This window comes from Gopherus flavomarginatus, chromosome 5 (assembly GCF_025201925.1).
Source record: "Gopherus flavomarginatus isolate rGopFla2 chromosome 5, rGopFla2.mat.asm, whole genome shotgun sequence".
NCBI classification, from domain to species: Eukaryota; Metazoa; Chordata; order Testudines; family Testudinidae; genus Gopherus; species Gopherus flavomarginatus.
Genome location: NC_066621.1, coordinates 57,168,027 through 58,321,459, shown reverse-complemented (window position 1 = coordinate 58,321,459; position 1,153,433 = coordinate 57,168,027). Strand labels below are relative to the sequence as shown.

General features: G+C 42.4%; 8 protein-coding genes across 21 annotated transcripts; 3 read left to right on the top strand and 5 right to left on the bottom strand.

Annotated features, from left to right (window-relative positions):
* The first annotated feature begins 13,598 nt into the window (after window positions 1–13,598).
* LMO1 (LIM domain only 1) lies at window positions 13,599–94,969 on the top strand. 2 transcript variants are annotated; one of them, XM_050954573.1, is made up of 4 exons: window positions 13,599–14,191; window positions 74,826–75,039; window positions 89,640–89,765; window positions 94,515–94,969. In XM_050954573.1, exons 1-4 carry the CDS (start codon window positions 14,170–14,172, stop codon window positions 94,618–94,620), a joined length of 468 nt encoding a protein of 155 aa, XP_050810530.1. In that variant the 5' UTR covers window positions 13,599–14,169; the 3' UTR covers window positions 94,621–94,969. The 2 variants fall into 2 exon arrangements, with proteins under 2 accessions (XP_050810530.1, XP_050810529.1); XM_050954572.1 differs by lacking the exon at window positions 13,599–14,191 and adding an exon at window positions 20,504–21,046.
* A 95,303-nt stretch (window positions 94,970–190,272) lies between these two features.
* On the top strand, window positions 190,273–229,774 carry RIC3 (RIC3 acetylcholine receptor chaperone). Of its 5 annotated transcripts, none has more exons than XM_050954563.1 (6): window positions 190,273–190,309; window positions 205,855–206,078; window positions 208,848–208,923; window positions 212,045–212,138; window positions 227,060–227,208; window positions 228,387–229,774. In XM_050954563.1, the coding sequence occupies exons 2-6, from the start codon at window positions 205,878–205,880 to the stop codon at window positions 228,878–228,880; spliced, it is 1,014 nt and encodes a 337-aa protein (XP_050810520.1). In that variant the 5' UTR covers window positions 190,273–190,309; window positions 205,855–205,877; the 3' UTR covers window positions 228,881–229,774. The 5 variants fall into 5 exon arrangements, 4 of the variants coding, with proteins under 4 accessions (XP_050810520.1, XP_050810519.1, XP_050810521.1 ...); XM_050954562.1 differs by lacking the exon at window positions 190,273–190,309 and adding an exon at window positions 190,316–190,574 and having other exon boundaries at window positions 227,063–227,208; XM_050954564.1 differs by lacking the exon at window positions 190,273–190,309 and adding an exon at window positions 190,316–190,574 and having other exon boundaries at window positions 228,573–229,774.
* Window positions 229,775–242,861: 13,087 nt separating this feature from the next.
* Window positions 242,862–521,355, bottom strand: TUB (TUB bipartite transcription factor). 5 transcript variants are annotated; one of them, XM_050954555.1, is made up of 13 exons: window positions 521,220–521,355; window positions 303,136–303,187; window positions 297,579–297,741; window positions 282,136–282,273; window positions 270,257–270,421; window positions 263,902–263,973; window positions 262,309–262,427; window positions 261,127–261,318; window positions 260,492–260,604; window positions 257,755–257,869; window positions 252,706–252,804; window positions 252,124–252,295; window positions 242,862–250,917 (listed from the first exon to the last, which is right to left on the bottom strand). In XM_050954555.1, the coding sequence occupies exons 1-13, from the start codon at window positions 521,273–521,275 to the stop codon at window positions 250,784–250,786; spliced, it is 1,590 nt and encodes a 529-aa protein (XP_050810512.1). In that variant the 5' UTR covers window positions 521,276–521,355; the 3' UTR covers window positions 242,862–250,783. The 5 variants fall into 5 exon arrangements, with proteins under 5 accessions (XP_050810512.1, XP_050810513.1, XP_050810514.1 ...); XM_050954556.1 differs by having other exon boundaries at window positions 282,136–282,270; XM_050954557.1 differs by lacking the exon at window positions 521,220–521,355 and adding an exon at window positions 347,423–347,700.
* Window positions 473,732–908,166, bottom strand: LOC127051789 (uncharacterized). The gene is made up of 2 exons (XM_050954567.1): window positions 908,055–908,166; window positions 473,732–474,533 (listed from the first exon to the last, which is right to left on the bottom strand). The coding sequence occupies exon 2, from the start codon at window positions 474,481–474,483 to the stop codon at window positions 473,734–473,736; it is 750 nt and encodes a 249-aa protein (XP_050810524.1). The 5' UTR covers window positions 474,484–474,533; window positions 908,055–908,166; the 3' UTR covers window positions 473,732–473,733.
* On the bottom strand, window positions 570,667–664,083 carry RRAS2 (RAS related 2). Of its 2 annotated transcripts, XM_050954569.1 has the most exons (7): window positions 663,763–663,848; window positions 648,480–648,588; window positions 595,391–595,478; window positions 594,401–594,503; window positions 589,633–589,741; window positions 576,826–576,944; window positions 570,667–572,456 (listed from the first exon to the last, which is right to left on the bottom strand). In XM_050954569.1, exons 2-7 carry the CDS (start codon window positions 648,537–648,539, stop codon window positions 572,369–572,371), a joined length of 567 nt encoding a protein of 188 aa, XP_050810526.1. In that variant the 5' UTR covers window positions 648,540–648,588; window positions 663,763–663,848; the 3' UTR covers window positions 570,667–572,368. The 2 variants fall into 2 exon arrangements, with proteins under 2 accessions (XP_050810526.1, XP_050810525.1); XM_050954568.1 differs by lacking the exon at window positions 648,480–648,588 and having other exon boundaries at window positions 663,763–664,083.
* On the bottom strand, window positions 768,363–808,314 carry COPB1 (COPI coat complex subunit beta 1). 3 transcript variants are annotated; one of them, XM_050954518.1, is made up of 22 exons: window positions 807,984–808,314; window positions 800,121–800,271; window positions 797,044–797,273; window positions 790,456–790,625; window positions 789,616–789,730; window positions 788,359–788,451; window positions 787,647–787,784; window positions 786,506–786,625; window positions 785,580–785,687; window positions 785,344–785,490; window positions 784,414–784,559; window positions 783,081–783,177; window positions 782,256–782,416; window positions 780,943–781,063; window positions 780,259–780,486; window positions 779,924–780,103; window positions 778,577–778,721; window positions 776,897–777,016; window positions 776,272–776,417; window positions 772,543–772,632; window positions 771,370–771,525; window positions 768,363–768,742 (listed from the first exon to the last, which is right to left on the bottom strand). In XM_050954518.1, exons 2-22 carry the CDS (start codon window positions 800,209–800,211, stop codon window positions 768,683–768,685), a joined length of 2,862 nt encoding a protein of 953 aa, XP_050810475.1. In that variant the 5' UTR covers window positions 800,212–800,271; window positions 807,984–808,314; the 3' UTR covers window positions 768,363–768,682. The 3 variants fall into 3 exon arrangements, with proteins under 3 accessions (XP_050810475.1, XP_050810474.1, XP_050810476.1); XM_050954517.1 differs by having other exon boundaries at window positions 807,980–808,313; XM_050954519.1 differs by lacking the exon at window positions 807,984–808,314 and adding an exon at window positions 807,648–807,765.
* PSMA1 (proteasome 20S subunit alpha 1) lies at window positions 817,431–834,643 on the bottom strand. The gene is made up of 10 exons (XM_050954566.1): window positions 834,513–834,643; window positions 831,482–831,526; window positions 825,249–825,350; window positions 824,548–824,651; window positions 823,688–823,776; window positions 822,873–822,943; window positions 821,843–821,972; window positions 820,993–821,072; window positions 818,276–818,380; window positions 817,431–817,755 (listed from the first exon to the last, which is right to left on the bottom strand). The coding sequence occupies exons 1-10, from the start codon at window positions 834,513–834,515 to the stop codon at window positions 817,699–817,701; spliced, it is 786 nt and encodes a 261-aa protein (XP_050810523.1). The 5' UTR covers window positions 834,516–834,643; the 3' UTR covers window positions 817,431–817,698.
* On the top strand, window positions 877,629–1,147,224 carry PDE3B (phosphodiesterase 3B). Of its 2 annotated transcripts, XM_050954506.1 has the most exons (16): window positions 877,629–879,732; window positions 1,014,276–1,014,326; window positions 1,042,615–1,042,863; window positions 1,049,715–1,049,857; window positions 1,076,137–1,076,243; window positions 1,086,353–1,086,563; window positions 1,087,083–1,087,159; window positions 1,090,647–1,090,798; window positions 1,091,176–1,091,313; window positions 1,093,020–1,093,131; window positions 1,108,136–1,108,249; window positions 1,125,773–1,125,972; window positions 1,132,629–1,132,832; window positions 1,133,723–1,133,884; window positions 1,145,158–1,145,407; window positions 1,145,806–1,147,224. In XM_050954506.1, exons 1-16 carry the CDS (start codon window positions 878,725–878,727, stop codon window positions 1,146,033–1,146,035), a joined length of 3,408 nt encoding a protein of 1,135 aa, XP_050810463.1. In that variant the 5' UTR covers window positions 877,629–878,724; the 3' UTR covers window positions 1,146,036–1,147,224. The 2 variants fall into 2 exon arrangements, with proteins under 2 accessions (XP_050810463.1, XP_050810464.1); XM_050954507.1 differs by lacking the exon at window positions 1,108,136–1,108,249.
* The last annotated feature ends 6,209 nt before the right edge of the window (window positions 1,147,225–1,153,433 follow it).

The following is a 1,153,433-nucleotide window of genomic DNA, read 5'->3' as shown; positions in this document are numbered from 1 at the left end:
GACCTGCTGAGGCGAGTTGCCCAGAACATAAACCTTCCTGTAGAGGAAGTCCCGGAAGTAGAGGACCCAGTAGTAAGCATCCTCTCGGCGGAGGCACCGACCAGGGTAGCCCTCCCCTTCATTAAGTCGATCCAGGCGAAGGCGGACACCATCTGGCAGTTTCCGGCCTCCATTCCACCCACTGCCCGCGGCATGGAAAGGAAGTATATGGTACCATCCAAGGGGTATGAGTACCTCTACGTACACCCCGCTCCCTGCTCCTTGGTGGTACAATCAGTCAACGAGCGGGAACGCCACGGCCAACAGGCTCCTGCACCAAAATCCAGGGAAGCCAGGCGCATGGACTTGCTGGGCCGTAAAATTTATTCTGCTGGAGGCCTTCAGCTCCGAGTGGCGAACCAGCAGGCCCTCCTGAGCCGTTACAGCCACAACACCTGGGAGGCTGTCGGCAAATTTACAGAGCTGCTCCCCCAGGACTCACGCCAGGAATTTTCATCTCTCCTGGAAGAGGGCAGGAGGGTCGCCAGGACCTCGCTACAGGCGTCCTTAGATGCCGCAGATTCAGCAGCGAGGACTCTGGCGTCGGGCGTAGCCATGTGCCGTATATCGTGGCTGCAGTCTTCCGGACTACCGCCGGAGCTACAATAAACGATCCAGGACCTGCCATTCGACGGGCAGGGCCTCTTCTCTGAAAAGACGGATCCCAGGCTACAGAGCCTGAAGGATAACCGGGTCATCATGCGTTCACTGGGAATGCACACGCCCCAGACTCAGAGAAGGCCATTCCGCCCCTACCATCAGCGCACTTACCCACCGCCTCGCCCCAGACAAGATTTCAACCGGAGGCGAGGCCGGCCAAATCGTAGACGGCAGTCAGGTCCTCAAAGGGGTAACACTTCCGGGTCCGAAAAGCCACCGCAGGGACCCAAGGCGAACTTTTGAAGGTGCGCCCGAGAGCAGCTTACCAATCCCCTCTCTGGATCCACTTCATTTCCTCAACCGCCTCCGCCACTTCCTACTGTCATGGTCCCAGCTGACTTCGGATCGTTGGGTCCTGAGCACGGTGCAGTTTTGGTTACCATCTTCAGTTTGTTTCTCCACCCCTCTTCAGGGACCCCTCTCACGAGCAACTTATCATTCAGGAGGTTCGCAAGCTCCTGTCCATTGAAGCTATAGAGGAGGTGCCAAGGGAGCTAAGGGGCAAGGGGTTTTATTCCCGGTACTTCTTAATCCTCAAGTCAAAAGGGGGCCTACGACCCATCCTGGACCTGCGAGGCCTGAACAAATTCATCAAAAAGTTCAAGTTCCGCATGGTAACCTTAGGAACCATCATCCCTTCCCCGGAGATTGGTACGCCGCTCTCGACATGAAGGAAGCGTACTTCCACATTGCGATCTTCCCCCCGCACAGACAGTATCTCCGCTTTGTGGTGAATCAGGACCACTACCAGTTCACGGTCCTCCCCTTTGGGCTCTCCTCGGGCCCCCGGGTATTCACCAAGTGTATGGCGGTCGTCGCTGCTGCCCTGCGACGTCGTCGTATCCATGTCTTCCCTTACCTCGACGACTGGCTCATTCGAGGCACGTCGGAAGAGCAGGTGACCGGGCACATCACCATCATCACGGAGCTGTTTGCGAGCCTAGGCCTGACCATCAATCCGGACAAGTCCACTCTGGTGCCTACGCGGAGCATAGAATTCATAGAGGCAGTGCTGGACTCCAACCTCGTGACGGCCAGCCTCCCCCGGCACCGATTCCAAGCCATAGTGTTCATGGTCACAAGCCTGCGGGCCTTCCCGACCACATCTGCTCGAATGTGCCTCGCTCTCCTGGGGCACATGGCCGCATGCACCTTCGTCACCAGACATGCAAGACTCCGCATGCGCCCGTTGCAGACCTGGCTCGCGTTGGTCTATCGACCAGGCAGGGATGCCATAGACACAATCGTAACGATTCCACCGAATGTTCTAGGCTCCCTAGACTGGTGGACAACGCCCTCCCAAGTGTGTGCGGGCCTAACGTTTCATGCCCCACAGCCCTCAGTGTCCCTAACAACGGACGCATCATCGCTGGGCTGGGGTGCGCACCTGGGGACCCTGCGTACACAGGGTCTGTGGTCACAGAGAGAGTTGACTCTTCACATCAATGTGCGGGAGCTACGGGCCGTTCGCCTAGCATGCCAGACATTCCAACGCCATTTGCATGGTCGTTGTGTTGCGGTATTCACGGACAACACAACGTCCATGTATTACATCAACAAGCAGGGCCCGGTCCTCCCCGCTGTGTCAGGAAGCAATACGTCTGTGGGACTTTTGCATAGCCCACTCTATTCATCTAGTGGCCTCCTTTCTCCCGGGAGTGCGGAACACCCTGGCGGATCACCTGAGCAGATCCTTTCTGTCCCACGAATGGTCCATCCGTCCGGATGTCCTCTATGTCATTTTCCAGAGGTGGGGGTTTCCCCAGATAGACCTGTTCGCCTCCAGATCTAACAGGAAATGCCAGGTGTTCTGCTCTCTACATGGCCGCTCCCCGGGCTCCCTGTCGGACGCGTTCCTCATACCGTGGACGGGTCGTCTTTGCTACACCTTTCCACCCTTCCCTCTCGTCCATCGAGTCCTGATCAAGGTCCGGAGAGACAAGGCCCGCCTCATCCTGATCGCTCCGGCGTGGCCGCGGCAGCCTTGGTACACCATGCTGCTCGATCTGTCCCTGGCGAATCCAATTGCCCTACCTCTTTGGCCGGACCTGATCACGCAGGACTTCGGCAGGATGCACCATCCGAATCTACAGTCCCTTCATCTGTCTGCATGGCTCCTGGTTGGTTAAGCCAGTCCGAGTTGCGCTGTTCCGATGCAGTACAGCAAGTGTTGTTGGGCAGCAGGAAGCCTTCCACGCGTTCAACCTACCTAGCGAAATGGAAACGCTTCTGCTCCTGGTGCAGTCAGCACGGCCACGACCCACTCACCGTGCTAATCCCCACCATCTTGGACTACGTGTGGTCTCTCAAGCAGCAGGGCTTGGCGATCTCCTCTCTACGCGTCCACCTCGCGGCTATATCCACCTTCCACCCAGGCGAGGCTGGCAAGTCTGTATTTTCTCACCCAATGGTGTCAAGATTTATCAAGGGCCTGGAGCGACTCTACCCTCAGGTCAAACGGCCTACCCCTACTTGGGACCTGAACCTGGTTCTAACCAGGCTCATGGCGCCCCCCTTCGAACCCTTAGCCACATGCTCGCTGCTGTACCTATCCTGGAAGGTGGCCTTCCTAGTCGCTATTACGTCTGCCCGGCGAGTCTCGGAGCTTCGGGCTCTGACCGTGGACCTTTCGTATACGGTGTTCCATAAGGACAAGGTAAGCTGCGACCGCACCCGGCATTCCTCCCTAAGGTCGTCTCCGCCTTCCATATTAACCAAGATGTCTTCCTGCCAGTCTTTTACCCAAAGCTGCATTCATCCCGAAGAGAGCAACAGCTCCACTCCTTGGATGTCCGAAGAGCTCTCGCGTTCTACATTGAGAGAACTAAACCCTTCCGGCGTTCACCACAATTGTTTGTGGCAGTAGCGGAACGTATGAGAGGCATGGCTATCTCCTCCCAGCGTATCACATCCTGGGTCACGTCCTGCATCAGGACATGTTACGACTTGGCCAATATGCCAACGGGACCCCTTACCGCCCATTCTACCAGGGCTCAGGCTTCCTCGGCCGCGTTTTTGGCTCATGTCCCCATACAGGAAATCCGCCGTGCGGCCACATGGTCTTCTGTGCACACCTTCGCATCACACTATGCGCTGGTACAGAAAACTAGAGACGATGCCGCTTTTGGCGCAGCGGTTTTACAGTCCGCAATGTCTCACTCCAACCTCACTGCCTAGGTAAGGCTTTCACCTAATTGGAATGGATATGAGCAAGCACTCGAAGAAGAAAAGACGGTTACTCACCTTTGTAACTGTTGTTCTTCGAGATGTGTTGCTCATATCCATTCCACACCCGCCCTCCTTCCCCACTGTCGGAGTAGCCGGCAAGAAGGAACTGAGGAGCGGGCGGGCCAGCAGGGGTATATATCAGGCGCCATACTGGCGCCACTCCAGGGGGCGACCTGCTGGCCCACCGAGTGTTGCTAGGGTAAAAAGTCTCCGACGAACGTGCACGCGGCGCGCGCACACCTAATTGGAATGGATATGAGCAACACATCTCGAAGAACAACAGTTACAAAGGTGAGTAACCATCTTTTACAATCCACTTTGCTATGGACACAGTGATGACGTGCTTGTTCTCTGAAACCCAGGCTAGATACTAGAGGGTAAATTATCTGGGTGTAGAATAAGTGTGTGTTGAACAATTTTGCATTTCACCAGCTATTTTTCAGTTGCAGCCAATGTTACTGATCTGGTAAAATGTTGCCCCCTGTTCACTGAGTGAAGCATGTAACATGCCTTGATGTCAAAGATACCATTGAGTAGAGTGAGCATGGTTAGTCTCTCTGGTTTGTATAAAACTGGAGGGACCTGGTAGCCACAATTCTAGATTAAGTGCTGCCCTTGTACACCAGCAGAGTGAGTAGGGGACAAATTGGCCAGCTGGATTTCCAGCTGATTTAGTGGGCTTCCCTGGGTAGTACAAGGCCAGTGGAACACAGTGGCCTGTTGCAGCCCCAGTGTTGGGTCATGTCAGTACAGGAAAGGGTGTGGCCATAGAGTGTATTACAGCTATTCTGTGCTGCTGCAACACCTCATTGGAGACGGAGGCAGACAGATATAAACCAGAGCAGACTCTGGGGATTGTAAATTAGAGCTGGCATCCGCCAGAATCTCGAAGGCCACAAAGGGCAACATAAAGCCACCTGATCTCCTGAGTGGCACTATGCTCAGCGTGGATGCAGTTTAGAATCTGGGCCAGTGTTTTGAACTGGGACCTACAGAATATTCTTCTGGTTTCAATTTAGTTGGGAGGCACAGCATGAGATTGGGGAAGCACATCTAAATATTTCTGCTTCTGCTTGATGGGAGCTTGTTAGGGAAGGTGTGTGCTAGGATGGGTAATATATGGCTGAAACCCTTTGGATGGAGAAAAGGGAGTGGGAATTGGGACAGTTGATATGTTGGGCAGAGTCGATGCATCCGTGGTATGTATTATGGATAATACCTTTATCCTTTGTTTGGAATGATGTATTACTTGATGAATGTGTGCTTATACTAACATATGTATTTGCTATAATATTATGTCAGCAACTTCACATCTGAACTTCTCTCTGGTGAAATCTATGGGAATGTATGGGACACATGAGGTAATCTTGGGTATTCTTGGCTATTTTGACCCCCTTTTTCCTTCCCTAAAGTAGAGTTAAATTGGAAAAGGGTCAGTTTCTTCCAGCTAATTTTCTGATAAATCAAACTTAAATGTTTAATTCCATACACTTAATTGACAATCATGGTAGTGACTCAAGCCAGGTTAGAAAAAGCTCACTTGATGGCACATACCTCTGTGGAGTACTATTATTAACAGGCATCATCTTAAGAAAAACAGAGTGCTGATATTCTTCCAAGCTTCACTCATGTGAGTTATCAGAATGAGATGCTGCTTACAGTAGATGATGCAGACATTCAAAATACGACATCCCATGCTTTCTGAGATCTTTGACCTCGGCTCCCCATAAGTGGTGATTGAATGTGGTAATGGGCTCTGTTAGGCTCCTGGAATTTGGTTCCTTTTTGACAGATAGGAAGTGAAGGAGAAAGTAGTGGTATCTCCCAAACACCAACCGCTTGTGGCACCAACATGAGAGGCCACATCTGTGATGCTCCTTTTCCTTTCCGATTTAAGGAGTAATCACTGAGCATGTCAGCTAATGCCTCACTGAGATTACTGGGACAGATTATGCTTCTCAGAGCTTCTGTAGAGCTGATCAGAAAATTTGGTGATATTCTCACTGAAAATTTTCAGCGGACGATTTAAATTTTTTGTGAGGGGAAAAAAAGCCAAAGAATTCCAACAAAATTTAAAATATTCAGTTTTCAGCTGAAACATTTTCTGTTTTCCTATACATTAAAAAAAAATCTTGGAAGGTCGATACTTTCAATTAAACAAAACTTTTCACAGAAAAATCAATTTTCCATTGGAAAAAAAAAGTATTGACTGAAAATTTTTGACCATCCCTCCCATCAGGCTCTGTGCAGACTCATACAGACATTTCTCTGCATGCAGTTTCTCAGCTCACAGGTTTGAGCTTTTCTTTCAACCTTAACAGTGAAATATTGACTTTTAAAAAATGAAAGCTGACATGCTGGAGAATGAGATAACACCCGTATCGCTGTGTACTGGGCCAGTCTGAGCCACCACTGTGACCATACAATTCTATTGGTGGGTTTGTTTTGTTTAGTACAAGCCCGCTAACTCTTCCAGTTTTATTGTGAGTCTTTTGTGATATTTGGTGTTTTCCTCCAAGCTCCAGTTCTTACAGGCATAGTATTAATCAAGAATCCCAGCTGTCATTAAAAAAAAATCTAGCTCTCATGATTTCAGAAAAAAACTTAAAAATATAAACCATAAAAGTTCAAAAACTAGAACACAAATAAAAAGAATCCAAATGGATTATTTATTAAAATCTCATGATTTTCAAGCTGAGCTCATGATTATCATCTAGATTTGTGACTATTGAATGTATAAGGCTGGCAGTACTAGGCCTGATCACTCTTGCCTGACGTGTTAAAGCAATTTCAGTAGTTGCCCAACTAAGGGTGAAAAGTAACTAAAATGTAGCAGCTCCTCACTTTCTTTCATCGAAGATGCCCCAGTGGTTGGACTTGCTCAGAGAGCTTGGGATGTTTAAAAATACCTAATTAGTTGAATGGCCTGTACTTTTCCTTGACTGGGGACAAATTTTAATTGTGACATGACAGTCAAAATAAAAATATACCAGACAGGCAAAGAAGCGGGTGGGGTAATTGACTAACTACAAAGAGGTTTTGAGTGGAGGGGACGGGAAGGGAGATCTTCACTGGAGAGGAGGCATGTCAACTATGTTCCATGTTTGTAATATAGCAACCTGGCCAGTCTAACCTTGCTTAGCTCCAAATCCTGCTCCCAGCCTGCTCTGAAGCCACTAACTTCAGCCTCAGGCTCTGCGGTCCTAGAACCTACTTTTTTCCCAACTTTATTGGGGGGAAGGGGATGTTGGATGAATCTGTGCAGTGTTATATCCAACCCTACTCCCCTTATCCACGCCCAGCCATTGATAGTGTGCAGGGTGGTTTATATGCACCCTGGTGGACAGCCTCTTGATTTCCTGTTTCCCCAGCACAGAGAAACCATATGGATTCCAGTGTATCTGGGACCCTAAACACTTGCAGGGGAGGCAAGACCTGCCCCATGATAAATTACATGGATATGGTTATAAAGTAGGGAGCAGATTTTGAATTCTAGATCTCTTACTTCATTTTAAAAACAATTATTTAACCTTGTAACTTTGTGTCTCTGCTACCCAGAGAACAGCAACCAAGGCATCCTGTTACTAATATAATAACTGTAAATTCCCCTAGAAGGTCACCATAGATTGTGTAGCCTAATGGCTAAAGTGTCAGCCTTATATTACAAGGGTAGAGAGCTCACATTCTCTAGAGGCTGTCCTTTTATGAGCTATCCTTCAGTTTTTATTCTCTCAGTATCAGAGGGAACGCTCTATTTTTAACACAGAGATAATTTTAATAGAAAAAGTCTGCATTCAACAAAAATATTTAATTTTTATTTCAAGAATCAAAACCTAGTGATACAGAATTTTTACAACGCATAGGCATTCAAGTACAGTAGATCTTAGTGTAAGCAAAGAAATCTGGATCTGATTCAGAAAGCATTTCTATTCAGGACATACGCATGTGCTATGCGTCAGTAGGACTTAAGCCTGAGCCTAAGTGCTGTCCTGGATCAGGGCCATACTTCGTAGGAACTTGAACAATTATTGTAAGAGCTACAAAAAGTTATCCATGTAGGATCATAGAATTGCAATATTACATCAGCCAAGTCTGACATTAGCCAGATACTTCAGAGGAAGGTGCAAAAACTCCAAGTGGGCACTAATATGAGAGGAATTGTCTTGCAGCTAATTTAGTTCTAGAGCTGCTGGGTGGGAACCAGATTTCCTATTTCATGAGAAATTCTGCAGTTTTGATATTTTTTCTGTTCCAAATCAATGAAATTTAAAAAAAAAAAAACCCTTATGAAATTTCTCACAAAACAAAATAAAAAAATTTCAAGTCAATTGAAACATTTCGTTCTGATTAAAAATATAAATTCTGATTTCATAATATAAAAATATTTTTAAAGTTCTGATTAAAAATATAATTTTATTAAAAAAGGAAATGAAAAGACCTTTGAAAATGGAAATGGAAACGTCCCATCCTACATGTTCTTTGATCTTATTGGACCATTCCATTCTGATTTTGTCTCAATGAAATTTTGTTAAAAGTGACACATTTCTGCAAAACATTTCTCTTTTGATTAATAGGTATTTTCAAACGGGAAAATGTTCTGTTGGAAAATTTTTGACCAGCCCTACTTAGCACCTTAAATTCTATTATTATTGTATGTTGTAACCAATGCCAGTGCATGTGGGACCTTGTCCCCATCTGGGACAGTGTAGTGTCATGGACAAAATTCTTGTTTTATATTGCAAAGAGCTATGGCACTCTGCTCCAGTGGAGGATCTGCCACTTGTGCCCTAATGCTGAATTCATTGTGACTGTTCACGTGCGCAAAGTGACTTACATGCACAAGTGTTTGCAAGATCAGGGCCTAAGTTGGAAAGTACATTTCAGCTGCATAAATATATCTACAAACACAGCCTTTTATGTTAAAGTACTAAACAGGGCGCTGGAGCGCGGAGCAGCTCCGGAGCAGTGGAGCTGCAGGTTTTTGCCTGTAGCTGGAGCGGAGCTGAAGCACAGCCCCACAGCCCTGGTATTAAACAGTAAAATTAAAATAAAGAAGCCAGACACTGAAGAATACAAAATAGCAAAACACAATTCCCTACCTGACCTCCCCAAAAACCACCATGGTTCAGTACAGGAATGGAGGTAGGAAAGAAATGAAGGCCCTGATTCTACAATTGGCTCCAAATGGGTGGATTCTTGCACCCTCAAGCAGCCCTTCTGAAGTTAATGGCCTTGATTAATATTTTTATTTGTGGAAAAAAGGATGCAAAAATATTCTGTAAAATATTCCTTTAATATGAGTAGTAGTAGCAACCACCATCCCAGGATTGCTTAGCACTTCCCATAAAACCCCCAATTTTTGATTGCTTAGAACTTTGGAAAAATTCAACTATTTGTGTTGATTTTTTTATATTTTTGGTCTTGCCATGAGTAAATATTGTCATTATTTTCCAGTTTTGATCTAAAATGATTAAACTATATTCAAGGAAGCAGCTTCTGAAAAAATAGCTAATTTTACCAAGATTCAAAACCCTCTTGACTGTTTTTGTAGCTGTTCTAGTAGCTACTACTTTTGCTGGCCCCATGAAAATCCATCTAGATTTTTCTGAGTTAGAACTCCCTGGGAAAACAACTTTTACACATGTGGAGTAGAACTAGTGAGGTTTCCTTGTTAATTTTCTGAAGACTTCATTTGCATTTCACATGCATCCAGGTCCTCATGAACCTCCAGACAATCAGACAAAGTGGTTCCCTCCTGTTTACACTCACTAAATATTCTTTGACGTAGGGAAAGGTGCACTTTGCTGTGAGTCTCTCTACTACTGATTGGTGTTAATTTTGTGCACTTTGTGGCCCCTATTTTCGAGGAAAGCTTCATACACAAACCCCATTTTACAGGAATAGTCACTGAAAGGTTGCACAAGGTCATTTCTAAGCCCTCGTCTACATTACAAACTTATGTCGGTATAACTACGTCACTCCTGAGCTGACCGAACTCTTGGTGTAGACAAGGTTATGTCAACAGCAGGGCTTCTCCCATCAACATAGCTATCAGTTCTCAGGGAGGTGGAGGAGTACCTACGCTGATGGGAGAAGCTCTCCCGTTGACACAGGTAGTGTCTTCACTAAGCACTACAGCTGTGCCACTGTAATGCTGTAAGTGTAGACAAGCCCTAAGATATCTAGGAATAAAACCTGGGTCTCTAATATGGCAGATGCAAGTCTCATTCACTCAGCAATGCTGCTTCAGAAATAATCTGTTAAATCTAACTCAGAGTGGTAGGAGTCTGTGCTATGCATCTGAAACTTAGGAAATTAAATTTAAAAAAAGTTAAAACACCACCATGTAATGTTGCCAACTCAGGCACTCAAACATTAGCAAATGCCAAAATGAAGATGGCTATTGAAACCCTAATTCTGCCACTTTGAGTATGTATTATGATATGATGGTTAATTGCATGATTGTATACTTTTTACGTTCACTGGATCCCCGTCTCATTCAAGCATAGGATAACTTGTGGAGATTTTTCAGTCCAATTCACCCCTGGCTGGGATACAACACAAGTTCTCTGTCTTTACCCTCCAGGAAATCTTCATCTACTATTCTCCATCATTTTTATGAGGCATTTCATTTTCTCCTACTTGTGACCAGACCAAATAAGAAAAGGCAACGTGTGATCTAATACACAGGGAATCGATTTGGGACTCAGGAAATCTGGGCTGTACTCCTGGCTTACCACCCAGCTGGTGTGTGATACTGGGCAAGTCACTGCTCCTTTCTGTACTAGTTTTCCCTTGCACTCTTTCTCTCTTTTGTCTGTTTACACTGCAAGCTCTTCACTGAAGGGACTGGTTCATGTGGTTTTTGAGTAGCCTGCACCATAATGGGGCCCCAATCCCGGCTGGGGCCTTTAGGTGCTACTATAATATTAACAATAGTGCATACTCAAAAGCCTTGACTGGCATTTTAACCATGTCTAGTCCTGTTTTGAGCAAACAGGCAATACAGTCTAGTGCTAAAGCACTGGACTGAGAGTCAGGAGACCTGGTTCCTATTCCCAGCTCTTCCACTGACCAGTAGTGTGCCCTTGGGCAAGTCACTTGCACTTCTCCGGGCGTGTTTCCCCTCCCACTCTTTGTCTGTTCTATCTATTTAGAATGAAAATTCTTGGACAGGAACTCTCTCTAACTGTGCATTTATATAGCACCTGGTAAACTGGGGCTACTGCAATAATAATCATGAATAATAATTAATGATCATATGGGAAAATTCTTAAGGAAGGCCATTCTCATGAGATTCCCAGTCTAGTATTTTTAAACTCCAGAGATTCAGATAAGTATTCAAATGCTTCCTTTTCTGAATGGGTTGTATGAGTATATTTAATTACAAAAGGCTCACACCAGACAATGGTCCACTATATTGTAAAAAGACTTTTACAGGGGGGTTAATCCTACCATCTTTATTAAACCTGCACACTTCAGAGCCCACATAAATGTAAAGGCAGGGATCAGTGCATAACTTTTAAACTGTAAAATGTTTGCATGGAGAATTATTTAATGGTTTATGTTTTATAGTAGTTTGGCTTTGGTTGTGTGACCCCATTTCAATTTGTCTGTTGCCTCTTCTTCTCTTTCTCATCCCCAGTGACCACAATCTTTCTGAATTCAACTGTGAACATCACTTCTAGAGAGGCGATACCAAAATCAATATTCATTTCACAGTTTAGACCCTTTACTCAGTTTCTCGCTGCTTCTCCCTTTGCCTCCTCCGTAGTGTCCTTCAGCTTAGCGTATCCGAACAAATGCCTCTTTGTTAAGAGCCTCCTTAGACAAAACTCTAGCACCTCCATAACAAGCTCAGAATAAAATGAAATTGCTGCATACTAAGGTCTTGATTCTTCTGCCATTGCAGTGAAAACTCCCATTGATTACAGTGAAAGCACAATTGGGGCCTTAAAATTTAACATATTTTAGATGTGTGTGAATGCTATAGGTTTCTCCAGGGTTGGGATTTCTTGAGCTGTGCTGTGTTCTTTCCGAAAAGATTCATTGAGTTAGACAGGTCAGGTTCCTGTGGGTGCAGTATATGCCATACACTGGAAATTAAAGACCAGAAAATTAGCAGTGTTTGTTGTGTTACAAAGCTGTAGGCTTTTTTATCATTATGCTCATAGAAAAATGTACTGCACTAATGGAACATAACGTTATGTTCCAAGTTGTATTTATGCTTGCAAGTAATGAGTACACTTCAGTTAAGTTTGCTTGGCAACAAACTTACCAGTTTTTCACCTTGACTTTATTTGATATGTACAAGGTGTGCTTTAAAGATAATGCCCTAGAATTGCCAAATGAGCGACTTTAGTCATGGCAGTCATAACATGGGTAAATGTGATGCCGTGCAATTGGGAAATGGGAGGAAATCCCAGGAGACAAATCTTTTGGCATTCCAGATATACCAAAAATTGTCTGTCCCCCACCAACAGAAACCAACAAAAGTTTTTTAAAAAAGGCAAGACTGGGAATAAAATTAAATAAAACCTAGTATATGAGCAGAACTAATATTAGTTTCCTGATAGGTGTAGATAGGCAAATAGAGTAATGGGTCAGCTCAGGCATTGCCTGAAGAAACAAAAAGAAAATCTTCAATGCCCCTGTGCAAATTGAGGACACTAACAATAGGAGTCTTTAGAAAGTAAAAGCCGATTTGGGGGGAATCAATTAATACTTTTTTTTAATGGAAGTTCACATGGAATTGAAATTTGAGTAACCTGCAAGCCACAACTCCTGGTTCTCTAAATGACAGTGTAATGATTGTTGATATCAATTTGTATTAGTCCTGCCTAGTCTCTTTCGGCTTTTCAGTTTCAGCTAATGGAAATCAAGCCCATTATGGTAAACGTTGGAAGCAAGTACATTAATAGTGGCATTGATATTAATTCAGATTGTAAACAATTCAGAACTGTTACCAGTACATGCCATATTGTGCCATCTTATCTGCTGCTTTCATAGGACTATTCCTTTCATAGCTTTTTAAAATACAGAACACTGACTGCCACACCGTTTTCTGCGTTGGTAAACAAAACTATCTGCAAATACAGTTGTGCTCCCCACATCAACCCTTTACACCTTTTTTGTGTGTAGCTGCAAACACTTTTCAAGCCGGCAAAGCCACCTACATTCATTGCAATGCAGTTCTTGCGCTTTACTTTAAAAAAAGTTTAGCAAGGGGGAGATGTGGGGAAGAATGTAGTGTAAGAGGCAGAAAGAAAATGAGCTTATTTATCCAGTAACACGTGTGTTAAAGCAATGCTTCCTTTCCTTGGCTATACACTGCCGCATTTTCTCTCTCACACACGTATATACACACTCTCTTTAACTGTGCTTTGTCAGAATTAATGAGAAAAGTTCCCTTGCCCTAGGGGTAATTAGTGTCCTTGGAGTTAAATAAGCTAATACTTAGACACCTCTGGCACAGGCAATTATGTTTGTGTATTGAATAATTGATTCAAAGAGGGGGGGAAGGGGCTGCTAATCAGATCTGAGCATAATGAATTGATTTAATTAACAGGGGAATCTGAGGGTCCCTGGGAAATGTGTGCATTTATTCAACAGCAAGAGAGAGTGCAAAGCACATAAATTGAGAGGGGAGAGAGAAGCAGGCAGGCAGCAAGTGCTTTTGCGTTCAGCGATAGGCTCGCATTTTTCCTCCCCCTACCTCTGAATATAATTTTAGATTTAGAGTGAAATAAAGAGAAAAGCACTTTGGAAGCCTGGAAAGCTCTGCAGTAGCGACAGCAAAAGAGGGGGGTTATGAGCTATCACCTGCAATTTCATTAAAACAAAAATTTTGACTGTGCTCGTTGGGAAGGCGCTGGAGAACCGGCCCTCGATTTTGCCTCCCTTACCCGTTTAAAATTATTATTTATTTCTGAACTGGCATTTGAGTTGGAGGGGGGAGATTGCTTTTGCACTAGCAAAGCTCTTCCGTGCTGCTGCTGCTGCATGTAATTCTAGCTCGGTGCAATCTAGGTTAAAAGTCGTGCAACTGTAGCTAGCTGCGGGGGAGAAAAACAGGGAGGACGATCCGGGTGCATTTTTCGCTCGGCAGCGCTTTGCAAACACTCTCCGGTCCTCCGTCCCTTTCCCTTCCCTGGAGCGAAGGAGCAGAGGCGGCGGCTGGAGGGAGAGAGGACGCCAGAGACGGAGCGGCGGACGCAGCTGCTGCCTGCGCCCCCCGGGACAATGGTGCTGGACAAGGAGGACGGTAGGTAGGAAGCCGAGATCACGCCAGAGCGCGCTCGCCCGGCGCCTGTCCTCTCCCGTGGCTGCGGCCGGATAGGCAGCGCGAGCTGCAGGAGGAGGGAGACAGCTGCTGTGTGTGGAGCAGGGGCATTTCTGCAAGTGCATGTCACCGTTACTGTACAAATCGGAGCATGCTGGCTCGTGTGTGTATGGAGGGGTGTCTCAGGGAGGGCTTGGATGACTGCCTCGCTAAACTCCATCGGATTGTCGGATATTTACTTCCCCAGCTCTCCTTTAATAAGAACCGGTTTCTTCCCCACTCACGTTATTTTTTGCTCTCATTAGCAAACGGAATGTTCTCTTCACTAGATCTTTCGGGCCTGGATTAGGTTTCCTGCCTCTTTAAATCCATTAGTTTTAAGTATTTTCTATTCTCCCAGCCTGTCCACTGTCTGCTATCTCCTATTGTCGTGTTTACCCTCTTGTCTATTCCACCCTCACGGACCTCCCTCCCCTCCCCAGCTCCCTCCTCCTTTATGGCTCTGAACCTGCTATTAATGACTAAGAGCTCACAGCTTTGCTAAACTGCTTCACAAAGGGCGCCTTGGCTTATTGTGGGGAAGGATTTACTTTTTAAATGAGGCTGGGAAGGAAAGGGGGTGTGTGTATGTGGAAATGAGAGAGCTGACTGCATGCAAGTTTAGATCAACCATGTGCTTATTGTCAAGACTTGCTAGAAATTCATTTGGACTCACTTGGGAGCGGGGAGGGAGGCAGGGTTGGAGGCAGGATTTACAGGCTATGTAAGCTAATTTAAAGGGAAACTAATTCTGGCGTGTAAAGTATTAAGAAGTGCTGAGGAGAAAAGAGAGAGACTGGTGGTAACTCTCCAGAATAGCCTCCTGCATCCCGACGAAGCATAGACAGCGAGAAATAAGGTGCTGTTGGAAGTGGTTTTTGTAATTTGGAGCCTGGCAAATGGAGAGGGACCTCTGTCATCCACTAGTCTGCAGTCTTAGCTGTCAAATTTGGCAGTTCAGAGTTATTTGCTGCAGAGTGCTGGGGTAATGGTTTTTGCTGAGCTGAAAACAATCCTTACAGGCTTGATGTAACAACACACTTACAAACTCTTGCTGGGCTTATCCTACTGAGGCATTTGAATCCCCCACCCCAATCTTTACAAAGCACCAGTGAGTACTGAAAGCATGATCACCTGCTGTTATGCATGGCGATTGCTTCTTCCAGTGTTCCCCATAAGAGTTCATCATATTGACTTTTTTATTCTTTTAAAATCATTCTATTCTAGTGTCATTTTCTCCATAATTGAAAAGACTGTTTAATTGTCAGCATGATTGCCTGTCAGAAACGAATGTATATATGCCTCGACACCACTGATTCTGGCAGTATTTTGCTGTCCTTTTTCTGTACAACTGTGTTTTCAAATAGTGGCCTCTGCCTTAGGGATGAGCACATGGGTGGCTACTGGGTCAAGGAAAGGGTAATCTTGTACGCTCTTCATTGGCATAGGCAACGCCTGGGGGAAGAAGTCCGTGCAGCTCAGAAAATGGTCCTTTCCTCCAAGTCCTTATTGGGCAAAATTGCAGTAACACAACACTGATATTTTTAATTGATCTCCTTCATCTGTTGATACCACTTTCCGACCCCTTCATCTCCCACCAAGCTATGCCAGTAATATTATGTATGGGAATAGGAGTGTTACAGAGAACCGTCTTTTGAGGACACAGATGAGGGAATATGCTGTTGGTCATCATGATCAAAGTCCTCTTGCCAGTTCAGAACTGCATGACAACTTGGTGCATATAACTGTGTCACTGGCCATGAGGTCAGGTGGCATTAGCTTGTCACCATCATGTCAGCTTCAGTTACATTGCAAACTGCAAAGCCTCACTTTGGTAGTGTTGCAGTGAATGCTATATGTTATGTGCCTGTATAAATTACCATAAAACTTCTCTGGTGGATGTGGGGAGGGGTGTTAATTTGGAAAGGTGACTACCAGAATAAAAGAGACAGCGGGAAGTGTCCTTTCCCTCTCAATTTTGGAGTATCTGCCCCTGCAAGGTGAGAGCCTGCTTGATACACACCTTAATGGAATCAGTTGGGGAATGAGGAAAAATCATATGCGTGCTTGTGTGCTCCACCTGTGTGGGAGGGGGTCGAATCTCTAACAGCTAGAAGGTTAAATGCACACTGGGACTCAGAAGGGTGTGTGGGGAGGGAGCTGAATGCCAAATTAAACTGAAGACTTAGAGGCCTTTATAGTGTTCTAGTTTGTCAGAGTCCTCTGAAGTAAACTGATGCAGTGTTAGTAATGGGGTGTATAAAAGTCAAGTGTGTCTTTGTGTGTGTGGGGGGAAGTAACGGGGAGAGAACTTGATCTAAATGTTAAGTAAAAGGTATGAAATGTTCAGAAAAAAGAAAAATAAACCTCTCTCACATCTGTTCCTCCACACACCATGATACATGAGGCTAACTAATAGTCAGTACAGTTAAGCAAGGTTAATTCTTGTCTGGTAGTGCTCATGTGCGATAGGGTTTATATTTCCATCAGATTTCATTTTTGTGGGTAAGCTACAATGGACGATCCCTGAAACTTAAGCTGTCACAGTGCAAATTTTGTTTGACTAGAGGTAAAAGGGTTGCCTTTTAGTTTCAGCATGAAAATCCTCCAGTAACAATAATAAACTACGCAACGTCTTAATCTCCCTTAACTTTTTGCCAAAGGGTGCCTGCCAACCCATATCTGTTTAAATCTGATTGACGGATTAACAGCAGAATGCTGCCTCTGCTGCAGAAGTAAGGGAAGCAGGTGAGTTGTGAGGAAAGACTGAGATCTAAAGAGGGTTTGCTAATGGGGGTATTTGGGTTCTTTCAAGTATTGCAGGCGGACTTGTTAAACATAAGGAGCTCAGGGCTGGAATGATGGTGGTGTAAGGAAGTGAAACTAGAACCATTGATTATCCAGACAGTTCTCAACAGCCCTCATTCCAGGAGCTCTCGTGAATGGCGATATAAAAGGAAATACTGGGGATGGTGGTGAAGGTAAGGAGGAAATTAGAATGAGATGTACTTAAAAAGAAGAATAGTAAGAAACCCCTGATGTGGAGATCAGGGTAACAAACTGTAGTAATGTCTGTGAATCTTCAAAAGTGTTGATAGTGTAGTTATGCTAGAGGAGAAATTATGCCTGTTAAGTGTCAGAGGAATTAGGGACGGAAGGCAAGATTAAGAGAGGAAACTATTTTATGAGGAGGTTATTTTATGCTTTCCTTTCTCTTTCTGCCTGACTTGGATGGAGCTCCAGTTGCCTGATCAGGTGTGAATATTAAAAAGGATGCTGGATCTGCACAGGTTGTAAATGGACTAAAATGGAGGCGATCACTAGCTATACCAGTTGCTTGTCTTAAAAGACCTTGTTAGTGAAAATGGGTCTGTTCTATTAATGCAAGCAGGTCTCCTTCTGGGGACAGGTCTGTTCTTCGTTTTTGTTTTGTTTAGGATTTTTAGAAGGTTAAAAAACAAAGTGGCAGATCACAGATATCCAATTCACTTTTTTCTTTCTTTGTAGAGTCATTTTTAATCTTCTTCTGCATAAGAAGGCACTGTGATAGTTTAATGAATGCTGCATGCATCCATGTGGGAAATCAGGAATGGTTTAAGTCCCTCATTCCTCCCGCAGTCTTGGAGCATTGCAGAGAGCTCACATCCTCTTAGGTAGAAGTTGCATCCCTGAGAGCTAGTTGTCCAGCCGTATTGTTGTTTTGGAGGATATTTTTCTCCCAGCCTCAGGTTACGGGGAGTATGCAAGCCTTAGGGTGACACCGTCACCATCACACAGGGTCTAATAATCAGTTTGCTGCCTAGTAAGTGGAAAGCTGCCTTGATGCAAACACTTCTTGGTGTCAATATGGGCAACAGAAAAACAATACTACTTTCCTAAGAGCTCTGCAAATATCATTGTGAGTAAAGGGGGAGAGTACAAAAAAATTGTCAGGTTCCTGACTTGAGGTATTGAAGCACTATGTCAAGTTATGTCTGTAAGATAGCATCAGTTCATATGTTTAAAGTGACACAATATAACCCGACTGATAGAACACAATGTAATACTAGGAAATATTTAAAAATGAAAACTTATGCAAGTGTTTTCCCAAAATGAATCTTCAGAGCTGAAGTTAAAGAACATCATTCTGAGCCAAAATCTGTAAAGACTTGCACCTGTGCAATTCTGGTGTGTTAGCCACAGCCGAATTTGGCCCTCTAGGTCTCTTTCATTTTGACTTGCACAAACAAACCAGCCCAGTGTCCAATACGATAATTACATATCTTAGGATTATTATAGATATTCCTCAAATCTATAATTACTGCTAATGCCTTGACAGTGGAGAGCAGAACTTCTGCTAAAAAGAACCCATCAGTAAGCGGATCTCAAATATCATGACCAGTTCCAATGATTGGTTTAATTGTAGCTGATTGTGTTAAATTACTAGTAAAGTGTTTTAAGGGTTACAGGAGATGTGTGTGTGTGTGTGTGTGTATATATATCTTTTACTGGTGTCTGAAATAAGTGAGTGTGTGAGGAATGTTTAATGCAAGAATTGTTAGTTTGCAAAAGGGAAACCAAGTGATTGGATGTGTAGAAGTAATGCAGGAATAAAGTGGATACTGGTACAGCGCTACATGTTAATGCATAACATTTTGACAGCTACATAATCAGTCTGTAGGTATATTTACCAAAAAAAGGGCAACAGTAATACATAGCAGCTATTTAATGTAGACAAGAAGCTTAAACATCATGTAATTACCAAAATAACTACTTTAAATATACTCTTTACAAAGATGGGGAAAAAAGTATTGCCCCAAAACAGAAGCTTTGGGGTAGAAAAAAAGTACCAAGTAAGGTGTTGTGATCCAAAAACCACTGGAATATGTTTTCTAATAAAGGTTAGCAATACATTGGAGGAAATATTACAGTATTTACCTATGCTAGATTAAGAGAAAAGTAGAAATTTCTAGTTAAACACTTTTTGAACAAACACTAGCAAGCATTAGTTAACACATCTTTGGCCTGCAGTCCCCTTCCTTTTTAATTTACAGTAGCTAAAATAAATGATCACTTAGCTGTTGCACTCTTACCCTAAAATACAATTTCAATCCTTGCAAACTATATTAGGAGAAGAATAGAAGTTTTAAGTACTGGATGAAAATGATTCTATGCAAAATGATATATTTAACATCAAATATGTTCAAGGACTGTTAGGATTAAGTATTCAAAATGAAGGGGGAAGGAAAAAGCCATTTGAGCTGAGGATAAGGAATCTAATTAAAAATAGGTATTAAGGATATATAACTTGAGCCTGCTATCATCTTTTAAAAAGAGTACCGTTGTATCAGTTGTAAAGGGGAGGGAGAAATATCATTAAAATGAGAATAAAATGTTTTCTGGGATTAAAAAAAACCCCCATGCCTGAAATTGTAGATCAACTTGGTATTGAAGGACCTCATCCTGTAATCTTGATTGACACGACTGAAGACAATGAGCTGCTTGTGAGAGCAAGGCCTACTCATGTGAGGAAAGATGGAAGATTGCCCTTCCCCAAGCGTGTTGGTTAGTAGAATTAACTGCAACAACATCTCTGAGCAAATGGGCAAGGATTAATATTGCACTCAATTTGTAGAAATTGTACTATTTGAAATGTTGCATGAAGTACTGAAATTCACGAAGTGTATTTTAGAAATTTCCTAAGTGTGCATGGAAAAACAAAGTCAAAATGAGCTTTGAGAAGTGTTAAATCAAGCTCTAAACTGTGACACATCTGCAAAATAGAGTTAATAATGGAAGAAGGCAGTGTGGCAGGCTATGGTCTTAGAACCCATGCAGGGAATTTTAGGTTTTAGTAGGAAAAGCGAGAGTCCCTAACCCATTAGAAGCTACAGGACAGTTTCAAATGACACTTCAAGTTTTAAATGAGCAAAGCAGGGAAGCCGGGAGGGAATGCTTTGGAGACAGATCTCTGTCTAGAGAGAGGCGAAAGTAAAACACAGTTGTATAAGATGCAGTACATGAAGATAAATATTGACAGTATATTGTGTGTGAAAATTGATCGGTGATAACGAACAGTATGAAAAAGAGGCAAAGTTAGTAATGTTTGAAACACTAAAGATACTCAGTAGCTAGTAAAACTAAATGTACAGATACTGTACTGCAGGTGGTGCTGCTGAGCTAGAAAGGCTTAAATTCACCATTAAATCCTGACAGAAGAGTAAGAGGGGGTCCCTGGGAAATGCGTGCGTTTATTGAGAAGCAAGTGGGCAAAGCGCACGAATTGAGAGACAGAGGCAGCAGTAGCTGGTCTTAGGTGTATTCCCCTCTCTCTGAATATAATTTGAGATTTAGATTAATCTTAAATCCAAGGGAAAACACTTTGTAAGGGTTGAAAGCTGTGTAGTTGCAACAGCCAGGGTTATAAACTATCAAATGCAATTACATTAACACAGATTATACTGTGCAAATTGAGCCATTTAGAAGGTGAGAACCAAAGAAACAGCTCCGATCCCTCTTTTTTTTCTAAATTGCAGTTTTAGTTCCTTGCAATTCTGAGGTACAAAAGTAGGTGAGACTGCTTTTGTATCTGCAAAGTGCTTCATTTCTGAATGTAATTCTAACTGAGTCTAGGTTAAAAGCTGGACAACTGGGTAATTAGAGCTCACTGGCTGCTAAAGGACGATCAGCTGTGCTGTGCCTCATCAGTGTTCCCAGAGACTAGTTCTCTTCTTCCCTGAGTGAAGGCTGCTGGAGACACAGCATCTGTACCCGGACTCCTCTTGATCCCTGAGATGATGGTGCTGGACAAGGAGGACGGTAGGTGGGCTAAGATTCCTTAAGCTTGTACACAGTGTATGCCGTATGGGGTTACATGTAAGTAAATGGCTCTGACACACATGTGCAGTGTGCATGTTTGGGTGTTCTGCCTTCACCCTTCGATTTTTTTTCCCTGTGCCAGTAACAGGGGAAATTCACTCTTTATCTTAGTTTTCCCCTGGCTTTGCTGACAAGTCAGCTAGCCCAGAAGTGTTTACTTCAGGCTCTGTTTGCTGAAGGACATGTGGCATAAACAGTTTATTTTTTGGATTTTTCTTCCCAGCAAATGATAACATGACTCTGTTTTGCCCATCTTAGCTTGTTTATTTTAGTAGCTTTTATTTTTACATCTAATTTTGAGGCTTCCTTTCCCACATCTTTTTTAAATTTACATGTTTAATATATATATCTTACTGCTCTTTTTTTATAGTTATAAACATAATGACAATAAGCTAATAGGCCTGCTAAACTGCTCTGGCAAAGAATCATTGGTTTATTGTGAGAATTTATTCTCTAAATGGAAGAGGTGGTGCTACTGTAGGAAGGTAACTTAATGAATGAAGCTGAAGGAGAGATTGACTGACTGTTTTTAAGTTTGGGTGCTGGCATGTGCTTCCATTATTTTTAAAGCTAGCTGTCCTTATGAAGGAAGGAGCAGTGCAGCAATCTAGGGAAGAGTCAAAGATTACGCTGAGGCACTGTTACCTAGTAGTTAGAGCATGAGACTAGGAGTCAGGGAACCTGTGTCTTCCTCATGTGAATGCCATTTGCCCTTGGGCGAGCAAATTAACTGCTCTGTCTGGTAGTTTCTAGGATGAATATGGTAAGTCTGACCACAAGTTTTCTGATGGGAAAACAAACATTGCTTTGTGACCTGTGTGACAAACATTTTGGGGGCGCTACCGTAATGTTAATGGCAAAGCTAAATGTTGGGGATTGCCATTTTCTTTTAAAAAGGCTATTCTGACCTTTAGATAGGTGTGAACACTCGTTCTTCTATATTCATTTTCTAAATGGATAACTTCACTGTGTTGTGTCCACCAGTATATGCTGCTGGATAGTATGGATTCTGGTAGCTTTTACCATATCCGTGCATATGAAAAGATCTGTAACAGCTGAAAAGTTTGACACTGGTGTCATTTGGAGGCAGAATGGAGGTACTGAATTTCCATGGGTTTACAGACTGGAGAAAAATTTGGAAGGATGTTTAGTATGCCTGGAACCCTGTGAATTTAAACGTTTTGACACCCAATAATAGCAATATTGCTATATTAGATGTATCAGTTCTTAACAAAAGAATTGTTTTCCCCTGTCAAAATTGATGCTAATCACATAACACTAATAGTACTTAAAACTAAGTAATTCAAATACCAAGTTAAAAGAAGAGGATTTACTCCTATGCTTTCTTCTAGTATTAAAATGAATTTTGTGTAGTGGGAAATATTTGGAATAGGAAGAGCCTGAATATTAAAAAGTTGAAAGGAGAGGATTTACTCCTATGCTTTCTTCTAGTATTAAAATGAATTTTGTGTAGTGGGAAATATTTGGAATAGGAAGAGCCTGAATATTAAAAAGTAACCCACATCTGGTGGTTTTTAACCAGTAGGTTTCATAATTGCTACATTGAGGTTTTCCAACATTAAAATAACCATAAGAATTCTGCTCAAATATTATATCAGACCTGTAGCTTTGCTTATAGTGGACTTTTTTTCAGGTATCTGGAGGACCATCATCAGTAGGTATAATATATTTTACATGATCTGTGCCCTCCAACTTATTTGCAAGTTCAGAGAACCTTAGTCTAGTTTTATGGAGTACACAAGTACATTGCCTAACTTTGGATTGACCTGCAGGTTGAGGTGAATTTGGATGGATTTTTTTTTCCCACCTAGACTTTTCGTCTTATTTAAAAAAAAATAAAATAAAAAACTCTTATTGCCATTCTCCTCAGTTCTATGAAATTCATAAAGTCTTTACTCTGAATTGACAGTCATGGTGTCTTATTTACAAATGTCATGTCTGGAATGCATAACCAGTCTTACCAATACAGTAGGAGTCAATTTGGCTTCCTGAAATTTCCAAATAACCTGACCTAAAAGATAGAAATTTCTATTGAGTTGTCTGATTGGTTTCCTTGTCGACTTATTAGAGCTTAGAAAATGAAGTAGATAAGAAGCATCTGTTACAAATCTTCTCCAGCAACTTTGCAGATGACTCTACAGTGGCTAAAAGAAGTATTAAGTGGTTGCATATTGCTTATGCTGAAAAAACAAATGAAGGTCTCTGGATTTCAAAGGCTGTGAAGCAGCTCAGCTCTCAAAGGTGTTCTGTTGCTTTTTTGGCTGTGTAAGTTGAATCTAGTGAGTTTATTTTATTAGAAGCATAAGGCTACTCTGTAATCTTCCTCTGAATAAGACATATTTGGCTGGCTGACCTTATTTCCTATTGGGTCACAAGTTGTGTACTGCTTTTTTTTTAAACAAAAACCATTTCTCCCACACTCTAAAATCCTCCTTTGCAGTTCATGCTTACACTCAGAACTATAATCTGTGATGATGGAACAATATGAACAGAGCAGAACCGGCCAAAATTAAATTCTTCAGTTTGAGGAAGTGCTGTTACCTGCGTAAAAGCAAAAATGCATCATGTAGAGATCACATTTTCAAGTGTAATGCGTGAATAACACTCAAAGCAAAACAAAAATTCAGTGTTTGTAATAGCAGTTAGGAAAATATTGCTGCTTATTCCAGCTGTAATCTTTGCTAACAGTGAAGTGCAGCCTAGTTAGTAGTATGTATGGCATGAAGCACACTAACAGAAATCATAATTCTTTTATTACAAAAAATGCAACTTTTTTTTCACCTAACTTGCGCTGTTAACTACTCAGTGTCTTAGACCCAGCTTATTGAACAACTTTTTACTGCCCTCTTCACATGTACGAAGGCACTGATCAGAATGTGTTTATATCCCAAAACTGGTACAGCCAACAGTGCATGCAAACATGGCTCTTGCGAGTTAAAAATAGAACCTGAATTAATTAAATGTGGCAAAAGAATAGGTAATATGAATACCAGGTGGGAGAGTTCCAGCAAATGCTATGGGCGTCTTGGATGAAGACTTGATATTTAGAGGGTGACCCCAAAATATGGGTACCAAGGACAGACATGGGTGTGAGTTTGCAAAAAGAAGCTGTACATCAGTATGAAGTATTTAGGGAAATGAATATTGGAGGAAATGAATATCTGAAACAAGATCAGCTGCTCTAGTGGTAAACAATGGAGACTTCTGAAAAAGGAGGGAATATTGAGGCACCAGGAAAAAAAAAAACCAAGCGGATTGGAAGATGGTTGGAATAATTTAACTTGGAGAGAACCAGTGTACGCTCCAGGGCTGCAGTCTTCTATGCAGTTAATCCACGCATTTCTGAAAGGTTGTTTAGCAAATGGATTTGTATTAACTGATTTGATGTGAGTTGAAACAGCAGGTAATAATCAAACACTTGCATGCATCGGGCTGTGGGGGAAGGAGTAATACGGGGCAAATTAACCTTAAAATATAGGACTCCATGAAATAGGGCCACAAAACAGCATTTCTCTCATCTATATTTTAATAGCAGGAGGTTCTCACTTATCCACTTAAAAGTATCACTTACGCAACATGGTAAATGAAGGCAAAGCCACTTGGAGAAAAAGGAAGAAGGACCAGATCTAGATAAAGATGGATTAAATACCATCAATGTTGATTGCTAGGTGGTTATAAAGTGTGAATAAAAGCGATGGGTCCAAACAGAATCCTGTGTCATGGTAAGTCAGGAGAACAAAGATATTTTCCTGTCTTCCAACCACAAACCCAGTGACAAGAATGATCAGTGAGATATGACTCCAGCCATGAGATCGGGGCCCATGCATTCGTCTTATAAATGAATGTTAGATGCCACATGCAAATCTAGCAAGATCAAGATGTGACATTTTACTCAGTGTATAGAATCATTTACAAGATCATTATAGACCTCTAATAAGGTAGTTATAAAATGAACACAAGCCTAAACGTGAAATAGTGCTACTTCTGGAAGAAAAAATATCCAGTGGCTGTTTGTGAGAATTTGGGGCGGGGTTGTGTGTGTGTGAGATTTTTTTAAATCAACAGATATTATAGATGTTTGTAAACATTTTTTAGTTTATTTTAAAATTTTCAGTTCTACAAAATTATGGGGGGTGTCAGGCAGAGTCATACAGCAATTACTGAATGGCAGCAGACACTGATTTCAAAAAACTTAAAATTTTATAAACATTAAAACACAAATTGTCAACAGCACATGTCAAAACATACAAATATCTTGAAATCATGCTGAGTTCATTTTTCTTACTTTGCCTATCTGTCAACTTAGGGTATTATCAAAATGGAAATATTTTTCAGTGGTATTTGTTTGTATGGTGAAATCAACTTTTACCAGTAAAAATGTAATCTTTCCAAGACCACCTATACATTGCTGATTTTTAAAAAGGAAATGGCAAATTGATCAGACACGTGCTGCAGAGCGAAACGAGGAGTAATGGGGAAAATAGATGACACCTGGCAAGGGCAGAAAGTCATTTTCTTCTAACACTGAATATGGAACTTTATTAGAAATCGGGAAAACTATTTTATTCTGAAAGCTGTTTCTTTTTCCCTCTGCTTTTGCTGAGAAACTTCTCCAAGACCTGTCAGGCTTTCTGCACGTCCTCCTAGAAGTCACTTTATTCAAAGAATGAAAAACTTCTGTTGCTGAGAACTGGTTATAAACCCAACCGATTAAGGAAATGTATATAGTTGGAGCCAATCATGCAACCTACTGCATAAGTGTAATTGCTGTGGATTCTGTTTAGAGTCACAAAAGGGAAATGTTTTAGATTGAGATAGGTGGTATAGCTGGAAGTGGGGGCTCAGAAAGAAAAGGTTGAGAACCGCTGCCCTAAAGTTTAGCTGCTTCAAATCTCTTGTGGGATTGCACATCTAGAACAGTCATTCTTGGGGCACTTGACTGAAAAGATGACTCTAAAATATTATCCCTATCTCTTCAATATTGCTGAAAGGGTCAGGCTGAACATTTTAGATGAGTTCTTAGTTGAATGAAACTGGTTTTGCCCATCCCGAAAGGAAATGGGGAAGTTAACATTTCTAATAGCAGTGAGTTGTAATTTATGGAGATAATACACACTCCTATGTTGTACAATCAAGGTAATTTTGCAGTCTGCAGGGATATGGTATTGAGGCTGGACTCCTCTTTAAAGCTTCAATGTTTTTAAGTTCCGAGGTGCTGCCGCTATGTTGCAGTTGTTTTCTAGGCATATTACGTGTTTAAAACAATTAGGAAACACATTTTTTCAACTTTTGGAGGTGGGGATAAAAGAAGAGACTGAATCATGGAAATTATTTAGGTTTAATTTTGGATTTAAATGCAATAAGAAGGCTGCTCAACAGTTAGTAAGATTAAAATCTGTTGTGCTGCCTGTGGGTTGGTGGTCAATTTTCATGTGGTATTCATGAAAGCTGTGTATTTTATCTGTTTGCTGTAGCATCTCTTAAGAGAGTCATCAAAGTATAGAATCTTTACCCAAAAAAAAAGTCCTTGTACGAGCAGTGCATTATTAATAAAGTAATCCATAAGATCTGGTGATAGTCACAGCACAGTCTGAAATATCTGTTTTTAAATGGTTAAGAAGTTATCATGGTTGGAGGATTAATTGATTCCACTTGGGAGGCTTTTTTAGGTTTTCGGAGTTCACCTTTAGAAACACATTTCACTGTTTTGTAAATGTCTGTTTCCTATTCAAAGTTTTTTGTTTAACCTAGGTCAAATAATTAAGCTTATAACAACATTAGGTTTTCATCAGAAGTAACTGAACAGCTGTGAAAGGAAAATATGCTGGCAGCACCAGTGTTAAGTGCATCTTTAAACCATTTTATCTTAAGTTAAGAATATGAAAGTTCATGGCAAACAAAATATTTGAAATCCATCCAAATCATAGTAATGGTATCAAAAAACATTAAGCATGGTATTCTAAGAATTGAATATACATTGCAGATATTGCTAACTGCTGAAGTGTAAAACTCTAATGGGGCTATGTGTTTTTAAAATTGTGCTGAATTGTCCTAGTTTAGAGTATTGTGAAGTTTTAAACAGTATAAAAATCACTGCCCCCAACTCCAGTAATGTGGGTGAACTGTCCACAGGGAATGACTTTTTCAGTGAGTGTAGCACCTATTCTTCAATTTATTTTGGGGGTGCTTGTCTATTTTTTGTTATGTTATTTACTATTAGATTAGCATATTTCAGCCTATAGATGGTTTGTGAACAATCCACAGCAGCTATTTTGATAGTTCTCCAGTGTGTGGGTTATTTTCCTGTTCCCTGACAGGATGACCCACCCCCACCCCCACGCCCGAGGCAATAGAGTTTTTAAGATTGTTTGTTGCCTACTGTGTCACAAATAGATGATACACTCTTTGGGGCAGAGACTGTCTTTTTGTTCTGTCTGTACAGCAGCTAGCACAGTGAAGTTCTGGGCCATGGCCAGGGCTCCAACACACTGACTTTTTTTTTTTTTTTTTTTTTTTTTGCTAGAACATTTATAGCAGAAGGAAGTTGTGTCTACCTATGTAAATATATTTATTATTATTAATTGTATTATCACAGAGTGGGCATCAAAGAGGATCACAGGTAGTGGTGAATGAATTTACATTTTTTGTATAAATGGTCATTTGTATATTTTCTACTGCAGTGTTCAAAATTCTGTACTCACTGATCAAATTCCCACATATGTGTTTACAAAACTAGGGGAATACTTGGTTGATACAACTACTGGTTTTAACAGTTCTGCTCTTTTTCTAAAAGAAACATTTACGGTTATTCATGAGTGAGGAGAACTTGAACCAAAACTAAACAATAAAAAACTCCTTCACTAATATAAACGTATATTTGGGTCAAGGCCAGAGATGCTCCTAGGTGGTTCATTATGGATATGAGATAGAAATGTATTCCAGAGGACTGTATTTCTAATAAATAAAAAAGCATAATGAGACTGTAACTGGGAAGGAAGACAAAAGCAGCCATGCTTTAAATTGTTAATGATGGTGCCAGTGGCTGCTGCTTTACCACAGCTGTTTAAATTGATCTGCTAGTGAAAATGTTTTGTTTTGGCACTTTCCCTTCATGTGCAACCCTTTCAAAGGGACCCCTGGAAGCTTTTCAAAGGGGAATTGTGATCTTTTCCTAAATGGGGTTTAGAGCACCACAGTTCCAATATTTTGGATTATTTAAACATACAAGTGCATGTTCTCTTTTTTTGTAATACTTTTGACAGGTACACAGTTTTCCCTTCATTCCTTTCTTCCCCCCACCCCTTTACAAATTATTACTGCCTTATTCTAAAGGGTATTTCTTTGGCTTCAGCAACACCCTGCTATCCAGTCTCTCCTTTTTCTGACACTATCATACTTAATAAGAAAAGCAAAATAGTACTGCTTAAACTTGAGAAATAAAGGACTACCAGTAATTTTTGTCAAGTGCCTCGTTAGAGATCGTACTTTAAAATATGTGCCTTTATTATTTTATGTATTTTTTGCCCAGACCCCCTTATGCTAGGTGGTGCACAAACATAGAACAAAAAGATGTTTGGGGTTTACCAGTTTATTTCTAGATTTGGGTCTACCTTTTAGCTGATTAATCCACTTCAACGTCTTTTCATATTTAGACCATGCATTCGCCTTCAGAAGTGACGAGTAGTCTCCAGATGATCAAATCCCACTAACAAGCTGAGATGAATGTATTGCTTTTATTTATTTTTATTTTTATCAATGTATTGTCTGAACCAAATTGTGTGTGTTCAAGTAGTTTCGAGAAGCTAGCCCACTCAGGACTGTTTTATCCACTGCATACAAAATTACAGTCCCCACCTCAAGGAACTTACACTCTGTGTACAAAATTATTTGGAAACACACATAAAGACTGCTGTGTGGGCCTGTGATGGCACTGTAGATATTGAAGCCACTTACTAGATGTCTCCGTGGATACGCTGGGTCTGGTGTGCTTTAGGTGATCTTGGCAACTCAGTTTCTGCCTAATGTTTATACCTGAGGATATTTAACATTCTTCAGAATCCATAGTATATTCATTTTTATTCTCCTTTGTGGAAAATGACTTCTCTAAGTACCCTGCTATGGATATAAAAGGCTGTACTAGACATCTCAAACCCTTTGACCTGTCTGCATAGACTGGAGCTCTGTTTTTGGAAGGACTCCTTTATATCTGTTTTTACTCCATGCCCTTCCATTCATTTGCCTATACAAAGCAATAAAGGGTAAAACTAAAGTAACATAAATTGGTCTGTCTTCCTGAATCCATGTCTCACTAATGTACCCAGATTAACTCAACTGTAAATTGTCTCCTTTGGATGTCGTGTCTTGCTAAAAGTTTCCTATATGATTCATGATTTGGATTGCTTTTAACAGCTATTGGCTAAGCAATATGGTAAATGTACAAGGTGATGCAATTGGCATTAGTGAGAGGATGCACAGGAGCATGTAATGCAGTCAATACTACATTAACTACTGATGCCCAATTACAGAAACTGGAAGAGTGGCTTTTAGGAGCATTAGGACTTGCAGAAGAGCTGAGATCACCTGCCGCTCCTTGCCTAAAAGCTTCACCCTTTATGCGCTGGGATCAAAGCAAACATTCAGTTGCTGCTTTATCATATGTAGTAACGAAGGTGGGTTTTTTCCAAAGAAGTGTCACATTGATGCTTTTAACACATGTAAATTCAAATTTCCATATTTCAAGATTCTCTTTCCATCTCCCGAGACAAGATTTTATTTGAATAAAAACTCTCTAACAACCTCTGTACTTACTGGTTCTGTTTTTCTACATCCTACTTCTTTAGCCATTTTCATTTAAAGAAACACTTTAAGTGCAGTTTAGAGTGTGCTATTTCAGTGAGTCAGACAGAATAGGACTCTATTTTTTTCCTCCCAGTCTCCTGTCCTTTCTCTAATCTGTACATGATTGAGACCTCAGCTGGCTTACGCTCTAGAAAAATGTTCTAAAATACAGCCAGACACTCTCTAAAACAGGATATTTGAGTGTGACCTCTTAGCAGTCCATGTTCAAATTAAGCATATATTGTTTCCACCAGTGCTTTTGAAACCCAATTGCAATAGTTCGAATGATTATAGGGCCACATTATGCTTTAAATGCCGTGTGCACTTCTTCTATACTAAAGTTAGTATTGCTGCAGTTTCTATTTTAAAATGAGCAATGTTACTACTGTATCACAGTATTAGCAAGCCACAGAGTTCTTGACTTTGAGACAGGATTGTGGGAGGGAAAGCTGTAAGGACACTTAAATATTTTAATATAAAAGAAAGCTACTAGATGCCTTACCACTCTTTTTTTCATTAATTCTCATCTTCCAGTTAGGATACTTCGCATATCCCTAGTGCTTTTCTTCCTCAAAACACTTTAAGAATATTAAATAATTCCTCCCAACATGCTATGTATTAGACCCATTTTACAGTTGTAAAACCAGGCCGTGCTGAGGTTTGGTGACTTGCCGAAGCCCAGAGAGAGGGAGTTGGTTTTACAAATGCTACTAGAGTGCCTGTGCTAACTTATTCCTAACTTGGGTGGCCTGATCTCTCCTTGCACTGCCCTTGTCTCCCCTGCTCAGTTGAGTGTGGGCTGCTCAGACAGCATGTCCAACCTTGGTTGGGGAGAGTGCCGGCTGTTGACCCGATACTCTTGTGAGCTGAACAGAGGTGGGAAGTGGGAGCAGTGCTGGCTGCACTCTCCCACTCACTGGCCAGATGCCACTCCATGCCACCCTCAGTGGCACTCAATGGAAAAAAAAAGTGGAAGAACCTTACTAGCCCAGGCAGGAAAGGAATAACCATTGTGTCAATACTCATGGGAATCTGGTGAGGGTTGTGCAGCTTCATGCTGACTGCCCCTTTCTGTGGGCTGACTGCTGAGTAGCATTTGAAGGTGCTCCTCAGTTTGCTTTCTGTGGCCTAATAGGATATGTCGACACTGTATTCTATACCCGGGCTTACAGTTGCTGGACCTAGGTCTCACTGCCATGATAACGAGTTCATACTGCACTATGCAGACCTTTTGACTTGGCTTTGCGGCCCGAGTTGTGTCCGCACTGCAAAATGACAGGGCTTGGCCCTGAATTGCAGAGGAACTCTGGCTCTGACCCACTCCCTAGCAGGGTCCTAGGACCCGGTCTTGTGGCCTTGCTGACCTGAGTCAGGCTGGTTTGTGTATAGATGGAAGGGGAGGTTGGGCTCAAACCTGAGTCAGTACCTCAGCTTAGTGTGCAGTGTAGACATATCCATAGACATTAGATCCAACTGATGATAAAAGCCCTCCTTTCAGCAAAGAGAAAAATCTCTGCCAGCACACTGTTTTTTGCCACAGTTGTGGTGCAACGCTCTAACATGTTGATTCTTGCTTTTGCAGACAGAAAAACTGTTATGACCATCTTAGAAAGCCATGTGGAATCCTAAGACAGCTCCCCCAATATCATTTTGTTTGTAGATGGGAGGCCTAAAACTTCTTGACCATTAGTGCCTTAGTTATCAAAGTATAACTATCACAAGGTCACAATCAGCATAGCCCCTGCCTTGTTTAATGCCTCTGCATATGCAGCTAGCTGGAAGAGTTTGTTCTGCTATAAGAGCAAGGAGAACAAGCATTGCTGTTTTTAAGAGCATTGTCGCTTTCAGTTCCTGGTCGATGCTCTTTTGAACAGCTGATGGGGAGGGAGCAGAAGGTAACCTGCTGGCTTGCCACCTTTTAAGTACATTAGTGCAAGGAGTACAAGCATTGGAGACATGAGGGAACTTAACTGAACATTGCATTTAGCCTGGCCTCAGTGTGTAGTATAGACTAGTATCCTGCCCTTGATGCATTTTCCTGCACTGATACAAACTGTGGTTTTAAGTCTCTACGTGTCCAGTAGGGCAAGTCAAAACATCCTTGAGTGACTTTTTCTTGAGTTGGTGTTTTCTCTGATTTATTCTTCGTAAGAGAACAGATGTGTAACCTTCCCTATGCAAAACTAAAATAAATAATAGTCTTGTTGTCCTTGAGATTACTGGAACACTTACGGTATGTTGTACTCCTCTGAGCTTTGGAGCCCTGGGAATCAAAGGGCTGGAATTTGCAGAGGTTAAGTTGAACAAGCACTAACTTTCTTTTTTTATTTTGTTTCCTTATCTCTCTCTAATTCGGATTAAGCGAAAGTGTAACAACTGCCTTTAAAAATGGGTAAAAACGATTCATTGGCTAGCCTGTTCAGTTTTTTAAACTTGCACTGTTTAAGTGGGCTGCTCAGTGAAACTTGTACATTCATGAAATAGCTGATTGGAAAGCAACATTTCAGATAAATACCAGCCAGCGATCTATCAGCAGTTGTAATAAAAGCTGGGCTTCAGGCTGTGATTTTATTTTGAAATAATAAGAATTGCTTTATTCTTTTTACTTGAGTTACCATGGTAATTCTGTCGTGTAGCAGTGTTATATTGATTTAGAAAGTGGACAGTAATATTTCTTTTGTGTTATTCTGTTTCTAGGGGTTGATTTCTAATTTCCACTTGGAGATTACTTTTCTTAAGTCCCTTCCCCTTTTTTTTCTCTAGCAGTGTAATTTTCCCCTCTCACACTATTTTCTGAGCTTATTGGTTTGCTCTTATTTTAAATTAAACTTGCTGGTTTCAAATATTGAAATGACGTCTTTGTCTGTGTCTGTACTTTGGTTTAGCAAAATATTACAGTCTGCTGTTTTATGCTTAATAATTTAAGGGAGGCTTTATGTCTGCCATCAGTGGTTGTTGGTAACTAATGCCTAAACCAACACAAAGCTTAAACCTCTGACATTTTAATATTGTGTAATGGTGCTTCCACCTTGCATATGTTTTCTTTTTTTAAAAGAAAAATCTGCAGTGTACATTGGAGTATTCTTACCAATTAAATTCTAAGGAGATTTATATACATTACAACTGGAACTAGCTGTGGCTATGCTGGGGTTCCGTAGTAGCTAAGATACCCATCTGCTTTGTGTTTTGAAAACTCATTTACCACTTCTCAACCATCCCCCTTTAATCAAATACCTAAGACAGTTTTTGAAAGCTAAACTTTATTTTTAATAGTAATCTGCAATTATGTATAATATAGTAAATGGCAAGCTCTGAAAATCACTAATAGAAACAGGTGCAGCCCTATAAGTATCTTAATAATAAATATTTTATCTATCGAGCTGAGTATGGGTCTGTTTCTTCTTTTAAGAGATGACCTCTTAGAGCTGAGCTGCTTCTCCTTTTGGAGTTTCAGGTTGTCATCTCTTGCAAGAGGAGTAGACCCTCAGCTTGGGGATGAGGAAATGAACATCTACTATCTCATTTTAAGATACATGTGTTTAAAACTTAAGTCTGACTGTGTATTCTGTTTTAGTGTTTAACTTATTAACGGTTTCACTCTGTGCTTAAAAAGCAGTTTTCCCACCCTTGCTACTGAAAGGTAAAGTTCTTCCTCACATCTGAAAAGTTTCCATTAAAAGGTTTTGAGGGGCAAATAACTGGGCAGACCAGGACATAATTTGCTTTGTGGCTCTTAATTTTTATCCGTCTCACAAGACTGAGAAACAGTCCTAAGAGTGCTGACTGGTTTAGCTGTTCTAATGGGGGAATTTATGCCATAACATATGATGCTCTGTCAGTGTTTCCATATAAAACTCCTCGCTTCATGAAAATTCACTTGGGATAGAAAGTCTGCACATAAGCTCCTTGCTTGAGGATAGTTTTCCTTTTGTATTTAATTTTGATAATCCCTCCATTTGGCCCTTTTGAGCTCTTTGAAAAATAAAAAGGGAGGCAGGACAGGAGAAATAACTTTTTGATTCTTTCTAAATGACAGTTAATAAAATTTGCTTGACAACTGAATTACACTACAGTAGTATTGCAAACTATTTCTGTAGGCCTGAACTCCTATTTATTGTAGTCCAAGTGTTACAATGCATAAGCAGCCATCTTTCACAGAAAACTTCACAACCTTTTGGCAGCAACTTGCTGTGCAAGTGTTGCCTGCAGTGGTCTATTTAGGGTCAGTGATCCACAACCTCTAAAGCCTTCAAGTAGGTCTTGACCCTTGAGGTTATAATGGCCCTTGGAGCCATTATGAACCATCCAGCGATGTCTGTTACACATTAGTCTATAATAGCTCCAGACAAAATAACTGATTTTTTTAAAGTTTGTAATTCTAGCTCTCCACAGCAGATTGCAATGGCTTTGAATGCTAAAATGAAATTTTAAAGTAATGCAGCAAGTGACTGTTTAATGTTAGTGCCTAACAGGCTAAGACTTGGGATTCAACTCCCTAACACTCTTCTTCTTTCCTTCCCTGCTTCGTCCCCTGTTCCTTAACTTTTTTTTCCCCAAGCCCAGTTAATAATTCATCTGTTAACAGAATTGGTCTACTCTGCCCTCTCCTGCTGAATTTGCAGTGATGTGATAAAATGGTATCTGACATCACAGGTCGCTACAAGGAGTAAGGGTCTGTTGATCTTGAAGTATCCCAGGTGCTTTTCACAAATGTGCTTGAACTGATTATAGGCACCATTTTTAATGTGCACACAATTTTGCATGACACATTACATGTTGGAGTGAGCCATCCAGGTGAAGGGTCTAGATGACATGAAAGGCATTTTACAACGTATATTTCTATAAGCCTGATCTATTTGAGGGGATATAATCCTGCCTGCAAATATCTGAGTCAAGGTTTGAGGTTGCCACCACCTGCTTTAAAATGTAATTTCCTTCCACAGTTGATTCCATTATGACTGTATGATACATCTTCTGGGACTGAGTAATTGGCTAGCTCAGAAGTAGTTTTTGTTTCCACTAGAGAGATGTTTACAAACTGATGTTGTAGTATCCCTTTAAGACCCACTGAGAATCTGATTAAAGGCCTGAGGATCTTCTGCAAAGATTGCATGCTCCTGGTTGACATGAAAGGGTCAGCACACTGTCACAGTTTCAGTTATTAAGAATTAACTTAACACTAATTCAAATGCTACTGTATATGTACAGCATTCATTGGACTGCTGTCGGATGGCAGTAAGTAACTTTATACCATAGTGTGTCTGAACTCCATTTAGTTACATTGAAAAGCTGAATGAATACGGTCACTTATGACCGGTATCAGAGGTATGCATTAAATAGTTCAGGTGCAGTGGAAGGGAAACATAATCAAAATGACCTCATACACATGTAGACTGCAGAAAATGTTACCATTGACTGGTGCAGCTGCTCTTCAGCAGGTCTGGGTCAGAAGTTTACCTAACATGGGTGGTTTTTACTTCTAGGTTTGAACATGAGTGATATTGTATTGCTGGTTTCCTGGTGATGATAGTACTAGAACACTAGCTCCATGGAAGAATTAGTTCAGGTGTAGTGGGTACTACCCAAAATAACCATTGTGCTTTTAGCGGTTGATGATGGTAAAAGCCCTAAACTTTTAGCGTAGGCAAACCTGCTGCCTTGAACATTACTCAAACTTCAAACTCCAGTAGTCATCCACTTACAATTAGCACATGAGTTACGGTGGATTATAATGTTATCCTGCCTGAGGCTTTGGGGCTTGCTGCGCCATGTTTCCATTTACTGGTGTTTAAATAACCTTAAAACAAGCACTGCCATATGGAGCGCTCTGGTCTCCTGACTGCATTCACGCTTCCATTGTGGTCGACAGCGCCGCTGTCGGACCTGAAGAATTCTCATGCTGCCAGTGCTTGCACCAAAGCTTCAGCTACATGGCAGGAAAAGTTGAAGTTCCACAAGAACCTTGTGGAAAGAAAAAAATTGACTAAGCTAAGATTAAATATGCTCCTGAGGGAACACTTCTTCCTATATTTCCTTTTACATTTCTGCTGAGCCCAGAGTCTTGTGCTTTTAACTGTTTGAAGAAAGCAGGAAAAATGCACTAGCACCAAAATACTGGTGGTGACTCTGAGGGTCTTGCTAATAGGCCAGTTCATCTTTACTGTAAGTGTGGTTGCACCAACAGTAAATCTGGACCAGAATTTCAAAGCAAAGCAGAGATTCCAATTTTTTTTTTTTACTAGATATTACAGGGGTCTTTAACAGTATATTGCCATAACACCTAGGCACGATCTGCCTTGGGGATTTATAGGTGTCTGTCCTCTTGGTATCCAAGTGCTGCCCAACAGAGAGCAGTGGACGAATTAATCTCTGCGTGTTTTATGCATTTAAGTTAACTTAGCGTTTGAGTTCCCTCCTCCACTTCAACACACTGGGAAGATTCCTAAAGGGAATGAGGGGAGGACGGGAAGGAAAAAATTCTGATGTCACTCTTGTCGTCTTTATAGTCTCATTTTCAATTTTGTGCTTCCTTTCATCCGTCTCTCTTGCTTGGAATGCCCTGCCCTCGTTCCAGATTTCCATGCCAGTTCCATAGGCTCATTCAGGTCCCTAGCAATGACTTAGTTGTTTGCCCATGAGGAAGAAGCTCAACATTTTGGTTTAAATATTATAATAATAATAAAGTTTTTATTAATTATTTAAATAAATCTGTCCTCAAGGTTTCTCAGTGCATCCTGTGTGTCGGTCCCCTTCCCCACCCCCAAGATTGGAAATTCCAGGCAAGACCATCCTCAGTGTGAGTCACTTTACTGGTGCCTAATAAATGAAAATGCACAGTTCTCAGACTGCTTGTTTTAAGTCTCCATCAGATCTTCAGAAGATGACTTGCTTAATAGATAATGTTGCTCTGATATTTGTTCTTGTATTAGTTCACAGCTAGAGTGGCTTAGAATAACGTCTTTTTTTTTTTTCCATTTAAAAGTACATGTTCATGCACTTAAAATGTAATCATCTAACTTTGTTCAAACTGAGCTTGTTTTATAGATCTTATTGTGACTTAAACAAACCAAGACAGTACCTGAACTTACTGTACGAGTTTGTATTGGAACTGATAAACTTAGATACCATGGTAAGTCATAAGCACAAAGGGGAGAGTTAAGGTTGAAAACTCAACCTTAACTTTGCATTTCGTGATTTTGAGCACTTGAGACAACTTAGTGTCAGAATGACTTTATTATGAAAGGTTGAAGAAATGTCATTTAACATGCTCTTTGAACAAAAAAGCAGCCTTGATAGTATCTGTACTCATTTCACACCTTCCATGCTCAATTCACTGTTTTTGTTCTGTATTTCAAGGAGCATTCTTCCCAGTGTAGCAATATGTTTAGCAAAATTTTTGTAGCTATTGAAAAAATGTTTTGATTAAATGGAAATCCAGGATATTTTTTTGTTCCTGGAAAGACATTACTTGGACTTTATATGGAAAAAACAGGGTCTATGGTCATTCAGTTATTTTGTATCTCTTTAGCACCTAGCGGTCCGAACTAAGATTGTGGCCCTAATGTGTATGTACAGCACCTAGCACACAACAGATAGTCCCTTTCCCAAAAACTTAAATTTTAAATTGATAAGATTTACAGGGTTGGAGGAGAAACAACTGAGCAGAAACCTTAGTTTCCTGAGTCCCAGTCCAGCGCCCTGTTCACTGGATCACAGTACTTCTGAACTATTAAGTTCAAGTGATTCTCACATTAGTACTAGTACAAATCTACGTGGATGTTCACGTCCAGTCTATTTTGAATTGGTTTTGAGAGCCCATGATAAATAGTATGATTGACCAGGCTTTCATTTGAAAACATGACCAGTTTTTTTCTTGGTTACAGAATTTGGCCATGCTCTACCGTGTGTTCCGTTCTACAATGTTTTCCTAGAGCATTGATGATGATTGATGATTATTATTTGGATTACCACAGAGCCAAGGAGCTCGAATCATGGACCAGGATCCCATTAGGCTAGGCATTTTACAAACAAAAGGAAAAAAATGCTCCCTACCACAATGACTGCCCATTTAAGGACACCATGAGCACAAAATGAAATCTACATTGTGCTGGATGATCTGTTAACAATGATACTTTAAAATGCAACTCAGATGTGTAATGTAGTGGATGAGTATCCTTGAAAATGAGAATGTAATGTAAACATAACTCTAATTGGGATGGTGCTTATAAAGGTGGTTCTGCTGTACCCTCTTTTCCTACAGTTACCAGCTGAATAAAGGGAAGCAAATTGGAGGGGAAGGGAGGATGTACCATCAGTTTCCTCTCTGTCTCTGGGTATAAATAACTGAACTAGATGCAAGTAGAAGATTCTGGCTCTGGAGTCAGTTTTAAACCTACTTAGAAAAGTAATTTCAACTAAGCAAAGTTCAGAAAGTTTTTAAATAGTTTGTGAAATGAGCTATTTTAAAATCAGATCCATAATCATTTAACTTTGTTTAGGAGACTCAGGAAACACTACGTACAAGTTAGACTTGAGGAGGTGGAAAATGAAGAGCTGTAATGGTCATGAATCTATCCTCAGTCCCTGTTTTACTTGGTGGGAAGCACAACTTTCCTAAGGGAAGTACTTAGTCTCAGAGTGGAATAGGCTTCCTATGTCTACACTACAAGTTGGGGGTGTGATTGCCCTTTGTGTGTAAATAGACTTGTGCTCTCATCAAGCTAGTGTGAGTATAAATAGCAGTGTAGCTAGAGGAGCACAGTTAGCCACAGTGGAGGCATGACCTAGCTGTGCCAAATACAAACCCACCTCAAACCTCTGGGTCCATGCTTGGCACAGCCAAATCATCTGCTGCCACTACCGTGGCTACCCTGCTGTTTATACTCTCACTAGCTCAATGAGAGCCAGTGTGTATCTGGGCAGAGGAATCACACCCCCTAGCTCACAGCATAGACGTAGCTTAAAACAACTTTTGTCGGCTCTGTGGCACTTTCATCCAAGGCTTAGAATTCATGCCAGATGCTTAACCCCTTGGTTAACATGGACTAGGAGCACTTTAGAGGCAAAAGGCTCTGCTTTAGGATGGGAAGGGGGAAGGAGTCCCTGAGATCAACAGTTAGAAATCCACTCAAAGGTTGTGTCTTAACTTAACACAATTGGAAAGCCCATTAAAGGCACAGACCAACATGCTTGATGCCGTGCTGACTGGTTCTCCCTGGTTCTTGCTGGCTGGCAAGGGAGCCATGACTAGCCTGTGCTGGAGGGAGCACTGCTGAAAGAAAGGGTTTGATGGATGGGAAGGGAAGGTATGAATGGAAGGACTAATGGAGAGCGCCACACGCACCACAACAAAACTCTCTTTTAAGCTTTCCCTGTGGTTGTCCTAGGCAGCAAATTACGTTAAAGTTCTGTAGTGCTGTGCTGGCTTCCTCATGTTCCTGCAGCTGATGACCACATGCTGCTTTGTAGCCTCTATCCTCTCTATTCTTTTCTAAATTCTCTGTGGCTCACTGGTGATCCAAGAATACAAATCTTTGTCTCCCACTCTTTCTGAATAACTGTGGTTCTTGAGTTCTGGTATCATCTGACTTGCCCTCTGCCATGCTTTCTTAACCATATTCTTTTTTTGTGATCAGAATATTCAGTACATTGCCTTAGGAGTCCCAGTAAAAATAAGTTGCTATAATACTTATGAGTTGCATCCCCAAATTTTCATAACTATGGCAAAGGCATTGGCGCTCTTCAAATTTAAGGGGAACAGATGGATTTTTCCCCTCAATTTTAGGAAAGTTCACTCCTGCTTCCTCAAAATTTCATTTTCTCTCTAATAATCATGTAGAATAAAAAAAAAAATCATGAGCTGAGCATAAACTGGGACCTAAACAGGATTTGAACCTAGATCTCCACTTAACCTATGGTAGCTGGTAGCATCAATAGAAGATCTAGAGAATAGTTCATTTTTAGTTATAGTTCAAAACAGTAGACAGTCTATTCTTTCCCACCGTGCTCTTTCAAAGTTGCTCTAAGGAAGCTCACAAAGAGCCATTTTGAAATTGAAGTGGGAACAAAGTGTTAATTGTTAGATTTTGAGGGCAAAATTTTTTTTAAGGGAAATCCATCTGAAAGATGTTAGTTGCATACAGAGTATTTCTGTCTCTATCCAGTGTTAAGTAATCTGTTTTAGAAATCTTTTATATGCTGTCCTTGGCAGTTCTCAATAGGCTTTACACTCAAACAATATGGACTCTAGCAGGTGGTATTTTTGGCAAATGACCTCCTCAATACAAAGATTCAGAAGTTGGCCTTTCTCGTCTTTTTTTTTTTTTTTTTTTTTTTTTTTTTTTTTTAAGGTATTAAAATAGGTTGAGGGCAAATGTACTAATAGGGCAGAGATGCACTGACAGGTTAGACTAGAGGAAGATCAAAATATCTGTTACTAAAGAATTCAAATCCCAGTTAAAGAATTTAGTGGAATAGCTGAAGATATTAACTATCAGCAGATCTCGCTGTGGAAACAAAAGCTGCAGACTTGCAACTTCAGGCCTGTTTCTGTGGCAGAGTTTAGTTATACCAATGATTCTGCAACTTGCAGGCTTTGTCTTCTGTGTTTTAGTCACATTGCTTTTCTGACATGAACTGCAAGTAACATGCCCAATTTGTCTGTCTGTCTCTTATTTTGGTTAATTGTAGTAGTAATTACTAATTTCCAACCCCTGACCTATTTTTAATCACATTTTTTAAAATGGGCTTTTTGTGCCATTTTAAAATTTGGTTCTTTGTTTTTAATTTAGATTATGCTAAAGTGTTCAAGAGGGCTGCAAAGCAAGGTCAAAAGCTTTATCTATGCAGTGCCCATTTTCTTTAACGCATTTTAATAATTGTCGATGCTTTCTCTAATAGGAGCTTTTGTTTGAGCTATGTTAAATCTGCCCTTTGTAGGCCACGCTGCTGCAGCATTAGCACAGTGTGCTGTCAAATGGGTGATTGGGGTCCAAGATCAACCTCTTGCTAGTGGTGATATAGAGCCAGATTTTTTTCCCCCAAAATACTCTGAACTCTCCAGACTTTCAAAAGAACTTTGCTCTCACATAAGAATTTAAACAGGGATCAGATGCTCAGGAATGTTCAGCTTCCGTGATACCTATAGCCAGCTTTTTCAAGAGCTCAGCCCTCAACATGTTGAGAATCTGGCCACTTACTTTAGTGCCACAGTGAGAGCTGAGCTCTTTTGAAAACCTGCCTTACCTTTCCCATTGTGGGCACTGAGCCTCTTTTGAAAATATTGGCCAAAGAGTATGTTGTATAGAGCTCCAAATGTGGTTGGCTTCTACCAGCTATCCCAAGCTTATAGCCACTCACTGCCTGTCATGGTGCCTATACCCCAAATATACATGGACTATGTATGACCCTTTCAGGGAGGTTAGTGAAATCAGCAGCCAAAAAGCCTCCTTGCATATAAAATGTGGTGCTCTTTCACTTGAGAAGTTCTTAAGATGTCATGGTACTTAGTGTTTCAAAAGAGCATTTTCCAGATGTCTTTGCATTTTACATTGACTCATGGCCAGCCTCCTTACATTAGAGCTCCAAAACACTTTCTTTTAAAAATACTTCAGAATTAAATATAAAAACCACTCTTTCTTGTGCATTTCTACAGTAAGCTACAATAAACTTCCACAAAGTGTCTTTTCTCCACCCCCAAATGGAAAAGTTTAACAGAGTTTGATGCTTTCAGACTTGGAAACAGTATTAAACAACAATTAGCTGACCAGCTTCTCTGGGCACAATTGAAAATGCTTGCCAAAAAACTTGTGGTATTTAAACCTTTTGTACAGTCTCTTGTCAAATATAGAAATGATTGCCTTTTTTTTCTTTCCCCAACCATTTTCAGTCCTGCATCTGGTTTAATATAATGGGTGTTTGCATGAATGGCTTAGTTAGCCAGAGTGGTAATAAAACACTTTTAAATTTATTGTGACATTTGGATTTAATTAAAAAGTACACACTTAGAAAAGTAAAACATAATGCGGAGAGAGAGTCAGGAAGGTTTTTTCTCCCTTTCTTCCAAAAAACTAATTAGAGTTGTATTTTAAATTGTTTGTGCTGCTAATCATTGTAATAAATCATTTATACTGAAAAAGACACACTCTAAGAGCTTGTGTAACTGTTTATGCTCTCAAGTTTCTATCATGAACAAATTGATCTGGAAGTGAATTTATTAACCACTAGGGAAGAAATCATTAGTGCTTTCTCTAAATATTCCCCAGGTACATTTTTAGTATAGTAGTTTACTGCTTTAACTAAAAGTAATATTACACAGCCCTGGTTGTAATTATGATGCAAATTGACTTTCCATCACTTACAAGAGAGAGAGCTGCCTTTTCCCTGCTTATGTTTCCATTTTATTTTCATCAGAGAAAGGCATGTCTTCCAAAATTCCTATATAAATTCAAGCCTGTGTTCTCAGTAGAATGACTGGGAAGACTTTTTTTTTAAAAAAAAATACAAGTTTCCTTGAGTTCTCTGTAATCCATCGGTCCTCATTAAACACTTTTTTTAAAAACCAAGTTAGCTCATTATATGATTTGAGCCTCTTACGTGCTGTAATAACAGTTTAGTGCTTTGTAATCTTCAAAGCACTGCGCAACACCTCTGGTAGGGAGCCAAATATACAACACTTCACCTGGGTTTTTTTTAAGGTGACTGGAGAGTCTGACACCTCTGGAAGACTTGCTTGTCTTGCAAACTTATTGCACTGTATGTGAAGATGCAAGGAATACTCCAGTCAATAAAGACTCATCCTACCCACTATAACCCAAAGAAAAGAATAATGGCATAAGTGTTCAAATCTGGGTGCTTTGAATTAGTCTGCCAAATCTATATTTAGGTATCTAAATAAATGGGCCTGATTTTTCAAAATACTGAGCACCTGCAGTTCCAGCCAATATCAATGGGATTTGTGGGCTTTTGAAAGCATGTCACTTTTATTTAGGTGCCTAAATATGAATTTAAAGGCTTTAGCTTGAGGCACCCAGGATGGAAAGTTTGGCCCAGTGTGAATCGCCTAAAAGAAATGAGCTGTAGTAGTTGTTCATTTATGGAACTGGGCAGGTGGTTTGGAGTGTCTTGCTTTTGTATGTTTTTACATTTGGACACTGCAATTCCTTAAACTGTGTGGAAACACAAGGTAACTGATAGGGAGGCTTAATGTGCAATGAAAAATCTTAATTCAAAAACTGTGGTCAAGGTTCTGTTTAAAGCAAACAATACTGTGTCCTTTCTAGAAGGGATATCATAAGAGGATATGAATGAAAGTGCTGCTTTTTCTATGTCCATGATCAGATCGCTAACTTAGAGATTATGCTGTATGTATAATAAGAGGGGGAGAGATGGGAGGGTGCATATGGGATGCTTGAGGGCAGACACAAGATGCATCAGGATGTTAAGAAAAATAGAAGGGAGACATAAATTATGAGTGGAAGCAAGGATCACTTGAGTATCAACCTTGTACATACTTGAAACCGTTCACTGCACTCTGTAACCTGCCATTCATAACACAGAGCGGCTTCTAGATGTCAGCTAGTCCTGTCCACAATGGCCTACACACCCCTATCATTTCCCACTATGCATTTAAACTTCTAAGATCCCTCTCCCTTATGAGCTGCCTTCGGTGGGCTCTGTGGAAGTGTGTTGACTATTAGCAATTCATTTTGGCCGTTCTGAAACTTTGAGTATTTGAAGAATTTGTGTGGGCGGAGAGAACTAGACAAAGCCATTAACTCCATAAAGTGTCAAAATTAAAAGGTTGACGTTTTTGCCACACTTGCCATCATCCCTAATGATCACAGGTGCTGTACCTTTGAAGGGTAGTTTGCCTGTACCTTTTTTTCTTTATACTATCAGGTGAGTTCTGGAACCTCCAAGAATTAAGGGGCGGGGGGGAAGAGGGTATGCTAACATTTTCTTAACCTGTTCAAGCTTTTGTCTCCTTGTTCTTGTGGTTGTAAACTCTTGATGTAAATCAGAGTTGTGCTTAGTTGTTTGTGCTTGAGTCTGTTTACGTTCTTTCCCTCTGCCCTTATGGGTGGTTCAAGAGTGACAAAATCTGAAATGTTAATTTTTGCCTCATTTACCAAGTTGGTAATACGTAGACTTACACACACAAGCCTATAGGCCTTTAAGCTACGTAAATGTTTGCCACATTTAGGTTCTGCTCAGAGGAAATAGTTCTCATTAGGACAAAGGATATAAACTCTTATTTTGTCACTCCTTTTTTATAATATGCCAAAAAATCTAAAATCCGTTATGCTTGTCACATTATGCTTGTAAAGTAAGTGTGCTTTTAAGACTTGTAGCTATTTGTTTTTCCAGATATCTACTGTATTATGTTCTGCCACATTAAGTTTTCCTAATAATCTATGGGAGGACGTGATCAAGGCCTGATATGATAGACTGTGAACATCACTGAATTTTGTAAAAGAGCTATCGTGGAGACTGACTCTGCAGATGTTTTAATCTGTACTTTCAGAGACGCACTACATTTTCCTTACCATTGTGAAACAAGATACAAAAGGTTGTCTGATGTTAGGTGTGTACCTTCCACAAATATGGCTGACTTTGAACCATACTGTCAAATATTACACTTGTAATTCTTATATAGTTTTTGTAGCCAAAAAGAGAGGCCTTCAGCCACTTCATACTTTGCTAAATCTGATACTCAGGAATTATTTAAACATATCTACTAAGATGCCATTAATTGAGAATAATAAATGCCCCTTTACATGCAATATCTTTTATAGGGACATGGCTCTTTATGCTGTTCCTGAAGGCTTTTATTCCTTTAAAGCATAAAAATTTCAGCACTTACAGCAGCATTTGATATACTGTTGCAACTCTGTCTGAGTTCTGCATTGCCACAACCTATTTCTTTTCTTACGTTTTACAGAGTGTGCTATCTAAATAGGGTCCTTCTCTGCCGAAGGGTGATGTCCATGAACTAATGGGAGTTGAAAAGGAGCTAAGTGGCAGTTTAACAGAGAGCACTAGAATCCAAGACGAGCATGTGTGTGGAGTAGGGTGACCAGATGTCCCAATTTTATAGGGACAGTTCTTATTTTTGCGTCTTTTTCTTATATAGGCTCCTATTACCCCCATCCCGATTTTTCACATTTGCTGTCTGGTCACCCTAGTGTGGAGTAAGGGAAAGGGGAGTGTGACTCAGACCTGGTCTACACTACGCGTTTATACCGATTTAGGCAGCGTTAAACCGATTTAACGCTGCACCCATCCACACAACAAGGCCCTTTATATCGATATAAAGGGCTCTTAAAACCGGTTTCTGTACTCCTCTCTGACTAGAGGAGTAGCGCTGAAATCGGTATTACCATATCGGATTAGGGTTAGTGTGGCTGCAAAGCGACGGTATTGGCCTCCAGGCAGTATCCCACAGTGCACCACTGTGACCGCTGTGGAAAGCAATCTGAACTCGGATGCACTGGCCAGGTAGACAGGAAAAGCCCCGTGAACTTTTGAATTGCATTTCCTGTTTGCCCAGCATGGAGCTCTGATCAGCATGGGTGGCGATGCAGTCCCAAATCCAAAAAGAGCTCCAGCATGGATCATACGGGAGATACTGGATCTGATCGCTGTATGAGGAGACAAATCTGTTCTATCAGAGCTCTGTTACAGAAGACGAAATGCCAAAGCATTTGAAAAAAATCTCCAGGCTATGATACAGAGTCCACAGCACAGTGCTGTGTGACAAGCGTAACGGAAAGCCAAAGAATCAAATGGATGCTCATGGAGGGAGGGAGGGGGGACGAGGACTCCAGCTATCCTGCAGTCTCCGAAAAGGATTTGCATTCTTGGCTGAGCTCCCAATGCCTGTAGGGTCAAACACATTGTCTGGGGTGGTTCAGGGTATATCTCGTCAATTTACTCCCCCTCCCACCTTCATGAAAGAAAAGGGAAAAAAATCGTTTCTTGACCTTTTTTCAATGTCACCGTATGTCTATTGCATGCTGCTGGTAGACACGGCGCTGGGGCATTGAACAGCAGCATCCTCTCCCCTCCCTTTCCCGGTGGCAGACGGTACAGTGCAGTAGGACTGGTAGCTGTCCTCGTCATCAGCCTGTGAGTGCTCCTGGCTGGCCTCAGGTGAGGTCGGCCAGGGGCGCCTGGGTAAAAATAGGAATGACTCCCGGTTATTCCTGGCAGATGGTACAGAACGGCTGGTAACCGTCCTCTTCATAGCAACTGGGGGCTGAACTCCATCAGCCCCCCCATTTCATGTCTAAAGAAAAGATTCTGTACTGCCTGGACTATCATAGCAGCTGGAGGCTGTCTCCCCATCATTTTATCTCACTAAAAAGTCAGTGTTCCTTATTCCTGCATTCTTTATTACTTTGTCACACAAATGGAGGGACCCTGCAACGGTAGCCCAGAAGGGTTGGGGGAGGAGGGAAGCAACGGGTGGGGTTGTTGGAGGGACACCCCCTAGAATGGCATGCAGCTCATCGTTTCTGTGGGATCTGACACAGAGCGGCTGTGCTCTCTGGTTCTCTGATACACTGGTTCTCTAGTACACTTGCCCCATATTCTAGGCAGGACTGACTTTATTTTTAGATACAACATGAAGGAGGGAATGACCCACCAGGTCTTTTTTGTCTTTGCGCCCCTGGCCGACCTCAGCGAATGTCAGCCAGGAGCACCCATGACAGCAGCAGACGGTACAGAACGACTGGTAACCGTCTCTGCTACCTTGCAAAGGCAAATGAATGCTGCTCCGTAGCACTGCAGTACTGCCTCTGTCAGCGGCATCCAGTACACACATGGTGACAGTGACAAAAGGCAAAACGGGCTCCATGGTTCCCATGCTATGGCATCTGCCAGTGCAGTCCAGGGAAAAAGGGTGTGAAATGATTGTCTGCTGTTGCTTTCACGGAGGAAGGAATGAGTGACGACATTTACCCAGAATCACCCGCGACACTATTTTTGCACCATCATGCATTGGGATCTCAACTTAGAATTCCAATGGGCGGGGGCGACTGCGGGAACTATGGGATAGCTACGGGATAGCTACCCACAGTGCAACGCTCCAGAAATCGACGCTAGCCTCGGTACATGGACTCTCACCACCGAATTATTGTCCTTAGTGTGGCCGCGTGCATTCAACTTTATACAATCTGTTTTACAAAACTGGTTTATGTAAAATTGGAATAATCCTGTAGTGTAGACGTACCCTCAGTTGCTTAGAAGGCACAAGTGGAATCTAAGTTGCTGATACAGGCTAACACAGCTACCACTCTGAAATTTGGAACTAGTATTACCTTAGTGGAGCAGACACCCTCTAGACTAGAGAGAGCGTTTCTCTGAAGGCAGAAGAGGTATCTGGTTTTATGGACAAGAAGTCTGATGACCTGTTTTGAGAGCTGGACGGCGAGGGGAGAAAAAACATCCTAAACTAAGCAAACCAAATCTGTACGCTGCTTGGATGACAAACAGGGAATCCCACAATGCTACTTTCTTAAGCATTTTTTTAAAGTCGAACTGTATTTTAATATTCGGACTCAAAACATCCTTGACAAATATGGTGATCTTATTTTGTATTAAGCTTATATAATAAACTTGCATTTGTGTGTGCTCAATGGAATTTCAGTGCTGGGCAGGAAATGGTTATCCAGTCCTGGGAAAAGTTTTGAAATTTTAAAGCCCAAACTGGGATGAAAAGTCTAAATCTGATTTTCACAAACAGTCCAAAAGTTTTTTTTTGTTTTGGGTCAATACAAATATATTGGTTTGGTTATTTGCAGAATGTTATTTTTGACCTCTTTTTTTTTTATTTTTAAGTTGTTTACTATAATTTAGCTTACAGTTGTACTGAACCGAAAAAGTGAATTTTCCACTTTGACAATTTCAAAAGGAGACACTTTGATAATTTCAAAACTTTTTCCAAAATATGTGTTTCAAAGAATTTGCATTTTCTGATGAAAAGTTAGTTGAAATGTCGTTGTCCATCTGTAGAACTCATCAGGGCACTGAAGGCTCAGACTATCCCAATTACCTTTGGGGTAGTTTTTCTGAGTGTCAAGCTTTTATACAACAAAAAGGCCTACGATGTGTGCTGTGACGTTCTCTAAGCCTATTTGTTCATGGATAGTCCTTCTATAAGCTTTGGAAGGCAGAAGGTCAAAGCACACTTTCTGCAAGACCGCAGGATAACCTTTTAATGGATTTTTTTCCCACGCTGCTTTTTCCCCATTATCTTTGTTTGAGTGGAAGTGAATATGAAATATGGAGTTAGAAACCTGCAAGAAACCAAGAGACAGTCAAATTAGCTGTAGAAGTGAGCAAAAGAAGGCAGTAGTAAGTGGCAAAGGGGAAGTAGCACAAGATCAGGGGACTATAGGAAAGTCTCCTTGAAGATGTGACTATGGAGAAGGATCTGATTTCTTTCTTTCAGTGGGGCCAGGATTTCACCCTGTGTCGTGTGTACTCTTTTGTACCAGTGCAATTTCCCCAGGGTATATGCCTACATAGGTGTAAAATGGATTTGCATCACTTTTATCCCAGTTACTTACTCCCCCATATTGAACCTTGAACTAGATGTTCATGCCATAGTTTAGAAAAGACTTAAAACCACTCAATGCACACAGCCTTTAACTGTGAATATATTGTCCGGTATGTCTGAAACTGTCTCTATTGTAGCTACTACTTTTTACATGCGGTATTTGGTAAGGTTGAAAGAATACCTGAACCTAGGTTTGCCGTTATGGGAATGTGAGAGAAGTGTGCCCTGTGAACAAAAGGAGAGGAATGAGTCAGTGATCTCCTTGCCAATACAAATACTTACCACTAAGTCGGTCTTAGCTCAGGATCCAAAAGGAGAAAACTGCTAGACACTGGTGCCTTAGGATATTGGTAGGAGTTAAGACTTCAGAATAGCCTATAGGAATGAAAATACAGAGTGATGCCTTTTACTGAACAGGAGGAATGAATTTTTAATACTAACTGTGGATTAGTTTAAGGGCTCTGGAAGAGGTGGAAGTTTGGTGATAACTTCATGGACTGGGACAAAAAAAAGTTTAGTAGACAAGAATACACAATTTTTTTTTATCTTAGGTACTTAATGACACCCATTACCACAATTATTAATGGACTTATTCTCACAACATCCCTCCAGGGAAGGGCAGTGTTATTTCCCCCCACTTCACAGATGGAGAACTGAGACCCAGGAGACTAATGTGCCCAGGGTTACCCGGAAAGTCTGTGGTGGAACAAGGAATTGAACCCAGGCCTTCCAGGCTAGCAGCTTAAGCACTGGACCCTCCTTTCTCTCAGAAAAATATTTTTTGTTCTAATTGCCAGTCTCTGTGAAAGATGTATCCACCCGAATCATTAATAAAGTACACCTCTATGTAGGAATCTGTTTCTACATAGTTTCTGTACAGTGTATGGATAAAGACTTGCTTGTAAGATCTGTTCCTGACCTTCCAGAATTTCTTCATTTGACTTTTATGAACTAACTTTCAAAATGCTTCTGTGTACTGATGTTGATGTAATATTAACAATTATGCTGAGATTTGCCATATTCTTATGCTATATGATAAGACTAGGAGCTCCAGAAATGCTTTAACATGATTATATTTTAACATGAAAATATTTTTCTCCATGAAGGTCAGTCGGTCTTTCTCTCTCCCTCCCTCCCTCCAAAAAAAAAGTTATACGTAGAGAAGGTATTATTGGGATGTCTGTGCAAACTATATGTTATAGTTCAAGTGCATTTTGATACTGGAAAAGAAAGAAAATTGAAAATTAGATATTGGGATGGGGGCATGTTTGATATTCAGAGGCTGTGGAACCACTAGTTAAAATCCTGTTGACCGAACTCTTCCATTTCTTTTTGCAGTAGATCAATTGTCTTTTACTATGTGTATTATTTTTATTATTATTATTGAGATCTTAATGTTCTGCATGGTCACTGGAGATCCTGTGGCTCTCTTTAGAGAGAGAGAGAGAGAGGGTTTTCCTGATCTCCCTTGGATATCAGTGCTATGTGCCACCTGTCCAGCATTTCAGTCCTGCTATCTGCATATAGCTTGTGAAATGTATTGGGATTCTTCAACCTGAAAGAAATGTAAAATGTGTTCACAGTGGAGGGCATATTAAAAGTGAAGTTTCAAAAATCGAAGATTTTAGTTTCAAATTGGCCAGCATCTAGAAATAGTGCCAACCCAAGTAACCTCACTGAAGCAACTGAGTATTTTCTGTGGTACTTCATTCATTTCCTTGGCACCGTCATATGAAATTGCCAGTTTTTCATTTTCAGGAGATCAGTCTGTCAGTTTTAAAGCAGCTGTGTGCTGTAACCTTTGAACATTATGAAAGTTGCTTCCACCTACAAACGCTTCTGTAGGCAGTCTCTGTGTGTGCTTATATTACAATAGCTCCCAGAGGCTTCAGCTGAGGTTGGGGTGCTAGGCACCCTGCAAATGCTTTATAAGAGACAGTCCTTGCTCAGAGTCTCTGCAATCTAAGTAGACGAGAGATGGGGAGAGAAGGGAAACAGACATTGGAGGTGAAGTGGCTTGCCCAAGGCATACTGCAGGGCTCTGGCAGAGCTAGGTATAGAGCCTCGTTCTCCTGACTCCAAGTTCTAGGCTCTATCTGCTGGGCCATGCTGACTTGCAGTGTGGAGACCTTCTTTGCTAGACATGGACTGAAGTTTGTGCTTGAGATCCAGGTTAGACCCCAACTCTGTTTGGGTTTGAGACTGGATCTGGGCTGAAGTTCAAACCAGGTAGAGTTTGCATTAAAAGGTGGAAAAATCTTCTCCTGAGAGGTTCTTGTGATAAACGCTACAGCACTAAAAGTAACAAACTGCTTATCGTAAACTTTGCTGTAGTAGCTCCAGGCATGCTTTAGAGTAACATTTTATTCCAGTGCTGCAGGTAATTTAAACATTCTTCTGAAAGGAGGGACCACAGAGTACTGCTGAGTTGAGGTGGATCCGTGAAGGGCATTATGTTTTGCAGGTGGAAGCATTGAATGTTGGCTATAGATGAATGAGGTAGGTTTAGAGAGATGACTGGACCGCAGCTTGATTTTCAGGGACAGGTTGTCTTTTTCAAAGATATGCTGCACTCCTGACTGACTGTATAGCATTTGGCCATGGGACTTGTGCCTTCTTCCTTCTAGCACAGTGGTTCCCAAACTTTAACAACCTGTGAACCCCTTTCACTAAAATGTCAAGTCTTGCGAAACCCCTCTTAAAAATGAATATTTCCAGAGATTTTCTCCTTTACCTGAGTATGATTTATAAAAGCAGTGATCTTGGAAATATAAAATTTTGTTTTTATGACATGCTTATTACACACTTTATTATTTATCATTACAGCATTTTTATTACATTATGAAAATGGCAACACACTTCCAAGATCTCATTTACAAACTATGAAACACGTTGAATAAGCCTGTTATAAGACAAGGCTCCTATGTTTCATCAAGGAGTATCAGATGTGAAACTGCATGAATGTATTTAAGCCAACTCAGAGTTCCTCCTACACAAGCATTCAGGTCTTGAGCAGTCCAGGCAAACAACACACATTACAACAAAGCTTAAACTTGTTCATAATAACTTTTAAAACAATACTAGCTGCCTATTTAATTTTAAAAACAGCAAAAAAATCTCCACCTCCCTTTCCATCTCTTATAAGGAGTTTTGAACTTTAAATCTCCTCAGTGTGATAGATATGCTTCCTTTGATGTGCTTAGCTCTTGGAAGTCCAAGGGCTCAAGGCTGCTGGGGTCTGTAGGGGCAGTTCTGTCTGCCATGAACCCCAGGGGTTCACGAACCCGGGTTTGGGAACCACTGCTCTAGCAATTTGTCACCTCATTCCCATTCAAACATGATTCTAGGATCACCTCTTTTTCTTGATGAATGCATCCAGCAATGGTAACAGAACTGAATGATAGAATGCTGCTTTCATTTCCAGTACTGAAAACCTGTGGTGGATTTGCCATATACATATGAACATTTATTGCATAGATTTTAAAAACTAGAATTGCAATAAGATGAACAGTTTTTAGCCAGTTCGGAGCCTCTTAATTTAATACGCAAATGTACGTTTGTGGTTTAGAAGAAGTTGTGCTTACTTGCCAAAAGATGTGGCAAGCAATAAAAGTTTGAATTGCTTTCTCACCCTGCAGAATAAGTTTGAGGTAGGTGTTGTGCTGGTGGGAGTGAGTCTGGGCAGAGCTGGCTTTAGGCCGATTTGCCCGATTCCTTGGAATCGGGCCCCGCGCTTTAGGCACCTTTTAAATTTTTTTAAATACCCTGGCTGCGGTCTGCTCCGGGGTCTTCCATGGCCCCGCTCCCCTGACCAAAGCGCAGGGGGAGCACGGCTGCCCCACAGCCCCGCTCTCTCAGCTGGAGCTCTGGCCGGAGCGTGACAAGCCCCGTGCCCCTGGCTGGAGCTCTGGGCCCTTTAAATAGCTCTCCGAGCCCTGGGGTAGCAGGGGGCTCTGGGGGCTATTTAAAGGGCCAGGGCTCCAGCTGCCTTTGCCACCCCGGTCCTTTAAATTGCCGCCGGAGCCCCGCCACCCTCATACATTCCCCAGGGCTCCCACGGCTATTTAAAAGGTCCGGGGTGGGGTAGAAGCAGGGGAGCCCCGGGCCCTTTAAATAGCTCCAGAGCCCTGGGATAGCGGGGAGCTTGGGGGCTTTTTAAAGGGCCGGGGCTCCAGCTGCCTCTGCTGCACCCCCTGCCCTGCCCGCACCAGCCCCACCCCCCACTGCCTGCAGCCAGCTCTGTACCCCCTGCCCACAGCCAGTCCCTACCAAACCCCCTGCCCTGTCTCCACACACCCCTGCCTGCACCAGCCCTGCACTGCCTGCCCTGCCCTGTCTCCAGCCAACCCCTGCTGCAGCCCCCTGCCTGAAGCCAGCCAGTCCCATACTCCTGTCTCCAGCCCTGCCAACCCCAGCTGCATCCCCCTGTGGCCCTGCCTGAAGCCAGCCCGCCCCACACTCCCCTGTCTCCAGCCAGCCCCTGCCCTGCCTCGAACTAGCCCCATGTCCACTGCTGCCCTGCAGTTCCCAGGCCAATAACCTGCACACCTGCTTCAATTAGGGGGGCAGGAAGCAGCAGGGACCCACACATATGCACACCCCCAGGGAGTGGCAGGGACCCACACATGTGAAACGGCAGTCATTAATAACCAGTCAACAGCATATATGATGCAATGTACATAATATACAATTTTATTATTTATATAGTTATGGAAAGTAAATAATACATGGAAGAAATGGAAGGCTTTTTTTACACTTTTTTTTCTTTTTAAGTCATCCCTGCCAGGGCCCAGCCGAAAGTGTTTGAATTGGGCCCCGCACTTCCTAAAGCTGGCCCTGAGTCTGGGAAACATAGATTTCTGTTGTACCCATAAAGTTTCCAATAGGAGCACATTCCCAAGCACCAAATGCACTTTATTAAAGGTGGGGAGGGAACACCTAATCTGATTTGTAAGTAATAAGCCCTGTCCTTGAGACTATTTCTGTTCTCTCAAACCTGGTTTCCCAATTATATAATCCATTAAATTTTCTTGAAATCTCAAAATATCATAGACTCATAGGTCAGAAGGGACCAATCTGATCATCTAGTCTGACCTCCTGCACAAGGCAGGCCACAGAACCCCACCCATCCAATTTTATAACAACCCCTATCCCAGGACCGAGTTATTGAAATCCTCAAAAATGGTTTGAAGACCTCAAGCTGCAGAGACACCACCAGCAAGCGACCCGTGCCCCACGCTGCAGGGGAAGGCGAGAAACCTCCAGGGCACCTGCCAATCCGCCCTGGAGGAAAATTCCTTCCCGACCCCAAATATGGCGATCAGCTAAACCCTGAGCATGTGGGCAAGAGTCACCAGCCAGCACCCAAGAAGGAATTCTCCGCAGCAACTCAGTACCCATCGCATGCAACATCTCCCCGCAGACCATTGAGCAGACCTGTCTGGTGGTAATTCAAGATCAATTGCCCAAATTAACGATCTTATCATAACATCCCCTCCATATACTTATCAAGCTTTGTCTTAAAGCCAGAAAAGTCTTTTGCCCCTACTACTTCCCTCGGAAGGCTATTCCAGAACTTCACTCCCCTAATGGTCAGAAACCTTCGTCTAATTTCAAGTCTAAACTTCCTAATGTCCAGTTTATACCCATTCGTCCTCGTGGCTACATTAGTACTAAACTTAAATAATTCCTCTCCCTCCCTAACGTTAACCCCCTTGATATATTTATATAGGGCGAGCATATCCCCCCTCAGCCTTCTTTTGGCCAGGCTAAACAAGCCAAGCTCTTTGAGTCTCCTTTCATAAGGCAGTTTTTCCATTCCTCGGATCATCCTCGTAGCCCGTCTCTGAACCTGTTCCAGTTTGAATTCATCCTTCTTGAACATGGGACACCAGAACTGCACACAGTATTCCAGATGGGGTCTCACCAACGCCGTATACAACGGTACTAACACATCCTTATCCTTGCAGGAAATACCCCGCCTGATGCATCCCAAAATCGCATTTGCTTTTTTAACAGCCGTATCACATTGGCGACTCATAGTCATCCTGCTATCAACCAGTACCCCAAGGTCCTTCTCTTCCTCCGTCGCTTCCAACTGATGCGCCCCCAACATATATCCAAAATTCTTATTATTAATACCTAAATGCATGACCTTGCACTTTTCACTATTGTATTTCATCCTATTTCTATTACTCCAGTTTACAAGGTGGTTCAGATCTTCCTGAATAGTATCCCTGTCCTTCTCCGTGTTAGCAATACCCCCCAGCTTTGTGTCATCTGCAAACTTTATTAGCACATTCCCGCTCTTTGTGCCAAGGTCAGTAATAAAAAGGTTAAATAAGATCGGTCCCAAAACCGATCCTTGAGGGACTCCACTGGTGACCTCCTTCCAGTCCGACAGTTCACCTTTCAATACGACCCTCTGGAGTCTCCCCTTTAACCAGTTCCTTATCCACCTTACAACTTTCATATTCACTCCCAGCTTTTCCAATTTAACTAACAGCTCCGTGTGCGGAACCGTGTTGAACGCCTTACTGAAATCTAGGTAAATTATATCTACCGCATTTCCTTTATCTAAGTAATCCGTCACCTTCTCAAAGAAGGAGATCAGATTGGTTTGGCACGATCTACCTTTAGTAAATCCGTGTTGCAATTCGTCACAATTACCATTGACCTCTATGTCCTTAACTACTTTCTCCCTTAAAATTTTTTCCAAGACCTTACATACTACAGACGTCAAGCTAACAGGCCTATAATTACCCGGATCACTCTTATTCCCTTTCTTAAAAATAGGAACTACATTAGCAATCCTCCAGTCATACGGCACAACCCCCGAGTTTATCGATTGCTTAAAAATTCTCGCTAACGGGCTCGCAATTTCACGCGCCAGTTCCTTTAATATCCTCGGGTGGAGATTGTCCGGGCCCTCCGACTTCGTCCCATCGAGCTGTTCAAGTACGGCCTCTACCTCAGTTGCAGTAATATCCACTTCCATATCCACATTCCCGTTTATCATCCCTCCATCATCGCAAGGTTCCTCACTAGTCTTATTAAAAACCGAGGCAAAGTACTTGTTTAGATGTTGGGCCATGCCTAGGTTATCCTTAACCTCCATTCCATCCTCAGTGTATAGCGGCCCCACTTCTTCTTTCTTTGTTTTCTTCTTATTTATGTGGCTGTAGAACCTTTTACTATTGGTTTTGATTCCCTTTGCAAGTTCCAGTTCAATGTGGCTTTTAGCCTTCCTCACTTTATCCCTACATGTTCTGACCTCAGCAAGGTAGCTTTCTTTACTGATCCTGCCTTCCTTCCACTCCCTGTAAGCTTTCTGCTTTTGTCTAATCCCCTCTCTGAGTTGCTTGCTCATCCAGTTTGGCCTACAACTCCTGCCCATAGTTCTTCTCCCCTTTCTCGGGATGCAGGCTTCCGACAGTCTCCGCAGCTGTGACTTAAAGTAATTCCAGGCCTCCTCCACATTTAAATCCACTAATTCCTCCGTCCAATCCACTTCCCTAACTAATTTCCTTAACTCTTTAAAATTAGCCCTCGAGAAGTCAAAAACCCTAATCGCAGATCTACATTTGTTTATCCTTCCATCTAGTTTGAACTGAATCAGCTCGTGATCACTCGAACCAAGGTTGTCCCCTACCACCATTTCTTCTACGAGGTCCTCACTGCTCACCAACACCAAGTCTAAAATGGCATCCCCTCTTGTAGGTGCTTCAACTACTTGATGAAGAAATCCATCCGCTATCACATCCAGAAAAATCTGACCCCTATTATTCGTGCAAGTACTCGTCCTCCAGTCTATATCCGGGAAGTTGAAGTCCCCCATAATCACACATTTCCCCTTTGTGTTTACTTCATTAAAGACATTAAAGAGGTCTCTATCCATATCCCAATCCGATCCCGGCGGTCTGTAGCACACCCCAAGCACTATCTCTGTGGCTGGTCTTTTCTGTGGGTTACAAATTGCTTGATTAGTCCAGGGTGCCATTCAACATTTGGTAGATAAATTCCTTTTTACAGAGTGAAGAGCCAGGTTGCTTTTTTAAATTCTTATGGGCCCTTTAATTCATGGAAGTAGTATGTGTGACAAGAAAGCATTGGAATGAATCTGAATAGCTGGCATAGGGCTATTCGGCCTGGGATTCTAAAAGCTTGCTAGCTGCCTGTCCAAGTAACTGTCCGGCTTCTAGTGGCAGATTGACATAATTGCCCCTATCTCTAGGGAGCATACTAGAGCACTCCCTGATGTGCTCATAATTCTGAAGGAAATTGGGCCTCTTTATAGGCTTTCTGAAGTGCTCAAGTTCATACAAAGAATTGTGGGCTGTTTAATGTTTTTAAAAGGTTTTTCTAATTGCCACACTTCCCCCCTCTTCTTCCCCCCCCCTTAAGTGGCTTCAGACTTCCATAGAACTTTTTGATTTTTTTAAACTAGTCTAATCTCTCAAACTATCTAGTTAGGAAAAAAACTATTGTAACTGAAAATGTCTCTGATACTTCTTCCATTTTAATAGAGACATTTAGTCTGGTTTAAAAGCTTTCTTGGGCACTTGTTATAAATGACTGATTTAAGCTTGACAGGTTTTAATTATAATGTCTTTATACGGCAAGTTAAGATGCTTAATGCTAGTGAAAAGTTCTGAATACAAAAGAAACCTGTGTCAAGTTGTGGAGCACTCTTACCCATCTTAATTGCTTTTGGTTTGAACTTTGACATTAACTTTCCCATATGTGTCTTGCTAATTGCCTTGCCTTATCTCAAGAACTTTTTTAGTTGGACTTTATAGAACTCTTGTAATTTTTTTTTCTAGTCCTTCCAGGTGATCTTCCAAAGGCCAAACTTTGCCCATCTTGCTTGCCCTCTAACACTACAACATGATTACTTTCCTTGGGGTCACATTACACCACCTTTGACCACGCTGAATAGTATCTTGCTCCATGAGTAAAAATGGAACTGCTTGTGCAGTAAAATACTATTGTACAAGTGTAAAGATGGCTGGGTCTGGACCTAAGTGTCTTGGCAGTATAAAAGTTCAGTTAAAACAGTGATTCTCAAACTTGTGTACTGGTAACCCCTTTCACATAGCAAGCCTCTGAGTACGAGCCCCCACCCCCCCAGTTAAAAATACTTTTCAAAATATATTTAACATCATTACAAATGCTGGAGGCAAAGTGGGGTTTCGGGTGGAGGCTGACAGCTCACGACCCCCCATGTAATAACCTCACGACCCTCTGACGGGTCCTGACCTCCAGTTTTAAAATCCCTCAGTTAAAACAAGCTTCCGGTGAATCTCTGCAGTACATTTTTGTATGCAACTTTTATAAGTAATGCCTTAAGTATATTGTTCCTTTTTAGGATTGTTGGTGTCTGCATAATTTTCCCTATGTGACCCAGCTTTGATACTTTAGTAACAAAGGTTAGTTGCATCCTTTTTCTTAGAGAAGTGTGAGTTGCACCCAAGCAGTAGAAAATATCCACTGAGAGCAAATTCTTTCCCTGCATTCTGGAGAGTGCATTTAAAAATTTGAATCTAAAATTGATTTGGAAGAACTCTAATCTAAAATAACCCTGATGTTAGCAATGTGTATCTAACTCCTGCTAGACTCTAGTGTTCTGGTTCAATGCATTGGCACACAATTCCCTGATGCTGTGAAATTGAGACTCATCTGAAGATGCAATCTCTTTAGAAAAAAGTTTGAAGGGCACTTTAGACTCTCTATTTCATTAGTAAGGTGAGAGTAGTTCTTTTCAGTGGTCAGGAATTTTATGATGAGGTGTCCACTCAAAACACAGACTACATCAAGCAGTTGGGACTTGACTGTTGAAATGGAAGGAAGGTAAAGTACGCTAATTGGAATTTCTTGTTCTGTGTTGTCAAAAGTTTGGAGGTGAAGCTCGACGTTTACTACCCATTTGAAGCAGCTGGAAATGTTTGGGAATCCACTGAACCACTGCAATAAACAGAAGAGCCATTAAGCACAAATTGATGTGGACTCAATCCAGGTTCCAGAACATCCCAAATTTCAGAGGCTTTCAGATCTGGGTTTTTGGTTTGTACTCATCTCTTTTAATAATAATAATAATAATAATAAATTAATAATTAATAAAAACCTGCTAGTTTTACACTTAATTTTTTTAACATGTCAGTGAGAATTAAATGGAGCATAAGTAACTGGTCTTAAGAGCAAACTTCCTCTTGAAGAGGATCTGTTGCCGCACAGAGCATTTGTAATGTTGGTGAACTACATCCAGTGTGTAGGCAGCAAGTCGTCTGTTTTTGTGCTGGTGGTGGTCTGAGGTCCAAGGAATAGGATTAGAAAGGTATTATAGGTTAATGAAAATGGTTCCCTTGGGATCAGCTTGAATGCAGCCCAGTGGTCAGCCGTAAAATGAGGAGAGTCTCATGTGATCCTGTCTCCGCGTATTCTGAGTACCATGGTACTATAAATGTTGTGTATATAGTAGACTAGACTGTATTTGCAGTCTATTTTACGTGCTTTCATGGGTGCAGTAAACTAAATGTCAGAATAGTTTGTCCCAGACCCTGAGTGCTCATTTCATTCTGGAATAATGAGCACAGTGTTACATAAGTATTTTCCAACTTTTTGTGCAATGCACAAAAAAGCCATGCAGTTTCCCCCCATTTTGTTGCCTTTGTCTGTGTAGCACTCGAGTTATCTCCACGCATGATTTACTCAAAAAAATAAATAAATAATGATGGTATTGAAGGAATGTAAAGAGAGTTGGCACCAACTAATTACTCTGATAGTTACTAATTTTTGTCACTCATTTTCAAGGTGTTTACATGTTAGACTTATAGCGTAAGGGGCCAATTGTTTATTGCTAAGCCCTGATTTAGCAATATAAATAAAAATGGATTAAAAAACCCACTCTGATCTATACCGTATGATTAGTTACTGGTTAATTCTAGGTCTAACAGATATTAACAAGCTTTTCCTGTGCATTAAAGGGGAAGGGTAGTGGCCCATGCTAATGTCACAGTTTTTTCAGCCACCATCCTCAGAAAAGACTTCAGCTGGTTAAGGCTGCATGGAAATGAAGTTGTGGGTTGGGTTATGGGCCTGCCTAAGTACTCTCGTGATCTGGTCCTGTCTTTAAATAGGTGAGTGGAAGCAGTGCTGCAATCTGGCATATGTTTTTTTCCTGCCCATCCTCCACTACGTTCAGATACTAATAGATTTTGAAGGCATAAAGGAGCATTATGATCATCCAGTCTGACCTCCTGCATAATGCTGGCTGTAGAATTTCACCAGACAATTCCTGCATCAAACCCATAACTGAGCTAGTGCATTTGAAAAAATACATTCTGCCTTCTAATTAATATCAGAAGGTTCCACAAGGCAGGCACATTGGGGAACTTTCTTGGGAATTGGGGTGCTATTTCAAGATGGTGTTGGGAGGGAATGGTAAGGAGGCCTTTTCAGTATAATCCTTTACTTTGGGTCTGGTGTGTTTTCTGCAGGTCCAGTGTTGCTTCAGGATCACTGATTGTAGCTCAAGGCTCACCACAGCAAAATGTTCTCACCGCTTACTAAACTTCCCCACCCCCCAATATAGAATTCTTTCCTTCTTTACTCTGACCTACACACTGACAAATTGGTTTCTTAAGCATGTGTGTACAAACAAGGAGTTTTACCTTCTTGGTTGCCCCATATGTTTCCTCAGGAGTGTCTATGCTATGAGTTCTACAGAGGCACAGCTGCAATGTGAAGCTATGCCGTTGCAGTGCTGTAGCGTAACGTAGACTTCTCCTACGTCGATGTAGGTGTTTTCCATTGATGTAGGTGGTTGTCTACCTCCGCTCCTCCCTGAACAGCAGTAGCTAGGTCGATGAGAGAATTCTTTTCGGTTTAAGCTTGAAAGCTTGCTATTCTCACCAGTAGAAGTTGGTCCAATAAATATAGTACCTCACCCACCTTGTCAGTTTAAAAACTTGGCACTTGCGAACACTGAAAGCATAGTTCTATCAGAGATACCACAGTTTTCCCTATTAAACTGAGGAAAAATTGTTAACAGTTATCTGTTGGTAATTCTTGACTTTTTTTTAATGGTGATCACTGTACATACAACTGTCTCCTGACTATCTTCATCTGGAGGCTTCTATATACACTAGAGCAATATGTCATTCTGGAATATATTGGCTAGGCAGAAAATTATTTACCTTTGGTAACCTTGGTTTTCTGCCACTACTTTCATGAGACAGATTTCCAGCCTGCTTTATTTTTAAGACAGCAAACTGATTATATATTGTAAAAGATCAGTGTTTTCATGGGTGAATAGTAATTACTGAGTAATGGCTTAAAACATTTCCTGAAGGAACATAAAGCTGTTTTGAAAAGTCAAGAGTACATTAAAAGGATTACCATGTAGATTTGATTTTTAGATAACACTAAAATGGATCCCAAATGGACTTATGAAAGGGGATGCTATCTCTTTAATGGAAAGTGCATGGTCTGACAGTTAAGCATGCAAATGGTTTGTACTTATTGCTGCAAAAAAGTGGGTTGGCTTTTTTTTTCTTCTTTCAACAAAGGAGGAGGAAATGGCTCCCCCCAGCCCTCTTTCAACTTTTAATAGCAAATAGGCTTGTCTGGTAGTTGCTTGGGAAGATAAAAAAACTAGGTTTTTCAGGATAAATGCATCTTTATGAATCATTAGAGAGGTATGTTTCATGACACTAGAAGGTCAATAGCAATTGTATCTGTTACATGGATTGAATTAAGTGGAAAGACTCTGTCTGCACTCTTTAAAAGTAGATTCTTGCTCATCTTTTGAAAAACCCAGGGGAAATGCAATTAGATCCTTAGAGGTAAAGGTGAAGAGTTGACTGTGAAATACACTAATTCTGTGCAGGGGGTGTATTTCAGAGTGTGAATCTGTTGTAAGCTTTTTGAGGTCTTCCTGCTTACATATTGTGATGAACTGTGATGGCTGTAGCTTTTGATGTTTTTTTTAATGACTTTCTAGCTATTGATGGCTTCAAATACTGCCTCTGGCTTCAATATTATTCCCTTTTAAAAACATTTGAAAAGCATATAACCATATTTCATTAGGCTTGGTTGGTTTCAGATTCTTTTGTGGTAGTGCACAAATTTTTATTGTCTCCAAAATTCTTGAGAAACTTCTGTAGGCCTGTGAAAGCTTTGGATTAGAGAGTTGTTATTGTTTGTATTAGGGTTTGTGACAGATTGCTTCATCTGTGTACACAGAGCAGAACATCAAATGGCCATTTGGCAGTGGGCACTGAAATTCTATTAAGGTTGCCGAAAGCTTAAGCTGACAATGTGTATGTCTGCAAAAAGGAAAAAGAAATGATGATGATCTTACAATGATACGGCTCTGTTCACCTGAAAGTACTCACTAATTTAAAACAAATAAATAAAAGAACCTGAATTAAAGCAGTGTTAAAGAGTCACTGTTAAAACTGAGTTCAGACATGTTCTGTATCCTTTTTTTAGTATATGTGTTGACAGAGTTCCTCCTCTACCTTGGTGGATTCTGCGATTATTGGCAGATTTGCTCACCTCCAGTGATCTTCCCCACAGTCTCAGTCAACTTCTCCTGTGTCTGATCAGGAGTTAGGAGGTTTGGGGGGAACCCGGGCCCGCAGCCCAGGGCCCTGTGAATTGCAGCTGTCTATAGTGCCTCTTGTAACAGCTGCATTACAGCTACAACTATCTAGGCTACTTCCCCATGACCTCCTCCAAACACCTTCTTTATCCTCACCACAGGATCTTCCTCTTGGTGTCTGATAATGCTTGTACTCCTTAGTCCTCCAGCAGCACACCCTCTCACTCTCAGCTCCTTGCACCTTTTGCTCCCAGCTCCTCACACACACTTCCTCTCCTCTGGCTTCCCCCTCCCTGACTGGAGTGAGCTCCTTTTTAATCCCGGTGCCCTGATTAGCCTGCCTTGATTGGCTGCAGGTGATCTAATCAGCCTGTCTGCCTTAATTGGTTCCTGATTACTCTAGTGCAGCCCCTGCTCTGGTCACTCAGGGAACAGAAAACTACTCACCCAGTGACCAGTATATTTGCCCTCTACCAGACTCCTGTACCCCACTGGTCTGCGTCTGTCACAGTGTACTTCTTGCATCTGACGAAGTGGGTATTCACCCACGAAAGCTCATGCTCCAAAACGTCGGTTAGTCTATACGGTGCCACAGGATTCTTTGCTGCTTTTACAGTGTACTTCTTGCAATCTAAACAAATATATAAAGCAAGACACTTAACAGAAAAGTAGGATATTAATAATAACAAAATTATTTAGAGTATCAACTGCCTTTAGAGTTGATTTCAACACTTATTCCCCTGGTTTTTGGGGGGATTTTAACCCTGCAGACTTAAATTAAGGTTTTTGCATTTAATTTCTTTTTAAAAATAGAGAAAAGAAGTTGGCTTTGTTACAATATAGTTACCCTAAGTGAAGGGTGAGTTCTCACCTTTGTTGCCATTTGGCCTGGAGACAGACCTGTTTTTCTATTTGCTTTGGCAGTTAAATGTTCTTCATAGAAGAACCAAAGAATTTAATTTTGTTTTAATGGTAACTTACAAATTTGTAGAATACGGAAAGAATTCCAGCCAAATGCGAAATCACTGAATCTGCAATATTTTCCCACAAGCAAGTTTCTCATGTCTCTGCTAAGGTGCTTTAGGTTGTTCTTTCACTTGTAACTTTTTATTTATTTCTGCTTTCCCTGTCCCTAAACAAAGGTACTAATAATCCTCTTAAAAAGGCAGCCCATGCCAAATTTCAACTCAACTGATTTTGTTTTAGCGATGTCTTTAAGAGACTAGAATATTCTGACACTGAGGAGATGGGAGGTGAGAAATGTGGGTTTTAGTTAATTCTCCCAGAACTCAGAACTATTGCATGGATTTTGTGAACATGCTAAAAAAAACCAAAAACAAAACAACAACAACAAAAGCAACCCAACAAAACCATAGATACTCTGTCCATATCTTTGGAAAGATGCAGAACCTGGAAAACTTAAGCCTGCAACTAGAATATTTTTATGAACATATGAAAATGTTACTTATGGAAGCTGTTCTGCAACCTTCACCATTGTGGATTCCATCTAGTGCCTGGTGTGTGAGATAGATATAGAGAGAGATTTTATCAACTACAAGTTGTTCACTTGAATGCACTGGTACATAAGAGAGTGGCCCGCACTAGGCATCTGAACACCCCAAAGGAAGGAAGTTTGGATTCTGAGCTGTAATCCAAATTTTATGGCTTAGGTCCATCTGTATGCAGTTCTTGGACAAGAAATGAAGAAGAGTGACTTTGGATATCTGTGTTTGGGTGCCCAGCTTCAGCCAGCACTCTTTGAAAATTAGTACCCTGTCTTGCCCTTTTTAAAAGTGTTGCAGGTTGGGCAACCAAAATCATTAGACACTTCTGAAAAATTAGGCCACCTAGTGCAATAGAAACTGCTAGATTGCAGTAGGCAATCAGAGCATACAATCACGTACTGCAGTTTGGCCAAGACTCTAGGGCTAAAGTCCTACTCATTTTACTTACACACGGGCACGCACACACAAAAAGCAAGCCGTGGGATATCTAACTATGAATTGTTCTGAACCTCAGTTTTACATCTCTTCTTAGAAACTGCCCCCTGCAACAACAGTGTTCCTTATTATGTTTGAGGAATTTGTTCTGTAATGACTCGGAGGAAAGAATGCCACCAAATGAATTCCCAAAGCCATACTGAAATCACCCACTGCATATCACAGTACAAACTAGAATTAAGAAATGATCATGGGTTTTCTATAATACATTCCTTTTTAAAATTATTCATTGAATAATTTTGATGAATATGACTTGGTCTATAGCTCGTTCATAAGCAGTTTGGTGCGTATATTGAATATTTTGATTTGTACATGCATCACATGGTAATGTTCAGCTCATTCATTGGATGCCCTAACTCATTAAATCAGGTTCTGGAGCAAATATTCAAGTTTGCAAATACTGAAAATGTACTCTTTGGCTTGATAGTTTCCTGTTTAGCAAACAAGTTTGCTAGAATAGTCACAGAAGATAAACACAACAGTAATACGAGCACAGTCAAAGTGCTTTTGTTTGAAAAATAAGACTGAAAATTCTCTAAATCCTCTTCTTTTTTTGTAAATACTTGCCCAGCTCTGCTTATGTTGGTGTTGAGACTAAAGCTTAGAAATGTCAGGTCCTCTGATGAAAGACACCACAAGAGTGCTGCTTATTTACTGTGTTGACAAAAGTTAATAAGATTACTTTACTCTTCATTTGCCATTTTGTCTTTTGCAGCCAAATGCTAGTTTGTTACTGGAAGGTCAGTTTTTTAAATTAAACTATTAGATGTTGTAAATAAGATTTCTTTAAGTACTCTGAGATAGACAATTTAACCTGGTATTTATCTCCCAACTTCCCAAAGTGCGATCTCTAAGCACAAATTGCTTTAAGCCCTTATTACTTTAGGAGTTCAATGTTCCATCTACCCCCTTCTTATATTTGTTTTTGCAATTAATGTAGCATATGCACTGAGAAGAATTGTAGCCCCTGGTTTCCAACCTGAAGCACATTGGTTAATTATATGTTTGGAAGCACTGGGCAGCCATTTAAGCAATAGTTCATGGCTGAACAAAACACTACCACAGTGGTCCCCAGATCCCTGCGTGCTCGGCGTTGTACAAACCTACGTGGAGATGTAGACCTTGCCCTGGAGAGTGGCAGTCTGCTAGTACGTTTTGGGGGAGGGGAGGGAGGTTACTCAGTCTGTTGTTGTGAGAAGTTGTTATGATGGTAAAAGCGCTAATCTGTGGAAAAGTTTAAAAAGAAGTTGCTAAAAGAAAGAGTTAAAGCCATCTGCCTGAAAGCATTGTGTAAAACATACACACAATGTTGGGGAAATAAGCCAATTATGTGTGCTTCACAGGAGGTGGGGGGAGTGACCTTTGTGTATAATTAGTTCTTTTATTTAAAGCAAAGATTTTGAATAGAATAACTAATTAGCTGTCATAAACGGCAAATTGAAGATTTTGGCCAGATTCCTTAGGGAATGTGGGAGGACTTCCCTCCTCCTAGCCCATACTGTACGCTCACACACTTTCCTCATTAGGGTTGTTTTTAGTTCTTTGCAGTGGTAATGAGAAGTGCAGTTGCTGCTCTTAACTGAGCCCCCTCTAACAAGGCATGAAATGCAGGTGGAACAGAACTGCCTTCAGCTACTGCTGCTTTAATATGAAGCATTTTAGATGTATTGGTAGGTTGGAGGGCTGTTGGGGGAAGGAGGGGAGGGCTCGAAAAGTCATGGTGATCTCAGCTGCGTATTATGCTCTGGACTTGATTGTATAAAACACAAGAAAGCCAGGAAGCCTTGAGGCATATATTATTAGCCAGCAGTCCACATTACTCTTTCAGACCAATTAACCTTTAGAGTTGCATTAAAGAAATTAGGTGGTGAACTTCCATGCTTTCAGACAGGACTAGGAGCCCTCTTGCAGAACAGAGCACTGTAGAGACGTACATCACAGCACCCTTTCGGTAACTATTGTTTAAATGTGTGGCCTACCCTTTATAAAAGTTTTCCAGTCCCTTGAAAATGAAGATATTCGAAGGGTGCCCTTAGAGGTATAGTTACAAATTGCCACATGAATAAAATATCTGGAAAATGATTGAGAAACATGTAGGGTGTATTTAGTTGATACTTGTGGTATAAGGCAGCTGAATAATTTTCTTGAACGACCCTTGACAGAAGATATAGGCTGATTAAAGCCCATTTGTCAGCTCTGGAGTAGAGGTAAAGTTTAGCTTACCCAGTACAATAACATCCTCTTTAGACACAGTCATAAATTTCAGAATGACCAGAGGGTGGTGTCTGTAATTTTTTTAATGTGTGTTGGAGCTGTGAGCGCTAAGTATAGCTTTATTTTGTATTTACCAGCAGCAAGTCTATTAAGTTGTAAAGGGCAAGGAAGGGAATATAGGTTGCCAAAAATAGAAAATCTTCATCTACTGTTTCTAAGAAGAGGTACCATGGATGGTGAGCAATGGGGGTGGGGGGCGGGGCAAAGGGAGAGGAAGAGACAGAGAATGGAATTTGATATCATTTGCAAAATTTCCTGTTTAGTACTTTATCAAAATTCCTTTGTAATACATTTTGATTACGTATTTAAACAGGTAAGCATCGGCATGTTACTTTTCCCAGCTCTACAGATGTATGTTCCTTTATAACCTTAGCTTGACCAGTGCATGTGGGAATGTGCCTGAGGTGGTCTGTTAACTCTTGAGGAAATTCTGCATCACTGCACATGTGCAGAATTTCTGTCCCCTGTAGATTTCTTTTCTTTCCCTCAGAAAAATGACTTTCTGACAGAGAAGCAAAGGAAAACCACAAGAGCAGTCACGTGACCCTCCCCAGCAGTATGTTTTGGGTGCCCAGGGCAGCTGGAAGAGAGGTAAATCACTGTGGGGTGGGGGACAGGACTGGGGAAGACCTGGTTGGTGGTTCAGCTGTTAATGAACCACCCTAATGAGCCACCCACATCCAGATCCCCATCCCACCAAGCCCCAAACATCTGCACCTGGATCCCCACCCCACTGAGCCCCATTCCCTCAGCATCTTGACCTCCCCATACCCAGACCCCCCTGCTTAGCCCCAACCACCTTCACCTGGACCCCCCCCTGCAGAATGCCATTACCGTTGCACCCAGAACCCCTTAACAGGCCCTGTGCATCCAGATTCCCCTCCCTCCCCAGGTCCCCCACTGAGCCACCCGCACCCAGATTGCCCCACACAGAACCCTCTCAACCCACACCTGGATCGCCCGCACTAAGCCCCTCTGCATCTGGATCCTTCCTTTCTGAGCCTGCCTTGTGTACCTGGGGTGTTTCTGGGGCAGAATTAGTACTTGCGCTGTGTCAGGGTTGCGTGCAGCCTTCCTGGGGGTGCGTGTGACTGCACAGTGATCTCCCACTTCTAGGCAGTCAGTGGCCTGTGCTTCCCAATGACATGCTGGAGCCTCCACATTTAGGTGACAAATAAAATTTGCAGAATTTTAAAATATTGTATGCAGAATTTTAAATTTTTTGGCACCCAATTTTTAAATTTTTGGTGCAGAATGATCTCAGGAATATCCTTTTTTTTTGTTAGCACCCATTTCAATACCACATTTCGCCAGTCAAAATGAACTGTATTTTTTGCTTTAGAGCCTTTCAGTGCTGAAATTTTTGTCGTTCAGGGGCGTGAAAAAACACACCCCACAGTGACAAAAGTTTTAGCGCTGAAAAGCACCAGTATAGACAGCACTTTATTACTGGGAGCCACACCCCCGGTGATAAAGCTACCACCGCTCATTGGGGCTCTCCCCCTGGAGATAAAGCATGTCTATACTGCCCATGTTACAGTGCTGCCGCGGCCGTGCTGTATTGTGGGTAGTATAGACATACCCCTAGATAAGTGTAACCCTTCTGCCCCTCTGAGTTGGCAGCAACAAGGGCCGGGTTCAGTATCCAGGGGTTCCGTTTCAGTAACACAATGCATAACCGGCTCGAGCCCCCACCCAGTGACCTGGGACACTCACATACCACACCCCCCTGGGCGCCTCTAGGAGGCAATACTTCCCCTCTCGCAAGCACGGAGTCTGAGTGTAGCAAAATCTTTTTAATAAAGGAAGGAATTAATGCGGCATCCCATTGGAGAAACACCACAAACAGGGTTATAACACAAACCATAAACAAAAACCCACCTCCAAGTACGTTTGGCACTGTCCTTTTTCCCTTTAGGGTTTTAAGTCCAATCACCCCAAAGTCCAACAACCCAAAAGTCTCTGGTCAATGCCACCCCAGAGTTCGAGAGCTTATCTGTAGAGGTCCCTCCCCCCAGCGTGGATAGAAAGGGGCACCTTACGTGGTCCGGGGCCAACTGCCCTGCCTCTCCGTGGGTTCTGCTTCCGCCTTCTCCACGAACTGCTCCGCTTTACCAGCCGCTCCACGCTGCTCCTCCAGCCGTCCTCAGAAACTGCTCCACTCCACCAGCTGCTCTGCTCCATGAGCTGCTCCAGTTCTCTCTGCAAACTGCTCAGCTCCGCTCGCTCTGTGGGCCGCTCCACCTGTCCCACAGCTACTCTGCTCTGTCAGCCGCTCTGCTGCCACCAGCTGTCCCGTGATCCGCTCCAGCTGTCCCCACAAACTGCTCCACTCTGCCAGCAGCTCTGTTCCACAGTATAGCTTTGGGCTCCCCACTAGTTAGCACCATACTCAGTGCTCTCAGCTCAGTGATTTTAGCTTTTTAGTGATTTTCAGCTCTTAGTGATTCCAGCTCATAGTAGGGGAGCCCCAGTGCTAGTGCACCATTAGCCCAAAGTGATTTCAGCTCAGTAACCTGTATTTAAATTCTTAAAGGAATAAAAAAAATCAACTCTGACATTCCACAGTGGAGAGAGGAGGGGGTGCAACTGGTGCTTCTGGCTCCACAAGGAGACTGCACCACCAGGCACAAATACCTGTCCCCAACCTCTCTCAATTCTCTGGGTTTTGGAACCCATGTCCCATGTCTAGCCAGTACCACCCAACTGAGGGTGAGCAATTTGTCACCAAGCAGTCCCACAGCTTGGGAGTCTGGGATAGGGTGGGCGTGCCTATGCAAATACACTCTCTGAAATTCTTTCCACCAGATGTCAGTGTAGAGCTTATCCTGACTCTGCTTACATAAGTACTAGAAAATAAAGAATACTCCAGTGGTGTTTCATGATGTTAAGGTAAGGAAGTGACTTACTAATAAAAACTTGAGGCTCTGAATACTGGCTGGCTGGCATTAATCAGCCATGGTCGTTTGTTTTTCGGGGAGGGAGGAGAGTGAGTTTTGGTATTTATACCGGCCCTGTAGTCTGAGATTTCCCCGTAGGGCTCGGGCTGTGAAGTTACAATGCTTTGGAGATTCTGCTCGCTCATTGTTTGGAATGAAATGACAAGTACCCTGTGAATCCATGCTGATAAACTTCGGCAGTTTTGAAATTTTGTTTCACACCTCACCTGCCATGTCAGTGTGCCAGCTAATTGCAGTCAAAACTTTTTATAGTTTCATTTGTGCTTCATCCAGATTGGTTAGGGTGTTGGGGGAGGGGAACCTTCTAGACCAAAATGTAATTTCAAAATGCTGAACCTGACCAGCACAGGTTGACCTTGCTCGTTATTATCTGAGTGGGAATAGCAGCTTTGAACATCATATGATCTCTGAAACGCTGGCTTTTTTCATTAGAAAACCCCCTGCTGAAAACTGACCAAATGTGTGGCATTTCTTTCCTTGCAAAGGTACTGTAAAAAAGATCTTCACTGCTTTTCTGCTAGTTATTAAAAGAAAATTGGAAAGTGCTGCTCTCCTTCTGTTCCCATGAGCCTCTCCTAAGACAATCGTGCACAGAATGGAGACTGTAGAGATTTGAGAGAGTTATCTGCCTACAGGCCACATATGGGACAACAAATCGTACTGTGGTTCCACTAATCATCCTAAACACAGACTACTAGTGACCCCCTTACAATTTAGTTCAAGCCCTGCTTAACTTTTATTAAGGAAAATTTTCCTCCTATATTGATTAAACTAATTCTTTAAAAAATCTTTTAAGAAAGAGAACTGCATTTTCCCTCCATCCCTCACAGCCTCAGCAGAAGTCCTGATCTTACCGCAGTTATTAAGAGCCCAACTTTTTGAGTGAAGGCAAATGTCATTCTTGTAGTGTGTGACTTCTCCCCCTCAACCCCATAGTGACGTGGAAACACAAGTCCCATTGAAAGTCTTGTATTCCTAAGTCACTTAAGTGCTTTAGAAAATCCCACCTATATAACTATTTTCTGTTTGGAGAAATAGAACCAATTAAACTTAATGATTAAACCTTGAAACTAGAGGCATCTACTGTTCCTGGGATGGGTCTGAGGCAGGATCTCCAGACTTGTTTAAGATCTCACGAATGACACGTGGTTCCATGTAGGGGTAGGGAAGGAGATCTGTAAATTTGCTGAGCTGTTTCAAATCATATTTATGAATGAAGGTGTGAGTGTTGATAAAGCGCACTACCAGAGGAACATACCTGGGGTTTGGTATTTTCAGTGCCTGCTGGATTTCCACTGATGCTTTAAACTTGGGTGGATATGCGTAGATCTCTTGTAGTATAAAGTTAATAACTACAAGAACAATAACGTTTTGTAGCGGAGTAGAGGCTACTACAGGTGGGGTAGACTCCTCCAAATTGAGTTGATTTTGTTCTGCCATGTACAGCGTTTCTTTCTGTATGAGCTTAGGTAAGTTAAACTCCTCCTTTATTCATATTGTATTGGAAAAACTGAACACCGAGCCTTACCCATGAAACTTGTCCGAATACGAAGCAGCCTTATATAGATTGTCTGACAGTGTGGCTCAGGAAGCAGACTGGGGCGGGGAGCGGTAGTGCATTCTTCCAAACTCTGCCCACAAAACAAGCTCCGCCTCTGTGAATATCCAGTATGAGATGCTGCTCACAGTAGATTGTGGAGATATTCAAAATATGATTGTGTGCTTTTTGGCTCCCCTTCTGTCTACACTATAGCCTGTTGGCAAAACTTATGACGCTCCGGGCTGTGAAGGAATAGTCACACCCCTGAGCGACACAAACTTCACTGGCATAAGCACTTGTGTGCACAGCTTCTCCTGCCAACATAGCTTCCGCTGCTCATGAAGGTGGGGTTTTCTGCCGACAAGAGAGCTCTCTCCCATCGGCCTAGAGCATCTTCACCAAACATGCTGCAGAGGTGCCTCAGTAGCACCATATTTATAGATATGGCCTTACGTGAAGAATGAAACAGTAGACACTTTTTACTCAGATGGCCAGGAATGATGAATTAACCCTCTGTTGAGATGAATGGGGCAGTTCATGCTCTCAGAGCTGTTGTTCCAGGCGTTCAGCCTAGGTTTCAGAGCCCATACTGTGAAGTCCAAGTTGCAGCTTCATGCTGTCAGTCCTGCAATTTTTAGGGCTCTAATGCAAACCCCATTTGGTGACCCAGTCTGAGAGGTTTGCTCCAAAATACTATGCAGACATACCCTTAGAGATAGTAGCTTCAGAGAAGTATCAGTACAACATGTAGGCACCTACTAGCTGGTTTTGAGCCCTGATAGATGTACAGTAAATGCATATGCAACTGGCAGAGAATGAAAAAATTAGAGATACTGACACACACACAGAGTTCCTGTTTTAAAATCTTGTTAACATGGCAGCAGCAACTTTATATATTGTTAGCAGTATATTTTAAGTATCTTGAACTCTAAAGGTTTGAACTCAAATTACTAATGTTTATCACAGCCGAGCATACCCAGTGCCAAAGGGGATAGAAGAACTGCTGTCAAACATGGGTTTTTCCTACAGTATCCCAGAGTATTGATCTAAACACATGTTGTAAGTTCAGTTTTTCTGGATCCCTTTCACGACTTGGCAGCTGAAAAGCTGGTACATGATTTGCGATCAGCTGCATCAGAATTTCAATCTCTTGTGATCACCTGAAACTTGATTTTTCTAATGTTGACAACTAGCAACTTGGATTGTGTCTTCTCCCTTGCTTTCCATCCACTGGTGATCGGCAGTATTGACATCGGAGAGTTTTAAGGTAGCCATTTGAAGAGTATCTGGATGAGAGATTGGAAACACTGATTTTTTGCACAGCAAACCTATCTTTCCATCCACTTTTGAATGACCAATGAGAGTATGGTTATTTTTGACAGATAAAGCTGAAATTATACAATTTGTGACCAGACTAACCGTGCTAATACAAAGGAGTGGAAAGCCCTTCACCCACCCTGGAACCCAAGTACATGATTAGTAACAAATCCCATCCAGTACTATGTGGTGTCGCAGCTCTTTAAGGACCTTGGAGAGTCTTTGATTACATATATCAAGACAGTTTAGTTCTGTAATCCAAAATGTTGTATTACTAGATAGAGAGTTGTTTTCTCTTCCCTTCTCCAGTGCCTAGAGACACTATCTTTCAACATGATTCTTACATTTAGGGAAGCCTGGTGCTTGGTTTCAGTAAGCTCAGAAAATTGTAAAAAAATCTTAATGTTGCTACTGAACCCTACTTCTACATCCAGTTAGTGTTTCCACGCAAGGCCTCCATTCTGGCAAGGTATTGCAATCCTTTGTCTGTGGAGTTAGTCTGCTGGTGTGGGGCTTGAGCTGGCACGTGATTATATCTTGGTGGGAAATATTCTGAGGAAGAGATCAGCTGGAAAAGTGGAGCTCCCAGAATGCCCAAGTGAAAAGCACAGTGTGTAGAACCCACGAGCCCCTTTCCTGTCTCTTGTGAGCATGTCTTGCAATATCACAGCTGCTCACATTTTACCCCTGCAGTCTAGGAGGTTCCACTTCTGAATTTTTGCAGTTCGGGGGGGGGAGGGGTTGTTTGTGGGTTTTCTTTAGAAAACACTTCTGTGCTTGCTCAAAATTTTTTTCCTATTTTTGGGCAGCCTGATGGCGCCATGCGTTTGAGTAGCATTGTTGATTTGTGTGTGGTATTGGAGCTGAGGCGTAGATCTTCTCTTACTAATTGTTACATAGTTGTCACCAGTGTCTCAAGTTTGCAGATATTTCTAAGCAAGTGGATTTTGAGCCTCTGGCAGCCTAGAGCAGGAGGGCTCTTTTAGCCTTAAGAATGTTACTTGACCTGTCTCCACAGTACCGAGACCACTTTGATAACAAATGGATCAATAGCGCACTGTTTGTGCAGAAGTGTCTTAAGTGCTGTTGTCCTCCACTTGCAGCTCTGACAGAGCAATTATTACTGTAAGAGTGGTGGGTTCTACATGTGCCAAGTGTTAGCCACCCTCGAATCCCCCTGGCTTTTAAGGAAAGCAGCAAATGTCACTTATTACAGCAGCACTAAGTAGTGCCGCTCAGGTTAAGGGGCTGTTAATAATTCCAATATCAAGCTGCTGCTTCCTAGGATCTATAACTTGCTACTAAAACTGTTCTAAAATGTTGCACGAGAGCAGATCCTGTGCCACCCCCACTGTTGCCATCACCGCCACCTTCTCATCTCCCCAACTTCGTCTAAGCCAGTTCGGAGGCCCAGCTCCCTAATTTCAATGTGGGTATGATATGGGGCGGGGCCAGTAATAGACACTGTGAAGCTCTAGGTAAAGTGTAAACCATGTTTGTTTCCTTTGCCCTTGTGCTCTAAAGCAAATTTCTCCCTTTTCCCTGTGAGGATACTGAGGGGTAGTAGGATACAGGCTCACTCCTTCCAAAGCAACAGGCGAGCAGCTTCTCTCCAAGACTTCTGGGCACAGAGCTCAGGGAATAGGAGTCCTGTGATGACTGAGTACCCAAAAGGGAGAGGAGGCCTGTAGGGAAGTTGGAGGCGGTAGGGAGGAGCAGCTTATTGGAAAGTTGGAAGAGGAGCCCATGAGAGGCAGTGTACTAACAGGCCTGGGGGCTTTGGTGTCCTATCACCATCTAGGGATTTGGGGGCCAAAGAACTGCTTTCTCTCCCGATTCCCTGATTGAGAACCTAGCTATCTCCCTGACATGCTTGCACTCATCTCTACTGTCCAGCAGGGATGTCCAGAATCTGATTGAGGCCCAGAGTTTTTGGTACCTGCTCTGATGGCACAAGGCAAAGGGAAAGCCCAGATTAGCCAGTTATCCGGAAATACATCCTAGGTGCTTAAGCAGCACTGTTAAAGAATCCTTGTGCTCTGGCTATTCTCAGTTGCCCTCAGAGGCCTGGGGCAGCGTAGGTTATAGCTGCGGACTATGCTAGTTTTCAGCAGGGTCTTTATGAGGGAGGAGAGTGCAAAGAGTAAAAGGGTGGAATATATTTTTCTTTTCCCCCACTTTCCTCCCCTTCTACCAAGCTCAACTCAACAGCAGACCAGTATTAGGACCTTGGAATATGTGCCATTAAAATCTTCATGATTGCCTTTTACCTGTCTCGTTAATTGTCTGTTAATGTTAATTAAGAAAAAGAAAAATGTTGAAATTGCACCTAATTTATTTGCTGAAGGATTTTAAACCAACAACCTGGTGCTCGGGTCAGTTTATCATTTGGGAAATAACTATCACATCCTTGCAGGTGAACATCCCTTCCAAGATAAAACCTGTTTCTTTGATCACTGCTGCCGAAAGCTGTTTAAAACATGATCTCCTCCAAACCTGCAGCACTGAAAGTCCCCAACTGTGCGGGAAAGCATTTTTGCTTAAAATATTTGTCTGTCTGCAAACGTCTCATGAATTGTAATGGTTTGTTTTTGTTTCTAGGTGTGCCGATGTTATCTGTACAACCAAAAGGGAAACAGAAAGGCTGTGCTGGTTGCAACCGAAAGATCAAGGACCGTTACCTTCTGAAGGCCTTGGATAAATATTGGCATGAAGATTGTCTAAAATGTGCCTGCTGTGACTGCCGTCTTGGAGAGGTTGGATCAACTCTTTACACAAAAGCAAATCTCATTCTCTGCCGTAGAGATTACCTGAGGTAAATACAGGTATATTCTGTGGGTTCTTCCTATAAGCTCCCAGTTCACTGCCGGCTGTTTATTTTTTTTCTAAATTTGTACTGTGTAAATATCCACATGCACAGTTTTTAGCATTGCCTAATAGTTAAATTGAGTACAAGATCCATAGCTTTCTCCTTTTTAAGGACACTTTTTCATTTGCTGTATTATATTTGATGGAACTGTTTATGTGTAAGGCTTGGTAGTGAGGGAAGGGCATGCTTTATGACATTTTTTTAATTACGAGCTTACAAAAGAAAGGGATGTTTATTTTTAAAATGGAGGGCCAGATCATGAGCTGGTGTAAACTGATGTAGTTCCTCTGACTTCAGTGCTATGTGGATACACAACTGCTGAGGGTCTGTCCAACTTACCTTTCAATGGCAGCTTTTAAATAGACATTTAACTGTTTTCTGTCCACTTCTCTCCCGCCCCCTGGGCAAATGAGGCTCCTTGGTGACACAACAAAGCAAAACAGTATCAAAATAAGAGATCAGGTTTTTTAAAAGTTTTTCCTTCAGGAAATCTTGTTGTGACCAACAATGACTCTTCCTCCAGGTAGAGCTATCCTCACCCATGTGCATTTGTAGTGAATAAAATCTGTTACTCAAGAACAATTGTGACTTTTTTTTTTGGATTGGATATATGCAAATATGTATATATGGAAGCTTAAATGAGTCTTAATAAGACAATAGCTATAGCATACTTTCCCTAATAATGGGGCCACTTCAAAAGTGAGGGGAAGTGAAGTCCGCTGTATAGAATATATAAAATAAATAAAAAGGAAATTGATAGTAATGACTATCAATCAGAAGTTAGGAATTATAGAAAACTGATAAGGGAAGCAAAGGGACACAAGGAGAAATCTGTGGCCAGCAGAGTTAAGAACAATAAGGAGTTTTAAAAATATATTAGGAACAAGAAGAATCCTGACAATGGTTGGTCAATAATAATGCAGAAAAGGCAGAAATGTTCAATAAATGTTTCTGATCTGTATTCAGGGAGGAAAAACAGATGATATACTCTCCTCATATGGTGATGGAGACACTTTCCATTCCACTGGTATCTCTGGAGGATGTTAAACAAAAGCTACTAAAGTTAGACAGGCCGTCCAGCTAAAGTGCATCCAAGACTTCAGATTTTTAAAAGAGCTGGCTGAGGAGGCCAGTGGACCATTAATGTCGACTTTCAATAAGTCTTGGAGAATTGGGGAAGTTTCAGAAAACTGGAAGAAAGCTAAACTCATGCCAGTTTTTATAAAAGAGTAAACTGGATGGCCCAGGTAATTATAAGCCTGTCAGCCTGATGTCAATCCCGGTCAAGATAATGGAGTGGCTGATATGAGACTTGATAAAGAATTAAAGGAGAGTAATGTAATTGATGCAAATCTACATGGGTTTATGAAAAATTAACTTTCATATCTATCTTTTTTTGATATTACAAGTTTGGTTAACAAAGATAATACTATTGACATCCTATACTTAATTGCTGTAAGGTGTTTGACTTGCTACCATGTGACATTTATGATTAAAAAAAATAGAACAATATAGAATTAACCTGGCACATATTAAATAAATTAAATACTCGGAATGTAACTAAACAGGGAATCAAGGTCACTGATTCAGAACAATCTGGGTTACTTGGTAAAGTTGGCGCAAGCAAACAATATGTGTTTTAATACAGTTAAATATAAATGTATACATCTAAGAACAAAGAACGTAGGCCATTCTTACTGGATGGGGAACTCTGTCTTGGAAGCAGTGATTGAAAAAGAGTTGGGGATCATGGTGGGTAATCAGCTGCAGATGAACCCCCAGTGTAATGCTGTGGCCTAAAGGAGCTAATATGATCCTAGGATGCATAAACAGGAAACTCTCAAGAAGGAGTAGGGAGGATATTTTATCTTTGTATTTGGTACTGATGTGACCTCTGTTGGAATCCTGTGTTAAGTTCTGGTGCCCACTCTTCCAGAAGGATGTTGATAAATTAGAGAGGGTTCAGAGAAGAGCCATGAGAAAGATTAAAAAACATGCCTTAGAGTGATACTCAAAGAGCGATCTATTCATCTTAACAAAGAGAAGGTTAAAGGGTAACTTGATTAGTCTGTAAATATTTACATGGTGAACAAATATTTAAAAATAGACCTCAGTCTAGCAGAGAAAGGTATAACATGATCCTATGCTTGGAAGTTGAAGCTAGATCAATTCAGACTGGAAATAAGTTGTAAATTTTTAACAGTGAGAGTAATTAACCATTAGAACAACTTACCAAGATTCTCCATCACCGATCATTTTTAAAACAAGACTGGATGTTTTTCTAAAAGTTCTGTTTTAGGAATTATTTTGAGGAAGTTCTATGGCGTGTGTTATATAGGAGGTCAGACTAGATGATCACAATGGTCCCTTCTGGCCTTGGAATCTGTGAAAAGATATAATGTTGAGGGGTTTTTGGAGGGGTAAATGACTTTTAGCTGCTAATTTTTCTATAACACCTGTCCCCATAGAATTTCCTCCTGTATCATCATCCCCTGAATAGATTTTCAGCAATAAACAATAGACTGTAATTAAGTTGAACACTTGTTAATCCTGTGGTTCCCAGAAACCAGCTGTATTTGTGACAATAGTTAAAACCCTTGAATTATCTGGGATCAAAGTATTAATGGATTCAGGGTAATATTTTAGGGAGTCTGTAGTGTTTACAATTTTACAAATCAAATTTTCCTTAATTTTCCTTTAAAAAGAAGAAATGGAGTTGTGAAATATTTGATTGTAATTAACTGTTACAGTGTTTAGAACTGGAACCTTGTAGCCCATCAGTGGAATCAGAGCATCTTTCCTGTAGTTATGAATTCTGCGCTTCAATCTCTCAGTCATATAAGCAGTGCCTGTGCTATCAAGAATCCGTAGAATTTCAACTGTCTCAGACCCAAGTATAATTGTATAGGTAGGCCACCCCCAAAGTGTAGGTGAGGGGAGGCCTGTTTGAAGAGGGAAGAGAGACTGGGGTAGGGAGCAGAGTGTTGTGGGATTTGCTTGGGTGGGAAGGACTGAATACAAGGGTTTTTAAGAAGGCAGAGAGTAGAATAATATGAAACAGAGGGAGGCTGGACTTTGGGGAAGAGACACCAGGAACAGCAAGGAGTTCTGGGCGGGAGAGACTGAGGAATTTGGTAGAAGTGAATTGAAAGTACAGGTGATTTTAGAAGATAGGAAGAGAGAGGACCTTGAAGATTTGTAATATCAGTCAAAGACTGCTCCTGGCTGAGCATGGACAATGAATACAAGGCAGCTAGCCGATGCTGCTGGGAGCATGAGGCTGTCCAAAGGAGGATGAAGCACCAAAGTGCTGGGGTACTCATAGGAAGTGGAGGGGAGCTTGTGCTGCTGGGATTTCCTGGTAGGCTGGAGTTTTGTTCTCTCTAACTTCCTTCACAAAAATTAGGGGGAAAAAGTGTGTGCGCCCCTGGGATGGGTCATATGGGTAAGAAGTGCCATATAGCCTCCACGTTAGTCTAGATACTCACATGATCCTCATCACTGTAATATCTGAGTGTCTCTCAATCATCCAGGAATTTATCCTCACAACACCCCTGTGAGGCAAGAGAGTCTCATCCACATTCTACAGATTCTTGAAACTTGCCCAAGGTCACACAAGAAATCTGTGGCTGAACCGGGAATTGATCACAGGTCTCTCCAGCAGCATTCTGAGGAATTTACAGGCAATCCATGCTGTAGGTATTCTTGCAGACAGTGGTCTGAGCCAGATTTCTAATTCTATTTGTCTTAACATGGCACCTATCTCAGTGATTACCAAAACACTGGCTCTGACATGAACTAACTCTAACTTGGGTGTGTCACATCGCTTCTCTGTCTCCAGCTATAAGCCAAATATAACTACAGTACTTCTCTCTACCTCTTTAGGGTGTGTGGGAGGTCAGTTAGAATTTGTGCAGAACTCTGAAAGTGTAAAGCAATGTGTTGGTGGTGAGATTAATGAGTAGCTTAAAATTTAAATTTGCTAAGAATAATTCAGTTCCGCGCATTATACTTCCCGGTGTTTCTCTTCTATTACTGCATGATTTCCCTGTTCATGTTCAACTGACTTGGTTTTACTCTGTGTAGACACTCGTCCCTGTGTAAGAGTGTGCAGAAGTCTGATTTGGTAGCATTGTATTGCTACTGTACACCGATGTAAAATGACTACTATGTACAGGGCAGGAAAGAGTTCCATATTCTCATCAAATGTCTCTTGGTAGTACCAGTTCCCAGCAAACATTCACCAACATTCACCCAACATTCACCCATTTTGCTGGCTTCCTACCATACCACTTTGCATTTGTCCTGATTAAACCTGGTTTTATTTATCATTTTTCCTGTCTTACTCTCCTAGATGCCACCATTTTAATTTTGCCTCCCTTGCTGCTAGGCAGCCTCCTAACTTTCATATAATGGGAAAACTTGGTGAACATGCTCTTCTTTCTTTGTTCTAGGTCACTTATGAAGACATTGAGCACATGATCTAAATCTGACTCTTGCTAAGGGGAGGAAAAGGTATCCATTGCAGGGGTTGGTTATTTAATACACTAGCAGCATTACTTTGTTCCTGGTCGTCCGTCAGTTAGGCATCCATCACATAATATACATAGCCATGCCTTTATTCAGACTTCTCTGAGAGCTCTGTGTGGAGCAGCACTGAATGCCTTACTGAAGTGCCTAATGCTCACCGAATTCTCTGTTGCTGAAATCATTGGGAGCTGCTTGGGTGCTCAGTGCATTTGAAAACCAGTCCACTTACTTAGGTTCCTAAATATGGACTTAGCTTTAGACAACCTTTTTTGAAAATCTTGTCCCTTGTCAACTATTAGTTTTATATGTAACACAGTGCCAGCTTTCCAGCACAAGTTGATATTTGAATTGTCTTGTTCTGTGGCTCTCTCATAGATAACCAAATAAGATTTATTTCTTGTGATAATGCTGCATTGTTCTTGTTAATGTTAATGTCTTTAGCATTTGATTACCTCTGTTCATTTCTATTTGTTCTTGCAGCCATTTCTGCTTTGTTTTCAGCATTGTCCTGCCGGCTATGTATGTTGTTGTGTATCCTGCTGCCTTTATGTTGTAATGTGTATCCATCATCTTCTTCTTCCCTGTTTAAACGCTTTCCCACCAACCAGGCCAACCTTCTACGTAGAAGGTAACTTGCCGCATCTGTTCAACTAGAAGTTCTCCACTCCAAGTAGTCACTTCTGAGCACAGGATCTCTGAATCCATAACTTTTTTTTCTCTGCACCATCTCCTCAGTCCTCGATTCACTTCCACTATTTTTTTGCTTCACTTGCAGAGAATTCTCTAAGCCCTTCTTATTTGACTCCTTTCTTCAATGGCTTTGGAGCTAATATCCAAACTCTAGTAGGTAAGACAAAAAAGGAACATCTTCTACAGCAATTGGAACTAAATTAATGCTAAACTGCAGTGGAATTATACGTTACAGATATATTTATACTAAAGTTCATTGCAGTGACTTAAAGTATTACAATGACTATCAAAAGAATTAATCACTGGCCTCTTACTGTGATTATGTGGCTTCCAAGGAGAGCACTGTCAAATAATGGAATTTGGTACACTAAATATGTTACAAAGTCTTTACAAAGCTAACAAGCAAGCCAATTTTGAATCTATAAATGTGGACAGAGAAAAGGTACTCTATTGGTGTCCCAAAGGCTTTACATAAAGGATAGAGGGCCTTTTTGAATGGATATTGTAACTGTTGAGATCCACTGGGGAGCTTGAGCTGTTTGAGAATGCGCTGCTTTGTGATTAGTAAAACAACTCCTAGCAGTGGACTTGGCTTCCCCCTTCACTTGGTTGGAGCACAAATCTATTAACTTCCAATGGGGATTCTTACTGTAGGTGGCACCAGAAACCCTAGCTTTCTGGCCAACTAGTGTGAAACAGATGGTGCATTTTCCATGGTCATTGGCCGTGGTGCTTATTTGTGCGTACATTTAAAGAAATACTAGACGACATGCTGCAAGTTGCTTCAGTTGCATTTCTGCTCGTTCATGAATGGAAACTTTTGAAGCTGCACTTCAGAACTCGGCGGTGGCTTCTGGGCTGTTCAGTGCTGTGCTTCTTTGGAGCCCCTGACAGGAATAGACATAATGCCTAGATCTTTCCTGGAAGAAGTGCTATCCTGCTAACTGGACAGCTGTGACCAGTGCATGGAACTGGCATGAGAATTAGCTCCTTTTAGTGTGAATGTTTTCTCCTCTTCTGAGTGGGGTAGAGCCCAGTGGCAGGAGCTCTACTGGTTCTGTATATTCCTGACCTGCCCACACTGCTTTCGAGCGGGCTGCCATCCAGTGCGTCAAATAAGGCAGTGGGCTTTTTGCACTGAATACATTTTGACCGAGTCACTGAGGACATCTTTCAAATGTGCTTCAGGAACTCTTAGCAGACCATATCCTCATCATTTGTTTCAAAAGATAAACTGTCGTCATTGCTTGCAAAAGAACATTTGTTAAACTTCATGTTTCCTTAAGCACTTTTTTCTTCCTTTTTTAATTCTGAAAGATGAAATCAGATCTTGACTTGTTTAAGTATTATCCTTGCAATCCCACATCAATCTCCAGCTACATACAAATGTATTTCCAGATACATTGACTTAGACAATGTATTTACCCTTTGGTTAACAGTCGTGATGGCTATCTTTTCCATCTTTAATTTATCTGTCTCCGTTGAATAGGCAAATTCTGTTGGAAACCACTGTTCCTGATATAGAAATCCTTACAGTGTGCTTCTTTGTAAACTGCTTGTTTAATACAAAAACCAGTTGTTTTATTAATCTGCAGACATACTTGAAGATCCACCAACTTGGAGCACACAAGCAGTCTCTGTGAGCCCTGCTCAGAATTTCTTGCTGGAACTGCCGTCTTAATTCAGAATTTTCAGTGGGGCGCTTTTGGAAGATGCATTTGATTCTCTCCTATCTTACATCAGTGCAACTCCAGTGACTTAAATGGAGCTCTTCCTGAATTACACCCACATAAATCGGAGGAAAATGAAACGCAGTATGATAGAAACAGACCAAATGACTTCTGCATATTTCATACGTACCAGCACTTGTTAGGAACTTATCACAATTTGATAAACAAAACAGTTGGTCCTGGCCAGGACTTAAATGAGGGTATCTCCAAAGGAAGCTCAAATATTGCACAAAGAAATTATGGTGAATCAGTAGAGGGCATGTTTCTCTCTAAGGGTCTGATCCAGCTCCTACTGGAGTTAATGGGAAACTTTTCACTGGTTTCAGTGTGCTTTTGATTAGGCCCTAAATTGGTATAGAATCATAGACTATCAGGGTTGGAAGGGACCTTGGGAGATCATCTAGTCCAACCCCATGCTCAAAGCAGGACCAATTCCCTGACAGATTTTTTTTTCCTGGATCCCTAAATGGCCCCCCTCAAGGACTGAACTCTCAACCCTGGGTTTAGCAAGCCAATGCTCAAATTACTGAGCTATCCCTCCCCCGGAACCAATGCCTCAGCATAGACTAGGGGGGTGACGTTCTGCTTATCATAACTTTTGAATGGGAGCTCAAACTGGGGTTTTCATCTTGTCTGGTTGTTAATGGTCCCAAGACCATATTTGCAAAAGAGAGAGGTGTTTTTTACTCTGTGTCTTAACCAAATTCCAATTTAGGTAGCTGTAGTGCCTTTTTCCCGCCTAAAAGTTCCTACTTCCAGCTGGATTCAACATTCACCTTTTCCTGTCTCCAGCTTTTTGGACAGCATTGGTTTGTTCTGCCCCAGTAATAACCACATACAGTTTATATTTCAGTTTGTGAGTAAAGAGCTTAAGGATGCCTTTGGATGAAAGTTATTGCATCCAGTAAATGTACAGTATTTTTATTAGTGATTAAGAAAAGTGAGTCTTTGATTTTCAAAAATATGTGATTTCTGTCTGGCAAGAGCATGCACAGCAATGCCTTGCTTTCACTAGACTTCCACATGTAAGTAATGATGGTGGCACCAAATCAAATGGCCAAACTACAGGTCCACATTTCAAGCACAATCTTTGAAAGTTCCAGTGTGTGCACTCAAACTAGCAAAACTTGAGCTCATCTGTCAACGGTGTCATTGAAGCTACGTTCAGGAGCATTAATTAGCAGAAAGAACTCGATAAACTGGGAAGTCTTCCAAAGAGGGTGCTATTTATTTTTTCAATAAATATACGGCATATATGGACATCAGCAGCAGTTATTAAAGGGATACAGTCAGCCTGCTTATATCCAAAAATGTATTTTCTGTTAAAAAGATGCAGCATGGCCAGAAAGGACTGTGGTTTAAATTTGGGTTTTACTGAAGATCCTAATAATGGTATAGAGTTTCTTAAACTGACTTTTATTATTCTTAACCACTTTGAGGCATTCTGCACGGGATTTCCCTGCCTCTAACTGTTTTGTACCTAGACAGATTGACAATGAAAAAGTAAATGCTGAGCTTTATGTGCAAAAGATGGTGCATCTCAACCACATTGTCACACTTTGTATTGTCACAGCAAAGATTATTTCCTATGTGGTAGCGGAGATGAAGGCCTTTCACTTATGCAAACCAGAACTTTCCAGGATAACAAATTGCAGTTGGGTTTGTTCGTTGATTTTAATTTTATTTTTCAAAACTAATGGGGGTGGACTAATCCCTGTAGGCTTTGATGTACTGACCTGCCTTGAACGCTTTCAAACTTGCAACTTTCCTATTAATATTTCTAAACTCTCCTAAGAAAACTTGGCTCCATATATGTGTATTTACACAGCATCTGTGAAAGCCAAGGTTGTTTTTAATGTCAATTGGAGCAGTTATCCTGTAGGAAGATTGGAGCTTTTGAAGGAGATGATGCTTATATTCTGACACCAGGTGGGACAGCTTCATACCATGTGTAAATCTCTTACTCTCTAAAATGTGGAGGGAGGGACCAAAAGACCCAAAATAAATACTTTTCATATGGATTGTTCAACTGAAGATGTGTGCCCTTGACGAATCCTGACATTTATGCCCCGTAGTCTCCATGCCAGTTGGCCACCCAAGTGGAGGGCTTTTTATACTACGCTGGTTCAGCTCCTTCAGTTTAGCTGTCCATGAGTAATAAACCCTCTGGCATAAAATGTACATTCTCTGGAACTGAACTAGAAACCATCATGAAAGAACAACTTGACTGACTTCATTAATGTCAAAATATGTCTCCTTTCCTTCAATGGACACAACTTTCCACGTAGCATTGACTCTGTTGTATTCAGAAGTGTGCACTCACCAACAGGTATTTACCACATGCCAAGCAGTGATTATGGAAGAGGGAATATCTATCTGATTTTTGCCATATGCAGTTTTTGTGGGAGCAGGTTACGTCCATAACCCACACAAAGACAGATTAGAGACATCCTTCAGCCTTGACTCTGCATTTTAGAACTGGTTTTACATTTTTATCATATTAAATGGCTGTTAAGCTTTTTCTACAGCTATTTGCATACTCAGTATTTTGTCAGCTCACGATAAATGTATGTTGTTCGATCTGTGTCAGCCACGTGCAGTTGACAGACACTGATGTAAGTTGTTCAGGTCCAACTTGCTGGAATGTTTTGAACTGGTAGGAACAGGGCTCTTTCGCATGACTATGAATTCAAGGTATGAGAAATGGACATAGGAACTGCCACACTGGATCAGACCCAGGGTGCATCTAAACCAGTATCCAGTCTCAGACAGCAGCAGCGTGAGATACTTCGGAGGAAGGTGCAAGAATTTTATTATAACGATCACCACCACTTGTATTGTAGAAGTGCCAAGGCGCCCTAATCATAGACCCTGTTGTGCTAGGCGCAGTACAAGCAAAAACAAAGATGGTCTCTGCCCCCAAAGAGATGACAATCTAAATATAACATAATAGCAGATGGTTACAGAGCAGCTAGAGGAGTACAAGTTAAAAATGAGACCATATTGGTTAGTATGGTAGGCAATGGACTCCTCATACTGAAACCACTTAATCCCTAGTTATTAGTGATTGGTTTAAGCGTGAGGTTCACTCTCTCTTCTAAAATCTGCTTCTGTTAACTATTATAACTCTGGATATTCTTGGTATCCATATACATGTCCAGTCCCTTCTTGAATATTGCTAAATTCGTGGCCTCAACAACATCCTGTGACAATAATTATCGCCATCTGATTATGTTTTGTGTGGAAAACGTGTACGTTCTTGTATCTGTTTTGAACTTGCCGCCTCTTTAACTTCACTGAATGTCCTCCTTGTTTCTCATATTATACAGCAGGGAAAAGGGAAGGTCCCAGTGTACCTTCTCTATCCCATTTTGTGGTTTATATACACTTATATCCCCTCTTAACCATCTCTTTCCTAAAGTGAGCTGCCCCCAGTCTTTTCAATCCCTTTTCAAAGGAGAGTTTTCTGGCCCCTAACTTGCTGTTGGTTTGCAAATATCAGGATGGAGGGCAATCTTGGTATTGCTAGGTATTTAGAAATACATTTGTAGATACTATTTGTAGGTTTAGAGATAATGAAACAGAGGTGCAGATTATCATATAGCTTAGACCATAAATGAATGTGAGTGGGGCGAGAAGGCAGATTCATGGAAGGGGGTACAAATCTAATGTTCGTTCATGAGGGATGAATGAAAGTTGGAAATATAGAATGTGTTTAAAATGATGGAGGAGATGGTCGCTTTTAGGCAAGTCCATCCCTTTCACATACTCACCATATAAGCCCCTCACTCATACCCTAAAGAAAAGGTGAACTCTGGGTAATTATGCCCCTACCATACATTTAGTCAGTTTAAGGTACTTTCACAGAGCTGCTAAATTCCAGAATGTTGTACAGAAGATTATTGTTACAAGCAGCTAAGTCTTTAAATAAAAAGACGCTTCCCAGCAGTTACATAGCACTTCCACAGAATGCTACCCGCTTGCCCCTCAATTCATTCATATTCTCTGCTGCTCCTGTGTGCCAATTAGCTTTAATTTTTACTATACACAATGACATCAACAGCTAATCGGAATGTAGAATAGCTGGATTTTAGTGAGCCTATAAACTACAGAAAATTGTCCTTGGCTAAACTCCTGCTTTCAGATTGGCTGACGACAATAGACATGGTTAAGTTCAGAGTAAGAGCCATTAAGCATAATTACTACCACAGGGTATAAGTTTAATTGTGTTAAATTTTAAATCTGCATAGTCTAAGCTTATTTACAAGCTGGGGAGGTCCTTCTGTTACATAAGAGAGAATAAATCTGTACTTAAAAATTGCTGTCTTCTAACTTTTTAAAGAATTTTAAAAAGGTTAAAAATACCTTCCTTGTCTCTGACTTTTTTCCCCCCACTGGTGTCATGCCAGTGAGAATATTGAGGATCTTATGGGGGGTGTGTGTGTGTGTGTGTGTGTGTGTGTGAGAGAGAGAGAGGAGATTGGATTTGCTATGGCGAATGCATCCAGAGGATGGAGTATGTGTTTCCTTTTTTGTGGCTTCTTTTTAAACTAAACAATGGGAAGTATTGATGGTGAAAGGGAGTTCTCCCCCAAAATTAAAAAAACAAAAATCCAAACTGCCCCTCGTGTGATCTCCAAGTGAGGAGGTATGGAGCATGGCAGCTGGACGTGCCAAAAAACAAAGACCAAATTCTTAGTTGAAGAATGCGTCTCTTCTTTGCCTCAGTCTGCACTTCCTCCAAGCTTGTGATCTTTGAGCTACAAGTCAGGCATGCTTGAGAATTTTAGTGACTATATAGAGCTTTACTTCGTTCCCTGAGAAGTGATTAAAATTAGAAAGTGCTAGAATGTGTGTGAAATGTTCATATGTTAGGGAAGAGAGGTGAGAGCAGTCTGAAACTTAATGGAAGAGAACAAGATTAGCACACTGAAAAACTGGAAGATACGTTTATGTAGACGTTAAAAGGCAACATAATTTCAGCTGGACAAAACATGAACTGTAGCTCGTATGCAAACATTCAGAGCTGTTTAACACTTGGTTTACCCCCCAACCCCTGAAAAGAGACAGGTGAATCCTGTGCCAAATACAATCTTCATGTTTCTTAAACTGTTTAAATAGTTAAGTGAACATCTGTCCAAACTTGCCCATCATTTCCATGTAGAGAAGTATCCTATTTGAAGGGTGAAGAAAACTGCCTGTTTAACAATGCAAATAACTCTGTCTGGGGCCCCTTTATTTTATTTAACCTGGATTGAGCTCCACACAACTGTGATGCTAATGAATAATGGATATTTTATGCTCACAAGAATAGTGGCATCATGCACAGAACAAATTTAGGATTAACTTCCACTATTCTCTTTACCTAAGGTATTGGGCTGCTTTGCTTGGGTTTGATTTTTATTTTTAAGTGATTTTTTTAACGTTTGCTGTGATTTTGGATATTTAAAAAATGCAGATGTCATTGTTCTCCTAATCTGCTAGTTCTCTATCAAATAGAGAAATTGAAACTGACTGCTGCGACTGTACTAAGAGTGTTCTAATTATACGATGGAAGACGGTTACACCAATGAGTGATAGAGACATTCTGTTTTGCCAAGTAAAATGACTGTGAATCAGAAAATACAAATTTGGGGCTAAATTATAAATTGGCACCCCATCCAGAATGAGGGACATTGTAGCTATGCTAGCCCAGGAGCATTCCAGGGAGGGAACTGTGAGCTTCTGCTGCCACTGCTGGCATCACCACCCTTGCTCCGGTCTGCTACTGGTCCATAATAAGACACGCCCTTTCTTGCAGTGTCCCTGACCACCTGTGTAGGACTGGGCGCAGCAGCCTTCTGAAGGCTACTCTCTCTCTGACGTGCACTAATCCATAATGCAGGGAGCCCATGCAAGAAAGTGAAGGGCTGGCTCACCTGCTATCATAAGAGCAGGCCAAAATCCTGCCCTTGCTGAATGTTTCCATTTGCTTTGTTTATTTGTAAGACTTATTTAAACTCTTTGCCATTTTGCTTGGTCTATTGCGGTACAGGCTTTCCAGCCCTAATTTGGTGAAGTCTGAGGGCAAGAGTATTTAGATCTTACATCGCTGTGTGTCTGGTACTATTTTAACTGGCCCACTGTACCATAGACTTTTATTTTTTTTGTAAAGTGTCAGACACAAATGTCTAGTCTCCTCTCACTGAAAACAGTCCCGTGGCCTTCAAGCCAAGAATAACAGAAAAGTAATGGGTGTCTCTTTTAACATCTGACACAAGAAGTAAGACTTTTTATATGCTAAAAACAAGCTAACATGATAGCTCAGGAGCCTGAGAGTGGAAGGGTTATCTTGAGGATCTTATCACACTTCAGTGATTACTGTCCAGCGATCAGTAGCATTGATTGGTTCAGCAAATTGTAGGCTGAGAAATCAGACATAGTGTTCCTCTACCAGGCTACAAACAGTTCTCTCTATGCTTTTTTGCCTTTTTGTACTGGTAGAACCAGTAAATACTGGCATTAACAAGATCCAACTCCAAAGAATTGATACAGACCTTAGGCCCAATATATGTTTAGGAGGATGTACACACATGTGCATGTTTACATGCATGTCAAACTAACAATCAGCAGAAAGAAGGTGCCTTCCACACGCTTTCTCTTAAACAGAAAGTAACAAGTGTATATTGACTATTTGCAGTTTAAGATTCAAATCTTTGATTCGTTGCATGCATCCCCAACTGGTTCCTATAGCTCTAACTTAGAAGTGCTGTCATGCCTGTCACCAGGAAGTGGCACTGGGTCATGGGTCTTCAGGGACTTGTCCAAGGGCTGGCGGGGATGATGTGGTAGCTCTTGGTTAGTCTCCCTGTGGGAGCTGTAAGAGCAGCAGACATCTAGGAAGGGAGATAGCAAAAGCCATGACAAAAGTGGCAAAACGTCCGGTGCAGAAGGGCTATCTTCAAGAACTGAGGAGCTGAAGTGAACTGTTGAATGTACTGTTTATGCCTTGGTGTAAGACTCTTAATTGGCTCCCAGGAAGGTTGAGGAGGGTGGAGGTCTTAGCAAAATTTATTAAGTGGCTTTGTAAAACATTATTGCCAATTGTCTTTAGATAAGTGTGTGTTCCTTAAAACAGGAGGTAAGTTGGACTTTTCTTCATTGGTAAAGTTAGTGAGTCTACTGTGTTTCACCCTTTATAACTGGCTCATTGTCATCAGCTTGGATTCCTCCATTAGGTAACAATGAAGAGCAAATGGGTGCTGAGTGGGGTGGGGAAGGAAGCAAAACATTCAGAGATAAAACCTTGCAAATAGTTTTGTTTTGACTGAAATCACATGAGCCGCAAAATAGGACTGAAAGTGTCTTTAATGCCTTTCTCCATTAGATGGCTTGTGAGCCTTGGGCTAATTTACTCAGTGAAGTTTCATCTTGACAATTGGCATTTTCTCAGCAGGCAATTTTATCCCAAGTTCCTGCACACTGGTTGGTCAGCGAAATGGATACTGCAACTCCTATTTATTGGTGCAATACAGTATTTGATACTGCTAATTACACTTAATTAGTGCTTCCACCATTTAATTAAAATGGCTTCTAATGATTGTGCTTCTTTGGCAGGCTCTTTGGTACCACCGGGAATTGCGCTGCCTGCAGTAAACTGATCCCTGCCTTTGAGATGGTGATGAGGGCCAGAGATAATGTTTACCATTTGGACTGCTTTGCCTGCCAACTCTGCAACCAGAGGTGAGGACACAGTTATTACAGAAATTAAAAAACCCACAAACTTTTTTAATTTTTGTCAACGGACCAAGGAAATCTGCTTGATCTTTGCCACCTCTCTGAGGCGGAGAAGCTGCTAGCACTAGCTGGGTTGTCTTATTTGTAGTTGCCTACATAGATTGGGTCTGTCCTGCAATCTTTTCGAGGACGGAGCCAAGGGAGGTAGGAGTGTGTGTGTGCGCGCGCACACACGCAAGGACTGCAGATCCAGGCACAGTAAGCACTAGACAGCTGTTCTGAAATAGTTGTAATGCAGCTGAATGAACAGCTTCTGAGGTCTTTCAGCATCTAGCCTGTTTGCTGAACACCCATAGACGGAAATAGGACCCTCTCTTGCACAAGTTACTTAGAGCTACTTAAATCAGACTTCTGACAGGCTCAGAAGTGAGGAGGGTACAAAGGAGAAATCTATTCTAGGTTAAACCCTTTTTGGAGACTATGAAGTGCTCTCTTCAGTTTACTGCATAAGCAATAGGGCCTGCTTGTGGGGTAGTTTTAAATGAGGCTGTACCACACCTGACTGGAAGATGCAGAGAGAAATACATATCAAAGTGTACAGTGAAAGGACATGGGTTCAGCCTGACTCATTGGTATCTATAAAAGACTGAATGGGGTGTGTGTGTGCAAAGACTTCAGGGCTTGCTTTTCTCTTGTTTTGGTGCACTTGTCGGAAGGTTGAGTTCTTGTCTTGGAAGCTGAGTGCATTAAATGTAACATAGTCTCCCTTTTTGAAGCATGTGTTCATTCTTAAAATTGCCCCTCCTTGCTTAGGCTGCCCGTTGAACCACAAATTAGTATTTGTGAAGGGACGTGGTAAAAGGAGGAAAAGAAGAGTGAGTAAGCTCAGTGGGAGAAAAGCATGTTACTTCAAAGCCAAGTTAACATACCTGATATTTCACTTAAAAATAAGATACATCACTTTCAATTACTCTGGAATTTCAGTCAATATGGGGTTGTATCTATGTGATATTTACACACACACATGCTCACGCCTCCTTTCTAGTTTTCATGTGAGATTTGTGAGAACATATCAGAATACAGGACTTCCCTCTCACGCTTGTTTTATATCCGTATAACTTGGTTGAAGTCTGTGGAGTTACACCCGACTCCCAGCAGTGCATGTCTGAGGAGAATCAGACACACGGTATGTAGTTTGGGTGGCTTTAATTGAAGGCACTGTATCAAACACAAAGCTGGTAGTATTTGTTTGGGGGTAGAATGCCTTCCTATTAATACTGACAGCTGCAATAAATCAAGCTGTCCCCAGTATAATAGGGTTATTCCACTGAGGTTATAGTGACATCTAGTGGTTGGTGTGTTGGACAGGGAGCGTACTTTCTTGCAGACAAACTGTATTTCCCAGTATTTTGGTGCATAGTCCTATTTCTAATTCTGTCTTTAATATGTTTCTGATATACATTATTGCTATCCAGAAAGCATTGGCAGACCTATCCATTTTGTGACTGTGCTGGCAGGAATTCAGCACCTCCTTCCCCAGAGACGAAACTCATAATAGTGAGCAGCCTCTCACAGGCAAAGTGCTCATTTAGGTTTTTTGGGATCCATTGGTATTACCCTACTCTTTTTCAGAGTCCCAGGCTCCATTCTTAGCATAGTGGAGGGGTTTTTTTTAAGGCAAAATGATACTTTATTTAATAGTGTTGATACGAAATATTTCCAACAGCTATCGGCTCCAACACACATCAAAAACACTGATTCCTAAAATGTGTCCTGGGCCTAACTCATGTTGCTTTTTTTTAAGGGATGGTAACTGTTTAACTACTAAATTTTCTTTTTATCACTGTACTCTTTTAATACATCAATATCCTAAGATGTTTCAGGCAGTTCACCTGCCTTTTTCTCATGGTGAGTTCTATTCTGAAAGTCACTTTATAAAAATGGCATCCTGGGTTCAATGTTCGTGTCTCACTGATTCCTGATGAAACTGGCTCAGTAAGATAGGTTTTTCTAACAGTTTGTCACTCACGGTGTGAAGGCTGGGTTCCCTTTTCCTCGCACATCAACCTCCAGAAAACTGCTGGGTTTGCACAGGCATAACTATGGGTGTGACGCGGGCCTGCTAAATCTTGATTGGTAGTTGTGAATGAGAAGGAAAACTCCACTTCCTGCTGGGTCCATGCTGAATTTTCAGGGCTGGCAGTTGGAGAAAAACATCTTTGTCTTGTAAATTGAGCACATTGTGAGAGACAAACATGGGACCCCACGATGCCTGGTTTTCACCTGATTTTCAAAGAACCACACTCAACCACACCCTACGAATATCTTTTCAGCTCTCCTACTGCTGCTGTAGACCCCAGCTAGATTTGGCAAAATGCGGCTGTTGACTGTGCTATAGTTGTGCTGGTGGCGTGACATTGTTTTGTACTCCTGCTCCTTGGGTTTTATGGTCACAGTTTAAGTAACATTAAGTAGCAGAAAGTCAGCAGCTGTGTATTAAGTTGCAGTCTGGAAAATGTTGGCTAATAGACTTTGTATATTCAGCAAATCCATTGGTGAGGCCGTGACTTTCAGGAGAATATGTGCAATGCTGCTTTAACTGGAGTCTCCTCTTAAAGAAGCAGCTTATCTGCAGTTTCTTATCTGGAATACAAAGTTAAAAGTTAGCTAGCTGAATTTCAGACTATTATAAAGAGGGCTTTAGGTGCAGACTAGGAGAGGAGACTCTGGGTGCTGAGATAAATCACACAATGAACCATACTAATTAAGCGCACTGTGGAAGCCACAGGTTTTTGCCATACCGACTTGCCACATTAAGCGGGGCATCAGCTGACTATAGGCATCCATTAGGGGAAAACTTGTATGAGGTGCTGGAGAGGCTTGAATCTGGTAGATCTCATACAGATGAACACTCCTCTTATAATTCAGACTATCCAGTCTGATAGCAGGCTGTCAGTCTCTAGTTATCCACAGAGTATCAGGCCTAGAACATATTCCAGACCAGGACTAGAGGGTAACCAAACAGCAAATGTGAAAAATTGGGACGGGGGTGGGGGGAGGGGTGGGTAATAGGAGCCTATACAAGAAAAAGACCCAATAATTGGGACTGTCCCTATAAAATCGGGACATCTGGTCACCCTACATAGTAGGGGCACATTTTCAAGGCTTCATGACTCTGCTGAGGAAAAAATTGTCCTCTTTCCGTGGGCTTCATGTTGTGTAGGGCCTATATTTCTCCCCGAACTCCTGGCTAATGTTTTTGCCTCTTTAAAGTTCATGTCTGCCAGTTCCTGGCTGGCTGGACATGTGTGCACCATATATATGTCTTTCAGAACTGGCTGTCCGCATCACTACCAGCTTTGCCTGTACCTGCCCTGAAGTAGGGGGATTGGCTTAGGACACTGAGGCTGTCTTGCCTATGTCCTGCTTTGTTGTCATGCACTTAGCATGTGCTAAGTCAGACTCTGCCCTTGAGTGGGAGATCAATGAAGAGCACCGTGTGTATTATCCTAAAATTCTAGATTAACTTTTACATCTATAGCAAACAAAAGGTGTGAGGAACCTAATGGCTGTCAAACTGCACCTTGCAGATATTGTGTGCAACTTTTTTGACCTTAATGATCAAATAAAATTGTTAAATATCACAAGTCTCTGTCAACTTTAATACAAACAGAAAAATTTACATGGTAGACAGAGAACTTCATGCTCCATTCCATGAAGATAAAGGTTAACCAAGTCTAGCCATCCATCAAAAAACTTCTATTTATTGTTCAGCACTGTACATAAGGGGGTGAGGAAGGACTTAATAGCCATTTACTGCCTGTAAATTAGTGTAAACACTGCCTCACCTGGAAATTTGAATACCATAGAACATTTAAAACATTTTGTGTAACAACCTGTCTGCTTCCTGGTTTCAGTGAAGTCTGAAAGCTCATGTCTATTTGGGGATCTATTCCATCACTTTTCATGTTGATTATTACGGTAGTATCTATAGCAGGGTAGGCAACCTATGGCACACATGCCGAAGGCAGCACACGAGCTGATTTTCAGTGGCACTCTCGCTGCCCGGGTCCTGGCCATCGGTCCGGGGGGAGGGGTGGGCAGGGCTCTATATTTTAATTTAATTTTAAATGAATCATCTTAAACATTTTAGAAACCTTATTTACTTTGCACACAACAATAGTTTAGTTATATATTATAGACTTATAGAAAGAGACCTTCTGAAAACGTTAAAATGTATTACCGGCATGCGCAACCTTAAATCAAAGTGAATAAAGGAAGACTCGGCACACGGCTTCTGAAAGGTTGCCGACCCCTGAACTATAGGCTTCAACAGAGATCAGGGCCCCTTGTGCTAGGCAGTATTCAAATGCATAGTATGAGAGGGCCTCTGCGCCAAAGAGCTTACAGTCTAACTAGACAACACAAACAAAAGGTAGGAGAGGGAAACAAGGTGGTGAAGTGACTTGAGTCTCTTAGAGATCAGTGGCAAGGCCAGAAATAGAACTCTGGTCGCCTGGTTCCTAGTCGAGTGCCCTATCCACTATATCCTGCCTCCCTAAATTCCAATCCGGTCAGTATAGTTCATAATGAAGTTAACTTTTCCTTTCCATCTGGGCTTTCCTTTCCATCTGGGCATCCGCTACCTCTAGACTTTAATCCTCTGTCATCTTTTCCTTGGTGTACTGCCACTTGGTTAATGCCAATTAACATTTAGACGTGTAACTTTTTTTCTTTTTTTTTTTTATGTTTCAGATTTTGCGTGGGAGACAAATTTTTCCTGAAGAACAACATGATCTTGTGTCAGATGGACTATGAGGAAGGGCAACTGAATGGAAGTTTTGAGTCCCAAGTTCAATAACGATCCCTGCTTGCTGAAGCACTGTGGGATGGACGTTCAGCCACACAAGCAGTGAGGGGCGTCTGTCAGCTTGCCTGCAATATTTTTTTAATTCTTGGTCCAGAAAGGACTATATACATTGTAGTACTTTTTTCCTGCCACCAACACAAAGCAGTTACAAATTTAGATGTACAGTTGTGCCTGCTTAGCTGAGCACTGCATTGCCTGTATGTTTGTGAGTTTTTTGGGGTCTGGGGGAGGGCTCTGTACAGTCTGATTTCTGTATATAAACTGGAACATTTATTTTATGAAAAATGTAATGCAATTTTATTACTGGTGTGAATTAAAAATTATGAATGTTTCCTGGTCATTTTAAGTTGTGGTTTATTTGTAATACAGTTGGGGCTTGTGTTTCCTGCATTTGATGCTGACCAGATACTTTTTTTTAAAAAATTACACAGATCCCTGGAACGCTCATGAAATAAAATAACGGGCAAGAGTTTAAACTACCACAAAAACTTACAAGAGTTAGGGGAGAAAGTGCTGCTCTGAAATTCAGCCTCTGCTTGAACTACATGACATTTGGTCTCCACAATTGCTGTCATGTAGAAAAGGCGTAAATGAGCTCTGTGGCGGTGATAGCTGGGGAATCTTCACTGCATCACCAGTCAATCCCCATGAGGACTGTGGTAAACAACTGCTTTAATTGTTCACCATGAATGGTATCTGTGGACACAGACCCCTTTTAAGTGAAAGCACGTCAGTTCAGACAGAGCAATGTTATGACCAAGAACCCTGCTGACCAGATAATACAGTATCTCTTCAATATGAACCCTAATGAATAGAATCTATCTAGCCTTGTCAACAGGTGGCCAGTTACTGATCAGAATATTCATTTCAGGGCTTTGGCATGGCTTAATTCTCTTATACAGGGCATCAGTTTTCCAAGTGTCAGGCACCAAAACAGCTGATGCCAGAGACTTCAAACGAAGCCTGGTATTGAACCCGCATCACCTGTTTTACAGATCTTTTTGCTTGTCATTTGCCAGTTGTTGTGACCTCCCCACACAACAAGCTGTCAGATTCCAGTTAATCTAGGTCATTTAAAAAGACTCCGATAAAAAAGGTCCAAATTATATTCAGGCTACTCTTTCTGGCTATTGTCAGTGTTACACAATTCACGTGCAAGGTATGGGACCACACCAAACAATTTTACTTGTAAAATTCATTTTTATACATTGCAGCCAGCACTTGTAAACAATTACTTCAATTCCACCTACTATATCTCCCTGCTTTTCTTTTCTTTGTTTGTTTCAGTTTTTTCCCAGCATGAATTAATAGCCGGCTACTGATCTTGAATCTCGTATTGCTTGTTTCCTCTGCATTACAAATATTATATACAGTTTTATCTTGGTCTCTCATATCTATTTTCTTTAACTGTGTTTCACAGTACATCCAGAACTCAAGCTGAGCAAACTAAAAAAAATAACAGCAGAACACCAGAGATGTAAGAGAAGCACTGAGATATCGCTAATAAGCTAACATACCTCATAGTTTATCTTGAGCATTCCTTCTCTAGAACACAGAGGTAGATATTTCAAGATCAGGATGGCCATGTGAAATGAGTTGTTTGGTCTCCATTCTGTTTCTGGTTGTCAGGAGTCTTTTCAACGGGTCACTCCTCCAGTTAATACCAATTGGTTCCTTTTAGCAATTTCATTGGAGGGGGGCGGGAAGCATGGATTAAATAGCCCTTCCTAGCACTAGAGGCTATCAAGCTCACTGTTGAGGCTGCTTGTGACAGTATAGGAGAGTCTTCATTTTTCACTGTCCAAACTGTATTTGTTCTCTTGATTTAAATCGGTTACCATATCCAGTACTGTCGTTTTACCACCTTTCATCTAAATTCAAGGAAAAAATTGGTATCTGCATATCCATGATTTCCTTCCATAGTTTAAAATGATGACATCCCATAGTGATGATAGGGGAGCTAACAAAGTTGGTTTCCTATCAAGCTTATTTAAAGTTTGAAAGAAGTGTTTTGGTGCCAGTTAAAGAATCTCTTTAGAGAACTGATACTTACTTTTTGATGTCTAAGAAATGCTCTTTCAAGGTTATATAATTTCATTTTTATCCTTCTTTTCACTGGAAGAAATTATCTTTAAAAGATTTGCCTAGACACATTGGCCACCAACCAGTTCTATTATTACCCAGTCATATGCCATAGTGACAATGAAGTTGAATTATTCGGGAAAAGTATAGAAGGGAGAAATCTATCCAGTAGCTTGTAGAGAAGTGGTTCTTAAGAACCTTGGATTTATAAAATGGCTGTGTAGTCTGTATAGGCAGGTTTCTTTTGTGTGATTGAACCACTTGTCTGCTTCCTTAGGCTGAGAATATCTGAGTTATCTTTTCTGTTGAGGCGGATCTGGGATGGCTCTTGTTTCATGTAGCCTCAACAACAGGGACACAAACAAAGAAGAAAGGTCTCTGGACACATGAGAACATTTTTCTAGTGAATCACATGTTCTGACAGAGTGCTCACACAGCCTTAAGATATAGAAAGAACATTACAATTTGCCATTGCTACTATTAAACACTGTTTAGGCACAGATTAAATTTTCCTGAAGTTCTTTCCTTAATGTAAAGAAAAAGTGGGGGTTCACTTTAAAAAAAAAGTGACTTGGTAAGAGATGTCAGAGGGTAGCAGGAGGAGAAAGAGGGAAGTTGGCATATGTAATATCTCTGATGGATTTTTTGCATAATCTTGTTCAGTGACACAGTGTGCAAGGCACAACCAATGGAAATTATCAGGAATCATGAGAATGGCAGACAGGTTAATGTCAGATAAAGATGAAATCCAAAAGAACCTGGAAAAAATAGGCCACAGATGGATGAATGGTTTAGGGTTGATGTAGATTGTAAACCAAAAAAAACACCAGGAGAAACTTGACCTGCAATACGGACTGGCCTAAATGGTTACAAATTGCAAGATGCTGGCCAGGAGAGTGATCTGCGATAGAAGTAAAGCGGACAGAAACATAAAAACATTTGCCACAATGGTAAGTTTAAAAAGCTGATAGGTATAAATAGGATATGTAGGACTAGAAAGAAAAGATTAGACCATCTGTACGTGGGGACTGGTCAAAAAGTTCTAATAAAATAGAGTGTTCTTGAAGCTTTGAAGCTAAGCATGCTATTGGTTTTTTTTTGAGTACCTCTTTGCTCCCTGGTTTAAGGGGATGTGCCAAAAGGATATTGTTTCTCTGCCTTGGTGGGGCACAGAAAATACAGCGAATGGGTAAAAACGCATTAGGAGTTTCTCATCCTGCCCTGTTCCTGTAAGCTTTCCAGGCTGACCAAAAGCAAGAACCAAAGACAATACACAGCAATAGACCTTAGTGGCTCTGCCCTTAGTTGTTCTGAAGGAGATTTCTTGAGTCTAGACGATTTGGTGCTGTACAAAAGGTGAGTGCAAATTCAGCTGGAGCAGCGTTCAGAATTCCGAGTATCCTATTATGAGAAAATAGTACATAAAGGGGTTTGGAAGGCTTGATTGAAGATAGCTGTGTAGCCTTCCTAATGAGGCACTCTTTAATGTGGACATGACTGGGCTGTCTGAAACCAGCTCTACTTGCTAACAAAGCTTAATGACTTTTTTTTTTGCTTTACAGAAATCACTCAAGGTTAGTGAAAGAAAACGATTATCATCATGCATCCATAGCATCCTTCTCTGTTTCTTTTGGCCTCCTTTTCTGTTCCCTTCCCTAGTTCTAGTCTCCTTGCCTCTATCCTCTCCAATGGGGGAGGAAAATAACTATGGGAACAGAGGGTATGTCTACATCTACAATTTTGCAGCACTGGTTGTTACAGCTGTATTAGTACAGCTGTATAGGGCCAGCGCTGCAGAGTGGCCACACTTACAGCAACCAGCGCTGCAAGTGGTGTTAGATGTGGCCACACTGCAGCGCTGTTGGGCGGCTTCAAGGGGGTTTCGGGGAACACGAGAGCAAACCGCAGGGAAGGAGACCTGCTTGCACGGGAGTTCGGGGAACGCGAGAGCAAACCGGGGAAGGAGACCTGCTTCCCTGCGGTTTGCTCTCGCGTTCCCCGAACCCCCCTGCAAACTGCAGGGAAGGAGACCTGCTTGCACGGGGGTTCGGGGAACGCGAGAGCAAACCGGGGAAGGAGACCTGCTTCCCCGCGGTTTGCTCTCGCGTTCCCCGAACCCCCCTGCAAACCGCAGGGAAGGAGACCTGCTTGCACGGGGGTTCGGGGAACGCGAGAGCAAACCGGGGAAGGAGACCTGCTTGATTACCAGAGAGGCTTCCTCAGGTATGCTGCGATACCTGCTTATTCCACGGAGGTCAAGAAAAGCGCTGGTAAGTGTCTACACTTGATTACCAGCGCTGGATCACCAGCGCTGGATCCTCTACACCCGAGACAAAACGGGAGAACGGCCAGCGCTGCAAACAGGGAGTTGCAACGCTGGTGATGCCCTGCAGATGTGTACACCTAAGTTGCAGCGCTGTAACCCCCTCACCAGCGCTGCAACTTTGTGATGTAGACAAGCCAGAGAAAACCATCTCTGGCAGTCTTGAATAGCATGTTCCATGATGTCTTTATACCAACAACCCTCCAAAAGAGTGAAGTAGGCTTAGGGAGCAAGAAGTTTCAAGTGCTCCTTTTCAGCCTGCCTCTTTTTCGGACTGTTGGAGAGAGGACCCCTCAGTACAAAGGATCATCTGCAATTACATGAACTGGTTATTTGCTGTTGCAAAAACTTCTGCAAACATTAGAAAACTTCCACTCAGCGTGGAAATGGCAAAACACCTAACTTCTGGCAGCTTGCTTTCTGCATAGCTTACATTATTTTATTTACTTGTGCAATGGTAGCACCTAGGGTTCCTTTGGAGACCCATTGTAAGCACTATACAAATACAGGACAGTCCCTGCACAGATCAAAGTCTAAAATAAGACAACAGGTGGAAAAAACACCTGGGAGGAGCACAAGGAAACAGAAAGTACTGGTTAGTCTGCTAAACAGAGTCACAGCCTACCAGCTGCTGAGTCATTGTCAGGATTTTTGTAGGCTTCATTGCAAATAGATACCTGCCAAAAAATCCCCAAGTAGTGTTCAATTGGTGGAAAAGGGGAAATGCTTGTGACCTCATCAAGCCAGCTCCTGGTAGAAGTACGTCAGTTCAGTTTTGGAATGTCTTCAGCCAAGCTTCACATCTCACCAGGGTATTTTTGCAGGTATCGTATACACCAAAAACACAGGGCTGAACTCTGCTCTGTTACGCTCTTGATTGCTTTTCCTCAATGGGGTAGTCTTACATCTTCTAATTTTTTCACAAATCCTTGACTGTGATAGGTCCTAAACTTCAACATTAGTGATGAGGCAAAATACATTCATGTGTGCACACCAGATTCTGAAATCCCATCACCTAGTAAGGATAGATATTCTTGTGGTGAAAGCCAGGACTGTGATTCATGAGAGCCGGGTCCTATTCCCAGTTCTGCCACTGACTTCCTTTAAGAACTTGAGCAAGTCCCCTGTGCCTCACTTTCCTTAGGCCCATTTTAAAACAGAGATAATGGCTACATCATTAGGGCACAATGTGGATTAATGCAACAATGCTAGTGAGGCACTTTGAGGTCCTTGGATGGAAGCTGTCATAGTTTGCAAACTGGCTTTAATGTAATTATTAGAAGGCTGGATGCAATTGCATTTAGAAGAGAGACAATGGGGCTGCAGAAATGCTGTTGTAGGTTAATACATTTCTGAACATCAAGGTTTCCAATGACTTACCATTCCCTACCATGGGCATAACATCGTATATGTTATCGGGTGTCAGTTGCATTAAAAATTGTGGTTAACCACTCCTGTAAATGTAGGGATAGTTGATTTAATGCTTGATAGTCAGGATTATTATTGTGCCCCTGCAAAGTGACTGACTGTAAATTTGATTCTGGATGCCTAATAAGACGCTACCTGGACTGAATGATTTCTACTTTTTTTCATCTCTTGCCCAGATTTGTGCATTGCATACAGGCTGAATTTCTGCAAGTTGCTGGGCAAATGAGAGAGAAGCACTGCATGCATTGTGGTTTCTCCTTTTGAATACAGTGCAGCAAATGTCCCGCAGTTTCATATAAAATACAGGAGAGAAATTGCTCAGTGCCTGTATAACCACTTTCATATATATGTATTGGATAAGGCCCACCCGCCGTGACCCACATTCTTATGATGGAATAGAATGTGATTTCTTAAAAAAAATCCCAGAAGGAAAATGCAATCATTTATTTTTGTCTGAACACTACAAATTTGCTTAATAGAAACAAGTGCTGAAGCACAGATCTGCTGTTCTATAATCATGGACACTCTCTGATGAACAGAACATGAAATTCTTTTGATGGTGTGTTAGTCATCACCTTGGTATAAATATTCATTTGAGGAATCACACGAGTAAATGGCATTTTAGACTCTAATCATTTAGTATTAGCCGCTCGCCATTTTTACTGCTCAAGATAACCGCTGCTTAATCTGTTTAGTGACTACTGGCATGAAGTTTGACATTTCAGCTTTTGCCTCAATCCCTGCATTCAGAATGCTACTGTCAATGACCCCTCTGCTTGAGTCTTAATAATTCTTACTCAAAGTCTAGTAGAATTACTGCAGCACGGTGCTGCTGAAAAAACACACATGCAACTTGCTTTAACTTCTGAACTATTTGCTATTTGCCTACTTATTCTTAGATCAATGTCGCATTTAGGCTCTAGATTCCAAATGTAAAAAAAATCTGGAATGCTGTTTTTTTTTGTTTGTGTTTTTCCTGATCTAATGGCTGGTGGTGACTCAGTCTGATTTTGAAATAAAAACAAGTCAGTGTTGAAAACAAACAAACTTGAGCACCCTTTAAATTTATCTTTAATACTAGTATAATTGTGCTGGTTCTGGCTCTCTCTCCAATCTATTATTTTTACCTTTTGTATTTCAGATGGATGCTCTACTCTCCTGAACTACATTAGCTTTATTGAACACTTGGCTATCGACAATCCAGCTCTCCTGATTTCATATCTTGCCAAACAAGTTAAACTAATATTAACAGCAGTTTGTTACCTTGTTGTTAGCTTAATTTTTACTTTACAGGAAATGCTGTATTTGCATCTCAACCCTGTTCCATTCAGTTATAAGATGTATCCCCCTCCCTTGTGCCGTAACGATCATTAACTTTGAGAACAGTGCATAGAATGCATCTCCTCCCAGGCTGTAGCAAGTTCCATATAGACAGAGTTATCCTAATGAGGCATATTCACTAATTGGCTGGGAGGTGAAACACAGATTGGAGGAGTCTTTCAAAGATAAGAGCTATAAAATGCGGATCTGTACATATCCTGGAAATGTAAGATTCAGACACATACAAATACAGTACTGCACTTCCAGTAATATAGCTGAATTGTAGACAGTAGTTTTCCCTTGTGGCAAACATATACAGTAAATGTCTTTAGTATGGAAATAAGTAGACATATGGGCACAACAGCAGACATTTCTAATATCAACAGATTCCTGAAGCATTTATATAGTGCTTTCATGCTATTCATCTTGTGCTTCAGGATTTTCTGAGGTTTAACTAGGGGCAAAGGAAGTATCTCTGTCTTTTCACTGCAAATTCTTGTAAGAGAAAATGGCAAGCGAAGAGCTCAGTCAAACTACATGTTAAAACGCAATTTTCATGATGACCCAGATTCTGGCCATTATAAGAGGCTCAGATGTGAAAATTATTCTCAAACTCTAATGCCATACCACCTTGGGCACTGATCTCATGAGATCTCATACTAAGCAAGTCAGGTCTGAGGAGTACTTGGATGGGAGACCTCTAAGGGAAAAAAGTGCTGAAGGAATTGTTGTAATTCACTATGCTCCAAGCATCCCCATGAGTTTGTAATAAACCTGTGCCCCAGCATATTGTTAGGGGTAATTGTGTCTTTCAGAAGATGTCCTGACTGTGTTGGCTCACGTGAGTATTGGCCTGGGACCAAATTCTGGATTACATAATTATATTCTGCAGAACTAAATTTTGGCCCTTCATTTTCCATCTAGACACCATTTTTTCTTCCTGTCCTGAACAACAGGGTAGTTTGGTTGTGTGCTGTTAAAGATCTCTGTACCATCAGGGGAGAAAATTTGTAGTTATAGGAGAAGAGATCAATACTGATTTTGTAACCCATCCTTTTGGAAGGAAGTGGATAATTAGTATATAACCTAGAATTGCAAAAATATTTTAAAAAATTTGACAGCACATAAATAAGCTGATTCCAGTGTAGCAATGAAAAACACTGGGCCACATTATGCTCTTAGGTATATTTGTGCAATTTCCCATTTACTTCCATCTATGTTGTGCACATGTGCAGTATCTGGGACCAAAATTTAGCTCATTGTCTTTTTACGTAAGTCACACTGGCAAAGTGTAGCCTATATTCTAACTAATGTGTAATGTAATATATTAAATTCTGTTTAGACAGAACAGTATAACATTGCCACCAGAAACATATATCCCCAAGATTACAGAGTGTGGGCTGAAAATAATGGAACTCTAGTACATTGGAGAGGTATGATTTTCCTTTACAAGAGGCTGTGCTGGTTTGTCCTTATCATATCTGAGTGTTTGAGAACTCTGTCCTTTAATTATAATTTAACCACTTTATTTAGTACAGGAAAATACTTTTAAAATAACCACTTCTAAAATCCTTTTTTAAAAGATAGGTATAACATTTGCAGTCCTCCAATCTAGTAGGCTATTTTAATGAGGGATTGGATATGTTTTTCAGGTCTGCCACAAGGTTCGTATTTTTTTTTCAGAACTTTTAATTATACAATACCTGGTCCGGGTGATGGATTATGCCTCAATTTTCAATTTGTCCCAGTTCCCTCTCTTTTAACATTCAGTCTCTGATTGTCTTATCTTTACTGACCTAAAGAGCAAAGGTCTGGAGCAGGTATCTCCCTAATATCCTTTATGGCAAAGAAATTACTTAGCTTCTATTCTAATCCTTGCTGCTCTGGCAAACCTACTGATTCTCTTGTAGGCTTCCAGTTTCTGCTATATAAAAATAATTTCATTTTCATTCTCACGTCTTGGCTCTTGGAAATAAGGTTGGGTTTTGATCTTAGATTTTTACCTTCAGTGTCTCTGTTCCTTTTTATTGGCATAAATTGGGGTGGATTTCCATTTCTGAAGGACAGTTCTATGGTTCACATTACCTTTTGCCTCTGGCCATAAACCATGTTGTGTTTTTCTTGCATTTCTGCTTCCTTTTTGATTTGGGATATGTATTTTTCACATAGAGGTGCAGCTGCCGTAATCTAGTTCACCCCTGGGCTCCACCAAGGACACCACCTCTAGACTCCCAGTTACTCAGTTATCATCTTTCTTGGGCAGAGACCTGCATCTCTCTCCCTTCTGATCAGAGATTTTTCAGGCTGCACAGTTTACTGCCTACACTGTGATATCTCCAGCAAGCAAGTCTGCTTAACCAGGCCAGCTTCTGTGCTTTGCTTTCTCTTCGAAAGCTATGAACAGCTGTAATTGCCAGCAGTTACAACTTAACACACAGGTCTTTGTGGGAAGCACATTTTCTCTCTGATGCTTTCATTTTAAGAATAAAAGATTTAAAGGAACATACACACATGTGACAAATTTACCAGAGATCACCCTGCAACTCCAACAAAGGCTCTGGGAGGGCTCAGATCTTCAACTCCACAACAGGTTTTGTGTGTGGTTACAAGTTTGGAACAGCCTTAGCTCAGAACTAGCCCACCCATGAATAGATCAGTCAGCTTGGGCCTTTCTTCTTGAGATTCTGAGAATAGGTGATCAGCAGACAATGGTCCCTTCCTCAGGGCATAGCTTCAAAAGCTGGTTTTTTGCATAACCACAAGTGGGAATTTGCATTCACCTCTCCCAATTCCTTAGACAAACCACTTGACATCGTTTGTCCCAAAAGTCCATTCTTGTCTGGCACATTGTTCAATACAGTCCTTTAAAGTTCATCACACTTCCCAAGGTTCACATCACATCTCCTCCTTAGAAGTTGCATACAATCCTGGCCCTCAATAATATAAAAAACAAACCTTTGCATTTAATACAGTGGACTCCAAAGACACTAAAATTTAAGGGTTTTTTTAAGGATTATTGCAGGAAATTGCATATCGTCACAGTATGCCTTCTTTTTATGTCGTTTTAATGGTGATTCTAAGGATTTTAATTCACATTTGACTTTACATTTTTTACCTGCTTCCTAATTTTTTCAAGTATCCTTTTTAATTTAGGGAAAAAAAACAAGGAGTACTTGTGGCACCTTAGAGACTAACAAATTTATTTGGGTATAAGCTTTCGTGAGCTAGAGCCCACTTCATCGGATGCATGGAGTGGAAAATATATACTCAGAAAAAATGAGTGTTGCCATACCAACTATAACAAGACTAATCAATTAAGGTGGGCTATTATCAGCAGTTGAAAAAAACTTTTGTAGTGATAATCAGGATGGCCCATTTCCAACAATTGACAAGAAGATGTGAGTAACAGTAGGGGAAAAATTAGCACGGGGAAATATCCCAGTCTTTATTCAAGCCTAATATAATGGTGTCCAGTTTGCAAATTAATTCCAATTCTGCGGTTTCTTGTTGAAGTATGTTTTTGAAGTGTTTTTTGTTGGAGAATTGCGACTTTTAGGTCTGTAATTGAATGACCAGTGAAGTTGAAGTGTTCTCTGACTGGTTTTTGAATGTTATAATTCTTGATGTCTGACTTGTTTCCATTTATTCTTTTGAATAGAGACTGTCTGATTTGGCTAATGTACATGGCAGAGGGGCATTGCTGTCATGTGATGGCATATACCACATTGGTAGCTGTGCAGGTGAATAAGCCTCTGATAGGATGGCTGATGTGATTGGGTCCTATGATGGTGTCCCTTGAATAGATATGTGGACAGAGTTAACAAGGGGCTTTGTTGCAAGGATAGGTTCCTGGGTGGGTGTTTTTGTTGTGTGGTGTGTGGTTGCTAGTGAGTATTTGCTTCAGTTTGGGCGGCTGCCTGTAAGCAAGGACTGGTCTGTCTCCCAAGATCTGTGAGAGTGAGTGATCATCCTTCAGGATAGGTTATAGATTCTTGATGATGCGCTGGAGAGGTTTTAGATGATCACTTCTCTCGGGATATTCAACTTAATTACAAAGTGATCACAATAAATTAGTGGCTAAACTATAGTCACTTTTTTGATCAACTTCTTTGGGTTACTTAGGACTGAATGGAGTGTAGCCTCTCTGTGTGGTCAAGAACTAGTTGTTTCAAGAAGCAATCATTTGAGGTGTCAAGAAATTGCTTCTATAAAACTTGTCCCAATGTGACATATGACAAGTTTATATGTGGGTAGGTGAATTCATCCATTATTACTTCTTTATTAGATTCAGTTGCCTCTTTGATTTCACTCAATATATTTTTCTTGACATGGAGGCCACTGGTGTAACTCTTAGTATCACAGTGACTAGAGATTTGTATCCATGTGGATACAAATACAGACATGTGGTCCTCTCCACTCAGCAATCTTATCCCATTAGTTTCTATGGAACCTTTCAGAGCTACTGCTTTTCTCCCACCTTTATAATCTGCTCTGTCCACCCTGTAGAGTGTATACACAGACAATGCAGTGTTCTACTGACTGTCTTTGTCATTCCACCGTGTTTCAGAAATGCCTTTTATGTGAGGTCCTCTTCTAGTACTAGGGATGTTAGTTTACCTACTTTTGCTCTTAAATTTCTGACAATTGTCTGAGATTTATAGCTTCTATTTTTGATTGTGGGCCTATTTACATTTAATTAATTTGTCCAACACCATATTATTTCTGGAAAGTGTCTGTGATCTCAGCTTATCGCTCCTCCCAGTTCAGCTGTAATTTCTATCCTGTTCTTTACTACTGGTGTCAAGGTTTTTTCCCCCACTTTGAACTTTAGCATCCAAAAAGTAGGGACCTGCATGGACCCTTCTAAGCTTAATTCCTAGCTTAGATCTGATAGCACTGCCACCAGCCAAAATATAGTGTTTGGCATACTTTCTGTTCCCCCAAAACCTTCCCTGGGGAATCCAAGACCCAACCCCCTTGGGTTTTAAAACAAGGAGAAATAAACCATCCCCCCTCCTTTCCCCTCCCAGACTTTCCCCTCTCTGGGTTGCCTTAGGAAGCTATACAGATCCAAACTCCTTGGATCTTAAAACAAAGAGGAATTACCCATTCCCTTCCTTTTCCCCCCACCAATCCCTGGTGAGTTTAGACTCAATCCCTTGGATTCCAAAACAAGGAAAAATCAATCAGGTTCTTAAAAAGAGAGCTTTTAATTAAAGTATGAAAAAGTAAAAATTATCTCTGTAAAATCAGGATGATAAATGCTTACAGGGTATTCAGATTCATATAGACTAGAGGGACTTCCCACCCACCCGCCCCCAGCCTTAGATTCAAAGTTACAGCAAACAGAGGTAAAAATCCTTCCAGCAAAATACACATTTACAAGTTAAGAAAACAAACATAAGACTAATCCACCTTTTCTGGCTAGTATTTTCTATTTTGAAACATGACAGACTGATTCAGAAAGATTGGAGAAAACCTGGGTGTACGTCTAGTCCCTCTTAGCCCCAAGAGCGAACAACGAACAAAACAAACAGCACAAACAAAGACTTCCCTCCACCAAGATTTGAAAGTATCTTGTCCCCCCATTGGTCCTCTGGTCAGGTGTCAGCCAGGTTCACTAAGCTTCTTAACCCTTTACAGGTAAAAGAGACATTAACCCTTAACCATCTGTTTATGATAACTGGAAACAGCAATACTTATGTATCAGTGACATACCTGGCAGATGTCTTAGTCTGACCAGAGTGCTTCATGGCATCTGTCAGGCTTTCTTAAAAAGAACACACACACACCCCTCACATATAAACTAAACTGCTGTCTTTTGATCTTATTGGTGCTCTGTACTGTGTTGATTAACTTGTAGTGCCAGATGTGAAAGGACACCACCATCAATTAATTGCAATTATGAAGAAATCAGGCATTGCACAGCTGACTTCAGTCATCAATAGAAGGCTTGACACCTGCTGACAGGTAAAATAATAATAATAATTCAAGTTATAGTCAACACAGTAGAACCTCAGTTACGAACACATTGGGAATAGAGGTTGTTTGTAACTCTTGAACAAAATATTCTATTTCAAAAGTTTGCAACTGAACATTGATTTAATATAGCTTTGAAACTTTACTAAGCAGAAGAAAAATACTACTTTCCCTTTATTTTTTACTAGTTTACATTTAACACAATATTATACTGAATTTGATTTCCCCCTCCCCCCATTTTTTTGGGTCTCTGCTTATCCCTGATTGCATATTTCCATTTCCAAATGAGGTGCGTGGTTGACTGGTCAGTTTGTAACTGTGGTGTTGGTAATTCTGAGGTTCTACTGTACTTTATATATTTAACTGTTCTTACGTATCGGTTACGATGGTATGTAGACCTGTTGACTTGGATTTGTAAAGACACCAACAATTTGTTTCCCACAAGTTGCCAAATAGCATACACAGACTTATCAACCACAACTCTGGACTGGGCTTCTACTGGCAATGTACAGGTGAAAGGCTCAACATCCCATTATTAGTCTCTTGAAAATGGATGTTCTCTCCCTCTAATGGTTTGAACATTTTCCTGTAATTTATTTGCTAAGTTTGGTAAGTGTTGTTTTTCCTGATAGAGGAAATGTGTTCTCCTAAAAAGCTGAAGAATTTGAAAAGAACTACAGTAAATCTGGTATCATAGTAAAAGATTGGGGTGGAGGGTGCACGGAATTTATAACGATAAGCTTTAGAGTGGGATTTTCAAAGCTGCCTAAAGGATTTAAGCACCCAGCTCCCACTGGAATTCGATTAAAGTTGAGTCTAATCCATTTAGGCATCTTTTGAAAATCCCAGCCTTAAATCTCAAAGAAGAATGGCCCTCATAAAACAGAGCTAGATGTTTACAAGGCAAATACCATGAAAACCTTTAACAATTGAGTCATTGGTGGTTATCTCAGTGGTAAAAATATAAAGGCTAAATAGGTAATGACCCACTTCAACAGGCAGCAGAATACTACTGATCAAATTGTGCTGAGTAGCTAAAACAAACGGAACTTTTTTACACATAGCTGTTCAGCAATGTTAAATGTTCATGCCTGATGCTGGAATACAGACATTACAGGACCTTCCACTGTGATTTTTTTTTTTACTAGATAAAATGACTGCTGCGTGAGGATGATATTAATCTAACAATTTTTCTCTGCAAATGATTTTATTTTTTATCTTAAAATATGTGCAGTAATAACTGTTGGTAGGATTTCTCATTCCAGCAGTAACAAATGACGAATACCCAACAGGGTGTTTAGTGATAGCATATTGTCCTATTATGTAGGAGTTTCAGGTCTGGGAGTGAGCTTAGGCCTTTCCAAGTAATTCAGACCACACATAGCCTAACAAGGGAAATAAGATGCATGGTAAAGCAAAGCTCCTGTACAAAGAGGACAAGTTCCAAAATTGTCCAGCATACCTCCAGATTGTCTCTGGTTATGGGTCATGTTTACTTACAATTTATAACCTGTAAATATTGGCATGGCTCTGAAGATAACACTCACCTACCCATGAATAACCTAGCTATTTGAGAGTGGTAGCCGTGTTAGTCAATATCAGCATCTGATGAAGTGGTTTCTAACCCACAAAAGCTTACGCCCAAATAAATTTGTTAATCTCTAAGGTGCCACAAGGACTCCTTGTTGTTCTAGCTATTTGACTTCCTTTACAGCTAACGTTCAGTCACAGAGTTGGGTAGCTTGGTTTACCTGCCTAACACAAGATGAGCCTACAGACATTGCCCATTGGCTCTAAATTTACTTACCTGATACTTCAGACTTCTCACACTACCAGTAGGCAATCAAGATAAATTCAGGCAACCTATTAAAAAGATGCTAAAAACATACATTTTAACTAAATGTAAAAACTGGTGAATTTGTTTTTCCTTGAAGGAGGAAGTTCTGTACAGAAGAAACGTCTCTCTCTCTCTTTCACTCACTCTAGGTCAATACCTGAGCGAGGAAACATAAAAACACGTAGAATAGAAAAAATTAAACAGGAAGACTGCCAAATTTTTTAAATAACTTTGTAGGGTGTGTGTGTGTGTGTGTGCGTGCCTGAGCCTAATAAGCTTCTTTCGCTTACTATGAAACTATCTGTGTTCAGTATACAACAGAAGTTGCATAACCTGGGCAGGATACTTTTCATTGTTTTTTAGTTTCCATCTGTCATTTTCAAGTAACTAGCTAGAGTAAATCCACAAGATCTGCACATAACTAGCACAAATGGTGGAGGGCACTTTTTATTTTAATTCACCATAACTATACTGTGAAATGAGTAGCCCCTGCTGTGAAGACAACTAGTGCTAGGGTGACCAGATGTCTCGATTTTATAGGGACAGTCATGATTTTGGGGTCTTTTTCTTATATAGGCTCCTATTAACACCCCCCACCCCCGTCCCTATTTTTCATATTTGCGGTCTAGTCACCCTAACTAGTTCTAAAGAATTTGCATGTATTATACTGTATTAGAGCCACTGTGCATTATAACATCCATTCCCTTGTACTTCCAGTCAAACTGAGATTTGAAAAGTATGCGAAGGTTAAAGAAGCTGATAATGACTCAGGCAAGCCAAATAAGAAGTTTAGTGAAGTGGGGGAGAATTACTGAGAGAGAGTGAGAAGACTGGAGTGGAGTCTGCCAAGGGTTACTGGACCCAAGGTTTTGTCCACACGAGAAAAAAACATCATGGTGTAGCCTCACTCAGCTGCCCTATAAGGGTACGTCTTCACTACCAGCCGTATTGGCGGGTAGCAATCGATTTCTCGGGGATCGATGTATCGCGTCTCATCTAGAAGCAATATATCGATCCCCGAACGTGCTCCTGTTGACTCCAGAACTCCACCAACGTGAATGGCAGTAGCAGAGTCGACAGGGGGAGCTGCGGACTTCGATCCCGCTCCGTGAGGACGGTAGGTAACTCGATCTAAGATACTTCGACTTCAGCTACGCTATTCACATAGCTAAAGTTGCTTATCTTAGATCAATCCACCCCCCCCAAGTGTAGACCAGCCCTAAGTGTAGACACAGAGACATGCAAAGGTTTGAACCAGTGTGTCTCTCTCAATTGCCAGTTGAGTAAACCAGGAATTATCTTTATTAACTAATGGATGCAAACTCTATCTTGTTCTTATTTACATCCGGGGTCAGCACCAGCTTCCTGGTTACTGGCTGCTGAATACTTAGACTTCTATCAGGTGTTTGAATTGAATTAACATTTATGTTTAACTAGAACAGTGTAAAATTAACATGGCACACGTTAAATGAATTACAGACTGGCTCACTGACGTAATGTAATTGCATACAGGGAATTGTCATTGAGCGAGTGTGTTTTCAGAGGGATCACATGGGCTTTTGCTGTTTAACATTTTCATCAATGACCAGGAAGAAAACATAAAATAATCACTGATAAAGTTTGCAGATGACAGAAAAATTGGGGGACTAGAAAAAATGAAGAGGACAGGTCACTGATTCAGAGAGATCTAGATCATTTGGTAAACTGGACACAAGCAAACTAAATGTGTTTTTTAATATGGTTAAGTGTAAATGTATCCAACTAGGAACAAAGAACATAGGCCACACTTAAAGGACGGAGGACTCTATCCTGGGAAGCAGTGACTCAGAAAAAGATTTGGGGATAATAATGGATAATCAGCTGCACATGAGTTCCTAGTGTGATGCTGTGGCCAAAAGGAGCTAATGTAATCCTGGGATTCATGAACAGGAATCTTGAAGGAGTAGAGAGGTTATTTTACATCTATATTTGACACTGGTGTGGCCACTGCCAAAATACTGTGTCCAGTTCTGATGCCCACAATTCAAGAAGGATGTTGATAAATTGGAGAGTGTTCGGAGAAGAGCCACAAGAATAATTAGAGGATTAGAAAACCTGCTTTAAAGTGGTAGACTCAAGGAGCTCAATCTATTTTGTTTAACAAAGATAAGGTTAAACGGTGTACCTTGATTACTGTCTATAATTTCTGACATGGGGAACATCTAGCAGAGAAAGATATAACACAATCCAATAGCTGGAAGTTGAAACAACACAATTTCAGACTGGACATAAGGCGTAAGTGTTTAAACGTGAGAATAATTTAACTAATGGAACAATTTACCAAGGATCATGATGATTTCTCCATCACTGACTATTTTAAAATCAAGACTAGATATTTTTTAAAATAGTTATTATTTTGGGAAGTTCTGTGGCCTGTGTTATACAGGAGGCCAGACTAGATGATCACAATAGTCTCTTCTGGCATTAGAATTTATGAATCTGGACTAGTCTTAAGTGTGGACAACTCCGAACAAACACCCAAACTGTACCTTTTCAGATATGTTCACCAATAATTTCAGATGGTGGTAATGTCCAGAGCCAATGAAGCTTCATTTCCAAGTCCTGCTCAACGTATCACAGGCTACAAAAAGAAAAGGGGCCCAAATTCCAGGGCAATAGTGTTCAGTCTTTTAATGTATCTAGAATAAATCTGTGCTGTGCCCTCAGCAACACACGTGTGAGTAATGGGAAAGGGAATGTAGAGACTTGGGGCAACGTTTTTAAAGGTATGTAGGAGCCTAGGTGCTTCTGAGAATCCTAGTAGGCACCTATCTGCACCTTTAGGCATCTAAATCCCTTAAGGAAATCTGGCCCTTGGCATTTTCTGTGCTGAAACATCATTTAGAGAGAAATCACAAGCCATAGTGGCTAAAGCTCATGAAATGAAAGAGACTGCAAAAGATGCTGAAGATGGTTATCAAAAAGAAAACCTGACATAGCTGATCCTATTCTGGCGTTGGAGGGACAATCATTCCTTTCTTTCCATACATCAACTAAGGTACCTGAAAGTGAGCAAGGTGAAGTGGGAGCAGTGACTTTGTAAGCTGGGAGTTTGGCCAAGTTATAGATTTAAATTAGAAACAAGAGATCTGATGGGATCTCCCAGCAGGAACTAGCTAACACGTTTTTAAACACACCTGCCCTTGTCCACACTAAGGGCAAAACCATGTTTCACAAGTTAAAATGTGCTAATTTAGCTGCTTTCTCACAAGCTGCTTTTTCCAGTATAGACAAGGCTTGCGACACTACACTTCTAATTTGCAGGTTTGTGGAATATTAAAGGTTGAGAATACTGAAATTAGCTTATAAATTTCTATGAGCATATGTGTGCTCCTTTGAGCTCGTCACATATACACAGTGCAATGCACCTTTGCGCAGTTATTCTTTCCTTGCCAAACCCTTATGTCTGACTCTTTTATGTGAGGGTTATGTGACTGCAGTATAAAAGCCAGCTATCTGTAAGCTTGTGTCATGACTTGATGAGCAGGCTTCTATAGGGATATAGGTGTACCCAGACTGTACAGTGAAGCTGCTTGTTTCTCTATAGATAGTCAATAGGGTGCAATCCTTGGCCCCCTTTCACCTTTGCATTACGGTAATGGACACTCAGTGCAATGGTGTACTGGGGAAATTCCCCCTAGAAGGTGCGTTTTGTTTCATTGCATGAGCAACATAAAAATTTTTGAAGCCCTAATGTGACTGGATAAGCTTAGTCCAAGGCAAACAAAACAGCATGAAATTTTGGCCATGGAAATGAAGCCCACAGTGAATGAACCATCTGAATATTTGCAGTAGTAACATTAAAGAGGAAATCTGTGGACTGATGTTGCCATTTGATATGTTGTCCAGCAAACCATTCAAAACACTGATGGCTGCAGCTGACTCTGTCAGCATGTTCCTTCTTCGATTTTCTTTTTAAAAAATGACGTTCCACAGACTTACATTGCTGTGCACAGAGTCTAATGCATCAGCTGAGAAGAATGAGCTGAGAAGAGGATTAGGTTCATCTCACCATAATATGTGGCCCAGTGGTCTCCTATTTGAGTTATGTAAGCACAATGAGGAATGTTTCAGTGTAACGTTTTTGTCCAGACCCTCCCATTCAAATGCCATCAGGTTACAAAGAAGTATTTTGGAGAAGACCATCGACATCGACATGCACCAGGAGATGCAGTACAAACTTGAAGTGGGGCTCATGCACAAGTTTCTGTATACTGGATTCATTATACCTAACAGGATTGCAGGTTCTAGGACTTGGCATAATGGTTTGCTCTTCTATTGAGTCACACTAAGCTCCAGTGCTAGAAACCTGTATCCAGGCACATAATAATTTCTTCAGACTCATACTGGTGAATGGATCTTGTTAGATCTAGCCAAGCTAAAATAGAGGCTGGATCATCTATCTGTGGCAGAGGGTAATAAGGACTGTGACAGAGGAGGTCCTATAAAGAAAACCCAAGCTGGTCCAATCTCCGGGATAAAGCTTAGGCTGAATCTTGTGGTGGTGTCTTTTAAGTTTCCATTAAATTCAAAGCCCTATAAAGGAAATAAGTTTAAGCAATATACAATATTGATTTGTTTAGAGTAGGGTGGGAACTTTGCCTGCTTACAGAAACCCACACAGATTGTAGGTCAAAGAATAGTCTACTGCATAGAATTTGTGTGAAAATTCTGATACAGAAAACCTAAGTCCAGTGTGTAGAATTAGCAGTTTCTACAGCTTTAGGCATATTCCATAGAAGCTAGAAAAATCTTGAGTCCTCGTTAACAAGAGTGTCCCTTCCTGCATCAACAACATCTGGACAAATCATAGGAACATTATGGATTTAAGAGGGTTCTGGAAGAACAAAAAAAAGGCTATGCTTGTACTGGCAGGCATAAGACCGATGTTATCCTCACCGTCACTGGTGGGAATTTGGGTGTCTTTAGCTTAGACAGCTAGTTAGCACATTAGCTTCTTCGCCCATTTGAGCTGGCTACATGGGAGGTCAGCAGTGGTTATGAGCCTGAGCTATGCCATTATTCTTGTGTAGTCTTTTTACCAAAACTGAATGTGAAACAATATTACATTTACACTGGCAGGAAAAACTAGCAGCCTAATTTTGAATTATTTACTCAAGTGGAGACATTTGGGGTCTACTCCCCAGTTTGTGTAAATCAGTGTAATTCCACTGAAATCAATAGAGCTATGCTGATTTACATCAGCTGAGAATCTGGTCCCTTATGCTTGCTCATCAAAGATGCTGAGGAGCACTGAGTTGTGGGTGCTCTGGACCCAGCAAATCAGGCACAAAGTGTCTTAAATCGGTCATCCAAAAACTGAGAGGCACAAAACTAGAGAATATACTGAAAACTTTGGCCCTAGATTCTGATCTGCCCTTGGGCTCCAGAATCAGTGATCTGCTGGAAAGAGAATAACATATACTGGTCCCATGGACTGATCTATGTCCCAAAGACCAAAACTGAAGTCATACTTCCAGCTCATTTATATAGTATAATAACATACTTATAGGCTGCAGCGCAGATAATTTCACCAATAAATCAGGAGACCTTATGCACGAGATTGAAATGCGTAAAGCACCAGCCATCATCATCCAGTTCTCTAGCTCACAGGCCACCTGACACAGAATACCTTTCTGGAACATCAGGGAATGAAAATTACACTAACTGAAATAAATTCATTTTGACAAGAACAAAAAGTTGTTGCTTTTCCTCGTCTAATTTTCAGTGCTGGAAAATGTACATAATTTGGGCCTTTTGTCATCATCACCATAGATAAAAGCTGACTACCCATGCAAATTCATTCATCTCATCTATCAGAGACAGAACAGCTCTATGATGAAAGGCCTACAGATGCCAGAGAGGCCACTTTGGCATATTAAGCACTGACATGGGCTTTGAATAGGTAAGTCCAACTACACTTGAGTTGCCAACCGTCCAGGATATATTCAGAGCATATTTTTCACTATGGTTGGTGGCATTGTTACAAACAGAAGGACCCTGTTTAGTGCCACAACTGCTGAGCGCCTCACTTTGAGAGATGAATCTGGAAAAGATCCTAAATTATACATCTGTGCCTCCCATACACAAAAGAGGATGGGGCTGGTCAGGAGGACAATTATATCTAGACATAGTTGTGGGGGGAAGCTACTAGCAAACATTTTCCCTGACACAAGTGGGAATGCCTTACCCCCCCCCCATCACTACCCCTCTGTCTGTTGGCTGCTTACCTGTGTCAGATTACATGTTACACAATAACCATGTGTCAGATTATGTATGTGCAGATGTATGTAGGTTGATGCTTTTTTTTAAATCTTTTCACTTGTCTACAAATAAACCTTGATAATGCAACTCCAGCCTTTGTAAGTGAGTAATTTTTACTAAACAGGTATGCTCTCTGAACATTTTAATTCCTTTAGAAGCATTTCTTGTTGTGTTTTTACTCAGGTGTCCATCTATTTCAGTAGAAACCATATAAAAGTCCAAGAGTTTTGTTAAATTAACACGTAGGCATTTAGTGACTGAATTTCATTCTGCAGTTTATCCTACACAATGTGTAACATGCCAGTCCATTGATCAGAAAATCCAGTGAACTCTGAAGCAGTTAAAGAATTTATTCCATGCAGCGTGCTCAAGTTAGATCACCTCCTTATTTTTTTCTATGCACATTTTGTCACAGGGGTCTAATTCTCTCTTTTCTTCCAGCAGCAATTGCACAAGGAAAGGACCCTCACCCCAGATAGAGAACCAGAGAAAGCAGTTACCATTTCCTGAGCAGAGCCTAAAAGTCTGTGCAGGTGTAACCAAAACTAATCATTGTGGGTCTTTGTTGCCTTCTAGCATCAGGTTCACATCAGATGGTTATGAATCAGCTACTGCTTTCAGCTAATGGGCTTAGGCCTTAATCTCAAGCAATAGCTGTTCACACTTTTAGCACTGAAGGCCCCGTCTTCAATCCTTGCTTGGCCCAAGCAGGGCTGGTTATACTGAAATGTCATTTTCCCTTTTCTTCCTTCGAGCTGCAACAGCACAAAAGGAAGGATGAAGCTATCATAAATAAAGCAACACAGCACCTCTTTACAAATGTGTGTGTGTGTATGTATATACTCCTCCCTGCACTAGGAGGAAGCACTCAGCAGATAAAGGAACATAATTTTCTCATCCCAGTAGGAAGTAGAGTCCAAATATCAATGGCATCTAAAAACCAGTAACACTTTCCCTTTGCACCTTGCCAGGAAATTACACCCCATCCATCAGGTACCAACTCAGCCATGGTGATGCATGCATTTGTGACCTCCAGGCTTGATTATTTCAACTCATTCTTCATAGGAATAAAGCTACATACTCTAACAAAGCTCCAACTGGTACAAAACACAGCAGGCCATAAGCTCAGCATGCTACTGTGAAGATGTCGTCCTCGTACTCTGTGTCGGCTCCCTATTGCAGAGTGAGAATAGACAGTTCAAAATCTTTGGCCTAAAATTCAAAGCCCTGAATGGGACCTGCCCTGGCTACCCAAGAGTTTGTCTCTCCCTCCATGACCACTAACAGCAATTCTAGTCCTCTGAGACCAAAACAAAGCTGCCAACTAGCAGCAGATAGAACTTTCACAAGGCTGGACCTATCCTATGGAACTAGTTGCAGGAGGTCAGACGATCATATTCACTTTCAGACCTAAATGCAAAACTAATTTCTTTTTTAGCTTTTCCTCTATACACACACAGATACAGACCCAGATGTACAACACTCCCACTCACATGTCAAATAGAGGAAAAAAAATACATTAATCCAGCTATTTTCTCTACATGCCAGAAAGGAAACAAGAGAAGAGACTGCTTGTTATTTTTATCTCTATTTTTATTTACTTCACAGGTGCTCAGTTCCTATAGTGATGGGCACATATAAGCAGCTAGATAGCCAGGGGTAGACCTGTCCTGTATGCTAGTCACCATAAATGTTGGGGGAAAGTTGTGGGATCAGCATAACAATTATAAGCTACACATATATTTAGCCATGTCTAAGGAACTAATCCAATGAATTCATCTCACAACCTCTTGGGGAATTAGTTCTGGAAACTAGGGCAGCAGCTACTGCCTTAAAGTTGAAAGCCTGATTTGACAACAGCAGCAATACAGGTAGATCCTCGCAGCTGTTGGGAGCCTCCTCTGATAATAATGGCTGTGGATGTAAGCGTCATGAATGTGAATCCCTTTCCAATGCTGATGCCCTTTGAAGGTGTCTGGCCCTCACCTCTTTTCCTTTACCAATTTGGCTTCTGTGCTCTGATGGTCCAACAAACAGGTTTCATGGGTGCATAAAGCAATGTCTTGGTTTCCCGTGCTTGTTTTATAGCATCTTGTTCCTGTAAAGGGCTGGCTACGCTGGCCCAATCCAGCAAAATACTTAAGTACAATCTAAACGTTAAATATATGAATAGGTCCCTTTAGTACACTGAGACCGCTCGTGTGCTTAAATGCTTTGCTGAATGGGAGCCAGAATGCTCAGCACCTTGGAGGTTCAAGCTCTAAGATTTTAGAATCTGTTCCAATGCCTATTGAAGCCAATAGAAAAACTCCCCTTGACTTCAGTGCAGTTTGGATCAGGCCCTGCTAACATCCTGCCCATTCCCAAGGACAGTGCTACTAAAGACACCATGTCTGTTCTTTCACCGTCCTCTCTGAACTGTACACAGTGCCTTTGCCCTGTCAAGGCTATTAGCAGGGCCAGCTCCAGGCACCAGCCCAGCAAGCAGGTGCTTGGGGCGGCCAACAGAGAGGGGCAGCACGTCAGGCTCTTCGGTGGCAATTCGGTGCCGGGTCCCTCACTCTCTCTCAGAGCGAAGGAACAGCCGCCGAATTGCTGCCGAAGACTGAACTGGAGGTGGTAGGGCCACAAATAGCAATCGTGGCTTTTTTTTTGTTTTTTCTTTTCTTTTTGCTGCTTGGGGTGGCAAAAATCCTGGAGCCAGCCCTGGCTATTAGCCACTTGCTCACATGAGCACTACAATTCTTTCCATTTTGCTTTATTTAAAGAAAAGAAATCTGATAGCCAGAAAAAAAAAGCCAGACTTGTTAGTACATAACTGGATGTCTCTCTGGTTGTTTCCTGCTTGTTCCTTTGTGTTCCCCTAGCTCCTGTTTTGAAACAGTAATCCTTCCTGGAAAAAGCCTGCCCATTGACAGCTTGTCCATAGATTACTATTGTCCATGGGTACAAATAAGTATTGTATGAGGAGAATATTATACCAGTTTTTAACACTTCTTTTCAACATCTATTAGTTAGCATAAAGAATCCCTTCAAATTAACATTCATGACGTTAAGTCATGAAAATGGGACTGATGTTGAAGGAGGATTTGTATTTAATTTCTTTGTTGATGTTGTTCAACAGCAGTATAGTGTCATTTGTTATAAAGTGGTTTGGTTTTTGACTACTCTGGACATGTTGAAATGATTCACTTCAGTAATACATACCACAGTGTAACGGGAACACACATTAGTGCCACTGGTAATTTTACACCATAATATATTTTTTTATCCAATTCCATCATAAAATCACAGTGGGAATTAATAATTTTAAATACTGTAATTGGATTAGAGTTGTGTTCTTACATTAACTCATCAATATGGGATTTTCTTGGTTACTGTTACATTTTGTGTATGGTTTCTCTGTCTTTGACATAACTAAATATTGAAATTTTTTTGACCAGATTGCAATCAAGCTGCAAATCCAGGCTGGATCTTCCAAAGAGCTGAGGATCCAGCAGTTCCTGAGTGATGACTTTCAACAGGCCGTGTGCTTGTAAATAGAAGTGGGAAATGGTTTTTTGGCCGAAATTGTTTTCAGGAGAAAAAGCTAGATTTGATGACATGAAAAGTTTCACAAGTTTGTGTTGGTTTTCCTGAATCATTTCAGCTGAACAAAAAATCAAAGCATTTCATTTTATTCTGACATTTTTGAAAAAAAGATGTTTTGATTCAAAACTATGACTTGTTTCAAAATTTCCATTGTTTATTAAAAAGCAATGTTTAAAAATATTCAAAAATCTAAACAAAATGTTTTAGTTTGGTCAAACAAAGTTTCGTTCAACCTCAAATTATTTATTTTTTTTGTCACAGAATTTTTTTTTAAATCAGTTTGGGTTTGAACCAAAACTATTGTTTTTCCTCTCTTTGTGGTATTGCCAGTAAACCAAAAAGCTGTTATTCACAGAGCTCTACTCCTAAATCATGTAGAGACTTTGGAAAAAATCCCACCTATTTAGGAGACAACAGTTACCAATGAACTGCTTCAGCTCTGATGAGCTTATGGGCTGTTTCTGGTCATACACAACTATATAATTTTATCCTGACATGGAACACTAAGCTTCATAAATAATTCTTCAGAGCAATGGCAATGTTGTAAAACATGAATATTTAGTGCATTCATAATAGTTGTTTATTCATACTTAATTGTCAGCTGGTGAAAACATATTTAGAAGGCTACTGTCTGTCAGAAGAACAAGCCATCTGAAAAGATAGGCAGCAAATGTGATTTTGAAAAATAAAACTTTCTTGGAATTAGTGAAAAAAGATATGTTGTAACATAATGCTACATTTTACTGTCCTAGCTGTAGGTGCTGTTGCTACCTAAACTGGAGAATGGATCGTTGGTGGACTAATTTGACCCAGGTATTAGTAGATGCAGATGCATCTCCCACTGAAGTCCATCAGTGTTCCTCTCATTTATATCAGGGCTAACTTTGGTCCTAATATCTTTAGTTTGTCTTTTGTGTTTATGTTGATTAACCTTCAAACAAAAATTTGTGAGAGACCTGCTTCCAGCAATATTTGATGGAGGCTTAGATTCAAATCTGCTTTGGGAACTAGGTGCTCCTCTTTGCTGCCAGGCACACAGGAGAAAGTACAGGAGTAATTTGCAGTGGAGGTGGCAGACACTGCTGAAGATGGAGAGAGCTGGTTGTGCAGCACATTTGCCACCAGAGACTGTCTAAGCACCTAGTTCCACACAATGAGGCTCTGAAGGATTTCAGGGATGGAGCTGTAGTGTGATGAGTGAAACTGGAGAAAGAGGGAGACATGTTCAGTGTCCTACAGTTGAACCACAGCACAAACATTCTCCTTGGCCTGCTCCCCTCAAGCCTTCACAGATTTTCCACTGGAAATGCTTGACAAGCGAATGTGACTCAATGAATATCAGCTTCCGTTCTATCTGCACAACCCTTCAGAATGTTCTGTCCACAGATGGGTGTGGAGCCCCACAGGAGCATAGGTCCTTTAAGCAGTTGTTCTTATAGCACACAGCGGCAGGCCAGATAGCGTGCATGAAGGGGACCTACAGATCATCATAGTCTTTAAAGGCCTTGCCCCTATCCTATCAACAAGGCTACAAAGCACTCAAGCTATAGGGACTTGTTCAGCGGGAAACTCCTATGGGCTGACTTTGCGGAGTTTTCCATTGGTATTTCTCCCTTGTGTGGTGTATTTTTTTTTTCTCAGTTCGCTGGAGGGGAGTATTGTGACATCAGTGATGGGAATTTAGTGAACTGTACCCTTACCCGCACCACAAAACTATGCCATAGTCTGGCATTTTCTCTACAGGATCAGCTTAGTACTATAATTAATATGGATGCTACAGATTAGAGTTTAGTTGCATTGGCAGAGCTATGTGGAAAAGCCTGTTTACCACCTGCCTGCTCTATGCTTGACGCTAGCTACTCGGCCAGTCTCATCAGCATAAACATTCACCAAATTAAAAAAAAGAGAAATAAATTAACGGCACCAAATTAAAGGAACATTAAACTTATGAAGGACAATTTTTTGCTGTCAAAACAGACAAAGCAGCAGAATTTGGAAACTTTCGAGGAAAAAAAATTGCATCTGAACTTCTGAGAAAATGAGAAACTATTGTAAAGCCCTATATTTCTGAGCTCCTCTGAAGTAACTTCTATGCTCTGAGAGAATATTTCAGAAGACATTTTATTCTTTAGAAGATGCCAAAAATGCAAGACTTGGCACTTTAACAAAACAGAAAAATACATAATCTTCTTAACTAGTAAGTCTTTGAGCCCAGCATCACATTGTTGCCATATAATAAAACGGAATGTTATGCAGTAATTTGGGCAGTTAAGAATTCTGTGCATACTCAAAATCATGACATTTCAAGGACAATAAAGTTGGCTGGCGATTGACCATTGGCCATACAAAGAGAAAACAGAAAACTAGGTTGTCAGCTGGTTATTCATACTGCATTACAAAACAAGTCTCCCATTAGGCTAACGTTCTTTTATTGCTGATGCTTTGCTGCAGAACTATATTTTTAATTTAAATAATTGTTCTTACAAGTGTTAACCCCCCAACAAGACAATTCTGACACCTTTTACTAGTAGCTTTTCTTCTTTATATGTGGTCAACAGACCATTGGAAACCAGGGGTAAAAATATCTGGTCCACTGGGCAAAATTATATCTGTTTATTTCTTTTAACAATACAAAACATTTTAAAACCATAGCCTACATTTTCAAATGACTAATGATTTAGGGCACTTTGTGTTTGGGTACCCAACTTGAGCCCCCATAAAGGGCTCTGATTTTCTGAAAGTGCTGAGCAGCCACCCTCTGAAAATCAGGCCCCTTTTCTGTGTCTCCAGTCAGGTACCCAACTCACTTTTGAAAATGTAGGCCCGTGTTCTGCTCCTTTCTGGATCCATTTACTAATGCCTCCTAACTATCTCAACCTCAGTCCCACACAAATGTGCTGTTATCTAACTGATAATAGGCTCAGCCCTGAAGTCGTTTGGCCCTGCTCAGGAAAGCTCCCATTCAGTTCAGGGATGATGAGGATTGTGTTCCAATGGCAGTAAATTGTTGACACTGGAAATGAGAAACCTTGAAACTGATGTTATAGAAAGATTTTCATACATTAATGAAAAGCATTTCACATTATTTTCTCTCTCCTCATTACAAAACTGGTCCAATGGCTAGGAAATCAGAAGACTTGATATTCCCAACACTGTCACTGACCTGTTGTGTGACCTAGGGTAAATCACTTCACCTTTGTCTGTCCTTTTTTGTCTGTCCTTTCTATTTAGATTGCAGAATCTTCAGCACAGAGACTATCTTTATTGTGACTCTGCAGTGCCTCACACATGGGACCCCAGTTTTGGTCGGGGCTTCTAAATGCTACCATAATACAAATAAATTATTATTCATTTATTATTGCTTGTTACATTATATAGTATTATTTCATTCACTTCAATAATATAGTCTCCTCTGCTTTGTATTCTTTTGTCACTTTGGGTCTTTGTAAGCTGTAATATGTGGTTACATAAGAGGGACTTTTTCCCAGATGATTTACACAGCACAAGGGCAGCGTAACTTGCTTCCTGTGTTGCTTTTGCTTTTTGGAAGCTCTGCTTTGGTGACTTTAACTCTGAGAAGGTAAGGAGTGGTTTTTGGCCCACATACTTTTTAAGCCCATAGGCCTCTCAGGAGTCTTGACTTCCAGAATTTTAATTCCCCCTAAAAGCACTCTACTCTAGCTTTTGAACAGAGAATGAGCTTGCTAATAGTGTGTTTTTCTGCAGTAGCATTGTCCATCTTGCAAACAGAATTACACTCAAAATAATCAATAAGCAGCTGAAACTCCATAGTCATAACTGCTCATGCTAAAAATAAGAATTAGGTGGAAAATATTTGGAATTAATGAACAACTTTGGAAAAAGGAAAAATCTTGTCCACAATTTGCCATTGAATATTTTTCTATCCCGAATGCAGTGCAAAACGTAGAAGATGCTGTGCCTGCTCTGAGAAACTTACAAGTTAGTTGTACAAAATAGAGCACAACTATCCTCCCATAGTATCTTTGGGTTTTGTACTGCAGTGCCAGTGCTAAGCTTAGGTGGAGGCTCAGAACTTCACACAATGCAAATAACTAGATTTAAGTTCTGTTTGATTGTGCCTTTCGGCCCAGGCGTGTGTCAAATGCTGCACCTGGCTCTTCCAACCCAGCAGAAGTCCTGGGAAGGAAGAGTAACTCCGTAATTCCTCTCCTGCTCACTCCTTGCTTCTGATGGGGAAATATATTTGCTCTGGCTCCTTATCAGTTGTTGCACATCAGCACTATGGCCGCCACACTGGAAAGAAGGGCAAGGCTCTGTCCACTTTTGTACCTCTCCGTCGCCTTCCCACTCACTTGCTATGGGGAGGACATACAGAGTGTGCTCTCATGTTGCACCTAGAGCAGAGCCATACAGAAGCTGAATATTGAAGGAGAGCTTTATTCCCTCTTATTCCCCTTCATGACTGCATAGAACCAGGACACAGTTTTGCCCTTAATCAAATCTCTAACTATATGACTGAAATCAATGAGTCTGGATTAAATGGAAGCTACTAAAGATACCATGCCTCATACAGTAGGCTGTTAAATATGGATCCAGGCTTGGTACCATACTATTGTTAATTGCAACCTCTCCTTTTCTTACATATATACAATGTTGACATTTTCATGTGTTGCCAGGTAATAAGCATGGTGGGGAAGCCAATAAAGGCAGGTGAGTGAATCTGGCCAAAAAGCACTTGGCCTTTCTCTAGCGTGGAGGTTAATAGTTTAGAAAAGTCTGTTGCCAAAATGAAGCCTGCCCATTGGGAGACTTGTTTTGTCTTTCACTGCCAATAGTCAACTGACAGTCATTTCCTCTGTTTTCATTTCAAATAGTCGGCCGACCTCATTGACTTGATTTTCCACATACTGTTGATCCTTATGGTTCTTGTTGACTAGGTTTTATAAAAATGAAAGTTATCAGCAGTAAACTTGACCCTGATGATCCTTGCAATTTATTTATTTATTTGTGGAGGGGCAGACAGTCAAGGGAAATTAAACTGAAGCAGCTGATGTTTTGTCTAATAATATGGCACCAATGGGAAAAAAAAAAAGATTCTGAAGGGCACACTAACAGCTAAGTTCCAATCCTCAGTAAGGCCACATACTTTATTAGGAAAGACCTTCAAGATGCCAGGGAAAAAAGTTGTTCAACCATTCAAGACAAAAAAAGTAACTTTACACAAGGAGGTTTTATTTCCATGTCTTATTCAGGTACTGTGTGGGCGAATTTGGTTCCTGTTATGCCTTTCTTTTTTATATTATCTTACTAATTATGGCCAAGTTTTTAACTTGGTGTCTCGAATGAGGATTTAATTTTGCAATAATAAGATAACTATCTCAAGTATTTTGAAGGTGCCTGTCATTGTGGGATCTAGCAAGACAACTTTCCTATTTGTCAACATATTTATAATTTCTCTTTTACATATTTTGCAGCAACTTAGTTTCCTCTCCAGTATTTTCACTTTACATCCTGTTCATACCAAGTGATTGCAGTGTGCTTTCACTAGCACTACTTTGATGCTGTACAGTTTAAAGAATTGTAAATAGTTGTGTTGTACAGATAAGCAAATTAGCATGTTAGGCATTCAAAATTGCACTCTGATTCAATAAAATATATGAACTAAAAACTGCCCTTTCTATTCCACTTAGTTACAAACAGAAGGTGGATTTTTGGCCCTTGGTCTTGAGCCTTGAGCTTTAAGTCTGAGTTTCCATGGCCCTGCACCTTATGTAGATTTTACACTTGTGCAAAGTTGAATTCCAAGCAGGTGAAAGTGTGGCCATTTTGTTTTACTAGCATAGGACAACTACTTTGCTTTCACTTTGCACAGATGAAGAGCAGTGGAAAATCAAGCCCCCTAAATGGTAACAGTATATGCAACGTTCAGTGACTTGGCATTCACTGTGAATTGTGAAGCAGTGGTGACTCTCATGCTGAGAAGACAGAAGTGGGTGCAGCAGCTAACAGAAAAGATTGCACAAAGCAGGTCAGCTCTCTAATTAGCACCATTATGTTTTCATTTGGATTGTCTGTTCCCAGATACATGCACCATGGCTCTGGGTGTGATTTAAAGGGGTCTAAGGACCCCACACATGTGACTGAGTCAATCAGAAGGTAGGAATCTCTCTTACTCACACACACACACACGCACGTGCACACACACACACACACACACACACACACAAATCTCTTATGAAACTAGAATTCTGAGGGATGTGCAATACACGAAAAAACGAAAGAGCTGAACAGCAGTGAAGTCCTCTTGGATCTGGGGCAAGTCTTTTCATTATTATTATATTTCTGCTGTCCTGAATCAGAAGATGGCTCATCATTTTCATTACTCCTCCTGACCAAGATCCCTGGCAGAGTTCACTGGAGTATTGCACACTGTTGCAATCCTGGTTGGGTCTGATCTGTTAAGCTGCTCCTTTATTTATTTTTGTGACTAACAAGGGATATTCTTCTACAACTTACATTTTTTCCATTGTGGTATGGTGGGGATGGGGGGAACAACTGCATAGGAGAGGCGAGTGAGGCAGTGATATGATGCCAATATTTTAACAAGGAGTTCCCACAAAAATTCCCCCATTTGTCTGTGTCCCAAGGGTGTGTGCTGCAGAGACTGAGGAATGTATTCATCTGTTTTCCTATTTCAACAGAAATACTTTCTCATAACCACAGCCCAGGGGAGAGACAGCACCACTTGGCAAACAAACTTGTATTAAGTCCTTTTGCTGGAATTGTTTACAGTTCATTTTGGAAAAAATATATCTGGACAGATCCTAAGCTGGTGTAAATCATCATAGTTCCATTGAAGTCATTGCATTATTCTTGGCCTCCACATTCTTGACTGGCTCCCTGTTAACTCCAGGATTCAGAAGAAAATTCTCCTCCCCTTTTGATGTGCTTTCTTCCTCTTCTCCAGGCATTCCTGACACATCTAGATGCCACATTTCTCTCTGTCACCCCATTCTCTTCACAGCAGGCAGTAGAAACTTGTTCCACATTTTCCTCACCATCTTAATTAGCCCTACTTGATCTAACTGTCTCGTTCCCTTAAAAGCCCATATGAAGAACCATCTTCCCCTGGATCTACAATTCCTGACTTTCTCTAATAAATCAATTAAGTTGTAGGACTGGTTTCTCAGCTGATGTAAATCAACATAGCTACATTGATTTCAATGCTGATTTACACCAGCTGAGGATATGGCCTGTGCCCGCTATGCCTTCCAACTTCCACATACTCCATTGTTCTCTCTAAGCTGTTCTTTGCATTTCTCCCTCCCTGCCAAAACAAAGCTCTCACTCTTCACTCCCCACAGAATTTGATGCCTATTCCTTTTATTTGTTATAACCCAGGCCTCTGCCGTTACCTGTTATCATTTCCCAGTGTGGCAGGAAGACTAAAGGAATAATGAAGCAGTAATGGGCCAAAAAGGCCTTATCCCTCAGCAGCAGCAGACCAAATGGAGGGCCTGCCTAAGAGGAGACGGTGACAGATAAGCAGGGGGAGAGTGAAGGAGAGACTGGCTGCAGCTTCTGGGACAGTGGGCTCTGCAGTGGAAGAGTCTGAACTTTGGGTAAGACCTAACCCGGAGGCCAAGGGCCTGAGCTCCTTTTTCTTTGCCCCTCCTTCTCACTGGCAAGGGGGAGAAAGTGGTTGCTGGAAAGTGAGTTGGGAACACCCAGCTGACTGTCTGAACTATTGAGATTGTGGGATCAATCCTCCACTGTGAGGGAAGCTGAGCACCATGACTGTGCCCCAAACTGAAGAGAGAACAGGGGGAGATAGGAAATGGCCCAGGGAGGCCGATCTGTTGTACCAGCTAGAGGGGTCTGAGAGACTCCTCACTCTGCCCCCCCTCCAAGGGCCAGGATCTGGTGGAGAGGGAGGGTCTAGGTCTCCCTCCCCTTTTCCTCCCTTCTCTGCCCACCTGGGGGAACCTGGGGAGCACCCAGGCACAGTAGACTGTAAATCAGCTGCCAGGCCTTCAGACTGCATGGCAAAGCCAACTTAAGACTCTGAGAGGCTGTTGACCCATGGCCTGCCCACTAGGCCTGCTGGCCCCAAGTGCCTCATTTTGTTTGTAAACTCTTTGGGGCAAGGGCCATGTTTTATTTCTTTAAATCACTGTTATGGCACTTTATAAATATTAAATAATAAACTTGCCCCACTGCACTTAACAAAGGGGGACAGCATGGCTCTGTGTTATCTACTGAATGCGCGCTACTTGGATTTGTATGTAGAGACTGTAATTGGTTATGAATCATTTTGTCATCATTTGCATGAAAGATGCTGTTTAAAAATAACTTGTATAGTATTAGACAAATGGCAGACAGTAAATTCAGTTGACCCTTTTAATTTAAAATTCATCAATGGCTGGAACTGGCTCACAGGAAGGAACTGGAGAACACTGAGCAAAGGGCCAATTAATGATTAAACTCTTACCAATTGCCAAGACTGCCAAAATGGCTTTGGTGAGGTCAGTGTTAGCTCTACTGTGAAGGTAGAATGAGCATTAAAGCTCTACAGCAACTATTAATAACATTGTTACTTAACATCTCTTGAAATGCTGGGGGCTGCTCTAAGTTACTGTGTGCCAACAACCCCAAGTGGCCAATACAACTGCCAGGAATCTTTGGGCAATCAGCCATCCCAGCCACATTGCTTTACCCCAGGCTATGTCTTATTGCCTTGGCTGTGGCCCTGCACAACTACAGGAAGGAGAATGGTGCAGTACCCACATTTCTGGCTTTAATGCCACCAGAGGATCTCCCTAAACTGGGGTGATGCATCCATGGCTGGATACACTGGCTCTATGCCTAGATTTGGCCAGCAATGGCAGCTACACTATACATCAAGATCCAGCCCAAAGTTCAAGCACATTTTAATTTATATAGTTCTCATAAGGTAACATGAGTTTCTACTATTGTTTCCAATGGAGTTACCATACTGTATTCCATGAAATAACATGTCATTTTGCAGGAATCATGTAATTAACTTGTCTCATCACTGTAGGAGTCACAACAATTAATTCATTTACAATGAGAGTGACTCAGAGTCAGATTTCCAGACTTTGAACCCCCCCCCCCCACCAAAAGAGCACAGGCTTTAAAGTTAGCTTTAGCTTTATTTACATGTTTAGAAATTCAGCCACCTACTCTTGGCAGAATTTTCCAAAGCAATAACAATATTCTCACTTATTCTATAGCTACAGTCCACTTATGTTCTTTTTTTGGTTTTAAACTATCAAAGGTACTACCATGTCTGAGCTATAGATAACAGCACCAGGTGGTTCACATTTTACTCTTTGAGGACATTTGATTTACAGCTCACATGAGCCTGATTGCATGCTGCTTCTTTAATAATGTGTGAGATCTTCAAAGTAACCATCTGAATGACACTGGGTCCCTGGTCACGATCAAATCTTTTCTGGTCCCTTCTTAGCCTTTATTTGGTCTTGCACAGTCAGGGTGATTTTCAACTTGAACTCTCTCTGAAAGGCTTTGTAAAATTCAGTAGCTCCTGGGAAATGAATGAATAGGGCCAGAGTCTCCATGAGTATGTGGCACTTTGTGAACAATTGCATGTTGCAAGGCACTTTTAAAAAATAGTTTGTCAACCTTGCAAATCCAAGCTGCTTCTCTGAGCATTTATTTGCAATAACCTTTTACATAAACAATGTGCAAAATAGACAAAATGATTGGATATTACAGTGTAATATCCCTTGTCATCATACTTTTCCAGTCCTAAAACAAGGGAGCTGATATCTCCTCTCACAATGGTGTAAAATTGCAGCAACTCCATTAACTTCAATGGAGTGAGTCCTGATTTATACCCTTGAAAGTGAGAGGAGAGACAGGCCCAGGATGCATAATCACGTTATCTATCTTGGTGTCTCAGGGAAGCAGCTTATTAGCAGAGCAAATAATTCACAGTGAATAATTTCCTTGACAAATATAACCTTTTTTCCTCCTAGCAAAATGTCCACAAAAAGATCAAGATTCCTTGAATTTGTTCAGTATTCAAATTTACTGGACAATTTTTTTTCTTCTTCTGCATCTTGGAGAGCTCATACTGGGTATTTGAAATTTGAGCTGCATTGGTTACTTGTGTTTGGCCACTTAAGTGACGTGATACTGTTTCTACCACTGATTATAAGAATTACATTCATTCAGTTAGGGAGAGGATTTACAGGAGCCACTCAGGCAGAAGTACCAGATGAGCAGGATTAGGGTGGTTTAGAAAATGCCGTGTTTTTTCCTTCCAGGGTCACACAGGCTTTCCCAAGACACTATTCCTAGGGAAATTAGCTCACGATGAAATTCAAATTTATCATGTCACCTTTACACAAAATAATTGCATGCATGCGTGAAAGGCCCAAGTTGTGAAAGTTGCAATAAGATCCCTGTCTAGATCACATTAACTGTGCCTATGCCAGGACAATGGCAACACTGTCCCATTGCTACATCAAATGGCATCCTGTGCCACGTAAAATATACCTATTGTGAATTTACAGGTTTATAATGTTCTGTCATCACTGCAATCTTTGACGCAAAGTAATTGTGTAGGCATGATTAATCCTATTTGCAAAGCATGCTGTCACATTGGAGTCTGACTCATTTAATTGTCTCTGTGCCAAGTCTCTGACAAAGGTGTCACAAAGTGTCATATTCCACTGAAAATACAGCAAGTGAAAATACTCGTGTGTGCAAACTTAAAATTCATGTTCTACAAGCATTTGTGCAAGTAAAACTTGATTGTGCAAATATTCATGGAAGATGAACACAAAGTAGGTGTTAGCAGGGTTAAGTAACTTTTTAAAATTAATAAGTGGCTGTATTTACCCAATAATCAGGGTGAATGATTCATCTAATAATATGTTAGATCTATCAAATTTTACAGTGATTATCATGTTTTCATTTGCATTTCTATCTATGGTTAATGGGGATAGTTAAGAAAGTAATTTACTAAAAGAAAAGCTGCAAAAAGACATCTTGTCCTCAATAAAGTATATTCACAGTTTAAGTGAACATTTGCTGCAGTGTCTTTCACAATTGACTTCATCTGCTGGCTTCATGTCCAGGTTCTTCCACAAACCCACTCAGAGGGAAAAAAGATATTCTAAAAAATGCACAACCTATATAAGATATGAACTCACAACTTCTCAACAATGATGGCCTTATCTACCAGCGTACACAGAGTCCAGATCCTCCACTAGTGTAAATTGGTGTAACTCCAGTGAAATCAATGAAGCCACACTGAATTACACCAGTTGAGGATATGGCCCAGGGACTCTAGTTGAGAATAAGTTTAATCTTTTAATATATATTCAATTCCACACTAGAGGGAGTCCTGTTAATGTAATATATTGACAATGCCAAAGAAAAGCAAACATATATATAAAACCAAATCTATCCCCTAGTTCATACATTGATCTTGATTAATACAAAAAAAAAAAACCCTGAGGGAGAATTCACCACAACCCTTGATAACTTGTTCCAATAGTTAATTATCCTCACTATTAAAAATTTGACTTATTTCCAGTCTGACATTCTCTAGTTTCAGCTTCCAGCCACTAGGTCGTGTTGTGCCTTTCTCTGCTAGCTTGAAGAGCCACAGCATCATATTGGGGAACTCCACTGAGCACATTTAGGGAAGGCTCCTACAGACCCTTAACCAAGATATGTTCGCCCTCAACTGGCTAAACAGGAGCGTGAAATCCTGACCCCCCACTGCACTCAATAGGAACGCTGCCATTCAATGGGCCGGGATTTCACTCCTGGTATTTTCACCAATGACACACCCTGAAGCTATCAGGAAGAAAAGGTAAACATGAGGTAATGAGATTTGATTTTCAAAAAATTCAGATCACAAACAGAGAGAGGCAGGCACCTGCTACTTTCCATAATTGTGTGTCTATTGCAGGGGCAGCTCCAGGCCCCAGTATGCCAAGCACGTGCTTGGGGCAGCATGCCGCGGAGGATGCTCTGCCAGTCACCGGGAGGGCGGCAGGCGGCTCCGGTGGACCTCCTGCAGGCGTGCCTGCGAGAGGTCCACCAAAACCGCAGGACCAGCAGACCATGGGACCAGCGGACCCTCCGCAGGCACGCCTGCAGGAGGTCCATCGGAGCTGTCTGCCGCCCTCCCGGCGACCGGCAGAGCACCCCGCGCAGCATGCTTGGGGCGGCGAAATGTCTAGAGCCGCCCCTGGTCTATTGGGAGGTGCAGGCAGTGATTAAAGAGACCCCTGCAGCACTCTCTCTGGAGACAAGGGTGGGAAGATCCCATGACTTAGTTTATTGTTTTTTGCTAAAGTAATAACCCAAGCCCTGAGTCCTTGATTCCCACATCTTGCAGGCATGGATCTTGTGACTGGATGTCCCAGCAATCCAAAGGCATGGCAGTCATCTCAGAAGCCAACTTCTTTCCTTGCTTTAGAACGTCTCCTGTAAGTTAAAAACACAGCTACATAGATTTTGTTTTCTAAATCACTTTCAGCCCAGAGCACATTTTAAACTCCCCTAGAAACCCCAAAAAGAATGGTTTCTACCAGAAGTGGCTAACGTGACCTAATTTCTACAGCATGAGTGGCTCAGCTATTAAACTATTCCAAAAATTAAGTGAGATAATTAGGAAGAAGAGGAACACTTCCTTGTTCTTGTCATATGTTGTTTGTGTGCAGAGAGCCCAGCTCTGTGTGGAGTGTGGGGAGGGGAGAGAAAGATTTGGGAATTTTGTGCAGTATTGTTCAGTTGATAAATCTGTATCTTGCACAGTATGAAGAGGTGGAAGTATCTCTACCCTGGTATATCTTTCTGCTCAGGAGTTAAATAGAGTGACTCTCCCATCATCCCAGGAATTTTAAAGGGTTTTTCTCTTTTTATTATCCAATTAACTATATATGTTAATAAGAAATTTTCTTTCTTATAAAATGGCAATTTTCCTTCCATGTCTGGGGTGATATAAATGACTGTTTCACTTATAATTTCAGTGTCCTGGGACTGATCTGTGAATATATATTGCTGCTTGAAAAGATTATAATTTACAGGTGATTGTTTGGAGGACTTCAAATTACCACCACTCATATATATGGATATATAAATAAAGAATGAAGCTTCTCAGGAGATTCTGCATAAACAATTTCTTTGGGAAGAAAAAGGATTCTCAATAAAAAAAAATGTATTTTTTTTGTCTATACTGCTGCATAAAGTATTGATGGATTATTTCAGTCCTTCGTTTCTATTTCAGCGTTTCTGGATCATTTCCTCTAACATTTTATCTTTTTTTTTTTTTCTTCCTTCATATAAATCGTCATGCATTTCAGTCTCCATAGAATCCAGGAAATTTGCAGTGTAAAGGCAGATGGTATCCTGGTTTTGTAAGTTTACTTCATGACTACCAGCTGTAAGGGGAATATGAATGGGAAGTATCAGTGTAGGACCCTGGATACCTCAGTGAAATATCATCTGAATTCACAAGTAATTTATTAAGGGAGGAGAGAGAAGATTTGTCAAAAGTGACTTGTGGGTGCCCAGCTTGAAGCAACTTCAAAGGGGCCTACTTTTCAGAAAGTGCTGAGCTCTCACCACCTGAAATAAGGCCCCTTCAAAGTTTCTCAAGATGGGCACCCGAAATCACTATTGACTTTCAAAAATCACACACACAAGGCACAATTTCATTCCCTTTTAATTCTTGCATGCTGATCACATCCACTGCCCCACATAAACGGAACATCTCAATTGTTCCATGAGTCTGTTAGCTTCAAAGATATGAAAATTTAAAGTTAGTTTAGTTAATTGTATGTTATTTAAAAGCAGATCATTTGCTATTAATTAACTCTCCCACAAGCAAATCATTATTTCCAATCCTTTCATTGATGCTAAAAGTTAATCTGTCTTGAGCTACAAGGTAGAATTTTCCACACAATTAAGTGATTTAAAAATTAGCACCATTTGTGCAGAGGAGAAGGGATTCCTCTTTACAAGGAATATTTTAATTGATATTAGTTGATCCATACTCCATTAATAAAATGCTATCCAATAAAAACATTCCCTTGGAGTCTAGAGTGGATTTACTGCCTTTATTGCCTGCACAATCTCTTGTGAGACAGGGAGAAATTCTGAGATTGCTGCTTTACCTGGCAGAAGTGAGAGGGGGAGAAAACTGCATGTGCTATTGTATATCACTGATCTCCTGGTCTCCAAATAATAATTCAGATTCATATAAAGATCTTAGTAAAAATCAGTGGTTTATTACTGTCTTGTATCTCTGTATTAACCACCTCATTATAATCCCAAATGGAATATAATATAACAGTATCCAGTTGCATTAGCTAGCATGTTCCTCATCTTGCCTTATAAATCTTAGCTCTTCATAAAGTGAATGAGTATACAATTTCCAAATTCTTGAGCAGGAGACATTTATAAAAGATGTATATGTCTTGCTTGGTGGAGAGGGTACATAGAAATCTATATTTCTCTAAATGATACATGTTTGCTCCTACAACTTATCTATTGACACAATTGATGAGAAGATGCTGCTGACTCATCTACAAAGCCAAGGAAGAGAGGAAGGAATTGCATTAATCTCTTTTTGGTTTTGCTCATTGCTCTTGGCTAGATCCCAAAGGTTCATGATGGGCAGCTGAATCTCCTCCACAAAATAATCATCTGTGCTCTGAGATCCATCCTCTCTCTATCTCCTTTTCATCAGAGCACTAGGTGAGCTGGGGATATATACTACTGACTTCAGTGCCACCCAGCTCTATATTTCACTCTTATGAAATATGGACAGCTCTATTACTGAAATGTCCCAGAGCCTGAGATGAGGAAAGATGAGAATGGAAATTAGTTGCTTTGAGTCCAATCTAAGGGGAAAGAAAAACGATGGTGGTCAGATGGGGAAGTATTTTGAGAAACTCTTTGCAGCTTTGACCTCACTTTCATCCGAGGGTGTCTGTCATTTGCTTGTCAATGCGGTTCACATTTTCATCTGAGTCATAGAGTTTAAGGCCAGAAGGGACCACTGGATCATCTAGTCTGATCTCTTGTATATTATAGACCATCAACACCACCCAGCACACTAAATCCAACAATGGAAATGAGAATAAAGTAAACAGGATCCACAGTTGACTAGACTATCATGTGCCTTCTGCTCCTGGATATTCAAGTAGCAAGGGTAGGTGGAAATGCAGCTTTCTATTTCCAACTAGCCACGGGAATAGACTACTTCTCTTCAGGTGTCACAGTGATACTTGCCTGTATTGACTCCAGAGTGACTACTCTACCTGGGTTTGCCAAGGAAAATTATGTGGAAGTTTCCAGTGGGCCAATGTACAACAATCTATGTGCTAGGCAACATGGACGGATGAGCACAACAGATCATAGCACAATCTCCCCATCTAGATATACATCTTTTTCAAGGTACTGGTGCCATGTTTAAAGCCTTCAGTGGGTGAGGGCCCCTGCCATCTCTCTCATGACAGCAGCAGTGGGGATGCTGTCGCTAATGGAGTCTAGTATGAAACTCTCATATGCTGAATGTTCTATATCAACTGTGGAAGGTTCTACTGCCAGAGATCTTCGAGTCCAAGTCTTAAAGATCTTCAGAGTACAATTCATGACCGTGCTCTTTGCTCAAGCCTTACTTCAGTTATGAAAAATGCAGAACAGCCAGCAGCATCCCTCCTGGAGACGCAACAGAAATACCCAGGGGAACAGTGAAAGCAATGAAAAGATTAATGTTCGGGCCCTTTCAAATAGAAAGTGTGCTTTTAATTTATGCTGTGGTGCAGTGATGCTGTACTGATGGGTGATATAAAAGAAAGAGCTGGATGAGGTTACGTTAGATAAAACAAAATGCACAATGTATAGTCGTTGTTATTTATTTGTATGATAGTAGAAGCTAGAGGCCCCTGCTGCATTCAAGGCCTCATTATGCTAGGCTGCATACATACACACAATAAGAAACAATCCCTGCCTTACACATCTTCTACTCTAATTAGACTAGCAGTAGAAGACATCACATGCCCAAGGTCACCCATCAGATCAGCAACAGAGAGGAACAGAACCCAGATCTCCTGACTTGCAATCCACGGGCTTGCTATTAAACTATGCAGCCTCTCCATGGGTTCTAGTTTCAGATTTAAATGGATTAAGGCAGATTAAAACCCCATCAGACATTTAATAGGCTTCACAAGACATCCATAGTTCATCATTTGATAAGGTTGAAAATAATTTGCTTAGGAGGCCAGTGGACCCTAAATTTCTGCCAGGCTCATGAGATCCAATTCCCAGAAGCATGATGCATCAGTTGGAGCCAAGTTTTGTCAGTGTAATTACACAATTCATGACAAATACATTTTGAAACCCTACTACAGAGTTTTTACTCTTGAAAATGAACCACAATTTGCCTAAAATAAATGTCCCAAATCAGAACAAAATATAAACTAGCTAATGTAAATCAACACAGCGCCATTGGCTTTAATGGAGCTACACTAATTTACATCGGTTGAGGAACTGGCCCCCTAAAGTTACATCTCTACAATATACAGCTCAGCTGTAGGACTTGTAAGGACAATCCAGTTTATGCCATGCAGTCAGCCGATATTCAAGTTACTGTGGATACCATTGTTATCCTACACTTTGTTTGCAACTGATGTCAACAGTAATTACCTGCATTTTATTAAATGAAACCCTTTTCCTGTCCCTTTTGCTTTCATTAGAAAAGACAGAGATAATTATTTAACCTCTCCAAAGTACTTAGATGAGCTATTTCAAATCTGACGCAACCCTTAAAAATGGTTTAAACTATTCATTTTCCTCAATGAAATGTGCTGCAGTTCTCTTCTCATTAATGCTAATTACCGAACAATTCATGTTTGAGCAGGAGCTTTGTCCCTCATCCCCCTTCTATCTATCCACTCAATGTTTGTATCATTACAATCTGATGCCATGGAAATTACTGTAATATTACAGGCACAGAATAATGACTCTATTACATGAAATGGTGAAGAGAGGAAGTAGATTGTAAAAAGAAAGGTCTTGTTTGAATAATGATACCTATATTTGAAAATAAGAAAGAAAAATGTTGGTATTGAAATTGCAGGAAACATTAATATAATCCTATATATAAATATTAGGCTGGGGTGTGCTTGTTTGGCAAAGAGCGTTTTTCTGGGAACATCACATGAAAGATGAGGAGAAAAATTGAAACAATAATTGTTTAGTTTCCCATGTAATATTGAGCACTCTACTTTTTTTTCAGCCATTACTTTTCATTTAAAGGGACACATTAGACCAGTGATTCTCAGGCTGTTTTGGCAACTGTACCAATTTCCTACACTAAGAGCAAGGATGTGCTACCAATAATTTAACAAGGAATTCCCACAAAAATTCTCCCCCTTAGTGTGCTATAAACAGGTCAGCATGTCAAAACGGGGAGCAAGCTATTATTTTTCTATATTGCTTTTCCATTTACTGCACCTACCCATAACCCAGGAAAAGACAGAGACTTTGTGGCTTTGTTCAGACATTACTGCAGGGATTATGATTAGATGCATGGCTATTGTGTACTATTGTTATTTATATTACTTTAATACCTAAATCATGCTTGATCAACTTGTGGCCTGTTGCCTTTCATTGCTCATTTTTAATGTCTTGTTGAAATTTCCCAGGAGGACCCACACTAGAATTTTCACCAGGATTTGGAAACAGCCAGAGAAGTGACTGACCAGAAGAGGCAAGAGGCACTGGGCCTGATGTGCTAGCTAGAGCACAGCTTTGGGCTTTTTACTCAGGGCTGGCTGCTCCCTTTGAGTGCAGCCATGCTCAATAGAACTGAAAGTAATTTTAATATTTTAAGGAGCTTTAAGAAAGCTAGGACACCGCCACAGTGTTCTTTTGTATACCCTGCTCCTGAAACAGGCAGGAAAGTCATATAAACCAAGAAGGTGTGTGGTGGAAGGGAAGATATCACTGCTTCACCAAGCTAGGAAGAGAGTGACAAGTTTTCCCTATGCTATTAGGCCCTGTACAGTGGTACCAGAAAAGTTTTGAGTGGAAAAAACCCTCTAGCCTCACCCCACCCCAAACTTCCTTAGCAAAGAAAGGCATAGTCCAGAAGTATACAATGCAGGACTGACAGAATGAGGCAGATTAGAAATTTAAAAGTAAAACCCATAACTCCACTGAATACAAGCTGACTTGTCTTTCTATATAAGAGGAACAGTGGATCTCTCATGTGAGAAGACAAAGATCCAGCACTTCCTATTGCAACAGACTTACTTCATTGGCTAGAACAATGAGTGCTCCTTAGCATCTGTGGTATTGGGGACTGTGCCTTTAAGGGCCAAGCTCCCCAGAAAGAGGGTCTGGGCGGGGCACTGTGAAGCTCTTGTTGCTATGCTCAGCCCCTTAAAACTCAGACACTGAATGAAGCAGCCCTTTGGCAGTATCCTTGGCAGAGATCACCCCTAAAGTGCCTGGCTCCTCCCATAGAAGAGGACTCCTGCTCAGCAACCAGGGAATGTCTGTTCTTTCTGTGAGGAAAGGAAAATCTGAACAGTATCGTCAAACTCAAATCATGAGTTCGGTCCCCAAAAATCATGAGATTGGTTTAAAAATCATGAGGTTTTAAAAAAAATACCTGGGAGTGTTTTTTGTTTATCTTCAGGTGTTGGAGTCTTTCAGGTTCACATTTTCAAGCTTTTGTTCCACCACCATGAGAGCTAGAAATTTAGTGGGGTTTTTTTTTTTAACAAACCTGAGATTCTCACATAAACACGTGAATCCAGGTGCCAAGGCCTTCAGAAAAATCCCTAGTAGCGTGAGACTCGTGTTAAACTCAGTTGGCAACACAGCATCAGCTAACACCAATATCAGCAGCGGGAGAGGAGATGCTTCTATACCATCTTCCACTAATAAATAGACATGGTATTTTGCTTACTAATCACTGTATCATTACTCCAGGGATTCCTGCATAGGACAGTTCAACAGTAAGTAGACTGTTAGGTCATACAATAATATACAGACAATATATTCAGAAGGATGCTACTTGGATTGTTTATTTTTTTTTTAAATGAAAGACTGCCACCTCTTCCTCCCACAACTGGAGAGGAGGGAGGAGCACAATGCAGCCTGAGGCTGCACAGAGCAGCAGCAGGCCTCAAAAAACTCAGCCTTCCTTCTCATCTCCTGCCACTGGTTGGTTAGCTGAGAGGATGGGCTGGGAGGAGGCAGAAGGCTGCACTGCTGCTGCCTTTAAGGGCCAATCTGTTACCCTGCTGTGCAGCCAGGATGCTCCCTTTGAGTCCATTCCCTGAAACTAGTTTCATTTCCTCTAGAGCTAGTCAAACATTTTCCAGGGGAACATTTCTGCTTTTGGGAAATGCTGTTTTGCTGAAACTGACACATTCTGTGGAAACAGTTAGTATTGTACTCTTTCAGGCTTTTCACAATAGAACATTTTGGTTTTTCCTTTCCAAAAATGACTTTCTTTCAATTTTTTTTACATTTCATATATTATACATTTCAATGTCAAAATCAGCCAAAACATACTCATTGATCCAAAACAATTTTTTCCCTGGAATGTGATTTTGCAGGGTATTTCCAGTGTGTGTTTTTCTTTTCACTCTGGTTTAGAACAGAAAAAAAATCAATATGCAGAATTTCCCACAAAATGGAAAAATCCAGTTCCCAGCCAGCTTCAGTTTCCTTCCCTGCCTGGACCCCTGGCTGCTGGGGTTGGGAGGGACAGTGGCTGACTTCCTCCTACCTGCTCCCCAGCACCACCCTCTCCTCCTTCCCAGGTTAAGAGAGGGGAAGATGGGGCGACAGTGGGGTTTTGGATGGTGAATTTGAGAAAGAGGTGGGGACAAGGAAAGTGTGTGGTGGGGGTATGGAGTGGGCCTTGGAGAGGGAGCTTTGGATGGGAGGGAGGGTGCTGGTGAAACAAGGGTGGCATTGGAGCATGGGAGACAGTGGAGTTTAGGGGGACATCAGCGAAGGGGGCAGCCAGAGCAAGGGTGGTACATAATATGCATTTGAGTTTTAGATGTGGTTACTCAAGGTTTTAAAGTCTGAGAGCTGCAGGGTTTAATAATACAAAATAAATGTTAAACTGTTAGTATTGGTATTATAGAAATGTAGGGCTGGAAGGAACTATGAGAGGTCATTAAGTCCAAGCCTCTGTGCTGAGGCAGGACCAAGTAAACCTAGACCATCCCTGACAGGTGTTTGTCCAGCCTGTTCTTAAAAACCTTCAATGATGGGGATCCACAACCTTCTTTGGAAGCTTATTCCAGAACGTAACTATCCTTATAATTAGAAAGTTTTTCCTAATATCTAACTTATTGAAGTTTAAACCTGTTGCTTTTTGTCTTACTTTCAGTGGATATGGAGACAATTGATCACTGTCCTCTTCACAACAGATCCTAACATATTTGAAGAACTGTTATCAGGTCCCCTCCTCAATCTTCTTTCCTCAAGATTACATAGGCCTAGTTTTGTAACCTTTCATCATAAATCAGGTTTCTAAACCTTTCATCATTTTTGTTGATCTCCTCTGGCTCCTCTCCAATATGTCCACATCATTCCTAAAGTGTGGCATCTAAAATTGGACCCAGAACACCAGCTGAGGCCTCACCAGGAGAGCAGGATAATTACATTCTGTGTCATACATACAACACTCCTATTAATACACACCAGAATGACAATAGCCTTTTTCACAACTGCATCAAATTAGTGACACATATTTGTGATCCACTGTAACCGCCACATGCTTTTCAGCAGTATTACCACCTAGCCAGTTATTCCTCATTTTATAGTTGTGCATTTGATTTTTTCCTTGCTACATGAGCTATTTTGTATTTGCCTGTATTGAATTTCATCTTGTTGGTTTCAGACCAATTCTCCCAGTTGTCAAGATCATTTTGAATTCTAATCCTGTCCTCCAAAGTGCTTGCAACCCCTCCCATCTTGGTGTCATCCACAAATTTTATAAGCATACTCTCCACTCCATTAGCCAAGTCATTAATGAAAATACTGACTAGTACTAGACTCAAGACTCACCCCTACGACATCCCATTAGATACCCCTCCCAGCAAACCATTGAAAACTACCCTTTGAATGCTGTCTTTCAACCAGTTGTGCATTCACTTTATAGTAATTTAATTTGAAAGAATTTTCCACAGTACACTTCTGAGACTGTCATGCAGGACTATGTCAAAAGCCTCACTAAAAGCAAGACATATAACGTCTATTGCTTCCTTCCTGTCCACTAGTCAATAACCCCGTCAAAGAAGGAAATTAGGTTACTTTGGCATGATTTGTTCTTGACAAATCTATGCTGGCTATTCTTTATAAGTCCATTATCCTTTAGGTACTTACAAGTTGATTGTTCTCTAATTTGTTCCAATATGTTCCCAGGTATTGAATGTAGGCTGACCAACCTATAATTCCTTGGGTCTTCTTTAGTCCCCTTTTTAAAGATAGTGTGACATTACTGACATAACCTGTAACTGTATAGATCATTGTTGCAACCACTGTTATATATTTGCAGCAAATATTGTACAAAGGTTGTCGTGTAAGGTGTCTATGGAAAGATTATGATTTGCTGATTATGATTATGCTATCTGTATGGGGGTATCATTTTTGTAGTTGAAGTTATGAATATTGGCTATGTACTTGTATATCAATGTGTTTTGATTCTAAGTAGCCTCAGTGAAGTATTTGGTCAGCTTCTTAAGAAGGAACTATTCTCAGTAAGTGCCAAATCAAGAAACATTTAATGGACAATGGACTTTGGGAGATGCCAATCCACATCTGAGCTTTCCTGGGAACGTTCGAACTAACATGTAAACAATGGCATTGGCCTGTAAAGAACTAAGTCATGTATGGACATGTGACTTGCCTATGTGACTCAAAACTCCATCTTGCTGTAATTTTCCACAGTAAGAACAAAGAGGTGTCCTACCAACTGAAAGAGACAATAAAAGGCTGCCTCACCTCCATCTTGTCTTCAATCCTACTTCTTACCTCTGGAGGGACTTTGCTACAAACTGAAGCTCTGAACGAAGGACTGAATGATCCATCCCAGCGGGGGATGTACTCCAGAGACTTGATTTGAACCTGTAGTTTATTCCATCACTGCTACAAGCCTGAACCAAGAACTTTGCCATTACTGTATGTACCTGATTCTATTTAATCAATTCTAGCTCTCAACTTTATCTTTTTCCATTTATGAATAAACCTTTAGATTTTAGATTCTAAAGGATTGGCAACAGCGTGATTTGTGGGTAAGGTCTAACTTGTATATTGACCTGGGTCTGGGGCTTGGTCCTTTGGGATTGAGAAAACCTTTTTTCTTTTACTGGGATATTGGTTTTCATGACCATTCATCCCCATAACAAGTGGCACTGGTGATGATACTGGGAAACTGGAATGTCTAGGGGAATTGCCTGTGTGACTTCTGGATAGCCAGTGGGGTAAACCAAAGTCTACTCTGTTTGGCTGGTTTAGTTTGCCTTGGTGTGCAAAGGAACCCCAGCCTTGGGTTGTAACTGCTCTGCTTTAAAGCAATTTGTTCTGAATTGGTACTCTCAAAAGTGTCCCACTAAAGGCAGCATCGTTACAGATAGATATCAGGTATTGTTTGCCCTTCTCCTGAGACCTCTGGGACCTTCATAATCCATGAGTTCTCAAAGATAATTGCCAACATTTCCAAGATTGCTTCAGTTAGTTCCTTAAGTACTAGGATGCATTCTGTCAGGTGAAAAGCTCTAACTTATCTAAATATTCTTTAACATGTGCTTTCTCTATTCTGCTTGTGTTCCTTCACCCTTGTTGTTGTTAATTGTGTTGGGTATCTGGCCGCCATTAGCCTTTTTAGTGAAGAGTGAAGCAAAATAGGCATTAAACATCTGAGCCTTCTTGTCCTCAGATGTTAGCTCTTCTTCCCTACACTTTTGTTCGTCTTTCTCTTGCTCCTAATGTATTTAAAAAAAACTCTTCCTATCGACTTTTCTGTCCCTGGCTAGGTGTAACTCATTTTGTGCCTTATCCTTTCAGATTTTTTTTTTTTTGCCTATGTGCTTGTGCTAGTCTTTTGAACTCCTCCTTAGCGATTTGTCCATATTTTCACTTTGTGCAGGATTCCTTTCTGATTCTCAGGTCATTTAAGTGTTCCTGATGGAGCCATTCTTACTATTTTTCCTGTCTTTCCTTCTCACTGAGATATTAGACAGTTGTATGTTTTATTATTGTCTCTTTGAGAAACTGGCAGCCCTCCTGAAATCCTTTATCCCTTGCATTTTTCATCCCTTGGGACCTTACCTACTAGTTCTGAGTTTGTTAAAATCTGTTTTTTTGAAGTCTATTGTCCTTATTCTGCTGCCTTCACTCCTTCCTTTTCTTAGAATCATTAAATCTATGATTTTGTGGTCACTTTCACCCAAATTGCCTTCCATCTATAGATTCTCTGCCAATTCCTCCCTTTTGGTCAGAATCAAGTCTAAATTGGCTGTCCCTTTAGTTACTTCCTTCACTTCCTGAAACAAAAAGTTGTCCCCAATACATTTCAAGAACTTATTGGACTTTTCGTGTTTTGCCGTATTGCTTTTCCAAGAGATGTCTGAGTAGTTAGTCTCCCATTATTACTAGGTTTGGTGTTTTGGATATTTCTTTTATTTGTTCTCAGCCACCTCCTTTTCGTGATTTGGTGGACCCCTACCATGACATCATCCTATTTTTTCCCCTTTTATCTTTACCCAGAGACTCTGAACTGGTCTGCCTCACACCGCTTTCTGGAGCTCAGAACAAATATTTTTGATGTATAATGTGACACCAACTCCTTTTTTTCCCTGCCTGTCCTTGAACAAACTATACCCCTCTATACCAATATTCCAGTCCTGAGATTTATCCCACCAAGTCTTTCTGATGCCAACTGTCATAATTTAGCTAATGTTTTAAGTTTTCCACTTCTTCCTGTGTGTTCTTCATTCTCTTTGCATTTGTATCCAGACATCTAAGATGCTGAGCAGATTTCCCCCACTGATTTCCCTCTTGTTGCATCTACAAGCCTATTGTAATTTTCCATGTGCGTCTCAACATCTAGACCTTTTTTAATGCTTCCCTGTGGGCTTTTGTCATCCAGTCCTTTTGAACCTAGTTTAAAGCCCTCCTCAGTAGGTTGTCAAATTGGTGTCCAAAGATGCTTTTTCTCTTGTCTTCTCAGCACCCCTTCATCTCAGAACAGCATCCAATGGTCAGGGAAGCTGAAGCCCTCCCATCAACATCATCTGTGCAGACATGCATTCATCTCCAAGTGCACAGGGCCCTGCTTGGCCCCTTGCCTTCAACCAAGAGGATGGACAAGAACACAGCCCAGCACCTTCACCCTTGTTCCCAGAGTTAGTTCTTTTTCTTTTTTTTTTCTTTTCTTTTCTTCCAGCAACAGAAACAGCTTTTGGTAACTGGGCCACATATTTTCAATGATTTATCTCATTTCTTATGTTCATTGTCATCTGGATAGTTGTATAGGAAAACAGGCTGATCTTTGTTTTAAGTTGCCTTAAGTGAAGTAACTAAGGAAATACATGCAGAACATAATGTTTAATTAGAACGTCATCTGGTGAGAATTATGTATTCTGTACCACTCCATCACCTTGTCAGAATACTCTGAATATCCTAGCAGAACAACAGTCATCTTAAATCAAAGCCAAGGGCGGATTATCTGAGGAAGGCATTTAATGTTTCCTTTAAAGATTATGAGTTATCAGCAAACTGGGGCAAGCATATATAGAGTTCCCCTTGAGTACCACAATATACTGTAAGTAAACTGGCATATATAGATCTTAAACTGCTGGTATTAAGGGGCATGTCATTTTACACAGTGGGCAACACTAGAAATATAGTCCCAATATCTTTTAGCTCCACCCCCAAGGATTTTTTATACATCAAACTGAAATAAATGCAGTGTGACTTGGTTTAGAAAAGGAAAAACAATTGTGTTTATTTCATTCATGTGGCTCTCCAGAAATATGCAGACTTGCATCTAGCTAACAACGTTGGGTAAGAATTTGCTTCCCAGCATCCAGCCCTAGTAACTGGGCTAGACATTGAATGGGGATGTAACTAGCCTAAATACTGGCCTGGCCTACCTGACCCTAGTGCCTTCACCTTCCTCCTCCCCCTGGGGAAGGAAAAGCAGAAGACCTGCATAGCAGTAGAATTGTCATTTCCACCTCCTGCGTGTCTACCTCCAGCCTCCCCTAGATGTAGCAACACAGGGAGCCCCTGAGGAACTGAACCCCATAGCTCACAAGAAGCGCATCCCTCTGCAAAATCTTTTTTCATTTTGCATAGCAGAACTAGAAAGCCCTCCTCGCCTTCTGGACGAAGGGACAGGTTTTGTCCCTTGGAGTGCACACACTCTATTTGGTTCCCTTCCCTAACCACCTGCCATCTATCCGATTCCGCAGCTGGATCAGCAGTTTGTTTTTATTATCGTTTATATGACAGTAGCCCCCAAGCTGTGCTCAGCACAGTGGAGGCATATATGGAGACATAATCTTTGTCCTGAACAGCTTATAGTCATTTTTAAGTTGCATTTTGTGAAATTTGATGCTGGTGGCAGGCAGCAGATTGGTAGCCCTGGAGACTGAAGAACTTCTATTTTTCCACAGAACATGGGCAACAACAGCATGATTCCCCAAACTGCACCACCAGCATGCTCTATCCTGTGTACAGAGGCCAGCTCTAGAGGGTAGTTCAGTCTCGATGCCCATTAAGCCCTTGCTATAGTTGGACAGCAAGAGTTGGAGTGCCAACTGAGTCTCTCAATGCCAAAGGCTCTTGTGCCGGGGACACCTGTCCTCTGGCAACTGGCTAGGACCAAGAGCCAAAAGCTGGAGACGCTGTTTGTTCAGTAGGAGAGAAGAGCTTGATGCAAAAATTACTGGGTGAAATATTACGGCCTATGTTATGCAGATGGCTATGAAGATCACAGTGGCCTCTGGCCTGAAAATTTATGCATCTGTGATGATGTTTTGCATAATTTTGAATTGCCTCTAGACCCAAATTAGTACATAAGTTGCATCAAATCTCTCTGGATCATGGAGGTGTTGCCATCAAGGGATTTCCACAAAATTCGCCCCTCATAGCTCACAGTCAACAAGGGGAGAAGAGGTGAGCGAGTGAAATAATATATGTATTTGTTTTCTCAGGTAGAAAACATATGTCATAAAAATAATCAAGAAGGGAGGCAACATCACTTGGCAAGAAAATATCTATGAAATGCATATGCTGGAAATGTGAATAGTTTGTTCCTAAAAGCTTTATTGCTACCACAATATGCAGCTGGAAATGGTGACCAGGGATGGGGGGCAGCAATATAAAAGGGGCTTTCCTCCAGGAAAGCTTGTAGAAAAAACTGCTGGTCCATTCCAAAGGCAAAATAGTGGCGATGTATTCATATTTTCTGAGCCCCAGGAAAAAGTCAGGTCTGGCTGGGGTGACTTAGAATACAGAGAGGGATGAGTTCCATCAGAGGCAAGGAAATCTCCCCCAGTCCTCCCTTCAGTTTGGTGGCAAATATTTAACAAAGGGCTTCTTCCAGCAAGCACATCAGTGCTTTGGTTACCACTGAACTATTCCTGCCAAAGCTGACTTATTCTTGTCTTTGGAATGGACCAGACTGAAAAAAGTGAATGGTCTCTACCAAATGTTCCCAGAATAAGAAAACCACTCTCTTTCAAACTGATAAGTTAAATACTTCACTACAGCATAAACATTTCTAAGGGACAAAGTATAAACATTTCCAGTGGCGTCCACTTAGTATTATTAAGTTTGTTAGCCAAGTGGTTCTGCCTCCCCTTCCTTTATGGCTGTGAGAAAGTTTTTATAGAAATGGAAAAATAAATGAATTGATTCCCTGCTGTCTCTCACCCCAACTCTTGTAGTATATACACCTGTGGGGTTTCATGGGCAAAAGGCCAGTGGGAAATTCTGAAGGAGACCAGGGCTAAAATATTAGCAGGACAGCACTATAACTGCCACTCTCATGTTCTGCCCCTGAGTCACTCTGACATTTTGCATCATAGAGGATTATGAGATGGGGTTGGTTTTGCTTTAATTAGATGGACACAAATGTAATTATTACCATGTGCAAGAACTTTGTCTTATTGGCTCAGCAACAAAACTTGATCTTTGCAGTGTAGCAAAGTTCTGTCTAATATTGCTTCAGCTTTCTAGTGGGCCTATCACCGTCATGTCAGGGCACCAGATATCAGATGCTGATTTTTTTGAACTTTTCCCAGCACCAAGTGCTGCTCTTCATCAGATGAAACAGCACATGAAGCAAACTTCTCCTTTAAATATGCTCGGGGCATTTTAGTTATTTAGCTTTATTCCCACACATTCCATTTTAGGAGAAAAATAGCATATTCCTTTTCTAGTGTGGCTGCTTCTTCCTCACTCTCATATTCTGGCTGTGATCTCTCTCTAGGGATAACTACTGCTATAATGTCTTCTTTTAGTTTCGCTGGTCACCATTTTTATTCTGTTAAATCATTTGAGTCCCTGCATTCTACTTAACTTCCTCCTTTTCAAGGGAAGGACTAATGTAATGTTGTAGGCCCTCCGATACCATGGTGATAAGTGCAGTGCAAATTCCTAGGCAGATTAGATTAAGATATGAGAAATTTTAAGATGTCATAAAAAATAAAACAGGAAAAAAACAACTTGTCCAGTTTCAGGCTTGTTACAAACCTGCACCCAGTTACAAGCAAACTTGGGACGGTTAAGGTTGTTTTTCATTGAACTTCAATTTTCACTTCACTTTCATGCAAAACCAAATGAAATTTGATGGTTTTACCTGAGTTCTGGGCTTCATTCATGCCTGAAATTGTTTGTTTTAAGTGTTTAAGAGAGTAAAAGAGAGTTGTGAATCATTCAGAAACTGGAACCAAAGAACCGTTTTGCACTCTGAACCAAAGCTCCTGAGTTTCCCCTAGCTCTGGTTACCATAGCAGTTGGAGTCAAAAACAGTGTGTCAGTCAGAAGGCATAAGGGTAGTTTGGGTCATAGAGACACTGAGACTGTATGTTGGGAGTGGGAAAGGAGGCTGGCAAGACTCACTAGGACATGGTAATGCCCACCCCAGTGACACTCTTTTGTTATAAAGGCTCCTGGTAGGCCAAATTTTGCTTACTCAGGCAAAATGAAGTGAAGTCAAGACAGAGGCCTGGTCTACACTATGAGTTTAGGTTGAATTTAGCAGTGTTAGATCGATTTAACCCTGCACTCGTTCACATAACAAAGCCATTTTTGTCAATTTAAAGGGCTCTTAAAATCTATTTCTGTAGTCCTCCCCAATGAGAGGATTAGCGCTGAAATCAACCCTGCTGGGTAGAATTTGGGGTAGTGTGGACACAATTCAACTGTATTGGCCACCGGAAGCTATCCCAGAGTGCTCCATTGTGACTGCTCTGGACAGCATTCTTAACTCAGATGCACTGGCCATGTAGACAGGAAAAGCCCCAGGAAATTTTGAATTTCATTTCTTGTTTGGCCAGCATAGCGAGCTGATCAGCACAGATGACCATGGAGTCCCAGAATCGCAAAAGAGTTCCAGCATGGACCGAACGGGAGGCACTGCGTCTGATCGCTGTATGGGGAGACGAATCCGTGCTATCAGAACTCCATTCCAAAAGATGAAATGCCAGAATATTTGAAAAAATCTCCAAGGGCATGAAGGACAGGTTATAACAGGGACCCACAGCAGTGCCGCATGAAGCCTATCAAAGAACCAGAGAGGCAAACGGCCGCTCCGGGTCAGAGCCTCAGACATGCTGCTTCTATGATGAGTTGCATGCCATTCTAGGGGTGCCCCTACAACTACCCCACCCCTGTGCTTCCCTCCTTCACCAACCCTCCCGGGCTACCTTGACAGTTATCCCCCCCATTTGTGCGATGAATTAATAAAGAATGCATGACTTTGAAACAACAATGACTTTATTGCCTCTGCAAGTGGAGATCAAAGGGGGGAGGGGAGGACGGTTGGCTTACAGGGAAGTAGAGTGAATCAAGGGGGTGGGTTTTCATCAAGGAGAAACAAACAGAACTTTCACACCATAGCCTGGCCAGTCATGAAACTGGTTTTCAAAGCTTCTCTGATGCACAGTTTGCCCTGCTGTGCTCTTCTAATTACCCTGGTGTCTGGCTGCACGTAATCAGCGGCCAGGCGATTTGCCTCAACCTCCCACCTTGCCATAAATGTCTCCCCCTTACTCTCACAGATATTGTGGAACACACAGCAAGCAGTAATAACAATGGGAATATTGGTTTTGCTGAGGTCTAACTGAGTCAGTAAACTCTGCCACCAAGCTTTTAAACATCCAAAGGCACATTCTACCACCATTATGCACTTGCTCAGCCTATAGCTGAACTGCTCCTTACTACTGTCCAGGCTTCATGAGCTAATGAGAGCAAGGGTAGGCGCAACTGCGTGGTGCTGCTGATTGGGAGAGCAGCCTGAGGCAGAAGCCTCCAACTGGCATGATATTCCAGATAGGACTGAATCTCCATTAGACAAAACTTAAAGAAGAGAAAGACCTGAAGTCATTCCCATTTTTGTACAGGCGCCCCCAACCAACCTCACCAAGGCCGGCCAGGAGTATCCATGTCTGCCCAGGTGCTCTCAGCCAACCTAACCGAGGTCAGCCAGGAGCACCCATGGGATGACAACAATGGCTAGCAGTCGTATTGTGTCACCTGCGATCCGCAAGGCAAGGCAAGATGCTGCTGCTGTGTAGCACTGCAGTACTGTGTCTGCCAGCAGCACCTAGAAGACATACGGTGATAGTAAGCTGAGCAGGCTCCATGCTTGCTGTGCTATGTTGTCTGCATGGGTAACCCAGGAAAAAGGTGAGAAACTACTTTTTGCGGTTGCTTTCATGGAGGGAGGGAGGCCTGACAACATGTACCCAGAACCACCTGCGACAATGTTTTTGCCCCATCAGGCATTGGGAGCTCAACCCGGAATTCCAATGGGTGGTGGAGACTGTGGGAACTGTGGGATAGCTACCACAGTGCAACACTTCGAAAGTCAATGCTAGCCTCGGTACTGTGGATGCACACCGCCAACTTAATGCGCTTAGTGGGAACACACACAATCAGCTGTATCAAATCGATTTCTAAAAAGTGGACTTCTATTAAATCAACCTAATTTTATAGTGTGGACATACCCAGAAAGAGTTCTGGGAGCAGAAGTTGACTCTTGGGCCTTTTGATACCATCCGCTACTTGTGATCTTTCAGCAGAGAAAGAAGGAATTGTCCTATGATAGGTGAGCATTTTAGATTTGCATCTGCATTGATAATGTTCTTCCTCTCTTTGATAATGTGAACCATGCTAGTAAAAATTGCTTTAATGATTTTCCTAAGGCACTTAAAATTGAGAAAAAGGTGTAGTGGTCTGAGCACGAGACATTTCAGCGGTCTAATCCTGGTTCTGACACTTAATGCCTTGGTGGCTTTGGGCAAGTCATTTAACATTTCTTCCTGTTTTCCTGTCAGTAAAGTAGGGGTAATAATATTTTCTCATAGTGGTCTTGGAAGTAGAGATGAATTTGAGACACATTTTTCCAGAATCTAGTGTTTACTCAGGTCTAGCATTACAGTTCAGGTTGTGTTGCAAAGATAAATGAGTTGATAGTTGAAAAACAAGAAGATTTTTGGCTGATTAGAAGATTATTCAAAAGACTCTCACTGACTTTAATGGGCTTGGTCCTAAAAGCACTACACATCTGCTAAGTGAGCTTGTTCATTCAGATTTACAGATGCCCGACTCCCTAGTCTTCTACTTCTCCCTCTTCCCCCCTCACCTCAGGAAGCAGAGCATGGATTATAAAGGAGATAATTTTGCTCATTCTTGACAGTTCTGCTTGAGTGTACACCTTTTTTTTTTTTAAAGCATAGTGAGATTTCTAATTGTGAACATTTTAAAGCACTGTAAAAGCTGTTCTGGATTTCTTCTGTTTTTTTCCTCTCTTGGGGCTTGATCAGTCAATAGAGCATTTCCATTGTCTTCGATGGGAATCAGACTGGGCACTTCGATCCTTTCTGAATCAAAAAACCCCCCAAAGTGCATCAAGGTTATACAACATAATTGCAGGTCTGGAGGCTTTTCTGGTGCCTCTCTCTCTGTTTTAGGGCCTGATCCATATCCCATTAAAGTCAAGACTCCCAGAGACCTCAGTGTGAATTGGTCTGGGCCTTTTGTCTCGTGCTTCACAGGACCTGTTGACCAAAGCCTGCCCAAACAATTGGTTGCAGTTCTACTTTTTGGTTTGAAGAAAAACTTTTCATGGGAGAATTCAATTTGTCAATTCTGTACAAGCAAAACTTGCTCTCATAAACCATGCAATAATAATTTCATGATATCAGAGGAGTGATGTACAGTGAGTCTTGCTGCGGCCCAGAAAAAACGGCAGCTACCTTATGGACAACTATCGCGTTCCTATTTTTTTACCTTCAAGATTAAAAACCTTTGAGATGAGGCTTACAAGGTTTATGGTAGAACAGAAAATATACATGCAAGAAGCAAATTAAAATGCCATAAATATATTTGCTGGCCAAAATTTACACATCCTGTATTCCAAGGGTATCTAATTAGAACTACGAAGAAAATAGCCTGGAAAGGCTAGGCATTTTGTTCAAATAATTTTTAAAAATTGAGCTAAATAATGGTCATTTTATACTGCACACAGTATAATTGTTCTCCTTGTATTGGGAAGTAGTTATAAATTATCTAGTATCCCATTTGGTTTTGTTGCCATGCAGAGTTCCAAACAATTGTGAATGTAGTTACTGGGCACGTAAATTCACTGTTTTCTGACAGCTACACCATTATTGCAGCTACTAACTAACCTTCTGAAAAAAAAAAAAAAGAAATCCCTATGGAAGAATGGGCATTTATCTAAGTGCTGACATTGAAACATTCTGAATAACTCTTTGAATCATTTGTACTATTATGGGTAGAAAATGTAATTATTATAATCAGCCTTGAGTCTGAGGCCATGTTGTAAAAAAAAAGAGAAAAAACCCCAGATCTGAACAACGAAAATGAACCTTGATAATGGAACAGCCTTGAATTCCACTTCATTTATCACACTAATGGATGTCAAGATGACCTCAATCAAACATTTTGTTTTCCAGTTTCCAGCAATGGAAAAGGCTTGCTTTTTTTTCCCCCTGAAAAAAATGTTATTTAAATTGTTTCTTTATAAAATGATCCTAGTAATTACATTAGAGTAGAAGGTCAAAGTCAATATGAAATACTATCCCCCAACCCTTTGATGAGTCTAGCACGGGATCTTAACTGACACAGTCTTGCATATCTCAATAATCCCAGTGACGTACTTGTTTTTTCCCCTTCTTCCTATTCTTTGTATTTTTAAAAACAGAAATCATATTTCTTAGTGTTTTTTATTTCTTATTACTTCAATTTCCCTGTAATTTTTCACCTACTATTTTAAATAAGCTAATTGGCTATCAGGCATGTCTCGGTTTCCCAGACCATAGCAATGAAAGAAAACATCAAAATCAGAAACCAGCTAGAGCCTTCATAATATGAATGCCTTACTGAGCTGGCTTGCACCACTTGGGCCTGCCAAAAGAACCATGTAGATATCACTTTGTGCCTGACTTCAGTGGGGTTTCATGGGGGCGTAGGGGTCTGTCTGCGCAGTTCTCTTTGCAGGATCAAGGCCTAGGTGGTGGTTAGAGATGGGCCTAAACCAAAAGTCCAAAGCCAGACAACCCAAAGCATTGTGAGGCTTAGTCGTATCTAAATCTAGATCTGAATTTTGCAGCTGTTTTTTCCTCTGTAATGGACAAAACTAAAGACCCAGATTCACACGCTTCCAAAAATCAAGGGTGGGGAAGACTGACATTTGGATCCAAATTTAAATGAGGATGGTGTGGGCCTGTTTCTAGTGGCTATTATCCTGTGCTGTATTTCTCAAGGCTGTGTACTTTAGAAATGGATAAATATACTTCTGGAAATGCGGCATAACAGTTTCAGATACTTTGGGGCTGAACTTACCTGATAAATTCTACAAGGTACAAATTTTTAAGTTCTGATATTATCAATTTATACAGATTTGTGAGTAGCCTAATTGACTACAGTAAGACTACTCACGGAGCATGAAGTTAAGCATATGTATAAGTCCATAGAACTGTGGCCTTAGACTGTAAGGAGTATGTCTACCTATATGTCTTTGTAAATTGCCTAGCCCAGTGGGACCCTGAACCTGGTGACGTTGGGAGCTATCACAAGACAAATAATAATAATAATAAGAATTAATAATAATATCATACGAAAGTGTTGAGATGTTTGATATTTTCCAAATGAGGTCCACAGGTAAGGCTGGTTTATTCCCAGGCCTACTCAGGTACATAAATGATAAGGGGAATTGCATGAGCAATCTCCAGCCAGGCACAATCTAATTCATATCCTATCCTGCGTGCAATAGTACTGCTGAGATTGCTAGCTTCCCCATTTGGGCCAGGAAGGGTGCAGCCTTCTTCTCCCAGCAAACAGTGGGCATAAACCATGTGCAGGGGAAGCATATTCTGCACTCTGGCCTGGATGCTCCCATTCCTGGAAGAATTCCAGTTGTGTCACCTAGAGAGCTTCTGGGGACACTTAGTGGTGCAGACTGGAGCTCTTTGACATCTGGTTCTCACTTAACAGATGTGATCATCAATCTTTTCACCATCTTTGTTGGGTAGGCATGTCTTATAGCAGTTTTAGAAATAAATAAATGGAGACAGGGAGAGGTTAAGACCGTAGTTTTGAGAAGTGTCTCCTGATTTAGGTGCAGCCATTTTTCAAGGGTCTAAGTTGAACATCCAAAAGTGAAGGCACCCAAAATCAGTCGCTGCTTTGAATAGTGTGGCCTGAGTGATTTGTGAAAAGCCACAGAGCAAAGGGATAGCAGAACACATGAATGAGTAGAATCCAGTCCCCTGCTCTTCTCCAGCATCTGTCTAGCTGTCTATCATAGTATTTGAGCATTTCTAACCTCTCCTCCATGCTCCTTCCCAGAAATAAGAAAAATTGTCAAACAACACGTGGGTATCTTGTGCTATGTTATCAGCTCCAATTTATTTTTTTACCTGATTCAGTGAGGTGATGACATTTTCACCAGAACATCCTGGTTGCCCCATAAGAGAGCCTGAAAGTGGCCTTAATATAATATTAATTCACAGGGAAATAGAACAAGAAAGAGAATTAACAAACTGTAATTTAAGCCAGGTAGCGTTACCTGTCTGAGTCAAGTGGGTACAGAATTTATGCCCTGAGATATAAATAAATCATTCCCTAGGTTTTCAGGTGCCATCACACACCGCAGGAGCCACCACCACCAGGGCCCTGCATTGGGACCCAGTGAAGAGAGAGGGCCTGGGTCCCCCTACACCAGCTGCCCACCCACCCCAGAGAGCAATCCACTTCCCCGACTCTGACTACTAGGCCATACAGCCTGAGTGAGAGGGCAATTGTATTGACTCTGGCCCCTAGGCCACACAATTGTATTGAGGAGGTCAGCCATACTGACTGTGGCCACTAGACCATACAGCCCATGTGAGAGAGCGATTTTATTGACTTCAGCCATTAGGTTGTTCTGCCCTGATGACAAGGGTGACCACACTGACTCTGGCCATTGTGCTGTACTGCCCTGTGGGCTAAGGGAAGGCTGGCGGACTAGCTGTGGGGCCGTGACACCCTTGCCCTGCCCCAAGGGGGGAACAGGGTATACTTGTCCCATAATACTGCAATTTAATCTAATCAAAGCAAATTAAAAAAAACAACTCACTAAACAAACAAGCAAAGAACCCTTGTAAGCACTGGTTAGGCTGGCAGCCAGTAACTACTGAGGACCATGAACACTCAGCTATGCAACACACCTAGCTTCAGTGTTCCTGGTTCCCCATTCCATTAGCCTGTTTATCCACTCCCTTAGGCTGTTTTGAAATCCCCAGCCATTTAGCCTACCACAAAGGGGCCTAATCCCGAGCTGATCCTGTAGGGTCTACAATAACACAACAATAATAATGTTATCTGAAGAAATGGTGTGTAAATCTTAGCATTGCCATCCCTAAGCATTCAAAAAATAGTCAGGCCTCAATTCATGAAATCGGCTTAAAATTAGGGCGGTCGATTAATCACAGTTAACTCAAAAAAATTAATCACGATTAATTGCAGTTTGAATCACACTGTTAAACAATAGAATACCAATTGAAATTTGAAATGTATTAAATATTTGGATGTTTTTTCTATATTTTCGAATATATTGATTTCAATTACAACACAGAATACAAAGTGTATAGTGCTCACTTTATATAATTTTTATTACAAATATTTGCACTGTAAAAATGATTAAATAAATAGTCTTTGTCAATTAATCTCATACAAGTACCTTAGTACAATCTATTTATCATGAAAGCGCAACTTACAAATGTAGAAATTTTTTGTTACATAACTCCACTCAAACAAAACTGTGTAAAACTTTAGCACCTACAAGTCCATTCAGTCCTATTTCTTGTTCAGCCAATCGCTAAGAGAAACAAGTTTGTTTACATTTAAGAGAGGTAATACTGTCCGCTTCTTATTTACAGTGTCACTGAAAATGAGAACACTTTCGCACACACTTTTGTAGCTGGCGCTGCTGGGTATTTACATGCCAGATATGCTAAATATTTGTATGCCCCTTCATGCTTTGACCACCATTCCAGAGGACATGCTTTCATGCTAAAAAAAAATGTGTTAATTAAATTTGTGACTGAACTCCTTGGGGGAGAATTGTATGTCTCCTGCTCTATGTTTTACCCACATTCTGCCATATATTTCATGTTATAGAAGTCTTGGATGATGACCTGGCCTGTTTCTTTTAAGAACATTTTCACTGCAGATTTGACAAAATGCAAAGAAGGTACCAATGTGAGATTTCTAAAGATAGCTACAGCTCTCGACCCAAGGTTTAAGAATCTGAAGTGCCTTCCAAAATCTGAGGGATGAGGTGTGGAGCATGCTTTCAGAAGACTTAAATGAGCAACACTCCAATGCGGAAACTATAGAACTCGAACCATCAAAAAAGAAACTCAACCTTCTGCTGGTGGCATCTGACTCAGATGGTGAAAATGAACATGCATTGGTCTGTACTGTTTTGGATCATTATCAAACAGAATGCATCATCAGCATGGACATATGTCCTCTGGAATGGTGATTGAAGCATAAAGGGACATACGAATCTTTAGTGCATGTGGCATGTAAATATCTTGCAACGCCGGCTACAACAGTGCCATGCGAATGCCTGTTCTCACTTTCAGGTGACATTATAAACAAGAAGCAGGCAGCGTTATCTCCTGCAAATTGTAATCAACCTTGTTTGTCTGAGTGATCAGCTGAACAAGAAGTAGGCCTGACTGGACTTGTAGACTCTAAAGTTTTACATTGTTAACTTTTTGAATGCAGTTATTTTTTGTACATAATACTACATTTGTAAGTTCATTTTCATGATAAAGAGATTGCACTACAGTACTTGTATTAAGTGAATTGAAAAATACTATTTTTTTATTTTTACAATGCAAATATTCACAATAAAAATAAATATAAAATGAGCACTGTACCCTTCGTATTCTGTGTTGTTATTGAAATCAATATATTTTAAAATGTGGAAAAATCCAAAAATATTTATATAAATAGTATTCTATTCTTGTTTAACAGTACGATTAATCACGATTAATTATTTTTAAGCGCTTGACAGCCCTACTTAAAATAATAATACATTTTGGGCTTTGTATTTGCCATCTGGCTTTTGAGCCTTTAAGTTACACTTGATTGTGTTTAAGCTATTTTTCCAGTCCCATGGATATAACTCTAGGAGCTGGGGCTTTAGGAAAATACTCAAATCTCAGGAGACTCCATATAATCATGAGAGACGTGCAACACTGGAATCCACCCTTTCTGCTTGAGTCCGTGGAAGAAACTTTTTAAATATTAAAAACAAATGAGGCTTTAAAACAATTTAGAGGTGTATATATGTGTATGTCTGTGTTGTACATTTCTAAACTTACCTTGGTGGTTTAACATTGAAAAATGCCCCCGCACCCTCTCCCCAAAATCCCTTCTTGGGATATGCAGGACCCAATTTTCAACCGGCAGCACCTATATAGAGTGTGCAAATTCCACATTCCGGTGGCCAGATCAGCACTTAGGCACATTGGTACTTGTTTTAGTGGAACTTGGATGCTCTGTCTAATTACACGGGTTTGGCCTCGTATTTTTCTATTCGTCACTGCAAAGTCATGTTTAACTTTCTTTCATATACTTCCACGGGGAGTATCGCTCTTCCTTATTATGTTCCACTGAACTTTATACCCTCCTTAGTGTATCTTGATTGGTGATTTTGGTAAAGATGGTTTATTTAAGTCACACAAACTGGCTATTTAGAAATAAATTTTAATTCAGTAAAAGGTAATGGAAAGGTTTGCAATCATGCTTATTTCATGCATGCCTTTTTGCACACTACTCACATCCCATGGATGATCCTTTACAACTGATTGTTGAGTTAAATGTGATACTCTCAAGTCTCTGTAAGAGAAAATCAATAAAAATAATCAGAAATGGCCCAGAAGGTGGCATGGGAGCTTAACTCTCCTTACCAGTATCTAAGTATTTAGACAAATATTGGGGCTTTCAGACTCTGAACCAATGGAGAATGAGCGCATGGAGACACTATGAGTGCTACAGTGGTGCTGCTCTGGTGCTGCAGCCATGTTGCTGTAGCACCATAGCGCAGATACTTCCAATATCAATAGAAGGAGTTTTTCCATTGATGTAGGTGATACACCTCTCCTAGTAGTGGTAGCTAGATCAATTGAAGAAATCTTCTGCCTACCTAGCCACATCTACATTGAGGGTTAGGTCAGCTTAACTTCAGCACTGAGGAGAGTGAATTTTCACACTCTTGAAAGATGTAGCTAGGTCACTCCAAAGTTTAAGAGTGGAACAGGGCTGAACATGGCTAAAGAAAGTCACCTCATGCAAGAGCATCCTCTTGCTGAATAGACAAAGGCCAACTTGCCAAAGTAGTGGGCGGCTTTCAGTAAGGATGCAAGTAGCCAAGTGTTGGAAAAAGGAAAGTGAACAAATGATAGGTGAGAAGAAGGGGAGAATTGTATATAAAATATTAAAAGGGATGTATAAAGAAAGAAGGGAAACAGATTTCTGTTCCTTTCCTGAGAATAATGAATGCACTCAGTAGTAACCCCAGGCTAAAAAATAGACCAGTGACTCATCATAGGAAAAGAAAAAGATTGTAGACATTTTTAAGTTAAGCTTTTTAAAAATAAATAAATCTGTAGAGTGCATCGTAAATCAGCCATCTCCTTCCCCCTCCTTCCCCTCTACCCCTAAACATTAACTGAAGGGATTGGAAACATTTGTTTAAAAAATATATATAAGTGCTTTTCTTTCCTTTTTTTGCCAAATCATGCAAAAGATGCTGGCAGCTGCAAAGATTCAATTATACACAATGCAAAAAATAATTTTAAAAAATAATGGCACTTGAAAAAAAATTGCCTCTCCAGAAATTGTGTGGAACAGTAAGTCTGTTAATTAGCTAATTAATATTCAGTTGGGGTCAGTGGGCTTAATAGAACCTTTTTCTGAGACCCAAGAAATTTTCAAATCACAATGTTAAGTCTGCCCACTTTCATTATCATCTAAGTGCAGGCAGTCCTTATCTAGCTGCCAGATGTCTTAGAACAATGCAGTGCCATTATCATCTCATTGCAGTGGGTAAGAATACTACATTTATATGTTGCAGGCTGTGAAGTAAAAATGCTTGAGCATTTAGCGTAATTGATATATGCTTTCTGCTGTATTGTTTAGGGCTGTTTGTTTGCTCTACTGGTATTTAAGGCAGTGGAGCATCAGAAGATTGATTTTCATTGGCTGCCATTTTTTCTACCAAATCAACGACAACTTGTCAATGCAAGACCCTGACCAATAGAATCTATTAAATAGTCATGACAGCATAGGGTTTATTTGCTATTCAGCTCTGAATTTGGAGGCCCCATATGTGTATGTACGGAGATGCCGGGGCCAAATGAACCTTTAATATATTTGTCAGATTTTGGTCTGGCAGATGATTTAGGGTAACAGTTGCTTCTACTATTTTCATGTTAAACTACAGTCTCTTTCAAAGGGCAAAATGCAATATCAGTCTTCTTATGGCTTGTTTAATTATCCAAGTGATTACAGCCTTCCACAGTGAGGCCAATTATCTCCTTCCTCCCTGACGATCAAAGTGGGGATGTTTGGACCATTATGACAACTATTGGAGTTCACTGAAGTGAACACAGTTGTTTATGGCATTCCACAAAACTTTATAAAATAGTTGTGATCAGAATTAGATTTTTTGTTTAGTTCGTAATAAATCTTCTAAGTTAGTTTAGAATGGCCATTTAGGCCCAAGCAGTTTGACACAGACTCTTTAAATCACTGTCACAGACCCTTGACATGTAATGTACTCTTTTGATGATTAGATTGTAAATGAAAAATACGGTCAGCATTAACACTACAGAAAATGAACATGATCTATAGTGCTACCTACCTGCCTTTACAAGGCCTAATGTTAGCTCAATATTATAAGTGACACCAAACAATCTGAAAGTCGCCTAGAACACTTAGCAATTTCCTACTCTAAACTTCTATGTTTTCCCCCCTAAAAAAATTTGTTTCTCCATGGAGGAACAATTCTTCTTTTTTATTTGTTTTTTTCCCCAGAAGTTTGTTTGATAAATGATCTCAGTGAGCTGAAAAAAGTTCAGTCAGACATTTTTTTTTCTTCTGTGAAAGTTCTTTTCTGTCAGCGCTCAGGAGAGAAGATACCTATTTTAAAAGAAAATTGTGATAATTTTACAGGCATTTCATAAATAGCATGCTTTGTACTTGTTGGCTTTCTATGTAGTTAACTTTAAATTAAAAACTCCTAAATATTGATAGTTTTGTATGCAAGTCTGCTAAGAGAGAATAACTTTGGAGAGCTTCCTTTCAGGTTTAATCTATAGGTTAAATGATTTCAGTATGCTGGTGTTTTGTAGTGTCTGCCTTCCTGCATGACTTATGCAAAAGGAGGTTTTCTTCTGAATTAATTGCCATTACATAGGTGCTTCTTGGACAAGGAGAAATATGAAAGAGATTCAAATGGGGATTGTGTGAGGCACCATGAGCATTCCAGAAACTGAGATCCAGCTGTTTACATTTATTCTCTTTGTTCTTTCTTGCAGGAAGCAGAGGTTTGTTATTTATTTGTTGGTTTTTAGCCTGATTTAGCAGGACTCAGATTTTTTTTTAAACAATCTTTTTCGACTTTCTTGCAAGTCACCAGAATGTTGTATTTAATTCCTGCGTTGCCTGTGTGCAATTGTTCAGATTAGATCACAGTTTCTACCTCTCTGCTATAAAAGCACAAGTATCCGAAACCTTATAAGAAAAGGAAAGCTACTATTTCATATGTTCAGAAATGAAAAGGTGTTTCAAGTATTGAGAGATACTGAAAGAAATTCTGCAGTTTGAAGATACTTCAACTTAACTACTAATTGCAGAGGACCAGTGGGCGTAATTTTGGCACTATATTAGCTTTGCCACTCCATGAATAATTTGCATACAAAATGCTTTATTTTGGCAATCTATTAAAGAGTTATACAGTATTTGTGGCTTATCGCATACACGCAGGAAGCAGGATCCTTGGCCATCTCGTTAAATTCTGTTGATGCATAACAATTTAAAGCATGGCACAAGCTGGTATGACATTTAAAGATGCCTTCACTTAATTATATTACACAAATATTGGGTTGTTTATCCTTGGGAATAAAGTCTTTTTGAAGGCAGAGTTGGCATGTGTATAAAGGAGTAAATTTTAACTCATCCCTCAAGTGGGCCTCCGAGCTGCAATTTGGGGTTCTTGCATTTTAAAAATTATTTGTGATAAGAAGCATTACATTTTTGGATAGTCACTGGAGTTTGGTTTATTCTCTCCTCCCCCTCATTTTTTTCTGTGGTGGAAAATGCTCTGTTTAACAATAAATCATGTCATGAAAACCCTGAGAGGTGGGGGTGGGAGGGCTGAGGAAAGAGATGGTACAAACAAATGCCACTTGCAACAGTGTTTGTGGCTCCAGAAAATATCAACTTTTGTCTTTAAAAGGGGGTGAAATAGTAATTTAAAGTTACTTCTAGCTTATCTATACAGACAGAAAAAGAAGAAAGAATAGGGTAAAAAAGAGGCATTTTTTCAGTCGGATAATTAGCATGAAGCAAAACTGCAGTTTGGGTTTCTCCGCAGATAATAAATTGAAAGGCTGATAAGCTGAAATATACATTGTTCACTTCCAGTGGAGCTGCTTAAATATTCTCCAGTAGTAAAGACACTATTTCATCTTATAACCAGAAAGATGAAGGCAGTTGGACAACAGATAAGAGAGGAGAGGACGCCAGCCCAACAAAAGTCATGCTCAACTTGTAAAGACTGCAGGTGAAAAAATGAAATCATCAGTCTTTCAGTATCTGGACGAGGTCAGGGTCATTCTGGTCTGTAGATGACATTAGTGGAGATGGGATTAAAATCGTGGCTCAGTGGACAGTAGCAGAAGGGATCGGTGTTTTATTTGCCTGCTAAAACATTGTGGGAGTAAAATAAACAGTAGATTGGAATGCAATCTTCCCTGTCATTTTCTGTGGGCCTCCTACTTGGACAAGGGACTAATTCTGCACAACTGTACTCTGAGTAGTCCCTTTGACTTCTGTGGAAAGACTTTCATAAGTAAGGATCTGAGTGAGTAAGGGTGTGCAGGACTCGGCTTCTACTACTTCCTATGTAGCCTTGCTATGTGTGACTGGTTAGCTACATCATTGATGTTGCTCGTGGATCCTACAGTCTGTCTGACCCTTACTTAGTGCAGGAATGGGATGCTAGAGAAAAGTGGCTTCAAGCAGCCAGCCAAAGGCTGGATCATTTCCTACTGTGAAGCAGATCAGGGTATAGGCATATATTACACCCATCTGCAATGGCCCTAAGAAAGATAGGAATGTCTCAGCCATGCTCCTTTGCCCTGGACGTGTCCATACAGCAGGGACTGGCAGAGATCATTAGAGTGGTACAAAGAAGTTGTAGCAGGACTGAGGATCTGCCCCTTTACCCATTTTTCCAAGGTGCAGGACAATGGGAATCAGATCCCCTCTATGTAACTTCAACCATAAGTGGAGCCTTTCTTTTTACTCAAGCTGAAGTGCTTTTACTCTTAGCTTCAACATTTTCCCTATAATTAATTAACTAATGAGCTGATGTCAAGTCATTTTTTTATATCATGGACTATGGATAAAATAAGTCTTAAGTATTTTAGTAATTAGGAAAGTAAGAGGGTGTTAGGAATCCTTATGTCCAATTAAGTATTATAATTTAAATTACTATCCTCCCATTATACGCTGCACTTCAATCTCTAAACTGTCCCTTATTTATGATGTCTGTGGATAGATGCACTCCCTGAGAGGCTAGAGTGTAACTTGGATTATGCATCTGTGCACAGGGACAGATTAACACATAGGCACCACCAGGCCTGTGCCTAGGGCCTCAGTTCCTCGAGTCCTGTGATTACATCAGAATCTCAGCTTTCTGGGTTTTTTTAAGTCAATTTCTAGCCTTTGTAGTGAGGGGAAAAAAGCTTAAAAACATGACTCAAACATCACTGAGCAATGCAAACATATCTTTCTGAATCGGCTGACAGTCGGAAACAATAGCACTGAGAGCTGTGAACTATTTCCAATATATGATAGCTTTTTCATGGGGTTAGAGTTATTAAAGCAATCATAGTGATAGTGTAAAGGAACAAGGAAGAAAACACTGTGAATGAATTTTAAATTTCCATTCAAATCCATGTGCTCTGTACTGCAATATAGGAGATTGTCCCTCCATGCTGGCAAAGCTGGGAAACAGTGCCTCACTCAATGGCAACCTCTTCCCTTAGCCAGTTAAGGCCTTGTTTTCAAAGGGGCCTCAACATGATCTCTTACTTTCAGTGTAACCCACTATTTGTTATGTATTTTGTGTCCTCCATTAGAGCCCAATTCACAAAGGATGTGTGTTATAGTCCCCTTTTGACAAGATGGGTTCTTTAGCTCAAGCTGTTGAAACTAATACTTTTAGCTCTGATGGGGCCCAGTTCAATCCCTGGTTTCAGCCAAGATGGCAGCCATCACATATGCATACAGTTTTGCTCATACAAATTACTGTGTTTTCAAAATTGCATGCACATAATAAATTAGCCACTCCTGCACTCAGAGAAGCAAGAGCAGAACCTTATGCCTGCATAGACCCCCATCAGAGCCTTAGGTACCACATTCTGAAAAATGTAGAAAGGATGTGGCCCTCAAAGATAGGCAGAACCTTAGTGTGCCATCAGGAACATGGAAGATGGCCTGGTGGAGGAGGGAAAAATGCAATGTGTTATTCAAGTCTCTGACATGCTCCTTGAAATTCCACTCCCTAGAAGAGTCATTTTATGATAAATTGTACAGATTTATAATTTACACAGAGCATTTACCAATGTTATGCCAAACACAGGACCATAAAATTACACATCAATGAAAAATAACTACTGTACATAGACCACATACTTAATAATGTCCAGTGACAAAAATTGATGTTGCTATAATAATTGTTGCTCTCAATTCTGCATTAAGTGGGTTTTTCAAAAAAAAAATTAATTAGTATATGCTGATATTGCAACTTTTCATCATTTTCATTAGCTAGCCATATAATATATTTAGAACATGTTAATGGTGGCATAGCAGACCATTACATTATTCAATATAATGTTGGCTGTTATAAATATGATATTTAAACATTTTAGAATCTCTGGCTAGATCGTCAGGCTCAATGGACAGTGATCAACAGCCTGATGTCTAGTTGACAGCCAGCATCAAGCAGAGTGCCCCAGGGGTTGGTCCTCGGGCTGGTTTTGTTCAACAACTTTATTAATGATCTGGATGATGGGATGGATTGAACCCTCAGCAAGTTCACAGATGACACAAAGCTGGGGGGAGAGTTGGAGAGTACAGATAGGATCTGGAGTGACCTAGACAAACTGGAGGGTTGGGCCAAAAGAAACCTGATGAGGTTCAACAAGTACAAGTGAAGAAGCCTGCACTTAGGACGAGAGAATCCCATGTATTGCCACAGGCTGGGGACCGATTGACTAAGTGGCAGTTCTGCAGGAAAGGACCTGGGGATTACAGTGGATGAGAAACTGGATATGAGTCAACAGTGTGTCCTTGTTGCCAAGAAGGCTAATGGCATATTGGGCTGCATTAATAGGAGCATTGCCAGCAGATCGAGGGAAGTGACTATTCTCCTCTATTAAGCACTAGTGAGGCCTCATCTGGAGTATTGCATCCAGTTTTGGGCCCCCCACTAGAGAAAGAATGTGGGCAAATTGGAGAGAGTTCAGCAGAGGGCAAAAAAAATGATTAGGGGGTTGAGGCACATGACTTATGAGGAGATGCTGAGGGAACTGGGCTTATTTAGTCTGCAGAAGAGAGGAGTGAAGGGGAATTTGATAGCAGCCTTCAACTACCTGAAGGGGGGGGGGTTCCAAAGAAGAAAGAGCTAGGCTGTTCTCAGTGGTGGCAAATGACAGAACAAGGAACAATGGTCTCAAGTTGCTGTGGGGGAGGTGTAGGTTGGATATTAGGAAAAACTATTTCATTAGAAGGGTGGTGAAGCATTGGAATGGGTTACCTAGGGAGGGGGATGGAATCTCCATCCTTAGAGGTTTTTAAGGCCCAGCGTGACAAAGCCTTGGCTGGGATGATTATTAGTTGGGGTTGGTCCTGCTTTGAGAAGGGGGTTGGACTGAATGTCCTCCTGAGATCTCTTCCAACTCTAATCTTCTATGATTCTATACTCTTACTGGTTATTAAAAGACATTTTGGATGGGATTTTCCACAGTGCCTAAATAGGATGTCTAGCTGTGGTAGCAAAGAATTTGCCAACTAGAGTGAGAATGTGCTCCAATTATTGTAGCTCATTGATAAATATTTACTTAAAATCATAAGTGCCAGACTATGCAACCCTTTGACTTTGTTGAGCAGTTTCACATGTGAGTAATTCCACTGAAGTCATTGGGACTACTTCTGTGACTAAACACTCACTCGTGTAAGTGTTGCATCACTTAGCCCTAAGGCTGGCATAATTCATAAATGTGAAAAAGTAGCATGATAGGCAATGACACAAAAATACTAACTTTTAACACCAGCATAATGTCTGTCTTCCTTTATGGAGCAGAAGCATGGAAATCTACAACAGAAATTGATAAGAAGATCAACACATTCCAAAGTAAATGTCTCAGTCGAGTGCAGGGGTCGGCAACCTCTGGCACACAGCTTGCCAGGATAAGCACCCTGGGGGGGCCAGGCCAGTTTGTTTACCTGCTGCGTCGCCAGGTTCGGCCGATCGTGGCTCCCACTGGGTGCGGTTCGCCGTTCCAGGCCAATGGGGGCTGTGGGAAGTGGCGCAGGCAAGGGATGTGCTGGTCATGGCTTCCCGCCGCCCCTATTGGCCTGGGACGGTGAACTGTGGCCGGTGGGAGCTGCAATCGGCCGAAGCTGCCAACAAGGCAGATAAACTGGCCTGGCCCACCCGGGTGCTGGTCTAGTGGAAAGAGTTTCTTGTATCTTCAGAAATGCTAAGTTGAACAAGCCAATCTAAAGTATCAAATATAGTAAGAAGACGATGATGGCCATATTTAGGACTTGCTTTAAGGATGCCACCAACACAACTTCTATGGCAAGTGATAACATGGAAACCACCTGGAAAGAGAAGAAGAGGGCAACCTAGAGAAACATTACACAGAACAACTGGGAAAAAAGCCAAATCCATCAATATGACATTCAGAAGCCTGACCTGACCAGACCAGATCAGTATAAGACTGAAATAAATGTTGGAAACTGGTGGCTGACCTAGGCCCCTGAGAGTGTGGGAGGATAAAGGGAAAAAAAGATCATATAATGCCAAATTGCATTTCATCAATAAGCCACACCTCACCATTATTAAAATATAATATTATAGCTACATGTAGCAGAAATAGGAACCGTAGATGTTGCCCTTAAAGAGTTGCCACTGTCAATCTATTGAGGCTGATTTTCTAAGGAATTGGACCCTCAGCTACCACCGAAACCAAGTGGGAAGTGAGCATGTAACTCCCTGGTATTTCTCTGGAAGTCTTAGCCACAGTCTCTTAGTTGAGTGACGAAGGCCATGGGCAGAGTAGCATGTGAACTCCCCACTAATACTCCAGGGGACATATTCTTAAATGAAGATGAGACTGTGAGTAATAAAACAGAAATATTTAAACGATAATAGCACATGTAAATGGAAACAAACATTTATCCAAAGAAACAATCTGCTGTTTACTAGGACAGATATGAATCTTGTCTAATTTGTGTCAGAAATAATTGCACTGGAGAGACCGAATTACATCAACATGAGGCATGGTTTAAGCAGGATCTTTTTCTATATGCTGTTTTAGGACACTATTTCCATACAGATGTTATTTATTGCTGAGACACATCAAAATTACAGTCTTATTCTTTTAATAAATGATTATTAATATGATATTCTATAATGCAGATTAACAATTGAAAATATCTGTTAGCCACTTTTAAAATACTAGGAAATGGAGTTATCCCAGCATAAAACTGGGGGAAGGCTATGAGGATTCAGATCCAGCATTTCCAATTCTTTTTTAGTATAAAATCAGATATTGTTGAACTGATGCTGGATTTCAATAGCAACTTACGAACAATTAATACAGAACATGGCAATTGATGAACTTGATTCCTATTACCAACCATTATGGCTCACTTGGTCTACATGTGCATGGATAGTTGCATATGTTGGTGCCAATGCAGTTTTTCTGTCACTAAGTGGATCAGCAATATTTTAACCCACTGGGGTCGGGGAGGGGGGAACACACACAAGAATGTAGAGAGCAGGGGTGGCTCTAGGCATGTTACCACCCCAAGCACGGCAGGCAGGCTGCCTTCGGTGGCTTGCCTGCAGGAGGTCCCCAGTCCTGCAAATTTGGCGGCAGTCTGCGGGAGGTCTGCTGAAGCCACGGGACCAGCGGATCCTCTTCAGGCATGCCGCCGAAGGCAGCCTGCCTGCCGCTCTCGCGGTGACCGGCAGAGTGCCCCCCACAGTTTGCCACCCCAAGCATGCGCATGGCGTGCTGGTGCCTGGAGCCGCCCCTGGTAGAGAGGGAGTGACCTGCTGCCCTATTCTCACCCTTCCCAGCCCATGGATTGCCAACCCCATAGTGTGCCTGAGATAAGCTTTTGTGGAACTGGTGTAAGGGGAGACATTACAGCAGTGCAGATACTTCCAGCTCTTAACAGCCTCCACCCCGAGCCACCCATTTTTTTCTGCACCATGGACAGAAATAGAAGAAATGGCAATAATTAGGCCTGTGATAATTTTCTTAATACTGTGGTTGACTGTAAAGAAGGAGGATCTGCTGCTGGTGCTGGTGGAAGTGAGGCTATTTGCTGTTGGATTTGAGAGTACTTCTTACCGGTGTCTGTCCTTAGCAGCTGCCAGTCACCAGAGCCGTTGTTCTACATGTGTGTGAAATTCCCAGCCATCTGGGCTTACAAATTATCAGGGAGAGTCACTACTTTTCAGTGAAAAACCACAACTGCCCTTGAGACCAACAACTGCTAGGTATTTAACTGATGGTTAATTAGTTCTTGGTAGCAAAGGGTGTCTTGTCCTGTCTTACTTCAGTCTAAATAGCCAGTTTTCCTCTGGTAGTGAGTCAGATTCATCCAAATGGTGCCACCCACATCCACATTGGTCATGCCCATTTGCTGGATAACACCGTCCTTTTTGGGACTTCCAGTTGTTCAGCCACAAGTGGAGAGAGACTTTAATAGCTTTTCTTTACACTGCCTCACACCTCTGCTATCCTCCCAACCCACATATGAACACACACATACACTCTTTTGGTGGACTTCCCATCTTTTTGGGCTACCTATCACTTGGATCTTAAACTGTTCTGCCATCTTAGTTAGAATCACTGATGTTCTCCTAAATCCTCAAAGGCACAGGTCTGAAACGCCAAAAAATTATTTTGTAGATAATGGGGGGCTAAGAATGTGTGTTACTGCCCCCTACTGGTTTCAGTCATGTAGTAAGTTTCCAGGTACATTTGAGTTTTCTTTATATAATCTTGCTGCAGTTCTGTGCTCTGAGAAACCACCAGCTCGCTAATACCTGTGTTAGAACTATTTGGATCCTTATACTCTGCTATCACCCACGTTGCTAACCTCTTCTTTTTCCAGGAGAGTCCAGATCTTGTTTGGAAACAGCAATATTGCCCTTCATCCATGAGAAGGCTGGGTTTTCAGGGAGAAAATTTCATGAATTTTGTTCTTTCTCTAACTTCCCATTTCCTTTGTATGGCACTGGTCTTATCTAAATCTTACTCTCTCCTGAGCTCACAGTTTATCACTGTGGGACCTTACACTTGTAGCATTGTTCAAATTGTTTGAAGGGTCCCAAAGAGATCTAGTTCAGATCCTATTTAATTTGCTTTGAAAAATATGGGTCATGACATGACTGCAAGTTTCAGTGTTACTTGTATAGTATGACAGCATCACGTAGATACGCAGGCTCAGATCCTCAGCTCATGAAAATTGGAGTAACTCCACTGACTTCAGTGATGCACCTTTCCATCAGCTGAGGAGCTGGCCCATTGTTTTGTTCTCTGCCAACCCAGTGTTGGTTTTTTGTGAGCCACATGGCTATGAGTGCAAGATTGTTGTTTGAATGTCCTTTAACTATCCCAGCCGGAATTCAGACAAGACTGAATATAGACTTTTCACACAATGGGTGGCATTAGTGTGGATTTCTGATTTCCTTTTTGATTAGTTCCCAGTGATGGCTGCATTATTTAGCCTGCTCTTAGGACACACAGCTTTGAAGTTACTTTGATATGGAACATTGTGCTGAAATCTCTATCCGATTGTAGAGTTTGTAGAGTCATCATTCGCAAAGCCTTTCTGTGCTGCAATATATGTTGTCATATATGAATGCCATAGAAGATACTGAAACACCTGTTGGACATGGAAATTCTCTACAGTGACTTTTGGATTCCCTGCAACTTGTCTCAGATGTGTAATGCAGACATGAGAAACAACATTTCCACCACTTTGCCATTATGGGGTCTCCACCAACATTGTGAAGAAAAAAAAATGAGGTTTAAGATTTTTATTGCACAGTTACATGGATCACCTCTACTGATTCTGTTCTTACCTTACTATAGATAATACCTTTTGGGCCAGATCAGCTTTCCTTTATTAGAGGGAGGACATGATGATATAACCCTTGTTTATGGACCTTCTATTTTATTTTCTTAGGATTCACTTACTTGACCTTGAAAGTTGATTGTAAAGTTTCTGGGGTGATCAAGTGCAAGAGAATGATTAACTGGCTATTTCTATTTTCTATGAAAAAGCACTATTATCATGACAACCAAAACTGGGAAGTGCAGTAGGAAATAATATTTGAATTCCTCACTGTAGTAATTCCTGGTTTAGCAGCTAAAAAATTCCTTGACACTACTACCAATGAGTTCAAACTCACAGCTTTTGCAACACTTCCCTGACTAGCATGAAGCCAGAATTAACGCCTTTTAGTATGAAACATGATGGCTTGTGAAGCTGCTTACTGCTGTGGAGCCCAATTTGGGACTATCTGCCAGAGTTAGGCCATTCGCTGTGTTGCCACAGTTGCTGCTGCAGTCGATGTGATTGCTGCTGATGCAAATCCTCTCTATATAGTTATTAACGTCAAAAGGATGGTCTGACTCCACAGTAGTGATGTCAGACTGATTTCATTGGATTGAGTTCTGCTCTTTGTTAAGCCCTTGTAATCACATTGAAATCAATGGGGTTGCATAGGTATGACTGAAAGCAGAATTTGGCCCACTGGCTTTCCTAAGAATGCTGACAACCAAGGCTGGGGAAGTTTTCCTAAAGCACAATGACAAAATTCCCATAGCCAAGAATACTAGAGTTGCCTTCATGCTTGTCTGCACTGAGCAGGCATTTCAAGATTCTACATCTTAATGATTACAACATCCATTGATATACCAATATCTTTGCATTACCTCTGGCTAGCAAACCAGCAGGGGCTCTCTAGGCACCAGCAAAGCAAGCAGGTGCTTGGGGAAGCCCATTTGCAGGGGCGGCACCTGGCAGAGATCCAGCCTGGGAGCTGAGAACCAATAGGGAATCCTGGGAGCTGTAGTTCCTTGGTTAGCTCCCTGCCTATAGAGCCAGCCTTGAAGCAGGGAAAGAACTACATTTCCCAGCATTCCCCTGGTTGCTATTACCAGGAAAGGATGGGGAGGGAGTATGGTAGCTGAAACCTCATGCTGATGCTTGCTGTGTATGGAGAGCTCACTGCTAGAGTGGGGTGGCACTGTGAATGAGGAACAAGTGTGCCCAAGGAGTAGAAGCCTTTGGCCCAGATATCCCCTTCAGAAGACATCCCCAGACTGGGTTAGGGATACTGGTGTGACCTCACCCCAAAGAAGGAATTGGGTGGACTAAATTGACAGTGCCCCTCTCTATCTGAACCCTAGCAAGGGAGATATGTGGATCCCACTAGAATTTAAAATGAAAGGACGAGAGGCTCTGCTAGGGGACTTCGGCAGCTTCAGATACAGTACCAGGCATGTAGAAGGATTTCCACTTCTGAGCCATGGAAGCAGAAATTGACTTTTCCTTTCCAGATTTAGCTAATATTCAGAAAGGGAATCTAGCACCTGCCTTCCAGATTTGAACACCTCAAAATTCAGGAGTATTCAAGCTCAATTTGGGCAGCTGTTACTTCATTTCTCCCAATTCAAATATACAGATCCACTGTAATTTGCTGTAGAAAAAGTAGGATAAAATTGAGCAAGAAATGCTTCCCAGTGGTTTTTAGGACTGGAATTGCTATTTTCAACAGCCACTGCCTTTTTTTTTTTTTTTTTTTTTTTTTTTTTAGTTTTATTTGTTTCAAAGGAAGACAGTGATATTGCATTGGCAAACTCCCCATAGAAACAAAGAGTGGAACAAAAGAATAATAAAGGCACCTCAACTTTTCCTCATTTATGGAGGACAGTCTTATAATATGCGTCCAGATATCCTCCAATCACACAAGCTGAAAATTGTTCCACTTTACTGCAGTTCTGTTACCATATGGGAACCAATCCTGTCTGTGTCCTGTGCACATCCAAAATTCCTGCTGAATGATCTGCCCTGGGAACAAGTTACCAGGACCCAGGGCTGGAGGCGGAAGGAAGGTGCAGGTGGTGGTGGCAGGGGAGAGCCCAGGGCTGGGGCGGCAGGGGGTGTGGGTGGAGGGGGCAGAGCCCAGGGCTGGGGTGGCAGGGGGTGTATAGGTGGGAGGGGGCACTGGTGGGGGGAGAGGGGGGAGCCCAGGGCTGGGGTGGCAGGGGCGTGCGGGTCGGGGGGGGAGAGCCCAGGGCTGGGGTGGGGGCAGCCAAAATGTTTTTTGCTTGGGGCGGCAAAAAACCTAGAGCCGGTGCTGCAAACCAGGGCCTAATGTGAACTGCGCTGAAGTTATCTTTCCCTTGACTTCAACAGGTGTTATTGGATCAGGTCTCAGGTTATTTATCTTCAGTGCACTTACATATTGACTATTGTCGCACAAAATCAGGGGTCTTTTGAAGACCCAATGAACCATATGTATCTTTGCCTCATGCAGAGGAAAATGCACAGCCTTCCAGTGACCAAACAAGGTTGTTCTCCCCTTCAAGTGACTGCCAACTCCTTGAGACAAATGGATTTATGTTGTGAGCTCTTACAAGGGGCTAAGTTGTTGGGTATTGAGGGCAGGATCAGTTGTATAAACTTTCAGCACTTTTAAAAAAAAAAGTTTCAGTTTTCTGGCCTACTTGAATCCAGCTGAATGATTTTCCGGTCGAGAGAGAGGAATTCTAATACCGATTTTGCTAATTTTTGATTCTCGAAAAAAGGTCTTAATAAAATAGGATGAATTTTGTGTGAATATGTTTTTAAGTATGGAATATCTCTTCACTGGCCTTCTGCCCATGGAAATGGTGTCTAGCTTTTTTATTGTGAAAAGAGCCTTTTGGTAATAAAAGACATATACAAATATAATAAATGAATGAAAAAAAGAAGTACAATCAGTTCTTTTTATTGATCACTTATTTTTAGTAAATCATATGTAATCATAGCACAAACACTACATGACAAAAAGTAATCAGAAATTAACCTCAACCTGTAAATTACCTACATCAACTTGCAGAATACATGAAAGCAGTCCTCGCCCACAAACAACCCGCCAACCTTAAGCATATTCTCACCAGCAACCACACACCGCAGTGTAGCAACTCTAACTCAAGAACCAATCCATGCAAAAAACCTCAGTGCCAACTCTGTCCACATATCTGAACCAGCAACACTATCACAGGACCTAACCAGATCAGTTACATCACCGGTTCATTCACCTGCATGTCCACCAATGTAATATATGCCATCATGTTCCAGCAATGCCCCTCTGCTATGTACATCGGCCAAACTGGACAGTCCCTACGTAAAAGGATAAATGGACACAAGTCAGATATTAGGAATGGCAATATACAAAAACCTGTAGGAGAACACTTCAACCTTCCTGGCCACACAACAGCAGATTTTAAGGTACATAAGAACATAAGAACGGCCGTACCGGATCAGACCAAAGGTTCATCTAGCCCAGTATCTGTCTACCGACAGTGGCCAATGCCAAGTGCCCCAGAGGGAGTGAAGCTAACAGGCAATGATCAAGTTATCTCTCTCCTGCCATCCATCTCCATCCTCTGATGAACAGAGGCTAGGGACACCATTCTTTACCCTTCCTGGCTAATAGCCATTTATGGACTTAGCCACCATGAATTTATCCAGTTCCCTTTTAAACATTGTTATAGTCCCAGCCTTCACAACCTCCTCAGGTAAGGAGTTCCACAAGTTGACTGTGCGCTGTGTGAAGAAGAACTTCCTTTTATTTGTTTTAAACCTGCTACCTATTAATTTCATTTGGTGACCTCTAGTTCTGGTAGCCATCCTATAGCAAAAAAACTTCAGGACCAGACTTCAAAGAGAAACTGCTGAGCTTCAGTTCATTTGCAAATGTGACACCATCAGCTCAGGATTAAACAAAGACTGAATGGCTAGCCAACTACAAAAACAGTTTCTCCTCCCTTGATGTTCACACCTCAACTGCTAGAAGAGGACCTCATCCTCCCTGATTGAACTAACCTCCTTATCTCCAGACTGATTCTGGCCTGCATATTGATACCTGCCTCTGGAAATTTCTATTACATGCGTCTGATGAAATGGGTATTCACCCACGAGAGCTCATGCTCCAGTACATCTGTTCGTCTATAAGGTACCACAGGACTCTTTGTTGATTTTTACAGATCTAGACTCACATGACTACCCCTCTGATACTTAACATACAATGTGAGCATGTGTAGCTAAAATTTATTATAATATACAATCGAGGTAATAGAAGTGAGCTGCTGCTAAATTATGTCTCCTGTTTCCGTTCAGATGGATTAATGTTTGTTGTGAACCCTTGAGAAACCAGACACACTCCAACTTTGTAATGAGTGCTATCATTATTGCTTTGGACATTCATTGAAGTATAATTATCTGATCATCCGCCTCTTTTTAAAATATATTTAAAACCTGTTATAAATCAATTCTGAGCTGACAAGTTACAAAACAATCTCCTTCCAATGCTCTGCCTCTTGGTTGTTTACTGTACTGGCACTGCCATCTTCTGGGGAACTTGCAGCATTGTAAATATTCTAACTTTCTGGGAACCAAGATTTCTGTGGACAAGACAATTTGTGGTGGGGGGTGGGAGAATGGTTAATTTTTAGGAGCCAGGATAGGAAAATAGCTGCTGAAATATTTGTTGATACAAAATATAATGGTTGCCTATTGTGTGCATCATTAAAAAAGCAAAACTGGATGTGTTCTTGTAAGTAATATTAATAATAAAATAGACCCTCCTCTGACACGCTACAGAAATGAGGAGACTATTTTTTCTCACAAAAACTAGACCCATGTTGGACTATATTCTGGCCAGTCCTTATGTGAGTAGTGGGTTCACAGGGACAGAGTGTGAATCCTCCCCTATCCTTGCATTGATGTGTGGCGTGTTGAGGATTGCTTTGTTGGAATTGCTAGCTGTCACTCTAAGAGCTGCAGGCCGAGTGGGTTCTGGGGCTTGCTTGCAGGCTAAGAAGTCCTGTAGCAAAGCTTGCGAGCATAGTCAGTTTGGAAACAGACAGCTTAAAGCAAGGTGAGATGAAACGTGCCTCTCTGCTTTAGGGAGCAGCCTTATCTCTCTGTCTGTCTCTCTCTCTCTCTGTTTTTGAGTTCTTGTGTATTGTTGTTCTGAATTCTAAGCAATAAAGTAATGTTTTGTTGCAACCGCCAGTGCTTGCTTTGTGCCAGGGTGAGCCCTGGCACTGCTGGGCTCGCTACATCCATTCTGAATGTAAAAAAATTGTTTGAGCCCCAGCACCTAATTTCTTGTGCCCCGGCACCTTTTTCATTTCAAATTAAGCACTGGCCACTTCCTAGGAAGAGTATTTTTCAGACTGCTCCGTGTATGTGTCATGAACACAACAGTCTACATAAGAACCAGGAAGCACTGCAGTTGCTTAGAATTGCTCTTTAATTATTCCAGTGCCACCCTGAAGGGGTCAGGGAGGAATCAGAGAGTACACAGATGCATGGATCTGATGCACCATTCACCAGCCAGCTAGTTCTGTTGGCCCTTTGCCTAGAGAGGAAGTAGGCTGTACCCTTTAGAGGAGTGTTGCAGTATGGAGTGTGCACCAGCAAGCCCCCTAACAGAACGCTGCCATTTCTCCCTCTGGGGTGATGATGCCCTACACTGTCCCCAGTACCTAGCAGTGCCAAATGGCGCAATCTGGCCCAATATGAGTAAGACGCCTGACACTGACATGGCAGTTGCAAAAAAGTTCAGAGGGAAGCTGGGAAAATGTGCAAAGAGCAAGTTCAGAATTTACAACTCTGAGTGTTCAAAAAGGAAACCTCTTTGGAAGAGAATGTGTCCAATCAAAACTAATCGGCACAGTGCAAATTGTGAATATTTACAACAAACTGCTTGCAAGGTACCTGGAAGCCAAATGTTATTTCCAGAAATTATCTGGGAAATAATTTCAAATAACACGTAAATTAGGGTGTAATACCCCTTCTCCACCTCCAGGCCTGAATATCAGTTGTGTGAGAAAATGGTGAGCTGCTCACAGTCAACTCAAGAACAGAAAAAGAGGAGCCATTCATTGGATACATTATTCATTGTGGACTATTTACTAGCTCTAGTTCCCAGTTTATCACAGCTTCCTTCTACTGCCTGAAAGTGGGAAATCAACAACAAAAAACAAAGTGATTCCAGAAATGAACAAAGAGAAAAACAAAAATTATATGCAAGTATGTGGCAAGATCTGCTTTTGGAAACACTGGGCCCTATCCTCAACTGGTATAAATTGGTGTAGCTCTATTGACATCAACCATACCAGTTTACATGAACTGATAATCTGACCCATCATATTCAGGAAACTGTAGAACAAAATAAAATGGCTGTTCACCACTTCTTTTGGGCCTTTTGGCTATGAGCTAGAGCCCAGTCCTTCATTTCTTTTACACCCAAAACTCCCACTGAAGTCAATATAATATGTGAGTGCTCAAAAAAAATTGGACCCCAGATGCTATATTAGTTTAATATCAAATACATTGTCTACTGGGTGATTGGCCCTTTAAGCAGGCTCAGGGTCTAGTGCACCTGTGATTTGTTGGCTAGCTCCCAATTGGGATTCAGAGAAGGCACGTGGGCCTTATAAAGAACAATCAAGGAAAGGTGAGCTGCCTGAGAGTATAATGGAGGGTCTAGCTTCCTGATCTTCTTGAGCTGAATGCTGGGAAGCTGAGTCATTGGACTATGTTTTGGACAGAAGAGTCATGAGACTAATCACTCTCGGGTGAATGGACAAGAGAGTGGGGCCCTGGAACAAGGGCAGAAAGGACCAGGGGCCTGTGTGCTGGTGGACTAATGGGTGGATGACCTGGAAGTGATGTCCTTGGAGAGGGGAAATGAAAATGGTGATATTTTTGTATTATTTACTGTGGGACTTGGGAGTGTAATTGTACCAGGAGGGTTCTATGGACTATTGTATGTGTACACAAATAAATTATGGCTTTTTATCGCAGAGTAAGACTGTGTTCTTTTTATGGCTGGACTGAGGGGAAACTGGTGCACTTGTGTCATGGCCATCAGGGGCCACCCATGACAGAGACTATATCATGCCCTTCCAAGGGAGAATAACATAATGATTTAATGGGTCTTGCCCATCTCTTAGAACTCTGATCATATTTTAGGAAACAATTCTTAGACTCCCACTGTCACCAAATCTGCACTCGCGGTGGTCTTTGCTCTTGCACTTGCTCTGACTACTGCAAGTGTCTCCCCCCTGCCCCCTTTTGGCATGGATCCCACCCAAACCATCTTGTGGCTGAGGGATCAAACGGTTACCTCCAACCTTATGGCTGGAAATCAGTTCTTGTTTCTCAGGAACATCCAGCCGTGTTTACCCCTGAGCTTTATTACCAGAATCCAGGACATTCTGTCTTCAGTAAAAGCAGCTTATTTAAGTGCAATGCAGAGAATCTCATATCATAAAATAAGATGAAGTGAATGTAACCATATCTCAGTCTCCTCTGCTAAAGTACAGTTAGATGGATGAGATAATTAGGAGGCAGATTCCACTGGGTGCAGCAGACAGGGGGAGGGGCTCCCTGATTCTCAGGCTAGTTTTAAGCATCAAGAAGTTTCAAGTTTTTAAGCATCCCAACTCCACTGGTGATGTTTCTCATGGCACTGCTCACCAGCTGGGGGCAGCCAGAGTTCGGTGTGTTCTGGCCCTCCCACTACCCTCCCCACGCTGACATAAGACAGTGGGGGCTATGGCAGCTTTGTGCCTACAGGGGAGCTGCTGCTGGGTTTTAGTAGCACAAAGGGGCTGCAATGGGCCAGATAATCTGGCTCTGTCACAAAATATTACCCGTTACCGCAAACTCCTAAACAGGATAAATCTTTGATTCCCTCTACAGGTAGGTATGAGTCCTCATCTCAGGACATTCTCTCCTTTTAGTTTACAAGCACGTCCAGCTATCCTCTAGGAGTGTGCGCTCAGCAGCCTCCAGCTCCCTCCTGGAAGAATTTCTCTACCCCACAAGAGGATTCATTTTTCTTTTCCACCTCCCAACAGGTTTAATGAAGTTTGCCCATCACTTCTTTACGTGATCTCTTTTCAGTCCTGTTCCTATATAACTATCAGCATGAATAAACTCCTTGGCCATGCACTCAACATCCTTAGAGAGCTATGTCTGGACAGGTTCCCCCATGCAACACAAGTACAAAATAACATTCACATGTTGAAAGGATAACAGTGCTAAATCAGCTGTCACTATACAGCCAGCTGACTCACATACACCTATCATGCTAATATAGGTAAGTCACATCCTACAAAGGAGATTCCTGTAGAAAGCGCAGTGCAAACAATGGCCCCAGTTCTACAATAAAATCCACAGAAGAACCTCTGTGCCCACACAGAGACCTGTTGGCTTCAGTGGGACTTCACATACATGCAGGAGTTTGTGCAGGCAGAGTCCATTGAAGTCAGTGGGGCACCACACAATGCAAGAGTATGCCTGCATCAACCCAATCACAGGAGAGAGGCCTCTGTATGTAGCTGTTTTATCTCATTGTCCATAAGATAAACTATATACTTTAAAAAAGGTTTTATGTTATAGTTAGCTCTACATGGATGCTTTTAATTAACTGTACCTAAGTCACAATGAAAAATCAATATTATCATAAAAGTTAAAGATACTTTTTTTTATAATTTATAATGAAAGTTTTGCCTATAATGGATAAAACTCTAGTTTGACATGGTGGGCAGATGGTATAGAGACTAGGTTCTCTGGGTTCGACTGTACTAAATGCATCCTCCAAGCTGAAAGAAAACAGTGATTATCAAAAAGTCAATTGTCATTCTGCCTCTTTAGAAAAATTCCCATTAAAGATAAAGCCAATTTTAATTAGATTAAGTATCCAATTACTGTAATTACATTTTTAAAAAATTCACATCATGAGGATGACCCTTTTTAAAAGGGTTACAAGAATAATTAGTGTATTCATATTAACCAAAATGTATTGGATAATATTTATACCCAGAAGGCAAAGTACATTACACATATTTCACCTTTGGGGAAAGCCTGCAAATGTTTTGGCAGTGGTATGAATATTTATAGGCAAAAGTGTGCTTTAGCAAGATTATATGAGAAAGCACTTTTATGCGCACAAATTTTTACTCAAGGGTAACGTATACATAAAATGTAGTGCAGAGATTATGGATATGCAAAGTATGATTTAAGCAGGGAATTTATATCCGTTTGTTTAATTAATTGGAGCAGAAGACTATTTTCCTTATTTTTGACAGAAGCGCCCAAGGAATCTAAGTGTGAGTTTGCTTTCTGCCCACTAACCACAGCAAAGGTAAATGGCAAAGGAGATGCAAGGAAAAGTCCTTACCTCACCACTTGCCAAAACAAAGACTAAGCCAGCCATTTTCACTCATTGCCTTCATTCCTGGTCATATTTTACCCTGTAGAAACCCATGACTCTCCTTTTTCTGATCCTGGACTCATCAGGTAGCTGGAAAGCAGGCAGTCTCTACGGAAAATGCAGCCACATCACTACTAATTTGGGGTCAAATCCTTAAATTCTTAATATGGGGAAGAAACAACTAAGTGGAAGGGGTTTAGGGACCTAATCCTCAATCCAGGCTCCTGGTACAGCACTAATATGGCACATGGGAAGACATAGATACAGTAACGCCTCACTTAACGTCATCCCAGTTAATGTTGTTTTGTTATTACATCACTGATCTATTACAGAACATATTTATTTAAAGTCACACAGTGTTCCGTTATAATGTTGTTTGGCCGCTGCTTGCTACTAGGTAACTACTTTGTGACGAAAGCCAAGCGACGCTCCCACTTCAGTGTGGCAGTCATCGTTGTTTGCGTTGTGTCGGTACAAGTATTCCCTGAACATTTCTAACTCATGATTGTATCACCCAGCATCATGAGTCAAAAATGTCCAGCAAGGGATAGTGGAGTGCCTAGCAGTGATGATGATCCTAACAAGAACACAGCTCCAAAGTGATTAGGGGAGTTGCTGGTGTAACAAATTGCTGTAAAGAAATGTACCAAGAAAAAGAAAAAAAAAGGAAAGCAAAACAACAGTCTCTAGATGTGTTTTTTTGAGTTGGGAAAGTTCAGCAATAACAGCAAGAGGAGCAGCCAGATGATCCACCCTCTGACTCCACTACCTCAACCAAGCTTCACCATCATCATTGGTGAGTACAGTATTAAATTGTGTTTAAAATTATTTAAAACTTATACCTATATTAAATGGTTTTAAATTATTTAAAAGTTATACTGTATAGGGATATAATGTCTTTTGTCTGGTGAAAAAAAATTCCCTGGAACCTAACGCCCTCATTTACATTAATTCTTATGGGGAAATTGGATTCGCTTAGCATTGTTTAGCTTAAAGTCGCATTTTTCAAGAACATAACTACGACATTAAGTGAGGAGTTACTGTAATATAGCCCACAGCTATCTCTTCTTGGGAACCTTAGCGGAACCAAACAGTTCATTAATCCATTGGCTATACATCTGCTCTACTGACAATAGTCTTTTTGCAGAGGAGCTGCAGAGATCTGCTCTGGAGGCTCTCAGCAACCAATGCTGGTGGAGCATATTGACTGATGTTATCCCTCCCACAGCTTTTAAGAGCTTTGGAGCCTATCACAGGTATTTAAGAGCACCACAATTTGGCCTTGAATTCTTACTCAGGAAAGGCTCCCTCCCACTGATTTCCAAAGGAGTTTGACCTTAGTAAGAACTGCAGAATTTGGCCTTTTACTTTTAGACTTTTCTCTTCTACACTGCCACTCATCTTGAGTAGCTTTGTCTTTTTCAAATCTGCATAAGTTTTAGTACTGGATTGCAGAGCCAAATCAGCACTCCAGGAAACTCAAACCATGGGAGGCACTGGGCCTGGTTCTTTTTTCACTCATGCCACTTTTACATCAGTGTACTACTGTTGAATTCAAGGAAATTGTTCCTTATTTACACTGGGATAAATCAGAGCAAAATTAGGCCCACATTTTTAAGTCCACTCTCAGATATGATGAAATGAAACAAGCAGACCCAAGATGATTCATTCAACTAATTTCACACCACATTTCTGTTCACAAAATTATCAACAATTGAACTTTAATTTTTATGGATTTCTCTTATTCAGGAATGTTCAATTAATGTGTTATGTGAACAGACAGCACCTGAACTACATATAGGCTATCTGTTGTTACTCTTTACTTCAAGCTGTGCTTAGTGATTAGTCACCAAATCACATGGAAATGTTTCTGCTCTCTGGATGAGTGAAACTTTTGTAAAGACGAAAAAGGCTTAAATAAGTAATTTGTGGTGCAGACATTTGTGCAAACACATATTTGCATGAGTATTCAAATATGCAGCGTAAATATTTGTGTTGCATACAGATTAGCACATTTTCTGTTTCTATGAACTTTTTTTGCAAACAAAAATATCAAAAGAATATTCTCAGCAAATGAATAAAAGCATGGAGCAACAAAGCAAATTCATGCATCTTAATGGAACAAATGTTCTCGAATGCATTTTCAATATTCACCCAGTGCTAGGGATAAATTGGGATGGCTGGAAAGCAAGGGTCAGAGGGGGTGGGAATGGATGGGGTCAATGTCAGGAAGACAGAATGAATAAAGACTAAAAAGAGAGAATTAAAGTCTAATTTCAGAAGTTGAAGATAAAGTTGGCTTTAATGGTTGGAAGTATTGCTATTAATATCCATTATATGCATACATACACACATTACAGTAGCTGGAAGTTGTTTTGCCACAATAATCCTGCTATTTTGAATACCATAAGGTATTTGAGCACAGTACAATACAGCAGATTCATGAATAAATATCAACTCTTGTGCAGACATCATTTCCTTAAAAACACCACCTTCTATGTGATGGCAAGCAACATCCAATGTACATTAACTGTCAAAAAACTCACTTCATGAGGCTGACCCTTTATAGAAGTGTTGTAGGAATAACCAGTGTATTCATATTCGTGAAACTCTGTATTGCGTAATAGTTATACCCAGAAGGTGAAGTATATAACACATATTTACAAGATTTCCAACTTTTTGCTTGTTCTGTTTGTTTATTATCCTATTTCCATACCTATAAATGTATATGTTAAGGACCAGATGCTGTTTTCGGTTTAGTTAATGGGAGTTTTTCCACTGACTTCAGTGGATGTAGGATTGGATCCCTATTACTCATGGAGTTTGATTCTACATACCTCATGCACCTAAAATTTTTACTGAAGGAGATGAAGATTTGTGTGAAGGAGGAAAATTGTTCTTCTAACCATAATTTTGGTGACAGAAGACTTTATACTGAGCCCTGAGATCCCTACCAGTATATCTTGGTTTCCTTGTTATGGTTGACTGTTCTTCCACTTTACTAGTTGTTGAATCATTGTTTATTTGCTGATTGTATTATAAGTTGTTAAATAAAAAATTGCAGTAACTGTCTTGCTCCAACTAAACGAACAAACTAGAACAACAACTATTTCAGAAAAACCATTTTTGGATGGTCTTATGCACTCAACTTGTTCATCTTCCTTACCCTATGAGCTGCAACAGCTATCATATGCTTCTTCAGTGGTCACTGTACAGTGCTTCCATAGTCTGACTGGGGATGTGATTATCCAGTGTGCGGAAAATGAGTTTTAGAGCATAGTGAGTATTTCCATTCCTCTCTATTGTGAAAAGTAAGGAAAGGGGAACTAGAAAACAAGCGACCGTTGACAAGAATTTTCTATTCCTTCAAGAAGAGTCCACTAGCAGTGATACTACCCCCTGTTCCATGCTGTTAAATGATTTCCTCATGGAAAAAGACCCTGAGTCTCCATATATTAACCATCACTGACTCGATGATACTCTCAGGGCTGCTAATAGTGCAATTGCAGCCTGAGCATAGGGATATACAGAGAGGTGCCAGAGATCTGTTAGTTGCCTCTAACCTATTACAGATGGTCTCACTCCCTATCTTGAGTGCATGTCCTAAGACAGATTTAAAATGGACATAGTAGTGATATACAGAGTGCCCTGATATGGTACTGATTTCCTGTTTGATTTGACTGATACTGCTTCTGGAATGGCAAAGGCTTTGTCTTGTGAAACTTCAGCCTCATGTAAGCTGATTCTTCTAAGCTGGTGCAACATCTCATATCCATCCTGATATTGTTAGGCAGATATTGTTTCAGCTCAACACACAAAGCTGTCATCCAGTTTGATGTTTGAATGAGTATAAAAAGATAACTTCAAATCTAAATGTAAATGGAAGTCCAACAGTTTTGAAAATCAAAAGTTACAAACTATTTCAAAGATTTTTTGCCACGTGTATTAAAACAGCAAATGTAGTTAATCTACACCATACGTTGCACTCAGCACAAAGTTTACCTAATTTCAAATGGATGATACCTACCCAGGAAAATGTATAAATACCACATTTTTTACTTGTACTCACAAAAACTCATTCTATGGGTCATCTCTATATATTGCACTTTTAATTAAGCTTAAATGGTACTTTGTTGAGTGCACATTACCTTTTAATCTTCAGAGATAAGGAAAATAAATACCAGTAATTGATCCATAGACTGTGCTATGTAGCTATAAAGTCATTTAAATTCTACATCACTAGAAGACATTTATCAGTGCAACCAAAGGGAGGGCCACACTCTGCCACCTAGCATTGAGGGTGGCAGAATCTGGCCCTAAGTGAGTATTGGAACACCAACCACTGGCCTGTCTCCAATCCATCCTCAATCAAATCTTTCTGAAGGTAGCAGCAAACGTGTCAGAAATGATGGGCTCTCCTTATCCTCCTCATAAATTATCATTTGCGGGTTCTACATGGATTGATTCTGTCATATACATTAAATGTCTTGGAGAGATATCTCAGGGTAGCTGACCCTCTGTCAGGGGGTGCCAGAAGATGGATAGCTCCTCAGGAAAGGGACTTCTCGGGGAACTGGCTAGCGAGCTCACCAGGAAAGCGAATCCAGGAACTTATACTCCTAGAGTTAAGAGGTTCTGAAAGGGGAGAGTTACAAGTGCCAAGCCCATAGGAGACCTAGTCTCAGTAGAAGGACCTTACCAGACAGCAGCTGATGGTCCAGATCCCAGAGGAATTATACACTGTTCCAGAGAAGAGCTGCAGTGATTTGACTTCTGAAGGGGCTCTGAGTTCAGAGAAGGAACCCTTTGCTGAGGCAGGTGGGGGCTAGGTTGAGAGGGCGTTAGTGGTAAAGAGCCTATATGGAGGAGATGGGTGGACTCAAATGGGGCAAACAGACTAAGATTAACCTCCACTCCCTCCCCCAGCTAGGACACTCAAGTGAAGACTTCCATGTGTTTTATTTGGTCTTTGATTAAATAAATTAGATCCCAGGAAGGGCACCATTCAGTCTGTAAACACTTAATTGAACTCACTGAAAGCCCATTGGGGAAACTGAGGTAGCAATGGATCATGCAGTTCCGTACTGGGCCACAAGGGGGTGCTCCATGGGTGAGTGCCCACCACAACAAGAGATCATAAGACAAATCCCAGCTCCACATTTCTTTCTCAGCCAATAGGACAGATATTCATATATGGACTTTCATAGTGCCTGGAAGAGAAAAGCATATTAGTGAAGCAGCTGGTTCAAGCTAAATGCAGAGAAGACAGAGATGATGCTGTTTGGAAGCATAAGACTCTTTGAGGAGCGAGCTAGGATACTAACCTCAGTCACCTGCCTCTGAAGGAATCTGCCCTCCTATTATCAAGAGAGTCTGCAGTCCAGTGTTAAATTCTTCATTGTTCCAAAACAACAAAAAACAGTGGTGAGCGATACATTCTGTCATATTTTTTCTTGGGATTTTTAAAAATCTGGGATGTGGCTTGTGTGTGATATCACTAAGGTGATACTCCATATCATTTTTGGTTTGCAAACCTTTATCAGTACCTGCTGAGGGCATAGGAAGTGGTGAAGAAGAGTCCCATGGGGAGGAAGACGTCTGCACAGAGTGGTGAATGAATCCCACTACGTGACAAGGCCATTGAGAATTGGTAAAAGACCTATTGGGCTGTTGAAGGAGATAGTCCACAGGGGCTCTCGTTAATGGGAAATAAGCTAAAGGCTGCCCTCTCCCTAGATGTGAAGCATTGTATAAGAACAATTACTGGAACCATTAGAATGGTTTCCAAGTGTTCAGAAGTCCTTGCACTGTGATTTTACTTTTATAGTAACTTGAGATCTTTCAGTATTGTACTTTCATAGTGGTCTACTGTGCCTTAGTGGAAAGCAGGTCAGTCCTCAGTTCAAGTTCAATTACTTGTGGAAAGTGAGTTAAAAACAGCAGTTGCACCCCAGACCCTGTGGAAAATAGTCTAATTCAGCTACAGTAATCTAGTGTAATGTAAATATAATGGAAATATAAAACCATGACATTTAATTTGATGTGACACAGTTTCTGCTTATGATTGTAAGAATGAACCAATATAAACATAGAACCTCTCTCACCCTAGCAATAAGGAGTGAGAGCAGAGTAGAGTTTATTAGAAAGGTAGTGTGTGAGACGGTTTACACAACAGCAGCTCAAGCTTACAAATTATTTGCAATCTTCAGATTTCAGACTTCTTCCTGAAAAAAATCACTCCAGGAAGTTACCATATTCCAGGAAGTTTTTGGCAGTTTTAGTAGTTGGGACAGATTTTTTGCAATTCTAGCGCTGCTTGGCACATTTCTAGTTCTGTCCTTTATATTTAAATAAATGCTCTCAGGGAAGGATTCAGTAAATACACAGTCCAGAGGGACCCTGTAAATCAAGACATTGTCTAAATTAGCCTTTTTTTCCTGCTTTTTTTCTGCTGTAGCAGCTCTAGCTGTGCTAGTAACAATTCGTGAGCAGACAAATCCCAGGCAGCTGCTGGAATTTTAACCACTATATCATCAAGATTTGCTCTGAATGGGGTTAGACAGCAATGGGAAATTTTAAGGGGAAATAGATAATGTAGACTCCTTTCAATAAGTGTTTCTTGGTGTAGTTAGAAAAAAACATGAAAAAAGTGTAACAAAGTGGATTAAATACATCAGAATACATAAATACACGAACAATACTCTGTATTTTAAATAGTGGATCCAAAATTATTCCTTGCTGTAATCTTATTGCACTCTTTCTTCTTGCACCTTTCCTTCAGAAAAGTATGATCCATTGTTTTTTGAAAGTTTGAACTGGCATTCTACTGAGAACTTTGTTGTATTTGTCATCAAAAAATGGAATATGCATAAGTGACAATAACCTTATTAAGTGTTGACTGCTTAGTAAATTTTAAATACAGACTTGCTGCAAAATCCTTTAAAAATATCGAGATAGCCTACTGGATTCTGAAATAATTAAGAACATTTTTATCCAAGCTGATATACCAATGTTAGGTTTTTCCTCATATAGTCCACATACATTATGTGTGTGCTCAAAACTGATGCTTCTGTTGTTTTCTCTACAAGAGAACTCAAGGCCCAATCCTGAAACGTGCTCAAAGCCACTTGAGTACTGTTGAGTGTCCCCTAAAATCCTACAGAAGTGAAAAAAGAGTGGAGGACACCCATCAGCTCATAAGAAATGCTTTACATCCTATAGAGACCCAAACAATTTCTCCTGTGTATTAAGGCTGAGGGAATGAAAAACCCACAGATCCCTGCGTGACAATCCAGAGAAGCCCCACACAAGCAATGTGAACGAGTTGAGGAGGCAAACAGGCTCTCCACTGGTAATGAAAGGGTTAGGGAAACCCAGCTGGCCCCACCCCGCTACACCTGCACTCAGTGTGAGGTGTGGACCAGGGAGATAAGAGAAGGCAGCCTACCCTAATTCAGGGCTGTCAGGAAGAACAGAGCTCTAATTCTCTCGGTGGGAGAGAAGCTTGGTTGTAGGTCTGAGATGGTGCTTGCCTGCCAGCTGGATTGGCTATCCTGGAAGGGATGATGAGATTTTAGGATGAGAATTGACAAAAGCAAAGACTGGGAGACAAGCCTTGAATACAAGGGTGGGGCACCACAGAAGGTTTGTGGGATGACCCTGGATTTAAGTTATGCTTATTTTTGTTCCTGAAATGCCCCAGCCAAAGCATCACAATACTGGACCTTGTTGGGACAGACACATACAGTAACTCCTCAGTTAAAATTGTCTTGGCTAACGTTGTTACGTTACTGATCAATTAAGGAACATGCTCGTTTAAAGTTGTGCCATGCTCCCTTATAATGTCGTTTGGCAGCCGCCTGCTTTGTCCACTGCTTGCAGGAGAAGCAGCCCATTGCAGCTGGCTGGTTGGGGCTTGGAAATAGCATAGACCGGCAGCCCCCTATCAGCAGGGCCGGTGTAACCCATTAGGTGACCTAGCAGTTGCCTAGGGCGCCAACATTTGGGGGGCAGCGACCGCGGCGGCTGGATCTTCAGTCACCCCGGTCATCATTGATATTTTGGGGGGCGGGACCTTCCGCCGCCTCTGTTGGGGGCAGCATTTCAGGGTCAGGACCTTTCGCTGCTTAGGGCGCCAAAAAAGCTGGCAGTGCTCCTGCCTATCAGCTCCCCATTCCCCTAAATTCCCTGTGCAGCAGCTGCCCAGCAGGCTATCACTTGCCAGCAGTTCAGCTGTCTCTCCCCCCACTGCCATGTGCTGCTCCTGCCCTCTGCCTTGGAGCTCCTCCCCAGAGCCTCCTGCTTGCCGTGCAGGGGTAAGAGGGGAACTAATGTCAGGGTGTCCCCCTCCCCCCTGCTCCTGCACCCAGCTTACCCCATCTTCCATAGAGCAGGGGGGCGACACGACAGGGCTCAGGACAGATGAAGCTTCCTGGCAGCAGCTGCATTCTCCACTTGTTGATCTACTTAAAAAGGCAGTGTACTTAAAGGAGTAATTCACATCTCTCTCACACACACACACACACACACACACACACACACACACACACACACACACACACACACACACACACACACACACAGTGTGTGTCTCTGTGTCTGTCTCCCATGCTGTCTCCCCTCCCTCCACTCCTGCTGCCTTGTAGAGTGTGAGGGTACATTAACAACGAGTTAACCCTTGAGAGCTAGCCAATTGCTAGTTCATTATTTAGCAGTAAGGCATTCCCTTGGAAATATCCCACCCTCTGACTTCACCACCTCAACCAAGCTTCACAATCATCACCGCTGTGTATCAGTATTAAATTGTTCATTTAAAACTTATACTCTGTGATTATATATATCTACATGTCTTCTGTCTGGTGAAAATTTTTTCCCTGGAACCTACCCACTCCCCCCTCATTTACATTAATTCTTATGGGGAAATTGGATTCGCTTAACATCGTTTTGCTGAAAGTTGCATTTTTTCAGGAACATAACTATAACGTTAAGCGAGGAGTTACTGTACTAGTGGAGATCTGCAGCTGGATGAGTTGTGTCCAGAAGCACCAGGGGGAACCTGGTTACATCCTAGCTTGGGGATGTAAAAGGGGAGAGTGTCACCTCTGTTGCATTGTTCTTCCCCAGACTTAGAGATGGGGATCAGCAGATGGAAAGGAGGTGGTCAAGGGACATGCATAATTCTCCCTCTAACTTGCTGAGATACAGATTTAAGTACTGATCCCCTGCAACATATCAGAGAACTAGAAACATGAGTTTTATAGTGCCTATTGGAAAGAGAAAAATCTCACTTTTTCAAAGGGATAGAGCACTTGCTAGCCTTGCTCACAAAATATTGGACCTGAACACCATACTATTGTATCATACTGACAGAGGCTCTGGGGTTTGTCCACAATGTTTCACAGTAAATATATCTGATGGATTTATAGCAAGAAAAATCTATTCTTGTCACTTGGAGAGGCCACTATACAGACTGGAATCAGCTAGACAGAAGGCATGATGTAACATCTATTGCCAAGGACAATGGATATTACCTCAGCCCACGTCCAGACTAACCCGCGGCATCGGCAGGTTAAAATCGATTGCTCGGGGATCGATATATCGCGTCTAGTCTGGACGCGATGTATCGATCCCCGAGCGCGCTTACATCGATTCCGGAACTCCATCAACCCGAACTGAGTTCCGGAATCGACACGGAGATCCGCGGACATCGATGCCGCGCCGTCTGGACGGGTGAGTACCTCGATTTTAGAAATTCGACTTCAGCTACGTTATTCACGTAGCTGAAGTTGCGTATCTAAAATCGATTTTAATACCCTAGTCTGGACGTGGCCTTAGAATCCCACCTGTTTTGACTAGTGAACATGGCTAAAGTAAAGAGTTGCAAAGTGTTCTTTGAAATACTTAACTGGAAGCCAGGAAGATAAGGGATGTTACCAGAATGAAGGGAATGGTCATTGTATTACCTTGCATTTTTTCCAGATGGCACCCCTGATTTCAGTCATTAATTGTGAAAATGTTTATTCTCTCAATCTGATGAGAAACTCACTCACCAGGGATCTGACCTGGATCAATGAACTTGACAAGCAGGTCTGGAAAGCTCTTTTGGACAGCCAAAATAAGACTGCAGCGGGTTGAGGAGCAAATAGCCAGAAATATATATTTAATAAATGATTTTCTTGCTGTACCTTGGACATTCCAAGCTTATGAGATGTGTATATCTAGATGATATGCAAACCACTTCTGTTTTACTATCCCTTCCTCTGTTTTCAATAAATCTCTTAACCCACTTAATTGACAGGTCATCTGTTTGTAAAGGTATGGCTACACTTGAAACTTCAAAACGCTGCGGCGGCAGCGCTTTGAAGTGTGAGTGTGGTCCCAGCGCTGCACGTAAACCACATCCTCTATGGGTGTAGCTTGCAGCGCACTGATTACACTGAGGCTTTACAGCGCTGTATCTTGCAGCGCTCAGGGAGGTGTTTTTTCACACTCCTGAGCGTGAAAGTTGCAGCATTGTAAAGCGCCAGTGTAGCCATGGCCTAAGGTAACTTCACACAAACAGCCCAAAGAGATGAGTTGGCAGAGGTACAAATGACAATGGTGTTTGGAACATGCTAGAATCCTTTGTTTTGTGACTTATCTGTGTTGCTAACCATTTCTACAAAGCTGTGTTGTAAGATATTTCTCCTTGAGGTCTGTACACTTGGATTCTGCTACTGACCAAATTTGGCATTATAAATAGAAGGATACAAAAAAAGTACTGTAATGGTTTTTAAATGCTCACTGTCATTAAGGGTGTGTGCCATTCTCGCCTTCCCTGGGAAGGTGAGGTTACTAACAAGTTGTAAACCACAACTGCCAATAAAATCTTCAGGCCAGACCCCCCACCATCATGTGCTCTCTTACATATATTATAGGGGGTGCAGCAGTGACCCCACAGTTAGGCTGCCTATCATCTCCCATTATAATTTCTTTTTTTTTTTAATCTAATACTTCCAGTGTCTGCAGCAGCTCTTTGAAATTTAGCAGAGGGACACTATTAGGGTCAGGGAGGTGACTTTTGTTATCCTCATAAAGAATAATTTAGGTTAGGCTAAGTTATTAGTTGCTGAAAAGCACTGTTTCCCCTTTGCATTTTGTTCTTAATGTGTTGCTAAGACCTGTATGCACTCCAGTAGCGTTGCACATACACCATCCTGCTGCCTTTCTTAGCATAGGGTGCAGAATCAAACCTCTGGGTGGGAGTGAGGAAAAGCGTATAGTGAAAAAAAATTACATATCTAGATAGGCTATTCGGCATAATAAGGATGCTTATTAGCCTATGATAATGCATTAACCTTACATGCCAGTTACACGGAGTGACTGGATCACTCATTCCTGGGGTAAAGCCTGTAGGATAAGGAAAACTCCACAAGGTTCCCCTTGCTGTTGCCCCAGAAGGGGATTTAGCAGCAAAGTGACGAGTTTTACTCCAGTGAGTGACCCAAACGCGATGCCACTTCCCCACCCCCCGCCCGCACCTATCTAGGCCCCAGCCGATCAGTTTTTAAAGGGCGGCGAGGCTGCGGGCAGCACACGGTGCCCTGGTCTCTAGGGAGATGCTGTCTGGCTAGGGACGCTCGCTAACGGGAGAAGACCCTTCCGAAGAAACTGGGAACTCCGCCTTCCCCAGGCTGGGTGGAGCTGAGCCCCCTCGGCGGGCTCGGCTCGCACGGCCGGTGCAGGTGCGCGCCGCCTATGCCTGGCTCTACTCCCCGCCCCGGCTCGGGAAACAGCAGAGGCTGACCCGAGCCAGTCAAGGCAGCAGACGGCACCAGCCCAGCCGTCGCTAGTGCGCATGCTCCCACCGCTCGGACCCGCTCGATGATCAGCCACTTGCGAGGAAGGCGGAGTCTGAGCTTGCACCTTCCCCAGGCAGCACGCGCCGGAAGTACGTCAGGGGCCACAGCCCGGCTGTTAGCCTAGGAGCCCGCTGCCGGTTCCCGTTGCGGTGCGTGGTTTCCGGTCGGTTGAGGGGAGGCCGGGCTCTCTCTGGCGCGTGCGGCCGTTGGGGGCGGCCATGGCGTATCCGGCCCTCCGGAAGGTGGCGATGGTCTCCTGCCTGGTGCTGTGCGTCTCCCTGCTCCTGCCTAGGACCTTCCTGTCCCGGGGCGGGAGGCAGGAGCCCGGCACCGCGCCGCCTACCCCGCCCGAGGGTAAGAGGCCACCCCGGGGCCTGGCCCCTCGCCCCCTCCAGGGACGTGGCGGCCAATCCCATCCTACCCCTACGCCTGGGCTGGTCCCCCTCACCCCCGCCCCGGGGTACGCACCCCTTCCTCGCCGAGGGCCCCTCGCTCTTGGGTGCAGGGGTGGGCGGCCCGCTCTAGGTCCCTGTGTGCAGAGGGGACGGAGCAGGGGTCTGAGGTTTGCGGTGTCTGAGCCCAGCACGAAGCCCCCCTGTTTGAATCTGACCACAGGGAAACCCACTTAAACTGGGACTAGCCAGATCTCGGCCCCAGCCACAATTGGCAGCATTTTATTAGTTGTGTTACCTACCGCTTAAGAGCCCTAGTCTTGGACGAAGGCCCTGTTGTGCTAGGTGCTGCACAAACATGGCAAAAAGCCTGTCCCAAGGCGTTTTGTGCATTTCAGTGGATGATGTTTATAATTCCAAAATTCTCATCCAGCATTTTGCATTAGCTGGTAGTAATAGAAGCTTAGGTACCATGTTTAAAATACTACTATAGGTAGGCATAGAGCCATATTAATATTTTGCGTTTCTCACTTATGGGTGTAAAGTACTATGGGATCTGCAGCTTTGCAAGTTGAAATGATGATTTCATTGAACTATTTTGTAAGAATATGTTTGCCTGGCCAAAAATCCCCCCCTAGTATTGTGTAGTGTCTGTTTGGCTGCAGCTCTGCTCTCCCAAGGTTACAGCTTTCATTTTGACGGTGGTGTTTGTGCAATGCTTGTATAAAATGCGTTGGTGGCTTCTGGAATGAAAAGTATTCTATAGTTCACCCAAATGTTTTTCCATCTCACCTGTTCTTGTTCTCATTTCAGAGATCTTTTGTATACCGTGGAATTTCAGAGGCGGAGTAGTAGCTCAGTGTTCCCATCTCTGACATGATTTACATTTATTCTTTCACAAAAACCTTTTAATCAAAACTCTCAAGTTTCATTTGAGTTTTATTTTTTAATGTGTGTAGTAAATTTTGTCTGAGTTATGTAAAGGGAGATCAAATTACAGTATCCTTTATTCATTATGTTCTGTCATTTATTTGAAAGACATTTTCTTACGTTTTAACATTTTGCTTTTGAAGTGTCATGAAATAAAAGTTCATTTAAATCATCTACATTGTTTAGTTTCCTACTCCAATATTATTTCTGATTTTGTTACCAATATATCAGGTTTTCTTAACACATTTTACATGACATATAGTTAGGATTATTTATGTACAGTAAGAAATTATTTTTTTTAATGTTGTGCTAATTGAGGTACATTCACCTCTTTGCCCCTTACTATGCAATCATAATCCACTAGAGAGGCCCCTTGTGCACAGTCCTATCTTCATCAGTGGGGCTCTGCAAGGGGGCAGGAATCCATGCTAGCAGATCTAATTGCAGGAATGGGGATTTAATAAGGTGATTTCATTGTACACCACCTTTGATAAATTCCATTTTCTTCTAGTTCTGTGGCATCGATAGGCTCATATAGTTAAATAATCTTACTAACTCTACTCTCCCTGGGATAACGTTTGTAAGCAACTGAAAGACGTTCTTATAAAGGCAAACTTGCTAGAAGACCTCATTTTGCATCCGGACGACTAACATAGTGTTTATATAGTAAAGGTACACAAATCCAAACTTGTTGCAAATATTCATATTTTCAAATGACTTCAGTACAGATTTACAAGCTTTTTTTGTATGTAGTTTTGTCATCTCACTTTCAACATGGAAGGCAGAAAGAATGTGCTTATATGTCTAGTATTAGGTTTTTTGGTAGCACGTTAAGGACTTGAGATGCTGAGCTGTCTGCCCCCAGTCCATCAAAGCACTAAGCACTTGACTTCAGTAGGGCCACTCTCATGCTTAAGTTAAGCTTGAGTTCGTGTGTTGGTAGATCAGGGGCAGTGCTCATCAGCCTCAAGGACTGACCACAGATGCCTTACTCTGATGAGGATGTAACCTCTGTCAGCTGTACAACTTCAGTTTAAGTTTATAGTTCATTTTTCAATTTGATGGCAGTGGTTTCATTACAGTTACACAGACTAAACTTTATTTTTCCATAAAAAATGAAGTAAATCTTGATTAAACAGCTGTGATTCATTTTCTTGTCACTAGTTGTCCTCTTAAAAAGTAAGTACAATATCAATTTGTTCAAATGCCCTATAAATTCAATCAGATGTCATTTTTAAACATAAAGCAAATGCCTCAACTCTAGTCTGAATAAAGTATGCTTAAAGTTTTCTGCTGTTTGTTAGAATCAGACATTGTCCAAAAGAGATTTATCATACAAGTCTATAACTTAGTGGGTATGTCAACTACTGTAACAGCAAAGCAGTGTTCAGAAGTTTTTTTTCATTTAAGAAAGCAGTAAAACACACTACTGTAGGAGTTAAGGAGCAGTGGTGACGTATCTTTAATGTCTACTATGCTATTATGCAAAAGGCTACTTTAACTTTATTTTGGAAAACTCTTGTATCTACTTAAATTGGCAGTGCCTGTTTACATTATGTACAATCTTCAAATATTTTTAAGCATTTGAAATAAGTTATTGCTCAGAGGAGAGGAATAAAGCCTATACTGACACTTAAAAAAAGTACTTTAAAATATAGTCTTCAGCAGTGCATCCTGTGTATTTTATAACATTGGTCCCTTTTATTCACTGTTATTTAAAAAAAAAACCACACACACTTTGCGTCTGAGTGGCAAAAAATATTCCTGAGCAATGGATTTGCAGTTAATTTGCAACTAGTTCTGTATTAAAAATTCTGAATAATAATAAAATCAAAATCATTCACCTGTATTTTGAGTGTACAACAGATTCTACTTTAAATCAGTCTTTTGAGCAACTGGATCTTGACAATTAGCATTTGAATTTCCTTCAGTCAGGGAGGTTCCACGTACTGAGAACTTTTCTGTTAACGGTAACTATCTCGTCCTTTACATCTTCTCTCCCCCTGCTCCCGCTCCTTGCAGTGTTTAATTTTTGTTTGATCTTATAAAATGTGTGCATTGTCATTTGGCTACATAATTTTATAATATGTGTATTCCTAAAACAGCTTAATGTGGGTTTTTTCAACTTTAAACTTTTAAGAATACAGCAAGAACCCTTCCCTAAAAAGCAGTCCTAAGCCGAGTTTATATAAGAAATATATACCGTGTCTAGTACATTCTTAGAAGAAATTACACCACTTGGTCATACCAAAAGCATTTATAGTTGTGCCTTCACCATTGCCTTAATAATTAGCAATAGCTCAAGTGACATAAAGTGTGTCAAGAAAATAAAACAAGTCATACTGGGGGGAAAATGTAAACTAACACATGTGAAGAAAAATAATCAAAACAGATCTAATGGGAACTGAAAACCTAGAAAATAGAGGCCTGTTAATGATCAGTGATTTAAACATAAGCTCCTAACGTAAGGTGGCTTGAAAAAGGTTAACATAATTTGGGCTCCTATAGGTAGAGGTATGATCTTTGTTTTATTTGACTGTGCCTGGAATGATGCATTCAGTTCCCAGTAGAAAGATATTGGCAAACTAGCGAGCATTCAGAGAAAAACAATAAAAATGATTTGGTGGCTGGAGGAAAAATTTAGATTAAATATCAGGAAAACCTGCATTAGTTTTTAGTGAGGTGCATTAACTTGTAGAATGGTCACTCAGAAGCAAGCGATAGAAGCACCCTGGCTTATAACATATAAAACTGGACTGGAGAAAACATGAGAAAATATATTGTAGGAAATGGGAAGGAGATGTATTGAGTGATCTGATTTTTTTTTTTTTAATTCCTAATTTCAATGATTGTCTGAAAAACAGTTCTCTTTTTACTCCCTATAATGAAAAGCTCAAAGGAAAGGAATAAATTGTACCAATGCAACCCATAATTATGAAGTGTCATAAGTATAATTTTAAGATAGATTTCTTATGATACTAGTATTTGCATTTCTAAAGTCAAGGATGTTTTTGTATCTCACTGCTATTCTTGCAATTTAGTGGCAGAACGTCTGACGGAGTAGGTGCTTCCTTCATGGTTTGTTCTAGATCTTCTGTGTTATGCATGGGACTTGACATTTATCATGAAGCCACTTTTAAGATAGCTGGAAAGTTATATAAAAAAACCAAACTTTACCTTGTATATTTTGATTAATATAGAAGAGTTTTTATTTTATTATTTTACGTTTCAGAAGTTAATAGTTAAAAGTTAAACATAAAAATCTCATTTATGTTTTTAAATGAATTGTTTGGAGTTTAATATTAGGCTCACTTAACAACTAGCATTTATATAATGCTTTCTGTCCTTAGAACTCAAAGCACTTTACAAAAGTAAGCCAAGTTTATATTAGAAAACTGAAACACAGGTGGGAAGTGATCTGACTAGTGCCACACAGTAAGCCAGTGGCAGAACTGTGACCAGACCCTATGTCTTCTGACTCCTAGGCTTTTTACCCCAGGTGCTGCATCGTGTGTGTAACTAGTGCTGTTTGGTTGTTCACGGTTTGTGGAGTGGTTAGGACGCTAGCCTGGGTTCATTTCTGTGCTCTGCCACAGACTTCCTGTGTCATTGTAGGCAAGTCACTTAGCCTCTGTGTACCTCAGTTCCTGATTTGTAAAAAGAGAATAATATTACGGTACCTTCCTGCCTCACCGGTGTTTGAGGATAAATAAGTTAAAGATTGTGAGCTCTCAGATACTACTGTAATGAAGCCATATAAGTATTATAGAGGTCTGTATAGGTGGATTACAAATTTAATGTGACAGTGGGTTATATATACTTCCTGTGTGTCCCATTGATATCAAAAGTCAAGACTTTGCAGCTAGCCAGCTACGGACGAATCCTGTATTACACCTTAAATCCATTTTTATGATTTAAGCAGTTTAATCTCAGTGAGAAATAAAATGTGTAGATATTGATAAATAGTCAAGCTGGGTATAGTAACACTCAATAAAAGAGTCTCGCTAGCTGTACCACATGCAATATCCTTACAGAAGTAGCTGTTACTGTGCTCTGAATGTTATCACTTGGAGTTTGAAGTGGATTATTGTATCCTTTTCCTTAATCACATTTAAATTAGAGTAGATTGTTTAAAACTTCCTTTAATCAGTTTTAGGATGAATAAACGCTGTGATTATGACATGCTGTCGAATTTCTAAATAGGATTTCACCTACACTCTAGAGAAAACTCAACCTCTTAACACACAGGAATACAGTGCAAATGTCTGTTTGACACTTGCCTCTTTTATTTGAATCTGTAGCCCCACTAAAGTTAACAGGGTTAATGGGAGCTTGCCCTTACTATCTAATTTTAGCTAGTATGAAAGGTGATGTGATGTATTTATGATTATGTAACTGAAGTTCTGATTTAGGGTAACTAAACTGCAAAGACATTCAAGGAGTGGTGTGAGGCTTCCATACCTGGTATTCATCTCTGCAGGAGAGTAACAGTCTTAGTCAGGAATGAGTTAGAAAACCATTTAAAAGGGCCATGGCATGATATTTTTAAGCTTTAGAAAAAGTTGCATAAAGCCTACCATGAAATAGTACTTTCCCCTTCTCAAAGCGTTGAAGGGACCTATAGAAGCAGTACTTACTACCAGTATTGGGGACTAGATCCTGCAGTATTACTCAGGTAGCAAAGGGGACAGAACAGGAATGTGGATCTGAGTTCTATCAGGATTTGTATTTTGGTTAGGGGCAGGAGGGAAGAGGATGGTGTCACATCATCTTACTGAGGCAGACTATTCAATTAGCTCAAGTTGAAAGAGAAGGAAGACAGTTTAATAACTTCTGGTTTAAAAAAAATTGTAATAGACTATTTGTGATGGGATGCTCCCCTCCTCCCTTTCTGGGATGCGACCCCTCTCCCCTTCTGGGATGCCACCTGATGCACTGGGATTTCACTGAGCCTGCCTGTTCCACTAGCCTGGGCTCCCTCTCCCTGTTTTGCTGAATTAGGCTCTCTGGCCTCTGGCGATGCACACACACCCACACAGGAAAGAATGCACCAGCTGCAGAATCACACAGAGTCTGCAAACAGCTCTCTGAGAAATTACCTAGAACTCAAGTACAGCTCCCCTCTGGAAAGTACATTCAAAATAATATTGTCTTGTGCTGTACAGAAATCTATACAATGTAAGCTCATAAATTTGCCCCCTCCCTCAATGTGGAGGAAGATGTGCCCAACTTCTTGCCCGCAGTTAGAAATTGCACAAACTGGGTTTAATACTAAACAAAACAAGTTTATTAACAAAAAAAGGCAGATTTTAAGTGATGATAAGGGATAGCAAACAGAACAAAGCAGATTACTAAGCCAATAAAACAAAACACACATACTAAGCGTAAGATCTTAAAGAGACTGGTTTCAAGAAGTAATTTCTCACCCTAAATGTTGTTTTAGGCAAGTTGCAGAGTTTCTGTAGCTTAGAGTTCCAGTTATTTCCCTTTACAGCCCTTGCCTTTCCTGCCACTCAACTCCTTTGTCTCTTCAGGTACTTCCAGCAGTCTTTCTTCTTGGGTAGGAAGGCAATGGAGAAGAGTCCTGTTTGCCTTACTACCCGGCCTTGAATAAGATTTACATAAGGTGGGAATCTTTTGTTTCCCAGTCTTGACCTCCCCCTCCTTTTAATAGAAAATTACTAGACGTCCAAGATGGTGTTTAGTATCAGCTGATAGCTGGACCACCTGACACTAGTAGTATGACACTACTAAGTCAGTTGGACCACCTGACTTAGTAGTGTCATAGCTATGTCCCAAGATGCCTCTCAGGAAGGAGAGAGATTAGTATCTTCAAAGTCTTATTGTTTCTTCCTAATGGCCCAACAAGGCTGATGGCCTATTGTTTAGTGGGTGTCTCCCAAGTAAACACACAGTTGTAATTGTTACATAGTCCATATTCCTAACTTTAGATACAGAAATGATGCATGCCTATAAATTGGATAATCACATTCAGTAAATTATAACCTTTCCGATTATACCTTACAAGACCCATCTTGCATAAAATGTCTGTTATACCATATCCATATCATAAGCATATTTCCATTAAGAATATGGAATGTAACGTCACACTATTCTAAGAATGTTTTGGTCCTGGAGGGCAGAAGTCTTTTATTGCCTGGTACCTGCAAACTAAGACTAGCTATCAAAGGCTATTCTGGTATCCTCCTTGCTGGGTGCTAATCTGGAAAGATATGAACCTTTTGGAGTAGGGGATTTAATCCCACCATATGGTGATGTGAGGATACTGACTCTTGGCACAAAAGAGGTGAAAATACATCTAGTGAATCTAAGGGAGTCTGTCCAGGTGTTACACTAACACCACTTAGTGCATCATTTCTGAACTTGGTTGGCGCAGAGGACCCCACTACTCCTACGTGGTGCTGGGTTCTAAACTAAGTGTAACCACTCAGGGAAATACTGACAATGTTATAATACTATTAGATAAACTAGTGATACAACATTACACAGGCTGTTGGCTTTGTTATGGTCACCTCTCTCAGAACAGGTGTTGCAAAAATTGTGTGGGGGGGTGGAGTTTCAAAGACAATGAAAAATATTAGAGTTGTAAAGAACTTCCATCTGAAGAGAGCTTGAAAAGATTGAGATGCTAGTTTAGAAAGGAGACCTGACAAAGTATACAAAATAATATGTAGTATTGAGAGAGTAAAAGAAGATAAAGATAAATCCAGACAAAGTTGTGGCACTAAAAAGATGTATGCTTATCAGTCTGCAGACCTGCTTTATATTCATCTTCACCGCCCTGTCATTCATACACCATCTCTTTGGATTTGCAGGCTCTCAAGGCAGCAATCTTTTGTATGTTTTTTTTTTTTTTGTAAATCACCTAGCATGCTGTTGGGGGAATGCAAATAATAATAATAAACATTCACCCTCTTGGGTGGCATAAAGGAACTTGGAGAAATTAAAGTAACATGTAATGAGTGAATAGTAACATGTGAATAGGGTAACCAGAATGACCCATTGCAGGTAATGAAATCTGGAACCCTTCACCAAACGTCAATTTGCATCCAGCCCAGGACAATAGTGAATTTAAATTTTACTGTCTGATGGATGCTCAGCAGCCTCTGTGAAATCTGGTGGTCTCAGTCCAGTTGTCCCTGGATGACTGTCCATATCATAAGCCCCAGTACAATGGTATCAATTAGTAATCTTGTTGATCGCCTCCACAGAGAGGTCAAGGAGTGAATGAGTATGGAAACTGAACTACATCCAATGGCAGAGCTGGGTGACGAAGCTCATGCTGGAAGCGCATAAGTTGTAGCTGTTGTGTGTGTGACGGGTTGGATCACAGAAACCCCCTTGGGAACTGCCAGACTGATGTGCCAAGACTACTTCTACCCTTGCTTTCCCTGCCAGCTCAGGACCCCAGCACCTTGTTTTGCTGAGCCAGACACGCCCATCTGCTCCAACACAGCCCCAGGGTCTGAATTACAGTGGGGTCCAAACTTCAAATAAATCTGTTTTACCCTATATAATGCTTATACAGGGTAAACTTATAAATTGTTCATCCTCTATAACACTGCTAGAGAGAGGGATAGCTCAGTGGTTTGAGCGTTGGCCCCCCTCTAAACCTGGGGTTGTGAGTTTGATCCTTGAGGGAGCCATTTGGGGATTTTGTTGGGGATTAGTTCTGCTTTGAGCAGGAGGTTGGACTAGATGACCTCCTGAGGTCCCTTCCAACCCTAATAATCTATGATTCTATGAATACATACTCTAGGTTAATTAATAAGTAAAGAGTGGTTTTACTAAATGCAGAAAGTAGGATTTAAGTGGGTCCAAGTAGTAACAGAACAAAGTGAATTACCAAGTAAAATAAAATACAACACGCAAGTCTATGTCTAAGAAACTGAATACAAAGAAAAATCTCACCCAGTAAGCTTCCTTTTACAGACTAGTCTCCTTCTAGTCTGGATCCAGCAATCACTCACACCTCCTGTAGTTACCGTCCTTTGTTCCAGTTCCTTTCAGGTATCCTTGGGGGTGGAGAGGCTCTTTCTTTAGCCATCTGAAGACAACATGGAGGGGTCTCCCAGGGGTTTAAATAGACTTTCTCTTGTGGATGGCAACCCCCTTCTCACTCCTATGCAAAGTCTAGCTCTAAGATAGAGTTTTGGCATCTCATGGGCAAGTCACATGTCCATGCATGACTCAGAACTACAGGTAGCAGCCATGGTTCACATGCTTCCTTGAACATCCTCAAGTAGACTTCTTATGTGAATTGGAGCATTCCAAGATCCATTGTTCTTCAAGTGCTTCTTGATTGGGTGCTTAACTTTGCAAATTCCTTTCTAAAGAAACTGACCACATGCCTTACAAAGCTTACTTAGAAATCAAACAAGTATACAGCCAATATTCATAACTTCAAGTACAAAAATGATATAGGTGTACAAATAAGATGAATAGATTCAGTAGACCACAATCTTTACATAGAAAAATTACATAGAACATGTAGCATAAAACATACTCCAGTTGTCATATTCCCATAAAGCATTATGGGATACACTGTGGCTAGAGGATTTCATTTTCTAGGGATATCAACCAGGTATCGTTTACAAGCATTAACTAACTTCACATGACATACTCACATCACTGAAAACTGATACTAGCATCTGTTTATGAGTGTGTGTTGTAATTTTCACAATCAGCGGGTTTTTAGGGAACTGTTTCAAGTGGCATTGGGCTGAAATATTGGCTTTAGGCAAATTTAATTTTTTAAAAACTCAAGATATTTTTCAAAGTTTTTTTCTCTTTGTGATGAGCAGCCACATAACATACTTATGTGTTTGTATTTTTCTCTTTGTCCTGCCACCACGGGCTTAATAGGGAAACACAGTCTTTTATGAGCAACTAATACCAAATATGAAATAATGTTTTATATTACATATTTGTGAAAATTGCTTTTTAAAACTACTTTTCATTACTTTTTTACCTACTATTGGCACCAAAGTTTACTAGAGCTGAAAGAGATTGGAGGCGGAAAAAAATCTGTCTGTTTCCCTTTATTGACTGTGGTTTTGACAGCACTTTGAACTCCATCATTTCACTTTCTCCTGTGTAGTCAATTTCCTCTGTTGTTTGTCTCTGTGTGGGGCGGGGGAAGGGGGAGGTGTCCTCACAAAGTAAGGGAAAGGGATGGGGAAGTGTTTTTTTAAAAAAACTAAGAAAATAGTGCCAAATTACAAAAATTGGCAGTGAAACTCAGGGGCAAGCATAATATCAGAAGCTACTTCAACTCTGTTTTCTGTAAATGACTAGATATCAAGTTGACCATGTCCCTTTAGCTCTAAGTTTATTTCTTTATGTAAATTTAAGATTTTAAAGGGTGGCTGATGTTTCATGGAAGATGTAGAAAACTCATCAATTTAAAACAGTTCTTTCTGTCACATATTTCTGTCTCCTTCACCCAGGGGTGAAAGTAATTTACAGGATTTACCACTACCTCTGGAGTCCTAAAGGGGGGGGGGGCGTGGCATCATCTGGAAGAGGCATAGCCTCTCAAGATTTAAAGGCCCTGGGGAACCAGTTGTGGCTGGGAGACCCAGAGCCTTTAAATGAACCAGGGCCTCCCAGTTCCAGAGGTGGCTGGCAGCCCCCCCCGGGGCTCAGGTGCAAATTAAAGGGCCCAGGGCTCTGGCCACCAGGGGGAACCCCAAGCTTTGCGGGGCTGGGCCAGGGATTTAAAGGGCCCAGAGCTCCTGCTGCTGAGGGAAGCCCGAAGCAATCTCAGATCTCTTCATTTTGTCCTGCCTGCAGAGTGCAGAGGCTGAAATTGACAGAACTTTCTCTAAATATCTTGTATATTTCATGAAGGCTATTCCAGTTGTCCTTCATTCACCCCGACTTCCCCCCCCCCTCGCCCTCCCCCCGGCTCCCTCCCTGGCTGGCTGCGGTTTTTGCCTTGGTTACTTACTCCTTGGCAGACCCAGCCCAGCGGCATCTGCTGGCTCTCTGCAGGCAGCAGCCCACAGGGGCTGGTTGCTGGGGTCGCTGCTGGTCGGTGGCAGGCTGCAGCTACATTGTTTGTGACACATTCATACACATACACATACATACAGTCAGAGGTGAAAGTAAGCCGGTCTGGTCCGGTACGGCATACCAGCAACAGTCAGTATGCCGTGCTGGACTGCATCGACTTCCATGGCGGGGATTGAAAGGGCTCAGAGCTCCCCGCTGCTGCGGGCAGCCCAGAACCCTTTAAATCCTGGCCGCAGCCCAGGCGCCAGAGTCGTGGCCGGGATTCAAAGGGCTCTGGGCTGCCCGCAGCCGCGGGGATCTTTGAGCCCTTTAAATCCCTGCCTCAGCCCAGCCACCAGAGCCGCGGCCAGGATTTAAAGGGCTCTGGGCTGCCCGCAGCAGCGGGGAGCTCTGAGCCCTTTCAATCCCCGCCGTGAAGTCGATGCGGTCCAGCACGGCATATTGCTCTTGCCGGTATGCCGTACTGGACCAGACCGGCTTACTTTCACCTCTGACTGTATGTATGTGTATGAATGTGTCACAAACAATGCAGCTGCAGCCTGCCACCAACTAGCAGCGACCTCAGCAACTGGCCCCTGTGGGCTGCTGCCTGCAGAGAGCCAGCAGGTGCCGCTGGGCTGGGTTTGCCAAGGAGTAAGTAACCAAGGCATAAACCACAGCCAGCCAGGGAGGGAGCTGGGGGGAGGGTGGGGGGGGGAGTCAGGGGTGAATGAAGGACAACTGGAATAGCCTTCATGAAATATACAAGATATTTAGAGAAAGTTTTGTCAATTTCAGACTCTGCACGCTGCAGGCAGGACAAAACGAAGAGATCTGAGATTGCACCAGATGTCCTAAGGACATTTCAGGTGTTTAAATCAATTTATAAAGAGGATAGATTGGAATGAAAGCTACTATTTCTTTCAAAGGAGGCACAATAATTTCCCTGAATATTCAGTTTTCCCCTCCAATCCCTTTGTGGTTTTGTCTATGGGTGCTATTTGCTTTCCCTGTGAATCTTTAGTTGCTTTAGTAAAATTGCTTTGCCCAAAATAAACCCTAATCATCATGACACATCTTTCCACCATGTTCACCATGTTTTTTGTGTTGTTTTTTTTAAACAGTAACATTTCAAAGAGGATCTGCAAGCAGTTTGGACATCACAACCATGATCCTCTGCTGGGGAGGGAATGGGATAGATTTGAACTTGGAAATGGTTCCTGATTTTCATTGTGTTTAGGAGATCACCTCATCCTGCGGGCAGAAAAGAACTGCCCCTGCCATGGTCACACACACCCAACAACAACTGGGAGTGAAATTAACAAGGATGCCCAGAAATGGCTCCTAACTCTGGGCACTGAACTGCACAGGGAAGAGCTGAGTTTAAAGTGTTCTTTTGCAGGCAAGAGCAGCAGGCATCTCCGCCAGTGTCCCTCCTGCAAGCTAGAGCCTAGAGGAGAACCCCTGCTGGGGGTGTAGGGGGAGGAATGCAGAGCCTTATCTGCAGCCTGGCTGGAGGAGGGGGAGAAAGGAGCCGAGAAACCATTGTGACAGTGAGTTTTCCCCTTCCACTTGCTTTTATTAGCTCTGGATTTAAGCTGTGCAGCCAAATGCTTGTATTTGTTGTGTATATTAGTATTGGAGAGATCCCCTCATCCCCGGGCGGGGGGGGGGGCAGAAAAGGACTGCCCCTGCCATGGTCAAACACACCCTCCCTTTGACCCTCTCCCCTCAGCTACTGTGAGTGAAATGAACAAGGGTGCCAGCAGGGCCGGCTTTAGGAAGTGCGAGGCCCAATTCGAACACTTTCAGCGGGGCCCTGGCAGGGATGACTTAAAAAGAAAAAAGTGTAAAAAAAAAGCCTTCCATTTCTTCCATGTATTATTTACTTTCCATAACTATATAAATAATAAAATTGTATATGTACATTGCATCATATATGCTGTTGATTGGTTATTAATGACTGCCGTTTCACATGTGTAGGTCCCTGCCACTCCCTGGGGCGTGCACATTTGTGGGTTCCCGCTGCTTCCTGCCCCCCTCATTGAAGCAGGTGTGCAGGTTACTGGTCTGGGAACTGCAGGGCAGCAATGGACATGGGGCTGGTTCGAGGCAGGGCAGGGCCTGACTGAAGGTAGCGTCTGGCTGCAGGCAGGGCAAGGGGTGTGCAGCAGGGGTTGGCAGGGCTGGAGACAGGAGTATGGGACTGGCTGGCTTCACGCAGGGGTGTGTGGCAGGGGTTGGCTGGAGACAGGGCAGGGGGTTTGGTAGGGGCAGGCTGTGGGCAGGGGGTGCAGAGCTGGCTGCAGGCAGCGGGAGGCGGGGCTGGTGCAGGCAGGGCAGGGGGTGCAGCAGAGGCAGCTGGAGCCCCGGCCCTTTAAAAAGCCCCCAAACTCCTCGCTATCCCAGGGCTCTGGGGGCTATTTAAAGGGCCCATGACTTCCCTGCTTCTACCCCGCCCTGGACCTTTTAAATAGCCGTGGGAACCCTGGGGAATGCATGGGGGCAGTGAGGCTCCAGTGGCTATTTAAAGAACCAGGGTGGCAGAGGCAGCTGTAGCCCTGGCCCTTTAAATAGCCCCCAGAGTCCCCTGCTACCCCAGGGCTCTGGGGGCTATTTAAAGGGCCCGGAGCTCCAGCCAGGAGAGTGGGGCCGCAGGGTTTGCGGCACTCCAGCTGGGGCCGCGGGGCTTATTGCGCTCTGGGCTGAGCTCCAGCCAGGACCGCGGGGCTTGTCGCGCTCCAACCAGAGCTCCAGCCAGGAGAGCGGGGCCGTGGGGCTTGCGGTGCTCTGGTCAGAGCTCCAGCTGAGAGAGAGGGCCTGTGGGGCAGCCACGCTCCCGCCGGCGCTTTGGTCAGGGAAGCGGGGCCATGGAAGACCCCGGAGCAGACCGCAGCCGGGGTAAGTAAAAAAATTTAAAAGGCGCCTAAAAGCGTGGGGCCCGATTCCCAGGAATCGGGCGAATTGGCCTAAAGCCGGCGCTGAGTGCCAGAAACCTAGCCCTGGGGGCTGAACCATCAGGGAACAGCTGAGTTTAAACTATTCTTATGCAGGGAGCAGGCTTCTCTCTCTCTCCCTCCCTCAGTCAGTCTCCTTTTCTTACTGGTCCTCTGTACCAGCTTACTTTCACCTCTGCCTCCACCCTGCAATTGATCGCCTTTATAAAGGGCATTTTAGTGACTACGAGAGCTGTTTCCTAAGAGTTTTTCTGCTCCTGCTGCTTACTCCCCACCTGAAGCGATGGTGCTTTGTGTATGACATCATAATTGTTTGCATAGCAACCTGTTCTTACAAGACATTCCTACTGTATATACAAGACTCTTGGAAATAAGATATTATGTCTTACAAGTTACACTTTTAATAATTCAGTAAAATAGACTATAGTAACTCTGAAAGCACTGTTAGAGCTGCGTTAGATTGAAAATTTTTTAGTTAGTGACATGCACACCCCCAGCTCACTTTAAGGGAAAGAAAAGCTACTACTTAGTCAGCAACTTTTAAAATAAGGCCTTAATTAGTGTTAAAACATAATTTCCTCTAAAACAATCTTTTTACTCACTGTAATGCATAACCTAGACTCAGGGCCCTGGGGGGTTTCTGGCCCGGTGGGATGCTGGGGCAAGCACCCCTTAATTCAGTGCCAATTTTAATTTATTCCATCTCCCACTCCTGCAAAAATACTTCCCTTGCTTTTTGTATCTCTCAATCCCTCCATTAATATTTTGTAAGTAAACACTTTGTGAACCAGCACCTTTCTTGAATTAAAAATTAGTAATTAAACTAAGACCACAAATATGTGAGCTGTAAAGAATCCTGTACAGTTTACTGTGCCAAATAACATCACAATCCTGCAACAAAATCTGCTAGCATGGATTCCTGCAGAGTTCCTTGGAGTACATGGGCACTGTGTCTGTGCTAGAATTAGGCCTGTCCAAGAAAGAGATGTATATTTAGCAACCTATAGCTTACAGAACCAGGAGTAAGAGTTTCTGAGTTCTAATCCTTGACTTGCTCTATGGTTTGGGCAAGTTATCTGTTTATCTCAGTCCTTAGCCACATCTCTATTTTCCCTATCTGTAACATGAGGACAGACATTATGATTACGTATTTGACACTATTGCACATTGTGAATGATAATCCACAATTTTATCCTCAGCACACTACACTTTCATCAATGCAAATGTGGTGCTTTAAAACAAGATCACAGAAATGAAGCAAACCCTGCAAACTACTATTTCACGTCTGTACAGAAAAATAAAAAGTAATGGAAGAAAAATTTTCAACTTGTTTTTCAGGGAAGACAAGTCGTTTTCCACCAATGATGCATCACCAGATGGCCCCCGATGGCAGGTCTTCTGGTGCTCATTTTCCAAGGTCTCACCTGGCAGAGGCAGTTGCAAAGGCCAAGGGTGGTGGAGGTGGTGGAGGAGGAGGTGGCAGTGGGAGAGGTCTCGTGGGGCAGATCATACCCATTTATGGATTTGGAATCCTTTTATACATACTGTACATTCTGTATAAGGTAAGAATAAACATTTTTTTAAAATACTGATGCATCTGTGAAATCTCCTAAAAAGTCTAACTTTGTACGTGTTCTAAAAAATCATTTAGACAAGAATATTTTTAGTTCAACCCAGCTCAGAAGAGGATGCAAATTAGTGAGCCAGCAATTTATAGGACAGTGACAAACGGGTGTATTCCATATAATAGCTTTCACAATAGCAAACACAGTAATTAAGGATGTACCTACATTACAGCCGTGGGGGTAGTATCCGGCTTGTGCATATGTACCTATACTAGCTTGCTACATGTAGCAGTGGGGATGCGACAGTGCGGCCCTCACTGCTGCAGTGTAGATGTACATTTAGGTTGCAGCAAAGGTCTTCTATTTTAGGTCCCACTGTTTTCTGGGTTGATTACAATTCTTTTTTCTCCACAAAGTCTGAGAGATAGAATTAACTCTATTTTAACTATTTAAGGAAAACATCATTAGCTGGTGTAAATCATTGGCGCTGCATTAACTTCACTGGCGTTCTCCTAGCTGAGGATCTGGCCCAAAGATAATTTTTTTAAAAAAAAATCACAGATTAAACACTTCACAGAAAGCTTGAACTTTTTATGGATACTTGTTACTCAGAAATGCCTAATATTTACTCTCATGGAAAACGGAGGCTTATACTACATGTTCATGCAGGGGGTGTAAAGTGTGCAGTGTATGGGCTACCTGCATCACAGGTTACAGCATGGGGGAGGGAGAGCAGCCTCTGCAGGATTGTTATAGCCATTCCCTCCCAGAATTCCAGGGAGCAGATGAGCTGAAATGGACATTGCCTTAATTCCAGTCACCCAATGTGTCAGCCTGCAAAGGGGAGAACCTAATCTCTGCTGCATAAGCGGCTTGGGCAGATTCCTTCTCAGAACAAGGGGTTAACCAGGCACTGACCGGAGACTTGGAACAATTGGTAGTCTCTGCTCAGGAGAGTCCCAGGATAAGAAGGGCAGAAGTGTTCCTGCAGGCCAGGAAAGAAGAGTATTGATTGGGCTGGTTAAGCGCAGTTCAGCAGCAACCAACCTTTATACAGATGAAAGGCCGTGACTAAACAGCATATTGCTTTTTGGTAGACCCTGATGACATCTGTGTTGCTGTCACAGTGCTAGTGCAAAGCCAGAAAAGGACATAAATGCCAGAAAACTTTTGCCAAAGAAAGAGAGGCAAATAGGCTGGCATTAATTCCCCCCCCCCAAGTATTTTTAAAGGCCAGTCTTTGCCCAAACAAAACCCCTTTTAGTAGTGGGTCTCTGTGTACAGATGGATTATAGGATTGGGGTCTTTAGAGTAATATACACAGTTTTTAAATGTAACTGTGATATTTTTCAGTTAATCTTTATTTTTGGTTAAAAAAAGTCACCTGTTATAAATACGTCATAGCAGTTTTTGGTTAGCTAGTGTGATGGGGCAAGGCCAGATGGCTACGGTAAAATACTGAGGAACAGATATGTTAGCCCCAGGCTAAACAAAACCCTAATACCATGGTAACCAACGGGGTTCTCTGCTCAGTGTCCCCATCAGATTCCCTTCGTTTAGCCCTATGACCTCACTCCCGATCCTGTTTTTTCATTAGTTGTCCCCCGTAATTACTTGGTGTCCCAGACCTCTGGGTCCTCCCCTTAGGCTAGGGGGAGGTCCTTTAGAAGTGGGCGGCCTTCGCCCGCCCACCCCCGCTGGATGCCAATAGGACCATGGTAATCAAATGGCAGTTGCTTCAGGTTAATCAAGGCACCTGGGGCCAATTAAGATCTTTCTAGAAGGCAGTGGATATAGTTGCGTTGATTAGAACACTTGCAGCCAGTCAAGGCAGGCTAATCAGGGAACCTGGGTTTAAAAAGGAGCTCACTCCAGTCAGGTGGGGGAGGAGCCAGAGGAGAGAGAGTGAGGGGCTAGGAGCAAGAGGCATAAGGAGCTGAGACTAAGGGATGGTCCACACTACGAGGGGAAATTGATCTTAGATACGCAACTTCAGCTACGTGAATAACGTAGCTGAAGTCGAATATCTAAGATCGGATTACTCACCCGTCCTCACCGCGTGGGATCGATGTTCGCGGCTCTCCCTGTCGATTCCGCAACTCTGTTGGGGTTGATGGAGTTCCGGAATCGATATAAGCGTGCTCGGGGATCGATATATCGCGTCTAGATGAGACGCGATATATCGATCTCCGAGCAATCGATTTTAACCCGCCGATACGGCGGGTAGTCTGGACGTAGCCTGAGAGGGTGTGCTGCTGGAGGATTGAGGAATTACCAGACATCAGGAGGAAGGTCCTGTGGTGAGGATAAAGAAGGTGTTTGGAAGAGGCCATGAGGAAGTAGCCCAGGGAGTTGTAGCTGTCATGCAGCTGGTACAGGAGGCAATATAGACAGCTGCAATCCACAGGGCCCTGGGTTGGAACCCAGAGTAGAGGGTGGGCCTGGGTTCCCCCTAAACCTTGCAACTCCTGATCAGACACAGGAGGAGTTGACCCAGACTTTGGGTTCCACCAGAGGGGAAGATCACCGAGATGAGCAAATCTGCCAATAAGCGCAGGACCCACCAAGGTAAAGGAGGAACTTTGTCACACTAGGTTTCCATAGTTTCTTTATGATTGCTATCTGTTTTTTCCTCTGGTGGTATTTTCTGTGATTAGTTTCTAACATAATTTTAGCTTTCTCTCTTTTTCTTGGTGTGATGCCTGTGGGGCTTCTGTACTGCTGTTGCTGTAAATTCCTACAATAGTAATTTTTTTCCACTTACAGCTCTCTTCCAAGGGAAAAACCACTACAGTGGAGAGGAAATCTCCTCCTATACCTGGAAACATGAATAGAAAAATCAGTAAGTATTATTTCCCAGGGGATTAGGAGTTACCCACGTAACCATACAGTTGGACAGTGTCTTTGTCTTCTGGATATACTGTGAATCTGCTGTTCCATGTAAAGTTGATGTGAGATAGTAGTTCTGAACAAGTTGTTTCTTTGAATTTGTTAGAAACATAGATTATTAGGGGTGGAAGGGACATCTGGAAACTTCAATGCCAAATAGGAAAAAACAGCAGCAAGCATTATCTTCTATGTTGCGGTGGGATAGAGGAGATGATGTAAAGCAAATTACTGCTCCATCGCTTTCTAAGTGAATGTTTAAAATCAAAACATTTAAAGGATTGACTTGTTTACAATAAAAGATGAAATGTGCAAAGAGTGGGAGCAACACAACATAGTACAAGAAGTGTCTGTTCCCTTTTCTTTGTTCTGCTTGAATAAACAATTTAGTGAGGGTTTTAGCTTAATATCATGGTGCTTTAAAGAATGTTTGTTTTTTTATCAGTGCTCATTAGTAGTATAAAGGACACTTCACCTACAAAGGAAAAAAAAAGCGCAATATACATTGAAAAGTACAAAATCCTCTGTCCACCTGGCTCTGAAGTGGCACTATGCAATATAATGCCCTAATCCTGCAAGTCATTGCATGTGGGCAAAGTAAAGTCAATGGGGTCCTCCAGACTCAGCAAATTGCGTGATTGGGGGGGCCAGCAGTGGAAAGGGGAGTTTCTGTCTCCCCTTAAGCGTGGAATGAATTTGCCAAGCCCCTAAAATGATCACTTATGAAACCTGTCAATAAAACATATAAAGAAATAAGCTTCATGATTTAGAGTTTCAGAAAATAAAATGATTTTTCCACCTTGCCTGTTTAGTAGTAGTAATAGTCAGCGCTGGTATATGCTAGCACTTTACACCTTTAAAGCACTGAACAAACTTTGACTACCGAGTATGGGCCTGATCCAAAGCAATGAGAGTTTTTGCTGACTTCGTTGAGTTTTAGATCAGACTGAAGTGCTAAAAGGCCTAATATTAATAGTAATGATGATGGACCTAGCTCCAAAAAGAGCTTTCAGTCTAGGATAATTCTAAAAGCTGAGAAGCAAAGTTCTCACAGCTAAATGCCTTTTCTTGATGTGTATGTTCTGGGCAGTTACCAGGCTGTCTGTTACATTCTCTTCATATTGTCATAGTGTTTAAATTGCTGAAACATTTGATATGTGTAGGTAAAGGAAGCAGCCAGCTTCTCCCCCCCCGCCCCTCCACCAAGCTGTTACTGTTTCTCTTTCCCCAAGTTGGATGGTCACAATACCAATGAAATAACAAATCTGCCTATTTCTAGATATACATGTTTGTTGGCTAATTTAATATATTAGCTGTAAAGCTCAGATGAGCAGTTGTTTGTAATAACATTTAAATGTATTTTATTTAGTTGGCTAGATTCTCATAGAAAACACAAATACTTGATAGGGTATTAAAAATGTTATCACAGGGTTCAGGTAATATTGTTGTGATAATCATGACATAAATGTACACCATGATGTTTTATAGAAATTAGTGTTAAATATCGGTTGACTCTGTTTTCTACCATCTGTATTCCGCCTCCACCTCTTTCCCTGAGGCCCACCTCCCTCCTTTGCTCCTTTTCCATCCCCCCCACCCGTATTGGGTTGGGAGGGACTCACCTGCAGAGCTGGGGCTGGGAGCTGCAGCCACCCAACACAGGTAGGAGGTGACCCCATCTGAGTAGGGGCTGGCACAGGTGATGACCTGGCACCTCCCCTGCTCTCAATAACAGGACTTTAGTTGTCCAGTCAGTAGTACTGACTGGACACTATCAGGTCCTCTTTGGTCAAAAACCAGGCACCTGGCCACCCTATTAAAGAATCTATCACTAGTCAGAGGGGAGGCAGCACAGTGGATAGATCATTGGACTGGGATTCAAGAGACCTGAATCCTTGCTCTATCATTAACCTGCTCTGTGACCCTGGGATCTCACTTTACCTGTCTCTGCCTTTATTCACCTTCCTACCCTGTGTCTACTTGTCTGTTTAGGCCTCAATCATACAAAAGGTTGAAAACTCACAGTGCATAAAATTCAGCAGATGTTTTGTGGAATCAGGATCTTTGCAGAATTTGGGCCCTGACTGTAAATGTTCTGAACAAGGGACAGTTTCTCATTGCATGTTTGTGCTGTATATAGTACAAGGGACCCAATCTTCATTGGGCCCTCTAGGTGTTACAATAATACATATAATAAATGGATAGACTGCTTCCTTCTTGCTGCCTGAGAGCATATGGTGCACTTATCTTCCTCCTGCACACATGCCAATTAACAGAGCTAGTTGGCTAGTGCACTGAGGTTGTGGGGGAAAGAAGAGGAAGTTCAGAAACAGCAAGTTGCTTCCCAAGCAGGGCTGTACCGTACAGGCATGATTAGTTTCTGTATTTGGCATCTGAATGTTTCCTCCCGTCCATCACTCCATTCTCTTACGGGCACTAGGGAAGTGTATGCTGCACTAGCAGCTCCACCATCCTTAGAAGGGGTCCAACCTACACCTTTAACAGGTTAGTAATGCTAGCCAGGAGGTTGGAGCCATGGCTATACCCCTCACCCAGATTGTGGCTGCCTCAGGTGCATAGGTGCAAGTTCCTTGAGCGGTCTCCCCATATCCTTGCACACCATGAAGAGCCAGACATTATCTGACAGCACAAAATATATTAACTTAAATGCCTGTGAATAAAGATTCAAAGCTACTCAAGAGGTACATTCCATGAGAACTGTTGATTTTACAATAGAGCAGCATATCACTAAATTTCCTTTAGAGCATCAGATTAGGTGGCTCTTTTTCTGGCAGATCATTTCAATCTGCATATCAAGTGGTTGCTTGTTAGCCATTCTGAGAAGTGCTTTCTGTGAATCTCTGTGCCTTTGGGAACCTCTCTGCACTCCTTTTGTTACTCCTGGAGAAATGAAAGTGAATGTTTCCAATAATTCTATGGAGGCTGAGCTTTCATCTGCTCTTCTTAGATCCTTCAGAACCAATTTTGGCTTAATACTGTGTTTGCTGAGACAACCAGTCTGTAATACTGCTAGAGGAATACATTTTCAGAGCTGCTAATGATTGTTTGTTTTGCAGCTGACTATGAGCTCACGCAACTACAAGAAAAGCTGAGAGAGACTGAGGAGGCTATGGAAAAATTAATCAATAGAGTAGGACCTAATTGTGACAGGTATGTTTTATATTACAGGAATTTAAAGAAGAACTTTCTGTTTAGGATAGATAAATTAAACTTTCTCTTGGAAGAAAATCTTTTTATCAAAATGTAAATCTCTTGTACATGTTAAAATAGTAATTGTTTCTACTTCATAATATTGACACAGTATTTTGCTCTATTTTTTTTCACATTTTTCTTTTCAAGTTCTATATTCAATTATTTTTTGCAATGTCGGTTTCCTTAAGAGGGACACCCGTGCCCCATTGTACGTACTATGTAATTTGGAAGATAAAGACAGACATGTCTAAACATAAAAATGTCTTAGGCCCAAAAGCAAAGCAAAGCAAAAAAGAGCCAGTGAGTTTACCCAAGATGACTACTTCATTTTCTGTTAGCTTCTAGTGTTCTGGATCTTTTTATAAAACACTAATGCGGTTATACTTTATATAGATGCCTTTTTGAATCTCTGTAAAATGTTTCCTTAGAGGCAAGGTTGCATATTAATCTGCTCCAGTAAGCAATTTCCACCACTTTAACTTGCAAACCCACTTGGTTAGTAAATATGAAAAAAGAAATTGCTTAATTCATATTTTTAAATTTTTTTCTTTGATATTTGCTCACTAATATTTGGTGTAAAACTTATTAACATATACCCTGTTTAAAATTATTTTGAATAATGATTGCATAGTCTTCCTTAAAAAGCTGAATTATTTTAAAACACTCCAAGAAATATGATTTGTATTTGGCTGTAATGTGAAAGTTGAATACAGCGAGATTTTGTTACAAATTTTACAAAATTACAAATAAATGGTAAGGGCCATTTTTAATCTGCTCCCGTTTCCTTTTGATTTGAAATGTGTACTCTTTACATCCAGAATGAAAAATCTTAACCCTGCTCTAATTTTGTTTCTAATTGTTTATATGTTGTTTTTAAGGGCTTGATCCAGTGCCCAGTGAAGTCAATGGGAGACCAGACTGAGATTTTTGAAAACCTCCTAACCTGGGGTTTGAAACTAGAAGTTTTGTTTTGGCCTTTGTAAAAATAGGGTTGATTTGTGAAATTTGTTTCTGGATTCAAATATTGATGTCCCCTAGGTCCCATCTGCACAAATCTCTGGGTTGATCATAAAGTGCAATGCTTCTTGCAGGTCTGGCTTGATGTGAGTAATTAAACATGAGAGAGGCCTGATTTCTTGGAAGACAGGATTCGGGAGGTAACTAGGTCAGCAGGCTGAAAATGGAAGGTTTGTGCTAAGATAAGTGACTGGGTCAGTAAACTAGAAGACAGAATGTTTGAGCTAACTAAGACAAGAGGGGGAACACCCAGCAAACCATTTACTACGAACAAAATAATGGACAATAGAACTAGGATCATAAAAATAAGGTAAAGATTAAAGTAAATCATGGACAGTGCAGGCTGTACAGGGATTGTTCACTCTCAGAAACTGAAGACTTTTAAAGGAGTAAAAGGATTTTTTTTATAAGTATTAACAGAGAGGGAAGTAAAAAAAGATCTGGGAAGGAAGAGGCACAAGTATGTGGCAATAGAACAATGTCTAAACCAAGAAACAGATGACATTAGTTACATAATATACACCTCTCGATAGACACATCTGATTAAGAGCATCATGAATCATAAAGCTTTGAAACAATCTCAAAATTCTCAGTCTTCTTTCCTGAATAAATGTAATCTTTTCCCAGTTTGTGAATTCAGGCATGCTGTCATTATTATAGCATCCAATTAGGATTGGGGGTTTCTTAACATTTAGCTTATGTGCTGGTTTCCATTTCTTAGCATAGACCTCCTGGCCACTGCAAAATCTCCCTGTGGAATCTACTCATCTAGATTGCTCAGACCTTTGCTGAGATTCTGATGATGGAAAACAAAGATTTCTGGGTGTGTAGGGCTATTATCTGATGTTCTTCCAGGCTCTTACTAGAATGTTTTAATATGGGGACATGGCTGCAATATGTGCAAAATCTTTCCATATGCATTCCCACAAATATTTAAACCATATGTCGTATTCCTGTTTTCATCATTCTGTTCAATGTACAGTATATCTTGAAATTTTTTTGCTAAATTTCTATTCAAGAGATGTTTTATTCATGGAGTTTCTACTCAAGAGATGTTATTTGGTATGAAATGACCAGCACATGTTAATCCACAAAAAAAATACTACACAAGTATCCTTGAATCTAGCTTTAGTTCTCAGAAAGGACAGTTTAAAACACTCATTAACTTACCCTATTGTGCCTTACCAAGAGGTTTAGTAGCACATGCAGTATATTGTGCAAGAACTTAAAGTGCAGTTTAACTCTGAAAAGTGATTTTCATATCAAATTTGCTCAGGTTACAATTAAAAAATATTTTTCTAAGTGCTCATCCGACAAACTCAGCCTGGGATCTGAAGGTCAAGCTAGGGTCTTTGAGGCTACCGCATCATTACCAGTAGGAAAGGTTCTAAAGGTTCTACAGGTCAAATGCTGCCCCTGTGCAGCCTCATTGGCCTCATGTTATAGCCCCCAAACCTATTGGTTTCAGTGGGATTGTACAAGTGTAGCTGGGGAAAATCTGCATACACTGAACTGCTGGCCCTACAATTGGAACGTAGTTAAATATTTTGTTGATGCACAAACTAGCAAAGAATCCATCTGTCTTTCCTAAAGCAGTGTGGCTATGCAGGAATGAGTATAACAAACAGTAAAATCTTCCTTTTGCACTGACATAAATAGGTCTGACTGACACAGGGAGCAGCTATGCAGGATAAGAAACTGCATTTTGTCATAACCTTAGTCCCAGATTTGGACCTTAGCGTCCAAAATATGGGGGTTAGCATGAAAACCTCCAAGCTTAGTTACCAGCTTGGACCTGGTACTTGCTGCCACCACCCAAAAAATTAGAGTGTTTTGGGGCACTCTGGTCCCCCTGAAAAACCTTCCCTGGGGACCCCAAGACCCAAATCCCTTGAGTCTCACAACAAAGGGAAATAATCCTTTTTCCCTTCCCCCCTCCAGGTGCTCCTGGAGAGATACACAGACACAAGCTCTGTGAATCCAAACAGAGTGAATCTCCCTCTCTGTTCCCAATCCTGGAAACAAAAAGTCCTTTCCTATTCCCCCAGGGGGAATGCAAAATCAGGCTAGCAAATCCAACACACACAGATCTCCCCCCCTGATTTCTTCCTCCCACCAATTCCCTGGTGAGTACAGACTCAATTTCCCTGAAGTAAAGAAAAAACTCCAACAGGTCTTAAAAGAAAGCTTTATATAAAAAAGGAAAGAAAAATACATACAAATGGTCTCTCTGTATTAAGATGATACAATACAGGGTCAATTGCTTAAAAGAATATTGAATAAACAGCCTTATTCAAAAAGAATACAAATTAAAGCACTCCAGCACTTATATTCATGCAAATACCAAAGAAAAGAAACCATATAACTTACTATCTGATCTCTTTGTCCTTACACTTAGAAACAGAAGACTAGAAAGTAGAAACTACTTCTCCAAAGCTCAGAGAAAGCAGGCAGACTGACAAAAGACTCAGACGCAAACTTCCCTCCACCCAGAGTTGAAAAAATCCGGTTTCCTGATTGGTCCTCTGGTCAGGTGCTTCAGGTGGAAGAGACATTAACCCTTAGCTATCTGTTTATGACACGCCCCCCAAATTGCAGACAGTGGGGAAGCTCACTGGCAGCGATTTCCTTCTAGAACTTTAAAATAAACAGATTACTACAACACATGCACCTTTACATATACTACTAAGTATATAACTAACAGACTTCTACATTTTAAGAACACTTTTTAACTACTGAATTCTGGGAAACTCTCACGGGAGAGTGCATCAGCTACTTTGTTAGAAGCTCCTGTGATGTGCTGAATTTCAAAATCAAAATCTTGGAGAGCTAAACTCCAACGAAGAAGTTTCTTGTTGTTCCCCTTGGCAGTATGAAGCCACTTTAGTGCAGCATGGTCAGTTTGTAGTTGGAACCGCCGTCCCCAAACATATGGGCGTAGCTTTTCCAGGGCGTACACAATGGCATAGCATTCCTTTTCACTGACTGACCAGTGACTTTCCCTCTCAGACAGTTTCTTGCTGAGAAACACGACAGGATGGAAGTTGTGATCTGTTGCTTCCTGCATGAGCACTGCTCCTATACCACGCTCAGATGCATCTGTGGTTACTAGGAATGGCTTGTCAAAGTCCGGGGCCCTGAGCACAGGGTCAGACATGAGCATCGCCTTAAGCTGGGTAAAGGCCTTTTGACACTCATCAGTCCACTTAACGGCATTTGGCTGGGTCTTTTTGGTCAGGTCGGTCAATGGGGCAGCGATTTGGCTGTAGTGTGGTACAAATCGCCTGTAGTATCCGGCCAAGCCTAAGAAGGATTGGACCTGCTTCTTGGACCGTGGGACAGGCCACTTTTGGATAGCATCCACCTTGGCCTGTAGGGGGTTTATGGTTCCTCGACCCACCTGGTGCCCCAGGTAAGTCACTCTGTTTTGGCCTATTTGACACTTTTTGGCCTTAACAGTTAGTCCTGCCTGCCTGATGCGCTCAAAGACCTTTTCCAGGTGTAGTAGGTGTTCGGGCCAGGAGTCTGAAAAAATGGCCACATCATCGAGGTAGGCAACTGCAAATTCTCCCAGTCCAGCTAGTAGACCATCTACCAGCCTCTGGAAGGTGGCGGGTGCATTTCGAAGGCCGAAAGGAAGGACATTGAATTCATACACCCCCGCATGGGTGACGAATGCTGACCTCTCCTTGGCAGGTTCATCTAGCGGTACTTGCCAGTACCCCTTGGTTAAGTCTATTGTAGAGATGAACTGGGCACGTCCCAACTTTTCCAATAGCTCATCGGTACGTGGCATTGGATAGTTGTCCGGATGAGTTACAGCATTTAGCTTACGGTAGTCCACGCAAAAGCGTATTTCCCCATCTGGTTTGGGTACCAGAACCACTGGAGATGCCCATGCACTGGTAGATGAGCGGATTATACCCATTTGTAGCATGTTCTGGATCTCTCGTTCTATAGCAGCTTGGGCATGAGGAGACACTCGGTAGGGTGGGGTTCTGATTGGGTGAGCATTACCTGTATCAATGGAGTGGTATGCCCGTTCAGTCCGTCCTGGGGTGGCTGAGAACAATGGGGCAAAGCTGGTGCACAGCTCCTTGATTTGTTGCCGCTGCAGACGTTCCAGGGTGGTTGAGAGGTTCACCTCTTCCACGCCACCGTCTTTTTTCCCGTCGTAGTAGACACTGTCAGGCCACTCAGCATCATCTCCCTGGACTGTAAACTGACAAACCTGTAAGTCTCTGGAATAAAAAGGCTTGAGAGAATTAACATGGTACACTTTAGGCTTTAGTGAGGAATTGGGAAATGCTATGAGGTAGTTTACAGCTCCCAGGCGCTCTTGGACCGTGAATGGCCCTTCCCATGATGCTTCCATCTTATGGGCCTGTTGCGCCTTCAAGACCATAACCTGGTCTCCTACTTTGAAGGAACGTTCTCTGGCATGTCTGTCATACCAGGCCTTTTGCTCTTCCTGAGCATCCTTTAGATTCTCTCTAGCAAGGGCTAAAGAGTGTCGGAGGGTGCTTTGTAGGTTGCTTACAAAGTCCAGAATGTTAGTTCCTGGAGAAGGCGTAAACCCCTCCCATTGCTGCTTCACCAACTGTAATGGCCCCTTAACCTCGTGACCATACACAAGTTCAAATGGTGAAAACCCTAAACTGGGATGTGGTACAGCCCTGTAGGCAAACAGCAACTGCTGCAACACTAGGTCCCAATTATTGGAGAATTCGTTGATGAATTTTCGTATCATGGCCCCCAAAGTTCCATTGAACCTTTCCACCAGGCCATTGGTTTGATGGTGGTACGGGGTGGCAACCAAGTGATTCACCCCATGAGTTTCCCACAGTTTTTCCATGGTCCCTGCCAGGAAATTAGACCCTGAATCTGTAAGGATGTCGGAGGGCCAACCTACCCTGGCAAAAATGTCTGTTAGGGCCAGGCACACAGTGTTAGCCCTGGTGTTGCCTAGAGCTACTGCTTCCGGCCATCGGGTAGCAAAGTCCACTAAAGTCAGTACGTACTGCTTTCCTCTGGGCGTCTTTTTTGGGAAAGGGCCCAGAATATCCACAGCTACTCGCTGAAATGGGACCTCAATTATGGGGAGTGGCTGGAGAGGGGCCTTGACCTGGTCTTGAGGCTTTCCCACTCTTTGGCATACCTCACAAGACCGGACATACTTGGCAACGTCCTTGCCCATCCCCTCCCAGTGGAAGGACTTCCCCAACCGGTCCTTGGTTCTGTTCACCCCAGCATGGCCACTGGGATGATCATGGGCTAAGCTTAAGAGCTTCCCCCGGTACTTAGTTGGAACCACCAACTGTTTTTGCGGCTGCCATTCTTCCCGGTGTCCACCAGAAAGAATTTCCTTGTATAAAAGTCCTTGGTCTATAACAAACCGGGATCGATTAGAAGAGCTGAGAGGCGGTGGGGTGCTCCGTGCCGCCGCCCAAGCTTTCTGAAGGCTGTCATCTGCTTCCTGCTCAGTCTGGAACTGTTCCCTTGAGGCTGGGGTCACCAGTTCTTCCTCAGACTGTGGACTTGGGCTTGGTCCCTCTGGAAGCGATGTAGGTGATGGGGTTGTTTCCGTTGCTGGTGAACCGCTCTCCGCTGGTGCACCTGAGGGTATTTCAGGCTCTGGCTGAGCCTTTTGGGTATGGCTGTCTGTTGCTTCTGCCAGTTTTGGCTCGCTGGCGCCCTCTGGCGTTGAGTTTGAAGATGTAGTTGCACTTGCTGGTGCTGGTTGCTGTTCCAGTTCCGGGCCTGGGACTGGAGATGCTGTGGCGCTTTCAGTGGTAGGCATGGAATCCGGGTCCACTACCTCTGTCTGGGTCTCTGGTAACACAGACGGGGCCTCTGTGGACGGCTCAGGAACAGGAATGGGTCTGGAAGCTTGCCTGGTTTGGCTACGTGTAACCATTCCCACTCTCTTGGCCCGCCTCACCTGGTTGGCCAAGTCTTCCCCCAGTAGCATGGGGATAGGATAATTGTCATAGACTGCAAAAGTCCACATTCCTGACCAGCCTTTGTACTGGACAGGCAGTTGAGCTGTAGGCAAGTCTACAGCTTGTGACATGAAGGGGTAAATTGTAACTTTGGCCTTTGGGTTGATGAATTTGGGGTCAACGAAGGATTGGTGGATAGCTGACACTTGTGCCCCCGTGTCTCTCCACGCAGTAACCTTCTTTCCGCCCACTCTTAAATTTTCCCTTCGCTCCAAGGGTATTTGAGAGGCATCCGGGCCTGGGGATCTTTGGGGTGATGGTGGTGTAATGAATTGCACTCGCATGGTGTTCTTGGGACAGTTGGCCTTGATATGTCCCAGTTCATTACACTTAAAGCATCTTCCATCTGATGGGTCACTGGGCCGAGGTGAGTTACTGGAGACTGGTGAGGTGGAAGGGTAGGGTGTCTGTGGCTTTACTTGGGTGGTATGTGGGGTCTTTGGCTGTCCTCGGTTGTAGGGTTTATGGTCTGTGTGCCCCCTGGGGTAATCGTTCCCCTTGACAGTAGCTTTCTTGCTTTCTGCCAGTTCCATCCATTTGGCTCCAATCTCCCCCGCCTCAGCAATATCTTTGGGATTTCCATCTTGTATGTACCGTGTGATGTCTTCAGGAACACCATCCAAGAACTGCTCCATTTGTATGAGGAGGTGCAGTTCTTCCAAGGTTTGAACGTTGTTTCCTGTTATCCAGGCCTCATAGTTTTTTGCAATGTAGTAGGCGTGTTTGGGAAATGACACCTCTGGTTTCCACTTTTGGGTTCTGAAACGCCGACGGGCATGATCTGGGGTTATCCCCATTCTGTATCTGGCCTTGGTTTGAAAAAGTTTATAGTCATTCATTTGCTGCTTAGGCATTTCAGCTGCCACCTCTGCTAAAGGTCCACTGAGCTGTGACCTCAATTCTACCATGTACTGGTCTTCGGGAATGCTGTACCCAAGACAGGCTCTTTCAAAATTTTCCAAGAAGGCCTCGGTGTCATCACCTGCCTTGTAGGTGGGAAATTTCCTGTGCTGTGGAGCAATAATTGGCGCCGGGTTGTTAGGGTTGGCTGGCACATGCAGCCCAGCTTTTGCCAACTCCAGTTCATGTTTTCTCAGTTTTTCCTTCTCTTCATTCTCTTTTTGTTGTTTTTCCATTTCTTTTTGGTGTTTTTCCATTTCTCGGCGGTGGGCCGCCTCTTCTTCTGCTTGTTTCCTTCGGTAGGCCACCTCTTCTTCTTCTAGTTTTCTTTTGTGTGCTGCCTCTTTGATTTGTTCTTCTCTTTCTTTTATCTCCATCTGTCGCCTGTGTTCAGCTTCTTTGATTTGTTCTTCGGCCTCAATTTTTGCCTTAGAAGTCATGGTTCCTGTTTTCTTGTGTTGGGGTGCCCTCCGGTGTTTATCTTCTGAACTGCAGGTTCTCTGTTGCCTCCTGAAGTCTGCCTAGCAACAGTGCCTTTAGCTAATTTTTAATGTTAAGTAAACCTGAAAAACCACTTTATTTGCATTCATATAGTGCTGGTAATGACTCTCAATGGGAGTGCTATTGTGTGACAAAAGACCCTCAACAGTCTCTTAATGGCTTCTCGCTTAACATGCAAGCCACAAACTGCCAGAGAGAGCAGAAAAAAAAATTATCTCTGGTTCCCTTTTAAAACCAACTGTTTCTCTCTGCTAAAAAGCCCTTAGCAGAGAAGAGAAAAATATAATATTCCTACTGGCTTCTGGATTCTGTCTATATCCCACCGCTGCCACCATGTCATAACCTTAGTCCCAGATTTGGACCTTAGCGTCCAAAATATGGGGGTTAGCATGAAAACCTCCAAGCTTAGTTACCAGCTTGGACCTGGTACTTGCTGCCACCACCCAAAAAATTAGAGTGTTTTGGGGCACTCTGGTCCCCCTGAAAAACCTTCCCTGGGGACCCCAAGACCCAAATCCCTTGAGTCTCACAACAAAGGGAAATAATCCTTTTTCCCTTCCCCCCTCCAGGTGCTCCTGGAGAGATACACAGACACAAGCTCTGTGAATCCAAACAGAGTGAATCTCCCTCTCTGTTCCCAATCCTGGAAACAAAAAGTACTTTCCTATTCCCCCAGGGGGAATGCAAAATCAGGCTAGCAAATCCAACACACACAGATCTCCCCCCCTGATTTCTTCCTCCCACCAATTCCCTGGTGAGTACAGACTCAATTTCCCTGAAGTAAAGAAAAAACTCCAACAGGTCTTAAAAGAAAGCTTTATATAAAAAAGGAAAGAAAAATACATACAAATGGTCTCTCTGTATTAAGATGATACAATACAGGGTCAATTGCTTAAAAGAATATTGAATAAACAGCCTTATTCAAAAAGAATACAAATTAAAGCACTCCAGCACTTATATTCATGCAAATACCAAAGAAAAGAAACCATATAACTTACTATCTGATCTCTTTGTCCTTACACTTAGAAACAGAAGACTAGAAAGTAGAAACTACTTCTCCAAAGCTCAGAGAAAGCAGGCAGACAGACAAAAGACTCAGACACAAACTTCCCTCCACCCAGAGTTGAAAAAATCCGGTTTCCTGATTGGTCCTCTGGTCAGGTGCTTCAGGTGGGAGAGACATTAACCCTTAGCTATCTGTTTATGACACAAGTGTAGCTGGGGAAAAACTGCATACACTGAACTGCTGGCCCTACAATTGGAACGTAGTTAAATATTTTGTTGATGCACAAACTAGCAAAGAATCCATCTGTCTTTCCTAAAGCAGTGTGGCTATGCAGGAATGAGTATAGCAAACAGTAAAATCTTCCTTTTGCACTGACATAAATAGGTCTGACTGACACAGGGAGCAGCTATGCAGGATAAGAAACTGCATTTGCTAGTTACTTTTCATAGTGAAGCTGTAGTTTCATTTAACATAGCTTTGCAGTTTAAATTTGCTTTAGTCTTATAGATAAGTTTTGTTTTCGTCTTTTAATTATAGTTAGCAAAGAGAATGTAAAAAATGATATCTTGTCATTCAGCATATCTGCTCCAGTGGGCTCACTTTTCTGACCTGGAAGTCTGACTCTAACAACTAAGGGCCCACCTGAGTGGAGCCACAAAATGCCCAAATATCCATTTGATACACACACATACTAAGTCAGGAGTCGGCAACCTTTCAGAAGTGGTGTGCTGAGTCTTCATTTATTCATTCTAATTTAAGGTTTTGCATGCCAGTAATACATTTTAATGTTTTTAGAAGATCTCCTTCTATAAGTCTATAATATAGAACTAAACTATTGTTGTACGTAAAGTAAATAAGGTTTTTAAAATGTTTGAGAAACTTAATTTAAAATTAAATTAAAATGCAGAGCCCCTGGACTGGTGGCCAGGACCTGGGCAGTGTGAGTGCCACTGAAAATCAGCTCATTTTGCCTACCCCTGTGCTAAGTGATGGCTTGAGTTTTCCTAACACTACATTTGGGTTCTCATTTCAGAACCTAGCTTTCAAACTTAGGCTCCCCAGCTCTCCGAGTCCTATCTGTTTATTGACAAGAACCATCTAATTTTCTCCAACAGTCCAGAGTCAATGCAACTAAAGAGCTGGATTTTATTCTAGCTTGTGCATCAATGAAATTGTCAGCTAATGTTCAGCTGCAAAAATCTTTATTTCTGATTAAGAAGGAGGTAGAAATGACCCAACTTCATTGTAAGATACGAAAAGTCACATTTACAGAGATGGCAATTAGAAAAACCATCTTTTTACCACAAACTGAACAAATGTGCAGTGGAAATTGAGAGGGAATAAATATAGAACTCCATGGAGCCATTTTTACAATCTCTCTTCTGTCTGTAGCTGTGTTTTTAATGGTGCTATTTTAAAAGGATGAAGGCCAAGAGCTCCAAATTGAAGTGTATGAGACCCCAAGTTAGAAAACAGATTTTCATAGCAATCATGATAGCTCCATAGGAACTGTTATGAGCTCAGTGTAAGTATATAAAAACATTGCTGTACCTGCCAATGAGTATTTTGGGATTCCACAATGCAGTATGTGCTTCATTGACATGATGAATTGTAATAGCTCTTTTGGAGCTACAAGCATGCACAGCAAGAACAAACACCTGCCGCTCTCTGAAAGGATCATTTCTGCCAGGGCAAACAGTCTGCCGCCGCCTCTTATGCAGTGCGGAGGCATTCAGTGTCTCCTATGTGAAAGTCTCCCTGTACAGAAGACCATCACATAGCTTATGCAACATTTAAGTTTCATTTCAGTCCTAGTTTGAGGGCTTTGGTGGGATGTAAATAGTGTATAAGGACTTGTGCTGCCTCTCTGCATCATGATGAATTTCACAGTCTGAGCAAGACATTTAAAGCCACATTGTAGAACCTTACTCAGGAGTTTCAAATACAAGTAGTATAGAGTGCTGAACACCTTAATAGACTTTTCCTTGTGCTAGGGCCCTGCCTCAGCAGCACAGATTCACGTAGGCTCTCAGTGCCTGGCTGCCGTCTCAAGGTGATATTTCTTCAGTTTACATATTTTTTGTCTCTGGAAAAGGGGGATTATGCTGGCAGTTCTATTTCATTCACAGCCCGGGTAGACAACTGACAAAACCCATTTCATATAGTATGATACATAACATTCATCTCAAATACATGTCTTCAAATTCCACAACTGCACACTTCAGATATTTATCACTTGTGATCTTAGACCCAGACCAATTTTATGGAGCGAATTCTGCCATCAGAGTTCAGTGGAACCCAGAGGTGGAATTTGGCCCTATCTGATTTATAGCGTGATGGTATAATTTTATCAAACAAGGCCTGCCAAGTCCATAAAGACTTGCCCTTTGGAAGTTCCCTACTGTCTGGCGGAACTGCCCATTGTTGGTTAACATAACTGGAGCTAAAAATGTTCCAGTTCCATTGCTAAAATCCAAGTAAAAATGAGAAAGTAGCAAGATCATAAAATCCATCAGCTCTGTAAACAACCTGTTTTCTAGTGTCAGAGTTTGTGGAGAATTTCAACTATAGTAGGAATTTGAGTGACGTACAGGTGTCTTCTGCCGGTAAGAGTGTGTATGTGTACCCGAGGTGGGGGACAGTGAAGGAAAAAATATAGCCTGTTGTCAAGCATCCATTTGGCCCATATTTGGAAGCTCTCAACTGATGTTTGCAGCTCTTATCTTTCCCAGAGCAGATATACCAGAATGGAAGTTGTGTGCAGAGCAAGGAAGCTGCAGAGAGAGCCCTGCATCCCCAATTGTGTGCTGTTTCAGGAGCGGCACTCCCTGTTAGGTTTGATATTCATCTTACAGGAACACTTAAAAATAAGATCTTTTGTTACTCACAGGGCCAAATTTTGATCTCAGTCACTGCGATGCTACCCAGTGGTACCCACGGTTGTGGGACACCTTGCTACCATCTGCCCCCATAGTGAGAGGGAGCCCTGTCTATGACTGCTAGGGGTCAACTCCCTACTCTCCCAGTCACAGGCAACACAAGCACTCCCCTCTCAGCCCATGCAGGCTTGCTGTCCCGTATGCAGGCAAGTATATAGCATGTGCATACGCCAACCCGAGTCCAGCATCCTGCTGCAGTGGCCAGCCCCTGTTCCACTGGACGCTCCCAGAGGAACAGTACTCCACAGCTTAATGCACAGCATTTCAATTTGTTTATTGAAAAAGCAAATGTAAGTTTATTTAACAAAGAATAGAGAGTCATATGATAGCAAATAGAAATACTGGAGGGAAGGGTTATGCAGTAGAACCTCAGAGTTATGAGCACCTCAGGAATGGAGGTTGTTCATATCTCTGAAATGTTTAGTATCAGAGGGGTAGCCGTGTTTGTCACTTTTTACAGATCCAGACTAAGAGTCCTGTGGCACCTTATAGACTAACAGACGTATTGGAGCATAAGCTTTCATGAGTAATACCCACTTCGTCAGATGCATGCCATGAAATATTTGAAACTCTGAACAAAACCCTGTAGTTGTTCTTTCATAAGTTTACTACTAAACACTGACTTAATGCAGCTTTGAAACTCTACTATGCAGAAGGAAAAGGCTGCTTTTAACCATCTTAATTTAAATGAAACAAGTACAGAAACAGTTTCCTTACCATGTCAAATCTTTTTTTAAACTTTCCCTTTATTTTTAGTAGTTGACATTTAACACATCACTGTTCTGTATTTGCTTTTGGGGGGAGGGGGAGTGTCTTTGCTGCTGCCTGATTGCGTACTCCTGGTTCCAAATGAGGTGTGAGGTTTATAACTCTGGTGTTCGTAACTGCGGTTCTACTGCATAGCAAATAAAATCATAGCACATATTCAACTCACACAATGCCCTCATAGCGAATAAGGTACTGCTTCCCTTTCCTCCCCCCCAAACTCCCTCTTACAGCATTTTTCAGCCAGGATAGCTGAGCACCTTCTTTCATGAAGCCAAGTCCTGTGGCAACTTGTTTCACCTTGATGAAGGACAAGTAGGTGTTCATTTGCACCTCAGATGTACTTCCAAAAGTTCATTGTCTTTGCTCCAACACAAGATAAACCCTGTTTTTTCCCCCAAAAATCTATTAATATTTTGCTCAGACTGTAAATGAGCCTCCAGTGTGAACCATACAGTACTCAATTTGCATAAGCATCTTTCCTCACTGCCTAATAGGAGAGTGAGGCTCACCTTTGGGTGACTTTCCTTAACTCATCTTTGGAGAACTAGAATGTAGATCCTAGACCCAGAGGATCCCTCTACTCTTATGCACCCTAGCTGGGACAAAGAGGTTCCTGCATTACAGTCATACAGTTTAAATTCAGAGTACTTCAAATGAAATCAGTGGGCTTACTCTGGATTTACACTTGTGTAACTGAGAACAGCCTCTGCCCACAATCTCTAACCACTCTGACAGTTTTACCAGAGGCACAATTCTAATTTCACACTGCTTTTGTGCTAGCATAACTCCATTGACTGCAGTGGAGTGATTCCTGATTTACACCAGCGTAAATTATATCAGAAGCAAGCCAATCATTTTAAAATCACAGCTGTGTTGTATGTTTATCTGTTTTTAGAAAGACAGTAACAAAAATAGTTTGCTTCTCTGTTCATGGCATTTAATCAGCATGGGAGAAACTGACGACCGAAACAATGGATCACTTGGTTTCAACCAATGGGTGGAAATATGAAAAGCCTGCTGCCTGAATATTTTTTCCCCTGACCAGACTGAGATTACTGTACGAGTAGTTACAGCAAAGAGCTCGTATTCACTGGATAATAAAATATATCAATAAATGCTGTGAAATGATATGCCTGTAGAGACTATACTTTTGACTTAATCCTAAAATAACCTCATTTCTCTCACTCCTAGTCAAATCCAGATGCCCCTGTTAAGGTTAAACTCAAAAACATCCTAATTTTTCATCTCTCCCTCCTGCCCCATGGAGCTATCCTGCCTTTGCTATTTGATGATAACATTATGTTGCTGGCCAACTGACTTAATGACAGCTGCCAGGCTGCAAATAAAATACTTTAGCTTACCAATGACAATCCAGTATTGGCAAAGCAACAATTAAGGAGCTTCTTGAGCAGCTGCCCACACTGTCAATGAGGCGTCTTCGTGGGGTGCTACACACACTGTGTCATATGTTGTTTAAGATTTAGTGTAGATCCTGAATGAAGCAGCATGACAGGACATGCATTTCCCTGTCGTTTCTCAACCAAGGATCTGCCAAGTCTCATTCAGCCTTTTAAAAAAAGCCTATAGAGTTACCATGCTGCATTCTCCACCAATCAAGCACCTTCATACCTCTAGTTTATGTATGGCGTCCTCCTGCTTGTTGTGACCATCCTATTGTACACACATATTAAATACTGATGATATTGCCATCCAGACTCATTCAGGACTGGTGTTTGATGTTTCTAGCAGGGCCCAAAATGTTACAACAGACCAGGAAAAGAGATTACTCCAGCAGCTCCGAGAGATCACTAGGGTCATGAAGGAAGGTAAACTCATAGATGGCATCTCCCCAGAGAAGGAAGCTGAAGACGCTCCTTATATGGAGGATTGGGAAGGTAAATGTGGGCTTTTATTTCTTCTTTACTGTCATCTGCACTACGTAGTTTTGCCAGAACTGGAATATTTCCCCCCAGATGCAAACAGACTCCTGCACAATTGCCTCATTTCTTTTCAGAAAGGTGGCCTCCAAGACTTTCCAATTATATTAATGAGCAAATGAATTTTGAACTATCCAGCATTTCACATTGCCTGGATAACACAGTATCTGCTGCCAGAATTGGAAGATGAGCTTGAGTACACGCCATTTGCTACTTTGTCTTGGCTGACATAGATTTATTTCTGTGCTTTTCTTAATTTGGCCAGGTTTTATTTTCTTCAGCGTAATATCACAGAAATAAGAACCAATATATTTTGCCTTATTTACGTAATTTTGGTTTTATTTCTTTGCTTGCTCTAATATTGTAAAGGTAATTGGAGACGTTAACTCCGGGAGTTCTGTCTTTCTAAAATTCTGCTTTTTAAACTCATTTAGATTTCTCATTGTTGTAAGTGTTCTATGATTGTGTTTTTAAAACATCCTGCTGGTGTTAACTTGTTGAATTCTAAAGGCTTCCCCTCTCCCCCCGTAGACCTAATTTTTTTGCCCTTTAGGAAGCTTTCAGAATCATTCAAAACATAAATGGTAGCCTCAAGCTCTGCTTTCTTAGTCTAGTTCTTCATGCGTTTTTAAAAAATGAAATAAACAAAAGCACTTGGTTTTAGCTAGTTATCCAGCTTTGTAAAGGACATTGTTTAATTCTATATCTGAGGTCTTCAAAAAGTGTCTTAGCGAGGCACTGAGGTATTCAGAAATTTATTTACTTAAAGAGCTATGGCCAGATTTTCAAAATATCATCACCCGGCTTCTCCCATAGCTCTCACTCTAGCCCCAGTGGTGGGTGTGGAGCGCTTTTGAAAAATCTGTTGAAAATGGGAGTTTTGCCATTGACTTCAAAGGGGCTAGGATTTCACCCCGTCCCCTACAAGCTTGGGATGGTATTAATTTGAATTAGTTTTACTTTAGGGAGCCTCAGCAGAGTGAAAACTAAGTGTTGCTCCATAAGACTTTAATATTCTTATGATAAATTCTAAATTCATTGAACAGATTTGTCAACATGGTTTTTGTATCAGGATGGTCTATTCCTTTTAAAATTGGATTTAATATTTTAAGGTACATGTCACTTTTGTTCCTAAGGTTATCCAGAAGAGACCTATCCTGTCTATGATAATTCTGATTGCTTCAAGCATAGACAGGACACAATCCTTGTGGATTACCCTGATCTGAACGAGCCCTCTGCTGAAGAGATAGCTGAAAGAATGGAGGTTATGGAAGATGAGGATTATTTGTGTAGTGAAACTTTACTGTCTGATCTCACTACAGAGTGTGAAAGCCATGATATGGGACAGAAAAAGGCCCAGCAGATCAGCTTCAGTGACCAAGGTGGTGTCCTCCATCACAACCATAACTTTGAGAAGTGCTACTGTTGCCACTATGAAGAGGATGATCCTGCTGTCATAGCAGAGAATGCTGGGTTCCATGCTGACAGCTGCAGTGAGGCTGAAGACACAGCCAAAGATGATCACTTCATAGATTCTGACAATGAAAATTCAGGACTGAAAAGCCAAAAAGCCAATGATCCAGATGCAGTAGGCACGCTGAGAAAACGAAACACAAAGGGACTTGAGTAATGGGGACCACCACGTGTGGCTATAGCAAGATTCCTCAAACTCTCACACCTGTGCTCTTTGTTCTTGACCACATTTATCTTCTCCGTTTCCAGCTCTTGGCACTATTTCCAGTCCCTTGGCCTGATCCCTTGACCTGAACTGGAAGCTAATGGGCCTCTTTAAATTACTCCATTATTACCTCCAGCACTTGCTTGCTAGAGGCTGCTATGAACAGGAACAGACGATGATGCTGTTCCAATATCCACACTCTGTATTTACTTAATCCTGTGTGATTACTGCCTCTGAATAACCACCTCTTCCTCTGAAATGTTAGCTGCACTGTAGTGTCCTACCTTGTCAGTACTAGGAATGGACTTCCTGTCCCAACTGTCCAGAGCCTACCTGCTGACTTTGACAGCTATCAGTTATGAACACACAACCATTTGCATCAGATTATTTAGGAAGATGGAAGGACAGTTTTGTAGCTTCTCTTTTGTTCTGAAGCAGATGGTAATTATCTCCTAGCCTAACTGGTAAAGAGATTTGCAGGCAAGAGACAACATGAATGACCAACTCCTTTTTCAACCACATGGCTGTCACAGTAATTAATTAATATATATGGCACAACAGAATATGCATTCCTTGACCACTGGGGCACTCTTGGCCAAGTGCCTGCATGCACTTAAGAAATGAAACAGTGTCTCAGGACTGCACATGTTCATGTGGCTGATTGCCTTTAGCATGTGGCTCCTTAATTTAAACCCCTCACAAAGTGTACGCTAAGGTTTACATTGTACATTATTTATGATAGCTTCCTACTGGGAAAATAGTCCACACAGGAACAAGAAGGGAAAAATCATAGCGAAAACATTGTAAACTCTTTTCTTCTTTGGAATATATTTATTCTTAAATGCATTCCTTGTAAAGTGTTGTGGACTCTTTAGGACCGCGGCTTGCTCCATCTATGCCTTGAATAGCTTGATTATGTGTCCCAGCAGCATTTAGCATGGGCCTCACTCAAGAGAGACTGAAGGGAAGGTGGCTTTTACCCCCACCATAAGTTGGAGCAGGCTAAGGGGTCTTAACTTACTGCGATGCTGGAGCTCCTGCTAGGCCCTGTTCAGCTGGGTGGGGATTGCTGGCACACAAGGCATGCCAGTCACCCCACACAGCCCCAAGCCCATCCCCTATGCCAGGAGTGGGTCGCATAGCACCAGTCACTTGGAACATGTGGACACCGCTTCACCAATGGAGCAGTTTTGTGCTGCTGCTGAAGGTTTGTTTTTTTTTCTCACCTCTGTTTCCTGAAGTGTTAAGCTGGAGCAGTAATGGCAGGTACCAGACCAGAACTTGTTTCATGCACCCTGCCCAATACTACGGTCATGTGCTCACAAACAAATGCTCTAAGGAGCTGCTGAGTCTCTTGTTTGCCTACATGTAACCCAGCTACTGAAAAGGGCACTGTGCTCAGTGGCAAGACATCACGCCACTTCATTTAGCAAATAGGCTCCCGCCCTTTACAAGCGGCCTTTCTTCTCCATGTAGCTTCTGCATCAGTGCTTGTAAAATACTTTATTTGCTGTACTAACACTTGTGTGAGAAGCAAATATTCCAGTGGAGGGCATGGCAGTCACGGGGGGAGGTAGGAGGGTGGACTGTGGACACGTCCTGCTGTTAACAGAAGTCTTCATATATTACTCCTGGGGGGATTCTGCGCCAGAGCATGAGCACATATGTCTCATGCCATGCTTCCCCCCACCCCCGCAAAATAACTTCTGCTGGATAGTTGCTGCAGTTCCACCTTTTGCCCACCAGGGGGCACTGTGGCACTAGAGCAGAGCAGCCGTGTCCAGCCAGCCCCAGGGTAGGGAAGAGAAGGAACCTGCCTTCTTCCTCCTGCAGGTCAGGAGACAGGCAGAATGGGGCTGCTGGGGAGTCACAGACATGGGTTCATACCGGCTAGTAGGGGAGAACAGCTTGTGGCAAGGTCTGAATGAGTGTGGAGGATGAGGGCCACATGGGGGGTGAAGTAGGGTTGCAAACTTTCTAGTTGCACAAAACCGCCTCTAGACTGAGGCTCTGCCCCCTCCCACTGTCGCTCACTCTCCCCCACCCTCACATGCTCATTTTCACTGGGCTAGGGTGAAGGCACTGGCTCTGGGTTGGAGCTGGGGATGAGGGGTTCGGAGTGTGGGAGTTGGCTCCAAGGTGAGGCAGGAGTTTGGGGTACAGGCGGGAGCTCCAGGCTAGGGCCAAGTGGTTCGGCTTGCAGGAGGGGTACCAGGCTGAGGCCACAGGTTGGGATGTGGGATGGGCTCCAGGGTAGGGCCAGAAATGAGGGGTTCAGAGGGTAGTAGGTCGGGGGCAGTTTGGGATGTGAGCTTCAGGAAGGAGTTTGTGTGCAGGATGGGCTCATGGCTGAGGCAGGGGGTTAGGGTGTGTGTGTGTGGGGGGTCCAAGGCTGGGGCAGGGGTGCAGTGGGGGTGAGGACTCTGGGTGGGTCTAGCCTACAAGAGGGGACTAGTGCTGGGACCGAGGGGTTCAGCATGCAGCAGGGTGGAGGGACACATGGGGGGGTGGCTGAGTGGGGGTCACAGACACATATGGGGGATTGGGTGTCTGAGTGTGGGTGGAGGGACACATCAGGACAGAGACTGATGGGCCTGACTGAATGGGAGAGGCTAGGGGTGAGGCAGGAGCTGCCTGGGCAAAGCTCCCAAACACTTCCTCCCCCCCAAAAAAACAAAAAACAAAAACCTGTTTCATATTTTTCCCACTCACCAACTCCTCTCCAAGTTCACAGCCAGGCTCCTTCCCAGCAATTACTTCCCTCTCCTTCAGGTCCTCCCTGCCTCCTTCAGCATTTGCACTGTTTCTGAGGGGTGCAGACAACAGTTCTGTAGTGCAGTTTAAATGAATTATTACTCAGAGCTCTGTATTAACATGTCTTGTAAGGAATCTATTTGTCAAAAAAAAAAAAAATCCTGCATCTTTTTTGTTTGTATTGGCACAGACAGAGTTGCTGAAGGGTATTTAAATGACCAAAACAATGAGAACTAGTGTGATTATATTGTGTTATTTTTGACAAATAAACTATGCAGAATTTTAAAATATTGTGTGCAGAATTTTTAATTTTTTTGCACAGAATTCCTCCAGGAGTAATATATTTGACTACACAGGATTATCACCCACAGTCATTGGTTTGTAGAATTGATGTAGCACACACTGCATTTTAATCTGTTGCAGGAGCCCAAATGGTATCATGATGAACAGAGAGATCATCTGGGTTCATGGAAACTAGACTTTAGGAAATTCTAATGTCTGCAAAGGTATGCTTCTGCCATTCAGCATCCTACTGTTTATAAATACATCGCTGTGAAATGAAAAAGGTCTTTGTTTTTATTTGTTTGCTATATATCTCAAAACAAATGTAAATTGTCTAAAAGCGCCATTGACTAAAGAAAGAAGAATTTGAGCAACACTATACAGGTGTATCATACTATCAAGTAGCATGTCAGAATGTTTTTGTTGCCATAAAGAGCTTTTAACTTGCTAGTACAGCCAGCAAATGTCTACTTGTCTGTGTACTATACCGTATAGATTACATACATGATGTGGAAGGCAGGGTATAAACCTAAGTTTCTGATGGCCACTTTACTGAGGACTGGTAAAGACACCCTTAATAATTCATTAGTATCTCAAACATGTGCCAATAAAAACTTTGTACCATGTGATGTATGTATATTTGGGTATTTGTACAGCAAAATTATCACAGAGGGTTTTTTTTTTCTTTTTCATTTAAGACACATTGGTACTATTTTCATATCCAGTTCTCCATAAAGCCTGGTTTAACACCAGACCTCAAAGTAAGAGAAATAACTGATGAAATATAGAAATCTCTTTTTAAAAAAACCTAAAACAATGTTTCAGAACTTAATTGAGTCGGCCCAAGGCCCAACCAAGGCAATAGTGAATCCCTGGCCAGTGACACATTTGAGGTTTGATAACTTAGGCTCTATCATGGCTGAAAACAAAAGTTACTTGTGGAAAGGGGAAAGGTTTCTCACTTTTTAAATATTCCTAGCCCTAACAGCTCATGATACTAGACTTTAAACCTGCCTTGGTCCAGGACTGATCATCACAGATGAATGTAGATATGATGGGAAATACCAAATGACGAGGGATAGAAAATTAAACATGACAGTTGTTTTTCTATTTTCTTCATAGAGTTGACAGATGGTTGAAAATGCTTAGAGCATTAGTAGTAGGCCTACCAGAGATGGAGGACTAGGCATGATAAATACAATTTATCACAAGGCCTGGTCTATTTTGATCTGCAGTTTCACTGGTATAGAAATACAGGGAATGAAGGGAGAAATGCCGATGTTGCTTAATAGAGAGTTCTTGAGAATTTATGGGGTCTGCTTTAGATCCAAACACAGATCTTTTTCTTTTTGACATTGCCCTGCCATGCTGTTGTTGCTGAAACAAGATTAGGTAACTGCTCAGAACCGCTATACAAATACAAAGCCAGTGATTAAGGCTAACGTGCTAATTGAGAAGTTATTAGCAGGTGAGTAACCAACATAGGGCTATGTGGGGGACAGATCATTTTCAGATAAAGGTAATTCAGATAACTGGAATTATACTGTACTTGTACATATATAAACTGTATTTAAATTAAATGTATTTAAGGGGATGTAATTTTTTATATAGGTGCCAGGTTGACTGTCTTGGAAAGTGAAGTCCATTTTAGGTACCAAACAGGTAGAGTTAAAGATTATGCCAGAGAGAAGCTGGAAAAGTCAGCACATAAAGAACTGATGGGAGTGATCTATTCTCCCAATGGGAAATAACAGAACTATTATGGCGTGGATAGAGTGTGAGTGTGGACAGATAATGAACTGCCTAAAGCGTGACATCCATGGAAAGTCTGTTGTGGACTGTAGGGAGTACATATACTTGATGGTCCAGCCCCAGACTGCAGTTAAAAATGCCATCTCTCTCCTCTGAATTAGTCTGATAGCCTTCCTTCTACAGGCAGGTCTTGAACTGAATAATATGCTTCTACCTCAACTAACTTATTTTTGTTTACATAATTTACCTTGGTTCCTCTTCTAGATAAGTATATATAATTTATATAAGCATCTAAAAATAGGGTCTTTAATGGAAAACTTTGGGCAGCCTTACTTATTGGCATCACTACCAGCACTGCCTCTAATTGCTAGTAGAGACGGCTTCACGTTTTGGAGACATGCTTATCTGGATCCAGATCAGAACTTCAGAGATTGAGTGCCGACCTCTATAATTGGCCAAGTCAAAATCCCAGATCCAGTCACCCTCAAACTTGGGATTGTGGTAAAACTGTGATAGCTCTGGCACAGTCCAGGCACGATCACAGTGATTTTCCAATGCTATGGGGGTCATTGAAAGCAAGCATCACTATACTGATATACAAGCATCCGCGTTACCCATACCAGCAATTTAAAGCAATACACAGCTTGTTAAAAGTAAACTAAGTAGCGAGCATCTTGATAAGTGAAACCTTTTGTTCCAATAAAATTATATATACCAGAAATAGTTAAGTGTAGGGGGTACCTCGAATACCACTGCCGATGATTACAGGCATAACAAGCAGACTACAAAACCATGTCTGGACTACCAGATCAGTGCTGGGTACACAGAATGCTAAAAATGGAACTAGTGAGGTGACATTTGGGTAGCAGTTAGTAATTTTCCACCTGCATCACTCACTGACACCCATTAAGTCCCGTTGTTGGGTTTTTTTCTTTTTCAGTTTAATGGCATGTTATAAAAAGTACAACATAAGCTTAGGCCCTAGGACCCAGTACAATCTGATTCTCTGTTAAGTACTACTTTACCCAAACAAGACAATCAATCCTTTCCGACTGCCCTCATCTCTCGCTCTGTTTGACAACAAGCAAGACACCAGATAAGATTTAAAAAATGGTTAATTTCTCTGTCTGTTATTTTAGCACTGACCCATTTTAAGTTGCATATACACACAAGCAAATCACAGACAAATACCATAGCTGTGGTATCAGCAAAGACCAAATCTTTTATTTAATGGTTAAGAAATTAGAACTGGGGAAGACGAGTATTGGCAATCAGCTAAACGTCGCTTTAGCAATTGTTCCACCGCAGCATGCCTCGTGGAGTGTATGTGGTGAGAGAGAGAAAGAGAGAGAGAGAGAGACTGTAGTAATACTTACAAAGTATCACTATTTAGTTTATCTTCTACACCCAGAGTCTTTAGTCCCATTTCCCCATAAGTTCACTGACCTCTCTAGTGAGCTCCAAGTTTCCTAGAGACGCAGACCCCACCTACGCCCACCTCCCCAGACTCAGTAACTTTTCCCCAAGGTGAATGCCTTTCCTCCTACCCCTCTCTGGGGCTGTTTTTTCCCCTTGGCATTCCTTCAGCCTGCCTCCCAAGCATCTTGGGTGTTACTGCCTCTTCCCTGGCTGATCTTGATCCCGACACCTCCTGTTCTCAGCAGCCACTGAGATGAGTGGTTACTTGGAGTCAGCTGCTTGGGTTTTTTAACTCTCTCCCTGCCCAACCATGTGGCAGTTCAAACTGCCACACATGTAGTTAACATAATATATTGGTCATGGTGCTTTATTTGAGATGTTGAATTTTATATTCTAATTTTTCTATTCTATTTATTTCAGTTTAATGGATGATTTTTGATTTTTCATTTCATTTTATACAAAAGGTTCAACAAACGTAGGGTCAGCAGGTATCAAGCACTCCCACACCCCAAGCCTGACCCTGGAGTTCCCATCACAGGCTGCCTGACCCTGTCTCTCTCATACGTGCACCAGTCTGCTCTCTGCAGAGGGCTGAAAGTGTGCAGCCCCTGGTCAGGAGAAACAGATCGGCATGCTCCTTGGGCTGATGGGCAGCAGACAGGAGAAAGCAGTCAGTCTATCCCCTCTGGAGAGCAGCCAAGGTGATCCCAATCAGACATGTAATAGAAAGAGCAACAGTAAATCAGGCCTCTTTCAGGCCTGAAAATTTCCCCATGGCCAGTTATGACCTCTAGAGGTCATTCTCTCCTTCACCTGGGGAGAGGAGGGAGGAGCTTTTGCACCTTGTGCAAGACTTTCAAGTCCTTGTGTTCACAGCGTGTAAGATACAGCTCAATACAAACTTGCAGTGCTGCAAGTGGCTACAGCTCCACTGAAGTCAGTGAGCTTAGAGCCAAGCTGAATTGGGCCCATTCCAATTTATGAGGGTTGTATTTGCTTGAAACATGAAAATTCATTGACAAACACGGTGGGGAGCCCATTCTGTTTATGCTGAACTAGTTCTCAATCTACTACTGTGCAGGTAGTTTCAGAAGAGATTCCCTACCTTTTTTAAAAAAGGTCATATTTGTTTGAAACAATTCAAGTTTAATTTTTCTGCAGATGTTTTGTATCAAACACACACTGAAATCTCTACAACATACACAATGTAATTGTGAAAATACCAAATTAGTTCTTACACATACTGATAAATACATTTGTTCCAGAATACCAAAGAGTTTCTTTAAAAATTTACCTCAGAAAAGCACATTTTTGCAGATTTATCTAAAACTCCATACAGTTCTGAACAAAAATAAGATGCCCGACCACTCAAAACAGGATAAGACAGTCTTTGCAAATAGACACATCACATTCTAGGCATTCTGAAAAAAAGTATGACTGGTTAAGTACTTGTTCTTAAGATTAACCGAGAAACTTTTCCAATTCTGAACATTTCCCCATTTTTGATCCTCACATTTAAAGGAAATCGAGACAGTAACATAGTCAAATTTTACTGTATAATCATTGGTTTGTTTTAGGAAAGGCACAGTGATGAATTAGAAAATGTTTACTGTGGGAAAAGAATCTTTTAGCAGACTTTGTATGTTCCCTTTAGAGGAACAACAAAAACAAAACAAACGTAGCATCTACAATTTCTACTTTCTGGAAGTTTAAGTAAACAGAAATCAGAAACAAAGATTAATCTTCCTTAACAGAGCCAAATAAACCCCAACAAATCCTAAAAAGGTTAGTTTATACCTAATATCATTGTCATTAGCTGGATCACACTAGTGTTTGGAAGCATTACTTTAGTTTAAGGGGTCAATATAAACTTGGACTTTTGGAAAATGAGTAATTGGAAAAATATCCACTTTCTGAGATCCAGCTTTAATAAGCATGTCCTGCATTCAAAATAGTCCTTTAAAAAAATTATAATTTTTCTGCTCCCTCGGTTCATGTTTATAAGAATCTGTTCAACAAGGGAGAAATGAAGGCCCTGATCCTTCAGTGAGAGGTGCAAAGATGAACCACAGCACCTGCACAGAGCCCCCACAGAAAGTCAGTGCAGGATCAGTGCAAGACTGGGGCATTACTGATTGACTGAACACATCATTTCTATCATATGCACAAGCTAAACAAATTAAAAAATATATTTTTTGTAACTTTCTTTAAGTGATAGTTATCTTTCATGTTACTTGCAGCAATTGATCGTCAGTACAAGATTATCTTCAATTGACTGTGTCCCTTTATCACTGATAGCATAAACTGATGTTAACTTGTTTTAGGGTTAATCTTTGCAAACAGTAGAAGTTAAGTGTGATCAAACCAATTGACATCTGCTGAAATTTCTTGTGCATTTATATAAAACATATTGGGCAATGTTGGAAAAACAACACATTAAAAGTTACTTAGGGCACGTATATGTGTTCTCTTTTTATAATGTGCATATAAAACACAGGTGTGCCCCTTATTTTCCTGTCACTTTACCGAAATCCCATCAGTCTCTTCTGAAAGAAGTCCTTTGTTTAAATGTCATATACACATCTTATACTTCAAAATGCCAACAAAATAAACTTAAAGGCCAAACATTTATTTTTTTCCTCATTCAAGTTTTAGAATATGGAGCTAAAAGGCTTGTTAGTTTGTTATTTATATCTCTTATCGCTCAGGTAACCTTCCTAGGTGATTTAGCAATTGCTCTGCAAGTTAGATTATTAGATATTGTTCTGCAAAGTATGGCTGCGTGACAGGTCTAGTTTTTCCAGAATGCACAACTACTTACAGTATACGTTTTATTATACATCACATTGGTTGAAATATAGGGTCTCATGATTTTAAGGCACATTCCATAGGACAGGCCAAATTCTGCACTGACATATTCTTGGTGTAACTCCTTTGACTTTAATTGGGTTTCATGAGATGTACTTCAATGCTAAATTTGGTCTCTTATGTCCAATTTATTTTAAAGAGTATTTATGCAAGTACCTGTAGTGCTTGATTTCTCTAAGTCAAGGTCAGCCCAGTTTAGAAACAAAGAAAAAAACACATGGATATCTTCCTGGAGGCACACAAGTGTGTGGGTGCAGTACAGGGGATAGTCCAAAATCCATCCAAGTCAGTGGAAAATCTCACTTACTCCAACGGGCTTTGGGGGAATACAAACAAGTATGTACAAACTTTGAACATGACATGAAACTTATTCACTAACCAGATAAAGAAACAATTTGTACCGGGAGAATTGCTCCCAAACTCTCTCATTAACATGACATCATCCCACCGATGATTCCATTATTCCTTGCTAGTACCATCCAATAGATGAGGATGTCTTTTATTAGCGAGAAAGGGTTTCCAATAAATGGTATGCCAAAGCTTTCACACAGAAATCACACTGATTGTCAATTATTTACTCACTGGGTAGCTTTCATTCTATTGCCTGTATAGCACTCTGTGTACAAAATGAAACTGTACAACCTTTGTACATGGACTTCCGCCTTACTTCCTAGGTTCTTTGTAATTACCCTCCTCAGTTTGTGTCTTCGTTCTTCTAGGAAAAGATGGGCAGAAGGCTGAAACCATTGGAATTAGAAAGAATAAAGAAATCCATTCGGAGAAGCTGTGATTAAAGTGTCCGTGTTCTTATATGCAGTGATGTGCAGCATGTCAATACAGAACTCTGACTGAACATGCTAGCATGCTTAAAGAGCCACCAGTCAAAACTGGTTCCCTCTCATGAGAAGCTGTTCCTTACCATTAGAGAACCTATATCTCTAATGCAATATCATTCATTTTTGTTAAGGTTCCATGCACATCTTTGCAGCAGCCTCACGGGCACACAAAATGAGCTACTGTACGTAGAGCGGGAAGCAAGCATGCAAAAGGAATCATGTACAGTACGTAGCAGAATGATGTCTGAGAAATCAGCAGTTGCATTTCTTAATTATATCTAACCATCAACTATGAAACGCTGAGTGGTTTTTTTACACAGTGACCATTGTTTTGAATGACATCAGGGTCCTTTGCGGGCATTAAAATCTCTGGGGGGGTGGGAGTGGAGTGGGGGCAGAAAAGGAACTGTTGGTTTTTCCAATGAGCAGTTAAAACTAAACAGATGTTTCTGCCATAATGGAGCCACTGTAAAGCTCGAGTATACTGGTATGCACTATGCCTTACTCTGAGCATTGTCACATTCTGGCTCTGTCATGCCACCAGAAGACGCCGCCGCCAGAGGCGAGGGTCCCCAGTGACCTGTTGCTGTGCCTGGACAATACGTCTTAGGGAATCAATATTTAGAGCAGCCTAGCAGATCTTAATTGCCACAACTGAGCATATGAGAAAGGTGAATCCATTTTACAAATGTGCTCGTGTATCTTGGTCAGAGACGATCCAGGCTTTAAAGTTCAACTACCTTGAATTGTACCAGTGTAAACCACAATCTGGCAAATTAACTAACACCAATGATAGGGGCATCAAATGCCTTACTCAACATGCTCCTAGAAGTAGTCACAAAATATTCACCCTTGAGAGAATCAGGGAGGTGGAGTTAGACAATCCCCTCCATTATGACGAGCCAGAATATGGAAAGAGAGGAAGAGCTGAGAGCTTACTTTATAGCTGTTTATTCATTTAACTTAGCCTCTAATTCTATTGATGAATTCTCCAAGGGCAGCTTACGGTTTTCACAAATGTATTCTCTGATCAAAACTAGGTGCTAACCAATTTCTACAGACAATTCTTGGCCATAGATTGTTTACCAGCCATTCATTATTAGTATCTGAAATAGGAAATTCAAGTCCTGTTGGATCAGTTTGAATGGACACAAATCATGGTATTGTCCTGTCTAGATAAGCTTAACTCAGAGCACCTTGAAGCAGGAGAGAATTGGATGAAGAATGAACAGCAGGGATTCCAAACCAGAAATGTACTGATTCAGCTAGCCTGTGTAACTAAGGCTGTAAGCGATGATTTGAAGTGAGACCGAGTAGAAACACAGCATCACTATCTGCCCTAACTATTCCAAAATGTCACCAGGGTCAATGATGTTGAAAAAAGATATAGCACACTCTGGGAGGGGGGCAGATCCTCAGCTGATGTCAATTGTCTTAGCACCATTCAATGGAGCAGTAACAATTTACAGCAGCTGAGGATCTGCTCCCGGGACTCAGCTGTTATAAATCTTTTAAAAGGGTATCCTGGTGCCATGTCCCCACCTGAACCCAGACTCCAAGTTAAGAATTATAGTAAATGATGTGTTTGTTTTTTCAACATAAGTACTTTAAATCTTGGAAAGAACTGGAAGGGTTAGGAACTGAATATAATTTCCAGTGTTATCTTATTAAGCAGAAGTTGGCTAGCCTGATTTAAATTTATTCACTGAACAGCCTTTCATTTCCAGACACTTACACAAAGACAACCTTAAAGTCTCTGCATGGGAATAATATGCCCCCAATTTAAAACAAAACGTACGATTTAAAAAAATTGTGCCAACATGGAAATTTTTTACAATGGCGAAGGAATGGGAAGAGTCCTAATTGGTAAATTGCATTATTATTTTCTAGTTCCTCCCACATACCGTGGAGAAACCTCTATAAGACATTCAACTACCATTAATTCATAAGCAGGGGGAGACAAAGTAGGACCTACATTATATTGGAGAGACCACAACACAATACAGAAACTGTTCTGCAAAACCCCTGCTATGAAATATGGCCTCTGGACTGTTGAAGATTCCTAACTCCTCTGGCACTGACCATTCTACATACAGCATGTCTCTCTTACTCCATTTATTTTAATAACTAGCCCAATAAAGACTCCTGCCACGGCAGAAGCAGGGTTTACGGGATTTAATTATTTGAAGCTGGATTTTTGGTATGATTTTCAATTTCCCGGTGAGAAATCAGGGGGGCAGGGGGAGGGATAGCTCAGTGGTTTGAGCATTGGCCTGCTAAACCCAGGGTTGTGAGTTCAATCCTTGAGGGGGCCACTTAGGGATATAGGGCAAAAATCAGTACTTGGTCCTGCTAGTGAAGGCAGGGGGCTGGACTCAATGACCTTTCAAGGTCCCTTCCAGTTCTAGGAATATTCAGTGTAAAAGTGAAAGAAGTTAGTGTTATCAACATAGCTGAAAACTGGGGACCTCTACCAGAAGTTAATCACTTGTACTTGAATCATTAGCACACAGGTCTGGGACCAAGATCTCTGGAGTTCTAGTTCCAGTTTCCGCTAAGAACTTGCTGTTTGCTTAGTGTGAATCATTTAACCTGTCAGTGTCTCAGATAGCCTAATAACAGTAAGATGATAATATTATCCCATCACTCTGGGGCTGTTTTATTAGCTAACTTGTACAGTCCTTGTGAACTGCTATATAGTGTTATTATTTTCTAGATGTTTGTTTAGGAGCTTTGACATTTATTGGCCTAATAACAGAAACTGACCTAAAATATATGGAACACTATTGCAAGAAACAACAAAAGGAAATTTTCAGTGAAAGAAGAGTATGATCAGATGAGTTTCCAAACCTGTGATGTAGTTAAAGATTTGCCAAAGTGATTCCTAGATATCAGATTTACATTTCTTGGAGTGCATCCCACTGCAAGCAATTGGATTGCCGGTAAGTAGCAGTTATCAACCAGACAGGTAGTAAGCCCTTATGATGAAGTCTATAAATCCTTGTTTTGGTTTGAATGAGATGTTTTTTTCCTAATGCCAACCACTAAAACTCCAAACTAGACCCGGTCAAAAATGTGAGGGTGGACAGAGGTCCAGAAGAAATTAGTGGAAATTGTGCCCTTTTTTCCATGAAAATGTTGCATTTTTCTGACCAGCACTACTACAAACCCATCTATAGTTAGCATTGGAAATACTGATGTCCAGTTCCAAGGAAGTGACAGCGCATCAAAATATTGAGCCTATATGGTGGAGAAAATCAGAGTTAACTCCACCAGTATAACCCTAAAACAGTTACTGACTACTATCCAAAATGTATCTGCACAGATTGGCAAAGAAAGCTGCTGGCAAAGACAGCTCTCTCTCAGTAGGATCCAGGTATCTAGCTACACAGAAATCACAGCTTTATCTGGGCCCTAGCCTTTTCTTTGGGAATGTTTTAAGTAAGGCCACCCTCTGTGCTAGAAAAATAACCATGTTTAGAGACATTTGAGGCTAAACTATATTATAATAGGATTTCTTCTTTCTAGGGTGGACAGGAAATCCTTTGTATATTAAGGAACAGGTTTTTGGCCAATGTCAAGCCTTAGGATGTCTCCTATCCACTCCATACTGGGAAGACATAGTCCTGCTGTAAGGTGGGTAGGCCATAGCCATGTCTGACGAACGTTTCAACTGTTACTTTTCTAAGGTAGATGGTCCCTAAAGCAGAACTATTAACAAAAATCCATTCACATCTCTTATGTTTTGGGGTATTCTGCATTACAAAATGATTGGTCAAATAAAGTGATTTTTCCCATGGCTCAAGGCCAAACAGGATAAAGTGATAGTATCTGTATCTAAGACAGTGCAGAATCGCCTGAAGAATCAAATTGGACTAAGAAGATCTTGCAGTTGTGCATTTGTTAGCAGTTAAAACAGTGTTTTTAGTAAGTGGTTTGGAGGGAAAGGTTCGAAAGTGCCTAAGGAAGTTAGGAGCCCAAATCCTATTGGTACTTTGGCTCCTAACTCCCTTGGACAGTCTTTACATTTTTGGTCCTGATCCTGCAGCTGCCTTCATACTGGCACACTGCTGTGGCCAAAGTTAATGGCTGGGTACAGGGACCCACCGATACAGTGCCAGTTGTAGGATCAGGGCCTTAAAGTTTTTCTGAACAACTTAAATGAGATCCAAACCTCAAGAGAAGCTTCCAAACAGACATTCTAAGCAAGTAATTTCATCATATGCACAGATATTCATGATCAACCAGATCTTAACACTAAAAAGTAAATATGATTTACCATTCTCATTCTGTTTTTCTGGGAAAGTTTGTTTTACAATTTAGTGTTACTTGTGACATTCCTAAATGACCTGCATAACCCTGGGTAAGGATAACTAAAAGGGAGAAGTAGCATTTACATGTTCATACGTCAGAAGCAAGTTGTGTTGTAAATATCCCATACAGGTAAGAGGTCAGTCATAGTTCATACAAGGCCCATTGTTTTTAAACCAGACATGCACCACAGACAGACTGACTGGTAACAACAGTTGTTAATGGCTGAGGCTATGGCTACACTGAAGAGTTGCAGCGCTGGTGGTGGGTTTACAGCGCTGCAACTTAGTAACTGTCCACACCTGCAAGGCACATCCTGCACTGCAACTCCCTGGCTGCAGCGCTGGCTGTACACCTGGTCTGCTTGGGGTATAACGATTGCAGCGCTGGTAATGCAGTGCTGCTCCGCAGGTGTGGCCACCAAAAGCGCTGTAATTGGCCTCCAGGAGGTATCCCAGAATGCCTGTTCACAACAAACCGGAAGACGGGCTCCCCGGAGCTGCTTATCTAAAAAACAAACACAGCTCCTGTTTGCTCGAGAAGAGGCAGGGGACTTGCTTTGGAATGTTCACAGCTGTGTGCTTGAGTAGAGAAGCCACAGGGCAGAGGGGGAGGGGCAGTCTGTGTTGGAGCTAGGAGTGCATAATTTGCATTTAGTGAATAAGAGAGGGGTGGGGGAAGGGCTCGAAACTTTTAAAATGATTGCAGGTAGGTGATGTGTATGTTCCAGTCCTTAGAACTTGCAAGGCAGGGAGCTGACAGCTCCAAAAATCCATGCTCCCCCTCACTCCCCTCTTTTGAAAAGCACATCGCAGCCACTTGAACGCTGGGATAGCTGCCCACAATGCAGCACTCCCAACAGTGCTGCAAATGCTGCAAATGTGGCCACACTGCAGCGCTGGTAGCTGTCAGTGTGGCCACACTGCAGCGTTGTCCCTACACAGCTGTACGAAGACAGCTGTAACTCCCAGCGCTGCACACCTCCAAGTGTAGCCATACCCTGATTCAGACAAGTAGTATTTAAAAGACAACATGCCACATAAACAGTAAGTGCCTGATTTTCCATATGAATGAAGGACAAACAGACATCATGATTAAAAGTCACTGGAATATGTTCAGGAATGCTGGTTTTATAACAACTTATAAACGTATACTAAAATACAACTATACATCACTTTGAAATAGGGAAAATAGTATCACATTGTTTGTCCAATATCTTTGACTCTGTGTTTTTCTGCTCATTTGATAATCAGGGGTACATTGAGGATGAAAGCCTGGGCCTCGCTGAAATCAGTGGCAAAACTCCCATTGATTCTAATGGGATAAGGATTTTACCCAACCATTTCATTAGCTAATAAGTTTCTCTAAATTGCCCGGGTAACAGACAATAATTCACACTTTCATGTTTCCAGCAATATCAATTGAAATGTAAGACGTAGCATATAAATAGTATCTGCCATCTAAGGGTGTCAAAGCATTCAACTGCTTAAGTCTCAAAACAGGAGGGGGAAGATGGTCTGATAATAATTATCACCATTTAACACATAGGGAAACTGAGGCACAAAGCGGCTATGACTTGTCCGAAGAGACACAGTGAGTCAGCGTGGGACTAAAACCCAGGCACTCCTCCTTTCCAGTCATATGCTCTAACTACTGGATAACACTACAACTTTAGGCCATTTTTAATACAGATTGTGTCTTTTTCCAAATGGTGTGCAATCAACTAACATATGCAACATAACCTGGATATGTGGGGTCAGACTTTCAAGCAGGGCTTTAAAAAATTCCTATTTATGTGTTGGCAAGATTTTGTAAGTAAGGGCTACTGTAGTTTTACATAAAACATACTCATCGTGTAGCAATTATTAGAACAGTTACTGGCCAACCAAATTATAAAGCAGGTATAAAGTTTTCCTCAACAATTTAACAACTTTTCTTATGTGCATCATCTACATAAAGCAATTTGACAAACCAGTACACTGTATCTAATAAACAGGCTTTCAAGAAAGCTCACATAGTTCAAGTCTCCTTAGTAAGGTTTCTGACAAACATACACCTATCTAAAAAGAATTATTTATACCCCCTTGGCAGTTCAATAAAATACAAAGTTTTAAAAAGTACTAATGCAATTTCTTCTAACTGAAGTGTATTTCTGAGTGTCAGCTACTGAGCGCGAGTTCAGCATACACAGAGCAAAATATTTTGAAATTTCTGAAAAACAAAAACAAATTGGAAAGTATTTTCACAAATCTTTTTCTCCTCATCAGCCAGCTGCAATATCAAAGCAAACACTAAAAAGGCAACAAAACAATTTTAGGTGGCTACTGATTAGGAAATCTAAATGGGAGTTTAGTGGGGCAGAAGCAATCGGACGGACTGTATTTTCACAGAGCAGTGTGCATGGGAGGAGTCTGTAGCGTTCATGTGTGATTAGCTAGGGGAGAATCAATGGTGTGTAATGACATGTATAGTCTTCATCTGCAGAAAGATCTAAGGCCAAACTGATGTTTATATGAAAATGGAGAGAAATGTTTTTCCAGTAACCACAAATGTGTCCTTTATGGAGATTTGACAAGAAATTTGAGAATCAACCCATACTTCTAATAAGGGGAGCCACTGTGTGCCATTCTACTAAATGTGGTATCCAGATTTATCCGAAGAGGTATTCTACGAGCAAGAGCCTACTTCAGTACAAATTGTACATGTGTTTTCTTAGTGAGTCACAAGATCATGTGTTTTCAGCCAGTTTAGAAATTGACAGCATCAGGTTCCTGTCCTGCAAAAGGTTAGTAGATGCAGACTCTTATGCTGTGCAGAGATCCATTGACTGTATCTCTGAGCACCTGCCAAATATCAGTGGCACCGCTTAGGTGTACGAGTCCATCAGCTCTTTGCAAGATCAGGAAGAAAGGCTGTCCTATCCTGTTCTATAATCAAAGACTAAATCCGTACCAATCTGCAGGGCAAGGATTGTCTCCTACACTGACTCTGTACAGCAGGTCACTACTGCAAAATAAACAAATTAATGCTATGAAAAGTTGCTAAAATGCACGAGGTCACATTGGACCTATTTAAGTAAAGTTTTCTGTACCCCTGGGCTGAACTGGCAGAGAAAATACAGGGAGGATTTTTCATTGGGGTACAATACTGAGTACTTTTGAAAATCTCACCCATAATGTCTATGCTGGTTGCAGTTCACTGAAAATTCATTCATCAAAAGCTAGAGATGGGCCAGAAGCTTTGCATCCAGGGCTTTGGTTCAGCATTATAAAAGAATAGTCAGCATTAATTTGGTTCCAGAGCCCCGATAAGATTCCAGAACCTCTTAAAGTTTGGGGTGTTGACTTATAAGATTTTATTATGGGTCCCCTTCTAGAGTGCACATAGAAATGTATTTCTAGAGTGAGAACAGTGCTCGTTTATGGTGCTATGCAACCACAATGGTCTGGAGATATCAATACTATTGTAAGGTAACTTGAAAAATAAGTGATTCATGCAGAAATAAATTGGAAAGACACTTAAGTAGATTTCCATGGTTTCAGACTTTGTAATAAAGGCCTAGTTATTACTACTGTGCGACGAAGCTTCACCCAACTTCTTTTTTTCTAAGTGACATTCATTCCCTCAGAATGGGATGATGGTTAGCTTCTAAGATGTGGGGTCAGTTTAGCAGCACTGACACGTTGTGTTTTATAGAATCACTTTCAACCTTACCAAAAGGACAAATAAGACAACCCTACGAAGAGAATGTTCATAACAGAAAATCCAGGCTTCTGGACAGTGTTGCCCACTGATTTGCCACTGGCTTGGAAACTGCTGTTACTGTGTTTCCTAAAATCATTGAAATTCGGATTATATTTCAGACAAGCTCTTTGTATCCACTTGCCTCTTAATGTGTTAACTTACTTCACCGTAAAGCCAAAGGGCCAAATTCAGCCTCCATAAAGCTCTCCATTGTGGGGGCATCATTGCACGAGCTCCTGATGGTGCTATTCAGCTGATTCACTGAATGATATTGCCAAAACAAGCACTTTGGCGTATACATCTTAGAATAAAAGATAATGGGCTTGGAGAGAGGAAGTGGAGCAAGAGTAGTAGAGCTTCAGAGATGAAGAAAATTAGATATAGGCCAGGAAGAAGTGATTTGATGTCAATAATCTAGTTGTTAAAGTGACAAGTTAAATTAAGAAGTCACATTAAAGAGACGGATATTAGCCTATAAGCCATTCAGGCACAGTTTCTTTATTACTCCCTACCAAAATTAATAACAGAAGCAAAATTAAATCATCACTACTTACAGCTAAAACATTATGAAGTCAATTCTAACCAAATTCTCACTGGGACACTGTAGGGGAATTATATGACTTGATATTTTTCTTATTATTCTTATTTGTGATACTGAAAGGCCAAGGTTTATGTGCTGTTAAATGTTGATATGAAGGAATTTCAGAAGATATTGGTCCTAGCACTCTTATCAGCAAGCCTAGTTTGGAGACCTGTCAAACAGGTTATTTGGGAAGGCAGATACCTTTGAAAATAGATTTTTATTGTGCAAGGCACGATCTACTTTCCTGGGACCTATGCAATCCCATATATTGTGCTTTGTTTAGGTAGAATCTGTATGCTTAACAAGATGGCAAGAATGAAGGATTTGGGGGGAGAGGAGTTAGAACCTAAAAATATTCATATGTAGTAGTGTCTTTCATCCAGAAACGTCCCACACATTTCACAAAATAGCTATGTCACCACCAAAATGCGGCCACATCTGGGGCAAAAGATGGCAGCCAGATGCATGAACAGAACACTGCATTTTGCTTTACAATCCTCAGGCAAGGGTAAGGATACCAGAATGAACTCCTACAAAAAATGTCATGAGATTTGGGCATCTCATTCCTGTAGACTCCTTTGAAAATCCTAATCATAAAGGTTGGGGTAATACTCATAGCTGGTGTTTCTTGCTGAGTCAGTTGTCCAGAATTTGTGTTATGTTTTCTATTTTCTTTGTTGATGTGGGGTGCTATCAGTGATAAAGACCCTTCTTTATACAAGCTATTCATCTTCTAGTGACTACTTTAAAGATAATTTCCCTTTGCAGTTACTTAGCTAGTACCGTATTATGGTACTGTGAAGTAACTTTAGGAAGACTGGAGTCAATACTCTTTCCAGTGTAACTTACAGGCCATTTTCTCATCCAATTAAAGAAAATGGACTAAGACATTCTGTTTTTTTGAGTGGATTTTTAAGTAGATAGATGTACATGGCAATGCTACATGCCATTTTCTAGGCATATAATTATCATTGGAGATGGAATCTGAAGGTTTGATTCTGGCCAACACCTTTTACAGCTTGGAAATCCAAACTAAATCCAAATTCAGCAAATTGTATCTATCTTTGCAATGGACTGAACCGAAACTCTAGCTAGTACTAGAAGCACTGAGTAAGCTTCAGAGCTGTCATATAGTAACACGAATGCCATTTGTTTGTTAAAATTCAAAATCAGATAATGGACAGGGGCTGACAGTGTGCCTCAGGTCTGGTGCAATAACTCAACAGCTGACAGAGAGGAGACCACACCCATTTGCTGGGGTCTCATACTAGCAAAGTGCTGAATAATGAAAACTGCAAATCCTGAGTGATTACCATTTTTATCATTCATTGTAGGAACTCACTGGTCCTTTATCTCAGATCAGGAGATCTCTTTCTTTCTTATTTTATACTACAGGAAGAAAATATTCTTTGTCTTCAGTCTTTTCAAAAAAGGGGACAGTCTCTGCCATTGCTCAGAAAATATTCAATAGGTTGGGCCAGGGGTGAACAACCCCCCTCAAAGCCAGGAGGCTTCTCTCCATTGACGTCAATGGGATTTGTTTATTCCCTCTAAAATAGACTTTCATAAAAAACTGTAAGTTAAGCAACAACAATCCAACTGCAAGCACATTTGTCCACTGGAATTTCCTTGTCCCTATATCTGTAATGAGACCTGGAGGCAGAGGTACAGAATAAAACATATTTATCTTATTAGTTGAAATCATACAGTCCAAGTGGCACAACCTGTCCTGATGGCCTGTGCCCTACAGTCACACAGGGACTGGAAGCTGAGACAAGCAGATCTGATCTCATTTTCTTATTATATAATCTGTGGTTATATAATGTAAATAGGCTATTAAGGATACAAAAGGGCTTTTTAATAAGCACGGTATAAAATGTTACTCTAATATTTAAAGCTCTTCTGATAAACTGTTGCGTTTGGGGTAATATTATTGTATGGGAAAACAGAAGTAAGACTCAGGATCTCCACTTATTTTTAAATGGGGTTTTATGTATTTCTCATAGTTAAAGTCTTTCCTTGATGACTTTTGAGATGTTTACAATGCAAGAAAGCTGAGTGGAGAGCTTGTATTTTGAAATGATATTTGTTTATATATCCCAGACCTATCAGAAAATATTAAACAAAAGAAAATCTTATTTTAAGCAATTTGTATGTCCTGAATGAACCTAATTTGTATGTAATGTACACTATATTTACCTAAAAGAATTTAGCTCAGTAGCTGGCACTTTTACATTATAATGTAAAATAGATTTCAAGCACTTTTACAATGAGAAATAAATATGAAAATTGTTACCATAGATTTGACAAAACTCAATATCCAAAATGTAAATCACAAAAGGCCGGAAAAATTTAATATATTATTGCTACTACTTTCCCTAGTCATTCACACAACTGGCTTAAAATAATGATGCAGCTCTGTGAAGCGATCTTTATCCAAATATTTATATCACTTGACACAAAATATGTATCTGAATTAATATAGGGATATATAAGGATACAATACCCAAGACCCAGCATGCCGAAATGCTGGCATTCAGAGTCTTTTCCCCCTTTCTAGAATTCGAATAGGTTTTCATTTGAAATAGAACTTAAAAGCAAATAGATGTTAAAACATAAAAAAATGACATCTTAGAATTCAAGTGACTTGTGCAACATTATTTTGTGCTGTCTACTTCTTCTTTTTCTCCTACTATAATTAAAACTCACCCTGCTCCTCCACATAAATAATAGCAACAAATCAAGTTCAGTCCAATATAGTCCTTCCACCCTTAGACTTGGTTTTATATTACATGAGATCCTCGTCTGTTCAAAAAGTGCATCTTTTTTGGTGATCTTTTCTTCCGTGTCGGGTGATGTGAACGTCAAAGTATTCAACACAAGCTTGAGGTCTGATTACAGCCTCTGAATACTTCTTAAACATAAAAACAGACTTTTTTTTTAAGATAGCTTTCATGGATTTAGAAAAGAGACACCACTGGGAATGGTGTTACTTGAGCCATGGTCCGGTACATCATGGCACCTCTCCATAACATAGCTAAGAATATCAGACAGGACTTTTATTTATAGAAACTTGATGCCACTTCCAGAAAAATACATAACAGATAAAACAATATTTCCTGAATGTCCTGAATGTTTAAAAGATTCCAATTATTTTCTCCTCAACAATATGGTGGGTCCTTTCAAAAATTAATTTTACCTGGCCTGGTTTCTATGAACCATAAATGACACCAGTGAATATTTGGAATCATGTTGTTTTCCCTTGTGGCATACTGCTCAGCTGTGTGGAGACTCTACCACTTCTGCTTACTCACAAGCCAATTTGCTGTCAAAGCTGGAGAGGGCAATAGCAAAGGCTTGTAGTGCACACATTGGGTAGTTGTAGTCCATGGTGAATACATCCTCAGCCACACGGCCAAACTGCATCACTATATAGTCAGCTGTAATAAAAGTCATAAAAGTGTTAGTTTTAACTACAGCCCTATTAAATAAATGCGTGTTCGATATCAATCCACTGCCCCCCAAACCCTACAATAGATGGATTGAATGCTATAACATGTACTCAGACAAGTAGTCATGATGACTTCAATGGGACTATTCATATGAGGACACTTTGAATGAGGACAAATTGCAGGAATAAAGGCCTTATGTGTGTTTTCTTCTAACATTTCAGCCAGGTAACCAACGGGTTTAAAAAAAAAAAAGTCGGGCTGCTATTCCCTTGTATTCATAAGCATGAAATTCACCTCCATGTAGAAGGTCAGCACAAGACCTATGCATAGATCTTGGGTTGATGCTCCGCACAGGGGATAATTTCACTCATACCAGACAGGATCCAATTCCACTCCCATTGACTTCAACAGAAGCAAGGTCAGGCAGGCAGACAAAGAGGACTGGGAGAAAGAGTGTGAGAGGGGATGAGTAGGGGTGTAACTGTGCTGTCTTTGTACACACTTGACCTAGAAACACTGCAAAGGTAATTGTGCAGTGTGAATTTCAGTGTCACTTAGAAGCTCTCAGAGGCTGGCACTGCTAATTCCCATGCACGATCTTCACAATGTTGATCTTACCAAGCCTTCAGCACCCTCACTGCCCTAGACAAGACACTGGTCCGATACATCTGCATCTTCCTTGAGTCATCTACACTTGTGAGTTATGAGAGTGCATAATGGGGCAGATCCTGGCCCCACTCACCAAGTGCACCCAGAGGACATAGAGGGGCCAGAAAGCCACAAATGGTTGGAGCAGAATTTCCCCAGCAAAGGACTAATGCAGGCCCTTATGTAAAGGAGTGTGTTGGGGCAGGCCGGGGAATAGCACAGTGCTGACTGCTACAGGGAATTCTGGGTTGCTGCCCAGCCATAGGTAGCCGGGAGGAGGCTGCTGTAAATTAGCATAGCCTGCAATGCTGCTCAGTTTACACTGGGGCTGGGGGCCCTAACTGGCCTCTGCAGCAGCCTAGAATCCAGAGAGTAGAAAGGTGGCATCAAGCAACTTTTACCCCTATAGGTAGCACAGCAAAAATCTGTCCCAGTAGGTGTAAAACACAATCTGATCTGAATTGTCAGGATAGAATCAGTGTTATAGCGTGTACAAAACAAGCTGTTGTTGTTTCTAATCGGTTTAGCTCGGTGATCTACACTTACGATCATTATCGTGAATAATTTGGAAGTTTTTCACAGAGGCCTGTGTGACTCGACCATGGAAATTTAAAACATAGGACTGGGTGTCATCATTCCAGACTGGAGTTTTGTTATGTAGCTCAATGACGCTCTCTGTATTTTTGTTCTGCCATCTTGCAAGAAGCGTTTCATGTTCCTGCATACATCACACACACAAACTTCAGGTTAGCACTCTCTAAGGGGAAAGACGGTTAACAACTTCAACCTTACCTCCTTAATGTCACCCTTAACTTCCAGTATCACAGTACAAATAAAAACAAAACAAAGGAATGTAAAGTATTTTAACTGGAATTGGGCATCCAAATCCCATAGGCATCTTTGAAAATCCTAGTCCATAGCTAATCTCTGAAATGTATTATTATTTATTATTTGTAACATGGTAGTGCCTAGGAGCCCCAGCCACAGACCAGGACTCAATTGTGCTAGGTGCTGTATAAACAGAACAAATCTCTAACATCCAACCCTTCAGAAGTAGAAACATTACCAATCTAGGAGAAAGAGGACATTCTTAAGTAATTTTAATTGTTGAGACACATTGTAACTTACATTACGTGGTCGGATAGAAACTCTTTCATGGTCCATATTCATTCCTGGTATGACCACACTCATTTTGCGAGGTCCTTTAAATCCCAAGACATTTGTTTCCTAAAAATTTTTTAGAAAAAGTATTTGTAATGCTTCTTATTTTTAATCTTGGAAGTTAACTTCTTTAGCACAGAGTATAAAGCAGTGTCATCAGCCCATTATGAGTCCATTCAAAAACCATCTGAATTGCCTGCATTCATCAGCACTGTCAACCTCTCTGTCTTAACAGTTCTGACAACAGGAAAAATGGAAATATAATAGTCTGCCATAAAGCCCTCTGTGACAAAGCTTCTAGGACAGGCTGCCAACTACATTAATGCAGATAAAAAATCATTAATTGTTGGAAACATGTGAAATAACCGAATGCCTGGGTACCACTAGTTATCACAATAAATTGTGGTTATGATTTCATAACCGCTAAATGTGCACACACATTTTAATGAAGAGAGAGAGAAAAAAAAAGAAATCCAGCTTCCTTTCATTCTACAGCCAGTACAAAAGCAAAAGAAGAAGAGCTGCCAATGTTAGCATCTGTTAGTATTGGTTTGATTTGTACAGTCTTCAAATATGGTAGGCTTGGAGATGAGAATGAAACAAACAAACATGGTATCATGAAGGCAGGTTTTCTTAGTTACAGAGGCAGAGGCGGTAGAGAAAAAAAAAAACACTGGTGCCAAGGAATGTCCATGCAAAATATTAAATGTAACTTTGTTCTCTATCTACTCAGGTTTTAACCGTGCCCACTGCCATGGTAACCGAGTCTCTCTCAAAAGGTAAGTGTCAAAATCAAAATAGACCCATAGTCTGATTTCTGTTTTCAGTCCCTACTTGTCGTTAGAGCTATTATCCTCCCCCACCCTGTTCTATCTTCAAGGGGCGATAAACTGCAAAGGTGGGTTCTCAAATCACTCCATGGGGGCCTATCTCTGTGCCCACTGAAGTCAGTGACAAGCTTTACCATCAGTTCAGCTACCCCAGGAAGACACCAGAACTTGGGCAAGAGCCTCATCTACACTAGGGCACGTGCAGCTCAACCCGTAGAATTTTCAAAAGTGACTCCTGAATTTGCATGCCTCATTTTTGGGTACTCAACTGGAAATGCCTAGAAAGGGTGTGATTTTTCATACAGTTTTGAGGATGAAAAAAAACCAGAGCCCTTTATGATGTCTCAAGTTGGGCACCCAAAAATTAAGGCACCCCACATCTATAGTCACTTTTCAAAATGTAGGCCTAAAATTCCTGCATGCAGATGAAGCCTTTGTCATACTCCAAATTTCTGAAATCACCCAGTTATTTCAACAAACATTCCTTACCATTCTACCAGTCCTGCAAAATCCCATTGGGTACAGAAGAGACAGATGGATTTTTATGTCTCCAGGACAGTAATTGAAAGCTTTCTGCCTATTTTACAAAATGCTTCTGTCAAGGTCTTTGACAGAGTAAAAAAAGGTCATCATTTCAGCTGGGAATTTCTATTTGATGCCTGTAGAATAGTGAGACCCAAACTAATAGATTTGCCAACAGCATTCACAAGCCAAAGAGAGCTTAGATAACACAGCAAGAGCCAACTTCTGTGAAGAAACTCGTGCCTAGGCTTATCTTCCACTAATTATTGACAATACTCGTTTTCTATTCAGCATCTTGAGCATTTCTTTTCAAGCTGGAGTTGTGTTATATGCAATCCACTGAGACATCAGTGTGGCTGGAGACTGTGAAACCTGGAGACTGTGAAAGCCGGAGTTAAACACTAATGGCGTATAACATTACTCGCAACAAGAATACATTATTCCCCTGAAACTTCAGTAACATATTCATCAGACTTTCTAGTAAAAACTAAAATTAATGCTTTTGCCAAATGAAAAGGGAACTGAAGGGAGGAAAGTACTGATTTCACACTGTAAATTATACCATTGATGAGTAAATCACTAAAAGGCTTTATGAAAGTGTATATCAATGGATGTAATCATTTTGCCAACATCAAGCTGCAACATTAAAATTCAGTTCTGCATAAACATGGAATACATAAATAAAGCAAGTAGAGAAGGAAAAGGAGCTTAAATTAACAGCAGAACTTCCCAACATATCATCATCCAAATAAAGTCAATTTTCCAGATCTCCTCCATCTTTCTCTTCCACTCAATAATTTTGTTATAAATGCATTTTTATTCCAGGACTGTGACTAGTGCTATTTGGGGAAAATAGACCAAAATCTGATCTGACCCCACTGTAACTCCATTTACTGTAATACAATCTTGATCTACACTGGTGCAAAGGAGCTCAGAAATAGGATCTGTGGACCAGATCCTCTGCTCCTGTAAATGACAATAGTTCAATTGACTTTATTGAAGCTATAGTGAGTTAAATCAGTTGAAGAGCTGCTCCTGTGTGTTGAGGTGATGGATCATCTGCCATTTACCTGACCATTGTGTTGTTCCTGGGAATAGTATAATGGTGATTCATATATTTAATCAATGGAGCGTAGGCTTTTCCATACTCTGTCTTTTAAAATACAGTGTAAATTTAGGCTATTATGTGTTTTGTTACAATAATAGTTATAAAATCCTCGTTCTATACACCCCAACTGCTCGCATGCAAATAGCTCTATAGGGAATGCAAAAATTGGATCGATGATATCCACTGTCTTTCCTTGGTTTCATTCCCTTCCTATCTGAACTACATATGCACACCAGTGCCTTTTTGTACAGTTGAATCACAAACAAGCAAGGCCAAAACTCTCACTACATCAAAACACGCTAAGATATACTATCTACCTCACTGTACAAGTGATTTAGAGCCTGAGCAACATCCACTGAAGTCAGTGGGAGTTTTTCCATTAACTACAATGGAAACTGGATCAGATATTTTTTATTATTTGAGCACCCAACTTACTGAGGCTGGAGCAAACTGAATTGTGTGCTATTGAGAACTTAACGTGGTAAGTGTTGAGCGTGGTAAACAGTTTTGCTGCTAAGCATACAGCCAGACCTCTGCATCTCACTAAAATCTTATTTCAGATACATTTACAAAAGCACAGCTATTCTGAAATTGGCCTTTAGGTGCTGCTGAAGATTTATTAATCAACTATTCTGCTGTCACAATAAAATTCTCTGTGGTGAGAGTACAATTATTTTGCCCTTGCACTTACGTCAGCCATAGTACTTGGAGCATAACACACAGGGGAGCTCCACAGTTAGGGATTTCAGAGCATTCATCTTACAATTAACAATAAAGTTATTGCCAGTGTTTCATTTTGTTTGGAAAATTGAGGCATGCTGGTTGGATTCAGTAGGCTGGTTGATGCTGGCACAGCTTTCTCCAAAGGGGGACTGGATCAATATGAATTAAGAGGGAGTTGGGTTTCACGTCTGACATCAGATGTTTGTTACAGTGGGTAGTTTTTGCTCAAGGGAAACCCAAGGCTGGAATTAAAAAGGTCACATTAGGATAAAGTTGTTTTGAATACAATCTCTGTCTGGTACTTTACTACACTGCATTTGTGCTGCAATCAGTACAAACAATCTTTATTTTAACAGGCAGTGTCATTAATCAAATCAAATCAAATCCAGATCTTCTTTTGTGCTGTGGTCAGAGCGCATTTGCAAATCTAATAATTTTCTTCTGAAATATTAAAAAAATCAGTGGAACAAGTAATAGTCTTAACTATGTAATTTTTTTTATATATACTTGTAAGTTTTAAACACACTGATCTAGTAATAGGCATAGAAGCAAACTCATTAATCTGTTTTATCCAAACTCACCAAACAGTGAGTATGATTCTGATCTCACTTGCATTAGTTTTATGTATGTAGTCGCTAACTTCATTGACTACGGTGGGGTTTTTACCTGCAATGTCCAAATATCTGGTGATTCCATGCAAATGATACAGTGCTTCAATTTGCATATTTTATAACTATAGGTATAGCTATATATCACTTCATTTGCATATTTCTCTTTTTTAATACATATAAAAAGTTGTTTTTATTTTTTTACTTCTACTCCCAGCTAGCAGCAGCAGATCAGTTGCTCTGCTACAGGGAATGCCACACTACAAAAGTCAGTAAAAACAATTCACTAGACATGCATGTGCCTCTATGTCATAGTGAAACTGAAGTCTAAACATAAAGTGAAGTCAAATGCTTGATTTTAAAGGTATTGTTTGCTGAAAATCGGAAGGGGTGGACGTGAAGCGCCCAGACACCAGAGTGAAGGGGTGGGTTAATGGGTGGGGGAAATGTGTTGTGTCATCTGGACTAAGACAGAACCAATCCCACACCCCAACAAAAAAAACATGTTAATGTTGGTAATATCATTGACGCTATTGCCTGGAGTCATGCCCATGAAAGTGGAGGGGCCCCTCATTTTGGTTTTCATGTGCTGACAATCCTCCAGGTAAGGTCAGTCAGCGCACCACCCATCACTCCAGACAGACTGTTTCTTACAGCCCGAGACCCACCCTCTCAAGTTGGGGGAGGGATGGTGTGGCTAGCTGGTCCACATCATACTGGAGCCAGGAAGAGGCCGGATGCTCCTGGTTCCTTCAGGGGGAGACAAGCACTCTCTCCTTCTCTCTGAGGGACCATTTCAGATCTACCTGCCCAGCTCCCCGTGAACTCTATGGATCATAGATGCCATCTCCAGGGTGCCATTGCTGCTGATCATGTTTTACTGGTAGTAATTTTGTCCCCACAGCTACAGTTCCCATAAGATGCGTACAGGAGTGTAAAGCATTCTATCCCCATACTGCCAGAGCTCTGAGGTCTTCTGCATGGAGATGAGGGGCCTGTCAGATGGCAATCTCACAGGAGACGAGGCATACATGTGGATACATTTCTTACCTCTACTTCCTGTTAAGTTTCCTTGTCTTCTTGAGATACAATCTGACGCTGGGAGCTTGAGTTGTTCAGGGAGCGAATTCTGACTTATACCAGTGTAAGTGAGAAGAGAACCAGGTCCAATGTTTTGAAAATTGACTCCCACTCCTTACAGGCTTTGCCTGCGAGCAGTACTTACATAGCAAATAGCAGCTAGCTCCTGACGCAGGTTACTTGCTTCTAGGCTTGATGTTGTTTTCATTGGATTTACTCCATTGTCATATACTGTAAACTTAGTCCCCATAAGATTTGATCTATCAAAAAACAGGAAGACAAATTACTTTTGTCGACAATACAGCCTGAATTATCTAGCCCCTTATCATATGAGAGCCTCAAGTGGTAAAAAACCTATAATATTCTATTAACTGTAAATAAAGTGGTCATCTGAAATCCTAAATATACATGCACCTCTGGGAGGCAGGATATTACAAGATGCATGTTATAGTTACTGTCCCTATTATTGCACTGTGCTGGGAGAATTCTTGTAATCTACCAAGATCAAGAGGCAATAAATCAGATATAAGAGAAGCAGTACAGTTCTAGTTAATCTACAGTGCCATTTTCAATGCAGATCATATATAAAAAAAGTTAAATAATTTGAGTATCATGTATGTTGCTTAAGACAGTCATGAGGCTGAGTTTTGTTGGGCATTTCTGTTGAGTTAGCTGCTGCTGTAGTTGGATGGTTTTCTCAAGTTCTACCAAAGGTGCCTAGACGAACAGATAGGTACTTCTCTGTATATATTTTTTAGAAAGCTAAATAAATAAATAACTAAAATATATGTGTGCATAACATACAACATGCATGAGAAAACTGTGCAGTGAAACATATTTACTCCACCCTGAGCCATTTAACTATTCATACCTGGTTTGACACAGATCTGGAAACAAATGTTTTGACACCCAGGGCTGAAAATGTTTCAGCATCCTCTGAGTGGCCAAGAAAAGGCCAGCCAACTAACCGACCAACCAAAACAAAAGAAACAAAAACTGTCAGAGAAATGTGGTGCTCCCTCTACCCCAACTTTGGACGTTAGCACTCTGGGTGACCACTCTAATTGCCTGCCTCTAACGCTTGTCCTGCTTTGAAGAGCAAACTTTCCAGTGACTCAACTTCTCTTACACTATTTTTTTCATGTTTACCAATTCTAAGACTGCATCCAATTTTTTAGCCATTAGTCGTAACAGACCTCAGATAATGACGTTCCCCTGTGTGTATATATAAAAGTTTTAAACAACATCAGATTTTCTTCCTTTCCTCTTTAAAAGAAAGTCATAATAATAATGTGTGTGAAAATAGTTTGAATATTATCATTATTATTCTTATTCTGTATCTATATTGTAGTAATGCTCAGAAACCGGAGCCCATTGCTCTAGGCACTGTACATATGTATAATAAGAACTTACAATCCAAGTAAAAAAATGAAGCACAAGTGTATATTAATAATAGACTGGGTGGGAGAAGGACAAGGAGGGGGAAGAAGCTCATCATTCTATAAGAATTCCTCCACTTGTAAATAAATTCATGTCAAGGCTGATTCCCCACTCTGGTACTCTGAGTGCAGAAGGTGAGGACCCGCATGGATTTTCAAAATTAATATTGGCCCCTCCAGGTTTGTATTAAACTCCCACGGTTACAGCTTCTCTCTGACCTTGGCTTGGTAAATGCTGCCACCACCCAAATGCAAACCCCTTGGAACCCAGGAAGATGTACTTGGTAATTCCTTCCTGTGGGGTATCCTCAAGCCCTTTCACCCGCCACCCATCCCCCGGGGAAGAGTTGAAAAAGAAAACAAAGGAAATTAGCAGTTGCTCCCAGCAAATTAAACAACATGCACAAACCTCTTAGGACACCAAAAATCCAATCCTGTTCTTAAAAAAGGTAAATTTTATTAAAACAAAAAAGAAAGAAAGTACATCTGGAATTTAGGCTTTTGCTAGATTTAAAAAACCCAATTACAAAAATTAAGCATCAAGATAGCTCTCTTGAGGTTCAGCTTAAAGGTTACAAGGAAAACAAAAGCATCTGGGGTTAGCACAGAGGTGTCCACAAGCCAATAAGAAATAAACAGAAATAAACCTAAATCATGTCTTTCTAGACATTCCCTGATTCACTTACCTATCTGGGGTTTCAGTTAAGGAAGTTCACTTCATGAATTGATGCTTTTTCATACCTGGTTTAGCTTCTTACAGCATTGCTACTCTGTGTCTCTGCTCTCCGGGAAACCACAACACATAGAAAAAGGGAATTTTTTCCCCAATTTTAAAAAGTTCTAGCCCTCCCATTGGCTCTTTTGGTCAAGTGTCCACTCTTGCCATTTCACCTGTTGACTTGTTAACCCTTTACAGGCAAAGCAAGTAGAGAACAGGTACTAAGAGGAATTTTTTAGCTAACTGGCTGGCTGGGTGTCCATAAAAGGGAGCTTCCCTCACCCCTATTTATCACAATGCAGTTTAAGGCTTTTATTAAAGGGCAGGAGACAAGGGTAAAATTTTCAAAAGGGCCTAACGGCAGTTTTTCAATGGTATTTAAATCAATGGGAGTTAGGCACCTAATCTGCTTAGATGCTTTTGAAAATCCCCCTAGGTGCATATCCGCATTGGTAGGCACCTAAATAGATTTGGAAATCTGTCCCGTTAGCTTTCAATAAGATTTACATACCTAAATAACTTTTAAAAATGGAAAATGGAACTTGGGTAAAATTTTCAAAAGTACCTAAGGGCTAGAGTCACACGAAATAGCCAAGACTGTAACTAACAGTAAGCCCCCTTTTTAATTTACAGAATGTACAGGTATCATAATTGCAAAAAATCTGAATATTCTGTCAAGAAAATGTATATTCCTTCCTCTTTATCTTGAGTGCTTAAATGTTTACCTTAGTTTTCCAATGAAACTCTCTCCACCTCGAGACAGGTCAGTTGGGTCTATAGAGATGAGGTAATTAGAGGTTTTGCTCTTCTTTCGCTTCCTTCCAGCTAATAGAAATACCTAAGGAATGCAGAAAATGTCACATTGTAGAACGTCAAAGAACGTTTAACACCCCATCCTCCCAATAAATGGGCAATGTTCCCGAGGTTTATCATCAGCAGCAGACGCAGTCATCTGAGACTTAGCAAAAATGGGAAAAAACCAGCAAGGCGTAGTAACTGCTTCTTCCTTCAATCCATTATTTATGGTTTAAATAATTAAACCTGATATGCTTTGTTAAATGTTTAATTCTAGCTTATACTGGCTCCTCCAAAGGGAAGTAAAAATAGAAGCCTTTCAGTCTCAAAGGGCAAGGAGCCTCAGTTGCTAACGATTTTCAGCTGCCAAGCACTGACTCTTCTAAGACCAAATAGTAAGATAAAGTATGGGAAAGTAAATGTAATGTGGTGACACATTGCATAGTACCAAACCCTTAGTCAAAAGAAATGTATAATTCTACTGGCTATATAAAAATTCTGAAGACACTTTTAACTGTTTTAAGTTCAGGTGCAACTGGTATGCCATTCAGGTATATTTTATGACCTTTTTACCATCCTCCCTTTCCAAGTGGAGGTAATAGGTAGGGTACATTCCTCGGTCCATTCCCTTCTTGTCTCTTGTGATTCGGCATTTGACGGTGACGCCCTGTGGAGCAGGTCTCACAGCAAACTCCTCCAGGTCATCAACATCTATGACAGGCTCATTTGCGGAAGGGCTGGGAGCTGAGGCTGCCTCCTAGAAGAGTAAGAAAGGTTACCTCGTGTTTACTTTACAATTACAAAGGAAAGACTGAAAACACAAGATTTTAAAGAAACACGTCAGCAGCTGCACTGCAGAAACAGCTCTTCTTAAAAAATAATAATAATAATGGCAATAACATAGAACATTGCATTCCCCCTGTTCTGGACCCCTTATGCCTCTCAGGTGCTGCAAAGGGGTGGGATCTGGAGGCAACTGCTCAGATGAGAATCCTCCCTCTCAGCTGGTGTAAATCCATTGGAACAGTCTCCGATGCCAAATGCACTCCTGCATAGGGGACATACTGGAAAAAAGGAGTGGAGTTAGTTGCACCTATAAAGTCAGACTCATAACCAATGCAAGGCAGAATCTGGCTCAATATTTATGGATGAGTCCTTCGCAAAACTCTAGATCTGAATACCCCCATTTCTAAGAAAGTTCATATCTGAAAAAGGTAGGCAATAGGGAGATCACAAAAGGGAAAAGTGGGTTGTTTGGGGATTGATTACAGTTGAGGTAGTGGGGTTAAGAATGACTGTACTAGAGAGTTGAGAGCACTTTGGGTACCAGTGGCAGGAGCAGAGTGAGAGACTACAGATGGAGATAACAGTGAAGTCAAAATCTCTCTCTCTATCACCAACTCTGATCAAAGATTTTATTTTAACAATTTGATATTTAGTTTACCTATTTTTCTGTCTCTTCATTCAAGTTCAGGTAATATTAGCTATGTGTTTACTTCTGGGAATGTTTGGTTTGACTTTTCAATGAAATTTCAGGTCATTTCACCCATCTCTAGTTTTTGGTTTTCAGGGGACGCTCTCCTGTTCAACCTTTTCATTACTTGCTTCTCTGAAACCTGTGATGTACTACAGCAAACCTACGTCAAGATGCTACATTAAAAAACACCCTTGTTAAAAAATGCTGGCTTTCTGACCTGGAAATGACACAGTTCATATTAATCTACAGGCAACACTTCTGCCTTCTAACCTTGTTTGATTTCTTGCTTGTTGCAGAGCCAGGTCGAGTGTTACTGTTTAACTGGGAGGAACTTGAGCTGTCTTCATCATCCTCATCCTCTTCATCAAAATTCATGCTGCTTGAAATGCCTGAGGAGCAAGCAAACAAGTTTATATGAAATGTGAAAACACTAAAGCTGCATATGCATGCATACAGGGTACAAACAATGATTAGTATTTCTCCTACTGTTGCACCTAGAAGCCCCAGGTGAGATTGGGGTCCCAGTGTGCTAGGTCCTGTACAAACACATAGTAAGAGAAAGCTTCTGCCCTGAAGAGCTTTACAATCTAAATACACAAGACATATAAAAGGTGGGAGGAAAGGAAGTGTCATTATTCCCGTTTTATAGAGATCGAGTGATTTACCCAAGAACGCACAAGAAGTGTGTGGCAGAGCCAGGAACTAAATCCAGTTCTCCTAGCTGAGTGCTTTAAATACAAGATCATAAAAGCCCCATTCAGACTGGTGAAGGCAACCCTTTGCAGCTGCCCGGGGGTATAAAAAAATTGCAAGATATACCACATTATGGTAAGATTTAATATTTAGCTATTCCTAAGGCTCTACTTAATATGTGATTTTGCAGAAATTGTGCATTAGGCTTCCACCACAATTTTGATTTTAATTAGCTTACTTTGCACAGTACACAATTTTGCATACATTTTGAAGTTTGCAACACATTTTTTTCACCATTAGTACAGTAGAACCCCATTTATCCAAGCTGATAGCCGCTGGGGCTTGGGCTGTCAGCACCTGCGCAAGGCGAGGCTCCCACTGTCAGCCTCATACATTGATGAGTGTAATATAGTTGCAGCAAAATGTCCTGTTATCAAAAAACCCAAAAAAATTAGCAGGCATAACATAACAAACACTGAGTGTTTGTATTGTTCCGGTAAATTTTTCTTAAACAAATAGGTCTTCTTTGGCTTTTCCAAATTACTGCAATTAATAAATGTCCATTATTTATTTTCTGTGATTTTTCTCTGTCTTGTTCACACTCTCCCGCAGTTATTTGACAATCATCCTGCAATTCAAGTAGAGCCTTAGCTATTCCTATATTGTCTCATGGGGAGCAGATCTTAGTGTGAGGAAATAAATAAATAAAATCAAGCTCTGTTTTTATGTATGTTTTTGTATGTAAAAATAAGACCAGAACAGAGGGAATCCCTTAGATTGCTGATCCATTTCACTTTAATACTTATGCGTCAGTTCCACAAGTGCCCCTGCCACACAAACTTTGAGTCTAAGGAAATGGAACTTTGAAGACCAGGTTGGACTTGGCAGCAGAAGGTCTAGGTGGGTGGGGTCTGGGAAGTCTAGCAGGCCTGGTTTTCCAAGGGAGTTTTACGTAAATGAAACCACCTTCCACTTTTGGTCCAAATCTGAAATTACAGCTTGATTACATAATATGTTCCAAAAATATTAGTTATTTTCCATAATTTTGGTGAAGAATTTCCATGATTATTAATTCAAATACAGAAGGGTAAATAGGACAAGTACTAAACAAAGATCTTTGGAACCAAACAAACAGTAGGGGCAGGGTTAACTTCTTCCTTCTGTACTTACCTGGGACATGATCCAGGGCCACAAGACTGGATTGGGAAGTGGAAGTGGACCAGGATGTATTTGCGTGGGGATCTGGGAAAGGAAAAAATCCATGGGCTTGGTTTTGTAAAGCCTCAATCACAGGAACAATCCTTAATGAGAGGATCCCACACATGACTAAGGGCTTGCTGGGTAAAGCCACATTTCTGCTGCCATAACTCTCAGATATTCTCCTTTATAAAAGACATCACTTACTAAAGACTGAAATTTACCTTAGGCCCATTGAAACCTGGTGTCACCTCCCTTTCAGTATTTTGAATTAAATGAGAATGAGCTGAATTATAAAACTGAGATTATAGAATGGATTATTCATGCTAAATGGATGCATTGTTAATCTTTCAGCACATTGTGGGTGAGTTCTTCCTTGTGAATCTTTGGTCTACTTTTTGATCTTTGACACACCAATATAATTCAGGGGTACACACAGCAAGCAAAGATTGAACCAAACTAGTATATAGACTCAGATATTAGCTGAAATGCTTGTGGCAATATTCTTAGGTTTGAATTTTGACATTGATCAAAATTGTGTTCTGTAGCTTTTATTTAATTTTATCTTTATTTTATTGCTATTTCCAATCAATTCAAATGTTCATCCTCCCACAAATGCATAGGGGTCAAGTAGATGCATACATATTATTAAGTATCCCTTAGAGATTCAACAGGCATGGTCCCATCATCCACTGCTTTAGTTCTCCTGACTATGGAAACAAACAATATAAAAATAGCGTCAAAAGAGTCTCCAACAATATCCTGTGTATAAGGGAAGTCAGAGCTCATAGATTAATTAGTCATTTGCCCATACCTGTTAGAATTCGAAGACCTGTGCTCACCCACCAACATCACACATGAATAGGAACTATCTGAAGAGTGTGTGATGACATGCCCCTCTCTTCATTCTTTGACTCCCATTGAGAACCTTAAAAGCTATTTAACAAGAGCCAATTTTTCAAACTGGGGACATGGAATTACAGCTGCTTTTCTACAACTGGATATTAAGAACATTAGACTATTTGGAGGGCATAATACTGAGTGATCTGAAGTTAAGCTCCTTAGCTCACGGAGATGACAACAGGAAGACACATTTGAATTAATAATTACATCCTTTGCTACCTTGGAAAATTGGTGTAGTCAACTTGGAGTTACAGTAAATGCCAAAAGATGAAGTGACTGAATCTTGGAAAGGGACAAAAGATAAAGTGCTGAAATGCAGATGCAGCAAAGTCATAGAACAAGCAGAATCTTATGTGTACATAGGAAGCTTGATCAGTGCCAATTGCACCATCAAGGATGAGGTTAAAAGGAGATGTGCCTTAGCCACAAGTGCTGCACAGAAACTGATGGAATTATGGACGGTTAAAAACATTACAATTGGTATCAAAGGGAAAATTTATCAAACCAGTGTACTAACAGTATTACTCTATGGCCTGGAAGCAGCTGCATTAAATGAAACAGAGATCAGAAGGCTGGTGGCAGTAAAGATGAAAGAGAGCAGGTGTAAAGTGAAATGATTTAAAGATGATTGAAGAGGTTAGGAAGAGAGTAGGATGTCAAATCAGGGTACAGGATTGGCTACAACTGAAAAGATTACAACAAGGGGGATGCTGCAGGTGACAAACAAATGATAGGATGCTAACAAAAACAATGCAAACACAATCAACAACATCAGTCTGACCACCAATTAGACAGGACATTATATGCAGGGACATGATCCGGCTGGATTTAACGGAGGAATAAGTCAAGAACAGGATGAATGGCAATGCTGTACTGTGTTCCCAGTGTCTGCAAAGATGCTCTGGGATGGGGAAAAAAAATGGGCACTGGTGCATAAAAAAAGAAGGGCGCTGAGCACACTACTATGCAGGGCATAAACAGTTATTTTATTTTAGTCTGCATTTACACCCATCGTGCATGAGTCAGATTTTGCTGGTGTAATCACTACCAAATGTTTGCCAATGTTTGACAAACTAGTTCTAAGCATCTTTTGGAAAAACCTTTTGAATGCTTTAAAGAACCTCCTGTTTCAGCTTTGTTCCCAGAAAGCAATTTTGTTTGCTGCTTGAAGTATTACACAAATCTATTCCTTCTCTAAATCTCAAAGCAACAGCAATTTTACCTCCAGCTGGCAATGAAGAATTACAACTATCCAGACTGCTACAGTCACAATGACATTAATGAAACTGATAAATGTGTAACTAAATGTTAGATTTCCATCTGATTTTTGCTAAAACCTGAGGAAGTGTCTCTCTGTCCTTGTGATTCATTCACTGACAAGGAAGGCTCAATGTTAAAAATACTGAAATCAAAAGGCCAAAATATTTCCCACAGGAAGAAAATTATTCTAGTTGTGGCACTTTCCAGCAGATGGGGAAATCAAATAAAACATCTGGCATTTCCTTGCAAGGAGAGTATTGCCTGTGCACTAATGTATTCTATAACCTATCTTCTCCTAACTGAAGCAGACATGTTGGATGCTCCCTGCGGAGCAAACAGGCATCTGTTAACATTGGACACACCACAAAGTTCCTGTCAAACAGCAGAATGGGTTCAAATCAGGACTAAGCAATACTAATGACCATCAGCATCGCCCTTACACAGCTTTCCTCTTCCCCACTCATAAACAAATTGAAGGTGGCTTATGGACAGCTACTCTCAAGGCTCCCACAGGAGCACGGTTCTCTAGATTCATGGTGACGTGGCAGGGAGATGGTCCAGGGCAGAAGCATTGGGCCTGCACCTGAAAGCCTCAGCCCCTAAACAAATGTTCCCATGGTTCTTGGGACATCCAGGGATGAGAAAAGCTAGCTAACAAGCTTTCTTCTCACTCCATAGGATGGCAAACCCCATCATCCAACAGGAATATCCCATGGAACCTCTACTAGTTGAAACCAGCTTATTGAAGCTTTGTAGCCACACAGGGTATGGGGTGATCCACTGACCTTAACAGGAGTAATGAAGCTAAATCCCAGAGCTTTCATTTAAAATATCCCCTGCATAAATTGTTAGGCTACATGTACGGTAAACACCACTGGTGGCAGCGTGTAGGGTTTGTGTACCTATACACAGCCTGCCAAAGGGGAGACAGCAGGGGAAGTCTCCAGCCGCAGGGAGCGGACAGCTTTTTCCTGCTGCCAGTCTTTCCTAGTGGTGAGGAAAGATTCCACAGTGGGGAGATGCCCAACTTTCCCTGTTGCTTCCTCCTGACAGAGCCTTCCCCCATTCAGGGAGTCCTTCTTGAGGAGGAGAAAGGCTCCAGCAGCATGGGATACTACACCACTAAAACTAGACAGAGAGGCATGGCTTGGGTGAGCAGAGAGCATGTAGGGTATGTACTTGCCTATATGCCCACACCCTACAGGCATGCCTTTATTCTGCTCACCTAAGCCAGGCCTCATCAGCCACACTGCTATTTAAACCCGTGCTATGTGGGTATGTATACTGAATGGCCCCATAAGAAGCGTTCAGGGTAGACAAACCTTTACTCTCTACCAAGTATGCCAGTTTTAACAGTTCTTAATATCAAAAAAGAGACCAACTGTCATAAACAGATGGTTAAGGGTTAACGTCTCTTTTACCTGTAAAGGGTTAAGAAGCTAAGTGAACGTGGCTGACACCTGACCAGAGGACCAATGGGGGACAAGATACTTTCAAATCTTGGTGGAGGGAAGTCTATGTGCTGTTTGTTTCGTTTGTTGTTCGCTCCTGGGGCTAAGAGGGACCAGACGTGCACTCCAGGTTTCTCCAATCTTTCTGAAACAGTCTCTCATGTTCAAAATAGTAAGTACTAGCTAGAAAAGATGGATTAGTCTTATGTTTGTTTTCTAACTTGTGAATGTGTATTTTCCTGGAAGCATTTTACCTCTGTTTGCTGTAACTTGAATCTCAGGCTGGGGGGTGGGGTGGAAGTCCCTCTAATCTATATGAGCTGAATACCGTGTAAACATTTACCATCCTGATTTTACAGAGATAATTTTCACTTCTTTCTTTCTTTAATTAAAAGCTTTCTTTTTAAAGAACCTGATTGATTTTTTTCCCCTTTTTTAAGACCCAAGGGGATTAGGTCTGAACTCACCAGGGATTGGTGGGGGGCAAGGAGGGGGAGGGGAAAGGTTAATTCCTCTCTGTTTTAAGATCCAAGGAGTTTGGATCAGTGCAGCCTCTCAGGGTAACCCAGGGAGGGGAAAGTCTGGGAGGGGGAAAGGAGGGGGAACTATTTCTCCTAGTTTTAAGACCCAAGGAGTTTGGGTCTTGGGTTCCCCAGGGAAGCTTTTGGGGGAACAGAAAGTGTGCCAAACACTATATTTTGGCTGGTGGCAGCGCTATCAAATCTAAGCTAGAAATTAAGCTTAGAAGTGTCCATGTAGGTCCCCACTTTTGGACGCTAAAGTTCAAACTGGCTAGGTATGTATGCTGAATGGCCCCATAAGATGCATGCAGGGTAGACAAACCTTTACTCTCTACCAAGTATGCCAGTTTTAATACTTTTTAATATCAAAAAAGAGACCAACTCAAATTAATAAACTCCAGTAGTTTGACCTAACTTAAAAGTTGTTTTATAATTAGATCTGGTCAGAGATTTCCTGAGACAACATTTTCCCTAAGGAAATGTCGATTCATCAAAAGCAAAATGTTTCGCGGAAAAGTTTCTATTTTGACAAAATTTCCTTTCAAGGAAAAAAAATGAAACATTCTATTCTGACATTTTCAGAATGAAACATTTCTATTTTTAACTTCAAAATTATTTTTATTTGAAATTTCTTTTATTTTACATTATTAAAAATGTAAACAAATGTTAAAATCAGAAAAAAGTTTTGATTTTTTTCAAAATGAAATATTTTGTTTGGAATTTGGTTTCATAGCAAATTTCAATTTTTTTTGTTTTCCTTCTGTTTTGAACAGAATTTTTTTTCTAACTCGCAAAACTTTTCAGGAAACAGAAAATGTTCTCACCCAGCTCTAATTTATAATTTCTAAATCAACCAACTTTTGTGAGCAAGGTGACTTTCCTATAAACAGTTTGAGCCATGCATTTAAGTGGCAACCAATACACGGGGAACTTCTTAGTCAAATCAGTCTCTCTCAGGAAACTTCACACTTGGAGGAAACGTGTTCATTTTAGGCTGAGTCGCTCACATGTGTGAAGCATTTAAGATAATGAATCTCAGCCTACGTCTAGACTACCCGCCGTATCGGTGGGTTAAAATCGATTGCTTGGGGATCGATATATCGTGTCTCATCTAGACACGATATATCGATCCCCGAGCGCACTTATATCGATTCCGGAACTCCACCAAACCCAACGGAGTTGCGGAATCGACAGGGGGAGCCGCGGACATAGATTCCGCACGGTGAGGACGGGTGAGTAATCCGATCTTAGATATTCGACTTCAGCTACGTTATTCACGTAGCTGAAGTTGCGTATCTAAGATCGATTTCCTCCCGCAGTGTAGACCAGCCCTCAGTGAGAGCTGCTCTACAAAATGAAACTGGCATTTAGAAAAGAACAGTCTATTCTATACAAGTCAAGTTCTCACTTAAATGTTGCTTTGTGGACTATGTGTATGTCTTTAAAGCACCAGTTTCTCTCTGTAGAGCAGCTTTGGTCAAAGCCATCTTAACTTCAAAGGTTGCATGCTGAAGAAGCAGAGCCATTAAGGCTTCAGAAAAGCGTTGTGAAGATTTTAGGATTTATTTCCTCCTAAGCTGCTGTCTGATAGGAGAGAACACTGTTGCAGAAAGGGAGAGACAGATACACACACACACTCATTTCATCCCCAGTCAGGGCTGTCCTTGAAAAAAACTCTGAATATTTGAGAAGTATGCTGCAAAGAAGTGCTGTAGAATACAGTTCTGTCATTTTCACCTTTAGGATGATAAACGTAAGATGTGAATTTGTGAATTGATACTACAACCAAACTTAATATTCTGCCTCTAATTTAAATGTGGCCATTACAAGTCCTTTTGTTATGCTTAACTACGTGATGTCTATCATCCTGCCATTCAGATTGTAAAACTTTAACACCTGCCACCTTGAAAGCAACATTGCACTGAGTATGGGAAAGCCATGTCCCAGAGCATACGTAGGTCTCTTGCTGCTTGGGCCAATGGGGAATTCCATTACAATTATGGAGGTAAAACAATGGAGCAATAAGGGAAGGATAATGATGATTCACTGAAGGAAGGACCTCAAGTGAAATGGTGAAAAAACATGTCTATGCCTTAGTTTAGTACCAGGCTACCACTGGAAGTAGAAGGAGTTGCCAGCCTAAAAACAGAGCAAATAACAAGGAGCGTTAAGTAGGTAGCTTTGGCTACTTACCCTTTTTCTGCATTGTTACTCTAAGGTCCTGCCTGCTTTGTTGTTGGCCACTAGCCATCATCTCTCCATCATCTTCATTGTGGCTAGACTGCCCGACAGTAAGAATCTGAATTTGGCTTCCTACCTCCTGAACATCATCTTGAAATGCAGCAGGGCCATCAATTCCTGTCAGACAACAGCAAAAGCCTAGTCAAAGAATTACTGAAAAGCTAATCAATATCAGCTCTGAAATACTTACATGACATCCTATCTAAGAAACAAAGCTCAGCAGTCCATCTGCAATTATATTTTCATGACTAAAATAGTCTTCAAGACAAACAACTCATTTGAACTCCCAAGCTTTTTGATTTGTCCTCAGAGATCAGACTAGCTCTGTGAGCTGGAATAGAGTGTTCCAAGTATTGGTATGCATGAGAATTCATTGAGCACAACCACTCAGCTTCAGACTGTCCGTAAGTGACACCGCCTCAACAAATATTCTTTTTGAAGATGGTGTAGAGTTTACTGAGGCCCTCTGTGTAAAAGCTATTTTACAGCAGTACTGGTTTTCTGAACTGTTGAAGCAAATGGAAAGTGTCTCTCTCTGTGTGAGAGCAGTGCAAGAGAGAATGGTTTGGAGATTTCTCCACTTCTAGCCTTCAGAACTTTGAGTATAGCATATCCATTTCCATGAGGTCTAAGCACCTCATTTTCAAGTGTATTCTGGGGATATAACACAGACATAGTTGAGACTTTTAGCACATAATGTTAAATATGAGTGACAAGTTGAATTTCACATACTAAAACAATTTCAAGCATGTTTGTTAAAAACTTCTAATAGATATGTTTAAAAAATGTTCACACTTGCGGATTTTTTCACTTAAACTATTGTGACCCTTGCTTCTTCAAGGCTGGACTCCATCAAACTGTTCATGTGTCAGCAGGGACCCAAATGGGTACTATACCAAATTACTCTTCTGAAGAAAGACCCCATCTGTTTAAGGTATTGGGTGCCATATTTAGGCTCCTAAATCAGTCAGTAGGTGCCTAAAATGGTTATTAAGGCACAAAGATTTTGTTACTCAACTCTGTATGTTGATGTTTATAAACAGAGCAATATTATACTATTAAAAACTCTATTGTATTATTGTATTATTATTTAAAAATCTAACTGGTTTGAAGACTAACCTTGGTAAGTTTATGGAGGGGATGGTAGATAAGGTTGCCTATAATGGCATGTAGGAAACTGCCAGAGATGTGCTACTAGATGGGGAGGGCTATGAGTTACTACAATAAATTCTTTCCCAAGTGTTTGGCTAATGGGTCTTGCCTACATGCTCAGGATCTAACTGATCACCATATTTGGGGTCAGGAAGGAATTTTCCCCCAGGATCAGACTGGCAGAGTCCCTGGGGGTTTATTACCTTCCTCTGCAGCGTGGAGCATGGGACATTTGCTGGTTTGAACTAGAGTAAATGATGGGTTCTCTGTAACTAGAAGACTTTGAATCATAATCTGAGGTCCTCAGTAACTCAGCTAGAGGTTATGAGTCTAGTACAGGAGTGGGTGGGTGAGGTTCTGTGGCCTGCAACGTGCAGGTGGTCAGACCAGAAGACCATGATGGTCCCTTCTGGCCTTAAGTCTATGAATGTACTATTTGTATTACAGCAGCATCTGGAGACCCCAACTGAGATCATTATGCTAGGCACTGTACATACACATTATAAGAAAGTCTATCCCCAAAAGAGATTACAGTCAAAATAGACGAATGGTAGGAGGGGGAACAGAATCAGAGAGATGAAATAACTCGCCCAAGCTCAAGTTCAAAAATAGAACTTAAGTCAGCAGACACTCAGTCTAGTGCTTCCTGTTCATTAGACCATGCTGCATCCTCTAACTCTTGGTATTGTCATGGTCAAGCAATGTCTAGAGGTGGCCAAAACCTGAAAAAATCCCAGTTAGAACAAAATATGGAGAGGAAAAGAACAATACATTCCCTGGCTCAGAAGAGTGTGTTCAGAGTGGGACTATTTACCTGGCTTTCTTCCCTCAACTATAAATAAATCACTGATTGGTCTAGTTCTCTCCTATAGAAAGCCAATTTCATTTTTGCCAGGATAGTAAATTATCAACATTAGATTGTAAACTAGATTGTAACTCCTAGTTAAGATTTAGCGCAATTGTGTACTATGTCAGCCACATAAAAATGTACTTTTACATTAATAAAAGCTATTATAATATTTATAGATATAGTAAATAATAAAAGCCTCTATAAGGTTGCTGCTCCACAAGGTTCTTTAATAAGCAACGGAGAGGAGAACTGGTAACCATTACTAATGGCTGGTGTTTGTGGGATGAACGTCAGCTCTTTAATATCTTTGGCTGAAAAAACTGGTCAAGCATGGTCAAATGGAACTGAGTGAATGCTACTAATTGTTCCTCTTCAACTGTTCCTTTGTCTTGGCTGGCAAATACATTTTAAGAACTATAATTTCAGTTTATGTCCATCACTTTGCATCAGTTGCTTGCACCTGCATTATGTAATAATATTAATAACCAGTGAGTCATGAACTTTTTCACTGACACCTTGTGTAACACCTATCAGATATATTTTATGACATTAAAGAACTGGAATACACGTGAATTGGTTAAGCCAGCTGCAATTCATTACCAGATATCTGGGTACCTGTGGCCCTTGCGCTGTTCTTAATGTCACAACGAGATATTGGAATAGATGGACCACTGGTCTAACCCACTCTGCCAATTCCTATGTCCCTACACATACACAGACTCACTGATCAACATTTTAAAAAATTGGTGTCTAAAGTTAGGCTTCTAAACTAGACACCTGACTTTCAAAAGTGCTGAGTACCCACCAGTTCCATTGAAATTAATGGGGCAGTGGGATGCTCATCACTTTTGCTTATCTAGCCATTTATTTACCCACCTATGTTTGTACCTAATTTTAGACATCCAATTTTTAAAAATATTGGTCACTTTCCTCCCAAGCAGACTTTGATCTGTGGCAAATTAAATGCCTCCAATGACATTATATAGTTCGGTTTAATCATGCTAGAGTTGCTGCTTCTGACATACACAAAACAACTGTGTTCCCATCCCATGCTATCAGAGCCATCACATATTAGGCATTGGGACAAACATTACACTGGCTCGTCATGCATTAAGAGGAGGAAAATCAATTTCAGCATTCAGAGGAATGCATTACTAGTAGAGGGTGTTATTACACACTAAAACCTATCCCAGGAGCTGACTCCATCCTGGGGATGGAAGATGTAACCAGAAAAAAAGAAAAGACAAATGTGAAACAAAATTCTCTACAATGTTAATAATGGGGAATACTGGACAAAAATATTTGAAGATGACTGACGCTGAAAGGCTAACACAGCAAAGGAAGTATTCAGGAAGAGCGCATCTTCACATAAGGATTATTCCTATTTAAGTGAAAATGAGAGAGTGTATGTGTAATATACACACACACAATGTAAATGTACTGTCACCCATCTGATTTTTTGAAGCATTTCAAAAGCTGTGCAGCCCTGAGATTCATCTTTCATTACAGTTTCAGGATGGATCCTTCTCTCTACATTCCTCACTTTCTAGGCTTTGTGGACTCCTGCTCCTTCTATCCACATCCAAAAAAGTGGCTTATTGTGCAGGGGTTGGGGGAGGAAATCATATTTATAGTTAACAGTCTCCTGTAACTTCAGTGGCTGGAGAACGTGGATTTAAGGTGGCAAAGGCAGACAAGTGGGCTGTGAGAAAGAAGAAAGTAAAGTCTTCAGAGCCGGGAGGCAGAATTTTCCACTGTGTCTCCTAAATGCAGAATGCAGCTTCCTTGATGTAGAAGTCTCTGCGTTCCTGTTAAAATAATGCTGAAAGCAGAATTCTTCATATTATTCATCAAGAGTGGGTGAACCAGGGCAGAAAAAAATTTGATCTGACCTAAATACTTTGAGTGAGAGAGAAAGAGAGAGAGAACACTTTGGTTAAAATTGACATTTTCATGTCTTTGCACTTCTTGGTTTCATCTGAGACCAGAAGCTGAAGCCCAGAGATCATGAGAAAGACTGTTCTTCTGGCATTTCCAGCCTATGAGAAATTGGCATTACATATATTTCAGTAGCATGTGCAATGTTCTAGGCACTATTCAAACACACAAGAAACAGTTCCTTCTCTGAAGAGCTCATAAGCTATGAAGTCTATTATTTATTATGATTTTAGAATGACATTCATTTTTATAGACTGGTTACTACACTATTTTTTTTTGACAGAAGCTCAGACTTCTGAACAGAACATGACTACAACCAGAGACTGAAACAATTACAGCTTCTCTCTTGCAGTGGAAGGAAACAAACAATTACAATAGGAAACAGGGGATCTGTTACTGTAATCACTGGAAAGGGAGCTATAAGAAATTTTGCTTAATGTTCATGATGTACATGAGGCAAATCAGTTTTCCCAGTCTAAGCTTTCATGGACTTTGTGATGTTGCACTAGACCTAACTTTACCTTCAAAGGTCTGATCAACATATTTTTCCTAATTTTTAAACCTCTTCAGCCTCCCTTGATTTAGTAATGATAATGCATTTTTGGAAACTTGAAATTGAGACCTGTTTCTACAGTTGCAATTCTGAAGCCCGTGAAAGCTGTCATTGGGAAAGAACAGCAGGGTTAGGCTGTATTTATTCCACATATATATTCCACGAGCTGACTGTTTTGTTACTGGAGAGTTTCCAATAATTTGGCTATAATTAAAACTAATATTAAATAATGTGTTAAACAATTATTATAATAAAAGCATTTGTTTTGGGAATACACAAAAAGTATTCCGTGAGCTTTGAGATCAGATGTGAGAAAAACGTACAGAAGGTCAAATTTGGGATCTACCAATTTTGACAGAACTTAGATATTATCCAGATGGGCTCTCTAGAAATATTTCTGCTAGATTTCATCACTGAAAATTGAAATCATGTTATGTAAGAATGGGAATTTAAAGACTTACAGGTTAAAATGGTTGCTTTAAAGCTTTAATTGTTCAAGAGATCATCAGGAAAAAATATTTTAGAAAGAAGGAAAGAAAAAGGAATACATATCAAATGCACAACCAGATGATGTTTATGTACAGTGGTTTCAGAAGAGCAAGTAAATAAAACCTAAGCACTACACATAATATGGAGACAGATATTATCCTGTATAGTTATCTAACAGCAGTAAACAGGAACTGCTTTATTATCTCTCATATTATTCTCCATTAAACCTGAATAAATTAGTCACAGGTTCCAAAAGTGACAGTAGCAACCACACATTTTAAAAAGTAGTAAAGTACTACAGCCTGAAAATGACTGTAGGCAGAAATGCATTATGGGCATAAGCACAGTGAGTCAGTTCTCCAAAACATTAGCTATATATGATATGAATCCCTAATAACTGGATCTACCCAGAAGAAAATCAAACCATATTTATTCACATTGTGCAAACCACACTCAAATATTTTGTTGTGAAAAGATTTCAAGCAAATGTCCCATTTTCTTGGGCTTTTTTAATATGATCATGCATGTAGATCTAAAAATGCTACAATACTATAGGAAAGAATTATGACCAAATTATTTTACTATAAGAGAAGCGTTATTGTACTCAATTAGCATGAAAACCTCCAAGCTCCTGAAACACTTAATTTTAGCTAATTTTATTTTTAAATCAACTTAAAAAGAATTATTTTTATTTAATAAAGTAATTCTTTCTTCATAGGACATTCATGAACTAACTTAGGAAACAAGTCTAAAAGGCACTTCAGATGGACCTAACAAAGCTAACTGATGGGGTAGCACAATCCCTACTTTACAGATGGGGTGCTGAGGTACAGAGAAATCAGGCATTGATCCAGACAAGCACTTAAGCATGTGCTTGAAGTTTAGCATGTTGAGTTGTTTCATTAAGTGACAGGATTACTCACATACTGAACTTTAAGCATTCTATTCCATTCTATTGTTGACAATATTTGTTAGCCATTCTTCTATGTAGGTCTTGCCAAGATGAAGACTGCTCCAGGAGTGACTACTCTTCCACTGTCTATATGCTAAGGAGTGCCTGGTTTGGCACCAGAGACCATAATGATTTCCTTACACTCAACTTCAGGCCAACACAGCTCCCTATATTACATAGAGATGGGACAGGAGGGGGTTATTCATACAAAACAAATGGAAGAAAAACAGAGGGAAGAAACAAGAATGAAATAAACCATGGAGGGAGGGAAAAATGGAATAATCATCCTGACAAAGAGAATATTTTGTGGCAGACACACACAGACAGGACTACACCCAGAAAAGCCAACTGAATAAATTAAATAAACTGAACATAGAAGACAAAAAGAAAAAGTGTGAGAGAGAGATGGAAGGATGTTCTTTATTTGGGCAATGAAATACCTCCAGATTGCAGATTTAGGTTTCAAAATCCCTATAAAGTTTCCCATGGCACTTAATGCACCAGTGCAGCAACACCTAAATCATTTATATGCCACGTATGAGAGATTTGTGGATTTAGCATCATAAAATTTACTTGCTCCTAAATTTACTATATTTTTGCTTTAGAGTTAAATCATGGGTTTGAGTATTTGTAAAAAAGTTATTTATCTGTCTCCTGTTTTGTGATAAGTCAAGACAGAATTTGTCCTACTGTGTTTAATTGGAAACGTACTTTACGGTCAGTTTTAAAGTGACCATAACCTGGCCTCTTTTCTCTCTTCACCCTCCCCGCCCCCTGCCCAAAACAGTTTTTCACCCAACAATTAATTGCAGGTCCAAATGTTTGTTTTCAATTCCTAATTACCAGATTCGTCATTTTAATTAAGTAGCTAAGACACTATTAACTGCTAGCGTTTGTGCTTACAATTATTTGCACTTGCAGTTCTGCTCCCTAAGTGGAGGCTTATAAAAAAATTCAGGCTCAATACCCATTAACTATGAAAGACCCTAACAGTTACAGTTCTTGGCTAAGATGCTAAGCATTGTACTGCATAGAGCAAATCCACAGAAATTTATTAACCCAGAACTCTGGAGCAACCATCAGCTCTATATAAGCAATTAGTCTCATCCTACAGCTGCTTCTCCTGCCCTCTTTCAGTGCAGCCTCATTAAGCCTAATATTTCCTTCATGTTCATCTTTATCACATTGTTCTGATAATAGTTTCATCATTCTTGGAGCTACTCAGAAGACACACATCTAAGACCCAGAGTACAATCATTACAACAGAGATTCAAGTGCTGCTCATATATAATTCAAATGCACTGGGTTTGAATTAGCTGATTATTCATAAAATCTGGTCTCTTTAGCACAAAGGGATGAGCTCAGAAATGTAATCTGCACTACTGTTAAACATCAGAGAAATCTTTAAAATATGTCATTTTAGAGTACAATGTGAATTCACACTTTTTCCAATGTACATCCTGCTGCTTAAAAGGGACATAGCGACGATACAAATCCTGGGGTAAATTAATTCACTTTAAATGGACAAGATACGTGATGGTACCTGATGGTAAAAGAAATTGGAAAGATTTAATTAACCTCCACCATTTATGGTCACTTGGTGAAATCACTTCTCCTCGTACAAAACAAGAGTAAGAAGGCTTCACATAGGAAACTCACTGCAGGGGATAAAATCCATTATCCACCTCCCTCTTCTGCAGGCAGGGTTTCTCTGAAACCAGAGCTTCTACATCCAGTTGTTCCTGGACACCAGGATCCATGCAGTTGAAGATCCAGTGCTCCCTCATTGAAGTCTGACCCTAGTTTTCCTTCAAGATTTGCCTAGTCAGCACCAGCATGAAGACTCCTTCTCCAAGGCTCTAGGAAGTACAGAGGTCCCCCTATACAACTGCTCTGCTTGTGCCCCATCTACTCTGTCATGTACACACTGCATGCATACAATCCCATTCGGAGGGGTGGGGTCGGGGAGGCTTAAGTGGTATGGAGGGGATTTCATGGACCTTCTGCAACTATGTGCATTTCACCTCATGTTTATTATGGGCCTGATCTTGCAAGAAGCTGAGCAACTCTGGAAACAGCTGTGTTCTTCCAGGTCCCACAGACTTCGATAGAATTTGAATAATTCCAGAAGCTGTTCAGTTGCTTACATGATGGAACCCTATTTACATTTCACTTAGCTTGGATAGTCACATTAGACTTGCCAGTTTCACTCTCATACTAGCAGAGTGTTATAATGTTGGGGTTAAAAAGTTATATTAGGTATTCTCTTAATTCAGAGAAATATTTTCTGCTACTATTAGTTCATATACTTTTTTTAAAAACAACAACAACATATATTTTAGTTCTCAACTATCTAACAGTGTTCTTTTAAAATGAATCTCTCAGGTAAGTGAAAACTACCAGAAGCTCCTAGGAAAACAGTGAACACAGCTTTGCAAAAATTACCAAATTCATTAATGTTGTATGTACTAAACTGAAGACTTTAAATTAGACTACAGTGCCTAATTAGCACAAATTGTGTGGCTATTTATTACTATATGCAATTACTACAATTGCAATGACCTATGTCTGCTAAAATATGCCAATATTTTTCTGCTTGAGAATTTTCTTTCTAAAAAGTCTTTCCTGAGAACAAAGCAGCAAGGATTTGAGGATCAAAAATGTAGTGTTAATTTAGTGGCAGTACTGAGATAATAAACCTGGTCAGCACATATTGATCAGGATGCAGCTAAACTACACACAGCAAATGTTTTCTCACTGAATCAACTATCCAGCAAAAACAATCCCAATGATTATGGAACATTCTCCATCACACACTGTCCCATAGGACACATCAGGCATTTTTAATAAACACATTCCTGTAATTATTATTTTTATTGCAATAATGCTCAAAGGTCCCAACAGCACGCAAACAAGCACCTAGGAAAACACGGGGTGAAATCCTAGCCCCACTAAAGTCAATGGCAAAGTTCCTGTCAACTTCAATGGAGCTAGAATTTCACCCATCGAGCAAAGAGATTAGAAAATGGTCTGAAAATCAGCACAGAAAAAGGTATAATGCAGTCAGTTATATGCAATTTAGTATTATGCAAATCTAAATTATATACATTTGTCAAAATATCATCTATTTTAATTATACAGAAATCCCATATAAGGAAAATGGACTATTACCAGAGTCAAAATCTGGCTATTACTAGAGCCCAGAGTTTGTGATTATACAGGAAAAATGATTTATGTATTACCATGCACAATGCTCGGCTATGGCTGAGTCAGCACTTTCATTAGAAAGTTTCCAGGTTTTAAAGTTTTAAGAGGATTTAACTCACCAGCAAAACTTGGTGTTTAAATTTCTGCCTTGGAATAAATTATTTTTATCTGAAGTCCAGAAATATTGGCTCTCTCATTTTTTAAAATTCCAACAGCAATTTTTAAATTCAGTTCAGAAGCCAATTTTTAAAAAAGCAAATACATATAAAACTGTGATTTTAGAAGTAATACACAGTGTTGCTGGAGCTTTGTTGGTCCCAGGATATCAAAGAGACAAGGAGGTTTGTACAATATATTACCACCCTAGGCCTAACTCCACGGTGGTACCTAGGTGCCTAAATCTCAGTTTAGACACACCACTGAGATCCACAGAACTCATGCCCAGCTGCTACCTAACACTTTAGTAGCCTCAACTCACTCAGCACCTAAGTTTTTAGGGTAAAAGTTTCCTAAGCACCTAACTTTCTGCACACAGCCATCCCGACACAGAGTGAGGTAGCAATCTCCTGTCTAAGCTGTCCAAAGTCAAACTGTCCAGTGTGATCTATGAACTGGGAGAAGACAGGCAGAGGAGAGCCATGTCACCTTTGTGGCCTGATCTAGTGGCTTCTCAGCATGCCTACCGGATTGAGTCTCATTCAAAATCTGACTAGAGGAGGAGGTTGTGGTGCTGCCTACCTCATAACTGTTAGCCCAGTGATTAGAGCAATCACCTGGGATGTAGGAGACAAAAGTTTAATTCCCCCCTCGGCCTCCTGTGTTTCAGGAGGGTGCTCTAACCACTGAGCTATGGAATAATCTGATGCGGGGGAGGCTTCTTCAATCTCTCCTGAAGTTGTCCCACTTTGAATAAATATTTAGGAGGCATGGCGAGGGAGAACGTCTATAGCCTGGTGGTTAAGGCAGACATCTGGGAGGTGGCAGACCCAGGATCCAGTCCTCCTGTTCCAATGACTAAGTATTTATCCACAGTGGAACAGCTTGAATGGGAGAGACTGAGGGAACGACCACATCCCTAGCTCCGTGGTTAGAGCATTCTCCTGAGAGGCGGGACACCTTTATTCAAATTCTCCCACTCTGGTGGGTGAGGGGGAGAAGAAACCGGGGTCTTCCACATCTCAGATGATTTCTCTAACCACTGGGTTATAATGTGGGTGCCTCCTCCTCCTCTGAGCATTTTCTGTGACACGAGGCATGTCCCAATCTCATTCTCACCAGAAACATCTTAGGCACCAAAGCTGCTCAACTTCAGGAGAGGTGTTCCCAGTTATGGTTCCCAAGCAGAAATAGGGGCTTCCCTGCAGCCCTGATTTAGGTGCTTATCTCTGTGAGTGAGGTGGGGTTTTGGACATACACCCCTTGCTATCTTAGGCAGGTACTCACCTAGCATACTGACTTTTGGGGATTGCGTCCTCAGATGCCCATCTCTCCCCAGACATCATATATACAGCCTTGGTGCCCAACTCACGCTTTATGGCTCACCTTGTTGTTCCAGTGATTTTCTAGGCACCTAATAGTTAGGCATTGTGATGCTCAGTGTTGCAACACCTAGTCCCATTGTAGATCTGGGCATTAGCAACTAGCTTTCTTTTATTAATTATTAACAGGATTGTTGACCATACAAATTATCTTCTTACCTATGAAGTTAAGGAGAGAATGTCAGATATATATGAAAAGGGAAAACAGCTGAGTCCAGACAATATAGGTTATAATGGCCTGATGTAAAGCCTACTGAAGTCAGTTGAAAGATTATTGGTTTTTAATGGGCTTTGGATCTGGTCTCTAGTTAAAAGTAAATACATATACTGATATACAAAAAAAACCAACAACAAATCATTGATATAAAACTTTAAATCAGTTCGTCCCACTTGCCCCATCTATTCTCAAGTGATTCGGCTGCTAAACCTTGTACTGGCAGTAATTCCATTTTTGTTAACTCTTTTGTTATTGTCTGTGGTGGGTATTTGTTTTTGCAAAACAGTCTTAGATATTACATTTTCAGGATAGGTACTATGTGTGTCTATGAGCTAGCATCCAGAACTATTTCATAAAGATGTTTATTTACACACTTAAATGTATGCTGACCTGACAGAGGATCTGAAATAATTTCAGACCCACTCTAAGGGTGAATCTCTGACCCCACTGAAATCAATGGCAAAACTCCCAATGACTTCAAAGGGGCTATGACCCTAAATTTGTACAGCTTTTAAAACTCAGTTTTGGACAGAAATTTCTGCAATTTAAGTCTGATTCCTGCAAATGCAGATAGGTCTGAAAAATGAATTGGTGTAATATGGCTCTAAGCAGATAATTTCCTAAAATCTCTATAGAATTTAAGTGCTCATTATTTTAATATTTTGTTCCTTTGTTCTTTTAGTACAGGCTACATTAACACATGGCTTACAAAACGATTAGGACGACAAATCTTGATCATCCCTCACTCCAATATGTATGTGCTAAAATAGGACCAAGCATTGCAAATTTTCCCATCTGGTGCATGCATTTGTATAATATTTGTTTTAAACAGTTGCTAGCTATCACAACATCACAAGCATTCAAAGAATCTTAAAAAATACAGAAGCATCTTGTCACTCAACCCAATGTTTGATTTGCAGCAGCATGCAGCTAACCTTTGTGTTTCCCCTTTTTCTCCTTTCTTGTGCTGCCAGTTTGACAGCTTGCAGCTGCTGCCTTGGTTTTTTTAGTCGATTTTGGAGCTTGAGCATCTGCTACCACCTTTACATCTTCCTGTTCAGCCTCCTGAACTGCTTGAGAGATTCAGGGCACCCACCAAAAAGAGAAAGAGAGAGGAAAACAAGAGAGAGAATGAAATGAGAACTCTGTGAAGCCACAGAAAAGAATGCAAGTGCAGCAGAGTTTACGGTTTGGCTGACATCTTTGTGCAGAGAGAAAATTAAACTAAACAAGCAATTGCAGAGCTACAATGGAATTTAAATTGGCAGATTTGTTAAGGTTAGGGGTTTTTTTGGTTAACTTGTTTCATCTCCTCCCATTCTTCGCCTTCCTACAATGTATTGGTTGCTATGCATTAGGCCCAAAAAACCACCATAGATGCTACTATGCTGCTGAGCCACTGTGAGCAACACATTTCCCTGTAGTAAAGATCTGTCAGTGCTGATCACTGATCAAGCCCCATAAGCCAGCTCAATAATATAAGATACTGATAACTGTTTCCCCCGCCCTCCATAGTTCTCAGTGCCTTAAGTATACAGCTAACTCCTGCCCTGGCTCCATGTGGCTCCCAGAACCGGCCGATATGTCCCTGCAGCCTCTAGGTACAGGACAGCCAGGGAGGTTCTACGCACTGCCCCTACCCCAAGTGCCAGCTCCGCAGCTCCCTTTGGCCAGGAAATGTGGCCAATAGGATCTGCGAGGCTGGTGCCTGAAGCCCACACTCCTCACCCCCTCTTACACCCTAACCCTCTGCCCTCAGAACCCTCCTGCACCCCAAGCCCCTGATCCCTGGCCCCATCCCAGATCCCTGACCCCCAAGCCAGAGTGTATCTCCCTCGTGCACCTCAACCCGCTGCCCCAGCCCTGAGCCCCCTCCTGCAATCCGAACCCCTCAGCCCCAGCCCAGAGACCCCTCCTGAACCACAAGCCACTCATTTCTGGCCCCACCCTGGAATCTGCACCCTCAGCCGGAGCCTGCACCCTAACCCCCTGCCTTAGCCTGGTGAAAGTGAGGGTGGGGGAGAGCGAGCAATAGAGGGGGGAATGGAGTGAGTGGGGGGGAGGGCCTCAGAGAAGGGGCGGGGCAAGGGTGTTTGGTTTTGTGTGATCAGAAAGTTGGCAACCCCAAGAACAGGTATTCATCAAGTGACCCATCCCACTGCCCATTCCCAACTTCTGTCAAACAGAGGCTAGGGACACTTCAGAGACACTTTACATCTGCAGAGGATCTGGCCCTAGAGCTGCATAGAATCCACCTCGCAGGACATGTATCCCATACCATGCCACCTTTTTTTTTTTTTTTTAAGGTGCAGATATGCCATTATTATGCATTCACCTGCACCAGAAACAAACAAAAAAATTCTTTCAGGAAAAAAAGCTACATATGGCAAGGAATCTAGAGGAAAGAACTGGCTTACTCACAAGATCATTTAAATATCATTGGCAAAGCCCAGAAGCTCAGTAAACAGATCAGGCCCAAGGATACTTGTGGTTCAGTAGTCTCTATAATAGAAGATGTAAACCAGTGGTTCTCAACCTGATTGGCTTGCAGCCAATCAACACATAGCTGTGGCCCATGTGGCATCCTCAGAGCCATACAGCTAGTATATATATTGTGTGGCTGCAGCTCACATAACACATAGAGAGCTGCATATGTAGCCCACAATGGTAAATAGGTTGAGAACCACTGATGTAAACACTCTCCAATTTCACGAGTTATGGGACAAGTCCACTATGGACCAAATCCTGGATTCCTAATACATATGAGTAGTTCTACTGACTTCAGTGAGAATCCTCACATGAGTAAGGCAAAATGAGCACCAAACCTGTATAAAAATCATTTGCAAACTCACATCTCCTCTTCTGCAACAAACGAGTCTATAAATAGTCTTAAATTTACAACACACTGTGGGTTCTCTTTCTTTTACTAGAGAGACCTTTGTTAACACACTTGTACATAACAGATGCATGAAATCTGCAGAAGTCAGATGATGATCAGATAAGGTAATCAGACAGCAAATGTGAAAAATCGGGATGGGAGTGGGGAGTAATAGGAGCCTATATAAGAAAAAGACCCCAAAATTGGGACAGTCCCTATAAAATCGGGACATCTGGTCACCCTATAATCAGATGGGCCAATGGGCTGTTTTACTCCAACTCCTCATTCCACTTACAGTCTTTAGCAAATGACTAATACTAGTCACAAGCTCATTGGCTGCAATCCCTTTGCAAAGCATTACCGAACACTGTGGATAATGCATGAGACAGAACAGAGGCAGCAACCACTCCATCCTGCAAGGAGGATGGCAAGATTAATGTGAAAGGCAGCGCATTAGGCTCTGTTTCTCCAGTCATGAAGGCCTCTGACTAACCAGGGCAGCAAAGAGCCCCTGCTGTGAATAAACTTTAAAACAGTTGAATTTACATACCCAGTAATTCTGTTCTATATTTGCAACTGTCTCTCTCCTTTTTTAAATTAGTGTTTTTTTTTTTCTGGTTTTGTTTCTTTCATGATCCTGATAATCTAGTTTGTAGAATTCAGTATTTTCCTAACAAGTGAGTAAATGACCTACATTCAATGACTAGCTAGGTCTCTACAGCCATTCTAATACTTTGTTTAATATGCCTATTCATTCAGATCAAACATCATTGAAGGAGTCTAAAATGTGGCTTAATCAAAATGGGATGGAATGTTCTGCTATTACTAACTGAAAAATTAAAAAAACAAACTTTTTAGGAACAACTACTTGCCATCATGTGAGCTATCCTTTGACCTAACTAACCCGAAGTTAAATAATTATTAGTGTGGATTGCAGCTGCATGAATTACTTTGAAAAGTTGGCACATATATTTCAGCAGTAAATGCCTGATTATTCACACAGAGGTGTGACCTCCTCAAGGAAGGATTTGAAAGATTTCCACCATTTTATGCTCAAGGCCATGGAGCACTCAAGTTTAGTTGCCATCGTGAATACACATCATCAGAATGGACCTGATAAAGATGGGACAATCAAGTGCAAGTGGTGAAGATAATAAAATGAGATTTAAAGGCACACCAATACCCAGTAGCAACAACTGGATAATTGAAACAATACCACGTATGTTTACTATCTCAATTGAAACTAATCAACACACACAATGTAGTGAATATTGAATACCCACAGAGAACTCTTCTGGATCAGTGCACGGAGTTAAGAAAAAGCTTGTAAAGATTATTTGAAAAATGAATACATTTGAAGACTTTGCAATTTGCTCGAATAAACAGCACAAACGGGAAAAGAGGCTAAACAGCTAGATACATAATTCACTGCAAATTATTCACTCAGCTTTACCAGGCAACCATTCGATCCATTTATCAAAGTTCTCACACTTCTCATTTCATGACAAGTGAAACTAGAATGAGTACCGAGCAAAGAAAATTAAGAAACAGTTTAATAAATGCACTCGCTTTTGCCTAATTGTTGGATCTGCTTTCACATATCTCCATAAAAATGGCTTGGCACCTTTCTTTGTAATTTCTTGGCTCTTGAGAATGTTACTATTTATTTGGACAGTGATCCACTATAATTTTATCTGATCCATTTTAAAATTGTTCCAACATAGCCTATACTATAACTTTTTAAGTAGTTTACAAGGCATGGGATGTTCCTAGAGTTACATGAACTCTCTAGTGCAGTAAAAATGGGTAAAAATGTTAAATTTCATTGAAAAAATCAGCAATTTTCACCTGTTCTGTAGAAGGCCTGTAAAACTGAATCACTGAAGTGATGCCCAAAGATCCCAGTTAGGATTAGGGTCCCAGTTTCCAGGTGCTGTTCAAACACTTGGCAAGACATAGTCTCTTCCCCAAAAAATTACAGTCTAAGACCCCTGCAACTGGTAGTGAGCAGGCAGATTGCTGTGCCTGCACAGAATACCACTGAATTCAATAGGGCTTCATGTGGGGAAAAACTACTATTTAAATTGCTGCAGGAGTTTCTCTTTAGTGATTCAAAATAGCACAGCTCCTCATAAACTGAGTATAACTCCTTGTAGAAATGCCCCAATATGTCATGCACAAGGATCAAAACTATGTCTATTTTGCAGATAATGCCAGATTTAACTCCACTGCAATTTGAGATATCCTATTTTTAAACACAAATATTACTTGAAGCCCAGAAATCTACATTGGATTGTTCAGTCAAATACGTCCTCAAAGCTACAATGTAGGAACCCAATTGTGTGATGCAATCCATGTGGGTGTATTTCTGCGCTTGAGCAGATCATAGTGTAGGAGCCCAGGAAGTTAAAATCGCAGGAGCAGCTCTTAGGGTATGTCTATGCTGCAATTAAACACCTGCGGCTGACTCATGTCAGCTGACTCAGGCTTACTGGGCTCAGGATGAGCCCCCTCCCTCACTCCGAACCCCTCAGCCCAAGCCCAGAGACCCCTTCTGAACCACAAGCCACTCATTTCTGGCCCCACCCTGGAATCTGCATCCCCAATTCCCACAGAGTTCAGAAGAACCTGAGAAAACTGTCTGTGAACATAGGAGTGAGGGTGCAACGCTACAAGGTAGGCATTATTGGTTGGCATTATTAAGGATTGGTGCATCTTGTAGTTCCAGGATTTACTTGTTTAGGGCATGATTACCACAGAACCATAGAACTGGAAGAGACCTCAAGAGGTCATCTAGTCCAGTTCCCTGCACTTGTGGCAGGACTAAGCATTACATAGACAATTCCTGAAAGGTGTTTGTCTAACCTGTTGTCATGGTTTTTCCCCCCACTTTGAATTTTAGAGTACAAATGTAGGGGACCTGCATGGACCCTTCTAAGCTTAATTCCTAGCTTAGATCTGGTAACGCTCCCACCAGCCAGAAGTTAGCATCCAGCACACTTTCTGTTCCCCAAAAACTTTCCCTGGGGAACCCAAGACCCAAACCCCTTGGGTCTTAAAACAAGGAGAAATTAACCATTCCCTTTCTTTTCCCCCCTGACTCTCCGCTCCCTGGGTTGCCTTGAGAGGCTTACACAGATCCAAACTCCTTGGATCTTAAAACAAAGAGGAATTAACCATCCCCCTCCTTTTCCCCCCACCAATCCCTGGTGAGTTCAGACTCAATCCCTTGGATTCTAAAACAAGGAAAAATCAATCAGGTTCTTAAAAAGAAAGCTTTTAATTAAAGAAAGAAAAGGTAAAAATTATCTCCGTAAAATCAGGATGGAAAATGCTTTATAGGGTACTCAGATTCATATAGACTAGACGGACTCCCCCCCTAGCCTTAGATTCAAAGTTACAGCAAACAGAGGTAAAAATCCTTCCAGCAAAAACACCATTTACAAGTTGAGGAAACAAACATAAGACTAATCCGCCTTGCCTGGCTATTACTTACTATTTTGAAACATGAAAGACTGATTCAGAATGATTGGGAAAGTCTGGGTGTACGTTTGGTCCCTCTTAGCCCCAAGAGCGAACAACGAACAACACAAAAAGCACAAACAAAGACTTCCCTCCACCAAGATTTGAAAGTATCTTGTCCCCCTATTGGTCCTCTGGTCAGGTGTCAGCCAGGTTTACTGAGCTTCTTAACCCTTTACCATCTGTTTATGACACCTGCTCTTAAAAATCTCCAATGACAGAGATTCCACAACCTCCCTAGGCAATTTACTCCAGTGCTTAACCACTCTAACAGTTAGGAAGCTTTTCCCAATGTACAACCTAAACCTCCCTTGCTGCAATTTAAGTCCATTGATTCTTGTCCTATCCCTCAGAGGTTAAGAAAAACAATTCCCCACCCCCCCTCCTTGTAACAATCCTTTATACGTTTTTATACACTGCCCTTAGTCATGGATAGAGTCTTATTCTGGGAGTAGTCCCATTAACTGTCACAGAAAAAAGTCTAAATAGTATTTGTGCATGTTCATCAATTTAAATGGAACTATTCATGGAGTAACTTACAACTCATTGCAAGGGTAAAAGACTCATGCCCTCAAGCAGGTTTCTAATCCTAGATTTTTAAGGTCAGAAAGAATCATTATGATTATCCAGTCTGATCGTCTGCATAACACAGCACACTGAACCTCAACCAGTAATTTCTATTCCAAGCTGGTAAGTTTTGGGAGAGCTATAATATATGTTTTAGAAAGATAATCAGTCTTGATTTAAAGACATCAAGTGTCAAAGAATCCACCACATTCCTTAGGTAAGTTGTTCTAACGGTTAATTACCACCTCTCATTAAAAATGTGCATCTTATTTCTAGTCTGAATTTGTCTTCTAACACATTTATCTTCCAACTACTGGATCTTGTTGTGCCCTTTTCTGCTACCTTAAAGACCTATGTGCTATCAGGAATCTCTTCCCCCTGTAAGTACTTGCCCTTTTAGCATCATGACTGACTATTTTACCATTCTTATCTAGCACTAGACCTATGCCATTGTTAGGATTCTGTTTGTTCCTGATATATTTAAAGAATTAATTCCTATAATCCTTAAACCTACTGGTCATAGATCTTTTTATTGCTACCATTAGCTTCCCTTACTAATTGCCTGTATTTCCTAACTGTTACTTTGTACTCACTGCTATCAACCTCCCCATTTTTACATGTGTTAAGTATTGGGTTTTTTAACTAGAGGAATTAGAAATGCTCACTTATGAAAACAAATCCGATATACCTGGTATTACTGAAACCTGGTGGGATGAGTCACATGACTGGAATGTTAAAACCACTGTTAAATACTCTATTTAGAAAAGAAAAAGTGGGCAGAAAGGGATCAGGGATGGCATTCTATGGCTCTGTCTACACCTGGAGCTAGGAGTGTGATTCCCAGCTTGCACAGACATACTCTCACCAGCTTTCATTGAGCTAGCAGGCCAATGATAGCAGTGTAACTGGTGTAGCACAGACAGCGGCGAGTGGCAGCTTGGGTTAGTCGTGCTGAGTACAAACCCATCTGAACCCAAGGGTATGAACTCAGCCCAGCTAGCCCGTGCCGCTATTCACAGCTGCCCATGTTCTCTGTCTAAACTCCTATTTTCTAGTGCACTAGCTTGCTTGAGAGCTAGAGCAAATATGTCTATGTGAGTTGGTAATCGTACCCCCAGCTCCAAGTGTAGACATACCCTGTATCTAAGATACTGTTCCTTTAGCGTTATTGACAATTTAGAAAAAACAGACCTGGAATGCTTATGGATCAATGTACTAACTAGTAAATCACAAGATGGGGCACTGGGAGGTTTTCTGTTACATATCAAGTCAGACAAGAGAGCAGAATGAGCAACTCTTCAAACATCTATCTACAATCTGTTGGTTTTTTTAAAAAACTGAATTAGCACAGGGGATTTCAATGTTGGGGACATATGCTTGAGGTCTCATGCTGTCATTTATAAGACACCCGTGAAGTTTCTAAAAATTATGATCTTCTAACACAAAATTCTCCCACGCCTCATTAAGAGATAAGGCAGCACTCCAAGTATCAAGAGTATGATCTAATGCAGAGAACATATTCCCTGCTTTCTCCCCAAAAAGAACAAACACCTCGGAGTGAAGTCAATAGAAAACTGGATTCAAACCATTAATTTTGCTGAACATGCACAAATGTTTTTAAAATGAATGATTAAATGATGTCACCTTAAAATTTGACAGTTTGCCATTCAGTGGAAAACGCTCTCTCTCTCATCGTTTATCGTACCAGAACAGAATGACACGTCAAATTTAACAATCCAGAGTTATGACTTGTGATCAGAAATCTGTTGGCACAAAATACAGACATTTAGCCCTGATGCCAAATGTCAAAGAGAAAGTATGCAGTGTTGCTGTAGACGTGTTGGTCCCTGGATATTAGTGAGAGAAGGTTGGTGAGGTAATATCTATTAGTGGAAAGCCCCATCCCACCCCAGCTGTCTTTCTCCCCACCCCTTCCCTTTCCCCCCATGACTGCAGGGGTATGTGCTAACTACTGCTAAACAATCTGTTCCACCTTGTATTTAGCTGTGACACTCTCTGTACCTTTCCTAGACCAGAAGAGCTCTGTGTAAGCTCAAAAGCTTTTCTCTTTCACCAACAGAAACTGGTCCAATAAAAAAATATTACTTCACCCACATCGTTTCCCTAATATCCTGGGACTGACACAGATATAACAACACTGCATACAACGAAAGAGAAAGTAATTCTGCAATCCTGTACATGGTTAATCTAAACTTCTAAATCAAAAGTTGTTGCGAAGTTACTTGAAGGAGAGTTTTATTCTGTTTTTAATTGAAAACATTTTAATTTCAAACATATAAAAGCCACATCTGTAAAGAAGTAACATTAATAAAAGCAGACTTTGCCTTGTTCAGATTATAGCCTCTCTCAAAACTGTGAAAAAAGGAATTTGTCCAAGTGGAAATTCACCATTTTCACAGGAAAAAAATGATTCCTTCTTGTCTATGAAAATTGCCTTTATATTTGCAGAAAATTTAAGGGAACAGTAGAAAAGGTCAGTTCTTTATAATTCTGTGAAAGAATTATTCTGCATCAGCATAAGCCTCTTTACTTAGTTAACACAAATTTGGGATCAACTAAATATGTTTTAAATCACAACTGTTGCTCTACATTTCTGTGTACAGACCTCCAGTCCTGTACCTGTGGCAAATTCATATTGGCATCAGTAGATGCAGGACTGAGCTCAGCTTGATAGTTACAAAAATAAATGAATGTATTTACCATGTTTCAGTAAATCCTATATTAAAAAATCAATTATTGCAATAAAGGCAAATATTGTATGTATGTACATATGAACTTTTTGTCTATCTTCCCACTTTACTTAAACCAGTGGCAATATTCCAGGAACACACATCAGATATTTGCAATACTTTAAAACAGCCTGAAAAGAAGAGTGTGCATCGAGGAATTTTGCTATCACACATTTGTAGGGGCTCATGCTTTTGTCCAATTCTGTAGAAAATTTGTAGCAATATGTGATGTGGAGATACGTGAAAATAAGCCAGTAGATGTGACCTAGATGTTCCAGAATGATAAGCATGATTTAGGAAGTAAACATTTTAAACTAACCACTAACAATATGCCGTACAAGGATATTAAGTGGAAACAAACAAGGAGAGGGAAAAAAGTAGTAAATAAATGGCCTTTTCTGGGCAGAAATTATTCTTATGAATTATGTTATTTTAATTATATACATTTTCTTCTATAATGATGAAAACAAAGAGAAAACAGTACCGCTGAAAATTATTAAGCAGTTATTTATAATGATGAATGATGGAATTTTTATCTGATTATTTGGGACACATCAGGATTATTCACAAGATGAAAGGCCTGATTCAAAGCCCACTGAAGTCAACAAAAAAAATCCCATTGACATGAATAGTATATGGATCAGGCCCAAAATGATCTGTTTGTCTGCCCAGAATTTAAACTACTTTTAAAACTTGATATTAGTATCAAAAGGGCATTGACCTGTCATTATACTCATCTTTTGTATCAATATTTTCTATTCCCTCATCTATTTTCCCTTAGACACATCTTCAAAATCTCACCAAGAACCTGTTTGTTTATATGTCTTCTGATTGCCCTACACACACACACACACACACGAACCGATTCCATCAAATACATCTACAATGTTTTGAAACAAAAGGTAACATTGTAATTTCTTCCAAAGAGTAGTAGAAAACAAAACTCCTCTTTCATACAAGGGTCCCATTTGTAGATCATTAGTCTACAAGTACTGTTGTTAAATATAAGCTTTATATTTCAGTAATAGTTTTAAGATCTGTACTAGGGCCAGATGGATCTGAAATGGTCCATCCACAATGGCTATCTAATGCAGAAATAACGCAGTTGCTAGACTGTTAGAAGTAGAAGCTCAACTCAGTACTCAAGGGGAAAAGGTTCTATCAGTGTTGTTATTGTTCCTTACTAATTGTTTAGCTCAATTCAGTCACTTTATGGACTGGCACATTGATGTTAGAAGCCCTCACTTTACCTGAAGTTTTCCTTTTCCTGACAATTATTGTTGCTTTCTGAAGTTATTCTATAGTATTAAATGGCACCAATGCTAATATGGTAATTGAATGAAAGATGAAAAACATGTAATTCTATATGGGATTACAGATAGGCTCAGGGACACACCACCTTTCAGTCCTATGCCAAAAGTCACTGGAAACTGAAAAATAATTACCAGCTACTGAGTGTTTGGTGACATATGCAAATTGAGTTTTATAATCACAGTGCATTTCCTGAATGGAGAGGTGTCATCACCCATGTCACTAAGGGTACTAATGGCGATTCTCACTGGCAGTTTTAACACACACCAAGAAATGAATGGGCATAACAAACTGGCCTCTCACCTCCATGTTAAGAGTTTAACCATATCATTTTGTTAATATCTAGGGAAGTCTACATGGCTGCAAGCAATGCTCTTTTCCATTCTATGGGTAAAGACTTTCAGAGCTGTCATCCAGCACCTTTCACCAGCACTAGATTCACTCATATTATACTGTATTTAATTAAAAAAAAAAAAACAAACACAACCCTAACCCTTGGGCTGCTCTATCTTATGCTGATGGTTACATTAGCTCCAACTCCAGAATCTACAGATGCAAAAGTAAAGTCACCTTTGTCCCTCTCTCTCAGTCCAGCCCCTAACTGGGACCAGAGTCTCAGATCTACTATCACCTTCCTTAGACTCCATCCCGAATGTAACAAGACATTCCTGCAAAAAATGTAGGAATGGAAGGGAACTTGATAGATCATCAAGTCCAGTCCCCTACACTGAGGCAGGACTAAATATTATCTAGACCAGCCCTGACAAGTGTTTCTCTATCTTGTTCTTAAAAACCTCCAACAATGGAGATTCCACAATCTGCCTCGGCAATTTGTTCCAGTGCTTAACTACCCTTACTGTGAGGAAGTTTTTCCTAAAGTCTAATCTAAATCTCCCTTGCTGCAATTAAAGTCCCTTACTTCTTGTCCTGTCCTCAGTGGATAAGGAGAACAATTTATCACCGACCCCTTTATAACAACCTTTATGTAAAAGTAATGTACTTTTACATTATCATGTAGTCCCCCGACCCAGCCTTCCCTTCTCTAGAATAAACCAACCCACTTTTTTCAATCTTTCCTCGTAGGTCCTGTTTTCTACACCTTTAATCATTTTGGCTGCTCTCCTCTGGGCTTTCTCCAATTTGCCCACATCTTTCCCAGACTAGACACAGTACTCCAGTTGAGACCTTTTAAGTGCTGAGTAGAGAAAAAGAATTACTTCTTGTATCTTGCTCACAACACTCCTGCTAATCCATTCCAGAATGATGTTTACTTTTTTTTGCAACAGTGTTACATTGTCGACTCATTACATTTGAGATCCACTATAACCCCAGTTCCTTTTCTGCAACACTCCTTCCTAAGCAATCATTTCCCATTTTGTACTGGTGTAACCGATTATGCTTTCCTGAGTGTGGTACTCCGCATCTTAAGGCCATGTCTACACTTACAAGCTTACAGGGGCACAGCTATACAGATACAGCTGCGCCACTGTAAGAGCGGTCGTGTTGCCACATTATGCCAACAGGAGAGAGCTCTCTCATTGACATAATGAAACCAGCTCAATGAGCTATGTCAACAGGAGAGCATCTCCCACCAACATAGCGCTGTGAACACAAGCACTTTTGCCGGCAAAATTTATGGCACTCGGGGTGGGGGAAAGGTTCACACTCCAAGTGACAAAAGTTTTCCTGACATAAGCGCTACTGTAGACATGGCCTTAGAGAAACAAGGTGGATGAGGTAGTATCTTTTATTGGACCCACTTCTATTGGTGAGAGAAACAAGCTTTCAAGCCACACAGAGCTCCTCTTCAGGTCTGGGAAAGGAACTCCCAGCAAAATGTGAGATGGAACAGATTGTTTAGCATGAGTAGTTAGCACATATTGTAAGGTACCATTCAAGAAACAGCGTAGAGTGGCCAATTAACAACTCTGCAATCATAGGATAAAAAGACAGAGTTAGTGGGTTACAGATTGTTGCAACGAGCCATAAATCCAGTGTCTCTGTTCAGTTCATGATTTTTGGCGTCTAGCAGAGCAATGAATTTAAGCTCCCAGGCTCATCTTTGGAAAGTATTGTGCAAGGTTTCCTTTGAGGATGAGGACTGATAGGTCAAATTAGTCCTTACTAAATTTCATCCTATTGATTTCAGACCATACCTCCAGTTCGTCAAGATGATTTTGAATTCTAATCCTTTCCTCCAAAGTGTTTGCCACTGCTTCCAGCTTGGTGTTGTCCGCAAACTTTATAAGTATATTTTCTATGCCATTATCCAAATCATTTATGAAGATATTGAATAAAACTGTATACAGGACAGATCTCTGCAGAACCTCACTCAATATGAACATCCAGCATGACTACTTTGAGTATGGTTTTCCAATTGGTTTTGCACCCAAGGTTTGCGTAGGCTATATTTCCCTACTTTGCTTATAAGAAGATCATGTGGGACTTACTAAAGTTGAGATGTATCACATCTACTGCTCCCACTTACCCACAAAGTTTGTTACACTATCAAAAGGAGGACATTAGGTTGGTTTGACATGATTTGTTCTTGACAAATCCATATTGACAGTTCCTGATCACCTTATTATCATCTAGGTGTTTACAAACTGACTGATTGATTATTTGGTCCATGATCTTTCTGGGTACCGGTTAAGATGACTGGTCTATAATTCTCTGGGTTGTCCCTATTCTCCTTTTTATATATGTTTACTATATTTGCCCTTTTCCAGTCCGCTGGGGCCTCTGGTCCTCCACGAGCTTTCAAAGATAAACACTAATGGTTCAGAGATCTCTTCAGCCAGTTCCTTAAGTATACAGTAAGTATTTTAACAGGCACTGCTAAACTGAAGACATGTAACTTATCTAAGTAATTCTTAATTTATTCTTTCCCTATTTTAGTTTAAGATTATAGATTAAGCTTGGATTAGCAGTAATCATTCTGCAGGGATGCAGAATTCCAACACCAGCTAAGGATTGTCTATAAAAGGAAACTGCACAGCTATAGCAGAAGAAGATATTCTACTATAGCTATTCCTGAATAGCTCCTTGTATGAACGCTATTCTGGAACAAAAGTAACTTTACTCTGCAATAAAGATTTGTTTATTCCAGAATAAAGTGGTGACGGGGGAGCTATTCTGGAATAGCCATAGCTGAATAATTATTCCACTACAGCTATGCTGTCAATTTCCCAGTATAGACAAGCTCCAATATGGTGGGAAGAAGGAATCGTGTTATCCTGTTCCTGACCTCGCATTATATATACACACCTCATAATTTAATCATCCACTTCCACCAGCGGCAGCCTTATTTTACCCATCAAATTAAACAAGCATTCGTGCATTATGCCTTCCTATAGCTTAGACAGGAATTTTACAAGAAAAAAAATGTGGGGTGGTAGATGTGGAGACATCGTCTTTATTCAGTGCTTGCTACATAGGAATGAATCTCACACACCCACTCATACATCCAGTACGGTTTATGCACTAAGATTCCAGTTCCCACAAAGAGTCATTTTAAAGCACACCCATAACAGAAACAAGTGAATGGGGAAGAGTAGAACAGTTCTTCAGATACAGCCCAGCTGTCTCATGCATCCAACACTCCCACATACCAACGTTTTCATTGCAGATGAATACTGCAGTTAAAAATGGCCATTGAAACCCAAATATGCCCCACACAGCAGCTGAATCTTGACACCACCAACCACACTCCTGAAGAAAAATACAACAAAAAAGAACACTTCTGTAGTTCTCACAGTGTTTTCAAGAATAATATTCCTGAGAGAGGATTTTACAAAGGAACAAACCACTTTATTCGGTAATGAGATGCTGTTAAGTTGAGGCTTCTGATAAATGCGCAAACAGTTTATTACCTGGAGAGTTATCCCCAGAAGTTTACAATCCAAAGGCTGAATGTGAGAAAATATAGCTATCTATTATTAATGCATTTTCAGGACTATGCTATTCTGCCCATCTTATTTACTTGTACTATGTGAGATGTAAAAAGAACCTCATTTAATGGTTTACATGGCATTGTAAAATATAGTGTCTTGCTTCTTTTTCAGGGTTTGAAAGTCTGTGCTGTCCATTGCCATCCTGTGGTGGCAGGGTTGGAGAGAGAATTTAAAATAAAGTAATTTGAGGCTAAGTGAATAATTGTTCCAAGGAATGACCTGAGTGGAAAAACTTTGATGTGATGTGATATGAAGGGCCAAATTCTGCCTTAACTAACACCCCAGGCAACCTCACTGATGTCAGAAGGGTTGCCTAGGGTGCAAGCACTTGCAGGATTTAGCGTAGTATAAATAAGGATTTCACTACTGTTTGTGAGATGATGTCTGGTTTCTCTGGGCTGTAGCTGACTTGAAATCCTTGTTATTTAAGTTTACAATAAAGGCGGCTTAGAAGGTAATTGCTGTTGTGTATCATAAAATAACATTTCATAGGACAGGGTTTTGCACCTCTGATTAGCTGTTACGATGATGAAAATTTCCTTTTACTTTTTATCTCCTGTAGCTAACTACTAAAGAAAACATTTTCATAAAATTCTGTACAATATCAACTTCCTCGACAGCATGGGGAAAAAATTAGTCTTTCTTTTGATATGTTTTTCTCTCTGATTAGGAGAGAAAATAATGTGCTTTTTTCCCTTCATCTAAAATCAGATCTATTGCTTGAACATCTTTCAGAAGCATAGTTAAAAGAGGTTTACTATTCAAAAACCCTTATTCATAGTTGATGCATTATGGAACTTCTATGAATAAAGTCCACAGAAAAGGAAAAAAAACATTCACTCACAATTTGTGAGTAGCATGGATACCTGCATTTCATGTAGCCCCTCAGAGTATTATGGTACACTACCATATTTTATCTTTGTACAAAACATTCAACAACCTCCTTTCACATACTGAAATCAGATTTAAAGGGAGAATGTAAAGTATGGAGATTACAGTTTATTAAATGGAGGGCAGGAACTCAAGCAAGGATAACATCATACTGAAAGTTTCCCCTGTCAAAAAAGCTCATTTTAAAGTTATGACAGTGGTTACTTTGGAATTCTGCATAGTTATTATCATTTTCATCCCCAAACACAGCTGAACTAAGCTTTCAGGTATTCATTTAAAAGATTACATTCTTGATCCCACGTTCTCTTCATTTTTCAACAAAACAACAGGACTAGGGTGACCAGATGTCCTGATTTTATAGGGACAGTCCCGATTTTTGGGTCTTTTTCTTATATAGGCTTCTATTACCCCCCATCCCCTATCGTGATTTTTCACACTTGCTGTCTTGTCACCTTAAACAGGACTTCTAGCAGTAAACATGCACTCTATAGACTATGTCAATATACCATGAAAAATGGTGCTGCTGTTGCTGTTAAGATACGATTCAACCAGCGGCGCCTGTTCCTCTGAATGTTTCATTCTTCGTGTTCTTGTGCGGCTGTCTACATTGGACTGAACCATTAGTGGCTCCTGGCGTTTTTTTTTCTGCTTCTGTTCTAGCAATGCTCGCTGGGGGAAATACAAAGAAAAGTACTTTACTATTAGAATAAATGCCACTTTTCTAGGGGAGTCTGTGTACACACAGCTTCTGTTCTGCAAACTGTGCTTAACTGAATGTTATTTGATTTCATACTGTAGAATTTCCAGTAAATCACAACTGATATCCTTACATCTTCTGCAATGGCAGTCCACCTTGTATGCTATTTTCAAGTGCCAAGAACACAGTCTAATAGGACATTGGGATGCCAGACCATAGAAAACCTTTCTAAAACTCTACTCAAAATACCAAACAGGTCAAATAGATGTTTCTGAGCAGTCTACTGGCTGTCAGAGCTGAGTAAAAAACAACAACATCTTTTGGGAAGCCAACAATGTGGGAGCACTGTGGATTAATACGATAGCCACAGCATGAGGCATGAAAACTCTGATTTATGTTTATGTAAATCAAGAAAAGAATCTGTAAACTAGAATCAAGTGACAAGACTGGACACAAGCCCAGTGTAACAATGATACATGCTGAATTTTAATTACACACCCTATTTTCAATTCTCATTTACACCAGGTGAAAAGCAAGTATTAACTGCTAGAAGGCAGACGATGTCTTTAAGATTACATAAGTCTCTCCCTCCAGATGTTTCTAAGTTCAGAATGTGATAGAAGCTGTGATAAATGATGGGGGGATAGCTCCCTTTTATGGACACCCAGCCAGTCAGTAGCTACAGAATCCTCCTTAGCAGCTGTACACTAATTGCCTTAACTGTAAAGGGTTAAGAGAAGCTTAACCTGAGTTGGCACCTGACCAGGGAACCAATAGGGAGGCTGTACCCTTTCAAACCAGAAAAACTGCTGGGTGTGTTCGTGTGTGTGGGGTGGGGGCATTTCTTTGTCTCTGGGGCTGGAGAGAGGGGAAGGCAGCAACAAGCTGTAAGCTTTAAGCCAGGTATGGGAAATCATCAGCATCATACCTAGAAATTCCTCATTTGGAATCTGAGATATGTAAGTTGCCAAGGAAAAGTTAAGACAGATGCGATTAGGAACCTTTTTGGTTGTTTTGGTTTGTGGTAGGTAACCCCATGTGCTTTTGTTTTGCTTGTTACCATTAAGCTGAACGCCAAGAAAGTTATTTCTGGTGTTTAATCCCTAAAGCCTGAGTTTTCAAATGTGTTTCTTTCTTTTTTTAAATGAAATGTACCTTTTTTTTTTTTAAAGAATCCTTTGATTCCAAAGTCCTTACACAAGGGATTGGTCTATGCTCACACTGCTAAGGCAACTAGTTGGTATTTTATTCTCAAGCCTCTCCAGGAAAGGGGGTGAAGACGCTTGAGGGGATATTTTGGGGGGATATGGATTCCAAGTGACCCTTCCCTGAATATTTGTGAAAAATCACTTGGTGATGGCAGCAACATCTGTCCAAATCAGAAGACTGTGCCTTGGAAGAATTCTAACCTAAGATAAAGGTAAAGATAAGCTTAGGGGGTCTTTCATGCGGGTCCCCACATCTGTATCCCAGAGTTCAGATTTGGGGGGGTATATCCTCACAAAAGCCAATGTATATTTATGAGGTATCATTCTATCACAGCCACTTTGAACATCCACAAGAAACTATAGGGGTTAAGAAGGTTTAATTGTAATAACCCAGTGTCTGATTTGTCCCCTTCCTCTGTACTATGCTGTTTTTACATGGGTTGTCTTTTGACTTCTCTCCAGGTAGAGAGAAAAAGAAAATACAATGCTGTTATAAATAGCAAAAGGGCTGGGTTAAAGTAGAGGAATATCCAGAGAGGATCAGTTTCTGACAGCCTTCCCTCATGTTGAGTACTAATTTACTCCACGAATGATGTGCTGCTACTCAACATCAATTAGAAGGTCAGAAACTGACTCACGCAACATGAAACACAAGATGGGTGAGGTGATATCTTTTATTGGACCAACTTCTGTTGGCAAAAGAGACAAGCTTTCAAGCTACACAGAGCTCTTCTTCAGGCCTGGGAAAGGTACTCAGTGTCATAGCTAAATACAAGGTAGAATGGATTGTTTAGCATAAGTAGTTAACGCATATTCTAAGGAACTATTCGAGGTGAAGTGGCCTATTAATACCTCTGGAGTTAGAGGAAAAAGAGGGAGGTTAGTGGGTTATTGATTGTTGTAATAAACCATAAATCCAGTGTCTTTATTAAGACCAGGATTTTTAGTGCCTAGCAAAGATATGAATTTAAGTTCCCAGAGGTGTTAACAGGCCACTTCACCTTCCATCGTCCCTTAGAATATATGTTAACTACTTATGCTAAACAATCTGATCCTTATATTTAGCTGTGACACTCTGAATACCTTTCCCAAGCCTGAAGAAGAGCTCTGTGTAGCTTGAAAGCTTGTCTCTTTCACCACCAGAAGTTGGTCCAATAAAAGATATCACCTCACCCATCTTGTCTCTCTAATATCCTGGGAATTGCATGGCTATAATAACATTATAATCAGAGGCAAGATGGCATAGACATAAAGTATTTGATATTGAAAATGGGGCACAGACTGAAAGACCCTGACCTTAACCCTAACCTGATGAGTGTGGAGTGGACATTACAATGGAAGCAAAGTTAACAGAAGATCAAGTTTGATACATAAAACATGTTGAAAGAGAGCCAGAGGTTCTTTGAAAGAGGGCCAAGTGGAAATTAAAGACAAAGGGTGAAACCCTAACTCCACTACAGTCAATGGTAAAATTCCCTTTGACCTTAGTGGTTATGTCTACACTGCAATTAAAACCCCACAGCTGGCCTGAACCTCAGGCTCCCAGGGCTCAAGCTCAGGCACTGTTTAATTGTGGTGTAGATGTTCGGGCTAGGGCTGGAACCTGGGATCAAAGACCCTGCAGGTGGGAGGGTCCAAAAGCTTGGGTTGCAGCCCGAGCCTGCATGTCTACCCCACAATTAAACCACTCCTGAGCCTGAGCCCTTGGAGCCTGAGTCAACTGGCACGGGCCAGGCGCAGGTGTCTAATTGCAGTATAGACATACCCCAGTGGGGACAAGATTTCACTCAAGATCTTCAGAATGAGTGTTTATGTAGGTCATTTAAGAACATGGTAGAAAGATAAACAACACAGCACATGACTTAATGACTTAGGCCTGGTCTACGCTGGGGGTGGGGGGAGATCAATCTAAGTTACGCAACTTCAGCTATGTGAATAACATAGCTGAAGTCGACATACTTAGACCTACTCACCGCAGTGTCTTCACTGCAGTGAGTCAACTGCTGCTGATCCCCTATTGACTGCCTGCACTTCTCATGGTGGTAGAGTACAGTAATTCCTCACTTAAAGTCGTCCCAGTTCACGTTGTTTCATTGTTACATTGCTGATCAATTAGGGAACATGTTCGTTTAAAGTTGTGCAATGCTCTCTTATAACATCGCTTGGCAGCCGCCTGCTTTGTCCACTGCTTGCAGGAAGAGCAGCGCATTGCAGTTAGCTGCTGGGGGCCTGTAACCAGGGTGGACCGGCAGCCCCTCATCAGCTCCCCACTCCGCTAAGTTCCCTGTGCAGCAGCTGCTCAGCAGGCTACCAATTGCCGACAGTTCAGCTGTCCCTCCCCCAACTGCCATGTGCTGCTCCTGCCCTCTGCCTTGGATCTGCTCCCCGAGCCTCCTGCTTGCTGTGCAGGCGGGGGGGGAGGAGGAGGAGAAGGGGGCTAATGTCAGGGAGTCCTCCTCCCCCCCTGCTCCTGTACCTTGCTTACCCCATCTCCACAGAGCGGGGGGGGGACACAACAGTGCTCAGGACAGAGAGAGCTTCCTGGCAGCAGCTGCGTCTCAGTGCACTTAAGAGTGCAGTCAGCATACTTAAAGGGAAAATGCACATCTCTCTCTCTCTCTCTCTCACACACACACACACACACACACACACGTGTCTCTGTGTCTGTCTAACATGCTGTCTCCCCTCCCTCCTTTCCTGCAGCCTTGTAGAGTGTGAGGCTACATTAACAACAAGTTAACCCTTGAGAGCTAGCCAATTGCTAGTTCATCATTTAGCAGTAAGGCATTCCCTGGGAAATATCCCACCCCTCTGATTTCACCACTTCAACCAAGCTTCACAATCATCATTGCTGTGTACATTATTAAATATATATATTGTGTGTGTGTATATATACACACGTGCCATTTGTCTGGCAAAAAAAAAAAAAATTCCCTGGAACCTAACCCCTCCTATTTATATAATTCTTATGGGGAAATTGGATTCGCTTAACATCATTTCACTTAAAGTCAGGAACATAACTACAACCTTAAGTGAGGAGTTACTGTACAGGAGTTGTAAAAGCAGCAAAGAATCCTGTGGCACCTTATAGACTAACAGATCTTTTGGAGCATGAGTTTTCGTGGGTGAATACCCACTTCGTCAGATGCATGTAGTGGAAATTTCCAGGGGAGGTATATATATGCAAGCAAGCTAGAGATAACGAGGTTAGTTCAATCGGGGAGGATGAGGCCCTGTTCTAGCACTTGAGGTGTGAAAACCAAGGGAGGAGAAACTGGTTTTGCAGTTGGCAAGTCATTCACAGTCTTTGTTTAATCCTGAGCTGATGGTGTCAAATTTGCAGATGAACTGAAGCTCAGTAGTTTCTCTTTGAAGTCTGGTCCTGAAGTTTTTTTGCTGCAGGATGGCCACCTTAAGGTCTGCTATAGTGTGGCCAGGGAGGCTGAAGTGTTCTCCGACAGGTTTTTGTATATTGCCATTCCTAATATCTGATTTGTGTCCATTTATCCTTTTCCCGTAGTCTGTAAGGTGCCACAGGATTCTTTGCTGCTTTTACAGATCCAGACTAACACGGCTACCCCTCTGATACTGTACAGGAATTGACGGGAGAGTGCTCGGGAGTCGATTTATCGCATCTAGACTAGACGTGATAAATTGACCCCCGCTGGAGCAATCGCTACCCACCTATCTAGCGGGTCGTATAGACATACTCTAAGAGTATTAAATCCTATCTGGTTGGGAATAAGGAGGAAAAATTCTGAAAACTGTGTGTTAATTCTCAGCTGGTTGACACTCTTGCTAGTACCCTTGTGCTTTTCTTTTTTGTTTTTTCATGGTCTCCGGAAGGAATAATGCATTCTAAATCATCATAATGCAACTCTAAGTCAACAAAAATGAAAACCACTCAAATCACAATAATAAGAAAAAGTCAACACTAACAATAATCTTGACAATCCTTTCCTTTCCATCACTTAAGCATGTATAGCACACTCCAAAGGCCAGGGAACTAATATTTCAAGATGCAATTTTCTGGTAGGATACCTCAATCAGCTGTGCGTGTGTCAATGAAAGGAGGTCTCCATATTCCATAGTAATCCAGTTAAGCAAGCCCTAACTTGTCAAAAGGAAATAGGCCGAAAGCAGACTACAAAATCTCACCTGTCTGTCAAGCTTCTGTTGACGCAGATTGCTACCTTCATCATCTAAAACACTGCAAAGACAAAGAGAATTCATTAGAAAGTATTTGTCAGTCAACAGAACACCAAGTTGCAATTACTGGAGCCATATCTTGCAGGATTTATTCATGCAAAACTCCTATAGCAGTCCATGGAAGTTTTGCCTAACTAAACCTGCACAAATTGTTTCAAGAAAATTAAAAGAAACCCATGAAATATAAATAAAGTTCTATGTATAATGTCTACATGCTACAAAGTTTAGATTCAGCCATATCATAAAGGAACCCAAACCCACAGTGTTTCACAAGAGTCTTATGCCTGTAGTACAAATGCTTTGTTCTTGATTACCTTATAATAAAGATATTAAAATGTACAGCAGTGGAAAGAGTGTAAATTTCTATATAAAGCACATACAGTGGTAACAAGTTTTAGAAGCACTTTAGCAAATCATCAGTATTTTAAATTGGCTTGAGAAAATGAATGGTATAAGCTTCTTCAGGTTGAGAACCAGAACTGTTTCTTTCCTGAAAATCTGAAGAATTATACTTACAAGAGATTCTGATTTACTGTCTGCACTCAAAAATTCAGAGATCTGCAATCCAAACAGTACTGTGTACTACCAATTACCATAATTTTCTCTCTGCTTCTAGGTGATTGTTTATTGTTGCTGGTTGGGGGATTAGCTCATGCCAGATTCAGTCATTTTCATTAATTCGACGTTGGATGGAAATAAAGGAGAAACTTTCCTTGCATTAAGTTTGATAAAACTTTTAAATCCACTTGATTTTGTGGTGGGGGAGGAGACAAGTTCTACATGCTGTAACAATATTTATGACTAAAAATTTAAAGTAGATAAATAAGTTCATAGATTTAATTAAATAGATGAATATGGACTACCAAAAAATACAAATATAACATGCTTTAAAATTGACTATATTAATTTGATTTCCACTTATAACACAAAAATGTGCATCTCATACTGTAGGCACCCTTGACAATTACAAGAGCAGTACAAGAGAGAGTCAAAACTTATGCGCATTTTAAAATAATTGGAAAGGTGACATAATATTAGTTCAGCATACTCTGCATTTCTTAACTAGGTTGCAGGCAACACGGTATAGAGTTAAGTGGGAGACCTGAATATAGGAACAACCTTTGGGCTCTCACCCACCAGAGAACAAAGAAATAAAGATGTGCGATGAAGCACGTAGCATAACATCGGCCTTTTATAAGATACGCAGCAGGCATCGTTAAATATATCTTATAAAAGGCTGATGTTACAAGATGCACAGTGAAGCAAGTTTCATATTAAGAAATGGAATTATGCATTAGAAGAATTACGGATATAAAAGTTTGTGGGTCTTTTGGGAGATACTGCTAGCTGTGTTATATTTAGTATACCACCTGTGAGCAACCTATGCAGCATTCCAGGCAAAGAAGAGATAAATGGTTAGAATTTCAAAGCTAGAAGAGGCATAAAAAATGGCCTCTTAAAAGTCTCTCCTCATCTCTGCAACCAACTGTGCTACCAGTAAGATTTCCTCAGATGAAAAGTCTAAAGGCAAACAGGGGCACTGATCTGGCCCTGGAGCTTCTGATTGAACTTTACAACACTTGCAAATTTTGAGTGGGCGTCAGCTGGCGACAGTTGATCTAAGATATATCAGGGCAGATTCAGTCATGACTGCTGTTAAAACAATCCTGTTTGAAACTTTTTCTCATAGGCATTGACTCCAAGGGTATTCCAGGGCTAGAGCACCCACTGGCAGTCAAGCTTCCCCCTCTTCCCCGTAGCGCCTCCCATCCGCCAGTGGCTTTGCTGATCAACTCCTCCCCTTCCCTCACAGCACCTCCCACCCGCCGCGATCAGCTGTTCTGTGGCATGCAGGAGGGAGGGGACGGAACTGGGTGGGAAGAGGTGGGGTAGGGGTTGAGCAGGGTGGGAGGGGGCTTGGAGTTGGGCAGGAGTAGGGCCTGGGGTGCAACAGGCGGCTTGAGCACCTCTGGGGCCAGGAGGCAGCTGGCATTTGTGCTTTTACTGCCTCATTCCACAAAAGACTACATCCTGAGGGACAGTGAGAGTGTTGTGGGTGCGAGAAAAGATAAATTTGCTTTTGTTACTTTAGTGAAAATTGTACTAGATCCATAAGAAAATGAGTCTAACTCTGAGAAAACATGGCACCATACAGATAATTCATTTTGTGAATCTGTGAGACCGAACAAGTGTTTCGGACATCCCAATTTGATAAATTACATTGCCAGTATGAGAGGCTAAAAGAGGTGGGCATGTCAAACACGTCATAGTTATGTGTCATCTGTGGTTGTCAAATTCTAAAATAGCCTTAGGATCCCTGGCAAGAGGATCTTTCCTAATCACCAAACACCCTAAAAGTATTAGCTACTTAGCTATGCCAACTATTTATATCAGTTTCCTATTCTTATTTATTAAACACTGACAGCACAACCAGTGTGGGACAAAATACAGAAGATAACTTTGAGTGAGATTCTGTCCGGTGCCTCTAAAAAGCACAGTACAAAACTTGCAGTCCTGGAAGTGAAAGGGGAAAGGTGCCATTAAGCCACATAACCTCCCAATTCATGGTAACTGCCCAGAAACCCATCAACACAAAGTACTATAGCACAACACCCTCCTAGTCTTCTCATATGCCCCTACCATGCATGCCCAACCCCTTCCAGGGTTTGAACTTGAAGCCTACAGCTGTCCCATACAACTCATTTGTTGGGTAGAATTCTCCCCTGGCTGGCCACAGGGTTTTTACAGTCCCTTTACACTGCACAGAAGTGTACAGCGGCCATAGCAGGGGGTGAAAATCTCACCCATATCCCTGTCCCAGGGAGCTTATGGTCTTGATGCTGTTCTCAAAAGAACCAAACAATGTATTTATTTTCCAAAAGAGACAGTGCACCAACAGCAACGTTTGCTAGCGTTTTTCAACAAAATACCTACAATAAATAATAATTTGTACTTAGCATCTTTCTTTTGAGAAACTAAAAGCCTATTATGAAAGGTACATAAACAGAATCCTCATGAGATTGTCTGCATTCTCCTGAATATTTATTTTTCCTATAATACACGTAACATGTCCTCAAAATATATTTTTCGGCAAATGATTTTAGTGAAATATGAGTATCAATCAACTCTAGTGCATGAACTAAAAATCCCCTCTTGAGATTTAAACTGAGTGCTTAAAAATTTAGATAACAGTCCAGAGTTTTAGAACTGCACAGGCAAAAATGCACCTGGAGAGGCCCAGATAGGGTAAGTGACCTGCACAATCAAGTCATTTGCAGACTTGGAAATAGAACTCTGACTTCATGTCATCTGCCTCTCTCAGATGATACAGCAAATGAGCTATAGACCTCATCATATACATTCCCATATAAACAGATTAAATATTATTGCAAAGTATTATATTCCAGTAATATCCTGGTTTGTCTGTGATGCTAAGTATTGTACCATGGATATGGTCACTAAACACTCAGGATCTAACTTCTAACTTCAGATTTTCTATAGCGCACTTCATCATAATATCCAAGCGGGGCCCAGTGGTCAGAATGGAGGAGTAGATATCTGGCTGGCCTCTTCAATTCCATTTTCAACTTTAGCTATGATTCATTGGGCTAAACAGGCTAACTCCAGGCTTTGTGTAAACAAGAGCAACTCTTACAGAAGTCTGGGCCAAAACCTACAGTGTTAAAAATGGTGGTTTAAATTACACAGTATGTAGGAACTGGTCAGAAAATGGATGTAATTTTTACTGATTTAGCACGCAGTGGATTCAAAGTGACTGCCTTACATGCTGAATGGGGCCCAAAGGAATGAATCTCCAGACAGGTGTTGTGACTATTGTGCTTTTTAAGACACTGCTCCATACCTTCTTCCTGTTGAATGAGATTATTTTTAGAACATATGCAGGATCACAGTATTTGCAGCCACAGCTGGGACTGAGAGCTGCTTGCCAACAACTTACGAAGCTCTTTTGCTTCTTCCATAGACCCTTCTCTGTGGCCTGATGGCTATTTTATAAATCTCTGGGCTGTTTCCCACATTCCTTGTATAAATAAGTGTAAACTGCAAACCTTGTCCCTCGGGTTGTTTAAGCTTCAAACTGTCTCATTTAAATTGAACACTAGTCATCTTCTGTGAAATCGAGTCCTGTTGGAATGTGAATATGCCAGCCTCCTCCTGGCCCCTTAGTTCACTCTCTCTGAAATGTGGACTGGAATATATCCTTCCCACCCTCCTTCAAAGGGGCAATGTGAGGCTTAATGTTTATAAAGAGTTTTGGAAAGCCAAATATGCAGGCATTAGAAAAATATTATCATTACTGTCCCAAGAATTCCTACAGCTCATTTTCAGACAATCCTCTGTGCTACAGGACATCACGTAGGCTTTGCCTGGGCTAGGATTTAAAAGTGTGATGTTAGAATGCATCAGCCAACAAGTTCTAATTAACAAGATGACACTAGACTTTTCAAACACGCCAGTGACTATGTTAAAATGTGCTAAGATGGTCAAATTAACACGTATATTTTATCTCAACCAGTTTAGCACATATGAAAGGCAGGGTACCTTATTTGCACTAGACTGTTCAGATGTGTTAGAACATGTTAGCCAACACATTCTGTATCACACCTTCAAATCCTTCCTAGTCTAGACACAGGGATTTTATTCTTGAGTAAGTACAGAATACCAAAAACAGTGCCTGTGGGTGCATTCTGCCCTCACTTAATGTCTGCGTATCTCCCAATGAAGTCAATGATGAAAATGAGGGTAGAATTTAGCCTTCAGTGTTTCACGGTTATTTTAGTAGGTCACCCTCAGCTGGAAATATAGTGTCCCATTATTATTTTCTAAGGGACAGCATTTACCCCTGGAGCAAGTGGCTAATGACCGCTATTTCACATTCCCAAATGCCCCACAGGAGAAATTATAACGAGGCTCAATGACCCACCAGATATGTCACTGAAAGGACATTTGACATCTTAAAAATAGGTTTCTGGTTAACTCAGGTGGCACCTTCCTGTGCTGCCCTAAAATGCCTGCATGAAAATCCTGGGATGTGGCCTGTTACCAGCACTGAAGTGACAGATGTAGATGAAAACTCAGTATAAAGAGTTAGCAGAAGATCCTGCCACAATACTTAGCATCCCTGGCATACAGATGTCCCAGTCCTCAGTATGAAACTACAGAGGATTCTTTTCAACACCATTTTGTGGGAGACAAGAAAGTTCAGAAGCAGCAGTGGCACTTTCTTCCTTCCTAACCTCTGGGAGAAGCATAGTCCAGTAGCAGCATCCTCTACGTTTCCCAGTTCCCTCTGCAGATAGGGGAAATACAACTGTTTCACATTCTCCCTCCCTGCTTTGCACGCAGAGGACCCAGTGACTTAGGGTAAATCTACACTACAAAATTAAGTCAACCTCAGTTAGGTCAATGTAAACTGCCTTACGTTGACCTAACTCTGTAGTGCAGATCAGGCCTAAGACTGTTGCTAAACATAGTTGTGAATGAACAAGTGGACACAGTTTCACTGATCAGTGGTCACAATGATGGAGAGGGTCTGTAACTAAAAGCACAATACAATGGCAAAACTGAACGGAGTATTGTGGTGGGGCTGCTGTCAGAAAGTAGTTGCATATAGAGTGAGGTTACTAGATTAAATCTGACTGTATCTTTGACATGCAAGTCAGAAAATCCTCATCAGCACAAAGGTAGTCAGATTTAGGAAGTCTTAATTAGGTACAAATTATTACAATAAATATATATATTAAACAGCTCATAATTTTAAGGCAAATTAGAATGAGGATATGACATTCAACTCTTAGTGTTGATTAAACACCATATATTGGTAGCTGTTTTTGCCAAATCCTAAAAACAATCTATCAGAAAAGGCAATGATATGTTGTGTAAAGTACTGAAAGATTTATTGCAGTTTTGCTGCAATACAGTTCTAATTTAAATAAAGTTAAAGATTTAGAACTTATGCAGGTCAACTATTAGATAATTTTCCATATAGGATCTGTCCTGTACTCCTACCTCAGGTAAACTACCCTTTCAGATAAGTAGGTATATGCCTTGTACAGGAGTCAAGACCGGGCCGATAAGTCTATACTTCAGAGATTTGCACTAAAGACCTGATCCAAAGCCCACTGAACCAAACGAGAGTCTATTCATTGACTTAATTTGGCACTGTATCAAGCCCTAAATTTAAAATAGATGACATCCTATTTTAAATGAGTAATTTCATTGTAATAATTTTCCTCCTCATTCACCGTGGTTGATTTAATATGTTTGTTTTAATGTTTTAATCTTTTGGCCAGATTACTATGTCTGATATCACTTCTTCAGCAATGCACGAAACATGCATAATAGAAATGCCTCAATGCAACATAGATTAAATTCATCACATTTTTTAAGTTCCGTATGATAACAAAGGTAAACAAAAAAAATCAGTGATGATAATTTTATCATCATAGACTCAGACTTTAAGGTCAGAAGGGACCATTATGATCGTCTAGTCTGACCTGCACAACGCAGGCCACAGAATCTCACCCACCCACTACTGTATCAAACCCCTGAGCTACTGAAGCCCTCAAATCGTGGTTTAAAGACTTCAAGATTCAGAGGAACCACCAGCAAGTGACCCATGACCCAATCTGAAGAGAAAGGCGAAAAACCCCCAGTGCCTCTGCCAATCTGCCCTGGAGGAAAATTCCTTTCCAACCCCAAATATGGTGATCTGCTAAACCCTGAGCATGTGGGAAGACTCACCAGCCAGACACCCAAGAAAGAATTCTCTGTAGTAACTCAGATCTCACCCCATCTAACATCCCATCACAGACCATTGAGCACTTTTACTGCTATCAAAGACCAATTAATTGCCAAAATTAGACTCTCTCATCATACCATCCCCTCCATAAACTTATCAAGCTTAGTTTTGAAGCCAGATATGTCTTTTGCCCCTACTGCTTCCCTTGGAAGACTATTCCAGAACTTCACTCCTCTGATGGTTAGAAACCTTCGTCTAATTTCAAGTCTAAACTTTCTGATGGCCAGTTTATATCCATTTGCTCTATTGTCCACATTGGTACTGAGCTTAAATAATTCCTTTCCCTCTCTGGTATTTATTCCTCTGATATATTTAGAGAGAGCAATCATATCCCCCCTCAGTCTTCTTTTGGTTAGGCTGAACAAGCAAAGCTTTTTGAGTCTCCTTTCATAAGGCAGGTTTTCCATTCCTCGAATCATCCTAGTAGCCCTTCTCTGTACCTCTTATTTTAGAGTCTTGTTTATAGGCAATATTTCAACATCTGAAAAATGCCCCAAACGAGATATGCGAGAAGCCAGTGAGAGCCAGATTTTAGCCAAAACAAAATGGAAGCTTTAACACAGACTACAAAAAATATCCCTCAATTTGGGAGTATACAGGCAGGAGGTTCAGTAAATAAACCTGTCATTACATTTATTTAATTTTACACAGCTGGATTTCAATTTAATGTAAAATTGGAATGTCTTGATTCAAGTAATGCATTTCACAGTAGTTAATTCTCAACTTCTGCTCACAAAATGTCTCTTTAAAAGTGCAAATTGTTCATATTTCAGTAAGTCCCTGCAAGAAAAAACAAAAACTGAAAAATGTATTCTATTAGAAAGTGCAAAATGAACATATTCTCTAATTATTTTTAAAGTGAAGATATCTTTGAAAAAGAAAGCAAGTATTGAAAATGCGTTGGTGCTTTTTTCTCCTTGCTGACTTTGCTTCTGCACCAGTCATTAAAGGGAATATTTTCAATGAAACAGGTTTACAGGCACTAGACATATAACTAGTCTGTGCAGCCCAGCTGTCAAGAGACATACAAATTGCAGTGACAAATGCTCCAGTTCAGACAAGCAAATGCACTAAACATTTGGTCCTTCACACACTGATTCAAAGTGTCAGCCTTGGATTTTCCTTTTTCCATTATTACGATTAATTATTTGCATTGCAGTAGCACCTAGATGTGCCAACAAAATCAGAGCCCCATTGTTCTAGGCTCAGTATATGCACATTATAAGAGACAGTCTCTGCCCCAACTAGCTCTCAACAGACAAGGGTGTGAAAAAGTAAATATTACCACCATTTTCCAGATGGGAGCAGAAGCAAAAATAAATTAAGTGATGCACATTTTCACCTTTTTTCCGAGTAAAATAAAAAAGGATTTAGTATTACAAATACCAATTGAAATAACATTCAGGATCAAACTGAGAAAAAGCCAGCACTAAGAGTTTTCAAATCTTTTCATTTGGACTTTATTTTTATTTTGGAAAAAAGCATACACAAATATGCATAACAGAAGTAGAAGGTCTTTTAATCTTTTAGATCAAGGCTGAAGTTAAGGACATGAGTTGGTGGGAATTTAAACAACTATTTAAAAGTTTCAGTCTTATCTGACATATCAATGATTTATGTATCTTCTCATAAATTAAATAAATAAATACAAATCTACAAAAACGGTAGCATTTGGCTTCTGGATATTTGTTTCCATGACATTTGCCCAATTACATTTTAACAGTTTGCTGACAATCACTTCACTAAATAGATAGTGATAAAATCTAGACAAACGCTACTGTAAAGCAGTGGTTTTCAAATTATATTTCTGGCAATCCAGTTGAAGAAAATTGTTGATGCCCACAACCCAACAGAGCTAGGAATGAGGGGTTTGGCGTATGGGAGGGCTCAGAGCTGGGGCAGAGGGTTGGGGTGCAGGCATGAGTGAGGGCTGCGGGGTGAGGCCAGGGATGAGGGGTTTGGGGTGCAGGAGAGGGCTCTGGGTTTGGGGGGAGCTCAGGGCAGGGGGTTGGGGTGCAGGAGGGGGACAGGGCTCTAGACTGGGGGTGCAGGCTGTAGGGTGGGGCTGGGGATGAGGGGGTTGGGGTTCAAGAAGGGGCTTCACATTTGCAGGGAGGCTCAGGGCTGGGACAGGGGATTGGGGTGCAGGATTACCTCGGGTGGCTCTCGGTCAGCGGTACAGTGGGGTGCTAAGGCAGGCTTCTTGCCTGTCCTGGCACCATGGACCACACTGTGCCCCAGAAGCAGCCAGCAGCAGGTCCAGTTCCTAGATGGAGGCTCCATGCAGCTCTCACCTGCAGGCATCCCCCCCCCAACTCCCATTGGCTGGTTCCCTGCCAATGGGAGCGCGGAGTCGGTGCTTGGGGCAGAGGCAGCACGCGGAGACCTGTGGTTCCCTCCACCTAGGAGGTGGACCTGCTGCTGGACACTTCTGGGGCACAGTGCGGTGTCAGAACAGGCAGGGACTAGCCTGCCTTAGCCAGGAGGCACCGCCAACAGGACTCTTAACAGCCCAGTCGGCGGTGCAGATCAGTGCCGCTGTGACCCAGTGCCTTCCATTCTGCGACCCAGTACTGGGTCGCGACCTGCAGTTTGAAAAACACTGCTGTAAAGTGCTTAGAAGAAAGCTTTAAAGAAGCACCGCTGACCTGCTTTTACTTCTGCTGCAGAAATCCGGCAATAGGCTGAAGGAACTCCCCACTATACGTGTGCTCCAGAGGGAATACCGTATAATTAGCTCCTTGAAGGAAGTTTAATTAAATAAGTTCCCAAGCCAGTCAGGCTAATAAACTGCCTCTAGAAGTCCCCACATATGTACCTACTGTGCTCCCATGCAGCCCGTATGCTGTAGCTCCCTAGAAGTCACTTTGCAGAACATTAGCAGTCCTCATGACTATAGTGCATAAATTCTGTAATTAGAGAATCCTTTTAATTGAATAAATTTATTTTAATGTATGTGAGGTCAATTCATGCTGGGCTATTCACCAGGACCCTCTAACCCAAAAGTACTTGATCTAAGGAAGAATCTCCAATAACCATCTTTTATAGTAGGATGGGCAGTTTCTCTCCTGAGGCCTACAAGTACTGAAGAGAAAACAGAAATCCAGTCTCTGAAACTCACCTAAACCATTCAATAGACTACTGGTGCCAGGAACTGCAATGAAATGAAGAGTTGCACTCCTGTATGTGAATGTTTTTTAACCCACAGAACCAAGTGCAGAATAGACTAACTAGGATAGCATTGTCTTTTCCACTCTGTAGTTCATACCACAAGTAAAAGCACTTCTGTGAAGGAATGCAACATTATTTAATTTCTAGTGCAGCTGTTCAATTAACCTCTAAAAAGATCCAAAGAGATGAAGCAGGAGGAGGACAAAAGATAGGGGCAGAAATATACTGATATTTATTTTGCATAATATTTGTGTTAGAATTATCAGCACTGATTCAGCAGGTAAATACAAGTAAATGAAGAAGAGCGAACAATGCATTAATGTTTTAAGTAACAATAAAAGTAATTCCTGCAGGGCACATGACTAGTACCAGAGACTGGATTGGTGGTTGTTCTGATAATTACAGAACCAAGTACTCTTCTGGTGGGCAGAATAACTTAAAAATCACTGACATTCCTAGAAGGTCTCATCAACTTACTGTTTGAAGTGCTGGCCCCAGAGTGTTTATCTGAATATTCATAGTCCATTCTATAAATATCAGAGTCATAATTTGTTTAACTCCAACACTGCAGTATTTGTGGATTAGGATTACTTTTGGAATTTTATACTTTAAATCAGTCAATATATAGTAGGGGTTTTTTTGGGTGGTGGGGAAGGGAAGAGTTTGGTGATGGTATTTTCCTTTCTCCACCACCACACACTTGGTAGTCACATCTGTACAAGCGATAATACTGGCTTTTAGCAACACCTCCTCCTGGAAATCACACAGCTGAAATGTCAACATCTTGACTCAGCTACCGTTCCCTGCATATCATACAGCCAATGGATTTAACTAAGGAAAAGGTAAGTATATTGCAACAAGAAGATGTTTGCAATTATTTTCTCAAATCTAAGTACCTAACTGTTAAACTAAACTACAACTAAGTGTCCAAGGATGCATGCAATACCCACAGCAACCTGTACAACTCATAATTTTGTTTAAATTTAATTCACATTATTCATCAAGATACATCTCCATTGGAATGGCTGAAGGGGTACATGAAAGTGATTGTAAATGTAGAAATGAGATCTTTTTGTAAAAAGTACACTCAGAACAAATTTTTAGAGAGATAGAAGTCAATTAAACTAAACTCCTGGAGTAGAGTATTATGGGATATATAGTTAAGTAGCATTACCAGTTGATCAGAAAGGCAAAACAATCTTATGCAATCTCTATATTAGAATATAAAGTAAGAACTGTAGATAGAGAATTTATGTGCTATGTATCAATCAAATATGGTTTAACATTCTGATAATAAGAGTCTAATCCTGCAAAAGATGCCAAGTGTGCTCAAATACCAAAAATGAAGTTAATGAGAAAAGAAGGCACTCAGCAGGACTGGATTCCAAGTTAGAATCTCAATGAAAGTAGGCTCGGGGGTGGGGGTTAGTCTCTATGAAATATTTGGATTGGTGACTTTCAATTAGTAAGGCAAAAAAATCAGGTGATAATCTAATAGGTGACAGAATTGTCTCCTAAAGTATGTCCAAGTGCTTTAAGAGACCCATTTACCTAGAAAGATCTATTAAACTAATATTTGTACAGATTCACTCTATGCAATTACAGACAGGTGACTGAGAAAGCACGTAACAGTAAATTACAGGAAATAGAAATGAAGTCTGAGCCCTGGTCTACACTACGAGTTTAGGTCAAATTTAGCAGTGTTGGGTCGATTTAACCCTGCACCCATCCACTCAAATAAGCCTGTTTTGTTGAGTTAAAGGGTTCTTAAAATTGATTTCTGTACTCCTCCCCTGTGATGGCTTTAGTGCTAAATCAACCTTCCTGGGTCGAATTTGGGGTGGTGTGGACGCAATTTCATGATATTGACCTCCGGGAGCTATCCCAGAGTGCTCCACTGTGACCGCTCTGGACAGCACTCTCAACTCAGATGCATTGGCCAGGTAGACAGGAAAAGCCACGGGAACTTTTGAATTTCATTTCCTGTTTGGCCAGTGTGGCGAGCTAATCAGCACGGAGACCATACAGAGCTCATCAGCACAGGTGACCATGCAGTCCCGGAATCACAAAAAAACTCCAGCGTGGACCGAACGGAAGGTACTAGATCTGATCACTGTATAGGGAGAAGAATCCGTGCAGGCAGAACTCCGTTCCAAAAGACGAAATACCAATATATTTGCCAAAATCTCCAATGGCATGATGGACAGAAGCTACAACAGGGACACACAGCAATGCCATGTGAAAATTAAGGAGCTCAGGCAAGCCTATCAAAAAACAAAGGAGGCAAACTGTCGCTCTGGGTCAGAGCCCCATACATGCTGCTTCATGAGCTGGATGCAATTCTAGGGGGGGAACCTACCACCACCCTACCAGTGTCTCTGGACATTGCAAGGGGGGAGTCTCATGCAACAGGAATGAGGATTTTGTGGATGAGGAAGATGAGGAGGAGGTGATTAAGGATAGCGCACAGCAGGCAAGTAGAAGATCCCTTCTCCCTGGCAGCCAGGAGCTGTTCATCACCCTGGAGCCAATATCCTCACAACCCTCCCAAGGTGGGTTCCCGGACCATGAAGCCAAGAAGGCACCTCTGGTGAGTGTACCTTTGTAAATATAATACAAGGTTTAAAAGCAAGCGTGTTTAATGATTAATTTGCCCTGAAGACTTGGGATGCATTCACGTCCAGTATAGCTACTGGAAAAGTCTGTTAACGCGTCTGGGGATGGAGCAGAAATCCTCCAGGGACATCTCCATGAAGCTCTCCTGGAGCTACTCTAAAAGCCATTGCAGACCACATCAAACACAGGCACTCAATATAAGAGGCAAAATGCGACCTTGTGCCAAAAGCACATGTGCTATGTAATATGAATTGCTTGATTCAGTGTGAAATAGTCTTCCTTTTGTTCTCTAAAATGTATCTTCTTAAATACCACTCTCCTTTTTTTTTCCTCCTGCAGCTGCAAAAGTTTCTACTCTCTCCCCACCAGCTCCGTCCCAGAGACTAGCGCAGATTAGAAGGTGTAAAAAACACACTCACGATGACATGTTCTCAGAGCTCACACAGTCCTCCTGCACTCAAAGAGCTCAGCAGAATGCGTGGAGGCAAACAACGGCAGAGTCCAGGAAAGCGTTAAATGAACGCGATGAGAGGAGGCAGGATGCAATGCTGAGGCTAATGGAGGAGCAAACAGACATGCTCAGGCGTCTGGTGGAGCTGCAGGAAAGGCAGTAGGAGCACAAACCACCACTGCAGCCCCTGTATAACCACCTGCCCACCTCCTCAAGTTCCATATTCTCCTCACCCAGATGCCCAAGAATGTGGTGGGGGGGGAAGACTACGGGCACCCAGCCACTCCACCCCAGAGGATTGCTCAAACAACAGAAGGCTGGCACTCAAGTATTGAACTGTAGTGTGGCCTTGTCCTTCCCTCCTCCAGCACCCCACCTGATGTTTCCCTCCTCACCCACCCCTCCCGGGCTACCTTGTGAGTTATCCCCCTATTTGTGTGATGAATTAACAAAGAATGCATGATTTTGAAACAACAATGACTTTATTGCCTCTGAAAGCGGTGATCAAAGTGGGAAGGTTGGTTGGCTTACAAGGAAGTAGAGTCAACCAAGGGAGCAGGTTTTCATAAAGGAGAAACAAAGAGAACTGTTACACCATAGCCTGGCCAGTCATGAAACTGGTTTTGAAAGCTTCTCTGATGCGTACCACGCACTGCTGTGCTCTTCTAATCGCACTGGTGTCTGGCTGCACGTAACACTGCTCTACAGCCAAAATGCTTCTGAAATAAATGTAGTCCAACTTTACTAATTCTGGGTCACTGAGAACGAAAATGATGCTTAAAATTGTTGATTGGCTCTAGTTTTCAAGAAATGCTATTGGGTCACTATATACGACCCTTGACTTGGGAATGGTGGAGGATAAGTGAGTTCTAAAGGGAAGGGATCTCAATTTAAACCAGAAATGACTAAAATACATCTTTGACTGGATCTATGATTAAATCTATGACTGGGTTTGGACAGTACTTGCTTTTTAGGCAAAACAATGAATGATACAATCTGAAGCTGGTATTGCATCATACATGATATGAATTGCATCATGTTATTCCTAGAAGTCATGGATGACGCAATCATAACGAAGCTTACATCACTCTGCTGAACAAATTGCCCTATATCAGCTCTAGAAATCATACAGTGTCGTGCTCTCTTCTTTGTCAGTGTTTGATTTTGCAAAGGGACACATTTCTGTTTAGCCAAAATGAGCAGAGATGCCTCGTACTTGTGTGAACAGTGCAGATAATTTCTGCTATGTTTGTGGTGAAGTGACTTTTGCATCACAAAAGCGCAGTATAACCACTATGGTTAAGAAAGCCTATCACCTTTATTTTGGCTGCAAAATTGGAGATCAGGACAAGAGATGGGCCTTGCCGCATATGCTGCAACACTTGTGCAACAAATCTTCACCAGTGGTTGAAGAGGAAAAGGAGGAAATCTATGCCTTTTGCAGTGCCAATGATTTGGAGAGAGCCAACAGATCATACCAGCAATTGTTACTTCTGCATGGTGCCTCCACTTGGGAAAGATGTGTCAAAGAAGAAAAAGTGGACTGTGCACTACCCAAACATTCCACCAGCTATACGCCCAGTACCCCACGGAGAATGATTCTGGTGCATCAGGAACCAGCAGTCCTTCTCACTTGAGTCAGACGAGGAAGAGGAAGAGGATGAAACTTCTGGTCCTGAACCATCAATGTCACAGGACCCACATTTTCTCCTATCCTCCTCCTCTGAACCACACCTCATAACACAAGGTGAACTGAATGACCTTGTCAGGGATTTGGAACTACCCAAGAGTAAAGCAGAGCTATTGGGCTCCAGACTACAGCAGTGGAATCTCCTGGCAGGCTATCAGGGCAAATGGAGCCCATCAATGCTTGCAGACTATTGCTGGACAGTGACAAGAGATGCTCCATTTAATGAATACAAGAGACAAGCCAAGAAGCGCCGAGTAGACACTGAATAGGACTAAACTATGTACATAATAGTTTTTTGCCTTTTGTTTCATAATAAATTTTATTTATATAACCCTTTTGCTGATTTTTAAAGTGTTACATAAACAGGACAGGTGAAATATCATGTAAAGCAACCATAAACACATGAAAAGACCTAGGTTTACAATTTATGATTAAATCTCTACTATCTACACAATATACATAGACATAAAATGTAAAAACTTAAATATCTTAGAAACAGTAGCCAGTTGTTTTAATTGTCATATTTGAATTCAGCACATCAAAATACATAATAAATATCACATTTTATCTCTGAAGCAGACGACTTCTCAAAAATTGTAGACCAGTGTAATCGGCCGCCAAGCGATTCGCCTCAACCTCCCACCACGCCATAAACATCTCCCCCTTACTCTCGCAAATACTGTGGAGCACACAGCAAGCAACAAGAACAACAAAGGGAATGCTGGTTTCGCAGTGGTCCAACCCAGTCAGTAAACTGCGCCAGCGAGTTTTTAAACGTCCAAATGCACATTTTACCACCATTGTGCACTTGCTCAGCCTATAGTCGAACTGCTCCTTACAACTGTCCAGGGTGCCTGTGTATGGCTTCATGAGCCATGGGAACAAGGGGTAGGCTGGGTCCCCAAAGATAACTATAGGTATTTCAACATCCCCAATGGTTATTTTCTGGTCAGGGAAGTAAGTTCCTTCCTGCAGCTGTTCAAACAGACCAGAGTTCCTGAAGATGCAAGAGTCATGCCCCTTTCCTGGCCATCCCACATTGATGTCAGTGAAAAGTCCCTTGTGATCCACCAGTTTTCAGCAACATTGAAAAGTACCTCTTTTGGTTTATGTACTCGCTGGCTTGGTGCTCTGGTGCCAAGATAGGGATATGGGTTCCATCTATTGCCTCACCATAGTTAGGGAATCCCATTGCAGCAAAGCTATCCACTATGACCTGCACAATTCCCAGAATCACTACCCTCGATAGCTGCAGCTCAGTGATTGCGCTGGCTACTTGGATCACAGCAGCCCCCACAATAGATTTACACACTCCAAATTGATTCCTGACTGACTGGTAGCTGTCTGGTGTTGCCAGCTTCCAGAGGGCTATCATCACTCGCTTCTCAACTGTGAGGGCTGCTCTCATGTTGGTATTCTTGCGCTTCAGGGCAGAGAAAAGCAAGTCACAAAGTTCCATGAAAGTGCCCTTACGCATGCGAAAGTTTCGCAGCCACTGGGAATCATCCCAGACCTACAACACTATGAGGTCCCACCAGTCTGTGCTTGTTTCCTGGGTCCAGAATCAGCATTTCACAGCAGGAACCTGCCCCATTACCACCATGATGTCTAAATTGCCAGGGCCTATGCTTTGAGAGAAGTCTGTGTCCATGTCCTCATCACTATCATGATCACACTGTTGTCACCTCCTCGCCTGCTTTTGCAGGTTCTGCGCATACTGCAGGATAATGTATAAGATGTTTACAATACTCACAACAGCAGCAGTGAGCTGAGCAGGCTCCATGCTTGCCGTGGTATGGCATCTGTAGGAGAGCAGAGTGGCAGCAGAAGCGGTGGAGGATGATGGTTAGCACCGTGCCTATTTCCTAAGGAAGAACACACGTAGCCCATGACAGATAACATGGAGAAATTCACTATTGAGACAAGAGCAGGAGAACAGAGTTGCAGCAGAAGTGGTGTATAATGACGGTTAGCAGTCCTACTGCACCGTCTGCTGACTGCAACACCCAGGACACAACAGCAGTGGTGTCGGTGAACTGAGCGGGCTGCACATTTGCCGTGGTATGGCGTCTGCATGGAAAAAAGGTGCGAAACGATTGTCTGACATTGCTTTCGTGGAGGGAGGGGCAAATGACGACATGTACCCAAAACCACCCGCAACAATGGTTTTGTCCCATCAGGCAGTGGGAGCTTAACCCAGAATTCCAGTGGGCGGCGGAGACTGCGGGAACTGTGGGATAGCTACCTACAGTGCACCGTTCCATAAAACGATACTAGCCATAGTAGTGAGGATGCACTCCACCAACTTAATACGTTTAGTGTGGACATATGCAATCGACTGTATAAAATTGATTTCTAAAAATCGACTTCTAAAAAAATCGACCTAATTTCATAGTGTAGACGTACTCTGAGAAGAAAGCAGATGATTAGGCTATTTTTTCTCACAGAATGCAAAATTAGGAAGATGAAGATTGTGCTCCAAAAGAGGGAAAAGTGTATATAACAAATGTGAGTGGTGGAGCTCTAATACAGAACAGACTTTGGATATGCAAGATTAGGTAGAATTAAGTTTAAATAGATCAGTGAAAGGATATACAAAGGAGAATTGGAACAAATTTAAAAAATCTGAACTTGAAGAACTATATATCTCCAACATAGACTGAGTATTTTATCTGTGATCTAAATGTATGTAGTGTCACAATGATTGACATTACTTCCAGGAAGTGCAATTACTGAAAACACTTACGGGTAACATTACAGCATCAGCAACACTAATTGGCTTACTCATAGAGAGGTCCAATCGTTCAACAATATTTCAGTATCCTACCCAACCACTGGTAACATGAAATGTGTTAAAAAGGAGCCTCCAGGACAGTAGTATAAGTCGGGCAGTACGGTATGCCATACCCGTAAGCTATTTATAGCTAGTAAGGCATACTGGAAAGACACAGGAGAAGCAGAATGTGGGGCCACCGGCCCTTCCATGCAGCTGCGTGCCTGCATCTCCTGTCCGGGGTCTGTACAGCAGCCCCACCAGAGCACAGGGCTGGGGGCGAGGCTAGGTGCAGTACAACCACGCTGGAGGAGCTGCCAGCGTGAGGCTTGGGTGCCAGTGTGTCTGAAAAAAATACTCTCTGCTGTCAGAGGGAGCTGGTTTGAAGCTCTTCTGCAGGCAATTCCCAAAGCAGGTGTGACTATAAACTGACTATTGTTCCAGAAAGCAAGCCTTCCTCCTCCTTTTAGCAGTCCACACAGCACTGTGCCATGTCCACCCACTGGGAGCACTCTCCCTCCACCAGGTAACGTGGGGTGGATCATAGGGAGAGAAGGGGGACTGCGTGGGGCCCCAGGCTGGGGGTGGGGTTATGTGGGGAGGTCACGGTATGCTGCCCTTAGCTGGTGCAGCATACCGATAAGAAATGAATTCTACTTGCACCACTGCTCCAGGATAGCACATAAATCCAGTAATCTAAAAAACATACTATAGCAAATAGTAAATTAAGTGATTCAAGGGGGAAAGAAAAAAATATGGGAAAATGAAAAACATTATTGATCAGACATGGTGAATAGTGTAGAACAAGGGACTCAATCTGCAGGTTAGGGTTTCCAATATTGCTAAATGGGAAGCTAGCTAGAATTGGCCTGTATAATCCTAGTATGGAAAAGGCTGGGAACCACTGCTGTAAAGAGGATACATGCTAAACAGAACTGCTATTCTCTCTTCACTTACTCATGTGGAGCTGTATTAGAGAATGTGGTATGGTCCTGGGGCTAGGTCACCTGACTGGCAGTGAGGAAAGCTGTGTTCTTTATCATGTTTTCGGCTGATCTGCAATACAGCCTCCCACTGTGTCTGTAAAATTATGGCTAATGTGGCTTACTCTCATTTGTAAACATCTTTGAGATGGAAGTATGAAAGCTCTAAGTACTATTATTTTTAATGAATACCTTTACCTACAATTAAAGAGAGGCACACAAAAAATGAAACAGGAAGTAGCAAAAGTTGACCTTTTAATTAATAGCATATATTTATTTAGGTTTTGTTTATCCCAAGTTTCCCAAGGTGCTTTACAAACAAAAATACACATACAAACTATAGTGATGATCCCTTAAGCGTGGAACATCCACGCTCCTGCTGCTTTCTGTCGGAATACTGCATGCAGTGAGTTTGCAGGCACAGGCCCAAATATCCAAGGCTACAGCTACACTAGAGAGCTTACAGCAGCACAGCTGCACCACCGTAAACTCTCTAGTGTAGCTGCTCTAAGCTGACCAGAGAGCTCTCTCATCAACATAATTAATCTACCCCCAATAAGCAGTGGCATCTATGTCGGCGGGAGAAGCTCTCCGGCTGACATAGCACTGTTCACATCAGCACTTAGGTCAGTGTTACATTGCACAGGGGGATGGCTTATCACGCCTCATGAGTGTCACAAATTATCCAACTTAAGAGGTATTGTAGACATAGCCTCGATCACATCTCCCACCTCTGAAAAGCAACCATATCTGGGGAGGAGTAGAACCATTTAACACACAGTGGAGCTCTGCTGTATAATTTAGGACAGAAAATGAAAAATGTTGTTTCTCTGTTTTATTTGAATTATGTGAAAAGTGCTTTTGTTTATTCATTAAAAATGACAAAGGAGAGAGAATATGACAGCTAGAACTCCTGAGGTGCTTAAGTAACCAAAACTGAACAGAAATATAATAATTACAGCTCTACTATGCTATATTTGTGAAGTGATAAATCACTAGCTCCTATTTAATTTTTTAAAAGCAGCTTTGCAGTCTTATTTTAGAATACAGTCTCCTTGGCAAGATATGGTGTTTCTGGTTAGTATCAAACTATAACGTCAATTTCATTATCTAACACCTGTTTCATACTAATGCCATCATCATCATTGTAGTTGCTGAGAATGAAGAAAGCAAATTTTTCATGCTGCTTTGACTTCATTCTCTATATTTATTTTACACTCAAATGGACATTTTTGACAGTTTTTGGTGGACAACACCCTAGTTTACTTGTTTCTCTGTCCTCAGAACAAACTATTTATTTCAAACTAGCATTTATTTTAGAAAGTCTCCAAGATTCTATACAACAAATTTTATTGGGCCTATGTTTTGTACATATAAAAGTTATTTGTTATTTCATCTGGAACTCTTCAAGTATGAAATATATCTAATACTATACATATTCCATACCTGGGCCCCAACCTTGCATGTGTTTAACTTTATTGTCTGTGAGTATTCCATTCACTTCAAACAGGACTTCTCACAGGGAACAAAATTAAGCATCTTTATAAGTCCTTTACAGGACTGGAGCCTTGGACTGTAAACTCTGAGACAGGGAAGGAATTTTCATTATGCATGTATACAGTCTTCTAGGAGCTACAAAACAACATTTAAAAAGCATAATAAAAATCATGAAGCGATTTTATATGGAATGAGGGAGTAGAGTCAATAAGAAGCAGTGACAAAGTAACTCACTTTTCATTTTTACAGGTGTGAGCTATTAATTCATCTCTCAAATATTGTAGTCTGCAGGGGTGCTGGAAATAGAGGTGCTGAGTACCCCCTGGCTAGACATCATATACAGGATATACAGTTTTGTTCAATGGCTTTCAGCACCCCCACTACAAAAATTGTTCCAACACCAATCATTAGGGGAAATTACAATATGTAAGCCTTGTAAACATGTTTTATTTAATAAAGACAGTTTTTCCCAAGTGATTTTACTGAGTATTCTGCAAGCTATTGAACATAATTACTTTCTTTCTAAAAGTTTCCTATACATTCTTTGCTAAGCAAGAAAACAAGAACAAACATAGAAATGGAATATGTAATAGTATATCTAACCGGTTACTGAGTTGTCTCCATTTGGTTCTCTCAAACTGCCTCCAGCAAATCACATGAAAAATTACAATTTATTCTACTTTGGATAATTTTTATAGTTCTTTTTCAAATGTTGTATGGAGGAATCAGAGAGCCATATGAAATAGTGGTAGCCCAGTGACTTTATGTAAGCATTATGCATTGTTCTTCCTGGCCAGCAGACACTTTCTGCAGATAATCAGGAAAGACATCACTTTAAGTTACTACATAGAAGCACCGCCAATTTTCTCCCTGCTTTTAAAAAGGGATGGGGTAGACAGAACGACAAGTCTAGAAATCTTCCATTTTCTTTCTTTAAACGAAATGTAGAAATCAATTACTACCTACTTGCATGATTCAATTGTTTAAATGTTTTTCAATGTTTTTGGCTGTTACCTGATATACCAACCTTTCATATTAAGATTAAAACTTTGCTCTAAACACGTGTACATGCACATATCCTGCCCACACAAACTGCCAGTAAGGGAGGGGATTCTGCAAAGCGGTGTGGAAGGCAAGCCACACAATGAATAGGCGCTCAATTCTATGGCACTGGGAACAAGTTTCCCTGAGAACAGGAGTTCCAACCACTGTCTGCTGTGCAGGGACATCTGTCAGTAACTCCATACAATGGAGCTCTTGAATATTTTTCTCTTTCCTTCTTATTCTTCCATTTTGAAGTCACTCATTTTAACATGTGCAATTCCCAACCACTGTAAGATGTTTAAAACACTTGCTTCAAAATGTGTTTTTCCGTCCAAGTGAATGGTTAATAATTTTGTGATATAACATTAAGAATTTTCAAGGTCCACAAGATCAGTTTTACGAGTTTTGGTCAGTTGTTTTAAGAGTTTGGAAACATAGTTTATTGTTGCTGTTAAACAAAATTCTTCAGTAATCTTGCTATCAATATTGGGAAGCTCGATGAGATAACCCAACTGGTATTGTCCCTAATTACTATGCTACTTTCCAAAAAATCGTTTAAGGCCTGAAAAATACTTTCCATAATCAATCAGAACAAAATTGTACCAAACCACCCAAAATCATACTTCAGCAGACAACAAATATGGAATTTTGTAGGCCATTGGATTTAAAAAATATATAATAATAATCTAGGTACTTGAAATTAGGAGCTGGTAATAAGTGCCCTGTCAATTAAAATTATGGTCCCAATCCTGCAAAAGCTTCTGAATGTGCCTTGTTTTTATACATGAGTAATCCCACTGGCTTCAATGGGAATATTTAAGTAAGTGTTTGCAGGACTGAAATCTGTGAAGCTGCAATAACTGTGGTTATGAAATTGGGGCGGTCAAGAGAGAAGACTGATAAACCTGTCAATCAGTGTTAATGTATTACCTATGTCTTTTTAAAACTAATGTCAGCCAATCAACATTTCCATGTAGTAATATACAAGGGAAGCAAAAGAACAAGATGCTTATTCTGATGGATCACTATAAAAATATTTTAACACACAATTAATATAGCCTTATTATATTTTAATAGGGAAAATTTTAAGCTGGGGGCAGGGGATTATCCAACTCCAGGTATGGAAATATTTTTTAATATCAAAATAATCCTCAATCCTTAAACTGCAATATAAAATAGAATTATGAAAGAATTTGGGATTTAACATCATTTAAGTCAATCTTCTCTTTGCTTGTTATTTGGAAATAATTTGGAAATGGTTTGGCATGGTTTATAAACTAAGTGATAACTATCTGAGAAATTGCTTACGTATTCTTCACTAGCCATAAAACAACATTTACTTCTAGCAAATAGTTTTGAGTCTCAAAATAAGCAAAAAAGGATCTATTACCAGCACAACTGTCATAAACAGATAGCTAAGGGTTAATGACTCTTTCACCTGAAGCACCTGACCAGAGGACCAATCAGAAAACCGGATTTTTTCAACTCTGGGTGGAGGGAAGTTTGTGTCTGAGTCTTTTGTCTGTCTGCCTGCTTTCTCTGAGCTTTGGAGAAGTAGTTTCTACTTTCTAGTCTTCTGTTTCTAAGTGTAAGGACAAAGAGATCAGATAGTAAGTGATATGGTTTCTTTTCTTTGGTATTTGCATGAATATAAGTGCTGGAGTGCTTTGATTTGTATTCTTTTTGAATAAGGCTGTTTATTCAATATTCTTTTAAGCAATCGACCCTGTATTTTATCACCTTAATACAGAGAGACCATTTGTATGTATTTTTCCTTTCTTTTTTATATAAAGCTTTCTTTTAAGACCTGTTGAAGTTTTCTTTACTGGGAAATTTCAGGGAAATTGAGTCTGTACTCACCAGGGAATTGGTGGGAGGAAGAAATCGGGGAGATCTGTGTGTTGGATTTGCTAGCCTGATTTTGCATTCCCTCTGGGGGAATAGGAAAGTGCTTTTGGTTTCCAGGACTGGGAACGGAGAGGGGGAGTCACTCTGTTTGGATTCACAGAGCTTGTGTCTGTGTATCTCTCCAGGAGCACTTGGAGGGGGGAAGGGAAAAAGGATTATTTCCCTTGGTTGTGAGACTCAAGGGATTTGGGTCTTGGGGTCCCCAGGGAAGGTTTTTCAGGGGGACCAGAGTGCCCCAAAACACTCTATTTTTTTGGGTGGTGGCAGCAGGTACCAGGTCCAAGCTGGTAACTAAGCTTGGAGGTTTTCATGCTAACCCCCATATTTTGGACGCTAAGGTCCAAATCTGGGACTAAGGTTATGATAACAACAACAGCGGAATTAGTAATACAATTCTCATTAAAGTTGTGTTGCTAATACTCCACACACAGTACATTGAAAACTTACAACTGAATGTTATATTCTATATATTGGTAAGAGCAGAAATTCTTCAGAATGCTGCCAAGATTTTAATTATATAGGATAGCAAATTGTATGTTTGTCGGTGCTTTGAAACAAAATGGAAAGCAAAATCTGCAATTGTAATGGCTGTTTTCACTCTTCATCGTGAAAACACTGCAATTCATTTACCAATTAGGCAAAGTTTGTTTTCCTTACTAATTCTTTTTTTTCTTTGTAAGTGCACAATTTGACAAGTATTGCAACCACATGTTTGGGGACCATATTATATTAAGTTGGTGTATTACTGTGGGCTGGAATTGTATGCAACTCCAGTGGGGAGGGTTATCACAGCTCCTCTAGGAACCAGAAACAGTAATGGTGGTGGTGGGGTGAGTCAGGTGAATAACATAGCCTGTAAACACCTCCAGAGAGTTATCACTGTTAGGGAGGCTTGCATATGCTGGTTCAAAATGGGTTTTTCAGAGACCAACAGACAAAGAAACGGCTTTTAATATAAAAAGGTTGGGTTTAAATTGACTCAGGGCCTTCTTTATGATCCAACTAATGGATAGGACTTCTGGCAAAGGGGCAACCCTACCCTTGAAAAAGGGTTGGAAAGATTTTGGCCTGCTAGGGCCCAATAAGGCTGATGGGTGACTCCTGGTATGTTTAGTGTATGTTTACTTCTGTTTACTTTTTTTCTGTAATACTTTTACCTTAAGATTAAATGTGCTTACTCAGAAAGAGCTGTATGGTAATTTATAATTTCTGCAGTCTTAGAACTACTGGTCAGGAAGGAGAGAGACATGAATCTCCACCCAAGAGCACAGCCAGAAATCTTAAGGGGGTGCCCTCAAGGGACCATGAAGGGGGAATACACATGCAGTTGCCCTGAGATTGTGACACATAGCACACTGTGGAAAGAGGGGGAGGAGACATTTTGGCCAGGACTACCAGAGCAGATCCATGTTCCTCCCACAAAAGCCATTGGAAGTATTCCATCCACCCAAGACATCAGGATAGACAAGACATCAGTTTTTAAGATCTAATCTAAAAGAACACTTCAAGCATACAGTTAGGTGCATGGAACTAATTTTTCCTACTAGGAAAGATGAAGATATGACCCTGTCTCAATTTGAGTCAATGATTCCAGGTAGTAGGGCTGTGATAAATCTTAAATTTATATTCAGTTTGCACATGAAAAGTGCTGTTTCCCAAGTATTTGCATTCAACAAATGAGAGCTTCCAGACAGGACGAGTGTCATGAACAAGGAATTTTTGAAATGTAACATTTTACATATTCAAAAGCTATATACAAATCTGCAAGTTTGTCCACCCTGAAGTATGTATTTTTTGTCTGTATAAAATTACCTTCAAAGTTACGCATACGAGTCTAACTTTAGAAGCCCAAATTCTTCATCTCATAACATCATAACTTAAAAGGGATGTCATTGACATGAGCCAGGAGTGTGAGTAGCAGATCTGAGCTAAGCATGGCAGAGAAGTGGTTCCTAAGGTAATATAGGTCCTGCAATTTTGTTTCTCTTCACCAAGAGAATGAGGAGCAGAGAGAGTGGGTTAGTTTACTAGTCTTTATTTCTGGAAAAGTCTGGATTCACTTCTAATTAAGGTCACAGCTGAAGATGAGTAAGACTGAACTGAACCCAGTCCCTAGTGAACAAGGAAAAACTGATGTTCACAATCAGTTAATCAACATTTTTCCTCTGTGGATGTCAGAAGACATACAAAGTTATCACAGACAACATATGGAAACTTAACTATTGAATGCTCTGCCATGTTTTCAGGTACATTGCTGATAAGATACCGTAGAAAAGTAAGATGTATACAGTACCTGTCTTACAAAATCAGGTAGCAACAGTGAATAGATGCTGCAATGATAGCATCGTACCACAACAAAAAAAGGGCTTTTGTACCATCACTTTCATATTTTATTAATGTCTGACTGCAGCTGCCATTTTAATCATTCTAGTTCATTTGCCATAATGTCTGTAAGCAACAAAGCCAACAATTACAGTAAGAGCAATTCTCCACTGAGGACTAAAGGCCTTCATGCGGTTCCATCACTGAACACACTTCTGAACTTGCTAATTCACTCATATGGAAAATTTCAATTAAAATATGGAAAAAATGATACAAATGCATAATATTGGGATATGATTACTACTGATTTTACAGAGGTGGAAAAACTATCATGAAAAAATAATGAAAAACAAACACTTAGTACATTTCTCATACAAAAAATAGTTTCGTTCTAGCAAGTGGAATATATACTTTGGTGCTAAATGCACAATGTATCAAACAGCAGAGAGCAGTGGAGATGTATGTCTTTAAGGGTATGTCTACACTATGAGATTATTCCGATTTTACATAAACCAGTTTTGTAAAACAGATTGTTTGAAGTTGAGTGCACGCAGCCACACTAAGTACATTAATTTGGTGGTGTGCGTCCATGTACCGAGGCTAGCGTCGATTTCCGAAGCGTTGCACTGTGAGTAGCTATCCCGTAGCTATCCCATAGTTCCCGCAGTCTCCCCCCGCCCACTGGAATTCTGGGTTGAGATCCCAATGCATGATGGTGCAAAAAGAGTGTCGCGGGTGATTCTGGGTAAATGTCGTCACTCAATCCTTCCTCCGTGAAAGCAACGGCAGACAATCATTTCGTGCCCTTTTTCCCCTGGATTGCCCTGGTAGACACCATAGCATGGAAACCATGGAGCCCGTTTTGCCTTTTGTCACTGTCACCGTATGTGTACTGGATGCTGCTGACAGGGTGGTACTGCAGTGTTACACAGCAGCATTTGTTTGCCTTTGCAAGGCAGCAGAGATAGTTACCATCCCTATTGCACCGTCTGCCATTGTAAACTGGCGATGAGATGATGGTTATCAGTCATTTTGTACCATTTTCAACTGGAAATTGGCAGTGATGGTTATCAATCATTTTGTACCGTCTGCTGCTGTCATGGATGCTCCTGGCTGGCCTCGATGAGGTCGGCCGGGGATGCATGGACAAAAATGGGAATGACTTCCCAGGTCATTCCTTTCTTTGTTTTGTCTAAAAATAGAGTCAATCCTGCCTAGAATATGGAGCAAGTCTTCTAGAGAGCCAGAGAGCACAGCCGCTCCAGGTCAGAGCCCCAAAGATCCCGCAGAAATGATGAGCTGCATGCCATTCTAGAGGGTGCGCCTGCAACAACCCCACCTGTTGCATCCCTCCTCCCCCAATCCTCCTGGGCTACCGTTGCAATGTCCCTCCATTTGTGTGACGAAGTAATAAAGAATGCAGGAATAAGAAACACTGACTTTTTAGCGAGATAAAATGAGGGGGAGGCAGACTCCAGCTGCTATGACAGTCCAGGCAGGACATTAAAGGGTGGAGGGAAGAGGAGCACAGCCTCCCGCTGCCATGATAGTCCAGGGAGTACAGAATCTTTTCTTTAGACACGAAACGGGGGAGGGGCTGATGGAGCTCAGGCTCCAGCTGCTATGATGAGGATGGTTACCAAGTATTTTGTACCGTCTTCCAGGAATGACAGGGAGTCATTCCCATTTTTACCCAGGTGCCCCCAACCGACCTCACTGAGGCCAGCCAGGAGCACTCACGGGATGATGACAGTTTTCCACCATTTTGTACCGTCTGCCATCAAGAAAGGAAGGGGAGGGGATGCTGCTGTTCAGCTCCGCAGCACCGCGTCTACCAGCAGCATGATGAAAAGAGGCGAGAAACAATTTTTTTCTCTTTTTTTTCACGGTGGGCGAGGGGAGGGGTAAATTGACAAGATATACCCTGAACCACCCCGGACAATGTGTTTGACCCTACAGGCACTGGGAGCTCAGCCAAGAATACAAATGCTTTTTGGAGATGGCGGGGACTGTGGGATAGCTGGAATTCTCAGTCCCCCCTCCCTCCCTCCATGAGCGTCCATTTGATTCTTTGGCTTTCCGTTACGCTTGTCACGCAGCACTGTGCTGAGTCCCTGCTGTGGCCTCTTTCTATCATAGCCTGGAGATTTTTTCAAATGCTTTCTCATTTCGTCTTCTGTAACGGAGCTCTGATAAAACAGATTTGTCTCCCCATACAGCGGTCAGATCCAGTATCTCCCATATGGTCCATGCTGGAGCTCTTTTTGGATTTGGGACTACATCGCCACCCGCACTGACCAGAGCTCCACGCTGGGAAACAGGAAATGAAATTCAAAAGTTCGCGGGGCTTTTCCTGTCTACCTGGCCAGTGCATCCGAGTTCAGATTGCTTTCCAGAGCAGTCACAATGGTGTACTGTGGGATACCACCCGGAGGCCAATACTGTCAATTTGCGGCCACACTAACCCTAATCTGACATGGCAATCCGATTTCAGCACTACTCCTCTCGTTGGGGAGGAGTACAGAAACAAGTTTAAAGAGCCCTTTATATCGATATAAAGGGCCTCATTGTGTGGACGGGTGCAGGGTTAAATCGGTTTAACGCTGCTAAATTCGGTTTAAACGTGTAGTGTAGACCAGTCCAAAGTATCTGATTAGACTTACATGAATAGAAAATATTCCTTCCTTATCCTTGTCATTCCTGCACTGGCTATTCAACATCTATTTACTATTGTTAAAAATCAAAAACAAAAAAAACAACAACACAGAAGCTTCTTTTTAAGCCTTGGGTACCATAAAGTAACTTTTTGGAGTTCACTGGATCTTGGACATATGTGCATACTTATTATTTTTATTTGGAGTTGTATATGCTTCAAGTGAAAAACTCCAAAAAGGCAGCATGGTTAATAGTAGTTAAAGGGATGGGAATGTGTTGGGAGGGAGATGGGAGATTTGTGGTCTATTCCTGATCCTGCCATTGACTCACGATGTGACTGAAAGTTACAATCTCATTCCGTCTCAAGTGTCCCCTTACGTAGCATCAGGATAATAATATTTCTCCTCCTTAGCAACCTAATCCATAACCCTCAGATGAAAATCATCATAATAGGGTGTCACCAGGGCTGGTGCAAGGAAGTTTCATGACCTAGGCGCAACTTCCACCTTGCGCCCCCACCCTAGCCCTGCAGCAGCTCCCTCACCAGGAGCTGTGCAGCACCTCCCCACCCCAGCTCACCTCTGCTCCACGTTCTCCCATAGCACGTCGCCCCATGCTCTAATTCTCCTCCCAGGCTTGCGGCGCCAAACAGCTGATTGGCGCCGCAAGCCTGGGAGGCGGGAGAAGCGGAGCAGCAACTGCGCGGTGAAACCCCAGGGCTGCCGGCAGCGCTCACCCAGGGGAACCCCCAGGCTGCTGGCAGCGGCTCAGACTCCCTCTCCCTCCCAGCGCAGCAGCCGCTGAAATGCTTTAGTGTTACCAAGGAAATACAGCTAAAACCAGAAGTGGCAACTGCACATAAAGACCACTGAAGCATTCCATGGATCACTTGTGCCATAAGTCAGTATGAATGTTCCAGAAAAAGTGGGGTACAATTCTTAAAATAACTATCTTTGCTGCTAGATGCAGGGGACTGGATTAGATGATCCTGGAGGTCCTGTTCAATTGTACCAGATATAATTAAATTGTTTCTGGCACTGAGGGAAGCTATTTCTAAATACTGATGAAAAAAGTACTATGTGTACTTTCCAAAACTGAATTGTTGATATAGTCAAAATAGTTTCCTTCTATTCATAACTGAAATCCATATGCCAGCATATGTTTGGCCAAGCTTCCAAGATAATTGTACATGACTGCATATTTCCAGGTTTCTTGGCGAACTAGCTGAAGGTCCATCTAAAGACAGGATGTAATCAATATATCATGTGCCAACTGTGTTATTTGCACATCAAGTCACAACTCTCAATTTCAGTGCCCAGCCTGTTAGAGTATTTACATATTTCTCCTTGTTGTTCCTTTTAATCTTCTCTGCACTCATTTTGGAAGACTCATGCTAGACTCATAAAAATGGCAGGAATTCAACAAAAAAAATGATATTTGGCATCCAGATCAGTCAGACAGGAAACAGATTTTCCAGTCAACACTCAGAACAGCCATAGCACTTCAGTGTAGACACTACCTACACCAACAGGAGAGATTTGCCCATTGGTGTAGTTAATCCACCTCCCTGAAGTGGAAGCTAGGTCAGCAGAAGAATATTTCTGTCAACCTAGTGCTGTCCACATGGGGAGTTAAGTCAAGTAAACCAACCTAATTTTCTATTGTAGACCAGGGCTTTATTATAATCCTTACATTTATATAGTGCCTTTCATCCAAATTGATCCCAAAGCACTGTACTAACTGAATGTATAGTGTGTATACAATCACTTTGACTACCAGTGACGTGCTTCAGTTTGTGAGGTAAAACACCACAATTTGTTCATCGCCGTATAAGACAGGAAGTGAAGAATATTATATTCGCGTAAATTACTACAGTTTTTTTCCCCCCACTATCAGCAGCCTGATGACATTGAGGATGATGTGCTGATGTATATCTGCAGGTCCCAGGAGAAGGGCATCAGAATTTTCCAAAGGTTTCATTGCTTCCTTTTCTTGAAATCTTAGAGGATGGTACTGGTTAGCTACTTCTCAACCTCAAAACTCCTTTCATATTTCCTATTTAGCATGGGATAGGAGGTTGCATGGTGAGGCAATTTGGGCTGCAGAACCATCAATATGTGAACACTCAGCTCGACATCAGTTTATTAGGGCTGTCGATTAATTGCAGTTAACTAGCACGATTAACTCAAAAAATTTAATCACGACTAATTGCACTGTTAAACAATAGAATACCAACAGAAATTTATTAAAAATATTTTGGATGTTTTTCTACGTTTTCAAATATATTGATTTCTATTACAGCACAGAATATGTGTACATTGCTCACTTTATATTATTTTTATTACAAATATTTGCACTGTAAAAATAATAAAAAATAGTAGTTTTCAATTCACCTCACACAAGTACTGTAGTGCAATCTCTTTATTGTGAAAGTGTAATTTACAAATGTAGTTTTTTTGTTACATAACTGCACTCAAAAACAAAACAATGTAAAACTTTAGAGCCTACAAGGCCACTCAGTCTTACTTCTTGTTCAGCCAATTGCTAAGACAAACAAGTTTGTTCAAATTTATGGGTGATAATGCTGCCTGCTTCTTATTTACAATGTCACCTGAAAGTGAGAAAAAGGCATTTGCATGGCATTTTCGCAACTGGTATTGTAAGGTATTTATGTGCCAGATATGCTAAACATTTGTTTGCCCCTTCATGTTTTGCCCACCATTCCAGAGGACATGCTTCCATGCTGATGATGCTCATTAAAAAAAAATGCATTAACTAAATTTCTGACTGAACTACTTGGGGGAGAATTGTATATCTCTTGTTCTGTTTTACCCGCATTCTGCCACACAGTTCATGTTATAGCAGTCTCGGATGATGACCCATCATGTTTGTTTTAAGAACACTTTCACAGCAGATTTGACAAAATGCAAAGGTACCAATATGAGATTTCTAAAAATAGCTACAGCACTCGACCCAAGGTTTAAGAACCTTTAGTACCATCCAAAAGCTGAGAGGGACAAGGTGTGGAGCATGCTTTCTGAAGTCTTAAAAGAGCAACACTCATATGTGGAAACTACAGAACCCAAACCACCACCATAAAGAAAATCAACCTTTTGCTGGTAGCATATGACTCAGATGATGAAAATGAACATGCATCAGTCCATTCTGCTTTGGATCGTTATCGAGCAGAACCACCATCAGCATCTCCTCTGGAATAGTAGCTGAAACATGAAGGAAAATATGAATCTTCAGCGTGTCTGGCATGTAAATATCTTGCGACGCCAGCTACAACAGGGCCATGCGAACGCCTGATCTCATGTTCAGGTGACATTGTAAACAACAAGCAGGCAGCATTATCTTCTGCAAATTGTAATCAAACTTGTTTGTCTGAGCGATTGGCTGCTGAGTGGACTTCTAGGCTCTAAAGTTTTACATTGTTTTATTTTTTAATGCAGTTATTTTTTGTACATAATTCTACATTTGTAAGTTCAACTTTCATGATAAAGAGATTGAATTACAGTACTTGTGTTAGGTGAATTGAAAAATATTATTTCTTTTGTTTCTTTACAATGAAAATATTTGTAATTAAAAATAAATATAGTGAGCACTGTACGCTTTGTATTCTGTGTTGTAATTGAAATCGATATATTGAATATGTAGAAAACATCCAAAAATATTTAAATAAATAGTATTCTACTATTGTTTAATCATACAGCTAACTGCAATTAATTTTTTTAATTATGCAGTCGCAATTCATTTTTTTAATCACTTGACAGCCATACTATTTATCAAATCTGGGTGGTCCAGTTTTCTCTCTCAGTACGTGGCCAAAATGGAATGTGGATGACAAGACGTTCAATCCAGAAATGATGGATGGAAGCTGAATAGCAGAGGTAGGCAATTTTAGGAATTGATGAGGATTGTGGCTGCTTCCTCAATTGGTAAATGCATGTATCCATTTCAAAGAGTTTCAGTCTTATAGTGGACCCCCCAGCAGTTCTTGATTGTTGGGGTTTACTTTGAACTGTGACCACATGCAGCCATTTCTTGACGCAATCATCACAAAACCCATCAATACCATGGTCACTTCCACACTGGATTACTGCAGTGCAACAACCTGCTTGCTTAATGGAGTGTTGTGAGCAATTTATTGCGGAATGTGCCTGTTTCCCATTTGTTTCAAGATACAAGTCAATGTATTGTTTCTAATTTATAGAGCCTTACATAGATTTGGAATCTAGCTATTTTAGGATTACTTTCATTGAAAGTTCCCAAATGTAGACACTTGGGAGTAGAGGCAGGAAATTGTCAACAGAGTGTCCTCGGCTGCATGACATCTTCTTGCTCAAGCATTCAGTTGTTTTAGGACTATTAGTTACTTACGAATATTTGGAGTATACAAGGAGGAGAGGTGTCTATACTGAATCCCTTGTTACTACTGACTTAAGGAAGAAGTTTTACATTTAATCCATGCCATGTCTAGAAATCCTACAGCAGTAGACATATATGGTTAAGCAAAAACTGAAAGGGAGAATTGCAGAATGCAATTACCCTAGTTGGAATTTGGCCAGTTGGAATTTGACTCTTCCAAAACGAACCACAAAACATTTAATAACCAGAAGGCTAGAATACTACATAGCAATTTTCCAGACCATATTAAAAAGAAAGTAGTCGCTAAGGTAAACTTCACTAGAGTTCATGAAGAAGTGAAATGATTATTACAATACACAGGAAAATGGTTTGTGAGACAGAAGGAAAATGAATAAATTGTTTCCAATGCACAACATAAACAATTTCAGGACTAGTAAGACTAACGAAAGAAAGAGAGAAAGAAAATAAAAATTTTGCTAAAGAATGATCAACAAAATGGTACTAGTCAAATGCAGCTCAGGTAACAAGCAAAGCCACACACTAGTTACTGCTTATTGCATATGCAGGTCATGAATAGCATCATTAATCCAAACGTTTAGGTCACAGAAAAATGGAAATTACAAAGCTAGTTATAAACTGACTAAGACCCTTCGGGCTGAATTTACATCACGATGCACAAGGAATTAATTTGAACTCTCAGTATTGTTGACTGGATTTATGTATAACTCATCAGACAGTGAAAACATAGTATTTTTATGCCTTGGGTGTATTTCTTTTTTCTTGATAATAATCATTTTGTGCTGAGAATGAATTGTTCTTACTAAGGAATACACAGAAACAGTCTATGTCTCAGAGATACGTGCTATGTGCCATTTTGAATAGGCAGAACAAATTTTCCCTCCTCTCCCATCCCCCAAATGATCAGCATTTTCAGTAGTAGTTATAAAGTGAGATTTTCAAAAGGACTCAGTATGGAACTAACAATGGGAGCAAAATTAGAACAACTCAGAGTGCTTTTGAAAATCCCACCCATCATCTCTAACATGTTTAATCCCCCATAACATTCTATTCCTTATAGGTATACATTAGCCTAAAATTCAAATGCTACTATTTTACCTGTAATCCTAATTTATACTTTTAACACTGTAAAGTCTTTGGAGTCAGGACTGTTTTTATCTTGTACAATCCCAAGCACATAGTCACTATTAGAGAACTAAATAACTGATAACTGCCTCAGGGTCATAACTTCCATACAGAAAATAAAGTTGCTTCCATTTTAATTTTAAGTTTCTTTGATGTTGGAGGTGCTGTATCTTTAAGACTATGAGTGAAATCCTGGTCCCATTTTAGTCAAAGGGAATTTTGCCATTAACTTCAGTAAGACTAGGATTTCACCCTATGCGGTCATGTTATAGTGGACACAGGACACAGATGCCCTATACTTTAAATGAAGTGGTCTGACTGTATATTCCCACACACAAGAATTACTCTTAACCCTGAGTTACAATTGTAACTATATTTCTCAATTATTATAGAGGATGAAAACCTCAAGGGAATTCTGCTGTTAAAAAAAATACAAAGCCTGGAAATTCCAAATTAAAATTACACTCTACAAAAATAATTTATATTTGTTGCCTAGTTTTCTGGATTGTTATTCTGGATGTCCCAGAATAAACGTGAATGTTTGTGATCATTTATTTCTTATATACCTGGAAATTACAATCCTGGTTCAAGAAGAAAATTGTAACAGGAAAGAGGTTTAGGATAGATGGATCATGCTGGGGTAGTTTATCTTTGAATAGCTAGGGGTTAATGCTCACAGGAACCTATGTAATCAATTTCAGACTGAGACATCAAATAGCATAAAAGATACTTAACCATTTCCATCTCAAACAAAGGAATAAGACTCACCATTTTTATTTTATAGGATATATTTAGTTACATGCCAAGTAACAGAGTTCTTGGGCCTAATTTACAGAAATGTAAAAAAAAAAAAAAAAAGCTAGCAATTTGTACATTACTTCCTTTTAAAATCTGCAACAGCAGCAGATGAAGCGATTTAAAATTCACTAACCTGGAAGAATCAATTATCAGAGTCTGTCTCTCTGGTGTGCAGAAGCAACTTAAAGCTTATTTACCCAGTTGTTCAGTATATGCTGTGTCCCAAAAGATGAATGATTTCCCCATATGCCTATGCTGCAGTTTAGCTAGGCACGTATGAGTACATGCTATGCAAATGTCTTCAAAGCCTTGTTTAATGGAAAGGAAATTCCTTCTACTTTGGGTTTTGGTTTTATATCTGCCAAAAAAAAAGGGGGGGGAAGGAGGGAAAGGGGACTGGTTTCTACTAAGTATATAGTAAGTCTCTTTAGGTCACTATTAGAGGTGACTAGGAAACCAAGTGGTTAGTCTAAGTCAGCATCCAGCATTAATTTTCACATTGTATTGTTTTATTAGAATTGTTGTGTATAGGGAGGTAGTGTCTTCCTGCCCTTACAAAACTAACAAAAGTGTGGCTGCATCAGATCTGACCAGCTGCAATCTCACATTGAAAGAAGTGCAGCTGTTCTTCCTTTTACTTTGGCACAGCCATTATTTGAGGAAAGTACTTAGCTTTGTATCATTCTGCCTTTCAAAGTGATACCATTAGACTAGAGAACTTTTCTGATCCCACCCCTAACCAGGGATGAAGTACTGATGCATCTAATCCACCCATGGATAAACTTCACTCATATCCACAAACTTATTATTTTAAATCAAGGAATTTCCTCAACATATAATTCCTTATTTTCTAGTAGCTAAAATTGTGATTACAATCAAAAATATACCATTCTAAACTCATGCTGTGACTTCATTACCTTTGTTAGATGATTTACATCACTAATTATGAATTATAATAGTCACAGGTTTGTGTTAACATGCATCTCAGCAGGAACTGCAAGTTTTACAATCAAATTTACAATTCAGAACTCAGCATGGTGGAACGTTTCAGAGCTAAAGCTAAAATTCAGCTTCATGGAAGAAAGCTGGAGCACTCAACTGTTCGGACAGTGAACACAAGAATGTCACAAATACAATCAAAATAAATTCCCTTTCAAATTCAGATTATTATGGACTATTTCCATCATTCCCGCAGCTATAACGTGATCTTGCAGAGAGCCTTGAGCCCAATTCAACCCCAATGATGCCTCCTTCGGTCCATACAGATGGCAGCCATTAACATTACCATCCTTGCTTGCCAATCTGAACACCTCTTTCACGCCTTACACTAGCATCTCATTTGAACTGCTGATCCTTGCATTCCCACAGTAAAGAAGGCTGCAAAATCCCAAGGAGATATTTCTTTTGTTCCCCACTCTCATTCATTTCCACAAATCTTCTCCTGGTACAATTTCTGGGAATATCTTCCTAGTTAGACAGCAAGGATGCATCTACTAATCCCTATAATTGGCACCTACATTCTACAATATCAGAGCATTAGAAAGCAGTGAAAAGGTTAAAAAAAACCTACTATTACAAAAATATACTTGTGAAAGTTTATCTTTGAGTAACCTGCTGTAACAATAGAAATGAACAATTTTCTACCAATACTTAATAATATGTGGAATGAAAAATTTCAGTTAATTTTAAAGAGTATTAACTATTGAACTATTAAAATAATAAACTGGAATACTATCATTTAAGAGTTATACATAATAAAATCCCAATTAAAGGTAATAAACCTGTTAGAGGAACTTATTTACTATATAGACATGCCGTGTTTAAACAAATCACCACACTATTTTCATAAACAGTCTGATAATCTATATAAAAATGCAAATGAAACACCATAGTATATGCCAACTTGAGGTGCTGTTCATGATTTGATTTACTCATATGTAGAGCCCTACCAAATTCACAACTGTGAAAAACGCATCAGGGACCATGAAATCTGATCTCTCCCTTGAAATCTGGTCCCAGCAGGGATCTAGCTGTTAGTCTTGGCTGGGGATGGGGAGGAACAAGCTTCTTCTTCCCTTGCAGGGGCTGCTCTGGAGGCAGGTCAGATCCATCTCCAGAAACCTCCCCTGGCTGCAGGAAGCTCCGTGGCTCCAGCTGTCAACCACACCCTACCCTTGCCAGCGCAGGAAGGCTGCGGCTCCAGCTGTCAGCCCCCCCACTGGGGTGGAAGACCACTGGAAAAACTGGACATATAGTAACCCATCACTCCATACTCTGTGACTCTCTGCATCTTTCTGCACTGCTGATGGTGATGGCACTGGCTTTAGAGCTGGGCACCAGGCCAGCAGCCTTCCTCTCTGGCTGCCCAGCTCTGAAGACAGCAGGGCAGAAGTAAGGCTGGCAATCCCATGACCCCCTATAATAGCCTTGAGACCTCCCTCCCCCGCAGCATAACCGCCTTCTGGGTCAGGACTTGCACAGTTACATCACCATGACATTTCTGATGTAAACAGCTGAAAAAGCGAAACTGACTAATTTTAAAAACCCCTGGCTGTGAAATTGACCAAAATGGATTGCGGATTTGGTAGGGCCCTACTCTCATGTTTTCCTTAGAAAGACCACTTTTTACAACTTTTATAAAACATAACACCAAGTTGTTTTTTCCCCCCAACAGTAATTTTCAGACTGCAACATCATTGTTGAGTCTGCAATATGCAAAGTCTCCCATCTTCTTGTTTTAAGGAGGTTTTCTCTGCTTCTTTTGCCTATAGAAATGAAGTACCATGCTTCCGGGCCCACATGTATTCCTCCTTCACACACAGCTCTCCTCAGTGCCTCCTGGTTCTATAGTAACACAACAGAACACACCTATTTTTGTGGGGTTGCATTCAGTTCAGGGACTGCTAGAAGAAGGGAGACTTCTGAAGGGCCTGAAAGCATAGCAATTAATCCCTTTGCACTGAAAATGATAGGAAATATCTGAAGCAATGTCAAGAGGAAAAATAAACTGCGCAGGAGAACAACACGGAGAACAGAGAAGGAAAGGAAATAGGAGAGAAAAACAACAAGGACTTAGGAAGCAAAGATTAGAGATAAATATGGACAAGTTAAAAGGAAACAGTATATTGGAGGAGAATAAATAGAAAATAAAAATAGGAACAGTCATCAAAACAAGGGAAAGAAAACAGACAAAACAGCAATGTGGAGAAAATCCACCCCTCCAGAAGCAGCATTTTTAGCCAATCACAGAGAGGAAATGCTGTCTTCCACCAAGCCAGTTCATGCATCTGCAAGAGGCAGAAGCATCAAGGGGGAGACCAAATTCCCATGCCTAAGAGAGGAAAACTGACTGGTTCAGATATTTGTAATAGGACACACAATCTTTCATTTCCACTTAAAGTCTCTGATTCAACTCTGGTCCAGCTCAGTAGTTACTGAATGTCATTACTATCCAATAGCTAACTGGATTATCTTAAATGGGATGTTGGTCTCAGTCTAATTATTAGCACAGTAAGGATGGTCTTGAGGTTCGAGCACTGGACGGGAGCACAAGAAATCTGGGTTCCATTCTCAGTTCTGTCACTGACTCCCTGAGTGTCCTTGGCAAGTCACAACCCTTCCTTGTCCCACTCCCACTGACTTCAAAGGATCAACCCCTCTGTGTCTTGGCTCCCCAAAAGTAAAATTGGAATAGTAACACTCCTTTTCTTTCACCTTTTGTCTAGCTTGTCTATTTGATTATAATTTTCTGGACAAGGATGGTCTCTTATGATGTGTTCGTACAAGACCTAGCACAACAGGGCTTTGATCTCAGTTGGATTCTCTCCGCTTTAGGCAGAGTTATAAGTGAAATGTTTAACATCGTCTCATCCTTTAAAATTTTACCCACCACAGAAATCCTCGGACTAGTCCCATCAGCCTGATCTGGTGGGCAGTGCTTTTACAAACATCCAACTCTACCTCCTCCAAGCAGACAGGCTGAGTGACAAGGTGCATATTGTGCCAAACACTCCCAATCACAAAAAACCTCATCTCAGAAGCTGGGCTTTTTAGCTACATTGCAATCCTTGGTGTGCAGGAGCTAACAGACTGAAAATATACTTCAAATAAATGTCTTTCTAAATCTTAAGAGAGCAGGAACAAGTATTGGCCACATTCATCTTCAACAACATCTATGACCCAGCACTTCTCCCACACAATTTTTATCAAATCATCATCTCTTATCTTTCAAAATCAATCATGTCACTATAGATCAACCATTGAAAAGGTTAGGATTTCTAAGCACAACTTAGATATTCCATGACGAATTTATATAAGCAACATAAAATGCATGCACAATCCAAATGTTTTTTTTTTCAAGAATATATATTGCTGCTGTCTGTATTTTTCTTCTGTTGCATAGGTACTTTATTTTATATAGTGCCATCTGCTAAAAGTCCCATGCTGTACAGTTCACAGGATCCTGCTAGGCTATGTCGGAATATTTGAAGAACTCTGTAGGTTTCCAATAGAACTACCCAAATGCTTTGCTGAGAACGTCTGAGAACCTGGGACACAAATTTCCCCATGCTCACAACACTTTTCATCTGACAGTACTATATTTTTCTGGTGTAAAAATTGCACTTTAAACACATTGCTTTAAATGTTTTTCTGTTGAAACTTATTAAAATTAGCTAAGCATTTTTATACCTACACAAATAGTCACAAAAACTACATGCTACTGAGGCATTACAACTCCACAGAGGGAGTTATCCCTTTATTACTCTTATCTATTTTGTAATAATGGGAGTTTCACACAGTCTTAGTGAAGAAACTGTATTTCTTCATCCAAAGTATCTTTACATATTAGATTTGTTTAATGCTAAGACATTAAACTCCACAGATCCTACAAGTTAGCAATGGGCTCAATGCAAAATTTGGATCCAGGTTTTTGAATGCCTCTAATTACATTTATGAATAAAGGCATCCTATACGTTTGTCAAGATTCTCCAACAGACATTTTGGATATCAAAATATTTAGACCCATATATGTTATCATTACTTATACAACATTAATGTGGTTCTTGGTCAATATTTTTCAGTGAAAACTGCCAAACGACACTATAGCAAGATATTTAACACAGAGAAACAAAAACATTTCCTAAGGAAGATGTAGCTTACTGAAAATTGGAATGAACCAATTATTTCTACACATTTTTTTAAATGGGGCTCTAGACTTCTTTTTGCTTCCTTATAATGAGGGCCAGCACCATTTTTTTAATTAACTATCTATTGGTCTCACCTATGGCCCCAATCCTATAAAGACTCACTCACATGCTTAACTTTATGTGAGTAGTCTCATTGAAGCATTTTTTTTACAGCTCTAATCTACATTAGATTGCATTAGAGAGAACAGGTGACACATTCGTGATACTGCAGGTCTCCAGTGCCACAGCTTATCAGTGTTAATGCTACAAAAGAGAGAATAGAATAGAACAGAAAAAGTATTTGGGGCAAAATGTTAAATATTATAAATTCTACCCAACAAATAATATGAATTTTCATCCATTTCGGGGAAGCAAAAACTAGCATTGATCCTGGAAGGATTCTCTCATATTTTTAGTTAATCTGATCAAAAAAATTTAAATATCTCAATTGCCCTAAAATCTATTATAAGCTTCGGACACTCATGGATTGCTTAGTAGTCTTCCTGTCTCTTTCCATTTTAAAGGAAAAGTGTATCCATTATTCTCAGATGAGCAGTCTGACATTTTATTAAAAAGTGACTCTAAGCTTGAATAAATTCAGATATGCATCTACATACTGGCATAAATCAGATGGCAAGGATGAGCAATATAAATGAATGATTTATATCATTGTTTTAGAGCCCACCCTAAAGTTAAAATTTCTTTTGTCATTCCACAGTGGTCTTACAGCTTTTGTACCATGCTGCATGTAGGTCAAAGAAGTTCAGGCCATGTTACACAAGTCTTTATGGACTGCAGCATGCCAGCAGTTCCTGTGCTTTTTCCCCAAGCTCTTTCCCCATTGTATTGAATGAGTGGGATGTGACAGCCAACAGTAGGTATGCAACAGACCTTTCAGCTTTAAAAGCTAACAACCACTGAAATCACGACATCATATAAGAGGAGGAGGTAAGAAATCATACCTCCAAGCAGATCAGCCAATGTAAATCTTTCCCTCTGACAGAACTGAACATAGTCTAAGATGTGCACAATTTTTAGGGTTCTCTCTTACTGTGTATGTGTAAATCTCTGAAAAGAGCAAGTTTGGCCCAAATTTACTAACACTTTTTCATACATAATTCAGTTACCGAAATAAAACAGATTTTAGAGATTCAAGTTTGCTGGATAAACATATTTTGGCCTGGATCTTCTGGGATGCTGAATACAGCAGAGTTTAATGGGATTTGCTGGTGCTTACCACCACTCAGAATCCAGCCCTTTCTCTGAAAAATAAAAAGCTTGAGTTTCATAGGACAGAATTAATATTACCATAAATCTAAACAAAAACATTTACTTCACAGCAGAAGGAATTTGATTACTTTTTTTTTTAGCAGTTGCTAGTTGTAACAGTAAAGAAAACATGCATTAAAAATAAAACCAAACAGATTGTGATAAATATCCACAAGAGGCAAATACGAAGAACTACCACCAAGGGTAGTGTGTTTCTATGAATTGTGCAGTACAGAAGAGACCAAAACAGTAGCATGGAAGGAAAATATAGCAACACATCGTGCTTTGTTTCCCTCTCTATTGCCATCATCAGCTCTTCTGCAAAGTTTTAGCATGGCCCATCTACTGTGCGAGAAAAGGCCAACGACCAGGCTGCAACAGGGAAGAGTCATGGAACAACTGATTTGGTGGAACACTGTTCTTTACTACATGGCTCCAAATGACATAATAGGCTTAGTTAGTGGCTTTGGTGGCAGTATATCTTCTTTTGTGCTCTGTCTCTGCTCTGATATACACCCTGAAGGCACAGTCCAGGAGCCAATGACAGTATTCTTACATTCTGTGTAATTCTTTATAAACTCCTGAATCTCTGAAATACTTACGTTCATTAGGACTATAATCTATACGGATCTCCCAAAAGAAAGAGTTTTCATTTGCATCATTAACCACCTTATTTTTATTCCATGTTAGGGACTGATTTATTCATCTTCTGTAATTATAGTGCATCTGTTACTATGATGTCTAGCCACTAGGATAGCTGTAATTCATATAAAAAGGTTAACATCTATTGGGGCAAAGCAGTTTCCCTACTACACTTTGTGAACAGTTGTACTAGTTTTTAAAATGTCTTTGTAAAGAACTTTTTAAAAAATTATGATTTCCTCCTAAAATTGTTGAGTACATTATTTGCATATAAAGAATTGTTTTATTTACACAGAATCTGGTGGAACACGGATAAGATAGTTTTGTTGTGCTACCAATGTTCTGAATATACCTATTCAAACTGAAACGTCTCCATCTATAACCCCAATAACTACTCACTGTACAGTAACTAAAGCCCTGAAATATGATTTAACAACATGAAGCCATATATTAAATAAAATTCTCAGACACCTTCTTTTTGCAACCCTTCAATTTAAAACACAGAACATTTTTAAATGACATCTGATAATCAAATTAAACTCTTAAAAATAAGTAATAATAGAAGGTGTTCAGAACACTGTACAAGCAACTGGAAACCTCAAGAAACAGACAATATAAAACCAAATAAAACATTCAAAAGCTAAACCTGGCAAATACGTAAGGGTAACAATATAAACCTGTAGATGCAACATCAGCAATCTGTAATGCAGCCATTGCAAGGGCAAAAGCAACATTTTTTTTTTTTGGAAGTGAGTAAAGTTAAAAATAATCAGAGGGATAGCCGTGTTAGTCTGTATCCACAAAAACAACAAATCCGGTGGCACCTTAAAGACTAACAGATTTATTTGGGCATAAGCTTTCATGAGTAAAAACCCCACTTCTTCAAATGCTTATGCCCAAATAAATCTGTTAGTCTTTAAGCTACCACCGGACTCCTTGTTGTTTTTGTTAAAAATAATAAAGCAGCTAAATATCACTTTCGTAAGTAGTTTTGTATCATAACTAAATTTGCCCATTTTTAATAAAGTGAGATAAATTAACTTCTGTCCCACAGTTTCCTTTATTTATTAATGCAATTATCACTGGGGAGGGACTAAAGCCCACCCCCTAGTTCCCGCTTGTCTACACCAATCCTCTGAAACTTTTATCCTGTATCCCTTGTGCACCCAAACTCTTAATGACTTCAGCCACAGTGCCAGTTTAGCCATGAATCAGAGCCCCTAACGTGAAGCTGCCCCACAAGCCCTGATTGCAATCTGCAGGCTATCTTGTAGCTCTTCCTCCTCTCCACCCGAACAGGGATAAGGGGATCCATTCTAGGGTGACAGGTGCTGCTCACCACACTTTTGACGCACACTCCTCTCCAGAAAGAGAGCCAGCAGACAGAGACTTGGGTAGCTTATGGCAACCAAGGAACCAATGACAGAGAGCGATAGCTGGCGCTGCCATGGCAATCACAGCTTCTCCGCTGTGGCAGCTGCAGCAGAGAGGGCAGCTAATACTGACTGCCAGGCTTCTATATGGCCCATAATGTGTCTATTCTATATCAGAATGGGCAAGAGGAAAACAATTATTTGAGGCATCATATACAAAAGGTTACTTTGTTCTTCCACAAAGAAGTCACCCACCAATGCCCACAATACAAACCAGCTGGGGATTCAGTCTACAGATGCTCAACCAGGTGCCTAATCTGTTTGAGCAACACCCTCCAAACTCCTTTCCTTTCCCCAGTGACTGCCCCTTTTATTCAACAGAGTCACCTCATCCAGCAAGAAATTACAAATAGACATGAGTCCCAAGTGCAACACATGACTGGTGGTGCAGTTCATTCTACAAAAAAAATAGAACAGGAATGGTTCTTGGAACCGTGGTTTGAGCATTGGCCTGCTAAATTCAGGGTTGTGAGTTCAATCCTTCAGGGGGCCATTTGGGGATTGGTCCTGCTTTGAGCAGGGGGTTGGACTAGATGATCTTCTGAGGTCCCTTCCAACCCGAATAATCTATGAATAAACCTTAACTCTATGAACTGATTTTGCATTAACACCAAGATACCCCTAAAAGCTTATCTGCTGCTTTTGCTACTGCTCTAAACAGCCTAGGTGCCTCTGAACACTGCACGTGTGTAACTGTTACAAAGCTTTTCAGCTGCAAAGTAAAAGTAGGTTTCACAACTGCCAAGAATATACTATAGCACCCAGAGAGGTTCATTGATCACAGGCAATGGGCCTAAACATGCTCCTACAGAAGTCAGAGGTAAAGCTACCATTAACTTCCGTGGGAGCAGGACTGGGTCCCAAATTTGGACTCTTACTCAGATGGCACATCTCAGCTCACTTTCATACAGTCATCTCCTAGAGCCCATTTGTATTTGAGAGGACTGGGGAGCAGGAAGAACACAAGGCAATAATTTGGTGATGTGCCCCCACTTTTACCTGGGAGACAAAAGCAGGAAAGTATCCAGGCTTCCTATAGGAAACCTGCAGTGCCCCATATCTTTCAGGCCTGTTTAAAAAAAAAAAAAAAAAAAAAAAGGAGAGATCCAGCCGACTTCAGGTTCCAGTCATGAAAAGCAGGATAGCAAAGGCGAGGTGCCTGTTGAACTCCCCCAACAGAACAATGGGCTCCCTGGCCTCCAAATAAATAACACAGCTCAGGACCACCACCATCCCTCCGCCCTAGGAGCCCTTCCCCATACAGAGCGGCGCGCTCAGCCCTAAACTGGAGCAGGAGCAAAAACAAAACACCGACCCAGCGCGCTGCCCCCCGTTACTCCCTCCCTAAAAACTTTGCAGGCGCCGAGGGCGAGCCGCCCACCCCACACTCCGTGGTGCCCGGGCTGCCCTTGCTCCCTGCGAGGAACCAGGACCAGCCTGCAGGGCGGGAGGCGCCTTCCCTACCTGTACGGGATCCAGTCCGCCTGGTGCTTTGAAGTCATCGCTCCCCGGGGGAGGCGGCTGCTCCAGGGGCAGCACGAGCGCTCGGAGCCGGAGGACAGGACGCCAATGCTGGTCCCCTGGTCAGAGTCCCCCGCGCCCCGGGCAGCATCCTCCGTCCGGAGCGGGCAGCAGCAGCAGGCGGAGGAGGGCAGCGGGGGTTATCCCAGCAGCAATCCCAGCACCGGCATCCCCGCGGGGCGGGCTCCGAGCGCCGGGGCGGGCAGCATAGAGCCAGCGACCGGCGGCTCTGCCCCACTCCTCTCTCTCCTGGCCCCCGCTGGCAGCAGCGGCGTTGGCGGCCGCAGGAGGGGGGAGCTCTCGCCGCCTCAGCAGGGAAAGGGGGAGGGGGCAGCGCCGCGCAGCCAGCCCGCCTGCCCTCGTTGTAATCCCGCCTGCCGCCCGCTCCCCTCTGCCCGCCGCCGCAGCTCCGAGCTCAGCGCCGCGGCACGGAGGAGGAGGAGGAGCCGCGCGCTGGGTCAGTGCACGGGCAGCCCGGCTCTGCCGCCGACCAATCCCCGCGGCCAGCGATGAGACGCGCCCTGTCACCGCGGGCCGCTGCTGTAGGCATGGGCGGGCTCCCGCCCGCAGGGGCAGAGGCTGCTGCCCAGGAGCAAGCGGGAAGCGGAGCCGCAGCCCTGCGCCCAGCTGGGGGAGGCTGAGGCCGGGGGACGATTGGGGGAGATGGAGGAAAGTTGGGGAGCAGAGGGAATGGAGACTGACAGAGCGAAGAGGTTGCTGGGTGTTTTCCGAGAGGGGGGCCATGGACCCCCACACACACCTCCCGCACGGGGTTTGCGGCCAGAGGTTTGCATGCAGGGACTGAAGCTGGCCGACAGGTGCAGTCTAATCTTGTTATGGCAGCTGCCGCATTAGAGGTACCCACGGCTTTGATGTTGGCAGGCTCAACGCCTTGCTCTCACCGGCGGCCTTTGGGGGCCTGCAAAAATCTGTAGTCCGGGCCTCGCATAAATTGGAGAAACAGAGAAAGCCAACGGGGAAACGCACCTTTTTTAATGCGTCTAGCCCTTTTCTTTGCAGAGATCTTACTGAAAAGTTAGCTAGTGCAAACCAGTCACTAGGTAGGACTGAAAGCTTGTCACTAATTTTTCCTAAAGATCACAAGTCCTTTCACAGCCACTTGAGGCTCTCCTTTGAGAGCCTGGGAATTTACGTGCCCCTTGACTTTTGGGAAGCCCCATGCCAACTTACACAGATAAAGGAGTGTTGTGACACAGAGACCCATTGATGCAGCTGGCAAAAGGTTCACTATTCTATGTCAGCAACTCCTATCATGCCTGACAAGCTCACTGCCGCTAACACATTACTTTCCTAGGATGTATCCATAAAGAATATCATGCAAAGTATCTAATAAAAGCCTGTGTCATACAGATTCTCATAATCCTCGCAAGATGTATTTATTGCTGTCATGTAAAGAGTTACGTACATGTACTAGAAGCATGTCCCTAAAAAGTCTGTGTTAAGGCAGACATAAATTATGCATTGTAAGCCAGATCTGCATATGCAGTAAACAGGATAGGAAGATACCAAACATTGAACCACCGGTGGTTATCCTGGATAGGGGCAAAGATAATGAACTTTGGAGACAGAAGTAGAAGACAAAAAAGAATATCCATTCACTGAGGGAACCCCTTGAATGGTGTGAGACATTCATGACTATTAGATCCTGGTGTTGACCGAAAACCAGTAGCTCTATGAGAAAGACTGAATCCTTGGGAGAAAATCATCTTTATTGAACCTTGATAAGTGTAGACCTAGGATAGCATTTTATATGTGTAACCTGTTCTGTTTCCATTTATTACACAATAGCAGCAGTGTAGATAGAGTGTCATAGGCTAGTAACCAGAGTATGGATCCAGGCTCATTGGGGGCTTGATTCTGGTTGTTAGCCCTATCTGAAGCTTATGCCTCCACGTCTGCACTGCCACTGTTACCTGTGCTAGCTACAGTCACACCTTAACTTGCACTGTAGAGTGCTAATAGAACACAAGCATTGCTGCCCTAGCATCTTGCTGTAAAAGAAGTGGAACCCTAGGCTGACACAGACTCCTTTTGCAGTCTTTATCAAGTCCCACAAGGCAAGGTTTCAAACTTTACACACTTAAGTCCAGTGGTGCAAAGGACCCACAACTCTAATTTACTTCAAGAGAAGTTGCAGGTGCTCAGCCTCAGTGAAAAATAAAATCAAGCCTCGTATAGTTAGATGCCTAAATATGGATTTAGGTACCTAACTTTATACACTCAAATTTGGCTTTCACTTCTCTGTGCCTCAGTTTCTGCATCTGATACCACCATCTACTTTTGAGAGGAGTAACAACAACAAAGTAGTTAATTTGTAAGGTATTATACAAGCCCTAAATCTCAACAGAATTCCAACAATTCTCCAGTGGCTGGGGATGTAGCAGCCATCTCAGAACCACAGTTTATTTGGGCAATTGTCCTTGGGAAAGCTCTTCTAAATATAGGCAAGTATGTACTGACCCCAGCACAAAAAGCTGGGCTCTCCTTCGGCAGTAAGAGACTGAGAGCACGGACATCTTAAATGAATTATTTGAAGAATTATGCATTGATTGTGGTGTGGAAGCCCTGACAATCAGCTAGGCCCTGTCTAAACACATCATAAGCCTCATAAGAATTCACAATCAGAGGGGAGAGCAGGATCTAATGAAGGATGGAGGAGAGGGACAAAAATACTCTATTTTCTTTAAATATCGTCTGCCTAGAACTGTTAATTTCATATTTTCTTGTAGGCATTAAGGTAGCAGTGTATCTGGAGGAGGAGGAATTGGAAGATGGAAAAGAATCCTTATGGATCATTCAGGGAGGAGGTTCCCTGCAAACAACCATTGTGGAAGAAAGAAAGATAAAGAGCATAAAGATAAGAGCAACAAGGAGTCAAGGCTGGCAGCATTGGTCAGGAGGAAAGGATAAAAAGATAAGAGACAAGAGTGGACACGTAGGGAGGAGCACAGTTATGAAGAGCCAGCTTGTTAACCCCTTCCCCCCCAAAAAAAATCTTCAAGCAGTCCCTGTGCATTATGGTATGATCGTGTTGCTCATAAATCCTTTGCAGTTGGGACGCATGGTCCCCATCTCAAAAAAGATGCTGTAAAATTAGAGATGGTTCATTCAGAGAAAGGCAATAAGAATCATTAAGGGCATGGAAAAACTCTCATATGAATAAGAGGGGACATGATCAAAAGTGTATGTGTATATATATATTTTTTTAAAAAGAAAACAGAAGCTTCTACCATCTTTATACCAGTTTATATAATATTATAAGGTAAGAGCTTCTGTTCTGTTCTCTTTTTTATAAACACAAGAACAAGGAGACAATCAATGAAATTAAAAGATGGTAAATTGAAAACTGATAAAAGGTTATACTTTTTCACACACAACATACCTAGACTGTGGAACTTATTGCTTACGGAATGCTGTGGAGACCAAGAATTTAGCAAGTTTTAACATGGCAGTGGGCATTTATATAGCGAGGATTATCATAATGAATTGTCACAGATTTTTGAAGGAATATTAACTCTGATGATTCAGGGTTTAAATTAATCTCTAATAGAGATCAGGACCTAATGGCGGGACAAATTATCCCACATCTGTCTACTGCAGGGTTTTTACACCTTCCTCTAAAGCTCCTGGTGCTGAACAGTGTTGGTCACAGAACACTCAGGTCCAATCCTGTATGGCAGTTCCTATGAGTTACAAACCACATGTTCATCACTACTAGAAAAATCTTTATTTAATTTAAAAGAATAGGCTGCAGAAATACCTGCACACTTGCATGGTAGTAAATGGTTTGGGTCGGTATTTTTAACTGTGCCCATTGCAGAACATAGCAAAAACCACCACTGATGAAGAAATTCTTGAGTCCTTCAGAGGCAAATGTTATCAGGATTTGAGATATCAATAGAACATATACTGTCAAAAAGCCCTAAGTACAAATGTCTTCTAGATGAATTCATACACAAACATCAAAAAAATCACGCTGAACATTTGAACTGTTTGAATTGGTGAAAGTGTTTACCATAGTTTAATAGCCTGAGAGAGTGTTTATATTTAAAAATAAAAAGCGTAAAGGGTAATTACATTTTTAAGATGAAAAACTGGGACATTTGTCTTGGGAGAGGAGGAGTTTGTAGGTTACGGTTTCAGCGTGAGGTCAGAAAGATGTGCATAAAGTAAAGAGAGGGGAAGGAAAAGGATTCTCATTCCTTACTCTTGCGTTTTCTATGCTTTAGGGATTTTTTTTCTTTTACCTTTTTTTCCTCTGCTCCCCTGTCCTCCCCTTCCCTAGCTGTCACTCACTTAGCTTCTCCTCACACTCTTTATGCCACACTTACGGTCCAATTTTTGTGTTCCTTCCCACCCTCAATATTCTGCCACAGTCTGGTACTCACCTCTGAGACAGGTGAGGTGAGCAGAAGTATGGATCCCAGTCATCATTCTGGGTCAATAGTTGTCTGCATCGGAGGCAGTGCAGCTGAGCTATCTGTGCACTTAGAGTTGTGTCTAGACTCATACTTCACAAGGATCTGACTCTGAGGGTGAAAAGGACAGTCCTCATTGGGAAGCTCATGGAGGGTCAAGGTGGTACCCTTATTGTATAAGAGACCTCAGGATGGCCCTGAAATGTGTAAGCATTCATTTAACCTGCTGTCAATTTTTAGCTGCTCAGCCTGGACTTGGATCCTTGAAGTGGTCAGTTTCCTGACAGTTACTGTACAAAACAGGACAAAGCGCTTGTACATAACAAGTAACTCTTGTATGTAATAAGGCAGGAATATCTGTAAGCCAACATGATAGCTGGCTGCTAAGGCTAACTGTAAAGAGAACTGCATCCATCAAAAGCTATTTAGTTTTCATGCTGAATTAGTTTTAGTCACCAAGCTGAGAGGCAAGACTTACTTCCGTTAGATGAAGAAGAGAATTTTTAAAAGATTAAGTGATGTATATACACAACATTGTATTATTATAATACTGTTGGAAGCCAATGTTGTAGTTAACACTGTCTCTTTACATATAGATTTGTTACTTTAGCAATTATTCCTAGTTTGTCCTCCATGTAAGGTAGCTGTCCTTGTCATAACATATTCCCAGATTTGGACCTTAGCGTCCAAAATATGGGTGTTAGCATGAAAACCTCCAAGCTTAGTTACCAGCTTGGACCTGGTAAAGCTACCACCACCCAAAAAATTAGAGTGTTTTGGGGCACTCTGGTCCCCCCAAAAACCTTCCCTGGGGACCCCAAGACCCAAATTCCTTGAGTCTCACAACAAAGGGGAATAAACCATTTCCCTTCCCCCCTCCAGGTGTTCCCTCCCTGGGTTCCTGGAGAGATACTCAGAAGCAAGCTCCGTGAATCTAAACAGAGGGACTCCACCCTCTCCTATTTCCAGTCCTGGAAACACAAGCACTTCCCTCTTCACCCAGAGGGAATGCAAAGTCATGCTAGTAAATCTAACACACACAGATTTCCCCCTGACTTCTTCCTCCCACCAATTCCCTGGTGAGCTACAGACTCAATTCCCTGGAGTTCCCCACTAAAGAAAAACTCCAACAGGTCTTAAAAAGAAAGCTTTATGTAAAAAGAAAGAAAAATACATAAAAATGGTCTCTCTGTATTAAGGTAACAAATACAGGGTCAATTGCTTAAAAGAAATATGAATAAACAGCCTTATTCAAAAGAACACAATTCAAAACACTCCAGCAACTACACACATGTAAATACAAAAGAAAAAAAAACAATAACCCCTATTGTTTTATGATCTTTGTACTCACAACTTGAAAACAGAAGACAGAAAAATCCTTCCCATAGCCAAGAGAGTACAGGCAGAAGACCAGAACAAATGACTCACACACAAACTTCCCTCCACCCAGATTTGAATAAGTCTTGTTTCCTGATTGGTCCTCTGGTCAGGTGTTTCAGGTTACTCCTTTCCAGGTAAAAGAACATTAACCCTTAGCTATCTGTTTATAACAGTCCTGCAAATACATTTTGTGATTGAGATGATGAATAATACAACACAGCTTTACCTAACAGTTGAAAACATCTGAATTTGATACAAAAACCCTTTCGGCAATCAGGATAGAGAGCGTCCAAAACTGAACCATGAAACCTCAGTCTGCTGTTTTAATCCTTGAAACAGATATGAAATATCTGTACCAATTTGGAAATCAGTGTGCAGGATATAAGTATTTTTTGGCAGATTTTTTATTCCATTCATACTCTTGCTTATTCTTCTTCCCTCTTACTAGAGCCACCTGCTTCTTTCTTGTTTGTAGGCTGGGAGAATGGCATTTTTAAGCATTATTTAAAATCATACTGTAGCAGAAATAAAACAGACTCGGCATGAGCATTTAAACATTTTTGTGTATATGCAACTATTTTCTGTAATAAAGCTGAATGAAGATAGAACTAGAGCCCAGTGGTATTAGAACAGCTTTGTGTGCTTTCCTGTTTAAAATCCTAAATGCAGAGAAATAGAGTTGATTTGCACTGGTATAAATGCAAATAGATTTGTGTAAGATTTTCCAGTGTGAAATCCCTCATAACCAAGTTTTCAGATGAAGTAGAGCTACGCCAAACATTCACAGTGACACCCTAACCTAAGTAAAACTCACCTGATTTCAGAGTTACAAACCCAGAGCAAGTCCCTCACAAGGTTCACAAACTTTTTGAAGTAAGCTAGAACTGGTTTTGAATGCACTTGAGAGAGTCTTTTTTATAATGAACTCATGCAAAGTATATGTGATTTCATATGACAAGGTGAAATTTAATGGATCAACAACAAAGAAGATTTTCACATAAATCCTGCAAAAATCAAAGCTCTGAGTGGTAATTTCACCATAAAACCTCAGTCAGAACAAGACTTGATGGAACAATTTCCACTGACTGTGGTGGGCTTTGGATGAGTCCTCAAAACATTTAGGCCAAATTCCCTCTTTCTGCTCAAAGACTGATGAAAGGAGACAGTCCAAGTTTAAATCTTTCTGCCTCTTTTGCTAATAATATGAAAATCCAGCATTTGTGACATTTCAGTTTTCTATTATGAAACAAAAAGCATGTAGTGAAGGTGAATAACTTGGAGATGAAACTCTGGGGAGGGACATAACACTGTCTGAAAAGATTTATTGCAATTTTTACTTGGCTGAGCTTTTCTGGACAGATGCAGAGGGTCACTTTTCTTTGCCTTTATTTCATCTATCATCATGCCAATGAGTACATTGCTATTTCTTTATTGTGATGCTGGAAAGCTCAGATATCCATCAGTAATATGCTGGAATAGTGAACTAGCAAGAACATCAGATGGATTTGCCTTCAACCTCCATTTAATTAATTGTTTGATTAATGGTTCGCATAGATGAATTCTCCACTAATACATTACTTAAAAACAAAATTGAACCAATCATATACAGTTCTTCCTAAAGTTTTCCATAACTTCTATTTTAAAAAGGTTTGTTCTGGCCATTGAACCTTCTAAACTAACCAAGTTTTATATTATTTATGCAATGTTGTGGTTGGTCCCAGGATATTAGAGGGACAAAGTGGGTTTTTACATTGACAGTTTTGACTTCTTACACTCCTCTACTTGTTCTGATGCTTACTTACTGAATTTTCTTCAAGTGACTGTTGTGTTCCCAACATCTATATGTTTGCATGCAATTGGCCATCCTGCTTGAGACACAGTTATACATTTGTTTTAAAAATCAAATACAGGTATTCAAAACAAAATTGTACCTTCCAAAAATAAATTTAAAAAAAATAGACAAGCTCTTGAAACCAGAAGATAATTCTGTACAAGTTTATTTCTCCCAAAGAGGTTTCAAATCCACAGATTTTTCAAACCCGATTATAACCATGTGCTTTTAAAAGCTGTTAGCCTCACATAAAAATGAACCTCAGCATTGAAGTGCTCCCTGCAGAACTAATAGGTGGAACTGAAAATGTGTTGCTGTAAATGTTAGCTTGGAACATCAATATAATGACCTCATTTTATGCCCTTTATATTTCTTCTCCCAGTGAACATGATTAGCGAAAGAGGTCTGCTTCTTTAGACACAAATAAACTGAAGATGTTGCAAGATGTACTTATCCTGGAACCCTTCAACATATAGTTGCAATCATATTAAAAATGAGATTGAGTTCCATGTACAAGAAAAGAAATTACATCAGTTCAGCTGTGCTCACGCTGGAGACACAAGTAACTAGAAAATCAGGGGATTGGATTTAGAATGATTTGAGCTTTTTATAACCAGGGATATATAGTACATTAGCTCTCAGTCTTCAGCGTCTTTAGATGACAGTTAAGATTGAGAAATATCTTGTCATTTTTGCTATTCCTTTTGTTTGCTATTTTGGTTGGAAATGTATGAATTAAGAGACTGGGCGAAGTGAAAGAGCACTTAAATTATTGCTTTGATAATCTCCTCACAATACAGAGCCTTCTACACAGCCCTCATCACCGTGCTGTCTGAGTGCCTTACAATCACGGATGTATTTTATCCTCCCATCACCTCTTTGATGTGGGAAAATATCATCTCCATTTCACAGATGAGGAAGTGAGGCATGGAGTAGATGAAGTGATTTGTCCACAGTCACATAGGAAGTCTGTGGTTAAAATGGGAACTAAATCCTGGCCTCCTGAGTCCCAGTCCAGTCCCCTGTCCACTAAACTCATAGACCATCGTTTCTCCCATCTCGACCAACCTTTTGCTAAAATGCCAAGGAAAATGTATTCACTCTATTGCTAATCTCACTAGTGAGTTGATTAATCACTTATGCATACCATTAAATGGAATGCCAAATCTGCTCATTTATAATATCTGTAACTATTCAGATCAGTAAATTATGCATTAAAATTATTGAACTAATACATATCTGCCTATCGTGGGTGCAAAAGCATGGGGAGTTCAGCATGACAAACACTGCCTTAGCACTTTACCTTTGCCAGTAAAAGAGGTCAAACAGAGCATATTATTTACTCTGTATTTCTCCAAGTTGTAGCCTAATGTAATTGATTATTTAAACTATAGAGACAGAATAAATTAAACTTTAACAGCTAGCTGATTATGTGTTCTTGCAAGAGTTATTAGTTCTATTGGTTTCATTTTACTGGTAAAAATTACATAGTTCTGTAGAGTCACTCTCTCAATATGACTAAGGTTTTGGCTTGGTAGATAAGGCAAGAGAGTTAAACACAAATGCTATCAGTGCCAGGATCTACAGTATTCAGTCTGTTAAAAGACCTTTTTTTAAAAAAAGTGTTATAAGATGGTATGACCCATGGTTTACCACGTTATCACTAGAGCCGGTTGGGAATTTGTTGACAAAATGTTATTAATTAGAAAATGCCGATCTGTCTAAACTGAAACATTTTGCAAGAATGTATGAAGTTTTTACTAAGCTTTCATCAGGAAAAATTTCTCAGGTCCAGGATAGGGTTTCTGCTCAAGGAGAGAGAGAGACCCACCCCAGAATAGTCAATAGCCTGGTGCTTAGGGCACTCACCTGGGATGTGGTAGAGACAGGTTCAAGTCCCTGCTCTAAATCAGGGACAAGAGGGATTTAATCCTGGGACTCCCACATCTCAGGCAAGTGCCCAAAGCACCAGGCTATTGGCTATTCTGCAGAGGGTGTCTTAAAGATTTGCAGTGGATGGGAATGGTTTTCTCATCCACTTCTAATTACACAAAAGAGTTAACAGTGACTGATCCAGACCACCCCAGCTTCCAAAGGAGAGCTCCAGGGAAGCTGGAAAAGTCCACAAGGTTAGCTTTGTGGAGTTTCCTTTGGATAGTCCCGTTCAAGGGGAAGGGGTTCTGGGAGACATGGATTTAAGAAGTGTCTAGCTGTCCCATACCTGTAGATCACTGGGGTACCCTAAATCCACAGCATAAGGTGCTGTTCACATGGCTGGCTACCCGCTCCCAATAAGATGTGTCCAGTACTCCACCCAAGCTGTTGGCTGGGTTTTTCTGCAGCTGCTCAGGGACCTTGGAGGGGAACCAGAGGGAGTTATCACAATGCTAATTGAAAACATTAATCTCATTGTTATCTATCACAGAAGACTAGTAAAGGCCTTTATTTTTATTTTTATTTTTTTTGCTTTGCAGTTCACTTCAGTCTTCATTCATTCATCCATAGGTAGGAGTTGGGTTTTTTGACTAACTAACTGTAAAAGGTTGACTCCCTCTAGCACTGCACTGGGGTAGTAAGATCAGTACTGACTCAGAGGGGAGTGCGTTCCCAGGCCATTGCCTGCTGCACAGCAATCCTTAGCACTGCACACAGGCACATAGATCAAAACTAATAGAGAGGTGAGAGCATCCCTAGTGAATTGCCAAAAATTCAGCTATTAATATGGTAACAAGCAAGTTTTCCCTTCAAGTTTTTTCAATGTTTCAACTAGACTTTCTGTAAGAAAAAAATATCAAAGCAGTCTTGTTTACTCTTCCATAAAAAGTTAACTAGATTATTGTTGCAAAATATCTTTCTTGGCACACACATAGGAAGCTAAGCTTTTAAAATTTCCCCTTTAGACATAAAATTGCAAGTACTTAAATAACAATTAATTACTAAGCAAAGCATGTATTCAGACCCGAACAGCACTGGAAAAGCCACAAAGGATGCATTAAAATGAGATTTCGGCTTTCAAAAGTTGAGTTTTTCAAACAGAAGATTTTCACTTTTTGCATAACAGGAGATAAAGTAAAAGCAACATCTCTCATGCAGCTCTAAAATAGAAAAAGATAATGAAGAAAAGGAAATCAAATTTTTGAGTTTCTATGTATCATATCCTGTACATTTAATAAAAGAATTATATTTAATAAAAGGACTGCTCCGAATCTGTGCCTGTATCAATTTTCATGCAGAAAGCTGTCTTAAGTGAATTTTGTTATCTCCTCCTCTGGCATCTTATGTCCTCCTCAGGCCCCATCAAGCTTCTCCTAGAGTACTGCAAGGTTTCCTAGGAGTCCTTCTCTTCCAGGTCTGATTCGGCACCTCTTCTTTGACTCTCAGACATTTCCCAAACTCCTTCTCCACTACAAGTCCCCTTCTTTCTAGGCCAAATCCTTCTCGCCCTACTCACATGAGTAACTACAGTTTGGTGCCTGTGAGTAAGGAAACAGAATTTGCCCCACCCAACCACCTCTGTAGAGTTGTAAAGCTAGTTATGTACTAAGTACATGTTCATGTTCTAAGTATACATCTGACACCTACTGTTCAAACTACAAAGCTGTACATGTAGGCTCCTTGCATTGTCTCCAACTCTTGTGCAGGGTCAGCTACTATATGACCATTTAGCAACAAGCTATGATTAGCTGAGCTTCAGAGACAGGGAAACCTCCACATTCACCCACAATGAATTATCGCTGCAAAATCAAAACCAGAAGATGTATTTAACACATCCTTGTCCCAATGGACCTGCACATAAGATTTATGCTTCTGGAGTGACAGTGTAAAGTCAGATTCTGATAAGATTTACACAACTGAGGCACAACCAATGTCTCTGTACACATTAGAAAAGTTCCTTATAAAACTGCTACTTTCATACAATGATGTCAAAGTGCTTCATGTTGAATTACACATAATATGCTAACGCTACTAAAAAAAATGTATGCTTCAACTCGGGCAGGGATCTCTGCAGCACCCCAACCCTTCCCCAGGGATGGCATAGATGAGTTCTGGAAGCAGTCATCTTCAGTCCTCTTTGGCTGATAAGATAAGCCAAGAAGAAACCTGAGGGGAGAAAAGTTGCGATGGGGAGGGAAATGGACAGGAGCAAAGGAATCTTGCTTTGGGATGTGAGCAGGGATTAGAGGAAAAAAATTCAGATTTAGTGACATTTACTAAAAGCCTGCTCTAAAGCCTGCTGAAGTTAATGGAAAGACTGCTGGTGATTTCAATGGGCTTGGGATCAGGCCCACTGAAGTCAAGAAGTATTGACATGTTTAGACCATACATAGTGAACATAATAATAAAATAAAAAGTGGAAATCTGCCACATGCCAGTACTTTGTTGCTTTACCTGGAGATGGCCTACTCTCCTGCCTCACCGATTCCTCATTCTGTTTTACAAAACCACCGAGAATCAAGTTTGTTTTTTTCAAATCCTGCCTCCTCTACAGGAACTGCTGACCAGTACCCCATTCCAGTGCTTACAGTTATCAGACCTTGTCTGTACTCTCCTTATTATAATATAAAGGTGGAGACAAACTTTTCCATTGTTTTAACTGCTGTGCTCTGTAAGATACAGTTGTGGTTTGAGCAACCTGTTAGCAAATGACACTATATTGCAGTGTAACAGCCAAGACTGCTGGGACACCAGCACTGAGACCTACTGATATTGTTGAACTCAGCATGTAAATCACAGCAGATATGTATAGCAATAAGGCTTGTCTTCGTACTCCAAACAAAAAGAGACTCACAAAAGGAAATGAAGCCAAGGAGAAATGGAAAGAGACAGAAAGATGTTAAGAACACAATCAATATTTGAGACATGGAAAAAGTACACAAAAAGATAATAGGTAAATTGATGTGAAGGGGAAGTGGGTGACAGAGATGAGGGGGAAAAGTGAGAAAGGGAGACTGAAATCAAGAAGGCAAGGTTGGAGTTAATGGATAATCTAAAGACAGTTAAAGGATCTACCCATAAAACCATTTATATCAGCAAGCTGAATAAAACCCACAATAAATATAAAGACTCAGAAAGCACTGAGAATAATGTATATTCCAAGGGTGACCATGGGCTATACAAGCCATTGATATGTTTTATTATAATTAGAAGGAAGTAATTGATGAAGTACCCAACGATAAGTCATACGTGAAATAACATCAGAAAATGAAGATATGTGTTTCTGTGTTTGCCAGCTTCTCACTCCTTAACGGCACTGAATCTGGTTCAATCTCATATTACACAACACATCTACTATAAAGTAGATTAATGAAATCTGTAAGAAAACAAATACTGCATAATTTTCTGAAATGGAAAATTTGATTTCAAGTCAGTCTGTGTTTATAGAAAAAGAAATGTAGTGCTAAGTTATCATTTCACTGAGAGCTAGCTCCCGAAAGCACTCCAGCCACTGGGAGTTCTGTTCTTGCAGAGTTTATAGTATTGAGTCATGGGTTTTAACTATTAAATGTAAGGTGAATAGTTTGATTTTTTTTTCATTTTTAAATTAACCAGCATCCTAGTCGTATCTAAATGTATTACATTTTTGGATCAGTGAACTCAGGGCAATCTGTGGCTCCGATATAAACTATACTATGGAAGGAAACCCTAGGGAGAAATAGACATTTCTAAAACAAGTCCTTAGAACAAGTCAACAGATTAATGCACATTTTGCCTGCAGCTAACCTAACATGAAAGTATTTGAGAAAGGAAAATGTGATCATGCTAGAAAGTCTCACGACACATTTATTCAAACTAGGAGAACATGGCACAAGTACCAAATTTTCTTGTTAAGATTTAATTTAAAAAAAATCAGATTCAGGAAATATGCTAATTCTGTCTGCCTTAAGGAATTTGCTGATGAATTCTCAAAAATTCTGAAGGGCCAGCATATCTCATCTCTTTTTACTCAGCATTTGATAACGATCCCTCTGATTTAACCATTAATTAAGAAAAAAAGATTCTCTTCCATTAAAAAAAAATATATTTTCAAAAACATGCTGTTCTAGATGCCAGATTGACATCCTTAGCGAGTGAAGTTCACTGTCCACAGAAGAAATTATAAGTCAGCAGCCATGCAAAAATCACTATAATCACCTTTCCACTGTGCAGTCCATCACAGCCCTATTTGACCACCCTTTGGAGGGAAAATTTTGTCTTTTCTTTATGCTCAGTAGTTTGTTGCCTCTACGCTACGAATGCTAAAATTGAAAAGTAGTGCCAATAATAATGACAGCTTCTGTGATATGGATACATGTTCACTTAAAACTAGGTGGGGACTATGCACTCAGTTAATACTGGCCACTTAACAGTCATCAGATCAAAGTGATTTTCACTCACTACTGACCTGAGCTGAATTCCAAGCAGACACAAAGGGAGATGGGACTGTATCCTACTGCCAAGCACGTGAATAGAGCTTGTTGAAAATTTTCAAGTTTCAACATTCTGCAATGAAAGCCAGAGATTTTTTTCCCCCGCTGAAAAGGTTCACAAAATTTTTTGTCTCACATTCTGACCTATAGTCATCCAGCCCCCTCATTTTAAAAAAAATAAAAAAATTCTTAAAAAAAATAAGATTACAAACAAAGGGGGAAAAAACTAGGAACCAAAATAATTTGAAATATCTAAGCACAATGCCAAATAAGGAGGCAAACAGGGAGACAGCATGGGCTAGTATGTAGACCACTAGTCTGGAACTCAGGAGAGCTGAATTCTATTACCACCACTGGCCTGCTGGGTGACGGTAGGCAAGTCACTGCACCAGCTTTGTGCCTCTGTTTCCCCTCCCAATATTTGTCTGCTTTGTCTATTTAGATTGTAAGTTCAAATGGGTTTTGCATCAAGCCTTGAGAAGGGAGAATGGGAAAACAACTTACTGTTATTTAGCTAGGGTACGTCTAAACTACAAGGTAAGGGCATGATTCTCAGCTCACTTAGACACACTCATGCTAGCTCTCCTCTGAGCTAGTGCAATAAAAATAGTATTGTAGCTGTGGTAGCACAGGCAGCGGTGGCATGGGCTGGCTGCCCGAGTACACATCTGCTTGGACCCTGGTGGTCACTGCCACCACTGCTCATACTACCACAGCTACATTACTATTTTTAGCATAATAACTCAAAGGAGAGTTGGACCAAGTATGCGTATGCAAGCTAGGAATCACACTCCCTACCTCGCAGCATAGATGTAGCCTAAGGAGGCAGAAATAAGCTGATGGTTGCAAGGATACCCTCAAAAGGATGGTTAGGAGGTTGCCTCACTGCCAATTTACCAGCAAATCTGCAGCTCATCAGTTATCCTGGATGTGACAAGTTCTTTGTGAAAAATGTCAGAGCCAGCATCTGCTTTAAGAAGCCCAGCTAGATTCAATTAATACCTGCTGAGCATTTTGAGCTGAAGACAAGTTAGTGCATAAATTGTATTTGAGTAACAGGCATCCATTCTTCCTTTGTTTATGGTGACATACATGCTGTAAATTCCTCTGGGGAAAACTGGCTACATGTATTAGCCAGAGCAGTGCTTATAAATTATAGAATATACTTCAAATAATAAAGACAATGTGAGGATGGAGAATTCAATTTTTACATGAGTTGAAAATCTATTTTACTACTAACCAACACAGCTTGTAGAAATAGTAATGCCCCCGTTATGCCATATAAAAGGCATTTAGAAGCAATATTGTTCCCCAATCTCCGAGGCCTGGCTTCTTCCAAAGAAAGGTCAGTGGCATACCTTTGTAATGGATGAAAGGTATTCTGAATGGTACGAAACATGGTGAGGGGGGAAATAATTTCCTTTAAAGAAGCCCCTGGGAAGGAAGAAAAACTAGGTCAGGCCTAACACCATGGGTTCTAGGGTACCCAAAGAAAGGGACCTACCAGAACTGCAGTGGCATGAACTATTTTGTGTGGATGTTGTCTCTCTGTTTCTGACTACTGACCCCCTATGGCAACATGCCTGTCATTCTCAGAGTCCTCCTGCACATCTACAAAGTAACTGGAGAGGGGGAAGAGAAGGAAAGGAAGGCAATTAAAACATTCCACAGTAATTCCACTAGGAAATCTAGCTCTGAGGGATGGTGGCATAGTGTTTGGTCCTGTTCCTTCACCCCTTCTCATCCCACATCCAAAACCCACTGTGGTCCTTCTGCAAAAGGGCCTTCCACAGTGTGCCTGGGTGAGAGAGAGCAATAGAAGCTTAACTCCTTCTTGCTTTCTGCACAGGCAGAGGCGATGTTCCATGCCAAGGCTGTTTTATTTATTGATTCATTTAAGAGGGGAAGGCAGACAGATTAGGAAGCGTAGAGATGAATGGAGAGGCCAAAGCCTTTTTAATCTCAAATCAAAAAAGGAGTGTAACTGCTATATGGCAGCAAAGCATCTAATAACAGAACAAAAGCTCAAAGCCAAATAATTGAATGCTGGTCTGGTAGAACCACCCTTCTCGCTAACTAAAGCTGCTTAAAGATTTTTATGGAAATATGAAGCAGGAGCTTATTTCCTGGATGAAGCCCATGCTTATTTTATAGAGACATTTAGAAGTTAAAGATGGTTCAGCAGTATCTTAAGAAACAGCAGTTGTATCAGTCTTGAAGCAATCATTTCAGAGACTAAATTTTTCTGAAAATCAGCCAGGGCAATTGCTAGCTAAAGTCAAGCTTATTGTATCTGTTTAAAAAATAGTCAAAATTAAAGGAAAAAATTATAATTTAATTCCCCCCTTGTACAATTCTAATTTATATTTAAAAGGCAAAATTTTCAAAAGTCACCTTTAACACTGCAGATGCAAAATTCTGTGTGAGATTTTGGGCATACAAAGATGTGGATTTGTGAGCTGCATACTGCATTTGGATGAATAGTTAGGCAGCCCTCCCTTACTGTATGTAGCAGTCTGATCTGCTTACATCAATGCTTTTTTGTGTGTGCATCCTAAGCCTTACATGTGAAAACTTGTGTACCCCAAAATTTACAGAGAGAATTTCACTCATAATTTTAGGACTTTCAGTTATTTGTAGCTGCCCAATCTGGAATAGCTAAGGGACTGGCTCATCCAGGCTATAAATTATGCCCTGTTGGCTCTGGCCCCAAGGGCCATTGACCAACCACGGATTGCCAGAGCATAACAGCAAACCAGCTACCACCCTTCTTCCCTCAGGAATGCTGTGAGAACAGCTCCTATGCTTCTGCCTCTCTGCCAAGTGGGTCCGACACCAGTGAAAATTCCTAACAGAGGCACTCTGGCTCCTTTACATTGTGGAAGTGGAGCAGATCTCAGGAGGAGGCCCTACATTCCTAATTCAGACAAAAAGCTGCAGGAAGAAATTAGATGAAAATGTAATGATAGAGTGAAACAAAGGCAGTTAACAGGTTCCTTGCATATAATTTTACAGACAAATAGATTAATTTAGTGTCCTGCAGGTCATATTGCACAGAGTTTAACGGAGAACTGATAGTACACCCCGATAAATATATAGTTATGGATGTTCTCACATAAGAGATAAGCAATTTGGAAATAAGATAGAATTTGTTGTTGTACTATAAAACTTCATATTATGTTTTTGCTGGTGGAGTTATAATATTAGGAGCTAATAGTATGACAACAAGACTTCCTCAATATTACTGATTGCATTAGCGATGTGATGTTGTGCACTTGTTTTTATTGGGGACCAAGCTCATTTTAGTATCTGAAAAAAATAATTTTTCAACATCTTCTATATTACTTAAAATGTATATTGCAAATCTGTAGGAACAGGAATATTATCATCATACGTAATAACAAAAGCAGTGAATCAAACACATTAGAAGTTCGGGGCCTAACTCCTTAGTACATGTATATGAGCATAACTTCATTGGTTTCAAGGGAATGATGCAGATTGACATCAGCTGAAGGTCTGGCTTATTCTTTCTGGGGTACCATGTAAATTATCATAGAACATGATGGGTGTGATAGCAATGGTGGACTGCTAAAATTTAAAAAAGGGCTCCCTCAAACTCATCTGCTTCAGTCAGCTTCTTATATGACATTTCCCAGTGAAACTCTCCCCCTCAAAATCCATCAGTTTTTATTTTGCCTTCTGTTTCTCACAAAATCCATCAATTCAAATCTGTCTACATCTCTGAAAAACCCATAACTACCACCATCTTCCTCCTCATTTAAATCCAAATACACCTCTACCTCGATATAATACTGTCCTCAGGAGCCAGAAAATCTTACCGCGTTATAGGTGAAACTGTGTTATATCAAACTTGCTTTGATCCACCAGAGTGCGCAGCCCCCCCCCCCTCCCGGAGCACTGCTTTACCGCATATATCCGAATTCATGTTATATCGGGCCACGTTATATTGAGGTAGAGGTGTATGCTTGCCCTCTACCCAGGGCACCCTACCTCTCAATCCACTCGTCTCCCTCTCCAGCCCTTAATGGTGGCTCATCCAAGAAGCTGTTCCCAATACAGCAGAACTTTCCTAAGGCCTCTGCTGGCATTAGTGATAGTGTTTATCTGTATCTGGCGAGGGGTGACTAGTCAGCTGGGAAACAGGTCCCCTTTGGTCATGGACTGAGAACCCTCTTAAGCTAGGCTGGACATCCCTGATAACTAGTGGTTGGTGGGTGGCTGGGGTGTGAGTGTGTGTGTTAGTTTCCTCTAGCTGATGTGAGGGGTCTGGGGGATGACATTTTACCTCTAGATGGTGAGGGGAACGTGGAGTCCAGGCAATCCTCTCGTACCTGCTCTTTAGACTCCATACTGTTTGTAGCCAGCCAGAAAGTGGAGAATAGGGTAAGTAGAAAAGTGGGTGCAGGACTCCCGCTCAGTGCAACAGCAGCTTACCCCCTGCCTATGACATTGTGGCAGACTTCGCGGTGCACCTTGGAGAGGCCCTGGAGGCAGGTACAGGAGGGGAGTTCTCCTGGTAGCAGCTGCACTTCCAGGGTGGCAGCTACTTGAGTAGCCAGCAACCAGCTCAGTTCCAGCCTCACAGAGCCTAAAAATGTTAACAGGCAGAATGACACTTAGCATATCTGAGTGAATCTGTAGCCTACTTTTTCTTTTACCATGCCTCACCTCAGACATAACTGATTTCTCTTCATTATCCTGCTGCTATCCACAAAACCAGCCTAAGGATTTCGAGGAAGGTTTGTAAGATAATTCTTTGGGACACACCCTGAATTTTATATAAATTTACAGAAAAAGAATGTGTGTGGGAGGTGTGAAAGTAGAATGAATTATATTGTAAATATAAAAATGAATTAAAGAAATGTGTATGTACCTTTAAGCAGAAATAAATGTTGAAATATAGGTGCCAGGAAAAGAAACATTAGGCATAAACAAGGGTGCTAATGGCAAAACATTAACAGAAAATCGGTAGTAGTAAGAAAATAAAATATGCATGCCTAGCCCAGGTAAACTTATCAGATTCTGCTTCCTTTGTTATATTGTTAAGTGCTCGCCCTTTTATTTGTATAAATAAGATAGTTTGTGTCTTGCATGGTGCTCACATTATCTGGGTGTTATTAGCAGAGCACTGTGCTAATAAAACAGAGTGGTCTGACAAACTGAGTCCTGAGTCTAACTTTGACAGAAGCGAGAGAGTCTTTAACTGTCCCGGCAGCCTCATGCTGCAGAAGTGGCACCCAGCTGCTTGTTCCTATTAGCTTTAGCAATCAGGCGACACTGGGTTACATTTTTGAGGCTCTTTACATGGAAAAGGGTTCAATGAAACTTCTCCTTCATGGGAGCCCAAGGCAATTCTGCTAATATGAAGCAAGTTTTCACACACCCTCCCTGCCACTCGAGTTCAAAAATTGTCAGCTCCCCCCCCCCCCAAAAAAAAAACATTTAAAAACCACGAGAATTTTTAAAATACTAAATTTAAGGATCTTGTTGTTTGTCTTTAGGATTCAAATTTTTGAACTTTTCAGACATGCTCAACATTTTTCTGGTAAGTGAAAGATGCAGTTCTCACAATCCCATGACGGCTGGGGCTTTAAGAAAAACACCAAATATCATGAGACTCACAATAAAATCATGAGAGTGATCAACTATGGAGCTCACACGAGCACATAAATAGTCCAACTGACTTCATAGAGACTACTCACAAGCCTAAAGTTAAGCATATGCAGCATGTTTAATATGGAATCAAGTCTTTAGTTACTATGACATAATATATGTTATTTCATGGTAACTATATAGTGGTAACATGGCTCCTGCACTGGAAACAACAGCCGTTACATGATATCGGGTCATTTCCTGATTACCAATTTACTTGCACCACCAATATAATTTGTGTTGAATAATTCTTTTTCATAGCGAGTGAAAATGGATCAGGCCACAAATTACACTTATAGCAACATTCTCCAGTACTTCAAATTTTTCTTCTGGGATGAACCGCAAGAATTAAGTGGTCCCTGCTTAACTATGGTATAAATCAGACTGATGAATAAGAGTGTTTTAAATTAGCAGCATCTTCCACACTAATGGTTCTGTATAAAAGAAAAAAATGAAATTAAAACATTATTTCCAACCACTTGGTGTGAATAGTGTTTGGCATTTCTGAGCTGAAATGCCTTGATTCAACAGCACTGAAATAGAAGACAATTAACAGATCCCAAACAAATGAGGAAACCAGAGCAAGAAGTCAGATCCTGGCCCAGAATAAAGTTGTTTTGGTGTAAGAAAATGTTGGGTGATGGAGCACTGACCTAGCCAGCACTATGTCACCCCCATCCAAGACTTAATATAGTGACTGCATTGTGGAAAACTGGGACTGGGGAATGCCCAGAGTGCTGCTATGCTTTGGCAATCCCTTGCCAAAAGCTGAGTTTTGGGAGTCATTGCACCCAGATGCAATTTACAGCAGCCCCGGGGCTGCTGTAAGTTACACTAGGGTGGGGGAGTGAATCAGCCCAGGAAGTTTCCTGCTTCTATAGGTGTGGGTATTTCAAATTTGGCTGGTTTTAAGTCTTTGTGAGAATAGATTATCAGATCCTAAACCAGTTGCCTGCACGCCCATGTAAATTTGAAGATCTACACATTCTTCAAATAAGAAAAGTTACTCTTATGTGATCATACTATTAAATTACTTACCTGTTAAAATACTAAGAATTAACTATTTTTATGGCATCAATCCTGTAAGGTCCTCTACACACAGAACTCCCACACGTCAATGACATTTCATGCTCTGACTTGTATGAGCCCAAACATTTGCAGATGGAGCAGATTTACTGTTTTCATTTGGTTTGTCTTGTAAGTTTGCGTGAGAAATATTAACAGTACTAATAATAGTAATTACTGTAATGAACGTAACAGCTGGTACCAGCAGCTGAACATATGCTTAGCTTTTATATTCTTTATATCAGGAGTCAGGTGTTTCAGAAAATTGGTAATGGTCATCGCTCACTATTCCATTCTTAGAGTTTTAAGACCAAAGAATCTATGATTTGCTGTAACAATTTTAGAATCTGCTATTAAATAAGTGGATCCTACCAACCAGTGATCTGTGCAAGATGTTCAAAGTTAACATAACTAACTAGCAGCATCTTAGTCTATTCTATTCTTTTGAGGGTCTTATACTGCCCACAGCACCGTAGTGCCAGAGCACCTTTAGTACTACATTGAGAGATATGACAAACATCTGTCACATGTGGTTCATTCTCATATCCTCAGGGGTAGAATTGTGTGCATGGGAAGTGTTCTTCCTCCTGAATCCCAAATCCAGGGGTTAATCACCTGTGGGAGTGAAGGCCAGGCTCAAGACCACATCAAAGTAGCATAACAGTTCCAGCTGTGTATGGCTGCTGATGGCCTATTACCCCCTCCTCATATTATTTGTGTGCTGTTTCCTGTCCCCTAGTCACTATTTGTTTTGTGGTTGTGGTTTGGAGTTTTTTTAAATTATGTTCTTCAGAGCAGAATCATGCCCTCCTGGGTTTGTACAGCACCTAGCACATAGACAGAATCAAATAATGAAATAAGCAATAACAGTGCCATTTACCTTGAGACAATTAAATAAAATGAGCACATGAGCTCCAAAGAACATAAGAATGGTTGTACTGGGTCAGACCAAAGGTCCATCCAGCCCAGCATCCTGTCTACCGACAGTGACCAATGCCAGGTGCCCCAGAGGGAGTGAACCTAACCGGTAATGATCAAGTGATCTCTCTCCTGCCATTCATCTCCACCCTCTGACAAACAGAGACTAGGGACACCATTCCTTACCCATCCTGGCTAATAGCCATTTATGGACTTAACCTCCATGAATGTATCCAGTTCTTTTAAACCCTGTTATAGTCCTAGACTTCACAGCCTCCTCAGGCAAGGAGTTAAACAAGTTAACTGTGCGCTGTGTGAAGAAGAACTTCCTTTTATTTGTTTTAAATCTGCTGCTCATTAATTTCATTTGGTGGCCCCTACTTATATTATGGGAACAAGTACATAACTTTTCCTTATTCACTTTCTGCACATCACTAATGATTTTATATACCTCTACCATATCTCCCCCTTGGTCTTCTCTTTTCCAAGCTGAAAAGTCTTTAATCTCTTTAATCTCTCCTCATATGGGACCTATTCCAAATGCCTAATCATTTTAGTTGCCCTTCTCTGAACCTTTTCTAATGCCAGTATATCTTTTTTGAGATGAGGAGACCACATCTGTACGCAGTATTCAAGCCGTGGGCATACTATGGATTTATATAAGGGCAATACGATATTCTTGTCTTATTCTCTATCCCCTTTTTAATGATTCCTAACATCCTGTTTGCTTTTTTGACGGCCGCTGCACACTGTGTGGACATCTTCAGAGAACTCTCCATAGTGACTCCAAGATCTTTTTCCTGATTAGTTGTAGCTAAATTAGCCGCCTCATATTATATGTATAGTTGGGATTATTTTTCCCAATGTGCATTACTTTACATTTATCCACATTAAATTTCGTTTGCCATTTTGTTGCCCAATCACTTAGTTTTGTGAGATCTTTTTGAAGTTCTTCACAGTCTACTTTGGTCTTAACTATTTTGAGCAGTTTAGTATCATCTGCAAACTTTGCCACCTCACTGTTTACCCCTTTCTCCAGATCCTTTATGAATAAATTGAATAGGATCTGTCCTAGGACTGACCCTTGGGGTACATCACTAGTTACCCCTCTCCATTCTGATAATTTACCATTTATTCCTACCCTTGTTACCTGTCTTTTAACCAGTTCTCAATGCATGAAAGGATCTTCCCTCTATCCCATGACAACTTAATTTATGTAAGGGCCTTTGGTGAGGGACCTTGTCAAAGGCTTTCTGGAAATCTAAGTACACTATGTCCACTGGATCCCCCTTGTCCACATGTTTGTTGAACCCTTCAAAGAACTCTTATAGATTAGTAAGCCATGATTTCCCTTTACAGAAACCATGATGACTTTTGCCCAACAATTTATGTTCTTCTGTGTGTCTGACAATTTTACTCTTTACGATTGTTTCGACTAATTTGCCCGGTACTGACATTAAACTTACCGGTCTGTAATTGCCGGGATCACCTCTAGAGCCCTTTTTAAATATTGGTGTTACTTTAGCTATCTTCCAGTCATTGGGTACAGAAGCCGATTTAAAGGACAGGCTACAAACCATAGTCAGTGGTTCTGCAACTTCACATTTGAGTTCTTTCAGAACTCTTGGGTGAATGCCATCTGGTCCCGGTGACTTGTTACTGTTAAGTTTATCAATTAATTCCAAAACCTCCTCTAGTGACACCTCAGTCTGAGACAATTCCTCAGATTTGTCACCTACAAAAGCCAGCTCAAGTTTAGGAATCTCCCTATCATCCTCAGCTGTGAAGACTGAAGCAAAGAATCCATTTAGTTTCTCCGCAGTGACTTTATCGTCTTTAAGTGTTCCTTTTATATCTCCATTGTCCAGGGGCCCCACTGGTTGTTTAACAGGCTTCCTGCTTCTGATGTACTTAAAAGAAACATTTTGTTCCCTTTTCCATGCCCAGTCTCTGAACCGACCCCACGGGACTGGGTGTGAAGTAGGAATAGCAGGAAGGAGGTAGGGAGAGAGAAGAACAGCATAGGATGAAGAAACTGCTAATCAGGAATGGACTTGGGCTCCTGTTCTTGTGAACTGGAAACTATCAATCACTGGAATGATATGGTTAGGCAGCCTAGCTCACTACATGTGGTGCCAGAAGGGAAAAACTGCTAGGACTATCCCCTACAAACCAAATTTATTATTAAAACATCCTCTTCTACATTTGAGAGTTAAGCCTATTCTAACTCCTTATTGGTCAGATAAGTCTTTTAGTGCAAGCATGCTGAATAGTTTAGATATTAGGAAGACAGAGTATCTACCAACGTGTAACAACTGAGTGTAGGAATTGTTGTACTAAATGCATTGTTCAAGATTAGTGCGTAATTTTACACACAAAATTCACTCTCTTTGTGGATATCAAAGGTAAATATCAAGAGTGACTAGTGCTTCTGGCTGCGTTGGCTCCTGGTATTCACAGATCGACCAAACATGATGTGCAAACTTACAACACCCAGGAAGATCATTTGCACCACCAATCAATTTGCTCAACATTAAAGGATAATTTTTTTAAAATCAGTGATTTTTTCCTGTTCTGTCCAAGGTTTCAGATGTCCCTTTCAACCAGGCTTTAGGCCATCATCAATTAATCTTTAAGAAGAAAAGAGAAGAACTTTAGATTTGTTTCTCTTTGGGATCTGTGTGTTCTAAAATCACCTTTAATCATTTTCAGAATACAGCACTCCCAGAATTTATAGAGTCCCTAGACTAAAGCCCATAGATATCACTGCATTCAGGACTCAGCATCTTTGAAGCTACAACGAGTTAACTATCCCAGCCCCACATTTTCAAATATAACATGGGCTGCCTTTTTGCTCTTGTCCCCCAGGGTATGTCTACACTTGGTGCTGGCATTGTAATTCCCAACTGGAGGAGACATACCTGTGCAGCTAGGGTGACCAGATCTCCAGATATTATCAGTACCATCCTGATATTAGAGGCCTTGTGTTATATAGGCAACTGTACCCCCCCACCCCCAAAAAACAATCCAACAATGTCCCAATTTTTTACATTTGCTATCAGGTCACCCTGGTGCTAGCTCTATTTTAAATATAGAGAGTGTAGCTGGCAGCATGGGCAGTGGGATGGGCTAGTTGCCCTGACTATGTATCTAGTGTCTCAGATGGGTACATACTGAGGTGACTAGCCCCTCCTGCTGCTCATGTCACAATAGCTACACTATTTTTAGTGTGCTAGATCAATCAGAGCTAGTGAGGGTATGTCTCCCAGAGCTGGGAATTACATCCCCAGCTCGAAGTGTAGAGGTCCCCTAAGACTTAGAAGGTCCAGTGGTAGGGATCCATCACAATACAAAATATAACTGTTTAAATCCCCACCCCCACCAAAGTACTTTATAATTACAGCTAGGGAAAAGTGGTCTAGATAAAATGACTATAAGGTGCGTGCACAAATGGCTGAAAGATGGTATTCAAAGAGTAGTTATCAATGGTTTTCTGTCAGATGGGAAGGATATCTAGTGAGGTCCTGCAACAGCCAGTCCTGGGTCCAGCATTAGTTAATATTTTCATTAATGACTTGGATAAGGGAGTGGAGAGTATGCTTATAAAAATTGCAAGTTGGGAGGGGATGCCGGCACTTTGGAGGACAAGAATAGAATTCTAAATGACTTTGACAAATTGGAGAACAAGATGAAATTCAATAAACACAAATGCAAAGTAAAGAAAGTAGAAAAAAATCAAATGCACAGCTACACAATGGGGATTACCCAGCTAGGCAGTAGTACTGCTGAAAAGGATCTTGGGGTTCTACTGAACAACAAATCGAATATGTGTCAGCAATGTGATACAGTTGCAAAAAAGGCTGATATAGTTCTGGGGTGTATTAAGTTCTGGGGTGTCTATGTAAGACTCTGGAAGTAATTGTCCCACTCTGCTTGGCACGGGAGTAGCCTCAGCTGGAGTACTGTGTCCAATTCTGGGTGCCACACATTACGAAAGATGTGGACAAATTGGAGAGAGTCTAGAGGAAAACAAAAAATATAAAATATTTAGAAAACCTGACCTATGAGGAGAGGTTAAAAAAACTGGGCATGGTTAGTCTTGAGAAAAGGAGACTGAAGGGGACATCTTCAAATGCATTAAGGGCTATTACAAAGAGGACAATGGTCAATTATTCTCCAAACACACTGATGATAGGATAAGGAGCAACAGGCTTAATTTGCCACAAGGGAGATTTATGTTAGATATTGAGAAAACATTTCTAACTATAAGAATAGTTAGGCTTCCAAGGGAGCTTGTGGAATCCCTGCCATTGGAGGTTTTTAAGAACAGGTTAGACAAACACCTCTCAGCGATGATCTAGGTTTATATAGTCCTATCTCAGGGCAGGGGGCTGGACTTGATGATCTCTTGATGTCCCTTCCAGCCCTACAGTTCTATGATTCTAATGTGATAGGCAACTTAGGTTGGTGTAAGGGAGCCGATAGTGTACATGTATACATTATTAACTCTACTTCAAGCTCAAAAAAGAACTAGATAAATTCATGGAGGATACGTCCATCAATGGCTATTAGCCGGGGGGAGGAGGAAAAGTGGGGTGTCCTTAGCCTCTGTTTGCCAGAAGCTGGGAATGGGCAACAGGAAATGGATCACTTGATTATCTGTTCTGTTCATTCCCTCTGGGTCACCTGGCACTGGCCACTGTTGGAAGACAGCATGCTGGGCTAGATGGACACAGAATGGCCATTCTTATGTTCTTATGACTTAAGGCAGCTTACATCGACCTAAGTTTGTAGTGTAGACCAGGTCTCATCATACAGTCACCTTTAACTCCAAAATGGAGAAGTCACGCAAAAAGAGGGCAAGAGAAAAATATGAAGATAGGACCAAGAAGTTATGGAGAAAACACCTTTTGGGGCAAAAGGTTAGATATGTGTCCAAAGGAGGTGGAGGGTAGAAAGAAATGTCCCGAGATATGGAAGCGAAGTGAATTCCACATCCTAAAAGCCCACCAGAGCAAAGATTTGATCATCCTAAAACGTGGTGAAGGGTTCTTTCTATGTTGGATGCTCTCTGTGTACAAATGTTTTTCAGCATAAAGCTCAAGAAAAAAATCTTAAAGATAACCAGCACTGTTAAGGACTTTAAAAACCAACAGGGACAACTTAAAAACAAGCTGTCAATTTAAAAAGGCAAGATGAGCACAATTGTGGAAATGAATGAGCAAACAGAGCTGCATTCTGAACACACTAGAAGCAGTGGAGAAGCTCTGGCAACAGCTGTGCTGAGAGAGAATTCAATGTTGATAAACGCAAAGTAATGCACATTGGAAAATATAATCCCAACTATACATATAAAATGATGAGGTCTAAATTAGCTGTTACCACTCAAGAAAGAGATCTGGGGAGTCATTGTGGATAGTTCTCTGACAACATCTGATCGATGTGCAGTGGCAGTGGAAAAAGCTAACAATGTTGGGATACATTTGGAAAGGGATAGATCCTAAGATAGCAAATATCATCATGCCACTAAATAAATCCATGGTACACCCACACCTTGAATAACACATGCAGTTCCAGTCACCCCATCTCCAAAAAGATACATTAGAAATAGAAAAGGTACAGAGACAGACAACAAAAGTGATTAAGGGTATGGAACAACCAGGGCCAGCTCTACCATTTTTGCCTCCCTGAGTAGAAAAAAAAAGCCGTTCAGACTACTACCCAAACTGCCAAAGCAACAACAACAACAAAAAGCTGCCCAGACTGTGCCGCCCCAAGAATGGATGGAATGCCGTCCCTGGCATGTGTTTCCTCTGCTGGTTCCGGCCCTGAGAACAACTTCTAAATGATGAGAGATTAAAATGACTGGCAGGCTCAGCTTGGAAGAGATGACTAAGGGGGCATATGATAGATGTCTATAAAACCACCATGAATGGTATGGAGAAACATTATTTACACCTTCACATCACACAAGAACCAGGGATCACGCAATGAAATTAAGAGGGAGCAGATTTAAAACAAACAAAAAGAAGTATTTCTTCACACAATGCAATGTCAACCTGTGGAACTTCTTGCCAGGATGTTGTGAAGGCCAAAAGTATAACTGAGTTCAAAAAAGAACTAGATAAATTCATGGAGGATAGGTCTATCAATGACTATTGGCCAACATTGTCAGGGATGCAACCGCAAGCTCTGGGTCTCTCTAAACCTTTGACTGCCAGATGCTGGAACTGGACAACAGGGGATGGATCACTCAATAATTGCCCCGTTCTGTTCATTTCCTCTGAAGCATCTGGCACTAGCTATTGTCAGAAGACAGAATACTCAGTTAGATGGACCATTAGTCTGACCCAGTATAGCCATTATGTTCTTATTAAGTACAACAAACAGGTCCTGTGGTCAAGCACTGCAGTTGCAGGTGTCATAGACACGGATTGTCTAGTTTGCAAATCTGCAAAAACCTCATACCAAATGTTCTGACGTGTCTATCAGTGGAAAAGACGTGGGGAGCAAGACAATTGGGCAGATCTTCAATGGGTGTAAATTCTTCCAGCTCCATTGATAACAGAGCTGTGGCAATTTATGCAAGATGAAGATCTGTCCCCAAGTTCCTTGGCCTGGCTCACTTATTTCAAACAGGTCCCCATCCATGAAAAGGGAAACAAAGGGAGCAAAAGCATCCATGTGGTGACTTCTACCCAATGCCCTAATAGCTGCATCTTCCTAGGATTGAGGTTGAAACACCTCAGAGAATCCAGCTGGTAATATCCAAGCATTCATCCAAAAGGGACTTGAATTTGCAGGTTCTGTAGCCCAAAAAAATCATACACGCTTGCAGATCAGCAGTGTACTCATACTGCTCCATCCCATGTTTAGAGTTTCTCTCTACTAACATAGCAACAATTCTGAAATTCATATAAATCATAAGGTGTATTTCTCCGCACCCAGAGTACCAAGCCCAAGCATCAGGAGAGAGGGTGGTCTGGCTGATTATGTTTCAACAGTGTGACAAAGTCAGATGTGATAGCTGTAAGAGAGCTGTGGAAGACAGATATATCAGCCCCAGAATGGTGAAGGCTCTTTACCCTATGAATTGAAAAGAGGTTACTTCAGGCTAACGAGAGACACCCACGTCCAATTAAAGGCTGCCACTGGCCTTTAAAAAGCCCCTCTTCTGGCAAGAGAGGGAGGGAGGAGAAACAGCATTCCGTCCATTCTTGGGGCAGCACAGTTCGGGCAGCTTTTTTTTTTTTTTTTTTTTTTGGCTTTGGCAGTTTGGGTGGCAGTCTGAGCGGCTTTTTTTTTTACACTTGGGGTGGCACAAATGGTAGAGCCAGCCCTGCTTCCCTATAAATGAAAGAATCCAGTTAACCTGAAGCCAGCATAATAATGCAACACCCCAGAGAGGGGTAGGGCCAGGCAAGGCATTTCCTTTTTGTGATATGAGTTTATTTCTTTCGTTTGGCTTAAGAGTACTACATGGGCCTATCCTGAAACCTCCTTTGTAAAATATTGAAAAATAAACCAGAGTGAGGAATTGAAAACCTTTAGAGTGTAACTGATTTAATCCCGGCCCCTGGCACCAGAGGGAGAACCGCTGAGGCCCACGAGGCAAAGGAGGTGTCTTTTCACAAGGGCACAAGATAAAAGGGTAAAAAGAAAGAGGTGGAAGGGAAGAATAGCAGAAAGAGTAATGAAGAAATAGGAGACATGAAGAAATCAGAAAATAAGACTGTTGACTGGATACTAAGTCAAAGTCAATGGCAACATGGCAGTTCAGGCAATGCTTTCTAGCACATCAGTTATTAGGGCTCTGGAGTAACTTCTTAATCTAAAACAAAGACAAGTCATTCTTTAACAATGTCTGAATTTTTTGACTACACAGTGGTACCTCAATATACTAGTATGGTATAGGACTAGATGGTAAATCTGTTCAGCCATAAGGTATATTATGAGCAGCCTCATCTTCCTAAAAGAAAAAAAAAACAGCAAAATGTTTTCTGTGTACTAAACTATACTGGATAAACTAATTTCATTGCTACTCATTGAGAATCAAAGAATGATAGCAAGTAATAAAATGCCCTTCATGTGAGATTATAGAAAGGAACCAGCTAGAAGAATTTTGTATATTACTTGAAGAGTATAATAGGAGTTAGTCAGGAGCAGGCTTGTATTTGTGGTATACATAATTGCTTTATTGAATTTGTTATGCAAGGGCCTTTCCTGTAGATTTGATGCTGAAAAAGACAAGATCTAGTCAGAACATGTTATTCTTTATTCATCCCATTACGTGAACTACTGTTCCATTTGTATGTCTGTGTTCATACTGTAGGTACTGCATTTTCTTTAACATTGACATAAAGCATTTGGAAAATCTTTGGCTGAACATATAATAGAGACCTCATAAGCCAGTGCAAAGAGCACCAGACTGAGGATCAGAAGACCTGGAGTCTAGTCCTAACTCGGCAACTTGTCTAATGAGTGACCCTGGGCAAATCACTTCACCTCTCTTGTATGATCCTTCTTCCATCTTGTCTATTTAGATTGCAATTTATCTGAGGCAGGACTGCCTCTTCCTCTGTCTGTGCAGTGCCTAGCATAATGGGGTCCCAGTTTCAGTTGGGGCTCTACACTGAGTGCCCATGCAAGGTTGTGAAGATAGAATCCATTCCTCTCCCATAGGCTGCTACTGCAATCCAAGAGGTCCAGTATCAGCCAGGCCTGCTGTGCCTCTCTTCTACAAAGCAGGGTATTCAACCAGCCTACCACCCCAACTGCCAAATCCCTGCCTTTCCTGAATCCAGCCCCAAAATGGAGATAGCGTTCCATGGCGCACACACAAGGTGTCACTGGCCCTTGTGCAGCCTCTCAGCACCCTATCACTTCTTGTGCAGCAGAACCATGCTAGTTCTGCTTCTTTTGGGGTCTTTACCTAGGTATGCTTTGTCCTAATAAAGCTTTCAGAAGTATTTTCTTTGATGGAGCACAGTTTTCTACAGACTAGGGAAGGAAGAATTACTACAGGTAATAAAAATACATAACATGAGGATTTCCAGCTACAGAGGAGGACTTTCTTAAAGAGGGCACAACCAAATGGCTTCATGTGTCTACATATCTCACTTTTTGTCTTTAACCCATTGTAGTCTGAAGAGTGAACATAGGAGTGAGGATGTGATGAGAGGAAATTTAAGAGGGATGCAAAGGGAGAGCATCATTATTATTAACTTCACTGCTATGTGCTGAATATCTCAACTGACAACTTAAGAGGCATTCACTTCTGAACTGAATTTACTGAAACTCTGTTCTCAGTTCCATGCCCTTGTGACACCCCATGCCAAGGATGTAGTTACAAAACCTTGCTGGAGTTGGCCCTCGAGGGATTGCACATGTCCCCAGAAATATGTATTACACAATATTTAACGAAGTCTGGGTTTTATTACATGCTATCTCTGGAGATAAAGAAATTTGCAAATGTAAATGAAATGTGGTTTTCAAAATTGATTTGTCTGACTAGATCTGTGCTTTGTGAGGATAGCTACTGAAAGACAAGCACACACATAAACAGGTAGGTCCCAGCAAGCTAAAAGTCTGAGGAGGCTCCAAACCATGTATTCGTCTGTCAAAAGGGTTTTGTAAAATTGAGTTAAAATCCAGTTTAAAGAGATGAATTTCATAATACTTGTAATTAGAGTGCTGCAAAATGATCTCAAGTGAACCTGAAACTCTGCAATACACCTGGCTTCAAGCTTCATTCTAAACTACAAAGTCAGCTTTAGATCACTGAGAAAGTTCACCTGGGTTTGCAAACCTGGATCATTCTTTGGTATTTCATCAAGATCAGGGGAAACATGGCAGTTTTCCCTTCATTTTCAGTTTTTGCATTAGTTTCAATCCAAAACTCAAAAAGAAACAAAGATGGTGCAAACCATGCAGAGCAAAACTGAAAAACAAGGTCACACAACCCTGCAACCTGAACCCTAAATTCTGCACAGACCTAAAAAATGGTGTCCTTTTTGTTAAATAAAAGCGGGGTGGGAGGAATGCCACCTTCTGGATACCATTGATCACAAATAAGAATATTGTGTAGATCTGAAGATACATACATACATTTTGGATGATGACATCATTCAAGTGAATTGAAATATGCTGGTTGCCACCACTCATTCATGTTAAATACAACATCTATCTCCAATGCCCAGAATTTCCCCAGCCACAGCTGGTGCCAGAATTTCCAGATTGCTCAGCTCCTATTTAGGCAGTTAAATAAAGTGGACAGATTTCCAAAAGATTGCAGAATTCCTTTGAAAGTTTGGCCACCACTGTCAATGGGAGCTGAGCACTTCTGAAAGTCTGGCTCCAAATGTGGGTGCTGAGCACCAGGAGCTCTTTTGAAAGTTTGGGCCACAGTACTAAATTTGCCCAGGCTTAAGTACAGGTACTTACAGTACCTGAAAAAGGATTCCCTGTTTTTATTTGGAATGGTCACGTACAAGGCAAAGTTAGAAACTAAGCCTGCTTTACTAAAACACAGAGGGCTAAGTTGTGGCTGGTACTGCACAGCTGTGCCATGCAGATTGGGGAGGAGGTAGGCAAAGAGCTTTCCTACCCTAGTGTAAGGATCAGCCAATCTTTTGGCTCAACTGTACTCCTACCGAAATCCCTGGCAAAAATGAGCACTAATTTCATAGGTGCAAATTCAGGCCTTGTGAATGCAACTGCTGCATCAGTGAATGCATCAGTGGCTCACAGCAGAGTTGGGGGTGAGGGTCCTGCATCCCTCCTCCCTGCACCACACAGCAGAACAAAGCCAGGATGTCTTGGGGTGTGAAGGAGGTGGAGGAAGGACTGTGAATGACACCCCAACCCATTCTGTGCAAGTTGTCTCTTGGCCTCTTGATATCTGCCTCCCCAAACAAGGGCTTGGGCTTAAAAGCCTAAATATAGCCCTACCTAGTTTGGTTTGGTCACACTGGCTACATTGCTTTACCTTCTCACATCCTCTCTCCATCCCCCACCCCCAGGTTAGCATAATGGTAGTATTTTGTTGTACTAAAAAGTACTGAATAGAAAGACACTTTCCAGGTGACCCATTTCTTAAGAACTCAATACCGTACCTCTGTTTTCTGGCTGTGGTTGAGAGCATTAATCCAAGAGGTTCATGTGTGGCACATACAAAGATCTATACTTAGTTTTCAGCATTCTTCAGAAATGCTTATTCTTTACATCATTGTCAAATACCCTAAAGAGAACTTGCTTGACCTTGCTATACCTTTTGCTCTTCAATGCCTGTCTATCATATCTCTGCTTGCACAGCAGTTTTTCTCATGATTTACTTCTTCTTTCAGTCCCGTAGCTTTCAGATCTTTTCCTCCATCTCAATTCTGTCATTTCGACAAAAATAAAAAGGAATTGAGTAAAACAAAAATAGTGTGTATTATCATAAAAAAATAAGAGTGAACTCACAATTGAACAACTTCTTTTGTGTAAACCAAAAATGTAGATGTATAGTATTATTTGATTCCCTAATTAAGACACACCAGAGTGTGAAAAATACACACACACACAGAGTCCTTCTTCCTTTGATGTCAATGGAAAAGCTCCTACTGACTTCAGTAGGCAAAGGATTGGGCCCCTGTCACCATGTCTCAGAGGGTCATAACTGAGAATACCAAATTCAGAACAAACTGCTGAGAAATAGGGCAGACATACCCCAAACTGATGGTTATTCTTCCGTAAGATATACCAAACCAGCAACAAAAATTAACTTCTATCTCACTACAAAGGCTAACAAGTAGTCAGAAATGCAGCCTTCTTAAGTATTCCAGACCTGGATTCAACATCCAGACACTAAACTAAATGATGAGTGAATATTTAACACCAATTTAATCAACCAAAGGTTCTTCTGATCCCAAAGGACCAGCCACATACCCACGTCAATATATAACTCAAATCTTATCCAATAGTCATGCTGTTGCCAAACCTTTAGTCTATAATATCTAAAGGTTTATTTATAAAAAAGAAAGAAAGACGTGAGAGCTAACATTGGTTAAAGGAATCAAATACATGCAATAATTTCAAGGTTCTTGGATCAGGCTTGTAGTGGTGATGGAATATACTGCTGGCTTAAGTCAAGTCTCTGGCTGCTTCCAAATCATTGGAAGGTCCTCAGTACTGTGGTTAGAATGCTCCCATAAATCTAACCCAGTCCAGAGGTTAGAGCAGGAAAGACACAACATGGAGATGTTTCCAGGGACATTTATAGCTTCTGCCATATGTTTCAAACAAAGACCGCAGTCCAGTTTGTAAAAAATACAGGACTTTGGAGTCACATGGGCAAGTCACATGTCCATGCCTGCTTTGCTTAATCATAGCAGAGGCCATTACTACTACATTAGTTACAGAAGGTTCACAGGAAAGTCCATTAAGTGTAGATAGGTGTCTTCCGTGGTCCAGTGAGTTAAATGTTCTTTGATGGGCCATTCAACTTGAATAATTCCTTCACAATGTACTGGCTAAATAACTTGTTGGTGTTACCACAGGAGAAAACATTTGAAATACAGGTACATAGTTAATATTCATAACTTTAGATACAAAAACAAATAGCATAAACATATTCAGCAAATCATAACTTTTCTATTGACACCTTACTTGACACACTTTGTGTAAGTTTTGTTACAATTATATGAGAGTGGTAGCAATCATGATCTATCTGATCATATTTTAATCATATAATGTCACAGCCCCAAAGAGTGAGACTGATATATTTAAGCTTCAGTGCCTTACTTTAGGCATCTAAACTTTTATTAGGGCACCTAAATGATGGATAGTCTGATTTTCAGGTACCTTTAGGCTCCCAAGTTTGAAAACTTCGATCTTAGTGTATCCTTCCATGTTTTCCCATAGATACCCCTGGATTTCTGTTGTCAGTGTCAGCTGACTCTAAAATTTCATTTAAAAACAAGTCTCTAACTTTCTTAGGACTAGCTGATTGAGATGTCCCCCAGTCAATGGAAGTTGCTTCTACATGCACACACAAATTTATATCAATAGATTGTCCACTGGCCCATAATAAGGTGGATGTTTCCCTTAATAATGCAAGTTCAGTCAATTGACTGCCCATCTGGACACATTGCACTACCATGGTAACATAATCAGTGCAAATAATTCTCCCACTGCTATCCCACAGTGCACCATGTATGGCAGAAATGGCCAGGCCAGTCACCTTTCTGGACTCCAGTGCCCATGGTTTAACTTGGCTGGAAGACAGCTAATAGTATAAGTAGTGCTGAACACTGCACATGGCCATTGTGGGTACATGTAAACTGCAGCTGGGAATGTGTCCCGCAGCCCAGGAAAACAGATATGCACTATTTCTGTTTGTGCTAGGACACTAAAAATAGTGGTGGGAATGTTGTAGCAAGGGCTAGCTGCCCAAGTACAGATGCAGGGGGTTATCCTAGCTTTCAGAGCAAGGAGTTTCTTCTGGCTACAAAGCAGTTTCACACCTTTTTGATTTCAGCGCCTTGGCATACTACTCCACTGTCCTGGAACCAGTGTTTTCCCCAGGAATTGAAATTGGGAGAAGGGTATTGGAATATTCAGGGGGAGTGAGGGCCAAAGAGGGTTGATACCATGAGGGCAAAGGTGGGCTGTATGGCACCATACTAAAACCTGAAAAATGTTTCACGACCATTTTATTAGATTTAACTCATGTTTTAATATCATCACAAAAATTAAAGCTGGATACTCAAGCCTACTACAAAGCACTACATCTACATCTATCTTGGTTTCTTGTTGTAATTTTGCACTCTTTGGTGTCTTCTTGTGTGTCTGTTACTTCCAGTCCTTCATGATATGCTCATGATCAGGCAGAAGGCGACTTCTTTCAGAACACAAAATTCTATTCAATGAGGAAAAAAATGCTCAACTGTAGCTGTTGTGACTGGGAGTAGCAAGAGATGAATTTCTACCTCTTTCATCCCAGGAAACATAGCACAAAGATTGGGTCGAACCACTAGTGATGAAAAAGAAGTTGATGTTAAATCTTCATTCGTTTGTCATATGATATTCCACTTTGTGTCCAAAATTCTTTATTCTGTCCTGATCACATAGCAGCCCTATTGCTGGTAGTGCCTCACTCCATTCAACTGTAGGTGTTTTAGAAGACAGGCATCTGTAAAAGCTACATGGAGGTTGAGCAGAATCCAGAAATCACTATTGTAGATTTGTAAGAATCAAGTCTGTGTACTTTTTCAGCTGGCTTAACAAGTACTTCTTGTTCTCTTCACTTAAGGAGTCAATATAAGTACCTTCATTAGTTAACTTCTGGACTGAAGTCTTTGCTTCTTCCAGTACATTTTCAATGGATATTTCTGATTAATCCAAGAGTAGCGTCTATTGCTGGACAAAAATCTTCTACTTTTGTAGCAGATGCCTGGATGATATTGTTTAATGACCCAAGTTGTTTCTACAGCAGAGTTACAAGAAAGAGAATGGCGATAGTCTTCTCTGACCTTAGTAACAAAAGTAGTCCACCAGCCTCACTACTTATATCTGTCCTATCTTGGAGGATACTTTCCAAAGCCAGGAATAACGGTTGCAGCAATTTTAAGACAACAGCCAAGAATCGCTCATGAGAAAGCCAGTAGGTTTTCCCAGGTTGGACTAATTTGAACTTCACTCCTAGTGTATCTTCTATTTGTTTCCAAGATGTTCAGTCCTCTTGGACTCTTGCAGAAAAAAAAAAAGAGTATAAAACAGCCATTAAACCTGTGGTTTTTTAATGTCTTTTTAAGATTCTATAGCTTGTACTAGTGCTAGCTGGAGTAGATGGCCTCTGCAGTGAGTATAGGAGAGATTAAGGTTACACTTTTCTCTGTAGCTCCATCAAATGCACAAGCAGCCATCTGTTTGGGGTTCAATTTACAAGCATTTAACTCTTCTAAGATGTCACAGATGCAGCTGATATGTCTGCTATAACCTAAACATCTAGAATGCATTTACTGGCCTACCATGGACATCAAGTGAACATATGCAGTGACTTAATACTTGATGCCTATTTGCATTGGTGGCTCATCAGTCATGTGAGCACATATTTTGAATATGGTGAGAGTTCTTCACTTTTTCAGCTGCTGAATCTTTCACTGTTGCACCATATACTTCTAGAGATTCAGCTGAGTTTTTTTTTCTGAAAGATAAAGAACATTTGCCAGTCTTGTTCGAAACCAGTGTCCAACTTCAGGATTAACAAGTGACAATTCACTTAACATTGGCCTCCAGTTTGTAGTGTGTGGTATCTCTTGCCTAAATAGAAAGTATGGTGCAACAGCCATGTTGGTTCATATAAACTGAGTTGTGTCTTGAGCATTCTTAACAGCCTTATTAAGTACTTCTAAAATTGGCTTTGACAATGACTGGCTTATAAGGCTTTCTGCATGTTGATGCAGTCCAGAGGCTTGGTGTTTTGCAGCCTTTTCATATAGCTTATCAGTATTGGCTGAGCTGATCAGTCTGACAAACCAAGCTCCTCCACTTTTACTATATAAATCCATGATATGCCCACATCTTGAATACAGCATGCAGTTCTGGTTGCCCCATCTCAAAAAAAAATATTGGAATTGTAACAGGGACAGAGAAGGGCAACAAAAATGATTAGATTCCATAAGAGGAGAGATTAAAAAGACTGGGACTTTTCAGTTTTGAAAAGAGACAACTAAGAGGGGATAAGATAAAGGCTTATAAAACCTTCATTTACCCCTTCACTTAACACAAGAACCAGAGGTCACCCAATGAAATTAATAGGCAATAAGTTTAAAACAAACAAAAAGAACTATTTCTTCATACAATGCACAGTCAGCCATGGAACTTTTTGCCAGGAATGTTGTGAAGGCCAAAATTATAACAGGGTTCAAAAAAGAACTAGATAAGTTCATGGAGGTTAGGTCTATCAGTGGCTATTAGCCAAGATGGGCAGGGGTGCAATACCAAGCTCTGAGTGTCCCTAACCTCTGTTTGCCAGGAAGTGGACAATAGGGGATGGATCACTCAATGATTCCCTGTTCTGTTCATTCCCTCTGAAGCACCTGGAATAGTCACTGTCAGAAGACCAGATACTGGGATAGATGGACCATTGGTCTGACCCAATATGGCTGTTCTTACATTACAAATAATTATAATAAAGTTTAGTACAGAAACTCCCCAAGATAATGACCTCTTGAGATGGCAATGATCTGAGATAATGACCTTGGCAAATAATGCATTTTAAAAATCTTGGTCTACTAGGAAACATATTTATATAAGTTTCCCAGTCACAAATCTAACATTCTGCAGTGAAGTCACTAAAACATAGTCCAGTGCTCTGGCTGCTGTTGTTTTTCGTGCCACCATTCACTCTACTGCTCTGTCCCCAGTGGGATCTGGCATCCAAACCTCCTGCTTAGGGAGTGCAGTTCAGTTGAGGGTGATCAGTGCTTAATTTGTAATGAAAAAGGTGTCAGGGCTCAAGCAAGTTTGTTACTTTCATAACTGATGTGACAAGCCCTGAGGTTCCAGGGCTATGAACTGCCCAGCCTAGAGGTGCCAGGGCTCAGTCCTGGCAAGCCTTAGCACAAATTAAGCACTGAGGGAGACCCCCTCATTCAGTCAGGCTAAGTACCGTTCTGCTGCCCTTTACTCATACAATAAGGATAACAACATTTCATGACCCTCACATTTAATCCTTATGCGATTTGTAACCCAACACCAGCCAAAACTGATCACTTGAGTAGCACAGCTCTGTCTCTTGGATACTTAGGCAGAGTAAGAGTGTTCATGTAAATAGAGTCTGGTCCTGAAGCCTTTCCACCATCACTGGTTCATCACTAGCTGTCAGGGGAGAGCTCATTCAGACCTTGCTTATAAATAATAATTTGAAATTATTAGGTAGGCCAATATAGCCAAAACAAATGTGCTGACAGTGCCATAAATAACAGCTGTATGAGGAAGCTAGTCTTTGTTCATACTTTTCAAACCAATTACACTTTCTCAGGTACAAGTATTTTCTCGTATATTGTATATGCTTTTAAAGTGTGTATTAATGTTTCAATTTCAATTTAAATTTCCAGCCAGTGACTAAATTGGCAACACCGCATGTAACTGGGGAAATTCAGGGGGGTGGGGGGTGTACACCCCACCTAGGGGTGGTCTAGGGAAATCCCTGCCTGGAACTATGTACCTTCCTCTGTCTGTGAGGTAAAGACCATGGACAATATAAGCTGGAAAGGTTCATAGATCTGGCTGAGTTCCTCCTACAGGACATGAAGGCTGTTGTGAGGGGATCCAAATGTGGAATCCCATGTGCCCTTAAGTTGCTGGGGCTGGACAGATTTTAGCCATTGTTCCTAGCCTTGGGCCTCTAGGCACACACTGGAGGTGCAGACCTTGTCCCTGACATCCCATAGTCCAGTTACCTAGACTCTGAACTAGTGCTGTCTTCCAAGCTTCCCTAGCAGCTGTTGCATGTTCCCCAGACTCTCACCAAAGGTGCACACCTTCTGGCTTACAGTTTACCTCTTCAGAAGCATGCGATAGTGAAAGCCTACAGACACACAGAGAGACTTTGCACAGGAATTAAACACAATTCACCATTTGTTTAGCACAACAGATACTCAGATCTAGGCAAAATAATACAAACACATTTATATGCATCTTCCCTGCCTTGGTTTCCTCACCATTCTGTAGGATTCTTTGAGTCTAGGCCAGAGTCATCTAAGGAGTCCATGATCTTTCCTCTCCATCCAGCCCTCCTGCACACATGGCTTCTCATACAGAACATGGAATCAGAATCTGAATCTCTTTCTCTTTTTCAAATAGCTGCTGAGAGACACTTTTATAATCACCAGACCTCTTTGTTAGGTGACTTCCCGAGCAGCAGCATCAGATGATCAAAAGCCCCTACCAGGACATCTGTTGGGTTAGTTACCAGCCAACTGGTAACTAACCCAACAGACTGGTTCTTCTGGGTAGGAGCCAGCCTATTGTTTAGGGTAGCTCCATTTCAATGGGGGACCACTGAAGTTCCTGACTCTTGCCCTATGCTGCTTCTCCTTAGAAATCCAACTCATCATAGGGGTATGATTATGGACAATGAAGAAAGCAAACAAACCCCACATTCAAAATGGAGTCTGCAGACTGTCACAGATACACATGAAGATCCCAATATCAAACAGAATTCATAAGCTATATATAGACAGATTCCCCATCTCATCCCAGAAGATATCTCAAGAACTCACTGGTTTGTGCAAAATTTGTCTCAGAAGCTATGAGCTGAGTGATCTCAAAGACTAAGACTTGAAACAAATGTGCCCCAAACCAAAGGGCCAAGACAACTTGCCTTGAATGTCTGTTCTATGAGGAATTGAACCGGATCCTCAGCGAGACCCATCTCTCAGCGCTGGTTGCTTAGAGCTGGAGCTCCCTCCTCAAAGCCTTTCCACAAAATACAACCAATGAAAAGAAAAAGCACACTGCTTCCAAGTCAGACCAGCTAATAACAGTTTTCAAGGGAGAAAAATTGTTCTTCTTAACCTCTAAGGACAGGACAAGAAACAATGAGCTTAAATTACAGCAACGGCAGTTTAGGTTGGACATTAGGAAAGACTTCCCAACTGTCAGGGTAGTTAAACAGTGGAACAAATTGCCTGTGGAGGTTGTGGAATCTCCATCATTGGAGATTTTAAAGAGCGAGTTAGACAAACACCTGTCAGGGATGGTCTAGATAATACTTAGTCCCGTCATGAGTGTTGGGGACTGGACTAGATGACATCTCAAGATCCCCTCCATGATTCTGTGATGGAGGACATCATGATTCTATGATGTATTTGAAAAACATATCAGACATGAATAATACAAATATCTTAGTGTGAGTTCACTGTCAGCCACTAGCTGGCCACAGAGAGAATCACGGCAATAAAATTATTTCTTGAACTCTAATGGTAACAGGGCTTTTAGTATGTGACTACAGTTATGGATTAATTGATGCAATGTCATCATAATCAAAATCTGGCATTAGCGTGCACCTAATGATGTTCTAGGCACAGACATTGGAAAGTTGTATGAGAACGTGGACATGACATTCTGCAGCTATACAGGTGTAAATCTCAGGCAGACCCATTGAAGTCAAAAGAGTTACTATGTGCTTTCAGCAACAGCCGGACAGATATCACTGTATTCAGATATTAGCTGGGTTGCTAGAAGCAGATATGAGAGTACCATAAACATAATTTTAACATTTAAAATTAACTGTTTGATAAAAGCTAGAATTATTTAACATGTTAAATTTAAAATGACTTAACACCAAGTTACCCAGAGGTTCGGAAGTTATCTTTCCCTAAAATGATTACGTGATGGACAAAAAGCCTTTTGTAATAAGCTGATGCAAATGCAGAATCAAAAGCCATTGGAACAAAAGGATTTTTTCCTTAGAAGTTACTGTGATTGTTTAACTGATGCAGTTATTTGGGTTTTCCTGTGTGTGTATTGTTAAACTGAATCATGCTTGAAAAAAGGCATGCAGCTTAATTTATCTACCCACCTATGTATTTATAGTGCAACCATCAATATGATAATACCAAGGTGCGAATTTTGTTTTCAAAGGTCATGGTCTACCATCTAGGAAATATAATTTTCCCAGAACACACTTGTATTCAGATCTGCCATGCAGTACTTTCCTAAAAGTGTCTAGGTTTTGCATCATGAGTTGTTTGGTCCAAAAATTTATCATGTAAGCTTATTTTCTTGAATGTCATTGTCTTGATTTTGTTCCAGTGACATTTAATATTTATATGATGAGAAAATAATTTCATTAGCATGGCCTTTTAAAGGTTCACAATGAATGACAAACGAGGAAGAGCTTGCATATAATTCAAAGTAAAACTACTTCAAACTGGGTCTTGTGGTTTATAACAGCTATAATTACTCTGATATTCAAACTGCTCAATATGTTTCAACGAATCATATAAAATCTTCAGCTACTGTTTTAATGAGTCTGCTTTTTACAAAGAGCAAATCCATAGGCAGTAGAGCATGTAAATTAACAGTATGTGAAGAGCTGTCCTAAATAAATATTATCCAGTAATTTGCAGTTAAGTTGACTCACTCTTGCAACTATCATCCTTTTGTGTTTTCATCTTGAAAAGCGAAAGGTAGTGACAAGGTGTGGATCTTTATTATATAACTAGAAACTATTAATCAAAACACAGGTATAATCTTTGCTTTTTTTTTACGTACTATTCACAAACTCAAAAATAAAGTTAGAGAGAAAAAAATCAAAATTAATTTCTTCAAAGATTTTGCCTTTTATTCATGAGTTGTACTGGAAGAGCTCTGAAAATTCTAAAATGTATTCAATATTTAAAATTTCTTTCAGTCACTTGAGAATTTTCAGAGGGTAATCCTAGGCGTCAATGAAATGTTTACTACAAATACTTGTAATTTGTCTTGAGTTAGATAAACCAGGTGGTATTGTTTCTGTTGATTGGAAGTTTTATGTAACTAACCACTACAGGGAATGCAAATTCTACAGATTGCTGTATTTAATGTAGATTAATACAAAACATTAAGAAATGCCTGTCCAAAGCTTTAGACAAGTGTACCTTATATTACAAATACAAAACATACTTAAAAACAAACAAATAAATGCACCAACCTCCACAAAACCAAGAAAAAAGTCATTCCAGTGTACTCACAAATACCAGGCACAGTGCAAATTCACTTTGGATAAATATTTAAGCTAAACATGAGGGATTTTTTTTTAATGAGTATTTGTGCTAGTAAGTTTCAAACAAAAATGGTTTGGAGATCATTTTTCCACTAGTCACTCAGCCATAACAACAATTTACTCCTTCATTCCGTAGGATCTCAAAGCACTCTAAGGACTACAGGTAAATCTCCCATTAACTTCAAAGGGGCAATCATTTCACTCCCTATACATAGGGTGACCAGACAGCAAATGTGAAAAATCGGGATGGGGGTAATAGGAGCCTATATAAGAAAAAGACCCAAAAATCGGGACTGTCCCTATAAAATGAGAACATCTAGTCACCCTACCTATACATAAAGGACTCATTTCACCACTGAAATGCAGCTCTCTCTTAGGTCAGTGGTCCCCAACCTTTTCCGTGAGGCGGGTGCCAGACAACTAGCTGCCGAGGACAGTGGCCGCTGGACAAGCAGTCGCTGAAATGCTGCCGTGAAGGAGTGTCATCAAAAGGCATTGCCACCGAACTGCTGCCGTGAAGGAGTGTCATCAAGAGGCGGCATCACCGAAATGCCTGCAGGGACCACGTTGGGGACCCCTGTCTTAGGTCAAGGGCAGCATCCAGTGAATATGCAGTGAACAGCAATGAACAGAATGTTGTAGCAAAGCTTAGGGAGGGGGCACATCATTCAAGTCCACCTACATTCTCATTATTCACTGTGGAGTCTAACTTCTATGAAGAGAAGATGGAACCTCAGTTTTATCCACCACGGAAGGATAAATGGCCAAGTTGAGCATGATAGGATCCAAACCTGTAGTTCCAGTTCCTCAAAATCTAGTTATTTCAAAACTTGCAGTATGGCTCACTAAGGCTTTATCTACACTTGACACTTTTGGTGTGCAACTATGAACATACATTCATTTGGGGTTAATTAGTGTCCTCAGTTCATTACACATGTGTTCAAAACAAGACAAAAACATGACCCTTTTTAAAACAAACAATGCTTTCAGGTTTTCCTCTGAAAAACAAGTTCATTTTTTTAACTAAAATGTGGGCCAACTTGTCACAGGATTAATCTCTCTGAGGATATGTACATGTAACATGTTTGAAAAAAGACTCACCATAAATAAAGTACTAATCTTTTAATTTTCTAACTGAATTAGATAAGATTGTTTATCCTTTGCATAGCCCCTAATGTTTGTCATCAGCCCAGGCAATACTCCTAGTTTGTTTCCTTTTTCTTTTCTTTTTTCTTTTTCTTTTTTTAGCTTTTTGCACCATTGTCATACCAGCATTATCTGGGATGTTTGAGAGGATAACAGGAAAAAATCCCAACCACGCTGTGACAGTGCCTGATGTGGATCACATCCAAGAATGCCAAATTCAGGACAGACTGATAAAAACCAGGACAGTCAAACTCTAGAATTGGTGGCTATTCTAACATTAGAGTTCACCAAGCCAGTAAAGAAAGTGAACTCCTAAATCATCACTCTGATTAACAAGAAGCCAAAACACAGTCCCCTTAGCCATTCCAGCCCCTATCACTTCCCAGACATATGGCCTTTATGATGAGAGGTATGATGGAGGCGGAGGTAGCAGGTACAGACACACTGAGGATGACTGGATGCGGTAGCTGTGGCATGTACATGGTCCTGGAGGGGGCACCTGAAAGGAGTTTCGTCTGCATGAAGTGCCGCCTGATAGAGCTGCTGGAGGAAAAGATAAGAGGACTGGAGATGCAGGTGGAATCTCTGGCTGAGTTTAGAAGGGGGTTTGAGCAGATGATGGAACACAGACATGATGAGGCACAGGGGATAAGCTCAGACGAGCGGATAGAAGCAGGACCAAAGAACTCTGAAGAGGGGCTGCTGGGTGAGGAAGGTGGACGGTGGAAGCATGTGACTAGGAGAACCAGGCAGAGGAAAAGATAGGCCAGCGATGGAGAAATAGAACTCAGGAACAGGTTTGCTGAGTTGGAAAATGAAGATGGAGCACAGCAGGCTGCTGAAGGTGAGAGGGCAAGGAAAAAGAGACGAGCAGCTAGTCCTGCAGAAGGAGGGGAGGAGTCAATGGAGGCGACACCAAGTACGAGCCCTAGGAGGATTGTAAGGGTGAATACAAATCAAGAGGAATTGCGGCGAGCTGGTGTGGGGGATAGACCGGAGAATCACACTGTCGCCAGGAAAAGGCAAGTCTACGTGATTGGAGACTCTTTACTAAGAAGAGTAGACAGGCCTGTAACTAGACCTAATCGGGAGAACAGAAGGGTGTGCTGTCTGCCAGGGGCTAAGATACAGGATGTGGACCTGAGGCTGAATACGATCCTAGCGGGAGCGGGAAAGAATCCGTTGATTATCCTTCATGTGGGAACGAATGATACGGCTAGTTACTCGCTGGACTATATCAAGGAAGACTATGCCAGACTGGGGAAGACGCTCAAAGAAATCGAGGCTCAGGTGATCTTCAGTGGGATTCTGCCGGTTCCTAGAGCAGGGCGACGAAGGAGTGACAAGATTATGGCGATCAACAGATGGCTCAGGCATTGGTGTTATAAGGAGGGCTTTGGGATGTACGGTCATTGGGAAGCGTTTACGGATAGACGACTGTTCGCTCAGGATGGACTTCATCTAAGTAAGGAGGGAAATAGAATTCTAGGATGGAGGCTCGTTGACCTCATCAAGAGAGCTTTAAACTAGGAAGTTGGGGGAGATGGTTGGGAGATGTTCAGGAGATCTCCACGCCGGAATATAACCTGGAGAGGGAAGTAAACAAAGTGAGAGGGGATACCCTTGCGGACCAAAGAATTGATCCAAGGAGGAATAGTGGAGTAGAAACCAGAGTAACGGGTGATGCTGGTGGTAGAAGGTCTGTGCACGACGGGGGAAAGAATGTCACTGATGCCAAACGCCAAAAATTAAAATGTCTGTACACTAATGCGAGGAGCCTAGGTAACAAGATGGAGGAACTGGAGCTACTGGTGCAGGAAGTGAAACCGGATATTATAGGGATAACCGAAACCTGGTGGAATAGTACTCATGACTGGAGCACAGGTATTGAAGGCTATGTGCTGTTTAGAAAAGACAGGAAGAAAGGCAAAGGTGGTGGAGTAGCCTTGTACATCAATGATGAGATTAACTGTAGTGAAATAAGAAGCGATGGAATGGATAAGACAGAGTCTGTCTGGGCAAAAATCACACTGGGTAAAAAAGCAACTAGAGCTTCCCCTGAGATAGTGCTTGGGGTGTGCTATAGACCACCGGGATCTGATTTGGATATGGATAGAGACCTCTTTAATGTCTTTAATGAAGTAAACACAAAGGGGAAATGTGTGATTATGGGAGACTTCAACTTCCCGGATATAGACTGGAGGACGAGTGCTTGCAAGAATAATAGGGGTCAGATTTTTCTGGATGTGATAGCGGATAGATTTCTTCATCAAGTAGTTGAAGTACCTACGAGAGGGGATGCCATTTTAGATTTGGTGTTGGTGAGCAGTGAGGACCTCGTAGAAGAAATGGTGGTAGAGGACAACCTTGGTTCGAGTGATCATGAGCTGATTCAGTTCAAACTAGATGGAAGGATAAACAAATGTAGATCTGGGATTAGGGTTGTCGACTTCTCGAGGGCTAATTTTAAAGAGTTAAGGAAATTAGTTAGGGAAGTGGATTGGACAGAGGAACTTGTGGATTTAAATGCGGAGGAGGCCTGGAATTACTTTAAGTCGCAGCTGCGGAAACTGTCGGAAGCCTGCATCCCAAGAAAGGGGAAAAAAACCATGGGCAGGAGTTGTAGGCCAAGCTGGATGAGCAAGCAACTCAGAGAGGGGATTAGAAAAAAGCAGAAAGCTTACAGGGAGTGGAAGAAAGGCAGGATTAGTAAGGGAAGCTACCTTGGTGAGGTCAGAACATGTAGGGATAAAGTGAGGAAGGCTAAAAGCCGCATTGAACTGGACCTTGCAAAGGGAATCAAAACCAATAGTAAAAGGTTCTACAGCCACATAAATAAGAAGAAAACAAAGAAAGAAGAAGTGGGGCCGCTATGCACTGATGATGGAATGGAGGTTAAGGATAACCTCGGCATGGCCCAATATCTAAATAAGTACTTTGCCTCAGTTTTTAATAAGACTAGTGAGGAGTTTAGCGATGATGGAGGGATGATAAACGGGAATGTGGATATGGAAGTGGATATTACCGCAACTGAGGTAGAGGCCATACTTGAACAGCTTAATGGGACAAAATCGGAGGGCCCTGACAATCTCCATCCGAGGATATTAAAGGAACTGGCGCGTGAAATTGCGAGCCCGTTAGCGAGAATTTTTAAGCAATCGATAAACTCGGGGGTTGTGCCGTACGACTGGAGGATTGCTAATGTAGTTCCTATTTTTAAGAAAGGGAATAAAAGTGATCCGGGTAATTATAGGCCTGTTAGCTTGACGTCTGTAGTATGTAAGGTCTTGGAAAAAATTTTAAGGGAGAAAGTAGTTAAGGACATAGAGGTCAATGGTAATTGGGACGAATTGCAACATGGATTTACTAAAGGTAGATCGTGCCAAACCAATCTGATCTCCTTCTTTGAGAAGGTGACGGATTACTTAGATAAAGGAAATGCGGTAGATATAATTTACCTAGATTTCAGTAAGGCGTTTGACACGGTTCCGCATGGGGAACTGTTAGTTAAATTGGAAAAGATGGGGATGAATATGAAAGTTGTAAGGTGGATAAGGAACTGGTTAAAGGGGAGACTCCAGTGCGTCGTATTGAAGGGTGAACTGTCAGGCTGGAAGGAGGTCACTAGTGGAGTCCCTCAAGGATCGGTTTTGGGACCGATCTTATTTAACCTTTTTATTACTGACCTTAGCACAAAGAGCGGGAATGTGCTAATAAAGTTTGCAGATGACACAAAGCTGGGGGGTATTGCTAACACAGAGAAGGACAGGGATACTATTCAGGAAGATCTGGACCACCTTGTAAACTGGAGTAATAGTAATAGGATGAAATACAATAGTGAAAAGTGCAAGGTCATGCACTTAGGGATTAATAATAAGAATTTTAGATATACGTTGGGGACGCATCAGTTGGAAGCGACAGAGGAGGAGAAGGACCTTGGGGTATTGGTTGATAGCAGAATGACTATGAGTCGCCAATGTGATACGGCTGTTCAAAAAGCAAATGCGATTTTAGGATGCATCAGGCGAGGTATTTCCAGCAAGGATAAGGAGGTGTTAGTACCATTATATAAGGTGCTGGTGAGACCCCATCTGGAATACTGTGTGCAGTTCTAGTGTCCCATGTTCAAGAAGGATGAATTCAAACTGGAATAGGTTCAGAGACGGGCTACTAGGATGATCCGAGGAATGGAAAACCTGCCCTATGAAAGGAGACTCAAAGAGCTTGGCTTGTTTAGCCTGGCCAAAAGAAGGCTGCGGGGGGATATGCTTGCTCTATATAAATATATCAGGGGGGTTAACGTTAGGGAGGGAGAGGAATCATTTAAGTTTAGTACTAATGTAGGCACGAGGACGAATGGGTATAAACTGGATATTAGGAAGTTTAGACTTGAAATTAGACGAAGGTTTCTAACCATTAGGGGAGTGAAGTTCTGGAACAGCCTTCCGAGGGAAGTAGTGGGGGCAAAAGACTTTTCTGGTTTTAAGACAAAGCTTGATAAGTATATGGAGGGGATGTTATGATAGGGTCGTTAATCTGGGCAATTGATCTTGGATTATCACCAGATAGGTCTGCTCAATGGTCTGCGGGGAGATGTTGGATGGGATGGGAACTGAGTTACTGCAGAGAATTCCTTCTTGGGTGCTGGCTGGTGAGTCTTGCCCACATGCTCAGGGTTTAGCTGATTGCCATATTTGGGGTCGGGAAGAAATTTTCCTCCAGGGCGGATTGGCAGGGGCCCTGGAGGTTTTTCACCTTCCCCTGCAGCGTGGGGCACGGGTCGCTTGCTGGTGGATTCTCTGCAGCTTGAGGTCTTCAAACCAATTTTGAGGATTTCAATAACTCGGTCCTGGGTTAGGGGTTGTTATAAAAGTGGATGGGTGGGGTTCTGTGGCCTGCCTTGTGCAGGAGGTCAGACTAGATGATCATATTGGTCCCTTCTGACCTATGAGTCTATGAATCTATGAATCTATGAGAGATTACTGAAAACCAGGTTCATCAGACATAAGGATCTTCTAATTCCAGAAGATCAGCCACTCCCCCAGGTCAACATATATAGTTTAGATCTTACCAAACAACATGCTTGTATCCAAGAGAGTTATTAATTGGTTAAAGGAATCATACATTACAATTAATTTCAGAGTTTGCAAGTCAGGATAATAGCTGTGATGTTAAATCTGCTAACTTGTAATAAGTCGCTCTGGTTCACCCATTAAATTGGGAGTCATCAGTCCATTCTTCAAAGCTCTTTTTTGTTAGAAATCATGTCCAGAGATATGGAGGAAGAATGAAGACAAAGTAGTGATATCACAGTTTCCTTTTACACTTTCAGCCCAAGTGCATGGAAAGTTACTGGCAAAAGATGAAATATTAGGTCACATGTCCTTCTCACATGCCCTTACATGCCTTGTTCAATTAGGGTGACCAGATGTCCCGATTTTATAGGGACAGTCCCGATTTTTGGGCCTCTCTCTTATATGGGCTCCTGTTACCTGCCTCGGTGATCTCTGAAATATCTCCAGGAGGGGCTCACTAGGTGAGTGGATTGTCCTTAATGGGCCATCGAGCAGGCTGGATAGTCTAGATGCAAATCTGTCTTGGGGTGTCACCCAAGAAAACAACATGTTTAAGATACAAACAACAAATATTCATAACTTTATATACAAAGATGATGCATGGATTTAAACAGTGTAAATAACATTTAGCATTCAATTTTTCCATTGTACCTTACATGACATACTTTGTACAAGATTTATTGCAACTTATAACCGTGGTTATCTTTCATTTTACATTTAATTTCATTTTATATAGCATCACACTCACATCATCTTTAATTTTGATGATCCTAGCTTTACAATGTCAAACTGCAAAGAGGAATGATGAGTGAAAGTAGGAGCGCATTACTCATAGGAACAGCTGAAGAGTCTCTGAGTGGGTTTTTCCTCCCTGGTTTCTAGAAAAGTGAATAATTGTGTCCAGATTACCTTCAAGAGGTAATCTGATTAACAGATAAATGAGATACATGGATCATGAAGCAATATACGCAGTAAAATTAAAGTTATAGAAGGATGCCATCCAAAGACTGTCCCTTGGGACAAAATCAGTAATAAAAATACACAATTCCCACCACACATGCTCAGTTTAATTTCAGTGCAGGTCAAGATAGTCTAATTAGTTCTAAATAAGGAACACCCCAAAGACTTTGTTCAATTATACAATTTTTAAAGCAGTCAAGCAATACAATTCATTTAACTAATTTCACTATTTGGAATCCAGAACATTTGGGATGACCATGAAATGACAATATCCCTTTCTTCGGAGTAGCAAAGCAGAGAAACCTGGACTTTGAACTGCCCACAGATACCTCTTATTTTTTTCCCCTATGAGCACTTTTCATTGACAGATTTAAAAACACAAAACAAAAAACAAACAAAACAAAACACCTGTCTTGTTGAAAACCAAGTGAATGAACACTTCTCCAATTCACCTTAATTACACTGCCCTCACATCCTGACTACTAAACATTTTCAGGTGGCACAACCAATCATGATGAGATTTCAGCCAAACAAACAATTGAAGTGTTTTCTGGCTTTTCCATGAAAACAACAATACACTTCAGATGTTAGTTTATTTCTGAAAATGGGAGATATGCAGTCTCTCCCTCTCATTGGGCATGTCACCACCCAGTTACGCAAACAAAGAAGAGTTCAGAACAGATGTAGGTGCTTTAACAAAAAGTGAGGTTTGTCTTCTTTGATAATGTACATTCCCAGCTGGACTCTATTTTGTTGTTTTAATAACCTCCTTTGCAGTCTCTGTAATCATCATTTTGGACAGCAGGGCCATTAGTTGCACTGAGGATACTACTTCAGACACAAAAATGAGTTGTAGTACTCTCCACTTGCCAAAAACACATAGAAAATCCAAATTATATGGTATCTGAGATATATTGTCCATGGGGCCTCTGAGTGCACAGGCAAGCCCTCTCTGTGAAAAGAATACAGCAATTTGTTTCTGCCTTCATGCACTGCTCTATTATATTGGTCCTTTCAGCTAGAAAGAGGACTGGCATGATGATAAAACCACACTTTATGCTGCAGCTCTGTTATACAAAAATCCGTAGGACTTACCCAGTGCCCACTGAAGTGAATGGGGGTCTTTCCACTACATTTAGTTTAAAGTTCTTAAGTTGAGTCTTTATATTGCAAACACATGAATCCTAAATTTAAACACCTATGAAATGCTGAAGTACATCACAAATCAAGATTCACTTTTCCATAGATTCTAAGGCCAAAAGGGACGATTGTGATCATCTAGTCTGACTTCCTATATAGCATAGGCCATAGAACTTCAACCAAATAATTCCTGGAGCAGATCTTTTAGAAAAAAACATCCAATTTAAACATGATAGTGATTGGTAAATTGTTCCTATAGTAAGTACACCTTATTGCCAGTATGGATTTGCCTAGCTTCAGCATCCAGCCATTGGATTGTGATTCACCTTTCTCTGCTAGACTAAAGAGCCCATTATTAAATAGTTGTTCTCCATGTAGGTATTTATAGACAGTATTCAAATCATCATTAAAACTTCCTTTCTGTTAAGCTAAATAATTGGAGTTCCTTGAGTTTATCACTATAAGGCAAGTTTTCTAATCTTTTAATCATTCTCGTGGCTCTTCGATGAACCCGCTCCAATTCATCCAGCCTGGGTCTCATTCTCTTTCCTTCCATTTTAAATGGCAAATATTTTTATCCAAGCTCTGTAAATAGTCTTTCTGTGAAGCTCCCTTACCAGGGACATAATCAACATTTTCATGGGCATATCATAGCAGAGTTCTTTGAAAAAGTTGAACAGTTCTAGAAGTACTGCTTTAACTAAGGAATAACAGTCACGGTGCAGGTCCTGGGGATTAATGACCATGAGGGAGAAGCTGATTCTCCAAAGATAGTCACTTAATCCTCAGAAGATGCCTTCTGCCAATGCAGTTACAAGTAATTTCTTTTTAAGCTTTTCCTGATTTTCTCTTAGGGGCATGATGCAGCATATTGAAGTCAGTAGGGAAATGGCTACACAATGGGTCCCTTAGAATCTACTCCATGCCATTGTTTTTGTTTTATCAGGAGATAATTAAATCCCAGTGGGATTTCACAATTAGCTAGGCCACAGATAGCCAGAGGCACCAATGAAAAAATTGTGGATAGGCTTCTGCCCTCCTTGGTGTTGATGGTCTTCATCATGAGAAATTGTTGGTGGTCCCTCTTTCTTCCCTCATGTTGAAAGCACAGCCTGAGTGATCAGCAGTAGCCCACTCCCCTCTTATGATTAAATCAGACCTGTTCAAGAGATTTATGAGAAACTCATTATTTGCCTATGATAACTTCTAATTTTTCATTAAGAAATCCATGAATTACTGTGACAATGGGAGCTGCGGAAGTAAAATGTAAGAAATGCCTAAAAAAAAATAAAAATCACTCTGGAAAATACACTTGCATTGTGACTTCAGTCTACATTTAGCAGTATTCCTCCTGTTCAATGTGCTTTGGAAACCACCTGGGAGAGAGAGAAGAGGTTTGGATTGCAGTGCCATCAGTATGCTGACGGCATGCAGCTCTACACTCCTTTTTTCACTGGACACAGACAGTGAAATGTCCCAATTTCTTGGTGCTGGGCTGAGAGAAATACTTGGATGAGGTGAAGCTCAGTTCAAGTAAGAAAAAGGCGATGTTTCACCCAGAAGTCAGCGCCTCAAGAGTTTGACATAGAAGGTATCTGCATTGTTGATAGTTCTGTCCATGCTCCAATCAAAAGTTTTCACCATTTAAGAGTACAGTATTTATAGATTCTGATCGCTTTTATATTTCTCAGCCGTTGACTTCCATGTTGTAATGTACTCTACAACATTGTGGGCAGAATTGTTTGTGCTGGCAATTGCACCCATTTGGAAGCCTATTTACCTGATTTGCTGTAATCAAGTGTTAGACTTCTAAATGGGTGCAATTGTGGACACACACACTTTCACTTGTAATAAGAACGCAGGTGCAGTATTGCACCCAGCATTCTGGGTCTTTATTAGAGTTTCTGTTTATCTGCCCTGACAAACACAGGGACTACTTGTGTAACTTGATTTTAAGGAGGACTGTCTTCTCCCATTAGATGTACATTTTTCTAATTCAGTTGTTGTAAACTATTTGAAGCCAAATACAATTTTCTTCTCTCCTATGATTGAAACCACTGCTCCTGGAGGTGTTAAATGAATTGTGCAAAGGATATGCGTTCAAGGGCTTAAGAAGTGGTGAAAGATAACTGACGGTCGCCAGGCAGAAAGTAAAATAAAAACTAAGGTTGTAAGACTCAGTTCAACATTAGAGAGCCAAAAACCTAGATACACATTTTTGTAAGTGATCTTGCTCTTATTCCCCCACTAGATCTTGGCACTACCTGCTGTCACTGTTCTATTCACTATTCTCATTCACTAGTCTCAGAGTCTTTTCATGGTGGGGATGGAGAGAAAGGGGTTGGTAATTTGCCTTCTTTTTAGATTTCCCTGTATATTCTGTCATTCTATTGTTTTAAATATGATGATTTTTCCAATTTATAATCACTTACATCCTTTGGTTATTATTAAAATGACAAGTCTCTGCTTTTGGATATTCCTTAATACAGATGAGCTGCAGCAATTTTCTTCACAGTTACAATTTTCAGTAACAAGAATATAATTCACCTGTTGAAAGAGCTACATGCAAGAATGGAAAGGAAAATAAGCACTACGGTTAGCCAAGTGCTACACATTTTATATTCTCTTTTCTGTAAACTTCATAGGTTCAAAAGCCAATCAGCTAAAGGAGTCCAAGTCAAATGTCTTATACCATGAAATTTTCTTTTCATCCTTTTCCGTACACCCAGAGGCTATGTTTTCAGACATCTCTTAAAGGGCATATAACTGAAGTGAAAAAATGACAATTATTGTTTAATCTGCAATGCAGAACCATTATATGCCATAAAACTACCTTGAATAAAATGTTTTTCAAAATTTCTTATTTAGAAACTTGTTTACCAACATTTTATATATCATATGGCAAAATTGTATAAATCAAACACGAATCATTAGAAAGGTGCTTTGAATCACATTTTATTTCTGAACTACCACGTTGAAATCCTTCTGAACTTGTACATCCTTAGAAAGCTGCCAAATTCATTCCTGATATAAACTACCCTCATGTTCACTTGAGTTATGCTAGGGATGAATTTACAGCAGCATTTAAGTGCTTTTAAATTGTGATTATTGTATTACAACTTTCTCAGAGGTTATATATCTAAGGGTCTGTCTAGACTAGAGTTTATTATCTTATTTGAACTCTAGTTAATTGATCCTTGGGGGAAAATCACAAACATTTGCGTCCTGGAACAATTGTTTATGGAGTGCCTAGACCTAGCACTTAAGATGAGCTATTATAGTGGTAATGAAAATGGCCCATTTCCAGCAATTGACAAGGGGATGTAAGGAACTGGGGTGAGGGAGGATTAGCATGGGGAAATAGTTTTACTTTGTGTAATGGCTCATCCAATCCCAGTCTTTATTCAAGCCTAGCTTGATAGTCTCCAAAGGAACTAGGATGAGCCATTACACAAAGTAAAACTATTTCCCCATGCTAATTCTCCCTCCCCCCAGTTCCTTACATCCCCTTGTCAATTGCTGGAAATGGGTCATTTTCATTACCATGACAAACAGTTCTTTTTCTCTCCTGCTGATAATAGTTCATCTTAACTGATCACTCTCCTTATAGCGTGTATGGTAATACCCATTGTTTCATGTTTTCTGTGTGTATATATATATCTTCCTACTGTATTTTCCACTGCATGCATCCAATGAAGTGGGCTGTAGCTCACAAAAGCTTATGCTCAAATAAATTTGTTAGTCTCTAAGGTGCCACAAGTACTCCTGTTCTTTTTGCAGATACAGACTAACATGGCCGCTACTCTGAAAGCTATGAGAATAGCGTAGCTGAAGTCGGAGCATCTTATCAGTGTTTCTCAAGCTATCTGATATGCGGTACTGGCAATTTTTTTTTCCCAATGTGCCAGGAACTGGTGCCATATTATTATCCTATTCGACACTCTTATGAGGAAACTCACTGCAGACCGGCAGTGGTTGGCTTGTGGACCGGCACTGGTCTGCGGACCACCACTTTGAGAGGTACTGTCTTAGATCAAATTAGAATCACTTACTTCGCGTCCTCGCAGCATGGAATTGATGGCCACCACTCCACCGTCGACTTTGCTTCCGTCTCTCGCTGAGTTGGAGTTCAGCAGTCGACAGGAGAGCCATTGGAGATCAATTTATCGTGTCTACACTACACACGATAAATTTATCCCTGATAGATCAATCGCTATCCGCTGACCCAGTGGGCAGTGTAGATGTACCCTAAATGTCTACACTGCTATAAAAAACCTGTGGCACAGAGCCCAGGTTAGCTGACTCAGGCTTCCAGGGGGTCAGGCTGTGGAGTTAAAAATTGCACTATAGATGTTTGGGCTCAAACTGGAACCCAGGGTCTATGACCCTTCCTCCTCCTGAGGTCTCAGAGTCTGAACTCAAACATCTACATTGCAATTTTATAGCCCGGCAACCCAAACCCAAGTCAACTGATTCAAGCCAGCTGCTGCTGTGTTGCGGGCCTTACCGCAGCATAGACTTATTCCAAGTGAAAGCAAAATAAAAGGTCCTGAGCTAAATAGTGAGCTAAAAATCTGTTGGCCCAGATGCTGACTTGAAATCTTAAATTCTAGTGTTTTCCTAAGGCCAGCAGAAGCCGTGTGTTCTGTGTTACTTTGGGGGACACAGCATGTCAAATTTGTATAGAAAAACTGGCCAAAGCCACCCTCCAAGCAAATAGTCAGACCTGAGATTTCCTCTTAGCGGTGCACGTTATTGTACATTATCTACAACCAGAGCTAATGCACACAGCCACAAAACCTGTGGTGGCAGAGGGAAAAATGACAGTTATGTTTCTCTGAACCATGTGGGGAGGAGTGCAGGCAGGAAACACTGGTTGTTTTCACAGGAGAACCAAAACAGTAGCACAGGGCAGCTGGATCCTGTAAATGAAGCAGGTCCAGCTGTTGTGTCAGAACAGGTGCTCCCTTTTTGGCCAATTGAAAGGGCTATAAAGAATCAGGGAGCATCTGAGGGGAGAGCATCCCAGCAAAACAGAGAGACCTCATGAGTTAGGGTAGACCTGAGAGCACAGAGCCATCACATGGAGCAAATGAAAGGGGCAAGAAAGAACTTCCCAGGACAGAGACTGAGTTTGCAGAGAGGAGAAAATTCTGCAGGCCCTCCCTGGGGAGAGGGAGGAATTGGCTAGGATGCTTGTGGAGGGTCTAGCCAGAAGCCCTTCCTGAGCCAAACAGCCAGTGTGAGGAGGCTGAAAAATGCTGAGTTATTTGACTTCTTTGTGCAGAAGAAAAGAACTGAGTGCTGGTAGAATCACAGCTAGGGAGCCTGGAAAGTCGCTGTATATTTCTGTTTTACGGTGAAAGCCGCAAAAATTGTTTTCAGTGAGGGTTCTATGGACATTTATAACTGAATAAGTTATGCCTCAAGGTCGGATTTTGAGTGGACACTGGGAGAGACTGTTCTTTTTATGGCTGGACCAAGGGGACATAGGAGGACACTCCAGAGGGCCCTCTTACAACAAATAATCTGATCATGTGCTTTCCAGTTCAAATACACAACATAACTATTATACAGGTCTGCAACAAAATACTTTTGCCTTTTCTTCTGACAAACATCGCCTCTGGGTGGCATGGCAGCACATGTCCAGGGACTTGCAGTTTGGTTTCCCAGTGGAGAAGAAACTAGTGACAGAGACTGAGTGTTCTCTAAGCATAACTAGCTTTATTTACGTGTATACACCAGTACTGAAATGAGATAATCCATCAGCACAGTATATCTTTCGAAGAGTCAAAACTTGCTTGCACTCAAAGAAAAAGAATTTGCAAGACTATGTCTAACAGCACCACCTACTGACACCTGCTATAATAATACCCAAAGTCTGACCTGGCAGCAGGTTTTGGGTAAAGAAAAAGGGTGAAATCCTGGCCCCACTGAAGTCAATAGCAGAAGTCATCCTACTGAAGTCAGTGGGACCAGGATTTGACTCAGGATGTTTTTCTCAAAAGACAAATTTGCATAGACCTAAGCAATTTTGAAATTTCTAAAAGATTTTGCTTAAGAGATTGCAGTTCCTTTCATACTCCCATACTAGTGTATTATATATCTCCAGTACCTCTGGGACTGCCACCTATAGCACTGTGGTGGATTTCACCCTCTCAAATTTCTGTGCTACACCACTTGCTTCCAGAAAACTTTGGAAGCACAGCAGCTACCCTTTCCAGCTCTCTGCCAGGTTCCCTTCCATATGCAGGATTCAGTAACTCGACTTTTTCCAGGGACTTGGTACCCTTCCAACACCATGTACAGAAAGATCGGACATGCTGGTGTGAGATCACTATTTCCTGGCCCCAGTCACTGGATATGGGTCAGTATCTACCAAATTATTCCAATGACAACTGCTACATCTGCTGATCTACATTTCTCACTGAAACATGAGATCAGGGGAAATGAGAGAGAAAGAGAGTGTGTGTGTGTGTTCTCTTTCAGAGAACCAGGTCCCGAGGCCTGGATGAGGATTTTTGCCCTTAACTCATGATTTTTTAGTGTCTTGGGGGTGGGGGGGGTAGGGGAGAATGCTTCCAGCTTCCTGTCTTGCTCTGGATCTCCCTTTCCTTCTCCATGCTTCCCAATCCTGCCTCTGCACCTAGCGATTTTAGCTAGGTGAGGAAGAGAGTTTCATAACTGGGGAAGGAACCCTCTAGATTCAGAATGGAAGAAAGATCAGAACAGAAAGGTGGAGGAACATTCAGAAGAATAACCACAGATCTGGCTTCTCCAAAAGGAATCTTGATATCCTTTGAGGGCTATTCATTACCGCAGTCAAGGGATGACAGATGTACATTTTAAAAGTGATCCCCAATGAGTATAGATGTTTCTTACATACAGTACTAAAAATGAAATCCACAACTGACGGAAGCAATGAGAACTAAGGTATTCACAGGATGTAGCCACCTTGCAATCTTTAATGTATGTTTCCCTCTGAGTGCTCATTTTACATAGAAAAACTTAAGTGACTTTCCCACAGTGGAAATCTGTGGTGGAGCTGAGAATTGAAACTAGATGTCCCAAGTCCCAGACAGGTGCCTCACTCACTGGACCATCCTTCTCTTTCCTACAAGAAGGCATTTACAAGGAACAGGAATGGCTGGTGGGGAGATGGCACAACATGAGATATGGAAAGGGGCTGAGAGCAAAAGAAAGGTGGTTTTAACCAGCTATTTTAACAGACATTTCATAAGTTCTGTTCTCAATCTTCACTCTACCTTCTCTGTTAGACACTTCATCCCTACCATTAACTTTAACCATCACATTTAAACTGACAGTACCCAAATAAACGTATCTTCTGAGATAGTTAATAACCACTCTGTTGCCCATTAAATGTGTCCCACCTTCCTCATCTCAGGCCTCCTGTTAGCATTCTTAACACTGGATTCTTCCTTGATTCTGAATTGATGTGTATGTGGCAGTGAATGAGGACAAACATAGGGATGGATTTTAAGCAGCAGACTGCAAATTTATTAATAAGACCATAATTTAACATAGGGGAGGGGTGCTATCTGCCCTGTCACTCATATTCTCACCTACCAGGTATTTTAAGTAGTCCAGTTACAGAGCTTCTACCATATAACTTGAGGCAGACGTTTCTCAGCCTACCCCCTAGGACTCAGAAGAGTGAGGGCCCAGCAGGGGGTACTAAAAAGTGGGACCTCAAGGGAAGACCTTGTGGCCTTCATGGGCTCTCTCACGAATGCAAGGCCCCTCAGTAAAATCCCAGGTCTTTTATTTCTGGGAACTGTTCCTTTTAACTGCACTGGAAACTGGCTGCAAGTTGTGATGAACTACCATCCTTACCAAGTACTATCACTAATTAGTAAATCCTATTCCTATTTAACTTAACTGTGCCTACACAATGCTGTGGGAAGGGCAGAAATCCTCCAATTTAGCCACTGTGGGAAGCAACACAAAAAAAAAATCCTTCCTCACCCCAAACCAGGTGATCAGTTGGAACTGCAGCATTTGCAAAACATAGCTTCAAGTCTTCTAGTACAGGGTGGGGTGGGTGGTGCTACAGAATGGAGTAAAAAGAAGCTGCACATGGTACAGGCTAGGGTTTAAATTAATGAAAGGGGAGGGGAAGGAACCAATCAGCTCCCTTCCTCCCCAAGCTAGCCAATGGTTAGAGACTCCAAAGGGGAGGGCCAGCCCTGTGTTCCCTCAGCATGTGTTCTCCTCCCCATTCAACAGCTGTCCCAAAAGCCACTGGCCCCATCAAATTTCCCACCCATTCAGGTTGCCAGGTGGCATTCTCCCACTGTCCCATGTGACCTGTCTGCTAGTCTGCTGGCCTGCATATTTTAATCCAGCACATGAATGCCACAGCCTCAACTCAACTCCTGCTGAAATCCCCATCACTTACATTTATCACTTCTCACCTTGAAATTTGGAACTCACATCCCTGGAGCCTCCCAACTCACAGTTCTCCAGACTCCAGTAGCTTTATAGTTTCCGCCTTCCTTCTTACATGTACAAAACACGAACAAGTCAACTCCACCATTACTCCACCCTCTTAAGAGACTCTATGGGCTTTCTAGTCACAATAGGATTCTGTTCTGAATTTCTCTTCTTATTTTAGAGCCTTCAATTCCCACCCCAGACCTTCTCCTTGGCTAGCCCTGGCTGAGGCCCTTTCCACAGTCTTGTCGCTGTTGGTGCGGCTCCTTCCTTCTGGAACAGTCTTCCTGCTTCATTCTGCTGCCTTGACGCCTTCTCATTTCAAACTTCAGTCAAAACCTTTTAACCCTTAACTATACCTCGCTCCTGCAGCGATTGCTTTTTTATTTAAGTCTGCAACTCTGAAGCATGTTTCAATACAGCTTGTAAGAAAGATGCTACTAAAATAAAGTTGTGTCAGTGCAGAGCTCAATACAACGCACTTGTTTCTTTCACATACAGACCTTGCCACTCTTCATCCATGCCTTTGACTTCTATGTTGTCAAGTGCACGCTACTCTGCTCCTTGCTTCCACTCCTCTACCACTGTCCTTCATAAAAACATAACTGCCATCTTGCCCCTGCCACCACAGATTCCGTGGTTGTGTGTATTAGCTCTGATTTCATCTGGCCCACCTGCAAAACCCAAACTCATGTTATTTATGTTTTGAAGGGGTTTTTCCCCCCACTTTTAAATACTTCTGGGTTCTTGACAGCATTGGCTAGTGCAGTGCAGAAAGGCACTGTAAGTTTGAAAGGTTTCCCCTCCACCTACAATTGCATTTCCAGGCCAATTGGAAGGAGAAAATATCAGAAGCGTTGTGAGAAAGCCTGTACAAACTTCAAGTAACCTCTGAATCAGAGAGTTTCAGACTTGTGGTTTGTCTAAACAAAACACGTCTTGCAAAAAATTGTAAGTTTGCCCACCGCTAGAGTTAATACTTTATCCTGAGACACACATTTTATACGAAGGGTCCATTCCTGTAGATCAATTTACAGGATTGGACCTTACTACTGCATGGAGTCCCACCAGAAACAGCAGGACCCTGACAGGAGAGAAGGCTCACACTTGTAGAACTTCTTACATCATTGATCTTTCAAACACTTATGCACGTGAGTAACATTATTCATGTGACCAGTCTCAATGGAACTACTCTGGGTGTAGTTACTTATATGCATAGATGTGTGGAATCAGGGCTACAGGGCTTGATTCTGCATAGCTGCTAAGCAATGGACTACTCACATGCTTAAAGCTGGGCACAAGCTTAAGAGCCATGCTGGATCTTGCTCAACACCTTTTGCAAGACTGAATCCTTAGTTTGTAAATGCATTTGTTGAAAACTACCTGTAAATAGCATTCACCTTTTCTAGTTAGTTCTGCTCAACTAAAGAAAATCATCAGCTGAATCAATTCTAAGTGATTCATATTTAGTTAATCATTAACCTCCATAGTAAATATCCTACTGCATTTTGCTGTCCTGCCTTTCTTGTGACAGTACATTAAAATGGATGCATTCAACAATTAGCTGCAAATCATTTCTATTCTTTTGAAGATACTTTTTTACAGCACACAAGCCTTGTTCAATTTTTCTACGTTGAAACCAAATGCACGTGTTCTCACTTTTCCCTGTTCATAGTATATAAACTGCAGCAAGAGCAATTAGGAAATTTATATGTAACACTTTAGCCAAAAGAAATCCATTTTTGAAGCAGACAGAGCTTCCATGTAGTATCAGGGCATTTGAAGGATGCTGTATTGTTTAACAGGCATATGCAAATACTGAATAATGGAGTTCCCATTACAGAAAAGCTGCCATCATGTTTACCATATTTTATACCAATAGCATTTGACTGACATTTTGCAAACAGTCCTACTGGAAGGAAGGAAAGAATGAAAATGTCTATTGCAATTTCACATTTGGTCTAACTCAGTTATGTGGACTACAATATTTCAGGTAAGTGATCAGTGACTTTTATTGCAAGACATCGAATTAGGGGGTAACCAGGCTTTAAATGATGGACAGGTGACAACTGCCCTGTGGCCAAGCTTGGTCTAGTAATATGATTTAATAAGTATTTTCAAATCTGCAGATATCACTAAGGAAAGATAGTGCCTATGACGTAGGAAAAGAATAGTTTAGAGCTTAATTTAACTCTCCACACCATGTCCATGTGGTCTTATATTCAGTGCAGGCTTCTCCCTGGGAAACAGCATAGCCTGGATGTGTGGTGTGAAGCACCAGCCACCCTGTTGTTGGTCATCCACTAACCTAGCCTAGCCACCTCTTCAATCCAGTGGAACAGTCTGTAGCTGTGAACCTCCTAGTCACTTGAATCTGAATGGCCTGACCTCAGCACTATGGTTGGTCTGCTTGGAGGAGATATTCAAAGGCTCAAAATAGTTTGTCACCCTTTTCCAAGGGGAGTTCAGTGCCTAACTCCCATTTATGTCTTTGAGAATCTTCCCCTTTGTCCTTATGTTGTAAGGCACAAGCAAGATAGAAAACGTCCCTTCAGATCAAAGGGGCAGTGCTGAGTGTATTACCTTAAGAGCCTTTCCATTAGAGGGTCTGGCCTAGAAGGGAGTGCATAGGAGGTTTGAATGAAGCTGAGGAAAGACAGTCCCTCTGTAGTGCCCCTGAGGCTTACAGAGTCAAGACATTCTTATTAAGGATTTATCAAACATACTTTACAATAAACATTCTGCTTCATTACTTTCCCCACATATGGCTCAGTGAACCCATACAAATTAACAAAACTATTTTATATTTACATCTGGGTTTCCCCCACTTTCCCACACCCCCAGCACAGAGGTTTCTAATAAGCCCACGTCCAGACTACTCCGCTGTATCAGCGGGTTAAAATCGATTGCTCGGGGATCGATATATCGCGTCTCATCTAGACGCGATATATCGATCCCCGAGCGCGCTTATATCGATTCCGGAACTCCATCAACCCCAACGGAGTTCCGGAATCGACACGGAGAGCCGCGGACATCGATCCCACGCCGTCTGGACGGGTGAGTAATCCGATCTTAGATATTCGACTTCAGCTACGTTATTCACGTAGCTGAAGTTGCGTATCTAAGATCGATTTTCCTCCCCTAGTCTGGACCAGCCCATAGAGAGAAAGTCACAGAGGATGGAGCTCATGAATGGAAAGAGAATGAAAATCACAGAACCCATGCAGCATTGTAATCCTAAAATCTGGTTTGTGGAGGTAGATGGGACAAATATCTGTCTTAAAAGTTTTCCTGGCAGCATTTGCTATACCAACAAAACAGATTATTTCTGGAAATTAACTGAGTTCCCTTACAACCAGTCTCTTTATTTCATTCATTGGCTGGGCAGCACTTTGTCACAGACTAAAGGCTTTATGGTCCCAGTGTGACTCTGGGGAAAGGGAGGATATTCCTAGAAGCATCTGTGAGGGTGCATCTCCTGAATGTTCCTGGAAGCAGAGACACTGGAGATTCAGAATTAGGAGGGGCTGAAGCCTTCCACATGTACCGAGGAAGAGGAACCATAGGAACAAGCCACCCATCTACCCTGGCCTCGGTCATCTACATTTCCCACAGACCCACTACCTTCAAAACACAGGAGCAGGCCACTTTCCTTGCAGTGCTTCCATCAGCTGTTGCCCTACTTGCCCTGTGCTTGTGGTTCTGGACAATCTGGAAGATATGGAGGAGGAGTTACGAATGCCTAGCACGACTGTGGCTTATGCTGAATTTTACGGTTTGCTACTAAGAGAACACGATACGGATGTTATAGTTCTCAATTCTTCCTCCTCAGCAGTGAGACCAAATATTCCATTGCTGACAGCTACATGGCAAGCAGTAACATACCACCTAGCTTACCATTCCCCTTTCCATACCTCCCCCTGTCCATTCTGTGGGCTTTCTGCAGTCTGCCACCATGCCACACACCAGTGAGCAGCTCTTAGGAGCTCATGTCGGCCTACACCAAAGATGGTTCTTCAGTAAACTATATTTAATAACTTCTTACAATTTATTAGGATTTAAGACACTTAAAACTAGTGATTAAATAGTGTTTAGAACATATAGCAGTTTTCTACAAGTGATGATGTCTTGTTTAGCCTTCTCCACAGGTAGGGTATAAACCACAAAATTCAGGTCTGGATTTTAGACAAGCAAGCACATGAAAAGGTCAATTTGCAAAATCCATATTCTCATCTGGGTTCAGATTTCAAAACGCTTTTCCCTCCCACCTCCAGATTTGTGCAGGTTGACAGATTCAAAGGCCAGAAGGGACGACTGTGACCATCTAGTTATAACACAGGTCAGAGAGCGTCCCCACAATAACTCCCAGAGCACAGATCTTTTAGAAAAACATTCAACCTTGGTTTAGAAATTGCTACTGATGGAGAATCCACCATGACCGTGGGCAAATTGTTCCAGTATGAATTTGTCTAGTTTTAGTTTCCAGCCATTGGACCATGTTCTACCTTTCTCTGCTTGACTGAAGAAGACCACTATTAAATATCTGTTCCTCATGCAGATACTTATGGACTGTATTCAAGTCAATTAACCCTCTTAATCTTCTCTTTTAAGTTAAACAGATTGAGCTCTTTGATTCTATCACTATATATATTTATATCACTATAAGGCACATTTTCTAATCTTATCATTCTCGGGGCTCTTCTCTGAATCCTCTCCAATCTATTAGCATCTTTCTTGAATTGTGGACACCAGAACTGGACACAGTATTCCAGCAGCAGTAGCACCAGTGCCAAATATAGAGGTAAAATAACCTCTTTGCTCTTACTCGAGGTTGCCCTGTTTATCCATCCCAGGATCACATTAGCTCTTTTGGCCACATAGTCACACTGGGAACTCATGTTCAGGTGATTATCTACCACAACCATCAAACCTTTTTCAGAGATACTGCTTCCCAGAATAGAGTCCCTCATCCTGTAAATCTGGCCACATACTTTGTTTCTAGATGTATACATTTACATTTAGTCATATTAAAATGCATATTGTTTGCTTGCACCGAGTTTACCAAGTGATCAAGATTGCTCCGTATCATGACCTGTCCTATTCATTATATACCATTCTCCTAACTTTTGTGTCATCTGCCAGTTTTTGTGTTTTCTTCCAGGTCATTGATAAAGATGTTAAATAACATAGGGCCAAGAACTGATCTCTGCTGGCCCCCAGTGGAAAAATACCCAGTCAATGGCAATTACATGTTTACAATTACACTTTCAGATCTATTAGGGTATGCCTACACTACAGGATTATTCCGATTTTACATAAACTGGTTTTGTAAAACAGATTGTATAAAGTCGAGTGCACGCGGCCACACAAAGCACAATAATTCGGTGGTGTGAGTCCATGTACCAAGGCTAGCGTCGATTTCTGGAGCGTTGCACTGTGGGTAGCTATCCCGTAGCTATCCCATAGTTCCCGCAGTCTCCCCCGCCCACTGGAATTCTGGGTTGAGATTCCAATGCATGATGGGGCAAAAACAGTGTCGCAGGTAATTCTCGGTAAATGTTGTCACTCATTCCTTCCTCCGTGAAAGCAACAGCAGACAATCATTTTGAGCCCTTTTTCCCTGGATTGCACTGGCAGACGCCATAGAATGGCAACCATGGAGCCCGTTTTGCCTTTTGTCACTGTCACCGTATGTGTACTGGATGCCACTGACAGAGGCGGTACTGCAGCGCTACACAGCAGCATTCATTTGCCTTTGCAAGGTAGCAGAGACGGTACCAATTGTTCTGTACCGTCTCATGTGCCATTGTAAATTGGCGATGAGATGACGGTTATCAGTTGTTCTGTACCATCTGCTGCTGTCATGGGTGCTCCTGGCTGACCTTCGCTGAGGTCGGCTGGGGGCGCAAAGACAAAAATGGGAATGACCCCCTGGGTCACTCCCTCCTTTATGTTGTATCTAAAAATAGAGTCAGTCCTGCCTAGAATATTGGGGCAAGTCTACTAGAGAACCAGAGAGCACAGCCGCTTCGGGTCAGAGCCCCAGATATCCCGCAGAAATGATGAGCTGCATGCCATTCTAGGGGGTGCCCCTGCAACAACCCCACCCGTTGCTTCCCTCCTCACCCAACCCTTCTGGGATACTGTTGCAGGGTCCCCCCATTTGTGTGATGAAGTAATAAAGAATGCAGGAATAAGAAACACTGACTTTTCAGTGAGATAAAATGTGAAGGAGGCAGCCTCCAGCTGCTATGATAGTCCAGGCAGGACATTAAACAGGGGAGTGGGGAGGGGAGAGGATCCCAGCATCCCGCTGCTATGATAGTCCAGGCAGTACAGAATCTTTTCTTTAGACATGAAAGGGGGGTTGGGGCTGATGGAGTTCAGCCCCCAGTTGCTATGATGAGGACGGTTACCACCCATTCTGTACCATATGCCGGGAATAACCGGGAGTCATTCCTATTTTTACCCAGGTGCCCCCGGCCAACCTCACCTGAGGCCAGCCAGGAGCACTCAAGGGATGAGGACGAGGATGGCTACCAGTCCTACTGCACTGTATCATCTGGCACCAGGTAAGGGAGAGGATGCCGCTGTTCAGTGCCCTAGCACCGCGTCTACCAGCAGCATGCAGTAGACATATGGTGACACTTAAAAAAGTCAAGAAACAATTTTTTTCCCTTTTCTTTCACAGGGGAGGGGGAGTAAATTGACGAGATATACCCTGAACCACCCCGGACAATGTGTTTGACCCTACAGCCATTGGGAGCTCAGCCAAGAATGCAAATGCTTTCCGGGGACTGTGGGATAGCTGAGTCCTCAGTACCCCCTCCCTTCCTCCATGAGGGTCCATTTGATTCTTTGGCTTTCCGTTACACTAGTCACACAGCACTGTGCTGTGGACTCTGTATCATAGCCTGGAGATTTTTTTCAAATGCTTTGTCATTTCATCTTCTGTAACGGAGCTCTGATAGAACAGATTTGTCTCCCCATACAGTGATCAGATCCAGTATCTCCCGTACGGTCCATGCTGGAGCTTTTTTTGGGTCTGGGACTGGATGGCCACCCGTGCTGATCAGAGCTCCATGCTGGGCAAACAGGAAATGCAATTCAAAAGTTCGCAGGGATTTTCCTGTCTACCTGGCCAGTGCATCCGAGTTCAGATTGCTTTCCAGAGCGGTTACAGTGGTGCACTGTGGGATACCGCCCAGAGACCAATACCGTCGATTTGCGGCCACACTAACCCTAATCTGATATGGTAATACCGATTTCAGCACTACTCCTCTCGGTGGGAGGAGTACAGAAACCGGTTTAAAGAGCCCTTTATAGTGGTATAAAGGGCCTTGTTGTGTGGATGGGTGCAGCGTTAAATTGGTTTAACGCTGCTAAAATCAGTATAAACGTGTAGTGTAGACCAGGCCTCAGTTACTCAGTTTTAATCCATTTAATGTGTGCCGTGTTGATCTTATATTGTTCTAGTTTTTAATCAAAATGTCATGTGGTACCAAATCATACGCCTTACAGAAGTCATCACTATTAACCATATTTATAACCTTATTAAAAATATATCCTGTTAGTTTGACAGGATCTATTTTCCATAAAACTATGTTCAAACCTGAGTTTCTGGTTTGGTCCCATCTCTCATATTCCTCTAAACCTAACCTAAACTAAAATGCATCCACTCAACTGTCTGATAAGCCAAGTATGTACTTTACCAGTCTGCGTTTTCATCTTATCTTACCAAAAAAGGCATGCAGAACTTTAAAATGACAAATGCTATCTGATTTCTAGAAGTCAGCATCCAAGGTGATTGACTGAAAGCATGAATGCTGCTTGTGTTTGCTGAGGTTGGTTCTTAAATCAGTCAGTGGTGACACACAGATACCCAAGGCATGTATATTGGCAGCTGAACCCCAGATAAAGAAAAATACAATTAAAGGCTCAGGAATGAGATGTCTAAAAATGGGATATAAGGAGATAGACAAGACTGACATGGAAAACAGAGAAAAGTGAATTACTCACCAACTTTAAACAGCACATTGTCTTACATGAATCATTTACAGAAAAATAAGTGTGTGCTTTACAGCGTTTCATAATTATTTCCCACAAAGAAGAGAATTTTTCCTGAATAGTATAAACTAATGATTGAAATAGCATCAGTTAGTTAATTTTCAATATACCCAATTGTATCCAAAATATTTTTATATATATTATATAAAAATCATTTATGTAATATATAATATTTTGGATATTTAAAAGTGAAATATGTTTCACTAGGTTGGCTTTTGTTTTGATTTTCTTGCATTCTGGGGTCTTGTGTATGTAACAACCTAATGCTCATTTCTTAACTTGGCTTGAGTCAATAGCATGACTCAGTCTAACCTCCTCTAGGTATCAAAAAATCAGTGGCACATTAGTGAGTATGCGCACATGAAAAAAAAATACAGCAAGCAGCTCCTGTGCACAGCTGAGTCAAAAATGTCTGTAAATGAGGATGTATGTTAAAAGAGCTGCAGTTATTGAAGCTACTAGTCAATGATGTTTTCTTCTTGTTATGCTACAAAACAATATAGAACTCTTATGAATCGTTCATTGAAATTGACTGAATCTACTGAGCCAGAATTTCAAGTCAATCTGTACTCAGGGCATATTTTTGAGAGTGTATTTGCACTCGTGTTGATATTTCTTAAAAGTGTCAAATTTGTGGCATGCTGCAAGTAACTATGTGCCTGGATTTCCATCACACGAATGGAGATAGGGAGTGTCTGGCAAATGAAACTGCTTACATTTTTAACAGTACTGAAGCTAGTAGCCATAGATCAGACCCTACATTATAAGAAAAATTTCCAACTAACATTTTTCTGAGGACTTGTGGCTGAACACACAATTTTTTGCAGGTGAAATGGCAGAAAAAGAAAAAAATGTTTTGCCACTTCCCTGAGAACTAGTCAAGCACTTAATGTTTCCTCATTAGCTATCCACCATGGTGAGAGGGAAGCTGAATTCTTCTGATCCAGAAAAAGCTGAAAGGTAGGCTGACATTTCAGACCAAAAGATGTATTTAGGGAGAAGAAAGCTCTCCGCACGTCTTTAAAATTAAGGCTTTGTGACAAATCCATGACATCCTTACAGGGGAACACATCTGTGTGTGTTCGGTCTCAGAGGCTTTTCAGTTATATACCTTTGCCAGTGTTTTGCTTTCACTTTGCTTTAAAAATGAGCTTTTGAAAAAAGCAAAGTTTGATGGTCAGGGTGAAAAGAAGAGGTTTATTGCATTTGTAAGTATTGAAGTGAATGTGAATGGATTTATGATTGATAATAGTAATTTGATACATTCCCTTGTGCTGAGCTATATTGTGTGTGACTGATATGGAGATGCCAGAGTGCAGGGAAAGACAACATCCATTTGTGACAAATGGATGAATATTTCCCACTGTCTAAAATAAATGACATCCTTCTCAAAATGTCACTGTTCTCCTTGAATTTGGGTTGGCATCCCTGAGACAAGCATAGCTACTGACTGACTCTTCTTCAGAATGAATGGCATCCAGACTGAGAAGACCAGCAAAATACAACAGATCCTGCAAAATGCATGACCGGTGAGGTCAGGGCCAATTTGGATGACAGCTGCTACCAATTAGACACATGATTTGTAAGAAAGCAGCAGCTTAATAATCTGCAAAATATTTGAAGACTTTAAAACTTGCCATGGCAGGGGGAGGAAAACTTCTGAAAAGCCAGAAATCAGGGTACTCTAAATCTTTTTCTTCCTGTTCTGTCAGGGTGAACTTTAGACATGTCCAAAGAGATCATAGAATCATAGAACTGGAAGGAACCTCGAGAGGTAATCTAGTCCAGTCTCCTGCACTCAAGGCAGGACTGAGTATTATCCAGACCATCCCTGACAGGTATTTGTCCAACCTGCTCTTAAAAATCCGCAACGATGGAGATTCCACAACCTCCCTAGGCAATTTATTCCAGTGCTTAACCACTCTGACAGTTTGGAAGTTTTTACTAATGTCCAGCCTAAACTGCTGCAATTTAAGCCCATTGCCTCTTGTCCTATCCTCAGAGCTGAAGAAGAACATTTTTTCTCCCTCCTCCTTGTAACAACCGTTTGTGTACTTGAAAACTGTTATCATGTCCCCCCTCAGTCTTCTCTTCTCCAGACTAAACAAACCCAATTTTTTCAATCTTCCCTCATAGATCATTTTTAGACCTTTAATTATTATTGTTGCTGTTCTCTGGACTTTCTCCAATTTGTTCACATCTGTCCTGAAATGTGGCACCCAGAACTGGATACAATACTCCAGCTGAGGCTTAATCAGCACGGAGTATAGGGGAAGAATTACTTCTTGTGTCTTGCTGACGATACTCCTGCTAATATATCCCAGAATGATGTTTGGGTTTTGTTTTTTTTTGCAATAGCATTAAACTGTTAACTCATACTTAGCTTGTGATCCACTATGAACCCCAGATCCCTTTCCGCAGGTCTCCTTTCTAGGCAATCATTTCCCATTTTGTATGTGTGAAACTGATTGTTCCTTCCTAAGTGGAATACTTTGCATTGTCCTCATTGAATTTCATCCTATTTACTTCAGAGCATTTCTCCAGTTTGTCCAGATCATTTTTGAATTTTAATACTACCCTTCAAAGCATTTGCAATGCCTCCCAGCTTGGTATCATCCTCAAACTTTATAAGTGTTCTCTCTATGCCAGTATCTAAATCATTGATGAAGATATTGAACAGAACCGGACCTAGAATCGATCCCTGTGGGACCCCACTTGTTATGCCCTTCCAGCATGACTGAACTACTGATAACTACTCTCTGGGAATGATTTTCCAAGCAGTTATGCACCCACCTCATAGTAGTTCCATTTAGGCTGTATTTCCCTAGTTTGTTTAGGAGAAGGTCATGCGACACAGTATCAAAAGCTTTACTTAAGTCAAGATATACCACATCTACTGCTTCCCCTCCTATCCACAAGGCTTGCTACCCTATCAAAGAAAGCTGTCAGGTTGGTTTGACACAATTTGTTCTTGACAAATCCAGGCTGACTGTTACTTATCACCTCATTATCTTCTAGGTGTTTGCAAATTGATTTCTTAATTATTTGCTCCATTATCTTTTGAAGTACAGAAGTTAAGATGACTGGTCTGTAATTCCCTGGGTTGTCCTTATTCCCCTTTTTATAGATGGGCACTATATTTGCCCTTTTCCTGTCTTCTGGAATGTCTCCTGTCTTCCATGACTTTTCAGAGATAATTGCTAATGGCTCAGATATCTCCTCAGTCAGCTCCTTGAGTATGCTTGGATGCATTTCATCAGGCCCTGATGATTTGAAGACATCTAACTTGTCTAAGTAATTTTTGACTTGTTCTTTTCCTATTTTAGACTCTGATCCTACCTCATTTTCACTGGCATTCACTACGTTAGATGTCCAATCGCCACCAACCTTCTTGGTGAAAACCGAAACACAGAAGTTATTAAACACCTCTGCCATTTCCACATTTTCTGTTATTGTCTTTCCCCCAGATTCTGGGAGATTTGCCAGAAGCCAGGGGGATGCGGCAGAGGTCCACCCTGCCACCTTACTGCCTCCCTATGAGCATACCTCCAGTGCCTGAGTTCAGTATTAGTCATGCATTTTGAGGCTCTGCAATCCGCTTGCTGCTGTTATGTTCCTTCCCTCTACCTCTTGTCTAATCTGTTTAGACTGTAAGCATATCAGGGATACTCTTATTAGTCTCCACCTGGCACAATGGAGCTTTATGGTACTGCCTAGTGGCCAACAGAGAGCAAACATTAATAATGAGAAAGCTATACTCTGTATGGACCAGCAGGGACCAAACCTGGGACTTCTGGACCTTGAAGTATAGGCCTCTACTGCGTGAATCACCTGCAAGTAGGCTCATCAACCTCTGAGCCAAGGGTATAGCAGGCTCAAGCTCTACACGTGGTTCAGTCACCAATAGATGACATGTTGAGAGGTATAGATTATAATAAATAAAATAATGGAGACAGCAGTTTGGGCACTGTTTGTATTACTGCGCCTCTTGCTGACACACCAAACTACGTTCCTCTGGTATTAGAGGTGTAGCTGTGTTAGTGTGGGTCTGTAAAAGCAGCGAAGAGTCCTGTGGCACCTTATGGACTAATAGATGTATTGGAGCATGAGCTTTCATGGTGAATACCCACTTCATCGGTATTCAGCCATGAAAGCTCATGCTTCAATACATCTGTTAGTCTATAAGGTGCCACAGGACTCTTTGTTGCTTTTACGTTCCTCTGGAAACCTAAGTGTCTTTTTCCAGTTCCATTCATTATACTACACAGTTGAAGTCAACATCAAAATCCCTACTCAATGGCAGTAACAGGTTACCACTCCAAATTCCACAAACTTATACCATAGTGACCCATGTTTTCCTTCGTCATATGTTCATAAGCTATGGTAATGTTCTCAGATACATGTTAATAAATATTGATCTAAAACTGGGCATGTTAGCACTAGGGATGTGAGCAGAAGGGCCTAGACTATGGTCTGCAGAACACCAGCTAGTGCACCAACAAAGCAGGCTGGCTACATGGTTCTAGCTCAGTGGTTTGAGCACTGGCCTGCTAAACCCAGGGTTCAATCCTTGAAGGGGCCACTCAGGGTTCTGGGGCAAAATCAGTACTTGGTCCTGCTAGTGAAGGCATGGGACTGGACTCGATGACCTTTTGGGGTCCCTTCCAGTTCTATTAGATAGGTATATCTCCATATATTATTATTATTTGTTCCCACCTGCTAAGCTATACAGAAAGAGGCTAATAACTCAGTAAATATTTTACCAGCACTACTCTTCCATATAATCAATTGTTCTAGTTGCCAGAAGAATGTTAAGCAATTGTCAAGGAGATCAGGAGGGGTGGGTGAGGTCAGTCATGAATGAGAGAGGAAATACTCACAAGACCATCTTGCAGCTAAGATGTGGTTGACTGTGATAAAGTCTGAGAACCCCACCTCATCACTGCACATATAAAAATACAAGTAGCCTCATAATTGCAACCTCTCTTTAGAGAGTAACTATCTAGAGAGGCAGTTACTCCTGTTCTGTATCTGTAGTGATCTTTCCAGCCAAAAAAAGCTGTTTAGTTACAGTTTTGGGTGAGCAGGAGAGGCATTTTCACCTTGCACATAATACACCCTATTCCTATTTACAGCAAGATAAGCAAAGTGTAAAAATGAAATCAGATTTTAAGTACATTACAAGTATTTTAATCAAGTCTAGCGCTATTAGAAACACCAGTAGGGAACTTAATTATAAAAGATTTTTATCTTTAGAGCATCCCTTTAATGAGTTGCCTTGCAAATACTTTGTCCTGAGTGACAACACTGGAAATCTTATGAGGAGAAAGTTAGAATATCTTTAAGAGGAGATTTCCGCCTCACCTCTTTTAAACTGAACATTCAATAAAAATACAGTGGCCAGCTGTGTTCATATAAAACAAAGATTCAAAGTAATCATCAGATTTTCTTGATGTCCGTAACTATATTTATTTACAGAAAAGATATTTATTTTTAAAACTGAAGAGAAGAGAGAGTAGGAGCTTTTGATAACTCTTTCTTAAATGCTGATTGAATTATTTGGGCCAGTTCTGCTGATATATAAACCACATTCAAGCTGATAATCACAGCCTTTGCCAGTCTTGCAGATACATATCTGATCCACTAGGTGGCACCATTATTCTAGTTTCCATGGAAATGTTAGAGGCCTGCATGATTTCAGCTGGGATGTTTCCATGGTAACAAATTAAGGGATGCGTGTGCAGGAAACAATGCCCTAGTTTTACAAGACTACCATGTGTTCATGAATAGGAGTCATATCTACTGTTATTTTGTAGACATCTTTTTTTTAAAAGACATCAAACAATGCACAGATAATAAGCTACATAGAACAAATCCATGCAGTAGGTTAATGGTGATTCTTTATATGTATATATATAGAGAGAGAGAGAGAAAGGAATATATATATAAAATGCATATGTCATATAAACACACTCACAAGATTGCAGAAGTCCTGAGATATGCTAGCATGTTATTCAGGAGACTCCAGTTACCCAACCATGTGTATAAACTGGAGAGTTATTCCTTATGGAACAGTTCTGTATACGGTATCCCTCTGTAAAAAATGTAATTTGCCATAAAGTACCATAGCAAAGTTTAAAAGTTCTGTAGAAAAATTATAGTTTTTCTATTAAATTCTGTAAGTTTAAAGAATAATTTCTATAGAATTAAGTTTCATTTATGTAGAGAAACTTAATGGCTCCATCCCTGTTAAATTCTATATTTTTTTTCCATATGGGATGTTATTGATTCCATTTGTTGAACAGTTTTCACTGCCTTACCTGCACTGTGATCACTGATCTGTCTCTACGAGTATTATTTTAAGAGTCTCTGACCAGTCTCAGACAATCATCGTAAATAAATATTTTCATAACTATCTTCCCAGCAAACAACTTTAAGATTCTCACCAAAGTTTCACTTGTCCAAAGTGCACAAGCGAATTTGCAGTCTAGGACAAATGACAAACTTCTGCTCCATTATCTCACAATCAATCTGAGGAACAAATGGACAATAAACACTATTTTTTAAAAAAACTTCCAATTCTTCCACTGGTATATAGTGAACTTGCTTCTACCCTTCTGTGAACTTCATATCATACTTGAAAATCACAAAAGTTATACTAGGCAATTTTAATAACTTGTAAAATGTATTTATCATTTCTCTCCCTCTGGGGACTGGGAGTCAGCTGAGTAACGTAGAGACCTGGACTTTGTGGGTAGAAATGCAAAACACCCCACCAATAAAACTATTTAAATTTCTCAAACATAATTTCAGTAAAATACAACATAAAAATAGATGGTGGTATAATCTAAAGGTTACTAGGCATGTATTTGAGGTGACCTGCATAACTCACTTCAATTTACTTCTAGTGACTACTGCAACCATTCCAAAATCATGCAGATAAAAGCTTTACCTCCACACCAACTATTTCACATTATGGGCCAGATTTTGCTATCTTTAGTCATGCTGCTTAGTACCTTTCTCCACAAACAGTCCCACTGAAATCACTCAGGGAGTAAGGTCGTACACAACAGAAGGTGGCAAATTCAGGTCCTCTAAAAACAGACAAATATTTAAAACAAATGAATTATTCACAGAAAGACTTTTTGATTTCTTGCCCAGCTCTACAATTGTAATGTAGATGAAAGGCTGGTCTACTTTAAATGTCTAAACTCTCTCACATATTCATAGATTTGAAGCCAGAAGGGATAGTCAAACATCTGGTTTGACCTCCTACATAACACACAACCTCAACTAGCAATTCCTGCACCAAACCTGATGGCTTGTGGTTGAACATCTCTTTTAGAAAGGAATTCAATCTTGATCTTTGATGAACTTTTATATGCCTACCTGACCATTTCACACCAGAGTAGGTTGTCCTGCTTCTTACAATTAAGGTATTTTATGGAGCAATATTAAAAAATGTTCTGCAACCAACAATTAGATTTTATGCAGCAACTAACTATAAACACAATTAAGCAAGAATTATTAGAGTGCTTTTTGCTAACATGCACATTCAGGACTTTGAAAATCCCTTTCCCGGAATTATAGATCAAAGCAAACCTAGTGGCTTGGTGTGGGGGTAGGAGGGGAAGATAGACATATCACTGCTCACAGCTGACTTCAGGTATCCTACCTCCTCTTGGTTGTCACATGTACTGAAAACATTTTCACAAACCTAACTGTTCCTTTTCCTGGGGTGCGGGAGGGTACCCCATACTAGAAACTACATGGGGCTTTTCAAACATAGATTAGAATATTAGGGTTGGAAGGGACCTCAGAAGATCATCTAGTCTAACTCCCTACTCAAAGCAGGACCCATCCCCAAATGGCCCCCTCAAAGATTGAACTCACAACCCTGGGTTTAGCAAGCCAATGCTCAAACCACTGAGCTATCCCTCCCCCGCAACTATGGATTTGTATCTAGGCTATGTTGTATCTAGCACTTCTCAGTTATGGCAGATATGGGAGAAACAAGGAACCTCCCCTGCTCTGAGCCACACACAGAGCCTAGGAATGGCTAACTAGGTATTAATATGGCTCCTGACATTATTTGTGCACCTCACACAAACTAATGAAATTAAACTCAAGACAACCCATGAGGAGGGGGAGTATTATTGCACCCAGTTTACAGATGGTGAGCTGAGATGCAGAAGTTAAATGACTTGACCAAAGTCACTCAGTAAGTCTGTGGCAGAGCCTGGAATAAATCCAGATCACAGAGTCCCAGCGTAGTGCCTCAAGATCAACCTTTCCCCCCAGTGTTTATACTCCCTGCAAACACAGAATGAAGGAGTCCAGCATGGACAGTAAGAATTCAAGGGAAGAAGGTTAATGCTGGGCAAAGATGGGGCTAAATTTCTTTTCCTTCAGTGTGAAGTACATGTTGCACTCGAGGAGGGTGAAAAAAAAGTAATAGGAAACCCAGTAATTTCACTGCTCTCATGATTTAATCATGATTCTTTGATATTTTTCTTAAAGCTCCAGCACCTGGAGTCATGTGATTGTGTGAGAATTTCAGCTTTCATTTAAAAAGAAAAGCATTTGTAGCCATTACAGTTGCAGAGCAAAGCCTCAAAACACGAGCCCTAAAGGCTCAAAAACTAAAACCCAACATTTTTCAAAATTACGACTTTGAGAGGACTGATTATTTTTGAATTTTTGGGGTTGGCATTACTACAGTTTACTGCTAAACTTGATATCATTTCCACTTGAAACTTCATAATTCCCAACCCTTGATTTGGTCCAGTCTCCAGCTGTTCTAGGCACAGAACTCCCACTGAAAACAATGGGAGATCCCACTATGGAATAGCTAAAGAATCAGGCCCATATTTTCTAGTCTATTTAAATCATTTTCTTAAGAAGCGTAAGAGATTGAACTCAAACAGTGAGGAGCAGAGCAAAGAGTGAAGGCTGAAGAATGGAAGCAAAGTACCATTCTGTGGATGAGTTCTACCACTATCCCAAGTGTGTTACTCTCAGTAAAGGCAAGACATGCTGCATGAATTTTCATTATTTCTGATTAACTGAACAGATGGCTCTCAACTGGACTAAACTGCATTTATTTTAGAGCCACAAATGTTCCCTTCTTTGAAATAGTTGGGGCCGTACTGCCCCACCTTCCTGGGCAAAATCTAGTGCACCCATTGCGACAATTTACCCTAATTTTGAGCTCAACTGTAAAGTGTATGTGAAAGTTCAGAAGATGCAACAATAACCAATAAAAACAAAAGGTAATGGAAAAACGTATGAAAAGGGAAGCAGATTGAATTAGTCCAAACAAAAAGGCCTACTTACCTAACTCAAGGACTGTGTTAGGATCATGCTTTGTAAACAAGGAGTGCGGAACCAGAAATCAGTGAACCAAAACTGGTGTGTCAGAAACTAGGCCTAACTGGTGGACAAAATAATGAGGGATAGGGGATGTCACCACCCACCACTCCCTTTGTGGGTTCTGACAGAAAGAGGCTTGGGAGAGAAAAATTGGCTCCTGAAGAAGCCAGGGCCGGCTTTAGGAAGTGCGGGGCCCAATTTGAACAGTTTCAACGGGGCCCCGGCAGGGATGACTAAAAAAAAAAAACCACATGTAAAAAAACACGTGAGGCTTGTACTCACTGGGTGGTGCTCCGAGTCTTTGGAGGCACTTCGGCGGTGCGTCCTTCACTCGCTTCAGATCTTTGGGGGCACTGAAGGACTCGCCGCCGAAGTGCTGCCGAAGACCCAGAGTGAGTGAAAGACTCTCCGCCGAAGTGCCACTGAAGACCCGGAGCACCACCAGGTGAGTAAAAATTAAAAAGGAGCCTCTAGCCAGGGAAGGGATTCTCACTGGACGCGGGGCCTGATTTGGGGGAATTGGTGGAATAGGCCTAAAGCCGGCCCTGAAAAAAGCTTCATCATCATAACTGCCACCCTTGCCGTCTCCTGGGACCTGGACCTTCTTCACCCAGATCTTGAGCCACGTCCTGCCCAGGCAGAGAGAGGGACTCAGGTGACATTGCACCTCTATTGGCTCCAGCTGAATCCCAGCCACCACCTGGGATGAAATGGGATTGGACTTTAACAGCAGCTTCAGCATCTCCCACCTAAGATCCTCTCTTTTCCCCAAGAAGACAGTTCTTGCCATCTTTGCGACCATCTAGGAGACTGTCAGACAAGGCTGTTTTTTTCCATTCTACAATATTCTCCTCCTAAAGGGAAAGGGAACAATGTTGTTAAAATGAAAGTTTCGATTAATATTTTACACTTGAAATGATTTAACTGGTTTTCCTTCTTTTCTTTATCTTTAATAAAAGGCTTAAGGGATTTTTAATGCTGTGTTTGCTACAATACTAAACTGGCTGAAGTCTCCATATACCGACCCCAAACCTTGTACAACACAGTTTAATGTTGAATAGTGGCTGGATTATGTCAACATATTTGGGCCCTTGTATTCCATGTAAATTAATAAAACTCACTCCTGTGTAGGAACACAGCCACTGAAAAGTGCTTCAGTGGAAGATGGATACTAGGAGTTGTGATTTTAAGGTCACCTCTGCTGGTTTCTCTTTTAACAGTGCTAGGGAAGGAGAAAGAATAAATGGTTTTCTTCTTTCCCACGTCAGCCTTGACCCCATGCTGAAGCTACAACTACTTTCTTTCTTGGCCTGTTCTAATGCCAGTTATGAAGATATTTATTTCTACCACTTAAAAAGTGTGCTTAACATATGTATTTTTATGATCATGCTTCCATCCAGCAATGATTATTTTCCCTTGAATTGCATGCTAGAGATTTAATTCTTTGCATGGATGAGTTGGTTCCATAATGTTACATCTCAAGATTCTAGTATTTATTTTATATATGTCTGTACTAATCTTTTAACACTAAACATAACCACAACTCATATCACCAAGATGGAGGTGACTGGGAAGTAAACATCAAGAGTCTGAAACGCAAGGCTAAAACATTCACGACTGAGGACTAAGTTTGTATTCTGTTTAGAAGCTATTTTTTCATCAGCTCGTGTACTACAATTACTGTATTCAGTCATTCAGGATTTTTAGTGCCCATCTTCTTCAAAACTGAGATACAACTACATTTTAGAGATGATGCTCACCAAGCCAAGCTAACATAATCAAAAATCAGTGCAATCAGACAGCAGCCTTCCTTTCCTCACAATGTCCCAGTGGATGGGAGCAGAAACCTAACACCGAGCAATGGTTGTGTGTGTTTGTGTGCGACAATACCATTTTTCCCCACCCTCTCCACTTGACATGTATGTATGTGCATGTGCACATACACCAACTGATCCATATAAAATAGAAGCTTTATAAGCTATAAAACCTATTCAACAAAAAGGTTATTTGCTCCAACCATTGATACAGATGGAACCACATTCAATGTAACCAGGATTTGACATCCTCATGTGACCTGGTTACAGTTAATGTCCTACCTACATTGTACAAAATACCATATTGGGGTGCACAGTTACAACACAGTAGTTCCTGGGTGTGCTTAAAAAACATGGTTTGGTTTTTCAGTGAATATAGAATTAAACAGTGTTTTGGCTGGGTTCTCAAATCATATTATGGGCCCCTCTATGCTGCAAGATTGACCTGTGTTTTAACTTTGTCAGGTGACTACCATGTTGCAGCTGGGGTCCCCTGACATGGCAGTTTCTACAGGACAAAGAGAACCTAACATGGTTCAGCACATGCACGCAATAGCATTTCTCTTAATTCCTCCATGTTGACCCATCCAGACCTCAACACACCACACAAATGTGTTTTTATCAGTGCAATCTACAGAAATCTGGCCAGCTAGCCCATAGTGTCTTAGTTTCAGTGCTCTATAACAGAGCACTCGGCAACTGTCACATGGGTCACTTTGGGATATCCCAACATCCCCCCCCCCACACACACACACAATCCCGCCCCTACACGCACCCTCAGACTTGGGTGGAAAGAAGATTGCATAATCTGGTTATGCAGATAGGGTTAGCTGGTCCCATTTATAGAGGAACCAAGTTTCAGCCTGGCAAATATGTTTCCATCCTGTTCAAAAGTAGCGACGAAATCCAGTGCACTCATACAGTAGGAACACTGACCAAAAGCTTTGAATTTGGGTGCTTTTTAGGCATTTAAACACACCTATTAGGATACTTAAACAAGCAACCTGATTTTCAAAGGTGCTAAGCACCTTCAACTCTCATTTAAGTTAGAGGGACCTGCAGGTGTTTAGTACCTGTTAAACATAGGTCACCTGATTAATAACACTATGCACAGACTCAGCTCATGTTACTTCACAATTCTGTGTTGGTGGACATGTTGACTGACTGGAGAACTCAACCCCAGCAGGAGGGAGCATCATTCTGCAGCAACTGCTTATGTCAAATTAGAAAACAAATAGAAGGAATTCCGTCTACCCAGCCCTCTTTGTCTACGGAAAGCTGCTGCAACATGGAGCCTTTTGTAAGAAGGTTTTGAGTAGTCCACCATTAAGAACTACAGGGAGAGCAGATACAGATGGGGAGTGTTCATCAAACCGAAGTAACTTTCATAAAGGTTTTATCCCTACATTTTTAACTAACAGAAATGCTTAGGTTGTTTTTACACTGCTTAAAAGGGGCTTATGCTAGATTTAGAATTCTGCTGTCGCTACAGAAAGCTTTGTTCTGCTCTTATAGTTGACAGCATTTTAAAAGGCAATCAATTTTCTTTAAAGCTTTTAAACACCTAAAAATAACATGTCATGCTAGAGACATCTGCGCTGTATGTTTATTTTTATTCATGCTGAAATAATTGCTCTTGTCATACCTGGTGATTTACTTGCAAGTTGTCTAATTGCATGTTGCTAAGACGATATCAAAGTTTGGGGGATGGAACTTTATTTTTAGGAGCTACAGAAGTCATCAGCTTCAGCATTGTCCATAAGAAATGCTTTTTTCTCTCCCTCGCTTTCCCCACCTTCATTGCAGTATTTTCAGTAAATATGTCTGTAATGCTGGTAGGCCAGAAGCCAAGTTTTGCCCAGGCTGCAGACATAAGTTAAGAACTAACAAACTCATAACTGGAGACCAAACCAGTTCATCTATCTATATGTTAATTTTGCTCCAAATAGGTATTAGTCTTATAATAGTCTTACAAGACTGTATTTAGTGTTTAGACTCCATGAAATGCTTGTAAGTTGCTCCATACATTAATTTCACTTGCAATGTCTGTATTTCACGCTATAAGAAATATATAAGTTTTGCATCCTAACTTTGAAAATGTTTGCTGTGAGCTTGTGAATTTGAGCATGGGAATCGCTACCCCCTCCCCGCAATCCAGAAGTTCTATCAGATCAGATGGGTCAACATCAAGGAACATTGTAATACAAAGGATTAGTTAATGGCCCTTTCTCACCTGGGAAATGCTTCCTGCAAGGAAGCTCATCTGGTAGACTTGGAAGCTGAATGATGGAAATAAAACAAAGTCAAAGGAAAAATTTTCTATCTTTTTGGCTATTTGAACTCTGAAGGGCCAGAGACTCTAAACTGAAGCCAGAGATCCCCCGGAGCTGTCTCCTGGGTTCCCCCAAAAGACACTTGGAATTGACAGATCACTGCAACTCTGTCATTCTTAGGATTTAGACAGTAACTCATTTGTGCGTACACATTTGCTTTAACCTGTAAGTAACGCTCTTATTCCTTTTTCCTAGTTAATAAACCTATAGATAGTTTATTACAGGATTAGCTACAAGCATGTCTTTGATGTAAAATGTAGGGTATCAACTGATCTGAAGTGAGTGACTGGTTTCTTGCGACTTGAAGCAACCTGAATGTGATGTGATTTTTGGTATAAGTGACCGTTTACCACTAAGTCCAGTTTGTCTGGGTGGCAAGATAGGCTGGAGAGTCTAAGGGAGAGTCTGTGACTCCATGGTAAGACTGATGTAATGATCCAGGAGTTTGCATTTGTTACTGGCTTGGTGAAATCTAAGTACAGAACATACACCAGTTTGGGGTACCTGCTCTGTTTTTGACTGTCTGCCCAGAGGTAGGCATTCATGGTCATGAGCCACTCCAGACAGTGTGACCACATCTTCCAGCTAAAACAATCCAGCAGTTTAGATATTTTTAATAGAACTATCCAGCTGTATTTCTAATGACTGGCTGGGAATGAAGCTACCTACAGCACCTGCCCTGTGGCTCTGCTCTTTTTCATCCCTCCCCATGGATGGGCTATTATCATCTTGGAAGGAGGAGGATAGATGCCTTATTGGCTCCTCTCACACCCTTCCTTTCCTATCAGATGTGGCCAGTATTTGTGCTCTTTGCATCCGCTCCAGGCAGGGGATAGAGCTCTCTGGTTTGTATTTTTTATTTTTTGAGGGTGGGGGGGGGGAGAGTTCCCAGACCCAATGCCAAGCGACCCCCCCTTTCCTGTCCTCCTCAAGCTACCTTGAGAAAGATCATCTCCTCCACCAATCATATGAATATATTTGTGCCCTCCTATCCACACCATTCCTCTTCAAGGCCTTAGACTATAAACTTTTTCAAGCAAGAATCTTTGTTTTATGATTAGTATATGCATAATACCAAAGAAATAATAGTCTCACTCAGAACCTTTCAGGAACATGCAATGAAAGGTTTGAAGTTAGGATGCTGGAGGCCTACTGTTGCAGAAAAACATGGTTTAAGGATATCTGTTATAGCAGCCTCGTATGCATTATAACACCAGTATTAATTATCTCAGTTTTGTACATGCAGTTGAAACCTATTGGCTATGTGCATAATATAAACACAAAAGTCCCTAACTCCTGTGTTGTTTTTGGTTTTTTAAGATTATTTATTTAAACTAATTAAGGAATTAAGGTCTCCTAGATCTCACAAAATGTAGGCAACCTTTTTGTTTAGCTGTCCAAAGGTGCATATATTTGTCCAAAACCAAAATTTTACAACTTCTCCCAGCCTTAGTTTGAAACAGAATGCTTACAAAAGAGAGAATCTTATGGCACCTGAGAGCAGGGAGAATCTGGCCTTCACACATCCTAAATCAGCCCCCCCAAAATCCACTATTTGCACTGTGCAGAAGCAAGTAATTCCTAGTTCATCATTTCAGCCATTGTATTTATCTGATCTCATCAGTGGAGCTATGCAGATTATGACTTTCAGATTCCTGGAAGTAAAACAATATGCAATCCAAGCAAGAAACATGTGAAATAATATACTCAGGAATGACAGATAATGAATATATATATCAAATATATATAGGCCGAAAAAAAGAACAGATATTGAAATTTTGCATGCTGAATTGCTGTTATATAGCTAGGCAAAAAAAAATTTGGATTAATGACAAGTATTGGGTTGACTGAAAGTATTTGAATAGTTTCAGCCAAAAATAATTTGGGACCTAGACTCATAAGGAGATTTAGGTACCATTCACAAAACTGGAGGAGGTGGAGGAGGTAGTGCCATGCCTTTCTATATCCGATGTGGGAGATGCAGGTTCAATCCCCACTCTGCCCATTTCAGAGCAGGGACTTGACCCTGGGCCTCCTGAGTGAGTGCCCTAACCACCAGATTGTTTGGTACCAGGACCAGCATCACCACCACTTGTTCATCCTCCATTTTGTCCATCTAGCCCTTCATTTCCTTTGGCTTTGTTAAAGAGATCTGCAATAAATTTTTTCTGATTCACCAAAATTTCTGAAAATTTTTGGTTAGACTCTAAAGCAAACAATTTATTTTTTTCAGAACTGTCAGTGAATCAAAATTAATTATTTATATCTCTCTATATATAATGCATAGTAATAAGGTTGCCTTAATGTAAGACATTGCAAAACTAAATGCTATTTGGTTTATTTTTTTCTTGTGTTGCACTAAAAATAGGACAGTTAGTTTTAACTGGATTCCCACCATCCAACAAGTGTTGCTCATACATTTTCTTTAGGAGGCATGTGAACATTTAAGAATAAAGTTGTTCCAGTACTTCAGCCTGCACTTGTGTATTTCACCAGGTACAACCCTTGAGAGCAGAACACAAAGAGAATTTCAGTTGCAGTAGTTACATATAAAAGGAGTATTTTCCCACTGCATTTTTATCTTACTCATAGTAATCACACAGTAGCCTCAAGATGGCAATATTTCTCCCTCCCAAAAGGCAGCAACTAGCATGAAAGCTGTGATAGCCAAGGTACCTGAAGGCACCAAAGTGAATTTATTGTTAGACACAGATGAAGGTGTATCCGAGCCACTAAAAATGCTCACGTCTCCCTCTGATAGGCATACTTAACTGCCACTGGACAGTAATAAATCTTGGAGACATAGTGAAAGCCAAATATAAAGATATTGTGATTAAAAAAGGTGATATTTCACATCATTAGTAATAGTTCCTGAGCAGTTTGCTGCTTCCCCTCCAGCTTTAGGAATCTGAATTCAAATCTATTGTGCAGTGGGTGCATTCAAGTAATAGATCTTTATCTATATTTAAAATCATTCACTGAAAACAGGTTGTATTTAATATGTGAGGATAAAATAAGCAGCATCAGTGGAGGAAACCTGGAAAAAATACTAGCTGTACATAAAGTTCTATTTGGTTTAACAGAAAAACACCCTTTAGAGTCTAGGGCTAATATCAGGAACCTGATCATTGCCAAAATGTATTTCAGTTCTGCATTTAAATAAACACTGTTCCGAACTATTGACAACATATATACTACATATTGTATGCATTACTTGAGCCCTAGATATACCTAACAGTATGAACCAAAGAATGTGAACCAGAGCAGGCCGGGCCTTGGTAGAATAGCAACACACTGTCTATTAGCCAACCAAGTAAACACATTCCTGACCTGAGAAGATGGTACAGAAACAGCCACAGGTCTCAAGTAACTACGTAATAACTTTCCTAGAAAATGGTACAGGGACATACAGACCCATAGTAGGATAAGGAGGAAATGACAGGACAATAGATGAGGATGTTTTGTTCAAACTAGCAGGTACAAGGTATAAGGTGGTAATGAACATCTAGAGTGTAATATGTAACTTGTTTGTATCACTATATCAAAGGAGACATCATAGTACTGGCCTAAGGGACAGCATGGTGTTCCGTTGATTGAGCTGTCACCTTGCCATGGGCATACATTGATCTGGGGCAATAGGACTGTGCTTTGTAGACAATAAACCTGGACAAGCACCTTAGCCACCAAACTGAGCCTGTGGTCTTTCTTTATGAATAACATTGAGGTCAGCTGAATTTGCTGTTGCCACTCACATAGGCGCTTCCAAGACCAGCAGCAACACCACACATAAATGAGCAAATATGTTCTTATCAGTCTTTCCCTCAATCCAAATGTGTCTGTTTTCTAAGCATCTTGTTGGATTAATTTTTCTAGCATTGGAGTTCGGTTCTATCAAACTGTTTTTTAACCTGGCCTGCTGCAAAGCTAGGAGCTCTTAACAATAGGTCAAACAAATACCAACCCATCACTAACCTTTAAACAAACCAAATATTGAAAGGTTAATAAACTCAGCCAAAAAATTTACATTCAGCTCTAAAAGGTAACAGGACATGACATATATGCAGCACCAAAAGAAGTTTCTTCTATCATCTTTGGCCCTTTGTACTGTAGGAAGAATGTCAGCTTGAGACAGAACTGTTTGAGCTATTGAACTGGCATATTTGCTAACCACCTAGTTATTGAAATTGATTTTGTTACATTACAAATACAAGCACTCAGACCTGCAACTGGTGTATTTGCTGAAGATCTAGGTAGGGGGAGGTCTTGATGATGATTTCCTCGCATTTCACATGAGGCAGCTGGGGAGGAAAGGGTAGACTCAAGTTAAGGCATGAAGGTATAAATGAGCTGGGCCTGAGGAGTCCAGGGGAAAATATCTTTACACAGCACATTTTTAATTCAACATTGGACTCCCTAGTGTTTGTACTGAGAAGGGTCAACTTGCTAAACAGTGACCTTACCTATGCTCTCAGTTGGAATTGGTTTCTAATGGCAGAGTGAGTAAACCAGCTTCCATGCAGATTTACCAGGCAAGTAAATTTCACTGCTTAATATTTAGAGAAAGCAGGGAGGGATCATGTCTGTGCCCCTTTCACTGTCATAGAGCCCTCTGGCACCGTTCCGAGTGCAGGATCGGGACTACTGCACTTCAGCCACTAGAAAATCCTTCAGAATTTTCTATTGAAAAGAAAAAGACAGGGTAGAAGCATGGTTACAGACTCTGGCACTGGATCCTACAGGACCAGGCCTACCAATGATAGTCCAGCAAGCTGCTCACAGCCAGAAAAAGTGCATAAGGGCCAGTTTAAAATGAAATACTAAACTCTGAAACAGTAGTGTACAGTTCATCCCATGCATGCTAAGAAATGCTTCTCTCACCATGTGAATGTTCAGAATGCTGGGCCGAGTGGTAGGGCTCTGTCTTTGCGCATATGAGAGTGTGATTCCTCCTTCCTACACCCTCCCCCACCCCCCACTAATTGCTGACCCAGAGGGAGGATATGGGACTCACTATCACCTCCTCGCAGGGTCCCAGAGCTTGGGCTCCAGCCCAAGTCCAAACTTCTACACAGATCTGCACAATTTTCAGCCCCAGAGCCTGAGCCCGTGAGCCTGAGTCAGCAGGCCCAGGCCAGCTGCGGGTTTTTTATCCCTATGTAGACATACCATGAATTACTACAGAGAATTCTTTCCCAGGTGCCTGGCTGGTGTGGGTCTCGCCCACATGCTCAGGGTCTAACTGATCACCATATTTGGGGTCGGCATAGAATTTTACCCCAGGTCAGATTGGCAGAGACCTTGGGGAGTTTTCACCTTCCTCTGCAACATGGGGACATGGGTCACTTGCTGGTTTGAACTAGAGTATATGGTGGAGTCTCTGTAACTTGAAGTCTTTTAATCATGAATTGAGGACTTCAGTAACTCAGCCAGAGGTTATCGGTCTGTTACAGGAATGGGTGGGTGAGGTTGTGTGGTCTGAGATATGCAGGAGGTCAGACTAGATGATCATGATGGAAAATCAAGCTATCTGAAGTTGGGTACTGAAACTAAAGCACTCCAGATCACTAGATACTTCCGCTAATTTAGGCCAAAAGTTTTGCAAAATGCATTCAGCAATATAGTGTGATGGGGAGTACTGTGTCAGTAGTAAGGCCCTGGAGCAGAGCCTGCTCAGTTCTCCTGACACAATAACGCGTCAGCTAGGCTGCCTGATGGACTGTGCCTCTGGATGCTAGCAGGCTGCTGGAGAATGCTAGCAGGCCAGTTCTGAAGCTCAGCAGCTGCTCAACACACATGCCCACGGGCACTCCTACCTCCATGAGCTTGTCTCCGGCCAAGCCCTACTCCTTTTTGCTCCTCCACAGTTCCATCCAGATCCTGCCTTGCAGCCAGCCTCATTTCTGTCCTGTCCCAGCCTTACTCCTGCCTTCTCTGCCTCTTGGTAAGTCAGTTCTGACCCTTGATTCTGACTCCAATTCTGTTTGACTCTTGGCTTTGGCCTTTGGACTCTGACTCTGGTTCTGACCTTCAGCCCTGCTTCTTGGTTCTGGCCCTGTCTCGACCCTTGGCTTTCGCATTTGGACTTCAACCACTAGGCTAGGCTCCTGCTCCGACCAATAACTTGGCTGCCTAGAACCTGCTCTGCTGACATACCAACTTTCTGGAATTGGTTCAGAAACCTCAAGTTTAAGAGCCCCGGTGTTCTAAATCTTACATATAAAATCATACCCAAGAGTAATTGCAACATGACTCCTCCCTTGATTGCTATAACGTTTGCTGTAATTTGATAACAGTAGTTATAATGTCTGAGGATATTTTGCTTTCTTAGGAAGTCAATCCTACAAACTGCTAAGTTCCCCCAATTCCTGTTGAGGTCAATAGTAGCTGAGATGATGAGCATCAGTAGCAACAGGTCCATTGTGAAAACAACAGAAGGATCTTCAGTAGCAGAAAAGATCACAATGTGCACGCTCAGTAGCATAGTGTTGTACAACCTGCCGACTGACAGGCAAATCTCCAAAGGCTTAGCAGTTCTATTCAGATAAAACATCTAAAATTCAGATGCTTATCTGGACATTATCCAGACTACTGAGATTCCTTTGGGTCTGTAAGACCAAGCTGAAAAAATCTTTTCATAAAGCTCATGAGAGCTTGTTCTTGTCCTTACTGTTTTCACTTGGGCTGAAAATGGCTTTACGGTCTTGGTAGAGAAGCTTTTCCCAGCACCATGCTGAAAAACAGGAACGAGGGGTTTTTTTTTAAAAAACCAAAACATTAGAACAATCTCTTTTTTCTTATTTAAATCACATTAGTTTAAATCTATTTATTAAAGTTAAATTAGATGTAACTGACATTTGCCTCTTTACTTGCTTCCCATTTTATAGTCTTAAATTCCTAAAATGAAGGCTTGGATTGGTTTCTTCACTTTCCTAGTTGTTAGTAGACTTTCAGATTGTACATGGTTTTTCCTACTTAAAAGGAGCATCTCTTCAGACAAAGACAAATCCAGGGCCTCATTAACACCCTGAGAAAAACACAACACAAAATTGATAAGCCCATAGCAAGTGCTATATTTGCAACCAGAACCATTTTTCAAAACACTGAACTTTTCTCCAAGTAAAGAAACCTCAGGTGCTATGACCAGGACATACTGCCTCCGTGTTTGCAGTTTGAAGTCAATGCAATTTGTGTGGCTAAGTTATTTGGATGCATAAATATGGACTTGGGAGCCTAAAGTTTGGTTATTTTTGAAAATGTTGGCCTGTATGTAACAGTATTCAGAATAACTTTGTCAGCGTGTTAAGATCTAAATAACTTTTCATTGTTACGTCAAAACAAAAAACTGCTTCAAAGATTTTATACCACTAAAAAGTTTTTAATAAAAATGGTTTTAGTCCCTAAGGCTTTGAACACCTATGACATTATTAACTTTAACCTGGTAAAGAGTTTCATTAAAATCAATGAAAATATTCATGCATGTTAAATTATTTGCAGAATCGAGTCCTTAAAACATGCATTGTGGACAAGAGTGATCCGCTTGATATAGTGTACCTGGACTTTCAGAAAACCTTTGACAAGGGACTACACCAAAGGATCTTAAGCAAAGTAAGCAGTCATGGGATAAGATGGAAGATTTCGTGGCTTAAAAGATGGAAAGCAAAGGGTAGGAATAAATGGCCAGTTTCCACAATCGAGAGAGTTGAATAGTGGGGTTCCCTGAGGATGAATGCTGTTGAATAAATTCATAAGGGATCTGGAAAGGGTGGGGCGGGAACAGCGAGGTGGCAAGATTTGCAGATGATACAAAATTACTCAAGACAGTTAAGTCCAAAGCTGACTGAAAGTTACAAAGGGATCTTATAAAACTGGATGGTTGGGCAACAAAATGGAAGATGAAATTCAGTGTTGATAAATGCAAAGAAATGCATATTGAGAAAAATAATCCCATACTATACATACAAAATGACTACATTAGCTGTTACCACTCAAGAATGATGTTGGAGTCATCCTGGATGTTTCTCTGAGAATATCCACTCAATGTGCAGCAGCAGTCAAGAAAACTAACAGAACCGATAATGAGAGAAAAAAATACCCCAATTCCATGATATAAATCAATGGTTCACCCACACGCTGGAGAACTGTGTGCAGTTCTGGTCACCCCATCTCAAAAAAGATATATTAGAATTGGAAAAAGTAAAGAGAAGGGCAACAAAAATTAGAGATATGGAACAGCTTCCATGGGGAGAGATTAAAAAGACTGGGACTGTTCAGTTAGACAACAGAAGACTAAGGAAGGATATGATAGAGGTTTATTAAATCATGAATGGAGTGGAGAAAGTGAATAGGAAATTGTTATTTACCCCTTCACATAATACAAGAATCAGGGCTCACCCAATGAAGTTAATGGGCAGCAGGTTTAAAATAAGCAAAAGGAAATACTTCTTCACATAACTCATTGCCAAGGGATGTTGTGAAGACCAGAAGTATAAGTGGGTTAAAAAATTTTTTTAAAGAAATCCTTTTTACTAAGTGGTAGCCTCTTTAACTGGTCTAGTTCAGCTCCCATCATTATTTGTACCTGCAGCACTGGATGTGTATTTTTCTGGGTGAAAAGTTTTCAAGTTTATCATTATGCATTTCACCAATTTTCAAGTCCCAGTATTCAAACTATTGTTAGTCACAATGTTCACAGCCACACTGAAAATATATTCCATACAAATGCTGCAAAAGAGGCAATTTTAAAAGCTTCCAGACGGAACAGTCAACAGAAGCAATACTCTGCCCATATTGCCAATGTTTTGTCATCATTGCGTGTCTGTTGCTAGACATGGTCAAAAGTAAATAGGTAAAAGTGGCATCTTGCTGTATCTGTGGAGGTGGCAGAGGCAATATTCCAAGCCGGAGGAAAATGAAGCCATCAGGCACAGTTCTTAATTGCAGAGTGATGTATTGGTGAGACATGCAGAAACAGGAACGAACACACACACACACACACACACACACAGAGAAAAACAGCATGAAAATGAACACAAAGCTTTTATTATATTGGTACTGAGGTTATTGCTGAGCTCACAGTACTGAAAAAGGCACTGGGACTCTCCAAATAATGCCAGTGATGGCTTTTCATTTCCCACAGCTATCTAGCTGGTGCCTCAGCCTGCCACCCGGTCTGCCATAACTGTTCTCAGTTACATGACTTCTACTCTGTTAAAGGAGGAGCTTTTCTTCTACCACCAACTTCTTTTGTCAATCACAATAAAAGGATAGCACAAAATAATCACTCTCCAGCTTCTGGGAAGTCATAGGCATAGCTGCACTGTTTTACCATTACAGAGTCTACTCCCCCAAGAGCAGAGATATGTGATTTTCCTCTTTAGCTTGCTCTTTAGATAGCTTAGGGGCTAAGCCTAAGCTCTATTTAAAAAAAAAAAAAAAAGACTGATCAGAAGAGACCATTGGCTACAGACACTTACTGGCAGCAGAAGTTTAGGACAACAAGAGCATCCCCCCAGGCAAAAAACTCCAAGTAGAATGGTCTATATCAGAGGTTCTCAAATTTTTCTTATTGTGTACCCCCTTCCAAATCTACCAGCTGCCCACATACTACTACCTTCCTTATCACTGATACTTCGTGTGTTCTTCTCCACATTACCTACCTTTAGCCATCTGTCCATATTTCACTGTTATGTACAGATACAGTAACAGTGCAAAATATACAACTATGGGGGGGAACCCTAAGTTCTGACCTCAGTTAGACTGGACAGTTGCTTAGCAATTGAACCCATGCTATATGGTGATTGGAGGTGAGGGCTCTGTACATCAGTGTCTCTGTGCATCTGTGTTCTTATTGGTACATCTTAAAAATAAATTAACTACCATATTTTATAACACAAATTCCTACAGAGTTTTAAAGTTTCATCTGAGTAGCCTATTACAAAAAATGCGATAAATAAAATAATTAATAAATAAAATCCACCATTACACAATTTCTCCCGCATACTCCTCAAGAGATGTCTCGTGTACCACAATTTCGGAACACCTATATCTCAATGTAACAGCCTTGCTGTCCCATACAACTGGCACCCCTTCACCCAGGGGTGACCCCCTAAGCTCACAGTCCTTGCTACTCAGCTAGTGTTCTTCCTGTGTTGCACCCTTCCACACCCAATAATACTCTTGCCACCCTCTACCCCAACAACTGGCATTTTGCCTGTGGGAGAAAAAGTACCTCCTCCATCCTGATTACTCCTGCCAATACTCCCTCCCTGCCACATCAGATAGTGTGTCACACACATTGACTCAAGGCTACAGCACCTCAGATGTTTAAAGTTTTACAGTGGACTAGGATTGAACTCCTCTGCTAACACAAGGAATGAGTGACACAGGAATTCTCTGATTCAGCCTCTCCAGCAAAGCTGTCATGAAGTCTGAGGAGGAAGACGCAAGTGACACCACCAAGATCCCAGCACTGAAAGCTAGATATGTAATAATACAGTGATTACGGGTACTACCTTCTTATTAAACCCTCAAGCTTTGTAGGGACCAAAAAGTCCCTGAGGCAAAGATGACCAAAGCTTTCTGAGTAACCTAAACCTATTTTCCAACATGACCTAGAATGGAGCATATATATGGCTCAAACATACATCAAGACAAGGTTTTTGTAGCTACTAGAAGTAAGAGATCACCCTGCGATCTGAGAATCAAGATGTGCTCTTTTTAAGTCAAGCAATGCAAACTCTGGAATGAGTAGGCAGCCTTAGTAGACCTGTGCAGCAGAACAGCAAATGGCTTATTCTTCCTTGGCTAGTATGGTTCTCCAATGATCATAGTAGTGGGCATTTCACCGCATTCACCACTCCATTGTCTTTAGCCTTTCTCCATGCATTTTTACCTCATATAGCATCACTTGCCTAAAAGTCTTTGGTGGATTTCTCTGGGCCAGGTACCTTTTACGCCTCTCTACCACCAAATACTCCATCTTTGTCTCTCAGAAGTCAAAGCTGGAGGTGGTAAAAAATGGCTGGTTTTCAAGTCCAATCTCAAATTAGCCTCTGGACAGACCAGCATACTTCTACCCAACCTATTTTATGGGGGACCAATAATTCATTGCTCCCCACAATATGATTGGGACATAAACCCTCCTTGAAACTGGCAGCTTAGCAACTTTTCAGTGGTGCCTTCGGGACCAGTCTCAACACTGAGGTACAGGCACATTCCTTTCTGAAGACACTTTGCTATTTAACCAAACGTAATCTACAAATATATATTACACAATAGAAGAATAGAAGTGTTTGCAATTTATTTCCATCATATCCAATTTGCTGAGGGTTGTGAAAACTTAGTTTTTGACAGTCAGCTAGGCAGATGGCATTCTGAAATAGCCAATCTACTCTACTCAGCTCTGATACTCATATTCCTCTAGACTGGATCCCAGCAGGAAGGGAGGGTTGAAGGTTATTCTTAGTTCATGGCTTAACCAGTGTCAAAGATAAGAAGGGAGGAATGTTTCATTTTGTACCTTTTGGGGGGCATTTTGAATAACAGTAAATAAATCATTGTGACTTTCTAGTAACATTCATTTTCAAGATCCTGCCTGTGTGTTATCTAAGGAGGAGGATTAGAAGAAAAAGAGAAGGGAGGTAAGGATTTATTTTTTTTTGGCCATTCTCATCTCCTGTTCCAAGGCTATCCAATCTCCCCATCACACACTTTTATTAATCTGACCAGCCTTGTGAGCTTGACAAATCAGATCCTTATGTTTTTAAGGAGCATTTTCTTGGAATGCCTTCTGCTCTGACATCATCTGTGACACAATCACCTCCTCCACTCCTTCCTTTAAAAGGTTGCAAAATCCTAAGTAATAAATCTACGGCAAACTTCACTACTCTGGGCTACAGCTGATTGAAAAACAACAACAAAAAAACCCAACTTTCATAGGAATTTTTCCAAAGGTTGATAAAATGAAAAATGCTGACAGTTAAGAAATTGGTTGAAAAGCTTTTTTAGCAACTGGAGGAGGGGGGAGAAGGCGAGGCCAAAAATCAAATTTGCAATAAAAATTTTAAAACTTCAAACATCATCTCCTTTTTCTATTGTCTATAATCTGTATCGGTACAGTCTGAACACCATGGCATTTGGATTTCCCCGTGTGACAGGGTGCAACTCACCATTGCGGCACCTCCTACTGGCTGTCTTGGACATTAAATCTGCACCCTCTTCTGGTGGTGGCTCGCTCAACATCACCTCTGTTCCTGGACTCATGTCACTCCCAGGACCGAAGTATCTTCTTCATGACACTGCCCTCCAGCTGTGCCACACTCTGTGATCTCCCCTTCCAGGGCACCTGCAATCTTCACCTAGCCACTTCTCTCAGTGGCAACCAGGGGCGGCTCCAGGCCCCAGCACACCAACACATGCTTGGGGTGGCATGCCTCAGGGGGCGCTCTGCCGGTCGCCGGGAGGGCGGCAGGAGGATCTGGTGGACCTCCCGGAGGCGTGTCTGTGGAGGGTCCGCTGGTCCCGCGGCTTTGGTGGACGTCCCGCAGGCACGCCTGCTGGCCCTCCCGGCGACCAGCAGAGCGCCCCCCACGGCATGCTGCCCTGCTTGGGGCGGCGAAATGTCTAGAGCCGCTCCTGGTGGCAACTGCAGTCCAAAGTCCCGGGGCTGCTTCCCATGTGGCTCCAACATCCTTTTCTGCCCTTACCTCAGCCTGCAGGCCCTAGCAGCCAGCCAGGAGCTCTCTCTAGCTCCCTGGTTCCTGATTGCAGCACTGAATTGTCTCAGATGCGGGGACTTCTTCCACTTGCTAGGAGCCTGGTCTTCTCCCCTCGAGCTCTAGTCAACTACTGAGCTCTGCTCTGCCTGAAGCCCTGCTTATATGGGCCTGCTGGGCCATGGTTGGTTGCCTCCACGCAGCCTCCTTAGGGCTGCTTGTAACCCCCCTTTCCGGACAGTGTGGAGCAGCTGCCCCATCACACCTCATGTGAAACAAAGTTATTTGACTCTGTTGAAATTATGCCTTTATTTACATTTTGTAGCACCTAGAAGCCTATCTGAGATTGGGGCTGTTGTATGCTGATACACAAAGAAAGAGAATCCCTGCCATGATGACCTTACTATCTAATTGTAAACCGTTCCTCCTATAGGTGTCAATAATTTTGTGGGCCCATACTGCATGACTAAAATAGGCACCGATTTTTTCTGAATCTAACATCTCTCAGCATTCTAAAGAAAAAATGTTATACTGGGCTGTCTGTAAATCAGGACCAGAGTTTGATCTGATCAACTCACATTGCTGTTAAAGTACACTCCTATTATCAACAATCTACACAGTAACCAGATCAGATTCTCTCTCCTCCAAGAGGACCTTGTTCTCATTCCCTGGAAAAATTATCTCTAGTTTTACCTCTTAGAAGCAAATGCCAGCTGACTTCTATCTTCAGGGCACTGAACTGACATAGATCATAAGATGGGGACAGGGGAGGAAGAAGTAGTAACCCATTCTGGTGCTTCTTTCAGGGCAATTGCTGCCCTTTTATACTGATTTCATTGACTACTTAAGCATGGAAACAGAGCAGATTGCTCCGTGCTGAATGGCGTCTGCAGCATCAGTCACTCTGTCAGGCTTGAATCTAAATGGGTACAAAGCTACAGCTTGAGAGCTTAGAAGGTTTGTTCACTAGAGCTGAAAACTCAGACAAATAGTTCACCATGGTTTGAAAATTTTCCTTGTTAAAACACATTCCACTTTTTCCAATCCTAAAAGGGCTAATTATAAATCACTAAGGGAGAGGGGCCATCTGCTTCCCTATTTATCATTAATATTTTGTGCTTATGTAGCACCTTTCATCCTCAAAGTACTATGCAAATGTTAAAGCTCACAGCACACCTGTGAGGTGATTAAAAGGACACAACTACCTTAAAAGTGCCCATTTATGCATAAAAATATTCTATTTACTTGTGTTACAAGAGTCCCATCAAAGATTAGAAGAAGTATTTTTCTTGTTTTGAATGTTGGTTTACTTCGTGCATTTGACAACACTTGGTATATAGTAGTTTCTCTGTTTCCTCTGTATAGTCATGGCAAAAATCAACAGAACAACCATTGGGGGCAGGGGCTTTGGAGTGGGGAGGGGAAAGGAAGCAAATTTTAACCAGCCTTGTCTGATAGAAGTAAAAATCCTAGACAGAAGAGGGCTATAATCCTGAAACTCTTTCCCTGTATCGTTTAAGCGAGAGCTCTATTTAAAGCCAGATCTTGTCGATGTGCATACATCAGAAATGTAAATATCACTATTAGTACTGAAAGCTAACCTAGATGTAACATTTCAAATTAAAATTGGCTTGATCCTTCACTGTTTTATTGGAGACTGGCACAATCTTGTAGCTTAATCATAGTTCATTGAAGCCAATACTTTGTAAATCCGTCCAGTATGTATAAATAGATAAATGATTTACACTAGTCATCCTATATTATATAGCAAAGAAAAAGCATCAATCTTTTCATCTGGAAGCTAACAGTATTGAGCTGAATGCATCCCTTGTTTAACTCACTGAAATCAATCTCCCATGCTAAGATTTGGCATTGATGTTCTGGGAAGTAATTAGTGACTTTGGACTGGGAAGTAATTAGTTTCGCTGGCAGAGAATAAATAGAAAAATCTAACAAAGAAAAATCATGTTTTTAGAGTCTGTTTATTTAAGTGTAATTTCTGCCAAGAACAACCAGAACCTGGATAATGTCTGTTTTGTTGTATCTGGAATACAAAGTCAAAATAAATAAGATGCACGAAGCTGAAGGCAAGTTCTGCCATTTCAAGAAGCTCTGGCTGCAGGTTACTTTGAACATAAGGATGGCCATACTGGGTCAGACCAATGGTCCATCTAGCCCAGTATCCTGTCTTATTACAATGGCAGGTGCCAGATGTTTCAGAGGGAATGAACAGAACAGGGCAATTATTGAGTGATCCATCCCCTGTTGTCCAGTCCCAGCTTTTGGGCGTCAGAGGCTTAGCAATATCCAGAGCATGGAGTTGACCAATTTGGCAAATAGCCATTGATGGACCTATCCTCCATTAACTTACCTAATTCTTTTTAGAACCCAGTTATAGTTTTGGCCAATAAAAGATATTACCTCATCCACCTTGTCTCTCTAAGGGCACTAATGTGACATTTGCCATCATCACTCTTTACTTGGCTTGTATGTTTTACCACTTCCCCCTACTCTGTGTCTGTCTTCTCTGGTTAGATCTCTGGGGCAGGGTCTGTCTATTACACTGTGTTTATCTAATATCTGGGGCCCCATTATGTTAATCTCAGGCAATCCCCAGTCTTTACTACCATAAATAAGTGGAAGATGTACCACTGATCCTGTACGTCAGTTCCTATCAGGGCCACCACATGAATACCCAGAGCTGCTGAAAGACCTTGTCAAATCTAAACGCAGAATAACAGCTCCTATACCATCCACATTATTCAGTTATAGAAAACAGAAGTTCCACTGAAGAGCAATTAGGAAACCATATAGGAAGTGTTTCACAGGTTCACTTTTGAGAATGTTCTAAGCTGCCATATTTTACAGATAACTTTTTTGGTAACTTCTATTGATGCCTCAAGTAAGCAGCCATTCCCCTTTAAACAAATGACTCTCCTGCAAATTGGTACCACTGTCCATCCAGACAGTGAAATTTATGCCAGTCCCTTCAGGTCCTAGCAAGGCTGCTCTTACTGAATAAAGCAAGCACTATTCTTTTTCCCTTCTTCCATGAGCTGGCAATGCTGCTTCTAGCCCATGCAAGCCTGAGGAGTGATGAATCCAATGCCAAATCTCCAAAACAGTGTACAAGTAACACTATTAAGCTTTTGTAACTATATCAAAACACTGACAACACAGTTATCGAAGCATTTATATACACATTCCACCCTTGCACCATGTGTTACATACATTGCAATGTTTACGCCACATGATTTTGTACGTGAAAAAGATACACTGGTAATTTGTAAATGCAAACACCACAAAGATCAGCACCTTGATTCCACTCTATTTCCTTTATAGCATCATCAAGAGAGATATACTGAGAAGCACATTGGAAGATTGATCAAGAATACAAAGGCTTATAAGAACTCAAACTATCCTTTATTAGGTCTGCCAATACCATACACTCAGCAGTTACATACTGAAAACTTCTTTAACTTCTGTGTAACTCCTGTTATAACCTGTGTAACTTCTACATTAAAGTTTAGAAGGTTTTCTTTATAACCCGAAGAGCTAGAGGCTTATGCTTCTTTGAAAAGAAAACTTACATTCTGGAGCACTAGAGTCACCTCAAAGAAAGCATGGGCAAGCCAGCCCCGTTCAAGCCCTGTTCCACATTAAATCCCATGCTGAATCTCTGGGAGGAGGAGGAAATTACTTTTATTGCTAACATACAGTGACTTTGATGAAGAAATGCTAAGGCATTAAGAGAATGACTGCAATGTCTGGTGTACTTTAAGGTTTATTTCATAACAGTAAATAGCAAACAATGGACTAGAATATTCCCTCCTGCAAAAAAACCCTGCAGGATGGAGACATAAAAGGGTCAGTAAATTGCACGTCTGACTTAGTGGTCTTGACAGAAACTAACCTTGTGCAACTGCAGCTTAGGGTATGTCTACACTACGAAATTAGGTCAATTTAATAGAAGTCGATTTTTTAGAAATCGATTTGATAGTTGATTGTGTGTGTCCCCACTAAGCGCATTAAGTTGACAGTACCAAGACTAGCGTTGATTTTCGAAGCATTGCACTGTGGTAGCTATCTCACAGTTCTCGCAGTCTCCGCCATCCATTGGAATTCTGGGTTGAGCTCCCAATGCCTGATGGTGCAAAAACATTGTTGCGGGTGGCTCTGGGTACATGTCATCAGACTCTCCCCCTCCCTCCCTCCATGAAAGCAATGGCAAAAAATCGTTTCTCACCTTATTTCCTAAGTTACCTGTGCAGATGACATACCATGGCAAGCATGGAGCCCGCTCAGTCTCCTGGGTGCTGCTGGCAGACGCGGTACTGCAGCGCTACACAGCAGCATCCCCTTGCCTTGCCTTGTGAATGGCAGATGGTACAATATGACTGCTAGCCATCGTCATCGTCCTGTGGTTGCCCCTGGCTGACCTTGGTTAGGTTGGTTGGGAGCATCTGGGCAGATATGAGTGCTCCTGTCCGGCCTCAGTGAGGTCGGTCGGGGCACCTGGACAAAAATGGGAACAACTCCAGGTCATTCTTTTCTTTAAGTTTGGTCTAATGGAGATTCAGTCCTGCCTGGACTATCATGCCAGCTGGAGGCTTCTGCCTCAGGCTGCTCTCCCGGTTGGCACCACCGTGAGGTTGCACCTACCACAGCCTACCCCTTGCTAACATGGCTCATGAAGCCTGGACAGAAGTAAGGAGCAGTTCAACTATAGGCTGAGCAAGTGCAGAATGGTGGTAGAATGTGCCTTTGGACATTTAAAAGCTCACTGGCACAGTTTACTGACTCGGTTAGACCTCAGCGAAACCAATATTCTCATTGTTATTACTGTTTGCTGTGTGCTCCACAATATCTGTAAGAGTAAGGGAGAGACATTTATGGTGGGATGGGAGGTTGAAGCAAATTGCCTGGCCATTGATTATGCACAGCCAGACACCAGGGCAGTTAGAAGAGCACAGCAGCGCACACTGTGCATCAGAGAAGTTTTGAAAACCAGTTTCATGACAGGCCAGGCTATAGTGCGAAAGTTCTGTTCGTTTCTCCTTGATGAAAACCCGCCCCCTTGGTTCACTCTACTTCCCTGTAAGCCAGAAGTTCTCAAACTTGGGGTCGCAAGTTATTACATGGGGTGGGGTCACAAACTGTCAGCCTCCACCCCAAACCTCGCTTTGCCTCCAGCATTTATAATGGTGTTAAATATATTAAAAAGTGTTTTTAATTTAATTTATTAGGGGGGGGTCGCACTTAGAGGCTTGCTGTGTGAAAGTGGTCACCAGTACAAAAGTTTGAGAACCACTGATGTAAACCAACCGCCCATCCCTCCCCCCCCTTGATCTCCGCTTGCAGAGGCAATAAAGTCATTGTTGTTTCAAATTCATGCATTCTTTATTAATTCATCACAAAAATGAAGGGATAACTGCCAAGGTAGCCCGGGACGAGTGAGGGAGGAGGGAAGCACAGGGGTGAGGTAGTTGTAGAGGCACCCCTAGAATGGCATGCAGCTCATCATAGAAGCAGCATGTCTGGGGCTCTGACCCGGAGCGGCTGTTTGCCTCTCTGATTCTTTGGTAGGCTTCATGCGGCACTGCTGTGGGTCCCTGTTATAACTTCTGTCCTTCATGCCCTTGGAGTTTTTTCAAATATTCTGGCATTTTGTCTTTTGGAACTGAGTTCTGCCTGCAGAGATTCATCTCCCCATATAGCAATCAGATGCAGTACCTCCTGTTCGGTCCATGCTGGAGCTCTTTTGCGATTCTGGGACTCCATGGTCACCTGTGCTGATGAGCTCTGCAAGGTCACCTGTGCTGATCAGTTAGCAACGCTGGCCAAACAGGAAATGAAATTCAAAAGTTCATGGGGCTTTTCCTGTCTATCTGGCCAGTGCATCTGAGTTGAGAGTGCTGTCCAAAACGGTCACAATGGAGTACTCTGGGATAGCTCCCAGAGGCCAATGACGTTGAATTGCATTCACACTACCCCAAATGTGACCCAGCTTTTGGAGTTTTTGTTATGAGGTCATGTATAACGCCTAGCTCAACAGGGTCCTGATCCATGATGGAGGCTTCTTGGCAATGCACTCATAAAAGCACACATTGGGGCATTGTCAAATACAATTGTCAAGGTTTTTTCCCCCCAATTTGAACTTTAGCGTCCAAAAAGTGGGGACCTGCATGATCACTTTTAAGCTTAATTACCAGCTTAAATTTGGTACGCTGCCACCAGCCAAAAATATAGTGTTTGGCACACTTTCTGTTCCCCCAAAACCTTTCCTGGGGAACCCAAGACGCAAACCCCTTGGATCCGAACACAAGGAGAAATTAGCCTTCCCCCTCTTTTTCCCCCTAGACTTTCCCTTCCCTGGGTTACCCTGAGAGGCTACACTGATCCAAACTCCTTGGAACTTAAAACAAAGAGGAATTAACCATCCCCCCAGTCCTTCGCCTCCACCAGTCCCTGGTGAGTTCAGACCCAATCCTTTGGGTCTTAAAACAAGGAAAAAAATCAATCAGGTTCTTAAAAAAGGAAAGCTTTTAATTAAAGAAAGAAAAAGTAAAAATTATCTCTGTAAAATCAGGATGGAAAATGTTTACAGGGTACTCAGATTCTTATAGCCTAGAGGGACTCCCCCTCCCAGCCTGAGAGTCAAAGTTACAGCAAACAGAGGTAAAAATCCTTTCAGCAAAAGAAAAAAGCATTCACAAGTTGAAAGAAAACAAACATAAGGCTAATCCGCCTTGCCTGGCTACTTACAAGTTTGAAACATGAAAGACTGATTCAGAAAGATTTGGAGAGTCTGGTTGCACGTCTGGTCCATCGTAGCCCCAACGAACAAAACAAACACACAAACGAAGACTTCCCTCCACCAAGATTTGAAAGTATCTTGTCCCCTCATTGGTCCTCTGGTCAGGTGTCAGCCAGGTTCACTGAGCTTAACCCTTTACAGGTAAAAGACATTAACCCTTAACCATCTGTTTATGACAACAGTACATAATAAAGATCTAGGCTAGATGCAAATGGAATTCACCAGTCTCCCAGATACGTGATATATTAAATTATCACAGGCACGAGAGGGGTATGTGTGTGTAAATGAAAGAACTCACTTCTTTTAAATGTAGTGTTATGCTGAGATTCTTCTCCAATATAATTTTTCTGTAGCTATGTTATTTTACACTACAGAGTTGTCTTTATGTATAATATAAATAAGTAAAAGGTGTAATATTAGAAATGACAGCACTCATCACTGGCTGCAGCTGAGTGGTGACCACTGTCACTCAAGGAGGCAGGTGAAAAGATATTTATAAGCCATCTTCATGTGCTCCTGAACCTGGGCCTGATCTGGGTCAGTCTGATTCCTCATTGTAATTTAGAGCAGCTCTATATTATGCTTGCTGTCAATCACTCCAAGTAGGCCTCACAGGGATCCATCTTTGCTGTATGTGTTGTCACTCACTACCCCGTTAGGGGGCTTTTCAGAGACTTCCACTTCCCAGCAAGATGAATGTGGAAATGTTAATCTAGGAAAATAATAAGGAGAGGGAGCATTAATTAATGCAGTGATTCCTAGGCCTTTTTGTTGGATCTTCCTTGTGATAGATACCTTCTCACCCTCAATCCCATCACGCCCCAGTATAGTTGCCAGATGTTTACCTTTTCCCTTTCCAGTCTCTTCTGTCAGTACTACTTTTTTGCCTTCCCTCCTAGAAGCCCAACTTTAGCTTGTTTCTCCCCCACTCCCCATCCCCACTCTCTGCCCTCTTTCTTTCTATTTTTGTCTCTATCCCTGGGTTACTTCTGCTGTCCATTTCCCTACTCAGCAGAAGGCTATATCAACAAAGGCGAGTGTCCATTGCTGGTTTTCTGGGGCTAGGTCACATGCATAGGTACTGGAACAATTTTTATAGTAGGGGTCCTGAAAGCCATTGAACAAAATTGTAAACCCTGTATATGATGGAAACCACTTCAAGCCAGGGGGTGCTGCTGCAGCCACAGCACACCTAGTTCCAGGACCTGCTACATTAAGGAAGCCAAGCCTCTACTGCTGGCTCTCTGGGGCTAGGTCACATGCTCACAGCTGAACTGAGCGTTGCAAGAGCACAGGCTAGTAGCTCAGGCTAGTGCCCTGCTTACTGAGTTCCTGCTGTAGCCAGATGTATTTGGAAGGGGTGAGTTTTAAGGAGTTGCCCATCTCTTTTCCCACATTTGCAGATGGGAGTCAGAGTGGATGCAGAATTATGCAGCTTTCCCCATCACCATTTTTGCTCTGCGTTCCCTCCCTCTCAACGAATGTGGCACCCTTTCACTCCCTCCTCAGACTTACTCGGGACACACCAATCTAGTGATTTAAGCACAGATTGCTGAATTCCAGTCCTGACTCTGCTATAGTCTTGCTGCATGCCACAGACCTAAACACAACCTCATTGTGCCTCAGTTTCCTCTTTGATAAGGGGTGTTCTAAGCTTTTCAAATGGAAGGTGCTAGAGAAGAGCAAAGGCTGATTGAAGATATTAACAACTGTTGCCTAATAGAGGCTATAATAGCTGCTGTATAGCTGGTTGTGCTATACCATGCCACTGAGGCTGCACCTGCTGTGCATTGAAGCCTACGTTCTAATTTTAAGGAAAAGCAGGGTTTGAACCCCTCCAGCAGCTAATGGGTTAAAAATGAAATGACTCCTTTAACATTTTGTTCAGCTGCAGTCTGTGTGATTTCCAGCAGCAGAGGTTGCTTGGCGCACATGCTTTTTCATGGGCAAGGAGCTTATGCAGAAACAGGTCTGTCGGTGCTTTGACAGGAAAGTGTGCATGTTGATAAAATGTTGCTAATAATGAGACTTCAAAAACGGAGACAAAATTTAGGGCAGGATATGGGGATTGGCTGGAATTCAAATCAGAACTCATTGTCATAGTAATAATTGAGGTTAGAGATGACATTTTGACTGTGAAACCTGAGGTAGTGCTATCATAGCTCCCCAGTTTTCTCGGCTAATCTACAGCTGTGTCCATGTTCGCATATGGAAGTTAGAAACCAAAGTCAGACTAAGGATAATGAAGACATCATTGCTCTGTACTGTATAAGGTGGTTGCAGCATATCAAAAGATAATCCCAAGAGAGGAGAATTTTAAGAGACAACTAATTAATCTGAATGGAAAACATAACCTCAGATGGGTGGATAAAGCCCTGCAAAACTAATCCAACTGAGTTTAGAGCTACTGTCAGAAGCCCTACCTAACCTGCAAACTCTCATGGGGATCTGAAAGCCAAGCTGTGTTGTTTCTAGCTTGTGCATTGTCACCCACAATAAATATTCTGTCAACCATATGGCACCCTCAAATATACCCTAGTCAATCAGATCTTCGGGGGAGGGGGGGCTTTCCACAGTAACTTATAACATCATTTAAAGTCATTCCGGTTGCACAGGTGGCCCTATAATTGGACTTTAGTATATAATTATGGCAATGATGTGTGAAACGAAGATGTGTTTCGCACTCTGAGTTCTGTAGGGCAGACAGCAGGGGAAGTACTAAAAGGTTAGGATTTGAGTCTGTCCTTTGCCTCTTGGATGTGCAGTAGGGGAGATGTCGCCCTGCGAGAAGGGAGCAAAAGTGGCTTTAAGCCTCATCTTTGCTCCACTCAAATTCTATGCCAGCTAGGGGCTGTTAGGATATAGATATTCAGGCCTGTCTGCAAAGGCCTATACTTTAAGAATTTAGGTATATTCTTATCACTTAGCTAGTTATAGAGGTATAAAAGAAAGAATCAAAATCATTGTCTGTGTAATGGCCTCTTACTGTGACAGGCTAAGGCCTTCAGCTAAAATGTAGTTAGGCAGCCATAAGCTGGGAAATGTATGGTCACATCCTCACATTCCAAACTAGTCACATTGAAATAAGGTGCTATTGGGCTATTAGGAATACAGTCCTGTCCTGATATTCTTATCACTTCCAGAGAAAGGAAAGAGCCTAGAATATGTAAAAGGAAACTTAGTTTGATCGCATTCTGTCTGGCAAGAACTCACTTACCAATAGACACAGCTGGAGAACCCTTATGTCTGTATAGATGTAGTTGTAAAATCCTCACTTCTGTATTGTTTTGTATGTTTATTTGCATGGTCTCTGTCTGGTTCTGTAATTGTTTCTGTCTACTGTATAATTAATTTTGTTGGGTGTAAACCAATTAAGGTGGTGGGGTATAATTGGTTAAATAACCATGTTACAATACGTTAGGATTGGTTAGTTAAATTTCAGTAAAATGATTGGTTAAGGAATAGTTAAGCAAAACTCAGGTTTTGCTATAAGTCTGAAGTCAATCAGGAAGTCGGGGGTGGAGGGATGAATGGGAACAGGGACTGCGGATGGGGGAATTGAGATCATGTTTTGCTAAAGGGGGAAATGGGAACAAGGGATGGGAACAGGAACAGGGACACAGGCAAGGCTCTGTGGTGTCAGAGCTGGGAAGGGGGACACTAAGGAAGGAAACTGGAATTGTGCTTGCTGGAAGTTCACCCCAATAAACATCGAATTGTTTGCACCTTTGGACTTCGGGTATTGTTGCTCTCTGTTCTTGCAAGAAGGACCAGGGAAGTAAGAGAGTGAAGGAATAAGCCCCCTAACAGAGGCCAGTGCCTAAATTAGAGTAGCCCCTAAGGTTGCTCCAATGTACAGCAGCCTCCCAACGGTTGGTGGTGGGCTCTGTCATAGCCCAGAAAATCCACAGCATTGTATGCAATGGAGACACTGCTTGTGCCCAGCATGCCTTGTGCCACTCCCAACTACATCCTCTGGACTCCTCCTTGCAGTAGGGGAGCAGCACAGAACTGATCAATGGGCTCTGGATGGCCTAAAGTCAATGGAAACCTTTCCATTGACTATAATAGGCTTTGGAACAAGATGAAGAAAAAATTTCTCCTGGTGGTGCCTTTATTGCCCTTATATGCTGCTGCAGCAGTTTAAAGACATCCGGTGTGTGTGGAAGAATCTCTCCCTTACTCTTTCCACTAAAACAAAACAAAAAAGTAATGACTCAATAGACAAGGCATAGAACTGCTGAACAAGGTGCTCCTTTTCCATAGCAAAAGCCTGTTTTAAAAAGTCATATTCCTTATCTTTGATCTTTTTCCTGTAACACTATGGTAAGTAATATGATAACTTGTGGCATAACTACAAAAATGTTAATCCCCAATGTTCTCTTATTCCAAATCATTTTGCTGCCTAGATTGAATGCTAGGGTATAGGGAACTTGTTAAATCATTTTGCATGTATCTGTCATCCAGTTCAGATTAAAGCTTTCTAGAAGGGTTGTTTTACTATGTCCTAACAATCAAATATTATATTATTTCTCCAGAGTCAGCAGACTCCAGATGCTTTTGGCCTATAGTGTCACAGTGCTGTACTGTATATTGTAGAATGATGCGACTAACACTAAATACCTTGCCTTAGTATCATGTATTTAAAAAAATAATAATTTTCATGCATTTTCCTGGGAAATTTTTAGGACAACGTAGAACAGTTCTGTAGCAACTCCCTTTTCTCTGTGAAAAATATATCTTCATACATTTTTCCTATGTTAAAATGTGTTTTTCTGCTAAAAAAAAAAAAACAAAAGAACTCCCACACACCACATTTTTCGTCTAAGGAAAACCATAAACCATTAGGCAATGGATAAACTGAGAACTCTTATCCTACCAATCTGGTGCATTTTGCCAGCTCTAAATTCACACATGAAAGTTAGGAATCAGAAAGATAGCCACAGAGTTTCATTTTTCATAATATCACCTCAGAAATCACATATTTGTTAAGAATTTCTTACATAATCTATACTCACAGTATCCATTATTCATATTCGTACTCAGCCTTGCTCCAATTCCCAAATGTAATATTTTTATCATTGCTGTTCCTAAATATTTAATTTTATTTTGCAGCCTATGGTAATATGCTATCAGCACAGGATTCTAATATATAATGCTATACAGTGCTCTGTGCATATTCATTTCATCTACAAAAAACCCACATTGAGATAGAAAAATAATAGTTCAGTGGTGTAAAGATGGGGTTTTAGCCGATGACCGGAGAGTTCTTTAAATTTGACTCACACTTTTTGTTAGGGCTGCAAATTCTTCTATTTTTCTCCCAATAGTTGAGGTGCACAATGGCCTGACATTGCACAACACTATAGCAAGAGTGTCCTTATCGCTCCCATTAGAAGACTTAATAATAGGGCAGGTCTACACTACTGCTTAAAATCAATTTTACTTACATTGCTCAGGGATGTGAAACCCCACCTCTCTCAAGCAACACAAGTTTCACGCTGTCCACACCAGCGCTATGTTGACAGAAGATGCTCTCCCATCAGCATAGTGTGTCTTCACCAGATGTGCAGCAGCTGTGCCAATGTAGCTTGTAATGCAGACTTGCCCATAGTTACCTGCCATGGCCGCACGAGAAGACACTTTCTGCAAAGCTGTTGACACTATTCCTCAGTGAGCCAGCAAAGGTCACTGCCATAACCCAAAACGATAGCAGGAAATGATTCAGGGAATCTCAAAAACACGGTGTCTCCCCCACCCCCATCATGTTGGACTGTTCCTTTGTGGCTCTCCAGGCAGGTGGGGTTTGTCTCAGTGATTTGTGGGAGGCCAGGGCCATCCCTATACAGGTTCTGAGACTCCACTTAGGCATCATAGCTTCCTTAGAACCATGCTAGCAGGGTAGAGACTCTGCAGAAGAGATAATACAGCCTGCTAGAAAGTCTCTGCAGGGCCAGACATATAAAACTCACTAGTACAGAGGAGCTTGAGCATGCCAGGGAAAGAAAAGCCAAGATGAAGATATTCAAACACCTGTACTGTGCAATGCTACCTTAACTAAACAAGTCTTCCCAGGCTTCAACCCTTCCAGGAGTGGAGTCAGTGACATGCATGGATTTCCAGGGGATGATATGGGTTGTGCCAGAGTTGCTTTTTCTCCGAATGTCCACACGGCAATTAAACAGCCCCATCTCTTGTCCCAATTTGGCAGAATCAGACCCTGTGAGACTGAAAAAGATTTGAGGTTATGTCTAAGGGTGGAGTTTGTTTGTTTTTTAAGGGAAGCGGAGGAGGATGAGAGTGCTATTTTACAGAATAATGCAGAATACAGCTGTATAAGAGCTTGGCCTGTCTTTCCCTGACTATCTCAAGCTCCTCCATAGATTATTTCTGTACAGGGCAGAGATGCTTTTAGTGTAGGAAGAGCTAGTGAACTTACAGTCCTCTTTCAAACAAAACTCCCATTGCTTTCAGTGTTAACATTAGTGGCAGTTTTGTAAGATCATGTAACTGGCCTAGGGTTACCACATTTCAAATTCCCAAATAAAGGACACTGCCAGGAGGAGGGGGGAGCTGGAAAAGGGAGGGGGGTACAGTTTCTACTGTACAATGTCTTTCTACTTTGACAAACATTTATAAATAAAAAGTGTAATGGCCTCAAAAATAAAATGTAAATCAAATTTAAATGTACCTTTTTACATGCAGTGAGTCCTTTCCTGTTGTGCCCAGGCATATTTCTCTGTAGAGCATATCTTTCATGGCTATTTGATGAGCAATCAACCACTGCTGAGAAAGTCTTTGCAAGATATGTGCCTGAAGCTGTACTGTACAAGCAAGATCCCTTTCAGCAACTCAACAGCCAGAAGCATCACACTAGTAAGGGTAGCAAATCAGTAAACACATGCATCACTATTATGGCATGCTGGGAATTGCAGTTCTTCCAGAACTGATATTGGAAAAAGATCGAGCAAGGAAAAAAAAATCAGACATTTGTTCATATTTCAAAAATCTGCCTGGATGAAAATCAGACGAACCAAAAAAAAAAAATGGGTCATGTCCAGGAAAACCCAAACTATGGTTACCCTAACCCAGCTGGCCATCTTCTATGCATCCCTTTATGACCTAGAGAAATGCTACAGGATGCCTGCCTCTTGAACTGTTCAAATAAAACTTCCCTTCCGACCTTTTCTTAGTCATAAATGCCTTTCCTTGAGACTAGGTTTATTAATATAAAATAAACTTCAAGTAACACCCAAAATCCCAAAACAAAGTTCATTCCTAAATCCACACAGCATACAGTTTCTCCTCCTCTGCCCAGGCCTCTCTGTCTGTAACAACTTCCATGGTTTCAGGGGCTTCCCTGCAGGAGCCTTTCATGAGTCCCTGCAGACTAACACAACTTTTTGGGCTTCTCCTTTCGCTGCAGCAAACTAGTACCCTTTATAGGGAATTACCTGATTTAACCCAGGTGTGCTTCATTCTGTAATCAGGATTGGCTAGCCCCAGCTCTGAAGGGTATGTCTACACTGCAGTTAGACACCCATGGCTAGACCGTGCCAGCTGACTCAGACTCTTGGGGCTTGGGCTAAGGGGCTGTTTAATTGCAGTGTAGATATTCAGGATCAGGCTGCAGCCTGAGCTCTGTGACCCCACCTTGCAGGGCCCTAGAGCCTGATTCCAGCCCAAGCCTGAATGTCTACGCTGCAATTAAACAGCCCCTTAGCCCAAGCCCCAAGAGCCTGAGTCAGCTGACATGGGCCAGCTGCAGATTTTTAATTGCAGTGTAGACAGATCTTAAGTTGTAGATAGTCGCAAGAAAGGCAGTCAATTCTGAAAACTACTATTGTTCTTGTCTTCTGAATTATTTCACATCATCAAATGCACGTTAGATATATCTTACCTTAATTTAGATAACATCTTTCATTCTTAACAGTTTAACAATCTATATACAGGGATCACTTCATCCACCACTGAAATGCAGCCACCTCTAGGGTGATATACTGCAGCCATGTAGACCATGGAAACACTAAGTAATAGTTGAGTACATGAAGTGAAGAAAAATGGGATGTAAGCATGTGCTGAAATGCTTTACTGAGTATGGGTGGACTGCAGAACCAGGGCCCAAGTGGTCATGACCAAGTCACAACCTCTTTATGCATCAGTTTCTGCATCTGTAAAATAGGGATAACAGTACTTAGCAAAATATTTAATATTCTTCAATATCCTTGAGAGAATGTTACATATTTATATATATGCACAAAGTATTGTTATATACTCAGCTGCAACCACAGAAACAATGTAGTTAAGAATAATGTAATTACTTGAGCTATAACTGGCCAGGACACCTATGTTAACAACCACCATCTTAAAAAGGGCATTATGACATCTGAAATGGCCATGTGATCAGAACCATTCTATATCTCAGTTGAAAGTCAACACCCACTAACAGCATGTTAGGGCTTCTATTCCCTACAGTCTCAAAGGGACATGTACCATTTACTGAATCTCCAACACCTTTCCCACTTTTCCTTCATAATTATGGGTTTAGGGTTGGGTGAGTTTTGAAAGACAGCAAATGGAACTAGCTTTTGGCAGTTCTAATATGTGTAATTGCCTGCTTACTGGCACCATTCATTAAATACACTACAGCTTCTGGTTTGGCTGGGAACAGATGCCAAACATCTGAAATAAACAAATACATTTTTCTGCAGGATATTTTGTCTCAACTAAAAATTGGTAGGACATATTTTGGTTATATTTAAAAAAAATATCAAAAACTTTGAAGTGTGGTTGTTAATTATAAGAGATATTTGAACACTGAGCCCCTCTACCCTTACAATCGAATGCTTTTAACAGTAACAGAAAAGAAGCATCACATGATCGTTCATGGCAACAGACTAATTAGCATCCTAATTTTGCAAACTACATTCCTCATTATGACTAGTGCTTACTATTCTTGCAGTGTGGATTTTCAGAAAAACCAAAATGTACAGACATGGCAATTGCCTCATTAAAGTGTAATCTGGATTTCAGAATTTTTTTCTTTCCACTTATCTATAAGTAGCTTACTCCATTACAGTACATGACACCTTACTGCCTTGCACAGTTCATATTATTCCAGGCCTCAACAGATTTTACATGTTTATTTTTCTTCGCATACAAGATTTCCTGCTGGAGCAATTTTCAACCAAAATTCAAATGCAGAGGTAATGAGCACTACAGAAAGCCACATGGAAAGAGGAATAAATAAATAAATAAAGCTGGATGACTGAAATGGAATTTGGAAAACAAACATTACTCAATGTAAATTATGACTACTTGTATGTCTCTCTCAACCTGCCTTATTAAGACTAATGCTTCTTAAACTGCCATTGGAATATGTATGAGGAATCTTAAAGTGCTGTATGAGCTTCATATTCCACAAAAATAGATCTGGGGTTTTTTTAGCTGCAAACACACTATCAAACAAGTTTGAAAACAGCAAACAGATGTTAAACTGTTGAATACATCTCTCTTTTTATTGTTACCACTGAACGCTGCAGTGATATCAAAATCCCATCTCTTACTACACATTTTATCGACGACTAGGTATTCTTGAGGTTTTCCTCCAGGAGCCTAAAATAATAAACATGAAGGGCCTGATCCAAAGCCCAGGGAAGTCAATGGAAGACTTTCAATGGGCTTTTGATGAGGCTCTAAATGAAAACTGAACAAATAGTGATCAGGAACATCCTCCAAATAGCACAAGAATGCTTGGTGCCACTTACGTTTTATTCTGGCTTCAGGATATCCCCTTAAAGATAAATTCTATGGCAAGATGCAAAGAGCCAATAAGGGATGGCGCTGAATGCCCTCCACTCCTCTCATCTTCACTGGGATACCTTCACTGGGATACCCAGAACCAAGCAGGAAGAAGCCCAGACTGAATAGAAGACTGTATAATGGAAGGCACTGTTCTGAAAGCTTTCACTTCATGCCTAGCACAGGGAAATAAAGGGAGTGGGAACAGGGCATTTTTTGACAGCTCTAACACAAACATTTTCACTCTCTGAGGGGGTCATAATCTAAGTATCATACAAAATGCACTTCATCTGTACATACTGTGAGTATAAATTATTAGTGTCCCTACAGGAAGGGATAAACTGAGCTTTCTAGATTGAAAAGAATGTGCAGTTGTACTGAATGTGAAGATTCTGGAGACATAACTCCACTCTTGGAGTTATATGACCAGACACTACTTGGTTGTGTGCGCAGGTCATACAACTTCCAATAAAAAGTCAGAGATAAAGATTTTCTCTCTCATTTTACTTCGGATTAGATTGGATTGGATTCCTAAAAACTACAGCAGCTTTTTCAGTCAATGAGTTACAGATTCAAAGCAATAGAGCCGGTACCTATTGGTTTCTGGGAAGTGGGCGGGCGCAATAGAGCCGGTAGCAACATAGTCACCCGCTTCAGCCCGGAAGGGCTTAAAACAGCCCAGGAGGGGGCTGTTTCTGGAGTAAGTAGCTCCCCGGCTGACTGCGGAAGCAGCCTCAGCTGTGGCCACACCCCAGTCAGGGCTCAGCTGGCCCTTATAAGAGGGCAGTGGGTCAGGAGTACAGACACTCTCTCTCTAGCCTTTGGAGAGGGAGGGATCAGGCTGCCTCGGGAGCTGAGGAAGGTACTAAGAGTGGAGCAGAGCTGGGGAGCCCCAGCCTAGCAGAGCCCCAGGCGGCAGGCCGAAGGAAGGGCCCACTAGAGGGTACTAGGGCTGCAGAGGGGCAACTCTGGTATAGGTAGAGGCAGCAGGTCCAAACCCAACCTTGCCTGTGATGAGTGGCTTATGCTGAAGTCTGCCCCAGTGAGTGGGGGCTAGTTGGTGATTGGCAGTAGCCTACAACTGAGGTGAGGTGGGGATATTGGGTGGGTGTTCCCTGAGGAGAGGGATTGAGGGGTGTACTGCCAGGGGGCAGCACCCTGGTGTGTGCAAAAGGGCACTGAGTCTGGGAGGAACATGGGCGGGGGTGGTGAAAAGTGGGACCCTGGCCTGCAGAGAGTGCTCTGATGGCTGGAGAGCTAATTCCCAGCAGGTGCCGCAGGACTGAATCCTGTACAGTTACAGAGCCCTAATGCTACATTGGTTGCACAGTTTCTCAGCAGAGGCACAAAAGGTGAAGGAACATTTGGCAGCTTTCATAAATTCAAGTAAAATACTCCATGTTCAGGGCATTTGAAAGAACTGAACTATCATCAGAATTTCCAAGTCCCATTCAATGCATTTCTTTAAAATGGCAGTTCACATCTTAATCAATGAGCCATTTTGATGTAAAATAAACAACGCAGTTTTCAGATGAATTCACTGTCACAGCATTTGCTTAGCTCATTTAATACAATTTACAAGTACTAACAAGTTTTTATGGCCCAGATCCTTCCCTCTCATGTTAAAGACAACAAAGGGAACTCACGAAAGGAAATCTCTATAAATCCCTCATGAAATTCCTTCTGCTTTAATTCCAGTGGTGCAGGGGAGATTGTCCCCTGCGGAAAAGGCCATGGGACCTGCTGCTAAATCTGGTGGATTGCCTAAGTATGAGATCTGGCCCTTTCCGGTTCCTCTAAGCTTCCTTGCAGAATGACTCCATTGCATCTGCGCTACCAGTGATTTCCCATAGCTGCTGCTACACCTAGGATTCCCTGGAGGGTTGTCCTAGCCCACCTGCCCATTTTGCTGTTGTGCCCACTCTCCATTCCTCCCCAGACCCTAAACTCACAGCATACCAGTATTTGGTCCTGCCATGAGGGCAGGGGACTGGACTCGATGACCTCTCGAGGTCCCTTCCAGTCCTAGAGTCTATGAGTCTATACCTTCTTTGGTGGGCAAGGAAGGAGCAGCTGAGCCCTGTCCCTTGTTATATAGAAGAGGAAGAAGAAACTATCCAAGTCTACATTAAACAATGCTGTTTTATAGAGTGCTGGTGATGTGAAATGGACACTCTAGAAAGGAGGTGTGGCCTGGACCAGGATGCTGAAAATGCTAATCACATCCCACCCCTGTTTAAACGATGCCTCTTTTGGGTGAAAGAAAAGGGCAGCTTGAAAGCTCTGACTGGGTGGAGTAAAAGAAAACAATCAACTGAAAACAAACACTGGAATGGTTGAGAAAGGCAAATATTCAACACTGAGATTACATTTCTATTTTGGAGGGAAGCAGGTATCATTCAAATAATACAACTCATCTATAAAAATAAAATCCAAGCCCACATGCAAGCCTATTTGATTTATGATGCTTGCACTGGCTTGTTGCAGACTCATGTATTTTTGCATGGTTTGTGCTACATCCTTGACATGTAAGCACTTGATACTGTGTTTTTACAGACTTTTCATGGTGTTTTGCAATGGGATAATACTGGTTAGAGGGAACGTTCAAGGTACATCAAAATGTGTGATGGGGCTTCTCTCATCGAGATGTATATGGGTCAAGTGGCCTGTCCTTGAACAGTAGCATCCTGGTCTGTGCTGTATCTGGTTCAACAGCACTTTTAGAGACCCTTTCAAACTATGTGCCATAATGCACAGATAATATTGTGCAACATTTTTAAATGTGGACCAATCTCTGTGAATCTGTTCACTGAATATTAAACATGCACCTGAAGCTCCCATATGGCAGCCTAGAATCAGCATGTCATTGTCTATGATGTTCAGTAACTGGTGTGTGATTATTAAAACCTCTATTTTGAGCTCAGGTATGCTCACAACTGGTTATTTCGTAAGCTATTATAGTCTTACATGCCTCTTTCAACAACCTCCATCTAACCAAAAGGCATTGTTTTTATCCAAAAGTGTGAGCTCCTCCAACAGAAAAAGAAGAGGTACTTTATTCTCTGAGAAAGCTGAAGCATTTCACCACCATCTCCTCTAGCCCTCCTTGTAGCCCCAAATTTCCCTATGTGGAAGTAAGGACTGTCCAAAATGAGTCAGTATATCAGAAGTCATCTAGAACACCAGAATAGTTACAAAACTGGAACTTCACTTTGGAAAACAGCAAGTAGCATCACCCACATAGGTAAGCATTGGAATAGAAGAGCCATACCAACCACAGCTATGGGTTGTAGGGTAATGGTAGGGAAATTTTCCTTGAATATAAATTATGGCAACCGTGTTAAGTTTATTGACATTATCAAGCCAGATCAGTACACTATGGGCCATATATGAAAGTTCTCCAGAGTTTACCAAACCCCACATACATATACATACACACACACACACCACTGAACTTTGCATGGTGCAGACACATGTTTGTTCAGACACTTCAAGTAGCTGAACACTTGTACTCACACATTAGAATTCTCAACTACAAAGCCCTTTGATCACAGTGGGTTTTGCAAATGCAAATTCTACCACTGGTGCATATGCAGGTCCTAGGCTAGTTAAAGAGCATGTGCTCACCTTTGTATATGGAAAGCACAGGCACATGTGTTATACACACAAGTTTTCATCCTCAGTGCTGAGGCTGGGGTCCAGAATTTAGCCCCAAGCCAGTAAGACCTTTGGGGCAGGGACCAGCCATTTTCTAATTGCCTGTAGAGCACTATGCATAACTCTGATACTGTGTACATAAGTATGAACGCTCAACAACAGAGCACATTTTTCTTTACAAGATGCCAACTGCCCTGCAGAGGCTAGAAAAGCTCCCATGGGGATCAGTCATAACTGTTCTTAAATAACCCCCTTTTCTGATGTTACTGTACAGTCTTTGTGTTGCATCTCAAGTTATTCTTAGTGCAATGTTAATGGTCGAGGATGGTGTTATTTCTGTGACAATACATTTTCTCTGATTTGATAGTAAGATGTTGCAGTTCTCTTGCAGAGCACCAGATGGCACTCTGGGTACCCTTTATCATCCTGCATCCACACTTGAAGACACAGCAGGTCCCATTTGTACAATCATATAAACCGCACATTACTGCACTGTAGTGAGCACACACACTTCTAGCTCTTGCTTGCAGTATACAATCTGGCATTTCCCTTTGCTGTCTTATTTCCCCTTAGTTCTGGGTTCTGTTTGTTCTGTAGTGCAAGCCAAGAGAAATTAAGGTTTGAGAGAGACAAGTGCGTTAGGAAAGCTTATGGAAGCCTCTCTTTACCTGAAGGCTCTGGCCTCAGCTCAGCATTTTCCAGCCAGAGCTGAAGACTGTTGCCTTGACAACAAGTCTGATTCATCAACAGCTAATTGTCAGGGCAACAGTCTTTGGCCACACCTGGGAGTTGTCACATATGCTGTCAAAAGACACTTTTCTGTAGGAGAAGCAGCCTTCAGGCCTTGTAGGAGACCCAAAAAAAAGCCAAATTAGTAAAGATTGAAGTCTTTGGACTAGGCAGGAAAAATTCTAAGCAGACAATATTTGGGTACTTGTCAGCTAAGCTAAAGACACAAACTCCGCCATCTGCCTGGCTGAAAAAATGAGCAAGGCTAATATATGTTAAGAAAGAAATACATTATGAACTTCATTTCCTAGTCTGTTGTAACTAGTTATGTAACATTCCTTTTATGTACCTCATCTTGAAATTTATAGGAGTCCTCTGTCTACGTGGGAAAGTGCCATTTTGCAAGACACCATTGATGCATCATGTTAAAGCAAGACACCATGCTGTCTCATGTAGACATTACTATTGGGTTTTTTTAAAAGGAGTCATTCTACCGAGAAATAAGATTGCTCATTGTATATGGAAAACTAATTTGAAAAGGGCATTTTGAAATGTGATTTAACATTGCAACATCTTGAGAAAATTCAGCATTTAAGACCCAAGCTAAACAAGCAGAACATGAATACATCCCACAGTTAAAGATAGCACAGATGAAATCTCATCATATTTTACATATAGAACAGTTTGCGGTGTCCCTAATGCAAAAACCAAACTTTAGATCCTGTTTTAAAAAAAACCAAAAACTGCACAACCCCTACAACAAAAGTCTTGAATAGCCAAATTTAGAGAGGGTCCAAAACAAAATCCCACATTCTAGATACTCCTGAATTTTGAGGAAGTTTAGGTCCAGATCTAAACATTACAGTTGAGCCATTTCTAGTTTAGAGACAAAGGTTTGCAATTTTCAGGTCCTTGCTGAGGGTACGTCTACACTACGGGATTATTCCGATTTTACATAAACCGGTTTTATAAAACAGATTGTATAAAGTCGAGTGCACGCGGGCACACTAAGCACATTAATTCGGCGGTGTGCGTCCATGGTCCGAGGCTAGCGTCGATTTCCAGAGCGTTGCACTGTGGGTAGCTATTCCATAGCTATCCCATAGTTCCCGCAGTCTCCCCTGCCCCTTAGAATTCTGGGATGAGAGCCCAGTGGCTGATGGGGCAAAAATCATTGTCATGGGTGGTTCTGGGTAAATGTCGTCAGTCATTCCTTCCTCCGGGAAAGCAAAGGCAGAGAATCATTTTGCGCCCTTTTTCCCTGGATTGCCCTGGCAGACGCCATAGCACGGCAACCATGGAGCCCGTTCAGCTTTTTTTTTTTTTTTTTTTTTTTTTTTTTTTTTTTTTACAGTCACCTTATGTGTACTGGATGCCTCTGACAGAGGCGATACTCCAGCGCTACACAGCAGCATTCATTTGCTTTTGCATGATAGCAGAGATGGTTACCAGTTGTTCTGTACTGTCTGCTGCTAGTGTAATTTGGCAATGAGATGACGGTTATCTGTCCTTCTGTGCTGTCTGCTACTATCATGGGTGCCCCTGGCTGAGGTCGGCCAGGGGCGCAAAAGCAAAACTGGGAATGACTCCCCGAGTCAATCCCTCCTTTATGGTTTCTAAAAATAGAGTCAGTCCTGCCTAGAATATGGGGCAAATGTACTAGAGAAGCAGTATCAGAGAGTACAGCTGCTCTGTGTCAGATCCCGCAGAAATGATGAGCTACATGCCATTGACGGGGGGTGCCCCTGCAACAACCCCACCCATTGCTTCCCTTCTCCCCCAACCTTCCTGGGCTACCATGGCAGTGTCCCCTCCATTTGTGTCATGAAGTAATAAAGAATGCAGGAATAAGAAACACTGAGTTTTTAGTGAGATAAAATGAGGGGGAGGCACCCTCCCGGTGCTATGATAGTCCAGGCAGGACATTAAGCAGTGTGGGGGAGAGGAGCCCAGCATCCCACTACTATGATAGTCCAGGCAGCACAGAATCTTTTCTTTTCACATGAAAGGGAGGGGGCTGATTCAAGCTCAGCCCCCAGTTGCTGTGATGAAGATGGTTACCAGCTGTACCATCTACTGGGAATGACCAGGAGTCATTCCTATTTTCACCCAGGCACCCCCGGCCAGCCTTACCTGAAGCCAGCCAGGAGCACTCACGGGTTGATAAGAAGGACGGTTACCAGTCCTACTGCACCATCTGCCACCGGGGAGGGGAGAGGAGCGGAGCGGATACTTCTCTTCACTGCTGCAGCATCGCGTCTACCAGCAGCATTCAGTAGCCATAGGGTGACATTGAAAGAAGTCAAGAAATGATTTCTTTCCCTTTTCTTTCACGTGTGTGTGGGGGGTAAATTGACGAGCTATTCCCTGAACCACGCCGGACAATGTGTTTAAACCTACAGGCATTGGTAGCTCAGCCAAGAATGCAAATACTTTTCAGACACTGTGGGGACTGTGGGATAGCTGGAGTCCTCAGTACCCCTTCCCTCCATGAGCGTTCATTGAGTCTCTGGCTTCCCGTTACGCTTGTCACGCAGCACTGTGTAGCCTGTAGATTTTTTTTTCAAACGCTTTGGCATTTCGTCTTCTGTAACAGAGCTTTGATAGAACAGATTTGTCTCCCCATACAGCAATCAGATTCAGTATCTCCTGTACGGTCCATGCTGGAGCTCTTTTTGGATTTGGGACTGCATTGCCACCAGTGCTGAAAAGAGCTCCACGCTGGGCAAACAGGAAATGAAAATCATAATTTCGCGGGGCTTTTCCTGTTTACCTGGCCACTGCATCTGAGCTGAGATTGCCGTCCAGAGCGGTCACAGTGGTGCACTGTGGGATACCGCCCGGAAGCCAATACTGTCGATTTGCGGCCACACTAACCCTAATCCGATATGGTAATACCGATTTTAGCGCTACTCCTCTCGTTGGGGAGGAGTACAGAAACTGATTTAAAGAGCCCTTTATATCGATATAAAGGGCCTCATAGTGTGGACGGGTACAGCGTTAAATCGGTTTACCGCTGCTAAAATCGGTTTAAACGCATAGTATAGACCAGGCCTGAGACACAGCCTGGTGGGCAGTGCTTTCATGGTGGAAAAAGAGAACTGAGCACGCTTCAGGGAGCTGACAAGAAGACGACACTCCAGCTAGTAAGATGACATTTTCTCTTGTGCTCCACCTAAAACTCCACCATGGAAGGAAGGGACTACTGGGTAATGTCTACGCTGCAGCTGGGAGTGAGCCCCTCAACCCAGAAAGACAGACTCATGCTAGCATGTTACAAATAGCAGTATGGACCTTGCAGCATGGGCAGCAGCCCTGGCTCTCAAGCCTACAGGGTGGGTGGGCTTGAGAGCCCAAGTTGTAATGTCCACACTACTATTTCTAGTGTGCTAGCTCCAGCCCCAGTAGCAGAGTATGTCTGCCCAGTCCTAGCTGCATTGTAAACATAATCCTAGAACCCAGGGCTAGGGGAAAAGAGAGGAGCTCACAGCTGAAAAAGCAGAAGTCCTGATTCAGTAAAACAAACACTTACGCACATGCTTAAAACCCAATGAAGTCATTAAATTAGCTTCTATTCTCAAGGTTATTTTTGCCTGTTGCAGACTGAAAAGGCAAAGACATTAGCGATTATCTTTCAGAATTCATAGAGGACTGGAGAGATCCCAAAGGACTGGAAAAGGGCAAATATAGTACCCATCTATTAAAAGGGGAATAAGGAAAATCCAGGGAATTATAGTCCAGTCAGCAATTTTTGGTACCTAGAAAGATAATGGAGCAAATAATCAAATCAATTTGTAAGCAACCAAAAGATAAAAAGTGATAAGTAACTATGAACATGGATTTGTCAAGAACAAATCATGTCAAATCAACTTAATATCCTTTTTTTGACAGGGTAACAAGCCTTGTGGATAGTGGGGAAGTGTAGATGTGACATATCTCAACTTTAGTAAGGCTTTTGATACTATCTCACATGACCTTCTCATAAGCAAACTAGGGAAATATAGCCTAGATGAAACTACTATAAAGTGAGTGCACAACTGGTTGGAAAATCAGTTATCAATGGTCCAAAGTCAAGCTAAAAGGGCCTATCAAGTGGGGTCTTGCAGGGATCTGTCCTGGATCTAGTTCTGGTCAATATCTTCATAAATTATTTGGATAATTGCATAGAGAATACACTTATAAAGTTTGAGAAAGATACAAAGTCGGGAGGATTGCAAAGCATTTTGGAGGACGGGATTAGAATTCAAAATGATCTTGGTAAACTGGAGAAATGGTGTGAAATAGGATGAAATTCAATAACGACAAATGCAAAGTACTGCACTTAGAAAGGAATAATCAATTGCTCAAATAAAAAATGGGAAATGACTGTCTAGAGAGGAGTACTGCAAAAAAGAATCTGGGGGTTATAGTGGATCACAAACTAAATATGAGTTAACAATGGAACATTATTGCAAAAAAAGCGAACAGAATTCTGGGATGGATTAGCAGGAATGTTGTAAGTAAGTAATTCTTCCACTCTACTCAGCCTCAATTGATAAGTACTGTGTCCAGTTCTGGGCACCACACTTTGGGAAAGATGTGGGCAAACTGGACAAAGCCCAGAGGAGAGCAACAAAAAGGCTGAAAGGTATAGCAACATGACCTACAAGGAAAAATTGAAAAAAATGGGTTTGTTTAGTGTGGAAGACTACGTGGGAATGTGTTACTAGTCTTCAAGTACGTAAAAAGTTGTTATAAGGAGGAGGATGATAAATTGTTCTCCTTATCCACTGAGGACAGGACAAGTAGTAATGGGCTTAAACTGCTACAAGGGAGAATTAGGTTAGACTTTAGGAAAGACTTTCTAACTGTCAAGGTAGTTGAGCACTGGAACAAATTGTCAAGGGAAGTTATGGAATCTCCATCATTGGAGGTTTTTTAAGAACAGGATAGAGAAACACTTCTCAGGGATGGTCTAAATAACACTTAGTCCTGCTTCAATGCAGGGAACTGGACTCAGTGAAGTATCAAGTTCCCTTCCAGTTCTACATTTCTTGATTCTATACAACAGTGTATTACTGAACACAGTTTTCTTAGTACTACAGGAGGAAAGAAAATTTTATAAAGGGTGAGATGAAAGAAAATAATGAAGATGTTAGAAAGGTCATTTGTCAAACACCGCCGGAGTCCCTGAATATGCCAGCAATTTTTCAAATTGTGTATGCTGTAAACAAATAAGCAGAGGGGTTTATATATTTTTAAAACTCTGTTACATCCATGAAAAATGCCATGAGGCTTGTTCTTTCTTTTATTTTTTTAAACAAAGAAATTGTAATGAATGCATCAGTTTGATGGCCAACTTTAAATGTTTCTTGTACGTTCTCTTTTTTTAAAGTATTTGTTGTTTTAGGAAAGATATGTACATGTATACATAAACAAGCACATGAGAGGGAAAAATAACATTAATGAATACAGTTAGTATTATTTAAACTATTTTTCAGACTTTTTAAAATATTTGATAATTTTATAAATTATTCAACCAGCACGAGGAGCTGTGCTGATAACTGATTTATTTCCTCAATGTATTAAAAATGTTACAAGTCATTGAACAGATTATTCAGCAATTTTATTCAATTAACTTTCTCTCTCATTCACACACAAAAATCACATCACAGAAATGATGATTCTGAAATGACTCTGAAATTATATTGCTTTTATTAGGCATCTTTGCCTTCCTCACCTTGGTCACAGCATATCAGCTGCCCAGCTATAGCGAAGGGTTTTTCATGGGCATCGTGGTAAGAGGAGAGTTTTAAGGAGGTGTTTGAAGGAAGACAATATGGTGGCTTTGTGGGTTCTTATTAGGAGCTGCTCTTCAACACCAGAGGAGGTACAAAGGTGTTGGTTGGAAAATTTGAAAAATGGGCAATCAAGAATGACATCCTCGGCAGAGCAGAGGTAGGATGTGGATACAATAATGTATAAGTAATTATATGTGAGCCAGGGATATGTCATGGAAGTGAAGACAAGTCATTTGGGTGGGAAGCAATGGAAGAGGAGGAGCCAGTGGGAGATGCTAAAGAGGGTGGTCGTGTGGTTGACGTAACAAGCCAGGAAAATGATCTCCATAGCAATGTTGTAAATGAAAATGGAGTATAGAGCTGTGATGAAACATGACAGTAAGTATCTGGATTAATGGGCTCTTTCAACAAGTATCCAAAATGTGGTCTGCGCATGTGACTTCTAAGGTGTTACTGTTCACTAACAAAGGGAGCTGAGGGAACTAACTCTGACTCAGATGCCCTCACCTAGAGAGGAGAGACAGCAATTAGGTCAGTGATTACAATCCACTGAGACTCCTACAGTCTCAGTGGTTCTGCAAAGTATGTGGCATATGCAGAACGCATGGCAATGTGGTATGAAGTAAAGGTTTTATCAACATTCTTCAGGGACAATCTGCATAACTTTATCATGGCTTTGCTAATAGTGAACTGTATACATCTATATTTGATCTATACAGTTCATTATTATACAACTCTATCATGTAATCGGTATATAAATGCATTTAATAAATATGTATATATACACTCATTGCTTTATAAAATACCAAATAGTGTTATATGTGTGTGTATATATCAAGAGGGAACAATGGGGGTAGGGAACTGGGGATACAGTTGTAGCATGTAGGCACATGGCCTCCTCACCACGGCTCAGGCCCTCTGTTGAACTGTGAGGTTTGTGAATGAGCCCCAGGCATTTGCTGGAATAATTTAGGAGTTACTCTGTGAAGAGAACCTTGTGGATATTACTTCCACATGTTGTGTAGCTTGATTCATTAATGTTTGTGAAGTACTTTGAGATCCATGGACAATTGTATAATTATCTATTGGGAAATTTATATTTATTTTAAAAGTCATGTCAGCTAAATATCTTTAAATATTCGAAGATCAGATAATGTTGCTTAATTGTGTATAATCGTCCATATTCTGGCCTATGACCAAGGAGTTCTTTGTGCAATTTAGGAAAGCGTATGCAAAAATGACATTAAGCTTCTTTTGTGACCTACAAATCCCAGGCGGTCTTCATCCCCATCCTGTCCCCAACTATAAATTAGAACAGCATGGAGGCTGCTTTTCTATACACCAGCTTCCAGCAGCCCCCAAAGGCTGTTCCAACTGCCAGGGTCAGCTAGGGATAAGGGATTCTGTCCAATGGCCCCTTTACTCTGCCCATACCCCCTCCACTGGAAGAAGTGGCTTAGCAACTGCTATGCTAGCTGTACACTACACAAAGATTCCTCCTATATACTGGGGGAAATAATTCAGTAGCTAGTTAAAACAACTTTTGGAAAGCTTTGCACTGGTGGAGGGCTGCAAAGCTACTTCAATGTATCAGAGATTTGGGCCCAATCACTTTAAGGTAGGTAAAATCCAGCTAGATGTACAAAGGATGGAATTTTCAAAAGCTCCTAAGTAACTTAGTTGACTTTGAAATTCCCACTCCAAATCTACTGATGTGCTGTAGTTATTCTCTTCTACTGCCGGTTTCTCCTCCCACGAATACTCTGAAAAATGTTTGACATGGGATCTCTTCAGCTAAAAGATCTATAATGATACAGGATTGATGAGAACTAGCACAAATAACCAATAGAGACTTAGGAGTTTCAGCCCCACTGAGGCTCTATTTCCATACATGTCCAAAATACCGCTTGTAAATGCTTGGATTTTTGTTATGCCCACCTTTTTTTAAAGAGTGTCTCTGCAAAGAGCCTAGGTTCACTCCAGCGCTCCCTCAGTAAGCCTGTATGCTAGCATTTGGGAAGCTTTCAAGGACTTGTTTACCAGACAGATATGCAGAATGTTACCACAGCTCAGTTACTGAATCAGCTGCAAAGGTTAGGTTAGTTCACATAAGAATTACAATTACAATTTCATTTGACTCATCTGTGCAAAAAAAAAAAAAAAACCACGTGACCTGGAGTTTAAATTCAGCTCACGTGAAAGGATCAGGTTGGGAAAGGCAAACATGTTTCCCAAATGAAGTAATTTAGTTTGTCAGTGATGTTCAAGCAACCAGGCGAGTTTCTCATTGGTCCATTGTTTAAGGAACATAGAAATTTTTAAAAGAATTAGGCAAACTTTTGGGAATTCATGTTTATAAAAAAATTGACAGGCTACTAACAGGAGCTATTGCAGCTAGATGAGAGGGAGGACATTGAAAACACGGATATAGTCAGAGACGTTTCTATTATGTAGAAACTTAAAGTAGCAAAACAGTCCCTTTGACAATGAGAACAAGTATTCTATATGCACTATCAAGCCAGGTCTCTAGTGCTTATCTTCAGATTTCTGTCTTTTATATATACAAGTCACAAGGTGGTTCCTGAGATAATATATTTGAGTTGTTGCCCAACCTTGTTCAGACTGCATGGAACCACAGAGCTGTTACTACTGCTGCCTGGTTCTTTGAAATCTTAAAATGCACTATAGGCCTGACAAGAAGAATCATGCTTTGTAATAATTGCACCCTGGGGAATTATGAGGCAAACCTGCTATAAAAAAATCACTGTAGGATGTGATTACCAGAGTTCTACCAAGCCACCTAAGAATTATTAATTCACCTATTTATCTGCCCTATTCCCTTGTAGTTCCCTGTACTTATGATACTCGTACTTGAATTCTACCAGCAATGAGGATAGATAACTCAAATCTTATTTAATTCAAATCTTGTTTAATTAGCTTAGGCAACTGACATGTTTAGGTACAGCTCGCATCTTTCCAGTCCATAGGAAACAAGTCAACACTATGTACTCTTGTATGTATGAAAGCATTATTTTAAAATGACTTCCTCATGTTACTAGTATACCATATGATGATGCAACATCCATCAACTGTACTATCACTGGCTTTAACATAAAGCAGCACATGACCAGGTTAAAAAAAACAAGATAAAAAAATCAACCCAGGTGGAAAGAGGCATTTCAGCCTCACAAAGCTTTTTTTCCTTCCCTTGGATGGGGGCTGAGGAGAGGGAATAGGAGGAGAGTATGATCTTGTGGTCCTTCCTCTGTTGGCCTTCTTCTGCAGTGTGCTGCATGGGACACTTGCAGGTTTAAATTAGTGTAAATGGTGGATCTTCTGTAACTTGAAGTCTTTAAGTCATGATTTAAGACTTCAGTAACTCAGCCAGAGGTTAGGGGTCTATTATAGGAGTGGATGTGTCAGATTCTGTGGCCTGCAAAGTGCAGGAGGTCAGACTAGCTGATCATGGGTCCAGTGGCTGATGGGGGTGGGTGTGCAAGGATGGTGGCGGGGTGAAGCTGCGGCACTGGTCATTCCCTCTGCTAGTCAGTCAGCGCAGCCCCCACTGCGTGCCGACTCTCGGCCAGCAGGGTCCCACCCCCATCCCATTTCCAGACCGCACTGGCTGCACACTGCTGTGGCTGGTGAGTGCAGGCAGGCGACAGGCGGCGGCCAGTTACATGTCACCTCTGCTGCCCACCCATTGGCCCTTTACGTGTTCCCTCCTTTCACTGTCCTTCCCCTGCTTTGCCACTTCGCTCCTCCCAGCCCTGCTGCTCCTCCATATCACCCCTCCCCCACCCAGTGGGGTGCAGCCTGCTCCCAGAGCCGTATGGAGACCCAGCCCCTGGTCAGAGTGCTCAGCTCACCAACAACCTGGCTGGCAGGCTCCTTCGTTCCCCCACAACCTGGACTGATGCCCTGGGAAAGCCCAAGACCCTCCAGCCCGGGGCACTGGTCAGGAGGAGCCGAGCCCTGAATGTGCCAAAGCCCCACATAGCACTGGCACGGGGAAGCCTCTCCTCCCCTCAGCTAAGCTCTGGAGTTTCGGGAGAGGAGGAGCAATTTCCAGCCTGTTCATGCTCCAAACCTGCAGCTCCACAACAGCCCCCAGGGTAGGGGCTTAGTGCCCTCTTCACTCTGCATCCCGGATCCTACCCCCAGGGAGCACAGGGCTGCTCCTGTCTATAGGCATCCTTCCCTGCTGAGCCACCTCTCTCGGTTCACCCTGCAGTCAGGTTCGCTAGGACCTGGTGCACAATGCATCCTTAGGGCTTAACCCCTTCCTGCCTGCATTGCAGCTGTGGTACAAAAGGCACTTGGGTTATGTCGATGGCCAGCAGCAGCCTGCAGGTGTTAGGTGCCTTTCAACACTGTGCAGGCAGGAAGGGATGAGCTGCTTCCAGCCAAAGAAGGGACAGGGGAGAGAGCAGAGATAAGCTCTGCAATGACACAGGCCAGCTCATCCCTTTCTCTCCTCGTCCTCCCCTGCAGCTGGAAGTAGCTCTCACCCCTCAACTCCTTCCCGCACAGGGCCGAAAGGCTGCTGACCACCACATTCTGGTGTGAACGCTGGCAGAAATCTGGAGATGGGGGCATGTGACCCTGCATGCACACACACACCCCCACGACCATGTGTTGCCTTGGGAAGATGCTGCACCAGTTACACCTCTACCCCACTATAACACGACCTGATATAACATGGGTTCACATATAGCGCAGTAGCAGCGGGGCTCTAGTTGTGCTTTAAAGGGTCTAGGCTCCCCACAGTGGCTGGATATCGGAGCTCTTTAAATCACCACCGGAGCCCTGCCACCCCTACCCTGATATAACGGGATTTCAGCTATAACGCAGTAGGGATTTTGGCTCCCCACGACTGCGTTATAGCAGGGTAGAGGTGTCCCAGGAAAGACAAGCCCATCCCCAGGGCCCAGCCAGGCATGGAGGGCAGAGAGCGCTGGGCAGGGAGGGTCAGGTTGGTTGGTCACCTTCCCACACCCCCCGTGCAAGAGAGAGGTATGGGAGAGTGTGTGTGTGTAATCTCTCCCCGTGTGGGTGGGTTTGGGGGCGGATAGGGCTGTGTGTGTCACCCCTCCTCATGTGAACCCTAAAGCCTTAAAGATAAGAAGGTAAATAAAAATAATCCAACTCTGCAGTATTTCTTTTTAACAGAGGCTCAGTCAATCTGATATTAATTTGAATGTTTGTACTGCATAGTTCTGATTGGTTGCCATTGAACTCACTTGAATGTAAGTAATTTTACCAGGTGTTCCATATTCAGCATAGGGAAATATGGTCACCCTAGATTTCTCCATACCTGTATTAGATAGCCCAAGGCTATTGGCTAGTAGAGTAGAAGCAGATAAGTGGGGGGATGCTATGTAGTTATTGGTAACTTCCCTCTGGAAAGTGCTTCAGAGAACTCTGAACAGTTGTATCCGTGAATGTGATGTGTATTGCAGAATGTCATTTATCTCTCTCCTTCATGTCTTAATATATTGGGCCATTGATGTAACTGACATGTTCCCACTTGAACCAAATTTTCTGCTATGTACAATGAGCTCTAAGCCACAAAGTGGATTACACTGGTCTACAATTTTTGAGAAGTTGTCTGCTTCAGAGATAAAATGTGATATTTATTATGTATTTTGATGTGCTGAATTCAAATATGACAATTAAAACAACTGATTGGCTACTGTTTCTAAGATATTTAAGTTTTTACATTTTATGTCTATGTATATTGTGTAGATAGTAGAGTTTTAATCACAAATTGTAAACCTAGGTCTTTTCATGTGTTTATGGTTGCTTTACATGATAATATTTCACTTGTCCTGTTTATGTAACAGTTTAAAAATCAGCAAAAGGGTTATATAAATAAAATGTATTATGAAACAAAAGGCAAAAAGCGATTATGTACATAGTTTAGTCCTATTCAGTGTCTACTCGGCGCTTCTTGGCTTGTCTCTTGTATTCATTAAATGGAGCATCTCTTGTCACTGTCCAGCAATAGTCTGCAAGCATTGATGGGCTCCATTTGCCCTGATAGCCTGCCAGGAGATTCCGCTGCTGTAGTCTGGAGCCCAACAGCTCTGCCTTACTCTTGGGTAGTTCCAAATCCCTGACAAGGTCATTCAGTTCACCTTGTGTTATGAGGTGTGGTTCAGAGGAGGAGGATGGGAGAAAATGTGGGTCCTGTGACATTGATGGTTCAGGACCAGAAGTTTCATCCTCTTCCTCTTCCTCATCTGACTCAAGTGAGAATGATTCTGGTGCATCAGGAACCAGCAGTCCTTCTCCGTGGGGTACTGGGCGTATAGCTGATGGAATGTTTGGATAATGCACAGTCCACTTTTTCTTCTTTGACACACCTTTCCCAACTGGAGGCACCATGCAGAAGTAACAATTGCTGGTATGACCTGTTGGCTCTCTCCAAATCATTGGCACTGCAAAAGGCATAGACTTCCTTTTCCTGTTCAACCACTGGCGAAGATTTGTTGCACAAGTGTTGCAGCATCTGTGTGGGGACCACCTCTTGTCCTGATCTCCAATTTTGCAGCCAAAATAAAGGTGATAGGCTTTCTTAACCATAGTGGTTATACTGCGCTTTTGTGATGCAAAAGTCACTTCATCACAAACATAGCAGAAGTTATCTGCACTGTTCACACAAGTACGAGGCATCTCTGCTCACTTTGGCTAAACAGAAATGTGTTCCTTTGCAAAATCAAACACTGACAAATAAGAGAGCACAACGCTGTATGATTTCTAGAGCTGATATAGGGCAATTTGTTCAGCAGAGTGATGTAAGCTTCGTTATGATTGCATCATCAATGACTTCTAGGAATAACATGATGCAATTCATATCATGTATGATGCAATACCAGCTTCAGATTGCATCATTCATTGTTTTGGCTAAAAAGCAAGTACTGTTCAAACCCAGTCATAGATTTATTCATAGATCCAGTCAAAGATGTATTTTAGTCATTTCTGGTTTAAATTGAGATCCCTTCCCTTTATAACTCACTTATCCTCCGCCATTCCCAAGTCAAGGGTCGTATATAGTGACCCAATAGCATATCTTGAAAACTAGAGCCAATCAACAATTTTAAGCATCATTTTCGTTCTCAGTGACTCAGAATTAGTGAAGTTGGACTACATTTATTTCAGAAGTATTTTGGCTGTAGAGCAGTGTTATTATGAGGTGAACATAATATTATAAGAAGTTTAAGGATTTATATAACTGAATAATACTACCTTTCACCTACATACCATCTTTGGGCACTGGGTACAGGATAATGCATGAGCAGAAATGAATTATGCCTTGCAACTCCTCATGAGCTACCACTGTATATATTATGCAGACAGAAAAAAATAAGTTACAGAGAAGTCAAGCAACTTGATACATATCAAGTCAGAGTCAGAGCTATGAATAGCGCCCAGGAGTCCTGATCCCCACTTGCCAGCACTAGTAAGCAGACAAACTCACAAACTTACTTTATTTCATAGGCATAATCACTGACTCTGGCCACCTAAAAATAAGCCATAAGAAAAAACTATTTGATTTCAGTTTGAGTAAAGAAATATAGGACCTGTCCTTCTCTGGTGTAAATCAGTGAAGTACCTTTGACTTCAATGGCTATGTTCGTTGACACCAGCTGTGGATCTGGTCCATAATCCATATATTTCATACAAAATACCCATCATGTAATAAGAACTCCTAACCAAATAGAACAGAGCAAAGCAGTGCACTCAAAAATAAGAATAAATGACAGCCCTGAAAATAAGTGCAATATAACATCTGGGTAAAAACTAAAGCTGTTGTATCTACTACAACTTCATATCCTGGAGAGATTTACAGATATTGACATTAAAGCCTATTACTGGTTCTCACATGTGAGCCATTATTTTATCTGGTCTTGTCTTTTTCTAGTTCAAATGGAGCAGTAAAGAAATCAAATTCATCTTCTGCAAACATCACACTTGACAGAACCCAGGGTGAGAGAAAACCCTTTTGAGGGAAACATCTGATCTACTAGAAACTGCTTTTTAAAGTAGACAAACAAGTCTCGGTACAAACAGAACAACGTTCTCCATACATTCAGACTTACCCCTCAGTTTTGTATGAAAGAGTTAATTAAAAGCAAGCAGGCTGCCTCCAGAGCAATGATGAACATGGTGGCCAGGTGTCATGAAGCAGCTGGTGGGACCAGTGTTTACCCCTTTAAATTCCAGCTACCTTTGAAACTCTAGGGAAAACAGGCAGGTCATGCTGAGAGAGCAGCATTTTGCAGTTCATTTTGTATTGCATAAGCTAAATTGGTAGCTTCATTACCCTTTCAATACTCCACAGGCATTTGACATATAACCATCAAAATGGTACATTCATGACCCAATGGCTCTGTGTGATGTCTCTAAATTCTATGTAGTAACCACTATGGGAAAATTCATGACACAAGTGCACACTAGGTGTGACAAGAGAAGATCATTCCCAGTTTTAGACACTGACTTTAATGGGACTCAGCAAAGGTATAAAGATCCATATGAGGAGATCCTGTTGCAGACTCAGGACCTTCAGGGTATGTCTACACTGCAATAAAATGCCTGCAACTGGCCTATGTCAGATGGCTCAGGCTTGCATAGCTTGGGCCGCAGGGCTATAAAATTGTAGTGTAGACATCCAGGCTTGGGCTGGAGCCCGGTCTATGGGACCCACCCCCTTGTTGAAAGAACAAGGGGCAATGGTCTCAAGTTGCAGTGGGGGAAGTCTAGGTTGGATATTAGGAAACATTATTTTACTTGGAGGCTGGTGTAGCACTGGAATGGATTACCTAGGGAGGTGGTGGAATCTCCATCCTTAGAGGTTTTTTAAGGCCCAGCTTGACAAAGCACTGGCTGGAAAAGGTTGACCAGACAGCAAGTGTGAAAAATCGGGATGGGGTTGGGGGTAGTAGGCTTCTATATAAGAAAAAGCCTCAACTGTCGGGACTGTCCCTATAAAATCAGGACATCTGGTCACCCTAGGCTGGGACGATTTAGTCAGGGTTGGTCCTGCTTTGAGCAGGGAGTTGGACTGGATGACTTCCTGAGGTCTCTTCCAACCCTAATCTTCTATGATTCACAGGTTACATCCTTAGATGACAGACCCAAAAAAACGTATTCACATACTTTACATACTGCAAGTTGTCCTAGCAACTTCAGTAGGACTACTCAGGTTATATAAAGTTAAACATGTGCATAAGTCTTCTCAAGTGTGGGGCTTTTGTTTTGTTTGACAGATGAGAGCTGAATGTGACCTTAATCTTAGCCAAAGTTCAGTGAAATTTATACACTTTCACTCAATTCACTGATCCTTGAACCCTAGAAAAAGTTTTCCTTTATCTCATTCTATAGTGGTTTGCGTAATATCTATTTTTTTCCTATACATATCTTTTATGTAATGTACAAAAACAAAACCCCCAAGTCTTCAGTGGAACAATGTCTATCCAAGCACTTTCACTACAAGATTTTGATTTCAGTTGTCTATTTTACACCCCTTTGCACCATAGGCAGACAGGATTCATCAGCCAATTTTTGTTTTAAGCAGATAAGTTGGTCTGCCATAATTGCTCAGTACAAATACAAAAGGTCAGGCTACCAACCAACAGTGATACAGAATGCACAGTAGAAGATTCTAGCTCCATGGGTACTATCCAATTCTTCAATCACCACAACTGATATCTAAAACACACTGTATAGCAAAGACATCAGTTTGAGAATGAAGTTGAAGACTCTTCACACCACCCTGATGCTTTCAGTTGGTTCAAAAATATTAAATTCACTTGCTGACTGAGCAGGTAGCAAAAGGAGGGCTTTTAAGGAAAATACACTCAGAAGACAGCACTGTATTAGTATCAGCTCTGAGGAGTTTCACGTATTAGAAAACAGAGCAAAAGAATTCTTAATATGACCACCAAGTCCTGGTTTTCTCTCTAGGATATGTCTTGGGCTCAAGAAACAATGCAACACTGTAGCTCAAGTTTGCTCTTGCTTTTATAGCTCAGCTAGGACACACTCACATACCCAATAAGAAGAGGTCAGTTATCCCTCTTGTATGGTATTCTCTTCAGAGCAGTTTGAGCTGCTTCTTGCTGTACCTACTCAGGCAAAATTCTCAAAAGCTTTACTGAGTGTTTTGACTGACTCGGGAGTGCAGAATTTGGCCTTTTATGCTCTGCAGCATGAGGCGTGCCCTCCCTTGCAATTGTATCCTGGTCAATACAGGTGCAATTGCTTTTCTTACACGGGTCTATTGTACTACACTTCTGAGGTAAGTCTCTCTCATTTGTTTTATTGAACATACTTGAATTGAGGGAGAGCGAGACTCTGTAGCCCGGAGATTAGGGGACTTATCTGGATTGGAGGAGACCTAAATTGAAGTCCTTGCTCCAAAGCATAAATAATGCAAGTGAAACAACTTTAACAGGAGACAATGAGACCCTCCTCAGAGTACCCAGGGCACTCACCTGGGAGGTAGGAGACCTGGATTGAAGGAGGTTACTAGTGGAGTTCCTCAAGGATCGGTTCTGGGACCAATCTTATTTAACCTTTTTCTTACTGACCTTGGCACAAAAAGTGAAAATGTGCTAATAAAGTTCGCAGATGACACAAAGCTGGGGGGTATTGCTAACACGGAGAAGGACCGGGATATCATACAGGAAGATCTGGACGACCTTGTAAACTGGAGTAATAGTAATAGGATGAAATTTAATAGTGAAAAGTGCAAGGTCATGCACTTAGGGATTAATAATAAGAACTTTAGATATAGATTGGGGACGCATCAGTTGGAAGCAACAGAGGAGGAGAAGGACCTTGGAGTATTGGTTGATCACAGGATGACTATGAGCAGCCAATGTGATATGGCTGTTATAAAAGCTAATGTGGTTTTAGGATGCATCAGGCGAGGTATTTCCAGCAAAGATAAGGAGGTGTTAGTACCATTATATAAGGCGCTGGTGAGACCCCACCTGGAATACTGTGTGCAGTTCTGGTCTTCCATGTTTAAGAAGGATGAATTCAAACTGGAACAGGTTCAGAGACGGGCTACTAGGGTGATCCAAGGAATGGAAAACCTGTCATATGAAAGGAGACTCAAAGAGCTTGGCTTGTTTAGTCTAGCCAAAAGAAGGCTGAGGGGGGATATGCTTGCTCTTTATAAATATATCAGAGGGATTAATATTAGGGAGGGAGCGGAATTATTTAAGCTTAGTACCAATGTAGATACAAGAACGAATGGGTATAAACTGGACAGTAGGAAGTTTAGACTTGAAATTAGACGAAGGTTTCTAACCATTAGAGGAGTGAAGTTCTGGAACAGCCTTCCAAGGGGAGTAGTGGGGGCAAAAGACATATCTGGCTTTAAGATTAATCTTGATAAGTTTATGGAAGGGACGGTCTGATGGGAGAGCCTAATTTTGGCAATTGATCTTTGATTATCGCCAGATAAGTATGCCCAGTGGTTGGTGATGGGATGGGATCTGAGTTATTGCAGATAATTCTTTTCTGAGTGCTGGCTGGTGAGTCTTGCCCACATGCTCAGGGTTTAGCTGATCGCCATATTTGGGGTAGGGAGGGAATTTTCCTCCAGGGCAGATTGGCAGAGGCCCTGGAGGTTTTTCGCCTTCCCCTGCAGCGTGGGGCATGAGTCACTTGCTGGTGGATTCTCTGCAACTTGAGGTCTTCAAACCACAATCTGAAGACTTCAGTAACTCAGGCATAGGTTAGGGGTTTGTTATAGAAGTGGATGGGTAGGGTTCTGTGGCCTGCTTTGTGCAGGGGGTCAGACTAGATGATCACATTGGTCCCTTCTGACCCTAGAATCTAATCTATGAATCTATGTCTAGAGAAGGACCTTGAACCTGGGTCTCCCACATCCCAGGGGAGTGCCCCAATCACTGGGCTGCTGGGTAACCTCCTCTTTTGAGAATCTAGTCCTTTATTTTTATTTAAGAGATTTTAAAAAGCCCAGAAACAAAACATTTCATTCTACCTGAAACGAAATTTGTCAACTTTTTCAATTCAACAAAAAAACTGAAAATGTTCAGGTTGGGTTGAACCAAATCTTATTATTATTATTTTTCAGAACAACCAGCAAAAGTAAAAATTATTCACCCAGCTCTACTTGGAAGCCATTATGTCTGATATATACCTAATCAACTTCCCCATTTCCACCCTATCCAGTGTCAGTAATGCAATTTTTGTTTAGACCATTATATTTCTCCCCATCATATAGCTCAGGGGTGGGCAAACTTTTTGGCCCAAGGGCCACATCTGGGTATGGAAATTGTATGGTGGGCCATGAATGCTCATGAAACTGGGGGGTTGGGTGTGGGAGGTGGTGAGGTCTCCAGCTGGGGGTGCAGGCTCTGAGGTGGGGCCAGAAATGAGGAGTTCAGGGTGCAGGAAGGGGGCTCCGGACTGGGGTGTGAATGAGGGGCTGAGGACTCTGGGGTGCAGGAGGGTGGGACCAAGGGGTTTGGAGAGCAGGAGGAGGATCAGGGCTGGGAAAAGGGGTTGGGGCATGAGAGCAGGTCAGAGATGCAGGCTCCAGGTAGCGTGTACTTCAAGCAGCTCCTGGAAGCAGTGGCATGTCCCCCCTCTGGCTCCTACACGGAGGTGAAGCCAGTCAGCTCTGCATGCTGCCCCATCCACAGGCATCCCCGCTGCAGCTCCCATTGTCCCCGTTTGTTGGTGGCAGCATGAGGAGCCCCCTGGCTTCCCCTACACATAGGAGCCAGAGAACGGAAGTGTTGTTGTTTCTGGCAGCCGCGCAGAGCAAGCCCCCAACCCCACTCCCCAGCAGGAGCCTGAGGACCGGATTAAAACCTCTGAAGGGCTGGATGCAGCCCCCAGGTTGTACTTTCCTCACCCCTGATCTAGCAGTTAGAAAGTTGACTCCCATTGCAAGTGCTCAGTATCTCTCAGGATTAAACCTTTAATAAGTTTGGCAAAGCAAGATTCAATTCTAAAAGTTCTAGTGGATTAATAATAAGAGCTAATGAAAATGCATCTATTTTAATCTTTACCTACCTATACAGATAGCTAGACTAGGTTTATAGTCTTATTAAATACATCCCCATTTGCTGACTGGTATTCCTATGAATTGTGCTTTGGTATGTATGAAGTATGACATTGGACAAAATTCAAAGTCTTTAATTAGATAAGGATTTTTTCCCCCAGCTGGAAGAATTAAAGTGGTGATATCAAGCACTCATTCTGCATTGTTGCTTGATCATACTTCTACTATAAATTCTGTTTACAAGCTGAACTGACGTCTGTTTATATCAGCCTGACTTACCATTCAGAATGAAATGTACAGCTCATAAAGCTCATGAAATGTCTTACTGCTCTTCATAATTAAATGGCACCATATAAACACAGCCACTGTACACTTTGCTTTTGACCAAACACTTAGTGAATGGCAAACAGAAAAGGTTATTTTCACGCACTGTTGTCTTTTTATTAAGCAGACTCCACAAAAAGAAGCTGGGCAGTTTTATGTTACAGCATTTCATTGCTTGGGATATTCCACTGGAAAATATGTATAATTATTAAAACAGGATTCAAATTACTGAAAAAAAATCCTGTTTGATATTTTTAATCTATCAAGGATAAATATAAACTAGTCAGCAATGGCCGATCAATTGAAATCCTGGTCACCACAAAGCTTGCAGATGACTACATCTGTACATTCCACAAGGCAACATTGTTTCAGAAGATGACTAATGTCTAAAGTGCATGTTGCTTCGTCCAACTGCCAGTTAATATGCTAGGAGAATGGCACAGGTTTAACTCAGAGGATGATTCAACCTTCCACGTGACAATTAATCCAAGATCTGGGTACATATGAACAAAATCAACTGTTCTGTGATCACCACCACTGAATGTCCCAGAACCTTCCACTGGGAAAGATGCCACAAAATTATTATTGATGTTTGATGTCAGCAACCCAGTCTCCTGTGGAAGGAAAACAGCCATTCAATGGGAAGGGATGAGCATGAAAGAGAAAGGTGAGAGGTAAGAGGACTAGGGTAAACTGAGAGAAAGGTAAACACAACAAGTTCAGAGCTGATAACAAGAGAACCGAAAAAGTATGAAGATGACAAGAGTAAGTTCCCAACCACAGAAATCTGCAGTCTCAGTGTTTACCTCTTACATCAGTACTGTGCAAGCTTGACCCATGATTTAAACAAAAAAATAAAAGTGCCTTCTTTAATGGTACCTTCCACACACTCATATACACCCTCCCAGACTCGCACCTGAAGATGTTTGTTGATTTAAGAGGATCTACATACTGCTCTAAAACTCTCCAGTAAAACCAACAGGAGGGCAGGGCTATATCAGGAGTTCTGGGGCCTCTTAAAAGCTTCAGGTCACAGGCCACACAGGATGGCATAAGAAGGGGAATTCTTGGAAAGCAAGGGTAGCTGTTTGCTTCCTGGGGAACCACATACACGTTAGAATTCTGTTCTTTTTAAAATGGCAAATTCTTCCCCTCCCCTCACCCCCCAAAAAAGGTTTTCTGGAGGAGAGTGAACTTTAACCACTATTTACAATTAAAATATTTTAAGCAGCTCAGTTCATTTTAAACTTCAAATTTTTCAGACTTTATCTTTCAACTTCTGATGAAAAATGCCACTCTTGTGGTCTGCAGAGCATTTTAGACTGATGTCAAACTTCTCTTTTCTCTGTGAGATGCAGAAGAGGGGACCTAATCCTACTTAATTTCTTTATATTTCAAGATGTTCTCTAACAGAGGGTGGCAATCCAGATTCAACAACCCCTACTGACAGAAGTGGCTACTTCTAGTGTCAGTGGATATTAATATATTTACTTTCATGTGATGAAAATTGTCATCACTGAGTAACTTTCCTGCTCATCCTTTAGCCATTTTTATCCCACTATAATTACCTCCCGTGGACAGTTTGGCATTTCCTTCCAATCACAGATTGCAGTACCAAGGAACTGCTAAGTGGTAAACACTTAATCTATTTATTGTTTACCCCAGCTTCCAGTTTCGTCTTAAAGAGGGTCCATTACTTTTATTTACTCTTCTGTGCACTTTCACAGCCTCTCTGGGGAAGAACATCTATCTCCCTGTACGGTGCTAGGTGTCTGTGTGTGACTCAAACTGCACCAGTAGTGGTGTTTTTCCACCATGTGTTGCTGAAGCATAATTTTCTAGTTACCTCTGCAGTCGCAGGAGATTGCATGACTATTAGCTGATTGTTTTGGGGTTCTAATTATCTTAGGTACAGGAGCACTGGTAATATAAAGGTGAATATTTCATAACTAATTGCTCTCTCAGGGGATAAGGAAACCAGAAGGAAATAATAAGTTTGAGATCTCCTTGTTTTTTGTGTAAACAGTGTATCTGTGGTAACATGCTGCGTATTCAAGTGTTGGATAAAGTCTCCTCTTGTCTGATAAGAATGGAGATAATTAGCAGTCATTTATGCACCAGTCTGTTCACGAGTGGCATTGCAAAGCTCAGAAGGAAGCCGTTTCCCCGAGCATGGACCTGAATCATTGTAATTGTGACACCAGCACTTGTTACCAAAGGGACACAGAAGAACCTGTTTTTGTGTCATTAAGACTTAGGGTTTGGTTCAGAAACAATTAACAATACTGCAAAAAAAGTCAAAGATTTTAATATTGTGGATGGACATAAGTAGTGAAGTGAGTACTTAACTAAGGCCTTCAAACACAAATACCGTCTCTTTAGTCTGTGCTACTAGTGCAAAGACTAGATCTATCAACAAAGAAAGATGCTTTAACAAAGCAGATCACCTAAAAAGCATGCTGCATAACAGAGCTTGCCTTAAAAGGACTTCCCTATCAAACCTTTATTTTATCTTAAGGGAGAGATGGTTCCTTAAAGTCTGCTAAAACTATATATTGTATATTAACTGCTCACAGATCAAATACAGTCAGAGCTCACAACATCTCAATGTAACATACAGATACTTCAATGAGAAAGTTTAATTTGAGTTCAGCCCCCATTCCCATTCTTCCCCATTATGCTTTTTAAAAAATGATGCATATTATTAACACTCCCGCATAGAAAACTGCTATAGAATCTTTAACACAGATGAAACACCTACTAGAGCTTTGTAGAAAACCAAAAGGATATAATTCCTTATCCAATTCTTTCCAAAATCATTTTAAACCATCCTATAGAAACTCTTTGGTAGATTACAAATTTCTTTTACATTCTTTAGGAAGGCTCAAAAACCTATGGAAAAAGTATAATTTTGTGTAAATCTCTTCCCTAATAGTTATGTCAGTGATCCACAGAAAGCACCTCTTTCTGGACCCAGCTCAAGAAAGTCTCTAGTCAAGCCAGCACCTAAGGAAATGCTTAGGGATGGTCTTAGTCACGTACTAAATGCTTTCGTAAACAGAGCCTTTGCTCTGCATACATCTGTGAACACTCCAGCACATTTGGCACAGAAGGGCACTAGAATGGAGTTGGGATTGTCTAATTTTTTTTAATCAATTTAAAGAAAAAAATCAGTTCAGCTAAAGTAGGATTATTTTCCTCTTGGGTGTCTTTTTTACTAGCTGCTCTCTTGCACACAAATATATGGTATGAATTTAACTGTCAGCTTTTACTAAAGAAAAAAACCCCTAAGGCTACAAGTATTGCCAGAAATTTCTCACCCAAAGTAAGAAGGACTCCCCTTCTCTTTCAGTTGCAGTAAACCCACTGAGATAACCATATAGTTGAGACTGGAGACAGAATGTCTAATTTAAACTTGGAGGGTGGAAGGGATTGTTTTCAAAATTCACTCTCAAACTCTCATCCAAATCTTGCACATAGGGTCACTAATGAACCATACTGGAACCCCAAATCTGAACTCATGTCGATGTTATGGAGTGGTTGAAATCTGAATCCAAACCTTGATCTAAATTTTGGGTTCTGGTCAAGCAAGCATTTAAGTTGTTGTCCATCCTCTCTGTTGAGGATCAGGACTCTAGCAGGGATATGTGCATCCAGAAGATGAATGCATGACTGGGCTTTGGCTTCCTCAACCATGGGATGCTGTTCCATTAAGATAGTTTACTGGGAAGAGATGGAGTACACCTAACCAAGAAGGGGAAGAGTATCTTCAGGCATCGACTTTAAACTGGGTTCAAAAGGAGAAGGAGACAAAAGCCCACAGGTAAATATAAAAAGAGTGACCTGAACAGAGGGTTAGATGTTGGGGGCTGAGGGACATGGAAAATTACAATAGAGTCATAGGAGCAACAAGAGAGAAATCAGTGCAGGAGTCTGCTCAACCTCTTAAATCTCTTAGATAAATGCAAGGAGTATGAGGGATTACCAGTAAGAAAAGACGGTTACTTACCTTTGTAACTGTTGTTCTTCGAGATGTGTTGCTCATATCCATTCCAGTTAGGTGTGTGCGCCGCGCGTGCACATTCGTCGGAAAACTTTTACCCTAGCAACTCGGTGGGCCGGCAGGTCGCCCCCTAGAGTGGCGCCATCATGGCGCTTGATATATATCCCTGCCGGCCCACCCGCTCCTCAGTTCCTTCTTGCCGGCTACTCCGACAGTGGGGAAGGAGGGCGGGTGTGGAATGGATATGAGCAACACATCTCGAAGAACAACAGTTACAAAGGTAAGTAACCGTCTTTTCTTCTTCGAGTGATTGCTCATATCCATTCCAGTTAGGTGAATCCCAAGCCTTACGTAGGCGGTGGGGTCGGAGTGAAATGTGGCAGAATGAAAACTGCTGAGTCAGAGGCTACAGCATCTCTTGACTGTTGAACCAGGGCATACTGCGAAGCAAAGGTATGGACCGAGGACCAATGGAGCTGCGCGACAGATCTCGTGGGTAGGAACACGAGCCAGCAAGGCGGCAGATGAAGCCTGAGCCCTGGTAAACTGCACGATGATGTGGCTTGGGGAAAATATGAGCCAAATCATAACAAGTTCGGAAGTCTGCCATCACCCGAGATGTGATCCTCTGAGAGGAAAACAAGCAAGCCCTCCCTTTGGCCCGCTACCGTGACAGAGCTGGGGCACCTTACGAAATGGTTCTGGCAGCGCAATATAAATGCGAGCACTCCACAGATGTCCAAGGAGTGCAATGGTTGTGCCCATTGCGTTGAGCTGTGGGTAACATGAAAGGCTGAAACCACCTTGGGGAGGAAAGCCGGGTGCGGTCATAACTGCACCTTGTCTTTGTGAAACCTAGTGTACGGCGGAACCCTCGTAAGAGCTCTGAGCTCGGAGACCCGTCTGGCCGATGTAACAGCTACGAGGAAAGTCTGTCGTCCAGGACGGGTATATCAGAGGGCCAGTCGTGAACGGCACGACTGGGGGAGACATAAGTCTGATTAAAACTAGGTTGAGGTCCCAGGTTGGGGCTGGCGGCGCACCCGAGGGTGCAAGCTCTCCAAGCCCTTGAGGGATCTCGAACCCATAGAGCATGAGAACACGGAACGTCCACCTTAGCCTGGCTGGAAGGTAGAGATGGTTGCTGAGTGTATCCTCAGCGATGATACCGCCAGGACCTGCCGCTGAAGGCCAGAGGTAGGCCAAATAGAGGGGGTCGAGACCTCAGCAGGAGCAAGATCGAGCGTATTGCAGCTGTAGAAGAAACGCTTCCACCTGGCCCGGTACGTTGACCAGGTGGAAGGCTTCCTGTCACCCCGGCTCAGTTACGCAGCGGCCACACCGTGAGGCGAAGAGGCTGCAGGTCCGAGTGACGAAGCCTGTTGTTGCCCTGAGTGATGAGGTCTGGGTGGGGTGGCAGGGTAATTGGGTCTGTTATTGACAGGCCGAGCAACGTGGTATATCAGTGCTGCCTGGACCACTCTGGAGTGATCATGATGATGCGCGCTCTGCCCCTGCGGAGTTTGAGCAGGACCTAATGAACCAGTGGGAACAGTGGGAAGGCATAATGGAGTTGGCCTTTCCACGGCATCCGGAATGCGCCCAAGACCGATCCTGAGGAGAGACCTTGGAAGGAGCAGAACATCTGGCATTTTCTGCTCTCTCGGTGAGCGAACAGGTCTATGTGAGGAAACATCTCCGCTTCTGGACAGCAGAACGCCTCACATGGGGCAGAGTGATCACTCGTAAGACAGGAAAGACCTGCTGAGTCCAAGCGCCAAGACGTTCCGAACGCCTGGGAGAAAGGACGTCACCAGCTCCATCGAGTAGGCCATGCAAAAGTCCCGGAAATGGATGGCCTCCTGACAAAAAAGGGGGGGGGGGGGAGGACCATGTCCCTCCCTGGATACTTATGAAGCACATGGCCGCTGTGTTGGCTGTAAACACCGAGATACAACGGCCTCGCAGCTGCCGCTGGAACCCCTGGTACGCCAGGCGGACTACTCTCATTTTTGGGGCATTGATGTGGAATGCCAGCTCCCGAGAAGACCAAAGGCCTTAAGCTCGGAGGTGATCGTGAGCACTTGAGCAGAGAGATGACGCGTCCGTCGTCAGGGGCAGTGAGGGCTGGGGCGGAGGAAACCGCCTCCCTGCCCACACCAGGGAGGGAGTTAGCCACCACTTCTAGGGAGCCTAAGGTGCTCGAGGGAACGGTGACTACCATGACCATTGGCTCCCTGTCCGGGTGGTACGCCGAGGTGAGTCGGACTTGGAAAGGACGGAGGCGGAGCTTGGCATGTTTGGTTACCAACTTGCGGGCAACCATGGACCCAGGAGACTGAGACAAGTACGAGCCGAGGTCGTTGGGAAAGCCTGCAGACCTCAGATGATTGTTGCCATCGCCTAAAACCGCAGTTGTGATAAGCAGGCTCCGGCTAGGTAGGAGACCAAGATAGCTCCGAGGAAGTCCAACCTCTGCGTGGGAACCAGAGAGGATTGCTCTATAGTAGTCATCAGGCCTCGACCTGTGAATAAGACCGTGACGATGCCCACGCACTGAGTGGTTTGTGTCTCAGAGTCTCCTCGGATAAGCGAATCGTCCAGATACGGAAAAACGCATATCCGACATCAGCGAAGGTAGGCGGCGACTATGGCCGTAAACCAGAAGTACTGACAGTCAGCTAGAAAGCGGAGGTATCTCCTGTGCGGAGGGAAGATGGCGTAGCGAAAGTACGTGTCCTTCATATCCAGGGCGGCATAGTAGCCCCCAGGAGGCAAGGACGGAATAATGGTTCCCAGGGATACCGTGCAGAACTTCAACCTTATCCTAAACTGGTTGAGTCCGTGCAGGACTAGGAAGGTCTGAGACCTGCGTTCGAGTGGGGAACTAGGGCATAACGGGAGTAAAACCCCTTGCCCCTTTCGTCCATCGGCGTCTGCACCTCTTGTACGAGGAATTGCTCGTGAGAGGGGTCCCTGAACGGGGACAGGGCTGGAACAAATTAGAGGTGGTATCTATGCTCCACCGTGCGCAGGATCCAGCGATCTGAAATTAACTAGGGCCACGCCAGGAGAAAGCGGGATTGGGATCCCGGTCTGTGACTGGTACACCGCCCTCAGGCGCACCTTGGAAGGTTCGTCTTTGGTCCCAGTGGTAATTGCAAGGGACCTTGACCTGGGCTCTTTAGGGGTCCTGACGTTCGTCTGCGACTGCCTTGGCCTCGCCGTTTGCCAAAGTCCTGTCTCTGGCTAGGCACAGAGTATGGCGGGTGGGGGCAGAAAGGCCTGCGTTTGGTCGCTGGCAAATGCATGCTGAGAGAGCGCATTAGGACCCTATTGTCCATTAGGCTTGGCAGCCTGGGGCTGTCTTTGCCGCGAAAGGCCTTTACCACAAAGGGTAAATCCTGAATGGCATACTGCAGCTCCGGCCGGAGGTTTAAAACCTGGAGCCATGAGATGCACCTCATGGCGACACCAAAGGCCAGAGTCCTGGCTGCAGAGTCTGCTGCATCGAACGAGGCCTGGAGGGATGCTCTGGGTACCTTTTTCTTTTCCCCCGTCCTCCAAGACGGCAGCGAACTCTTGGCCGGTTTCGGGGCTGGCGCCCGCTGGCCATCATATCAGAATCGTGGTCCTGAGCATAAGATCTGCGCATGTGGGATGACACGCATGCGTGTCCGGATGGCCATGGAGGTACTAAGAGAAGGCACAGGCAGAGTCTCTGACTCTATCGGACCTTGCCCAACTCGGCACCGGGAACCGGCACCGGGATGCGTACCGGTACCTGGAACGAGATCCAGACCCGCAACCAGAATGGTGTCTGGAGGTCGACCGAGATCTCGAGGCTCGGGGAGAGGCTACAGGAGTCAAGGTACCTGTCGCGGTGCCGGGAGTCGGAACGGTGCCGATAGCGGGTCGGCGAATGGGATACTGACCGGTGCAGCGAGTGCGACTAGTACCGATGAGGGAAACAGCACCGGGACTGCAAGTGGTGTCGGGCGTGCCGACAGGATCTGGAGTGTCTGCGGGACCGTGATCATGAACGGTGCCGCTCTGCTGTGCTGACAGAGGATGGTCACATGAAGAGACTGTATTACCCGCACCGGCGGTGCCGGGGTCAGGCAGCATCGACTCTGTCATGGCAATGAGATCCCTCGCCGTTGGTAATGCCTCCAGCATGGAGGGAACAGCAGGCTCAACCACAGTGCATACTGGGGAGCTGTCAGGCACCGGATTCGAAGGCCCTCATGGGACCGGGATCGACGGTACCGAGGTCGTCAGAGCTTCGGTGGGCGTCGGTGCCGGGCGATCCGAGTTAGATGAGCTGTGTGGCTGCGGTGCCGTCGGCACGGAAGCAGCAGGAGCAATAAGCTCAACCACGGCGCGCGCCGGGGAGCCGTCAGGCACCGGATTCCACGGCCCTTGTGGGACTGGAATCGACGGTGCCGACGTTGTCGGTGCCTCAGAGGTGTCGGTGCCGGGCAATCCGACTTAGACGAGCTGGCTGCGGCGCCGTTGGCACGGAAGCAGCAGGAGCAGTAGCTCAACCACGGCGCGTGCCGGGGAGCCGTCGGGCACCGGATTCTACGGCCTTTATGGGACCGGGATCGACGGTGCCGACGTCGTGGGTGTCGCAGCAAGTGTCGGTGCGGGGCGATCCGACTGAGACGAGCTCTCTGGCTGCGGTGCCGTTGGCACGGAAGCAGCAGGAGCAGTAGCTCAACCACGGCGCGTGCCGGGGAGCCGTCAGGCACTGGATTCTACGGCCCTTGTGGGACCGGGATCGATGGTGCCGACGTCGTCGGTGCCGCAGCAGGTGCTGGTGCCAGGCGATCCGACTAGACGAGCTCTCTGGCTGCGGTGCCGTTGGCACGGAAGCAGCAGGAGCAGAAGCTCAACCACGGCGCGTGCCGGGGAGCCGTCAGGCACCGGATTCTACGGCCCTTGTGGGACCGGGATCGACGGTGCCGACGTCGTCGGTGCCGCAGCAGGTGTTGGTGCCAGGCGATCCGACTTAGACGAGCTCTCTGGCTGCGGTGCCGATGGCACGGAAGCAGCAGGAGCAGTAGCTCAACCACGGCGCGTGCCGGGGAGCCGTCAGGCACCGGATTCTACGGCCCTTGTGCGACCGGGATCGACGGTGCCGACGTCGTTGGTGCCTCAGCAGGTGTCGGTGCCGGGCGATCCGACTTAGACGAGCTCTCTGGCTGCGGTGCAGTCGGCACGGAAGCAGCAGGAGCAGTAAGCTCTACCACGGCGCGAGCCGGGGAGCTGCTAGGCACCGGATTCAATGGCCCTGGGGGACTGGAATCGACGGTGCCGATGTCATCGGTGCCTCTGCAGGTGTCGGTGCCGGGCCATCTGACTTAGGCGAGCTCTCTGGCTGCGGTGCCATTGGCACGGAAGCAGCAGGAGCAGGGGGCTCTACCACGGTGCGTGCCGGGGAGCCGTCAGGCACCAGCAGGAATTGTAGGCTCTCTCAACCTCGGAGGAAGGGAGCGGTGCCGAGTCGACTTCGGTGCCGGCAACGGCCGGTGCCGAAAGGCCTTGGCAGTACCGGCGGAGTCCGGTGCTGAGGAGGCGCTTCTGCCAGCCGCTTGATCATCGCTCGGCGCCCAAGGTGGAGGGGTAAGTGAAAGTCCCGCTCCTTTTTGTTCTCGGCTTAAAAGCCTTGCAAATGGGGTACTTAGCTGTCAAGTGATTCCCTGAGGCACTTCAAAGAGGAGTCGTGTGGATCTCCCTTCGGCATCGGCTTCTGGCAGGCCGAGCCCATTTTAAAACCCGGTGAGCCGTGCATGGGCTCCGGCACCGGGTTCATGGAAGGGGCTACTTCCTGAACCCCGCTAACAATTATCAATCTAACTATGTTAGCAGAGAAAAAACGTATAACTATACAAATATATATATAAAAGAATTATAACTGTATAACTATATACGAGAACTACGAGTAGCTAGGGAAGTGGAGGTCAGCTAAGCCGCGCTCCACTGTTCCAACGACCGACACGGGCGGTAAGAAGGAACTGAGGAGCGGGTGGGCCGGCAGGGATATATATCAAGCGCCATGATGGCGCCACTCTAGGGGGCGACCTGCCGGCCCACCGAGTTGCTAGGGTAAAAGTTTTCCGACGAATGTGCACGCGCGGCGCACACACCTAACTGGAATGGATATGAGCAATCACTCGAAGAAGAACTGGAAGTATTCATACATAAGCTGAATTATGACTTAATAGGCATCAGAGAGACTTGGTGGGATAAATCTCATGAGTGGATTATAAAAAATATCGAAAACAGGACCTGATAGTAATGGGGGTCCTTAACTACCCAGACATCTGTTGGAAAAGTAATATGGCAACACAAAATTTTCACTTAGTCCTTGGAATGTATTGGGGACAACTTTTTGTTCCAGAAATTGGAAGTAACCAGGAGAGGCAGCCGTTTTAAGCTTGGTTTTGACAAATAGGGAGGAACAGGTAGCAAATCAAAGTGGAAGGCAATTTGGGTGAAAGTCATCATGAAATGAAAGATTTAATTATTCTAAGGAAAGGAAACAGTGAGAGTTGCAGAATAAGGACACTGGACTTAAAAATCAGATATTAACTGACTCTGAGAACTGGTAGGGAAAGTCCTATGGGAAGAAAATCCAAGGGATAACGGAGTTCAGGAGAGTTGGCAGTATCTCAAAGAGACAATATTAAAAGCACAACTACAAATTATCCTGATGTGAAGGAAAGATGTATGAGGCTAATATGGCTCCATCAGGAGCTCTTTAATAACTGGAAAATCAAAAAGAAATCCTGCAAAATGTAGAAATGGACAAATTGCTAAGGAGTACAAATAATAGCACAAGCATGTAGGGACAAAATCAGAAAGACTAAAGCACAAAATGAGTTACATCTAGCAAATGACATAAATGACAATAAGAGGTTCTTAAATGCATTAGGAGCAAGAATAAGATGAAGGAAACTGTAAGTCCTCTGCTTACTTGGGAAGGAGAGCTAATAACTGATGACATCAAGAAAGCTGAGATGTTTAATACTTATTTTGCTTCAGTCATCAATAAAAAAAGGTAATGGTGATCAGGTACTCAACACAATTAATATTAACTAGAGGGAACGGAATGCAACCCAAAACAGGGAAAGATCAAGTTAAGGAATATTTAGATAAGTGAAATGTGGTCAAGCCTGATGAAATTCATGCTAGGATACTTCAGGAACTAGCTGAAGCTATCTTGGAACTGTTGGCATTTATCTTTGAGAATGCCTAGAGGATGAGTGAAGTGCCAGATGACTGGAGAAGGGCAAATATAGCACCTATCTTTAAAAAGGGGAACAAAGAGGAACAGGGGAATCATAGACCAAAATAACTTTGATACTTGTAAAGACACTGGAACAAATTACTAAACAATCAGTTTGTAAGCACTTGGAGGATAACATGGTTATAAGGAATGCCAGCATGGATTTATTAAGAACAAATTGTGCCAAACCAACTTCCTTCTTAACAGGGTTACTGGTCTAGTGGATATGGGGGGGAGCAGCAAATGTGATACACCTTGATTTTACTAAGGCTTTGACACAATCCTATATGACATTCTCATGAGCAAACTAAGGAAATGTGATCTAGATGAAGTTACTGTAAAGGTGGGTGCACAACTGGTTTATAAACTGTACTCAAAGAGTAATAATCAATGGTTTGCTGTCAAACTAGGAAGGTGTATTTAATGGGGTCCCTCAGGGGACAGTCCTGGGTCTGGTACTATTCAAAAATTTTGTTAATGACAGAGAGCATGCTTATACAATTGTGGATGTCACAAAGCTTGAAGGGGTTGTAAACCCTTTGGAGGATAGGAATAGAATTCAAAATGACCCTGACAAATTGGAGAATTAGTCTGAAATCAACTAGATGAAATTCAATAAATGTAAGTGCAAAGTACTTCACTCAGGAAGTAAAAAAATCAAATGTACAACTGCAAAATGGGGGAAAACTAGTTGTTAGCAGTACTATTGAAAAGTATCTGAGGGTTATAGTGGATCATAAATTGAATATGAGTCAGTCATGTGAGGCAGCTGCAAAAAAGGCTATTATTCTGGGTATATTAATAGGAGCGTTGTATGCAAGACACAAGAGGTAATTGTCCCACTCCACTCAGCACTGGCAAAGCTTTACCGGGAATACTCTGTCTAATTCTGAATTCCACACTTAAGGAAAGATGTGGACAAATTGAAGAGAGTCCAGAGGAAAGAAACAAAGATGATAAAAAGTTTAGAAAAATTGTTCTGTGAGGAAAGGTTAAAACACTGGGCATGTTTAACTGAAGAAAACGGAGTGTGAACCTGATAACAGTCTTCAAACATATTAAGGGCTGCTACAAAGAGCACAGTGATCAATTGTTCTCCACATCCACTGAAGGTAGGACAAGAAGTAATGGACTTCATTTGCAGCAAGAGAGATTTAGGTTAGATATTAGGAAAAACTACCTAGAAGGGTAGTTAAGCTCTAGAATAGGCTTCCAAGGGATGTTGTAGAATCCTCATCATTGTAGGTTTTTAAAAACATGTTGACCAAACACCTGTCAGGGATGGTCTAGGTTTACTTGGTCCTGCCACAGCGCAGAAGGTTGGACTTGACGACTTCGAGGTCCCTTCCAGCTGTATGATTCTATAGGCTTATAGGTCTGGGCCACTGAATCTTGGCCTTTCTGAATAAGCCCTTTAAGTTTCATGTTCATAAATCAATGAACAGATTAAATCTGACAAAACAATTATGGCATAATATGGTGTAATCTTTACTACACTGAAAAGCAGTCATGTTATTAAACTATAAACTAAAGGTTACTTTTCCCAGATGCGTCTGAGATTTTAAATGAATGTTTTCAGAACAGACCTTTGTAGAACTGTTCTAATTTACTCACATACACAAATTATTTTAAAAAGAGTTAAGCTTGATAGTATGTTTTGATGTTAGAAAATGTTAGAAAACACTCTTTACAACAATTCTATGCCTTCAAATAAACCCCAACATAATAAGCACTGCAACTGTACAGTTAAGGAGTCTAGCCTGTTCCCCATAGTCAAATAACCTTTCATGACTACCATCACTCCTTAATGGATTCACACCAGCCACCAGGGTGACCAGATGAGATGAAGAAAATAATAGGACATATTGTTGGGGGTGGCGGGTCCACCGGTGAAGGGGAAAAAAAAACGAGTGCTGCCGAAGGAGAAAAAAAAAAAAAAAAAGCTGAGTGCTGCTGGTGGAGTGAAATATTGGGACAAATTGCATCCCGACTGAAGATCACTTGGGACAACCATCCAATATCATGATGGTCCCAATTTTATGGCACGTCTGGTCACCCTACCAGCCACACTACCCTAATTTTACAACCATTCCCACAAAGTTCAGCATAACACCATATTTACAGATTATGAACTCCCATTTCCCATTCAAAAGATCTGTTTGTCATATACCTTAACACTAAAATATATTGCAACATTGCTCTTTTTATGCCATACATATCATTCAACAATTATATTCAGTAGCATCAAATCTGAGATGCAAATGGACAGCAAATGTGAAGGTAAATTTGAATGATTTGGTAAAAGAAATATCTGATAAAGAGGCACTAGGACTGCAAATGCACCTAGAGGTATCCATGCCCCTATTAGAGTTTTACAGAAAAACTATTTGATGCTGTCTAACTGATATATATATATCACTATTCCTGACAATTGACATCAGTGGTAGTGACAGACTGACAAAAGGAAAGGGGACAATTTGCAAGAAGAAATGTTCTTACGGTCCTAAGATTTAGGCTTCAAAATTCACAGAAAGCATTGTTTCACAAACACCACCACAGCACATGCTCTTTCCAGTGTTCCAAAAGCATTCTGAAGACCAACAGATTTCTGTATTTTAAAACCATGGAGAAATCATGCAGTTTGATGGACTGGGGCTGGGGATGGAAGAGAGAAGGGAGGCTCCAGGCAGAACTAGGGATAGCAGTTAGTGCGCTAATTCACCCAGAATCTCATTGCGTCAGAGATGGATGCATGAATTCCAATCAAAGGCAGAAATCTCCACTAGGATTTTTCGTTATGTATCTCTAGTGCATATTCTGCACTTGTGAAGCTCCCACTGGCATTACTGCACCCAGAATGAGTGAAGAATATGCAAGAGAAAATCCACATTATGAATTAGGAAGACGAATTTGCCCAAAGGATGCATTTTGTTTATATAATAAGGTTGTACATGACTTTAATCCACTCTATCATACATATGTTCACTAAGGCCTAGAGTAGTGTCATTCCACCAATGTAGGTTACATTTAGATCCTAATTCATCTGCAAGCTGACATTAGAGTCAGTTTATCAACATCACAACCAATACTAGTCTCATTTCACAGTAGCCTTCAGAAAGCCTTTGACATGGTCCCTCACCAAAGGCTCTTAAGCAAACTAAGCAGTCATGGAATAAGAGGAAAGGTCTTCTCATGTATCAATAACTGGTTCAATGATAGAAAACAAAGGTAGGAATAAATGTTCAGTTTTCAGAATGGAGAGAAGTAACTAACGAGGTTCCCCAAGGATCTATTCTGGAACCAGTGCTTTTCAACATATTCATAAATTATCTGAAAAGGGGGCAAACAGTCAGGTGGCAAAGTTTGTAGATGGTACTAAATTACTCAAGATAGTTAAGTCCAAAGCTGACTGCAAAGAGATACAAAGGGATTTCGCAGAACTGGGTGACTTGGAAACAAAAGGGCAGATGCAAATCAATGTTGATAAGTGCAATGTAATGTACATTGGAAAACATAATCCCTACTATACTTAGAAAAGGATGAGTCTAAATGAGCTGTTCCCATACAAAGAGATCTCGGTTTTATTGTGGAGGGTTCTCTGAAAACATCCACTCAATGTGCAGTGGCAGGAAAAAAAGCTAACAGAACAATAGGAGCCATTAGGAAAGGAATACATAGTAAGACAAAATACTTGATATAAATTTATGGTACACCCACCCACACCTTGAATATTGAGCGCAATTCTGGTCACCCCATCTCAAAAAAGATACATTAGAAATGGAAAAGGTACAGAGAAAGGCAACAAAAATTATTATGGGTATGAAACATCTGAGGAGAGATTAAAAAGACTGGGACTGTCAGCTTAGAAAAGAGATGACTAAGAGAAGATACTAAGTGGAGAGGACTTTAAAATTATGAACGGCATGGACAAGGGAATAGAAAAGTGTTATTTACTCCTTCACATAACACAAGAAGTAGAGATCACCCAATGAAATGAATAGGTAGCAGGTTTAAAACAAAATTAAGTACTTCTTCACACAATGCACAGTCAACCTATGGAACTTGTTGCCTGGGGATGTTGTGAAGGCCAAAAGTAAAAGGGTTTTAAAAAAAGAATTAGATCAGTTTATGGAGGACAGGTCCATCAATGGCTATTTGCCAAGATGGTCAAGGACAACTCCATGCTCCAGGTCTCCCTAACTCTCCGACGGCCAGAAACTAGGACTGGATGACGCAGGATGGATCACTTGATAATTAGCCCTGTTCTATTCATTCCCTCTGAAGCATCTGGCAGCAGCCACTGGTGGAAGACAGGATACTGGCTAGAAGGTCCATTTGTCTGACACAGTATGGCCATTCTTACATTCTTAACCACAAGAAACCCTAAATTGCAACAGGTCTGGCCTGATACACCAGTGATAAATTCTGACTTCAGTCCTAATCCATATACCACCAGTAGTTTTCCAGTAACTAAAGGAAAGGGCTGGAGCTTATTTATTCATTATAGGTTTCATTTTGTTCAGAACTCTATATCATACATGGCAGCTTCCTTTTGGGACATATTTGGAGAGAACTGGATAAAAACAAATTGAGCCCATTAACCACCTGAATAACTTCCAGGCAAGGGGGAAGTGATTTGCATACATATAAACCAGTTTACCCACCCTGGAATTTCAGCCACTTCTTGGGTGGAATACAGCAGCTGTGTAACAGGGAATGGCAACCCCACCACTGAATAGTTTAAGATGGGAAGTGAAGCATACTACGATTGCAAATTGGCTGAAGAGATGTAAACTAAGCATTCAGAGACTGCGGTGCATTGTGGAACACTAAGGACTCTGGGATCCTGGAACAGCCTCTCAAAGGAAGTGATGGAAGTCTCATCACTTGCGTAAACTCTGGACTGAATAAAACACTGGAGAATCTATTGCCTACACTACACTCTTGTGTTAGAAGAGGCTGCAAAGGTCAATCAAGGTATTTCTATAGTTCTGTATTACAGCTACTTTCAGTTAGTAAAATAGCTCAGTCCTGTCTGCGTTGGGCCTTCTGTTCAAAGAGAAACCACATGAAAACTTTTTACAAAGGGTTGTTAGCCTATTTATTAACAGTTACACAACTTTGTCAACTGATGTTTCTTTGGAAGTAAACTAATTTCTAAATATTCCTCCCTCCCGCTCCAACTCACATGTCTGACTACTAAATTATCAGTCAATTAGTTTGAGACTTTTAAAAAAATCTTCATAGCATCATGGAAATTAGAAATGGAGACCTATTGGGTCATTCAAGATGGATGTGTTTTGTCCAATACCATTTTCAATGGATGTGACTTCCACAACTTCCCAACAAGGATTTCCTAGTCACATATTTCACTATCAAGACATTTTTCCTGATTGTAGCCTATTCCTTTTCAGATTTTCATTCCATTAATTGTAGTTCTCTTTCATTCTAAATAATTAATCTCCCTCTTTATTTTACCCCTCAGCTATTTGCAGATTTATGCTCTCCCCACAGTTATTGCTTAGCTGAGCTATACTTAGCTAGCGCTTTTATATTTCTCTATAAATCAGTCCCTCCAGCCCCTTGTTCACATTCATTTTTCTTTGAACTCACTCTGTGACTATACCTTTCCAGTAAATTCGCCCAGATCTGAACACAGTGTTCCAGGTACTGGATGACACTGTTCTGAAATGATTTTCAGAAACTGGACCTGATTATGAACCCTACATCTTATTGAATCTCAGATCTAACCAAACTGAAATATGTCAAGGAGCCAAGTCATTTGAAAATAATGTGCCCTATTTATGCTGCACTACAGGTTGACACACAGTGTCTCAAGGCAGCTTTAAAAAAAACACTGCACTCTGGAAAGGTCTCTGCAGCTGTAGTTCAGTCATTTCTTGCAAAATAAATAAAATAAAAACAAAAACCCTAGTCTTAATTGTGACTGGCTGGGTCACAGAAACCCCCTTGGGAACTGCCAACTGATGTGCCAAGATACTTCTGCCCCTGCTTTCCCTGCAGCTCAGGACTCCAGCACCTTATCTTGCTGAGCCAGACACACCTGTCTGTTCCAACACAGACCCAGGGTCTGAACCACGTGCCACAAAAGCTGCAAACTTAACTGAAAGCAACTTACAGAAGTGTTCCTGTCTTTAACACTCAAATGCCCAACTCCCAATGGGGTCCAAACCCCAAATAAATCCATTTTACCCTGTATAAAGCTTATACAGGGTAAACTCATAAATTGTTCACCCTCTATACCACTGATAGACAGATATGCACAGCTGTTTGCTCCCCCCCCCAGGTATTAATACACACTCTGGGGTAATTAATAAGTAAAAAGTGATTTTATTAAATACATAAAGAAGAATTAAAATGGTTCCAAGGAGTAACAGACAGAACAAAGTGAATTACCAAGTAAAATAAAAAAACACGCAAATCTAAGTCTAATACAGTAATCAAACTGAATACAGATAAAATCTCACCCTCAGTGATGTTTCAATAAGTTTCTTTCACAGACTGGATGCCTTCCTAGTCTGGGCACAATCCTTTCCCCTGGTACACACCTTGTTCCAGCTCAGGTGGTAGCTAGGGGATTTCTCATGACGACTCCCCTTCTCTCTGTTCCACCCACTTATATATCTTTTGTGTAAGGTGGGAATCCTTTGTCCCTCTGGGTTCCCCCTACCCCCCTCTCAACTGAAAAGCACCAGGTTAAAGATGGATTCCAGTTCAGGTGACATGATCACATGTCACTGTGAGACTCCATTACCCACTTGCAAGCACACAGGTATACAGGAAGACTCACAAGCAGGGCTGGCTTTAGGATGTGCAGGGCCTGATTTGAAAGAGTTGCCGCCGAAATGCTTCTGAAGACAGCGGTAGCGATTGAGCTGCCGCCAAATATAGCGACAGCAATTTGGAGGAAACTCAGTTGGTTGCCGCTGTTTCCAGCGGCACTTTGGCTGAGGGTCCTTCCTCGGCAGCAGTCGTCTTCCAGGGCCTTACCTTGTGGGGCCCCTCTTCCGGACACTGCGGGGCCCTCTGAGGCGTGGGGCCCGATCACAGGAATTGAGGGAATTGGCCTAAAGCTGGCCCTGCTTACAAGTAAAACAGAGCCATCTACAGACAATTGTCCTGGTTAATGGGAGCCATCAAGATTCTAAACCACCATTAATGGCCCATATTCTGCATAATTACAATAGGCCCTCAGAGTTATATTTTATATTTCTAGTTTCAGATACAAGAGTGATACATTTATACAATTAGGATGACCACACTCAGTAGATTATAAGCTTTGTAATGATACCTTACAAGAGACCTTTTGCATGAAGCATATTTTAGTTACATTATATTCACACTCAGCAGCATACGTTCATAAAATCATATAAAAAGTGCAATGTCATATTAATATAATATTAAGGTCAAAAAATAAATCAAGCACTCTGCAGCCCAACAACACTCCCTCAAATTTGAGAAGCCTTCATCAGCAGTTGTGTGGGGCCAGGGCACAAAGGTGACACACATTCAGTGTATCACTTCAGTTGACAGTTTCTGTAGAGCCCCAAACTCACCTTAAAGAGGACTTCACTTGGTACAGCCATCAGGGGAAGGAGAGGTTACTTAACTTACAGTAACTTCAGTTCTTAGAGATGTTTTGTCCCTGTGGGTGCTTCACCATAGGATGCGGGCACAGTGTGTTCTTAACTGGAGAATGCAGAGCATGAGCAGCATCCATGGGCCTGCACAGAGCAGTATCCTGTGCCTCCAAACAAGTGCATATAAGGAGGTGCAGGCCCGCTGTCCCTCAGTTCTTTCTTGACTGAAAAGCAGAAGGGAAGGAGGTGGAGCACTCATAGGGACACAACATCTTGAAGAACTCAAGTTACTGTAAGTTGAGTAACCTCTCCTTTTTCTTCGAGTACACATCCCTATGGATGCTCCACTGCAGGAGACTCCCAAGCAATAAATCAACGAGGAGGAGGGCGTTGAGGACACAAGTCCAAGACAGTTTGGAGACAGTATCATCTAGTAAAATGCAATAGGACTTTGCAAAGGTATGGAGGGAAGACCTAGTTGCAGTCCTACAGATTTCTGTCATGGGAAGGTCTTTCAGTAGAACTCTAGATGTGGTATGGCCTCTTGTGAGCGTGCTGTCACTCTGTCAGGTAGGTGCATCCCAACAGAGTCATAACAGGTTAAAATGCAGCCCAAAACCTACACTGACAGTTTTTGAGTGGAAATAGGGTGTCCCTTCAACCCCTCTGCAAATGGAACAAAAACTCGGAGAGGCCTGAAAGGTCTTAGTCCTGTTATAGTAGAAGGCGAGAGCCCTTCTGATGTTGAGTGTACATAGGCTGGTCTCTCTGGAGGCATGAGACTTTGGGTAAACCACTGGTAGATGGATCTCTTGATTAAATATGGTATTCCATAGAGACCTTAGGGAGGAAGCAAGGATGGAGGACACAATATAGAATCATAGAATATCAGAGTTGGAAAGGACCTCAGGAGGTCATCTAGTCCAACTCCCTGCTCAAAGCAGGACCAATTCCCAACTAAATCATCCCAGCCAGGGCTTTGTCAAGCCTGACCTTAAAAACCTCTAAGAGGAGATTCCACCATCTCCCTAGGTAACCCATTCCAGTGCTTCACCGCTGTCTTAGTGAAAAAGTTTTTCCTAATATCCAACCTAAACCTCCCCCACTGCAACTTGAGACTGTTACTCCTTGTTCTATCATCTGCCACCACTGAGAACAGTCTAGATCCATCCTCTTTGGAACCCCCTTTCAGGTAGTTGAAAGCAGCTATCATATCCCCCCTCATTCAAATCTTCCCTCATTCTTTTCTTCTGCAGACTAAACAATCCCATTTCCCTCAGCCTCTCCTCATAAGTCATGTGCTCCAGCCCTAATCATTTTTGTTGCCCTCCACTGGACTCTTTCCAATTTTTCCACATCCTTCTTGTAATGTAGGACCCAAAACTGGACAGTACTCCAGATGAGGCCTCACCAATGTCAAATAGAGGGAAATGATCACGTCCCTTGATCTGCTGGCAATTCCCCTAATTATACAGCCCAAAAAGCCATTAGCCTTCTTGGCAACAAGGGCACACTGTTGATTCATATTCAGCTTCTCGTCCACTGTAACCCCTAGGTCCTTTTCTGCAGAACTGCTTCTTAGCCACTCGGTTAGCGAGTCTGTAACAGTGAATGGGATTTTTCAGTCCTTAGTGCAGCACTCTGCACTTGTCCTTGTTGAACCTTATCAGGTTTCTTTTGGCCCAGTCCTCTAATTTGTCTAGGTCCCTCAGTATCCTATCCCTACTCTCCAGCGTATCTACCACTCCTCCTAGTTTAGTGTCATCTGCAAACTTGCTTGAGAGTGCAGTCCACGCCATCCTCCAGATCATTAATGAAGATATTGAACAAAACCAGCCTCAGGACCGACCCTTGGGGCACTCCATTTGAAACCGGCTGCCAACTAGACATGGAGCCGTTGATCACTACCCGTTGAGCCTGAAGATCTAGCCAGCTTTCTATCCACCTTATAGTCCATTCATCCAGCCCATACTACTTTAACTTGCTGGCAAGAATACTGTGGAAGACCATATCAAAAGCTTTGCTAAAGTCAAGGAACAACACATCCACTGCTTTCCCCTCATCCACAGACCCAGTTATCTCCTCATAGAAGGCAATTAGGTTAGTCAGGCATGACTTACCCTTGGTGAATCCAGGCTGACTGTTCCTGATCACTTTCCTGTCCTCTAAGTGCTTCAGAATTGATTCCTTGAGGACCTGCTCCATGATTTTTCCAGGGACTGAGGTGAGGCTGACTGGCCTGTAGTTCCCCGGACCCTCCTCCTTCCCTTTTTTAAAGATGGGCACCACATTAGCCTTTTTCCAGTCATCCGGGACCTCCCCCGATCGCCATGAGTTTTCAAAGATAATGGCCAATGGCTCTGCAATCACATCCGCCAACTCCTTTAGCGCCCTTGGATGCAGCGCATCCGGCTCCACGGACTTGTGCTCATCCAGTTTTTCTAAATAGTCCCAAACCACTTCTTTCTCCACAGAGGGCTGGTCACCTTCTCCCCATACTGTGCTGCCCAGTGCAGCAGTCTGGGAGCTGACCTTGTTTGTGAAGACAGAGGCAAAAAAATCACTGAGTACATTAGCTTTTTCCACATCCTCTGTCACTAGGTTGCCTCCTTCATTCAGTAAGGGGCCCACACTTTCCTTGACTTTCTTCTTGTTGCTAACATACTTGAAGAAACGCTTCTTGTTACTCTTAACATCTCTTGCTAGCTGCAACTCCAAGTGTGATTTGGCCTTCCTGATTTCACTCCTGCATGCCTGACCAATATTTTTATATTCCTCCCTGGTCATTTGTCCAATCTTCCATTTCTTGTAAGCTTCTTTTTCGCATTTAAGATCAGCAAGTATTTCACTGTTAAGCCAAGCTGGTCGCCTGTCATATTTACTATTCTTTCTATACATTGGGATGTTTTTTTCATGCAACCTCAATAAGGATTCTTTAAAATACAGCCAGCTTTCCTGGACTCCTAGAAAAATAATTGTCAACTTAATATTAAGTGACACAAATTAGGCATTAACCATGTATTATAGATCAGCCATAAAAACAGATCACCCTTAACTGATAGATATGCCAATGAGACTGATAAAAAAGAACTAGTATTAATAGTTAGATCTTTGGGGACTGGTGCCAGCTTGCAATTACCCTGCTCAGTAACAGGGGTACTAGAGTGGTATATATGGTGAACAGGAATTCAGGAGAGAAATGCAGAAAGTAAATATCATCCAGATAATTTACTAATGCCCTTGTTGTGATTTTGTTTCAGAAAAAAATAACCTGCTTTCACTTGTTTTCTAATAAGTCTTTTCAAACTGTAAAATATTCTCTATTATGGAAGCTACCCTTACTAGCAGCAATGATCCTCTTTGTTGGCTAAGATAATTACAAGCCGTTTCAAGCATGCTGTAAAATCACAGAATGTGTGTTGTGCGCATATTTAATGTTTCCTTATGGATAAAAGGCAATTACTAAAGGTCTTAATTCATACAGTAAAATGAAAAAAAATGTAAACATCTCCTCCCCAGGACTGGATGCAAAAATAACCCCACACAGTGCAAAACTATTCACGCTGTACATATCATTCATGAGAATCTGTAACTAACCTAACATTCTGCTTCTTTCCCAACTAAAACCTTGAACCATTTTCCTTCCAGATGTGAATGTCCATGAAAATGCTTATCAAAAATAGTTGCATTAAATTTAAACACAAATATTTTCCCCTTTCATGCTGGGTAATTTTAACACCCTGACATTTTGCTTAGTTGCAAAATTCAGCTAAATGGTTACAGTGGTCACCACTGGAAATTCAACAGTTATTCTAGCCACTAAGATATGGTGGTATTTCTCTATGCTTAGACTAGGAAACAGATGTGGGATCAAAGATGCTGTAGCTTGATAGCAGTTGGTAAATATTGCCTTTATAATGGTGACCACTGTTGTCAGGGTTCCCTCTCCATTCTGAACTCTGGGGTACAGATGTGGGGACTCACATGAAAAACTTCCCCAAGGCACAAATCCACTACTGCAGTCACAAACAGGGCCCTTGTTGAAGGCTTAGGAACAGCGATAGGTGTGAAGGCTTGCTTAGCCTGGCTGTGGGTGACCATTGCCAACCTCTTGGCTAGCTTCACACGGATGGGCAAGTCTTCCCCCAGCAGCATAGGAATGGGATAATCATCAGACTGCAAAAGTCCACATTCCTGACCAGCCCTTGTACTGGACAGGCAACTTGGCTGTAGGCAAGTCAAAAGAATTTGACTTGAAGGGTTGAATCATCACTTGGGCCTCTGGATTGATGAATTTGAGGTCCACTAAGGATTGGTGGATAGCTGACACTTGTGCTCCAATTCCCTACATGCGATAACCTTCTTCCCACCCACACTCAGTTTCCCTTTGCTCTGAGGGTATCTGGGAGGCATCTGGGCCTGTGGACCTTTGATGTAACCCCCGTGCAATGAACTGCAATCTGTTGGAGTTCTTGGGGCAGTTGGCCTTTACATGCCCCAGCTCATTACATTTAAAACATCGTCACTGGGGTGAGGTGGGTTGCTGGAGAATGGTATGGTGGGACAATCAGGTGCCTGGGGTGTTCCTTGGGGTGTAGGTGAGGCCTTGGACTGCCCCCAGCGGTATAGTGTGGTCTCGGAGTGTCCCTTCTGGTATCCACCCAAACTGCGACCAGGGTTGTTCCTCTCTGCTATCTCCACCTGTTTTGTTCCAATTTGCCCCACCTCTCTGGTGGTCTGGGACTGCTCGTATGGATCAGCATAAGAAGCAAGACCTTCAAATGAAGCCCACCTGTACTTGTTCATCAACACTGCAATTCTAAATGAGCACAAGACCAGCTGTCAAAGTGAATGACCCTGAACACAGGCTTGTTCTTGGCAGCACCATAACACATCAGCGGATAGGTTGCAGTTTGCTGAAGACATCTACCCTAACTAACAAAGATGCTTCTTCCACATTTCTGGTACTTCTGCCAGTCCCAGGCCAGGTGGCTTCTTTCCCTCCCTGGCTGCAAAGTGTCCTCCGAGCTGGCAGGTATTGGTGCTGGGCCCAGGAGGAAAGCGCTTGGCAGCAGGTCAGCACAGAGGAAGCTGGGAACTCTGCAGCCAGGGCTGTGCAGTGGAACACAGGGGCTGGAGCCTCTAGGAGCCCAGGGCAGACCTGGAGCCAGGCAACATCAGGCCCTAGGTAACAGTGCTACCTGGACAGCAGAATCTCCTGTCGGGAGCAGGAGCTGGGCACACGTAGAGGGGAGCTGGTAATTGTTTATGTATCACTGTGAGCTAAGGATAGCATGCGACTCTGGGTGGCTCGGGGGATGGGGTATCACAGTTCCTCCAGGAAATGAAAAAAAAATAGGGAGTGATTAAGGTGAATCACTTAGGTTGTAAACACCTCCAGAGATGCTTGCATGTACAGGTTCAGCCCAGGTTTTCCAGAGAACCAACAGATAAAGAAATAAAATGGCTGGCTTTAAACTGACTCAGGGTTTTCTTTCTGATCCAACAAACAGACAGACTCTTCTATCCATGGGGGACCCCCCAGCCCTTGCAAAAGGGTTGGAAAGACTTTGCGCTACTAGGGCATCCTAAGATTGATGGGTGACCTCTGGTAAGCTTTTAGCATGAATCTAGGAATTTTTTTTTCCTACACATTTTCTCTGTAGTGCTTTTAACCTCAAGAATAAAAATATGCTTACTTAAAAAGAGCTGTGTGGCAACTTGCAACAACTAGCAATACACAGTTTATAGCCCTTGGAGAGAAAGTAACATACAGGTGCTGGCCATTATCCACTGCAAGTCAGTCTGCCTATTACAGTGAAAGGCAGGGAGTTGTGCTGCCTTAAAACCCTCTGTCAGAGCGGAGTGGGATGTGGTCCCTGCCCAGAGATAGGTGATGGCTAGAGTGCTGAGAACTGACGGGGCACTCCTGGAATCGACCACAGAGTGGGAAAATACAGGTGCAGCTGTGACACACATATTTATTCATCAAGGACAGCAATATCTCATATGAGAGAAACACAAAGGGGTTAAAACCCTCAAAAAACTAAATCTAAAGAAAGGTAGCACTGAAACCTAGGCGGATTCAGACTCAGACCATGACCCAAAATATAGAGAGGCAACTTGTTAAACATGGAAGAGAGAAACAGATAAAAGACAGGAACAGAAAAGCCAAGAAATAAAATCATGAAGATGCAGGGTGAATCTGAAGAAGAGTGTGAGAGCAAAGGCATTTTTCAGCCATCTCTACCAACTGAGAAAAAAATACCAAAAATACCCTTTCAATTTACACTTCCAAATGCTATTCGAGAAGAGAGGATAGCTGTCATGAGGAAATGGCATCAGTAAGTGGGCTCTCCAATTTTTAGTGAGCTCAGTATGGCCTTTCTTAAACTTTAAAAGACCCCCTGACACTCATGGAAAAGGTATTACAGATTGGAATTGATGCATAAAGAGGAAGGGGAAGAAAGAATATGAATGTGTGTTGATAACAATGAAAAGGGGTGAAGAAGAAGTGGCACCATAGATGTGATTTAAGCCAGGATATATAAAGGAGAAAGGGGTCTGAAATATGGCTCTGAGCAACGGATCCCAACATCTGTTCTTTAAAAAAAAAATGGTGCCACAGCTCCACCCATGGTGGGGAGTCTTGATACCCCAGACAGAGTTCACCACACCAGGAGAATGGGCTAATCAGCTGGCTGTATCTGAGACTATAGGGAACCTCCACATTGTAGGGAAAGGTGGAAGGGGGGAATTTTATATCATTAAGAATATTTTGGGAATTTGTGGGGGAGGGGAGAGAGAGCTGGGAAAACAACAAAAACAAAAAACAAAGCCACTATATTATTTTTCTATTACTTTTAACCAATGTGTTGAGAGGGAACTAGAGAAACAAAAACAATGCAGGAGCAGCAGGTTGAGCAGGAATTTTTTTTGTTAATACCAATCTAAGTAAATATTATTCATCTTAGAGAAGGTTCAAAAATCATGAGTCAGGCTCATCAAAAATCATGAAGTTAACTTTAAAATCATGAGATTATGTAAAATAATAGATTGGGTGGTCTTTTTATCTGTCTTCTGCTTTTTGGGCCATTAGGGTGTATTAGGGTCACATTCTAAAGATTTCTCCACAGCCACGAGGGCTAGAAACTTACTTTTTTCTCTAAGAGTGAAGGATGAAATCATCACATATCTACATGACTCCAGGAGCTGGGGCTTGAAGAAACATAATCATCATGGAACTCATGACAAAATCATTAGAGTTGGCAATGCTGCCTAGGTCATGCCTTCCCGCAACACATGGCTACGTGACCTGGGGGGAAAACTGCAGAGGTGTTAGTCAGAGGCTCCAGCTGACGGGGCAGAAGCACCAATGCAGAAACCTTTGGACATTCAGAGAATTTTCCAGTTTTGATAGGTTTCTCCAACCCTCCCCCTCCTGCTCCCTGATAGTATCTTTACCTCAGCGTTGCTCCACACCTGCCCCTCTTCCCTTACTACTGCCTCACTCTCTTCTCTCCTCCCCCACCCCACCCCCCATATATAGCTGATCCTCTCAAGTAAACCAACCCCCTCAAAAATCCTGGAACTAACATGTTTCCTGCCATCACATAGTTCACTGGGCTGGTATGTTATACCCCTCCCCCATACTATGGGTATCTTGCCTATTTAGATTGTAAACACTTTGGGACAGGGACTGTCAACTACTGTGTAGATATGTCTATGCTATGGAGACTACACCAGCATAGTGAGTTCAGCGTAGCTATGCCAGCATAACCACATAGTGCAGATGCAGCCTACATTGATAGAAGGGGTTTCTCCACCAGTGTAGGAACACCACCTCCACAAATGAAGTTAGTTACATCAACCTGAAACCCTCTTCCATCAGCACAGCTGCATCTGCTCTAGGGGTTATGTTGGTCAGGGATCTGGAAAAAACCCACAGCTCTGATCAACATAACTCTGCCAGCATAACCCCCAAAGTAGATGCAGCTGTATTGATGGAAGGGGGCTTTGGATTCATGTAGCTAACTTTATTTGAGGAGATGGCGTTCCTGCAAGAGTGTGTGGGTGGTGGGTAGTTCCTCACACCCTGACCACCATAGCTATGTTAACCAAACTTTTAAGAGTAGACAAAGTCTATATTTGTACAGTACCTAGAAGAGTGGAGACCCGTTCTTGGCTGGCCCTTAGGCACCACAACCGTAAACACTATTATTCATAATAATAATCATAGGCTGAGATGGTAAATGCTTGTTGATTAAAGGAGCAATTGGAAAAAATACTAACTTTAGGAAACATCTATCCCTCAGCAGCAGAGGTCAATTGCTCTTTTCCAAAAAAAAAAAAAAAAGTCCCCTGACTCTTGGAAGAATTTGGAGAAGAAGACATTGTAACAGTGGATAGGGTCATAGCTGTGCCCTGATCCTAAAGGTAGGCAGATCAGACACCAAAACAGCTAGAGAAACAGTCAGGCAAGGAGCTAAAACTACTAGTAAGTACACATGATGTGTATGTGACTCCTGAAGATGCTTCACTGAAAATGAAAGATTATTCCTTTTATTCAATTCCACAGCATATACATACACAAACTGATACGCTATTAATTTCCAAATCAATGTTTCATAACACTATTCTGGCTAAACAAGGATGTATGTGCTGGTCTGATTATGCGCCGTCTGGCTTCTCAATTGAAACTGAGGGCACAACTAAAACAAACATATGGAGATTAAACATTCCTCTCTTACGTGCTCAGGAGAGAATCCATAAATTAGAGAAGAAATTATACTTCAGAAAACATAACGCATGCCAGGTTTAAAAGAGCACTCTCTGGAACCCAGGAGTAACTTATTAAGTGATCAATCCTATGATATCAAGGTTAGAAAAGAAGAACCTCTTGAGAGAAGTAGAAAGACTTAAAGCTACATCAGACAAAATAATCCCAGAGCATGTACAAGAGACTAATTGAAGCTAGAAGTAAATCAAACCTGCTATAAACTGAAAAGGCAATCAGATTTACAGAACAACAACAGTATTATGAAAAAAGCAACAAAAGTGATAGGCTACTTGCTAATGGACTAAAATATATACAAGATAATAAAAAACAGAACTCCAGTCTGGAAGAAACCAAATCATTAATCATCATCATTTGCAAGTCCAAAGGATATACGTGAGGCATTTACAAATTTCTACTGGAGGCTTTATGCCAGCACATCCCAAACAAATAAAAGATTATAGAATTAATGCAAAGCTCCCTAAAACAGATCAGATAGACCAGGAGCATTTACACCTGATGAAGTTACAGAGATCATTAAATCATTTAACACAGTAAATCTTCAAGCCTGGATGGATTCCCCCAGAGTTCAGAGCACAACTGGCAGAGATCTTTAATGAGAAGTGGAAAGAGTAAGAGATCCTCAATACCTGGAGTGAAGCCCAAATAGTAGCAATATCAAAACTTGGAAGAAACTTATCCAGTAGTGATCTCTTTGTTAAATCAAAAAACACTAAGCTTCATGCTTCAGTCTTATCAAATAGACTGAAAAATACTGTGTAGATATATTTTCAGAGCTAAAATAGGTTTTGTGTTAAATAGGCAGTTAGCAGACTACATTCACAGAGTTCTAGACCAGATTTTTTTTGGGAGGAAGGGGGACAGATGATTCAACCAATTTCATCAACCTGACTAATCTATTTCTATTTTTAGATGCTGAAAATGTTTTTGGTAGAGTGAACTTTCAGTTTCTAAAGTGTACTTAAAAAGCATTAAGTTTAAATCCCAAATTGTAATGAAACATGCAGATTTTGTCACATATGGAGGATGTGGTGGGGCGGTGCCCCACCCCGAGAAGAAGGGCTGAACCAGGTCCTAGAGACTGTGCAGATCAGCAGTCAATCAGCCAAGGCCTGGGGAGAGCCAATCAGGGCAGGGAAACAGGCAGCCAATCAGAGTTGGGCTACGTCCTATATAAAGTCTACCTGGCAGAGGAGAAGTCAGTCACTCCTTGGGTACATCTACACTATGGGATAATTCCGATTTTACATAAACCGGTTTTATAAAACAGATTGTATAAAGTCGAGTGCACGTGGCCACACTAAGCACATTAATTCGGCGGTGTGCGTCCAAGGTCCGAGGCTAGCGTCGATTTCCGGAGCGTTGCACTGTGGGTAGCTATTCCGTAGCTATCCCATAGTTCCTGCAGTTTCCCCCACCCCTTAGAATTCTGGGTTGAGAGCCCAGTGACTGATGGGGCAAAAATCATTGTCGTGAGTGGTTCTGGGTAAATATCGTCAGTCATTCCTTCCTCCAGGAAAGCAATGGCAGACAATCATTTCACGCCCTTTTTCCCTGGATTGTCCTGGCAGACGCCTGTTCAGCTTTTTTTTTTTTCAGTCACCGTATGTGTACTGGGTGCCACAGACAGAGGCAATACTCCAGTGCTACACAGCAACATTCATTTGCTTTTGCATGATAGCAGAGATGGTTACCAGTTGTTCTGTACCATCTGCTGCCAGTGTAATTTGGCAATGAGATGACGGTTATCTGTCCTTCTGTGCTGTCTGCTGCTATCATGGGTGCTCCTGGCTGAGATCGGCCAGTGGCGCAAAAGCAAAACTGGGAATGACTCCCCGAGTCAATTCCTCCTTTAACGTTCCTAAAAATAGAGTCAGTCCTGCCTAGAATATGGGGCAAGTGTACTAGAGAACCAGTGTATCACAGAGCACAGCTGCTCCGTGTCAGATCCCACAGAAATGATAAGCTACATGCCATTCATGGGTGGTGCCCCTGCAACAACCCTCTCCCTCCCTACTCCTCCAACCTTCCTGGGCTACCGTGGCAGTGTCCCCCCCCATTTGTGTCATGAAGTTATAAAGAATGCAGGAATAATAAACAGTGACTTGTTAGTGAGATAAAATGAGAGGGAGGCAGCCTCCCGGTGCTATGACAGTCCAGGCAGGACATTAAGCAGTGCAGAGGAGAGGAGCCCAGCATGCTGCTGCTATGATAGTACAGGCAGTACAGAATCTTTTCTTTACACAGGAAAGGGAGGGGGCTGATGGAGCTCAGCCCCCAGTTGCTATGATGAGGACAGTTACCAGCCGTTCTGTCCCATCTACTGGAAATGGCCAGGAATCATTCCTATTTTTACCCAGGAGCCCCTGAGGCCAACCAGGGGTATTCAGCAGTTATCAAGCATGTTGTACTGTCTGCCACCGGGGAGGGAAGAGGAGCGGATACTGCTCTTTACTGCCACAGCATCACGTCTACCAGCAGCATTCAGTAGACATAGGGTGACATTAAAAAAAGTCAAGAAACGATTTTTTTGCCTTTTCTTTCACGTGGTGGGGGGAGGAGGTACATTGACGAACTATTCCCTGAACCACGCCGGACAATGTGTTTGAACCTACAGGCATTGGTAGCTCAGCCAAGAATGCAAATACTTTTCGGAGACTGCTGGGGACTGTGGGATAGCTGGAGTCCTCAGTCCTCCCTTCCTCCCTCCATGAGCATCCATTTGAGTCTCTGGCTTCCCGTTACGCTTGTCACACAGCACTGTGTAGCCTGTAGATTTTTTTTCAAATGCTTTGGCATTTCGTCTTCTGTAACGGAGCTCTTATAGAACAGATTAGTTTCCCCATACAGAGATCAGATCCAGTATCTCCCGTACGGTCCATGCTGGAGCTCTTTTTGGATTTGGGGGTGCATTGCCACCCGTGCTGATCAGAGCTCCACGCTGGACAAACACGAAATGAAAATCAAAATTTCACGGGGCTTTTCCTGTTTACCTGGCCACTGCATCCGAGTTGAGATTGCTGTCCAGAGTAGTCACAGTGGTGCACCGTGGGATACCGCCCGGAGGCCAATACCGTCAATTTGCGGCCACACTAACCCTAATCTGATATGGTAATACCGATTTTAGCACTACTCCTCTCATTGGGGAGGAGTACAGAAACCGATTTAAAGAGCCCTTTATATCGATATAAAGGGCCTCGTAGTGTGACGGGTACAGCGTTAAATCGGTTTAACGCTGCTAAAATCAGTTTAAACACGTAGTGTAGACCAGGCCTTTGACTAGCGAGGGAGAGCAGCACCTTGGACAGAGCAGTGCTGGGCAGGCTTGTGGGGGAGCAGAGCAGAGGTCCGGCCCAGATACCTGCCAGGCTGCAGTCCTTGCTAGAAGGGGTTGAAAAAGTGCATAGAGCCAAAGGGGAAGTGGCCCAGTGAAACAAAGCAGACAAGAGAGGAGAGAAGGACAGAGAGAGGCTGCTGCTAGAGGGTCCCTGGGTCGGGACCCAGAGTACTGGGTGGAACTGGGTTCCCCACTTTCCCCCCCTTTCTTTGCCCCTGGCCACCGAGGAGAGGGGCTGACATAGACTCTAGGGTTGTGGTTGGCCACCAAGGCAGAGGCAAACAGAAGGATGGCTGTTAACAACTCCACCTGGAAGGGGGTGAGACCAGAACAGTGGGCACTGCTGGAGGGCAGTGTCCTGAAGTGGATGAAGACTGTCCTGAAGGGAATGCCGCCAAGCAGGGAGCAATGTGAGTCCCAGGGCAGCAGCACAGAGACAATGGGCAAGCTACCAGGCTGCGAGGACGCCTCGGAGCGGTCGAGAGTTAATTCCCAGAGTGACCGGCATGGGGCGCCAGCGGTGGTGAGTCGAACCCCATCACAGAGAACTTGTCCAAAAATTAAGACATTTTGGAAAGAGGTTGGGGAGTTCAGATAATCCATCAGTGTTTTTGTTTAATTTTCCAAAAAAAATCAGTGCTTTATAAGAGATACAAAGGACTGATTACCTGTTTCTTAGTTGCAGCACAAATCACAATCACCAGTTGGTGGAAGTGACACGACTCTCCTAAACCAGTTAACTCATTCCAAAATGCTACGATTCAAATAGCTGACCCAGCATGGCAGAGTTTCACAGACAGAAGAGGGAAAGAGGTTTACCTAGAAACTTGGTTTTTAAATGCCAAGGAAGGGGAAAACTGCTAAACTGCCACCTTCCTTGAATTAATTGATGGAACTGTGAAGCATCACTACAAACATGTTTCTGTAACAATTTCTTGACTCTGCTAACCCAGCATTGGGGGGAGGGATAGCTCAGTGGTTTGAGCATTAGTCTGCTAAACTCAGGGTTATGAGCTCAATCCTTGAGGCGGCCACTTAGGGATCTGAGGCAAAAATCAGTACTTGGTGCTGCTAGTGAAGGCAGGGGGATGGACTCAATGACCTTTCAAGGTCCCTTCAAGTTCTAGGAGATAAGTATATCTCCAATTATTAATATCTTATTAATTTTTAATAACCAACTGACATATATATCTGTATTTCTTTCCTGAAAGGACAGCAAGAAAATATAAAGTAAAGCCTGGAAAAATGTTTTCCCATGCAGCAATATTGGTAGTCTTTGAATTTGATGGTTAGTTATGACCTATAAAGCCCTATGCGAGGAATTGTCTCACTTCCCAGGCCATACCAACATTGCTGCCATCAGCAGGGGTACATTAGCTGGATCCCCCTCATTATAAAAGAGGGCTGCTTTCAGGACAATCTCTGCAAGGGCTTCAGGAACTCCCTACTCCCCCCACATACAAAATATCCCAAATCTGGTGACTTTCTGAACAAGCTGCAAAAGACACCTGTTCAATCAGGTTTTTTTGAGAGGGCTGAAGATTTGCTTCCCACAGCAATGAAGGGCAAAAGGCATTTCCATGGGCACATATACTTTGCAACAAACATTCTGCAGCACCTAGTCTCAGAGCCTGGGTCAGTTGACTCGGGCTTGCAGGGCTTGGGCTGAGAGGCTAAAAATTGCTGTGTAGACATACCCTGTATTTGTCTGGCTGGCTGAGTTGCTGTTGAGTTGATTCCTTTAACGCTGCTAGGAATTCACTGTATTTATTACATTGTTAATGTTGTGTCAGGGCACCTAGGGCCTTGGACCGGTATATTTTGTATTGTTTTAAATGAAAATGCATAAATAAAATATTGATGTGGCAGGGGGCTATTAAAGAAATGCATTACTGAATGAATAGTAAATGTTCCATTAAAGAGTTAAACAAAGGCCACTGGGAGAAGTTAAGTGAGTCCTGACCGCGTTGGAGTTAACCACATTCACAGATCAACACTGGTCCACCTTTTGTGGCAAAAAGGAGAAGACTCTTTCAAAGTGTAATCTAATGAAATGGCTCCTTCTTTCACCACTGTTTTTACCACAACTAGTGGTAACTTGGGCCTTGTCTAATGGAAAAATGCATCAGTTTAACTAAATCGATTTCAAACTCTGTCTAGTTAAAAGAGCGCAGTCCCCAAATATATACATACATGAAGCAGTTTAGCCCTTGCTTATATTGATTTAGCTTGCATTGGTAAATTAACATATGGATTTAAACAGATTTGATATAATCAAAAGGTAAAACCAATTGGAGTCTACAACAGAGGCTTGCCCCAATTTAACTAGATTTTAAAACTGACTTATTTAAACCAGTGTACATATTAAGGCCTTACTGTGTGTAATTAGTCCTATTGGTTTCAGGGGTGACCTTTTGCAGAGGAAAGAACCACATCACGTCAGTGATGGAGGGAAAATCTGATCTTCTATTAGAAAGACAATCCTAAACAGATTGGCAAGGAGAGGGAAGCAAAATTATTTAGAACCAAAGATAGTCCTAGCCAAAAGCATGCTCAGCATGGAGAACTGAAGGAGAGATGATGGTGGAATAGGTTTGGCTTTGAGCTGGGACCAGGGTTTTTCTATGCACCAGAAATGTGTGCGCTTGGGAAACAGGCTGACAGCCTAGTTCAGGGAGAATCAGAACTCAGTACATATTGTGAGTAAATCATTCTAAGAAGTGGTGTCCTGTGGGTACGACTGTACTTCCTTCTCTCTTAACAAGTAATCAGCCCACTTCAGAAATGCCAAACTCTCCTCCAAGTTCCTAGAAACATGGACACTTTTTTTTATTTGTTTAAAATAGTTTGTGTATCATCACAAATGGAGTTGTGCTTTATTTCTGAGCAGTTGACTGATTCCTTCATAGTTTTTTTATTTGCAGATCGCAGTGAACAGGTATAAACCTGTAAACAGGTAAAGCTTTTATATTTTCAGTAACCAGTGCAGATGACTGCTAGCTTGGTGTTATGGTTTCTTCTCTCTTCTTTTTAATGTGCTCAAAAGTTGATAGCTAATACGTAAGTACTTGGAATGCCTCTTTAAATTAATTGCTGCAGTCCTTATGGGAACTGCATATTTTGAACCCAGACCTCCATTGATATGCATCTGTTTTAGATTTCCAAATACTGCAGCATTCGGCCTTTTACAGTCTGTAAATTAAAGAAAGATCCATGGAGAAAAATGTCTTCGATATCGTATACTCGCGATGCTACAACTTTCTTTCCCGAATCAAGTACTCTCTCTCTCTCTCTCTCTCTCTCTCTCTCTCACACACACACACACCATCTAGTACAATGATTTGGGACAACATCTGAATTGAATGAGATTAAACAATTAGTACAAGAAACTTTAGACAATCTGGGATTAATTTATTTCAGCAAAAACCACAGTCTATAACAGGGTGGATTGATTTCAATTACAGCAATTTAAATCACCAGTTTTAACCAGGATTTAAATCAGTAAGCAGAAACCTTGATTAAAAGTATCCATTTTAATGTTGTTTTGCATTTGCACACTCGTTATTTTCCAAAAGAAAGGTTGATTCTCACTGGTTGGTAACCACTAATACGTTGACTTGCAACTAAATATAGCCATTATACTAAACGTGGAATTTTTGGCTGACTAGGAGGATATATTTATTTAAGGTATTATATAGCTTAATATACATTTATTCAAATTCTTAATATTTACATTTTTAATGCTATGGAGTGTTGGATAAATTTTTTAATTACTAGATTGTTAATTTTTGCTTAGTATTTATATCAAGCTCTCTTTAAATGAAAATTGGAATTTAATTAAAAATGCACTGAACCTGCTTTTTTATAATTGTTTGTATTAGTTAAATGAAATTACCTTAAATGTTCTGTATACAATAACAAAAAAAAATTTAATAAACCATGTTTTGCATTTAAAATTGATTATTAAAAAACAGAAGTAGTATATCCTGGCCATGATGAGGCTCTCAGGTGCTACAATAATACAAATAAATAATAAAAGTAACTATTATTTGTAGTTAATGAACTGATTGTTTCTAGTCACTATGTCCTTCAAGATTTTAGAACTAGTAGATCTCATCCTCTCAAACCTCATTTTTATTCCTAGAATGTAAGAGGAAAATAATCTTTCCTTTTTTTCCCAATTTCAAATCAGTTTCTTATCTTTGAATGAACTAGTTGAATAAACTGAAAAGAAGAAAATACATGCTATTGCTGTCAAAATATGGTTTAGCACCTCAACAAACTTTGGATCCAGGTGCTTAATCTGTGACTTGGATCAGTACAGTGGTTTGACTTCCTTTAAAACTTCATCAGCAAACATGTGCTGCATAATATTTTTTATTTAAATTAAATGATTTTAGGCCTTAACACAAATAGTTTATTGTTTCAATTTTAAACAAGTTTATTTTAAAAATGAAAAATGTATTTACATTTAAAAATCCAATTTAATTTTTTTAATCTTGTTTCCAATCAATTTTTATCCACTCTGGTCTATATCTTGGCATTACAAAGTTAATGTTCAGTAATGAGAGGTTACCACAAGATGGATGTGGAACAAAGACAGATTTACTACTAAAATGACATTATCCTTCCTAAAGGAGGAAAAGTTGGGAGATATGGCTATTGTATATTTATTCATTTATGACCTTCTCTTAGTTGACATACACTCCTTGTCACACCTGTGCTGTCCTCCACTATTCCCTACTTTGAGAAGAGCCAAGGCTCTTTTCTTTACCTGCTTAACATGGTGGTCAAAGAGGGATTTGTGCCAGATGGTCTCTTGCCACCATTAGATTTTCCCTCTCTATGTTTTCATCCATAGGGCACACACTGGAATTAGCAGTATTGTTTCTATAGAGTAATTCTTCGAAGTACTGGGTAAGGAGTTTGTAAATTGTAATTCCAGGGACTACATTTGAAAAATCTGACTAAAGTTTGCAGATAAAAATCCATGAATACACACAATAAGAATTACATTGTCCCACGATTAAAGTATGTGCAGCAGCTTTTGATGATCAAAATACTTACTGTTATCTATCCCCAATTGAAAACAAATGGGGATATTTAAATGTAGTAATAGCAATACTCAGCATTGATTGTTTAAAGTACTGTGCCGATTTAACTCATCCCAACACCACCCCTGTGAGGAGAGTAAGTATTATAATCCTTGTTTTGCATATAGGGAAACTGAGACACAAAGGAGAAGTGCCCTGTGTGAGGTCACTCACCTAGTCAATGGCAGAGCTGAGAATTGCATTCTAATCTCAAACTATATCATTTGGGGAGACCAATATGTCTGCCCCTGCCTTACTGCTGTCAACCTCACTACTACTGGGAATCTCCTATCTCAAACATTCTAGTCGGGACATATTTTATATATATATATATATATATATATATATATATATATATATATATATATATATATATATATATATATATATATATATCCTAAAAGCTCTCTGAAATCACATGCACACTGCTAACTTCAAAAGGAGTCCCCTATCTACAAAGCTATTGCATGTGACATGAGGAAAACCCCTATCGTTAAGTAGACATGGGAAGGAAACCTGTTAAGGTTGATCATTGCTCTTATACTACTTCTGAAGACCTTTCTTCTTCTCCCTCTGAAATAGCTCTTTAAGCTTGCTAATTTAAAATAAAATATAAAAGAGCACAGAGCATAGCGAAATCCAGAGTAAAAAGAATGAGAAATGTCACAATAACTATCACCTACAGAGCTCCACAAACATTAATTCATCTTCCTAATGCCCTTAGGAGGAAGATAAGTATTATTGTTATTCCATGGAGAAAAGAGAGAATGTTTACAGTGAAGTCTCAGAGTGTGCAGACAGTTCATATAGACATACCCAAGCTACCTTTAATGTACCTTGCTCAGGTACTGGAGCAGTGAAACTCAGGAGTTTCTGGCTTGACTCTGCTAAGATCACTAGACGCATACAAATTTACCGTAAAATGTTTCTTACAGAATAGTGAAGACATAGAGCCAGTCACGTAAGATTTGCTGCATGTGCTTGTTTTTTAAAAGTGCCTTTATATTTTTAAGGTACTGTGGTCCATTTATCCTGGGAGTGAAGTTACCATGACAGCCAGTCATAATGTTTCATGATAATTGCAAGCACTTCAGCAGCAGGTGTCTTCTCTTTCCCCTCCTTTCTGAAATATTGTGGTGTTTATTTTACTTTGATATTTTTGGAAGGAGCAATAAAAATACCTAATGGGTGTATAGTGCTATTTCTTTACACATGAGACCAGTTTCTCCATTTTACAGGTGGGGAAACTGAGGCAGAGAACTGTACGGTAACTTGCCCAAGGTCATGCTGCCTCCCTAGAGTAGGAATAAATTAGAAGTTTGTTACCAGGACTAGTAGAACTTTAACTTCCTCTTACACCAGGGTGTCCAACTCTCATGATTTCATCACGAGTCTCGCATATTTAGTTTGTTTCTTAAAGTTCCTGTCGGCAAGTGACTAGAGGAGAATCTCAGCTTTGTTTTTATTTTTTAAAGAAACTTCTAGCTCCCTTGGTTGCAGAGACAAGCTTGACAATATGACCTAACTGCACCCTAAATGTTCTAAAGGCAAATAAAAAGTACCTCTGGTGGTTTTTAAGTGTAATGACCTTTAAGACAGTCTTGCTTTTTGGGGACCTGACTCATGATTTTTGAATGCTTGAGGTAGAAATTCCAGGAAGCACAACTGAAGGAAATGTAAGATTGATGTAAAAATGAGGGAGATGGGGGAAGAGACTCTATAAGAAGAGTACATTTGGAACACACTGTATACTTACATTTGGTGCATTTCTCACTTGTAAGAGGGAAACTCCACAGACCTATCTTGAGCATTTACTTCCAGCCTGGTTGGTCATTTGTATAAATGTAACAAAGAGGCAAACCCAAATAGCCACAGGAACAAAGGATACTATATTAACATGAATAGAACCTGCTTATTCCCTGAGGTGTTTTTATGCTAACAGAAATAAGTTATCTCCTCCTGACAGCAGTTTTTTGCATTCAATGAGATCAGCAAAAATGGATCATGTACAGTGCCTCAAATACAAATAGCACAATGAGGTTTCTGATATTAGAGAGGAGCAATCTTTGTTATAATTATATGGGGCATCTTCTTGTAGATAGATGTAAGAAGATGGTTTCAATGTACAAAAACAACTGTGCACCATTTTTTCAGCAGGGAGAAACAGCTGAAAAAGCAACAATTCGTTCCTCAACCTTCCAGCATTAGCAACTGGGAGAGAATAAATTATACAGGCATTGGCTCATATACCTTATTTTCTGAAATTTTTCATAACAATCTGGAAGCTGTGCAACTGAAGGCAAGTGAGACATGGAAATATTGCATTTCTTCCCAAAAATATAATGCAGAGAGCAAAGAAGTCAAACAGAAATGAGTATAGCACACATACTGAATGCAAAGCTAATAATTAGCAATAAAGACTTTTCAGTTTTCATTTCTGTCACAGTGAACTGGATAACCAACTCTAAAGCAGTAAACATGGTTAAAGCAAGCACTGCCACAAAGAAAACACATCTAAGACTAATTCTCTTGAAATTTCTGTTACATATACTATGAGATTAAGGTATAACATCTGCAAAACTTGGCATACATGGAATAGACTCAAATATATCATGGTGTTGTGACGCTTTTACTTAGGACATGGCATAAGAGACAAGGTGTCTGCTCTCTGTAGGGGGGACAGGATTACATGCGTACAAACACAGCATGTTGTATAACATCTTTTTGTATGCGTGTTTGCATAAATATACCTATATACACACATTCCCACTCTCCTCCACATGATCTGAAATAGATTGTGACACACGTATAAAATGATATTCATACATTTTCTAGTGATGTATATAGGATTTTCAGTCACAAAGTTAAGAAGTACACTCCGTGTGTGTGTGTGTGTGTGTATATAAACCATGTAACCTTACACACACAGGCAAAGTGGGTGCCATTCAAAGCATTATTTTTTCAGTTCATAAACCTTTCAAGGATTATTTCTGATGCTTGTTTTTGTCACACTGACTGACTGTGGTGACAGCCCTATTAGCACATAAATCCAGTCCCAAGTGTACAATTTACAGATTTTTAAATTGTTTTGATAAGTATGGGGGTATTTTATTTAAAGCGAAGCCTTAAAAAAAAATCTATCAAGCCATAATCATGAATCGTGCTCAATTCTAGTTGTGCATGTTACCTTGTAGCCACATGAAAAGCAAATTAATGGGACAAAATTTTGCCATTACACATTATGAGGTGGAGGAATAAAAGTGTAAATAGTTGCATCTTGACACAAAATACAGTCTAAGCATTTATAACGGCTTCATTGGGTCACCTAAACCAGCATTTTCCAGCTCTATGTTGCACATTTGTCACAGAATTTTTCAGATTTCTTGTCTGAAAGTATCACTATTTTACCACAACCACAAAACCTGAAGTCCTGAAAATCTGAACATCTTAGGCTCCAGCATTTTAAGTTATTTAATTTCCAGGTATCAACTCTGAACTGAAACCGACAAGCAAATGCCTCTTGTCATAGGTCTGTATGAACAATTGTCTCATTCCTCATTGTATTTCAAACTAATGATCAAAGTGTTTGCTGAAAAAGTCCAGGAAATATCTGTATGGAAATAGCTAACAATTCTCCTCACATTGAATAATAAAATAATTATCTTGTGCTGCCCTGGTGGAAAAAAACTCGCTTTCTGCGAGAATAGATAAATGAAACAAACATTTTAATTTTCAAAGCAACATCGAGTCTAACAGAAAAAGTCATGCCTATATAATTAGAAGACCTGTATTCCTAAAGTATCATTCAGATTTTAAAGGCAGTAATAGGAGATCTCAGATTCAGTTTCTATTTGCTTTGCCTTGCTTATCAATACCAGAAAGAAGCAAGGTAAAAAAATTAAGACATACAATACCTGTCATAACTCCATCTACTGTACGACATTGTCCTGTTGCTACTGACACCATCCATTCTCTGGGTGTCAGCTGCAGCACTTCTATTATCACTTGCTTCTCCTGCACAGAGCCACTGATTGTCTGTGCAGGAGGGATGGACAAGAAGGTTGTTTTAAGAATCAGACACCTGTCTCTGAAAACCAACCAACGGCAAGGATGCTGAATGATACCTACAGCCATGCAAGATGGGACCAGAATTAAATGCACAGCCACTGATTCACTTGGGACTCTCAATCTAAGGAATGTACCATTGTATTTTCAGGAGGTGGGGATTGCTCTCAGGCTTTAGTTTATGTTCTGTGCAAACAACAGGAGGATGCTTTCAGCAGGTTGTTAGGCATAGCTGTGTTCAGGTGAAAGCAATGTAATAGTGCTAAGCTGCTTTAAAGATATTCTGTAAACAGGGATGAGTAGAAGTGGTTCATGTACTTCCTGCTAAAGCACAATTTCTTTTTTATTTATGGTTTCCACAGATACAACTCCATCTTTCTGACATCACCCTTCCTCTGTCCAATAGCCTAATCCCTGCGTCTTTCAAACATTATCCTTCAAACAGACAATAAAAAAATCCTCTACATACAGAAGTACAGACCTCAAGCCACACAGACATCATTCAGCGTGACAGCTTTGCAAAGATCACCACCCCTCCATCACAGGAAGAGCCCACTTAAACATACCTAAGCATGACTGTCTGATCTGTTTCAGATGACGAGAGCTGGTTTATAGGGTCCAAATCCAAAGTCCATTGAGATCAAAGGGATCAGGCTTTTGCTCAGCATGCATCAGCTCTCTTCATTCTGGGATTATAGTGGAAATTCTTTAAAATGTGTGGCATGTTACACCTCAGTCACTTGTTTCATACAGTCTAAGCGTACTAGGCAGAAGGCAGGTCTTCCCATGTTTCCTACGGGACAGTCAGCACATTTGTAGCAGTCTGCCGTGACTGCCTCAGGAAGGGAAAAGATTCCATGCCACCATGAGATTCCACCTCGCATATGTATAACATTTATTACAATGGGGGAGCTGAAGTCCCCAGTTTCAGATCGCAGTAATTTGCTTCAGGAAGCTGTCACTTCTGAAAGTGAGCCCTGCCATTTAGGGGTGTCTCACTCCCCCCACCAGCTTGCTGACTAAAGCTAAGTCATTGCAAGGAGCTGAGATCAGGCTGGCGTGGCTCACACATCACTCATCAGGAATAACTGTGTACAATGAACCCTCCAGATGGCTTTTCCAAGCAGAAAGAGCATTTCTTCCCACCCCTTCAGAATAGTTTGTAGTGCCAACATTAATGACGCTGTCCATAAAGCTGGATTTCAGTAACAAAAATGAGTTGGCAACAAACATCTTAAAATGCCGTTCAGCTCTGAGTAGAGGCAGCCTTTGAGGCCTGCAAAGGCTATGAAATCAACTTCTTTCACCCCAAGGTTCTAGGGCCCTAGAAATGGCAGGGATGTTCCAAGCTTCCATACCAACAGAAGACAGTCTGTAGTCATTGCCTATGGGCACAGCCTCGGAAACAAACTCATTGTTAGGAAAGTTTGTCTGTGAATCTTTGTGAATATCCTGTGATCTTCAGAATGTCCAGGGTGGCCAGTGGGACCCATGAAACATATTGCCAAAAGTCCCTTGATTTTTGAAGAACCGCAGGGCTGATTCACAGCTGTGGGTAGCTGTCATGGTATAATTCCCCACTCTGAACCTTAGCGTCCAAAAGATGGGGTACCAGCATGAATTCCTCTAAGCTCAATTACCAGCTTAGAACCTGTAGCACTGCCACCAACCAGGAATTCCAGTGCCTGGTACACTCTGGTCTCCACAAAACCTTGCCCGGGGACCCCCAAGACCCAGACCCTCTGGATCTTAACACCAGGAAAGTAAACCCTTTCCCTCACCGTTGCCTCTCCCAGGCTTCCCCTCCCTGGGTTACCCTGGAAGATCACTGTGTGATTCAAACTCCTTGAATCACAAAACAGAGAGGACAATTCACCTTCCTCTCTCCTTCTCTTTCCTCCTCCCAGACTCTTCCTGAGAGAAAGTAATCCTGGCACAGAGAGAAATCAGCCTCTCTCTCCCTCTTCCCTCCTTTCTCCCCACCAATTCCCTGGTGAATCCAGACCCCATCCCCTGGGGTCTCACCAGAATAAAAAAAAAAACAATCAGGTTCTTAAACAAGAAAAACTTTTAATTAAAGAAAGAAAAACAGTAAAAATTATCTTTGTAAATTTAAAAAAAATGGAATAGGTACAGGGTCTTTCAGCTATAGACACTGGGAACACCCTCCCAGCCTAAGTATACAAGTACAAATTAAAATCTTTTCAGCAAAATACCAGTTTGAACTCCTTTCAGCCAAATACACATTTGAATTTCTTCCAACCAAATACACATTTGCAAATAAAGAAAACAAACATAAGCCTAACTCGCTTTATCTACCTAGTACTCACTATTTTGAACTTATAAGAACCTGTATCAGGGAGATTGGAGAGAAACCTGATTGCACGTCTGGTCCCTCTGAGTCCCCAGAGTGAACAACCACCAAAACTAACAGCACAGCACAAAAACTTCCCTCCCTCAAGATTTGAAAGTATCCTGTCCTCTGACTGGTCCTCTGGTCAAGTGACAGCCAGGCTCACTGTTCTTGTTAACCCCTTCCAGGCAAAGAGATATAAAGTACTTCTGTGCTATTAACTTTTCTTATCTGTTTATGACAGTAGCAGTGACACCCAGATCACCAATGATAACTGAAGGGCGAGTGGGGCCAGGCCACTGCAAGCTTCCTCCCCATTAAGCTGGCTCCTCTGCTAAGCAGTTAGCATGGTTTGTAGCCACAATTTATGAGGGCCCAGCATTGTCTGTGGACTAAGTATGGGGCTGGAAGAAAGACTTCATGCATTCCAGTTCCAGTTCCGACTTCCTCTGTGACACTTTGGGGGTTCACCCAGAGCAGTAAGGGTTGTATCACTGCCTGCCCTGTCACCCTGGCTGCCTCTGTGCTGTGCAGCTTTAGCTCAGAGCCCTGACACCAGCAACCTATTCCCAGCGCAAATGGCCTCGCCCTGCCTTCCACCAGCCCAGTTCTTCCTTGCAGGGTGACTGCAACAGCCCTTCTGTTCCTGAGGCTCCTCAAAACGGTCTCCCTTGCAGTGTCCGGTTCCTCTTACTGGATACTCACAGAGTAGCACCAAGTTTGCTGCCACCAAAGAGCCAGTACACACAACAGCTTGTTAGCTCAGCTAGGGTTTTATTCTCCACCTTAATACACAGCACTGTGAGGATTCGTAGTAAAACAGAATAATAATATTATAAAGAATTTTTATTAACAAAGAACATAGATTTAAGTGATTTTGAGTGAAAGATATGGAAGGGCTACAAACAAAACAAAAAACATGCTTTCTAGTTTCTATCAAGATATAGCTTTGCTTAACAGTTTCTTACTTGCATCAAGTTGTTAGCAATCTCCAGCATGACAGGTTGTTGTAACCAGGATCCAGCCCTCACAGTGCTGGTTTCTTTGTTCCCTTGGGAGATGGATGACTTGAATGTCTCTTTGCCTCCCTTATATTACACCAATGTTCACAGTCTCCATTTCAAGAGCCAGGAAGGTTTCCTGGGGTGCATACTGCACCACTCATCATGATTTTAAAGCAGTCATTCTTCCTCCAGCTATTTGCTAGCTTGATGGCTTTGTTTATCTTACTTTATTTTTCATTGTCTTCCACTCTCAAACTGGTTGGACAAATGCACACACATAGGAATGGTCAACAGAGGACTGATCACTTATGATTACCTGTTCTAGTTCATTCCCTCTGAAGTACTGGCACTGACCACTGTCGGAAGACAGGACACTGAGCTAGATGGACCTTTGGGCTGACCCAGTTCTAATGTTGGAAAACCTGGTATGTCTTCTGTTTGTTTACAGACTACAAAACATATCAGCGAGTATCCATAATTTCTCACACACTGTTACATGGTTCTGTGATATTAATGACCAGCATGTTAGTAGTTTTCAAATGGTATATTACAAGACACCTTGTAAATGAATATCATGCTAACAGTGTGTTGGGGCAATAAGTAACTCAGATCAGGCCTGACACACAGGATGGTGTACCCCCTGCCAGTTTACACTGAGGAGTTTCCAGGGCCTAGTCACATCACCCAACCTTTCTCTCTTTGTTTCCCCATCTGTAAAATTAGGATATTAGGATCCATGTAGAGCCCTGCACAGATACAAAATTTATATCCGGATCCAAACCGTGATCCACAAAAATGGTCCACAGATATAAAGTGAATATCCACAGATTTGCATGGCTCTAGATATAAAATTTGGATCCACTTCTATCCACTGTGCACCCAGAAGCTTGCACTGCTACTGCCCACATCACATCTGTGAATAAATAGAGACTGCTCATGAGCTACTGAGCCAGTTCCTTGAGTTGGAATGAAAATCAGAGGCAATAGGACTGGAGATTTATCTTCCCTTGCTGCAGAGTTAATTCCTCCTCTTCCTGTCATTCTGCTGGGCAGCGTTTCCATGGGGAAGTCAAACATATCTCACACCCACAGAACATGGGACCCTTCCCATTTACCAATGGGGGAAGAGGCAAGGTGACCAGGAGGACCCCCGACATGCTGAAGTTATGATCCCTAGATTAAGAAGCCCTTCTCCAAATCAATATGTATGCAGTCTGTGGTGCTCATTTATTCATAATAAACAAACTCATTACTTATACCACTGGAGAAATCCTTAACCTTTAGCTAATTTTTAAAGGTATCCTTTAAAAAGTGGAGATTAAATCCTAATGAGAAAAATAGTGAGGAGCATAAACTCTGGCAAATGAAGTGTAAAAATATAATTAGGGAGGCCTGTAAACGAGGTGGCACCGGGGCTCGACTGTCTCCGGGGAGGAGGGGAGCCACTCTGGCCCACTCTGCTCCGGTTGGCCCAGGAAGTTAGCCCGGCAGTCCTTGCGGTACTTGTCCATCCGACGGGCGAGGGGCTCAGGCCCTCCGGCAGGGCTGAGCCATAACAACCGCAAGGCGCCGGTTCCTATGTCAGGACAGATAGCAGCACAGAATCAGTAAGCTCAGGCCTGGGTCAGGGCTGAGCAACAGTAGCAGTTTAAAGGCCCAGCCCTTGGTCAGGGAGGGCAGCAAATGCTGAATCAGTAACAACAGTTATCGGCCTCCTCAGGCCAGGAAGAGGGGGGAGTCTGCCACCCCGGAGTGGGGTGGCAGGAGGGACGCAGGCCCTCCCACTCCACTGCGTCCCAGCCCGGGGCCCCAAGAGCAGCTGTCACTCCGCTGGTCAGTCAGTGGGGATCCTGGCCGCAACACACTGACATGGGCTCTGGCAATTCCACAGTCTGACTGGGGTCGGCTGCCCCCAGGGCTGCTTCCGTACTCCCCCTCGGGACCTACCTGGGTCCTAACATCGGCCTCAGTGGGGTCCAGGGGCATAGGCTCATCACGACTGGGGCTGGTGGTAGGTCCGGGAGCTCCTCGGGATACTCGGGCCACGGTAGCGGCAGCAGCTCCTCCGGGTAGCAGCAGGCGCGGGGAAGCTCCAGCAGCTCCTCCTGGTAGCAAGCGCGGGGAAGCTCCGGCCAGTCCGGGTGGCTCCTCTGGGTCGCTGGCATCTCCCGGTTTCGAGCTCCCGGAGGGACGTCTGCTCTCTCCGACCGCTGGGGCCTGACTGAGCTCTGAGGGCCGGCTTTTATAGTTCCGGGTCGCTGTCTGACTCTTTGAGGGGCGGGCTCAGAGCTCTGTAGCTCTGCCCACTCTGGCCTCTGCCAGGGCTCGACCCTCTCCGGGGAGGAGGGGAGCCACGCCAGCCCACTACAAGGCCTAAAAAGAATTCAAAGACTCAAAAAGTAATAGCAAAAAAAATTTGTAAGTACATCAGAAGCAGGAAGCCTACTTAACAACCAGTGTGCCCACTGGATGATTTACATGATAAAGGAGCACTCAAGGACGATAAGGTCATTGCAGAGAAACTAAATGAATTCTTTATATCGGTCTTCATGGTTGAGGGTGTGAGGGAGATTTCCAAACTTGAGCCATTCTTTTTGGATAACAAATCTGAGGAATTGTTGGAAACTGAGGTGTCATTAGGGAAGGTTTTAGAACAATTTGATCAACTAAACAGTAATAAGTCACCAGGACCAGATAGCATTCTCCCAAGAGTTCTGAAGGAACTCAAATGTGAAATTTCAGGACTACTAACTGTCGTCTGTAACCTATCATTTAAATCAGCTCTGTACCAAATGACTGGAGGATAGCTAATGTGATGCCAATTTTTAAAAAGGGCTCCAGAGGAGACCTCGGCAATTACAGGCCAGTAGGCCTGCCTTCAGTACTGGGCAAATTGGTTGAAACTATAGTAAAGAACAAAATTGTCAGAGACATAGATGAATATAATTTGTTGGGGAATAGTCAACATGGTTTTTGTAAAGGGAAATCATGCCTCACCGATCTACTAGAATTCTTTTAGGGGGTCAACAAGCATGTGGACAAGGGGGAATCCAGTGGGTTTAGTGTATTTAGATTTTCAGAAAGCCTTTGACAAGGTCCTTCACCAAAGGCTCTTAAGCAAAGTAAGCAGTCATAGGATAAGAGGGAAGATTCTCTCATGGATTAGTAACTGGTTAAAAGATAGGAAACAAAGGGTAGGAATAAATGGTCAGTTTTTCAGAATGGAGAGAGGTAAATAGTGGTGTGCCCCAAGAGTCTGTATTGGGCCCAGTCCTATTTAACATTCATAAATGATCTGGAAAAAGGGGTAAACAGTGAGGTGGCAAAATTTACAGATGATACAAAACCACTCAAGATAGCTGAGTTCCAGGCAGACTGTGAAGAGCTACAAAAGGATCTCTCAAAACTGGGTGACTGGGCAACCAAATGGCAGATGAAATTCAATGTTGATAAATGCAAAGTTATGCACATTGAAAAACAATCCCAACTATATATATAAAATAATGGGGTCTAAATTAGCTTACCACTCAAGAAAGATCTTGGAGTCACTGTGGGTAGTTTTCTGAAAACATCCACACAATGTGCAGTGGAGGTCAAAAAAGCAAACAGAATGTTGGGAATCATTAAGAAAGGGATAGATGGTAAGACAGAAAATATATTGCCTCTATGTAAATCCATGGTACACCCAGGACCGGCACTAGGGGTTTTAGCACCCTAGGCGCACAGAAATTTCACCACCCCGCGCGCTGGTCCCACGACTCCGTTGGAGCTTCCGCAGTCTGGCTGCGGACGGTTGGCTGCTCTGCGATTCTGGTGGAGCTGGTGCAGTCGTTCCTGCGGGAGGTCCACCGGAGCCGCGCGAGCAGCCGACCGTCCGCAGGTACGACTGCAGTAGGTCCACCGGAGCCGCCTGCCACTCCCTTCGGCAAGACGCCACCCACCAATAATTCTGGTGCCCTAGGCGATTGCCTAGGCCACCTAAATGCAAGCGCTGGCCCTGAGTACACCCACATCTTGAATACTGCATATAGATGTGGTTGCCCCATCTCAAAAAAGATATATCGGACCTGGAAAAGGTTTAGAAAAGGGCAACAAAAATGATTAGAGGCATGAAACGGCTGCCATATGAGAAGAGATTAATAAAACTGGGACTTTTCAGACAACTAAGGGAAGGATATGATAGAGGTCTATAAAATCATGACTGTTGTGGAGAAAGTAAATAAGGAAATGTTATTTTCTCCTTCTCATAACACAAGAACTAGGGGCCACCAAATGAAATTAATAGGCAGCAGGTTTAAAACCAACAAAAGGATGTATTTTTTCACATAATGAACAGTCAACTTGTGGAACTCCTTGCCAGGGGATATTGTGAAGGCCAAGACTATAACAGGGTTCAAAAAAGAACTAGATACATTCATGGAGGATAGGTTCACCCATGTCCATTAGCCAGGATGGGCAGGGATGGTGTCTCCAGCCTCTGCTTGGTGGGAATGGGCGACAGGGGATGGATCACTTGATGATTACCTGTTCTGCTCATTCCCTCTGGGGCATCTGGGATTGGCCACTGTTGGAAGACAGGATACTGGGTTAGATGGACCTTTGGTCTGACTCAGTATGGCCATTCTTATGTTCTCTTATTTTATTAAAAAGATGCCATTTGCTTAAATATCTATAAAACAACAAACTGAAACAGGAGGCACAATTACATATCTTGGAATGATTGCATTACAGTCTAGCCACAATAGACAAGTGAACTATTTGCAACAAATAATTTATAGGAGGTGTTTCAGTTTGCAAATTGATGCTGATAAATTGTAAAATTTTTACATGTATTTATTCAAAATAAATATCTGAATATTTTTAAATGAATAATCATTGGAAAATACTTCATGAATATTTGCAGTGCATGCTGGTGTGTTATGTAAATTGCATGGCATTGTTTCTGCTCCCTGACTGGATGACTAGCATAGCTCAACACAATAAGAAGTCCAAGTTTTACAATTGAATATATAATTTGAAAATTCCAAGGCTCCTGAGCCCGAGTACTTGAACTGGTGCAGAAAGTGAATTCCATCAAAATGAAATTAACTTTTGAACTCAAAGAAATGTTCATAGAATTTTTTCCACTATTTGCTTAACTCTAAAAGCCCCTACCACAATCATGTTTCTTCACATGCTATTTGTTAAATCAGGACATCTTCCAGATTACAGCCAAAAGAAAGTTGCAAAATGTGGCAATATAAGGTTTATTTTAATAATGTGGTTTATCTAGTTTGTATCTTACTTTAAGAATTTTTTTTTGAAGTACATTACAAACTAGATAAACCGCAGATTAAAATAAACCTTTAGTAAGTCTGTACCAGGTATGTGGTCCATCTCACAGAGCTGGTGTCACATTATGCTCAGCCAGGAGGAAAGCTGAACATTAAGAACATTCTCAACTGACTGCAGTTAGAAGACACCTCTGTTAAATAACGGTACAAATCCACAGGCTAACGGAAAAAATTTCCAGTACAATTTGTGGAAGCTCAGAAAGGTAGAATTAGGTAGGGCACAGATCCACAAATGTAGTTAGGTGCCTAAACCCCACATTTAAGCACCTCAGTCCTGGGTTTAGGCATCTAAGTTCCAGTTTTGGCTCAACCACAATCCATATAGTTCCTGCCAAACTCTGTAAGTGCCAAAACTCACTTGACACCTAAATTTCTGCTTCTGAGCATGATCAGTGCTGCCTTACTCTAGACAGTCCTATGCCTATCTCCTACCTTAATGTCAGAGCAATCCTCAAAAGCAGGAGAAGATAGGCATTTAGTTGCCTAAATCACATGTGGCACTCAATCTGGTAGGTAGCTTTTGAGCATGCCTACCAGATAGGGTCCCATTCGAAATCTGGCCAGAGGCAGTGATGCCACTGCCCACCTTACAACTTTTACCCCAGTGGTTATAGCACTCACCTGGTTATGGAGACCTTGCGGATCATTTCTCCCTTTTTGGCCAGGGGGATAAAGAATTTGAACAGGGGCCTCCTACCTCTTAAGAGTGCCCTTACCCCTGAATGTGAGACATTCCAATGCAGGGCTCCCTCAGCCTCTCCTGGTGAAGCTGTTCCACTGGCGATAAATGACGAGTGATTAGAGAAGGGGACTAAATCCTGGGTCTGACACATAGGTGTCCAAACCACCAGACTACAGAGTCTCCTCATATTCTTTTTTGCTCAATGACTATTTAAATATTTATCTAGAGCGGAACAGCTTCAACAGGAGAGACTGAGAAAGCCACACAAAATATCCCATAGTTCAGTGGTAGAACTCTGTTCAAATCCTCTCCCCTCCTCAGGCAGAGGGGAGCAATTGAACCTGAGTCTCTCACATCCCATGTGCATGCTGTAACCCCTGGGCTGCAGCCACCAGCACCACCACCTCCTTCTCCCCCAGCCGTTTTGTATGGAGCATGAGAGGAGCTTAACACACTGTCACAAGAAATGCCTTAGCTGCATGATTCCAGGAGGCGGGTTCCTGTTTGTGGATCGCTAGCAGAGATAGGAACCTTTGTACACCCACCTCTTGTCAGCATCTCTCATTGGCTAGGTTAGGCCAGAAGCTGCCTAGTATTCTGGCTTTTGTGGAGTCATTGTATGGTGCCTATCTCTGTCCATTCATTGCACAGGGAGCAAAGGCATCTAGCACAGACTTTGTGGGTTGCAGTGATGTCCCTTTGACGTTGTAGGTGCTTAAAAGTTAGGTGCAGCAACATTGAGCATCATAAATAACTAAGACCTGTTGTGGATCTGGGCCACGCATATTAAGGTTAATAATTCCAATCCATATTCAAGATTTCTATACACTTAAGAGGCCCCATCATGTTTGACTTCTAAGATCTGACAGGATGACAACAAAAATGGTGTAGATCCAGCAAACAAGTATTTTTAAGGGATTGTAACTGTTAGCAGATGTTGACCCTGCCTGAAAAGAATTAAATTGGTTCTTCTAACTCAGTGGGGCATGTGACTTATTACCCCATTCAAATTTAAGAGTGGTAATGGCTCTCAGGGAAGAGAAGACATAGGGTCCTGAGGTAGATAACCCTAGCAGCAGCTAGCCTTGGGGAGAAGGTTCAACTATGTTATCTTAATTTCTTAATAAAGTCAAATGGAAGGAAAGGCTTGAGTTTTTGACTTTCCATTATGAATTAATTGAATTTGTAGAGACAGCAGGGAAAGTACATGTTTAAAGGAATACAAGAAAAAAATATTTTCCTCTTTTTCACATGGCTTTTTCTTACATCCCAAAGTTGCCTTAAATACCATCCATTTAGTAAACTGATAATACACACCTCAGCTCAATTATGTACCTCAACACATGTTGTAATAAGAGAAAATATACTGGGAATCCCACTTTGGGTGCAGAAAAACTCAAAACATTTCTCTTTTCACTGAGAACAATGCAAACCACCACAGATTAGAAATGTTCAACACAGCTTAGCATGAAAAAAGATTTTTAAAAAAATGCATTTTGGGCCAAACCCTGCTCAACTCACTCACACAAAACCCCTTCTGTGTAGTTTTTGGCATTTTGTGTGTTCAGAATAAGGCTCTACCAAGGAGCAGGAGCAGCAAATATGCTAAGACAGCCAGGTTTTCCAAAATCAATATCTTGCTGATCTTGAAATAGGAATTTGCATGTATACAACATTTGCAGACACCAATCAGGTCACCCCTGCAAGTGCTACCTTCATATTTCCAGTGGACCTTTGAAAGATTGGCCCAAATTTTCAAAAACTTCCGTTCAAATAGTGAGATAGCTCTCAAGTGCTGATATCAAAAGATTTAAACTGACAAAAGCATGCATTTCAGACCTGGAGTTTTTCCTGGTGCAGAAATTCTAGCCAGCATTGCACATTATTGGGGGAAAATGCTACTGGACTTATTTTCCTCAGATGTGAGAACTTAAATTTACTTCTAAATGAATTGAGGCTGATCAATGTAATAACTTATTTGCTCTGATAGTATTGGGAGACCTTGATGAATTATACTGGGGTTCCTTGATGGTAGGCGCTGTATAAACAGTAAATTCCCTGCCTCAAAGAATTCTTCAAATGACTAGGTTAAACTTTGGGGAAGCAGAGAGGGGTTGAATTTTTTGGTCAAAAGCCCTGTTACATTTCAGCACTGGAAAATCCTGGTTCCCTGTCTACATTATACAGTTTGTATAGTGCCCTACACCAATCATCTTCCTTAGTGGTGTGGCAAGCACTGTACTAATACTGAAACAGATCAGAGTTATCCATCTTTCTGAAATGTAGTCTCTCTCTTCCCTGAATATTCATGGTTTTGCCTGGAAAATTAGCTTGACTTATCCAAGTCCTGGAAATAATTAAACTGGCAGACAAAGATGAAGCAGTGAACAATTTCTCTGCATTTCCACAGCAGTGTATGCTATACAGTGCACACACAAAAATTATTCAGTCAGTGGAGTGTGGATAATGCACCTGAACCATCTGTTCAATGCTTGATAGCAGCAAGGAGGGGAAGGGGAAAGACAAGTCAGTTCTTGGGTTGAACGTATTCATGTAGTGACATGAAGTTTAAATCTCTCCTCCAGACACCCAGTAATATTTTTCAGATGAATGGAATGCCAGCCGCAGAGAATGAAGGTCTACTTATCTGCAGACAAGATGCACCTCAGTCAGCAGCAACATAAGCCTGCTGCCCATCACTGTAGCTCAGTCCTGAATTGGTGGGACAAACTAGAGAAAGGACAGTTGTATCCTTATGCCTATTGTACTGAGAAGGCTAACCAGGGTGCCAGTTAGAGCTGATTACTGTTTTTTACGTGAACACCTATCCACCAGGAAATAAATATACAGCAGCCCATCCTCAAGTTCGCCACTTCCCTTGGATGTTTTTGTGCTCTTCAGTGTGTCACATCACGCTGCTCAGACTATGTGCCAGCATGTTCACAGTTATGCAGTTATTGTAGGATGGGCAACAATCCATACCTGGGGTGCTTCGTCCAGGCCAGTACTTTCAGTAACAATGTGTGGGAGAGGTTTTGTGTTCCTCAGCCTGCAGACTAGAAACTAGGGGCATGTGTGGGTTCAGCATCTTGAATAAGTTCCCTTTGTTCACTTCTCTCTCTTCTGCCACAAGGAGACATTACAGCTACTACCCACCTGACTCTCATTCAGAGAGTTCTTCAGATAGCATCGCTGCTGCCACTTCAGCCCTGAAATTAGGAGGAAGTCAGGAATGGAGATGGCTCACAATGGAGGCGTCTCGCATTCCTTCTCTCTCTTTTGTTTAAGAAATGACACCCACACACAATGGCTCAGGTACTGTGGCACAATCTGTTAAAATTGACAAGATACAAGGAAGTTGTGCCCTCTATATAATAGAGAAAACCTGAAAGGAGGAGGCAGGCAATTACTCCCATCTCCGGAGACCACACAAGTGAAACCTGAGCAAATGCAAGAGAAAGTCATTTTTATTTAGCCCAGGGGTAGGCAACCTATGGCACGGGTGCTGAAAGCAGCACACCAGCTGATTTTCAGTGACACTCACACTGCCTGGGTCCTGGCCACCGGTCCGGTGGCTTTGCATTTTAAATTTAATTTTAAATGAAGCTTCTTAAACATTTTAAAAACCTTATTTATTTTACGTACCACAATAGTTTAGTTATATATTATAGACTTATAGAAAGAAACCTTCTAAAAACATTAGAACGTATTACCGGCACACGAAACCTTAAATTGCAGTGAATAAATGAAGACTCAGCACACCACTTCTGAAAGGTTGCCGACCTCTGATTTAGACTGTTTAAAACATTGGGCTTTTGTTAGAAAAAACATTTAATTCAAATGCCATAGAAATACTTGGAGAAACATCTCCACCTCTTCAAATAAAGCCCACATACAGCTAAGCACTTCATGTACATCCTCCAGCATTACCAGAGAAAAGCATTTCTGATCTTTCTAAACATAATAAAAAACCTCAAACCATCCCTCTCTACAGAACAGAAGCAACTAAAAAGGGCACGAATGCTACATATTTGCCATGTTATGTCACCTAATATAGCTATTCAGAGAGTGGTTGATGTGACCCCTGACATTTCCAGTTTAATGGCTTTAGCCGTCAGGGTACCAGTAAATAGTCATGTGTTAAATCTCCTGGAAAAGAACTGTTATGTAAGTACATGATGTGGGTGTATAATATAGTAGCTGACATGGAATCTCGTGTCTCTGGCAGCTCTACTCCATCTGAGTTCTGATCACTCACTTACAATACATATTAGAGCCTGAAAAGCAGACCAGGCTTGGGTTTGGGGCAGGCTGGAGTTTTTCTATGTACACACAGCCCCAAGCCCACTTAAGTAGTGTCCTATTGAACTATAGCTTCCAAATATTAAAGGACTCAGGGCCGTCCTTAGGCATAGGCAACATAGGCACCTGTGTAGGGCACCTGAAAATTTGGGGCACCACTGGGTCTTAGTGTCCACCCTCTTGTTTTCCTATCTCTCTTCTGACCCTCCCTGCAGGCTCCCACAGATGGCTGCTCTAGCCTGGTGAGTTTGCCTTGGGAGGGAATCTAGTAGTTAAAAGTGAAAAAACCTCCAGCCTGCCAGACCTATTAGCACAACATTGAAACTGTTAAAGAGACATTCAAGGGGTAATAAAGCCATTTAACAGGCATTTGCCAACCCCAAGGTATATATGAGGGCTTGTCTACATCAGAAAGTTGCAGCGCTGGTGAGGGAGTTACAGCGCTGCAACTTAGGAGGTGTACACATCTGCAGGGCACCACCAGCGCTGCAACTCCCTGTTTGCAGCGCTGGCCGTACTCCCGTTTTGTCTCGGGTGTAGAGGATCCAGCGCTGGTGATCCAGCGCTGGTAATCAAGTATAGTCACTTACCAGCGCTTTTCTTGACCTCCGTGGAATAAGCAGGTATCCCAGCATACCTGAGGAAGCCTCTGGTAATCAAGCTGGTCTCCTTCCCCGGCTTGCTCTCGCGTTCCCCGAACCCCGAGCAAGCAGGTCTCCTTCCCTGAGGTTTGCTGGGTGGTTCCGGGAAGGCGAGAGCAAACCGGGAAAGGAGACCAGCTTCGCCGCGGTTTGCTCTCGCGTTCCGCGAACCACCCTGCAAACCGCAGGGAAGGAGACCTGCTTGTTCGGGGAACGCGAGAGCAAACCGCGGCGAAGCTGGTCTCCTTCCCCGGTTTGCTCTCGCGTTCGCCGAACCCCCGAGCAAGCAGGTCTCCTTCCCTGCGGTTTGCAGGGTGGTTCGCGGAACGCGAGAGCAAACCGCGGCGAAGCTGGTCTCCTTCCCCGGTTTGCTCTCGCGTTCCCCGAACAAGCAGGTCTCCTTCCCTGCGGTTTGCAGGGTGGTTCGCGGAACGCGAGAGCAAACCGCGGCGAAGCTGGTCTCCTTCCCCGGTTTGCTCTCGCCTTCCCCAAAACCCCTTGAAGCCGCCCAACAGCGCTGCAGTGTGGCCACATCTAACACCACTTGCAGCGCTGGTTGCTGTAAGTGTGGCCACTCTGCAGCGCTGGCCCTATACAGCTGTACTAATACAGCTGTAACAACCAGCGCTGCAAAATTTTAGATGTAGACATGAGGTTTCAGAGTGGTAGTCCTGTTAGTCTGTATCAGCAAAAACAAGGATGAGTCCTTGTGTCACCTCAAAGACTAACAAATTATTTGGGCATAAGCTTTTGTGGACTAGAACCCATTTCATCAGATGTCCACAAAAGCTTATGCCCAAATAAATTTTCATACTGTCAGTTTCTGACTTAACTGACAAAAACAGTTGTGCATTAATGTAATATTTACACAGAACATGTCAGTCTACAGGACCTTAGTTTAAAATTTGCTTTAAAAATATTTCATTAGTGAGCTGGTGAAGATTATAAAATCACATTTCTAAAAAATACTTGCATAGAGTTTTAGATGCACAATCATCTTTAGCCTTAAATGTGTGGATCTTCACACATAGTTTTTTAAATAAATCCTTCAAAAGACCTCCCTTATCTAAAATACACATTTTAATTACTATAGTTAAAAAAAAAAGTGCTTCCAAGGGCTGGTCTACACTACAGGGGGGAAATCGATCTTAGGCCTTGGCTACACTCACACTTTACAGCGCTGCAACTGGGGTGTGAAAAAACACCCCCCTGGGCGCTGCAAGATACAGCGCTGTAAAGCATCAGTGTAATCAGGGCAGCAGCGCTGGGAGCGCGGCTCCCAGCGCTGCACGCTACACCCGTAAGGGATGTGGTTTACATGCAGCGCTGGGAGAGCTCTCTCCCAGCACTGCTGCTCTGACTACACTCACACTTCAAAGCGCTGCCGCAGCAGCGCTCCCGCAGCGCTGCCGGGGCAGCGCTTTGAAATTCCAGATGTAGCCATACCCTCAGATACGCAACTTCAGCTACGTGAATAACGTAGCTGAAGTCGAATATCTAAGATCGGATTACTCACTCGTCTACACCGCGCAGGATCGATGTTCGCGGCTCTCCCTGTTGATTCCGGAACTCCGTTGGGGTTGATGGAGTTCCGGAATAGATATAAGCACGCTCGGGGATTGATATATCCCGTCTAGATTAGATGCGATATATCGATCCCCGAGCAATCGATTTTAACCTGCCGATCCGGCGGGTAGTCTGGACGTGGCCTAAGTCTTCCTGTCCTTTCTATCCATCCCTTCACCACCTCTCCCCCCACTCCCCACTGAAGAGAGCCCTTAAAGGGACAACAGTCCTTCCCTTCCAGATAGCTGGACAAAGAGTTCCCTTTCTTTACTTCTGACTATCCGACAAACTAGTTTTAAAAGAACCCTCCAGCAAAATCAGTACCTTAGTAAGACAAAATCCTTGTTATACCTAAAATCTTTGGAAACATATTTTTTTAAAGTTAGTGAAATTTCATAACCATGTCTCTTGTTATGGAGATCACACAAAGTAAATTACTGTTCCCTTTTTCTAAAAGCAATGAACATTGTTATGAACACACTAAACCTCTCTGATTAATTTAAAAGAATGTCTTTGTTTCAGTGAGTTAAATATGTAGTAATCGGGAATGCTGGCTTAAGATTTGAGTACATTTAAAATATAAATTCAGCTTAGAAATACTGATGAAGAAAATGTAAAACAGAGAAGAGCTGCATCATGTATTCCATTATATGCAATGTTGTATTCAGCAGGAGAGCTGACTCACCCTTACTATGAAGTTTTTGCAAATAAATCTCTGAAACTTCAGGGCATATCAAAAAACCTGTGACTGACATTTTTTATTCTCAAATTTTAGTGCTTTTAATTAGGTACTTTCTTCATGTCCATTCTGCATGAGGGAGAGTGCATGGAAGTCTCTGTGGGGAACTGTGACTCTCCGCCACCATGAGGCAGGCTAGGCATCTCATTATCCTTTGCTGTCAAGTCCCTCCTCCCCCTCCCCCATCAGGCTGTGAGCTTGGGCTGCCATCCAGCATAGGGGCACCAGTTTAATAATACTGCGTAGGGCCCCATAAATCCTAAGGACGGCCCTGAAAGGACTACATTCATGAGCTTCACTGGCTTCAGCAGACCTAAGGCCGGACACAATTTGGTCCAGCATATTCACAGGCGGTCAATGTTTTCTGAACTATTACCATAAAGCAGGCCTGCACAGCATGCAGTCTGTGGGCCGCATGGGCTCACTGTGCATCCCGCAGCAGTGGGTGAGAGAGGGGAGCTGAAGTGGTGAACAGGTGGGTGGGCAGTGGCGGGGGGTCAGGTGAGCCAGCAGTGGGGGAGAGGGTCTGAGGAAGCGAGCGGGTGGGCAATGGTGGGGGAGAGGGGCTGAGGAAGCAAGCGAACGGGTGGGCAGTGGTGGGGGAGCAGGTGAGCCAGCGGCTGGCCCCAGCTCACCGCCGCTCCGCCTCCTCCCCTGAACACTCCACCCCGCTTCCCGCAAATCAGCTGTTCACACAGGAAGCCTGGGAGGACTGAGAAGCGGTGCCCAGGTGACCCTCTCCTCACGCCCCCACCCCCCGACTCCAGCTCACCTCTGCCTCCGTCTCCCTAGGCCTGAGCGCGAAGCCACCGCACTGCTTCTCTGCCTTCCCAGGCTTCCCACGCGAACAGCTGATTTGTGGGGAGCAGGGGGGGGCGGCTGCAAGTTCAGCCTGACCCAGTGCTCCCGGTGCTGCACAGCAGTGGCATGACCCAAGCTCCAGCCAAGTGGCGTCAGCCACCTCCAGGCAGCGTGGTAAGGGAGCGGGGGGGGGAGGCCTGGATAGAGGGCAGGGGAGTTTAGAGGGGTGGTCGGGGTGGGGGGGTTGATAGGGGTTGGGGCAGTCAGACGGTGGGGAACGGGGGGGTGAATGAAGGCAAGGGTCCCGGGGGGGCCATCAGGAAGGAGGGGGAGGTTGGATGGGGTGGCAGGGTGCAGTCAAGGGACAGGGAGAAGAGGTGGTTGGATGGGACAGGGATTCCAGGGGGCCATCAGGAATGAGAGGAGGGGTTGGATGGGGCAGCGGGGGGCAGTCAGGGGACAAGGAAGGAGGGTGGATGGGGCAGGGGTCCCGGGGGGGGGCATCAAGGAATTCAAGGGGTTGAATGGGAAAGGAGTCCTGGGGGGGGCGGGGGGGCCACGACCCTCTTGTAGGGTGAGGAGGGAACCGGTTATTAAGATTTTGGCAGCTCACCACTGGCCGGAGGGGTGGGAGGCTGAGGAGGCAAGTGGACGGACAGTGGCAGGGGGTGAGTAGGCAAGCTGGGAAGGTGGGGGCTGAGAAGGCGAGCGGGGGGGGGGCAGGCGAGCTGGAGGGTTGGGGGATTGAGGAGGTGAGCTATGAGTCGGTGGCTGACCTGTTCTACTGATCTGGTCTGGCTTCCATCCCCTCTCCAAGGGTTGCAGCTGTCTGGAGGTGCTGCCTTCCATCCCTTCCTCATTCACACCTCATTCTTTCAACAGGGCAATTGAATACAAAGTGGGAGGAAGATCTTATTTATTCTACTTCTAGCAAAAAGACATTTTTCTTTTATCTTAATTATACTACCTTAGGGGCCCGCTATAACATATTACCAAGATTCAATACCACTGTTTCGGCGGGGCGGCGCTGGGGAAGGTGGGTTTGTTTCTGCGGGGTGGGGGGCGCTTGTTGTTGGGGGGGCTAGGTGGCGTAGTTTTCACAGGGCGGGCGGTGCTGTGGGGGGAGTTCGGCAGCGCTGGGGGAGCGATTCGGCCCTCAGCTATTTTCTTTGGAGTAATATGGCCCTCGCCACTTTACGAGTTGTGCAGGCCTGCCATTAAACATTGAGGAAATGGTCATGAGTTTGGTGTGACAGTGTTTTTTACATTAAAGCCGATTCACTGGCAATGGGGCAAAAAAGAAACATCCATTAGGGCACAACTTATCAGTTGAGAAAATAAAATTCATGAGTCATTAGGACCTAGCAAGAGGCCAAGCAGGAGAAGGGAATGTGCAGCTCATTTTTTCCCCCATGACCTGCTTTTTCGGTCCTCAGACACTCATTGCCCATTTCCTCCCACCATCCACAGAAGGCTCAACTTCACAGTAACAGAAATGGCACTTCAAAAAGGCTCTAGAACAAGTGTCACAGCCCCTTGGGTTGGCACTGAGCCCTGTATGCACAGGAAGGGAGGAAGACGAGGGAAGGGATGCAGGACATACCTCCACCATCAGTTCTCATCCAGTAGCATCAGTTCCCCTACACCATCAAGCCATATCCCTGCACTCCAAAAATGGCAGAAAAATACCTCAAATCCCACAATCCTTTGGCACCAGAAAGGATAGTGTAAGATGGTGGGTTAGACTAATAAAATGGTGGGGGGCAGGTGGAGTTTGACCATTACGTTACTTCTGATGGGCACAATGAGACTCAACCTTGCACAGGTTGTCCATCTGATCTAATGCAAGCTCTGCAGCTGGGAAATAGGTCTAATACACATATTATGAGAGGACTAAGAACCTGCGACTCCCCATCATTATCCACAGTTAGCATAACCAACACTTCAAAAAATTCCCTCTGAAAACAGAGCAATCTTTTCTCAGATGCAATAGTAGAGCCCAAATCAAGGTATTAAATAGATACACAGTCAGACTGTGAATTTTTGCTTACATTACAGTTACTATGCTCAAGCTCATTAGTGCTCCTGAGTTCTCAGATAATCAACAAAACAAGCTAAATAAAGAACAAGGTCAGAAAACCTCATTCATGGCAGATAAACATAGCGGCATTTCCAGGGACAAGAGAGACAAGGCCCGGGATGGCCCAGCAATGAGATACTCTGAAGACATGCTCAACAATAACCCTTTGGAACACTCTAAGAGCTAATTTTCTTATACATTCAGTATTCGATACGCAGCTAACTTGTATTTTGACATATTTCTAAAGCCTGCTTTAATCCCAGCAGAATATTCACTCTCCGAGAGGCATGAACACACTGTATTTTGCTTGTATCCCAATTGCCTGTTGTGGAATAGATATGAGCCTTCTCTGAAAATACAGAACTGTACAAGACAGTGAAATATTGGATTCCTACTAGGGCTGTCAATTAATTGCAGTAAACTCACGCAATTAACTCAAAAAAATTAATCGCGATTAAATGCAGTTTTAATTGCACTGTTAAACAATAGTGTGCAGGAGGGGGCTCCAGACTGAGGCAGGGGGTTGGGATGCAAGAGGCGGTGAGAGCTCCGACTGGGAGGTGTGACGGGGGATGAAGAGTTCGGGGTGCAGGAGGGGGCTCTGCGCTGGGAATGAGGGGTTCAGAGGGCAGGAGGGGGCTCCAGGCTGTGGCAGGGGATTGGGGCACAGGATGGGGTCGGGGTGCAGGCTCCAGGTGGCACTTACCTCAAGCAGCTCCTGGAAGCAGCGGCATGTCTCCCCTTCCAGCTCTTACATGCTCTTGGCCCATAGCCTTATTCATGATAATAGTATAACGCCAAATCTTGTACAGGCACTGCATTTTGATGTGTTGCTTAAAAAAATATAAATAAGCCAAACTGAAATCTTCTCCCTTAGCCACACTTTTCCTCATTACCAGTCTTATATCACCCGAGCAAATACACTAGTATGTTTCCAGTTGCAGACTCAGGACTTTAGGCAGTGAGATTCAGTAAATTACTTAAACACATATCTAACTTTAAACATGAGTGGACCTATTGACTCAGTGAGACTACTCACATGCTGAAAGGTAGGCAGGCTTTTAAGCCTTGTGCTGTATAGGGGGCATAATGCAAATCAGTGAAGTCTCAGACTTAGATCTTTTGCCAGTACTCTAATTTAAACTCCAGCAAAGTTTAGGAGTTGCAAGCTCTGCCTGTGTCACTGGTAGAAGCAATCTCCCTTGTGCATAATATACTGTTCCTGCTGTATTGCAATCACTCGATTACACCATGATGTGACATGTGATACTTGGTGGGTTTTTTAAGATAATAAACCCCCTCATCCCAAAGACTGCTTTTTGTACATTAAAGCATCTGAGGAAGACTGAAACAATACTAAGTACATTTAATCTCGCAAAGAGCAAGACATTACAGACAGACAAGCTGCAGGGCACATCGTGTTCTAAAACCCATCCAGCTAAAAGTGGGTAGCACACGAAGGTCCATGCTATTGAAGTGTGTGTAGCCATAATTAAAAGCAATCTCACATTGCATAAAAATTTGATAAAGACGACAGATTCCATGCCACCTGGGATCCATGCCAGCTATTAACAAGCCAAGCCTCTTACAAAATTCTTGAATAATCAAATGCAATATGATAGGGGAAAGAGAAGAAAGTATCTACAAAAAAAGTAAGTATCCTATTACATATAATCCTGGAAAAATGAAGCTTATGTGGATCAAAGCTTTGCACTTTATGTACAATATTTTTGGCAATACAGTATATATTTTAATAGCTGTTGACCACTGTATTTGTCTAATTTCTGCGTTTAAATCATTCCAAAGGGTGCTAGTGCCTACAAGGTTCCTGCAAATGAGGTTCACTAGAATTCTGTAGGCAACTGTTATAAGATCCATTAATAATTTATTTCATCCATAGCTCTAAACCTTCATTCCAAAATGGAGGTCAGCATCCTTGTCCACTTAATACAAAATAGGAAATTCAGGCTCAGGGAGGGGAAATAACTTGGCCCAAGGTCACCCAGTGGACCAGGAATAGATCTGGGTCTTCAGAGTCCTAGTCCAATGCCTCCTGTGCTATGCCACACTGCCTCTCTTTAGCCTAAATGGGTTTTAGTATCAACAGGAGGCAGTCCCCCACGGGCCTTTGTTAATTGGCATGTTTAAGAACGTTGCCTCTGAGCTGCAGGTAGTGTCACCAGTGTTTATTTGAACCCCCTTCTAGTTGTAGGAATGGGAAATGGGATAATTGTGTGCTTTTTTGTTCATACGGTGGGGAGGTTACGTCACACCACCTGTGACAAGGTACTCTCAAGGCCCAGACATATTTGGACTATAGGCTCAATTAATCCTTGTGAAAAAGCCAGATCTCCTATCAAAACTTCATGGGTAGAATCAATGTTTTGTTTTTTTTCTGACTGTTTTAGATTTGGATTGCCCTTTGCATAAGGGGATGGCTGGGCCACAGAGACAATGACTCAGATAAGGTGTTTAATAAAGTATTGTTTATTCCTATAGTGATTTGTACCCCGTAAATTACACTTCATGCTAATATCAAAGCACTTACTTCAGCTGTCACAGTGACAGCTACTTTAAGTCACACAGACGTAAGTGCAATGATGGGAATACATAATATTGGGCACTATTAGCCTGCAGAAGTTGGTACAGATTTAGAATACAGAATAGGGGAGTTAGCCACAAATATAATGCAGGATACGCTTTAGGAGTTAGTTTGATACTGTGCACCAGAAAAACGTTACACTTTTTCTAGTGCTGAGAAGATATTCCCGATTGGACGTAGGGCAGACCAAAGTTCTCTAGATAACCAGAGATCAGGGACAGGATAGCATGAATGCAAGATTCCCAACATTTTCAAGGCAAGAGGTTATAGTCTCAATGCCTGTTCAGTCCTTGTTCTCCCACATAGGACTACCAAAAAGGATAACACAGCCTCTTGCTAAATGTGGTATCATGTGTGATGTAGACACAAGTCCATTGAAGTGAAGTGAAATTTACTTTTTCCACATAGGCCAGGAACAACATCAGATTAGATAGTAACTTTTGAATCTGTGACCTAGAGGTGAAATGATTTATAACACACCCGTAGGAGCCATCCTGTCCCCTGGAACACTGCAACTGAACGCCACAAACCTTTGTAGCCAAAAACCAGACATCTGGTGTGACGGTGCTGCCCGTGGGAGCCAACTGAGGTCACTCAATCAGGGTGAACTCAAACAAAACGGGGCAGACAAACCCCAAACGCTGGTGGTTATTCCAATACTCAGATTTACCAAGCCAGCACAAAACAGCTTCTATAGTACCTCACTGGTCACTTAGAAGTACAAACCACGTAGTTCCCTTAAAGTACCCAGCCTTAGGCCTCCGTCCAGACACATCTGTCATATATGATGATGATTCCTGAAAATCTTATCTTATCATATAAAAGAAAAGGTTCTTCCGATCCCAAAGGATCAGCCACATACCCAGGTCCAATTATAACTTAGATCTTACCCAAAATACATGCTACAGCCAATTCTTATTAACTAAGCTAAAATTTATTAAAAAAGAAAAGAGAGAGAGAGTGTTGGTTAAAAGATCAATATACATACAGACTTGAATTTAATTCTAGAGGTTCAGATACATAGTAGAGGTGAGCTTGTAGTTGCCAAAAGTCCGTTCAGATATAGTTCAAAGGTTATAGTCCAATATCCATATTTAGGGTGGCTCCAAGTCAATGACTGGGGATCTCAATCCTTGTGGCTTAAGGTTTCCCCTCTCTTGAAATCCAAAGCAGATCTGAGATGAAGAAGGATCGTGTTCCAGGCTTTTTATACATTTCCAGCAGGGGAGGGGAGGAGAGGGGAGGGGAGGGGAGAGGATGCTGCTGTTTAGTGCCGCAGCACCCCATCTACCAGCAGCATGCAGTAGACATAGGGTGACACTGAAAAAAGTCAAGAAATGATTTTTTTCTCTTTTCTTTCATGGGGAGGAGGGGGGGTAAATTGACGAGATATACCCTGAACCACCCTGGACAATGTGTTTGATCCTACAGGCATTGGGAGCTCAGCCAAGAATGCAAATACTTTTCGGAGACTGCAGGGACTGTGGGATAGCTGGAGTCCTCAGTCCCCCCTCCCTTCCTCCACGATCGTCCATTTGATTCTTTGGCTTTCCGTTATGCTTGTCACTCAGCACTGTGGTGTGGACTCTGTGTCATAGCCTGGAGATTTTTTTCAAATGCTTTGGCATTTCGTTTTCTGTAATGGAGCTCTGATAGAACAGATGTGTCTCCCCATACAGCAATCAGATCCAGTATCTCCCGTACGGTCCATGCTGGAACTCTTTTTGGATTTGGGACTGCATCACCACCCGTGCTGATCAGAACTCCACGCTGGGCAAACAGGAAATGCAATTCAAAAGTTCACAGGGCTTTTCCTGTCTACCTGGCCAGTGCATCTGAGTTCAGATTGCTTTCCAGAGCGGTCACAGTGGTGCACTGTGGGATACCGCCCGGAGGCCAATACCATCGATTTGCGGCCACACTAACCCTAATCCGACATGGCAATACCGATTTCAGTGCTATTTCTCTCGTGGGGGAGGAGTACAGAAACCGGTTTTAAGAGCCCTTTATATCGATATAAAGGGCCTCGTTGTGTGGACGAGTTGCAGGGTTAAATTGGTTTAACGCTACTAAAATAGATTTAAATGTGTAGCGTAGACCAGGCCTAAATGTCAGTACTGATGACCAGTTTCCTATGTTTTCAGGAAATCTAGTACCTCAAACACCAGCCTGTGTTGATGGCCCATTATAGTGATCTGCATAAAGTACTGATTTGCTATAAGCAGCAAATAAACATGCAATTTAATTAATTCTTCTGCAGACAATTATACTCGGGATTGGACAGGGCTACCAGTGAATTTGGAAATTTGGAATGCAGGGCCATTGTTTATAGATTCATAAACTCCAAGGTCAAGAATGGACCATTGTGATCATCTAGTCTAACCTCCTGTACAACACAGGCCATAGGACTTCCCCACAATAATTCCTACGGCACTTTTAGAAAAACAGCCCACTTTTATTTGAAAATTGCCACTGATGGAGAATCCACCACAACTCTTGATAAATTGTTCAGTGGTTAATTACCCTCCCTGTTAAAAACTTACAATTGTTTAGCTTCAACTTCCAGCCATTGGATTGTACTATCCTTATGGGGACCATATTTCCCTATGCTGAATATGGGACATCTGGTAAAATTACTCATATTCAAGCAAGTTCAGTGGCAAGCAATCAGAACTATGCAGTACAAACGTTCAAATGAACGTCAGGTTGACTGATCCCCTCAACTCAACACATTCATCCAGCAAATTGGACTGAAAATCAACCACAATAAGACAGATATCATGCCCTTTAATACTGTCTCACCTTCACCAGTACGGATAAAGGATTACGTTCTCACCAATGTAGAAACATTTGCATACTTGGGCAGCACCATCAAGCAGGATGGTGAAACAAGCCAGGACATCCGGAACAAAACAATAAACAGAACGGAACAAATCAGGAACATCTTCAGGAGCTTAAATACTGTCTGGAAATCAAAATACAACACCAAAACCAAACTCAAGATTTATCAGAGCTGCGTACTTTCAACACTATTTTATAGTATGGAATCCTGGGGAATGAGAAAGTATGACCTGTCCAAACTCTCTTCATTCCACACAACATGCCTCAGAAAAATCCTCTGTATCTTTTGGCCCAAAACAATCTCAAACCAAGATCTATTGACACAGTGCAGCCAAGAAGATCTGAGCACTAACATTGCCAGGAGGCATTGGAGATGGAGTCATGTGCATGGTATGGAAACTGATTCCATCTCCAGAGTAGCAATAAGATGGACACCTGAAGACAGGTGAAAACAAGGCTGCCAGAAAACATGATGAAGAGCTGTGGAAGCTGAACTGAAAAACCTGGGGCACAGCTGGGGAACCATTGAAAGACTTGCCAGAAATAGACAGGAGTGGAGGAGCTTCTTCACTACCTTAAACACCAGAGGCATAATAGGAACATCAGGATGATGAGGATGATGATGAAGACGATGACTGAGTCCTTGGTAAAAAGAAATACTGCATAGTTGGATTCTTTTTATTTACCTTCTTATCTTTAAGGTTCACTTGGGGAGAAATGGCATACACACACTCCCATACGTTTCTGCCAGGGTTCACACCAGAATGTGGCCAGCAAAAGCCTTTTGGCACTGTGTGGGAGGGAAGGGACAGGAACTGTGTCCAGATACAGGGGATGGGCGGGGGGAAGGGATGATCTGGCCTGTGTCTTTACGGAGCTCATCTCTTCCCCCACCCCCATTCCCCTGTGGCTTGAAGCAGCTCCCATCCCTTCCCTCCCGTACAGTGCCAAAAGGCACCTAACACCTCCAGGCTGCTGCTGGCCACTGACAAAACCCAGCCATCTCCTGCCCCCTGGCTACAGCACGGGCAGGAAGGGATTAAGCCCTAAGCATGCACTGCACCAGGGCTCAGGGAACCTGACTGCAGGGGCTTCAGCAAACCCGGCCAGACAGGTGGCTGAGCAGGGGAGGGTCACAGGGTGTCTAGGGGATGGAGCAGCCCCGCATTCCCTGGGGGCAGGACCCAGGATGGGAGAAGTGAAGAGGGCACTAAGCCCCTACCCCTGGGGCTGCTGTGGAGCCTTCGGGATCAGGGCATGAGCAGTCTGGAAATCACTTCCCTCCCCGCACTCCAGAGCTTAGCTGAGGGGTAGAGAGGCTTTCCCATGCCAGTGTCATGCCCTGGACCAGAGGGTCATGGGCTTTCCTGGGATGCCAGCCCAGTCAGAGGCAGCAGTGGAAGGAAGGAGCCTGCCAGCCAGCCTGTTGGTGAGCTGAGCACTCCGACCAGGGGCTGGTTCTCCACACAGCACTGGGAGCAGGACACGCCCAGCCCCGCAGGCTGCAGCATGGCCCTGCCTTGCACATCCACCCTCATCATCATCCATTGGACCCCTCCTCCCCGACTCACCACTGGTGGACAGGCAACTGGTGAGCAAGGATCCAGCCAGCAGCAGGACCTGCCAGTACTGATTGACGGGGTGGGGACAAAATATTAAAAATGGGCAAATTGTCCCGTAAAGTCAGGACACCTGCAGGAGGGCTTAAATACAAGACTGTCCCTTTAAAAACAGGACATCTGGTCACCCTAATTATCCTTTTCTCTGCTAGATTGAAGAGCCTATATCAAATATTTGTTCCCCATGTAGGTGCTTATAAAGTCTGGTAAAAATCACTCAACCTTGTCTTTGTTAAATTAAATAAATTGAGCTCCTTGAGTCTATCACCCTATGGCAGGTTTTCTAAACCTTTCAGCGTTTTGCATGTCTTCTGTCTGGACCCTCTCTCAAAATTCATCATCATCCTTGTTGAATTGCGCACACCAGAACTAGACACTATTCCAGCAGCTGTTGCCCCAATGCCAAACACAGAGGTAAAATAAATCGCTTTAATTCTACTCAAGATTGCTCTTTTTATGCATCCAAGGATGGCATTAGCCCTTTTGGCCATGGCATCACACTAGGCACTCATGTTCAACTGATTATTCACCACAATCCCCAAATCTTTTTCGGAGTCACTGCTTCCCAGAATAGTGTTGCTCATCCTGTAAGCAAGGCCTGCATTCTTTGTTCCTAGATATATACATTTACCCATATTAAAATGCATCTCGTTTGCTTGAGCACCTCTTACCAAGCAATCCAGATTGCTCTCTCAGTGACCTGTCCTCTTCGTTATTTATCAATCCAATTTGTGTGTCATGTGAAAACTATCAGTGATGATTTTATATTTTCTTCCAGGACATTGATAAAAATATCAAATAGTACAAGTCCATAAGCCAATCCCTGTGGGACTCCACTAGAAAGCTACCTGCTTAATGAGGATTCCTCACTTACAATTGAATTGAGACCTATCAGTTAGCCAGGTTTTAATCCGTGTAGTGTATGTCATGTTTAAATTGTTCTAATTTTTTTAGAATCAAAATGTTGTGTAGTGCCAAGTCAAATACCTCACAGAAGTCTAAGTATATTACATCAACACTGTTACATTTATCAGCTGAACTTGGAATATCACCAAAAGTAAAACTGGTTTGACAGGATCCTCCTGAGTCCCATATCAGCCACTCCATTATCTTTCCTAAGATCAGTGTCAGACTGACAGTCCTATAATTATCCAGGTCATTTCATTTGCCCTTCCTCAACATTAGCACATTAGCTTTCTTCCGGTCTCCTGAAACTTCCAAGACTTACTGAAAATGAACAATGGTCCAGCAAGCTCCTCTGCCAGGTCTTTTAAAACACTTGGGTGCAGGTTATCGGAACCTGCTAATTTATAAATATCTAGCTTTAGTAGCTGCTGTTTAACATGATCTTTAGTTACTGCTGGAGTAAAAGGTATTTAATACTCAGAGTATGGCTATCTCCCCCCACCCATACAAAATTTACTGACCACTTCTGCATTATTATTGGTAAGTCTACCCGATCTATCTTGTAATGGACCAATACTATTGTTAGGATAACTTTTTGTTCTTAATATACTTTAAAAATTCCTTGTTGTTGTCCTTAATTCTGCTGGCCATAGATTTCTCCTTGTATCTTTTGCTTTCCTCATCAATTTTCTACAATTCCTAGCTTCTGATTTATATTTATTACTATTAACTTTCCTTTTCTTCCATTTGTGTTGTATATTATAGCTGCATTCACTTTCCCTCTAAACCAGGCCATTTTGTTAAACCTTGATTGTGATTTTTGGGCATCTAGTAAAACGTTCTTAAGCTATTGCCAACTATTCCCAGTTATACTTTTTCCATGCCCTCACAGGCCAAGGACATGTACAGATTGCAGCTCCCCCAACCTATAAGTGCTACTGCTCTGGGCTAGCCTGTTACGTGCCAAGGCACACTGGAGCTCTCATTACATCTTTTTTGCTCATAGTAAAAAAAACAGTATGGCTTATATTTTCCTTTTTAAAAGAAATATTTTAAATGGAGAATTGGGATGCAGGAAAATATAAGTAGTTATAGCAACCAGCAATACAGAACTATAAAGAGGCATAGACCACTCATGCAGGAACCAAAACAATTAACCAGAATTCAGCCAGAAGAATCTCCACCTGTTTGAGAAAGGCAGCGAAGCAACATGAGTGGCTCAGTCAGATGGTCCTCATACCAGTGCCGTGATGTTTTAAGGTTATTACTAGAGTCCATCTGCTGGCTGGTTGTCATATTACACTATCAACTGGCATCCTAATTGTTGCACACAAATGTCAAGAAAGTGAGACCATCCATTTGTTAATTCCTTAGTTTTATTGAGATGTCCACATTCTTCAAATTTGTCAATATATCAGTGTGGCTTTTTAAAAACAGAGGTTGTGGTAGGTTAACAATTATCATACTCTAATTCAAAAGCCCCTCTTCCCAACCAGCAGACCAACTTAACCTATATTTAGAGGCTTAGATTGTGCACTAAAAGGTGCACAATCTAAGCCTCTAAATATAACTGACTTAACTACAGTGATGCTTGAGAGCACAGCTAAAATACTTTGAATTGCAGAAGATCCAGTGTTTTTGTATGTACATTCATGATATCTACACATACATTTATTATTTTCACTTTCATGCCTCTCGGGTAATGAAAATCAATCATTCTTGTGAGTATTTCCCTTCCTTCACTCCTCAGTCCTAGAAGCAACTGTGCACTCACTAAAGGCATACCTGCATCAGAATACCATGATTTTTATCCACTGCATTCAAAAGCTATTCAAGACTGACATCAAACATATCGTGGCTCTGTCTCAGTTTAGACCAAGCGTGGGCAAACTTTTTGGCGTGAGGGCCACATCTGGGTGGGGAAATTGTATGCAGGGCCATGAATGTAGGGCTAGGGGAGCGGGTTGGGGTACAGAAGGGAGTGTGAGGTGAGGGAGGGGGTGCGGTGTGCAAGAAAAAACTTAGGGCAAGGGGTTGGGGTGCAGAAGGAGTGCAGGATGCAGGAGGGGGCTCAGGGCAGGGGTGCAGGGTGCCGGAGGGATTCAGGGTGCAGGTTCCAGCCTGGTGCCGCTTACCTCAAGCGGCTCCAGAGTGACAGCAGCATGCGGAGTGACTAAAGCTGGCTCCCTGCCTGCCCTGGCCTTGTACCGCTCCTGGAAGTGACCAGCATGTCCGGCAGTCGCTCTTTGGGCTGGGGTGGGGCAGGCAGCTCCCATTGTCCACCTCACCCCAAAGCTCCCATTGTCCGCGATTCCCCATTCCCGGCCCATGGGGATCTAGAGGGAGGGAGGGTGGTGCCTGTATGGAGCCCTCTGTCCCTACCCCCAGGGTTGCAGGGATGTGGAGCTGGCCACTTCCAGGAGTGGCGTGGGGCCAGGGACCACCTTAGCATTGCTACGCCATGGGGCTGGCAATCCCATGGGCAGGACTGAAAGCCCTGAGGGGCTGGATCTGGCCCACGGGCCATACTTTGCCCTCCCCTTGTTTAGACTAATGTACATTAATTCCTGAAACATCTATAATTTAGCAGTATTGTGGCTCAAAATCAGAGACGGGCTCTAGCAAAATCAACATTGCTGTCTGCAAGCAAAGCATAGCTGCATAGTGCTAGATGTTTTGTATCTGAAGCACAATCAGATGTTTGAAATCCTCTAATAAAAAAATATCAAAATTAAAAGGGTCAAAGGATCAGCACCTTAACGACCTATGATCAGAACATCCTACATTAAATTAAATGACATGTCAAACTTCTTAAATTGGTTACTGTCAAATTATTTTAAGAATGAAACACAGTTAAGGGAACTTAGCAGTAGGTTGACGTCTAAATAGGACTGTTTCATTTTATACCGCATTTTTGCTGAATAACATTGTTCAGTCACATAGCAGGAGTGGGCAAAAGCAATTAGAGTGGAAGCTAAGAACTGAGACTCCTTAATCATATACCCAGTGCTGCTACCAGCTTACTTTGAGACTCTGAACAATCACTTCACCTGTGTACCTGAGTTTCCCCATCTAATAAAGTGGGTAATGTACCCATGGGTGTCCAGATTTAATCGTGTTCGGAAAGGTGTTGCCTAAGGACAAACATTTCTGCATTTATAAAGCTTCACTTTCATTTCAGATGCGTGTAAGAGGATAGAAGACTAGTTAATGCAAAGCAGAGTCAAGAAGTTAAACTAAACATTATCAAGATTGACATATTAAGAAAGCTGGCAGCCACATATTTAGGGAACAGGGAACAGCCACTAGGGAACAGACTGGTGGGCATGCTGTGGCCCAACATGAAGCTAGAGCCAACCCCACTAAAATTGGATTGGGCCCATGGAGCAGATTCAGGTATGATATTTGAGTTGCATAGACCAGCTGGAGTTTTAAGCTTCATTGCAGCCACTGTTCTGGCATGAGGGAGGGGTCTCCACCAACTTAATACTGTAGATCTCAGCTGTTTAGAAGAGTTGCCCCCCTTTAAAAGGATTACACTGAGTATGCCAAGATATTGCAAGATTGATGCAGGGAAGGGAGTATGGGCATTTCTGCAGGTGGCTCTGCATGAGTTGCATGTTATGAGGAAGGAATAGTTTTCAATAGAATGGTGGATGAGGATGGAGGAGGAGATGTTAAGGTTGCATGTTTAAAGGGAGACCTGTAATTAATATTCCAGAATGCGTACATGCCTGTGCACCTCCATTTGTATATGAAAGTAGCTACTTAAAAACCTCCTAGCTAGCTATCTGCATGCAAAAATAAGAGTACAAAAGCATATACATGTTTGCACATGGGCCTTGAGCCTCTTTAAAAACATGGCTGCTCCTTACCTATGTCTCAGACCCCAGCACTGGATCCAGTTCCCAACACAGACTAGTTTGTCAGGAAAGGAAGCCAGACAGTGGTTTTAGCAGGGGTGCAGGAAATGGCAGCAGCTTCCCTCTTTCGAAAAGAAAATTCTCATCTGACCCAATTCGCCCCCCAGTGGGAAGGTAAGTGTTGTTACCAGCACTGCTTATTTAACCTTGCATCAACATTCATCTGATTTGTTTTCCTGGCTCTTTTCACAACTGAGTTACATCAAAGGTGAACAGATTGCAGTCTGGCCCAATACTTAGAAATAATCGTGAGATATGACAAATTTTGGATAATCCATCTGTTTCACAGTGTGGTTTTAATGAAGTTCATTAAGCCACTTGTACACTCCGTTCTTTCACCAGGATGCTGGCAGTCAGCTCAAAGACTTAGTAAAACTACACAATGCACTTACAAAACAAATTTTCCATGCATGTCTGGGTTTTAGGATGTGGGTGCCATTTACGGTGACCAGACAGCAAGTGTGAAAAATCAGGATGGGGGTGGGGGATAAATAGGCACCTATATAAGACAAAGTCCCAAATATCAGGACTGTCCCTATAAAATCAGGACATCTGGTCACCCTAGCACCATTTCCAGTGCACATGCAATGTTTTGTATGCTAGCCCCAATTCTCGCTGAAGTCTGTTACGTGAGTAGTCAGGAAGTAGCAGCACCAGCCTTTGAGACCCACAAGGTCACTAGCATAGTTGCAGACAGCCTGATATATAAGGTCCCTGCAATGTTAGCTTTTCATTTTTAAGAAGCCCTTTTCACTGTGGAAATAATCACTATGAGTGGACATCTGTCCTGGTGAGTTCCTGAGGTGATTCGGGAATAGATCCCTGGCCCCATCCTCAGGATAGCAATCAAATCCTTTAGCAGTTGTGCTCCCGTCATTTCAGGTTCTCTGCACAACAACTGGTTGCCTGAAGTTGAACTGACGACTCCTTGGAGTTGCCAGTGTAGCATAATGGCACCAAGTGAGGGGAAACACTCCATAGAACAGCTTATTCATGCCTGGTCTACACTACAGAGTTAGGTCATTGCAAAGCAGCTTACGTCAACCTAACTCCGTAAGCATTTACACTACAATGTTGCTCCCGCCGATGTTAAGTCTCTACTACACTGATCTAATAACTCCACCTCCATGAGCGGCATAGCACTTAGGTCAATATAGTTAGGGCAACAGAGTGTCAACACGGACACTGCATTGCTTATATTGACTGTTGCGGTCTTTCAGAAGCCATCTCACAATGCTCCACACTGATAGTTAACTCAGTGCAAGTGCTCTAACACAAGGAGCGTAGTGGGGCCATGTAAAAGCAATTTAATTATTGAAGTGACTGAAGGTCGACGTAACTTAGATTGACTTAATTTTGTAGTGTAGGCTTGCCCTCAGGTTGAAAGTGCTGGTATAGAGAGGCAGAAGGGACCTCTCAACATCCTTAGCAGCAGCCATATTGGGGAAGTGGAGGGAGAGGAGACAGTGAGAAAAAGCCAAAGAAAGAAGTAGGACACTCAAGGAAGAAGCAACAAGTCCAAAGGTAAGCAAGGGAGAAGAGCATAGAATGTGCAAAAGAAAGATAGGCAATGAAACAAGGGGGCAAACAGAACAGAAAAAGAATGTTCCCTTCTGTCGGAGCAGGCGGGTCCAATGGCGCTAGCCGCTAATTAAAAGAGGGAGGGCTGCACATGGGGCTATAAAGGTCTGTCAGCAGGCAGGAAGGAAAAGGAGGAGTTACTAGGACAGGCTGTGCCTGGGGAGTGGGTGTCAGGTACCCAGGAAGGCATCTTGGGGCTGGTGTTCCAGAAAGGGAGCAGAGCTGACTGGAACGGAAAAGCTTCAAGAAACAGGATCACCAGAGACCCCTGGGAGGGAAGGCTGTGAAACCCTAGGGCAACCCTAGTTTGTTTTGTTCACTGCTGTTTGGATAATAAACCTTCTCAAAGGAGACTGGGCCTGGCATTGCATGCTTGGAAGAAGCTCTGCCCTGTGACAACATCTATCATTTTATTGTACTTTAAGAGGCATAGGGAGTCTATCCAGGGTGAAAAAGGAATCCCCACATCATGTCTGCTCCCACCGCCAGGGCCGCCCGGGGGGGGGGGCAAGAGGGGCAATTTGCCCCAGGCCCCGGGCCCCGCAGGGGCCCCCACAAGAGTTTTTCGGGGCCCCTGGAGCTGGGTCCTTCACTCGCTCTGGGGGCCCCGGAAACCTCCTGCGGGGCCCAAGCCCCCAGAGCTTCTTCCGCTCTGGGTCTTCGGTGGCAGGGGGTCCTTCTGCCCCAGACAGAAGGACCCCCCGCCGCCGAATTACTGCTGAAGCGGGACCTTCTGAAGTGCTGGGTCTTCGGCCATAATTCAGCGGGGGGGCCCCGACACAGGTCTTCGGGGCATTTCGACAGCAGGTCCCGGAGCAGAAGGACCCCCTGCTGCCGAATTACTGCCGAAGTGGGGGCCCTCCGCCACCAAAGACCCCAGGCCCCCTGAATCCTCTGGGTGGCCCTGCTCACCACAGCCAAATAAAACTTGTGTTTACGATAATGGAGAGCACGTGACTGTAGTTAACACTGATTACACCATGATCTCTGTGTGCTTAAATTATTGGAGAAGAAAAAGCCGGGGATGGTATTTTTAAATTTCTGGAGTATTTTCTTCTTCCAAAACCTTCAGAAACTGAATATTCCATCTCCTGACCCTGTCCAAGAATCCAGTTTATGCCTATGAGTCCCCATCTACTGAAGCCCTCCTAGGACTGCAGTAATAAAATCTGAATACAAGTGTGCTATAGGGAACTGTACTACAACAGTCTATTGCTTCATCAGAGACTATTCTCATGAGTCTAGATAGTATTCTTGGATTTTTAATCAAATGCTACAGTGAGACATTTCCACTGCGTGCACAGAAATCTGGTCAGCTCAGTATTCTTGTTATGCTTTATCAGGGCATCACTGTCATCATCCAGGGCAAAGACTTGCATGACGTAGGGAGGGATAATGTTAAGGTTTGCTAACAAAAAGATTAAGAAAAACTAGAGATTTTAATGGCAGCCCCACTAAAGAAGAGTTTCAGCTCCTGACTATTAAGGGCATCTCCAGGTAGGCAAGCCACCCTCCTCTTCCCTATACGTCAGTAATTCCTCTGGGGAAGGAAGGAGAGTCAAAACTCTCACATCCTTTCCTTTTGCTGTGTTCTTGAGAGCAGACAAGATCTCTGAGGCTGTGGTACGTGTCAATAATGTGATCACAGCAGGGAGATGAAGGGGACAGTTAACGAAACATGTCCAAAGTTGTAACAACCCAGTGACCTGGCTTTGCCATTGGCTGGCTTCCTGTTATAGCAGTTGGAATTTTAACAGCAGTGCATTTTCATTCTGCAGAGAGGACAGATTTTCTGTCAGAGGAGTATTTTTTTTAAAAATCACTGTTTAGACCAGAGTTGAAAAGCAGAAGATGGGTGGGCCTGGATGCTTACAAAACATGATCTAAACAAAATGCTTATTTTAATTAAAGGGAAAGCAGGGGGTTCTTTGGGTTTAAAGAGAACATGCAAAAGTGGAAACCAAAACACAGATAGCATTTCTAGTAGTATATGAGCACCAGACAACTACTTCTTAGGATTTCTAGTTAAGCTGACTGGTCTATTTTCATTGACTCAAGCCAAATGAAATTTAAAAAGGGTACAAACACTCCCCGGCCAACTCACTAGCTCTCTTACCCACCTCCTAGGGACTCCATCAGCAGTATTTGGAGGCAGGAAGACACATTAAGGGTGCTCCAGCTGCTAAAATCCAAAACACACCCCAGCTTTTTCTGAACTGCATAATCAAGTGAAAAATGTTCATCTTGTCTACAGTGTTTTTAGGAGGCTCCCTCTGCTGAAAAAAGTGTGAATGTCATCACTGTGAAGAAGTTATGTGAAAGTAAAACCTGGCTTGAGATGTACTGTACAATACAACTGCTGTACTTCAATAATAAGAGCTGACAAAACCAAACAAAAAACTAATCAATTTGCACTGGTCAGTTTCACTAAGTCTCATGTTTTGTCTGTGTGTAATACAGGAGAATGTGCTGTCACCACAATTGCACTCCAAGGCATTCATTGTCGCGCCATATGACTCTGAAAATCCCCATCCTTTTAACTTTCTCCTGCACTTGATCAGAAGAGCTCATGATGGCAGAGCTTTTCATCAGGCCACAAAGCTAAGCTGTCACTAAGAATTAGCCTGTTGGTCTTACGGAACCAAAACTCAGCTTGATTAAATAAGCTACCAGAAGGCAACACTTGTTTGGGAAATTAATACAGAATGTTTGGTGCCATTCATGAACAACAGTGGACTGATAGCACTGAAGACTGAAATGCTCTGTTCATTTACTCAGGTTAGATGTGAAAGCTTCCCACATTGCCTCATCCATATGCCTCAACCCTGACCTGTTAAGGATCAATGGTTGATTTTGTTTCCCTGTCATTCAACATTTGCTTTCTCTGGCAAGACTATCCTGGGTTCCAGTTATCAGTCCAGAGGCTGGTTTGTATTAGCACCACCTCTCGAATAGTAACTGGAATGAAGCCATGAAACTCACCTCAAAACAATGCCACTTGTGCAGGCCACTGTTAATAGCTGCTGGATGGCAGCTTTTTTTTTTCCCCGTTTTCTTTTTTTCCTCCTTCTTCAAACCTGTGCTAGATTTGTACCAGTGACCTTGTAGTAGAATGCTATAAAGCCATTGATTCCTGTGCACTGATATGGTCCCCAGTTCAACAAAGCACTTAAACATATGCTTAAATGCGTTGCTGAACTGGGGTCACACAGTAAGCTGATGAAAATACTGACTAAATTCTCATGGCTCCCTAACATTTCTGGCAGAGGTGATACTGTTTTCAGGTTGCAGTTACAAGTTAACAAAGCCTTGAAGCCCATTGACAAACTGATCCTTCAGACAAAGACAGAGTTCAAGAAAGGAAAAAAAATGCAGTTATTTTTCCAGTTGATCAGGTGTTAGACCATTACAACAACAAATGAAACTGAGGATAATGTGCACTTGTGCCTAGTGCCAGAGGCCAGCTGAAACTGTTTTCAAAGGTTGGGATTTGACAATGATTCTTCTATGGGCATTCCAATCCGCTTAATGCATTTAGCCCTGAAACTAAATTTTTCCAATAGATATAGCAAATATCCCTCACTCCAGACACACAAATGCCTTCATTGCATTAAGATGCTTGATCAATTTTTCCAGTTCTCTTTGAATTTCATAATATTAACAACCACCACCAAGAGTCAACAGTTTGCGACAGATGTCATCTTGGACAGCCTCTAGAATGCACTCTAAGGTTACTTAGTCAGGATATAATTGGCAACTGTTTTGTTATGTCTTGATCAGAGCTGTTGGCTGAAACCATCACCTCAGCTTACTACTGACAGGATGCCTTTCATCCATAGATCTCACAGCACTTGACAAACAGTGGGTAATAAGCATCAGCCTCTCCCTTTTATACCTAGATTTCTGTGTGCTTTGTAAGATTTGTGTGAGAGCAAACGGAAGGTTTGGTTACAAACCATCTCTGGGAAGGAAACTTTGGATTAAACTTACATTCCACTACATTTCTCATTTTTACTTTAGAATGAGTTTGAGTTGGGTGGCCATTAACAGCCCCATAAGTTTTGATGAAAGATTGACAGACTTGTATTGAGAATACACTTATACGATAACTATCACTGACTTCAGTAGGAGCAGACTTAGGCGAACAGGAGTAAACTTTACAAACACTACCATTATTTAACCTTCTGTAATGTATTTGACTTTTAAATTCTATTCAAATCAATCCCATATAATTTCATAATTTTCATATCTGCACTCCACTAAACAAAAATCCAATTCATTCATGACAAACAGGGCACGGGCAGATTTTTAAAATTACTTACCAATGGGTGTTTTGAACTACAACTACCTTTAAAAGTTCTCACAGGAGACATGGGCTGCTGCCCTGTGTTCAGTACAGTAACGCCACCTAGCAGATATAGTTGATGAATTGGAACACGGAGTAAAGTTTTCAAAAATGCTGAAGTCATGCTGAGTTAAGTCTTTCTTTAAAAATTGATTTAGGTGCTTAGGAAAAATTTTACCTAAAATGTCACATGGTCTATATAAGTTGTAGGCTTGGATGATATTCAACCTGGCTGTGACTTAACCTAGGTGAAACAGACAAGGTTGATGGACTGTGGGAAACAGTCAAAAGAGTTGGTGAAAGTTATTCTGGCACTTCAATGGAATGAACATGACTGTTATTTGTGAAATAAGTGTACACCTGAGTGCAATCCTGGGTTTCTTCTGGATGACCAGAATTGAAAACACATTTCTGGTAAGAAGTGTTACTTCGAGTGCCACAATTCTCCATGCCTGTCTCATCACCTCAACATTTGATTACAGAAATGCATTTGACATGGGGATACACTCTGAAATCATTTAGAAACTAAATGTAGCATACAGATGCTCATCTATTAAGGAGTTCACACCAGGATCACATTATACCAGCACTCTGGTATTCACGTTGGCAGCCAGGACATGCAGAATTCAAGGTGCTGGTTTTACCCTATGAAACTCTAAATAGTTTGAGACTGAGTACTTGAAGTGGCCTACTCTATCCCTAGGCAACAGTGGAGCAGATGAGATTATCAGAGGTACTCACTGTCAAGGTTTCTTTCCCCACTTTGAACTTTAGAGTACAAAAGTGGGGACCTGCATGAACACTTCTAAGCTTAATTACTAGCTTAGATCTGGTACACTGCCACCAGCCAGAATTTAGTGTCTGGCACTGTCATAAACAAATAGCTAAGGGTTAATGTCTCTTTCACCTGAAAAAAAAAAAGTATCCTAAAACACCTGACCAGAGGACCAATCAGGAAACCAGACTTTTTTTCAACTCTGGGTGGAGGGAAGTTTGTGTCTGAGTTCTTTGTCTTCTGCCTGAATCTCTCTCAGCTAGAGAAGGATTTTTCTATTTCCTGCTTTCTAATCTTCTGTTTCCAAGTTGTGAGTACAAAGTTGGCTTTTTGTTTTGTATTTACATGTCTATAGTTGCTGGAGTGCTTTAAATTGTATCCTTTTGAATAAGGCTGTTTATTCATATTTCTTTTAAGCAATTGACCCTGTATTTGTCACCTTAATACAGAGAGACCATTTGTATGTATTTTTCTTTTTCTTTTTTGTATAAAGCTTTCTTTTAAGACCTGTTGGAGTTTTTCTTTAGTGAGGAACTCCAGGGAATTGGGTCTGCAGCTCACCAGGGAATTGGTGGGAGGAAGAAGTCAGGGGAAAACCTGTGTGTGTTAGATGTACTAGCCTGACTTTGCATTCACTCTGGGTGAGGGGGGAAGAGAGATTGACTCTCGGTAATTCTGTTCTCCAGGCTGGGAACGGGGAGGGTGGAATCCCTCTGTTTAGATTCACGGAGGTTGCTTCTGTGTATCTCTCCAGGAACACCTGGAGGGGGGGGGGAAGGGAAAAGGTTTATTTCCCTTTGTTGTGAGACTCGGGATTTGGGTCTTGGGGTCCCCAGGGAAGGTTTTTGGGGGGACCAGAGTGCCCCAAAACACTCTAATTTTTTGGGTGGTGGCAGCAGTACCAGGTCCAAGTTGGTAACTAAGCTTGGAGGTTTTCATGCTAACCCCCATATTTTGGACGCTAAGGTCCAAATCTGGGACTAGGTTACTGACAGGCACACTTTCTGTTCCCCCCCAAACCTTCGCTGGGGAACACAGATCCAAACTCCTTGGATCTTAAAACAAGGAGAAATTAACCATCCCCTCTCCTTTCCCCCCAGACTTTCCCCTCCCTGGGTTGCCTTGAGAGGCTTCACACAGATCCAAACTCCTTGGATCTTAAAACAAGGAGGAATTAACCGTCCCTCGTCCTCTTTCCCCCACCAATCCCTGGTGAGTTCAGGTCCAATTCCCTTGGATCTTAAAACAAGGAAAAATCAATCAGGTTCTTAAAAAGAAAGCTTTTAATTAAAGAAAGAAAAGGTAAAAATTATCTCTGTAAAATCAGGATGGAAAATGCTTTACAGGGTACTTAGATTTATATAGCCCAGAGGAAACCCCCTCTAGCCTCAGGTTCAGAGTTACAGCAAACAGAGGTAAAAATCCCTCTTATCATAAACCTAGTCCCAGATTTGGATCTTAGCGTCCAAAATATGGGGGTTAGCATGAAAACCTCCAAGCTTAGTTACCAGCTTGGACCTGGTAAAGCTGCCACCACCCAAAAAATTAGAGTGTTTTGGGGCACTCTGGTCCCCCCAAAAACCTTCCCTGGGGACCCCAAGACCCAAATCCCTTTAACTAAGGAATTTACTATACCATAGAAAATCACTGCCATCTTGAAGTACCAAAGTAGTGGAGAAAGTCTAACGGGCAGTAGAACTGGTTTTTAATAAAGGCAAAGACGACTCTGGCAATTACCATCCCATAAGTCTAACTTCTACTTCCTACAACAGGAAAATAATTTGAACCAGGAAATGAGTCTCACAACAAAGGGAAATAAACCTTTTCCCTTCCCCCCTCCAGGTGTTCCTGGAGAGAGAGACAGAAGCAAACTCCGTGAATCTAAACAGAGGGAGTCCACCCTCTCTATTTCCAGTCCTGGAAACACAAGCACTTCCCTCTTCACCCAGAGGGAATGCAAAGTCAGGCTAGTAAATCTAACACACAGATTTCCCCCTGACTTCTTCCTCCCACCAATTCCCTGGTGAGCTGCAGACTCAATTCCCTGGAGTTCCCCACTAAAGAAAAACTACAACAGGTCTTAAAAGAAAGCTTTATATAAAAAGAAAGAAAAATACATAAAAATGGTCTCTCTGTATTAAGGTGACAAATACAGGGTCAATTGCTTAAAAGAATATTGAATAAACAGCCTTATTCAAAAAGAATACAATTCAAAGCACTCCAGCAACTATACCATGTAAATACAAAAGAAAATAAACAATAACTCCTATTGTTTTTTTATGATCTCTGTACTTACAACTTGGAAACAGAAGATTAGAAAGCAGGAAACAGAAATCCTTCTCATAGCCGAGAGAGATAGATTCAAGACAGAAGACCAGAACAAAGGACTCACACACAAACTTCCCTCCACCCAGATCTGAAAAAATCTGGTTTCCTGATTGGTCCTCTAGTCAGGTGTTTCAGGTACTTTTTTCCAGGTGTAAGAGATATTAACCCTTAGCTGTCTGTTTATGACACCTCTAGCAAAATAAATATTTACAAGTTGAGAAAACAAAAATAAGACTAATCTGCCTTGCCTGGCTATTACTTACAATTTTGAAACATGAAAGACTGATTCAGAAAGATTTGGAGAGCCTAGGTGTACATCTGGTCCCTCTTAGTCCCAAGAGCGAACAACAAACAAAACAAAAAGCACAAACAAAGACTTCCCTCCACCAAGATTTGAAAGTATCTTGTCCCCCTATTGGTCCTCTGGTCAGGTGTCAGCCAGGTTTACTGAGCTTCTTAACTCTTTACAGCTAAAAGAGCCATTAACCCTTAACCATCTGTTTATGACACTCCCACCGGAGCTCCCCTTCATTTACTGGCACATCATTCTCATGCAGTCCCCAGCTTTGGAGGTCACTCCCCTGACTTGATCCTTTCCCCTCCACAGTTCCCTCCGCCCTTGGATTTGGGGATGGAGTAGTAGCTTGAGGGTTGGAGAGGTTTTATTTTACTGTTATTTCCCGCTGGTAGGTAATTCTCTCAGTGGGATGAGCTGTCAAGTCCAAGATATTTGAAATTTTTGTAAATAAAAAGGTAGCAGAAGTGAACCTCAGGAGCAAGGGAATAGTACAGTTCTGAGCGAGTGAGCAATCAGATAGGAATGGAGGAACGCACAAAGGATACGCCATATTTCGAATAAAAAAAGGAGCACTCTTCCCACGGGGATAAAATTTTTAAAATTTTAAAAAATCAATGACAAATACTAACAGCGCATTCCATTCCCTTTTGTTTTAAATGTAGCAAAAATGCAGCAATAGTTACATTAAGGAGCAGAAAGCATAAGAAACTGGTTTAGAACTGAATTTTATTCCTTGTTCAAAATAAATAGGATCCTTTCATCCAACAGTGATAAGCGCAACACAGATTTTTTTCCCCACTAGGACAATATTATCTGTAACCCTGAGAACCAGCGCCTAGGCAAATGTGATCACATAAGAGAAAAGAATGTAAATCCCCTCAATAAAACACATATCTAATCTATCAATGATGATTTACATGGGCATTTACTGTATGGCATTTCTATTGCATCTGGCTAGATTATACATTCATTGGGATAGGGACTGTCTTTAGTGTTTATAAAACCTAGAAGTTCTTATATCCACCATAAAAGTATTCACTTTGGATGCCACAAACCTTCTAGCAAACTGCAGGGGAACTTCCCAAACATTTAGCAACCTGAAGAGAAACTGGAAAAGTATTTCACTTAAAAAAAGTTAAAGAAAAGCATTTTTTAGAATATATCTTAATTTGAAGTTGATTATAAGCTTCCATCTAGAGTCCCGGGGTGCATAGATTACTGCTGTTGACATGAATTTTATTTTTTAAATAGACCTATTAGTCTGTCAGATAAGTCATCTGGCAGAAGAAGTCATTTTGTCAGAAGCTATATTCTTTTAGTGAAAATGGAACCATTTGAGAACAAAGGACACCATGTTGCCATCTCAATGATTTCTCTGATAATACAGATGCACACCAAGACTAACATCAGAATTTGTTGGGCAATCTCAAAATTACAGCACCTATTGATCAGCCTAGCTGTTCAAGGAAGAAACATGTAAGTTTGTAAAGACCTTATTTAACAAAAACCTAGTTAGTTTTCAGTTAATCTCTGGTTTACATTTGCATTGAAATAGCTAGACAGAGGCATTTGGGCCAACCCTTGATGGAAATACATTTTAAATGTTTTTTCAGGAAGAGTTGTCATTTGGGTGCCTTATTTTTTGACCAACTTGAAACATCAAGCTGCTGATTTTCATGAGACCTGAGCACCCACAATTCCTAAGACTAACTGGAGTTGAAGCTTAAAGCACCTCTAAAAAATTAGGCTCTTGAAGCCTCAAGCTGAGCACCCATAAATTGAGACACCTCTCTCTGGCAACCTTTGAAAGGTTTGGCTGTAGTGCCTCAATTTCTCAGTATCATACTGTCACTATTTGATTTGCCAATCACTCAAAAAGTTAGTGTAATTCAAAATTTGCTAGTGAAGGAGCTATCCAAACCTGGAGCTTCTCTCTCAATGCACTTATTTCAAACATCTCACATCCATAAGGCGCTAATTGGAATTCTTTACTTGGAACTGCAAGATCACATCTGAATTCAGAAATTGTCAACACGAGAGTTCACTTGTTCTCTCTCCATGACCTATTGTTTTAAGGCACCTCATTTTGAAGCCCTGGGGTAATCCTTTTTGCTTTTGTTTTCCAGCATTCAGTACTTTCCAGTTCCCATATAACTGTTCTTGTTTATACAAAAGATTGTTCTGCCCCTGCAGCGATTTGTTTATCAAACACTATTTCCAGCTGTTCTTACATCAGTGATAAAACTTAAATTTACGCAGCACCTTTTATGCAGAAGGATAAAAAAATCACTTAAGTAGATTTACAAATTGTAACCTGGTTTTCAAAACATTAAAGCAAGTGTGTAACTTTATGCATTTGAGTAGTTCTGTTGAAGTCAATATAAGAATCTAAATGGTTAACGTAACACTAGTGCCTAAGGGTTTGGAGGAATGGGGCCTTCATGTCCAAATGCGAAACCTTAACTCATAAGTAGCCCCACAAACTTCCATGGGACTACTTATTGACAAAAGGCCATTTGATCAGCCCCTACAAGCCAGAAATCACTTCACCCACCAGTGGCACAGCACTGCAGCTGTTTAACAGCACACACACAACCCCACACCCACCCCATATGGCAGTTTCAGACAGGAAGCGAAGAATACTCGCCCAGTTAAAACTACAGGGTACACTTAGGTGGGCTGAAACCTAGTATCCCAGCTCAAATTTGTCATCTGCTTTTGCAAAGAAAAAAAAAAAGAAAAAAGTGAAATGGATAATCTGACCAAAAAAAGTAAAATTCTTTACATTCTCAGTTTGTCTAGCAACAAAATGCCCTCAAATATCACACTCTAAGAAGCAGAGAGGCGTATCATGTACTCAAACTACCACTATGATTTCTTACAGAAGTTTAATTTTCCCCAGCAGTTTCCCATCTAGGCCTCATTACTTAGTTTATGAAATCTGACAGGATTACAGCCCAAGATGGTTTAAAATGTTATTGATACATTTGCCCTTTGACAAGGACTATAATTAGCAGCTAGATTGCTTTGTGAATTTTGCATATCTTTGCCTAAACAAGGGGAAGAAGCCAAAGGAAAATATTTAGTTTTGTAAAACAGTCTCAAGATAAAGGGTAACTAAAGTAAACAAATTACATCAGAGATGCTTTAAACATCTTTGTTATGTCTAGCAATAGTGACATCCAGTGGTTGTCAACAGAAATAGTCACAAGCATATACAGTATTTCAAAATATTTGCAATACAAGACCTACTATTAGGACGTGAATAAAATCAGTTCTCGTGCATTGTCCAAATGAAAATCACAAGATTAAGTTGATCTGATAAACGAATCGTCCTGCTAAAAGTATTACAAGAAAATTTAACAGCATTGAAACAAGTAGATCTATTTGAACACTTTAGTGTACTGTGTGTATTCAAGGTTAGTGTTTTGTACCAGACCGTTTTTCTGTTAATAGATGGTAACTGCATTTTAGCAAGATAAAAAAGCTTCTTCTCTTGTTCCCACAGCGAGTTGTGCAAAAAGATTAGAAGACACACTCCCATTCTATCTTGGATCTGCCATTGACTTACTTTGAAGTGTTAGGTAAATTAAGCTCTCTGCTTTAAAATTTCTTCATCTGAAATGTAGGCATATTATCTACTTCTCAGACAGTGTTTTGAGAATTAGGCAAGTTGTTTGTAAAGTGCTTTGAGGGAAAATACTTAGTACAATTATCAATGGTTATAAAATTACTAGATCAATCAGATCATCTGGGAGGTAGGTAAGGCTTGGAATTAGCCCCTCACCTTTGAGGTTTCAGGATGGTAATGTGCTCTCTTCCCCTAACAAAGGGAGAGATTCATTTACTTCTGCAGTGAACTCTGACTTGGTCAGGAATATTGTTGAAAGGAATAGCTGCATCCTCTCCTCTATATGCAAGACAGGTCTTCCAAAAGACAATTGCATCCATGAGATCAGAATTAAAACACTAAAGCATTTTATTGTAACATTCTGGCACCAGACTTTCTGTACAACAGAAATAACGTTTGTTTACTGTTCCTCCTGAAGTTGATGTTCTTCCTCTTTCCTTAATTTACTCCACTGCTATTCCATGTCTGCCTGTTCAGTTTTATTTCAGTTTCTCCCTTTCTCCATCTAAAACAGCCACTCCTTCCTCCATTTCCCCATCTGACGGCCTCACCGTCACTCATCTGGGGAGTAAGAATGGGTCCTAATTTCCCCTCCATCCTGCTGCTCCTTCCTCTCACTTCATTTCCCCTTCTCTCTTCCAGTTTTTTCCATTTACTGCAAAAAAACCTCCTCTTTTCAGAAAACACTTACGCCCCCCTCCCCCCCAGCATGCTCCTGCTTGCAGACAATCACATTTCAAAAACTGGCTGATCTGAAAGTATCTGGAGGGTAGGATCGACTGGCTAATTATTCTCACTGCAAGAGCCTTAATGAAAGGTCATATTAGAGCTTGCTCCTGATTTTAACACCAGAAGGGACAATTATGATCACTATTCTGACCTGACACATAGCACAGATCATAGAACAAACCAAAAATCCCCACATTCAGCCCGTAACTTCTGGTTAAGGTAGAACATTGCTTAAGAAATCCATCCAGTCTTGACAAAAGACTTCACCTACTGAGGCTGTTCACCAGGTTTAATACTCACTTTAAAAAAATAGGGAGGGGGGGAGTGTGCCAGTCTCTAGCCTGAATTTTGTCTAACTTCAGCTTCCAGCTATTGGATCTGGTTATGCTTTTGTCTGCTAGAGAGCCTTTTACTGTGAGGAATTTTCTCCATCTAGGTACTTAGATTGATCAAATTGCCTCAACCTTCTTCCTGTTAAGGTAAATGCAAGACTGAATGTAAGGCAGGTTTCTGAATCTTTTCAACCAACATTCCTGCTAAAGAGCAGTACGAAATGCAGACAACTGCTGCCGTAGAGCTCTTTTATGGATAGTAGTTTATCTAATGTGCTTATTTCAACATGGAGGAAAAAAAAACAGGATTTCTAAAAAAACTTTAACTCTTCCACATAAGGGAGAAGGAATCTTGTTATAGTCAATTGTGGCTAACACTTTATAAATCTTAGACTGCAGCAGGAAAAATGATGGCAGAAGACTCATTAAAGTGGGCAACTTTTGGACCCAATCCAGACTAAGCCAGTCCATCTAACCCACAGAAGCTATGCAGCAGTTCATAGACGCGCACTCCCTCCTGAAGCATGTCAGCCATTTAATGCTGCTTACAGGCATTTTATAGCAACTAATATTCGGAGGGGTGCACTTACTGCAGTTGCTTAGGGTGCCTCTCTGTCTTGTGAGGCTGGCAATGAAATCAAGGGAAACCATTAAGCAAAAGTCAAGCTGCAAGGACAGTGGCTATTCACAGGGATAGCTCAATGGCTTGAGCATTGGCCTGCTAAACCCAGGGTTGAGAGTTCAATCCTTGAGGGGGCCACTTAGGGATCGGGGGCAAAAATTGGTCCTGTTAGTGAAGGCAGGGGGCTGGACTTGATGACCTTTCAAGGTCCCTTCCAGTTCTAGGGAGACTGGTATATCTCCAATTATTACCTTCTTGAATAGCAGCACCAGTATTCTGAAGCACAGGGAGGCAGAAGCAAGAACTCCTCTTACCATAAAAGGAACCATCCCAACTAAAATGGCAATCAAGGAAAGAAATAGCCTGCCAAAATTCCTCAGATTTTTGTCCTATCCTTTAAATTGACACCTTAATCTGGGCTGCAGCCAGTCCACAAAGGCTCCATGCAGGGTCTTAGTACAGCTCTGTTCTTGTAGGGCAAAGGGGATAGATTGAATAGGCAGAGGACAGATCATCCATTCCATTCCTTTGCACAGCTCTGCACTGCCTCATCAGTGTTAGTTTTAGTCTGGAGCAGAAAGGTTAGCTTGCTGCAGAGCTAGGATCTAGAGCACAGCCAGCTGCCAATACACTGTGGGGGATATAGTCCTTAAGGAAGATCTGAAAGAAATACAAACCACCACAGCAACTCCCTTCGCTGTGGGCAAGCTCATAGAAATCCATAACAGTTGGTTCTACTTAAATTTTCATACTGTACCCCACACTATAATATGACCAGCTTGCAGAATCGAGTTAAAGGAGGTGGCCAACATTTCTCACACAGGGTTTCTTCACCATGTGCCTCCCTACCCCCAAGAAAAAACACACATGTAGATTACTAGCAGCACAAACTTGAGTCTTTGTGCAGTTCTTAAGGAAGGCAAGGTAAAAAGTGCATTTCACATTCAGACTACAGCATATTGAGCTTTGGGGTATGTATGAGTTCCTGTGGGAGAGCAACGTTTCAGTTTCAGGCACACCTCAGAGAAAGTACCACTCCCTATGCAGACAAGCTTTGCCCTTGTGGTAAAAATTCCACAATGCTTCCCATTGCTCCAGCATTCCAGTGTTCTAGAAAAGCAATGACTTCAGAGGTTGAGCTCCCAAGAGGAGAGGCAGTATCCCAAAGACAGGCCATTCAATGCTTTGAAAAGAAGAAACCAGACCTACAGTTTAACAAGGATGGAGAGTGATAACAGAATTACTCAGATGCCCAGCAAAACTCCCAAATCGTGGACTGGCTTGATGATCTGTGAGTATGTCTCCTGAAATAGAGTGGACCGAGCTAGAAAAAGCAAACTTTTTGAAGTGTTTCCCTCTGTCTACTTCTGTCTTGCTGGAGTTTAATTTCAGACTGCTCCATCTCATTTATGTGCTGATCTCAGCCAAATGCTAGAATAAGTGGGCATGGAATAGAATAGAAACTGTGGTTATCAACTGTGAACAAGATAGCTGTGTATATCTGTACATTAATGACATTTGAATTCTTGAAGTCAACCACAAGGAAGGGTTCAAGCCATTTTAGAAAGCCTTTCCTTGAGCCCACCATCCCCGAGGTAGGGAAGCATAGTATTACTCCATTATCAACTACACTGAATTCTAGGGAGAAGTCCAAGACGTGGCCACTTATCCTTGGATAATTGTCACTGGTGGTCTGACTTTTGATATGCTTTATAAGATGATTTTCTAATTGAAAATCATTTACATTTGAACTCTAGGTATCACACTGGGGATTATGAAATAGATAGTGCAAGATGATGAACCAGTCACTGGTGTATTTAAGGCGGAGTTCCTTCTGCCCTATGATATGTACACACAACATGAGCAGGGATTCCACATCTCTTTGGCCCCAGGTAACCAGGTGAACAGCAGCACAAAATCTGCTCCATTTCTCAGCCACTGTACTATTTGTATGAACAGATAATGGCTTGTTGGGCACTATGCTTGCGACCAAGAGGAGAGAAACTGCCATTATGAATCAAACTGTTAGATGAAGTACAGAAGTCCTACATCCTGCCTCCTTCAGTGGAATATGTGAACCCTTCTCAATACTAAATTATTCAGTAACATGCATATAGGAAGATTTCACTTCATCCTCCTCCTCTCTGCAGTGGATGGCTGACATTCTGAAGCTTGAATATTTGTCTAGGTACTGTGATACGCGGTGTGCTGCCATAGCAGATCCTGGTAGCCCCAACACTGTTCAACTTATTCATGAAACGTAACTTACTAATGTGCTGTAACAGACTGAACAGGTTACCAGGCTCCATGCAACTGTGGCAAAAGAGGGGTGGGGGTGTGGGTGTGTAAGTATTGAGTTCTTATGCTCTACTTTCCCTTTACAGGCATGCTGAAAACAGCCCAATCTGAAAGAGCATCTTCTATTTTAGAAGTTAATTTATCAAATAGTGAAGATCACATACCTCAGAAAAGTGATTAAAAACAGATGAGGCATGCAAGCTTCAACTTTTTAAAAATTGTACAAAAAAGTCTGGCTACTTACTCACACAAAGTTGAAAGTCTCCAGAGAACTTAACTTGAATCCTATGAACATGCCCACTGACCAGGGGAGAAGGGGACCACGCACAATTGCCCAGGTGATTTAAAAGGGTCAGGGGGACCCCAGCTGCCACCACTACTGTGGTAGCAGCAGCAGCCAGGGATCCCAGGGCCATTTTAAATTGCCCAGGCAGGCCGCAGGGTGCCTAGGTGCATGAAACCAGTCTGGGCCCCATGCTTTGGGGGGCCCCGTGGGCGCTCCTGGATGTGACTATTTCATCACTTCCACTCTGGACCCGGCCCTGGGGCCCAGAATTTCTGTCAGGGAGCCTGCTTAGGAACATAATGCAATATCTTACATTTAATGCCTTCCCATAATCCCAAATGCTTTACACATTTGAGAAATAAAAATCCACCATCTTTGCTAAAGGCCATCATTTCTTAGACGTGGAGAACGTAATACATCTGCCAAACATTCCACAGGGTCTTTACTGGAGTAACTTTTAGAAAATTTGAAATAATGACCCAGCACACGCACACAACATATTTTACATGATATCTGTAAAACATTGTCATTTCTCAGAAAACTAACCATGGTGTGTATGCAAAGTCAGTGAGCCAACTTAAACTTCCTACTGCAATTTAATTTCCTTTACTATAAACGTCTCCTAGCATTAACCTGGCTTGTTACACAATCTAGTGGTCTTCAAGATTATTACCAGAGCAGAGTTATAATTTTTTTTTTTATTGGCAGAGCAATCAACAATTCGCACACGCCAAAATATAGCCAAGTACAAGACATTTATTTTGAATGGCCTATTTTGTGAACTATCATTCTGTAGTCCTCTGGTATCAGCCGCTGGTCACAGCATCAGTTGAATCAGGAAGCCATTTCTACTTAGATGCTTTTAAGTCCATTCAGGTTACATCACTGTAGGTCAAATTTCAAGCTCTTGTCAGACTGAAAGTATGTAGAAATTTGCCTTTATTGTCCTATTCCCTCTTCTAGCTATTGTTAACCCTTTCTCCCAAGGAGAGATTCAGTATTTAAAAGACAAAAGGTGCAATGTGCTTACCTCTTGATAATGGTTAGATCATCTTTAATTCTAGCACCTCAAGTTATACAAAGGTATGCTTAATAACCAAACTCCATAGAACGGTTGGACACATTCAATAAGGTGACAACTGTGCAATACCACTCAGTATTTCAGTCAGGGAACATACTCTTGAATTGTTTAAACACAATCCACAGAACTCAAAATTCAAAAACCATCCACAGTTAAATTAAACAGTCATTTAAAAGTCTTACAGTTTAATATAGTTCACATAATGGTCAGTCTTTCATAAGGGATACTAAACATTACTTGAAAGCATGCCAAACTTTACTTGATGGCACATGATTGGCCATGGCTGGGTACAACCAGAACAGTAAGGAGAAGTTCTACCACAGTTCAGCATATCCCGCATTATTTTGTCAGTTAAACGTGAACCGTGAGAATTAAATATTCATCTTTACATATACACGTTATGCTGTGAAAGCATATTTGCTTACAAACATATAAAAATACTTGTTAACTAGTTTGATAAGAAAATAATGTATAAAAGTATATAGCAAAAACATTTAATCATCTGACATTGGAAAGATCAAATCCATCTTTTTATATTACATGAAACAAAAACAGTTACAATTTTAGTTTTCTTGAATCCCTTACCCAGAAATACATCAAAGGAAGACACAGGAAAATTTTTCCCCCCAACAATAATGTGAAATTTTTCTAATAAACTGAAATGGCTAGTCCAGAATGAGCCCAGGTATTTGGCCACATTATAATAGTAGTAGTAATAATCCTGTAGCTATTCTAGATCCATAAAATACAGTAAGTAGACTTTTGGCCACTGGAAAAAAAGCTGAAGCATAAACAAGAGGTGAAACATTTTTGCTGACAAAGAAATTCAGTTTTGGTTTCTCAAGGCTACCTGAACTCTAATTTAACTGAAGGGCAAAAAGCCACTACACTTTTTTATTAAATACACTTTACACTTTGATTAGAGGTCTCCTTGATAGTAGCTAATGAAATGTCAAAAGTGAAAAATAAATTAACATAAGACAACTTTTATGTTTCACTTGAACACCTTGTCCTCTAATGTTTTGTTTCATCTCCTTTATGAATAAAATTCCACAAGGTGCAAGCTCTTAAAGGGAGCAAAAATAGGAACTGTGATTTTAAAGAAGCAGCCTTAGTGTTTTGCTTTGAAGTCTGCCCTGAGATGACTAGTTGTCTTCTAGGACTGTATTCAGCCAGCTTCTTGGACTAAGGCTATTTTGGTGGCCATTTATAGGACATGGCACAAAAGCATACCCAAAGTGATATAAAATGGTGGAAAGAAAAATTAATCTGGCAGTTGATAGCTTGATTCATGGGATTCTTAAAAAATGACACAATGACAGCCTTTCTTATCTTTTTCTTTCCGTGTTGGTTCTGGTGAAGGAGGGCACTCTTGTTCTTGAAATTTTCTAAAAAAATTAAAGTTCAGTTAATATATTTTTAACTCAAATCCGCTCTATATTTAAGTAAGTTTATTTATGATACTCTTGCTCTGGCAAAATTAGTCTTAACCCCATTACCTATGTTGGCTAGACAAGTTCCAGGATTTTCAGATTTGTATTGTCACAGAACCTAGAAACTGTATGCTAAGTACTGTACAAACATAAGAGTCCCTGTCCAGAGATATTACTGCTCGTGAATACTATTAGGCACACTTATATCAGTTCATGTCAGACCCAGCAAGATTTTCAGGAAGGTTAGACTGCTACTCTTCTGGGCATGCTCTAAGGTAAAAAAGGTGTCGTGCCTATAACCAAATACTGGACAATAGGCCTATATTTGTACCTCAATATTAACAGCTTAAATAACCATAAATAACCAATTTTTATGGATAAATCTAAGATGTCGTCTCTCTGAAAACCATATCTTACAGAGATTCCCCCAAATCCTGTTTTTTCCAGGGGGCATAAGCAATAATAATATTAATAATGACTGATCAACATAATCTTAATTCATGCCTGGTTCTAGAAGCTACATCAACAAGTATTGAAATTCAACATTTTAGTTAGCTCTTCTTATAATGCTTCTAAAAGCCTGTGCTTTCCTTTAACCAAAAGGGAAATTCCATGAAACAGAGCAAATTGCTCTGATGCAATTTAAATGGTTCAAAATGGGTTACTTATAGCCAACAAGTTCAGTTCCGAAGTTATGCAACATCCAAATGATGACATAACTCATCCTCTTTGGAGAAGTGAAATAGACATGTTTGTTTTCGAGTACCATTTAAATTGAAATCAAATTTGAATGATAATTTTAGGAATAAGAAGAGGCAAATCCTAATGATAGAGGATGAATGCTCTATATTTTACTCTCTTCTGCCTCTAGCCAAAAAGGACAGGATAATCTGTGATAGCTCTTGAAAATATATTACTTGTCTCTGGCCTATGACCACACTATAAACCAGATTTTTAAAATGGTGTTTATGCTACTTGGATAACTACAGCAAGATACTCTGATGGCATTTTGCCTCAAAACCAAAACTGTACCACCCTTATGATCAATAAGCCAAGAAGAGTATGTTAGCACCCTTTGGCTAGGCTATGGGATTTTAGGTATAAGAATTCCCTTCCTGAAGTGCCAAAGCAGTATTTTTATGATGAATATAACATTTATTTTTCCATTTTCACCCAGAGGATGTGTAAATGTGATGGGAGCTTCAATTTGCAATTGAGACCCACGTCCCTGATGGCTACTAAAAAAATCTACTAGTGAGGAATTGGGTCAGTTATTGACAGATTTTGAAGGGCAGGATGCCATCAAAGGAATCAATTTCCTTCAACTGAGATTTTAAACCCTTTTCTAGAACTCCTCTCTACGCTGACAGAAGACACTAGGAACCTGAGCCATCTTTTTCCATGCACTTATAGGAGGACATTACATAACACTCTCACCATAGTTATCCATGCTTTTGTGACATCCTATTGGAATCACTGCATTGCGCTCTACATGGAGCTTTATTTGATACTCCAAAGCTTCAGAAAGCTCAGGTGGTGACTTTTTGCTTACTTAGCAGCTTTGGCCATAGGAAACAGGCATGTGCTCCAGGGTTTCACTCCCTTCCTAGTCACTTCTGGTTGTTATTCAAAGCACTGTTTTTTATTTAGGTCCATAGGCACAACCACAGGGAAGGAAAAAGAATCCTTCCTTCCCCACCCCACAATTTGCCTTTTTATTCCATAGACAGAAAATTCTCCCTCCTGGTACATCCAACTCTTTATTCCCCTCCTGTGGTGGCACTAACAGAAGTCAGCAAGGGCATTTTTGCTGACAGTCTCTATATTTGAAAAATCTACAAAGTGGCAGGGGTGGCTCTAGGGATTTTGCCGGCCCAAGCACGGCAGGCAGGCTGCCTCCAGCGGTGGGTCTGCTGGTCCTGTGGCTTCGGTGGACCTCCCGCAGGCACACCTGCGGCAGGTCTGCCAAAGCCGTGGGACCAGCGGACCCTCCGCAGGCAAACCGCCCAAGGCAGCCTGCCTGCCACCCTCGCGACACCGGCAGAGCGCCCCTCACGGCTTCCCGCCCCAAACACGCGCTTGGCATGCTGGGGCCTGGAGTTGCCCCTGCAAAGTGGAAGCAAAAGCATTCTCAGTAAAGCAACTCATATTGGTCTAACAGACTCTGTTCAAGGCACATGTAATTTGATTATCCACTCTGACTGGGAGAAAAAGGGAGATATTTTACCAAAGAAGTGCAGCCACTTCCAGAAAGCATTTAGTTTTACCATTGATTAAGCTATTTATTTTTTGTACATTCACCTGCCAGACAGGAGCAGTAAACAAGGCAGTTCTCTAGGTGAAGGAAGAATAAACTACATAATCCTTGATCTGTTGGTTTGGTTTGTTGTATGCTTGGCTTGATTGAAAGACTATACTGTGGTCTGTTTTGGGGGCTGTGCATTGAACCAAGCAACCTGCTAGGCTAGGCTAGGCTAGGCTGTGAGCTTACTAACAAGGCTCTAGTCCAGGGGTCGGCAACCTTTCAGAAGTGGTGTGCAAAGTCTTCATTTATTCACTTTAATTTAAGGTTTCACGTGCCAGTAATACATTTTAACGTTTTTTAGAAAGTCTCTCTCTATAAGTCTATATAGTATATTAACTAAACTAGCGTTGTATTGTAAAATAAACAAGGTTTTCAAAATGTTTAAGAAGCTTCATTTAAAATTAAATTAAAATGTTGATCTTACGCTTCTGGCCTGCTCAGCCTGCTGCTGGTCTGGGGTTCCATTCACCTAGGCCGGCAGCGGGCTGAGCGGAGCCTGCTGCCGAGACCCTGGCTGGCAAGGGTCTGGCAGCCAGAACCCCAGACCGGCAGCAGGCTGTGCAGGGCCAGCAGCCAGGACCCCAGAGCAGCAGTGGTCTGAGCACCTCAGCCCACTGCCACTCAGGGGTTCCATCCGCCAGCTCCTGCTAGCCAAGATCCCGGCTGCCAGACCCGCTCAGCCCGCTGCCATTCTGGGGTCCTGGCCCTGCCCACATACAGTGGGTACCTACCTTCTCCCTGGTTCTGGACCATTCTCTTCCTCTCTCCGCACTGAGCTGAGAGTGGGAGTGCACTGAGCACAGGGCTGGGGGTGAAGGGTCTGGCCAGGAGCTAGAATGAGGGAGGGGCTCAGGGTTGGGGCAGGAGATTTGGGTGTAGGGCACTTACCTGAGAAGATCCCATTTGGTGTGAGGGGTGCAGGTGGGAATGTGGGGGGGGATGCGGGAGCTCCTGTTTGGTGCTCAAGGTGGGGATGTGAGGGGTGCAAGAGTCAGGATGTGGGGGGAGGGGGGAGTGAAGGAGTCAAGCAGAGAGCTGGGTGCGTATTGGGGAGGGGTCAGGGCAGAGGGCTCCCCCACTCCTGTAGCCCCCAGCTGGCTCACCCACTCGGGGCCCCGCGACACACCGCACGAGCACAACTAGCGCCCCCCGGCAAGAGAGATTCCCCTCTGGCTGTGTCTGGAGGAGCCGCTCCTCCAGATCCCATGGTATGCGAGCTCCTCGCCCCAGGGCTCTCTGGCCACCATCAATTCCCGCTCGCCTGCACCTGCTACACGCTCAGCGCGGCCAGGCCGTGGGACTCTCCACTCCTCCCAGCTCACGAACAGCAGGTGATCCATAGTCGCGGCTCGGCGCCTCCTCCCAGAGATGCTCATCAGCCCGCACTGCTGCCGCCGGCCTCTCCCGCCTCCACCCACCAGGAGTCAGGATCAGGTTCAGCAGCGAATCTGCTCCCCCGGCGCGCTGCCAATCCACCATGGCCAGCTATACCAAGGTGGTCCAGGTGAGCAGGCCCCTCTGCAACAACGGGCAGGGCTCCTCGCCAGGTGAGGGGATGCGGGAGTCCAAGGGCAGGCCGCTGAGGCAGCTCCTTTCTTGCGGGGCACACGTTTGGCACACGTGCCATAGGTTGCAGACCCGTGCTCTAGTCTAGCCTGATATCTTTCAATCTCTAACCCCTTTCAGTTCCCTTGACAAAGGGATGATTAGTAAAAGCGTATCTGACTTTTTACACAAAGCCAATATTCAGTTGCTGAATACTGGCTACACTATTTAAGCATCAGCAGATTTCATTGACTATGTTCAATACCTAGCACCAGAAATCTTCAAGGATTAAGGGAAAAAGTTCTCCTCTCAAACCCACACAGTCAGCAGAGTATCAGTTAACATTTGCAGTGCAGATGTGCAAGCAGAATTTGCCCTGATTATCTCTAGTTGTATTTTCTCTCCAAGACAGCAGTTTGTTCTCTGTTAAAGCTCACGAGTTCTTTAAGTTTCCTCAGAACACCGTTGACCTACCTTATTACTCTGACAAGCTCATGAAAGGCTTGGTCTACATTCAATCGTATTTTTGCTGAGGCTTCCATATACGTTACTTTAAGCTGTCGTGCTAATTGCTGGCCTTCCTCTTGTGTTACCTGAAATCAAAAGCAATCATTAAGAATAAGCTCTAAGCATTCCACTGACATATTCTGATTTGCGTACATGTACACACACGTACACACACACACGTACACACACTGAGCATGATGTCTATGAAAAAATAAGTAGCTGTTTCCCTAAATATTGCATATGAATCACATTATCCCTGAGAGATTCAGTAGTTGAATATTATCTAGCCATTAAAATTAAACTATCAACAGGTGTTGAGTATAGCTTCTCAAGCATGGTATTTAAAAACAAAGCTATTCACCAAAAATACAAAAAACTAAGAATTTAAAATGCAAGTTAACTTTTTTTAGTGTAGAGAAGAGCATTCACAAGAATCAGAAAGCTCTGTTCATATACCATCTTTAAACCATTTCCCCATTTTCCATTTTATTAAATACTTTTCAAATTCTGTGTAATAGTTCATATGACCAGGTTTTATTCCTTAAATAGGAAAGCCTGCTATGAACCAAAACTACAATGACTCAAAAGTCAAACAGCTGCTGCTAGATAAGAACCAAGTGTGCAAGATATAAAGCACAGCTGTTTAGAAATATAGTTTGAACTCCAGAAGATGAGAGGTGGGTACACAGTGCTACAGAAATTCTATAAGAAAACTGAGTAGCTTTGTCCTGATACGATGGTGCAAGTTTCAGTGAAAAAATAATCTTACAGCAATACACAACGCAGCCCAAAATGCTCATTTGTGACAAGCAGATCCTGAATAGTAAGCCAGGTGATATGCCTTCTGAACTGGAATCGTTTGACGCTAAAACAAGCTAACATCCATCATCGATTCAATACATGCACCATACTGATAATTCCCAAAGGAATACTTAAGATAGAGAAGATGACGTCAAAGCTAGTGGGTGCTAAGACGCAGCCTTGCTTCATACCAGTATCAATATTAAACTCAAATGACCTTCCATTTCAATACTGGATGGCTGCCTTCATTCCCTCATGGAACTCCTTGAATAGGAGGAGCACCTTTTGTGGACACTCAATTTGCAACAGAATCTTACAGATACCACTCCTGCTAGCCATGTCAAAGGCTCTGGACAACATGGATCACTTCTGCTATCTCAGCTCAATTCTTACCAGCTCACTTAATCTTGATAGGGAACTTGATGCTAGAATCAGCAAAGCTTCTGTTACTTTTGGCAAACTTACTTCAAATATTTGCTAACCCTGAACACAAAGGTGTCTCTTGGGTCCTTAGTACCTTCCTATACACAGGTGTGAAAGCTAAGTTACGTACTCCAAGCAGGAGTGGAGATTGAACAGTTTCCACCTCTGCTGTCTTAGGGCTTGTCTACATCACAAAGTTGCAGCGCTGGTGAGGGGGTTACAGCGCTGCAACTTAGGAGGTGTACACATCTGCAGGGCATCACTAGCGCTGCAACTCCCTGTTTGCAGCGCTGGCCGTACTCCCGTTTTGTCTCGGGTGTAGAGGATCCAGCGCTGGTAATCAAGTGTAGACACTTACCAGCGCTTTTCTTGACCTCCGTGGAATAAGCAGGTATCGCAGCATACCTGAGGAAGCCTCTCTGGTAATCAAGCAGGTCTCCTTCCCCGGTTTGCTCTCGCGTTCCCCGAACCCCCAAGCAAGCAGGTCTCCTTCCCTGCAGTTTGCAGGGGGGTTCGGGGAACGCGAGAGCAAACCGCCGGGAAGCAGGTCTCCTTCCCCGGTTTGCTCTCGCGTTCCCCGAATCCCCGTGCAAGTAGGTCTCCTTCCCTGCGGTTTGCAGGGGGGTTCGGGGAACGCGAGAGCAAACCGCCGGGAAGCAGGTCTCCTTCCCGGCGGTTTGCTCTCGCGTTCCCCGAACCCCCGTGCAAGCAGGTCTCCTTCCCCGGTTTGCTCTCGCGTTCCCCGAACCCCTGTGCAAGCAGGTCTCCTTCCCTGCGGTTTGCTCTCTCGTTCCCCGAACCTCCCTTGAAGCCGCCCAACAGCGCTGCAGTGTGGCCACATCTAACACCACTTGCAGCGCTGGTTGCTGTAAGTGTGGCCACTCTGCAGCGCTGGCCCTATACAGCTGTACTAATACAGCTGTAACAACCAGCGCTGCAAAACTGTAGATGTAGACATACCCTTAGAAAAATCCTCAGAGTTACTTGGGACCAACAGATCACAATAATCAGACCCTTGAGGGAACCAGCCTACAATCCGGGCAGACTACACTGGACGCGAGGAACACATGCCTCAAGATAATCTGCTGAAGGCTGTGCTCTATGGCCAACTAAGAACTGCCCACGACACAAAGGAAGGCCAAAGGTTTAATACAGCAACAAGGTGAATGAAGCAAGGTCTCAGCATTTCCACTGACAACTGTGAAAATCCTGCCCAAAATCATTCAGTTTGGAGAAGCTGGGTTAAAAAGAGCCATGAGAGAGCTCAGCCAGCAAGCCAGGAAGCAGAGTATGCTTAAAATTCTGTCCGTCTGGTGAGGGAACCTGTAGCCACTGTGGGAAGGTTTGCCACCTGCATCAGGCTCTTTTCCTATACCACCGCTAAGCACCCTTGACGGACTGACTTTGTCGCATCTCCTTTCATCTGTTAAGATGCTGGATGGCCACATAAGGAGGAAAAAGCAGATTGTTAGTGGTAAAGATGAAGAAACAGATCTTGGTAAAACATGGCTACAAAGGAAGACAGTCAAAGGTCTGACTGGAAGAAGAACAGATGCCAATGGCAAGAGAGGTGCAGGAAGACAGAGGTCGAGAGAAAAGATAAAGTGTAGTTTAGGGGAGATTTAATTGGATGTCCAGCTGCAATCTCAGATGTCAGAAAAACACACAGAGGTAAGACACTGGACAAAGGAAGGGAAGGGCAGGGATAAAGAGGTAGACTTGTGGGTGGTCAGCAGATAGCATTAAGAGAGACAAATTAAGAATAAAAATGCCTCTTACATATATTATGTCAGTTAATGTGAAGAGAGGTACCCAGGGAGTGCAGAGGCTGGAAGAGGAGAGGGGAGATGCTTTTTACAGATTTTAAGGCCTTTCTGACCTGCTGTATAATAGGCAGAGTTTCCACCAGTAATTCCTGCATTGAATCTATCCTTCTGATTGTAGCTCTAAAAGATCAATTCTAAAAGATGCATGATAACTCAGTGTAAGACCTAATCTTGATTTATAGATTTCAAGTGATGGAGAATCTACCACATCCCCAGGTTAATTACCAGTGTTAAAAACGTGCACCTTATTTCTAGTGTGAAATTGTCTGCTAAAGTAAACAGACCCTTATTAGCAGATCCTTTTCTCTATGTAGGCATTTATAGACAATCAAGTCAACCCTTGGATACCTTAAATAGATTGCAATTCTCAAGTCTCTCTGCAAGGCAGTTTTTCCTGGATCATCAACTACTCCTGTAGCTCATTTCCAGTTTTTCCATGTCCTTTTCTGAAGTACTGACAATAGGACTGAACACTATCTTAGCAATTCTTGCTGTTACCTCTGTATATGGCACAACCTCCTTTCTTCTACTCAATAGGCCCATTTATGCACCCAAGGCTCATTGTCATAACATCACATTGGGAGCTCATGTTTAGTGAGTTATTCACCATGACCTCCCAGTCCTTTCCAGAGAGTCACCCCATTCTGTAAACGTGACCTACATTCTTTGTTACAAAATATAAATACAGCCAAACGCATGGTTTAAAAAAAAATGTTCAAATAGGCGCTGTTTACCAAGCAACCTAGACCACTCTGTATAATTGACCAATCTTTTAACACTACTAGTTTGGGTCCTCCTCACATTTTCTCTTTTTAAAATCAGCAGTGACTTTGTTTTCTTCCAAATAATTGATAAAAATATATTTAATAGCAAAAACCACTTCCAATGGGTGCCTCAGGGGACACTGAAGAATTCACTGGTTTCCTGCTTAGTTGGTGTAACTCAAGGTGTTAACCTTGATCTGTTGCCTTACAATATTGGTCCAAGCTGTCTGTAGCAGCTCCACAACAGAGATCAGCTGGTACGCTCTCATCTGCAATTCCCAGATCTGTACATCTAAAAGGTAGGGCACTCTAGACTGGAAAGACAGGGTGTCTCAGTTCACGGCAACTACATCTGTATTTCCCCCCTTGGATCCAGCAAGGGCCCACACACTCAGGCTTCCAGCTCCCCAGCTGTTGCCTTTTGGGTAGAGACCTGCATCTTACTCCCTTCAGACTAGGGCAAAGTCCAGGCTGTACAGTTCCCTGCTTTCACTGTGCATTTCCCAGCAAAGTCTGCTGCCCTAACAGCTCTGCTTGCTTTCTTTTCAGAGACTGATAACAGAGTGATTGCGGCAGACAAGTTACCACACAGTTCTTTCTAAGCACACCTACTATATTCTTAAGGTAAAAAGCATTAGAGAAGACATTAAAAACAATAAAAGAACCTACATGCACACTAATCCTACTATGCATCACCCCACCCTAGGAGGATTTTGTTTTGTTGTTACAAGATCAAAGTTTCCACTCAGAACAAGCGCAGTCTTACGAGGCTTCAGTAGGCCCAGTCCTTCCAATCCTTGCATATGGATTGGAGCCCTCCATATACCAGGGTCCTGGCCATTTGCTGGATCAGGAAGAAGGCCCCGAGTCAATATAAAACAGGTTTTGGAGTAGCAGCCATGTTAATCTGTATCAGCAAGAAGAATAGGAGTACCTGTGGAACCTTAGAGACTAACAAATTTATTTGAGCATAAGCTTTCATGGGCTAAAACCCACTTCATTGGATGCATGCAGTGCAAAAAACAGTAGCAAGAGATATTATATAACACACACACACATACACACACACACACAGAACAACAAGCAATGGGTGTTACCATACACACTATAACGAGAGTGATCTGTTAAGGTGAGTTATTACCAACAGGACAGAGGGAAAAAAACAAACTTTGTAGTGGTAATCAAAATGGTCCATTTACAGCACTTGACGGGAAGTTGTGTGTGTGGGGGGAGGGGGGGAATAAAAATGAAGAAATAGTTTTACTTTGTGTAATGACCCATCCACTCCCAGTCTTTATTCAAGCCTAATTTAATGGTGTCCAGTTTGCAAATTAATTCCAATTCAGACTCCCGGAGTCTGTTTTTGAAGTTTTTTTGTTGTAATATTGTGACTTTTAGGTCTGTAATCAAGTGACAAGGGAGGCTGAAGTGTTCGACTGGTTTTTTAATGTTATAATTCTTGACGTCTGTTGTGTCCATTTATTCTTTTACGCAGAGACTGTCCAGTCTGGCCAATGTACATGGCAGAGGGGCACGGCTGGCACATGATGGCATCTCTCACATCAGTAGATGTGCAGGTGAACAAGCCGCTGATAGGGTGGCTGATGTGACTAGGTCCTACGATGGTGTCCCCTGAATAGGCAACGGGCTTTGTTGCAAGGATAGGTCCTTGGGCGAGTGTTTTTGTTGTGTGGCGTGCGGTTGTTGGTGAGTATTTGTTTCAGGTTTGGGGGGCTGTCTGTAAGCAAGGACTGGCCTGTCTCCCAAGATCCATGAGAGTGATGGATCGTCCTTCAGGATAGGTTGTAGATCCTTCATGATGCGCTGGAGAGGTTTTAGTTGAGGGCTGAAGGTGACGGCTAGTAGCATTCTGTTACTTTCTTTGTTGGGCCTGTCCTGTTAGGGGTGACTTTTGGGTACTCTTCTGGCTGTGTCAATCTGTTTCTTCACTTCAGCAGGTGGATACTGTAGTTGTAAGAATGCTTGATAGAGATCTTGTAGGCGTTTGTCTCTGAGGGGCTGGAGCAAATGCGATTGTATCATAGAGCTTGGCGGTAGACAATGGATCGTGTGGTGTGGTCTGGATGAAAGCTGGAGGCATGCAGGTAAATATAGCAGTCAGTTCTTTTTCTCTCTTCCCATCCCCAAAGTAAGTTGTGTTGGGCTCTTTTTTCAAATAGGTTAGTAAGTTCTACATACACTGTTGTAAGTATATTTTTAGCGAAAGCGAGGCCAGAGTAGTTCATCTTATTTGGAGTAGCAGATGAGGTGGTCTGGGGCACTGAATTCCTGTGGGAATTCATCCAGTGTCTTAGACCAGCAACAAGAAAGCTCCATCTCCGGTGCAAAAGAATTTTCCTCTTGCTGTGGCCAGCTCCATCATGCCTGAAGAGCAGAACCATCATCATCATCGGCAGACCTTGTCCTGGAGCTTTAGCCAATCTTTCAAATGTCATGATCCCTGGGGACTGTTAACTAACTAACTATATTTGGCATATGTTCTCTTTCAGAGCTCAATATCCAAACAGAAAATGACAAATGCTTGTTATGCTGTGCTGAGATAAGCACTCAAGCCAAGTTTGGTCCTATAGTATTCAAACATTACTGTATGGCCTGATGGGAGTATCTGCTTCTCAGCTTTGTACACAACCCAAATTTTAGTCCTCCATTGACTTTGTGTGCTCTTGGGCAAGTCATGTAACACCTGCTTAAGTTTCTTCATCTTAAAAATACAAAAACAAAACAGGAATAATCTTCCCTTCCTTACAAATGCAGTATCACAGGAGTGGCCAACGTGTGGCTCTGGAGCCACATGCAGCTCTTCAGAAGTTAATATGCAGCTCCCTGTATAGGCACCCACTTTCCAATGTGCTGGGGGATGCTCACTGCTCAACCCCTGGCTCTGTCACAGGCCCTGCCCCCACTCCATCCCTTCCCGCCCCCTTCCCCTCAGCCTACAGTGCCCTTGCTCCTCCCCCTCCCCTCTTCCCCCCCAGAGCCTCCTGCACACCATGAAACAGCTGATCGGGAGATGCAGGGAGGAAGGGGGGGGCGCTAACCAGTGGTGCTGCCAGAGGCCCTGGGAGCAGCAGAGGGAGGAGCTGATGGGGACTGCTGAGGTATTACTGTGGCTCTTTGGCAATGTACATTGGTGAAGTCTGGCTCCTTCTTAGGATCAGGTTGGCCACCCCTGCAGTATCAGGACTAGAGTTCATGCAGAATTCCCAATATATCTAATGCTACATAAGCTTTAAAAGAAACATATGAAAAGAATGGAGTTCTGCTATTGACTGGAAGTCCATTTTGCTAAATCAACTAAAAAAATCTAAAAAGGACTGCATTGCAAGCTAATTAATCCACAGAAGTCAAAACTCACACATAAGTGCATGTGATTCCATAATTGCAATCACTTTGTCCCCTAATAAACTGGTGAAATGGGGCAGCTGTTTAACAAACAAGAGTGGTACACAAAAGTTTACAACAGAAAGTGGGAATTTAAGCATATGCCATCATGTGTCACCAATGCTCCTCTGCCATGTATATTGGGCAAACCGGACAGTCTCTAGGCAAAAGAATTAATGGACACAAATCTGACATCAGGAATAACAACACTAAAAAACCAGTAGGAGAACACTTCAACCTGTCTGGTCATTCAATGACAGACCTGCGGGTGGCAATTTTGCAACAGAAAAGCTTCAAAAACAGACTCCAAGGAGAAACTGCTGAGCTGGAATCGATATGCAAACTAGATACAATCATACAATCAATGTAGGCTTAAATAGGGACTGAGAATGGCTGAGCCATTACAAACACAATCTATCTCCCCTTGTAAGTATTCTCACACTTCTTATCAAACTGTCTGTACTGGGCTATCTTGATTATCACTTCAAAAGTTTTTTTCTCTTACTTAATTGGCCTCTCAGAATTGGCAAGACAACTCCCACCTTTTCATGCTCTCTGTATGTGTGTATATATATATATATCTCCTGAATGTATGTTTCATTCTATGCATCCAAAGAAGTGGGCTGTAGTCCACGAAAGCTTATGCTCAAATAAATTTTTTAGTCTCTAAGGTGCCACAAGTACTCGTTCTTTTTGCGAATACAGACTAACACGGCTGCTACTCTGTTACCTAAACTGAATCACAAGGACCCCTGTTTTAAGCCTCACTCTAAAGATAACACCTCTAGCAACACAGTGCTGTGCTAGTGCATTAGTTAATTACTGACTCAGAGGAAAACTATCACCTACTAAACCACAAGCCACTTCCGTGCACCCATCTTGGATCTTCCTTGAAAGCCTGCCACCCAGGGACAGATGAAGGCCTAACCTCATTTAGTTTGTGATTAGCTAATAAGGCTGCCACCCTGGAAAAAGCTGCTGAGACATCAAGTGCCTTGTTCAACTCTCCTCCTTTTTAAAGGGAATCAATGTTATTTAAACAAAAGAACAGGAGTACTTGTGGCACCTTAGAGACTAACAATTTTATTTCAGCATGAGCTTTTGTGAGCTACAGCTCACTTCTTCGGATGCACAGAATGGAACACGCAGACAGGAGATATTTATAATATACAGAGAACATGAAAAGGTAGACGTATGCATACCAACAGGAAGAGTCTAATCAGTTGAGATGAGCTATCATCAGAAAGAGAAAAAAACCTATTGGAGTGATGATTAAGATGACCCATGCCTGTCCTGTAGTAGGTGGCTTCTGGGTACTCTTCTGGCTCTGTCAATCTGTTTTTTCACTTCAGCAGGTGGGTATTGTAGTTGTAAGAATGCTTGATAGAGATCTTGTAGGTGTTCCTCTCTGTCTGAGGGACTGGAGCAAATACGGTTCTATTTTAGAGCTTGGCTGTAGACAATGGATCGTGTGGTGTGTCCTCGATGGAAGCTGGAGGCATGCAGGTAAGTATAGCAGTCAGTGGGTTTCCGGTATAGGGTGGTGTTTATGTGACCATCGCTTATTAGCACAATAGTGTCTAGGAAATGGACCACTTGTGTGGACTGGTCTAGGCTGAGCTTGATTGTGGGATGGAAATTCTTAAAATCACAGTAGAATTCCTCGAGGGCTTCTTTTTCATGAGTCCAGATGATTTAGATGTCATCAATGTAGCGCAAGTAGAGTAGGAGTGTTAGGGAAAGAGAGCTAAGGAACCATTGTTCTAAGTCAGCCATAAAGATGTCGGCATACTGTGGGGCCATGCGGTATCCATAACAGAGCCAGAAGAGTACCCAGAAGCCACCTAATACAGGACAGACCCAACAAAGAAAACAGAACACCACTAGCCATCACCTACAGCCCCCAACTAAAACCTCTCCAGCGCATCAAAGATCTACAACCTATCCTGAAAGATGATCCCTCACTCTCACAGATCTTGGAGATAGGCCAGTCCTCGCTTATAGACAACCTCCCAACCTGAAGCAAATACTCACCAGCAACCGCACACCATACAACATAAACGCTAACCCAGGAACCTATCCTTGCAACAAAGCCCGATGCCAGCTCTGTCCACATACCTATTCAAGTGACATCATAGGACCTAATCACATCAGCCACGCCATCAGGGGCTCGTTCACCTGCACATCTACCAACGTGATATATGGCATCATGTGCCAGCAATGCCCCTCTGCCATGCACATTGGCCAAACCGGACAGTCTCTACGCAAAATAAATGGACACAAATCTGACATCAGGAATCATAACATTCAAAAACCAATGGGAGAACACTTCAACCTCTCTAACCACTCAGTGACAGACTTGAAGGTGGCAATTTTGCAACAAAAAAAAAATTCAAAAACAGACTCCAAAGAGACTGCTGAACTTGAATTAATATGCAAATTAGATAGTTAACTCAGGCTTAAACAGAGACGGAATGGTTGGGTCATTACACTAATTGAATCTATTTCCCTATGTTAAGTTCTCCTCACACCTTCTATGGGTCATCTTAATTATCACTTCAAAAAGTTTTTTCTTCTCCTGCTGACGATAGCTCATCTCAATTGATTAGACTCTTCCTGTTGGTATGCATACTTCCACCTTCTCATGTTCTCTGTATGTATAAATATGTTCTGTCTGTGTGTTCCATTCTATGCATCTGAAGAAGTGAGCTGTAGCTCACGAAAGCTCATGCTGAAATAAATTTGTTGGTCTCTAAGGTGACACAAGTACTCCTGTTCTTTTTGCGGATACAGACTAACACGGCTGCTCCTCTGAAAAATGTTATTTAAGTTATACCTAAACAATGCTTTATGAGAAACTGTACAGCATGCATTTATAAAAAGCAAGCAGCTGAGGATACAGCGTTCACCAAGTCCTTGACACCAAACTAGAGGTCCTTTTAACCAAGCTGTGACTGGCTGTAGTAGCAGTCTGAAGACTTGTTTTTTTAGCCAATATTAACACCATCCTCTTAAATCCAAATGCCTAGATATAATGAAAAGAAGGGCCAGAATGTAATAAAGCATATACAAGGCTGTCTTGGAACCCCCAAAACTATAGAAGGATCCAGTAATACTGCTGAAATCTCATTACTTACCTCACAGGAGCATTTTGTGGTTTAATGTTTGTATATCCCTTTGTAACTCATAGTATTTTTTTCCTTCATCATGTGGCCAATGTGGACATTATATTTGTGAAACACACGACCCTATAGATCTGTGGCATGTGTACACCAGTGTTTAACTGCATTAGCAGGTGACCATAAAGTCCTTTTTGCAATAGGTCAATATGTTACAGGGCTTGTCTTCCCTCGCACGCTCTCCATCAATTAAAATAAAAACACTGTGGTTTTGATTTCAGCAATGCATTATGGAACAGCAGCTAAAAAGTGTAATTGTGTTATTTCTTACAGAACTGTCATTGATTAATTAGATTCTCAGAACTCTGTCTCTGCATAGCATTTCAATAGTACCCACTGTATGAAGATGCAGGAAAAAAGCACAACCAAAACTAATGAACTTTTTATTTTAAGACCTTGAAATATTGATAGTAGCAAAGCAAAGCCTGATTTGGTAAGCCACAAGTCAAAGATACTAAGGCTAAAATGAATAAAGATATTATCAAATACACAAAGCTGTCAGTGGCAAGGGTCCACACTAGTATCTACAATCAATTAACAAAATCAAACCATTTTATGTGAACCATCAGCAAGTTTTTATGGCAGCAAAGATTACTTTGCAAATATAACCAGAACAACTGAGGCACTGATGTCTGCCTGAGTGTACAGAACATGAAATAATAGGTCTGTGGAGCATGAAGTGCCCTTCCATCTAAATAGATACTACTTCAGACACCAGTGGTGTTACTCTTAAATATCAACATTGTTAACCATTTTATGTGAACCACAGTGTTCAGCTGTAACAAACTCTGAATATAAAATAGCACAAAGTGCCTATAGACATGAGAGATTAGGAATTCTCTGCCACCAAAACAAAGAGGTGACATTTTGAAGGTTTATGGAAGTGGTTTCAAACCTTTAAAGCCCTCAAAGTGATAGAAGAGTTTATAGTTTCATAGATTTTTATAGCCAGAAGGGACTATGATCTAGCTTTTTTAATTTTTTGCTACAAGTTGCACCTCATTTCTAGCCTGAATTTGTCTCGCTTCAGCTTCAAACTGTGGAAAATTCTGGTACATTTTTCTGCTAGATTGAAGAGCTGTCTACTATTAGAAATCTTTTCCCCAAATAGGAGCTTATAGACATTGATCAAGTCACCTCCTAAACTTCTCTGATAAACTAAGTAGATTGAGCTTCAGTCTCTCACCTTAAAGCATGGTTTCCAAACCCAAAGACATTCCTGAGCCCTTTCCAGTGTTTCTACATCCTTTTTAAATCATCAACACCAGAACCGAACACAGTATTACAGTAATGGTCTCGCTAATACGTATACAAAAATACCACCTCCTCCCCTGACTCCAACTTGATATTTCTCTGCTTACATATCCAAGGATTGCATTCACTCTGTCACCTAAAGAACTGCATAGGGAGTTCATGTTCATCTGATTATCTACCATTACCTTAAGTTCTTTTCAGTGTCACTACATTTCAAGATGTTGTATTATGGTCATTCTTTGGTCCTAAATGTATGACCTTGCATTTGGCTGCATTAAAACACATGCTGTCCCAATAAACCTCTTATCAAGGGATCCAGTTTGGTCTGTATACAGTTAACCTATCCCTGTTATTTACCCTCCCATTAATTTTTGGAGTCATCTGCAAATTAACAGCAATGATTTTATATATTCTTCCACACCAATAGTAAAATATTGAATAGCACTGGGACAAGAATAGATACCTCTATGACCCCACTAGAAAACATCTGATAACTGCTCCCGTTTATAATGACTTTTCCACAATTTATCAGTTAGACAGTTTTCAATCCATTTAATATGGGCTACATTAATTCTGTTGCATACCTCCAGACTTCAAAGCATACAATTGGCTGCATAATCTGCTTTATATGTGTATAACTCAGTTATACACAAAAATTTCTGTTGCTTTTACAATAAGAAGTGCACTCTGAGTAAAACTTTTAGAGTAAGCACTACACCTTTTAGTGATAGAATTTTATGCTTGGCACAAGCCAATTTGATGAGTAATATATATTACAGAAAATTTTTAAGAGTAAGAGAATTACACATACTTATAACTTAGATCTCTCAATAAATTTAGCCTCAGCCTCACGTCCAAGAGTCAAGATGATAAGCTGCTGTATCAACAGTAAAATATTTTGATCCAGAAAAGTTCTCCCTAAAGAGAAACGTTAAGAACCTCAACTATAGCAGTTGCCAAATTTCCTGCATTTCTTTTCCATTGTGATTAATACAAATATTTTATGAAAAAGTCATTTGCTCCAGTTACTAATTTTAAAATTTGAAGTTAATCTTCTCACAACCATTTCTACAAAAGCCATAACAAAGAATTAGGATTCTTGATATACAAAATGCCAAGATTTACCTGTCTTTGATGATCCAGATCTGCTTTGTTACCAACTAGAATCATAGGAAATTCATCACGGTCTTTCACTCTAAGTATCTGCCTTTGAAACTTGTAGATTTCTTCAAAACTGAAAAGAAAGTATGGAAGATTTACATGTACTTGTTCATGGGTTCTTGATCTATGGCAGAGGTCGGCAACCTTTCAGAAGCGGTGTGCTGAGTCTTCATTTATTCACTCTAATTTAAGGTTTCACGTGCCGGTAATACATTTTAACATTTTTTAGAAGGTCTCTCTCTAAGTCTATATATTATGTAACTAAACTAGTGTTGTATTGTAAAACAAACAAGGTTTTCAAAATGTTTAAGAAGTTTCATTTAAAATGAAATTAAAATGTTGATCTTACGCTGCCGGCCCGCTCAGCCCGCTGCTGCTCTGGGGTTCTGTTCACCTAGGCCAGCAGTGGGCTGAGCGAGGCCTGCGGCCGGGACCCTGGCTGGCAAGGGTCCATCAGCCAGAACCCCAGACCAGCAGCGGACTGTGCGGGGCCAGCCGCCAGGACCCAGAGGGCTGGGGGCAGGCTGGAGTCGGGGCTGGGGGCGTCAGAGCAGAGGAGGGGGCTAGGTATGGGTGGGGGGGCCAGAGTCAGGGCTAGGGTTGGGGGGAGGGGATGAAGGAGTCAAGCAGAGGGCTGGGTGTGTATGAGGGAGGTACAGGACTCAGGGCCGGGGCCTGGGGGGTGTACGGGGCTCAGCGTAGACAGCAGAGTGAGTGAGTGAGTGTGTGTGTGTGCGCGCACGCGGGGGGGGAGGGCTGGGTGACTGCCCCCCTAAGGACTCCCAACCCTGCTGCTCCTTGTCCCCTGACTACCCCCTCCTGGGACACCTGCCTCCAACTGTCCCCCAGGACCCCACCCTTATCTAAGCCTCCCTGTTCCTTGTCCCCAGACTGGACCCAACCCCCTACCTGTCCCCTGACTGCCCCGACCCTTATCCACACCTCCATCCCCAGATCCCCAGGACTCCCATGCCCCATCCAACCGCTCCCCACCCCCTTACAGGACCCCCAGAACTCCCAACTCATCCAACCCCCACACACACCCTGCCTGCCCCAACCCCTCTCCACACCCCTGCCTCCTGACAGGACCCCCAGAACTCCCAACTCATACAACTCCCCCAGCTCCTTGTCCTGACCACCCCCTCTACAGACCCCCCACCTTAACTGCCCCACCCCAGGACCCTCCTTGCTCCCGGTCCCCTGACCCCTATCCACCCACTGCCCGCTCACAAACCCCGGGACTCCCATGCCCCATCCAACTCCCCCTGCTCCCTGACTGGCCCCTCCAGAGACCCCCACCCCTAATCACCCCCCCGGGATTCCCCCTATCCAACCCACCCTGCTCCCTGTCCCATGACTGCCCCCACCCCTTATCCAACACCCCCAACCTTGGGCCCTTTACCTTGAGGCTCCAGGCAGAACCAGACATGCTGCCCCGCGGGAGAGCACAGCCCCAGCCCTCAGAGCATGGCAGCAGTAGGGCTCCAGTTCAGCAGGGAGCGTGTCTGCCTCCCTGTGGAGCCAAATGCTGCCTCGCAGGAGCACGCAGACCCAATCTCCAGAGCGCTGCGCGCAGCAGCAGAGCTCCAGGGGAGGGGAGAAGGCCAAGGAAGGGGCCAGCAGCTTGCTGCGCTCGGCCCAGCACTCCGGCCTGGGAGCGCTGACCCCACGGCTTGCCCTGTTGGGAGAGTGGGGCCATTTGCCCACCCCATGTGCACGGCTATGCTTCTGCTCCCTGCCCCCGCGAGGGGAGCAGAGGGCAGAGGAGAGTAGGCTGGGCTGGGCAGGATTTTTAATGGCACGCTGGAGTCCTGGCAGGCTCCAGCATGCCATTAAAAATTGGCACGCGTGCCGTATTTGGCACACGTGCCATAGGTTGCCGACCCCTGATCTATGGGGTCATGAAAAATTGGAGTGGGATTACAACCACCCTCCATGTTTATGGATGAAGACGGGATGGCAGGTTTGTAGAAATTCTGGTGGTGTCCAGAACCTGCCCCCGTCCAAACTCTGCCCCATCACCTGCCTAAGGCTCTGGGAGGGAGTTTGGATGGGAGAGGAGGTCTGGGGCGCAGGCCCTAGGCAGGGGCAAGGGATTGGGGTGCAGGCTCTGGGAGGGAGTTTGGGGATGGGAGGTGGTGCAGGGGTGAGGGCTGTGGCTGCAGATGAGGGGTTTGGGGTGTGGGAGGGGCTCCGGGCGGGGGCACAGGGTTGGAGTACAGGGGGATGAGGGTTCTGGCTGGGACTGGGGATAAGGTGTTCGGGGTATTGGAGGGTCTCTGGTCTAGGGTAGAGGGCGTGGCAGGGGAGTGAAAGCTCTGGCTGAGGATGTTGGCTCTGGGGTGGGGCAGGGCTGGGGATGATTTGGGGGTCCAGGCAGGCTGCTTCGGGACAGTGGCCAGAGAGGACTCCCCCAGCCTTTTCCCTGAAGCAACCTCTGTAGGAGGAGCCCCCTTTCCCACCCCCCCAGCAGCACACTCACCCCCACCACTGTCACTGCAGGTGCTCCTAGAGCCCCTCAGGTCCAGGAATCTCCCTCACCGCCCCCATGGTGGGTGCTGGGGGGTGCTGCTCCCCTGCTGTTGCCCCTGACTGTAGTCTCATTGGGGGTGAGGGATGGGGCTGCCTCCTTGCCCAGCATGGGGCAGGAGCGGTGACTATGGGCGCGTAGGGGGAGGTGCTGCTGGAGGTTCCACCGGAAAAGGGACGGGTCTGAGGTGGAAGGACAGGCTCAGAGTTGGTTTGTCCTGGCAGTGAAGTTGGGGGGCACTAGGACCCCGTGGCAGCAGTTGCTGCAGGGAGGCAGCATGGAGCTACACAGAAGAGACAGACTCTTTGCTCCGGGGCCATGGAAAGATGAGCAGGGACTGGGAGACATTCGGGGGAGGTGCAGGGGGTGCAGCAGATGGGGCCAGGGGGAGACAAACAACCCCAAATATTGGTGGAGCTGGGCTCCTGGGCTCTGAGTATTGTTAGTGCCCAGGCACCACGTGGGAATACAACTTGCCTATGGACAAAGAGACAGGATTGTAAGTGTCCTAAAATAAAATATTGTTTCATCCTAGGTCACTATGGCTCCATGATTAGGGAACCACTGAGCTAGTTCATCCATTTAAAATTATTCTTAACACAAATCAGTAATGTGTCATCTATAGGACCTATTCTGGTCTTTTAGAAAGTTGCAGTGGAGCATGCCCTGCTTAGCCTAAGGATATGGTTCATGCAACTTTACAGTTGTCTATTTTCTTCATTGAACGGCAACTCAATATTAGTATCAGCTATGTGCATACATAAGTTGGAAAAGGCACTTCCACTTAAGACAACAGAAGGTTGTGTTTAGGCAGCAAGAGTCTTTTGCCAGTTTCCATATGGCTAGGAAGGATACCGATTTTATTCTTGCACTCAAAGCATAGAGGACAATTTTTTAAAAAAATTCAAATATGATTCAGGCTCTTAATTTTAGGCAACCAGGTTTGAAATTACCAGCCAAAAATACACTGTATCCATTCCATACAAGACTATGGAGGCCAAAATTTCAGATAGCATCCAAGAAAGCCAATTGGTCTTCCCAACAAAGCCTCTACAGCTTTTTCTAATGTTTTAAACCTTTGCTTTTAATTATAAAAACCCATCAAGTTGGGGATAATCCTAATGCCCAGGAATAGAAGAAAAGTGGAAGTGCTATCCAAGTAAATTAAACTGTCAGGTTTGCTGCCTGCCAGAAAAGGACAGCAGCAAGCCTAGTAACACCAGGCACAGCAACACTGAGCTGGCAGAGTTAAGGGTGCCCAGAGGGGCTAAGCAGTGAAGCAAAGAGAATAGAGCTGCCTTAGGGAAAAGGGAAGGAGAAAGGGCTGACCAAAACAAAAAGCTACCAGTGCACTCAGTGAAGGACACCAAGCATAGATGTTACATGCTCTTACCAAGAACTGCTCAATAAGCCTGGCATGACATACCGAGCCAGCTTTAAAAGTTCAATTTAATATTTGGGGGAGGTATTTTGTTCCTGACGCATTTGGTTCCCTGCCCCCACTCTTGTTTTCCTATTTATAGTTTAAAGTCACTTATAGCATTGGGTAGGTGCTTTAATGAAACTGAAATAAAATGTAGACCAGTGGTTCTTAACCAAGGGCACATGTGCCTCTGAGGGTACGCAGAGGTCTTCCAGGAGGCGCATCAACTCATCTACATATTTGTCTCATTTTACAAGCAGTTACGTGATAAAGCACTAACAAAGTAAGTACAAACTGAAATTTCATACAGTGACTTGTTTATACTGCTCTATATCAATGTTTCTCAAGTGAGGGGGGGCGTGATTTATTTTATAATCATATGGTAAAAATGAGAAAGTACGCAATTTTTCAGTAACAGTGTCAGCTGTGACACTTCAGTATTTTTGTGTCTGTTTTCGTAAGCAAGTAATTTTTAAGTAAGGTGAAATTTGGGGTACACAAGACAAAATCAGCCTCCTGAAAGGGACACAAGTAGTCTGGAAAGGTTGAGAACCATTGAATAGACAATTAACAGTTGAATTTTGTCTAGCCATATTACCCCAACTCCCTCTAACACAATTTGAGGGAATATTAGCTAGCCACTTAAAACCAGGAAGCATTGGCATCAGCTTGTGTCTGCAACAAAGGACCACGTGGTTATTCTAGCAGAAACTGACTTAGCAAACAAAGTTATCAGATGGAGTAGTAGCACCTGGTCTCATAATTGATTTCAGGCTTACCTTCCTCTATCAGTGACTGAGAAGACAAGGAGAAAGCCCTCCCCAGTCCTCATATACTGTTCTCGCATAGCTCCAAATTCTTCTTGTCCTGCTGTATCCAGAACTAAACAGAAGAAAAAACTAGTTACTATACTTCATGCTCCTAGTTTGTGAAACTTTTCCTCCTGAAATAGTTGGAGCACAGCAGCTTCTTTTTTAAAAGGCATGTTATTTTACAAATTATGACCTTCCCCAGCATATGGAAAATGACTTCTGTAGTTTTTCTTCCAATGAAGATATATTGCAAAATTCTTACTCCTGGAACTTAAGATGCTGGTGGGACTCCTAACTCAAGGTTTTTTGACTTCAGGGCAGTGACCCCGTCATAGGCATTAAGTCTGGCACGAACCAGACCTGAACAAACAGTGGTCTCCCTTTGACCAGTTCATGCCAGGCAAAAATAGCTATTGTGCATACCTAGATGGGAGTCTTACATTGATTGTTAACAAAAGGGGTCTCACTGGAATATTTGGAGGGCAGCATTTACACTCTGCACGGGTGGCAAACATGACAGCCATTAAATTGTATCCCAGAACCACTACTCAGAAGAGTTAAGGAAGAAGTTCTGGTAGTCTTGTACTCAGAACATAAGGCCCAAGAATAAGGCTCCTAATGCAGAGGATATCTCTAGAGAATAGAAGCTGCAGATGCTCAGCATCTCTAAAAATAGAGATGCTATTTATTTAGTTGCAGACACATTATTTACATTAGGCATTTAGGCTTAGTGTCACTTTAAAGAAAGTTTTAAGTTTGATTAGCTCTTTGATAGTCAATGAATATGCAATTAAGACTAGAGCACAAGTTTTTAATCAGGTAGTCATGAAAGCATCATAAATCAAAATACATAGCACAATACAATTTCAGCCAGTACCATCCTCTTAAAATTCAAGTTCAAACAGTTACAGACCATTTAAATATCAATATTTAATTATGCTTTAAAAAAATACTTACTGTCCAAACGTGCTGCTTTCTCATCTATCACACACTGTTTGGTGTAGGAGTCTTCAATTGTCGGATCATAATCTGTGACAAAGTATGACTGCAGAAAAACAGAATTTATGTATGTGCACAAGACACATACATACAATACACTGTTTAATGCAGTAAGTTAAATATTTCTCGTCTATCAAACTGTTTTCCGCAGAGTTATTTTCGGAACTCAAAAAATGATATAAACTCAGAAGTATTTCATCCAAATTAGACTAGACAATACATCTAAAACGGTTAAGTATCATTTGGCAATCTCTGGTAATGGCTTGATATGGACGTGGGCAAACAGCATATCAGAGGGAACACTTGTTATGAATCATGGATACATGTCATTAATGTGATAATACATATTAACCCCCATTCTTTTGGGGAGGACATTTATAACTTATCTAAATATTCGCTGGAGGAATTAGCATTTACACTATTACTCTATCTCAGTCAAATCACATGAGTTTTAGCTGGTTTTCTAGATAAATATTCCAAAATTGTACAAGTATTTTAGACAGTTTCATTGCCCCTTCAGACAACACATCAGTGCTTTTATAGTTTTGCTATGCCAGTCCTACATCACCATTGTTGAAGTTTAAAAATAAACTCTGCATCATTTTTGGAATTTAAAAAGTCAATTGATTGTTTGTGCATCAGTGGACAAGCACCTATTTGAGTATGCAAATCAATTCTATTGTTTAAGTGAAAAGTAAATTCTTTAAGCACTTCACAGCCTCTTTTACTTGCCACCTAGAAGCTGAATGAACCTGTAGATTACACAAAACAGTCATTTAGAACAACAATGGGGAATAGTCCCTTGTTTACTTCTGGATTCACAGGCCTTGGCTACACTGGAGAGTTGCAGGGCTGGTGGTGGCTTTACAGCGCTGCAACTTACTAACCGTAAACACTTGCAAGGCACATACAGCGCTGTATCTCCCTGGCTACAGCGCTGCTTGTACTCCACTTCTGCCTGGGGAATAACGACTGCAGCACTGGTGATGCAGCGCTGTGCCGCCAGTGTGGCCACCAAAAGGGCTGTTATTTGCCTCCAGAAGTATTTGGAGGTATCCCAGAATGCCTGCTCAGCCACTCTGCTCATCAGTTCAAACTCTACTGCCCTAGCCTCAGGTGATCTGCCCTTTAAATGCCCCGTGGAATTTTAAAAATCCCCTTCCTGTTTGCTCAGCCAGGTGTGGAGTGCAATCAGTGAATCTTTCCAGGTGACCATGCCTCCAAGCACCAAACGAGCCCCAGTATGGAGCAATGGCGAGTTGCTGGACCTCATCAGTGTTAGCGGGAGGAAGCTGTGCAGTCACAGCTGTGCTCCAGCCATAGGAATTACGATACATATGGGCAGATATCAAGGGCCATGCTGGAAAGGGGCCATGACCAGGACGCGGTGCAGTGCAAGATTAAAGTGAAGGAGCTGCAGAGTGCCTACTGCAAAGCCCATGAGGGAAACTGCCACTCTGGTGCCGCCTCCATGACCTGCCGTTTTTACAAAGAGCTGGATGCGATACTTGGGGGTGACCCCACCACCAATCCGAGGACCACAATGGACACTTCAGAGCGGGGGGAGAGGTGGAGGAGGAGGAGGAGGAGGAAACTGAGAATGGGAGTACTGGGGTGGGGGGAGAAACCCTGGAGTCCCAGGAGGCATGCAGCCAGGAGCTCTTCTCAAGCCAGGAGGAAGGTAGCCAGTCGCAGCAGTTGGTACTTGGTGAAGGACAAGCAGAGGAGCGGGTTCCCGGTAAGCGGCTTTTATTTTCAGGATGGAAATGATTCAGGAAAGGAGGGAGGGTTAGGGCTGCATGCATGCATGCCTAGATGTGGAATAGCCCATTGATGTGGTCTATCACGTCGCAGTAATCGGCCTCAGTAATCTCTTCAAAAGTTTCAGCCAGAGCATGGGCAATGCGCCTGCGCAAGTTTATAGGGAGTGCCACTGTGGTCCTTGTCCCAGTTAGGCTAACGCGTACACGCCACTGTGCCGCGAGGGGTTGGGGGACCATTGCTGCACACAGGCAAGCTGCATAGGGGCCAGGGCGAAATCCGCATTGCTGTAGAAGACCCTCCCGCTTTTCCCAGGTGACCCACAGCAGCGAGATATCTTCCAGGATTAACTCCTGTGGAAAATGTTGGGAGAGTGTTCAGTGTAAGTGCCCCCTGCAGCTGTTTGCTTTCCCCAATGCACAGAAACCCCAGCACAGCCCTGAAGCAATCAGTCCCCCTTACTCACCATTTCAGGGCTCCTGTGGGTTATGTGCACTCTCTTTGGTATGGGAAAATTATGCTAAAGTGAAGACTAAACTCCTTCACTGTGTGGGAATAAACTGTCTGAGATATAAACAATGCTGCCTCTGTTAACTGTTGCCTTTTTTTCCTTTCCATAAGCGACCTTGAGTTCTCAGCTGCCCATGTTAACAGCAGCTCAAAGACTCCAAAACCTGCGGAAAAAGCCACGAAAAAGCAAAGATGACCTGCTACAAACAGTTATGGCCAGAGAGAATAAAAAACTGCAGGACTGGAGGGAAAGGGAAAGCAGGATCTGCCAGAGAAACGCAGCAGCCAGGAAGAAAAGCACAAAGCAGCTGATAAGCATCCTGGCGCGCCAAGCGAACTCTATCCAAGCGCTCGTAGCCATGCAGGGAGAGCACTACAGCATCGCTCCCCCACCCCAAAGCTCTTTCCCTTGTGTCCCAATGTCAGCTCCAAACCCCCTTCCCCAGCATCCAGGTTCTTACCTCCACCAGCTGTCTCCAACACCTGTACGTTCACCAACCAGATCTGAGAACTATGACCCTTACCCTCTGCACTCAACCCCCATCACCATGCAGTATAGGCATCCTGAAGTGCAGCAGTCATTGCACAGCACTTCAGACAGGACATATTCAAACCTGTGACTGTACAGTTCCCCACCACACACCCCTGTCCTTTTAGGTTCCCAAAATGTTGTGTATCTGTCAATAAAGTTATTTTCTTTTCAATAAATGAATTCTTGGCTTTGAAAACAAACAGTCTTTATTATTGCAGAAAGTCAAAGATACTTTAGCCCAGGAAAGAAACTGGCACTGCAAATCAGCTTAGGAAAAACAGATTCCTACTAACATTGTAACCACTGCACTTCACTCCCGTGCAAGGCACCAAACATTACTGTTGGTTTTCAGCCTCAAATTCCTCCCTCAAGGCATCCCTAATCCTTGAAGCCCTATGCTGGGCCTCTCTAGTAGCCCTGCTCTCTGGCTGTGCAAATTCAGCCTAGAGGCGTTGAACCTCAGAGGTCCATGCCTGACTGAATGTTTCACCCTTCCCTTCACAAATATTATGGAGGGTACAGCACGCGGATATAACCGCAGGGATGCTGCTTTCCCCCAAGTCTAGCTTCCCATACAGAGATCGCCACCGCCCTTTTAAAAGGCCAAAAACACACTCCACAGTCATTTGGCACCGGCTCAGTCTGTAGTCGAACCAGTCCTTGCTCTTGTCTCACTCCAGAGCTTTCCCTACACAGCTGTAAGAAGACAGCTGTAACTCCCAGCGCTGCAGACCTCCAAGTGTAGCCAAGGCCATAGACACTATAGGCAACATCTTTTTCTTTTAACCCCATAATTCAAACAAAACTAAATCTAAAAGTATATTATTAGAACAAGCCCTCCAAATATAACTTTGTCAGCATGAAAGCTACAAGTATTTCACTTATACATCAGCATAAGAAAGTTGTAGTTAAAATGCAAACCATCTAAAAGCCTAGACAGTCATACTTTTATACAACTCACTAAGGCTACACTTAAGAGTTACAGCGCTGATGGTGGCTTTATAGCGCTGTAACTCACCCCTCGTCCACACTGGCAAGGCACATACAGCGCTGTATCTCCCTGGCTATAGCGCTGCTTGTACTCCACCTCGACGAGAGGAATAAAGAGAATAGCGCTGCTGCTGCATCGCTGGGGTGCCAGTGTAAACAGAGAATAATCTTAGTATGCTTTAGCTGACCTCCGGAAGCTTCCCATAATCCTTTTAAGTAAAGATTACTCTCTTTGTTTTGTTGTGATGCCTCTCTATTTTGTTGTGAACTCTGGGCTCCCAAAGCTGCTTATCAAAAACACAAACACAGCTAGTGTTTGCTGTGAATGAGCAGAGGCAGGCAGGGTGCTCCCTTTCACAGCTAGTGTTTGCTTGAAGAGAGGGAGAGGGAGGGGGTTTGAGGAGAGAAGCAGCACGGCGTGCGGGAGGAGGGGTCTGTTTCAGCATGGCTGCTTATCTGGTCTGTGAGGAAAAAAACAAATAGCTGTTTGCTTTCAGTGAGCGAGAGGAGTGAGGGAGGGGGTCGGAACTTGCAAGGCAGCTGCTGACATGTCAGCTCCAAAAATCCACTCTCCGCCCACTCCCACACACTCCCTGTCACACTCCACTCCACACCCGTCTTTTGAAAAGCACATTGCAGCCACTTGAACACTGAGATAGTTGCCCATAATGCACCGCTCCCAATGCCGCTGCAGATGTGGCCACGACAGTGCACTGGTAGCTGTCAGTGTGGCCAGACTGCAGCACATTCCCTACTCAGCTGTACGAAGGCAGGTTTAACTCCCAGCACTGTACAGCTGCAAGTGTAGCCATACCCTAACTTTCTCCACATCACCACAGAATCTGCAACATCTACATTGCAAAAAACCTGCAGCACGAGACTGTCAATTGACCTGGACTCTATGGGGCTAAACCAAAACAGTGTCAATGTTTCCACTCTGGTCGAAACCTAAGCTCTGAAACCTGCTTAGGGGGAAGGGTTTGAAGTAAGTGCTATGGGGCTAGGCCCATTTCCCTTGCTAGATAATTCAAGAGGAATGAGCCAGCTGTGTGTGTGCACGTGTGTGTCTTGCTGACAGAAGTAAGCCCAGCCATCCCATGTGGTTATAGGGAATACTAAAAAGGAGAAGAGAAGACATATTAAGCACTAGAATTACAAGTATCTGTAACTAACAGATCACAGAATCTGCAAAAACAAAGCAGATTGTACCATGGAAGGACAGCTACTAAAAGAAAGCCATTAAAAATATTTTGACTTGGCATCTTACCAACCAATTATAAGTTAGAAACCAGAATTTCACTTGCAGTTTAACTGTTTTGAGTGTGTTGTATATTCTAGTCCAATTGTCATCCTACATTCACATAAATCCCTAAAGAATATAATTTTCCTTTGCCATAGTAACAGTAAGGCCATTCTTTCCATTCTTCTGAAGCTCCAATTCAAGGCAGCGTTGCTATGCAATCACGGCCACTTCCTCAGTTTATACTACTTCCCGCTCTTCTAATGTATAAAAGCAATGTTATCATGGTCCCTAGAGAAAGTCAGATATATTTAAATTTGCAACTACTGCTACAATTGTCTGATAGTTTATCACAAGAGTAAGGAAATCAGAAACATACAAGAAAATGATTTTAACTACCCAGAGATCAGCATATGCATTGTAATTTGATCACTTTTCACTGTAGATATCAACTATCCATTGAAATATATCCACCGCAGTTCTGTCACCTCCACATTCTGAACAGGGGCAATAAAGTAATTCCAAGTGGAATTGCCTCCTAACGAGTACAATAAAACTATTGAATCCCCTTCCACATGCATATATCCCTTTTTAATCCCTTAAATTTAAGGAAGCTATCAAATTCAAATTCATTCTGCTCTATTTTAAGGTCTCAGGTAGTTTTGCCTCCCTATCATCTTCTCATTTCTTCCCAATCCTTTCACATTACTTTAGTTTCTCTCCTGTTTTCACTTTGTTCCTTTTGTCATGCTGCTCTATACAATTCAAGCCATCTCCAATAAGCACCTTTGTTCTCTCCTCCCTAGGGAGAAATATTCAAAAGCACCTGCATCACTTAAGAGACCAAGTCTATCAAAAGTCAACGGAACTTAAGACACTTGGGGTCTGGAATAAAGTTTTCCATTCATCCAACAATAAATCATTCCTTCTTTCTTCCTCCTCCACCAAATCTCATCACTCTTCCATTCCTGAACTATTGGGCTGTGTCTAGATTTCACAGCCTAAAATAATGCACTCTCTTCAGGGCAGGGAAAACTTACTAAACTTGGAATGACAAATTATGTTTAAGTTGTATGTACGTCGCTCAACGGACATTTCCAAAACTTTACCATACACAATCACTCACAAGTTTCTAGCTCCATCTCCTCTCATCCTTCTGCTCTGGATATTAGCAATGTCTGTCCCTCCCCGTGGACAAAGCATCAAGCTATGTCACCTACTAGTGCCTCATGAACATACAGGAAAGTCATATTGGCACATCCAAATAATTAAGATCTTATATAATCAATTATGAGCAGTCTAAAAAAGGATATTCATTTAAGGAGGTTAAATAAAGAGGAGGAATATGGAAACAGACTGCCAGATTCAAAATGCATGAAGAGTTTACCGTGTTCATTTCCTTGTTGATCTGCCAAAAGACTTCACATCATATTGTTACCCTGTACTTGGCTATGTCCCTCAGAAGGTGCAACTACATCAAACTGTGTAATGGTATTATGTCCATTTTGGACTTAGCTACAAAGATAAAAATGAGTGACCTATGCAAGGTTTACATACACCCATAAGAGAGACAGCTAACATATTAACCAGCGACAACTCTGTTTTATAATACAGTACTTAGAATTATTTATCAGTATTCCTGTATGCTCCACTTATAGCTATGGTTGCCCGCACTTTTTCATTTGAGAAGGTCATTTTCAGAGGTTTATAAACTTTGAAACATGCTGTCAGCACATGCAAACAACATTTTTGGAGCATAACTGCCAAATTTTGGTGGACTTCGAAGGAGGCAGCAAAAGGTACATCTGACACAAACGCAGCCCCCTTCCCAAATTTGAGTCCCTGACCAGAATCCAGGAGTTGCAAGAGCTAGTCAACAAAATGGTGGTAAGAATTTTTAACACAGGCAAACTGATACTCATTTCCCCCTAACCTGTTTCAACTGAAAATTTTAAAATAAGTCAAATCTCAGGCAGACGCCAGGCAAGGAAAATTTCAGCCATAATTGTTAAAGGTTTGACAGAACTACAAGCCAATTGAAAACTGGGTCTTACAACATTGCCATTAGGCAACCTTAACTGTAGGCACCACCTTCAGCTCCACCTATAAGTACAGCGTTTTAGCACGTCACCAACTGTATTCACCACTATACAATCTCTTTTGTATATTTGGAGTAGTTTCTACCTCCAAAGTCGTCTGACTCAGTTAAGATAAATGTTGGATCATATGCTGAACAAGTACATACTAGTTTCTTTAGAAACCAGCAGCCTAGCAAAAGCATCTTGTGCAATATATTAGTATCAAGCCACTTGTGAAGTGTTATTTACCATGTGTGACTATATGCACTCTGAGTTCCTTTGAAACTAATGGATCAGTATACAATACATTCTGTACCTGCTAATCTACTTAGTAAAGTCATGAATATTAGTTGCCACTAATACAACACTGATTAACACACAAATAACCAGAGCTCTTGCAAAAAAAAAAAAAAAAAAAAAAAAAAAAAAAGCTATGCAATCTCTCCAGTCTAAGCTGTTTGTCAAATTAAGCAAAAAGTATGCTATATCCTGCCCGCACAAATGAAATAAACACATTTCAAACAAAGTAACAGATTCATCATAGTTTCAAAAACAGGAAGTTGCAACATAATTATATCAAAAGTCTGCAAGAATAGAAAGTTGGTATTTTTACTTTGCATACATTAAAATGTTCCTAGTTTTGAGCACTTTCATGATGTCAAGATATTTAGAGCATTTGACAGAAACATCCCCTATATAATCAAGTCTGCCACATCTATAGTTTCCACACCACAAATTCATGCGAGGCCATAAAAATATGATAGTACCAAAACTGTTTCAGCTTTGTACTTTGCAAAAGCCAGGAAAGTTTTCAGAAGTGGGTATTCAATTTTAGGACTATGACAGTGAGAAAAGCCTAGTTGGACTACATACTGGGAAATAAGTTTTAAGAAAAAAAGGAAAAAATTTAAAAAAACACAACATTTTTAGATGTAACTTTACTCTGTGAATAAATTACTGGCTTGTCATTTAGTCAAATATGTTAATATAAAAATGAATACCTCCAACATATACTGTAATTTAAAGCCAGTATTACAATTTATATCCATAAAGCAGGGTAAAAGAAGAAATATTTTAAAGAGTTAAACAGAAAAAAATGAGTCAGATCAGAGTCAAGTCTGAAAGGAGCTTCCAAGAGTTTCTAAAGACATAAAAGATTAATATTTAGAGGATTTTGTATTATAAGTATTTTCTTCCCTCTTTCAGGAGATGGTCTTTTCCCCCCACACACAGCTCAAAAACTATCAGAGTTTGTAGTTAACATTATACCATTAGATGCCTGTCAGATTCTGAAACAAAAGCTTGACACTTGAGTGGAAGCTCACAATTCAAGTCAGCATTTTAAACAACATACTGTTCAGTACTGAGCTCAAAGAAATAAAAGCACATGAAAATATAGGTCAGCTTACCTGTAAATTGGGATATCTCCAAACTACGTTTTGTCTAGATTATGGAAGTTTGCACATGTATAGCTATATCAATATAGTTTAACAGCATATATTTCCCTAATTTAGGCACAGTCTTACTTTCTCTTACTTAAGAGGCACTCTTTTTAGCAGTAAAATTTAAAATAGGAGCTGCTAATTCCCTGAAAAGATGCATCACAGCACTATCAACATATAGCAAGCCTGGTTCACAAGTTTCCAAACTGAATTATTTGGAGAACTTGAAAGCAAATAGGATAGGTGGCTGGGCAAAATGGATCTCCTCAGATTAGTTACTTAAGTAACCAAAGTAGTCCTCCCTCTTGCTCTCTTCACATTTGAGTTTACAGAATCTCTGTAGGAATCTGAAGCATGGTGTGATGTCAAGACTGACGTTTATAGTAAAAGAATGTGATCCATCATAAAGCAGAAGTACTAAGGCACACAACAGTACAAGGCAGCAGCATCTTTGAAGTAGAGAACATAAGAAGCCATTGTTAAAGCAGTAGCTAAGGAATTTTTACAAAAGCAGATCCAGTATAGGAGGCATTAATCCTGAAATAAAATTCTCCTCACTCTTCTCTCAGATAAAGAAAGAGTAAAGAAATCACCACTGTTGAGCTACAGAGTAAGGAAAGCATTTTGGAGGTGAAGGAAATATAGTGTATAAACAAATCAATCATTCTCAGCACCATGTTTGCTGAAAGTTTTGGAGGAAGGCAGCGTGGGCTTGGGGGAGGTATTCTCCAACTCAGAACTGTACCTGGAAGAGATCAAAGTCTCAGGCCTTGTCTACATCTAAAACTTAAGCCAGCTAGCTACATTATTCAGGGCTGTGAAAAATTTCTACACCTTATGCAACGTAGTTAGGTTGACCTAACCTTCACTATAGGTGCAGCTAGGTCGATGGAAGAACTCTGTCAACCTAGTTACTGCCTCTCAGAGAGGTGGATTACCTACACTGACGGAAAAAACCTTTGTTGACGTAGGAAGCATTTACACTATAGCAATATAGCTGCAGCCCTGTAGCTGTGACACTATAGCGCAGACGTGCCCTTAGATTTTTTTGCCTTCATTACAAAAAACCTCACTTTCTTTGTTAATGTCTCAGTGTTGACTAATCAATGTTCTATGCTCCAGGAGATAGTTGAAAAGGGATAAAAGATTTCTTCACTTCACACCTTAAGACTTCTTTAGTGCAGAAACTGCACAAGGCAATAGGAAAATGAATGAAAAGAGGTTACAACCCTCCACTGAGAAAAAGTAGCTGAGAGAGACTAATTTGAAAGAAAACAGGTAACTTAAACAACCTGAGTGGCGTCCACACCTCTTGCAAGAGGAACTGCTCGTGAGAGGGGTCTCTGAAGAGGGATAGGGTTGCAGGGCGGAGTTGAAATAAATTGGAATTGGTACCCATACTCCACCATGCGTAGGACCCAGCGATCTGAAATTAACTAGGACCACACAGGGAGGAAGTAGGAGAGACGGTTGGAGAAGGGAGGAGAGGGATTCTGGCCTGTAACTGGTACGCCGCCCTCAGCCGCACCTTCAAAAGTTCGTCTTTGGTCCTGGTGGTGGTTTCAAGGGACCTTGATTTTGGCCCCCTTGAGGTCCTGATGGTCATCTGCGACCACCTCGGCCGTGCCGCCTGCCAAAGTCCTGTCTTTGTCTAGGCACAGAGTATGGGAGGTGAGGCTGGGGACAGAAAGGCCTGCGTTGGGTCACCGGTGTATGCATGCTGAGAGAGAGCATTATGACCCTGTTGTCCTTCAGGCTTTGCAGCCTGGGGTCAGGTCTTTTCTGAGAAGAGGCCTTTCCCATCAAATGGCAAGTCCTGAATGGTATACTGCAGCTCCAGTGGGAGGCTTGAAACCTGAAGCCATGAGATGCGCCTCATGGCAACACCCGAGGCCAGAGTCCTGGCTGCTGAATCTGCTGCATCCAATGAGGCCTGGAGGGAAGTTCTGGCCACCTTTTTCCCTTCCTCCAAGAGGGCAACGAACTCTTGGTGGGAATCCTGAGGGAGAAGCTCCGTAAATTTACTCACTGCCACCCAGGTGTTATAATTATAGCAGCTAAGCAAGGCTTGTTGATTTGCCACCCGGAGCTATAGGGCACCTGCCGAGTACACTTTGCAGCCGAGTAAGTCCATTCACCTAGCTTCCTTCGATTTCGGGGCTGGTGCCTGCTGGCCATGGCGTTCCCTCTCACTAACAGACTGGACGACTAGTGAGCAGGGAGAAGGATGGACATACAAGTATTCGTACCCTTTAGAGGGCACCATATATTTACGCTCGACTCCCCTGGCCGCAGGAGGGGTAGGAGGCTCGAGACTGCCATATAGTGTCGTCATTGGCCTGGATGGTCCAAATAAACGGTAGGGCCACTCTAGTGGGGGCATCCGCCGATAGAGGACCTGGTAGTGGACATTCTATCTCTGGGACCTCCTCCATCTGGAGGTTCATATTGAGTGCTACCCTCCTTAGGAGGTCCTGATGGGCTCTCAGGTCGATTGGAGGAGGGCCCGAGGAGGATACTCCTGCCACCGCCTCATCTGGAGAAGAGGAAGAGGAGATGCCGGCGACGAGCGGGTCCTGTGTGGCCTCTTGCTCTTGGGCGACCTCCTGTTCCAGTGGAACCTGGGAGTCTGGTGGGTGAACTGGAGCTTCCTCCGCAGCAGTCAGAGGGGGACGGCTAACCGTCGCCTCTAGCACTTGGTGCTTTGATGAGACAGAGCAGGACGGAACTACTGGTACACCCAAGGTGTCCAGAAAGACCACTGATGGGGTCCTTGGTCCTAGGCCTCTTGGAAGATGATAGTGGGCACATCAGAATCGCAGTCCTGTGCATAAGAGCTGTCCACGTGGGACGACACTGATGCATGTCTGGCTGGCCATGGAGGGGCTGAGAAGCCCTGGGCTGAGTCTCTGCCTCTAGCGGACCTTGCTCTACTCGGCACCGGGGACCGGTACCGGGAACGAGACCGCGACCGGAGTGGTGCCGGCAGGTCGACCAAGATCTCGAGGCTCGACGTCGGGAACGGCTACAGGAGTCATGGGGCCTGAAGCGGTGCCGGGAGCTGGAACGGTGCCGAGAGTAGCAGGCCGGCGAACGGGATACTGAACGGTGCCACGAGTGCAACCGGTACAGAGAACAGTGTTGGGACTGCGAGCAATGTCAGGAGCGGGAGCGCCAAGGAGACCTAGAACCTCTGCAGGACCGCGATTGTGAACGGTGCTGCTCTGTTGTGTGGGGAGAGGATGGTCTTATCAAGGCAGGCTTGCCGATAGACTATTACCTGCACTGGTGGTGCCGGGGGTTGAGGCAGTGTCGACTCTGTCATGGCAATCAGATCCCTCGCCGTTGAGAATGTCTCAGGCGTGGATGGAACAGCAAGCTCAACCACGGCTCGTGCTGGGGAGCTGACAGACACCGGACTCGACGGCCCTTGTGGGACCGGAATCGACGGTGCCGACGTCGTTGGTGCCGTGGCAGGTGTCAGTGCCGGGCAATCTGACTTAGACAAGCTCTCTACCTGCGGTGCAGGTGACACGGAAGAAGCAGGAGTCTTAGGCTCTCCCGACCTCGGGGAGAGGGAGTGGTGCCGAGTCGACTTCGGTGCCAGCAACAGCTGGTGCCGAGAGGCCTTGGCAGTACATGCCGAGGAGGCCCTTCTGCCCACCGACTGACCAGCGCTCGGTGCCAAAGGCGGAGGGGTAAAAGCCACCTCCATGAGGAGCTGCTTTAGCTGAAAATCCCGCTCCTTTTTTGTTCTCGGCTTAAAAGCCTTGCAAATGTGACACTTACCTGTCAGGTGAGATTTCCCGAGGCACTTAAGGCAGGAGTCGTGTGGATCTCCTGTCGGCATCGGCTTATGACAGGCCAGGCAAGATTTGAAACCCGGTGAACCAGGCATGGGCCCCGGCACCGGGTGCGGGGAAGGGGCTAATCCGCGAACTCCTCTTAACTATACACTAACTATGAATGATAAAAATTAACTAAAACTATATAACTTTGAAGTATATACACAAAAAAATAAACTAGAGAACTACGAGTAGCTAGGGAGGTGGAGGTCAGTAAAACCGCACTCCACTGTTCCAATGACTGGCATAGGCGGTAAGAAGGAACTGAGGGGCGGATGGGTTAGCAGAGGTATATATTCGGTGCCACTCCAGGGAGCGCCCAAGCCGATCCACCGAGTGTTGCTAGGGTAAAAATCTTCCGACAAACGTGCAACCGGCCCGCGCGCACCTAATTGGAATGGATATGAGCAAGCACTCGAAGGAGAAGTCAATTTTTCTTTAAGATTCTTCAGTACAGACACCTATAATGGATATGCAGTAAACGCTCACATTTTTTGGTGTTAGAAAAGTGAAAGAAACTGCCACTTTGATGCATTACTTAGTGTTACAGACAAAGCAGTTGAATCTGTGACTGTTCTGCACAAAATCATGACAGCCTATACTGCAATTCGGTTGTTAAAAAAAAGCACACCAACAGCTACCTTCACAAAAGCAATTTTAGATTTCAATCAGGGAAAAAAGGAGTCCGCCATGATGGTTAACTAGAATGAAGCTACTACAATTTAAAAGCAAGAACCCTAGGTAAGTTCAAAATATAACTATAAAAGCCAGGAGTATGGTTTACAAATAGTTACAGAAAATTAAGACCAGTAATTAATAGCTCTTCTGTTCTTAACTATTTCCAGAACTAAAATTAATTCAGAACTACCAATGTGCTATTCAAGCTTTTATTGATGCAACAGAACCAATGTTACAGCTCTTTAACACCACCTCACCTATCCCTCTAGTCTTCCACTGTTCACTTGGAGCTTGTAAACAAATATGAAGGAAAACATGCTATGGAAGAAGCCACCAATTGCCCCCTGCATAAACTCTGTTAACATTATTGAAAACCCTCTCCAACATATATGAGAGATTCTGAATTTATGAACCAGAGAAGCAGTGATATTACACAATAGGTTTTTTCCTGCACCCTGAGGTCCCACCAATATAGAATCTCACAAGCCGTAAGTTCTATCTAACGAATAATAAGGTGGCATTCAGGGACTATTAAATTTTAGTTGAAAGAGGAATTATTTCAGGGAACTTTTATGGCCTGTTATGCACAAGACTAGATCACAGTGGTACCTTCTGGTTTTAGAAACTAAGAACGAAGTATCTGGCAATTACAGATACAAGAAGAAAAGGTAATAGTAGGCACTTCAAGGCCCCATGTAAGGTGACAATATTCTCTCAACTCTTTATTCAAGATACATCTGTGAATCAAACTGGAGGAAAAACTCAAAAGAATTGTGAGCTCATTCATTTCAGGGATGCAATGCAGAACAAAGTCACCAACCAGATCTAAGGTGGCTTGCATGCTTCTGCTCTTTTTGCTTTCTCTAACACACCTCAAAAAAAAAAAAAAGTCTTTATCCTCCTATTAACAGAGACCTTGAGTGCCTTTTCAGCATCTAGGAACTGCCACAAACACATTCTCACAAGATATTTTGGGGAGAGGATTTGACAACATCCTCTGGTTTAATGGTATCAAGACATTATATAAAACTTTATAAAGTGCTTTTTATTTGTGAAAAGGGCTGATGGAGAAGAGCACAAGAGCCTGTGACCCAGGGAGCCCTTGTGCCAACTGGTAGAGCACACAGGGGTGAGCTGGGTTTTATAGGGATCCAGTGGGTCAGATGTATGCATTAAATAGTTCACTAAAGGGTGGAATGTGAAGTATCTACCGAGAGTCAGAAGTCCACAGGTCATCATAATCACTGCAAAATGCATGTTCAGATAATATTAAGGAGTTTTGTCTGTACTGAAAATTATGTTCTTTAGGCAGATAGCCAGGTGATGACATGTCTTGTCTTGGATAGATTTGTTTCAGGTAGGAGATAAGAGATACTTGTCTGTGTCTCTCACAGTGTATGCCTATTTGTATACTGAGCCAGATGCTGATTAAGAGATTGTGAAATCTACAAAAAAGAGTATACAGGGAAAAACCACCACCAGAGGACATTTTGTTCACAAATAAAGACAAAGAATTGTTCCGCTATATGTGGAAGTGAAAACAGACACCTGGGATCATTTACTGAGGACGTCAAGCTAACCATATGACTTGTCATGAATGGAAGGGTTACAGTCAAGCCTGGCTGTAAAATGATGGAAGGACTTGGGTAAGCACTGCTCTATAGACAGGAAAGCATCTAGTGATGTAAATCTTGGTTCTAGAATGTATTTTACGATTTTATTTTATTACTGACCATTTGTTTCCAATACTTCTATACGCTGTCACTTGAATCTGTTAAACGTTCTCTTGTTTTCACTATAAAACGAAGCTAAGTGCTGTGTGTCAAAAATGGAACAGCGAACTGGCAAGCTGGGGTGTACTGCTTCTTTGGAACCACTGAATCTGTGAATTCTGCAAATGTCCAGAGGAGTAAGGGCTGGATACTCCAGGGAGATTCTGGGAGGTTGGAGTGTGCCCACTGCTACAGAGAGAGCGAGCGAGAGCGTGCAGAACCTGCCCAAGCCCAGAAAAGAGTGCTTATGTTGTGCATGACCAATGGAGTCAGCGAGCTGGCCCCTGGCAGGTACAGAAAAGGCAAGTGGTAAGGGCAAGTGGTAGCAAAGCACCTCACAATGCTAGGTATCACCAGGAAGCACCATAATGCCAACTCTCATCCCCTTCCCTGAAAGGCAACAGCCACTAAAATCTTCCTCCTCTAAGCACACTATCAAGAAGGGGTAAATTTACCAAAATAGGCAATACCACTATAAGAACTTAACTAGGATAACCACAGCCATACTAGGGGCTGCAAAGATTTAACAGACATTGGTTTCTGAGCACCTTTCATTAAAATTGGTACAAAACCATGCGGATAAGACCTTAGACTCTCCCTTCCACCACCACTGCACCTTACGTGAATAGGCATTGGCCAGAATAGTTCTTTCCAGCTATACTACTCAGAAGTGCTGCACCTCAACTTGAGAGAGGTCAGTGGCTGAGAGAACGGTTAATCTTACCACTCTCCAGAATGGGAAAGTCATGTGTTGGAGGATAGAAATAACATTGAACTTGGAAACCAACAGCTATTATAGCAGCAGATCATAAGCTCCCCTTTACAGTATTATTTTGAGTGGTCAGACATTTTAAGTAATTAGCAACTGGTTGCAAACAAGTCAAATCAAAATCTTCAACTATTTATCACCCTACGAGGGCAGACTCAGGCACCCAAAGAGACAAGTTATCTAAAATATAGTCTGCTTGAATGTTTCAGGACTATCTTTGCACGCACCAATTAAGTAAAAAACACACGAACTCTTTTTTCAGCATTATATATCAAGGGTGAAGTTCTGACCCTACTGAACTCAATAGCAAAACTCCAACTGCCTTGAATGGCAGCCATGATTTCACCCTAATTGTCAAGAGGTTTTTTTAAATGAAAGTATGTATTTAGATTTTGTATGCTATAAGCTACACAAAAGGTGGACCAAATGGCATAATTTTCAATTGCTTTCTATACCTCTCCATTTGTTTAAAAATTAAATACAAAAAAAATCCAATCCCATTTCAGTGACAGGTCTGCTCACAGCTATGGAATTAAAGCTAAAACAACCCATTTACAGTCAGCAATACACCTGATCTACATAAAGATCTCATAGCCTTGTAGTCATAAATCACAATATACTAGCTCTTGTCCAGTAATTTTTATTGGAGGATAGTAATCCCTATGGAATTTTTAAACACCAGTTTGGATGCAATCCAATGTGAAAGTGTTGGATTAAGTAGGTTTCCTGTGCATACTCTAGAATATATTTTTATACTTTCTGCCATTTGCCAGGATTTAATGACTGCACCTTAGAAACTAAATGTTTGTAAAAGCTGTAAAACAGTACTTTCTAAAAATCTTATACAGCAATCATGTCAGAAAACAGGATGAATCCTAGCTACTATTCCTATTAACTTATTTTGGGATGGGGAATACACCTGCTTAACTTCAGCATTTGGCCTAAAATCTCAGATATTTGGGCTTCTCTCTCAGCCTTTAAGGAATACCATGAAAATCTTGGGACTTGTTAAAGTGCCATGGCTATGGGTGCCAGAACTGCTGACAGTGCAACTATGGAAGTGGTTTTAATAAAACAGAGGGGGAAGCCAAGGTCCAGCAAGGTTCCCACAAAGCAGTTCTTACAAAACAAATTTTCCAAACTGATTAACACACACAAGTAATGCGAAGTTTTCATGAACCAGAAAGAATGATTTCACTATATAAAAGTGAATGATGTTTAGTTTAATGCTGCCTCATGATTCTGCGAATGTGGCTATTCTCTACGTAGAGGAGAAAAGAGGTTGCTTACCACATTAGTTCTTCTATAGCGTTGCCTCTGAATATTCACACTTGTGGAACGTAAGACCCCTGGCAGCAAGCAGTGGAATTTTACTAGTGAGTAGTGTCCCATGGGGCCACTCTCCCTACCCTTAGTGGATTTGGAAGTCACAGAAAGGGGATGGACCTGAGGGGAACCACTATTAATGTTGGAATTCTTTATCCAAGACTGCAAAGGAGAAGGTAGGCAGGGAGTGTGACTATGTAGATGCAACTTGCTAAGAACAATAGCTACTGGTAAAGCTTTTGAGTGGCCTCCGCATATTCCCACTTGTAAAAAAAAAAACAAACTAGTATACCACAGGAAAATGGTCTGCCTTCCAGTGAACAAGGATTGCAAAACTACCAACACAAGTATCAACTATAGACTGCAGGTCAAGAGTATATTGGAAGCATCCCACATTTGACTCCAAAATACATATTAAGCTTTGCAGGTTCTATGAAAAAGATAAATAGCCACCAATGGATGCAGTCTTCAAATTAGCTGAATACTTTTAATATCCAGGTGAATGAACATCTGGCAAATTTTAAGGGTATACAAGAGACTGGGGAAAATACAAGCAAGCTAGAGGCCTCTTTGAAATGGAAACAGGAAATTGAAACAGATGACTTGAAACTGAAAATGAGTATCTGAGGGCAATGACTGACCCAATCACATTTCTATAGTTTAGAGGGTACTGGACATCTGATCTGTAGCTCACCAACTCCATGGGATGTAGTTATTGCTATGGGAATGTCCTCTTCTCAGGTGTATGGTACAGATGTCCACCACGAGCAGATGAGAGGTCAAGAGCCTTGGAAAAACACTCCAACCCAAATTTAAAAAAAATTTAAATGATACATGCACTCAATGAAATACCCTCTGGGCAGATAAATGAATGTGTCAACTCTCTGGCACTCGCAACATAATCAAATCCAGATTCCATAAAGAAATCCAGCATAGCAGTTGCCTCAAGTAACTCTACTGGCACATGGGGCAATCCTTTCCAAAACTATGGCATCGCAAGGTGAATGAGGACTGTTGCTCTCAAGGCTGTGAGGGTGGAAACTGAATCACAACCCATGCAGCCTGGAAGAATTCATGGTCCTGAATATTTGGTTAAAAACCTACAGCTTTGATAACAATCCACTAGGCTTCCACAAAATGCTATCAGTGTTAAAAACTCAGCAACAAACAAGGTCAACTTCTAGTACATTGGGATCATACCAAATTCTATCAACCTAGAGAGACTTGAGATTCTGGTGCCGAATTGAGGGTTTCAGGATGCCAGCGCCAGCCAGTGGGATTTAGACCTCAACTATACTTTGACTGTGCTGGGACCTCAGGGTCGACCCAGAGCAAGCCAGTCCTTGCTCCATGCCTACTGCTCAATAAAATGTGGTGGGCATGGGGGAATAGCACACATTTTCAAGGCTGGTTTCAGGTTTCATGCTTGTTTCACATCCTCTTCCAAGCTGTTTCAGGTCTCCTTATGACAGAGGCAGGAGGAGGCCTGGAAGTGAGTTTGAGGTGCTGGAGGAACATATCTGGCTAAGCAATTCAAATTTTAAACTTTTACCATAGTTTGTTCCAGAGAATAAAATTAAGCAATTGCACACCTTGTTGCAATATATCAGTATGCATATGACTAATGTGCCCTCTGGTGGCTAGGGTTGGAAGTTCATAGCTTCTGGCCATCTTTGTGCTCCAGCATCTGAACTGACCTCAAGTGGTTTGTAAACATGGCCAACTCTTGATGACATGTAACCCAGAGGTTTATCCTGACACCTTAGTTTTTAAAAGGTACAGACAAGACACTAACCTGCATCTGAGCAAGGCAAAATAGTCAATTTTAGGTAAAGGTAAATAGACTTGGAGAATACAGAAGTACATGGTCCTGGGAAATCCATCTAGCACTATGGAAGTTCTGTAGCCAAGGCAAGAGTCTTCAAGCACAGCAACTGACAAAAGTGACACAATGGGTTAAACATTGTGGCCCACTAGCCTTCCAGATAATTTCAGTTGATTTAACTTCAATGCAATGTGACATTTTCTATTTGTTTTGAAGGGGGAAGAGGATGCAATTGCTGTACTTGCTTACTTGAGGTAGCAAAGGTCTTTAAAAGGGCAGACTGCCATAAAAACCTGCGTTAGCAAACAGCATTCCTGATTACATCAGAACACTTATAAAAATCTGTTTTATACAACTAAACACATAGAAGGGCTATGTAACTACAGCAAAGACAAAAGCAAATTCAGGAAATGCAAGAGTTCAGATTCTATGTGCACATTTGTAATGGTACTAGTATATTTTTTACTGCAATTACACGGTTAAGAAAAAACAAGAATAGACAACAGCTGAGTTGTGTTCCACCTATGTGCTGAGTTAAAATTACAAGCAAGAGTTAAGACTTCACCACAATGTAACTATATCACCTTAAAGTCTTTTGCTAAAACAACGCTGCTTTTAAATTTCCAAGATTTCCCGCACTTCCAAGAGAAAAGAAATCTGATATGGCTAATGAAGCATCACCAGAGTATGTAAGTTTCATGAACCGGCTAGTCTGCACTAAATTTATAGTGCATCTAAGATTAAAAAAGTGTAGGAGAGCCTCGTGCTACACTTGTCCTCTGGACATATTACTTCAATTGCTAAAGCAGTCATTCTATATCTTTCCTCAGCACTAAGTTCATTTTGTATATTTATACTAAAATAGATTGAAAGGTAGTAAGCCTATTTTTGTATCCCTAATCCCCAAATCCACAGAAAAAGTCATTTCCACAAACATGCCAGAGATTTGGGGCTAGGTAATGAATTTTATCTCAAATCTGAGGATTTATACGACCTGTTTTGGAAAGATAGATTTCAAAAATTACAGGCTTTGAAAGTTCTGAATCATTTGCTGTATCTGGTCTCAAAAAAAAAAATCTGCCTTAGAAAACATCAAGTGATACTTAACTCAAAGATCTTACAAGTCTAGTCCACAGGACCAACTATGAGAATTGAGAAGGCTTACTTGGGACATCAGTTACTGTTATTCAGTCATTCATCAGACTAGTCCGCTGACTTCTGAAGAGTGCCATATAAGCATTGGAGACACATTCATTTTTAAAAAACCCATTCTTGCCCTTTTTCCCTTGCAAATGTAGTTGATAGAATAGTGATGCTAGGGAGATTTCTTATAATCATTTTTTCTGGACATCTTCATGAGGTGTTCTGTTGCCTGATACCAGCTATGTGAACAATACAACCAGGGAAATTTGTCAGAACCCTTCTCTCTGTGAAAACTGAGTTGTCTGCAGCACTAAGGAGAGTTGTGATGAAAATGAAGGGTGTGGAGAGAGAAGACAGGATGTTTCCTGAAGGATTGCCAGTGCTAAGGCAGCTTCAGGAAATGACTCACTATCATCACATTTGTGGGAATGGAGCAGAGGACAAGTATTCCTCATCTCCATATCTGCTGGGTCTTGCAGTACCAGGCCTTATTATCTTAGCAGCAGTTTTCTCTCAGTGAAAGTCCCTTCCTCGGCAGCAGGGTACAGACTTTGCCATTGAAATAGCAGTATATTCAAAAAGCCTACAAAACAAAAGGCATGTAGTGTACCATCTTCAGTATCCTGCACGGTGGAGGCTAATGGCACTAGAATCTTTGCATGTTCCCATATGTTCAGGGGAAAGGTAGTGGCAGAATCAGCACATAGCCACAGAAGAGACATTTGATTGCATCTCGCCCATGGTAATAGCATCTCTCTGACCTGACCAAGCAAGAAGTAAAAGACAAAAGGTTACAAATGGTGTTGTATAATCAGTTGTGACTGTGAGAACAATTACAAAAAGGTAAGACCAGGGCATTTAGCATGCTCCCATGTGCAGGGAGAGAATAATGAGGCGGCAAAGCCATGAGCCCAATGCAGCCAGATGGATTCCAATACGCCTTGCACCAAATATCTCCTGCAGCACTGTTGTGCTACTAACATGATGCCTTCACTGTCAACAAAAAAAAAGAAGCATGGCTTTTTTACATCTATATGTACAGTTCTAGTAGAAACATGGCATTAAATTTTTGCTTCAGTGTAGCTAGTGGAGATCAGCAGCGTATCCCCAACTCAGGGTTCAACTCTTGGCTAGCTAAATAGAGGTAAACAAACTACAAGCACCTTGTCTCCATTAGGATTTTACATTGAAAAAACCCTACTTTGTTGGCAGTGAACACATGTCCATGTCCATTCCACTGACTTCCCCTGGACCAGCCCCCCATCAGATTCTAAAATGCTCTTGGCTTCCAATCCAGGTGCCCCCACGTCCTCTATCCTTTACTCTTTCCCAGATTCTAAACCTAATTTCTACTCCCAACTTCCAGTTTGTCTTTGACTTTAAGAGAACAAAGGAAGCTATTATAGACTTTAGCAGTGCCAGCAATAGGCTTGTGGTTTTTCTTGACATACTACAGACTGCAATAGGCCCTGGGAATGTTAGAAGGTTCACAAGAAGGTAATGGTGGGAGGAGACTGGGAATAAAGATGTGACTGATGTGGAGCTTCTCTGTAATAATTTATAAACACTGTATGTGGGCCTCGTTATCAGTGTTTTCTGCATGACCTATATTGGTTTAAACACATGGGGAGACTGTTTGAAAGACATCAGGAAGGAAAAGAAGGGCTCTAGATAAGCCACTTCTGCACAAGCACTTGCGAGTTAAGGGACAATGTAATGCCAGGATCGCTAGCTTTGAGGATTGTGCCTCCTTTATATAGCTAACCTACAAAACTAGTTTGAACCGGGGGAGGGAAAAGGTTAGTCAATATAGGGGATGAAAACAACTCTGGCAGGCTTAAAAAGGAACACTAAAGAGAGGGAAAGGTCACTGTTTGGGAGACATGAAAAATGAGAACACTCCACACGGGTGTTAGATAGGACAGTAATCCTTTAGGTAAGGAGACATGAGCAGGTCAGTTTAACCCTTCTACCTCTAAAAGCTTTGTTCCCACTGCTAAAAACAAACAATACTTTTGTTTTAAGAAGGCTGTCTGATCATTGCATACCCCTGGTCACAGATTCCTGAAGCAAATCACTGCAGGTGCCTGAATTCAATTGGACCTAATGCGTAAGAGCAGCTGAAACACAGGTTATGATAGCCTTGGGAGAATTGGTGGATTTCACCCCAGGATAAGTAAACACAAAAGATCTGAGGGGCAGCATACAGACATTAGAAATACAGCTAGCCCTGTAACTGTGACAGAAGGTATGAAATTGGCATCCGAGTGGTAGAACTGTTTTTTCAGAGTGTCAGCTAAGGAGGTAGAGTGTGCATAGAGCTACAGGACACCCTACGTCACAATAAGCATTTCAAGCTAAAGCCTCACTTGCATACAATTCAACAGTAGAGTTTATGTAATATGGTATTCTTCATCAAAACCACAACCTTTAGAAATACAAGAAATTCAGAATTAAAGCACAGAAATGCATAATAAAGACCCACAAATCTTAACTGAACCCTTTGGCAATTCCCGGGGGGAGGGGGCGGGGGGGGAAGGACCATCAAATTTCAGCTCAGTTGTCATAACAAAAAGGAATGCCTTGTTCTTCAGAGTACAATGGTTGCAATGACATGAAACCCTTCCCTCCCCCCTCACAAAATGCCTTCTTAGGCTTAGTGTATTTATTCTTTTATTGCTATGGCAACAAGTTTACAGATGAAGATAATGACTTCTTCACATTTGCCAGAGTATGTTTAGCATAATTATTCAGATAGATTTCCTGAACAAAGATCAAGTGTATGTGAATGGTAACATTACAAGAGTGACACTGTAGTAGGATCATGTATTCTGTTTACATGAGATGGTCAAACACTTCAGATGCTATTTTCCTTTCACAACTCAAGTGGCAGCTATTTGAATCTTATCAGTTAGGTGGAGCGGTCTATTTAAACTTCAACCAGCAAAATCATCATGTGTCATTTAAGAAATGACAACTGAATAGGATAGAAATGGCATTAAGAAAACCCAAGAAAATTCACTAGCAATTCAGGAGGAAAAAGTTAACAGTGCAGAAAGGGAAATGAGAGCCAAACACACTGGAATTTAAAAGCAAGTCATCTGTTCTACTTTGTTTCACTGTGCCACGAGACTCTAGACACTCTCATGCAGTAGGTACAGCACCAGCTAACAATGTTAAAATTTCACCTTAAACACAAAGGTGCTAATTCCATGTTAAATTCAGTTGATTTTAGTTGATTCAGTTGATGAATACCTAGTTATTGAACTAAATGACAAAGCCATCACTCTAGTCCTTCAGTTACAGTCTGATTTAAGTTGATAGCCATCAGATAGTGATAGCTTTGGGAAGCTACTTGGCACGAAGTGACGCTGGCAGTCACAGTCCAGTTCTTAGTGTGCAAGCATCCACTTACAAAACCACTTCTTTCAGCATTCATTGGCTGCCTCTGCAGAGATGCCAAGGAGTAAATAGGGTTGAAGGAATATTTACTATTAAAGAAATTGCAGAAGTGGACTCAGACACTTTGGAAGACAAACTGCAGTCGTAATTATCTGCTCTGGAGATAGACATGAGACTTCAGTTTTCAAGGTGGTCATTCCAGCACTTCTTACCAGTATAATTTTTTAAAAGAAAGAATTGTGATGTTGCACTCCATATGATCTTATGAAAATATGCTAATGAGTGTGAACACCACATAACTGGAATATGCTTTATGCAAAAGATCTCTTGTAAAGGATCATTACAACGCTTATAATCTACTGAGTGTGGTCATCCTGTTTGTATAAAGGTATCATTCTTATATCTGAAACTAGAAATATGAAATATAACTTAGGTCCTATTGTAATTATGCGAAGCGTAAGCCATTAATGGTGCTTTGGAATCTTGATGGCTCCCATCCACTAGGACAATTGGTTGTAAATGGCTGTTTATTTGCAAGCCTTCCTGTGAGTCAGGCCAGGAAGAATGAAGGCTTGGGGTCTCACAAGACATGGGACCATGTCACTTGGTGCTGGAATCCATCTTAAACCTGGTGCTTTTCCATTTAGAAGGAGGGGTGGGGACCCAGAAAGACAAAAAAAGATTCCCACCTTGTGTCAAAGCTATATAAGGGGGCAGAACAGAACAAAGGGGGCTGCAGTCATGAGAAATCTCCTAGCTACCACCCGAACTGGAACAAGGACTGTACCAGAGGAAACACCTTTCGAGGAGGGGAAAGACCCTATTTGCGCACAGACTGGCTAACCTAGTGAGGAGGGCTTTAAACTAGGTTTGACGGGGACAGGTGAGCAAAGCCCACAGGTAAGTGGGGAACATGAAGACCTGGGAGATGGGTCAGAAACAAGAGGGAGCGTGGGCTATAATGGCAGAGAGAAAGGAAGTCAGGGTAAAACTGGGAGGCAAGATCAAACCAGTATCTTAGATGCCTATATACAAATGCAAGAAGTAGGGGCAATAAGCAGGAAGAACAGGAAGTGCCAATAAATAAATACAGCTATGACATTGTTGGCATCACTGAAACTTGGTGGGATAATACACAATTGGAATGTTGGTGTGGATGGGTATAGTTTGCTCAGGAAGGACAGACAGGGGAAAAAGGGAAGAGGTGTTGCCTTACATATTAAAAATGTACACACTTGGACTGAGGTGGAGACGGACATAGGAGACGGAAGTGTTGAGAGTCTCTGGGTTAGGATAAAAGGGGTAAAAAACAAGGGTGATGTCGTGCTAGGAGTCTACTACAGGCCACCTAACCAGGTGGAAGAGGTGGATGAGGCTTTTTTTTTAAAAAAAAAAAAACAAAATCATCCAAAGCCCAAGATTTGGTGGTGATGGGGGACTTCAACTATTCAGATACATGTTGGGAAAACAACACCGCAGGGCACAGACTATCCAATAAGTTCCTGGACTGCATTGCAGACAACTTTTTATTTCAGAAGGTTGAAAAAGCTACTGGGGGGAAGCTGTTCTGGGGGAAGCTGATTTTAACAAATAGGGAGGAACTCGTTGAGAATTTGAAAGTAGGAGGAAGCTTGGGTGAAAGTGATCATGATATCATAGAGTCTGCAATTCTACGGAAGGGTAGAAGGGAGTACAGCAAAATAGAGACAATGGATTTCACGAAGGCAAATTTTGGCAAGCTCAGAGAGCTGATAGGTAAGGTCCCATGGGAATCAAGACTGAGGGGAAAACCAACTGAGGAGAGTTGGCAGTTTTTCAAAGGGACACTATTAAGGGCCCAAAAGCAGGCTATTCCGATGGGTAGGAAAGATAGAAAATGTGGCAAAAGACCACCTGGGCTTAACCACGAGATCTTGCATGACCTACGAAATAAGGAGTCACATCAAAAATGGAAACTAGGTCAGATTACAAGGAATGAATATAGGCAAACAACACAGGAATGCAGGGGCAAGATTAGAAAGGCAAAGGCACAAAATGAGCTCAAACTAGCTATGGGAATAAAGGGAAACAAGACGACTTTTTATCAATACGTTAGAAGCAAGAGGAAGACCAAGGAGAGGGTAGGCCCACTGCTCAGTGAGGAGGGAGAAACAGTAACAGGAAACTTGGAAATGGCAAAGATGCTTAATGACTTCTTTGTTTCGGTCTTCACTGAGAAGTCTGAAGGAATGTCTAAAAGTGAATGCTTATGGGAAGGGGGTAGGTTTAGAAGATAAAATAAAAAAGAGAAAGTTAAAAATCACTTAGAAAAGTTAGATGCCTGCAAGTTACCAGGGCCTGACGAAATGCATCCTAGAATACTCAAGGAATTAATAGAGGAGGTATCTGAGCCTCTAGCTATTATCTTTGGAAAGTCATGAGAGATGGGAGAGATTCCAGAAGACTGGAAAAGGGCAAATATAGTGCCCATCCATAAAAAGGGAAATAAAAACAACCCAGGAAACTACAGACCAGTTAGTTTAACTTCTGTGCCAGGGAAGATAATGGAGCAAGTAATTAAAGAAAACATCTGCAAACACTTGGAAGAGGGTAAGGTGATAGGGAATAGTCAGCATGGATTTGTAAAGAACAAATCATGTCAAACCAATCTGATAGCTTTCTTTGATAGGATAACGAGTCTTGTGGATAAGGGAGAAGCGGTGGATGTGGTATACCTAGACTTTAGTAAGACATTTGATACGGTCTCGCATGATATCCTTATCGATAAACTAGGAAAATACAATTTAGATGGGGCTACTATAAGGTAGGTGCATAAGTGGCTGGATAACCGTACTCAGAGAGTAGTTATTAATGGCTCCTAATCCTGCTGGAAAGATATAACAAGTGGGGTTCCGCAGGGGTCTGTTTTGGGACCGGCTCTGTTCAATATCTTCATCAACGACTTAGATGTTGGCGTAGAAAGTATGCTTATTGAGTTTGGGGACGATATCAAACTGGGAGGGATTGCAACTGCTTTGGAGGACAGGGTCAAAATTCAAAATGATCTGGACAAGTTGGAGAAATGGTCTGAGGTAAACAGGATGAAGTTCAATAAAGACAAATGCAAAGTGCTCCGCTTAGGAAGGAACAATCAGTTTCACATACAGAATGGGAAGAGACTGTCTAGGAAGGAGTATGGCAGAAAGATCTAGGGGTCATAGTGGACCACAAGCTTAATATGAGTCAACAGTGTGATACTGTTGCAAAAAAAGCAAACGTGATTCTGGGATGCATTAACAGGTGTGTTGTAAACAAGACACGAGAAGTCATTCTTCCGCTTTACTCTGCGCTGGTTAGGCCTCAACTGGAGTATTGTGTCCAGTTCTGGGCATCGCATTTCAAGAAAGATGTGGAGAAATTGGAGAGGGTCCAGAGAAGAGCAACAAGAATGATTAAAGGTCTTGAGAACATGACCTATGAAGGAAGGCTGAAAGAACTGGGTTTATTTAGTTTGGAAAAGAGAAGACTGAGAGGGGACATGATAGCAGTTTTCAGGTATCTAAAAGGGTGTCATCAGGAGGAGGGAGAAAACTTGTTCACCTTAGCCTCTAAGGATAGAACAAGAAGCAATGGGCTTAAACTGCAGCAAGGGAGATTTAGGTTGGATGTTAGGAAAAAGTTCCTAACTGTCAGGGTAGTTAAACACTGGAATAAATTGCCTAGGGAGGTTGCGGAATCTCCATCTCTGGAGATATTTAAGAGTAGGTTAGATAAATGTCTATTAGGGATGGTCTAGACAGTATTTGGTCCTGCCATGAGGGCAGGGGACTGGACTCTATGACCTCTCGAGGTCCCTTCCAGTCCTAGAGTCTATGAATCTATGAAAGGATTGGGTCCAGACTAGAAAGAAGTCTAGTCTGTGAAAGAACCTTACTGGAACATCGGAGGGTGAGATTTATCTGTAATCAGTTTCTTAATGTATTAGACTTAGACTTGTGAGTTTTTGTTTTATTTTGCTTGGTAACTTACTTTGTTCTGTCTGCTATTACTTGGAACCACTTAGAGCCTACTTTCTGTATTTAATAAAATCACTTTTTGCTTATTATTGAACCCAGAGTTAGTGACTAACACCTGGGGGAGCAAACAGCTGTGCATCTCTATCAGCGTTAAAGAATGGACAATTTATGAGTTTACCCTATATAAGCTTTATACAGAGTAAAATGGATTTATTTGGGGTTTGGCTCCCATTAGGAACTGGGGTATCTGGGTGCTAGAGACAGCACTTCTTAAGCTGTTTTCAGTTAAGTCTGCAGCTTTGGGGTGCGTGGTTCAGACTCTGGGTCTGTGGTGGAACAGACTGGCATGTCTGGCTCAACAAGGCAGGGTTCTGGAGGCCCAAAATGGTAGAGAAAACGGGCTCAGAGGTAGTCTCAGCACAGGTGACAGTCCCAAGGGGGTCTCTGTGACCCAACCTGTCACAAGAATGTTACACTTAAACTATAAGCCAACTTTTCTAGTTTTAAATCAGCATGTCAGAGTCATCTAAACTGAAGAAAGTCACGAGAAGCACTACAGATCAAATTTGAGTCAATTTCCTTGTACAGTTAAAAAATTATGGTCCTTACTATGCTTGAGCACTGGATTTTTTTTTTTAAGAACAATATTGTTAATACATTTTGTGTTGGTACTAGCAGCGGAAACTCCCAACCCACCTGTTACCGTAACATCTCAAGTGGGACTACACATCAGACAAATACAGGGTTTAGCTTGTTTTTAAATAAAAGCCAAAGTTACTGATCCTACACACGCGCTATAAAAGAAGCATCCATTTTAGTAACCTTAAGAATTAACATGCATAGTAATTTAATTACTAGACAATGAAGTTTCTCCCCATTTACCAAATCCGTCATTCAGTGCACCAACCATACTATTGGTTTAAGTCCTGTTCTTACTGTAGTATTTTAAAAGCAACTTTTAGTTTCCAGTTAAGTATAGAGGATGTTCATAGAAGCTTGTCTTTATGATCCCCACCTCTCTATTGTTTGTCTGTATGATCTGTCTGGCTCTTTGATTATGTAACAGACAAACAATTTTGCTAAGTGTAAATTAATTAAGTGTTGGGATATGATTGTTTAGAGAATTGTTACAATAGGCTAGGACTGATTAGTAATATTTTAGTAAAAATGACTGGTTACAGTAAAACTAAGCAGGACTCAAGTTTCATTATATAAACTGGGGTCCAAAAATATGTTCTTGGGAACCAACTCCAGGAGACAGCCCCAAGATCAGAGATGCCAGACCTCAACACCCTTCCAATCACACTGTGCAGAAGCCGGAATCCCCCAGATGACCTGATCCTGACTGGCCAGCAGGGAAAGTTCATCTGCTTTACTGGGAGTGGTGAGCATTGTATGTGTAGTGTGTGCATTCTGCTTTGGTAATTGTTAATAGAGGTCAAGCAGGATATTACTGTGTCAGGCTCTTTCACTGGCAAGACCCTGCAAACCCGCAGTTTAAGTTTACGTCCTGAGCCCATGGAAGGGTGAAAGTGGGTATCTAAATTAACAGGGTTATGCCTGAGCCCTAGGAACAGGGTAATGGGGGCGCCTAGAGTATAAGGTTACACTTGAGCCCTAGAAATGGGGTATGGTTGGGTGCCTAAATTAAGATGGTTACACCTTGATCTTTAGGAACAGGAAAGAGTGGGAAACCCTAGAGTGTGTGAATAACAATTTTGTGCAGGTAACACCCCTACCCCTCCCAACAGAAGTATGCCTCGAGGACCTTTAAGTTGGGTTTTGGCTGAAGTGTGCATCAAGTGATATATTCTAGGCAGTATCTTTAGGAGAGGAATTAAGCCTGTTAGTGAAATCTAGGATTCCCTTAAAAAAAAGAGAAAGCTACCAGTTACAATACCACCTTCTATACCTTTGCAGTCTGTCAAGCAAGTAACCCCTAAAATTGAAAGGTACCAGATCACTAAACGTATCCTTCTTATAGTAGGGGGCAACAGGACACTGAGGACAAATGTTTACATTTTAAAATAAAATTTTAAAAAAAGAAACATAACTGGTCCCATTACTCAAGCACTGTAGACATACAAAACATAACCAAAGAAAAGCCAATATAGGAGGTTTGAAAAAACTCAACCCACTACATATGCTTCTGAAACTGTAGTTCAAACAAGTCCGCTGCTGCACTCTCACTTGCCAGTCTTTGTAGGGTGACCATATTTCCCTATGTTGAATATGGGACATCTGGTAAAATTACTCATATTCAAGCGAGTTCAGCGGCAAGCAAGCAGAACTATGCAGTACAAAGTTCAAATTAACATCAAGCTGACTGAGCCCCCTGTTAAAAAGAAATACTCCATAGTTAGATTCTTTTTTATTTTTCTTCTTATATTTAAGACTTTGGGGTTCACACAGGGAGAGGCGACACACACACACACACACACACACCCTCCATATGAGAGAGGTGTACAGAGGGGTGAGGGGGGATAACTGACCGACATGATTCCCCCTGCCCAGCACTCTCCACTCTCTGTGCCTGGCTGGGCCCCTGGGATGGACCCACCTCACCTTGTACCTGGCCCAGCATCATCTCAAGGCAGCACGTGGTGGCGGTGAGCATACATGGTCACATGTCCCCATCCCCAGATTTCTGCCAGAGTTCACACCAGAACATGGCCAGCAACAGCCTTTCGGCACTGTGCAGGAGGGAAGGAACCAGAGCTGCTTCCAGCCACAGAGTGGGAGCAGGAATGACCTGGCCCATGTCTTTGCAGAGCTCATCTCTTCCCCCTGCCGTGGTAAGAAGCAGCTTGTCCTTTCCTGCCCGCACAGTGCGGAAAGGCAGCTACCACCACCAGGCTACTGGCCACCAACATAACCCAGTCACCTCCTGTCCCCCAGCTACAGGCAGGAGGGGATTAAGCAAAGGGTTTACAAACTGGGGATTGGGACCCCTCAGGGGGTCGTGAGTTTATTACATGGGGGTCACGAGCTATCAGCCTCTACCCCAAACCCCACTTTGTATCCAGCATTTATAATGGTGTGAAATATATAGAAAAAGTGTTTTTAATTTATAAGGGGTGGCGGGGGGTCACAATCAGAGGTTTGCTATTTGAAAGAGGTCACCAGTACAAACGTTTGAGAACCACTGGGTTAAGCCCTAAGGATGCATTGTGCACCAGGGCCCAGGGAACCTGACTGCTGGGGCTTCAGCAAACCAGGCCAGAGAGGTGTTCAGCAGGGCAGGGTGCCTGGGGATGAAGCAGCCCTGTGCCCCCAGGATCCAGGGCCGGGGGGAGGGAAGAGGGTGCTAAGCCCCTACACATGGTGCTGCTGTGGAGCCTGCAAATTCAGGGTGTGAACATGCTGTAAATCACTCTTCTCCTTGCCTCCCTTTCCTCTCCAACCAGCTTAGCTGACAGGCAGAGAGGCTTCCTTGTGCCAGCGCTGTGCAGGGCTCAGCATTGCATGGCCAGCACCCCGGGCTGGAGGGTCTTAGGCTTACCTGGGGTGCCAGCCCAGCCAGAGGCAGTCGGGGAAGGAAGGAAGGAGCCTGCCGGCAAGGCTGATGGCGAGCTGAGTACTCCGACCGGGGCTGGTTCACTGTATAGCGCTGGGAGCAAAACGTGCCCTGCTGGTGGGGGCCAGGGAAGGGGAGATGTAGAGGGGCAGTGGGGCTGGGGTGGAGAAGAGAGAAGGGGCAAAGCAGGGAGAGGATAGCGAGAGAGGGAGCACGTTAAAGGACCGATGAGCAGCAGAGGTGACACATAACCGGCCACCCCCTGGCACCTGCCCATACTCACTAGCCACTACAGCTCACAGCATGCAGCTAGTATGTGCTGGAAACAGGATGGGTGGGGACAGGACCCTGCTGGCTGAGAGCTGGCACACAGCGGGGACTGTAGACAGGCAGACAGAGGGAGCTGCTGGCCCCCTAAGCTGCAGCTTTGCCCCGCCATGAGCCTTGCACACCCACCCCCCATCATCAGCCACTGGACCACCCCATTCACTGCTGGTGGGCAGGCAGCTGGCAAGCAGGAATCTGGCCAGCAGCAGACCCACCAATACTGATTGGGGGGGGAGGGGGAGAGGGAGAGAAAATATGGGGCAATTTGTCTGTTTTAAAGAAAAAGTCAGGACACCTGTAGGAGGCATTAAAAACAGGACTGTTCCTTTAAAAATGGGACATCTGGTCACCATAAGTTTTAGGCTCTGGTAGTCAGGTCAGAGGAGCACATTGCAAAGATAATGGGCCTTAGCTAGAAATTCCCCGCACTAGTCCTGGAGACTTCAGCTACCAAAAGCCACAACCAACCCTGTACTAGGGAGCTCTCCATTGCCATCATCAGTGGCAACATTGGTAGGAGATTTTAGGAAAACCCTAGGATTTATTTTAAAAAAGTTTTATTCACACCCAATAGCCTGTACTTAATCCCCAGTGTTTAAAGCAGCACAAAGTTGTTTGCGGGACCTCTGCCTAGAATGAATTTTAATTACCTAGTATTTGTGTGACCTTCTAGATAAGCTAATATTGCATAAAAGTGAAAACTTTGCATTATTTTTTATTTTGAAAAAGCAGGAAGTTGGAATTAGTATTTCAAACTATTATGAAGTACCTATGAAGTACCCTTTTAACCAATACATTCTCCTTTTCACCTGCCTACATTTATCTAACTGGGAAACTGTCAAATTGAACAGAGCCCACTGTCCATGAACTACTTTTAAAATGCAGGTGGAATATCACGCTAATGCCTGACATGTCCCTGGCCAGAACACCTGTCATAAACAGATGGTTAAGGGTTAACGCCTCTTTTACTTGTAAAGGTTTAAAAAGTTCACCTAGCCCAGATAACACCTGACCAGAGGAACCAATGGGGGAACAAGATGTTTCAAAAGGAAGTAGGGAAGTTTTCCTTTGTTTAGTTTTTCCAGTTTCAGCCCGAGTGAAAAAGATCAAGGAACCAGCCTCTCAGAGTAGTAAGTTTTAGAAAGGAATAAATAGGTTTATGTTTATTTCTTTGTAACCTGTCTTATGCAATTAGAGGTAGAATCAAATTGGGTATTTGTTTTTGCGTAACTAAATTTGTGCCCAAGGGAACATCCTCTGTGTTTTGAATCTGTTTGTGAGAGTAGCTGGTACGCTTTCTTTTACTTTTCTTTTCTTTAAGAAAAAGGCTTTTAATACCTGATTGATTTTTTCCTTGTTTTAGATCAAAGGGGGTTGGATCTGGATCCACCAGGAATTGGTGGGAGAAAGGAGGGGGGATGGTTAATTTCTTGTTTTAAGATCCAAGGGACTGGATCTGAACTCACCAAGGAATTGGTGAAGGAGTCTCTCAAGGCTACCCAGGGAAGGGAAGGTTTTGGAGGGAAAGGGAGTGATCCAGACACTGGAAATTCTGGATGGTGGCAGCGATACCAGATCTAAGCTAGTAATTAAGCTTAGAAGTGTCCATGCAGGTTCCCACATCTGTACCCTAAAATTCTGAGTGGGGAAAGAACCTTGACAATTCCCAGAAACCTCATGTAGGGTAAGGGCAGGAGAACAACTCTCCCTACTCAAAACTATGGCTCCATAAGCCAGTTGCATATGCACCTTGTAGTAATCACTGCAAATGATCAATACCAGTACTATTCATACCAGGGGTTATTGATGGCCAGTGTGGCACTGCTCATAAAAAGCAGATAGCCTCTTACTGCAGTATCAGGAGTAGCAGGAATTAGATTAGCCTCCGTATTAGAGGTGATTTTTTTTTTTAAGTGAAAGAGGGGCTATTATGTTGCAAATCTCTAACTGGAGAATTTGGAGATATCTGCCACACCCCAAACTACACTGGGATTATACCTATCGAGGTATCCCAATTCCCAGCATAGAAGCACGCTTAAGCTATGGACCTGCTCAGGGAGGTTGGAAATGGTTCTACAAATAATACGAAGAAGAAACAAAGATGGCTAGGGTGGCTGGCTACTGTCATCTCTCATCCCCCTTGCAACTACCACCTGTAACCTTTAGCCACAGAAGTTGTGTTTAGGAATTCAATTCAATAAAGCTGAAACCTTCTGGTCACTTTCTAAATGGTGTGCCTGCCCCTGAGTAATAAACTATTTGTAGTCTTGAGTTTCAACTGATCTATACGCTTAAATAAGCTCCACTTTCCACCTTAAAAAAAGCAGACTTAACAGCAAATATTTGTTTATACTAAAATCAACCCACAATATTTCTTCCCCTTCATTTCTGCACCTGCAGGTACCTTAGTACTGCTCTTAGTCACCATCACTCCAGACTGCAAGGAAGGACTGACCATGGGAAACTGGGTGAAGGGGGATGGGAGGGGGAAGAGGAGGGAGAATGCATGGGTATGGGAAGTACAAAAGAAAGTTTTAGTTTTCTGCTTAGTTATTAAAGCAAGGGTTGAGAGGGAGTTTTGAAGGGGTTTTGTCTGAGGTTATTGTGGAAGTTTCTATATAGGGGTATCAATATTAATGCCATTAAGTCAGCTAATGCAGCAACAGTTTTAATGAAAGCTGCCCATTTTATATCAGTGTTGCCTCTAATTCTTTTCCATTAGGGGACCTAAGCAGTTAACCAGCAATCCTGTCTTCCATTAGGGGACCTAAGCAGTTAACCAGCAATCCTGTCTTATCTTCAGCTGTTCAACTCCATTCCCCTAACCAACAAGGGTAATTCTGATCTCTTGCATTAGTTTACTGTAATTATCAGGATGTCCCAATACTGCTACAGCTGAGCCAGAAAAATAACTTTAAGGGTATGAACTTGAGACAGTCTGTATGCTATCAAAAGGCCTTACCCTCACATCCTATTGACAAAAAAACCAAACATACATGCTATTATGTTAGAGACACCCAGAGTCAGATAGCACCTGTATTCTTGGTGTTTAATATCCTCCTCACACCATACTATACCAAAAATTACACTGTTGCTTCATGTGAAAATGCCTACTTTTCTACTACAGAAAGCCACATCTACAGTGAACCACATGAAGAAACTGCAAGTAAACATCCAGCTAAGACTCTACACACACCAGAAGCTCTTAACCAATGTTTTTACAGTATTGCCATTTATGGTAGAAGACGTCAGAACTAAAATTGCTGCAGTTTTAGTTTTAGCAATATTTCTCTTAAACAAGAACAGCTAATTTCAAATACTAACTGACAAGACAAATAATTTGCCTTGAAATACCACATCCACAGGTTATTTTCCCTCATTCTGCGACATTCATTCTGAGCTAGAATTACAATACTTTCTGATCAGTCCTAAACTCTTACCTTCATCATGAACAGTCATGCAAGTTCATGATTTTCCATGAGTGCAAGGTGAGAGTCAAGTGTATGTTCTCTCAGTATATTAATGTTTTATCAATATGTAAAACAACTTATAGTCTGGAAATTATCAATTACAGTAACTTATGGGGGACAGTAAGATTCAAGATAGGATAAAATAAACTCAATTTATGGATTGTATTGTTCAAAAGCTACATATACGCTTGAGAATGAGTGAAATACTCAACTCAGCATTTTGCTAGGTACAAGACTAGAAGCTCAAGTGAAATCAGTTCTCCACACATAAGAAAGCAAAGGCTGGCTTGGGAAGGACGTTCTGCTTCATGGTTTGAACTGTGTGTGTGTGTGTTCGAGAAATAAAGTGAACCCAAACACAATACTATAATTTTGTGATGAAAGTTCTACTGTAGATTGATGTGTCACTGTAAATGCATCTCACCATTCCTCACAATCAGTCTCATCAGGCAAAGCCTAACTGGATGGGACTTGCAGTTTAGCCTCAAGAACAGACCAACACAAGAGAGTGTTAATATAGTTAATCAGGGTCCATTACAAGAATGCCCTTCCTCCAAGCATCATGCCTTGCTTAGACTCAAAGGAATTCAGCCAATGTCTCCTACTAGCTTCAACAACATGACACCACTTAAGGGGGTGGTAGTCTCAAGTTCTAAAATACACCAGAAAAAATGTTACTGATTGCAAAAAGCCATCTCCTTAATTTCCCTAGCTGGTTAAAGTGTTGCAGTATAATTGGTTCTATAGAACCCACAGTTAGGAGGTTCTTGGGATGTACAAATAAGTCTATGTAAGTATATATAGTTTTATCCTCAACTTTTACATTTCATGTAAAAAGTAAGAAGTGCTTGATGAGAATTTTTTTAAAACTACTACTTTAAAGATAAAGGGCCTTTTAAAAAGGCATTCCTAGGCAGCTGTCAGTCTATGCCATTGACTTTTGCAGATGTTTCTAAGAGGTTTCTCCATCTTTAGCTTGTTTTTGTGTCTTGTTCATCCCCCTGCCAATGGAGAATTGTTCTCCCCAGTTTATTTTCTATGGCATCATTCGGTCTAATTTTAAGTCTCAGTGAGGATGTCCCCACCAGTTCCACTAAGGAGTATTCTATAATCAAGTAGATCTCAGCAGCAAAATTTATCTTAAGAATAAGGAGAGATTTATTCTCCACACTTCTTCCTTTACACTCAGTTATACTCACTTAACCTACCCTTAATTTGCACACTGTACACGTCTAACTTGGGGATCCTCTCTCACTAGTGGAGTTAAATCTTCAAAGCACGGTACAGATTTCATCTCAGTACTTTCACCATTAGTACAAAGTTTCTCCTCTCACTTACCCTGCCCTTTTTGTAGTGTTGTTTCAACACACACACACACACACACACACATCCCCTTGGATAAAGGCACACTAATCTACCAGTTGACTATTACTTTGTTAAGTCCTGTTCACGAAGACTAACCTCCCTGGGCCCCTATGCATTTCTGCTCACTGCTCTTGGCAAACCCATCTCATCCCAAATTTAGTAACTTGTAAACAGCATATAAATCATATGTCCACCTCAGTCTTCAGTGTGGATAAACACTAACAAAACAAGAGGAACTTGAAGGTGGACGACTCATATCTGGACCTGGTATTTTGAAGCATTGACAGATCCTCAAGATAAGCTTACCACTGTCAATTTCTCCTAGCAGAAGACAAGACTATCTGCACTAACTGCAGTTAAAGCATTTTCAGACTTCTCTAAAAAATTCCAGGTGTGCATTGCCCGCATGGCAAACCAACTGCTTTCAAAAATTTGCAAAGATTAAAAAAACACCATACAGCTAGAAGTATAAAAAACCCACCAAGCAATTAAAAAATCCAGGAAACTTTTTGTACTACTAGACTAGAAGTCAGCTGAATAGTTTCCTTCTCATTCCAAAGATTTGTTTAAAACCATTTCAGGCTCTGTGCAAGCTATAAAACTCTGGAATCTAGCTAAAAACTCTTTCAGTACAGCAGCGCTACAAGTATGTTCAGACAACTAATGCAGGGGGTTTCCAGTAAGGTGCTTTCCCTCTTGTTCATTTCTGTTCCTAATCTGTTCTCATTTCTTATCATAATTTACATAGAGTAAATTCTGAAATAAACCTGTTTTCTAAACTTGCAAGCAGTGATCGGCCTGCTTAGAACTGGCTTATAACAGGAACTCTTACTGAATGGGTTTTCTCAAGGCCATGTAATTAGGATCTCTTCATGTAAAATTCCTTTTAGCAAAAAGTCAATTGAAGGGAAAAGCCTAAATACCTGGGAAACACACTGGGCCAAACGTACTATGATAAGCAGTTCTGAAATGATAAGCAGTTCTGAAATGCTTAATTTTTGCTTAAAACTATCCACTTACTAACCCTTAATATACAAATAAGCTATGCCATAAAAATGTATCAAACATTCATTATAGAGTGAAGATGGACAATACTTTAAGTTTTCTACTGGAAAAATACGTAGGGTGGTTTTTTGTTGTTGGGGTTTTTAAGAGAGAGTATGGCTAGCATGATCAAGAAAACTTTGCAGACATCAGTAGATCTGGAGTTGTAAGACTTCTGTTGTTCCTGTGATGGGACAGAACCTTACTATGCTGCCAGTGTAGGACCTAACGAGAGCCTATGGACACAGTTGACTCTGCTCCACTATACCCACAATGGTAGGTGTGGAGAGGGGAGTTAAACGGAGCAGATCTAGCCTAACTGAAGGCCATCCAGAAAGGAGAGCAAAACTGCTACTTCCTTGACAAGGGCAGCCTGGTTCCAGCCAAGCACTTAAGACATCTTGCTATCTGCCATTTGGTGGATGGAATAACTAAGCCCATGAAGATGGATAAGAAAGGACTAGCCACATGGAAACAAGCTCAGAACAGAAAGGCAGGGCTCTGCCAACAATCCTCAAAGTACCCTGATTTAAGGTCACTTTGTTTCTCTTTTTGTTTTGGAGTTTAGCAGGCTGGAAAGGGTAGGACTCCAGAGCTTTTTAGCCAAAGGGCTAAGACAACAAACACCACCTGACCATCAGGAACCAGCCACAATAAGTCAGACCCTGACTGGCCACAAGGGGTTACCAGTTACTTCCTCAGTTTCCTGAAGCTTTACATTAGCTTTGTTAACCAGACAGTAATTAAAATCTACCTCATTTACAGAATTAAATTTTGTGGACAGCTACTGTAAGAGTAGGAATTTAGTTTGGGTTTTTTTGCTCATAAGACATTTCTGAAAAGTTGTATTTCAAGATATATCAGAGTTAATCAATACAAAATAGACAAGTAGTCTCTGCCAACCCAAACCAGATAGCAATCAGGAAAAGGAGAGGGAAATTAGCATGTGTCCAACATCAATAAGACAGTACCGAGATATCTGTATTTCACATGTAGACAAAAATTCTTCTTGAATTTTTAAGTTCTACATGGGATAGCAGTAATCTCATTTTTACCCTGGATTATCACTCAAGTAGTACCAGACTGAAGCACAGTGACAGAACAATAGGTCAGTCTAATAAGTAATGCTTTCACCTAATGGTGCCATTGGGTATCAAATGCAGGCAAGATTATAGGCATGACCAGATGCTATTGCATAGGGTGATCAGTCTTGGAAAGAAATGGAAGCAGAACAGTCAAGTATGCAATCCCCACCCAGCAAGAAGGAACTCTCAAAGAACTGATGGTGCAGAAGCATTTATTGGCTCTAGTGTGCAGCACGGGATTTTGCTCATCCCAAAGAATAATTTCCATAATGTGAAGAAATTAGAGGGGCAAAAGAGAAAGGGAAGGAAAAACATGTAAATGACACCACTGCATTTCTCCCTTTCATCTTTTTCAGCAACAAGGGAGGGAAACAGATGCGTAGAAACAAGCTGTGTGGAGGGAGTAAGGTGAAAAGATTTTTAAGAAGTGAAATAGAAAGGAATAGCTTAATGTGGGCGGGGGTTGCATTTCAGTTTCAATTAATGTTAACTTATTAAGAACTGAAAGGAGCTACCCACCTTCCATTTCTAAATACAGGAAAATTCTAGACAAGAGTATGTTATTCTCTCTCTCTCTATATTATATATATATATATATATATATATATATCCTACCCCCCAACAAGTGTAACTAACCCATTAAAAAAAATTGGAGATCCTTCCAGTTCTAGAAGATTGGTGTCACCTTGAAAGGTCATCAAGTCCAGCCCCCTGCCCTCACTAGCAGGACCAATTTTTGCCCCAGATCCCTAAGTGGCCCCCTCAAGGATTGAACTCACAACCCTGGGTTTAGCAGGCCAATGCTCAAACCACTGAGCTATCCCTCCCTCATTTTTTTTTAACTAACCCATTATGAAGTAGACTAATACTTTGTTTAAATATAGGAAATATTTGACCAGTTTCTCCAGCAGAGGATAAAACACATACACATTCTATTTAAAGGCATGAGCAAGAAGCAGACACATTGAGCATGTGAACTTGCCCCCTAAATGTGTGAAATTTATTAGTGTGCAAAGTACAAAACTTTTCTTCACTTTGTTTACCTTCTGTAGAATGAGCTGTTTAAATATACATTTGAGGTTTTTTGCCTATTGCTATTTCCGTTCACATATGCCTGTGAAGTAGTCATCTGTGGTGAAGGCGTTCAGTGAACAGAAGACAGAGCGTGGAATAGGCGAGCAACCAGCCTTGGGTGCTTAAAACCACAGTAGAGCAAGTTAAATTCTCATGTTTTTAGAGATTAGCAACATGTTCTCCAAATACAGCATGCCTAGAATGTCCTTTCTATTCAGTATTATGTGGATTACCAGCAAGCACAGGTCAAGTACTTTCAGAGTGCATCTGGAAGACAGCGGGAGTAAATGTCTGCCCCTGTGAGGAACTCTCCCCCTCCCCCCCGCCCCGCGGCTACCACTATAGAACTGCAATGTCTGTGGTGTGTCATTGTGCAAAATTTCTCAAAAAGACAACCAAAGTGACTGATGACCCAGCTGAGTGTTAGGGACAAAAGCTTATTTATGCTATGGGAGTAAATAGTCAATGTCTTAGGCACTTAACAGCCACTTATACTTTTGAAAAATCTTTCCCATGGACTCCAATAAAAATATGTTTATTCACTCAGAAATTATACGGTCAGATTCTCAAAAGTGCATTGCATCAAGCAGTTCTAATTGAAAACAGGAGCTGAGAGATGCTGAGCAATTTTTAAAGTCTGAATTTTGTCATGTTAAATACAAGTTACAAAAGGCTTGACAAATTTTATTCTCTAGGACAAGAAACATTCTTCAGGGATAAGGTTTGCAGAATATAAAAGCTTAAATGTAAAAGAAAAATGAATTTCTAATCGCTACCGTTGAATAAAACATCCTCCAAAAATGAAACCATGTACCTGTCCTCTTCAGACAGATGGCTCTAACTCAGGGGTGGGCAACCTGCGCCCCATCAAGATATCTGATTGCGGGTCAAGAAACATTTTGCTGACATTGACGGTCCGCAGGAACAGCCCCCTGCAGCTCCCAGTGGCCGCAGCTCACCATTCCCGGCCAATGGGAGTTGTGAGAAGCAGCGGGCCACAGGGACATGCTGACCACCACTTACCACAGCTCCCACTGGCTGGGAACAATGAACCGCAGCCTTTAGGAGCTGTGGGGGGCCATGCCTGCAGATGGTCAACATCCACAAAACATCTCGCAGCCAGCAATCAGATTACCCTGAAGGGCCACATTGCTCTAACTCCTCTGCTCTTGCTCACAGCTATGTCAAGCTGTAACAGCATGAAAACTGACCAGAGTCTTGTCAGTTTTCACTGCCGCTATTCAGTTGGAAAGTGTGAAACTGACAATCAGGTCAATTTTGTTCTGGAGCTGTTTGGAAAGCCAAGAGCGGAAGCAGACAGACAGAAGGGAATTGCAGTCTAAAAACAGAGTCTGCATGGTTGAGCAGCACAGACTCCCACCACCAGTCTTTTAGTAGCATGGAGCATCCTCTGGGGTGGGAAGACGCGAGAACCACTCCACTCAGGATTTGGTTTGGGAGTTTATCAAATGCTTGCTAGCTCAAGACTGACTCAGACGAGGACACATGAAAGCAAGACCAAGGGACAGTACCTTGGTACTAGTCTCAGCATCCTTCCCTTACCCAGCTGCTAGAGAAGAAGGCCAACATTCTTCTTACCCTCTGCCGCACTCCTGCCAACTCTGCTATCCATCCGGGTTAGTAAGTTTAGTCCACCATCCCTGAGGTGTTTGGACCGCAGTGACAGAATAAACTAAAAGATACTTGAGGCAGAGAGAAGTCAGAGTGAAAATCTAAAGGGATATGGGTAAAGAACAGAACTTAAAAATGTCCAAGGTAACTTAGGGGTAAAAAAATGCACCATGGTCAATTATAGGCGGGAAAAAGTGATGTGAAAACAGGAAAGGAAACAAGGCATAACAAAAGCAAGAGATATAGTAAATATCACTGGCTGACAGGTATTCAGCAATTGTAATAAACAATTTTCACTGTATTAGTAAAATAAAATTGACATACACTCAGGTGCTCAGCTAACCTTTTAGCTGATCAAATACTATTTCAGCTATATTTGTGTGGTTTAATGCAGGTGAAATCAGGCAATTATGTTCAGATATTTTTGCTTGTTTGACCAGCCATAGTAAAACGTTGTTTTAAAAATTACATGTTTTATTCCTTTAAATTGCATCTTAGGGCTTGTCTACATCACAAAGTTGCAGCGCTGGTGAGGGGGTTACAGCGCTGCAACTTAGGAGGTGTACACATCTGCAGGGCACCACCAGCGCTGCAACTCCCTGTTTGCAGCGCTGGCCGTACTCCCGTTTTGTCTCGGGTGTAGAGGATCCGGCGCTGGTAATCAAGTGTAGACACTTACCAGCGCTTTTCTTGACCTCCGTGGAATAAGCAGGTATCCCAGCATACCTGAGGAAGCCTCTGGTAATCAAGCTGGTCTCCTTCCCCGGCTTGCTCTCGCGTTCCCCGAACCCCGAGCAAGCAGGTCTCCTTCCCTGCGGTTTGCTGGGTGGTTCCGGGAACGTGAGAGCAAACCGCGGCGAAGCTGGTCTCCTTTCCCGGTTTGCTCTCGCGTTCCCCGAACCCGAGCAAGCAGGTCTCCTTTCCCGGTTTGCTCTCGCGTTCCCCGAACCCCCGAGCAAGCAGGTCTCCTTCCTTGCGGTTTGCAGGGTGGTTCGGGGAACGCGAGAGCAAACCGCGGCGAAGCTGGTCTCCTTTCCCGGTTTGCTCTCGCGTTCCCCGAACCCCCGAGCAAGCAGGTCTCCTTCCCTACGGTTTGCTGGGTGGTTCCGGGAACGCGAGAGCAAACCGCGGCGAAGCTGGTCTCCTTTCCCGGTTTGCTCTCGTGTTCCCCGAACCCCCCTTGAAGCCGCCCAACAGCGCTGCAGTGTGGCCACATCTAACACCACTTGCAGCGCTGGTTGCTGTAAGTGTGGCCACTCTGCAGCGCTGGCCCTATACAGCTGTACTAATACAGCTGTAACAACCAGCGCTGCAAAATTGTAGATGTAGACATACCCTTAGGTATTGTAATCCTGACCAGTAGTCTTAATCCTCAAACTAGCAAGTGTCAGATAAGTTTCTTTTTAAAACTTTGCAGTTATCTATTACATATACCTAGCAAATTAAACACCAAATTAAACGTTGGCATTACTGTCCAAGCATAATTTAAGGTTTAATAACCCAGTTAGATCATAGGAAAGTTCTTAAGGATTATACTGCTTATGCTTTATATAGACCCCACACTTCTCTGCAATGTGTAAAATAGTACAGAGTATTAGACAGGCTATTCTATTCGTCAAAGTATTCAGGCTGTCATCAATACAAACTGCCTTAAAAAACAATACTGAGAGCAAAACAATCTAGATACTGAGTAAACTCAACAGTTATTAAAAAGCATAACAACTTGTACCTTTGCTATGTAAGCACAGGGAAACTATACTAACAGAATAGTAAGTTAGTTTTATTAAAAGAAATTTAATGAAATTGAATACAAGCATTTAAGTAGTAAGTTACCAATAGTGGTTCATATGCCCAAGTTACTAATATCTTAAATTGGATGTGTAACTCATTAACAAAATGACAATCATAAATGCAAAACAATTAAGATGACCAAAAAGATATTATCTGTGTTGACATACCAGTATTTTACCACAAGTTATTTTATATCAAAGAACGTAACCTCAAATGACTCATGTAACATTCACAGTTATTACTAAAGATTATTAACTAGGAAATTCATAAATACTAGGGACAGAATCCAATTATTCAAGGCAGCATTCAACTGCATTAATCATGAGACCATCCCTTCTCTTCCTGCAACTTTCTACCTCATTCACTATGCACTTCACAACTTGTGGGGGAAAAAAAACAAAAATGTTTCTAGGACTCCTGCCTCAACAGCTTCCTTCACTACACAACCCTCACAGGACTAGCTGAGCAACAAGACTGCAGTCTCAGCCTCCTCTTCCCCGGCTCTCAGTCCCATTCTTCTTTCCCATCCAGACTCAGTCCATTTCCCCATCATTCCCAATATCCAGTCAGTGTCTCTTCCCCTCTCCGCCACCATCTCCAAGTCCAATCTCACTAGGCTCCTTATCCCACTCTAGTGCCCCTCCCCAGTCCAGCTTTCACCCCCATTATATTCAGTTCAGCTGGTTTCCTTCTCCATGCTGCCTGGGCCCCAGCAGCATGGTAACAGAGCATAGGAGTCTCCCTGCTCAGTACCCAACACCCAGGCCACGTCCAGACTACCCGCCGTATCGGCGGGTTAAAATCGATTGCTCAGGGATCGATATATCGCGTCTAATCTAATTATGCCTTCGCTGCTCTGGGGGATGGAACATGCTCAATGAGGATTCAATCTTTGAATATTGTAATTGCCAAACTAGGTCTCTAATGAGCATGTGCAAACAGATTTTTTCCCCCAAAGGCTCATATCTTTGCCAAATTTGGGCAGAATTTTACAGGAACAAAAGGCACATCCCAGATCATGACTCCAAAGCACAGAGGCACTAGATTTTTTTCAAGGGAAAAGTTACCAAGAGGTTCTGGGGTTTTTTGTTTTTTTAAATGGCAAGATCAACATCTCCCCTTCACCTTGCTCTGGAAAATGGCTCAATCATTTTGGCTGAAGCTTCCAAGAAAAAAAGCAGCAGCAGTAGCCGCCGCCTGAGGCGGACACCCAACATTACCAAGCTTTAACCATTTGGACTGAAATTTTCAAAAATTATATGCAACTGAAAACTGAGCCTAAGGTGCACTGTCAGGCAATCTTAAAGCTGGGGTACCAGCCCCATCTATTCCCCACACACAGCTGAGAACACTATCAGTAAGTCCCTACATGTGTAGAAAAAGATTTAACCCTTTTACATGGACATGCCCAATGTTTTTTTAACTGTCTATTTTGTCATTACCAAAAATGTTTTTCCTACAGTTCTGTTTTCTCTCCTTTGCAGCGGATCAATTTATGTACTTAACATGTGCCTCCACTGACATGAGCACAACTGCAATGAGAACAATGAATACATTTATATCTTCCATCAGCTGAGTCTACTCATTACACAGGCTGGCAACAGGTGGTAGATATTCATCTGAGATACAAGATCTTACACGAAAAGGACATTCAAGCCAACAAAAGTAAAGTCATTTTATTAATCCTTTATACCTTATTTGTCCAGCCTGCAAAGATGTTTATATTGGACTACAGTTTCTTAAACTCTTCTGGCTGCAGGAAATAAATTCACATGAGTGACCCTCAAAACTTCAATATCATCCCTTCCTTCCATTTGTAACACCTGCATAGCTAGCGCTAGCAAGGCTAATATACATCCATAAATATAAACAAGGCGAACATCCATTTATTATTTTCTTCAGTGCCACAGACTTAGTAACTCAGGGAATGTACACAAACTACCTGTAAGTAATTACATGAAATATGTTTTCCAGAAGGTCTTAGGTTTCAAAACTGGCTTAATTAGATGGACCTACCACTCTGAACAGTCCCCATTTTCTTGAGATAATCCTAAATTTTCTGTTGTGTGCCAGTGCTAGATCTGGATAACTCGATATGCCTGACAAGAACAACTGGGGACCTCCACGACTTAAGGAATTGGCATCCCATCTCGCTCCTCAGTGACGACTACAAAATCGTAGCCAAGGCCAACTCGCTGCGGCCAGGGTCCGTGCTGGCGGACGTGGTCCACCCAGACCAGATCTACACCGTCCCAGGCCTCACCATATTTGACAATCTGTAACTGGTCCAAGACCTCTTGAAGCTTGGGTGTAGGGATGGGCTGTCGTTCACTCTCCTGTCCCTGGATCAGGAGATGATGTCCGACAGGGTGGACCACGCGTATCTCCTGGACACTCTGCGAGTATTTGCCTTTGAACCTCAGTTTGTGGGTTTTCTCCAGGTGCTGTATGCTTCCGCAGAGTGTCTGGTCAGGCTCAACTGGACCCTGACTGAACCGGTCAGCTTCGGGCAAGGAGTACAGCAGAAGTGCCTCCTCTCAGGCCAGCTGTACACTCTGGTGATCGAGCCCTTCTCTGCCTCCTCCGCAGGAGGTTGACAGGGTTGGTGCTGCGAGAGCCCGAGCTGCGGCTGGTCCTGTCGGCACATGCCAATGATATGCTCCTCGTGGTCCAGGACCCGGGTGACTTAGCACGGGTGGAGGCTTGCCAGGCCATCTACTCGGCAGCCTCCTCGACCCAGTTGACTGGGTCAAGAGCACTGGCCTGGTGGTCAGGGATGGGTGGCAGGCGAGCTCCCTCCCACCTGCACTTCAGGTCATCTGGTGGAGCACAGGTCCGCTGCTCTCTCTCAGCGTTTACCTTTCTGTCACACATCCATCTCTGCCAGAAAACTGGTACAGTTTGACAGGTAGAGTGATGGAGTGTCTCCGGAAATGGACAGGACTACTCCGGTGCCTCTCCCTCCAACGGAGGGCACTGGTGCGCAATCAACTAGTCCTGTCCATGCTCTGGTACCAACTCAACACCCTGGTTCCAGCCCCAGGCTTCCTGGCCCACCTCTAGACAGTGATTCTGGAGTTTGTGGCTAGGACTGCACTGGGTCTCTGCAGGGGTCCTCCACCTGCCCCTGGAAACGGGAGGGCAGGGCAGGGCCTGAAGTGCCTACACACTCAGGTCCATGTCTTCTGCCTCCAGGCCCTGCAGAGGCTTCTGTATGGAGCAGGTAGTCCGGAGTGGACAATACTGGCACACGCCTTCCTGTGCTGCTTCTGAGCGCTCCGATACAACCAGCAGTTCCTTTATGTCCATCCGAGCGGTCTTCCATAAGACCTCTCCAGGCTGCTGGTCTTCTACCAGGACCTCCTCCGGACCTGGAAGCTGTTCTCATCAATAAGGTCTGTGGCAGCCACCGACAAAGTAGATCTCGCAGAGCCCCTGCTACACAACCCCCAGCTCCATGTGCAGGTGGCAGAGTCCCCCTCAGTGCACCAGAGGTTGGTCCTGGCAGAAGTCAGAGTTGGAGACCTCCTGGACTACAACCGGGGAGACTGACTGGATCCTCGATGCTCGCTGAGTGCATGGGGCTCTCCAGGCCTTGTACTCCCCAGCGTGTACTTCAGAAGGTGAGGGACACTTTGCCACCTGCTGCTCGGGCCTACCTCGACTAGGTCCTGCGAGAGGGCACGCCCTGCCTACCCTCCAGACCTTTTCATCAGACCCCTGTCCCATGGACCCAACCGGCCCACAGGCCCCTTCGCCATGAGCCAGCTGCACAATCTACAGCCAGTCCGCTTCCAGACCGCGCCAAGGAAACATCTATACACGCTCGTGCTCCACATCCTTCATTTCTTCACCCTCACATCCTGCCTCAACACAAAGTGGCGGGACCTCCTGCCACCTCTAGAGGGTGAGGCGCCCCAGTGGGACAGCCTATACTCCGCCCTGGTCCCAAGGCCCGCCAGGGATATCAGTTGGCAGCTCCTTCATGAGGTCATGAGCACAGGCGTGTACTTGGCACCGTTTACCCGTATCCTGGCTCCCTTGATGCCTTCGAGGAGCAGTGGACGCTATCTGGGATTCTCTGCTGTGTCCCTGTCAGGTTCCCTTTGTTTGACCCTTAGACCTCACTCCCGTCCCTGTTATCTCATTAGTTGTCCCCTGGAATTATTTGGTTTCCAGGCCCTGTGGATCTTCCCCGTAAAGCACTGGGAGACCACTCTACCTAGCCCACTCACTTCCTGGTTCCCAAGAGGATGAACAATTGGGGAGCATGGGGGTGGAGGGTTGAAAGCAAGATTTGTGGCACTTCTTTCTGGCTCTAGAAATCACTACCCCTGCTGCTGAGTGCAACAGCTTCTCAGCTCTGCCAAAGCAGACAGATGAGACAAGAAAGCAGCCTCACTCAACCTTCTACCACCTTTCAGTCCTTGGAGCAGCTGCAGTCCTGCCTCCTCCAAAGAGATGACATGGAGATAAACAAAAGCCCAGGTGGCAAAGGTGCTGGAGAGATGTGGGAAGGCAAGCAACTGTATTTCCCCTTCCAATTTATTAGGGGAAACAGGCCCATCGGCTGCCTCTTCCCCATACTCAAACACATCCAATGGAATGGGAGACGGTAGCAGGTTATAGGATTACTTTTCTGCAGGCCTTACATCTCCTGGCAGGTGAGGGGAGCCAGGATCTCTGTTGGCAGAAGACTGTAGTTTCTTCTAGTTAAGTAAAGATCAAAGAAGACTGAAGAACTTCAAAAAAATCTCACAAAACTAAGTGATTGGGCAACAAAATGGCAAATGAAATTTAATGTGGATAAATGTAACACATTAGAAAACACTAACCCCAACTATACATACAATATGATGGGGGCTAATTTAGCTGCAACGAATCAGGAAAGCTCTTGGAGGCATCGTGGATAGTTCTCTGAAGATGTCCATGAAGTGGGCAGCGGCAGTCAAAAAAGCAAACAGGATGTTAAGAATGATGCAAAGAGGGAAAGAAAATAAGAGAGAATATCTTTTTGCCCTTATATAAATCCATGGTATGCCCACATCTTGAATACTGCGTACAGATGTGGTCTCCTCATCTCAGAAAAGATATACTGGCATTAGAAAAGGTTCAGAGAAGGGGAACTAAAATGAGTAGGGGTTTGGAACAGGGCCCACATGAGGAGAGATTAAAGAGGCTAGGACTTTTCAGCCTGGAAAAGAGGAGACTAAGGGAGGGATACGATAGAGGTATATAAAATCATGAGTGGTGTGGAGAAAGTGAATAACGAAAAAAGTTATTGACTTGTTCCTATAATACAAGAACTAGGGATCACCAAATGAAATTAATAGGCAGCGGGTTTAAAACAAATAAAAGGAAGTTCTTCACACAGCGCATAGTCAACCTGTGGAACGCATTGCCTGAGGAGGGTGTGAAGGCTAGGACTATAACAAGGTTTAAAAGAGAACTGGATAAATTCATCGAGGTTAAGTCCATCAATGGCTATCAGCCAGGATGGGTAAGGAATGGTGTACCTAGCCTCTGTTTGTCAGAGGGTGCAGATGGATGGCAGGAGAGAGATCACTTGATTACCATCTGTTAGGTTCACTCCCTCTGGTGCACCTGGCATTGGCCACTGTTGGTAGACAGGATACTGGGCTAGATGGACTTCTGGTCTGACCCAGTATGGCCATTCTTATGTTCTTCTGAACAAGAGGAGGCTTGTCCATCTCAACATTATACATGGTGGAGAAATTTAGAATTAAGTGGGCACAAAATGTTAGGAATCTTTAGTCTAGTAGAAAAGGAAATCTTAATAAAAGCTTGACACCCTGTTAAGGCTCAGACAAAACACTTAAAATCCATCATAATGCATACAAACCCTTTTTCAGATAGGAATCAAATAGTGCGGCCCCGACTTAACTAGGCAGACCCCATACTAACCCTTACTTACCCCTCTCCCCGTTGGGAAAACAGTAACTAAGGCTAGTTCTTGATGTACAAAATGCTCTTTGTAAAAAATGTTTTTTTTTAAAAAAGATTTAGCTCAAGTCTGGAAATGCTACTGAGATTCATTGCTTTCATTACAGGTGTTTTTCAGATCAAGTTTAGATTAAATTAATACCTAGCCTCACTCTTGCAGATTTAGATTGCTCAACATGTTCACCTCCCTACTATATTTACCTCCCCAGCTACTGCCAATAACTTGCACACAAGAAGGATATTTATTGTACAGTCATACAAAGACAAACGAACATTTATTTGCTATCATGCTTATTTATCAGGAAGGGAAACCAATAACTATTTAATGTCAAAGTATCAGTCTTCAAACACTTCCCCGCCACAAGTCAAAGCAGCAGAGTATGAGAGGCAGCTGCTAGGAAATGTATGGAATGCAACCTGTTGGGAAGGTGGCAGATAAGGCAGCCCACTTCTGTGTTCTGTATTATGTCAGCTGTCAGCTCCCCGAAGTCACAGAAAAGCTGGAGCTACCACTAGTATTAGTTATCTTGAATGTCAGACAAATATTTATGAAAAAGTATCACTTTTTCAGCCTTTGTAAAAAATGGAGATTTCACCCAACAAAAAAAAATCCTGCTCAGTCAAGTACATTAATATTCTAATATGCTATACATCAACTTTTATTCTGCTATTCTGAAGAGTGGGTGCGCTCGTTTATGAAGGTGAATGAGGACTGGAAAGAATTAGACAAGATTAATATGCAAGCAAAGCACACCACTTGTGTTCTTAAGTACCTAAAAGGATACACACAAAAGTTACTTTGACAAAGAGTTCATTTTTTCATAGGGCATTCTAGTCAAAATGTCTTTTAAGTTTATCTTTAAAATAAGAACGTATCATGGATTTTTCTGCTCCACTATTTAGATGGGCTTTCCCAGCAAGGCACAAACTGACTGAAGGGTAACAATAAAACTGACTATGCACAGAGAGCTGACAACTGCAAAAAGTAAACAGAAAAATATTCCCTCCAATCTTTCAGTTGGAAGAATTCAGATGGCCACTAAGTCCCCTATCTACAGCCAGTTTTCATGTGGATCACGTCCCTGTAACTATAAAGATTCCAATTCCAGACTAACAATATTAAACTCTCCTCTCACCAAGGAAGTGCTCCCCAAAATCCCAATTAGTATTTGATGAAATACTTAAAATTAAGTATCCTGCCCATTAGTAGATTTCTTTTTAGAAACAAAACCCTTAAAACAAATGAAATTCCCTCTGCTGAGGTTATAGTAACCACTTCTAAGGCCTTGGCTACACTGGCGCTTTACAGCACTGCAACTTTTTCGCTCAGGGGTGTGAAAAAACACACCCCCGAGCACAGCAAGTTACAGCGCTGTAAAGCGCCAGTGTAAACAGTGCCCCAGCATTGGAAGCGCGGCTCCCAGCGCTGCACGCTAATCCTCATGGGGAGGTGGAGTACGTGCAGCGCTGGCAGAGCTCTCTCCCAGCGCTGGCGCCGCGACCACACTCGCACTTCAAAGTGCTGCCGCGGGGACGCTCCTGCAGCAGCGCTTTGGAGTTTCGAGTGTAGCCAAGCCCTAAATTAGAAACGCAATGCCTTACTCAAATTCAAGCTATTTAAACCATGGTGTTTGTGATCTCAATTGTGTCTACCATTTCCCCAGCTCCGTCTGAAAGCAAGCCTACCCAATCCAGAACAGGGGTATAGATTCCTCTTAGTGAAGTTATCTGGCAAGGATGAGAAATAAAACAAAGTTTGTACCCTACGTCTACCCTATGTTATTTTCCAAGACATTTGACACCAGTCATCACCACCTGAGCTGAATCAATGGTAGCATGAACAGGGGACCTAGTGCAGAAAAGGCTCCCAACAGCTGTGCAGCCCTTTCAACAGGTACAACAGTGGTAAGAGTGGGACCAGCTACATGAGGCACAAGAGGCATTTTCATGTCACCTGAAGCAGAACACACAGCAGAACAAGCGAAACCTTTGAAACCTCATTATCTTAGCTGGATCCATCAGACTGATCAAGGTAGAGCAAACAAACAGATGCCACAAAATAGAAAAACCAAAGCTAAACTAAGATTTGAGAGAGTGTGTGTGTGTATATATATTATACCTAAGCTACTTCTGGACAGTAGAGTTATTTTATGAAAATTAACATAATGGAGAAAATGAGAGGTTAGTTATACAACTATTCAGACAGAAAAACTAGGGGACACAGGACCCTGGCTACTAATACCCCGAGTCTATGGAACATTAGGATCCAGGGAATTGTGCATACCCTTAGCTGTCATATTTTGCTCAAAAATGGTTCCATGGCCATGAAACTGGTTACACAAGGCCTACAGCACTGTGAAGGCTGTATCATGGAAAAGAATACTTTTTTTCCCCCCTGTAGCCAAAGAAGGTTGGAGGAGGGAGTTCAAATTTATCAGACATCTAATAGCCAGAGTCCAATACAAAAGATGGAAACCCTTCCCCCATACAAGATCCAGGGTCAGTTCTCTTGGAGGAATTCCAGCTTCTCTCATATGGATTCCCTCCACTTTCTATATCAACGCTAGGCTAGTTATGTAAAGTTTAGACCAGTGTATGAGGAAAGAGATTGATGTGGTAATTCAGAGGAGTGTGTGGAGAAGCAGGGGGGAGAGCAAAGATACAGCGGAGGAGCTCTACAACAGTGTAAGAAAGGAAAGACAAAAGTGATGAACTGCAGAAAACAGTGAAGTCAGTAAGAGAACAAGTATAACAAAGGCAAGAGACATGATAAGGCACATTTTGGGGAGGAGGGGATGTATCAACCAACTTAATTAGATATGGCACACAGTAAGTAATACACAGCTGTTTTATCTATTTAAAATTACCAGGCATCTTTGGACATGACAGCACAAGTATTTTGTAGTATGACTCCTAGGCTTAGTCCATAGGCTAGAAGTTGGGTAAGTTTTACAGGCCCTGATTAAGATCATACAAGTTCTGTCTCAGACAGTCCTGTTATTCATACCCAACAGGCAAAGCTTAGATTATCCTGTCACAACAAAAGATGGCAGGTAGCAGAGTGAATAGAAAGGGAGGCATTCATGAATTTAATGCTAATGAAAACTAAAGGGGAGTTTTCTAGTAGTAATTCCCTGAGCATCAAAACTAGATTGCTTAGAAAACTCATCAGTAGTTGTACTAAAGCTGCCATGGGCCTCAAATAGGCCAGATAATGGTGAGGCTGCTTTTAAACAGCTCCATATTGATGTTTTCTGCTACAGAGCTCTCCAGATGAGATGATACTCTCCTGCAGTAATTTCAAACATGTAATATAGTTTAAAGGTATATCAAGAATACTGTGAAGAGATGTGGTATTGCACTGATTTAGAGAGATCACTGATGTATTTCACAGCTAAGACAAGAAACTTGATAGCTTTGTAAGCACATGAAATTTTGAAATCCTTTCCAGTTGTGTTTAATTGCAGAAGAATGCACTGATGCAGCCACAGAATAGCTTTATTTAAAGCTCACCATTGATACAGACACAGGTTGACACATCCATAACTTCTCTGTGACCAAAGTCTTTGGCAGCTTAATAGTGTATCTCACACAACCTGAAATAATGATGTGGATGGTTAGCATATAAAAGAGGAGAACTCTAAGAAAACAAGCCTTAGAGCATTTGTCACTGTTAGCCTGTATTAAGTATTGTCAGTGCAATATTAAGTTTGAGATTTAAAATAATTCATAAGAGGGGAAAAATAGATCTTGAAAGACAGATGGGGTCCAAGGTGACAAGGAATCATTTGAAGAACCCTAGGGAAACACAGGCAGCTGGACCACTGTGGGACAATAAATATTACCATTACTTGGCCCCAATTTATCTTGTAGGGTAATCTGGTAAAAGAAAGTAAGCCAAGAGACCTAAAATAGTGCATCCGCTCTCCCTACCTGGGTGATCAAGAAAAAAAGGGTATGGCTACACTTAAAATTTCAAAGCGCTGCAGCGGCAGCGCTTTGAAGTGAGAGTGTGGTTGGAGCGCCAGCACTGGGAGAGAGCTCTCCCAGTGCTTCACGTAAACCACATCCCTTACGGGTGAAGCTTGCAGCGCTGGGAGTCGCGCTCCCAGCGCTGCAGCACTGATTACACTGGCACTTTACAGCGCTGTATCTTGCAGCGCTCAGGGGGGTGCTTTTTCACACCCCTGAGCGTGAAAGTTGCAGCGCTGTAAAGTGCCAGTGTAGTCAAGCCTTAAGTTCCACCTCTTTGGTATCTGATCCAACATGCAAACGAAGGAGAGGTCTACCCTGACAGGAAGGGGAGAAGGAAGAGGGACATCATAACTGTTAACTTAATTTTTAAGACCATTTGATTTAGTTCTCACTCCCTTGCTTCCAGTAAACACTTTGTTTGTTGTTTTTGCCTTGGATATACGTAGCCTTGATTGAAAGACCCCAGTGTTTCAAGACTAGAAGAGGATCTCTCACCTCATTATTCAAGTCTCTGGTTTTTTCTCCTCCCTGGACAATCCAGATATTGCTTTCCATGTGTGAAGCTGAGCAATCCACAGTTCAGACTTCTAAACTTCAGGGAATGCTAAAAAGGTGTGATGTGCAGTTATTTTTTATTTTGTACTATGTATTTTAATTTATTTCTTCAAATTTATAAAAGCTATTAGGTACCTATTCTATAAATACAAAAATTAAATATAATGAACTACAATTATAGTAGCTACTCTGCAAAAACTTAGTATTTTGTGACTAACCCGACAGCTGCTATCATCGCTGACGAACTACTGCATGAGCCTGGACATTGTCCTCAAGTGATAATCCTACTAAACAATAGTTAGGAATGCGCAGTAACAACCAATACTGGAATAGATCTTTTGCTCATAAATAGGCCTAATTAGTTAGTGTCTAAGGAAACAAAACTGAGAACACTCAACACTTCAGTTATTTGGACATTGTTTGTACCTGACAAATAGCATTGAATTGACCTTTCAAGGATCCTATTTACAGATTAAGGTTTCCATAGAATGGCTGCATCAGTGGGACAAAATACCCAGCGTTAATCCATTGCTTAAACTGAGCTATAACAGCATGCCTTGAGGGATGCATATACTAAATAAGGTTCACCACTAGTCATTTCTAATAATATCTGGAAAGTGCACGATCAATATTAGAAACCAGTAAGGATTTCCATCCATGATGGAATCAAGGGAAAACTTTGCCAGTCAGAAAGCTAAGAAACTAGTCCAGACCAAGGGTTCTCAGCCTTTTTCTTTCTGACGCCTCTCTCAACATGCTAGAAAAACTCCAGGGTCGAGCATGGGGACGGGGGTTTGGGAGGGAGAGAATCAGGGCTCCAGGACAAGGGTGAGACTCTTGGGTATAGGTGTAGTTTGACTTCTATTTTGGCAGGGAGGAGGCAAGGGCCAGTAGGGCTCAGTCCAGCACCGCACAGTGAGGTCCAGGGAGGAGCGCCAGCTCCATCCTGACTCACCTCAGCAGGCCACCCACCTGTCTGGGGCTGTGTGCCGGTGGCTACTCCCCGAGGACTCTACCAGCCCCAGAGCCATCCAAGCAGCTCTGACCAGCTGCGCGAGCAGTAAAAGGAGGCTGGGAGTGAGGAGCAGCCACAACCCTGGGCACCAGCAGCAGACGGGGAATGCTATGGTTGCCCACTCCACGGCACTACCAGCCAAAGGAGCAGCTGCTCTGCACTGCCTGGATCCCGCTTCCTGCCTAGGACCTGGGCAGAGGAAAGTGCCTAAGCGGGGCTAGAGAAGAGGAGGATGTGGGAGATGGAGCTGTCCTCAGGACTGTCCCACTCTTGGTATGGCATTTCAGTTTGGGAGAGCAACACCCTTGTGCCTCTTCAACTCTGTCCATGTGCTTAAGGTTTCAGCCTTGCGCCACTGCCAGTTTCAGCCCACGGGGGGAAGAAAGGGGTGCCACCAGAGCTCGAGGCACTGGGTTTCAGCGGTGGGGACATGCGGATCCCCTGAAAGGGCTCACTGATCCCCAGAGGGCCATAGACCCTCGGCTGAGAACCGCTGTACTGAAGAGTTTAAGAGCAAATGCACATCCTATTGTCAGTCTTCCAGTAAATAACTGTGCTGCTAGTATTATCCTGCATTCACTAGTTCACTCCAAACGATATGTCACTTTACACAAAATAAATATACACACACACACACCCCAGTTCTTGCTTATGGTGCCTAAACAAGTAGTTGCAGGTGTGAACTACTGAATGGAAGCCCTTCTACACAGTCTTAATTGACTCAGCCCAACAAAGATTCTATCATCTGCAGCACTTTAGGTAGCAGCACATACACAGGCCTACCACGAAATGCCTTTCACGTTCACAAGTAAAGGGCTCTCCTTAAAAAAAAAGGGGGGGGGGGGACAGGAATAACCACTTCTAACCCTAGATTTTGTTGCAATCCATTTATTTTCCTTATACTGTGAAGACAATTTCAGCAGAAGATATTTACTAACCACTACTGCCTTGATCTGCATATGTAGGATTTCATATAGTTACCACTGGTCTACTTTTTCACCTTTTTTATTCTGACACATGAAATTAAGCAAATACAGTAGCCAGGTTTAACTGTCATTTTTCAGCTTTCAGTACATTTTGATTATCTACAAAATATGTAATGCTCAGTTCATACCATAGAGAGAGAGAGTTATGCTTACCAGAAAAACCTGAATTTAAACTTAGCTCTCAATATTTTGAGTTACTGCAACTGCAAAAATAACAGACGTTTTTCACATTACACTGTGCAATAATGCAGGTATTTCCTTACACATCTAAAGGAAGCTCCTGAATGAGGTATCTTACCAACTGCGATTGTAGTGCTTTCAGTAACAAGTGTGAATCACAGAGATCGTCATGTGACAATAAGAATCATTAATACCTGAGTTTTGAGTCTCAATAATTGAAACTGTCTCACAGCTGTCTCCTGCATAAGGCTTTTCACAAAACTACAGTGTTCATATATTCGGCTCATAGTAGAGTCCTTCCCGGTTGCTAGGTCAAAAGAGGAGGATGTCACTGGTCTGCCTCCAGCATCCAGTTAGCATTCAGTACTTATTACCTGACCGACTTTAATAAAGGGATTATAAAGGCTTTCTATGTGACATTTCTAATACCCAGCTTTTCCTATCCACCTAAAAAGCTGAAAATCTTGTTCAGATTCATGTCTCAATTACTGCAACGTTATTTTTGGATCTTAAATTCAAACTTTCCCTACTCATATCCATTCAGAATGCTGCTGCAAAGATCATTGTCCCAGCGCATGGCTCTGACCACATTACCGCCCACTTTCCAACCCTCAACTGCCTCCCTCTTCTCTATCACAGGACACATACGCTATCTGTCTTCACTTTCAAGGCCTAATCCCCACCCATCATCTCTCATCCATTATTGAGATGTCAACTCTCGCCTCTGATTGGCCCATAATACCAACCCCCATCATCGATCTCTTAACTTCTCAAACAAGCACTTCCCATGCTTTCTCCCCGGATGCCCTTCATGCTTGGAAGGAGCTCTCTATAAACATCTGCAAAGCTACATCATTATCCTTCTTTAAAACCTTTCTTAAGTAACTCTCCTTTGCTGTGATGCCTACAAAAAACAGTGTTTTTATTTTTTTATTTTTATGGTCAGGCAGTGGTCTTGGCACACTAGTGGCCTATCATGCTAACCAACTTTGTCTCACTGTTTTTTCTTGTACTCCAGTCTGTGCAAAACTGTTGTCTCTCATCTTACACTTATGATTCCTGGTCTAAAGAGCTTACAATCTATTTCTTTCTGTTTGTAAAGTACACATAGAACAGTGGGGTCCTGGTCCAAAACTACAATTCCTGGGCACTACAGTAATACAAGAAGTCAGCCACATACTAGTTTTTTGATATATTAATCCTTTTAATCAATGCTGAGGTCTACAACTTGTTCTCCTTGCACATGGCTAGGGAAGGAAAATTAAGGGAATTAAAACCTATTTCCTTTTCACCTCACCTCTTTATTCATCTCCACCCTCCTCCCATGCCATCTGCAGCTTTGGATGCCCCATTGAGCTGCCTTGAGAGCGGTACAAGGGCCTTTCCATTGTGGTTCTTCCACTGAAACAAGAGGAGGATGTGATCCCAGGCTGAGCACGCCATAGGCCAAATACTCCTCACAGTCACTTCAGGAGGGATAGGATAGCACCACCATCTAGCTCCTCCTCCTCTAAAGATTTCTAATATTTAGATTATACAAAATGTTTAAACATGTTTAGAGTCTGAATACAGTTCTTCCAGGCAGTCTGTGTAACCTGCAGCACTAAACATGAACTGTATTAGTCACTTAAAAAGTGAACTAGTAAAGGAAACACTAAAGTAGAATGTTTTTAAGAAGGAGCTTTCAGTAAGATATTAAAAAACAGTAACACACAGACCATACTTAACCATCCAAGTTGCGAAGATCCTTTCTGAAGTGCATAAAGACATTTCTGCATGTGATTACGTGACTAGTCTAAATACATAAGCATGACGTGTCCTTCAAATGTAGAGAGCAAAGAAAGTCAAGAGAACCAGTCCAGCTTAAGTAAATATCTCTATATTTGCTCTCTACTAAGAGTTCTTAAACAATAGAAAGGGCAAAGAAATGCTCCCACATTTATGAGATCTGCCATCAAAGAGCATTTGACAACTATTCCTGCATCAGCACTGAAGTGGTAGGAAGAATATGGGCAGATTACTGAGAGTACACAGGAGTGGCTGGTTCAGAGAGATTTTGTTGAAGGACACCAGGGCACATTGCTACTCTCAATGGAAATAAAAAGTAACCCACAAGCAGAACAGGTAATACTTCAGCTTTCAGGGTCAATTAGTTTCACATCCTCAGACTGCTAAACTGCTGACATACATAAACACAAGCAGTCTCTATACCTCACTCTCAATATTCTAAACAAAAAAATTCTAGGAACCTTTCAGACGCATTCCTAGCTAGATAAAGCAACCACATGTTCTTGTTGTATAATCTTTAGAGGCCTATCAAATTCATAGTCCATTTTAGTCAATTTCACGATAAGTTTTTTTTTAAATGTAAATTTGAAACTTCAGATTTTAATAGGTGAAATCAGGAGTGTTGTAATTTTAGGGGCTCTGATCCAAAAAGGAGTTGGGGGGTGGGTTTCAAGGTTATTGTAATGGGGGGTTGCAGTACTGCTACCTTTACTTCTGTGCTGCTGCTGGCAGTAGCACTGCCTCCAGAGCTGGGCAGCTGGAGAGTTGCAGCTACTGGCCAGGAGCCCAGCTCTGAAGGCAGTGCCACCACCAGCAGCACAGAAGTAAAGATGGCATGGTATGGTATTGCCACCCTTACTCTGCGCTGCTGCTTGCAGGACACTGCCTTCAGAGCTGGGTGCCTGATTAACAGCCACCACTCTCAAGCTGCCCAGATCTGAAGGCAGCACAGAAGTAAGGATGGCAGTACTGTGACCCACCCTAAAATAACCTTGTGATCCCCTCCACCTGCAACTCCCTTTTGGGTCAGACCGCTCAATTTGAGTAACGCTGGTCTCCCCTGTGAAATCTGTATAGTATAGGGTAAAAACACAGACGACCAGACTTCATCTATAATGTGTTTTTCATGGCCATGAATTTGGCAGGGCCCCAATAATCTTTGTCCTTTCTTCCTGTACCATACCCTTTTTAATACCTGTCTCCCTTTTTGTTTTAGATGTGAAAGCCCTTTGGACTGTGCTATTATACAGAAGAAAAAAATTCATTCTGTGTATCTAAGTGTAAGGAATATACCAAAACTGGCATGCTGCACACTTAGTCATAGCCTGAGAATCTATGGCATCTCATCCATCTGGATTTTGATGACTTATTTGAAGGATGTGTTCCTGGGTGGGTAGTGAAGCTTACTCAGAGGCCAGAAATTGTATAAAAACCTCTACAAAACTACTGAATATACCATGCTGAAGTTGAACAAAGCATTAGCCATCAGGGACTGTCAAAACATTTAGTAAGTACTCTAAAGTCAACTTGAATTTTCAGATTAAAAAGTAACACCTGACTCCCCTTCTCAGCTTCAGCACAGGACATCACCATAGAGTCATTTTTTGTTTGTGTTATTTTTTTTGGTCCAACAGTCAACTCAGATTCAATCAGCTCTTGGATAACTTACTTTTCTTAAAAAAGTCTTAGTTTGGTTCAGTCAATGAGAATTAAAATTCTTCAAGTACAGTTATTCTCAGAAAAATGGCAGTATAAGAAGTGACCCCTTAACACCTGTTCACTACGTGTATGCAAGTCATATTCTTGCTTCACTGACAAATGTTTATGACTTTTAGTACTGCTGTGGATGAGTACATCCAATTCATTCTACTGACATAATGCATCAACAAAATGGTCAACTCAGTTCCAATTTCAGAATATCTACTACTGGTGATTATGTAAGCAACGGAAAGAACACAGCTTGATTTGTAGCTCTGGTGGTTGCAATAATCTCTCACTTGTAAACTAAGCCAAACTGGTAAAGACAACAACGAAATTACACAGGATGCAAAGTCATTTTTACACTCACTTTTCTTCACTGATTTTACTAAATTAAACTCATTTTAAAGTATTCTTACACATTCAGCCTCCTTTAGCATATTGTTGCGTTAATATGTTTTAAAATTTAATGGTGTTGAACTAAATTCAACTGACCTGTACTGAGGGTATGGCTACACTTGAAACTTCAAAGCGCTGAAGCAGAGCTTTGAAGTGCGAGTGTGGTCGCAGTGCCAGTGCTGGGAGAGAGCTCTCCCAGCGCTGCACGTACTCCACCTCCTCATGGAGATTAGCTTGCAGCGCTGGGAGCCGCGCTCCGGCACTGTTTACACTGGCGCTTTACAGCACTGTATCTTGCAGCGCTCAGGGAGGTGTTTTTTCACACCCCTGAGGGAGAAAGTTGCAGCGCTGTAAAGCGCCAGTGTAGCCAAGGCCTGAGTTACATCCAGTCAATGCCATCTCAAGTTTTAAGTGACATTGACAAATGAGGAAATTCTTGTAAATTACTGCAGTATACTCAATATACCAGATTATGTTACTTTTGTGACAGAGTAGATTCTGAGAGAGAAACAATTGTGCAGATGACTTTCAGGATTCTGTTACAATTGCTGGTATTGTAGAGGTGTTGTCTAAACTTGTAATACTTCAGACTAAATACTTCCATTGTTTTGTAGAGTAGCTTGAAGTGTTCCTAGTTAAGCCTTAGGGGCACTGAAAGATCATCGGTACATTGTTTATAATACAGATTGCTCAGTTTAGGCATTAAAAACTACAAGATTGTAAAATAAAAGAGGAAAGAATGATTAAGTATTCACTACGATCCATTTCTTTGAGCAAGGAAATATGGAATGTTACAGAGGGTTGAGTAAGAAGAGAATGTGGGCTATTTTGTGACAGGCCAGTGCATGACAGCTGGGAAAAAGCTATTGTGGCAACAGCTGTGTGTGCTGCACAGCACCCCCTACCCCCACAAAATAAAGTCACTAATTTCCAGCTATTTTTAGTCCAGTAAACCACAACCTGTTAAACTGCCCCTCTTTATTTTAAATGTAATCTGACTGCTGACTTTTGGATCTGAATGTGTTCAGCCATTTACTGTATTTCTGAGGAGAAAAAGAACTATCATACAACTTCACTTTAGTGCACCACCATTACTTAAAAGCTAGGGCAGTGGTTCTCAACCAGTGTCCGCAGGCCCCTGGAGGTCCATGTTTCAGAGGTTCCATGAGCTGCGGCACCTCGTGAGGCAGAAGCCCCAAGCCCATGGGCAGAGTTTGAAGGGAACACTGCAGGGCATTGCCCTCCCAAACTGCAGACCTTTACACAGAGTAGGTCAGTCTGTGGAGCAGTTCCACACACCCCGCACCACCTCCTCTCCCCAATAAGGGTCCACCCTCTGATCAGGTCAGAGACAGGAGGCCAGAGCTGGCCAGTGTGAGGCAGCTGCATGCTCTGGCTGATGCCATGACCGCCCAGGGCTGCTGCAGCTGCTCTTCGGCTCCCCATCCTCTTTGACTGCTCCCGCAGCCGGTAAGAACTCCTCCAGGTCTGGGGCCAGGAGAGCCTGCAGGGAGCAGCAAACAGAGGGGGCCCTCCCAGCACACAGCCTCTTGCCACCCCTCTCCCTGAGCTACACCCCTCATGAGACACAACCCTTAGCTATGCCTCTCTCCACACCCTGAGTGGTTTTCAAACTTTTTGAGCTGAGCCACCGCCTCCCTTTGCCTTTGAGTAATAATTTTTGGTTGCCCCCTCCTCCCACCAAACCCAGACAGGCTAGGTGGTCTGCTGAGGTGAGTTAGGAGGTGGAGGTGGTGCTCCCTTGCCAGGCCCCACCATGCAAAGCTAGCCCAAGACCCACCAGGCCCAGCCCCTGAAAAAAGAAGTCAGTCTATGCCTATGTCCGAGGACCTCCCCCCCTCAAAGCCCCAATACCGCCCTCCCCCCACCTGGCAGCCGGAGCTCCAAGCCCGCCCTGGAGTTTTATAGACACAGAAAGAAAAAGGTTGAGAACCCCTGAGCTAGAGGATTAAAAAAATACTTAAAGGCATTTGCCTGAGGAAATTTATAATTTTATTAGAAGTATGAGATTGGAGGTAATAGGGCTTTAATGTAAACTGTAAATTACTAGCATAGAACAGAAATTAAGAACTTAATTTCATTTTGTAGCATGGTTTACTACTATATTTCAGGATCTGTAAGTATTAGCATTAAAGTTATGATGTTTTGGACAAATTCCAACTTGACTACATTCTTTCTACAATTTCATCTGGATATACTACTTTTCTTCACTTCCTGCCCTAAACCGTTGTGTTGCTGAGCCGTGTTTAAAAAAAGAACTGAATCCTAGAAATAGATGAAGTGGCTTTTACTTCCAGGATGAAACTGATTAGGGATCATATGAACTACAACAATAGTAGTAAATAAAATCCTGGCACCACTTTGTCATCAATAGCAAATCTCTCAATGACTTCCACAAAGCCGGGATTTCACCCCAAGAATTTCTAGGGATGGCACACTAGTCACCTGCTCAAAAGATTCCTATTAGACTTATAACACTGGCCTATTCAATCAGACTCTAAACGGATTCTGTGTAATTTTAGGACAATCAACTATTTTAAGAGTTAAAATAAAGGGAAACTGTTCAACATTTACAATGTAAGCTAGCTTTTCCTTAATTTTGTACAACCATGAAAATATAATTAGTTTTTAAACTTGCTATAGACGCAAGATCCTTATGACTGCACTCTAACTAACCGAACAGTCGTAATTTCTTTTAGGGGAGAGTGACCTATCACGTATCTTTGTTAGAGATCAGATTGTAAGATCTTTGGGGCAGGAAGAGTCTGTGTTGCAGGGACAGTTTTTGTTCTGTGTTCACAGTGCCTAGGACAATGCAGCCCAAACCCTGATGGGGACATTTCAGCACTACCACAATACAGAATAAAACTAGTGAGAACAAGTGGGATAAAGGAAAATCAGTGTCTGGGGTCTATTGTCAGAAGTCAATGCAGCTTTAGAATGCTGAGGGGGACGAGGTCTTCTGACATTCTGGGCCAATTAACAGTGCAATGATCTGCAGTATAAATGTTCATTAATTAGTAGGTGGGACCAAATCTTGTCCAACAGAATATCGTATTTTGAACACTAGTGAAGCTTCACAATAGAAACTGATTGTGCTCTTTCTTGCTAGAGATAAACCAGTAGCTCAGCTTCCTTTCTCCACCACTGACCTCCCAGCCCCATAATTCTTACTCCAACAGAAAAAAAGACTGGCATTAGTTTACTTGGTAATGGTAATAGCATATTAAGGTCTTGAAGGAGGGACATTGATTTAGTACCTAAGTAAAAGGTGTACTCTGCGTGCATTTTAGAATACAACAACTTCCAAAAGCCTTTTTGCTGGATAATAAGTCTTCAGTCAGTTTACAGGCTATGGCACAGTTAAGTGATAACATCAATGCTTTGTCCATATTTCAACTTTCAATCAAGATTTTGTACCCGATTTAAAAGAAGCCACCTTGTTTACAGCAGTTTGTCTCCACATAGTAGCCTGCCTGCCATCACAACATTGCTTGTCCATTTGTACCTACTACCCATACTATATATTAGTGCATTCTCGGAAAGTCTGCGCAGCCACCCCATAGTGCCTCAGCAGGGACAGCATCCTGACAATACACAGAGAATCATGAGAGGCAACACACTTTGGACATTCTACCACATAGCACTGGGAGGAAACTCCACCAACCTGACCAGTTACACAAACATAGTTAGGCAGTCCTATCTGGACTGCAAAAACAGCCCGCAACACTGGTTACAGCAGCAGTGCCAAATTAGCCCTATGATGGGGTGAAATACTGCTAATGTTACTAAGGGTTTAACCCCATGCTGTGCAAACAAAAGTCATGTTTAGATCCAGCCATATCATGTTGGTTATAACCCAGTTAACACATGTAGTGGGGACAGAACCTTTTTATTTGGTATTAGGTAAAGCAATCCTCAGCTGAGTTCACTCCTTAATCCTATGAATTTGAAGTGAACTATGCAACTTGCTTTTAAAAAAAAGGCACATAAAACAGTATATGACTTTAGTTTTTATACAGTTCTTAAAGAAGAGAGATTTATTTAGCAACTGTTAAAAAAATACTTGATTTGCACAGAAAAGCAGCAAAAGAATGAATCTCTATGCTACAAGACAACTGCCTTTGTAACACTGTAGACATAAGGCCTTCCTAGCCTCTAGTCCAGGGATCGGAAACCTGTGGGCCGGGCCAGTTTGTTTTGCAGCACCTGCAACTTCAGCCGATTGTGGCTCCCACTGACTGCGGTTTGCCGCTCCAGGCCAATGGGGTCGGTGGGAAGCAGCGTCCAGCACATCCCTCAGCCCGCACCACTTCTCGCTGCCCCTATTGGCCTGGAGCAGCGAACTGCAGCCAGTGGGAGCCACGATCAGCCGAACCTGCGGATGTGGCAGGTAAACAAACTAGCCCAACCCGCCAGGGTGCTTATCCTGGTGGGCCACATGCCAAAGATTGCCGATCCCTGCTCTAGTCATTGGTCCTGTGCCAGGAGGGACCTATCAAATAGCATCTTTTGCTATCCCTAGAACATACAGCAAGTATTGAAAACCAACTTTAAAAATCCTTTAAATTCTAAGGGTATGTCTACACTTGGAGCAGTGAGTGTAATTTCCAGATCAAGGAGATATACTCTTGCTGGCTCTTATCCAGCTAGCATACTAAAAATAGACAGTAGCTGCTTCAGTGCAAGCAGTGGGAAGGGTTAGGGGCTCTCAATTTTTTTGGTGGCCTCAGAGTGTGGCCACCAATTCTTACTAGTGGCCACTCTGACAGTTTTGCCTAAAATATTTAATTTTAGGACAAACAAATCAGTATGCATATATACACGTCCAAATTATTGTAAAATTATGTAGGAATTTATTTTTTTGGCAGACTCAATAACAAATAATGTACAGTTGTCTCTTCTGTTTAGGTCCAGTCCAAGAACAGACAAATAAGGTTTTTCTTTTGTTGTTGTTGCTTCTCATTGCCTTTTTTTTTAAAAAAAAAACACAAGTTTCAGGCTAGTAAGCTGTGAAAAGCCACGCTTGCATGTTAATATCACTTTTCAAAGCCTCCCAGCTAGCTACTAATACTGTGAAAATTTGTATTAACATACAAATATCACTTTCCACAGCAGACTTCCTCTGGCCCAGCAAGCTGGGAAACAAATTAAGCCCTAAATGGGAATGTGGGTAGGGAGGCAGAAGGGCCTGGGGCAATGGGGGGAAAGGAGCCTAGGACTGGAGCCCACTGCTGCATGGCTGAGGGACAGAGTCCAAAGCCCAGGGGACAGGGCCCAGAGATGGAGCCCAAAACCATGCAGCTGGAGCTTACCGCTCACCACGCCAAGGTGGAAGCCTGACCCCACTGCCTGCGGGAAGGTCGGGAACTCACTGGCTGTCTGCTCCACCAACATGTCTCCCCCCCAGAAGGTGCAAGGCCCAACCCCTGCTGGCAGCCCTGGGGAAAGGGCTGCTGATTGTGCCCTCTTGCCCCATTCACGACCCAGAAGACTACGGCCACAAGAAAAGCCCCTGGTGGCTGCATTTGAGAAACACTGGGCTAGCTGTCCCATGGTACTTGCTGCCCAGAGACCCCAGGCCTATACTCATGGTAGCTAACTCATCCTACAGAGGCTACATTTTTAGCACACCAGCTTAATGAAAGCTAGTGGAAGTATGCCTCCTGGGGCTCAAAATCACACCCCCAGTTCCATGTGCAGATACACCTTAAGAGCCAAACTCTCCTATAAGGACTCTTATAAAGATGACAGTCCCCTCCCATCCTCTCCAAGTCACACGCAGCACCCTACAGGACTAAAGGCACCAGACAGGAATCAAGTCCAAGAAAGCATGAACAAAAAATAGGCCTTTGGGTCACACACGGATATCCAGAGAGCGATACTTGCAGTCAAGCCTTGTTTAGCACTAGTGTCGCTATACCCATGCTGACACACACTGCCAGCTTCACGTAATTTGTGTGTGCAGGCAAGGCTGCACAGGGAATACCATCTAAGGCAATGGTACCAAATCTGAACCTGAATGGCAATCTGTAAATTTAAGCTTCACTCATCCAGGGATAAACTAATTATCTGCAGCTAGAAGCAAGGAAGGATTTAGCAAAAGGTTTACAATTATTCTAATCTTACCTCCTCTGAGTGGATTACTCTCCTGCAACACTAGCAGAAAATGTTTTGCAGTACTCCAAACTAATAGCCAAAAATAAAATTTGGCATGTAGCCAAAGACAATATGTCCATCAAATAAAGGCAGCTACATCATATAACAGATACTTATGGCTCATTTAATGACTGCATTTCAGTTTCTACTTCCCAGTTTCTCCATTCTGGCTTAAAATGCTTCATCCAAATAGCTCTAAATGTACAACTCAACTGTACAACAAGGATATCAGTTGTTATATCAAGACTATAAGTAGCTTTTAAAAGACCAATTATAACACCTTGTAGAACACTGGCTTTTCTAGGCAATCATATACCCATTGCCTCTTCCTAGCTTTGGAAAAAAGTTGTTCAGATAACCCCAGCTGGCTCATGGTACAGATTCTACTACCCCATCAGAACATTATTTAATATGGCTCAATGAGCATGCACAAAGGTGACATTAGGATTCCAAGATAGCACTTTCTATACCGCTGTCATACTCCTAGCTAGAGGAAAGAAGTGTACTGAAAATCTACCCCATAACTCTTTCCCCTCCCACAAGACATTGCTCCGCTGTCATCTATAACAGCACAATGAAGAAAATTAAAAGGACTCAGGAACAGCTACAGATAGGGTTTTTTTAAAATGCGTTCAAATCAGTACTACAAACGTCAAAAGCAATTAAATGGAGAAGAGGAATGAAAAAAATTAAATGAGATATGGACGAAGAAAAAGGCAAAACAGGAAACAGAACATTTCTAATAGGACTGAGATACATAACCCTATTTACCTGTTCTGTTGCTTTTCCTGAAGCAGGAAAGTATTAAAATAGTGGCTCTAATGATCTGGAGTTTAAGCATACAGCAACAAACCAATTTAGATGTGCTTCAGGCTAAGTCTACACTAAAAAATTCTCAACCCAGTTACATCCCTCAGGGACTGAAAAATCCACACTCCTGAGCAGAGTAGTTAAAACAACCTGTGCCCTGGTGTAGATAGCATTAAGCTGACTGAAGAATTCTTCTGCCAACCTAGTTACCACCCCTCAGAGAGGTGGATTAACTTCAGTGATGGGAGGCATTCTCCCATGCCTAATGTCCCAGCTGCAGCATTTCTAGCTAAAACATAGGCCTTGGCCATATTGGCGCTTTACAGCGCTGCAACTTTCTCCCTCAGGGGTGTGAAAAAACACACCCGACAGCAGCAAGTTACAGCCCTGTAAAGCGTCAGTGTAAACAGTGCCCCAGCGCTGGGAGCGCGGCTCCCAGCACTGCAAGCTAATCCCCACAGGGAGGTGGAGTACATGCAGCGCTGGAACAGCTCTCTCCCAGCGCTGGCACCATGACCACACTCGCACTTCAAACCGCTGCAGTGGGAGCACTCCCACAGCAGCGCTTTGGAGTTTTGAGTGTAGCCAAGCCCATAGCCTCAATCAGGGTTGACTTAAGCCAGTCAACAGCTATACAGCATGTCAGCACTTCCCTAGCAATTCTCTCTTTTTAACCTATATTGTTACACAAAAAGCCTTCCAAATTTGATCCTGATATTATGCTTAGTGTGTCTATAGATGGAAGCAACAACTGAGAGGTATAAACCACCCCCATTCTGGAAGTGGCAACTCTGTGGCTCAACAGTTTATTATATCAACATCATTAGGTAAATCACTCATTTTAATAAAAACATTCAGCTGGACAGAGGCCAGAATACCAACATTCTCCTTCACTTTGCTATGCATGCCCCCCCGCTTCCCCGTCTCCTTAAGCCTCTGTTGCCCCCATAAATCCAGCCATTTTATTGTTTTTCCCCCCCAAGTATATAATTTCCTGTTAACAAGTTCTAAGAGGTCTCTTCATTTTCCACAACCTACTATCTTTAGTAATTACAGTCCAGCAGGTAGTAGCTTCTGACATACAAGTGACACCCTTCAATATCTCCCCCCTCCCCGCCCTCAAGCTGTATAGAGTTCATTCACTGTTGTAGCCTTTTTAGCTGAGAAAATGCCATTAGATGTCAATGAAATGTCAGACAATGCTACAAGCAGCAAATTCTAATTGGAAAGCATTTACAGATACTGCAATTGGTAGGAAGGGACAGATTCAGCCTATCCTCAGGTACTATGCAAATATGGATGGGAACACCTCTGCCCCCTAAAAAGGGACATTAGATATAGCAGAATACTACACATGTCCAACCAGTGGGCTTGGAAAGGAAACACTAGTTTCAAACAGAGCTCTATGAAAACATCCAACTAGAAGGTGTGGCATGGGGCAACACTCTTACTCCAGAAGCTTCCCTGGTGTTTGCTTGCCACTTAGATCTAAAGTTGACAAATACATCTACAAAGTATCTTGGAAAAGCAACTTTCATCCTGTTGCACAGATGAGGACAACTGAGGCAACAAGAGGCCAAGGCACATGCTCAAGGTCACACTGAAAGTCATTAGTCTAAAACCTGGTTCTTCAAACACTGCAAACCTCAATGCACCAACTCTCACAGCCTCAGCCAGTTCCACGCACCAGTATCCCCAACCTCGAGCTCTGCCAACTGGGCAGAGTCCAGCCCCTGCCCCCTCAGAGCACGGGAACTCAGCAGGGGCCCCCATCCCGGGAAAAGCCACCACCCCACACCAGTGCCGAAGGAATAGGGCAGGTCCCACCCTGAGGCAAAGCCACCGCTCCTGCCAGTGGCCAGAGAACAGCACCGCCCAGTGCCTGGCGAGCAGGGACAGAGAACAGCACCGCCCTCCAAACCAGGCAAAGCCCCCCACCCCGTGCCCGGGGAGCAGGGCAAGGCCAGACCCCCCAGCAATGCCTAGGGAGCGGAGCAGGGCCGGGCCCGCCCCCGGGCACTGCAGGCAGGACAGTGGCCGCGCCCCCGCCCCAGCGGACAAGGCAGCGCGCGGCCTCTCCTCCCCCCCACAGCTGCCGGGGACGGCCGGGCGGGCGCTGGGGCTGCCCCACCCCGGAGCCGCGACCCGGAGGCGCCGCGCGCCTCACCTGGATGAACTGGATGGTGAGCGCCGACTTGCCCACGCCGCCGCCGCCCACCACAACCAGCCGGTACTTCTCCTGCCCCGCCCCGTCCCTGCAGCCCGCGGCCATCGGGGAGCCGAGCCGAGCAGCGCCGCCGGGTCGGGGTCCCTCCCTGCGCCGCCGCCTCCGGCCGGGCTGGGAGCCGCAGGCCCAGCGCCTGCTCCTCCTGCTCCTGCTTCGCGGGGCGGGGTCACGGCGGCAGCAGCGCCACGGGGCGGGGAGCAGATCCGCGCTGCCGGCCCCAACCCAGCCTGCTCCTTTCCGCGGCGGCCACGGGCCAAGTGAGAGCAGCGGCGGCCGCAGCGCGGCTACACAAATGGCCGTCGGGGGGCGGGGCCGTCCGATAACGAATATTCATGAGGAGCTTGTGGGGGCGGCACGGGACGGGCTTGGCATCACGCCAGCTCCAGGTGCAATGGGAGCAGGGCACTGAGTGTCCTCCCCGGGGGGGGGAGCTAGGATAGTAACCCAAGCCCCAGGAAGCAACAAGCTGCGCCCCCAGCGAGCTGTCCGCCTAGGGCTGCAAAGACACAGGCCTGTGTGTGGCACCCCAATCCAGATCCTGGCTGCTTCTTAATGATGTTAGTCTTCAATTACTTGATCCCATTGACTTTTCCCTGCAGGGGTCTTGCCGGGCACTAGTATCATATATGTAGTGGGAGCACTGAGAGCCACTGAACCAAACTGTAACCCTTGTCTAGACTGCAAAGCATCTCTAGTTCCAACACCTCTTTGGCTCCTGCCGCTTTCACTAGCCAGTATGGTGGGTACTTGCTGACTATTCAGTGTTTAATTTTATACACCAGGTTCAATGCGTGGCCCCTGCTGCCATATTTACTGCCTGGCATTCAGCAAGTGTTGAATACAGAACTGATTCCCTCATGGGCTTTCGGGAGCACTCATCACTGTGCTAGCTGCAGGCCTCGCAGACATGAGTGAATGTATCTTCACACCATTCTCTTATGCAGTGAGGCATCCTTATGTCTATATTACAGATGGGGAATTGAGGAACAAAGAGATTAGAGCCAAAATTATCATTGTCAATCAATTTCAGGAATCCAATTTAAGGAACGTGAAACTCCATTTTTCAGAGTACTTGTCATTTTTACCACCTATATGTTCAAAACAGGGTCATCAGTAGGGTTGGAACCGTTCCATTAATGACACAAAGCACTATCACTAGGGCTAATGGAGTAACTGCTACTAGTAGCAGGCTATTATCCACTGGGTAGACCAACCACAAGAGGGAAAGGACACTTTATTACCGGGTTTCATAGCTCTTTACGAGGAGAGGAATGTTGAGACTCAGGAATCCTGGGTTCTATTCCAGTGTTTGGTAATGATTTCAGACTCTTCTTTCACTGTCCCTCCACATGTCCCCTCTTCCCCTATCATGTACCCTGCCAGCCTGACTCTACCACTCCCTTTGCCCTGTGTGTAGCCCCACAGTCTGTTTCTGCACCATGTCCCCCCCACCCATCCCACTGCCACAGCTTATCTCTGCCTACCCCATAGCCCCTCTGCATTCCAGTCATTTATCTTTATCATTCTTCCAGTTAACTGAAATCGGAGCAGTAGGAACACAAGACAGAGTTTCCCTGCTCTCAGTTTCTGTTCCCCAGGCTCTTTGGCTGCTAGGAGGAGCAATTGCAGAAAAAGTTCTGTTTAGCTCCTGGAGCCCTCCACTGGAGCATGCCCAATACAAATGGAATTTTCAGAAAATTTAGCACATGCATGCTGATTTTATTCAGAAGCTTAAAACTGGAGGCATGCCAAAAAGTACAAACACCAAAACCACCATATCCAAGTTTGACAAAGTTATCAGCAACTGAAACCAGGATCTTACAATGGAAACACTTGTATAGGGATTGCTACTAGCTCTCTCTACAATAGGGCAGGATCTCACCACACCACCCTACAGTGACTCTATTATCCCTTTTTCAAATTACTTCATTTGAACACTAGTATGAGTCCTTTCACTGAAAAAGAAAACTGTTTACATTTGCTTTTTCATACTGAAAAGATAGATATTATACCAAGTGACAGACCAAGCACTAGCTGAAATTTATGGGGCTATATAAATAAATCCATTCTCCAGCAGCATAAAAGCCACTGTAAAGAGCTTTTAAATATAGACATGTCCCAAAATTAAGGATAACAGATATGTGTATTGTGACCAATCAAAATATGTATACTGTCTGGAAGATACCCCAGGAGAACAGTCAGATCAGAGTTCTACATTTAGGTGTTTCTTCATCCAGCTGATGGAAGATTGCTAGTAATTTCCCCCTCTCCCTCCCTCCTGGAATGCTTGTGGGATGAATGGGCTGCTTGAGCAGCTGGAAGATCAGAAGAGCTCCTAGGTAGACAAGGTGTCTGGGACTCCGATTAGACAGCGATCACATGCCCAATGCATGGACACTGTCCGAGGTGCAGTGTGACCAACCAGATGCGGCCAAGTCATCTTTAATTGCAGGCCGTGAGGCACACATCCTTAAAATGGGAGGGGCACATGTGCTCAGGAGTTTGTACCTCCCAAGATTGTACCTCCCGTGAAGGCCCTTCGCCTGGACCGCCTGGCCAGTGGTTTGCCATGTTGTATTCCATTGTGCTTCATCGCACCATCCATCGCTGCACTGTAGGACACTTACTTTGGAGGATCCTGACATCTTCAGTGCTGTGCCTGTCCTGGGAGTATGAATATGCAAGTGTGAGTGTGAACTCCACCCCCTCACACATCTTCTTTTGAGCTTAGCTTTCAGTATAATAAACATGCTGCTTTCTGCCAAACTTTGGTGGGTCAGTCCTCCCTAAGCTTACTAGCTGGCCCAATTTTGGGTAACACAGATGAATTAGTTATAATGTGCAGTATTATATTGAAATGGAAAGTCTACTCATCAGTGGTAGATGTCTTAGAATGACCATCTCACTGTGCTGCCACTGGATAGTTCACCTCACTGGTTTAAAGTTACTCAGAAAGCAAACATCTCTATGTTTCCCTTTCTTTTTTAGCTTTCCTATTTCACTTTCCAGCCTTTCATTTGTTTTTCTTGCTAGTATACCAGTGAAACTTTGTGAGATGATATTTTCATCATTCCACAGAAATAGTCTTGATTTCTTCATGACTGGTAGTTAGGATTAAAAGGTGATAACATTGAAAGTAAGCTGCACTCTCCATTAAAAAAAAAATACAAAAAACTGCTAAGGCAAAGACTTGTATGTTTTACAATTCTTGGTACTTATGTTCTATCTGTTCTGGTAATCAAATCAAACTTCATAAACAGCAATATTTTGCCAAACACAAGGTACTGAAAATACATATAAAAAGAAAAATGGAAAATGTCAGATATTTTGTTATGAATAATGTTTAAAGTCAGACACAAAGCCTCTATCCCCACCCCCTCAATAACAAACAGAGTTCTGTTGTGCTAGGTGCTAGACAAGCTCTGGAGGATTTACAGTTCAAGACTCTGATCCTGCAAACACAACCAGGACTAACTTTACATATGGAAGTAGCCAACATGAACGCAACACTACTCCCATGCATAAAATTGTTCCTGGGCTTTAGTGTTTGCAAGAGGATAGGGATAGGGATAGGGATATAAACACACAAGCAAATGGACATGGTGATAACCAGCAGCTATGTTAATGAATCATCTAATTGTCTTATTTCTTTAAATTAGGGGTAGAGGCAGGTAGGATGATGGTGGAATAGCAGAATTTGCAACAGGAAAGGAACAGAAGAAGGCAGTGAGGGGAAGGAGGAGTCATAGTTTATCACCTACAGTGGAACAATCAGTCAGTCATTGGGCCAGAGAGAGTGAGAGAGATTAGTCCAAGGATTAGGGCATCCAGGTGGAAGACCCCAGGTCTAGCTTGCCCCCCCCCGTCCCCCTCCCCTGCCCACACCAATGAGTCTGTCATCATTTATCCACAGAGAAACAGCCTAAATAGGAGACACTGAGGGAGCCCCACATCAGAATATCCTAAAGCTCAGTGGTTAGAGCACTCTGGGAGGTGGGATGCCCCTGTTCAAATCCATTGTACACCTCTGGCAGGCAAGGAGCAATTGAACCTGGGTCTCCTACACCCCAACAAGTGCTCTCAACACCAGGTAAAAGTTACACAATGAGCACCATCACCTCCAGCCTTTTTGTGTAAAGCGAGGCATGCACCTGACTCATTCCCTCAAGAAACAGTTTAGGGCGCCTAAGCCTCCCAACTCCAGGCAGCTTGTTCTGGTTCATGGATCACTAAACAAAGATAGACACTTCGCTGCAGCCCAGACTTAGGCACCTGTCTCTGAGAGTTGAGCGGGGCTTAGCATGTACCCCTTTGATCAGCTCCCCACCTAGTGTGCTGGCTTTGGGAATCACATTCTCAGGCACCTGTCTCTTCCCATTCATTGTATAAGGAACCTAGGCACCAAACCCAGATTTGTGGATTGACATGTTGTTCCTGTGATTTTCTAGAAACCTAAATTTCAGGTGCCGTGATGTTCAGCATTTGAACACTTAAATCCCTTCATAAATCATACATGAAGTACATGAGTAGTCCCATTGACTTTGGGCTACTTATGGGCTTACAGCTAGGCACATGCTTCTTTATCTTGATGAATCTAGGCCTTATGAAACACTCCCAAAAGTGAATGTTGTGACCCTATAAAGAGTTCTAAATGTTGAGCTTCCTATCCAGGATTCTGCTGCTGGTCATAAGACAATGGAATGCAGTCAAGCTAAACTCAAAGTTATAAAACAAGCCCTCTAAAAGTTTTATAATAAAGAGAAAGATTTTTTATAGCAATTTGAGTTTCCTTAGAAATCAGAAAGGAAATTCTAAAGCAACATGAAATGGACAGTTGGTTTTGCTCTGCATCAGAATTCTGAATTATTTGTTACAGCCATAATAAGAATCCAGAAGCTTTAAAAAGGAAAGGTAGGCCATTGCTCCTCAGATGCACTGGTCAGTTTGTATCCAAGTCCTGTAATGAGCATAGCCTAGTTACATTTGCTTTTGTATAGAAGCAGCAAAGCTATTATTATGTTCCCGGTACCGCTATTTATAAACTTTGATACTGATCACTCTTCTGTATTTTGGTGACCATCTACCTGTTCAAGTAAAGTACAGTAGTCCATAATATATACATACACATTACTAGTGGAAAAAAACAATATTGCTCTAAATCACACAAAATACATCTTTTTCTTAAAAGTACAGGTGACCTGCAACAGGGAAAAAACAGTGAAAGCTTACCTGAGCAATTAAGCAGGGAAAGAATTTGTAGACAAGACTGTTTAAAACTCTTTGGGTGTATATTTTTGTTAACACCTACGTAACTTCAATAACTAATGAACATTTGGAGAAAAAGACTTCTTTGTACAGAATTTTACACCTCACTCATTCAACTAGCATGTGAGATCTTGCAAGCGCTCCAAGACATCCAAGCAATCCTCCAGGAAGCCAAACTTGAATTCCTAATATTTCTAGGGTTAAAAAAAATGTTGTTCCATTGGAGTCCATTAGCAGCAAGCACAAGTTAGAGCAGCCCAAGACTGGTCTGGATAGATTGTGCAGGATCCTTTTGGGGTGGGAAAGGTGACCCAAAGGATCAAGGCCATTATACCCATATTTATCTCTAGGTCACTTATGGTCCAAAAAGACCCTTACATTTTTTTTAAAAATTATAGTAAATTAAACCAAAGGCCACCAAAAATCTCAGATAATTAAATTATATAGACGGAGTAATCAGGGTTGTGTAGTGAAGGAGACTTATCTTGCTTCTGAGGGCATTCTGCACCAAATAATTAAAAATGCTGTGCCAAAAAATAAAAACTCTGCACACAATATTTTAAAATTCTACAAAATTCTGCAAATTTTATTTGTCACATAAATGCAGCGGCTCCAGCATGGCATTGGGGAACACAGACCACTAGGTGCACAGAGGTGGGAGATCACTGTGCAGCTCCCCTGGGACATGTACTCAGCAGTTAAGCTGCACCCAACCCTGACATTGTGCAAGGACCAGGCCTGGCCCAGAAACACCCCAGGGTTCTGCCCCTCCATGCCAGGTGCACCTGGTGTGGGCAGGCAGGCTTAGCAAGGCAGGATCCAAGTGTGGAGGGGCTTAGAGTGGGGGGATCCAGGTGTGGGTTGAGAAGTTTCTGTGTGAGGCAATCTGAATGTGGGCAGCTCAATGGGGGGATCTAGGTGCAGGGGGGATCTGGATGCAGAAGGGCTTGTTGGGGATTCTGGGTGCAACAGTAATAGGACTCTACAGGGGGGTCCAGGTGAAGGTGGTTGGGACTCAGTGGGGGTGAGGTCTGGGGGTGGGGTGGGGGGTAAAGCTCAGCTGGGCTCTGGGTGTGGGAGGTCCACATGCTGGGGGAGTATGGCTCAGTGGGATAAGGATCCAAGTGTGGCTGGTTGAGGGTTGGTGGGGTGGAGATCAGGTGCAGATGGCTCATCAGGGTGGTCCAGAGGTGGGGGAGTGGAGGGCTTGACCGGGGGAGGTGTTCTGAGTACAGGGGGTAAGGCTCAGTGAGAGGGTCTGAGTACGAGGGGGTCTGGATGCACAGAAATTGGGCGGATGGGGGAGCAGCTCCCTGTATAGTGATCCTTCCCCCTGCAGCTGACGAGCAATGGGTGCAGGAAGCGTGGTGGGAGGATAGTTTGCAGAGCTTCCTGCAGCTAGGGGAGAAATCTGGATATAGCCGTGTGACCTGGCCCAGATGCCATGGAAGGGAAGAGGAATTCGTATCCTCCCCAGCCCAGCCGGGACTAGCAGCTGCGCCTAGTGCAGGGCAGGAGCCACGAGCCGAATCTTTCCCAGTCCCACCCACTGCATCCAAGTGATTTACCTCTCTGCTGGCTGCCCAGGGCACCTGAAACATACTGATGAGGAGGGTCATATGACCACTCTCGTGGCTTCCCTTTGCTTCCCTGTCAGAAAGTCATTTTTCTGCAGAGAAGCAAAGAAATCTGCAGGGTACATAAATTCTGTGTATGTGCATTGGCACAGAATTCCTCCAGGAGTATTGTCTGTATGACCCCTGCTTTGTTTGTTGCAGAAGTTGGAAGGTATGTTGTGAATGAGGTAGGGGACTGCAGGATTGTCTTGTGACTAAGGCAGTTGAAGGCTCTCCTGGAAAACTGGACTCTATCTCTGCCTCTGCTACTGAGGTCCTGAGTAACAGTAGTCAAGTCACTTAAACTAAAATTGTCAGGGGTGAAAGTAACTCACAGGACTTACCAGTACAGCCGGAGTCCTGGGTGGGGCGGGGTGGCCTCAACAGGAAGAGACGGGGCCTCAGGATTTAAAGGCCCTGGAGCACCAGCTGTGACTGGGAGTCCCAGGGCCTTTAAATCAACCATGGGGCTCCCAGCTGCAGAGGTGGCTGGTAGCCCACAGGGCGAACTAAAGGGCCCGAGGCTCCAGCCACTGTGGAGCTCCAGGCCCTTTAAATGCCGGCCCTAGCCCGGCCGCCAGAGCTGCAGGCCAGGATTTAAAGGACTCGGGGCTCCCTGCAGAGCCGTTTAAATCCCCGCTGCAGAAGCCGATGCGGTCCGGCACGGCATACTGGCTCTTGCTGGTACGCCATAGTGGACTGTATTGGCTTACTTTCACCTCCGCTAATTGTGCATTCCTCATTTTCTGGGTGCCTGACTTGAGACCCTGGGGTCTGATTTGCAGAAGTGCAGAGCACTCACAGCTTTAACTGAAGTCAATGGTGTCATAGAAGAGTAGTACTGGAAGGGACCTCAATAGGTCATGTAGTCGAGTCCCCTGTACTCAAAGCAGGATTAAATAAACATAAAAGACCATCCCTGACACGTGTTTGTCTAATCTGCTCTTAAAAACCTCCAGTGATGGAGATTGCACAACCTTGCTAGGCAATTTGTTCCAGTACTTAACTACCCTGACAGGAAGTTTTTACCAATGTCCAACCTAAACCTCCCTTACTGCAATTTAAGCCCATTGCTTCTTGTCCTATCCTCAGAAGTTAACAAGAACAAGTTTTCTCCCTCCTCATTGTAACAACCTTTTATGTATTTGAAAATTATTATGTCCCCCTCTCAGTCTGCTCTTCTCCAGATTAAACAAACCCAGTTTTTTCAATCTTTCCTCACAGGTCATGTTTTCTAGACCTTTAGCCATTTTTGTTGCTCTCCTCTGGACTCTCCAATTTGTCCACATCTTTCCTGAAATGTGGAACCCAGAACTGGAGACAATACTCCAGCTGAGGCCTTCTTGTGTTTTGCTTACAACACTCCTCCTAATACATCCCAGAATGATGGTCACTGTTTGTGCAACAGTGTCACAGAGTTGACTCATATTTAGCTTGTGGTCCACTATGACCCCCAGATCCCTTTCTGCAGTATTCCTTCCTAGGCAGTCATTTCCCATTTTGTATGGGTGCAACTGACTGTTCCTTGACTTCCTTCCTAAGTGGAGTATTTTGCATTTGTCCTTATTGAATTCTATCCTATTTATTTCAGATCATTTCTCCAGTTTATCCAGATCATTTTGAATTTTAATCCTATCCTCCAAAACATCTGAACCCCTCCCAACTTGGAAGCTGTGCTTTGAACATATAAAATACTATCTATTTCTACATACTCTGAAAAATCAGACATCTCAAATTGGGCCACCAAAATTAGTGGCTACTTTTGACTTTAGTCACTCTGTGTCTCATTTCCCATCTGATAAATGGGAATAATACCTTCTAATCTGACAGTGTGTTGTGAAAATAAATTCATTAACATTGATGAAGCACTCAGTTTCTATGGTGACAGCACCACAGAAACACAAGTTGGTCCAATAAAAGATATTACCCCACCCACTTTCTCATGAGGAAATTAATAATTCTGTCTTCAGAGTACGGTTTGAATAGTGTGCAGGAAATAAGGCATAAGGCCTCACATTGAATGAGGAGAAAATAAAATACACCTCAATCCCAATATAATGCAGTTGTGGGGAGCCAAAATCCCTACCATGTTATAGGTGAAACCCCGTTATATCAGGGTAGCAGTGGCAGGGCTGCAGCTGTGATTTAAAGAGCCCGGGGCTCTGGCCACGGGGAGCCCCAGGCCCTTTAAATTGCTGGCAGAGCCCCGCTGCCGCAGCCCCTGGCGGCAGGGCTCCAGTGGTGATTTAAAGTGCCTGGGGCTCTCTGCAACAGCCGAAGCCCCAGACCCTTTAAAGTGTCACCGGAGCCCCACTGCTACCACGCTATCTGCGAACCCATGTTATATCAGGTCACGTTATAGTGGGGTAGAGGTGTATTGAATAGCTGCTCATTAGGTGAACACTGTCCTTTCGGTGCGTAGAATAAGGTGCGACCTGGTGGAAAAACAGCATATGATTATGTAATTAAAAACTTTATCATAATACGTGTACACAAGGAGGCTGAGTTAAGGCTGCACAGGCACCTACGACCCAATTTTCAAACATGCTAAACACCTGCATCTCTCACTGCCTTTAGCTGTGGCTGCTGAGCACTTCTGATAATCAGGCTGCAGGTGTTGCAAGTTGAACTCCCTTTCCCTCCAGTCCCACCCTCGAATCTCCAAGGTATCCAAAATGTTTGGATCCATTTGAATATTTAGGCATGTTATATACATTATACACAAATATCATATGTAAAATACTGCAATTTTTGCATCGATCCTGTGAGCGGTGCTTGGTATCATGTGACCATTTCACAGGTGTAGAAACAGCTGGAGGGAGTGCTATGCGTGGACTGTGTACAGAAAGCAGGCTGGTTAACATGAACACACCAAACCATCTTGTAGGAACATAATGCACTAGGAATGCTTAGCTGTAATATTTGACCTTGAAACTCCCTTTGACTTCAATGGGCCCAGGAAGTCACCCTGAATCTTTTAAAATAGGTTTCTAATAATAACAGAACTGTCACCGTTGACTGTTCTAGAAGGTATTTGGCCTTGATAGTCTAATACTCTTTGTTCAGATTTCCTGATCCTACTAGCAAATGGCTGGAATAACCAGAGAAGATTTGAAGAAGTAAAAATTCACATAAAACAGATTCAGAATAGAATTCACATAGACAAAAAGCTAGAAACATGCCCTTTGAAAGATTCAGCGCTAAAATAGGACATACTACGAACAAATCCATAAATTTGCCATGAAAAATCAGACACTAGCTCTAAAATACATACCCAAAACAAAAGACCCAAACAAAAGACCATTGATTTTAATGTGTTCCTGTTCACTTAGCTGTTATTCATGTACTGCAGTTCTGGGGGTGGGATGTTTGTTTCTATGTTATGCATGTAAGGGTAGATCTCATGATAGTAACATGGGTGTGATTATGCTACTAGTAGTGTTAAATTTCTGAGCATACTCAGTGTGAACTAGAGCAGTGGTTCTCAATCTTATCAGGACATGTACATGTGGGCTCCCACTCCCCTGGCCCTGGTCTAGCTAGGAACTCCCTCTTATTTAACAATATGGGAATGGCATGGTAGTCACAGCCCCGTGACACCTGTGACTCTCAGCAGAGAACTCTTGTGCTAGAGGTTTCCACACACCTCAGCAGTCTCAGCCTGAATTGAGTACTTGTGTAATTAATAAAGGTTCTATGCCTAACAAATATGACTCCTGAGGAGCGTTAGAGTAAGAAGAGCAGATTCTTCCTCCTGCCTATGGAGCTCACTCCCTTCCTCTTCCCAATGACTCATCAGGCAGGGGAATATGAAGTGGGAGCAAGAGGAAAGCTAGTGCCTGGCTGAGGAGTTTCTGGGTCTCCCAATGTTTCCTGTTAGTAGGTGGAGTAATAGCAGCAATTGATGGAGTAGTGGGAAATGGATGTTTTTAGCCTTCTCTGCAGAAAGATCTGTCCCTGTAGAAAGGAGAACTTTACCACAGGCACACTCCTTCACAGCTGGACATAGGAGACTGTCTTCATCTAGTCCCTCCTGACAATCATCACTCCAGTCCCTGAAGAGGCCTGCCTCATCTCCTGATGCAGTCATGCAGCCAGGTCACATTTAGTCCCATCCCTGATAGAGTAAGGAAAAAAAGTCCAATAAACTCAAATATTGCATTTCACTCCTATCCAGACTGACTCCTCCACAGACTTTTCATCCCATCCTGGGCTCTGGGGGATTGTCCTCCTCTTTTTCTGTGGAGCAACACCTCCCAACACTTTGTCCTTGGAGGCCAAGACCCTGTAGTCCTTCTCTCCCTTGCATCAGGGTGTTTCCACACCATCTTTTTCCAGCGGCTGGAAGGGGAATCCAGGCCCTTCTTCTGGGTTCCAATCCAGGGATCCTGTGGCAAACAGCTACGGTCTGCTTCCTCACACTCACTACCTCCCTGGATTTCTTCCAACCTTGGTTTTCCTTCAGGCCCTTTTTCAGAGCCCCTCCCTGGGCTGTGCATCTATCTGCTCACTCTATGCCTTTCCTCCACTCTCTAGCAACCAGAGGCACTGCAGAGTTCCTCTCTCTATAGCAGGGGTGGGCAAACCTTTTAGCCCGAGGGCCACATCTGGGTGGGGAAAGTGCATGCAGGGCCATGAATGTAGGGCTGGGGCAGAGGGTTGAGGTGCAGGAGGGGATGTGGTGTGCAGGAAGCAGTTCAGGGCAAGGGGTTGGGGTGGAGGAAGGGTGCAGGGTGTATGAGGGGAATCAGGGAAGGGGGTTGGGGTGCAGGATAGGTGTGGGGTGCAACAGGGGGCTTGAGGCAGGGGTTTGGGGCACAGGAAGTGTGCGAGGTGCAGCAGGGGGCTCAGGGGAGGGGGTTGGGGTATAGGGTGCAAGCTCCAGCCTGGCACCACTTACCTGGAGCGGCTCCACGGATGCAGCAGTGCACACTGGGGCCAGGCCAGGCTCCCTGCCTGCCCTGGCCCTGTGCCACTCCCAGAAGCTGCTGGCACCACATCCGAGCAGCCCCTGGGGGAGGAAGGGCAGAGGGGTCTGAGCACTGCCCTTTCCTGTGGGTACCTCCCGTGAAGCTCTCATTGGCCACGGTTCGCCATTCCCAGCCAATGGGAGCTGCGGGGCATGGTGCCTGCATTCGAGGGCAGCACACAGAGCCCTCTCCTCCCACTCCCAGAGCCACGGGGATATGTTGCCAGCCACTTCCAGGCATGGTGCGGGGTTCCCGGCACCACAGGGGTGGCAAGCTTGCTGGCCAGATCCAAAGCCCTGATGGGCCAGATCTGGCATGCGGGCCATAGTTTGCTCACCCCTGCTCTATAGCCTCCTTCTCATCTAGGCTTCCTCCCTTGATACTCACCACCCATCTACTCCCCCAGTCGGGCTTTCTCTACAGTTTGGCCTGACTCATCCTCCAGGAGCCACCAGGTGCCTTAATTGAGCTCTCTAACTCCAAAACCCTTTTAGTGCCAGGGTGGGGTTTATACCCCACCACATTTCCTCTACCAGCTCCAAGGAGTAGAGGAAGAAGGAAATTCCAACTGTCTTCCCCCAAGGATGGCGGTGATAAGGGCTGAGGGGAGACAGAAACAGATAAATAATGCCTAATAGATGTGAGTTTATGTAAAGTATATCTTCTAAAATGTCTTAAAGGCTTTTGAAATGCAGGCAATTTCACTGAGTATTTATTTCCAAATTTTCTGGGGGAAGAACCTCCCATTATTATTTGATTTTACATCAGCAGAGATTCTCCACCTTGGTCAAGTTCAAAAATAACAGAAGGGTTGGAGTGCAGGAAAACTGTACCCCTACACAGCTCCACACAGAGGCGGCTCCAGGCACCAGCACGCCAAGCGCATGCTGTCATAAACAGATAAGTAAGAGTTAATAGAACAAAAGTGCTTCATATCTCTTTTCCCTGGAAAGGGTTAACAAGAACAGTGAGCCTGGCTGTCACCTGACCAGAGGACCAATCAGAGAACAGGATACTTTCAAATCTTGAGGGAGGGAAGTTTTTGTGTGTGCTGTTAGTTTTTAGTTGTTGTTCACTCTGGGGGCTCAGAGGGACCAGATGTGCAACCAGGTTTCTCTCCAATCTCCCTGATACAGGTTCTTATAGATCCAGAATAGTAAGTACTAGGTAGATAAAGCGAGTTAGGCTTATGTTTGTTTTCTTTATTTGCAAATGTGTATTTGGCTGGAAGGAGTTCAAGTTGTATTTTGCTGAAAGGATTTTAATTTGTACTTGTATACTTAGGCTGGGAGGGTATTCCCAGTGTCTATAGCTGAAAGACCCTGGAACATATTCCATCTTAAATTTACAAAGATAATTTTTATTGTTTTTTCTTTCTTTAATTAAAAGCTTTTCTTGTTTAAGAACCTGATTGTTTTTTTATTCTGGTGTGAGATCCCAGGGGATGGGGTCTGGATCCACCAGGGAATTGGTAGGGAGAAAGGAGGGAAGGGGGAGAGAAGGGTTAATTTTCTCTCTGTGTTAGGATTACTTTCTCTCTCAGGGAGAGTCTGAGAGGGGGAGAGAGAAAGAGGTGGGAAGGTGGATTTTCCTCTCTGTTTCAAGATTCAAGGAGTTTGAATCACAGTGATCTTCCAGGGTAACCCAGGGAGGGGAAGCCTGGGAGAGGCAACGGTGAGGGAAAGGGTTTATTTTCCTTGTGTTGAGATCAAGAAGGACTGGGTATTAGGCGTCCCCGGGCAAGGTTTTGGGGGGACCAGAGTGTACCAGGCACTGGAATTCCTGGTTGGTGGCAGCGCTACAAGTACTAAGCTGGTAATTGAGTTTAGAGGAATTCATGCTGGTACCCCATCTTTTGGACGCTAAGGTTCAGAGTGGGGAATTATACCATGAGACATGCCTAGGGCGGCAAGCCACAGGGAGTGCTCTGCCAGTCGTAGCGAGGGCAGCAGGCAAGTTGCCTTCGGTGGCATGCCTGCGGAGGGTCCGCTGATCCCGCGGCTTCGGACTTCCCGCAGGCATGCTGCCGAATCCGCGGAACCGGAGACCTCCTGCAAGCAAGCCACCGAAGGCAGCCTGCCTTCCGTGCTTGGGGCGGCAAAATACCTAGAGCCGCCCCTCGCTCCACGCATACATGTGTCCCTGCCTGCAAGTATATGGGATCTTGGGGAGCAATTACCACACAGGTGGGGTGCCAATTAATTTCTTTATTAAAGGAAAAAGGAAGTGGTGGGAATTTAACAATGAAATGCGATGGGATGGGGTGTATAAGGTGTTTAAAATAGACAATGATAAGGGGGGGTTCTTATTGAACAATGTAGGGAGTTTTAACAGTGGGGTACAGTAAGTGGGGTTCAGCACAATGGGATACAGTACAGTCAATAAGCAACTCAACTTTATATAGGAACAACTCTAGATACAGTGTGGAATGCAAAATAAAATGGTAGCTTCTATATAAAAATGGTATACAAAGTATATTAGAAAAATGGAGGCAACTAATGGGGTGTTATAACCACAAGTAAAATGTGAGTCACAGTGCAATAATACAATATGGGTGATAAGTAAAATTATGCAACGTAGAAAATTACTGACTTAATTTGTGAGGCTGTGATAGCAAGAGTGTACCTAAAAGCTGGGTCAAGAAGCGGGAGGGGGGAGGGGAGTGAGTGATTAGTGGTAACTAACGAGAGGAGAGTGCAGCTGCAAGCAGCGAGAGACTCTGAAGCCCAGAGCAGCAGTCTTCAGGAGCCTGGGGGCTGGAGGTACGGGAGACAAGAGCAGCTGGAGCGCACTTAAGGGGAGTCTGGGAGCAGCAAGAGGGGAGGGCGCTAAACATGTAAGCGATGGGAAGGCACGTGGAGAATGGGGGAGACGGCTGAGGGAAGAAGCAGGTTGCAGCAGCGGAGAGCACTTCAGGGAAGTTGCGGAGCAGCGGGGTGAAGACAAACGGAGCAGTGTGATGGGGATCTTCAGTAGGGGAGGGGCAGCGGAGGAGCGGGGGCACGAACACAGGGAGAGGCAGCAAAGAGGTGTAAAGAAGGGCTAGAGGGACACCCCCCAAAAAAAAGAGAAAAGAAGCGGCAAAGGGTTTGGGAAATTACGCGGGGGGTGGGGGAGCAGCAAGGGGTTACCACAGGGAGACACGGAGGAGCACACAGAGGGGGAGATTGGAGCGGGGGAAAAACAGACACGGGAAAGTTCAGGGAGAGGTTGGGACAGCGGGAAGACGAATTCAAGCAGTAAAAACTTTATCTATCCTCTAACTTAATTAAACTTATATAAATTACAAGCAGCTTATATAAAGTAATAAAACAGGTACAGAATACAACCAAGCAATGGTTTTTTTTAATCTATCTTAATCAACGACTAGGCAAAACAACAAATATCACAATTCTAAGCAAACTATAACAAGCAACTATACAGGGCAACAAAACAGCAAACTATAACAAGGCAGGTGAAACTTACAAGCTCTACAATCTTAGCAAACTATGACTTATTAAACTAAAAAGCAAAACCTACGGTGCACCTTATGCTATGGGGAAGTCACAGAGGGCAGAGGGGTATGTGCCCAGGATACAGCTCCCAAGGCAGCCCCCAAGGAAGCCAAGGGATGGTGGCTGCAGCAGTGGATACAGCTGAAAGCAGGGAGCAGAGCTTAGCAGCGGCACAACCTTATTTTTAGCAGCAAAGCGCAGCGGAGTTTAAGAGAGGTTTTAAGACACAGACCAAGGTTTAGCTTGAGTCTGTGTGCTAGGGAAACAGAGCCAGCAGCTAAAATAATAAAATAAAAGTATGGAAAGTTTTACAGAGGGATTCTTACCAGTCCCCAAGGCAGCAGCAAAGGCAGAAGCAGCAGTAACATCAGAAGAAGCAAGGAGGGCTCCGTACGGTCTCGATAATCAGGAGATCTCTCAGGCAGCAATTCGTTCTTCGTGGGGGGGGGGGTTTAAAAACCGGGGGTATGCTCAAAAATAAAACAAGAGCGGAGAAAGGACCCCCCAAAACCCCTGGCTGATCAGACCAGGCAGCAATGCAGGAACCTTTCTGATGTTTGTTTCAAAAATGTCTGTTTTTAAAGGCAAACTTAGGCAGTTTCCCGCCAGTGATCCTGATAGGCTCCCTCTGTCACAGGGGAGGGGGCACAGGGAAAAACTGCAGGTGAGCACAGAGACATGCCTGGGCAGAGTCCTGTGCAATAGGTGACTCAAAAGCACATGAGGCCTATGACTCACGCCCAGGATCTTAAAAACACAATAGGTCTTGCAGCTCTGGACATTGCCTGCCCTACACCAAGCCCAGGTTCAACAAGGTGATAACAGGACTAACCCTTTGAACAGGGCAGTGGTCCCACTTAACACGCAGCACAAGTGGCCATCCCTTTGAGAAGGGCAATGGCTCTTGGTAAACAACTTAAGGGGCCCTCCCTTTGAGAAGGGCAGTGGCCCTGGTAAACAACTTAACAGCCAGGGAAGGGCGGCCACAGGAGGAGAACAAAAACAAAATGGAGTATGGGGACAGCTGTAAGAAACAAAATGGAATAGGGGGATAGCTGTAACAGACAACATGTACAACATGTACTTTTCATTTGGCTGACAATGAACCCTCTTGAGGACCTGGACCCTTTCAGATACAGTTTTGTCTTGTCTTCATTGTCGTCTTTATACATCATATCATTAGAAGAGGATGTAATGCCACATCCCTATATAACATCAAGATCTGTGATGACAGCCCCCCTGGCTGGAGGAGGTCTCCCTCCTATTTCAGTCTGCTTTAATCACTGGCCATGACTACTTGCTAAACATAACGGTGAATGTTTATTACTACCAGAAGTCAAGCTTGTGTTTCCAAATGCCATAGCCTGCCAGAATTAGCCTTCATTGTTGCTCATGGAAACTTAGTTTTCTCAGCCGGTGATGATTTGCTTCAGCAATTTCATTTCATTGTGTAAACATTAGTGGAAGATGAACATGAAAAGCTGAGCCATTTATTTGGTTTGGATAAAGATGCAAAAATTCAGATGCTAATATCTTGTGACATTTCCTGTGTCCTTTTCTCCTACCAACCAGTTCTTTGTATCTTTCCCCTACCATTGTGTTCCTCAGTAATTTCCCTGTCCATTGAGCAGGTCTCAGCAGGCCTCCTTCTGATCCTCCATGAAGCATTCTCCCAACAGGTCCACAGACCTAGCTTCCACAATCTGACTCCATATAGGCCCTATCCATAAGGACTTCCCAAGTTCAGTTCCATCCATCAAACTTCAAAAGGCACTTGATGCCTGCCCACAGTGCCTTCCTCTTATGGTCAATAGGCCCTAGAACCCCAATTTTCCCCCAATTTCAACAGGCACTTGAAGCCCCACTTCCTCCTGACATCCAACCAGCCTCCCCCCATGCCCATAAAACACTGTGTCAGCCCATTATCAAGTGTGACACCATCTCTGCTGAGCTCTGAAAAACTGATCTTCTCAAATCTTGTTTTCTCAAGGGATAGATGTCAGAGATGCCTCAAAATATATCATCCGTTCCCCCTTGCTTGCAGTGATCCTTGGAACTCATGTAGTTTTAAAGTTAACAGTGGGAGAGACTGTCAAACCTACTGAGACTCTGAGATGGATTTCAGCCAATGAGGCCTACTGAGGAGGGGAAGGAAGGTGCTTGTTCAAACCTATCAAAAGGTTTGGGTTCAGGGTGAGATTTCAGCTGAGGTCTAATACAGCTCTTATTTTTTTTGTCCAGATTAGTTTGCTTATCAACTTAGCTAACTGAGGTGGGGACTCATTCCACTAGGCACTGTACAAACACATAGTAAAAACAGTCCCTCTGATAGCTGGGCAAAATTTTTCAACAGAAACTTTTTTTGCTGAAAAATGAAGATTCGTGACATCAAAACATTTCACTAATTTGTGCTGAATTTTTCACTTTAAAAAAAGCACAAATAATTCTGAAAAAGTGTAAATGTTTTGATTTTTTGATTCAAAACAAACTTTTTGGTTTTGAAATTTCCTTTAATTTTTTTTAATTAAAACGTTAAAAAATGCTCAAAAGAAAATGTTCTATTTTGAATCTGACAAGACATTTCATTTGACCCAAAACATTTTTTGACTTCTTCAGAATGTCCAGTGAACCCCAAAATTAGTTATTCATGTGGCTCTAGTCCCTGTCCCATGAAGCCTGCAGTCTAAATAGACAAGACAAGGGAAATATTATTATCCCCATTTTACAGACAGAAAACTGAAAAAGTGATGTCACACAAGAAGCCTGTAACAGACCTGGGAACTGAACCCAGGTCTTGAGTCTCAGTCTAGTGATCTAATCACAAAACCAACCTTCCTCTCTCATAGCGCTCTATGGCCTTGTTACACTGTTGAAATCAAGCCCTTAATTCACCACCAGTGCAGCTCCACAGTGGAGGCAACAGTAGAAGTGCATTTTCCTTGATTTTTTTTAGCAGGGTTTTTACATGAAAACAAAGAGCCAAAGTCATTCCTGGTTTAACTCCACCAAAATCAATATAATTGCAGTAGAAATTAATTGGCACAAAATATTATGCTCTTATTTCACTTGTCCATTCCACAACAGCTGAAAAACAAAGATTCTGTTTTAAAAGTGCAACTGTACCCAGAGACTGAAAAGTGAGGAAACCAGAAAAAACAAATGTGGTAGCGATTGCCTGATAAACCGGCAGAGATATTTCTAAAAAGAATGCTTTTCACATTTTTCAGTGACGTGTCATTATCACTTTAAATGCAATACCTTCTGGTGCTCTCTTCTTAATATCTGGCAGAACATCTTGTATGTAATCCGACACTGTTTTTAACATACTTTTTTTTAATTCTGTCTTATCTCGTAAGTATAGTGTAAGATAAATGTTAAACTTGTTAAGGAGCTTCCTACACAGAAATTGAAGAAACATGTATATAATATTCTCTGTAGTTATCAACTTAATCTCTCATTAAAAAAAGTTTGCAAAAATAAAAATGTACATTTTAAAAGATAATTGTGCCTCAGTCTCAAATCCTTAGTTTGCGAGAGGGAGAGGAAAAAGACAGAACAATCAATCAAAAATAAAAAGAGACTAAGGAAAATAAAAAGAATAAGGAAGGATGAGGTTTGGCTACTACGCAGTGTGGATGGGAGCAGGGGGAGATCTAAGATAATCTAAGTATAGCCCAAAAGTTAAATGAACATAGTGCCTCAGTTTTCAATAAGGATGCTAATATGGAACATAGGCATGAAGGCAGGACAGCTGATGGAAATACATGTAAGGAAATGGAAATTACCACATCTGAGGTGGAAGAAAAACTCAAAGAATGTAATGTGCTCAAATTGGAGGAAAGGAGGAATCAGATAATTCCCACCTCAGAATACTGAAAGAACTGGCACATAAGAGTGCTGGTGCAGTATCAAGGATTTTTAATCAATCTGTCTATTTCAGGGTAGTTCCATATGACTGTAGAATAGCTAATGACTTATATTTAAGAAAGGGAAAAAAACTGCCCTGGGCAATTACAGATCTGTTAGTCTAACCTCAGTAGTATGCGAGATTTTGGAACAAGTTGTGAAGGAAAAAGTGATTGAATTCATGGAGGTAAATGGAAAAGGGGATGTAACATAACATGGGGTTTCCAAAAGTAAATGATGCCAGATTAACCTGATTTCCTTCTTTGAGAAAATAACTGAATTTTTAGATATGGTAAATGCAGTTGACCTAATATGCTTGGACTTCAATAAAGCATTTGACATGGTAACACATGGAAAATTATTAATTAAATTAGAGAAGAAGAGGGTTAGTACAATAATCATAAAGTGGATAAGGAAGTGGCTAAACGGGAGAAGGCCATGAGTTGTGCTGAAAGATGAACTATCAGAATGGAGGAAGGTTACTAGTGGAGTTCCTGAAGCATCAGTCTTGGGACCAGTCTTATTCAATATTTTTATTAATGACCTTAGCACAAAAACTAGGAAGGCGCTAATGAAATTTGCTGATGTTACAAAGTTGGGAGGCAATGGCAATGTAGAGGAGGATCAAAATATTGTACAGGAAGATCTGGATGCCCTTGAAGACAGAAATCACAGAAGTGGCATTAAATTCAATAGTACAACGTGTAAAGTCACACACACAGTATCTAATAATAAGAATTTCTAATGCAAGCTAGGGCTCACTTGGATGTGTTAGTTGATCACAGGATGACTATGAGTCATGCAGCTGTGAAAAAGGTAAATGACATCTTAGGATGTATTAGGCAAATATTAATGCCATTATATGAGTCACTGGCAAGACCTCATCTGGAATACTGTGTACAATTCTGGTCACCCATGTTCAAGAAAGGTGAATTCACACTGGAACAGGTGCAGAGAAGGTGATGATTGGGGGATGAAGGGCCTGTTTTATGAGAGGAGACTGAAAGAGCTTGGTTTATTTAGATTAACAAAAAGAAGAATGAAGGGATATGATAGTTCTTTATAAACACATTGGGGGTAAACACTAGGGAGGGTAAAGAGCTATTTAAGCTAAAGAACAATGTTGTCACAAGAACAAAAGGGTGTAAACTGTCCATGAACAAATTCAGGCTGGAAATTAAAAGAAGGTTCCTAACCATCAGAGGAGCGAGGGTCTGGAACAGGCTCCCAATGGGGGGCGGGGGTGGAGGGGAGAACCAATCAACTTAGTTTTTTTTAAAAGAGAGCTGGCCAAATGTAGGAGTATGATTGCATGACAGGCTTGCTTGTGATGTTGTGGGGGGAGGGGCAGGGCTTGGCAGTCCTGGGCTCACTTCCAGATTATGTCTTATGTTCCTAAAAGCCAATGCTTCAGCCAACTGCTTGCAGGACTCAGAAAGGGATTTTTCCCCTCAACCCCAGTGTGTTCTGGGATTGTTGGGTTTTGGTTTTTGTCTCCTTCCTCTGAAGCATCAGGGATGGCCCTGTCTGGAGATGGGACACTGGATAGGATGAGCCAGTGCTCTGAGGTGACATCAGCATTCTCTCTCTCAGGTGCTTGGCGATATGGTTTTTGTTCCACGTGCTCAGGGTCTAACTGATTGCCCTACGTGGGCTCGGAAAGAAATTTTCTCCCAGCTCAGACTGGCAGTGATCTTGGAGGGGGGTTGCCTTCCTATGCAGCATGCAGGTATGGGTCATATGCTGGGATATCTCACTTAATCTGTGCCTTGCCATTGCAAGGTCCTTGGCCACTGCTGCACCTCAGTTCCTCCTATTCTCTCTCTGTGGCACAAAATAATTTAGTCTCCTATGAGCTGTAATACTTTGGTCTAATTTTATTTATTGGGTTTAATGAGCAAGTGCTGGGTAGTGTTGGTGGCCTCTGAGATACAGGAGGTCAGACTGGATGATCTGGTGATCCCTTCTGGCCTTAAACTTTATGACGCCTGCTAAGCAGCCAAATAAGTGCCAAACAAATAAAAATGACCTACCATTAGCCATACTTTTTTCATTATTAGTTAAGCAGAACAGGCACATTCATGATATCAACAGGGAGTTCTACACCCTGATTCAGCAAGGTTCTTAAACTCATGCACAGCTTAAGCACATGAGTGGTTTCACTGATGTCAACAGAACTAATCATGTGCTTAAAACTACACTTGCGCCCAAATACCTTGCTGAACTGGGGCCCTTGTCAAAAAAGCCCCGATCCTGCAAACACTTATCCCTGGGTGTAGCCTAGGGTTGCCAAGTGTTCGGTTTTTGCCCAGAAAGCTGGGTCGAAAAGTACCCTGGTGGCTCTGGTCAGCACTGCTGACCAGGCAGTTAAACATCCGGTTGGCAGTACAGCAGGGCTAAAGCAGACTCCTTGCCTGCCCTGCGTCCACGCAGATTCCAGAAGCAGCTGGCATGTCTGGCTCCTAGGTACAGGTGCAGCCAGGGGGGCTCTGCCTGCTGCTCTCGCCTGAGGGCTGGCTCTGCTGCTCCCATTGGCTGGAAACCGTAGCCAATGGGAGCTGTAGAGGTGGTGTCTGCGGGAGCAGACAGCATGCAGAGCCCCCTGTCCCCTCTGCCTACGAGCCAGACATGCTCACCACTTCCGGGAGCTGTGCATAGCCTGCCCCAGCCTAGAGCTCCCTCCTGCACCCCAAACCCCTCCTCCCTGGCCTTACCCCAGAGCCCACACCGCCTTCTGCCTCCCAACCCCTGCCCCAGTCCTGAGCCCCCTCCTGCACTCCGAACCCCTAGGCCCTAACCCAGAGCCCCCTTGTGAACCCTAAACCCCTCATCTCTGGCCCCACCCCAGAACCCACACCCTGTCCTACACCCCAACCCCCTGCACCAGTCCAGTGAAAGTGAGTGAGAGTGGGGGAGAGCAAGTGACAGAGGGAGGGGGCATGGCGTGAACAGGGGGCAGGACCTCAGAAGGAGCAGGGCGAGGGGGCCTCGGGAAGAGGCAGGACAGGGGCTGGGTCAAGGGTGTTCAGTTTTATGCAATTAGAAAGTTGACAACCCTGGCCTAGCCCCTTTGCCTTCAGTGGAACTACTTGTTTGCACATGCATAAAAGTTTGCAGGATTGTGGCCTAATAAAGTGGTAGAAGAGAAAAACAACAGACACAATATTAAGTGTGAAATTAAATTCCAATATTAAGTGTGAAATTAAATTCCAACAAGAGTGTTTGTAAGAGATCTCACCTGAAGCCACCACATCTTTGCTGGTGGAAGCAGGTCTCCCAAAGAATTCTAACAATTTTTGCACATCATAATAGTCTTGAATATAGCGAAGCATGATCAGTGACTTGCAGCTCAGCTACTTGGAAAGCAGAGGTTTCAGCACAAACATTACCACATCAGATTTGCACCTTTTCAGTAATGACTTACAAGCCAGAGAAGCAAACTAGTAAATTCTTGGCTCCCCATGAATTAAAAACAGTAAGTTTTAGCATAGCAGCGCTGGCTCGCAGAGAACTAGGAATATATACTGCACCCTCATCACAAATAGTTCAGCAGTGGTGCTCCCCTGTTCTGCAGAGCTCTGAGCGGTACTGTGTACCAGAAAGGGTGTATCAATCCCACTGTTATGACTGTTATGTATGAAGGGGTATACAGCATTGGACACGCATCCCCAGAGTCCATTAGACAGTGAAGCCGAGGAATTGAGTTTGTTGTTTTTACTTATCTGATGATGATACAGACTTTTTGGACCATATTTTCATGTTAACATTGGCACTAGGCTTCTTACACTTAGCAGTTCCTAAAAATACTGCCTGGTTTGTTGGAAATCATGGTTTGGGCAATATCAATTTCATGCCATGTGTTCAATCAACTTTTTTTATAAATATATTGTATATGCTCATTCATTAGCCCATTTGTTTATAAGCTGACCCCTCAAAATGGATAGGTAAAATAGCAAAAACTGTATGACCCTTTCATGAGCTGACCCTATATTTCAGGGGTTGGAAAACTTTGGATCCCGGCCCGTCAAGGTAAGCCACTGGCAGGTTGGGACGTTCTGTTTATTTGGAGCATCTGCAGGCATGGAGCCCCTCAGCTCCCTGTGGCCATAGTTCACCATTCCCAGCCAATGGGAGCTGCGGGAAGAGAGGGACTCCATGCCTGCAGACGCTCCTGGTAAACAAAATGACCATGGAATCATTGAATTGAATATCTAATACATTGAGCTGAAAATCATCAAATTTTGGTGTAGACTTGTTTATAAACTGACTCCTGCTCTTTGATGCCTCACTTTTTTACCAAAAATATTTGGCTTATGAACAAGTATATAGGGTATGTTCTCTTGGAAAAGTAAACATCAGTTCCTGGCCCATAAAAATATTTATAAAAATAAAATTGTTGTATCTACAAGTTTCCAGCCCATTCTTCCTTGACAACCCTCTTCCTATTAAATCACCCTTTCTAGATAATTGAGCGATGATGTGTTTAATCATCCTTTTTGGGGAAAAAATTCTATCAGAAATAAAATCAATATTTAATGTGGCCTGTAACATTTTGTTACATTGTTAACATTGCATTGTTTGTCAGAGTCTAGATTTGTTAACCTTCCAGGCACCCTGCAAAGCCTTTTGTCACAGAGAGAACACCACCCAAGCACCCCAGCCAGCCAGAGATTATGCTACAGCACTCTGCCTCAGTTTCCCTTTTTTGAACACCTCAAGAACTCCACATCACAGTCCAGAAGATAATTAAAACACTCCAATTTGTTTGGTTGTTATCCACATTAGCCCTCCAGGCCTCTACCCCAGTTCAATATACCTCTTCCCAGCCCTCCTTTCTAGAACTGGGTGTCAGTTCAACCTTCCCCGCTCCAGTCAGGAGTATGGCCCTCCAAGATCAACCCCAGTTCAATCTCTCCTCCCCTTCCCCTTCTGAGAAGGAGGGAGTTCCTAACCCTCCTTCTCAGAACAGGATCTCATTTCCTTTATTCTCTGCTCTCTTTTGCCCTTCTACCTTATAAGAAACTTGATTAGGTCACCTGATTTACTGGTCACATGACCTTCATTGTCCCCATCTGTAGAGGTGAGTTAAGCTTGTTACAGGTGGATTAAGGCCCACCTCCCCTTAAGGGGCCAGCCATCCTGTGACACCAATCTTTTGTCAAGCTGTTGAGGAGGAAGTGGGTATAGAATTAGAATGGCTAAGTTAATAAGAAGCCATTCTGTAGTATTTTGTGTGTTTTAACCTAAGGGATAGGTGACCAGGGCATAGCATGGGCACCTATCACGGTTGCACTTTTGTCCCCGCTTAAATGTTCTTAGTATTAAAACTGTGGCTCTGATCTTGCAGCTGATAGTGCCCAGGCAGACTGCAGCACCTGTGCACAGCCACATTTAAACCAAACAGAGCTGTACGGCAGCCGCCGTCTAACCAGCAACTATCAACTGTGCTCCCCAGAGAAAGTCCAGGGTACTCACCTTAACACACTTAAAACTGCCTTTACCAAACAAGGACGCTCCACCGGAGAAATACATTGCATCATGGAATCGGCCACCCAAATACCCCAAGAAAACCTGCTTCAGCACAAAAATAAACTGCCTTCCGACCACACACCTGTAGTTGTCACCTACCACCCCACACTGGAACCCATACGGGGTATCATTAAACAATTACAAGCCATGCTTGATGGGCACCACATCCTGAAAGAAATCTTTCCCAAACCCCCTCTTCTGGCCTTCACCCCTCAGCCTCTCCAAACTCATCATCAGACGCAAGCTCCCCACAGACCAGGAAACACCAATTCAGAGCAGCACCAGACCCTGCTGGAACAACAGATGCAAAACCTGCAGACATATCTCCACTGCTGCCGTGATCAACAGTCCCCCATAACACACCTTTCAAAATCCTACACATGCCTATTACAACTTGTGGTTTAGGTCATCCAGTGCACTTAATGCCCCAATAACAACTACGTGGGTGAAACCAGACAATCACTACTCTCTTGAATGAGCTCACACGGGAGAATGATACAAGAGAGAAATACCATATCACCTGTGGATGAACATTTCTCATAAAACAATCACTCTCTATTTGACCTCTCAGTCCTTATTCTCAAAGGAAATCTGCACAACGCTTTCTAAAGATGAGCCTGGGAGTTAAATTCATAACTTTTCTAGACGCTAAAAATCATGAACTGATCGTGGATTCTGGATTTATGGCTTAGTCCAACAAGCTGTAAGCCACTAACGCACACACCTCACCATCTTTTTTTCTCTCTCTCCCTTCCTTTCCCCACTACAACTGAAGAGGTATTAACAGGCTGCTTCACCTTGAATGGTTCCTTGAAATACATGTTAGCTACTTGTTCTAAGCAATGTTCCACCTTATATTTAGCTGTGACACTAAGTATATTTCCCAGACCTGAAGAAGAGCTCTTCGAAAGCATGTCTCTGTCCCCAACAGAAATTGGTCCAGTATAAGGCTACAACTACACCGAATACAATGATTTATTATGGGTATGGACAGGAGCTGCCTATGATGACTCATAGCAATGCACAATGCTGTCTCTCCAGTAAAAAATAAAGTCTATCACAAAATAATTCATCTTGCATTTCATTTTAAATCTCTCCTACACAAGTGTCAGTGTGTGTCATGATTCATAATACTGCAGAAACAGCACTAGGTGGCATTTGTTAGTTTGATGTTTTAAATGGATGATTTCTCTTCTTCTGTGGGAACTTGTCTGACTTTAGCTCTAGTCCCTAAAGCACCCTGGCGACCTTTACCCAGAGCTCATCTTCACCAGATGAATAACAAGACCCACAATGTTTAGGGAAATACAGTACTCTCTGCAGAGTTCAACAGGAACAGGAGCGGGCCATAAGTAATAATAAACCACTGCTAGAAATGACAGGCTTTTGCAATTTTGGTGATAGGAGGAGAGAGGAAGAAATGTGACATACATTTTTTGTTTTTGAAATATCAGTGCAACTAATGTGGCATTAGGCAGGGTCAGCAGGTTATATGGGCTCAAGGTGCTCGAGCACCAGGAATATTCAAGGCTGAGGGATGTGCTCCACCAATATATGGAGCTGGGTTTCTCCCCTGGCCCTGCCTGAAGCGGGCCCTCCCCCACCTCGGAGCTTCCCTGCCTGAAAGAAAAGAGCCGGTGCCTCTCTCCCTTGCTTGTCCTGCTTCTGCCTAAGGCTATTGAGATCAGCCGCCGGCAGTTTCTTGGAGCACCAGGGGAGAGGAAGAGGGAGAGAGGAGGTGGCGGGGGAGGCACGCACGTGCTTGGGAGCTCTCTCCCCCACCCCCCGGCACCCACATGGAGGAGACACCAAAGGAACTTCCAGCCAGGAAATGGACATCTTGGGTGGACCTCACTCACCTGAGCAGCTGCTGGGGCTTCGGTGAGGTTTGACCCTGTGATTCACCCCCTCGCCCCGCAGCCCCAACTCCTGCGCAGTGCTGGAAAAGGGGCATCCCCATCCCTAGTGAGACAAGGGTGAGGGGCAGCAGGCTCAGCAAGGGAGGAAGGAACATATGCTCGCAGTTCTCTCCTACACTGTGAACCCCTCATCCCCAGCCCCATCCCAGAGCCCTCATTTGAAGGGAAAAAGGTGCAACTTAAATTTGGTGGTCAGTTTGGAGTATCATTGTGTTTAGCACAATACTTGATTATTTTACACCATTAAAAGTATACAGGTGTTACAAAGTGGGAATGTTCTTAATGTTTTCTCTGAATACTGTGTGGGTGCCTCAGTTTCCCCTATGCATTTCTCAAGGATCTAGATGGTGGGATAAGGGTGATTGTTGTAGCACTCTAGAGTGCCAGTGTGATGCTGTCTGCACAGAGAATGGCCGAAACCCTGTCTCCAGGCAACTGATGGCCTGGGCCGCTCTCCTGCAAGGTGCCGACTGAAGGTGTTGGAGAACAAAGAGATCAGGTGGCTTCCTAAAGCCTGAAAAAGAGACAAAGGCCAGAGGAGACAGTGTTAGTGCCTGTGCGGAGTTCTGGGAAGCGCATGGTGTAGAAGGGGATGCTGGGATGCTTTGGAACTACTCCATAGAAAGCCAGTCAGGACTCTGGGGGAGCCTCCTCTCTCTGAGCATACTGTCTCCACGGCAAGAAGCTAACACCTTCCTGGGTCTGACCTTGGAGCATTCAGCATGCCCTTCCACACCGAGTACTTTCCGCAGCGAGTGTGCCCAGGCAGGTCCTGGGGCAACCAGGGGTCTCTGCACCCCAACTCTGCAGTCAGACGTGACTCTCAGCCAGCCGGTAAAACAGAAGGTTTATTGGACGACAGGATCACAGTGTGAAAAACAGAGCTTGTAGGTACAGAAAACAGGACCCCTTAGTCAGGTCCATCTTGGAGGGTGGGGAACCTAGACCCAAGTTCTGGGCCTCTCCCCATTTCCCCAGCCAGCTCCAAACTGACACTCCCTCCATTAGCCTTTGTGTCTCTTCTGGACAAGGAGGCCACCTGCTTTCTTGGTCCCCAACACCTTTAGTTGGCACCTTGCAGGGGAAAGTGAGGCACTCACATAGTATTCAGAGAAAACATTAAGAACGTTCCCACTTTGTCAAAACAGGTGCAACAAAATATAATACCATATATTGAAGCAGGCAAGTGCTGCTTCTGACTTTCCACTTTTAATTGACCTTTGTAATATTATGGTACCGACGCATTGTAGCTTCATTTCATATGTGCTTACAGGGCGAGAGCGTGCGGGGGGGAACCACCATTTTCAGCACCACCAAAAATTATACAAATCCGCTGACTATGCCCTTAGGAAGCCTAACCCTAGGGTGGGAAGCCCTACCCATAGGAACCCTAAAGCTAGCTCCAAGTGCCCTACCCATAGGAACCCTAACCCTAGCTCTAAGTGCACTACACTTAGGAACCCTAACCCTAGGGCAGGAACCTCTACCTATAGGAACCCTAACCCTAGCTAAAAGTGTCCTTCCCTTACAAACCTAACCCTAGGGCGGGAAATCCTACCGATAGTTACCGTAACCCTAGCTGCAAGTGCCCTACACTTAGGAGACCTAACCCTAGGAAGCGAATCCCTACCCAAAGGAACCCTAAACCTAGCTCCAAGTGCCCTGTCCATGGGAACGCTAACCCGAGGGCAGGGAGCCCTATGCATACGAACCCTAACACTAGCTACAAGTGCCCTACCCTTAGGAACCTAACCCTAGGGCAGGGCACCCTACCCATAGGAACCCTAACCCTAGCTCCAAGTTCCCTTCCATTGGAAACCTAACCTTAGGGCTGGAAGTCCTACACATGGGAACTCTAATCATAGTTTCAAATGTCCTACCCTTAGGAACCCTAACCCTAGGCAGGAAACCCTACACATAAGAACCCTAACCCTAGCTCCAAGTGACCAACCCTTAGCAACGCTAATCCTAGAACGCAAATCCCTACGCATAGAAACCCTAACCCTAGCTCCAAGTGCCCTACCCATAGGAACCCTAACCCTAGCTCCAAGTGCCCTACCCATAGGAACCCTAACCCTAGCTCCAAGTGCCCTATCCTTAGGAACCCTAACCCTAGGGCAGGGTGCCATAACCATAGGAACACTAACCCTAGCTTCAGGTGCCCCACCCTTAGGAACTGTAACCCTAGGGCTGGAAGTCCTGTCCATAGGAACCCTAACCCTTGCTCCAAGTGCCTTAACCTTAGGAACCCTAACCCTAGATCCAAGTATCCTACCCTTAGGAACCCTACCCCAGCTCCAAGTGCCCTGACCTTAGGAACCCTAACCCTAGGGCAGGAAGCCCTAAAATAGGAACACTAACCCTAGCTCTAAGTGACCTACCCATAGAAACCCTAACCCTAGCTCCAAGTGCCCTTCCCTTAGAAACCTAAACCTAGGGCAGGAAATCCTACCCATGGGAACCCTAACCCTAGCTCCAAGTACCCTACCCTTGGGAACCCTAATCCTAGGACAGGAACACCTACCAATAGGAACTCTAACCCTAGCTCCAAGTGCCCTATCCTTAGGAACCCTAACCCTACGGAGGGAAGCCGTACCCAAAGGAACCCTAACCCTAGCGCCAAGTGCCCTACTCATAGGACCCCTAATCCTGACTCCATGTGACCTCCCCACTGGAACCCTAACCCAAAGGCAAAAACCCCTACCCATAGGAACTTTAACCCTAGCTCCAAATGTCCTACCCTATGAAACCCTAACCCTAGCTCCAAGTGACCTACCCTTACGAACCTTAATCCTAGGGCGGGAACCTCTGCCTATAGGAACCTTAACCTTAGCTCCAAATGCCCTACCCATAGGAACCCTAACCCTAGGGCGGGGTGCCCTCCCCTTAGAAATATTAACCATAGGTCGGGAAGCCCTAACCATAGGAACCCCAGCCCTTGCTCCGAGTCGCTTACCCTTAGAAACCCTAACACTAGGGCGGGAAGTCCTACCCATACGAACCCTAACCCTAGGGCAGGACGTCCTATGCATAGGAACCCTAACCCTAGCTCGAAGTGCCCTACCCATGGGAAGACTAAACCTAGGTCCAAGTGCCCTCCCTGAGGAACCCTAAGCCTAACACCAAGTGACCTACCCTTAAGAATCCTAACCATAGGGTGGGAAGCCCTACCCACAGGAACCCAAACCCTAGCTCCAAGTGCCCTTAGGAACCCTACCCTTAGGAACCCTAACCCTAAAGCTGGAAGTCTTACCCATAGGAACCCTAACCCAAGCTACAAGTGCCCTGCCCTTAGGAACCCTAACCCTAGGGCGGGAATCCTTACCCATAGGAACCCTCACCCTATCTCCAAGTATCCTACACTTAGGCACCCAAACCCTAGCTCCAAGTGCCCTACCCTTAGGAACTCTAACCCTAGGACACAAATCCATACCCATAGGAACCCTATCCCTAGATCCAAGTGCCCTACCCTTAGGAAGCCTAACCCTAGGGCGGGAAGCCCTACCCATAGAAACCCTATCCCTATCTTCAAGTGCCCTACCCATAGGAACCCTAACTCTAGGGCGGTGATCCGTACCAAGGGAACCCTAACCCTAGCTCCAAGTGCTCTACCCAAACGAACCCTAACCGTAGCTCCAAGTTCCCTTCCCTTAGAAACCTTACCATAGAGCGGAAAGTCTTACCCATTGGAACTCTAACCCTAGCTCCAAGTGCCCTACCTTTAGGAACACTAACCCTAGAATGCGAATCCCTACCCATAGGAATCCTAACCCTAGCTCCAAGTGCCCTACCCTTAGGAACCCTAACCCTAGGGAGGGAACCTCTACACACAGGAACCCTAACCCTAGCTCCAAATGACCCACCCTTAGGAACCCTAACTCTAGCTCCAAGAGCCATACCCTTAGGAACCCTAACCCTAGGGCAGGGTGCCATAACCATAGAAACCCTAACCCTAGCTCCAGGTGCCCTACCCTTAGGAACCCTAACCCTAGGGCTGGAAGTCCTACCTATAGGAACCCTAACTCTTGCTCCAAGTGCCTTAAACTTAGGAATCCTTACCCTAGATCCAAGTGTCCTATCCTTAGGAATCCTAACTCTAGCTCCAAGTGCCCTGACCTTAGGAATCCTAACCCTAGGCCAGGAAGCCCTACCCATAGCAACCCAAACACTAGCTCCGAGTGCCCTACCCTTAGGAACCCTAACCCTAACGCCAAGTGCCCTTCCCTTAGAAACCTAAACCTAGGGCGGGAAATCCTACCCATGGGAACCCTAACCCTAGCTACAAGTGCCCTACCCTTGGGAACCCTAACCCTAGGGCAGGAACCCCTACCAATAGGAACTCTAACCATAGCTCCAAGTGCCCTATCCTTAGGAATCCTAACCCTAGGGAGGGAAGCCCTACCCAAAGTAACCCTAACCCTAGCTCCAAGTGCCCTAGCCACAGAAACTCTAACCCTGGCTCCATGTGCCCTGCCCATAGGAACCCTAACCCAACGGCAAGAACCCCTACCTATAGGAACTCTAACCCAATTCCAAGTGCCCTACCTTAGGATCCTTAACCCTAAGGCGGGGCGCCCTACCCATAGGAACCCTAACCCTAGCACCAAAAGCCCTACCCTTCAGAACTCTAACCCTAGCTCCAAGTGCCCTACCCTTATGAACCTTAACCCTAGGGCGGGAAGCTTTACCTATAGGAATCCTAACTCTAGCTCCAAGTTCCCTACCATTAGGAACCCTAACCCTAGCTCCAAGTGCCCTACCCATAGGAACCCTTACCCTAGGGCGGGGTACCCTCCCCTTAGAAATATTAATCATAAGTCGGGAAGCCCTAACCATAGGAACCCTAGCCCTTGCTCCTAGTCGCTTACCCTTAGAAACCCTAACACTAGTGCGGGAAGTCCCACCCATAGGAACCCTAACCCTAGGGCAGGATGTCCTACATATAGGAACCCTAACCCTAGCTCAAAGCTCCTTACCCATGGGAAGACTAACCCTAGCTCCAAGTGCCCTCCCTGAAGAACCCTAAGCCTAACACCAAGTGCCCTACCCTTGGAAACCCTAACCCTAGGGCGGGACTCCCTACCCATGGGAACCCTAACTCTGACCTCAAGTGCCCTACTCATAGGAACCGTAACTCTAGGGCGCGAAGTCCTACCCATAAGAACCCTAACCCTGACTCCAAGTGCCCTACCCTTCGGAACCCTGACCCTAGCTCCAAGTGCCCTACCCTTAGAAACCCTAATCCTAGCTCCAATGCCCTTCCCTTAGAAACCAAAACCTAGGGCGGGAATTCCTACCCATGGAAACTCTAACCCTAGCTCCAAATGCCCTACCCTAAGGAACCATAACCCTAGGGCAGGAACCCCTATGCATAGGAACCCTAACCCTAGATCCAAGTGCCCTACCCTTAGGAACACTAAACCTAGGATGCAAATCCCTACCCATAGGAACTCTAACCCTATCTCAAAGTACCCTACCCTTAGGATCACTAACCCTAAGGAGGGAAGCCCTACACCTTGGAACCCTAACCCTAGCTCCAAGTGCCCTGCCCATAGGAACACTAACCCAAGGGTGGGGAGCCCTACCCATAGGAATCCTAATCCTAGGGCGTGGCACCCTACCCACAGGAACTCAAAACCTATGTCCAAGTGCCCTACACTTAGGAGCTAGGATTTGGGTTCCAAGTGCCCTACCCTTAGGAACTCTAACCCTAGGCCAGGGTGCCCTAAACCTAGGAACCCTAACCCTAACTCCAGGTGCCCTATCCTTAGGAACCCTAAACCTAGGGCTGAAAGTCCTACCCATAGGAATCCTAACCCTAGATCCAAGTGCATTAACCTTAAGAACCCCAACACTAGCTCCAAGTGCCATACCCTTAGGAACCCTAACCCTAGGGCAGGAATCCCTACCCATATGATCCATAACCCTAGCTCCAAGTGCCCTACCCTTAGGAACCCTAACCCTAGAGCGAGTAGCCCTATCCATAGGAACCCTAACCCTAGCTCCAAGTGCTCTACTCTTAGGAAACCTAACCCTAGGGCAGGAAGCCTACCCATAGGAACCCTAACCCTTCCTCCAACTCCTCTACCCGTAGGAACCCTAACCCTAGCTCCAAGTACTCTACTCTTAGGAAACCTAACCCTAGGGCAGGAAGCCTACCCATAGGAACCCTAACCCTTCCTCCAACTCCTCTACCCTTAGGAACCCTAACCCTAGCTCCAAGTGCCCTATACATAGGAAGACTAACCCTAGCTCCAAGTGCCCTACCCTTAGGAATCCAAACCCTAGGGCAGGAAGCCATACTTAAAGGAACCCTAACCGTAGCTCCAAGTGTCCTAACCTTAGGAACCCTAATCCTAGGGCAGTAAGCCCTACCCATAGGAACCCTAACCCTAGCTCCAAGTGCCCTACCCTTAGGAACCCTATGCCTAGCTCCAAGTGCACTACCCTTTGGAACCCTAACCCTAGGGCGGGAAGTCCTACCTATAGGAACGCAAATCCTAGCTCCAAGTGCCCTACCCTTAGCAACCCTAGCCCTAGATTCAAGTGCCCTACCCACAGGAACTCTAACCTTAGGGTGGGGTGCCCTCCCCTGAGAAACACCAACCCTAGGTCGGGAAACCCTAACCATAGGAACCCTAGCCCTCACTCCTAGTCGCTTACCCTTAGGAACCCTAACCCTAGGGCGGGAAGAACTACCCATAGGAGCCCCAGCCCTAGCTCCAAGTGTGCTACCTATAGGTACCCTATCCCTAGCTCCAAGTGCCCTTCCCTGAGAAACCTAACTCTAGGGCAGGAAGTCCCTAGGGTACCCATGGGAACCCTAACGCTAGCTCCCAGTACCCTACCCTTAGGAACCCTAACCCTAGGGCAGGAACCCCTAACCATAGGAACCCTATCCCTAGCTCCAAGTGCCCTACCTGTAGGAACCCTAACCCTAGCTCCAAGTGCCATTCCCTTATTAACTTAACCATAGGGTGGGAAGTCCTACCCAAGGGAACCTTAACGTAGCTCCAAGTGCCCTATCCATAGGAACCCTGAGCCTAGCTCCAAGTGCCCTACCCATAGGAACCCTGACCCTAGCTCCAAGTGCCCTACCCATAGGAACCTTAACCCTAGGGTGGGAAGCCCTACCTATAGGAACTCTAACCTGAGCTCCAAGTGCCCTACCTTTAGGAACCCTAACCCTAGCTCCAAGTACTCTACCCATAGGAACCCTAACCTTAGCTCCAAGTGCCCTACCCTTAGTAACCCTAACAATAGGGTGGGAAGCCTTACCCATAGGTACCTTAACCCTAGCGCCAAGTGCCCTACTCATAGGAAACCTAACCCTAGCTCCAAGTGCCCTACCCTTAGGCAGGGGCAGCAGGTTATATGGGCTCAAGGTGCTCGAGTACCAGGAATATTCAAGGCTGAAAGCTTTGCTCCACCAATATTTGGAGCTGGGTTTCTCCCCTGGCCCTGCCTGGAGGGGGGGGCCTCCCCTGCCTCGGGCTTCCCTGCCTAAAAGAAAACATACCGTGCCTCTCTCCCTTGCTTGTGCTGCTTCTACCTAAGCTCTAGAGATCATCTGCCGACAGCCTCTTGGAGCACCGAGGAGGGGAAGAGGGAGAGAGGAGGCAGCAGGGGACGCACACACGTGCTTGGGAGCTCTCTCCCCTGCCCCCTGGCACCCACATAGAGGAGACATCAAGGGGACTTCCGGCCAGGAGATGGACATCTTGGGTGGACCTCACTCACCTGAGCAGCTGCTGGGGCTTCGGGGAGGTTTGACTCTGTGATCCACCCCCTTCCCCTGCAGCCCCCACTCCTGCACAATGCTGGGCAAGGGGCATCCCCATCCCCAGTGAGACAAGGGTGAGGGGCAGCAGGCTGCAGCAGGAAAGGAAGGAAGCCACATGTGCTGGCAGTTCCCCCACACACACAGACACCCCAGCACCCACCCACCACAGGGGAGATGGAGGAGGGCAGCTTCCTAGACCTGAGCAGCTGGGACTTGGGTGAATTTTGTGACACTCTACCCCCCACCCCAGCCACTACCCTGCAGTCCCCACTCTTGCCCCTTGCTGGGCAAGGGGCAGTTCCATCCCCCATCCCCAGTGAGGCTATGGTGAGGGGAAGCAGCAGGGGAGGCCACACGTGATGGCAACCCCCCCACAGTACCCACCATAGGGGAGGCAAGTGGGCTTTCTGGACCTGAGAGAATCCCTAGGAGCATGTGCAGTGACCGTGGTGCAGTGAGTGTGCTGCGGCAGGGGGAGAGGGGAGAGGAGAGGTCCTTCCCCTGGAGCTTGCTGCTGCCAGTAAGGGGCGGGTGGGAGTCCTCTCTGGCCCTAGTCCTGGGGCAGCCTGTTTGTATCCCAAGTTCCTTATCCCCAGCCCTGCCCCACCCCAGAGGCTGCACCCCAAGCACCCCAACCCTAAGCACTCTCCTGCACTGTGAACCCCTCATCCCCAGCCCCTCCCCAGAGCCCTCACTTGAGGGGAAAATGGGGCAAATAAATTTGATGGTCAGTTTGGAGTATCATTGTGTTTAGCACAATACTTGATTATATTACACCCTTTAACGTACACAGATGTTACAAAGTGGAAATGTTCTTAATGTTTTCTCTGAATACTGTGTGGGTGCCTCAGTTTCCCCTATGCATTTCTCAAGGATCTAGATGGTGGGATAAGGGTGATTGTTGTAGCACTCTAGAGTGCCAATGTGATGCTGTCTGCATAGAGAATGGCCGAAACCCTGTCTCCGGGCAATTGATGGCCTGGGCCGCTGTCCTGCAAGGTGCCGACTGAAGGTGTTGGAGAACAAAGAGATCAGGTGGCTTCCTAATGCCTGAAAAAGAGACAAAGGCCAGAGGAGACAGTGTTAGTGCCTGTGCGGAGTTCTGGGAAGCGCATGGTGTGGAAGGGGATGCTGGGATGCTTTGGAACTACTCCATAGAAAGCCAGTCAGGACTCTGGGGGAGCCTCCTCTCTCTGAGCATACTGTCTCCACGGCAAGAAGCTAACACCTTCCTGGGTCTGACCTTGGAGCATTCAGCATGCCCTTCCACACCGAGTACTTTCCGCAGTGAGTGTGCCCAGGCAGGTCCTGGGGCAACCAGGGGTCTCTGCACCCCAACTCTGCAGTCAGACGTGACTCTCAGCCAGCCGGTAAAACAGAAGGTTTATTAGACGACAGGATCACAGTGTGAAAAACAGAGCTTGTAGGTACAGAAAACAGGACCCCTCAGTCAGGTCCATCTTGGAGGGTGGGGAACCTAGACCCAAGTTCTGGGCCTCTCCCCATTTCTCCAGCCAGCTCCAAACTGACACTCCCTTCGTTAGCCTTTGTGTCTCTTCTGGACAAGGAGGCCACCTGCTTTCTTTGTCCCCAACAGCTTCAGTTGGCACCTTGCAGGGGAAAGTGAGGCACCCACACAGTATTCAGAGAAAACATTAAGAACATTCCCACTTTGTCAAAACAGGTGCAACAAAATATAATACCATATATTGAAGCAGGCAAGTGCTGCTTCTGACTTTCCACTTTTAATTGACCCTTGTAATCTTGTGGTGCCGAAGTGTTGTAGCTTCATTTTATATCAGCTTACAGGGCGGGAGCGGGCACTACCATTTTGGGCACCACCAAAAATTATACAAACCTGCTGCCTATTGAACTGTTTAATAAACAGAAAACATATACAAATGCAATTCCCATTCGCCCTTTAGATCAAGGTAGCTTCAATTTTACTTTGGTAGGGAAGACCACAGACCACACACAAAATAACAAGGCTGTCCCAAGACCACTCAAATCCACTCAGCGTTCCCCACAAGCCTTCCCTTAACCATAACGTGCTGTGTGCTAGAGATACGATGGGATTATCCCTGATCTTGATGGAAGCTGTGTAAATCTTTGGAAATTATATTCATACTTTGCAGTTGTTTGCAACAAATTGACAGAGTTTGTCCCTCTAATAGCAAAATAGTCAGTGGTAAATATGGATACATGAGAAGAAAGCAAAATGCAAGTGATTATCATAAACTTGAACATAGCTCAGTGGTTTGAGCATTGGCCTGCTAAATGTAGGTTTGTGAGTTCAGTCCTTGAGGGGGCCACTTAGAGATCTAGGGCAAAATCAGTACTTGGTCCTGCTAGTGAAAGCAGGGGATTAGACTCAATGATCCTTTGGATCCCTTCCAGCTCTGTGAGATAGGTATATCTCCATATCCTGAACATTGGGATGCCGGGCAGCCCCCTGCTGGCAACTCCTCCGGCCTGGCTGCTGTATTGCCCCCAACCCTTCCACGCAGCCGCACCTCTTGAGTCCTCCTGCCTGGGGTCTGTACAGCAGCCCTGCCAGGGAGGACTGGGCTGGGGGTGATACAGCAGCCGGGCTGGAAAAGCTGCCAGCGGGGGGCTGCCCAGTGGCCCCATGTTCTGCTCCTTTCCCTACTGCAATTCCCAGGAGAGCCCTGAACTGCAGGGCTATCCTGGAAACTGCAGCTGTGAAAGGAGCAAAATGTGCAGCTCCTCTGGCCTGACTGCTGTACTTCCCCCAGCCCTGTCCTCCGGAAGGGCTGCTGTACAGACCCCAGGCAGGAGGACTCCAGAGACACAGCTGTGTGTAAGGGCTAGGGGCGGGATCCTCTTGTGTCTTTCCACTATGCCATACTGCTTATAAATATCATACTGGTACAGCATACCAAACCATACCACCAGTTTCCTTTGAGGATGAGGACTGATAGGTCAGACGTAGAGGGATCACTTTGTGAAAAAGTGTATAAACTTCAATAGTAGATTCCAAAACAACTCCCTTACCAGGAACAAAGGAAGGAAAAACATTGTGACTCATCTGAGTTAAAGATGTAACTGGACAGGAACTATCCCAGTTGAGACATCTTCCCCTAATTGTCATATTATATTAGAAATAATAAAGAAAGAACCAAAAGAAATTCTCCTCTGGATGTTGTGATTTGTACAGGAATTATTGCATGGACCAGTTTCCATTGTCTGTGTTTGTTAAACATTTTTAAAAGGCCGGATTCTCCTCTCAAGACAAAGCCCAGAATTAAGTTAAGCAAATGGAGCCAGACTGAGTCCATATTTCATTATGGGCAAGCCCTCCGGAATCTTTCTGTTCCAGCCAGCAGCTGCCCAGAGGCTCCTGTCTGTATTAGTTACCAGTGATCTTGGACTTTGCTCTTCTTTAAATGGGTATAATAAACATCAACAATACAAATAACAAAACCCCTACAGCAGCTGAAACATAAATGAATAGAACCAAAACACTGAATAATATGAAACCACTGCTCCCAAGACAACACTGGATAAATATGCAAATACAATTCCTGTCTGGTGTGCTAAAGCTCTTCACATCCACTTGAAATTCTGGAAGAGACAGCTGCTACTGGGCTTGAGTTGGGAGATAAGTGTGGATTCACTCACACCATATTTATAGTGGCAGTAGTAATTTATTCAACAAAGGGGAAGTTCACTGCCCAACCTGGAACAAATTCTTTTGCTCATCTTTCCTCTTAATTCTTCTCCACTTATTTCCATCTGTCTTTCGATTAACTCCACTATCCTCTCCAACACCAAGACTCACAATTCTGACAGCTCCTTCTCCTCTCATTGAACAGTGAGCTCTTCCCCTAGGTTTCTTCCTTTTCACTGCTAAATCCTCATCACCTCTTGCAGGGATTATTCTAATCATCCCTGCCATGGTCTTCCAGCTTCTCACCTCTGCCTACACCAATCACACCAGAACTTTCCTGGCTAGTCATTTCTCTTTCCTGCTGCTTTGAACACATCAGCCCCTTTCCAAATCACTTAAATGGTTTCTTTTCTTTTATTGTATCAAGTTCACGCTTGTAATTTTCAAGGAGATCATCTTGCTCCCATATACCTGCTATCATTACAGCCTTCTTCCCCTTTCATCCATTCCTCCATCAATCCTCTCTCCTCACTGTTCCTTCATCTTCTGGGTTTACCCCATCATACTTTAACTCAGATTTGCCCAAGTACACTGCTGACACGAGCTGGGGTATTAGTCAGCATCCAGGGAGGTTTTTATCTAGACTGTAAGCTCTTTGGGGCAGGGACTATCTGGTACTGTATAGTTGTATAGTGCCTACCACAATGGAGCCAGTTGTATTAATTTGGATGGAATAAAGAGGTCCACAGAGTCAAAGGTGTTAAGATGCACATGAAACTGTCCAACTTTAAACAGGTTTAAACAAGGTTCAAGATTTGGTAATACAGAGACCTCAGCCTGCTTAGTACCATGGCACAAAAGCTCACCCACTCTAAGGTTATGATACTCCTATAGTAGACCCCTAACCTCTGGATGAGTTACTGAAGTCCTGAAATCATGCTTTAAAGACTTCAGGTTACAGAGAATTCACCATTTACACTAGTTTAACCCTGCAAGTGACCCATGCCCCAGGCCACAGAGGAAAGCAAAAAAAAAACAAACCCCAGGGTTTCAGACAATCTGACCCAGGGGAAAAATTCTTTCCTGACTCCAAATATGGGATTGGTTACATCAGTTACACAGTGTAGGGAGAGGAAATAACGAACTACAACAGTAACAAGACAATGCTGTTTCACCCGTTCAGTCTATTTATCTTATCAAAGAGAAGATTCAAAGATGACTATAACAGAGTCACTGAGAGAAGATTTCCAACAGAAGGCGGCTCCTTAGTTTAACAGACAAAGGCTTAACAAGATCACTTGGCTGGAAGCTGAAGCTAGAGACACATTTTTAATAATTTAGATAGGCTGCCTGTAATTAAACATGGAGCAACTTACCAATCAATGCAATTCATTCTCCATCACTTGAAGTCTTTAGATCAAAACCGGGTGTCTTTCTAAAAGATCTGCTCTAGGTCAACCACAAGATATGGCCTGGATACAGAAATTACTGGGTGAGGTTCCGTCACCTGGGTTATGCAGGAGGTCAGACTAAATGATCATAATTGTCTCTTCTGACCTTGTCAAGTATCAGAGGGGTAGCCGTGTTAGTCTGGATCTGTAAAAAGCAACAGTGAGTCTTGCGGCAGCTTAAAGACTAACAGATGTATTGGAGCATAAGCTTTCGTGGGTGAATACCCCCCACGAAAACTTATGCTCCAATACCTCTGTTAGTCTTTAAGCTGCCACGAGACTCATTGTTGCTTTCTTCTGACCTTAAAAATCTATCAATCGATTCCCAATTTAAAATCTATGATCAAAGTAACCTAAGGGTTCCATAGCGTGAGACAGCTATAGCCCTGGGGAGTCTGGAATCGCAGAGCCACTGTGGGAGCTCCAGGAGTCGTTGTGTCCTTGGAAAGGTTGTCAGTAGAGCTGGTCAGAAAATGAGATTGCTGTTCTGCAGGAAACATCAACATTTTGAAATTTGTTTTCATCCTGAATCAGACCAAAATGTCAAACTTTTCCTGGAGTGGAAATGCTGATAAAAACTGAAACAGCCTTATCAAAATATTTCCTTTTTGGGCTTGTCTACATGGTGCTTTATTCCACACCAGAGGGGTGTGAACTCTAGCGTAGCACGTCACACACTAATTGGCCGATGTGGACCTGTTGGTGCATACTAAAAGTTCCCTACTGTGCATTAACGTAGTACTGTTTGAAATGGGACAATAACAACACACACTAAGGAACTTTTAGTACATGCCGGCAGGGTCCAAGCCAGCCAGTTAGTGTGTGACACACTAGAATTCAGACCCCTCTGGTGCGAGGTAAAGCACCATGTAGACAGGCACCCTTAGATAATGCTGGGCTTTCATTTTAATAATAAATATGAAATATAATATAAATCAAAACAAGAAATTTGAGAGAAAAAACAAAATCAGAAAGTCAAAAAAACCCACTACATTTTGGTTTAGAATTGTTTCAAAATTTTACCATGGAAAACATAATTGAAATTGATGAAATGGCATTATCCAACAGAAACTTGTTCCATCGACAATGTTTCAGCCAGCTCTAGTTGTAACAGCGAACTCTGCGGTCTGGAGCAGATTGGGGCCATTGGATGATTTCCGTTATCACCCATTCTTGGAAAGGCCAGCCACTAACAGCAGCACAAGCCCAGCAGAGTCCCTTGCGCTCCCTGAGCACAAAGACTCTCATTCTGCTCCACTCCTGCACAGCAGGGATGGAATCCTTGTTTCCCCTCCCCTCCATTGTACACTGGCACAGGAGTTAGGCACAATCTAGACCCAAATGAGCAAAGAGTGAAGGATGATTAATTTATATCCAGAAAGGTAATGGTAGAAGAGGGATCAAATAACTTCACAGAATGTGATAAGAGATGTAAGTTCTGCTGCCTACAAAGCACACTGCTACAAGACAATAAAAAAAACCCCAACAACCTTAGAGTTACTTGAAAATAATTTGTGTGGCAAATTCACACTATAAAAATATTTGGAACTAAAAGCTCTTGTCAATTGTACACTTGGCATTTCTAACACCAGCTGATGTACTTCCATCTTGATAAAAACTTCTCTTTCCTCTCCCTGTTTAAGATTATTATTTGAATTAAGGCAGCACCTAGGAATCCCAATCAAGATTAGATAAGTGCTGTAGACACAAAAAAGTCATTGCCTGCCCCAGAGAGCTCACAGTCTAGGTGTCAGACAGCATGTTACAGGTGGACAAAACAAGCAACTAGGATGTGGATGGATGAGAAGACAAGGTGATGAAAAAATAAACAGAATTTAGAAGGAAAGCAGAAGTCATATCTCATCATCCGCCTAACCAATGCCTTTAATGTGAGGGTGTGACAGGCCATGGTAATGGACCGCATTGTACAATTTGCCATGGGGGTTTTGTTTATCGTTGTTAAGGCTACTTTTTAGTCATGGGTATTTTTAGTAAAAGTCATGGACAGGTCACAGGCAGTACACAAAAATTCACGGCCCATAACTGGTCCATGACTTGTACTATATACACCCGACTAAATCATGAGGTGGGGTGGTGGCCTGGGGATGCCATGAGTGCTGGGGAGGAAAAGCCTAGGGAGGCTCTGTGAGTGATGGGGGTGTGTGGCCTGGGCCCCCCCCACTGGTGCTTCGGGTGGGGGGGGGCATTTGTGAGTCTGATAGGCTCCCTGCCTGGCTCCTTGCAGCTCCCAGGAAGCAACAACATGTCCCTCCCTCACCTCCTAGCTCTGTGTACTTACCCCACCCCAAACACCAGCTCTGCAGCTCCCATTGGCTGAGAACCATGGCCAATGGGAGCTGTGGGGGCGGTGCAGAGGCAGCATGTGGAGCTAGGAGCTGAGGGAGGGAGAGCCCCCCAAAAGGAAGTGCCACCCAGAGCCCTCTTCCGATCCCATGCCCCAACCCTCAGCCCTGAACCCCCTCCCACCTCCAAACTCCTGCTGCTGGTGGGGGGGGGGGGCGCGGGCTGAGATGGCGCCAGCTGGTGTGACTGGCCCAGGGGCTGCCCAAGCTGCTCAGGGGGCCCTGGGCCAGCCACACCAGCTGTTGCACAAGTCACGGAGAACCCAGAAAGTCACAGAATCAGTGACTTCCAGGACCTCTGTGACAAACTCACAGCCTTATTCATTGTCTGAACTCACTCAAGGGAGGTGTTCAGCAGCCAGACTTTGTCGATGATACTTGCGAGTATGAAAGAGGCTTTCTGATTTCTGAACCTCATTTAATATACATAGATCTGTAGCTAAACTAGAAAACTGGAGAACCCTTCCCTCTTGTCTTTGTTTGAAGAGGTAGTGAGAAGAAGAGTCTTCATTTTACACATCGGGCTAAAAGTGCATCTGACCTTTTAATATTAAACTAGTCTAATACATAAATCATCATAAAAAAGAGTATTTAGTGCTATTATTGTTGAAGGTTCTATCTGTTTTTTGCAATTATTTCAAGTGAATATCTTCCTATGAGATCTCAAACCTATATACCTATGAATCCATAATCTCCCCTTTATTAGTATCAACCATTACTGCTGCACAATCAATCATTTTTCTTATTCTCTAGTAGATTGCTTGTCCTCTTTTTTAATCAGTTAACTCATCCCATGAGTCAGAATCCGTATAAATGTCAAGTCAATACATAATGTTGTTAAGGTTGATATTGAAAACCTCGTCTCATAAAACAAACTCCATTTTATAGCCTGATCTCTGAGTCATGGTCAAGTGGGATGTGAGAGTGCTTAGAGAATCAGAAGGAATCTCTGACCATTTTTGTAAGAGAAAGGGTCACAAACCCGGTGTCCTGCCTAAATTCCAACTCGGGTAGTTACATGTTACCAGCCTAAACCCCACATGCAGTAGAGGATGGGTACAATATTCCTGTTTTATAGCTGTGTAGTGTGACTGAGCACTGTTTTAAAAGACTGCAGGAGAACTCTCTTTCAAAGGTGGCTGTATTTTAGTAGGGAGTGGTGTTGGGATTCCCTCCGAGAACTTTTCCAGTCCACTTATCCAAAACACTCAGTTGACTCTATCTTGTCACTCAGGTTACTTTATTAGGCATGTAACAGTTCTTTTCCCATGCTCGCCAGGCCCAGACACAGGTGGCTTAGGTACGGTGTGATACCACAACCCCAGTTCCTGTCACACAGCATGCAGTTACATCTTTCCTAACTACCGACCTCTATGGTTTTGAAAGTAAAGACCAATTGTTTTGCAGTTTGGATAAGGAAAGTTTATTACTTCAGGGTATTTCTGTCTACATTGTTTACTATATACATACTCACAATAGTTAGTTTAGTTAATTTCTGCTTCCCTTATTTACTACAAACATATTCAGAACAGTCAGTTATTTCAGCAATTACTTGTCCAGGCATGTCTTGTTTAACTTGGGCCTGCTCATGTCACCTAAACCAGCCCTACAGGGGATTAAGTAATTCCTCTGCAATCGTTACTGCCTGATAAGTGCTGAGAGGCTTTGGAGATGCTCTAGCATAGAATAGAAGAGAATTGTCCTTAGTATAAATATTGCCATTCACTTATCAGACAAGTACCAGTGCCACTGAACAGACTGATAAGTTATTTGCTAATTTTTTCCCTTTATTAATAAAAATGAAGGTACTGCTTTTAACTGCAGGATGTTTGCAGTCATCACTAATATACAGAGATCTCCAACCACAAAGAGGCTAGACAGAAGGGCATGACACTCCCCTTAAACAACTGTGGACCCTGAATGTGCATGGAGATCCTAATTTCCTGGGACCTCCAATAGGATTAGGGCTCCAGGTAGATATTGTTTTCATGATTTTGAGAGGGAATGATGGTCCCAGTTTGGATGTCTGTAGGGAACTCCCAGTCTCCTATTGCGGCCTGCCCTGCTAATAATGAAGGATCGGATCCAATAAGAGATTTAGGCGCCTAACCCCATCTGTGGTACCACAGCAATTCACAAAACTTCAGCTGCCCCCATCCTGTAGTCATGTTATACCAATATAATAAAAACCAGCAGGATCTTATTAAGAGGGATAAGGCAAAGATGCCACATTTATTGTAAATATAATAATAAAGCAAAAGATAAAAGCAAACAATATTGTTTAACTACTTATTCCTATCACTACTTATTCCTTACACACACACACACACGCACACACACACACACACATATTCATTCACACAATCATTCATTCAGGTTCTGTATATGTGTGTGTATAAGGAATAAGTAGTAATAGGAATTAGTCAAACAACGTTGTTTACATTTATCTTTTGCTTTATTATTATATTTACAATAAATGTGGCATCTTTGCCTTATCCCTCTTAATAAGATCCTACTGGTTTTTATTATATTGGTATAACATTTTGGTGGAGAATTGCAAAAAGGGGATTATTGGTAAAGAGACCTCAGGTATTGTAAACATTGGTGTGCACACAGCTGGCTCTATAGAGAGCGGTTCTATTTTTGGTTAACCAAAGCCTACTGATCTCCGAAGGGTAGAGGCTATATAAAAGAGCTCATAGAAACTTTAAGCTACAATTAATCATATCCAAAGTGTTCACTGAGAAATCGGGGTAACAAGAGCCTATAGGGCAAGGCACAGCTGCTCGCTGAACAAGATCGGGGTAGCAGGATATGATAATTTACGCTGTGTCACTCGCTGCAAGGGTTCAGGGGTGATGAAGGAAACTATATATATGTTAAAAATGTTTAAGAAAAGACAAGGCAGAACAGTCTCAAAGGGAGGAATGGAGTTTGAAGGGGCTCCAACCTCACCTTTTGTAAAAGAAATAACACCCTTTAAACAAATCCTTCATAAATATGGGCACAGTCCTTGGACTGAACAAGCCCTCACAGATGCTTGCTCTATTTCGGATCTAGAGGATAGATTGGCCCAATATATCCCCCAAATGCAGCAAAAAGAGACGCTGCAGGGATCTGGCTGCTGTGGGAGGCTTGTAAAGACAGCTACCTCCACCTAACAGCCTGTAAAGAGGACAAAATATCTCTAAAAAATAGAACTATCCCAATTGGAAAAAGGGGTAGAAAATTGGAAAGTAATGGCACATTGGGAAAAAGAGGCTTGGGACCCCCGGAAAATATGTGAAACAACAATTGTAAGCTGCTCTTTTTGGAATTAGGGGTTATAGTGCTTAATATTTATCAATTTGGTATTGTTGTGGTTGGTTGTTGTTCACAACTGTTGGGAAAATGTTTTAAAAAACACTGTCTAAAAAGATTCTTAAAAACAAACAAACAAACAAATTGGCTAGGTACTTATTAATATATAAACCCTCAACTCCAATAAAAAAGGAAGCAGCCACAGTTTGGCTTCTGTGGAAAACCTGTAATAAGGTATTCCTTCAATTGGCTAAATGTAAAAATGAAAAAACTGCACCAAGGTTTACAAGCCTCTGCTTCAAAAGCAGAGAAATGAAAATGTATGTAGTACCCAAACCTAGTTAAGTGTCCTTAAGGTTGGGTACAGAGAGTTAAAACAGCACTCTCACATCATACAGCACCAGTAACATCAGAAAAAGAAATATTTAAGACCCCAGAAGGGGCAGACTTTTGGGACACCTCTGGAGATTGGAAAGGGGGATATTTGGGTAGATTCCTCCTCCCAGGGCCAGAATGCCATTGCAACAGTAACAACAGTGCCTGCTTCTGCCTCAGACCTCCAGTCCATGGCAAAGTGGCTGGGAATTTTAAAATAAAAAAAAAAATTTGCACCACTTAATTAGCATTTGTGCAGCCCCAAGTACTAAACACACTGTGGCAGAGACTAAGCAGGGTCTGCCATGTGGATAGGGCCGTCCTTAGGATTTATGGTGCCCTAGGCAGGATTATTAAACTGGTGCCCCTGTGCCTGACTTGCTCTGAGCAACACAAACATAAGCTTACAGTATTGGAAAACTTGCCACATGCATGTTATTAAAACCAGTTTAACTTAATTAAGCACACTGTAATGCTGATGAACTAGCACTAAAGAAATAGCACTATAGAAAAAATTCTGATTTGACAGAATGATGCAAATAATATAATTTTTTTAATTTGTCACCATTTTATTGGAAATTTATACGAAGAGGTATTGAAACAAGGATTAGTTTTTAATTAAAAGCAATCTTTCTGGCTTTTTTGGCTGCAAAATCAGTAATAATGTCATCATCTGACAAAGACAAAGTGATGTCTTGTTTGATTGCAAGAATAGCAAGACCAGTCAAGCGTTCCTGACTCATTGTAGAGCGGAGATAGTTTTTAATGAGCTTTAGTTTTGAGGAACTCTGTTCGCCTGATGCTAGTGTTACAGAAATTGTCAGTAGAATACGAGTGGCAATGTACACATTAGTATATTATACAAACAAATATGCTGGTATTAATAAACTGTACAATGTCCATCATCGATTTTGCATGTGGCAACACTGATGACAGTGTACTCAATTCTTCATACAGTTCAAGTCCATTTAAATCAAAACTATCACCATGTTTCAGGAGGCTCTCTAGGTTCTTGCACCTTGTCATTAGTTGATCTTGTTTTCCTATTTCGTTGAATTTAGTCCCGCTCAGCCTGCTGCCAGCTGAGTGAATGGAACTCCAGGCCAACAGTGGGTTGAGTGGCTCAGCCGGGGTCTCAGCCACCAGCCTGTTTCGCCCACTGCCAGCCTAGGGTTCCTTGGGGCTCCCCAGGCCAGCAGTGGGTACTGAGTGGGGCCGGCGGCTGGGACCTCGGCTGGCAATGGGGCAGCAGCCAGAACCTCAGAGCATCAAAAATCAGCTGGCATGCCACCTTTGGCACGTGTGCCGTAGGTTGCTGACCCCTGCTCTTTACCAGTGGTTCCCAAACTGGGGTTCGCAGAACGTTACAGGGGATTCACCAAAAAAATTTCACCAATGGCGGCCAGAGGACCCCGGGCATTGGAGACAGCAGGTGAGACCCGGTTGCAGGGTAGACACCCCAAGCCCCAGGGAGAGCAGGGCTGGGCAGTTTGGGTTGGCAGCCTGAGTTCTGGTGGTCAGTGTGGGAGCCGGCAGCCCAAACCCCAACGCTCCATGTGGGGCTGGTAGCCCAAGCCCCAGGGAGAGAGGGGCCGGGCAGTTGGGGCTGGGAGCCCAAGTCCTGGTGGTCAGCAAGGGAGCCAGCAGCCTGAACCCCAGTGCTCTGCATGGGGCTGGCAGCCTGAGTAACAGGAAGAGTGGGGCTGGCAGCCTGAGCCCTGCCCCCATCAGCGGGGGAGCCAGCAGCCAGAACCCCAGCCTGAGCCCCAGGAAGAGCGGGGCAGGTAGTTGGGGCATCCATCACACTGAGGAAATTTAAACTTAAATCCCTGAAAATATTCATTTTTAGGAGGGGGTTCATGACATTTCACAATTTAGTAAAAGGGGTTCACTGGTTGTTAAAGTTTGGGAACCACTGCTCTATACACTAGTATGGAGATGAGCATATTACAGTTACTGGAGGGCTCTATTTAGCAGTAACAGGGCTATAGGAAAGTCAGTCAACATATTTTGTTTCTCTGATGAAAACTGGCCCACTCCCTTCCCCATACCAAACTTGTCACAAATAATTGTCAACAACTTAATTTTCTGTTTTTGGCTAAGATATTGATTTTTTTTTTAAATTGAAATTGAATTCAGGATTGTTAGCAAGCATTTTTGGCAAACAAATTTGTTAAATGACAATCTAAATGGCAACACAGTACTGCTTTCATGCTTGGCTCACCCCCCAGCCTGCTGGTCCAACAGCTGCAGTAGAGGAGGAGATAGGTGGAAAACTGCAGGACCCCAAAATCCACCCCTTGAGGTGCAGAGTGGCAACAGCAGCAGCAAACCCTCAGGTCTGATCGCACGCCAATGGGCACCACCGCCAGCCCAACGAACCATGGTGAAGTTAGCACAGCATCTGATCTCAGGGATGGGGCACCCGTGGAGCCACAGCAGCTCATCCTGCGCTGTGCTGCTCTGCCTGGGGGAGAGATGCACTCCCCAGCTAGGGTGACCAGATCCAGATATCCTGATTTTATAGCGCCAGTCCCAATATTTGGGGCTTTGTCTTATATAGGCACCAGGAGCCTACATAAGAAAAAGATCCCAAAATTGGGACTGTCCCTATAAAAGTGGGACATCTGCTCACCCTACCCCAACCCCTGTCCTGATTTTTTGCACATGCTATCTGGCTATCCCCAGCCCAGTCCTGTGCGACCATTCCAATCCTGGCTGCCTGCCAAGGAAGTGAGTTACTTTCACTTTCATTCCTCAGTAGGCAGCCAGGGAGGGGAGTGGGGAGAGAGGGGTGCTCCGTGAAGGGAGGGGGAAAGGTGGGGTGCTCCGTGGGGCAGGGAGGAGAACGGATGTTATGGAGGACAACAAAGGATACTGCCTCACCTCATGCCGGAGGAAAGAGTCACACTCGCAGGTGAGTTCCTTCCCCCACGCATTCCCAGAGACCCCAGCAGCCAATCCCCTCCCTCAGACTGTGCTGCATTTGTCTCTCTAGGACCCAACAGACCTGCTCTTACATGCTCCACCGCTTCCCCTCTGTCCGGGCTCCCAGCAGAGTGGTGCCCTAGGCAGCTGTCTATTCTGCCTATGGCTAAGAACGGCCCTGCATGTGGAAGCACTGTGCTAATTTATTTCTAAGCTTCTATCTTTCAGGCTCTAAAACCAGAACATCAGGAGAACTGGTACCAGCTGAAGAGTTTTAAAATACCATGGTTATAGTGTTGCGACAAAGTCTCTGTTGCATGTTCTGTGTCTGTATCTAGTGGTGTCCTGTGCTAGCATTGGGTCCAGAAAAAGAGGAATATTACACTAGATAGGGCAAATGTCTTTTCCTCTCTCTACTTCCCCCATGTCCATCCAACTTGTGTCCCAAGGACTTTGGTCTCCAGTGCATCAGGTTTATTTTTTTGTTAGGTTTTCTAATAGTCATTTTGTTGTTAATTTTGTTATTAATACATTTGTATTGTTAGTTCTACTTCCCCAAGAAAAATAGGGGATTCTGCAACATTTTTGCAACTAAATGTTAGTTTAAGTCCAAATCAGCTTAACCTTGCATGACAACTGTAGTACTCTTACAAAACCTTATTTGTTGTGTGTGCTTAAGGAGGTCCTGACCTCAGTAACTTTTATTGTTTAATGGTTATTGCAGCATCAAACTTGGGCCTCATCTTATTTGTCAATGTACCCAATTATTGTAATGGTTATGGTTTTATTGTATTCCCAATTATTATAACTATAATTGTTTGAATTTGTGTTTAGGTTATATCTGATGTTTAGTCAATTGTAATGGTTTAAGTTATATTCACCTGGTTATAATTGTTTGGTTTGTTTGCAACAGATCACCTGTGCCCTACCATAACAACTACTGTAATGATCATAAATCAAGGGGCAGAGTGTTGACAGCCCCTCCAGTAGATGAATGTAAATGCAATGTCAGTACTGTTTTTACTAAAAATCACACTTACTATTTACCACGGCCAAAAAAGTCCCAGCTAACACTAATAGCTGAGCTGGCTGACTTCTCGATTGACCTTGGAATTAGATGGCAAGACCTTACTGATAGCCTAACTAAAAGCAAAGAAGTGACCAAATTTTTAGAACAGATGACCAAGTAGGAAATCAGACTATTTATATTATACATGCCAATGGGGACATGTTACGAATTGCCACTGCAGAGAAACAAATTACAACCTACCACTGGTATGATATATTCTCTGGATGGTCCCTGACAACCACTGGCATCCTATCAGTAATGCTACACCCCTTGATAGTAGTCTTACTATTAAATTGTATTTGTATAATTGCTATGTGTGGTATGTGTTTTCAGATTAAGAAGAATGTACGCTAAATTGGAATCACAAACGCATGTTGCCTCACAGTACCTTCTCTCAAACAGGTTAAAAAGAGAGTGACACTAACGAGTATATAAATATCGTAGTGTCAAAAGGGGGATTATGTAGGGATATTAAAGAAGGTATTAATAGTGATTCCCCCAAGTGACAGTGACCCCCCAGGTTCACCAAATACAAAAATCTTTTAAGTTCTTATGTTAAAACTTGTAAACTCCTGTCTGCAGAAAACACTGATTGTATCTGTCCTGTGAAAGATACTCTATTACTATGTAAAACTTACAAACAAGTTAATTGACTTTGTTCTTGAAGTAAACACGATGCTAGCCTTAAGCTGTAATTGATACAACATAAACAAACAGACTCTCACCCTCTATGATTACCGGGCCGGGAGTGTCATAGGAATTAACACACACCCTAAAAGTGGTGGAGACAGTAAATTAAAATACGGTTAAGATATAGAATGTATGTTGATGAATGTTCGATGTACGTGAATGGTTAGGGAGGTGCCAGCCCAGAAAGGATCCATTGGCCGAAGAATGTGTCAAGTGGACCACCAGACAACCCCCGGAGGGTAAACTGGGAGCCACCCCAAACACCTAGAAGGAATGTGCCACTTTAGACAGTGTGGAGCCACTAGGAATGTGCCATCTGCTGATTGAGCCAGCAACAGCAAGATGAAACAGTTCCCATAGACTAACATAGGAATTAATTCCTAAAAAAATGGACTCTAAAAACTGAGGACTTTGACTCTCTGGTTCTGCTGCCAGCCTCCAGGAGCAGCAGGTGCATCTGACACAGACTCGGCTCCATGCTCATGACCAAGATACCTGGCCAGTAACTTGGCATGAGCAACTTCTAGGCTGGTAACTATAACACCTATACAGAACTTGAATGAATGATTGTGTGTGCGTGCGTGCGTGCTTATAAGGAATAAGCGGTAATAGGAATTAGACAAACAACATTGTTTACTGTTGTCTTTTGCTTTATTATTATATTTACAATAAATGTGGCATCTTTGCCTTATCTCTCTTAATAAGATCCTGCTGGTTTTTATTATATTGGTGTAACAGTCACCTATATTCTCTAGGCGCCTAACTTTTTGCCATCAAAGTTCCCTAGATGCCTAATTTAAAAAGGGGAAGATGAGACAACAATATAAAAAGGGTCATAACATAAGCCACAAGCAACAAAAAACCTAGGTCAAACAATGTAAGCTTAAAAAAAAAAAGAGTTAAATTTCCACATGGTCCCATACGCCAAGTTAAAACGCATAGCTCCATATTATACAGTTAAAAGGTGATATATTAAGAGATAAAATGATGTACTTCACTCTCTTGTCACATGTTTCACAGTTGGAGATTTGGGTTTGGTGGTCTCGGTCGACCCAAGAGAGGCGGACCCTAGTCAGTTCAAACCGTGGCCACTGGGCTGCTCACTGAAGTTGTGTCACTTCCTCATTGACATAGGCCAACTGTTCGTAGGCCCGGCTGAGGGTGGGGTCCTCCCTTTGGTCCCAACTTTGTATAAGGGTGCTTCTTCCATGGGCAGCATGTGCAGAGCATCTCTCTCTGGGGCACGTGGGCCCCATGATTGGGCTAGCGGGTCCCCTAGCTTGGCCCTCCTGGGTCTCCCTTGAGGACCATCTGGGCATGCAGGCCTTGGAGACTTGCATCCTGCAGGATTCCAGTGAACCCTGGCCAGTCCCACCTGAGAATGACTGGGTAGGGGCCAGGCAACTTTGGTGCTAGACCCACAATCATTAACCCTGGTCATTCTGTTCATGGTCATTGGGACCCAAACACTGGGGTAGGACTTCACATCACTGTGAATACATAAGAGTTGGATTTTGCCTGGCCAAAGGTCAGTTGGAGGGACGAGCCCATAGCACATTAGGGTCTGACCGCAGCCCAAGTCCACTACGGTGGGGACCTGTTTCCTGCCTAGGCCCACCAGGATGGTCATCTTGGCAGCAGAACGTTGACAGACACAGGACTCCCCCGTGCAGACCTGGCCAAAGGCATAGTCCATTGCCTGGCATTGTTGCTGAAGGTGGCCGAAGTGGCCGCAGGTGAAACAGGGCCAAACCTCTGAGGGGCTGGGCTGGGTTTCAGGGTTCCATGGCTGATCCAATGTGCTCAGATTCGCAGCCCTCCATCCCCTGCTACCCGGGATGCCAGGATGGTCTATGGAAGATGGCTGTTGGTGCGACCCTCATCACAGTTTGGGTTGGGTGGAGAATCGGCCTTAGGGCTGGGGGGTCTTCAGCGAGCCTAGGGAGTTCCTGGCCAGTGTCACAGTCTGAGCCCTCAAGAGCAACCAGGGCCTCTATGGCCGGAAAATATTCAATCAAGTCCACTGCCACCCTCAAGGTGGCAGGCTGATGTCGAAGAACCCAGGCCCTCCCTTGGGGTGGAGGCATGTGGACAAACTGCTTGAGGATGACTTGCTCAGCCATGTCTGTGCAGAGTGCCGATCAGGCTGGAGCCACCAGCAACAGATATCTTTAAGTTCTTGAGCCATGACCCAGGATCAGGCCCCCGGCCGATACGTCTTCCCCAGGAACCGGCATTGAAAGGTCTCGGGGGTAATGTCCAAGGTGTCCTGTATGGACACCTTTACTTGCCCATAGTCTCAGGCCTCATCATTTGGTAACCCGCAATAGGTAGCCTGAGCTGTCCACATCAGGTATGGGGCCAAGAAGGTGGCCCATTGGTCTGGGGGCTACCTGGCAATTGAGGCAATCCATTTGAAAGCCATCAAGAAAGCTTCCTGGTCATCCTTGGGCTCCATCTTCATGATATGATATGCCTGGTCATTGCTCCTCCAGGATTGGAATCGGGGGGGATGGAGTGGGCAGCCAGCTGCTGGAAGCACTGCCACTGCTGTTTTTACCGTTGGGCCCCCTGCTCCCGTATCAGCTGCTGCTACTCGGCTCCTAACTGCTGCACCAGCTGCCGCTGCTGTTGGAGCTGAGTGGACAGCTGCTGCTGCTGGCTTTTTGCCCACCACTTCATCAGCTTGTCCACCTCCATTCTAGCAGATTGGGCCAGTGACAAGTTGGTAGTGCAACAAAACCTCTTTTCTCAGGGGGGGCACTGCCTGCATTCTCCATCACGTGTAGTGGTCTCTGGCCATCCCTCACCATCAGTCTCAGAGGGAGGCCACACCCCCTCACTACATTGTACCTATAAGTGCAATGCTCAACAGGAGAATTGGCAGTCTAAGGTCTCTGGCCCTCTGGGTAGGGTAGAGCAATAAGCAGTCTATGGCCCAACTGTATGGCTAGGGCAGAGAGTAGGCAAATGCAGGCCATCCAGCCTAAGGTAGTAGGCTGCCACCCCAGGGTTGGGGCTGACAGCAGGGGCTAGGGGGACCAGCCCCACCCTACTCCATTAGGTCCGAGCCCAGGGACCTGACAGTGGTGGAAGGTTCCGTCACTGCGTCAGCGGGGATCCGTCACTGAAACACACGGACAGAGCCATAACAAAGAATTTTTGTGTACGAGGCAAAGGCTGGCTCAGGCTCTTCGGGGTCAGATCCCTGAGTCCCTGTCAGAGGGAAGGACCTGCCGCCGAAGAATGAATGAAGCGGCGGCGGCAATTCCGCCCTTCCCTCCAAGAGGGGCTCAGGAACCCACCACCGAATTGCTGCCAAAGAAATGGCGGCGGTAGAGCTGCTGCCAAAGTGCTGCCAGTGGCGATAGAGATGCCACTTTGCACACCCGAGGCAAGTGCCTCACTCACCTCGCCCTTGTTATGGCACTGCACACTGACCTTGACACTGGCAACACAACCTGACTAATGTCTGGTATCCCTGGGCTATTTTCTACTAACGCTTCTGAGTGTTCCTCCATCTCCTGAGGATCCTCGGTCTCCCTGGGGTACACAGCCAGAGGCAGTCCCAGTAGCTCCTCCAGGTACTGGTAAGATGGCAGTCCCGGCACCTTCTCTGGGTCCTTGGCACTGTAGAGCTCAGTCTCTGGCGCAGAGCTTGGCAGTGGGTGAGGCATATCTGCTCCCTTCCCTGGCTTTCACATAACTGAGCTGCGGAACCTGCTTTTTAAACTTCTTGTCCCGCCCCTCTGCTTCCAGGGGGAGGGGGCATGGCTGGTTCACCTGTGACCACCAGGGGGAGTGGTGTAGTGCCTCCCCTTCAGTCTTGGCTGGAGGCCATGCCCCCTCGCTACAGTATCAAAGATGGTAATAATTGTCCTTTTGGGGAAAAGAGAAGACATTAGTTGAGATGGGCTGGAGCTCTTGTTGTCAGTATTGTTGTTAAAGTCTGATCCCATTTAATCCCAGGTAGTGTTTGGGATTCAGCTGGAGCTGGTAGAGGTGGCCATGTCATTTGGATCCCTCTCCCTGGTCTGGTCTGGTCAGGACATCTTTCAGGATTAGGAAGGTCCAGGGTCCCAGGAGAAGGTGAGAGTGGCTGCCATGATGGTGAAGCTTGCTTCAGTAGCTTGTTCTTATTTCCTTCCCGCACAAGCCTTTTTCCTTAAGGACCCAAAAAGGAAGTGGTGGGTAGAATACTCACCTCCTCTTTATTTTCTCCACCAATTACACCTAGTTTCCAACACACCAATTTTGATTAATTAATTTCCAGATATACATTTTCTTGTTTACCAAGCATGATATCAACACAGTCCTTGAGTTATACCAGTAAGCTTTTTTGTTTGGACTAATTCAGTTTTTCTGTCTGGTTTTCTTGCATCTGTTTATAACATTTTATTAAAAATAACTTGACCTACTTTTCAGGGTTAATTCACAAGCAGGCAAAAGGCTATAAGCCCAATTGTCACAACAGGTCTGAATTTCAGAACTGCTGAGGACCCTCAGCTCCCACTGAAGCCAATGGGATCTTTGCCTGGGTAGTGAATGCAGGATCAGCTCCTTTGGTGATATTCTCAACTTGGCCAAACCATTATACTTTCAAGGAGAATTTGAGGAACATCCCCTGGCCTTGCTGAATAGCTTTGCAAACAGCAGTAAAGAAAAGATAAATAAAGACCTAACAGCTGCAATTAATATAATCACCAGAGAGGTGTTGATAGTCCCCACACCAGGCATCTCTGCTTCAGATGACTATTGGGTTCTATGGGTATTAGCTCACCTCACCAAATACCCAGGAAAAAAGGATTGAGTTTAAAAACAAAAATGTTTTGTTTTTTTCAAACCAGAGGACAATCTTTTTAAGACAGATTTAAAAAAAAAAAAAAAAAGGTGTGTTCATTTACAATAAAACTCAGGATTTAAAATCAGTTTCAGTAATTTCCAAAGCTTAAGACATCACTGGAATGATTATAGCCGATTATTCAGTATAGCAAATCAGACATGAATCACATTCACTTTCAAGAAGTTCAAAGATGCCATTTACTTAACAGAACATCGAAAACAAAAATTCTTCAGTTTCACAGGCCACCCTACTCACAGGGGTGGGGTGAGATTCAGGAGCTCCCCAAACAAGCGGGGAGGGAAAGTCAGTTGTTTGGTTTTTTTTATCATTGGCCTCACCCAGTCTTGGAGACTGGCAAAACACATTTTAATGCCATGTGCCCTATGCAGATAAGACAGTATACAGTTTTCAAACCCCATCCATTCTGGATCATTGGACCCATCTCCAGACCAACTTGTTTCTAGACTGCTCTATTTCCAGACTGCCTGAACTCTGCATTCCTCCATGATCAAGGCTGCCAGTATAGATCATGCATATCTCAGTTGTACATTCTGCTGCAGCAGCATCACGATTCAAGACTGCCCCTGTTACAGTTCTGGGATGAGCTGTACTTTTGATCCCTTACTTGGTGTCTCTGTGGCCACCCTAAGTGACAAGCATTTGCCTGTACTTCTCGCAGAGCAGAATCTATGACCCAGCCCACTTTTATACCGGATCACCCAACAAGAGCAACCCCTATTTACCAACCATGTTTTTGTCAGCAGAGCCAACTGGGTTTGGCCCCTGTTATAGACTTCTTTCTGGGAGCTGTGAACAGTTGGTGAACACGTCACCAAACACTCAGTTCAAAATGAAATATTATTTATTTATCCATAGGAAAATAAGCAGAGAAAAAAGGGTTAAAACAACCAAAGCCTAAACACATATTTTCATACTTATGTTTAACATTTTCCTCAAGCAGTTAGATAGGCTCCACTTAGCCTACCTCCATGTTCTTTGAGACCAAATTACAGCCTGCTTCTCTGAAAACCTCGACTCTCCTGTCTTCTCAGCAGCACATCTTTTAATCTCTTTCAATCTCATTGTCTGACAGGTCCAATCCAAAAGCCCCCAGGGTGCCAAGGTGCGATTCTTCTTCCTACCCATCCTGAGATCCAGTGGGAGCACCCAGACCCTGATTCCACATTAGCGGAGGTAAATCTCAAAAGAATTATTTCCATTCTCTGAGTGACAGCCATTGGAGCTGTTTGCAGCTACTTACTTTTGTTTCCTGCAACCAAAGCTAAGACTGATTTAACTCTCAACTATCCTTTAGCCAGCACCATAACAGTAACCACTGGAGTCATGTGGCAGGGCATTGCCAGCACTCTTTTAATCTAACATTTTCTACCCAAAGGCATTTTGGATCTGCGAGCAGGAAACCTGTGACCCTGCTTGCCCTTTACCAAGCTATAAAGTAGCTGCCCTCCTGCAGCACTATCTCCCCAGCCAGTAAGACCAAAAAGATCGGATACACCGTGTAAGCCGGCGGTGTCGGGGCTCGTCCCTCTTAGGTGCGGTGGGGAGCCAGGGTGCCTCCTTAAACACAGCAGTCCGGGTAGGCCTAACCCCTCAGCAGGCGTTGAGGGAATAAAGGGTCTGCAAACAAAGTACATCAGCCCAGGCCCTTGGGCAGGGCGGGCAGTAGCAGTTCAAGCTCAGGCCTCCAGGAGGCTGAGCAAACAAAGTACATCAGCCCAGGCCCTTGGGCAGGGCGGGCAGTAGCAGTTCAGGCCTTCAGCAGGCTGAGCAAACACAGTATATCATACGTCCACACAGAAGGCCTCCTCAGGCCAGGGAGAGGGGGAGTCTGCCACCCTTGGGGGGGTAGCAGGGGGAACGCAGGCCCTCCCACTCCACTGCGTTCCAGCCCGGGGCCCTAGCAGCGGCAAAGGCACGCTGCTGTCAGTGGGGATCCTGGCCGAAACACACTGACATGGGTTCAGGCTCTTCAGGAGCCAAACCAGGGTTGGCTACCCCCGGGCCACTTCTGACCTCCCCCTCTCTGGGTACTTGTCTCTCGCCAGCTTCGTCTGGTGGGTCCCAGACCATGGGCTCCTCCAGGTACCAGTCGTAGGGAAGCTCAGGCCGCTCCTTGGGATACCAGTCGTAGAGAAGCTCAGGCCGCTCCTTGGGATACCGGGCGCAAGGCAGATCAGGCCGACATTCCTCCGGGTACCAGGTATGAGGCAAGTCCGGCCAGCGTTCCTCCGGGTAGTGAGTGCGGGGCAGGTCAGGCCAGCGCTCCTCCGGATACCGAGTGCGAGGCAGGTCAGGCCAGCGTTCCTCCAGGTAGTGAGCACATGATAGGCTGGGCCCAGCGGGAGCTCGGGCTCCAGCGTCTGTCCTCTCCGGCAGCCGGCTGCCAACTGAGCACTTGGGCCTGGCTTTTATACTTCCTGTCCCGCCCCTTGACTTCCGGGGGATGGGGACAGGTGGTGGTGGCTCTGCCCACTGAGGCACCTGCTCTGGCTTGTCCTTCTCAGGCGCGGCGGGGAGCCAGGGCGCCTCCTTACACACACTCCCCACTCAAGGCTGGCTCCCGGGCAACGGGGCCAGGCTCATCCATACCTCCCAAGCGGGAAAGGAAGTCAGCATTGGCGTGGTCCTTTCCAGCCCTGTGGCGGACAGTGAAGGTGTAGGGCTACATAGCCAAGTACCACCGTTGAAGTCGCATGTTGTGGTCCTTCATACGGCACAACCATTGGAGGGCGGAGTGGTCAGTGACCAAGGTGAACGGGGCCCCAAGGAGGTAGTAACGCAGGGCATCGCAGGCCCACTTCGCCGCGAGGGCTTCCTTTTCGACCACTGCATGGTTCTGCTCTCTGGGAAACAGCTTCCGGCTGATGTAGAGGACCGGATGCTCCTCCCCATCCACCTCCTGTGAGAGGACAGCCCCGAGCCCCACTTCTGACGCGTCGATTTGCAGGAAGAATGGTCGATGGAAGTCAGGGCTAAACAAGACCGGCTTTCTACAGAGGCTTGCCTTAAGCGACTGGAAAGCCTCGTCACACTCAGAGGTCCAGCGTACTTGTCGCGGGCTGTCCTTGGTGAAGAGCCTGGTCAAGGGGGCAGCCATCGCCGCAAACTGGGGGATGAACCGTCGATAATATCCCGCCAGCCCCAAGAACTGGCGGACTTAGCGCTTCGTGGTCGGCAGAGGACAGGCTGGGATGGCCTGAACCTTGTTCACGAGAGGTTTCACTTGCCCATTTCCGACGGTATACCCCAAGTAGGTGGTCTCCCGCCAGCCGATGCGGCACTTCTTAGGGTTGGCCGTTAACCCAGCTGCCGCAAGGACCTTAGGATGGTGGCGACCTTTTCTAGGTGGGTCTCCCACTGCTGACTGTAGATGACTACGTCATCTAGATAGGCTGCAGCGTAGTCGTGATGTGGTTGGAGGAGGCGGTCCATCAAGCGCTGGAACATGGCGGGTGCCCCATGAAGGCCGAAGGGCATCCACGTGAAGTGATACAGGCCGGTCGGAGTGGCGAACGCGGTCTTCTCCCTGGAGGCCGGTTCCAGGGGGATCTGCCAATAAGCCTTGCTTAAGTCCAGGGTAGTGATATAGCGGGCCTCCCCCAACCGGGCCAGCAGCTCATCTATCCGGGGCATGGGGTAGGCGTCAAACTTGGAGACGGCATTAATGCGCCTAAAGTCAATACAAAATCGCTGGGAGCCATCGGGCTTTGGCACCAGGACGACTGGACTACACTACTCACTTTGCGAAGGTTCGATTACTCCCAGGTCTAGCATCGCCCGCACCTCGTTGTCAATGATCCGCCTTCAGTGATACGGCAGGGGTCTGGTCACGGTCTGGATCACCACCCCCGGTTCCGTCTGAATCCGATGATAGACCATGGAGGTGCGTCCCGGCTGGGCCGTAAAAGTACGGGGGAACGCTTGAAGGAGGCAGCGGGTCTGCTCGAGCTGTTCTTCCGTCAGCGTTTCCCCAAGCTGGGGTCCCTCGGGGTCTTCATTGGGGGTGTACCTGGGGCCCTAGCTCGGGGTCCGGTGGATAGGGATTGATCAACAACCCTTCTCGTTCCCGCCAGTCAGGTTGACCTGGTACCATTGGAGCTCTTTCCGCCAGTCAGGCTGACGAATTTCATACGTAACGGGGCCCACCTTTCGAACCACCTCATAAGGGCCCTGCCATCGAGCCAGGATCTTGGACTCACTGGAGGGGAGGAGGAGTAAGACCCGGTCTCCAGGTTGGAAGTCACGGGTGCGTGCATCCCGGTTGTACCACTGGGCCTGCATTTCTTGGGCGGCTTTCAAGTTTGCCTGCGCCAGGGTACCAGCCTGTTTGAAACGCTCCTGGAGCTGGATCACATATTGTAGGAGACCCTGGGCGGGTGAAGGGGTTTGCTCCCAGATTTCCCTCATCAGGTCCAAGAGGCCCCGGGGTCGGCAGCCATACAATAGTTCGAAAGGTGAGAACTTGGTTGAGGACTGGGGGACCTCTCACACAGCCAAAAGCAAGGGTGGGAATAGCTGGTCCCACCGGCGGAGGTCCTCCAGGGGAAATTTTCGTAACATGTCTTTCAGGGTTCGATTGAACCTCTCTACCAACCCGTCGGTTTGGGGATGATATACCGATGTCAGCAGCTGCTTGATCCCTAGGAGCCCGCACACCTGCTCCAACAGCTGCGAGGTGAAGTTGGTCCCCTGATCCGTGAGGATCTCCCAGGGCAAGCCGACACGGGCGAAGACCTTGACCAGTTCGCCTGCGATGGTGCGGGCGGTGATGTTACAGAGCGGGATCGCTTCGGGGAACTGGGTGGCATAGTCCAGCATCACTAGGATGTACTGGAACCCCGCAACACTTTTAGGGAGGGGCCCCACCAGATACATGGCCACAGGCTCGAAAGGGGTCTCGATTTGTGGCATCGGGACCAGCGGTGCCTTGGGCGTCCTTGCTGGAGCGGTCAACTGGCAATCCAGGCACGAGGTACAATAGTCCTTCACCTCGCGGTGTATACCCGGCCAATAGCAGCGTCCCAATATTCGGGCCAGGGTCTTTTCGGTACCCAGATGTCCGGCAGCCGGGACATCATGGGCCAGTTTCATGACCGCCCGTCGATGACATCGGGGCACGAGGAGTTGAGTTTGGGGCTCCCTGGTGTGCGGGTCCCTCTCGACCCGATACAAGCGGTCCTGCCGCAACTCAAAGTGCGGCCACCGGGCTGCTTGACCCGGATCAAGGATAGTCCCATCCACGGTGGCGAGCTGCTCATACGCCCCACTGAGGGTGGGGTCAGCTCTTTGGTCCCAGCAGAAGTCCGCGGGGGCCGAGGGACCCCTTGCCTCCCCCAGGGAAGCATCGTCCCCATCCTTTATCTCGACGGGGTGCTCGGGGGGGTCCTGCTCATCCTCCTCCGTTTCAGGGGCCCCCTGCTCATCTTCCTTCCCTTCTGGGGTCTCTCCTTCCAAGGCCGGTACAGGACCCATGCCGCCTCTGGTATGTTGGCGCAGGGCGGCCGGAAATTCGGGCCAGTCCCGGTCCAGGATCACTGGATACGCCAGCCTGGGTGCGAGGCCTACCACCAGCCGTCGAGGTCAGCCCGTCTATTGTCAGTTGGGCCCAGGCGCTGAGGTAAGGCCGTATGTCGCCGTGGATGCACTGCAGGTGAATTTCCCCCAGGCGTGCATCCGCCTGGGGACCTAAGTGGTCGCGGATTAATGTCTGTCAGCAGCCGGAGTCGAGGAGGGCCACAGTCGGGTACCCCTCAACCACCACGGGCGCCATATCTTGGCGGGCTGTCGGCGACGGGCCCGAGCCTCCCCGGAGCAGACTTGGCCAAAGGTGCCCTCCATGTGGGGGCAGTCTCTCTGGAGATGTCCTGACTTGCCGCAAGAGAAACAAGGCCCCAGGTTGGTTCGTCCTGATCAGGGCCGAATCCTGGGTGAGTCCTGAGCAGGGTTCCAGGGCATCTTCCGGGGAACGGGAGTTGGGGATGCAGCCCGAGTGGGCATCGCCTTCTTCTCAGGGTTGAGGCGTTCTGGCCCCGATGGGGTTGTTCGGCCAGTTGGGCCCACCGGGGCTTCCGGCGCTAGGAAGTCCTCCATCAGGGTGCCAGCAGCGGCCAGTGGTGCCGGTCAATGATGGAGGACCCAGGCTCTTCCTAGCGATGGAAGGATGTGAGTGAACTGTTCGAGGATCACCTGCTCTGCCAGCTCTTCTGACGTTCGACGTTTGGGCTGCAACCACCGCCGGCAGGTCTCCCGGAGCTCCTGGGCCACCATACGATGCCGGGCCCCGGCGGGGTATGTCAGGCCTCTGAACCGCTGTCGGAAAGTCTCCGGGCTTACGTCGAGGGCATCCAGGATAGCGGATTTCACCTGACTATAGTCCTAGGCGGCCTCAGAAGACAGGCCTCGATAGACTGCCTGAGCCGTTCCTGTCAGGTATGGGGCCAGGATGGAGGCCCATTGGTCAGGGTTCCACCCCGCAACGGTCGCCACCCGCTCGAAGGTGACCAGGAAGGCCTCGGGGTCATTGCCGGGGCCCATCTTGGTCAGTCGGATCGGTGGGCGGGGGCTCGGGCCCCCATCGGTGCCTCCTGACTGGGCTCCCTCTCGGAGGACCCGCTCTGCGGCAAGGTGCTGGAGGCATTTCAGCTGGAACTCCTGCTGCTGCTGAACCAGGTCCTGGATCAGCTGGCGCTGTTGAGTCCCGAGCTGCTGCTGCTGCTGGAGCTGGGCGGCCTGCTGCTCCTCTTGCTGCCGGGACTGAGCCGCTTGCTGCTGATCCTGGTTCTCGGTCAGATGAGTTGGGACATGTCCATCTCGGGGGAGGGGGCTCCCTCTCCCACAGCCCCCCGTTCACCGACGTTAAGAGTCCAGGCCCACATCCTGGGCGGAACTCCCCACTTCTGGTACCACGTGTAAGCCGGCGGTGTCAGGGCTCGTCCCTCTCAGGCACAGCGGGGAGCCATGGTGCCTCCTTACACATAGCAGTCCGGGTAGGCCTAACCCCTCAGCAGGCGTTGAGGGAATAAAGAGTCTGCAAACAAAGTATATCAGCCCAGGCCCTTGGGCAGGGCGGGGCAGTAGCAGTTCAGGCTCAGGCCTTCAGCAGGCTGAGCAAACACAGTATATCATATGTCCACACAGAAGGCCTCCTCAGGCCAGGGAGAGGGGGAGTATGCCACCCTTGGGGGGGTGGTAGGGGGAACGCAGGCCCTCCCACTCCACTGCGTTCCAGCCCGGGGCCCTAGCAGCAGCAAAGGCACGCTGCTGTCAGTGGGGATCCTGGCCAAAACACACTGACATGGGTTCAGGCTCTTCAGGAGCCAAACCAGGGTCGGCTACCCCCGGGCCACTTCCAACCTCCCCCTCTCTGGGTACCTGTCTCTCGCCAGCTTCGTCTGGTGGGTCCCAGACCATGGGCTCCTCCGGGTACCAGTCGTAGGGAGGCTCAGGCAGCTCCTCGGGATACTGGTCGTAGGGAGGCTCAGGCAGCTCCTCGGGATACCGGTCGTAGGGAAGCTCAGGCCGCTCCTCGGGATACCGGGCGCAAGGCAGGTCAGGCCGACGTTCCTCCGGGTACCGGGTATGAGGCAAGTCCGGCCAGCATTCCTCCGGGTAGTGAGCGCGGGGCAGGTCAGGCCAGCGCTCCTCCAGATACCGAGCGCGAGGAACTTCAGGTAAGCGCTCCTCCGGATACCGTGCGCGAGGCAGGTCAGGCCAGCGCTCCTCCGGGTAGTGAGCACAGGGTAGGCTGGGCCCGGCAGGAGCTCGGGCTCCAGCGTCTGTCCTCTCCGGCAGCCGGCAGCCAACTGAGCGCCTGGGCCGGGCTTTTATACTTCCTGTCCTGCCCCTTGACTTCCAGGGGGCGGGGACAGGTGGCGGTGGCTCCGCCCACTGAGGCACCTGCTCTGGCTTGTCCCTCTCAGGCACGGCGGGGAGCCAGGGCGCCTCCTTACTCCCCTAAATGAGAGTATTTACAAGAACTTTTGAGGGAAATGAATAGGATTCCTCCAATAGTCTCCAAAATGCCCTTCTCTGAGACTCTCTTACCCTGCAGGAAAGCAATTATGACATGAATCCGCCTGAGCTGTTGTCTCCACCCTAGGTTTTGCTTCTTTGGTGCTGCTTCCACTGAGGTACTGCCCATCCTGACTGTGCAGATAAGCACAATTAAGCTGCCACTCAGATATCAATGGGACTTCCATTCTGTGACCGAGGGTGCCTGGGGCAGCACTCGCAGGATATGCTAAGGTCAGGGCAGGCTGCAAAAGGGAGAGCCGACAGTCTAAAAACTCAAGTATCAGATGGGTAGCCGTGTTAGTCTGGATCTGTAAAAGCAGTGAAGAATCCTGTGGCACCTTATAGACTAACAGACGTTCTGGAGCATGAGCTTTCGTGGGTGAATACCCACTTCGTCAGATGCATGTAGTGGAAATTTCCAGGGGCAGGTATATATATGCATGCAAGACGCAAGCTAGAGATAATGAGGTTGGTTCAATCATGGAGGACGAGGCCCTGTTCTAGCAGTTGAGATGTGAAAACCAAGGGAGGAGAAACTGGTTTTGTAGTTGGCAAGCCATTCACAGTCTTTCTTTAATCCTGAGCTGATGGTGTCAAATGTGCAGATGAACTGAAGCTCAGCAGTTTCTCTTTGAAGTCTGGTCCTGAAGTTTTTTTGCTGCAGGACGGCCACCTTAAGATCTGTTATTGTGTGGCCAGGGAGGTTGAAGTGTTCTCCTACAGGTTTTTGTATATTGCCATTCCTTATATCTGATTTGTGTCCATCTATCCTTTTCCGTAGAGACTGTCCAGTTTGGCCGATGTACATAGCAGAGGGGCATTGCTGGCATATATTACATTGGTGGACGTGCAGGTGAATGAACCGGTGATGGTGTGGCTGATCTGATTAGGTCCTGTGATGTCGTCACTGGTGTAGATATGTGGGCAGAGTTGGTGTCATGGTATAATTCCCCACTCTGAACCATAGCGTCCAAAAGATGGGGTACCAGCATGAATTCCTCTAAGCTCAATTACCAGCTTAGAACCTGTAGCGCTGCCACCAACCAGGAATTCCAGTGCCTGGTACACCCTAGCCCCCCAAAACCTTGCCCGGGGACCCCCAAGACCCAGACCCTCTGGATCTTAACACAAGGAAAGGAAACCCTTTCCCAGGCTTCCCCTCCCTGGGTTACCCTGGAAGATCACTGTGATTCAAACTCCTTGAATCTTAAAACAGAGAGGAAAAAGCACTTTCCCCCCTCCTCCTCTCTTCCCCTCCCAGATTCTCCCTGAGAGAGACAGTAATCCTAACACAGAGAGAAATTAGCCTCTCTCTCCCTTTCCTCCTTTCTCCCCACCAATTCCCTGGTGCATCCAGACCCAGTCCCCTGGGGTCTCACCAGAATAAAAAAAAATTAGGTTCTTAAACAAGAAAAGCTTTTAATTAAAGAAAGAAAAAACAATAAAAATTATCTTTGTAAATTTAAGATGGAATATGTACAGGGTCTTTCAGCTATAGACACTAGGAATACCCTCCCAGCCTAAGTATACAAGTACCAAATTAAAATCCTTTCAGCAAAATACAAACTTGAACTCCTTCCAACCAAATACACATTTGCAAATAAAGAAAACAAACATAAGCTTAGCTCGCCTTATCTATCCAGTACTCACTATTTTAAACTTATAAGAGCCTGTATTGGAGAGATTGGAGAGAAACCTGGTTGCACGTCCAGTCCCTTTGAGCCCCCAGAGTGAACAACAACCAAAATCTAACAGCACACACAAAAACTTCCCTCCTTCAAGATCTGAAAGTATCCTGTCCCCTGATTGGTCCTCTGGTCAGGTGACAACTAGGCTCACTGAACTTAACCCTTTACAGGTAAAAGAGATATGAAGTACTTCTGTTCTATTAACTCTTACTTATCTGTTTATGACAGTTGGCATCGAGGTTTGTTGCATGGATTGGTTCCTGAGCTAGAGTTACTATGGTGCAGTGTGTAGCTACTAGTGAGACTATGTTTCAGGTTGGCAGGTTGTCTGTGGGCAAGGAGTGGCCTGCCACCCAAGGCCTGTGAAAGTGTGGGATCATTGTCCAGGATGGGTTGTAGATCTCTGATGATGCATTGGAGGGGTTTTAGCTGGGGACTGTATGTGATGGCCAGTGGAGTCCTGTTGGTTTCTTTCTTGGGTTTGTCTTGCAGTAGAAGGCTTCTGGGTACAGTTCTGGCTCCGCTGATCTGTTTCCTTATTTCCTCGTGTGGGTATTGTAGTTTTGAGAATGCTTGGTGGAGATTTTGTAGGTGTTGGTCTCTGTCTGAGGGGTTAGAGCAGATGCGGTTGTACTTCAGTGCTTGGCTGTAGACAATGGATCGTGTGGTGTGCCCGGGATGAAAGCTGGAGGCATGAAGGTAGGCATAGTGGTCGGTAGGTTTTCGATATAGGGTGGGGTTAATGTGACCATTACTTATTTGCACCGTGGTGTCTAGGAAGTGGACCTCTCATGTAGATTGGTCCAGGCTGAGGTTGATGGTGGGGTGGAAGCTGTTGAAATCATGGTGGAATTTTTCCAGAGTCTCAAAACTGATAGTTAACACTGAAGTTAAACTCTTCAACCAGTCACAAACTGTGCTTTTGATTCCTCACACTGGTTATCAAGAAGCTTAAAAAGAAATCACACAGCCCCCTTTATTTAATTCCAATTCTCTGGCTCCCAATCAGCATCTAGGTGCAGTAAGGTGAGGAGCTATTTAAAAACTCTTCTCACTATACAAAATGTTATTCTGAATCCCAAAGGGCCAGCCACATTGCCAGGTCAATATTAGGTTGGATCTTACCCAAAACACTACACTGCCAGCCAATACTTTAGAATCTAAACCTAAAGGTTTATTCTAAAGAAAAAAGAAAAAACAAAAAGATCGTTGTTAAATGATAAAGCACTCAAATACATACAGAGACTTCAAAGTCCATATATCAGGTTCTTAGCAGTATTGGTAAGTTTGCTGGCTTGAAAGTCCCTCTGGAACACATCCATAGCTTGGATAGGTCATTCAGTCCTTTGTTCAGAACTTCATTTGTACAAGAGTTACTCCAGAAGTAAGAAGCAGGGAAGACGACAAAATGGACTTGGAGATGATGCAGCTGCCCTTTATATTCCTTTTGCCATGTGGCTTGTACTTCCTGTGTCCCAAACACAAGGTTCACAGCACACAGCATGAAAAATGTAGAGTTCTGTCCATAGGCATGCCCCTAAAAGTATTGCTGACTCATAAGGTGTAGTCCCTGGCTTTTCGGGCCATCAAGCAGGCGAGGCAGTGCTGATGCCAATCTGTCTGAGGGTGTCACCCAGTAACATAGCACAAGTTTGGAAATACAGCTATACACCATACATACCTATAACTTACAATACAAAAGGTGATACAAACATATAAACAAGATTATCATACTTGGCAAATTATAACATTTCTGTAGACACCTTACATGGCATATCTGATCAGATTCATTGCAATTTTATAATATTGGTATCAACAATATCAAAGTTTCTCCTATATTCCATACAACATCACATATACACTCAAGTCTTACAAGACTGGATGTAAATGGTGCCTTTCACTCAGTTCATCAGTTTTAAAGTGCTTAGAACTAAAATTGACTTCAAGACATGGGTCTTTGGGAGTTGCAGGCTAGAGCCCCACAGAATGGACAAGAAATCCCACCACCATTAAAACAGGACCCCATGTTGTTTGCTTTTGAGAAACATGCTTTTTATTTTTAATGACTTTGTCATCATAAAATGAACTGAAACATGACCACTCATTACACTGAAAATCCTGCATTACCCGGCTGATTCCAAAGCCCATTGAAGCTAATGGGACTCAAGCCACTGATCTCAACAGGCTTTAGATTAGAGAGTTTGTATGGGGCAATACTGCGGTCCAGGGGCTAGGGAATCAGAATGGGACTTAAAAGATGTGGGTTCCAATCCTGGCTTTCCCTCTGCCTTGCTTTATGTCTTCACACAAGTCACTTCAGGTCTCTGTGCTTATGTTTACCCTTTGTCTTGTCTACTTAGATTGTAAATTCTTATGGAAGGGGACAGGCTTTCACTGTGCATGTATCTCTCACTGGTAATTAATAACTGTACTTGCTAGTGTAGGAGAAATGGAAAGATCATAATTAAAAATGAAGGAAAAGGTCCAGTGTACTGGATTGGTTACAGAGTGACAAGTAAAAGCAGCAAAGAATCCTGTGGCACCTTATAGACTAACAGACGTTTTGGAGCATGAGCTTTCGTGGGTGAATACCCACTTCCTCAGAGTGACAAGTAAAAGGCAAATGGCATAAACCTTAGTCACTTACATTTTTAGGATTCCATTTTGATGTTCTGTCATTTTTATCTTGACTTTGACCTTTCAACACACACGAGTCTTTAAAATACTACATAACTCTATGGTTCCTATCTTGCAAAGAATGTAACTCTACTTCCCTTTATCTTAATTTTTTTTAGATGGTGCCAAGAAAAACTGAAACATACATCTTATAAGGAACAATTAACAAAGGGATGGTCTAGATGACATAATAGACCATTTGCTTCCTTAATGTCTGATTCAGTGCATCCAGAGAATCATGATTGTGACTCAACGGGCCTCCACCCACTGAGCTAAGCAAGCAGCTTCATTAGGTAAGGCAGTAAAGGTCTAATCCAGATGTCCAAGAATTTCTAGTGTGCCCTGCCCCATATGGTAAACATATAAGACACAAGCACTTCTAATGTGTTAGAAAGAAGGATAAAACAAACCAAGGGAATACAAACTATAAACACCAGCTGGGTGTTTCTCACCAACAGCTGACTTCTATCAGAGGAGCCGGACTCCTTTAGGGATAATTAGTGACAGCATCAGCTGTTGGGTTGAGGAATACATAGAATCCTAACCACAGCTCTTTGCAGGTAAGTGAAGGATTTGATTTAAGTTGTAATGATTTGTAACAGCCTGCAGCAATGTTGCCACCTGCTTTGATTCAACTCGGGCAATATTTGGAATGGAAGACCACCAAGTAATACTTACATGCTGAAAGCAGTGGTGTTAATGATGCAGTCGATGACAATGACTCTTACCTCTGAGTCAGGACTGAGAGAATACTTGAGAATGAGGCTTGGAAAGGGTAATTTTGATGAAGCTGCTATGCTAAACATGAGACAATAAACCAAGGGCCTACTGATTTGTACTCATTAAAGATTCCAACGTACTTTTCATATTAATAGAATTTCCTGGTACTCTGGCCAATTCCACCTTGAATAATTACATTCTAAATTCTCCCAGCAGCTTGACCTAGATATAGTATTGATGCTTTCATCTGCATTGTTCCCCTAGTATCATCCCATGGACTTTCTTCATGTGAAGATGCCATGGTGCCAAAAGGATCACATAAATTTGCAAAATCTTCTAATGTAACGGACTTAAACTAGGTCTGTGCAAATTGATTAATTGATTTCCATGGGTCTTAAGCATGTGCTTAGGGAGTAGGAATTTCCTGAATTTGGGCTATCAATTATAAATAAAAGGCTAATACCTATTGATAATTATGAAATTAAATAACCATGTCTACATACATATACTTCAACCAGTTCTGTCCATCTTTTGGATAACCAAAGAACTGCGCTACTTAGGAAAGCGATGAAATTAGATGCAAGCAAAATATAGCCATCTTCTTTGTGGCAAGGCACCTTCTTTGCCTCACTGGGTTCAGTGTTTCTTCCTCTGGCGGTAGAGGCTGGAGTAAATTGGTCCCATTCTGGAGAATTTTTATTCCTTATTTGGGTTTTTATTCTTCAATATTTACAAGGTGGGCCTCAGGGTAGGCACCAGGAGCACTTTTCAGGCAAACAAAAAAAACCCCAAGTTAATAACACAAAAATGGAATACCTCTCCCTGCCTGCCCTCTCTCTCTAGTGTTACCTTATTATGCTAGACTAGGTGCCAGTCCTTCCCCAAACACTCTGTTACTGTGTTAGGGAGGTGTCATAACATTTCTTCCCAGATCTGGACCTTAGCATCCAAAATATGGGTGTTAGCATGAAAACCTCCAAGCTTAGTTACCAGCTTGGACCTGGTAAAGCTACCACCAGCCAGGAATTATACAGTGCCTAGCTCACTGTGGTCTCCCCAAAACCTTCCCTGGGGGACCCCCAGACTCAGATGCCTTGAGTCCTACAACAAAGCGAAATAACTCCCTCCCCTTGTTTCCTGGTTATTTCCTCCCAGGCTCCCCTCCCTGGACGACCCTAGGAGATTCCCTGCTTCCAGTCCTGGAAACACAAGTACCAAGAGAGCTAATCTCTCTCCCCCCCTCACCCAGAGGGTATGCAAAGTCAGGCTTAGTAAATCTAACACAAAGAGATTTTCCCCCTGACTTCTTCCTCCCACCAATTCCCTGGTGAGCTGCAGACTCAATTCCCTGGAGTCCCCACTAAAGAAAAACTCCAACAGGTCTTAAAAAGAAAGCTTTATATAAAAAAGAATGAAAAAGACATTAAAAATAGGCTCTGTATCAAGTTGACAATATACAGGGTCAATTCCTTAAAGGAAAAAAATGAATAAACAGCCTTATCCAAAAAGAATACAATTCAAAACACTCCAGCAACTACACACATGTAAATACAAAAGAAAACAATATAAACCTATTGTCTTACTATCTTTGTACTTATGTCAGGGACTCTACCCCAGACGGCAAAGTTCGTTGTCTGACCGCGAGAGAGACAGGCAACACCAGCAAGGTCCGATCAAAAGCTCTTTATTGACAAGTGCACGCATCAATAGAGAGCAGCTCGTCTCCCGAGAGAACCAGCCCCCTCTTTACATCTTAGTATAAGCCTATATAGACAGTTCCGTCGCGTCATAAATTATTCACTGGAGCAACCCACCCCCTTCTTCTAACAACTAGAAACTAGACACCTTTAGTATACATGCATGCCTAAAGTTAGAAATGTAGGGGAGTTAAAAACAAACAAAGAACAAAACCAGGGAGTGAAAACAAGGAGGCTGGGAAACTAGGGCTCTTATCAGTTCTTCGAAGAGCTGCCCGAACACAGCACATGTGGTACTATGCCAGGAATGCAGCTTCTCTCTTATCTCACTTTTTCCCAGCGCTTGTGAGACATGCTGCTGCTTCTCAGTGTTTTCCACTCAGGGATTACCCACAAACCTCTGTTAGCCTGACTTTGGTCAGGTTGGCATACCTGGTTTTGTCTGCTATATCTTTATTCAGGCCTAACACTTACAACTTGGAAACAGAAGATTAGAAAGCCTGGAGGTAGAAAAATCACTCTCAGAGCCGAGAGGGGACAGACACAAGACAAAGAACTCACACCCAAAACTTCCCTCCACCCAGATTTGAAAAAGTCTTGTTTCCTGATTGGTCCTCTGGTCAGGTGTTTCAGGTTCCCTGTGTTAACCCTTTTACAAGTAAAAGAACATTAACCCTTAGCTATCTGTTTATGACAGGGGGAGAGCAGCCTTCCACCCAGGAGAAGGCTTTTCTCCCTGCTGCAGCTTATCTCCCATCTCTCCTCTCCCCCACCAGCAAAGGGGTATTTGAAGATCCCAGACAGCCCATAATTCGACTTCCATGTCCCTAGCTAACTGGAGGTAACCTCTTTCCCATTCTCGGGCTGATTTACCTGCTTTTCACCACTTTCTTACATTTGCCCAGTCTGACTTTGTCACACCTTGTCAGTGAAGCAAGTATCAAGTCAAAGAGTCACTGACATGCAAAATACTCCATCAGGACAAAGACTAAATACCGCAGCATCAGCAAATACATCAGAATATAGAGGGGAAATCCAGGGCCCATCCTTAGGCATATGAAGCATATGCAGCTGTGTAAGGCACCATAATTTATTGCCCCAAATTTCATAGTGCCGTAGGCATCTGCATGCTGCATATGCAGCAGCCCAAGCCGCTGCAACCAGCTCTATCCCTTGGCTGCCCCCCGCCTCCGTGGGCTGCGAGGGGCAGGGCCGTCCCTAGAGAAGTGTGGGTCCCTGGACAATTCCCTCAGCCTCACCTCTTACCCTTCCCCCTGCTCCGCTCCCGGCCTGCCCCCATTCCACCTTTTCCCCCAGCGACCCCGCACTCACCGGCAGCAGCGGGAGGCAGAGCAACCCAGCCCCAGCCATGGTGCTTGGGTTCCCGCCACCGGTGAGTGCGGGGAAAGGATCGTCCCCTGCGCTCACCAGTGGCAGAAAGCGGAGCGACACAGCCCCAGTCCGCTCCACTTCCCTTGCCCCGGCCCCAGCCATGCCGCTGCGGGAGGAGAGGTTGGGGAAAGGACACCCCCCTCACGCACCGGTGGTGGGAAGCAGAGTAAAGCAGGCTGGGCGTGGGCTGCTCCGCTTCCCGCTGCTGCTGGGAAGTGCGGGGGTGAAAGATCCCTTCTTCCAAACCCCCTCCCCCCAGCAACTTGGCTGGGGCTGGGGCCTGGGCAAGAAAAGCGGAGCAGGCTAATACCCCGACCCACTCTGGGCTTGTGGGGCCCCTGAAAGTGGCCCCACAGCTCCTGCCTCCCAGACCCTGGGGGGATGGGGCTGCATAGGGCACTCAAATAGCTAGAGATGGCCCCGAGGAAATCAAATAACATCTTAGTCTATGTCTATATTACCACTTATGTCAGTATAACTTATGTCACACAGAGGGGTGGCTTATTCACACTCCTGAGCAGCATAAGTTTCACTGACCTAAGTGCTGGTGTGGACAGCGCTATGTCAGCAGGAGAGCTTCTCCCATAGATATCACCATTCATTGGGGCTGGATTAATAAAGTCAACATGGTCTCTCCTGTCATTTTAGAGCAGCTAGATTAGAGAGCTTACTTACAGCTCTAGTGTAGCCATAGCCTTAGCTGTCTGCATACTAATACAAGTAGTATAGGGAATAAACAGGAAGATCTAGAAATATTAATGAATAATTACAATGACAACATAATTGGCATCACATAGACTTGGTGGGATAATTGACATGGCTGGAATATTGGTATAGAAATATACAACTTAATGAGGAAAGACAGGCAGGGAAAAAAGGGAGGAGGTGTTTTGTAGATCAAAGATGTATACTCTTGCACTCAGGTTGAGATAGAAGTGGGAGGCAGACCTGTTCAAAGTCTCTGAGTAGGGACAATAAGGATAAAAAACAAGGGGTATAGTGGATCACAAAGTAATGAGAGTCATTGATGGCTCACAGTCAAGCGGGAAGGGCCTATCAAGTGGGGTCCCACAGGGATCTGTTATGGGTCCACTTCTATTCAATATCTTCAAAAATGATTTGGATAATGGCATAAAGAGTACCCTTATAAAGTCTGCAGAAGATACCAAGCAAGGAGGAGTTGCAAGTGCTTTGAAAAACAGGATTAGAATTCAAAATGATCTTGACAAACTGAAGAAACGGTCTGAAATAAATAGAATGAAATTGAATAAGGGCAAATGCAAAGTACTACAATTAGGAAGGAATAATCAATTGCGCAAATATGAAATGGGAAATGACTGCCTAGGAAGGAGTACTGCAGAAAAGGATTTGGGGTTATAGTGAATCACAAACTAAATATGAGTCAATGATGTGACCCTTTTTCAAAAAAGCAAACATCATTCCAGGATTCATTAGCAGGAGTGTTGTCTGAATGATATGAGAAGTAATTCTTCCAGTCTACTCAGCATTGATAAGGCCTCAACTGGAGTATTGTGTCCAGTTCTGGTGAACAAACTGGAGAAAGTCCAGAGGAGAGCAACAAAAATGATTAAAGGTCCAGAAGGATTGAGGTAAGATTGAAAAAAACTGGGTTTATTTAGTCTGGAGAAGAGAAGACTGAGGGGGGCCATGATAGGTAAAAAGTTGTTATGAAGAGGGGAGTGATAAATTGTTTTCCCTAACCACTGTGAACAGGACAAGTAGTAACAGGCTTAAATTGCAACAAAGGAAATAAAGATTAGACATTAAGAAAAACTTCCTGTCAGGGTGTTAAGCACTGGAACAAAATTACCTAGAGAGGTTGTGGAATTCCATCATTGGAGATGTTTAAGAACAGGTTAGACATATACCTGTCAGGGATGGTCTAGATAATACTTAGTCCTGCCTCAGTGCAGGGGACTGGACTAGATGACCTATCAAGTCCCGCTCTGCATGTCTATTTCTCTAATAAATAACATCATTCACCATTACAAGTGCTTCACATAAACACAATGAATAGTGAAAATAAACAGGACTTTGTGTACTTGGTTGAAACAGTGCAATCAGTGTACTATACATTTCAACCCTGTGCATAAAGTCAGCACAATTAATAAAAGTATCTAGCAAGGTGGTGTTTCCTCTTTATTCATCTCAACAACAGATATAACCAAATATCTATACAAATACATCCTAGCTAATGAGGGAAATAATTATATGTGCCTGCTTAAGGATAAGGCAAATATTTTATTCAAACAAGATTATTCAAGATATTTCTGGGCCAAATATTGCCCTTTTGAAGAAAATGGGAACAATCAAAAATTTGGAACTTGTCTGTGTATTCTAAAAAGAGTTCATTTAAGACAACCCACTGTGGTCAATGTGTCAATTTTAAGCTTATGTCAACTTAATCACATTAAAGTCTACTTTAAACTTATGCTTTAAGTTAAGCATGCACTTAACTGAATTAATCCCCAAGCCTCCTAGACTAAACCGAAATCCCACCTTCAACTGCCTCAGCCTCCCACCCCACTGCTTACTGAAATAGATGGACTTTGCATCATCCTCTCTTCAGTAGAGAAGTAGAGTTAGGGTCTTTCCTAACTTTTTTATATAGAATGAAGATGAATTTTTTCCAGGCAGCGTGATGTGGAATTTTACTAAGGTAAGAAGGCATTGCTATCTGCAGGACCATGGAATGGTTTAGAGTGAGGATGTTGGTAACTATTAGCACACTGAAGTGTCTATAACGTAGAATTCTGACAAACTTTTTTTTTTAGGCCGTATTTTACATTTTTCAATTAGGATATCTATGGCTTAGATTCTCCCTCCCTCTAAGGACATTTGGCACTAATGTACAGTGTAAAATGGCCTTAAACCAGCCAGAGATCTGCTGCAAAGAATTCTTTCTGCGTAAGGAGAATCTCCACTACTGTAGAGCTGGTGGAGGAGGCAGCTTAGCCAGCTCCTATGCCAGCCATCCTAGGATATGTCAGGGCAGGCCAGGGGTGTGTGAGGCAAGGGTATGGCTGAGCTGACTCAATCCCCCACTGGGGCAAGGACTTCATGCAGCATAATTGAAGGGCACACCCTCCTGCTTTAACTTGCACCAGGGCTGATTCAAGGAGATGCAACTGTCTGACCCTTTCCACAGTGTCTGAATGCAGCTCTGACAGAGTGAAGAATCAAGGCCTGCATAGTTCATTTTAGAGGTTTATTTTCTAATGTATCATTGTTAGGAATCTAGGATGCTGTCAATATTAAAACCATGAATAAATAAGCAAACAATTCAGTTGATGTGAGTAAACTTCTGTTTCAGCTGTCTTTCAGCAAGACTAACAGGTATAAAACAATAACAAACATTAATTTTAAACTACAAAATCAAAAGAGCCAAATTCCAGTCAAATACACATGTGCAAATTTATTGAAGACCTGGCCTGCAAAAATTGTAATTAATGGGGATGCTCACTGAAGGTAGGACAAGAAATAATCAGCTTAAGCTGAAGCAAAGGTTAGCTATTAGTAAAACTTTCCAATTATAAGGATAGTTAAAAGCTAATAGTTATGACTGAATACACACGTCGAGAGCAGATCTGCTGATTGAGGACCTGATCCAAAGCCCATTGAAAACAATGGGAGAAGAAGATGCCATTTTCACACTAGAACCTCACTTTAAAGCAGAGGAGATTTGCAGCTGAATTCAGGATTTGTAAGTACAAACCCAAAAGCAGAGTATCATTCAAAGAATTTTTATATTTATAGAAATATTGTTCACTTTTTCCTCTTCTTTCCTTTCTTCCTCCTCATGCAAGTACACAATATGGTGTCAGGAAAAAAATGAAAAGAAAATGGATCAGTTAAAGCCTCCAGGAAGGATACCCTTCAAAGGAAATTTAGTGGAAAATTGAAGCTGAGAGTTCTCTTGTGCCCCTCGGCTACGGAAGCAGATAAGTAGAAGGAAAGGCTGCAAGCAGCATTGCTCTTTTTTGTGATGAGAGAGAGCTCCAGATGTATATAATCAATTCAAAAGAGAGAAAGATAATGAGAAATTATAAATACTCATGAATAGGTTTAAAGTCTATTGTGCTTAAGGATAAATATCATTGAAGAGGATGTGTAATTTTCAGCTGAGCCAGGAGTGACAGTAAATCAAATAATCCATATGTGACACACACAAAGAATCACAGCCACACTCCAACAAACTTTTAACTAAGGAAGAGTTTATCAAACCACCATTAAACTTTCAGCAGCATTTCCCCACTGTTGCTGTTTATCAGAGTGTCTGGGGGTAAATAGAAGATTTCTCCTTTATGTAGTCAGACTCTTCTCCTCTTGCGTATGTCATGCAGAGATGTCACCATCACGTTTGTGACCTCAGCTGCCTCCAGGGAGAAGATTTGATGTATAACTTCTGAAGCAACTCCCTTCTCCTCTCTCAACCTGTTGCCCACTGGGATAATTGGAGATATAAACATAGTACTACTTAACTGAACATGACAACTATGTTGAGATGTGAATTCCAATTGCCCTATTTTAGAGATGAGGAAACTGATGCCAGGAGAGCTGAAGAGCTGGGAATGGAACTCAGGAATTCTTGGCTCCCAATCCTGTACTCAGCTCCCTAGAACATGCTCCTCTAATACAAAGAGACACATTTCCTTTTCAGTATCTGGGCTAAATTCACTTCCCTGTCATGACAGAGGGTGCCAGAAATGGAAAATCTACTGGGGAGGGGAGAGAGAGTGTGTGCTTGCAGTGTTGCAGCCTTCCTTACAATGCGGGAGGTTAAGGAATTGGTGCAGTTCAAAAAATGGGTGGCACCAGTTTGTGAAGGCAGTGTGGGCAATCCAGCTGGAGAATGTACGCATTTAGCACCCTACCACTGTAGATCCAGAGCGGATTGTAAACGGGGAATTATCGTCTAACAGGTCTGTTTCCAGCAGTGTCCTGCAGGGATCGGTTTTTGGTCCTACACTGTTTAACATCTTTATTAATGACCTGGAAGAAAACATAAAATCATCACTAGAGTTCGCAGATGACACAAACATTTGGGGAGTGGTAAATAATGAAAAGGACAGGTCACTGATTCAGAGCGATCAAGATCATTTGATCTGTTAGTCTATAAGGTGCCACAGGACTCTTTGCTGCTTTTACAGATCCATACTAACATGGCTACCCCTCTGATACAAGATCATTTGGTAAACTTGGTGCAAGTAAGCAATATGCATTTTAATACAGTTAAATGTAAATGTATACACCTAGAATCAAAGAATGTGGGCCATATTTACAGGATAGTGGACCCAGTCCTGGGAAGCAGTGACTCAAAGATTTGAGGATCATGATGGATAATCAGCTGAATGTGAACTTCCAAAAAAGCTAATGGGATCCTCGTATGCATAAATAGGGGAATCTCAAGTAGGAGTGGAGAGGTTATTTTACCTCTGGATTTGGCAGTAGTGGGACCATGGCTGGAATCCTGTGTCCAGTTCTGGTGCTCACAATTCAAGAAGGAAATTGGTAAACAGGAGAGGGTTCAGAGAAGAGCCACACAATGATTAAAGGATTAGAAAACATGCCTTAGAGTGGTAGACCCAAGGAGCTCAATCTATTTAGCTTAACAAAGAGAAGGTTAAGCGGTGACTTGATCAAAGTCTGTAAGTTCCTAAACAGGAAACAATTATTTAAAAATGGGCTCTTCAATTTAGCAAAGAAAGGGATAACACGATCCAATGGCTGGCAGTTGAAACTAGACAAATTCAGACAGGAAAGAAGACATACGTTATTAACTGTGGTGAATTCTCCATCACTGCCAATCTTTAAATCGAGATTAGATGTTTTTCTAAAAGATACATTCTAGGAATTATTTGGGGGAAGTTCTATGGTCTGTGCTACACAGGAGGTCAGGCTAGATCACAGTGGTCCCTTCTGGCCTCAGAATCTATGATTCTAAGTCCTGAATTAAAGGCTTCATATAGTCCCATGTGGCCCTGCAGAAATAAGAGTGTTACAGAAGGGGCTAGAGCCTGGTGGTTCAGAAGGTTAATTCGTTGGAGACATGAGTTCAAATCTGACACATAGGCAGAAGTGAAGTGGGTTTATGGCTCTTAGGCCCTTATGGGATTTGTCATCATCACGGCACTACTGCAGAGTGGATGTTCCCTAATGAATAGAGGCACATGACTTGAAAAATGGACCTGCTACAGAGCAGGAATAATTGAAATGCAGTGGCAGCACTGTGTGAAAAACTGCTCAATATTTGCCCTGTCTACCCTCTCAAAGGTATTTATAAAGTGCCTGTTGTCTTCAAATCTAGGCACCAAGTACAGCACAGAGCCTTGCATAAAGTTAGTTCAAAGTAGACCATACATTTGCCACATCTAGGTGTGACCACTTAGAGTTTTGTCTTTTTTCTTCTCATCATCTCTCTCTGCACCGTGCACTGACTTTAAACGGAGCTATTAGCCCTCTCTTTTGGGAATACATGTTTTCCCAGGATTTGCCAGACAAATATAAAGAGGTGAGGATATATACTGTAATGGGGCCTGGGAGGGGGTGCAGAAAGCAAGAAATATCCCCTCTCATGCTGGAAAATTTGAAACAGAAAATGGGGGCAGCCTTCTTTATACTGAAACTGGTAGGTAGGGTGTAGCTTCCTACGGAGCTCAATTAGACAAGAAGCTGCTATCCATCAAAGAGCCAGAGGACTCGATTGCCTGCATTACTGAGCTGTGGCTTTCAGTGAGCAGCTTTTACTGTGAGAGAAGAAGTGAATGTTATTTTGCCAGTGGTCAGTTCTAAACCATGTTCGTCACTGGCCCAAGTAAAATGCAGCATGGGGGGAAAATCCAAATAGAGTGTAACTTACAGGAGCAAATTGACATAAGGGCAGCAATCGGCTTTGCTCCCCCCCACACACACAGTGTGAGAACAGAATATTAGAGAGGCAGCTTCTCAGACTTGAAGAAAAATATATAGCTCAAAAGCTTGTCTCTCTACCAACAGAAATTAGTCCAATAAAATATATTACCTCACACACCTTGTCTCAAAAATAAATTCAACATTGTGGGTGCATAAATATCCCCTCTCCCCCCGATAGCTGAAAATGAATCCAAATTAAATTAAGTTGTTTTAACAGTATGCTACTTCTGGTTCCTCCATAATTACCATACTCTGAAATGAGTGAGAACAGCTAGTGTATAGTAATGGGAAGGAATTAAATTTAGTGATCCTATAATGATCCAGGATGAAGAAAATGCAATAAAGGAACCCACAGTATTCATTAATGAATAAGATCAGTAGGAAGGGAGGAAGCCAGAGTTAACTTAATAAGCCCGCATCTGATTTAGATCCAGAAGCTGCAGGCAGAAGTAACCTGTGGTTTTATTCTGATAAAGGTCTGAATCATAAACTACTACATTGCACACACTCAATCAGCCTCTGAAAAATCTCCATATTCTTCATGTACAAAATTTTGGACAAGATGTATTTTTTATTTAAATACTGATGCCCTCCAAATAAGATATAAATATATTTGTAGCCTTTAGACTGAAACACCACTTAGGTAAAAAACCTAATGTTGCCCTCACCTAGTTTTACATTGCCTACAGTTCTGTTTTTCCATTGCATTGTTAAACAAGCCATCCTACTGATTAAAATAAGGAAATCTCTTTGTCTTTCATTGATCTAGCCTCTCCCCTCTCCATTATTCTCCTGGGTCAATTGAGGGTACATGAAAAAGCACATGCCAACCACTGAGTGGTTAGGAATTATGGTTTAGCTTTGGGATTTGAACAAATATAAGCCTAAGTGAAAAGGAAAGAGAAAAAATGCATGTTTATATCATAGTATCACCTGGATATCTCAGTTATAACTGGGTCCTCATTATGTTAGACATTGTCCCTGCCTTCAGAAAGCTTACCTGTGATCTCAACAAGCTTTAAAACAAATCATCTTGAAGTTGAAAGTTGTTTGCATTAACATATTGTTTGAGTCTGAGAGATAAATTTTGAAAAAAACAAGTTCCTTCTTTGCAAGTACAACTTGAACTAATTGAGCTGTGGCTGCAGTTCTGGGTGCTTGCACCTATACCTGATTTGCGCTCCCAGAGAATCTAGATTGGTCTCCAAAATTCAATGTGCAGGTAGGTGTGAAAGGTGTGGGGATAAAGACAAGAGAACAGGCCTCACTCTGGCTGAAAATATACCCTCCCTGATCATTATATAATGTAATATTGCATATGTGCCAGCTCTGTTATATTCACCTAGCATTTGAGAATTAAATATACACTTGCTTCTGGTGAATAATGACATCTGGTATCCAAAATCTGATTGTGTATTCCAGCCGCTTGATCCATCTACAGTGCCATTTTCTCAGAGCCAGCAGAGTACAATATTGTGTCCTTGTTCTGAGAATAGTGGATAGGGATCTCTTTTCTAACTCAAAGGTTTAAGGGGTTAAATCCAAAATCAGGAATTATGATGCACTGTTAGTTTTGCCATTTCAGGCACGATGGCCATCATATATGGCACTATGAAGTTACATGGAGGCTTACAACAGGTACAGAATGCAGCACAGGCAGCAGCATGAAAGCAAGAGGAAAATCAGGTGTAGGAAACTGTGCAGTTTTGGGGATCACTCAGACCAGTAAGGAGTCCTAGTCACCATCTGCCCTGTAACCTCAAGGTTCCTTAAGGCTCAGATCCCTGATGCCAGTAGCCAGCCCCAAAGCACAAGGTCCTATTCAAGCTTCTATAAGCCTAGTTACTCCTTGCCAGGTGACATCAACAGCCTTCCAGTCCTGAGTCTCCCCAAATCTCTTATTCTCAAGTTCTTAACTAGCAGACACTCAGTCTTTTCCCCTCATCACCCCCAAAGGCATGAATTCCCTTCCCCCACAGACACCAGCTTACTTTGGCTCACACACCCTGTGCAGTTTGCACAACAGAGACCTGCTTGGGGTAAAAACAAACAATACATTTATTTAACAGAAAAAACCCAGATTCAAAAATGAAATAGCGAGGCAGTGCATACACATACAAGTTACACAGTAAATACACAAACACACAACTGCACAGGCTTTGCATTTCCATATTAGATAAAATCCCTTTTCTAATGCATTACCTAGTGCCTTTGAACATTTTCACAGCATAACCCCAAGCTATAGAGGGATCCTGCATTTCACAGACAGCTTCCTGCCTACAGACTGTCCCTCATTTTCTAGATGAAAAACTTCAAACACAATCCTGCTTTTAAAAAGCCTTCCCCCCACCACTTTTTTTCTTTTCTTTCTTGCAGTTCATGGTGACTCATGTTTATATTCAGAGTGTGGAAACCTCCTCTTGACTGAAAGCCCAGATATCTCAATATCTTTCCATTAACTCTAGTGTCCCATCCTGGTTTTTTCCTGGGCTGGACAATGGTTTGTTATTTGAAGCTAGATACATGTAAACACCTGGCTTGGAAGGTGTCCCTCCCTGTCTGATTGCTCACTGTTCTGCTGTGAGTTGGATCCTAAGTTTATGAGCCCAGTTCTCTATAGACACACAAATACATATAACCATAGCCTGGATACATCTCATAATGATTATGTTTAGAACATTACAAGCTTTTATAAAAGATTGTACTCAACATATTTTATAGCACAATAACATTGCATACCATCAGCTGATTCACCTGCTTATTCTTCAGGGTTCAACCCTCCTGTTCTCTTTTTGGGGTGTTTGTAACCTGAGTGTCACAGAGATAAAGGGAACAGGAAAAAGAGCGAGAAACAGAGAGCTAAGTGTTCCCCAGAGATGTCCAAAAGGGACTGCAACCACAACACATCAAAACTATTCATGTCAAAGCAAAATTTCCAGTGGTCCTTAAATACACACTTCCAATCATCTTAAGGAGGATCTGGTCTTTGGCTATAGTGAGACTGTACCTTCACCAGAAATCTGATCATGCCTAATCAATCTGTGTTATTTTAATCCATACATTTAATTATGCCTCCATTTCAGTTGCTGTCAAACTCAGCCCCAGTTCTCCATCCCCTACAGGGTGAAATTTACCGTGTGCAAAGGACCAACACAAGGCCTAGGCACCACTTCAGTCTCCATCTAACTTCTCAACAGTTTTACAGAATGTTTCTAAGTAAATACGACCTGCCAGCTTTCACTCATTTGGGGCAATCTGAGAATCTATCCAAGGTTAGGTTTCAACACAACATAACACACCTGTGCAGAGGCAAAAGGAGCAGGTCCTCCTCCACTTCACTCTCTTGTGAAGCTGCAAGGTTGTGCACAGTCAAGCCACTTCTCTCTCCCACTCCGTCCTCCCATCTGAAAAATGGACATGTACAATACTCAAGCTTCCATTGTGAGACTTTATCGGTCAATGCCTCTAAAGCACATTGGAGAGCAAACTGTTTGGGGGGAAGTGGGGGAAGGGGTTACCACTGGAAATTAAAAGATATCATATAAACATTCAAATATATGACACATAATAAACAGAGTGTACATGAGAAACACAGAAAAATTCACATTATCCAGAGTGCTTCTATGTCTGCTGTGGTTCTTTGCTATCAGAAACATGGGGAGGGAAGGGGGACTCCCCATTTTTTAAAGAAAAATTGAATTCTTATTACAGATAAGGATTTTGGCAGTTATCACAGACAGAAGACTTTGATTTGTATAGTGTTCAGAATTGCATTGATAGTCAAAGGGGTATAAGGAGCATGTATCCTTTAGATGATTTTGAAAATGCACTTTTGTTCTACAGCTAATGCTACTGGCAGAAGTTAATGAATATCTCAGTCACTCATCTCCTCTCTCAGCAAAGGGCTAGATGGCAAATGGCAAAGCCATTTATTTTGCAAAACACTATTAGTATTTGATAAACTCTTTGAGAATAATGGTAATTTCAAATGATCCACCTGAACAAAATAATGAACCCGCATTTTTAAAATGCCATTGGTGTGAAGTCAGGCATGGAATGAGTCTGGCAGTGTAAATTACAACATTTGTCTTCTGTCAGAATCCTCCACTTCGAGCACATAAATTGCTTCCATTAAGTTATCAGCTTGATTGAGACTGAGAGAGCAGAGTGTTTTTCAATTTTAGCAAGTTTTCAAGGGATTTGAAGAAATGGTTGCCTTTAAACTGCTTTCAGACACCACACAAGATTGCTCTGCTTGTGCGTGTGTTTGTGTGAGCGCTTGCACATAAGGATCTCATTGGGGCAGGAGAACCAAGCACCACATCCTTTAATGGATGATGCTACTTTATTGATTCAGGTCTCTCCTCATTCAAATAAAGCTGTACGCCTGGTGTGACAATCAGGGTCCAGACACTCCAAAAGAAGAACAGGGGGTCTGAACCCCAAGAATAAGCAACTGATTGTATACAGTATTATTGTAGTATAAAAGTGTACTGAGTGAGGTCTTTTATGAAAACTGGTGACATGCTCATCATGAATATCATCTTGTGATGTATGCATGGGTGGTGTATAAAGGGTTATGTAAGTGTGCTGGAAATATGCATCTAAAATATGTTGTGAAGAGAGTTGACAAACAAGCTTGCCTTAAACAAAGGTGTGACAGACTGTACCCTTATGATCACCATTTTTACAAGACTATGACACATTTTGTACAAAGTATGCTTTGTGAAATATGATTTGAAAATTCATAACTTACTGAACATTATTGTCCTGGTAAAATGTGTGTCCGCAACACTGTATGTAAAGGTATAAGATTTTACTGTATAACATTGCTGTGACATGTTTCAAGGTTAGAAAAGAAGTCCAAACCAGTTCCTCAGAGACAAAAGGCTAGTTAGCACCCTAGCCAGGTGTCAGCATAATCAAGTAGACTATCACCTTGGTAAACGGTCATTCTTTAGCAGGAAGAAGGATGTGAATGAGAAATTTACATTTTGGCAATGGAACAGTTGGGGGTTCCCGTGTGACAGACTGGGTGTCACCTGTATCCCCACTGGAGATAATCCTCAAAGAAGAGAGAAAGGTGTAAGAATAGAGGACACTCAATACAAACTCTCTTTCTCTTCCATTCCTCTCTGCTCATGCAGCAACAATGCCTGAAGAAACACTGACCTGGGGAGAGGTCATGATTGACAGGCTTTCAGCCAGTAAAGACTGCAAAAAGCATGTGGTGAGAAAATCTTTTGCTTGTAATTTATTTAGCTTGCTAAGGTAGGTATTGGGTTTGCATTTTATCTTTTGTTTCCTTTGTAACCAATTCTGCCCATTGTGTCTTGTTACTTGTAATCACTAAAAATCTTTCTTTCTATACTTAATAAACTTGTTGTATTGTTTTATCTAAACCAGTATGTGTGTTTGATTGAAGTGTCTGAGAATCTCCATTCGGGAGCAAGATTTGTGCATATCATTTTCTATTAATGAAATGATGAACTTTCTATGAGCTTGTAGTATTGAGGCAGTGCGGTAACACAGTGGCTGTCCTATGGAGAGTGTCACACCTGGTATGTACAAAAAAAATGAGAAGTCTTTATGGCACCTTAGAGACTCACAAATTTATTTGGGCATAACTGACTTTACACTTGGTAAAGCACCCCACATCCTTCCATGTATTTATACCTGCTCCTGTATCTTTTACTTCATACATCTGATGAAGTGGGTTCAAGCCCATGAAAGCTTATGCTCAAATAAATTTGTTAGTCTCTAAGGTGCCACAAGGACTCCTTGTTTTTTACAGACTAACACGGCTACCACTGAAACCTGGTATGTACAGTTATTATTATAAGAGATAAAGTCTGAGATTCATAAAGTCATATTCTTCAACTTCACTGCTTCCAGCAGAGATCCCAAAACCAAATGGTCTTGAGGGCTGTGCTATTCACCTTTAGAAACGGGCTTTCACACACTCACACACATACAAACAAACTCAACACTAACTATATTCAAAACTGAAATCATGTTACTTTCTTCCTTAGTGAGTCTCCTGCATACTGTGGTATGTAAGGTGGGTTCTGAGGATGACTGTTGTGTACTTTGCAGCAGTGCAGTCAGTAATAAAGGCACTTTTGCAAACTAGAGCTAATATGTAACCTGCAGACATTATGGATGGTGGGGTGAAGTTATTTGAAAAGGTCTTGAGCTTATTTGATCTCCATTCTTATATACTATAGAAATACCTAAAATAGAAGACAAAGACAGAAACATTGCAGTGTTTGTATTACAGCCTCAAGAGCCACCTCAGGACAACATCCCTTCCTCACCTGAGTGTCAGTATAACTAGGGACAGCCCTGAGCCCAGCACAGGAACAAATAAAACAAACATTAAACATTGACAGCTGTTGATCTCCATGCATTTTTGAACTAGGTAGTAAAAACATACAGCTAGGCGGTAGGGCAGGCAAAATCAGTGATCATTTGCCCTCAGACTCAGTCTCCACCCTCTATTCCCGTGAAACTCAACACATATAGAAGACCAAGATGAGTCCTATGCTTTGCCTAAGGCATCATTTAATGTCTCAGAATAGGGCTTAACTGGGACTTCAGCACAGGGCCGCCCAGAGGATTCCGGGGGCCTGGGGCCATCGGCAGCAGACAGCTCCAGTGGACCTCCCGCAGGCGTGCCTGCGGAGGGTCCGCTGGTCCCGCGGCTCCGGTGCCCCGAAGACCCGCAGCGGGGGCCCCCCGCCGGCGAATTACCGCCGAAGCGGGCCTCGCCGCCGAAGTGCAGCCCGCTCTTCGGCGGTAATTCGGTGGCGGGGGGCCCCCGCCGCGGGTCTTTGGGGCACTTCGGCGGCGGGTCCCTGAACGGAAGGGCCCCCCGCCGCCGAATTACCGCCGAAGATCAGGTTGCACTTCGGCGGCAGGTCCCGCTTCGGCGGTAATGCGATGGCGGGAGGGTCCTTCCGCCCCGGAGTGGAAGGACTCCCCCGCCAGCGAAGACCGGGAGCGGAAGAAGCTTCGGGGCCGGGCCCCACAAGAGTTTTCTAGGGCCCCTGAGAGAGTGAAGGACCCCGCTCCAGGGGCCCCGAAAAACTCTCGTGGGGGTCCCTGCGGAGCCCGGGGCTTGGGGCAAATTGCCCCTCTTGCCCCCTCCCCCCCCCCCGGGGCGGCCCTGCTTCAGCAAAGCATAGGCCTTGTGTTGGCGCAAGTTGAATTTCAGCCATGGTGATCTATTATATACTGTAGTCAGGTAAAAAGTGATGAAGTGCCACAGGGCAATTTGTGAGATTCAGCTGGATTATTACAGAACTACACAGAGCACATCTCCACAGTCTGCATCAGTTCAACATACTTTTCAGATGACAGAATTGTGTACTGCTAACACATAAGGTAGGTGTTATATCTAATCTAAGAATGGAATCACATAAAACAAATACAGGAGAAGACAGTGAAATGAAGATGAGTGATTCTGACACTGACATCACCCCTGGGAGCTCTCTTATGTGAGATGGTGCAGCCCAGCTGCACAAAGTGATGCTGTGTATGATTAATCATTTCCATTTCCATTTTCTTAATATTTGTATCAGCCTGTCAGTGAAGAACTCAGTCAGCGAACAAGCATAGCCCAAGCTGGAGAGCAGAGTACTGGCTTCCATACTTTAACTTCTCTCCAGTTATTGTCCCCTTTCTCCCCTCCCAAGAATGAAACTTATTTTAATAGAAAAATTATTTAAAAAACTGTTGTCTCTGATCTCTACCTGGCATTAAGATTATGACAAAACCATATGGACATATTTGGGTTCAAATAACTATGTTTAGTAATTATATACAAGACCTAGCTCCATATATATATACTCTCTTAGGCCTGGACTACACTATGCGTTTTAAACCGAATTTAGCAGTGCTAAACCAATTTAACCCTGCACCCATCCACACAATGAGGCCCTTTATATTGATATAAAGGGCTTTTTAAACCAATTTCTGTACTCCTCCCCAACTAGAGGAGTAGTGCTGAAATCGGTATTGCCATGTCGGATTAGGGTTAGTGTGGCCGCAAATCGATGGTATTGGCCTCTGGGCGGTATCCCACAGTGCACCATTGTGACCGCTCTGGACAGCAATCTGAACTCGGATGCACTGGCGAGGTAGACAGGAAAAGCCCCGTGAACTTTTGAATTTCATTTCCTGTTTGCCCAGCGTGGAGCTCTGATCAGCACTGGTGGCGATGCAGTCCCAAATCCAAAAAGAGCTCCAGTATGGACCGTACGGGAGATACTGGAGCTTATCGCTGTATGGGGAGACAAGTCCGTTCTATCAGAGCTCCGTTACAGAAGACGAAATGACAGCATTTGAAAAAATCTCCAGGCTATGATAGACAGAGGCCACAGCACAGTGCTGTGTGACAAGTATAACAGAAAGCCAAAGAATGAAATGGATGCTCATGGAGGGAGGGGGTGGGTACTGAGGATTCCAGCTATCCCACAGTCCCCACAGTCTCTGTAAAGTATTTGCATTCTTGGCTGAGCTCCCAATGCCTGAAGGGTCAAAAACATTTTCCTAGGTGTTTCAGGGTATATGTCGTCAATTTACACCCTTCCCCCACCCCCCGAAAGAAAAGGGAAAAAAAAGTCTCACCTTTTTTCAGTGTGACCCTATGTCTACTGCATGCTGCTGGTAGACGGGGCGCTGCAGCGCTGAACACCAGCATCCCCTTCCCAGTGGCAGACGGTACAATATGACTGATATCCATCGTCATCATCAGCCCATGAATGCTCCTGGCTGGCCTCGGTGAGGTCGGCCAGGGGCGCCTGGTAAAAATGGGAATAACTCCCTGTCATTCCCGGCAGATGGTACAGAACGGCTGGTAACCGTCTTCATCATAGCAACTAGAGGCTGAGCTTCATCAGCCCTCTCACCCTTTCAGGTCTAAAGAAAAGATTCTGTACTGCCTGGACTATCATAGCAGCGGGAGGCTGGATCCTCTCCCCCGCCACCCTTTAATGTCCTGCCTGGACTATCATAGCAGCTGGAGGCTTCCTCCCCCTCATTTTATCTCACTAAAAAGTCAGTGTTTCTTATTCCTGCATTCTTTATTACTTCATCACACAAATGGGGGGACGCTGCCACGGTAGCCCAGGAGGGTTGGGGGAGGAGGGAAGCAACGAGTGGGGTTGTTGCAGGGGCACCCCCTAGAATGGCATGCAGCTCATCATTTCTGCGGGATCTCTGGGGCTGACACGGAGCGGCTGTGCTCTCTGGTTCTCTAATACACTTGCCCCATATTCTAGGCAGGACTGACTCTATTTTTAGACAAAACATAAAGAAGAGAATGACCCGGGGAGTCCCATTTTTGTCCATGTGCCCCCGGCCAACCTCAGCGAGGCCAGCCAGGAGCACCCATGACAGCAGCAGACGGTACAGAACGACTGATAACCGTCATCTTATCGCCAATTTACAGTGGCATGGCAGACGATGCAATAGGGATGGTAACCGTCTCTGCTACCTTGCAAAGGCAAATGAATGCTGCTGTGTAGCACTGTACTACCGCGTCTGTCAGCAGCATCCAGTACACATACGGTGACAGTGACAAAAGGCAAAACGGGCTCCATGGTTGCCATGCTATGGCGTCTGCCAGGGCAATCCAGGGAAAAAGGGCATGAAATGATTGTCGGCCATTGCTTTCACAGAGGAAGGATTGAGTGATGACATTTACCCAGAATCACCCGTGACACTGTTTTTGCATTGGGATCTCAACCCAGAATTACAATGGGTGGGTGAGACCGCAGGAACTATGGGATAGCTACAGGATAGCTACCCACAGTGCAACGCTCCGGAAATCGATGCTAGCCTCGGTACATGGACGCACACCGCCGAATTAATGTGCTTAGTGTGGCCGCTGGACTCGACTTTATACAATCTGTTTTACAAAACCGGTTTATGTAAAATCAGAATAATCCCATAGTGTAGACATATCCTTAGTCTGTACTGATCTGGTGGATTCTGTAATAGAAGATGATGAGCACCACTAGAGGGCTCTCAAACTATTTAAAGGGATACTTCCCATTTCCTATATACTACATAAATCCAAGGAAATTAGCAGAAGTAATTGATCTTCACTGCCTAGTCAAACTGATCTAGTCAGATAAATGCTCAGGGACTTGTTGCAACTCTTCCATTCTTTTTTGGGAAAGTCAACTTGATTTTCCTTCACTTTGCTTCTCCCTTATTTCTATTATTCTTCACTTCATCGTTTCATTCCTCACTCAGGCAAAATTCCCAGTTCAGTCAATGGAGTTTTGCTGAGTAAGGAGGACAGGAGAGGGCTCTGAAATTGATTTACTGCAGGTTGGAAAAAACAAAGAGGTTTGGTTGTGGGTTTGACACTGTGGTATCCTGTGTTCCAAATATAGGCTCTGATTCAGCATGTTACTCCTAGTCCTTCTACTGTCTTTTGTAGGTAGAATAAAGTTTATTAACGTGAGTAATTCTTCTGACACTTGAACATGTTTCAGTTCACTTCCTACTGATATTACTAAGCCATTTTAATCTGATATGTGGCAAACATGACTGTAAGTAGGACAAGCATTGTTTAAACTGCTTTACAGTAATGGAAAAAGATTAAGGTAGGTAATACCTGCCATTGGGACTGCAATTGTTGTGCCTTTTTGCTTGTATTACCTATACTTTAGTTCAGTTCTCAACATCTGCCTATTACAAGCCTATTATCCAGTTTCCACCTGGAAACTCTGGCAGCATGTTGGAAAGTTAGTGGGCATCTGGTCTTCCTTATTCTCAATAATAACTAATCATTAGTATGTCATAGCACATGCCAGAATGGGCAAGTGAATTTTCAACTATCGGGTGAATGTGACCTTCACAAAAGGGTTCTATTCAGCTTATTATTCAGCAGTACTTGCCTTGTATGTCAATCTTCTCTATTTGCAACTATGAAGGGTTTGGTTCACCCTACCAACTACATTTTCCAACACTTCTCCCATTATTGTCAGATTTCCTCCTCCTTTCTGGGGCAATCAGCTCACTATGGTTGTCACAAGGCAGATCATCTCCCTGGTGATTTCAGCAACATGGCAAATAAGTGAGTCTCATGAGACACTCATGACCTTTCACCACCTTACATGCTAGTTGCCCATGGAGTCAGTTCAACAGTTTTGTCTGACAGAACCAAAATTCAAGCAAATAATGTAACAATTTAATTATTCTTACTCCATTGAAACAAACAACATCTATTTGTCCAGGTGATCATTTAACAAAAGAAACGGCCACACCTTAACACACATCCAATCCAGCACCTGTATAGGTCAGCTTAGTGATACCACAAAGTATTGGTGTGAAGGAAAAGTCATGACATAATTCTTTCAAAGCTGGTGGGAGGAGAGGTATTCACAATGGTCCAGAAAGGACTGGTGGAAAGGGGAGGTGTGGGGATAGCACAGAATACACATGCACAATTTGCTTATTTAGCACAAGTTCTTTATCTTTTATAATCATAGAGCTAAGGCTAGCTTGCCAATTAAGCACTAAGACTTGGGTTGCTATGAATAAATGGAGAACTCCTGTATTTGAGACATGAGAGTGGAGGCTAGGAGGACTTCAGCTACTTGAGAAAAAGCAACCCATACCTATTCATGGCATCGATGTCTTATAACACATTGGTTTTTTTTTTAACGCCCTTTAAAAAAGCCTAGCCTTTCATACTCCGGAGGAAGCATTTAACAGTGCTCATAAAATATCAGTGCTCTTCAAAGAGAAAGTATCAGCTACACAGGGCAGCCCTAGAGAGCATTTTGCCCTATGCGCCAACTGCATTACATATGTTAAGTGTTAAAAATAAAGATTTCTGTTTACTCTGGAGAGAATGACTGAAAACTAGTTCACAGTGGAAGGCAGTAATAGAATGTCACCCTCTCTATTCAATAATAGACATGGCCATGTCTATTAGAGTAAATGAGAAAAAACGAACAATAGAAAAAGAAGGCAGGAAAATATTTTTCACCATATTGAATATTGTGTTGCTCATTGATTCATAACAATATATTTTCCATCATGGCTTCTAAGGCCAGCCCATGCCTTAAAACTTCCACCCCCCTGCAACTCTCATGACTTTTTCCACAAGCGGTTAGTTTCATTTTCTTTGTTTATTGAAAAACTAATCTAAAATGCACTAAATTCTCCCAAACTGGTGGGCTGACCCAGCTGCCTTTAAACAGCAGTGGGAGTACTGCTGACTGTTTGCATCCAAGAATGTCAAAGAAGAATCAGATTCTTGCTTTGATCAGAATTTACTAAAGCTATATTATGGTACGTCAAAAAGGAAATTTCAGGGTAGGACCTTGTCAGGGTTCCCTCCCTACTCTGAACTCTAGGGTACAGATGTGGGGACCCACATGAAAGACCCCCTGCCCCAAGCTTATTTCTACCAGCTTAGGTTAAAACTTCCCCAAGGCACAAATTCTTCCTTGTCCTTGGATGGTATCGCTACCACCACTACGTGAATTAGACAAAGAATCAGGAAAAGGACCACTTGGAGTTCTGGTTTCCTCAAAATACCCCCCCCCACCCCTTAACCCCTTTCCTGGGAAGGCTTGAGAATAATATACCAACCAAACAGGTAAACAAGGTGAGCACAGACCAGACCCTTGAGTTTTTAGAACACTAAAACACCAATCGGGTTCTTAAAAGCAGAAATTCATTATAAAGAAAAAGTAAAAGAAGCACCTCTGTAAAATCAGAATGGAAGGTAATTTTACTGGGTAATAAGATTTAAAACACAGAGGATTCCCCTCTAGGCAAAACTTCAAAGTTACAAAAAACAGCACTAAACCTCCCTCTTAGCATTGGGAAAATTCACAAGCTAAAACAAAAGATAATCTAACACATTTCCTTGCTATTACTTACAATTTGTAATCTTAGATGCTTATTTCAGGTAGGGTTTTAGGAGATGGTTTTTCCTGCCCTGGTCCCTCTCTGTCCCAGAGAGAACAACAGAGAGAGCACAAACAAAACCTCCCCCCACAGATTTGAAAGCATCTTCTCCCCTTATTGGTCCTTTTGGTCAGGTGCCAACCAAGTTATTTGAGCTTCTTAACTCTTTACAGGTAAAGGAGGGATTTTATGCTACCCTTAGCTGCATGTTTATGACAGACCATTTTGGTCACCCTTCCAACAACTGGATGTAGAACTCTGACAAAGACCCCTCTCCCATCTGACTTACAGACAGCTGTTTTCCAGGGCTCGCTTTCGGTGTCTGATTGGATCGCCAGGTCCCAGTTCTGCCTTGCTGCACTAGACTAAACACCTGCAGGAGATTTGAGCAGAGAGAGTTAACTGTTGAAAATCAAGTAGGGATTCTGAGTAAAATTTTTAAAGGCCTCTAAATGATTTAGGAGTCGAAGTTCCATTGATTTACATATGTTTTATAAGATTTACCCTCTGTGCCCTTTCAAAGACACCTACAGTACTAACTTCACAAAGAAAACCTGTACAGCAACAGGAAGTGGTATTTGTAGCATACCAGTGGTAAGCAAATGCAAGTACAAATACAATGTTGCAGCTCAAGGCTCTTCTCTGCAAACTATGTACATTGAAAAGCCTATAACTGCTATATCATTTTGTATGGTTGCAGAAAGCTGTTAAGGAATACCTGAACTTTCCACAAATATAAAGTTAAACAAGTATTTAATAGGAAAGACAGTTTGATTTGTTAGTACTGTACAATAATACACAAGGAATTAGCTGGAATTAATATGGTCCCTGATTTTTCACTTAATTACAAAGAAATTTCATAAAGTGGAATGTCTTAAGTCATTTGCATTTTCCATAAATAACCGGCTTAAGTGACTTACTGATAAATGTCTTCATCTGCTACTAGCGTCTGCATGCTGACAGAACAGGTTTCTTTGGCATTCCAATATATCATAATTACCTCTCTCAAAGTGAGGTTTCTATGGTAACATTTGCATTTATTAAGGCTAGATATAGTATTGTAGCTGGACTTGTATGACTCTTCCATAAGCAAGAACAGGCATAGGAAAAAAACCCAAAAACTGTTCTTACTTATGGAACAGGCATACAAATCCTGCAATAGTTATATTTGTCGTTAAAGATGCACTAGCTCAATCTGGAAAATACCCATTACTTGCTTCTAAATAATTCCTATAGCATGAGAGTATTGCCTGGTCAGAGACTTTGGAGGTTTTTTAATGGCTTATTTTCTTGCACCTTTGAAAAGAAAAGCTGGTGCAAGGGCCCAACACTACTTGGATTAATTTAAATAGTTGAATTAGGCTCTGAGTGAATATTGTATTTTGTAGGCAAGCTGGACATTTTAACTATACCTGGAATTAAACTAATGAGAAACTGAATTTCAGTTTTACTACATGCTTTACAGAATCCAAATATGTAATAATGTAGTGTACAAGAGCAACATGTGTTACCCCAGGTTGCCATTATATATCATAAGTGTGACACCTGGCACCCCAGTATTTACCACTGTCATGTAATTAGGATATGTTTTGTACAAAGAATGCCTTGTGAAGTATCATTCTAAAAGTCTTGATCTGCTAGACATGAATATCTCATTAGATTGTATATGCTATTGTTGTATGCGAAGTCATGAAGTTTGGCTACGTATGTGTTACTGAAACATGTTGTGAGGCTGAAAACACCCACAAGCAGCCTTTCAAGTATAACAGTAAAAAGGCCACATAATGTTAATGGCTTATTGAGGAAATGCATACAGGCACAAGGATTACCCCAGGAACTGTGTACAATAGAAACCTCTCAGAGATAGCACTACGCAGTGGGAACTGTTTGACCCAGCTCATAGCAAAACAGCTTTCCAGCAAGTGGGAAGAAGATATAAAAGGAGGAAATGACATCACGATGGTACTGCACTCTCCCTACAACACCACACTTGGAAACACCTCAGGGGCAAGGACTGAACTGTGGGAAGTGATGGTCCCAAGTTAAAAGGGATTTCTAGCCTGTGTATAAAAACCTGGAAAACCCAAGCTGCACAGCCAAATAGCTTGTGCCTTAAGAATCTGCCAGCCTGTTTATCAGTCAGGGTGAGAATTAGATAATTCATATTCTACGCATCTAGTTTTATTAAGCTCAGTTTGCGGTTTTGTTTATTTACTAGGTAATCTGTTTTGAACAGTTTGCTATCACTTATAATGACTTAAAATCTATTCTTCTGTAGTTAATAAACTTATTTTATGTTTTAATTTAAATTAGTGAGCTTTTACTGGAGTACTTGGGGAAAATCTCTGCTTGGTCACCACAAGCATGCATTGTTCTCTTCACATTGAGGGAAAGGCAGACCAGGTATTAAACCTGTATAGTGGCCAGATTTGACCAGAGCAGGACAGTAGTGCTCTGTGGTCCTAGGCTGGGAAGCTGGTGGTTAGAGAGCCTGTGTGTAACTGCACCTGAGTGTATCCCTACCTGTATGAATGCTGGCGAAAGTGCAGGCTGGAAGGCTTTGCAGCTTGTCACAGCAGTACAGTGTGAGAGGGAGCAAGGCTGTGGGTCAGGGGGGCTCAGTGGTACTCCAATTCCAGGTGGCACCCCAGGAGGAACCCGTCACAATAGGATATTGTATTACAGCACAGTGAGCCAAATTGTACAACTAATTGAAATAGTCCCTGTGCAGGCAATCAGTAGGAGGTTTATAGTGGCCAGAAAACAAAACCAAAATGGTTTTGATATTTGTTTTCATTTTGCATTGGAACAAAACTGAAACCTTTGGAAATTTTTTATGTCATAACACAAGAGCCAGAGCCAACCCAGAAGAGCCAATAGATCAGCAGGCAGGACAATCACCAAGGATGGAGAAGAGTCACCTTCAAGTCCCTGTTCTGAATCAGGCAGAGCTTGGACCTGAACTTAGGTATTCCACACTGCCAGTGAGTGCCTCAATGTAAAGCTATTGCTATTCTGACATGGGCAATATGCCCCTTACTGATATTGTGTATTGAAACGGACACATTTCCACAAAACCTTTCAGTTTTGACAGAGAAATGTTTTTTAGAAAAGTTTTTGTCCAGCTCTAGGCCTATACACCACCAATATCTTATTTAAGCTCTCAACATATGACTTAATTTGGAGTTAAGTGGTGCATGGGCCTTCTGCACAGGGGCAATTTTCAAAGGGAGCATTTCAGTGGCTGTAACTCAAAAGAATTTGGACCAGTAATGTCATTATATGCAAATGTTTATGGAAAATAATGATAGACTTCATATGAAAAACAAGCATAAAGACTAGTCAAGTGAGTTTCTATTCAGCATGCTGTGTTATGCTGGGACATTGCATGAAATGACGTATCAGGTAATTCTTGTCACTGCCATAAAATATTCAAACAAAAGAAAGGAAAAATCAGAGCTCAGACAATGCAAAGGCCATAGGGAATCCTGTCAAAAAAGTAAAGATGCTGCATATGGTTAAACACTTATAGAATCACAGAACCATAGGGTTAGAATGGACCACAAGGGTTGTTTAGTCTAACCCCCTGCCAAGATGCAGGATTTGTAGTGTCCAAACATCCACAACAGACAGCTATCCAGCCTCTTTTTTAAAATCTCCAGCGAAGGAACTTCCAAAACTTCTCTAGGCAGTTCATTCCATCGTCCTACTGTTCTTACGGTTAGGAAGTTTTTCCTGAGATTTAATCTAAAACTGCTGTGCGGCAGTTTGAACCCATTGCCTCTTGTCCTGCCCTCTGTGGCAAGAGAGAACAATTTTTCTCCATCTTTTTTATGGCAGCCTTCCAAGTATTTGAAGACTGCTATCATACCCACCCTTAATCTCATCTTTTCCAAACTAAACATACCCAGTTCCTTCTGCTTTTGCTTATGTGGCTTGCCTTCTATCCCTTTGATCATCTTCATCATTCTCCTGTGGATCCTTTCCAGTTTCTCTACCTCGGTGACCAAAACTGGACACAGTACTCCAGCTGAGGCCTATCCAGTGCAGAGTAGAGCGGTACTATCACCTGCCGTAACTTGCATGCTATGCCTCCATTAATGCAATAGAAAATTGCATTTGCTTTTTTTGCAACAGTATTGCATTCTTGACTCGTGTTGAGATTGTGATCCACCACAACTCCCAGATCCTTCTCAGCAGTGCTGCTGCCAAGCCAGTTATCGCCCATTCTGTATTTGTGCATTTGTTTTTCTTCCCTAAGTGTAGCACCTTACATTTGTCTTTGTTGTCTCTAGCTCAGTTTTCCAATTTATCAGGATCCCTTTGAAATTTAGCTCTATCCTCCAAAGTGCTGGCAACCCCCCTAACTTTGTGCCATCTGCAAATTTGATCAATATGCACTCTGTTCCTACATCCAGGTAATTAACAAAGATGTTAAACATCACCAGACCCAGAACAGATTCCTGTGGAACCCTACCTGAGAACCTCCTTCCAATTAATAGTTTCTCTTTGTTTGCAGTTGTTTAACCAATTACCTGTCCACCTAATGCTAGCCACCAAGCCTATATTTCTCCAGCTTACTTACGAAAATGTCATATGGGCCTGTGTCAAAAGCCTTGCTAAAATCCAGGTATACTAAGTTCATTGCATTCCCCCTATCCATCAAACCAGTTACCTTGTCAAAGGAAATGAAGCTGGTTTGGCATGATTTGGTCTTAGTAAATCCATGCTGGCTGCAAGTGACCACCCCTTCATCCTCCAAATATTTTCAAATTGAATATTTTACACATTGCTGTAGTACAGTGGTTCTGATCCCACGGCCTGCGGGCCGCTTGCAGCCCAATCAGCACACAGCTGCAGCCCATGTGACATCCTCAGGACCATACAGTTAGTATAAATATTGTGTGGATGTGGGTCACCTAAAGATGGGCACTACGTTAGGTCCCGGAAGACTGGAGAAGGGCTAACTTATCATCCATGAGTTTGCAAATATTATTGCCAATGGTGCAAAGATTTCTTCTGCACCCTGGGTGAACAGCTTCAAGCTCTGCTGACTCGAATTCATTCAAATTAGTCAGAAGATCTGTGATGTGTTTTTTACTTATCCTGATCTGCATCCCTTCCCCTTTATTGTCTGTAATAACTTTGCTAGTCATCTGGCCGCATTATTTTTTGTGTGCAGACTGAAGCAAAGTAGGCATTGAGCAGCTCTGCCTCTTATCTTCCTTTGCCAGTTCATCTTCTCCATTGAGCAGAAGACCCACATCATCCCTGATCTTTCTTTTTTGTCTGACAAATTTGTAGAACCCTTTCTTGTTGTCTCTAACATTTCTTGACCATTGTAACTCATTCCCTGCCTTGGCTTGCCTGATTTTTTCCCTACATACTTGCGCTATTCCCATGGATACTTCCTTGGTGACAAGCCCCTCCTTCCATTTCCTGCATGTATCCCATTTGGTTTTTAGATAGCTGAAAAGCTCCTTGGTCTCCTGTGACTCTTCCTATCTTTCCTCTGTGTTGGAATAATTTGATATTGAGCCTCTATTATTGCATCTTTTAGGAACTGCCAGCCCCCTTCATCTCCTTTTCTTCCTAATTGGTCTTTCCATGGGACCTTACCTCCTGTTTCTATGCATTGATTGAAATCTTCCTTTATGAAGTCCAGTGTCCTTGTTTTGCTGTTCTCATGTTCTCCTTTCCTTAGGATCTTGAATTCTATTGATTGTGATCACTTCCTCCCAAGTTCCTGACTATTTTGCTGTAATAGTCTTCCAACAGATATCAGGGAAATTAAAATCCCCATTAATACTAGCTCATAGAATCATAGACCTGGAAAGGACCTCGAGAGTCATCTAGTCCAGGCCCCTGTATGTTAGCTAATCTTGTTACCTGCTTGAAGAATGTCTCATCCACTTCCTTTTCTTGATTTGGTGGTCTGTAATAGACCCCCACCATAACATCACTACCATCCTTTTTCCTTTTTGTCTTTACCCAGATACTCTCAGTAGGGCTTCTGTTCACTTCCTCTTGGACCTCGGAGCAAGGTGTATATATTCTTGACATACAGTGACAGTGCAATGCCTCCTCCTTTTCTCCCATACGTATCCTTCTGGAACAAGCTATATCCCTCAATGCTAGTATTCCAGTCATGGGAGTAGTCCCACCAAGTCTCTGTAAAGCCAATTAAGTCATACATTTCTTCATATACCATGATTTCTAGTTCATCCTGCTTGTTCCCGATACTCCTTGCATTGGTATACAGTCATCGAAGATATTTAGCAGACTACCTTGTTGTTTTTCTTCTCGCTTCTTTAATGCAGTTTCTAGTCCCTTCCCCAGAATTTGGCTCCTTCTCCTTGTCTTTGTTACTTGAGCCTAGATGCGCATAGCTGGATTTTTGTCACCATCCCCCATAAGACTAAGTTTAAAGCTATCCTTATAGAGTTAGCCAGACTGTGTCCAAAGATTCTCTTCCCATAGATGGAGCCCATCCCAACAGAGTAACCCTCTTTCCTGGAACATCAGCTCATTGTCGAAGAAGCTAAAGTCCACTCACCGACACTACCTGCGTAGCCACACATTTACTTCCACGATTCAATGGTCCCTGCTTCGGCCTTTTCCTTCAACAGGTAGGATGGATGAGAACACCCCTTGAGCCCCAAACTCTTTTATTCTTCTTCCCAGAGCCATGCAGTCTACAGTGATCTGCTTAAGATCATTTTTGGAGGTATCATTATGTATTCTCAAGAAATAAATCTGCAGTTTAAGGACAACCTAGTGTGTGCAGATCCTGTCTTTTAATACATGTATCAATAACTGCTAAAATGAATTCCAGGAAGTTATTTGGAACCATTGGAGATCAAAGGGGAAAACACTATTTTTTGAGATTCTAAGAATAAATCTCATATATGAAGTTTTGATGTTCAAACATTTCTAAATATAAATCTTTCACAAAAATGAGAATGCATTTCCAAGAATCCTGTCAGTGAGCATGAACAAGAATTAGAAATGCAGAAAAAAATCCAACACAATTCTACCACACAGAACCTCAATTAGAAAGAGGGAGAAAAAAGCAGTTTTTTTTATCAAATGGTATTACTATCAACCCATCAAAAAAGTAGATGTATTTGTTCATGTGGGTTACTTGGTTATGTAATGCTTTCATAAAAACGCCTACAATTTAAAGCCTCTGGGTTATTTCTAAATTTAGAGATACTGGCCCAGTCCTTAGATGTGCAAAAGCTCTGTCTGCACACTTGGGATCAGGATCCTCGGCTCACACATGGGATCCCACACCCAGTCTTGGGATAACAAGTGGCACATTAAAAATATTACTTATCTAACAAAATCAAGATGCCATTCTATTACTAACTCTGTATACTTGAGCAAAGATCACCCACATCCCAAGTGAGTGCCCAAACCACCAGACTCTTGGTTGTTCTAAGGACGGGTGTCTGCATGCGTTCTCTCTTTCTAAATTTTGAAAGGTCTTTGTTTCACGCTAATGCAAAACAGGAAAAACATCTGAAATCTCAATTTTTCTCGTGATGGAAAAAAAAACCCATTTCCTGCACAGCTCTACTCTGGATCATTCTAGGTAATACATTCAAGTTGCAAACAATACACTAGAATCTGAGAGAGGCTAAAATACACTATGCAAAATGGTCATAAAAGGGGATTCTCAGGGGACTGGGAGAAAGGTCCAGTCCAGTGAGATAAGTTGTATATTTGCAGCTTTAATCAAAAACAAAAATTTGCCTAAAATTTATGTGCAAAAGATGGTTAGGACTACGTAAATTTAATCTACATCCCCCCCGCAATGAAATCATTGTCATGTCCTTCATATATGAGAGACTCCCTAATCCATACGTACACAATCAAACTATGTCACTGTGCTTCTGAAAATTACAATCTCTAGAGGAAAAAGTCAGCCCTGACACAGATGCATTATACTGAGCTGTCAGTACCATCATGCACTGATTATGCAGATAGGCAACCTGTAAATATACCTAAAACAGTGAAAACGTTCCAAACTATAGGAAAGATTCATTCTATATCTGTTTCGTGTCAAAAACCAAACAAAACAAAAACCCACAAACATCCTAGATTTTAAGGGTATTTCCTTGATTTCTCTCCTCCTCATTAATGCTTTAAAATACTAAATCACCAAATTTCAGACCAGTTGTAAGATAGCACCCTCTTATGCAACCTTTATAAATTTGGGGGTTGTATTTGGGCTTTTTGTCATATGTATACACACATTGTTGCTTTTTTCCATACATCTGTATAGCAAAACAGAAACATCATCTGTCATCAGATATTGTTTCTAAAATATCACACTGGCTTATAGCTGCTCCAGCTTCTTTCCTGAGTTTCATAAGCCAAGGCTTTAGAAGGCATTTACGTTCTGTAGGTATTTACTGTGTGGGTGTTATATAGTGTACATAATTTTATGACCACCAGAACAGGTTGCTATGCTCCAATGCTGGAGTTTTATAAAATGTTGCGTATCCATGTTCCAATACCTGCTTTGCATAAATTTTATTTCAATTTAAAAAGTTGTATGTTGGGTGACTGGATCCTAAAGCAAAGCGGTCTTCTTGATTTAGTAATTTCTCTATTGACAAGCAACAAATGCTCTTGTAGGACACACCTAATTGAGATCTGGGAACCTATGACAAGATTTGCATGCCTATTAAAGCCCATCTTATTTTTCCATACCAATTACTCAGATTCAGTCTCTTGCACCCCTTAGAACAGGGGTGGGCAGATGGGCAAACTACAGTCCAGAGGCCGCATCCAGCCCTTCAGACATTTTAATCCGGCCCTCAAGCTTCCCACCGGAGAGCAGGGTTGGGGCTTGCCCTGCTCCGCGTGAGCCTTGGCTCCTGGAAGCAGCAACATGTCCCTTCTCCAGCTCCTACGTGTAGGGGCAGTCAGGGGGCTCCACAGACTGCCCCTGCCCTAACTGCCACCCCCCCCCAGCTTTCGTTGCCTGGGAACCATGGCCAATGGGAGCTGCAGGGGCGGCACCTGCAGACAGGGCAGCGCTCAGAGCCACCTAGCCAGAGCCTGCACCTCTGATCCCCTCCCATGCCCCAACCCCCAATCCCTCCCTACCGCCCTCCAAACCCCTCAGTCCCAGACCAGAGCACTCTCCTGCACCCCAAACCCCTCATCCCCATCCCAAAGTCTGCATCCCCAGCCAGAGCCCACCCCCCCCAACACCCCAGTCCCCTGCCCCAGCCTGGAGCCCCCTCCCACACTCTGAACTCATTTCTGGCCCCACCCCCGAGCCCACACCCCCTCCCACACCCCAACCCCTAATTTTGTGAGTATTCATGACCCTCCATACAGTTTCCATACCCAGATGTGGCCTTCAGGCCAAAAATTTTGCCCACCCCTGCCTTAGAACAGCAGTTTTCAAACTGGTCTACAAGATCTTTGCTGGTCACATGCTTCTGGCTCTCTTCATTTCCAGCTAACTCTGGAAATATAAACTCATGTCTGAGGCCCAGTCTGAGGCCTGAAGCCTGAACCAAAGTACTTCCAAGCATTGCTAAGCAAAAGCTGGGCTGTGAGCCAGAGGCAGGCCTCACTCACAGAAGTTGGCGAGAAGAGGGCTGCTAGAAGCAGGTGCATCTTAAAGACAGGGTCAAAAGGACAGCATGATGGATAGATCAGTCTGATACAACATGATCAAAGGAGAAGACAGGCCCCAATGAGTCAAGGGGCTGTACTTCAATACATTAGGAGGGATGAGTAATCTGTCCTGTAACTGTATAAAAGGAGGTCCCGGAGTGCACATCTTTGTCCAGCCTAGGGGGCAGTGGAGTGGAGTGTCCCACCACTGACTGAGCTGTGTCCATCGCTGGGGAACACATATTAGTAGTATGTCCTGTAGAGTCTAAAGGAAACTATTACTGTGCTTCATATGACAATCAACCTGGCTCGGGTTCCTTCGTACCTTACTAGAGTCTGTAGTCTGTGGGGGTTCTCTTGGGGTCTGCTCTGTCAGCTATCTGAGTAGAACTGGGGCAGCTCACAGAGGGAACTCACACGCAGCCGATGTTATCATAATCGAACAAGAGCAGAGCACCACACTGGTAACTACTGACGACAGTTTTGTTTAAAAGCAAAATGATGTTTTTAGTTCTCCTTTTTTAAAAAAAAAAGCAGCTTGATAACTTGACAATAAATTTTGCAAACAGCCTAAAACAACAGCTGAGAGATGCAAGCTGTTTCAACCATTTTACTGGGGTGTTGACTCTGAAGCCCACTGGAGCAGGTGGTCTGTTCCATCCCAGGAGAGAAATTGGGGTTCAGGAGGGGTGGTGGGTGGATGAAAGGGATTCTCCCAGCCACTGCTGTTCATGCAGAGCTCTCCCTCTAGGTGAGCGGGAGCTGAAGATAGAACGAAAGTTTGGGAAGCAGGGAGGCCCCCGTTTTCTCAAAGAGGAGCGGTGGGCTCCTCACCCCCTCAGCAGATGGCCAATAGCACTGCTGCCCAAGCAGGGGGCAAGGCCATGAGGGGGGTGTACTTAGGTTCTTAAGTTATTTTAATATAGCTCTGCCATCTACAATATTGTATGCAAACATTAGCAGAAAGATATGCTTATACCACCATTTAGATTCCCTCCTAAACCTTTTCCATAATTTGTGTACCACACAAATGCAGTGCAATTTATTGTTCTTCAACTCAAGATCACACACAATCTGAATCCTTTCTTGCTGAGCTAATGAAGGTGGCTATGTGCACTGCATCCAGTTAAAACATTGCTCACATTTCTACAGCTTAGTGCTAACACACCACTTTCCCTTTTTGGTATTCTGAGATGAGCAAAATATGCTACTAAAAACAGACTCATAACAGATAAAAAGAAACACCAAGATTTTCCTAATTCATCATTCCAATTTCTCTCAAACAGAATCAGTTTAAAGAACATGATTTAGTTTAAATTTCACCCATTGCTGGCAAGAGCTGGGATTTGCATTAGCTTTCAGCATTGAAGTTTTGCCAGTGACAGGTGATTAAAGTACCAAAACCAACTGCATAAAAGATAGTCTTTGATTTAATTCTGAAGTTTAAGTTGCTTTGGGCACATCACAGGGTATGTCTACACTATGGGATTATTCCGATTTTACATAAACCGGTTTGTAAAACAGATTGTATAAAGTCAAGTGCACGCGGTCACACTAAGCACATTAATTCGGTGGCGTGCATCCATGGTCCGAGGCTAACGTCGATTTCTGGAGCGTTGCACTGTGGATAGCTATCCCATAGTTCCCACAGTCTCCCCCTCCACTGGAATTCTGGGTTGAGACCCCAATGCATGATGGTGCAAAAACAGTGTCGTGGGTGATTCTGGGTAAATGTCATCACTCATTCCTTCCTCCGTGAAAGCAACGGCAGACAATCATTTCACACCCTTTTTCCCTGGATTGCCCTGGCAGACGTCATAGCATGGCAACTATGGAGACCGTTCAGCTTTTTTTTTTTTTTTACTGTCACCGTATGTCTGCTGGATGTTGCTAACAGACGTGGTACTGCAGCGCTACACAGCAGCATTCATTTGCCTTTGCAAGATAGCAGAGAGGGTTATCAGTTGTTCTGTACCGTCTGCCATGCTATTGTAAATTGGCGATGAGATGACGGTTATCAAGTCATTCTGTATCGTCTGCTGCTATCATGGGTGCCCCTGGCTGAGGTCGGCCAGGGGCGCAAAGACAAAAATGGGAATGACTCCTTTATGGTATCTAAAAATAGAGTCAGTCCTGCCTAGAATATGGAGCAAGTGTACTAGAGAACCAGTATATCAGAGAACCAGAGAGCACAGCTGTTCTGTGTCAGATCCTGCAGAAATGATGAGTTATTGATGCCATTCTAGGGGATGCCCCTGCAAACCCACCTGCTGCTTCCCTGCTCCCCCAACCCTCCTGGGCTACTGTTGCTGTGTCCCCCCATTTGTGTGATGAAGTAATAAAGAATGCAGGAATAAGAAACACTGACTTGTTAGTGAGATAAAATGAGGGGGAGGCAGCCTCCAGCTGCTATGATAGCCCAGGCAGGACATTAAACGGTGCGGGGGAGAGGAGCCCAGCATCCTGCTCCTATGATAGTCCAAGCAGTACAGAATCTTTTCTTTACACATGAAAGGGAGGGGGCTGATGGAGCTCAGCCCCTAGTTGCTATGATGAAGACAGTTACCAGCCGTTCTGTACCATCTACTGGGAATGACAGGGAGTCATTCCTATTTTTACCCAGGCACCTCCGGTCGATGTGAGCTGAGGCCAGCCAGGAGCACTCATGGGCTGATGATGACAATGGATAGCAGTCATATTGTACCGTCTGCCACCGGGGAGGGGATACTGCTGTTCACTGCCGCAGCATCGCGTCTACCAGCAGCATGCAGTAGACGTAGGGTGACACTGAAAAAAGTCAAGAAACTATTTTTTTCCTTTTTCTTTCACGGAGGTGTGTGTGTGTAAATTGATGAGATATACCCTGAACCACCTCGGACAATGTGTTTGATCCTACAGGCATTGGGAGCTCATCCAAGAATGCAAATGATTTTCGGAGACTGCTGGGGACTGTGGGATAGCTGGAGTCCTCAGTACCCCCTCCCTCCCTCCAGGAGCATCCATTTGATTCTTTGGCTTTCCGTTACGCTTGTTACGCAGCACTGTGCTGTGGACTCTGTATCATAGCCTGGAGATTTTCTTCAAATGCTTTGGCATTTCGTCTTCTGTAACGGAACTCTGACAGAACAGATTTGTCTTCGCATACAGCGATCAGATCCAGTATCTCCTGTACGGTCCATACTGGAGCTCTTTCTGGATTTGGGACTGCATCGCCTCCCGTGCTGATCAGAGCTCCACGTTGGGCAAACAGGAAATGAAATTCAAAAGTTCGCGGGGCTTTTCCTGTCTACCTGGCCACTGCATCCGAGTTCAGATTGCTGTCCAGAGCGGTCACAATGGTGCACTGTGGGATACCGCCCGGAAGCCAATACCGTCGATTTGTGGCCACACTAACCCTAATCTGATATGGTAATACTGATTTCAGCGCTACTCCTCTCGTTGGGGAGGAGTACAGAAACCGGTTTAAAGAGCCCTTTATATCAATATAAAGGGCCTCATTGTGTGGACGGTGGCAGCGTTAATTTGGTTTAACGCTGCTAAAATTGGTTTAAACGCGTAGTGTAGACCAGGCCCCAGTATTAGTTTAAGAGTCACATAGCTGCATATTTACAAACTTCAGAGTTATTCATTCACAATAAACACTGCAAGCAATGTAACTTTACTTTCTTGATATATAAAAAGTAGTAATCAAATAATACTGAGTTTATTTGTAAATCAGAAAAAAACAGCCTGGCTTAGATTTGTTTATTGTACTGTGAAATAGTCAGTATATATTAGAGACAAAGTATACATGACTTCTAAGACAAAGAGAAAAAAATAAATTGATGTTTTAAAGTTTTACTCAATATTGATCAGAAGAATCTATAAATTATCCGCTGGAAGGCATTCAGCGCAAAAGCTCTGCTTCTACAATTACAGAACATGGAAAAATACAAGATGTTCTGAATTCAACAAGCCACATACCTAAAATTTAATTGTAAAAGCTCTGAAAAGACTATCTGGAAAGTTTATAAACTCGTTTTCTTCTGAGACAGATTGATTTTATCTCCAAGACTTAGGGCCATTCCCTGTAAGGAAATAAAAAAGGAAAGGTGTTCACACCTGGGATATTTCATAAAATTACAGTAGTGTCAACGTCTCACCCCAAAAAAACCCAAAACACCACCATCCCTTTGTTACCAGTATTAACCTACAAGTTCAGTATATAAAATTCCTGAAACTAATTACATGGAAAAGAAAATATTTCTAATTCAGCAATGACAACATTTTATTTATTTGTAGCTACAGTTGAGCACATAGTTTCCAAAAAGCCTGAATAAGCTAGATTTGCTTACAATATCTTGCTGAAATAATGAACCATAAATAAACTATATCTTTTGCTACTAGAAAGTTGTAGCATCACCCCAAAAAAGCAAGAGTCAAGAATTTTAACCCCTTGAGGTTGCACCATTTTAAAAAGTAGTCAGTCCAGCAGTTACAAAGGTCAGTCTAAATGGCTGAAATTGAAATTAGAGTGTTGGAAAAGCTCAGCACTATCATAATACACACAAAATAATAATTATAAATAGACACACCAGCTCTCAATATGCTGAGCCCCCAAAAATCTTTTCTGCCTCCACAACAAATGATACTAGCCCATAAACAGAAGAGAGAGAGTGTGTGTGTGTTTGTTTGTTTTAGGGTCTCAGTAAAACTAACATCAGTAAGGTGTGAAAGTAGAATGAATTATATAGTAAGAATAGAAAGTATTAAAGAAATGTTGTCTGTACCTTTAAGCAAAGTTGTTGGAATGTTGCAACCAGGTGTCAGGAATACAGACATTAACATAGAACAATTGCACCGTTTAAGAGCAATTGGTGAAGCATTAGCCTTAGATCGATAACAGTTAGTAAGAAAATAGGATATGCATGCTGTGCCCCAGGTAAATTTTACTGTTTTGATTTCTTTGTCCCTTTGTCTAAATTCCCGCTCTTTTATCTGTATAAATAAGACTGTTTGGGCCTTGCATGGCCACTCTCATATTCTGAATGTTATTGGCGGAGCGCTGCGCTAATAAACAGAGTGGTCTGACAAATTGTGAGTCCTGATTCTAACTTTAACAAAGGAAATTCAAAGTTCCAGCTGCTACTCAATCAATAGTGAATTACTCCCTAAGTTAGACCAAGTCGCAGATTTAACTGAACTTAGCATCTTATGTAAGAGTTTCATTGACATTATCGGTTCCATTGTAAACATACTACCCACTTCTATCAAAACCATTTCAAAATTCTTCCAATAGCATCATCTGAAGTAAATGGTTCTTTTGAATCAGAAAGTCCTAAAGGAACCCTTATGATAAGCTATATAATATACTTTTAGTTATATATTAGTTTCTTCTTTATTCAAGGTTACATTTTCAAAGGACTAAAAAATTCCCACAAAAACTTTTTTTTTTTTTTTTTTTGGGCAAGTGAGAATATTTTATATAAGTAGACTTCCTTTATATACACAGCAAATACATAGAAGACCATAAGAATGACCATTCAGGACCAGATCAACGGTTCATCTAGCCCAGTATCCTGTCTTCTGACACCAGCCAGTGCCAGATACTTCTGATGAAATGGACAAGGTCAATTACTGAGTAATGCAACTGTCATTGAGTCCCAGCTTCTGCCAATCAGAGGTTTAGGGACACCCAGAACATGAGCTGCATCCTTGACCATGTTGGATAATAGTCACTGATGGACCTGTCCTCCAGGAAATTAGATAATTCATACTTTTAGTCTTCACAACATCCCCGGCAGGTTGACAGTTCATAGTGTGAAGAAGTACTACCTTATGTTAGTTTTAAACCCGCTGTTTACTAATTTCATTGGGTGATGCTTAATTTGTGTGTTATGTGAAGGGGTAAATATCCCTTCCTATTCACTTTCTCCGTCCATTCATGATTTTATAGACCTCTATCATACCCTTCCTTAGTTGTCTCTTTTCTAAGCTGAACAGTCTCAGTCTTTTTAATCTCTCCTCAGATGGAAGCTGTTCCATACCCCTAATAGCTTTTTTGAGATGGGGTGGCCAGAACAGCATGCCATGGCATACTATGAATTTATATAGCGGCATTATGATACTGTCTGTCTTATTATCTATCCCTTTCTTACTGGTTCCTAACAATGTTGGCTTTTTTTTAATAGAATCCTTTATTCCAACATGAGATGAAAATTACAATGGTTGTTTCAACACTTTGAGAAACAGTATGAGGGGCATATTGGTAGTACATTATGCTTTTTAATAACAAAAGAACTTAGGTTTGCAAATGGAATGTGTTAATAATACAGCAAAATCTTGGACTATAATAATGCACTGCTGTATGAGGCACGTTAATTTGGTTTAAGGTACCCTGTTCCACTTAACTGTTGAACTGGTCTCCCCTCCAAATAATATTAATATTAATATATATATATATATATATATATATATATATATATATATATATAGTGCTGTCTAAGGGGAGTGGAGATGAAAGCTTTTCATTCAGAAAATCTAGTTTTAAAATTGAGACAGGGATTTCCTTCTTCACTTTTCCTGAAAGTTGGGAATCTAATTAATAATACTAAAAATTAACCATAAACTACAGTGCAAGCTCTGCAAATGTTTATAGAACTCATAATAAAAATTATGGATACAAAGCTTTAAAAAAAACACTATCATTCATTACCTGACTCTTTGCACGAATTCGTATGTGGCCAGTGACGGGAGCATCTGGTCCAAGATGAATTGGCTTTTCAATGCTGACATTTGCAAGTGCATCTTCTCCAAATATGGAACGCGCATACAGATTGGCAGCCATAAAGCCACAGTAACCAGAAAGTGCCTAGGGAAAGAACACTTATATTTAACTCTTTGCAAAAGGCTAATTGTCCTTTAACAGAAACATTTTGTTCCATATTAAGCACAACTCAATAGGTTTTTATATTTAAAACCTATCCTTCTAAATACAGCTTTTTGTAAGATACCTGAACTCTGGTTCTGAAGGAAACATCAATAGAGCTTTCTAAAATGAAAGCTGACAGATTTAATCAAGTCATTTAAATGAGATATAAGTGGCATTTTCAGGCTCTGAAGTAATGCATAGCAAAAAGGCTTTAAGAAAGATTAATTCCTACTGAAAGGAAGGAAGTCTTGACCTATTGAAAAAAATTGTGCTGACCATTCTAAAGCAGATATATTAGCTGACATTTTATTAACTGCTTCTTGCTCAGCTAAAGCAAGAAAGTGGTTGAAAATTACTTAGTTACCATGAATTTCCTTTTAGCTTTCTTAGAGCATACAGTTCTAACGTGTATTAAATACTAAAGAATACTAAAATCTTCCAGACTAAACAAAGATCTATATAATTGGCAGAGGTATAAATTTAGAAACGAGACCAGGTAAATAGTCTAAAGAACACAAACTCCAAAAAGGGTACTGGAAAATACTATTCTATATAGGTTCCTATACTACGTTTATCATCATTAGTATCTTAGTGCCTTCCAGTAGTGAATTAATCAACTGGACTACACATCTGTGATTTATTGTTTGTTTTCTCATCCTCTCTCTAGAGGGAGAAGTCTGTGCAGGAGTGTCTGTATAATAATGTGTGTTTTTGTTTTGAATTTTTTAAATATATAAATATATCTGATGTGAGTTCTAAGAAACTTATCCTATGCAACACGTGGCTTCCGAAGTTAGAATAACTCAACATTATTCAAAGAGTGAAATCAATGCCCAAGAAGAATTCAAGAGGTGGGGAAAAATATGCTGTATTTTGGCATCCAAATCTATTTATACTCGCACAGTAATTTTACTCCAGTTTAAAAAGTGCTTGAAGAATTTTCAGCAAGTATCTTACCTTCTCTGGGGTAAGGCATTTCATGTTGGTTGATTTTAGTATGTGCTGTAAGTATTCATTTAGATCAATGATGTTTGTATTAACTGTAACCTTCAAGAAAGAAAGAATAAGGTGTGACCATCTTCATCAGCTTCTCTGACACGTTTTAAATCATTTTTGTTCTAAGACCATGGAAAAGAAAGTGTCACTGTCAATTATCCTGTAGTACCATACTGTACTTGTTGATGACTGTAAGTCCTTTTGTATTGGAGAATCTTACAAAAAGGTTTCATCTTCCACCATCCAGCGGTGAAGTAGGGATGGCCTCTTACTTAAATATATGGTACAAAGTAACAGTCAAAATAAGTGTACATCATACGTTGCTAAACATGTGGAAAGAGTCTTTATATGAATGGTTGCTTCAAGTCTAGTTACAGCCTAAATGTGTACATTTGAATTACCATACCAGAATAAGTCAAAGATATATGTAGTCCAGTAGCTTTTCTCTGACTGACCAATGCTAGTGTTTACTTCACTCTTCAATGAAATATAGCCACCTCTTGAAAAAAGCAGCCATTCAATAGCGTACTATGATACTGTTCAACACTGTACAATGATACTGTGACCGTTTAGGACAGAGGGTGAAGAAGAGTATTGTATCCAGCTGAAACTGCCAGAGAAATTTAGGTAGGATGATCATAATTAGGGTGACCAGATGTCCCGATTCTGTAGAGATAGTCCTGATATTTGGGGCTTTTTCTTATATAGGCACCTATTACCCCCCCATACACTGTCCCGATTTTTCATACTTGCTATCTGGTCACCCTAATCATAATTAGAGCAGGAACTTGGAAAAGACACAAAAAACTTATACTCTTAAGTGGCATTGGAACTTTAATGACTACAAGTGTTCAGGACCTGTTTTATATGTCTTAGCGGCAAGTGGGCTTTAGATGTTTACTTTAAACTCCATGGGAGAAGGGGTTTATTCTGCTAATTGGCCAACAAAAGCCTGAGTCAGGTAGAACTGCATGGAGGACAGGTTATTGCAAGAAAGGTTGTGTGGAGCAGTGAGAGCGTGTGTGCATCCATTTTTCCATTTTTCATTGCTAGAAACTTTCCTGTGCCAGAATCAAACTGCCTCTGCTTTATCTCATATTGTGAAGATCCAGGATTACTCGAGGTTCAAGACCCAGGGAAGGAACTCTCAGACAAACTGGGTGATGAAGTCAAGGGGCGTGAGGAAGAGAAAAGACACAGGTACGGAGGGCTTTAACTGCCTCACTATTCCAGGAAGCACACCACACAGCCTCCTCTCAAAGATCTTTTCATGATGGCTGCCCTAGCACATCAAAGCTTACATAAAACATTATGATCTTAGCTCAAACCTTGCCAAAAAAATCCAGGTATCTGCTGAAAAGCAGTGCCCAAGGAGAAGGGTACAGCTGGCACAAACAGCCAACCATAGGAACCAGTCCCTTTGAAGTTGCTCTTGGGCTAGCTCAACACTGCCTGTGCTAACAGAAGAGGGCTAAAGATATATCATTTGGACTCAGGGAGCTCCCAGCCCCGGTGTTTAGACTCTTATTACCAGACAGAAGAAATCTAGAGTGAATAGGGAGAAAAGAAAAAAAATGAGGGGAAAAAATCTGCCTGAAAAGTATGTTAGCATTCCTTTTAGTTGAGTACAACTGTAATTTGTTGTATTACAGACTGGGATTGTACACTTTTTTTTCTATTTAATGACCCTAATGAGTTGCCCAATTTGATGTGCGTATCACATGCAAATTGCTTCAACATTTTGACAGGGTTACTAGCCTGTTGGATATCCAGGAAGCAGTAAACAAGATATATTTTGATTTAAGCAAGGTTTTTGATTACAGTCCCACATGATATTCCCACAAGAAAACTATGGAAATGCATTCAAGATTAAAGTTATAAAGTGGTTGGAAGATGATTCTCAAAAAGTAGTTATTGGGAGGGCAAGTCTACGCAGTCCTGCAGGGACCACTACTATTCAATATTTTCATTAATAACTTGGATAATGGAGTGGAGAATAGCCTTATAAAATAGGCAGAGAGGGGTTGAAAACACTGTGGAGGACAGCATTAGAATTCAAAACTGCCTCAAAAAAATGTGAAAATTGGTCTGAAACCAACACGATGAAATTCAATAAAGACAAGTGCAAAGTTCTTCACTTAGGAAGGAAAAAACAAATGCACAACTACAAAATGTGGAATAACTGACTAGGCAGTAATACTGTGAAAAAGGATCTGGGGGCTACAGCAGATTACAAATTGAATATGAGTCAACAATGTGATGCCCCCACAAAAAAGGCTAATATTCTTGGGCGCATTAACAGGAGTGTCATATGTAAGACAAGGGAGGTAACTGTCCCACTCTATTCGGCAGCAGTGAGGCGTTACTTAGAGTACAGCACCCAATTCTGGGTGCCACACTTTAGGAAAGATGTGATCAAACAGAGGACAGCAGCAAAAATGATAAAAGGTTTAGAAAACCTGACCTATAAGGAAAAGTTAAACAAACTGGGCATGTTTAATCTTGAGAAAAGACGACTGTGGGGAGACCTGATAGTCTTCGAATATGTTAAGGGCTGCTATAAAAAGGATTGTAATCTATTGTTCTCTGTGTCCACAGAAGGTAGAACAAGTAGTTATGAGCTTAATCTACAACAAGGGAGATTTAAGTTAGATATTAAGAAAACTTTCTTACTGTAACTGTAGTTAAGCTCTGAAATATGGTTCCAGGTGAGGTTGTGGAAACCACATCACTGGAGGCTTTTAAGAATTGGTTGGACAAACACCTATCATGGATGGTCTAGATTTCCTTGTTCCTGCCTCAGCGTAGATGCCTGGACTTGATGACTTCTTGAGGTCCCTTCCAGCCCTATGTTTCTACGATTCTCTGAACCCTGAAAGACGCTGAGCTTGTAAAGATTTCTGCAATGTCCACAAGAATAAGTGACAGGCTTCATACACTGTACTGCACCGCCCTCTAAGCCAATTTGTGCAGCTGCAATTGAGCCTCCCTTGGATTGGAGGTAAAGCTCTACATGCACCTCAGACATAAAGCAAGGCCCAGCTTCAGTAAACAAGTGACAGGAAACCAACAGAAGAATCAGACTTTTAAAATGAATGAGCTACATATTTTACAGCTTGGAGACTTCCTTTCATCTCCTGGAGCTGCTTTTCAAATGAGGAGGTTTGGCAGAAGACAACAGTACACTAACTAAGGCCACGTCCAGACTAGAAATTAAAATCGATTTTAGATACGCAACTTCAGCTACGTGAATAACGTAGCTGAAGTCGAATTTCTAAAATCGAGGTACTCACCAGTCTGGACGGCGCTGCATCGATGTCCGCGGCTCTCCGTGTCGATTCCGGAACTCCGTTCGGATTGATGGAGTTCCGGAATCGATGTAAGCGCGCTCGGGGATCGATACACCGCGTCCAGACTAGACGCGATATATCGATCCCCGAGCAATCGATTTTAACCCGCCGATGCCGCGGGTTAGTCTGGACGAGGGCTTATATAGGGCAAGCTATCTACAGAATGGAAACAGCTGCAACCTTCTAGTTTTAAAATGAAGCTTGGGTTATGTAAAATAACCAATGTGTTACTGAAATCATTTTTCAGTGATGGTTTTAGTTGAAAACTGTTGAGACAAGGTACTAGTGTAAAGCTAGGTAACAATGGCAAATAGAATAGATCATAACCAAAAGAACTAACTTTGTTTTCCCATTCAAATTCTGCCCACATCTGGCGGAACTCTGCATCAGTACAAGAAGCAGGCTGGATGTAATCCATGATGTCAATGTGAATATCACTGAGGACAACACAGTTTCGGTCACTGGCTGCTCCAGATACATCATACACTGCAAACAAGAAAAACAAAACCACAGGTTTGCAAATTGAAAGTGGCTACAGAATTGTCAACACAAAATGAGTGTTCAATTGAGATTTGTCGGTATAACCAACACATGCAGAGTGTTGGTCTCTGTCCTTCTAGTGGCTGGCTCCCAGAGATTTAAAAGTTTCCTACAGCCTTTGAATCAACAGATGTGGGTCTTTTAGCTCAGGCAGAAGAGGCTCATGCTTTTAGATCCAAAGAGTCTTAGGTTCAATCCTCACTGTAACCACTCACAGGCATTGCGTTACACCAGCATGCTTTTTAAAAAATATTAAAAGTTATGTTCATAATGAATTTTTTTTAAATTCAGCAATAAAACATTCCCATATTGTAGAATATTTCACTTATCTTCTAGCATTAAATTTTTTTAAAATAATTCTGCTTCTCCACAGAAAGTTAAGTATTCTAATTTTTTTAAGGTTGCACACAGAATTGTCTACTTACCAATATTACCAAAAATGATTCCATTTTCTGTTGACGCTACTTTGACATTAGCCTTAATGTTTGCAAAATCATGAGGAGCAAGAGTCAAAGGAGATGGTTTTTCCACTAATTTCAAATCACCTGTTAAAAATTTTTTTTAAAGAACAGTTTACGAACAGACAAGAGATAAAGTCCAATTAAAATCAGTTTCAGGACACAGCAGATTACCATTTCTGATCTGAATTCTAAAATCTTACCAAAATTGCAATGAAGTCAATAAATTGTAAAACACTGAACTAACATATTTGAAAGCTGAAGCACTAATGAAATGTACACATTAATTAAAACATTAATGGCCTGATTCAAAGCCCACTGAAGTCAAATGGCGCTGGGCTTTGGCCACTGGGCAGGGAGGCGGGCCCTTGGGCATAGGCACAGTTTAACTTCTATTTTGGGGAGTAGGCAGGGCCCACCAGAGCTCAGCCCAGCTCTGCATGGTGGGGCCTGGGAAGGGAAAACCACTTCCACCTGACTAATCTCAGCAGGCTACCCTGGGTCTAGATGGGTGGGTGTGCAACCACATATTATAACTCAAAGAGGGGGAGCTCAGCTCAAAAAGTTTGAAAACCACTCAGGGTGCAGGGAGGGGCTAACTAGGGACTGTTAGGGAAGAGGTAGACAGGGGCTGTGTGCAGGCAGGGGGAGCTCAGTGTGCATGAAAAGGGGCAGATAGGGGCTGTTTGCTGGGAGGGCCTTCCCCTTCAGTCACTGCTCCCCTAGGGCTCTGTCAGCCGTGGAGCCGGGTCAACTGCCCAGGTGGCTCTTACTGGCTGCATGAGCAGTAAAAGGGGGTTGGGAGCTGAGGAGCAGCTGCATCCCCAGTAACCAGCAGGAGGAGGAGATGGGGGAGTGCTGTGGCTGCCTGCTCCATGGCACAAACCAGAGCAGCAGCTGTCCTGCACTGCTGCTTCTTGACTCTGACCTGGCCAGGTAGTGGGAGAGGAGCAGGAAGCAGGGAAGTGTGGAGCTGGCTCCTGGAACTGCCCTGCTCTGGCACTGCAGTTGGAGGTGGGGGCAAGGCCCCCTAGGCACCCTCCAACGCTGCCCATGGGTTTGGAGCTTCTGCCCTACAGGGTATCGGGGCTTGGGGCGCCCCAGCTGGGAACCACTGGTCTATAATATCAACATATTAAATGTATAAAACTGATGTGAAGGAAAATAAAGACAGAAAAAAGCTTATTTGACACATGTGAAATTCAAGTCATGTGCCCATTCTGACCCCCCCTCCCAAGATTTTAGTCTGAATTTAGTGCTTATGAAAGGTGATGGAAATGCCTAGGTCCCTTATTCATCCATAGAGCAGATAAAACATGTGCAACAGCAGTCCAAGTTTCCCCACACTGCCTTGCCAACTTGCCTCAACCCTGACTGTGAAGCAAGTACAGGAAAAAAACTGCCCAGAACACACTTGATCACGTTATCAGTACCAGCAGAAGAAAGTTTACTTGCTCCATGAAAAGTCAATTCTTCAAAAAGCATTTTTAAATACCTTTTAAGATGATAAGTAGTTGGTTTTATTAAACAATTCTTTAGGCATTTATAATATGAGATGCAATTTCTTGTACTTCAACAATATCCACTGCTTAATATCAGACCTAATTATATCAACAAATATTCTTGTTGCACTAGATTATTCCTTACCCAGTGTAGCTAGTTCTAATGTGCAGTTCTGCAAAGTATCACTGGTCTGGTTTACTACAAGCACATCCAATACAATATCATACTGGTTGACATGAACATATGCTTCTGCATAGACAGGATCTGAGAAACCTGTCAACTGAGTAACCTGCCAAGGAAAGAAGATTAATATACATTGTTGAAGTATCTTTCCCCATTGCCAGTTTAAAAAGTTGAACATGGTCATACAAGTGTGGAGACAGAACAAAAACAATAGAAAAAGAGAAAAATATTTGCTAAGACAGATGAGACTGGTAGTCTAAGACAAAATTGCTAATTAAACAAGAGATCTGTAACAAAGACCACCTTTAGTTTTGTACTATTAGCTTATTGTTTTTGTATTTAAACTCCTGCCTCTGAAAAAACTAACTCTTCACCCTATCAATAGAAGTTTTGTCAACAAACTGATTAATGATTTTTTAAAAGTAATCAATTTAAGAACCATTAAAAGTTCATAAATTTCACTGTTAAGAGAGGGTCTTCAAGTATGAAAAGATTAACTGAATAGGCAATAGACCCCCCCGCATATGCATATACTTTTTTTTGTAAAATGTGAGTTAAAGTTCAGAATACATATCAGACCCTTAAGGATTAAAAAAATCCCCTTTAAACCACAGAATCTTTGCCCCTCCAACTTACAATAATATTACAGTTATTGTTTAAAAACGCAAACATTAGAACCCCAGCAAATGCTGAGTTATGATTAAACTGAATGAAAACCAAATACTGGAAAGTCTTCTCTGGGAAGTTTCTTAGGTTTGTTTTTGATTTTTTAAGATATTTCTGCTTCCTGGTCCCCAGAGTGGGTAGCGAAGTAGGGGTTCTTTCCCTTGGACCCTCCTGAATGGCTTCTGTGGAATAGAAGGCAGGAAAGTGGAGCAAAAAAAATACTGCATGGGACCAAAAAAGCCTCAGGATACGGGGAGGAAGGAACAGGATCTTCACTCCATGGCACTCCCTGTCGTCGTCCTCTCACCACCCTAATAAACCATACCTGGCTTTTGAGCCATCCACCAAACTCAAGGTCTCCACATCGCACCACCTCACCACTTCCTGGTTTCTCCTCTCCAATTCCCACCTTCCCCAACCTACAGCATGGGGCCAAGGGAGCATCATGAAGCACAGGGACAAAAGGATTCTTCACTTCTCAGGACCCCCCACCTTCCTCTCCAACAACGAAACCTAAGTGAACTTTTCAGATACCTGATGAGCTTAATTAGGTTCCTTAGCCCTCATAAACCCAATCGTCAACATTTGACGCTAGGTGTGAGCAATACACTTACAAAAATAAGATACTGAACTATACATTACCTTGTTGAGTTTGGATGCCAAAGGATCAGCAGCTTCTTTTCTTTGTGTGGTCCCCATTGCTGCCAGAAGGCTCAGCTGAAATTGGTCTTCCTTTGAGTTCATTTCATTTTTAGCAGTAAGCTGCATGAAGGAAATGGGGTCATCTGGCTGAACGGTCACATTCCTCTTCTCTGACTCTTTCTGTGGTAAGAACGCAAAGTATTAATTCTATCTTCTAACGTACACTGAAGTAGTGAACTTCATGCAGCTCCTGGAGTATTCCTGGATGCGAGCTTACTTCAAAATTCAAGCATCCAAAAGTTTATGATTACACAATGGAATTTACAATATCTCACCTTCTGAGAAAGTTTCTCCTCTTCTAGTTTCGCTGACAGCATATGAGAAAGGGACTGTCTGCACTCCTTGTTGAAAATATCATTCATTAGAGGAGAACATTCTGACAAAACCTTCAGACATAGAGAGATACGATCCACGTCGTCATCTGTAATTGGCTTCTTGGGAAGAGAGGACTTACCCAAATGGAGAATAGTGGCCATTAGCAACATAGCCTCGGCAATAAAAGACTAAAGGTAGAAAGGAGAGAGGAAAGGGGTTATTAAATCTTACATATTCTTAAAATTGTAGAAATATTTACATTTGTCTTAACATTCAAGTTTAAAATATAGTTAAAAATTAAAACTATATCCCAGCAGGTAAGATGATTTGTGTCAGTGACTTGTTGCTTAGAACCCAAGAGACCTGCCAGTCACACCAGTCGGAAAGTAGTAAGAAATATTTAGTTGAAGTTGGTCCTGCTTTGGTCCCCAACTGATTTAGCTGGGGTTGGCCCTGCTTTGAGCAGGAGGTTGGACTAGATGACCTCCTGAGGTCTCTTCCAATCGTATGATTCTTCTATGATTCTATCTGGGACTAGATTAATTATCATCAAACACTTAAGGAATGTAGGCATTTCATTTTTGGGCCTCTCTCAAAAGCTTATGATCAGACCTGTAAGACCTGCAAGAGGAAGTATGACTTACATTTTGTTTCTTCTTTTCTTGAACAAGAGCCACATAGCGTAGAGCAATCTTAGTTAAAGTTGTGGCAAGGGAGGCAGCAACAAAGAAATCCCCATCCAGCAAGAATCCTCGTAATGGAGGTCTGCAAAGAAAGTCAATCATGGGGTGTTCGTGTTCTCTCCTCTTTTTTTTCCACATTTTACTTTAGCTCTCATATTGTGAGACCAGTGTTGTACAGACAGTTTGGAAGGTCTCAGAGACTAAGTGAAGTTTTACATACACTGGTAGTGAGATGGGAAGTGGAAAGAGCAAAGGATAACTTTCACTTTTATCATCAAAGGATCTCACAGCTTTGTACCAGTATGAGCTAACTAAGCCACAAAATAACTCATTGTGAAGTATATAAGAATATAGTAATCATTTCACCCACTAGTGAGATAGAACATGCAACTGTTTAGCAGAGCACAGGAACATTAAGCAATAATTTAGGCAACAAGTGACAAACACCATACCCAATTAAAATTGCAGGGGGAATTTAGGTAGACAGAATGTAATTTACCCAAATTGGAATTTGGCCAGTACATTAGAGTTAACGAATGTACTTTTACAAGAAGTGCCATGTGTTGACTAAAGATCACAAGTGGTCAAAGTATCATCTGGAAGACAATAGCCTTCAATAGGGCAACGGTCTTTGCCATAAAGCTCAGGTATTTACTCAGCACTGAACAGAGAGGGAGAGACTAAAACAGAAAAGGAAACAATAGTAAGACTTATGGATAAAATTATGGAGAAAAATGGAGGAAAAGAAAGAATGACAGATGAGAAGACAGAAAGTGGAGAATGTAATAGAGAAAAAAAACCTCATTTTCACTGCCAGTCCACATCATAAAGCTACAGACCAACCCAGGATTAAAAGAAAATATGAAACTAGATCAGTCTGTATCACAGAAAAATGGATTTCAGCCTAAATGAACTGTTTTCTGGAAAAGCGGAAACAACTAGAAAATGTGGCAATTTCCATATTTTATTGCCGCTACAGTGCCACACTTTGGCCAAGTATCAATCCACTCTGTTTTGTTTGCACATCTAAGAACTAAAGGGGTGATAGACACGAGTTTTGCTATTAGAGATTGATGTAAGTAAGGAGGATATGGAGGGGCAACAGAGCAATGAATGTTTCAAACACAACCAAAACCCTCTCCTAGGAAGAAATGTTTAGCTGAAGAATACGTGCAGAAGTTCCTTTTCAGATAGAGAAGAATTCTGGAAAGGCTTTAGTATTTTAACCATTTTTAATGTAGCTACCACTAATAAAATATAAAATGCCTAGTTACCTATCTTCTTCCTTTTTGGCAGGTCGGGAACTACTGAGGGCACTCTGCGTAGCATAGGTGCCCATCTCTGTCACCAATTTTTGGGTTGGACTCACAGTCACCTCCTCTTCAGGTTTCAGATCACCAGCTTCTTTCTTTATTTCAGATTCCACTATTGGGATCTGACAATGAACAACAGAAGACATTAAATATATGTTAAATTAACAAAGAATTCAGTAAAGAATTTGAATATAAAGACAATCTTTTTGTTTTAAGGAAAGCAGCCTTTTTTTCATAGAAGTGCTGTCACTTCTCCACCTCTTGAACAGGGATAGGTCAATTACAGCATAATAATTTGGAGAGTTTTTAAAAATTTCTTTTAGAAGGGGGGGTTAATGTACCCAGGAGCTCATTCCAAAACAGGAATAAGCCTTGCCCCCACTAAACTGTCTTGGATGCCTTTTACAAATTAAAACCTCATGTACTCGCCATTTGTAAGCAGACACACACTAGTCAATGTGTACCCTATAATTTCAAATTCGCTGTATTCTTTCCGAATAAGGATTCTTGTTTCCACTTCTGACAATGAGATTATCAGATAATCAGATATCGCTTCCTCGGAGTATGATGATGATGGTTTACTAGTTTATCAGAAGTAAATGATGCATGAAGTCATGAATAATTATTGCTCCAGAGTAAGACTACACATGACAGAGCCTGCAAAGTCTTGAAGTTCAAAATACTATTGCATCTTATATCAGTTGTTAAATCTTCTCTTGAAAAATACATTACATATAAAAATATAGAAATGAAAGCAGAAAGAGTTTTTAGACAATACACACATACCTCTCCCAGTGATCTGCGGACTTCTGTCATTACACTTTGTATATCTTCCTTTGTGCTACAATATTCTCCAAGGATCCACAAAGCTCCCCTGTAAATCCTGAGATAAGAAACATAATTAAGACACGTTTTCAAGCACTACTGGTAATTATTCTTCCATTTTGCTCTAATGCAAAATGAGGAAGTGCTACACTGAACAGCTTCACGGGGCTATAAGTTAAAGCATGAGGAAAAAAAATACATTGTGCTTACAGTATGCATCAAGCTAAAAAATATATAACGTGACTGGTCAAGACAATCAGCTTTTTGGCACTACTATCCTATCCCATTGTATAATTATAAACTCAATATGCAAATTAAAATAACTATACAAGGAGAGTTTTCTGCTAAGGATTTATTCTTAGCTACATTAATCTTAATACGTGTAAATTCAATTCCAACACTTTACAATGTTTAGCTGAACCGCTATTTTATTATGAGATCAGTTGTAATGTTTCTAATAAACCATACACATTGAAATTGGGTCAGATTTTAAATCCGCTATCAGGTCAATAAGGAAAAATATATTCTAAGAATATTTCAATCAAAACAGGTATTGAGGATGAACACTCCCCAATTGTTCAATTTAGTCCATTTTCTGCCCAACAGGAGGTTACAATTTTATCTGGATTGTAATGAAGTTATGATTCTGATGTGCGCTAGGTATCACAATAATAAAAGTGGTATAATGTCATAGGAAAACGTGATTACTTTTGCTATGATTGAAGCTCTCTTGTTCCATCAGAATACTAAACTTTTAGTGCCTGGCAAAGGAAGTATGGACTCCTTGCAGCCACCAGTTATTTCATATTCTGCTATGTGGATTGGAATTCTTTTACAGTGAGTTCTCTGATAACATACAATAAGCAATTTCTAGTTTCCTTCAAATCAAATGCATTTAAAATCATGTTGTGGTCATCCCTTGGCAACACTAGGTTATTTTAACGATTACAACATTTTAGATTTAGCCTTCATCATCAATGCTGCTGTCTAGTAAACATAAAGCAAACAACTAACAATTGCATCATAAAAATGAGATTTATTAAGTCAATGTTCCTCACTCAACACGATATTAATTTATTATGTTTTTCATACAAATTTGGAGGGAAAGAAATTCCCCAGAAATAATTTCCTGGCAAATATAAATTCAATTTAAGTAGGGAATGTCTGTAGTCTGAAGTTTGCTCAAAATAAAATTCTCTCATCTAATTTCCCCTTTCAAACAGTTTCAAGGTGCATGAGAATTCTTGAATTTAGTTGATGTGCAGTGTATTCTTTAAAAATATTTTAAACCTACTTGACAGTTTTAATGGCATGAAAGACTTCCAGCATTTTCTCAACAATAAGTAGTCTGAGATTATCAAATCGCTGAATTGCTTCACGCACAAATTCCAAGACATCAGCAGCTGCAGCTTCATTATTATCACTTAGGAACTCCATCAACTAGGACAAACAAGAGTGAATACGAGCTCAAACAGCAGAGTTATATACCTTTAAACGGTCACAACCTTTACAAGAACTATTACAGCACCAAGTGCTGAACAGCAACAGAAGGAACAAGGACAAGAAACAGAAGTGAATGTAGTATTTTGCCCGTCATTTGCAAACTGATGCCAAACCGATTTAAGCTGAGCTACCCCAAAGCTCTCTCTACTAATTCAGAAGAATAAAGAGAACAAACTATGTATCTTTTATATTCGTTCCCTATAGATCAAAGAATTCATGCCTTCATACTTTATTCAGCCAAAACTTGCTCATTCCAATAAATAAGCACCTTGGAACATTTTTTCTATTTGCATGGGTTAGTGTGTACTGATTAAAAAAAACAACAAAAAAAACCCAATTTTCCAGTTTGTGTTCATCAAGAACAGTAAAATAAAAATATTATATATATATATATATATATATATATATATATATATATATATATATATATATATATATATATATATAAAAAATTTATTTTACTGTTCTTTATATACTCTCTCTCTCTCTCTCTAGTAATTTATATATAAAAATAAAACTTACAGAAGATGGATAACTGGCAAATGACAAAGAAGCCCTAAACTTTTTAGGGGAATAGTAGTATAATTTACAATAACACCTTTACAAAGAAGATATTAAAAGGTAAGATCTAAGCTTCAGTTATTTTCTTGGAGAAAGTAGCAAGGATCTTGGAGATCAGTTAAAACACATTTACTGTAAATATAATTAAATATTTGCATACCACAGGAATAACATTTGCAGCCATATCTGGAAACCGAACGCTACAGGAATGCAGTGTCCGAACAAGTAACTGCCTGTATTTGTCAGTATCTTCATGCTCTGTCACATTGTTTGTTTTAATCACTTCTTTCTTCAAAACAATCACCAGCTATAAAACACATCAAATAAGTTTCAACTGAACCACATGCTTTACTGAAGAACAAGCTAGAATTAAAGCATAAAAAAATACATATTTACCTCTTCCACATTTCTGGAAGACACAAGATCGAGCGCTAACTGAAGGGTTTTCTTGCGCACTTCTAAATCTGGAGTACTCAGCACTCTCAGTATGTCCATAACCAGATCCTGAAATCAATAAACGCACTTAAATTAAGTTTCAAAACCAATAATCAGACAAAAAATAATTTTCTTGCTTTAATTAAGTCTTTTCTTTTTTGTGCAAATATACAATTTCCAAGCTATAGTACAGAATTACTGAAGAGATCATTCAAAAAATGTGTAAGTTGTGTATAGCATATTGACAGAAAAGTATAATGATAAAATGATTCTTAGTCTCAATTAAGATTTTTTATCTTTTTTTCCTGTTCTGAGATTAGTGTCTGAACCCTGGCTGTGCATTAAGGAAATTCAAAATATTTGTCTAACATACTGTAATTTTATGTAGTATTTTTCCAACAAACTGAATCACTGAAGTTTTCCAAAAAAAGGTCACCCTTTATCGCCAGGGCCAGCTCCAGTTTTTTTGCAGCCCCACGTGGCGAAGAAGAGAAAAAAAAAAAAACAAAAAAAAAAACATAAAGCCGTGATAGGCAGCACTTCGGCGGCAGCTCTACTGCGCCATTTCATTCTTCAGCGGCAATTCGGCGGCCAGTCATTCCCTCCGAGAGGAACTTTTCATTGGCCGCCCCAAGCATTTGCTTCCTGCGCTGGTGCCTGGAGCCAGTCCTGTTTATCGCTGCTAGTTCTCATGCTATCAAATAAAACTAGACCTAAACATAAAATACTGTCCAGGAGCATTTTATAAACAGGCCGATTATTTTAAATGTTGAAAGTACATTATTTTTTCTTACCATAGTGACAGAATTTTATTTTTATTTTAGTTAAAGTAAAATCTAAAATAGATTTTCCCAGGGCAAACAAAAAAACAACAGTAGAGCACTTACTTGTAATACTCGCTCATGAGCAGGATGGTCTTTCAGTTCAATCAAGCGATCCAACACAATCAGTTTCACATTGTTATCACTCTCTTTAATAATTAAGTCAATGTAACACTGAGCCGCTGCCTAAATAATAATAAAAAAGAGTGAAAGCATTTTTTCAAAATTTTTTAGAAACTGTGGGAAAGATAAGAACAACTATTCATAGGAAACACCAATTCCTGGGGGAAATCCAATGAAGAAACACACTCTAGAAACGTATGAAGGGTTATTTTAATAATAAGTAAGAGAAACTAGGCCGCTGAACAGTTTTCTAGGAATTCATTGCTGGAACCGTTTTCCAATTTAGGGCTTACCTGATGATGCACTATTGGTAGCCTTTTCTATGCTACAAGGCAGTTTTGCCTATTGAGGAGACACGCTGGCCAGAAATACCCAGAATATTTATTTATTTAATTAATTTATTTTTACTAGCACCCAACTCCAGAGAGTTGCAAGGGCAATGGTGAGATTGAAGCTCATCTAAATTAGCTTTGTTCTTACAGCTCACAAAGGTAATCTCACCAGCCCATATAACATGATTTATACTCAAACTACAAATTTTACAGGCTGAAGATAGGGTCTGTTTTTATGGTTCCCTCTTCCAAAAAGATCAAATAAACAAAATATAAGCCCAGCTGCACATTAAGGGGCCAATCTTGCAAGCTTTACTCAAATGGGTAACCCATACTTAAGACACTGCGGTAAGTAGACCTAAGTATGTCGACTTCAGCATTGTAGAACAGGGCTTAGTCTGTAACTATTCAGTATTTGGCTTCATTGCTCAGAGTGCCAAGACGACTTCATGTTAGTATCGACTGTGGAGGTGGTTTGTGTAATGTTTACATCTGTCCAATGGCAATTGGATAGAGACCACAAACTCATTTCCTACTGGCCAGTGACAAACATCCAGAGGCTCACGTTAGCCAACCACTGAAAGGGGTGATATTCACAAGATGGTTGAGTCATTTGTCTAGTGTCAAAACAGTCATGCGACAAAGAATGTCAATCTTTCAGACATTACACGTTAAATTGTAATATATGCTAACCCAGTGTAATGCAGACAAGTTATTAAAGCATTCTTAAACATCATAAATCACTGCAATACCTTGATTGCTGTTGGTGCACTGGAGAGTGTAACTAGTGTTCCTGCTGCTTCATATTTTACTGCAGGACTAGATGACTGCAATAAGTTGTAAATACATCGTATAAATCGAGCTCTTTCTGATGGATTAGCATGGCAGACCTAGATGAAAAAGACAACAACAGATGGAAAGCATACTGAAGAAAAATAAAAAGCTATTGTAAAAATACAAGAATCCTAGTTTATCTCCTTAATTACCTCGCTGCAGGAGGCAGTGAAAAGCAGGAATGACTTTGTCTGAGGATAAGAGCCCCTCAGTCTAGATTGATAGGAACCAGGCAATATGAAGCGAGAGAGTATTATACACCTCTTAAGATCTCAACTTGTAAAGAATGTCCTGCACTAGCTAGTATTATGGAGTACTCCATAAGAGGGAAAAACACAGAAAACAAAAAATACTTATTCCCAGACCAGGTTAAAGCAAATCAGATGTGTGCCAATTTCATTGCATTAGCTTGCACCTTCTAAGCTTGACCAGTCCATTGCTTTCAAGAGAAATTATATCCAGTTCAACTAAACAGTGAGTCATCGTTTCCAAATGGACTAGCTGCTCACTTAAGACTAGATTTCTAGTTATGAAACATCTCACTATCCAGCCAACCTTTCTGAACTGTATTTTTTCAATATAGAGTAAAAATGCACATTTATTTAAATGACTGCAGTCATTTCCCCATACCTTGTAAATTAGTTCAACAATAACCAGTTGAAGAATGTCACCAAATGTCTGGACTTGGTCAATGCAGGTACTCAGATAATCCAAAGCTCGATCCTATGGAAATAAAATACAAGTAATCTGGTTTGTTTTAAGTGTTATATTTGAATACAAATTTTAAAGTGATCACAATATAAAAATTAAAAGCACAGATTATTCCTTCTGCTACATTCAACTTAACACTTGTAGAACAGCGCATAAAACAATATACAAAATTACAAAATAATGAATTCATTTAGGCCCTAAAGAACATTATCATCACACAATTAGTTTCTTATTTGTTGTCACCAACCAGGTCAAATAGGTCAAAACCATCAAAAAATTACTGCATAACAAATATTTCAATTTTTGAGCCAATGAGGGAAAAGGTTTCTGAGTCAAGTCTGGAGATGTCATTTGAGAAATAAATAGCTAATATAAGTTACAAAATGGTAAGTAATGTGGCAAATCTTCACATGGCTAAAGATGATTATGCCTCTCAGTGCCAGTGTATCTCCCTTCCACATAAGGGGACGGCACTGTTTGAAAATAGAGAGGTGTAAAGGTCTCATGTAGCTTTATTCTTCTTCTTCAACATTTCCAAATACTTCACAAATCTATGAATAGTCTTTACTTGAGGGAGGATGGGAGGCATATTTGTTGTATTAAAAGATCTGCCATATCCAATTGTTTAAAAATATCTCCATTAGTTCTACGTTTAGAGTTTTCACATGCTTAAAAATGCTGAAAATCCCCAGCAACAGAGATGGACAGAACTGCAGAAGCCAGGGAAACTTTAATATTTTATTTATTAAGCTGTTCCTCCAAAAATAATGTTGGAAGCCCGTGTAAACTCATATTCTGATATACAGGAACCCATCTTCGGTCAAAATAGAACATTCAGCTACCTCTGCCCCCAAGTTAAACAGCCAAGGTATAACCAGGGAAACTAAGCATATTGTACCTCTCAAAAATTTATTCTTTTGCATGATCTGAGAGCTTTCCCACCTTAAATTTCTGTACCATGTATTTTTTATTACCAAATTAAACCTTTAAAAATATTTCAGTTCTAGTTTATTATTTTCATAGAACTAACTAAATTGCACTTATTTTATGCAAAAGTACCTTGATAATTTACACCACCAACAAATCAAACAGGCTAGTCAGTCATTAACTAGGTGTTCAAAAATAATTTTAAGGAAAATATCAAAACCATAAGAGAATTAGGACAACCAATTTTACCTGATCTGCATGAATTAGCATCATAAATGCATTTCTTTTGCAGCTTGCATCTTTCTCATTCACCAGGAAATCATGGATCAATTCGGGAGCATCAGGTATAAGATGTTCAAAGTTTCTTTTAAAAAAATATTTTGGAAAAAAAATGTAAGAAAGGTAAACAGAATGATATAGCTAAATACTTAACTGCATGTGTTCTATACAAATGTTTAAAATGAAGTGTTAATAGATAAGATCTTCATTTTTTTGTCCAAAAATCTTTGTGCACTTACGTTAAAAAGCGAATGGATGTAAGATATATACACATTCATATTTAGTGAATTATTGCTTGTTACTCTGGTAACTAAGACCACCACCCCCAACTGGTTTTGGTTTAATTTTAGTTTATTTGTATTATTCAATCACGCAAATACAGTTTTCCTTTGAGAACAATTTTCACATTACTGCTTCTGCATATATAACTAAATCATTATGTTGTACTACTTAATTAAAAAATGAAATTAAATTAGCTGAAAGTTGTCCCACTTTCTATGTATTCATAGCAGCTGTACAATCTTTATTCCCAACAACCTAAACTAAGCTGATTTCAGTGGCGCTCTGGGCAGGTGCAAAGGTTTGCCCACTCAAAGTGGCTTGCAGGATCAGGCCTTAGTTATATTTGAGAAAGCTGTAATGGTAAAAGGTACTATGTATTCTAAGTCTACTGAACTGAGCAGGATCTAAAATAAAATTCAAATGAATCTCATATTAGACTTCTTTTTTATCGGGACTTTCCAGGTGAAATCCACTAACATTAGCCTGGGCCTCTGAGGTCCAAAGGTTTAAATAATTCACAATTTTTACCTGTAAATTGTGTAGATTGCCAGGACTGCATTTCTGCGCACGTAGCTGTGACGATGTTCCAAACACGCACGAATAGCTGGCATCAAAGGTTCCAGTAATTCTGCTTCTTTCAGCTTGCAAAGAAAACGAAGAGTAGAGCCCCGGATAAATTCATTGGGGTGCTGAAGATCCTAAAATAAGAAAAGTAAAGTATTAGTGTTTGCTGAAAAACCAAGTATTACCATTTTACAATTTTCCCTGCTGTTAAACATTTGCCCTCTGAACAAGAGCTAAAATGACTGATAAACTCTCAATTTTATAATTAAACTGCACTGAGATACAGGAAAGATTATTTTATTTTACTCCCTATATATAGATTTTAATTCTTCATGACCATAGAAACATTGGGGGGGTTTAAAACCATTACCACAGGTGGGATAACAGATCTCTCTCTCTTCAGTGGAGAAAGTGGAATAAGGGAAATCAGAATGTCTGTAACCAGAACATAAAGGGCATGTCTACATTGGCAAAATTACAGCGCTGCTCAGACAGCGCAGAAGGAAAACCGCTGTTGTGTGTTCACACTGACAGTTGCCTGTGCAACAGCATGTTCACACTTGCAGCACTATTTGGAGCGGTGCACTCTGGGCAGCTATCCCACAGAGTACCTCTTTCTCTTTTGCTGCTAAGACTTGTGGGAAGGCAGAGGGGGTCACGGGGCATGCTGGGTCCAGTCCCAATGCCCCGTGATGCATTGCTTTGCATCCCAGCAATTCCTGTGCTTCCGTCCCCATTTGGCGACATCTTTCAACTGTTTGTGTACTGTGCGCCCTGCCTCTTTCAGGTTGCAGGAATGGATCCCGAACTGCTGACCAGTATACTGCTCGCTCTGACTAACACGTTACGAGTGGCAGTGGAATTATTCCTTAAACTACAAAGGCAAGAGGAGTGCGACACTGATCTTGCCACGCAACGTAGCTACAACACGATATTGCTTGTGGCATTCACAGAGGTGCTGATCACAGTGGAAAGCCACTTCTGAGCTCAGGAAACAAGCACTGAGTGGTGGGATCACATCATGATGCACGTCTGGGAGGACGAGCAATGGTTGCAGAACTTAACCATGAGGAAAGCCACATTTATGGGACTGTGTGATGAGCTTGCCCCAGCCCTGCGGCACAAGGACACGAAACTGAGAGCTACCCTGTCGCTGGAGAAGCGCGTGGCGATTGCACTGTGGAAGCTGGCTACTCCAGACTTCTACTGATCAGTCGCTAACCAGTTCAGAGTAGGAAAGTCAAATGTTTGTGTTGTGTTGATGGAAGTGTTCAGGGCCATTAATTGCATCCTGCTCCGAAAGTCCGTGACTCTGGGCATCCACAATGGCTTTGCACAAATGGGCGTCCCTAACTGCAGAGGGGAAACAGATGGCACACACATTCCAATTCTGGCACCAAACCACCTAGCCAGCGAGTATATTAATCAGAAGTGGTATTTCTCAATGGTTCTCCACGCATTTGTGGATCACCGTGGGCGTTTCAGACATTAACACAGGCTGGTCCGGAAAGGTGCATGACGTACACATCTTTCGGAACACTGGCCTGTACAGGAAGCTGCAAGCAGAGTCTTTCTTCCCAGACCAGAAGATCACCGTAGGGGAAGTCGAAATGCTCATTGTGATCCTTAGAGATCTTGCCTACCTCTTAATGCCATGGCTTCTGAAGCCATACACCGGAAACCTTGACAGCAGCAAGGAGCAGTTCAACAACAGGCTGAGCAAGTGCAGAATGACTGTTGAGTGTGCATTTGGCCATTTAAAAGCCCACTGGCGATGCCCGTATGGGAAGCTGGACGTGGCCGATGACAATTTTCCTATGCTTACAGCCACGTGCTGTACGCTCCATAATATTTGTGAAGGGAAGGGTGAAAGCTTCACTCAGGGCTGGACCACAGAGGTTCAGCACCTGGAGGCTGAGTTTGAGCAGCCAGAGACAGGGCTATTAGAGGGGCACAGTGCAGGGTCATAAGGTTCTGGGATGCCTTGAGGCAGCAATTTGAAGCTGAAAGCCACTAATATTTGCTGCTATGCTCAGGATGTAATGCTAAGTGATGACTGGTGCACATGATGCAATAAGGGGGTTTAACATAACTGCACGTTGCTTTGCAGTGCTCTTTTTGCTTTCACTTAATAGAATAAAGATTGCTTTCAAACCAACACAATTATTTTATTAAAAAGACAACAACCGGAGGAGAGAGTCAAACGACAAAAATATATCAACAGGGAGGGGGAGGGGGGAAGGGAAGGTCTCTGGAGGAGGGGTCCCAGGACAGCTACAGATTTGTGTATATCCAGGGATCGTAGCCAGCCTTCTCCTTTGGAGTACAATGCAGTGGGTGCTGCACTTCAGCAGGGCCAAACTGCAGAGGGATGGGTGTTAAGTGCAGTGGATAGTGGGAGTCCACACTGCTGGACTGTGAGGAGGGAGGAGCAGAATGCTGTGGGTAGAGTGTGGAGCCAGGAGGTTCCTAACAGTGTGCTGGCAGGGCAGCGGTGCATAGGAAAGAGTATTGTGACAGCAGCTGCAGGGGAGGGCGGGCACGGAGCCGCTCGGTTTGAAGAGCTAGTACCTCCTGGAATGTGTCCACTTGGCGCTTCATATAGTTTAAGAGCCGCTCTGTGGCTTCCTTCTAGTGCAGTACCTCTGAAACTTTTTTACTGGTGATCCCTTTCACTTGAAAGCCTTTGAGTATGACCCCCCTCCTTATAAATTAAAAACACTTTTTTATATATTTAACACCATTATAAATGCTGGAGGCAAATCAGGATTTGAGATGGAGGTTGACAGCTCACAGCCCCCATGTAATAGCCTCGTGATCCCCTGAGGGGTCCCGACCCCCAGTTTAAGAAAACCTGTTCTAGTGTGCCGCATTCTCCTTTCAGTCCCTCTTCTCGCTGTCCTGCCACTCCAATTTCTGTTTTTCAGCGACAGCATGCATCATAACCACACGGAGAAAGTCCTTCTTAGTTCTTCGTGGCCACTTTCTAATTCTGCACAACTGTTCTGCTGCCAGTAAGGGAGGCTGGCCTCCCAAGGTCATCTCTGTGAAGTTTAAATGCAACATTTTGCAGAAGCAGTATTGTTTGCAACACAGACAACACTGATTCAGTGTTTTAAAACACAGCCAGTACTCACACACCTGTCACTAACTGGCTGTCCCCAGGCAAGCACACATGAGCCAGAAGACCCCCAAAGTGGTGAGTAGCCACAGGGGCAGGGAAAATCACTCTTCCCGGACCCTGCTGTACATTGGGCACGTGGCTCTTGGAGAGAGCCAGCACTGTAGGGGAGGCTTGATAATCATTCCTGTCCCCACATTTTCCACAGGATGCGATCATTATGGAAGATCTCGCTGGTGAGGGTGAGCAGGGAATCAAGGGAAGGTCTTCTCCAAGCCTGCAGCTTCCACCCTGGCCTCTATGTGGCTTGCCTCTGTGCAGCGATGTTGTCCCCTCCCCCTGTGATGGCACAGTGGCTCGGGAAAGTTACCGTTAATGGGGCAAGCAACAAAGCAGCTCTGCCGAGGAACCTGCAGCAGCAGATTGCCCAGTATCTCCAAGAGAGTTTCCTGGACATCTCTGAGGGAGATTCTCGTGAAGTGACGGAGTCTATCAACAGCCTGTTCCGCATCTCAGAATAGGCATGTGGTGGGAGACAAGCCTGCTTTCTGCAACCTTCCTGCTCCCAGCAAATTGCTTGAGCAATTCCCAAAATCAGATCCATTTATCCTGTTTGCGCTTTGCCAAGATCTGACTGCTGTGACTGGCTAGGCCCCTCTGGAGTAGAAAAGAGCTGACTGCATGCATACTCTGCCTCTGGGTTCCCCCTCCCCCTCTTCATCCAAGATTTCCTCCTCCTGGCTTAGTCCACTCTTGACTGGCACGTGAGCCAATGAAGTATCCACAGAGGCCTTCGCGGTGGAGATGGGGTTGCCACCAAGTATCGCATCCAGCTCTTTGTAGAACCGGCAGCTTGTAGGTGCAGCACCGGAGTGGCAGTCGTTCCGCAGCTCCTTCACTTTTACCCTACACTGCAGTGTGTCCCAGTCATGGCCCTTTTCTATCATGCATTGTGAAATCTGTCCATAGGCATCATAATTCCTATGGTTGGAGCGCAGCTGGGACTGCACAGTCTCCTCTCCCCAAATGCCGACGTGGTCCAGCAGCTCAGCATTGCTCCAAGCGGGGGATCACTTGGTGCGTGGAGCAGGCATGGCCACCTGGAGAGAATCACTGAGACCACAGCATGCATCACCAAGCAAACAGGAAGGGTACTTTCAAATTTGCAAAGGAATATACTTGTTATGAATGGAAAACATCCAGACACTTGTGTGGCATTGCTACACTCCTTGGGCTCAAGTTTTAAAGCTTTTACTGCTATTTGTGGGATTCCAATGTAGTTATTTTTCCTGATCAACAAAAACAAGCAAATTCCTAGTGTTTCAGACCCAATGGCAACCATGCTGAATGATTCATTACATTACTACATTATTCTGATTGAAAATGGCAATTTAAAAAAACCTAGGAAAAATGACTATTTTCATAATTTGAAGATTTCATTGGAAAGCGTATGGTCTAGCAATGCCATTGTATTACTCCAGACAGTCAACCAGATCTCAAAGTCAAATGTTTCTGATAGCGAAGTTTTCTCACCATATTTCAAGGATAATGTTAATCAGATTCAGGACAGTCTCAGTTGCACCAAAGTAGTAGCATCAGTGCAGAAAAGAATGAATGTACTCTCTCTTCCAACAGTTTCAGAACAGTAAGTTTCAAACGCACTGGAAGAGAAATGCTCATTCAACAAGCTGACGTTATGACCCTCCTAGTGTAAAATGTTTGTGCTCTTAATTGATAGAGATAATTAATGCCTCCTTGAGGAAAGGCAATTGTGACCACCCTTAAACACTATAAGGTCTGGTCCCTGCTCAAACAAACTCGCCAATTTCTGCCCTATTTCTAAACGCTTTCTGAGGGATAGGTGACAGAATGCCAAAATCTAGCAGCACCCAATATCCTCCTTTCTTGGACCATATTCAGTTGGGTCTCAAACCTGGACATAGCACAGAATCTACTAATATCAGCAGTCAATCTCCCCAAAAAGATAGATAAAGGTCAGAAATACAGGATGATTCTATTAGACCTATGCCACTGATCTTAGGATGGCATCCCACTTCTGCTCTGCCAATGATGCCAGCCTTCACTGCCCACTTGTTAAATTTCTGAACAAGTACTTTCATGCTTTCTCTCATGCTCCCACTTTGTATGGGAGGAGTCCCCCATAAAGCCTTGCTTTCTTTCTTATCCCTTCTTAAAACTTCTTTTTTGCAATGTCTATAAAATATTTTTTGACAACAGTTGGGCAATGAATGTGCTGAGACCACTGTCTATCATACTAACCAGTATTGTCTCATTGTTTCTCACCAATGGAATCCCAAGGGGTTGCAAAATTGAGGCCTCTTTTGTTCAGTGTTTGTGAATCCACAGAGGGAAACAGTAAAATCACTATGACGACGCTCAGGTGTATGCCTCTTTCATTTATCTGGACAGAGCTATTTCCTGGAACTTCCAGCAAGTGGACGAAAGCTAGCTCATTGGCTAAATCTGATTAATACAAAGGATATTAGAGACACAAGGTGAGTGAGGTAACATCTTTCATTGGACCAACTTCTGTTGGTGAGAGAGTGAAGCTTTTGAGCTTACATAGAGTTCTTCAGGTCTCTGTAAGCTCGAAAGCCTCGCTCTCTCACCAACAGAAGTTGGTCCAATAAAAGATGTTACCTCACCTTGTCTCTCTAAAACCCTGGGACCAACATGGCTTCAACAACATTGCATAAGACAAAAGATATTAGCAACGGCCAGAATCATCGACTTTTATCTGCAACTGGCCAAGACATTACCACTTTTCCTCTCAAATGCAGAGTACGCCACAACAGTCCATGCCGTTAGCACTTAACTACACAAATACAACGAACTCTATCCAGGGCTACTCTTGAAGGTTACCTGAATGCTCCAGCTAGACCAGACACATATGCCATCTTTTAGAAGGCAAGAGAAACTGGTAACTGCATATTACAAATGAACATGTGTGCTGCAATTTCATGTACAGGTATAACTGAAGGTGCTGGTTACCATCTGAAAAGTCCTAAATAGCATAGGATACAGTTATTTCAAAGATAACCTCTTCCTTTTATACTCCCTCATAACAATTGCATCAACATTGTTAATCCCTAGAGAAGATATCACAGGAAAAGGTAACAGGGTTGATCCTCACCACTCAGCTCCACTTCTGCTGGAAAGCAGACAGTGCACATCTTTGTTTAGGCATAACTGAAAATATTTGTATTTTCTTGGCAACAGATCTTACAGATGGCAATTCCTCAGCTCTGACCCATGCAGGCAGAGTGGTTAGGTCACTGAGGAAAGGAATGCGGTGCATCCACTCATTTGGATCAAAATATTACATTACCTGGTTATGCTTTATGTAGAGATTGGTCAGATACAAGGGTGATAGGGCATAAAAACATAGATTAAATAACAAATATGTTTACCTTTCTATAGGCATCACATACAAGGATCATTTCTTGCAATAGTTTGCCATCTGGAGTGGTCTTCGGAACTATCTCCCAAAAGACTAACAGCAGTTTCTTGATGGTATGATCTTGAAGAGGCAGTACAAAACGAATAATAGTCATCAGAAGTCCAGGTAGTTTTTCACCATTCAGGATCATGATAATTACTTTCTTCAAGGCCTCTGTCTTAGACTTTACATCTCCTTTTTCTGGTAGAGGGAAGCAGGAGTTCAAAAGCAAGCACAGCAATTACAGAAAGTGACAAATAACAGGTGCCCCCAGAATTACTTAAATAATCAAGGCTTGTTAAAACAATCTAACAGAAATATTGATACTTGATGCCAGCAAATATAAACCTTGCCCCTCAGGACACCACCACATTATTATTTTTTTTCTATTACCGTAGCACGTGGCTCCTGGTCTGTGACTAGGGCTCCTGACTGTGCTAGAGATTACACTAATGAATTCATACTCCTAAATTTAAGAGAATAATAAAGAGCATGGGAGGTTTAATAAATACAGCTGTAATTTAGCTTCCACTGAAGCTCAGTTAATTCCACTACACAGTTCTAATGAAGGGAATTTCATTACTGACAGACCATATTCACACCAGGAAATCACAATGCATTATGGTGTTGCAGTCATTCTTGCATATGCACTTCTTACTGCGGGGGAATTCTGCACCGCTGTGTATGCACAGACTTTATGTCCCCTGCAAACGACTTTGTTTGCTCACAGAAAAGTGACTTTACGGGGAAGCAAAGGGAAGCCACAAGAGTGGTCATGCAACCCTTCCTAGCAGTATGTTTTGGGTGCCAAGGGAAGGGGGCAGGACTGGGGAAGACCAGGCTCAGCTGCTAGTCCCAGCTGGGCTGGGGAGGACAGAACTTCCTCTTCACCTGCACAGCATCTGGGGCTGGGTCAGATCCACTCTCAGTTTTCTCCTCCAGCTGCAGGAAGTTGTGCAAACTTCCCCTACCCCCACTTCCTGCACCCATTGCTCCTCAACTGCAGGGTGAGGGATCCCTCTACAGGGAGCTGCTCCTCCATCCCCCCCAAACCCCTGTGCATCCAGACTCCCTCATACCTAGACACTCCTGCCAAGCCACACACCCTGCACTCAGAAGCCCCCCAATGAGTTCCCCTCCCCCTGCACCTGGACCACCTCGACAAGCCACCAGCACCCAGACCCCCATGCCACTGAGCCCCAACCAGGTGCACCTGAATCCCCACCCCACTTCTGCAGCATCTGGACCCCCCCCCAACCCCCATGCCTAGACACTCCCCTTCTGAGCTCTATCGCCCTACACCCAGACACCTCCACCGAGACCCAACCACTTTCACCTGGAGTTCCACTTCCATGCAGTCTCATTATCACTGCACACAGAACCCCCTAACAAGCCCCTGTGCATCTAGATCCCCGACTGAGCTGCCCACACCCAAACTGCCCCATACAGAACCCTCTCAACCCACACCTGGATCCCCCAACAATAAGCCCCTCCACACTTGGATATTGCCTTTCTGAGCCTGCCTGCCCACACCTAGTGTGCCCAGCACAGAGGGGCAGGGCCCTGGGGTGTTTCTGGGGCAGGCCCGGTCCTTGCACTGTGTCAGGATTGGGTGCAGCCTCGTCGCTGAGTCCAAGTCCGGGGGGAGGGAGGGAAGTGCTGCACAGTGATTTCCCACCTCTGTGCAGCCAGCGGCGCATGCTCCTCAATGTCATGCTGGAGCCTCCACATTTAACAAATAAAATTTGCAGAATTTTAAACTATTGGTGCAGAATGCCCTCAGGAGTAACCTCTGAGTTAGTAAGAATGCAATAGTGTTGGCAATATGTACTGAACTACAAAGCAGCAAAAACTTCAAGACTCCAGTATGTCACCGCATTCCTTATTAAATCTACCTGAGCATAAACATATAAATAGGAAAAGAGAGAGAGAAAGAGAATGTTAACAGACATAAAAAGAGAGACTTGCTCAGATACAATAAAGATAGGAGCTATATGAATGACAGGTCATCAGTGGACAGTTACTACCAAAACACTGTAAACAGAGGAAATTTTCCCTCAGGTTTCAAAATCCAACATCCAGCAAACCTAAATTCACAGATTGCTGTATATATCAGTATTTAATTAGAAGAGACTGCTAGGGCCATCAGACATTTATTTTGCAATGGACGGACTTCCAATCCAAACACATACAAATGTAGGTACTCTTGAATTATTGGGAGGAAATGGTTGCTAGAGTACCACTGGCTTTGGAAATGTTAATTATTTCCAATGGTTTTTGGAGGTATTCTCCTCTTTCCTTTCTTCTGCTTCTCAGAATGGTTGAAGTATTCCAACATGTGATGTGGTAGAACAGAACTTGGAACCAGGAACTCTCCTTGAAATCTGCATAGTAGGAATACTTCGATTCTCACTGAACTCAATAGGAAGTGCTATCTTTCTACATACACAAAATACAGAAAGGTATTAAGTTTTACCTTTCTAAGCATGGGAGAAAGTTTACTTAGTGGTTTGAATTTGTATTTGAGGTGCCAAAAAGAAGGCTTTACCATGAAACATCCTCTCTCTATTTCCCATCCTCAAAAAGGTCTTAGGACACTTGAAAAGTATTCAAGTCATAAAACAGAATGATAACTTTGCCCCAAGATTTCTTGCTTTTACATTATAAGGCATATTCTGACAGGTGCTTTAGATCCTATATTAACCAACTAGGGCCTCAATTCAGCAAGGTATTTAAGGGAGTGAGCAGCCCCATTGGACTCCCATGCTTAAGTACAGGTCTGTATCCTGACTACCTTTTTATTGGATTTAGAATAGCAATGTTATGGATAAAGGTTCAGTTTTTCAATTACCAAATTAGGTTTATTTAAATATAATATTACAGTTGTGTACTTTTAAAAATAACTATAAAAGCAATTAGTTTAAGAGATAATGGTTTTATATTTTAAAGTAAGTATTATGTTCAAGGTTATCATATAATGAGAAAGAAAAACCAGAGTTAATTCAAGTAAAACTGAATCGCTTGCTAGCCATAAAGTATATTACTTGCCTAGGTCATTTTTTAAGCTGATTTCAGATGGTGGTTCTGAATCCATTGGAACATTAATCAGTGTATAACATACATTCTCTGCGGCTGTCATTGTTCTTGATTACAAATACTTTCTTAATAGAAGAACTACTTCCGACAAATATCAGGCACTCTAGAAAAAACAAAATGAAATTAATGGAATGTGATAATAACTGCATAATAAACAGCACAAAAGTATGCTATTGCAATTTCCACAAAAATATTAAATAATATTTCTCTAAAAATTTGGATTTAAAGAACATTTAAACTACATTATTCAAAACCTCTCCCCAAAGAGTGAGATCCCCTTTCACTTTATAAATGTTCTTATTAATACTGTGTATTAAAATGTTAAAACAAGTATGCAAAATCCTCAAATAAAAAGTAACATGCAAAATTCTAATGAACAAGTGTACTACTTAGATACTAATGAACAAGTTTTATAGGGACAGCTAGGGTTTAGTGAATTGAGTATAAGGCAGATCTAAGAATGAAGAGTGCTGTAAGAGTAAAGTATTATAGTAAATAAAATAGTAACAAATACTATAACCAAGATTATAAAATTTCCTTTAACCCTTTAAAGATTAATTTAAACTGGAACAAGTGTAAAGAAGAACTACTGAAACAAGTTAATTTAGTTTAAACCGGAACAAATTGCTTAGGGTGGTTATGGAATCTCTGTCATTGGAGGTTTTTAAGAACAGGTTAAACAAACAGCTGTCAGGAATTGTCTAGTTGTTATGTACTCCTGCCATGAGTGCAGGGGACTGGACTAAATGATCTGTTGAGGTATCTTTCAGTCCCCCACTTCTGTGATCAATGGAATGAAGAGCCTGTCTTACAGACTGGAAGAGCCTGGCTTGTTTACTTTAGCAAAAAGGCGTCTGAAAGGTGTATGATTGCTCGCTATAAATACATTAGAGGGGTAAGTACCAGGGAGAGTAAAGAGCTATTTAAGCTAAAGGAAAAAGACTATTCGTATAAACTGGCCATGAACAAATCCAGGCTGGAAATTAGAAGGTTTCTAACCATCAGAGGGATGAAGTTCTGGAACAGCCTCCAAATACAAATTGTTTTGCAATATGTAAGCTCTCACTTGGGCTAAGCTAACTTGAGAGAAGCTAACTATGCCTTGAAGCTATACCCTTAAGTTAGGAGAGTAAAACTTGTAATGTTTATTAGGCCTTTCACAAAAATCAGAACACATATTGGAGATCCCCCTGTAATAACTGAGCATTTTTGGTGTAAGAAAAGTCATTTTCACTAGTTCTTATTAAGACCTCATATATAAAAAAAAGTTTGAAACTTTACATAGCAATGTTTTAATTAGAAGATTTTTTTTAAATGAAAAACTGTCACTTTTCCAATATTTTGTAACCATCTGTTCTATTAATTTCAAATTTAAGAATTCTCTGGGCAGAGATTACCCATGATAAATTTATGCAGAAAGTAGCTTTTTATTCTGGAAGTTATATGTAAGTAGTTCAGAATTGGTCTCAAAATGGAAATTGATATATACACTTTACTACGGAGTTTTGTGACTCTCTATTTTAATATTTATTAAGCATGCTATAGAGCATGAAATTTTTAGCCACTAAAAGTAGTAATCTTGATCATTTGAGCCCCAAAGCATAATATATCAAGAAGTTATAAATGTGTGAAAACAGGTGCAATCAAGTTAGAGTTTAAGGGCAGAAGGATCATTTAGTCTGACTTTCTATATTACAGGCCACCAATACTAACTAGCACTCACACACTAATCCAGCAACTGAAATGAGATCAAAGAATTACAGCCCACAGGAGACTAGACTATATTATGTGCCACAGTCAGAAAACAGGAGGGACCAAGGAGCACTCAAGGAAAATAAGGCCACTGCGAGAAACGTAATGAATTCTTTGCACAGGTCTTCATGACTGAGTAGGTGAGGGAGATTCCCAAACCCGAGCCATTCTTTTTAGGTGACAAATCTCAGGAACTGTCCCAGATTAAGGTGTCATTAGAGGTGGTTTTGGAACAAAAAAAATTGATAAATTAAACAGGAATAAATCACCAGGACCAGATGGTATTCACCCAAGAGTTCTAACTTCGGTACCAGGCAAATTGGTTGTAACTATAGTAAAGAACAGAATTATCAGACACAGATGAACACAGTTTGTTGGGAAAGAGTCAAAACGGTTCTTGTAAAGGCAAATCATGTCTCACCAATCTATTAGGATTCTCTAAGGTAGTCAACAAGTACGTGGACAAGAGTGATCCAGGGGATATAGTTTACTTAGATATTCAGAAAGCCTTTCACAAAGTCCCTCACCAAAGGCTCTTAAACAAAGTAAGCTGTCATGGGATAAGAGGAAAGGTCCTCTCATGGATCCATAACTGATTTAAAGATAGGAAACAAACGGTAGGAATAGTCAGTTTTCAGAACGGAGAGACGTAAATAGTGGAGTCCCCCAGAGATCTGTCCTCAGATCAGTACTATTCAACATATTCATAAATGATCTGGAAAAAGGGGTAAACAATGAGGTGGCAAAATTTGCAGATGATACAAGACTGCTAAAGATAGTTACAAAGAAGTTACAAAGGGATCTCTCAAAACTGGGTGACAACAACAAAATGGCACATGAAATTCAATGTCGATAAATGTAAAGTAATGCACATTAGAAAACATAATCCTAACTATATATATAAAATGATGGGGGTCTAAATTAGCTGTTACCACTCAAGAGAGAGATCTTGGAGTCATTGTGGATAGTTTTCTGAAAACATCCACTCAATGTGCAGCGGCAGTCCAAAAAGCTAACAGAATGTTGGGAATCATTAAGAAAGGGATATACAGTAAGACAGAAAATATCATATTGTCTCTATATAAATCCATAGTACACCCACATCTTGAATACTGAATGCAGATCTAGTCACTCCATCTCAAAAAAGATATTTTGGAATTGGAAAAGGTACAGAAAAGGGCAACAAAAATTGTTGGGGGTGTGGAACAGCTTCTATATGAGGAAAGATAAATAAGATTGGGACTTTTCAACTTAGTGTTATTCACTCCTCATCATAACACAAGAACTAGTGGTCACCAAATGAAATTAATAGGCAGTAGGTTAAAACAAACAAACAAAAGGGAAGTGTTTCTTCACACAACGCACAATCAACCTTTGGAACTCTTTGACAGAGGACGTTGTGAAGGCCAAGACTACAACAGGGTTCAAAAAAGAACTAGGTAAGTTCACGGAGGATAGGTCCACCAATGGCTATTAGCCAGGATGGGCAGGGATACAAAACTATGCTCTGAAGTGTCCCTAGCCTCTGCTTGCCAGAAGCTGCGAATGAGCGACAGGGGATGAATCACTTGATGATTACCTGTTCTGTTCATTCCCTCTGAAGCACCTGGCATTGGCCACTGCCAGAAGACAGACTACTGGGCTAGATGGACAATTGGTCTGACCCAGTATGGCCATTCTTATGTCCTAATGGCAAGGAAATGGTTGAGATATACCCAGATAGTCCTAGCAAGTGATCTGCACCCATATGCTGCAGAGGAAGGCAAAAACCTGCCAATCTGACTTGGGGGGAAAATTCCCTCCTGCTCCCACATCTGGTGATCAGTTAGCTCCTGAGCATGTGAGCACGAACCAGCCAGCCAAGCACCTGAGAGAATGCTCGATGTTATGCAGAACCCTGGACGAACCGCACCCCACAACATCCCGTCTCCACCCATGGCCACCTCCTGATGCTTAAGAATCTTAAAAAATAAAAACAAAAAAACCCCTTCTTCCATAATACATGGGGTGGAGAAGAATCCCTTCTTGACCCTGGTGACAAGTTGAAACCCTTTAGGATACGCTGTACGAACATCTGTGTGGGTGACGGCAAGGGGTGCCTGATTTTTCGGCCCTTGACTAGGTCTTCTCTATCACACATAAACAAAAGGATGAACCTATACCGTATATACTCGTTCATAAACCAATTTTTTTTAGTAAAAAAGGGAAGCACCAGAGATGGAGGTCAGCTTATGAACAGGTATAGAGAGGGAGAAGTGGGACACAGCCCCTCCTCCCAAGAGAGGGAGCCAAGAGAGGCAGCACAGCCAGCAGAGACAGAGGGGAAGAGGCAGGGCCAGAGTCTCTACACTTCTGGCCACATTGCTCTACCCCCAGCCTCCAAAGCAGCTGCAGCTCCAGGGCTGACAGGCTGCAGCCATGCTGCTTGGTCCCAAGCCCCAGAGCAGGCTGTGGCCGCACCGTTTGGGCGTCAGAGCACACTGCCGCCATGCCGCCTGGCCCAGCCTGCGGCCGCACTACCCAACCTGCCGGAGCTGCTCCAGCCAGGTCAGAGACATCCTTCCCTGGCCCTCCCCAGATAAGTTGGGAAGGGATGGGATGGAGAGAGTGTGGGGGTCCCGGGTTAGGGGTGAGGTTATGTGGGGGTTGATCACAGGGATTACTCCCTTGACTCCCAGCTTCTCCCCCCCAAAAAAATTTCCCCACCAGTTGCTGTCCTGACCCATTGGAGTAAGCAGCTGGTGTGCCGGGACACTTTGTTTACTTAGGTTTTCCTCCATGCCTGCAGATGCTTGAGGTAAACAAACCATCTCGGACCACCATCCGCTTATCCTGATGGCCCGGAAGCCAAAGTTTGCTGACCCCTGAATTATAGGGTCAGCTTATGAACAGGTTATAAAAAATTTCCATTTTTTACTTATCCATCTTGAGGGGGATCGGTTTATGACTGAGTATATACGGTAGATTTAAAACTTGTTTAAACTGATCAAATTCAACTACTCATTAAAAAAAACCCTATTATATGAGCATTCCTCCAGAACTTCTGGGATATCAAATTTGCTAAGCACTGTCAGAGCTCCGATTGTTACATAAGCATTTCGTAATAAGAGAGAGGGGACCGCCTTTGGTAGTTCCTGTCTGGAGCACTAGGTTCCATGCTGTGTTAAGTCTGAAGGTCTGTTAAAAAGCTGTAGCTGCATCAGAACTATGATAATGGATTACATTAATGCCAACGGTCCCTGTGACCCTGTACATCCCAATGAGCTCACCTGCTGGAACTTATTCATTTTGAGAAATTTGAAACATGGTGCTAATGGTCATAATAAGCTCCACAAAATATGCAGGCTTATAACTTCTACATGGTCTCTACAATAGCTCTCCTCACACCAATTACAAGCCTGTAAATTTCTTGAGAATCATGTGAGGCTTCAAAGAAGGTATACTCAGGTTTTGTTGATCAGTGTATGTAAAACCCTGCCAATATACAACATTTCATAAGTGCTGAAAATTCTCAAGAGTTGAGCTGTAAGACTCAATTGTTGTATTTCTTGGTTTTACACATTTTAGGTTTTCAGTGTTAACTTTGCATGGACACAGATTTTTGCATTTAACTCCTTTATTTTTAAAATAATATCCCTCTGCAAATTTGTGTACAGAGTCAATCCCTTACCCCTCTCTAAACGTGCAAAGTATCAAAAAGTTCAATGAATAGAAGATTGTTGGGGGCAAAATAGATCTGGACAAGGAGAAGAAGTCTGGAGATAAAGGAGAGAAGGGAGGGACAGGCAGTAGAAACAAAAGTTAAACTATTTGAGCAACCTATTCCAGAAGTCTTGGGGTCTTTCTGAGTGCAGCCTTCATTGATTGAGATCTACCATACCATTCTCTCACTAGAAGGGAAAATCTATAATGGCAGCAGGCCGTAAAAGAGACTCAGTTTGGGAATAAGAACCATTCAAGAAATATATGTTTGCTGATGTTTTAAAGAAAGTCACCCCAGTGAACTGGAGGAAGTCTGATTTGTCTTGCGTACCCCAAGCTTCACCTCACTTAAAAACCACTTGCTCACAAAATCAGACATAAAAATACGAAATTGTCACAGCATACTATTACTAAAAAATTGCTCACTTTTTCATTTTTACCAATTATAAAATAAATCTATTTGAATATAAATATTGTACTTATATTTTAGTGTATAATATATAGAGCAGTATAAACAAGTCATTGTCTGTATGAAATTTTAGTATGTACAGATTTCATTAGTGCTTTTTATGTAGCCTGTTGTAAAACTACGCAAATATCTAGATCGGGGTCAGCAACCTTTCAGAAGTGGTGTGCCAAGTCTTCATTTATTCACTTTAAGGTTTTGCATGCCGGTAATATATTTTAATGTTTTTTAGAAGGTCTCTCTCTATAAGTCTGTATATTATATAACTAAACTAGTGTTGTATTGTAAAATAAACAAAGGTTATCAAAATGTTTAAGAAGCCTCAGAGGGCTGTGGGCATGTGATGAGTTGATGAACCCTCCCTGGAAGACCTCTGCATATCCCCAGTGATACACGCACCCCTGGTTGAGAACCATTGCCCTAAAACAGGGGTTCCCAAACTTGGTTCGCAGCTTGTTCAGGGTAAGCCTCTGGTGGGCCGCAAGACGCTTTGCTTACCTGAGTGTCTGCAGCTATAGCCACACACAGCTCCCAGTGGCAGCGGTTCGCCGTTCGCGGGAGCTGTGGGAAGAGGCACAGGCCACAAAGGGTGGCTCTGCTGCGCTCACGCCCTGGCAGGGAACGGCAAACCACAGACACTGGGAGCTGCAAGCTGACGTACCTACAGATGCTCAAGTAAACAAAGCATCTTGCGGTCTGCCAGGGGCTTACCCTGAACAAGCTGCGAACCAAGTTTGGGAACCCCTGCCCTAAATCATTAGCCCTAGAACTACAGAGGTGCATAACTGTGTTTTTCACCAACTTTACTTATTTTAAAACTCACTGCTCTGAAGATACAGGATAAAAACATCAACAATGCGAGGCACAGTTACAATTGCTTATAACATCAGTACAAAAAGTTCTCTTTTCATTTTTCCAAGTGACTATTCCTTGATGAGAACTAGCCACATAATTAGTTCAAAGTTTTCAAGTTCAGTCATTTCCTAATCTTTATGAAAAAGATGAATTGCTATTAAAAAAAATTACCATGTCCTCAAATCTGCAAACTCATATGGACTCAATTTTAATCATGTGCCATTGACTTCAATGGCAATGCTCCAGCACAAAGCTATTTAAATATATGTCTGCAAAATGAGACACTTAAATAGTAAATAGAAATAAAGGCTTATTTCATAACCTCTATTATAAATATCGATAGCTATAACTTTTAATTTTGTCTGTATTCATATTGACTCCATAGATTTAACAATATTGCTAAATAACCATAACAAAAAACATATGTTTAAGAACCGAGAAAGAAAACAAAACAAACATCAGTTGACTGGATCTTTGTTGAAACTTTCCGCAAACAATTTTGGCACAAAGTTTCAGGACAAAGAGAATGAGAATTTTTAGACAAGGTGAAAAGAAATTGTAACAAAGTAAAGCTGCAAACTCACGCCCTGACCCTGCGCTGAGTTTTGGGCAGGCGGCCTCAGGTGCAGAGGAGCAAAGCCAATCGCACGGCCAGGGGGAGCTCAAGTTTAAACCTCTCTACATCACCTCCCCGAGAGCCTCACCAGCGCTGTACAGACCGGGCCCGATGGTTCCGCGGCTGCCCCCACAGCTCACGAAACAAATCGGTGCAGACTGGGAACAGGACCCGGCGGCTGCACGGCGACCGTGACCCCCCGGACCGCCGAGAGCAGGGACCGGACTGGACCGGCTGCCCGCCCAGGGGACTCGCTCTCATCCTCGAGGCTGCGGCTCAGCCCAGACCGAGGCCGCTGGCTCTGAGGGACCCGGGGCCGCGGGCTCCGGAAGGGGGCGGGGGCCGCGGCCCTCACGGCGACACGGGCCCAGCAGAGGCGTTCGCGCCCTCCACGCTCCGCAGCCGCCCTAGGCGCTGTACCTGCCTCCCGTGCTGCCCACGGCAGGGCCCCTCCAGCCCCGGCTCTGCCCGCTGCTTCGCTCCGGCTGACGTGGAACCGCTCCCCGCGACAGTGACGGACCACATCGGTAGTACGGCGGCCGCAGCGGGACACGCCTCCTCCGTACGCAGCAATGCACAAAGGGGGGCCTCGCCGCGCGAGAGGAGGGGCCGGGGGCGGCTCGGTCCTGTGCGTTTGAATGGGCCAGTCCCAGCCCCGCGCGCAATCCTCACTCGCTGCGTAACCCCTGACCGTCCGAGCCGCCGTCTTAGGCACGAAGCAGCCACGTCACTGCCCCCGGGTGTCCTTGGTAGGGCTGGGCAGGGCGCGTTGCACGGGCAGGCGGCTGTTGGCGTGGTGGGGCCCGGGCCCGGCCGTGTAGGAATGCGCTACTGGTAGCAGCTACTGATATATTCGCTTGTAAGAAACTGCTGCGGTAGAAAACTGGTGCCTGATGCAGCAGTTCTCGATTCACCCCCTTTGAACCCCTGTAAATAGCGGTCAGCAGAATGTTACAGCTAGTGCGGGCAGGGTGAAGGGCAAAGGCTTCAGCAGATGTTACTGAGCATGCTTAGTTCGTCTGACCATACAAAAAAGCCACTCTGACCAAATTAAAAAAGGCTCCTTTGTCCCCCCCCCAACTATTTTGCCAAGCATTGGTCTCTCAGTCCCACTTGGGTAATTGCTAGCCCCTGCCAGCACCTCACTCCTGGGCTTCACTTCACTTCCTCCCCCTCTCTCTGAATTTGCCATTTAACCCCTCTCCTAATGCTGCCTCCAGCTGCTTGACCCCGTGACGAGTAAACTTCCACCCTCTGCTCCTAGTCGCCCCCTTTGCCAATTTTTAACCCATCAAAAGCAGTCTGCAGAATCTTACGGCTAATTAGGGCAGTGGCTTCAACGGATGAACTGAGCATGCTCAGTACAAGGTGGTAGCATATTCTTATGCAGAACAATTTACTACACTACATCAGCTGCTAATGAAACTTGGGTCTGGGCCTGAGTTTCTCTGCTGCAAATAGAGTGACCAAACATCCCAATTTTATAAGGCCAGTCCTGATTTTTGGGTCTTTTCTTATATAGGCTCCTATTATCCCCCCACCCTGTCCTGATTTTTCACACTTGCTGTCTGGTCACCCTAGCTGCCAAACAGCGAACAAGCCCCACTAAAAACAATGCGCGCCCCACACAGACAGCTCACCAAAAAAAAAAAAATGGTCAGAGCTGGTCCAGTTGCCCTGCAAGCTAACTGGCACGCTGTCCCAATAACTGAGCCTCCTTGGGTCACATCGCACACAGCCTGACTAGTCAGTCTCTGTTAGCGATCAGCTCTCCCCTCGGCTAAATAGGTAAAAAATATTTCTGGGAAAGTAGACTAGCAAGTTGTACTGATTACTTAAAACAGGAAAAAGAAAATGCAGGAAAAAAAACTACATATGCTTTTACAGCAATCAATTAGAAAACAATGTGACGAATCCATTGCTGATTGCACAAAGCAGGACTGTACAAAGTTAATGCCAGTCAGAAACTGAACGTCCAGCTATAGACACACAAACCTGAAGATTTCAAAGAAAATGTGAAACCTTTAAAAATCAACAAGACTCTATTACTCATACTATCAACACAAACATCCTTCAGGCATCTTACCTGTTCCCTCAGTATATCACACCAGACTATAAGGTGCAATATCACTTCAGAAAATCTTATCCTGTTTCAAAACTTTCAAAAGTTACAGTGCCTGAAGCAGCTACCAAATTAAAAACTCTATTTCCCCCATATCACTGCAGGTAATAGAGCAACTGCTTTTAAATCCCCAGGAAGAGTGTCTAGCATGTAATTCCAGATAACCGATAAACCTGTTCCTGTACAACTTTTAATGTTCATGAGGCATACATGTCTAATGGTTCTCTCTTGGGGGAAAACAAAAAAACAAACACACTTGCTGTTTGGTATAGATGTTCCAGAAAAAAAGAAAAGACTTATTTAAGATATTTGTGGAAGCAAAGATTTCTCATGTTCAGTGAGGAGAGGGAATTCCCTGTGCATAGAGGAGGCCAGCAATATCAGAATAGCGGACGAGTCATATGGATCCAAATCATAGTAGTTAATACAGTGTGCATTCACTGTCTCTTACACCATCATACTATACTCCCCCCACTACCTAACTACCATCACCTGGACTTCCCTGCAGAGTCTCATTCCCCCTGCACTCAGAACCCCACACCAAGCCCCTGTGCATCTAGATTCTCCCCTGCACCCAGTTCCCCCAACCCACGGTGGATAAAAATCAATGATTTAAAAAAAATCTGATTTTTGTTATTTGTTATTTGGATTTTTTTGACAAAATGCTTTTTGAAGCAAAAACCTATCTAAAGATAAAGATAAATTATGGCTAAAAGATATCTTATGTAATAGGGATTATAAATTCTACCGTATGAGACAATATATTCAAGTAATGTTTAAGAAAAGTTTTGTAAATGAGTTCCAATAGTTCATGGATTAGGGACACAATTTTATGAGGTTCCAGGGGCATCTGTATAGATTATATAGGTTAATCTAGCTACCCAATGTAGGGTGACCAGCTATCCCAATAAAATCGGGGCAGTCACGATATTTGTGTGGTTGTCCCAGGTCCCAACCAATGTTTCATCAGGACGCTATTCGTCCTGATCGATATTTTGCGCCGCTGGCAACACTGGCTATATTTTTTTTGCTCCGCCAGCAGCACCCGGCTTTTTTTTTTTTTTTTTTTTTGGTTGTTGTTGCTCCACCGGCAGACTCCCCCATGTGCCCCGATATTTTCTTCATCTCATCTCACCCTAACCCAATGGCACTCAGTGCTCATTCTAGAAGATACTATGAGAGAGGCTTAGTTTTGCAGTTTTCAGACTGGATTTGTGTCTCCAGAAATAACATGCTTGTTAACAGCAAAAATGTTTTTAAATAAATAATATATAGAGGTGAGAAACAACAGACCTATTATCCCTCTGCAAATTTGTGTACAGAGTCAATCCCTTACCCCTCTCTAAACGTGCAAAGTATCAAAAAGTTCAATGAACAGAAGATAGTTGGGGGCAAAATAGATCTGGACAAGGAGAAGAAGTCTGGAGATAAAGGAGAGAAGGGAGGGACAGGCAGTAGAAACAAAAGTTAAACTATTTGAGCAACATATTCCAGAAGTCTTGAGGTCTTTCTGAGTGCAGCCTTCATTGATTGAGATCTACCATACCATTCTCTCACTAGAAGGGAAAATCTATAATGGCAGCAGGCCGTAAAAGAGACTCAGTTTGGGAATAAGAACCATTCAAGAAATATATATTTGCTGATGATGTTTTAAAGAAAGTCACCCCAGTGAACTGAAGGAAGTCATTTAAGCACTTGGATTCAGAGACTGTTGAAGTGATAATCTCACTTTTGACAGCAGTAGCTTCTTCTGTTGATGGAAGAAGAATATTTTCTTCATTTGGACTAATTCATTTCAAATTGAGAAGACATTTGGGACCTGAAAAAGCAGGAAAGCTCGTTTTTCTTTTCCAGATTATGAACAAACAGGAAAATGACGGTGAAGATGACTGAGTTAGCTCCAGAAGCCAATATTTTAAGTTTCTCAGGTTGACCTGGCTGATGTAGTCAATTTAATTTTTGTATTTTTAAAAGAACAACAACAACACTATTTTAGTTAAAAACCATTAACGAAAACAAACCTGATTTTAAAAAACTTAATGTTTAATTAAATTAAAAAATTCATGCACTTGTTTTGTTAAAATATTATGTTTGCTGTTGAAGAAAAAAAACCAGAATACATAATGTTGTTGTTTTAGTTAAATAAAAAAATTTAAATGTCTGCCTGGTGATGTTCTCCTCCTAATACCGCATGGCAAGAAAATCCTCCAAATATTAATGATTAATCTGTTAAACTGGAGTTAGATCACCTCCCAATGACTCCATAAATATCTGCTTCAATTACCTTTGGTATATGAAATAACCAATCAGTCATTTTCTGATATAGCTGTAAAACTAATCTGAAGTTTTCAAAATAAATCACTTTAAAAATGTATAGTGTGTACCCTTCTAAAAATGAAACCTACATGTTTATCTCTGAGTTGTGAAGAATATGTATTAAGGTTATAACAACCAACAAGAATGCACTTTTATGTAGAAATCCATGATTAAATTGAGTCTTCCTGACTAGTGATTTAAATCAATTTGATTTAAATCAAATCCATCCTGTCCCCACCGAGCTGTCCACACCCAGATTGCACTTCACAGAACCCTGGTACTCTTGACGGAATTCTGTACAAAAAAAAATTAAAAAATAAAATTCTGTAAGTTTCTGCATATTTTAATTTTCAAAACACCACCATATAATCACACCATTTTCAATTATTTTGGTAATTTATTTCAAAATACTTGTCAGCAAATTAAAAATGATGTGATTATATTGTGTTATTTTGATAAATAACATTTGCAGAATTTTAAAATTTTGTGCACAGAGAATTTAATTTTTTGGCACAGCATTCCCTCAGTAGTAATACTATTATTGTTGAGGAAATGCCTGAAAAAAAATCACCATGAGGTCCTGCAAGAAGTTGATAAAATAGAAAAAACTTAATTCATGAGAGACAAAGTAATGTTTTTTACTGGACCATCTTCTGTTGGGTGGAAGGTACAACCTAGCTTGGTGCTGCTTGAAAGTTCACCAGCAGTTTGTCCAATATTCTCTTACCTACCTTGTCCCTGATATCCTGGGACCAACAAAGCCACAACACTGCAAACAACTTAATTCATAGCTATCTAATGAATTCTTGTTCTGTATTGCTTCTTGATGGCATAGGTTTCTTTAACCAGTAACTCTTCTCTCATACTTAAAAGACGTGCGTCTCCCATAGTAAAGTACAAACTGAACCCAAAGAGTGCATAAGTGCAGGTTTTCTCAAAGAAGCAGCAATTTCTACTTACTGATTCTTTCAATTCATCTTGAGTAGAATGCTTAGCCTACCTTGCTGACATCTTTGGACATCTAGACAGGTTGAACTCCTCTCTTCTGGGATGGAATATGAATGCACTGTCCATGTTTAACAAAGTAGAAGCATTCAATAGATATTTTGGAAATTAGAGTTCTGAATATGAAGAGGAGACTTCTAGTAATTTCCCCTTGTTTCACGTTTTGAGGAAACAGAGAAGCCAACTTGAAAGCACTTATAAAGCCTGCAACTGACTTCCACTATCCAGGAACTCAGATTTTGGCTGTCTCTGAATTGGCACCATTTAGCTTTCTTTAGTTGCTGAAGTTCAAAAGTTCACATTTCTTTTACATCTTTCTATTTTCATAAGTCTTAGATAACCAAAGTAAAAACAAAATAATTACCTTGTGCATGGCATCTTACATCACCAAAAAGGCAAATATAGTGCCTATATTTGAAAGTGTGTGGGGGAGCGAGGGGAAGAGAAGAGAAGAGAACAAGGGGAACTACAGACCAGTCAGCCTCACTTCAGTCCCTGGCAAAATCATGGAGCAGGGCCTCAAGGAACCCATTTTGAAGCACTTGGAGAGGAAGGTGATCAGGAACAGTCAACATGGATTCGCCAAGGGCAAGTCATGCGTGACCAAACTGATTGCCTTCTATGATGAGATAACTGGCTCTGTGGATTTGGGGAAAGCAGTGGATGTGATACATCTTGACTTTAGCAAAGCTTTTGATAGGGTCTCCCACAGTATTCTTGCCAGCAAGTTAAAAGAGCATGGATTAGATGAATGGACTACAAGGTGGATAGAAAGCTGGTTAGATTGTCGGGTTCAACGGGTAGCGATCAACAGCTCGATGTCTAGTTGGCAGCCAGTATCAAGCGGAGTGCCCCAGGGGCCTGTCCTGGGACCCATTTTATTCAACATCTTTATTAATGATCTGGATGATGGGATGAATTGCACTCTAAGCAAGTTTGCAGATGGTGGAGAAGTAGATACGCTGGAGTGACCTAGACAAATTGGAGGATTGGGCCAAAAGAAATCTGATGAGGTTCAACAAGGACAAGTGCAGAGTCCTGAATTTAGGAAGGAAGAATCCCATGCACTGCTACAGGTTGGGGACTGACTGGCTAAGCAGCAGTTCTGAAGAAAAGGACCAGGGGATTACAGTGGACGAAAAACTGGATATGAGTCAGCAGTGTGCCCTTGTTGCCAAGGCCAATGCCATATTAGGCTGCATTAGTAGGAGCATTGCCAGCAGATCAAGGGAAGTGATTATTCCCCTCTATTCAGCACTGGTGAGGCCACACCTGGAGTATTGTGTCCAGTTTTGGTCCCCGCACTACAGAAGGGATGTGGACAAATTGGAGAGAGTCCAGTGGAGGGCAATAAGAATGACTGGGGGCTGGGACACATGACTTATGAGGAAAGCTGAGGGAACTCGGGTTATTTAGTCTGCAGAAGAGAAGAGTGAGGGGGGATTTGATAGCAGCCTTCATTACCTGAGGGAACAAGGGAGAAGGAGTGCAAGCCAAAATAGGGAAAAAAATATTTAGATACATGAGATGTATTCAAGTCAGCAGAGCCAGATGAAATTCATCCTCACCTACTTAGGGAATTAGCTGAAGCAATCTTGGAACCCGTAGCAACTATTTTTGAAAACTCGTGGAAGACAGGTGAGGTCTCAGAAGGCTAGAGAAGAGCAAATATATACCTGTCTTTAAAAAGGAAAACAAAAAGGACCCAGGTAATTATACACCAGTCAGCTTAACTTAGATACCTGGAAGGATACTGGAACAAATTATTAAATAATCTAGTTATAAGCACATAGTAGAAATTAGAATTACAAGGAATAGTCAGCATGGATTTGTCAAGAATAAATCATGCCAAACAACCTAATTTCTTTCTCTAACAGGACTATTGACCTAGTGGATACGGGGGAAGGAGTAAACATGATGTACCTTGATTTAAGTAAGGCATTTGATGCAGACCCATATGACATTCTTATAAGCAAACTAGGGAAATGCAGTCTAGATGAATTTTCTAGAAGGCGGGTGCCCAACTGGTGCAAAAACCTTATTCAAAAAGAGTAGTTATCAATAGTTTGCTGTCAAAATGGGAAGGCATATGTACTGGGGTCCCTCAAGGGTCAGTCCTGAGTCCAGTACTGTTCAACATTTTCATTCATGATTTGGATAATGGAGTAGAAAGTATGCTTATAAAATATGCAGATAACATCAAGCTGGGAGGGGTTGCAAACATTTTGAAGAACAAGATTAGAAGTCAAAACTACCTCAACAAATGGGAGAATTGGTCTGAAATCAACAAGATGAAATTCAGTAAAGATAAGTGCAAAGTACTTCACTTACGAATTGAAAAAAAAAATAAAATCAAATTCACAACTACAAAATGGGGAATGACTTGCTAGGTTAGAATGAGAGTCAACTGTGTGGTGCAGTTGCCAAAAAGGCTAATATTGTTCTGGGTTTTATTAAAAGGAGTGTTGTATGTAGGACACGGAATGTAATTGTCCAACTCTTCTTGGCACCGGTGAAGCCTCCGCTGGAGTAGTGCATCCAGTGCTGGGTGCCACACTTAAGGAAAGAGATGGATAAACTGTAGAGTGTTCAGAGGAGAGCAACAAAAACAATAAAAGGTTTAGAAACCTCACCTATGAGGAAAGGTTAAAAAAACTGGGCATGTTTAGTTTTGGGGGTGGTGGGGGCAGAGGGAGAGAGACTGAGGGAAGGACCTGATAATTCTTCAGGTATGTTAAGGGCCGTTTTCAGAATGACTGATCAGTTGTTCCCCATGTCCACTGAAGGCAGGACAAGCAGTAATGGGCTTAAATCAGGAGCAAGGTTAGATATTAGGGAAAAAACTAACTATAAAGGGAGGTAAGCTCTGGAATAGGCTTCCAAGGGAGGTTGCGGAATCCCCATCACTGCAGGTTTTTAAGAACAGGTTGGACAAATACCAGTCAGGAATGGTCTAGGCTTACTTGATCTTGCCTCAGTGCAGGGAGGCTGTACTTGATGACTTCGAGGTGCCTTCCAGCCCTACATTTCTATGATTTTATGAAAATACAAATCCCACTAAAATTTTTGAAATAAAAATGTTTAAATACTTCTTAAGAAAACACTCCCATATAGTTTCTGCAACCCAACATGACAGCATTGTGCGTTACTGCACAAGAACCAGAAAGTGCAAATAATCAATGTGGAGTTAGTAACTTACACAAGAAAATATGTTGAAGAACTTAAATTTTAACCTGACATTTAAGACAAAGAATGAATCCATGCCCCCACCCAGTTATATCTTACAAATACCTTTCTTACAACACTAAAATCTAATACAAAGGATATGAGTGTGAAACACCGTTGAAATGAAAAATAATGCTGAGTTCATTTGCTTATCACATTTATAGAGCTCCATTGTGTTGAGTGCAAAATGTATTCGACACTCACTAACTTCAGTTGGCATATCAGAATGTATAGCTAGTGGCAGCAGTCTCATTGAAAAGCAGCTTCATTAGAGATGTCCCATATAGAGCACAATATAAGAAACTGCAAACTGTTTTAATGTTACTTTATCAAATTAATATTAATCAAATAAAATGCCTAATGTTGATATGATTTATGGAACCTCAATGAGAAACCTGAGATAAGCTGATCTGTAGAACAGTGGCATGGAAAGTCTTGTTATTTAAAGATAATTTAGATTCTACGGCATTCAATTTAAACCCAAACTGTGGCTAAACACTGACTGTGTCATGTGCTGCAGACTGAGATCCATAAAATGCACATGCTTAGTAAGACGCAACACAGTCAGGATGGCTTTGGGGGCTGGTAATGTCTCTCGTCCCAATCCCACAACTCACCATTTATTTGGTATAAGAAATGGCCTGTTTCCTCATGACTGTTTGTTATCAGTTCATTTTAGCCGAGTTAGTGCTCTGAAAGTCCCTACCCACCTGATGATTGTTTAGTGGCTCTTGGGAAATGAATTTATTGACTCAGTTCATTTCTAAATGAGCAGGTATCCAACATCATTAAAACTGACATCAGTAAAAACTGAGAGATTATCGAATGGAGGCCTCACCAGAAATGCCAAGAACTGACAGCACAGAGTGGCGAACAACCCTTATTATTAGACTTTCAGGTCAAGGTTGAGACATTGATAAGATGCAGAGACACTTGTGCTTCTGGATCTATTCTCAAGATAAATAGACCTTCATTTCCATTTGTCAATTCAGCACCTTTTAAGAGCACTAAATTCATTTTTAAGAAAGTGATGAAGTCCACTGATCAGCTACTATTTTTGTAGCTAACATAACAAATGGTCAAATATCTATTGGTACCTAGACACCAATCTGATGTGTGTCGTAAAAATATATATGAAGAGAGAATGCGCGTAATTTGACCAATTATTCTTTTGTGTAACAGATTAAAAACAAATCAATGTAGCAAGTTTCAAGAAAGAAAAATTTATTCCAGATGCCCTTACAAGACAATCTGCTCTTCATACAAAACAGATAGCATTTGGGTACTTTAAAAAAGAAAAGGTGCCCAAGTATGACTTCTTTGATGTCAGTTTAGGGATATCTGAAAATACTCTAGGACTAATTCCCCATAATGTATTATTATAATATGCATTTGGTTCAGGGTAAAGATTAATGGATGAACATTTCTATATTATTAAATATAGGTTAACACATGGGCTTATCCACAAACATTAGTGCTCCATTGGTTCTTCTGCCTTTTCTGCAGGTTCCTCAGCAGGTGGAGCGAGCTTAAGGAGGAGGGGAAAAAGAAAAAAAAAAAGATTTTACTATAAAAGGGCAGAAGTCAAACAGGAAAGAGACAGCTTTGCACAGGAATTAACTGTGTGAGAAAGTTGGCAAAAATAAGCCCACAGATGTACGAGGCTCCCATAACCCCCTCATGAATATGGAAACAAGGCAAGCAGAGGTGAACAGGCCCGAACATGTAATACTCCACTTTCATCAGAGGAATGGCAGAACTGCGTGTTGGGACTTACAGAATCTGCAAGCTGCATCTTTGAGTTAAAAGGTCAGGATAAAAATATTTTATACTTGTACAGAGCTTGACATGTTCAAAGCACATGTAGCCAAGCACAGTCAAGGTGAGAAGATGGAAACAACTTGAGAGGGCTTTCTGCTAATTCAGACTAGTCTGGTTAAATAGACTTCTTGTCCTTCATCTTCAGTCTTATTGCAGAGGATTAGATATGCCATCTCAAACAGGAAGCAACTCAAACTATTTTTAAGATCATTAACTAAGTCACATACCTTCCTCTGTGGTCTCTCTTCAAGTCCCTCCAGGAATGGAGACACATCATCATCATCATAGATAGTAAACTCCATTTCTTTGCCAACAATTCCAATGGAAACATTCTGTTAAGTACAATGTTGAAAGAACTGAGAAACTGTCTCTTGTGAATCTCTAACATTATGCAGCTTTTACTTGGAAAATGTATCAATTACAGCTTCCTCCTTAGATACATTTGGCACAGTGAATCAAATTAAGAAAGGAAATTCTCTATCAGGTCTACTTTATGGCAGGCTTCCTTAGAAAAAACAAAGTGAGGGAGGCTTACTCTCTACAAGGATGCTATTATGTTCCAAAATGGTATCAGCCAAAAATGCAGTTTGATGATTTCAGACACAACAGGTTCAACTCCCTTTGTTTTTTAGTTGCGTTTCAGCATTTATAAACAAACGTAGCATACGATTTTTCAATATTGCTGGTTTCAGCATATATTTAGTATAAATATTTTAACAAACAACACTGTCTAAGATGAAAAGCTTTTATTAACCCTGATTCAAAACCCACTACCGTGCAGGACTCTTCCTTTTGGAATTCAATGGATCAACCCTGAAGAGTACCTCAGGAAAACATTACTGTTTTAAGTTTCCTGACACCAAAAAAAAAAAAAAAAAGCAAGACTTATCTTAACCTACCCTTTAAGATAATCAAACAGACCTAGGGCCAGATTCTGATTTTAGCTATGCCAGTGTAAATCCAGAGTAATCCCAATGCATTCAACAATCTAGATTTCATTTCAATTAAAATTAATGGAATTTCAAGTAATTTATCTGATTACCCAGAGTATGAGTCATCTTCCATAAAGCTTTAAATATTAAAATATGCAGCCTTCTCTCATTGTCTCTTATCCTATGTGTGCACTTGAGTTTCTCAAAGGATATGGGAATGTGATCTAAACATATACTTTAAGAAAAAAATAGTAAAAACCTATTGGACTATATTATCAGATTGCTAGTAAGGCTAAAATTAGTAACAATTTTAAATTCTGCATAGAATTTACTGGATTTCTGCACATCTGATTCAATAAATGATGTCAGTGTGGGACTAAGTATGATTATTTCACATTTTATCTGGCATTGTTCTAATATTAGATATTTCCCAGGTGTTAAGTTATGATTCCACAGTATTTTTATATTACCTGCTGAGTAAGAATTATATCAATTTTTATCAATATATGGAACTACAAAGCCTTTTAAGGAATGGACTAAAATTGTCCTAAGTTGTTCAAAGAGATGGATCCTTCGAAAGTGGCATGACACTTTGGTAAATTAACATGACAGAACTGGGTAAAATTAATGATCGAACTGAAGAACTTGATGTGACATGGAAAAAAATTCTGAAAGCAGAGTTACAAGGTATCTAAGGATATGGCTTTTTGGTAGAGGTAACAGCTGTGGAAATTGGCTGAGAAGTTCAAAACTTTATAAAAATGTCTGTTGTGTGTTCGTGGTTTGTTATTCACAGGTGTAGGTTTAGTTATTTAAAAATCCATGAAAACTTTTCTTTAAGTTCTCCATATGATGCACAATGACAACAAATGGGAATCGTGCCAAATCTCTGCGCATCCCACCAGACATATGCCTTTTATCAATCGCCTTGTACTATACCTGAATAATATTACTAGACAAGTAAAATATTTAATGAATGCTCGGACATACGCATGAATGAACGAACAAATTTCACTACTACTTTAGAAATTTTAAGATTAACTCCAGGAATTAAGTATGTGAAATTGAAAGTATAAATAAGAAAAAGCACATCAAAAACAAAGAAAGATGACCAACATAACTATTTGGGATTTGCTTCATATTATGACCAACATACTGCTTCATATTATGCTCCAGGAGCTCTGCAGCAGCTCCAGAATGTGCAAGACTAGGGTAGGCCAAACAAATAGTTTTGAATGGGGGCTAGTAGTCAGAAAGGGGACAAAAGAAAATTACACAATAAATTTTTTTTTTAAAGTTACCTTAATATAAGTGTTTAAAAAAACTGGTTCAGATGAAAATTCTCATTGACAGTATTTTATGAGCCCCATAGAAAAAATGTTAAGATACTAAAATTTCCCTTACACTGGAAAAATATATAAAACCTAAGGACAAGGTCTCAGGGCCAGAAATCACGAGATAAAAATCAATGCTCCAGCCCCCTTTAAATTGTTTGTAGGGGGAACAGTACAGTGCATTTAAAAAACCCACAAACATGAAGGTAAATACTTTATCTTGAAGAAACCAACAGCAGATTCCAGTTAAAAGTAAATGAACATTTAAGCACGAAGCTGAGTCACTCTATGCTGTAACTAATTTTGTTATGTTCAACAAATCTTAAATAATCATCAATAAAGTTACTAAAGTAAAGAAGGGCTATCTTACACAGAAATTTATGAGACTAACAAGGGAAACTTCACTAACAAGAGAAATAGTCTTCTGTTTAGCAATAGCATTATTTTGTTAAGGTCAAACATCAAAAGTTCAGAAAGTTGCACTGTAATCTATAAGATTAAGACTCAGAACTGATAGTACACTGATAGTATATGGAATTAGACTCTCACTTGAATATATTTTACCTAAATACTAATGTTTGACTCCCATACTTAAAATGAGGGTTACAGTACACACCCATATTTAACACCAACTCTGTCATGGTAATTTCTAGTAAGAAGGAAGATCCTGGTGTTTACCTTGGTGGTCAGATCCTGTTCTGCAGGAAGAGTCTCTCTGAGAGCCCGCAGACCATGTTTAACTAGCTCATTCAGGTTACCTACAAACAATACATTGTCATCAGAAAAACAGTTAAACATACAGTATTATTTCCCGAGACCCTTCCCTCCCCCCACCTTCCATTCCTAGCTGGAAAAATAGTCTGGCTAGCTCTGTCCCCAAACTGCTTTACGCATGTTGCTTCTTTGATAGGTAACTGGAAATCCAATATAAGTATGCCATAAGGAACCAATCCTCCCCTTCATTCAAGACAATTAATTAAATCACAAAAGTAGTATTAGACTCTAAGCTAATGGCAGATAAATCCATCTAGGTACTTATATGGTGTCTAGGCCATGATATCTGAGCTGCTTTACTCCCCCACGACTCTTCAGTGGCCTCTGATAATTATTAAAAACAAAATTAATTTGAGATTTAAAATCCACTTCTTATTTACAGATTAAATATTAAGCAGACAAAGCATGCATATCTTGAAATACTATCCTCTCTCTGAAATGGAAGGAACATCACTTTCTCCAAAAACCAAATTCATTCTTCCTATTTAACTCTTTCTCAGGTTCTCCAGGCAGACACTTTTCCTCCATTTGGCCTGCTAAACAACTGAAATAAGTTAGACATGAAAACCTTCAGTGTTTTGAATCTAGTTTCTTTCTTCCTCCTGATTTACATTGGATATTTCTATTCAACTCTTATATCTTCCCCTTCTGCACAGCAGTAAATAAATATTACCAGACAAGATGCAATATAAACAAAGCAAGCATATATTTTAAAGATTATTAGAAAATCTAACAGAAGAGTCTCATCACTCACAGTCAGCAAACTCAGTCATGTGCCTCTCCAAATAAGTTCGAGCTGATTGTGAACGAGCACCAATGGACATAGCTTTGCAGTCAAAATAGTTTGCAGAAGGACAAGTTTGGAAGATGTGAGGACCCATATCCTGGCAAAAAAAAGGTGTGAATTTTATCAACTGTTCATAGGAGGGCATGCAGTTTTCTAAAATATTTTTAGCACTAACTCTGTCACATGATGTATGTGTCATATATGCATGAAGGTATGTTTTATGCTGTGCTTCACATCGCAGTTCTTACATAGTTGCTTCAAGCCTAAATTTTCTAAATTACCCCTTTTCACTACGTCCTTTAATCAGAAGTTTTTATGTAAGTTCAATGGAGGCCACTGAAAACCCTGTTTCTCTATAAAATCCTATAAATTGTATTGATCTTATATTATGAATAGATCCCATTTTATGACCTGGAATAAATATTAAACACATTTCCTAGTGCTTCCCACATGTACAAATGTCCAAACCTGTTCAGGGCTGAACCTTGGCATGCAAGATTTAATCAGGCTGCCCACTACCTTCAACTTGCTTAGTTTGTAAGATCATCAGGGCAGTGACTTGTCTGTGCTATACAGAACAAACGGGATAACCAACTGGAGACACCTTAAAGGAGCCCTGATTTTCAGAAGTGGTGAACACTCACCCTCTGAAAGTCAAGCCCCCTTAAAGTGTCTCACCTTGGGCCCCAAAATCATTAGCCATTTTTTAAATTCTACGCCACATGGGTAAAGCCATACGTATACATATATACATCAATATCCACTCCAGGGACCTGCAGAAAAATTACCTTCATTTAACATTTATGAGAATTAAGTTTCAAGGTCAAGAAAAAGAGAGAGTTTCCTCTAGCCATATGAATATTGATAAGTACTGCTATAGTCAGCCTCCTTCCCTCTCAACAAAAGGTTAGTTGCTACAAAAGTGAAATATTTTACTAGCTGCATTTTTCGTTTGGATAAACTGAAATGGAAACACATACACACAGAGTGTACTTACATCATAACCTGCAATGAGCAGTCCTACACCATATGGTCTTCTGCCATATCGCTGTGTTGGTATCTGGGTTTCTTAAACAAGCTAAGGTTCTTTGTGAAGATTCAAGTTAATACTTTTAAATTTTTATTCTTAATCCAAGTAAAACTCCATCAGAACTGCTATAGGTTTGTTAGCCATTTCCTGTGGTGAAAAAATTTGTTCCAGAGAAACAGATCTCATCATCTGTCTTGAGCACCAATGGTAAGGTCTTCTTCATCTCCAATCAGACCTATAGCAATTAGCTTCCCCAAACAAAGTGACTGGTATATTCAGGCAAGTAATATGAGTGACTGATTTTATGCTAGTCTGGCCTATTTCATCCCCTTTTCATTTGACACACTTGCTTTTATCAAGTACAATCGACGTACAAAATGCTTAGTGTGTTCCAGAGATGGGCAATTAAGGTGAATGAGGCAGTAACATTAAATGTTCTTTTTCCATCAGAAAGTGACATTATCTGGGGCTTTTTAAGTGTTCCAGAAAACAAGTTAAAAAATTGTTTCCAGTTCTACAATAGGTCTCCTGCATGGCACATCATTGCCTTGTCTACTAATTCCATGGATGAAGAAAGGATGTCCTCCCAAAAAACAAACAAGATCTTTGCATCTATTTCCTGTAACTTTCGAAGCAATCTTTGCTTGAAATAAAACAAATATTTTGATACAAAAGAGTTCTAAACACATCAACAAAGTGAAAACTGAACTGAATTTTAAGAAAAGCATGGAGTCATTACATATCAAATATATACACACATCTCTAAAACATAAAAAGGATACTGCTTCCAATTAGAGACACTAGACGGGACACTGGAAGAGGTCTGTCAAACACAAATCTAGAATCCAGACACTCCTGACGCATGAAATTACTATAAGAAGAGCAAATAAAAATATATGGATCACAAACAGAAGGAAGCTTCTCCAACTTGATATTTTCCTTTTTAAGCTTGTGTGCATGTATATAATTTATTACTGTTTCAGCATTGCTACGAAGACCAAAAATGCCACTATAAAATTTTATGACTCATCATTGTTGATTAGAAGACCATATGCCTGAAAGAATATTGTACAGATGAAACACTATGAATGAAGGAAAAATGGATGTTTATAGAATATGCAGTGAAGAGGGGTTATTTGGAGCAAGATGAAAAATTAATAGGAAATATTCCTTTGGAATGTTATTGCAATTAGTATGTAAGTGGTCCTCAGTATGCCTTTTCTGTCCCTTTCTACGCAACCGAGGAATCCTTCTTGCTCATTTTATATTTATCTCATTTGCCAGAACCACACAGCCAGCTGAGAGTTCAAAAGAATACCTCTCTAGAATTTATCTACATCACTAGCTGAAGGAATTGTTAGTAGCCAATGTGTGATGTACACTTCTGAGACTACTCAGTCTCAACCAGCTTGGGGAAGCAAGACATTGGACAGAGAATAAATCCTAGCAGTTAAACCCTGGTCCTACTGAAGTCCATGGGAATTTTGACATTTACTTTAATAGGACAAGGCCATATTAGTGCAGGACCAGTAACCACAGGCAAGTTCTTTTAGCTTGCCTCATTAAATGACAGTATGAGAAGTCTGTTTTTTTACTTCATTACTACTAGAGTATTGTACACATTAGTCATTAAGAAACTCACCACAACAGTCTTGCATCAGCAGTAAGCCCAGCAATTGAGATGCCAATATGGTTGTCAACATACAGGATTTTTTTCTGATGAGCTGCCAGTTCAGACTGTGCTCTCTGTACACAAAAAAGCCATATTAGTCATAAAAATTATTGCAGCAGACTTTAAACAATGTGTCAATCAATAGGGACAATGCTTTTAAAAAAAAATTGTGAGCAACTATCAAAAAGGACTGAACTTACAGCCCAAAATCTGTAACACTGTAATAGACATAAGACATAAAGGGCTGATCCCACCCCAATAAGAAATGTACTGAAGAAAAAAAAGTGGGCTTTCAAGTAAGAGAGATAGGAATTAAATACAGATAAAATATTTACACTTTTTTTGGGAGGGTCAGTTGAACCAACATATATTTGGCTTTATAACTAGACAATGTCATCAATTTCTTCCATTTCCACCATAGGATTAAGACCCATTTTATCACAGATTAATCAAAATATTAGTAGTTCTACAGCAGTGCTAAAACATATGAAAATATGTAAATCTTACTTTCTAATGTACAAAAGAAAAAAGTTATAAAATTTGTCTGCCCCAGACCAGAAATTTACCTCTCCTTATCTGACATTTTAATTTAACAATAAAGGCCTTGAATTGACCATGTTTGCGCTTGCAAGAAGAAAAAAGTAATTCCAATGTTTTTTTCTTAAATTTACCTTTAGAGCAACCAGAACAGCATGGGTTTTTGATTTCAGCCCCACAGTAGCTGAGCCTTGCTTCACAGCTTCCATAGCATATTCTATTTGATGAATTCGGCCCTACAGAATGAAATAAGTTAACAACTCTAAAATTGACTCTCCATATAAGAAAGGTAGAGACTCTGCAAAAACTACACACAAAGGGTGAAAGCCTGGCCCTATTCAAGTAAATGAGAATTTTGCCATTGACTTAAGTGGGCTAAGATTTCACTCAAGATTAATTAAGAACAGAGTTTTCAGTCTCAACTGAAATCAGACCTTTAACTGATTGGTGCGTTTGTTGGTTTTACATTTATCACAACAGTGAAAGATCTACCAGAAGTATCTGAAACACTCCTTTATTTTCCACTGAGATAAGGAATTTCAGTAACAGGGGATAAGACATTTTCTGTCACAGAGTACTTTGAAACCATTATGGGCTGTCCCATATACATCTATTTATTGACTAAGAACTGCATGGTTGACACAGAAGATCACAACTCATGTCAAAATCCTTTCCAGTCATTGAAGTGTATATTCTTGACTCTAATACAAAGATTGACAGCATGCACTATTAAGGCCTGATTACTCCTTTATGACACCATAAACAGTAACAGATCCAAAAAAAATTATTGTGGTGTTTCACCACTGCATCTGCTGCACCACTGCCTTAAGTCCACCTACTAATTTTTATGTATTTATTTAAAAAAAAACAACACACAAGAGTCTGTGGAGAAGTAATTTCAACGTGTAGAGACTAGCTAGTTTTCCCTTTTAAACACATCTTTGTCATAGTATCAAGGTACTTTACAACAAAGTATAAAAAATATCAGATAAAAAATAAAACTGAGCAGGAGTTAAGGCAGTAATTAGGCATCAGTAACAAATATCTTAAGGAATGTTAGTTTTAAAAATAAAACAGGAAATTCAAAATTAGAAGTCACACAGATGAAAAAGCTGGAAAGAACTAAAATGCAGAATTCAGGTACATAGAACGTGAACTCTACACTTATGTCTCACCTCATATAATGTCTGTATATCACTAACAAGTACCATATCTGATTAACAGCAATTACTTGGCGATTCATCCTAAAACACTGGTGCCTGGGGGCAAATTAAATCCCATACACTTCTGCATTTCACATGCAGCTTCAAACCATGTTTGCTGCAGTTTTTATATGGCTCAGTATATATGGCATAAACACAAGGGCATATCAAGTTTAAGATTTCTTCTGTGGATAGTTAAGTTGCAACACAGCACTAGCGTTTTATATCAGACAAGCAAGATAGGAATTGGGTAGGTCTTTGGCAAACATAGTAGTATAGCACTCACATACTATGGTGATGGGCAACTTTACAGAAGACACAGTGTAGTAACAAAACACCTTTAATTCAAGGATGTGACGAAGTGGGAATGTTTTTGATGTGTTATTTGAATGCTGAGTGGGGAGTATTAACCTGGGAAGGTCGCAGGGGAGTTTTGCTCCGATTGCCTGCACTGGGGAAGGGAGCATACCTGAGCACGTAATGTGAGAACCCAGGAGGTGGGCTGGAGGCCAGGTAACCGGGAAACTGGACAAAGGACACAAAGGCTGAGGGAGGAGCTGGGGGGAGGCTGATGGCTAAAGGGAGTTTCAGTTTGGAGCTGGCTGGGAAATGGAGAGGGCCACCCCGACCAACAAGGCTGTGGCCTCCCTAGGGCCCCCAGATGGACTGAACTAAGCAGGTCCTGCTGTCTGTACCGGCAAGACCTCTTTTGGACTGTGTTCCGGTCGTCTAAATAAACCTTCTGTTTTACTGGCTGGCTGAGAGTCATGATGAATCGCAGGAAGCTGGGGGAGCAGGGCCTTGTCTTCCCCCACACTCCGTGACAAAGGATCTCAACACCATAGCTTGAAAATTTTACCAGACACGTACCAATCTGCAGTCAACACTACAGAATAGGGAAGGCTCAAGGGCAAACTTGTAAGATTGTAACTGTGGCAGTCTGGCTTCTTGACACTACCAATTTCATTTGCCTCAAGAAAACACCCTGCCCAACTGGTTAGCTGCTTTGAAATGAGATCTGTCACTCGTAACAGGGCATATGATCTCACAGTAAAGATCTGTGAAGGTAAATCTAGGCCTCACAATTTTGAAATAAACTTGAAAACTCAATAAAAAGTAAAACAGACAACCCTGCATTGCTTTATGCTCAGTTCAAGTTTTCAAGATTATTTTCACAAGAGGCTAGAAACCATTATTAGTTGAAATTTTACTTACCAAATTTGTATTTGATGACAATTTTCACTAATAATAATTGCCGTGCAGAAACAGTAATTTTAACACTTTACACTAACATTAATAAACTTTTAAAATAGTGTACATCTCTGGTTTTGCTAAAATCTAGAAGTGAGTCGGTTTTCAGATCTCAAAATTTCTGTAATTTGCTACAAGTATCTGGAAAAAGATTGGACTCCCAAAAATTTGCAAAGGGATCTCTTTAAAAATCTTAAAGTAATTAAGAGGTTTGATTGTTAGTTTCAGAAGATTCATTCTCCACTCAACACTAACCTCTCTAAGTTTTGAAAAGGTACAATACATTATTCATATCAAAAGGTTTTAATTCCTGCTACATGTAAATCTCAATGCAACCTTAACTTAGAGCCACTATAAGGCCTCCATAATTACACATTGTATATTACAGCAGATACCAGGTAAATAAAAAATTAATAAGACACTGTAATTACAGAATGTTAGTGCATCACAGAGACAACTTGTCCTTTTATAATTCAATTCTTCGCATTTTCCCACTCTCCATTTTATGTTTGTAAATATCTCATTAAATACATTAATTAGGGTGGACAGAAATCAATGATTTTTTTCCTAAATCTGTTTTTAATTTAAATCAGATTTTTTGATAGAATGCTTTTTGAGGAAAAACCTATTTAAAGATAGTTTTAATTAAGATACATTATAGCTCAAAGATATCTCATAGAATAGGGATTATAAATTCTAATTCTATAGTATGAGACAATATAAGAAAAGTTTTATAAATGAGTTCCAATAGTTCATGGATTAAGGACCTAATCTTATGGGGATCCAGGGGCTTCTGTATAGAAGGATTAACCTAAATAATCTATCTACCTAATGGGACTCAGTACACAGCCTAGAAGATACTATCAGAGATGCTTAATTACAGTTCTCAAACTATGGATTTGTGTCTCCAGGGATAACATGCTTATGAACAGCAAAAATGTTTTAAAATAAATAAATAATATATAGAGGTGAGAAATAACAGACCTCAACCCTATTGTCCCTCTCCAGATTTGTGTACACAGCGTCAATCCCTTACCTCTCTATAAACGTACAAAGTTTCAAAAAGTTCAGTGAATAGAAGATTGTTGGGGGCAGAATAGATCTGGACAAGGAGAAGAAGTCTGGAGATAAATGTGAGAAGGGAGGGGACAGGCAATAGAAACAAAGGTGAAACTGAGCCGCATATTCCGGAATGCACTTTCATGTAGATATCTGTGATTAAATCGAGCCTTCCTGACTAGTGATTTAAATCAATTTGATTTAAAACAAATCCATCCTGATATTAGTCCATAAAGTTGCTTGTGTACACCTATTATGTAACTGAATGTTTGTACATTTCACGTTACAAAAGCAATCTGAAGTGTTGGATGACTGCGCCCCAGCAATACTCCAACATTGGAGTTTAAAAAGAACTAAATATACTCCTACAGAACATATCTAGTATATAGTTATAGAGACAGAGAGCAAAACACTGGTTAATAAAATTATTGTAAAGTCCAACTATAAAAACAAAAATCACAAAATTCATCCTCAAAACTGCCTACTTAACAGTTTCTTGGTGTGTTAGGCACACAGCATTATTCATACTATGCTTTAAAACATTCGAAGGCTGCTTTATGGAACAGCACTAGCAGCATCTTAGGCCTGGTCTACACTACGTGTTTAAAATGAATTTAGCAGCATTAAACCGAATTAACCCTGCACTCGTCCACACAACGAAGCCCTTTATATTGATATAAAGGGCTCTTTAAACCGATTTTTGTACTCCTCCCCGACGAGGGGAGTAGCGCTGAAATCGGTATTGCCATGTCGGATTAGGGTTAGTGTGGCCATAATTGGACGGTATTGGCCTCCGGGCGGTATCCCACAATGCACCATTGTGACCGCTCTGGAAAGCGATCTGAACTCGGATGCACTGGCCAGGCTGACAGGAAAAGACCAGCGAACTTTTGATTTTCATTTCCTGTTTGCCCAGCGTGGAGCTCTGATCAGCACGGTTGGCGATGCAGTCCCAAATCCAAAAAGAGCTCCAGCATGGACCGTACGGGAGATAATGGATCTGATCGCTGTACGGGGAGACAAATCTGTTCTATCAGAGCTTAATTACAGAAGATGAAATGACAAAGCATTTGAAAAAATCACCAGGCTATGATAGACAGAGGCCACAGCAGGGACTCAGCACAGTGCTGCATGACAAGCGTAATGGAAAACCAAAGAATCAAATGGACGCTCATGGAAGGAGCGAGGGGGGACTGAGGATTCCAGCTGTCCCCGCAGTCTCTGAAAAGCATTTGCATTCGTGGCTGAGCTCCCAACGCCTGAAGGGTCAAAAATATTGTCCATGATTGTTCAGGGTATATCTCGTCAATTTACACCCCGGTGAAAGAAAAGGGAAAAAAAATCGTTTCTCGTCTTTTTTCAATGTCACCGTATGTCTACTGCATGCTGCTGGTAGACGCGGTGCTGCGGCGCTGCGGCACTGAACAGCTGCATCCCCTCCCCTTCCTTTCCTGATGGCAGACGGTGCAAAATGGTGGAAAACCGTCCTCATCATCCCGTGAGTGCTCCTGGCTGGCCTCGGTGAGGTCAGCCAAGGGCGCCTGGGTAAAAATGGGAATGACTCCTGGTCATTTCCAGCAGACGGTACAAAATGCTTGGTAACCGTTCTCATAGCAGCTGGAGGCTGAGCTCCGTCAGCCGCCCCCCACACTCCCTTCATGTCTAAAGAAAAGATTCTGTACTCCCTGGACTATCACAGCCGTGGGAGGCTGCGCTGCTCTCCCCCCCACCCTTTAATGTCCTGCCTGGACTATCATGGCAGCTGGAGGCTGCCTCCCCCTCATTTTATCTCACTAAAAAGTCAGTGTTTCTCATTCCTGCATTCTTTATTACTTCATCACACAAATGGGGGGACACTGCCATGGTAGTTCAAGAGGGCTGGGGCAGGAGGGAAGCAACAGGTGGGGTTGTTGCAGGGGCACCCCCTAGAATGGCATGCAGCTCATCATTTCTGCGGGATCTCTGGGTCTGACACAGAGCGGCTGTGCTCTCTGGTTCTCTAGTACACTTGCCCCATATTCTAGGCAGGACTGACTGTTTTTAGACAAAACATAAAGAAGGGAATGACCTGGGGAGTCATTCCCATTTTTGTCCGCGAGGCCAGCCAGGAGCACCCATGACAGCAGCAGATGGTACAAAAGGACTGATAATCGTCATCACCAATTTCCAATCGCCAACCTTGCAAAATGACTGATAACCATCATCTCATCGCCAATTTACAATGGCAGACGGTGCAATACGGATGGTAACCATCTCTGCTACCTTGCAAAGGCAAATGAATGCTGCTGTGTAGCACTGCAGTACCGCCTCTGTCAGCAGCATCCAGTACACATACGGTGACAGTGACAAAAGGCAAAACGGGCTCCATGGTTGCCATGCTATGGAGTCTCCCAGGGCAATCCAGGGGAAAAAGGGCGCGAAATGTTTGTCTGACGTTGCTTTCCCGGAGGAAGGAAGACTGACGACATTTACCCAGAACCACCCGCGACACTGTTTTTGCACCATCATGCACTGGGATCTCAACCCAGAATTCCAATGGGCGAGGGAGACTGCGGGAACTATGGGATAGCTACAGGATAACTACCCACAGTGCAATGTTTCAGAAATCGACGCTAGCCTCAGTACATGGACGCACACTGCCGAATTAATGTGCTTAGTGTGGCCGCATGCACTCGACTTTATACAATCTTTTAAAAAACGGTTTTGGTAAAATCGGAATAATCCCGTAGTGTAGACATACCCATACTCCTTGAGCTACCAGAACAGGTCATCCACTGCCTTCATGCCACTACCATAATAGTGAAAAAAGAGAAAAGGAAAAATGGAAAGCAAGTAACACAATTATATTCTTTTACCTGAGGGCTCCAGACAGTGACATCATTGTCATACTGGTTGCGAAACTGTGAACAAAACCAATTCATTAGTATGAAAAGAATATACAGCTGGGAAAAGAAAACCTTTGAGCTTTCAATGATATTAATTTTCTTTGCTTAATACAACATACACAATTTCTCTAGTCTAAAACAAGAGCTCGACCACAATATATTTTTCTGCACATTTATCATTATTTAGTAAACACAACATTACTGAGTCAGCATAATTCTTACTGTGATCTGAATTACTTTAACACAAAATGACACCTCAAAATATTTTCAGCATTAAACACAAAGCACACATTTAACTTGCATTGGGACCCTATATCTTCTCTACAGTACCTTGGCAACAAGAAATTATGAGAAAAATGCTTTTTAAAGATATTTAACCCAAAAGGCATCACCAGCCTCTTAACACATTGATGTGTCTGCATCTGAGCAGCAAACAGCAGCAATTGTAACTGGGCATCTTGATATAGCTAGTTTGGGGGCAGTGGAAAACTTCGCTGCACTATAATCCCCCGAGAAACATGCAGAAATTCCTATTAATTTCCTGCATGGGTTAATGATAATCGTGTCTGCATTAACTAACACCAATTCCAGATTGTCTACAGATTTTTTGGGTGGGAAGCCAGAGTGTTCTAGCATGGACAGCCAATCAATTACAACAAAGCTCTCTTAGGAGCCTCTTAGGAGGAATGCCAAGCTGCAGCAAAAAGAAAATTGTCTAGTCTTCATTGCTAGTATTCATTACACAGACAACTGTAAACCTGACAAGAATCAGGTCAATTTCATTCCGCTGTTGCTTGAAAAAGTAGTACCCAGGATAATAGTTCTAGGGCCTAACTGTGGTGACGAGAAATATTTACACAAAACCTGGGGGAGAGTTGAGTAGAATACGTGTCCCCCTTCACCTCTCACCCACCAGAAAGTTGCAGAGGTTGAAGAAGCAGACACAACCTCAGGGCAGCAACAGGAGGCTGGGGAAGGTAATTAGAGTCCTCACTCACCCTAGCTACAGACAGGTGGCAAGGAACAGGGAGATGTGGGGTAACATTAAATACTCTTTTCTACAAATCTAAAGGAGGAAGTGCTTCACATTTATCTTGACACCAAGGTCTTATCTATACTCCATAAATTTATTGTGCTATAAACTTTGTAGGTCCTCTGTAGACTTATAAAAGAGTCAATTCACTCACAAACATGTTACAAATGATTTGCAATGTGACATACACATTTTGGATTAGACTTGCTTTTTCCAGGGGGTAAATACTGATTTATACTTCAGCCTGCATTGGTTTAGTGCAAGCATGAACAGTACTAAAACAGCTGAAACTAGAGCACTTCAGACAGTCCTCCCACTACTGTTCCACATATGGCCTTTCAAAATCCCCCAGCTCAGTTGTTCTGTTCCAGTTCTGTCCACACATTACTTTTGGTGAATAGAGATGCTGTAGACCCAAAAATAGACTATACACTGTCTGAACTATAGCTATTCCTGTGATCTCTGCTATAAGAGATTCTAGTGCTGGATCTCATTGCAACACAATATGATCTGTAAAATACAAATGTGTCTTACACTGCTGCAGTTGTCTACTACATTCTTGATGGGTCAATTAGAAAAAAATATTGCCTAATGAATTGTAAGTTTCTAAAGCCAACTGTGATTAAGCTGATAGGCAATGCTAGCTTGCAATGTAAACATTAAAACTTTAGGCCCCTTTCCTGCAACAAGTACCCTACACACAGAACCCTGTGCGCAGTCAAAATCAAAGGATTACTGTGCAATGCAGGCACACAGACCATTAACCCAACAGTTCATTGTTCCTAAACTAAAGTCCCAGTTCAGCAAGGTATTTAAGCATTTGTAACTTTAAGTAAGTAAGTAATGGAGCTACTCACATGCTTAGTTAAGCACATGCTTAGGTACCTTGCTCAAAACTCCAGCCCTGCAATTGTTTCATTTTCTGCTCTCTGATTTTTGTTCTACTGAAAAATAAGTGTTTGTTTTTCCTCACAGGAAGTTAGTTAACTAATTATTTCAAAATGCACTGAAATAAAGAGTGTGTTTGCATTTGAAACAATTGTAAGAAAATTATACAACAGCTACAGGTATGTAATTTCCTTATAATGGCATTTTGTACATAGCTACCATGAGGATTGACCTGAAAGGACAGCAAAAAGCTACTACTGATACGGCATAAAGCATAATAAACTCCTGGATTTACATGATAACTCACACCACTAGTCAGGTACATTAACGTTACTCACAAGTGCAAGTATCTGGGCCTATTTTTTATGTTTATATACAGTGACTTGTAAAATATTCTCTTATTGCATATTAAAGCATATCTAAAGTATATAGGGTTTGATTTTATGCTCCCTGTTATTCCACTCCTCTTTTCGGAATTAAGACATTAAAAGCTACTATAATTAAATTTGGCTCACGTGGAATGGAATCAGATGGGGAAACCTATATACAGGTTTGGCTTGTGTGGGCTGAGAACATGGGAGGGTTTTATATGGGACTGGGGTAGGCCTGTGTGTGGAGAGAAGGGGGTTACGCTGGGCGCGGGGATGGAGAGGAGAAGATCTATGTGAAGCAGGGAGGTCAGACTCTGTGGCGAAGAGACAGTCGCTCTGGGGGATGGTCTCCGACGGAAGGAGGATGCCCTATGGTGGGGCAGGTCGGTCTCTGAGCGGAGGGAGATCGCTCTGTGTATGTGTGTGGGTCGGTCGCTCTGAAGAGCGGGGGCGGGTTTCGCTGGGCTGCGGCCGGGAAAGCGGAGGAAGCCCCAGGACCCGCTAAGGGCGAAGCCGGGCCAGGCTCTCCCCGCCGGTTGCCGGAGCTGCGCACGGAGATCCCCCGGCCTGGCCTGGCCGCACATGAGAAGCGCTGACTCACGGCCCCTCCCACATCCCGCCATCGGTTCGGGCCGGGCTTGGCAGCGGCCCAGGGCTCGACAGGGGCCCGCTCCCTGGGCCGAGCCCGCCCCAGCGACCCCTTCCTCACCATCTTCCTTCCCCCAGCTCCGGCGCGAGCTTCTGACCGGCGAGCAGCTCAGCGAGCGATAAGTCTCGGCTACGAGACTAGAACTTCCGCCCTCTCCCCAGGGAAGAGCAGCCGCTCCCAGATTGATCGATCGAAGGGCGGATGCGGCTGTGACTCCACCTCCGGCCGCCCCTAGCCCAGAGAGAGGCTCCAGCAGGGGCCCTGTGGAGGTGGAACTCGCTACTGCTTACGCGAACCGCGCGTGCGCAGTGCTTAGCGGGAGCCACTGCCCAGCCTGGGGGAGAGACGCCAGCAAAGCGCGGCTGAGCTGCGGACCGTTTTCCGGAAGGAGGCGGGGGCACGAATCCGCCGCTCTCTCCGCTGAGAGCAAACCCGTGACTGGGCCCCCAGCCTGCACAGACACAGTCACTGTCACTGCCCCTGCCCCGTGCGTTTGTGAAGTGGCAGTGGGAGGCCGCGTCACCCTCTATCCCTTTTCAATGCAAACTCGCCAGTGACCTCGCTGCCATCCATTTGTCTTGCCAGGTCCTGCACAAACCAGCCAGGGGACGTAAGCATCCCTGGGCCGCAGCAGCGAACCACATTCTGATGCGGGCCAGCTCCCTGCAACTTCTTTTAGCTTCTCACCCAGACACCGGCAATGGGTGAAAAAATTCCTAGAGCTGTGTATGCGGCACTGACAGTGAGGTGCAGTCTTTTGTTCTAAATGGTAGTTCGTGTTCTTTGCCAGAAGCAGAGTTGAAATTTTTTTTTCAGATGCACCATTTCCGATGGAAAGTTCTATCTAGATCCATAGGAGAAGTAGACATTGGATGCTGCTTTCAGTTCTTCAGGCTCCAGTGTGACATACCTTAGAAACAAAGGGAACGTAAAATGAATGTCATTAGTTGCTTTGTAGCAGCGCTTCAACTGACTGATAACATTGGCCAGAATTGCATAAAACACATTCCTTCTGAATAAAGGCTCAGAGTCATCTTCTGGGGTGACAGAACATTATTCCTCAGGTGTCTCATAATGAAATTGTTTCAGTTTCCTACCTTTCTTCTGCAGTAATGGTGGCAAAATTCTCATACCTTTTGTCACAAGGCATGCTTCCAATAGAAGTTTGGGACACTGATCTTGAAGTTGCATTAATTCTTCAATAACATCAGCAGTGAGAGATTACTCAGGCTTGTAAAAAATTTTTTCTCATCAATACTTAGAAGACTTCATGTTGATGGGCTTGTGCCTTCTGGCTGGTCCCTACCTTGAACTATGGTAGGGGTGGGCAAACTTTTTGGCCTGAGGGCCATATCTGGGTATAGAAATTGTATCGTGGGCCATGAATGCTCATGAAATTGGGGGTTGGGGTGCAGGGGAGGTTGAGGGCTCTAGGTGGGGCTAGGGATGCAGTGTGTGGGGTGCAGGAGGCTTCCCCGACCAGGGACCAAGGGGTTTGGAGGGCAGGAGGGGAATCAGGGCTGAGGTGCGGGGGGGTTGAGGGCTCTGGCTGGGGGTGCAGGCTCGGGTGGGGATGAGCAGTTTGGGGTGCAGGAGGGTGCTCTGGGCTGGGACCGAGGGGTTTGGAGGGCAGGAGGAGGATCAGGGTTGGGGCGTGGGTGGGGGCTCAGGTGGGCAGGCTCCTGGCAGCGTTTACCTCAAGCAGCTCCCGGAAGCAGCAGCATGTCTTCCTCTCCAGCTCCTATGCGGCGGCAAGCCCCTGACCCTGCTCCCCAGTAGGATCTTCACGACCAGATTAAAAATTCTGATGGGCCAAACATGGCCCGTGGGCCATAGTTTGCCCACCCCTGGACTAGGGCCTGGGAAAGTGTATCCATTTTCCCCACTTTACTTGGGGCCTGTGTGAGACTTTAGTAAAAGCCACTGGCAGCTGTGAAATTCATAGATATTTTGTAATAACCAAACAATTTGTGAAGAGTACATATTATGCAAACAATCATGCTGCTGCTATGTATTGTGTGCATACAAGAATGAACACAGTTCTGCAGCACTATTCATATCTACTGAAACAGAAGAGGGTGATACAGGCTTTTACAATAACAGTCTCTGGACTGAATTTATTCTTATTTCCCATGTCGAGTGCTTATTTTCCATACTCATATTTAACAGGTTCCCATTGCAGAATTCCCACCCCACTCCTAAACATTTAAAAATCATTAAGACCTAGTAAAGTTTTTTTTTTTAATTGCCTTATGGTTTCAGAGCCATTAGAGTACACTCAAGTCATGTTTTCAGATTTTTCTCTGTCACCATCAGAGGTAAAAATCTACTTTTTAAAAAATGGAAGCTGAGATTCTCACATAATCACTTTACTCCAGGAGTTGGACCTTTAATTTAAAAAAAAAACAACAAATGATATGATACATGACAAAATTACAAGAGTTGGCAACACTCTTGTTGTACAACAGCACTATTGTTGATCTTGCACAGTATTGTAGGTAGCAGGGAATATTTTAGCACTTATGCCCTTACACTGCAAATCCAGGGCCTGGGGTGAGTTTCAGAGGAACAGTATGGATCTTTGAACTCATCACCTCCCTCTCAAAAGCCTCTGTACCCTCAGCATTATGATCCTTTAGAGATGCTAGTTCAGGTCTCTGTTTGCTCCCCTGCAGCTGCACCAAGCCCTCTACTGGTAAGCTAAAAATGTGCTCTATTATACCTCTCCATGGATGGATGCACAGTGTCCATCTTTACTATAAAAAAGTATCTTGGATGTTTTTTATGAGAAATTATTGATGAATTGAAATATTACTTGTTTGTCATGCCAAGGCTTTCTCATGGCCTTCTTTCCATGCAGGCTTTTAACATGATGGACAGGGCTTAAATTCAGCCAGTGCTGTCCAGAGCAGACCTGCGGTAAATATTTTCAGGCACCTCCTGCAGAGTAGAAGCTCCAAACCCCAGTGTGCCCTGTAGGACTGAAGCCTCCACACTGGATATTTTCAGGCACACCCTGCTGGGCTGAAGCACTGACCTCCAGCATGCCTTACGGGGCTAAAACCCTGAGACCCACCTGCCCTGTAGCTGAAGTCCAGAGCCCCGAATGGGGAGGAGGGTGTGTGGCGGGCTCCAGGAAATTCTGTGTGAGAATTTAAGTTCCAATGATAGGTGTATCTCATAAGAGTTGTGGATTAGGACTAGTATATCTACTTTATATGTTCAATATTTTCTGTGCTAAAAGTATGACCTATTCCTTCATATCATGTTTCCTGAGACCAGTGCTGCCTGCTGGCTTCCCAGTGAGTTTCTCTCTCCAAAGCAGGGACTCTCCCTAGGAGAGAACTACACAAACTTGGTTCTATGGTGATGAAAGATTGGAACTTTTAACCAGGAATGCTGCTAGTGTTTCCTTTTATAATCACCCCCTTTTGCCCACAATATTGTCTGATGGGGCATTCTTTGTTATCACAAAGGTGATTTATAGGGCCTTCATTGCTGTACCTCCAAAATTTGCAGGCTTGTCCCAGATGCAATTCCTCTGGTTGCTGCTAGGTGGCAATTATTACCTAGAAAAGCAGATTTATTTAAACTATGATATTTGTTATGCCTTTGTTTAAGGTATGTGGGCACCTAGAATCAGTGTCCTCTCTCAACAAATAATTTTTCCATCTTTCCTATCTTGTTTCCTGGTTATGTTTACTAAACCATTTTTTTTCTTTAGTTGTCAAGCAACAGCCATCCAATCTACATCCTTTACGCCAGCAGCCGCCTAAGGAAGAAGAGCAGATGGTCTAGTTTCAGAAACAAAGAGTGCTTTCATTGTTTATGAAACCCTTTTACTTATATAACATTATAATGCAGTGTTTGACCTTTGCAAAAGATTAGAGGCAATAATGTATGTGTTGTTCTTTAACTTTAAAAAATACTTGCTGATGTCCTGGTTACTTTTTAAAAATATTTGGCTCCACTCTTATGGTACATATGTGTTCCCTGTGAGGTACTCCCACCATTTATTACAGTGTGTTACAGGTTGTCAGGATTTAGGTCTCTGAAGAAAGAGATCAGCAGGACTATTCTATTGACTCATGTTGAAAGCCATACCAGGCAGGACACATTAGCTGCTGTTCCAGGTATGAGAGGGATTGTATCTCCTTTAAGGAGGAGAAAGGAAAAAGCCGGGGATGCAGGGAAAAAGCCTAGGAACAAACCATGCTTAGAAAGAAGTTTTGTCATTCAAGTTAACTATAAAAAAACCTCAGGCAAGAGGTAAGTTCTCTACACTATGACAGTGTGTGTCTGTAGTGTGAGGGACTCTTCCCAGCCGCATAAGGTTTTACAAAATAGTGAATATCTGTCACAAAATTACACATGCATGCAGTTCATTTCAAACTATTTTACAGCTTGAATATTTTGCTTTTCATGAAATGGTATCAAACTGACATTCCCAAATTTCTGAGTTCAATATGAAAAATGATCTGTTTGGAGAAGAAAATAGTTTAGAATTCAAAAATATTGATGTTTGCGTGGAAAACATAGCAATTTTTGAAATTTTATCAATTTGTAAAAGCTGAAAGAATTAAAAACAATGAAGGTATCCAGATTTTGTAATAAAAATATTGCACATCTACTACAGTACACGCTCGCTATAATGCCCTTCATAATAATGAATCTTCGGATATAATGAATCTGGTCCCTGGATTCCATCTCCAGCCCTACAGCTGCAGCGGGGGCTGGCAAAGCTCTCTCCCCCAACAGCTACGGAGCTGAATGAGCTGTCCCCCATGGTAGCTCTCTTGCTGTAATAAACCCCTGGCTATAACGATCAAATGGCTTGGATCCTGAGGGGTTTGTTATAGCAAGTGTGTACTGTAGTTGCTTTGTTCTTCATTGTCACATATGTATTATACTCTGAGAAAATTCACTGGGGCTCTTTTCACTTTCTATCCCCAGGGCATAAGGAAAGTGTGAGAACAAACCAAAGGGTTTTTCATCCTAAAGGCATTGTCTAGCTTATAAAAAAATGTTTCTAGTGCTGGTGCTAACATACATGCATCAAATAATTCAGGTCTTAGTTAGTCTTTTCACTGAACACTACATATTAAATACTGACAAACACACACCCTTAAAACAGGTATAAGCTTTTGCACATGAAAGTCTTAGATTTCTGTGCACACAAATCAGATAGCCATTTAACTATCCGATAGGCATTCACCGATTAGAGTTTTTACATTTTGGAATAGCAATTTTTGTGGGCAAAACATATTGCAGATTATGAATAAAACGTTCAGGGCAAAACCACATAGAATCAGAGAAGTTAAAGTTGGAAAAGATCAATTAGGTTATCCATTCCATCCCTTCGCTGAATACAGGATTGCTACCTCCACTGATGTTTTGCCCAAACTAGTTTCAACATCTCACATGAAGATGCTTTCACCACTTTCTCATCTATTAAAAGAATATCTATTTAATGTATCAGATGTTTATAATATTTAGTTTTTATTAAAACCTTTGCTTTCTTCACTGAAGAGTTTTTTCAGTCTGCAAACTAATAACTGACTCCAGATGTTTCACAATGCAGAGAGCTCAAAACTGTAAACAAGTGTTGAGGAAGGATGGTCTTGTGGGTAAGGCACTAGATGTTGATTCAATTGCTACCTCTTCCACAGATTTCCTGTGTGACTTCAGGCAAGTCATTTTTTCTTTGTGTCTCAGTTCCCTGGTTGTAAAATTGGGATAATAATGCTTTCTTTCTCTCATCCTGTGTCTTAGTCTGTAAATTCTCAAGGCCTGGTGTATCTCTTACCTACCTGCAGCACCTTACACAATGGGGCCTTGATTTCAGTTTGGACCTCTCGGTACTACTGCAATACAAATAGTAAACAATGGAGTTATACCTGAAATGGATTTTGTTCTTTCATTGTACCTTTCTCCTGGGACATTTCATGTTTCTGTCTTTACTTTTATTTCCTTCTAGTATGAACATAGCAGGTAACCATACTTTCCCTCAGAACTGAGTAATGACTTTGTGTATTGTTTGTCAGTGGAATGGCGTCTAGATTTGCTATCAGTAAAAAATAGACCACACTGGAGAAGAAACCCATTACTTTTTTTAAAATATAGAGATAAGGGAGGTCAATAAAGGAGTCAACAAAAGAGGACAGGGATAAGGAGAAGGGGTAGAGAGGGAAGAGCAGCAAGGGAGTGGAAAAGGAGAAGAATGGAAGAGTAACACTTTGCAGAAATAAGGCCAGTCGCTATCAAGATTCCATTTTAAAAGTTACACATTTGGACTTAGGGCAGTTGAAAGAAACATGATGTCAACTTCCAATTCAGACTATCCACACACAAGTTGAAATCCACTTTTGTGCAGATAGCCAATGTAAAACCTACGTATCACTTAAGTCCTCTTGAGAGGACTTGTTATAAGAGCTCAATCCTGATCAGCAGGCTGTAAAGTTAAAGGGTTCTAGCTATAGCTGCATGCCAGAGTGGAAATATCTTCTTTTATTGTACTCTGCTAATTATTGTATCGGCCAAATTGTAGTTCAGCTTGAGTTTTTATACAGTATGCTGCTCAGCAAAGAATACTAAATGTACAGGAAGTCAAGGACAAAATGGGAAAACCATGACATTGTGGTAAAATTTGTTAACCAAATGTAACAAATTGAGAATCACACAATTTTTCTGTTTTGAAAAATGGAAAAACTCCAGTTTATAAATCCCAGGAATTATATTAAATATTAGTGAGAATTGGTGTTAGCAATGGTGTTAGAATAATATTTCAATTTTGTCTTCATTTCTGTTGAGGAAAAATTTGTTTCATTTATGGATGGGTTGTTAATTTGATGCCAAATTAATGATTGATTGAAAACTAACACTGCTGTTAGTGTATTAGTTACCACATCTTAAGATATAGATTAGTTTGTCTATGAAGAGTTTAATACCATTTACATCCACAGCAGAGAAATAACTGCTAGGATGAATGTATTTGGCTCAATAGTGTAATCACTCTGTATATGGGATTCTCATTCAGTGGGAGTGTTGCATCTGGAATTGCCTCAGCCATTCCTGATTATGGGCATCTTTTTGATATTCCAAATTCTGGACCTGATCCTTCTGGGTGCTGGCAGAAATTAACCAAAGCAATCTCATAGTGATGGAAATTACATAATTATTGCATCAGTGTTATGTAATAATCACATACATTCTTTTATTTTTAGCAGGTTTTTCAAATGTTTTTGTATGAATGCAGTGTTTTCACAAGGTGCCTCACTGAAGACCTTAAAGGCACAGCACAAATAGAGCACCGGCACAAGATCCTTCACACTGCCTCATCAATGTGCCTTAAACCTATCCAAGAGGGAACCTCCTGAGGTATGTTTTTATGTCCATTCAGTCCTTCGTCTCTCTGCTGAGACTGTGAAGTAGAGCTAATAATGGAGGTAGTTTGAGATTTGCATCTCTGTCCACTGAGAACTGGATTAAGACCAGCAACTCTGCCAACTGTTGTGATCCTTTAAATGAATACAAGTATTTGATCCTCTCTCTATATATCTCAAAAGTGGTTCAGAGAAGGCTTATATAGTATTTGTAAATCAAGCATGGCAAGAGAGACAAATAAAAATAATGTATTTAAAAAAAAATAGATTAAACAAGCATATGGCTGCTATAGTGTCAATCATTCAAATCAATAATAATATGATATTGGCTCTAGATTATTGTAATCTAGATGGCAAATTTATTTATTTTAACGTTTGAAGTTTTTTATCTACTACATAACTTGAGACTATACTTACAGATTCTTCCGCAAAAAGTTTAACACAGATATGATTACAATAGACCTAAGCTGTTTGGGGTTTTTTAAGATTTGTGATTAATGAAATTGTATGTGATATGGAATTATTTCCTGTATTCAAAATTGTTTCATCTGCATTGAAATGGAAGCTGTGAACATTTTGATAAGTGGGCTGAGAAGTTTTCAAGTTTTACTTGTTGCAGTAAGTACTCCTGTAGTCTTTGCTGTAATGCTGTTTTGTAATAACTTCCTACAGCAATAAATGACTCCCAACAGATCTCCCTACACCTCCTACAGTAATAGAACAATAGACAGATACTTCCTCTCTTTTGACAAAAGCACATTAGTTCTACAAAATGCTATACTATGCCAAGATTCTCCTCTATTCATCTCCGTATTGATAGCATTATTTCCTGTGCTTAGGAAGCACATGAATGGCAGTAAAAAAAGCATTATTAAACCTTTAAAGTCTAAACTTAGAAAATGATAAATTAAAGGTAAAGTTATATAAATAAAGATCTTTTGGATTTTTTTTAATATAACATAGGTTTATTAGACTATGACTTTAGAATTACACGAGCCTGTTTGTTATACATGCGTGGAAAAAGGACAAAGATAACGTAGCAATAAGTCCACCTATTAAAATGCTCATTTCCAGGCAACCTGTGACCCAGCTAGTGTGGGGACATGCATCCCCTTATGCTCCTGTGCAAGCTACTCACAGAACAGATAGCAGCACAGGAGGAAAGCAGACTTCATGGAGCCACTATGTCCTCCACTTTCACTAGTAGGCTAGAAGAGTGGAGACTTTGTGGAGTTTGATACAGTTGCCAACCCTTCAGGATTGTCCTGGTGTCTCCAGGAATTAAAGATTAATCTTCAATTAAAGATTATGTAATGTGATGAAATCTCCAGGAATCCATCCAACCAGAGTTGGCAACCCTAAGCTTTGACTAATTCCCCCAACAATTCAGCTAGCATAGCTGTTTCAGGTATAGACCCAGCAGCAGAGGAAGAGAGACCTAGAGGAGGAGACAAACTTTAGGAGCAAAACACAGAGTCACAATCTTCCTTCTAGATTTCTCCTGAGACAGCAGATATACACTGCCCCTCACTCTGGGCTCCTGACAACACAACAGCTGTAGGTAGGCCTATGCAAACATGGATGAAGCCAATGTATAGGTATTGTATTTCTACACTGTATCCTAATACATTGATTAAAAAAATTCAACATCGTTATTACTGATGCACTCAAATAAACCTGACATTCAGCTTTTAAATACAAAATAATAAAGAGGCAAAGCAAAGAACAAAGAAAAACAAGACTTGGGGCCAGCTGTATGCAGGCAGACCCTCTGGAAATGTTTGTGTTGATCTTCTCTTGAGACACAAGGATCATGCTGCTGCTGCCAGATGTCTCCAAGAATCATTGAATTGTAGTGCCTCCCAATGACCCTGAAATACGGCTTCTAGGGCTACTGTTCCCTGCATCACTATCCCCAAGTACAGGTGCAACACATCTATTGTCTCCACGAGAACTAATGTAGGCATTAAGTGGAGGGGGATTTGTAGGGCTTGAGCGACTTCAGCATCTATGAAATTATCAGCAGCCCCAGGAATTGATCAGGGCCCACTAAGGGGAAAATGAGCTTGGTCCCATCCATGGTACATAACTATAGCTGTACTTGGAAGTGTGAAGAGGACCCACATGCCCTGGATCAGGTTTCCCTCAATGGCTGGGGGATAGTTCTGGAATATAGTGTTCCAGTGGTGCCCAGGCTGTCCCCTAGGCTTGCTTATTTCCTGATTCCTTGCTGGTTGAGGTCTGTGATGGGCAAGGGGTGAGGTCATGTCCTGGGGTTCTGCAATAAAAGCATAAGTTTTTGCTCCATTGGCATTCCTTTTCTTCCAGGGTCAAGCATCAGCAGACCAGATCAACTTGCATCAGTTCATGGGTGGGCCCTATGGTTTTTGGCATGGGGTATGGGTGAGGCAGCAGCAAGATTCCCATCCTCTCCTTGTTTTGCACACCCAACTGGTTGTCGATGTGCAGTGAGAGGTCAGTAAAAGCATCGAAGTTTGTCTGAGTCTCAATGTGGGCTAGCTCATCCTTTACTGCCTCACTAAGTCCATATCAAAACTGGTACAATTGGACTGTTGTTCCACTCAGCATCCACCATAAGTTGTATAAGGGCAGTGTATAAGGTAGCTGTCCCTTGCCCTTGCTGGAGACTTTATAGTGTGACTTCTGCTGAGAGAGTGTCATGAGAGTCATAGATAATTGTGGAAATACCTGCAGGAGGCCCGGGAGGGCGTTTCAATTGGTTAACACTGGGGTGCCCTGCTCCAGCATAGGGGAGGCCCAATTCCAGTGCTTCTCTGGCTAGCAAAATGATCACTAGTCCCACCCTGGCCTGGTCGGGGGATATATTCAAGGGCGGAGCAGGAAAAAAAGACAGCATTGGTTCAGGAACGGCAGTTACCATCAAAAGATTTGGGTAGCAGTACTGCAGGACCCTATAGGGAGGACAGTGGTTCAGCCCAAGCCTGGAACATGGACTTCTCTTCCTGGGACCGTGCTAGCTGCTCGCAGAGTGTCTTATTCTCAGCTCGGAGCTGCACCACTTGGCACCTCAGTACATGGTTCTTGATTTGGAGTTGAGCAACCCACTCCTGTGGATCTGGGATACCCCATGCTGTCCAAGGGGTGGTGGCAGACTCACTCTTTCCATATCCCTGCTAAGGGAGTTCTGTGGAGGGGATCCAAAGTGGTCTGGGCAAGCAGTCAGGGACCAGGCTGTAAGTGGTCTGGTCTAGTGGTCATGGCTGGACTGGTGTTCACAAGTCAAGACTGGCCATGAAACAGTAGGCAGCAAGCAAGGATCAGAGCAATCACTACAGTAATCAATAGGCAAGTCGGGGTCAGGCCAGAGTCAGAAATTAGAGATCAGAGGTAGTTACCAGGCTAGAATCAGGAGGCAAAAGTCAGGGTCAGGGTCAGTCTGGGATCAGAGGCTGTAGATCGGAGATAGTCACGGGGTTTAGTGGCCTGTGTGAAATGATCTGATGGTCTGAGACAGTGAGACAAGCATCCACATCACAAAAGTCACTACTGCTAACAGTAGTAGTATGAACTACTAACAGTTTTAAGTAAGAGTTAAAAGGGATTGTTGTATTTAACAACATCTGCATAGCAGTAAGTATACTTCAAAACAGAGTTAATAAAAAAAAACTAATTAATATATTTACCTGCAGAAATTCAGTGAAAAAATCAAATGATTTTTCAGCAGACAGGAAGCTGTGCAATAATCACCATGACTCAGATTATGGATTACAGAAATCACAAAATACAAGAATAGTAGTAAAGGTCCAGGACTGCAAAGCTCTGTACCTCTATTTTAATAGTATAGAACACCTTAGGTGATGTATAGTAATATTTTCGTATATATATCTTTGCACATGGCACCTTGCTAATCAGGATAATTTCAGAACATGAATACGTCTATTTTCTAGACACTAGAAAGGCTCTGCTTTTGGGGAAGAAAGAACACAGGTGAAGTGACAATGTCACTGTCCTTTCCAAAGAAAGGTCCCACAGACAGATGTCTGTGATGGCATGGAAAAAAACGTATTACATCAGTAATATGGCAAGAAGATAGTATGTATCATAAGACACTATGACGTGTGTGTGTGTGTGTGTGTGTGTATAACTATAAAAATCATGTGTTCTTCTGTTATAACTAATATGTCATATTAGGCATTGAGCGTTGACAGACCCTGCTATCTATTATGTTTTCTTTTCCAGTCTTTGGTGCACCCTCCGTTGCATTACATCATATTAGATAAACAGTGATACAAAAACAAGCTGTAAAAATGTAACTTTAAAATACTTTAATAAAATTAAACTTTTGAAGGGAATAAAGTTGCTGTGGTAAGGTCCATGGCTGTATGCCAGTGTCATTTGCTGTGCATACTTAAGAATTAAGTGTGTGACAATCTAGGAACCTAATGATGGTACAAGTCTGAGATGTGAAGGATTTAGTTCACTCAAAGTTTGGCTCCTTGCTTCTGAGTCCTGTAGAGAAAGAACCCTCAGACTCTGAGCAATGAAGCACCTTCTAGGTCAATACTAGGAGTGATAATAGCATTCTCCTTGGCTGAAGGGTAATAGGGCCTTTTTTTTGCAATGAAGAAAGGGAGTGAATAAAAAGAAGAAATCTTAAAACAGTGGTTCACAACCTTTTTATAAATAGTCCATTATCCATCATAGTCCACAATCCTTTGTGGACAGAAATATCAGTCACAATTGTAAGGAAAGAGCCTTCGGTTTGGTTTGACCACTCTAGTTGGATTAGATTCAGGCCTAATTTAATCTTAATGAACCATTGTTTCTGACCACCGAGGTATTCTAGTACCACCTAACATTAAGAGCTTGATACTCTTCAGGTCTGTGGTAAAACTCTTTTTTACTTCAGTGGTGCAGGATCAGGGCCTTTATGCCTAGAACAGGGTTGGGTTTTTAAGGAACAAAGTGTCCCCATCCCTGCCTGAAAGAAAACATTCTAATTTTTTCCCAGGGGGTGCGGTGGGGTGAGGTGCATGCGTTGGGCTTTGTCAAAATAAGATTAAGGTAACTGAAGCATTGAAGACTTAAATCAATTGGATGTTGTTATAATATTTTCAGGGTTAGTTATTCAGATCAAACAGATTTTATAAGAGGCCAATTTTATTTTTTTGACCATGTGAACAATCTGTATTTTGATAAAAGAAGTTGATGAATTCCCTCTCCATTAATAGTTGTTTTCTGTTGATGTTGTTGTTGAGTTTTTTCTTTGTTTATTTGTTTGAATGTTGTTTTTGTAAATGTAGAAAGAGCATTTCATTCTAAGCATCTGTATAGGACATTGGTCATATCTGATAACACTTGCATTAACTGGATTAAGGTCTAAGGCAAAATTTACAACAGCTCCAATAACAAATAATAGTCTGCCTTTAAGATTGTTTAAAGGTAACCTGCAAAAGGTCTTAAAAGAAAGAAAACACTACAATTTTGTATTAAACATTCCAAACAGCAGGAGAAACATTGACTCCATAAATGACCCTAAACTTTTCCCCCTCTTCTGCAAGCCCCCATAGTGACAACAGCCAGTATGTGTTCCACTGTGACACTCAGCATACACCTTGCTATAGTTTTAAATTTTTTTAAAATTACTTACTTATCTTTATAAAATACTTTGAGAATTTAAGATTAAAGATGATAGATAAATGCAGTTTTAAAGAGTATACTTTATTTTGAAAGAAGCTATTTGTAGCATGCAACGTGTACAGTTCTGGGTGTAACAATAACCATAACATGTTTATACATATTGCTTGAGGAAGGACCTTTGCATATGCTGTACCAGTTATAGCAGAAAAATACTTGAAGACACAAATATAAAAAGTTTGGCTTGGATATTCATAATGCCATAAAAAAAACATTCCTGTAAGGAAATATTTGGAGGCTTTTTGCACATGAATGAATCATGAACAGCTACCTTCAACCTGTGTGCTATAGACTATCTTTTTAATATTTGATGAGAACCTGTGAAGCTCCAAAGGAAAGGAATGACAATCTTTATTTTAAAGTCTTGTGCACACTGGTATAAATGGTCATAAACTCTTAACAGGCACAGTCTTGGTAAATTAATTTTTTTATTATGAATGTGATAGAATCACTTTTGACATGTGTGTTGAATGATTTTTCTCCTATAATTGGTACCAGTTTATTAAAACCATGTCTCATCACACACTCAACAAACACAGGATGTAACGTATCTTGAGACTGGTGATTCAGACATTAGTTCATGGTTCAGTGATGCAATTCTTAGAAGAGACAGTTGTACTCAGCCATGAAACTGAAAGTATTTGTCATACTAGTCAGCAAGGTTGAAGCTGTAATGAGGTAATAGTCTTTGTAATCCATGAGACTGCTGATGGAGCCCATTTCCTTACCACATAGACATTCTTACCATTCTGAGTTAAAGAGTAGACAAGTAGCGAAGTATTACCTTCTTAACTGCCCATAACTATCTTATAAATATCCTACCAGTATGCACATATGCATAGCTCAGACAATCAGTGGTTCACAGTGTTTTTCTATTCTGACAGAAGTCCTGGCTTCAAAAGGAGGGAATACATTCACAACACTGAATAATCAGCTTTGCCTTATTCTATGAAACCTGCACCAAGTACATGCACATTTTTTAAAGAGAGAAAACTTCCAGGAATGATGTAACAGTCAAGAAGGCACTTCATGTTGGTTCCAAAGGTAGTAATTTATATTTGTATAGCATCTCTCAACCAAATATCTAGAAGTGCTATAGAAGTAGTATAGTTGTGGACAGCCAACGGTTGTTTCATATCTAGATGCAGGTTCTCTGGTATTTGGAGATACCAAAACTCTTCAAAAAGTGATTTGGTCCATTTCTTACCACATATTCAGTTTTTAATTAGGAACAACTCTAAAGTACAATTATTATACAGGAAAAAAATATTAATCTGAATGAACTTTAGTCTTGGAAAGTCTAATTGTCATCATTCAGCTGCTCATGGTGTTTGCCAAGTTCCTGAAAGATTTTGCTACTTTGACTTTAACAGCTTTCTTCTCAAGCAATTCAGTATTTTTACAGGACATGTTTTATTTGGCACTGCCATCCACTTCACAAATGCTCCAAGACTGTCAGCACTGGGAGCAGAAATCTGAACCTGTTTTAAGAACAGCAAGACAGCTTCTGCCAATGTAATGTTCTTCTCCTTCAATTGTTTTGACAGATCACTAAGATCAGACAGTGTATCGTACATGATGCCTAAATTATGAACAAATTCCACTGATGTAAAGATATTTTTAAATCCAGCATATGTGGCTCAATCCTTGTCTTCTCAAAGTCCTGCCAATGGAAGATTCAGAGACGTGCCTGCAGGGTTTTAAATGAATTCCAGACAGCATTCATAGATCCCATACTTGAAACTACCCAGTGAATATCCAGAATATTTGCTACAGCTTTTATGTTTATCAACATATTTGCACAGCTGTTATTGATTCTTGGAAGAAGTACTAAATAGAATACAGCTTTTACAGGAAATGTGCAAATTATTAATCTAGTTCCCAACAGCTACTCTGTCACCAAACAACAATACCGCCAAATGAAGAAGGACCAGGATATTTTCAGGAAATAGGCCTCATCATCAGATGCTTTGCACAGCATGGTAAAGACATCATTTGAACAAAATTTTTAGGAAGATTCCACAGTGGAAAATGTAATTCATAAAAAATTAATACTTTTCATGTGTATAACACCTTTCATTTGACTATCTCAAAATAATTTATAAAGGCATGTAGCCATTATTATCTACATTTTACAGATTGGAAAATAGGCACATATAGGTTAGGACTAAAAGTTTCAAAAGTGATTAGTGATTTTGGGAAGCCTCAAGTTTTGATTGCGCAACCTGAGACACCTTAAAGGGCTTGGTTTTCAGAAAGTGCTGAGTACTTGTGTCAAGTTGGGCACCCAAAATGAACAGTCATTTAAAAAAAAAATTGGGCAAATCACTTAGGCAATACACAGCAAGTCAGTGTAATACATGCAGTTCTTGTGGCTCCAATTTCTCTGCTCTAATTATTAGTCTTCATTGTCTGTCAGCTTTATATAATCCTCAGCAGATATCTGTTAGTTAAATTAGTTTCAGGAAAAAAGTGGTCCTAAAGACTCTCCTGTCAGCACTAATGCAAATAGTGAAGATTACTTGTTTACACAGGACCTTATGCAAAGCCCATGGAAATTAATGGGAGTATGACCTCAATACTGCTTATTTATCAATGATTATTAATAGTTTTGCCACAACTTCTCTTTTTTCCCTTAATGTGGCTTTTTTACTGAAGTTATATCCATACATCTTTCTTAGGGAAATCAGACTAATAATATACTTTTGCAAGATATATATTCAACTTGTGTATCAAACTTGAACTTCTTGGGAGTTTTGCCATTGACTTCAATGAAGCCAGAATTTCACCTATAGTTTTTCCTTTGTCATAACATCTCTGGTCTGTATTTATCAAGAAATTTAAATGAAAGCTCAGAATAACAAAGACATTTTTCAAATGAAAATGTGTTTTATCTACAGAGGCTTATTACACTACAGTGTCCACTTCATGCATTCCGTTGATCCATTTGGGTGCAGTCTGTCAGCAGCCAATGACAAATCTACACAGTATTTTGGACCGAGTAGAAGCGAGCCTCCCAGATTGGGTCCGCAGACTTTGGTTTGTAGGGCTCATACTAGTACTCTAGGAACAATTGTATAGACAGCACTTTGAAATTGTAGCTTGGGCTGGAGCTCAGGCTCTGAAGCCGAGGGATCAGGTAGGCTTCTGAGCCGCAACTTCAAAGTGCTGTTTATACAGCTATTTTGAGAACACTAGCATGAGCCCCACTAGCCTGAGTCTGTTGAACTGGGCTGAAAGGCTTGCTCCCAGTTAGTCCAAAATGCTGTATAGACATATGAATTGTCTTTTGTTTCCTGGCCCCCATCTGTTCAGCTACAGAAAAGATCAGCAACTCAACTGTTTAAAAAAAATCAGACAAAATATCATCAGTGGGTGTATGCATCGATATTTGTAAAAAAAAAAATCATACCATTGTATTGTGTGCCTGCAGTATGCAAGCATTTGTGCTAGCTTGATAGCAGTACTTTTCATTTCTCAGATTCAGGAGTGATTTCACTCTCTAATAAACGTGTTGGTTTGTGTTTTTAGGGGCAGGATTTTTACAGCAAAACTAGATGATAGTTTGCCCATGTTTCTTCCATTTCTGATTAGAAATAAACTCACAGCAATATCAACTTTCTAATAGCATGAGGCAGATGGGAGATGTTCATATAATGCTCCTGGGCATGAGAAAGGTCACAGTTTAAGTGCCATCACTTTCTAAGCATCACTGTTTTGCTGTTTTTTAAAATCAGCCAGTATCAGTTCCAATATACAACTATGCTTGCCTGTGAGCTTTTTCTAATTCTGGTCTACACTATGGGGTTAGGTCGAATTTAGCTGCGTTAGGTCGATTTAAAAGTGACCTCGTACACACAACCAACCCCATTCCATCAACCTAAAGGGCTCTTAAAATCTACTTCTGTACTCCTCCCCAGCGAGGGGAGTAGTACTAAAATTGACTTTGCTGGGTCCAATTTGGGATAGTGCGGATGCAAATCGATGGCATTGGCCTCCGGGAGCTATCCCAGAGTGCTCCATTGTGACCACTCTGGACAGCACTTTGAACTCTGATGCACTAGCCAGGTACACAGGAAAAGCCCCAGGAACTTTTGAATTTCATTTCCTGTTTGGTCAGCATGGCGAAGTCAGCAGCACACGTGACCATGCAGTCCCCTCCAGAATCGTCGAGCGTAGAATGTTTCTATGCTCCCCTTATCATCTCCGTCTCTGAGGTTATCGCAGATTAGAAGGTGAAAAAAAACTCACTCGTAATGACATGTTTTCTGAGCTCATTCAGTCCTCCCGCACTGATAGGGCACAGCTTAATGCATGGAGGCATTCAGTGGCAGAGGCCAGGAAAGAATTAAGTGAGCGTGAAGAGCGGAGGCAGGACGCGATGCTCAGGCTAATGGGGGAGCAAACGGACATGCTGAAGCATCTGTTGGGGGAGCAAACGGACATGCTGAAAAAAAGCCAACAAGAGCACAGATCCTCACTGCAATCACTGTATAACTGCCTACTCTGTTCCCCATGTTCCATAAACTCTTCACCCAGATGCCCAAGAATGCGGGGGGGGGGGCGAAGGGGAGGCTCCGGGCACCCAGCCACTCCACTCCAGAGGATGGCCCAAGCAACAGAAGGCTGTCATTCAAAGTTTGATTTTTAGTGTGGCAACAATAAGCAATGTGGCTTGTTCTTCCCTTCTACCCCATCTCACCCAGGCTACCTTGTCCATTATCTCATTTTTTTAATCATTAAAGAATGCATGGTTTCAAAACAATAGTTACTTTATTTCAAACGGGGGAGGTTTGATTGGCTTACAGGGAATTAAAATCAACAAAGGGAGCAAGTTTGCATCAAGGAGAAACACACACAACTGTCACACCGAAGCCTGGCCAGTCATGAAACTTGTTTTCAAATCCTCTCTGATGCGCAGCGCACCTTGCTGTGCTTTTCTAATCGCCCTGGTGTCTGGCACAAAACCATTGTCTGCCGTTGCTTTCACGAAGGGAGGGGCGACTGACAACATGTACCCAAAACCACCCAGGACAATGTTTTTGCCCCATCAGGCATTGGGAACTTAACCCAGAATTCCAATGGGCGGCGGAGACTGCAGGAACTGTGGGATAGCTACCCACAGTGCACCACTCCATAAGTCAATGTTAGCCATTGTAGTGAGGACACACTCCGCTGACTTAATGCACTTAATGTGGCCATATGCAATCGACTGTATAAAATCAATTTTTCAATATTGACTTCTATAAAATCGACCTAATTTCATAGTGTAGCCAGTTATTCCTCATTTTGTATTTGTGCATTTGATTTTTCCTATGTGTAATACTTTGCACTTGTCTTTACTGAATTTCAGCTTGTTAATTTCAGATCAATTCTCCAATTTATCAAGATTGTTTTGAATTCTAATTCTGTCCTCCAAAGTGCTTACAACCCTTTCCAATTTGTATCATCCACAAATGTTATTAGCATACTCTCCACTGCATCTAATGTCTAAGGTGCACAGGACCTGCCTTAGACATTCACAAGCACTCTGGAGTCTACATCCAATGTTTGTCCACTCAGATGGGCATTTATGTGCTCAAAACAGGTGTTTGGGTACTGAGTGACCAAATTCATAGGCAGTGACTCCGTGGGTTTTCCTGGGCTGGAGCACCCATAGGGAAAAAAATGGTGGGTACTGAGTACACGCTGGCAGCCCCCTATCAGCCTCCCTCCCCCACCTAGCACCTCCCCCCTACTGGCAGGCCCCACAGTTCAGCGCCTCCTCCACCCTCCCTGTGCCTCCACCCACTGCAAACAGCTGTTTCGCGGTGTGCAGGAGTCTGGGAGGGAGGGGGAGAAGCAGGTACGTGGCACACTCGGGGGAGGGGGTGGAACTGGGTGGGAAGAGAAAGGGCAGGAAGAGGTGGGGCAGGGGTGGGACCTTGGGGGAAGGGTGAAGTGGGGGTGGGGCAAGTCGGCGCCTGTGACCAAATTAACACCCACGTGTGGTGTTTTGGTTTCCAACTTAGAAAACAGAGCTGTAATGATCTTGGGGTTCATTAAATAACAAACCAGCGAATGAGAAAGGAATAAAACTTTAACAAAATAAACTGGAGAGTGTCTCTGGTGAACTGCTGTATACAGCCAAGCAGTGTTTCCAATCCCTACCTCCAAGGCACATCTCCAAATTCCCACATTCACAACACTGTCTCTTATGAGGGGGTGTCTCCAAATGACAATCTTTCATAAACATATCTCTACAAGGGCTCTGAAAATTTAACTTTGGGCCAGATTTTCATTCATACTAAGGCCCTTTTACACTGTTCTATATCCACTTTAAGGTCTTTTTACCCTGCTAGAATAATGTAAAGACATCTTAGTATATAAATCCTAGTTTTCCTTAATTATATTTATTTACGGTCCAAAATTTTTTAAAGTTAGTATAATCATAGAATCATAGAAATACTGGGCTGCAAGGGACCCCAACAGGTCTTCTAGTCCATCTCCCCATGCTGAGGCAGGACCAGGTAAACCTAGACCATCCCTGACAAGGATGTTTGTCCAACTTGTTCTTAAAACCCTCCAACGATGGGGATTGCGCAGCCTCCCTTGGAAGCTTATTCCAGAACCTAATAGTTAGAAAGTATTTCCTAATATTGAACCAAAATCTCCCTGGCTGCAGATTAAGCCAATTTCTCCTTGTCCTACCTTCAGGGGACATGGAGAAAAACTGATCACTGTTCTCTTTATAAAAGCCCTTAACATTTTTGACAGCTATTATAAGGTCCCTTCTTAGTCTTCTTTTCTCAAGACTAAACATGCCCAGTTTTTTTACCTTTCCTCATAGGTTATGTTTTCTGAAATCTTTTGTTCCTATCTTCTGGACTCTCTCTAGCTTGTCCACGTCTTTCTTAAAGTGCATCATCCAAAACTGGACACAATATTCCAGCAGAGGCCTCACCATTGCCAACTAGAGAGGAGCAATTACCTCCTGTATTTTACACACAAGACTCCTGCTAATATACCCCAGAATTATATTAGCCTTTTTTGCAACTGCATCACATTGTTGGCTCATATTCAGTTTGGATACAATATAATCTCAGATCTTTTTTCTGCAATACTACTACCTAGCCAGTTATTCCTCATTTTGTATTTGTGCATTTGATTTTTCCTATGTGTAATACTTTGCACTTGTCTTTACTGAATTTCAGCTTGTTAATTTCAGATCAATTCTCCAATTTATCAAGATTGTTTTGAATTCTAATTCTGTCCTCCAAAGTGCTTACAACCCTTTGCAATTTGTATCATCCACAAATGTTATTAGCATACTCTCCACTGCATCTACCCCTTTAAAGTGTTTCTATTCAGAAATGTGTTATTTGTTTGGACCCTGATTATGTATGATGATTTGTTGGATGCTATTGAATAGGAAGAATTTCTGGATGAATGCTGATAAAAATCATAATTGTTAAAAATGCATATCAGTTATTCCAGCAAAGCAGAGCATAAAGTATTCAGTACATAAATTAGGGTGATTCTTAGAGAGTAAGAATTTATTCTTTTGTTATATTTTCTAAGCTTCCTTGAATTGTCAGATTTCTTTTATTTAACACCGGAATGCTGCTTTTCTCTTCTCTCCACTCTTTCCAAGATTTGCATGCATAAAAGAGATGCGTCCATTCATATGGGGAAGGGATATGTTAATAAGTCAAATAAAAACATACTTTATATGCAGAAAATGGAGTCCACATATTCAGTGTTAAAGAAAGCAAACATACCAATATATACATATTTTTTATGAATAGGGCCATTTATTTAGAACTCCACAGTGGGTAAACTATGCAAAATTAAAAAACATAAAGCCTAGATTAAGTCCAGCCTTTACCAATATTACCTGATATTTGACAGCCTATTTTAAATGAAAAGTACTGTAGAATTTACAGCACCAATTTGAATACACACTGTAAGCAGCCCACAGTCAAAGTATGTCACTCAGTTCCTTTGGTATTTGGCTAATCCCCAGATACATGGCTGCTTCTAGAGTTTTAATATATCAAATAATGAAGGTAGTGTGTGGTGATTTTAAATCCCAGCGGCTATCTGCATCTATGTAACTACATTTGGAAAACAGCTAAATTTTAGTAAGCCTCACAACAATAATGGTGTATAACAAAATGGCTACAAACAGCAAAATTGTTGGACAACATTATCCTCTACGAGCTGTAACCTAACCAATAATTTATATGAAAGTCCATTTTAATTACTATAGGACCTTAATTATCACTAGTGACAGGGAAATGATTATAAATTACTGAATTTTATAAATTAACAAGTGAGTAAAGTATAATAAAGAAAGGTTAAATATGACCACATCATTAAATGTGCTTTGTTCACTACTATTGCCAGTCATAGCTCAGAATTAATTATAATAAATCATAATGTTCTAGGAATAGTTTGTAGTAGGTTCTGTAAACAAAATGAAATTTTAGTGATATAGCAACTCACTCTAGCTTCTGCTATTAAAGCTTCTGGGACATGGGGAGATGCACCCAGTTTGTTGTGTAGATCAATGTTTGAAATAGTGAAGTGCATATTAGCAAGATTCTACTGCATATATAATACACAATCCGCTTAAAAACAACTATTTGACATACTAAATAGATAATAAAGTAAACAAGCATATCCCAGATGATGGTAAATGTTATGTTAATACATATGATAAAATATGTGATAAAAATAGGTCTACAGATCTATCTTACGTTACATGAAATCATGACAACTCAATAACATTTTCTTTTTTTGTTAGTAGTTTTCCCCCACATGAATCAAGCCAGGTATGAGGGCATTTACAGACCTGATACTAAGCCAGAGGAAGTCATGGGGCAGTATCTGCTGGGGAGGCCCCACCATTCAGCAACTACAGGGCATGCTCCAGGTGGAGGGGCAATTTAAAAGGGCACTGAGAGCCCAGAGGAAGAGGAAGGGGGTTTGGGGGGAGCTATAGGCTGCACCAGGAGTGAAGGCTGTTCCCTGAAGGTGTAGGAAGAGTGACCAAGGCACAGGTGAGGTCGCTCCAGAAGCAGGGGTCCAGATCACCCTTTTGGAGTTGGAAGAAGTCAAGGGAGGCAATGAAGAATGGGATGCCATCTCCCTGACAGACTAAACTGCCACTAATAAGACTGTGACCATGCCCCAGATGGAGGAGCTCCAGCCAAGTAGGAAAGTGACCCAGGGGACAACGTGACTTTGGGTAGGCTGACAAGTGGTCTGGACACTATAACCTCTCTTTTTAGGGTCTTGGGTTGGGACCCAGTGGAGTGGGAGGGCTCCACATCCCCCTCCCATTGCTCCTCCTCACCACTGCTGTGACAGAATCCCCAGGGAAGAAGAGGGACAGATGGGAGGGACTAAGACCTGCTGTATATGACCAAGCAGAACACCTCCAGAGCAGAGAGACTGAAAGAAACTGTGAGGCCACAGCTTGACCACTAGGCCAGCTGACCTCAGAACTGACCTGCTACACCAGGTCAAGGCAAAACTAGACAGATTTCCAGTTCTCAGAACACCACCCCTTATCCATGTATAAGCATATATACATTTAAGCTACATTATAAGTACTCTAATTTTGGAAACCGTTAGTCTCACTCCTTGATCAATCAGTGTAGAAGGGTATAAATTATAGAGCAAGTGCACAAAGCAGTACGAAAGTGGTTACGAGAAAACTTATTTTTTGAGTTAATGCTTGAATTAGGTGTATTAGGCACTTCAGAGCATCAGTCACTGCCACCTATTTCATGCTAGTCAAGTACCACTGCCCTGATGTCATAACTGTTCATAGCTGTTACTTTGTGTTCCCCACATCTATTGTCTCTCATCTTAGATGCAAGCTGTCACAGTTTCAGAGCTAGCTGCACCTCTGTCCGCTTGCTGGCCTCTGTGAGTTTCAGGTCTCATGCCTTTACCTCACCTGGGCTGAAATCACATGATTCTCCCACTCTAAGGCTACATCTACACTTAAATAACAGTGTAGCAGTGGTGGCATGGCTAATGGCTGTGGAGGCATGGCTACATTGCTATTCACACTCATGCTAGCTTGATGACAGCTAGAATGAATATGTGTATATGAGCAGGAGAATCACAGCCCTAGTTTGTAGTTGTAGTTGTAGCCTTACATTGAGTCCTGGGCTGCATCCTGCATATCCACCGTGTTTACCCCACAACTATAATGGTTTGCCACATGCCATTTTTCCCTTCAAGAGTTTATGACCTATAATGAATAGAGTGACCAGACAGCCTTCTTAAACCAGAGACTTATTTAATTGTAACAATAGGAATAAAGCAGAACATAAGGGAAACTTATTGAACTTGAAATCCTACCATACTGTAATGGTGGGCCAGGCAGGCCTAAGGTCTTCAGACACACCAGTGGGTCCTGAGTATCAGATTGAACAGATTCTCAGAAACAACTGCCTCTCCACTAGAGAGAATCTCTTGTTATTAAGTCCCTTTGTCTTCTAAGTTCCTGGGCTTTTTGGCCCTGCTGTCCAAAACCAGTCTGGTGGGCTCAGCGGGAGGTTGAACCCGTCTCCTCAGAGCCAATGGTTATCCCATTGTCCCATAACAACTCTCAGCTGCTCACTGCCAGATGTCTTTTCTCTAGTCAGCTTCCCCTTTCTGCCTCTTTCCCAACATTGTGGATTTAACCCAATATAGTCATTGAGTAAACATCCCAATAAGTAGGTCAACCTACAATATTAATAAATTATTACACAGCAGCTCCATGTCCATCACAAGATCTTTTGGGCCGTCATGTAAAACCAATATAACCTGTCATTGTTATATGATTATACAGTGTCTAGACCAATGGAGCCCTGACATTCTAGCTTCTAATACAATACAAATAATAACATATGGCAAAGTTATTGTACTATAAATTGGTATATAACAGTGAAAGAACATGTAGAACTTGATACAATCTATGCTGTTCATCTAGGTTCCAAACCAACTCCCATTTGATATTCTGGACTTCACTGGGAACTGGATCAGTCTTCTTGTTTCAGCTAGTTGTAATGAATGTTGAAAAAATCTATAGCAACTCAAAAGACATGGAGAAATGAAAAAAGTAGAATGAAGGAGAAGATGGGAGTGTAAATGGTATAACAACTTGGCTATGGGCCAGATTGTGAAATACAAGATATTGAGGCTTGTAACAGGGTGTAACAACCCGACATTGGGCCAACTGGGCCTGACCAATCACTGTGGGCCTAGGAGATCATGCTTCCTTGTCCCTGCTGTGCATGCTCCAGGTGGAAGGGACAGATAAAAGGAGGCAGTCCAGCTCAGTCTGGGCTGGCTGAGGAGAAGGAAGGATGTGTGTTGCAAGCTCCTGCTGAGGCACCTGCAATTCTCCAAGCTGTAGAAACAATGGACCCGGACTACACAGGGCCCTCTGTGACAAAGCCCACTAAAAACAAGTGATAGACAAGGAAAAAAATGAGATCTCAAATCTTAAAAAAGCAAGTACACTTCTGGGGCCAAATGTGTTGCTGAAGTCAATGGGATTGCATGGGGTGAGAGCAGCCACAGTGTTTGGGCCAATGTATATGGTTTGTATATGCATGGTTCAGTAGATATGCCCAGCATATTCAAAGATATTTCAATAAGGGCCCTTATCTCAGAATGGTTATGGTTTGCTTTACTACTATAAAAATGTTTTCCACATTTAGTCACTATGTTCACAGTAGTGACATCAATACTGTAGACAGGAAAAATCCACATCCGAAAGAGAAGACTAATATTTTTGCTGTCAAGGCACAAGCAATGAAGATATTGAGCACCAGCAACTTCACTTGACTTCAACTGGAGTTGCATGTACTCTGCACTCTGAAAATCAGGCTGCAAGTTTATTCTCTTGGGTAAAGTAAAAATAGAAGATGAGTAAAAATGTGACCTTTCCACTTTCATCTTATGTGTTATGTTCAAGGCCTTGCTGTGAACTTTTAAATTCACCTTGGTGCCCTGTCAACAGTGAAGATTTGAATGTGTTTAGAAGTGAGGTTCAATCTTTAAACCATTTTTAACACAGTTTGGCTGACCAGTGTGAATGAAATCGAACAACTCAAAAAAATAATGTTTAAAAAACTGTTTTCTAGTTTAGCATACTGCCAAATTCTATGGAGGTTTTATTCTCAGGTAAAATAGGATTTCCTAATTTTATGGTTCTCCCTCAGCTAGATCTTCCCTGGCTTAAAGCAAAATACTTTTAATGCTGCTTTAAAGTGGTTTGGCACTTTTCACTGGACAGAAAAAGTATATAAGAAGCTATTTTAATGGAAACATCTTCTTACACAATGTTTTAAAATGTTTCAGCTATTAAAGACCTGCATAAGAATGTAGGGTATCCCTACTGAATTCACCCTAAATTTAGGTGCTAAAACCTTGCATTGAGAAGAAAGTTGGCTCTTTCTGGCATATAGATCTTGTTGGCTCCAACCAGGATGTAAGATGATTTGAAGGGAACCGGCCAATGGGAGTGCAGAGCCGGTGCTCGGGGTGCGGGCAATGTGTGGAGAGGCCCATGGCCCCTCTGCCTCAGAGCCAGATCTGCTGTTGACCACTTCTGGGGCATAGCATGCAGTGTCAGAACAGGTAGGAACTAGCCTGCCTTATCCGGGCAGCACTGCTGACGGGACTTTTAATGGCCCGGTCGACTGTGTTGACCAGAGCCACCGTGCCCAGTCATGACCTGTAGTCTGAAAACCACTGTTGTAAACTATGCTTTAAATAGAACATAGGAATTGCCATACTAGCTTAGATCAAGTGTCTGATTAATCCAACATCCTCTCTCTGACAGTTGCCAGTACCAAATGCTTCAGAAAAAGGTTAAATACAAGTTGTATAAAAATATTTCTTTGTTTTAAATTTGTTGCCTTTTATATTTGTTGGATGAAAACTTGTTCTTTCACTGGGAGAGAGCAAACAGGAGCACCTGACTGATCTTTTCTATGTCATAATTTTATCTGGTAAATTAGCATTTAAGATTTTGATTATTTATAGTTGATAATCTTTCATTACTTATAGATTTGTAATTTCCAAATTTTACAGAACATTCCCTCATTTCTGCCTACATAACCAGCTATGATAGTGTTTTAAAGAACAGGTATTAATGTGAATAGTTCAATGCAATTTAGGAAAATCTCCATGTGATTTAGCAAAATTTTCTATAGGTTTATGTACCCATAGGATAAAGAACTTCAGATAAGGAAAATGAATTTTTTTGAAATAAAGTTTTCATCCTCAACCCTGATTCTTCTGTCAAAAATAAAAATGTCTGTTAAATACATTCCCCAACAGCAACAGGTCACAAATTTTATGCACAAAATAAATAGTTAAAGTTATTTTATCAGTGCCTCTCATTGTGCTACTTGATCTTTACTATGCACTGTCAAACGGCCAGGTATGCTTCATCTCCCTTTGTATGAATCTGATAATCATATACATTCTCTCGCTATTTGAAAATGATCATGTTGTGTCTGATTATGAAGCACAGAGGAGACAGAACAGGCAAAGCTGTTGAAAGCACACATCCTGGTTCAAATATCAGAGGGGTAGCCGTGTTAGTCTGGATCTCTAAAAAGCGACAAAGAATCCTGTGGCACCTTATAGACTAACAGAAGTATTGGAGCATAAGCTTTCGTGGGTGAATACCCACTTTGTCGGACGCATGTACATCCTGGATCAAGTAGCACAGCTAGTGCCGTAACTAGGCATTTTAGTGCCCAAGGCGAGAAAGCATATTTGCACGCCCTACTGGTTTTTTTGTTCATTTTTCCACCCCTGCAGCTTTGTGCTCTGGGCAGCTACCCCACTCACCCGGCCGTGGTTACAGCCCTTAGCACAGCAAGTGAATGACAAAGGCATCTGAAGTCTTCATTTAGTGTATGTGATGGGGCACTGACTCACCTGAAAGAGTTAAGATAGCTGGGAAGGGGGTAGTTAACCTGATATGCTACTGGGAAGGTGGCTGCAAGGGGGAGGGAATTAGACTGTATAGGCAAGCCCTAGCAGAGGATGGAGCCCCGTTGAGCAGGAACAGACTGCGGCTGGTCTAAAACTAGGAAGATGAGAATATAAGGGTGTCATAAACAGATAGCTAAGGGTTAATGTCTCTTTCACCTGAAGCACCTGACCAGAGGACCAATCAGGAAACCGGATTTTTTCAACTTTGGGTGGAGGGAATTTAGTGTCTGAGTCTTTTGTCTGTCTGCCTGCTTTCTCTGAGCTTTGGAGAAGTAGTTTCTACTTTCTAGTCTTCTGTTTCTAAGTGTAAGGACAAAGAGATCAGATAGTAAGTTCTATGGTTTCTTTTCTTTGGTATTTGCATGAATATAAGTGCTGGAGTGCTTTGATTTGTATTCTTTTTGAATAAGGCTGTTTATTCAATATTCTTTTAAGCAATTGACCCTGTGTTGTGTCATCTTAATACAGAGAGCCCATTTGTATGTATTTTTCTTTCTTTTTATATAAAGCTTTCTTTTAAGACCGGTTGGAGTTTTTCTTTACTTCAGGGAAATTGAGTCTGTACTCACCAGGGAATTGGTTGGAGGAAGAAATCGGGGAGATCTGTGTGTTGGATTTGCTAGCCTGATTTTGCATTCCCTCTGGGGGAATAGGAAAGTACTTTTTGTTTCCAGGACTGGGAACAGAGAGGGGGGAAGGGAAAAAGGATTATTTCCCTTTGTTGTGAGACTCAAGGGATTTGGGTCTTGGGGTCCCCAGGGAAGGTTTTTCAGGGGGACCAGAGTGCCCCAAAACACTCTAATTTTTTGGGTGGTGGCAGCAGGTACCAGGTCCAAGCTAGTAACTAAGCTTGGAGGTTTTCAGCTAACCCCCATATTTTGGACGCTAAGGTCCAAATCTGGGACTAAGGTTATGATAAAGGGGCTGCAGTATGGAGGCCTGCAGTCACTCTCTAGCATTAGAAGGGAAGGGAGGAAACCAGGAAGAGAATAGAAGCCCTGGGATCGTAACTCTGAAGAAAGGGTGTACCCACAGGAGGGTGGAGAAAGAGCCTGATAAAGATGAAGTAGGAAGCAGCCCAGGGACACAGTAGCAAGGTTTGGGACAGTGCAGATCTTAGCTGCTGGTTACAGGTAGGGTCCCTGGGCTAGAACCTGGAGTAGTGGGCAGGCCCTGGTTCCCCTACCAGTAACTGGGAAAGTAGCACAGACCTGGCAGTGGAGCAGAAGACTGTCTAGGAAAGTCATCCAGTAGGACTTTGGTACCTGGGAAGGGGAGAACTACAGTGATCAGCCTGGAGGGCCAAGGCACTTAAAGAGAGCTCCCTGAGTCTCAGAGACAGAGGCAGCAGGACATACAAACAAGTGACAGGAGGAGATGTCAGACCTGGAAGGATCAAATCCCCAGAGCATCCAGGAGGAGGCACCCTAGTGGTGAGTGTATCCTGTGACAGTGTACAATTTGCTTGTGTAGTGAATTCACATTCTCACTTGCCATAGTGAGCAATAGATACTGCTCCTGATAAATTGTGTAAGAGAGTGGAAGCTTCAGATAGTTAAAACAGAGGAGAGCTAATATTCCCTGATAAACATTAGCAACAGAAGAATTAAAAGGTAAACAGAATACCGATTAAGAAGCTTAAATAAAATATATGTTCTGCAGCCTGTAAAGGGGAGAAGTTACTTTTAGCTCAGTCCATAGATTAAAAAAAAAATTAATTGGTAGGTCACTGAGTCAAATTAATTTAGTTTCATATACCGGTTTGTAATGGATTTTTGGATTAGAATAATGGCTGATCAGAGGATCAGCATGCCAAACTGCATAAAATTATTTCCTGGATCTAGGACATGGGTGGTGAGCAGCTGGGTCATAACTAATGTTTAAAATTAGACTGATCTAAAAAAACATGCAGGTGGGTGTACACGTGTGGTGCCGGGGCTCGACCCTCTCTGGGAAGGAGGGGAGCCACGCCGGCCTACTCTACTCTAGTTGGTCCGGGAAACTGGCTCGGCGGTCCTGGCGGTACTTGTCCGCCCGGCAGGCGAGGGGCTCAGGCCCTCCGGCAGGACGGAGCTGTAACAACTGCGAGGCGCCTACGTCAGGGTGGACAGCAAACACAGAGTCAGTAAGCTCAGGCCTGCGTCAGGGCTGAGCAACAGTAATGGTTCAAGGCCCAGCCCCAGGTTAGGGCAGGCAGCAAACTCTGAGTTAGTAAGCTCTGGCCTTCTGTCAGCGCTGAGCAACAGTAGCAGTCTTAAAGGCCCAGCACTAGGGCAGGGTGAGGCAGCAAACACGGGGTCAGTAAGCTCAGGCCTTGAGTCAGGACTGGGCAACAGTAGCAGTTTTAAAGGCCCGGCCCTAGGTCAGGGCGGGGCAGCAAACACTGAGTCAGTACGCTCAGGCCTTAAGTCAGGACTGAGCAACAGTAACAGTTATCGGCCTCCTCAGGCCAGGGAGAGGGGGAGTCTGCCACCCTGGAGTGGGGGTGGCAGGGGGGACGCAGGCCCTCCCACTCCACTGCGTCCCAGCCCGGGGCCTTAACAGTGGCTGTCACTCCGCTTGTCAGTCAGTGGGGATCCTGGCCGCAACACACTGACATAGGCTCCAGCAACTCCGCAGCCTGAATAGGGTTGGCTGCCCCCAGGCTGCTTCCGCACTCCCCCTCGGGACCTACCTGGGTCCTAATGTCGGCCTCTGAAGGGTCCACGAGCCTAGGCTCATCATGACTGGAGCTGGGTGGTAGGTCCGGGAGTTCCTCGGGATAATCGGGCCAGGGTAGCGCCGGCGGCTCCTCCGGGTAGCTGCAGGCGTGGGGGAGCCCCGTTGGCTCCTCCAGGTAGCAGGGGCAGGGAAGCTCCAGCGGCTCCTCTGGGTAGCAGGCACGGGGAAGCTCCAGCAGCTCCTCCTGGTAGCGAGCGCGGGGAAGCTCAGACAACTCCTCCCGGTAGCAAGCGTGGGGGAGCTCCGTCCAGTCGGGACGGCTCCCCTGGGTCGCCGGAGTCTCGCAGTTTCGGGCTCCCTGAGGGACGTCTGATCTCTCCGGCTGCTGGGGCCTGACTGAGCTCTGAGGGCCGGCTTTTATAGTTCCGGGTTGCTGCCTGACCCTTTGAGGGGCGGGCTCAGAGCTCCATAGCTCCGCCCACTCTGGCCTCCGGTGGGGCTCAACACTCTCCGGGGAAGAGGGAAGCCACGCCGGCCCACTACAGTGTGATTTCTAGGTTTCAGAGCATTGACATCTAGCACATATACCTGTTATTCTGAGGCCTGTTGATTTTTTTCCCCTATTCACTATTTATTTCCATTCATACCCCGAGTTGCTCCCTTGGCTGGAAGGATGAAATGTATAACCCCTCGAAGACAAATACCTCCCCATTAATGAGCTAACTTGCATTAAAAATGGTTTCCCACCTGTACTGTAACTGTTGTTCTTCGAGATGTGGATGCCAATGTGTATTCCACTCAGGTGTGCATGTGACTAGTGCACCAAAGCTAGAGAACTTTGTCAAGCAATACCTGTAGAGGTGGGGCTCACACCCTCTGGCCCTCAGGCTCTCTCATGGCTATATAAGTGTGGTGGCACCCTGACTTACTTCAGTTCCTTTGCACTGAATGTCAAGAGTAGAGAGTCTGATGCAGGGGGATGTAGGGTGGGTCATGGAATACATGTCTGTACCCATCTCTTAAAAAACAGTTACAGTACACACAGACAACAGTTTTTAGTTCTTCAAGTGGTTCCAGATGCGTAGTCCACTCAGGTGACTTACAAGCAAAACTCGTAGGAGGTAGGCTTGTAGTCTAGTTTAATAACAACTGGAGAACTCTCCTCCTCAAGTTTGCATGTGACTGGATGTCAGAGCAATAGTATAATGCTTGGTAAATCTGTGTATGGAGTACCATGTAGAAGCTCTGCAAATGTCCAAAATTAAAACATTGTTCAGAAATGCCACTGAAGTCACTTGAGCCCTTGCTGAATGAGCCCATACAGTTTGTTACAGTTGAGTTACTCTGTAAGCTGTATTAATGCAGGAGGTTATCCATTTGGAAACTGACTGTGCTGACATCGGCTGACCCTTCATCCAATCTACAAAAGAAACTAAAAGCTGAAGTGATGATTGAAAAGGCTTAGACCTTTCCAAATAATGGCCAGATGTTGTCTGATGTTTAAGGTACGTAGGCATTGTTCGTCAGGATTGGAATATGATTTGGGAAATAATATGGGTAAGCAAATAACTTGGTATAGGTGAAATTGCAATGCTACTTTTGATAAAACTTTGGATGTGGTCTCAAGGATACTTTATCCCTGAAGAACTGTGTCTACAGAGGCCCTGCCATAAAGGCATGCCTTTCACTGATTCTTCTTGTGGAAGTTATTGCCACAAGAAAGGCAGTCATTTGGGAAAGAAGGGAAAAGAGTGGGTTGCTATCAGCTCAAATGGAGGACCCATGAGGGCTGCCAGAACAGTATTAAGATCCCACAATGGACCATTTCCTTCATTGATGGGAACAAGTGGATGATATCCTTCAGAAATCTCCCTACCATAGGATTTGAGAAAGGTGACTTTCCTTGGCTAGGATGGAAAAACTGAGATCACCCCCAAGTGAATACTTAACAAGCTAAGAGCTAGCCCTGAAGACTTCAAATGTAGTCGGTAATCTAAAGTGTCCTGAATAGGAGCTGACCTGGATTGGAGTCCTTTCGACATCGCCCAGATCAAAAAAAGGTTCCACTTGGCCAAAGAAGTAGACCTAGTAGATAGTTTTCTGCTATTAAGCAGAATTTCTCAAATTCCTTGCAAGCAACACCCTTCTTCTTCATCTAGACATGCACCAACCATTCCATGAAGTGTACACTGCTCAGCGCCAGATGGTTAACTTGACTATGGTATTGAGTCAGTAAATTGCGTAATGGTGGAGCTATCCCTGCTTGGTACCACACACCCCATCTATTAGCAGTCCAGCTGGTACCAAAGATTGCGCCATCACAGATCAGCTACTTGAAGTCATAACATTCAACCCCGGGAAAGACATCGACACCAGAGTCACCACTGGTACTTTTGAAGATTTAATTTATTTTTAGTATTCGAGATAGTGAAGGTCTGATGGCACAGTACACATGTCCACAACCTTCCTTTCAATACACTTTAGTCCTGAGAGATCAGGACCCTGATCTTCAAGGAGAAAAGTTAGCCTATAACACCACTTCATATTATGAATTAAACAAGTAGCACGAATATATTAACATTATTGTCCCTTAAAGGACATTCTTCTGCATAGTGCTTTTTTGTGCCAGTTGTAGCATATTATGAGGCAATGAAAACATCAAGGCATTTAAGTTTTTTACAGGCATAACTGAATGAAAGTAAATCAGCCATATATAATAGCTGAATTAGAGGTAAGAACGTACTGAAACATGTGACAGATCCTCAAATGGTATAGATCAGCTCAACTGCATTAATATACCAATTTACAACAGCTGAGGATATGGCCTATGATGCTGTCAAACACATGAATTTTTAGTGGAGAATTATTTTGACAGACTTCAAGACAATGTGGATTACCAGGAACCCATCTTAACAATTTGGGTTTAAAAGAGTGCCAGAAAGATATGGAGGCAGGGGTGGCTCTATGTTTTTTGCTGCCCCAAGCATGGCAGTCAGAGTGCCTTTGGCGGCATTTCTGAGGGAGGTCCGCTGGTAATGCGGATTTGGCAGCGGTTCTATGGGTGATCTGCCGGTCCCGTGCCTTCCACATATCTGCTGCCGAATTGCCACCAAAGCTGTGGGACTGGCGGATCTCCTGCAGAAACGCTGCTGAAGGCTCCCTGTCTGCTACCCTCATGGTGACCAGCACACTGCCCTCTCTGGCTTGCCGCCCTAGGCATGTGCTTGCTGTGCTTGTGCCTGGAGCTGCCCCTGTATAGAGGAGTAAGGGAGAGTGATTGAATATCTCACCACAACACTTATTTTTCCCCCTCAAATAAATGATCTCTTAAATTGGATTGCTCATTTGTGCTTTTATGGAATATAATAATGAATCTGGTACTTCTGTGGCAAGAAAGACCTCCGTGGCAAACAGTATGAGAGAAAGCTGATCCAGGTATTCCAGCAAGATTTAATCTTCAGTATTACTGATGAATGGATTCCATGAAAAGTTTCCATTACAATTTGAAACTGTAACTTCATTTTACAAATTAAAGAATGAATCACAAAAGTATTATTACTATGGTTTCTCATATCTACAAGTGTAGACTTCATAATTAAACATGATTCAAAATACAGAAAACTCTCAAGACTATTTGCTTGCATGTTACATAGCATTAAATACAGTAACCTATTCTATATTTTATTGGTAATCTTTAATTCCATGCATGCATTGGTTTATTAAGTCTACTTAAATGGTCAGTTTTCAGAAAGTGGTAGCCTAGCAAACATTTCACTGCTACAGCACCAATTACTTTTCAGTGTGTTTTTTGCTGTCAAGTAATTATACTACATCTTTATTCTACAAGTGAGCTCCAGTGCAGAAGATGAATCAGACATAATTAAATGATTGAATGTTAACTCTTCAGATGGGATTTAGAGAGCTAACTATGAAATTTGGATGCCCCATTCACCTTAGTTTTACGTAAGTTAGAGATCCAACTCCGTCAGTTTTGAACAAAATCTTAGCCTAAGAATTTTTATTAAGAAGTGTCTTCTGAACAGCATTGAAAAAAAGTCATTTATGGATAGTTTATACAGTTCTCAAGATAATCAAAGTGTGTTATGGTTAAAAAGAAACTTTCATTAAGCCAAATTAAAGTATTAGAGAGGTTTAAGGGAACACAGAGGCCATCTGCAACCTAGCTGTATTGCTGTGACAATAGGACTGGTGGTTTCTGTTTACCTAAAGGAAGAGGACTGAAAAATCAGCTATTTGCCCAGGTCTATTAAGGAGAACCTGGGTTTTTTCCCTGCTGAACAGGAAAACTGAAAGACCAACAATGTCCTGGGTAGTTGGTTCATAGAAATGTAGGGCTGGAAAGGACCTCGAGAGGTCCTCTAGTTCATTCCCCCATGCAGAGGCAGGATTAAGTATACCATTTTTGTCTTCTTTTATTTTGTTCTGAGTTACAGACTAACACGGTTGCTACTCTGAAACCAGGTTTAATTAGGTTAATTATAACCTTTCTATTCCAGGGTCCAGTATTTCTGGAGTAAATCCTTGCTGATCTACAGTTTACAGATTGCCAGCTCAATGATGTTGCCTCCACTAGTCTCTGCCAACAAAAGAAAAGGGAATCTTCATCCACTAATTGGATTTCATACCTGCTCTAGCCTTCCAGCCTCATCTTAGTCACACCATAGTGCTCTAGTCACTCAAGAGACACACTTGCTTTCTGAATTGATAAAACAACAGAACCACATCCAGGGCCGGCTCCAGGCAGCAGCGAAGGAAGCAGGTGCTTGAGGCGGCCAATAAAAAAGTGCCTGGGGTGGCGCGTCTGGGTCCTAGGCGGCAATTCTGTGGCTGCTCCAGCGGTCTGGTTTACTCTTTGGCAGCAATTCGGCGGCAGGTCCTTCACTTCATCTCTTCCTTTTCAGCAGCACTTCGGCGAGAGCTCAATCGTGTTCCTCCCACCTCCACCCCCCCGCTGCTTGGGGCGGCAAAAATGCTGGAACTGGCCCTGACCACACCCTAGTTGTAGGATCATTCTTTTCTCTCCTTTCCCTTCTTTTTCCTGTCTCAATTTTCTTCACACTGTGCTTGTTTTGGGAAAATCAGTTAACAAAACTGAAAGCATGAGTAAGCCTCTGGTTTGTTATAATATAGTGTTTTCACATAACAGGGATTACGTTTTGATTTTGTAACTTGCAATCTTTCCTGCACAAAGGTCAATGAAGACAGAGGTTTTTTACTATTTATTTAGGAAGTTAACAGGTTTATATAAACTTTGTGATGTAAATATCAGAGACAAAACAATCATTACAGTGCACTTTTGTTTAGAGATATATTATACAGTAATATAATCAGATCTCTCTTTTACAGGGTACTACCATATTATAGAGTGAGCATCTTTACTCACAACATGTTGTTTTTGGTGATTTTTATTGAAGTGAGGGAAATCTGTGATTACACATTTAACAAAATTAGGACTGTCTATCAAAATGTTCATATTTAAAAATTAGCCAGGGGTGAAAGTTTTTTTTTGTTTGTTTGTTTTGCAGGTGAATATACTTTGACTATTAAATAAATCTCTTCTGCCTCTCTCTTCTGTGTGGAACATAGAACCTTCACTAATGCCTTCCATCTTTGCCAGTCTCCTGCTGCTGTCTGGGCTTTTTCTCATGTCATTTTGATAGCTTCTATCAAATTCTGCTTCTGCTGTGTGTTTCCATGTTATCCTTAGTCCACCTTGTTGCCTCTTGCCCTGGGGGCTCCAGTCCAATGCTTGTCTCATTATGCTATTTGGCTCCTTCCTTCACGTTTTGTTGGAGCAGAACATTGAGTAATAGACACTTTCTGGAAGTTTGATACTATCAGACCCACGCTTTTCTGTGTACATAACTGGCATTTGGTAGTCCAAAATACAGTAGGATGGGTCCAGTTGACAAAATTATTTGGCTTGTTACCCATCTCCTTCCACTTAGGCCAAGTATAATCTAGTTTATATCCGTCCATTTCTTTTATTACTTTTGACCATTTTGCCAGGCTCATATAGTGTCCACACATTCCACCTACCAGGTCTGGTAATGGATTTAGGTCAAAGTAAATTCATCAAACTTCCTTGTGGGTTTGGCCATTTCACGTCATCATCTCTCTTCTAGGTTTATTTGAGTTGAGCTGGATTGCATTTATTGAATTGAGCAGTAGTTTAGGTTTCCATAATGACTGCCTTTAAAAAAATACAAAACAAAAAAACAAAAAAACAGGAGCAGGCTGTTAGTGCACTCCCAACCCCTACTATTAGGGCTAACTGGCATTAGTCTGGCTCATACTCTTTGACCTGTCTGGCACAAGTGACCCTACCAGCAATGATGGTCTTGCCAGCATAGCTCTTAGGGGCACCCAAGCCTTTCCGCCACATGGAAGTGCCCTCCATGGGGAAAGATTGAATAAATGGTAACCAAATATCAAAGTATCTATGTATCCTCTGTATATTTTGGTAAGTAAGTACATGGTACATCATTTTTCCATAACAACCTCTGTTATTTTTTTGAACCATTCTTCTATAGTTGGAATATTTTTCATTTTTCCACTGAGAGGCTACATATAGCCTAGCAGCTGCTAGAAGATGAGAGATTAATTCTTCATTTCCTTGTGTATGACTATTTCCATTAAGAAGCCACAGGAAGATTACCAAAGGATCACTTGCAAAGGCTGCAGAGCAACATTTAAAGTGTGAATGTGGGAGGCCACCTGGGGAAAGGTCAACTCCTGCCTTGACGATGAGCACATGATGCAGAGTGGTTGGGACTTGTCCCCAGGGAGTGGAAGGCCCCCATGGGTATGAGAGTGACCCCACTCCCCACTCACCCTGCAGTAGGGGTGGCCTAGCTCTATATACTGGCCCCTGGATCTCACCACAATGTGCAGGCAGGGGCTTTCTCCAGCAATATCCAGCACTGATCCCTTTCTAACAGTCGTTGCCAGATTGCCTGCTGGTCCCAAACTGGGCTGTAGTGTCCCAAAAAGTGATTGGGCCATGGCCAAGCAGTCCCCAACCACCTCACCAGACTTCTGATTTGGTAATAAATAGCAAACAATTTGTAATATTTGATTACTAATTCACATCTGATATTCTCTAGCAATTGGACACATCCACCATATATGCATAAAATCTTCTTCTACCATACTTTCTCCAACAGTCATCTCCCTTCAAGCTCTTTCTCTCTCTCTAAACCTGACAGGAGCCAGGTACCACTGGAACAGTATGTTCAAGAAATTTTCTTTTGTCATGCTATAGACAGGTTGGTAGCCTTCTTTTCCAGATCAGATCTCATTCCTCTGGGGTAATTTGTCCATCCAGCTTCTTTACCCAGAATGTCCTATATGGACTTTTTCGGTTACGAAAGTTGTCTGTAATGAGTGATTAGTTATAATTTTTGTTTCTTACTTGACAAGATGCCATCACTTCTATTAAAGTTAGCATTCTGTAGAAGAACTTTTCTTATTTTGTGTTATTAAGGAGTGTAATAAGGTTTGTCCCCCAACTCCCCATTCTCTGCGTGCCAAAACACCTGTTCCACTCCTTTCAGATCTGGCAAAAAGCAATAACAAAACCCACACACACTGTAACTGTATTTCCAACAAGAAGTTTACCCTCTCATGATCTGCTTTATTATTGTACCAAACACATATCTCAATATTCTTACAGGACAATGCTCCCATCCATATCTCGACATCCACAGGCTTCTGGAGCTCTCTCTCTAGTCCTTCACAATTGGGGCGGCAGGTTTGTATAATTTTTGGTGGTGTCCAGAATGGGTCCAAATCTTGCCCCTCCCACACCTGCATATTGGTGCACATAACAAAATTAATGGGGTGGGGCCAAGGGATTTGGAGAGTGGGAGGGAGCTCAGGGCTATGGCAGAGGGTTGTGGTGTGTGTGGGAGGGATGAGGGCTCTGGCTGGAGCTGGGGATGAGGGGTTTGGGGTGTGAGAGGAGCTCAGGGATGGGGCAGAAGGTTGAGGTGCAGGGGGGTGAGGGCTTTGGCTGGGGATGAGGGGTTTGGAGTGTGGGAGGGGCTCAGGGCTAGGGCAGAGGGTTGAGGTGTGGGGTGAGGGCTGTGGGGTGGGGCCAGAGATGAGGAGTTTGGGATGTGGGAGGGACTCAGGATTAGGGCAGAGGGTTGGGGTGAGGGCTGCGGGTTGGATCCAGGGACGAGGGGTTCACGGTGCAGGAGGGGGCTCAGGGCTAAGGGAAAAGGTTAGGGTGCGGGAGGGCTGAGGGCTCTGGCTGGGGGTGTGGGCTCTGGGGTGGGGCAGGGCTGGTGATGAGGAGTTTGGGTTGCAGGCAGGCTGCCCTTGGGCTGGGGCCAGAGAGGAGGGCTCCACAGTCCCCCCAGCCCTCCCCCAGCAGCACATTCACCCAGCACCGTCACTGAATATGCTCCTAGGGGCCACACCCCCTCAGGTGCAGGAAGTCCCCTCGCCTCGCCTGTGGTGGGTGCCGGGGGATGAGGAATGGCATCATGTGTGCACCTCCTCCCCCCCTGCAGGTGGTGCTGCTCCCTTTTCTAGTTGGCAGTGGTTGATGAGAGAGCGCAGCGTGGAGTGGCAGGGCCTCCACCTGCTGTCCAGGGCGCAGGCAGGGATGCTCTAGGGAGGCAGGTGGGGCTGGGGGATGCTGTGGGGGAGGCACGCCGACTGCAGGAGGGGCCGAGGGAGAGACCCGGCCCTGAACATTGGTGGAACCAGGCCCTTGTGCCCTGAATTTGCTGAAGCATGGGCACCACAGGCCCATATAACTTGCCACCTCATTCACAACTCAAGTCTTGCAAGTAGTCTGACAGCTGCTGCCCCTTCCTAGAGTATTACCTGATAAATGTTACCACATAGTTGGTGAGCCCTGATAGAGGGAGAAAAAGAGAACCCTGTGAAATATCACTGGAGAAGGCCACAGGCAGTAATTCCTAGTGGTTGCAGTCTGGTTGACAGAGCCAAGGGACGAGACAGGGCCAGAACCAGGGCCAAAGGTCTGGACCACTTAGTCCAAATGCCAGAGCCCAAACTGGATTACTCAGAATCAGGGAAAGCAGGTACAGGGCTGGTTCTGAGGCAGGAGCAAGGCTAGTACAGGACTGGATGGGAACAAGGCTAGGTGTAGAGCAGGATCTGGGCTAAAGCCATGGAGGAACAAAGCAGGAGAAGGGCTTGGAGAGAAAAGGACAGAAGATGGGAGTGGGGCAGGGACAGAGAAGACATAGACACTGAACAGCCAGTGAACTACTGCTGCTGGGCTTAAGAACTGGTCTGCTCAGACAATCCAGAAAGACAATCCATCAGGCAGCCTAGCTGATTTATTAGGGTGTCAGCAGTCGGAGCAGGTGCAACTATAGTGCCTGACTCCTGAGACCAACACAATTTTCTTCTCCCTTTTGCTCAGAAGAGTTTAAAGCTTTTCCTCCCTAGAAATAGCACACCTCTCCGTGTCAAGCCCTTCCCTTCCTAGAACCTTCTGGGGAGTTTTCTATATAGCCCTCTCTACGGGGAACAACTTACCCTAGGAGATCTTCTCAGTTAGCTGACCTCACTCCAAACACTGACAACTCCTGTAGCCTGTTTCACAACCCCCAGCCAATCTTGCTTACTCCTAGTCACATAAGCCCTCACAATCAGGTGCTCCCTCAGGAGACTACATCCAGCCAGGGTGCGTGGCCTTTAGGGAGCCAAGGCCCCAGCGTAGGTATGCTGGGTTATACCTGTCTTTAAAGGAACAGAACGTGCTGTTATATGGAATTAAGTTTGAAATAATCAAAAGAGCCTGTCTAGAATTTTCTGTGGGGTGAAATAAGTTTCATCTGGCTATTCAATAAGTAATGACGGTGTGTGTTACCAGATAGTGTAGGCCTGTAAACATATTTAGGTGTTCTTGAGTTTTTGCCTGCAGGTGATCTACATTTTGGGGCAGATTGGCTCCACAGCTAACCCAACAGACTAACCACAAAGTCTGTTTCTGTACATACTCTGAAAAATTATGCTGAATAAGCAAGAATTGGTACTTTTGGAATGATTTAAGAAGTGCAAAACCTGATACTCGTAAGTATAACAAACTTGCTTTTTTTCCTGAAGTTTGGAGGTGTAATATTTTTTAATCTCACTGCTAAATGATTGTTATAATAATTCAGTTTATCTTTACCTATTTTTATACAACTGAAAATGTCAGTTACACAAGAGAGATAAGGTGGGTGAGGTAATATCTTTTATTGGACCAACTCCTGTTGGTGAGACAGACAAGCTTTTGAACTTAGTAAACTTTAGCAGACATTTACTAAACTCAAAAGCTTGTCTCTCTCACCAACAGAAGTTGGTCCAATAAAAGATATTGCCTCTAAATCTTGGGACCAACATGGCGACAACAACACTGCATACAAGTTACACTAGAATTAGTACTACCAGTTGAAATATCTTAGTGTACATCTGGAACAGGTGTTAATATTAGCGTCTAAACTGAACAGAAAAGTTTAAAAACAAAGGCCCAGATCCACAAAGGGATTTAGGCATTGTGATGCTGAGTCATTTGCGCCTTTCAGGAGTCTAGAAAAATCACAGGAACAACAAAGCCTGAGTTAGGTGCCTAGGCTCCTGTATAAGGAATAGGGAGAGACAGACATCCTAGACTTTGATCCACAAAACCAGAATGCTAGGCAGGGATCATCTAAGCTAGCCACTTGGAAACGCTGATGAGACATGTATGTGGTAGGCCCCACCTCTCTCACAAAGATATGTACCTAAATCTGGGTTGCAGGGAGGTGCCTTACTTTGCTTGTAATCCACAAACTAGTGGAAGATAGGTAGCAGAACTCGTAAATCACATATGGGGCCTGAAACAAAATAGCTAGAGGAGGATGACCACCTTCCTTATAATCTTCAACCTCGTGCATAGGGTACTCATGCAGGATATGGGAGACCCCCACTGTCTGACAAAGAGAAGGGATTTGAAGAGGGATCAGCCACCCCTAAAGTGAGTGCCCTGACCACTACTCTATGGAATATTCTGACTGAGGGCTACCTCAATCTCTCCTATTGAAGTTGTTCCACTTCAGTTAAGTAATGGAATCATTAACTATGAATTGAGCAAGTGAAAGTGTTAGAATGATTCTGTAGCTTTGGGGTTAGGACATCTTATTTATGAGGTAATTATAAATTACCTGTTCAAATTCATTCAGATGTGTATGTAATAGTTACAAAATAAGCCCATGCAGACAAACGTGCAAGTAAAATAAATATTTTATATTGATCATACCATCTAACATTTTATTTCAGTAAGAGTGCACTTCCATGAATGTATACTTAAAGCTGAATTAAACAGAACCTAATATTGAAGGATACTTATATAGTAAGAATACAGTTCACTTTATAATATTAGCCCCTGGTCATCCCAACATTTATGCAGATGCTTAACTTTACTCATGAAGTCTTACTGATGTTAATAGGACTACTCATGTGGGTAAAGCTAAATGCAAAAATATAACATTGACTAGATATGTGTTGGGGGAAAGTATTTTTTCCCTTATTTTTAAAACATGATTTCCAATATGGACTCTGAAGAATGATACTGACAACATGTATACTAACACAGGATTTAAATCCTTCTTTCAAGGAAACTTTGGGCTTTCCACAAGAAAGCTATGGTACAAGAACACTAAAGACTCCACCAATTGGATTTGCTTTCTGGAAAGCAGAGAGTTGCTTCTTCCCAATTTCTTGTGAATTCCAGTTATTCTAAAAATAAGATCTTAACAAACAGTACCGAATTGCAAATATGTTTTATTTCTGATTAAAATGGTAAATATTAGTTACTTGCCTCCGCTGTACTTTCCAAATTTGAAACTTGCATTTTGGTTACACTGAATGCTGTTGTAGAACTTTTTAATCCCTTCAGTAATCCTGCTAGCTGACTTTTGTGCACATTACTGAGTCATAGGCCCTTATTCTGAAAACATTACTTCATGTGCACAGCACATATGTACAGGGCTGCCCGGGGGGTGATGGGAAGGGCAAGTGGGGCAATTTGCCCCAGGCCCCACAGGGGCCCCCACGAGAATATAGTATTCTATAGTATTGCAACTTTTTTTTATGGAAGTGGCCCCCGAAATTGCTTTGCCCCAGGCCCCCTGAATCCTCTGGGTGGCCCTGCATATATAAGCATTTGCAGGAATGGGGCCTAAGGCCTTGTCTACACACAAACTGCACTGGTTTAATGAACTTAGTTAAATTGGAAAAACGTTAGTGTGTAGACAAGGCCTAAAGGACAAAATTTTAAAAGTATTTAGGTATCTACTATTGAGCTTTTGAAAATCCCAGTAGATGCCTGTCCGTACCTTTTAGTTGCTAAATACTTAAAATCTTGCCCTAAAAGCAATTAATTCCATTCACTTCAGAAGGACTAGTCACATAAGTAAGACTTTTGGTATTGGGCCCTAAATCTGTTTTTTCCAAGAATTTAATTTGCAAGATATCTTACGTAACTGTCAATCCTAGGTGCACATCTGTGACTTCACTACATCATCATTTTAAAAAGGCATGTAATCCATAGACCTATACTATGAACTCTTCTGACTGCACACTTTGCTGAATACATATTTAAGTTAAAAATGAGAATTTCCCCAAATTAAGAAAATATAATACCATTAAAGACTCAGTTGAGTCATAACTGTGCTTATTTGTAAAAAATCCTTTTTTCTTTCAGTGTCACCAAGGCCCTGATTCTGCTAGCTGTTGCACCTGGTCAGAGATTTGTGTTTGTGCAAAGCCCATATTATAGGATCAGGGCCATAGTACAACCAATGGGAGTTAAATACGTATAAAGCTAAGCACACGTGTAAATGCTTGGAAGATGAGGTCTTCAAGGCTTACTCAAATGAGGTCCAGGATCAGGTCCTTACTGTTACAGTATTTAATTATAAAACATTATTACCACAGCTAAATTATTTGAGGTTCTAGAGAGATTTTATGGCCATCTCATCAAAAGAACTTGAAAGGAGATCAGAGACTACAATTGCCACCAGGCAGACAGCTGAGAGGGCTGTAGAGGATTAAGTGGAAAAGAGAAGAATCCTTAGCTGCTTGAAGTATGTATATTGTTTATGGCTTTTAGGTACTCCCAGTAGTGATTGGGAAGCTTTATATGAATTTTTAAAAAAGAAAATTAAGCAAACTTTGTTTTGTGGCTCTTCAAGCCTGGCTTAACAATTTAATCTCATCTGTACATATGCATAAACATTATGCCAAAAACTGAAAAAACCAAGAGAAATTACTATAAACCAACCCTACTCCTCATGTATTTTTATAGCAATGAAAAGCCTCTAATTCTCTTTATATGCATGCCTACTATTTCCAAGAGCCAGTACATTTTAAAGCAAATATGTACCACTTGGCCACTATCTCTCCACAAATCTATTTGAATGTCCCTATTTACAGCTTCAGGTAGTTGAAAGACTATAAACACCTCCAATTTGTGCTGGGAGCGAGGCAAGCAAGTAAAAAGAACAATAGAAGAGAGAGAAGGTAGTGTTCAAAGGCAAGAAGAGTAAAAATTGAGTCATCTGTCCAGTTCTCTCCAAACGCTGTGTGGCCACCGTTTTTAAGAGTCAAGTATCAGGAGGTAGCCGTGTTTGTCTGTATCCACAAAAAGAATGAGTTTTTTTAATCCACCAAAGCTTATGGCCAAATACAGCTGTTAGTCTTTAAGGTGCCAGGGGACTCCTTGTCGTTTTTAAGAATGGCTGCCTAAATATGCCAGTCTAGATTTTTATACGGGTTTGCAGAACTTCTCACAGCCCCGTTCGCAGGTGAAAACGCTGCTTTCTTTGCTCTGTGAGAGGGGATCCCGGGTCACGGGACCAGCGCGTGCAGGCAGGGGGCCCAGTCCGAGTAAGAGCTGTGAGCCGCGAACACACCTCGGGCCGCCAGCCTGGGTAAGAGTCAGGAGGAACTGAGCCGGGGAGTCCGCGGAACTACTCTAGCTAGGGGGTGCCATGCCAGACGCTGCCCGGCGGAGTCTGTAACCCACCCCCGGGGATTCGCGCTCCTGAGCACACCCCGGCCCTGGAGCGGCCCGAACTAGGGCTGGCGGCGCGCGCGCTCCCGTTTCCTCAGCCTGGCAGGCCAACCACCGCTACTGTGCGGCGGCCGTTAGAGTCCAACCGCTCTTTAGGCGCGTGCCGCCGCCGCTTCCGCGCACGCCGTGTGCAGCTGCAGGAGGGAGCAGGGAGGGCTCCGTCCCGTTCTCCCCCTCCCCCTCCGGGGTCCTGCCAGCCGCCGCCGTTGCAGCCGGTGGGCGCGGGGAGGCGATAGCGAGTCCCCAGTGCCGAGCCGCCTCGCGCAGAGACTTTTTACCTTCTCTCGCTTTCCCCTTCGTTACCCACCATGCTCCGGACTCCGCCGCTCGGTCGGGGAGAGGAGCCCGCGGCTGACCCGAGAGCCTGTCCCCGGCGGAGATGAGGGAGGCAGCGCCGAGCAGAAGGAGACGGAGCTGACTGGACCCGCGCTCTCCCCACACCACCATGAGGGAAGAGAGAGAAGCCGTCGCCTCCCAGCATGGACCTAGCAAACTCCCCCAGCAGCCGCCGCAGGACGGCGGCGGGGTGGCTGCCCCCCTGGCCCGCCCCGGGAGCGGCCCGGAGAGCCTGCGGAACGGCTATGTGAAGAGCTGCGTGACCCCCCTGAGGCAGGACCCCCCCAGGGGCTTCCTCTCCCTGCTGCTGCTCCCCGCCGCCTCCCCTCGGGCTCTGCTCAGCCTGGGCGCCCTGGCCGCCTTTGTCCTCTCGCTCCTGCTCTCCTACGGCCGGAGCAGCCCCTGGGGCCAGCAGGGCGAGAGCGGCTGGCGGGGCCCTTCGGCGCTGCGCACCCTGCTGGGACTGTCCCACTGCCTCAGTCCCCTCTTCAGCATCGCCTGTGCCTTCTTCTTCCTCACCTGCTACCTGGCCCGGGGCAAGCGCGAGGAGCCCGGCGGCGGCGGCACCGGCACCAGCCTCTGGTGGCTGCTGGCTCTGCCGCTCTGCTGTTACTCTGGGGACTTCGTGGCGCTGCAGTGGTTGTTACCCGCCGAAGGGCACCGAGCCTCGCCGCAGGGCCCCGCCGAGCTGCGGATGGTGGCAGGCCGGCTGCTGACCGTGCTGGGCTCGGTGGCGGTGCTGACCCTGCTGCAGAGCACCCTGAAACTCCGCCGAAGCCTCCTGGTCTTGGTCTTCTCCAGCCTGGTCTGGCTGGTCTCGCTCACCAGCCTCAGCTCGCTGCCCCCAAGCCTCAGACCGCTGCTGGCCGGCTCAGTCGGCATGGCCGGCTGCCTCCTGGCATTGCTGGGTTGGCAGCGCCGCATCTTCTCCGCTCAGAGCCAGGGAGTGCAGCACCAGCATCACCACCCGCGGCTTCCCAGCGTGGAGGAGAAAGTGCCTGTGATCAGACCCAGGAGGAGGTCTAGCTGTGTGTCCTTAGGGGAAACGCCAACCAGCTACTACGGCAGCTGCAAAATGTCCAGGAGACCCTCCTTGCCTTGTATTTCCAGAGAACAGGTAAGTCCCCCCGAAACTGGGGGAGGGAGGGGGCAGCGCTGCCGGGGCCTCGGGGCAGAGGAAACCAAACTTCAAAACTTTCCGAGGAGCCAGTACAAGTGTCACAGTCTAACGTGTGTACATGCGCGCGCCCGCGCATATACTGGTATGTGTTTGCAGGGGGACGTGTCAAGATGCCCCTAAAATAATAAATAGAAAGATAAGACGTTAGGCGCGCGTTAGTTCATCTCTGCGCTTGTGCGAGATCATTTTTCTGGGCATCCCTTAAGATTTAATTTGTCAGTAGACGCTGTGATGTGTTCCCTGCAGGATACAGGGACGTTGGTCGTTGTGCATCGGTTGGCAGACCTTACCTCTATAAAAAGTAACTTTTTTTTTAAGCATAGCCCTCTTAGGTATCCCATACCGCTTTATTATTATTTCGATTGTGATGTTTCCACTCCCTCGGCTTCCCAGAGACTACACTGGAGGATGAAACTTTCTAGTTGCATAGCACTTTGTTTCTTCCCACCTTTTTGACCAGGTGACTGCAAGTATCGGGGGAAAACCAGGCTTTTGAAGACATTACTTTGAACTGACTGGCACAGATGCGTACAACACGAATGTCTGTTTTTCTACCAAGTTAATGTAGTTTCTTTCCAAATAAGGCAATATCGCGTTTAGATTGATTTGGTTTAGGAACAGTCTTACAGTTAGAGAACTGTTGAGTCAAGTCTGGAAGGAAGCATGAAATATTCAGGTTTTATAAGGCAAGTCTTGCTCGTTTCTACTTTGGGCAAAAGCCTTTGCGGTGCAAAGCGTGTAGTGCAAACTCCTTGTGGGGGTTGAGTCTGTTTGTATCTTGGAAATTGCACGTGAACTCTAGGAACACTGAGTTGTGCTGCTGATGGAATTGGCCCGGGGCTACTTGAAGTGGAAAATCATCCAGTCACAGAACGGAGAATACAAATGTGTATGTGTGTGTGTTTAAATAAACATATAAACAAAGCCTGGCTTGTAAGCCAAGAGGCCATTGTTACAGAAAGTCCCGTCTATTGCTGCAGCTGAGATTCGGAGGTTCTAAATAAACGAAGCTTGTCTAGTTTTGCTCTCGTGTGTATTTCCTAATGCATCTGGTGTAATTGTTTCCCAGAGCTCCCTCCCCTACTGTAATTTATTCGGTGAGTCTGAAGCGAAGCAGGGAAAGATGAGCCAAGCTGAGAGAAATCCTTGACTTGGGTATTTACATTGCAGAGGAATACAGCATTAGTCGGTTTAGAAATACGTTCAAATTCTGAGGCTCTTTATCAGTATTACAGAGTCATTTAAAAGTTAAAGTAAAGGGTTTCAGAAATAGTTTTATGTAGCCAGTTTTAAGCTTGTACGTTAGTAAGATTCATCGTGTGAACAAGCATTTAAACACTGTATCATGCCTTTCAAATGTCTAGGGAATATTGTATCTTAATTAGAAGTTTACTTGCCCTTCCCTCTTTTATTCTAGTTACATAGTAAATATAGTACTTTACTTCAGGTGAGTAGCTTCTGTGTCAGGAATATCTACAGTATAGGAAAAATACAAATTGTACTAGTTTTTTTTTTAAAACCTTTTTATGGATGGTAAAGGATATTAGCTTTAATTTAATCAAATACTGTCTTAGGTATTTAGATGACTTTCTAAAAGTTTCTGTAAACTTCAAGCCAAACTATAGGTATTTAGTGTTTGGAAAAATATGATAAATGCCAACCTTAGCAAAATACACTGAATGTTCAAAAAATGCTGAAATCATGGGTGTTTGCTTGTAGAATCTAGGTTTTGATGTTTTCCATGTCCATAAAAGTGAATAAAAGCAGTATGTTGTACACTTCTAGTTTCCTACATTTTTAAACAGAAGACTATGTTTTACAATAAATATCTCTTAAGGAAAATTTAAATAGTATTAACAGATTTTTTCACAAATTTGGGGTACTTTGATTTAGGGATACATTTCCTTCTGTACAGTATTTTATTAGTGCTGGTGCAAAGACAAAGCAATTAAATCCCCTTATTTTGCATCTGACTCAGAGAAGATGGTCATTGGAGAGCTAATAAAATGTCAGATGTATCCACTTAAAAAAAATCAATACCTTGAAACTTTATCTGAAAATTTAATAAACACTATGCTTATTTGAATGTTTTTTGCTATTCTACTACAGTGCAATTATTGAAACAGAGGGAACACATGGAATCAAAATGTAATACCTTTAATTCTCTCCCAAATATGTTATCTTAAAGAATTGTGGTTACATGTTAAAACATTTAATAAAGATCTGTAATATGCATTTTTTTGCAATATTAACATTTTCAAGTAGTTAATTTACATAGAGATTAATGAGTATGGTTTAAAAAGTTCAGAGGAATACAAAGAATGCAGTATAAACCCATAGTGGTATGAATGTGTTTTAGTAATCTGAGAGGGCTAAGTTACTATCGTGATATTTTGTTAGAATATTAATATATTATACTGAAATTGTAGAGTGCGAGGAAAATAAAACTGCAGAGTTGACTGAGTCTGGAAAAAATTATGAATAGTTATGTCTGACAACCTGTGTTCTGGTTAGTTAGTAAAATCCTGTGAGAAAACCATTGTATTGGGTTCATATTCTGTTTTTTTCAGTAGTAGGCGAAAGCTAATACTAGGAAAGAGGTCTGTGTACCTATGGGGGGGGAGGGGAGGGAAGGAGAAACAGCTTCTTGTGTATGTATTCTGTCTACTCCAACAGAGATCAATTTGAGCAGTCTTTGACTTCAGTAGGAGCAGGAACAGGCCCCATGAACCTGATTCTGTAAATGCTTCCTAACTTGAGTAACCCATGTAGTAAATGTCTGCAGGATCACGCTCTGTTTTGTTTGTATGGGAACTAAACTTTGAAATATGCTTAAAAATTACATATGCTTTTGCCATTTGGCAATGAATATCCATGCTGTCTTCAGATATCACATTCTACAGCATTTTGCCTCCTGCATCTGCTACAAACATCGCTAACAACATAGTTCTGGAAAACTGACAACTCGTGTACTTGTTTTCCTCATTTAAAATAGGTTATACAGTAATGGTTTATTTTTAGAAACTTCAAATAAAACTTAAACAGGTTATTAATGTGAATAAAAATGAATACAAAACTGCAAAAGGGTGATGTAATATGATTTAATTTTAAGTCTAAATTTCAAATAAGCACAATTTTTTCAGACACTCAAGCACTGAACATATTAGTGTTTTTCTACTCTTCATTGAAATAAAATAAATGTTTTAAAAATCCTGAACTTATAGTAAACAAACTCATGTAACTATTTCTGTGTTCATCTTGAACCCAATGTTACATTCATTATTTATTATTGTTTCATGTTATAAAATAAATATTTACAGAACAAGTAATCAAAACAATTCCTACCCTAAAGATGTTAATCTGGTAGTCCAGTTCTATTCCCACTGAAGTCAAAGGGAGTTTTATCTTGTCATTACTGGGAGCAGGAGTAGGTTTTAAGGGCCTGATCCTGCAAACAATCGCAGGACCACTCCCATGGACTTCGAAGGGACTGGTTGCCTGAGTATAGTATAATATATTCCAGCTCCAGTTGGGATCTGTTGAAACATGAGAAATTCAGAGTTGGGACCCTCTGTAGTCCTGGACAGTACATATCAAATATGTTTGTTTGGCTTATTGTTCTGAAAAGTACTTGTCTTTAACCTATGTATTAGGGAGAAATACATTTACCATCCAAGATATATGTATGGGATGTGATTGGGCTTATTGAGTTAACGAGATCTACTGTGTAAAAGATATTGTGTCTTGCAGGAAAGGAATTTTTTTTTCCTGATTTTTTTTTTTCTTTCCATATCTGGGTCAGGCGTGACAGAAATAGTGAATGCTCTAAAAAAATGGAGCTAATTTTTCCTGGCTATTTGACTTGTTCAGATGTGCAGGAAGCTTAGCATGTTTCACGAAGCAATTACTTTCATTTCACCCTATTCTGCTTAGATGAAGGATAGTCATGTGGTTAAAACACTGCCCTGGAAATCTGGGTTCAGTTCCATAGATGTTTGTTTGTTTGTTTGACCTTGAACAAGTCATATAGGTTCCAATACAAGTTTAAATAGATTAGTAATTCCATTAATTTCACGTTACCTATGTACTTGAACACCTTGTTGCACTGCGGCCTTAGTCTCTATAGCTCTGTTTCCTGTTTGTAAAATAGACATTAAAAAGTTCATATTTTCCTACTTGCTTGTTTAGATTGTAAGCCCTTTGGAGTAGGGAATATCTGTTACTATATATTTTTACAGTGCATTTTAAAAAAAAGTAGAACACTGAAATCAATTAGAACCCATAACAGTACAGTAATACATATAATAATAATAATTAATAATAAATGTCATTTAACTATTTGGTGCAAATTTTAGAGGCTGGCTTTTTAAAATTATCCCTCTCTTAAAATGGTTGCAATGACTGAGAGAACAGGTGTAATTATACAAAAATATTTGTGATATTGTCATTAACAGAAGCTCTGTATTAAATTATTATTGTTTTCTTTTGTACATAAAAACAGTATTTACTAGCTTCATTTTACATTTTAAAATATGAGATTAGCAGTTGGGTACCAATGTGCACACACTGTCTTACTCCAACCAGCAAGGGAAGTGTTCACATATTTCCCTTTGCTTAGAGACAAATTGCATTATGTCTCATTTTATCCACTTAATCTTAATATAACAAATTTGACTTCATACCAGAACAGTTAAAGATAATAATATTTAAACAGATATACAATAAAGCAAAGTAATAAGATGAAGCCTATCTACTCTTTGCTGGTGTTGTTGCTTGGTCAAATAATGTAATGTGTATTCATAATATAGCATTTATTTTCAGTCCTCTTCCTTACATTTATATACTTTCTCAACTTTGAGGCCCAGAGATGTCTGACCTCTACCACCTACCCCCACATTAGTACCCATTTCTCTAAACTCTGCTTGCCTGTCATGCTCTCAAAATGACCTCTCCTCTTCCCATGCTGCCTCATAAACCCTCATGGTGCCATGTGAGCTCGCTGTTTTTTTAAAATCGTCGTCAGATCACACTACTTGTTTAATATTCCAATTTTAACCTCAGCCCCACCCTCACACATATGAACATTAATATATTAAAGAGAAAAGAACATGAGAGACTTGTATATAACAATGAATATTTTATGCTAATCACTACTGTAATCCTCCATTTTATAGTACCTCCACCCACTTATTATCCTTTGCTTTCAATGTCTGGTTTAAACTGTAAGCTTCTTGAGGTGGGCTCCTGTCTTATTCTTATAGGTGTGCTTATATTAATATTATTAATTTGTATTATTGCAGTGCTTAGAAACCCTAGTCATGGACCAGGACCCCATTCTGCTAGGTGCACTGTACAAACACAGAACAAAAAGATGGTCCCTATCCCCAAAGGGCTTGTAATATACATATAAGACAAGAGCCAACAGATGGATATAGAAAGACCAACGAGAGTACAAGAAACACCACAAGACAGTATTGATCAGTATGATAGGCACTCAGCACACCAGCAGCCTAGCCATCGTCAATTTTTTTTGTAGACTTTATGGCCGAAGAGAATTTTAAGGAGTGATTTGAAGGTGGGTTATGAAGTAGTTTGTTGTTGTTTACAGGGAACACTTCCCAAATGTGTGAGGCAGCATGGGAGAAAGCACAAGAGTGCTTGTTTGAAAATTCAATGAATGGGCTATGGAAGCTGTAATCATAGTTACTCAGAAGTAAGCAATGATGGCTTGATAATGAATGAGAGATGATAGGTAGGATGAGGATTGACTGTGAAGGGCCTTGAAAGTGAATACAAGTAGCTTATGTTTGATGCAAAAGTGAAGGAGGAGCCAGTGGAGGTATTGAAAAAATGGGCTGACTTGGTCAAAGGAATGGACTAGGAAAATGACCTTTGCAACAGTGCTCCGAATAGATATGAGTAGGGCAAGATTGCATTTCTCAAGGCCAAAAGAAGAATGTTGCAGTAACTATGATGCGTATTTGGATAGGAGTTTTAGCTGTGTGGATGGATAAGAAAGGGCATATCTTACAGATGTTAAGCAGAAAGAATTGGCAAGATTTAGATATAGCCTGGATAGGAGGACCTAGAGGAGGGTCTCAGTCAAAAATAATGCCTATATTATGGACCTGACTGACAGCCAGGATGGCAGTGTTGTCCACAGTGATTGAAAAAGGAATTAGGGGGACGATTAAGAACTCTGTTTTAGCCATGCTGAGCTTGAGCCAATGGCTAGACATCCATGAGATATCAGAGAAACAGAGTGAGATTTTAGTTTAGATAGAAGGAGACAGGTCTGGAATAGAGAGGGTAGATCTGTTCATCAGCATAGAGATTATCCAGAGATAAGGAGCAGAGAAGGGGACCAAGGACAGAGCTCTGTGGAACCCACCCAGAAGGTTGGAAGGGGAATGAGGAAGATCCTTGGAAGGACATGTTGCTGCATGAGCAATTAGAGGTAGGAACAGAACCAGGAGAGGACAGAGTAATGGAAGCCAAGGGAGAACGAGATTTCAAGAAGAAGAAGAGCATGGTCAAAGGTGGCCAGCATGTCAAGGCGGATGAGGATGGAAGACTGGTTCTGAGCTTTGGCCAGGAAAAGAGAGGCCATTAGAAACTTGGGTGAGAGAGGCTTCAGTGGCATACAAGGGGCAGAAGCTGGATTGGAGTCTTTAGAATGGAATTGGAGGAGAGGAACCTCAGACAGCAATTATAAACAGCACAACCAATAAGTTTAGAGATGAAAGGAAGAAAGGAGATGAGTCTGTAATTGGAGAGGCAAGTAGGGTCAAGGATGGTGCTTTTTAACATTGGAAGAGAAATTGTATTGTGAAGAGAAAAAGCCAAAGGAGAGTGAGAGGTTAAGAAAAAGAGTAAAGCAGATCAGAAGATAGGATGGAGTCAATGGAGTTAGAGAAGGGTTAGAGGAGGAGATCAGACAAACATCTGTGTCTTTGTCACGGGAGAAGGTGAGAGTTTTAGGAGGAAAAAGGAAGGAAGGAAAGCTGAGGGGCGGGATAGTTTGTCATATTTTATCACTTTTTGCGGGGGGGGAGAAATCAAGATTCTGTGTGGAGAGAGAAGAGGAGGTGGGAAGAATTTAAAGAGTGAATCAAAGGTGATGACAAAGTGGCTGTAGTTGTATAGGATTCAGTTTAGTTGGAGAAGTGGTGTTGTTTAGCTAAGAATATGGCAGAACTGAAAGAAGAGAGAATGGAGAAAGTTATCCTGGTCACGGAATTTCTGCCAGAGATGGTCCACCGCATGAGTAGAAGTAGTGGATGTTGACGGGGTTAGGGGGCAGGGCTGGGGGAGAGTGGCAAAAGAATCAAGGGTGCAGGAGAGTGAAACACAGAGAATCAACCACCATATCGATGGAAGAAAGGAAGGAGATATCCCAGAGTAGATGAGAAGTCAACATAAGGGGATTGGGAAGGTTGCTGAAAGGTCAGATGAGAGGGTCTAGGTTATGTGTGGTGGTGGGGTGATGCTGAAAGAGAGCAAGTGAGGGTCAGAAGGGGTAACTCAGCAGAAGAGAGATCTGATAGAATGCGATGCTTGGTGAAGACCAAGTCAAATGAACAGCCCTTCTGGTGAGTGGGACAGTTGAACCAGGCTACAGGTTGAACAAAGAGGTTAGGGCAAGGAAAAGTTCAACTAAGGGGTTGGATGGGTCATCAACATGGAGGTTGAAGTCATCAAAGATGTGTGGTGATTGTGAGGACAGGAAGTGAGAGAGAGCACTAGAAATTGAAATCAGAGACAGCAAGAGACAGGGAAGATGGATGGGGGAAGCAGAGGAATGGGCGGGAGGCTAGGAATGGTGGCATGAAAGGAATAAAAATGGGGGTCAGGATGAGAGATGGAGAGGGAAGGAGGGCCAGGATCGGGGTGAGAGAGACGCTGGGACAGGAGCCATTCAAGTGACCTGCCTGGCAGGGGAGATACTGAACAGCTGTAAACTTAGACAAATGATTCTATATACATGAAAATAAAATAAATAGTAGATATAATACTTACAAATGAATCCATTAAACAGTCCTTCGAGAGAGAGAACACATGAATTGGTCTCGTCTTTATAATCTGCACCTACTTTCCTCATTTCTGAGCAGAGGTTGCATCCAGAAATAGGAAAGCTTAATTTTCATGAATTCCCCATCTACAAAAGGGGATAACATTTTTTATTCTAGTTCCTTTATGTTAATACCACTTCAGAAAAAGGAAAAAAGCCTGTGTGAACTTTGTCTTCAATACAGATTGCTGATTCAAATGGTCAGTACTAAAATCGCAGTCTGTATAGTGACCATCAATGCTGATGATCTAATATTTGGTAAAGGGGACACAGAAAATCTGAATTCCATAAAAGAGGTAAATATCTTAACCTTATTGCACATTTTTCATATTTTTCTTTAAAAGGGGCATTGGCAAACCATTTAGGCATGAACTTCAATGTAAAAACACTCATATTTGTTGTAAGTTTAATTCCCTTGTGATTGCTTATAGGCTGCAATAATATAACCATTTACACAGGCCTTTCATTATAAGAAAAAACACAAACTGAAGTCCAAACTCAAGCAAAACAGTTTACATTTTCATTGATAAATTCAGCCTTACAAAGTTGTCATCAAAATCTACTGCTCCAAGTGCAAAATGTACTCAGCCCCGTCATCATTCCTTACCCCACATTGGAGTGCAAGCTGAGTTTTGCCAGTCTGGATAGAGCAGGGGTCAGCAACATTTCAGAAGTAGTGTACTGAGTTTTCATTTATTCACTCTAATTTAAGGTTTCACGTGCCACTAATACATTTTAACATTTTTAGAAGGTCTCTTTCTATAAGTCTATAATATAGAACTAAATTATTGTTGTATGTAAAGTAAATAAGGTTTTTAAAATGTTTAAGAAGCTTCATTTAAAATTAAACTAAAATTCAGAGCCTCCCTGGACCGGTGGCCAGGGCCCAGGCAGTGTGAGTGCCACTGAAAATCAGCTCATGTGCCATCTTTGGCACATATGCCATAGCTTGCCTACCCCTGGGATAGAGCATGTTTTCTGTCACTCTTTTAAGGAGGTACCTATAGTTTTATGCAATGTTGTTGTCCTGGTTTTTAAAAAGAGAGAGTGTATTTCTAATTCAGCTATTAAATTCCGTATAGATTAATAATTTCTATTTAAATTTTGTTCATTTAATTTTGGAACGTGTAAAGGGTTGTTTTTGTTCATTTAAAGCCATGTTACCTTAGAGCAAAACAGTCTCAGAGTATCAGTAACTGCACAAGATACACCTGATGAGATTCATACACTTCATTTTTGCATTTCTGTTAAATATATATTGCTAGTGAACAAAGTTACATTTTTGATGCTATTATACTATAACAATATGATGAAATTTGTTAGGTGGTTTTGATCCTCCTGTATTTCAAAATATCAGTGTCTTGGGTTTAATTTTTGTGTTTGGAGTGTTTGTGTGAATGTTTCTCTTGCACTCTTTTTAAAATGGTGTTGATGGAAAGATTTATTTTTATTTCAGGGTGTCTTTCAATTGCCATGAATAAAATATTGTAATGGTAGCTGAAAACCACAAATGTAATCTCCCATCTCTGCTGAGATGAAGCTATGAAGTTTGAATTTGTCTCTTTCCCTTGAATTTGCATTCTATCACTATTGCACTATATGTTTTTTCTTTTATTCCCTTCCTCATTTACCGGTCATCTTAGTTTGTCTACAAGGAAATGTTGCATTGGGTTAACTTGGTTTGCTCACATTAAAGAGCCTTGAATCCACACACATTTTTTACACTGAATTATTTGTTGTCTTAATTCACAGTAATTAATCCTTACCTTGTACAATGCAATAAGCTGGGTTTATAGAGGCTGAATCTCCCACTGAAAGGCTGACAAACCTCTGAAGGAAACAGAAAAAAGATGACAGTGGCAGTAGGAACATAGGACTGGAAGGGACCTTCTGGGTCTTTGAGATGTTCAGGGAAGTAGTAATTGTGTACGTGGCCCCAGAGAGAGAGGGCCATAAAGGCAGAAAGGTGGAGGGATAGATTACTCCGGGAAAGCATCAGAAGTCTCGGAAGGATGCACAATCCTGGAAAGAGACAGGATATGCACGACGCATAGGAAAACGGCTGTGCTGGAGCACATTTTCCTACAAATGTCAAGTGCAGCACATGCGTAGCCTGGGCCTGCAAACTATTGAGAAACACTCCATACTGGAACCTTCTATTCAATCAACCAAATTGATGTGGAAAGAACTAGCAATCAACCAATGTGGAGGTGTAGAAGAACAGTTTTGAGTTCTTCTACACCTCCACATTGGTTGATTGCGACCTACAAGCATTTGTGAATACTCCACTCTTTGCGCATGCCACACTTCAGTGATCTTAAGTTTGCACTGTTCTATTAACGAACTTTTTTCATTCAAGTAGCATTATTTATTATGTATGTTATTTAACTCAATACACTTTTTTTTTGGTACAACTCCGATGAAAAACTTCATTGAGGAATTGCTTCCTCCATCAGTTACGTATCATGCCCCTCCCCACCCCCCGTGTCAATGACCCATCAGTCATTTCCTTGGATATTTTCTTGGTTGTTGATCACAACTATATCCTGTCCTCAAAAGGAGGAGCACAATATATCTCTGACCCTGTTTCTCTGACCATTTTTAGCATTTTTCAGAAGCAGCCTCTCCAGCTGTCTGTGGTATTCAGAAAGTCTCTCCATCTCCTCCTCCCATTCACCTGTGAGGCTCTCGCCTGTGCTGTCATAGATATGGAAAATATACCAAGCAATTATAACACAAGGCACACAATGATAAGCATCTGGCCTTGTCATTAGGCACCTCCATCTTCCCTTCATTCTTCCAAATGCGTATGCCATTGTCATTCTGCAACTACTCATAATATAGTGAAATAGTTCCTTTCTCCTATCCTGGTGTCCTGTAAAAGGCTTCATAAACCAGGGAAGCAGAGGGTAAAATGACAGGAGGAATCATAACTCTATTAATGTCCATAATGAGGAGCAACAATTTCCTTGTTCATTCTAGAAAACATGCCAGAGTTTCTAAATATTCTGGCTTCCTGGACTTTTCCAGATCACACCGTATAAATGTATGTTGAACCTTCTATGGTGATCAACCAGGCCTTGCAACACCATGGGGAAATACCTCTTCCTGTTGAGTCTCTCATGCGGGGTATTTGTGGCAAAAATAGGCATGTGTATCCCATTGGTAGCCTCTGTACAGTTCAGGAACCCTACCCATGGAAAGTTGTCAATAACCTCTTGTGTACTACCAAGCTTTATGAGCTGGCACAGCAGCACTGCCTAAATAGTTGATCTATCAATGCCAGACAAGTTACAGCAGACCAGTAGCTTTTGCGCTTCCAGATAGTAAGGGCCACATGCTTTTCCATGCTGAGTCATATGTTGGTAGTCTGCTATTGCAGCTTTAGAGTGAGTTCTGCACAGGCCTCTAGGAAAGTAACCTTCTGCAGCCACTGCTGGCCATCCTAGTTCTGCATCATTACTTTGTCCCACCAGTTGCTGCTAGTTGACTGTGACTGGAAGTGGTGCTCCATCAACTGAAGCAGCTCCAGATAAATGCCCTGTGGAGGTAACTGCTTGATTTAATTCTTTCGTAATGCCACCATCTGTAGCTTTACTGGGGTGGTATCCAAAGCTGTCTGAATCTGCCAGTCCAAACTCATCTGGCTGCACGACTGCCAATACATGTGCATTATCCTGCTCATAATAATGACTGTTATGATTGTGGCAGTCAGCAGTGTGTCCTCCATGCTGCCTGACAGCAGTTTGAAAAATATAGATGAGTTAATGGATACCAGAGAGGAATTATAGGAGTTTTAGTTGGAGTCCAAGTTCCAGAATTCCTGTAGGTTTCAGTAGGCATCTCAGTGTGCTGTTAGGAGAAATCCCAAAATGCACTGAGGTGAACAGTGGATATTTGAATCATGGGATATCTTCCCAACATGCTGGGCAGTTAATTCAGAGATTTGCAGAGCTGGTTAACAAGGGAAAAATGTTAAACTGGTGTAACATAACAGTGGGGACACACTTCAGCTTAATATAATTAATTCTGGGCATTTGGAGCGAACAAACTAACACAATTTAACCATGCCCTTAGACTCCCTTTTATCCTTTTCTCCCCAAAAACATGCATTGTACTGATCCTCCCTCTGTTTGGCTGAGAAGACTGAATGTAACTGCTTAAAATTGTGCTGTTCTTCGAGTGCTTGCTCATATTGATTCCAATTAGGTGTGCATGTGCCGCATGCATGACTGTTGGAGAATTTTTACCCTAGCAATACCCAGTGGGTCGGCTGTGGAACCCCCTGGAGCGGTGCCTCAATGGTGCTGGAAATATACCCCAGCTGACCCAGCGCCGCCACAGTTCCTTCTTACCGCTCATGACAGTCGTTGGAACTGTGGAGCGTGGCATGGCTGTCCTCCACTCTCCCTAGCTTTTGCTTCCTGGTTTTAGATCGTTGTTCTAGTTGTTATAGTTAGTATACTGCAGTAGTTGTTAAGTTCGTAATTAGATTTAGTGGGTTGGAAGGGGTCCTCCCACTCCTCCCTGCCTGCCGCCCGGGCTCATGCCCAAGGCTTCAGGTTTTAAACTGTGTTCAGCCTGCTCAAAGCCTATTCCAATGGGAGACCCTCATGACTCTTGTTTGCAGTGTCTCGGAGAGTCTCACCAGGCCGACAAATGTAGGATCTGTAAGGAGTTCAGGCCTCGAACCAAAAAGGAGCACGACTTTAGGCTCAAGCATCTTCTTATGGAGGCAGCCCTTCGCCCGGATCCCCCATCGACACTCCAGGTTCCGGCACTGAGCGCATCGGTGCGCAGTGCCCCGGCGGCAGCTTCAGGTACTGCACTGCGGGTGGACTGGGATAGAGGCCCATGGCACCGGGCCTCTCCAGCACCGTGTCCAGTGCAAGTGACTCAGCACCATTCCCTGTCTCCAGGCCAGAAGAAACAGCGCAAGCCAGAGTGACTGTCTCTCAGCAACGGGTGCTGGAACCTCCTTTGCCAACCTCAGAGTTGCGGCCGGCACCGGAGCGACCGAGGGTACAAGCGCCGATATCGGCACCGTTGACTCTGGCACCAAGGGATGAGCCATTGAGTCTGGTGCACACTGGCTCCCCAACCCAGACAGTGGTCGACGCCAGAGACATTTGCAACAGCGAGAGACCTCATTGCCTTCACAGAGCCGGCACCACCGCAGACTATGGCACCGCCTCCGACTCGTGCGGTACAGTCTAGGGGCAAGCCAACCCTAATACGTCCATCATCTCCTAGCGTGGAAACATGGCTCTGCTCCTGATCCCAGAGCAGGCCCCGATCCCGATGTTGCTCGGAGTCCCGATGCCGTTCCCTCTCACGGCACCGGTCGTACTCTCAGCACTGATCTGCCTCACGGCACGGCTCCAGGCTGTGGTGCCATTTGGACTCCCAGTGTCGCTCCTGTCACCGATCAGAGCACTGATTTCCTTCCCAGAGCTGATCCCAGTACTGCTCCTGCAGGCGGTCGTCATCACAATCCAGATCTGGATCCCGGTACCGGCTCGGTCATCGACACCGATCTCGATCCTGGTACTGCTCCCCAGCACCTTGCCGGCACCACTCTCCAGTGACTCGGTACTGGTCTGCACCATGCCCTGGAGAGTCGACACAGACACGCTCCACGCCACTTTGCTCCTCGCTCTCCGCCTCATGGTCATTGCAGTCCGAGGGTGCCTCACGCTCAGCCTACCCTGCTCCAAGCCAGGGTGCAGGTAATGTGGGTCAATGGCAAGAGGAAGGTCAAGACCCTAATCAGGAGCCTGCACAGTGGTCCTTCTGGACCCAGTGGGCTTACCACCAAGCCCAAGGGGTTCCATCAAGGGCCTCCCGCTCAGCCCATTCAGAATCACGGGTACCAGAAGCCACCATAGGTTGTCCTTCTCTAGGGGGTATGGAAGCGTCTACACCCACCCCAGCGCAGGCCCTAGACCCCAGTGTAGCGGATCCTGGGCAACAGGACCCCTCGCAACATGATCTGCCACAGGATCCCCTGGCTCCTGTGGCATCAGTCTCATCCTCTCCAGACGAGGCAGTGGCGGGGACAACAACGTCGGGTCCTCTCTCGATAGACCTTCGTGCCCACCAAGACCATTTACGTAGGGTGGCACGTAATATGGACCTCCAAGCAGAGGAGGTAGTGGAATTGGAGGACCCAGTGGTGGACGTCCTTTCAGTGGAGGCCCCGTCCTGAGTAGCATTGCCCATCATCTGCACCATCTAGACCGACGCCAAGACAATCTGGCAGACCCCTGCCTCTATCCCACCAACGGCCAGAGGAGAGGAAATACTTTGTCCCCTCCAAGGAGTACGAGTATCTTTATACTCACCCTCAGCTGTGTTCACTAGTGGTGTCCTCAGTGAATGAAAGGGAACGGCATGGTCAACAAGCTCCAGAGCCCAAATCAAAAGACGCCAGGCATCCAGATTTGTTTGGGCACAAGATTTAGTCAGTAGGGGTGTCTTCACTCAGGATCGCAAACCAACAAGCGCTCCTGAGCCGTTATGACTATAACTTGCGGAGCTCCATGGTGAAATTTAAGGATTTAATTCTGCGGGAGTCCAGGGACGAGTTTGGGACCTTAGTGGAAGAGGGCAAAAAGGTGGCTAGGACCTTCTTACAGGCCTCCTTAGATGCGGCAGACTCTGCGGCTAGGACCCTGGCATCGGGCAGCCAGGAGATGCATCACATGGCTATGCAGGTATCTGGCCTACCGCCAGAGCTACAACAGATCCTGCAGGACCTGCCATTTGATGGGCAGGGCGTGTTCTCAGACAAAATTGACTCTAGACTACAGAGCCTGAAAGATTCCAGGGCTATCATGCATTCCCTGAGAATGCACAACCCAGTTACCCAGTGGAAGCCCTTTAAGCCGCAGCTTCAATGGTTCTACATCCCCCCACGGTCCAAGACAGGACTTTTATAGAAGACATGGATGAGGTGGTAGAAAGAAATCCACCAGCCACCAACCCAGTCAGAAACAAGGCCCTCCCAAATCATCAGCGGGGCCCAGGCAAAACTTTTGAAGGTGCACCTGAGGATGGTGTACCAGTCACCATCCAAGATCCTTCCCCTCCATTTCAAGATTGTCTCTCCCATTTCCGCCATGCATGGTCCTGTATAACTTCAGACTGATGGGTTCTTCACACCGTGGAAAAGGGATATTCTCTCCAGTTTTCTTTCTCCTCTCCCTTCCAGCCTCCCTCCCCATCCCTCTTCAGGGGCCCCTCTCACGAGCAACTCGTTATACAGGAGGTCCAAACGCTCCTGTCCCATTGGAGCGATCGAGGAGGTTCCAAGGGAGCTAAGGGGCAGGGGTTTTTACTTCCGCTACTTCCTAATTCCCAAGGCTCAGGGGTGGGCTTCGGCCCATCCTAGATCTGCGCGGACTCAACAAATTCATGGTAAAGTTGAAGTTCCACATGGTTTCACTGGGGACCATTATTCCTTCCCAGGATCTTGGAGACTGGTACACTGCCCTCAACATGAAGGACGCGTACTTCCACATAGCGATTTGCCCAGCGCACAAACGCTTCCTTCGTTTTGTGGTCAATCACGAACACTACCAATTTGCTGTCCTTCCCTTCGGCCTGTCCACGGCTCCCAGGGTGTTCACCAAGTCTATGGCCATCATGGCAGCCTACCTTCGTTGACAACGGATCCAAGTGTTTCCGTATCTCGACGACTGGCTCATTCGGGGCCACATCAGGGACCAAGTTCGACTCACCCTAAGCACATTCCGCCAGCTTGGCCTCCTGCTCAACAACGAAAAGTCGACTCTGGAACCAACCCAGAGAACAGAGTTTATTGGAGCAGTCTTAAATTCCAGACTTACCCGAGCCCTCCTGCCAGACGCACACTTTCAGTCAATGGGGAACATCATCTGTAGCCTTCAAAACTTCCCGACTTCCACGGTAAAGACGTGCCTCAGCCTTCTGGGGCACGTGGCTTCGGGGTAACCAGACATGCCAGACTTTGGCTTTGCCTGCTTCAGGCCTGGTTATTAACAGTATATCGACCAGGTCGAGACAGCCTGAGCATAGTGGTAGCTGTCCCAGAATCAGTTTTGACCTCCCTCCATTGGTGGTTGGACCCCACGTCGGTGTGCGAAGGGGTACCATTTCACACTCTGCAGCCTTCCTTGTACCTAGTCACAGATGCATCATCTCTGGGATGGGGCGCCCACCTCAGGGAGCTCCAAACGTAGGGCCTTTGGGCCACCTCCGAACTAACTCTGCACATCAATGTACGAGAGCTGATGGCAGTATGCCTAGCGTATCAGGCATTTTGTGGGCACCTACATAGCCGTTGTGTGGCAGTCCTCACAGACAACACCACAGCCATGCTCTACATCAACAAGCAAGGGAAAGTCCGGTTGTCCGCCCATGCCAGGAGGCCATTCGCCAGTGGGAGTTCTGCATAGTCCATTCGATACATCTGGTGGCGTTGCTTCTCCCGGGGGTCCAGAACATGCTGGCAGATCGCCTCAGCAGGTCCTTCCAGCCTCACGAGTGGTCGATTCGCCCAGATGTCATCCACTCTATCTTCCTGAGGTGGAGGTTTCCCCAGGTTGACCTATTCGCCTCGTGCAGCAATTGGAAGTGCCAACTGTTCTGTTCTCTCCAGGGACGTTCTTCGGGTTCCCTACTGGACACTTTTTTCTACTTCCGTGGAAAGACCAGCTGTTCTATGCCTTCCCTCCATTCCCGCTAGTCCACAGAGTCCCCTCAAGTTACGCAGGGACAAGGCATGTATGATTTTGGTCGCCCCCGCATGGCCCAGGCAGCACTGGTATACCACGCTCCTTGAGTTATCGGTGGAGCCTTGGATCACACTCCCACTGTGGCCGAACCTGATCTCGCAAGGCCATGGGCGCCTCTATCGTCCCGACCTGCAATTGCTCCACCTTAGCGTGGCTAACTCGGTCAGAGTTACTCTGCTCACAATCGGTGCAGCAGGTTCTGTTAGGCAGCAGGAAACCCTCCAATCGGGCCATGTACCTGGCTAAATGGAGGTGATTCTCGTTGGTGCGAGCAGTGTGCCACTCCCCCTTTGCAGGCATCGATACCTCTCATCCTAGACTATCTCCTACCCCTAAAGCAGCAGGGCCTGGCAATATCATCTGTCAGGGTGCACCTGGCAGCCATCTCGGCTTTCCATCCAGGAGAACATGCTTCCTCTGTCTGGGTTTAGATCGCCTCTACCCACAAGTGCGACAACCAGTTCTGTCGTGGGACCTTAACCTGGTCCTTTCCAAGCTCACAGGGCTCTCATTCGAGACGATGGCCACCTGCTCACTTCTCAACCTATCTTGGAAGACAGCATTCCTTGTAGCCATCACTTTAGTGAGATACATATCTGAGATCAGAGCCCTCACGTTGGAGCCGCCCTATACAGTTTTCCACAAAGACAAAGTGCTGCTTCACCCCCACCCTGCCTTTCTCCCCAAGGTGGTATTAGCTTTTCATGTGAACCAGGACATTTTCCTCCTATTCTCTTATCCGAAGCTGCATGCTATGTAGCAGGATCAACATATGCACTCCCTTGACGTTCGTAGGGCTCTTGCCTTCTATATCGAGCATACAAAGCCGTTCAGGAAAACGACCCAACTTTTCGTTGCAGTGGCCAACCAGATGAAAGTCCTACTGGTCTCCTTGCAATACTCTTCCTCATGGATCATGGCCTGTATCCATGCTTGCTACAACTTGGCCAGTGTTCTGACCTCACCGCCCACTCCACGAGGGCTCAAGCCTCACCGACCACTTTCCTGGCCCTGGTTCCAATACAGGAGATCTGTAGAGCTGCCACTTGGTCATTGGTACATACCTTTGCTGCTCACTATGCGTTAGTTCAGCAGTCTAGAGGCGATGCCGCATTTGGTTCAGCAGTTGTGCACTCAGCGATGTCTCATTCCGACCTCACTGCCTAGGTAAGGCTTGAGATTCACCTAGTTGGAATTGATATGAGCAAGCAGTCGAAGCAGAAAAGATGGTTACTCACCTTATAACTGTTGTTCTTCAAGATATGTTGCGCATATCCATTCCAAACCCACCCTCCTTCCCCTCTGTTGGAGTAGCCAGCAAGAAGGAACTGAAGGGGTGCTGGATCGGCTGGGGTATATATCCAGCACCATTAAGGCGAAGTGGGGCACTCCAGGGGAAGTGGGTTGGATAGAGGCTTACTCTAGGTTTAGAAAATTTAGTTAGTCTGGGACTAACGTTAGTCTGGAATTCTGGTCTACTCAGCTTGAAAAATTTGCTCCAGCCCTAAAAGACTTTAGGGTAAAAATTTCAATAGCATCTAAGGTGACATAGGTTGCTAAGTTTCATTGACTTTCAGTGGAACTTAGGGCTTGTCTGCATGGGAAAGTTTTATATGTATAACCGGTAATAGTTAAACTCGTATATTTAAACTGGTATAACTCCCTATATGGATATTCTTATTCTGGAATAAGAGTGGGTTTTTCAGTTTATCTTAAACCCATTCTAAAGCAACATGTGCTAAACCGAAAAAAGGCATTCATACACGGGAATAAAAGTTTCCCATGTAAAGAAGTTCTGAGACTTCTAAGTAATTTAGATACTTTAAAAAAAATTCCTTACTTTGGCTTGCAGTGTATCTTAGACAGAAACCTGCTCCAGCTTTGGAAGAAATGGTCATTGTGGGAGCCTGATGTAGATAAAGACCTAAAACTGAGTTTAGCCTAGAAACCTGAGAGTTTTGCACTAGGCCAGTAAGACTTTTGGTTAACCTTAGACAAAGTTGTGTTCTAACTTGGTGGATTTTTATTTTATCTGGGACCGGTATTATAAAGTTGTTATGGGAATTTTTGTAACTGTTATTTCAGTTCCTCTGGGACAGAAAATTAAGAATATTTTTTTTACCCTATATCTTTGTAATGCTCCTGAATCTTTCCTGCTGTTTTCCCTCTCCCATGTTGCTTTTGAGTTAACAACTAGAATTTACACATTTCAGACCCCCCATGTGGCAAATCTTATTTTCAGATCAGTTTTACTTGGGAAAGCAATACTGGATAGTGGCTGCATCTTGAGTGTAATTGTGATTCCCTTCTCTGGAAGAGGCCTACAGGGTAATTTTTAAAAATGCAGGGGGAATTTAAATTGTTGTGTTGGATAGTAATGTGACTTTGAGAACTGGTACTGAACAGTTTTTTTTCACCAACAATTTTGGCTTTTCTGACCACTTTGTATCCTTTCATACAAACTCAAACCTACCTGCTTTTTCTAACGTCCAATGATTGATCTACCTTAGATATAGGAGAGAAGAGACTTCCTTTTCTTAACATGCTAAATATGAATGAATGAAATGGTGGTAAGGATTCTAGTGTACTTGCTTTCCAAAGGTGTTAGACAGCCTCTTAATAATAAGGTTGTAATTGTTGCAAGGAGTAGAAATGAGAACTATTTTTATAGCTTTGTGAGTATGCTCTGGAACAGGAATTGTCTTTGTATTGTTAGTGCTTAATAAATAACTTCCACACTAAAGAATCCCTCAGTGATGTTAGAGTTAAGAAATGTACTTGAGCAGACTTTAAACTCAATGTTGCTTTATCTGAGAAACAAAGATATGTTATTGGACTAGTTTCTTTGATTAATGTCCATATCAACCTCAATTCACATGCATTACCATCCAAATTTACTCAGACTCCTCAACTCCTCCATATATGCTCTTGCAATTCCAGTATATAACCAGTCTCAGTGTACACATCCAGTTCCTCATAACTGCTCTCAAATGTGTACCATGAGTTTCAACTTCATCTAGATGAGAATACATTCAATATAGACAAACAGATAAGGTCTCTATAATGTACTTTTTGTACACGGCAGTGCTGGGGGGAAGGAAGTATGAATTCAGGTTCAAAAGTCGTTCATCTGACTGGAATAGTGCACCAAGCAGCCTAAAATCTGCACCGTAGTGGTGTTATGGCTGAGGCATTTTATTGTTTGTCAGTCACAGATTAGATGAAACTTTTTTTAAAGACACTTTAGATCTCCTTCCCCCCCATATGTTCTCTCATGGCTAAATTAAGGTTGGGTGCCCTAGCTGTGTATTTACATATGTTTACTTAACATATAGGATTTATTTCAAGTTTAACCTTAACTCTGCATTTTATGGGTTTATAATGCTTATTTTGGGTTTAAAACATCTTATTTTGGGGATTAAAACCATTAGGGTAATGGTTTTTACCCTAAATTACCTATATGCACATTCCACCTTAAGTCCATTTTAACGTCATTTTTATCTGGGAATTTGCTTCGTATTTTTATTAATGATTAGAAATGGAGAGAGACTGTTATGTTGGGAGATCTCTAATGGTTTGAAGAAATGTAATATCAGCATAAATTACTTAGGGTCATATAACCAGTATGCTTTGTTTAGCTGCTTTTATGCTGCTCTGGAGAAGCACAAAGTAGCCAGAGTGTATACACATCCTAGTTGCCTGCTACTTTCTTTCCTCGACATTACCCTGTGTGCGCACACCACAGGTTTCCTGTTTTGTCTCCAACTTTCCTATGTGCATATACACACAGACCCTATTTTTCCATTCACTTCTGCCCTCCCTGTTGAGATCTGGTACAATGGGAAGATTATTTTTTTTAAAAGAAATTAATGATTATTCTTTTGCTATTATTTTTCATAACTGAAAGCTTGTCTGTCAGCAGAGACTGAAGAATTAATTCTTCAGAGAAACTCACAAAGAATTGCCTTCTTTTGAAATGTCCAATGCTTCCTAGCGTTTGCAGTATTAGAGCAGCCAAGCTGCTGTCATGGAAGAAGGTGGCTTCCTATGTTGTCAAGAGAGAGAAGAGCCCTATGAACAGAGGAGTGGAGTAGTTTATTTCTTTTAAGGGCCAGCCATGGTGGTCTCAGCACCATGGTGAATAATAAGAGATGGCAGCTGCTTTGAAAATTCTTCATGGAATTCTCAGAAGTAGAACACAATTCTGTAGCCTCTTTTCAAGAAGGAACTTCCAGTTATATAGAATAATGGCAAAAAGATTATTAATCCTTAAAAAAATCAAACATAGAAAAAACATAAGATTTGAGTGGATTTTAACTACAGAGGAAGTTCTGAAATCTCTTATCCATTGGGAAGATCATTAGGACAAAAGAACCTGATACAAGGTGCTAAATTTCTTAAGAAATTTTAACGAAAGTGAACATTTATTTGTAAATACTCAAAAAATAATTATTTTTACTCAGAGTAAGTATTGTAAGTTGGGAAGGATAAGCTTTATTTTTCATATGTAACGAAGGCCTGGGTTACCTGCTTCAATTGCAAAACTCAATTCATTCTTAACAGTGGAGCTGTGACTGGCACTTCCATAATGTTATATTGGTACATGGTGGCGCTTACCTTACCTCATTTTCTCTCTTGGGCTTTTAGTTGCTGTTAACATCTCATTGTTAAAGATTTGTGGACTTTCTATACTTACCTAAAAATTTCCTTTCTTCTAGTGGGATGGTCCACAAAGCTACCAATCTAATTGCATCATTTTAGCCTTCAGGTAGAAGAGGACATATATTCTGATATGTTTAAGAGATGAGATTATGTTCCTTGTTTTTTAAAAGTGTACAAGGTTTAATGTAACTGATAATTCTAACACCTGCTACTAGAAATCTAACTTATCACAAACCAGTGGGCTCCTAGAGACTGTCAGTTTCCCCTGTGCAAGTGACTGACAGAGCTAGTTGTGCCACCTAATGTTTAGACTTCTTGCTTGACTTTTAAGTATCTGTGGACCTTTCAAGTAGAGTAAAGGAAATTTTCAGGTAAGCTTGGGTAAAAGTTTTTAATCTAAGAATATAGCTCATCCTTATCTCTCTCTTTGTTCTGAATGTTCCCTTGTTTTTCTGTTTTTTTTGTCTGCATAGCCTTAGCATTTCCTAATTTTAAAACTATTTAACTCTTGCTCTTATTGATGTAAACCTTGCCTCTTTCTACATGTTGTTTTATCAGTAATCTTGTTAGCTGCTGTTGCTTGTGGATCATTCTGTAAAACTGCTTTGTGAAGACCAAGATGTAGGCAGAGGAACAGACAGGCTAGTAAAGGGAGTGTGCGGTGTTCTAGCAGTGTTTTGGGGCTCATTGGGGGTTTGTTTTGCTGTGGGTGGTGGTGGTGTTGTTTGTTTTGTTTCCTAGATTTATAGGGTTTAGATGGGAGGCCTATAACAGATACAGAGGCAGCAGTGGTAGTGACCCAAGCAATGGAAGACGCAATGAAGATGACTAGATGTGGAAGCTGTGGCATGTACATGATACTGGAGGGGGTACCTGAAAAGAGTCTCCTCTGCATGAAGTGCTGCCTGATAGAGCGGATGGAGGAAAAGATCTGAGGACTGGAGCTGCATGTGGAAACTCTGGTTGAGTTTAGAAGGGGGTTCGAGCAGATGATGGTGCAAAGACCTGAGGAGTCTGAAGGGAAAAGCTCAGACTTGCAGATGGAAGCAGGACCAAAGAACTATGAGGTGAGACTGCTGGGTGAGGAATGTGGAAGCATATGACTAAGAGAACCAGGCAGAGGAAAGAACCGCCTAGTGAAGGAGAAATAGAGCTCAGGAACAGATTTGCGGAGTTGGAAAATGAAGAAGGGATACAACAGGTGGTCACTGAAGGTGAGAGGGCAAGGAAGAAGAGAAGAGCAGCTAGTCCTATAGGAAGAGGGGAAGAGTCAATGAAGAGAACACCAAATATGAGCCCCAAAAGGATATGGGATGGGTTGCAGAGGATTGCAAGGGTGAATAGGAATCGAGAGGACTTGCAGCCAGAGGGAACAGGGGATAGACTGGAGAATTGCACCATCACCAGGAAAAGGTAGGTCTACGTGATTGGAGACTCCTTACTGAGAAGAATAGACAGGCCTGTAACCAGAGCTGACCTAGACAGCAGAAGGGTGTGCTGTCTGCTGGGTGCTAAGATACAGGATGTGGACCTGAGGCTGAAGAGGATCCTAACGGGAGTGGGAAAGAATCCACTGATTGTCTTCATGTGGGAATGAATGGTATGGCTATATTCTCGCTGTAACGTATCAAGGGAGACTATGTCAGGCTGGGGAAGACGCTTAAAGAAATCGAGGCTCAGGTGATCTTCAGTGGGATTCTACCTGTTCCTAGAGAAGGGCAACAAAAGTGTGACAAGATTATGATGATCAACAAATGGCTCAGGCAGTGGTGCTATAAGGAGGGCTTTGGGATGTATGGCCACTGTGAGGAATTCATGGACAGAGGACTGTTCTCTCAGGATGGACTTCACCTGAGTAGGGAGGAAAATAGACTCCTAGGATGGAGGCTGGCACAACTGATTAAGAGAGCTTTAAACTAGGAATTGTGGGGGAGATGGTTGGGAGATGTCCAGGTAATCTCCACACTGGATTTTAACATTGAGAGAGAAGAAAACGAAGTAAGAAAGGGTACAGCCGTGGGTAGGAGAATGGACATAAGGAGGAAGGGTAGTGTAGATACCATTCTAATAGATACTGGGGGAAGAATGTCTGGGCCTAATCGGATACAGAATGTGAGTGAAGCCAAACAGCAAAAATTAAGATGTTTGTACACCAATGCAAGGGCTCTAGGTAACAAAATGGAGGAACTAGAGTTACTGGTGCAGGAAGTGAAACTGGATATTCTAGGGATGACAGAAACATGGTGGAATAGTAGTCATGACTGGAGTACAGATATTGAAAGGTATGTGCTGTTTAGGAAAGACAAATAAAGGCAAAGGTGGTGGAGTAGCATTTGTATATCAATGATGAGGTAGACTGTAAAGAAATAAGAAGAGATGGAATGGATAAGGCAGTTTATCTGGGCAAAAATCACATTGGGGAAGAAAGCTACTAGAGCCTCGCCTGAGATAGTGCTTGGGGTGTGCTTTAGACCACTGGGATCTGATTTGGATATGGATAGAGACCTCTTTAATGTTTTTAATGAAGTAAATACTAATGGGAATTGTATGATCATGGGAGACTTTAACTTCCCAGATATAGACTGGAGGACAAGTGCTAGTAATAATCATAGGGCTCAGATTTTCCTAGATGTGATAGCTGATGGATTCCTTCACTAAGTAGTTGCTGAACCAACAAGAGGGGATGCAATTTAAGCCCATTGCTTTTTGTCCTATCCTCAGAGGTTAAGGAGAACAATTTTTCTCCTTCCTCCTTGTAACTACTTTTTATGTACTTGAAAACTGTTATGTCCACCCTCAGTCTTCTCTTCTGCATAAATAAACAAACCCCACTCCCCCAACTTTTTCAATCTTCCCTCATAGATCATGTTTTCTAGGCTTGTAATAATTTTTTGTTGTTGTTCTCTGGACTTTCTCCAATTTGTCCACATATTTCCTGAAATGTGGCACCCAGAACTGGACACGTTGCTTCAGTTGAGGCCTAATCAGCGCAGAGTAGAGTGTAAGAATTACTTCTTGTGTCTTGCTTATAACACTCTTGCTAATACATCCCAGAATGATGTTTGCTTTTTTTGCAGCAGTGTTTTGCAGTTGACTCATATTTAGCTTGTGATCCACAATGACTCCCAAATCCCTTTCTGCGGTACTCCTTCCTAGGCCGATTTGTTCCCATATTGGTTCCCTGATTATTCCTTCCTGAGTTCCTTATTTGTGTGTCCTATGCTTATTCCCATTTGGGTTGTGCCAGCTGGCAAAGCCTAGGCAGTGGAACTTTCTCTCAGCAGTGCGCATTAATGTGTTCACATGCCCCATCTACCCTTTCCTGAATGGTCTTGAACATTCTGAGGTCAAGGCTATAAAAGATGACATGACACCCTTCACTGCCTCAGTTCCTTCCAACTGCAACATCAGACAGATCTGAACTTCTTCAGATCCTTTGGATCAGGATACTTTTCTCTAAGATATTAGCTCCTGAAGGCATGTAAGTAACATCAGAATAGACTGCAAGCTCTCCTACTTCAGAAAGCTTTAGCAGCAAAACTTCTGATCCAGTGTTTCTAAAGGTTCCGAATATAAGATAAAAAGACCTGTGTCAGCTCTTTCAGAACACTGCTTCTCTGAAGGCTTCAGATTCAGTGCCAGGGTCAATTTCCATGCCTGCCTCACACTTAGCACACAGGACACTGAATCTGTCACAGTGGAAAGCCACTAAGGTTCTGAAACAAAACCGAAGCCATGGGAGAAGCCATGAATTGTGAGACATATGGCAAAAGTTAAAAGAGCCCCTCTTATCAGGGCCATGTTTCATGTGGGAGATTCTTTAAATCCATCAGACCTGGATGTAACTACATGAGTTACAAAACTGAAAGTTAAGATCTTCAGTCCATCAGGAAGAATCTTGCAATAGTTTGAAATTGGTGGATTCATTAATAGCTTTGGATCGTGAGATAATACCAGAGTTGTTGTCAGTTCTGGCAGCAGGTCCTTCACCACTGTTGCGTACAGGAACCACAGTTGTGTTCTTCAACTACAACCATCACACAGATCCAGAGGACATACAGTCTAAGGAAGGGAAGGGTAAAGTTCCCTCGGAGGCTGCTACTCAGATCTCCACCTCCTGAAAAATAAATTTTTTCTTCAGAGTTTTATCTACCTCCTTTTAAAACTCCTTCAGGCTCACAGGAAACTATCTTACCATTCACAGTTACACACTTTCTGGATCCTGTGTTTCCTCTCATTGTATCAGCATTGGATCAGAGGTTGGATCTGCAATCAGAAGAGCAACAAGATTGGGCTAAGTTACAGGAACCAGTTTCTGATTTCAGTCTCAAAGTTGACGTATGCTTCTAGACCTGATGTTTTCAGAGTTTCTTACCCTCTGGGCTGTGAATTGCTACCAGACAGCAGATGCTGCAAGACTGGCCACTATGAGCTGTGACACCATTGGCCGTTGTCTAGATACTGTACGGAGATGTCTCAGTATTTTTTTTTTTTTTTTTTAGAAACATGAATCATCTTTTGAGTAAAAAACAAAAGAAGACTCATCCATTGGCTTTCCAGACATGACTATTTCTGTTTTTCTAAAGCACTCTTCTGCTATTGTGCCTGATACTGTTTTAGTGGAGATGGAGGAACTAGTTCCTCAGGTGGGGTACTAATCACTAGAAACAGAACTGGAAACAGATTAATAACACTGGTCTACAATTTTTGAGAAGTCGTCTGCTTCAGAGATAAAATGTGCTATTTATTATGTATTTTGATGTGCTGAATTCAAATATGACAATTAAAACAACTGATTGGCTACTATTTCTAAGATATTTAAGTTTTTACATTTTATGTCTATGTATATTGTGTAGATAGTAGAGTTTTAATCATAAATTGTAAACCTAGGTCTTTTCATGTGTTTATGGTTGCTTTACATGATAATATTTCACCTGTCCTGTTTATGTAACACTTTAAAAATCAGCAAAAGGGTTATATAAATAAAATGTATTATGAAACAAAAGGCAAAACACTATTATGTACCTAGTTTAGTCCTATTCAGTGTCTACTCGGCGCTTCTTGGCTTGTCTCTTGTATTCATTAAATGGAGCTGTCATAACCTATTCCCAGATTTGGACCTTAGCGTCCAAAATATGGGGGTTAGCATGAAAACCTCCAAGCTTAGTTACCAGCTTGGACCTGGTAAAGCTGTCACCACCCAAAAAATTAGAGTGTTTTGGGGCACTCTGGTCCCCCCAAAAACCTTCCCTGGGGACCCCAAGACCCAAATTCCTTGAGTCTCACAACAAAGGGGAATAAACCATTTCCCTTCCCCCCTCCAGGTGTTCCCTCCCTGGGTTCCTGGAGAGCTACACAGAAGCAAGCTCCATGAATCTAAACAGAGGGACTCCACCCTCTCCTATTTCCAGTCGTGGAAACACAAGCACTTCCCTCTTCACCCAGAGGGTATGCAAAGTCAGACTAGTAAATCTAACACACACAGATTTCCCCCTGACTTCTTCCTCCCACCAATTCCCTGGTGAGCTACAGACTCAATTCCCTGGAGTTCCCCACTAAAGAGAAACTCCAACAGGTCTTAAAAAGAAAGCTTTATGTAAAAAGAAAAATACATAAAAATGGTCTCTCTGTATTAAGGTGACAAATACAGGGTCAATTGCTTAAAAGAAATATGAATAAACAGCCTTATTCAAAAGAACACAATTCAAAACACTCCAGCAACTACACACACGTAAATACAAAATAAAAAAAACCATATAAATCACTATCTTATCTTTTGTACTTACAACTGGGAAACAGAAGATTAGAAAGCAGGAGACAGAAATCCTCTCATAGCCGAGAGAGAGTACAGGCAGAAGACAAAAACAAAGAACTCAGACACAAACTTCCCTCCACCCAGATTTGAAAAAGTCTTGTTTCCTGATTGGTCCTCTGGTCAGGAGTTTCAGGTTGCTCCTTTCCAGGTGTAAGAGACATTAACCCTTAGCTATCTGTTTATGACAGGAGCATCTCTTCTCACTGTCCAGCAATAGTCTGCAAGCATTGATGGGCTCCATTTGCCCTGATAGCCTGCCAGGAGATTCCACTGCTGTAGTCTGGAGCCCAACAGTTCTGCCTTACTCTTGGGTAGTTCCAAATCCCTGACAAGGTCATTCAGTTCACCTTGTGTTAGGAGGTGTGGTTCAGAGGAGGAGGATGGGAGAAAATGTGGGTCCTGTGACATTGATGGTTCAGGACCAGAAGTTTCATCCTCTTCCTCTTCCTCGTCTGACTCAAGTAAGAATGATTCTGGTGCATCAGGAACCGGCAGTCCTTCTCCGTGGGGTACTGAGCGTATAGCTGATGGAATGTTTGGATAATGCACAGTCCAGTTTTTCTTCTTTGACACACCTTTCCCAACTGGAGGCACCATGCAGAAGTAACAATTGCTGGTATGATCTGTTGGCTCTCTCCAAATCATTGGCACTGCAAAAGGCATAGATTTCCTTTTCCTCTTCAACCACTGGCGAAGATTTGTTGCACAAGTGTTGCAGCATATGTGTGGGGCCCACCTCTTGTCCTGATCTCCAGTTTTGCAGCCAAAAGAGAGGAGATAGGCTTTCTTAACCATAGTGGTTATACTGCGCTTTTTTGATGCAAAAGTCTCTTCACCACAAACATAGCAGAAGTTATCTGCACTGTTCACACAAGTACGAGGCATCTCTGCTCACTTTGGCTAAATAGATATGTGTCCCTTTGCAAAATCAAACACTGACAAAGAAGAGAGCATGACACTGTATGATTTCTAGAGCTGATATAGGGCAATTTGCTCAGCAGAGTGATGTAAGCTTCGTTATGATTGCATCATCCATGACTTCTAGGAATAACATAATGCAATTCATATCATGTATGACGCAATACCAGCTTCAGATTGCATCTTTCATTGTTTTACCTAAAAAGCAAGTACTGTCCAAACTCAGTCATAGATTTATTCATAGATCCAGTCAAAGGTGTATTTTAGTCATTTCTGGTTTAAATTGAGATCCCTTCCCTTTATAACTCACTTATCCTCCGCCATTCCCAAGTCAAGGGTCGTATATACTGACCCAATAGCATATCTTGAAAACTAGAGCCAATCAACAATTTTAAGCATCATTTTCGTTCTCAGTGACCCAGAATTAGTAAAGTTGGACTACATTTATTTCAGAAGCATTTTGGCTGTAGAGCAGTGTAATCCCTCTGTGAGAATGTGGGAATGACATCTGCTTCCTTTCATTCTGAGGATATACTGAAATTTCATTCATTTGTAGAAAGGATGGCTATAAATTTAAAACTTCCATTTCTGGCATCAGAAGAAACCTTCCATGCAGTTTTCAGCATTATTAGTGTCTCATCAAAGAATAAAGTCTGCCTGTCCTGTCCTGTCCCTGTCTTGGACAGATTGTTGCAACGTGCTATGATTATTTGGTCCACACTGGCATTCTCAACCAATTTCTAAAAAGGCAGACAAATTATCAGTTACATATGGAGGATTCTCCTTTTTTCACATGCACTACAACTCAAATTATCTTCTTGTTGCAGCAGCAATTAACAGATGCAGTGGAGGACAAGCACATTCTATGCCTCATGATAAAAACAAGAAATTGGAAGCATTAGGAAGAAAAGTGTTTTCTGCTGCTGCATCCTTTGGAATGGACTGGCAAATTACCAGGCAGTAATGTCGCTATCAATTCTATTTATGGGAACAGATTACTAATTTTGGTAAAATATTGCCAGGAGCCAACACACTGGCTAATGCTATAATAACAAGGGTCAAAATATAGCAAAACATGCCTTCAGAGAATCTTCAAACACTTCAGATTTCGCAGTTAGAGCAGTACTATTTGTATTCACATTAAGAAGGCATGCATGGTTGAGATGGCCTACTTGTCTTCCTGAAACAATGTATAGGATAGGGGACCTCCCATTTGAAGGAGATAGATTAGTCAGTAATAAGACCAATGAGATACTGGAAAAAATGAGGTAGTGTATTTACTGCCCAATCGCTGAGTACGTTTCCCTCTATGAGGAAGACCAACTGAGGTCCTACATTAAGATATCACAGACAATGTATCCACTGTTGTTGTCTTTATATTATTTCTCTGAGGCAGTTCCACCAGTAGCAGCCTGTTTCTTCACAAACACAGCAGAGAAGGAAGTCTTTTTCAGCCATGAATGAAAGGAAGTAGCTTTCAGCCTCGACTTCTGCTTGAAATTCCAGACCATGACATATGAATTGAGAGCTCCAAACCAATCAATATAGACCCTCTTTATCAGTTATTCAGGAACAGACTATCTCCATTTTTACCGAAAAATAGATGTCAACAATACGAGACAAGTGGATACTGGAAGTAATAGAAGTGTAAACAGTTCAAGGGTATGCAATTCAATTTGAAACCCTACCTCTACCCAACTCCCCCAACTGTCCCTAGACAGTGTGTGATTAATATCAGAGTTCTGATCTCTGCTATTAGCAGGAGCAATAGAGGCGGTTCTGAGAGAAGTTAGGGATTTTACTCAAGATATTTCCTCATATTGAAGAAAGATTAGGGCTTAGTCTGATTCTAGACTTAAGGAAGGCCAGTGCCTTCATCAGGAAATTTTGTACGTTGACAGTAGCATCCAGAACAGTAACTCCTCGCTTAACGTTCTAGTTTGGTTCCTGAAAAATGCTACTTTAAGTGAAACAATGTTAAGTGAATCCAATTTCCACATAAGAATTAATGTAAATGGGGGGAGGGGTTAGGTTCCAGGGAATTTTTTTTGTCAAACAAAAGACATTTACATACATATACAGTATAAGTCATAGGTGCCGACTCCATGGGTGCTCCAGGGCTAGAGCACTCACGGGGAAAAATTGGTGGGTGCAGAGCACCCACTGGCAGCTCCCCATCCGCCCCAGCTTACCTCTGCCTCTGCTCTGCCTCCTCTTCTGAGCAGACCGCGGCATCCTGCTTCTCCCCCCTCCCTCCCAGCGCTTGCTCTGTGAAACAACTGTTTCGTGTGGCAAGCCTGGGTGGGAGGGAGGAGGAGGAGGAGGAACACAGTGTGCTTGGGGAAGAGGCAGGGCCAGGGCAGGGATTTGGGGAGGGATCCAATAGGGGCAGGGAGGGGGTGGAGTCGGGGTGGGGTTGGGGCTGGGGCGGGGTGCGAGCATCCACCAGCGCCAATAAAAGTTGGTGCTTGTGGTATAAGTTTTAAATAATTTTAAACAATTTAATATTGGACTCCTCAATGATGAATGTGAAGCTTGATTGAGGCAGGGGTGTAGTGGGGTCAGGGTGTGGGGGTTTACCCTTCTCTGCTCGCCCAGCATTGGGGCACGGGAGCTTGCTCTGTTTCACCTGCCTGGTGCTCCGGCGGGGGGACGGGGTTGGGGGCTTGCACATTCCCTGGCTGGAATGACAGATGGTGGAGTGGGGTAAGCCCCCGCACCCTGACCCCGCCTCCTGACAGGAGCGCCAGGCAGGTGGAGTGGGGCAAGCCAAACAACCTTATAAGGGAATGTTGCGCAACTTTAAACAAGTATGTTCTCTAATAGATCAGCAACCTAATAACAAAACAATATTAACTGGGATGACTTTAAGTGAGGAGTTACTGTATAACCCCACTTTCCAGTCTAAGCTGGTTTGCTGCTATTGTTCTAAAGGATGCCTATGTTCATATTTCCGTAAGGTCAAGTCATTGCAAGTACCTCTGCTTCCTGATGGGTCAGGGACATTTTGAATACAAGGTCCTTCCTTTTGGCTTTCCTTCTGACCTCACAGTTTTTACAAAGTGTCCTTCTAATGTAGCAGCTTACCTACGGAGATATGGGACATTTTTGTTTACCCATATTTAGATAGTTGACTGCTCAAACTGACATCACATGAGAGCCATCTCAATGACATTCAGTATGTGTGTCCCCTCTTCAAGGACCTGGAGCATTCAATAAATGTAAAGAGGCAGGTCTGTGCCCCAGACAGAAAATCTTATTTATACGGGTAATTCTAGATGCTGTGAAAGGCAGCAAATAAGAGATCTGGGAAACTTCAGGTAATTATAGGTATGCTTCATCGGTGTATTAGAAAGCTATTCTTTCCCGCCCCCAGCACATATGGGCCTAATGGTATTAGCAACTTATGTCACACCTTTTGTTCATCTCAGAATGGGAGCTCTACAGCACTTGTTGGCAGTAATTTACAGACCAAGTATGGACTGTGTGCAGACAAGTTCTAACCATACCAGGAAATGTGCTGATTTGCTTAACATGGTGGACTCGGAGTGCAAATAGTTTAAGAAGGAAGTTATTTAGCCATACAGCTCCATCACTGATGAGTTCCCCCACCCCCATCCACTGCTGGATGCCTCCAATGGGATCATTTCATTCACATTCACATTTCTCTATCATTCTGAGGGCATTAGAACTCTCAGGAAAAGAGGGTACATGCAAACATAGTAGGGGTTAGAGGGATTCATCTGGCTCTCAAGTCTTTGCTGCTTCACATCAAAGGGAAAGTAGCTCAAGTTGCTTTGGACAACATGACTGCCATGTATTACATTAACAAGCAATACATAGCCCATTCATTCATCCCAGTTGCATGCTGACGCAGTCAGATTAGGGGCTGGTATATTCAGCATGATATTTATCTTATAGCCTTTTATCTGGCAGGAAAGGACAACAACCTAGCAGATCAGTTAAGAATGGCTGATAAAGAGAGAAATAAGATATCTTCAAGATCTGGGGATTTCCAGATATAAATCTGTTTTCCAGTAAGCACAACACAAAGTGTTGCTGATTCTGTTCTGTCCATATCAAACATTTTTCTACTAAATTGGGCAAAAGGCCTGTTGTACGCTGCCCCCCCCCCCCCGACCCTCGCGCAACTGATGCAGAAGAAGGTGAGAAAGATAAGACAGGGTGGAGCCAGAATGATATTAATTGCTCCTGCATGGCAAAGACATCAATGTATAGGAATATTCAGAGGACATGTGAAGAAATTAGGGTTGCTTACCTATAACTGGAATTCTTTGGACTCTGCATATACATACTCCTCGCCCACCTTCCCCTCTTCTTGAAGTCCTAATAAATCTGTCTTCTGAGGCAGTAGTGGAAGGAACTGAGACAGCAGAGGGCACACCACACCCACTCAGAACATTCAGGAATGCTGAAAGGAGACTTAGGGGTGTGTGAGTGCTCTAACAGGCACTACTGGGAGGAAGTTCCACTGTCTAGGCTGGGCCGGTTGGTGCATCCCATTGAGTGTGAATATGCAGCATCCACCTTAAAAAAATAATCTCCAGTTACAGGTAAGTAACCTGTATTTCTTTTTAGATGAGCTCTAGTTGGATCTGAGTACAAATTTCATGAAGGCACAAGTCTGAGTTAGGAGCTGTGTGACTTATTCCCAGTACTTCTAGCGCTTTGTTTTGTTTTTGTTGGATCATCATATTTCTTGATTCCATAGATCTGCCTGTCTGCAGGGACCTTCAGTCAGGAGACTAGCATAATGCTTCTGTGCTACAAGCTCTCACCAGACCTACTTCAGAATGTCTTGGGGAGGCGTCCCCATACTTTTTCTGTTAAAGTGGTTTTCCCATTAGTAATTACATCAATCAGAGCAATTAGTGAATGGGATTGGTGTGTGTGTGTCTGTCTGTCTGTCTGTCTTTATCAGTAAACTTTACATGCTTTTTTCCTAGATAAAATGGTTCTGAGGCCTGCACCAGAGCTTGTCCCCTCAAAATATGGTTTTTCATTTGAATCAATCAATTTCTTTGCATTCTCTGTTCTGTTAAAGCCTTCCATAATATGGAGAAACAGCTAAAATTTCAAATGGGATTGAAACAAATATTGTTTATAAGGTAGGCAAGGTGGAAGTTGAGTGTATTATATTTTTAAATTTAGAGGCCTAAAATATCCAAATCCATGTTAAATTTTAGAATAAACCCCCTCAGCAACCTTCACAGTGGTCATGTAAAATTATTTCAGACAAAGAAAGAAGTATATAAATGTTGGTTACTTTGTTTGCTACTTTAACATGGCTTTAGAACTCAGCAAGCATTTATCTTAGAGTGTAGCTCATCAGTGGTTTGGACCATGCTCTCAAGAGTTTTCCGGGCCAAATATCAAAATATCCAAATTATTCAGGTTTAGAAAAGTGTATTGAGCATGCTCAATAACTATTTTGAGGATTTTTTTAAAATATGTATTTGTTTTATAAATCCTTGTGGATAAACTGTGGATAATATTCTAGTTTAATAAAAATATATTAAAACTTTTTTGCAGGTTTCTCTATAAGGTTTGGCAGGCCTTCTTACAATATATATTGTGAGTGCGTAGTAGGAATAATATGTAAATGTGAGAAATCAAGGAATTGCACAATTAAAACTGAAGCGCTATTGCTCACTTCTTTTTTTCCATCTGGATATTACACGGTATTCTGAACGTTAGGAATGTTGTGTATGTTACATATTCTGCAGTACATACACAGAAAAACCCATATTGTTCTGTTAAATTTGTTAGAAGTTTGCTATAGTTTGCTGTTTTTGTGGTTTAAGTGCATGTGTTGTGAGAGTTATACTTAGTTTACAACTTTACAGCTGTTTTCTTATCTCATTTTTCTTGTGGGTACAAGTATTTTGTTTTAAAATATTTATTATCTGTGCATGCATTTTACCTCTTGCATATGCCTGTGAGAAAATAAGAATATACATAAAATATTGCTATGAAAGATGACCTACAGCAGCAACTGTATTTTTAGAGTAAGTGTAAAGATGTTTGTAAAGGGTTAAGCTGTGTTCTTGATATATTTCAGTGGCTGCTGAGTGAAACAGGATGCAGTGACTACATTGTCAGACTGCTGGTGTGAGTGCAAACAGATGAGGAAATGCTGGAACAGACACTCCAGAACTTGGGCTGTTGCCTAGGAAACAGCTTGCGTCATACTTGCCAGCAATTAGCCTACAGTTCTTTTATTTTTGATAGCTGTGCAAGCTGAACTTGACTGTAGTAAAGAAAAAGACTGGCCTCAGCTCAGACTGTTACTGCATGACTCTGTAGCTATGGTGCTTGTGAGACTTGGATGTTTGCAAAATACAACTTTAAAAAAGATTGTAACCCTACCATCTCAAATAATCCGGTAAATGTGTGTCATCCTGAGAAGATACATAGAACTTCACTAATCTACACAAAACAGGTGGTCTCTTCCCAAGTCTCAGAAATATTAGCAGAATGCTGTAGTAAGGTCTGTCCCTGGTGTTGAATTTCAAATTTTACCCATACTTATTGTGGTGATCATTCTCTGCTTGGCCTGGGACTTTTCCACAGGACACTTGCCTCATTTATTGCACAGAGTAGACTGTGCATAGAAAATGAATGGGTTTTGTGTAGTGAATGAACCTGTTGACTATATGCCCCCGTCTCATTTGTTGCAGAAGTTGAAAAGCATGTATTGAATGAGGCAGTGAATGGCCAGAAAAGATTAGATTTTTTTTTTTTTTGGTTAAAACAACTGAATGCCACCCCAGAGAATTGGATTTTATTCCTGTCAGTCCCACAAAGTTCCTATGTGATGTTCGGCAAATTACTTAAAGTAGTTTTTTTTCAAATATGATTACAAATCATGTACTCCTCACTTTATGGGCACCCAACTTCAGATGCCTCAGTTCTTTTGCAAGTAAGTAGTGCAAGTTCTTCTGCACGACAACTTCAGCTGAAGTTAATGGGGACTAGGCTTTCAACCTATAAAGTGCTGATAAACTACTATGTATTCTGAAAAAGCAGGACTTAGGCATTGCAAGGTGAGCACCCAAAATTAATAGGTACATCTGCATATTTTTCTTAATCTCTCTCTGCCTCGGTGTTCCCCATCTGTAAAATGGAGACAGTGCCATCTTGCCTTACAGGTATATTATAAAAATTAATTCAGTAATGTTTGTGTAGTACTTCAGCACTCTATAATGAATGCTATATGAAGAAATTAATGCTGTATTCAGAATGACCTACAGGATATGCACTAAATAAAGATGGGGGGCCACAAACTGAATGAGGAGGGAAAAAAACTGAATAGTTTCACATTCAGTGAGCACTGTCCATCCTATGCATTAAATAAGGCAGGGGTAGTGTGGAAAAAAAAGTATGAGATCATGTAATTAATTACAGTATCCTAATGCATGCAGAGCAGAGCCACATTTAGATTGCCTAGCCAACTTTAATTTCTGGCCCTTTAAAAAAAATTAGTAGATTCAATAAATTGTTATAGAAACATTTTTAGAACTAATTCTAAAAATTCTGCGAAGGTTTATGTATAAGTTACAATACATAAAGTGGCCTTCTGAAGTCCATAACACTAGGTGGCGGTGGCTGACTAGGAAGGTAGCAGTTTAACAATTTCTCCCATCTTCAGTATTCAAAAATATCCTCAGTCTCTCAGCTATCCTGGTGGGAGATGATTCTTTTTCAGTGAATTTCAGGAAATCCCACCAGGTTTCTAGGTAAATATATTTTTCTTTCTTCCTCGCAGAACTCTGACCTGGTGGGCCAATTTTTCTAATGTTAGTATTTTCTGTACTTTTTTTTAACCAGTCAGGCCTTGGCTACACTCACACTTTACAGCGCTGCAACTGGGGTGTGAAAAAACACCCCCCTGGGCGCTGCAAGATACAGCGTCGTAAAGCGTCAGTGTAATCAGGGCAGCAGCGCTGGGAGCGCGGCTCCCAGCGCTGCACGCTACACCCGTAAGGGATGTGGTTTACATGCAGCGCTGGGAGAGCTCTCTCCCAGCGCTGCTGCTCTGACTACACTCACACTTCAAAGCGCTGCCGCGGCAGCGCTCCCGCAGCGCTGCCGGGGCAGCGCTTTGAAATTCCAGATGTAGCCATACCCTCAGTTGATCCAGGAGAGTCACATCTCTTCAACTACCTTGTGATTGTGATTCTTTATGCAACAAATGAGTATCCTATTCTTTGTAGTTCTTATACACCATATAATTTTCAGAAAAATTCAACACATACGAATGGTGTATCTGACAGCTGGCAAACCATCATCTCCTTATCTTGTGTATATAGGGTGGAAATTGCTAACTGTTGGATTACTTTATTGGTACAAAGTTCTGGGTCAGTTAGTTTTGGTTCTAGTGTTTTCAATATTTACTATGTATATATTTTTTTCTGTTTACATGGTTGTTCCCCTAAGGAACCTTAATATTTTTTCAGATCGCGAACATCATTTGGATTGTACATAACGTTCCCATTCTCTAAGATTAGTACTGTTTGCTTGGATCTGTATTTTTAAAAAACTTTTTATTCCCCCAATCTGCTGCCCTGCAAATTTATTTTTGTTTCTCTAGTTCCCTCGCAACAAAATCATTGTAAGTAGTAGAAAAAACAATGCAGTGTTCTGTTTTTGTTTTGTTTATCTAGACTTCCCCCCTCTCCCTCCAAATCCCCGAACAATCCATGATATAAAATTCACCCCTCACACCTTTTCCTACAATGTGGAGTTTCTGTATAGACCTGGAAAGAGCTAGGTGGTTAGTTCTCACTCTGCCAGTGTGGTGAACTTCTTCAAGAGAATCATGACTTCCTGGTGATGTTATGGTACTCTTTTCTTTAGAGAACAATACAAGTGCCTTGGATGAGTTGTTCAGAGCCATATTTCAAGCCCCCCTCCGACCTGGCTTAAATCATATATATATGTGGGAATTGTTGCTCAGAGCCATATTTCAGCCCCCATCCCTCCCCTTTGTATCCTGACTTAAATCACATCTCTGGAACCACCCCTTCTTCACCCTTGTTCATTGTTATCAACACAGATTAATATTCTTTCCTCTCCTTCCTCCTTATGCTTCAATTCCAGTCCATAATACCATTTCCTTGAGCTTCAAGAGGCCTTTTAAATTTAAAGAGCCACTCACTGATTGTAACGTTTCCTCATGACTTCTATTATCCATTCTTGAATAGCATTTGGAAGTGTAAATTGAAAAGGATACTCCTTGATATTTTTCTCAATTGGTAGAGGTGGCTGAAAACGTTTTTGCTCTGTTTCTTCAGATTCATCATTAGTGTCAACGTCCTTATGGTTCTGTTTCTTGGCGTTTCTGTTTCTCTCTCTTAGGCCTGGTCTACACTACGCGTTTAAACCGATTTTAGCAGCGTTAAACCGATTTAACGCTGTACCCGTCCACAGTATGGGGCCCTCTATATCGATATAAAGGGCTCTTTAAATTGGTTTCTGTACTCCTCCCCGACGAGAGGAGTAGCGCTAAAATCAATATTACCATATCGGATTAGGGTTAGTGTGGCCGCAAATCGACGGTATTGGCCTCCGGGCGATATCCCACAGTGCACCACTGTGACCTCTCTGGACAGCAATCTGAACTCGGATGCAGTGGCCTGGTATACAGGAAAAGCCCTGCGAACTTTTGAATTTCATTTCGTGTTTGGCCAGCGTGGACCTCTGATCAGCACAGGTGACCACACAGAGCTCATCAGCACAGGTAGCAATGCAGTCTCCTGAGAATCGAAAAAGAGCTCCAGCATGGACCGCACGGGAGGTACTGGATCTGATCGCTATATGGGGAGAGGATTCAGTGCTAACAGAACTCTGTTCCAAAAGACGAAATGAAAAAATATTTGAAAAAATTTCCAAGGCTATGATGGAAAAAGGCCACACCAGGGACTCAGTGCAGTGCAGAGTGAAAGTTAAGGAGCTCAGACAAGCCTACCAGAAAACCAAAGCAGCAAACGGAAGGTCTGGGTCAGGGCTGAAAACATGCCGCTTCTACGCTAAGCTGCATGCAATTTTAGGGGGCTGCGCCACCACTACCCCACCCCTGTCCGTGGATTCCGAGGTGGGGGTTGTAATCTCAATCATGGCTGAGGATTCTGTGGAGGGGGAAGATGAGGAGGAGGAGGAGGAGGAAGAGGAGGACAACCTTGCAGCGAGCACACAGCACTCCGTTAGCCCCAACAGCCAGGAGCTTTTTGTGACCCAGACGTAATTACCCTCCCAGCCCTCCCAAGCCACTAGCCCAGACAGTTTAGCCTGGAAGCGACCTCTGGTGAGTGTACCTTTGTAAATATAAAACATGGTTTAAAAGCAAGCATTTTTTAATGATTGATTTGCCATGAGGGATTGGGATGCATTCGCGGCCAGTAAAGTTACTGGGAAAGTTTAACATGTTTGGGGATGCAGCGGAAATCCTCCAGGGACATCTCCATGAAGCACTCCTGGAGGTACTCCAAAAGCCTTTGCAGAAGGTTTGTGGGCAAGGCAGCCTTGTTCCGTCCACCATGGTAGGACACTTTACCACGCCATGCATGTAGCAAGTAATCGGGTATCATTGCATGACAAAGCATAGCTGCGTATGGTCCCAGTGATTGCTGGCATTCAAGAAACATCCGTTCTTTATCTTGCTCTGTTATCCTCAGCAGAGTGATATCGTTCATGGTAACATGGCTGAAATTCAGGAATTTAATAAGGGGACAGAGATGGCCATTTTCCTACTGTGCTGATGCTTAAAAGAAATCATTCCTTGCACGTAGCCAAGTGGGGGCAGGGAAGGAAGGATAGCGCTGAGCTTTTTTGCATTTGGCTAGCAGGAATCTTCCCAGCTACCAGCCACGCGGTGGGGGGCTGAATGGGGGGTGATTAGCAGTGATCTTCCATGATACCAGCCATGCGGTGGGGGGGAGGGGTAAAGCAATCATCCTAGAGAATTGGATGGGAGGATTGGCTTCTGCTGCTGCATGTTAACAGGAAAGAAGCATCAGAGGGCACTGTGTATGTGAAGGCTGGAGAAGCCGAAAGAGAATGGCTTACAATGGCCGCATGCAAGCTGAATTCTGACGCCCGGACCTGCGTCTGTGAGATATGTAACACCAGAGCCGCAGGAACTCAATATTAAGATGCAAAATGCAACCTTGTAGTGAAATCACATGTGCTATGTAAGGTGAATAGTGTTGTTCACTGTGAAAGAGTATGACCATTGTTCTGTAAAATGTATCTTTTCTAAATACTTCTCTCCCTTTTTTCCCTCCCTCATGCAGCTGCGCATTTTTCAAGCCTCCCTACTCCATCCCGAAGGCTCTCTCAGATAAGGCGGAGGAAAAAGAAGACGCCAGACGAAATGTTCTCGGAAATCATGGAAGTAACCCGCAATGAAAGAGCTCATCTGAGTGAGTGGAAGGACGTGGTAGCAAAGTACAGGAAAGATGCCAGTGAACGTGAGGATAGGAGGGACCAACGTGAGGATAGGAGGGACGAACATGAGGATAGGAGGGACGCTCGAGATGAGAGGTGGCGGCAGGAAGATCAGTAGTGCAGGCAGGAAGATCAGCAATGGCGGGATGCAATGCTGGAGCTGCTGCGTGATCAAACTGATATCCTCTGACGTCTGGTAGATCTTCAGGAAGAGCAGCGGGGTCACAGAGTGCTGCTGCAGCCTCTGTGTAACCACCCTCACCACTCACCATGTTCCATATCTTCCTCACCCAGACGTGTAAGAACGCATGGGGGAAAGCTTCGTGCACCCGCCCACTCCACCCCCGTGGACAGTCCAACCAAAAGGCTGTCATTACATTGAAATGTGTTTAATGGCCTTTTCCTTCCCTCCTATCCTCCTCCCAAACCACACCCGGGATACCTTGTCAGTTCTCTGCCTCTTTTTATAATTGCTTTTTAATAATGAATACATGATTTTTAAACGATAGAGACTTTATTTCCTTAAGCAAGCTGTAATGAAGGGGGAGGGTGGGTTGCTTACAGGGAAGGAGTCAATAAAGGGGGAGGGGTTCATGAAGGGGGAACAAACATAGCAGTCACACTGTACCCTGGCCCGTGATGAAACTTGTTTTCAAAGCTTCTCTGATGCGCACCGCTTCGTGGTGTGCTCTTCTAATCGCCCTGGTGTCTGGCTGCGCGTAATCAGCAGCCAGGTGATTTGCCTTAGCCTCCAACCCTGCCATAAAGGTCTCCCCCTTACTCTCAAAGAGATTGTGGAGCACAGAGCAAGCAGCAATAACAAAGGGGACATTGGTTTGGCTGAGGTCTGAGCGAGTCAGTAATGTGCGCCAGCGCGCCTTTAAGCAGCCAAATGCACATTCTACCACCATCCTGCCCTTGCTCAGCCTGTAGTTGAACAGCTCCTGACCACTGTCCAGGCTGCCTGTGTATGGCTTCATGAGCCATGGCATCAAGGGGTAGGCTGGGTCACCCAGGATAGCTAAAGGCATTTCAACATCCCCAACTGTTATTTTCTGGTTTGGGAAGTAATTCCCTTGCTGCAGCAGTTTAAACAGAGCAGTGCTTCTGAAGACGCGAGCGTCATGAACCCTTCCTGGCCATCCCACGTGGATGTTGGTGAAACGTCCCTTGTGATCCACCAGTGCTTGCAGCACCATTGAAAAGTACCCCTTGCAGTTTATGTACTGGGTGCCCTGGTGCTCCGGTGCCAAGATAGGGATATGGGTTCCATCTATCGCCCCCCCACAGTTAGGGAATCCTATTGCAGCAAAGCCATCCATTATGACCTGCACGTTTCCCAGAGTCACAACCTTTCGTAGCAGCAGCTTAATGATTGCTTTGGCTGCTTGCATCACAGCAGCCCCGACAGTAGATTTTCCCACTCCAAATTTGATTCCTGACTGACCGGTAGCTGTCTGGCGTTGCAAGCTTCCAGAGGGCTATTGCCACTCACTTCTCCACTGTGAGGGCTGCTCTCATCTTGGTATTATGGCGTTTCAGGGCAGGGGAAAGCAAGTCACAAAGTTCCATGAAAGTGCCCTTACGCATGCGAAAGTTTCGCATTCACTGGGAATCATCCCATGCCTGCAAAACTATGTGATCCCACCAGTCTGTGCTTGTTTCCTGGGCCCCAAATCGGCGTTCAATGGCTAGAACCTGCCCCATTACCAGCAGGATCTCCAAAGCGCAGGGGCCCGCGGTTTGAGATAATTCTGTGTCCATGTCCTCATCACTCTCGTCGCCGCGCTGCCGTAGCTGCCGCCTCCTCCTCGCTTATCACTCCTTAGCATACTCTTTTTGTGCCTGTATGGCTTTTTAATTGTTGTTAACTTTACGTAAGGACTTAAGTAATACCCTCTGCTGGTTGTTGGTATTTTTAAAACTCTCTCTCTTAAAGGGAATTTTGAAATGTTCTAGAAATTCATTCCAGATTAAAACAAAGTCTGTTATCCAGTAGACAGAATTATCCAGATAGAACTTCTAGTTTTCCCAAGTTGTACTCAGGTCTATGGATTGAATCACTGATTTATTCTGATACATGTTGAATATTGTTAAATGCTTTCTTTATTTGAGTGTAAATTTTAATAATCTGGAATCATTTTAAAAATATACTTCTTAAAAAAATGGATATTTGCATACATGGGTAGCATTGATAGAAACTTTGAAGAGGACAGTCAGAAGGTTAAACTTGCAACTTTTATCTTTGACATTTAGAACACGTTGCTTAATATTCTGTCTAGTTTTATAATCTGTGTAAAGTGTATACACTGCTTTCACTTAAATGTTTACATAAATTACATGTTGAAAATGATTACAGGTGAAAATACTACATACTCTAGTTTTTTGTGTACTGAGATAAAGTACTTTTCCTTTTCTTACTATAAAGTAAAACTGGTTACATGTACAGGAACTCCCCACTTAAAGTCCTCTCGCTTAACGTTGTTTCGATCTTACATCTCTGCTCCATTACAGAACATTCTCATTTAAAGTTGTGCAATGCTCCGCTATAACGTCGTTTGGTTGCCTGCTTTGTCCGCAGCTGGCAGCCCCACTAGCAGCTCCCCTATGCGCTGCTCCCACCCTAGTGCCTCCCGCCTGCTGGTGGACCCCGCAGATCAGTGCCTTCACCCTCCTCTCCTGCCTTCTACCTGCAGCAATCAGCTGGTTTGCAGTGTTCAGGATGCAGGGGAGGGAGGGGGGGCCTGCTTGCTGAGTCCTCGCTCCTCCCTCCTGAACGCTGCAAACCAGCTGATTGCTGTGGGCAGGGGAGGGATGGGGGAGGAGCGAGGATGCAGCATGTGGAGTAAAGGAGGAGGAGGTGGAGGGGGGGAGAAGAGGCGGGTTAATTGTGGGGGCTTGGGAGAAGGGGTGGAGTGGGCAAGCCGAGGGTTGAACCCCTTGCCCCTGGTGCTTGCACACTAGGGGAAGCTGCAGCTGCTGCTGTGCAATGTGCTTCTTGTAGCCTTCGGCACCTTTAGCCTCCTTGCCTGCCTCATTGTCTGCAGTGCCAGTGGGCTGTGCCTGTGTGGGGTAAAGTGGGGGCACCTCCTATTGCTTCATACTCAGCAATGATAAATGTTCCCATTGCTTCATACTCAGCAATGATAATTGTAGTATTAAAATTGTTTTGTTTAAAACTTATACCTGTATTAAATTGCTTGTTTAAAATTGTTTAAAATGTATATAATGCCTTTTGTTTGGCAAAAAAAAGTTTCCCCAGAACCTAACCCCCCATTACATTAATTCTTATCGGGAAATTGGATTATTTTAACATCGTTTCACTTAGTCGCATTTTTCAGGAACATAACTACAACGTTAAGTGAGGAGTTACTGTAATACACCAATGTGCTACAGTAAAACACTTTAATTTGATTCATCGTTTTTGCGAGGAACTGATGTGATTTACTGGTGATGGGCAGAATCAAAAATGTTATCAAAAAACGTCTGTTTAAATCTCTCCAATATGCACACTTAAATTGTCTTTAAATGGTTTTTCTGTGAATGATCAGCTCAGCTTTGCAACATTCCAAGGTGGTGTCTTTAGACTTGTTTTCTATCCCTGAAGTTTTAGATGGAATCTTGAAATGCTTTCAGGAAGCAGTCTTCCTATCCTATTGTTCTAATACTGTTCATACACAGGAAAAGGTATAGCATATTATAGCTGTGTAACAAGTTCTCCAAACTTACCTGACGAGGCAAATCTTTGAAGAAATCAGCTTCTCTTTGTCTCCTATTGTTAACTTTTTACTGCAGTAAGGTACAAAGGGTCAGTGCCCTATGTTGCCATGTATCTGCAATTGTTTTTCTCCAGGTATTGCAAGCTGGTTATACAGGCTCCTACAGATAAATTTCAGCAGAGAATCTTTCTTTTTTTTAAAAAAAATAAAAAAATATAGCTTAACATTTGTACATATTTATTTAACTTTCAAAGTCTCTCCACTGGATTTTTGCTGCTGCAAAAATTCTACACCAGGAATCATGAATCTGCCTACATAAATGTGTGTGTGTGTGTGTGTGTGTGTGTGTGTGTATATAAACCTGATATTTTCTTTTCTCTGAATCTCTGGGTTTGCTATTCTGCATATTCCTGGATGGGCTCTTTCAATGCAGTTTTGACAAGAGGGTCTTTTAAGCTCAGTAGAAAGTGTATGGTTTTTTCCCCCCTTCACGGGAGAAGATTTAACATCTGTATTTAAAGTTAATAAGTACTTCAGTATGTAACAATTCCAGAAGCATGCTAACTGAGGGTGGGAATTCCAAGAGGAACCAAGTCCTCTTTCTCACAGATGGTTCTGATCACGCCTCTAGGCCTTCATAGTGTAAATTGTAATAGGAGAAAAAACTATGAGAAGAAAGTGACTACTTCCGTCTGGGGATTGGTCCTGCTTTGAGCAGGGGGTTGGACTAGATGATCTCCTGAGGTCCCTTCCAACCCAGATATTCTATGATTCTACTTGCTGTCATTATCAGGAGGCATTTGATTGAAGAATTGATGACTTAGTGCAAAGTAGAGACGATACTGTTTCTCCACAGTTGATGGTGGGTTGTAAAAGAAAGCTGCATAGGTTCCACATTAGGTCAAAGAGTAGAAGAATATCCCATTAGTCCGATTTGGGGATACCTGAGTAGAAAGAGAGGGACTGCAGGAAAAAGGAGAGGATAGGCTGGTGGTGTTTCCCATGCAGTGGAAGGGAGAGAAATTCTTACTTGATGTTCTCTTCTATGAAAGGCTAGAAAGTACGAGGTTTAAGTAGTAGGTGAGATTCCTGTGCATTTTTTCCCTATATTTTTTTCTTCTATTGCTATGAAAAGGTATTTATGGAAAAGTCAATTATCATCCATTGTACAAGGACATGTACTGCCAGCTGGTAACGTGGTTAATTGATTCAGACTTTCAGCTTGGGATAGCCTAACTCAAAAGTTGTGGTTATTTAAAAATTTCTTATGATTTATTTTTTTGGGGGAGGGAGAGAAGAGGGCACCCATCCAAAGCTTGAAGTGTCCCCAAACTAGAACAAAACAAACAAAAAGGCAGCTTATCCCCAACAGCCAACACCCCCCCCGACAAAAGATGAAGTTCTTCTTTGAGTAGTTTTCCTGTGGGTGCTCCATTTCAGCTGTGCATGCGCCCCCTGTGCAATTGATCAGAGATTTTCAATAGTATTGTAGTGTCTGTTCAGCCTGTGCATGTGCCCTACATGTTCTCATACACCATAGCAAGGATATATAGGTCTGTGTTGGCAAACTGCCCTCAGTTCCTTCTCAGCCTCCTTCAGCCTGAGATGCAGCATTTAGTAGGCCCTCTTGGCTTTATTTAGTATACTTAGTTTAGTTTAGACGTCCTCCTCCTCCTTGGGATCCCCAGTCTTTAAGTGTTGTCTTCTATGCCTAGAAAGTTATCCTAATTTGCAATGGACACTCTCTGTGCCTTTGGTGTTTGGGAAACTCCTGTATACCATTGAAGTGTAAGATCTGCTCTTTATTCAAAAGCAAATCTTGAAAAATCTGGGAGATAAAGTTCCAGTTCCTCCATGATGGAACAAGCCCTATGATCAGCTTCTGACCTGGATTCTGAGAAGCACCCTGTCCATAGTGCCCTATCTACCTCCGGATCCCAATCACAGAAACCAGAGAGTAAGGCTGCTGCTACTCTGTCTACCTTTGGGTCTCAGTCACTGAGAGCCTCAAGGTAAAAGTCTACTGCTACCCTGTCCACGTCTGGGTCCTGGTCACAGATCCAGTATTGACACCGTGATAGTGGTACAAGAGTCCCATGGCTGCTGATAGGAGCAGGAGCTCTAGATCTCCTTCCAAGAAGTCTGTCCTTGGGGATCTCAAGCCCCAAAGGGAGTCCTACTGAGGCTCCAGAGAAAGATGGAGGTAATTGTAGTCCTCTATTAAGAGGGGATTGGAGAGCTAATAATGGACAGCACCAAAAAGGCTGAGGTATTTAATACCTATCTTGCTTCAGTTTTCACTAAAAAGGTTAGTTGTGACCAGTTGCTTAACACAGTGAATAGTAACAACAAGGGAGAAGGAAAAGAAGCCAGAACAGGGAAAGAACATGTAGAAGAATATTTAGATAGATAGATATATTCAGTTCGGCAGGACCTGATGAAATTTATCCCAGGGCATTTAATGAACTAGCTAAAGCAATCTTAAACCTTTAATAATTTTCTTTGAGATCTGATGGACAGGTGAGGTCCCAGAGGACTGGAGAAGAGCAAGCACAGCACTTACCTTTGAAAACAGAAACAAAGAGGACCTGGGGAATTGTAGACCAGTCAACCTAACTTGGTTACCTGGAAAGATACAAATTTATTATACAATCAACTTATAAGCACCTAGGCTATAATAGGATGATATACAATAGTGAACTTGCATTTGTCCCGAATAGATCATGCCATACTAACCTAATTCCCTTTTTGGACAGGACTATTGGCCATAGACATGATGTATCTTGATGAATCCACATGACAGTCTCAAAAACAAATTAGAGAAATGTGATCTAAATGAAATTATTGTAAGGTGGCTACACAACTGCTTTAAAGACTGTACTCAGTAGTTATCAAGATTTGCTGTCAAACTGAGAGGACATATCTACTGCGATCCCACAGGAGTCTCTCTTGGGTCCGTTACTATTCAAGATTTTCATTAACAACTTGAATAATGGGATAGAGAGCATGCTTATAAAATTTACATATGACACCAAGCTTGAAGGGGTTGCAGACACTTTGGAGGACAGGACTAGAATTCAAAGTGACCCTGATGAATTGGTGTATTGGTCTGAAAGCAGCAGAAGAAATTCAATAAAGACAAGTGCAAAGTAATATACTGAGGAAGGAAAAAAATCAAATGCAACAATACAAAATTAGAGAATAAAAGGCCAGGCAATAGTACTGCAAAAAAGATTCTTGGAGGTTATAGTGGATAACAAATTTGAGTATGAGCAACAATGTGATACAATTGCTTAAAAGGCTAATATAATTCTGGAGTGTAGTAATAAGAGTGTCGTATCTAAGATATGGGCGATAATTGTTCCTCTCTACTCAACCTCATCTAGAATACTGTGTTCAGTTTTGGGCTCCACTTTTTAGGTAAGATGTGGACAAACTGGAGAGATTCCAGAGAAGAGCAACAAAAATTATAAAAGGTTTAGGGAACCTGACCTATGAGGAAAAGCTAAAAATACTGGGTCTGGATCACCAAGGAAGGTTGTGGAATTCCCATTGTTGGAGGTTTTTAAGTACAGGTTAGACAAATATCTGTCAAATATGGTTTAGATTAATTGGTCTTGCCTTAATGTGTGGGGACTAGATGCCTCTCAAGGTTCCTTCCAGCATTACAGTTCTGTGATTCTACAATTCTTTTATCTCCTCCCTACCGATCCAAGATTGGTTTAGAGTTCTTGATTTCCAAGATGCATATTTCCACATTGCTATCAGACCTTCACACTACAAAGAGAGAGAGAACACTAGGCTAAAAAAAGCCAGATGCAAAAGAAAGAGTCTGGGTTTGTCATCTGACATCCTAAATGCCTCCACATGATTTCAGAAACAATGCTAACATGGGTGGACAGTATGAAAAATGTGGTCTTTGTCAGAGTAAAAGTGCGTGGCCTGAGAAAAGAGAGTAAGATACAAATCCATTTCTTGCAAAATGATGGATCTTTGGTCTTTGAAAGCAGATGCTTAGGCAAATGAGTTCCCAGTTCTCTTTGACTAGGTCTGTACTACAAAGTTTTGTTGGCGTAGGTATGTTGCTCAGTTTTGTGTTTAAAAATAAATAAATACACAACACCACACATGCCTTTGCTGACATAGCTATGCCAACAAATTCCCCTGGTGTAGATGGTAAAACAGTGCTTTTGTCAGCATAGCTAATGTCATTTGGGCAGATGGTATTACTCTACTGGCGAGAAAAAACTCCTTTTGGAATAAGCTGCATTTGCACAAGGGAATTCTGCAAACATAACTATGCTGACAAATTTCAGAGTAGCAGTCGATTACAGACCTAAAAGTCACAATATTACAACAAAAAACTTCAAAAACAGACTTCGAGAGACTGCTGAATTGGAATTAATTTGCAAATTGGACACCATTAAATTAGGCTTGAATAAAGACTGGGAGTGGATGGGCCATTACATAAAGTAAAACTATTTCCCCATGCTTATTCCACCCCTCCCCCGCCACAGTTCCTCACATCTCCTTGTCAATTACCACTACAAACAGTTCTTTTTCTCTCATGCTGATAATAGCTCACCTTAACTGATCACTGTCCTTATAGTGTGTATGGTAACACCCATTGTTTTGTGTTCTCTGTGTGTATGTATATATATATGTCTTCCTAAAAAGAACAGGAGTACTTGGGCACCTTAGAGACTAAGGGTATGGCTACATTTGGAATTTCAAAGCGCTGCCCCGGCAGCGCTGCCGTGGCAGCGCTTTGAAGTGTGAGTGTAGTCAGAGTGGCAGCGCTGGGAGAGAGCTCTCCCAGCGCTGCATGTAAACCACATCCCTTACAGGTGTAGCGTGCAGCGCTGGGAGCCGCGCTCCCAGCGCTGCTGCCCTGATTACACTGACGCTTTACAGTGCTGTATCTTGCAGCGCTCGGGGGGTGGTTTTTCACACCCCAGTTGCAGCGCTGTAAAATGTGAGTGTAGCCAAGGCCTAACAAATTTCCACAAGTACTCCTGTTCTTTTTGTGGATACAGACTAACATGGCTGCTACTCTGAAATATATCTTCCTACTGTATTTTCCACTGCATGCATCCGATGAAGTGGGCTGTAGCCCACAAAAGCTTATGCTCAAATAAATTTGTTAGTCTCTAAGGTGCCACAAGTACTCCTGTTCTTTATACTGACAAAATATTTGTAGTGTATACAAGTAGAGCCCTGTGTGGATACAAAATTTGTATCTGAATCCAAGCCACAAAAATGGTCCGTTACTAGCTGCATATGTGGATGTAGATATCTGCAGATATCCGCAGATTTGCAGGGCTCTATATACAAGGACATATTTATAAAAGGAAACTTTATGGAAAGTTGAGGCAATTCAGAGTCCCTGGAAAAGTTAACTCACAATGCTAGATCCTATGCAGTATGATATTAGAGAAACAAGATGGGTGAAGTAATATCTTTTGCTGGATCAACTTCTGTTGGTGAGAGAGACAAAATGAGGTAACTGAACATTGTTCAGAGGAGGTGCATTATAGAGCTGTGCAAGAATCACAAGAACAGCTTTGTCCCAGTCTCTCACTCTCAAGCCAGGAAATGCCGCTACATAAATGAGATCAACTCATCATTTACTTCAGATGAGAGCAATACAACCTGCTATCCATCCTGTTTCTAGCCTCAGAATAAGGATTAAACAGAGGACTCCATCTGAAAAATCTAAATACGTTCCTAATGGAGGTTTATCCTCACATTTGCATTTTACTATCCCACAGATATTTCTTCCATTTTGCATATGGATGGCAGCCTTTTCCCCCCAATTTTGATCATTGGGCTTTGATCTGGCAAGTGTCCCCATGTCTTTTTGAGGATCATGGTTTAAAGGAAGAAGGTTAGCTTACAGGAAAAGGAAACTGATGTTTATCTCTTTCTGGACAATTTTTCTGATCAGGCCTTGTACAGTGAGAAAGCTGAAACAAACACAAGTGATATGTGTGATGGGTTGGATCACAGAAACCCCCTTGGGAGCTGCCACCCGATGTGCCAAGACTACTTCTATCCCTGCCAGCTTGGGACCCCAGCACCCTGTCTTGCTGAGCCAGACTCTCCCGTCTGCTCCAACAAAGACCCAGGGACTGAATTACTTGTCCCAAAGCTGCAGGTTTACCTGAAAGCAGCTAACAGAAGTGTTCCTGTCTTTAACACTCAGATGTCCAACTCCCAATGGGGTCTAAACCCAAATAAATCCATTTTACCCTGTATAAAGCTTATATAGGGTAAACTCATAAATTGTTTGCTCTCTATAACACTGATAGAGAGAGATGCACAGTTGTTTGCACCCCCAGGTATTAATACATGCTCTGAGTTAATTAATAAGTAAAAAGTGATTTTATTAAATACAGAAGGTAGGATTTAAGTGGTTTCAAGTAGTAACAGACAGAACAAAGTAAGTCATCAAGCAAAATAAAATAAAATGTGTAAATCTATGTCTAATCAAACTGAATACAGATAATCTCACCCTCAGCGATGCTTCAGTAAGTTTTTTCATCAGACTAGACACCTTCCAGACCTGGGCACAATTCCTTCCCCTGGTACAGTTCTTGTTCCAGCTCAGGTTGTAGCTAGGGGATTCTTCATGATGGCTCCTCCCTCTTTGTTCTGTTCCACCCCATTATGTATCTTTTGCATAAGGCGGGAATCCTTTGTCCCTCTCTGGGTTCCCATTCCCTCCTTCTCAATGGAAAGACACCAGGTTAAAGATGGATTCCAGTTCAGGTGACATAATCACATGTCACTGCAAGATTTATTGCCCACTTGCTAGCATACACATATACAGGAGGACTTACAGGTAAAACACAGCCATCTGCAGACTATTGTCCTGGTTAATGGGAGTCAACAAGATTCCAAACCACCATTAATGGCCCACACTTTGCATAATTACAATAGGCCCTCAGAGTTATATTTCATATTTTTAGTTTCAGATACACGAGTGGTGCATTTATACAAATAGGATGGTCACACTCAGTAGATTATAAACTTTGTAATGATACTTTACAAGAGACCTATTGCATGAAGCATGTTCCAGTTGTATTATATTCACTTATTAGCATATTTGTATAAAATCATATAGACTGCAATGTCACAATATGTTTTCTGGAGTATCTTGGAATCATAATAAATACAGACACATGGTGCTAGGGAAGTGAATCATGGGCCAGGACTGAGGGTAAAAACTATCAAGCACAAGTTTTCACCTCAGAAGAAATATTTTCTGTGAACATTGTTATAACTTTTGCCAAACTAACTCTGCAGCCCATGTCTGTCATTCTACCTGGTTCCTCCAACTCCTCCTCCTTTATGCTGCTTGGGTGCCATCAGGCTGCCCCTAGATCCTTGGAAGAACAACTTCAGAAAATTTTTTTGGCTCAGCTCCTGTAGCCCTGTGCCAGAGAATATCTGGTACATATGGTACATATGGAGAAACTGCAAGCCTCTAACCAACCTTTGCTGAGCATGTGCAAACTATGCTTTTTTTTCCCCAGGTAAATTTGGGTTTTCCCCAAGTCTCAATTAAAATGGTTCAGCTGTTTGAGAATGAGATAAGGGGAAAATGCTGTTTTTCTCCACATTAAAATTCTTACAACAATTTCATTGAAATACACCAGTGCCTCTAAGCCAGGCCTGCACAACATATGGCCGCGGAGGCTCACTGTGCGGCCCGCGGCTGGGACTCAAAAGGCTCTGAGCTGCCCGCAGTGGCAAGGAGCCCAGAGCTCTTTAAATCTCAGCCGCGGCCGGGGTTCAAAGGGCTCTGGGCTGCCCACAGAGATTCCCGGCACGGCTGAGATTTAAAGGGCTCAGGGCTCCCCGCTGCCACGGGCGGCCCAGAGCCCTTTGAATCCCGGCAACGGCTGAAATTTAAAGGGCTCTGGGCTCCCCACCGCTGCGAGCAGCTCAGAGCCCTATGAATTCCGGCGGCAGCTCCAGCGGTTGGGCTGGGGCTGAGATTTAAAGGGCTCCCCTCAGCGGCAGGAGCTCTGGACCCTTTAAATCCTTGCCCCAGCCCCGCAAAGTTTCGGGTTCCCCCAGCCGCCAGAGCCCTGTGCCTTTAATTTGCCCCTGAGGGCTCCCAACCACCTCTTCAGCTGGGAGCCCCTGGTTGATTTAAAATCAAGTATCACTTCCCCACCCGCAACCTGCCCACAGCTGTTTTGGTGGGGCAGTGCTGGGGAAGGAGGGTTTGTTTCTGCAGGTCTGGGCAGTGCTGGGGCGGGGTGTTTCCGCAGGTCGAGAGGTCCTGGGGGGGGGAGTGTTTCCAACGGGGCCGAGGAGTTTCGGCTCTCAGCTGTTTTCTTTGGAGTAATGTGGCCCTCGCTGCTTTACGAGTTGTGCAGGCCTGCTCTAAGCTTTGGTGCAGGTCCTTGAAATTTGGTGAGAGCAGAGGCATCACCTTGTTGTCAGGGATGATTCTTTTGCCACCTTCATGAAAATCCACCTAAATTTACCTGAGCTACAGATCTGTAGTAAACACCTAGCCTGAAAAGTTTCATTTTAAATGCTTTAAAGTCTGGCAAAGTTATAAGCAATTGAGTACAGGGTGTTTATAATGGAAAGTGTTAGGTAATCTTAATCTCAGGCTTTGCTACCAGTTCCACCTACAAAACTATGTGTCTGTCTGTGTCTCTTGCATGTGTGCATCCTTACTAGCTTGACACTATGTAACTTTAAAAATGTTAATTTTAGTTTACATTACAAATTTCTTTTAGTACTTGATGTATTTGACAAACCTTCCAGTAAGTTAACCTGTGTAATGGTGTAGCAACATCAAATAATTCAAATATTTTATCATGATTGAAGTTTTTGAAAATAAATTTTGTGCTATATTACCTAAATTAGTACAATAATACCATTTTCATGAAATACTTGGCATTTTGAATATTTTACTGTCTAGAAAATAGTGACAGGAACAGAATTATGATTTCTACAGCTGCAGGTTGTTTTGTAAGCTCTTTTGTTTCTTGTTTCCTGCAGTGGGAAAACAGGGCTCTGTGCCTGTAAATAGTTACTCAATGAAGTTGTTGCTGGATTTGCATTTTTCTTTACATATAAAACAAGAGTGATAGAAGCTGAAAGTTCACATTCCAAAACTGATGGCTTTTCCTTTAGAAAAATAATTCTATTATAAAAAAGTCTATTACGTTACTCATGGTAGAGCAATCACTGCAAGCTATTTAGGCAGAACAACATTCTTTGAAAACGTAATGAACCTTTTAAAAAGGAGCTTTTGTAGTTTTTGTTTGTAATCTTGTAATTCTTACCCTGAAGCTATGGTCAAGCCTGCATACTGTCATTCTTTTTCAATTGTAATTACAGTTTCAGCTTTACCACTCTTGCACCAAATGCTGTTCCTTAGCCACCGCTGACGTCAGTGAGTGCTGCACAAGAAGGTTTGTGTGTTTATCTGTTGAGGGCAGATTCTCGGAAAAGGCGGAAGTATGAAGTTCAATTAGTCCAAAGAGATTTATTCATTTAATAATCATACATACTATTTGCAATACAGAGTTTATTAATTTTTGCTAAATTTTATTTTGGAAGTAAATTTTGCATCTTCCTTTATTTGCACCCTCTCTTTTAGTTAGCAGACGAACATAATAAAAAATAATTCTGTTTTTCTGTTGTTTTAACAAGATTGGTTGTCTTTTTTTTATTTTTTCTTGTGTAGAATGATGACTCGAGTTTAAATGTCTTAGTAGAGAGTTTCTACAGACTTCCCAAGATCTGAAAATTATAAAGGGAACATTTTTGGGAAAAAATGGGGATGCACCTTTTAACTTCAGTAGAATATGTTCTAATAGGAGAGATTTTTGGTGAGATAGTATAAAAACATCTTGGAAAAATTAGGAATAGTACCTCTAAAATATGATTTAATTGATGCGTGCTTTTGTATTGAATAGAATTGGAGTAATTTTTTGTCTCTGATAATGTTTGTATTAAAACTGCATGCACCCTTTTGCCTCCCATCACAGTAAAGAAACAGCTAATAGTTAAGCACATGCTGAAGTATTTGCAATATAGGGGCGTTAATGTTGCCAAAGAAAAGACTACTTCCATATGGATAACTCTTGCTGAATGAACAGTTTACATTAAACAATTGTTTGTGCTAGGAATATGGTGGGCAAAAATTAATGATTAAAAAAGGCTTCTGCCCTGCACTCTGAAATATTTCTACCCAGATTTTGTGGCCACTTAGTATGTGGGCCCTTTTGTTTGTTTCAAAAAATAAAAAAAGGCACTTGCACAAAAAGAACCTAAAGCTTTAGAGAATAAGACCAATTTCCACCTTAAATATGATAGTCACTATTTATTATTGCAATAGTCTGAAAAGGGAGTACATTTTCCCATGTTGACTTTTTTTCCTGATTATTTCCTGTAGTTTGTCTGTCTGTGTTCTAGAAGGAGGATAATGTCCCATTCCTCTGTTTATCAGGCAGATGGTATCCATTCAGGGTACAGGAAATTTCACTCCTGTCTTTGAACTTTCTGAGTTCTATGCAGGCAAATTCCTAGTTGTTTCCTGGTTAGCAGTGGAAAAGCAGCTGGTGTTCTAGGCTGAGGTACTCTCTTGGGTTCTTTTTGACTTACCTCGGTCTTCAGGATGAAAAAGTAGGAAAAGGAGCTAGGAAAAATGCAACTTCATTCTCCAGCTTTCAATTGTGGGCCCTGCGTACACACAACGACTGGGGGTACCCACTACTGCAGGCTGCCACTAAGGCAAGCAGAAGCAGGACACCAAACAGGCTGCAGTCATCCTGGATTTCTTTCAGGCTGGTTTTCATAGGGGTTTAACAGCTAGTTTTTTTGGGTCTAGGCATCAGGTTTTAGGTCCCCTTGGGATTAGGTAGATTGGTTTCCTGTATCATCTGTAGATTCTATAGCTGTATCTTATCAATGTCTTCTATTAAGAAATTAGCTCATCCCTGGAATCTGTGTCATGCTAAAAAAGTATGTTTGCATCCTTTTGTATCTGTGTGGCCTGTCCTTATCTCTGTTCTCTCCTAGAAAGTCTGTTTTGGTGCTCACCACCTTTGTCTGCAGAGTTGACGAACAAGGTACCCTCACTTGTGGGTCACCTACTTGTGAGGTTTTTTTTGTTTGTTTTTCACCCCCGAAAAACCTTCATGACATCCAGGAGACTTCTCTCCCTTGTCTTTGTCCCCAGCGTACTTGAGTATTCCACAGATGAAGACACAATGTCTAGATTCATACTCCCTAGATGGATTAGATTCTGTATCGAGCATGCTTATTCAGCGCTGGAATCTCATGTCCTCTCGAGCTCTAGGCCCACTTTACTAGGGCAGTTGTTGAGGGTATGTTTCACTATGAAATTAGGTCGATTTTATAGAAGCCGATTTTTAGAAATCGATTTTATACAGTTGATTGCGTATGGCCACACTAAGCGCATTAAGTCGGTGGAGTGTGTCCTCGTTTCTGTGGCTAGCATCGACTTACGGAGTGGTGCACTGTGTTATCCCACAGTTCCCGCAGGCTCCGCTGCCCATTGGAATTCTGGGTTAACCTCCCAATGCCTGATGGGGCAGAAACATTGTCTCAGATGGTTTTGGATACATGTCCTCAGTTGCTCCGCCCTCCGTGAAAGCAACATCAGACAATTGTTTCGCGCTTTTTTTCCGTGCAGACTCCATACCACAGTAAGCCCGCTCAGCTCAGCTCAGCTCACTGTCACCGCTGCTGTTGTGTCCTGGGTGCTGCTGTCAGCAGACAGTGCAGTAGGATTGTTAACCGTTCTCATCCGCCATTTCCGCTGCAACTCTGCTCTCCTGCTCTTGTAAATGAGCTCAGTGTCAATAGCAAATTACTCTATGTTGTCTGAAATGTGTCCGGTGCTAACGGTCATCATCCACCGCTTCTGCTGGAACTCTGCTTTCCTGCAGATGCCATACCATGGCAAGCATGGAGCCCACTCAGCTCACCGTCACCACTGCTGTTGTGAGCATTGTTGTCATAAACAGATAAGTAAGAGTTAATAGAACAGAAGTACTTCCTCTCTCTTTTTCCTGTAAAGGGGTTAACAAGATCAGTGAGTCGGCTGTCACCTGACCAGAGGACCAGTCAGGGGACAGGATACTTTCAAATCTTGAAGGAGGGAAGTTTGTGTGTGTGCTGTTAGATTTTGGTTGTTGTTCACTCTGGGGGCTCAGAGGGACCAGACGTGCAACCAGGTTTCTCTCCAATCTCTCTGATACAGGCTCTTATAAGTTCAGAATAGTGAGTACTAGGTAGATAAAGCGAGTTAGGCTTATGTTTGTTTTCTTTATTTGCAAATGTGTATTTGGCTGGGAGGAGTTCAAATTTGCATTTTTGCTGAAAGGATTTTAATTTGTACTTGTATACTTAGGCTGGGAGGGTATTCCCAGTGTCTATAACTGAAAGACCCTGTAACATATTCCATCTTAAATTTACAAAGATAATTTTTACTGTTTTTTCCTTTCTTTTTAATTAAAAGCTTTTCTTGTTTAAGAACCTGATTGTTTTTTTATTCTGGAGAGACCCCAGGGGACTGGGTCTGGATTTACCAGGGAATTGGTGGGGAGAAAGGAGGGAAGGGGGAGAGAGAGCTTAATTTTCTCTCTGTGTTAGGAGTACTTTCTCTCTCAGGGAGAGTCTGGGAGGGGGAGAGAGAAAGAGGGGGGAAAGTGGATTTTCCTTTCTGTTTTAAGATTCAAGGAGTTTGAATCACAGTGATCTTCTAGGGTAACCCAGTGAGGGGAAGCCTGGGAGAGGCAACGGTGAGGGAAAGGGTTTACTTTCTTTGTGTTAAGATCCAGGGGGGACTGGGTCTTGGGGGTCCCCGGGCAAGGTTTTGGGGGGACCAGAGTGTACCAGGCACTGGAATTCCTGGTTGGTGGCAGCACTACAAGTACTAAGCTGGTAATTGAGCTTAGAGGAATTCATGCTGGTACCCCATCTTTTGGACGCTAAGGTTCAGAGTGGGGATTATACCATGACAATTGTAAACACCTCACGCATTATTCTGGAGTATATGCAGAACCGGGCTAAGAGATGCCAGCATGAGGAGAATTTTGATGAGGACATGAACACAGAAGTTCCTGAAACACGGGCTGTGGCAATTGGGACATCATGGCGGCAGTGGGGCTGGTTGATACAGTGGAACACCAATTCTGTGGAAGAACAGACTGGTGGGACCTCATAGTATTGCAGGTATGGGATGATTCACAGTGGCTGCGAAACTTTCACATGCGTAAAGCCAGTTTCCTGGAACCATGGGAGTTACTTTTACCCCACTCTGAAGCGCAGGAGTACCAGGGTGAGAGCTTCCCTATAATAATAATAATAATAATTAATTGGAGATATACCAATTTCCTAGAACTGGAAGGGACCTCGAAAGGTCATCGAGACCAGCCCTCTGCCTTCACTAGCAGGACCAAGTACTGATTTTTGCCACAGATCCCTAAGTGGGCCCCCTCAAGGGTTGTGCTCACAACCCTGGGTTTAGCAGGCCAGTGTTCAAACCACTGAGCTATCCCTTGCCCTGACAGTTGAGAAGCGAGTGGCAATAGCCCTGTGGAAGCTTGCAATGCCTCACTGCTACCGGTCAGTTGGGAATCAATTTGGAGTGGGCAAGTCTACAGTGGGGGCTGCTGTGATCCAAGTAGCCAATGCAATCATTGACGTTCCGTTATCAAGGGTAGTGAGTCTGGGAAATGTGCAGGTCATAGTGGATGGCTTTGCTACAATGGGGTTCCCAACTGTGGTGGGGTGATAGACGGAACACATACCCTCATCTGGGCACCGGATCACCTTGCTAACCAGTACATAAACCACTAGGGGTACTTCTCAATTGTGCTGCAAGTACTGGTGGATCACAAGGGACGTTTCACCAACATAAACGTGGGATGGCCGTCGAAGGTGCATAATGCTCGGATATTTAGGAACTCCGGGCTATTCGAGCAGCTGCAAGAAGGGACTTACTTCCCAGACCACAAAATTACCATTGGAGATGTTGAAATGCCAATAGTTATCCTTGGGGACCCAGCCTACCCCTTGCTCCCATGGCTCATGAAGCCTTACACAGGCAGTCTGGACAGTAGTCAGGAGCTGTTAAACTATAGGCTGAGCAAGTGCAGAATAGTGGTAGAATGTGCCTTTGGATGTTTAAAAGCTCGCTGGTGCTGTTTGCTGACTAGGTCAGACCTCAGCGCAACCAACATTCCCATTGTTATTGCTGCTTGCTGTGTGCTCCATAATATCTGTGAGAGTAAGAAGGAGACGTTTATGGCGGGGTGGGAGGTTGAGGCAAATCGCCTGGTGTCTGATTATGAGGAGCCAGACACCAGGGTGATTAGAAGAGCACAGCTAGGTGCACTTCACATCAGAGAGGCTTTGAAAGCTAGTTTCATGACTGGCTGGGCTTTGGTATGACAGTTGTGTGTGCTTTTCTTTGATGCAAACCCGCCCTCTTCGTTGATTTTAATTCCCCGTAAGCCAACCGCCCTCCTCCTTCAAAATAAAGTAGCTATTGTTTTGAAACCATGCATTCTTTCTTTAATATATATATATTTTAAAATGAGATAACGGATGAGGTAAGAGAGGAGGGAAGGACAAGGCCACATTGTTTGTTGTAGTCACACTAAAAATCAAACTGCTTGAATGCCAGCCGTCTGTTGCTTGGGCAATCCTCTGGAGTGGAATGGCTGGGTGCCCGGAGTCCTTCCCCCACCCTATTCTTGGGCATCTGGGTGAGGAGGCTATGAAACATGGGGAGGAAGGTAGACAGTTATACAATGGATACAGCGGGGATCTGTGCTCTTGTTGGCTTTCCTGCAGTTCCAACAGACGCTTCAGCATGTCCGTTTGCTCCCCCAACAGATGCTTCAGCATGTCCGTTTGCTCCCTCATTAGCCTCAGCATCGCGTCCTGCCTCCACTCTTCGCGCTCACTCAATTCTTTCCTGTCCTCTGCCACTGAATACCTCCATGCATTAAGCTGTGCCCCATCAGTGCGGGAGGACTGCATGAGCTCAGAAAACATGTAATCGCGAGTATGTTTTTTTCGCCTTCTAATCTGTGATAACCGCAGAGACAGAGATGATGGGGGAGCGTAGAAACATTTGCACCTGGGGGGAGATAAAAAGAGAGAGTAAAATTGGGTTGGCTTCTTACACCTTCATAAAATGTGGGAATGTTTTCAAACTGCAGCACCCCCGCCCCCTTTCCCAGAGCAAGCAATGGGTTGGGTTTCACATTTAAGAGGAGGGGCTGCGGTATTTGGGTAGATGTGCAGCACACACCTACCCCCACCCCAGTGCGTGGCTGGGATGATCCCTTTTCCCCTCCCCCCGCTGCGTGGCTATTCTCTGGGATGATCCCTTTTAGCCAAGTGCAAACAGCCCAGCGTGAATGGGGTCCTTTTACTGTTTCTTTACAAAAATTCCTCTATTTCAACCAGGTGACCATGGACAGTATTGATTTTAAACCCTGTATTGTAGTTACAAACGTGCACTCACCATAGGTGCCCTCTTCGGCCTCAGGGTCGGGCATCCTGCCTTGGGAGGGTATTGGTTCCAGGATGATGAAAAGGTCCTGGCTGCTGGGGAGAACAGATTCACCGCTTGCCTGCTGTGCATTCTCATTCACAAAATCCTCCTCCGTGTTCTATGAGACTCCCCCCTTGCAGGTGTCCACAGACAGTGGTGGGATAGTGGTAGGATCCCCCTCTAAAATGGCGTGCAGCTGTTCATAGTAGTGGTATGTATGGGGCTCTGACTCGGAGTGACCGTTTGCCTCCTTTGTCTTTTGGTAGGCTTGCCTCAACTCCTTTTCATGCGGCACTGCTGTGTGTCCCTGCTGTAGCCTCTATCCAACATCCCCTGTGAGATTTTGGCAAATATATTTGCATTTCTTCTTTTGGATCGGAGTTCTGCCTGCACAGATTCTTCTCCCCATACAGCAGTCAGATCCAGCGTCTCCCTTTTCATCCATGCTGGAGCTTGTTTGTGATTGTGGGACTGCACGGCCACCTGTGCTGCTAAGCTCACAACGCTGACCAAACAGGAAATGAAATTCACATGTTCACGGGGCTTTTCCTATTGTCCCTCCCTAATGCGGGTTCGGGTGAATTTTAATTGAGAGAGAGAAATTAAAACCAGACAAACTGAAACTTCAAAACATCACGTGGCTGTTCATTAACAGGGAGAAAATCACAACTTGGGCTGGGGAGGAGCACTTTTACCAACTAACAGTACTATCAGGACAAAAACATTCACACAACTTGAAACAAGCTATTTACATTCATTAACAAGGAACCATATAATTCAAAATTATCTGCTCTTTCAAAAAATAAAATTAATATACCAAATTAAACGAACTGTGTGCACATTAACCAAATATCACAAAATACACCAACAATAGCTATTAATACAAATCAACTTTTCATATGCTGTATACACACACTTTATACCAAATAACAACAATATACAGTTCTGCAGAAGAGACTAAGGGAAGCACAGAGTATTCACAGAAAATTAGAAAGCAAGTACCGTGTTCCAGGCGCAGCTGACCAGCAGTACAGACACCAGAAGCATACCGAATCCGTAGAAAATAACTTAGAAAAATAAATGTCACGTCCTGAGCCAGCTGTATCTGGAGGAGACTCCTGGCTGAAGGGTTGATCAGGTCCTTCAGTCAGTATGTGGATACTCCTGCAGATTCTGGCACGAGGCATGGTTTTATTCAAAGGCTCTTTTACACTTGTCAAAATCTGATTGGTCCCCAGCTCCTTCACCTTCCAGGTTCCGAGTTGGCGCCCTCTATGTAGATAGAATCTGCACACGGCACACTAGAAGCTACTAGTAGCTGCACCCAGCACGCTAGCATGGTTTTGCACACGACCCTAATCTGACCGTTTGAACTGAACTATGATTGGTCAGATTGGATCCCTTTGCTCACGGCACGCCGGTATTATGCACACAGCACTAGCCTGACCCTTAGATGATCAGGCAAAAAGAGCGGGAAAATGTTCATGGCACTATAATGTTGCACACCGCACCTTAAGGTAATACACAGCACCACAGTGTTGACCACGGTACCAGTATGACCCCTAGATGACCGACAATTGGCCATACAGACACCATGTTAGAATAGAGGCCTTAGGGCTGCGACACCTATGTACCTGGCTAGTGCATCGGAGTTCAAAATGCTGTCCAGAGCTGTCACAATGAAGCACTCTGGGATAGCTCCTGGAGGCCAGTACTGTTGATTTGCGTCTGCACTACCCCAAATTCAACCCAGCAAGGTCGATTTTAGCCCTACTCCCTTTGTCGGCGAGGAGTACAGAAGTCGATTTTAAGAGCTCTTTAGGTCGATGGAACAGGGTTGGTTGTGTGGAAGCGGTCATTTTTAAATCGACCTGACGCGGCTAAATTCGACCTAACTCCATAATGTAGACCAAGCCTGAGAAATCCTCAGTGGCTGTGTTCTGTTAGCATGTTACTTGGAAATAATATGCTCAAGCACTAAGCATTGCCAGGTGGATTTCACTGTATTGGCTGATGCAGTATTTGGACAGCGAGAACTTAAAAGAAAGAGACATAGTACTGAATCACTAGTTCATCTGTCCCTTTTCCCTCTGGTCCTGATCCCCATCTCAGCTCAACAGCTACATTACCCTCCCTACCTTTAGGATACCTCTGGTCAGACCTATTTTCTTATAATAATGGAAGCTATGCCGCCGGAAAAAAAAATTCCTTACTTGTTTTTGTTTTTTCTGTGCCACAACCACACAGATATATACAGATGTAGAGCCTGGGTTAAGTGACTAGAGGTAGGAGAAAGAGGATACACTAATAAATATTTTACAGCCATGAAACTGCAGAGTTCAGAGGGGTGTGGAGGAGGGACAAGATTCTGATTTCATGTTATCTGCATTGTGACTGAAAGAGACTGAGCACACCGACTTGTTTTTCAATTGCCCTTATTTTTCTTCGAGTGCTTGCTCATATCCATTCCAGTTAGGTGTGCGTGCGCTGCGTGCACGTTCGTCGGAAGACTTTTACCCTAGCAACACTCGGTGGGTCGGCTGGGCACCCACTGGAGTGGTGCCGCTATGGCGCCGGATATATACCCCTGCCGACCCAACCGCCCCTCAGTTCCTTCTTACCGCCCGTGTCGGTCGTTGGAACAGTGGAGTGCGGTTTTACTGACCTCCACCTCCCTAGCTACTCGTAGTTCTCTAGTTATTTTGTTGTGTACATACTTCAAAGTTATATAGTTATAGTTAATTTTTATTGTTAATGGTTAGTGTATAGTTAAGAGGGGTTCGCGGATTAGCCCCTTCCCCGCACCCGGTGCTGGGGCCCATGCTCGATTCACCGGGTTTCAAACCATGCTCGGCCTGTCATAAGCCGATGCCCAACAGGAGATCCACACTACTCCTGCCTTAAGTGCGTTGGGGAATCTCACCTGACAGATAAGTGTCGCATTTGCAAGGCTTTTAAGCCGAGAACAAAAAAGGAGTGAGATTTTCGGCTAAAGCAGCTCCTCATGGAGGCAGCTCTTACCTCTCCACCTTCGGCACCGAGCGCTGGACAATCGGCGGGCAGAAGCGCCTCCTTGGCACTGGACCGCACCGGTACTGCCAAGGCCTCTCGGCTCCGGCCGTTCCCGGCACCGAAGTCGACTTGGCACCGCTCCCTCTCCCTGAGGTCGAGAAAGCCTAAGACTCCTGCTTCTGTGTCACCTGCGCCGCAGCCAGAGAGCTTGTCTAAGTCGGACTGCCCAGCACCGACACCTGCCGCGGCACCGACGACGTCGACACCGTCGATTCCGGTCCCACAAGGGTCAAGTCCAGTGCCTGTCAGCTCCCTGGTGTGAGTGGTTGAGCTTACTATTCAACCACGCCGGAGACATTCTCAACGGCGAGGGATATGATTGTCATGACAGAGTCGACGCTGCCTCAACCTCCGGCATTGCTGGTGCCGGTAACACAGTCTTATCAGCAAGCCTGCCTTGATAAGACCATCCTCTCTCAGCGCAGCAGAGCGGCACCGTTCATGATCACGGTCCTGCAGACGTTCCAGGTCCCATCAGCGCTCCCGCTCCTGACGCCGCTCGCAGTCCCGGTACCGTTCTCCTCCTTGGTACTGGTCGCACTCGCAGCACCGTTCAGTATCCTGTTCGCTGGCCCACTACTCTTGGCACCGTTCCAGCTCCCAGCACCCCTCCAGGCACCGTGACTCCAGTAGCCGCTCCCAACGTCGAGCCTTGAGATCTCGGTCGACCTCCCGGCACCACTTCACTCGCAGGTCCTGATCTCGTTCCCGGTACTGGTATGCCTACCGGTACCGGTCCCTGGTGCTGAGTAGAGCAAGGTCCGCTAGGGACAGAGACTCTGTCCAGGGCTTTTCAGCCCCTACATGGCCATCCAGACATGCATCAGTGTCGTCCCACGCGGACAGCTCTTATGCTCAGGACCGCGATTCTGATGTGCCCACCAGAGTCTTCCAAGAGACCCAGGCCCAGGACCAAGGACCCTATCGGTAGTCTTTCTGGACACCTTGGGCATACCACCAGGCCCAAGGCGTACCAGTAGTTCCGCTCTGTCCCATCAGAGAACCGAGTGGCAGAGGTGACGGTTAGCCGTCCCCCTCCGACTGCTGTGGAGGAAGCCCTAGTTCACCCACCGGACTCCCAGGTTCCACTGGAGCAGGAGGTTGCCCAAGAGCAACAGGCCACCCAGGACCCGCTCATCGCTGGCATCTCCTCTTCCTCTTCTCCAGATGAGGCGGTGGCAGGAACATTCTCCTCGGGCCCTCTTCCAATCGACCTGAGAGCCCATCAGGACCCCCTAAGGAGGGTAGCACTCAATATGAACCTCCAGGTGGAGGAGTCCCGGAGGTAGAGGACCCGGTAGTGGACATTCTATTGGCGGATGCACCCACTAGAGTGGCTCTACCGTTTATTCGGACCATCCAGGCCAATGCCGATACTATATGGCAGTCTCCAGCCTCTATCCCTCCTGCGGCCAGGGGAGTCGAGCGTAAATATATGGTGCCCTCTAAAGAGTACGAGTATTTGTATGTCCATCCTCCTCCCTGCTCACTAGTCATCCAGTCCGTTAATGAGAGGGAATGCCATGGCTAGCAGGCACCAGCCCCAAAATCGAAGGAGGCTAGGCGAATGGACCTACTCGGCCGCAAGGTGTACTTGGCAGGTGCCCTGTAGCTCCGGGTGGCAAATCAACAAGCCTTGCTTAGCCGCTATAATTAGAACACCTTGGTGGCAGTGGGTAAGTTTACGGAGCTTCTCCCTCAAGACTCCCGCCAAGAGTTTGCTGCCCTCTTAGAGGAAGGGAAAAAGGTGGCCAGAACTTCCCTCCAGGCCTCGTTGGATGCAGCAGACTCCGCGGCCAGGACTCTGGCCTTGGGTGTTGCCCTGAGGCGCATCTCGTGGCTTCAGGTTTCAAACCTCCCACCGAAGCTTCAGTATACCATTCAGGACTTGCCATTTGATGGTAAAGGCCTCTTCTCGGAAAAGACTGACCCCAGGCTGCAAAGCCTGAAGGACAACAGGGTCATAATGCGCTCTCTCGGCATGCATACACTGGTGACCCAACGCAGGCCTTTCTGTCCCCAGCCTCACCGCCCATACTTTGTGCCTAGACAAAGACAGGACTTTGGCAGGTGGTGCGGCCGAGGTGGTCGCAGACGACCACCAGGACCCCAAGAGGGCCAAAATCGAGGTCCCTTGAAACCACCACCAGGACCAAAGACGAACTTTTGAAGGTGCGGCCGAGGGCAGTGTACCAGTTACTGGCCAGAATCCCTCTCCTCCCTTCTCCAACCATCTCTCCTACTTCCTCCCGGCGTGGTCCTAGCTAACTTCAGATCGCTGGGTCCTACGCACGGTGGAGTGTGGGTACCACTTCCAATTTATTTCAACCCCGCCCTCCCACCCTGTCTCTCTTCAGGGACCCCTCTCATGAGCAATTCCTCTTACAAGAGCTGCAGACACTCCTCGCCATAGGAGCTATAGAGGAGGTACCGATGGACGAAAGGGGCAAGGGGTTTTACTCCCGTTATTTCCTAATCCACACGTCGAAGGGAGGTCTCAGACCTATCCTAAACCTGCGAGGACTCAACCAGTTTATGATAAAGTTGAAGTTCTGCATGGTATCCCTGGGGACTATTATCCCATCCTTGGATCCTGGAGACTGGTATGCCGCCCTCGATATGAAGGATGCATACTTTCACATCCCCATCTTTCCTCCGCACCGGAGGTACCTCCGCTTTGTAGCCAACCGTCAGCACTTCCAGTTTACGGTCCTGCCGTTTAGCCTTTCTGCAGCCCCAAGGGTATTTACAAAGTGTATGGCCGTAGTCGCCGCCTACCTCCGCCGACGTCGGATACACGTTTTTCCGTATCTGGACGATTGGCTCATCCGAGGGGCCTCCGAGACACAAGTCACTCAGTATGTGGGCATCGTCAGGGACCTATTCACACACCTAGGCCTGATGATCAATATAGAAAAATCCACTCTGGTTCCCACGCAGAGGTTAGACTTCATAGGAGCTATCTTGGACTCCAATCTAGCCAGAGCCTGCTTACCACAGCTGCGGTTTCAGGCAATAGCAGCAATCATCCGAGGTCTACAGAATTTCCCAACGACCTCGGCTCGCACTTGTCTCGGTCTCCTGGGTCACATGGCTGCCTGCACGTTTGTAACCAAACACGCCAGGCTCCGTCTCCGTCCTCTCCAAGTTTGGCTCAACTCGGTATACCGCCCTGTCAGGGACCCAATAGACACGATAGTCACCATTCCCCCTAGCACCCTAGGCTCCCTATAATGGTGGCTAACTCCCTCCCTGGTGTGTGCACGGATGCTGTTCCATCCGTCCCAACCCTCAATGTCCCTGACGACGGACGCGTCATCTCTCGGCTGGGGTGCTCACCTCGATCACTTTCGTACTCAAGGCCTCTGGTCATCTCAGGAGCTGGCATTACACACAAATGTCCGAGAACTGAGAGCAGTCCGCCTGGTGTGCCAGGCGTTCCAGCAACACTTGTGAGGCCGTTGTGTCTCAATGTTTACAGACAACACAATGGCCATGTACTGCATAAACAAACAGGGAAGGACGCAGTCCTCCCCCCTTTGTCAGGAGGCTATCCAACTCTGGGACTTTTGCATAGCCCACTCGATAGATCTGGTAGCGTCCTTTCTCCCAGGGGTTCGGAACACTCTGGCGGATCGACTCAGCAGGTCTTTCCTGTCTCACGAGTGGTCGATCCGCCCAGACGTTATGCATTCTATTTTCCAGAAGTGGGGATTTCCCCACATAGACCTGTTCGCTTCCCGCGCGAATAGGAAATGCCAGATGTTCTGCTCCTTCCAAGGTCTCTCCCCGGGATCGATCTCGGATGCTTTCCTGCTGCCGTGGAAGAGCCAGCTCCTTTATGCCTTCCCACCATTCCCGCTAGTTCACAAGGTCCTGCTGAAACTCCGCAGGGACAGAGCGCGCATTATCATGATCGCTCCAGCAAGGCCCAGGCAGCACTGGTACACCACGTTGCTCAACCCGTCGATAGCTAACCCAATTATCCTGCCACTCCACCGAGACCTCATAACTCAGGACCACGGCAGGCTTCGCCACCCAGACCTGCAGTCTCTTCACCTCACGGTGTGGTTGCTGTGTGGCTAAACCAGTCAGAGTTGCGTTGCTCTGAATCAGTACGACAAGTTCTCCTGGGTAGCAGGAAGCCTTCCACCTGGTCAATGTGTCTGGCCAAGTGGAAGCGTTTCTCCTGCTTGTGCGAAACGCTTAATCTTAGTCCCACTGAGGTCTCGATCTCCTCTATTTTGGACTACCTCTGGTCTCTCAAACAGCAGGGCCTAGCAGTATCATCACTGAGGGTACACTTGGCAGCCATCTCTACCTTCCACCCAGGCGAAGGCGGTCGTTCCATGTTCTCACACTCTATTGTTTCGAGGTTCCTCAAGGGCTTGGAGCACTTATACCCTCAAGTACGCCGCCGAGCCCCAACCTGAGACCTCAACCTGGTTTTAAACAGACTTATGTCTCCCCCATCCGAGTGGTTAACAACCTGCTCACTACTATACCTGTCTTGGATGACAGCTTTCCTCGTAGCCATTACATCGGCCAGACGTGTCTCCAAGCTTAGGGCTCTTACGGTGGATCCACCGTACACTATGTTCCACAAGGACAAGGTGCAGTTACGACCACACCCGGCATTCCTCTCTACGGTGGTTTTGGCCTTTCATGTTAACCAGGACATCTTTCTCCCGGTCTTCTTCCCGAAGCCACACTCAGTGCGACGGGAGCAACAGTTGCACTCCCTGGATGTCCACAGAGCGCTTGCATTTTATATTGGGCGGAGAAAACCCTTTAGTAAAACGCCCCAACTGTTTGTCGCGGTAGCAGACCGAATGAAAGGCCTACCTGTTTCTTCTCAGAGAATCTCATCTTGGGTGACGGCGTGCATCTGCACTTGTTATGATTTGGCTCATATTTCCCCAAGCCACATCACCGCGCATTCTAACAGGGCTCAGGCTTCATCTGCCATCTTCCTGGCTCGTGTACCTATCCAGGAGATATGTTGCGCAGCTACCTGGTCCTCCGTCCACACCTTTGCTTTGCATTATGCTCTGGTTCAGCGGTCCAGAGATGATGCAGCCTTTGGCTCAGCAGTTTTGCATTCTGCCACATCTCACTCCAACCCCACCGCCTAGGTAAGGCTTGGGAATCACCTAACTGGAATGGATATGAGCAAGCACTCAAAGAAGAAAAGACAGTTACTCACCTTTGTAACTGTTGTTCTTCGAGATGTGTTGCTTATATCCATTCCAAACCTGCCCTCCTTCCCCACTGTCGGAGTAGCCGGCAAGAAGGAACTGAGGGGTGGTTGGGTCGGCAGGAGTATATATCCGGCGCCATGGCGGCGCCACTCCAGGAGGCGCCCATCCGACCCACCGAGTGTTGCTAAGGTAAAAATCTTCCAACAAACGTGCACACGGCGCGCGCACACCTAACTGGAATGGATATGAGCAACACATCTCGAAGAACAACAGTTACAAAGGTACGTAACTGTCTTTTCTGTGGGTTTTAAGGTATTAACCATTATTTTGCATTTTATAAGTAGTGTCTTTTGTCCTCCTTTCTACAGTTAGTATTTTTAGTCCTCTGTAGTAGCTGTTCCTAGATTTCAAGTTTTGTTTTTCTGTTATTGTCTAGTGCAGTTTCCTATTATACTTTATTTTAGACTTACCCTTCAAATTTGCTAGTTTTCCAGAGTGGGAATCCACTGCTGTGGTTATCTTTGGATAAATGAAAAGTATGTACCAGTAACTGCTACACAATTCAGTCATCCATCCCTCAATTTGAGAGGGTAACTTTTTCTGCTGTTAGATTTTTCTAATCCTGTGGGAACACAGTGTTAATTGTTATTAGGGGAAGAAAACAATTAGATGTTTGAAAGTTTAGCTAGTACAGTAATTTAGAAGAAACATGGCTATCTTTTCTAAGTTTTACTATAGTCTGTAGCATTAAGTGTTTTTTCTCCATGGTCATTCCCATCCTTTACTATCTAATTTGACAAACACAACTATGAATAGTACTATAATATCTACTAGAATTAGGCAAATAAAATAAGAAAGCAAAAATTTTAAATCATTTAGTTTCACCACAGCTACTATAATCTCTAAGACAAAGGAACAGACTTTCATTATATAATGTATGTTTCCTAACTGCAGTACAACCTTCAGGAATGACTCTGAACTCTTAGGTTTCTTAGTAACCAACCTATATGCTTTATCAGTTTGTAAAGCTGTAGTTGGGCTCAAATTCAAAACCTCTCCAAGTAAATTTCTCTCAAGACCAGCGAGGAGTCCCAGTGCCAGTCCTTTTTCACTTTTCATTGTTATCCACTGGATTATAACTGGCAATTTAATATTAAGATTTTTTTAAAAAGGTATATATTCAGTACTCTAATCTTTTTTTTAATACTTTGTTATTCTAAAATTTTTTTTCATGATTTTCAGTTATTTTGTCCTAGAAAATTGGTAAACATAATTTTTAAAGTCCCATTAACTCCATGTTTCTTCTCAATATTTACCTCGGAATTGTGGTTAGCCCATTAATTTTTTTTTAATCTTTCATTGGGAGAGTTAGTTGTACTAACATAAGAAATAGAACAGTCCAGTACTGACCCTGGTTTAATACAAGGCTTTTTATCCTTTTACCTATTTATAACAAAGATGATTCAGTATAATTTTTATCTCATCCTTTTGGTTGTAAATTCCATCATCACCAGGTTGGATTGATTTTTAAATCAAAGTGACTTAAATCAACAAGAAGGAAACTCAATTTAAATCACTGAATTTTAAACTTGTTTTGCAGTTGTACTTTTAAGTTATTATCCTACATTCATCGGGTTTAAGGCCAGAAGGGAGTACCAGACCATCTACTCTGACCTCCTGTATATCACAGGCTACCAGTACTACCTAGTACCCATACACTAAACCCAACAACTGAAATTAGACCAAAGTGTTACAGTCCATTGGAGGCTAAACTATTTTGGGCCACAGGGAGAGAATAGAAGGATCTGAGGTGCACCAATACCTGAGCCCCTTGCAATGGCAGGGAATTGATTAAGTGAACTATACCCGGACAATCCTGGCAACCGCGCACTGTAGAGGAAGGCAGTTAACCCCCCAAGGTCACTGCCAATCTGACCTGGGGGAAAATTTCTTTCTGACCCCTTGTATGGCAGTCAGTTAGACCCTGAGCAAAACCTGAGGATTTTGAATTTGAGCAAGAACCAGTCAGCCAAGCACCTGTGAATGCTTGGTGCCACATGACAACCATCACCTGGTCCAGTGTCCTGTCTCCAGCTGTGGCCATCTTTGATGCTTTAGAGGAAGGAGACCTATCCCAAGAATATACTGAAGTGGGGGCAGGGGAGAGGGAATTCCTTCCTGGCACCTGCAGGTGGCTAGCTGAAACCCTGAAAGCATGAGCTTTTAGGTACACAAGACATAAACTGCAAGTGAGCTCCACGGTTATTGAGCTCTGCCCCGAATATCACAAGCAGCCCCATCGTACAGTCCCACTAATAAGTGTGTCCAGCTTTTTCTTAAAACTAATTATGTTGTTTACCCCCACAACTCCTACTGAAAGGCTGTTCTTCACCATTCACTCCTGTGGTAGTCAGAAACCATTTTCTAATTTCCAGTCTGATTTTGTTCATAATCAGTTTATACCCATTTGTTTTTGTTCCAGCATTGTTCTTTAGCTTGAAGAACTCTGCACTGTCCCTGGTAGAGAGCAATCATATCCCCATTCAGCCTTTTTGAGAGACCAAACAAGCTAAGCTCCTCTGATAAGATAAGCTCTCTATTCCCCTGATCATCCTAGTAGTTCTTCTCTGCAACTGTTCAAGAAAGTTAAATTCAAACTGGAACATGGATGACCAGAATTTTACACAGTAGTCCAGATGAAGTCTTAAATCTATGGAAAATGTCTTGCCTGATATATCCTAGTATATGTAGTATTCTAGCTATGTTGGTTCCAGATATTAGAGACAAGGTGGGTGAGGTAATATCTTTTATTGGACCAACTTCTGTTTGTGAGAGACAAGCTTTGAAGCTTACAGGAGAAAGAAGAGCTCTGTGTAACTGATCATACCCCAGCTTGCATTAGAAGTTGTAATTATTAGACCCTAAGTGCATGACCTTCCACTTTGTACTATTAAATTTCACCTCATTTATACACATTTATTTACGTGGTTATATAGATTAACACACACTTAGTGAAATTCTTAATTTTTACTATTTTATTATGTTAGAAAATGATGAATGACTCCTTATTTAATAGAGGATTTTTCTTTACTTGTGATTTGTGTCAAGCTATATTTGGATGGAAATTGGAATTTAATTAAAGTGCACAAAAACATTTTAAAGTAGCTTTTGTTAGTTAAATGAGACTATGTTAAGTGTTCTGGATACATAAGAAAAAATAAGTTTATCAAAACATATTTTGTGTTTAAAAGTGAAATATGAAACAAAGAAAGGAACATCTGTAGTTAGTGAACTGCACTGATTCTGGTCACCGTGTCCTTCAAGATTTTAGAACGTAGATCTCATCCTTTTACATGTTGTTTTTATTCATAGATTAAAAGATGCAAAAAAGCTTTCCTGTTTTTTTAAAACTTCCATGAGCTAGTCATTGAACTGAACTAGTTTAATAAACTGAAATGAAGAAATAGTTTGTACCTTCAGAAGAAGATACTGCTGTCAAAAGCTGGCTTACCAATTCAACAAATTGGTTCTATGTGCTTAGCTAGTGATTGTCACTAGTTCAGTGGTTTGACTTCCCTTAAAACTTCGCAGCAAACAGGTACTGCTTAAATGTCATTTATTTTAAATGTAATATTAATAGATTATGGTAAATTCAGGCTTTATATAGGTTGTCATAATTTCAATTCTAATTTTGAATAAATTTGTTTTTAAAAATAAAAGGTATTTAAATAAAATAAATCTGTTTGAAATTAAAAACTTTTTTTTAATATCAATTTTTATCTACCCTACCTTTCACAGTTTCTCTGCAACTTTCATGTTTTTTGTAGAAATAGTGCTAGCAGCTTCAAATGTCTATATTTGGAAGAGTCAGACTTCTTCCTCAATTGGAAGGGAGTGAAAGATTTTTCACTAAACTTCCAATTTTGTCCAGATTCATGCACATGGCACTATAATTAATAGAGGGCTATGGTACACCAAATGTCTTAATGCTACTTAGTAGCATACCAGATGTACATAAAGACACTTCTCAGAGGCAAGCACTGCAGGCACTTTACCAGGTATGTCCAATGGACTCTAGTCCTAGTGGGTCTCAATAAGCATTCTTTCAGACAGATGGCTAACAGGTTTGCTAGGACTGGCAGAAAAGAAAATATCTTAAGTACAATGGTTTAAGCAGTTACACTTTAAAGTAAACCTAGCCATATGTAGGCTTGTCTCTGGAGCACTCCAGTAGAAGATTAGGGTTCTTGATACTTAATACCTTTCCTCTAAGGCAATAAGGTAACCTGTAGTTTTCCTGGGCAGGATCATTTCCTGATGTTTGATAGTGCTGTTCCACTGTTGCCTTCCAGAGTTCCCTTCTCCTTTTGAGTAACTGTGTACATGTACACTATTTTAGTTCTTAGAATTCAGAATGATGACACTTAAGAACCCAAAACAGAGAGAGCAGGCTATGCCATAAAGCAGAGAGGCACATCTCACCCCACTCTAATCTAAACTGCTGTCTGCTAGCTGACTCTGATCACCAGCTTTCTCACAAAGCCTCCTGCCTGCAACCAGCACCAGGAAAGATCTTGAGAATTTAAAGTGATCACAATTTTAACACAGTTTTAAATATACCACAGAAGTTCCATCCTTACTGGCTAGGACAGGGAACTTTGTTTTTTTACACTAGAGGGTATTCAGCAAGGGTGTGGGAGGAGAAGAGTAAGCTTGCTTCTCAGCAGACCCATCACAGCACAATAATCTTTATCAGTAGCTCTTCCTTATTAGTTGAATTTGTCCACAACTTTATACTTCATATGTTTCTTTTCCTTGATTTAAACTTATGAAATACTTTAGATTTCCTGATTGACTGAGTTTACATACCCAGTACTTCAAATAACCCCTTCATTTTCTACATTAGCATAGACCTATCAGTATGCACTTAAACCACAAAAGAGAAAAAAAAAAGGTTGAAGGTTTAGTGCTTTGAACCATTTATTTTAGATGGCCCACAAAGTGATCTGATTTCAAAGCAAATTTCCATGTCATGACAGGAGTAGGAAGCAATAAATCATATACATGTGCAAACTGCACTGCACTTAAGATAGAAGTAGGACAACCTTGCATCTATCTAATCAAGGGGTGTCATACTGTAGAGGGCCAAATTACTATTTTTGATAGAATCTATGGATCAGGAGTAAAATGTTACCAGTCTTGTCTGACTGCAGAATGAGCCTGTGACATTATCTAATTAAAATATGACCATGTAGATCATCGTTGCTACCACTGTTGAATAATTGCAACAAATCTTGTACAAGGTATGTCAAGTAAGGTGTCTAAAGAAATGTTATGATTTGCTGAATATGATTATGCTACTTGTATGCATTTATCATCTTTGTATCTGACATTATGAATATTAACTATGCACTGTATTTCAAATGTTTGCTCATGTGGTAACTCCACAGGGTATTTAGCCTACACATCTTGAATTGTCCATCAAAGAACACTTAACTCACAGTGGAAGATGCCTATCTATACTTAATCGACTTTCCTGTGAGTGTTCTAACTAGAATATGGGTAATGGCCTCTGATATGACTAAGCAAAGCAGGCATGGACATGTGACTTGCCCATGTGACTCCAAACACCATCTTGTTACTTATAATTTCCCACAAACTAGAACAATGGGTTTCCCTTCAATTGAAGCTATAAAAGGCCCTGGAAACATCTCCATTTTTCCTCTTTCCTGCTCAAACCTCTGGACTATGGATTTATGCTAATGAGAGCATTCTAACCAAAGGACTGCGGATCTTCCAATGATTTGGAAGCAACCAGAGACTTGACTTAAGCCAGCTCTTAATCCCAGTGCTGCTACAATCCTGATCCAAGAACTTTGCAATTATTGTATGTATTTGAACCTTTTAACCAATTTTACTGTCACCTTTTTTTCCTCCTTTTTATAAACAAACCTTTAGAGGTTAGATACTAAAGGATTGGCAACAGCATGACTATTTCGTAAGATCTGAGATATATATTGGTCTGGGTATTTGGCTGGTCCTTTGGGATCAGAAGAACCCTTTTGTTTGATTAAATTGGTTTTAAAAGTCTAATGCCTGAGTGTTAAATCCAGGAGTGGAGTACCTAAGGAGGTATGTATTTTTGACTTGTTGTTAGCCAGTGTGGTGAGACAGAAGTTTACTTTTGCTGCTGGTTTAGTATATCTTGTGGAAGAATAACCACCAGTTTTGGGTTGTGTCTGTCCTTTTTCACAGTAGCTTGTCCTGAACTTAGTATTCTCAGTTGTGATCCACAGAGGCACCGTGACAGAGCCTCTTTGGTTAAGCATTGTATTTAAAGATAATCTTTTTAAAAGAATGAATATATGAAACCCTCCTCTCTCTGTCCGTAAACTTATCCCTCTGTTTGGTCCCTTCTATGGCTATCTCCCCCTGCATGTCACCATTTTGTGGTGTTTCTTTATCCCCTTTTCTCTGCCATCACTTGGAATTTCTCCCTGACACTCTCCTTTGAGATTTCTCTATCTGTGTCCTGTTTTCTAAAAAAAATTAGGTATATCTCCAATTATTATTATCTCCTAGAACTGGAAGGGACCTCAAAAGGTCATCAAGTCCAGTCCCCTGCCTTCACTAGCAGGACTGAGTACTGATTTTTTGTCCAAGATCCCTAAGTGACCCCCTCAAGGATTGAACTCACAACCCTGGGTTTAGCAGGCCAATGCTCAACCCACTGAGCTATCCCTCCTCCCTGTAGACCTATAGGAAGGGGAAATCCTGCTTCCCTGGACCTGGGGCCACTTTTTAGTGGCTGTAAATGAAAAAGGGCGAGGAGAAACAGTCTCTTCCCTGAGGACTTGGCTACACTCGAAACTCCAAAGCGCTGCCGCAGGAGCGCTCCCGCGTCAGCGCTTTGAAGTGCGAGTGTGGTTGCGGCGCCAGCTCTGGGAGAGAGCTCTCCCAGTGCTGCAGGTACTCCACCACCCCGTAGGGATTAGCTTACAGCACTGGGAGCCGCGCTCCCAGCACTGGGGCACTGTTTACACTGGCGCTTTACAACGCTGTAACTTGCTGCGTTCAGGGGGTTGTTTTTTCACACCCCTGAGTGAGAAAGTTGCAGCCCTGTAAAGCGCCTATGTAGCCAAGGCCCAAGTCTTTTTTGGTATTGCCAACATCAAGCATTAAAATTAATGAGTCAGGCCCCTCAGAATGATTACTTAATAAATGCTTAGGTCTTTCCATTTGCTTTCTGGTTTCTGAGCTTTTAGGGTACAGTCAGTTCATGTTTTTGAGCTTTTCTCGTTAACCATGAGGACTAAAAATATTTAAAAAAAATAAAATCAGATTCTAATGTAATTAGTTACCTCCTGGAGCTGGTACTTGAATCTCACAATATTTGGTGTTCTTTATGATAAAGTGGGAGAGAAGGAATGGGAGAGAAGGAAGCGGTTTCTCCTCAGAGCTCTGGAAATAATGGTAACAGCAAACTGTTCAAAGACCTACTGTTTGGCTGTAGGAAAGGAGTCCAAGGATTCCATAATATTGGCATTGTCTTTCTAGATATCTTAGTCTCATCTTGTGGTTTTATGAATTATAGGTTGTGTCAGGATTTAGACACAGGCAGGCAGGGGACCAAGAGTCAGAGCAGGTGCAACCTGAGGCTCGGAGTAACAGAGGAATTCATAGTTAGGTTACAGGCCTGGGTTGATAACAAGGGTCAGGTCCAAGTCAGAAAACAAAGTCCAAATCAAGTTGAGGTTGAAGCCAGGAACAAAGAGCAGGAATGGTTGTGGCAGCTATAGGAAATTTAAATTATTGCCTGGATACTTCCTGGAACTCACTTTTAGTTGTATATAGATAGGACCCTATGAAATTTACAGTCCATTTTGGTCAATTTCATAGTCATAGGAATTTTAAAATAATCAATTTCATTATTTCAGCTATTTAAATCTGAAATTTCATGGTGGTGTAATTATAGGGATCCTGACCCAAAAAGGAGTTATTGGGGGAGGGTCACAAGGTTATTGTAGGGGTGCTGCAATACTGCTACCCTTGCTTTTGCACTGCTCCTGGCGGCAGCGTTGCCTTCAGATCTGGGCAGCTGGAGAGCGGTGGCTGCTGGCTGGGAGCTCAGCTCTGAAGGCAAAGCTGCCTCCAGGAGCAGTACAGAAATAAGGATGGCATGGTATTGCCACCCTTTTGCGCTCTGCTTGCAGAGCAGGGCCCTCAGTAAGCAGCTGCCATTTTCTTGTTGCCCAGATCTGAAGGTAGCAGCACAGAAATAAGGGTGGCATGGTATGGTATTGCATATGGTATTGCTGGTGGGGCACTGCCTTCAGAGCTGGGCACTCAGCCAACAGCCACCCCAGCCACCCAGCTGTGAAGGCAGTGCAGAAGTAAGGGTGGCAATAGCATGATCGCCCCTAAAATAACCTTATGACCCTCCCTGCAACTCCCTTTTTGGTCAAGACCCCCAATTTGAGAAATGTTGGTCTCCCCAGTAAAATCTGCGTAGTATAGCATAAAAGCATAGAAAAAAACAGATTTCATGGGCGGGTGGAGGAGGAAGAAGACACCAGTTTTCATGGTGTGTGATGCGTTTTTCATGGTGATGAATTCGGTAGAACCCTATCTATAGGGCAGGAGCCATGCAACTACAGCCTGTTAGACCCCATGAAGTGGTACTTTTTCCATGGTATGTGTAAGGTGGCCAGGTGCCCGGTTTTCGACCAGCAAATATGCTCCAAAAGGGGACCTGGCAGTGTCTGGTCAGCTTTATTGACTGGATACCCAAAGTCCAGTTACTGCAGGTGGAAGAGGCAGGGAGGTGCTGGGTCATCACCACCAGCCCCTGTTCAGCCGGGACCTTCTCCTACCTGCATGGGGCAGTTGCAGCTCCCAATCCTGGCTCTGCAGGTGAGTCCCTCCTGATCCGGGCAGGCAGGGTGGGAGAGGAAAAACAGCGAGTGAAGGGGTGGGGAAGAGGAGTAGATGCAGGGAGAGCATGTGCCTTTGGGAAAGGGGTGGGACCTTGGGGGAAAGAGGCGGGGTAGGAAAGGTTCTGGCACACTTGCTGGGTGTCTCTTTCTTTTTTAAATGTTACTAAGTTGGAAACCCAAAGTATGTGTCCACTGTGGGTTGTGGGCAGTGGAGCACAGGCTGGTTGCAGTGTGTACTACGTGGTGGCATGAAGATGTCAGCTACCTGTCAGCTCTGCAGGCCTGGGTTCTAGAGCTATGGGCTTTACAGATTTGTAGCAGTGCCTGTTGTTGAGGATGGCTAATGCTTTCCCTTATAACATGCTGTGTTCAGTTGCTCTAACTGCCCATCATGACCTTCTGCAACTGGGCTGAGAGAAATGATCTGAGTCATATCAATGTTATGTTGTTCAATGCTGCCAAGTCTCTAAAAAAATTAGAACCATCCCATGCCTGGGTGGCACGTGACTCCTGCATTTGGGGAGGCTGGGTGTGAGCACTGGAAGCTCCCTAGAAGTGTGGGTGAGTGGGGAACTGGTGCCTGGACCATGGCTCCATTCGAAGGCCCACCAGCGCTCGGCCTCCTCCCCCTGAGGCCCTGCCCACACTCCACCTCCACTTTACACAGGCCGTGCTCCAGCTCAGCTGCCTCCCGCGAGGTCCCCCTGCCCGTGCCTCTCTGCCCCTTTCCTCTAGGATCCCCTGCCTGCTGCTTGCACTTCTTCACTCCCTCCCCTGAGGCCCCCCTGCCTGCCGCTCGTGCCTCTTCACCCCCTCCCCTCCTTGCCACAGCCTGGGCATACTTTTGGTGGTAGTGCACCAAAGGTGGCAGGCCAGCACTCCTTCAGAGGTGTTGCCTGCCCTGGTCTCTTATATCCGCTGCCCATGATCTCACAAATGGTTATGCTGAATGCTGTTAAGAAAATCAGTATTGTTAATACTTGATTATGAGATGTAAGATATTGGCTTGGTCCAGGTTAGTTGGAGAAAGCTCTTAATTCTTGGAGGTGGCTTTTCACCAATATTTTCATTATTGTGCTCAGGAAAAGAAGATGGTCCAGTAATTAGCAAGGATAGCCATATGAAGTTCCTTAAGTGCTTGCCAGAGCATTGCCTAGTTTATGATTGGATGCAAGACTTCCTGAAAGGACATTATCCATTAGCAGCGAGTCTAGGCACTTAAAAATTTCTGTCAACTAGCACAGCTGGAATGTGCAAGTTGTATGTTGTTGCTTGGATTTCCTTCAGTACTTCTAGGACTTCCTGTTATGTGAGGGGGCCAAATCTGAGAAAGCAGCTGTTAAAATCTTAATACGGCTATTTAGATATGTGTATGACTCCTATTAGTGGTCTGTTTGTTGAAAATGAGCTTTAAATATTGTTCTGCATGTATTAAGAGACAATGGGGAAACAACAAGCTATTCATCTTGCACTGGTAAATTTTTAGGCCATCCATGGGGTTCACCAGTATGAAACTTAGAATTGACAACAGTGTATGATTGGGTGAACCAATTAGCCAAGTGATGATGTAAGTTCCCCTCTTTTATATTTTCTTCTAGCTTGCTGAAAAGATCTTTGCTGTGACGTGGGGATCAGGCAGTCCTCATTGGTCAAGCAGTCCCCATTGCATACATGCTATCTCTGAGAAATTTCTAGGATGGCCATTGGGAGAGTGGATTCTCTTTAATGGGCCATGAGCACATAATCTGGCTAGTCCTTTGCTGGAATTGAAAGCTTGGTTGTGGGTGTCTCCCCCCCGACAACATATTTTACTCCTGCGGGCATTCTGCACCAAAACATTTAAAATTCTGCGCACAATACTTTTTATGGTATAGCTTATCATGGTGTAATTTTTTTGTTTTTGTTTTATTTTTGAAGTCTTTTTTTTATTTTAATTGTTTTTATTTAAATTATAAAAAATTGGTACAAAATTTAAGTGTGAGACACAAAATAGGCTAATTAAAGTAATTTGGAGGTTTATACTAGAAGTGTTCAGGGTTTTTTTGCTACTGTACAATACTTACTACTAGCATAGGTAGTTTTTACTTTACTAATGGTTCAGCGTTTTAACTGTACTGTGCAATTTGAAGTTTTTTTTTTAAGAGCGAACTTACATGCCAACAATTTTGTCTATAAGACATTACACCTGCATGTGCAATTGTTCGCCAAGTGCAAACAGTGATGTAAGTCTGGGGCTTTTTAGACCTTGCATTGTCTTGAGACAGTACTGGAGGAGGGAAAACAAACTTTATTATACTGTAGGGGTAGCAGTGGTTTTACATTTAATTTAATGATATTGGACTTCTGCCTTTTTTTTTTTTTGGCATTAACTGATGGGGTTTTTTGGTACTAAATTTTCAATTTTTTTGTGGTGAAAAAGGGCAAGTTTTTGGTTTTTTTTGCTTTATATTTCTTAAGGGTACTTTTCCTTTGTATAGCATGTATTTTTTACATATTATGCATGATATTATTGGAATATATTGACTTAATGCCATACATTTGAAAAAGCAGTTACAACATTACAGTTGTACAGTTAACAAAGCCTGGTTTTGCTCATTCAATGGATGCAGTATTTTTGCTGCTATTTTTTTGTTGGCTTCCTGTCACATTGCCTGTATGTGTCCTTGTTTCATATCTGCTAGATACTTTTTATACTGTTTATTTTTTGATGCTTTCCAGATTATGTCTTACGAAGTATTAAAAGTAGTGCACCCTTTTGCGCTGGTAAGGTAGTGTTAAAGCTTCATAGCAGAAGATCTAGACTAACTTCAAGGGGTTAACCTGAGGTCTCAGTAAACAGTGTATCAGTGACCTGTTATTTTAATTCTGGTATTAAACGTGCTTTATCTGCCATTGCATAATGTGCTAGATGTTACTTTCCTAAAGTTGTATTAAATTCTTAAATTGTATTATATTTTGTCACAAAATTATTTTATTTGTTCTAAATGGGCTATTACGGTATTAACCTTACTCTGAGTACATCTTGCTTCATTATATAATGGGTCGGCACCAAAGGTGGCACGTGAGCCGATTTTTGATAGCACACGGCTGCGGGCTGAGCAGCTCAGCCCGCAGCTGCTTTGCGGTTTCTGCCGCCAGCTCCTGCCAGCTGGGGTCCCACAGCCGGTCCCACTCAGCGCCTGCTGCTAGCCTGGGTGAAGGAACCCCAGGCTGGCAGCGGGCTGAGATCTCAGCTGGCAGGAGCCAGCAGTCAAAACCCCCAGGGTGGGGGCGGGCTGAGCTGCTCAGCCCACTGCCACTCTGGGGTTTCCGCTGCTGGCCCCTTGCCAGCCGGGGTCCTGCCGCTGGTCCCACTCAGCACCCTCTGCCGGCCTGGGTGCAGGAACTCCAGGCTGGCAGCGGGCTGAGACCCCGGCTGGCAGGAGCCAGTGGCCAAAACCCCAGAGCGGCAGCGGGTTGAGCCACTCAGTTGCTGCTCTGGGGTTCCTGCTTCTGGCCCCTTGACAGCTGGGGTCCCCGCCGCAGCCCCACTCACCTTGCTTCTAGTTGGAGTTCCAGCAGAGCCCCACTGCCAGACAAGATCCAGGCCTCCGGCCCTGCTCAGCCCTACTAGCCGCCAGCTCCACTCACCTCAGTTGCTGATCTGGGGTTCCAGCCACTGACCTCCTGCCAGCCGTTTAACAACTGATCACTCAGAATTCTGTGTGCAGCTTAAAGTATCCAATACGTGCCAGATATTGGAAAACTCAGCAAAGAAAAGCAAGGGCAAGGATCACACTAAACTGATAGGATCTGCATTTTAATTTAATTTGAATAAAGCTTCTGAAACATTTTGAAAACCTTGTTTGGTTTACATATAACAGTAGTTTGGTTATACAATATATAGACTTACAGAGAGACCTTCTAAAAAACGTTAAAATGTATTACTGGCACGCGAAGCCTTAAATTAGAGTGTATAAATGAAGACTCGGCACAACACTTCGGAAAGGTTTCTGACCCCGTTATATAATGAAATGTATGGGTTTCAGAGGAACCAGAATTACTCATAATCCAGCATGTGGGTCATTAGCTGTTAACAGACATAGCTGAAAGAACTATAAAATATTTCCCTTCAAAGAGAGAGTGCCAAGAGATAAGTGTACTTTTAGGGGACCTTAGTGAGCTAATGATAGTTCATGAAGCATGGTACTAAAGAATCAAAAATACAAAACCTTGAGTGGATTCAAATTTGAATATAATGAAAACTACTTGCTGTGAAAATGTATAATTTTTTCCTCCTGAAATGTAAAGCAGTTTTATCTTGCATTGGATATAGTGTTCTGAACAGAAATTATAATTCGGGCTGTCGATTAATCACAGTTAACTCATGTGATTAACTCAAAAAAATTAATCATGATTAAAAAAATTCATCGTGATCAATTGCAGTTTTAATCACACTGTTAAAATACCAATTGGAATTTATTAAGTATTTCTGGATGTTTTTTACATTTTCAAATATATTGATTTCAGTTACAACACAGAATATAAACGGTACAGTGCTTATGCTATATTATTTTTTATTACAAATATTTGCACTGTAAAAATGATAAAAGAAATATTATTTTTCAATTCACCTCATACAAGTACTGTAGTGCAATCTCTTTATCATGAAAGTGCAACTTACAAACGTAAATTTTTTTTGTTACATAACTGCACTCAACCTCCCCTCCCCAACTGTGTAAAACTTTAGAGCCTACAGGTTCACTCAGTCCTACTACTTGTTCCGCCAATCACTGAATTATGATTGAGAGAGAATGCTGCCTGCTTCCAATTTACAATGTCACTAGGAAGTGAGAACAGTCATTTGCACAGCACTTTTGTAGCTGGCATTTCAAGGTATTTATGTGCCAGATATGCTAAACATTCATATGCCTCTTCATGCTTTGACCACCATTCTAGAGGACATGCTTCCATGCTGATGATGTTTATTAAAAAAACAGTGCATTAATTAAATTTGTGACTGAACTCCTTGAGGGAGAATTATGTCTCCTGCTCTGTTTTACTCACATTCTGCCATATATTTCATGTTATAGCAGTCTCAGATGATGCCCCAGTACATATTGTTCATTTTAAGAACACTTTTACTGCACATTTGAAAAAATATAAAGAAGGTACCAATGTGAGATTTCTAAAGTTAGCTACAGCACTTGCCTCAAGGTTTAAGAATCTGAAGTGCCTGCCAAAATCTGAGATGGATGAGGTATGGAGCATGCTTTGAGAAGTCTTAAAGGGTCTTGAAAGAGGAACACTTCAATGTGGAAACTACAGAACCTGAACCACCAAAAAGTAGCTCTAGCCCCAGAGTCATACAAGGAGCTGCATATTAACTTCTGAAGAGCCGCATGTGGCTCTGGAGCTGCAGGTTGGCCACTCCTGATCTACATGATCATATTTTAATCAAACAACGTCACGGGGGAAGCATGCTCCCAGATTTTGGTTGAAAAACTGCTTTAATGCTGTCCTGAAGGTGTTTCCAGATGGTATAAACTGGAAGGCTGGCTCTCTGTAAAAGCTTGAGTGCTTCTGAAGTGGAGACAGGTCCATGGTGAGGTGCTAATTTTGACTTGAACTCCCTATGCCTGGGGTATCGTAGTGGGGATTCAGGGATACATGGAGACGCGGTAGGTGCAGAGACACATGGGGACGGGGTAGATATGCCTGACTGATTGGGAGAGGCTAAGGGTCAGCCAGGGTCTGCATGGGGGAGGCTCCCCAACTTCCTAACAATCCCTTTGCTCCTCCCAAAAACTGTTCTGTACTTCTCCACTCACACTGAACAACCATCCAGTTTAACTCCCAAGCTCTTTCCCAGGAATTACTTTCCTCTCCCTCAGCTCTTCTGCTATCCCTGACTCCCCCAAGTCTTTGCACTGCTTCTCAGAGGTGCGGGAAATATGTTTCTGTACTGTAGTTTAAATGAATTTGTACTCAAAGTTCTGTATTAATATGCCTAGTAAGGAATCTATTTGTCAAAAAACATTTAGGAAATGTTTTTGTTGTCTATATTGTAACAGACATAGTTGTTGACAGATATTTTGAAATAAATTACCAAAATAATTAGAGCTGCCTGTCAAACAATTAAAAAAATTAATCACAATCACAGTATTATAAAAAAGTCACAATTAATTGCAGTTTTAATTTCACTGTTAAATAATAATAGAATACCATTTATTCAAATATTTTGGATGTTTTTTACATTTTCAAATACGGTATATTGATTTCAGTTACAACACAGAATACAAAGAGTACAATGCTCATTTTATATTTTTTTATTACAAATATTTGTGTGCGTGTATGTGTGTTGGGAGTGTGTGTGTGTGTGTGTGTGTGTGTGTGAGCATAGGCACCACGTTTCTAATCTGGAGGGTGCTCCCTCCCCAGTTCACCCATGCCCTGCCCCCCCTTTCTCTCTTCCCCCAATGCCCCACCCCTCCCTGCTTCTTCTGACCCCTGCTCAGCCCCTGCCTTGCCTGTTCCCCGCCTAGTTCCACTCCCTTTCCTGAGTGTGTTGTGCCCTTGCTCCTTCCCCCTCCCCCTAGTGCCTCCATCCTGATGCCGTAAAACAGTGGATCCGTGGCAGGCAGTAGGCGCTTGGAGCGAAGGGGAGGTGCTGATGTGTGGGCAGGAGGTGCTGGGGGGGAGGGAGAGGTATTGATGGGGGGTGCTAAGCACCCACCATTTTATTCCCGTGGATGTTCCAGCCGTGGTGCAACCATGGAGTCAGTGCCTATTTGTGGGAGTGCTGTCTGTTTCAGCAGAGCACTCAGGAGCCTGACTGTTTTTTCAGCCAGCAGCAACAGCTGTCAGCAGCACTCACTCTTGAGCCAGCAGCAGCAGACTGGATTCCCCAGTTCTCCGACCCCAGCTCAGTGGTGACCAGGTTATATGGGTAGGGAGAGGGGAACAGTCCGACATCAGCCTGCCCGCTCCATCCTGCGCCTATTCTGTGCAGAAGATAAGAGGCAGGTTCTCAGTCTGGAGCAGCTTGTCCATGGGTTGAGAGGGGAGGAGGCAGAAGCAACAGTGAAGCAGGGTGATGGGAGTAGGGGTACCCTGCCCCTGAAGCACACAGCAGCGTCCCCCTGAACATGGCGCCCTGGATGGTGGCCCCCATCACTCCCCTTAAGACTAGCCCTGTCCAGGAGGAAGGGGATGGTGCAGGTGGCAGGGGGCTAGGCTCCTCTCACTCCCCAATAGGTGTTTAACTGGCTCTCCCGGATTGCCCACAGTCTCTTGTCTCTGGGCACTCACTGCTGCAGCTGATGCCTCCCTCCCCACCTGGCCGCTGCCAAGTCCCATCTCCCAAAATATGCGCTTAATGCTTGTTTTAAAAAAAAGCTTCAGTTTGTTTTCAGTTAATCAAATGAGTTAACTGTGATTGACAGCCCTCAAAATAGTGCAAAGAATTTTTAATTTTTTGGCGCAGAATTTTCCCAAGAGTAGAGATTCTTTGGGGTGTCCCCACTATGCAACAAAGCAGGAAGCAAGTACACAGATGGCTGCAGGATATGGAGCTGGTGAACACCACTGGAGGAGATAAACATTGAGAAAAACAAGTGATGTTAAGGTACAAATGCTTCCCAGTCTGTGACTAGATGGATGCATAAAGTGCAGGATACTAGCTGCATGAGCTGTGAAAGGCGTGTGTCCTAACAGTACATGGATGCTTCTCTGGAAATGGCCTATGTGGGTGAGATGATGATAGACTTAGTATGAGAAGTAATTGTTTTCCAGAGCATTGTCACCCTGCTAACCCCACTGTACCAACTGGTGCAAGTAAACACCAATTGTGTCAGTATAAACTGGTATAAATTCCTACCCTACTCAGATATTCTGTTCCTGTTGGACAATGGTGGGATTAGCCACTGGCCCAATGGGGCCCATGCCCAGGGGCCCTGGCCAATTGGGGGCCACTGGAAAAATGAGTGTCCCCACATCCTGACCTGCCGCACATGCTTGGAGCAGGGCAAGTCACTTAAATCTAGCCTATTGCTCATCTATAAAAAAGTTAGATAATTTCCTACTTTTTGTTATAAGGACAAATCCTTTGGTGTTTGTGTGGTACTAAGATACTATGATGATTAGGGCTGGGTGATGAGAGATGGTAGAGTTTGTACTCAACCAATTCAGTCATCAAAACCCCATGGAATTTTGGAAGTCTGTGGGAGGCCAAGCTGTCCAAGAGGAGTCGCTGTGCCTCCATGTTGGCTCTTGGTCTCTTCTAGCCCCCATAGCAGTAAGTTTCTCCTAGAAACTGTGCTGTCATGCATGCCTTTCCCAAGTGCTATTCCAACAATGGTAGTGTTCTCTTCTACTTGGCAAACATATCAATTTCCCATATGTCGTCGTCTTTTTTTTTTTTTAAATTAAACTAAACTGATATCCGGTAATGGTAGTTATTTTTGAAAAACCAGAAGGCTTTAAAATTTGCTAGGGAGGGTGGCCTTTTTCACCTTTATAAAAATCTGTGCAAATTTGGCCAAGTCACAAGCCTTTGCTCTCTACAGACTTTCTAGATTTTTACAGCTAAAATTTCTGTAGAGTGGAGATTGGGACTGACTAGGTGAGGAAACTGGGATTGGGTTGAGGAGCCACGGGTGAGGGAGAGACAGGACTTGGGGCAGTGACAGGTTGGAGAGGACAAGGCAGAAGAGGTTAGGTCATAGGTGAGTAACAAAATGTCATTTTCAGAAGCTCACCTGTATATTGTCTTGTAAATACCTTTTAGTTGAGAGTGTTTAATATGTGAACAGATTTGCATGCATTGGCTGCTTTGTATTTGTAGTTTTATACTCATATATGCATAAGACAATTGGAGTGTTGTGGTTAAGTGTGATGCTCTCTTATGAGGCTGAATATTTCCACAATGTGTGATAGCATCTATATCAGGTATGCGTTTCATGAATTGAATCTTTAAAAATGCATTCTATTCCATTGAGTCAGTGATGGAGAATGTTCTTACAAGAATCACTAAAAAGGAACATCAAAGGTAGTTACCCAGTTGTTCTTCATTCCTTTATCCAGTGGAAAAAAATCCATTATCCATGTAGTTAAAATGATTGTTGTGTTTATAACACATCAGCATGTGATGGTGTTACTGTGATCTAAAGTACAGTATTAACTAAAGTGTTTTAGTACTTTCACTGTGGATACTTTTTCTTCTGTCATAACTGTCTTATGTATATTGCATTTTAAAGAATAATCCCTGTTACAGTAAATCACTATGTAATTTTTGATAGATATTAACTATTCATAATTATGCTTAAAATGTATTACAGTACTGCTAAACCTGTGCAACCTTAAAAGGGTTAGAAACCCTGACCTATGAGGAATGTTTAAAAAAGCTGGGCAAGTTTAGTTTTGAAAAAAGAAGACTGAGATGAGACCTGATAAATCTTCAAATATATTATGGTCTGTGATAAAGGAGATGGTAATCAGTTGTTCTCCATGTCCATCTTCAGGTAGGCGGTGGGACAAGAAGTAATGGATTTAATCTACAGCAAAGGAGATTTAGGTTAGATAGTAAGAAAAAACTTTCTAACTATAAGGGTAGTTAACTCATGTAGTTAGGGTACGCTGGCTTCCAAGGTAGATCGTGGCATGGTTTCTGGATCTGTAAAAGTATGTGTGGTAATCTGTGAGTTTCTTGTATTTAGTTGTCTATACAGTTCCACTGTTGAAGCTGACTGTGGTATCAAAGAAGTTGATGCTGATATCGGAGTGTTCTACAAAGAGTTTGGGTAGTGGTTGTTGAAGTTGAGGTGGATATCTGAGGGAGGTTAGGTCTTTTGTCCAGAGGATGAAAATAGCAATATTATCTCAGGTATATCATTGGTTTCATGGTGAATTTGTCCAGAAATTCTTCCTTGAGGTGTCCCATGAAGAGGTTGGCATATTGGGAGTCATCCTAGTGCCCATGAACAAGGTGTTTGTTGAATGTAAAATTCTTATGGGTGTATTGGGGTGAATATCTGAATGTTATCCATTGTCTTATAGACATTGGAGGCAGGCAGCATTGTTGTCATTGTGAGGGATGTTGGTGTATAGGGAGGTGACATCCATACTGGCAAGGATGGTATTCTCAGGGAGGTTGTTAATGTTGCGCAGTTTCTGGAGGAAGTTCGTTGTGTCCTGTAGGAAACTGGCCCTTTGTGTGGTGAGTGGTTTGAGGATGTTTTCTGAGAGTCCTCATATTCCTTCAGTAAGAGTGCCATGGCCAGATATTATGGGTCTGCCTGGGTTCTTTTGTTTGTGTAGAAGGTCTCTTGGGTAGGTTCATGGGTGATGAGTTTGTAGAGTTGTTCTTGGAGTTGTTTGGGGAAAGATTTGGTGATATCCTTAAATTACTGGGTGAATGTTGGTGCGTTGTCTTTCTTGAGTTCTTTATAGTAGGAGGTGTTGGAGAGTTGTCAGTTGGCCTTGTTGATGTAGTCATCACAGTTGAGGACTAAGAGGGCATCCCCTTTCTCTATTATCTAGTAATTGTCTTTGGCTGCTGCTGGATTCCTTACATGTCCCCTTATTCAGAAACATTCATGGCAAAGAGATTTATCCAAGTATCCTGGAGCCGAAAATGTTTGTAGTAGTGTCCGTTGGCCTGCATGTGTATCGTGCATCGTCCGTGTGCTGCGTTCAAGCTATAAGAGGCTGCATGGGTCGCCGCTGCTCCAGTTCCTTTGTTTTAGTTGTATATAGTTGGCTTTGCTACAATCTTAGTTGGTTAGGCTCCCTCGTCAGATTTCGTCTTCTGGCAGCGAGACCTTGCTCAACCTTCCCAGAGATTAAGCTCTGCCAAGCTAGCTTGAAAAGCTGCGATTCTTTTCTATGAGCCGTGAGCAACAATGTTGTTTCTACTGCCTTGGTGAAGTCCACATCGTTGCCCGCTGCTTTGTCTGCTGCTTGTTCCCGCCTTGGATTCGGGAAGCTAGAGAGCTTCATCTCCACAGGCATCTGATGGAGGAAGCTATGTGCTCACATGCGTAATTAGACCCTGGACTGGCAGATCTGCAGGAACAGTGCCTGTCTCTGACGGTGAAAGCCCCCCTGTTTTTCTCTTGTGCACTGGTACCCCTGGTATCACCGCAACCACAGGAGCCCCACTGTGAACATAAGAAGTACGGCCATGGGCATAAGGGCAGTTCCCCGATGGGGACTGACCCTATACACAATGTTGACTTCCCGAGCCTGGTCTGGTGAGAAGTTGGTTTGTGCATGTAACGGGAGAAATAGTCTGAAGTAAACAGGATGAAATTCAGTAAGGACAAATACAAAGTACTCCACTTAGGAAGGAACAAACAGTTGCACACGTACAAAATGGGAAATGACTGCATAGGAAAGAGTACTGCAGAATCACAAGCTGGGGGTCATAGTGGATCAAAAGCTAAAAATTAGTCAACAGTGTAACACTGTTGCCAAAAAAAAGAAAAGAAAAGAAAAAAGATAAACATAACTCTGGGATGTATTAGCAGAAATGTTGTAACCAAAACACAAGAAATAATTCTTCTGCTCTACTCTGCACTGATATGGCCTCAGCTGAAGTATTGTGTCCAATTCTGGGTGCCACATTTCAGGAGAAAAGGTGGAAAAGTAGGAGAAAGTCTAAGAAGAGCAACAAAAATTATTAAAGATCTAGAAAGCATGACCTTTGAGAGAAGATTGAAAAATATTGAGTTTGTTTAGTCTGGAGAAGAGATGATGGAGAGAGAACATGATAACAGTTTTCAAGTACATAAATGATTGTTACAAGGAGGAAGGAGAAAAATTGTTCTTCTTAACCTCTGAGGATAGGACAAGAAGCAGTGGACTTAAACTGCAGTAAGGGCAGTTTAGCTTGGACATTAGGAAAACCTTCCTAACTGTCAGAGTAGTTAAGCAGTGGAATAAATTGCCTAGGAAGGTTGTGGAATCTCCATCACTGGAGATTTTAAAGAACAGGTTGGACATACACCTGTCAGAGATGGTCTAGATAATACTCAGTCCTGCCGTGAGTGCAGGGGACTGGACTAGATTACTTATCGCGGTCCCTTCCAGTCCCATGATTCTATGATTCTGTTCCAGACACTGGTGTTCAAGATAAATGTGAAGAAATCACATACAATTTCCATCACAGTCATATATTTTATTGGAACAGTTCTGGATTTTAAAAAAGGCAGAACTTTTCTTCCTAAAAGTTCTTAAAGCAATAGAAGTACTAAAGGAGAACTCGTAGCAAGCAGTGATGTTCCTCCTCTGGCTAATGGTCCTTACAGCTTTGGCAATATACATAACTCCATATGCATGCCTAAAGATGAGATGTCTATAAACACTGCCTAGCATGGCACTTTATATTAAATACAGACAGCATGTTTGTGAAATTGGCACTACTCGAGGATGTTTCTTTCCCTCCTCTGATGGAATCAGCATAACAGTGTCCTCAGAAGAGTTGCTTTTAATCCTCCAGCTCCACCAGCTATACTTGCTTCCAATCTGGGATGGAAGTCAGTCACTGGAGTTTTTCGGAAAAAAATATCTATATCAGAGTTCTAAAATTAAGAGTAATATGTTGACCTCAAGTCTTTCTCCCTTAGCGACATGGCAGAGTGATCCAAGTAGTTGCCAGCAGTACTAAGGTGATGTTTTATATGAACAAATGGGAGAGGAGCATATTCGAGCCTGTAGTGCAAAAGGTCCATAGATCTATGGGAGCGGTTTATGGTACACCAAAGTTATCCAGTAACTCTCCGCCTTGCAGGCAAGGTCAATATACTGGCACATTAACTGAGCATGAGTGATCACTATGCTATAGTGACTGGCATCTTCCTGTGGGGGTATCTGGAGATAGACATATTTGCAGGAAGACTCAACTCCATATGTCAGATGTTTGCCTGCTCCTGCTCTGAAGAACAGTCAGTCCCTCTCAGATGTGTATCTTCCCTCCCCACCCGCTCCCGCTAAACTGAAGGGTAGGTCTTGTCTGTGTGTTCTCCTTAGTTGTCCCATCCCAAAATCCTCTAATTCAGAGAGTTCTTAGAAAAATCAAACAAGACAAAGCCAAAGTTATTCTGACTGTTCTGACCTAGGTGAGACAACAATGGTTCTTGGATCTATTGCGTTTATTGCAAGGAGTTTCTGTCCCACTCCAGAATTACAGACCTGTTGATCCAGCGAAGAGGTCATATTTGTTATCTGGATCAATTTGAGAGCAAGGGTGGTAGTACTTTGACAAAATTGGAACTGTCCTGTTCAGAAGAAGTACAATAGATTGTATTCAATTTCAGGGAGCAGTCATTTTGCCTTTGTTACGATTGTAAGTGGAAAAACCTTGTCTTTGTGGGCAACCAACAATAATATAACCCAGTATCATCTTTTATTTAATCCATATTAGAGCACCTTAATTTATTTGAAATATTTGGGACTCTTCCTATTGTCAAAAATAAATCTCACGGTCAGATCTACTTATCACTGCTTCATGAAGCAAAAGACTGTATTTAGCCATGATACTGTAAAAAGATCCTTGATAAAGTTAATGAATGTCTACTCTTCGGTTAGCAAACCCACACCTACTTTTAACCTCACTCTAGTACTTATTCATCATATGAAATCTCCCTTTGAACCCATGATGAGAGAATGTTCTCTGTTTATCTCTTAATAAAGATAAAGTTTACTGTAGCTATTACATCCTCTAGAATTGTTGAGCATACTCCAGATTGTTGTGGACTTCACTTTTATGGTCTTTCACTAAGATTTTCTGTACTTATAGGTCCTTTTTCCGTACTGGGAGTTTCCCACCAAGGTGAGAACATAATTCCATCTTAACTAGTTCATAAGTATGCCAGTATTTTTTCCTAGGCTGCATTCTCACACCCTGAATGCAAAGAGAACATTAGCCTTCTATTTGAACAGATGTGAGGAATACATAAAATCATTTGAACTATTAGGCTCTTATGAGGAACAGAGCAGAGATTGGACAATCACATCCCAATGCCCTTCTAAGTGGTTAAACTCTGCAGAGAAGATTATTATAAACACACTGCTGTTTCTCTTTCAGAAGTGCTTAGAGCACACTTGACTAGAGTGAAGCCCATTTCTATGGCCTGTCTTAGACATAAGCCATGGCTACACTGGAGAGTTGCAGCGCTAGTAGTGGGTTTACAGTGCTGCAACTTACTCACCGTCCACACTTGCAAGGCACATACAGCGCTACATCTCCCTGGCTGCAGTGCTGGCTGTACTTTTGCTCTGCCTGGGGTATAAGGATTGCAGCGCTGGTGATGCAACCCTACTCCGCAAGTGTGGCTACCAAACGTGCTGTAATTGGCCTCCGAATTATTTGGAAGTATCTCAGAATGCCTGTACAGCCACTCTACTGTTTTGTTGTGAACTCTGGGCTCCCGGAGCTGCTTATCTAAAAAACAAACAGAGCTCCTGTTTGCTCGAGCAGAGGTAGGCAGGGGGATTCCTTTGGAATGTTCACAGCTAGTGTTTTGCTTGAGGAGAGAAGCAACACGGCGGGGAGAGGAGGAGGGAGTCCGTTTTCGAGCAGCTGCTTATCTGGTCTGAAGGATATTTGCATTTAGTGAAAAAGAGAGGGGTGGGGGAAGGGGTCAAAACTTTTAAAATGATTGAAGGTTGGTGCTGTGTATCTTCCCGTCCTTAGAACTTGCAAGGCAGGGAGCTGACACCGTGTCAGCTCCAAAAATCCACTCTCTCTGTCTCCCCCACGCTCCCTGTCACACTCCACCCCACCCCCCTCTTTTGAAAAGCACGTTGCAGCCACTTGAACGCTGGGATAGCTGCCCATAATGCACCACTCCCAACAGCGCTGCAAATGCTGCAAATGTGGCCACACTGCAGCACTGGTAGCTGTCACTGTGGCCACACTGCAGCGCTTTCCCTACACAGCTGTACGAAGACAGCTGTAACTCCCAGCACTGTACAGCTTTAAGTGTATCCATACCCATAGTCCCATATAAGAACTTTGTAGAGCTGCTACTTGGAGCTCATTTAATAGTTGCCTTAGATCTGACAAATAGATTTGATATACAATTCGGAAAAGTAGTATTAGAGTCTCTGTTTAACTAGGCCTCGTTGTCCTACCATCTGGCAAGAGTAGTACTGGTTGCCAGACTCCCAAGTGTGGGAATTTACAGAGGCCACCCGAAGAAGAAATGAAGGTTACTTCCCTGTAAACTGGAGTTCGTCAAGATGACTTTTGTACACTCACACTCCCTGCCTACTCTCTCCTCTTACTAAGTGTATTTGTTTCAATTTTTGGACTTAGAGAATCAGTGAAAGGAACAGAGCCCTGTCCTTTGAGCCTTAGGAGGCATGAGAGTGCTCCAGTGGATGCTGCTACTACAAGGTTTCACCAGTCCAACCTGTACTGTTGATGCATTCCAAGATTGTGAATGTGCAGTGGTCATCTTAACGAACTTTGCATACAGTTGGTGATGTTCAAGAAATGAAGATTTTCTGTCAAATCATGATTGTGTCAGCTAGTTATGTCATTGGAGAGGGGAATTACTTTGACTTGATGGCAATAGCAGATCCCAACCTCACATTAATGATCTTTGAGACCCAGGGTATAATCAGTATTTCTCCAATTATATGAGGCTTAGCAGCTTTTACTATTCATATTGACATCAGTTATGATGCTTCGAGGACTTTCATGTTTACAGTATTGTCAGGCACAGCTCCTCTTAGCAACGTTTGCCACTGCAACATTGGAAAAATGGAAGGCAGTGACCATTTTGAAGGGGGAATGTTAACTATGAAGGCCTCTGTGGCCTCAATCCAATTAAGAATGGTAGGAGGTGGCAGACATTTTGAAAAAGAACACTTCATTGTGAAATTGTATGTAAAAGGGAATTATTCATTGGCCCCTACCTAAGAAGAAACTCTTTGTTATGAAAATAATGGCAAAAATTTACCATGAATCCTAAAGTAATTTTTTGAATCAGGTGTACTCAACAGGGAGAACAATAAGAGAAAGTTCAGGTGTGGAAGAGACACTAGGAATTGAGGGAATCAAGAGGGAGGTGAAAATTGGCTCTTGCCACTTTGTGCAATTCGAGAGTTGGGTAATGCAGCTAAGAGCACACTGGTGAATCTGATGCTAAAAGTTTTTTGTTTGTTTGTTTAAGTCTGTACTACATATCTCAAAATCGTTAGAAATCTTATGGCAACATTTTGCTTAGGTTTAATGTTTAGTATTTATGTAATTTTTAACTCAAAAAAGGAAATTCCCAAACAAAAACAGCATAAAATTGGAGCTAAGCTTGAGTGCCTATCAATAATGTAATGTTTTTAGCCTTAAAGGGATGTTGTAATTATCCCCCGAACAAGCATTACAAACTCAAACAATTCTGACTTTAATTTTAACTTAAAAGAAATTCAAACATATTTACTATGAAAATGCAAAGCTTTGGCATCCAAACCATTGTAACTTTGCTAGGAAGTACCATAGTGAGTAAAAAATGGAAAGGAAAGTTTGTCTTTAAAAAGCAGTTTAATCCAGTCTGAGACTGCAGTCACTGTTATGTACTAATTATAACTCCATGGTTAATTCAAGTTTTTGGTTTTTTTTATCTGGGAATTGTAAGAGTAGGAAGGCTTTCTTTTGTAACTGGCAATTGATTTTTCACAAATTCTTGGAAGAAATTCCTAGTGACAGACTGAAATTTTTCTTCTGTTCAGTCATGACTTCTCTTGACGGAAAAGAGAAATCATGCTGTATGTAGAATGTTAACTTTAATAGAGTATCTTGCAGTCCCGCTAAATATTTGGAACCTTATTTGAACAATGTTTAAAATAAATTATTTAGTAACTTGTGTAATTCCTTACTGCATTTTAGGGAAAATTGTGCCAGTCACAAAGTGCAAAAAAGCTATGGCTGATGTATGAAAAAAATGTCATCAAGTTTTTTTTTCCTATTACACTGAAAAACTGGTTGATAAAAATTTGCTAAACTGCTTTCAATTGAAATGTGGTGTTCATGCCTGAAATGTGCTATTATGGGACAAAGTTCATCTTTGACGTAATACTTATGACCTTCCTCAGCTAGTGGCATTTTTTTCCCTGCAAACATGTGTTTGTCATTATGTTGACTATATTTTTTTAAACATGCAAGCACAAGCCAGAAAAGCAAACTCCTAGCTCAAAAGTAGCCTGATGTTATTACAGTAAATGAGAAATATTGGCTAGGTTTATTTTACTCTAGTAAGAAATTTTTAAAAATCTTGTATTTTGTTTCAGCAAGAGCCATGCAAATAAAAATTGCTATCTCCTGTAAATCTTATAACGGAATTCTATTTCCTTCAGTGAAAGTTAGTTTAATTAAAGACTTCATTGTTGGAATGGAATTTACTATATTAAAACTGCAGAATGCTACTGTTCCCTAGAACTTGGTCATACACCATATAAAATATGTATACCATACTCATTACAGTAGTAGCTGAGCTCCTACCAAAAGAAAATATTATTAAAATGAAGATTTGTGGCCCCATACTGTCCTACATTGTGACCATTTTGTGCACCAGAGCATTGTAAAGTGTACCAGAACAATGCAAAGTAACCTTAGGGATGTGGTTGGCTGGAGTAAGACTAGTGTAGCTGGTTCCATGCCTTTTCCTGTGGCCCTCCGGCATCTGGGTTGTCTTGGAGGCTGACAGTAATGGCTTCTTGCGTTAGGAACACTGGCTTCAAACGAACATGTAATTAAGCAACAATACCACAACGTAGGAAGTTTTTCCTGACCTCACACAGTTATTCATTGGCTTATGTCTTACAGCATGAAGGTTTATATCCCTTGTACATATGTATCCTGTCTAATTCTGACTGTTCTTAATATCCATCTAAATATCTGATCCTTTTTTTGACAGATTTGTTATTTTGTCTTCATCAGCTTAAATGTGTGCAAGTAGATTTTTGTGCCTCCGTTGTCAAAAATTGACAATTTTGCAAGGCTAAGTTTATTATAGGTGGTATAGGTAACAATGGCAATAATTAAGATCACCTTACTTTTGTCATTATTTAGCATAGATTCAGGAAACTGTAATTTTCACTGTTTTCATGTTCAAGAACTCACAGAACAGAAAGAGGTTGATTTTGTTTTGTTGGGGGTTTTTTGGTACAGGAAGAGGTGTGCTCATACAGAAAATAGCATCTGATGCTATTTTTTAAATTTTATTTGAGTAGCTTGAGCTATAAATATTTATACTTCCTGTTGCTACCAGTCTGTACCAGTGAGACAGGATTTTTTTTGTTTCCTTATCAGTTTTGGAATTCAGTACATTAAACTGAGTGAGGTAGTATATGTTTACTCAAAATCCAGACAGCGTAAAGCTATTTATTAGGATTTGTATACATGTGGAACTCTTCCAGAATAGCTGTTCATGAATAACTTCATATATGTACACTTTTTTATTATGGAATAGGAGTAAACTAAATTGGAACTAGTTATTAATGTGGATTAAGACAAATTTAAACTGGAACAAAGCATTCTTAGTACCACACATGGAGTTATTCTGCAATAGGTATTGTGCTTTAAATTCACAGCCTACCTTAATCTGAGTTAATTTACAAGTATAGACAAACCTTCACATTTTACTGCCATCACCCATTCTTTAAAATGGCTCGACAACCACATGCTTCTGCACATATTTTAATAGTGGAGATTCCCAATGATAGACCTTTTTGAAACCCCATGCAATACCAAATGTCCCCAGTTTTGCTCTAGAGCAGGTCTCAACATGCACTCTACAGGTGATGCCTTTCTTCTGGAGTGGAACACCCCCCCCATATGCTATTCCTCTCCTGACCTGAGTGATCCACAAGATCAGACAGGACAGAGCCACAGTGATCCTAGTAGCCCCTACAGGGTCCCGACAAACCTGGTACCTGAACCTTCTCAGGATGACAGTATGTCCACCATGCACTCTCCCACTCCTACCACACCTACTGTCGCAAGACGCAGGTCACATCCTGCATCTGGATCCACAAAGGCTCCATCTCAGTGCCTGGCTCCTCCATGGCTCAAGGAACCTGAGATGACCTGCTCAGAAGACGTTCAAAACATATTACTTAACAGTTGGAGAGCAATGATCCGCTGCACGTACTTACACAAGTGGCAGCGATTTGATATCTGGTGCCAACAAAAACAGCTGACATCCATTTCAGCCTCCTTATCTTTAATACTGGACTACCTCTTAGAACTTGAAGGTCAGGCCTCTCCATGAGTACAGTAAGAGTGCAGCTCTCCACTATCACAGCCCTTCACATAAAGTAGATCAGTTTTCTGTCTTTGCGCACCCACTCACCAAGCGTTTCCTCAGAGGTCTCACTAAAATTTACCCTGACCTAAGCGCCCCTACCACACCATGGGATCTCAACCTAGTTCTCCGGTCCCTCACCAGTTCCCTGTATGAACCTATGGCCATATGCTCCTTACTACACCTTTCTATGAAAGTAGTGTTTCTTGTGGTCATTACATCTGCCAGACAACTAGGAGAGTTGGGTGTTCTCATGGCAGACTCCCAATACACTATCTTCTTTAAAGATAAAGTATCCAGGAGACCGCATGCTAAATTTCTACCGAAAGTCGTCTCCACCTTAACCAACCCATTTGCCTGCCGATGTTCTATTCAAACCCCTATGAGGATAGAAGACAATCCACACTCCATACTCTCGACATATGGAGGGCATTAGCCTTTTATATAGACAGAACAAGATCCTTTCATAAATCACCCAGACTGTTCGTCTCCATCACTGAATGCTCCAAGGGGAGCGCCATATCCAACCAGAGGTTCTCCAGGTGGATCTCCAATTGCATAAAACTATGCTACCACCAGTGCGACCAGCAACCCCCTGAGGAGATTTGCAAGCATTTCACCAGAGCCCTATCAACCTCTGTTACTTCTTAACAATGTACCCATCATGGACATCTGTTGAGCTGCAACCTGGGCCTCAATCCATAACTTTATGCAGCACTATGCCTCGCAACAACAGGCCACTTCCAATGTCTCCTTTGGGCTCACTGTATTGTCTTCTCTTACTACTTCAGCATTGAAACCCCTTCCTTCCACTGGAGGGTACTGCTCTGATGTCACCTAAAGTGGAGCACCCACAGGGAGAGCACTCGAAAAAGAAAAGCTTACTCACTTTGTGCAATAACTGAGATTCTTCGAGATGTGTGTCCCTCTGGGTGCTCCCTACCCTCCCTCCTCCCCTCTACTTCAGATTTTATTGTTTAGGCTCTGTGATAGAGAGGAATGGTGTGGGAGGGGAAGTCGTTCGCACAGTGCCAGTTAACCGCCTGAAGTGGCATGAGACGGGGACCGCACATGTGTGACCCCACTGGGCACTGCTTCCAAAAATCTCTGATTACGAGCACAGGGGCGCGTGAACACCTAAACTGGAGCACACATCTCAAGGAACCTCAGTTACTGCACAAGGTGAATAAACTTCTCTTTCTTCATGTTGTCCTCAATCTAGTCTTGACTTAAATGCAAATTTTAATCTGGAGTGGATATTAACTACATTTCTATTATTTGTCTTTTCTGCAAGAAATGTTTGTCAAAACATATAATTTTGAAAGCCAGGTTTCTGACACTTACTACTTTTATAAGGCTAGGTTCACAGATAAGTTATATATGTCATGTTCTGGTAATGCAGTTTAAGTCCTTCATATCCAAGACCTATGGCATTGATTGTTAATGTAACTTCAATGAATACTGAATTTGTTAACATAATTTACTGAACTCCAACTAATAAACTCTTGAACACTGTGTGGTTGAGAATATATTTTTAAGAAATTTTTAAAACTTTTAAGATGTTGGGAATACAATATCCTAATACTAATTCACCATCCAAACCACAGAAAACTGATCATTAGAGAAATGCTCAGAAGATATAAACGGTGACTTATAAAAGGGAAAACAAAATAGACATTGTGATGCCTTTGCTTCTTTTTGATGTATTGAAGATTTTTTTTCCTCTGCTTGTCTTTACATTAGAAATTAAGGTCTTTTCTAGCTTGGAATGTTCATCATATGATAGATAAAAAGCTAGTGAAATGATATCCCAAGGGCCAAGAAAATGAAAGTCGAGTGGTTTGAGAGAAGTAGTTTTTAGTGAGACTTTACAAACTTTACTTTTATTGTTTGCCATCTATTTAACTTCAATGCCTAATGAATATTTTGGAGAAAAGAAGCCTTTGTTAAAGGTTCAGTACACCCACTACTTCCATTAAAGATGTGAGAACTAACAATATACGTTCTTTGAGATCCCAGTAAAGTCGGGGAAAACCAGATTTTTCACCTAAGAAATACAAAGAATCTCAAAAAAGGACAGGAAAGGTTTTAAAACGGGATGGGCAGAACACAAGCCTAATTCTTAAAAACTCCTTTTATGGTCACTTTTAGCAGAAGATGGCTGCTCAGTGACAGTGTTAATTTTTAGCTTTAATATCAACTTCTTCAATGATAAACTTTTTTTGGGAAAGATTGTGTCCTCAGATATGTCTCATAGTACTTTACATAGTGAGGTCTCGCTCCTTTTTGGGTCATCCAGGCTCTACTATAATGTAATTATTAAAATAATGACATAGAAAAACAAAGTTGACATGGTTTATTAAATCCCTATAATGTCTACTGCTCTTCGATTAAATGTGTATATTTGTATTAGTTAATTGATGGCTTGTTGTTTATGCATTGTCTCTCTCTGGCTGAACTTTACTCTTTTGTGTTTTTAGCTTCCCCCATTTACTCTGCAGCAATGCTTCTTTTACCTAAGCTAAAGATCCCTGCAGCGCCCAAAATACTGTGGGGTTTGCTCATCAAGTAGGTTACTGCCAGTACAATTGTGCTGTGAAGGTGGGGATAGGGACGTGCTGAATCTGGGACACAAGGATAACAGCTTGAAAGTGCTGCTTGACCCAGTCCATGGAGCCCAGGGGCATATAAGGAGAGTCAGCTTGAAAGTGCTGCTTCGTCCAGCCCAGTGAGTCCAGGGACATATAAGGGGTCAGCTTGACAGTGCTGACTGACCCGGTCCGCTCAGACTTGCTCTGTTAATGTATGTGTGCGTGGGTGTGTGCTCATCTGGTTTTGGAGCTGGAGAAACCCAGCCCTAGGGAACCTAGGTCCTGCAGGATAGCTCCATTGGGAGGGGACTTGCAGAAAGGGAGAAGTAGAGCTCCATATGAACACATAAGTGACACAAGCAGTACATTGATAGAATTACAGAATCCCCTTCCCCAGAAAAGTAACCCAAATAAATGAGCCTATCTCAAAGTAATGGGCAAATCTGGTAACAAATGCTGTAATCAACCAGGGTGTCTACACTGGCACTGCAGCACTGTAGCCCCAGCACAGAAAGCTGTATACCTTGTCGGGGTCATTTTTTACAGCACTGCAACTATGCTGTAAACTAAGTGTGCAACTAAGTGGCTTGGCAGTGTGTACACCTTGGAAGTTAGACCACAGAAAGCTGCTTTACTGCACAGAAACTTGCTAGTGTAGACATGGCCTCAGAAGAATAAGAACAACTCTATTCTACTTACAAAACAGGAAAAAAAATAAAACAGAAGCATGGTATTAAAACGCACACGAATAGTATTGTTCAAAAAGGCACTAACAGCTTTCTGCAAAAATGTTTTACATACAATATTAATGAGTGGTGACTAATACTACATAGTTAAAGAGAAAACTAAGTTTCCATTATAAGCCCTACACAAAATTTACAAAAAATCAGATTGGTATCAAAATTGATACAGTAGGTCTGGGGCCAAAGATGAATATTTCTACAAGATTTGAAGTGAAATGGCTAACGGGGTTTCTGAATTATGACATTAAAATAGAGATTTTAATGTAAAAGTTCAAAAAGTCCTCTAGTTTCTATTTTTCCATATTGTAGCTAACAGAAAGAGGATAGTTAAAACTTAGTTTATGAGACTACCCAAGCAGAGATTATAGGACCAAAGTTGAGCAGACTGAAGTCTTATTTCAAAAGTTAACAACTTTTAAAATATGAATGTTGCTATAGCATATTTAGTTACGCAAGCTGTTTGTCACAGCTCCACAAGCTAGCTAAGAGAGCAGCAGAAGGCACATGGGGTTGGGATGGAATTGTAAAGAATTTTACATCTCCTGAATGATCAGATGAACAAGGGAGAGGGAGACATTCCTGCTTGGCATGCTGTCCTCCCTTATGCAGTAAGATCCCCTGAGATCTGCAGTAAGGAATCCTGCTCCTCCTAATCTTATGAGATCTGTGAAGGTGAGCCTGGCTTCTCTCTTGTATGCTTCCACCTGCAGGAATAAGGTTCTTCTCTAATAGACTATAAGACTTAAACATAAAAACTGGAAATTCTCACACCAAAGAATTCATAATGTTAATGTTTCGGGGTGCATAATGTTAATTACCTTTCAAGACTGTTAAAATTAAAAAAAACAAATAACTAATGTTCAATCCCCAGGAAATTCAGATTTAGTTTATGTACTTCGGGAACAAGACACAGAGGCACACTCAAATAACCACTAGAACCTCATCCATGCCCCCAAAAGACACAACAAAAGCCAGAACTCATACTTGGTATTGGGAACAGCATTCTATTATACTGAACAATCATCAGCAAATGCAAATAAAATAGATATAATGCTATAGTAGCAGCTGTACTATTCATTCCTGGGGAAGGAGGACCTTGTTAAGGTATATGAAAATGTTAGCTCGCAGATATGTCGGTCTTAGTGTAAAAACCAAAACCCCTCACTCTTGTTTGAGCAAAAATCCATACAACTGTAGCACCTGGAGCACTCTCTGGTGTCCTAAATAGCCATCAGCTAACAAGAGGATCTTTGTGGTAAAAACTTCACCAATTAATCTGTGTTAGATATCTGAATTTGAACCCTTCCTGCACTATCAGACATCACTTATGGAACATAAGAACATAAAAACATAAGAACGGCTGTACTGAGTCAGACCAAAGGTCCATCTAGCCCAGTATCTGTCTACCGACAGTGGCCAATGCCAGGTGCCCCAGAGGGAGTGAAGCTAACAGGCAATGATCAAGTGATCTCTCTCCTGCTATCCATCTCCATCCTCTGATGAACAGAGGCTAGGGACACCATTCTTTACCATTCCTGGCTAATAGCCATTTATGGACTTAGCCACCATGAATTTATCCAGTTCCCTGTTAAACATTGTTATAGTCCCAGCCTTCACAACCTCCTCAGGTAAGGAGTTCCACAAGTTGACTGTGCGCTGTGTGAAGAAGAACTTCCTTTTATTTGTTTTAAACCTGATACCTATTTATTTCAATTGGTGACCCTTAGTTCTTGTATTATGGGAATAAGTAAATAACGTTTCCTTATCCACTTTCTCCACATCACTCATGATTTTATATACCTCTATCATATTCCCCCTTAGTCTCCTCTTTTCCAAGTTGAAGAGGCCTAGCCTCTTTAATCTTTCCTCATATGGGACCCTCTCCAAATCCCTAATCATTTTAGTTGCCCTTTTCTGAACCTTTTCTAGTGCTAGAATATCTTTTTTGAGGGGAGGAGACCTCATCTGTACACAGTATTCGAGTACCATGGATTTATATAAGGGCAATAATATATTCTCAGTCTTATTCTCTATCCCCTTTTTAATGATTCCTAACATCCTGCTTGCTTTTTTGACCGCCTCTGTGCAATGTGTGGATATCTTCAGAGAACTATCCATGATGACGCCAAGATCTTTTTCCTGACTTGTTGTAGCTAAATAAGCCCCCATCATATTGTATGTATAGTTGGGGTTATTTTTTCCAATGTGCATTACTTTACATTTATCCACATTAAATTTCATTTGCCATTTTGTTGCCCAATCACTTAGTTTTGTGAGATCTTTTTGAAGTTCTTCACAATCTGCTTTGGTCTTAACTATCTTGAGTAGTTTAGTATCATCTGCAAACTTTGCCACCTCACTGTTTACCCCTTTCTCCAGATCATTTATGAATAAATTGAATAGAACTGGTCCTAGGACTGACCAATTTATGGAATAAACAAAATATAGCATCTTATAAAGAAATCAGCACGTCCCTATCCCCACCTTCACATCACAATTGTACTGGCAGTAACCTACTTGATGAGCAAACCCCACAGTATTTTGGGCGCTGCAGGGATCTTTAGCTTAGGTAAAAGAAGCGTTGCTGCAGAGTAAATGGGGGAAGCTAAAAACACAAAAGAGTAAAGTTCAGCCAGAGAGAGAGAAGCCACCAGCTTAACCATACAAGTTATTTATTGAATACAGGTGATAACTACACAAGGAGGGCTAAACCAGCATAACATACATTATTAAAGGTTAATACCTAAGGTAGAAAGGAAAAATGAAAACAGAGAGAGAAGGGGATCTCACCACTCCCTGAAGCTTGGACTGATCGGGGTTCCCAGATGATGCTGGTAGCAGAGGGTCCTGAGGGCAGGAGGCAGGCAGACTCCCCAGCCTGATCAGTCAGGAGAGTAGGTAGTCCCAGTTGAACTGATGCAGAGTTTGGATCTGAGCATCAGAACCTTGACTGGAGGGTGAGCAGGAATTTTTGTAGAGAAAATACAATTGTTCAAGGGAGAACAATAGATTTGTTTATAGGTGAGGCTGATAACTTAAGAGTTTTCTTTAGACTAGACAAAAGGAGCTGATCATTCTTGGCTATGGGTGGTGTTTTCTTCCGGGGAGCTCACAATGCAACTAGGCGGCTTTACTATTTGGATATCAATTAAGGATTCATGACTAGAATTGGTCTGATAATTGCTGAGCTGGGTGTGTGCAGGCCTAGGTTCATTAGCATCTGGAGCAGAGATTCCCATGATGCAGTACTTCCCTGCTTTTTCTAGTCCCAGAATTCAGTGTGGTTCTTGGTTCTCCATTCTGTATGCAAATTGAGATGTCTTCCTGTCCCATCGTTCATGCAGATGAGGCTAGGGGAGTCTCTGCTCTCCATTCTGTATGCTAATGGAGATGTCTTAATCTTGTCACCCTTGTCAGGCGGGGTCTAGGTGTGTCTCCCAACGCCCTTCACTGCTCTCTGCAAGTTCTTTTCTCTGATGGGTTTTGGTTTAAGCAGAGGCTGAGGGGTGTGGGGGAGGAGTCTTTCATGAGTCAGGCTGGATGCTGCACCCTGGTTACCCAAGAACACAGAGGTGTCTGGTATCACATTGCGATTGGCCTCTGGGAGATGTCCCACAATGCGTGTTCTCGTCTCTCTGGTCATCGGTTTGAACTCTACTGCCTTGACCTCAGGTTACCAGCCGTGAGCCCCAGCCCTTAAATTCCTTGAGAATTTTGAAAGTACCCTTCCTGTTTGCTCGGTGACGCGTGCAGTGGTCTCAGAATGTCTTTCCAGGTGCCCTTGCCTGCTCCACGCACCAGGCAGTTCTCCACTTGGAGCAATGACAAGCTTCTGGACCTCATCAGCATTTGGGGAGAGGAGGCTGTCCAGTCCCAGCTGCATTCCAGCTGCAGGAATTATGATACCTATGGACAGATTTCACAGTGCATGACAGAAAGGAGTTATTACTGGGACACACTGCAGTGCAAGGTCAAAGTGAAGGAGCAGCAGAACGCCTACCACAAGGCACAGGAGGCAAACCGCTGCTCTGGTGCTGCGCCCACAAGCTGCTGACTCTGCAAAGAGCTGGACACGATACTCGGTGGTGACCCTACCTCCACTGCAAAGGTCACTGTGGATACTTCAGTGGCTTGCATGCCAGTCGAGAGCGGCCTGAGCCAGGAGGAGGAAATCTTGGACGAGGATGTGGAGGGGGACTCGGAGGCAGAGGACGACTTGGAGGTCAAAGATACATGCAGCCAGGAGCAAGATCTTCTCTACCCTGGATGAAGCTAGCCAGTCACAGCTGTCGGAGCTTGGCAAAGCGCAAACAGGAGAGAAGGCCACTGATGAGTGGCTTTGATTTTGGGAATCGCTGAAGTGAATTGCTGAGGGCAGGAAGGTTGCAGAAAGCAGGCTTGTGTCTATATGATGCGTGTACCACCACATGCCTAGTGTGAGTGGCGGAACAGGGTGTTGACTGTCTCCCTCACTTCATGGGAATCTGCCTCAGAGATCTCCAACAGAGTCTCATGGAAATACTGGGCAATCTGCTGCTGCTGCAGATTCTTTGGCAGAGCTGCTTTGTTTCTTGCCCCATTAAGGGTAACTTTCCCGCACCACTCTGCCGTCACTGCGGGGGGAGGGGGAGGGGGACCATTGCTGTACACAAGTGATCCACATAAGGGCCAGGGTGGAAGCCACAGTCTTGGAGAAGATCCTCCCTTGATTCCCTGCTCACCCTCAGCAGCGAGATATCTTCCCTAATGAACACAGCCTGTGGAAAATGTGGGGACAAGAATGATTATAAGGCCCCTCTACAGTTGCTGTCTCTCCCCAATAGCCACATGCCCAGTGTACAATATGGTCCTGGAACACTGATTTCCCCTGCCCCTGCGGTTACTCACCATTTTGGGGGTCTTGTGGCTCATGTGTGCTTGCCTGGGGTCAACCAGTTAGTGACAGGTATGTGAATAGTGGTTGTGTTTTAAATCAGTGAATCAGTGGTCTCTGTGTTGCAAACAATACTGCTTCTGTAAAATGTTGCATTTTGGCTTCATAGATATGACCTTGGGAGCTCAGCCTCCCTCTTTACCGCCGGCTGAATGGTTGCACAGAATTAGAAAGTGGCCATGAAGAACTAAAGGGGACTTTTTGCGTGAGGTCACAATACAATCCGCGGCTGAAAAACAAGAATTGAAGGCGTGGCGGGCCAGTGAAAAGAGGAAGTGAAAGGAGAATGCGGCGCGCCAGAACGAAGTCACAGAGCGGCTCTTAAATGTTACGGAGCGCTAAATGGACACGCTCCAGGCACCACTATCACTGCAAAGGGAGCAGCTCTGTGCCCGCCCTCCCCCGCAGCCACTGTTGCAAAACTCTTTCTCGTGTCCCTCCTCAGACACTGCCAACACGCTCTTATCAACCTTCTGTGTCCAGTCTGTATCTGCTGCATTCCACTCCTGCCTTGTGACAGTCCTGTCCTGCGGACTCCCAGTACCCACTGCACTCACACCCGTCCCTCTGCAGTTTAGCCCTGCTGAAGTACAGTATCTGCTTGGCTGTACTCTAGAGGACAAGGTTGCATATGATACCTGGACATACACAAATCTTTAACCTGTCCTGGGACCCCACCTCCTCCTGGGACCCTCCCTTTTCCCCTCCTCCACAGTGCTGATGTGATTTTTTTTTGTCTGTCTCTCTCCTTTTGTGGTTGTTTTTTAAGAAAAGAATTATTTTGATTTGAAAGCAATATTTATTCCATTAATTGAAAGCAAACAGAGCACTGCAAAGCAACCGGTAATTTTCTGAAACCTTCATAGTGCATTGTCTGCACCAATCACAATCACCTCCTAGCATTACAAGCAGTGCACTCCCAAGCATAGCAACAAATGTTAGTGGTTTTCAGCTTCAAATGCTGCCTCAAGGCATCCCTGATCCTTATGGCCCCATGCTGCGTCCCTCCAATAGCCCTGGTCTCTGGCTGTTCAAATTCAGCCTCCAGGTGCTGAGCCTCAACAGTCCAGCCCTGAGTGAAGCTTTCACTCTTCCATTCACAAATATTATGTAGCGTACAGTGCGCGGCTATAAGCATAGAAATATTGTCATCGGCCAGCTCCAGCCTTCCATATAGGCAGCACCAGCAGGCCTTTAAATGGCCAAATGCACACTCAACAGTCATTCTGCACTTGCTCAGCCTGTTGTTGAACTGCTCCTTGCTGCTGTCAAGGTTTCCTGTGTATGGCTTCAGAAGCCATGGCATTAAATGATAGGCAGGGTCTCTAAGGATCACAATGGGCATTTCGACTTCCCCTATGGTGATCTTCTTGTCCAGGAAGAAAATTGCTGCTTGCCGCTTTCTGAACAGGCCAGTATTCCAAAAGATGCATGTGTCATGCACCTTTCCAGACCAGCCTGTGTTAATGTCTGTGAAACGGCCCTGGTGATCCACAAGCGCCTGCTGAACCATAAATACCCCTTCTGATTAATGTACTTGTGGGGGCTAGGTAGTGTGGTGCCAGAATTGGAATATGCGTGCCATCTATCACCCTTCCACACTTAGGGAAGCACATTTGTGCAGAGTCATCCACAGTTTCAAGCACATTACCCAGAGTCACGGTCTTTCGGAGCAGGATGCGATTAATGGCCCTGCATGCATCCAATCACTGTCTTTCCCACTCCTAACTGGTTACGACAGATTGATAGCAGTTTGGAGTAGCCAGCTACCGCAGTGCAATCGCCACGTGCTTCTCCAACGACAGGGCATCTCTCATTCTTGTGTCCTTGTGCTGCAGGGATGAGGCAAGCTCATCACACAGTACCATGAACGTGGCTTTCCTCATCCGAAAGGTCTGCAGCCATTGCTCGTCATCTCAGATGTGCGTGACAGTGTGATCTCACCGCTGAGTGCTTGTTTCCCGAGCCTAAAAGTGGCATTCCACTGTGGTCAGCATGTCCATGAATGCCACAAGCAATCTCTTGTCATTGCTACTATGCGTGGCGAGATCAATGTCAAACTCCTCTTGCCTTTGTAATTTAAGGAATAACTCCACTTCCTCTTGTGACATGTTAGTGAGAGCGAGCAGCATACTGGTCAGCAGTTCAGGATCCATTCCTGCAGCCTGAAAGAGGCAGGGTGCGAAGTACACAAACAGTTGAAAGATGGTGCCAAATGGGGACGGAAGCACAGGGATTGCTGGGATGCGAAGCAATGCATCACAGGGTATTGGGACAGGACCCAGGATGCTCTGCGACCCCCTCCGCCTTCCCACAACTGTTAACGGAAGAAGAGGAAGAGATGCTCTGTGGGATAGCTGCCCAGAGTGCACTGCTCTGAATACTGTGCCACAAGTATGAAAATGCTATTGCACAGGCAGCTCACAGTGTGGACAACAACAGCTGTTTCCTTTCGGCACTCTCTGAGCAGTGATGTAACTCTGCCAATGTAGACATACTTTAAGTCTAGCAACACAACCCCTTGGGGTTGAACTCTGCCAGCTAAAATGTTAAAGTGCAAATTGACCTGTCTATACTGGTCTTTCTCCTAGAGAATACAAGGCCCCAGAACTGAAGCAAGTCCAATCCTCCTTTAATTCTAAGAGAGGTAAATAAAAGTAGGGAACAATTCTTGATTCTTTACTGGTTGAGAATTAGGGAACATAAATTTTACTAATTGCCAAAGCAGTACCATTAATCGGTTAACATTATCAAAGATGGATTTTGGCAACCAGTGAGAGAAGCTTCCTGTATGCAAAAGAGAAAGTTAACAATACAGTTGATATAATACAATTGTCACATCCACTGAGACACCCTCAGCATGAACTTTACTTGCTGGCTGCCAAAAAATAACTGGTCGTCTTCCAGTTTGAAGTTGGAAGGGATTTCTAATCTCTATAGCATTTTATTTTTTTAAAAGAACAACAAATTAAACAATTTAACATTTTAAAATAAATCATGAATCAATATATTATTTTCTTTGAGTATAGACATTTATGACAAAATAGCATCAGATGCCTAAAACAGTATTGATTGGCTGATAATTTGCTGAATGATTAACTTGATTAAATTTTTAGTTCATTTTTTCTTTTATATAAAATTAAGTATCATGTAAGATTGTGTTTTGTTTGCTCTAAAAAGAATTTATAAAGGTACTGGGTTTTAGTTTATATACAGCGATTTAAGTAATTTATTATTAAAATTTTCCCTAGTAGCTGTAATACTGTCACTGCAGTTATTGTGTGTATAAGTAGTAATAATGTTTTGTAAGTAAAATGCATATTATTGCAACTTTATTCTTGAATAAAAGCTGCTAAGGAGGAAAGATTATATAGTATGAGAGCATACTTTGTACTTGTGTACTGACAGTTTCTTCAGACTGTGTCATACTGTCTAAACCCTGTTTGGAGCTCCAGGATTCAAAAATGCTTGCATAATTGGGTACTGTTTTGTGACTTATTAATTGCTCTCTAGGGTATACAGCTGTATGTGAGCCAGACTGGCTACTTTCCCAGCTTGCGTCAGTGGCAGCTGTTTTGCTTTGAGGCAGATGGCCTACCGGAGAAGCAACCATAAATTAGGGCTACTTTTCTGTGATGTTCTTTTATAGCATTTTGTGACACCGAGAACTAGCAATGATGTAGTTTTTAAGTCTCAGTGTTTCATGTAGAAACCAGCAAATTTCACATTAATATTTAATATTAAACTTTTTTCTTTTTCGTGTTTACACATTTAAAGTAGCAATCAAGTCAGCAAGGAAAATGTTAAATTACATTAAGCAATCATTGATGTGTATCTTGCAGGAATGAGAAAGAAGGAGGCAGGTCTAGAAGAGAAATTAGTCCAAGAAAGATGAGACTTTAGAGACTTTAGGACAGAAACCAGAGTATTAGGGTGGAAAAAGGAACAGAGATGCAGAGGATAGAAAAATACAATGACTTAATAGGTTCATGGGCCATGCCTGTATGTAAAATTCTTCTTTATGACATTGTCTCCCCATTATCAAGAGTCACATTCCTGGCCACACATCCACAGAATTATGTAAGTTCCTTTTATGCTTCAGGGAGAACCTGTTAGTCAAGGGCTCTGATGTTTACAAGTTCTTCTCAAGAAGAGTTTGTAAGGGTTGAGAGACTAGTCCAGAATCTGCACCTGGCAAGAGTCTCTTTGTATTATAATACAAGAGTCTGGGATACATTTTAATTTAAAGGTCTACCTAAGCTGACCTAAGTCTACCCATGTTGATGTATGCCTGATACACAACTAACTGTCTCAACTAATTTCAAAGGGCTCAGTATGTGTTCTCTGGAAGTAGCTGGTTAAGACATTTCCTGTGGTTTTGATGCTCTTAGAGGCCACAGTGCAGGGGGAAATGGCTCTGTTAGAGATCCTGCTGTAGGATCTGATTGACTGCAATGCAGACAGGTTCTTTGGTTTGCAGAGGCTCTTAGGAAGAATAGGGTCAATTTGGAGTATGATTGGATTAGTCATTTGCATTTGGATACCTGCCACAATAATATGCTTAAATCCTTAGGAGACAGTCTTTGATTGGGATGAAGGGTTGTTTGAAACTCTGAATAAACAATTGTATTTTGTTCTAGTTACTCCCTTATAGTTTCTGTTTGACTGTCTGGTTATTGGGTCATCCGAGATTCTCCCTAGAACGAACATCCTTAAAACTGTGGGAGCTCTTTGGCTTCTCAGTCTTCTGGAGCCTCTAGCAGAAATCCTTCCCTAAGATCAGCACACATTTCATCTGCTTGCTTTAACGATAGGAGTCATCCTGGAAGTTATGCACCCTGCCATCTCCTCTTCAGAGATCATGCACCAGAAACTCCCTGTGCTCCTTGGATCCCAACTCCTTGGCTCAATATGCCATATACTTACACATTCTGGAGCTTGCTATGTTGGCCATAATGGAGTCCACAGACTCAGTATTCTGGACATTTTCAACTTCATTCATTCATTTAGAGTCATAGAGTTAGGCCACCAGGGACCATTAAATGATTTAATCTGATCTCCTATGCATCACAGGCCACCCACCCCACCTCACACTCTAAACCCAACAATTGCAATTAGACCAAATTGTATAGTCCACAGGAGAGAAGACTTTTATGTGCCACAAACAGAGAATAAGAGGGATATTCCTTCCTGACCCCCACGTATGGTGATCAGTGAAACACTGAGCATATGAACAAGATAGAGCCAGCCGAGCATGAGAGAGAGAAATGCTTAGTTCTGCCTCAGAGCCCTAGCCATTCCCATCCAATGGCTCATTTCCAGCTATGACCATCCCTGATGCTCCAGAGGAAGGAGATGAAAAAACCCAAACAGAATACATTGAAGTGAGAGGGGGAGCTAAGGTCGTTTTCTGACCCCTGCAGATGGCCAGCTGTAACTCTGAAGCATGAGCCTTTAGAAACTTAAGACATAAACTAGAAGTGAGTCTGATTGCTGCTGAGCCCTGCCCTCTACCATTACAAGCGGTGCTATCATACAATCACACTCATAAGTTTGTCTGGTTTTCTTTCAAAACTAATTAAGTTGTTTGTCCTCACAACTCCTATTAGGAGGCTATTCCAGAACCTCACTCCTCTGATGGTTTGAAACCTTGTTCTAATTTACAGACTGAATTTGTTCATGGCCAGTTCATATCAGTTTGTTTGTTCTTGTGCCAATCTTGTCCTTTAGCTTAAATAACTCTTTACCCTTCCTGGTATTTACCCCTCTAATGTATTTCTATAGAGTAACCATATCCCCCCCTCAGCCTTCTTTTTTTTTTTTTTGCTAGGCTAAACAAGCTAATCTCTTCCAGTTTCCTTTCATAAGTTCATCCTCCTGTTCATCCTAGTATCTATTCTCTGACCTGCTCCAGTTTAAATTCATCTTTTTTGAATGATGGATCGCCATCAGCTTAACCTCAAAGAATCTTCACTTCTCCTCCTGAGGAGAATGTTTTTCCAGAGGAGCAGCAACTGCTAAGTGAACGCGACAATGCAGGAGTTGAAGACAACCTTCCAATGCCTTTAGCATATTCATCATCTTCTCCAGGTGAAGCACTAGTAGTTTCAGTTGATTCAGTAATACAAGTGATTCTTTACATGTGAACAATGTACAGTTGTGCAACAAAAGCCTTGCAGACATATGAAAGTAGAAGTAGAATTGATGACTTCAAGACCTTTTAAGAACTCATGAGATTGGCAGGAACCCTTGAAATTCCTCTTGAAATGGTTCAGAAGACGTGATGTGAACTGATATCCTGCATCGAGTCTCACAGGATTGTTTGCTGTGCTCACATATAAGGAAATTTTGGATCCAGCAAGGGAATTACAGGCTACTCCAGCTTCTATCTCAGTTACATTGAAATGAGCTGATTGGAGATATCATGTCCCATCAAAGGGTTGTGAGTATTTTTATACACATCCAGCACTGCCCTTCTTAATAGTAACAGTAGCTAATGAAAGGGTATGATAGTCTGTTCTGCCAAATCCACGCTGAAAGACAAAGAACCACAAGGAAGAAGATGCCTCCTTCTGGCTACAGAAAGCCAAATTGCAGACTTTTTTGGCTGTTTGTGCAGTACAGGAGAGGGAGAATGGTGTCTTCTCTTTGGCTCCCTTCAACACAAAGTGGAGCAGTGTCTGGGGCCTCCTTTTCCTTGAGAGCTACGTTCCCTCCAAACTGTCACAAGAGGACCGGTACAAAGATTAGAGGTAAGCCAGCTTCTGCCAAGCGCTTTCTGGTACCATATTCTAGAATACCAATGTAGAGTCATTATCTTGGCACCTCATGAAGTACCATTGAGACTGACTCTAGTGCTGGGATGTAGATTGGCATCGATTTTTTTTCCTTTTTTTTTTTTCCTGTGTGGTGCACACTGCTACATTGGTACTAACTATGTCTGAGGCATATGCGGCAGCCAGGGATCTTTTGTGCCTATGCATGCCAACTCACCTCTGATGCAGGACGAGGTCCAGGGACTGACTGTTCCTTCCACACAAGCACTGGGATGAGAACCTTCCTTGGCATCAGTACATTTGTTACATTTGGAAACTGAGCATTCTTCTTCGAGTGCTTGCTCATGTCCATTCCATATTTAGGTGTATGTACTTGCCAAATACACCGGTGCCAGGAGTTTTTCCCTTAGCAGTATTCATAGAGGACCGGCCTCTGGAATGGCACCCACATGGTCACAGGGGTGTGATTGGCATCCTCCACCCTCAGTTCCTTCTTGCCGCCAGTGATGGTGCTGGAACTTCTGCTGCTTCGGCTAGCTTTTGCTTAGTTCAGTATGTCTCTTAAATGTTTCTTTATAAAATAGTTGTTTATAGTTTACTATTTACCCTTAGTGTTAGTTCTAGTCAGCTCATCCCAGACGGGACTCAGCCTAGGGATGGGGCATGCCCTGGTCCCCAGGCTTTAAACCATGCCATCATTGTAAGTGACCCATGCCCATCAGCGACCTGCACGTTAGCTGTTTACGGTGTCTAGGAGAAGGACACATAAGCGACAAGTATTGCATCTGTGTCATGAAAACTCAGAACAAAAGAGGAGAGAGACATCTGCCTCAGGGCACTCCTGATGGAGTCAGCACTGACTCCTGCACCAGAGCAGAGGTCTGACTCGGCCCTGAGCACTGCAGCGTAGGTATAGAGTGCCCCGCTGGTGCTGTCTATGAGCCGTCACCGATCCCCCTCCCCGGCCAAGAAGCCCAAGAGGTCAGCAAGAGGAAGATCTCCCACTTCCCATAAGGGAAAGGAGAGGGCCGGAAGAGAACCAAGACCCGTGCTGGGCAGCTCAACACCTCCATGAGGAAGTTGGCCCCAGCTCACATTGAGTGGCCAAGCTCCTCTCCTACTATGCTTGCCACACCAGACAGTGATGAGGGCCCCCGTCAACTGGAAGGCCCATCGACGCCTGAGGCTGTGCAGACAGCACAGGACATCTTGAGACTACTGGTGCCACCCACACCAGCTCTGGTGGTACCCAAGCTCGGGGTAAACCCACCTTGGGACCATTCTGAGTGTCCCTACCTCAGTAGTGCTGTTCCCCATCATGGGGGACATCCCACCAGTGCTCGCCCACACAGAGCCATCATGCTTCAGACTTTGGGAGGCAGGCTCAGAGAAGTCCTCTTCAGTCTCCAGACCCTAGGCACCAACAGCGTTATTCGAGGCGTGGCTCGCTGGTAACCTGGCACAGACCTGCAGAGGCATGCACCCCCCCAGCATGAGCGTTGAGACCGATCCACCGTGTCTCCAACACGTTGGCATCAGTCCTGCGACCGATTGACGGATTGGGGTCACCGGTCACTCACCTGCCAGCACCTGTTGCTGGGATGCAAATCCCCTCAATCGGGGAGATTCTACCGACAACTAGGCCACTCTGATTCCCGCTCTAGATCCCGGTACAGGTCAAGCAGTGTGAAGCGTAGATTGCCAGTCTACCGACGCAGTTACGCCGAAGATCCCAGAGGTCCCATGGGAGGAACTTGTCCCAGTCGGACAGGTCAACATCAAGGCACAGTGGCTGGCACCGTGGGGAGGAGGGCCGCCAAGCCAGCCAGTCATTGTCACTCCGCAGCATCTGCTCCGCTTAAGACTCTAGTGCTGATCAGGAGTCTTTGGTAGGAGGACAAACTCTGGCACCAGTGGTACTGTCAACTTCATCAGCACCACAACCGTCTTCAGGCCAATGGCTGGCAGTGTGGTACCCCTGGAATCCGTGGGGGTTAACCGAGGTTTCCCAGGCCACCCAATCAGTGGCGGGGGTCTCAATAGGCCATCAGCCACACCATCCCGCCCTCCTTCAGAGGTGGAGGCCCCACAGGGAAAGACCCTCCAGTCCCATGAGGACATAGGGGAACAGCTAGTTGGATCACCAGGGGATGTGGTGGATCCTTTGGTGCTGGCTTCATCCTTATCATCGCCGGACAAAGCAATTATGGGTCCTCCTCATCCAGTTCTGCTAGATGACACCATGGCTCATCAAGAGCTTTTGAAGAGGGTCGCTTCTAATCTGGGGCTCCAGGCAGAGGAAATTGAGGAGCCATTGGACTTAATGTTTGATGTCGTTTGCTCCACGGCATCTGCTAGAGTGGCTTTACCCCTACAAAATAATTAACGCCCTATGGCAAACCCCCTCCTCCCTGCCACCCATCTCAAAAAGGGCTGAGTGCAAATATTTTGTGCCAGCTAAAGGCTATGAGTATTTCTATACTTACCCAGTCCCAAAGTCCTTCATAGTTGAGGCCATTAACCAGAGGGACAGGCAGGGTCAACCTGGGGCTATGCCCAAGAATAAAGACTCAACGAGACTGGATCTGTTTGGGCAAAATATTTATTCATCTTCCAGCCTTCAGTAGAGTTGCCAACCATCAAGCCCTCCTTGGCCGCTCTGACTACAATATGTGGCAATCTATGGCCAAATGGAGGGGATGGTATAACGGGATAGCCTAATTTTGGCAATTAATTCGTCTTTGACTACTAGTGGTAAATATGCCCAATGGCTTGCGATGTGATGTTAGATGGGGTGGGATCTGAGTTACTACAGAGAATTCTTTCCTGGGTGTCTGGCTGGTGAGTCTTGCCCACATGCTCAGGGTTTAGCTGATCGCCATATTTGGGGTCGGGAAGGAATTTTCCTCGAGGGCAGATTGGCAGAAGCCCTGGGGGTTTTTGCCTTCTTCTGCAGCGTGGGGCAAGGGTCACTTGCTGGAAGATTCTCAGCACTTTGAAGTCTTTAAACCATGATTTGAGGACTTCAGTGGGTCAGACACAGGTTTGATACAGGAGTGGCTGGGTGAGATTCTGTGGCCTGCGTTGTTCAGGAGGTCAGACTAGAAGATCATAATGGTCCCTTCTGACCTTAAAGTCTAAGATTCTATATACCTGGGTTCGTGACATTGCCTGTTTGACTTCTGGACTACTTTGTCCAGCTTAGTTTACTTCTTTACTGTAAATCTGTGAGATCTTCCTTGTTGGCTCATCACTTTGTCAGACAGGTCATTAGCCAAAGAAAGCAGTTACTGACCCAAGTGAAGCTTCTACCTTGGAGGCAGCTGTGGAGATGCCTAAAAAGAAAATTGATACAAGCAGAAATAGAAGGGGAGGAGGTCTTCAGCACTAGGGAGACCTCTTCCTCCATATATCTCCATATTGTTCGGTGAAACTGACCAGGATATCCCACAGAGTTTAATGGAAAGGAATCTAACAAACAAAACATCTTAATCCAAGAATTATCTTGTGCCAAAAGACAATTGGATAACTAGTGGAACTGATATTGCAAAAACTTGAATATGTGTAGTAGTTTTCAAAGCCTTTGGTTTAGACAGAGAGGAGACGTGTAGTCAGATTGTTCAAAGCTATTTATTCATCAAAATTTGTTTAGATCTGACTCCAGAGAAACTGCAGGGATAAAAAAACTTTGTGAAAAATTGAACATCCTCTCCTCTTCAGTTGAGGGCAGAAAATGTTAGAGCTCAGGTTTCAGCCTCTTATGAGATTGCTTCTCCCACGTTCACTAGTCTTCCAAAGTCTTCCCAGCAAAAAACAGGGAAGCTGAGATTTATATTTCTGATCATTCAGAAAAAAACAGATTTTTTTTAAAAAAACATACCTTTTATGTATTACATAAGAGCAGTAAATGGTGCAGTTCACTTTTAATAAGAGATGCCAGAAATATTCTTATGCTGCTTTTATGTTTTACTACACTAATATTGAATTTTAATATTCTTTAAAATGCACATATCTGAGGGCAAAAATTTGCTAGAGTGCTTTAACAATAAACTTTTTTACTAAATTACTGTTACAGTAGGATAGAGCCTAGGTTACCACCTCTGAAATTGCATTCCTACATAATTTATATCACAAATTAGGTAATTTATTAATAGTGTCAAGGCACAAATATGGGATTTAGATTTTACCGCAAGCTAATTTCAAATACTTTTTACAGGTAGTTCTGAAGAGTTCCTTATTATGAAAAATGTCTGGATTTTGCCCTTTACAGTATAAATGCCGGCTTTTTAACATTTAGATTTCAGATTGTAGTAAAATTACTACAAAATATAGTAACAGCTATACAGGATCAGAGCAGTGATCCATCTAGTCCAGTTTCCTGTCTTTGACAGGGATCAGAGCCAAATGCTTCAGGGAAACTCCATTATGGACCAACTTAGGGATAACATGTGCATAATTTTTTTTTCCTAACTGCTATAAGTTAGTGAGTAGCTTTTCCTTGAATCAGGAGCTGAAGAAACCTAGAGAGGAGAAATGGCCTATTGTGTTTGTAGCCAGTTCTTCTTCATTACCTTCCTTAAAGGTAATAAGACCATTAGGAAATATCAAATGTAGGAAGCTATATTTTTCCTATTGGGTGCTCCAAATTAGAACTGTAAAACTGGTTCTCAAGAAGGAGCAGTACTGATAAAAGATATTCCATTTTCCTTTCAGCCCCATAACATTTGTCAGGAATCAGGGCAATTGTGGATCTGAAGAATCTACAAGTGTCTGGAAGTTAAATTTCAAAATGGAAACATTAAAATCAATATTAACAGCTATTTCTCTGGTGGAATTTTTGTCTTCAATCGGTCTTCACAAAGCTTATCTGCATATTCCAAGACAGCTATCTCAAGGACAGGAACACTGTCAATACAAAGCTCAATCCTTTGGACGTGCCATCTCTTCAAGGATATTTTCTTCAGTCTTAATATTTCTGGTCCTAGCCCTTTGTCAAAAATGAATCCACATTTACTCTTGTTTAGATAGCATCCTTTTAAACAACTTTCAGTGGAGCAAGCAATTCAAGGCATCCAAAAGTACTATGCTTTTCCTAGAAGCCTCAGTTTTTTGCTAAACTTCCAGAAAAGCCACCTGTTGCCATATCAGACTGTCCTACATCTATGCATTGAGATAGATACAAAGTACCACGGTTCATTCTATTCCAAGGAAATATATGCCAGATACCTGGCTGTCATTTGTCAATTTCAGTCACTTTTTGTTTGAATATCATTCTACGCCAGGTTGAGTCAATTGGGAACAATGGTCTTGTGTATGGAACTTCTCATGACATTTCAAAAGTATCTCTACATGCGCACTCCTAAAGCTTTCAGAAGGTCCCATCCTCACTAAACTTAGAAGCAGCACTGATTTAGGTTCAGTCCCCGGAAAATTTCAGTTATAGATGCCAGCCTCTTTAGGTGGGGAGTACAGTCTTTCAGCCACATGATCCAGGGGCTGATTGTCTCCCAGAAATCGTCTCAAAGAATATATTGAGTGGAGAACATCACTGCATTTTGAACATGATATGGTATATGTTAGCCAATGGGGAATCAAGTCTTTTACCGCTTGCCAAGGAGGAGTTGTGCCAAAAGAAAATTAGTGTCTATGCAGGCACTGTATGTCAAAAAAAAGATTAATTTGACTGCAGACTGAGCATATGGACCAATCTAATTGGAGCCCTAGGTAGCTGGTGTTCCTACTGTTTACATATGTTTTTGGTGCACCAATGATTGCTATATTGTCCAGGCAAAATTGCAAGGCAGATTAATCTATCTCTAGCCACCAGAATCATGCCCTCTTTTTATTCTGACCAAATGGGCTCATGTAAATGTTCCTCCACTCTCTCTGTAATCCAGAATGATGCAGAAGGTCAGACAAGAAAAAGCATCAGTAATCTTAGGGTCTCATGTTAATATTACAGACTCTGGTTTATAGACATAACTGCTATGTCCATGCAGTCTTATTTTGTCTTTCCTCTATTAGAAGATCTGTTGGCCTATGAAAATATAAAACATCCAGACCCAGTATATTTTCATTTAGTGGCTTGCACTTAGAAAGGAAATAAAGAAAAAATATAGAAACAACTCTCAAAGAACAGTACCGGTAAGTAATTTTCTTCCTTCTGGAATGGGTCCGCGAATTCAGGCTACCCCAGTATTTAGCATAATTTCTCGCTTTGAACTACCAAATACATCAAGGCCAAAATTACTACAGTTCAACAAATTCTGGATTTTTTTATGGGAATCGAAAGTAAGCATTATTATACTATCTTCTATATCACACTGGAGAATAAAACAAGAATGATCATTTCACATTCTCATGTAAAATGCTGCTTTCATTGAGCTCCAATTAAACCAGAGGAGATGCACAGAGTGGCACCATTGAAGATCTTGGTTCCAAATGCTTTAACCCAATATCCTTGTTGAACCACTTCTTTCGAATCCTTGTATTTCCTTTCTATTAAGATAGCATACTTACTGGCATGTTACTCTGGTCCACAGGATTTTGTACTGGAGGCATTGTCCATAGAATCAAAATCCATGCCTTCCACTTTGACAAAGGATTCTTTGTCAAGATATATCCTTTAACCTCAAACTAAATATATCTTTTAATAATTCATCAGTACTACATTCTGTCTGTTCAAAATCTGTATGTTCTAAAAAGACAAAATCACACTTCCTTTAGATACATAGCGAGCAATTAAAAAAAAAATCTGGAAGACCAGAGCATTTTTGAAGTTATTTGTCCTTGTATCATTCAACTATAGATGGTGAAAAGTCTAGAGGACATTGACAATCATAACAATAGAATAAATCTTGTGTAAAAATAAAAGCAATAAATGAAATTTAGCATCAATCTTAGTGAAAAGTATTTTTGCAATTAAGAGCAATGCACATGTAAAGCAGGATTTTTGTGATTTCAGAAGAAATTTAGATTATTAATTTATCTTTCATCTGGTTACAGAATTTTTCTTTTGAACAAGAGGATTTCTGCAGTGTTGATTTCGGAATGAAGTTGCTATGGTGTTAGTATCATTGTTTAGTTAATTCTAGGCTAGGTTGCTATGGGAATGCTTATTTACTGAGTTAATGCCTAACAATGTCAAACAGATGCTGCTAGCAACTAGGAATCATTTTCATTTGTTCAATAAAAGACTCCAACTGAAGTAAAGACTAATTTTAAAATAAAAAGTGATATTGAATAGGCACACTTTTTTGGATCATGCAATTATATTGGATGATGTCTGTCTTAGAATTTTCTATAGGTTTCCTTTCCTTAAAGAATCAAAATAAAAACAAATCATCCTGGGACTCCTGAATAGTGTTATGAGTCAAGTTTTTTGATTACAGGTGTATTTCTTAGCTCTGTCTGAAAAAAACTATCATTTTTGAAATTCACATCCTCATTATTTACCTATCTTTTAATTGTGTGTGTGTGTGTGTGTGTGTTTACTGCGTGGGGATTATACATTTTACTTTAAAATAGGACTGTTGAATCTCTTTACTCCAAACCTGTTCAATTTTAAGTTTAGTATCAAAGTAATACTGCTATGTAATATTATGTACCCCGAATACATATACCTTAAAATACATTTTTGAAATTAAATATTTGAAATACTTGGCTACAACCAATCTGCTTTTTTATTTGCATAATTTCAGAGACTTTAAGGCTCTGAAATGAACAAAAATGACTAATTCATAAGTACTGAAGATATTTAGTTTTTGTCTGAATTTTTTTGTCATTTGGAAAATATTAAATATTACACCCACATTTAGCTTGATTGTGGCTGAAAAAAGTCTTCTCAGAAAATGAGTGGATTTTAGAAATGTTAACATCCCTTTTATACTATCCTCAGTGCTATACTGGAGAAAAAATATGTTTAGGCTTTGTACATGGTAACACTTCCAGCAGTAACAATGAGGAGTCCTTCTGGCACCTTAGAGACTAACACATTTATTTGGGCATAAACTTTTGTGGGCTAAAATCCATTTCATCAGATGCATGGAGTAAAAAATACAGTAAGCAGTATATATATATTTTACAGCATATGAAAAGATGGGAGTTGCCTTACTGAGTGTGTGTGTTTGGGGGCGAGGGGGTCAGTGCTAATGAGGCCAATTCAATTAACGTGGACGTCGCCCATTCCCAACAGTTGACAAGAAGGTGTGGGTATCAGCAGAGGGAAAATTACTTTTTATAGTGACCCATACTACTAGCATACTGCAAATAATTCTAGCAGTATTTGTAAACATTTTCACACCTGATCAGCCAAGTGGAGTAACACCCTTTGTGACATGGTTCAAAACTTCTCCACCTTATCCCTTGTCAAGCATCTCCTTTATAAATACATTTCTTCCCAAAGACCTGCAACCCCTCTAGCTCTATCTTAATAAAAATGCTAGCAAAATTTGTTACAAAATCCTAAAAAAAATCTAAAAAGGCTAGTGAAATTGACAAGACACATGCTAAGCTTTGCAACTTACCCATTCTGTCTTTTGTTGCATATCTTTCCCCACCTTTCATCTGTATATTGTCTGTGCAGACTTCAAATTTCTCAGGGAAAGGCCTTTCTTCTTGTTTCTCTAGTGTGAATAATAACATGGTTGAGGTTATAAACTCTTGCAGGATTCTGGCCTGTGTTACGACACCACAGTTTCAGTTTGGTAAAGAGGTAGGTTTGGAGTTTTTAACACATGCTATCTTAGGGTACCTTTTTAAAATACAATAATTCTCAAACTGTTCTAATAACGTTAGAACCACCTCACTACCTCTTTTTTCATTTAAAAACAAGGGAAATGTTGCCCATGCTAGACACTTAAAATTATTCATATTTGCATGCTCCTGTAGCTGTACATGCTTTATAAACAGAGTATCCTGCCCTGAGATGAGGAGCTTCCATTCTAAATTAATGATAGGGTGATGTAGAGAGAGTTTCTAGCATTTTCCTGTGATAGAACAGATAATTCAAATTGCAGATTAAAAGGTGGTTCAGAGAAGAGTTATGAGAAATGAGTTAGGAGCATGAGAAAGCTCTCATATGAAGAGAGTTTGAGAATAGAAAGGAGAAGAATAAAGGGTATGTCTACACTGTCAGTTTTTTTGCCAAAAGTTTTATGATGATCCAAAAGTGCTAAAAGAAAATCGTTGTCACATGTTCACACTGTCTTTCCCTGTTGTAATAATGCATCCACACTGTGGGTCAGTAGCATTGCCAGTGAGAGCTATCCCACAGTTCAGCTCTCCGCCTTCTGCCACTAGGTCTTGTGGAAAGGCAGAGTGGATTGCAGTACATCATGGGTTTGGGCTCAGTGTCCCATGATGCATTGTTTTCTGTCCCAGCATTCTATGTACTTCTGTCTTCAGTTCTCAGCATTTTTCAGTGTCCCTTGTTTTCTGCTCACTCCACCATGGATCTTGCGCTGCTGTCCCATGCTCTGCTAGCATGTTGCAAATGGCAGTGCTCTTAATTTTGAAGTTTGGAAGTCAACGGGAATCACAGTTGCCTGATGTGCTGTCAGACAGCAATAGGATCAACATTAGATTGCTTTTGGCATTCATGGAGCAGCTGCACATGGTGGACTGTTGCTTTTGGGCTCATGACACGAGCACTGAGTAGTGGGATCAAATTGTAATGCCGGTCTGGGATGACAAGCAGTGGCTGCAGAACTTTTGGATGAGGAAAGCCACTTTCCTGGAACTGTATCAGAGGGGTAGCCATGTTAGTCTGGATCTGTAAAAGCAGCAAAGGAACTGTGTGCTGAGCTTGCCCCAGCCCTGCAGCGCAGGGACACCCAAATGAGAGCTGCCTTCGGTGGAGGAGTGTGTGGTGATCACAGTGTGGAAGCTGACGACTCCAGACTGCAGCTGCTCAGCTGCAAATCAGTTTGGAGTCAGGAAGTCAACTGTTGGGGCTGCATTAACACAAATGTGCAGGGCCATTAATCGCATCCTGCTGCAAAGGACCGTGAGTCTTGGCAATGTGCATGAAATAGTGGATGGCTTTGCAGCAATCGGTTTCCCTAACTGTGGAAGAGTGATTGGTGGCATGCATATACCAATTTTGGCACCCAACCACCTTGCGACAGAGTACATTAGTAGAAAGGAGTACTTCTCCATGTTGTTGCAGGTTCTTGTGGATCACCACGGGCATTTCACTGACATCAGCACAGAGTGGTCAGGAAAGGTGCTCGTATCTTCAGGAACATCGGCCTGTACAGAAACATGTAAGAGGGGCCTTTCTTTCCAGACTAGAAGATTACATTAGGGGATGTTGAAATGCCCATAGTGATCATGGGAGACCTGGTGAACCCCTTAATGGCATGGCTGATGAAGCTTAACACGGGAAACCTAGATAGCAATAAGGAGCAGTTCAACAATAGGCTGAGTATGTGCAGGATGACCGTGGAATATGCATTTGGCAGATTAAAGGCACGCTGGCGATGCCTTAATGGCAGGTTAGACCTAAATGAGGATAATATTCCCATAATCATAGACGTATGTTACATGTTGTACAATATTTGAGAAGGCAAGGGTGAAAAGTTTGGTCAAGGTGGGCTGCTGAGGCAGAACCCATGGCAGCTGCTTTTGAGCAGCCAGATAGCAGGGCTATTAGAGAGCACAACAAGGGCCTATTCAAATCAGGGATGCTTTGAGGCAATACTTTGAAAATGAGAACGTATAATGAATGTTGCTATGCTGTGGTCTGAAATTGATGTTTTCAAGGCAGCACGTGTGATTTTTGTGGTCTAGGATTCAATGTAAGCAAATGATTTCACTGCTTGTTTTTTTGTTGCTGGCATCTGCTGTCATTTGCTGGAAAAAATAGAGTTCTTATTAAAAAAATTGTTTATTGCACAAAAAAATACTTCACTTCACACCACACACACAATTGTTGTGAGGAGAAGAGGTACCAGGGGAGGACCAACTTTCACAGCTGTGCATACATCTAGCTCTCATTTACAAAGGTTTCCATGGGTGTGGAGTGAGTGGAATAGTGAGAAACGCCAGACAGTGGAAAGGAATTCGCAGATGGAGTTGCAGAGGGCATGAAAGAGGTTTTGAATGTACTAAAGGGGAGGGCAGACACACATCTGCTCAGTCTGTAGCGTTACGAGGGCCTGTAGCATGTCTCTTTGCTTTTCCATGACTTTAATAATCTTTTTGGCTGAAGCCATAGAGTAGGCCTCATTGTGTGTTCTTGCCCGACTTTCTCTTTCCCTCCACTGCCTGCGTTCCCTGTTTTCAGCATCTGAGCATTGATCCGTCTGGGGCACTTTCTTAGCCAGTGAAGGTGCTCTTGCCAGTGTGTAGGGGATGCCTGTCAAGGCCACATCTGCAGAAGCACAAAGAACAATGCACAGAGGCATGATTAAGTACACACACAGCATTGAAACAGGACAGTAAAATACACCTCTACTAACATACCAATCACTTTCACACTGAACCTTACAAGCCCACGTGCTGGCGAACACCCCAGGCATGGTGAGTTTTCCCCATGATCGGAGGCATTGTACAGGGACAGAAAATCAATATGAAAGGGTCATGGTGAAGTAGTCTATGGACAATATTCTAAATTTTCCCCCTTCTCAACAGGCGGCATTCATTGTGCCAGATATTTCTCTACTGAGAGTAAGCAGGGAAGAAAGGGAGCATCTACAATGCGCTTGTGGCTTCCACCCTGACCCTTATGCTGCTCGCCTTTGTGCTGATTTGTTCCCTGTGCAAATGATTGCAGAATGGCATGTGAAAGTTTCCTTCAGTGGGGAAGGAACCAGAGCAGCTCTGTCAAGGAATTTTCAACAGAGGATTGCTGAGTACCTCCCAGAAAGTTTCCTAGAGATCTCTTTGGAGGATTCCCCTGAAATCTTGGTGTGCGTAGACATCTTGTTCTGCCATACTGCCTAGCTGTGCAGGGGAATGTCCAGCACAGAGAAACACAGCCAGCCTTGTACATTTCAGTGTCCTCGACCCACCTCCTCACTTCACAAAGATAAACCACTTACTAGGGGTCCCCTCTCCTGCTTTTGGATTGCCAGATTGCGACTGCCGAGACTGGCTAGACACCTCCAGACTGGAGAACAGCTCCTGACAGGATGCACCACCGGGTGACTCCGCTGTGGGCTCCACATTGTCCTCTGCCTCCACATCTTCCACATCTGCTCCAGACCCACTGAAATATCCATGAGACTCTGGGTTGTGGAGGTGGGGTCGCCACACCCAAATCCTTATAAAAATGGCAGGTCTGGGTCACAGCACCAGAGTGATGGTTTGCCTCCCTTACATTCTGGTATGTATGTTTCAGGTGTTTGATCTTTGCTCTGCACTACAGTGTGTCCTGATCATAGCCCTTTTTATGCAAGCCACAATAAATCTGCTGGTAGGTGTTGAAATTCCTATGGCTGGAGCGCAGCTAGGTCTTCACAGCCTCCTCTCCCAGCAGCTCTGCATTGGTCCAAGTGAGAGAGCGTTTGCTGCATTGAGCCACCATTATCACCTGGGAAGATGAGACGTGAGCTCTCCACGCCGAATAAACAGGAAGTGGAATTCAAAAGTTACTGGGGCTTTAAAGGGGGATGGGAAGACGGATGCTTACCTGGCCGCAGGGCAATAGATTTGGAACTGCTGATCAGAGTGGTCAAGATGAGCATTGTGGGATGCCTTCGGGGGGCAATTAAAGTGCTAAATTGAAGTGCGGTGTTTACACTGGCAATCTGTTAACAAAACTTTTACATAAAAAGCCCTGTCTCTCTCATCAAGGTGGTTTTATTTTGCTGGTGAAATTGAGGAGTTTTGTCTCTGAAAATGGCATTGCAATGTGTACACCTCCACTGTTTCATCTACTAAAGTTGCCTTTCACCGAAACAACTTAGTAGTGTAGACAAGGCCTAAGAGGTGACATAAAAGTATATAAAATAATGGATGGTAGAGTATTGCAAGAGATAGAAAACCTTATGCTTCAGGGCTCAAAAGAATCTTTATTAACTAGTATGGATTGGGATGAGACCTTCAAGGGGTGCAGATTATCCTGCATCTGCCTACTTTGGGATTCTTTGGACATTCCTCTGAAGATCTGGTGCTGGCAGAGACAGGACAATATGGACTACAGGCCTGATCTAGTATGTTGGTTCCTAAGTTCCTATGTTCAAACTGCACACGTTACACTAGAGATCATTGAAATCTTTGAACATTTTCCTCATTATTTGAAAAATTCCTAAATCAGGCTTAAAAAATCCTGCTTGACACCTCTTTTATCTCAGTGTCTAAGCTTGTTTACCAAGATGAAAAGTACTGGTGCTCTTCACACGCTGACCCTCAAAGCCATGCCTCCTTTCTGCAATTTAAAGAAATGAAACAGTTTTAAACAGTTGATGAGTTGACTTTAAAATTGATTCTATAGTGTAGGTCTAAAGAGCTTCTTTTCCTTTTCCAAAGTCTTAATAAAACAAACAGAATTACAGTACACAAACTGTAAAAAATACATAATCAGCAATGTATGAGTTTGAAATACAATTTAAAAAAGAAAGGATGTCAAGGAAAACAAAGATTGGCAAAAATGCGTAACATACATCCCCAAAGAAAGAATGAAATGGATGAGAAATGACTGAATGAGGGGGAAAAAAAAGACAGGATGGAGAAAATGAGAATCATGGGGAGAGGGAATGAAGGAAAGAATAGAACCTACTGGAAACCTGTTCTTTTTCTCATTTTCCATAACTTCCCCATACAGTTTTTGTTTGTTTGTTTGTTTTTTTAAATCAGCCTGTACCTGAATCAGAAAGTTTATGAAACATTTTAAAAGTCTAAAACTTTTTTTGGAAATTTTTAAATGTATTAAAAGCATTAAACTATGATTCCATTCTGAAAAGAAGCTATTTAAAAATGACATCTTTACAACATGGCCCTGTGTTACGCTCTGATGCCACTGAATATAAATTCTCCAGTAGCTTCACCTAAATTTAATGCTTTTATTCATTAAATGTGAAATTGAGTAATACAATAAATATTATAGTCCCTTTGTTTATGTTGAAATTAAATTGTTTTATATTCTCTTTACATTTTCAGTTTTTAAAGTGTCAATTTTTTTTTATATTACAATGCATAATTACATCTTAGAAGTCTTTGAAGGCAAAACTGGAGATTTTAGCAGCTGAATATAGGGGTAGTTTTGGGCTTTTAGCACTCATGGCAGCAATTTGGCATTGAGGGATATGCACATTAGGTGAATGTTTCTGTTAAAATGAACAGTGGTGACACAGCCCATTTGGATCTTTAAATTGTCATCTTTAGGCAGGCTTCACTCTTAACAGTCTATTAAGCCATTCCTCAGAGCTATTGTTTCAGCTTTTATGTCCATGGGGAAAGTTTCACTGGTTTAAATTAAATTATTTTTTAAACCATCTTTGTTAAACTGAGACAAATGCACGTGGATACTGTTATTTGTGTTTAAGTGGCCTGACATAAGCTAAATCAAAAAAGCCACTCTTATACCAAACTAAGTGTGATCACATAGTGGTTTGCACTGTTTTAACTGCATTGGTTTAAATTCACTCCTTAGGTTAAACTTGCAACTGTCTCAGGTAGACAAGACCTCATGCTGTCTGCAGACCATATAGACAAAAATGTACTAATCTATGTGTGGTTCACATTTTTAAGTTTTTCCTTTGTTGTAACAGTTTGAAACAGAATTTTTCAAAGAAGTGATGGCTTGGATTCTGGAGTACAGTAATACTAGAAAGGATGGTTTTTGCAGCAAATTTCATGGCTACAAATCCATGTTGAGTCCTATTTGCTAACTTAGCAGACTGAAGTTTTGCTCCTGTTAGTGCTTCAAAGTCAGTGCAACTCTCAGAGAGTGCACTGGATTTTACTATGACCATCTTCAACAGAATTGTTAACTAAGCTCTGATTGTGGAATCCGTATTGATGATGGAGGAACCAGAAGGAACATTTGATTTTCATCTTCCAGGTTGAGTTTGTATGGCTTGCATTTAAACTAAGTAGATTTGGCCTGGATTGGGAGTTATTGAGAAACAAAATACAGGCCCCCAAGATGCCTTCTTTACAGCCTCTTGTCCAAGAAGAACCACCTTAAGGGCTAAAATGGGTCGTAAACTGAACAGATGCTCCAATGAGCAAATCTTGTCAATCATATTTAAAACCAGCGATCCACTTTTATCCCCGGAGAGATCCTGCCATGGAGTTATTGCAGTTGTATCTTTATATTTCTAAGTAAAGGATATATTCTGTGGTATTCTGATTTTTCTCTCAAAAAGGCAAGTGCAAGATACTAGCACGAGCAAACAATTGTTTTTTTGCAGTTCTAGATTTAAGTGCCACCTTGTGGACTGTTAGAAGCATTGGAGAAAATGAAATAATCCCCCACACCTCTCATGCTGAAAAATCAAGTAAGGGCCTGATGGAGAAGAGATTTATATAATAGTCATATTTTTCATAGAATTGACTTAAATAGAAGTAACACATACACAGAAAGATATGTAATATGTGGTGACCTTTATTTTTCATTGCTGGCTGGCAAGAAGATTGTAACTTTCTTTTTCACATGATCTCACCATAACATTTCAGGCCTTTGTTACCTCACTTTGATTATTGCAATGTGTGCTACATGGAGTTAGCCCAGAAGATTATTGAGCTACTGTAGATTGTGGCAACCTACATGTTAATTTTACTTCTCCTGGGAAAATGTTGCATGTGTTCCTCTAATCAGCACTTTTTAGTTAATTTTTAATGTACGATTTGAGTTGTTGGTTTTTGACCTTATGGAGCCATACAGTTTTAAGGTCTTGGTCAGTTTAGAAAGTCGTTGGCTTTTAGTTTTGTTACCATGGCAGTTGAAATCAGCTGGGGAGCTTAAGTTTATATCCAACAGGTTAAATGACAGCAGAATGTTTTCTTTTATGGTTCCTGGGCTGTGGAATATGTTTACTGAAATAATTTGTTCATTAAAATAATAATACTATAAAAGAAAATGTACACTGCCGCCTTACAAATATCTAAGTCAACAAATGGATTTCATATTGTGCTCTGGAGGTCAACTTGCTTTATCTTTATCAGATCAACATAGGAAATGTTTAGCCCTAAGGCCTTTCCATTCAAAATGCCTCTTCTGCAGTTGGAGGAGTGCACAGTTGTATCTCTCCTGCTACATCAGTGCACAAGAAAAGAGGCACTGACTCAAGTACCTAGGACCAAACCATATTGGCTTCATAGATCAACAACTTGAATTATATCTGGAAGCAAAGAGCACTGGTACAATACACTTCCTATGGCAAAAATCGACTAATTGTAATTTCTGACTGATGATGAGGGGAATTCTCAACTGGAGGTATTGTGATCATATGCCCTGGGAGTTACAAAGGCATAGATATCCCACAAGGAGCTTTCCAGAGAGAGACCATTTCATTTGCCATACCAAACATAGCTTAAAAAGAAAAAGTATTGAAGTACAATCCTGTGCGCCCCTTGGAGGATTTGCAAGCAAGTCAACAAAACCTTATGGCCAGCAGTATCAATGATCACTGATTTATCTAACTAAATATGGACATTTGATCTTTGTGAATTGCTAGTTGGGTCATCAATCAGCCAAACAAACCAAGGGAGTCTCCATATCATGCTAACTACCCATGTTCTGGAAGGGAGGAGAAGAAATCTGTGATTGCAGCAAATCAGTGTAAATCTGGTTTTTGCCCTCCATCCCTCCCCCTCCTCCCCACCTCCCACCCAAAAAGACTTCTCACAGTCAGAGGGAGAAACTTGCTACTCGCTAAAAACAGAAGCCTAGATTCACCAAGCTGTCCACAACTCAGAACAGTTCAGCAGGACTGCTTATATGGTGGCTATTGTGGAGAAGAAAACCTTCACTTTTACAATAGCCATGACATAAGATTGAAAACATTCTGTACCACAATCTTTAGACCACATAGCTGAGGTAATGACTACCAATGGCATGCCAACCTTCATTTCATACTTTTAATCTGTTATAGGTCAACTCTGTAGCAACGTAATCTTTGAGGAGAATATAGTTAAATGATCAAGAAACATCTTTGCGTAAAACTTGAACATTAGGTCCATTACCTTAAATATTATGGGCTCCAGTTCAGCAAATCACGTAAATATGTGCTTAACTTTAAGAAAACAAGTAGGTCCACTGAAGTCCAGTTAGATTAGAATTAGAAGTTAACGTTGAAGCATATGCTTTGTTTTCCTGGACTGGGGCTTATGTGGATGTTTCAGGAGGGAAACAAACAGAACATGAATAGTTTGTATGATATGGAGAGTCCCTGTTTGGTTGGTTGATGTCTCAACTAGCAATTCAAATGCTATCTTTGCCTGGGATGTTTAGAGCTGCATTTTTTTTTTTAAGGCTACAGAGTGGGGCAGACTCTTTTCTACTGAAAAATAGAGTGAATTTTACAAGAACTATGACTTTGTACTTGGGCAGATGGGAAAGGTCATGTTGGGAAAATTGCAAGATGGAAGGCTAATTGTCATCATGCTATTTCACCAGTTATTTAAAAATTGATTATGGATGTATCCTTTGGAAGCAGAGTGAACAACATAGTGATTTCCATGCAACACCTCCCATTTTCTTCATTTAATTAATTGCTGACTCTGACCCATAACTCTGTATTGGTACATCTAAAAGTATAATGTTATTTTATTAGTGTTTCTTAGTATGACACATCCATGTAGGATAGTCCCTCCTTCTGTGCTCTTTCTTTTCAATTTAAATGTTGTGTGTGTCAGGCCCAGAATAGTTTGTTTCCCTCCACACAGTGGATCTAGTTTATAAGGTTACAAAATCCAAATAAAATATTTATGTGGTTATTGATCTCATCCTTCTTTTGTTGTTAAACATGAGCATTACATTTGATCATTAGATAGTATTTTTTATTGTGTGGCATGTTGGGGGAGCATGTTGATTGAACAGTCATTGTTAAATTGCAGGCTGCTGCTCAATGGCTGATCTAATCCTCTCTACTACTGGACTTCCTTCCCCTAGTCAACCCTCAGTCCAACCTCATTTCACATAGGCACTGAATCATCTGTTTCATTGCATTGATTGGGTCAGATGTCAGGGAGACAGACCTGGGCATTGTTAGCATACTGAAGACACATCAGCCTGTGTCCTTTTATTGCTCTTTCTTGCAGTCTCCGATACACGCTGAACAGAAGGGGAAGCCAGGTTTGAATCCTGTGCACTCTTCAAGAGAGAGCCCTCAAGGTACAGGAGCAGCCACAAAAAATAACTCAGATCTTTCACGGACAGAAAGGAGTAGAGTAATTCTAGAATTGCAGGTGTCTGAACAATCATGGCAGTATCAACATCTTATTTTTGGACTGAAAATAGAGAAGAAGAAAAAAGAGCAGTGGATTATTCTTTTCTGTAATTTGTAGATACATTCATTTGCATAGCCTACATTTATCAGGGAAAAAAACACAGTTAGAAATATAACCGTAACTTCTCAGTTACAGTGATATTATTGGGTTTGTAAGGTTTGAACATCACTAAAATGTAACAGTGATTCTCTACATTTTATTTTCTGTATGTAGTTTTTATTTTTGGTCTGCAGAAAGAACAATGAATTGACGTATTTGTGCCTGATAGCATCTTCTGATTGCATTGCTGACGTATCAGTGTGGTTTTGGTGGTTTTATAAAGCTGTTCGTGACATGTAGGCTTGCAATCATATTCACAAAGCAACTTCTAACAAAACTTTTGAAGAAGAAAATGTTTTCCACAGACATTTTAGCAGATTTTATTTTTTCACCTTTAGCATTTATTTTGGCTTCTTGAGTTAGTGCTCTTAATTGAAATCCTTACTATAAAGTATTTACAGAAAAAAATGTTGTTGGTTGGTTTTGGGACAGAATTTGACTACTTCTGGGCAGAAAAAATCATATTAATGAGATGTATCGTATTTTAAAGAGCAGGGAATATTAATATTCTTTTACTGTGAGAGAATAGCACAAATTGGAAAATAAAAGACCCAAGCATTTTACAGTGATTTACAAATAATCTGTTGTAATTTTTCAGAAGCATTTTATGGACTATGTGATTTAATATATCAAAGAATATGTCATAATATTTTGTTAATACTTAGAGCCCTAATACAGTGGAGGCATGTTCTTTTGAATACGGAATATCGAAAACATATAGGGGCAGATCTTCATCTGGTATGAAGTGCCACAGCTGCTTTTAAATCAATGTAGCTATGATAGTTTACATCAGCTGGGGATTTGCCCTGTGGCCCATCTTCTTATTTATTTTCAGACTTCCTATTTAAAAAAAAAGGACCATTTACTTGTTTCTCATTTAACGAGCTGGAAGTATAGATTTCATACTCCACTAGGTTATGGGGGCAGGGAGAAAGAAGTAAGATATAAAGCCATCTGTTTTGTGCTTAAACATAGATAACTCTTTAGCTGTTGTAATTTTGAGTAGCTAATTGTATAGAATAGGGTTTTTTTGGTAGAATTATAAAATTTCTGAATGAAGGTAAAGAGTAGATGCAACACAGTAGAATTTTATTAAAGAATTGGCAACTGTTGGATAAGGACATTGTCATGTGGAATGCTAACTTGTTAGAATTTCTAAAAAAACTGTCATTTATCACTGAGCTTTTATCAAGATATGCACATGTGTAAGAAGTGGATGCCACTGCTATCTGAGTTTCTATCACAAGGAAACTAACCTATAGAGATGCTACCAAGTATAGTGTTTACTACTGAAATTTCAGTGGAAATATATATATATATTTTCAACCCCAATTAAACATCTTTAGTAGTGTTTGGGAAAAGGCAAAGGGTATGGATGAGAGCAAATTGCTGAGATTCAGTCCAGACAAAACAGGAGTTATGATGGTGAGTTGAGGAGAGCAATTGGACAATATGATACAGATTGTATCTGCCCCACATCCCAACTGAAAGTGTATATCTTCCACTTGTTACAGTTTATGAGTCTGGTTAGATTTGCAATTACTGTTGAATGGCAAATCAATTTTTTTATGTTTGCATCTGGTTTGGAGGTTCTGATCTTTTCTTACCAAAAAGGACCTCGTAATTCATACTTTTATCAATTTGTGACTCTGTTACTGTACAGGAATATACTGCACTTGAAGCTATATTTTGAATCCACTTGAAAATGAACTGTGTATAGAATGTGGCCTACCACTTGTTAAATGAAAGATGAAGCATAGAGTAGGTCTCATATTTACCAGGGAAGAAGAGCTAATAACTGATGGCATTAAGAAAGCTGAGGTATTTAATGTCTATTTTGCTTCAGTCTTTGCTAAAATGGTTGCTAGAGACCAAATACTCAACACAATTCATATTAACAAGAGGGACTGAGCACAAGCCAAAATAAGGAAAGATTAGATTAAATAATATTTGGATAAGTTAGAGGTACATCTTTACCCCAATATAATGCGATCCGATATACCATGAATTCGGCTACAACGTGGTAAAGCAGTGCTCTGGGCGGGAGGGGCTGCGCACTCCGGCGGATCAAAGCAAGTTGAATATAACGCAGTTTCACCTATAATTCGGTAAGATTTTTTGACTCCCAAGGATAGCATTATATTGGGGTAGAGGTGTATTCAAGTTGGCAGGGCCTGATTAAATTCATCTTAGGGTACTTAAGGAACTAACTGAAGCAATATCAGAACTGTTAGCAATTATCTTTGAGAACTTATGGAGGACAGGTGAAGTCCTAGAGGACTGGCAAAGGTCAAATATATTGTCTATCTTTAGAAGGAGAACAAAGGGGAATTGGGAGTTATATACCAGTCAGCCTAAATATGATACCTGGAAACATACTGTAACAAATTGTTTACAAATTAATTGTTTAATACCTAGAGGATAATAGGGTTATAAGGAAAAGACAGCATGGATTTATCAAAAACAAATCATGCCAAACAAATGTAGTTTCCTTTTTTGAAGGTTACTGACCTAGTGGATAAGGAGAAAGTAGTAGATATGATATACCTTGATTTTTAGTAAGGCTTTTAACACAGTCACACATGACATTCTCATAAGAAAACTATGGAAATGTGGTCTAAATGAAAATACTGTAAGGTGCATGCTTAACTGGATCAAAAAAAACATGCAGAGATTAGTTTGAGGGCCTATCTAGTGGGGTTCTGAAAGGGCCAGTCCTGGGGTCTGGTGCTATTCAGTCTGTTTATTAATGACTTGGATTATGGAGTGTGGAGTATGCTTATAAAATCTGTGGATGACTCCAGGCTGGAAGGGGTTGCAGGTTCTTTGAAGGACAGGATTAGAGTTCAAAGAGACTTTGATAATTAGAGAATTGCTCTGAAATCAACAAGATGAGGTTCGATTAAGACAAGGCCGAAGTATTTTACTTCAGAAGGAAAAATCAAATGCACAACTACAAAACAGGGATTAACTGGTGAGGTGGTAGTACTGATGAAAAGGATCTGGGGGTTATAGTTAAGGCTACGATTTTGTCATGGCTATTTTTAGTAAAAGTCATGGACAGATCACGGCCATGAAACAAAAAATCACAGAAGCCATGATATGTCCCTGACTTTTTTACTAAAAACATTCCTGAGAAAATGGAGAGGGAGGTGGGTCCAGCACACTGCCCAACCCCTCTGCAGCATCCGGGAGCTACAAGGTCCCCATTGCCCTGCAGAGCCAGTTGGGGAGATATGGGGGGCCCCTTTCAGTAGCTGCTGAGCAGCTCTGGGGTCCCTCTGCCATGGCCAGAGGCAGCTGTGAGCTGCAGGGGGTGGGGGTGGTGGCTGCTCGTAGTGGAGTCTGGGGAGATGGGGGGGTCCTTTGTGGCTGCTGAGCAGCTCCGGCGTCCCTCTGCTGCCGCCAGTAACTGGGCAGCTCGGGTCCCCACTGATGGCCAGTCAGCTGTGGGGGGAAGGACGGTCCCACTGCTACCAATGATGGCGGCTGGGGAGCTGTAGGGGGGCCCCTTCCACCAGCTGCTGAGCAGCTCCAGGATCTCTTTGCCTGTGGTGTGGAGTGGGGGTAGAATGGGGATGGGCTGCTCACAGCAGCTTAGCTGCTGCGGGGCGGGCCCTGACAGTGGTGGCAGCTGGAGAGCAATGGGGTCCATGCCAGCACCAGTGGCCGGTCAGTTGCAGGGGTCGCCCATGAAGGCTGGGCTGCTGCAGGGGTCCCTCGCTGCTGGCTTCAGCAGATGTTACTGAGCATGCTCAGTACACCCTAAGTAGCACATTCAGTCAGATAGCAGTTTTTCACAGTACAGGATGGCTGGTTAGCTTTGGGGGCCTCCAATGTCACGGAGGTTGCTGGAAGTCACGGATTCCATGACTTCTGCGACATAACCATAGCCTTAGTTATAGTGGATCCCAAATTGAATATGATTCAACAATATGATGCAGCTGCATGCAAGGCGAATATCATTTTGGGGTGCATTAACAGGAGAGTAGTATGTTAGACATGGGAGGTAATTGTCCTGTTCTATTCGGTACTGTGGAGGCCTAAGCTGTAGTGCTGTATCCAGTTCTGGGTGCTATACTTTAGGAAAGGTGTGGACAAATTGTAGAGAGTCCAGAAGAGAGCCACAAAAATGATAAAAGGTTTAGAAAATCTGATTTTTGAGGAAAGAATAAAAAACCTGAGCATGTTTAGTTTTAAGAAGAGAAGATTAAGGGGGGACCTGATAACAGTCTTCAGTCTCTTTAGAACAGCCCTTAACATAGCTGATCATTTACTCTTCATGTCCACTGAAGGTATGACAAGAAGTAATGGGTGTAATCCGCAGCAAGGGAGATTTATGTTAGATATTAGGAAAAACTTTCTCACTATAAAGGTAATTAAGCTCTGAAAGATGCTTCCAAGGGGGAGGGTATGGAATTCTGACCAATAAGGTTTTTAAGAACATGTGGCCAAACACCTGTCAGGAATGGTCTAAGTTTACTTGAACTTGCATCGGTGTAGGTGGGTGGACTTAATTACTTGAGGTCCCTTCCGGTCCTATATTTTTATGATTCTATGAAGTGGACTGTCTTGTGGTGAATACATTAGACCAGTGCATCTCACTAGTTGATAGGGATATTTAAAGGTGTTCGTTTTTACATATAAATCACTGTCATGGATCTGCTTACTTGAGAGTCCTCCTCTCTGCTTGTGCTACAGTTCTGCAGTTCAGGTTTACAGAAGATGAAGATGGAACTTCTTGGATATATAAGAGGAGTTCCTGACAGGGCATTTTCCATGGCTTTCATATCCCCCTGCCCCCATCCTCACCCTGGGTCCAAAATAGACAATATTTGTTCACCGCAAGACTTTTCTTTTGTGAGCATTTTGGGGAGTGGGATGTTGTGTAAGGGAGTGATTTTAGGGGGAAGTGAAACTGTTTTCTCGTTGTTTTTCCTTTTGCTGTAAATGTATATGGCGACCATTGTTTTTATCGATGTTTAACTATGTTTATGAATTATTTCCAAGAGTGCTTAGAGCTTAGCGTAGGTGCCATTTTGTTTGCCTTTATAACTAGATAAATAAAAACAGAAAAGCGGCATTACCACCCACTGCTGTGACCTGTCTGATGGATGACACTTTTACTGTCTCCAATCCTGTAAGATTAAAAAAAAGACCATATAGTTACTTTATCAATAAGTAAATTGTATTGTTCTTAAAATAGAAATCTTTTACTGACAGTTATTGCTATATTTGGTTTTCATATTTTATCATGACTTTTGTTTTAATGTTAGCAATTGAGACAGTGAAATGATCAGTTGAAAATTAACCTTTCTCACTCACCAAAATTTGGAGGGAATTATTGTGAATAGCATGAAATGATCAAGATGTATTCTACTAATACACACTTTTTTACTATGAGCATATAACTCATTACTATTTATTTTATCTCTTTTACAGATGATTCTTTGGGACTGGGATTTGAAACAGTGGTATAAACCCCATTATCAGGTCAGTCTGTTTTATCTGCATTGGGAAAGCTAATATTAATCTAATGAAAATGCACTTTGAGATTAAAAGATTCCCTCTAGAATGGCAGATTTCAATTTTTCCACTGGAGTTTTATAGCTGTCTAACTTGCCAGTATTTCTTCAGTATAGTGATTACTCCATATTCCAGCTTCTCCTCACTTTCAGGTTCAGTTCTCTCTAATTCTTGACTGCAGTTGCAGGTTTGTGAGTGCAGGTATTGCTGAGTCAGTACAATGACAATATCCTGATTTTAGTTCATACTCAAGGTGACTTGCTGGGCTTGTTGGTATTTCTCTGTGAAAGTAAATTCTTGCCAATAAGGCACATCCCTGGGATGATAGTTTAAAAATACATAAAATTAAGAAAGTGTACTTACAATTTTATGCAGAGCTGGTAGCGATACATGTAGTTAAGATTACCTAGCATTTTCTATTATAAGATCTTATCTTCAGCTGCTTATAACTTTGTCAGACTTTAATCATTTGGACTGAAATTTTCCATGCTGGGTGTCTCCCTCGGACCATTTATTTATGTACTTATTTAAGATTTCAGCTAAAATGGTTCAGTCATTTCTTAAAACAAGGTTAGGAAAAAATGTTGTTTTTCCCATATTAAAAACTTACTTACACACATACTTCATTGATGCATTCTAGGGCTTCCATGTGTTGGAGCAGAGACTTGAAATTTGGCAGGGGAGTTGACCTGGTATTAGGGATATGCCTTTTGCCATCCCCATGAAAATCATCCCAAATGTTAGGCCAGTTAGAAGCCTCTCTAAAAACATAGTTAGCATGTGCTCAGTAAAGGCCTTCTTGAGTTTGGCAGCCAAATTATCTGGACTTCCTTTCTATACCAGTGCTCCATGTCACTGCTGCAGGGGCTGAGCAGACATTTCCTGTATTTGTTCCTCCAAGCCTCAGTGGCTCTGGGTATAGGAACTAAGAGCATAGAGGCTGCCTCTCTGGTGCTCTCAGTGCAGCTTGTGTTGCTGCCCAGGCTGCATGGAGGCAAAGGAGGAAGCAGCCTAACTGGACTGCAAAGGAGTGAGGAATGAGGGAGGCAAAGACAAGCTGTGGAAGGTGATAGGAACAGGGAGGGCAGATGGAGAATATATGTCAGATGTGGGGCAGAGAGAGGCTGAGGTGATACATGCTAAGGGAAGAGGGGACAGACATGGTGGACAAGGATAGAAGGATCTGTAACCAAGAGCCCATGCTCCCTTTTAGGACCTGGACTGGAACCCAAGATTCCTGAGTTTCTGTCCTCTGCTATCTGATAAATAGCTGTGAAACCTACTTGCAAATTGTGTGTCTCATCCGCCTTTAGAGACTGGTACATATAGCAATAATAGGCTATTATTCTCTGTCAGTTATTCCATTAGCTCAAATGATAGAGATGTGTTTTATATCTATAGTTCCGATAGTGCTGATGAGACATAGGACGGTCAATATCACTTCCCAGCCAGGAGCACCCTCTTGCGCCTCTAAGCCCTCATCCCCAGCCCCACTCCAGAGCTAGGGGGCTAGGAAAATATATAAACCAAATTTAAGTTTAAAGACTGTTCATATTGCAAAGTCAAGCACTCAAAGATTAGGAAATGCTAGAATTAAGATTGCCTGTACAACCTTAATACTCTCCCCTTTGCTATAGTCATTATAATAGTCTTTAGTTACATAATCATATACTATTTTTCCATAGAACTTCTGTCTTATTCAGTGCACAGGATGGACCATGTGCTGGGGATAACTAGGATTGTCTAGTAAAGGAGGCTGTTGTCTTTTGCACTTCAGTCTCATTTGCTCAAGACACTGAAAGGTGTGGAATGAATGAAGCAGTAGATTGCACGTAGAGAAAGGATAGCCTCATGGTTTAAGCAGTTGAATTCTAATTGTAGCCTCCAAAGTACTTGCAAACCCTCCCAGATGGTGTCAACCACAAATATTATAAGCATACTTTGCACTCTGTATTCCACGTCATTAATGAACATATTGAATAGTAGCAGACCCAGGACTGTCCCTTGCAGGATTCCGCTGGATACACCCTCCCAGTTTGACAGCAAACTGTTGATAACTACTTTCGGAATGTAGTCTTTCAACCAGCTAAACACCTAACTTATAGTAATTTCATCTAGACCATATTTCCATAGTTTTCATACGAGAATGTCATGTGGGACTGTGTCAAAAGCCTCACTAAAATCAAGATAGATCATGTTTTCCCTCCTATCCGCTAGGTCACTAACTCTGTCCAAAAAAACCAAAACAAAACAGGGAAATTAGGTTGGTTTGACATGATTTCTTTTTGACAAACCCATGTTGGCTATTCCTGATAACCCTATTATCCTCTATTTGCTTACAAATTAATTGTTAAAAATTTGTTACAGTATGTTTCCAGGTATCATACTTAGGCTATCTGGTGTATAATTCCCTGAGTCCTCTTGGTTCTACTTTTTAAAGATAGGTATTATATTTGCCATTCTCCAGTCCTCTGGGACCTTATCTGTCCACCATGAGTTCTCAAAGGTAATTGAGAAGAGTTCCAAAATTGCTTCAGTTAGTTCCTTTAGTACTCTACAAGGAATTTCATCAGGCCCTGCTGACTTGAGTACATCTAACTAGGTGTAACTCATTTTGTGCCTTAGCCTTTCTACATTCTTGTCCCTACATGCTTGTGCTTTGTTTTTGCACTCCTCCTTAGCAGTTTGTCCATGTTTCCACATTTTGTAGGATTTCTTTGTGGTTATTGGGTCATTAAAGAGCTCTTGATGAAGTCATATTAATATTTTTCTTGTCTTTCCTTCCCATCGGAATAGTAAGCAGTTGTGCCTTTAATATTGTCTCTTGAAAAATGCCAGCTGTCCTGAACTTCTCTATCCCTTAGGTTTTCTTCCCATGGGACCTTACCTACCAGTTCTAAGTTTGTTAAAATCTGCTTTTTTTAAGTCTGATGTCCTTAAGAACTGCCGTTCTGGGTCAGACCAATGTTCCATCTAGCCCAATATCATTTCTTCAAGAGTGTCCAGTACCAGAGTTTCAGGGAAGTGTACAAAATAGGACAGTTGGAGTGATCCACCCATGCCTTTCCCTCCCAGTATCAGCGATCTGAGGTTTAGGGACATCCTGAGCATGGGGTTGTGTTCCTGATTACCTTGGCCATTAGTTACTGATAAACCTATCCTCCATGAACTTATCTACTTCACTTTCAACCCAGTTATACTTTTGGCCATCCCAACATCACGTGGCAATGAATTCTATAGGTTAATTTCGTGTTGTGTGAAAAAGTACTTCCTCTTCTTTGTCCTAAACCTTGTTCCTATTAATTTCATTGTATGATCCTTGGTTTTTGTGTTGTGAGGAAAGATAAAGACCACTTCTTTATTTACTTTTTCCACACCATTCTTAATTTTACAGACCTCTTGCATGTTGCCCCTTAGTTGTCTTTTTTCTAAGCTAAAGAGCCCTGATCTTTTTAAGTATCAGAGGGGTAGCCATGTTAGTCTGGATCTGTAAAAAGCAACAAAGAGTACTGTGGCACCTTATAGACTAACATATCTATTGGAGCATAAGCTTTCGTGGGTGATCTTTTTAGTCTGTCCTCTTATGGAAGCTGTTCCATACACTTGATCATCTTTTTTGCCCTTCTCTGAACCTATCCTTTTTGAGATGGGGTGACCAGAATTTAGCATTGTATTCAAAGTGTGGGCACACTATGGATTTATATAGTGGCATTATGATATTTTCCTATCTTGTATTGCATCCCTTTCCTAATAGTTCCTAATGTGCTGTTAGTCTGTTTGAATACAGCTGCCCACTGAGCTGAAGTTTTCAGAGAACTGTTCATGGTGACTCCAAGGTTAGACTCATCTATCTTTAATTGCTAGGATTGCCCTTGGAGCCCTTTTTAAAAATTGGTGTTACATTAGCTACCTTATAATAATCTGGTAGAGAGGCTTGTTTCAGCAACAGAACTAATTCTGAAATTTCATATTTGGGTTCCTTCAGAACGCTTCTGGTGACTGATTATTGTTCAGTTTATCAGTTTGTTCTAAATCCAATTCTATTGTCACATCAGTGTGGGACAGTACACCCAGATTGGTCACCCGAAAAGGATAGTTCTGATGTGGCTGTCTCCCCCAAATCTTCTGCAGTGAAGATTGATGCAAATAGTTTGTTTAGCCCAGGGGTCGGCAGCCTTTCAGAAGTGGTGTGCCGTGTCTTCATTTATTCACTCTAATTTAAGGTTTTGTATGCCGGTAATACATTTGAATGTTTTTTAGAAGATCTCTCTCTACAAGCCTATATATTATATAATTAAACTAGTGTTGTATTGTAAAATAAACAAGGTTTTCAAAATGTTTAAGAAGCTTCATTTAAAATTAAATTAAAATGTTGATCTTACGCTGCCGGCCCGCTCAGCCCGCTGCTGGTCTGGGGTTCTGTTCACCTAGGCTGGCAGTGGGCTGAGCGGGGCTGGGAAGGGTCCAGCAGCCAGAACCCCAGACCAGCAGTGGGCTGAGCGGCTCAGCCCACTGCTGCTCAGGGGTTCCATCCGCCAGTTCCTGCCAGCTGGGATCCCGGCTGCTGGACCCGCTCACCCTGCTGCTGGTCTGGGGTCCTGGCCTTGTCCACATATAGTGAGTACCTACCTTCTCCCTGGTTCTGGCCCATTCTCTTCCTCTGTTTGCACAGAGCTGAGGGTGGGAGTGCACTGAGCACAGGACTGGAGGTGAAGGGTCTGGCCAGGAGCTAGAAGGAGGGAGGGAGCTCAGGGTTGGGGCAGGAGATTTGGGTGTGGGGGCACTCTACCAGGGCAGCTCCCATTTGGTGTGAGGGGTGCAGTTGGGAATGTGAGGGGGGTGTGCAGGAGCTCCCGTTTGGTGCTCAGGGTGGGGGTGGGGATGTGTGGAGTGCATGGGATGTTGGGGGGCTGGGATGTGGGGGGATGCAAGAGTCAGGGCAGAGGGCTGGGAGCATGTGCAGGAGGTGCAGGTGTCGGGGCTGGGTATGTGTGGAGATGCCAGAGTCAGGGCTGGGGTTGTGGGGGGTGTGGTGAAGGAGTCAACAGATGGCTGGGTGCATATGAGAGAGGTGCAGGGGTCTGGAGGTGTGTGGGGGTGCAGGGCTCAGAGCTGGGTGTGTGTGGGGGGGTCAGGGCTCAGGTCAGAGGGCTAGGTGACTGTCCCCCTCAGGACCCCCATCTCCCCCGCTCCTTGTCCCCTGACTGCCCCCCTAGGACCCTACCTGTCCCCTGACTTCCTCGACTCTTATCCACATCCCCACCCCCAGACAGACCCCCCGGACTCCCATCCACCTGCTCTATCCAACCGCTCCCAGCCACCTGACAGGCCCCCCAGAACTCTGGACCCATACAACCCCCACCCGCTACCTGCCTGTCCCAACCCCTCTCCACACCCCTGCCTCCTGACAGCCCCCCCCGAACTCCTGACTCATCCAACCCCCCAGCTCCTGTCCCCTGACTAGAGACCCCCCCAACCCTAACTGCTCCCCAGGACCCTCCTTTCTCCTTGTGCCCTGACCCCTAACAGACCCCGGGACTCCCATGCCTGATCCATGCCCCCTGCTCCCTGACTGCCTCCTCCATATATCCCCACACCTAGCCACCCACCCCCTTCGGGATCCCACCCCCTATCCAACTGACCCTGCTCCCTGTCCCCTGACTGCCCCCACCCCTTATCCAACCCCCCTGGCCCCGGACCCCTTACCATGAGGCTCCAAGCAGAGCCAGATATGCTGCCCCGCGGGAGCACACAGCCCCACCCCTCAGAGCACTGCTCGCACAGCGGAAGGGCTCCGGATGAGTGGGGAGCGTCTTTCTCTCCCCGCAGAGCCAAACTCTGCCCCCCGGGAGCGCGCAGCGCTTGGCAGGATTTTTAATGGCACACTGGAGTCCCGGCAGGCCACAGTGTGCCATTAAAAATCGGCTTGAGTGCCGTCTTTGGCACGCGTGCCATAGGTTGCTGACCCCTGGTTTAGCCTCTCTGAAATGGCTTGGTCTTCTTTGACTGCTCCTTTAACACCTTGGTTGTCTAGTGGACCTACTTCCTGTTTGGCAGTCTTCCTGCTTCTTATGTACTAAAAAAAAAATCTTACTGTTAGTTTTGAGTCATTAGCCAGCTGCTTCTCACAGTCTTTCTTGGCCTACTTTATTAAATTTTTACAGTTAATCTGCCATAGTTTGTGTATCTTTGTATTTTCCCCATTAGGATTTGACTTCCAAATTTTAAAGGATGCCTTTTTGCCTCTAGCAGCCTCCATTACTCTGCTCTTTAGCCATGGTGGCATTCTTTTAGTCCTCATTTTAGTTTTTTCTGATTTGGGGTATATGTTTAGTCTGAGCTAAAGTTACTATTTTATGGAGTTTTTAAATTGTCTCCATGCTCTCTGCAGGCATTTATGACAGTTGCTTTTAATTCCAATCTGACAAGTGTCATCATTTTTATGTAGTTTCCCTTTTTAAAGTTAAATGTTACTGTGGTGATTTTTTGGTATTATCCCTTGTAGCAGAGTGGATCTCTGCTCCTGCCCTGAAGGGGTTAAAAACAGCCCGGGGAAGGGGCTGGGGCTGGAGAAAGCAACCTTTAAGCTGGGCTGATTGGGGAAGTGGCTGAAGCTGGGGCCACGCCCCAAACTGAGCCACAAGGCCTAATAAGAAGACCGGGGAGCCAGAAGCAAAAGGAGTCTCCCTCTGGCTGTAGAGGAAGAAGGGCCTGGCTGCAGGGAGCAATCCAGGGACAGTCTCCCTCTGGCTGTAGAGGGAGAAGGGTCTGGCTGCTGGGAGCTAGACAAGGTACCTTGAGTGAAGCAGGGTTGGGGAAAGGCAGAGAAGCTGGGGAGCTCCTGCCTGGAAAGCCCCAGGCTGCTGCCTAGAGGTAGGCCAAGAGGTACTGGGGGTTGCAGGGAGCAACCCAGTGGTAGGTAAAGGTAGCCAGGCCAACCCCCCTTTGCCTTTGATGAGTGGCTGATACTGCAGTCTGCTCCAGGGCATGGGGCTAGACAATGACTGGGCAGTAGCCAATACTGAGGCAAAGTGGGGATAGTGGAGTGGGGTTCCCCTGGGAGAGGGGAGACCCAGTTAAAGGGGCACCAAGGTCCAGGGAGGGGCCCGGGGCCAGCAGAGGATAGGTGGATCACTGGCCTGCAGCAGGCACTCCGTGGCTGGAAGCAAGCTAATTCCCCAAAGCAACCAGTAGGAGGTGCTGTGGGGGTGAGTCAACTCATTCACATCCCTCCTGAAAGGATATTATGTTATTACCCTATGGTCACTATTGCTGAGTGATTCATCTATAGTTACCTCTTGGACCAGATCCTGTGTTCTACTTAGGACTAAATTAAGAACTGTCCCTACCCTTGTGGGTTCCAGAACTAGCTGCTCCAAGAAGCAGTCATTTATGGTGTATAGAAATTTTATCTCTGCTTTATGCCCTCAGGTGACATTTTCTCAGTCAGCCTGAGACTGGTTGAAACTCACCAATTTTATTGCACTTTCTGGTTTTGTAGCATCTTTAACCTGCCTTAGCATTTCACGATCACTGTCACCATCTTTAAGTGGTCAGTAGTATATTCCTACTGCTAGACTCTTTTTAGTCAAACATGAAATTTCTATCCATAGAGTGTATGGGACAGCTTGTTTTACATAATATTTTTACCTTATTTGACTCTATGCTTTCATATAATGTCACTCCCACACCAGTGTGACCTACTGTATACTTTTATACCCTGATATTACCGTGTCCCATTGATTATATCCTCATCTTCCATGTTCCTGTGATGCCTTTATATCAATATCCTCATTAAATGACAGGCACTGTAGTTTACCCATCTTGGTATTTAGACTTCTAGTATTTGTATAGAAGTACTTGTATATTTTGTCAATATTCAGGTACTTGTCATAATGTGTTATATTTAAATAGGGCTCTATTTCGTCTGTTTCTCACCAACTTCTACTTACACTTCATCAACTTCTTTCCTATCCTCTTTAGTAGAGTATAGAATTCCCCATTTGATAAATTCTTCCCTACAAAACCAGGGGTGTTGGAACAATTTGTATAATGGGAGTGCTGAGGGCTATTGAACCAAACTGTAAAACCTGTATATAGTGGAAACCACTTCAAGTCTAGGGATGTGGCAGCACCCCCAGCATCCCTAGTTCCAGCACGTATGTACAGAATGTCTTTGCCAGAACTGTGTGCTCCTCTGCACCTATTGACTTTCCCCCAGCCCTTAGTTAAAATTCAAAAGGTTGGAGAAGATTTTTTTAATGTGCCAGCATTTTAGTTTAGCTGGAGCCCATCTCTTCTGTATAGGCCATTCCTTTCCTAAAAGGTTCCCAGTTCCTAATAAACTTAAATCCCTCCTCTCAAGACCATATGCACACTGAGACCTACAGTGACCTTTTTCTGCTTCTCTCGCTTCTTCCTTTCCTTAGAATCATGAAATGATAGATTCACCCAAGATTACTTGCACTCAGATTACCTTTTGGGGGTGGGGGAGCTCTAATCTGAACCCCACAGCCCAGGGCTGAAGCCCTTGGGCTTTGGCTTCCGCCTTGGGTGGTGGGCTCGGACTTCGGCTTCAGCCTCAGGCCCTAGCAAGTCTAACGCCAGCCCTGGTGAAGCCATTAAAGTGGGGTAATGACCCACTTTGAGTTCCCGACCCACAGTTTGAGACTTTAAACTGGTCTACCTATCACCCCCTTCTGGACCTCAGAATAAGTGAATGTATTCTTGCATCATAAATATTTGATACTGTGTTAGATATTTGCAGTATATTGCACAAACTGTCACTTTCTGTTTAAGGAAAAGATACATTTTCAGTGGATGATTGTGTGTTTTAGTGAACAAAATATATGTATGCATAGCTTAATAGTCTTAAATTTTTTCTTAAGCACCATCTTCCACAATTATTCCTTTAACTCTTCCCTGCCCCACATCAGTTCCCCACTTCCCACATGTGTATCTCAGGTTCTGAATCCTCATATACCATAACTAGAGCCTTCTCAGTCACTTAGCAAAAATAGTAGGAAGAATGGTGCCTGCCAGGAGAATCTAAAGCAGCCCTTTCTTTCTGCAGTTATGTGTAGTAGAAGTAGGTGTTGGATTCACCCAGAGACTGATTCAGTGAAGGTGGCTTTTTATTCACTGTATAAACATGCATAGCCTTGTTGGGGAAACAAGTAAACTTAAAAGCAGTTAGACAGCTGCTGAAGACAAGTGGGTTTTTTTAATAAATTTTTATTTGCATTTTCTTCTTGTGACCCCACAGTTGAGAAATGAAGGCTTGCAGAATAAAATCTGGATACAGTTCATCATGCAACTGAGTGGCCAGCATAAGTAGGCACCATTGAGATGCAGGAGCACCTGCTTATACATTAAACCTCTACGCCAATATAACGCTGTCCTGGGGAGCCAAAAAATCTTACCGTGTTATAGGTGAAACTGCATTATATCGAACTTGCTTTGATCTGCCGGAGTGCACAGCCCCGCCCTCCCCGAGCACTGCTTTACCGCGTTATACTCGAATTTGTGTTATATCAGGTTGTGTTATATTGGAGTAGAGATGTATTTTGGAATTGTTGTGGAAATAATTTATTCTTCCCAGAACTTGGAGTTATAAAACAAAGAGCCTGGAGAATTTTTGTCTCACTTACTGTGCATGAAGCTGGTAAGAACATGAAACAAAAACCTTAATAAAGAGAGAGAAAGAATTAACAAAAGAGGATAATGCAGGAAAAGCAACACACACTTTTGTTAGCCAATCACAAAAAGGAAACAAGAAAAAAGAGAAAATGCAGATGAAGGTAGAAACTGTTTATAATAGAGTGTATAATAACATTTTAAGGATGGATGCAAGAAAAAAACAGAAGAAATTGGTGCAAAATACAGAGAACTACAAAGCCACACTTACAAAACAAACAAGTTCACAATTATCATACATAAATGGTGGCTGAAAATTCAATATTGATGTTATACAGGTAAATCAAGATTTTATTAATACTGTTACTTACTGAGTTGCCTTTCTTCTGCAAAGATTTTGTATCCCCAAATCTAATAGTAGACTACTTTTTTTCTCCAGATTTCAAAAGAATTTGGGGTTTCCTCCAACACTTTTTTGAAAAAACAAGATTTACCTGTTTTGTCTGTCTTTGTTTGCCTTCATTACAGTATTCCCATTCTGCAGTTTCTGCTCTGAATGTGAGACTACTGGGAACTCTCCTAATAAGATTTTTTTTTTTTTTAAATCTCTTTTTAACATTTGAGCACCCATAGTGTTGTTGCTTACTAAGGTCAGTTTCTAAATCATCTGCAATCTCACCACTGCTATTACAAATTATGAGGAAGGACTAGACCGGTCAGACAGGATAGGATCTGGTCTCTATCCACTCCGAATACTTCCCAGAATTCACAGGCATTTCCCAGATCGCCTAAAGTTTGATCTCTGCAGTGTAATGTTCATGATGTGAAGTCTGGCATCTAACACACAGAAATAACCCAGATGGTTCCAACAAACTCTCTTGCTGCAGTCTCTCCACCTTGTTCAGTCACACCCACTTCCAACCAAGTGTTGGGAATTTCAAGATCTCTAAAGACTACTCCTGAGGGCATTCTGCTCCAAAATATTAAAAATTCTGCACACAGTATTTTAAAATTCTGCAAATTTTATTTGTCAAATAAATGTGAAGGCTCCAGCATGGCATTGGGAAGAACAGGCTACTGGCTGCACTGAAATGGGAGATCACTGTGCAGCTCCTTCCCTGCCATTCCCTGGGGACACGAACTCAGAAGTGAGGCTGCACCCAACCCTGACACAGCACAAGGACCGGACCTGCTCCAGAAACACAGGAGGGCCCTGCCCCTCTGTGCCAGGTGCACCAGGTGTGGGCAGACATGCTCAGCAAGGCAGTATCCAAGTGTGGAGGGGATTAGTGTGGTAGGATCCAGTTGTGGGTTGAGAGGGTTCTGTATGGGGCAATCTGAGTTTGGGCGGCTCAGTGAGGGATCTGGATGCTCAGGGGCTTGTTGAGGAGTTCTGGGTGTAATGGTAATGGGTCTCTGCAGGGGCTCCTGATGAAGGTGGTTGTGGCTTGGTTTGGGGGGGATAAAGCTGAGCGGGGGCAGAGATCTGGATGTGGGACGCTCAGTGGGGGGTCCAGATGCTGGGTGAGTGGGGTGGGGACCAAGGTGCAGCTGGTTGGGGCTTGGTGTGGGGATTCAGGTGTGGGTGGCTTGTCAGCCTGGTCCAGGTGCAGGGGGAGTGTGGCTCATTGGGGTGGGGGGTTCTGAGTGCAGGGGGTGTGAGGCTTGGCAGGAGGGTTTGAATATGAGGTGATCTGGATGCAACAGGATTGGGCAGATGGGGGAGCAGCCCCCTATACAGGGATCCCTCCCCATGCAGCTGAGGAGCGGTGGGTGCAGGAAGTGGGAATGTGTGAGTTTGAAGAGCTTCCTGCAGCCAGCGGAGGAATCTTGGAGTGGGTCTGACCTGGCACCGGTTGCTGTGCAGCAAGGGAGATTTAGGTTGGACATTAGGAAAAAGTTCCTAACTGTCAGGGTAGTTAAACACTGGAATAGATTGCCTAGGGAAGTTGTGGAATCTCCATCTCTGGAGATATTTAAGAGTAGGTTAGATAAATGTCTATCAGGGATGGTCTAGACAGTATTTGGTCCTGCCATGAGGGCAAGGGACTGGACTCGATGACCTCTCGAGGTCCCTTCCAGTCCTAGAGTCTATGAGTCTATAAGAGGAAGCTCAGTCCTTCCCACCCAGCCAGGACTAGCAGCTGAGCCCAGTGCAGGGTAGGAGCTGCCAGCCAGGTCTTCCCCAGTCCTGTCTCCTGCCCCTCAGTGATTTCTCACTCTGCCAGCTGCCATGGGCACCCAAAACATACTGCAGTGGTTGTATGACCATTCCTGTGTCTTCCGTTTGTTTCCATGTTAGAAAGTTATATTTCTGCAGGGAAGCAAAGAAGTCTGCCTGGACATAAATTCTGCGCATGCGCAGATTCCCCCAGGAGTAATAGGCACAGTCCATTACATCCTCCTCTTGTAAATCAATTAATTATGTGACTATAATACAAAACTATAAACCAATTAAAAATTTAACTAACATATAACTCAGCAAATAATGCTGATATCATCAGAAGTCACCAGTACCTGACCCTCCATAAAATCATTTTAAAGATACTATTCTTTAAAAGCATGTAGTCCCATAGCCTTTTCTCACATGAATAATTCCACCATTGGATGTTTTGGTCATGGGAGTTTTTCTTTTTTCAAATGGTTTGTTTTGCTAGAGACAGCTCTCTGGGGCCCTTGGTGTTCGTTAGGCAGTTCTTGATCCTACGTGATACTGAACTGATTTTACACAAGCTGCAACCTTCCAGAGTCTGCCCTTGTAGGTCTTCAAGCATCTCTTTTTCCAGTGGTCTCTATATTGCACAGGAATAATGTCTTTGTCTGACATGTTCAAAAGAGCAGGCAGTCATCTGGTACTTACTTCCATCCTGACATGGACTTCCTACTTCAACTGTAAGAAATCTTTCTTTAGATTAGATAAGTGCCTTTGTGTGTCCTGAGCTTCTTCCAGATGTTTTTTTACTTTACTCAGGTTCTGAGATCTCTATAAGGCTGCTGCCACTGGGTTTCTGCTTCTGTCCTCTGAGCAATTTTCCCATTAACAATTGGGTTGACGAATATGATTAATGATGTGCCAGTCACTGGCACATTGCAGCTCTCCATAATGACCAAGTGTGCATTTGTCCCTGATTCTCCTTTATTTTTGAGCAATGGTTGTATGTCTGCAACACTTGTTCCCCAAATTCCTCTCCTTTGCAGACATTTGGAACTAAAAACTTACAAATGGGACACAGTTGCGTATAAGTGGTTGCAGTGTCTTGCCAGATAAATAGTGCTTTTAGTTTAGCAATAATCGAATTTGCAGTTTTATCTGGGATCTTTATCACTCCTGAATACTTTGAATATAGATCTTTCCATTTTTACATGCGGTTTAGTATTTTTCAAACAAATACATATTTCCCATTGTCTGAGACCTCATAAACTCATGACAGCTCTTTTGAATTGCTGGGACTGCTGTGTGCACACCTTGAACATCCTTTTATTATCTTCTCAGTATCTCCAGATATACCTGTCCAGTATGTTGTTGTTTGGTTCTCTGCATGCCCTGGTAAATTTCATATGGCTGTATCTAACATAGTACTGTTTCAGCTACCTTTTTTCCTCTACAAATAGGGTTCTGTCCTAACACAAAAGCAGATCCTTCGTAGGCAAGAAGGATTTAGTAGCAGGAACAACATCTTTCGTGTCTTGACCATCCTTTTTGCATCCATGTCATTACTACATGGAGCTGCAAGTTTCTTTTCCGGTACAGCCTTTTTTCTTCCAAAGGTCTCACTCGTTGCACTGTCACTGTCTGTGTCATAGTTTTTATAAAAATAGTTTAAGAACAGCTGTATTATCCTGCAGTATATGCAGAACCAGAACGTGCAAAAGCAGAACCAGGTGAGGAGGCAATGGCAGTGCGGTGACAAGAGTGATGAGGACATGAACACAGACTTCTCTCATAAGAATGGCCGTACCGGGTCAGACCAAAGGTCCATCTAGCCCAGTATCCTGTCTACCGACAGTGGCCAATGCCAGCTGCCCCAGAGGAAGTTAACTTAACAGGCAACAATCAAGTGATCTCTCTCCTGCCATCCATCTCCTTCCTCTGACAAACAGAGGCTAGGGACTCCATTCCTTACCCATCCTGGCTAATAACCATTAATAGACTTAACCTCTATGAATTTATCCAGTTCTCTGTTAAACACTATTATAGTCCTAGCCTTCACAACCTCCTCAGGTAGGGAGCTCCGCAAGCTGACTGTGTGCTGTGTGAAGAAGAACTTCCTTTTATTTGTTCTAAACCTGATGCCTATTAAATTTCATTTGGTGGCCCCTAGTTCTTGTATTATGGGAATAAGTAAATAACTTTTCCTTATCTACTTTCTCCACATCATTCATGATTTTATATATCTCTATCATATCCCCCCTTAGTCTCCTCTTTTCCAAGCTGAAAAGTCCTAGCTTCTTTAAACTCTCCTCATATGGGACCCGTTCTAAACCCCTAATCATTTTAGTTGCCCTTTTCTGAAACTTTTCTAGTGCCCCAGTATATCTTTTTTGAGATGAGGAGACCACGTCTGTACGCAGTATTCAAGATGTGGGCATACCATCGATTTATATAAGGATGGTAATATATTCTCCGTCCTATTCTCTATTTCCTTTTTAATGATTCCTAACATCCTGTTTGCTTTTTTGACTGCCTCTGCACACCGTGTGGACGTTTTCAGAGAACTACCCATGATGACTCCAAGATCTTTTTCCCGATTCTTTGTAACTAAATTAGTCCCATCATATTGTATGTATAATTGGGATTGTTTTTTCCAATGTGCATTACTTTACATTTATCCACATTAAATTTCATTTGCCCTTTTGTTGCCCAGTCACTTAGTTTTATGAGATCTTTTTGAAGTTCTTCACAGTCTGCTTTGGTCTTACCTATCTTGAGCAGTTTAGTATCGTCTGCAAATTTTACCACCTCACTCTTTACCCCTTTCTCCAGATCATTTATGAATAAGTTGAATAGGAGTGGATCCTAGGACTGACCTTTAGGGGAACACCACTAGTTACCCCTCTCCATTCTGAGAATTTACCATTTATTCCTACCCTTTGTTCCCTGTCTTTTAACCAGTTCTCAGTCCTTGAAAGGACCGTCCCTTTTATCCCATGACAACTTCATTTACATAAGAGCCTTTGGTGAGGGACCTTGTCAAAGGCTTTCTGGAAATCTAAGTATACTGTGTCCACTGGATCCCCTTCTCCACATGTTTGACCCCTTCAAAGAACTCTAATAGATTAGTAAGACACAATTTCCCTTTACAGAAACCATGATCACTTTTGCCCAACAATTTATGTTCTATGTGTCTGACAATTTTATTCTTTACTATTGTTTCAACTAATTTTCCCCATGCTGATGTTAGACTTAGCGGTCTGTAATTGCTGGGATCACCTCTAGAGCCCTTTTTAAATATTGGTGTTACATTAGCTATCTTCCAGTCATTGGGTACAGAAGCCGATTTAAAGGACAGGTTACAAACCATAGTTAATAGTTCTGCAACTTCACACTGAGTTCTTTCAGAACTCTTGGGTGAATGCCATCTGGTCCCAGTGACTTGTTACTGTTAAGTTTATCAATTAATTCCAAAATCTCCTCTAGTGACGCTTCAGTCTGTGACAGTTTTTCAGATTTGTCACCTACAAAAGCTGGCTCAGGTTTGGGAATCTCCCTAACATCCTCAGCTGTGAAGACTGAAGCAAAGAATCCATTTAGTTTCTCTTCAGTGACTTTATCGTCTTTAAGCTCTCCTTTTGTATCTTAATCATCAAGGGGCCCCACTGGTTGTTTAGCAGTCTTCCTGCTTCTGTTGTACTTAAAAAAACATTTTGTTGTTACCTTTGGAGTTTTTGGCTATTCGTTCTTGAAACTTCTCTTTGGCTTTTCTTATTACATTTTTACACTTAATTTGGTAGTATTTATGCTCCTTTCTATTTACCTCACTAGGATTTGACTTCTTTTTAAAAGATGCCTTTTTATTTCTCACTGCTTCTTTTACATGGTTGCTAAGCCACTGTGGCTTTTTTTTGTTCTTTTACTGTTTCTTAATTTGGGGTATACATTGAAGTTGGGCCTCTCCTTATGGTGTGTTTAAAAAGCTCCCATGCAGCTTGTAGGGATTTCACTTTAGTCACTGTACCTTTTAATTTCTGTTTAACTAGCCTCCTCATTTTTGCATAGTTCCCCTTTCTGAAATTAAATACCACAATGTTGCGCTGTTGAGAAGTTCTTCCTACCACAGGGATGTTGAATGCTATTGTATTATGGTCACTATTTCCAAGTGGTCCTGTTATAGTTACCTCTTGGACCAACTCCTACACTCCACTCAGGACTAAATCGAGAGTTGCCTGTCCCCTTGTGGGTTCCCATAGCAGCTGCTCCAAGAAGCAGTCATTTAAAGTGTCGAGAAATTTTGTCTCTGCATTTTATTCTGAGGTGATGTTCCCAGTCAGTATGGGGATAATTGAAATCTCCCACTATTGTTGAGTTCTTAATTTTGATAGCCTCTCTAATTTCCCTTAGCATTTAATCATCACTATCACTGTCCTGGTCGGGTGGTCAATAATAGATCCCATATGTTATATTCTTATTAGAGCATGAAATTACTATCTATTCTATGATGGTAGGTTCTATGAAACATGTGGATTCATTTAAGATTTTTACTTCATTTGATTCTACATTTTCGTTCATATAGTGCCACTCCCCCCACCCCCGCACGACCTGTTCTATCCTCCTGATATATTTTATACCCCAGAATGATTGTGTCCCATTGATTGTCCTCAGTCCACTAGGTTTCTGTGATGCCTATTATATCAATATCCTCCTTCATCATGAGGCACTCATGTTCACGCATCTTATTATTTAGACTTCTAGCATTTGTGTACAAGCACTTTAAAAACTTGTCACTATTTATTTGTCTGCCCTTTTCTGATGTGTCTGATTCTTTATGTGAATGTTTCTCGTCTGATCTGGCCCTTATATTATCCTCTTCCATCCTCAGCTCCTGACTGTACCCTGGAGAATCTCTATCAATAGACTCACCTCTAAGAGAAGTCTCTGTCCGATCCATGTGCTCCTCTGCAGCAGTTGGCTTTCCCCCATGTCCTAGTTTTAAAAACTGCTCTGCAACCTTTTTAATGTTTAGTGCCAGAAGTCGGGCTCCACCTAAACGAAAGTGGAACCAATCTCTTCTGTATAGGCTCTCCCCATCCTAATAGTTTTCCCAGTTCCTAATGAATCTAAACCCCTCCTCTCTACATCATTGGCTCATCCATTCAGTGAGATTCTTAAGCTCTGCCTGCCTACCTGGCCCTGCCCATGGAACTGGGAGCATTTCTGAGAATGCCACCATAGAGGTCCTGGATTTCGGTCTCTTCCCTAAATTTGGCCTCCAGGACATCTCTCCTACCCTTCCCTATGTCATTGGTACCTATATGTACCACAGCCACCAGCTCCTCCCCAGCACTACACATAAGTCTATCCAGATGCCTCAAGAGATCCACAACCTTCGCACCAGGCAGGCAAGTCACCATATGGTTCTCCCGGTCATCACAAACCCAACTATCTATGTTTCTAATAATCAAATCTCCCATTACTAACACTTACCTTTTCCTAATGACTGGAGTTCCCTCCCCCGGAGAGGTAACCTCAGTGCGAGAGGATATCCTAACACCATCTGGAAGAAGGGTCCTAATTATGGGGAGGTTTCCCTCTGCTCCTGTTGACTGCTCTGCTTCCCTGGGCCTTTCATCTTCCTCAATAGTGCAGGGGCTGTCTGCCCGGAGGTGGGACAATTTTACAGGGTCCCAGAAAACCTCATCAATATACCTCTCTGCCTCTCTTAGCTCCTCCAGTTCTGCCACCCTGGCCTCCAAAGCCCGTATGCGGTCTCTGAAGGCCAGGAGCTCCTTGCACCGAATGCACACATATGCCACCCACCCACAGGGCAGGTAATCATACATGCTGCACTCAGCGCAATATACTGGATAGCCCCCACGCTGGTGCTGGGCTTCTGCCTGCATTGTCTCCTGCAGCTACCTAGTTAATGAAATGGTTTTATTTAAATCAAGAAGTTGTGAATGTAGTTTAGTTTATAGGTTTTAAAGAACAGCAAGTGAACCTTGCCCCCTTCCCACTCCCTTTCCAAACTCCTTGTGAAACTCCCTGTTAGCAGCCCCTGTTCACAAAGTTTAGAATTGAATTGTTTCTTTCTTGAATTTAACATTTTTTGGTATATGCCATTCCTATCAGCTGGGTGCAAGAATTGGTTATGCTGTTCTGTTGTCTCTTCCATAATGATAATATTGCTGCTATAATTCCTTGAATATGGCCAAAGGTCTCCTGATGTTTCTGCTGGAATACCTGGTTGCAGACTTGATTCCATATGGCAGGTGGCAAAAATGGTATGTTCCTCATAGGGTTATTGAGTGTGCAGATACGCAAAGATAACTTATCCAACCTTATCTGCCAAATTCCATCCTGTTAATCAAGAATAGTATCAGGTGGAGACTATTGTCTTTCCTGACACACAGCTCAAAGTACTGTGTGATGACTATAATGTGCTGTTGTCTGTGTGTACTGACTTTCAGGTCCATGAGTTCAGACATATCCACAATGTGCCATTCTTCTATGTAATCACAAGGCTGTTAAACCAGTTCATGAGTCCCTGAATTCTGCTTACAAATCTATTTTCTAAATTTTGTTCAGAGTACCTTTCATTGTGCTAGATAGGCTTAAGGATATCTTCCAACATCTGCAGATAGCAAGTAAGCTGTATGTTTATGATGCTGTTACTGAAGCTCCCCAAGGTCTGCAATACATCTTTGTATCTGACAATCAGGCTTTCCTTAGTGATAAGGCTCAGTTATTGCTAGCCTTATGTCAGTTGAGCAGGTCAGGTTCCGCACCTCATAGGCCTCTCTCACTCTTACCAGGATTGGTGAAATCTGAGGGGTTTTTTTTTCCCAAGCGTTTGTGTGTTCCAGTTATGTTGTACTTGCACCCCATGCACTGGATGTCAGAATGCTTTAGCCAGCAGTGTCTATTGGTTGCACCTACTCCCTTGATGACCTTGAATCCCTGTCTTCCTTCAAAGGTATAAAGGGGGCAGAGTGACAAGCCAACCCTCAGTTCCTTTCCACTGCTCTTTGCTGGAACTGAGATCCAGCTATATTGTCCACTTTTTTCCCCAGTCACATCTGATTGGTTTTTTTTATAAATAGTTTATTGGTTATTTAGATTTAGTAGGTTTTAGCTTTATTTAGTTTATTTTCTGCCCTGTTCAGGGACATCTGGCATTATGTTGGGACTGAGACCCCTGGCCCTTAACTTTCATGAGTCTTGTTGGGTAGTTATGACCATTAGTGATACACATGTACACTGTCTTGACCATTTAGGGAAGGGCCATGTAAAAGACATGTAAGGATTGTAAAGCCCTTACTGAAAGGACAACTAAATCTAGGAATAATAGGAAGAAGTTATTCCTTTTAAAGAAAGGTATGAGGCTAGTCTCTGAACTAGATGGGAGACAGGACCCCTCTAGTCGGGCACAATCCACAGTGAAAAGTGCCCCATCAACTGCCGTAACATCTGGGACTCTGGTCACTCCTGCCATTGCAGCTGTGAGCAGGGACAAGCGTCGCTCCTCAGGAGTGCAGAGGAAGATTTCCTGGCAAGACTTCCCTCAAAAGAAAGAGCTGGGTTTTTGTGTGTGTGTATGTGTGTTTGCTTATGCCTTTCGCTGGGGAACAGGAACGGGGCGGAGGGATGCACAAAAATAATTTTCTGTCTGGGGCAGTAAATCATGTAGACCAGCTCTGATCATGTGCCTCAGATGCTGGCACACTTACAATCTTCTGCAGTGTTGATTTGCTTAGTGCAGACAGTCTCAGCACAGCAGCTGTCAGGCCCTGTGCATTTGAAGCCAGTTGCTGCTGCTTCAATAATCCCAGTTCTGACGCCTATGGCAGTAGTGCTACTGCTGCTGGTATTAGTATCCCCAGTGTAGGCTTTGTAATTACCAGGCCAGCCTATGCCACAGCACCACCTGGTGCTGAAGCATATGGCACACCATGATTTGACTATTTCCATGCAGCCTCACTCCCACTTATTAGAGGTTTCTGTCAATCAGGCAATGCTCTTTAAGTCACATGGGAGGTATGGTGGTAAGCCCCTTTCAGGGGGTAATTCTCAGACTGCCTTGCAAGCAGGTCCCTTAGAAGAAGATGGATATTATTCTTCATCTTCTATTAGTGGAGATGTTTCAAGCTCTTAGGCTTTGGGATACCTCTCATGACTATTTATTTGAGAGTCAGGTCTGGCGTATGGGTAAATATAGGCATGTTAGTTCAAATGCTCCCAATGGATATGCCCGTTTTGGCATACCCTAAGGACAAACTGCTTGGCCTGACTGGCATCCATGGGGCTAATATCCTACATTTAAGCATTCTTCAGCTTCTGGTTCCAGAACTAGATTTCCTTCTTCCTGGCAAGAACAGAAAAGTACTCATTTTGCTGACTGAAATCTTCTCCATCAGATTCTGTGAATATATACTTCAACAAGTTCCTGAAGCTGTCCCAGGACACAGACACCAGATGAGGGTGTGGGTCCCCCTAGATGTCCTTGGCAGATGATTGTGGAATGAGTGGCAGAAGTTGTGGAAATGCAGTCAGCCTGTCCAAGAGGGCATACATTGTTGAACTTATTACATACATCCACTACGGAAGGGTTTGTGCGATATAAATGAAGACTTAGTTATGTCAGACTCCAGTCTGTACCACCAACCTCTACAAAATTTGAAAAAAAACTATCAGGTTCCTTTAGCAGGCGTTGACTATTTTCTACATTCATCTTCCTCTGTGGTCCTTAGTTGTGACCCATGGTACAAGAGAAGTCAAAATGTCAGTGTTTTAGGACTACTCCAAAGGAAAAGGAATAAAAAAGATTGGACCTTCTGAGGAAAAAGTTATTCGTAAGTTAGCCTTCAGTTTTGCATAGTGAATTATCAGACCCTTCTTTCACATTATGATTTCCTTGTGGAGAGCAAGGTTGCTGAGTTTCTCAAAAAACTTTCTTCTGACTCCAGGGAAGAATTTAAATCTTGGAGGGTTCATTTAATACTGAAGACCTCACTATAGGCCTCAGTTGATTCTGCAGATATAACTTTGCGATTGATAGCAATCATCATGCAACATATGGCTCTAGTCATTTGGTTTGCTAAAGAAGGTTCAAATTACACTAGAAGACCTTTCTTTTGAAGGAAATCGTCTGTTCAGTTCCAAAACTGTGGAGTCGTTACATTTGTTGAAGGATTCTTGAGTCACATTATGGGCACTATGTATTTCAACTTCCCAGCGCAAGAATAAACAGTCTGAGTGTAATACTCATCATAGCAGCAGTGGTGCAAGTAGGGCAGTATGGTATGCCATACCAGTAAGATATTTATAGCTGGTACTCCGTACTGGAAAGATACCGGAGGAGCAGAAAGTGGGGCCATGGGGTGGCCCCATGCCAGCAGCTTCACTGGCATGGCTTTACCACCCTCAGCCCTTCCACGTAGCTGTGTCTGCTGTCAGGGGTCTGTACAGCAGTCCTGCCGGAGAACAGGGGTGGGGGGCAGTACACCCGTGCTGGAGGAGCCCACATTCTGCTCTTTTTGCTGCTGCAGTTCCGGAGAGCCCTGCCATTCAGAAGCGTCTGGTGCAGGAGGAGGACAGAGCCTCCTCCGCCCCACTCTCACCAGGTAATGTGAGATGGATCATGGTGGGGAGATCGGGAGAGCCTGGGGGCCCAGGCTGGGTGCAGGGCAGGTAGGAGTCACATGGAGAGGCCACATGCCCCCCCTACAACTGGTACCCCCTCTTTGTGTCCTTCTCATGCATACTGGTAAGAAATAAATTCTACTTGCACCACTGCATAGCAGTCTACCACTACTCCATTATCAGAGAACATCAGATTTCCCTAAGAACAAAGGGTGATTCTGTAAGAGGAGACCTTTGTCAGCATTTACTAAGATGAATTCTAAGGTGTTGTATGCTCCAAGTGCAGTAATTTTGACATGTATAGCGAGTGTTGCCAACCAATCCTGGAAGATCTTTTCACTTTTCCTACCCCTTTTTGGGACCATTCCAGGAGGAATGGAGAAATAATACCACAATAATATGTACTGGAAATATTTCAGCGAGGTCACTCTATGCAATTCCAAGAAATTCCTACCCCTAATCCATCTCTTTAGGGACCCTTCTCAGAAAAGTCTCCTTCAGCAGGAGGTTCAACCTTTGCTGGCTCTCAGTGCTATAGAGGAGGTTCCCCTTCAGTATTGGAGGAAAGGTTCTATTCCAATATTTTCTAGTTCCTAAGAAATCAGAAGCCTCGTGTTCAGTTTTAGACCTGAGAAATTATTTTGTTTGCCTGTTCAAATTTCAAATGGTAATCCTGTTCTCCATACTTCTTCCCTAGATCCTGTAAATTGGTTTGCAGCTTTCAATCTACAAGACACATATGCCAGCCAGCCAGCAAACAGGAAATATTTTCATTTTGCAGTGGGATAAAATGCATGTCATCAATAGAATCCTTACTTTTGGGTTGTCCGATGACATTGAGAACCTTCATGAAATTTCTGGCAGGGGTAGCAGCACATGTTGGGAAGAAGAATGTGTTGGTTTACTTGTATCTAGACCAGTGTTTTTCAGCCTTATCTGAAATCGAAGATTTGTATGACACCCTTACTTTTTTTTTACTCTTATAGTAAATGTGTCCATTAAAATAGCAATAAGCCTATAGAATTGGTTTGTGTGTTTATTTGGAGAGATTGACGGATAACACTTGCCCTTGAAGGGTCAGGGTGTGTAGGTAGCAGAGGAGTGACATTTGCATTGCTTTGGCTATAATAAAATTTAACACCATGTGACCTACCACTTGCCTTTTGGGACCTGCAGGGGACATGATCCACAAGTTGAAAAGCAGTGATCAAGATTATTTGTTGGTGAATGGGTCTTTTCCCAAACGGGTAATAAACAGTGTTCAGTACATCATTCATCCATTCTGCAGACTAGGGCTATGTCTTTGCTACCCGCCGTATCAGCGGGTAGCAATCGATTGCTTGGGGATTGATATATCGCTTCTCATCTAGACGCGATATATCGATCTCCGAATGCGCTTATATCGATTCCAGAACTCCACCAACCCGAACAGAGTTGCGGAGTTGTCACGGGGAGCCACAGACATCGATCCTGCGCCGTGAGGATAGTGAGTAATTCGATCTTAGATACTTCGACTTCAGCAACGTTATTCACGTAGCTGAAGTTGCGTATCTGAGATCAATTTTCCCCTGTAGTGGACCAGCCCTGGGACTGAATAAACAAGGAGACATCTCAGTTAATCCCAGCTCAAAAGGTAGAATTTATTGGGGCTGTAACGAACTGCACAGTGGCTTAAGAATAACTGCCATAGACTAGATTCAACAACATGCTAGACTTGATTAATCAGTTTCAGAATAGAAGTCTTGTCTTTGGATTTTAGGTCACATGGCTTCATGTTCTGTGGTCTTCGAAAATGACTGTGGATGGTCTGCCATCCTGCTGTGTGATTTTTTTTTTTTCATAGAGATAAGCTTACACTCTGACCACACTAAATTTCTCCCCAAAGTGAACTCTGATTTCCACTTAAATCAGACTATACATTTGTCTGTCTTTTCACAAAGCCACATTCATCCAAGGATGAGGCTGTTAAATACTCTAAATCAGTGATTCTAACTAAATCTTTTTGAGCTCAGGACTCATTTGTAAACCTTGATGGCCTGTCAGAATCCAGTAAATAGCTTTAATGCAAAACAATTCTGGCTTACTAAATATTTCCTACCCACAATATATACTATACATATTAACATAATAAGTACACCGTGCATACAATAGAGGTGGCTGCTGTCCCACAGGGCTGGCTGGGCTTGGCTCCCCACTCCAGCCATTGTGACCTCTGAGGTTGCAGTGCTGCTCAGGTTTGGTCCAGGCCCACTGTTGGGAGCCAGCCATGCCTTGCAACCTGATGCCTGGGGTCACAGCACTCTCACTCACATTAGCCCATGAAGCTCCTTGTCATCATGACAGAACAGCAGTTGGACCAAACCTGAGTGAAGCTGTAACCCTGAGCACTAGGTCACAATGCCAGGAGTCAGGGCTGAGCCCAGCTAGCTCTGTGGGACGAGGGCTGCCTCTGCAGGCTGTGTGTGTGTTTGCGGAATACGATCTGCAACACCCACTCCAAAGGGCCGCCCATGTCCCTGAGGGGCAGGATCCCCTCCCCCCCGACTCTTTGATAGATTCTGGGACCCCAATTTTGGGTTGTGACCTCAGGTTGCGAAACTGCTGTAGATGTTCCCTGAGCTCTGTTTTTTAACTTAACTAGAACAAAGCCATTCAGGAATTTTCCTAGGCTATTTGTTTCTATTGCTGAGAAATCCAAAGACAGTTTTTACCCAGAGACTCTCTAACTTGGTGGTGTCAAATTGTATAAAACCATGTTATGAGGTGACCAGTTTAGAACTCCCAAATAACCTTTCTTCTGACTTGATGTTCAAAGTCAGCTAATTCTTGTAGTTTTATATTTTTTTGTATATATATCATGGGTGGCCAAACTTAATGACCCTCTAAGCCGGATACAATAATCTTCGGAAGTTCAAGAGCCGGGTGTGTTTGCTAGGGCTTGGGCTTCTGCCCTGCAAGTGCCTCCTGTGGGGCAGAAGCTCCTAGTCCTGCCTCCCTGCTAGGCAGAAGCCTCTAGCCCCTCTCTCCCCCTAGCTCACAACAGGGCACCCCTCCCGCCCAGTCTGATAGATGAAGAATGGTGGTGGTGCGGGGGGGTTTCCACGAGCGCACTTTAATTGTAAAAGAGCTGCTTGTGTCTCTCAAGCCATGGTTTGGCCACCCCGATATGTAGGAAGAATGACCATAGTCTCATAGGCAAACATTGGCCTCTAGTCCTGTTTCTACTTTGAACTTTACAGAAAGTCCCCCTATCCTTAGTTCCAGCACCCAGAGATTATCCTGGGATTTGTTCTGCTTGAGCAGGCCTAAATCACCATTTCTAGGAATAAACTGGTCATATCCTACTCATGTACAGGCAGTTTTCTTTTCCCTTTTTACTAGTTAATTGGTGTCTCCCCTTTTATATTTTAGCCAAATGTTTTTTAACTACTGTTCATTTGATAAGATTTCCATACGCTGTGCAGTCACACAGGTCCACATTGCCAGCATATTTTACTCAAGTCTGTTTGTGTCGCTCTTAGGCTTCGTTTAGATAATTTCTAACTTTCTCATGTTCATTTCTTGTGGAACACACATTCAGCTACTTTAGCTCCTACCAGTATTCATTCAACTGCCATAGCTGCTGTCCTATCCAAGAGATTCCGCTCTTTGGATTAGAGCCATTGGCAATATACTAGCCCCAAGGTCTGCAATACTCCATTCCCCTCTCCTTCTCCTCAATCTCAATTTATTCCTCCTCCTCTTTCTGCAACACCTGTGTTTCTGCCAGAGTATTATCAAAGCCCTCCTAGAAAGAGGGCCCATTAAACTGCCCGATTTGTTGCCAGCAGCTCTGAGGACAGGGAAATTTCTCAAGGGACATCACTTTAAATTCTGTCCCTGATCACTTTCCCTCAAGAGAAAAGCACCTAGCAGATATAGGCTCTCCACTGTTTCATTTAGGACCAATGAAATCCTCTCTGTCCTGTGTTAGGAAGATGAGACCCACGAGTGATAATCTTGTCAAATACGTCTTAGAAAACAGAATTACAGGTAAGTATATCCTTTTTGGCACAGTATATCTAATTCACTGGACTATATTTAGGAACTACCTCTTATTCCAAGTTCATGTGTTGCTAGGCAAAGTTTTTCCACCACATGGTTATCTGTTTTCCTCTGCTCAATTCTTCTGCTCTCAAGGCCTTAATTTAAAACCATCATGCCTTCACCTCAGGAGTGACTAATACTAGGTACATACCAATACAACTTCTTAGGGCTTGTCTATAGGAACACTTAGTCTGCTGCAAGCTGGGGCATAAATTTACTCCCCACCCTCGCTAGTGTGCCACTCACTAAGTGGACTGCTAATTTTTGTTCCTAACTATTAGTTATTTTATAGGTTTTACTGAATAAGCTATACAAAAGTGCACAAAGTGATTTATGCGTGAAGTATATTTTTTAGAAAATCTCACCTTAACTAAATACTAGGGCAGACTAACTTTCCCTCACAAGTCCAAAGTCAAAACACACAAATATTTACAATGATAATTATGAGTTTTTTTTAATTTGATTTTGATTTTTTTAAGCAGAGGGAATTGAAAAGGCTATTCTTTTTTGGAAGAGGAAAAATAAGAAAAGATATTAAATGTCACCTCAGAATTTCTTGTCCTCTGAATTTTTGCAAATACTTTCTCACTACTGATTTTTCTTTTCTTTGTTCTTCTGTTCTGTTACTCAGTTCAGGTATTTCCAGGAATCATCAACTCCAGTTCTAAATTTCTTGTTGCTTGTAGCGTCATTTGCTTTCTTTGACTTCTGATTCCATACCCTAAATTATTTTTAAAGAGAGAGCATTCTAATATGAAGTTAAAGCTTCTTATTTCTGAATGTTAGTTCATGTCCATCCACTTACTAATTACTATTATCCTGTAATAAAATCAAATTAATTATGAAAGTATTTTGTGGCCTTCATATGAAATTTGAGTCACCTTACAAGTACATTCTTTCCAGAGTAAACAAATTCAATTCTTTACTGGTTTCCTAACAGGACAATCTGCCAATGCTGGAAATAAATCTTGCAGCCCTTTCTGTCTTCTTTTTTATGCTTCGAATATTTTTTTTAAATAGTAGATGAACAGTATCTTTTAATAATGTCACAGTTAAGTCTATGTATTCACTTGTTGGTTTTACACATGAATTACTTCATATTTTAAGACACTGAATTTCATTAGCCATTGTTCACTCACTTCTTAGTTCTACATAGACTTTCTTTAAATTCCTTACTTTGCTGATTCTTCATCTCTGAGTCTGCATACTCAGAGTTTCATTGTGGATGTTGAGTGCTTCTGAAATACAAATAGTACCAGTAATTATAGTTTATGTCCTAGGCTGATGGAGGCTGAGTGTGCAGAAAGTAGAACTTACTGGAGACTGATATGTTTTGTAATTAAGGTCCACCAGTTGAGAACATCCCAGCTGACTTTTTTTTTAAAAGAAAATTTGCTTTTGATGCCATGTATGATGGTTCATACTGTTTGTACATCTCTGGTGTAAACTTTGAAAACTGATAATAGAGAGGTTAGAAGGCACAAAAGCGTACACTGCTATTGGTTATTGTTACTTCAAAATTAATTTGAGAAGCCTGAATCATTTTTGGGCTTCTGAACCTTAAATGCAGAAACATATCTCTTTAGGGCACAGACTTTCGTTTACCTGCATGTTTCTGCTGTGCCTACCACAATCTGGCCTTGACCTAGTTAAGGCCTTTAGACAATACTACAATGCATATAATAAAAAAGTGTACTTTTTAGCATCATTTGTAGGAGACAAACAATTAAAATATCATGTATAAGTATTACTATGAATGTTTATAATGTTTGTTAACGTTTGTAGATAAGATGCAACATCAAAACCTTTTTTGTTTTATGCCTTGAAATGAAACTGAAATACAATTTTGAGAGATTGGGCAGACTAGCCATCAAATAAAAGTACTGAAAAATTAAGGAAATGTATACATTACCCGTCTATTGGCCCAAAACCTGAATTAAAGGTGGAATATAATTTTATTTTATTCTGGTCTTGCGAGGGTCTCCATTTTTTTCCCATCACACAAAAATGAATTGAATGTTATTAACTTTATCAACTTTATTATTAAAATAAACTTACAATTGTAAAAATATCATATGATCTTAAGCTCCTTTTTGGCAGCTTGCTATTCACTGGAAAATGTGCTGCTATAAAAATTAAATTGTGCCAACTGAAAAAAAAAATTAAAAGTCTAATTGAAAATTCTTAGGATATACTCTTTCTAATAATATTGGACATTATGGACATGCTTAATTAAGGGAAGAAATGATGCCCGATCTTTATTGTTAAAAAGAGAATGAAAGCAATACTGACAGCTCTTGCATAGTTCCATAGAATGCCCTGATGGTATGACTGAAGTTGGTGAGGTAGCCCCCATTCATCTTTCCTTGACCAAGGAAGGGACTAAATGTTTAAAAATCCTGAAATCTAAATTGCTTTCTAATGATGTAAAGTGATTTTTCACATATGAATATGTTGATATAATTAATTCCTGGAAGAGTTGTTTGTATTGACTCAGGTAAGTTTTGAGAACACTATGCAATATTTATAAGGGCCTGATTTTGACTGATTCACAGTTAATTTGTTTCTCTGAAAATATACTGTTATGAAAGCTATGATGTTGTATGGTTGGTTTTTTTTTTATACATTGATTCCCTCCTGTTTTAATGTGAATTATGAGAGTTATAGATATTTGGTTAATATTTTATATACCAAGTGTATAATTAAATTAGTGATTTACGTTTCCCTCTGTTTTAGAATGCTGGCAGTGGAAGTGGAGTTGATCTTTCAGTACTAAATGAGGCTCGCAACATGTTATCAGACCTCTTGATCGATCCAGCCCTTCCCCCACATGTGATTTCTTCCCTTCGAAGCATAAATAGTTTGATGGGTACTTTCTCTGGCTCATGCAGGCCAAAGGCTAACCCGTTCACACCGTTTCCTGGCTTTTACCCATGCCCTGAAATGGAGGACACAGCTGAAAAAGGAGATCGAAAGCTGCACAAGGTCAAAAGATTGTATAATTGTATTTAAAGTGTGTGACATATTGAGCAATGTATCAAAGAGAATACTTTTGCAAAGAATACTTTTGTTTGAATAGTAGCTTCTTCCATCTTGGGTTTAGGCCAAGATTTTGAAAGATAAGAGCCTAAAGGTAATCTTTTAACCCCTATTTAGACAGCTGTTTGATTATTGAAAGTGCTGAGCAGCCACAAACTACAACTGAGCTCAGTAGAAGGAGTTGCATGCTTAGCACTTTGAAACTCAGACAGGTGTCTAAATATGGAAATAGGAGACTAACTTTAAGATCCTGTTTTTTAAAAACCTTAGCCTTTTGTGTTTTTTGTAGGTATTTTGCAAAATCCCACATTTACTTGTAGAATGCAACAGTGACACCTTTCATCTTCCTAGCTGTCAAAGGTTTATGTGCTCACTGTGTTGCAGCAACTATCAATTCTAGATAGAATTATGTTGAATCACTGCCTGGTAGCATAGTAAAATGTTCAATACACCAAATCATAGGGTGAGCAGATGTCCCGATTTTATAGGGACAGTACCGATATTTGAGACTTTTTCTTATAAGCACCTATTCCACCCCCCCCCCCCCCCGGTCTCCCACCCCCTGTCCCAATTTTTCACATTTGCTATCTGGTCACCCTACCAAATCATGATCACTATGAAAGAAATGCTCTTTACTTCTGTACTCTGTGTGTATTGTATCTTCAAAAAACAAAACTAGTAATAAGCTCTTTGAGGCAGAGACTGTCTTTTTTATATGCTTGTACAGTACCTAGCACAAGGGAGCACCTGCCATTATATTATTTGCTGTAATCCAAATAAATAATATAATTTTCCTTTTCAAACTGGAACATGTATAGGAAATTATCTTTTTTGCTGATAAGATACCAAGACATACAAGTTTAGCAGTTCCCATTTCTTTTCCTGGATTAACTATTCTTTCAGCATAGTATTCTCTTTAGGTTGCTGTTGCATATATTGAGGATGTGATTTTATCCAGCAGGGCTGCAGAAACAGAGGTGCAGTTAGCAAATGTTTCTCTGCTCATTCCAAGATGTCCCTGGTCTACAAATATTTTAATAGTATTAAGGCACCAAGGAGGGAGAGAAATTTAATGTGATCCCCCCTTCCCCGCCTCTGTTCAGTTAGGTTTAATGAGGTAAAACTAAGAAAAAGAAAATGTAGATGGAATACTTGGAAAGTTTAATGAAGATGAGGTCTGTAGGCTGATCAGTGGTCTCCTAAGGGAAATGGTAGAAGTCTCATTGCCAGCATTGGGGACGGATAGCTCAGTGGTTTGAGCATTGGCCTGCTAAACCTAGGGTTGTGAGTTCAATCCTTGAGGGGGCCATGTGGGGAACTGGGGTAAAAAATCTGGGGATTGGTCCTGCGTTGAGCAGAGGGTTGGACTAGATGACCTCCTGAGGTCCCTTCCAACCCTATGATTCTATGTTATTATTAAACTAGACAGGAGGTAAAAATTTCAGGAGAGGACACTAAGTAACTTAAACCAAGTCCCATTTTGTAAACCAACTTAGGCACTTGAGGTATGTCTACACTGCAATATAAGCTTGGGCTTGAATCCAAATCCCCCTTTCCATCTACACACACATCTCTCAGACTTGGGCTCGAACCCAGGGTCCTAAGACTCTGAGGGTACGGAGGGTCTGAGCCAAGCTGGAACCCAGGCTTTGAACCCTATTACTTTGCAGTGTAGAGACAGCCCTCCACCCCCGACTCAGATTCTGAAGGTCCACCAAAAAGTATCCAGCAATCCCATGGGCCACTTCCTTTGTTCTCTCTATCCCAAGAATCTCCAGTTGACTCCAGTGAAAGTAAAAGCAATCCCCATTGCTGTAATGCACAAGTTCAGTGAGTCAGCATTAACCCTTGCATTGCCTTCTGACCACTGAGCTACAAATACGCCATCAGAGAACCTTCAGTGTTTGCAATGGAGACTGATCAGAATAAGCTTTCTGCAAAGTGCACTGCTTCGTTATGCGAGCACATCCAGATTTTGGTAAATCTCTGGTGCGAGGCAAGCAAAACAATGGATTTTAGTAAGAGTATCAGGAATGATTGTGCATACCAGCAAATAGGGAAGAAACTGTCAGCACTGCAAATATACCGGACTGGTGACAAGTTTAGGGAGCAGATGAAGCATCTCAAGAGTGAGTGCAGGAAAACCAGGAACCAGAGCTTCACCTGAGGCAACTCACTGACATAGTACACATTTTGTGAGGAGTTTGACAGGGTGCCAAGCGCAGAGCCATCAATGATGCATGATGACCTGGTCAGTCAGGGTGGCACCCCGATGGTCCCAGAATGCAGCATGGGGAGTGATGGGAGCCAGCAGCAGATGCAGAGTGATGCCTGAAATTACTCTTACTGAAACCAATCCGACAGGAGTCTCTGCAGCACATCCTGGACTTGTACTTAGAGGAGCTGTTTGATACCCTCTTGAGAAACAGGCCACTGCGGAGCCTGCAGGAGACACAGATGGGACAGAAACCGCCCTGGAGCCTGGTAAGTTTGTTGCTCCATTATAAAGTTTATTAATATGGGAATAGGAGGGATTTCCATTCTATGAACCAATGCAAAATTTATTAGAAGTCCCAGCTAGCAGCATTTACCCACTAATGGTAAAATGTATCCCAGTGGCATGACTCTCCCTACCCCCAACCAAATGGCAACCAGGAAATGCAAACAATAAAAATCCTTAAAAGTGAATTTTTACTGGAAAGGCATAGATTTTTGCTAGGGCATTCCCATTTATTAAAAATAACTACTTTACACTGCCATACCGGTAAATACACTGTTCCGTAGCTACTCAGTGATATAACGAGCCATGTGGTAATGGTAACCTGTGGTGGAGAGGAGCTGGAAATGTGTTCCGTTCGCAAATCTAGTCCATTTGAGGTAAAGGTAATCCATGCAGTCTGTAGGTGACAAAAGCATTTGTCCCAGATTCGCCTGGGGTTTGAATGTGCACCCAGATATGTGCTGGGGGAAGAGGGTTTAAAGGGGGTTGGCCATGGAATTAGATGTTTTTGCATGCAGTCATAATCGGCCAAGCCACGTGGAAGTTAATGCAGCATTTTGCTGAATCCCTCAAGAATTCTGACCCAATCGCAGGTGTTGATAGATGCAAACTTTTCCTGAAGCACAAACTCCAGGTAGGTAGTGACATTTCAGGAAAAGGTGTATTTTCCAGGCCACCTTGGTAGCTGACCAGGCCAATCCACTCATAGTTGTGCTGGTCAGTCACTATATGTTTGAATATTTCTGAGGAAAACCCTGCAGTTTTCCCACCAGCAGGTCAGAATAACATCTCCCTTTGCCAGTCAGCGACCACAAGAACTGTACATCCTCTAAAATGTGGAAGGCCTGAAATGACAGAAAAAGCTTTTGTCACAAGGCCACTGACAGCCCTCCCTCCCCTAACCCAAGTAGTTCTGCAATTTTAAAAACAAAACCAAAAATCCTTTGAATTTTTACCTTTCATCGTGATTATCCAGCTTTGTCCAGGGAGCTTCTGTGGACAGAAGCATCCCTCTCACAATATATTGGAGTTTAGTTTGGAAAAGTAACATTTTATGTCCTTGAAATTCCACAAAGATTTTTTTCTGTGCTCCTGCACTGAGCTATTTGAAACAATATCCCTCTGTCTTGTTCTGTTCCAGGCTTCTCAACCTCTATTGGCTGCAGTACCTGCACAGCTCACCCACAGTGTAGTACAAGCCTGGCCCAATGTACCTTTACAGACTGTTCCAAGAGGAAGAGTTTTTGTGGTGAACTTATGGTTGAACTTCTGGACAGAGCCGATACCAAAAAGAAAGAGACTTACAGCTAGAGAAAAGGCATGTTGAGAGGCAAAAGAAAAGGCTGAAGCTGGCTACATATCTTTAGGATAGGGTTTTAGCACTGGAGCAGGCTACGGGAGAAGGACAGAGTTCAGCAGAGAAAACTCTTCGAGCAGCTGCTATCAAGAATGGCTGCAAGAATATTGGCTTCTGTCACATCATCCACACTGTGGCCTGCATCCCTGTGCAGTACCTGGGGATGCAGTCCAAAAACAACTTGTAAAACTCCGTGGCCAGTGGTCCATGCAATTGGGCCCCAGGAGTGGCTGGACAGGGCAACTTTGCCCCATAGAATCTTCTTTCTTGACCCTCTCCCCTTTGGATGCCTGCAGCCCCTTCTCCTGGCACCAAGCATGGAATAAATGGGATAAGAAGAGAAAGGAGAATAGGGGGCTGGAGACATGCAGTGGTAGGGGGTTTCTGTCTTGTTCATGGTTTTACTTTTTGCACTTGTTCTCGCACTACTTGTTGTTGTTGAAAGGTTCTGTTGTTACTGGTGTTTTGGTGTGGTAATGGCAACTGGCCTGCCTGGCAATGGGTGAATGTTATACTTTTATAATACATGTTTATGAATAAAGCTTTTTATGTTAAGAACGTTTATCATCACTATATCACATCATACAATGTGTATTTAAAATAATTAAGATAAACACATGATCAGGGACTATTAGGAATTAGTATGCAAACAGTATTCCTCTATAAAGTTAGATGCATCAGTCCACACTTCAATCACTTTCTTATATGAATCCATACTGTGAGTCATCCCCTACCCAGCATTTCATAAGTGGTCATGGCATTCATAAGTGCAGTGCCTGGCAGTCAAGCCTCACCCCTCCCCAAGCACTGAACCCCATCCCCACAAGCAAATTCATAAAGATACTATTTCCTCTTCCACTGGGACCGTAATGTGAGAGCACAAAGCATCCTGATTTCTGTTGCCCATGTACATCCAGCTCCAGCTTTGGCAGGTGAACTTTCTGGCTTAGTGAACTCATTCAGCAGCCCTTTGCTGTCGTGGATCCATTCAGAGGGAAGTGGCTCACCTCTGATATCACAAAGATTGTGAAGAGTACAGCAAGCCACACTAACATAGCCTTGATTTCACTGGCTTCCAAATGTGTCTGTAGACATCTCCAGCAGAATTTCAATCTGTCAAAAGCACATTCAACACTTTCGGAGAGTGTAATTAAGCCATCTTTTGCCAGCGCCTCTTACATCAGGTATGATTTCATAAGCCATGGCAAAAGGGGATATGCAGGATCTCTCAGTATAACAGTGGGGACAGTAACTGTATATTATGACGTTATTTGGTGGGAAAGTTCTGCCCTGTCTGTGAATATCGACTCCTGATCAACCAAAAAAATTTGGCATCATGAACTTTCCCAGTGCAGCCTGCGTTGACATTCATAAATCAAGCTCTGAGGTCCTGCATAATAATCCTTTCTGATTTATGTACTCATGCGCTCCTGAGGAGGGCAAACTATGGGCACAAGTCCCATCAGTGTCCCCGACACAGTTTGGAAATCCCTTTCTCTCAAAGCCAGCAGTTACTTCAGGAATATCTTTTTTGCCCTCCACCATGGGGTAAACCCACATGCCTGATTGTCTGAGAAGCCTCCGCTACCACTTTACCACAGTGGACTTCCTAACACCAAACTGGTTGGTAACGGACCTGTAACGATCTGGGGTAGCCAGCTTCCAGATGGCTAAGGCAACCCACTTATTGACTGGCAAGGGTTCCCTCATGCATGTGTCTTGATGCTGGAGGGTTGGGGCAAGCTGCTCACAAAGTTCCAGAAATGTAGCTTTCTTCATGCGAAAGTTCTGGACCCACTGCTGGTCATCCCAGGTCTGCATGACAATATGATCCCACCATTCTGTGCTTGTGGCACTGCACCGGAAGCACCTACATTGAGAGCATCAGCGGCTATACACAGTGCCATGAGCAGCATCTGTCGGTTTAAGTCTGTCATGGTAGGGTCCTCCTTCTCCTGCTCTATCATAAGCTCTGTGAGGTGCTTTTGGTGTGTCAGAAAACACTGCTGAAATGTGCACCAGCATCTTACAGAAGCTCTCCCCATTTCCTGACACAGGAATGACAATGCAAGCAAGAGAAGTTATTGAAAAGACATTTGCTCTATGTTGCTGGTTCCAGTAACTGGGAATGTACAGACCAAAATGACTACTCAGCAAGATGGGTTGGCAGGCTGTTCCAATTTCCTGTAACATGCAGCATGGATAGTAACGTTTTCCCACAGTGCACCATGATCAAAGGGCTAGAGTGGACACATTTTGGAAGTGCACTAAAGAGTCTGGGATATGGCTGGTTTGATTCAGGTCTGTATGCTGCAATGTGGATGCTAGAGACCCAGGTCCTAACTCAGGTTAGAAAATTCTTAACATACAGTTAACAATCAGTGGAGATGCTCAGGCTCTGGGTTCTGTAACACAGGGTCAGCTGACTTGAGTCCCACTAACTCTGGATTTACATTGCAATATAGACATATCCTTAGAAGCCTATGTTACTTTTGAAAATGGGACTTAGGTTCAGAAGTCACATAGGTGCTTTACCTAGGAAGAATATTAGAAAATGTACTGTAAGGTGCAATACTATATTTGCAAAAAGATAGTCTAGATAATAGATCTCTTTCAGCTCTAAATTATTTGACTTCATGTGAGGAATAATAGCTGGAACAGATGAATTCCCAAGGACAAATATCTTAGATTTTATTTTTATTATGGGGTGAGGAGAAGATATGAAATAAAATAGATATCTTTCTCTCGAATAGACTGTTCCTAAATAAGCCTTTTTCAAATTTTTGAGATCAGTATGTTTCTAACACAGGATACCATACTTCCTACTTCTTTGAACATGATTAGCTATAAAAATAACTTTATACACTACTTGCAGAAATAATAAATCATAAAACTGCTTTCAAAAAGAGAAATTTTAACTGTTGTTAAATTATTCAACAGGGATTAAATAGCAGGAATAGTTTACCAACACCGCAGTTGAGACGAAGTTCAGGAGCTTCTGGCCTGCCACCTATTGAACAGTCATCTTCTAGGTGGGAACGCAATAATGGCAAGAGACCTCATCAAGAATACAATACTTCAAGGTAAACCTCCGATTGGTACATTTACATTTATTTTACAACTGTAAAATAACCTGCATTTACATATCTAATGTTTGAATTGGACTAGGTAAAGGAGTTTATGTACAATGTCATAATTGAATGAATTCTGGACATTTTGCAAGAGGTACTCTAGCATAAACTGCAATATATTAATATATTTCAAGTTAATAATATTTTGTTCTCATGTAGATTCATTTATCCATATGACCCAGATATTAAGTTATTCTGGCATGGAGTGAAGCGCCCAGTCATAGCCGGTATTATGACATACCAGTTTTTGTAGAAAATGAAGAATAATTTATCTAGCAAACTAGTTTGTTTTGTCACTACACAGTTTCTAAATAGTTACCTGAGATAGAGCTCACAAGGGGAACTTAGGCACAGCAACCACTAAATTAGTCAGTAGGTAATGCTGAGGAGACGGGTGTGGCCAAAGCCATGTTGCTCCAGGGGATTTAGGTGCCTGAGTCTGAGTTGGAGGGAGGAGCTTCTCTCATACAGGATTCACAGTCATGAACCACTCATGGAGTTAGGCGCCTAAGCCAGGTCAGCCCTTTTTCAAGAAAAACAGAAGAAAATCAACCTTTAGTGAAGTAATTAGAAAAATAAATATTCATTGGGCCAGTAACAGAGTGAATGACTTTGTAGTCCAGTGGCTAGGGCACCTATCTGTGAAGTAGCAGACCTAGGTTCTAGTCCCCTTATGCCAATATTTATAAAAAAGTGGAACAGCTTCAACAGAAAAGATTGGGAGATGGGAGACCCCTTCCACATCAGATAGAGCAAGGGACTGAACCCAGCTCTATTTCATCTTGGGTGGCAGCTCTAACCACTGGGTTAAAGGTTACAAGGGAGGCAGTAGTAGCAACTCCATCACCAGTGAGAAGTTTGAAGTCTGGAGAGGGGGGTTCAGCTCCCCTGTGATCAGAGGAAACAGACTCTTCATCAGACTCAGAAGTTGGCTTCTTTGTAGCCCGAGTGCAGTTGCCTGCCCATCGTGGTACCAGCTTCAGCATTCTAAGAGCCAGTGGCCTACACAGAGCTGGGTCTCACCTTCATACCAGTCGCCCTTCTAGACCCATTGGGGCTTCCCACCATATTCCAGAACCTCTCTGCTCCCTTCTTACACTTCTACATCAACAAAGTACTGGGAACATCTGAAGGAAGGTCACCATCTTCCTTCTCCCGGTACTGGGATCAGTACTGTGTAGGTGGAGCTGCGTGCCCAGGAATCCCCTATAGAAGAATTGGAGGAGGGACGTCCTCAGCAACCTTCAGCCTCTCTTTCTTAGTCCAGTCCTTTAGTCAACCCTTAGCCTCTTTTTCTAGTCTTTCTGATGAGGCAACAATGGCCTAATCTATCCCTCCCCCTCCTGATGATTTTAGCGCTCATCAAGACTTGTTGAAAACATGGCTGTAGCTCTAGACATTCAGCCAGAATAAGTACAAGAAAGATCATACAGGCTTGTAGACATTTTAGCCTTGGTAGGACCATCTAGGGTAGCTCTCTCTATTAACGAGGCTATCCTGAAGCCTGTCAAGATGTTATAGCAGACCCCTTCTTCTCTGCCCTCCATTGCTGAAGGGATGGAGAAGAAAGATTATGTCCATTCACAGGGATTTCAAACACTTTTACAACAACCCTCCTCCAGGCTGTCTGGTAGCTGCAGTCACCAACAAAAGGAGAGGCAAGGACACCAGGCCTCTGCTCCAAAGGGAAAGGAAGGTGGAAAAACTAGATCTGTTCAGCAGGAAACTTTATTCCACAAGGGGTTTACAGCTCAGGATTGTGAACTAGCAACCTCTGCTGGGTCATTACAATTTCAACCTGTGGGATAACATCCTGAAGTTCAAAGACAAACTTCCTGATGATGCAAAACAGGAGTAACCTGCTTTTATGGAGGAAGGCAAACTAGTTGCCAGAATGACATTGCAGGCAAGCCGGGATGTGGTAGACTCTGCAGATTGAACTATAGTCTTTACCATCACAATGCAGCATTCATCTTAGCTGCAAGCATCAGGCCTCCCCCCAGAGGCTCAACAAACAATTCAGGGCTTCCCATTTGAGGGCACCTTGCTATTTCCCAGGAAAAACTGATGACAGACTCCACAGCTGTAAGGATTCAAGGGTGACCCTTAAGTCTCGGGGATCTATACACCCGCATCAAAAAGAAAGCAGTTCCACCCACTGCATTCCCAGTAACTTCAGCCCTTCTTGCCACGTTCCAAGGACCTGTCCAAAAGGAGGAGTTGGGGTTACAAAAGACATCCTCTGCCTCCACCCTCCTCTGCTGCTGCCAGCTCTTCTAGGGATCCTTGATCATCTAAGCAATCATTTTGACCTGTTGGATGAGAGCAGTATACCACTCCCCACAGTGCCATCTTTCCAGACCCTTATTTTTGACAACCATCTATTCCACTTCTTAAGTGCATGGACCTGCATCACCCCAGATCAGTGGGTCTTAAGCATGGTGGAACTGAGATACACCCTACAATTTATTTCTGACCCTCTTCTTCCCACCACTATTCCCCGTTCCTCTTGAGGGTCTGCTCTCATAAGAGCATGTTACTTCAGGAGGCCCAGTCTCTTCTCCTTATGGGGGCCATACAGGACGTTCTTCAAAGGGAAAGTTTTATTTACATTACTTCCTAATCCCAAAAGAAAAGGGAGTATCAAGCCTATTTTATAGATCTATGACTGTTAAACAAGTACTTGAAGAAAATGAAATTCCAGATGGTCACTCTAGCATCTATTATCCCTTCCTTAGATCCAAGAGACTGGTATGATTACTCCTGAGGGCATTTTGCGCCAAAAAATTTAGAATTCTGCACACAATATTTTAAAATCCTTCAAAATTCTGCAAATTTTATTTGTCAAATAAATGTGGAGGCTCCAGCATGGCATTGGGGAACACAGGCCACTGGCTGCACAGAGGTGGGAGATCACTGTGCAGCTCCTGCTCCATGAGACATGGATTCAGCGATGAGGCTGCACCCAACCCTGACACAGTCCAAGGACCAGGCCTGCCCCAGAAACACCCCAGGGCCCTGCCCCTCTATGCCAGGTGCACCAGGTGTGGGCAGGCAGGTTCAGCAAGGTAGTATACAAGTATGGCGGGACTTAGTGTGGGGAGATCCAGGTGTGGGCTGAGAGGGTTCTCTGTGGGGCAGTCTGGCTGTGCGCGGCTCAGTAGAGGATCTGGATGCACAGGGGCTTGTTGGGTTATTTTGGGTGCAATGGTAATGGGATTCTGCAGGGGGTGAAGGTGATTGGGTCTCAGTGGGGGTGGTGGTGGATGTGGGGGGGGTTAGTGGTCTGCATGGGGGTCTGGATGTGGGAGGCTCAAGTAGTGAGTCCAGAAGTTGGGAGAGTGGGACTCAATGGGGTGGGGATCCAGGTGCAACTGGTTGGGGTTTGGTGGGGTGGGGATCCAGATGCAGGGGGAGTGGGGCTCATCAGAGGGGTTCTGAGTGTGGGTTGGTGAGACTTAGTGGGAGGGTCTGGGTATGAGGGGGTCTGGATGAACAGGGGTTGGGTGGATGGGCGAACATTTCCCTGTACAGAGATCCTTCCCACTGCAGCTGAGGAGCAATGGGTGTAGGAAGTGGGGGGTGGGGTGGGGGAAAAGGAATTTGCAGAGTTCCTGTAGCCAGGGAGAAATCTGACCTAGCCCCAGATGCCATGCAGGGGAAGAGGAAGTCCCGTCCTCCCCAGCCCAGGCCAGACTAGCAGCTGAGCCTGGCACAGCGCACAAGCCACCCACCAGTTTGGTCTTCCCCAGTTCTACCTCCTGTCCCACAGTGATTTCTCTCTCTGCTGGTTGCCCTGTTCACCCAAAACATACTGCTGGGGAGGGTCGCATGTCCGTTCTTGTGGTTTCCCTTTGCTTCCCCATCAGGGAGTCATTTTTTTCAGGGAAGCAAAGAAATCTGTGGGGAATATAAATTCTATGCATGTGCAGTGGCACAGAATTCTCCCAGGAGTATGTAATGCTCTTCACTTAAATGCTTATTTTCATGTGGCAATTCACCAGAGCCACTAAAAATTTCTCAGGTTCGTGGTCAATGAATTCCACTACTAATTCACAGTGCTACCTTTTGAGCTGTCAGCAGCCCCTCACATTTTCACAAAATGTACAGCTGTAATAGCAGCATTTCTGAGAAAGTCAGGAGTGCATGTATTTCCTTACCTACACAACTAGCTAGTAAAAGTCCAGAGCAGGTCTCATGTACTCTCCCATGTAGCCACTGTTTGATCCAGGTTTAACACACTCTGGCTGCTACTCAATAAAGTGAAAGCCATTCTCTCCCCTGTTCAAAAAATAGAATTCATTGGAGCAGTCCTGAATGCTATAAAGGCAAGGGCTTTCCTATCACTGCAGAAACAATGTGATTTTTTGTTTGTTTTAGATTTAAAGGTGCACCCTGTCACCACAGTTCGGAACTGTCTCACACTTTTAAGACATATGACATCATGCACTTATATGGTGCAGCATGCCAGACTACATCTCAGACATCTACAGTGTTGGATAGCCTTGGTGTTTGACTGGCCAGTCACCATATAGATGTGGTGATTCACATACCCTCTTGAGGCTTATGCTCCCTGAACTGGTGGATAGAATGTACAGATGTTTCTGAGGGAGTCCCCCCTCCCCCCCAATAACAGACTCTCACTCTAGTCACAGATGTATCAGATCTAAGTTGGGGAGCTCACTTAAGTCACCTTTGGTCTCCCCAGGATCTGCATATAAATATCAGGGAGCTCCAGGACATCCATCTGGTTTGCATGGCATTCCTTCCACACATCAGGGGGTGGAATGTGTTGGTGCTCATGGATAGCCTAGTCGTTGTTTTATGTAAACAAGCAAGGAGGGGCCCAATCCACAAAGTTATGCCAGGAAGCAATCCTCCTGTGGAATTTCTTCATTGCCAATCCTATCAACCAGAAAGCTGTTAATTTTCTGGGAGCTCAAAACACTCCAGCTGGCTGCCTGAGAAGTTTGTTTGCAGGCCACTACAAGTGGTCTCTTCAACTGAACATTTCCAGGTCCATTTTCTAGTGGTGGGAAACTCCGCAAGTGGACCTGTTTGCAACAAGAGGAAAAATGTCATTTTTTTGTTCCCAAGCAGGCTTCAGCCCAGGTTTGCTGACAGAGGTTTTCCTCCTGTCCTGGTTGAGAGGCCAGCTGTATGCATTCCCTCCAGTTCTTGTACTTTTTGCCCAAAGTTTTAGCCAAAGTTGAGCAAGATTTTGCTCACCTTATTCTACCAGCCCCTGCATGGCCTCATATACACTGGTTTTAGACCCTGTTAGCACTGTGAGTCAGATCTCCGCTGTTGCTCTCAAGAGGATATGCATCTTATCTCCCAGGTCCACAGCTGATGCCTTCATCCCAACCTTCAGGACCTCCATCTTACAGCACGGACCTTCATCCCAACCTTCAGGACCTCCACCTTACAGCTTCATATCTGACCATCTCAGAATGAGTTTGCTCAAAGGGTGTACAGGAGTACTACTGAATAGGAGAAAGCCTTTAACTAGATTCTCCATCTGCCCATATAAAGAAGCATTTCCCTAAATCGAGCTCCGATTAACCATATCTTGGACTCTTTTATTTCTGAAACAGCATGGACTGACTTTTAGCCACCAAAGAACTGTGATGAACTATCTCAGCTTTCCACCCACCTGTGGGTAACCATTCAGTTTTTTCAAATTGCATGTCCTTGAGGTTTCTAAAGTGTTTGCTCAAATTATACCTATAGATTCATGATCCAGTTCCACAGTGGAGTATAAATTTGATGCCCCCCAGCCCTTTGAGCCACTAGCAACTTGTTCTGTTGCACCTGTCAATGAAAGTATCTTTCCTTGTTGCGATAACGTCAGCCAGGAGAGTAGGGGAATAGAGCTTTGGTATCAGAGCCCCTCTATACAATTTTCTTTAGGAACAAGGTTTTCCCTTGGTCTCACCCTAAATTCCTATCTAAATTGGTTTTCAAATTTCACATGAATCAAGTAATTTATTTACCAACATTCTTCCCAAAGCCCCAGTTGAGCAAAGGGGAGGAAAAGCACCATGCTTTTAGATGATAGCAGTGCTTCAGTTTTTTACCTGGAGTGGACTAGATTCACTTTTTCCTCTCAATTCTTCTTGGTGATTTCAGACAGAGTGAAAGGCCAGCTGGTCTCCACCCAGAGGATCTCTGCCTGTATTCCAAGTTGTATTCGTTTGTTACCTATTAGACAATTTTGCATCTCCCAATAAAATTTTTGCACACTCAGCCAGATTGCAGGTGGCTTCTGAGGCCATTTTTGTTACGGTTTCCATTCTGGATATTTGTAGGGCAGCAACCTGGCCATCGCTCCATACATTTGCCTCTGATTATACTATCTCTCATCAATCCAAAGTCAATTCCAGATTTGGATGAGTAGTCCTTCAATCCTTGTTCAGAAGTTTCCGAGCCCACTGCCAGTTTGGACTCCTTGTGAGTCTCCCACCGTGGAATGGACGGTGTTCTTCAAGATATGTTGGACATGTCCATTCCACGACTCTTCCTCCTTCCTCTCTCTATCGGAGCTCTTTTCCAGTATGAAGAAACTGAGGCAGGTATTGGGAGCAGTACAGCCCTTTATGCCTGCATACAGTGGCATGAAGCACCAAAGGGTGTATGTACTACCACAGCAGGTACTGCTAAGAGAACCATCTCCAACAACTCTGCATGAAACATACTCGTACATCTACAGTGGAATGGATGAGTGAAAAGAACAACAGTTACAAAAAGGTAGGTAACCATTTTTTCTTTGAGCGATTGGTGTCCGTTTCCATTCCACTGCAGTAGCATTTGTACCCGGTGCACCAGAGACAGAGATTTTTTCCCCCTAGCTGTTTCCATCAGAGAGGGGCATGCGTCCCATGCCGGTGAGTGGCCTCTGTTGCCATGTGATGGTGTAATGGGCGGAGCTATCCCAGACACACCCCAGTTCCTTCTTATGGCCTGTGGTTAGTAGTCAGAGCATGCTGGCTTGCTTCAGAGAGTGTTCTCCCTTTCAGTGAAATTTTCTCTTATATATAATTTTGGTACTCATTCATAGTTAGTTTAGAGTAAGTTTCATTTCTTAGTTGTTTTGTAGTTTAGTGGACTGTTGGTTCCAGCTTTCTTCTGGGTGCTGATGTCTGGTACCAGGAAATGCCTCGGTCTCCAGACTTTAAGCCTTGCATCAGTGGCAGAAAATCCATGCCGGTGAGTGACCTGAATTCTCAGTATTTAAAGTGCCTTACTGAAGGTCATGTCCAGAACAGGTGCCAGATCTGTAGTGACTTTAAGCCCCAAACTAAAAACAGTAGGGAGGGGATGCCCCATCACCTTCTCATGGAGGCTGCCTTCAGTCCACCATTGGAGCCTTCTTTCTGCTTCTGTCAGAAATGCCTCATCAGGGATTGTGGAGTTTCACTACCTCTCTTCTTCCCCAGTGCTGAGAAAAAAATATCGGCATGGTGCTTTGAAGGACTCATCCTCCAGGAGACCAAGATCTCTAGCACCGCCAACTAGAAGACAAGCCGAGGGACAGGATAGAGTGTCCTCTGAGAGGAGGCATTCCCCAGTGCATCTGAATCAGGATCATTGACTCCAGCATCGGTTTCTGTGATGAGACCAACGAGTGCTGGTATATCAACCCTCTCTGTGGTACTGACCACTTAAGGTACATCTCTACCGGAGTAGAAGACCTGCAGCACAGGTCAGCTCACTTGGGTTTGTGGGTCTTGGTCTGTGGGGACAAAAATTGCTGTGTAGATGTTTGGGCTCAGGCTGGAGCAACCCAAGCCTGAACCTCTATGAAGCAATTTTACAGCCTTGCAGCCTGAGCCCTGTAAGTCCAAATCAGCTAACCCAGGCCAGGAGTGGAATTTAATTGATGTAGACATATCCTAAAATGCAACAACAGTATCAGCAGAAACTCTTGGTACCAACAATGCTGGAGGCATATGCGGCTGCATATGCTATCTTATGCCTCTTGGTACTGGCTTCTGAAGAATAGGAGACATCTTGTCCCATACTGATAAATCCTCAGACTGCATCAGACTTACCTACATCTGGAGGTAAACTTTTGGTGCCATGATCAGCTTTGGTTCCTCCTGTGCCTCCTTGCCCAGTGCAGTCAAGAGGCAAACTAACTCTGCTTCCCTTGGTACTGTTGTCTCTGGAGCCTCTACAGCACTTCTTGGCACTGAGGGGTACTGCGAACCCCCCCTCCCTTGTTGGGTGACTTGGACTCATCTTCAGAATCAGTAGTTAGCTTATATGTGACACAATCTCGAGATAGGAGAAGTCACTCTCCATGAACCAGGGGTTTTTGCTCTTAGTATCCAGTAGAGGTTCCACACTGGTTACAGGACGTGGATCCTTGGTCTGCAAGAGGTTGAAGTCCAATGCCCTACCAATGACCATATTGGAACCTCTGGGGGTTTCCTCCCACCATCAGATCCTCCCTTCGCCCTCATCCCTGTATATCGCTGAGTAAGTACTGGGGTGGTTCATATGAGGAGGTTCATTAAGTCACCCTTGGTACCAAGTTGGCTGCCAAGCAGGAGCAAACTGCCCTAGCAGCACTTCCATCAGAGGAGTTACAGGGTGGAGGGCTCAACCTCACCCTGCTTTGTGTTCCTCCTCTTCGTTTGAAGAAGTGGTGGTGTCCGGTGTGTTCTTGCCTCTACAAGATGATTACAAGGCCTCTCAGGACCTGTTGAAGAGGGTGTCTTCCTCCTTGGACATGCAGATTGGAGGTAGTTCAGGAGAGCTCACATAGATTATTGTACATTTTGGTTTCAACAGGGTCTTCGTAAGTAGTTCTCCCTATAAATGAGGCCACGAGGATTTTATGGCAAACACCATCTTCTCTACCGCTAACAGATGAAAGGATTGAATGGAGGTGCTATATTCTTTATGGGGATATGAGTATTTTTACAAATACGAACTCTTGGGGACCTTTTCTCAGCAGTGAACAGAGTGTCAGGGGATCCCACTCCTACCAAAAAGTAAAGAGACAAAGAAACCTGTTTTTTTCATTTGTGTGTGTTTGTTTGGGTAGGAGAATTTGTTTGACTGCCAACTACAAATTTGTGTCTTGAATCATCCAGCCTTGTTGGGAAGATACAATTTCTCCCTCTGGAACAATATTCTCAAATTTGTGGACAAGTTACCAAAGAATCCCAGGCAAGAGTTTCAGGCCATATTGGATGAGGGTAAACTAGTTGCTGGGACCTCTCTTCAGGCTGCATTGGATAGGAAAGACTCTGCAGCCAGGGCCATGGCATCTGTTTTCTACAGTGTGTAGGTGCTCATGGCTTCAATCATCTGGTATTCCACAGGACGTCCAACACACTATTCAGGATCTCCGCTTTGAGGGATCAACTCTCTTTTCCAGCAGACTGACAAGTTCTGAAGTCTCAAGAACTCCAGGGCTACATTGAAGTCTTTGGGGATTTATACTCCCTTCCCTAAAAAGTAGTAATTTTACCCTCAGTTATTCCATCATTACCAGCCCCTTACACCTAGGCAACCTGACCAGTCTAGGAGGAGAGGGAAGAGTCAAAAGACGACCCCACACACACACACACTTTTTGTCTGCAATGAGCTCATCTAGACTGTAGGAATGTCAAGCAGTCTGTTTGACTGCCTTGTCAAGGGTGGCTTACCAGTTTGCATTACACCAGCTTCTCCTCCCCTTCTTTTTTTCCAACAGGTTATCCCACTTCCTACATATTTGGCCTCTCTCAACATTGGGAAAAATAGGTCCTGAATGTGGTTCGACATGGTTACCTCATAGAATTTTCAAAGATTCTGAAAAGTCACTTTCTCCTTTCTCCACTATCCTCAAATCCTCAAAAGAGGTGAAATATGCAGAAGGCCAAATATGGTCTTTTGTGAATTGTGACAGAGAGAGTGAGTTCTCAAGGTGGAGACGTTCTCTGGTCATTACTCAGTCTTTTTCCTGGTAAATGAGATCTGGGGAAGATGGAGCAGTGTTAGATTTATAATATCTGAAAAGTGCAATAGGAGGACCATATTCAAAATGGAGACCTTGAAGCTGACAGTGACAGATTTGTTGATCAAGGAGGCCTACTTTCATATGCTGGTTCAACAGGTGCACAGGAGGCTTCTGTGATTTGCTCATGAGGCCTATCATTTCCAGTACAAAGTGCTGCTTTTCAGAGTGCCATCCGTGCCTCGAGTGTTCGCAAAAGTTCTTGTATTTTTGGTGGCTGTTCTCAGGCAGAAGCGGATACAAAGGTACTTTTTCCTGGAAGATGTTCTAGTTCAATGATAGACTGTGGCTCTCAAGGCTCAAGAGGCTCTTTGATGCATCTGGAGCACATGATATTAAAACACTGTGCGATTTAGTTATTAACAAGTCAGAATACTTTTACTATGTTGTTAGCCAATTGTAATTGATAAAATAATCATTTTACTGTGAGAATAATATATATACACACTAAACCATACTGTTAAAATATGAATATATAGTATTGTAGTAAATGTAACAAATGAACTCTGGCTCTTTTGGGTAATGTTGATCGGTAATTTGGCGTCTGAACTACTGATTTCTGAGGGTATGTCTACACTATGAAATTAGGTCAAATTTATAGAAGTTGATTTTTTTAGAAGTCAATTTTATACAATCGATTGTGTGTCCCCCCACTTAAGACCATTAACTCAGCAGAGTGCGTCCATAGTACCGAGGCTAGCATCGACTTCCAGAGCATTGCACTGTGGTAGCTATCCCACAGTTCCTGCAGTCTCCGCCACCCATTGGAATTCTGGGTTGAGATCCCAGTGCCTGATCGGTCAAAAACATTGTTGCAGGTGGTTCTGGATACATGTCATCAGGCCCTCCCTCTATGAAAGCAATGGCAGACAATCGTTTTGAGCCTTATTTCCTGGGTTACCCGTGCAGATGCCATAACACGGCAAGCATGGAGCCTGCTCAGCTCACCGTCACCGTACGTCTCCTGGGTGCTGGCAGACGTGGTACTGCATTGCTACACAGCAGCAGCCCATTGCCTTTTGACAGCAGACGATGCATTACGACTGATAGTCGTCGTCGTCTCCTGGGTGCTCTTTTAGCCGACCTCGGTGAGGTTGGTCAGGGGTGCCTGGGCAGACATGGGTGCTCCTAGCAGACCTCAGTGAGGTCTGTCAGGGGCGCCTGGACATAAATGGGAGTGATTGCAGGTCATTCTCTTTTTAAGTTTTGTCTCATGGAGGTTCAGTCCTACCTGCACTCGTACAGCACTGTGTTCTGGCGAGCAGCCACAAGATGAGGATAGCTGGCAGTCGTACTGCACCGTCTTCTAGCGAGCACCCAGGAGGCGACGATGGCTAGCAGTCATACTGCACCGTCTGCTGCCAGCCTAAGATGTATAAGAGAGATGGAATGGATCAAAACAAGAAAGAGACCAGATTTGTTTTGTATTCATTTGTTTTGATTTGCTTCCCCCTCCCTCCCTCCATGAATAGTGAGGGGAGGGATAGCTCAGTGGTTTGAGCATTGGCCTGCTAAACCCAGGGTTTTGAGTTCAGTCCATTCTGTGTGACAGATGTGTGTGTTTCTCCTTGATGCAGACCCACCCCCTTTGTTGATTTTAATTCCCTGTAAGCCAAGTCACTTCTCCCTCTGTCAGAACAACCGCAGACAATTGTTTCCTGCCTTTTTTCTGGGCAGACGCCATAGCACAGCAGGCATGGAGCCCGCTCAGATCACCAGGGCAATTATGAGCACTGTAAACACCACATGTGATATCCTGCAGTATATGCAGAACCAGAACATGCAAAAGCAAAACCAGGTGAGGAAGCAATGGCAGCGCAGTGACGAGAGTGATGAGGACATGGACACAGACTTCTCTCATAAGTACATAAGAATGGCCGTACCGGGTCAGACCAAAGGTCCATCTAGCCCAGTATCCTGTCTACCGACAATGGCCAATACCAGGTGCACCAGAGGAAGTTAACTTAACAGGCAACAATCAAGTGGTCTCTCTCCTGCCATCCATCTCCATCCTCTGACAAACAGAGGCTAGGGACACCATTCCTTACCCATCCTGGCTAATAGCCATTTATGGACTTAACTACCATGAATTTATCCAGTTCTCTTTTGAACCCTGTTATAGTCCTACCCTTCACTACCTCCTCAGGAGGAGGAGTTCCACAAGGTGACTGTGTGCAAAAGAACTTCCTTTTATTTGTTTTAAACCTGATGCCCATTAATTTCATTTGGTGACTCCTAGTTCTTGTATTATAGGAATTAGTAAATAACTTTTCCTTATCCACTTTCTCTACATCACTCATGATTTTATGTACCTCTATCATATCCCCCCTTAGTCTCCTTTTTTCAAGCTGAAGAGTCCTTCCTCTTTAATCTTTCCTCCTATGGGACCCTCTCCAAACCTCTAATCATTTTAGTTGCCCTTTTCTGAAACTTTTCTAGTGCCCCAGTATATCTTTTTTGAGATGAGGAGACCACATCTGTACGCAGTATTCAAGCTGGCGGCCTATCATGGGTTTATATAAGGGCAATAATATATTCTCAGTCTTATTCTCTATCCCCTTTTTAATGATTCTTAATCTCCTGTTTGCTTTTTTGACCCCTCTGCACACTGTGTGGACATCTTCAAAGAACTATCCACGATGACTCCAAGATCTTTTTCCTCATTCATTGTAGCTAAATTAGCCCCCATCATATTGTATGTATAGTGGGTTTTTTTCCCAATGTGCATTACTTTACATTTATCCACATTAAATTTCATTTGCCATTTTGTTGCCCAATCACTTAGTTTTGTGAGATCTTCTTGAAGTTCTTCACAGTCTACTTTGGTCTTGACTATCTTGAGCAGTTTAGTATCGTCTGCAAACTTTGCCACCTCACTGTTTACACCTTTCTCTAGATCATTTATGAAAAAGTTGAATAGGAATGGTCTGAGGACTGACCCTTGGGGAACACCACTAGTTACCCCTCTTCATTCTGAGAATTTACCATTAATTCCTACCCTTTGTTCCCTATCTTTTAACCAGTTCTCAGTCCACTAAAGGACCATTCCTTTTATCCTATGACAGCTTAATTTATGTAAGAGCCTTTGGTGAGGGACCTTGTCAAAGGCTTTCTGGAAATCTAAGTACATTGTGTCCGCTGGATCCCCCCTGTCCACATGTTTGTTGACCCCTTCAAAGAACTCTAATAGATTAGTAAGACATGATTTCCCTTTGCAGAAACCATGTTGACTATTGCTCAACAGTTTGTTTTTCTGTGTGTCTGACAGTTTTATTCTTAACTATTGTTTTGACTAATTTGCCCGGTACCAATATTAGACTTACCGGTCTGTAATTGCTGGGATCACCTCCAGAGCCCTTTGTAAATATTGGCATTACATTAGCTAACTTCCAGTCATTGGGTACAGAAGCCGATTTAAAGGACAGGTTATAAACCTTAGTTAATAGTTCCGCACCTTCACATTTGATTTCTTTCAGAACTCTTGGGTGAATGCCATCTGGTCCCGGTGACTTGTTAATGTTGAGTTTATCAATTAATTCCAAAACCTCCTCTAGTGACACTTCAATCTGTGACAGTTCCTCAGATTTGTCACCTACAAAAGCTCGCTCATTCATGGAAAAGTGGTGCCAAGGCATTTAAACAATCAGTCTCACGCTGGATACACTGGTGCTTCACTGAGGCATATAAAGCAAAGAGCCTCAGTTCTCCACTGGGCATAAAAGCGCTCAGCACGAGCACTGGCAGCATCATGTACTGAGAAAGGGTAGACTTTTTATAAGGAAACCTGTAAAGCTGCAACTTTACTACCCCATCCCCCCTCACTCCCACATTCCTCTCCCTCTTCCATATCCATAGACTCATAGACTCTAGGACTGGAAGGGACCTCGAGAGGTCATCGAGTCCAGTCCCCTGCCCTCATGGCAGGACCAAATACTGTCTAAACCATCCCTGATAGACATTTATCTAACCTACTCTTAAATATCTCCAGAGATGGAGATTCCACAACTTCCCTAGGCAATCTATTCCAGTGTTTAACTACCCTGACAGTTAGGAACTTTTTCCTAATGTCCAACCTAAATCTCCCTTGCTGCAGTTTAAGCCCATTGCTTCTTGTTCTATCATTGGAGGCTAAGGTGAACAAGTTTTCTCCCTCCTCCTGATGACACCCTTTTAGATACCTGAAAACTGCTATCATGTCCCCTCTCAGTCTTCTCTTTTCCAAACTAAACAAACCCAATTCCTTCAGCCTTCCTTCATAGGTCATGTTCTCAAGACCTTTAATCATTCTTGTTGCTCTTCTCTGGACCCTCTCCAATTTCTCCACATCTTTCTTGAAATGCGGTGCCCAGAACTGGACACAATACTCCAGTTGAGACCTAACCAGCGCAGAGTAAAGCGGAAGAATGACTTCTCGTGTCTTGTTTACAACACACCTGTTAATGCATCCCAGAATCACGTTTGCTTTTTTTGCAACAGTATCACACTGTTGACTCATATTAAGCTTGTGGTCCACTATGACCCCTAGATCTCTTTCTGCCATACTCCTTCCTAGACAGTCTCTTCCCATTCTGTATGTGTGAAACTGATTGTTCCTTCCTAAGTGGAGCACTTTGCATTTATCTTTATTGAACTTCATCCTGTTTACCTCAGACCATTTCTCCAACTTGTCCAGATCATTTTGAATTTTGACCCTGTCCTCCAAAGCAGTTGCAATCCCTCCCAGTTTGGTATCGTCCGCAAACTTAATAAGCGTACTTTCTATGCCAACATCTAAATCGTTGATGAAGATATTGAACAGAACCGGTCCCAAAACAGAACCCTGCGGAACCCCACTTGTTATACCTTTCCAGCAGGATTGGGAGCCATTAACAACTACTCTCTGAGTACGGTTATCCAGCCAGTTATGCACCCACCTTATAGTAGCCCCATCTAAATTGTACTTTCCTAGCTTATCTGTAAGAATATCATGTGAGACTGTATCAAATTCCTTACTGAAGTCTAGATATATCACATCCACCGAATCTCCAATCCAATCTCCAAATGTATCCCTGCATACATTTACTGTGTTTTACAAGATAGATCTCAGTCTTCAGCTGATACAGCCTTTGGCAGGCAGGTCCTGCATGTTGTCGTGATTCCTTAAAGGAATCCTTTTTCTCAGTGATGTTAATTTGTTCCCTTTCCAGAAATATTATCACTGCTGAGAAAATCCCACAATGAGGATCTGTGGACATAGCCCAAAGAGAGAATGGGAGAATTAATGGTGGCTTACCTGAAAATTTTTCCGTCTTTGAAGGAATAGGTTCACAGATCTGATGTGTCTTGAGCATCCATTAAAGGAGATCTGTTTTACTTATGGTTAAAGTTTTCTAAAACAGGTAGAAATCTTTCTTGTTGTTTATAATGTTTCCTGTCAAGTATTATTTTTTGCAAGGTGCTGATGCAGGACAAGAGGTTTGCTTTTTGTTTCACAGTCCAGAGGTGCTTGATATGGAAGCATCTGAAAACTGGAGAGTATTTGGAAGGTGGGAGCTAGTCACATGTCACCTGTCCAATCAGCTTTGATTCTGCTCCTACAGCTATAGACAGGTGATGACACACACAATCAATACTGAGGATCTGTGGACCTAGTTCTTTGAACAAGAAAAAATTCAGATAAGTAACCACAAATTCTGCCAGTCTTTCCTCTTAACTTTTTATTTTAATGATTTTAAGGTTTTGATGATTCAAAGGGTGTGTCTTGCCTCAACTTTAATTGTCACTAACTATAGTTTTTGTTTGCTAATTTCATTGGGTTTTTTACAACTATAGTGTATCTTAGTGGATAGTTCCCCACACAGGAAGAAGAGGAGCTGCATCTGCTACTTCTGGGGGAATTCTGTGCAACTGCGCATTTGCAGAATTCATATTCCACTTTGTTCCCCATAGAAAATGACGGTGAAGGAAGGGAAGCTGCAAGAGCAGTCACGCACCCTTCCTTGGCAGTGCAGGCGCCTCATTTCCGACACCCAGAGCAGCTAGGGGAGAGCTAAATCACCACAGGGAGTGTGTGGGGCTGGGGATGCCCCTGGGCATAATTGGAGGGGCATTGCTCCCCCCCCAACAGAGGCAGGGCATTGGGGGCAGGCAGGATCATCTGCCACTGCCCTCTCCCCCATTTCTGCAAGCACAGAGCTGCCTGGCAGCTCTGGCTTACTGACTCTGCAGCTGGACGCAACCTCCTGGGTCCCAGTGCTGGTCGTCTTCCCCATCTATGTGTGCTGGATGCCCTGTTTTCTGTACAACGGTGAGTGCTCACGGTGGGGCAGAACAAGAGGAGCGAGTGGAAAGGGATGGGGTAGGAAGGAAGAGACAGTGGGGAAGGAAGGGAGATTGGATATGGAAGAGGGAGAGGAATGTGGGAGTGAGGGGGGATGGGGTAGGGGACAGTGGGAAAAGACGGGGAGAGAAAGGAGAGGGGGTGGGATGGGGTGAGAAGAGGATGGGGGAGAAACAGGAGCCCAGCATGCCGTGTCTTCTGGCGGCAGCTGGGGCTCTTCCTGTTAAGCAGGCCCATCGAACCCTCGCCCTAAGAAGCCCCGCCACCCCATGCACCTTGACCACCCCAATGAGGCCCCACCTGGACTCCAACCCCACTGAACTCCAAAAGCTACACCTGACCCCCACTCCTCCAGTACCTGTATCCCCCGTGCCCCCACTGAGCATCATACTCTCACACCCAGACCCCACTCGCTGAGCCCCAACCACCTTTACCTGGATCCCCATTCAGAGTCCCATTGCCCCTGCACCCAAAACCCCAAAACAATGCCCTGCTCATTCAGATGCCTCACTGCCAGCACCCAGTTTGCCCCATACAGAACCCTCTCAGCCCATACCTGCATTCCCCCACACTAAGCCCCTCCACACTTGGATCCTGCCTGCCCACACTTGGTGCACCTGTCGTGGAGGGGCAGGGCCCCACGATGTTTCTGCAGCAAGCCTGGCCCTTGCACTGTGTCAGGGTTAGGTGCAGCTTCACTGCTGAGTCCCTGTCCTGAGGTGATTGGGGACTGCAGGGTGAAGTCCCACCTTCTTGCATCCAGGGGCCTGTGCTCCCTACTGCCAGGCTGAAGCCTCCACATTTATTTATTGACAAATACAATTTGCGGAATTTTAAAATACTGTGTGTAAACTTTTTAATTTTTTAGCACAGAATCCCCTCAGAAGTAACCTGCCCTGGGAATCAGAGGGATAAATTTTGCAGCTGAAACTGCTCTTGGTTATTTCGGCCCTTCTGATGAACCTGAGAGGCTGTGATGCAGCTCACTGAAAGCTTCATGCCTAACATTTTATCACCAGTTAAAAATTGCTATAAGTACAGCAAGAGCAACCCTACTTAGCAGTGGCAACATAACTTAATAGTTGAACAAAACTTCCATGCAGGAGTCTAAATAATCACCCACTTCCCAAAATACTCCATAGTCTCTCATCAGTGTCTAGAATTTGGATACTGGCTAGGAGAAGCTGCAGAAGCAGGCTGCACTTGCCTGTATTCCACCAGCAGGTTTTGCTATTGCTCTCTCCCTTCACTGGCAGTATTAAGCATACCTCTCAGCCTTCAAACATACAAATGTGGGTAGCCTGTAAGTATGATGGCATCCATGTTGACCAGTACCCACGATTGACCCAGTAATCTCCAAAGCTGAATGCATGTGTCATGGTATAATTCCCCACTCTGAACCTTAGCATCCAAAAGATGGGGTACCAGCATGAATTCCTCTAAGCTCAATTACCAGCTTAGTACTTATAGTGCTGCCACCAACCAGGAATTCCAGTGCCTGGTACACTCTGGTCCCCTCAAAACCTTGCCCGAGGACCCCAAGACCCAGTCCCTCTGGATCTTAACACAAGGAAAGTAAACGCTTTCCCTCACCGTTGCCTTTCCCAGGCTTCCCCTCCCTGGGTTACCCTGGAAGACCACTGTGATTCAAACTCCTTGAATCTTAAAACAGAGAGGAAAATCCACCTTCCCTGCTCCTTCTTTTTCCCCCTCCCAGACTCTCCCTGAGAGAGAAAGTAATCCTAACACAGAGAGAAAATTAAGGTCTCTCTCCCCCTTCCCTCCTTTCTCCCCACCAATTCCTTGGTGGATCCAGACCCAGTCCCCTGGGGTCTTACCAGAATAAAGAAAATCAGGTTCTTAAACAAGAAAAGCTTTTAATTAAAGAAAGGAAAAAACAGTAAAAATTATCTTTGTAAATTTAAAATGGAATATGTTCCAGGGTCTTTCAGCTATAGACACTGGGAATACCCTCCCAGCCTAAGTATACAAGTACAAATTAAAATCCTTTCAGCAAAATACAAATTTGAACTTTGCAATTAAATTGCAAATGAAATTTGCAAATAAAGAAAACAAACATAAGCCTAACTTGCCTTATCACCTAGTACTTACTATTTTGAATCTATAAGAACCTGTATCAGGGAGATTGAGAGAAACCTGGTTGCAGGTCTGGTCACTCTCAGAACCCAGAGAGAACAACCACCAAAAACTAACAGCACACACAAAAACTTCCCTCCCTCACGATTTGAAAGTATCCTATCCCCTGATTGGTCCTCTGGTCAGGTGATAGCCAGGCTCACTGATCTTGTTAACCCTTTACAGGCAAAAGAGATATAAAGTACTTCTGTTCTATTAACTCCTACTATCTGTTTATGACAGCATGAGCCTTTATAGCTTATACTAAAGAACTTGGTTCTCAAACTGGGAGTTATCACAAACATCTTCTAGTTTGGGTACAGAGGGGAACACAACACATACACTGACCATAGGGTTGCACAACAAAATATATAAAGTATGAATCACACAAATCTCAAATAATTTACAAATTCTTAATTTATAAAGATTAAATCATTTTTAAATAGATTTCTTTACTGTGTGAGTCACATGCAACTGTACCATCCCCCAGCATAGATCAGCTGAAGGGTTTAAACCCCCTTGGCCTTCAAATCCCTAACAGAATTTATCAGAATTAATACATATACAGAATTATTTATATTAATATATGCAGAAGTAATTGCTAACCCTTTGTAGACCACTTTGTAGACCACTGGAGAACAACTTGAGACATGTTCCCAGTGGGTTACACAACCACTATTTACCCATCAGCAGTCTCTTGTCTTTCTGAAAGTGAATAACTGTGTTTATGGCTCACTGTGATGGGCCACTATTGAAGTGAAGAGTTATTTTTCAGTTATACAGTATATCAAATATATTTTCACAAAAGAAAAGTATATCTTATAATAAATGCATGATTTGAAATTTTGCTATGCAGTTTCACATTTATAACAGTAGATGGCACAGTTTAACAACATAGTTACTCATTTATAGTCAATTTTCTAAAGGGCAGTATAGGTACATGAAACTTCAAAACCAGGTTTTGGATTAAAATATAATAACTGCAATATATATAAAATCTTGGTGATTTGAGAAGAAGGCCAGAGTCACGTAAGGCTCAAACATCGTTTCCAACTTAAAAGACCTATAAAAAGTTTTCAGATCTGATCTGTAAGAAAATAGTCTGCTTCATTAAAACATATAATTTAGTATTTTATATTTACCACTAAAGAAGCTTTCTCTGATCCAAAGTTGAGATCATTCCATATTTACCACTAAAGAAGCTTTCTCTGATCCAAAGTTGAGATCATTCCAATTCAAATCTATGGAAGCTTAAAAATACAGGAATTTGGGCATACCTGCTTTTGTTTTTAAGGTATAAAACAGTATCTATTATAAGCCTCTCTTTTCAGATGTATCTAACTTTGTGAAACATTAACTCTTTGGGACTGAAATATTCCAAGCTTGGTCTCTGCTCAAACATGATTGTTTTGGAAAGTTTCAGCAAACTTGGTTATGTTTGAGTTATGAATCTGTGATAGAAAGTATGTCTTTCTGTCATAAAAAGGTGCAATATTTTCCTCTTCAGTATAACTAAAAAATGGTTAACATTTGAGACATTAAATTTGGAATGTATATAGTCTCTGACAAGTAGTACACGGTTTAACAATTTCTTTAATGTTGTGTTGTGAAAATAACAATTATGAACATTTGAAAATGTATCCTGTATCATGATTATGAAATTTTATTAGTGTTTATGCTGCACTTTAATCATCCTGTGCACGTGTGTTGTGGTCTGTGGAATGAAATACATTGCGCCCATTGAGATGATCTCAACATGCTGGGAATTCTGCTACAAGAAATGTTATTCTGGATTACCGAAAACAGAAACACCTGCTGCTAATGCTCTCATTAAAGATCCTGTAGCCTAGTGGTTTAAGCACAAGATTGAAAACCATGCATTCTTGAGTTCTAGTCCCTGGTTTGATTTAATAGTAGTTTGCACTTACGTAACATTCTATAAATATTATTTAGTTAGGCCTCAAAACATTCTGTAAGGTAGCAGATCTGTATTTTACAGAGAGGGTAACTGAGTCACACAGAGATTATGTGTCTTTTCTAAGGTCATACAGCAAGTCAATATAAAGATCAGAACCAGTCTCCTAATTACTAAGTCTTTACTTTATCCACTACACTACAGTTTTGTTCAAGGGAAATTGCTTCACCCATCTTTGTTTTAGTTATTGCATTTGTAAATGTCAACTAAGAATTTTGCAAAGACAGATGAGCATTGTATGAGTTCTGCAGATGAAAAAGAACTATGAATACTGTCACATATCTGGTTGAGCTCCACCTGTTGGAAACTCAGACTGCTGTGAGGAGATCCAAATGCTGAATCTCACATGCCCTTAGCTTTCTGGAGCTGGGCAGAGTCCCTTGCTTTGGGCCTTTAGGCATGCACCTTATGTCTGATACCCTTCTGGACAGTGGGGACTCCACAGTCAGATTGCTTAGGCCCTGAAACTAGTGCCATTTCCCCTACGCCTATTGAACAACTGTTGGACATTTCCTGTTTTTTCTCACCTGTCTCTGTTCTATGTGGGGATTCTTCTTCAAGTGTATGCATGCCCAGTGCATTGTCATCAGAGATTTTCCCACAGCCATATCCCATTGGGGCTGTGCATGTGCCTTCTGCTGCCTCATACTATTGCATGATGGTATAAATGACAGAGCCACTCCCAACACCCGTTAGTTCCTTTCTACTGCTCATGATGGTTATTAGTTCTATCCTGCTAATTCAAGTTTTCTCTTGTTTGGGTATTGTATGTAGTTTGGTACTCATTAATAGTTTTAGTGTTAAGATATTTTTAATAGGAAATTTTCTCTATTGGGGTACTTTTTTGTACTCTGGTTTCTGCCATTTGGATACTGGATGCTGGGACATGCTTCAGTTCTCTGGCTTCAATACCTTCAAGGAGCCAGTTAGTGACCTGCAGTCCAGGTGCCTGAAGTGACTAGGAGAGGCTCATGTCAGAGGTAGGTGCCAAATCTGCAGGCACTTTAAGCCCAGAATTAAAAAGGATAGGGAGATCAGACTAAAACACCTTCTGATGGAGGCAGCCCAGCTTCCCCCCTCAGAGACTGCCTCTTCTGAGAGCTCCTCCCGTATTGGCAGAGTCTTGATGCCAGTCTATTCCATTACCAAGTAAGAGGCACCAGAAGACAACATTGAAGGACTCAGTATCCTGGAGATCAAGATCCATGGCACCAAAGTCCATCAAACCTGCTGGAAGGGAGGGTAGCGTGAACTCAATCCAAGGCACTCTCCGATACAAATAACTTCTCAGGGTTATATAACTTCTAAGACAGGGTCATTGACTCTAGTATTAGTACCAGCCCCATTATGATCATCCCCTAAGGCAGTACCAACCGGTTCTGGGATCCTATCTTTGTTGGCTTAGTGACAGCAAGAGGCTACCCTGATGCCATCAACCCTTGAAGCATATGCTGTGGCATGTGACCAGCTGAATCTTTCTATACTGGTTATGCCATGGTTCAAAAATCATCTCACCTGGTACCAACAGTTACTCATCAGGATTTGTCAATTTCTTTAGTTCAGTGTCTGGTACTGTGGACACCTCCGGGCACTCTACTACCTCTCTGTATGGTACTATATGTAGTTAACCAGAATTTTTGACTAACTGGCACCCTCCCACACTCTCCTAACATGCTGGTGTCATAAACAGATAGCTAAGGGTTAATGTCTCTTTCACCTGTAAAGGGTTAACAAACAGTGACCTGAAACACCTGACCAGAGGACCAATCAGGAGACAAGATACTTTCAAATCTGGGTGGAGGGAAGTTTGGGTGTGAGTCCTTTGTTCTTGGTCTGTTCTCTTTCTGGGCTCTGAGAGTGACCACACGAATCTCCAGGCTCTTTAATCTTCTGTTTCCAATTGTAAGTACAGAGGTAGAAAGACAATATAGGCTTTTACATTGTTTTTCTGTATTTGCAAATGTGTAGTTTGCTGGAAATAGTTTAAATTGTATTTTTTCTGGATAAGGCTGTTTATCCATTTTCTATAAGCTAAAAGACCCTGTAACTGTTTACCATCTAAATTGCAGAGATAAACCTTTTACTTTTTTCTTTCTTTTTTATTAAAAGCTTTGCTTTAAGACCTGTTTGATTTTTTTTCTCCTAGTTAAGGCTCAAAGGAACTGAGTCTGTGTACACCAGGGAATTGATGGGAAGAAGGGAAAGAGAGCAGAGGGGAGGGAAGGATAAGTTTCCTCTTTGTGTCACATTCAAGGAGCTTGAATCTGTATTGCCCTGAGGGAGGGAAAGGTAAATTTCCTCTTTGTGTTAGATTCACGGAGTTGAATCACGGTGATCTCCTAGAGTACCCAGAGCGGGAAAGATCTGGGAGGAGGTAAAGAGGGGGGAGGGAATGGTTTATTTCCCTTTGTTGTGAGACTCAAGGAATCTGGGTCTTGGGGGTCCCCAGGGAAGGGTTTGGGGAGACCAGAGTCTATCAGGCGCTCTACCTAAGTCCTAATTGGTGGCAGCCTATCAGATCTAAGCTGGTAATTAAGCTTAGGGGAATTCATGCTAGTACCCATATTTTGGACGCTAAGGTCCAGATTTGGGTATTATACTATGACAGCTGGATAACAAAGCTTATACTGTACTACTATCCATTACTCAGCTTAAGTTGCAAAGGGATGTGTTGTGGAACTAAAGGCTTAACTCTGCTGGTGAACCATATGGGGTCAATATGGTTTCACTTCATGGAATTTGTATTTTCAATTTGCTTTTTAAAAACTGTCATATTAAAATATATCAGAAGATTAAGGTCGCAAACTAAAGCATGGAGAAGTTAGGAAATTATACAATTAAGGTTGCCTGTGGAACCCTTAATTTAGCCTCTTTGTGTGTGGATTATTACACAGTCTTTAATTACATATGTTCCCATGTTTTTTTCACAGAAATTCTTCCTCCTTCAGTGCACAGAGAGGTCAGTTCTCAAGGGATGAAACAGGGTTGTATTATGAATGAGTCTTGCTCTGTCTCATTCATTCCAGAGTTGAAAGGTGTGTAGCAAATGAGACAGAACTGGAGGACGAGAAATGGTGGCCTTGTGTTTAAATTATCCAACATACTAAACAGCTGCTCATTCAGTGAACTGCATACATCCTGTGCACTGAATGAGGCAGAGGATCTGTGAAAAACTGAATATGTGATCAAGTGAGTATAGGTTATGTCATAGACCATATGCACCTTAATTTACAAGGACAACTCAGATTGGTCTATAGATTGCAAGCTGGATTTCAACCTTTGCACTTTCATGACAAAATTCTGTGTCCCTGGTATCACAAATATTGTAGTGGTTCAGCATGCCCACCCTTACCTAATAGCATGCCAGAGTGTATAGCTGAATTTGAGGCAGCAATGTGCATAATCTTTCCCCTTCCCTCTCCTCTCCTTCACCAGCCCAAAGTATTCTAGCATTCTTCTGCTCTCCAGATGGGACCATCAGTTAACCTACTTCCTTCTGTTGTTGACACTCTCCCCACAGTTGCAATAGAGAGAGCAAACAGATGCTTCATCTTTGAGGTGATGCTCTCAGGAGACAGAAGTTGTGTGTGTGTCTATATATAAATTTAAATTTGTACTTTATCCTTAAGTGTCCCCCTGCACAAAGGTGAATGTCATCCTTGGATTCTAAGCTTGCTTGGGTGGTCTTCATACCTTTCTGTAAGGTGTCGAGTGTGTTTAAGTCCAGTAGACTACTTGTGGAAGTAGCTGTTCACCAATTGCATGAGCAGTTCATCATCTGGTCCTGAGTGGGTGGGATATACTGTACATTTCTATCGATTTTGTATTTTTATTGCCTCCATTACCAGAGCATCTGAAAGACCCTCACAATATTTAATGTATTTATCTTATCCAGCACTATTATGATGGGGAATAAAAGTCTGTAAGTACTATTGTCTCCATTTTATAGATGTACAACTGAGGCCCAGAGAAACTAAGTGACTTGCCTAAGGTCATAGAAGAAGTCTGTGCCAGAGCAAGGAGTTGAACCTAGGTCTCCTGAGTCCTAGATTGGCACCTTAAGTGCTTGATACTCTTCCTTTTTTATATGAAATTTCTACCTTTTCAGGGCCAGTCTTTTTTCTGATGCTGAGAAGTTAATGGAAGAGGTTATGTCTTTGCTATATAAGTTTAAATTTTTAATTTGGAAATACAGCTGTCTTTTACCTTTCCCCACCTCTCTTCCTGCAACATAGCCACTGTAATAGTGAAATTTTATAAATCCAAGCATACAAATGGCTGTCAGCTAATTTCTGCCCCCCCCCCCACTTATGATGAACACACTAGTTCCTGTAGCTAAGATGACTTGTATTTCTACTCTACTGTCCAAAGTCAAGTGTTTTCCCTCTGATGTTTTGACTATATTAAGCTCAATGTCTCTGAAGAAAACTGAAGCATTCTGTCTCAGTGCTAAAAGATCTACCAAGCCTATGCCAGAACTGTTACCAAGTAACTTAGAATTATGCATCACTTAGTTGCTTCAGGAGAAATATGCCTATTGATGATAATTAGTAAACGCATCAGGTTTTTCTTATGTCAGCAACAGTTTTTTGGAGCCATTTGTAGGTCTGCCCTTTGCTCATGTGACAGTGAACACAGTAGCCATTCCAGACTGATGTATAGAAAATTCAAGGCCATTTTACAGAGGATAATTCTAATTGTTTATTTTCAGGTTTAAATAAATATGATGTGGATTTATTTACTTAGAATTGGTGTATATGTAGTGCTCTGGAAAATAGCCTCTAGTGTCTAATTAGTGGTTAGTGAACGTAAAGATTTTGCAGTTCAGATAAGCAAACAAATAGCTTGCTAGAACTTTGTTATAGCTGCATCTCTCCTTCCCGCTATAGCATCAGGTGTCTTTACAAGGATTTAGTTGTTTGTTCATAGTGTGCCATAGCAGTCACAGCTGTATTGGTGCATATAAAAACATTTGAGCAACCGCTCTGGAGAAATTCACTTTTTATTGTAGATGAAATTGCATACCATTCAGGGACCTCCCTGTCACACAGTGCATTCTGGGGCACCACTAACTGACTGCCAAAAATTCAGATTAAAAGAAAGAAAAATACTAGGGTGACTTTACTAATAGCAAACCTCAAAATTGACTGAAAAGATTTGCCCGTCTCTTATTAGTCCAAAGTTGAATTAAGATTTTGGTATTGCTTTATTACCAATACTCATAAAATTAATGTATGGGCAGCATAGATTTTATGCTGTCCCGCTAAGCAAAACCAAACCAAACCCAGTAATGCTAATATTGCTTTCTAGTTTATTCATAATTAGATAGCTTGAAGAAATTTGTCAGGCCATAACATTCTTTTAAAAACTTGACTATGTGGCATTTGGGAGCAGGGCTCGAAACAACTGTTGGAGAAGGTAAGGTACATTTTCTAAACAATACTAAGGAACGTTAAGATGCTGTGCTAGGCGAGTATATGTCTTCAGCCTACTTACCAAAGCTTTGATGTCTTTCTAGAATTACTTCGGTGTTCTCCATCAGAGTCTCCTGTCATACTCAAAGATTTATGTTTTATATAATAGATGGAAACTAGTTCATTTTACTTGAAGGGTAATGGTACTGTATAAGTCATTATAGCCTACCCATTTTGCTACAGTGTGTCTAGATTTGTGTTACTAAACTAAAATGAGCTGATCAACTTATGCATTTGCCCTTACAACTGAATAGAAAGCAAGAAAGCAAAACAGATTAAAAGAATGCTTGATATTTTTCTTATTTTTTATTTTAGCCAAGGATCCCATCCAAATGGGCCTTTCAGTACAAATCTACTGACAATACCAAAACAAAGGTCATCTTCGGTGACATTGACTCATCATATAGGTCCCAGACGAACTGGTAAGTTAGCAGTCTTATTCTACACATCTTACAGCATGTTGCTATGATTATGAGAAATTTAGTTTAAATTAAACCCTCTTGTACGTCACACATTACAATAATTTGACCTATTATTTTGTACATTATAACAGTGTAAGTTAGCATCAGTATGTAGCACATGCTTGAAAATAATTGTAATCTAATTTACTTTTAAGAATATTCAGAGGACATATTGAATATTATCTCAATACAAATCTAAAATATTAATACAATGCTGTATAACTGGACAAAGTCTCTCTGCTACTGTATTAGCACACACACCTGCAGGCTTTTCCAGAGATATACAATGGTTGTCACTAAATTTTTTTGCAAAGTTACTGTAATAACTTATGTCATAATTTTTATTTCTTAGAATTATATTCCTATTGTTTGTATTACAGCAGTGCCTAGAGGCTTCAGTTCAGAAATGGTCCCCATAGTACTGTGATGTGTACAAACACACATTAAGAAACTGTCCCTATTTAGTAATGAAGCTTACAGTCCAAGGTCCTGATTGTGCTATAAGCACCATATAGACAGACTCCTGCATCTGTGGGAAGCCCCAGTGAAGTCATGGAATTCTTTGCATTATCAAGCCTGATGAAGAGAGATTTTTAGCCTAAGAAAGGAGTTTACATGTTAATAATCTTTGTGGAATACGAGAAAAATAGAAATATCAGATGCTGCTATGTAGTAGCTTAGTAAGTGTTGAATTTCATAATGACCAGTGTATATATAATGTGTATACTGTGTACTAGCAATTAGAATTGGTCTCTTTGCCCATATGAAATTAGAGCCTTAGTATGCAGTTCTTCTGCCAATTCCACCCATTCATCTCTGATTTTACCATAATTTCAATAAGCTATTAAACTATGTAATGTAATTTTTAAAATAGAGACTTGATTGCCTCTTTAAAAATTATACAAGTTTCATTGGGGATGCATAACTACTTTTTTAATTAAAGATATCATTATTCTTCAAACTGTACTGTATATTTTTAAATCCGTTCTTTTCACTGGGTTTGTCTAGTTTATTCACTGATTTTAGGCTCATTTCATTTTCCTAAACCCTAAGCAGCCTACAAACTCAGGCCCTGCTCCTGCAACTTGTTGCATGTGGATAGACCGCTGTGCCTCTTATGGATCAATTGCAGGATTAGCATCTTGGTGACATTATATACAGCATAAAATACTGTGTGTAATCCAATATTTTAAAAATATAAATATAAATTGAAAATACACTGAAACTTAAGAACCACTCAAAGGATCATCAAAAGTTGATTACTTTGCAAAGATGGCCTTCTAATAAGGGTGGTGCAATCCAGGGATACTTTTTCAATCTGTTAAAACAGATTATTTGAGAAGGGTGTTCTTTTGCACAGATTGAACATTTACCTATTCAAACATTGTGGTTTTAACATATTAGATCAGAGAAAACAAAATTGTAGTTTAATATATAAATTGAAAAAATATTCAAATATGGCTGAATATTTACTAATTAAGTATCTCAGTGATAAAATAGAACATTAAATGCATGCTTAATTAAGGGAAAACAGAATGCAGTATTATCCAATGTGGAAAATATGACATGTTTAAATATATGCAGTGATGTCTTCGGTCATATATTGTAGTCTATTTTATACGTATAATTACACTAAAAAGCAGTTAAGAGAACATTACTAAGGTTGCAAAAATCAACCACTCAAACATTAGGAAATGCCGAGATTAAGGTTGTCTGTGCACTGAAAGAGGCAAGGGTCCTCTGGAACAAACAGTATATAATTATGTAATTAAAGTCTGTTATATAAGGCATGTGCACAAGGTAGGGGGAAATTAAGGTCACGCATGGCATTTCCTAACTGTTGAGTGCTTGACTTGCAGTCTGAGTAGTGTTTTAATATTGTGTGTACATGTGTGTAATTTCCTTCATCTTTAAAAAAGCAAACTGAAAAATCAAAAATTCTGTCTTGTCATATCATATTGACATTCACATAGGTCATTAACAGGGCTGTAACCTTTAGATCCACCAGAGCTCTGCCACTTGACCTAATGGAGTAAGTGATAGAAGTGGTAGGTTCTTCTTCGAGTGCTTGCTCATATCAGTTCCAATTAGGTGTGCGTGCACTGCGTGCACGTTCGTCGGGAGATTTTTACCCTAGCAACACTCGGTGGGTCGGCTGGGCAACTCCTGGAGTGGCGCCGCTATGGCGCCGTATATATACTCCTGCTGACCCAACCACCCCTCAGTTCCTTCTTACCACCCATGTCGGTCGTTGGAACTGTGGAGTGCAGTTTTACTGACCTCCATCTCCCTAGCTACTCGTAGTTCTCTAGTTACATTTTGTGTATATAGTTCAAAGTTACATAGTTATAGTTAATTCTTATCGTTCATAGTTAGTGTTATAGTTAAGAGAGGTTCGGGGATTAGCCCCTTCCCCGCACCCGGTGCCGGGGCCCATGCCCGGTTCACCGGGTTTCAAACCATGCTCGGCCTGTCACAAGCCAATGCCGACAGGAGATCCATATGACTCCTGTCTTAAGTGCCTCAGGGAATCTCACCTGGCAGACAAGTGTCGCATTTGCAAGGCCTTTAAGCCAAGAACAAAAGAGGAGCGGGACTTTCAGCTAAAACAACTCCTTATGGAGGCAGCTCTTATCCCTCTGCCTTCAGCACCAAGCGCTGGACAATTGGTGGGCAAAAGCGCCTCCTCAGCACTGGACCGCACCGGTACTGCCAAGGCCTTTCGTCACCGGCCGTCGCCGGCACTGAAGTCGACTCGGCACTGCTTCTTCTCCCTGAGGTCGAGAAAGCCTAAGACTCCTGCTGCTTCCGTGCCACCTGCACAGCAGCCAGAGAGCTCGTCTAAGTCAGATTGCCCAGCACTGACACCTGCCCCGGCACCGACGACGTCGGCACCGTCGATTCCGGTCCCATAATGGCCGTCGAGTCCGGTGCCTGTCAGCTCCCTGGCACGAGCCGTGGTTGAGCTTACTATTCTATCCACACCTGAGACATTTTCAACGGCGAAGGATCTGATTGCCATGACAGAGTCGACACTGCCTCAACCCCCGGCACTGCCAGTGCGGTTAATTCAGTCTATCGGCAAGCCTGCCTTGATAAGAGCATCCTCTGTCGGCACAGCAGAGCGGCACCAGATACGATCATGGTCCCGCAGACGTTCTAGGTCCCGTCGGCACTCCTGCTCCCAGTGCCACTCGCAGTCCCTGCACTGTTCTCCTCCTTGGTACCGGTTGCACTCGCGGCACCGTTCAGTATCCCGTTCACTGGCCCGCTACTCTCGGCACCACTCCAGCTCCCAGCACTGCTCCAGGCACCATGACTCCCATAGCCGCTCCCGACATCAAGCCTCGAGATCTCGGTCGACCTCCCGGCACCGCTCCGGTTGCAGGTCCCGATCTCGTTTCCAGTATGCCTCCCGGTACTGGTCCCCGGTGCCAAGTAGGGCAAGGTCCGCTAGAGACAGAGACTCTGCCCAGGGCTTTTCAGCCCCTCCATAGCCATCCAGACACGCATCAGTGTCGTCCCACACGGACAGCTCTTATGCACAGGACCGCAATTCCAATGTGCCCACCAGAGTCTTCCAAGAGACCCAGGCCCAGGACCAAGGACCCCATCAGTGGTCATTCTGGACACCTTGGGCATACCACCAGGCCCAAGGTGTACCAGTAGTTCCATCCCGCTCTGTCCCATCAGAGCACCGAGTGCCAGTGGCGACAGTTAGCTGTCCCCCTCCGACTGCTACAGAGGAAGCCCCAGTTCACCCACCGGACTCCCAGGTTCCACTGGAGCAGGAGGTCGCCCAAGAGGAAGAGGCCACACAGGACCCGCTCGTTGCCAGCATCTCCTCTTCCTCTTCTCCAGATGAGGCGGTGGCAGGAACATCCTCCTCAGGCCCTCCTCCAATCGACCTGAGAGCCCATCAGGACCTCCTGAGGAGGGTAGCACTCAATATGAACCTCCAGGTGGAGAAGGTCCTGGAGGTAGAGGACCCGGTCGTGGACATTCTGTCGGCGGATGCCCCCACCAGAGTGGCCCTACCGTTTATTCGGACCATCCAGGCCAATGCCGATACTATATGGCAGTCTCCAGCCTCTATCCCTCCTGCGGCCAGGGGAGTCGAGCGTAAATACATGGTGCCCTCTAAAGGGTACGAGTACTTTTATGTCCATCCTCGTCCCTGCTCACTAGTCGTCCAGTCTGTTAATGAGAGGGAATGCTGTGGCCAGCAGGCACCAGCCCTGAAATCAAAGGAGGCTAGGCGAATGGACTTACTCGGCCGCAAAGTGTACTCGGCAGGGGCCCTATAGCTCCGGGTGGCAAATCAACAAGCCTTGCTTAGCCGCTATTATTATAAGACCTGGGCGGCAGTGGGTAAGTTTACGGAGCTACTCCCTCAAGACTCCTGCCAAGAGTTTGCTGCCCTCTTGGAGGAAGGGAAAAAGGTGGCCAGAACTTCCCTCCAGGCTTCGTTTGATGCAGCCGATTCAGCAGCCAGGACTCTGGCCTCGGGTGTTACCATGAAGCGCATCTCATGGCTTCAGGTTTCAAGCCTCCCATCGGAGCTCCAGTATACCATTCAGGACTTGCCATTTGATGGTAAAGGTCTCTTCTCGAAAAAGACTGACCCCAGGCTGCAAAGCCTAAAGGACAACAGGGTCATAATGCGCTCTCTCGGCATGCATACCCCGGTGACCCAACGCAGATCTTTCCGTCCCCAGCCTCACTGCCTGTACTCTGCACCTAGACAAAAACAGGACTTTGGCAGGCGGCGTGGCTGAGGTGGTCGTATACAATAGTCAAGACCCCAAGGGGGTCAAAATCAAGGTCCCTCAAAACCACCACTGGGACCAAAGACGAACTTTTGAAGATGCGCCCGAGGGCGGCGTACCAGTTACAGGCCAGGATCCTTCTCCTCCCTTCTCCAACCATCTCTCCTACTTCCTCCCAGCATGGTCCCAGTTAACTTCAGATCGCTGGGTCCTACGCACGGTGGAGTATGGGTACCACCCCCAATTTATTTCAGCCCCGCCTTCCCACTCTCCAATCCCTTCCCTCTTCAGGGACCCCCCTCACAAACAATTCCTCTTGCAAGAGGTGCGGACGCTCCTCGCTATGGGAGCTATAGAGGAGGTACCAAAGGACAAAAGTGGCAAGGGGTTTTACTCCCGTTATTTCCTAATCCCCAAGTCGAAGGGAGGTCTCAGACTATCCTAGACCTGCGAGGACTCAACCAGTTTATGATAAAGTTGAAGTTCCGCATGGTATCCCTGGGGACCATTATCCCGTTCTTGGATCCTGGAGACTGGTATGCCGCCCTTGACATGAAGGATGCGTATTTTCACATCGCCATTTTACCTCCGCTTCGCAGCCAACCATCAGCACTTCCAATTTACGGTCCTGCCATTTGGCCTTTCTACAGCCCAAGGGTATGGCCGTAGTTGCCGCCTATCTCCACTGACGTCGGATACACGTTTTTCCATATCTGGACGATTGGCTCATCCGAGGGGCCTCCGAGACACAAGTCATCCAGCATGTGGGCATTGTCAAGGACCTATTCACACATCTAAGCCTGATGATCAATATAGAAAAATCCACTCTGGTTCCCACACAGAGGTTAGACTTCATAGGAGCTATCCTGGATTCCAGTCTAGCCAGGGCCTGCTTACCACAGCTGCGGTTTCAGGCGATGGCAACAATCATCTGAGGTCTACAGAATTTCCCGACGACCTCGGCTTGCATTTTTCTCGGTCTCCTGGGTCACATGGCTGCCTGCACGTTCGTGACCAAATACACCAGGCTCCACCTCCGTCCTCTCCAAACTTGGCTCAACTCGGTATACTGCCCGGGCAGGGACCCAATAGACACGATAGTCACCATTCCCCCAAGCACCCTAGGCTCCCTAGAATGGTGACTAACTCCCTCCCTGGTGTGTGCAGGGCTGCCGTTCCATCCGCCCCAACCCTCAGTGTCCCTGACGACGGACGGGTCATCTCTCAGCTGGGGTGCTCACCTCGGACACCTTGGTACTCAAGGCCTCAAGTCATCTCAGGAGCTGGCATTACACATAAATGTCGGAGAACTGAGAGCAGTCCGCCTGGCGTGCCAGGCGTTCCAGCAACATTTACAAGGCTGTTGTGTCTCAGTGTTTACAGACAACACAACAGCCATGTACTACATAAACAAACGATCCTCCCCCCTTTGTCAGGAGACCATCCAACTCTGGGACTTTTGTATAGCCCACTCGATAGACCTGGTAGCGTCCTTTCTCCCAGGGGTTCGGAACACTCTGGCGGATCGACTCAGCAGGTCCTTCCTGTCTCACGAGTGGTCGATCCACCCAGACGTTATGCATTCTGTTTTCCAGAAGTGGGGATTTCCCCACATAGACCTGTTCGCTTGCTGCGCGAACAGGAAATGCCAGATGTTCTGCTCCTTCCCAGGTCTCTCCCCGGGATCGATCTTGGACGCTTTCTTGATGCCGTGGAAGAGCCAGCTGCTTTATACCTTCCCACCATTCCCGCTGTTTCACAAGGTCCTACTAAAACTCCACAGGGACAGAGCGCTTCCAATCATGATCGCTCCAGCGTGGCCCAGGCAGCACTGGTACACCACTTGCTCGACCTGTCGATAGCCAACCCAATTACCCTGCCACTCCACCCAGACCTCATAACTCAGGACCACGGCAATCTTAGCCACCCAGACCTGCAGGCCCTTCACCTCACGACATGGCTGCTGCGTTGCTAAACCAGTCAGAGTTACGTTGCTGTGCATCAGTACGACAAGTTCTCCTGGGTAGCAGGAAACCTTCCACCCAGTCAACGTATCTGGCCAAGTGGAATCATTTCTTCTGCTGGTGCAAAACGCATAATCTTACTCCCACTGCGGTCCCTGTTCCCTCTATTTTGGATTACCTCTGGTCTCTCAAACAGCAGGGCCTAGCAGTATCATCACTGAGGGTACACTTGGCAGCCATCTCTACCTTCCACCCAGGGGAAGGTGGCCATTCCATGTTCTCACACCGTATTGTTTCGAGGTTCCTCAAGGGCCTGGAGCACTTTTACCCTCAAGTACGCCGCCCAGCACCCACCTGGGTCCCTCAACCTGGTTTTAACCAGACTTATGTCTCCCCCATTCGAGCCGTTGGCAACCTGCTCACTACTCTACCTGTCTTGGAAGACAGCTTTCCTCGTAGCCATTACATCGGCCAGACGTATCTCCAAGCTTAGGGCTCTTATGGTGGATCCGCCATACATTGTGTTCCACAGGGACAAGGTGCAGTTGCGACCACACCCAGCATTCCTCCCTAAGGTGGTTTCAGCCTGTCATGTTAACCAGGACATCTTTCTCACGGTCTTCTTCCCGAAGCCACACTCAACGCGACGGGAGCAACAACTGCACTCCCTGGACGTCCGTAGAGCGCTCGCATTTTATATTGAGCGGACAAAACCCTTTCGTAAAATGCCTCAACTCTTTGTCGTGGTAGCCGACCGAATGAAAGGCCTACCTGTTTCCTCTCAGAGAATCTCATCTTGGGTGACGGCGTGCATCTGCACTTGTTATGATTTGGCTCATATTTCCCCAAGCCACATCACCGCGCATTCTAACAGGGCTCAGGCTTCATCTGCCATCTTCCTGGCTCGTGTACCTATCCAGGAGATATGTCGCGCAGCTACTTGGTCTTCGGTCCACACCTTTGCTTCACATTATGCTCTGGTTCAATGGTCCAGAGATGATGCAGCCTTTGGCTCAGCAGTTTTGCATTCTGCAACATCTCGCTCCGACCCCACCGCCTAGGTAAGGCTTGGGATTCACCTACTTGGAATGGATATGAGCAAGCACTTGAAGAAGAAAAGACGGTTACTCACCTTTGTAACTGTTGTTCTTCGAGATGTGTTGCTCATATCCATTCCAAACCCGTCCTCCTTCCCCACTGTCGGAGTAGCCGGCAAGAAGGAACTGAGGGGCGGTTGGGTCGGCAGGGGTATATATCCGGCGCCATGGCAGCGCCACTCCAGGGGGCGCCCATCGAACCCACCGAGTGTTGCTAGGGTAAAAATCTTCCAACGAACATGCACGCAGCACGCGCACACCTAATTGGAATGAATATGAGCAACACATCTCGAAGAACAACAGTTACAAAGGTGAGTAACCGTCTTTTGTCATCTTCTGTACGGACCAGCACTAGAGGATGATGGGGACACTTTGCTAGTGGATTTCACAGATATTTGCTGACAACAAAGGAAAAGTGAGATTCAGGGTCTTGGGTTCTATTCCAAGCTATGGAGGGGAGTGTCCTCTAGTGTATATGGAATCTTCTGCCATCTGACCCCTACTGCCAAATTCCCTCCAACTTGTCCTTGTCCCAGTCCTGTCTCCCTCACCTTTGGCTCCTTTTCCCAGTACCATTCTTCTCATCTCAGTTACAGTATCCTTGTATAGCAAGTCTTAGACTCACCCCTCTAGACTCCCTGTTGCAGTTCCAGTTTCCATGTCTGTACCCCTTCCTAACTCCCATTCTTCTTGTCCAGCCATTCCCAGTCCCCATCCCACTTTCTCATTTCCTTGTCCCCAGTTTCCTTATCCAGGCATTCACAGCCCCCTCTTCCATCTGACTCTCTTCCCACTCTACTTCTAGTCATTTCTTTGATTCTTCCAGCCCATGTTCCTTGTACGTACTGGCTCCCTGCCCCAGTCTCCCAATCTGGGTTTCTTGTCCAATCTCAATGTCTCTGCTTCCTCCAGCTCCTTGTCCCAGTCTCTCTGCCTAGCCAGTCCCAGTTCTGCCCCAATACTCAACTCATTATCAGATCCGTCTGCCCTTCCCCCAGTTAATCCCATATCCCCCCTCTTGTCATCCAGTCTCAATTTCCTCCCCCCCACACCCTGACCCTCCCATGGGCCTTCCTGGTTCCCAGTCTGTCTCCTGCAAACTTCCAGTTTCCATCTCTCCTCCCTGCCAGCCTCCAGTCAGGTTCGTCCTGCATGGCTTCTTGTCCCAATATACACCTTTTTCCCTTCCACTTAACTCCTCAGATCTGAATCTTGCCCCTTTGTATTCAAGTCAGGCAGTTTTATCCTCCATGCTGCCTGGGTTCCAGCAGGGGGTCATTGAAAGTACAGGAAAGGCAGACTCCGTGCTTTGCCCCTGCATCCCTAGGCTGGAAGGAACATGCTCAGTCACACTGTGCAAATGGTGCATGTACAGTCTGATCAGTACTAGGAGCTGTGAGAGGCTTGAGCATGCTCTGAGCACAAAGAATACAGAGATTTTAGCTGCTGAATCTAAGAAATCTACTGATCATATGGAAACTGCAGTTTTTCAAAGGCTTATAACTTGGCCAAATTTTGGTGGATTTTCACAGGAACAGTGAAGGGCATATCTGTGACACAAAGCCATCCTCCTGCCAAATTTAAAGTCTCTTCTCCAAACCATGGAGACGCTAGAGTTTTTAAAGTAAAGGTCACCAGAATTTTTTAATGTTGCAAACAACTTTTTTTTCTAGCATCATTCTCAGAAAAAGATGAACTCTTCTGGCTGAAATTTTCCATAAAAACTCAGTCTGAGGCAGACAACTAGCGTAGAAATTTTTAGCACAAACAGTTAAGCAAAATCACAAGCAACTGAAAACAGGGTCTTTTAAAGGGAAGTGTAAGGGAAGCTTAATGATCAATGCTAACAGCCCCTCCTAACATAAGTATTAAAAACCACATACATTAAAACCAAATTACTAAACAAAAAGTTAGGTTTTACACATACTTATATATGAGATCTCATTGAAAATCTGATATACAGTTTTTATATGGAGAAGCTTAAACACTGAACAGAGCATGCACCCAACAAATTACTCAGATGTGCAGCCTACCCTGTATTACTTGTGTATAAAACCAAAACAATGAATAAATCTTGATATCTAATACGTGTTTAATAGTTTGATCCATCTATAGTATTTTTCACCTGTCACTTTGTTCTTATTAAGCTTATAGAATTTTCTTTTATCTTTCAAAAACATTGTTCTTTTAATGTAGTCTAAAGAAATGCTCAGTAAATAATTACATGTATGTTTTTGCAGGTACTTCCTCTAGCCTGAGTCCTGTTGGTTCATCTAGTCATGGGTCTATCTCCAGTGGGTCCCTTGTCAGTCGGTCACTTGTAGAATTTCCTGATACTGCTGATTTTCTTACTAAGCCAAGTGTTAATTTACATAAACCTCTGGGATATACATTTAATTCTCCAGATTTTCAGCAACAAGTTAAAGCTTCTACAAGCTATACTTGTAACAGGTATTGTAAACCCTCAGATGTATTCAAAGGTATAAAAGCAAATTGTTATATGTTGTAAATATCAATACTTTTATATGAAAAATAAGGAAACCTGATATATCTGTGAAAGATAACTTCTCATACTAACTTATATGCCTACGTATATGTAGCATCTATTATCGGGAAGGGCTGTAAATACACTTCACATATTTCATTGCTCTGTAATTGAATGTGACAACAATTCTGTACTAGGAGTGCTATACTATATGTTTTAGGAGGGGAAGGGAAACTCCATGTTTGGGAATTAATTCTGTTCTGATTCAGTCACCTTTTAAATGACCAACGCTGCTTCTGGTAGCACAGTGAAGGTTACTTAAAGTACTTGCCAGGCCCAATCCTTCTTGCTTTGAGATTTACCAAGGTGATATGACTGCCAAGTATCTGAGTAATAGCATAATAACTGTAGTATTTATACAGCAATCAGAAGTGGAAAAAAGAGAAATATGCTAATATTGTTCCTTGTCTTGTTTATTCTGTAAGCTGTGGACATCAACTTCTCAAGCGTGTTTCAACATCACAGTCAGAGTCTGGGGCAGAATATCAAGGCAGAAAATCAGGTAGGATCTCAAAATATGCAAGTATTTGATAGTGCTTCACTGTGCTTTTTCAATAAATAAGCAATTTTAAAATTCTATATTAAAACTTTTCCTATACTTCCAAATAATTCATATGTATATCTTCTTATTAACCATTTTAATGGTTCCCTATATATCTGGTTTATTATCTTTCAATTTCTTGAGCCAGGATAGAAGATGGCGTAGTCTTATGTGTATCCTGTTTAAAGATATGTTTTCTAATCTACATCTGGCTTCATATTTTTGCAAGCAAATGGAGTTTTTAATGCTCTGTAGCTGGTTTTCTGAACTTTTAACATGTCACACAACAAACTGAACTTTCCTACTCCTGACTAGCAGTTACTGTATTGTATTCAATTTCTCTGAAAAAAAGGTTAACATTCTACAGTGTAGCTTTTTCCACACTCTCTGCATCAGGAAAGAGATTTTTGTCTTATGATACTGTCCTGTCAATTCTTTCCATGAAAACGAGATAGAAAACAAACAACTAATTTTCATTATGAAGAACCTGTTGAGGCCATCTGAAGAATTATTGGCCAGTGTGACAAAGCTCCAAGCCTGTATTGGTGGATTCAGTGGCCTAAGAAGCTCACTAAGGCCCTCAGTGTGACCTCCCTTTCTTAGTTTAGCAGCAAAAATCACACCTTATTGTGCTACTTTCATCACAGGCCAGTATGGGAAGTGGGAAGGTGGAATACCCACAGTCTCTGTTGCTCCTTAGAGCTCAGTAGGCACAGTTCAGCTTCCTGCCTGGACCAAATTCTGCTTGCCCTCTCATGGGGATCTCTGTAGAACATAGGGGGAAGAAGGGAACCGGGGCCTGTCCTCTACTCTGGGTTCCAGCCCAGGGACCCTAATGGTAGCAGCTGTTGGCCAACTTCCTATTCACCGCTGACGCTGCTTTGATTCCCTGGGCCACTTCCCCATAATCCCTTTTTCCCAGCTTCACCCTTACCTCAGGCTTCAGCATCACTTCCTCTCCTCCAGCTCCTTTCACCTGGGCATCCTTGAGGGCACTGGAAGGAGAGCTTTTAAGCAGTATGAGTAGGACTTTGATTAATTCCAGCTGTCTCTATTAGCCTACCAGCCTTAACTGACCCTTTGCTGGTTAACGGGAGTCAGGTGCCTGCATTAGCCTAATGACCTTAACTGGTTTAATTGGCAGCAGGTGACTTGATTGGCCTGGAGTAGCCTTTGTTTGACTACCCAGGGAACTGAGGCTGATATATTTGCCTTCCACTACTCTTTTATAGCCTTCTGATCTGAGTCCGTCACACCAGTTAAACTAGATTTACATCTTTGCACTGCTGGAGTGGCACAAAGCAGCCAAAGTGTACCAGTGATCTGGCCTGATTTTTGTGAAAATGGACTACACTTTACATTTTTTCTGCTAGCGGACTTTAACCAGCTACTGTACTTCTCAAGGGACCAAATGTCAGTTAGGGATACCAGATCACATTGCTGTCTGTCCATTCCCTGTTTCCTGCCCTTCCTACTTCACTACACCCTTTGCCCCTGAAGAGGAGCTGAGGGAGGGGATTCGTAGGAGCCAGCTATATCAGCTGTACCCCAATGGCGGCTCATTTGTTCCCTCCTCTTTCCCCAATTGAAAGTGGTTTCCACTCTCTTTGCTTGAGTGCCCTAGATACAGAATTTAAGAATAACATGAAGTGGACTTGTGCATTCTGTTCTTGATATACTAGTTTAGAAGTTTATATCAAGAGAAATCTGTTTCGTTGTCCTCTTCCCTTTCTATTATTCATTCCCCGATTTCTATTTTGTGTAGACTACTATGAAAAAGGTGAGTTTCACAACTGAATTCTGAAATCAATTTGACTAGAACTCATTCTGATACATCTTTGCCTTAGTGATAAAATAATTACAATAATTTGTGTTTCTCATAAGTGCAGTTGTTTTCATGGATCATGAATGGAGAGACAGTCTGAGGGCTTGTCTTCACTACCGGGGAGATTCACTCTGCTGCAATTGATGCAGTGGGTGTCGATTTAGCAGGTCTAGTGAAGACCTGCTAAATCTACTGCAGAGCACTCTCCGGTTGACTCCGGTACTCCACCTCTCCACGAAGAGTAAGGTAAGTCAACCAGAGAGCATCTCCTGTCAATGCAGCGCAGTGAAGACACCGCATAAGTCAACCTAAACTCCGTCTACTCCAGCTATGTCATTCACATAGCTGAAGTAGCATAACTTAGGTCATTTATCCCAGTAGTGAAGACAAGCCCTAAGATATCCTTTTCATATTTCTTTAGGACCAGTATCTTAAGTTGGATTCAGAAGTGAACTGAGAAACATAGGAATATGCAGAGCACATATATCTACGCTACTTAGAAAAGAGCTTTAGCCACTCAGTCTTTCTCCCGTCTCCAAGCGCCTAGGCTGGAGAGGCTGAGCACCACACCTCTCTGCCATTCCAACTCCCTGAGTTGAGGGGGAAGCCTGAGTGTCTGTGCCTTCTGTCTGTCTGGCCCCACAGCAATTTTTTTGGTTTCATTTCAGATTGAACCAATTTTTTTGAACTGCAAATGAAACAAAAAAATGGTTATTCATGAACTCTTTCAGACTAGGACCATATCTTCCTCTGTTGACAGTAAAATACTTAGCACCCAAAAGCATGCTAAATAGTGAACCGTATCTCTGATTCTGTAATCTGTTTTCATTTAGTTTTAGAGACGAGAGCATTACCTGCTTGTAATATTTTAATTCTTTTAAGATTATTGCTTTTTTAAAATAATCACCCAGTCTTCTCCACTAAGTCTGTGGAGAATTTAGTGTCACATTCATTTAAACTCTTAAATTTGGTCAAAAAGGAAGTGCAAAAAGTGAAGCAATTAGCTGCTCATATTTCACCAAAGGGGACATACATTTTATCACTGTAGATACTTATAACAGTTAAAAAGTTTGATGCTGGAATATTACAGACTTATTTACGCACATTTAATAAACAAATGTACATCCAATAAACAGGATGATGCAATAAGCACAATGAGGTACAGTACAATGATTCTCCATCCCCTCTTTTGCAATGTGTCTAATGCATAGAAAGGGATGGAAAGGTTGGTTTGAGATTTTAATGAATGTGGAATTGTAAAACAATAAATGCTGTATTGTAAAGGATACAATTTGATACTTAAATGACAAATACTTATTTGAGGGAATATTTATATAAAATATTAAAATTGACTATCTAAAATACATCTTGTAAGCATCCATGCTGTCCTCTAAGTTAAAACACAAGCTGATGAATGTAACCATCCCCATCATCAGGGCCCTCTCTACTTAATAGCTTGAGAAGAGAAAAGAAAAGATGGACTTTGCAGAAGTCACAGGGTCAATAAATCTAACTTCTAGTGGGCCAAGGATAGGAGCAAATAACAACTGATTAAAAATCTTAATTCCTGAATTGATTTATGAATAAGTTGTTGATAGTAATTGTGCACTTGTCATATTTAAGGTGAAGATGGAACCACTGGTATTTCAAAAGAGTCAGTCCACCATACAGAAGGACGGAAAGATGAAAGAAAAGAAAGCAGAGACTGCAGAAAAATGTTGATAGAAAGTGACAATCAGCAAATGGCTCAAACACAGAATAACCAGCAATCTGATGTAAGCATATAATTGCAATAATACCCGCAATGTTGTATATTAATGTATTTCTTTGTGGATTTTAATATTATATGCTAAGGAGGTCCTTACTTTACATTATTGTATAAGAGCCTTTGGAAAACAGTGCATCATTGGAATCCAGGATTCCAAATACTGGTTAAGTTTAGGAGTAAAATTTCAAGGTATACAACGATATTGTGGCACCATTTCAAGGCAAAAAGGGTTGATGGGATAAAATAAGTGTGCAGAATAACTACAGCAGCACAGTGGAATGTAAAACGTTCTACAATACTTTATCATTTTAACGTCTATTTAAATACAAGTGACAATTTGGTTTTCAATCTCATTGTGGAAATGGTTCATTCTCTCTTATACAGGTGGAACAAGATCCTTCTTTAGAACTGATGATAACAGAAGATCATGAATCATTAATGGAGAAGATGAACAATTGGAATTTCCAAATTTTTGATGTAGTGCAAAAAATGGGAGACAAGTCTGGAAGGATCCTTAGCCAGGTTTGTTGCTGTTTTTGGTGTATGAGCCACAACTGAGGTGCAGTTTTGCCAGTCTGTGTCTAAATTAAGAATAGCTTGAAAAGTAGCAATTTTATTTTCTTCTCTTCTATTCTTAAATGTGTGTAGACCGTAAGAATTGCTTATTTTGTGGGAAACTTACATCAAACCGTGGGTTTTTTGCATTTTATTCTGAATACTGTGAGGATATTGATAATTCTTATTTTATATGGGAGTGAGTTCTGTAGTCTTAACTCCAGCTGCAATGAAGGGCTCCATCTCCTGTCTACTGTTGCATGTTTTTTGGTGGAATGTAGCTGTCATTGGAAGTCAAACCTGAGATGGGAGAGGCAATCTTTCTAGGAACCTTTTCTATTTCTCCCATAAACAACACTATTCTTTCTTCCATGATGCCTCTTACATAGAATGCACTCCCTGACCTAATTAATAAGGCTACTACTCTTACTTCAAGACTCCACTTCCACTGTGAAGTCTACAGGAAGTCTGCCAGCCACTAATGGCTAGGCTGAAGGACAGTTGGTGATAGCTGATAGCAGATTTTATTTATTCTCTTATTGATGTATTTATAAAAGAAAAAAAATCTTTCAGATGATTTAGTACTGTCAAATTATGCATTGGTTAAACTGTGGAACCGTGTGATCTTTTCATAGTTATACTTCTCCCCTCTCCCCTCCCATTTATTGTATCTTCCTTGCATTTGTTTCAAAGATAAGCTGTTTAAGTTAGAGACTTGTGCTATACTGTGCATTTGTGTAGCACCTAGCGTATTAATATTAGTAATAATAATAAAATATATAATAATGGCACTGTCACTCTGTTCTAAACCTCTGAAAGAGTCATAACTTTTAGATATTTTCCTTTTAGATTGAAATTGGCAGTCCAGATCTTTTGATGCATCAAAAATGTTCTCACAGTTCTGATTTACCTTCGTCCCAGTTTCCTTAACGAAGGAAGTTGGTATCAGCCTAGGTATAGAGACAGGAGTGCTCTTGGAGAAGCTAGAACTCGGGGGGAATTTCTTGCATAGCTTCTTAGGTTAGGATGAGGACACTGGAACCTGTTGAATATGATTCTATAAAGATATATGTACTGCATTCCTAAAAGAGTGGTCCAGGGAACAGTTTATAGGGGGGAGGAAGACTGCCAGAGGAACCTTTATCTATTTTCTTCTGGGAAGCCTGAGAATTCTACTTTGACAGATCTCTTAATCAAGTCTATGGTTGAAAGATTATCTAAAGCATTAATGAGCAACCTTCGGCCTGCGGGCCGCAGGTTTTCACCACTGGTCTAAAGCTTTGGGATGGGGACTGTTTGGTAACTCTGCTCCTCAGTAATAGAAAACAGTATAATTTTTCTAGCATAGCATGCATAAAAGATTAAAGATAGGAAAAGAAAGTAAGAAGGTGCATTAGGGTCATTTCAGTAAAGAGATATGCAGATATTTTTTTCCTTTTGATTTCAAGAGAGTGGTAAGATAGGTGTCTGTTTTGATGGAAAGAATTCCAACAAACTGTATTAATAGCACATTAGTGCCTAATGACTCATTTTTAATGAAGCATCAACAAAATTTAACAATTTTAATAATATACTTGATAAAAAATATAGCAGAACATTCTTAAAGTAGAATGAAGCTAAAATGATTAAACTTTGACACTTTAAAACCAAAGTTAATTTTAATATGTGTTTAGGTGACATACACCTTGTTCCAAGACACTGGCTTGTTTGAAATTTTCAAAATTCCAACACAAGAATTCTTGAATTACTTTTGTGCACTAGAAAATGGCTACCGAGATATTCCCTGTAAGTAATGTCCAACTACACTATATACTTTTATTCCTTTATAACAAAACATGTAAGTATGTTTACTTATTATTTTACCCATAATATTACAGATAGACAGTGTCTAATCTTAATGTTACAGGTATGGTAATTGGATTGTTTTTAATTAATCTCTTGTCTCATAATTTATAAAAAATAAACCTACAGCAAAAGATTTGGTGGACTCCCAAATTGAGTCTGCTCACATTTAAGTGAATATAATCTGGTAAAATGTGCATGCATAGTTCAGGAAGTTTTCAGATTGAGCCTGATCCAAAGTCTTTTGAAGTCAGTAGAAGTCTATTCATTGACTTCAGTAAGTTTAGATCAGGTCTGACAGGAATATAATGCTTATTTATTATGCTAACCCTTAATTAACACTGCTATTCTTTTGTGGTAAAAGGAACATTCCTCCATACAATCTAAACTTTTACTCTATTTTGTGTTTTGTTCAAGACAATTTAAACTTTTTTTCCTGTGCTATATACATGTCACGGCTGGCGTATCAGTAAGTGGTGACAGCAGCTGGAATTTCAAAATTGATTAATAGTCATTTAATGTGTTTTAAAGATATTAGCACAAGTTTTCTGGTCTTTTGTTTTATAGATGTCGTTTACTTCAAAGTCATGTTATTCTTTGAATCTATGTGCATGTAGATCCCAGTGGCAGTGTGCATTCAGAAGTTTTATCAGCGGTATCCACTAGGGGTCAAACATGCACCTTCATGCCCTCCCCCTCCTCTCCTAAGGCATAAAGGGAAAGCAACACTGCCCACCATTCAGTTCCTTCTAACCACTCCTTGGCAGAGAGGTGAAACAACATACTGTCCTTCCTTAGTATAGCTAGTTTGTTGTTACTGTAAACTTTTGATTTCATTTTATCCATTGTATTTGAGATTGTAGTGTTTACTCTATAGCCTGTTGGCAAAAATAGTAATCACAATAATAATAATAATAATAATAAATAAATTTTAACTAAAATAAGCTGACACCACTGACATTTGTTTTGAGAACATTCCAAATGTAGTTGAAAGGCCAACAGAAACACTCTAAACTAATCATGATTGTTTGATATCACGAAGCAAAGAAACTTCCTATGCAATGGATGTATCAACCAGAAAGTATGTATCCTGCAAGCTGAGGGTACTGAAACAGTCTTGAAGAAGATATGATAGATGTGAGAGCCACCATGTGAAATTTGGCATGGACAATATAAACATTGAAAAACCTGAGCTATGGTACAGGCCACCAACTCCTTTTCTTTTTCTGAATAAGGAAAATAAAATCCTTTTCCCCTGAAGCCAGAGGCACTGGCTCTGTTGTGCTCAGCTGTAGTAGAGATTCTGTTTCTTTCTGCATGAGCCTCCCAGGCGAGTAGTCCCTGAAAAGGGGAATGGGTGGGTGGGTGTGAGGAGACATTTTATGGAATTGGATGGTATACCCCTCTTGGATCACCTGCAAAATCTCGTGTCTAAGGTAAGTGCAGCCCAAGCCTCCTTGAAGAAAGAGAGATGGGAACCAAAAGAAAGGTAAGAAAGGTATCAATCCACAAAGTCTAGAGCAGTATCCTCAACTGAAGCATTAAATTGTTGTTTCTGAAATTGAAATGGCTGAGTAGAGGACAATGGAAATGGCTTTCTCTTTTGATACCTTGACCTCTTTCTCATCTTATCTGGTGCTAAAAATAATCAGAAGAGGTGTAAAAATAAGAAGAGGTAGCTAGCTGATATCTCTCTCTAGAAGAAAGTTGACATTTATATAATGCTTCCTTCTAAAATTGGGAGTATATAGTCCCAAAAATCTAACTGTATTTCGAGAGTCCTTCAAGGAGTGCACAATGTGTCATCTAGTTTTTAATTAAACAGTTCTTTCCCATCAAATGGTAAGTCTTGCACTGTTCTTTGCACCTCCTTATGGGTACTCAAAGTATATAACCATGAGTCTCTCCTCATGGTAACACGTGTAACCATCAGTCTTGGTCATGTGTCAGCTGAGTCCAAACCTACCAGAAAGGTTGTCCCTCTAAACAAATTAATTTAAATTCCTCTTTGATATCTGATGGTAGTTTGTCCATGAAATCTGCTGTTCTGTACCACTAGATATAATTATACTTGGTCAGCCTAGCTTTATAATTTGCAATTCTGACCCAAAGACAAGCGGAAGAATAACCTTTTGGTCAAATAAATCTTATTTTTTTGGCTCTTTTTCTGCTCAAATAGACTTTATCTGTTTGGTCTTTTCATTAACCACAGTATCTACTAAGGATTTTGGTGCCAGGTGCATACAGAAATTCCCAAATTCCTTTTGTGGGGGGACTTAGTATTTATGTTCAGCCCTCTCTGAGGTCACTGTGATAGATGCCAAAGTACCCACAAGTCCTTTGTGGGTTCAGAGATTCTTTCATTAATAGGATGAGCTATCCTGTTTTATTAAACTGATTGAAGAATATCAAACAATTTGTGTGTTTTCTAATGGACCAACTCCAAAGACATTCTGCCATTCTCCGTAAAAGCTTTAAAATAATTTGCAGCCATGGGAATGGAGGAGATAACAACTTCATCCAGGGAAGATGAGAAGCCCCTCAGAGATGGATTTTCTTGTGGTGTTGTAGTCATGTTGGTCCCAAGATATATGAGACAAGGTAGGAAAGGTAATATCTTTATTGGATGAACTTTTGTTGGTGGAAGGTGCAAGCTTTCAAACTACACAACATTTTTCTTTAGGTCTGGGAAAAGAAATCAGAGTGTCTGAGCTAAATACAAGTTGGACAGATAGTTAAGCATAAAACTTAAATTTTATAAGGGGTCACTTGAGATGGAATGGGCAATAACGGTTAGATTGTTATGCAAAAGGGGTTGGACATGAACTATTTAGGGTTAGCATGCAGGTGCATATGTTACAGATTGTTGTAATGAGCCACGAAACCAGTATCCCTGTTATATCCATTGTTTTTAGTGTCTAGGAGTGTTATGAATTTAAGTCCCCAGGCTTGCCATTTGAAGATGTTATGTACGTTTCCTTTGAGAACAAGTATTGAAAAATCAGATATGGAGTGATCACTTTATGAAAAGTGTTTGGGCATGGGTGATATGGTATTTTTGTCTTCTATCATTTTTCTGTGTGAGTTAATTTGAGAGCATAGCGATTATCTGGTTTCTTCCAGAGAGGAGGAGTTGGGGCATATGATGCACAAGATATGGTATTCCACATGTTGTGATAGGCATGTGTAGGTCCCAGGAATCTTGATAGGTGTTTCTAGGAGGTATTTATCATTGCAGCAGTGGAAGTATGTCTGCAGATTTTGCATCTGTTGTTCTGGCAGGATCTGGTACCGCTTAGAGTTGGTGTGGCCTGGTCTGTGGGGAGCTTGCTTCTAATGATGAGGTTGGCGGAGTTGGGGAGTTGTTTGAAGAGGAGTTCAGAAAAGATTTATTTCAGAATTGTGGGTGACAACTAAGTATCTGTGGTCAGTGGGGTTTTCTGTTCTTTATTGAAGCAGGTTCTCACAGATTATGGGCAGCCCATTCCATGATGCAATCTACTTCTCTGGTGAAATGTTTGCATTGCTCCTTCGCCCTTTGCAGAAAGTGGTTACTGAATCTCAGAAACAGCCTGCTCTGTGGGAGAAGGGACAGACCTCTGATGCAATTTAAATTCAGGTCTTGGGTGTGAAGCCGAATGATGACTTGGTGTTGAGGACAAAGAGGCCAGTATGGCCAGTGTTGAAAAACATACGGGTAAAGCATATTAAACCAAGATGATGGACCCCAAAGAACGAAAGATGGCTCTTGTGGCAGAGCCCAAAATGCAGTGATTCTAGAGGCACCTTCTCTGTTACATTCACTGTTACATTCACTGTATGGAGCTGCTGAAGATGGTTGACGCTTTGGGGCCTAGTCTCTACTGGAGGCCTCTGATGACGAGGAGGAAAAAGAACCTGGACCTGGAGGTTCTATAACTTGCTGAGGTGTGGAAGGATTTCTCTGATCCTCAATGTGAGGTCTCAATGAAATCTTCATGAAAGGCATTGGATTTTCATGCTATGGTGGACATTTTTGACTTGCCCAATATAGGAGAGAAGTACAGTAAAGGAGACTCTGGTATCAGCTGTGTCTATAAGGAGTTTCTAGCAGATGATCCCTGTACTGAGTGTAGGTAGCGGATATCTGATTTCCTTTTGCCCATAATCATCTACCTCTGTACTGTTTGAGTCCGCGCCATGCTCTTTGATGCCTTTTGAGCTGGTGCCAAAGAGTCAGACTCTGTTCACATTAGTGCCAGGTGTTTTGCTGGTGCCGATATATAATGCCGCTTTGACTGCAACACTATGCCGAACAGTACTGAAAAATCCTTTGACTGTGTTGACGAACTCGGGTACTAGAAAAAGCTGAAGTTGCACATGGTTCTGATTTGCTTTAAATGAGTTCCTCAGTACCTGTACCTCAGATTTCTTGTGCGGTTCTGGAGATAGGGACTATTGCCAAGAGGATGGTTTGGCAGTATACTCTTACTCCCAGAGGCAGCCAGGGTGTCTGACTGCTCTAGTGGTTTTGTAATCTGAGATTTAGGGTTCTTATTAAATGAATGAGTTCCCTTTGAGCCTTTGGAGCCAGGAATCACTTCCCTTTTTGTTAGGCACTAGAAGTCTGGCTCTTTGACAAAGCAACCAATGGCATCTTCAGCGGGTCAGTGAATAAATAAAATGCACTATTGGTCTTCAGCTTCACGCACCTCAGATCACCTCTGAGTCTGATACAACTCTTGTGGATTTCTCTGTGAGAGAGAGTTTTTTAATCTTGTTTCTCTGGATTTTTGAGTGCACTTTTTAAATACTCTACAGATTGTGCACTTAGCTGTGACTCTCCCCTAAATAATATAGACATTTGTCACGTCCATCCTTGAGGGGAATTACCACTCTACATGATAGGTATGGCTTAAAGCCAGGTGTTTAAGGATCAGGCATAAAGACTAGACTTGGTACCACAAAAAGCCTACTAAAACTAAAACTTATTAAAAAAAAAGTGTTGTTATTTGCTGACAAGCTACACTATAAAATACAGTGGATAAAATTAAATGAAAATTTGACAGTAACAATATACTGTACTAAGGAAGGACACCATGTTGTTCCAACTCTCTGCCAAAGGGTGGTTAGAAAGAACTGAGAGGTGGGCAGGGTTACTCAGCCCTTTATGCCCTCGGAAATGGAGCGTGAGGGCATAAAGACTGCTGATAAAAACTTCTGAACATCTGTGCAGAAGGCATATGCACACCATGAATGGGATCCATATGCATGGAACATCTCAAAGAACAACGGTTATAGTAAAGTGTAAGTAAGCTTTTTCGGGGGGCTGGGGAAGGAAGGGATTTTCTTCTGTCTCGATAAATAGGAAATTAAGCATATTATGATGAGCCTAACAGTGGCATATTGATTCTGCAAACATCTCTCTTCCATAGTTATCCTTTTTATTAGGCTAAGATGAAAAGATCCATAATGCCTAAAAACAATTGAACTTGTGTATATGTTTGAGATAGGTAGCTCTCAGTAAGAAATGCATCATTTGATTTTAGCAAAAGGTAATTTAGTAGCTATTTTTGTATTGTTATTGTCTTTATAAATACATTTCTAGTCCCAGCACTGGGCAATTAAAACACAAAACACAGTTCACATTAGTTTTATAGTTCATTTCACTGTTCCTCATGTGTAGTCAATCAGTTTATCCTATTGTATGCGTGTTTCACACAACAGAGGAGATGACATTTTTAATAGAAAACTATAATTCTAAAACCACAAATTTTACACACACATGCAAAACAAGATAATTCTGAGGTGAAAGTTTTTGTTCTTCTTTGAGTGATTGCACATGTCCATTCCACTGTTGATACATGCATGCCTTGTGCATAATTGTTGAAGATTTTTCCATCAGCAGTACCCATCGGGGCAGCATGAGTGCCCTCTGGTGCCTTGCACCAGTGAACACAGGTGTAAAGGGCCATGCTGCCCCCCAACACCTCTCAGTTCCTTCCTATCACTGGTGATGGTTGTTGGATCTGTGATCTTTGCATTTGCAAGTCTTCCTTCTCTTCGCGTGTGTGTGTGTGTGTGTGTGTGTGTGTGTGTGTGTATAGAGAGAGAGAGTAGTTGTTGTGTTAGTTAAGACTGGAGTAGTGTATTTGGTACACAGTTAGTGACTAGAGTAAGTTTAGCTTACTTCTTAGTGAAGCTCTGTCTCCAGTGCTCATTTGGGTACTGGGTCTGGTATCGGACTCACGCCATGTTCTGCCAGCTTCAATGCCTGTCACTATTGTGGCAAACCTATGCCAGTAAGTGATCCTCTTCCCAAGTGCCTTAAATGGTTGGGGTAAGTGTATGTTGGTTACAAATGTCACAATTGTAGAGGGTTCAAATCTCATTTGATAAAGGACAAGGCTGCTAGATTTATGTACTTACCCATGGAGTCTGCACTTCATGCTCCATTGGAACCTTCCTGCTGAGAACGGGTACCGAGCATGTCTGAATCTGCCAGGAGTACTCTGCCTGTTTGATCTGAATCTATAGGCAGACATTCCTCACTGGTACCAAAGAAAAGACTTAGTAAGTCCTTGAAGGACTCAGTACCAGGGCCTTCAAAATCTTCAGGCCAGGCACCAAGTGGAGGTAAGGACACTGATGGGCACTCAAATAAGAGACACCCCGAGATAGAGCACCCCCTGTGTGAAAAGAGTGATGATTGACTCTGGAGCCCAGGAAGGGCCCATTGAGACCGATTGCAAGACCAGCACAGCTAGAGTACTTCAGTGTCAGGAGTCTTTGGCAGTGCCTTGTGCGCCCGAGACATCTGAGGCAACATAGGAACTACTGAACTTCTCGATACCGGTTTCACCCACAGTGCAAGACTCCTGCCCGATACTAAGATTGGATGTGTTAGATCCTTCAGTGCCAGTTCCAGCTCCAGTGCACCATTTGGCACTGGTGGCTGCCGCTGTTGGTGCATCTCAGTGGCTTCCATAGAACAGGAATCCTGCAATGATCTTGCTGGTGCGTCCATCACCAGCCTTGCAGCTGGTCTCCCCATTACCAAGGGAAGCAGCTCCCCCGTGGTCAGAGGAAGTGGGCTTTTCTTCCTCATGATACTGAAGTCTGCTCCTATGCTTCCAGACCTGAGCAACCCCAGCAGCCCTAGTGAGGTGCCTACCCTCCATGGTTCAGAACTCAATCTAAAGACCAATGGCCAGCATATAGGTAAGTCCTGCTTCAGTATCAGTGGCCTTTTGGAGCTCTTGGAGCTTCCCACGATGTTCTGTGACATCCCTGCTCCCTTCCCACTCTCCCACATCAAGTAAGCACTGGGAACATATGCACAGGGTCACCACTCCCATTCTTCCAGTACCAGGACTGGTACTATGCCAGGGAAGTTGCTTACTCGGGAAGTGCAGAAGTTGGACTAAGGACCTCCTCAACAGCCATTAGCCTCTTCATCTTTGTTTCTGGATGTGGAAGTTGCAGAGTCTGCCTCGCCCCTGTCAGATGACTTCAAGGCCCATCAAGACTTGCTAAAAAAGGGTGGATGCGTCTGAAGGAGGTGCAAAAAAAGTCTCGCAGATTGGTGGACATTTTAACCGCTACAGGTCCCTCTAGGGTAGTTCTCCCTATTAATAAATCTATCCTACAACCCATTAACTGTTTATGGCAGGACTTCATCCTCCCTTCTTCCCACTGCTAAAAGGGTGGACAGGAGATGATAACCGCTACAGGTCCCTCTAGGGTAGTTCTCCCTATTAATAAATCTATCCTACAGCCCATTAAGTGTTTATGGCAGGACTTCATCCTCCCTTCTTCCCACTGCTAAAAGGGTGGACAGGAGATGATATGTCCCTTTCCAGGGATATGAAAATTTTTACAACCACCTACATCCTGGTTCCCTGGTAATGTCTGCTGCAAACATAAAGGAGAGACAGGGACATCAGGCCTCATCCCTGAAAGGCAAAGAAACAAGGAAGCTGAATCTCTTAGGAAGATTTATTCCACAGCAGGTTTACAACTGAGAATTGTGAACCAGCAGCCTCTTCTCGGTTAATATGATTTTAGCCTGTGGGATAACATCCTGAAGTTTAAAGACAAACTTCTGGATGATGATAAGCAGGAGTTCTCTCCTCTGGTAGATGAGGGCAAATTAGTTCTCAGGCCAGCTTTACAGGCGAGCCCAGATGTGGCGGACTCTGTGGTTTGAGCTATGGCTTCTCTTGGCTGCAGTCACCAGGTCTTGGCGCCAGAGGTGAAGTATACTGTACAAGACCTCCCATTCTAAGGTCCCTTGTTCTTCTCTGAAAAGATGGACGAGCCTTAAGTATTCAAGGGTGACCCTTAAGTCACTGGGAATTTATACACCAGCAATGACGAGAGAACCATTCTATCCACAGCAGTCCAAGTGCTTCCACCCTCTCATAGCTCAGAGAACAAGACCTGTCAAGAAAGACGGATAGAAGTTATAAGAGAAATCCTCCACCTCCCTCCTCCTCTACAGCTGCTGTTTCTAGGCAAATCATATCTTCAAAGCAAACATTTTGACCTGTTGGTCGACAGCAGCCTACCACTTTCCAGAGTACCATCTTTCCCTTACCCTATTTTTGCCAACTGCCTATCCCACTACTTAGGTGCTTGGTCCTTTATTACCATGAATCAGTATGTCCTAAGCATGGTGGAACTGATATACACCCTTTAATTTATTTCTATCCCCGTTCCCAGTCCCTCTTCAGGGACCACTTTCATGAGAACCTGCTGCTACAGGAGGTCCAGTCTGTACTCCTCATGGGAACCATAGAGGATGTTCTCATACCTTCCCAAGGAAGGAGATTCTATTCTCAATACTTTCTAATCCCAGGGTCAAAGAGGGGAGAGGTTCAGGCCTAGTTTAGCTCTAAGGCAATTTAATAAGTTTCTGAAGAAAACGAAATTCTGGATGGCTACTCTGGCTTCTGTTATCCCCTCCTCAGAGACAGGTACTGGTACAGTGCTCTCAATTTAAGGGACATTTACTTTCATATGTCAATTCATCAAAGACACAGAAAATTCCTCAGAGTTATGTTCCCACTACCAATTCTGCCTTTTGGTCTGTCAGCAACACCTCGCATGTTCACAAAATGCATGTCAATATTAGCAGCATTCCTGGGAATGTCGGTAATCTATGTGTTCCCTTACCTAGACGACTGGCTAGTGAGAGGCCTATCCAGGTATCAAGTACTCTCCAGAATAGCTGCTATCCAGTCAATTTTTCAAATACAAGGGTTTTAATCAATACAGAGAAATCTATCCTGACTCCAGTTCAAAAAATAGAATTCATTGCAGCAGTCCTGGACTCTACTCTGTACAGGCCAGGGTGTTCCTGCCGTTGCGGAGTTTGCAAGTAATGTAGCTCATTGCACTAGATCTAAAGACACATGCTTTGACTACAATTCAGTATTGCCTCAGACATCTAGGGCACATGGTGGTGTGCTCTTACATGGTCCAACATCCCTGAATGCACTTCAGAGAGCTACAGAGTTTGCTCACCTCATTGTATTCTCCAGCACACCATCATATGGACAGCGTGGTTCAGGTGCCTGATCGAATCTTGTCCTCCCCAGACCAGTGGCTAGACCTATCAAATGTTTGTGGAGAAGGCCCATTTGCTCCTGCTTAACAGACATTCACCTTAGTCACAAATGCATTGGACCCAGGGGCTCACTTAGGCCCCCTTCAGACTCAGGGGCTTTGGTCTTCACAAGATCTAGATCTCCATATAAATATTAGGAAGCTGTAGTCCAGCTGTTCAGCTTGCATGACATTCCTCCTGCATATCACAGGGTGGAATTTGTTAGTGCTTGCAGATAACACAGCAGCTATGTTTTATGTAAACAAACAGTGGGGAGCCCAGTTGATGAAGTTATGCCTGGAGGCGATCTTGTTTTGGAACTTCTGCATAGCCAGATCAGAGACTCAGACTTTAAGGTCAGAAAGGACCATCATGGTCAACTGCTGACCTCCTGCACATTGCAGGCCACAGAACCTCAGCCACCCACTCCTGTAATAACCTCTAGCTGAGTTCCTGAAGTCTTCAAATCATGACAATACCCGTGGGGGAATTGTGTGCCACTGCATGTGCATAGAATTCATGTCCCCTACAGATTTCTTTGCTTCCTTGTAGAAAAATGACTTTCTGATGGGTCATATGCCCCTCCCCAGCAACATGGGTGCATTGTTTCATGTGCCTCGAGCATCTGATGGAGAGGTAAATCACTTCTGGGGGATGTGGGAGGCAGGGCTGGGGACCCTGGCCATCAGCTCCTACCCTGCACCGGGTTCAGCTGCTAGTCCTGGCTGGGCTGTGGTCAGGGGAGCACGGGACACCCTCTTCCCCTGCAAGGAACAGCCGGAATCACTCCCAGAAAACTACCCTGGCTGCAAGAAGCTCCACCCCCTCTTCCTAGCGCTCAGCTGTAGGGGAAGGGGTCACTATACTGGGAGCTGCTCCCCTGCCCATCCAACTCCCATACATCTGGACACCCCCATACCTAGACCCCCCGCCACTGAACCTCACCCTCCCTGCATCCAGACACCCCTCCAGCTGAGTACCCTACACCCGAACCCCCATCCCCTGCATCCAGAGCTCTCCTGCACCCGGAACCCGCCTCTGAGTCCCACCCTCTGCATGCTGAACCCCTCTTCGCCAGACCCCCTGGCCAAGCCCCACCCCACCCTGCACCTGGACTGCCACCCCACACTCAAACCCCCACCCTGATGAGCCCCACTCCCCTGCACCTGGACCACCCCAGTGAGCGCCTCAAATCCAGATCTCCACCCTACTGACTACTGGCCAGCTCCATCCAGACTCCCACCCCATCAAGTCTATTCTCCTATCTGAGTCCCTCACACCCAGGCCCCCTCCCCATGCTGAGCCCATCCCCCCATTGCTGAGCTGCAACAAACTTCACCTTCCTTTAGAATCCTTTCATCCTGCATCTCTGCATCCAGATCCAACAAGCCCCTGTGCATCCAGATCCTCCCCGCACCCGGACCCCCCACTGAGCCACCCACACCCAGATTGTCCCACACAGAACCATCTCACACCACACCTGGATCCCCCCACACTAAGTCCCTCCACACTTGGAACCTGTTGGGCTGAGCCTGCCTGCCCATGCCTAGTGAGCCCGGTGCAGTGGCCCAGGGGTGTTTCTGAGGCAGGCTCAGCCCTTGCACTGTCAGGATTGGGTGCAGCCTCACAGCCAATTCTGTGTTCCGGGGGAGGGGGTAGGCTGCACGGTGATTTCCCACCTTGATAAAGATAGTGGCGTGTGCTTTCCACTGCCATGCTGGAGCCTGAATTTTAAAATGTTGTTGTGTGCAGAATTTTACATTTTTGGTGCATTATTTCCTCAGGAGTAAAGATAATCCACCATTTACACTAGTTTAAACCTGCAAGTGAACTGTGCCCCATGCTGCAGAGGAAGGTGAAAAAAACCCAGGGTCTCTGCCAATTTGAGCTGGCAGAAAATTCCTTCCCAACCCCAAATATGGCAATCAGTTAGACTCTGAGCATGTTGGCAAGACCCACCAGTCAGACAGTTGGGAAAGAATTCTCTGTAGTATCTCTGTATTATTCTCTGTAGCCCTCTCCATCTGGTGTCCCATCCCCAGCCATTTGCTGCTATTCCATCACCAGATATTTGCTGCTATCAGTCGCAGATTGGCTACATGCCATTGTAGACAGTCTCCTCATACCATCTGTTCCATAAACTTATCAAGGTCAGTCTTAAAGCCAGTTAGGTTTTTGCCCCCATTGCTCTCCTTGGAAGGCTGTTCGAGAACTTTACTCCTCTAATGATTAGAAGCTTTTGTCTAATTTCAAGCCTAAACTTGTTGCTGGCCAGTTTGTATCCATCAACCTGAAAGTGGCTTACCTTCCAGAGGTCCAAAACACTCTGGCAGACCACCTGACCACATCGTTTGCAGGTCACCACAAGTGGACCCTTTGTCCAGATGTGCCTAAGGCCATTTTCCAGTGGCAGGGAACTCTCCAAGTGGACCTGTTCGTAACAAAAAGGAAAAAATCATCTTTTTTGTTCCCACGTGGGGGACAGCCTGTGGTCTCTGACAGATGCTTTCCTTTTGACCTTTTTAAAAAGGCATGCTATATGCCTTTTCTCCAGGTCTTCTCTTGCCAAGGTCTTGTCCAAACTCAAGCAAGGCTGTGCTTACATTATACTAATAGCCCCAGCATGGCCTCATCAACATTGGTTTTCAACTCTATTGGACAGCTCTCCTCTGTCGCTTCTGAGAGATGCGGACATGATCTCTCAGAACAAGGGCCGCCTCCTCCATCCCAGCTTACTGGCCCTCCACCTGACAGAGTGAATGCTTCATGGTTGACATCTTCAGAATGAGATTACACTAAAGGAGTACAGGAAATTCTCCTAAACAGTAGGAAGCCTTCAACTTGGTCTACTTAACTTGCTAAATGGAAGAGATTCTCCATTTGGTCTATGCAACTAAGTGTCCACAGAGCCCAAGCTTCAATTCCCCATATCCTGGACTATCTCCTGCTCCTGAAACAAGGACTAGCCTATAGTTCCATCAGAGTCCACCTGGCAGTTATCTTAGCTTTCCATTATCCAGTGTTATAACTGATCAAACCCCTAAATCCAGCAGATTTCTAAAAGGTTTGGACAGATTATACCCACAGATCAACAGCCTGATTCCACAATGGAACTTGAATTTGGTTCAAACGGAGTTGATGGTTTCCCCCCTTTGAGCCACTAGCAACTTGTTCCCTATTACACCTATCTATGAAAGTGGTATTCTTCGTCGCTATTACCTCAGCCAGGAGAGTAAGAGAATTGCGAGCCTTAATGTTGGATCCTCCTTATACAACATTCTTCAAGGACAGGGTTTTCCTTCAACCTCATCCAAAGTTCCTGACTAAGGTAGTTTCTGAATTTCACATTAATCAAAACATTTACTTACCAGCTTTCTTTCCAAAGCCTCATTCAAGTAAGTGGGAAGAGAGACTCCATTCTCTAGATGTTAGAAGATCTTTGGTTTTTTAAATCTGGATTGGACTAGGCCTTTCAGGTCATCCTCACTGCTATTTGTCATGATTTCAGACAGAGTAAAGGGCCACTCAGAGAATATCCTCCTGGATTTCTGGCTATATTCATTTATGCTACTGTTTGGCTGATATGGAACCTCCAACTAAAGTGGTGGCTCCCTCGATTAGATCACATGTAGTTTCTGTGGCCTTTCTAGCTTGTGTGTCCATCCTGGACATTTGTAAGATGGCAACCTGGTTTTCGATCCACACGTTTACCTCCTGCTATGCCATTGCTCATCTGTCTAGAGATGATGTCTGATTTTGATAGGTAGTCCTACAATCCCTATTCAAGTAGAGTCTAAACCCACCTCTATCTCGAACTGCCTGTGAGTCTCCTACAATGGAATGGACATGAGCAATCACTTGAAGAAGAAAAAACAGTTACCTACCTTTCCATAACTTTTGTTCTTTGAGATGTGCTACACTTGTCCATTCCACAACCCGCTTTTCTTCCCCTCTCTATTGGAGTCTTTCTGGTAGGAAGGAACTAAAGAGGGTTGAGGCCAACATGGCCCTTTATTACCTATGTGCAGTGACGTGAGACATCAGAGGACAATCATGCTGAGTGGTGGGTACTGTTGAGGGAAAAATCTCCAACCATTGTACACGAGGTACACACATCTACAGTTAAGGCAAGTAGGTAACTGGTTTGGGGAGACAGTTGGTTTTTGTTCTGTTTTTTTGTTTGTTTTTACAACTGACTAGATTTTTATTTTGACAGTGTCAAAATAAATCAGAGGCTGGAATTCTTACTGGTTTCAAAATAGTTTATTACATGTTCTATAACATCTTTGATCCTTTACAGAAAATAAAATAGAAACCAAAAGCAGTTAGGTAAGTGCTAAACAAAATAAGGACAAAGGCAACAAGTTTGAAATGGATAAAAGTTTATAATAAGCACAATTAGCCTGTGGAACTCATTGCCACAAGATTACACAATGGAGTCTTGGTCCATGACTAGGACTCTTAAGGGCAGTAGTATAATAATAATAATAGTAATAACAATAATAACAACATTTAGACCAAGAACTTAGAAGGATGCAAATCAAGGAGATAGAGATTGTGAGAACATTAACTATTATATTTGGTAGACTTAGAAAAAGTTTGGAAGAGATATAAACACTCAAGCTTCAGGGCATAAGCCAACTCTATCTAAAAAGATTAGAAAGAAACTTTCCCTGTGAGTTAGCCATTTAATAATTTCCCATTTTGGAGCTTCTTGCATTTGTGTGTATCAGACAGAGTACTTGGCTAAGTGGACCATTAGTCTACTGTTGGTATGACAATTCCACTGTTTCTATTTTTCAACCTTTTTATATTTCCTGCTTTTGGTAATATTTGTCCATAGCTTTAAAGTTGTTTAAATATAAATCATTGTTCTGATGAGTTTTATTTAATATTGTGATGTTCATGGATTAATTTATTTTTAAATTCAAAGGGTAGTTTTAAAAAATATAAAAATTGTAAACGTCAAGCATGGTCTCTTATTTTCCTTTATGTGGGCCTGGATCCTTAGAATATTCATGTTCAATTATTATTTTGACATGCTGCCAAAATTGTCCTCAGTAATGCAAGTAAGAGAAGAGAAATGACAATTTGACAGTTTATAGCTCAGCCAGATCTGAATGGAAGTTAATGGAAGAAGCAAAAGGAATTTCTGTAGAGCTTTGTGCTTACCAAATTTCAAAGGCCTGCTACAAACAATGGAGATGTTAGTTTCTCAACAAAAAAAAAAAAGTCACAAGAATCTTTTATAATGGAAACTATTAGGCAACCTAAATATGGGAGTTCAGCTCCTCCCATAATACTTAGAGAAAACAGTAGAAAGAACTTGTAGTTTCTGAATACTTTGTTGATTTTTAGATCACAATCGTGTACATGCCACAGATGTTCTTCATGCAGTATGGTATCTCACAACACGGCCCATTCCTGGGTTTCAGCAAATTCACAGTGATCATATAATGGAAAGTGACATGGGTATGTATCAATATTATTTTTTTATTTTTCTATCTTCAGTAAATTTTTCAGAATATTTTAATCAAACTAGAATAATTACCATGGATAAATTGAACAGTAATCTGAAAAAAAAAATCATAGTTCTTAAATATTTTAAAGTTGAAAGATAAGACAGTAGCAATATATGCCATCTGCAAGCAGTATGTACCTGACTGTACGATAATTAATTGATTTGAATAGGTGCTGATATGCTTGGCTCGTGAGCCAAGAATACTGTTTCACTGAGATAAGTTTCTCTTTTTGAATGAGACCTATATCCTCTGCTGCAGTCAGCGTGTTTCTAGTAACTGAAATACATTAGGCTAATATTTCTTTATTTAATTAGTAAATTAAACATCTCAAACTAAAAATACCTAAGATTAAACTATTTAACATAAATGTAGCTCTGCTTAATGGGTCCAATGTAAAAATGAGATTGTCCTGAACAACTGAGGGACTTGTTTTACTTCGTATATACAGATATTTATCTTTTCAATGAAGCTCAGTTGAATAAGATTTGTTGTTGTTATGCTAAGCAGTTTCATAGAACAACAAAAATAGCATTCTTAAAGGGAAGAATCAGGGATGGTAAATCCAGACTTTGAAGTACCTTTGTTTTTCTAAATATCTTTGGCAAGTCCAAATAATCCTTTGTACTATGTGTTACATTTTGAAGCCAATTTTTTATTGTACTTGTTTAAGGAAAAAAACCTCAGTGGCAACACTCCTGGAGAAGTCCTACATCATCATAATGAAAATAATAATGGCTGGTTCTTCATAAGAGATCTCAAGGGTCTTTACAATCTTTTAATGTATTTTTCCCTTACAACATCTCTATAAGGTAGAGAAGCACTGTTCCCATTAGAGATGCTAAGTGACTTACCTAGAATCACATAGGCAGAACAGAGAATTGAACCTAGGTTTCCCATTTCCTAAGCAAGGGCCCTAACCTTTGGACCATCCATCCTGCAAGTACAGTGGAGTAAAATGCATCTGTAATCATAGGTTTATAGTATCCAAGTTATAAACAAGTGTGTGAAAAAGTCAGATTAATAAAAATACTATTATATTCTCTTAGGATTGTGTGATCACATTCAAACACTGAATATTTATCAAATCCAGCAGATCTTTGAAAAACTTCTTGAATGTGCCATTGCAATACTGTCTGCATAAGCCAACCAGTGTAAATGTCTATAGAATGGGAAACTGGTGATTTTTTTTGTATGTAATGTATATTGAATGGAATAAACGTATAGAGAGATCTAATATTTAAATATAGTGCAACTTTGCTTCTAAGTATCTAAATCCATAGACTGTGTTTGTAAGGTATCAAATATGTGTGTTTTACAAACTGCTGAAATATAAAGTTGCTTTTGTGGAACTTGAGAAAAGGATATTGCCCACAGATTTTTATAGTTGCGCTCATACCTAGTGCGGAGATAAAGGAAGAAGGAGGCATGCGTCAGGACTCTAACTGGGCCCTGGGTGATTGCTGCTTCCCACCACCCAACACAAATGTAATGAGGTTGAGTAGTACCCGTATAAGAAAAACTAAAACTACTGATTATTCCTCAAAAAAGGTTTTTAATGACTTTCGACTATAAAGGCAACACAGACAAAATAAGAAAAGCAAGAATAAAGACTAGCACTGAATAAGGATTAATATAAATGGCAAGTTATACTGAAGACAGGCACAAGTACATGTAAAGTCATTATTCAGCAGCTACTTACTACTATTCTTAACACTATAGTATCGATACAAACTTGAGATCAGTTCAGCTCGAGCAACCAGACTTCTTTACTCCATAAACTTATACTGCATGCAGCTAGACTTCTTTGCTCCATAAACGTACCCTGCATTCGTCTGAAAATATGTTACCCTTCAGTCAGCCATTTTCTGCATGGGCCAGGTACAGACAGTTGAGAAGTGCATGTCCCTTCGGCTCACAGGATGTGGGTCAGGTTTCCTTTATAACCGAAACACACACACAGTCCCGTGCCTTCATACTTTTTATCTGATCTGTTGGCTGTGTCTTAAAACAGACCAACCAATTAGAGTCAGCCAAATCTTTAATGTGGTTAGCGTTGTCGCTTTGGCTGTATAATTTATGATTACTTATCTCCTTGTGTCGCTTTGCCATATAATTTATGCTTACTTATTTCCTTGTAGCCAATTGTTTTAAATGTGGGTTAGACAAGCTGTGCCCAGGGGCACAACTTATCTCGCTCTATAGGAGTCAGCATACTGTGTTATCTGGTTGCAGCCATTTTGACTACAAGTCTTAGCTTACTTCTGCAAAGCTTGCCCTTTTTACCTTTGCAAAGCAGAGGCCTATTATTGGCAATACCTTTGTTCATTTTAAGCTTGGCAATACTTTTGTTCACAGATTAATCAGACCTAGATGTACAGAGTAGTATCCTGGCCTGTTTGAAGTCAGTAGGTGTTTTGCCATTGACTTCAACAGGACCAGAATTTCATCCAGAAACATGAAGGCCAGAAGGGGCCTTGTGATGATCTAATCTAACTCCCTTTGAAACTGCCAACCCCTACTTCCTGGCAAACATCTGGCTCCTATGTCATGGAATTGTAGCCAGGACTTTCTGGAGAAAGATAGAAAATGGCAAAAATATCTTCCCTCCCCCAAAGTAAAAAGGATAAAATTATTGTTTTACTGCCCTTGAGCACCCCAAATTTGAAAAGTATTATTATTATTATTTGAAAGGATTAAAAATAAACTAATCACACTTCAAGACTTTTCTATTAATGGTCAGATGTGTAATAAAGATATTAAAGCAGTAAGATCCACCTTTTATTATGAGATGTTGAAAAGACACACGTTATAGCATCCTATGTGAAAAGATAGCAACTTAAGACAGGAAAAAATGGTGTGGAGAGTTCCATATCCTACAGATTTCCCTCTTCTGGCTGAAAGAGGGGGATGGAATCCTCCTCTGCAGTATCTCTCACTTCCCACAGAGGCCTCTCCATGCGTTTGGGGAGGCTAGGGAAGAGTGGACAGGCTGGGGGAGGGGAGAATGTGGAAATTGCATATTGTTCTCTTTTTGCGCTTGTTGAGTTTAGGGAGGAAAAGTAATATCCCCTCCCCCCGACCTGTGGTGATTCATGTTTTAAGAGGGAAAAAAGTCCCAGGACTGCCCATGGCAGCAAGGGAGTAGGGTGGGGTGTGGGGAAAGAGGGATGCAGGAGACCCATGCTGGGTGACTCAATGCCAGTGGGGGAAATAGCCTCCTTGTGGATCCTTGGGATCTGTGGAGTTTGGTCCAGACCTGCACTTGTTCACCATGCTGGCAAACTCCCCCTCACAACGAAACAGGTTTTGAGGTGTTAAGTTAGTGGGTATGCCTACATAGAAAAAGCTGTACATGGGCTAGCCTACCAGAGCCATCTTGAATCCAGCTGGTACAGGTAACAAAGCATTGAAAACACAGCACAGCATGGACTTCAGCGTGGGCTAGTAAGCAGAATACATACATAGGGTCTACGCTGGGCTGGTACTACCATCATTGAATTCTGGATGATTAAAGGTTCCCTGGTAAATAACATCCCAGAAGTCTGGCAAATGAACATCTGAAGAAGTCTGTGGAACCGTAGGTATGTAGATCAATATAAGATGATCAGTATTACTGTTGCTTGATACTCTCTTATCTTCATGGCTACCATGGCCATCAGATTTAAAGAGGAAGGGCATAAGCCAGAAGATCAGTCAGAGGGCTATCAGCGTATCTGCTCTCCAAGCACTAGTGTGCTAGTGCCAGGAGCAAAACTTTGATAACTTTTTTCTTGAATCAGTTAATGAGGATGTTCTCGGAAGGGGGTAACCACTAGAGCTGGTCAGGAATTTTTGAATAATTTGTCATTGAAAAATCTAATTCATGTAAACTGAAAACTGTTTGTGAATCAGTGTCAGCTTCAACAAATCTCCCAACTTGAATTTTTTTCATAATTGTCAAAATGTCAAAACAAAAAAAATCTGGTTTTCAAATTTGAAATGACTTTTCATATAAAAAGTTAAGCTACCAAGAAAACAAAACATTTGTAAATTATTGAAACAAAATGTTTCAATTGATCCAAACTGAAAAGCTTTTCCCTTTTTAACATTTAAAATGTTCAAGATTTTAACTTTTTGTCCCAATTAAGCACAGAAAGTTTTTGAACCCTCAAAAATATTCTAGAGACAGGAAAACAGTTTCCAGCCCAGTTTTATTAACCAAATCTTTGGTAACTTAATGAAAATCATTTTATTTTTAGTTCTCATGCATCTGCTTAGCCAAGTGAGCCTCCTTGTTTTTACCTTGGATACATGTGACCTTGACAGATCCTGACATTCCAGAAGTAGCAGATCACAATCTCTTACTTCATTATTTTAGGCCTTTATGCTGTGGCCACCTTGCCACCTGGGTTATGTTGTCATTTTCTGTGCGTGAAAGTGGCTTTTATCGTGTACTAATTTGAATCACCATTGGGATAAGACTTGGGTGCTCAGGAAGTTCTCAATTAAATTCTGCATCTTCTGGAATCTTTTTTTGAGCAACAGACCAAAAACAGTTCTTTGTCAAAACAGAGGTCCCAGACAAATGAGTTGTTGCAGTTGGATGGTGCAACATTTCTGATAACTGATCATGAAACAGTGGTTCTCCAAGTCTTGCATAATCCTGTGGGTCTGAAGAGCATATGTTTCAGCAGAAGGTTGTCTTAGTAAAATGCTTTTCCCACCCTTGTTTGACAAGCCTCACTCTCTGTTTGAGTGCCACACTTCCAAGTTTCTACTTCAAGAGATAGCATTCCACATGTAATAAAAGAGCAAGAAATTCAATCTAACTAAAATGACTGAACTGAACTTTATAAGTGGTTGTTAATGTTACAGTCATGGCTGTACAGTGGAAATAGTGCTGCAATACTTGCTTTTAGGGTCACAGGCATTTAGTGAAACACTGCAAGTACCAATTCCAGCACACACAGGCAGGACAGAACTTCTACTCGACCCTTCCCCAAGATAAAGATAGAGAACCATCTACTAGGGGATGTGCTGTCTGCACTAATCTGCCTGTACTATAACTTTCCCCATCTAGTTGAAGAAGAATTTAAAATGGTAACACCAAAGGAATCCAGGTGGTCTGCCTGCTCAAGTCTTCTATTCAGTCACGGAGACACCACTTGTAGTTGGATATTGTTTATCAATGAATGCATCTAAATTTGGCCTATCCGTTGTGGACATATTTTTCTGTTGAAGACTGCAGTGTGTTGAGGGCCTGAGGACACTCTGGATAGTCTTTCTCCATAACATGTCTTCCGTTACTAGCCACAAGAAACTGCTAGGGTACCACCAAATCCTCCTCTGGGATGGGTGTTGAACACTGTGTTTGCCCTCCACTTTCTTTTAATGAATCTGTGCACCAGTTCTCAATGCACTACAAATGAGCAAGGATAGGTTGTTTAGTTTTGTAATTACCATGTAAAATTCCCTCCAAAAAGGGTAAGTTTGGGATGTTTTTCCAGTTGGATAGCCATACCTTCTCTTCTTCCTGGATGGGCATGTAATTTTCCTTTTTTCTGGCATCTTGATCCAAAAGCAAGCATGCCAGGCACATCTATTCTTCCACCTTCTGGAATGCTGTCCTCAGATCACTGATACAAGACTCCACCATGTGTAGGTGCAGGAAGCCGTGCTAGTTCTTCAAGTCACAGGAAAGGATGGGTTTGCAGAGTCCAAAAATAATCTCACAAGGAGAATAGTGGACAGTTTAATGCCAGCTGGTGGTATATGCAAAAATGACAAAAAGTATGTTTGTATCCCAGTCTCATTGGTCTTCACTGATTAAGATGCTAAGCATGAAACCAATGGTGCAGTTTACTCTCTCCACTCCCACATTATTTGCAGGGTGGTGACACTGGTCCTCACCTTGGTTATCTGGAGTTGTTTCCAAACCCTGTGTAATAACTAGGATTGAAATTACTTATTTTGATCCCTGCTGATGCCACTTGGTTAGGCCAAACTGTGACATTACATGTTTAATCATATTACAGTTGTAACTGTCTGAGTCCTTTTATCCTTCAGTGGCTGTGCCACTCCATACTTTGCGAAGGTTTCTTACACTACCAGCACATACTGATTTTCAACTGGTGTTTCTCATAGTGGGCCTTGAAGTCAATCTGTCTGAACTCCCAGGGCTTACTAGGTTCGAACATTTCTACTAAAAGAATGCATCTCCTTTCTGATGCTTTCCTTCCTTTCCAGATAAGACATGTAAGTACCGCATCCTTAACATCTGCAGCCATGCCTAGCTAAAAAAAATCTGTTGGATACTCAGCTCAATGGCTCTTCATATACCAGGTGGCCTATTGCTTTGTTGTCATGAAGGCACTCCAGTACTGTTCTCTGAAAACTTGCTGACAAAACAATCCTGTTATCTTCATACACCAGCATATTGGTAGCCAAATCAATGGATAATCATTCCTGAACTGCACTGAGCTTCTCCAGTCTGTCTACTTTGGTAGATTTATTGGTGCACTGAACATAACTCAGGGTCCTTAGGCTGTTCTTGCAAGATGTCCTCACAAGATCAGGTTGAGTCTATTTTCACTGTTCTCACCCAGCTGAGAGCATACGTAACCACATTTTGCTTTCCAGGTTTATGGTGAACTGTGAATGTGTATTCTGACAGATTGTAAATCCTTCTCCACAAACATTGAGTTGTTCTTTGTAAGGAGTCACTATAGGGCACTGTGGTCTGTGTACACCATGAATTGCATACCTCATAAATAGGGATGATAGGCCTTGACACTCCAGTTCTGACACAGTAACCCAAAACTCCAGTTCTGTAGTGGAATACTACGTTTTCCTCTTGTTTAATTTGCAACCTCCAAAAATCACTGGTCTGGGCCTACCAAGCTCATCAGTTTGTTAAAGTGCAAATCTGACCACAATCTCGGAGGCGTCACAGGTTACTACAAATGCAGGGAATGGATCTGAGAATTTAAGCACAACGTGATTTAGATGTCCATCCTTCAGTGATTCAAACGCTTTAGGGCAGTGGTGCTCAAACTTTTGTACTGGTGACCCCTTTCACATAACAAGCCTCTGAGTACGAACCCCTGCCTTTATAAATTAAGAACACTTTTTAATATATTTAATACTATTATAAATGCTGGAGGCAAAGTGGGGTTTGGAGTAGAAGCTGACAACTCGCAACCCCCCATGTAATAACCTCATGACCCCCTGAGGGGTCCCAACTCCCAGTTTGAGAACTCCTACTTTAGGGTATTACTCTGTCCAGACAAAGTTGCTCTTAGTCAGATGATATAATGGCACTGCCTGTTCTGTGGTATTTTTTTACAGTACTATATTGTCTTCTGGCACTACCAGCTTTCCTGTCCTTATTTTGGTAGCTGTTATAAATGTTGGATTTGTTATGTCTTCTGGATTGTGTCTTGGCCATTGGTTTTTCCCTTTAACTGCTGGATCTTATTCTCCTTGCTGCTAGCTATCCCATCTCCTGACTATGGCCTGGGGGTTTTCCAGTGTTGTGAAGTTTCAGCCATTGGTAGAGTAGATTTGGAACTTACATTTGCAAGTACATTTGGAACTTACATCTGACCAATGGCAATGCACAATGGATAATACAGTAATCAAAATATTAACAGCAGCAGTGATTTGATGTCAGTATGCTAAATGTTGCTAGTTGGAAAATAAAATAATGCCATTTTAGCAAGTTTGTAGAAGCACAGAATATCAATCTGTATGTCTGAAAGTATTGTACAGAGACTACTGCATTCTGATTAAAATAATTGTTTTCATATACTCCTATGCATACATACCGTGTGTGTGTGTGTGTATATATATATATAGTGTGTGTGTGTGTGTGTGTGTGTGTGTGTATATATATATATAGTGTATATATGATCGATATGCAGCTAAATATGTATACTAAATTCAAAAGCAGAGTTGTACTCACAAGGTCTCATGAGTTTCATTTAGGTTCTTGAAAAAATAGCTAAATAATAATATTAATACATTCTTAAAAGATTATAGATAATGAACTATCCATTTTAGCTTTCTAGGGCAGGGGTGGGCAAACTTTTTGACCTGAGAGCCACATTGGGTTTCTGAAATTGTATGGGGGGTGGGTTAGGGGAGGCTGTGCCTCCCCAAACAGCTAGGCGTGGCCTGACCCCCACCCCTTTCCAACCCCCTCTGCTTCTCACCTTCTGATGCCCCCCCCGGGATCCCTGCCACATCCAACCCTCCCTGTCCTTGACTGCCCCTAGAACGTCTGCCCCTGACTGCCCCCCACCGCCTCATTTACCCCCCCCCATTCCTGACAGCTCCCCTGGGACCTCTGCCCCCATTCAACCCCCTGTTCCCTGTCCTCTGACTGCCCCACCCCCTGACATCTACCCCAAACTCCCCTGCCCTCTATCCAACCTCTCCCCCCCAGCTCCCTGCCCCTTTACCATGCTGCCTGGAGCACCGATGTCTGACGGCGCTACAGCCACGCCACCCAGAGCACCAGGACAGGCCGCGGCTCTGCAAGAGCTCACCGCTCAGAACATTGCACCAGTGGCGCAGCGAGTTGAGGCTGGGGGGGAGGGGGTGGAGCCAGCCTCCTGGGCCAGGAGCTCGGGGGCAGGGCAGGAGGGTCCCGTGGGCCAGATGTGACCTGCGGGCCATAGTTTGCCCACCTCTGTTCTAGGGGGTGTATAGTAGAGCTGATCAAAATGGGGGAGCCCTTCCTGTGAAAATTTTTGAGGTTTTGCAAAATGTTAAAGCAGAGAAAATGTTTGCAGAAATGAATTTTAAAAGAAAAATTCCATTTTGGGGAGCCTAAATGGATTTTTTTTGGCTTCTGGCCACCCTAAGGGAATGTTCTTATTGATTTCACTGACATTGAGAAGAGCCTTCCAGACCCACTGCCAAAGAGGCAGAGGGCCTGGCTGTTCTGTCTTCCCACTAGCCACCCACCCTCTGGGAGCCAAAGAAAAAGTGATGTTCCCTGGAGCTTTAGAGGCAGGGAGTCCGAACACCCTTCTCTGTCCCTGGAGCTAGGTGGGATAGTGGTGTTTGACAAAAACTTCATTGAATCTATACTAGATTTAGCAAATCATTTTGTTCTATGAATCAGTATTTTCTAATGAAACATAGTTTGGAAAATTTTCAGTCACTTCTAGTATATAGTCTAAATTGTGTAAATCTGATAGGCTTTTTTTAGTAGCTGTGAATTCTAGCGTCTGTTCACCCTTCTAGCTCTTTCTACACCTTTAACAACAGTGAATACTGATTCCCATACTTTTAAAGTATATAGCAGTCATATCTGATACTTGGATTCTGCATCTTACTTACCATTTTTATGAGCTTTTCTAATCTGAGATAATGAGAAAAAACATTGTTTTCTTTCATATCAGTATATTTCACTCAGTCTATTTATAAAGAATGTTTTTTAAAACTACAATATAGTTGTATGTCTTCTCTGTAGGACTAAACAAACACAAAGTTAAGAGAACATTCCTGCCCCCAAGATCTTACAATCTAGTGTAAAGCCTGATGGTAAATTAGTGATGTGGGAGCTGAAACTGGGACTGGCTCAACTCCTCTAATATATGGGAGGCTTTCAAATATCCGTTTAATGGGAACAACTTTTAATCCCTGCTGAGCTGAACAAGATTCAGATTGGTGATCTACAGTTGAAAGGATCTGTACCTCATTAACAGTGCCCCAAGGCATCCATTCTTCATAATCACTAACATTACACCACTTGAGAATGAAGCTTGCTTTCTGGAAAGATGTATTTATTGTTCTAACTTGTTTGTTTGAATTTACACAGGCAAAGTCTTCCACTCAGCATGTGGGCAAAATCTCCCACATGTTGCTCTTAGCGCACGTCCAGACTAGGGGAGGAAAATCGATCTTAGATACGCAACTTCAGCTACGTGAATAACGTAGCTGAAGTCGAATTTCTAAGATCGAGTTACTCACCCGTCCAGACGGCGCGGGATCGATATCCGCGGCTCTCCGTGTCGATTCCAGAACTCCGTTCGGGTTGATGGAGTTCCGGAATCGATGTAAGCGCGCTCGGGGATCGATACATCGCATCCAGACTAGACGCGATATATCGATCCCCGAGCAATCGATTTTAACCCGCCGATACAGCGAGTTAGTCTGGATGTGGGCTTAGTCTCAAAAAAACCTGTCTGCTGCACCCTTTTCTTAAGAGGGGGCTCCCATTAACCAAAATATAAACACTAAAAATGCAACATCCAAATTCACTTGTAAATATCCTTTGCAATATAATTCTACTGTACAATAAAACAATTGTAATTCTCTATAATTACTCCAGTGCCCTTTACACTAACTTTTATACATATATGTATCTTTTTTTCACCTCCTCCTGGGTCATTAGAAGGATTTAAACCCACAAGCCTCAGATCCCCCGCACAGACCATCAGCTATAGGAGAGGTGGTATAACTGGTGAGAGGCAAAGCATGCTTCTGTCCTTTATGTGGATCAGCTCATACAGGTTGATGCAACAAACACATTGCCATTGGGTCTCACAAATATTTGGGATAGAGGTTGCACACTTGGTGTCAGTTCTGTTGGTTTACTACTGTCTCAGAGTATTCTTGCTGCTCAGAGCCATGGTTCTTCTTCAAGTGCTTGCTCATATCCATTCCAAGTAGGGGTGTGCATGCCGTGTGCACTTTAGTAGGAAGATTTTTACCCTAGCAATACTCGGTGGGTCGGCTGGGCGCCCCCTGGTGTGGCGCCGCTATGGCACCGAATATATACCCCTGCCGACCCGTCCGCTCCTCAGTTCCTTCTTACCGCCCATGTCGGTCGTTGGAACAGTGGAGCGCAGCTTAGCTGATCTCCACCTCCCTAGCTTTTCGCTCGTTCTAATACTTACTGTGTATGTAGTTTATTTTGTGTAGTTCTAGTTAATATATTTTTGTAAACGTAGTTAGTGTATATCGTTCAGAGGGTCGAGGATTAGCCCTTTCCCTCTCCCGGTGCCCAGGTCCATGCCTGGCTCACCAGGTTTCAAACTATGCTCTGCCTGCTGCCTGCCGATGCCCACGGGAGACCCCCACGACTCTTGCCTCAAGTGCTTGGGGGAATCCCACCTTGCAGATAAGTGCTGGATCTGCAAATCGTTCAAGCTGCGGATGAAAAAGGACCAGGACTTTTGCCTTAAGCAGCTCCTAATGGAGGCAGCCCTCACTCCTCCACCTTCGGCACCGCCTGCCGGACAGTCCGCGCCGGGGAGAAGTGCCTAATCAGCACTGGAGAGCGCCGGCACCGCGAAGACAGCTCAGCACCAACCATCACCGGCACAGAAACCGGCCCGGCACCACTCCCTCTCCCCATGTGCCAAGAAGCTTAAAGCTCCTGCGGCCTCACTATCTGCACCACAGTCTGAGCAACAATCTAAGTCGAGCTGCCTGGCACCACCAACTGCCGTGGCGCCAACAACCTCCACACCGTTGATTCCGGCAGTGCAAGAGCCGATGAGTCCAGTGTGTGACAGCTCCCCGGCACATGCCTCGGTAGAGCTTTTTGTTCCCACTACGCCAGAGACATTTGCTATGGTGAGGGAACTTATTGCCTTAACGGAGCCTGCTCTGCCTCAACCCCCGATACCGCCGGTGCGGGTTATTCAATCAACAGGCAAGCCGGCCATGGTAAGAACACCTTCCATTGGCACCTCAGGCAGACAGCACTCAAGATCGAGATCCCGTCAGTGCTCTCGATCTTGCCATCGCTCCAGATCCAGGCGCCGCTCGCAGTCCCGGTACTGATCTCCTGCCCGGTACCGGTCGCACTCGCGGCACCACTCGAGGTCCTGCTCTCCGGACCGATATTCCAGGCACTGGTCCAGCTCCCAGCACCGTTCGCACCGGAGCGATCCAGTGCGATCATCACAGAGCGATCATCACAGAGCGTCCAGATCCCGGTCAACCTCCCAGCACAGCGCCGGTCGCAGGTCCCGATCACGCTCTTGGTACTGATACGGATCCCAGTACTGCTCCCCAGTGTGGCACGACATACGGTACCCTAGAGACAGGGCTTACCCTCAAACAGCCTCCACTCTGCCATGGCCATCAAGGCACGCGTCTGAGTCATCGCACGCGGATAGTGCTGCCTATCCTGATTCAGAGGCGCACAACCAGGGTCTCCATGAGGCTCAGGATCCAGACCAAGATCTTCATCAGTGGTCCTTTTGGACGCCTTTGGCATATCACCAGGCCCAAGGCGAGCCCACAGTACCATCATGTTCCGCCGCGTCGGAACATCACGCACCAGAGACCACTGTTAGCTGCCCCCCTCCAGCGGGTGCAGATCACTCCCCTCAGGTACCGGACCTTCAGGCCCTCCCGGACCCTGACGTACCTCCGGACCAAGAGTCCCTCCAGGAACCACTGGTACCGAGTCTGTCGTCGTCCTCTTCACCCGACAAGGCAGTGGCCGGTACATCCTCCTCGGGCCCACCCCCTATCGACCTCCGAGCTCACCAGGATCTTTTGCGGCGAATCAATCTCCAGGTGGAGGAGGTCCCTGAGGTTGAGGACCCGGTGGTAGACATACTGTTGGTGGATGCCCCAACCCGCGTAGCTTTGCCGTTTATACGCTCTATCCAAGCCAAAGCGGACACAATCTGGCAATCCCCGGCGTCTGTCCCTCCTAGGGCCAGAGGAGTGGAAAGAAAGTATATGGTATCCTCCAAAGGGTATGAATACCTATATACCCATCCTCCTCCATGCTCCCTGGTGGTTCAATCCGTCAATGAGCGAGAACACCATGGCCAGCAAGCCTTCGCCCCAAAATCACGGGAGGCTAGGCGGATGGACCTATTGGGACATAAAGTCTACTCTGCAGGGGGCCTCCAACTCAGGGTGGCGAACCAACAGGCCCTGCTCAGCAGATATAACTATAACACCTGGCAGTCGGTGGGTAAGTTCACTGAGCTGGTCCCACCAGACTCTCGCCAGGAATTCCAAGCCCTTCTCAAGGAAGGAAAGAAGGTGGCGCGAACGTCCGTGCAGGCTTCCCTCGACGCTGCGGATTTGGCGGCCAGAACCGTGGCCTCAGGAATTACTATGAGGAGGATCTCGTGGCTGCAAGTGTCAGGTCTACCTCCTGAACTGCAACACACCATCCAGGACCTGCCGTTTGAAGGTCAGGGCCTTTTCTCCCAGAAGACAGACCCCAGTCTACAGAGTCTTAAAGACAATCAGGTGATCATGCGTTCCCTCGGGATGCACACCCCACAGACCCAGAGCAGGTCCTTCCGTAGCCAACCCCAGTGCCCTTACCCCCCACCCAGACCACGTCAAGACTTTGGCAGGAGGCACAGTCACGGGAACCGCAGGCGACAATCTGGGTCCCAAGGTGGACACAATACCGGTCCCGCCAAACCAGTGCTGGGCCCGAAAGTGAACTTTTGAAGGTGCACCCAAGAGCAGAGCACCAGTCCTTTCCCAGGATCCTCTTCAGTTTTCCAACCGCCTTTCCTCCTTCCTCCCTGCGTGGTCCCAGTTAACCTCAGATCGCTGGGTCCTACGCATGGTGGAATTTGGATACCACCTCCAATTTATTTCGCCCCCTCCCTTTCACCTCCCCCGCCCCTCTTCAGGGACCCCTCTCACGAGCAATTCCTCTGGCAGGAGGTTCGCACGCTCCTCTCAATCGGAGCTATAGAGGAGGTACTGGAGGAATTAAGGGGCAGTGGATTTTACTCCCAATATTTCCTAATCCCCAAAGCAAAGGGAGGTCTTTGACCCATCCTGGACCTGCGAGGACTCAACATGTTTCTGAAGAAGTTGAAGTTCCGCATGGTATCCCTGGGGACCATTATCCCTTCCTTGGATCCCGGAGACTGGTACGCTGCTCTCAACATGAAGGATGCATATTTCCATATCGCTATTTACCCCCCGCACAGATGGTACCTACGGTTTATGGTGCACCGACAACATTTCCAGTTTGCGGTCCTTCTGTTTGGCCTCTCCACGGCCCCTCGTGTCTTTACAAAGTGCCTGGCGGTAGCGGCCGCCTTCCTCCGTCGTCGGCGAATACATGTGTTTCCTTACCTAGACGACTGGCTTATTCGAGGGACCTCTGAGGCGCAGGTCACCCGGCATGTAGCCATCATCACAGACCTCTTCGAGAGACTGGGCCTGATGATCAATCGAGAGAAGTCCACTCTCGTACCCTCTCAAAGAATAGAATTCATTGGGGCCATTCTGGACTCCAAACTCGCAAGAGCCTGCCTGCCAACGCCCCGGTTTCAGGCACTAGTCTCCGTTATAAAAAGCCTCCAAACCTTTCCGACGACCTCGGCTCGCACCTGTCTGAGCCTCCTTGGTCACATGGCCGCATGTACCTTTGTAACCAAGCACGCAAAACTACACATGTGTCCCCTTGAAACCTGGCTCGCCTCAGTGTACCGTCCAGCCAGAGATACCATAGATATGGTGGTCACCATTCCTCAGAGCATCTTAGACTCCCTCAACTGGTGGCTAACACCCTCTCTGGTTTGTGCGGGACTGCTGTTCCATCTGAGGCAGCCCTCGGTGTCCCTAACGACGGACGCGTCATCTCTCAGCTGGGGGGCTCATCTAGACCATTGTCGCACGCAAGGCCTCTGGTCACCTCAAGAGCTAGCGTTGCACATAAACGTCCGGGAGCTGAGAGCAGTCCGCCTGGCGTGCCAGACATTCCTACAACACCTGCAAGGTCATTGTGTTTCGGTGCTTACCGACAACACAACGGCCATGCACTACGTCAACAAGCAGGGCGGGACTCGATCCTCCCCCCTTTGTCAGGAGGCGATCCAATTGTGGGAATTTTGCATAGCCTACTCGATAGACCTTGTAGCATCGTTCCTTCTGGGAGTTTGGAACACCCTGGCAGACCATCTCAGCAGATCCTTTCAGTCTCACGAGTGGTCGCTTCGCCCGGATGTCCTATATTCCATCTTCCAGAAGTGGGGCTTTCCCCATATAGACCTCTTCGCTTCCCGCGACAACAGGAAGTGCCAGAAGTTCTGCTCCTTCCAAGGTCTAGACCCGGGCTCGATATCGGATGCCTTCCTAATCTCATGGAAGGACCAGCTGCAGTACGCCTTTCCACCCTTCCCACGGGAGCACAAGCTTCTTTTAAAGCTCCACAGGGACAGGGCTCGCCTGATCCTGATCGCCCCTGCGTGGCCCCAACAGCACTGGTACACCACGTTGCTGGACCACTCGATAGCCAAACCGATCCCTCTGCCCCCGCATCAGGATCTTATAATGCAGGACCACGGCAGGCTTCACCACCCGGACCTGCAATCCCTCCATCTCACAGCGTGGCTTCTGCATGGTTAACTCAGTCGGAGTTATGTTGCTCTGCCCCAGTGCAAGAAGTACTCCCGGGCAGCAGAAAACCTTCCACCCGATCTACGTACTTGGCCAAGTGGAAGCGTTTTTCTTGCTGGTGTCAAGCACAAAATACATCACCCACGAAGGTTCCCATTCCCACTATATTGGACTACCTCTGGTACCTTAAACAACAAGGCCTCACTATCTCATCATTGCGAGTGCACTTGGCGGCTATCTCTACTTTTCCATCCCGGAGAAGGTACTTACTCTGCCTTCTCCCACTCTATGGTCTCGAGGTTCCTCAAAGGTTTGGAGCGTCTATACCCCCTAGTGCGATGCCCCGCCCCTTCCTGGGACCTCAACTTGGTCCTGACAAGACTTATGACTCCTCCATTCGAGCCACTAGTGACCTGCTCGCGCCTGTATTTATCGTGGAAAACAGCCTTCCTTGTAGCCATCACATCGGCTAGGACAGTCTCTGAGCTTCGGGCTCTGATGGTGGACCCACCATACACGGTGTTCCACAAAGACACAGTGCAATTATGTCCGCATCCGGTGTTCCTCCCTAAAGTAGTCTCGGCCTTCCATCTCAACCAGGACATATTCCTCCCGATCTTCTTTCCCAAACTGCATATATCTCGTAGAGAACAGCAATTGCATTCCCTCGACGTCCGTAGGGCGCTCGCCTTCTACATTGACCGGACGAGACCCTTCCGCAAAACGCCCCAACTTTTTGTGGCAGTGGCAGACCGGATGAAAGGCCTACCCGTCTCTTCTCAGAGAATTACATCATAGGTAACGGCGTGCATCCGTACTTGCTATGACCTAGCTCATGCCTCTCCGGGGCATATTACCGCCCATTCCACCAGGGCTCAGGCCTCTTCGGCCACCTTCCTAGCTCGAGTTCCCATCCAGGAGATATGTCGAGCAGCTGCGTGGTCTTCAGTACATACCTTCACTTCCCACTATGCCCTGGTGCAACAATCCAGAGAGGACGCAGCCTTCGGCTCTGCGGTTCTACACGCTGCAGTATCTCACTCCGACCCCACCACCTAGGTAAGGCTTGCGATTCACCTACTTGGAATGGATATGAGCAAGCACTCGAAGAAGAAAAGACTGTTACTCACCTTTGTAACTGTTGTTCTTCGAGATGTGTTGCTCATATCCATTCCAAAACCCGCCCTCCTTCCCCACTGTCGGAGTAGCCGGCAAGAAGGAACTGAGGAGCGGACGGGTCGGCAGGGGTATATATTCGGTGCCGTAGCGGCACCACGCCAGGGGGCGCCCAGCCGACCCACCAAGTGTTGCTAGGGTAAAAATCTTCTGATGGACGTGCACGCGGCGCGCGCACACCTACTTGGAATGGATATGAGCAACACATCTCGAAGAACAACAGTTACAAAGGTGAGTAACCGTCTTTTTGTTCATGTTGGTTACAGAAGTATCTAATTTGATTTCGAAAGATTGTGTGGCAAAGTAGATCAGCCTTGGTTCTTTAATATTAGAGAACTAGATTCTGTTCCAAGCTCTGGCTGAAGTGATCTTGTGCAAGCTCTGATTTACCTTACTTGTGAAATAGGTAAATGATAGTTACTTCCCACCATTGCAGTATGAGACCTTGGCTCATAATAAGGGTAGTGAAGAACACAGAAATATGAGCACCAGTCTAGAAGATTTGGGGATTCTAGGCTTCCAGTTTAGCACAGCTGCTTGTAAGCTACAGAGCATTATGTTGAGGAATCTCCCCCCCCAACATCTTGTGACAGCCAGAATTTTTGCATCCTTGCAAAAGTTGGAAATGCTGAATCTTCCCTTCTTGAGAAGCTATATTATGATGATTATATCACTTTACTACACGCTAGCAACATCAAAATCTCTTCTGAATTACTTGTTTATGTAGAAACACACAATAACTGATTGACCGCAATGCATCCAAATATTTACACATTAATAACCAATTAATTTTAACTATAAAATATTTTTAAACAACAACATTTACTCCAAAAAACACAAGGATGGTTGTGAATCTTAATATAGAATGTGTTGTATAATGAATATTAATATAATTTTGAAAATACTAATGAAAAAGTTATTCCTGAATAACATTGTATTTTGATGCTTTCATTTTTCCTAGATGCAGAGAGTGATATTGCCCCTGGTCGAGTCAGTTATATTTCTTCAAAGAGCTGCTCTATTGTTGATGACAACTATGGATGCATGGCATCAAACATTCCTGCCCTGGAGTTGATGGCTCTGTATGTAGCAGCTGCCATGCATGATTATGATCATCCAGGTCGTACAAATGCTTTTCTAGTTGCTACAAATGCACCTCAGGTAGGAAATATTTTACTGGAAAGCTAAAATTAAAATTCCAGATTTCTGATGCATAAGAAAAATAACGAACATAGATTTTACTCTATAAATCTGCTACTTTTTGTGAAGGCACACATTTCGTAAGACCATTCTTTTCACTTAATAGGTGGCAAGGAAACTGCTTTGGGATTACCTTTATAACACCTTTTAACCTGAGACATCCCAAAGTGGTGTGTGTGGGTGTGTATAAAATCATTTTCAAGTAACAAATTTGTAAACAATAAAATAAATAAATGCAACTAAGCAAACAACCTGTTACATATAGGGTTGGCCTTTGGGACTTGTCAAGCCTATGATTATGGATATTCCAATTTTTTGAAACTTTCTAATGACAATGGTGCTCTTTGCCATTATTTCAAAACAAAATAGCCTAGTCTAGCCTTTTGTGTTGCATAGATCGTCTTTCAAACATAAACTGATCAGTGAATTTGATGTACAAACTGGGGAGATGCTAAAAGGAGAACATAACATGAGAGAGAACAAAGATGCCTTGACATCTGAGAATGGAGATGAATATGAGAAACTAAGGAAAGGAGATGCTGCTTTTTAAAGAAACTGAAATGCACAATAAAAGGAAAGAGATGAGAGAGAGAGAGAGAGAGACAGTAATAAAACAAATAGGAGACAGGAATAATAAAAGGAAAAATAGTATTGTGAAAGAAAAAAGAGATGAAAAAATGGAAGAAGGGAAAAAGCAAGAAACTTTTAAATTAGTTAATTATATTTATTTGTACCTCCTAAATTTTACTTTATTACCTTAACAGATGTCCTATAGATCTGTTAAGGAGGTGGGATCAGATTGTTCGAGTACTTACTTTGTCCAACAAGAAATTGGAGAAGAACATTTTGTTTTAGAAAGTAGTTTATGTTCTAAATGTTTGGTTTTTGGAAGGTGAATGCATCCAAAAAATTATTGCCTTAATAACAATCAAATATCTCCTTATTTTTAACTGTGTTTCGTGGAGATGAAAAAAACATGTTATACTACTTAGTTTGCTTTTGAACTATAAACAATACATTATGTTTTGATTTATATATGAAGTGATTGTACTCTATGCCAATTTTGATTAAGTAACAAATTCTGTTTTCTGTTGTCTGTGTCAGTCCAAATGCCGGGGCATAGTTTTTCTTTGCCAGCACAGAGAGACAATACACCATGTCTTTTTGCTGATGTCATTGCCTCTTATATTAAGAAACTTGATGTCTCCCAGCCTCAGTTGTTTAAGTCTTGAACAGATCAAGAAAACGCTATTGCAGTATTTGCCATTTAATAGGACAGACAATGAAAGCACATCAAATTTCATAGTCTCACTTTTGGGATCAGGAGCATATTAGCGTTTAGTGGTAGCCACAGTTCACATGCAAGTATCCTAATACTTTATGGCATATAGGTATATATATGGCATATATACTAGGCCACGCATATGTCAGATCGAGCATAGCTGATTCCCCCATGGAAAGAGAATGGGACAACTTCTTGTGGGTGTTGATAGATATTTCTACAGTGGGATCTTCCATCTTAGAAAATGTAGACATCCTTCAAGTCAGTTTAAGCAAAAAGAGAGTCTCCCAAGTACACTGTAGCAGTAGGGAATTTGGGATCCTGGCAAGCTAGAGTAGCCTCTCTTCCTCCAGAAGCTCCATAAAGTTATCTCAAGGCTGTATTTACCTCAGCTTCAGACTTTTCAGACACTCCCCCATGTCTTCATCCTGCAGCCTGAACATAGTATGACTCAGTTTGTATCCAGGAGCTAGATTCTTGGAACAGATCATACTGTAAACTTTGGATAGGGATTTTAGGATGTTATAAATTTTGAATTCTTCTTTGAGTGATTGTCTATATGTATTCCACTCTTGGTGTGCAGATGTAACCCACACACCTTCTGGGTGTGGTGTTCTGTCCCATATAGTGGCACTGAGATTACTTAGAGAGGTAAAATGAATCTGCTCTACAGCCTTAGCTAACAGCCAGTTGGCTTTTAGCTCATGCGGTAGAGGCTCATGCACTAAGCTCCAGAAGTCCCAGGTCCCGCCCGCCAGCAACCGAGGTCTGTCGGTGTTACATAGGCACCCTCTGAACCAGAGATCAGACCGTTTCAGCCAACAGTGCCCATTGGCCCACATCTTTGCCATAGCTTCCCTCACACACAGCCCTCTGCCTGAGTGCATAAAAGGATTGAGCAGGGCCAGCCACCTCTCAGTTCCTTCCAACTGCCCTACGCTGAGAGCTGGAACAATTAGCAGCGTCCCTACTCTGCTTTTCATAGTGTAAATTTGTATATAGCTAAATTTTATATTAGGTTAGAATTTGGATTAGGTTTCAGTTGGGTAATTTTTTATATTGCTTTTGGTTACCTGGCATACAGACTTCAATCTTCATGACTGATCAAAACCCCCCTGATTTTGAATACCGTCCTTCATGTGACATTGTCATTCCTCTAAATGATGGCCATACTAAAAATGTTTGTTTTGTGTAGGATAGGGTATATTAAAAGCAAATCCTCTATTTGTTGCTCATTTTCAAAATGAACACAAAAAGTGAGAAAGGAACACTCTCTTCCTCCTCCAAAATTGCACCAGCAGCTACTATGCCTCAGGTGTCTACCACTTGTACTCTTTCAGCAAAGGCTCTTCTCCAAAATAATCATCAGGCAAGGGTAGGATTCACTATCACTCCTTAAGGGAACATAAGGAGTGGTCATCTTCTCAGGAACCCTTCGAAGAAAAGGAGAGAGAAATCTCCTTATCTGGTCTCTGCTAAGGGTAGTTCAAGGCATAAATATAGTTCCGTAAGGACCTGGGACCTAGAACCTGGGTCTGCAGAGTCTGTGGTGGCCAGTATCTCTCAATGCCCCCCGAACACCCTGCAGAAGCACAGTCAGGGAGCACTGTGGAGAATAGGCACCATAGGAAGTATCATGCATAATACCCAGAATGACAGTACCCTGCAGCCCTCTGATTGGCCAAGTGCCCCTACTTAACCCCAGGAGTTGTCCCAGGAAGTGTCTGGGAAACCACGCAGACCTTGGTCTGTTACTAAACTGGACTCTACCTCATGTCCTGATCTCTGGTCTCTGACTCCTGCCTGACTTCGACCCTGATTCCTGCCTCTCGATTCTAACCTGGTACTACCTCTGATATCCAGTCTCTGACACCAGCCTGACTCTGACCATGACTCTTGTTTATGGAATCTGACCTTGCGATTCCTCTAACTCTGGCCTGGTGATTTCCATCCCTGGTGGGCAGACTTCAGCTCATCTGCGACCACTAAGCAAGACTGTCTACGCCCCAGTCCCTTACAGGTCCTTCAGCTGAGAACCTAAAGCAGATAGGTTTGCACCCTTTGGTAATGTTATCCATACGGAGTCTGCAGTATTGCCTGTAAGCATCTCAGCATCATATTTAGTGCAGTTCGTCTTGGCACACTGACTTTGTTGGTACCACAAAGCTCTCTGAATTGGTGTCTTTTGTACTGACCATGTCAGCACCCAACTTTAAGGCACCAGGGAATTTAATGGTGTCAGATTTCCCAGAGTCCCACACTAGCACAATCAGTCGTCATATTGCTGTCAATACTGGGTCCACTAACAAGTCGGTACAAGGCATTTCTTCTACTCTACTGCTGAGGGATTCAGGAACAGACCACCTCAGGACTTCTGTTATAATGTCTCCTATGAAGAGAGAATTATTCTTTTTCTTCATCACCCTCAGGTGAACGTAAAGAGAGTTCTTCTTTGTACTCCCCAGCCTTTTTCACAGCTGGTGGAGTTTTTAGGGCTCAGGCAGGAATAGAGAAGCCATATGGAATCACTAAGAGTACAATACATATAGATAATCACTCAGAGAAAAAACTGTTTACTTTGCAGTAGCTGGTGCTCTTCGAAGTGTGTCTGTGTGGATGTGCATTCCAGTTAGCAACGGAGCTTGAGTGATAATTGGTATTATTCCACCCTTTTATGCCCTTGAAGGAGTGGCATGTGCGGGGCAGTTGGGAAGCAGTCATGGGCCAGTGGGTTCAAATATCTGGCATAGAGGATGCATGCACACCAAGAGTTGGGACCCATTGTGCTAGGCACTATGCAAACAAAGACGGACAGATAGTCCCTGCCCTGAAGAGATTACAGCCTAAATTCAGTTTTTATGAACATGAGAGTATCGTCTGAATAAGCCGCACTGGATGCAACAAAGCTGCTGAAAGACATGTAAAAAGCATTAAATAATCTAAGATTCACAAAAGAATGAATCAAAACTTGGCTTCTGTTTCATTAAGCATGGACATCAGCTTGGGGTCATTTCCTAGGTAAAAGATAAGACACTATTATTTATTTAAGCTCTAAATCAGTGTCCATATACTCCTCCAAAATGTGAGATAATAGAAATGATGGTAAACTCAAGATTGTCTAAGTTGTGTGAAAGAAATGGAAATCAACTGGAGAGATTATTAGTAATTCAGTTTTGCTGTGATTGATGTCTTTTGATGGCTTTGTTTGAATATCACCAAGGGAAGAGTTGAGGAAAAAATGTCAGAAAACAGAGAAATCAGTGCAGCACAGTGCACATGACAAAGCCTACGTTACATAAAATTTCAGCTAGAGACAACATATACAAATATAATTGAACCTAGAATAGAATCTAGAGACTAAACAGAAGATATTTGAAGCTAATAAAAGACATTCATTTGTTTTCAAGATATTAATTTAATTCAGAATATTTTCATTCAAAATCTTAACATACATCTACATTGCACACCATTGGTGATGACATAGAGGATATGTGTAGTTTCACGCCACAGCAAAAAGCGAGCTGCATCCAGGTTGCGGTGCACAGCTTCACATGGCAGTAAAAGGTTCTAACAGGGAAGAGGCAGTGGAGAAAAAGGTTTGGAAGTTCCCCATTGCCAGAGCCCTTCCCTGCTGCTTCCCCCACAAAAGCCTATTTCTGCTGCCAGAGTCTTTCACTTCAGTGGGGAAAGGCAGCAGGACACTACACTGCTAAAAATAACCATCTAGATGGGAGTGCACTGTTTGGACATATAGAGCACCATGCAGAGTGCAATATATGTATCCTTAAAGTACCAGGTTTTCACAAGATCTACAACTGACTGCATGTCACAAGAAGTAGAGCACTGTGCTGCCATTTACAAATTAAGCTACTGCCTTTCTAATAGTTGATATGCCACTGGCCAACAGACTGTTTAAAACTTTGTTTTTCCTTAACCCATTTAACTCCATTGACTGAACATGTTGAGGTAACAAAGTCTTTGAAAACTCAGCATCACACCACTTCAGTTAAGTTGTTAGAACTCAGTGCACATGTTTGTGGGAACCTTTAGAGACCTTTAGCAAAACTGAGGAAACCTGACTTTATATGTTTGATATTTCCAAGATAAAAAACTTTTCAAGTCTTCTTTGTACATAAAGAAAGTTCAAGAAAAAGCCAAAGCCCTCTATGGAAAAGCAACTAGACATATTAATTCATTTTAACAATGTGAAAAGTCTGCTGTATGTACCAAAGAATCATCCTCTCAAAACCACGCAGAATAAAGTTTCTATAATTGAATCACTTTTATATGAACTAAATTAGCAAAGGATCTAAGGTAATATGCAATGGAATTCTTTAAAAATTGGGCTTGCCCCATAATTTTTAAAGAATTCCATTGCATATTACCTTAGATCCTTTGCTCATTTAGTTCATATAAAAGTGATTCAATTATAGAAACTTTATTCTGCGTGGTTTTGAGAGGATGATTCTTTGGTACATACAGCAGACTTTTCACATTGTTAAAATGAATTAATATGTCTAGTTGCTTTTCCATAGAGGGCTTTGGCTTTTTCTTGAACTTTCTTTATGTACATGTTATTAATTTAATTAGTTTGTGGATTGCTTACAGTTATGCTAGCTCCTACATTCAAAATTGTAATATTGCCTGTTCAGAATTCGAGCACTACAAATAAAGCTTGTCTTGCCAGACTATTGATTTTTTTTCCCCTCTGCTAAGCTTCAGTTTTAATAATTGCTGGCAAGGGATTAAGCTAGAACATAAGCAGACTGTCTCATCATTTTTTGCAAATGGTAGTCATTCTATAAGGAGGCACTGGAGAGGACTATTGTAAACTGGCCAATAATCCATTCAAAAAAGCCAATTAATCAAACTTTTCACATGAGTACACTTTTAAAGGTAAAATTAAAAAATATATATTAGTTAAAATGTAAAATCTAAATGAAAATATATTTAAAAAAACCACTTTGCCTTGACGTATTAAGTTTTTGTTCTGCATCTTCTTTCCCACCCTCCTCCACATCAGGCAGACATATTAGTTCATATTCACTGCAGCAACAAGTGGAGTGACATGAAGCATATTTTATATTTATCTGTTTTTCTTAGTGATATTTTTAATCCTGTAGATATTACTGTAAAATGAAGACTGGTCTGATTATTTTTCCCTGTGCATGACTGCCTACAAAGAAGACTTTTGTTCGGTTCAGCCTTCAGAAATAGAATGCAACTTAGTGTTTTAGTTACCGGCTGTGTTAAACGAAAATGCCATTATTTAGCCTTTACACTTTTCCTCTTTTTTGAATCTTAAATCACCTGTTTGTTTTTCATTTATTTGTAGGCTGTGCTCTACAATGACAGATCAGTCCTAGAAAACCATCATGCTGCTTCTGCATGGAATCTCTTTTTATCTCGACCAGAATACAACTTTCTACCTAATCTTGATCATGTGGAATTCAAACGGTTTCGTTTCTTAGTGATAGAAGCAATCCTTGCAACAGATCTCAAGAAACATTTTGATTTCCTTGCTGAATTTAATGCCAAGGTTTGTTACACAAGTTAATGCCTGCACTTAACTGCTTATGAGATCATACTGCTATCAGCATTGTTGCTCAATGTTTATTGCTTTTAAAAGGTTAAATTTAAAGAACTTTGAACTGCAGATGTCAGCACACCAGTAGGAAGACCTAGCTAAAGCATGTGCTACACGGAGGGTACTTACAACCTTTTAAAAAAAATCAAACTGTTGAACATACCTTAAAGTACTAGTATAGAATTCCACTCTGACACTTAATACTTCCCATTTTTATATTTCCTTTATCAGTAGAAACCTTCAAAACTGTTATGCATTAATGTTTTAGTTTTTAAGAATCAGAATATCCTCTGCATACATTTAATACCCATTACAATCTCTCTGTTTTGCACATAAACATCCTAAATTAGCATTCAGACATGAAATAAAGTGTCCATTTTCTAGATTTCAACTATAGATTGCCATTAGATTAAGAAAAGAATGAAACCAGTTCAGTGGATATATATGAACATCATGATCTTAAGTGGAAAATATCTTTTAAAGATTGAAAAATGGGGAATAAAAATAATATACTAATTACTGTTGGTAATGCAATGCAATACTGCAGTACAAACCTATAAAAAAGGGAAACTTGATAGCACATAATTACATTTTTCAATTCATTGCAGTTTCTTTAAATCTCACAACATTTATCTCCCATTTAGTTATCTGCTGCTGGTAACATCTGTTATCTTCATTAAAAAAAAAAAAAAAAGCTCTTTGTGATTACACAAGACAAAATTTTACAGAAAAATTAACACAAAAGGGCAATATTCTGCAAAGACTTAAAAATATAATAAAATGATATATAGCTTTCTTTATAAGAATATCCAACATAGTTAAAAATTATGTTGTTTAAACAGGTCAATGATATAAACAGTCACGGTATAGAATGGAACAATGAGAATGACCGCCTGCTCGTTTGTCAAATATGCATCAAATTGGCAGATATTAACGGCCCAGCGAAAGTTAGAGGTCTGCACCTGAAATGGACAGAAGGCATTGTTAATGAATTTTATGAGCAGGTAGGTATGGAAAGAATTATTATTTTTTTTAAATATAACTGGTTGATGTTAAATTATAAATTGGGGGGGTACAAAGCGTTTGCTATTTGCGGGTTATTCCTTTTGTTACTGCTTTAAATTATTTCTGTTTCTAAAGAATGAATTATGTCGAGTAACTTTATATTAAGCATTTTTTTAATTTCTATTGATTGTGTAAAGAGCTTGAAAAATTTTCCTACCAGTTTTATCTATTTCTTAAGCATTAATTTATTTTCCTCTTTTGTTTAGAATGATGCTGTTTTAACAAAAATATCAGCTTCTACCTTAGGAAGTTGCCTCCACTTTTACACCTGTCTTACAAATACTTATGCATATGTCTATCTTCACTCATGTGAATAGTAATAGATCTATATTTGTGAGTGAAGTTAAGCATTTGCATTAGTGTTTACAAGATCAGATTAGAAAGTCTAATGTCCCTGTCATGAGAGCTTCAAAATCATAGTAGTCCCCTACAAGAGAGAGCAATATACAGAGTCGCATATGCACAGTGGATGTATATGCCTGCCAAATACACACACAGAAAAAAGCTTGTAAAAAGGCTCCTCCTCCTCTTCCCAGAAACAGATATCTGAAATGGTCTCCGACCAGAGATTGTTCTTTTTAATGGGGCATGGAAAGTGTATAATCTGCTCAAACACACAATAATGTTGCGGACAATTTCAGTTTATTTTTCAAGTGATGGTCCGAATTGTATTCCACTGAGGGTTACACATGTACAGCATGCATCTGGAGTTGGAGAATGTTGAAAATAGTATCTGTTGATGCATGCATGCACCCTGACTTACCTAATGCTGCTGTCTGAGGTGATAAAGGGTGGGGCGGACTGACCAGGTTGCCAGTTCCTTCTTACTGCCACATGATCCAGGTTGGAGCCTTCAGTGTTCTTGTCTTTGATGCACTTTTTAAAAGCATAGTTTTATCCATTTTTAACTGTAGTTTTACTACAGTAGAACCTCAGAGTTACAAACACCAGAGTTATAAACTAACCAGTTAACCACACATCTCGTTTGGAACCGGAAGTATGCAATCAGGGAGCAGTAGAGACCAAAAAAAAAAAGAGCAAAACAATATAGTACTGTGTTAATTGTAAGCTACTAAAAAAAATAAAATAGGGAAAGCAGCATTTTTCTTCTGCATAAAGTTTCAAAGCTGTATTAACTCAGTGTTCACTTGTAAACTTTTGAAAGAACAACCATAATGTTTTGTTCAGTTATGAACAACCTCCATTCCCGAGGTGTTTGTAACTCTGAGTTTCTACTGTAGTTTTTTTCCCCTAATTTTTATAGTTACTAGTTTTAACAGTTAGTTTTAGAGTAGACTTTGGGAATATTTCCCTGTCCCTCCTCCCACATATCCTCCATAGCAGACTATGCCCAGAACTCCGGGCTTCAAATTCTGTGCCTCTTGCCTGCAATCCTTCTTGATCAGCAACAACCATCAGTGCTGCCTCTACTGCCTGGGAGAAGCTTATATCGCAGGTAGGAGCAATATGTGCCAGTCCTTCCCCACCTGTACCTGAGAAGGCAGAGCACTTTGTCTCCAGAAGTATCTCATGGAGATGGCCATGAGACCACATTCAGATCCAGGCTTGGGAATACCCCTCCCTCCATATATCAGCTTGGTTCACTGAGGAGTGTCTCTTGCTACAACATCTGACTTCGGTACTGTGAGCCCCACAGTCCCCATGGTGGGGCCTAGTTTGGAGATTAGGAAGCACTTTGATGAGCATGGAACTAAGTCTTCTTCCAAGTCCAAGAAATTGGATATTCCCTTTTCCAGGTTGGCCCAAGGGGACAGAGCACATTCCAAGTCCCACAGGCATGAGAAGACCCATAAACAATGGGATCCAGTGGTTCCAGGCGATGAACCATCAGTATCGCCCTCTCTGGCACTTCACAAGACATGAGAATCTCCCATACCAGGAAAACCTCAGCGCCAGTACCAATGACCAGGAATGAGAGAATGCCCCTCACATCAGGGAGTTCTGGATCCATGGCTTCACCCCATAGACTCATAGACTCTAGGGCTGGAAGGGACCTCGAGTGGTCATAGAGTCCAGTCCCCTGCCCTCATGGCAGGACCAAATACTGTCTAGACCATCCCTAATAGACATTTATCTAACCTACTCTTAAATATCTCCAGAGATGGAGATTCCACAACTTCCCTAGGCAATCTATTCCAGTGTTTAACTACTCTGACAGTTAGGAACTTTTTCCTAAAGTCCAATCTAAATCTCTCTTGCTGCAGTTTAAGCCCATTGCTTCTTGTTCTATCATTGGAGGCTAAAGTGAACAAGTTTTCTCCCTCCTCCTGACGACACCCTTTTAGATACCTGAAAACTGCTATCATGTCCCCTCTCAGTCTTCTCTTTTCCAAACTAAACAAACCCAATTCCTTCAGCCTTCCTTCATAGGTCATGTTCTCAAGACCTTTAATCATTCTTGTTGCTCTTCTCTGGACCCTCTCCAATTTCTCCACATCTTTCTTGAAATGCAGTGCCCAGAACTGGACACAATACTCCAGTTGAGGCCTAACCAGCGCAGAGTAAAGCGGAAGAATGACTTCTCGTGTCTTGTTTACAACACACCTGTTAATGCATCCCAGAATCATGTTTGCTTTTTTTGCAACAGTATCACACTGTTGACTCATATTAAGCTTGTGGTCCACTATGACCCCTAGATCTCTTTCTGCCATACTCCTTCCTAGACAGTCTCTTCCCATTCTGTATGTGTGAAACTGATTGTTCCTTCCTAAGTGGAGCACTTTGCATTTATCTTTATTGAACTTCATCCTGTTTACCTCAGACCATTTCTCCAATTTGTCCAGAGCATTTTGAATTTTGACCCTGTCCTCCAAAGCAGTTGCAATCCCTCCCAGTTTGGTATCGTCCGCAAACTTAATAAGCGTACTTTCTATGCCAACATCTAAATCGTTGATGAAGATATTGAACAGAACCGGTCCCAAAACAGACCCCTGCGGAACCCCACTTGTTATACCTTTCCAGCAGGATTGGGAGCCATTAACAACTACTCTCTGAGTACGGTTATCCAGCCAGTTATGCACCCACCTTATAGTAGCCCCATCTAAATTGTACTTTCCTAGCTTATCTATAAGAATATCATGCGAGACTGTATCAAATGCCTTACTAAAGTCTAGGTATATCACATCCACCGCTTCTCCCTTATCCACAAGGCTCGTTATGCTATCAAAGAACGCTATCAGATTAGTTTGACACGATTTGTTCTTTACAAATCCATGCTGGCTATTCCCTATCACCTTACCACCTTCCAAGTGTTTGCAGATGATTTCTTTGATTACCTGCTCCATTATCTTCCCGGGCACAGAAGTTAAACTAACTGGTCTGTAGTTTCCTGGGTTGTTTTTATTTCCCTTTTTATAGATGGGCACTATATTTGCCCCCTTCCAGTCTTCTGGAATCTCCCCCGTCTCCCATGATTTCCCAAAGATAATAGCTAGAGGCTCAGATACCTCTTCTATTAACTCCTTGAGTATTCTAGGATGCATTTCATCAGGCCCTGGTGACTTGCAGGCATCTAACTTTTCTAAGTGATTTTTTACTTGCTCTTTCCTTATTTTCTCTTCTAAACCTACCCTCTTCCCGTAAGCATTCACTATACTAGACATTCCTTCAGACTTCTCAGTGAAGACCGAAACAAAGAAGTCATTAAGCATCTCTGCCATTTCCAAGTCTCCCGTTACTGTTTCCCCCTCCTCATTGAGCAGTGGGCCTACCCTGTCCTTAGTCTTCCTCTTGCTTCTAATGTATTGATAAAAAGTCTTCTTGTTTCCCTTTATTCCCATAGCTAGTTTGAGTTCATTTTGTGCCTTTGCTTTTCTAATCTTGCCTCTGCATTCCTGTGTTATTTGCCTATATTCATCCTTTGTGATCTGACCTAGTTTCCATTTTTTATATGACGCCTTTTTATTTTGTAGGTCACGCAAGATCTCAAGGGTAAGCCAAGGTGGTCTTTTGCCACATTTTCTATCTTTTCTAACCATCGGAATAACTTGCTTTTGGGCCCTTAATAGCGTCCCTTTGAAAAACTGCCAACTTTCCTCAGTTGTTTTTCCCCTCAGTCTTAATTCCCATGGGACCTTGCCTATCAGCTCTCTGAGCTTACCAAAATCTGCCTTCCTGAAATCCCAAGATGTCTACACCTGGGTAGATCCAGACTCTCCTACTCCATCAGGCCCCTCCACTTCCAAAGAAATCCTATCCCCACCACAGGTATCTTGCTCTTCTTGCATGTGCTATATGGTGTTCCATTGGCTCTAACAGTACTGCCATTAGAACAGGAGTCTGCCTTTTCCTCTTCCAGCGAATTGTAACTGGAAGAAGAACCACCTCTATCATACTGCTCCTATTCGCTATCATGAAGACCGACATCCATGGGATCAACTACCTCCTCATCCTTCCCAGAACCACTGGTACCCCATGCCATGGAGACCCTGCAATCTCCTGTGCATCCAACCTCTTTTCCATATTGGGAGCCCTGACCCACAAGAGAGTCGTCATTTGCTCTCTAGAGATCCATCAAGCAGGTGCATGTATCTGATAGCAGAGGAACAATTTTATACTCCAGTCCTGGCAGTTCTGCTGGAGCTGGCTAGATTACTATCAGCCTATTGAGTAAGGCTGTGTCTGCATCATCCCCTTCCCTACCAGATGACTTCAGGCAATTCCAAGAGATTTTGTGGAGAGTTGCTGGGGACTCCAAATCCCATTGGAAGAGATCCAAAACTTCCAGCATAAGCTTCCAGACATTCTTCACACCTCGGGACTGGCAAGAATAGCAATACCAATCAACAAAGCCATCTTAGAGCCAGTCATGATAGCGTGGCACACCTCTGCCGCATGTATAGCCATCCCTAAAGGAGCAGAGATGTGCCACTACGTCCCATCCAAAGGATCAGAATTCCTCTTCTCTCATCCAGCTCCAGACTCATTGGTAGTTCAGGCTGCTGCACAGATTACTAAAGAGAAACACCTCAATCTACACCTGCAGACAAGAAAGCAAAGTGTCTAGACCTTCTGTGAAGAAAAGTCTTCTCTTTCTCCAGTTTACAATTCTGAATAGCCAATTACAAGCATTATTGGCCTAGTATGACTTCCTGAATTACACTAAATTTGAGGAATTCGCTAAAAGCCTCCCACGACAAGATCATGCCTGAAGGGAAACTCATAGCTAGAGCTGCCCTCCAGTCTGCAGTAGATGCAGCTGATAACTTCTCCAGGGCCATGACTATGGCTATCATGATGTGTGGGGAGTCCTGGCTTCATGCTTCTGGGTTTTCTAGAGAGATCCAGAACACCATTGAGGACCTCTGTTTTGACAAATTCCATTGCTTTAACCAGAAGACAGATGAGTCTTTGCATACACTGAAAGACTCCAGGGCTACCCTTTGCTTGTTTAGCATCTACACTCCTGCCTTGAAACAAAAGTTCTACCACCCGTCATCCACCCAGTGATACAGGTCTCCTCAATTTTATCAACAGAGACCTTATGAACCTCCACATAAACAAGAAAAGATTCAGAGGTCTTGCTCCCTTGGGCCTCCCATGCTGGCTTGCATGTCTCAAACCCAACCACAAATAAAGTGGTATTTTTGACATGAGCTTTAGAGCCACCAACCACCAATCCTAACGTCTCATGACCCTTCCACTCTCTTTGAGGATCATTTTGCACTCTTTTTTCCACACTCGGAGTCTATAACAACAGACAAATGGGTGCTGAATGTCATCTATATGATCGAGTTTGTAATACTACCTCCTCCAAAACCCTCGCTTCCTTTCAGAGACCACTCTCACAACAGTATTCTTGACCAAGCAGTGAACTCTTTATTACAACGGGGAGCAATAGAACATGTTCCTCTACAATATCAAGGAACAGGGTTCTATGCAACTTACTTCCTGATACCCAAGAAAAAAGGTGGTTCAAACCAATCCTCGATCTCTGCCACCTCCATCGCTTTATCCATAAACTCAAGTTTTGTATGGTCACTTTAGCAGCAATAATACCACCCTTACAGAAAGGCATGTGGTTTTTGACTCTCAATATGAAAGATGCTTACTTCCATGTAGATATTCACTCTGCCCACAGATGTTTTCTCAGATTTATGGTGGGCAACAACCATTTCCAAAACAGGCTACTTGTCTTTGGATTAGCTGCCGCTCCCAGAGTCTTCACCACAGTATTTTCTGTACTAGAAGCTCACATCAGGTGTTAGTGTTTCCTGGTTTTTCCATACCTCGACAACTGACTCTTGGCTGCCCGGTCCCAACAGGCAACCCATGCATCAACCTCTCTATGTTACTAAGCCACCTTTCTTCACTGGGAGTCAGCATCAACATCAAGAAGTGATCCTCAACCCATGCAATCACTGGACTTCTTTGGGGTACCATAAACCATGGCACGAGCATACCTGCCCACTGACAGTTTTCATGCACTGAATATCATAGAATCATAGGGCTGGAAGGGACCTCGAGAGGTCTTCTAGTCCAATCCCCTGCAGTCAAGGCAGGACTAAGTATTATCTAGACCATCCCTGACAGATGTTTGGCTAACCTGCTCTTAAAAATTTCCAGTGACAGATTCCAAAACCTCCCTAGGGAGTTTATTCCAGTTTTTAACTATCCTGACAGGAAGTTTTTCCTAATGTCCAATCTAGACCATCCTAGCTGCAATTTAAGCCCATTGCTTCTTGTCTTACCCTCAGAGGTTAAGAAGAACATTTTTTCTCTCTCTCTCCTTGTAACAACCTTTATGAACTTGAAAACTGTTATCTTGTCTCTTCTCAGTTTTCTCTTCCCCAAATTAAACAAACCTAATGTTTTCAATCTTCCCTCATAGATCATGTTTTCTAGACCTTTTCTCTTTTCTGGACTTTCTCCAGTTGTCCACATGTTTCCTCAAATGTGGCACCCAGAATTGGACACAATACTCCAGTTGAGGCCTAATCAGCGCGGAGTAGAACAGAAAAATTACTACTTGTGTGTTGTTTACAACACTCCTGATAATACATCCCAGAATTATGTTTGCTTTTTTTGCAACGGTGTTGTACTGTTGACTCATATTTAGCTTGTGGTCCACTATGACCCCCAGATCCCTTTACACAGTACTCCTTCCTAGGCAGTCATTTCCCGTTTTGTATATGTGCAACTGATTGTTCCTTCCTAAGTGGAGTACTTTGCAATTGTCCGTATTGAATTTCATTCTGTTTACTTCAGACCATTTCTCCAGATCATTTGGAATTTTAATCCTATCTGCCAAAGCACTTGCAACCCCTCCCAGTTTGGTATTGCCCTTAAACTTTATAAATGTACTCTCTATGCCATTATCTAAATCACTGGTGAAAATATTGAATACAACCAGCCCTAGAACTGATCTCTGCAGGACCCTACTCATTATGCCCTTCCAGCATGACTGTGAACCACTGATAACTACTCTTTGGGAATGGGTTTCCAACCAGTTATGCACCCTCCTTATAGTAGCTCCATCTAGGTTGCATTTCCCTAGTTTGTTTATGAGAAGGTCATGCGAGACAGTATCAAAAGCTTTACTAAAGTAAGATATACCAAGTCTACCATTTCTTCCCTAACCACATGGCTTGTTATCCTGTCAAATAAAGCTATTAGGTTGGTTTGACATCATTTGTTCTTGATAAATCCATGCTGACTGTTACTTATCACCTTATTATCTTCTAGGTGTCTGCAAATTGATTGCTTAATTATTTGCTCCATTATTTTTCTGGGTACTGAAGTCAAGCTGACAGGTCTGTAATTCCCTGGGTTGTCCTTATTTCCCTTTTTATAGATTGTCACTATTTTTCCCCTTTTCCAGTCTTCTGGAATCTCTCCTGTCTTCCATGACTTTTCAAAGATAATCACTAATGGCTCAAATATCTTCTCAGTCAGTTCCTTGAGTATTCTAGGATGCATTTCATCAGGCCCTGGTGAGTTGAAGACATCTAACTTGTCTAAGTCATTTTAACTAGTTTTTTCCCTATTTTAGCCTCTGTTTCTACCTCATTTTCACTGGCATTCACTATGTTAGACGTCCAATCACCACCAACCTTCTTGGTGAAAACCGAAATATAGAAGTTATTAAGCACCTCTGCCATTTCCACACTTTCTGTTGTTTTCCCCCACTCATTGAGTAATGGGCCTACCCTGCCCTTGGTCTTCCTCTTGCTTCTAATGTATTTGTAGAATGTTTTCTTGTTACCCTTTATGTCTCTAGCTAGTTTGATCTCGTTTTGTGCCTTGGCCTTTCTAATTTTGTCCCTACATGCATGTGGTGTTTGTTTATATTCATCCTTTGTAATTTGACCTACTTTCCACATTTTGTAAGACTCTTTTTTGATTTTTAGATTATTGAAGATCTCCTGGTTGAGCCAGGGTGGTCTCCCGCCATACTTCCTATCTTTCTTATGCATTGGGATAGTTTGCTTTTGTGCCCTTAATGTCTCTTTGAAAAACTACCAACTGTCTTCAATTGTTTTTCTCCTTAGACTTGCTTCCTGTGGGATCTTACTTACCAACTCCTTGAGTTTGCTAAAGTTTGCCTTCTTGAAATCCATTTTCTTTATTTTGCTGTTCTCCCTCCTACCAGTCGTTAGTCATGAACTCTAACATTTCATGATCACTTTCACCCAAGCAGCCTTCCACTTTAAAATTCTCAACCAGTTCCTCCCTATTTGTCAAAATCAAATCTAAAACAACCTCTCCCCTCATCTTCACATCCTCCTCCAAGTTAGGTTCTGCTTGTCAGTCACTCTCTGTGGAGTACAATGGGGATCATCTCTCGAAGAAAAGGAGGTTACTTACCAGTAACTGGAGATTATTTGGGGTGTGTGGCCCCTATCTGTATTCCACTTTCCACCTCCTTCCCCATCTGCTTTGGTCGGATCTGTCAAATTCACAGTGGAAAGGAGCTGGAGACTTAGTTGGATTGCTCTTCACTTATCACCTTGGATAGAAGCACAAGATGAGCCAGGGCACATACATGGACCAATGGACACTTCTTTCAAAATTCTCCGACTCCAGGCACATGGTGCACATATGTAACCCTCAGTGGAATACAGAGAAGGAACATGCATCTCAAAGAACCTCCAGTTACAGGAAAGTAACCTCCTCTTCTCTGATTTCACTCTGAAGTCCACCATTTACCTGTGCATCATCAACACCTCTTCAGGACCTGAGCTCTCATCATCAAATGGAAAGCAAGTATGCTCTGTGTTCAGCACTTCATCTGAGTTAGATGGTAACTCTGCATCATCTTTGCATCAGACTGCACTTCTTCCCTTTCAGATTTTAATCACATATTCGGAGATGTTTTCTTGAACAGCTCTAGTGAAGCTATCTGGTACTTGAACCATTTCCTTTGCACTAAAGTCTATAATTTTCACCTGGTGCTCTGCTATATCAAAGCAATGAGCTCAAAGGGCTTCTTCAGCACCTGTTCTCCAGTGGTTCCTGACATTCTCTAGGTAATTGTCTGGTTTGGGGCAAATGTTCAGCTAATCCACTCCTACAAAGCAAGTAGTAGGACCTGGGGCTGCTTTTTAATTTTTTCTTTTCTTTTGAATTCTTACTCTTGCTTACAAAGAGTGAAGGAAGGACATCAGCATTCAACTGATGAATGATGAGTCTCAAGCTTCGGTTCACCTGTAGATCTGCCTTATTGGTAAAAGTTTTTAGAAGAGCAGATGACATGGGATTCAGTTCATTTATTATCTATTAAGTCATTCGGAGTTTTATCATTGGCTTTGGTGGGAGTAGCATTGAGACCTTGAGGAGCTAATTCAATGCCTGGCATGGAATCTGAATATTTTGTTGTCTTTCATCCAGGAAAAATTCTATCAGCTGTTAAATATCATGCAGTTGCAACACAAAGGAAGAGTGGCCTTTCTTATAACCTAGCACTTGAGGAATCCCTCTATGAATTTGTGGGCTCAACCAGCTTGAGCTTGGAGCTTTGGCTACCTTTATTAAGTAACCAGAAATCAGATGGTAATCCCTTGAATCCTATGATGAATATGGGTGGAAAGCCCTTCAGTTTTACCTCATCATAATAAGTATGAACAGAAGCTGGATGAAAAGGACATGAAATCTTAATTAGCAGAAGTTCTAAACATGAACATAGAGAACTACTACAAAGTTGTAGCCAGCTGTATTTATAATCTCTGGAGTAACATACTTTCTGCTGTTGACCAGTTTCTAGAGGCCAACAAGTAGACCTTTTAATCCATAGTCCAAAAAGAAATGGAGTTGGTGAAACATGTACTTACAGCCACATATATTATATTTCAAACTTCAATTCAACAGGTGTTTCATTAACATCAGTGATAGTATTGCAGAAGCTGCACACCTGGGACCCCTCCCAAAAATACAGAGAAAATTGCTGGATTTTGTCTCTGAGTTCTGCTTGTTTAGCAACAACATAGATTGACACATAGGTTATAATGGAAACCAGTACCCTAAAAAACATTCACTTGGACTCACCAAACTCTTTTTACTGCAACTCGGAATCAATCTGCCTCAGTAGCCATTTTTTCAGTTCCAGCAGGAAACTTGAAAACTGTGATTGCAAAACTGCAAAAATCAGCAGGGTTTTTGGACAGGAATAGCATTGACCAGAAGTTAAAGACCCTGTTGGCTAGTTTGTGCCATTAGGCACAGTCCTGTATACAAAAACAATGCTGCTTCAAAAAAGAGCCAAGGGAAGAAACTGTGCCTTAGAGTTACCTGTTTGCCTCTTTGTGGATTGTTCTTTTCTTCAAATTGCAAAATTACAAGAATCTTTTCTTATGCAGAGTCACAATTATTTTCCTTCTCTCCCCTGCTTCTCTCCTGGGAGGAAGTAATTTAGTATTATGTTGTATCAGTAGCAGATTATCTTCCCCTTTCCTACAGACATGAGCTAAGCAATTGGAGTCAAAGATGTGCTCACCTGTACAGGGGGAGAAATAATGACCTCACAGAGCCACACAGGAAAGTGAGGGGAGAATTTACTCCCCCTTATTCTCAGGCATGATAGTGCCCAAATGGACCAGTATCTGTCCCTATTTATTAAATCCTCTTAGATAAAGAGCACAAAAAGTAGCTTTTCAAATAAATAATTTCTCTTTTTAAGAAAAAGAGACACCATCAATTCAATGTCTAGTCAATTTTTAAAACTTTAAAAGTAATTTTGAATTTCTAAAATTTTCAGGGTGATGAAGAAGCAAGCCTTGGATTACCTATCAGCCCCTTCATGGACCGTTCTTCTCCTCAACTTGCAAAATTACAAGAATCTTTTATTACTCACATAGTTGGCCCCCTTTGTAATTCCTGTGATGCAGCTGGCTTGCTTCCAGGCCGATGGCTTGATGCAGAGGAGGATGATATAGAAAGTGCTGAAGATGAAAATGGAGAAGAAATAGAGAGTGAAGATGAAGAAATGGAAGACGATTTTGGTCAAAGTAAGATAAGATGCACTTAGGGCTTTTTAATGGATTTGGATTTGGCAATACTTGGTTGAACTTATACATCATAATAATTATGTATTTTTGCCCTTTAACTTTGGCTGCTTGTATGTAAGCAGGAATAATTATCTCCTGCAATTAATTTTGAATTAAAATTAGAGTTTTACAACCTGAGATAGAAGTTAGTCAATTCTTCCAATGTCCTTAGAGACTTGATATTAAAGATAGAATGTCAATATTTGCTGTGATGAAGCATCCATTTCTTACTTGCTATGTTGAGTTCAAACCGACACCTGATTTACAGAGTAGCATGTGAGTTTAATAAACAGAGAATATAATTACCCTATATTTGATTGTGGCTAGCATGTGAAAAAAGTATGTTTGTAATTTTACAGAACTACAAAGAAAAAAAGGCAGAAGGCGAATATTTTGCCAGCTAATGCACCATCTGAGTGAAAATCACAAAATATGGAAGAATGTGATCGAAGAAGAAGAAAAAAATAAAGCTGAAGGGAGTAAACTGCAGCCAGATAACTCATCCTTACCTCAAACAGATGAAATTCAGGTTATTGAGGAAGCAGATGAAGAAGAGGAACGACAGCTAGGAGAGGAGAAATCATGTTGAGAAGATTTCAAACTGATGTACAATACAATAGCAGAAAGCATATATTCAGTTTTCACTGTGCTGACTATGGACTAACACAGTTAACATGCAGTTGAAAGGCCTTAATACTGTGAGAGGATCCTTGCTGTTCTAGCAGAATCCCACTCCTATGCACTTTCACCACATGGAATATAAAACTTTATGCAAAGATTGACTATCGTATACCATCATGCAAAGTTCTCCCTGCCCTTCTTGGTGTACAAATACCTTAATATAATGCTGCCTTGCTGAATTCAGAGCTCTTATTTTCCATGAGGTACCTCCAGTTTTAAAGAAAATTCAGTGACTTCATTTACCAAAGTGGCCAGAACTTTTTGCTTATGTGGAAACGTTGGGTAGATCCTAATAATATTTTGAGATTTGTACTTCATGTTATTTTTGAACATGAATATAAAAAGGAAGTCTGTGCCTGTATGAAAACCAATATTAATGTTGCAGTACAAACCTGATTGGGGGTCTTTACTCAGTGCAATGGTTTACCTAATGCAGTTATCTCAGATTGGTTTAACCATTTGATGACTGTGAAACAAAAGCTAAATTCTAATTTTTGTGGTTTAAAAAAATCCCAGGTGCATCTGTTTCTGATGCTTTTTACTGTTGTGCATAATATGCCGTTTTTATTTTTGCTGAAAATATTCAGGTTTGCAATGGGTATTCATGACAGTTGTTGAATACAAGGCTCTCATTATATATTGCCTTGCTGTTCTGTGGTAGAACATTTTAAAAACTGTTCAATTATTTTAATTATGAAGGGATTTTATTTTTAGTCAATAATGCTATATGTTCCACTCTTACTCAGGATTCATGTTAAAAAAATGTTAATTTACCACACAGCAGATTTTATATAATTTAAAATCCTGCACCAATGTTAGATGTTAATTTTTTTGAGGAAAATAAGATCATAATTCTTTTATTCTTTGTACGTAAAACTTCAGGAGAATTAAAGTTTCGGGTTTTGTTTTTTGTTTTTTTTAAAAGCTATTGTTTCAAAATGGCAAGTGTTCCCAGCCCCTATAAAATCATGCAAAGATACATACCACAAAACATAGTGTAAACCACTCATGCTAGAGATAAACAACTTAAAAACTTTTTACTACTGTTTTGAAAGAACATGCATACATTGAATAAAGAATGTATTACAGTGTTGTCATTGGAATGTCATCATCTCTATATGTCCCATATTTTAGTGCACTTTAATCTTTCATTTTCCATAATACACACATCATATATTTCCTTGAATCAGATGTACATCCTGGCCAGTACATATAGAATGCAGAACATGACTACTATGTATTTGTAATACCCCACAGCAGTGTAAATACAGTTACTGTATTACAGAATACATAGGGGTTTAGGTTTTTAAGTGAGAAGTCTAAACATTTCACAGAAGTTATCAGGACAAGTATCATTGTGAGGATAATTGCAAAGAAACTGCATAACTAGTTAGGCTGCAAATATGTAATTTTCTTATGCAAACAGTAAACTACACTAATTTTAAATGAGTACCTTTTAATATCAAACAAGTCCTTACATTCTGCACAGTGAATAAATTCAGACATTTGTTTTTGTTAATCTTGCAGACTGTATCTAAATTTATCTCTGTGTATACCTTCATCTCAATTGAGAAAAAAATGTAATCTTCTTAAGATAAACTTAGTGTAAACCATTATGTTATACATCACATTTTGTTATGATTTTTAATCTAATTTTGTACAATTGGCCAATCTAAATTACTAGAAATGGGAGCTCTGAGTTGTTTTTGTCTCAGACACTTGTGTTATTTATTATAGAGAGCTAGTGCCAAATTCCCCTGCTACTGCTATCATTGCTACCACCACATCTTTTGTAACACCTAAGCAGTGTTCCCACCAAATATTTCTGCGGGTAATAAAATTTAGAAAGTGTAAGTTGACTGTGCATTTACATTGTACATTCTGTTCATAGATTCCCCCCAAAAAATGTGATTACTGTAGCAATTATGCTTCACTTGCATTATGCTTTATTAATTACTCAGTATCTGGTGTATTCAGCATATACATGTGCATTTAAGAATGCACACTGTCTGCCTCACATAAGATTTAATTTCAGTTTTGTTTTACCTGATAAAGTGGTGAGAAATGCTTTAGCATGAATGTAATATTTTAATTTGCAACTTTCCTTTTAACTTCTCTAAATTAAAACCTTTATTAACAGAATATTGGAAAGATATTATAATAGGGTAAGAAAAAGTTGTGTTTACCTGATACTGAGCATTGGCAACAATTTTCACTGGCAGATTTCTATATAGTTAGAAATGCAGAAGCATCCTTTAGAGTTAAACATGGAGAAACTTCAGTGCTTGGTAAATTGCACCCCTTTGGTACATGCTCAGATCAAGTCTTTCCAAGCTATACAGACAAGATGAATCATAAAACAAAATAAAACCAACTTGGAATGTGCATGTGTATAATATGTGACTAATCCCAGTCTGAGATCAGGAAACAAATGGAGGTAATGACATCGTTACTAAAGGCCAGATCAAGTCATATTTGTAAACATGGCTATAATAAAAAGTGAAGGACGTGGTTTTACTCACCCAACAAAAGTAGGAGTCAGAATACTGGCTATGCTGCCATCAGTAGTAATAAATGATCAGGTAAGGCAGGCCAGGCTAGTATGAGTATAGCATTCTTACAGTTCATTCCATACCTCAGCTCCCAGTCCACTTCTGGTGTCAGTTCAAGGCCATCAATTTATTAAAACCCAGTTACATTTTCATTCATGACCACCAAGAAAGCTGTGCTGCTCTGATACAGTGCAGCTCACAAAACCCAGTACAAAGCACATAATAGCTAGATTCTCATTTGAGGGAATCCTAATTATGAAGTCAGTCCCCACAGGAACTTGGACCAAGGTGGAAGTTAACCACCTTTAGGGAACTATGCAGATTCTTTTTATCTGAGAAAGCTTTCCCGTCATAATTGCATAGATGTAAAACAAACAATCAAACCTTTAAAAATACCAAAAAGACATCAAAATAACTCTCCTTAAATATTTGTTTAATCAAACCAGAGTCTCCTCCAACCAGGTAAGAGGAAAGTGCAGATATTTCCATGAAGCGCACTAGGATCCTCCTATGTAAATCTTATTTACCTGGGAATCACTTAGCCACTATAGTGCTGGATGTTGTACAAAACATAAGATAGATAACACTATAAAATGTTCTTCCTGTTTAGCAAAGCCTTCATTTTGGACAAATGGGTTACTCTCGGTTTGAAAACAGGTATTCTAACCAAACAAATTAACAAGACTTTCCTGCCAAGTGGTTTCCCATAGTCATTCTCTTCACTGGGTTCTCTCTTTTCCTCATTGCCTGCCTTGCATTATGGATGGAACCAGTCTGTAAATTCTGCTCCCTCTATGTAACCATTTCTTCCTTTGACATCAGGGTATTATGTTGGGGCATCAGACCTAGTCAAAAACAACTAGTGCCATCCTCCTTCACCCTCCCTTTCCACGGCAAAGCTAGACAGATGAGTCCAGGACTTACGATGGCAAGAGCAATGCCGCGCTCCTTGAGGTAAGTGCTCACTCAACGTAGCTGCTCCCAGAAATAATTGTTTGCCTGGGTAAAACCCTATCTGAGAAGTTTTATTTATGTTCCTTGCATTCAACCTTCCTTCTTTAAGAAAATGGATATAAAGGAGATCTTACTCTGTCACTTCATCTGAGAAATTGGCAGCCAGGTCCACCAAAAGCAAATAAAAAATTGAGGAAAAATCTTGAGAGAATTGAAACATTTTTTAATTCCTCCTCCAAAGAAGGAGCAATTTCTATTTCTTCCCCTTTGAAAGATGAGAAAGAGGATGTGCCTTTTTGCAGGCATTGCAATCCATAAGGACAAGTTTAGACATATTACTTTAGCCCTTTCCAAAAGAAACATAAAAGGATTCAGGTGGTGGTGGAGATTGATTAGCTGATTCTTCCCTCAATACCACTATTACTGCTGTTGGCGTGTTGTCTGGGCCCTGCATATTGGCTCTGCTACTGAAGTGATTTCAGGAACAGTGCAAGTGTGTGTGGAGGGAAAGGGTGGTTCATTATCTGCATCCCTCACCAATGCAGGTGGTGTCAATTACTGTTTTAATGTACTTTACTCCGGAATAAGTTCTTATTCTTGGTGAATAATAATTTAGTGTTTGCCTTTGGTATTTCTGTATAACATATTTTTAAAGCATATAATATCCCATAGCTACGGCAGTGAGCTAAAATAAATCTGGTATACTTCAGTCTTTTGATACTTAGCATAAACTGTTGCCTGTTTTTCAAGTAACTTTTTTTCCTTCTTTGTGGGCATTTAAAGCTATTAGCCTTTTTCAGCTTTGAGGAAATACATCTTCACCCCGCCCTTCACCCCCCTCTTTGCTATCATACTACTACTATGTAAACAAAAAATACAGGGGATAGCATGGTAAGAAAAGAGAGGACATTTCATTGATATTGAGTAGACAACCTTGGGGAGAAGTCTTGAGCTGAACATTGTTGGATGAGAAGTGGATGAGTTTTTGACTCTACATAGCATTTTAGAGCACATTGGGAAAGAAAACTTCTTACAGCTGCATTTCACCAAAGATCAAAAGAATTACTTTGAGGCAAATTTTCTTTTTTTAAATCTTACATGACAACAGATATAGACAGCACATTGTTGTGCATGTAATTTGAAAACCTGGACCTTTCCTTATAATATCTAACACATTCCTGAAGACCTAGGAAAATAAGGGAAAATATTTCAGTATGCGACAAAAGCAGCTGCCTAATCTGTGGCATAGATAAGAATCTAGTTTACAGATAATGGTATTAATTGTGGTCATTAGATTATCTGTGTGGCTTTTCTCCTTGATAGGAGACTCTCCCTCAAAACTAAGGCTCTTGGGCCCTCTCTTTTGCATGCTATTTTTGGAGCTTATTGTAAATGAGGTAGCTGGCCCTAAATCTAAAGCAGTATCACCTTTCAACATTTGTGAGAGAGAAAAAAAAGTAGAAAAGTTGGTCCATATAACAGAAAAGTACAAAAGTATTCTTTTCCTACCCTTTAAAGCTTCAAGTCCAGAGAGTGCTTTTTCTGCAGGACACAACAGAAGCCAGGGTTCAAATCAACTTTCCAAAAGCAATATGTGATGCTTTTCCACAAACTCTTTGCTACCTTCCAGGGGGAAGAATGTCTTCATTTAGGAAGGAGTAGGAGGATGCAACATCAGACTACTAGATCTTTCAAATTATAGTGAAAAGACACAAGGTATAACAATTTCTCAAATTACCCCAACCCTCATCTTGTGATTTCCTCATGTTCTAGATATCCTGCCAAAAAACAGTGACTCAGACCCTTGACTCATCTCTCCAGATCAGCACTATCCTCAGAATCCCTTGCCACCTTTGATGAGCTCGGACAGAAAATCTATTCATTCTACTTCGTTATCACAAAAGAGGGGTTTGAAATGTATGTGTTTATATAAAAAAATCAAACTGGAATAACTGAGATCAACAATAGATGTGGAATCAGGATGCTTTCTAGCTTTCATGGATCTGAAAGACAAGTGTTTGTGAAAACCAATTCAGATAAAATATCAGAAATTCCTCCAGTTTGTGATTGATCAAGCAAGGAATTGCATTACTCCTTCTTATACAATGGCATTGTCTGTACTGACACTTACTAAAGTTTTAATTATGGAACAGCCTCACTGGCAAGATCTAGGTACTACCCCACCTGGATGACTGACTCATAAATTTACTAAACCTCTTCACAATCAAGGATGTGGGCAGAGAAACAACCTAGTTATTTTTAAGAGTGGGAATCTTGGAGAGAAAACTTGGATGAGAGTGTAAGTACACTTTATCTTTAAAGAATATGGTATATGGTGGATCAGATGTGAGGGAGTACAGCTTGAAGACCCTTCTGGCAGAAGTGATGGAAGTTAGAAAAATCAAGTTCCATGAAAGGTGTAATAAGGTGCACATTGCTGAATGCTCAAATGGTGGTTCCATAAGATTGGACAAAACCAAGTTCAGATCCCAAAGAGGAATGGGCTCTCTTAATTCAGAGTACAATCTTTCCCAGCCTTTACAAAATCAAATTATGTTGTTAGAAAAAACAGACCGGTTATCTGCACAAGGGTGGAAAGCTGATATTGCTGCCCAGTGACCCTTGATAGAAGAAATTGCTAAATCTTCCTGTTTCAGGTTTAGCAGATAGTTGCATATTTGTTGGATGGACGAATGCATCAGCGAGACTCTGGTTTGACAAGCCCAGATGGACAACTGCTTCCATTTTGACAGATAGGTGGCCCTAGTGGACGGCTTTCTGCTACTTAGTAGGATCTGGTGAACTTTCTCCAAGCAAGTCTGCTCTTTGGGATTTAACCATGGAGCTTCCAAGCCATTAAATGAGGGATTGCAGGTTCAGGGAGGGCAGCCGAACATGGTCCTGAGAGAGCAAATCTGGGTGCAATGGCAGTGAGATTGGAGTTGCCACTTATGTCCAGTAGAGTGGAAAACCACTGTTGGCAGGGCCATGCTGGGGCAATTAATATAACCTGGGTGTGGTCCTGCTTGATCTTTAGCAGCACTCTTTAAGAGTGGGATTGGGGGGAAAGCATAGTAAAGCTTTATTGTCCACGGTTGCAGGAAGGCATCTCTGGTGGAGCTCAGATTGTGGCTTTACAGGGAGTAGAACTGGTGACATTTCTGTTGTACTTGTTCACAAATAGGTCTATCTGGGGAGTCCCCCACTGCTGGAAAATGCATCTGGCTACATATGGGTGAAAGGAGCACTCGTGGTGACTGGAAAAAGACCTGGTCAGGCAGTCAGCCCATTCTGCACCCTTGGAAGGTAAGAGGCCTTGAGGTTGATTGAATGGATTATGCAAAATTCCCACAGATGAATTGCTTCTTGACACAGGAGGGAAGAGCGAGCTCCTCCCTGCCTGTTGAAGTAAAACACTGCTGCAGTGTTGTCTGTAAGAGCAAACAGGTTTCTTCCCCTGATATGAGGTAGGAAAGCTTGACAGGCAAGATGAATCTCTCTGAAATCTCTGACATTGATGTGAAGAGAGAGTTCTATCAAGGACCAAAGGCCCTGAGTTTGGAGAGGCCCCAGGCGAGCTCCACACCCTAGATCCGACATGTCTGAGTCATCAGTGGTTGAGGGCAGAGGAAGGGAACGGTTGGACAAATATTGAGAGGATCCAACCACCAATTCAGTTAAATTAGAACCCAAAAAGGTACCATGAGCAGTGTCCAGATGAAGATGGTTTGGCAAGTACATTGAGGCCAGCCTCACTTGGAGGGGTTTGAGGTGCAGCCTTGCATGTTGTATTACATATG

Coding starts and splice junctions, on each gene's coding strand:
- COPB1 (XM_050954518.1), bottom strand. CDS start 800,211: ATGACAGCCGCAGAGAATGTATGTTATACACTGATTAATGTTCCAATG. Junction 785,491..785,579: donor CTTCCAGAAATGTGGAAGAG/GTAAATATGTAT, acceptor TGTGTTTTATAG/CTGGTGATTGTTTTGAAGAA. Junction 768,743..771,369: donor GAATTCGTGCAAAGAGTCAG/GTAATGAATGAT, acceptor ATTTCCTTACAG/GGAATGGCCCTAAGTCTTGG.
- RRAS2 (XM_050954568.1), bottom strand. CDS start 663,867: ATGGCCGCGGGCTGCAGGGACGGGGCGGGGCAGGAGAAGTACCGGCTG. Junction 595,479..663,762: donor TCACCATCCAGTTCATCCAG/GTGAGGCGCGCG, acceptor GTTTTTCTGCAG/TCATACTTTGTCACAGATTA. Junction 594,504..595,390: donor GAAAGCAGCACGTTTGGACA/GTAAGTATTTTT, acceptor TCTTCTGTTTAG/TTCTGGATACAGCAGGACAA.
- LOC127051789 (XM_050954567.1), bottom strand. CDS start 474,483: ATGCCTCGTACTTGTGTGAACAGTGCAGATAACTTCTGCTATGTTTGT.
- PSMA1 (XM_050954566.1), bottom strand. Junction 825,351..831,481: donor TCACTGTCTGGAGCCCTCAG/GTAAAAGAATAT, acceptor TTCATTCTGTAG/GGCCGAATTCATCAAATAGA. Junction 818,381..820,992: donor AACAGGATCTGACCACCAAG/GTAAACACCAGG, acceptor TGTACTTAACAG/AATGTTTCCATTGGAATTGT.
- LMO1 (XM_050954572.1), top strand. CDS start 21,022: ATGATGGTGCTGGACAAGGAGGACG. Junction 75,040..89,639: donor TGCCGTAGAGATTACCTGAG/GTAAATACAGGT, acceptor CTTCTTTGGCAG/GCTCTTTGGTACCACCGGGA. Junction 89,766..94,514: donor TGCCAACTCTGCAACCAGAG/GTGAGGACACAG, acceptor TTTATGTTTCAG/ATTTTGCGTGGGAGACAAAT.
- RIC3 (XM_050954561.1), top strand. CDS start 190,439: ATGGCGTATCCGGCCCTCCGGAAGGTGGCGATGGTCTCCTGCCTGGTG. Junction 190,575..205,854: donor GCCGCCTACCCCGCCCGAGG/GTAAGAGGCCAC, acceptor CTTGTTTTTCAG/GGAAGACAAGTCGTTTTCCA. Junction 206,079..208,847: donor TACTGTACATTCTGTATAAG/GTAAGAATAAAC, acceptor TTCCACTTACAG/CTCTCTTCCAAGGGAAAAAC.
- PDE3B (XM_050954506.1), top strand. CDS start 878,725: ATGAGGGAAGAGAGAGAAGCCGTCGCCTCCCAGCATGGACCTAGCAAA. Junction 1,091,314..1,093,019: donor CTGGAAGGATCCTTAGCCAG/GTTTGTTGCTGT, acceptor ATATGTGTTTAG/GTGACATACACCTTGTTCCA. Junction 1,093,132..1,108,135: donor TGGCTACCGAGATATTCCCT/GTAAGTAATGTC, acceptor GTTGATTTTTAG/ATCACAATCGTGTACATGCC.
- TUB (XM_050954555.1), bottom strand. CDS start 521,275: ATGGATGGTGTCAGTAGCAACAGGACAATGTCGTACAGTAGATGGAGT. Junction 260,605..261,126: donor AAAGGGAGGATGGTAAAAAG/GTCATAAAATAT, acceptor TGCATTCCTTAG/GTATTTCTATTAGCTGGAAG. Junction 252,296..252,705: donor TTTCTATCCGACCACGTAAT/GTAAGTTACAAT, acceptor TGATGTATGCAG/GAACATGAAACGCTTCTTGC.